The sequence below is a fragment of the Triturus cristatus genome, chromosome 6, assembly GCF_964204655.1.
Source record: "Triturus cristatus chromosome 6, aTriCri1.1, whole genome shotgun sequence".
Taxonomy (NCBI): Eukaryota; Metazoa; Chordata; class Amphibia; order Caudata; family Salamandridae; genus Triturus; species Triturus cristatus.
The window spans coordinates 562,488,902-563,625,959 of NC_140589.1; the positions used below are offsets into that span (position 1 = coordinate 562,488,902).

Here is a 1,137,058-nt window from a genome sequence, read left to right on the forward strand (position 1 = left end):
TTGCAATTAACAAGACGGGTGTTTATTGTCTCTGCTAACTCAGGGTAAAGTGATCAATAACACCCTGTTAGTATTTTCCAGCTGTGCTGGAGCTAGTGGCGGCAGGTCTTCAAGGGTGTTTCCATGGTGTTTAAGAGCCATTGAGGATGCAGTGGTGGCGGTAGAGCAGTCTTATAACATTGTGTTGGGACGCCCTATCACATTATATGTTCCACATTCTGTTGAAATTCTGCTTACTCAATGGTAATATGCAACACTTAATGATGTGCAATTTGCTATTATGAAATAATATTGCTTTCCACCTCCACAATATTGATTAAGAAATGTTTTTTTTTAATGTGGCTATGTTATTTCCATTACCCTCCCAACAGGTCGATTTAGAAGATCCCAATTGGTGTGGGGTTGTAAAGGACTGAATAATGGTGTTTCTTTCTCAGCCTTGGCAGCTGCTTATCAAGGCTGAATCTATGGTGGGAAGAATGCTCACTAATGTTATCTGTTGTACCGTAATGAGATCTTGTATTGTAAAGGATGACAGAGACGTTTTAAATCATGCGCAAAGTGGGCTCTGGCCCAGGGCCCCAGCCTTTCAGGGGCCCCATGGCAAAGTCAGCTCTGTTCTCCAGAGTTTTGCCCTAATGACCTTGAATATTGCTTAAACAGATTGTTTTAAATACTGTTTTCCTTTAATTTATTTTTTATGTACTTGATGTGTGAAAGTCTAGTACAGCCATTTTGCAGAGAAATGTTGTGCTTGTTTCATGCAATATACATAAAAAAAGTTTCTTTTAGATCAAAACAAGGCCTAACATATAAGAACTGGGAGGGCATCACAGAAATTATTTGCAGTAATATTGGTGAGCTGCTGCTGTGTTACAATATTGAAAACACACATAACCATCCCTGAACATTAGATGTAAACACATTTAGGGCCTTATTTATGAGAAGTAATGCATCGCATTATGGATGCGTCATATTTACTGTATGATGCATCATGTTGCAAGGAGTTACAGATACGTCAGTATTTCTGACATATCTGTAGGCGCAAAAGTGATGCATTGCTGGGGTATGTCTGAAAATAGACGCAACTCCAGCAATGTGTCCTTTCACATGGGGCTTGCCTGCATCAGTCTTACACCCGCTGTGAGGCAGGTGTAAGATATTGACGCAATGGCATCCTAGAAGTGGCGCACTGAGTTCTCATAGATTTCAATGTGTCACTTCTAAAAAGCTTTTTGCGGGGCAACACCCACCCTGCATACATTATACCTGGCGCAGGTATAATGTGGTGCAGGGGTTTACAAAGTAATGCCTCTGCCTAGATGCGCCACTTTGTAAATTAGGGGCAACATGGCACATTTTTTACGCTGCCGGTACATCGCAAAAAGTGACGCACCCGCAGCATAAAAGTGAAGCAAGGCCTCATAAATAAGGCCCTTAGAATTTGAACAAGTGTTCCTTTGCACTGCCAGGGCCCTAATGAAATGAAATAGTGTATTTAATAAATCGTGCAGGTACTCAGACTAGAGTGTCCTGGCGCTTGACAGCGGGAGGAACATGTGCGTAAAAGACTCATTAGTTATTAAAAAGACAGTTTTTTCTGAAAGAGTAGGTCTGTGGTTAGTCTCAGAGACTCAGGGAGGCTATTCCACAATTTTGCACCTAGAAAGCCGAGGGATCTGCCTCCAGTGCGGGCACGGCATATTTTAGGCACGATGGCCAGGTTGGCATTGGAAGATCTTAGGGGTCTAGATGTTGTGTAGCGATTAACGCGCTTATTTAGGAAGCCGGCTCCTGAGCCAGGGAAAGCTTTAAAGAAGATGGTCATCGCTTTGAAGTCGAGCCATTCTTTTATGTGGAGCCAGTGTAGAGACATAAGAATAGGGGTCATACTAGATCTGGGTTTCGGTCTCAGGAAGGCTCTGGCCGCCGCGTTTTGTACCACTTGTAAGCGCTGGATAAGGAATTTGGGAAGACTGAGGTACAAGCTGTTGACATAGTCAAGCTTTCATGTCCCCAGAGCCTGCAGCACGATCTTTCTGTTCTCAAGCGGTAACAGTGGCAGGAATATTTTTAGCATCCAGAGTATGCCAAAGCAAACGCCAGTTAGATTTTAGATTTGAAAGCAAATGGAGAGTGTCTTGTCTATGACATTTCCTAAGTTTTTTATTTTCTCTTTTTCCGCTGGCAGGGGCGGCAGATCTCATGGCCACCAAGAGCTCCAGTCAGGTGTTTCTGAATTACCAAAGAAAATAACTTCAGTTTTGTAAGGATTGCACTTCCACTGATTGATCATAAGCCAGTTAAAAACCTTTGTGAGACAAGACCTAATCATTGCCCCGTCAAAATCGGTTCCTTTTTCACACGTAAAAATCAGCTGAGTGTCATCAGCATAGGAAACAATTTTGGCGCCCTCTTCCTCTATCAGAAATGCAAGGGGGGATAGATATATATTAAAAAGGGTAGGACTGAGAATGGAGCCCTGAGGGACACATACATTCATGGCCGGAACCGGGGAGGAGAAAGGGGGGAGCCAGATGTCCTGAGATCTATTTGCCAAGAAAGATGACATCCATGTTAAGGCAGTCCCCCCAGGCCGATGTTAGCAAGTCTCTCCAGGAGCCTCTCATCTGGGACCGTATCGAAGGCCGCCGACAGATCGAGCAGTATCAGAACAGCCTTGCCTTCCTGGTCCAGCTTACCCTTGAGAAATTCAGTCACTTCCAGCAGAGCGGTCTCCGTACTGTAGTTAGCCCTAAAACCGGATTGGGACTCATGAAGGAGCTTCCCATCTTCAATGTATTTTTGGAGAGCCTGGTTTACATGCTTCTCTAATACTTTGGAGAGGGCCGGAAGAAGGGAGAATGCCCTGTAGTTGGTAAGGTCAGTTGGTTTGGCCTTAGCCTTTTTTATCAGTGGAAGAATCTTAGCATTCTTCCATAATTTCGGAATGTTGCCTGAGGCGAGGGAAGCATTAAAGAGCTGGTTTACCGTGGGGTTTATGGTGGGAGCTAATAGGTTCAGGATATTCGCTGGACATGGGTCGGTAGGAGAGCCAGACTTAATGCTTTGGAGAAGGGTCAGTGACTCTTCAAGCTGAAACTCAGGGAAAGCTAGTGAAGATGGAGGATCCAAGAGGTGAAATATGCTATTAGGACCAAGGTAGAAGGCCAGTTCTTCCTCTGAGCTGTTAGTGAAGGCATGTTGGATAACGGAGATCTTTTTGAGGACGAATTGAGCTATTTGCTTAGACCATTCTTCCGTGCATGGCCCTTCCTTTGTGCCGGCTTTCGGGGCGGTAAAGGATTTAACTATAGTAAAGATTTCCTTACTCTTATTTTGGGCAATTTCTATCTTGGTTTGAAAGACGTTTTTCTTGGCTGCCTTCACGAGAATGTAATGAGCTTTTAAGTTGTCTTTATACACCTCAGGTGGATAGGATTTACGCCATTTCTATTCCCTTTTTCTGCAACTTCTTTTGCTAGATCTGAGGGAATCATTAAACCATGGAGCTGGTATGACCGAACTCTTTGAGGAGCGGGAAACAACTGGTACCACTGCATCAATGTTGGTTCGGAGCCATGAATCTATTGAGAGGGTGTCTGAGTCGGGGCAGCCAGACAGCTCCGGTGAGGAATGACCGAGGTCATCTGCTAAAATCGGGATGGATATTCTATGGAACGTCCTGTAATTAGGGTCCCTCTGCCCTGCGTTAGCCCGTGGGCTGTGGCAGAGTTGGGAAAGACGAATTTTAATAGGAGGTGGTCAGACCAGATAATGGGAAGAGGTAAGCTTACTGATATGTCAAAGTTGTGAAAGATTTGGTCTAGAGTATGGCCCTTCTCATGGGTGGCCGAAGAAATAGATGGAAACGTGTTGCAGGCCTGCAGCGTGTCTAACAAGGAAATTATTTGAGGATCTTTTCCATTGTCCATATGTATATGGAAATCTCCCAGAATAAGTCAGTTGTTGTATTTTAAGGCCAGGGAGGTGGTGGCTGTATTAAGCGTAGTATTAAAATTTCAAATTGCACTGGGAGGTCTGTAAATCAGAAAACCAGCAGTGCTATGATGGGGGGATAAGGTACGGCTGAAGCCTAAGGACTCTGCGCTCTCGATGTTTTCCATCGGGATGGGCGAGCAGTCTAGTTTTTGATTGTAAATTATGGCGACACCGCCCCCCTTTCCAATCTCTCCTAAGGATTTTATAACCCGTAGGGATGGCCGAGGTGATAGTAGGGCTGGAGGCTTCAGACAGCCAGGTCTCAGTGAGAAATAAAAAATTAGGCTGTTTGTCTCAAAGTAGGCCATAAATGTGTAGTTCATGCTTTTGTATAGAGTGACAATTTAAAAGGGTGGCCTTTAAGTCCTCTATTTTCTTATTGTTTTTACACTTATTGTTGTGTGGGAGGATCTTGGGTGCGAGATTCCTGGGCTGGAGGAGAGACCAGTTGCACTTATTGCATCGAAAGTCTACCTCCAAGCTCGGATCAGCCTCTGTTCACTGACATAATAGTAGCTGCCTAAGGCTAAGCAGCTTTTTTCTATAGTAATATAGTGGAAGAAACTCACCGGAGGGGAAATGGGCAGCATGGCCGGCGCCGGACGCCTCCGGGACGCCCCTTGCCTGTGGCGCGCTCGCTGCGTTTGTTCGTTTGCATCGGGAATATATTGGCTAATGCATATGATACAAATTGGATCGCTAACGCAGCTGAGGAAGTGGAAACTGCGTTGCCAGAAGTGAGGAGCCTGATAGTAGCCCCAGCCCGCCGCACAATCGGAGTATCAGCCACGGCGGACCAGGACTGGAGGAAAAGCAAGATGCGAATCAAAGCAGCAAAGGATATGTAGGCAAGCAGAATCAAGAAAAGTGTAAGTGTGCGTAGTTCAGCCACACATATACAATTTAAAAAGTATTAATATAGCAGGGCAGGAAACACTAAATCCTAACGCTGTCAGCTGCGCGTGTCCATTTACATCGGGAATATATAGGCTAATGCCTATGATGCAAACTGGATTTTCTAATGCAGCTGAGGAAGCAGAAACTGCGTGGGAAACAGGGGCTCAAATTGGATCATAAATTCAAAGCTGTTCTGAACAAGGGCCCCCAAAATATGTTTGGCCCAGGGCCCCCAAAATCCTTAAGATGTCCCTGGATGAATACTGTCTTTCTTGCTTGAAAACCAGCCTGGCTGATGGTTTTACTTTGATGACGACTGGTATATCTACCTGTGCTTAGAAGAGATAATGTCAGAATCTACCGCCACAGAGTACCTTCATTGCTGACCAAATAAATAAATATAGCAAGGGCACACGGAGTAAGAAAGAAAATAAACAAACTGAGATGTTTCTTTGTGTACTTTTTCTATTGTTGCTATGTCTACAATTCCCATGAATCAATGGGAGAATAGTAGTTCTGAGGTTGAGGAATCATGGGAGTTATAAACGGCACTGCATGTCAGCCGGCATGTGTAATTTGTTTGGGAAGTCAGTTGCTGCAGAATGGTTTCAGCGTTTAGAGGCGCGTATGTCTCTTCTGTTCACTGCTGTTCGTACCCAGGGCCGGCGCTAGGCATGGGCAGTGTGGGCAGCTGCCCAGGGCCTCCCACTCAGCTTACCAGCATGGGGCCCCACCCAATTGCAACACCCCACCAGGCCTCATGTATCCCTGCTGAGTCAATTGAAAGCAAGGTGTCTCTTTACTATTGGGCCCCTGGGAGAGGGACCTCTCCCTGGGCCTCTAAGAGATGGTGTGGGAAGGCCTAGGGAGGGGAACACCTCTGGGGCTGCCCATTAAGAGACACCGCAGGATGCCCATGGTCAGCACTTTAGCCCCACCAACAGTTTTAACTCTGAGCCCCCAATTCTCACCCTTCATCCTGGTCTGAGCTGTAAAAGAGGTGCTTGTAAGTGGCTTGGCCCAGGAGGAGTCTGCACAAAGAAGCATCCCCGAGCCCAGAAGGTGTCACTTATGTAAATTGGAGGGGCCTCGCACCTTCCCTTTTGCCCAGGGCCCCGAAAATCCTAGAACCGGCCCTGCTCGTACCTTTGGGGGAGCGCTATCGGTTGTGAGCTCCCTTCAGTCGAAGAAGTCGTTTGGAGTCACCAGCTGTAATGCCGGGAAGCAAGAAAGTATGCCAGGGGTGAGACACACAGTCTCTCGTCTTCTTCACAGTTTTGTTTATTATTTCTCCTGATTCCCGTTAGCGATTCAATGGCTGTCTTCGCTTTGTTTTCAATGACAATTTTTATGACGAAATAAAGCTGTGGTCATTTATTGAAGCATTGATTCCTTATGCTGTGGTGCCCTTTGAACAGCATTTAAAGAATCTTCATTTTTGAACATCTATCATATGTGCTTGAAGGAGTGTTAACCCTTCTACTTTATGGAGTTATATTCATTTTTTCCTTCCAACATTGAGAAATATTGTTTGAAAATTAACAAGTTTTTCCATGGAATGGTTATTTCAAGGAAATGGATACAAATAATAAAAGTGACAATTTCCTCTGGAGCCAAGAACACTTACTTGATTAAAACAGAGAAGAGTATCCTATGACATATATACATATATTTTTCACATTTATATTCTCTATGGGTGTGTACAAAGGACCTGTGTGTGGATGATTTATTAGTATTGTTTTTGTCGTGTATGCATGTTTAATATTTGTCTCTATAACTATATGTTTATGAAGGCTTAAGACCTTGTAGCTCCAGTAGTCAGATATTGGATGTTGTTGATATGAAAAAGACCTGCAAGAGTCTGAAGTAGTTGGAATACATACCTAGCGAGACATTTATGAGTGTAGTCTGTATTTCCCTTGATAACCTTTATTTATTCTTCTTTTCAGGTCTTAAGCCTCTTCCCTGCTGTTCCCTACCTAATCCCTTTCCCTCGCTTGATCACCCTAAAACTCCGTGCCATTACGGTAAGTGGAACTGGGGATATCAAGAGGAGGACCACTTTGTTCATCACTCTGATCGTGAGGAATTCTTCCGCGTTATGCGTGGAAGCCTAACAGATAATGTGTAGACATGCTGCAGCCACCTGGCTTGAGATGTCATTCAGAAGAATAAACTTTTGCTCTCAAAGAACAATCCTGCTACTGAGTTGTATTTCAGAATTGCGCTTTGTGGAGCATTCAATATACTCCTCCTGGTGAGTCACCTGTTTTAGGTCCCTTAAAGCCTAATTAATGTCTCTGTCAACCTGCTTGCCACCAGTCATCCTTTCACATTGCAAACACACACACTTTACAACCAAATTCCTCATGGCATTTGTATGGGAATTTACTCGGTAAGGCTCACTATATCAAATATATTGGGCATGTTACACAGCACAAAATGTTGTCTGATTTAAATCCACATTTTTGCATCTCACACACAATTTCTTTCCAGGCACATACACAATTTCTAGTTTGGAAAATTATTGTTAATTGGAATTGTACCTGATTTTGAGCTATTGAATTGTATCATGGTTTCCTTGTAGGACTGCCTGTTAATCCTCGAGCATTCTAGTCAGTATAGTTGAAAAAACTGTGCTATAACACTAAACATACAGATCCATTTTTCAAAAGATTTTATTGAGGAGACACCATGTCAAACACACTGCAGAGGAACAAGTTCATTTGCTGCTGGCTTTAATGTTTTAACTACGTCTAGTTTTGGCTCCTAGTTTCGCCTTGATAACAGCCCTGTATGTCAAGGTGGAGACAATCGTGATTCCTACTACTTACCCCCTTGGTGAGGGCTAATTCACAGGTGGGCTTTATGTGGGGGGTGTAGGTAGTACGAGGTGGGGAGCACATTGCAGGAAGACCGCAGCGAACAGGAATGCTACGCATTGCATTCAGGTGCTTGCATAATATTGGGCATGCCCAACAGTGATGCAATGAATACCAGTGTCCTTGTAAACATATGTGTGGGGTACACCAATTTTTAATTTGAAAAAAAAAGTGCTGGGGCTGAAAGTTTTGCTCAAAACCCCACAGCCGGTGCTACTGAATGCTGGGGGAGCCTAATACCAAGCCTCCGAAGGCTTAATTCCACCATATGCCTCTTTCATCCACCACCAAACACTGCCTGCCCCATTATCTCACTCATGCAGGTTTTCTTTTCATCCCTGCTTTCTCTCTTTGTCACTGTTTTTCAGTCTTTCCATTTCTCCCCCTTTCTGCCTTTTCTGCCTTGCTCTCGCTTACTCTGGGTCAAAGTCTGGTGAGGAAAGTTTTTTTTTTTTTTAACTTTATTTTTTGGAATTTCCAACAATACACATCATAACACAACACAGTCATATATGACACCATCTCGAAACTACTTAGTGTAGCGCTTCTCGTCACACATGAAACAAGTTTTGACAGAGCAGTGGCCGGGCATGAATTAACTCCATACATGTACACAGTGCGGCAGTAGCGCAGCAATAAAGAACATACTAGTGAATTGTAAGTACAGCGAACACAGTCCGGATCAGTGCCATGTGTAGCGTCGAGCAGAACCCAATGTATCATGAGGCGTCTGCAAGGAGAGGAGGGGGTGAGGCCCAGGCGCGGGTCGATGAAAGAGCGCCATTACTTTGCCAGTGGGGGAGACAAAATGCCGTTCCGGAGGGAGGGAGAGTTAGCGTGGTAACACAGGCAGGTGTCGTGGGTGGGAGGAGGCAGGGTAGATGATTAGCCGATACCAGCTAAGCGTGGGAGGCAGCGTTTGTGCCTCCAGGGCCTCTGCGTACATCTCTACTAATTGGGGTGCCAGGGATTCTTGGAATGCTTTGTAGAACGGGCCGGTATAGCCGTCCAGGCCGGGGGTGGAAGTGTTTTTGAGGGCAGCTATGGAGCTGTGGTAAATATTCTTTTACCTAGACTGAATTTCATACGGAATCTAAAATAAAGTAAAATAGCTCAGAATAATAAGAGGCAGAATCCGTGGTATAAGAGGTTTTCTGAATGGGCTTTATTCCAAAATGGCCGACTCGAGTGGCGGCCTTCAGGTTCCGTCACCACGAGGGTTCAGGAAGTGAAGTACAATACTTTATTGACAAGAAGTAACTTTTATAGGTCATACATTACAATGAAACGAATGTAGAAGGCGTAACAATTGATAAGAGAAATGACATAGTAAATATGTAATCGAAACTAGGCGTAATAAGGAGCAAAAAGAAACATGATTGGCTCTGCTTATCATACATAGGTGGATCTATAAGATAATACTTAACATAGATGCGCGCGCAGCAGCATGACGTGTAATTGACGTGCAACTAGGGGGTGAAGGGGACTTGACATTTAGCTCTACATGTGGAGACGAGAAGTCTGGGGGGTCAAGTCAACCTAATCCCAAATCATATCTAACATCCTATGTTTAGAGAACTATGTTATCCACAAGGAAGGACTCTCGAGCAGAATCTATTCTATACTGACTGTGTGTGCGTGTACAAGCGTCTAAGTGCCTATATGAGATGCGAGGGGCAGAAAACTTTCCATGGCAACAGGGCTATGAATTACTTGCATGAGGACGGAAGGGCCGAGTCCTTTGCTTGGGAGCTAAAGGAAATGTTTACCTAAATCACTAGACAGGAATGCATCGGCTGAAAAGCAAAGTAGATAATTCGAAGGTGAAATACAGCTTCTTGGCAGGCAGGCGAAACTGGCCGAGGCAGGCACCGTTAGCTGCACAGGGAGTAGGACAAAGTTCATGGATACAGATGCGAGCTCAAGCTGAAGCTGTCAGAGACAGAGAGCAGGGAAAGGCTTTGAAGACAGAATCGGGCCTATTCTGCCTGAACATTAAAAATGGAGTAACTTAGCCATATAAAGTCGGTGTCCTTTCATACTTAGGAATCGAATATCCAGCCCATTGATGGCGGATCTGACCGAGAACATGTTGACGGTGGACGCACATATGTTTGCATCTTGGAAACTGGAACTGGAGGGAACATACATGTACTTGTGACATGCACATAGAACCGTTGGGGTTCAAGATAGGGGACATAACTGATCAGGAAAATCCACATTTCCACATTCCCTCCTTGTCCCCTACTTGCCCTTCAAGAGATATCAATCTTCATTATTCCATCGATTTGCTCATGGAGCATCATTTCTTCTTCCTTCTTCTTCCGGCATTTTGAACGAGAACCTTGATATGGAATGCACGATGTGGCACACAGACCACAAATCGCTGGTCCACATTGCAGGCATAAACAGCAACTGAAGAGCATAAGAAGGCCAATACCTAGGAAGGATAGAACTCTCCATCCCCAGGCTGATATCACACTCCAAAACCACCCGGACCACGTCCAAGTGCCTGGATTCTCGTGTATCTGGCTCACAATCTTATGAAGGCGTGTTATAGCTTTATATACAGATGGCGAATTTTCTGGTATGAATATGCAGCAGCTGGATCCGATGACCCTGCAAGCTCCGCCCCTATCGGCCAGGATGACGTCAAGGACAAGACGATTCTGAAGAACAACAATTCTCATCACTGATTGTTCCTCTGTCAGATTGCCTAGGGCGGCTATAGTCTCGTTTACTACAGCTTCAAGAGTCTTGGTTAGTCTACGTATCAGCTTACTATTTGATATTGTACCTATATAGGGAAAGATACCTTTATTGAAATCTACATACTTGTCCCATGCCGTCTCAGTATAATCGACAACTGGGAGATCTCTTCGCTCTCTATTGTGTACTAAATGAACATTTCGATAATAATCAGGAGGAGCTAGGAAAACAGGTGGCAAAAGGAATGCTATGTAACAGGTACCATCCCAATCTAGAGGCAGACGCATATATGCCGTCTGACCACATATAAAGTAAGAATGGCGAGAAGCTCTAAATGAAGATTTACCTTGATCACTATATTCTACTGTAGTAACGCATTTGCTATGGCCCATATGTATGGAACCAACTTTTCTTACACACAATTCACCTTTAACTGGAAATACTGACATAGTGGGCAGAATTAGTTCAACTTCGGATTTGACATTCAGAATCATAAGATTGGGTGTAAAATTACCTAATTTATACACTTCATTTTCTAGATCAGTTCCTGTTCTACTGGGGTGTCCCTCCTTATTAGGGTGACAGACTTTGAATAAAACTAGATTCAGATTTCCCCATATCCAATGTTGTTGATAAACTGCTGTGTCTGGGTCTATGGAATTTAGTAAACTAAACCATGCTCCACAGGAGCCATTATGTGTGAACGGATGTGGAAAGAAAGGCAGAACTCCTTTGTTATTCTGATAGGGAGGGAGTCGGCCACACACCCAACAATTGGTGGCATTACTAGTCTGATGGGAATGATGTAACATACTAATGAAAGTGTTATTGCGCAGCGCAAGTCTATAAGATAATTCATGTGGCGGTAGGTCACTAAAAGAATGTTCAGCAGCAACATTATAAACATGTCTAGAAATAGGATGATATATGTGCAAAATCACACTCGTAATAATTATTAAAAGACTCAATAAAAACAGAATTAATAATGTCCTCATACAGTAGCTACGCAGTGATTTACAATACGCCTGTCGTTTCAACATTTCTCGGGTATTTTCTCTACTCAGGTCCAAGGGATACATGTCAGAGACAATTCAACCGCTTCACCTTGGAGAGGACTTAAACAATCAAATTGCTCGACTGTTTGGGCCTAAGCTTTAATTTATAGTTCTGAGAGTCATTCTGTTCAACAAAGGGAAGTTTTGAATCAGTCTGTGAGGGAGTGCAGGGCACAGTGTCTATATCCGAGGATAGTCCATGAAATTTCTTGATGTGGCTGGAATGTATCCAGCCCTTGCGGCCCTCAACTTTCACGGCTGTTCTTGTGGTCAACAGGACTAGCTTGGGTGCTTTCCACCTGGGCTCCAACTGGGTCTTGCGGTCGAAATTCCTCACAAACACCAGATCACCCGGAGCAACGTCATGGGGTTTCACCTCAGTGTTGTCAGGAAAGGCTGCAGCTACCTGTGAACGACAAGATTGTAGTGCAGACATCAAGGAAGCCAAGTAATCTGTCAGCATATTACAATTAACATCAGTTATTTTACGTGGTATAGGCGTCCCCCACATATTTGGTGGTCTTCCGAAGATCACCTCATACGGGGATAGCCCTGTTCGAGGATGTGCTACCATTCTTATGTAAAATAGTGCAACTGGTAAGGCTACTATCCAGTCAACACCTTTCTCCTTACATATTTTAGACAATCTGATTTTCAAAATTTGATTATGTCGTTCCACGAGACCTGCTGCCTCGGGGTGTCGGACACAGTGGAATTTCCACTGATATCCCAACAAAAGTGAGACATGTTTCATTAATTCGGATGAGAAAGGCTGGCCGTTATCTGAATATACAACACGTGGTAAACCGTACCGTGGGAAAAATTCTCGAACTAACTGTTTGGCAGTAGTCGGGGCCGTGTAATCTGATACTGGGTACGCCTCAGTCCATCGGGAGAGAGCGCAGACAACTACAAGAACATATTTGAATCCTCGACATCGTTCCATCTGGATATAATCCATTTGGAGCACTTCAAAAGGATGATCAGGAGTCTGAAATCCACCCTGTTCTACGGGAACACTTTTTCCTGGGTTGAACTGACAACATATCATACAGGTACGGACTTTTTGTTTAGCTGCTGCTCGTAAATGTTTATTGAACCAAATGTGTTGAATGCTATCTAGCATAGCTTTCTCCCCTAAATGCGCCGGACTGTGAATTGTAGCTATAATGGCTTGGACCATAGAGTCAGGAAGAAACCATACAGATTTCTCCTTCGTCATCCATCCCTGATCTGTATGGATCCCTCCTAGTTCAGTCCATTTCTTTAATTCTTCTGCAGTAGCATGTGTCTGTATGTCAATTACGTCAAGTGCGGGATCCTTAATTGTCATACACTGTGTTGGTGTCTGAACTATTGGCTTTGTCATGTCGAATGTGCGAGTCTGAGCAGTCTGTTTAGCTGTTCTGTCAGCTAAATCATTGCCTTGAGAAATGATATCAGTAACCTTCGTGTGTGCTTTACATTTCATAATCGATATAGCAGTGGGTAGATGTATTGCATCTAGTAAGGCATGAATGAGGGTTCCGTGCTGAATGTGGGCACCATGGGAAGTTAAATAACCTCTCTCTCGCCACAGCACACCGAAGTCGTGTACAACTCCGAATGCATAACGTGAGTCAGTGTATACATTAACTTTCTTATTTGTGGCTTGAATACAGGCTTGTGTTAGAGCAATAAGTTCTGCTGCTTGGGCTGACAAAGTATCTATACAGTTTGTCTCAATAACTTCAGTGTCTGTTGTGACTGCATACGCGGCCACTAAATCTCCTGTACTTGTTCTCATGCATGATCCGTCTACATACAACGTCAGGTCTGGATCTAACAATGGAACGTCTGTCAAGTCTTGTCTAGGTTTCGTCTTTATTTCAATAATTTCAACACAATCATGAGCCAGTGGGTCTGTTCCAATTACAGGTAACAGTGTAGCAGGATTCAATGTATTACAACGTCGGATCTCTATGTGTGGCTGAAACAATGTCAGTTCATAACCGGTAAGTCTTGCTATGGTCAAGTGTTGTGTTTGCGTTCGGTTCACAAGAACTTCTACTGCATGTGGTACTTGTACTGTCAATGGATGTCCTAACACTATGGCATCGCTTTGTCTGATTGCTAAAGCTGTTGCTGCCACTGATTTCAGGCACGCAGGCAAAGCCTGAGCTACGGGATCTAATGTACTGGAAAAATAAGCACATGGCTTGCGTGATCCTGCTTGTTCCTGAGTGAGTACTGACAAGGCAGTACCTTCGCGTTCTGTAACAAAGAGTGTAAAATGTTTGCTATAACATGGTGTTGCTAAAACAGGTGCTTGACATAAAGCTTTCTTTAAGCTTTCAAAAGCTTGTGTATGTTCCTGAGTCCAAGGGAGAACAGTCGATGTGGCTGCCTCCTGTGTGGTTAACTGAATGAGTGGTTTTGCTAGGAATGCATATTGAGGGATCCACTGCCTACAATATGAAGTAAGGCCTATGAAAGCCCGCACCTCCTTTTGTGTCTGGGGTATTGACATGTTAGCAATTAACTGGATGCGATCTGGTGTAAGCTGCCTTCCCTCCTTGGACAACGAGTGACCAAGATAAACAACTCGCTGGACACAGAATTGCAGCTTAGAAGGAGACACCTTGTGCCCCTTGTCGGCTAGAAAATGTAAAACTGTCAGAGAAGCCTTTTCACATTCGGGTTCGCTTCTCGCGGTGATCAGCAGATCATCGACATATTGAAGCAGTGCAGTATTGACTGGCATGTGGATACTGTCAAGTTCTCGTTTCAGTGCTTGGCTGTAGATGCTGGGGCTTTCTGTGAATCCTTGGGGAGCGCGTGAGAATTTAAAACTGCGCCCATTTAAACTGAATCCGAACAAATATTGGCTTTCCGGATCTATGGGGACGCTGAAAAAGGCATTCTTGAGATCAATTACAGTAAAGAATGTTGCTTCGGAATCAATTGCTGTCAATAATGATGATATATCGGGGACCACAGGAAATTGTGGCACAATGCACTTGTTTAGTTCACGCAAATCAATAACCAATCTGTATACTGGCGGAGCAGTAGGATCAGTTCGTTTAAGAATCGGAATTATCGGTGAATTACATACATTGGAGTCTGTTTCTACAACTACTCCTTGGACAATTAGCTCATCAATTATTTTCAGCAAAGCCACTACAGCATCTGGTGGTAACTTGTATTGTCGCATTCGTGGTAGCACCACTCCTGCTTTCAATGTGACTCGGTATGGTGTAATGTTCATGCAACCAACATCAGTAGGGCCTTGTGCCCATAGATGTGTAGGTAAAGTCTGTAGTCGGGGATCCATGTCTCTAGACACATAGTGACCTTTAAAATCACGTAAAAACAACCTTACTCCTTCCGGAGAACAACATATTATGGCTCCTAGGGCTTTCAGAGTTTTAATTCCTAACAGATTTTCTGGGCATGATTTAGTAAGCAATAAATCTGTAGTTCGTGTCAAAGGTCCTATCGTAAGTGGAAGAGGCTGTGATACTTCATTAACAATAGGTTTTCCTGAAAAACCAAGGGAGATATTCTGAGAGCCTGAGAGGGGTGCCCCTGGAACTTCACTACGTTTTATAGTTGTTCGACTTGCCCCTGTATCGAGTAAGAATTTTCTATCTTGACCTAATAATTCACTATGTACATAAGGTCCTTCTTGATCTACAGGAATCTCGATAAGGGGTAAGTCAACTTCCCTCTCTAGGCTAGTTCATGCGTAACGCTGATACTCAGGGTATTCATACTGTGCGGTCTGATACATTTGTCGTGTTGTGGTTTGTGTGGCAGTAGCAGGTAACGGTGGTGCAGCTGGCACAAACTGTATTGGCTGTTGTGCGGCTGGCATGGCCTGGGCATGCTGCATAGCTCCTTGTTCATTCTGATCCTGTCTGAGTGGCCGTGGTCTTTCTTGTGTTTTACCTATGGCGATATTATGTTTTAAAACTGGACAATCGTGTACGTAATGACCTGGCTTTTTGCAATAATTGCATGTCCCTTTTACCGGTCCTGCTGAATCGGAATGTGTCATACCCTTTTTATGTCCTTCAGCTGGTACTGTCTGAGACACTAGCATTTTCATTTTTGTATCTTTCATACGTCTTTGTTCGTGCTCTTGTTCATCTCTAATTCTATTGTGATGATACTGTAACATTTGTAGCATTTGTGACGGAGTGTTACTTTGCCAGGTACTCTCGAATTTCAATATTCTATTCTTTACTGGAGGTAATGCATTTTCTACTAATTTTGTCACAAATAAATGTGGATACGACTCACTACTTGTTTTTATACCACTATTTATTCCAAAACATTTTTCAAATCGGGCATAATAATCACTTGTGTCTTCATCATGCTTTTGTTTACAGGCTGAGATTGCACCCCAATCTTCCTTTTTCGTAGTTAATAAACGTGGCAGTACTTGTACTAGTAAACCTGGTAATGCTTTAACCTTATCCCCGAGCCCTGAACCTGCAGTTCGGGCCTTTTCTTCCATTTCTAATGCTGTCCAATCTATCTTTTGGTCTCCCACTTCCCACTCTTTTTCTTTCAGTTTTTCATAAATGCCAGCAGGTAAGAGCACCTTTAATATCGTCATAATATCAGGATAGGTATACTCTCCCATCAGTAACATGTCCTTAATTTCTCGGTGGAAACCCGCTGGGTCTTTGTCATGACTGGGTACTACTTTCTTCATTTCTAACAATTCAATTTTTGTTATGGGTGTGTATACAAATACACGGTGAAACTGATTGTCTTCGCCTTTTATTGGGTGCACTTCTCGTAAGGGATTTTGTCTATCCATATGATACGGCGTTCTTTCTTTGCGGGGCAGCGAGAAAGAATCCGGACTTACAAAAAGGACATACTGTTTACGTGACACTAATATTTCTTTAATTAACTTGTTACTAGAACCTCTCCATTTGTTCGCGAGTAGTTCCGTTAATATATCAGGTAAAGGACCAGGGTCAGCATGTTGGCTCTTATATAATATAAGGAGTTGCTGAATCATATAGATTCCAGCTAAACGTTGTTCATCTGCACTGAGGTTAAAAAACGTGTGTGCTACGGTCTCATCACCGTATTTTTCAGGACTGCCAATCCAGTGAACGGCTGATCTGGCTAATTCTTGCTCATCCATGGAATCGAGGAGGTGGTAACCCCTTCGTTCTCGTAGTATTTTATCTGCGGCTTGAAACAAATGTTCAGGAGACTTCAGATTTATTACAGGCGTCGGATACGTTCTGCTATTATTTGGACATACAGAGTGTATGGGATCAGAAAAGCATCTAGTATTATTACAGGATCTTCCTCTGCCTACGTAGGCTATGGTCTCTGACTGTCTTGCGGAGTTCCCTGATTCGGACACTTCATCTTGCTCGAACTCGTCTGTTTCCAATCTTTCTTCATGAATACGTTCTATTTCTTTACGGATTTTTCGGCACATGGCTATTATACAGTTTTGCTTATCGTGTCTCCCTTCTGATATATTCTGGCTCCATCTTGTAAGAGTAAGCATTGCATTCGGGTCTACCCCCGGTCGGTCTTGATTTCTGATCATACAGTTTATGAGGAAACGTAACAGTTCCCCCTGTATCTCTACTTTCTGGAATTCCATAGCTCTGTTAATACATTCTGGATCTCGCCCTGTTTGAACAAAATGATATATTTTATCTAGATGCGTAGTCATTCCTGGTAACCTCGCTAAATACTCTGCGGCTCGTCTGATACGTAATGATGCCAGGACCATTTCGTCCTCTTTGCCGACCACCGGGTCATATCTACAATCTATAAGGAGTTCCTTAAGCGCACGTTCACTTACGAATTTGGGTGTACGTGAATGCGCTGACTCTTGAAAAACAAGTTTATTTATTCTAGGTGGCGTAAAAGTATTGCTAGCACCTCCTGTGGCCCCATCTGGGGCGTCGGGTGTGAATGGATTCGTCGAACGTGACACAGCAACTATAGGTGTCGATACCACTGTAGAATCGATTGCGGAGACAGATGCGGAAACAGATGTGCTTGCCGGAGCTTGTGTCGGGACTTGCTGTTGCACGGGGACAGATACCTGATCCTGACGTTGAACCCCTCCGCCAGACGGTCTATGTGGTGCGGGGTTAGCATACTCGGGAGCTGCGTCATCTAGATATGAGGAAAGAAAAACATCTTCCGCGGTTCTGGGATGCCCTTTAGGATGTACCTTAATTGGAAATAATGGGGGTGGCAAGTCTTTTGGCATCTCTGGAACAGCCTTAGGTAGTCCTTCGGCTAGAAGGGGATACATACCATTCATAAGAGCATTTCTTTGTCTATGTACTTGTTCTGATTTCACTCGGATACCTTCCTCAATTAATAGATTTTCTTGAACTTCCTTTGAACTTTCTTTACTCCTCTCTTCTTGTCTACGTGCTTTTTCTGTACGTCTATGAGATTCTTTACGCCATAACTCAACAGCGTCTTTCTGTGACTGTCTGACTTTTCTCTTCCATAACTCTTCCTCCACTTTCATGATGCACTCTGCATCCCAGGTTCCCGCTGCGGGCCACCTTTGACTTTCTGGCAATCCCTTGGTATAATCTACCCATAAATCAAGAAATAATATGGCATCTAAGCCATGCTTGTGATACATAAAATGCCCTGGAGTGTCCCTAGGAGGAATAGGAACTGCTTCTTCAAGCACCCCTTTTCTGGTAGTAATCTGTCTTAACTTCGAGAAGAGCGGCATATTGACAACTGATCTGATACTTACTCTTGAACTCACTTAATACGAAAAACCACAATAATGAACAGTGAACAATGAACAATCATTCATACCACAATATGCAAGACATTTGAACACTTTAAACATTTAAACATTTAAACATTAAACATTTTAAAAAATGACCGACAATGATGACAGTCTGCATAACTAATCACCAAGCTGAATTCTTGACAATAACTGAATACTTCGGAATACTTGATATACTGCTAAACAGTACATATACACTGCTAAACAGTGCAGACCGGATTTGTGTACCCAAATCCGTCTTGACCGGCACAACCTATGTGCGCGTCAACACGCCTCCCCGGCGATGGTACTCACCGAGTAGCTCCTTGAAACGGAAGGCCTCAGAGAATGGACGGGACTCGATGACTGCGGACAGCGGACCCTCTGGACATCGGGACTTCGAAAACCTGGTGGGCCTCTGTATACCTCGGATCTTGCTCTCTCAGCTAGGCTCTGGTCGGGATACTTCGCACTTCTCACCGCCTCGTCTGGGTTGATCGCAGCCTCAGTCGCCCCCGCTTGACCGGAGGGAGCTACAGGAAAATCCTGCTGGTACGCGTTATGGTCCGTCCAGCTGTGGCAGGAGACCGGGCCTGCAACGCACCGCCGGCGCGTGAGATGAGAAAGTGTCCCTATTCGGGCGCCATTATGTGGTAAATATTCTTTTACCTAGACTGAATTTCATACGGAATCTAAAATAAAGTAAAATAGCTCAGAATAATAAGAGGCAGAATCCGTGGTATAAGAGGTTTTCTGAATGGGCTTTATTCCAAAATGGCCGACTCGAGTGGCGGCCTTCAGGTTCCGTCACCACGAGGGTTCAGGAAGTGAAGTACAATACTTTATTGACAAGAAGTAACTTTTATAGGTCATACATTACAATGAAACGAATGTAGAAGGCGTAACAATTGATAAGAGAAATGACATAGTAAATATGTAATCGAAACTAGGCGTAATAAGGAGCAAAAAGAAACATGATTGGCTCTGCTTATCATACATAGGTGGATCTATAAGATAATACTTAACATAGATGCGCGCGCAGCAGCATGACGTGTAATTGACGTGCAACTAGGGGGTGAAGGGGACTTGACATTTAGCTCTACATGTGGAGACGAGAAGTCTGGGGGGTCAAGTCAACCTAATCCCAAATCATATCTAACATCCTATGTTTAGAGAACTATGTTATCCACAAGGAAGGACTCTCGAGCAGAATCTATTCTATACTGACTGTGTGTGCGTGTACAAGCGTCTAAGTGCCTATATGAGATGCGAGGGGCAGAAAACTTTCCATGGCAACAGGGCTATGAATTACTTGCATGAGGACGGAAGGGCCGAGTCCTTTGCTTGGGAGCTAAAGGAAATGTTTACCTAAATCACTAGACAGGAATGCATCGGCTGAAAAGCAAAGTAGATAATTCGAAGGTGAAATACAGCTTCTTGGCAGGCAGGCGAAACTGGCCGAGGCAGGCACCGTTAGCTGCACAGGGAGTAGGACAAAGTTCATGGATACAGATGCGAGCTCAAGCTGAAGCTGTCAGAGACAGAGAGCAGGGAAAGGCTTTGAAGACAGAATCGGGCCTATTCTGCCTGAACATTAAAAATGGAGTAACTTAGCCATATAAAGTCGGTGTCCTTTCATACTTAGGAATCGAATATCCAGCCCATTGATGGCGGATCTGACAGAGAACATGTTGACGGTGGACGCACATATGTTTGCGTCTTGGAAACTGGAACTGGAGGGAACATACATGTACTTGTGACATGCACATAGAACCGTTGGGGTTCAAGATAGGGGACATAACTGATCAGGAAAATCCACATTTCCACAGAGCCCCGAACCTCCTCCTCCGTGATCTGCTCAGCCATGAATTCCTGCATGCCCCGATCGAGCAGGACCAGGGCGATGTCGTCTAAGTATCGCTCTGTATCCGTGTGATCAGAGCCTTCCCTGGACGTGTACAATTCGGTGTAGAAGCTCACAAATTCGCCCCGTATCTCTTCAGTGGTGCGAAGTGGTACATTGGCGTCTGAATGGAGCTCCGCAATGTAAGCACGTGAGTGGTGCGGTCGAAGCATGTGGGCTAGCGTACGCCCGGGGCGCTCGCCCTAGCGTCGTGCAATCTGGTACTTACCGAGGTACAGAACCTCGCGGTCAGCAGCATCTCGAAATTCAAGCAGGAGAGCCTGGCGTTTTGCGGAGGTATCGGTTGTCATGTCGGCGCTTGTCGAAGCGTCGAGTGCAGCTAGTTGGTCTCCTAACTGTGAAAGCGTAGCACGCAGGGACCTTCAGCACTCCAGCGCATTTTGAGAGACAGATTCCGCGCAGAAAGGCTTTAAAGCCCTCCCACAGCGTGGCATAAGTGGACACCGAGCCCGTGTTCAGGGCGAAATAGTCGTCAATCGCGGCCTGAACCTCACTGAGGAAGAGTTCGTCGCGGAGAGCCGTGTCGGGAAAACGCCATTGGCGCTCAAAGCCCGAGGGTCTGGGAAGCCAAAAGGCGAAGGTGACGGGGGAGTGGTCTGAGTAGGTGCGGGGCAGAGTAGTCACAGAGGGGCGCCAGGTTAGTACATCAGGGGTGGAGAACCAATAGTCGAGACGCGTCCAGGTGTTGTGTTGGCCAGAATAGTGCGTGAATGAGGGAAGATCGGTAGGGGAGCGCCGCGCCATGTCAATCAAGCTGTGGTGCGTGCATAACTCCTGAAGGGACCGCAGTGTGTGGGGTTTGGATTGCGGATGTGGTTTGGAGCTGTCGAGATTGGGGTCCAGCAGGATGTTGAAGTCTCCGCCTAGGAGGATGGAGTGAGAGCCATGGCGTAGAAGGAGCTCGTCCAGCTTGTGAAAGAACGCCGGGGTGTCGGTGTTAGGGGTGTATATGCTGGCCAGAGTGACCGGTCTGTCGAGGAGTGTTCCCGTGATGAGTATGTACCTACCCTCTGGGTCGGCTTGAGAGTGATGCAGCCGGAAGGGGATACGTCTGTGAATCAATATGGCTGTGCCTCTGGCATAATTACTATAATTGGCAAAGAATCTGTTAGGGCCCCGATCCGAACGTGGCTGGAGACGATGCGGCAAGGTGGGTCTCTTGAAGAAAAACTATGTCTGCGGAGTGACGGTGCAGGTATTGAAGGGTGCGCTTACATTTCTGTCGATTGTTGAGCCCTCTAACATTCCAGGAGATGAAAACTAATTTGGAAGGGCCAGGGATGTTCCCGAGCTGAGGGTTGTTAGGAGCCATGCACTGGTGTGTGGGAGAATCGGTGTGGACGGAGCTGAGGAGGACGCTGCAGGGAGAAAAGGTGCCATATCGATCGCGTCACAACAAGACAGTGTCTAGAATTCTTACAAAGCAACGATAAATTCAAAAACATAATAACCCCCCCTCCACCCTCCACCCAGCCTCTTACCCTAAACAAAGAGGCATATCCCAAAACTACCCCGCAACAAAATAGAACAACGCAATAAGTGGTCAGCCAACCAGGCGGCCCGCAAGGGCTGCGAGGAAACAACGTAGAAACATAGCACTTAGCGTACGCCACGGGGGGTGGCAACGTCCCAAGACCGTCAGGAGCCCGCCCAGCTGGAGTAGGAAGTACAAGTAGGTAAGCATCCTGTTAAGACTCAGATCGACATGAGTGATCGCATCGGAGCTAGGGATGAGTCAGAGTCTCGTCAACTGATGCTGCAGAAGAGTTCGGCGCTGGTTTGAGAGTCATTGTCTAGGGGGGGAGGGGAACTGGCAACGATGGGTCGTGGGGGCTTCCCGCTGTTGCTGTAGCGCTTGCAGAAATCTTGAGCTGCCGCCGGAGTGTCAAAGAGATGCGGTCGGCCATCAACATCCACTTTGAGGCGAGCTGGATAGAGCATACCATTTTTCAATCCCAGGCTCCGGAGGGTGGCCTTCACTCCAGTAAATTTACGCCTTGCCTCCTGTACCATGGGGGTGAAGTCAGGATAAAAGGAGAGTTTAGAGCCCTGCCAGAGTACATCACCCTTTTCACGAGCCAGGTGAAGCACAGTGTCCCTGTCGCGGAAATTAAGGAGGCGTATGAGGATGGGGCGAGGCGGGGCGCCGGCACGGGACGAGGGCCCAGGGATCTATGTGCGTGCTCTACGATCAGACAGGAGCTGAAGGCGGCAGGGTCAAAGAGGTCATTGAGTAATTTTTCTATAAAGAGTTCCATCCTACCGGTTTGTGTGGATTCTGGGACGCCAATGAGGCGGATGTTGTTCCTTCGACCCCTTGCCTCCAAGTCCTCATTCTTCTGTGCCACCGTTTTGAGGATATGTTCCATCTTTTGCAGGCGTGTCCGAATGCCCCCCAGCCCGTCCTCCGCGTCGGATATCCGAGCCTCCGCCGCGTCCAGCCTGCGGTCCTGCGCTTGAATCTTGACTCCCTATGCCTCCAGGGTGCCCGCCAGAGCGTCGAACCGACTGTCCATTGCGTGAAAGCCGGCCTTCATCTCCTGTAGGATCGTGGTTTGAGAAGTGGCCTGCTGGGCCGGGGGAGCCTGTACTGATGTGTCGTGTGGGGGCTGGTGAGGAAAGTTAAGTGTAGGTCACCAAAAATTAGTGCTAGTGGGACCCACCTGCAGCCACCCTCTCAAATTAAGCACTGTGGATGACAATTAATTAATTCATTAATTAATATATTTATTTATTTTGGGTGTGGCTCCCATTTGAGAAAGATGCAGATGACCATTTATTGTAGGCAGAGGATGAGACCAGAAGAGGCAAACTAGCCAGGCATTGAAAGACCCATGAGTGCCAACAGGGATAAGCTTCAGGTAGACTGCAGAGCTAAGATCTGGGCCAGCTTCCATTATTTATGGGAATCACAGCCTTGTTTCTCTGCGAAGTATCATAATGGGTATATTACCCCAGGGGACCATATGATACTCTCCAGTCCTACTCACATCATGTTGTGAATTCTAGTTTTTCAGTCTGGAGAAGATTAAGGCAATTGGTGAAGGTTTCCAAAAGGTGAGGAAAGTTGTGCTGGCCCTGAATAAGGACCCACGAGGCATGTTTTATGAAACCTCAAAAGAGATCCATACAACAGTTAAAGCTGGTTTGGATGCAGGAAGGAGCCCAAGTGGACATGGTAAGTATGGATGGGGCAACGTTGACTTCTAGATCTACAGGCTACCTAAAGAGTGTGGTTCCCCCAGATACTGACTCACAGGGACCTAGAGACGAGTGTAGTGGGTGGTATGGGGTCCAAACAGTACAGAGGTCATTAGAGCACCAGGTTACCTGGAATATTTAGTCCTTTAAAATCTTATGACAATCAGACAAATTGAGATTCACTGATCTCAGCTAGACCATCAAACTGTTCAGGAGTCATGATCCATAGTGGCAGACTGGGGGTTCATTTCATAACAACTAGAGCACTATGTTATTAGAAGGTTTTGGCATCAAGTGACTGGTTGTGGGCTAAGAAAGCTATTTTAATTATTGATCACTAGCCTATCTGATTGGAGGTGGCCGGGGGGGGGGGGGTGTCTCGTCCACTATTTGTTGATTATTAGCCGAATGGGCCACTTGTGAGGCATATGACAATCTGGCTCACTAAAATCCAGTTTGTTGATTGAATGTAAGGACCAATACTTATTAAGGGAGGAGGTTTTAGAAAACTATGGCTCATGGGTGATAGAAAGTGTTGGGAAGTTACCAAGAGTTGGCTAAAGTGGGTCAGTTCACACGGACAGGGTCATGTGGCCAGCACTGCAACCAGGCACCTTATAGCTAACTTACAAAAAATTGTACAGTGGCTGTTCTAGGTCAATGATGGTGGGAAGGGACGAGTGGATAGAAAAACCCCTATGGTGGAAGTGTGTAAAACATTTTTTTTCAGGGAACATAACAATCCAAATTATTCTAGAGCCACATAGCTACATATTAAAAAACATAATTAATTTTCTTATTTTACAAATCCTATAAAACATATGCCAAAGTACAATCTTTCAAATTCTTAAGTCCATAGTTACAGAAGAATCCATATAGGAACATAATATTGAGTTTTCCAGATAAGTATCCCAGTTTCCAGTTGTCCCAGGTGATGTTCGATTTGTGCAACCAACATATGTTTCGCGAGTAACCACACTTTTAAGGCCTTTGATAATACTCCTTATATAGCATCACATTCAAGTACGCCTTACTGCCTTACTCGAAAGCGATTGCGAGCAGAGATGCACATCTGGTGATTCGGCCAGCTCTTTGTTGGAAATTGACTTTTTTAGGATGGTGTACTGTCAGATATTTTTGCCATAACAGTTTTTCTGGCTGTAGAACTCTGTGCATTTTATTCCTACTATCAGAGGTAAAATGCCTGTGCTCCCCCTTTCAACAAGATGAATATGAAACATCCCTAATTGACATATTTATCTTACCTATCAGTCCCTAGTAAAAAAAAGTGTACCCAGAACCTGTAAGATAAATATCAAAAGTGGACTGCAGCACCCATTGTGCCATCCACCACAGTGACAGTGTAAACATGACTGCAGGCCTACCATTTGTAGCCTGGTTGTACAGTTTTTAAACTGCAAATTCGATCTGTCAAAATAACCCCATTTAACAGGCCAAAACCCCAAAACCTTTCTTTTAAATATGAATACGTCACCCCTATGTTGGCCTTACATCCCATAAGGTAGGCTGCATGGCATTTAAAAGTAGGTCATGTAAAAGCTTAATGATAAACATGCCTTACTGGGGCAGCGCCCCAACAGTTATTTTCACAGTAGGGGGGTTGGCTGCTCCATAAGAAAGCATTAATATACAATATTTCATTTAATAATGTTATCTTCGACTAGGGAATGGCTACACATTTCATTGTTGGACTTTTTGAAATATCTATTGCAAACCTAATTTACTGGTCAAACCAGATTTGCAACAAATATTTTTGCAAAGGAACTATTAGAAAGTTATAAAGTCAACAATTGAAAAAACCCCTTTATTAACCTCTTCTGTGCCCATGACGAGATAGTCTCATCATGGAGCACAGTCACGCTGTGCCCATGACGAGACTATCTCGTCATGAACCCCACCCACTAATTAAACACCCGGCACAGGAGGGGGTAAAGGGCGTGGCACAGAAGGGGTTAAGTTTATCAAACCAATACAAATAAAAACAAATGCACTAAAGGAAATACATAGATATGAAGTTGACCTGACATAGATGATGAAAGAAATGTAGAAGAATTATGTTTTATTAGCAAAAATATATTACCAGACTAAGTCAAGAGTATCTATATCATCACATATTATGCCAGCAATCAGCCCAGTGTTACCCTGTTCCTGCAGGTCAGTCGCCAGCACCCAAGAAAGTCATAGCTCAGGCCTTCACTCAGGTGGAGGAGATGGGTCTAGGACAGGAGCTGCAGGTTGTTCATCAGTCTCTCGGCTAACCAAAATATATTTTCTCGATATGGACCCTGTAATACGGGCATCTCGGAAGACGAGACTTCCGTGCCCTTCAAGATGGCGGCACCCCGATCCGAAGGGGAAGAGGTTAGCGGACTAGTCACGCCAGCCGACACGGGACTGCCGTCGCGTGCCGGAACCAGAGAAAAAAAGGTGGCGAGGGAAGAGGAGGAGGGAGAGACGGAGAGAGAAAAGTTAAGCGAAGCGGTGAAAGATCAGGACCGGGGATCTTCGGGAGAGCCGGGTGGTGAATGGAACCGTCGGAGCGGTGGAAAGGAAGAGCCGAAGGGCCAGGGGCCCCCAGCCTGCACTGCCTCTGTGTCCAGACGTCCCCAGAAGAAGCAGGACGCCGAGACACCCCACGCCACGGTCCTGGAGGACCGTAGCTTCAGGCAAGTGCCGTTCTTTCATTATTTAAAAAGGTTGACTGGGAGGGGAGACCAGGGAGGACGACCTAAGCCGGGCACTAGTTAGGACCGCTCTTTCCCCCATGTCCTCAATCCCTCACAAACCGTGGTGATAGTCCGTTCAGGTGGAGGATCAGCACCACAGATACCGAAACGTAAGCCTTATTACTGACCGGTGGTTGTTTTGTGTTTCTTTGTTTTTCCGGGGACGCCAAGCCAATCAGGGAACCAACAAAGAGCTGAAGGGAAGCTACTTCAAGAAAGGGAGACCTGTGGAAGCGGATACCGGACCCGTTATACTTTGGTTGAATATTCATTTCTGGACACCCTCATACATTAGACTGTGTCTCTGCGTTACCACTGTTCCTTTCATCCTCAATAAACGAACAAAGTGTTACTACGTCTTTGGTCCTAACAAAGCTCCGGGTGTGTACTAATTAACTTAAGAGAGGATTAGGTGTAGGTCCTGGGAGGTGAACATCCTAGAGTGGTGTCAGAAGTGGGATTGTCGTCTGAGGCTTGAAGATGACACAACCCGTGACTCTCCAGGACATTATCACCCAGTTGGCTGAGGGACAGCGACATTTACAGTTAGTAATGGAACAACAGAATCAAAATGCCCAGAAGGAAAGAGAATCTTTCCATAAGGCTCTGACAGAACAGGCGGGGCTGCTAACGAATAATCAACAGGTGCAAGATACAGCCATTCTAAGACTCACGGATGCTATATCCAACACCCGGGTACATTCGAATGTCCCAGGGAGCGTACTTCAGAAATTTCAAGAGGGAGAGGACCCAGATTATTTCTTTACGAACTTTGAAAGAGTTTCTACCACCGCCACGTGGCCCCCTGAGATGTGGGGTCAGTACATCGCCCCACTATTGTCGGGGGAGTTACAGGCCGCCTACCAAGCTGCTAACCCCACTGGCGTCACGCCCTATCAGGACATCAAGAAAGCTATTTTAGAAAGACTCTGGTGTGACCAGGAATACTATAGGGCTAGGTTTCACAAGGAGAAATGGGGGTCTGGAGACAATCCCAGAGCCTTGTTTTACCGGATTAGAGATTTGGGAACCCGCTGGCTTCAACCCAGTACCTCCTCAGTGGAGGAGATGGCAGAGAAGGTATTCCTAGAGCAATACTTGGAAGCCCTGCCAAGTAACACTAGAGCTTGGGTGAAACAGCATCCGGGGCTGACACAACAGTCGGCTATAGAACTAGCTTGTTTCATATCATAGATCTCCAGACTTCAAAGCTCAGCCAACAAGAGTTCCGATGTCTTCTCTTAAGCCCCTCTCCAAACTCTCCAGTGAAGGAGACCGACGACCCTTATCCACTACGAAACCTGTGTCTAAACCACCAAAACCGTCTCCAGCACACATGGGGCCTCAGTGTTTTCGCTGTGACGAGTGGGGGCACATAGCCAGGAATTTTCCCTTAAACACCGATAGCACAGAACCTATGGAGGTTGAGTGGTCCCGAGGAAGGGTGTTAATGACAGGAGGCAATAGACAGAGGTATAAGAAAGCGGTCAGGATAAACGGGAGACCGATAGACGCTTTACTGGATACAGGTTGTCACCATACAGTCGTAGCAAAAGAGTTGCTTCCGGGTCGCAAAAGAGTGTGAAGGGAGACGGTACTCGTATCCTGTGTGCATGGTGAGGTCAGGTCCTATCCTTTAGCAGAGATTTTGATAGAGATAGATGGGTACCCACAAGTTAGAAAGGTAGGGATAGTTCCCGGACTACCCGAAACCGTGTTGTTAGGCACCGACCTTCCCCACTTTCATGAGTATTTAACTGGGCTCACGCAGCAAGGTGATGAGGTAGAATGGCTACAGGAGGCTCCGTTCTGCACTGAATCCATAGCCAGCCCCAGAGACAGGGAAAAGAAATCCCGTAGTGAAAAAAGAAGAGATAGAGAAAGCTACGCGCATGCCTCCTCTAGTGTGTCCTCATGTATGCTTTCTTCCCCAGACGATGGCAACACTCCTGCTTGGAGCTTTCGAGCGGCCCAGAAAGACGAAAGCACCTTGTTACAGGCCTGGAAGCAAGTACAGGAAGTCGACTACGAAAAGGTAGGCCCTTATTTTTTCATAACAAAAAGGTCTGCTGTATAGAGCTAATGGAGGGCCTGGACAGAAGTCTAAACAATTGCTTATCCCGATTGCATTTAGAGAACAGGCGTTACAGTTGGCCCACAGCCAGACGGGGGGGGGGGTCACTATGGCCAAGAGCACACTTTAAAGTACCTGTTGGAACGGTTTTATTGGCCAGGAGTGTATCAGGAGACTTCCAGATTCTGTGCAGCCTGTCCCAAATGTCAGTTGATGAATCCATCCAAGGACTGAAAGGTTCCACTGCATCCTTTGCCCATCATTGACATTCCCTTCCAGAGGGTGAGTATGGATTTAGTAGGACCACTAGTAAAGTCCGCAAGGGGACACCAGTATATTTTGGTTTTGGTGGATTACGCCACCCGCTATCCCAAGGCCATTCCCCTCACCAGCATGACCACGATAGCAGTAGCCCAGGCTATGATCTCTTTCTTTGCACGAGTAGGGTTTCCTTTAGAAATCTTAACAGATCAGGGGACTCCTTTCATGGCCAAACTAATGAAAAAAATCTGTAAAATTCTAGGAGTACACCAAATTCGAACAGCGGTGTACTATCCCCAGACAGACAGTCTGGTGGAAAGGTACAACCGAACAATCAAGACCATCCTTAAAAAACTAATAGGGGACACAGGGAAAGACTGGGACCGAAAACTGCCTCTGGTGCTCTTTGCCATCAGAACACACGAGCAAAAATCCACAGGATTCAGTCCTTTTGAACTCCTGTTTGTACGCACCCCTCGCACTTTACTGGAAATGGCCGCTGAACAGTGGACTGAAGAGGAGGATGAAGGGAAACCCCTTTTGGGATATGTACACACATTGAAGGAAACCTTAGCTACCTTATGGGACACGGTGCATCAGAATATGGAGAAAGCCCAAGCTAACCAGAAAGAGCAGTATGACCGTACCAGCCGAATGAGGGAGTTAAAGTTGGGGAGAAATTACTGATTCTTTTGCCCTCTTCAGAAAAGAAGCTGTTGGCAACTTGGCAAGGACCGTATAGCGTGACACGGAGGGTCACTCCAGTCTCATACCGAGTTGCGGTACCCCATACCAATAGTCTCGGTCAAACTTACCATATAAACCTCTTGAAGAAGTGGGAGGAGACAGAGGTCCTTATCGGAGATGGGAAAGGAATACGGCCCGTATGTCAAGTAACTATCAATAAACCACTGGACATACATATGGAACTCGAAAGAGGGTCCAAAGAGGAGAGACCCCAGCTGGGATCTAAGCTCTCTCCAGAACAACAGGTACAATTGGAAAATATATTGGATCGATACCCAGGGCTGAGTTCTGGTAATCCAGGACGTACCTCTTTAGTGGCTCATGACATTATCACTCAAGAAGGGCAAGTGGTGAACCTGAAACCATATCGGATACCAGAGGCCAGGAGAAAAGCCATAGAAATAGAGGTGGAATCTATGCTCAAAGCTGACATAATTGAACCGTCTCACAGTCAGTGGCGTTCGCCCATCGTGTTAGTGCTCAAACCGGATGGAAGCCTTCGATTTTGCATAGATTTTCGCCAGGTGAACGCTCATTCCAAATTTGACAACTGCCCAATGCCCCGTGTGGACGAATTAATAGAGAGGTTAGGCGAAGCTAGAGTCATATCCACCATTGATTTAACATAAGGATATTGGCAAATTCCTTTAACAAATCCAGCCAAAGAGAAGACAGCGTTTTCAACCCCGTCAGGACTATACCAATTCAAGGTGATGCCGTTTGGTCTCCACGGAGCACCGACAACCTTTCAAAGACTTATGGATGTCCTGCTACGTGCACACCAGGGATATGCTGTCGCCTACTTGGACAACATAGTGGTATATAGCCCGGATTGGGAAACACACTTAGCTCATCTCAATAACATTTTTGATACCTTGAGACAAGCTGGTCTCACTCTAAACCCAAAGAAGACCACCCTTGGAACACACCAGATAGAGTACCTGGGGTACACCATCAGGGAAGGTACGATTTTACCACAACATGACAAACTAGAGGCTATACAGAAGATTCCCAGACCCACTACCAGGAAAGAGGTACAAGCCTTTCTGGGACTAGTAGGGTACTATCGCAGGTTTATTCCACAGTTTTCCGAGCTTGCTAGTCCTCTCACAGACCTGCTTAGACACAAGACTACAAATGCCAAGATAGAGTGGGGGAAGAGACAAGAAGACAGTTTCAGTTCCCTAAAGACCAAACTATGTAATGCCCCTGTCCTAACCTGTCCTGACTTCAAAAAGTCATCATTTGCGTTGCAAACAGATGCTTCTGATAGAGGCTTAGGAGCTGTACTATCCCAACCAGATGCACAGGGTCTTCTACGACCCGTGTTGTTCTTGAGTCGGAAATTGTTCCCAAGGGAAACCCGGTATGCCACCATGGAGAAAGAATGCCTAGCTATTAAGTGGGCCATGGAGTCATTACAATATTACCTGTTGGGGCGCCATTTCTTTCTGCTAACGGACCATGCTCCCTTGACTTGGTTAGCTACTAATAAGGATACCAACACCAAAATACTGAGATGGTTCTTAGCATTGCAGCCCTTTTCATTTCAGACTATGCGCATTCCGGGACGATTGCAAGTTAACGCGGACTACCTCTGAATGGCCCGATCGTCCATCTGGAGGAGAAAAGCAGTGTAATACGGGCATCTCGGAAGACGAGACTTCCGTGCCCTTCAAGATGGCGGCACCCCGATCCGAAGGGGAAGAGGTTAGCAGACTAGTCACGCCAGCCGACGCGAGACTGCCGTCGCGCGCCGGAACCAGAGAAAAAAGGTGGCGAGGGAAGAGGAGGACGGAGAGAGAAAAGTTAAGCGAAGCGGCGAAAGATCAGGACCGGGGATCTTCGGGAGAGCCGGGTGGTGAAAGGAACCGTCGGAGCGGCGGAAAGGAAGAGCCGAAGGGCCAGGGGCCCCCAGCCTGCACCGCCTCTGTGTCCAGACGTCCCCAGGAGAAGCAGGACGCCGAGACACCCCACGCTACGGTCCTGGAGGACCGTAGCTTCAGGCAAGTGCCTTTCTTTCATTATTTAAAAAGGTTGACTGGGAGGGGAGACCAGGGAGGACGACCTAAGCCGGGCACAAGTTAGGACCGCTCTTTCCCCCACATCCTCAGTCCCTCACAAACCGTGGTGATAGTCCGTTCAGGTGGAGGGTCAGCACCACAGATACCGAAACGTAAGCCTTATTACTGACCGGTGGTTGTTTTGTGTTTCTTTGTTTTTCCGGGGACGCCAAGCCAATCAGGGAACTTACAAAGAGCTGAAGGGAAGCTAGTTTAAGAAAGGGATACCTGTGGAAGCTGATACCGGACCCGTTATACTTTGGTTGATTATTCATTTCTGGACACCCTCATACATTAGACTGTGTCTCTACGTTACCACCTTTCATCCTCAATAAACGGACAAAGTGTTACTACATCTTTGGTCCTAACAAAGCTCCGGGTGTATACTAATTACCTTAAGAGAGGATTAGGTGTAGGTCCTGGGAGGTCAACATCCTACAGACCCCGAATGTCCCTAGGTTGTGCTTTTGGGACTTATATTGATGAACACATTTCAACCTGCTCATTTCAAAATATAACAACTCGAAACCACGCCCTGCCCACCCGATGCTGGACAAAGCAGCGGGGACCCAAGGTGTCCCGTGGAACAGGGGATGTCCACAAGATAGCCTAGATAGCCAAAATGATGCCCCACCCCCAAAGAATGTGACGAGGAGCCAATGAATCGCCCATATCTCGCAGACTAGGGATGAATGGGGCCCCCTGAAGGTTTGTGGGCCACTTGAGGCATACTGCCCCCTATGCACCACATGGACTGCAGGGGCCTGGGTTATGCCAATGCCTGGCTCTTTGTCCCTAATCCGCTGTGCTTGCAGCACTCTCACCTCTGTTAGAATTCTCTCTCAGTCTGGCAGACCCCATCACAGTGAGAAGTACTAGGGACCCTTTTGCTTGGCAATACATTGGCAATTGCAGCAACAAAATAATCTTGCACGTTTTTACTTTTTATTTTCAGCTATGGAAAAACAGTGCTGTTTACATACACTCGAAAGCAGAGAGGACAGAGGGACATAGGCGCTGGAAGTAGGGGTGCTGTGGGTTCTGCATCATCCCCCAAAATAACCATGCTGGAGTTGAGGAGGTGAACAAGCAATAAAGATGCCTTTACATTTTGTGCTTATCTTGTCATATTTGATGAGTTTTCAAAGACAAACCTCAAATGTCAGGCTGCGTCTTCTGACAAATTGTTACTTATTTCTAAACTTGTGTTTACTTTTATTTACCTGACTACAAAGTGAGAGGATTTTGTAAAAGCGACCTAGGCAACAATCTTGCTGTGGTACAGAGAGTGAAAGGAAAAGCTGTAGTATGTCAGCTTGTTTCTATTACACAACAGCATTTAAATACCTGTAAATTAGATATAAACGTTTCAAATAAATACCAGCAATTAGGAAATCACAAATGAAGGACATTTTTTTGTAATTCTGATGGTGCAGTAATTATAAATATTCACTGAAACCAGATTACTACTACACATTATTGTTTTTGCTGCATGCAGTTTTACCAGTATAACTGCATTCCTACACAAATTCAGAGCCATTGAACGGGAAATGTGCTGTCTGTAAAGGTCAGGGGCCACCTCACCAGTGCTCCAAAATGCACCACCAGCTACATACCACACTCCTAGCCCCCTCCTGCTGAATTAGCATGGTACATGTGCTACACCCTTTTTTCTATGATGCTTGAATGTTTTACATTCGATATGATTCCAGTGAATTAACATTAATGACAGCTCCCCCACTATGAAAATTGTCCCAGCTCCACTACCGAGGGGACCCTTAAGATGTGGAAGCCTGAGGGCCCCCAGGCTCCGCGGGGGCTGTGGGACCCTTTTGTAAGCGCCTGTCTAGGATCATGGCGAGTGGTGCACAACCAGAGAAAAGCTGCTGGTGCACATACAGCAAAATAATTTTTTTAAAGTATATCTCTGCTTATTTAACAAAATGAAATGAAATGCTTCATGTGTTGTATGTATGCCGCAGCTGCTCACACAAGTAGTTAAAAACACGAATGCTGGGTGTACAGCCACAGGGCTGCAGCCAGGCCTGAAGCTGGAGGCAGATGCTTCCATTCATTTACTGCAGGCACAATAGTGATAAACTGTAACTGGAGGCTTTCCATCTTCATGCTACTTTGTAACTGAGGTGTAAGCCTATTTTTTAAACAGTTACACATTTTATGGACCAACTTTCGCAATCCTGGTTTACTTTGTATCAAGTGGCTTCCTGCGTTGTTAACCATAAAGGGTCGACCCCAAAAGTTGAAACAATGACTCCTCACTGTCACACAGTTCACATCCGCCCACCCTCACAGGTAAAGGCCGCACCCTAAATGGGTCCGCTGAGGACCCACACGGCCCCACCCTTTGGGCATAAGGGACACAGGGTGGAAAACGAATTCAGCGTATTCGTCGAATGGGATGGGTGTTTGGGGCCAGGTCTCCCGTGTTTTGGGTGTTTCGCTCAGCGGGACAGTGCACTGCAGCCCAGCACCCTTCCTCCCTGCCTCAGACAGGTGTTCTTAATGGCTTTTACTCAATGCATCTCCAAGCTACCCATGGAGGCGCAGGGGAGGGGATCTGGGGGTGGAATGGAGCTGTTATCATTCTTTAAATCCACTTTTGTAAGCAAGACCCTGCTGGCGGCTCTGTTGTGCAACATGGAATATGGTTCATGTGATCATGTAGCATAGTAACAGCTCTACAGAAGTGCCCCTCCAGTCTTATTGAGCCATAGGAATTTCGGTTACAGAAGTACAAATGTCTCCTCATCGCAGATGTGTTTGGATTGCGGTTGCGCTGCATTATGACTGAGTATTCATGCTATGGTGGGGTTCCGACAGGGTGGTTGATACAAGCACCTGTATGTTGAAAACAACTAGTCACATTTGGGAAGATGTCTGCACTGTCCAAGCGCGGCCGGTACAGGTAAGATCGATGGGGCGGGGTGAAGTTGACAGATGAGGAAAATAAAATAAATAATATCCATTTACCTTGCGCTCGCCTCAGCGCCAACTCGGCAGTGCGGCTAGCGCAAGGTAAGTGGTTTTATGTATTTTTTATTTTGTTTGCCCTATCCCGTCGTCGGTCAACTTCTCCCCCCACCTGGCTCGCCCCACTGCTCATACCTGTACTAGCCGAACCTGATACTGTCACTTTGGAGCATGAACTGAAATGCTATCCTAACTCACCCAGCAACAACCCACCTGCAAGATCGTCCTTAGTACGGCAGGAACGAAGTGCCCTGTAACAGAACATTTAGTCATCCAAGCTCCCAGGGTAATGTGCTGCTAAACCCTAGTTTATGGGCTCCTTTGTAACTCCAATGCAGATGAAAGCAGGAACTTCTTCCATTGGCGGTACTACGTTTTTAAGCTTATCGGAATTACTGGTTGAGTCTTTAAATCTCACATATAGTTTTAGGTCTAGCTGGACAGCTCAGCTGTCTAATGAACTATTGTTACCAATTATTTTAAATATACATAGGAAGGGCTTTGTCTCCACCCAGAAGAGTATTCTCTCTAATCGCATGCCATTGGCTACTTGGTGTAGCACTCTGCCTCCCAGGAAGTGCTTCTATTGGACTGCATGAAGGACTATTTTACATCAGAAAAATACACTTAAGAACCTGTATGCAGTTTATACAGAAATCAATCCTTTTTTTCTCTCCCCAGAATTAGAAAAGTAACAGGACAGGCTTTTGTGGGGTCTATAGCATTTGTGAATTGAGCACAAGTAAACAGCATTTTTGAGTTCATATGTTTATAAGCACCAGCACATTTAGCAAAACATACTGGCCTGGTCAATGCTTGCCTTTCTAGAATTTACATTCACCAAGACAAAGCAGGTGAAATCTACATGATGAAAATGTCCTGGTAAAGAGCAAAAACCAGAAGGAATCTGTATTGGTGCACTGATTTTCAAGGTTCATCCAAATTTATTAGTCAAAAGTTCATAATTTTGTGGTAATCCTACGTTCCATAAATAGTACCTCCTGTGGAATTTCCAGGGGCAGAATTACCTATGCGGTCCCCCAACACCCTCAATAATGAGGGCCGAAGGTTGTATTGATGTTTCGGACTTTAAAAATCACATGGCTGTTTAATGCTGTTCCATTCTTTTCTAGTCTTAGAAAATGTGATGAGTTCAGTAACTACTGAAGGACAAAGTAGGCTCAATCTTTCCAACCTATTATATGAGGCAAGCACACAGTGGCTCCTTAGTGTGCTGCAACTCAGCAGGCATTTCAGAGAAGAATATGGGTGGTTCGATTCTTATGGCTTGGCTTCCAAGCAGATCATCAATTTACATTTTTGGAGAGGAAGCCATGACATCCATGACTACAATGCTATAAGTTATTGCACTTCTTTAGAAGTAAGAAAACATTCAGTACTTACAAATAAATGACTTTCACATAAAAAAACAGGCGTCACAATTTAGGTGAGGTCCAGTGTGGAATACTCTTGCCATGTGTTTCCATTCTGAGAGTCAAGAAAAGGGCAGGGAAACCACCTTGAGTTTTAAAAGCCCCAAGCTAAAAAGAGGAAATGAAGGGAGGGACTAAAGAGGATGAGAATCGAATAACAACGAGACTACAACCAATTGAGAATACTTCAAAGATTCTAAAGCTAAAAGTCAGGCATTCCACACAATGCAGTTTGTTATATATGTGATTTCCTTGCTAGGAGGATTTGAGGATTTATATGCATTTTAAAATGCCCAAACTCTGGTTAAGAGATGCATTGCAACCAGGATCAAATGAATTATGTGTGACATTTGTACACTGACCTACTCCATCTGAGATTGTCACTGTAGTGGCCTGAAGCCTGCAATGTAAGAACACAAGATCTGAACTTGCTTTGGTAGATCCTTACTGTGCCATGAATGGTGTCCTTGTTGTAGATCACACTCTTGTATGATACGTATGGCATACTTTCTGCACAAAGGAGTTCTCTATTGTCTACAAATCCTCTCCCTCCTCCTTCTCTTCTGTGCTCCCAACTGTGGTGAGTAGCAGTATTCAATTGTGACCTAAATCTCACTTCATTATCGTGGAGCCTGAAATGCATAATGACCACCAGATACTTCTCTGATTACCCTCACCACATTAACAGACACGGCACACAATGTGCGTTTTCTTGGCTGCAACTGAACATTGCAATTGGCGATTTATGGGATAATCCAATGATTATTTAATACTAGTAACAGGGATACATCACTGAAGGATGCTGTCAATCAAGAGGAGTATGTCTAATCTTTCAGGCCACACCATAGATAGTAGTCTTGCAATCTTGTACGGTTCTCAGAATACAGTTCTAGAGGGCCCCAGCTGCTAGATTATCAACCCTTTTTTCAGTTTAAGGGTTATGCGCTCACTGTTGCATCTTTCAGTGTTTGCTGGCTGCTTCTGAATTTCGACCTGCAGTTATCACCAGTGTCACCAGGCCTCATGCCAGTCACTAAAACCTGGCGAAGGGTGGTATCAGTACTGTTGTGAAGCACTACAACAATCAAATCTCCCACAGCTAACCACCACTTCAAACAGTGTTGAATAGTTCTTCAGCATATCCATACACAGAATTCATAAAATAATTCACATAGTCTGTGCAGCCCCTACTTATGCTATCGTAAAAAAATACTCTTTGTGGGTGATATTAAAGTTTATCAAAGTCGACCACTCCACACACATTCCTATGCCCTCTTTGCGCTTACCAGCAATGGTCATGCCTAGGCCCCAGGCCCCACCAATCCCATCCGTAAACACTACTGGAAGGGAGCACAGGTGTAAACTTCCCTCAGGGATCCTAATAGTGACCACTTGAGGTTGAACCCGAGTTAGTAATGCTTTAAACTCAAGCAAGTAAATTCAACTCCCCTGCATTAGCACAGCTGCATTAATGCAAATATCCACACATCCGCTTATTTTAAATTATACACAGGCTATCTGCAAATCTGTGCACAAGTTTTTGATTTGCTTTAAATCCCCAATCCAGCTTGTTTGAGTCTACCATTCTTGATGCCAAACACAGACTGCCCTATGTTCTATGGTTGTGTGCCAAAAACAGGATGCACTGTTGTGCCATCCATGGCATTCCAATTCCTGCCGCCCGTAAGCAGTCCAGATGTATGCCAATCATAAGCAGCCCAACTGTATCCTTGATAAGAGTTTAGACTGTGCCGCCCTTAGACACCCTTCAACATTTCTTCAAGCTAACCTGAGCCATATCAGTTGTCCATAATGGTCATGCTGTCCACATTGTCTTGACTGAGTTAAAAAACATCACGAATCCACAAGGTTAACACCTTAACAGTTTCATGGTTTACTCTTTGGGTGTTTCTGGTGTGAGTATCTCTGATTCTAAACGTATGAGTGTTGTACTACATATGCCCCAACTTACAATGCTTCTAATGCTGTTGACTAGAAGAATAATCATTGAGAATCTGACCGTGTGCACAAGCAGCCCTATTCTGGCTTGAGATATTGCCGCCAAGAAACAATAAGTCATTCGTACTGGAAAGATTATCTGTTTTGTATTTGCCTCTAAGGCCAGATTTTCCTTGTTGCCTGACTGTTCAATTTGAGATGTTTGGAACCTGACACCCATATTATGATCCTCCACACACCAAACTAATTAATCTTTTGTCATATCTGTTCCCTTAAGCTAGTGGTAGCTCACTGATTCTCAGTGCACGAAAGACAGCAATACCAAAAGCATGTCATCGGAAGCTCACACCATTGGTAGTGCACCCATCATGCCCTTGCTTTTATTGCTTTGGCTGTAAATCTTGTATTTAGACTGCTGCCAAGACTTAAATTTATCTGGCTTAAATTGACATTCTGCACAGAAGGAGGTCACATCTTACAGCCAATGTCAGCCCCCACCCTGCCTCTTTTAACACTTGCTGCATGTTTTAATACCCGTCTTATATTTACCAAGAGTCTGAAGAGGAATGCACGTGATGACCAATTCATTCAATCTCAGAATCTTGAGAATTAGAGGTGTCCTGGAAAGGAGGTTATCGCTGCCTCTACTTTGAGTACTATCTTTCTTCAAGATGGCACCTTAACACGTGAAATAACTGCAACTGTCCCATTCCCAAGGCTTAGTTTGAGACGGTAGTTGTCGATGGGGGCCAGCAGCGCTCATCTTTGGGGACCAGCACTTATTTTTCTGCAGCAGACGTTTACCTAGAGGAAAAGAGAGAAAAACAAACAAAATGGAAAGACGGAGAAAGAGAAAGATGGAAAGACTGTCATAAAGAGAGAAAGCAGGACCCTGTAAGAGTGAGATAAAGGGGCCGGTGTGTGTCTGGTAGTGGATTAAAGACGCACAGGGTGGAATAAAGACTTGGAAGCCTTGATATTGGCTGGACCAACATTAATTTGTACCCACTGTCAGGTTCCGAGAAGGGCCCATTCCTAATACAATTTTAGGTTTTAAAATGAACCAAATCAATAGATTTTATGTGACTTTCATGTAACAATAACAGATAACAAAGTTATTGGAAACAAACATGAGAGTTTCTCTTTATAGCCAAGGGGTCCACAGAGGGGTTGGAGTCCCACCAGAAGATTAGCTATCTAGGACGGGTAGTAGGGAAGGGATAGAAAAAAATTGTAGATGTTCATTTTAAAATACGCACCCACCAAAGCCTTTAACAGCCTCAGGTTGTGCAAGCAGTCATCCGTGTGCATGTTTATCATCAGAACATTGGCCAACTGCTGCATATCAAAATGAAGTCTTTGATTTACCAGCAGATCACCACAGATCATCAAAGCCATCATATTTGTAAACAGCATCAGAAACATTATGTTGCTTCCTACATATCTTCATTCCACAACACTAGCCACTTAATGTGGAACCACATTGAGCCCAAACCCTGCTTTAAACCCATGCTGTTGTCCGCATCTGTGCGCAACTTGAGTTTTTTTGCTACTCTTCCTTTCACATCCTCGTGCTGAAACCTGTTCAAATAAAACACAGCAGTTAGGAAGCCCAAAAGTCTAACATGCGTTTAATGCAAATATAGCAAGCAGCACAGCAAAAAATATATGACAATTATCATTTGGAGTGACCAGATCTCTTGCCCAAAAAGGACAATTGGAGCATGTACTGCTAAAATGCATGCAATTTTTAGCAGCTTTTATGCAGTTTTCTCTTAATACAAGTCTAACGAGCACAGACATACAATGTTACTTCATTGAAATGTATCTACTGAGCAGGTCGCAGGATCTTCTCACAGAGAAAATGTGAGATGTCCTTGAAACTATGATCATATACGATCACACTGCCAAGTTCAATTATTTCCTAAATTCACACTATAGGTCACCAACATTAAAAGCAATGCTATGCTTTGCTATGAGATCAAGGAAATGTGCTACCTCAGATAAAGTGGATTCATTAAATGTAGCAGGCATATTGAAGCTAAGAGGCACTTCAGAATAATAAAGAAATGACATCCACATTTTATTATAAAATACACCAGTTCACATTGTGACATACAGGTGCCGGGGGACATTAGAGTTAAAGCAATAGAAATACATGATTTTGTTCCACAGTTTCTTTATAATATGTCAATCGCAAATAATCTCATAGCATCTGCTTTTACATCCTCATTATCCCAGTCCTCATAATCCTCAAAAGTAGTAAGCGAAAAAGTATATTCTGTTTATTTATTTGTGCAAGTTTGTAGGATGATGCACATTATTAATTTTATTAGTTCATATAGAACAAACACAAATAAAATGATCGAAATGATTATTTGGAATACTTTTATTCCAGAGTGCCCAAACATTCCACCTATGCACGTCCAGGTGCAACAGAGATTAAAATCTAGTCCATTCTGTAACTTGCGACGTTTTTTAGCACCTGCCTCAACTTGGTCCATTTGCTTGTGCATGTAAGTGAGATGTTGGGAAGATAATTACAAGATCCAGAACCTTCAATAGCACAACCCTCCTGCTATTAAGATGAAATCTAATGCCATCCTTTTCAGAGCCAGCATATTGGCATGGGCCTCTAATCTTAAAGCTAACGTGCTGGTGTTAGCCATCACTGTCCGAGATATCTGCATTTCTTCTTGCTTCATCTAAACTTTCTAAAGTAACAGTTGCAGCATATTTTAGAATGAAAGCAGAAATGTTTTAGTTGTTGAGGCAGACCACCTACCCTTCCTCCACTGTAAAAGGTGATCACCATAGTGTCTTATATCAGGAATGATATATCCTGGATAACAAGTCCCAATCCAATCTACAGGCAACCATGGATATTCCAGCTCTCACGCATCCCTTACCTCTCTTCTTTGTTCTTCCTCTGCAGGGCTCCCCGTCCCACACCCTTATCTATGCTCTGCATATTTTGCAATTTCAGCGACATCAGTTTCAATGCTGCATTCTCTGCCTTGCTTTCACATGAGGCCATGCAATGGTTAGCGACAATCACCAACTGAGCCAACTTCTTAGTCTGCCGTCTGATGCAGATGGTCATTAAGTGACTTCTAACATTCTTTAACACTACCTGCACAAAAGCAGCACCTACAGCTTCCTGAGCCATCTCTGTGGGTCAGGCTGTACCCAAGTACATTTCAAACACATCTGTATGTCTATCCAAATAATCAAATATTCAGCTGGTGCGTCACCCTTGTTTTGTTTACAGTTCAAGATTTTTGTCCAATTAGTTTTCAGCTCATTCAACAAGGCATACTTTGCTGCATTCAACTCTTGGTATTGGCAGGACTTCAACTTCTCCGCCAATCTTTCTCTAAGTTCGCTCGGTACTACTAGTCACAATAAGTGATTTACTCACGGAGCCAACCAGCGCCTTGAGACACTTGCGGGTGAGTAGCAGCCCTTCTCCAACCCCTGATTGATTGACATCCACCCAGTTTGATCTGTATACTTCAAATGCACTCTGCAATTCCTCTCAGAACTGACTAGGGTTTTCTCTGATATTAGGGACTTATTTCCTAATAGTGAATAAATCAGGGGGTGTTCAAGGGACATGAACTATAATTCTATGAGAGCAAAAGAGGAAAAGGCCTCACTATCAGTGTCACTTGAGTGGGGAGAAGGAACAATCATTCATGGGTACTGGACTGACCCACTGTAGTAGAATCAGCCTCTTGTCTAGTCCTCTGTACCTCTCTACCAGTGTGATTCGGTGTCAGTTGGTTGTATCGCAGCACTAGTTTGTGCATTACCTTCTTGTGCTCGAGTCTCTGCCAGTCCAGTGGACACTGCTCCATTTTTAGGTGCATCAGGAGCTGTGCCCTAAGCCCCGTCAGCTGGCACGGTGAACACATCCAGCAGAGCCTTCTCCCTCGGGTCCTCGCTTCCTTTCTTTTTAGCATGTGGTTCACTGATCTGAGGGAATAGATATGGAGGAGGAGGAGCAGTTGGAGCATAAACCCTAACTCTATCCCTCCTGTGACTAATTTGGTACTCCAGTTTTCCTGGGCAACTCTTATACCTCAGACTTGAGATTTATGCTTACACTCGTGTGCCTCCTCTTGCCATTGTAAGATGAGAGGCCATTGCTCGTCACGTACTAATTTTGATAACCTTCGGTTTCTTCTGCAAGTTTCTATGTCTAGAGTACCATGATCAGGAAAGGACGTCTTCCCATCCTCATTAGTCAGTCCTCCCTACTCTTGTAAATACTTGCATGTCCCTTACTGTATTGTTGGTACATAGTATGGGCAGGAGCCTCTTTCAGTAGAGACTCGCTATGCTTAGATTATTCAGCAACCATTTCTGCTCCATACTGTTCTCATTGTATTCGGCGAGCCTTCAGTCAACATCCAGAGTGACTCATGAAAGGGGCTGGGGGGCTTAGAGCCTTAGAACTCCTGCCTATCATCCCCACCACTACATTATCTATATAGTCCACCCGCTCTAAACAATGGATTCACACTAATATACATTTTCACTGGACTCCTCTTAATCCTACCTGCCCAACCAACTTATTTTCCTTGTCGTCTCCTACCCAGATGACATTTATGTACACCCTTTTTAACAATACAATGGCAACCATAATGCAGCGTTGTGACTGGTAAGCACCCAGGCTCCCCTGAGCCAATCACAACGCTGCAATGCATTGTGATTGGTATGAGCGCCGTGGTTCGGGGTTCAGATGGGGAATGGAAGACTAGGCATGTTCTCCACCTAGGTTGTAATGCAGCCTGGGTGGAGAACATGCAAAGTATGCATGGATGTTTGGTCGGCCCCATAGGGTGCCACCCCTCGTTCCCCTTGCGCAGCCTACCCCTGCCCCACAAAACTGCCCAGCCACAGAAAAATAAAATGATAATACCACCTTGTTATTATCATTTTATTTTTCCTTTTTTGCCGTGCTTTAAGGCAGTGGTGTGACGCTCCTCTGCCTTAGCAGAGCAGCACCCCCTGTTCTACTGCATTCCACAAATCCGCTGCAGGACAAGAGGGCCGTTCTGAACGAGCTGCGTCACAGGCGCACAATACCCTTAGACACCTTTGCTGCTCTTCTGGTATTAAAGTCTCATCTGTTTTAGTCAAACCGCACTTCATGCTAGTTATAACAGACATCACCAAAGCACATTCTAAAAATAAGACACTGTAGTTTTTTCATTTGCAACAGATACGTCTCCGTTTGTGACAGCTAGGCTCCCTTATGGAACATAATAGGTAGATGATATAAAAACAATGTTGTTACTTTAAAAAATATTTACATTTACGGAAGCAGGAAGTTAACGCTTCTACATCTTCGTCGCTTTTAAAGAAAACTGCTGGTGCCTTACAGGCACGGAAAAATAGATTTCAAGCCAATGTATTGCACTACGAAAGATAAAACAAGCAATCCCTACCTGCACTCCCAGTTCAGCACTACACGTAGGGACTGCATGCGCTTAGCTGCTCATACCCACGGCAATTCTCCATGGGAGTGAACTTCTCAGAAAAGGTGGGGCATGCACCCACCATTAGCCATTTGCAGGCTACCATTTTTAAATGAAACACACAAAAGCCAATTCAAAGCGTGGGAGGAGTTAGACCCCTCAAAGTACAGACAACAGATCGCCTAACAGCGCAAGCATTGTCTAGGCTCGACCTAAAAATTTACCTAATGCCTGCTTTCCCCAAATAAGTCCCTTTTCCCTCTTCTATCACCATCTTCACTGTATTACCAAAAGTAGTATATAGCACATGTTGCCTGGATTCCCCACTTTTTGCAGTAACTACCAAACTTGGGCATCATCTTTTTGCATTTGTTTTGGGCTGACTTGTAGGGGAACAGGCTCATGTACCGGCCTCATTGTGTATGTGTATTTCTGGAACCAAAAACATTATTACACATATGCATTTATAGTGCTTCTGTCCAGATCAATATGTCTAGAAAACCCTCAACAGGAGTTCTTCATTATCAGAATAATCATACATACAAAGATTGATGGCTCCTATACTCTGTAACTTTATTTCCATAATTCCCAGTCACAGCAGTGCAAAACGTAATTATGCCTACTACACAGATCTTTAGAAACGCTGGACACCATTCACATTTGCTCTGGTGTGAGAAGTTGGCCTGGCATATGTTGGTCACTAGTTAAAGTGGCCACCTTGCACCAGTCCAATTCGACTCTTAAGGTAGATAGGTTTAAGACAACCTTTTAAAGAAAGCTATCCTAGTGGTAGCTGTGGAGAGCAGCCTTCAGGCTAAGTCTCTAGAGGAATGTAAAGCAGCTTGTTTTACCTTATAATCTCTTGAATTACCAAATGAAAGGACACCACACAGGAATATATATAAAATATATATGTATTTATTTCTAACACACTCTACTAATCTCTTTATGAGATTAGAAGTCAGGAACATATGCAAAAATCAACAGTTCACAACAAGTTAAGCACTTATATGGCTGGGGCCCTAGGTGCGTACCAGACCATATACTAAAAAAGAGGTATAAGAATATCGACTTGCGAGGGGACAAGGCCTAGGGCCTGTAGAAGTGCTGGGGCCTCACTAATCCACCCAAGGCAGGTAAGTAAAGGACCCACGGGAGACGCATGCAGTGTGAGAACACAGCCACGGATCCCAATAGACTTCAATGGAGCAAGTCGCGGTTGGAATTTTAAAGTTTTAGGATACCTCGGGAGAGTCTACAAGCAAGCCACTTACAGGGTAAGTAGTTCTAGAGCCAACACACAGAGGAGCACCGTAGTTTATGAGTTACCTCAGCCAGGGAAGCCGGGTGCATAGATGTCTTTTGGTGTCGGGTCGCAGCGTCGTTTTCAATGGGAGCCAAAGAAGACTTGCTGCTTGTGAAGACAGGAGAAGTGTCCGGTGGAATCCAAGGATGGATTCAGAAGAAAGAAGACCTGAAAGCAGAGGAGACAGTGTTCAAAGTCACTTGGCAGTGACCCGGGGCAAGGAAGATGGATGCTCACAGTCGTCGGGTGATTTTAGGTGATCAGGGGTGTCTTGACTCTTCAGCCATGAGGTCCAGGAGGCATCGACGACAACCAGGAGCTGGATTCGGTGTGTCCCACAAAGTCTGCAGCTTACTGCGGTGTCGGCACTCAGATTGGAGCCAACAAGCCTTGGTAACATTAAGTCTTGTGGAAAGTGTAAAAAGTCAGCGGTGCAGACCTGCAAGGTCTGAGGGACTCACCCAGCAAGGGTAAGTCAGGGCAGGCCTGGAGCAACCAGGGAGACCTTTGGTTGTGTAGAAAAGTCTTCAGGGGACCCACAAGCCAGCTGGCAAGAGATCACAAAGATGCCTTGGGAGGATTCACTTCACAGGGGCCCACGGTCACTCGGGACAAGGTAGGCCTCTGATCTTCAGTGGAAATCCTGCTGGAGGCTTGGACCACACGTGGTCCAATGCACAAGTTCGTAGAACATCGTGAAAGGGTTGCACTCGACAATAGTGCATGGTACCCGGGTATTGCTGCTCCTCGTCACTCGTGGGGTCCACTTGCCTCCGCTTCACTGGGGACTCACGATGGCTGTCGAGAAGTCAGGAAATCCCTTTTTGGGGCTGCAGAGACTTTGGACTCCAGCGGGAGCAGGAAAGTGTGCAACCGTTGATACAAAGTTTTGGTGCCTGCCAAGCAGGGAAGTCACTCCTTGACTCCAAGGGAGATTTTTCAGTCTTCCAAAGGTAGTGAAACATCAAAGGGCCAGGATTCTTCTTCAGAGCATCGTCCAGGGATATCTAGTTTGCAATGGCAAGGGTTCCCTAACTTATACTAGAAGGAAGGGAGGGACTAGCTCTATGACCCCACCTATGGGAGGGTCAGGGGAGTGGGTGGCTACACCCACTTTCCTTTGTCCAGTTTCACGCCAGAGCAGGGGCAGGTAGCCCCTGAACCGGTTTGAGCTGGCCTATGCACAGAGGAGCCTACTGCTCCCCCAGTACAGGAATTCAAAGCACTCTAGGAGTGCACCCACCCAGCCCCAATACACTAAATCCTGTCTGGAAGGTGGTTACACCTCCCTGTGACAGGATGCCTACTGTTGGGCCTCCTCCACTGTGAGTTTCGGTCAGCAGCAGGAGGGCAGCCCAGTGTCTGTGCTGGTGGTATCCATTTTGTGATGCCAGGGCTCTTTCAGCAATCTACCGTGTTTCCACAGTGGGTACATGTCTACCCCTCTAGAAGGGTGGGATCATACTCCCACACCAGTTACTGGTGTGGGGGTATGATTCCAAAGCGTTTGACACCAAACACGACATGTTTTGATGCAGCCATCCCAGAGTTAGCATTTACCGTTAGGTTATAATGCACTTAAGAGTATATGGTTTAACCGCATCCACAAACAGCCACAGAGAACAGACTCTGAGAGCTGCGGAGGGGCCCTGCTCAGGCAGAGGCACCCCCTCACATGGAAACCAAGCACCCTGCCCTCAGGATTGAGAGGGCCTGCCTTAGGGATGACTGATAGGTTTATATGTGTGTGTATGGTGAGATATAGGGAACCTACATCTCAGTGAGGAGTGCTAACACTACCTCACCCAGGCTGCAGTAGCAGGCTTGTGGTGTCAAATATTTAATCTGCTTCCCAGGGGTACATAACACATGCTTCAGCCCCTGGTGGGCCTGTGAAGTACCTATGCCCTTGGTACCTAAGGTACCAAATACTAGGGGCTAATAAGGAACCACAGTATCCAATCACTAGTGCATCTAATATGCACTCCAAGTTGTTTAGAGAGACCAGAGAGGCTGGGGCCCTGATTAGCAGGGACCCAGCCAGACTATAGCCAGAAACCAGTGTTAACATCAGAAAAAAAAGTGGGGGCAACATAAGTGCAGATCCTACTCTCCTACATCTGGGAATTCCTAAGTTGAAAATATTAAGCTTGTAGCGATGGTTGTGGTCGAAGTCTGTGAACAGGGCATATCCCATCTGCATGAGAAATCTGAACCCACCCAGTGAGTGGAACATGTCCACCTGGATTTTTAGCTCTGCAGTTGTGAATCACAGTGTGCCACTCTCTTTAGGCCTACTCAGGAATTAGTGTGTTCAGGTGCAGCGACTCCTTTCTAACCTCCATGCCTCTTTGCAACTTGCAAGGATAGGTTCTGCCACACAGAATTTCTGGGAATCTCTAATTCCCAAGACTTCAAACCAGGCCATCCAGCTCTTGGGGCCTTGAGGGTCAGTTTCTTCCCTTGGGGCCACCTTCCATCTGAAGTGTCCTTATAAAAGGGTGCTTAATCATGCTCTGTCACCCATTTCAGATATGACACTTTGAACCCCCCAATGTGCTGTCCAATGAGGATCATGGTTCTCAGCTACCTGAGAGGATTCTGCTCGGTCTGAAAAATATCACACTTAAAATACACTCGCCTGCAAAGCTCACCAAGCAGCTCACTGCAGTCACTGTCAATTATCATGCAATCTGGGACCCGCCTCTGGGTACGGGTTTGTCAGCACTCAAGCAGAAGTGAAACAATGTGTCAAATGCTGGAAGGCTTCCTCAGCTTCAGAGAAGCAAGTCAATGTAAGATCTGTTTTTAAGGGGTTTGCAATATTCACAATAGTAGTAGAAAAATATCTTGTGAAATGTTTTTAGAAGTTTGCAAAACCAAGAAAACTATATAGGTCTTTAGTTTCAGAGAGCACCACCAAGTTCCTTCTGAATTGCATCAGGAGTGATAGTACAACCAGGAATTTGACATTTTGAACATGATTGATTACATAACTGTTTAAATACTGCCTTAATGTGTTATTTACGTTCTTCTGATGCAAAGCATATCTCAAATACATTGATATGTTATATACTGCAACACGTATAGCAAACATGGGAAAACAATGGTTGGATGCACTCTCTGTCCTAATGAAAGCAAACTTGTTTGAGCAGGAGCATGAGAGACAGGGAAAAGCAATGAAGACAGATAACAGTACCTTATATCACAGAACCTTCTTCAATTCATAACTAGCCTATCCTGCTGCAATTCCTGCTGCACTGCACCACCTGGACCTGTCTGCAGCAAACTAGAGCCAGGTGCAAATGGTAGCATACTTTATCCTGAGGCAATGACTATTTGTATGGCACGCCATTTGTTATTAGCCAAAAGAGACAAAACACATTATTCAAACATTAACAATACCAAAACCCCACGCCTGGTAGCCATTTACTTATCAAATCTATCTCAAACCTTTGTAAATGCAACAAGTTAATGGCCTACTACCAAGGGCTTAATCCTGTCCAAATGTTCAACTTCTTTAATAGTATAAATACATTACTGCATAGATGTATGACAGCAAGGCGCAAAGTATCCTTCATTTTCACTAATGTTTGTTCATTCCAACCTTACATTATATATATCTTTTAAAAGCATTCTGCATATTATGTTTTCCATTTCGTAAAATAAATTAGTCTATACATTTGTGAGTGTATATATCAAATACCCACTCCACTTTCTCAGCATATCAGCATGTAGATGCACAGAAATGTCTTTCAATGCAGTTTGTATTTTTTGTCTGTCAATACATGATTTCCAGTGAACCTACTTTGTTACTCCTTAGATTTTATATCAAAAAGTCTCTGTTAATGCTAACATGTTTAGTCCTGTTTCTATATCTCCATGGCTTTGTCAGAACAGATATCAAGCTGCTAAAACTCAAACATACAGCGTGAATCTATAATATTGTTACTACTTTTAGAATCCAAGTCATTCATGTAGTCAAAACCTTGTTTATAAAGAACAGTGCCGCGCCTTGATATGCTATACAAATACCACAAGAGCTTATCAACATGCTCCTATAGTCACCATCCTATATTGCATTCGGAGTTACACCACGCTATAACTCATATTCCATTTCAGATCAACTTTTACTGATAGAGGGTTTCTTATTATATTGCATTTTAGAAATAAACAACACATAGTAATGAATGTTGTCTTCTGTACAGTAAAATTTACCCCCACCTTTTCACAAGACTACAATAGGGTCAGAAATGAAAGGATGTCAAAGAATCAAGTCATAAGTTTGCAGTTTTGGGAGACAGTGTCACACAGCCTTAGTGCAAAACATAAAAATCTCCAAAATGTTTAAGCTTTTCATAAAACGCTCAAGTTTCTTCACTAAAACTTTTATATCTGAATGTGAAACTTTTGGGCTTACCTCCTCAAAAAATAGTAGAATACCATTGAGCACAGCTCGATCTTTGGAAACACTAAAAGATGAACTCACATGGAGAGATTCCCAATCTTCTTGAAACTGACTTGGATACACCAGGAAAAGTGTTGATGACAACAAGAACTGCCTCTCTATGGGCCCGATTCACAGAACTAACTTAAGACCAAATCCTAAACTTACTACCATTTTGGTATTCACAGAAGGCACTTACTCATTTTGGTATTCACAGAAGGCACTTACTCATTTCGGTATTCACAGAAGTTAGGAGTCCTAACTTTAGGACTCCTAAATGCCTTCTGTGAATACCGAAAGCTTTAAAATTAGGATTTTTCTCAGTTTAGTAGTAGTATAGTTAGGACTCCTAACTTTAGGACTCCTAAATGCCTTCTGTGAATACCGAAAGTCTTAAAATTAGGATCTTACTCAATTTAGTAGTCCTAAATTTAGGACTCCTAACTTTAGGACTCCTAAATGCCTTCTGTGAATACCGCAAGCCTTAAAATTAGGATTTTTCTCAGTTTAGGAGTCCTAAGGTTAGGACTCCTAACTTTACAACTACTAAACTGAGAAAAATCCTAATTTTAAGGCTTTCGGTATTCACAGAAGGCATTTATTTAGGAGTCCTAAAGTTAGGACTCCTAACTTCTGTGAATACCGAAATGAGTAAGTGCCTTCTGTGAATACCAAAATGAGTAAGTGCCTTCTGTGAATACCAAAATGGTAGTAAGTTTAGGATTTTGTCTTAAGTTAGTTCTGTGAATCGGGCCCTATATGTTTTAGACCTTCATTTGTTATTTTATTCAAGCATGGTCTATCACATTACATCACTTCAATACAAACAATCTCAAAGTCAGCAAGCACACATACAGTGCTCAGCAATATACTACATGGAATGTCTCTGCAGTATCTTATTCACAAAATCCAGCCTTCTTTTTCTGTCTCCCCAGTAACCCAGTAATTTCAGTAGGACCAGGACTGTCAATTTCCCTCCCAACATCAGGGTTCTTTTCTTTCGTCCCAACCATACTTGATCTTCCAATAACATTTAATGAGCTCTTCAACCCCTTCCTAGCAGTCTTTAGAGGGCTTCGCTCCTGAGGTCTTCCCTTAACAATCATATCCTAAATGTTCCCCCTTTTCTATTTTTTTCAGACGTATGCAGGCATCTCTTGACAGACTACTGTGCAGGGAGTCAAAAGATTCTCTTATTATTGCCAACCATGTCTCTGAGTAATCTTCTACCTTCCTGTCTGCTATACACGTTTTATTATGCACTTCCTAAGTAAATGCCCATTGTAAAAAATTGAGTTAATGGTTTAGAGGAGTGAAAATCCCACTCAAGCAACAACCACAATCCTTGTCAGGATGAACCACAAAAAGTCACTAAATTAAGCTGTGCTTAACCCTTTGGTAGCTTGACACAAAAGCAGTCAGGCTTAACTTAGAGGCAATGTGTAAAGTATGTATGCAGCACACAACCAGTAATAAAGTGTAAACACAACACAAGAAAAATCCTAAATATCACCTAAAAGAACATAGCGCCACTTGCAGTTTTCTAGTTGTGCTAGACAGGGGGAAAGTCACAAGTTCAGGCTGAGCATGATGGAGTGCGTCTTGGACAGAAGGACTAGGTTAGTCTTGCAAAACAATTACTTCTAGGTCCAGCGTGAAGAGTTCCATTCGCGGTGGAGGAGGCAGTAAGAGGCTTGGCATTGTGGATGGTCATTACTGTCGTGCGAAGAATGGGTCGGGCATCGCGGATGGTCATTGCAGTAGCGCGAACAGCCAGTCGGTGTTGCAGACAGTTGTTGCTGTATCTTCACATTGGTGGTCTTCGTGGGCTGTCATGCTGTAGCACGAAGTACAGGTCTTGCGTTGCTGGTCACCGCTGGCGGCACCAAGAGCAGGTCTCACTGGAACTTTGCATTGGCGGTCGTCGGAAGTGGCAAAGTCTTAGTGCAAATGGGCCTGGTCGCAAAAAGCCCTAATCTTTTCTTAAGAAGGAGCTCCCTCTGATGCCAGCCAAGGGTCTAGGACCTGGGTAAGCGCCTCTTGGGTTCAGGGAGTCACTCCAGCAGAGGCCAGCAGGGTTCAGGCAGGTCTAGTTGCAGCAGGTCAACGGAGCAGTTGCGGGGAGGCCTCTGAAGCTTGTTGTGTTCTGTAGCTCACACAGGAAGTTTGCTAACTGTCCTTTGGAGTCACCTATGGTTAGCCTGGAATGCAGGCAAACAGGTCCATTCTTTCTTGTCAGACAGCTAGGCAGTCCTTCAAGTGTTGTAAGGATCATGTCTGCCAGCACAGTGACCCCTTTTTCATTTCAGTTTGAAGATATCTGTTATTGAACATGTAACAAGTGTTGAATTACTATTTAATCAAATACATGTTTCTGGCATGTGCTTTTATTCCGTAAATGTATGATGAATATGTCTGATAAGCAAGATCAATAAAAAAACACATTCACTGGTTATTTAGTGACTATTTAGTTTAGAAATTGTTCTAGGAATGGCATAAATCTTATGACTGTTCCCTTCCCTTTCCTTTCCCTACTATTTTATCTATTCTAATAACTTGCTTTTAGGCTTCTTTCTTTTAGTTTTAGGTTGTTAACAATATACAGAACATGTTCCATATTAGCTCCAATCTCCATTTTAGTTAGCTTGTCCAGCTCGTTTATCTTTGGCCCAGATACTGCATGTCATTATGACGCAAAGTCTATAAGGCCCGACTCCATTTTAAGTAGGCAGAGGGTCCATGTTCTGTATTTTTGCAGAATCATCAACATGTCTACCTTTGGTACAGCTATTGTCTGTGCATATCTTTCCAAGAACTGTGGAAGTCTCAAGTCATTTAGATATAGACCTAAAAAAAAGACAATGCGACATCAGTCTGGGACACATGTCTTTTACAAAGGTCAAATAACCATAACCCAAACAATGTAGTCTATATTTACTTATTTTTAGGACATCCACTGATGTGCATGATTATGTCACAACGTTTCACAGGTGAGACTGCAAATTCCATCTCAGATAAGATACAGTGTATAAGGACTGCCACTTGACCATTTAGTTAGGAGAGAAACTTCACCCAGGTCACAGACGCAGAACGCAAATCCAGATGTGCACAGCACCAGATTCCATCTTGACCAAAGAAGCCTTCGACAAAACTCTCCAGGGCTCTAAGAAGCATTCCATTTTGACTTCATGAACTGGTGGCAGGATTGTGTTCTCGCACAGGCACAATCTCCTTGCTCTTGGCCTTTAGCTCGAAATAGCTGGCGAGCTATTCCAAACAGACAACAAACCCTGTTGTCCAGAAATGTGCATCACCTCAGAAACGTAAGCCTATTATTTATTCATGTCCTAAATCTAGTATAGCATTTACAGATAGCACGGTGGGGTGTAAGGGCTATAACCGTGATATTACGATTTGTTCCTGTTTTCACTGTTATTGAAAAGCTTACCTGCTTTTTATTATTTTCTGTGATGTTTCCAATCGTATGTGCACTAGATTCCAGCAATTTAAAATAACTTTTTTTAAATAAATATGTTGAAATATATGTCCCATTTCAAGTGATCTTGAGTGTATATCATTAATGAACAATTGTTTGGATTACCACTGCTCCCTGATAGTAACCCAAAAGCTTTGGCTCCATCTCAATTATGCCCTGGGTGGGGTTCTTCGGGGCTGGTGCATTGAACTAAGTTCACTCGTGTCACCCGTGGCTTTGAAAACAAGCCTTGTACAGCTGAGCTGGAGACTCAGTTTACCCAACACAAGCAGCAAGGCATTCCTCTACAGCAGGGCAATCTTTCTTCTTTAACTTCCACAAGTCCAGAGGTGTTCTGATGAATGGTTCTGGAGGTCCAATATTTATACCTGGAATAATGGCCGAGTAAGCTGCATCTATGGTGAGCTCCTGCCGGAGCCATTTATCCAACAGTAATCCTGCTGTTTCTAACAGAAATCTGCAGCCCCCAAGAGACACTGGAGGGCTGTTGAATATTGTCCGTTACCTGGTGGCCATTCCTGAGCTGATCGACATGCTGAGATGGGATCCATCGAAACGTCTTCCCCGGCGGCTAAGATGGCGATCTCCCCACGGTGAGAACAGTGGAAGAAACACCCATTGCGACCCCGGAGGAAGAGAAACGGTGCTGATTTGGCCAGGGAGAACCGGAAGCCGTGAAGATCCTGCTACGGTGCCCGGCACCCCCCCCCCCACACATTTTGTCCCCTGCGCTCCTCCGCTGAGGTGCCGTTACAGAGGCCGTGCGAGTAAGAGGGGCTGCACGGCCGAGTGCAGGTGAGGATCGGGGGGTGGGCTGAGGTAGTGCAGGGGGGTCAGAGGAGACCAGAGAAGGCCCCGCGGCCCGCTGCAGCCAAAGGAGAGAGCAGTGAGGGTGCTGCTGTGCCCCTGTGGCGGCACCTGCCTGCTGTTAGAGAGCCGAAGCAGCCGCACGTGTAAGAAGAATATATGATGTTACAATGCAAACAATTACAACGCATGCCTTTACAACGTGGTTTTTACATCGCAACTACCATTACAACGCATGATTTTACAACGCATGCCATTACAACGCATTGTTAGAAACTACCATTACAACGCATACCATTATAACGCATACCATTACAACACATAATACTTTTGGGGCAACAGTGGGGTAAGTGTTGGATAGTGTAGGGGTAAAAATTACTATTCCCACTCCAGTGAGTGCAACAGTAGGGTAAGTGTACTATCCCCATGTACCCCAAAACCCATACTCACCCTAAAACTAAACAAATCCCCATTACTTACCTTATAATGCATTGTAATAGCATGTGTTGTAATGGTATGCATTCTAATGGCATACGTTATAGAGACATGCGTTGTAATGGCATGTGATGTAAAGGCAGTTGCATTGTAACAGCTGTGTTGTAAAGGTAGTGCGTTGTAATGACTGCATTATAATGGTTGTTTCCCGTGTAAGAGGGGCCGCACAGCCGTGTGAAGCAGAGAGTGCTGTGGGGCGCTGGCGGTCAGGACCGGGTGTGGCAAGGGCCCATCCCAGCCGTGAGAGGTCTTAATATAGCCCAGCAGGACTGAATGCCCCTCTACCGGCCTTTTGGAGGCGAATCAGCTGACGAACCCCAGATCACCAGCCTGCAGACCAGAGGCAGTGCCGGAGACAGGTGCTGCTGATGCCCACGGCCCACGAGGGTGGAGAACTGACTGGCTCTGCCACCCTTAGGGCTGAGGTGCCCCCTGGAGTTCCTGACAAATGTGAAGAGTGGGAAGGGAAAAATAAGGTGAGTGCCTGTGCCTACACAGGCACTCACCTTATTTTTCCCCCCAGTATTGAAGTAGAGGAGACTGTCTCTTGGGCTTGTTGACTGAGAAAGTGTAGACACGCTGCAAGACCTGGGGCAACCTATGATGGCGAAAGCCACAACAGGACAATGTCGACAATAAAAACAGGTTAAGAAATACCAGCGGGGAAATAAAGAGAAGGGTCTCCAGACCTCTGCTCCTTGAAGAGGTACGGATGCCTGACTCCAGAGGAAAAACAGGGCAGACGCCCCAGGCCCAATCCCAGCAGTGAAGGATCAGTTATCCTGCGCACAGTGGGGGGCCTTTGTAACTTAATAGTGAGACTCCCTGTTCCAACGGACCAGGTGGATCATAAAGGAAACTGGTGCTCGCTGATCCACCCTGGGGGTCTATCTATCCGCCGCAGGAACAAGACGAACAAGACTTCCATTAACATATGCGGGTCCACACAAAAATCCCACTCCATCATTGGACAACCCCCAGCGATATGTTGACTAAGGATAAAGAACCAAAGCCACCCGACAGGGAAAGCTAGACCATTTCACAAAGGTCATGAACCCACAGTCAGAGACCAAGGAGGCTACACCTTCCCGACCAGATATGGCGGTTCTGCTTCAGGTGATCCAGATTTCGAGGGAGGCCTTGGAAAATAAAATAGGTCAGGTGTGCTCAGAGGTGGGACTCTTAAGCCAGGACGTTCGCAAGATGTCAGAAAGGGTAACAGAGGTGGAAACATGAGTTTAGGAGGCAGAAGGCACAGTCCGGTACCTTCAGAAAGTGGTGTCGGACCTCCACAATACCAACGCGGATGTCATATGGCATCTGGAAGACACAGAAAACAGAACATGAAGAAACAACCTGCGCTTCATCGGATTTCCTGAGGCAGTGGATGGAGCTAACGTACCCCTGTTCCTGTCGACTTGGCTCAAAGACATTATCACCCCCGAACTCTTCTCTGCTTGCTTTGTTATAGAACAAGTGCATAGGGCGCTGAACGCTAGGCCACCTCCTGGGGCACCCTCCAGACCGATAATAGCGAAGTTCCTCAATTTCTTGGACAGAGATGTGATACTACGAGAAGTGTGTACAAAAGGTGAAGAAGTGTGTACAAAAGGTGAAGTCAGACATGAAATCCTAAGATAATGGTCTTTCTCGACTACAGTAGAGAGGTCCAGCACCAGAGACGCTCCATCGAGTGTCAAGGCGAAACTTAGAGCCTTCCAACTACAATACATGCTTCTCTTCCCCGTGAAGTTAAAAGTTATATATTCGGGAAAGACACACTTTTTCCAGACGCCTGAGGAAGCATGGGCCTTGGTAGAAGATAGGCCGATCCTCCGCTCCCAAAAGCCATCGGAGCCCATGAACCGCCCTGGGCAACACTTGGCGGATGGATCTCAAATCTCAACGTGAAGGAAGCGTGACAGAAACCCGGAGCCTAGGTCGTGCCATGGGAGGAAGACCATACATCCTGAGGGGCAGAGGTATTCTGCTGAGAAGGACACCGATAAGGACCACGAGATGATTGGCCACACAACCGGAACTACCTCCTAGGAGACCCCCAGTCAGACCTGCAAGAGTCTGGAATGCCCTCGGGGCCTGAGAGCATACATCCCGTGGCAGCCGAAATCACAGCCATGGCTCAAGAATCAGAGACTGGCTTGCAACTGCAAAAGGACAAATCAATGGACTTGGATGCGAATTAAACTGAAACAGGCAACAAGACATCGGCGTGAGGGCCACCCAATACATGTGATGTCCAGCAGGGCCCCCTCATGAAGGACTGAGAAGGTACGTCAGTGAACATCATTGTATGGTTTAATTGTTTGTAGGAGCTACATTATTGGGTGACGACTATTTCCTTGATGGGTGGCCAACAGATCTCTCCATCTTTTCTGGCACACTGCTGTTTCTTCCGGAAAAGGTGGTATGATGCTGAGGGGAGGTTGTGGGAGGTAGGGAAGGAGGTGGGTTGAGGGGTAAATAAGTTGGGGTTATATTACTGTTTTTTGTTTGTCACATGGGATGCATCGGGACACAGACCCACTGGGTACAGTCACACTCCACGACATCGACATATGAGGGAAAATTGCTGGCAGGTCATTTCTCATGGCTGAAGATACGTCTAATATAAGGAATACTCTTACGGTGTTGACGTGGAACGTCAATGGCCCAGGAGACAAAGTCAAAAGAGGTTTAGTAACACAATACATCAAGAGACATAATCCTCCAGGAAACGCATTTACAGGGACCCACTGTGGATTTCTGGGCTGCGGTGCCTACACAGTGTTGACTCATGCTGGTTACTCCACAGGGTTTGTGGAGTGGCTATACTGATCAAGATATCCCCCCCTTCACGATGATGCACCAATGGATAGACCCCTTGGGCAGATATGTGGGGGTCACGGGCCTATGGGGCAGACAAGTGATAACTTTGATATGTGTGTATGCACCACCGAGTCTTCAGGCACCCACACCGGAAAAGGTTGTAGATATCCTGCTGGAGACACTTTCCTCCTTTCACGTTATTGGAGGTGACTTCGATGATGTCATGAACCTACCAATGGACAGCTCTTCGGCGGGTGGACAACCAAGGGGCACCACGACACTCGCATGATTCGCCACAACCTTAGGGCTCATTGACTTCTGGAGATACTGTCACCCCCACACATGTCAATACGCCTAACACTCGGGTGCGCATAACGTATATTCCAGGCTGGACTACATCTTTGTCCCCGGGGACGAGTTGTAAGAGGCAGGGCAAGCGGAGTGCCTCATCAGGGGACTGTCAAACCATTTGCCTCTGTTTATATAGGTGGGGTTGAGGAGACATGACCGGGATGGGCGGGCACGCCACTTTGTCTTAAATGTAGGACAGTTAAGGGAGATTTTTACCATACAATATGGCGCTGCACCAAAGTCAAATTGTACTGGAGGAAAGTAGTGGGAGAGTTGGGGAGGATATTGTGTGCACCCTTACCCATAGATCCTGGTTTTATCCTACTGGGTATACCAAGGGAGGTCGATATAAATAGGGCTCAGCTAACTTTCGCAGCACTAGGCCTGGTCGTGACTAAGAGGGATGTGGCACGATGGTGGGGAGCAGCAGAGAATCCCACGATAAAAGAGTGGAGGAGGGGCATGGACCTCTACAGGGCCATTAAACGCACAACTTACATTAGTAGGGGATGCACACGTAAATTTCACAAAATATGGGGCCCAAGGAAACGTTACTACTGGCTAAACCTGTTAGATGACACACCCGTATCCACATCTCTCAATACCAAACATATTGATGCTATGGTTCACGGTACGCATCTTGAGACTTATTAAACATATGTCTAAGTTTTATGAACATTCAGAGGAGTCCTAATATTGGGTGTTACTATAATGTGGAGATAAATGTGATCACTCAGTGGTTTTCATTGGCGTAAATAGTATATGATCCTTCAGGAATTTACCTCATGCGAAACAAGTTATCGTTCAATCAATCAATCAATCAATCAAAGCATTTGTATAGCGCGCTACTCACCCGGAGGGTCTCAAGGCGCTTGGGGGGGGGGTCCGCTACTGCTCGTACAGCCAGGTCTTGAGTTGCTTCCTGAAGGAGAGGTGGTCTTGGGTCAGGCAGAGGTGGATGGGGAGGGAGTTCCACGTCTTGGCAGCCAGGTAGGAGAAGGATCTTCCTCCTGTTGTGGCTCTTCGGATGCAGGGGACGGCGGCGAGGGCGTGGCTGGTTGATCGAAGCTGGCGGGTGGGGGTGTAGAAGGTCAAGCGGTCGTTGATGTATCTTGGGCCTTGGTTGTGGAGAGCTTTGTGTGCGTGGGTGAGGAGTCTGAACGTGGTTCTCTTGCTGACGGGGAGCCAGTGCAGGTCTCTCAGATGTGCGGAGATGTGGCTGTGTCGGGAGATGTCCAGGATGAGGCGTGCTGAGGCGTTCTGGATGCGCTGGAGTCGTTTCTGGAGTTTGGCTGTGGTTCCGGCGTAGAGGGAGTTGCTGTAGTCCAGTCGGCTGGTGACGAGGGCCTGGGTGACCGTTTTCCTGGTTTCGGTGGGTATCCACCGGAAGATCTTCCGTAGCATGTGTAGGATGTTGAAGCATGATGCGGAGACGGCGTTGACTTGTCTGGTCATGCAGAGGGAGGAGACCAGGACAAAGCCCAGGTTGCGTGCGTTGTCTGTTGGTTTGGGTGCGCTGCCAAGGGCAGGGGGCCACCAGGAGTCGTCCCAGGCGGAAGGTGATGATCCCAGGATGAGGACTTCCGTCTTGTCTGAGTTCAGTTTCAGGCGGCTGTTCGTCATCCACTCAGCTACGTCTTTAATCCCTTCGTGTAGGTTGGTTCTGGCGGTGGCGGGGTCGTTGGTGAGGGAGAGGATCAGCTGGGTGTCGTCGGCGTAGGAGATGATGTTGAGGTTGTGTCGGCGTGCGATGGCTGCGAGGGGGCTCATGTAGACATTGAAGAGGGCGTGGCTGAGCGATGATCCCTGTGGTACGCCGCAGATGACTTCGGTGGCCTCGGATCTGAACGGGGGGAGGCGGACTCTCTGTGTTCTTCCGGCGAGGAAGGAGATGATCCATTCCAGTGCCTTTTCCTGGATGCCGATGTTGTTGAGGCGCTGCACTAGGGTGCGGTGGCAGACCGTGTCGAACGCCGCGGAGAGGTCCAGGAGGATGAGGGCCGTGGTTTCCCCATTGTCGAGTAGAGCTCGGATGTCGTCGGTGGCTGCGATGAGGGCGGTCTCGGTGCTGTGGTTGGCCCGGAAGCCTGACTGCGAGTGGTCGAGGGATCCGTTCGTCTCGAGGAAGGCGGGCAGTTGTCTGTTGACGGTCTTCTCGATGACTTTGGCCGGAAAGGGAAGGAGCGAGATGGGGCGGTAGTTCTTGAGGTCGGTGGGGTCAGCCGATGGTTTCTTCAGTAGAGTGTTGAGTTCGGCGTGTTTCCAGCTCTCTGGGAAGGTGGCGGTGTCGAAGGAGGCGTTGATGATGTCCCGCAGGTGGGGTGCGATGACGGAGTCGGCCTTGTTGAAGACGTGGTGAGGGCAGGGGCCGGTTGGAGATCCTGAGTGGATGGAGTTCATCGTGCGGATGGTGTCTTCGGTGTTGACCGGGGTCCAGGCGCGGAGGGTGGTGGTGGGGGGCATTGTTCCGGTCGTAGGGTGCGTTGGCTGTGTGCTGAAACTGTTGTGTATGTCTGCGATCTTGCTGTGGAAGAATGAGGTGAGAGAGTTGCAGAGGTCTTGCGAGGGCGTGATGTCGTTGTTTCCGGCGCTAGGGTTTGAGAGCTCTTTGACGATGTTGAAGAGTTCCTTGCTGTTGCGGGCGTTGTTGTCCAGTCGTTCCTTGAATGCGGATTTTTTGGTGGCGTGGATCAGCTGGTGGTGTCTTCGAGTGGCGAGCTTGAGGGTGGTCATGTTGTCTGTAGTTGGGACTCTGCGGCAGGCTTTCTCGAGGGCCCGGCAGTTCTTCTTGGAGCTCTTGAGTTTGTCGGTGAACCAGGATGCTTTCTTGGTGTTGGGTCTGGCGGGGGGGGTCTTCGGAGGAGCGAGGTCGTCTGCGCAGTTGCTGATCCATCTCGTGAGGTTGTTGGCGGCTTGGTTGGGGTTCGCTCATCTGGTGGGGGGGTTCTGGCTCAGGGATGTGGTGAGCTGGTCGGCAGTGATCTTGTTCCAGCTGCTGCGGGGGACCAGTTGCGGGTGGTGGTGGTGGGTCGTGGTCCTACTGAAGCAGAAGTGGACGCAGCTGTGATCTGTCCAGTGGAGTCCGGTGGTGTGGCTGAAGGCGATGTCCTTGCTGGATGTGAAGACGGGGTCAAGCGTGTGGCCGGCGTAGTGGGTGGGGGTGGTCACCAGTTGCTTGAGTCCGAGGTTGGCGAGATTGTCCAGCAGGGTGGTGGTGTTGCGGTCATTGTTGTTCTCCAGGTGGAAGTTGAGGTCCCCGAGGAGGATGTAGTCAGCGGAGGGGAGGGCGTGCAGGCTGATGAAGTTGGCGATGTCTTAGCTGAATTGTGTGCGGGGTCCTGGGGGTCTGTAGATGAGGGTGCCTCTGAGAGTGGTCTTGGGGTCGGTGTGGATCTGGAAGTGAAGATGTTCGGCGGCTGTGAGGGTGTCGTCGGAGTTGGTCGTGATGCGGATGGTGTTCTTGTGGACGATGGCGATGCCTCCTCCTGTCTGATTGACGCGGTCCCTCCGGGTGATCTTGTATCCGTCCGGGATGGCGATGGCGATGTCGGGCGCTGAGGAGTCGTTCATCCATGTTTCTGTGAGGAAGGCGACGTCTGGAGAGGTGATGTCGAGCAGGTTCCAGAGTTCCACGGCGTGTCTGTGGACGGAGCGGGTGTTGAGTAGAATGCACTTCAGGTGGTTGCTGCTGGTGCTTGGCGTGGTGGGGGCGGTGCGGGTCCGGAGGCAGGAGAAATTGCAGGATTGGCAGGTGAAGGGTCCGTGGGTGCGGTTTGGGGCGGCTCGGCAGCAGCCGGGGATCCGGCCGGTGTTGAGTGCGATGAGGGTGGTGGCGTCGTAGGTCTGGCGGGTGGGCTGACTTCTGCAGGGGCCAGGGGTTCTGGCGCTGGGCGCGGGCCAGGCGCGGACGGGCGCAGACGGGCTTGCCTTTGGCGCGCCTTCGTTTTGATTGTTGTTGCGTTCTTTTTACTGTATGCAAGATGCAAAGTAAGAAAACCGAATAATAAAAATATTTATACCTGATGCCAGCCTTTATGTGGAGGGGCTCACTGTCCTACCTCACAGCTGGGTCCCGGAAAGTTCTTCCCGTGTCAAGACTCCAACTGTCTGGGGATGACAAAAAGCAGAGCATGTCTGGTTCCAGGTTTGTTTGTGTGTGCAGGAGGCAAAGCCCTTTGAAATGTAGATGGCTAGGTACTCCCTCTTCAGTCTTACTGCCAAGATAGCCCACCCTGCCACACCTAAGCCCCTTATGTGTTAATGTCTGGTTGCAATACACAAACCCCAGCAGCAGAACTATTCACAGTCATGTGACCCAAGGCAATGGCAGAAGGCACAAATGGTTGGAACAAGAAAATGCCAACTTTCTAAAGGTGGTGTTGTCAGAATGGTGATTTAAATTCCGACTTTACACCATTAAGGACGATTTGGATTACAGTTTGAGATTAAACAGCTTATCTCCATCTGCTCACAATCCAAAGTTAGCACTTATTAAATGTAATAAGTTAACTCAGTGTTAGTCAATGGAAGAGACAGGTCTTACGACAGTGAAAAATTACTTTAGGGTTCTTGCACTGCCAGGAAATGTAAAACATATGTAAGACAAGTACACATGCCCTAATTTTTAAATACAATGCACCCTGCCCTAAAAGGCTTTAGGGTCAATCTAGGGGGTGACTTATATGTATTGAAAGTGAAGGTGTAGGCTTGGCAAAAAGTTTATTTTATCAGGTCGAAGTACTTTAGTGGGTGGCACAACGAGTGCTGCAGGCCCACTAGTAGCATTTAATATACAGACCCTGAATACATGTAGTACCATTTACTAGGGACGTACAAGTCAATTAAATGTGCCAATTGGGTGTAGGCTAATGTTACCATGTTTTATGGAGACAGCACACACACCTGAGCACTGGTTAGCAGTGGTAAAGTGCACAGAGTCCTAAAGCCAACAAAACAAATTCAACAAAACAGGATGGGTGACGGCAAAACGTTTTGGGGAATACCACGCCAAGGATGTCAGGTCCAACACCCCTTATCCCAGCTCTGCTCCCTTGCCTGTCTTGTTGGCCCCAAAAGTTTCAAGTCAAACTATGGCTTAAAAGGCTTTTCACCAACAGAGTCCCCAGGTCAGTCAAGCTGTGTCTCATCTTAATGCCCTTAGGTTTAGAGTTTACCTTCCATAAGCATTGTTTAACTATTAGGTGTGGAAAGATTCCCAGTTATGGGGTGTATTCGAGTCATGACAATGGTTCAATAATTTATTATTATTTTACATGTGCATGCCATGTGTATAAAGTCAGTGTTTCCCCACATCTTTGGCATCAGCTTGCTCTGTCCTGGCATGTCTCATGTAAATTCAGAGCTGTCAGGTATGTCCTGTGTAAGTAATTAAACTATACCAGTTTGAACGTCTTGCTATTTCAGATAGTTTTCACTAGTATACGTACAATCTCCTATCCTTTGCCTCTCGATAGCACCATGTTTTTTCATGCTACCACTGCATGCCAAAGGCACAGGTGGCCTTTTCATTACCTTGTTAACCATTTTCTCCCATGTGTTCCCAACAGGCCTAACCACGTGCGGGTGCTCTGTGGGGATTGTACTTCCCATCGTGAAGAGCTCCTTCATTGGGGGCATCCAACACACCTCCTTTAGAGGTCTTTCTCCCAGTTTTCTCCCTCATCCAGCCACCTTGCTGCATGCTGTAACTGTGCTGCCATGTAACATAATATAGATTCCAATGTAGGAGCCCAGGGCACCTGCTTCCCAACTGAATTTCATAGCAATGTCTGCTCTTTTGAGTGATCCAGGCCGAGGAATCAACATTTTGTTGCGTTCTGCAGTATAGGACACATTGAATTTTGCATAACGTACAGACATCGCAAGAAAAAAAATATCTTGATCAATGTATTTCTACCTATTAGTGATAATGGCAGAGAATACCAGAGTTTTACTGAGGTTTTCAGTTCCTCGATGGTCTATATTATAGGCCAATTGATTTCCTAGTGTATGTGTCACTTGTATACCCAAATATCTAAATTGTTCTTCTTCCCATCTGAGACCCACTTCAGGGTAAGGAACCCTAGCCAGCTAGACCTATTGGGTACAACAGTCTTACCGCCAACTTTTAACACCGGCTGACACTGCCCCAAAGTAATCAAGTTCCTCCAACAGCACTGGCACCTATTCCTGAGGTGGCGCACATACACCAATGTATTTTATCAGTGTACATATATACTAAATGTGTGTTTTTTGCTTACTTTAATTTCCCAGGCCCAGAGTTTCACGTGCAGTCTCCACCTCAAGAGCCATCATGTGGGCAATCACAGCGAGAGCAGATACCCCTGATTTGTGGCTCTGTGTATCACCCAGGACTCTGACACCATTGCTCCATTCCTCACTTTAGCCACGGGCTTGGCATACAGTAGTCCCATCCAACCAAAGAGGACCAGGCCAGAACACATGTTTTCTAGCACACAGAACATGTACTGTCATCCATGTGTGGCAAATGCCTTTTCAATGTCTATGATTTCAGCATGTGCAACACGTGTGACGCTTCCCAGGTTCTGAGCAGTGCTGCATCCAGGAATAACATAACATTAATCATCATGCAGTAGTACACTCATCACCGGCCTCAGTCTGTAAACCAACACTGTACTTGATATTTGATGTCCAGGCTTATCACGGAGAGTGGTCTGTATGGCCCCCCCACTCATCTGGACCTCAGTCAGGGTTTGATATATTTGTGATAATGGTCACTTGCATGACACTCTTCAGTTCCCCAAGTTCCTGGGCTTTCCTGGGCGTCTCAGTAGCATCTCAGAGAGCTTCCCAGCGTGCCAATGATACAATTCCACTAAGAAGCAATTTCTATGTATTCTCTTACCTGAAGCATCTCCTTTATGGCCACCTTTGAAGCCTCCTTTGTGATCATAGACTTCAGTCGTTCCTACTGCTTCCCTGTCACTTTAGGCAGAGCAATCTCCCCAAGGTATGTCTGAAAGTGACCTCCTCCTTCCTGCAGTGTACACATGTTGACGTCTCTGCTAAGCACTTCATTAATGCCTACATTAGCTCATCCACCCCCTGCTTGGCACAGTCCCAATATCATTGCCCAGGGTGTCTAAGTAGCCATGCTAGGACCCTCCCTCATGAATCCCCTTACTTGTGGAGCCATTGTCTGTCTTTCATGTATACATTTAAATAGTCTTTCCCATGTCTCTACAACGTCCTTATACAATTCAAACAACTCTGGTTGTTTCTCTGGGCTACTTTCTAAAATAAAGTGACCTTGTCCTGATGAGTCTTGAGATGGTTTTCAATGGCTTCTCATTCACAGACCCAGTTGCTTTCAGTACCCCAGTTGCTGCTTAATAAATTGGTGATTGTGCCTTTCACATTCTCTTCCAAAGCTTTGTCTTGTAGTACGTCTGTCTTGATTTTCCTGGTCAGGACACATATATGCTCATGCCACCCTCTTTTATATGGAAGTATCAGGGGGTAGTGATCAGAACCAAACCTACCAAGGTACCAGGCAGATTCATATCTGCATTGCCCCTTCTCACAGACTATTGTGTGGTCCACGCTACTATATGTGTTGTGTGCTCCAGTATAACAACAGAACTGCTTTTTGTAGGGTTCAGAACTCTCTTGACACCAAGAATATCTGTGTTTTCCACAACTTGCCTTAGTGCAGATCTCATGCTTTGTTTACCTTGCAAAATAGGTATTTCTGTCTAATGTTTCATCTAGTATGCAGTTCATCTCTCCTGCCCACACCATCGAGATATCAAAAAAGACAGTACATACTTCCACAACAGACTAGAAAATTCTCAGTGGTGGGTAGATGTTCTGTTGGGATGGGAAAGTCCTCTGTATGTCAAACTGACATACACCTCCACCCTAAATAACCTGACTACATGTTAGACGGGTATCCAGATTTTTTGGGGGACCCTGGCGCACACAAAATCCTGCATTCATGTGGAGGCTAGGCTCAAAATTGACCACAAGACCCAAGACCCAGCTCTGAGGTCAGAAGTGTCACCGAAAACCTACTCTTTAGCAGACATGATATACACAATGTAATTTGTATTTGTATGTATATTAAATGGTAGCAGGTATCCATGTTGTCAGCGAGTATGTGAATGCTAATATCAGTGGACTCAACTTTGCATTGCCCTTGGTTTGACATGGTACAAAATAAAGATTCTGAAACAGCCTCCCCAAACAACGGAAGAGTATTGCCTGCATTTATTGCACATTTCTCCAGAATTGTAACCCCGATCACACAGTTGTTTAAAAAAGGACAAAGCTTTTGTTGGAGTGAAGAAGCTGATAAAGCATTTTTAGATTTAAAAAGGGCCTTTACCACAGCTCCAGTACTTACCCATCCAGATCCTGACCAACCATTCATAGTTGAGGCGGATGCCTCTCAAACTGCTGTGGGAGGGGTTTTAATGCAGAAAGATCCAAAAACAGGGTATCTTCATCCTTTGGCTTACTTTTCATGTAAATTGTTGCCAGCTGAACAAAATTATACCATAGCTGAGCGAGAACTGTTAGCCATTAAGAATGTATTCTCAGAATGGAGACATCATCTTCTAGGAGCTAAGCATACGGTGACCATTTATACAGATCATAAGAATTTACAATTCTTTACTTCTATAAAGGCTTTGACACCAAGACAAATGAGGTGGTTACACTTCTTTAGCGAATTTGATTTCTTAATTACATATCGACCTGGGCAAAAACAATTGCTATCGGATAGCCTCTCTCATTTACATGAGAATGAGTCACAAGATCAGAAAAAACCTGCACAGAATATCATACCAGTAGATAGGATAGTAGCAACAACTCAATCTGATACTTTCTTGACAGAGGTGAAAACTGAATCTCAAAAAATCAAAAAAGACACATGGTTACAGAAAAACATAATTCAATTACTGATGGGTTTTATTTCCATAAAGAGAAGTTGTTTATGCCATCTGAAAAACAAAGACAACAAATCATAACCTGGCATCATGATTCTAGTTTACCTGGTCATCCGGGTATGCAGAAGACTATAGAATTGTTTTCTTGAAAATTCTGGTGGGTTACTATGAGAAAATATATTCTGGACTATGTCAAAAAAATTCCCATTTGTGCTTGTAATAAATCTCAACATATAGCTCCTGCTGGCTCTTTACAACCATTACCAGTTCCTCCAGTCCCATGGCACACTATTAGTGTCGACTTTATCACTGATATGCCCTCATCAAATAGTTTTACAACTATTCTAGTGGTTCTTGATTTTTTATCCAAAATGGGTCATTTTATTCCACTACAAAAATTGCCTACTGCAATGGAGTTTTGCGATATTTTTATTCAACATATTGTCAAACTGCATGGACTGCCGAGTAAAATCGTCTCTGATAGGGACCCGCAGTTCATTTCCAAATTCTGGAAAAATCTGCGTAAACAATTGGGAATCAAGGTGGCATTGTCATCTGCCTTCCATCCACAAACGGATGGTCAAACTGAAAAGGTCAATCAGTATGTTGAACAATCTTTACGATGTTCTCTAGCTACTTTAACTTTCCAATGGGACAAAGTATTACCCCTGGAAGAATTGTCATACAATAACAGTGTACATTTAGCCTTAGGATGCTCACCTTTTTATTTTATGACTGGTCACCTTCCCGATGTATCCCAATACAGGCAACCTTTCATCAGAAAGTAATGCCAGCAGTGTCTGAAAAAATTGTCTTAGCAAATGCAAACTCATTGCTAAAAAACAGGCGGATAAGCATCAAAATCCTGACCTGCCATATAAAGTTGGAGACCTAGTTTGGCTGTCCACTCAAAATATCCACTTGGACGGACCAAGAAAATTACAACCCCGTTTCATAGGTCCATTTCCCATTCAAAAGGTTTTGAATCCAGTTTCAGTTTGATTGTTGTTACCAGCCGATTATACGATCCACCCAGTTTTCCATGTATCCTTACTAAAACCCCATAACCCCGGAACCAGAAAAGATAACCACCCTCCTCCAATTATGCTAAATGATCATTTAGAGTACAAGGTTAATCGAATCCTTGATGCCAAGCGAATAAATAAAAAATTGCATTATCTAATCGATTGGAAGGACTATGATGCTGCTGAAAGATCTTGGAAGCTGGCATCCAATGTTAATGCCCCTAGGTTGGTCAGACTTTTCCACACCCGTCACCCTAACAAACCACAACCTATAGAACGGCCTTTACGGGGGAGAACTGTCATGGCTATCAGAAATCCCACTCATGCTCTGCTCTCCTATATCCCAGAAATCCCACTTATCAGAAATCCCACTCATGGTTCTTCCCACTCATGCTCTGCCCTCTTAAATCTCAGAAATCCCACTTATCAGAAATCCCACTCATGGTTCTTCCCACTCATGCTCTGCCCTCTTAAATCCCAGAAATCCCACTTATCAGAAATCCCACTCATGGTTCTTTCCCACTCATGCTCTGCCCTCTTAAAATCCCAGAAATCCCACTTATCAGAAATCCCACTCATGGTTCTTCCCACTCATGCTCTGCCCTCTTAAATCCCAGAAATCCCACTTATCAGAAATCCCACTCATGGTTCTTTCCCACTCATGCTCTGCCCTCTTAAAATCCCAGAAATCCCACTTATCAGAAATCCCACTCATGGTTCTTCCCACTCATGCTCTGCCCTCTTAAATCCCAGAAATCCCACTTATCAGAAATCCCAGTCATGGTTCTTTCCCACTCATGCTCTGCCCTCTTAAATCCCAGAAATCCCACTTATCAGAAATCCCAGTCATGGTTCTTTCCCACTCATGCTCTGCCCTCTTAAAATCCCAGAAATCCCACTTATCAGAAATCCCAGTCATGGTTCTTTCCCACTCATGCTCTGCCCTCTTAAATCCCAGAAATCCCACTTATCAGAAATCCCAGTCATGGTTCTTTCCCACTCATGCTCTGCCCTCTTAAAATCCCAGAAATCCCACTTATCAGAAATCCCACTCATGGTTCTTTCCCACTTCCATTTATATTATTCTCTCTTGATTGTATGGCAATATATAATTCATAGTCTTGCTGTTCATGTTGTTTCATATGGTTTATTGAATATTCAATATACTGTAAACTAGTTTAATAATCAATGCTTGCAGCAAACTTTTCCCATTACCTAAAAGAACTGACAGATACAAGAAAGAACACGTGGTTAACTTCCACCTTAGGTATTTAAGCACGTTCCAAACTGTCAATATTTACATTCATGTGCTAGAACGATTTGAGGAACATTCTGCACGCTACAACGTGTGAGCAGTTTAACCGATAATCATTAGCATTCACGAGTTGGATCAACGTTTAGCACTCACGCTGCATACGCGAGCGGTTAAAGAGTATTTAAACCGCTCGCGCACACCGTTCTGTGCTTGGTCTCGTGGTAGAAGCCCTTACCTGTTTCTCCAGCATTTGCGGTGCATCTTCAGTTTTACGGCTGTCACCACGTCATCCGCTGCTCTCCTTGGCTTTTCTCCGACTCCCAAGACGGTGCTTACTCTTCTGGAGCAGCTGAGGATTCCTGTCCGCTTCCGGTTCGCCGATCCTGCAAAAGCAAAAACAAATAAAGAGATAAGTGAGAAGTTTATGACATGGTCTGTAATACATAAACCGAAAAACAATCGGTGAGTTTAATTCAGATTTGCTTTTAAACCTTCATATAACTTGATCTGTTATGCAATAGGAGCGCTTGTAAAGAACTTGATAATCAAGAGACAAAAGAACAAACTCTGAACTTGGTAAATACTAAATCAACGCAAGGACATTATCCTTTACAAAGACTGCACACATCATTTTATGAACATAACAATTCAGTGGCAAGAATAATTACCACGCATCAAAGGTAATGATGTATTACTAAATGTGAAGGAATACCTAAGACTGTTGGTTTGCATCTCAGTTAAGGTGGTTATAATTTGCTTATGATTTTCTCGTTTCACAGGACAAGAGAATTAAGGCAACAAGTCATAGAAAATATTTCTTAAATTGTAAAGGAGCAGTACATGACATTTAGGTAATAATACTGATATTTAGAATGCTAATGTAAAGAACACGTTAACCGGAATTTTTTTATGTGATGTCCTCTCTAATGTGTGATTTGTTTGTTTAGATGATAACTTGGATGCTGCCAGTTCAGGGACTACCTACCCATTACACAGTACGAAGACGTGAACTGTGAATCACCAGGTCTCCCAAGTACCAGCATCCAGATAGTGTCTGTCTTTTTGTCTTTTGATTCCCATCCCCCTTTCCCCTTGGGGGCTTTCCAGACTTCAGAGTATTCACTTATCTCTGCGGTTTGGGGAACTTCTGAGGAGACTGGGGTTCGGTCTTCGTTAAAGAAGAGCAAGGAGAACAGGTGGGTGGCTTGCTTGACACAGACCCCCTCAGAGGTTTGCGGTGCAGTCCTGGGTGAGCCTGCGGTGCTGCTTTCCTCACGGAGACTGCAAAAATACTGAGGTGCAGGGCTCCAGACCCTTGGGAGTACCCCGTAAGGCGGCAAGACACATCGCCTGGGCAGATCGCCTGAACGGTGAGGGGCCATCCTGAGAGCCGGTGCGGGGTGGCTCCACCCTGGCGGTGGCCATGAAACAGCCATCTGTAAATTAAAGGCCCAAGGTGAGAGCGTTGGGGGGCCGGCTTTGTGGGATCAGCCCGGCCATGTTTGGGAGATGAGGCAGCTAAACAACGACCAAGGGGGTTGAGAGTGGTGGCCCACCCGGAGTGAGGAATAGAGAGGTTGTGAGGTGCGGCTTCCTTCTTCCCAGTCAGAGTGACTACAAGACATACTGACTGCCCAGCCTGGAGATGAGATATTGGCCCATCTTATGAGGACAGCTCGGGATTAGGTGGAAGACCTCTCTTAAGGGTGTTTGGGCCTGAGGCGATGAACTAACAGTCCAAATGCACAAACACATCTGAATCGTCGCAGCAGCGTTGGGTTTTGGAACCGAGGGCTGAGGTGGTGTTGATAGTGGCAGAGAGGTCCTTGTACTCATCAAGGCAAAGTAGAGGGGGAAATACCCGACAGGAAGTGACCTCCTATCCCACAGGTAGGCGGCATCGACGACTCCATAATGACGTTCAGTCAGTGATGAAGATATTGCGAGCCCAGGTTGGAGATCTGAAATAAGCAATCAAAATACTGGAGGCTAGAATGGAAGACTACAAGTGCCCATCATGCCAAAATAACACCCGAAAAATTGGGGTTCTGGTGCGGGTAGAGGACCCAGCAGTCAACCTATTCGTCGAGGAACTAGTACTCAAACATTTGTAGCCTCGTGGTCTCTCAAAATATTTCTCAGTGGAGAGGGCACACCGGGTCCCTGGGGTTCCGCCAGAGCCGGCCGCCCCTCCACAACCCGTCATTGCCCATATTTTCAACTACAAGGACCGAGATGTTATATTACAAGCGGCACGCAGTGCGCCAGCGGTGTGCTGGAAGAATAACACCATCACCTTTTTCCTGGACTTCACTTTACGTGTACAGAAGCTGCGACGCTACTTTCTAGAGGTTAAAAAAGTCCTGAGAGAGAAGAAACTGAAATATGCAATGCTATTCCCAGCCAGACTGAGAGTGGTTGCAGAGGATAAGACCCGGTTCTTTGATACACTCAATGACGTATGGAATTGGCTGGAAGGCTAGGGAACAGTTAAAGAAAGCAAACCAGGGGGAAAAAAACAAAGGCGGGGCTGGCTTGGGTACCAGTGGTGCACGCGGAGATCCAACCACAGAACTAGAAAGACAAAGCGGATCGATCAACGGGGGTACCCTCAATGACAATGCCTGAGAGACCAATGGCAGCCCAAAGACTCAGAGGAGGGGCCACGTGAGACAATGGACGACTTCAGATTTGATCCCTGTGCAGGACAGACAGGTGAAGATTGACTTACGAGACTGAACCAGGGGGCAGTTGCTCTTGCAGGATTGCTGTAGGCCATGGCCGGGTGACATTGGACTCTGATATGGTAACAAATGCAAGTAACTGAATTGAAGGTTGCAGTGGAAGGCTGGTGGTTTGGATATGCTCTTCCCCTGTGTTAATTTATGGGAATGGGAACAAAGGCGCTCTGCATATTTGCAGGGGAGGGCAGTTCAAAGTCCGTCATGCAGAGAGGCAAGAAGGGGGGGGGGGATATTGAGTGTTGATATGAGTTGTTTGTGTTTGTTCCGTTTATTGTTTGCAGGAGTGACACTATTTGATAGCCCCTTAGTCTGACTGGGGGATCCATGCCACTCCTGTTAGATTTAAAATGTTCTTGTTGTGATGCTCATGTTAAGTTCCGTATTAAGTTAGCATTCATGGTGCTATTTTATTAGTAACCAACATTTTGTTTTGTGATCGTGACTAAGCTTCTGTCTTATATTGCCTGTCTCAGCAGAAAACTGTCTCCTGTACCCTCAGCTTGTACTGCCCAAGGCCGAGTTTTGCTGCTCTAATGAATGTACTCTATTGTTGCATACCTTCGCTGTTCGATAAACCCGTTCCCACATCTTATAATGGTAGACACAGGCCGAACTGCATTGGAGCTGAAATAGTGTGTACCGAGCCCCAGGACCGTGGCTCATCCTTCTTTGCTACCCTTTTTCACCGTTGCGTGTTCTTGGGAAATTGGGAATGTATAATATCGGACTTTATGTTGGGGGGAGGACGTCCCTCGGCAGCTATCTCATGAAGCTGGTCAGACTGGACTCCGCTGCCGCGCATTTACTAATAAATAACTTGGTTTGTTTTCGCTACTGTCTCCCCGACTCTTCATTTCTTGGAAGGCAGAGAAGTGGTCGCGAGTGACCCGGGTGACCCGATTCAGGTCACTTCCTTCACTCCACACCCCCAATAAGAGACACAGGTACACACGAAAAATCCCAATGGCAGCAACAGAGGGATGGGAGGATATTCCCCATCACAACCCTTCGGCGTAAGTTGGACAGCCCCCGCTCTATCAGATGGTGATTTAGGGCTCAGAGAAGAGACAATTATAAACCCGTTCCCACATCTTATAATGGTAGACAAAGGCCGAACAGCCTAGGAGCCGAGATAGTGTGTACCCAGCCCCAGGACCGTGGCTTATCCTTCTTTGCTACCTTTGTTCACCGTTGCCTGGACCGGAATTTTCCATTCTTGGCCTGTTATAGGAAAATTGGGAATGTATAATATCGGACTTTATGTTGGGGGATGCAGTCCCTCGGCAGCTATCCCATGAGGTTGGTCAGACTGCACTCTGCTGCAGCACATTTACTATTAAATACCTTGGTTTTTATTCTCTACTGTCACCCGACTCTTCATTTCTTGGAAGGCAGAGAGGTGGTCGCGAGTCACCCGGGTGACCCGATTCGGGTCACTTCCATCAGTTGGTGCCCGAAAAGGGGCTCCATCGGGCTGACCCATCTCGCCCGCAACCGGGTGTGGAGGATGGGCCACTTTAGGTGGATGGGCGGATCGGGGCTCCCCACACAATAGAGCTTAGTTCTCGCAGCTGCTGTCTGATCGGGCAGTGCCTCATTCAGTGGTCATCCCGACTGGCGTCCTGACAAAGGCGAAACCCTTGGATCTGACCGTTTGGTCCGAAGAGTCAGCAGTGGAGAATAACTTTGATTGACCTGTGTCCACCAGGTGAGTTTGTCTTGATTTTTTGGTAAAGATGGTGCCATTCTTGAATTTTCTTGGACATGGTCTGAAGACCATTCTTGGCTTGCTTGAACTTGGTCCGTGTAGATACAGAGTGTCTGTAGATACTCTGCCATGCAACATACTGGATTTGGCTTACTCTTGAAAATGCCTGGGGCTTGAGCCTGTTTACTTGGTGCAGTCTAAGTACTGATTTGTAGTTTCAGAGGTGTACTTGTTGGTTATTTGTCTGGTACGAAAGGTGAGCGTGTCTTATATTAAGATGCCTTGTTTGAGTAAATTATGGTGTTTGGGATGCCGTTGTTGCTCTGCTGATGCTCAACTTGAGGAGAGACAACCTGCACCTCCAGAGGGTACCCCGAATTTTGACATGTACGACAAATATATAAGGGACAATGCCAAGCTGCAGTGGCCACTAACAGGTACCTTTGATGAACAAAAACTGAATTTCCTGCACAATAAATTGTTTGCTAAACGAAGTAGACAGTCGATGTTTGATTCTCTTCAGGTATGGCAAAAGGAAGCAAGGCAGAGGTGCACAAGAGCAGAAAAATAGGCCTGGAGAGGAAAGATGCAGACAGTGACTCAGAAAGCAGTAGCATATGATAGAGAGAAAATAGTAAAAGGTATAGAATGTGCTGATAGAAAGTTTTGATTGTAATGTGACAAGTCCTATGTCACCCGAGAGGAGGGCGATACATTCGTGGAGGAGCTGTTAGACACCTGACCTCTGCCTCCTTATGCCACGCAGAGAATATGCCCTGTTGTCCCGCCATCCACTGCCCCTCCTGTTTCCACCTCTTGTTCTCCTGTTCCTGACACGGTTGCTTCGGCACCCCCTGCTCTTTCTCTAGCCTCACATGCTGCGGATGAAATAACTGGAAGTCTTCCTGCTACGCCTATTGTCTCTGCTTATGCTATCTCTCCTTCCCTCACACCTTCAACGCAGCCGCTACTAATGTTCGTGCCTGCCCCTTCATCTATTTGGTCCTCCTCAAATGTTTCTCCCCCGACATTGTTGAGTATTGGGACACCAGTGCGCGGACCACATGAGGGGAACTGGGCAGCAGCTTGAGAACGAATGGGGCTGGTGCTGATTTGATCTAGTGTGGAGCATGAGGAGAAAAAAAAATTGGTGGATGATCAGACCTCACAGTGGGCCCAGAATCAAATTTACAGGGTGGACGATGTGTGGAGTGTGATGAAAGATTACGAGCCGTTTGTGCAGCAGCATGCTCTCGAACATATGTCGGCCACACTAATAGGGTTGCGGGAACAGTGTTTCAATGGTGTCGTGCCTCCGGTAATTTATGACATCTGGGACCGTGTGTATGCTGCCAACATGGCCCCTAATGATGTTTTTTGTAATGTTGCCATACTGATTGGTTATCGAGGTAGGTTACAGCAGAAGACACCAACGACAGGGTCCCAGTTTCTGATGAGGAATGTACATCCTATTTTTCACCCTGAGATACCGGAACTGTGTAATCAACAGAATGCTGTTGTCAGGCAGCGAGTAGAGGCTCACTTTCAAGAACAATGGGTTTACACTCCATGGAAAAGGAGTGAGGTTTTATCTCTTAAGAGTCAGTTGCTGGTCCTAAAAAAAATCCAACTGCATATTACAAAGAATTAACAGAGGACGATTCGTCAACAGTGATGACATTGGCTGATATTCAGATGTTCTTCGGCTTGTTAGTACGGGTAGATATTTGGAGACAGGTGCATACACAGGACCATGTCGTGGAGTTGGGTGGCACTTGGGTCATGGGATTAGGAAAGGAAACCTGGCAAGAAGCCTAGGACTGAGATACTAGCTTTGCCAGGCCGAATTATTACTGATATACACTCCTTGATTGCACCAAGGAGAGTGGATTGGGACAAGTTAACAGCATGTCACCAGAAGAAAGAGGAAAGTGTATCTGATTTCTTCACTAGGTTTGAAGGTGTGTTTTTGGATTTCAGTGGACAGGACTTGTCGATGGAGGGAGGTATCCGATTGCTTGTTAACAGATTTGTTACGAACCTGCTTCCTGAGATTACGACTCGGTTGCAAGCTTCAGAGAGCACTTGGACTAAATCCTCCCCATCGGTAATTTTAAGTATGGCACAGTATAAGAAGCATAGAGAGTACGAGGACAAGGAAAAGGTAGAGAAAAAAAATAAGGAGCTGAAAACGAAGGTGTTGGTGCAGCAGGTGTCCCGGGGGAACAGTAGGGGGCGATGCATTGGTCCGGCCCGGCAGCTGCCTCGCACTAGCAGAAATACCACGCCTTTGGGGCAAAACCAGTGTGCATATTGTAAGGAGGATGGGCACTGGGGCAGTGAGTGTCTGACGTTGTTGCAAAGGGTTGGGGTCCCTAGAGGACGAGGTTCTATTAGAGGACGGGGTCGTGGTGTGAGCGACCATGACGGAGACCAGGGAAGTGATGGACATCCAGGTCCATCTGGCTAGAATTATTTTGATGATCTGCGGGGGCGACAGTACTACCATGATGACTACGTTTTGGATGAAGTGACGGGACTTATTCATGGTTAGGACAGCCAGGGGCAGGGTGAGGGACCAGTTCAGATCCCTGTGGATCAGCGCAGACCTTATGTTACTGCTGATCTGCAGGGCTCGGTGAAAAAATTCTTGATGGACACGGGGGCAATGAATAGCTCTGTTTCTCGTTCACTGGTTCCCAGGTCAGCCCTGTCTGGCCAAAATAATTTTTCGGTAGGCTTTTAAGGTATACCGGTTATGAGCCCCATCTCCGAGCCACTCGCCCTGACTATTGGTCCTTTCACTGTAGATTTGCCTTTTCTACTGACATTTAACTGTGGGGAAAATTTGATGGGTTTGGATTTGTTGAAGAAGTTGCATGCAACTATTTCGTGCTCCCCGGATGGTGTCTATATGACCATAGGACCCAGTGTAGTGAATTCCAAGCAATGTTTGTCAAAGGATGAGTCCCTTCCCGCTGAGTTCAAAGATGTACCACCGTCATTATGGGCTGCGGGCGATACAGACGTGGGGCTACTGCAAATACCACCGGTCTCTATCAGGGTTAAGGATGACGCTGTTTTACCCCTTATCCCTCAGCACAAAATACCTTAAACAGGGGAGAGAGCGCTATTGCAGATTATACAGGATCTGATTAAGTCTGGGGTTGTTGAGGAGACGACTGCAAATGTGTGTAATAGCCCTATTCTTCCTATTCTCATGTGGGCACCATCCGGTTCCTCAGATGATGACCCAGGTGTCTATCGGTTTGTGATTGACCTGTGGGAGGTGAATAAGATTGTGGTCCCTCAGTTCCCAGTGGTCCCCGACATCACTTCTCTTCTAACTATGATTCCTTTCTCTGCCAAATACTTTTCTGTCATTGATTTGAAGAATGCATTCTTTAGCATTCCAATACATCCAGACAACAGGTATCTGTTTGGATTCACCCTCGCTGGCAGACGTTTTAGATTCTGTTGGGCTCCTCAGGGCTATAATGAAAGTCCTAGCATCTATAGCCAAGCTCTGAAAAGTCAGTTGGACTCCCTTGTCCTTCCCACAGGTAATTTATTGTTGCAGTATGTGGACGATCTCTTGATCGCTTCGGACACTGAAGATGTTTGCAAAGATGCGATGGTTAAATTGCTGTTGCATTTGGCCCACCACAGACATAAAGTGTACCTTCCAAAATGTCAGTATTGTCGACAGGAGGTCACCTATCTAGGGCACCTATTGTCGAAGGAGGGACGTAGACTAACACCTGAGCGTATTAATGCTATTGTTAGAATGCCCATCCTTAAGACGCAGCGGGATGTGCAAGCTTTTATAGGTATTACCTCATATTGTCGCCATTGGATCCCTAACTATTACCTACTTATAAAACCCCTACTGCAACCAACCACTAAGGATGTGCATGAACCCTTGCCTTGGACGCATGAATGCCAACAAGCTTTTGAGCAACTAAAAATTGCGCTTTGTTCTGCGCTTGTGCTTGGCACATCAGACTACCAGAAGCCGTTTGTGTTGTGTGTACACAAAACGGCTGGTTACGCGCTCTCTGTCTTAACACAAGCCTTTGTAGGTAAGCATAGGCCGTGTGACTATTTTTCTGCACTTGTGGATAACGTCGCCAGAGCCCTCCCAAGCTGTCTAAAAACAGTCACGGCCGTCTCAATACGACAATCGGCAGGGCTCGTCCTTGATGCTTATTACGCAGTCATAGTACCACATGCTGTGGACACACTTTTGAACAGAACAAAGACACAGCACCTTACCAGTGCGTGTCTGACTGGCTACTAATTGACCCTGTTTGCACCATCAAAAGATGTGCCACTCTGAACTCAGCTACGTAACAACCCCTCTCTTCTGAGAGTGAGGACGCCGACGTGCATGATTGCATTTTCTGGAGGAGACGAAGGAACGGGTAGACTTGACTGATGTTCCCCTGTCCGAGCCCGAAGGGGAACTATATGTCGATGGCTCTTTCTTCAAATTACCAGATGGCACAACAACTGCGGCGTATGCCATCACCTTACACACAATAGTCGAGACATCATGAGTTCCTTATCATTCGGCCCAAGCTGCAGAGTTGATTGCCCTCCTTTGTGCCTGTGAGTTGAGTGAGGAACTGGCTGTCAATATTTACACAGTCAGTACGCTTTCAGAGTCGCTCATAACTTCGGGAGGCTCTGGGCAGAGAGAGGCTTCCTGACTTCACATGGGTTAAAAATCCAAAATGGCCCGCTGATTCATAGGCTTTTGTCAGCCCTGACATTTCCCAAGAAGTTAGCAATAGCTGAGTGCAGTGCCCATAAGACAGTTACTGATGATGTGGGAAGGGGAAATGCGTTTGCAGATCAGATAGCTAAGGAGACAGCCTGATCTACAATGAAAACAATATTTGTGGCAGGTCCTGCTCGATGAATAACTGACAATGCGATGTTTGAAGATACATTAGAGAATGTTAAAGAAATTCAGAGTGAGGTAACAATGGAGGAGGTAGCAACATGGCAGGAGAGAACAAAGGGGCATATCAACAAGGGCTTTATCTCTGCTTTTTTGGCTTTAAAAGCCAAAAAAGGAGAGATAAAACTAGCGCCCTATCAACAACAGGGTGCTAACATGCAAATTTGCATGTTAGCACCCTTTTACTCTACGCTTCCCCTTGCATCTCTAATGAGATGCAAAGGGGGCGTTCCAGAGTAAAATAATAGGAGAAATGTCGCTAAGCGACATTTCTCCTATTATCAAGAATGTCGCTAACCCTGTTAGAGACAAAAAAAGCAGCGCTAACCGCGGTTCACGCTGCTTTTTTACGTCTGGTATTTTTCAGACTTAGCCATGATATCCTATGGAAGGAGGATATCATGGCTCAGTTTGCCTGTCCCTATCAACAAGGTAACGTGAGATTATCGCTGGGTTTCCAGCGATAATCTCACGTTAGCCTGTTGGCGTGAGGATTTTTATCGCTATTGAGATAAGCGTTGCTAATAGCACGCTATCTCAGCGATAAAAATTCACGCTAGCCGGCGATAATTATCCTAGCGCTAAGTGCCCTTAGAGATAATTATCGCCGGTTGTTGTTGATATGCCCCAGAATGTCTAGATGACGATGGGTGTTGGACTGACAAATCAGAGAAGCAGAGATGGATGTTACCTGATGCATATGTACTCTCTTTAGTCACCATGGCGCACGGGCCAGCACACATTAGTGCGAAGGGAAAATGTAAATTGCTAGATCCTGTATGGCAGAATGATAACATCCATAAGGTAGCTGCCCACCTGGTGAGGTACTGTATGGTGTGCATGATGCACAGCCCTGGAAAAGGTACCCCTACCTCTTCTGGCAGCTTTGCACTACCTTCCTTCCCTTTCGAGGTTCTCCAGATGGATTTCATCAAAAGGGAACGAGTTAACAACCTGAAGTATGTGTTAGTGGTTGTCTGTGCGTTCAGTAAATGGATCGAGGCTTACCCCACTAAAGAGAATACAGCCATGGCGATGGCGAAGGTGCTCTTGAAAGAGTTCTTCCCACACTTCAGTTTGCCCCGTTTGATTTGGAGTGACAATGGAAGTCATTTTACCTTGAAAGTAATCCAGCTGGAATGCGATGGGTTGCACATTAAGCAAAAGTTTCATGCCGCAAACCACCCCCAATCGGCAGGTTTAGTTGAGAAGTACAATGGTACTCTCTAACTGAAAATGGCAAAGATGAAAGAGAGCACAGGATTGCAGTGGCCAGATGCTTTACTCCTAGTGCTGTTGTCCACAAGAGCTACTTCCTACTATAGAATGGGACTGTCATCGTACGAGGTCGTGTTTGGGTGCCCGGCTAATGTTTGTGGCGTCCCGCGACCTCGTCGAATTCAGACATAGAATACCGCTTGCTTGTGGACTATCTCTATGAATTGAATTAAAATGTGTGTTCTATTCACCAACAGATTTCAGAGACCCTACCGCAAAGTCTAGAGGGGCTAGGCCACGAGATACGATTCGGAGATTGGGTCCTGGTTCACAATTTTCAAAGGAAGAGCAGCTTGGAGCCCCGCTGGAAGGGGCCTCTTCAAGTCCTGCTTGCCACAAGAACAGCGGTGAAGGTCGACGGTCGGAAGAACTGGATCCACAGTACCCATTGCAAGAGGGTACCCCTGCCGTTACTTTACGACCAATGAGTCCTGGATGGGATTGGGGACTGTGAGACAGAGCAGGTGCCGTATTTCATTTCCTTTTCAGACTCCTGCCTGACGTGGACACCAATTGAGGAAAAGAGCCATGCTGTGCTGAATGAGGTGGTGCCATCTGAAAGGCCATCCAGGAGCCCCAGCTTGGTGGTCCAGCATGGATTGAGCCCCGACCTATTGAGCCCCAATCTGCTGGCTCGTCTGTGTTAGCCTCTGACCCTTGGTCCCCTTGAGCCTGACCCCCTTTTTCCTGACCCCTCTGTGTCTCGGGTATTGAGGTACAACTTGCGCCCCCGCCGGAGGAACAGTGCACCAAAGGGGAAGTCAGATTAGTAGGGATGGACTGCATTGATGAAGATTAGGGCGAATGTACCCTGTCCGTGGTACCAACGATAGCTTAGGGAAAGGGAGATTGGTGCATTGTTCGGACAGTGAACGATCAGGGCAAACGCACTGCGTTTCTAAAGAAGGAAATACCTTGCCCTGCAATGTGGGATCTGGATCTGAGCTAGACAAGCAGCTCCATCACCGGTGCTCAACAGCGCCTATGATTGATGAACAATAGAGGTCCACCAGCGGGACCCAAACGGACGCTGGGAACACTTCCGTTTTCTTGCTTTATCCCCATAGGCTCCAACTGTAAGTCTTTTCCTCTGGTTTCGAAAATGTACCCCTCGGGTCACCCCATTCAGGAGGAAGAACAGCCCTTTGCAGCTCCGCATTCTGAATGGTTTGAGCCTGTTTGGTCCTCTTGGTCTGTTAAAAGTAAAATTGTCTTTGCAGCTGTTATCCTGATCTCTCTTATAATAGTCCTTAGGATAATGTATTTCCTTGAGGAAAAATATCCTGTGCACTCTCTGATTGGTACTACGCCTATTCCCCTTGAACATATCTTCATTACTTTGGCCCCTCACAAAGAGGAGCACTGAAAGTCCTATAAGGATAATGTGTTTATTCAAACCCTGCATCAGATGCACACTGCCTATACTACGACAAAATGTTGGGTATGTCGGATGTTACCCTCAGTCAATCTTAGAAGTGAGAACCTGTTGTCCATGCATTTGTCATATGTCAGTAGCTGTGAAGGGTGGTTTGCATTGCTTAGTATGGCACTTTCATCTCCCCGGACTGATGCAATAGAGCAAAAGAGGACCAGTTCTCGCACCCTAACACAGAATGTACGTTTTCAGCATAGAGCACCCCCCGGTGCTCCCACAGGTCAAGAGCCGTTTGGCAGATTGTTTTTTTATTTTTGAAACATTTTTTTATTGGTTTTCAAGGTCTCATAATACAGATATCATCATGGTAATCATTTGCAGCAAGCTTATTCCTTACATATCTCACAGTGGTTTATACATAATACAATCCCGTCGCTACATAGATACATTATTTTGTACCTTGGGATAAGTGTCCCAAAAACAGAGTCCTGTCGGGGTATCGACCCCTATTGTTGATATTATCTTCATCATATTTATACATTTAAACAATCCCCAACTCCCCCCCACCCGCTCCTCCCCATCTCACTTGTATGTCTGTGTCCTGCGCATTTTGCATCTTCCACTGTATACTCATCCCAATCTGTGTATACTTATTATACAACACCCTTCCCGTGTACTATCCACAAAACTTAGGTGCCCTTCTGTATGGACAGTAATGCACTCTGTGTAGGGTCTTAGACTTCGTCTACCGATTTTATCGCTTCCATCATTACATCCCATTCCAGCGCTATTGGTATTTTTCGCAGCCCCTTGAGTTCTTCTTTACGTAGTGCCGCGCTCTCTGCAGCGCCCCATTTCATCATTTCCGTGTGCCATGTCTGTATGTCTGGGGGTCTTCGCGATTTCCATAGCATAGTTATATTACGTTTAGCTAGAATGAGCGCTAAATCTATAAAGCGGTATTGCACTTTATGTCTTGAGGCTTGTTTGTGGAGCCCTAAGATGCATTCCTCCAGTGTATTCTGTATTTCCCAGTTCGTCGCTTCCCCTATCCTCTGCCTGACAGTGTCCCAGTATCCCCGCACTTTAGGACAGGACCATAGCATATGCATTATGCACGCTCCCTCTAGTAGGCATCGCGGGCAGTAGTGTGGGGTATGTGGGAACATTCGGTTTAATTTATGTGGGGTAAGATAAGCACGGTGCAATACCATTGTCTGTATGAATTTGAACTTCGCGTTCCTCGAAGTCTTCCTTGGATGTTCCAGTATCCATGCCCATTCTCTATCTGTGATGTCCCTGCCTATGTCTCCCGCCCATGCAGTCCTCAGTGTAGTAAGGTCGTCTCCCGTATGCAAGCCAATACCTGTATAGATCCATCTGATAAGGTGTCTACCTCTCCTCATATAATATATCATCCTAACTAGCTCATTGGTTTTGGGTTCCTGCCTTTGCGGGGCCCAGTGCATCCTGACGTATCTCAGCAGTGCAGCGTGTATTATATATAAATGTGCTGGGACCCCCGTTTCATTTACGAAGGTGTCATGGTCTAATAATGTTCAATCGCCAAATAGATCTGCCATCGTGCTGACTCCTGCTTCCAACCAGGGCTTCAACCTGCGTTTCGTAAGTGTGCCTCCTGGTAGGGGAGTCCCCAATAAGGGAATGTTACCTGCATATGCTGGGGGTGCCTGTGTGTAGTGTAGCGCCACCTTCCAGCAGCAGAGCGCCGTGGCCAACAATGGGGGAAGATCGCTCCGCGGTCTACTACCAGGTAATAATAGCTTATGTAGTACGCCTTTGTCTATGTCTGTCATCGTGAGTCCTATTTCCTGCAGGTTGCGTCCCGCCATCCAGTATGATAGCCATTGTAATTGGCTTGTATAATAGTATGCTCTCAAATCCGGGACACCCAGGCCTCCCATTCGTATGCTTACTTGTAACTTCTTTAGGCTTATACGTCGCCGGCCATTCCCCCAAATAAGTTCAGTGAGCATCGTGTTCAGTAATTTGAATGTGGCCTGCGGTAGTTTTAGCGGTAAGTTCGTAAAGTAGTACAAGAGCCTCGGCAGCACCACCATTTTTGCTATGGCTACCCTCCCCATTACAGAGAGTGGCAATGTCGTCCAGAACACTATGCTAGACCGCAGGGCCCGGATTGTTTTGTGCAAGTTTCCATCTAACATGTCTTCATGTGCCCTGTATATTTGTATGCCAAGGTACTTAAAAGTATTCTGGGCCACCTCCAGCTGAGCATCTCCAAAGGCCATACTGTCGATGTCCGCATGGTCTGTGAAGAAGAAAGCATATGATTTCCCAGCATTGATGGGCAGCCCAGATATCAGTTCAAAGTGTCGGAACATGTTGTGTTTTGAGCCCAATGGCACAGTGAGGTCCTGTAAGTACAATAGGATGTCATCTGCATATGCCGAAAAAAGATGTGTCACATTCCCCAGCACTATGCCCCGGTCTGTGAAGTCTTTTCGCAGTTCAATTGCTAATGGTTCTAATGCTAGTATGAAGATTAGAGGGGATAGAGGACAGCCCTGTCTGGTCCCTTTATGTATGGAATATTCCTCCGAAATATGATTACCAGTTTGTGCTCGCGCCGTAGGAGCCTTATCGAGTAGACGCAACCAGGCGATATACCCCTCTGGGATTCCAAACTTCGCCAGGGCCTGGAACATGTACTCCCAGCTGATAGAATTAAAGGCTTGTCTTAGATCAAAAGAGAGACAGCCCGCATGTGGGTAGAGGTTCGGGGCTTCTGTCATTAAATGATGCAACTTCCTAATATTTAATGACGTGCTACGTGACAGAAGGAACCCTGTCTGGTCAATGTGAATTAGTCCAGACAAAGATGGCAACAGCCTATTAGCCAGCACTTTGCTTAATATTTTATATTCCGTGCTGAGCAGGGACAACGGCGGGTAATTGGCCATCTCCGTGTGGTCTCTTCCGGGTTTCGGAAGGGATATTACCAATGCTTGTGCCATTGTATTCGGTAAAGATCCCTTTTCCCATGCTGTTTTATATAACACTTCCAATTGCGGTACCAGATATTTTGCATATGTGCTATAAAATTCTGCGGGGAGCCCATCTATACCAGGGGTTTTATTACGCGGAAGTCCTTTTATGGCTATTCGAATCTCGGATTGGGTAATGTGTCCTGTGAGGTCTTTCTGGGCTGCCTCTGTGAGTCTTGGGTACGTTAGGTTAGAAAGGAAGGCTTCTGCTTTGGGTGAAGGGGTTTGGTCTGCTATGCTGTATAATGTAGTGTAATAGTGCCTAAAGGCTGTGTTGATATCTGCCTGCGTAGTGACTTTCGTCCCATCTGCCAGCGTAATTTCAGGTATAACCACCGCTGGAGGGGCGTCCCAGAGTATCTTGGCAAGTAGCGCCCCAGATATGTCTGCTTCAGCGTGCGCTCTTTTCGTGTATGCTTGATAGTCCATGACCCGCAAAGACTCTAAGAGTTCAGCATGGCTTATTCTCACTTCTTGTAGCGGGCCCTTGGAGTCCACGTTTGTTATGACCTCCTGTTCTAATTTCCCCATTCTGCCTTCCACCTCTATCAGTGCTCTCTGAATTTCCTGTCTAGCGCCCACTATCGTGCCTATCGCTTTTCCCCGGATCACGGCTTTGAAAGCGTCCCACTCTACGAGTCTGCTCATCGCCGTGTCACTATTTTCTGCAAAGTACTGCTCGATGGTCGCCGCTATGTCGCTACGGAATACAGAGTCCTCCAGTAGCTGTGGCCAAAGTCTCCATGTGGGCACCGGTGTAGGAACCCTCCCCCACTCTAAGGTAATTTCCATCGGGTTATGATCCGAGAAAGTTTTTGGTAAATGTGTAGCCTGTAGCGTGTGCATTGCTATCCTGTTGGAGCAGTATATTCTGTCTATTCGTGTATGTAGGTCGTGTACTGTAGAATAATAGGAGTATTCCCTGTGCGTGGGGTGTCTCATCCTCCAAACATCGCATAAGTCCCCCCGTTTGCCCATCTACTCAATGCTTCTGCTTGTCTATGAACACCTGCTCCGTGCAGTCGCGGATGTGACCGATCCAGCGCTACATCCATTACAGCATTGCAGTCTCAACCCAGTATCCACGGTTGTGAGTCCCATCCTACCAGTGCCCCACTCACTATATCCCAGTATTTATCTTGCTCAAAATTCGGAGCATATACCGTTCCCAGGACCACTGGCTGTCCATCTAGCATCCCCAAATATGTATCTCCCTAGTTTATCCACCCTCTGTTCCAACGCTGTAAATGGGACTCCATGTCTTAACCAGATGGTGGTTCCCCTTGCATAGCTAGAGTAAGAGGTGGAGAAGATTTGCCCCCTCCATTTCTTTCGCAATTTTGCCACTTCGCTGTCGATCATATGAGACTCTTGCAAGTATACTATTTGCGCCTTACGACGTTGTAGCTGTGCATGTATCCTATGCCGTTTCTGCACGGTACCCATACCCCTAATATTCCATGTTATCATAGTGTATTTACCCTGTGTCGTCATTTCTTTTCCCTTGTGTTCTGTGGGAGACGCATGTTTTGAATAAATAAAGTAATCTTGAGCAACAGCACCAGACTGTGAGACTTCCCACCCCCCAAACATCCCAATGCTCGGTCTGGTCTTCCAACAATACCAGACCATTCAACTTAATTGAAACAATAAAGACTCAATGGTCGTGTATAGCGCCTTCGCCATGTGGGGGACATCGCTAGCGCCCATCATGCGGTGCATTCTACTAAACAATAAGACGGTGGAGCTTCTACGGAACCTTGGCCAAATCATTAATCCGCATTGTACGTGAACCAGTAGAACTGCTTAGTGTATACCAAAGCCCTTTGATTGGTTACATTACATATATGCATTCTTATACTTGCAGGTACAGTCATCCATATAGGTCTTTGATAACTTGCGGGGTCGCTGATGGAAACAGAGCCACACTACCCTCTGAGTCCGAATCGTGCGTTGCTTCGTCTTCCGAAGAGGTCTTGGCCGCTTTGCTCGAAGTCTTGCGTGAACGTGGCCGCTACCACAAGTGCCTGAGGTTTGTTCTGTTGCATCTGCTGTGTTGTGAGGTATTGCCGTGCAGGAGTCCGGCGTGTCTTTGTCGTGTTTCGCCTTGGGGATCTCCCCGGTCCCGCCGTAGTCTTCACAGTGGGTCGAGAGGCCGGCGGCGTAGCGTGTGTCAGGTCCATCACCTCTATCCAATCTTCTGTGTCACCGGGGCTCTCGAAGAAATAGGATTTTTGGTCATGTATAACTTTTAAGCGGGCTGGGAAAAGCAGTGCATATTTCAAATTTAAGTCTTGGAGTTTCTTTTTGACTGCTAGGAAGGAAGAGCGCTGTTTTTGGACCATCATTGTATAGTCTGGGTATAGGGAGATTTTTGTGTTCTCAAAATTTATAGGGGATGTCTCCCGAGCTTTCTGCAGGAGGGTGTCTCTGTCGCGGAAGTTCAGTAGTTTCACAATTAAGGGTCTAGGCAGGGCACCTGGCTTTGGGCGGCCGGTAGGTATCCTGTGCGCTCTCTCAATACAATATTGCGTGGAGAGTCCCTCATTAGTGACGTGGTCCCGGAACCACCTCTCCATATACCTGGTCTCATCGCTCCCTTCACTTTTCTCCGGCAGTCCGATGACGCGGATGTTGTTCCGTCTGGCCCGCCCCTCTGCATCCTCCACCCTGTCCAGCAATGTGGCCACTTGTTCCTGTAGTTGTGCAATCTTAGAGTCCGCTTGCGATTGTCGAGGAATCACTTCTTCTAGCATTGCAGCGTTATCTTTCACTTTGTCCGCAAGTTTTGCGGGGTCCGCTTTTAGCAAGTTAAAGCCGGTGGTGAGGGTTCCGATTTGGAGCTCTATCGCCTTCCGAGATTCGCGTACTTCCTGCAGGATGAGATCCAGCTTGTCCGCATGTGTTGGTGCAGCCAGCGGTGTGGCGTCACCAGGATTGCGGTGTGCCGGTGTCATCGTCTCCGGGACCGCGTTGTGTTATCCTTGTTCCTGAGGCTTCCCCCCTTTGCGTCCCATTTTGCCCTTCGCTCCGGCCACAGGCAGCACCAGCGCAGTGGTTACCAGGCTCCGGCCCGGGGCTCCTTTAGGTCACTCGTGTGCCCCCTCCTTCTTTATCCCGATGCTCACCAAGCTGAGGCACTGATTACCTCTCACACTGGCCTCCTGCCACACAGTATCCTATACCCTGCTGCCTTATCTACGCAAACTCGCTGCGTGTCATGCCTTGCGACTGACCTTTACCGCCCCACGCCGTCGCTGTGTTCGTTATGTTGGTTGTACAGTGTTCTAGGCTGCTACATCACTCACCGATTACACCTTTCTCGGCAGGCATCAGGGGTATAGGGCCGCGGTAGTGCAGGGTGGTATGGCAAACGGCCTCACCGGGGTTCCTCTCTGGTCACACACTGGTCGTCCAGCATCGGTGGCATGCCAGATTCGCTGTTGCAGCATCAGTCCCACAATGGGGTTTAACCTCTGTGTGCTCTTCTGTAGCCAGTGTCACCAGGGGAGCTTGCTCTCCATGCTGTGTTATCCGGACCCGCTGGGCTCGTCTCACAGGTCCCAAAGCAGATATTTACACTCCAGCAGATTCGCTGAGGAGGCGCCTCTCGCCACTCCCCCGTCGTATCTCACCCCGCTTCGACCGGGATCAGGTCGCACTGCATCCCCGGCCTCGCGCAGCTGCCACGTCCGTTGCTCCTCATCTGCCGTGGCACCTCATGCAGGGGCGCCGCTCTATGTGCCCCCACTCCGCGGCAAAGCAGCCGATTCCCAGAGCCGCGGCCGCACCGCCACAGCCCGGGCGCGGTCGCACCGTCTCGCGGGCTCAACGGAGCCCTGCAGCCAGCACCGCCGCGGGCCCTCGCATTCAACAGGCCGCCTGTGTCATGAGGCCGTCGGGGGTATAACTTGCGCCGCGGGTATCCCCGCAACTTCTCTTCTTCACCGAGACTTCTCTGCCGGCCCCCGCTGCTTTCCCCCACCTTTTTGGGGGCTTTCTAGTTCGTTTCAGCCCACGCATATAAGGATCATGGTGGTCCGGGTCCGGAGCTCCTCTATGAAGCAGCCGCCATGCCTGGCTGCTAGCCACGCCCCCCTTGGCAGATTGTTTTTGAGCTCTTGCATGCATGCCTACCGGAAAGTGCGACAGGGAAATTGGTCCCACATGGAAATGGATAACTTTCTACAGTTCAACACATCAGCATACTGCCAGTCCTTCCAGGCCCGTAATGTTACTGAAGATAAGCCGATACCCCTGTCAGTGGATAATGTTACAGCTGCCTTCTGTGTCCAGGGGGCAGGGAAAATAGAGGTGGGAGAGAGTAGGTGCAACACCAGCTATAATTTGAGATCAACAGATAGTCCGCCCCTGATACTGCCACCTAATGTCTACCTTGTGTGAGGATCCAATGGTTATGTATGGCTTCCTGATGGGTGGCCGGGAAGGTGTTATCTTTCTTACTTCTTACCCCCAGTCTATATAGCCCCTCCCAATTACCACAATGACCATCGCTTGGAGCGTTGAAATGCCCATGCGTTCCGGTTTAGGAGAATGATTAGTACATATGACAAAGATCAGACGGATACCACTTTGCAGCAGTTCACAGATGCTATGAAAGGTATAATACCTTTCTGGGGCCCTATAGCCGATAGCCTTAACATTCCGTGGCTCTCAAGGGTGGTGGAAAGAGTTATTAACCCTACAGCAGGGATCTTGACCAATATTACTGTAGAGGTCCAGGCTACGAGGCTTGTTGCCCTTCAGAGCAGGATGGTGTTAGACATCATCCTTGCCACGTCATTGGCAGTAGCTGCTACGTATATATACCGGACCACGCTCCGACTGTGTGTGGAAACTAGCCGAAATGGCTGTTAGCATCAGCTGAAGCCATTTTGTTTTTTGGCAGCCATTTTAGTTAGCTGTGTGCTTTCTCCCTCTATACTATTGCCTGCCCTTGTATTCTGCTTAAGTCATCAGTTACAGTTAACTCCTTCAGGACTGAGCCAGAGCACTGCACATGCTCAGAAAGGCCTAGCTGGTAGAATGCACCTGCTCATAGTGTATAACTGTCAGGCTATTTTAACTGATGTCAGCAACTCTGTTACTCCTCCTACTTTGTTGACTAAGTATTTTCTGTTAGTCCTTATATGTGTAATAGCTATTTGTGTGCACACTTGTACTGCCTATTTTTGAGTCTTCATGGTAACTCAGCAAAAAACTGTCCATAAAAGGCCCTTGGTTTCTGTACTCTTTGGACTGCCTCCTACAGTGGCCTGAGGGTACCCTATTGACGCAGTCTCCCTCATGTGAGGTTAATAAATTATTGTTTTGATATTCCAGCTTCCATGCCAATCTCTTCTTTGTTGGTTTAAGGACCAGGTGCGTCAGTGAACCCCTAAAAAGGTTTCTTTTTTCTACATGTGTATGCTGCTATACAGAAGCTTCATAGGCTTGCCTCTGACATACATCAGCAGAATGGCACATGGTCTTTCATGGGGTGGTTTTGGGGCTAGTTTACCACTTGGGGTTGGAAGATTATTATTTTCCTGGTTGCCATAGCCGGTCTCATTTTGGCCTGTTGTCTGTGCATACACTGCCTCCCTGCCTGTTGTGCCTGCTGTGTGTCAATGTTGACACCACGCCGCAAGACCCTGGAACATGATTCTAAGAACAGAGTCATAATGATGCAGGATATCCAAGATTTATTGTGCATAGATGAAGGCATTTTTGAATATTGATAAATGTGTATCTGGTCTTATAGAGCACTTAGTTCTGATTAGTAGTTCACAAGATAGCAACAGTTACCCCCAATGGCAATTTCCTCCTATCTTTAGAATTGTAAAGACCCTTACTTGATGGCACCAATAGAATTTGGCATGAATGCGAAAAGGAGGGTCTATTAGATTTGAAATGTTCTTGTTGTGATGCTCATGTTCAGTTCTGTATTAAGTTAGCATTCATGGCACCATTTTATTAGTAACTGACTTTTTGTTTTGTTATCGCAACTAAGCTTCTGTTTTATATTGCCTGTCTCAGCAGAAAACTGCCTCCTGTACCCTCAGCTTGTACTGCTCAAGGCCGAGTTTTGTTGCACTAAGGGCTCGACAAATCCACTCGCCCGCTCGCATTTGCGAGGGAGAATTGATGAGGACGAGCTATTTTTAGGTCCTACTCGCCCTTTCTGGCGAGTAGGAAGACAAACCAACTTTTGTCCTCTGTCTTTGAAAACGGAGCAAAAGTGTCAAGATAACAAGATTTAAAGGCATTTTTATTGCTCACAAAGGGAATGAGCAATAAAGATGCCTTTAAATCTTGTTATCTTGTCACTTTTGCCCCGTTTTCAGAGACGGAGGTCAAGTAGGTTGCAGTGAGGTCGAGGGGATTTTCCAAGGGACTAGACCTGCAGGACTAGTACAATTTTTAGGATTTTTCGAGCCCTGATGTACTCTCTATTGTTGCATACCTTCGCTGTTCGATAAACCTGTTCCCGCATCTTCTAATGGTAGACACAGGCCGAACGGCCTTGGAGCCGAGATGGTGTGTACTCTGCCCCAGGACCGTTGCTCATCCTTCTTTGCTACCTTTGTTCACTGTTGCCTGGACTGGAATTTACCAGTCTGGGCATGCTCTTGGTAAATTGGGAAGTATAATATCGGACTTTATGTTGGGGGTGAGGCAGTCCCTCGGCAGCTATCCCATGAGGCTGGTCAGACTGGACTCCGCTGCAGCGCATTTACTAATAAATAACTTGGTTTGTATTCTCTTCATTACTTGGAAGGCAGAGAGGTGGTCGAAAGTGAGCCGGGTGACCCGATTCGGGTCACTTCCTTCACTCCACACCTCCAATAAGAGACGTAGGTACACACGAAGAATCCCAATGGCAACGACAGAGGGATGGGAGAATATTCCCCATCACAACCCTTCGGGGTAAGTTGGACAGCCTCCGCTCTATCAGACGGTGATTTAGGGCTCAGAGAAGAGACAATTATGGGGTCAAAAAGAGTTTCAAGATTATTTCCTGGAACGTGAATGTCCTAGGGGCTAACATTAAAAAAGGGGTGGTCCTACAGTATTTAAAAAGGCACTCTCGGGCGTGTCTAAGATGGCGACGGAGTAGGACGTGCCTTCTGTCCCTCCGCCGCCGTGATTGCTCAGCCTTGTCCAGCGCCTTCCCTGGACCCTGCCGGCTGACCCAGATTTAGCGCTATTCCTCTGGATGCACTAGAGGAGGTCCGGTGTCGTTTGCGGACCCGGTGGCAGAGAGGTGGACCCCGGCAAATTTGAGGCCTGCGGCGTGGCTAGACAGCAGGAGCCGGGACCCTTGCGTGGAGACACGGCTGGGGGCGGTACCATCTGCCGCGCCGCAGTAACGGAGCCGCTGTCTGCGGAGCGGGGAACGACCCCTGCAGAGCGAGACCCGGCACCCCCGCGTGTGGAGTGTGCCCTGCTGGACCCGTTGAAGTGAAAGAAACGTGAGAGGAGCTTGGGGTGGAAGGCGGACGGACTGCTGAGCCGCACTAGAGGCCGGAGGCTTGGGCCTAGATCCGGACCGCGACCTTCACAGAGTGACCTCACGGGGAGCTGCTAGCCGGGACCATGGCACAGATCTGGTGGTGTGCCTGCCTCTGCCCCAGCAGCGGACGGTGTGGGGACTGTATTGAGCCTTCCCCCCGTTCTAGAGCGGAGTGCCCTGGAGGCCTGAGGCGGACGGGCTGAGCAGAGGCCCCGCCCGAGCAGAGTTGCGGAGTTGCTTCGAGCGGGCCGGAGGCCGGGACTTGAGGTGCAGCGCTGGTCCGTAGGGCTCTTGGACTAACCGGGCCCGAGGTGAGCTGTCGCTGGGGGGTGCCGCCTGCCCTGGGGTGTTGGTGGCCTGTTGGAGGCTCCCCCTGCTACTGTGTGCCGCGCGGGGGACCCGCAGGGGTGAGGTGTGATCCTCCGAGTTGAGCACATGACTGGGTAACCCCCGCTGGGGTGAGTTCTGATCTGCCTCCCTGATTGTCGCTGGCCCCCCCGGAGAGCTCCCCCCCCCCGTTGGATTATCTCTGGACCAGGAGGCCCATGGGGTTGAGTGATGAGCACTTCTAGCGCTGCTGACTGCCCAGACGAAGCGGCCTGGTGACTGAGCGGATGTGGGCCTGAGCGCAGAAGGGGGGACAGTCGCTTCCTCCCTCCATCGCGACTACGAGCGTTGTCTGGTCGGCTGGATTGGGGCCTGGGGACGCTTGAGCCACGGACTCTGGTGCGCCGCATAGCAAGAGTGCAGGCGCTGACCTGGCCTGGGGTTTGCGGGGGTGACGCTCTGCCCCTGTGCTCACTCTTCCCATCCTGGCTGCTGGTGACGTGAGGGGCCTCCTTGGAGCAGACGGCCTGGCCTGGTCCCGAGCTACGTAGCCGGAAGGAGGTGGTGTCTGGTGACGAGCGGCGGGGGTGAAGGAGCCCTGGAAAGTGGTTGCACGCGCCTGGGGCCACCCGTGGAGTGCGCCAACATACTTGTGGAGCGCCGGACTGCGTAGTGTAGTGGAATCCGGGGGATCGTGCCCGGTGGCGGGACCTGCGGGCGATCTCCACACCCGATCTGGGACAGTGCAGCCTAATGGAGAGGCCTAGGAGCTGGTGGCGGCCAGGAGCGGCGAAGCGGTGGGCGCTGCAACAGACGGATGCCTGAGTGGCCGCTCCCGTCCCTGGTTAGGTGGCAGACGTGCGCATCTGAGGAGGAAGATCTGAGGTACGGTGCGGAGTGGGGCCACTGGACCGGGCCTCTAGACTCGCGACTGCGCCAGTGGAGGAGTAGAGGAGGGCCTACCCAGCGCGAGGGCATCAGGCCGAGAGTGGTGAAGTCTGCCTACAGTCCTGCACGGAATATATCCACCGTACCGGACACGATGTCTAACGAGCCCCGCAAGGGAAAGCCGGGCAGGGAGGGGCCTCCGAGGGGTGCGCAGCCGGCGACGCCCCCGGGTACCAGCGCTTCCCCCCGGCAGAAGGACGATGAGGCGCCGGCCACCAAGGCCTTTATGTTGGAGCTCTTCTCTGCCATCAAAGAGGACATCTCGGAGCTCCACTCCCAACTCGCCTCGGATCTCAGAGAGGTGAGGAGGGAGGTGGATGGCATCGGCGAACGGGTGGCAACGCTGGAGGAGCATGATCTGGGTCTAGCGGGCGGCGTGCATCAGCTCCAACAGGATGTGCTTAGACTGACGGAGCAGAACCTAGATCTCCAGGCCCATGCGGAGGACCTAGAAAACCGGTCTCGCCGGAACAACATCCGCATTCGCGCGGTGCCCTGGGATGGAGAGGCGGGAGACCTGCGTGGCTATGTGGAAGCTCTCTTTTTGCAGATCCTTGGCGACGACGATCTCCGCGAGGTCAGGATGGACAGGGTCCATAGAGTGGGACTGCTGAGAGGTACGGGGGCTCCTCCTCCGGACATCCTGGTCTGCGTACATGATTTACAGCTCAAGGAGCGTATTCTTCGGAAGGCGAGGGGTATCACTGATTTGCTATTCAGAGATCATCATCCCCAACTTTTCCAGGATCTGGCGGCGTCAACGCTACAGAAGAGGCGTGCCTTTAAGCCAGTGACGACATTCCTGCGCGACCGTAATGTGGCGTACTCCTGGGGCCATCCCTTTCGCCTCATCTTCAGATGGCAGAATAGACTGGTCCAACTTAGATCCCTGCAGGCTGCTAAGGACCTCCTTGGGTTGGACGACGCTGCCCCTTCTCCGAGGGATGGACGCTCACCATTGCGGCGACGACGGCGCTCTTCCTCCTGGCAAAGAGTGGGGCGTCCCGCGGCGCAGAATAGGCCGGATCCCACGGCCAGCCAGCAAGAAAGGAATGGTGCAGTGGCCTCCGTGGTGAGTGTGACGGTGGCGCCATCACGGGACGGCTCGTCGGCTGTTTGAGCTTTGAGGGAAGGCTGTTTGGCGTCGGAGGGACACCCCCCCTCCATTCAGGTACCGTGGGTAATTATGTACTTTTGGGGAAGACGCCCCGGGCCGGAGAGCGAATGGGACACTGACTGTTACCTGGGACCCCGCTCTCTGAGGGACTCAACACCAGCCCTCTCTGTGGAACTATTTGTTCTATTGTTTATCTCTCGTTGGGGTTTGCTTGTTCTCTTATCCTTTGCATTTTGTCTTTCTTTGGGTCCTTGTTGGGGTGGTCTTGGGAGAGGGAAGGAGGGACGTGGGGGGGTTGGGTGGGGGCGGGGTGGGGAGGGGACAGTGGTGGTAGCCAGATGTTGCCTGGGGGTGTTTTGTGTGAGTCGCGACTTGCGGGGGGACTGAGGGGGGGCTGGGGAGGGTAGATGTGGGATGTCTAGCGGCGCGGGGTGGGATTTGTGGTCTGCTCGGTGGGGGCTTCAGTTCTGGGCGGTGTGGAGGGATGAGGGGCTGCTGTTGTGTGGCGAGACGACTAGGCTGTGAGACGACTGGGGGCATGGTCCGAGGTCCCTGTGCTGGATGGTACGGGGGTTACAGTCCTGGGGTGCGCTACTGGCCTGCGTTGGAGGAGGCACTTATGGATGCGGTAGGGATCAGGAGAAGGGGATGTACTTTGTATGGGGGGGCCTGGAGGAGCTGGGGGACGTGATGTGTGAATAATGCCTGTTACCCTAGGAACTTGGAATGTGAAGGGGCTGAACTCTCCGCAGAAACGCCAAAAGGTCTGGAAGTACATCCTGGATCACCACCTTGATGTGGTTGGCCTTCAGGAGACCCACCTGGCCCGGGCGGATGAGTCCCGATTGAAACATAAACAATTCCCCCTTATTTATAGGTCCTCTGCGGCTTCAAAGCATAGGGGAGTGGCCCTATTGTTCCGCTCAACGCTTCATTTCCAGCCTCTGGGGGTCCGGGGCGACAGGGAGGGTAGGTGGCTTATTGTCAAGGGTGTGCTACTCGGTAAGACTTGCTCGTTCCTTGTGTTATATGCCCCCAATGTGGGGCAAAATAGGTTCCTCCTGGATCTTCTGCGAACCGTGGAGGACTTTGTGGAGGGGGCACTCTTCGTGATGGGAGATTTCAATTTGGTATGGGATAAGGACTTAGACAGCTCTCACCAGCAGAGAGCAGAGGCCGGTCTCTTCTCCGACGAGACGCGCCGGAGGTTTGAAGAACTGGGCTTGTTAGATGGATGGCGCTCTCTGCACCCCCTCTCTCGGGACTACACTTTCTTCTCTCATGTGCACCACTCTTATTCCCGCTTAGATCATATTTTTTATAGTCAATCCCTCCGGGGGTCCCTGAGAGAGGCCAGGATCTTTCCTCTTTCTGTCTCTGACCATAGCTTGTTTGCGCCGGGCCTTCAGTGGGCGTCGGAGGGGAATGCCCCGCGCAAGTGGTACTTTCCGGCTTCCCTGGTGGGGGATGAGTCCTCATGCAAAGAGCTCCGTAAGGCGATTCAGGAATTCTTCGAGCTCAACCCTGTGCAGAACACCTCGGTTTTCACTACCTGGGACGCCTTCAAGGCATCAGTGAGGGGTAGCTGCTTGGCCCTTAACGTGGCTCTCAATAGATTGAGGAGGATGGAACGGGAGGCGTTGGAGTTGGAACTCTCTGCGCTGGAGCAAGCACATAAGGCCAAACCTTCCAGACAAACATTGCGGCCGCTGACTGCCCTTAGGGGCAAACTCCGGGCTCACTACAACAACAGGGCGGAGTTCACTCTCCTGAAGCTCTGCCATCTCTCCTACTCTCAGGGGAACAAGGTAGGGAGGCATTTGGCCTGCCAACTTCGCCATAAACGGGAGAAGGATTACATAGGGGGCGTTCGAGATGCAACCGGCTCGTTGCGGCATTTTGATGCTGCCAAGGCTGAACTCTTCGGGGAGTTCTATGCGACGTTGCACTCGGGAGATACCCTGGACTCCGTCGCCCAAAAGGACTATCTGAGCGCGCTCCCGCTCCCTCTTGTCTCTAACGAATGGAATGACCTGCTTTCCGCCCCCATCTCTAGGGAGGAGGTGCTAGGTGCCATCAGGTCCCTGAAACCCCATAAGGCGCCTGGTGCGGACGGGTTCACGGCCCTCTTCTACCAATCCTTTGCCGCTGACATTAGTGGCTTCTTGGTTCGACTGTTCAATGCTATGGCCGACTCGGGGGTTTCCTCGGTCTCCATGGCGGAAGCGGTCATCTCGGTAATCCCCAAGCCTGGTAAGGACCCCTCTGCGTGTTCGTCGTATAGGCCGATAGCCCTGGTTAATCTAGACGCCAAACTTTACTCTTCCATTCTTGCGACTCGTTTTCAGGACCTGATGCCGGCTCTTATTCACCCTGATCAATCGGGTTTTATCAAGGGGCGTCAAACCCATGATAACACTAGGAGGGTGATCCACCTCATCGAGAAGGCCAACCGCTTTAACATCCCGGCGGTATTGATTGGTCTAGACGCCGAGAAGGCATTTTACCGGGTGGACTGGCAGTTTCTATTCCGAACCTTGGAAGCATTTGGATTCTCAAACAGATTCTTGACCATGCTCAAGGCCAGTTATAGCGACCCCCGTTCTAGAGTCACGGTCAACGGATATTTATCGTCTTTCTTTTCGCACTCGCGGGGCACATGGCAGGGGTGTCCCCTCTCCCCCTTGCTATTTGCTTTGAGTATTGAACCCCTGGCGCTAGCGATACGGGAGCACCCGGACATACGAGGATTGCCCTTCACGGGCAAACAACACAAGATCTCCCTGTTTGCGGACAACGTCTTGCTCTCTCTTGCAGACCCTGCGCACTCCCTCCCCCATGTGCAGACGGCTCTGGCGTGTTTCGAGGCGGTAGCCGGTTTCAAGGTGAACTATGACAAATCTTATATTCTTAACCTCACGCTTTCATTGGGCGGAGGTGGACCGCCTCCGACCGCTTTCGCCCCTGTCGTGGACCCATTCCTCTTTATTGTATTTAGGGGTCCATTTGACCCCTACGGTGGGTAACCTGTATTCGGCCAATTTCCCCCTCTACTGGCTACAATCCAGGCTGATTTGAATCGCTGGAAGCCGTTATTTATCTCCTGGTTGGGTAGGATCCATGCGATTAAAATGACGCTCCTCCCGAAGCTTTTATATTTATTCCAGGCTCTCCCTATTGTCTTGGACAGTGATTTCTTTTGTCGCATAAAGACTCTTATGCTCCGTTTCGTTTGGCATGGGGGTCGGGCTAGATTTTCTTTTGCCGCTCTTCGGTGCCCTCGGGGGGAGGGTGGAGGGGGCCTTCCGGACCTGCACCTCTATTACAAGGCAGCGCAACTGAGGATATTGGTGGAATGGACCCAACCCCTCTCGGAGAAACACTGGCTGCACATGGATAGAAGTGTGGCGGGGCGAACGATATGGGACTTGGTGTGGAAGCCCAAGAGGGATAGGCCCAAGAATGCGTACATCAGCACACCTACCGGTACCACCCTTAAGGTCTGGGATTCGGTTTCTGGAGATGAGCGGTGGACTACGTTACCGTCGCCCTTTACTCCCATACACTTCAACCCGGCCTTCCCGCCTGCACTGCGAGAGGGGCCTTTCGATGCCTGGAGAGAAGGGGGCTGCCTCGCTCTCACGCACCTGTTTCATGGCTATGCCCCGCTAACGTTTGCCAATTGTGGGCGGGATTATGGGGTCCCCCGGTCGGAACAGTTCCGCCACACTCAAATGCTGCACTGGGCATTGTCCTCGTCAGTTCGAGAAGCGGCGACTAGGCCGCTTACCCCCTTTGAAGCCTTTCTTTCCCGCACCTCGACCATGCGCGGTGCCATTTCCTTTATTTACAGCCACCTCTTAGCCACTGCTATCTCCCCGAGACCGCGCTACATGGGCCTATAGGGGGACATCCTTGGTCGGGTCATCACGGATGAAGAGTGGTCCCATTTGTGGAGGGACATGGCCAAGCATAATCACTCGGTGGAACTGCGGGAGGCGCATCTCAAGACCATGATGGACTGGTACCTCTCCCCCGCCAAGTTACACTGCATCTTCCCTAACTCTTCGGACAGGTGTTGGAGGGGCTGTGGTCTACTGGGGGACTTTCGCCATATCTGGTGGGACTGCCCGATCATCCGCCCCTACTGGGAAGAGATCTTGTCCCATATTAAGGAGATCCTGGGGTACCCGATCGTGGACTCCTTGGCTCACGTGTTGTTGGGCCTTCGGGATCCACTCCTCGAACATCAGACGCGAGCGGACAAAAAGATCCTCTGGCTTTGTGTGGGGGTGGCCAAGATAACCCTGGCGGCGGCCTGGAAGAAAAGGGAGGCCCCGGCGATCTCTTTGTGGCATGCGAGATTGTGGAAGTTATTGAGCATGGAACGGATGGCGGACATCTTTTTGGGGAACTTTAAGAATTTCATTTTCCGTTGGGGACCACTGGTTCACTTTCTTTCCAAGGGATTACCGGCAGGGGTGTGTCCACCCTCGGTTCGAGCCCTCCATCTGTTTCAGGTATGAGTGTTGGCAGAGGATTGTAGTAAGTATGACTGAGAGCTACCACCACTGGGGGGGAGGGTGGGGTGGTTGGGGGTAGTTGGGGGTAGGGGGATTTCTTTTTTGTTTTTGATTCATTGTGGCACCCCGGGACGGCGGAGGGGGGAGCCTGATCGTGCTAGGTTTGGAGTGACCGGCCCCAGTAGCTTGAACTCTGCTGAGCCTTAACGATGAGCGGGAGCTGGGCTCCTCTACTGGCTTTGTATTTATGACTTAGATTTGGACCCTCTGTATTTTTGTGGCTTGTTGCTTAGCAGGGCCGGAGGACTGGACACTCTTTACTCTCTACGGCCTCCCCTATGTTTTGCGTACCCCCTGCGAGGGAAGTTGTGCGGGACTGTCGTATGTTTTTTCTTCTTCTGTTTGATTATCAATAAAAAACACCTTTGACAAAAAAAAGGCACTCTCCCGAAGTGGTCCTATTGCAAGAGACACATATCCAAGGCACATATTCTGATGGCTACATCTGCCTTTGGATTCTTCACCTTTTGAATTATCCCTGTGTCAGCATTCCTCAAAAACCTTTTCATAGCTCTCCCATGTTGACGAGGACGTCACAATAGCACGGCTCCGCTCGCTACTCCGTATGACGCCACCAGAGCCATAAGAAGAACTCGTCGGCGTGCTGACGTCAGTTCTCTTTTTTCTGCGCCGTCGATGCGTAACGTTTTTTCTGGGTCCCTTCATTTCCTTAGGCTTATTACTTTGTTACAGTTTCTATCTCTGTGTAGCAGTGCGATGGCTACCCAAAAGAAGTCAGGGTTCAAGCCCTGTAGGGTGAGTGGAGGGCATATGACCATCATGGACCCCCACAAAGATTGCCTTTGGTGCCTGTCATCGGATCACGACGTTGAAGGATGTTCATCTTGTCGGAGGATGTATCCGAAGGTATTTAAAGAGCGAGAGGCAAAGCTATTCATGGCCCAGGCGAGAAAGGAAAAGAGAGACCATAAAAGATCCAAGTCAAAGTCGACGAACCCGCACACCTCGAGGTCGTCATAGAAGCACAAAAAGAAGCATCGACATGGATGCCGACGTTGGTCTTCGAAAAGCAAGTCTTCAAGGTCGGCTTCTCCTTTTCAGTGGTATCATGGTATTGTATTGTATTGTATTGTATATTGCTTTTATATAGCGCGGCTGTCACCCAACGGGTATCCTGGCGCTTGGAGACAAGATGATAAAACACAATACGTGTTCAGTCAGCTAGACCGAAGAAGGTGCTATCTGTTCTTGGCGAAAAGCCAGGTCTTGAGGCCCTTTCTGATAAAGATGACATCTTGCCTTCGCCCTCACCTTCTCCATTCTCCGGCGCTAAGGGATTCGCTGCTGCCCAGGGAGTCGTCTCCTGCTCCTCCAGCTTCACCTGTCCTTGCTTGGTGTCCCTAGGGCCGCAGCACAGCCTGCCACATGACCTCGGTTCGATCCAGACCAGGTGATTACGGATCCTTATCCATCTTTTCCGGGTCCGGGTGCGGATCTGACACATTTTCTAAATGCAATGTTTGGCATGTTTGCCAAAGCGGCTAACCCATCCGGTGCGCCGGCTGGCCCCGTGGGTCCACTTACATTCAATTTGGGCATCCCCCAGCAATATGCCCAGGCACCTTTTGTGCCCTTCATGCCGATGACAACTTCATGGCATCTCATTGGAGCTGGGATTCTCGACGCCGATACCGCAGTCTCTGGTGCTGTCTGGTTTTGGGCCGGCGCCTTCCCGACTTCGAGCGGCACCGCTGACCACTACTGAGGGTCCTCCTTCAACGTCGGCTCCATTCTCAGCAGCGCCGCGCCGCTGATGTCGATTCCAAAGTTGCACTCCAAAAGGGAGGCCCAGAGGCAGCTGGAAGAAGAGGAGTACCAGGGACAGCAGGATCAAGCTGAAGAAGGGGAAATCCTTGAATCTGTAGAAGACTCTGAAGGCCTTCAGGAGGCCAGTGGCTTGGACCTTTCCCCGGAGTGGGAGCTTTCTTCCCCAAAGGCAATGCCTTCTCAGGACGTGGCTCCTTATAATACTGTCATCAGAAAGACTGCTGACCTGTTGGATCTGCAATTGTCCACAGCTGAGGTCAGGTCTAATATTTTGACTGAAGTTTTGCATTCTCCCTCTTTAGTGGTTGAGCCTTTACTGCCATTCAATGAGGCTTTAATGGAACCGATTCTGGAAGTGTGGCAGAAGCCTTTGTCTGCTCTTGCGGTTTTGAGAGCAGCGGCAAGACGCTATAAGCTTGCTCCGGGAATCCAGCTTTTCTAACCTCCCACCCTTCTCCAGAGAGCTTGGTGGTTCAAGCTTCATGTTCACCCAAACAGTTGGCAGGATTCTTCCCCACCACCCCGGGGAATAGGGACTCTGAAAAGCTTGAGCAAATAGCCAAAAAGTTGTTCACCTCAGAAAGTATGGCTTTAAAATCTACTAACGCCACATGCTTGTTGGGAAGATATATCCACACTTTGATGGACTCAGTCAAAGAGGTGGCTCCTAAACTGCCTGAAGATGTACAAGGTCACTTTTTGGAGGTGTTGGCTGGTACGCAGTCTGCAGCCCGTCAAATGATTCAGTCAGGTCTGGTTACGCAGACTCACTAACCAGGGTGATGGACTCCTCGTGGCTACCAGGAGGCACACCTGGCTGAGATCTTCTCAGCAGTAGCAGCAGAACCACCTGTACAAGTCGTAGAGAGGGAAGGGAAGAGGCCGTCTGTGGGGGGGGGGCCCTGGCAACAGTCCTCCCCCTCCTCCTCCTCCTTGCATGTTTCCCCCATTGGTTCAACAGGGAAGAAGCTCTAGATCCCCCATCTTGGAGCATGTTGGTCCTGTAGGAGGCTGGATGTCCCATTTTCTACAAAATTGGAAATCTGTTACATCAGACGTTTGGGTTTTGAATCTTGTAGAAAATGGGTACGCCCTTTCTTTCCAGGAGTCTCCCCCTTCTTACCCTCCTCGCCAGGGCTGGTGTTCGGAGGATCATCTGCTGCTTCTTCAGCAAGAGATCCTAGCCTTGCATCAGAAAGGTGTGATAGAGGTGGTTCAGGAGCAGGAAAGGGGTCAGGGGTGTTACTCCTGGTATTTCCTGATCCCCAAAAAGAACAGTCGGTTGAGGCCGATCCTGGACCTCAGGATCTTGAATTTTTACCTCAAGCAAGAGAAGTTCAAGATGTTGACCCTAGCTCAGGTTCTTCTGGTGCTGCAGCAGGAAGACTGGAATGTGTCGATCGATTTGCAGGATGTGTATTTCCACATTCCAATCCTGAAGTCGCATCAGAAGTATCTCCGTTTTCACGGTGGAATCCCAACACTACCAATTTGCGGTTCTCTTACTTCTGCACCGAGAGTCTTCACAAAGGTGATGGCGGTGGTTGCAGCTTATCTCAGAAGGTCGGGGATTCCGGTATTCCCCTATCTGGACGACTGGCTTCTCAAGGCGAAGTCTCCAGAGTTGGTGCTGCATCATCTGCAGATAACGGCTCGGCTGTTGTTCAACTTGGGTTTTTCGATAAATGTACCCAGATCTCACCTAGTAGCCTCTCAGCGCAACCTGTTCATAAGAGCAGTACTCGACACTACTGTGAATCGTGCCTTCCCGCCTCCTCAGAGGATTTTAGACATCCAGGCTATGATTCTGTTGTTTCAAGAAGGAGCAGAAGTTCCAGTCCGGAAGGTCTTTCGCCTGCTCGATCTGTTCGCTTCCTGCATACTGTTGGTCAACCATGCACGCTGGAATATGAGGGCCTTCCAGTGGTGCCTCTGCAGGCAGTGCTTTCAACACAGTGGAGATCTCAGGGATGTGGTCAGAATCTCCAGAGACACTGCAGCAGATCTGTTATGGTGGAGTGTTTTAGGCAAACTGAATCAAGTTAAGCCATTTCAACCTCCTTCTCCGGTGGCCACAGTGAAAACGGATGTCTCCACTCTAGGGTAGGGTGCTCATCTGGCGGATCTGGAGATCAAGGGTCTTTGGTCTCCAGAGGTGAGATTGCTTCACATCAATCTTCTGGAACTGCGGGCGATACGTTTGGCTATCAAGGCCTTTCTTCCCTCCCTTCGCAGTCAGTCAGTTCTGGTCCTAAAGGACAACACTGCAGCGATGTGGTACATCAACAAACAGGGAGGAGTAGGGTTGTATCGTTTCTGCAGAAAGGCTCTCCGACTCTGGTCCTGAGCTCAAGTCCATCAGGATTATGTGTTAATTCAAATCATCTGGCTGGAGTGCTGAATGTAAGTGCGGACAGTCTCAGTCGCCAATTATCGGCCAATCACAAGTGGCAATTTCATCCGGAGGTGGTCCATCAAATTTTTGAGATGTGGGGGTTTCCTCAGTTGGACCTGTTTGCCACTCACGAGAAGGCGCACTGCCTGTCGTTCTGTAGTTTCCAGTATCCAATGCGGGAAGCATTGGGGGACGCGTTTCAGTTAAATTGGGGCTCACAGCTTCTCGATGAGTTCCCTCCCATACACTTGATTCCTCCGGTTCTGAGGAAGATTCGCCAAGACCGGGCTTATTGATTGCCACGGATTGGCCAAGAAGGGTGTGGTTCACAGGCTTTCTTCATCTTACATCGCACCCTCCGCTCTGTCTCCCTCTCAGGGCAGACCTCCTCTCGGAGGTTCTACACCCCCACCTCCAGAGTCTGCACCTTCATGCTTGGCGATTGAACGGGGCAACCTGAGTTCTTTCTCTCTCCCACCGGATGTGGCAGATTTTATTTTATCACCCATACGACACTCCACCAAATCTGTTTATTCCTGTAGGTGGGACAGATTTGTGAAGTGGTGTGGATAGAGGTCGATTGATCCCTTGGAGGCTCATTTATCTGATGTACGTAGCATTTCACTCTCCTTGCCCCAGCAAGGTTGTGCTGTGGCAATTATTAAGGGTTACTTATTGGCTTTGTCAGCCTACCAGCCTTTGTTTTTCAAGTCTCCCAACGTTATGAGGTTCGTTAAGGGCCTTATTAATATATTTCCTCCCATTCCCTTCATTATACCTCAGTGGGACTTAAATTTGGTTCTGACTTTCCTGATAGGTTCTCCTCTTGAGCCTCTTCATAGTTGCCTGTTGAGGCGTCTCACATTCAAGGCTGTTTTTCTAATTGCTATTACCTCTGCCAGGAAGGTAAGTGAGCTTCAGGGTCTTGCAGGCACACTGTCAGGGTTCACGGGAGGTTTCCTCCGCTTAATTCGGAACCCATTACTGTCAATGCCATTTCCTCTGTTAAACCTTGTGAAGGAATTCATGGGGCTCCCAGTTGGCGCATTTGTTGGCGCCGCTGGATTTCCAATATGGCCGCTGACGCATTCATGCGTCAGCGTTCTAGTCTTCATTGAATGGTTAACGAAACAGGTGTAGCGCGCCGGCCAACGTTCTCGAGCGCACTTCACCAGAGAATTTGTCGAGACAACACTTACCTCACTGTTAAATGGTAGCGGCAATTTCAGTCGATAACCCTTCAAGTATTGCCCGGCGGTAATCGCCTCTTATACCATTAGATGTTAAACCAATAAAGAGGCAGGCGCCGGAGACTGGAAGGCAGGAAACAAAAGTTTTATTCCGTCGGAGCAGAACACATCAGATCAGACAGCAAGGTATCGTCACGAGGTGCTCTAACTGCATCTCTGAGGCCTGGCCTCTTATACACAGGTTTATGACTTTATTGCAGGGTTATCATACATGGCACATTCTTGAGATTGTCTTGGAACATGAAAGAACATCCTCGGAATCCCCACTTCGAGCTCGTTCCCACACATATCTACAGTGGAAGTCCCCACCCCATCCACAGTAGGAGATGGCTATCACACAGCTGGACATTCCGCCAATTCCCGGGGGTGTGTGCGACCGGCCGGGTCTCAGGGGGTAGGGGCTTTGATCTACTGTAATCCCTTTGATGTAGGGTGTTTCCCTTACAGTAGGGGCAATAAACTGCATCCGCAGGGCTAGGTGATGGCCTGGGATCGATTCGGACAATGGGGCGCAGAGGAAGGGGGTTATCAAAAGAGATGCATGACCATGTATGGGATGTCAGTCAGGCGTAGGATGTGGTTCCATGGCAGGGTCGCGCAGAAGGAGAGGGTTTATGGCCCGTGTATGAGAGAGCGGGGGTGGCCGGCGCGCGGGGGATGCTTGCAGAGCCTGGGGAACGCGCTGGCGATCGACAATGAGCGGGGGAGAGAGTGGGGTACCTAAAATGGCGGCCATGCGCTCGCTGTGCGTGGCGCTGGGGAGAGGCAAGATGGCGCAGATAATGTTCAGTTACAAGCTAAATTTCCACAGTCCTCCCTTTTAACATATCTCGCCAGCTTGCCTGGCCGACATTCACCTTCGTTAACCCTTCAGCTATAATATTGTTAATGTTTTTCATACATTCCTTAAAGATACAGAGTTTCTAGGGCAGGCAGGAGTAATCTGACACATTTGTACATAGTTACATACAGTTGATAAAGTAGGCGAGGAGGTAGTACATACAAAATTACATCAGCTGCGCCGCATGTCAGGCCCAGGGATAGGAGGAGGGGAGCTTGTTTGAGCACAAATAGGATACTGTAAAGCAAAAAAAATGTTTCTGGCAAAACAAGGGATATTTCGTACATTACTTAAGGCCCAGACTTCGTGTGGATCAAAAATAGTCAGTATAGTCGTGTGCATGGCTGGTGTTGTATGAATGTCATTATACAAAGTTAGATTTTCTTAACTTCTCAGTGTACAGTCGGAAGTGATTGATGCAACATCATGAAAACTCGATAGGAAGATAGTTAATATAAAAAGGTGGTTGGGAGAGGATTTCGACTTAACATGGGTTCTTCTTTCCAGTGTCCTATTATAAAGAGCCATCACTGGTAAGCTCTTATTGTTGTTCTTCTTTTGTTGGCGCTGTTGAGCACCGGCGGTGGAGCTAAGGTCCAGCTCAAATCCAATTTCTCACGTGGCAGGGTGTGACCATTCGCTGTTCTCCGATCACAGTCCTGTTCCCTTAGCACAGTTCATCATAGGTACTTCGGTAGTTAAGTCAAATTCAAAATCCATAAAAAAAGAGAGAGAGAGAGAGAGAGAGAGAGGGGGTGTGGCGTGCTTCGGGATGCCGGGGGAAGAGGGGCTGGAGTGGGATCGGATCAAAATGCAGAGCAAGGAGAGCAGAATCTTCCAGCACTGGGCCCATCAATCGGGCCCGACGGGTTGGGACTTCAGGCACGCTGGTCAGTGAGCAGGGGGCCTCGATATAGCCCTTCGTTCTATCGCTTATCATCCTGATAATGGTGCCTTGTCCTACGCCCTTTTTGCTTTGTCGCTTCCCCCTTGGTCGATGCGATAGATGTTCCATGATCCGCAGCCAGGTTGTGCGTCACGTCCGACCCCTCTCTTCCGATTGCAGCACGTTATCTTTAAATGAGTACAAGAAACAAAATCTTAGAGAGTTGGCAGGGAAGACATTTACACACTTCATCCTCTCTCCCAACCACCGAGTAGTTGCGGGAATGCTTTTATCGGTTGCTGTATGATTGATGTCTATTAACTCTGATGTTAGTGTGCGTGTTACTAATCTATTAATCATTGCTGTGGTGCAGGTTTCTGTGGGTGTCCTTGTCCATCGTCTGGCCTTCTAGGTGTCGATTCCTGCGCCCTATAATCGTTGCAGGAAGCCTGACATCTGTCAACCTTCTGGTCTATTAAAAAATTCGAACCGGCTTCTCCGGTAGAGACTCGTTCATCTCAACACAAGTTTTGTTAATACACATTTTCCTCCGAGGACTGCTAAGTTTATGAAAAAAGTGCGAGGTGCTACTGTCATGGGTTCACGAGTATCCATTTCGGGGAGGAACATAAGCTAAACATTATTCTTGCTGGAGACAATAGGTAACCCTTATCAGTTTAGGCGATGTATTTTTTAGAGAATAAGGTCATCAGCTGTTTCGTTCGAAATACTCTGAGACGGCTAGTATAGGGCTGGGGTTATTTTGGGAGGTGGAGATGGTGTTGTTAAAGCTCTAAAAACGAAAACCACTGACATATAGTCCCCGTGATGAGGGCCAAATTGGGAGACATCAGTCGTCTTACCTGTCCTTTCTTTCTCAGCCAATTAAGCTCAACATTTGCAGAAAGGAGAGGTAGTAATGTGGTAAAGTATGGTCGTTTTGTTTCTGTCAATTTGTTCGAACACCGCCGTGTTTCAGGCCAATTATACACTTACTGAAGAGGTATGTGTCGTTAATTTATTCAAAAAGAAAGAGGGCAAGAAAGCCTTTAGAGAGGGAGGGAGAGAGAGAGTGAGAGAGAGAGAGAGAGAGGGGAGAGAGAGAGTGAGAGAGAGAGAGAGAGAGAGAGAGAGAGAGAGAGAGAGAGAGAGAGAGAGACGTGTGCATCAAGTAGGCTATTTTGGCATATGTATGACACAAAACGAGAGAGAGAGAGACATGGGTACGATAATAGGCCACTTGGTGCACACACAACATGGAGTAGCATAGGTCTGTTCTATGTAAGAAAACACAAGCGGGGGAAAGACATAAATTCGGTGATCACGTACACACAAATACCGGATAGGGTGTGACAGTACATGCATCAAGCGCAGAAACTTAAGACGGAGACTCAGGGCTACGTTGAGTATGGGGATCTCTCCTTTCCTGTCCTCTTTCCTATGTATGCTGCGTATTTTCAGTATTTTGTAGTTTATCTTGGGGGGTGTCGGACCTTTTACTCTCCTCCCTTTGATCGATGGACGAGCACTTCAATCATACGGTGACGCTCTCTTCAAGTGACCCAAGCATGAAATGCATACACATTCATACCGTATAATCGTAGCACACACGCACAATCATACCATACAGTTTTTCATGTTCCCAATGGTGGTCTGCGCTTTACGCACTATCCCACAACGTTTGTCTATGTTTTTCCTGATATTGAACACGGTGCGGTCCATGTCCACTCCATTCTTCAGTCGGAACTTCGTCGTGACCTATAGAGGGGAAAAAGAGGGGAGGGGATGTGCAGTATTCAAAGTACCTTAGCGCGCGTAGACACGAAAAAGTTCTACTTACCACGTACCAGGCTAGCCGCAGGAGTGGGTAATACCACAGACCTATTATTCTTTTTGTCCGAGACAAAGATGCTCTATTTCATTCATCTCCTAAATTCGGGTTCCCTGGTCGTACATGCATTTCTCAATCGGTCGTGTATTATGGTGCAAGATACCATACCTTGCGTTTGGCATATACCTTAAGCTATAGTTGACCATTGCTTTGACAACTCTTGGAAAAAGACAGGTGTGATGGGTACAAATTCCGTTAATCAAAAAGATTCAGGCAAATGGGGTCTGCATTATCTGTTTTCTATTGCTTGGGAGTAACAATCATTTATTCAAAAGAAAAAAAAAAAAAACCTTTTCCAACCTAGATGATTTGTCATGATACTGATTCCGTAATTCCTTTTAAGAAGCCCTTTATTTAAAACAATGTCAGTATACAAATACGGGCCTACAACCGCTATAGGCCGGCCACGGCGTGAGAGGCGTCGAGTATCATGAGCAACACTACTTTAGCATAAAATCGGTTCCCTCCCCGCCCCCCCCGACCATCATGTGTGGAAGCATCGCATACATATCTCTTTTTAACACAAATGCCACGTGACTGGAACGCCACAAGGAGTTGTAGGCCTCTCCTACATCGGCGCCATTTTGGGGCGAGGTCGGGCCAGTGTACAGTCTAAGTCTTTCCATGAATTAGCTGTTGGACCAGAATTCCTTTCGGTAGTTCGAGAACTTTCGTTAGCGTCAGCTTGCGTCAGCATGGCGTCACCGCGATCTTGTAGCAATGCCGTGATCCGTTCTTGGGGCGGGGCAGCAGGCGGGTTCTTCCGCCGACGCCTTGAATCAGTCTTTCTCACTGCACCAAGCGGAGGCAAGGTGGCTGCCGCCCGGGGCAAAGAACAATGGCGGCGGTTTGTCCTTACCGGAAGTCCGCGGGAGTCGAGTGCCAATGACTCCCGCAGACTCTGCAAAGCTGAGGGGGCATTTTGTCAAGGGTGGGGCCCACGCCCAAGCAGACAAGCTTTCGAGTCCAGAATCGTCTCACGGTGGGCTAGGCCTGGATCCGAAGAACCGACCGCCGGAGTCCAAAGGCAGCAGCAGCAGCTCTTTGGTACAGCCACCGGGGTGGGTTCAGTAGCAGCAACAGCAGCAGTTCGGATGGTATCGCCACCGGGGCGGGTCCCCGATTACTCGGCTGCGGGGGCCCACTCCTCGCGTCGGGCGCTAGTGGCAATCCTGGTGAACCCGTGCTTGGGTGGTTGTCCGGCGGTCGAGTGCAGGGGCGCCAACTCAGCTGAGCGGCGAATGAAGTGGCAGGGCGCAACTCGGCTGGCCGGTGAAAGAGACGGTTGGGGTGCCCCCATCTGTTGGCGAGCCTCCACCTGGGGAGGTGGGGGAGGCCCGTCCGCGTCGCTTCCCCCCGCCAGGGCACCCTCCGTTATTGAAGGAAGAAGAGAATGGGAAGATCCGCACAGCGTGGCAGACTCCGCCTTGGCGCTGCCAGAGCTTCGGCGCTTCGTGTAGCCTCCGGCCTATTCGCACAGTCGTCCGCCACTGATGTCAATGGATTTTTTCATGGCTTTTATAGCCCAAAGCCGACTAAAAGGACCGCCCAAAACAGGCCAATGTTGCAACTTCGAGGAAGGAGAGGCGAGGACGGTGTCACGTGGACGTAAATGCTTTGGGATGCAGGTCGCAGCAGACTGTCATGTAAATAGTTGTTTAAAACGTGTTTTAACCTGTTCATCTTGTCGGAATGTTGTTATACCTATAAGTTATTAAAATGTTTAACCATACTACTTTGTTGGAGTGTTGTACATATTTGCAATCTAGTTAGTGTAATCGGAAAATGGCATTGTCCAATTGCGCGTGATCCTAGTCAAGTTCGGTGATGTTGATGGTGGGTATCAACAGACTTCCGGTTGTGTCTACTGGGCGGGGTGGGTGGTAGGGCAGACATGTTTAGGCAGCGAGAGCGATGGAGCCGGGCTACCTCGTGGCCGTCTTGACCGTGAGCTTGGTTCCTTCCCCTAGTTCCATATATCCCACAAAGGGCTATTTCCTAGCGTTTCTTTAGTTTTGTAGGGTCAAAAAGGATCCTACCAGTGGCCACTGACTCTCGGGGTCCCCCTTTGTATATTTTATGCCATAGCTTGCTATAAACTACGGCGATTAGTTCGTATTTTAGTGAACATGTCCTTATTAGGGGTGCCTTCCAGAGGAGCCGGATGGTTCACCTCTAATAAGCGGTCCGGGCAGAACCAACTACCAATCAGTGGGGAGAAGATAGGCATGACGGGTTTCAACGGGGACAAAAGTCAGCACTACCTATCTTTTCACTGCTTGCAAAGACTAGACAGAATATCGCTATTCCTCGTTATTTGTAAGCAGAGAATACCTCCAAAGAACCAATATCGAACAACTAGCGTTCGGACAATCAATCAATCAATCAATGGGGAGATAAAGATAGGCACGACGGGTTACAACGGGGACAAAAGTCTGCGTTACCTACCCTTCACTATTTGCAAAGACTAGACAGAATATTTCTATTCTACGTTATTTGCAAACAGAGAATATCTCAAAGAGCACTATTCTTCAAAAACAATCAATGTTCGGACAATCAATCAGTGGGGAGATAAAGATAGGCACGACGGGTTACAACGGGGACAAAAGTCTGCGTTACCTACCCTTCACTATCTGCAAAGGGAGAGAGAGAGAGAGTATTTCTACTCCTCCCCGTTTGTAGACAGCGAATATCTCAAAGAGAACAATCAATGAGCAATACTAGTATTTCAAACAATCAATCAATTATTTCGCAATTTGTCGTGTTTCACGACCTTACCCGGACCGCGTGGACAGTTTCTCGTCTTCCGCCTCCAGCGCCCGATCGTCCTCTACTTTCTGTATTTGCCGCGGCACTCCTGATGGTTCCCAGTCAGGACCGTAGATCACTCGAGAGAGGTCTGCTCGGAACCAGTGAAGTTCGGATGATCGGCTGCCAGACGAGGGTCTATCGGGCAGGAGCTCTCCCGATCGTTGCAGTTGTTCACTCTGTCGTCGGGACCTTTCCCACTGGATCCACGTGTCGCTGATGGGCCCCACGCTTGGGACGCCAATTGTTAAATGGTAGCGGCAATTTCAGTCGATAACCCTTCAAGTATTGCCCGGCGGTAATCGCCTCTTATACCATTCGATGTTAAACCAATAAAGAGGCAGGCGCCGGAGACTGGAAGGCAGGAAACAAAAGTTTTATTCCGTCGGAGCAGAACACATCAGATCAGACAGCAAGGTATCGTCACGAGGTGCTCTAACTGCATCTCTGAGGCCTGGCCTCTTATACACAGGTTTATGACTTTATTGCAGGGTTATCATACATGGCACATTCTTGAGATTGTCTTGGAACATGAAAGAACATCCTCAGAATCCCCACTTCGAGCTCGTTCCCACACATATCTACAGTGGAAGTCCCCACCCCATCCACAGTAGGAGATGGCTATCACACAGCTGGACATTCCGCCAATTCCCGGGGGTGTGTGCGACCGGCCGGGTCTCAGGGGGTAGGGGCTTTGATCTACTGTAATCCCTTTGATGTGGGGTGTTTCCCTTACAGTAGGGGCAATAAACTGCATCCGCAGGGCTAGGTGATGGCCTGGGATCGATTCGGACAATGGGGCGCAGAGGAAGGGGGTTATCAAAAGAGATGCATGACCATGTATGGGATGTCGGTCAGGCGTAGGATGTGGTTCCATGGCAGGGTCGCGCAGAAGGAGAGGGTTTATGGCCCGTGTATGAGAGAGCGGGGGTGGCCGGCGCGCGGGGGATGCTTGCAGCGCCAGGGGAACGCGCTGGCGATCGACAATGAGCGGGGGAGAGAGTGGGGTGCCTAAAATGGCGGCCGTGCGTTCGCTGTGCGTGGCGCTGGGGAGAGGCAAGATGGCGCAGATAATGTTCAGTTACAAGCTAAATTTCCACATCACCGTCGTGGAAGTTAAGGTAGGTCGCGGCGAAGGTTTGTCGTCGTGATTATCTTCGACGGTCACCCTACATTTGCAGGTTAGTGAATCTTGAGTCGTATTCAGAATACGTTATGTTTGAAGATTGATGTCTCTCGAAAAAAAACCTTTTCCTGACAGGAAAAATAGGAAGGTCAGAACTCAGTCTTAGGAAGGGTTAATGAGTTCTTAGTGTCACTTGATAATTCAGGATAAAGACTCTTAGTTTTAAAACCTGAACATCGCGAACCATCTTCGCTCTGTTCTTGTTAGTTCCGCTTTAGTCTAATAGGCTGAAAGTTCTTTCATTACCTAGAGTGTCCGAGGCTTTGGGCATAGTATCTAAAAAGAGTCCCCTACCTCAGTAATTATTGGGACTTAGTTTTACTTGAAACTAGGAAGTCTGTTATCTATCAGTAGAGTTCATAGTCAACCCATTGTTCAAATGAGAAGTTCCTACGAAGAAAATACACTGAGCTCTCGGCTAGGGAACTACGTAAGTTACCAACTACTTGGCAAATGCCCTAGCAATTCAGTATTGATAAGATTCACCACACTTACCATTTCATTCTGTTTTAAGATCGCAACACCTCTTAACTCCAGCAAGGAAGAAGCAGAAGAGAGGGTTAGCAAGAGCCAGAGCAAACCAGTTGCTACACACTCAAGCAACTGAGAAAATAGAAGAGAGGTTTGGCCCTGAATGTCTCCTGGTAAGACAAGATAATTATTTAATCATATACAGTAAGTTGAGACAAAAGGACTAGAATTGTGATTGAATGTTAATTGTTGCAGGATTGTTTCCTCTACAAAAACGAAGATATCCAGGGCTGTCTCTTCTCTGTCCAATTCCCCTTTGCCCCGTTGATACTTACCTGTTGAGAGTTATAAACAATCTCGCGGGAACGTTCCAATGGGGGCATTGGGAAATTAGCATCATTCTGCTCCCGTGTATTTTGAGGACAATAAACGCACCTGACAAGGAGAAGGAAAACTCTCAGCACCACCAGTAATTGGAGTTGGACTGGTGGATGCAAGTAATGACACAACTCCAATGGATCATCAATTGGCGAACACCTTGCAGGTCTCCGTACCTCACGTGACCTTAAATTTTACCTTGAAATTTCGAACAGTGGTCTTAAAGGACATTGCAATCATGATAGACTCCGGAGCAACTGGCAATTTTTGCGATCAAAAATTTTCAGTTCGGATAGGTTTACTGGCAATCCAAAAGGAAAAGAGTGAGAAGGTTAAAGCAGTTGATGGATCTGACTTAACTTCAGGACCCATAACCAGCCACACCGAATCAATACAGTTAATAACCAAGGAGGGTCATCAAGAAGAAATGCAATTTGACCTAATAGATGCTCCTCAATTTCAATTCATCCTAGGATTACCATGGCTCACAGAACACAATCCGTCAATTGATTGGGGGGCCAGAACTATAGCCTTGGATTCAGAGTATTGTGCCAAACATTGTTGTACTGAACCCGACACGCTGTCAGAAAAAAGTGCGGCGGCACAACTTGGTGACAATGGAAGAATGGTATGTGTTGTTCAAACTACTGAAATTCCCGAAAACCTTCAAGATTTCAGGGATGTATTTGACGAAGCCAAAGCAGAAAGATTGCCTCCTCACCGGTCTTATGACTGCAAGATTGACCTGGAACCGGGGGCGAATTTACCATGCAGTCGAGTTTATGCCCTCACTGAAAAGGAGAACCTCCATCTAAAGGAATACATAGCAAAAAATCTGGAAAACGGTTTTATTAGACCTTCCCAGTCACCTGTATCCTCTCCTCTCTTTTTCGTGCCCAAGAAGGGTGGAGATCTTCGGACTTGAATAGATTTTCGAGCTATCAACAGGATAACGATAAAAAATCTTTATCCCTTACCACTGATCTCTGTGTTGATTGATCAAGTTAAAGATGCTAAAATTTACACCCGTCTTGACCTTCGAGGAGCCTATCACCTGATCAGAGTGCGAGAAGGTGATGAATGGAAAACAGCCTTCAGAACGAAATACGGTCTTTATGAATGTCAGGTGATGCCGTACGGCCTGTGCAACGCGCCAGCGGCGTTTCAGTACTTCATAAATGATGTTCTGAAAGACTTTATTGATCTATGTGTGATCGTATACATAGATGACATCTTGATCTATTCCAAATCGGAAGAGGAACATCACGAACAAGTTTGAGCTGTATTACAACTTCTCAGAGAAAATTCCTTATTTGTGAAGCTAGAAAAGTGTCTATTCAGCACTAACACGGTAGAATTCCTGGGATTTGTATTGTCACCTGTTGGAATCACCATGGATGAACACAAGGTTAAGGCAGTTGCGGACTGGCAATCTCCAACCTCCATCAAAGAAGTCCAGAGTTTTATAGGCTTCGCTAATTTTTACAGGAGATTTATCCATGGTTTTTCTCAAAAAATATTACCCTTAACCAGATTACTGAGAAAAGGAGTTCCTTTTACGTGGTCAGAGGAAGCTGAGCAAGCATTCACCTTATTAAAGAAAAGTTTCACGTCGGCACCAATTCTTCTACATGCAGATCCCACAGAGCCATTTTATTTAGAGACGGATGCCTCCGATTTTGCCATTGGAGGTATTTTATCTCAAAGACACAAGAACACCGGCCAGCTGCATCCTGTTGCGTATCGCTCCCGTAAGCTTAATCCAGCGGAATGCAACTACACCATCACTGAAAAGGAGCTTTTAGCCATTAAGGAGGCTTTTAAAGAATGGAGGCATTATCTAATGGGTGCTAAGCATGCTGTGACGATATTTACTGACCACAGAAATTTGAAGTTTTTACGGTCTGCAAGAACTCTTACACCACGCCAACTGCGATGGTCACTCTATTTTGCGGAATTCGACTTTGTCATCACATACAGGCCTGGTTCACAAAATGGGAAGGCAGACGCCCTGTCAAGGTTGAATGCTGATCATCAGAGTATCAAGGTTGAGAATCAGCAAATAATCCCAGCTGACAGAATCATTGGAACCATTTCCTTGGAACCTTTTGAAGATCAAATCCGAGATCATATGACTACTGATCTTATCCACAACTGGGCCGCAGAAGACCCCTTACGAACTGTGCAGAATGGCTTACCCTATCACGGACAGGCACTATTCCTACCCACCACAGACCTTCAAACTAAAGCATTACGTGAATGTCATGATCATCCTCTGGCGGGTCATAAGGGTGTCCACAAGACTGAAGATTTGGTTAAACGTAGTTTTTGGTGGCCACTCATGACCAGTGACATTCGACAATATGTTTTGGGTTGTGAGATTTGCACTCGGGGAAAGTCGGACAGGCAAGCACCAAAAGGCCTTCTACAGCCTTTACCAATTCCCCCATATCCCTGGCACACAGTATCCTTAGACTTAATTGTCGATCTCCCATCCTCTCATGGCTTTGACACTATCCTAGTCTGTGTGGATACTTTCAGTAAAATGACACATTTTGTACCAATTAAAGGCACACCAACATCACAACAATTATCACAGTTCTTTAACCAACACATCATTCGCCTTCATGGCATTCCTAAGGTGTTAATCACTGACAGGGGTTCTCAATTCCTATCCCGATTTTGGAAGGCTTACATAAAAGGTTTAGGTATTGACCACCGCTATTCCACTAGTTTCCATCCAGAAACGGATGGACAAACTGAACGCACAAATCAAGAGCTAGAACAATATCTGCGGCTGTATCTGCTTGATGAGGAAGCCGATTGGCCTGACTATTTGTGGTCTGCTGAGTTTGCTCACAATAATGCTCAAAATGTTTCCACTGGGTACTCCCCTTTTTTCATAACCTCGGGCAGACACCTTAATTCCCACATTCCTTTGACTAACATCGAAGTCCCTGTAGTTCAGGATTTTGCCCAACGCCTAGTTAAAATCCGTCAATCGGCTACACAAAATTTGGCCGCTGCTAAGGCATCCTATAAACGTGGTGCTGATCGCAAAAGACAACCTCCACCTATCCTTAATGTAGGGGACCACGTTTGGTTGTCTACAAAGAATTTACGTCTTAAGGGCACTCGTAAGTTCCAACCACGATTCATGGGTCCTTATCCTATCGAAAAGATCATAAATTCAGTCACTTATCGCCTGACATTACCTGCCACTACTAAAATTCACCCGTTTTTTCATGTTTCTCTACTAAAAAAGGTACAATCAACCTTACGGCAAACATCTCCCCCTGCTCCCATACTTGTTGATGGGGAGCCTGAATATGAAGTAAAGCGAATTTTGGACTCAAAATTGAGTCATAATCACCTTCTTTACCTCATTGACTGGAAAGGTTTTGGACCTGAAGAGCGATCCTGGGAGAAAAGCTCGGATGTCCACGCCCCGCGTTTGATTCAGGCCTTCCACGCCAAGTATCCTAACAAACCTCGCTTGGAGGAAACCCCGTTGAGAGCGGGTACTGTCAGGGTTCACGGGAGGTTTCCTCTGCTTAATTCGGAACCCATTACTGTCAATGCCATTTCCTCTGTTAAACCTTGGGAAGGAATTCATGGGGCTCCCAGTTGGCGCATTTGTTGGCGCCGCTGGATTTCCAATATGGCCGCTGACGCATTCATGCGTCAGCGTTCTAGTCTTCATTGAATGGTTAACGAAACAGGTGTAGCGCGCCGGCCAACGTTCTCGAGCGCACTTCACCAGAGAATTTGTCGAGACAACACTTACCTCACCGTCGTGGAAGTTAGGGTAGGTCGCGTCGAAGGTTTGTCGTCGTGATTATCTTCGACGGTCACCCTACATTTGCAGGTTAGTGAATCTTGAGTCGTATTCAGAATACGTTATGTTTGAAGATTGATGTCTCTCGAAAAAAAACCTTTTCCTGACAGGAAAAATAGGAAGGTCAGAACTCAGTCTTAGGAAGGGTTAATGTGTTCTTAGTGTCACTTGATAATTCAGGATAAAGACTCTTAGTTTTAAAACCTGAACATCGCGAACCATCTTCGCTCTGTTCTTGTTAGTTCTGCTTTAGTCTAATAGGCTGAAAGTTCTTTCATTACCTAGAGTGTCCGAGGCTTTGGGCATAGTATCTAAAAAGAGTCCCCTACCTCAGTAATTATTGGGACTTAGTTTTACTTGAAACTAGGAAGTCTGTTATCTATCAGTAGAGTTCATAGTCAACCCATTGTTCAAATGAGAAGTTCCTACGAAGAAAATACACTGAGCTCTCGGCTAGGGAACTACGTAAGTTACCAACTACTTGGCAAATGCCCTAGCAATTCAGTATTGATAAGATTCACCACACTTACCATTTCATTCTGTTTTAAGATCGCAACACCTCTTAACTCCAGCAAGGAAGAAGCAGAAGAGAGGGTTAGCAAGAGCCAGAGCAAACCAGTTGCTACACACTCAAGCAACTGAGAAAATAGAAGAGAGGTTTGGCCCTGAATGTCTCCTGGTAAGACAAGATAATTATTTAATCATATACAGTAAGTTGAGACAAAACGACTAGAATTGTGATTGAATCTTAATTGTTGCAAGATTGTTTCCTCTACGAAAACGAAGATATCCAGTGCTGTCTCTTCTCTGTCCAATTCCCCTTTCCCCCGTTGATACTTACCTGTTGAGAGTTATAAACAATCTCGCAGGAACGTTCCAATGGGGGCATTGGGAAATTAGCATCATTCTGCTCCCGTGTATTTTGAGGACAATAAACGCACCTGACACACATGCATCAAGAAAAGCTTTTGCGAGTCCTTAATTGCGAATATTAAGGAATCGCAATTAAGGACTCGCAAAAGCCTATGCATGTAGGAATCGCTATTAAAATATCGATTCCCACATTTTCGTGAGGTGCATTACTTGGCTCGCAGTATCTCTGACGACTCCCCGGTATGTGCGACATCTGAACATGGTTCCCCTGATCACGCTCGCCAGTGGGGGATTAGCCTCTGGTATCTCAAGGTTCCCCACATTAGAACAAAGCACCAAGAGGCTACGGACTATTATATCCCGGAGACTGACGGGATAGTGGACTCAGCTAGGACAATGTGGGAGGACTTCAAAACAGTCGTCCAGGGACAGGGCATTTCCCAAGTGGTTGAGCTATAGAAGGTCACGGCAACCAAAGTAGCACCTCTTCTCCTGCAGATGTTTTGGGAGAGCTGTAAAACTGGTTTGCTACAGAGAGATCAGATAGTAGCAAATGTAGGGGTGATTCACAATGAGGGCAAACCTAGGGATGAGTGGGCTTTATACAGACCAATCTCACTTCTGAACGTGGAAATAAAAATCCGGGCCAAACTACTGGCGATTCACCCAGATAAGCAAAACACACAAGATGATGGACGGAATGTTGCACATTGGCAAAACATTCACCCCCAGTCACAGATCTGGGTTTAATCCATCTTTATTTTGCTCACCACGCCACCCCAGTTCAGACATGGCCATATGCAAATCAGTCTTGACCCTGTGCCTCATGGGAATACTGCAGCCCGAACTGCCAAGCCATGTCTTCCCTGGACCGGAATCAAGCATCCTAGGACCGGTTTCGGGGTTTCACCCCTCTTCAGCCAGGATAGCTTTACTCCAGTGGCGTAGTGAGCACGGGACCCATGTCTGGGCATACCCTTCCCACATAGGGCGAACAGCAAAACACACAAGATAATGGACGGAATGTTGCACATTGGCAAAACATTCACCCCCAGTCACAGATCTGGGTTTAATCCATCTTTATTTTGCTCACCACGCCACCCCAGTTCAGACATGGCCATATGCAAATCAGTCTTGACCCTGTGCCTCATGGGAACAGTCCAGCCCGAACTGCCAAGCCATGTCTTCCCTGGACCGTAATCAAGCATCCTAGGACCGGTTTCGGGGTTTCACCCCTCTTCAGCCAGGATAGCTTGACTCCAGTGGCGTAGTGAGCACGGGACCACGTCTGGGATTACCCTTCCCACATAGGGCGAACTTCAAAACACACAAGATGATGGACGGAATGTTGCACATTGGCAAAACATTCACCCCCAGTCACAGATCTGGGTTTAATCCATCTTTATTTTGCTCACCACGCCACCCCAGTTCAGACATGGCCATATGCAAATCAGTCTTGACCCTGTGCCTCATGGGAACAGTCCAGCCAGAACTGCCAAGCCATGTCTTCCCTGGACCGGAATCAAGCATCCTAGGACCGGTTTCGGGGTTTCACCCCTCTTCAGCCAGGATAGCTTGACTCCAGTGGCGTAGTGAGCACGGGACCCACGTCTGGGCATACCCTTCCCACATAGGGCGAACAGCAAAACACACAAGATGATGGACGGAATGTTGCACATTGGCAAAACATTCACCCCCAGCCACAGATCTGGGTTTAATACATCTTTATTTTGCTCACCACGCCACCCCAGTTCAGGCCATATGCAAATCAGACTTGACCCTGTGCCTCATGGGAACAGTCCAGCCCGAACTGCCAAGCCATGTCTTCCCTGGACCGGAATCAAGCATCCTAGGACCGGTTTCGGGGTTTCACCACTCTTCATCCAGGATAGCTTGACTCCAGTGGCGTAGTAAGCACGGGACCACGTCTGGGCATACCCTTCCCACATAGGGCGAACAGCAAAACACACAAGATGATAGACGGAATGTTGCACATTGGCAAAACATTCACCCCCAGTCACAGATCTGGGTTTAATCCATCTTTATTTTGCTCACCACGCCACCCCAGTTCAGACATGGCCATATGCAAATCAGACTTGACCCTGTGCCTCATGGGAACAGTGAAGTAAAAAAAGTGTTTTCCTTTTTGAGTAGAGTATTTGCTAATTCATTCACACATTCTAATGTGTGAATGAATTAGCAAATACTCTACTCAAAAAGGAAAACACTTTTTTTACTTCATAGTTTCTCGGTGCTCTATTTCCTTTTTGAAAACATAGAGCCCCTCTCTTACCTTGTTTTAAAAAACCTCATGGGAACAGTCCAGCCAGAACTGCCAAGCCATGTCTTCCCTGGACCGGAATCAAGCATCCTAGGACCGGTTTCGGGGTTTCACCCCTCTTCATCCAGGATAGCTTGACTCCAGTGGCGTAGTGAGCACGGGACCCACGTCTGGGCATACCCTTCCCACATAGGGCGAACAGCAAAACACACAAGAGGATGGACGGAATGTTGCACATTGGCAAAACATTCACCCCCAGTCACAGATCTGGTTTTAATCCATCTTTATTTTGCTCACCACGTCACCCCAGTTCAGGCCATATGCAAATCAGACTTGACCCTGTGCCACATGGGAACAGTCCAGCCCGAACTGCCAAGCCATGTCTTCCCTAGACCGGAATCAAGCATCCTAGGACCGGTTTCGGGGTTTCACCCCTCTTCATCCAGGATAGCTTGACTCCAGTGGTGTAGTGAGCACGGGACCCACGTCTGGGCATACTCTTCCCACATAGGGCGAACAGCAAAACACACAAGATGATGGACGGAATGTTGCACATTGGCAAAACATTCACCCCCAGTCACAGATCTGGGTTTAATCCATCTTTATTTTGCTCACCACGTCACCCCAGTTCAGGCCATATGCAAATCAGACTTGACCCTGTGCCACATGAGAACAGTCCAGCCCGAACTGCCAAGCCATGTCTTCCCTGGACCGGAATCAAGCATCCTAGGACCGGTTTCTGGGTTTCACCCCTCTTCATCCAGGATAGCTTGACTCCAGTGGCGTAGTGAGCACGGGACCCACGTCTGGGCATACCCTTCCCACATAGGGCGAACAGCAAAACACACAAGATGATGGACGGAATGTTGCACATTGGCAAAACATTCACCCCCAGTCACAGATCTGGGTTTAATCCATCTTTATTTTGCTCACCACGTCACCCCAGTTCAGGCCATATGCAAATCAGACTTGACCCTGTGCCACATGGGAACAGTCCAGCCCGAACTGCCAAGCCATGTCTTCCCTGGACCGGAATCAAGCATCCTAGGACCGGTTTTGGGGTTTCACCCCTCTTCATCCAGGATAGCTTGACTCCAGTGGCGTAGTGAGCACGGCACCCATGTCGGGGCATACCCTTCCCACATAGGGCGAACAGCAAAACGCACAAGGACCAGGCTTGGCAGTTCAGGCTGGACTGTTCCCATGAGGCACAGGGTCAAGACTGATTTGCATATGGCTGGGTTCAAACTGGAATGGCATGGTGAGCAATAAAACAATGGATTTAGGCCCAGATCTCTGTACTGGGGTGAATGTATGACATTGTTCTGCATTCTGTCCATCAACTGTTATTTTTGCATTTGTTACCCCGAGTGGGACGGGTATGCTCAGACGTGAGTCCCATGCTCTCTATGCCACTGGAATCAAGCTATCCTGGCTGAAGAGGGGTGAAACCCCGAAACCGGTCCTAGGATGCTTGTTTCCAGTCCAGGGAGGACCTGGCTTGGCAGTTTGGGCTGGACTGTTCCCATGAGGCACAGGGTCAAGACTGATTTGCATATGGCTGGGTTCAAACTGGAATGACATGGTGAGCAAAAAAACAATGGATTTAGGCCCAGATCTCTGTACTGGGGTGAATGTATGACATTGTTCTGCATTCTGTCCATCAACTGTTATTTTTGCATTTGTTACCATGAGTGGGACGGGTATGCTCAGATGTGAGTCCGGTGCTCTCTATGCCACTGGAATCAAGCTACCCTGGCTGAAGAGGGGTGAAACCCCGAAACCGGTCCTAGGATGCTTGTTTCCAGTCCGGGAAGGACCTGGCTTGGCAGTTCGGGCTGGACTGTTACCATGAGGCACAGGGTCAAGACTGATTTGCATATGGCTGGGTTCAAACTGGAATGGCATGGTGAGCGAAAAAACGATGGATTTAGGCCCAGATCTCTGTACTGGGGTGAATGTATGACATTGTTCTGCATTCTGTCCATCAACTGTTGTTTTTGCACGATTCACCCAGATCAATCAGGATTTATGCCGAGTAGAAATACTGCACTCAATTTGCGGTATTTATCTGAAGCCCTGGGCAGAACGGCCGACATCCATGAGGGTGCAGAAGAAGTATCACTAGATACAAGGATGACATTTGACACAGTGGAATGGCCCTTCATGTACGCAGTACTGGAAAAACAAGGCTTTGGGACGTGATTTTTAGCATGGATTAAACTCCTCTACACTGACTCACTAGCCCAGGTGACAGTAAACAGGGGCACATCAGAACTTTTCCTGTTGCAACGTGGCACGAGGCAGGGGTGGCCCCTCTTGCCTTTTATCTTCGCGTTGGTGTTGGAGCCCTTGGCTGTGTGGATAAGAGGTGACCCCCTAATTTGGGGGCTGCAGTGGGCACAGCGTGGAAGGATAGGATCTCCCTATACGCTGCCGATCTCCTACTATATATAGCGAGCCTTAAGGTGACACTCCACAGAATACTACATATCTTTGATCTGTATTGCAAATACTCTGGATACATCATTAATTGGGAGAAGTCAGTGATCTCTGTGCTGTGGCGAGACCCGCCATGCGTTCCGATAGACTGTACAATACCCATAGAGACGGAGGGGTTCTGATACCTGGGGGTCTATGTCACCAGAGACCCAAACCTTTATTATGAAGGGAACATAGAGCCCCCGCTGCGGCGTTTGCGAAACGATGTCCAGCAATGGAGGTCCTTGGCGCTGTCTCTTTTGGGAAGAGTATCACTCTTTAAAATGATGGCCATGCCCCGGTTTCTTTATGTGCTCCACAATACACCATTTCCAGTGCCATCGGCGTACTTTCAAACAGTGGATGCTGCAGTGCACCTATTCCTGTGAGATGGGGGCTCTCCTAGGATCACCCTCCTGAAGTTGACCAGAGGTTGGCATGACGGAGGGGTGGCGCTCCAAGCTCTCCGGAAGTACTACTGGGCGGCCCAACTCACAGTGGTCAATCACTGGGTCCATAGTACCCAAGACGACCCAGCGTACAGAATGGACCGCCACAACATGAAACCGGGTGTCTATCTCCGAGCGATTTATGGGGAAAAGAAGACTAATTCATTCCTTGAGCCAACCTCAACCACGCTACAGGTCTGGCAGGAGGCGCTAACAGCTTTGGGCCGGCGAGATAAGATAACGCGGATGACTACGTTATGGGACTCCGCGAAGCTGGGACTATTGGCACGACAGCAGGGCCTCAACAAATGGGATCTGATTGGCCTCTCAAGGGTGGGTGACCTATGGGAAGAGGGAGAATTGCAGTCATTTGTGACCCTACAAAAAGAATACCAGCTGGAACAGTCGGAAGCCTTTCGCTATCTCCAGCAGTACTGCTGAAAGGAAAGGAACATCCTGACTCTTCCCTGTTGGAGGACAGACTGTTAGACGATCTTTGGAAAAAAAAGGCAATCTCCATAATATACCGTAAGATCATGAATAACTCCCCGGACCCTCTGACGGTCCTCCGACAGCGCTGGGAGGGGATGTGGAACATCTAGATGATGACGAATAGCAGGAGGCCATGGCCTTCCCCAGAGAGGTAGCCATTCGCTCGCGTTTTAGGTTGGTACAGCTAAAGATCCTGCATAGAACATACTATGCCTGCACAACACTAGTAAAAATGGGAAGATCAGACTCTCCGCTATGCCTGAGGGGATGCGAGCAGGAGGGCACCTTCTTCCACATGATGTGGGGATGCCCGGTGCTACAGGAATACTGGGAAGTGGTGCTATCTTCTATGCTGGAGGTATATAACGTAGACACAACTATGTTGCTAAGGTGGTGCCTTTTGAATATATGGGGTGTGACGGCCCTCACGTTCAGAACGTCTCTGGGTGACGTTGGGGTTCATGGTGGCCAAACGCTATATTGCCAAGTTATGGAGAGCCATAGCAGCCCATACACTGAATGAATGGAGGATGGATATGGATTGGTGCATGCTGGCGGAGAAAGCTGTATACAAGAGTAGGGGCTGTCCACAAAAAGGGGCTAGAATCTCGGGGAAGTGGAATGAATACCGAGGTATGATATGCATGCCAGCGCCTCAAAGTGGACATGGGAATTGTTCGATGATTCCTGAGGGGTGGTATAGGAAACCTGGGGTGAGGGGGGAAAGACTGAGATATATGTACTGGAAAACAGCCGGCACTATCTCTCCCTGGTCGGACTATGTAGGTATAAGTGGTTTAGTGAATGTAAATGTCACCGTATTGCAATGTTTATTTTCTGCAATAAAAAGATTTCCCCCCCAAAAAAAGAAGATATATAATTGACGTGTAGAGGGGCACTCATCAGAGTACTCAGAGAGCTGCTGTGATCCAGGGCTGGTATTGCTGATAGTCAGTCTCTTTGAGGTAACTGAACATCACCTCAAGGCTGTGCATTATACTCGAGAGCTGTGGGTCTGTCTGAGACCTGGGAGCCTGCCTGACTGGTGAGAGGGGAAAAATAACAGCTTGTTCTGCAGGTGCTGTCTGCCTTAGGCAGGGAAGCCCATCTGCCAACTCCAAAGAAACAAACCCAGGAGAAGAACAATGCAGTGGGAGTGTGCCCAGAACAGACCCAAGTATTCCTGTGCATATCTGGGCCTCTCTACATGTCCACAACTTGCCAGTGTGCTCGCTCCACTGACTGTCACAGAGGAATACCAGAGGAGCTGTGTTGCCCAGGCACCATGAATTGGAAGAAGGAATCTCCCAGCCGCAATTGCCAGACCTGGTCAGAGTACTTCCACCTGTGGTGCTGCAGCTTCCACTAGCAAGACGTGGAGAGAAGCCACTGAATGAGACCCTCCGACCATAGAATACATTGCCTGTATTGTAGTGTCCTACTAACTCTTACTATAGAAAAGAAGATCAATAGTCCTTTCATATGTAGGACATCTGGGATGCATTGCTTCAGGAAAAGCTCCAACCAAGTCCTGTCAGGAAATCCCAGGAGGCACAGGTTATCAGCCTAGGCCACCCAGCCGAATATCTAACCTTGTTTCTTGCATCTGCGCAGTGAATTCCCTGACCGTCGTTCTCAACTCAACAACCTCCCTCTGGAAAGGCTCTACAGTTTTTTTTATTTCTGAAGCTCTCTCATTTGCTTTCTCGAGATCAGTTCAAAGCAGGTTGACCTTCATTGTTATAGTGTCGATTTTATATTCATGGGTCGATTGAGTTCTCAATCATCTGCATTTTCGCACCGAGGTGGGTTCAAAATTGCTTTATTTAGGCATTAAGTGCACGTGATCCCTTGTGGCTTACTGGTTTCTGTAGCTGATGTGAATTGCTCTACTTTGCCCTAGCCCCACACTACCTCCGGAGTCCCTGAGATGTTTTGGACAGCTCGTCCTTGCTACCCTGACAGTCAAGTATGCTCGGGTTGAACTGGGCCTACTTTGCAGTTCAAAGTAGGACGGATCCCAGAGGCAAAAGACCCCAACCTGCATGGTTGTAGTCCGGTATCTCCTGCCTGCCCTTTGGCCAACCTCAAACAAGGTCTGACATGTTCAGTACACATAGTTACTTCCTATCAAGAGTACCATCAATTTATTTTCCTACTAAGTCAGCTTTTGTACACTAAGGGGCTTAGTTACAAGAGGCGTGTACCGCCAAAGTGTCACTTTTTTGACGCTCTGGTGGAGCAAGCCTCTCAATCATATCTATGAGGCGACCCGAAGTCACCCTTCATGGCTTTGTATGGCCTCATAGATATGAAGTAAGGCAAGGTAGCGCTGCCTTGCCTTACTCTGCATCAATGATGCGTTTCATGGGCCTTGCGGTGGATGTTCCCACACCACACCCATGGGTTTTTTCGCATTCCCAGATTTACAAGGATCTGTAAACCAGGGACAGCACTAAAACCTTATGCCTCCCCAGAACAGGCATAACGAGGAGAAATATTTTTATTTCTCCTCGTTTTTTCCTCTTTCCATTACAAAAGAGGAAAGGGGCGTGGTCTGGCCATGAAGGAAGATGGCCACCTGAATGTGAGGCTCCACTGTGAGACGGACCCTTGACGGAGGCGGCGCACTTTACACCTCAGCTAGGAATCACCCCTGTGACAGCTATGCCTTCCTACAGCAGCGCTTTTACTTGTGGCTGAATTTCAGAGTCGAACAACCCTTTTTAGGGTTAATTCTGACTGAAATACTTTCTGCTCCGGCAAGCACATCCTAGGCCTCAGAAGCCTCGACTCGTGCGTAACCGGAGAGCCCCTCTGGCTGCATTCCTGAGAGGGTTTTATTACGGGGCATAGTGGAAAAAGGTTCTCTTCGCTCAGTGCTTCAATATTTCTCAGCGGGTAAGAAGTATCTTTGCCTTCTGCTTCTGTGATTAATTCCTGCAATGACATGACCCTTTTCAAGGTTATCTCTGACTGGAACAATTATTCTTTCACCAAATACTTCTGAAGTATCGGAACTCAGCTGTTCTATTGCAACTTCACACACAACCCTGCAGAGAGTAAAATTCAAGAATGGAGTTCACAGGTCAACTAATACTTTTTTCTCACCTGTGACATATTCATTTCCAACATGCTTTTAGATAGACTGTTACTCTTCATTTCAAAGCGCCCTTTCATGTTGGTAATGCGCAATATCTTCACCTAATACCGCCTCACTGTCCAGTGGAAATATCTTTCCGCTTATGAAGTATTATTTATGAGGAATTTCTATGGCATATTATGCGTTTTTTCGCTCAATGATGTGAACACACTGTCAGCTTTTTATTGCATGTTATGAAGGTCTAATGATTTTATACACAATGCATCAGAAGATTGAGCTCTTTTTTCTTATAATTTGTATCTTACTAGTTTCTTATGCTGATGTTGTTTTTCAGTGACAAACGCTAAATATTTTATGTCATAGGATGCCATACATTGTCATTTGTGACTGATTATTTTGTCATTATTATCGGTAAGAGACTAAAATATTTATTTACGTGAGCCTACAGGATTAAGTGTGATAAGTTTACTCTTTTACCCTCATATTAACCCCTACGTGCTCTAATTGTTTGCATCTGATTGTTAATCGCTTCATTTGTGTCTGGTTTTTTCAACACTCTGCGGACACATTTTACAGATGTCTAATCACAAAAATTACAACAAAAATTCTAAATTGTCTCCTCCTGTAGACACACATAAGCAACTGCGCACTTTGCCTACTAAAGGTTCACCCCCATCACCACCTACTTCATCTTTGGTCAACTCAACCGCTGAGTCAGCAGCAACTATGAATCGTATTTTGCAGGAAATTTCAACGATTAGTTGCCGTCTGACAGAAATGGATAATAACATTTCCTCTCTCACGACAGAAACCAAATCCATTAGAGCGGATATTGCACAATTTCATCAAAAAACTGATGGGCTGGATCGGCGATTAACTGTAGTGGAAAACAGGCTTGACTCAGTACAAAACAGGGACCAGGATTTTCTACTTCTTCGCAGTAAGCTTGTTCACTTGGAAGATCGCAATAGAAGAGACAATGTTTGCTTCTTTGGATTTCCGGAGAAAATTGAAGGCCAAAATGCTCGGTTATTTCTATGTAAAATTCTTCCCAAATTACTTGGTACTACTTTTGACCCACCATTGGAAATCCAACGTGCTCATCGTATTGGTCCTCCACGACCAAACCTGGAATCTCGACCAAGGCCTCTAATTGCTTGTTTTCTGAGACATGAGCAAGTCAGACAGATACTAATATCAGCTCGCACGCAAAGATCTTACATCTATGATGGTCATCAAATACATATGGCAGCTGACTTCTCGAGAGAAACCAACGAAAGAAGGAAACTATTCTTAGCTATGCGACCACAACTGCGGAAGTTGGATATCAAGTATGGCCTGTTTGACCCAGCTCACTTCCGCCTTACTAAAAATGGTGAATCACAAGACTTTTACAACCCTGAATACATACAACATTTTCTAGACAGTTTAACAGTTCAGGATATGGATGTACAAGATATTTCTCATGAGCAGTCTGGTCAAAGTTCTACACAACCTCAACAGTCGACAGATAAAAGGCGTTGCAACCGTGGGGATGTGCGTCCTCGAAGTAAAGAAACAGAGTGACCTTTTCGTACACACGAGGATCAAGCGTCCGCCTTGCAGTCTGTAATTACTACCACACAAGATCAACGTAGAGATAAGTCCAGATCTCCCTTAAAATCTGCTCCAGATGGAGAATGAGTTGAGTCCCTATTTATTATCCTCATATTTACGGTCTTAGTTAATATTGTTTTATCAACTTACCTGACTCTTTAAGTTCACTTAATGCTTACTCCTTGTGTTTACTTACATCTTACTCTTCAGCCAGAAAGATGAATAAGTTCTACTTATATTTATTATAGATGATTATAATATATTACTGAGTGTTTTTCCTTATGGATATACTTACTATTTATTTTAATATGTATCTTATTTCAGTTCCTTTATCAAAAGAATTTTATTCTAAACATTATTTATAATTTTATTTCACATTGGTCATATGTTATACGCTATGATATGTGCTCTTAATGTATTACTATCTTACTTTTTAAGAACAGGCTCTTTATCCATCTTTACAGCTTTTCTAATTTATTGTCCTGGCTGATATTCATTTTAATTGTCCACCCTCCTTAAGGTGTCTGTACTCGTAGTGGTGCTCCAGTGAGCCCAGACCCGCGGTTAAAAGTTAAAAGTTGAAGGTAACGAATCTATATCAATTTTTTTGATTCCCTTTTATATTTTAACAGCCAGAAATATACTGATTACATAGAACATTTTGATCCCTCTAATATATATCAATAAGAACCTTCTTTTACATTTTCTTATATCTTTCTCTATTGTTCTATACAATACTTTATTATATTCTTTATTTGCTTCTTTATCACGTTTGTCCTCCATAAGTCTTTTTCTTTTCTTCTCTTTTCTACTCTTTTTCTTATTCACTCATTACATTAAACGGAAGAAGGTACTTTCTTATTTACAGTCCAAACATAGCTTTATTACAAGAAACTCACCTCGATGAGATTGAATCTGACAAACTTTGCAGAGATTGGGTGGGGAAGGTCATTCACAGCAGCATTCACAAAAATGACCCCACAGATACTAATCCTGTCCGTAAATGTGGAGTTGCAATTCTTATCCGCATATCACTTCCAGTCACGATCTCCAAGACTTGGTCAGATCCTGATGGTCGATATGTATTTCTTACATCTGTCTTGGGTCTATTTATGCTCCGATTGGCACTAAAAAGTCTTTTTTCCTTCAATTGAATCGCCTCCTCACAGAAATTGATGCCTCGCAATAACTCATTGGTGGGGATTGTAATTTGGTACAAGATCCTATTTTAGATAAAACTGGTTCGTTTGATAAGGCCAATGCAGCGGATAGAGCGGTATTAAATGACATATTTTCGGATAACGGTTTGGTTGATCATTGGCGTCTTAGTCATCCACAAGACAAAGAATATACGTTCTTCTCATCCTCACATGGTACATTTTCCCGCATAGACTATTTTATGATTTCGCACAAAGCGGTTCAATTCGTCTCGGAATCACGTATCCTAGAAGCAGCCTTGTCTGATCATTCTCCTGTCCTTTTATCTTTAGATTTAGGTCTATCCCGGCCAGGGCGTAAACCATGGCGTATGAGCATTCAAAGACACAGGACGCCCAAGGGTAAACTTCAGTTACAATCCCATCCACAGGACTATCTCTCTATTAACCAGGGTTCTGTCACCTCCAGCAGAACTGTTTTGGCGGCGGCTAAAGCCACTATTAGAGGGCAACTAATGTGCGATGCAGCACTTGCCAATAAGAATAATATTGCAAAGCAGACAGAATTAGAACGAGATATTCAACTCTATTCCCGTTTATATACGTCGGATCCTTCCTTACATAATCGCAAGTTATTGGAGCAAGCACGTATGTCTCTTAATACTCTCTTTACATCCAAAGCTGAATTTGCTTTACAAAGGATGAAAGGAAGACATTACGAGCAAGGGAAGAAGGCCGGGAGGTTGTTAGCTGCACAATTACGTCAAAGGGAAGCAGCAATGGCTATTCGATCGACTCAAGGTGACATACTTACAAGGCCCCAAGAGATAGTTAATGAATTTGCCTCCTTTTATCAATCTCTATATACTCCAGGTAGTCAAATAGACCTAGGTAAGATGCCCTCTTTTTTAGAGAAGGTGAGTCTTCCTCGTCTTTCTGATGATGGTAGAGCTCTGCTTGATGGTGAAATCACAAGAGATGAGATCTCTAAAGCCATTACTGCTCTGCCTTATCATAAAGCTCCTGGGGAAGATGGCTTCCCTGCTGAATTTTATAGATGGGCAGGTCATAGTATGATTGATACGTTACATGCTGCATTTCTTGAGGCTGATAAAGAATCATCATTGGGCCCTCTCTCTAATAAAGCAGTTATAGCTGTACTACCTAAACCTGGCAAAGACCCTCTTTTGTGCGATAGCTATCGTCCCATTTCTTTATTAAATTGTGATATTAAAATCTTGGCTAGCATCTTGGCGTCTCGACTCCACAAAGTACTGCCTTCTTTAATACATTTCACTCAAGTAGGTTTTGTACCTGGGCGTTCTTCTCGCAACCATCTCCGCACCCTGGCCCACACCTTGTAGTCTGCTAAACATCTTTCAGAAGATATCTTGGCCCTTTCGCTTAATGCAGAAAAAGCGTTTGACCGCATTGAGTGGGAATACCTTTTTACTATTATGCATTTATGCATAGATTTGGTTTTGGTGATCAATTCATCAATAAAATGCGTTTATTATATGACAATCCCTCAGCTCCGGTTAATTGCGGTGGTTTCTTGTCCAATGCATTTCCAATACGGAGGGGAACACGTCAGGGTTGCCCGATGTACCCCCTTCTTTTTCTTTTAGCTATGGAACCACTTGCTGCTGCTATCCGTCAATCTGATGATATTATAGGTGTGCCTCTCCCAATTGGACATTCTAAAATCTATTTATATGCAGATGATATTCTTCTTAATTTTACTAATCTTCCTCGATCTCTTCCATCCCTTCTTCAAATTATTAATGATTTCTCCTCCTTTTCGGGTTATAAAATAAATTGGGACAAAAGTGAAGCGTTACCCATTTCTAATGGCACTACAAGGGCAGTGATTCATGGATTGCCTTTTCATTGGCAGTCCTCACATCTTAAATATCTAGGAATTTTGGTCAACAAAGGTTTGGAAGATATGGTTGCAGATAACTTAGCTCCTTTACTTTCTCAAATGCAGAGGGATTTTGATAAGTGGAAAGCTGTGGAGAAGTGTGGCTCAATGGTTAGAGTGGCAGACCTCGATGCAGAGCACTGGTCCGGGACCAGGGTTCGATTCCCGTCATGGCAGGGTCTCGGGCTATAAATTCCGCGGACCGGATATTCTCGCCTCAGTGCCTATTCTAATCATGGGTCCCACGCTGCAACTCTGGGCAATAGCTTGCTTAATCTCCACAACGGCCCCAACAGCGCTGGGATGCCTGGCCTCACCATGGGGGTGCCCAGGAGTGGACACCTCACATGGAAAGCCAGGAAGGGTTCCACAGCGGTATGAGTAAAAGCGCCAGGATGCCCCCGTTGGGGGTGGCAGTGCGCTATACAAGTACAAACACATTTACATCTCTTTGGGGTAGAGTACAAGCTATCAAAATGGTCACCCTTCCTCTAAGATGAAGATTTTTATTTGGGGCTCAGCTAAACCACGTCTTGCTATAACAAAATTAAAGGCCCATCAGTTATGTGGAGGTATGGGTCTTCCATCCATTGAACACTATTCCCTTGCTCTACACATCTCCCAATTTTCTTATTTTTTGCCAGGAACTAAAGATATCCCACAATGGGTTTCCATCGAGTGTCATCTTCTATCCAAGAACTCAGATCTTTCTCTTTTATATGGCAGTGACACTAGTTCTTCTGTTCCCAAGAATCCGATCTTATCAGTCATGCACAAATCTTGGCAAAGGGGGCATCGTATACTAGGCTCAAACGCGCGTATTCATGTTAAGGCTCCGAACAATTCAGCTATCCGTATCAATGGTCGCACTTTATCCTGGCCTTTATGGCAAGCAGCTGGTATTTACTCCCCAGATCAACTTCTTCATGATGGAAATTTTAAATCATTTTCTCAATTATGTGAGGAATTTAATCTTCCTATACAACACTCCTCTAGATACTCTCAACTTCAACAATGTCTGAGGAAACACTTGGGATCTCCCCCTTGGGTGTTGCAGGTGTCCACAATACTATCTTACCTAAATCTGTGGGGAAAGTTTAGAGGAGTGACCTCTGGCCTTTATAAAACCTTTATCTCTCCTTTATTTTCACAATCTCTCTCGTATGCTCTTCAAAATAAATGGCAATCTCGTTTATCTATTCCACATACGGCTTCTGAATGGGACAAGATACTGGAGGGATTACATAAAGGCGTTCGTGAAGCAAGGCTTAAATTTTGTCTATTTAAAATCCTTCATGAATGGCACTGGTCACCAACTAAGTTACATAAAGCTGGATTGCTTTCACACACTAATTGCTGGAGATGTTCCACCTCTGGTTGTGACATAGTTCATATCATTTGCAATTGCCCAGCAACAAGGTCCTTTTGGTCCTTTGTTGGCAAGACTTTACATTCCACAATGCCATTATCCTTACCATTTACACCTGCCACAATCCTTCTACATGATTTTCCAAAACTTTCTAAATCCCAAATATGTCTTCTACACACTGCATTGGCTACAGCTAAAATCTGTATTTTGCGTCATTGGAAGTCTCCTTTTCCACCCTCTCAGGAAGAATGGCTGGTGGCAATGATGCAAACAGCCCTACATGAGCGCACAATTTATAACCTTCAAGATCAAGTTGATGTATTTCTCCAGACCTTGTCTTCTTGTTTTTTAAATTGAAATTAACACTGATGCCAACTCCACTCTCTCTCCTAATGCAAACACTTGAATTAACTAATTCATTATTTTATATTTTGTGTATTTCTTTTCTTTTTCCCTTTCCTTTATCCTTCATCAATTTATTTCCCCCACTCCCGTCCTCCTTCTCCTTCCTCCCTTCCTCCCTTCCTCTGGCTCTATTATCTCTCACTGTTCTCTTATTCTCTTCTTTACAGTTTATCAATAATTCATAGTTTTATTATTTCTGTGTTACTCTGTATTTCATGATAAAATTCAATAAAAAATTTCAACACAAAAAAAGAGGAAAAAGCCTCTCTGGATTATTTTGTGCAGAAAGGTGCCCCTTCCTGCACAAAAACAATCCTGCCTGCAATGCAGATATCATTGCACTATGGTGCAAGGGTGCCTACATTGGTGCTAGGTAGCAAATTGTGCGTCAGCACAGGGGGAAAGGACAGGAATTGACCATATTTTATAAATACGGTGCATTCCTGCCCTTTTGCAAAAAAACTTGCGGCGCTGCCCTACGCCAATTCCTCATAAATGAGGCACAAATATTTTAAAGGGTATTCCGGGCACAATTCACATAGAAACACCTCAGGCATAAGCAGAACAAATACCAGAGTAAAGCTGTCCTGTCTATTTCTTGCATATTTTCCCTTCATGAGCCTGAGTCAGATGTGCCTCTTGCATGAGGCTATATTAATCCGTATCTTTTAATGTAAAAGAGAACTCATGCCATTCAGCAGATTTCTTGAGGTCCCTTATATTCCAGGTTCATATTTTCACATGCCAAAATAACAACAAAACACAGTCCTTAGACTTTATCTTTATCCCCCTTCCTGACTTGGCACCTTTACCTTCCTACAATGCAATAGAGTCTGTTTCCCATTCTGTACTGTACTAATTTTAGCTCCACTAGTTCCTGCATGTGACCATCAGTCAAATTGATAACCCTGTGGGTTGCATTTGAACAACATCTCGTAAACATGAGGGCTGAAATGGCAATATACTACACAAGGCCACCTCGATTCACCCACTTTCTAACCCTGTTATCCACACTTCTCAATGCGCTTGGAAGCTGGTCCACATTGTTCTAAAAATACCCGCCCTTCTCAACTCCAAAGCACTGTTATAGCGCAACAATGACATCCAAGTTGAAGTTGGGGGGAAATAAACTGGTCCTTCTGGAAATCGTATAAGATTTGCGAACATGGAAAGATTGCGGGGGTGGTATTGGGACTTTATACGACACTGATGGATCGCAGTTTCTCTGTTGACACCTCCTCTTCTCTACGCGCTCGGTGGAAAACCCGAGTTGGTACGGAGTTCTATGATGATGAATGCAACAAGCTCAGTGGCTAAACTGCAAAATAATCTCCACCTGTCTACCTGATTACAGGCCCATCTGGTCCTCCTACACGAAGCCTTGGAGTTCCCAGCTCTCAAGACACATATCATTAGGAGTTAGCTTCTTCACGTGCGCTATGGCCATAGCAGTCCTGTTGTGGCACGTCATAATATGTAATGAATTTGTCCATGCGATCGCGTACCGGAGCGGTTAGTTTCTCCATGATGTAAATATTCCATAACTTGCCCCACCAAACATGCATAGCTGGGATAATTGGCTGTTTTCAGGATTGGGCAAGGGCATGGCCCTATGCTGCTAAGAAGTGAGAGATTAACTTTCCGGAAGGTGGTGTTGAGGTAAAAGTTCAGGCCAAGGTTGCCCAATTGTATAATTAGGGTGTCCATGGGAATTATATGCCCAGGATGGGAGATGCCACATTTGAGAGGCTGCTTTACAACTTTCTTTTTTTTTAACAGGACAACCGTCAATTGTCTCCAGCAGGTCACATCCCTTCACAACCTGGATAACTGCGTGAGTAGGTTATCCTCCAAGAACTCAGCACCGTTCCTAGATATTAATATACCCAGGTATTTAAACTCATCCTTTATTAATAAGTATTGTCTGCTAGTCGGAAGGGGTGGATGCTTCCTGTCAGAAGGAACAGAAGGAAGATATTCCAGTTAATTTGGTACCTGGAGTAACTGCCAAATGGTTGGAATATATGGAGTAACAGGCAACAGTAAAGCTGGGGCAGGTGGCGTATAGCAACATATCGTTGGTGTACAATGAGATTCTCTCTTCCCTCTCATCCCCCACCATGATAACTGCCACCAACGGGTCACGCCTGACCCATGTAGCTAGAGGTTCTGATACCAAAGCAAAGAGCAGAGGAGATAGCAGGTATCCCTGTCTCGTGCCCTTGTGTAGGGCAAAAGGGCGGGAGATTGTCCCATTTACTTGCACCCTCGCTAAAGGGTCCGTATATCAGAGCCTTATCCAAGCACAGATCCTTGGGCCAAAACCAAACCTTTTCAATACAGAGAATAGGTATGGCCATTCGATTCTGCCGATAGCCATGTGTGCATTCAGTGACAGCAGCACGGCGTCCTTTTCCCGACTGTCTGCCTTTATATGTAAGACTCCATATAGATGCCCTAAATTTAGCCTGGTGCTTCTACGGGGCATAAAACCTGATTGGTCAGGGTCTACTATGGAGGTGATCACCCCATAAAGTCTGGTCACAATGGCCTTCACCAACACCTTAGCCTCCATATTCAGTAGTGAAATTGGCTGGTATGAGTTACAGTCGTAGGGGGCTTGCCTTCTTAGGAATTACCACAATTGTGGCCAACCGATGGTCCTCTGGAAGTCTTCCCTGTGCCATTGCCTCTTGGAACATGATAAGCATATGGGGTGCCACGGTGATCGTCACACCCTGGTATAATTCGTCTGGCAGGCCGTTGTGCCCAGCCACCTTGCCACGTTGCAAGTCTCTGATAGCACTTTCTATCTCTTTGACAATAGTTCTTGTTCCAGCTTATCGCTGTCATCGATCAACAGCATGGGGAGACGTATGTCTCCAAGACGTTTGGCACAGTCTGCGCCCATCCTGACTGAGGCGGATGTGTATAACGCTTCATAGTGGTCAGCAAATGCAGCAGCGATCTCTTTCCCTGTTCTGTAAGCCGTTCCCTTGGAGGTACACATCTCCAAGACTCAATTACTTTCCCTGTCGCTGTTCTCTAACCAGGCTATCAGTTTATTGGCCATGTTACCTACATCATAAAGTCGCCTTTGTGTCGCTCTGTCCTGTGCCTAGGCTCTATCTTCCGCTATATCTCTCCTTTCTTGTTGCTTGAGCCGGATTCGATGTCTAACGAGTGGGTCAGGGATGTCGCCACCCAATGCCAGTGTTTCGAGCCTAACAATCTCCTTTTCAAGGCTTCGTTTGTTAGTCTCTGTTCTTTCCTCCTCCCCACTGCCAGGGCCTGGCCAATCCCATGTATCACTGTCTTGTACGCCTCCCATACAATGCATGCTAACCATGCCTACGTTATCTTGATAGTATTGTTCCGTACCCTCGCTTATCTTATCTTTAAATTGTTTATCTTTAAAGAGCCAGGGGTCTAATCTGGGTACCATCTCTGATTGGTCATGGGAGCAGCACCTCCACAGGCTAGGGATCCAAAATACCACACGCCTTATGGACTGTATCCTGGAATAGACTTGCACTAGTGGTGTGTCAGAAGGTAATCTATGTGGGAGTAACCTCCATGAACTGCCGAGTCGAATGTGAATTGTTGAACCCCAGGATTATGTTCACGCCATATATCAATCAGCCCTATTATGTCTACAAATGCTTGTAGGGGCTCCATACCTATTCCTTTGTCCGATCTCAATACCCTATCCCATCCCGGTCCATGGTAGTATTCATGTCTCCCCCCAGTAATATGGTGCCTACCGGCATTTCCAACAAAAGAGGACTCAGTGTAAGCAGGGTGTCAGCATGGAATTTTGGTGGTACGTACACCGAGCATACATTAAGGACTATGCCCTCCCACTTACCGGTCAGCACGACAAATCTGCCCGACTGATACTGCTAAGTTTTACTCGGGTAAAAAGGGAAGATAATTTCTGACCAGAATCTCCAACCTTCTTGATCCCCATGTGAATCCAGCATGTGCGAGCAGTGTGTAGTGATATCTATCTAGTGCTTTATAGTGATTACTCTTTAAGTGTGTTAACTGTAATAACACAATGACTGGATCATGTCTACGGTGGTACAGGAGAAAAACAGTGCATTTTATCTTGTTGCTAAGACTATTGACGCTCGACGTCATGACTCTCAGTGCATTGTTGACATGAGACTGCTTATGTGGGTCTATTCTATCAGATAGGGAGGTCACGGTGTCTATTGTGGTAAGGTCTCAATTGACGCCTATTTGTACTGTGGCTGGAGAGTGATGTCCCTATCCTCCAACCTCATGGTGTCCATTCTAGAATCGCTATGGGTGCCGAGCAGAACAACAAATAAAGAAAGATAACCAGTGCACTTTGAAAAAGAGAACAAAAACCCCAAGTATATAACTACCCCCTCCCTGCTACCCTGCACTGTGGGCTCAAAACCTCCCACCACCCCAACTTGCAGAGTGCTTGTCCCCCATAAACAACAATACCATCAGTAGGGTGGGCTAGCACCGCAGAGAAGGCCCAGCAACCGTCCACTTCTCTCCCCATCTAAGTGGAAGTGCGTTGCCAGCATAAACGTTTACATGAAACAACATTTCAAACCAAAATAGAGACAGTTCTGAAAGATTAGATCTTAACTTTGCAAACAGTCTCAGTCTGCGGGTCAGCTGATTTAGTTGAGCCTCATGCGAGTAGTTCTGGCATGGCCAGGTCGTTCCCAGCTCCTGGAGAACCCATATGAGATAGTATGCAGCAGTGGCATAGCTAGTCCTTTGGCCTCCCATGGCGGTCCATGCGTTTGCCGCCCTATGGTGGCCGCTTGTATGAGCGGGAGGGTGCTGCCGATTTATGCGTCCTCCACAAAGAGGTCAACTGACAGACCCTCCGCTTTTTCCAGCACTCCAATAATGCAGACGTTGTTGCGTCTGGAGCAGCCCTCCTGATCCTCCAGCTTGGCTTCCAGAGTCTTAGTAATGGCGTGCAATTCACAAAACTGGGCCAGGAGCATCCTGGTATCAGTTGCCGGAACAGTTGTTACATCCTTCACCTCCTTCATGCGAGCACCCATGCTTCTTAGTTTTGTCCTCACAGGGAGACCTCAGTGGTCACAGACTCTATCCTGGCTGCAAGGTCTGATTTGACTCCCTGTCCATTATATCCTGTAGCGTAGTCAGGGAGCGGCAGGGGATGACGAGGCCTCGAATATTGGTGCAACCACCGGGGCGTTTTTGGAGCGCTGGATGGCCCTCTGGAGAGGGTATATTTATCTAGCTTAGTCTGCTGTGTGCTGCACTGGCCCTTATCGCTCGTCATCCTGCAGGACCTGGGAGCCGGGAGAGGGCTTCGAAAGCTCAGTGTGGACGGAGCGTGCACAGGGGGGAAATCCTGCAAGTAGTACTCACCGCCTCCTGCCCAGGCCGGGTGAACTGCATCTTGTGGTCTGTCGGACCTTCCACCCCTAGATCTCCCAGATGATTATTTCCCTATTTCCCCGGGGGGAGCAGTCCAGAGAAGCTCATATGTAGGCTGTCAGTCCCCACAGGCAATCGGGACGCCAAGTCTCCACGGGCCCTTATATGGTCACCACGAGACACCGTTGTCCACCGGGAGATCCCTGGTCCACCCGCCCCTCAGCTCCGGGACCAACGCCCCGTTGTCAATTGTATTATGAGGGAGCAGTTTGGGGATGGAAGGGGTCCCCCACGCCACAATGGAGACAGCACTTGCTGTAATTTTACCGCCGGGCCCTGGGTCGGTCCAACTGCGGGACGAACCCCACCCGATTCGTGCCTCTGGTGTCAGCGCTCTCTGCCGCCGTAAAGTGTATGCAGGCACTGGTGTAGGAGCTCCGGCTCCCTCTCCCCCAGCCAGATCGGGTAGCGAGAGGCCACTCCAACGAGGAGAGATGAAGTCCGTCCATCTAAGCGCGCAGACCGTGCTCCGTCCTCTACTAATCGAGGCCGGGGAGCTATCCACCCCCTAAGCCACCTCGGGGCTGCAGTCCGGGACCAAGCTCATTTCAGCTCTAAAAGATATTGCTGGCATCTGGGCGCAGAGCATTCCTCATACGTGTACCGTTCGTCGCTGTTGACGAATTTTAAGGCGGATTAATGGGGCTTTCTCAGATGAGCCAGTGGAGCCGCTTTAATAGTGGCCATCTTCCCTTGTGGCTGGCCACGCCCCCCTCGCGGCTTTACAAACTTAATGGTCAACTACAGATCTTTGAGGACTTATGGCGGCCTTTCATCAAAGGCCGACCCCAATCGGGGGTACACTGATCATCAATCACATCTGTATTCAATGATTTCGACTTCTCTGTTGCCCTTGTTTGTGTTTATATTTCTGTTGTTGTACACTTTGTATTTCTTTCCCTATTCGTGTTCCAGTGTATTGCTATGTCACTTCCCGCTCCATTTCATAGCCCGCTCCAGGTCTTTTGAGCGCTCTTTGGGCCTCTTATTCCTATCTGAAATCAGCACGCTATATTCCCCAGCCAGGGCCGGCCATTGCTGTGATAGTGTCCTAGGTGAAATCACATTTGTCGACTCTCTAGCAATTGCCCAGCTCCCCAGTCCAACACATTCTTTTCCACTTTGTGCCCAGTCGGCACAACTCGGCAATATCTCATCCCGCAATGCCTTGCACTTGCTGCAACGCCAATAACAGTCCTCAACTGAGGACATAGCGAACTAGGAAGATATCCTTGGAAGAACTTCAAACGGGTTGAAAACTTCAACATGATAGGCATCTGTATTAGGCAGGCAAGACAAAAAAAGTCAGGAGTGCCTTTGAACAATTAATTATTGAGCAGGAGGGAGAAGAAGGAAAAATCAGACAGTTGAGGTAAAAGTGGTAAGGCCTATGCGCCTTTCAGGAAGGATCTGAGGAGCAGAAACAAGCAGACAAATGATTCAACCACTTTGCCTCTAGTAAAATCTAGATGTCCTTGTGGCAAGTTAGGAAAAACCCAATGTTGCACATAAATGTGATTTTGCACCTACTTGTGTTCTTCTCTAAAATTTCGTCTGTGTTCCTGGGTCGCACCATGGGTGACTGTTCACTTAAATGTGATTTTTCTCCTAAATGGCATACCACAGACCTGCTCACTTTGTACCAAGGGTGATTTTTGCACCTAAATGTGATGTCAAATTTTGTTTTCACAACAAACGTTTTCCACAATCAGGTTACACCCAAGTGAGATTTTGCAACTTCACATGCTTTCAATCATATTTGAGTTCTTTCTGGTCAACAGCTTTTTTACGTAAAGTGACATCTTACTGCTGCATTTTCTCTCTGTATTGAGCGATACCCTCCAGTTTTATTCTATCACTACCCCCATAATGAATCTTCTTCTCAAGATAGTGGCCTACACATTTTATGTGCAATTGTATTATGGCCACCACCAAACATAAAACAAAGATCCCTTCATACCAGATCAGACTTTAGTAAGCATGAAACAATACCAGAGAAATCCTAGTCCCTCTGCTGATTACAGAACTACACTCTAGTACAACAAAGACAGACCCACCATGGCGGCCTACCAGGAACTCATGTGTGTTTGTATTCCCTAAGCTTGCAAAGCTGATGTCACAGGCAGTCAAATGGAAATATAAAAGTGCAGGCATTCACTGTTTAGAGTAACTGTTTGCTACTGAGAAGTGCTGGCACTCTCCTATTAAGTGTATTGCAGCAGTGCTGAAAGTGCAGGTACTCTCCATTTCACATTAAAGAAGTTCAGGTAGTGAGTAACGGACAGCACCTGCACATTTAAAGCAGTGGTCACAGACACAGAAGACACAGAAAGACTAAGGATGCACAGAGACGGGATATAAGGAGTTGTTGTGCATGCTGTGTTCGCCTACGTCAGCACATTAAAGCCAGACCTATTGGCTTTGCCCTACTGTTTAACTGTTAGCCCTTCTTTTTTAGGTCTCGCCTGAGCCAGAGCATGCGTTGATCTGGCGAGACATTTAGGGAGTGGGCTTTAAAAAGCCGACCTCCGCTTTTTGGGTGGCATAGAGCGCGCAGTTACGCCCACATTGACGAGCAGAGGCGCCATCTGGCTTTCCTCTCTCGTCATGGTGCGCGCACATCACACACCACTCGCCAGACGTGACGCTGCAGCTGCTTTCACTTTTGTGCGCTAGAAGGGACGGCAACAGCGCGCGATCGCGATCTTGATCAGTTTCACTTTCACGGCCGCGCGGCGGCGTCACTTTCACAGCTGCGTGGCCAATGCTTGTTTAAAATGCAGCTTTGCACACCCCAGTACAATCTTGTTGTTTACTCTGTTGAACACCGTTGAGATGCAGAATCATCCTGTGTAATGCTCTTTGTTCCTCGGTTTTAGTGAATCACTCTATATATTTCTTGTGAAACTGTCCATTTTCTTCAGTGGGTCTAAACCCCACAGAACGCGATGCGATGCCACATTTCCAGACATAACCTTCCATTGGCGACCAGCAGCTTAGGATATTTCTAATTCAATATCGGATTTTCTTCACCGTAAACACGAGTTAAATTGATCCATGTATTAGAATAATTAACAATTAACTTTTAAAATATCCTCTTTGGGCAGAGTGCAGAGTTGATCCTCCGAGAGGGATTGTTTCTAATGGCTCTAAATCGACATTCAGACCTGCCTACTTCTCACAGACAATTACTACGCTTTTGCAATGGTTTGACATTATTTGGTTGATAAACTTATGGTAGAATCTCTTCCGGGTGAACAAAGCACTCAGGTTACAAAGTCGTCATAGTGGCTCTCAGTAAAAAATAAAAAAACCTTATTTAAATGTGTGTTGTTATTATCAATTTGAATGCTATTCGATTCGCTATGCAACATTTGCCATTCTGAACAGTCATCCTCACTAAAATGTATCATATAATATCGTTTTGCAAAAATTACTGTTCCAACATGCTTCACTCAGTCGTCATCCACAACAACAAAAGATCTAGGCTATTTCTTCCTCAAAACACAAAATATCTGGCCACATTTTGAGGTGCAAATAGCATATTTGGCGCAATACGATGCTTCACCTCAACATCTACATTTTCTGTTATAGCAGATGGCCCATGTTTTCACTGTGCTTTTTAAATTAATAATACATTGTTGACTTCCTTGCAGCAATATCCTCCCCCACACACATTCTTCAGTGTGGCACAGAGTCGACTGCTGCGATTGAGCTGACATTCTACATCACTGCAGGACTTTGGTAATTTCGAGATAAACATGCTCCCTTCCACTGGGGCACAGTCGGAGACTTACATATGTATGTGCCAACTGCACTAGCGACTAGAGGGCAGCTCAGCTTGCCAGCGCGCTTAAAGTGGATGACATTTCCTCTAAATCGAGTAATTTACCATACGACATTTGCCTTTGTTTGCAAATACAATACAATTGTCAGAAATGTATATGGAGCAGCAGCTTCATGTCAGTCGGCATCCATTCACTCAGTTCTAAATGAGGTCAAAGGACTTCATTTTAAGTCTTTGTCCGCAGCTTTCCCATCAACCCACTATTACTTGACTAAGCAGGCGATTTCCGTAACAATAGAAGGGCCAAGGAACTGATTCTGCTGGTAGGAGGCACTCCTTTGCTTTGAGCCACACAGGCACACATCCACTATGACATTTTTCAAACAAGCATTGTCATAACCAATAGGTCTCGCCTTTGGGACATTATAAGTGGTTAGCCATGCAACAGTCGTTGTTGCACCAAGGATATTGTGCTGCATAATTAAATACTTATAAGGTTCCACAGGCGAGACCTATTGGCTATGCCAATGCTTGTTTTCTCTTTAAGTTTAGCACATAGCCTTGTGACAATCACAACACATTTTATGGTGAACCACTGCCCTTCAACAGTAAAATAATACTTTAGGTGGCATGATATTTCTGTAATTGTAATCATATGTGATTCTATGAGAAATTAGCATATTATCTCGTTCATAAACTATAACGATCATTTATCAATGTGGGTCGTAGCTATGGCCTAGTAATCGGTTCCCGAATACCGCCACGCACTCACACAAATGTTTTCAGAAGCAAATCAGGTCAAGCATTACGGGGAGATAAGCGGCTCTGCACCTGCAGCTTGTCTGAATGCGTTAGCTCTTTTCCACAAAGCCCTTTCCTCTACTATCCCACTTACGGCGGAACGTTTCACATGGGACATTCTAAAATGGCGGCGCTCGATCTGTCATAGCTCTAATTCTTCAGAGCTGGTAATCTTCGGTGCTGAAGGCGGTGGGGGTGGGGAAGTGTTGCTGTTCGCTGGGATTGGGAATGATGACACAGAACATTTGATTTACCTCTGGACAGCCAGAGATGCGTACAGCACGACAACTGGTTATTTTTTTACATGGAATCGAGATTAAAAAAAGAGGTGGACCAAGTTAGGGTATTTGTTTGAAAAGAAAATGGAAGCTAAGAGGAGAGAGGAAGGTTATATGACAAAGGAAAGTATAATAGTAAAGTGAAGGAGCAGGGCGGGGAAAGAGATGCGAAAAAGCAGAGCAACGAGGGGGAGGGAAAGAGACAGATGGGAAGACCAGAGAGGAAAGGAAAATTGGAGGGGGAAAATTTAAATAAGATAAACAGGATAGCGATTGAAAAATATAGTGATGGAAGAATTAGAAAGAATGAGATGTGTGAGGAAGTTGACATGATTTACTACACCAGACAAATGCGTGCAATATATGTGTGCCACTAGGTTATTTGTAAAAGTCTAATAACAGATTGCATGGTGGGAGAAATTATACCAGTTCTAAATTTCTGTGCCAGGATGTATGATGAGCCTCGTAGTTCCCATGCTAATTACTATCCTTTTAATATGTATGCAGCAGATTTGCAGTAATTAAATATCAGGATGTCACTACCGTAGACCTTTCAGTACAGGAATGTTATATATCTATATATGTATATTTATATAAGGTATTTCTCATATTTTTCAGTGAGTTTCTAAATTATCTGTAGCTAACTATGTAAACCTTCTACTCGCTGATTTGGGGACCAGAATGATGGATACTCTAGACTGTGCCATACAATCTGTGCAGTAGACTTTAGATTGCTATTTATACCAATTGTTTAATTTAATAAATAGTATTTTTGCAGTGGTATCATCACCATAAGGCCAGAAAAGCGTTTTTCAATAAACTGAAGAACAACAACGATAGAAGACCATGATTGCATGTAAGTTGTAGAGCGGTAGTGAGAAGGAAATGTAGTGGGATTGGCCACTGGTCAAATGTAGACCTCACAGATAGACAACATACTAAGAAGCAAATATGTTTACCCCAAAGTCAGGTTTCTTCTTCAGTTAATAGCCAATTAACATGGGTATGTCAAAAAATAAAAAGAGGTCTTATCCGCTAATTGGCCATCAATATATGTATGCTTAAAAAGAAACTTGTTAAAAATGTTGTGGTTACTCACCGTGTCGCACAGTCACTTGCTTGGTATTCACAGTATATGCCTATGAACCCTCATCTACAGTATTTGATCATAATTGCTTTGTAATAGGAGTCTGCCACCAGATTGGAGATATTGCCATCCTAGGCCTAGGGATTCCCACAGACAGCAAACTACAAGCAGAGTCAGACACATGGTCAGACAGGCATGTCGAAGCAGACACACACCAATAGAAACACAAGCATAGGTTTCTGCTCCTGGTGCAAGCCAGTGGTCGTCCATTCAGTGATCATTGCAGGTTATGGCACATAATTAGACCACTTAGCATTAGCCATCGATTGGACATTGGTCAAGCAGTCAACTGGCAAGGTACAATTACGAGAACTCAGTTGTCCCATGAAAGGGCAGGTGCTGCTCAGCATGGCCTTTCACTTGAATAATTTTTCCTCACAGATACACTAACTGAACAAGCTAAGTGTGCGTAGACCCACTTCGCTCAAAGGTCCTCACGTCTCCTCTGTCCATGATGTAGCCATCAAAATGTGGTGCCCTGAACACTGGCAAAGCACTTGTTTGAGAAACAGTCCCAGCATTTACCTTGGCAGCCCAGACACACCATGCACACGTACAATTTGGGCAACTTTGATAGTCTCACTGCTGCATAAACATGTTTATTTATTTCATTGTTTATTTTGTAAAAATATATGCTTGTGACAGACAACCACTTTGTTGCACTGGTTATTGTGGAGAGAAGGGGCTTGGCCAACAAAATGACTGACATAATGCACGGGAATGCAGCTTCTGTTGTCTCCCATAAATCTTTGAATAATCATAGCAATCCAAGGCTACTACTGCAGTAAAAACTGTGGAACTCGACATGAGGGCAGAGCTGAAATCTCTGACAAGGTGCCTGAAGGAAATATGCCAGCCTTTAATCAATGGAGAACAACTAAACCAGCCCCTCCACCCTATCCCCACCAGCACCTCCACCCCATCTGTAAGCAATGTGGAGACAATGCAGCAAGACCTATGATGGCCTGGAGCCTCATGGCCTCGACAGTTGACTGAAGATTTTGTGTTAGCCTCTCTATTTCAACAAGTCTTTTGACTTGTAGTCTTCTTAGCGTGTGATGTATATATATACATATGTATATATTCACAAAAAAAACAAAGGTTACAGGGGCATAATACTTAGGTTCAAACTTTGAACACACACAACCATAGGACCCCAGTAGTTATAGTTATGTCAAGTAACTATAACTTGCTCCCTAAGTAACTATAACTTGCGCCCCCACCATGCACAGATTTCTCATCAATAATTTCAATGCAAAAGTTGCAGTGATATTATCAATGATGTCATAGAAGATGGCATGAGTGATGTAATATGTGGGGTAAATAGCAATGCAAGGGGAGGGTGTGATTTATAGTTACCATAGAGCATGAGTTTTAGTTACTTAAGATAACTATAACTATAACTGCTGAATTTCTATGGTTTTGTGTGTCTAAAATCTGAACCTAACTATAGAGTCCATGTAAACTTTATTTTTTTTCGTGAATTCCAAATGTTTTTAAAAATTTACTTCCTAACTAGAATGCCCCTGATACCTTTATTTTTTTCAGTGAAGTTCTACAGTTTTTTATTGCCATTTCTTAACTCTATTGTCCCTATAACTTGGGTGTGTGAGTGGTTGCGTGGGTGTGTAAGTGGGTGTGTGAGTGTGTGGTTGGTGTGTCATCAGTGTGTGTGTGACTGGCTGTGTGGGTCTGTGGGTGGGTGTGTGAGTGGCCCTGTGAGTGGGTGTGTGAGTGGCTATATGGGTGTGTCAGTGCCTATGTGGGTCTATGAGTGGATGTATGAATGGTGTTCTGGCTCTCTGAGTGAATTTGTGAGTGACTATGGGTGTGTGAGTGGGTGTGTGAGCGTTGTTAGAATTGAATGTGTCATTGCCCCATCTTCTATACTGTAAACTGTGTTATGTTAGCATTCATGTAGCTATTTTATATTGATCGCTATTGCAAATGTGTGTGACCAGTCCCCTCTAACATTGTGCAGGCTAAAGTTAGCATCTGAGACACCATTTTCTGTCATGTATCCGCCATATTACGCTGTGATTAAAACCCGGCCTCTCTGCCCCTCTCTGCTTGCCTCAGCAGAAAGCTGCTGTTCAGTAATTCCCTCTTATCGTATTCAAGGTTGAAACCCAGATGTACTAAATGAATAGTTTATTCTGCGTTTGCATGCCTATCCCTGGACATAGTTATGCTCCCACACTAAAGAGGGCTGAGACTGAGCAAGATGACCATGGGAGCCTGATAACGTGTGCCCATTCTGCAGGTGGTAGCTCATCCTTCTGTGCCTTCTTTCTTCAGTCTTTGCCCAAGCTGTATTTTTCCACCAGGGGCGGGACTTGGGATGTGTTGGAAAGCTTATTTTGTGTTGCTAAGTGTTCTGAAGTTAGTCCCTCGACAACTATCCAGGACGGTCAGATTGGACTCCACTGCAGTGTTCTTACTAATAAAAGTGTTAGATTATATTCTCCACTGTCATCCCGACTCTTCATTTCTGGAAAGGCCGAGAGGTGGTCGCGAGTGACCCGGGTGGCGCATTTCGGGTCACTTCCTTCAGTGTTTGTTTGGGTGCGTGAGTGCGTATGTGACTGGTTGTGTGGGTCTGTGAGTGGGTGTGTGAGTGGTTTGTGTGTCTCTGAGTGGGTCTGTGAGTGGTTGTGTGGGTGCCTAGGTGGGTGTGTGAGTGCCTTTGTGGGTCTGTGAGTGGGTGTGTGATTGCTTCTCTGAGTGAGTGTGTGTGTGACTGGCTGTATGGGTGTGTGAGTGGTGTTGTGGGTCTCTGAGTGGGTGTGTGAGTGGTTGTGTGGGTGGTAAGTAGGTGTGTGAATGAGTGAGTGAGTGAGTGGGTGAATTTTTTTAAATTGGGATCTGAATCAGCCGATCCGTCGGGGGATTCACATGGGGGGGGGGCACACTGAGTACCATGGTGCATCCACGGATCCTCGCAATCCCCCCAAAATGTATTTTGACAATTTCTTGCCCATGAGGGGTCCCCCACAGACCCCTTCATCAGTCACATGAGGTCAGGATACCTATATCCTGACCCCTTATATCCTATTTAGACTTTATTTCCCCCCTCGGACCCATGCCCCAATTGACAAAAAGGCAGCCACAACTTTTCTCTCAGGTTGTAGCCAGCCAACCACAGTATTGCTGTTGGCACATGGATCAGCGGATCCGCTGCAGTTGATCTGCATCTCCAGATATACATAAATCTTTTTTCTTAATTAATCCAAAACTACTGAACGGATTTACTCTAAATTGCAAAAACCACTCTTTCTGGGCAAACATCAGGCTTTCTGCCAAATTCGGTGTCATTCCATTCAGCGGTTTGGGCTGTAGTCATGACTAAAATCCATATGGAAAATTGCATGAGAAAAATGTGTTTTGGAACCACCCCCTTTTTCTCAGCCCCCGCTTAACAAATCACCCCAAACCTTTCCAGACAGCAGCTGAAGTGACTGGCACATTCGTTTTGAAATTTTCATAAAAGATTTGTCAAACAGCGCCAAAGGTTTTAGCAAAACAAAAAATCTTTTTCGTATGGGAACTAGGCCCTAACTATAACTACATACTGGCGCACTCCGGTAGATTATATATATATAGTAGGTAGTTATAGTTAGGATGTAGTTTCCATTGGAAAAATATATATTTTTTGCTAATAACTTTGGTGCCTAGTGATGAATCTTCACAAAATTTACAAAACGAGTGTGCCAATCACTTCAGCTGCAGTCTAGAACGTTTTGGGGTGATTTGTCAAGCAGGGACCGAGAAAAAACGGGGGGTCCCAAATGTGTTTTCTCAATGCAATTTCCCATAAGGATTTTAGAAGCTTCTAAAGCCAGAACCCCTAAACAGAATTATACCAAATTTGGCAGAAAGCTATATCTTGGTCTAGAAAGATCTCTTTTTGTAATTTGGTGTAAATCCATTCATTCAGTAGTGTTTAAATTATTAAAAAAAGATATATGCAAACATATTTATGTATATCTAGGGACACGGAGGGTCCACTGATCTGACAGATCTCATACTGACATCTGATGTCTGCCACCACTTCAACCAGGAATATCCTGACCCCCTAGGCCTTGTGGGAGAGTCATGCAGGGACCTCGCAAGGGCCCCCAAAAAATTATTTTGTTGCAAAGTCACGGTGGGTTCCTTGGATCTGTGGCAAAATAATAATAAAAGTTTCCCACAATAATTTTTTATAGCCCCCTGGGTGGAGCACGGCCCTGGGGGAATACTTTATTTTATATTACCATGGGGGGCTCACACAGCCTCCCTCCCCAGGCCAATTTCGGCCTGGGGCTCCCATGGGCCTGGCTGATATTGAGAAGATGAAGGGACCACACAGTCTGCCTCCCCAGGCCGATTTCGGCCCTAGGGGACACCATCCTCTGGGGCCTGAGCTTTAAAATAAATTGGGAAGGGGGCATGTGACCCCCTCCTGGGCTGATTTTGGCATAGGGACACCATCCCTGGGGCTCGGCTGAAGTTGGAAATAAAGGAGGGGGACTTGCAGGCCCCTCCCCGTGCTGATTTCGGCTGCTGGGACCCCATACCCTGGGCCCGACGCAATTTCAAAAGAGAGGGGAGCTGCACAGCCCCCCTCCCATAGCCATTAATGGCCCTGGGGGCCTCATCTCTCAGGGCCGGCTCCTGCTATATCCCGGTGTGACCACCCAGAGGACATAGAGGCTTCGCTGTCCTCACTGGCACAGGCAGGGTAACCTGTGTTTGCTCTTACTTGGCTGGAGCAATTTCAAAGTTCCCTCCAAGTGGGAGCAAACAAGAAGTCTGCTCCCAGCTGGAGGGAGCTTTAAAAATGCCCCTGCTAACTGGGAGAGAACTTCCAGTTCTGTTTCCCTGCCAACAGTAATGTGGCAGGGAAACAGATCTGAATATTGCTCCCGCCCACGGGGAGCATCATTTTCGCTGCTCCCTGGGATCCAAAAAATCCGGGAAGGGGGGCCTCGTACCCCCTCTCTTAGAAAATGTGCCAGACCCCACGGATGGGGTTCGTGGAGCCAAAAACGGGCCAGGGAGGGGGACACATGTCGCCCCTCCCCACAAAATGTGTTGGGCCCCGGGGATGGGGTCTCTGGGGCTGAAATCATCTGGGGAGGGGAACTTTGTGCCCCCTTTCCCCTAAAATATGTTGCTGGACTACAGGGATTGATTTCTTGGGTTGAAAAGCAGCCCAGGGATGGGGCTCGCAGGTTGGCTGACTTTGGGGGTTTGGTATTAGGGCCCTGCCACAAGCCAAGCCCTGCAGCCGGTTATGCCGTGAGTGGGGTTGCTTGAATGTGGGGGGGGTGGCCGCAGGGTGCCTGTTTAGCTGAATGTGGGGGGTTGCCAGGCCCTGCACGCAACACCCGCTGTGTGTGAAAAGCGGTTGGATTAACGTATGTGTTACGGGGTTGGTCATCATGCGGAAGAAGTACAGGCTCCAGGTGGGTTCAATTAGGCTTTATTCATCATCTCCACTGCTCCACTCCTGTCAAGCCTACATGCCTCACAAGCATCTCTGAACATTCTAAGGCACACTTCAGAACCCTCAGTGGGAACGTTCTACTTTACATTAGAGGGGAGGGGAGAAGGAAGGTATGAAGTGGGAAGATTCCAAATTGCAACACATCTTTCCCCTTAGGGAAACAAAAGGAAGGAGAAGAAACTCGGTGCACTGGAAATGGAAGAGGGGCGGTAGGGCAGGGAAAGGAAAAGGAAAAGAGAAAGAGAAAAAGCATGACAGTAACCACGGAGAAAGCTGACAATTCCAAAGGAAACAATACAGGTGTCTATGACAAAGTCTTTATGCCACAACGGCACTTTGGCTTCTCGGCGAGCCATGACCTCTCTGCTGTGGAGGCTAGACTCACTCCCGCTTGAAGAACTCTCACTGGTGGGCAATTGACGAGGGTCATGGCGATCCAGTCTGTCCATGCTCCAACATTTTCCATTATCCATTATAGCTACATTTAGTTTAGTTGCAGCAAATCGCATGGGTTGTAAACATTTGGACATAGACCCCTCCCTGCCAACCGGACTCTTCACATGCACCCAGTCCCCTAAATTCCATAGTTGACTCTTGGTGCCATGTTTGACATTGTGTTGGCTCTCGTACTTGGCTTGGTTGAGTGCAACTTTGTCTTTGACCAGGTTGGAATCGTCAGTAACTCTGTCCCACCCGCGCAAACAACCCGGGAACAATTTAGTACAGGGTTTTCTTCCTTTAAGGGCCGTAAAGGGGGAGACTCCCATAACAGAGCTGGGAGTGGCATGGTAAGACCACAACATTTTCTGCAAAGAGTTTTCTACTTCCAAGTGGTTTGCACAGGCTAACCGGATGCATTTCTTAACCATGCGGTTGATTCTCTCCACCAGCCTATTGGCCCTGGGGCAGTATAAAGCAGTCTTAAAGAGGGAAACATTGAGATAAGTCAGAAACTCCACCATGGCAGAAGACGTAAATTGCACTCCGTTATCTGTTATGATAGTGGCCGGGATGCCTTCACAGTAAAAAAAGTCTTTCAAAAAATGTTATGATGTGCTCAGTGGTGATTTGGTGAACCATTCTAGTAACCACCCAATGAGAATGGTAATCTACCATTACTAGAGAGTAGCGTTTGGTCACCCCTGCCCTATTGATAGGACCAATGATGTCTAGAGCCACTTTTATCCCAAGGTTTGTCGGGAACCTGCACTGGGGATATGGGTGCACAATGGACAACCATGGCTTTGTCGCTGTTAGCACATATTGAGCAGACTTTCACCCTTGACTCAACCATGGCGTCCATACCTGAGAACTAAAAGCACTTCATCACCCGTGATTTGGTGAGGCTTCTACCCAAATGACCTTCATGGGCAAGATTGATAACTAGGTCCCTTAACCATGAAGGGGTTATGATTTTGTAATTCCTGAGTATCTAGTTATTGCTTGCTTGTTTATTTCGTGCCTCACTTCCCAAAACGCTTTCACCTCTTCTTCAACCTCGCTCCTGCTGTTTGGCCACCCCTGAAGAGCTTAAGCTCATCATCGGTGAGGGCCGGGATATTGATAGCCAGATCGGGTATTCACATGTTTCGAATTCTTCCATTTCCTCTAAGGGGGATCTGGAGAGGAAATCTTCAGCCGTGTTTTGGTTACCTGGGACGTATTACAGTTTGTAGCAAAAGCTCTCTAGGCCCAACACCCATCTTGCTATTCTTGGCGTGCTGTTGTAAGATCCTTTTGTGGAGAACATCTGAATGAGGGGTTTATCGTCTGTCCGGATGTCAAATTGGATGCCCCACAGGTACAATTTGAAGTGTTTGACTGCCCAAAAGCATGTAAGGGCTTCTCTGTCTACCACCGAGTAGTTAGCTTCTGATTTGTTTAGGCCACGAGATGCAAAGGCCACGATTCTCTCCTTACCCTCAATGACCTGTGAGAGGGTAGCCCCAGGCCCTTGCTGCTGGCATCTGTGGTGAGTATAGTTTTCCTGCTATGCTCGAAGTTACACAAATATTGGTTGGAAAGAATGGCTTTTTTTATGTTCTCGAAGGCATTTTGATGTTCCTGTCAAGAATTCCTGTCATACAAGGGAAACACGCCCTTATGTAAACAGGAGAGCTGTTACATAACTCAAGGGAAACACGCCCTTATGTAAACAGGAGAGCTGTTACATAACTCAAGGGAAACACGCCCTTATGTAAACAGGAGAGCTGTTACATAACTCAAGGGAAACACGCCCTTATGTAAACAGGAGAGCTGTTACATAACTCAAGGAAAACACGCCCTATAAAGGGAGGAACCGGGAGGTACAAGGCTGTCGGATATTGTGTTTACACCGACGTACCTGCTTCGTGAAGAGCAGTGTTCCGGAGTGGTGCTCCAGTAAGGCAAGAACGGAGGTAGGTCGAGTCGTTACTCCCTGGGCCGTGTCTTGCCCCATCGTCACCTGTGAAGGACCCGGAAGCTCTACCGGTCAACCATTGAGCTTCGCTTTTTGACTCGGCTGAGTCCAAGCGCAGTGGCGCTTTTGCTGGTTGGAGTCGTAACTCCCAGCCCGACCAGAGACACAGGGACTGCCAGCTGTAACGCACACCAGGAGGTGTTTGCCGCGTTACAGACTCGGAAGTCCACAGGATCGATCGAGCGGCTGCTCTCGGTTCAGTCTTCTTGCTTGTGATTGGGGTATCGGTGACGCATCACCAGGAGGTGACTCCGCGTCCCGGTGCAGTCTGAGGAAGAGGTTGAGCGGCTGCTCCCTTCAGGTAGAGACCCCGGCTGGGTGTTTCCCTGACTCCTCGATTCTGCCCAACACTCTTCGTGCCCCTCACAGCCTACCGATTGGCATTGTCGGCCATTTCATTTCTGCCCTCTGTTGGCATACGCCGGGATCGGCGTATATGCAGAGGACGGTTAGGACCATCCGTGCTGTGGGCTGGTAACGTACGTAGCCTGGAGGATTCCAGTGACTATAACCTTTGTTTGTTCTTTGTATTTTATTTGCCTTCATTAAAAGAACTAACCCTTCACAAGTGGTTGCGTCCTCATTGTCGTGTCTGTTAAACGATCCTGAGACGTTCAGGGCGTTACAAAATATCCGACCTTAATAACACTAACTGTCTCCCGGTCGATAACAGACATGGCAACACTTGATGATGTGCTGGCTGCTTTAGCGGCCATGCAAGTTGAAGTGGCTGCCTCTAGGCAAGAAACAGCCGATGTAAAAGCCAGACTGGATGCTATCCAATTGGACCCGCTCACGCCCAGCACCTCCCTCACGAACCAGACCCCTGCGGTAGTAGTGGAAATGCCGGTAGCCATCCCCTTGGCAACACCAGAGAGGTACAGTGGGGATCCTAACACAGTGCAGGTATTCCTCACACAAGTGGCGCTACATTTATCGTGCAAACCAAAGGCGTTCCCCACGAGTCAGGCTCGTGTGGCTTTCCTTATATCCTATTTGGCTGGAAACGCGGCACAATGGGCCGTACCTCTGGTGAGCAGGGACGACCCCCTCTTATGTGATTGGGGTGCTTTTCGCGAGGAATTCCTGAAGGTATTCGACAGAAGGGCTGACTCGTACACGGCGGACCGTGAAATGCTTGAGTTGAGACAGGGATCCAACGACCTGGTGCAGTATCTCAACGCGTTCCGAAGGCTGGTTGCGGAAACCAAGTGGCCTGTTGCTAAACAGACGGCGCTCTTCCATCAAGGGCTGTGCGATGAGCTCAAGGACGCCGTGGCTCATATTGACCCTCAACCCAAGACATGTGAGGGCCTTATCAACCTGGTATTACGGCTGGAACAAAGGCTAAGTGAAAGAAAGGGGGATCATGGGAGAAAAGGAAAATCCCTTCCATCCTATGTGACGGTGGGAAGTCCTGAAACTTCCACCGCATCCAAGGGAGAACCCATGGACATCAGCGCAATACGAGCGAGCCTCACAGCCACGGAGAAAGAGTCACGCCGTAAACAAGGATTGTGCCTATATTGTGGCAAAAAAGGCCACTACGTACGTGAATGCCCTGCCAAACCGAAGACGTCACGTTATCGGGCCAACCGGTCGGTAACAGCCGTGGTGGACATACCGGCGGAAAACTAGAGGACTCCAAGACCAGAGAAGGGGCATCTCGGAGTCACTCATCCATCCCTTCACTTTCCAACTCGGTCACTAAGGGACAACGACACCTGTTTATCACGGTGCACGTGGGAGTGCATGACCAGTGGATACCCGTTGTGGCCATGGTGGATTCAGGGGCCACTGGCATGTTTATGGACCACAACGAGGCATGCAGGCTAGGGCTAGTGCTTCTTCCCAAAGCAGTACCCGAAGACGTCTATGCGGTAGACGGAAGGCGATTGGTGACGGGGCCCATCGGACAGCACACGGGGGTCCTTCCGATGAGATATGGGAGGAACCATTTGGAACAAATCGATTTTAACATCATCCGAGCGCCCCAATATGGCGTCATATTGGGATTGCCGTGGCTACAGAAACACAACCCCTTTGTGGATTGGCCAACACATCGCATCGAAATGACGTCACCGTATTGCATCCTGCATTGTGGAATAAGAACGGAATCCCTTGACGCAGATGAGAGCGGGAGTCAGACGGTGGCTACAGCGGCAGAAAAAGATGTGGCTCTCCCCCAGGCTTATCACAGTTTTGAGGATGTATTTGATGAGGTGAAGGCGGAAGTGCTACCACCACATAGACAGTTTGACTGCCAGATCGACCTGGTGCCAGGGGCCAGCGTTCCCAGCGGCAGGCTGTATGCCCTGACGGAGCCTGAAAACGTGCATCTCCGGGGGTACCTGGATAAACTCCTCAAGCTAGGATTCATCCGCCCGTCCAAGTCTCCGGCCGCCTCGCCACTCTTCTTCATCCCGAAGGCTAATGGGGAGCTGAGAGCCTGTGTGGACTTTAGGGCATTGAATGCGATAACCATAAAAAATCGGTACCCCTTGCCTCTCATCAGTGTACTTCTGGAACAGGTCAAGAAAGCTCGTATCTACACCAAGTTGGATTTGAAAGGGGCATACCATCTGGTGCGCATGAGGGACGGAGACGAGTGGAAGACCGCCTTTAAGACCAGGTTCGGCCTTTTTGAGTACCTCGTCATGCCGTTCGGTCTGTGCAACGCCCCGGCAGCCTTTCAGTACTTTTTGAATGAGGTATTCAGAGAGGAGTTGGATATCTACGTGGTCGTATATATCGACGACATCCTCATCTATTCGTCCAGTGTGGAGGAGCACGTACACCACGTCAAAGCTGTGCTCCAAAAGCTGAGGGAAAACATGCTGTTTTGTAAACTCAGCAAGTGTGACTTCCACGTCACATCCGTGGAATTCCTCGGAGTGATGCTGAGTCCAGAGGGACAGGAGATGGCAGAACGAAAGATCAAGGCGGTGAAAGAATGGCCGGTGCCCCAAAGCGTGAAGGACGTCCAAAGTTTCATTGGCTTCGCCAACTTTTACAGGCGGTTTATAGATGGATTTTCAGGAGTGGTGGCCCCAATCACACAGCTACTGAGGAAGTCCAAGGAGTTTGTCTGGTCCCCTGAAGCGAACAAAGCCTTTGAGGCCCTGAAAAGCGCCTTTGGTAAGGCGCCGGTGTTGGCTCACCCCGATCCGGATCTCCCCTACGTGGTGGAAGCGGACGCGTCGGATGTGGCACTGGGGGCTATCTTGTCCCAACGCAACCACGACACAGGGGTGCTTCATCCCGTTGCGTACATGTCCCGCAAACTCAACGACGCCGAACGCAACTACCATATTGCGGAGAAGGAGCTTCTCGCAATCAAGGACGCCTTCACCGAATGGAGGCATTGGTTGATGGGGGCAAGACATGTGGTATCGGTGTACACGGACCATCGGAACCTACAGTTCATGACAGCCACTAGACACCTTTCTCCCAGGCAGCTGCGGTGGATGATCTTCTTTGCGGGGTTCAACTTCCGCATCACATATCGGCCGGGGACGGAAAACCGGAAGGCGGACGCCCTGTCCCGTCAATCTGCAGTTAAGGAACCATTGCCTGCAACCGAGCGTTCCATCATTTCCCCGAGGATGGTATTGGGGGTTATCCAACCGGATACTTTCCTGAGGGGAATAAAGAGAGGGATCAGGTCATTCGCATGGCGGAGGTGGCTCCTCAGTCACAGAGAATGGCAGCTGAAGGACGGGATACCCCTGAAGGGCAGGTGCCTATTGATACCCACGCCTAGGCTAAGGAAACAAGCATTCATCTGGTGCCATGACTCTCCATGCGCAGGTCATTTGGGCTTTGAAAAAACGGTGGCTAGCATGGGACGGCATTTCTGGTGGCCAACCATGAGAGTGGATGTCAGGAGGTGGGGACAGGAGTGTCCTACGTGTGCTACCATGAAGGCCGACCATGGCCGAACCCAAGGGCTCTTACATCCACTTCCGACCCCGGATAGACCATGGGATAGCATATCACTGGACTTCGTGGTGGGCCTACCGGTAGACCAGGGGATGACGGCAATACTGGTGGTGGTGGATTACTTGACGAAAATGGGGCACTTCATCCCCTGCAAGAGAGTCCCTACGGCCGGGGAATTGGCGTCACTACTCCTAAAGAATGTGGTACGACTGCATGGATTACCTGGGGTGATCGTGTCGGACCGGGGGTCGCAGTTTACTGCGCAATTCTGGAAGACTTGGTGCACTGCGCTGCATGTTAAGACCGCCCTGTCCACCAGCTACCACCCTCAAACGGACGGCCAAACCGAGCGCCTGAACCAAACGCTCAAACAGTATCTGCGATGTTTTGTGGACCAGGGCAGGGAAGAATGGGTCGACTTGCTATGGGTTGCAGAGATAGCCTATAACAACGCCACTCACAGCTCCACACAGTCATCTCCGTTCTATAGCAACTATGGCCAACATCCCAGGTTCTTGCCATTTCTACATCCGTTCAGAGAGGACAGGATTCCCGCCACAGCGGACAGGGTGGCACACATAAAAGACACGTTGATGCGCTCAAGGGCTGTCCTAATAGAGGCCAAGAGAAGATACAAGGCTGCGGCAGATAGGAAGAGAAGGCCCGGGCCACTGTACCGCACTGGAGACTACGTCTGGATATCCACAAGAAACATGAGGTTTCGAAAGAACAGTGTGTTCCATCCCAAGTACATGGGCCCCTATCGAATTACCAAGTGTATGGGTCCCGTGAACGTGAAGGTGTGCTTGCCCCAGTCATTGCGGATACACCCTGTCTTTCATGTATCATTGCTCAAACCAGCACCCTCCAAGCCGTCTGGGACACCTAGGCCGGTATGCGTGGAGTCGGAGGTGGAGTATGAAGTGTCGGGCATACGGGCGTCCAAATGGCGCAGGGGGAAGCTGTGGTACCTGGTTGCGTGGAAAGGCTATGGCCCGGAGGAGCATTCATGGGAACCGGCTGAAGGGGTTCATGCTCCGCGCTTGGTCTCCTTGTTCCATCGGCGTTTTCCTGCCAGCGCTGGACCCGTGGGGAGCCGCTGAGAGGGAGGATGTACTGTCAAGAATTCCTGTCATACAAGGGAAACACGCCCTTATGTAAACAGGAGAGCTGTTACATAACTCAAGGGAAACACGCCCTTATGTAAACAGGAGAGCTGTTACATAACTCAAGGGAAACACGCCCTTATGTAAACAGGAGAGCTGTTACATAACTCAAGGGAAACACGCCCTTATGTAAACAGGAGAGCTGTTACATAACTCAAGGAAAACACGCCCTATAAAGGGAGGAACCGGGAGGTACAAGGCTGTCGGATATTGTGTTTACACCGACGTACCTGCTTCGTGAAGAGCAGTGTTCCGGAGTGGTGCTCCAGTAAGGCAAGAACGGAGGTAGGTCGAGTCGTTACTCCCTGGGCCGTGTCTTGCCCCATCGTCACCTGTGAAGGACCCGGAAGCTCTACCGGTCAACCATTGAGCTTCGCTTTTTGACTCGGCTGAGTCCAAGCGCAGTGGCGCTTTTGCTGGTTGGAGACGTAACTCCCAGCCCGACCAGAGACACAGGGACTACCAGCTGTAACGCACACCAGGAGGTGTTTGCCGCGTTACAGACTCGGAAGTCCACAGGATCGATCGAGCGGCTGCTCTCGGTTCAGTCTTCTTGCTTGTGATTGGGGTATCGGTGACGCATCACCAGGAGGTGACTCCGCGTCCCGGTGCAGTCTGAGGAAGAGGTTGAGCGGCTGCTCCCTTCAGGTAGAGACCCCGGCTGGGTGTTTCCCTGACTCCTCGATTCTCCCCAACACTCTTCGTGCCCCTCACAGCCTACCGATTGGCATTGTCGGCCATTTCATTTCTGCCCTCTGTTGGCATACGCCGGGATCGGCGTATATGCAGAGGACGGTTAGGACCATCCGTGCTGTGGGCTGGTAACGTACGTAGCCTGGAGGATTCCAGTGACTATAACCTTTGTTTGTTCTTTGTATTTTATTTGCCTTCATTAAAAGAACTAACCCTTCACAAGTGGTTGCGTCCTCATTGTCGTGTCTGTTAAACGATCCTGAGACGTTCAGGGCGTTACAGTTCCTCCATCCAATTGAATTGCATGTGGTTCTTAAGTAGTTCTCGTAGGAAAGATCTGAACATTTTCAGGACATATTTTGTCATGAACTTTGCTAGTAGCAAGAAGGACTTCAGCTCATCTTTGTTTTTAGGAGCGACTGCCTCTTAAATGACCATCAACAGGCAAATTTCTGGCTTAAATCCGTTTTTTGAAATAGAATAACCCAGGTATTCCACCGTACTCACCCCATTTTGGCATTTCTCTTTCGCAGAGTGAGTCCTGCATCTCTGAGTTTACACAGGACCTGTCTTAGGCACATATCATGTTCTTCCTTCGTGGCCCCATAGATTAAAACATCATCCTGGAAGCAGAGAGTTTTTGGAATTCCCTCAAGGACACTTTGCCTGATTTTTTGGAACACGGCGGCAGCAGATGCAAGACCGAACAGCATTCTGCAAAACATGAAAGATCCTATCAGTGTGGTGAAAGCCGTCAACCACCTGGATTCGGGATGAAGTTCAGCTTGGTGGTACGTGACAGGTCGAGAACCGAGAAGCACACTGCATCGCACATGGTTCTCAATATTTCGTGGATCTGTGGAAGTGGGTGTCTGTCAATCCAGATGTTATAATTGAGGTTGCGCAGGTCCACACACAGCCTGATCCCTTTGCCCTGGTCTTTCTTAGCGCTCTCAACCAGTTGAATAATCCCTTGACTTTGCAACCTGCACAGTTCATTCTTCAACGGCTCATTAATGAGGTGGGGAATGGGTCTGGTTTTGTGCACAACCGGTTTGGAGTCTTTTTTCAGCTTAATTTTGTGCTGAAACTCTTTGCGTAGGCCCAGTCTTTCATTGAATATTTCCGGGAATTCATCACAGATCCGGTCCCCTGTAATGGATTGACTGATCGATAGGACTTGCTCTGGGTTGTTGCGATTTAATTTTTATCCCCAATTCCTTTTGATGTTGCCACCCCAATAGGTTGGACCCCTCATGGACCACGTAGACTTTGCCTATGGTAGTGGGATTTTTTAAGGTGATGAGGAATTTGAATATTCCTTTGAGGGCAATGTGGTCACGATTAAACCCACTAGGAGCAATGTCCAGGGTTTGAAGACCTTCCTCCTCAGAAATTCTCATCTTGTTAAAATCTGCTGAGTTGATGAAGGTGTAGGGAGAACAAAAGTCAGTGAACACCTTGATCGTATTACCATCTAGGCTGATGTCATAGACTGGATAGTTGACAGCATGGATCGTGATGAGGTCTCCCACTTGTAAAATTATTTTCTTGACAGATTGAGTGACCTCCTCCTGTTCTCCGATTTCATTGCATTTCTCTTTGTGGAAGGAATCCTTGCAGACTCTCGAGAAATGTCCCCTTCTGTTGCACTTCCTGCAAGTGGTGGATTTAGCCTGACAAAATGGAGTGTTGGCGAGGTGATTGATACTCCCACAATGATAGCATTTAAGTTTGATGTTCTCGCTTTCGATTTTGGGTCTGACATCATTAGGGTTCCTTATTTTATATATCTCATCTTCTGTATTCTGCCCTTTTATTACTGAAACCGATTTATTGCAGTATGTGGATCGGATTTCTTTCAGGCATACCAGGTTGTGCTCAATCGGTTTGGCAATTTCTACAGCTTCTTGCAGTCTGGTTGTTTGTGTAATAATTTCTCTTGGATTCTTATTTTGTTGGTGCATCTTACTATTTGGTCTCTAATGAGTGAATCATTTAAATCTCCAAAGTCACACACACTGCTCAATCCTCTCAGAGCAGCCACGTAGTTCAAGACACTCTCTTGCTTACTTTGGGTGTGGCAGAAGAACTTGTGCCGTTCTAAAAGAACATACATTTTCTCTCAAAACTGATTCTCCAATTTGAGGAAACGCAACTCTGTAATCATCGGCCTCATCCTCCTCCTCCTCCTCATCATCAAACACAGGGTCGGGAAGAGAATTATAAACTGTTCTACCATGTGCGCCCAAATTATGGAGAAGAATGTGTTGTTTCTTTCCTTCTAAGGAATGTTTGGTTCTCCTACCTCATTCAAAAACGGAACCGGTAGGAACATACCTGCCGCTGCCATGTTTGTGAGAGAGGGGAGTGAGAAAGGGTAATAACGCCAGATAACTTCCCAGAAGAATGTAAATTAATAATTGAAAAATACACCTACATTATAGGCATGCACAATTTCACAATGTTAAAATTGACTTAAGAACCAGTGAAGGAAAGATCCCTCTCCCAAACACAGGGCCTCCAAGAATTGCACACCATGCGAGAAAAGGAGAAATAAATGGGAAGCACAGAGATTAAGATGCAGGCAAATGAGAACAGAGTACCTTTGCTCAGATAGGCAGTAAGGGCAAGCTGAGTTTATCAACGTGAGTCACAGAAATGGGAAAATGTCAACTGAGATCACTCCAGGGAATGAGGAAGACCAGCAGTCCAAGCTGTGCTAGTCAGCGCAGAAACGATGCGTGAAGAAGCTAAATGAAGGTTTTAGGATACTGCAACAACCCACAGAAGCAGGGTGACGCGCTAGACACACACAAGTTGTGCCTTTCAGCGCAATGTTGTGAAGAAACCACCAAGTGGTGAGATTCCGATGCATCACTTCGTGAGGGCTGTCCGTGAATATGACTGTTAAGTAGGCGCTCGAGACAAAGCTGCCTCCTCCCTGCCAGCCGAGTCTGGTCGAAAAGAAGGAGAGGACCCTAAGCACCCAATCCGCTGCGACGATTAGAAGGAAGTAGAGGAAAGTGACGGGTTTTCTCCAAGCAGCTGACGGCAGACTCTATGAAGAAAGCCACTCCCCCACGCAGCTGGCCACGGTCCGGTGAAAACTGCAAAGCACTCCTCCTCACGGCTGCCCTCGGAGACACGAAGGCTGCAAAACGCCTCCCAACACTGATGCTGGACCCCGTTAGTTCTCCGTGATGAGATTACTGGCCGGGAAGGCAGCAAAGCTCACCAGGGCAGGCACATGGCCCCACCAGGCTCCATTTGCAAAGGAGTAACAGACAGCTGACAGGAGCAACACTTTTCTGGCGTTCTGAGGAAGGGCAAATAGTATGCTGCAGAACACAGACATGAAGCGAACAGGGCTCTCGCCACAAGATTAGAGGCTCAAAAACAGTAGAAAGGCGGCAAGGAAGATTTCTTAAGCAGGTGAAAACCATCACAGAGGGGCCTCAGGCTATGAGCAGAAGGTCACGTCCCCCTTGAACTCTTCGCCGTGACCGGAGTATGCAGGGGCGGCTCTAGGCTCATGGTGGCCTTGTGCAGGGAGCGCAGGTAGGGGGCCCCGGAAGAGGGGGTCCGGGCGGGGCGGAGCTCAGGAAGGTGTTTTAATAAAACGTCCAGAAAAGGCGTTAGATGACCAGTAACATGGTAACAGAAAAACGACGTTTACTTTTTGAGTGCTCATCACTTGGATACTTTGTTTTAGAATCTGGGTCTCTGGAGGGACCCCTTTCAACAAGAAAAACACATTGCGCGTCCGTAAGAGAGTTCAGCCACAAAGTAGGATCCCTCCAATCACATAAATCATATTCAGAACACGGGTCTGTAACATGGTTGTGGCATTCTCCATTTTCATGGTTGTTGCTATGTATGACATAGTGGTTATGTTGTTAAGAATGTCATATTGATGTTCTGAGAATGTTGGTGGGGCTGGAGTGTTGATGAGCAGTTGGAGCTAGCAGTTGGATCTGGGATGTTGTTGGATAGGATTTTCCTGTGAAGAATAAAGATGTCTTCTTCAACTTCCTTACGTGTTGGACCATCTTTTGAAATATTACAATGGTCTTGCTCTTTGGCTTCCTTTTCAATACCAGCATCATCCGTCTGTAAACTCTGAACCTCCTTCAGAATGCCAGATGTTGATGGTCCGATGAATGATGTTTCAGTTTCTCTGTCTGAGGGTCTTTTGTAATAATCCTCATCCTGAGTTGGTAATTGCTGCATGTTTGTATCAATTTCAGAGTCCGCTTGTTCATTTTCATTGGTCTGCTCATGAGTATCAGTCTGCTCATGGATATCATCATTTTTTTGTTCTTTATGGTCGTCAGCGCCTGTTTTACCTAGTGCATCAGCAGTACTCTGGCCAGAGGATTCTCCATCTTTAGGTTTCCCTTGGGTGATAAAGTTCAGGATTGCTCCTTCCTGTGACACTACGAAAGCCTGCTGAGCCACATTTCTCTTTCGTTTCGAATAACCAGATTCGTGTACTCGAATTCTCTTCATTTTGCTTGCAGTGCAGCGGGCGAGGCTAGCAGTGGGTAGGGAAAAAAAGAAGACAATCAGCAGTGGCAGCTGCTGAAAGATTTTGATGTGTCATTTTTATTTTCTTGCAAAAACAACAGTTGATGGACAGAATGCAGAACAATGTCATACATTCACCCCAGTACAGAGATCTGGGCCTAAATCCATCGTTTTTTTGCTCACCACACCACCCCAGTTCAGACATGGCCATATGCAAATCAGCCTTGACCCTGTGCCTCATGGGAACAGTCCAGCTCGAACTGCCAAGCCATGTCTTCCCTGGACTACACAATGAAGGACCAGCATACCTTAATGAACGAGTGAATTTCCACCAACCTACCAGGAAAATATGTTCCAAAACCATCTCCCTAGCAGCCACCCAATGCAGCCGCTGATAAAACAGTGGAGGCCGCTACTTCTCCCACCTGGCAGTGAAGACCTGAAAACCCTCCCCCTGCACCTCAGAGCCTCACCATCGCTCCAGCAGTTCAGGAAGGACCACAAGACCTCGCTGTTCAACCAACAAGCAGCATGATCCAGCAGCATGAATCCCACACCGCCTCGAGACCCTTATGTGTGAAGCAGCTGAGCTTTACAAACCCTGACTGATTGATAGTAATTACCCTTCCCACTACATGTATGACACATTATGAGGACTAGCCACATATGGAAGGTTTATTTGAAGAGTGTTATAAAACTATAGGGTAGATCATGTGACTTGGCATACAAGGTCTGTTTTCTCAGTCCACTGAGAACAGTAGAGCCTGGAGAATAGTTCATGATCTATTTGGGAAGTGACCTTAGCAGGAAGAGAGTAAGCTACCTTGAAATCATGGCACACAGAGACCTGTCTCAGTACGTCACTAACTGATCCTGAAGACAGCCTACAGGTAACCAAAGACTCGTCCACTTTACCACATTGTCAAAAGACAAAATACAATATATTTAATTAAGGTTTCTTATATAGTGCCATATTCCAGCAACCAGTTCTGCTCACTTTCAGAGCACCTATTAAACAAGGATTAATTACAGTGAGTCCTAAGGCTATGAAAAGGCACTAGAGGTTCACTGAAGCAAAGTTAATGTGCAAGGAACATCCAGTCAGGAGACAACTTTAAAGCAGACGTACGAACCAATAGCACAGCGTACCAACGACCCCATGGGCCGTGGCGTAAGCAAGGAAAATGGCCCCTTTGGCTGCTGCTCAGGAAGTAAAATATAGCAATTATCAGGGTTCAATGGGCCCCTGAGGGTTTTGGGTCTCAGTACCACTGTACTTGCTGAACCAATGGTAACTATGCCCCTAGTATGGACAGAGAAGGCTGCTTCACCAATTGCAAACTGAGGACTAGTTAAACAAGTTTTCTCGGCTAGTCACATGACAAGCACTGGAATGTAATTAAAGAAATGATCAAGAAGCCAGTCTCCTACCAAGGTCTCTGCAAAAGGGCATTAGATTGAGTTAACATGGGTAGGCACTGCCATCCTATTCCAGGCGTCCATCCATAGGTGCTTGCATTTCATGTCTGCCTCAACACCATATAAACAGACATAACCAAATGCCAAGTACAGTCGAACACTCGATGTTTTAAAAGATTTGTGCAGGCAGATCCACTCATTTGATCACAAGTATCAGCTTCATACTCTGTTTTCATGATTGTTGATAAGTAATTGTAATCATTTTAATGAATCCTTAACATTACGTCTAACACCTCGTACCCTGCTCTCCTCTTCCCCCAATACGACCGTGCCTCCCAAGTTACACCTCCAAAAGTCACCATGCCTCCCCTCAGCCACAAGCAAACACCGCCCCTGCACTCCTGACTCACTCTTCCCTCAACATACAGCGCCGATCTGTACCACTCCCTACCCCTGGCGCACGGTGACCACCTCTCCGACCCGCGCCCTCTCAGAGATGAATCGTGAGAGAGAGGCTCTCTCTCACGATTCATCATGCCCTCCCTTCCCATGACCACCAGAATACCTCCAGCTCGCCACCTCACATGGCTTACCTCCACCCAGACCCAAAGCACAGACCATCTACAATAACATCCTCACCCAACCTTCCCCACGCCCCCGGCTCCTCACCCCCACGGGCTGGGATACATTCCTACGCCTGATCTGCCCTCCTCCCCAGGGCTCCCCACACCCTCGTCCAATGGCTCACCTTCCCTCGGGTTCACTCTGCAGTGGCACACGCTGACCTCCTCACTCCCCCTCCCCATGCCCCGACCCTCGGGCTGCTCACCTCGCAGCTGGCACCAAAGGTTGCACACTGGCATGCTATCCTCTGCAAGGCGGCCTTTCTTGCCCAGGGTCTCTAGGCGCGCCGGTGCATGGCCTCGGCCGGTCTCGGTGCTGCTTGCTGCACGCCGGGCACGGGTGCTGCCACCCCTCCTGTCGCCAGTGATGCGTGGTGCTTCTGTAACCCCTTCGCTGCAGGACTCGCGGGCACTGCGCATGCGCGCGCATACGAGCCTCCGGAGGTGCCAGATCTGGACTATTAAAACAAGCTTGATTCTCCTGGAAAAAAAGTTCTAAACAAGCACAAGACCTACCAGAAGAGCCCGAAACAAGGCCGACCCCACACAAAGACGAGACTGGGTTAGAAAGGAAAAGAGTATAAGAACAACCATTCAGCGTGCATCACATTGGATTTAGCACGCCTCAGTCGTTCATGCGCCAAATCCCTGCCAGGGGCCGCCACGAATATGTATTGTATCCGATTCCTCGTGGTGGCCCCTGGGGTTTGGTGGCCCTGTGCAGGTGCACAGCTTGCACATGCCTAAGGCCGCCCCTGGAGTATGTCATCGGCCGCTTTGAAATTCAGCAGAGTAAGTCAGAAGTACAAAGACCCTGCCACAAGGCTCAACGTTGAGGCAGCCAGTAGTACATGAATTAAAACAGTACCTTATTTGAAGACTATTACAGCAAGTGACTCGTGGAGTAAAGAGAAAGGGATGAGATGAAGGTTGCCCCTTTACGCAATCCAGCTCGTTGCCATTGTTACGGAGTTGGTCATTAGGCGGCAGAAGTACAGACTCCAGATGGGTTCAATTAGGCTTTATTCATCGTCTCCACTGCTCCACTCCTGTCACAGCCTACATGCCTCACAAACATCTCTGAACATTCTAAGGCACACTTCAGAACCCTTAGTGGGAACGTTCTACTTTACAATAGAGGGGAGGGGAGAAGGAAGGTACCAAGTGGGAAGATTCCAAATTACAACAAATATTACTTCACATTAAAAAAAAACTGAAATTCACTGAAATGAACACATGTTACAGGGATGCTACAGTTAGGAATAAGTATCATAAAAACCTTAGCAATTCACTTAAAAACCAAAGGTTGCAGGGACATATTAGTTAGGTTCAGATTTTACATACACAAAACCATAGACATTCAGCAGTTATAGTTACAGCTATCTCAATAACTATAACTCATGCCCTAAGGTACGCACAGCCCACCTCCCCAAGGCTTAGAAAGGCCCTGGGAGCCCCATCACCCCAGGTTGTCACTTTAATTAAAAGGGAGCGGCCCGACCACCTCTCTCCTGGAGCTGTTAATGGCCCCAGGAACCCCAACACCCATTGCTGTGCTCAGTGACTGTGTCCGAGGAGCCCAACGCCGGGACACAGTAGATGTTTCCCTGCCTCCACTGGTGCTGGAAGGGAAATATATGCCTACTTCCATATGACGGGATCATTTTTAAATCATCCGCCAAATGGTAGCAAACATATAAGTCAGCTCCCAGCCGAGGAAGCTTTAAAAATGCTCCCACCGGATGGGAGCAGACTTGTGTTCTGTTTCCCTGCCTGCACTGATGCAGGCAGAGAAACAAAACACATTTTGCTCCTGCCTGGAGGGAGTATGCAAAAAGCAGCTGCTCCCTCTGGGAGGGAGCAATGTCGACTCCCATGCCATGCAGAGAGCCGATGGAGCCACAGGGGCCCAGAGGCTCCCTATGCGTTCCCAACATGGTGCTTAGTGGGTGCTCTGGGTGGAGACCGGCTCTATCTTAGAAGGTAACCCCTAAACCATCAATCTTACGTCATCTCACAGCGAAAAACTTTACCATCATTTCTCTGAGTGTCAAATAAATGACGACTGGTGAATTAAAAAAATGTTAACCAATGTGCACTGAATATATCACGTCCACAAGTTTAACTGTGTTCCCAAGGAAATAAACAAGGGATTATGTTTGTCAATAGATATTTTTCCTTAATAAACAAAATATCATGCAACTAAATGAGACAAAAGTATGCACATTACATCATAACCCACAAATACATGTTTATACAATATAAAGATATCAATCAAAAACAAACATACATTTTGAAGAGTTGCAGAAGGAGTATGAGTTGGGGACATCCGAGTTTTTCCGCTATGTTCAGGTGCGTCATGCCCTCCGGTCAGTCCTCGTGGAGGGTGAGAAGGTGCCTGAGTCCTCTCCTTTGGAGGACCGGATCCTTGATGGCCATATGCATGAGAGCACGATCTCGCTCATCTACAAGAAATTGATAAATGTTCGGGCGGATATGCTTCTGGGGCTGCGGGACCAGTGGACTAGGGACGGACTCGAGTTGGATGACGAGGATTGGCGGTCTGCTGTTTCCTCTCCCAAGGAGGTTGCGATCCCGTCGCGTCTGAGGCTGGTGCAGCTCAAAATACTGCATCGAGTGTATGTGACGGGGCCAAGGCTGGTTCATATGGGATTCTCTGAGGAAGGCCTATGTAGGAGGGGATGTGGTATGGTGGGTACTTTCCTGCATATCATTTGGGAATGTGGTGTCATCACGGAATTCTGGAGGAGAGTCCATGCAGTGATGGGGGAGGTGACGGGCATTGCTATGCAGCCGGAAGCGCGGTGTTGTCTCCTGAATGTCTGGGGGCCCACTGATCACGATGAGGCACAGACCCAATGAGTGACTCTGGGTAACATGGTCGCTAAGAGAGATATCGCGCGATTGTGGGGCTCCGTGGGGCCCCCCACATTGACCGCGTGGAAAGAAAATATGGACTGGAGTATGCTCAGGGAAAAGACAGTATATTGCGCTAGAGGCCGCCCTCGGAAGTGGCACGCCATCTGGGGGCGGTGGAATCAATACAGGGGGGGAATATGTCTTGCCCCTGATTTGGATCCCCCCGAGGAACAGCTTTCTTCTTGACATTCTTTCCAGCTCAGTATACAAGATGTGATGGTTAATTGACTTCTTGGGCCTCTGCTGTCCCCCTTCTTCCTCTTATCACAGTACTGTGACTGTTAGATGATTGGGGTCCGGCCTCCCCTGGGGGGCTATCACCATGGGCATTCAGTGTTTTTGCCTTGCTGGGGTTTGTTGTGTGTTTGTGTTGATTTAAAAATGGAACCTTTTCACTGCTCCTTTACTGCAATGTGGATGCTTCTCTGTCCTTCTCTACCGAAGCTGCCGAACCTCCGGGTTGTCGGCTGAATAGCTGTGTCCAGAATCTTGAAGAAATAAAGGTTTTTAAAAAAAAAAAAAAAAAAAAAAACATACATGAACTGGGATGTTACATTGAAATAATATTAAAACGTGTTTAAAACATCAAAACAACATGTGTAGTATACTACAGTTAGAATCTATGGCACTGTGACATGTTCTAACCCCTTTACTGCACAGTCCAAGGCATACTGCTAGGCCCTTTGTAGTGGTGGTCGGAGCACTTTATCGGTTTGGAGGTGATGTTGTGGTTCACATCACCAATATTACAAAAATTATAATCTTTGAGGTTGATAATAGTTCCTGGCCACACCCGTGGATGCGCCGATGCGTTTCAACCTTCGTGTTGGGCCTGGAATGTTTTTCAAGAAACGTCTTCTTCAGGGCTAAAGGGCTTTTTTTGAAGGGACACTATGTGAAATATATCAAACAAAACAAACAGTGTGTATTAAATTCCCTTGTGCTTTCTAACTCAATTTGAAAAAGAGATTCCTAAAGGAAATATTTTTTGTGGGAACATACTGTTAACACGGGAACTTCCTGCTGCTTCAATGGGTACAAGCATTCTATTTCTTGATCTGTGTCGTACAATTATTAGACTTGTGACCCTGGATATAGGAGGAAAGGATACTTCTAATCAGTATTGTCATCTTTTCTATAGCAGAAAACCTTTAGTCAGTTGAAAATCTTTTTAAGAGATAAACGTGGACATACCTGACGGAATCAGTGGACTAAGTGTTATCCAAGGTTAAACATTTTTTGGAATTCTATCCAGTCAGTTGTTGGTGAGCTAATTTATATAAAATACGCATATGAAGCTGTAAGCATAGGTATAACTAAACCCCATAGTGATTTTAATGTAAAGGTGTAACTCCCATTGTGTAGACACTTCATGCAGGAGGTCCACTTACTCTTTTAAATGATCTGTGATATAACACTTTTGTGTCTATTATCATCGTATGTATGCAGGCCCAACATTTGACACTCTTGGCAGTTAGAGTGGACAACCAACACCATTCCTAATTGTGCCTCACAGGTGTTACGGTTAGACAAACTGCCTCTGCATGCCCTATGTGACAAAACAATTGCAGTGCTCGCCGTAATGTGTATCATACCCACGGGTCACAGTTTGTGAGGTAAAGGAATTATTTACGTGATCCATGTCGGCATCCGAGTGTCTCAGGGGGTGGGGCAGCATACTAATACACTGCCATTTACTTCAGTATTATTAGGATGCCTTTCTGCCGAGGTGGCGTTCATGTTTCTCCGTGGTAAAAGCGGAAGTGTAAGGGGCGGAGCCTTTATATAAATCTAATCTCCCTGACGTGTGAGCTTCTAATTGGATGAAACACTCCGTCTTGCAACGTGCTGATTTTTGTTGCCATGGTGAGGAATGCACGCTATAACCAAAGTGTGGGTATACTAGCGGAGAGTCAGTCATTGTTCTCGGCTGGTCTACTGGTTCTTTGATATCATACATTTCATTTTACATTGTTGTAACAATATAAACATTGAATTCAGTACAAAAACCAGGTAATTCTCATGTTAGATTCAGCTATCTTCCTAAGTAAATATCCTTGTCCAACTAGAAAGAACCCAAAAGTGGACTTTCAAGCCTGCACCTCACGCTTGTTTCCAAAGAATCAGAAAGTCCGGTGCACAAATACTCCGGCACTCACCGTTGTTTAGTGCCTCTGTTAAACAGATACTGGATCAGCAAAGCATATGAAGGTGCACCAGGTAAAGAAGTCCATTCAAACGTATTTGTGAGCATATTTTTTACTTCTCCATTTTCTTTTCCTTATTTTACACAAAAAGTCCAGCCAATATGTTTCGTTCCATAAACAAGTAGAACTTCGTCAGGGTTGAAAACCAATTAATATGACAAAAAATCTAAACACAGCACAAGACAAAACGAAACAACAAATATTACACTAAACTACTTTCAGAAAAAATCTATGCTCCCTTTGTAAAAAATCTAACAATCTTAAAAAAAGGGAGGAGCATACTCTGTAGATTAATCACAAGGACCATTGTATTATATTAAAAACATGCACACATAATGAATTAATATACCAAGGAAGAGCCACCAAAACACCAAACCAAATGTTAATAAAGATACCAAAAGAGATATTATACAAAAAATACAGAAAGAATATACACAAAACAATATACCACAGATACAAGACAAATACATAAAAAACACACACATAATAATAAGTTAAACATTTTTTTTAAAAACATCAAACCCACTCAGTTGACAAAACCAGAACCTAAATGAGGGACAAAAGAGACCTTTATTCCTATTTTCACAGAAAATTCTTACCTGACTCTGTGCAGCCCTAGGAGACTTTTCAGATTGTGCATGTCAAAGGAGGCGAACCTACAAATATAAAGACCAAAAACTAGATCAAAAGGGGAACCTGGTTATTTTTTTATGCATTGCACAGAAGGGAAGAGACTGTTGTGATGAATCTTGTGATTTTCTAACCGCTACAGATTATTCAAGGCAGTGTTGTTCACTGTTTGAGAAATGTTTAGATGCATGTTTTAGTGTTTATCTGTTTTGGTGTGCAAATACTGTTTTAGTCAAGAAGAAAAGCAGGGCCGACACAAAGACAGCATCAGATGAGATTTAGGGGAAAAATAGGTAACTTAAAGGAAACTCAGGATTGAGCTAGTCACAGTGGATGAGGAGTGTGTGCAACCTATTTATTTCTTTTTAGGCGTTCCCATTCAGTCACATTGTAGACTAGAGGAGCGCAGATATAAAAAGGCATAGGCACCCATAATAATGCTTTACAAAGACTCGCACATTAAGAGAAGTTCAAGAGATTCCCGTCCAAGATCGTGCCAGTGTAGCAGTGTCTCTGTGCCGCTCAAGTCCCCCTTCTCATGAAAACCCCATCCAACCCTCTGAAACCATGACAAGCATGCAAGAAAAATAAGGAGTTTGGGTGGAGCAGCCTGTGAAACCCCCAAGAATTCTTATAACTTCCAACATCAACAGATGCATGACCGCTGCTCATACAACCTTCTACCCAAGGACGATAAGCACAAGGACCAGCCGCAATGGTGCTCCCAGGACCTTGGAAATGAGGCAGAGAGAGTAGCAGGCCCCTAGTACCAGCAGATACAGGGCAACTCCTGGGTGGTCTCGTAGGAAGAATGGTGCACAGAACGCTGGTGAGTTCTCCACCTTTGTCTTGAGACTCCATCTTCATTACTGAGACTTTCCACTCCTAGAAATACTCTTCGAGACAGTCGGCCATGCTGGGAATGGGAATAAGCCTTTGGAGATGGTAAACAGCTGAGGCGTGATGGAAGGCGGTGCAGGGGGTGGAATGCCATGACAAGTACCAGTCCCTCAATACCTCCCATGAGAGTATACTGTAGAAGGCTGTTACACTAAGTTTGGGGAAAAGGAGTGCTATGAATGGGCAGTGAAACTGGGCGCATGGATAGCACCTGTAGGACAATCTTAACAGGGTGTAGACGATATTATTTACAATTGTCTGGAACTTATCTTTGAGTCCGTCGTATAGTCTCCTCATGTTAAGCGGTAAAAAATGTATTTTGTTAAGTTAGCCTCTACTTCTCTTCCATTTTGTCTACCAGCCCCCATTTTGTGTTTCTGTGGGGACTTTTTGCAAAGTCAGAAGTTACATGTTCACTGAAAGCTGGTTGTGCTGATAATACTTGTGTGCCAGAGTAGAGGCCCTGCCCTGCCAAAAGGCCACGAGCACGCAGATGTTCCTACCTACAAGCCCACCAATGCCTGTACCCACCCCTGCCTATCCATGAAAGTGACGTGGGAGGGGGTTTATCAGGATTCAACAGTTCAGCATGTAAGCCTTATGTAACAATGACAAAGGGGTTTTAGCGCTTGTCTTACTGTACCAAATTTGTATAAATACCAGGTTTGAAACCATGCTAGTCAGTTCCCTCTCAGACACTTGCAGTGTCTGTATGATGGAGCCCGCTCATGAGATGTAATAAATGTGTGTTTTGTTCCACTCCAGTGTCGATCCTCATTTTGTGAACCCGTAGACTAAGGGTGTCCCTGCACCAGTGAGACAAAAAAAATCTCTCTTCTACAATTGGCGCCAGCAACGTGGGGCCCCATTGAAGACCACAGCTGGACCACAAGGAGGTCACTTCGACGAGACAGAAACACCCAGGGGCGCCCCACAGAGGAGACTTGGTTCTCGCGGCCGAGGTGACTTTCAGCTAATCAACCTGACCTTCGTGGCGGCTGCATGTCTCAACTGGGGCTCTTTGTTTGGCATTTTGGAGGTGATCTATTGATCTGAGGATCAATAGATGTTTTAGACAGGTAATGTGAGAATTTTTTCTCATTGCTTGGTTTTTGGTATGAGAGTCTCTTGGCAACATTGTTAACCCCTTCCATGCGGGGCGGATTCCCCCGCTGTGCTGACTGCTGCTTGCGCGGGCGTGGTCATGACGGAACGGTTCCGTCATGAGCACAGCTCAACCGACGCTCATGACGGAACCGTTCCGTCATGAGCGTCGAAGGGGTTAAGAAGAAATTTGGTAAACATGCCTGTTTTGAGCACACTTTGTGCATTATGTTGTTGTTGCAACAAAAATTGAATTTTGGAAGAAAGACAGCCAGCGCCCCTAGAAGGTACTTTCATTTACGAAATGTACATTAAATACGGTATTTCTTCCATACTGTTTAGCACATTGTGAAACAAATATATGAAGGCAGATGCCAGTTTACAGTGGCCACTTAATGGTACCTTTGATTTAAATAGATTGCAATATGTAGAAGAGCAGTTTAAAAAAAATATAAGTAGGTAGATTAAAGAAGATAAGGGTAGGCAGAAATTTGAAGAACAGACTATTGTACATAAAATTAAAGAATTACAATTAAAAGCACAAGAAGAGAGTGTAGAAAGTGATGGGAGAAGGGTTAAACTTTAAATGCAAAATGTATATGTGACCAGGGCACTCCCTGGTTGCCTGAAGGCTGTGGCAGGACTTGTATTGGATCATAAATTGACGGTTTTTGTTCCCCCTTCATTTGATGTATTATCGAATCAGACTAAGACACAACATTCGACGAGTGCTCGCCTTACTGGGTACAAACTCACTTTGTTAGCACCACACATTACACTTAAAATCTGCCTGACCTTGAATCCAGCTACTTTGTTGCTATTGCCCTCTGAGCAGTCCAGTGATATACATGATTGTATTTTTACCACTGAAGAACAAACAAAGGGTCGAGTGGACCTGACTGACATGCCCCTGCCTGATGCCCAAGGTGAATTGTATGTAGATGGCTCTTGTTTTAAGCTACCCGATGGCCCCACGACTGCAGCTTATGCTATTACTACACTGCCTACACAATTGTGGAGACAGCATGGAGAGTTAGTTAAAAATTTGCTGACTGCATTACCATTAAGTGGCTATTGTTAAGTGTAGTGCGCACCAAAAAGTAGTAGATAATATTAATTATCAGATTCCTGATGAGGATGTACACTTTAAAATGGCCCAAAAAGAGACACCTATATCAGAAATGACAGTTGAAAAAATACCTTCTGATTTGAAAGAAATAATAAACACAGAAGTAAGGGGGTTCACAGAGAAAGATGTCAGATTCATAAAACATGCAGAACATGTTGAAGGTGTGGCTAGCCGCAGAGCTTGAACAAGCGGCTCTGCCGATTGAGCCTGATTTCCCCTGGCAATCCGCATTAAAATCCTGCATCTGGGCATGGGACTGACCTTCCAGGCATTGTTTGTGTCTGGTAAATTGCCCAAATTTATCCTGAACGGGAGGCGGGCGGTGAGAGGCCTGCGGACGTGCAGCGTCTCCAGACTGACGTGACGGAGCCGGCGCGCTCAGACAGCAGAGTGTTGGGGATCCGGTGTCCGGCCCCGCCTAAGGTGCGAGTGAAAAGCGCGGGCCTGGTCTGCGGCAGGTCGGGGTGTTCACGGGCAGCGCAGAAATCAGGAGGCAGTGTGGCTGGCAGTAGCGCTGCCCAAAGTGAGCGCTGTATGCAGCCAAAAGACCAGAGGCATTGGGGCGGCCGGAGACAGAGAATGGATCCATGCTGCCTGCGATGAATCCAGAGAACACGAGGCAGTGAGTGCGAAGGGTAAAGGGCAAATTACCACCTAGAGCAAGAGTCACAGCAGGATTGCATTGGCAATTTTGATACTCTGCCTGCCTCAGACTCCATCCAGCTGCCACATGGTGAAGCCGGCACCTATGTCCTCCCGCTTTGCACCAGACATCCTGAAATGGCGGCCGGTCCCTCGCAACTTAGGCAATGGCGGCAGTGGTCACAGAACCAAAAGTGAAGCGCTCTGTACACAAGGACACCCCAGAGAGCTCTGCAGCCCACCTACTTACCTTTTTATCACGGAGGTATGTTGCAGGGCTATGCTTTCTTCTTTCAGGCGGCTGCTCAGTTTTTTCGGCTTGCTTGACCTCAAAATGGCAGCCAGATCCGAATAAGAATTAAATCTGCTTACCTAAAAGGGGCCTACATGAACAGCAGCTGCCCTCTATGCTCTTATGACAATATTCTCCCTACCAAGGAGTCCATCAACTATTCTGGTCTGAAGTGGGGGTTGTTGATGTACGGCAGTCTCACAGGGCCCTGCCTGACCCGTAAATGGCGTCCATGCACAAAATGATTCGATCAGAGCTCTTCGCTGATTCAGACCCACTTGTTCCTGCTTGTTTTCCTTTGACGGTTTCTGTCAGGGCTCTCTGATGAAAATCGCCACAAGTCCCAGCTCGCCCTGAGTCTCCGCCCACTGCCAGAATCCCGCGCCGGAGGAGCTACAAAAGAGGGCTGCTCCCTCTAGAACAAGCAGCACACAGCAGATGAGTTAGATTGTTGTGGCATCTGCCCCACATCAGGTACTGCTGTTGTTTAATCTATATCGCTTCATGCGTATTGCCGTGGTTTTGGTCTGTGTTTGCGTACTTTGGCAGCAATCTGGATACGGTTTGCGGTTGCCGCAATACACTTTTTACGTCTGTTTGCGACTGGGATCCCTTTTTGACATTTGATAACTTTCATACAAGACCAGTGACATCAACTACATTAAGATTCTGGGAGAGATAATTCGCTCCTTATTACTCGGAGTAGTCTGGGTTAAAGGCTGCGAGCCTTTGCAGGCTCATACCTGGGTAACTTGGCCTTTTGAGTCTGTTGGCAGTTAGACATAAGTCAAAGCTGATAATCACCCACGTTTCATTCTCTATTATGTCAGGCTCTAAGAAAGACAAGGTGGTCACGGGGGCAGGCTCCATGAATAATTTCCTTGTCAAAATGGTGAATAAAATTAATGATGATAGAAGGGCTTCTTTGGGCAAAGTAGCTTCTCTAGACTATGACCCCCTCCCAGCTAGCGCAGCTACACCGGAGGATTCTCAAGAGGGCGAAAATAGCGCTGACTGTATGTTAGGAGATCAATACGCAAGCAATCCAGCCAGTTTAACAGTAGCTTCGATCCATCGGGACCCTGATACCATAATAATTGATCCTACAATGTTTGACAAGGTATGTTCTGACTCTGAGGAAGAGGTGGAAGTATTGGAAGGAAGTAAAGGAAAGAGATCTGTCAGAACATGCAGAAAGCAGCAAAGCAAGAGGGGGGGTAAGATCATCCACAGGAGAAGAGGGGAAAACCACTTGCCTGATAGTCACATCTCCCCTAAAACCAAAGCAAACGTAGAGATTACAAAGGAACCTAGCATCACACTGAGCCCTGAGCAGTTTGGCTTGCTAATTAAACGCATAGAGGCCGCTTTTGACCTTAAACTTAGGGCTTCCATTGACTGCCTTGCAGTCAAATTGGACACCGCGAATGCGGAGCTTAAAAGATTAGGAAGTTTAATGGATCAACAGTTGGCCAAACTATCTAAGGCGAACCCCTCACTCCCTTCAACTAGTTCAGTGAGTCCCGATGTCATAGGAAAAAGTGCCACAATAGCCCCCAACCCACCTCCTTTGATCCCTCAGGTCAACTGTACGGTAAACAACCCTACTGTTCCCCCAGCCATCCATCCTCCATCAGTAGACCTGGATGTTGATCAGGCTGGGTGCCATCAGAGATCTGGTCCCTTTTATAACACTAATGCCGCACAAGGTAGGCGCAACAATTCTATTAATCTGCCTCCGGATTGCGCCCCCTATGTCGTCGTACTAGCCAATGTTCCGACGTATAGCCCAGGCACTTCCGAGCCACAAGAGGAAGCGCATGATTCCCTTAAAAATAAAGTGGTGGCTTGGTTAGGTGCTAAATGTGGCTTTCCCACTAAACGTGCTGGAGACATTATCACGACGAGGAGAGTGAACTGGATTGGCCCCTCGAGGAAAACATGTAGAGGGGATTGTGTGGTCGTGAATTTTAAATTCCCACAACATGTGGCCACAGTCCTCCTACGGGCAGCATCCCTGTTGGAGGACAGTAATGGTATTCGAGTGCGCCCGCTTGGGTATTTCTACAACCATGTCAATTTACCCTCTTTGTCCAGACAAAGACTAAATCCATTTACCCCGGTGGGGCCCAGTTTGGCTCATCAAAGTTCGTTGCAGGGACGAGATAACCTCTTTACATTTGGTCCCCCCATTACAACTCATAACAGATTTAATGCGCTCTCAGGCCTCGACCTCTGTGATTGACGGGGTGAGGGAGAGGGTACAGTGGACGATGCCGTAGCGGACCCAACACCAATGGTCCTTGTACCTTCTTCTGAGGCGGTCAACAACAGTTCAACAGAGATCATTTCTGGTAAAGGGGACACGGTTAGATTGTTATCTTGGAACATTGCTGGGTTGCAGTCTAAGAAGGGAGACCCTAATTGGGAAAAATTTGTAAAGCGCCACAATATCATCGCTATGCAAGAGACTTGGGATTTGGAGTGTGATTACTGGTTAGACGGTTTCACATCTCATTTCGTACCTGCTTTGCCTTTCCCCGCAGGCCGGAACAAAGGAGGTCTTATGACGTTGGTTTCGGTGAACATAAAAGGTAAAATTATCCCGATAGACTGTGCCTCCCATAGTTTTATCATTCTGGAGTTAACTTTAGAGGATGGTTGCAAATTGCTTTTGGTTAATTGTTATAATGCTCCAAACAGCCATCCAGAATCTATGCATTTTACATGGCTTTTAGACTTTTTAAATCTCTATAGAGACAAGCAATCCACTTTTTGTCTATTCATTTTAATGGGTGATTTTAATGTTCATTTGTGCTCACAATGTGTCCTAGTGGAAGAAGACGGGCCAGATAGCGTGTCCCCCCCACACTTAGAACATACACAGAAGGGTCGGGTGCTTGAAAATGTATTGCGGGAAAATGAGCTATTTGAACCAGAATTTTATGATAAAAGTACACGGGTTGCTACTTATACGGGAAGGGCTAGCGATTCGATAATTGATTTTATTTTTGTCTCAAGATGTTTTCTTAATTATGTGATTTCATATAATGCTATTGCTATGCCTATGAGTGATCACAACCCTGTGGGGTTGGAGCTAGCGAATAGCTCTTTCTTGTCAAAATCAGTTGTCCCCCATCGGACTATATTGCCTGTAAAGGAAAAGGATCAGGGGAGAAGAATTAAATGGGAGATGGTCGTACCGGACTACTTTTTCCTAACTCTATCCTCCTCAGTCTCGGAAGAGCTAAATGTGTGTGCCAATCCGTCAGCTGGGAGCAAGGAGATTATATCTTCCTTCGAAGATATCTGAAGGTTTGTGTCTAGCAGTCTCTCAGCCAAAGGGCAGGGGGGCAAACATAATCCGGCTAAAGGCTGGTTTGACAAAAATTGTAGCAAAGCCCATAACCGCCTTAAAAAAGCCCTCAATACTCGCCCAAGGGACAAGGCGTTAGTGGCGCGATTAAGAAAGGATTTCAACACGGCCACTACTTTGCGCAAAAATGAATTAAAAAGCAAAGCCTGGGAGGATTTAAGGGATAAAGCCACTCTAAAAAACAGTGCTGAGTTTTGGACAATAATCAATTCCCCACTACTTACAGGTGTCCAAAACTCAGTGCTGGAACTAAACATTTCAGAGGAGGACTGGCTTCGACATTTCGAAAAAATGTATGACAGTGACAGGGAGCCGGTACCTTTCACAATCCCTACTAATGAGATCCCCCTGGAGCCCGTGAGATTCGATACTAGCGAGGTACTTAGAGCTATAGAGGAGACAGCAGGACGCAAGGCCCCGGGCCCCGATGGAGTGCCAGCGGATATGTTCAGGGCAAATCCGCTGTTTTGGGCTAATATTTTAACAAGAGTTTTTAATGCTGCTGCTGTAGTGGGATTCCCTCAGACCTGGTCTTTAGCTACAATTGTCCCAATTTTCAAAAAAGGGCAGAGAGGAGATCCAAAATGCTATAGACCAATATCACTGTTGGACTCCTCAGTAAAAATCCTAGGAAAGGCTGTCCTGGCGAGAATTTCCGCGTGGGCAAAGGGGAACAACATCCTGTCCGAGGCGCAATTTGGCTTTAGAGCAGGGAGGAGTACTGAGGACCAATGCCTCAACCTCCACCTCATACTCTCTAAATACACTAGAGCAAAAGGGGGTAGTTTATTCCTTGGCTTCATGGACTTGTCCACAGCTTTTGATCTTGTCAATAGATCTAAGCTGTGGGCAATGCTCCTGAAGTTGGGCCTCGATAGTTCCTTGGTACACTTTTTGGCGGAGCTCCACAAAGATCTGAGGGCCCGCATTAGACTGACCACCGACGGAATGTGTACCGAGAGTTTTAGATCAACTAGAGGGGTCCGCCAGGGATGCTTCCTGGCGCCAATGTTGTTCACGCTTTACGTGAACACTTTGGAGGGCTACCTAACGTCTGCCACAAAGGATATCCCGAGCATGGGGGGCGCACCAATTCAGGTGCTCCTCTACGCCGATGATGCGGTGCTAATAGCCAGGACCCCAGTTGCCCTACAAAAGTTACTCGACGCCTTTGGTAATTTTATGTCTAGTCTCGACCTTGTGATCAATAAAAATAAATCACATACCATGTCAGTAGGATGTGGCAAGCGCAAAGAAAAAACCTTCTTTTGCGATGGAGAGGTGATCACAAGTGTCAAAGTCTTTACATATTTGGGTGTGATTTTTGACCAAAGGGGTACTTGGACACCGCAGTTAACATCTAAAACAAATGCGGTAAGAAGTTCATATGCTGCAATCCTGGGGTTCTCTAAGAGACTGGGGGGGAAACCTATGGAGGCTATTCTGGCCGTCTACAAAGCTAAGACAGTCGCAATCGCTAGATATGGTGCAGCTGTCTGGGGTTATGTCAATTCAAAAAGCATCCAGACAGAGGAAAATAAATGTCTTCGTTCTTTGTTGGGTTTACCCCAGTCAACTGCTACCCACTCAGTACATCTTGAGTTGGGGATGGGCTACATTCTAGACACAATCAACCTAGCTCCACTCTTGATGTGGATTAAGCTCTGGCTTAACCCGAACCTTAGCCTTAACCATCGGATCATCAAAGATTGTCTTGCACTAGATCATAGGAGGGATATTCAGTGGCTGTCCTATATTGAAACTACGGCAGCACTTCTGGGACGCCCTGAAATTTTTAGCAGCCCAGAAGCCCTGTGTAAAGCTGATTTGCTGTGGGTGAAGACCAATTTCTTTAGAATACGTATGGCTGAGCGTGAAGCTTACGATTTATGTAAACCCTCTGTGAGGGCTCATGTATTGATAACCCCATCTTGTGAGCTGGCTCCTTATTTAACAGTGGTAACCAATTCTTTCCATAGATGGCTTTTATCCAAATTCCGGTTTAACCAAATTTATATGGTACTGTGGGACGAGAAAGACTGGTGCAAGCTTGAGGAATCGTCTCCATGTAAATGCGATGGTTTCTCTATTCAGGATAATGCCCATTTTCTGTTCTTTTGTTCCTTTTATCATGAACCTCGTACCAGATATTTAAAACCTATCCTGAAGGAGCTGGGTTTTATCCAGTATAAGCCTGCGTTGTTATATTTACAGTTGTCTCTTTCACCCATAATCATGTACTGCACTGCTAGTTTTTTGGCCGCATCCGTCAGATGTAAGAGATCAAGGCTAAGATTGGAAGAACAGTTGAGGATAGATACTTGAATCCACGTTTTTTGCAAAGCTGAGTGCAATCTGTAATGAATTTTATGTAAATAATGCCTTTTTAACCTGCTTTTTAAATTTACTAATTGTTTAATACTGTTTTATATGAATTGTAAGATATTGTTGTAGAATACTTTTATGATTTTAATTAATCGAATAAAGTGGATTTTGACTTGTGTGTTGAACTTATGATCTCTCTGCTCACACCAGTGTTCCATGACCTGTTGCTATGGTAGCAGGCAGAAGTCATGTTGGGGGAAGGGATCATTTGGAAAGGTTTGAAATTTCCAACCAATAGAAATGTGTGTTTCCATTTGAAAAAAATGTGGGAAGCACTGTGATTTGGAGTTAACATGTATATGTATGAAAAAAGAGAGGGAAACATTGCCATTAACTGGTTCTGGTGAGAGGAGAGAGGTGTACAGCTCAGAGATTGTTGCTGTGATAATCTGCTGTTTGAGTGCCACATTTCTTTCTGAACTAACTACTTTTAAAGGTGAGTTATGAATTTGAGAGGGGATGTATGTGGTGCATTTTGATATAAATAATAGAAATGTGATTCTTCTTTTAAAGTTGTGTTTCACATTTTGTGTTTTGGCAGATATTTAACTGTCTTGAACTTGTAAGATATTATTGAGTATGTCTTCACCATAAGTTAAGGTGTACTGGTATCACCCAGGAATACTGTTTTCTGCCTAGAATCACACCATGAGTCTGTGTGCACACAGGAATTGTTATCAGAGATTTAATTCTTGTTGCTCTTGCTCTGTTAGCCTTGCACTCGCAGGAAAGGGGCAGCTTGTTTTCTTGAACTGTGATGGTTAGCATTAAGCAGAAATCACTTTCTCACAAATGAGAGGCAAATGCTAACACATTTGAAATTAACATGGTACATTTTCCTTCCACTTTTAAAGTTGTGTTTTACATTTTATGTTAAGGAAGATATTTAAGTGCCTTGAACTTGTAAGATATTATGGAGTATGTCTTCTCTAGAAGTTAAGGTGTACTGGTATCACCCAGGAATACTGTTTTCTGCCTAGAATCACACCATGAGTCTGTGTGCACAAAGGAATTGTTGTCAGAGATTTAATTTGTGTTGGTCTGGTTCTGTAAGAATGGCATTCGTAGGAAAGGAGTACAAAAGGGGGTGGTGATGGACGGAGCATCAGAACCAATCAAACACTCACACCCAGTCAACAGATCTGGGTTTGATCCATCACCATTCTTTAGCCCACTCTGCCACCCCAGTTCAGACATGGCCATATGCAAATCAGTCTGACCCTGTGCCTCATGGGAACAGTCCAGCCCGAACTGCCAAGCCATGCCTTCCCTGGACCGGAAACAAGCTTCCTAGGACCGGTTTCTGGCATTTCAGCCGTCTTCAGCCAGGCTTGCTTGAATCCAGTGGCACAGTGAGCAAGGGACTCACGTCTGAGCATACCCTGCCAACTTATGGCGAACAAAGCAGTACAAAAGGGGGTGGTGATGGACGGAGCATCAGAACCAATCAAACACTCACACCCAGTCAACAGATCTGGGTTTGATCCATCACCATTCTTTAGCCCACTCTGCCACCCCAGTTCAGACATGGCCATGTGCAAATCAGTCTGACCCTGTGCCTCATGGGAACAGTCCAGCCCAAACTGCCAAGCCATGCCTTCCCTGGACCAGAAACAAGCTTCCTAGGACCGGTTTCTGGCATTTCAGCCGTCTTCAGCCAGGCTTGCTTGAATCCAGTGGCACAGTGAGCAAGGGACTCACGTCTGAGCATACCCTGCCAACTTATGGCGAACAAAGCAGTACAAAAGGGGGTGGTGATGGACGGAGCATCAGAACCAATCAAACACTCACACCCAGTCAACAGATCTGGGTTTGATCCATCACCATTCTTTAGCCCACTCTGCCACCCCAGTTCAGACATGGCATATGCAAATCAGTCTGACCCTGTGCCTCATGGGAACAGTCCAGCCCGAACTGCCAAGCCATGCCTTCCCTGGACCGGAAACAAGCTTCCTAGGACCGGTTTCTGGAATTTCAGCCTTCTTCAGCCATGCTTGCTTGAATCCAGTGGCACAGTGAGCAAGGGACTCACGTCTGAGCATACCCTGCCAACTTATGGCGAACTAAGCGGTACAAAAGGGGGTGGTGATGGACGGAGCATCAGAACCAATCAAACACTCACACCCAGTCAACAGATCTGGGTTTGATCCATCACCGTTCTTTAGCCCACTCTGCCACCCCAGTTCAGACATGGCCATATGCAAATCAGTCTGACCCTGTGCCTCATGGGAACAGTCCAGCCCGAACTGCCAAGCCATGCCTTCCCTGGACCGGAAACAAGCTTCCTAGGACCGGTTTCTGGCATTTCAGCCGTCTTCAGCCAGGCTTGCTTGAATCCAGTGGCACAGTGAGCAAGGGACTCACGTCTGAGCATACCCTGCCAACTTATGGCGAAAAAAGCAGTACAAAAGGGGGTGGTGATGGACGGAGCATCAGAACCAATCAAACACTCACACCCAGTCAACAGATCTGGGTTTGATCCATCACCATTCTTTAGCCCACTCTGCCACCCCAGTTCAGATATGGCCATATGCAAATCAGACTGACCCTGTGCAGAGTGGGCTAAAGAACGGTGATGGGTCAAACTCAGATCTGTTGACTGGGTGTGAGTGTTTGATTGGTTCTGATGCTCCGTCCATCACCACCCCCTTTTGTACCGCTTTGTTCGCCATAAGTTGGCAGGGTATGCTCAGACGTGAGTCCCTTGCTCACTTTGCCACTGGATTCAAGCAAGCCTGGCTGAAGATGGCTGAAATGCCAGAAACCGGTCTTAGGAAGCTTGTTTCCGGTCCAGGGAAGGCATGGCTTGGCAGTTCGGGATGGACTGTTCCCATGAGGCACAGGGTCAGACTGATTTGCATATGGCCATGTCTGAACTGGGGTGGCAGAGTGGGCTAAAGAACGGTGATGGGTCAAACCCAGATCTGTTGACTGGGTGTGAGTGTTTGATTGGTTCTGATGCTCCGTCCATCACCACCCCCTTTTGTACCGATTCGTAGGAAAGGGGCAGCTTGTTTTTTAGAACTGTGATGGTTTGTATTCAGCATAAAACAGTATCTCACAAATGGGAGGCAAATGCTAACACATTTGAAATTGATATGGTAGATTTTACTTTTAATCATGCAATGGGTAAGGTTGTTCCTACATGTACAAAACTCCAATTAACCCTTGCCACACATTTACTTTTATATACATCACTCCAAGGTTTATGCTGTTGTGGAAGCGCCCATGCACATGTCTATTGTAACTGAAAATACACATTCTGCAGAAGCAGACTCTTACCACACACCCAGCTGCTTATCCTGTACTATCATGCTTAGTATTCACAACTGTGTGGTGTTTCAGATAGTAGTGAGTAACACTAATACATTCAACATCACCAAGGCTCCTTTCCTTTGCTGGAGTGTAGTCAGTCACCCAGGTTACACATGTTCATGGTCTCAAAAAGCTGTTTGGGCATGTGCTCTTTTCTGCTTTTGAAAACTATAATGAAAATGTGTTAGACTGTTAGAGTAATTATCAGTTGCTGTACCACAGTAGTAAGTGTGCTTTCAAATTGCAAATCAAATTTCGATTTCTGCCTAGAATCACACCATGAGTCTGTGCGCACACAGGAATTGTTGTCAGAGATTCAATTCGTGTTACTCTGGTTCTTTTAGAATTGCATTCGTAGGAAAGGGGAAGCTTGTTTTCATGAACTGTGTTGGTTAGCGTTCAGCCCAAATTAATATGTCACAAATGAGAGGGCAATGCTAACACATTTAAACTCTACATGGTAGATTTTCCTTCCACTTGTGCAATGGGTCATGTAGTTCCTACATGTTCAAAACTCCTATTAACCCTTACCACACATGTAGTCTTACATACATGTCTCCAGTGTTTATGCTTTTGTGCAAGCGTCTATGCAGATCTCTCTTGCACCTGACAGTAGACAGTCTCCAGAAACACACTCTTAGCAGAGAGCAAGCTATTTCTCCTGTACAGTCATGCTTACTATTCAGCACTGTGTGGTGTTTCAGATAGCAGTGAGTAATGCTAATACATTCAACATCAGCAAGGCTCATTTCCTTTGCTAGAGTGTAGTACGTCATTCAGGTTACACATATTCATGGTCTCAAAAAGCTGTTTGGACATGTGCTCTTTCCTGTTTCTGAAAACTATAATGAAAATGTGTCAGACTGTTAGAGTAATTATCACTTGCTCTACCACAGTAGTAAGTGTGCTTTCAAATTGCAAATCAAATTTCGTTTTCTGCCTAGAATCACACCATGAGTCTGTGCGCACACAGGAATTGTTGTCAGAGATTAAATTCGTGTTACTCTGGTTCTTTAAGAATTGCATTCGTAGGAAAGGGTAAGCTTGTTTTCATGAACTGTGTTGGTTAGCATTCAGCCCAAATTAATATGTCACAAATGAGAGGGCAATGCTAACACATTTGAAATCAACATGGTAGATTTTCCTTCCACTCGTGCAATGGGTCATGTAGTTTGTACATGTTCAAAAGTCCTATTAACCCTTACCACACATGTACTCTTACATACATGTCTCCAGTGTTTATGCAGTTGTGCAAGCGTCCATGCAGATCTCTCTTGCACCTGACAGTAGACAGTCTCCAGAAGCACACTCTTAGCAGAGAGCAAGCTGTTTCTCATGTACAGTCATGCTTACTATTCAGCGCTGTGTGGTGTTTCAGATAGGAGTGAGTAACGCTAATACATTCAACATCACCAAGGCTCATTTCCTTTGCTAGAGTGTAGTACGTCATCCAGGTTACACATGTTTATGGTCTCAAAAAGCTGTTTGGGCATGTGCTCTTTTCTGTTTCTGAAAACTATAATGAAAATGTGTCAGACTGTTAGAGTAATTATCACTTGCTCTACCACAGTAGTAAGTGTGTTTTCAAATTGCAAATCAAATTTCGTTTTCTGCCTAGAATCACACCATGAGTCTGTGCGCACACAGGAATTGTTGTCAGAGATTCAATTCGTGTTACTCTGGTTCTTTTAGAATTACATTCGTAGGAAAGGGGAAGCTTGTTTTCATGAACTGTGTTGGTTAGCATTCAGCCCAAATTAATATGTCACAAATGAGAGGGCAATGCTAACACATTTGAAATCAACATGGTAGATTTTCCTTCCACTCGTGCAATGGGTCATGTAGTTTGTACATGTTCAAAAGTCCTATTAACCCTTACCACACATGTAGTCTTACATACATGACTCCAGTGTTTATGCAGTTGTGCAATCGTCCATGCAGATCTCTCTTGTACCTGACAGGAGACAGTCTCCAGAAGCACACTCTTAGCAGAGAGCAAGCTGTTTCTCATGTACAGTCATGCTTACTATTCAGCGCTGTGTGGTGTTTCAGATAGGAGTGAGTAACGCTAATACATTCAACATCACCAAGGCTCATTTCCTTTGCTAGAGTGTAGTACGTCATCCAGGTTACACATGTTCATGGTCTCAAAAAGCTGTTTGGACATGTGCTCTTTTCTGTTTCTGAAAACTATAATGAAAATGTGTCAGACTGTTAGAGTAATTATCACTTGCTCTACCACAGTAGTAAGTGTGCTTTCAAATTGCAAATCAAATTTCGTTTTCTGCCTAGAATCACACCATGAGTCTGTGCGCACACAGGAATTGTTGTCAGAGATTAAATTCGTGTTACTCTGGTTCTTTAAGAATTGCATTCGTAGGAAAGGGTAAGCTTGTTTTCATGAACTGTGTTGGTTAGCATTCAGCCCAAATTAATATGTCACAAATGAGAGGGCAATGCTAACACATTTGAAATCAACATGGTAGATTTTCCTTCCACTCGTGCAATGGGTCATGTAGTTTGTACATGTTCAAAAGTCCTATTAACCCTTACCACACATGTACTCTTACATACATGTCTCCAGTGTTTATGCAGTTGTGCAAGCGTCCATGCAGATCTCTCTTGCACCTGACAGTAGACAGTCTCCAGAAGCACACTCTTAGCAGAGAGCAAGCTGTTTCTCATGTACAGTCATGCTTACTATTCAGCGCTGTGTGGTGTTTCAGATAGGAGTGAGTAACGCTAATACATTCAACATCACCAAGGCTCATTTCCTTTGCTAGAGTGTAGTACGTCATCCAGGTTACACATGTTTATGGTCTCAAAAAGCTGTTTGGGCATGTGCTCTTTTCTGTTTCTGAAAACTATAATGAAAATGTGTCAGACTGTTAGAGTAATTATCACTTGCTCTACCACAGTAGTAAGTGTGTTTTCAAATTGCAAATCAAATTTCGTTTTCTGCCTAGAATCACACCATGAGTCTGTGCGCACACAGGAATTGTTGTCAGAGATTCAATTCGTGTTACTCTGGTTCTTTTAGAATTACATTCGTAGGAAAGGGGAAGCTTGTTTTCATGAACTGTGTTGGTTAGCATTCAGCCCAAATTAATATGTCACAAATGAGAGGGCAATGCTAACACATTTGAAATCAACATGGTAGATTTTCCTTCCACTCGTGCAATGGGTCATGTAGTTTGTACATGTTCAAAAGTCCTATTAACCCTTACCACACATGTAGTCTTACATACATGACTCCAGTGTTTATGCAGTTGTGCAATCGTCCATGCAGATCTCTCTTGTACCTGACAGGAGACAGTCTCCAGAAGCACACTCTTAGCAGAGAGCAAGCTGTTTCTCATGTACAGTCATGCTTACTATTCAGCGCTGTGTGGTGTTTCAGATAGGAGTGAGTAACGCTAATACATTCAACATCACCAAGGCTCATTTCCTTTGCTAGAGTGTAGTACGTCATCCAGGTTACACATGTTCATGGTCTCAAAAAGCTGTTTGGACATGTGCTCTTTTCTGTTTCTGAAAACTATAATGAAAATGTGTCAGACTGTTAGAGTAATTATCACTTGCTCTACCACAGTAGTAAGTGTGCTTTCAAATTGCAAATCAAATTTCGTTTTCTGCCTAGAATCACACCATGAGTCTGTGTGCACACAGGAATTGTTGTCAGAGATTCAATTCATGTTACTCTGGTTCTTTTAGAATTACATTCGTATGAAAGGGGAAGCTTGTTTTCATGAACTGTGTTGGTTAGCGTTCAGCCCAAATTAATATGTCACAAATGAGAGGGCAATGCTAACACATTTGAACTCTACATGGTAGATTTTCCTTCCACTTGTGCAATGGGTCATGTAGTTCCTACATGTTCAAAACTCCTATTAACCCTTACCACACATGTACTCTTACATACATGTCTCCAGTGTTTATGCAGTTGTGCAAGCGTCCATGCAGATCTCTCTTGCACCTGACAGTAGACAGTCTCCAGAAGCACACTCTTAGCAGAGAGCAAGCTGTTTCTCATGTACAGTCATGCTTACTATTCAGCGCTGTGTGGTGTTTCAGATAGCAGTGAGTAACACTAATACATTGAACATCACCAAGGCTCATTTCCTTTGCTAGAGTGTAGTATGTCATCCAGGTTACACATGTTTATGGTCTCAAAAAGCTGTTTGGGCATGTGCTCTTTTCTGCTTTTGAAAACTATAATGAAAATGTGTCAGACTGTTAGAGTAATTATCACTTGCTCTACCACAGTAGTAAGTGTGCTTTCAAATTGCAAATCAAATTTCGTTTTCTGCCTAGAATCACACCATGAGTCTGTGCGCACACAGGAATTGTTGTCAGAGATTCAATTCGTGTTACTCTGGTTCTTTTAGAATTGCATTCGTAGGCAAGGGACAGCTTGTTTTCTTGAACTGTGATGGCTAGCATTAAGCCCAAATTAATATGTCACAAATGAGAGGGCAATGCTAACACATTTGAAATCAACATGGTAGATTTTCCTTCCACTCCTGCAATGGGTCATGTAGTTTGTGCATGTTCAAAAGTTCTATTAACCCTTACAACACATACAGTCTTACATACATGTCTCCAGTGTTTATGCAGTTGTGCAAGCGTACATGCAGATCTCTCTTGCACCTGACAGTAGACAGTCTCCAGAAGCACACTCTTAGCAGAGAGCAAGCTGTTTCTCATGTACAGTCATGCTTACTATTCAGCGCTGTGTGGTGTTTCAGATAGGAGTGAGTAACGCTAATACATTCAACATCACCAAGGCTCATTTCCTTTGCTAGAGTGTAGTACGTCATCCAGGTTACACATGTTTATGGTCTCAAAAAGCTGTTTGGGCATGTGCTCTTTTCTGTTTCTGAAAACTATAATGAAAATGTGTCAGACTGTTAGAGTAATTATCACTTGCTCTACCACAGTAGTAAGTGTGTTTTCAAATTGCAAATCAAATTTCGTTTTCTGCCTAGAATCACACCATGAGTCTGTGCGCACACAGGAATTGTTGTCAGAGATTCAATTCGTGTTACTCTGGTTCTTTTAGAATTACATTCGTAGGAAAGGGGAAGCTTGTTTTCATGAACTGTGTTGGTTAGCATTCAGCCCAAATTAATATGTCACAAATGAGAGGGCAATGCTAACACACTTGAAATCAACATGGTAGATTTTCCTTCCACTCGTGCAATGGGTCATGTAGTTTGTACATGTTCAAAAGTCCTATTAACCCTTACCACACATGTAGTCTTACATACATGTCTCCAGTGTTTATGCAGTTGTGCAATCGTCCATGCAGATCTCTCTTGCACCTGACAGTAGACAGTCTCCAGAAGCACACTCTTAGCAGAGAGCAAGCTGTTTCTCATGTACAGTCATGCTTACTATTCAGCGCTGTGTGGTGTTTCAGATAGAAGTGAATAACGCTAATACATTCAACATCACCAAGGCTCATTTCCTTTGCTAGAGTGTAGTACGTCATCCAGGTTACACATGTTCATGGTCTCAAAAAGCTGTTTGGACATGTGCTCTTTTCTGTTTCTGAAAACTATAATGAAAATGTGTCAGACTGTTAGAGTAATTATCACTTGCTCTACCACAGTAGTAAGTGTGCTTTCAAATTGCAAATCAAATTTCGTTTTCTGCCTAGAATCACACCATGAGTCTGTGTGCACACAGGAATTGTTGTTAGAGATTCAATTCGTGTTACTCTGGTTCTTTTAGAATTACATTTGTATGAAAGGGGAAGCTTGTTTTCATGAACTGTGTTGGTTAGCGTTCAGCCCAAATTAATATGTCACAAATGAGAGGGCAATGCTAACACATTTGAACTCTACATGGTAGATTTTCCTTCCACTTGTGCAATGGGTCATGTAGTTCCTACATGTTCAAAACTCCTATTAACCCTTACCACACATGTAGTCTTACATACATGTCTTCAGTGTTTATGCTTTTGTGCAAGCGTCTATGCAGATCTCTCTTGCACCTGACAGTAGACAGTCTCCAGAAACACACTCTTAGCAGAGAGCAAGCTGTTTCTCCTGTACAGTCATGCTTACTATTCAGCACTGTGTGGTGTTTCAGATAGCAGTGAGTAACGCTAATACATTCAACATCAGCAAGGCTCATTTTCTTTGCTAGAGTGTAGTACGTCATTCAGGTTACACATATTCATGGTCTCAAAAAGCTGTTTGGACCTGTGCTCTTTCCTGTTTCTGAAAACTATAATGAAAATGTGTCAGACTGTTAGAGTAATTATCACTTGCTCTACCACAGTAGTAAGTGTGCTTTCAAATTGCAAATCAAATTTCGTTTTCTGCCTAGAATCACACCATGAGTCTGTGCACACACAGGAATTGTTGTCAGAGATTCAATTCGTGTTACTCTGGTTCTTTTAGAATTGCATTCGTAGGAAAGGGTAAGCTTGTTTTCATGAACTGTGTTGGTTAGCATTCAGCCCAAATTAATATGTCACAAATGAGAGGGCAATGCTAACACATTTGAAATCAACATGGTAGATTTTCCTTCCACTCGTGCAATGGGTCATGTAGTTTGTACATGTTCAAAAGTCCTATTAACCCTTACCACACATGTACTCTTACATACATGTCTCCAGTGTTTATGCAGTTGTGCAAGCGTCCATGCAGATCTCTCTTGCACCTGACAGTAGACAGTCTCCAGAAGCACACTCTTAGCAGAGAGCAAGCTGTTTCTCATGTACAGTCATGCTTACTATTCAGCGCTGTGTGGTGTTTCAGATAGGAGTGAGTAACGCTAATACATTCAACATCACCAAGGCTCATTTCCTTTGCTAGAGTGTAGTACGTCATCCAGGTTACACATGTTTATGGTCTCAAAAAGCTGTTTGGGCATGTGCTCTTTTCTGTTTCTGAAAACTATAATGAAAATGTGTCAGACTGTTAGAGTAATTATCACTTGCTCTACCACAGTAGTAAGTGTGTTTTCAAATTGCAAATCAAATTTCGTTTTCTGCCTAGAATCACACCATGAGTCTGTGCGCACACAGGAATTGTTGTCAGAGATTCAATTCGTGTTACTCTGGTTCTTTTAGAATTACATTCGTAGGAAAGGGGAAGCTTGTTTTCATGAACTGTGTTGGTTAGCATTCAGCCCAAATTAATATGTCACAAATGAGAGGGCAATGCTAACACATTTGAAATCAACATGGTAGATTTTCCTTCCACTCGTGCAATGGGTCATGTAGTTTGTACATGTTCAAAAGTCCTATTAACCCTTACCACACATGTAGTCTTACATACATGACTCCAGTGTTTATGCAGTTGTGCAATCGTCCATGCAGATCTCTCTTGCACCTGACAGGAGACAGTCTCCAGAAGCACACTCTTAGCAGAGAGCAAGCTGTTTCTCATGTACAGTCATGCTTACTATTCAGCGCTGTGTGGTGTTTCAGATAGGAGTGAGTAACGCTAATACATTCAACATCACCAAGGCTCATTTCCTTTGCTAGAGTGTAGTACGTCATCCAGGTTACACATGTTCATGGTCTCAAAAAGCTGTTTGGACATGTGCTCTTTTCTGTTTCTGAAAACTATAATGAAAATGTGTCAGACTGTTAGAGTAATTATCACTTGCTCTACCACAGTAGTAAGTGTGCTTTCAAATTGCAAATCAAATTTCGTTTTCTGCCTAGAATCACACCATGAGTCTGTGTGCACACAGGAATTGTTGTCAGAGATTCAATTCATGTTACTCTGGTTCTTTTAGAATTACATTCGTATGAAAGGGGAAGCTTGTTTTCATGAACTGTGTTGGTTAGCGTTCAGCCCAAATTAATATGTCACAAATGAGAGGGCAATGCTAACACATTTGAACTCTACATGGTAGATTTTCCTTCCACTTGTGCAATGGGCCATGTAGTTCCTACATGTTCAAAACTCCTATTAACCATTACCACACATGTACTCTTACATACATGTCTCCAGTGTTTATGCAGTTGTGCAAGCGTCCATGCAGATCTCTCTTGCACCTGACAGTAGACAGTCTCCAGAAGCACACTCTTAGCAGAGAGCAAGCTGTTTCTCATGTACAGTCATGCTTACTATTCAGCGCTGTGTGGTGTTTCAGATAGCAGTGAGTAACACTAATACATTGAACATCACCAAGGCTCATTTCCTTTGCTAGAGTGTAGTATGTCATCCAGGTTACACATGTTTATGGTCTCAAAAAGCTGTTTGGGCATGTGCTCTTTTCTGCTTTTGAAAACTATAATGAAAATGTGTCAGACTGTTAGAGTAATTATCACTTGCTCTACCACAGTAGTAAGTGTGCTTTCAAATTGCAAATCAAATTTCGTTTTCTGCCTAGAATCACACCATGAGTCTGTGCGCACACAGGAATTGTTGTCAGAGATTCAATTCGTGTTACTCTGGTTCTTTTAGAATTGCATTCGTAGGCAAGGGACAGCTTGTTTTCTTGAACTGTGATGGCTAGCATTAAGCCCAAATTAATATGTCACAAATGAGAGGGCAATGCTAACACATTTGAAATCAACATGGTAGATTTTCCTTCCACTCCTGCAATGGGTCATGTAGTTTGTGCATGTTAAATAGTTCTATTAACCCTTACAACACATACAGTCTTACATACATGTCTCCAGTGTTTATGCAGTTGTGCAAGCGTCCATGCAGATCTCTCTTGCACCTGACAGTAGACAGTCTCCAGAAGCACACTCTTAGCAGAGAGCAAGCTGTTTCTCATGTACAGTCATGCTTACTATTCAGCGCTGTGTGGTGTTTCAGATAGGAGTGAGTAACGCTAATACATTCAACATCACCAAGGCTCATTTCCTTTGCTAGAGTGTAGTACGTCATCCAGGTTACACATGTTTATGGTCTCAAAAAGCTGTTTGGGCATGTGCTCTTTTCTGTTTCTGAAAACTATAATGAAAATGTGTCAGACTGTTAGAGTAATTATCACTTGCTCTACCACAGTAGTAAGTGTGTTTTCAAATTGCAAATCAAATTTCGTTTTCTGCCTAGAATCACACCATGAGTCTGTGCGCACACAGGAATTGTTGTCAGAGATTCAATTCGTGTTACTCTGGTTCTTTTAGAATTACATTCGTAGGAAAGGGGAAGCTTGTTTTCATGAACTGTGTTGGTTAGCATTCAGCCCAAATTAATATGTCACAAATGAGAGGGCAATGCTAACACATTTGAAATCAACATGGTAGATTTTCCTTCCACTCGTGCAATGGGTCATGTAGTTTGTACATGTTCAAAAGTCCTATTAACCCTTACTACACATGTAGTCTTACATACATGTCTCCAGTGTTTATGCAGTTGTGCAATCGTCCATGCAGATCTCTCTTGCACCTGACAGTAGACAGTCTCCAGAAGCACACTCTTAGCAGAGAGCAAGCTGTTTCTCATGTACAGTCATGCTTACTATTCAGCGCTGTGTGGTGTTTCAGATAGGAGTGAATAACGCTAATACATTCAACATCACCAAGGCTCATTTCCTTTGCTAGAGTGTAGTACGTCATCCAGGTTACACATGTTCATGGTCTCAAAAAGCTGTTTGGACATGTGCTCTTTTCTGTTTCTGAAAACTATAATGAAAATGTGTCAGACTGTTAGAGTAATTATCACTTGCTCTACCACAGTAGTAAGTGTGCTTTCAAATTGCAAATCAAATTTCGTTTTCTGCCTAGAATCACACCATGAGTCTGTGTGCACACAGGAATTGTTGTTAGAGATTCAATTCGTGTTACTCTGTTTCTTTTAGAATTACATTCGTATGAAAGGGGAAGCTTGTTTTCATGAACTGTGTTGGTTAGCGTTCAGCCCAAATTAATATGTCACAAATGAGAGGGCAATGCTAACACATTTGAACTCTACATGGTAGATTTTCCTTCCACTTGTGCAATGGGTCATGTAGTTCCTACATGTTCAAAACTCCTATTAACCCTTACCACACATGTAGTCTTACATACATGTCTCCAGTGTTTATGCTTTTGTGCAAGCGTCTATGCAGATCTCTCTTGCACCTGACAGTAGACAGTCTCCAGAAACACACTCTTAGCAGAGAGCAAGCTGTTTCTCCTGTACAGTCATGCTTACTATTCAGCACTGTGTGGTGTTTCAGATAGCAGTGAGTAACGCTAATACATTCAACATCAGCAAGGCTCATTTCCTTTGCTAGAGTGTAGTATGTCATCCAGGTTACACATGTTTATGGTCTCAAAAAGCTGTTTGGGCATGTGCTCTTTTCTGCTTTTGAAAACTATAATGAAAATGTGTCAGGTTTTTTTTTAGTTTCTTTCAGGTATTGCTGAACAACAGTGAAATAAATTAAAGATGCCTATAAAATCAAGAAAGAGAAAAGAACAGAAAAAACATTTATATTTGAAGACAACTGAAGGACCCAAATTAGTTGAAGATCCTCATGTTGGAAAAAAGAAAAAGTCTTCTGGTAAACAGACTAAGGATTTTTTTTAAAAATATCTTCAAAAAAAGAAAAAATTTGAAAAATGTCCCCACTGCAAATAGTGTTTCAAGTAGAAAACAACAGGACAAAAGTGAGAAATTACTAAATGCTAATGTACAATCAGAAGCAATAAAGATTGACTTAAAAAGAAAAACAGTATTTAAAGACATTCGTAGAAAAATGTTTCAGAGAAGAGTGATGTCCAATTTGCTAAAGGATGTGAAAAAATATAAGAAGAAAGCGAAATTTTATAAAAGAAAGAAAGAAATTGAATCAATTGTAGCTAAGGCTTTAGATTTGAAAAGAAAACTATTCATTTTAATTTTGAACAGGATACGTACATTAGATAAAATGGTCAATGTAATGAGTCACAAAGCAAAACGAAAAGAGAAGTGAAAAGAAATAACTTTTGTAAAGTGTTTTTAGGAGAATGGATGCATAGTTCAAGTACTGAACCATTTTTTAATGAAGAGAGTTATCTTCAAAGTAATAGTTTGCTGCATGCAGTTGACACCAGAGGTCGTGCTCATGAAGTGAAAGATGGTTGTGTAATGGAAAAGGAGAAAATGGTTCCAACAAATGAGGAAGAAGTGATAGCTGATGAGGTTATGGGGAGACATCCTAAAGCCCCAGTGTACACTTGGAATTGTAGTAGTATTTGTACTGTACGACAAGAATCTATTGATAAATTATGTGAGTTTCTAAGAGAATATAGTAAAAAAAAGTGTTAAACAGAAGATTAAGGTGCTTCAAAGACTAGATCCATGTAGAGTGAGAGAGAATACTGGTTTGCAAGGACATTCTCTGGCTTGTCTTTCTAGGAAAGTTTGCCAAAGTGTTTTTCACAATTTTAGGATGCTGGCAGTTCATCATACTGAAATGAGAAAGTTTGTGAGAAGATTGTATTTTGCTAAAAGTCCAGCACAAAAGTTAAATGAGTTGAATAGGGCTTTGTCCGTGGATCTGTATCAGATGTACAGAAGGTTACTGATGAAATTCAGTTTTGTTACTTTGGTCCAGAACAAGAAAGTGCAGGTAATGACACAGTTATTGAAGAAAATGTGAAAGAGAATGTAGAACCCACTGTTAGTAAAATTTTTGAAGATCAAATGACAAAATTTACTATCATCTCTAATGAAAGACCAAATATTACTTGTATTTGTTGCCGGAGAAGCCATTCCAAAATTCAAACAAGAAATGTTGATCTGTATAAAAAAAGTGAAAATGAAGATAATTATAAGTGGAAGGATTTTGCAACATATATATTTCTGGAAAATAGTTTTGATTTGGGTGAAGATCAGCGTATTTGTAAATACTGTTATAACAAGTTAGAAGAAAATAGAATGCCAGCCAGAGCTGTACATAATAATTTAGAATTGGTTGATATTCCTGCAGAACTTAGTGATTTAAATACGTATGAGTCTATACTCATTCAATGTGTCCATCCGTTTCAGACCATAGTGCGTATGGAGCCAAAAACAGGTAAATTACCTCCTTCGGATTTACAAAGAGGTTTAAAAGGAAGAGTTGTCTATTTGCCATTGGATTTGAAAAAAAATATGGAAACAATTGATGCAGATAGATTGGAAACTGAACCATTAGTTATTCTGGTTAATGGAGTACCAACAAAGAATAAGAAAATTTGGCAGGAGCTGGTAGATGTACGAAAAGTACAAAGAGCAAATTTATATTTGAAAAGAAATAATAAATGGTATGAAACAATTTATATGGATGAAGATGAAGAAGTTTTACTACCAGACTCAGGAATACCAGCTGGGCAAGTTGAAAAAGTGGATAAGTCAAAAGAAGAAGAAATTTATGAACATTTCAGCATACATCCTCTTCATTCAAAAGAAGTTATGGCAAACACTATTGATCTGTTTCAGATGTAAAAAGCACAAGGAACTCCCGTGAGTGTATGGGAGGAGAGCTTGGAAGCTCATTGTTTTCCCCAGCTGTTTCCTACAGGAAAAGGTGGACGATATGATGAACGTCCAATACAGATTCCTGCTTCTGAGTATCGGACTACAAGATTATATGCAGAAGATCCAAGATTTCGTCAAAGTATTCCTTATTTGTTCCATCTTTTATTTGAAAGTGACTTGTCTGCACTATCTTATGCAGTAAATCACATTTTAAAAAGTGGAGTACATCTACATAATGTGTCTGCAAAGGATTTTATTAACAAAGTGCAACAGCGAGATGATCATTTGGAATCACAATTGTTGAATCTGATGGCTTGTCAGCGTGGAACTAATGAATATTGGTACCGACGCCATGGAGAATTGAAATGTATGTTACGGAATTTAGGAACTCCTACATGGTTTCTCACCCTAAGCTGTGCTGAGTACGCTTGGGATGATCTTCTGGATTTTCTTCGAGAGGCAAATTCAAATATTGAAAACATCCAATACAAGACAGCAGGAGAATTGTGCTCATTGGATCCGGTTAATGTTTGCAGATATTTCAATCATAGATTTGAGGCTATGATGTCCTTCATCTGTAATAAAAAAAATCCACCTCTTGGAGAAGTTGTGGATTTCTTTTGGAGAAAAGAGTACCAAGCAAGAGGTGCTCCTCATATTCATATGCTGTTGTGGATCAAGGATGCCCCAAAATTTGGAACAGATTCTGATGATGCAGTTTTAAGTTTCATCGAAGAATATGCAACATGTGCTATACCTAAAAGCACAGAAGAGAAAAACTTAAAAGAGCAAGTTTTACGTTTCCAAAGTCATCGGTGTGGAAAATACTGTCGACGAAAGTACAAGAGTAAAGAAAAATTCTACACAAAATGTCGATTTGGATTTCCATGACCTGTTCTTTCAAAAGGAAGAGTCAACAGTTTTATGTCAGCTGTGCGTCATACTATTACAAGAAAATCTCCCAAAAATACGTACAACCTAAGAAGAAAAGAAGAGTCAAAATATATAAATGACTACAACCCAGTCATTTTATCCATGTGGAATGCTAACATGGATATACAGTATGTTGCTGACAATTCTATTGCTGTTGCTCGGTATGTCACATCTTACATCACTAAATCTGAGAAAACGGAATTGAAGGAAATGTGGGAAGAGATTTCTCACGAGAAGACTGTCAGTAAGAAGCTATACAGTTTCAGTTTAAAGATGTTATTGCATCGAGAAATTGGATCCTACGAATGCTCAGATAGGTTATCATCTGCAAGTCTGTACTCCAAATCCAGAAGAATAATTTGGGTAAGTTTAGGCCTTGCAGGAATGCGAAATCGGGTACTGAAATCTGATGGAGAAATTGAATATTTGGCAGAGAACGACCCGGAAAGTACAGATATTTTGAAATCAAACATGTTGGACACATATTACCCAAAAATAAGTCGTCATCTTGAGAACATGTGTCTCTATGAAGTGCTGCAGAACTACATTTTTAACAGGAAAACCACAGAAGACATCAACAATGGAAAATATAAAGTCATTGGTGAGGAAGGATGTTTGGTGAAGCAAACAAAAGGAAGTTTGATTAATCACAGGAAGCTGAGTTGTGACACTGCTGACAAAAAGGAATTTTACAACTTAGCACTTTTACAGCTGTTTAAACCATGGCGTTCAGAGGATGAATTACTTGGAGATTTTCACAGCTATGAAGATTCCTTTAATGCATGTAAAGATACGATTGAATGCAGTACTTTCACAAATTATGTACAAATGTTAAATGAAGAAATTGAACAGGAAGCTACAATTGCAGCTGAAGTAGCTAGAGACAGTTCTCAAGACAGCCAAAGTTCTGGAACGCTCAGTCAAGATTCCCTAGGACAACCAATCGTAGAAAATGAAGCTGCAATAGCAATGACTGAAGTGGAAACAGCTATGAATCAAGCTCAGGAAGATTTAATAGACTTACCAAATTTGGAACAGCAACTGAATGAAGAACAACAACAAATTTATGAAGAAGTCACAAAAAAAATTGATCATGGATTACTACATGAAAAGAAAGAGTGCTCATGCACATCATTTGAACCAATCAGGATGTATGTGAGTGGACAAGCTGGAACTGGAAAAAGTTTCTTAATTAAAGTCATCAGAAGCTACCTACAGCAAAAAACAGATTCAACTTTGTCTTGTGTTGTTACTGCTCCAACTGGGTTAGCAGCATATAACATAAAAGGAATTACCTTACATCGCTTTCTAATGTTACCAATGGAGCATGAGAACAAAATAGAATATCACAAGCTAACAGGAGAAGCATGCTTCGAAGTTTCAAGAGTGTTGAAGACGATGCAAGTTCTCATTATTGATGAGGTAAGCATGGTATCAAACTTAATGCTTGCCTTTGTGCATTTAAGAATGCAGCAAATTCTAAAGAGAGACTATGACGTGTTATTTGGTGGAAAACATGTTATAGTTTTTGGGGATCTTCTGCAGCTCACTCCAGTTAAAGGACAACCAGTGTTTAATACTGTGACACATGAAGACACGAAGAAGTCATTAGGAAGTATTGGTAATGCGAATATTTGGTCATTCTTTGAGTACAAAGAACTCACTACCAATATGAGGCAAGCAAATGATGAAGATTATGCAAGTATTCTGAAAGATATCAGAATTGGACTACTCACAGAAGTTGGCAGAAAAGCATTACAGAGTCGGTTGCTACATAATTTATTTCCAAGTGAAGAAATAGTTGCAGAGAAAATATACCAGAACATTGCAGAAAAAAATACTGTAATCTGCTTAACCCCTTCCATGCTCATGACGGAACGATTCCGTCATGAGCATCGGTTGAGCTGTGCTCATGACGGAACCGTTCCGTCATGGCCCCGCCCGCGCTCGAACCCTTCAGCACCGCGGGGGAATCCGCGCAGCGCTGAAGGGGTTAATGCCAACACTACGTGAATGCTCGATATTCAATGAGGAACTTTTGAAATTGGAAAAGGAAGAGATTAAGAAAATGGAAGCAGTGGACAAAATTCAGCATGAAGGAATTACTATTACATTAACAGGCAAATTGAAAAATACATTGGATTCTCTAGAGAAGAACATTTCGAAAACAGCTGGATTAGAAAAAAATCTTTATGTTTGTACTGTCGAGTATTTTTAAGAAGAAATTTGGATGTAGAAAAAGGTTTAGTGAATGGAGCTATGGGTAAAGTTGTGGGTTTTGTGAAATACCAGAAAAAAGATGGGATTGAATTTTTAAAAATTAAATTTGATCAGATTGAAGAGGTTAAAGACATTAGTCGTTGTTCAGTCCATTTTTTGCTTGTAAAAGACTTATATGTACGTAGGAAGTAGTTTCCGTTTTCTCTAGCATATGCTGTAACTATTCACAAATCTCAAGGATTAACTGTAGATAGTGCTTTTGTAAACATTGGTTCTACTGTGTTCAAATAAGGTATGGCATATGTTGCTTTGCCATGAGTGAAAACATTATCTGGTTTATTCATGATAGACTTTGATGACTCAAAAGTTAGTGCTGATGCAAATTGTGTAAAGGAGTATAATAGATTAAGAAGAACCTATGCTCCTCATTTAGGTCAGTATGCTGTGTTTGAAAAACGTGTTGTTTCTCTGAAAAGGAGAATTGAGAATGTCTGTAATGAGGATGTACAGAAGAGAAAACAAAAGGAGAGTGATGTGATTGCAAGCAAAAAGAAAAAGGACAATGTTCAAGAGGTTGTTGGTTGTCATTTTGAAAATAGCTCTGGTGTCAACTGCTACGCTAATGTAGTGCTGAATGTTGTATTTTATCTTGAAAGTTTGCAAGAGCAGATAATAGTAAATCATGAAAAAAGATTTTGTTCTCTGATGAGTTTTCTTTTTGAGAAGCTAAGTATTGATAAAACTAAAATAGAAAGTGCTTCTGATGTTAGAAAACTTTTAGATGTATGTTCAGGATGTACACAGTTTACTCAAAATGTCCAGCAAGATGCACAGGAATTCTTGATGTATATCCTTATGGTACTGGAAGAAGAAGGGGTAGAAATAGAAAATATGTTTGGTCTCTCTTATAAATGGGAACATAGTTGTGAAAACTGTTTCAACACATGCAGCTCTAATGTTGATTCAGAAAGGTTTATATATTTAACATTACCAGAGACTAAATCAGTGACTTTTAGTAAATTAGTTAAAGATGCCAATCACAACATGGAATGTTGTAAATGTAAATCAGACATGGTTTCAACGTTATTTTTAAAGAAATATGGACAGTATGTAATATTAATGATGCAACGTTGTAGAGCTGATGATTCAAAATTGGACACTTTAATAAAGAAGTTTACAGGACATCAATTATCAATATCTGGAAAAACTTTTGTTGCAGTTGCAATAATTTTCCATGATGGACCTTCTATAACTTCTGGTCATTACACAGTTTATCTTAAATGTGAAAAAGGCTGGACACTGTGTAATGATTCTCAATTGATTTTCAAGCAACGTTTGCCTGCAGAATTACCAAATTCCTATTTAATTTTTCTGAAACCAAAATTTTAGATACAAATTGCAACATCTGAACAAATCATTTTTGCGATTTTATTGGATTACCATTGGATATTTCATCAAAAAAGAATTTAAAAATTACCATTTGGCCTCATGGAAAGGTAAATATTTCTCATATGGACTTCTTTGACAGATATTATTTTGGTGTATGTGCTTAAGCAACAAGATATACAGACGATATTTATTGCAAGTAGTTATTGTTTTTAGATGATGTTTTTATTAAATATGTTACATTTCTATAAAGGTATGTTTTACTGAGAAGAGATTCAGGGCTTTTTTTAAACAATCTTTCAGATTGTTAATTTTTTTGCCCGCTGTTAAGTGATGAATGCAATTGGTTTCACGATTTACAGTGAAATTCAATATATTCTGAAAACAGCAAAAAAAGGGCAAAATATTGTTTTTTTAAATATGAAAATATGTGTACTGTATTCCAAAATGTATTGTTAAATATTAATACTTTTTTTCATTTTTTACAGATTGAGAAAGAAAATTTAGGAAAATTAATCCTTTTTTCTAGCAATTAAAAAAAACTATTTATTGATAATTAAGTTATTTTGTTGGTCAGGTAAGTTTGAAATATCTGTATTTATCACACATTTACTTTCATACTCCCTTTTTTTCACTTCTCCTCACTCTGCTTTTCTCATTTCCCTTGTGGTTCCTCAAGTACCTTGAAGGGTGAAATAAAGATTTTATTTTTAAAAAATAAAAAAAATGGGTGCGCGTACCGTGCGCGCACGGTAGAATTTTTTTTAAAAAAAAAGTGATAAAAAAAATAAAAAAAATTGTGAGGTAAGGTGGCTCTTAAAAGAGCCGTTATGTTAATACAGGGACAGAGGAAGGAAAGAATGGCAATATTATAAGGTACTGCACTTGTGCTGCTCTATCTTATTGTCTATTAGAGGAATACTAGACTCCCCAAAAGCAATAAGAGAGTAGCAAGTATTGCACCTTATATGTACTCTCTGAAACCGAGGGTAAATGTCCAGAGGAGCAGAAGAGGGTGACGCTCCCACCGCAGAGGAAGTGCTCGGCTGAGCTGCCGATGATGTACTCGGCTGAGCTTCTGCGGATGTGCTCGGCTGACTTACTGGAGGGGTTGCTTCAGTATGTCGAGCAAAAGTCGCAGGATGTACATCCCGAATGTGTCTGAACATAGTGAAGATTCCAAAAGAGTAGTTCTTCTTTGGATCTCCTCTAGACAAGACACGCCCACAAAGTTTGCAGGTGACTAATGGAGCATTGACTTTCTTCTGCCCCTCTGGAAATGTAAAATATTGCCAGACAAAAGAATCCTTCTGTTTCCTCTTTCTCTGTCTGATAATGCTGTCCTGCTCACTCCCAAAAGAGGACTGCTGCTCTACCATTGTATCCCAAAGACACTTCAGCACCTTCTCCTAGGGAGTCACAAGCAATAATGAGGGGAATGGGTCTGGTGTTGGAAGTTTCTGGAAATGAAAGAAGTTTAAACCAATGAAAAGTGTTGTTTCTGGATCACATGACCTACCGTGCGTGCTCCGTATACTTACCGTACGCGCACGGTAAAAGTACACATGCGCGTACATAAGACGCGCGCACGCGCACATGCGCATTAGAGGCACGCGCGCACACGCGCATGCGCATTAGAGGCATGCGCGCATGCGCGTACGGCGGTTCCGTGTGAGGTGCACGCGCGCATGCGCACAAAATAAAACGCGCGCATGCGCGTAGGAAGCAAGCGCATAAGCGTCGCAGACGAAGTACGGATGCGTACGTAAATCACGTACGCATGCGCACACGGAGCATAGATATTACGTACGTGCACCGTACTTATAGCGTACAGTGCGCGTACCTTAAACTTACCGTACGCGCACGGTAAAAAATCCTAAAAAAAAAAAAAGTATAAAGGTTTGTAGAAGATATTAACTATGTTGTTCAACTATATCTAAACATTTATTTAAAAAAGGTGAACCATTCCATATTGCAGGGTACAGGAAATCAATGATTATATACATAGGTAGCATATTGTTTAAAAAAAAAAATCTCAAAAGAAATAATAAAAAAAAATTGGATTTAAAAAAACCTTGCAAATTCATTAATAAAAACATAGGTTTCACACACGTTATAGTTAGGAATTAGCATTTAAAAAGCCTTGCAAATTCACTGAAAAAAACCATAGGTTTCACACACGTTATAGTTAGGAATTAGCATTTAAAAAACCTTGCAAATTCACTTAAAAAGCCATAGGTTTCACACACGTTATAGTTAGGAATTAGCATTTAAAAAACCTTGCAAATTCACTGAAAAAAACAGAGGTTTCACACATGTTATAGTTAGCTGGACATTTCACTCGTACAAAACCATTGAAATTCCCCCGTTATAGTTAGTTCAGCTAACTATAACTCGCGCGCCCGCAATCCACTGCTGATGACATCACATATTACATCACTCATGACATGGTCAGTGACATCACTCATGACATCACTGATGACATCTCAAATGACATCACTGATGACGTCATCCATGTGATAAATTACCACATCTTCTCACACCCTAATATAACCTTTGATACACCGACTAAAGATTTCAGAGTTCCATTCTCAAAACCATACATACTGCAATACCAATAACTACATACCCACTTATTAACTCTTAGGTCTACATACACCTCCACTCATTCACTTGTACCGTCACTCTTACTTACAGTCACTCCATACAAGACTATTATATGCATTTATACACCTATATAGACACTCACAAACCACCAATCATCCATAGAGCTACTCTCACACCTAGTCAGTCATGCAAATAATCACACTCCCATTTACTCACCTATGCGGTTATACACACTCAAGTTCACTTACTCAAAAATAGTACCACATTCTTACGCTCTTATTGAATCACTGATACAAGCACACACTCATCCATACAGTCACTCTCACAATCACACACTGTCACATCTACCCACTTATATACTCTTACACGCATATATACTGCCTTTCAAATATGTAGTTAGTCACAAATGTACCACTGAGGTATACATTCAATCACTAACATACCCATACATACACTCACTCAACCATACAGTCCATCACAGATGCACTCTTAAAACCATGCACCCATAGAATCACCCACTCACACATCTAGTCACAGAGTAACACACACCCTACCCACACAAACACTCAGGAACCCATACAGATACTGAGACAAACAATCAATAACTCAAATAGACACTCATATAGCTATTCACAAAACCATGCAGCCACTTATACACCAACATACAGACACATAGAAACATTTACACAGTTTAGTTACTAGTCTGCAGTAAGATACATTTAATGATTCACATAGAGTCAGTTACGCACCACAGAAAATCATCGATTTACAAACTTGTACACCCACTTATTCTTCAACTGCCCTTTCCCTATATATATTAAACATATTAAAATTGTTCAGAAACACATACTCAATCGATGATGTCATCAGTATTCACTAAGATACTGTTAATAAGTCAGTTATACAATTATTTTTACAAAAAAAACATCCATTTAGACACTTATTTACCCATTTATTCTTCCATTAACCTTTAGATATACATATATAAAATATATTTATTTTTCAGAAAGACACATATTCACTGGATGATGTCATCAGTGATGTCATTTGAGATGTCATCAGTGATGTCATGAGTGATGTCACTGACCATGTCATGAGTGATGTAATATGTGACGTCATCAGCAGTGGATTGCGGGCGCGCGAGTTATAGTTAGCTGAACTAACTATAACGGGGGAATTTCAATGGTTTTGTACGAGTGAAATGTCCAGCTAACTATAACATGTGTGAAACCTCTGGTTTTTTCAGTGAATATATATATATATATATATATTATCTACTGGCGGTCGCCAGTAGATAGTTATAGTAAGGACCGAGTTCCCATAGGAAATCTGAAAATTCTATTTTGAATAATTTTGGCGCCTCGCGAAATTTTCAAAACTAATGGGGCGCTCAGCTCCTACCCTGAAAGTCTCGGGGTGATTCGTCAAGCGGGGGCTGAGAAAAAAGGGGGGTCCCAAAACACGTTTTCCCCATGCATTTTCCCATAGGACCTTTAGTCGAAGGTACAGCCCGAACGGCTGAACAGAATTACTTGAAATTTGGCAAAGAGGTAGTCCTCAGGCAGGCATGTGCCTTTTGCATATATGGTGTCAATCTGTTCAGTAGTTCCTGAGAAAATTGCAGTTAAAAGTACATAAATATCTATCTGCGCGCACCGTGTGCGCACAGTGCCGTGCGCGAGCGTAATTCTGATTGGTGGTTAGATGTCAGTCAACATTCGAATCGGTCGAAATCAGGAAGTGTCGGACGCCATTTTGTGTGTGGCAGTGAAAAAGAAAGGTGGAGAACGTGAAAAGGGGGCAGGGTAGAGAGTTCCTGCCCCCTAGCCTTTGTCAGGGGGTCCCTGAAGGACCCCAAATGGTGACATTTTTTTCAAAAAATCGCGGGGTGCGCACACAGTGTGCGACGCTATTTTGTGTGTGGTAGTGAAAAAGAAAGGTGGAGAACGTGAAAAGGGGGCAGGGTAGAGAGTTCCTGACCCCCTAGCCTTTGTCAGGGGGTCCCTGAAGGACCCCGAAGGGTGAAAAAGACATTTTTTTTTCAAAAAATCGCGGGGTGCACGCACCGTGCGCGCACGGTGAAAAACCCTTAAAAAAACAAAAACATTTTAAACTGTTTATAAGTTTATAGAAGAAATTAACTATGCTGTTCAACTTTATCCAAATTCAAAATAAAAGAGCTGAGCCATTCCATATTAAAGGATACAGTCAATCTATAACTATATACATAGGTAGTTTATTGTAAGATAAATATATAAAAAATATAATAATACATACATAAATTAGCATTTAAAAAACCTTACAAATTCACTAAAAAAACCATAGGTTTCACACACGTTATAGTTAGGAATTAGCATTTAAAAAACCTTGCAAATTCACTGAAAAAACCATAGGTTTCACACATGTCATAGTTCGCTGGACATTTCACTCCATTGAAATTCCCCCCTTATAGTTAGTTCAGCTAACTATAACTCGCGCGACCGCAATCCACTGCTGATGACGTCGCATATTACATCACTCATGACATGGTCAGTGACATCCCTCATGACATCACTGATGACATCTCAAATGACAACACTGATGACATCACTGATGACATCATCCAGTGAATATGTGTCTTTCTGAAAAAAAAATATTTTTTATATATGTATATCTAAAGGTTAATGGAAGAATAAATGGGTAAATAAGTGTCTAAATGGATGGTTTTTTTTGTAAAATTAATTGTATAACTGACTTATTAACAGTATCTTAGTGAATACAGTGATGTAATATGCGACGTCATCAGCAGTGGATTGCGGTCGCGCGAGTTATAGTTAGCTGAACTAACTATAACGGGGGAATTTCAATGGTTTTTTACGAGTGAAATGTCCAGCTAACTATAACATGTGTGAAACCTTTGTTTTTTCAGTGAATATATATATATATATATATATATATATATATATATATATATATATATATATATATTATATTATCTACTGGCGGTCGCCAGTAGATAGTTATAGTTAGGACCGTGTTTCCATAGGAAATCTGAAAATTCTATTTTGAATAACTTTGGCGCCGGTTGACGAATCCTCGCGAAATTTTCAAAACTAATGGGGCGCTCCGCTCAGCTCCTACCCTGAAAGTTTCGGGGTGATTCGTCAAGGGGGGGGCCGAGAAATGTTTCCATAGGGCCTTTAGTCGAAGGTACAGCCCGAACGGCTGAACAGAATTACTTGAAATTTGGCAGAGAGGTAGTCCTCAGGTCAGGGAAGTGCCTTTTGCAGGTCTGGTGTCAATCTGTTCAGTATTTCCTGAGAAAATAGCATTTAAAAGCATATAAATATCTATACGCGCGCACCGTGCGCTCACTGTGCGCGCACGGTGCTGTGCGCGAGCGAAATTCTGATTGGTTGATAGATGTCAGTAAACATTCGAATCGGTCGAAATCAGGAAGTGTCGGCCGCCATTTTGTCTGTCGCACTGAAAAGGAAAGGTGGAAAAAAGGTGGAAAACGTGAAAAGGGGGCAGGGAAGAGAGTTCCTGACCCCCTAGCGTTTGTCAAGGGGTCACAGAAGGACCCCCAAGGGTGAAAAAAACATTTTATTACTTTTGAAAAAAAATCGCGGGGTGCGCCCAAAGCGCGCGCACGGTGCGCTCAGCCCACCGTGCGTATCTGAACTAACTATAACGGGGGAATTTTATTGGTTTTTTACGAGTGAAATGTCCATCTAACTATAACCTGTGTGAAACCTATGGTTTTTTAAGTGAATTTGCAAGGTTTTTTAAATGCTAATTCCTAACTATAACGTGTGTGAAACCTATGGTTTTTTAAGTGACTATATATATATATATATATATATATATATATATATATATATATATATATATATATATTACCTACTGGCGGTCGCCAGTAGGTAGTTATAGTTAGGACCACGTTTCCATAGGAAAACCTCAACATTCTATTTTGAATAACTTTGGCGCCGGTCGACGAATCCTCGCGAATTTCTCAAAATAGGTGGGGCGCTACGCTCCGCTCCTACCCTGAAAGTCTCGGGGGGATTCGTCAAGCGGGGGCTGAGATAAAAGGGGGGTCCCAAAACGCGTTTTTCCCATGCATTTTTCCATAGGACCTTTAGAACGAGCTACAGCCCGAACGGCTGAACAGAATTACTAGAAATTTGGCAGAGAGGTAGTCCCTAGGTCAAGGAAGTGCCTTTTGTAGGTTTGGTGTAAATCTGTTCAGTAGATTCTGAGAAAATAGCCTTTAAATCAATATATATATCTGAGCCCGCTTACGGTACGCTTACCGTACGCTTACCGTACGCTTACCGTAAGCTTACGGTGGCGTGCGCGAGCGCGATTCTGATTGGCTCTTAGATCTTAGTAAACATTCGAATCGGCCGAAACCAGGAAGCGGCGTCCGCCATTTTGTCTCTCGCACTGAGTGTTGTTTATCAAACATGATGGCCAAAAACATGTTACGGGGCTGTTTTGACAACTCCCTCCCACACAGTCATGTTGAGGGAGTCCCCAAACATCCCCCAAGAGCAAAAACGGTTTTATTTTTTTTTCGGCAATTTCGCGGGGTACGCTTACCGTACGCTTACCGTACGCTTACCGTAAGCTTACCGTACGCTTACGGTAAAAAAATAAAAATAAAAAAAACACTATCCACACTTACCCCACCCCCTGTGCTTTTGGTGGCTGCAGGGCTTATTAATAGAGAAAAAAAACGTAATTTTGGCAACATGAAATTATAAAATCGAAATAAAAAAAACACTATCCACATTGACCTCACCCCCTGTGCTTTTGGTGGCCGAAGGCCACCAAATGTACAGGGCTTATTAAAGTTGATAAAAACCGTGCACGGAACGAACTGCGTTAAGTGGGCGCGCACGCCACAAATGGCGTAAAGTAACTTAGCATTTAAAAAAACGTACAAATTCACTGAAAAAACCATAGGTTTCACACACGTTATAGTTAGGAAATAGCATTTAAAAAACCTTGCTAATTCACTGAAAAAACCATAGGTTTCACACATGTTATAGTTAGCTGGACATTTTACTGATAAAAAACCAATGAAATTCCCCCGTTATAGTTACTGTAGGCAACTATAACTCACGCGACCGTAATCCTCTGCTGATGACATATGTGTCTTTATGAAAAAAAAATATTTGTAATATATGTATAGCTAAAATTTAATGGAAGAAGATATGGGCAAATAAGTGTCTAAATACAGTATTAGCATCAGCAGAGGATTGCGGTCGCGTGAGTTATAGTTGCCTACAGTAACTATAACGGGGGAATTTCATTGGTTTTTTATCAGTAAAATGTCCAGCTAACTATAACATGTGTGAAACCTATGGTTTTTTCAGTGAATATATATATATATATATATCAAAGCTCCAGTTGCCTACCCACACATTGAGCAGCACTCGAGACACAAACTGAAGGTGGCAAGCCTTTAATCAGGGGTACAAGCAGGCTCCTGTTGGCGATTTTCATCAGACAGCCATAACGCCAATCGCCTGACGCGTTTCGAGAATGTGTTTCTCTTCCTCAGAGGCAGTCGCATTAATGGATACGTGCGCCGGTCTCCATCCTTAATAGCCATATCACGCCCCCAAATGGGCCGGTCAAATGTCCTGAGGCATTATGGATTTCGAAGTCCCGGTGAATAAAACCACAGATGGTGCACTAATTTCTGTCCATTTTGAAGCCCTCAGATGGGCCACCACCAACAGCGTCCACTTTCAATCCCCAGTTTGTGCTCCACTGTGCGGCTCGACAAATGTCCTGCCGCGTGGCCCCCTAATCTTGACGGGGTGGTGCAAGCTCGACGGCCGGGCCGCCGTCAAATATCAAAGCTCCAGTTGCCTACCCACACATTGAGCAGCACTCAAGACACAAACTGAAGGTGGCAAGCCTTTAATCAGGGGTACAAGCAGGCTCCTGTTGGCGATTTAATGCGACTGCCTCTGACGAAGAGAAACACAGCCGGGACTTGGACCAGGAGACTCAAAGAGCTGGGGACACAAGGAACCACCCAAGGTTAGTACACAGGAACCCCACGGAGGCTGTGTGCAGAGTGCATAATCAATAGAAGTTAACAGGCAAGCCGGAGTGGATCCTGAAGAAAACCTGTGGAAGACAGAAGGTTGGAGAGTCGCCCCACCTGTGGATACCCCAGGAACCAGGATACCTACACCAGGAATGCCGGGTGCATAGGTGAGAAGTGACTTCGGAAACCGCCGTAGACCACAATGGAGGACTTCAGAAGAGATGCTGCTAGGAGGACTGTGCAAGAGTCCGGTAGAATCTAAGGGTGAATTCTTGAAGAGAAGAACCTGCAAGCAGAGAGGACAGAGTCTATGCCCCTCTGAGGTGACCAGGAGGCACGAAAGTGCATTGACCACTGGTGACTGAAGATGCCTGAGTGATGAAGGGGACCTTGTCACTGCAGCTGTGAGGACCAGGAGATGGTGAGGAAGACCAGGAGCTGTTCACAAGATGCCCACGTCAGAAGTCGAGAACCAGGAGGTTGGTGTCCGGCGGGAGCACCAACAAGCCTTGGCAGCAGCAATAGACGTGGAAAACGATGAAGGAGCAACGTTGTGACCAGCAAGGTCCATGGGACTCACCAAGTGTAGGAGAGTCAGAGCAGGCCCGAGCAAGCAGGGGAGCCCACTGAAGCAAGAGAAGATCCTAGAGTGGACCCACAGGCCGAAGGCACTGAAGTCGCCAGAGGACCTCGAGCAGCTTACCAAAGATGAAGGCAGTGAGGATGAAGATCTTTGCAGGAAGAGATGCTGGAGGCTGGAGCTTCTTGTTGCCTGAAGATCTCTGGAGTGCAGATCCAACAAGCCTTGACAAAGGCAAGTCGACACAGTGCACAGGGGTTCGGTCCCAGCCGTGCTGACGAGGGATACTGGCCTCGAAACTGCAGAGAGGACAGGTCATGCCTTGAGGGAGTAGCAGAACCACCACCTATGTTGCTGACCCTTTTGAAGCCCGTGGGACGTCAGGAGCAGTAGACCAGTCAGCTTTGTTGCGGTGCCTGCAGATACAGAGGAGTGACTCCTTCACTCCAAGGGAGATTACTTTGGGTGTCCTTGATGCCCACAGGTCTATTGAAGATCCTGGATGAAGCACGGACACAGAGGATGAAGAATACTTGCAGAACAGCGAGACCAGGAGCAGCATGAGTCTTCCTTGATGCAGCCTCGGTTCGAGGCGAAGTCCAAGTGTCCAGACGGTCGAAGAGTGACGTGGTTTCAGGCTTGAGTCCTGTCCCACGATGAATCCGAGGACCCACCCACAGGTAAGCCCTTTTATACCCTAGGAAAGGGGTTAGGATGACACAGGTATCCCTCCCAGAGGAGGGGACACTCCCATGTCCTTTGTCCAGTTTTGCGCCAGAGCGGGAGCTAAGGGCTCTGAGAACTGGTTCTAACTAGATTATGCAAGGAGGGCACCAAAAGTGCCCTTCAAAGCAGTCTGGTGGCGCTAGCAAACATCGCCACCCCAGCCCAATACACTAAGGCCTGTCAGGGAGGTGGTCACACCTCCCTGTGACAGGAAGCCTATTGCTCTATCTTTGCCTGCTCAAGTGCAGCTCAGCAGCAGGAGGGCAGAATCGAGTCTGGGGTCGGCATCAGCACTAGCTTGCTGGCAGACCCTGGAAGGCTGTTACCAGAAGTACTGGGGCTTTCCGGAGGAGCCCTCCCAGTGCATGGAATCATACCTCCAACACCAGTAACAGTGTTGAGGGTATGATTCCAACATGCTTGTTTCCGGTCCAGGGAAGACATGGCTTGGTAGTTCAGGCTGGACTGTTCCCATGAGGCACAGGGTCAGACTGATTTGCATATGGCCATGTCTGAACTGGGGTGGCGGAGTGAGCTAAAGAATGATGATGGATTAAACCCAGATCAGTTGACTGGGGTTGAGTGCTTGCAATGTTCAACACTCCGTCCATCATCCCCTTTGGTTTTTCTTTGTTCACCCCAAGTTGGCAGTGTATGCCCAGACGTGGGTCCCTTTCTCACTTTGCCACTGGATTCAAGTTAGCCTGGCTGATGACGGCTGATTAGCCGGATGCTTGTTTCCGGTCCAAGGAAGACATGGCTTGGCAGTTCGGGCTGGACTGTTCCTATGAGGCCCAGGGTCAGATTGATTTGCATATGGCCATGTCTGAACTGGGGTGGCGGAGTGAGCTAAAGAATGATGATGGATTAAACCCAGATCAGTTGACTGGGGGTGAGTGCTTGCAATGTTCAACACTCCGTCCATCATCCGCTTTGGTTTTGCGTGATACCAAACATGCCCAGGTGTGGCACAGTCATTGTATAGTTAACCATCGTGTATAGACATATGGCTTACTATATGTATCAAAATGGCTGACCGCACTTACAATGCCTAGAGAATCGACTTGTGGGTTTGTAGGGGGTCCTGCTCTTGCAGGGTACCATCACACTTATAGCCCTGGCGTACCTATACCCTGTGTACCTCAGTACCATATACTAGGAACTTACATGGGTACACCAGTAGCCAATTGTGGAGGTACCAAAGTACTTACCATGACAACATTAGGGAGGAAGCACAGTGGCAGGGGTCTTGATTAGCAGGATCCCAGCCAGACTAGTCATAAAAACATGCTGACACCAGCAAAAAGTGGGGGTAACCATGAAAGCAGATCCTATTTTCCTACAAGGACATTCTGAGATCAGCGGATTGGTCTAATGAAAATGTATTTCATACGTTTATTGCAAACCTGTTCACACTGCATCTTCTGATTTGCTTTAAAAAGTATAATAGGAGCCTCCGGTCTTGACATAAAATGTAGATTTTCATAGTAATTTATAAACGGAAAGTCTGAATTGTATTAAAGACATGGAGGTGAGTATTATCCCGCCTCAAACTGTATAAACATCTGTTTCTTTTCCCTCCCTTAGTTCCTCCGGAATTGCCCCCTTCAGCCAAACAAGTTTCTGCTTGGGTCTGGTTCTTCATCCTCCACATCACTGTCATTGGATTCGCCTGGAAGGTTTTTGCCTGTGTTCAGCTTTCTCCTACGGGTCTCTGTTTCAAAGACTTGTGCCAAGAAATGTTGACTCTTTCTATGGCTTGTTTTATTGTGATATCTATCTTTCCTTTGTTCATGGGCCTTTGACTTTCTTGCACAAGAAAAGAGGGCTGTTCGCAGTCACAGGGGTCACATATAGGCACTCCTGTAATGCCATTGGTTGGATATTGTTCTTTGGTTATCCCATTGGCTAGCGTTTTCTATGCCTCTTGGAGTTTGTAGTTCTGTTGGTTTTCTAGACTGTACTGCTATTAATAAAATGCAGATAAGAGAAGCATAATGCTTGCCTCCATGTCTTTAATAAAATTAAGACTTTCCTTCATAAATTACTATGAAAATCTACATTATATGGACGATTTGGTGCGGTCTGGAGGGGCATTTGAGACTTAGCATCATCCTGTGCCTGTGAAATTTGGAAATGAATGTCAATTTCCTGACACTTAACTTTATAAAGAAACTAATCCGAACTCCTCAGTGACTTGCAATAAATAGCCTTATAATAGACGGAAAGTAGTACTTTATACCATGTATTTGTCTTATATTACTATACACAGCTTAGTGTGAAGTCAAATATCACTCACTGCCAAGCCTTCTTCCTTGATTAAATGTAATTGATTGGTAAAATACAAGCTCCTGGTGAGGGCAGTGGGCACAACCACCTCCGCCAGCTCCTCCGTACAGCTTGTCTATATTCTAATCCACTGTCATCAAATTCTAGATGTTAGAATACGATGACAGAACACCACAGCTAGGGTTTTTAGGTCGAGCATTAGCGATAACCTGTTGTATCGCTCTGTGGGGCTTTGGCAAACTCACCCATTGCCATTGGCTGTTAGCTGTAGCATTCAGAAATGCTGGCTTCTTATTGGTCCATTTCTGACAAAGTCCCTCCTTTGTTTGTTTAGTTTTCTTTTCAGCCATTTAACTCTGAGAACATTTTATTTGGCCATCTGTAGTGTTCTCCTTCTGTCTTAGAATGTAGCTCACTGATCCTACGCTACAATGTCTGGAATGTGGAACTGTGTACTGCTGAAGAATGTAAGCAATTTGTCATTTGACAGTTGCAGGACTTATATGCCGGATGGGGTTGTTCCTGCTCTGCTGAATAAACCTTTATATGGTTCTACTCAACACTGCAGTTCTCTCTTTCTCCAATTGTTACTTTAACTTTTACATTTGGCGACGACTGGAAATACCTAGGTGTACATCTTCGACCCCAACACATTGAGCCTACCTGTTCACCATCCGGACGTGGAGGAGTGCTTCAGTTTTCAACTATATGCCTATGGATTGATGTGATTACATCCGCCTCCTTCTGGCACCACCGCTGTTCCTTCTTCATCCTTGTTCCGAGGAGCAGTGCTTCATCTTAAAGCATACGCCTTCTGATTTCAACAGGATTAGTGCGTTTCCATGTGCCTGATTCTGGCAGCACCGCTGTTTCCACACTCAGATGTTGTAAGGAGGGCTGGGCATGCTAGCACGCGCGTGCTAATGTAAGGACTTTTTGTTATCCCGCGTTGCTATTGTGAGGAAGGCTGGGCGCATCACCATGCAATGAGCCTGTTTAACTATGCGTGAGCCTGTTTGTCTGTTTCCATGGTATTTTACAACGCCAGGAGCCGTCTCCTCGCTAGTGAAGTCATCAATTACGCTTCACTCTTATGCTACGGAGGACGCTTGGGTGGCCATCTTTGTTTGGGCTCTGCACGGCTGATGCGCACAGCTTTCAAGATTACAGTAATGCGCATAGCTGAATTAGTGAAGCGCACAGCTGGATCATTGAACCTTATCTAGGTTCTGCACTGCTGATGCGCACAGCTTTCAAAATAATTTGAACGCAAACAATTGTGTTGGGTCCTGCACCGCTGATGCGCACAGCTTTCAGGATAACGCTAATGCGCATGGGCGCGTCATTAAACCTTATCTAGGTTCTGCACCGCTGATGCGCACAACTTTCAAAAATAGTTTTAGCAACATCACAAATTACCATTCCGCGTTTTGGTGGTCTTCCGCTGATGCGCACAGCCTTGCTTCAATCGCTTGTTGACCACTTTGTTTTCTAATACTCACCCTTTCCCTTTACTTAGTTAAAGAAATTGTTTGTTTCATTTTCAATACAGAGTGTGCTGAATGCTGATACACACAGCTCTTGTTTAAAATTGATTTTATGGTTGTGGTCACTTCTGGTTCAAGGTGCAAATGTATATACTGGTGAAAATAGTGGTAAATTACATTTACAAGATTTGATACAAGAATTGAAATTCATTAATACAACGTTGCTTTAATGCCTTAAGCATGCAGAATGTTCCTGCTCCAACTTTCTTTTTATCATCTCCTGGTGAGCCTAATCTACCCTGGTTGAAATGGAAAAAGGTTTTCACCCACTATGCTCGTGTTTGCGGGACATCACTTAGGGCCAAAAGGAAAACTTCTTTGTTGATGCACTGTTTGGAAGCATCTTCCAGACCTTTCAGATAGTGATTCGTCTGGTCTGAATGCGTTCGAGATTGCTATTAAAAAATTGGATTTACACTATTTACCCAAGGTGAACACAGTTCTAGAAAGGTATGACTTCAGCAGGCAGATGCAAAAACGAGAGGAATCTGATGAACAGTATATTATGGAACTTCGTAAGTTGGCCTCGACGTGCAATTTTGGGGCATCCTTAGAAGAGCCTCTCAGGGATCAGATGATGTTGGGTTGTAGTATCGACAAAGCAAAAGACAGTTTGTTGCAGAAGGATAATCCCTCCTTGCATGAGGTAGTCACTATCGCAAAAACTTATGAACATTCAAAAGTATGTTTGGAAACAATCCAGAAAAGTACTCCGCCTGATAAAGACCAGAGTTTGGTCATGAAAGTGGATAAAGACAAAGATAAAAATTAATATAAACAAGTAAGGAGCAAAATCTTGAATAAGACAGAGTCTTAACCTAGCAGTTCTAAGCATTTCCAGGGTAAATGTTTCAGATGTGGAAACTCGGACTCATGGCAAACTTCAAAGACTGTCCTGGATGGAAAGCTTCTTGCAGTACATGTGGTCGTAAAGGTCATTTCACTGGATGTTGTAGGTCTGGTAGAGATCAAAAGAAAATTAGAGGTACATTTATTTAAGGAAGTGATAGAAGAAGTCAACATCTGTCAGGTCTAATGATCTGGTGGTGAAGGTCCCATAGATATCGTATTATTTAATGATGCACCTGTGAAAATGTTATTCCATTCTGGGGCTAAGGTGACCTTGATCCCAAAGAAGTTCTTTGATCAATATCTATTGAAGAAAGTCACTTTGTTGAAGCCAGACATAAGACCAAGAGGGTATGGGGTGACATTTTTGATCTCTTAGGCTGGTTTTGGGGAACAATTGATTATAAAGGCAGAATCATTGCCGGTAAAGTATATGTTTCTATGAAGGGTGATTCTTTAATAAGCTGGTTTCACCAACGCGACTTACATTTCTTTTTAGATCCCAATGAGAGCTCCTCTGTGTGTTTTAAAGACATTCTGTTAGTCAAGTTGGGAGACAGTTCAAAACCTGGGTCAGTCAGTTTCCTGAAGTGTTCGAAAGAAAACTGGGGTGTCTTAAAAACTATGTGCATCACATCAAGATTAAACCGGGTTCTATTCCTAAGGTAGCAAAAGTTTGGGGTGTCCCCCTTATGGTGAAAGATAGTATGAGAATTGAGCTAGACAAATTGAAAGCCAATGGGATCATAGAAGAAGTTGAAGCAACTGAATGGCTTTCTCCCATTGTATGGCCCACAAGGCCAATGGGGAGGCCAGGCTTTGTGTGGACCTAAGAGAGCTCAACAAGGCAGTGGTGGTAGATCACTATCCACTGCCTAACATCAGCGAAATATTGTGTTCTCTTGGTGGGGCGAAGCATTTTTCATCTCTTGACCTGACCTCGGCCTACCATCAGGTCAGATTACATCACTCTTCTCAAAATCTTACGCCCTTTATCACGCCCTTTGGTCCCTTTAGATTTTTGAGAATGCCTTTTGGCCTGATCTCTGCGGCCTCTGTGTTCCAGAGAGTCATGGAACACATTCTCAAGGGTGTTGCAGGGGTCAAAATTGATCAGGATGATGTTCTGGTGTTTGGTGTGGACTCCAAAGAACATGATGAGAGGTTGAGATTGGTTTTAAAGAAGTTGCGTGATGCTGGATTGACTCTACGGGCTGATAAGTGTAAATTTGATGTGGCTGAAATTGAATACTTGGGTCACCAAGTGTCTGTATCACCAAGTGTCTGTAAATTGTGTTAAGCCCAAAGCCACGTTTATTGAGACTATTTGCAAACTCAGGACTCCTCTGAACAAAAACGAACTTGTGAAATTCTTGGGAATGGCCGAATTTTACCACAAGTTTGGCCCCAATTTTGCTGGTGTGGCTGGACATTTAAGAGACCATTTTAAAAAGGGTGTGAGTTTGTATGGTCTAATGATTGTGATGGGGAATTTCAACACCTTGAGAAGTGTCTTAGTAAGGCCCAAGATCTCGGCAGTTTTGATCCAAAGAAAAATTCTTATTTAATGATAGATGCCAGCTCTAAAGGTTTAAGTGTGGTGTTGTTTCAGAAATCTGAGGGTGTTGAGAAGGTTGTTTTGTTTATGTTCAGACCCCTAAGAGGGGCAGAGTGCAACTATTCTGTAGTGGAAATGGAGGCGCTCTCCATTTATTGGGCTATTCGCAAGTTGCGAAAATGTCTTTGGGGAAGCAAGTTTGAGGTTTAACGTATCAAAAACCCTTAAAGGAATCTTTTGCGAAAAAGGCAATTGATTTTGTTTCATATAGTATTTGGAAGTGGGTTGTTGCCTTACAGGAGTTTTATTTAGTTGTTTCCTATTTGCCAAGTGCCAGTAATATTCTTGTAGATTGTTTGTCTAGGTTGGGCAATGTTTATGAAGAATCTGTAGAGTGGGATCGCTTTGGTGGCGAAGAATTTGAAGAAGAGGTGGACGTTTGTCTAATTATTGACAGAATTATGTCTGAAGATGAATGGAGAGAAACTTTAGCAAAGGATGAACTTTTGAAAAAGGTGAAGACCATGATTTTGGAGGGGTGGTGTGAGAAGAAGGATTGCGATCAGGAGATGAAGGGTTTTTGGCAAGTCAAAGATGAACTGACGGTTGTGGATGGTATTCTTTTGAGGGACAGCAGATTAATTCCCTCTCATATCTTATGGGATAGGTTGTTGGAGAGCGCGCATGCCAGTCACATGGGGATTGTCAAGAGGAAGGAAAGGTTGAGAGAAGCATATTGGGGGCCAGGCATGGATGTCTGTATTGAAAGGGAGGTTAGGAATTGTCCTGAATGTGCGTGTCGTGACAAGGTTTTGAAGTGTATAATGCAACCCAATGTGCTAAGAGAGCAATCTGATGGGCCTTGGTCGGTCGGATGTTGCCATTGATATTTTGGGTCCTGTCAAAATAAAATCTTGTGACCAGTATGTTCTTGTTTGTATGAATATGTACTCGCGCTGGCCAGAGATTAAGGTTGTAAGCTCTGTTGAATCTTTTGTGGTTATTGAATTTTTGTATTGTCTATTTCAAAGGGAAGGTTTTCCTCTTTCTTTACTTTTGGACAATGGGGTGAAATTTACCTCATCTGTTGTGGAAGAGTTCTTATCTTCTAGGGGCATCAAACACAAGAAAGCTGCTCTCTACCATCCCGAAAGTAATGGGGTCATTGAGAGATTTGTAAAAGTATTGAAGGAGACTTTGCAACAGGCTGTAGCAACTGGTGTTGACTGGGAGGTTGCCGTGAGTAAGAAAGTGAGGGATGCAGAAGTTTGTCCCTCTTAGGTTTTCTCTAAGAGATTATTGGTCAATAAAAATTCTGATTGTGTGGAAGGTTGGAGGGAAAGAGAGAGAGTGGTTAAGGAGAAGAGAAAACAATGGTATGATGAGAGAAGAGTGGCCAAGCACACTGATGGTTCTGTGGGTGATTGGGTAAAAAATCTCCTCCCTTAGGCAAATCTGGTTCAAAATTCAGTGTACCTTTTAAGGTGATAAAGGTTTTTAAAAACGCCATTAGGACTAGTGACCATAGGATATGGAACTTAAACAGAGTGGCTAAATTTCAACCCACTGAGGTGTCTGAACGTTTGGATGTGGTTCCACAAAGGAGGATTGTCAGTCCTTGCAGGGTTATTCAACGCACTGCTAGATTTCAAGATTATGTCTAAATATATTGTTTTTCTCAACCCTATTGTTTTGTTTTCCCCAAGTTTCTTTTGTTTTCTTTAGTTGCTATTGAGGGGGAGGTGATGTAGTGTCCTCGTTCTGTCTTAGAATGTAGCTCACTGTTCCTAGGCTACATGGTCTGGAATGGGGAACTGTGTATTGCTGAAGAATGTAAGCAACTTGTCAGTTGACAGCTGCAGGACTTGTATGCTGGATGGGGTTGTTCCTGCTCAGCTGAATAAACCTTATTTGGTTCTTTTCAACGCTGCAGTTCTCTCTTTCTCCAATTGTTACTTTAACCTTTACACCATCACACAGTACAGAGTGTAATGACACCTCTTCCAATCTAGCATCTGGTTGCTATGCTTTTAGTGGCAGCATCCCCGCTTCAGCTTTAAACATCTAAAGCTAAAGCATGGGTGCTGCAATTGCTTTAAAAGCAAAGCAATCGAAAAAAAATGCTATTTTATTTCCATTGCTTTACTTTTGAAGCAATTTGGGCACCTGCGCTTTAGGTTTAGATGTTTAAATCTAAATCGCGAGTGCCGTCATTGCAATATTTTATTTACATGGGTGTCGCTTTCACTTTACAGCATGGCGCCATAGTCGGTGGTAGCAAAGCCTGTGCCATGCTCATGCGATAACTGGCAATAATACACGCACTATGACCATGGCACAGTCTTTGCTAACACCGACTAATGCTGCATGTTTAAAATGGTGACCTGTCTGCCATACATTAGGAGCGTTGCAGCTCGCTCAGCAGGCTGTAGTGAAGGTAGCGATTTAGATGCATACATTGCTAGGTTAGCATAAGCGCGTTAGCTTTTAGAAAGCCATCTTGCCACTTTTGCTGCTTTTGCACACGACACTGCTGAGACATGTTATTATTTGAGAACTACTTGCTTGCCTTTTCTTCACATGAGAACTGTCTGTTGTTCACCTCCCTAGACGTGCACTGCGACCTTGGTCTGAACATTGTGTGCAAAACACTCTGAGCCGCCAGACAATGTATGTTTTTGAGTCCAGGTTGATCGGCCCACTCTCTAGTCATAATATGCACACAGCTGCAAATACCTGAATGTCGAGAGCCTTTAATATTACAGTTTGCATGCGTTTGAAACACATTCTGGAGAAGAGCATTTCCAGGCGCAGCGCAAAGCTGATCCTGTGATGTGATCCACCTAAGCTGATCTTTACGGTATGGGGTTCCCCATTCAAGCCTAGAGACCTTCTACTAGTCTAATAATATTAGTTTACTAGCGAAAGGAAGGTGGCTGTATTCCACTGTCATTTATACTATGATTTCTCCTTTCATTTTCTATGGTATTGTAACAATGCTGATGGTTTTAATTATAATCATTTGTCTGCTTATGTTAGCCAAAGTACTGCATCTTAGGACACGTAGTTTATAAAATAAACCTTTTAAACTTTACCGTGTCTCTGATTACTTTGTTGTGGATTGATATATGAATAATAGCGAACAGGTATTTCTGATTCCTGAGAATACTCTAAACTTCAAATGCATGAACCCAAAACGTGAGCAAATAACGAATCGCTAAAATAAATCAGCCAAAATACCGAATCGCTAATAACCAAAATGCAAAATTACCGAATCGCTAAATACCACTTTAGCAGTTACCAAAATCCCTATTAGCTCCCGGAAAGTGCCAATAGCAAATAACGAATCGCACCCCAATGCAACAACAGTCGCTAATAACGAAAATCCCAAAAATCGCTATTTTGCAAGAGCTAAATAAGGGGAATCAAAACCTGGAGGTAAAGTTAAAAAAAAAAAAAAATTGCAAAAAAACAATTTCAACATGTGCAAATGATTGAGGCAATCACAAAACCCTTAAATGTGGCCCAGGAGACCCTGTTGGCTCCCACAAAATGGCTGCCCTCTACGTGCTTGCAAGGAGGATGCGTATCAATGCTGAAGGACAGCGCAGGAGAAGGGTCCAGGAGCGAGTTTTCAGACTGCGCATAACCTTGCTCGGGCAGAATGAGGACGAGGTGTACGAGAAGTATCGCCTCAATCGTGCAATGATCATGCACCTGATTGCAGACCTGGAACCATTACTGCAGCACCAGACACACCGGACCAATGCAATCCCTGCGCACGTCCAGGTCCTATGCAGCCTGCACCTACTGGCCTCAGGGAGTTTCCAGGGGGTAATTGCGGTGGCCGGAGGCGTATCGCAAAGCGCACTGTCACGCTTCTTCAAGAAATTCCTTGATGCCATGCTGACAATGCTACACACCCACATCAGCTTCCCCACAACCCCACAGCAGTTGGACCGCACCAAGCAGGCATTCTACCAGGTGGCACAATTCCCACATGTGATTGGATGCATCGACTGCACGCATATCCCCATATGTCCACCCGCAGCAAATGAGTACATTTTCCGGAACCGCAAGTCATACCACTCAATCAACGTGCAGGTTGTGTGCGACGCCAATAACATCATAACGGACCTAGTGGCACAATTCCCAGGGAGCACACACGACTCCTACATCTTCCGCCACAGTGGAATGCACAGGCGACTAATCAACGGAGAATTTGGAGAGGGACTCCTGCTAGGTACGTAAATATACGCTTCCCCACACCAACACCACACATGTATGTACATCACCAATGCTAAGTCTATGCTTCTATCTTCTAGGTGACAGTGCTTACGCCCTGCGTGAATACATACTCACACCATACATCAATCCAGCAACCCCGCAGGAACATCGCTACAACGCTGCACACATCAGCACTAGGAATGTCATAGAGAGGACATTTGGGATTCTGAAGAGTCGCTTCAGAATCCTACACAAGACTGGCGGCGCATTGCTATCCAAACCTGAAACATGCTGCCGGATAATTGCTGTATGTGCAATGCTGCACAACATTGCCACCAGAAGGGGGATACCCATAGAGGTGGACAGGGATGACGACCACCGGGATGACCAACCACCCGCCCAACAACGACAGGCACACGTCCCCAACACAGCAGAGGGCCATAGGAGGCGGACATACATCATGCAAAATCATTTTTGAAACATGTGAGAATGAGACATTACAAGTTAGTTTGGGGTGCAACTGTTTAATGCACAGTAGCACTGATGTTTGTGCAACAAAACTAGCTATGGAAACCATGCTCCAATTGCATGAAATAAAATAAAAGGTGCCTTAAAGTCACGCCTGTGCACACTCAATAAGTGGATGTCCATGGTTGCCCCACCATGGTCCTGTATGCAACTGTCTAGTGGCGCTTCCCACGTACCCCAAGCCTCCGCTCAGGTGTCTCCAAAGCCTCACCACGGCCTGTCCCCGTGGATGCCCGCGAACTGCGGCGCCTGGTGCTGCCCTCTGCCACAGACACACTGTTCACACTCGAGGCAGCCTCACTAGCGTCATCCCCCCGCAAAGCTGCAGCACTGCATGTGCTGCTCTGGATGTGTTCCACAGCAGTGGTCAACTGCCCCAATGCCTTTGCCACATCCCCGCAGAAGTGCCCAAGGTCGACCTGCAAGGACACAGTGCGGCGTGCCAACACTGCGGTACTGTTGCTGTGGCGCGTGATAGCCTTAGTAGCGGCAGCGGAACGCAACAATTGCTGTCGGTGCCTCCTCTTCTGGCACTCATGGCCCTCCCTCATGGCACTGGTGAGCTCCTGTATGTCTTCCCTGAGGTGAGCATTGCCCTCTGCCACCACAGTGCTCATGTCCCTGACCGCCGTGCCCATGGCCGTTACTGCGGCAGTCATGGCTCGCATTTCACGCACAAGGTGCACGATGTTGGTGCTGATGGTTGCCATGTGGCGGCCCTGCACGCGCTGGACAGACAGCATCCTCTCCTCAATGCCAGGAGTGTGTTGGAGATCAAGGTTGCCTGAGGAGACCGAACGTTGGCGAGACCTGCGCCGCTGTGTTAGCCTGGCGCGGACAGGTGGTGCATCAGGTGGTGTGATGGCGCGCTGACCGTGTCCTGTTTGTGTGGTGGGTGTTTCCATCACTGCCAAGGGCGCAACCTGGGACCTGCGCCGCGGCGCTTTGGTGGCTGTAGTGGCAGCAGCTTGTGTGGCTGGTGCTGGTGGTGCTGGTGTTGCTGGTGATGATGTTGCTGGTGCTGGTGGTGCTGGTGGGGTGGCAGGTGTAGGTGATGTGAGGGCATCCTGCGCTGTCTCAAGGTCTGAATCAACCGGTGTTTCGGAGATTACCAGCTGGCCGCTGTCATCTGAATCCCCAGGTGATGCATCTGTGTGTGAAACAGTGCATGGTTAGTGGGATAGTTAGACCTACGTAGTGTTGCACACATACATCTCCCTCTGTGATCCACTAAAAATACTGGGGCAGATTTATGTTAACTGGCGCATCCCTGCATATCAGCAGGGATGCGCCAATTATTATGCGCCACAGCTGCGCCACCATGGATGCACCGCATTTATAATGTGGCGCACCATGGGGCACAAACGGCACAGATGCGTGACGCATCTGTGCCGTACAAGTGGCGCATTGCTGGAGTTGCGTCGCAAGCTCGACGCAGCTCCAGCAATGTTCTGGGGGGCCCTATCTGTACAATGCTGCGTCAATCCTTACGCCTGCTTCAAGCAGGCGCAGGGTTATGACGCAGCATGGGCCTAAAAGTGACTGAGTGAAATCTTGTAGATTTCACTCAGCCACTTTTAGGAGGCGTTCCTGTCCCGGAACGCCCCTACATGCCCTGGAACGCCTACATGTGGCGCAGGGCTTTACAACGTGACGCATCTCCCAGATGCGTCACGTTGTAAATACCCCGCACCATGGCGCAGGATTTGCGCCGCTGCTGCGTCACAAAAGTGACGCAACGGCGGCGCAAAAGTGGCGCAAGTGCAACATAAATCTGCCCCACTGTCTATACCCAGCTTCTACTGATCTGGTGAATGGTTATTGCATTTACCCCTGTACATGCACACTTGCCTGAGTAGACTACAACTCCCATGATGCACTAGTGTTAGGAGTAAAGCTGTGTGTTGTAAAGCTGCATGCACACTCAGATCCTGCTGGGGGCCTGGAATGGGATTTACGCTATGCTGGGTATGGCAACAGGCATGCATCTTACCTTGGGCACTTGTGGCTGCGCCGGACGTGTCCATCTGGGTCACTCCCACGACGGCTTCCCGCTCAATTGTACCTTCCACCAGCTCCTCCAGGGCAGTGTTAGCCTGGACCGTAGAAGGGCCGCCTCCCGTTCTGCTAGCGTCCCGGAGCCTCTCTGCTATCCTCTCCTTAGCGCGCTTCCGCAGGTCGTACCACCTTTTTTTTAGGTCGTCGATGCTGCGGGGCGTCACACCAACTGCATTCACCCTCTCGCGGATGCGCAGCCATATGCGGCGCTTCTCCGCCTCAGGCACCTTGAGGGACAGCTTGCCGAAGAGGCGATCGTGCTTGCTCGACACTTCCTCGATTAGGTGCTCCAGCTCCCTGTCGGAGAACTTGCGCTTGCGCGCTGCCTCAGCGCTAGATGGGGCTTCCTTCTCCATGGATGGTGTTTGTTTGCAGATGGAACAGTCTGTGTGGCTTCAGTCTGCACAGGCAGTCTGCAGTCAGTGCTCCTGTTTGCTCCTCTGTCGATGCAATGAGGGTGGGGCTGCTGTATTTCCTGGTTGGTGATGTCAACTGCACGTTCCCGGTGCGACGTGGTCATTTGCGATTTCGCTAATACCGAATTCGCTATTTGCTAATTCGGTATTACCGAACTCGCTAATAGCTAATCGGAGTTTGCATGCCCCGCTATTGTATAATCGGTAAAAATTGCGATTTTTAAGGAATCGCTAATAATTACCGAATCTGTTGATGCATACCCAAAAGCGATTCCTTAATAACGATTCCTTATTTCTCGCTATTAAGGAATCGCTTTTGGTTAGCTTGATGCATATGCCCCTATGTCGCTTGTTCTGGGTTGTCTATACATTGGGACCTCCGAGATAATACGGATAACGAATGGGACACTGATGCTGGTCGGATAGGGGTTCTGGGTGCTGAGGTGAGTTTTTTGGTACACCACAATTCACTGAGGTCCTGGTTTCCTGCTTATAGTTCTGTGAATGAGCAGAATCCCTGCAACAAGTCTTTTTGTTTCATTTTTGTATTTATTTGTTAAATACCGCAAACTCAACCCAAAGGTATTGCAGCGCTTTGGCTAAACAAACACACTCAAACCGAAGGCTACTGAAGAGAATATTTGCATAATATTGCTCTTAAATGCATTATTTCCGATATGCGTTCAAACAAGAAGGTGGCCTTTCTTCCAGTATTAGAGTCAGAAAAAGTGGCACTGTGGATCAAAATTGCTGCATATGGGGTGGTAAGCTTGCATTAAAAGCAGGAACATTGTATTTTTCGATAAAAAATGTATTTAGCTGTGCGCAGCCAATGCCTGTTACATGGGGATGTAAAGCAATGTGTTCCTGTTCGTAGGGGCCAGTTGAGTATTTCCAATACATGATACTATTTATGTAATCTTTCGGAGAAGCACTCCTATATCCTTTACACATTTTCCCTCCATGTGGTGTCTATACTTAAAATTAAATGTAACCGATGCACATGCAGTCTTGTAAAGGTTACATAATAACAATGACTTTAGGGTTGTTATTATTAGCATTGAAATGCCTCCTTGGTGCTGCGTCTGCCTGCTTCTTTTCCAGCGCGAAATAAAATCAAATTAATTAGGAGTTTGAGCAAAAACAACTTCAGTGATCGTTTCAGACTAATCATATAAAGAATACATTGAATGAGCCAAGACAACGCAACAAATAGTTATTGGTTTATTTTGATAAATTTCAACTCTGAAAGTGCAGAGGTGTAAAACATTTTGAAAGTGTCTCATTGTGTCTGATTCTCAGTGTGCATGGTTCGTCTTTCACTCAATGTGCATGATTTGCTTATCCCTCAGTGTGCAAGGTTCATCTGTCCCTGGGGGTGCAAGTTTTGTCTGTCCCTTATTGAGCAGGGTTTGTCTGTCCCTCGGTGTGCATCATTAGTCTTTCCCTCTGTGCAAGGTCTGTCTGCCCCTTAGTATTGTAGGGTTCTTTTGTCCCTTGGTTTTGCAAGTTTTGTCTCTCCCTCAGTGTACACGGTTCGTCTGTTGCTCAGTGTGCAGGATTTGTCTGTCCCTCAGTGTGCAGGGTTCATCAGTCCCTCATTGTGCTTAGTTCATCTGTGCCTCAGTGTGCTTGGTTTATCTGTCCCTCGATGTGCAAAGTTCTTCTGTCACTTAGTATTGCAGCGGGAGTAGGGGGGATAGGTAGGTAGCTATTTAGGTCTCGGCTAGCGTGGGCTGCGCTCATGCGCAGTCTCGCTGACGAGATTTAACGTTTTTAGGTATATTCTGTAAGGAGCTTTAAGCCCCGCCCCTCTTTTCCATTGGCTGGCATCACCGTTTATGCTAAACGGTGGCCAGCCATTGGAAAAGAGCTTGTTGTGTTGTTTTCCTTCGGCTTTTTGAGCTGTCCCATTTGGACGGCCTCGCCTGCTTTCCTTCTGGAGTAAAAGGTTTCTTATCTTTATGGGGCCAAACACATGGCCCCATAAAGATAAGAAACCTTTTACTTCAGAAGGAAAGCAGGCGAGGCCGTCCAAGTGGGACGGGCGAAAAAGCCAAAAGTCTACGTCATGGCGAGCGCTTGTTTTAAAGCTGTTGTAGTAAGTCCCGTGAGTGACGCGTCAGAGGTCCCTGTGATCAGAGCGCTTGTGATCGGAGGTTTTGGTGTTGATTTATTCTCGTCTCCTTCTCAAATAATCGTACAATGTCCATTGCAACCGAAGGGCTTGCTATTTTAAAACCCCACTAGTAAAGCAGCCGCCTCAGTGAATGTTTTATAATGTAAACATGTTTATTGCAAACGTGCGGCAGCCAAGTTTAGACACCTGCATTTGATTTGATTTAATATTGTGGCATCTGCTTGCATTACACAAAGAGAAGCAACGAAAGACCCGCCTGTTGGGTTTGTCAATGCTTGATACGTTTGTGATTTTAAGGGCGCACAACTGAGTGAGAGCTGTAGGGGCACATGAGCTGTGTGCCCCCCCTCTCTCCCTCACACTGGACAGAGCGCACATCTATGAGGCTGGCAGGATAAGCGCTGTCTGCTCCTGCTTCTTGGCGCTACATTTGCAGTTTTCTATAGCGCGACCTCGACCCGAGGGTATCGGAGTGCTTTAAATGAACACCAGTTGTGTTACACGAGGACAAATTAATTTTTGCTCGGCAGGGGGGTGTTAGACCTGTCAGCCCTTTGGGTGGTCCCTCCTCATCATTATTTATTTTGTCCCACTTTTGCCTCAAACCCTGTTTGAATTTTTCCTTTTTGGGAACCACCAGACTTTTTCGTGTTGCTGCAGATTCAGGGAGCCATTTTAGCTACCCCTGAAACTTCTGTCTGAGGGCCTGGAGCACAAAATGGTGGCCACCTGTGACATCACCAGCATCCACTGGAACCTACCAGCACCTTCCAGAACATTCCAGAACCCTGTGACAGTTGGAGGCGGTTTAGAATGTTGGGAAGCTAAGAGAGGGAGTTGGCAGTTGGAGCTGGCAGTTGGCACCTGACTGGTGAGGAGTGAGCAGCAAACGTGAAGGAGGAAGGAGTGAAGCAGCAGGGGTGGAAACTTGTGCCTGGAGTGGGGTCCATAAACCCACCCTTGATACTAGTCCCTACTGACGGAGCCCAGCCTAGAGCCCTGTGTGGGAAGAAGTCAGAAAAACCATCCTGAGGACCTGGACAGCAGGAACAGGCCTTAGAAACAAGAGAACAGCAAGATCCTGACCTGGAAGCTGGTTTCCCTGAAGTCCGACGTCGAGTAGCCTAAGACCTGGAGCCCGAGGTGGAGAAGCGGCGCTGACTGGAAAAGCAGACGTCGTACCCGGAGCCGCCAGAGGTCGAGAGAGGGCGCCGTCAGAGGTCGTGAGGAATACCAGAGGTCGAGGAGGAAGTCACCCGAGGTCGAGTGAGCGGCGTCATCGGAGGAGTGAAGTCCGCCCTCCGGAGTCGTCGGAGACCGAGGTGAAGGGTAACGGAGGTCGGGAGTGAGGATCGCACTCCGGAGTCGCCGGAACCTGTGAGAATCGTGCCGGAGGTCGGGAGTGGAGGTCGCACTCCGGAGTCGCCGGGAACCTGTGAGGAGCACCGGAGGTCGGGAGTGAGGATCGCACTCCGGAGCCGCCGGAAGTCGACATCGAGGCAAGGCCGGCCGACGTCATCGAAGCCGAGGTCGCCATCGGACCGGAGCCGCCCGAAGTCGACATCGAGTAAAGACTGCCCGACGCCATCGAATCGGAGGTCGAGATCGAACCGAGGCCGCCGACATCGAAACCGGAACCGCCTACCGGCGTCGTCAAGAACTGACATTGTGCCGAGGCCGCCGACATCGAACCGGAACCGCCTCACGGCGTCGACACGACTCCAGCGGCGTCGGAGCATCAGAAAAAGGGCAGTAAGTGGAGTAGAGGGCGCCTAAGGCCCTGTGGAGACCTGAGAGACTGCTCTAAGGGGCTAGGGAGGTGCTGGAACCAACCTGACTGTGCCAGGGGTGAACTGGGACTAATCTAGAGAAGTTGTGTGGAGAGAGAGAGCCAGGTCTCTGGTATTTCCCCCCTTTATCTACCTCAGTTTAGGCCTCAGCCTTGTCCAAGTCAGGGAGTAGACACCCTCAAGCCTTCCACATCCTCACAAGCTGTGCCTGGGCCAAATCAGCCCTTAGGAATTCAAAAGTGATCTGATTCCATGAGTGTCACTGTCAGCTTTTAAGTATTTATTAGGGGCACTGTATTTATTGTATTTAACCTATTTATTGTTCCACTGTATTTATTGGTCCACAGTATTTATTGATGCACAATATTCATTGGTTACAGTATTTATTGCCTCAGAATATTTAATTGCCTGTCTGTATTGCACTTTTATTTATGCCTTCTGTATTTATGATCACCCCTATTTATTGGATCATTAAGCCAGTATTTATTTGTCCTGCACTTTCTAAAAAGTTTGTATATTGTGATTGTTATTTATTTTCTCCAATCAGCAACTAAGAGAAAAAGCAGATAAAGAAAGTTATTTTCATAATTTTTACGGTGTAGAGTCGTTTTTGGAACGGATGCACGCATGGTTATTGTTTGGGTATGTTGTATGCTTAGCACGGAGCCTGATTCCTGACCACTCGAGCCAAGCTACCACAGTGTGTCCGGGAGACCGCCACCACCCCTTCTAGTGTGGGAGTGGTTTTCCAACATAAATTGGTGTTCAGCGGTGGGATAGAGCTGTGCCTACGCATACTCAACAATAACTGTGGGTAGTCCATAGGCCTACACCGGGAGTTTTCTCAAGAGCGGCCTTCCTAATTGTGGGTTTTTGTTTTTTTCAAATTTACTCTGGTGGTGGGAGGAGGTATTATTAAAGGTACCCCCCTGCATAGTTACTGCACAAAAACCTGTCCTCTAACCTGAGTGGGCAAGATGGAGTTTGTACTAGAAAATCTAGAAACGTACACTGTGGCCCAACTCAGGGAGTTTTGCCAGCGGGAGGGGGTGTACTGTCCCCCAGGAGCAAAGAAGGGTGCACTCCAAACCAGCTTAAGGGCTTGGGGGGAAGCACGCCGAGAAAGCAAGGCTGAGGAGGAAGACAGGGATGGAGAGCCTGACCCCGAGGGGGCTGAGATGTACCAACCTGAGGTGGGGAACCTGTCAGCAGGGCCCAGAACCATTTCTAGGAAGGGCAGCAGTGCCTCTAGCGGTGGCTTGTCTGAAGTGGAGCTAACAGACCGGAGGGAGAAAAGACAGCTCACATGGGACTTAGCAAGGCTGGAAAAGGAGAAGGAGGAGCAGAGGATGGCCCATGAATTACGACTGAAAGAAATAGATCTTCAGATCTTGAGAATCGGGGCACAACCTGTTCCTAATGGTGGCAGCCAAACCCAAGAGATCACCAGGGAACCTAAACCATACCTGCCAAAGGACATAGTGGCTAGCTATGGAGTGGGCGACGATATCGCCAAGTGGCTAGCGGCCTATGAGGTCTCGTTGAGGGCCCATGGGGTTCCAGAGAAGTACTGGGGAGGGGGATTGTACAAGTACATGCCTCCAGCTGGTAGGGATGCTTTATTGGCCCTCGAGGAGGATGAGCAGACCCACTACCCCACCATGAAACTGGCGCTCATCAGAAAGTTTGGACTAACACCTGAAAAGTACAGACAGAAGTTCAGGGGTAGTCACAAACTGGGCACGCAGAATTGGGTGGACTTCCTGGACTATGCAAAGAAGGCACTGGAAGGTTGGATTCAGGGCAGTGAAGTGAGGAACTACGAGGGGTTGTTTGACCTGGTACTGAAGGAACACCTGCTCGAGAAATGTTTCCCTGAACTGCGGCAACACCTGGTGGATAGCAAGCTGACCAGTCCCCGGAAGCTTGCTGAGGAGGCGGACATTTGGGCTAGTACCCGGGTGTCCACAAGGGGGACTGGAGGGGATACTCAAAAGGCCGGACAGGGCGCCCCCCAGAAGAAAGAGGGAGGGGAAAAGAAAAAGGAGTTCTCCAAAGGCCCCCAAAATAACTTCCAAGGGAAGGGAACAGGATTCACCCCTAAGGCTAACCCGCCCAGAAACCCTAATCCTGGCCAGAGTCAGCAGCCAAGGGTTGTCCATTGCTATGAGTGCGGTGGCGTTGGACACTATAAAGGAGATCCGAAGTGCTTGAAACGACCACCCCCTCCCACTGGAGGAAAGACCCCCGGAGTAGCTAGTGTAGTGCTCGGGGAGGAGATGCCCTTAACTAAGGGAAGGGAGTGGGCGGGTGTCACTTTAGTGTCCCTGGGAGAACGTGAGATGGTTCCTAAGATCCAGGTGCCCGCAAATACCGCAAAGTATGGGCAATGGGTCACCATCAACGGCCAAAGAGGGGAGGCTCTGAGAGACACAGGAGCCAGTATGACTATGGTGCGTAGCCAACTGGTGTCTCCAGAGCAGGTAATTCCCGATGTACTCCACCCAGCCGCGATGGCTGACGGCAGAACAGGCCACTATCCAGTGGCCGAGGTTCCCTTTGAATGGGGGGGGGTTGCAGGTTCACTTCGAGTTGCCGTAAGCCCTGCCGTGCCAGTCGATTGTCTGCTGGGGAATGACCTGGAGCACAACGCTTGGAAGGAGGTGGAATACCGGACTCACACCGAGATGCTGGGTACACCTGACTGGGCCTGTGTTAGCACAAGGTCCACGACTACCCGAAGAGGGAGTTCATTTCGGCTGGAGCCTGGAACAAAGGCCCAGCCAGCTGCCAGTCAAGGGAAGAACCGAGGACAGGAGGAGCCTGCCTCGGCGTCCCCACCCCGTAGGACGGATAGGCCACCGGAGGTGGTGGACCAGGAGTCTGCGGTGGGGGACGTTACCAACCTGGAGGACCTACCCATCCCGGCCGAGTGGCACGTGGAGGGAGGCCCGTCCAGGGAGGAATTCTGCCAGGGCCAGAGGGAGTGCCCTACCCTTGAGGGGCTGAGGCGACAGGCCGAAGCCCAGGCAGCAGGGAACGTTGAAGGGAACTACAGTGTTTACTGGGAGGATGGCCTCCTCTACAGTGAACCCAAGGCACCCCTACACGGATCGTCACGAGCCTTGGTAGTTCCTCAACGTTATCGAGCCTTCCTTCTGGAGTTGGCTCACGAGATACCATTGGCAGGACACTTGGGGCAAGACAAGACCTTCGCCCGTCTTGTCCCACACTTTTATTGGCCTCAGATGAAAGTGTCGTCCGATACCTACTGCCGGACATGTGTGTCTTGCCAAGCCAGTGGGAAAACAGGGGTGAAGCTGAAAGCTCCCCTGGAACCACTTCCTGTCGTTAGCACCCCCTTTGAAAGGGTGGGCATCGACATTGTGGGTCCATTAGATCCGCCGACTACAGCTGGTCACAGGTTTATCCTGGTTCTGGTGGATCATGCCACACGGTACCCAGAGGCAATACCTCTGAGGACCATAACAGCACCTGTTGTGGCAAGGGCCCTGATGGGAATCTTTACCCGAGTGGGTTTTCCCAAGGAAGTTGTGTCCGACAGGGGGACCAACTTCATGTCAGCGTATATGCGGGCGATGTGGAAGGAGTGTGGAGTGACATACCGGTTCACCACTCCTTACCACCCCCAGACAAATGGTCTGGTGGAGAGGTTTAATAAAACCTTGAAGGGCATGATCAGAAGTCTGCCTGAAAGCCTGCGGAGGAACTGGGACGTCCTCCTACCCTGTTTACTTTTTTCCTACAGGGAAGTGCCACAGAAGGAAGTGGGCTTCAGCCCCTTCGAGCTTCTGTATGGGCACCCTGTACGTGGACCTCTCAACCTGGTGAGAGACGGATGGGAAAGAACTCCCAGAAAGCTTCCCCAGGATGTGGTGAGCTACATGCTGGCCTTCCGGAGCCAAATGGCTAAGTTGTGGAAGCAAGCTTCTGACAACTTGGAAGCCAGCCAAGCAGTGATGAAGGCGTGGTATGACCACAATGCTCACCCGGTGGAGTTGGAGCCTGGCCAGAAGGTGTGGGTGATCGAACCCGGAGAGCTTAGTGCCCTCCAGGATCGCTGGTCAGGACCCTTTGAGGTGTTGGAGAAGAAGGGTAAGGCTACCTACTTGGTGGACCTGAAGACCCCTCGTCAGCCCCTGCGGGTGCTGCATGCCAACCGCCTCAAACCCCACCACGAGAGGCCCGAAGTCATCTTGATGATGGTGACTGACGGAGGAGAGGACGTGGAAAGCGAGCCTCTCCCTGATTTGTTTGCGTCTCAAGAGAAGGATGGGTCGGTGGAGGGAGTGATTCTCTCCCCATCTCTAACTCCTGAACAGCAGGAGGACTGTCGCCAGGTCCTGGGGCAGTACTCTTCGTTGTTCTCCCTTGTCCCGGGTAGGACTCACCTGTGTGTCCATGACGTGGACACAGGAGACAGCCCACCTGTGAAGTCCAAGATCTACCGGATGTCAGACAAGGTGAAGGCCAGCATTCATAGTGAAGTCACTAAGATGCTGGAGCTAGGAGTGATCGAACCTTCTAGCAGCCCCTGGTCCAGTCCGGTGGTGTTAGTACCAAAAGCTGCACCACCGGGTGCCCAACCAGAACTGAGGTTCTGTGTGGACTATCGGGGACTGAATTCAGTGACCAAAACTGATGCTCATCCGATCCCTAGGGCGGATGAATTGATTGACCGGCTGGGAGCTGCCCAATATCTAAGTACCTTTGACCTTACTTCTGGGTACTGGCAGATCTCTTTGACTGATGGAGCAAGGGAAAGGTCAGCCTTCTCCACGCCCAATGGCCACTACCAGTTCTGTGTGATGCCCTTTGGGCTCAAGAACGCACCTGCCACGTTTCAGCGCCTGGTAAACCAGATCCTCACCGGAATGGAGAGTTTCTCTGCTGCTTATCTGGATGACATAGCCGTCTTCAGTAACAGCTGGGAGGATCACTTGCGTCACCTGCAAGCTGTTCTCCAGGCCCTGAGACAAGCTGGATTGACGATCAAGGCCAGCAAGTGCCAGATCGGGCAGGGGTCGGTAGTGTACCTTGGACACTTGGTGGGTAGGGGAGCGGTGCAACCCCTCCAGGCGAAGATCGAGGCCATCATGGCCTGGGAACCCCCCAAGACTCAGACTGAGGTCCGAGCATTTTTGGGCCTCACGGGATACTACCGCCGCTTCGTGAAGGGGTACGGTACCATCGTAACCCCCCTCACGGAGCTCACGTCCAAGAAACAACCTCGACGGGTAGTCTGGACGGAGGCTTGTCAGCAAGCCTTTGAGAGATTGAAGAAAGCCATGTGCGAGGCCCCGGTCTTAAGGGCCCCAGACTTTTCCAAGGAGTTCATTGTCCAGACAGATGCATCAGAACATGGCATTGGGGCAGTGTTATCGCAGCTCAACGAAGAGGGTCTGGATCAACCCGTGGTCTTCCTATCCCGGAGACTACTTCCCAGGGAACAGAAGTGGAGTGCAATAGAGCGTGAAGCCTTTGCAGTGGTATGGGCTCTGAAGAAGTTGCGGCCATACCTGTTTGGCTCGCACTTCCTAGTTCAGACCGACCACAGGCCCCTTCGTTGGCTGATGCAAATGAAGGGGGAGAATCCCAAGTTGTTGAGGTGGTCTATTGCCCTACAGGGAATGGACTTTCAGGTGGAACATCGGCCTGGAGTGGACCACGCCAATGCAGACGGTCTCTCAAGGTATTTCCGCCTTAGTGATGAGAACTCCCAAGGGGTTGGGTAGCTCTCCCCACTTTCAGCTGGGGGGGACGCGTGTTAGACCTGTCAGCCCTTTGGGTGGTCCCTCCTCATCATTATTTATTTTGTCCCACTTTTGCCTCAAACCCTGTTTGAATTTTTCCTTTTTGGGAACCACCAGACTTTTTCGTGTTGCTGCAGATTCAGGGAGCCATTTTAGCTACCCCTGAAACTTCTGTCTGAGGGCCTGGAGCACAAAATGGTGGCCACCTGTGACATCACCAGCATCCACTGGAACCTACCAGCACCTTCCAGAACATTCCAGAACCCTGTGACAGTTGGAGGCGGTTTAGAATGTTGGGAAGCTAAGAGAGGGAGTTGGCAGTTGGAGCTGGCAGTTGGCACCTGACTGGTGAGGAGTGAGCAGCAAACGTGAAGGAGGAAGGAGTGAAGCAGCAGGGGTGGAAACTTGTGCCTGGAGTGGGGTCCATAAACCCACCCTTGATATTAGTCCCTACTGACGGAGCCCAGCCTAGAGCCCTGTGTGGGAAGAAGTCAGAAAAACCATCCTGAGGACCTGGACAGCAGGAACAGGCCTTAGAAACAAGAGAACAGCAAGATCCTGACCTGGAAGCTGGTTTCCCTGAAGTCCGACGTCGAGTAGCCTAAGACCTGGAGCCCGAGGTGGAGAAGCGGCGCTGACTGGAAAAGCAGACGTCGTACCCGGAGCCGCCAGAGGTCGAGAGAGGGCGCCGTCAGAGGTCGTGAGGAATACCAGAGGTCGAGGAGGAAGTCACCCGAGGTCGAGTGAGCGGCGTCATCGGAGGAGTGAAGTCCGCCCTCCGGAGTCGTCGGAGACCGAGGTGAAGGGTAACGGAGGTCGGGAGTGAGGATCGCACTCCGGAGTCGCCGGAACCTGTGAGAATCGTGCCGGAGGTCGGGAGTGGAGGTCGCACTCCGGAGTCGCCGGGAACCTGTGAGGAGCACCGGAGGTCGGGAGTGAGGATCGCACTCCGGAGCCGCCGGAAGTCGACATCGAGGCAAGGCCGGCCGACGTCATCGAAGCCGAGGTCGCCATCGGACCGGAGCCGCCCGAAGTCGACATCGAGTAAAGACTGCCCGACGCCATCGAATCGGAGGTCGAGATCGAACCGAGGCCGCCGACATCGAAACCGGAACCGCCTACCGGCGTCGTCAAGAACTGACATTGTGCCGAGGCCGCCGACATCGAACCGGAACCGCCTCACGGCGTCGACACGACTCCAGCGGCGTCGGAGCATCAGAAAAAAAGGGCAGTAAGTGGAGTAGAGGGCGCCTAAGGCCCTGTGGAGACCTGAGAGACTGCTCTAAGGGGCTAGGGAGGTGCTGGAACCAACCTGACTGTGCCAGGGGTGAACTGGGACTAATCTAGAGAAGTTGTGTGGAGAGAGAGAGCCAGGTCCCTGGTATTTCCCCCCTTTATCTACCTCAGTTTAGGCCTCAGCCTTGTTCAAGTCAGGGAGTAGACACCCTCAAGCCTTCCACATCCCCACAAGCTGTGCCTGGGCCAAATCAGCCCTTAGGAATTAAAAAGTGATCTGATTCCATGAGTGTCACTGTCAGCTTTTAAGTATTTATTAGGGGCACTGTATTTATTGTATTTAACCTATTTATTGTTCCACTGTATTTATTGGTCCACAGTATTTATTGATGCACAATATTCATTGGTTACAGTATTTATTGCCTCAGAATATTTAATTGCCTGTCTGTATTGCACTTTTATTTATGCCTTCTGTATTTATGATCACCCCTATTTATTGGATCATTAAGCCAGTATTTATTTGTCCTGCACTTTCTAAAAAGTTTGTATATTGTGATTGTTATTTATTTTCTCCAATCAGCAACTAAGAGAAAAAGCAGATAAAGAAAGTTATTTTCATAATTTTTACGGTGTAGAGTCGTTTTTGGAACGGATGCACGCATGGTTATTGTTTGGGTATGTTGTATGCTTAGCACGGAGCCTGATTCCTGACCACTCGAGCCAAGCTACCACAGTGTGTCCGGGAGACCGCCACCACCCCTTCTAGTGTGGGAGTGGTTTTCCAACAGGGGGCAATAGGTGATTTGGCCAGAATCACAGGATATTTAGAGTCACTGCCGAGACTCGAACCTACCCGATCCTCTGCTCCGAAGTCGTCCGCTCTGGGTGTAAGGCCACATCCTCCCCAGGTGCCTGTGCGGCTGAACTCTGCTGCCACGAGGCGCTCGCTTGCACTAGGATGTAGAAACCACTGCAGACCAGGCGTTAACCAAGCGATGAGGGCAAGAACAGGGGCTGTGGGCATGAGAGCACTGTCCGGTGCCCCTGCCACTGCCCACCCTTGAAGAATAGAGTGAGTGCCCCCCACTCCCCTGGTGACGGTCCCAGGTGATGGAGGGCAGAGGTCAGGGCTGCAGAGCGCCTCCTGTTGGGACACGTTACAAACTAGACAGAGCGCACGTCTATGAGGCTGGCAGGACAAGTGCTGTCTGCTCCTGCTTCTTGGCGCTACATTTGCAGTTTTCTATTGCGCGACCTCGACCCGAGGGTATCGGAGCGCTTTACATGAGCACCAGTTGTGTTACACGATAACACATTCATCTTTGCTCGGCAGGGGAGAAATAGGTGATTTGGCCAGAATCACAGGATGTTTAGAGTCATTGTCGAGACTCGAACCTACCCGATCCTCCGCTCCGAAGTCGTCCGCTCTGGGTGTTAGGCCACATCCTCCCCAGGTGCCTGTGCGGCTGAACTCTGCTGCCACGAGGCGCTCTCTTGCACCAGGATGTAGAAACCACTGCAGACCAGGCAGTCTGTTGTTGATAGATGCTGAGAAGGGAGATAGAGATGGTGAGGTGGTCTGGTCCGGAGCATGTGTGGTTTGCGTTAGATTGCTGGTGCTGTTGAGAAAACGAGGTCATAGTTTTGGCGTTTGAAGCGTGTTGGTTGAGCGATGTGTTGTATCGTGTTGACTGTCGATGAGGTAGGTGAGGGTGTCTCTTGTGTTTTTGAGCTTTGGTTTTCTGGGAAGGTGAAGTTACCCAAGAGGGTGGTGTGGGTGTGTCTGAAAGATGAGGTGGTGAGACCACCCGAGAATTCATCAATTATGATCTTATACGCCCAAGGAGGCTTTGGCGTTGAGTGTTAGTTGCATAAGGTGCAGGACCAGGATGATTTACGGATGATAGCGAATCCTCCTCCCTTCTTTTGTGCACAGTCCACACGATGGCTGCTGTAGCCTGTGTGGAGATGGTTCCTAGGATGTGTGATGATGTGGGTGTGCGCCATGTTTTTGTGATGAGAAGGGTGTCAAGCTTGTCATAGCTGATACGATCTGCGATGTCTGGTGCATGGAGTATGCTGAGTGAGCGTTAATGAGCATGAGTTGGAATGTGTGTTCTGTAGTTAAAGAGGTGTGTGCAGTAGTTAGTGGGGCGTGTACAAGGTTGTGTATGTGTAGCGCCAATGCTATGCGAGTGTCTGGCTTGTCTGTATCTCGGTGTGGGAGTTGATGGTATGCGGGGCTGGGTGACGCACAGGGGTTTCTGGCACAAACAGTCAGTTCTTTTGTCTGAGTCCGCGCTTTGCTGGGGTGCCCAGGGGTGTTGACTGAAGTAAGGAGAAGGCAGGAAGTGATGTCACTTCCTGTGCAGATGAATGATGGGAAGTGAAGTGATCTCCTCTTGTTGGCTTCTCCTTTTCAAGTTGGTTTTGGTGGGATGCCAGTATTGTTGCTTGCTGAGGAGATTAGTGATGGGTCATTTCTTATGTGGTGCCTCTGTGCAAGATAAACCTCTCTTTAAAGTTTATAATCGGTACTGTCAATTGTAAGCAAGTGGAGAGCCAATTGCTCCTATAAGCTTCTTAGCTGAGGCATTTCGGCATCAAATACTGTTTTTAGGTTGAGCCTGGGCAGTACATGAGCTGCTCTGCGAGGCATGCTGTATTCAGGTATATACTTGAAGCTCCGCCCACTCTCTGCCCATATTTTTCATTGGCTTGTGTCATTGTCCACAAGCTGCCTTTCTTAAGTAATGTGTGAAGTACTAACAAAGTGTGAGCCTTTGTTTTCCCTGCTGCATTTGCATCAGGTGTGAGGCTCCTGACTGCTCCCAACCAAGAGACTCGAACAAAAGGAGGCCTACACACTTACCTATATACATGCATACATATATATGCATATATATAAAGATATATATGTATATATATGTCAATATATATATGCCTATATCTTTCCACATATATATGTGCATACATATATTTGCATATATATAGATATATATGTATACATATGTCAATATATATATGCCTGTATCTTTCCACATATATATGCACATAAATACATATATGTATACACTAAATAACAAACATTACAAATGCATTTGTGAAAGTTGAAGCAATTTTATTAAAGATATCACTATATATACATATATCCATCCCAATATCACTAAAATATGCTTTTATACATGTATAGATCTGTATATGTATGCACACTATGCTATTATATACCTATATACATATATAGACCAACATGTATGTGCACATATATACACATACAATACATCTGCATATCTAAATAACGAAACCTCTAAATGCATGCATAAATATGCATATTATATACATTGAAAACTGCTAACACAATAATAAAAACACTTCTAAAAAGAAACACCATTTGCTTAAAAAAATGCTCTAACTTGGACAAAGACGAGACCTGTTGCATTTTTAATGCTTGTTTTAAACAAGCATTTGCAATGCAGTAGGTCTTGCATTTGCGAGAGTTTGAGCTATTAGCATTATAAATGGCAATGCATTTATTTGTGTGTTTTTAAAAACCTGCATGCGGTGCGTAAATACGCACTTTGTACTTATAGTTGTTGCTTACGAGAAGCAAGGCTGGCTGGCAATAAAAGAGGCGTAGTTACTCCCAGCCTTACATCTCGGTTAAGCAAGCACTATACATACAAAGTGCTTGTTTACGCACTGCTTGCAGGTTTTCAAAATACATAAATAAAAGGAATTGTCATTTACAATGCCAATAGCTCAAACTCTCGTAGATGCGAAGCCTATTGCACTGCAAATGCTTGTTTAGTGTTTTACCTATCTTTAGTTTTATTTTTTTTAAAGGAGGAGGATATTTTGTGTTCTGCTACTATGCCATTGATATAACGTCATCTTATTCCATGTACATTGCAACGCGATAACGTAATGGAACCTTGTTGGTCGGGATTGGAGGAGAGAGGTTGTGCTTGAAGTCAGCTGTGCGCGCTGGAGTTTTTTGTATACTAATACTGAAATGAATTACTTAAATAAACTTAAAGCTCGTACTATTACAATTAACTCGTCGCCAAGTAAACCAGTACTCGACCTGTACTGTCAGTTGACTTCGTAAAAAGGAAGGAGCATGGCTTTCAAAACACCGTGACGTGAGCAAGGCGCTTGAAGTATGGGCGGATGGAGATAAATAGCCTGACTTTAATATGGCCGCCTCTTAAGACGTTTTCTTGCATGAAAGTATGGCAGTTGACTCTTAGATCTCGCGGGAATGATGTAATTTCCTCTGGAATTCCCTGATACTGGCCAATGACTGCAGGTCGATGTGAAGAGGCGCAATTCAAACCGGAGGAAGGTCTAACAGAGCCCCGGTATTAGAACTTGTTTCTAGAAAACAGCTGAAAACCCGGCTTATCGCAGGTGAGCAGTTGTGGTAAGAAGACACCCTTGCTTCTGGTTCGCGCGAGGCAGAGTCGCTGCTAGCGCCACTTGCAGCTTCTTGCTGGGGCCAATTTAGGGTTGTTTTGAAAACAAAAATGACCCTCCTTTTTGTAGTGCTTACTCTAGTTGTGTCCTGACGCATGCAGGAACACACGAATTGACAGAACACGCATGTTTCTTTCAGGACATATTCACATTAAGAGTCTGTACATTCCAGTTAAATTGGATTACAAAAGCTCGAATGTGAGATTGCTAACCCTGTTTTGCTGTTTTTCATGGGCAGGTCTTTTTTTTTTTACAGAGAAAACGGAAAGCTTACAAGTAATATTATTTAGTGGACCATGGAACGAACAGGTCAACCAAGTGCACATAACTAGTGAAGTTAAAATGACTGGATTTGTACTGTGTTAGATCCCACTTTTTTCTTCTTTGGTGCTTAGAGATGTAATTTCTTTGCATCAGTGAATTTTTCTTTGTATCGTATTGCAACATTTAGATAGGGATTACAACCTGTATGGGGCACGAAAGTGCTTGCCTACATGTGCACGATGCTGCGCTGTGTAGGCTGTGTTTAAAAGTGTGTTGTCTTTGTTTTTGTGTCTATGGGAAATGTTTCCATATTGTACGTCGTCACCGTGGTGGCTGTTTTCATGTTATGGGATGCAGCGCTTAGCAGTGTGGTGGATGAAGAGGTGTGAAAGGCACTAAGTGTATGGTTTGCAGTAAGCTGCCAGCAGCTCTGTAAGCGTCTTTATAGTATTTCTTATGAATATAGTCTGCTTTACTGGTCACTGCACAGGGTTGCTTAATCTAGGGTACTTTGTTAAAATGTGTATGGTACCGAGCAAGCATGCTTGGAGAAAGGCATAGGGAGATTTGGTGGGGTTGACTTTGTTACTGTCATCCTATATCTGACTGTCCTTGCGAGATTTAAAAACATCCATAACATTTAATTAGTTGGGACCTGCACTAGTGTCCTACGGTCCTCGAAAAATCATAAAAATATTACCAAACCTGCAAGTCTAGTGAATTGAATGATCTACTCGACCCAACTGTAATGAACTTGACCCATAAACTGGTCTCCAATTGTATGATCCTAGGCAAATATTTTATTTCCCTGAGCTACCTTTTTCTTCATTATTACACGCACCTTCAAATATGAAGGTTCAGAGTTTCTGCTACAAAAAAGCTCTTGTTTTTTTTTTCAATAGAATAAAGATTTGTTCTATGTTTAATAAACATCTAGCTCGCATATATATTACAGATACCCCCTGCCTTGCCTCAATGATAACATTTTTTTTATCAGGGTGGGGGCAGGAATGTTTCTCACTTAATGTTAAAAAAACTCACTTTTTAATACATATATTACTGAAGAATGATGCAATAGCACACTATAATTTACAAACAAATGTTCCACTGAAATATCCTCAAACTTTCCCACTAACATCCATATTGATAAAACTATAGTGTATAAACAATGATCTTTGGAAAATGGGTTTCAGCAGAAATGTTTATCATTTGCACATTACCGAGTAAAGTGTTCTGATTTAGTTTTCATCTTTTCACAATCTTTTTTTCTTCATACAGGATTCCAAAAAATGTGATTTAATGACTACTAAAATCTATTTTGAATGACTTGTGCAGTTAGTTTACAAGCTATATAAATGTGTGTAAGAAAAAAACCTGACTTCCTACAGCCTTTTATTTCAAACTCTGTGCAGCATATTCAACAGACAGTTCACTTTACAAAATCCTTTAACTTTGCAGCCATAGAAAGAAAAGTAAACACTAACCTCCAGGATAAAGTAAGCAGCATAAGCTGACATTTGTCCTCTGTCTCCGAACGCAGCACAAATGTGACTTGATTTAAAGGCATTTTATTGCTCTTTCACTTTCTGAGTGAACAGGACACCTGTTCTTTATCAGCTTGCCAGAAGGAACCAGTAGGCTCTAAACTAGCTCAACCTGATAAAATCTGACTCGCCTTACCGAGTGGGCTAGTAGGTTTATTGAGTCCTGTACTAGATTAGAATTCTCAGATTGGCCAACAGTATGTGGCAGATCTCTTCAGGTATCTGTTCGATTTGGTGATGGCTGGTTTATGGCCTTGTACAGTGCTGTGTGACTGAGAAGACCCCATGCTTATGTCTTATGTGAGTGTAAGAGGATTAAGCAGTATGAGGGAGTTATCATGCAGCCTGTGTGAACTACAGTTGTCGGCTCACCGCTGAGTGTTATGCTATTATTGTGGCCCAGAAGGGTTATTTATTAATTGACATTACTATATAATTCCCAGGCTAGCTACAGGTCAGCCCTTTATGACTTTCTAGATGTAGAAAGTAGTGTGCTGGTTGGACTTTTCTATAATCTGTGGTCAGTAAACTGTACATTGTACTTGAATGTGCAGTTATCATTCCAGGTGTCATCCCATGGTGGTGGGATGATGTAGGTATCACACTACCATAACTATGTTTTCAACTTTGTTCTGAAGTGTATATGCTCCTGAATGCTTTGCATCTTGGCTGGTAGCAAGTTTCAGAGTTTGTCAGCGTGTACTGAGAAATCAGTTCCACTACTGGGTTTCTTAAAGTAAGGTGGTATGATGATTCATATGGTGCGAGCATAGATTGCAATATCCTGTTTTGTTTGTATTGCTTGAATTTAACTTGTAGAAAAGTGATTCTGAAGCTTTTGACTCTTGAGAACCCCAACTGAATCACTTATCGAATCTGGGGAACCCCAAGCAATTTGTACAATTTAAAACAATAATTGCCAGAAATTACACAAACAAGTACACACCAAACAAATACTCTAATTACTAAAGCGATTATATTATATTGAGGGCCCTCCCCCAAGAACATTTGGGGAAAAAAGGTGCATTCCACAATACATTTGTCATAATCTATTCAATTGTATTTGCTTTTAAAGCATAGTAAATGATGATCTTACAGTGCATCAGGATACGATAATCTTTGTTGGGGCTCTTCAATGATTACCTCACTATTACCCTCCCAACAGTACCTCTCATATCTCCATAGCCCCTCTGGCACATGTATTTAATTTGTTTTATAGCACCTCTTATACCAGTGTATGGTTTTGGAGCCAATGAGTCATACGTGTGTAAGTCAGTATATAGAAATGTTACATAAGGGAAAGGGGACTACAAGGTGTAGGATTCAAATGTCATCCATACTGGTCGGCATTTTTTAGGAGTGCTTGGTCTGGAGAAGCACAAACTCAGGATTCAGAACATAACACAGTGGTTAGCGTTGACTTGAATAATAAGAATGTATTTCTAACCAAACACTTTTTAGCAGCATCAGTACATTAAATGGCAGGGAAGAAAACATAACTTACTAACTTGTACCATGCAGTTTGCATGCAGTTTTTTGATGGCAGCTCATAGCACACTGTGCTAGATTAAGATTGTAATTTATGAACTGCACCGTAACAAAAGAATCTCTGAAAAAAGCAGTAACCTACTGAGCTATGCACATAAATTACTGTTGTTTAAAATGCATGGTACACAATCTTTGCAGCAGGCATATTTATCATCTGCGCTACCATAGATGAGCCAAAGCTGCCACTAGACAAATCTCCCATCTGTCGCCAGCAGGTACATTAATCACTGGAGCTATCTTAACACTTTTATTGTTGCCTGGAAACATCTGGTTATTCATGGATCTTTGGAGTGCTTTTAAAACTGCTGCCTGCAGACCCCCTGGGAATGTGTCACAGACCCCCACAGTTCGGGAATCGCTGGCCTTAGAAACTCTGCATTGCCACCTTCAAACCACCAGCTAAGCAACCTTTCATTTACATAATCTACATCTACTACCACCACCCCCCACAAAGACTATCTATCCTAAGTAACCACTCATCATATACATTCATAGTGTGAACATTACTACTGAACCACCCATCAACAAATCCATTCACCACACTCCTGCTACACTACTTATTAAAAACGGCACATCAGCCGCGAACCCTCAACCCGAACTACTCACATACCCTGTCCATTGACAGGAGGAAGGGTCCAGAATTAAGGGTAAGCGAGAATGTGTGATCGCTAGGGTTGCTGATCGCACATACCAGGAGTCCTTCACACCCCATTCAAACCACCAGACAACATAACAGATATAACACTGCCACATTCTACAAAAAGCCCCCACATCCACCTCTCATACCTAATCATTCTCTAATCCAGCAACCTTTCCTCCACCCTAAACTACTACCAGACTACCCCTAAAGCCCTTCAATACAGATATCACCCCATTCTAGACCGTACCTCCCCCTCAAAGCCTTCACATCAAGAAGAAAGATGCCAGAATATACAGTTCATGGACTTTTCACACTCCTCGGCCTAACTAGAAAAGCGAGAGTTTGTAGAGCTACAGGGTTCATGAAATCACGATGAAGATGTCAACATGAAGGACAGTTGTTCAATATATCATTTATGCTCCCACAAGCTTTTTAAGCGTATCCCTAATTGTCACATCAGCCCTTCAGATAAGATATTTTTTTATAAATCTTTTTTATTAAACTTTGCTCAGTGTACAGTAAGTGCAATAGTAGTCAATCATCCAGTACACAATTTAAGCAGAGCAGACAACCGCATGTACATCAGAGTGACAGTTGGTATGAGCGAAGCCATCCCGTATTGCAGAGCTCTCAGACCCGCATATGTGGAACACAGAAATGCAAAGCTTCCTCCACGTCCATCCCCACATATTCAGTAGCCTTGGCAAGTATGCCAATTGCCCCATATTTTGTTTCCACTTCCTAGAGAAACCCCTGAAATTCCTATTGGTAGATACGCCACAAACCCCTCACATATACATGCTCCCCAAAATACATAAAAGTTTGAACAACCCACCCTTTCGTCCGATTGTGGCAGGTTGTGGATCCATACATGAACCTTTTGGGCAATTTTTGGACTACCACCTACAACCCTTGGTACAATCTTGGGTGACTTATGTCAAAGACACTACTGACTGTCTTTTAAAACTGCGAGCCTCACAACATCTTATTGAGGAAGATGTACTACTGTGCACCATAGACGTGGTGGCCTTATATACTTCGATACCCCATAACGAGGGACTTGAAGCTGTAGAATGGCGACTCCTAGATTCTCCCATTGAACCAGACATGAGCGTATTCCTATTATAGCTCCTACATTTTTCGCTGTATCTCCGCTACTTTACCTGGCAAGAACACTTTTTTTATCTTCAAAAAACAGGAACATCCATGGGATTTCCTGGGGCACCTGCATACGCAAATACCTTCATGGCACACTTCGAACATCAATTCATTCTTCACAATCCCATATGGCAAAAGCACGCAATTCTTTTCTTACGATATATTGATGATATTTTAGTTCTTTGGAAAGGTCAACGTCAGACCTTGGAACTCTGCATTCATACTCTCAATCAATGCAATACAAGAATTCAATCACAATATTCAAACTAATAAAATCCATTTTTTGGATATTGAAATTCGCAAAACATCTGAAGGGCTACAAACTTCTGTTTATAAAAAACCCACTGATGTCAACAATGCATTACATTTTAACAGTGGACACCCATTTTCTCTGAAAAAACACCTACCGGTCTCGCAGTTTATTAGAATCGAAAGGATCACATCTGACTATCACGAATGCATGAAACTGATTGAAGAACAAAAATTGAGATATAGAGAAAGAGGTTATCCTGAAGAAATACTTACAGAAGCCGAGAAAACTGTTACTTTGAAAAAACGTGAAGATCTTTTACTTCCTGCACGGAAGCAATCGGCTAAACGAGAAGTTTTCGTTCTAAAATACTCCACACAAGCTTCTTACATTAAGAAAATCATCAATAAACGATGGAATATCATCACACAAGAAACTGATTTTACAGATTTGTTTAGAGGTCCTCCCCTTTTTGCACACACTAGATCTAAAAACATCAGAGAACTTTTGAAACCAAAACATCCACTCATTAGACAAATTCATAAAGGTATGCAAAAATGCCACAACTGTGGTCAATGTGGTAACGTAATCCTGGGAAATATTTTCTCTCATCCTCAATCAGGCGAGAAGATTACCCTGAGACACTCTTCAGACTGCAATACAGAAGGGGTTATTTATGCGATACGTTGTCCTTGCGGGTTAGTCTATGTAGGCAGGACCTCCAGAAAAATTAAGATCAGGATAATAGAACATAAAAGCACAATCCGAAACAAAAATCCCAAATCATGCTTAGCGACACATTGGACAAACACTGCACACACTATACCACAATTACGTTTCACCATACTGGAAAAAATTTCAACCACTTCTGGTATAGACTTTCACAACACACTAGCCAGAAAGGAAATGTTTTGGATAAAAAAGCTCGGTACTTTGATCCCGGGCAGGTTGAATGATCACATTGAACTGCAGTGTTTCTTATAAACTGTAATTTTTCAGCTCTACATATAGGGTACGCTCATGCCCTCTGATGAACATTATATTTGTAAAGGATTTGCACTCTTCTAACATTCATCCTTGACTTTTTCCATTTTCTTTACCATTTGTTTTCATATTTTCACATCACCTCGCGACTTCATTCATGTTTATTTGAGTTTGTTTACTTGAGTCTTTTGATTCTGTCAGTAATGCTTTTATTGTGTGTCCCTCGACACTGTCAATAAAGCTTTCCATTTTACACACCTATTTACGGTAGAGCGACTCCTTTAAATACGCAGCGCGAAGAGTCACGTTTACACGCACGCTCTTTGACGCACCACGCTTTTCGCGGCGTTTGCTCTGATCTGCCGGTAAGCTTCTGAAAACAGTACGGGCATTAGTAGTTCTCCCATCCCGTTTAGCACGCATTCGAACTTTCGGGTAAATTCTTCCTCGTTCTTGTTTCAGATTTCCCTAACATTGAAGTAATTACAACAGTTGGAGTAACCCGGGTAAGATTTCATCATTTACGAGTGCTCGTTCTCCACAAAGGGCTTATCCCTACTCATTAGGAAATAGAATAATTCTTTTCAAATTCCAGTAGTTGTTCACATTCTCATTTTTACCTGTATAGACACCCAACCTTCTGGAATATCGTCTCAGCAAGTCAGCGCTAACTCCTTCTTTTAATTCAAGTGAGTCAAGCCCATAGTACGTTTCCAGTCATAATTTCCCATGCACACATCCGAGTCTCTCTATCTGACTTTCAAAAGGATTTACTCGATTCTTTCACCATGCACACCTTTTGGTTTCCGACTCACTGGATTTCTCCACAACCCGTTTTTTAACGGTTTCTATTACCGTTATAGATCCCCTGCTTGCTCTGAGCACCTTTAACATGGGATAAGTGGTTTCACAGTTTTCACTTTAACAGACTGGCATGTGAATTGTCGGATCCATCTCCATGGCACCCACTGTACTTCTTTCTCTATGAGTGCAAATCCTAGTGTAACACTGTTGATACTCGTTTATATACATTGTATTTTGTTTTGTTGTAGTGACTGTAACGCTGGGCTGTTTGGAAATCTCTTGAATTGATATCCCCTGAAGAAGGGTTATAACAACTCGAAATGCATTGGGACGGTTCTTTCGCAAGAATATTTAAACTCATTTTGTCTTTTCACAAGTTGTTTTGTAAAAATCTTTTTCTTGGCCATCTACATTAGTAGCACTGATTGTTCATTTAGATATTGCTGTATGTAATAGGAAAGATAACCTGTTACCACATTGAATGTTGAACTTACCTTGATGAACATTAAATCACTTACCTTTGTAAACTCCTTGAGTTTGTTCAGCAGTGCGTCATGTAGGTCTGGATCATTCCACTCCTCTTTTTTTTGATTTCGTAGAGATAGGGTTGTGGGCTAAAACCCTAACACATGACAGCACGCTACACTACGATTAACTTTGTTTAACTTCTCCTAATGAGCGATTTATAATTGTATAAACTGGTGTGCAGGTTCATCTCATTTCTGTAATGTGTCACAGACCCCCACAGTTCGGGAATCGCTGGCCTTAGAAACTCTGCATTGCCACCTTCAAACCACCAGCTAAGCAACCTTTCATTTACATAATCTACATCTACTACCACCCCCCCCCACAAAGACTATCTATCCTAAGTAACCACTCATCATATACATTCATAGTGTGAACATTACTACTGAACCACCCATCAACAAATCAATTCACCGCACTCTTGCTACACTACTTATTAAAAACGGCACATCAGCCGCGAACCCTCAACCCGAACTACTCACATACCCTGTCCATTGACAGGAGGAAGGGTTAAGAATTAAGGGAAAGCGAGAATGTGTGATCGCTAGGGTTGCTGATCGCACATACCATGAGTCCTTCACACCCCATTCAAACCACCGGACAACATAACAGATATAACACTGCCCCCTTCTACAAAAAGCCCCGACATCCACCTCTCATACCTAAACATTCTCTAATCCAGCAACCTTTCCTCCACCCTAAACTACTACCAGACTACCCCTAAAGCCCTTCAATACAGATATCACCCCATTCTAGACCGTACCTCCCCCTCAAAGCCTTCACATCAAGAAGAAAGAGATGCCAGAATATACAGTTCATGGACTTTTCACACTTCTCGGCCTAACTAGAAAAGCGATATTTGTAGAGCTACAGGGTTCATGAAATCACGATGAAGATGTCAACATGCAGGACAGTTGTTCAATATATCATTTATGCTCCCACAAGCTTTTTAAGCGTATCCCTAATTGTCACATCAGCCCTTCAGATAAGATATTTTTTTATAAATCTTTTTTTATTAAACTTTGCTCAGTGTACAGTAAATGCAATAGTAGTCAATCATCCAGTACACAATTTAAGCAGAGCAGACAACCGGATGTACATCAGAGTGACAGTTGGTATGAGCGAAGCCATCCCGTATTGCAGAGCTCTCAGACCCGCATATGTGGAACACAGAAATGCAAAGCTTCCTCCACGTCCATCCCCACATATTCAGTAGCCTTGGCAAGTACGCCAATTGCCCCATATTTTGTTTCCACTTCCTAGAGCAACCCCTGCTCTGCTATACTACTTGCTCCGCCCCAACGGCACCAATCCATGTTAGACTCCCAAAGTTCAGTTTTCAGATTAGATCTTGTACAACAAACAGCTGTATGAATCCCCACCACCCGATTTTGTAAAAGGCAGCTGTGAACCTGTTCTGACCGGGGGCTTTGTCCAGTTTGAGCCTCTCGATTGCCTCAAGGAACTCTTCTGTCATTATGTCCGCCTCCAGGGATGTTGCTGTGGGCTCTGGTAGTTTAATTAGAGGGGTCTGCTCCTTGTATGTGGAGCAGTGTGTGGAAAGCAGGGGCTCTGTGCTGTATAGCTGGCTGTAAAACTGTCCGAAATCCGCCGCAATATCTTTCTCATGTCAAGAGGTGCTGGGCAACATCTACTAGGGCATAAACGTGATGTGCGTGAGTCTGTACGTGTAGTATATGGGCTAGGAGCCTTCCAGATTGGTTTCCCCCTGCATAGTATTTCTGCTTTGTGCAAAGAAGGGCATGTTCTATTGCGTCCATGTCAAGGACTCTGAGCTGTTTTCTAGCAATGGTCAGCTGTCGTTGAGCCCTGTGTGAGCATGTCTATGCGATTACCCCAAATCCCTCCCTTGTGTTTCCAGCTCTATGCTTTTAGCCCTGCGTTCCCTGTTGAGCTGCGTTGCTCTAGCTATGCAGGTTCATCTCGCCACTGCTTTAAGTGTCCCATAGAGTTGCCACTGATGTGTGGGGTGTGTCAATTTTGAGATAGTCCGTGATTACTCCCTTCACTTCTTTTATTGTGGGGGTATAGGATAACAATTTAGGAGTAAGGCGCCACATCCTAGTACCCGTGAGCTGAATGGGGTAATGGTCTGAGATGGAAGCCACCTCAATGTCCGCCTGTGTCCCCGTCGGAAGAAGAGAGGCAGAAACAAAAAAATAATCAATTCTGCCATAGGACTGGTGCGCAGCTGAGAAAAAGGAGTAAGACTTCGTGGAGGTGTGTAATGACCTCCAAGCATCAACCAAACCCGCATCCCCAAACACTGGAGTCCCTGCAGGGAGAAGACTGGTTGAGCCTGTTCTTTGAGGGGTCTGATCTAGAGAGGGTTTTGGCACCTGGTTAACCCCCCTCCCCCAATCAAAACCTTGAAACCTGTTGTATTTAGAATGGTCCCAACCGCCTGCATGCAGTTCTAGTCCTTTTTCAGCAGATGTGTCGCCTGTATGAGGCATTTCGCACTGTGCTGCCTTCAGTTGGGACAGCATCGCTATTCTCTTTGCTGGTGAGTTCAGGCCCCTAACATTGAGACTAAGTATCCTTACTATAGGATGATGGAGCCACTATCAGCTGTAGTGGGCCTGGGCGGAACAAGGGGGTGCCATCCCACCCCATAGTGATGGTGAGGTGTAACAGTGTTGCATATGGATAAAGCATAGGAACATGTGTTAATGAACCAAACATTAAAACTTGAATAACAGTCACCAATTGGTGAAGAACTATTAGTTGCGGAGTAGGGGTCCATGTCATCCGCCATCCTCGTAGAGCTTCCGGGGTATGGAAGGCTGCAGAAGACCTCCCCTGCATCCTTTCGAATAGAGATCAAATGGCAGTACATACCCAGTGGTCACGCCCGTGGTGCACGCATAGCCATAAAAGAGTTGTTCAGTATCAGGTTGGGTAGTCCTATACTGGTGTGGCTCCCATCCCTGAGTCGGTCACGCATCCCCCCGTTCTGGGGATTTGTCCCATCCAGTGGGATGCTGCTAAAGGGCCGATCTCTCCCTGAGGCTCTCCATTGGGGTTGGCGTACTCAAATTCTTGTGTGATCAGGTTTTAGGATGCTTCCGATGATCGAGCCCACGGGAGGTCATTGGAGAACTCCGAGGCCAGTCCAGGTCACATTGCTTCAGGTCCAATCCCAGGATCACCGCTGCCTCTGTGTGTTTCTCCATTCCTGGCAAAGACGAGGCGGAAAGGATGTCCCCACCTGTACCGCACCCCCTTGTCTCTCAAGAATTCAGTTATTGATATCATATTGCGGCGTCGTTGCAAAGTGATTGGCGATAGGTCCTGAAAAAGACCAGCCTTTATCCCCTCGATGGAGACATGAGGTTGGTCATGCACTGCGTTTATGAGGAGTTCCTTCTGGCAATAATTATGGAGACGTGAGAATATCCTGCAGGGTACCGTGTACCTGAGAGGGACGCCCTGCTGTGTGTGTGATCAAGGAGGAGTTCCTTCCCCTCCTGCTCTGGGACAATGTGGCAGAAGAGATGGAGAACATAGTCCTCCAGGCGGTCTGCATCTGCCTGCAGTGGAACGCCCTTAATTCTTGTGTTGTATCTACGGTATCTGTTCTCCAGGTCCTCCAGATAGAATTTTGGTGCGGCATACCTCCTATTCCTCTTCTCTGGCATCGCCTGATTTTTACACTGAGTCCACACGCTGCTCCACCTCACCCCTTTTGTGCCATAGATCCTTAACTTTCTTGGTCATCTCCATTTTCAGGGTCACTATCTCTTCCCTCAAAGTGCTAGTGAAGGATTCCATAAAACCGCTTGTGACCTGGGCCTCTTCACCTGCATCCTGACCCCCCCTCCCCCCCCACTGGCCCTGAAAGGGAGCGGTCCGGCAAGTCTGAATCCCCAGCTGGTCCAGCCTGTTTGGAGGAACTCTTTGCAAGGAGGTCTTATATGGTGGGGTTTTTTTGGTCCTGGTGGATGTCATCTTGTTTACCCCCAACATTGCCAACCGAGTGTCCCAAGGGTCGTGGGCTCTGTTCCCCCTCCGCCAGCGAGCAATCCAGCTACCCCACTGGAGTTGCGTAGATTCAATTCCGGAAAGCAGCTACTGCGCCCTCAAGAGGTCACCCCGGGAACCCCAGTCAGCAGAAGCCCCCTGTAGCACTTGTCTGTAGGCACCAAGCGTAGGGCCTTTAGCAGCCAAGATAGAAGGATGGGGAAGGGGGGCGGGGGTAGGCCCGGCGAGCTCAGAGAGTAGAGCAAGTCCTCCAGCGGGGGCTGCCCAAGGTCTCACTGCATCTCCAGTAGTTGCTACTGCCTTGGGCAGGCCAAGGCACTACACCCACGCTCCCAAATAGGTCTCCAGGCACTGGCAATCAAGGGCAACCTTGCGTCTCTTCCCCACCACGGGGTCGCCAGCGCAGGGGCCACCAGCATGCCGTGCTCACCTTCACCGCCATCTGATCCTCTTTTTCCATTGTCTCTGCCTTTCCTCTGCCAGGAGTCCCTGTCAGCCGCCCGGGCCTCCCGCTCCGTTAGTTCAGGCTACCGGGGGAGGGGCGGGGGGGGGGTGGAAATGAGTCATCTCCTTCTCGGACCCCTGCAGGACTCTCCGCAATGAAAGAGAGGAAGCGTCACTAGCAGGCTGCCCATCTGCTTTCAAATTAGCCGTCTCCACTGTCCTCGGTTGTGTGGTAAGCTCACTGGCTTACGCTGCACATCCGTGCACTTTACCAGCATGTGGCCGCGTAGCTGATGGGTCCTGTGTGCCTCAGCTGCCGATCTGTGCCTCTCCAACCCTCCCGTCTGCCATCTTGGCACCAGGACTCCATTCCTCTCGGGCCGTAGCACCTGCTATTGTGCTCCTTCGCGGCCGTAAAGGTGTCCTACTGATGTCCCCGGCCGCCACCTCACCATTCTGGTGCTCCCGAGCTGGCTAAGTTTCCTGTGTCTGCCAGACGGCAGATGGGCGCAGTCGAGCTCCGCAGGACTGCTCCTACATGGATGCCATCTTGGACACGCGTGTGTGTGTGTATGTGTGTATATATATATATAAATATATATAGTGTGTGTATTCCTCCGAATGCCCAAATGCTCCGCAAGATCTACAGATAGATCCCCGCCGAAACCAGGAGAACGGTCACCCAAGCACTCGGCAGCAGGCTGGACTAAGGCAACGCCCTCTACGCAGGAACCACGACTACACTCCAGAAGAGACTCCAATGCATGCAAAACGCCTCTGCATGCCTTCTCCTCAGACTCCCTCGCCACAGCCACATCACCACCCACCTAAGAGATCTGCACTGGCTCCCAGTCAACAAGAGGATCACCTTCAAACTCCTCACCCATGCTCACAAAGCACTCCACAACTCTGGACCAGCATACCACAACGAACGACTGTCCTACACCCCGAACCGCCAGCTTCGCTCCGCCGACCTCTCCCTCGCCACCGTTCCACGCATCCGCCAAACGACCACTGGCGACAGATCATTCTCCTACCTTGCCGCAAAGACATGGAACACCCTCCCCACCCACCTGCGGCGGACCCAGGACCTGCTGACCTTCAGGAGGCTCCTAAAGACCTGGCTGTTCGACCAGTAGTTGCCTCCCCCCGCCCACCCTAGCGCCTTGAGACCCTCACGGGTGAGTAGTGCGCTCTACAAATGATTGATTGAATTTCACTGGAAAAACACAGGTTTCAGGGACGTTCTAGTTAGAAATCAGTATTTAAAAAACCATAGATATTCACTGAAAAAAACCACATGTTTCAGAGACGTTGTAGTAAGGCTGACATTTTACTCATACAAAACCAGAGAAATGTATCCGTTCTAGTTAGCTGAGCTAATTAACTTGCGCCCCTGCAATGCACTGCTGATGATGTCACATATTACATCACTCATGGCATGTCATTTCTAACTAAACCTACATAGGTAAGGCATGTGCAGAAAGATGCAAGAGAGGTGCAGAAGAAGGAAGCAAGAGAGGTGCAGAAGAAGGAAGCAAGAGAGGTGCAGAAGAAAGAAGCAAGAGAGGTGCAGAAGAAAGAAGCAAGAGAGGTGCAGAAAGAGGAAGAGAGGTGCAGGAAGAGGCAAGAGAGGGGCAGGAAGGGGAAACGGCCTTAATAACGAAATTGTAACCACGAGTGGGCTTACCAAAAAATCCTAAACAACTACCTGTACCTAAACCACGACCTCCTAAACCACTACTGAACCTGAACCATAATTTCCTAAACCAATAATTTTAATTGTATAAACATATTTTTTTATGTTTTCGCTTACTGTTGTCAATTTTGTAAAAAAGTTAGATATTTTTTATTAAATTTCCTTATTATATTTTATGTTTTTGTTATAATAGACTTTGTTTTAATTTAATTTGTGAGGCCAGTAGATGGCATTGTAGGTTTCTTTTTCAATGATGCAATGATGACCTGTGCTCGATGCGAATGTTTAGTGTGGGTGGTTGGCTGTTTTTAATGTTTTATTCAAGTGTGAAACTGCTGCATTCAAGGAACCTTACCGCTAAAAGTGGTGTTTTGACATCATTCTTAGCATGTTGATGCATGTTCATACAGTTCAAAGTATACGCTGTTAGTGTTTCAGGGTCTCATATTTTCCAGGGTCCATTGAAAACCTTAAAATGAATGTGTTATGAACATGACTTGCTGGTTTAAGCTCACAAGCATCTGCCTTTTTTGGCCAGCTCGCCACCCTCACAGCAGTGCTTCCTGCTCTTGCTTTAATTTATTTTCGCTAAATACTTGCTACCTCGCTGGGATTTCCTCAGTCATTAGAACAAAATGCCTTGAAACGTTCAGTTTGCTGTCTGCAAAGTGTTCTGTTGCACCCTCTTATGGGAGGTAGAGCATTATGGGCCAATAAACTGAACTGACTCAAAGCAAATTCCACCAGTGCTCACTGCCTATTAATATAAAGTATGCAGTAGATTCCGGTTATATGGCAATAGATTAATTTTCGTGGTTCAGTAAGTCGTGGTTGAATACATAGTGGTTAGGATTTTTTCGTTGTATATCCTTCGAGGTTTAGGCACTCGTTATTAAAGTGGTAGTTGTTTAATCATACATTTGCAGGAAGAGGCAAGAGAGGGGCAGGAAGAGGCAAGAGAGGGGCAGGAGAGGTTTGCGCACCATTAATATCAATTTAACACCCACATTTAGCATTAAGTAACAGGTGACCATTCCAACTTTGCAAAGGGCCTTCCACTACGCTGTAACACGTGCCGCTGCATTTTTGTTAACGTTTGAGCTAGAAACAAGGTTGTTTTTTGTTGAGATCTGCAGATTATATGGCAAATGTATAATTATGTGAAAATCCGCGCGGGCGAACAGTCTCATAATTCCAGTGGCCCTGCTCAAACCTCTGATTAGGTCCAGAAGTGCTTCTCAGAGGTTGCTTCTTTTTTTGTGTCTTATTGAGTTTATAGTTTAGCTTCTATGGAAACGAGGAAGACTAAACCTGAGGTTACCACTCCACAACACAGACTACCATAGCACATAATGACTTTCCATAGCACATAATCCCACTCTACATAATTCCTATACACTAAATACCGCATAATTTCACTGCACAACGTACCACATAATTCCACTACACACAACGTACATCCACTCCACAAAACTTTAGTAAAAAACGTTTACATTTACAACGCCAATATCTCTAACTCTCTCAAATGCGAGACCTATTGCATTTCAAATGCTTGTTTAACTAGTAGTCACGTTTGCAGAGTGGTGGAGATAGGGGGCTGGGCCTCTGATCAGCTCAGGAATTCTGCTGCGTAGGACTTACAGAAGGTACCAGGACGGCTTCTTGGCCCCCAAGGTCCCTCGGGGGTAAAGTGGACTTTATCCCCCAACCAGTAGTGCGCCAGGATGCATGTTTGCAGAGTGGTGGAGTAAGGGGAGTGTGGTCTCCAAAGACTCTTAGCAATCCCACTGTGTGGGAATTAGTGGAGGTAACAGGAGAGGTAGTTGACCCCCAAGAACGTCCTTAGATGCCACTTACCACTCCTATTACCTCCCGTAAGTCCCACACAGCAGGATTGCTGAGTTCTGATAGCAGGCCACGCCCCCTTTCTCCACCACTCTGCAAAAGCGCCTCCTGGTGCGCTCTTGATTGGGGTATGAAGTCCCCTTCACTGCTGGGGGTCCTTGGGGGCCAACTAGCCTAGCTCTTACCTACAGTAAGCCCCACACATTGGGATTGCTGAGAGGTGGACACAGGCCACGCTCCCTTTTTCCACCACTCTGCAAACGCTCCTCCTGGCGCTGGTTGGGGTATGAAGTCCATTTGCCTCTTGAGGATCCCCGGGGGCCAACTAGCCCTCCTGTTAGCTCTAGTAAGCCCCACACAGCTGTATTGCTGAGAGGTGGTCAGAGGCCACACCCCCTTTCTACACCACTCTGCAAACGCACCCCCGGGCACACTTCTGCTTTGGCGATGGAATCCACTTTAGTCTTGAAGCCCTCAGGACGCATGGGGACCTAATCGCCTGACCTTTTTTGTTTTTTCTTGTTTTCTTTACCTTTTTTCTTGTGAATCAGTTCAACCGAGTCATAAGATGGCTGCCAACACTTCCTTGTTGGAAATGTTGGCAGCCAATCAGATCTCAGGCACGAGATCGGGAGGGTTCGCGGATCAATCGCGTCCCCAGTTGTATATCTGTAAATATCTAATTTTCTCAAACTACTGAACGGATTTAACCATTTAACAAAAAGAGTTCACTCTGGACCAAGAGCTACCTTACTGCCAAATTTGGTGCAATTCTGTTTTGCAGTTGGGCTGTAGCTGCGTCAACAGTTTCCTATGGCAATTAACATGGAGAAAACAAGTTTGGGGACTTTAACTCACTCGCTCCCAGAGATTCCATCACAGAAAAAAGATCTATGTGCAATGGACTTAAACCCAACCCTATTTAATTTATATGTGCCAGACATGGCTGGATATCTGTCCCATGTTTGGTCTTTTCCACCTAAATTGGGTGTCGTAAACCTTTCACCATATTTGATCAAACTCCAGTCGGTCTTCAGCAACTAATGGATTCACTTGTTATGTACTGTGGTAAGAACCAGCTTCAAATGAATGCTTCCAAAACAAAGATATTGATGAATAGCGAGGGAAATATCAAATATTCATGGCATGTGCAGAGAGCTAAGATTGAGAGAGTCTTGAGCTATGTTTATTTGGGGATTACATTTGTTTCTTATCTATTTTGGGAAAATGCTCATGGTAATGTCTTGGGGCTCAGATAATCTAATACCAATTATAGAGGTGGCATAGTCACACAAGCCCTGGTCACGTTTTCGGCAAACGTTGATCCTATAATGGGTATCTGTAATCGATAGACTGGATTTTTAGAATTTAGGCTATTAAGCCTACATTCCGGTAGTGATTCATATCCAAGTAGTGAGTTCTAATACTTCTCACTGTTTAAGATTACAGCTGAGTTAGACCGCTGTCTCTACCAATGGTAATCTAGGCTATTTAATAAATGAGTGTGAGAGCCTGGCATGGTATATGGTGTACACTTATGTAAGTGAACATCTTGCACCAGTCCAGACAACCCTTATGGTGAACTAATAGGTCTTAGACAACTTTAGAAAGCTCTCTAAGTGGTAGCTGTGGGGAGCAGCCTTCAGGCTTAGTCCAGAAGGAGTGTAAAGCAGCTTGTTTTACCAGAATGCAATCTTGTAGTATAGATTAAGTGAAATAAACACACAAAGTATTTATAAAAATATGTATTTATTATATAATACTCTCTAACACAGAAATATCTCCTTTCCCGGAGATATGCACAATGCACACAATACTTCAGCAAAGAAACATAGTAAATACCACGAAATACACAATGGCCCGTGGGGGACCAAACCATACACTAAAAGTGGTATAAGAACCACGACTGGAGTCAAAACAATGTCGAGAGGATCTAAGAGTGCTGGTACCCCAAGGAACCATGTAAGGTGAGTAGATGGGGACCCCACGGAGAGCGTGTGCATTGTGGCAACACGACCGCGTGCTCCGTACAACTCTACGTGTAAGTCACAGTTGGATTTTTAAAGATTAAGGACACTTTCCAGTGGACCCTGAAGAAACCCTGTGGAAGACAAGGGTGGAAAGTCACCCACCCATGGATACCCTAGTACCCACGTTACCTGCATACAGGTGAAGTGCTGTTGGAAACCGCAGTCGAACCCAATGGAGGACTTCAGAAAAGTGCCGCTGTGGAAGGAGGAGAAAGTGTCCGGTGGAATCTGAGGAATTGATTCTTGATGTGAGGTACCTTCAAGCAGAGGGGACAGAGTCTGTCACTTAGGAGTGACTTGGAAGACAAATGTCCTCCGATGTCAAGTGTTGCAGGATGGATGACAAGGACCTTGACTTTGCAGCTGTGAGGACCAGGTGGCGCTGTGGAGGACCAGGAGCCGTGCACGAGCTGTCTTACGAAGGATGTAGAGTACTGAGGGACTGGTGTCCGGCGGAAGCACCAACAAGCCTTGCCAAAGGCAAGACACGCAGGAATCAAAGAAGGAGCAACGTTGGGACCAGCTAGGTCCAGGGGACTCACCAAAGGCAGGAGATTCAGGGCAGACCGAGCAATCAGGGGAGCCCAACAGAAACAAGTGTGACCCTCAAGTGGACCCACAGGCCGGAGGCACTGGAGTCGCGAGAGGGCATCAAGCAGCTCACCAAAAGATGCAGGCCACGATGCGGTGTGGCTGAAGATTCTGTTCACTGGAGATGCTCGATGTTGGGACTACTTGGAGCCCGAAGATCTCCATGGAAAGAAGTCAACAAGCCTTTGAAACTGCAAGTTGGACGCAGTGCACATGGGTTCAGTTATTGCAGCCCCCATGAGGGATACTTGCCTCAAACTTGGTGACAGGGTTGAGCAGGCCTCGGGAGCTGTGGAAAACCACCACCTGTGTTGCAGAGCCCACGGAGTCCGGAGGAGCTCAGGATCTGTAGACCGGTCGACTTTGTTGGGAGATTTTCTTCATGTGTCTTTGATGCTTCACAGGCCTTGGAAGGCTCCTGTATGATGCACAGACGATGCAGCAGACTGGAAGGGAGACTAAGTCAGGCCCAAACGAAGTCCAGAGTCCCCAGACGGTAAAAGAGCAGTGGTGTCTGTTCTGAATCTTATCCCACAATGAATCTAGAGACCTACACCTGTATAAGCCCTTAAGTACCCTAGGGAAAGGGTTTGGAAGATTCAGGGGACCCTCTCAGGGGAGAGGTTCCTCCCATGTCCTTTGTCCAGTTTCACGCCAGAGCGGGAGCCAAATCGCTCCTAGGACTGGTTTGAACTGGGCTATGCACAGGGACACCAAATGTGCCCCTCATGCAGACTTTCTGGCACTGGCAAGTGCACCCACCCGGTCCCAATACACTGAATCCTGTCTGGGAGGTGGTTACACCACCCTGTGACAGGATGCCTATTATTCTGCCTTCCCCTGCTCGAGCTTGGCTCCGCAGCAGGAGGGCAGAAATGTGTTTCTGGACAGCAGCAACCATTTTGTGCTGTTCAGTTCATGAAGGCTGGTACTGCGAACACCTAACTGAGGGCTCTTCCAGTACTTGGAATCATACCTCCCACACCATTTACGGTGTGGGGGTATGATTCCAACATGTTTGATACCAAACATGATAGGATTCATTGCTGCTATTTTCGAGATGGTCATTGCGTAATTACGCGGGGCCCTCTATATAGTATATGGCTGCTTCACTGATAACCCGGGAGAATTGCTCCGTAGGCTGCAGGGGTGTCCTGCTCATGCAGGGGCACCCTCTAACTTAGAGCCAAGCATCCTGCCTTCAGGATTGCAAAGGCCTGTTACAGGGGTGACATAGGATTTAAGTGCAGTGAACGTGGATATAGGAAACCTATATCTTTAGTAAGTGGTGTAAGCACCAACTTACACAGGCTGCAATTATACCAACCCACATTTGGTTGGCATTCATGTATATCGGACCCATTGATATTAGTTAGCTTTCCATGTGCATATCCTAGGGAATGCTTGTTATTGTAGGGCTGGAGGCTTGCAAGGAACAGCAGATATACAGTCCTCCACTGGCATTTGCAGATTAATGAAATTAAAGCCCATGTCCCTAGAAAAAAGATGGGTTAAAAAAAAAATGGATGTAAGGCAGCATCTAGGTGGAGCTGCTGCTGTGTGCTCCCTTAACCCCTTCCCTGCTCATGATGGAACCACTCAGTCATGAGCCACGGTCGCGCTGTGCTCATGACGGAGTGGTTCCGTCATGCTGCGGCCGTTGGCGGCCGCTCCGCCCACGCGGCGCCTTTTCCCCGCCTGTGCGGGCGTGTAACGTAAGTGGGCGGCACCGTGACGGAACCACTCCGTCATGAGCACAGCTCGCCCGTGACTCATGACGGCGTGGTTCCGTCATGAGCACAGCGGCGCCGCGTTCACCGAAAAACCCCCCAGCGCCGCGGCGGAATTCGCGCCGCGGGGAAGGGGTTAAATGACCAATGTTGTTATTCTCAGAGTGGAAGCTGGAACTCGCGCACTTCTCTTTTGAGGTGCAAAACATTGATACATGTCCTTGCAAATCACAAGGAATGGTCGGGGCGCCCCTTTCATGCCCGAGCTTCCTTGCAAATCACGAGGAGTTGCAATGTGAAGATTGTGAATCTGTGTCCCTTTATTAGGTTTCTTAAAATCTATTGTTAATATACATCTTTAAAGGGTCTCGCATTCTGCCCTTGGTTTGTGTGCTTGCCATGCAAAACAACCTTATTTTTGAGCCCATAGGCAAAACCTATTGCATTTACCAATGCTTGTTTGTAGTTCCAGGCAGTGGGTTTCATGTGCCTTTTTGGTATTCAGAGCTTCACAACTTCTTTCGAATTGTAAATTGCACCTTTTGTGTTTAGAATCCTACACTTCTGTAATCTGTATTGTTTCTCAGAGTTCTTTTCCGACCATTGGGATTTTACTCTGAAGAAACCCTGTGATTCTTATGCTGACATCTGCTAAGGCAAGGGTGTGGCTGGCCCTATCTCTGTGACAAGAACAGAACTACTAGTAGATTTAAGGGCTTAATTAAGGCCAGTGCTTGACAAACTGTTTTGGCCCGCAGACTTGCTAGGTACAGCTTGGTCCTTGGGGCTTGTGTGTTCTTTGTTAGATCAAACCCCACGTTAGCTACTGTCCTATCAACCTAGAGGTTAAAATCTGCCACAATCGCTTTCTTTCTGAAGGCGGAGTGTCAATTCAGTGAATGAAGGAACAAATGTTAAGTGGAATCCTGGGGAACGGTGTACCTCCGTTACTATGAATGAACTGTTGGGTGTGATTATGCAGCGGGCAACCACGTGCTTGAGAGGTATGCTATTTTGAGTAGTTCTTTGCAGGTAGGTTCAGTTGCGTGAACTATTTTTACTACTCTTCCCTCTTGTAGCATTTTAAAACCTAAAAGGAGAAGGTATCTCAGAATGGCAGTTGCCCTTTATTCCAAAATTATTTCCGAGACCCGCTTCACTTCATGGAGGTTAGACTAAGGTTTTAGTTTATATTCAGTGTGTGCTTCTTGACTGAAGGGGGTGTTGATTAGGTTTTTTTAAAATGTAAATAACTAGGGCCCACTTGGATAGTTGATATGATCACAATTCTGGAACTTGGCTGACACCCTATCTATGGTTGTAGTGTTTTGGCACTGGCTCCCATGCTCTGTGTGTGTAGCTTTATGGATCAAGTGATGTAGGTGGGGATGTACCCCCTGACAGGTGGTGAGCTGGTTACATTTCTCCTGTTAGGCGGTTCACAGAGCCTCCAGTGCCACTATCTTCACATGCTATATTGTTGAAGTCAATGGTGCGAAGGAAGAGACGTGGAGGTAGGCCTCAGAAGGGTGGTAATGTGTTGTTTGGTCTTTCTGGAAGAAATCTCCTAAGGTAGCCTAATTTATCTTTGGCCTGAATCATGGTTGTTCTTTTGGTGTATTTCTTATTACCTATGAACTTTACCCAGCCTAATTTATTATGTAAGTTTTTACACTATCCATTTATGATATAGTTACATCTCTCCACTGAAATATCCCCATTGTCACGGAGAAGCTTTTCAAAATATGGAGAAATAATCATACTTAAACGTGCTAGGCCTAATAGGCTGAGACAATGCCATATTAAAGTTAAGAGAGCTATGAAATTGTAAATACAGCATATAAACTTGACCTTTTAAATAGACTTGTTCGTTTTTTTTCCAATGAATGGTTGTGGTGCACAATGATTTTATTTTTCGTTTATACAGATGTTTCATTTTCCAAAACGACTGTTGGCTAATGAATAAACTTGTTATTTAGAAGGTTAGGGATTCATTTTCACAAGAGAATGTAGCCTTAAATGGGAAGACATTTCATAAGAAACTTAGCGATGATAAGGCATACTTGAGGTTTTAGGAGTTGCTGTCTGAAGAATATTGTGTTCTTGTGAGAAGACTGGGAGTGAATGCATTTCCCATGGGCGTAACAAAAGCTGATTGGTCGACAGAAGCGAGAAGAAGCTACATGAAGATTGAAACAATATTTTTGTCTGTCTATAATAGTGCATGTTCCTGAAGTAGGACACTACCACATCGCAACCATTCCCCTTCTCATTCCAAACTTTGTTCCACACTGCTCTGAGACGTTTCTGAGTTTCTTGAACCTCTCTTTGAGTAGTTCTGCTTCGATTGATTCTTGATTTATTAAACAGACTTTGATACTGAAGCTTTATGCTTATGATTTCTCTTGATTCCAGAACTCTTTATGGGTTTCTGGCCTGACATCATTATACCTTACTCACTCTTGGAATAGGGATATTTTCCTCTGGGGAACGGGCTTATTGCATTTTACAATGATTTTATTCTGTTAATATTAATGACTGATACTAATGGAATTTAACTTGTGAATCGTAAAAAAGATTACTTACTAAAAATTTTAATAATAAAACCCTTGAACTCATAAGACTGTTTGCTACCTTATATAGATATAAATGGTAATAATTTAATGTGATATACAGCTCCTAATCTTCTCTAAAAGAACGATAAATATTAATCAACATGAGTAGAAAAATGGGACCGCTGGGATTAGGCGATGTTAGAAAACTGAGACTCAATTTGAAACTATCCCTGCTCTAGCATAAATGTTGGTAGCAGAGGAAAAGTTTATGTTCTGAGAAGAGGAGCTGTAATTAATTACCCTAAATTAAAGAGTAATGCCCGAGTCCCATAGTCCAAAACCTACATTTTATAGATTGACGAAGTCAAGTTTTGAAGATGGTTGGGTTATTGGAGGTGTAAGTATCAATTGTGTTATGTGTTAGTAGTTTTTGTTGTTTATGTTCACGTGTTGAAGCATGTATGAAACTTAAAATTGGTAATGTTTCGTTGTTTATTGTAAACAAGCTGAAGAGGTTATCAATCAGCCAGCATTTGTAGAGCTTGGTACTGTCACGCCTGGGGGTATCTGACACTGTGTTGCGAGGTCTCGTTATCGGGCTAGACGTAGCCTAAGATCCCGGGAAATTGAGATAAGTGTGTAATACAGTTTTGTTATTTGTCGGCTAAAGGTTCTGTGGTGTAAATCGTGAGGTACAGTCAATTGAACAATTGAGATAGGGACTTCAATTAGTTGTGATTTTAGTAAGGTTGATTAATGTTACTGAAACCTATTGCTCAAAAGGTAAATGTACATTGATTTAGAAGATTTTCCACTGGTCGAGATTTCGTTGGCGTGTGTGAGGATCATTCTGTGTGAAAAAGCCTTAATATTCTGGTTGGTGAATTATCTTGGGTTTCTTTAGGGAAGCAGACAAGTATTTGTTGTAATTTTGCATTTGTTTTTAGTTGTGAAAGTGGTTGCGTACAAGAAAACTGTAAAGAAGGGTGAATTGTTGCAAGGAGTGAGAAAATGCATCATAGTGTGCTGCGCTGAGATTGGTTAGTGTACTATCGCTCTGTGATTGATTGATGAGTATACAGAGTGCTGCGCTCGCATAGGTCAGTTGTGGGCAAGTGCAGCATTGAGATTGATTAGCAAATCTTCAAGTATTAAACCTATAACAGGATTGGGCAAAGAAATTTGAAGTATATGGAATTAGGAATTGGAATCAAAACAATGAATTAGATTGAATCGCTGAACACTTATTGTTGAATTATTGCAAAAATGAAATGCCTGTAAACAATTAAAAGCTTTGTAAGAGGAGATGTTAGGATTCCAGTACAAGAAGGTGAAGAGGCGCCTCCCAAGGGTACACCAGCACATTATATGTCTACGAATATGAGGTTACACATATTTTTGCCCGATGCCCAAGTTCAGAACCTCTGAGAGATGCTCATGCACCGTCACCTACAGTGATGACAAAGTATGAAGAAGTGATCGCTTTCTTGAAAGGCAAAGTTTCAGCCAAAGCTATTGATTGGTTAAATATAAATCGAATTTCACAAGAAGCAAAAGAATCAGTGCATGCTTATTATCAGCGATTGCTCCAGGTGTTTAAAAAGTACAGTGGGCATGAAAATCATGAGAAAAGTGAGGTCATATTTTGTTCTTTGGTTGAGACCAGAGATTAGTATGCCCAGACAACAGAATGTGATTTTCTGGCAGCCATAACCCTTGTATGATATCCTGAGATATGCAAAATAGTGTATTACTGAACAAGAGACGAAGCAGAAAAAACTCAAGGAGAAGTTAATGTTTGCCCAGATGAGGTTGGCTCTGAGAAGTTTTAAGAATCTGCCATATGCAAGAAGCCAGAGTGGGATGCAAGGTGGTGGTTAACAAGCTGGAGTTCAAGGTGCACAAGTTGAAGTTGGTGTTTCATAGGGTGAGGCAGAGGTATTCTGATAGATCCGAATTCTGGTGTAGATGTTGCGACGTTGAAGAGGTCCACCCATGTCATTTTTGTTTTTAAATACATTTTATTTGGTCATTTTCCGATACATTGGGCCGCGGCCCCTGAATGGCACAATGAAGCAGTTGAACAATGTGTGCATCAATAACCATTTCTATGAAAGGAAACCAACCCTGCAGAACATGCAGATAAAATAATAATCTAAACGCTGTGCAGACAGTGGACCGGTGTCTAAATTTAATACATGATTCAGCAGATTCACAGTATACAACCCAGTGAAATAATAAAGCAGTCCATCGATACAACCTTGGGGGACACATGACAAAGAGCAGAGAGAGCAACTCGGGGGTCCTCTTCAGGGACGGGGGGCAAGTCAATTCCACGATAAGCTGCCCGCGCGCTGAAGTTAGCCTGCCTACCGTGAGGGGAACGGTTGTCTGTGGAGAGTGTTTGCCATTATCTCCGCCTCGCCTCACCAGCACTTCCAAAGCCGTGAGGGGAACGGCTCCATTCCAGACGAAACTACAATACCCAGAGGGCTTTGCGCAGCCAGCGCATTCGACACAGCTGAGGGGAGGAGGCCCTCAAAAGACCGGGGCGCCTCCCGCAGCGCGGGACGCGCGCGGGCAGCGCCCGGGCAAAGCCCGGGCCAAGGGCGGGGCCGTCCTTGCCCATCATCGCCAGGCATTGCCAGGGCAGGGCCACGTCCCTAACGTTGTGGTTTCAATGGAGATCTGATGGTGGTTACTTCTTGTTCTGGTCTACCTGTTACACTCTTCTGGATTGGGTATTTGCCTTTATTCGCCCCTGTCTTTGCTGACGAAACTGCATTTATTGACTTGAACGGCCTCGGTGAAGGGAGGTGAATCCTTTACATGTATTCCTTGCGGCAGGTAAACTGTCTATGCTTTTGTGCGTCTGGAGGTCTGAAGTCATTGGACTGGGCTTGTGAACAGGGTGATTTTTGCGCTGGTTACCATCTGTAAAAGTGGGACCTTTTTTGTCTAATTTGTTTTTTTATTAGTGCACAGTGATATTGTCCTGTTTCTTATTTTAATTATATTTGTCATTATGCCTAAAGTGAAACCAGATAAAATTGCTCCTGTGCCAGGGACTTTAGACAATTATCTGGTGAAACGAATAAATAGGATCAATAATGATCGCAGGGCCTCTTTAGGTTTGGGGAACACTCTAGTGGAGCAGGAAGTCTTGACTCCATCAGTGGCTGACATAGATGGGGACATTGATGAGGTCTTCAGAGATAGGGCGGAGATACTGGTCTCTGCTCAGCTGCATGTAGAATCAAAGGAAGATTCGATAGTCATCTCAACTGAGGAAACAGTGGAAGCACCCTTAGCATTAAGGCCGGTGCGTTCTTGTAGGAAGGCACACTTAAAACGGGTTGGGAGGCATAATAAAAAAAGAGCAGACATAACACAGCCGGTCTGCAATACTTTAAAATCCTCTACTTTCAGTAGAAATAGTGAGGGTGACGCTAACTTAAATCTAGAGCAATTTACCCTATTGATTAATACTTTGGTAATAAAGTTGGAGGCCAAATTTGAGGAGCTGTTAAGTCCTTTGACAACTAGGCTTGATACTCTGGCTCTGAAAGTAGATAGACTTGGTGGTCTGCTAACTACACACCTGGCATCAGCTGCTTTGGCTGGAGCTATGGCTGTGGAAAAGGGGCAGGAAATTATGACAGGGAATGCCCTTCGGACTCCACAGCAAATGGCTGTAGCACTACCTGTTTTGCCTTCAATATTAGACATACCTCCGTCGTCTACTCACCCCACAGTAGCCTTGGAAGGTAGACACGATTACAGGGATATGCGGAAAAGCCGCTATCTTAACCTTCCACCTGATTGTGCACCATATGTGGTGGTGCTGACAAATGTTCCACCTTGTGATGACCTCTCAACTTCCCAACACGAGGAATCCCACACTTCTTTTAAAAATAAGACAGTTGCATGGCTCAGTAAAAACTGTGGTTTCCCTGTTGCATATTCTGACCAAATACTAACTGTAAGAAGGGTAAACTGGGTTGGCCCGTTTAGGAAAACAAGCAGTGGGGTTTGTATTGTTGTCAATCTTAGGCATCCCCAACATGTGGCAACAATGGAGGCATGTGATTGACGGGAGGTGTCTGTGGGCCTGGGCAATGTAATATCAGCCGGGTCATCACCCATTAATATCATACAGGCCAAGGCCAGTTACAATAATGTTATCTCCTGGAACATTGCAGGTTTGGCATCAAAGATGGCGGATGATAACTGGATTATGTATATCAAGCAATTTTTGATCATCTGCCTTCAGGAGACCTGGTCGGTGGAATGTGATTTCTTTTTGGACGGGTATAAGGCATTTTATGTTCCCGCAATAGTATCAAATAGAGGCAGGCCTAAGGGAGGTCTGGTGATTTTTATCGCGGTCAAACTCTCATGTGTAATCCGCAGAATCTCAACAGCAAATTCTGGTTTTATGGCCTTAGTATTGAATGGAGAAAATTGTTTGGCAGGTCTGGTCAACTTTTATAATGCTGTCAATGTCAACATAGGAACTAACCAAATATCTGCTTTAAATGTTTTTATTAACTCCTCACTGAGGGACTGTCTTCATAATCTTATGATTATGGGAGATTTTAATGTTCATCCTTGTGGCGACCCTATATCGAAATGTTTAAAGGACCTGCAGTGCGATCGCAGTGGCGGATTGCATTTGGAACACACAACAGAGGGGGAATCTTTTAATGACTTATTGAATTGTCTAGATCTTTCTCTAGCTATGTCATTGAGGGATCCCACAATGTGCTTTAATATCCCAACTTTTAAAGGTCATGGGAAGGGTACCTTTATTGATTACGTGTTACTCTCTCTACCTATGCACTTTCGTAGACTCTTTCACTATTGAACAAAGTGAATTTAGTGATCATAATCCACTCACTGTTCATTTGAAGGGCCCTTGGATGGTCAATGTTGATCGGAAATGTATTAATGGTAGGATGAGCACAACTGATGGGAGACGCCGCCTTAGATGGACATCGATTACTCCTGACCTTCTATATAAAAATATTAGGGAAAACTGCACACAGGGTATTAAGAACTGTAGTCAAGCAGGGGCAGATCCGATTCAGGTTTTGAGTGCTTTTCAAGGACTGACGAAGAAAGTTGCCGAGATGATGTTGGTCCCAGCAAAGATTTTAGATAATAAGGGGCCGAGATGGTTTAATCATGACTGTTCTAAGGCAGCTCGTAACTTAAGGACAGCCTTGGCAGTCAATCCTAGAATAAAGACAGATATAAAGCTGTGTCGTAAAGAATATAAGTCTGCCATTGCTTTACGCAAGGAGTTTTTAAGAGAGGAGGCTTGGAAAGAAATTCTTGATCCCTCTACCTTAAAATGTAGCTCTAGATTCTGGACGGTAGTTAAAAAACCATTCTTAGTTCAGGATCCGGGTGATGGTATAAAATGCTGCATAACAAAGGAAGATTGGGAATCATATTTTAAGCAGTTCTATAGTTGTGTTGCAGCGGAAGATGTTAATTTGCCTTCTGGTAACAGTGATGGAATTATTATGTTTGAGAAAGACTAGGTTATAGAGGCCATAGAGGGACTTACTGGCGGGAAAGCGCCCGTCCTGATGGGATCCCACCAGACTTATATAAGTCTGACTCGAGTTTCTGGGCTCCCATCCCAGTGTCTGTCTTTAACGCTGCTGCAGAAATTGGCTGCCCCCCTGCATGGGGAATTTCAACGATTGTCCCAGTCTTTAAGAAGGGTGACAGGGGCAGTCCTCTTTGTTACAGGCCGATTTCACTAATAGACTCGATGGTCAAGGTCGTGGGGAGAATCCTGCTACAGAGACTGTCAAACTGGGCGTTAGAAAATAACATCATGTCCATTTCCCAATATGGCTTCTGTAGTGGTCGTTCTACGATAACCCAATGTCTTAATCTTTTCCTAATACTAAGTAAATACACAGTTGTTCGGAAGGGAACTGTCCATCTTGCATTCATGGATTTGTCTTCAGCCTTCGACTGTGTTAACAGGGGAAGGCTGTGGCAATCCATGCGGGAGAAGGGTGTGGACAGTGGGATTATCAACTTTTTGATAGACCTACATAGCAACACTAGTGCTAATGTCAGGTACTCGTCGGATTCAAGTACCACGGGTAATTTTGACATTAAGAGGGGTGTGCGACAAGGATGTATTCTCGCTCCTTTTCTTTTTAATTTTTATATCAATGAGTTAGATTCCGTTTTACAGACGGTACAGGCTGATTGCCCTAGAGTTGGCAGACGGGGTATTCCAGTTCTTTTATATGCAGATGATGCGGTTTTAATCTCTAGAACCGAGAAGGGTCTCCAAGCTTTAATAAATACTTTTAACTCGTTCATGACAGAAAGAGACCTATTGGTCAATAATTCTAAGTCGTTTATCATGCAAGTTGGAATAAAGCCAATAGGAACTTTGTATTTAAATTAGATGATGTATCTATCCCCATTTCAAAATCCTTTTCGTATCTTGAAATGAAATGAAATGAAAAGTGGATTTATAAAGCGCAGTTGCTGCCAGAAGGCGTCCAAGCGCTACTTGAAGAATGGAGTGAGGGCTGGCCGGGACACTTCGGGAAGCTAATTTTGGAAAGTAAAAAGAAAAGTCTTCAAGAGTTTACGGAATGAAGAGAGATTGGAGTTGGATCTGAGTTGAGGGGGCAGGAGGTTCCATAGTTTGGCGGCATTGAATGAAAACATCCTGCCACCAGACCGCATTCTTCTAACTCTTGGTACAGTTGCTAAGTAGGCCTGACTGGAGCGGAGGTGCTTTGTGGGATGATAATGAGTCATGAGGTTCCGGCAGATTGCCGGGCCAGTATCCCAGAAGGCCTGATGAGCAATGCACAGCGCTTTAAAAAAAATTCTTTGACGGACCGGGAGCCAGTGCAGTTTCCTCAGTCCGGGTTTTGCTGATATTTTCCGGGGCAGTTGAAGTAGTGTGCGGGCAGCACAATTTTGCACTGTCTGCAGCTTGCGGAGGGTGTATTCGGGGGCGCCTAGGTATAGAGAATTATTGAAGTCAAGTCGAGACTGTATCAAACCCTGTACAGTGACTTGCCTGGCCTCCATGGGTAGTAATGGGAGCACTTTCCTAAGCATCCTGAGCAGGCCAAAACAGGTTGCAGACAACTTTGTGGCTTGGATGTTGAGTGTTAGAGCCTTATCCAGCCAAATGCCCAGACTTTTTATATTGTCCTTAGGGACAGGCGGGGTGCCAAGGCAGGGGGGCCAAAAAGGGTCGAAGGAAGTGGGGGCAGCAGGCCCCAGAAACATCAGCTCTGTTTTGCTCCCATTGAGTTTGAGGAAAGATCTTGTCATCCACACTTTCACAGCTTCCAGGCAGTCCCTTAGTCCTTTTTGCATGGGGCCATTGTTCTCCTGTGCAAGGGATACCACTAGCTGAGTATCGTCCGCGTAAGAAACTATTTTGATGCCAAATGAGCGGACGATCTCAGCCAGCGGTCGCATGTAAACATTGAACAGTGCAGGGCTCGGTGATGAGCCCTGCGGGACCCCACAGGTGAGAGGTTTACTAGTGGAGACAGTGTCTCCCTCAAAGACCCGGAAGGATCTGTTGCTTAGAAAGGATGTGAACCAACTTAGAGCCTTGCCCGAGATTCCTGTTTCAGAGAGACGACAGAGAAGCACGTCATGACTGTGTCGAAAGCTGCGCTTAGATCAAGGAGGATCACTGCCACTGATCCTCCCTGATCCATCATCCTCCTGGCTTCTTCGGTTACCGCCAGTAAGGCAGTCTCCGTCCCATGTTTTGGTCGGAAGCCAGTCTGGGTGATGTCTAGCAGCTGATTGGCCTCCAGGAAAGCCATAAGGTGGATGTTGATGTGCTTCTCCAAGATTTTACTTATCCATGGGAGCAGGGAAATGGGGCGATAATTACTGAAGTCGTCGGGGTCCGGATTGGGCTTTTTAAGCAAGGCACGAACCATGGCCTGCTTCCAAGGTGCTGGGACAACGCCTGCCGTAAGAGAGGCGTTGAGAAGGTCCTTGATGGTGGGAAGGACCGTCTGGATAACCAACATCATGGCCTTAGGAGGGGCAGGGTCGCAAGGAGATCCAGATTTCACCTGCCGTGCTAGTGACTCAACAGCGTCCTGTTCCAATATGGGGAAACATTCCAAATTAGCCATGGGTTGGGGGGGAGATTCCACATGGCAGGGCTGAGTTTGAGAAGTCTGATCTGCGTCAGCGGCAGAGAAGGAGGAATATATTTGAAGAACTTTTTGATGGAAGAACGTTGCTAAGTTGTTACAGTGTAGTAGAGTATTATCCAGTAATATGGGTGGCGGGGGAGGTTTGATAAGGCTTTTTACTACTTTAAAAATTTCCTTAGGTTTGGATTTGGCCTGCAGGATTTGAGCGGTAAAATAGGTAGCTTGAGCGAGTTTAACCTCATTTTTATAAGCTCTAATAGCCTTTCTATACCGTATTTTCTCACTTGAAAGAAAATCAAGTCGCCATCGCCTCTCAATTTTCCTACAGTCCCTCTTTTTTTCCCTGAGTTCCTCAGAGAACCAGGGGGCGGACTTTTGCAAACGTTTGGTGGTAATTTTTTGGAGGGGAAGGATGGTCTCAAGAGAACGCGAGATCCATTCTTCATATTCCCGATTGGCTACATTGAGATCTCTATTGGGGCAAGGACGTGAACTCGCGAGGCACTTAGACCAGGGTATTGTAGAGAGTTTTGCCCAGTTCCTGAAGTTCTTTTCCTAGTGAATAGCCCGGGGAGAGGTATAGGTAGACCACGAAAGGGGGGACCAGCAGGTGATCTGTCCATGGCAGAGCAATAGGGGGTTCAGCCTTAAGGTCGGGACAGTTGCTGAACACAGGATCCAGTAAATGGCCCTTAGCATGAGTGGCAGAATCAACCAGCTGCTCCAGTTGAAGAGCCGCTAGATCATTCAACAGCTCAGTAGCGATGTGGTCATGAACAGTATCGAAGTGAAGGTTAAGGTCACCCAACATTGTATAATTTGAAAATGTGGTGACGTCTTCAGCTAAGAGCGAAGGCAAGGCCTTGTGGAACTGACTCGAGGAGCCCGAGGGCCTGTAGACCAGGGTGCCCGAGAAGCAGGTATTGGGGGGGAAAAGTTGATACCGAAGGCAAGGCTTTCGCAATCGGGAATAACACTGGTCATACTTCTACAGGAATATTGTTCCTTGTAAATGATTGCCAGGCCGCCTCCTCTACCAGTCGAGCGATCCTTGCGTAAAATCTGAAAGCCCAGAGGCAAGGCAGCAACGGTGTCTGGGTCAGAGTGTGGCGTAAGCCAGGTTTCTGTCAAGAAGCATACGTCTGGTTTGTGTTCCTCCAACAGCAGCTTGAATTCGAGCTGGTGCTTCCGTAAAGATCTACAGTTAAGGAGCAGCAGCTTAAAGACTTGTTTAAAAGGGGTAGACAGAGAACTGTAGAACACATGATTACATAGAGGGCAGATCGCGGGGAGATCTAAGACGTGTAAAGAGTGCAGGCATTCTGTATTCCTATGGTCGCGCAACTTTAGTAGATCATCAGCGCTGTAGGACTTTATTTGGTAAGACTGGGGGGCAGGGGTCATAACCCCTGGTCCCGAACGGTCGCGGACGGGCGCAGACGGGCTTGCCTTTAGCGCACCTTCGGTGCGCTGGCGGCGCGCCCGCTGCGCTCGCCCGCTGCGCGCTCGCGGTGGCATGCAGACTTATAGTCCTGCTGAGCCAGTCAACTAGACCGCTAGAACGCTCTCCGCACTCGCGCCCCACCCAAGATGTCCGCCAAAGTCACCGCGCTAGCTGAGGCAGCGAGGATCCAAATAGCGGTGCTCAACAAGGGTGAGAGAAGGGCACGGTCCAGCACACAAGATCTGACGGCCAGAGATGCAGGTAAAAAACACAGTGCACAAAGTTAAACAGTGGAGAAAACAAAGTATTTAAAATTAGAGTCAAGTCTCCCGGCTTCCGCCTCAGGAGAAATTGCACAATATAAAACAGTGGAGTGAGCGAAGTATTTTAAAATTACAACTAAGTCTCCCGGCTTCCGCCTCAGGAGAAACTTGGAGTCCTGTTTGATAATAAATTAAACTGGGGCCCCCATTTGGAAAAAAAAGAAAGGGGAATTGGCAAGGGTTAATGCTACTATCTTTAACTTTGCATCGAAATTGGAGAAGAAGCCCATAAATGCCATGATGAAACTTTATAATGCTAAATCAGTGGCAACTGCTGTTTATGGCAGTGAATTATGGGGCTACGTGGCTGGAGAACAGCTTCAGGTGGCTGAAAATGTTTTTATGAAACGTCTTTTATGTGTTCCATCTGGCACATCTAATTTGGCCGTACATGAAGAACTGGGGGCGCAATACTTATGTGATATTTTTTCTTTGCGCCCTTTGACCTGCTGGGTAAAACTCTGGTTGAACAAGGATATTCCTCTAACCCATATGATCGTGAAAGATGTCCTGTCTCTCGATAAGGCAATGTGCTCCCCTTGGCTAAAATATTTGAAACTTTGCTTCACTCGACCTGGTCATCTGGAGCTATTTGAAAATCCAAGCTGGATTGTAAAAGGGGATGTGGAGGCAATTAAGCGGGCCTTTTTTATGTGGAGAAAGGTTCAATGTGAGGAAGGGGAGTTATTGAAACCCAGCATTAGGAAATATGTAATGCTAAAAACTTGTGCGACTATGGAGCCTTATTTTATGGGCTCATTCAGTTCCCATGAGAAGTTCCTGCTGACGAGGTTCAGGCTAAACATCTTCCATCATCTGTTAATTAGACCAAAAAAAGACATTTTTAACAAGGCTGCAGCTCCCTGTGGCTGCGACGGAAAGTCTCCACAGGACATGCTGCATTTTATATTTTTATGTAAATTTTATGAATACCCTCGCAAACGTTATTTGATTGCTCTTTTAAAGAAACTTAATTTTAATCAGACCAGCACTAATGTATTTACAACTTCTGCATAATGACAGCGTTCTCCATATACTCGAATTTTTAAAACTCTCTGTTAAAGAGAATCTGCATGGACTACTGAGGTGGTTTTACGTATTGTTTGACTGCTTTACTTACCATTTTCCCTAGGAACCTATTTGACCTTCTTTATGTCTGCCTATTTGCACTTTACTGATTATGAATTTTTGTATGGCTTCTGTGAGATCTGTCTGGTCATGTATTATGGCATTTTATAGTATTTGTATGTGATGTTTATATGTGCACTTTTATGGTTTGAATCAAAACCGAAATAAAGTTTTATTGATTGATTGATTGATAAGCTGCCCATCGCGCCCATACTTTGCAATGTTTCTGTGGGCAGCCCCTAGCCTCAAATACAGCAATCTCTGCTCCTATACACCTATCCAAGTCGAACTTCCATTTACCTGTAGTCGGAGGAGATGATGCCTTCCATCCCTGTGCTAAGTCCCGTTTGGCTATAGTAAGGGCGAGGAACAGTAGGTGCTGTTTGTAGCTATTCCCCCAAATATCGTCAGTGGAATGTAACAAAAACAGCCGTGGGTCCAGTGGGAGCATCCACCCCAGCACCTCATTGAGACACGTCCTAACTGTTCCAGAAGGGCTGTAGAGCTGTGCAGGTCCACACCGTATGGAAGAAGGATCCATCCTCTCTGCCACACCGCAGGCACTCAGTGGACTGAATGACCCCCATTCGCCACAGTCGCACCCTCGTGTAGTAAACTATGCAAGTATTTGATTTGGGTGAGCCTGTAACGGGTGGAAACAGCCGCGCCCCGCGGACTTGCGATCGCTTCCGTCCAATCGTCATCCGTCAATTCGGTAATATCTGCCGTCCAGGTTAGCCGGGTATTGTCCAGAGTGGTGGGGGGGGGTGTCGTCAACGTTTGGTATATTTGCATGATTTTGTGCAGTCCAAGGTCCCCATAAACGGGCGACCCTCAAGGGGTTGAAACTCAGGGAGGGCCTCCATATTGCGGATCTGGGGAGAGAGTGCGTGTCGGAGCTGTAAAAATTGATAAAATTGCGACTTCTGGAGGCTAAAGTCGGTCTGTAGTTGCTGGAATGATTTTAAGGTCGTGCCTTTCACAACATCACCCAGGGTAGAGAACCCCACCAGTTCCCAACCCCGGAACCCTCTCAAAGTGTCAGCAGTTCTCAGGTACGTACCATGCCACAAATTTGAAATCCTCCACAATACAAATTAGACTTTTTGTGAAGTGATGTAATTTGAGGTATGCATTCTAAAAGAGGATTTTCCATAACAATTTAGACAACACAGTGTATGCATTATATTTTTATGTCCATAATGCCTAGCTGCATAATGCAAAGGTAGACGTGAAGGTATGCTTCACTGTGGTGATTGCCACTGTTTATAATTGTGTGAGTACTTGACCTATATATTACTGTTTTGAATTAAAAGCTTTGACTTGATTTCTTTTGGAATAATGCACTTAGAAAAATCTATTTTTCTTTTTTAAATAACGAAAGTATTTGAAATATTGAAATGCTTTTATATGTTGTTGCAGAAATGGAGGAAGAAGATATGAGCGAGAGACGACTGAAACTGGCTCATATAATGAATAGAGTTAGGAGTCTGAAAACTAGATATCAAGCTGAAGAGAACTTGACTGATGAAGTGAATTTAAGTGGTTGTCCTGCTGACACAACAGGTAAAAGGTCATCATAATGCCCAGCCTGCCTGATATCCATTCAGCATTTTTGAAACTGTGAAGTAGAATATAAGACTAGTGCATAATGTGGAAATCTCTTGTCCATTGCGGCTTTCATAGAGACCTAAATAGTCTGGCATGACATCAGGCAGAGCTGCCAAGAAATGTCAGTAATAGCGAAGGCTTCCTTTCATTACATGCTTACTTTGCAGTGAGCAAAGGCAAAGTAAAGCACTATATTGACCATTCGTGCGTAACACCAGTGTATTTCCCGTATAGGCCATCCTGCAGTTTTAACACATAAGAATGCAACCCCCCCATAGTGTAGCGTGCCACCCGTCTACAAACTTGCTTCGGGACCCCGCCAGGGGCATGCAGCACTATATAAATGCAATCCAATACGTCTGTTAATGAAGTTTGGAAAATCTATTTTAATTAAATCGAAATGTTGAAAGATTAATAGAGAAATTTCCTCTTTAAATTAGTTGTACAATCACTATTGCTGCTGCATATAGTATACTACTGAAATCAACCCGGATACTCTTGCTAGCAGTACTTTAGAAAGAAATAACACTGCTAACCTGCTGCTCCTTTTAAGGCAAAGAGAACTACTAATTGGAATGGTACAGTTACTGGCAATACTATAATGGTAATTGTTACTACTGTTGCTATTAGTAGTAGTTCAATAAGAAATAATTGTACTACCCTGCTGCTGCTTTTAATAGACCGAGAACTACTACTTATACAGGTACTGATTCTGATTATACTACAGTGATAATTGTTACTTTTAGTATTACCGTTCTAGGTCCTGTTACAAGAAGAGGTGCACCAAGCACTACTGTTAACATGATTACTACTATTGGGAACTACCACTATGAATTTGTTTTCTACTACTGATATACTAGTCTCATTAAATCTGATCTTACTACTAGAACTGCCACTGCTATATCTATTACTACTCTTTTTTTAACTTTCAGAACAACACTAAAACCCTGGGGAGAAACTGGGTACATTGAGAATAACTAATAGATTCCCAAAGGTATAATTACTGGGCTGAGAGCTACTGTGAGGAAAAGACCATGAGATGAGGGGATATACATTGTCCCTGTGCAAGCGACTGCCAACCTCAAGTAAAGGGAGAGATGGCAATTGTAGGAGAGTAGGGTCTGCAATCCTATGATCACCCAGATTTTTTGCTTTTGCTTCATTGGTTTACGACTTTCCCTGGCTGTGGGCCTGCCAATCAGACCCACAGCCTAGCTGTTCTCTCTCGAAATTAACACACATGTACATTAGGTGCATCCACCAATTGGAACTGGGTCACCCTGTCAGTCCCTGTCTCAGCATACCACAGGTATCCAAGGCATCGGTGTACCCAGGGCCTACCAGGGGCTGCAGCATGTATTATGCCACCCCTGGATGGCCGCCCAAATCTGACACAACTGGCTGCACGACAGCTGGGGCAAAGTGGTGTAATCACCCGTTGCTGTAGGTGTAGTATTCCTACACCTAACCCTAAAATGGACACATGGATTCCTATCAGTCACTCCTATGGCAGGCCTTATCAATCCTGAAGGCAGAGTGCAGGGAAACATGTGGGACGGTGCTCTGGCGCGAGCTGAGCCCGTCGACGTCTTGCGGAACCAAGTCCTAATAGCCGTTCCATGGTGACGCGGGCCAACTACTTTTAAGTGCATTATAATCCTTACGGTTATTTGCTAACTCTGGCATCGCATCACCTACACATGTCGAGTAAGGTGTCATACGTATTGGAATACGAACCCCTCGCCAGTTGTGGCGACGGGGTTAGCATTCCCCCCTTTTAGAGGGGCACGACATGGAAGTAACCTTGAACCCCGGTTAAAGTTGACTCAAGCCTCAGCATCACAAAATGGATGCTGCCACCAGACACAAGTCTGACCTCCTGCTGCTGGGAGACCTTCCAGCGAGGGGAGCTTGGACAAAGGGTTTCCTGTCGAGGGCGGTGTTAGCACCATCCCAGACAGGGTTTGTGTATTCCAGGTAGGCAGGGCTGAAAGGAAGGTGATTGCAAGTGGCACCCCGGTGCTCACTGTGCATAGCCCGGCTCAAACCAGTTTTGGGGGCACACCAGCCCCTGAGCTGGGGCGAAGCCGGACAAAGGATAGGGGTGTAACCACCCCCCTCCTGGCTCCACCCATAGGTAGGACCTGGTCACGGGCCAGCCCCTTTTCTTAGAATAAAGGTAGGAGCGAGTCCCCTTCCCAAATTGGATAATTCTGAATCTTGAACTACTTTCCACGAAAGGAACTCTTGACTATTTCTGAAGACTCTCCCTTGTGGCTAAGGAGTAGCCACCCTGCACCAGCAGGCACCACCTAAGCGCTTGCGGTTTGCTGTAAGTCTCTCCTACGGATCAAGACTGCCCAGCTCGACGAGACCAGAGTCCCTGCCATCTCTGACCTTTTACCTACCTCATCAGCCCAGCTGAGAGTCGTAGGTGTGACGAGACCTGCGGGACCGGCCATCTTCAGAACCTGCACGACGCTTATCTAGCACGCCCACCGAGGGACCCTCGAGTGAGTGCACCTAGGGTTTGAGAAGCCCTAACCCTGAGCAGCTCCAGCACCGAAGTCTGCCTCCCCAGCATCCACGAGATCTGCGTGGGGGCCCTTCCGCTCCTTGCTGTTCACCGCGTTGTCCGACCACTTGCCGACCGGCTTGTGGCCCTCTTCACAACGCACCACGATTGTTTCATCACTAGTCTGGTTGCTCCAGACTGGCTCTTGCTCCCCTTCAACAGAGGAGTACCTCGGACCCTCCTGGTCCAGTCCAGACGCCATCTTGACTCCCCCGCTTGGGTTGCCACTGCCAAGATCCGCTGCCCCATTCCTGGGCCCAGCATCATCGACAGCAGACACCTTCGTGGGACAGCTCGCCCTCCATCCTGGTCGCCGCCGCGCCTCCTGGTCCGAGGAACAGCCGAGTCCGACGTCATCCACTCACCTGGTCGAGGTGACTTCAGCCGGTACCCCCTGGTGCCCACACGATCGCTGGCTAGCGGTTGAGAACTGAGTCCCCTCTGCTTTCAGGTTTCCTTCATCACCGATCCAGGCTTGGATCTCGCTGAACATCGACACTGGTCGCCTGCCAGCAACTCTTCTTTCAGGCTTCTGAGACTACAACGAGGACTTCCGACATCTTGCCGAACCTTCCACAGCCGCATCCTCTGGGCTAGGTAACTCGAGCATTCCGGTGCTCCATCGCAGGTTCACTTTACAAGTGTCCAGTTCCTTTTTCGTTTAGTCCCACTGATCGGATCACTCCGGAATCAGTAACTTTAGACTTTCTAACCTCTCCCCTTCCACTTGCAGTGTAAGGGTTTCGTGCTCTCGGGCATTTGTGTAAATTGTGCAACCAGAAGTATTTTCCTAAGAGTTTTGTATTGTGCTTAGCTCCCTGACTCATAAAGAGCCAGGGTAGTCCTGTTATAAATAAATATCCTTTATTTTCATAACAACTTGTGTGGTGTCCTTTCACTCGGTGTTCAAGGGGTATATGTGATGGTAAACAGCTGGCTTAACACGCCCTCTAGAGTTTAGCCTAAGACTGCTCGTATCCACGCTACTAGGATAGCTGGTCCATAAGGTTGACTTACAACCAATCATCAATAAGGGTCGTTTGGAATGATACACAGTGATCACTAGAATAGTGAGCAATACATATCAGGCCAACTTCTCACAGCAATAACCAACCATACAGGGGTAAATATATTTAAAGACTAAACAAGGGGATTAGAAATATTTTGTTTTAAAAAGGCAGACGGATAAAGAGGGAAGGAGTTCTTAAAGGGAGAAGACAAACAATTTGAGTTTTGGGAGTGAATAAATACATAACCGAAAGCCCAGGTAGGTCCACTATCACTCAAGTGTGCGGAGGGAAAAGTAGAATAATTGTTTTTTCCAAGCATCTTGAAATCATTCTACCTGGTACTGCAGATGCATAGCCTATCTAGGTCTGCAGGGCGACGGATACTTGGTAACCTAGTTCAGATGTTCAGTATTACATTCACAGTTACGAATTCCATTTGAAGTGCATTAGGGCATGCCATATATCTACACATAGAAGTCTCAGAGTGTGGCTTTGTCTTTTTTTTTTTAACTTTTATTTAACATTTTCCATCATATGTACCATACATTACAGCTTTAGAAAAAAAGGAAAGCTCAAAGCACAGGTATCCATTAGGTTATAATAGTGAGCTGTCAGATTCCAATAGGGGCAACAAAGGAACATAGCACAGCGAGTACAATGGGAAAGATAGTCCTGATCTTGTGGCCCCACTGCAGAGGAAAAACAAGTAGGTATAATATGACACATTCATACATAGGGCAGCTAAAGGATGCATCTGACAGCCAGTTAATAACATTTTGTTTCGAATAGCATATAGTGCACATGTCTCGGAGGCTCAAGTATGGAAGGGCAAGCAAGGGGCAGTAAAATATTAAACATTTACAGAAGTCAACCTTTCAGGTATTGTATGTTCAGCCAACCTGCTTTGGAGAGGAGGCATTTGGTCCCTCTGCGTTTTGTGTTGAGATATCCTTGGAGAGGACCCCAAATATCCTTAGGCCTGGAGGACAATGGGAGCGTCTCGGCATAAGTTGTCAGTTGTCCTTGACAGTAGATTAAATTGCTCAGCCACTCCTTGAATTTGGGGGCTCTTCCCCGACCCTACCTACAAGCCACTCTTTGTTTAACTAATAGTAGTGATGTGGTAATAAATTTACGATGTGTCTTAGGGAGCTGCTCAGCGTTGCCCAGGAGCACAAGTAAGGGATCCCCCGCTACGGGATACCCATCATCTGCCCAAGTGCCTCAAAGACCAATGCCCAATATTCCTGTATTTTAGGGCATTCCTAAGCTAAGTGAAGGAACCCTGCTCCCAGTTGTTTACATCTCTCACAGCGGTCATTGTCTGCCAGTTTAAATCTGAACTTTTTGGCGGGTGTATAATAGAGGCGGTGTAGGAATTTGTAGTGTATATAACGCGTAATCTACAGCTGGCAGATATTTGCGCGGTCTGTAGGCAGCAATATTGCCATTTATCGTCCGTTATCTTCCTGCCCAGTTCCGTGTTTCAGTGTGTACGAGCTGTGTTGGGTGGCCCAAGAGGTTGCGCGCGTATGCTATGGTAGAGCCGAGACACGAGATGTTTACTGTCACTGGACCTTAACATCTGATGTAGAGGGGGAAGGCTTGTGTGCTCCTATGGGCAGTCTGGATTAATAGAGCGGATTCCTTTCCTCAGCCGAATGTACAGGAAGGTGTCCAGTGGCGAAGGTGGGGTTGCATGGAATGTTTAGTCTAACGTGCGGAATAGGCCATTTTGAAAGAGATCTCCCCATGTAGTAATCTTGGCTCGTGCGCAAGAGTGTGGCTTTGTCTTTCCTTTGCATAGTTACAGACAAAGGAGGTGATCATATTCTGTGCAGAAGTGATTCTACGTAGTCTAATTTTGAGTACTGTCGTCCTTCCTCATTTGGTGAGCAAAGGTTGTTTGCAAATCTCTCCACAACTTCCAAATTTTAAAAAAAAATGCCAAACTCGTCACACACCTCTGTCTGTGATATGGAACTGATGCAGTTGCACACAGATTTGAACCTTTCCTCAGTGCCTCCTTCTGTTTATGCCTTGTGACATCATTAAAGTTCAAATGAGGAAACACAAGGATGTTTTGTTTATGGTATAGCTCCCTGGTGTACCATCCCCTTCCTGTACTGCTAAAACTGTTATCCTGGGTGATCTGTAAGAGGGGAAGAAGGCATAGAATTGTCCCTTCAAGCATGATTTAACTTATTGGGGCTAACCCAAAATTCATAGGATCTTTGAACGGCATAAGTAATGTCCTGGTCCTTCAGTCAAACAATAGCTGCTGGTGCAAAGGACAGAAATTGCAAGGTACTTGTAGAACTATTATTGAGTTATTGAATTGCAAGTTCCAGATTGCAGTGCTCCTTCCCAGGCAGTTATTCTCTTTTTAACCTCTGATAGTCCAAAATCCGTCTACCTTAGCCTGACCTGCTAACTTTTGTTCCATTACATCCTGCTTGTCATGGATCATGCTCACAAATGCCAGCAGTATCTCCTTGTGCTTAATCATGCTGAATAAGTCCCCTTGCTCTGTCTTTATACCATCATTGGCAGAGGTGGAACGTTTTAGAAAAAAGCACTCAGCTGACTATATTTTGTCTGTGTAGAAATAACCTCATGCCTTATAGTTCACTTGGTTGTGCTTCATTATTGTATAAATAGATCATAGCTCTCGCCTTGTGGCTGGGCCCCATTGACTCCCTGAAAGAGTCTCTGGGTGACCTCTGTCCAGATATCCACAGAACAGTTTTTATGGTCTCGGAAGTGCAACACTGGCACTGCAATTTAATTGAGTCCCCAGTGTATTTGGCTGTCTCTATTGCGGGCCTTGCTTGTGCTGTTCCTATGGTGCTTTTAGGTTGCAGAGAGGACGATACAAAAGAGGGCAAGGAAGGTTCTGAGGATGAGGAGTTTGCAAGTTTGTGCTTAGGCCACTCTGCCTGCTCATTCACTAAGCAGTATCCCCATTGTTGTTCACCAGACAGTAGGTGTCTCATTTCTGTTGCGATCCTCTCTACATCATATTTGTATCCAAAACTTTGCTCTCGCCACCTCTGGCCCTGGACTGCTTCTCATGAAAGGATGGCCACTATCCTCTTAATTCCAACAATTATTTTGAAGGGAGTGGGGAATTTAGCTTCACTGTTTCCTCTGGTCCTGGTGCATGAAATAAGGGTACAATGTGACTGCTGTAGCATGCCTTTTCTCCATTGTTGGTGATGATGCCTGTACTTGTGGCTAACAGGGCAAAATGGCAACAATCGCTAGTGGAGCTTGAGAGCACTGCCACTTCATGCAGCTTTGTTTTCTTCAATGATAACTCTAGGTGGTAGGAACATTTACAAAAAGCAGAGCTACCTGTTGCTATGGAGTTTATCATCATATCGTATGCCTTGCCTCAAGCTTGCTCTCGGTACCTCCAAATCTGTATTTTAAATCCCAAAGTTTATCACTCCATGCCCAGATGTCTCACGAAGGTGTCCTCTCCGTATGTTCAGCATATTAGTATTGCCTTAGAGCAAGCAATGCTTATAGTTCTTCTCTAACTATAAGCTCTGGATTTTGGAATGGTGGCCCTCAAGTGAAGTGGCTACTTTTACTTGTAACTTGGGAGAACAGGAGTGTGCTTTTAGTGACCAATTAAATTTAGCTATCGTCCATACTCTGTCTGAAGGTTCAAGAACTTCAAGCCACATAGGATATGCTGAGACTTCCAGTACATCTTAGCAGACTTTAAAGAGTGATGGTTCGAACTTGTTTTCTTCTCAAACTTTTTGTCACTGTCTTATCTGCTTGCCTGCTTGAAGGGGGGAATGTAACCAAATGACAGCAAGGTTTATGAAATTCTTCTAGTGTACAGTTATAGAATTGAGCAAGGACAAGACTCTTGCACCAGCTGAGGTGAGACAAGAATGTCTGATTTTATTATTTTTTTAAACAAATTTTGAGTTTTACATAACTTTCCAGATACATTAGATGACACAGAAGTGCCATAGAGCATATAGTTCAATTGACGAATTCGCTTCTACATTAAATACAAATAAAATGGCTTTGCTGAAGATAGAATCTCCCCCCCCCCCACCCACAATCTAAAAGCCATGTTTAAAGCAATAAACATTTGATGCGCATCTTATTAGAACCTTTTCTCTTGAGTCAAGTCTACTCTCCCAGAACTACCACCCACCCATCCCTCCCACCAGGCATGTCACTTCTAATCAGCATGTTGATCTGCGGACTTCTGTTGCTCCAGTCTATTTGTGCAGGGGCAACCAAGGTAGAACTTTGGGATCTACCCCTCAATGAGGACGGGGGCGCATTATGCCCAGTGCCTAGTTTCGCCATTTCGGTTGGTGCAAACGGGTATTTAACCTAGCCTACTTCTTCAGGGACTGCAGCCAAGGGATCCTCTTTGCTATTATCGTCTGGGACCTTTAGTAGCACCACTAGTGTTTCCCATGCTCTCACTCTTTTTGCTAGTTGCAGTCTAATTATTCCTTCACACTCTGCCCATTTGATTAATTCCTTCTTCCATCTTTTTACATTTGGCCCCCTCTTTGCTTTCCAATGCATAGTGATGTCTTGTTTAGCTAATAATGGCCAAATATCTAAGAATTTGCTTGTAATTTTATTTCTGGCCGTGTGGGGGAACTAGTGCCATAGGCAGGGTCACATAGCTGGCTCCAACTCCATATCAGTGATGGTGGTCAGTAATATGGTCACTTCCTCCCAGAAGCTTCCCAGTTGCGGGCAATCCCAGAACATACGTTGAAAATCTGCTCCCTCCTTATTACAATGAGACCAGAATGTCTCATGCAATGCAAAGCTGCCATAGAAGCTTAGGATGAGCATGAAATCTTTTATGCAATAAATAACGTGTTGCTAATTTGACAAAAGCATTATCTTTTGCTACCCTTGTCTCCGCAGCTTAAAAATATGGAAGTCCTAGAGAAAGTTAAAATGGAAGAGGCGGTCAGAAAATTACAATACTTAAAACGTCATAAGAGTGCAAGTAAGCTTGCTTCTGTTATGAAGTGTGAAAAAGTAGCATATGTGTAACTATGGTAAGCGGCAAAGAAATATAATATAAAAAGGTCCTTCCGTTCAGGAAGGGTGGACAGAGCTGTGTGATCGGTAGGAAGAGCTGCGACTGGGTAAGGATTAGCAACAGGCATTGAATTAGACAGACTGCAAGTTTCCATCTGTGGTTGTTAAACCAAAATAAGGAGCAAAACTTTGGAAATCGTTCTCCATGATATCCCACAGTGCAGAGTGATTTTCTGTCTGTTTCATGGTGCTCTATAAAATGAGTTGTTGCAGTGGGGATTATGCTGTGTGGTGTGACTGGCAGCTTTGCAAGAGGAATTTAGCATTCATATAGAATAGAACATTTTACTCTGACCTATTTTTCCGATAGCTTGGTACATTTTCCCCCAGTTGTGTAGACCTATTTGTATATTGGAACGTCCCAGCAGAGTTGATTCCTTCCAGGATGATAAAATCCTCACTTTTGATTTTGAACCTTCGCGTTACGCTAACTGAAGTGTGTTCGCAGAGTCCTAGACCTGCACCGACTATGAGAGACCCTGGACCTTTCCTGTGATCTCAAAGGGCGAGGGGGGACACGTAATTGAGGGGAGTGGAGACATAACTACCGCCTTAAATTCTGAGACCTTGGTTAGATTGCAGCTTCTAATTAGTCTTCCTAAGCGCTGCCATTTGGTGGTTGGTACGGGTGAGGGGTGGTACTGCAGACTTTGTGAAGCTTTCCTTTGCGTCTTTCCCAAATTGCTCTTTCAGTCGTGCTAATGACAGGGAGCAGCAATAAGGTCACACCTCTTTGTTACTCTTTTGTGGTTACCCAGGATGGAGACAGCCCAGTTGTACCTGCTTTGAAAGCATCACTCTACGCAAAGTCTGTGTCTGGAGAGCAACCTGAAGAGGACTCTTGAAAGTGGAACCACCCCAAACTGCTTCTTAAGTTTGAGGCAGTAGATCCACATCCCCTGTCTTGAAATTGTGCATAAAGTAGGACATACAGTTTTCCACTTAATTCTATTTCCAAGTCCTTTATGACCAATGGAGGGAGTGCTTCTCATAGTACTGCAATGACAGATGTGCGTCCAGGGTTGGTGTCTGCCTGACAGTCTCCCAGTTATGAAGGGACACCACGTGAAGTCTGGATTTTCTACTGGAGCTGTGTGCATCTCCTGAAGCACCTACAAGCATGCTTGCGTGATGACTGAGGGAAGGAGCTTGCCTGGCTGTACAAGAGGAGAGACTGTCCAGGAAGAGTTGAGTGCCGCACGTACCTTGTGGCTGTGAGGTGCCCAGGAGGAAACAGACTGCTCAAAAGTAATCTAGGGAGCACTCAGATGCTAGTCCGTCCCCAAGTCTCTAATTTTGGTTCCTGGTGGGAAACATGGCACTGCCACTGCAGAACGGTTGAAGGCTTGATTGGGCCACAGTTGTGTGATTGGAGAAGGCTCAGTGAGGGCTACATATGTCTGATTGCCGAAGGCTTGGATCTGTGCGTTTGCAGTTGGCCCACATAGGCATTTACCTACCTTTGGTCCTTTTGTAACTGCAACCTTTCAAGACGGCTGTCTTCCTGACTGGTGACCTGTACACACTCCTATGCAGCTGTATCACTTCATCTGAGACTTCATCTTGTCATACGGTTCATAGTTTCTCAGTAAAACTGCATTTGTTGAACAACATAAACGTCAAAACTGCACATGACTGAGCTCATGCACACCATCAGGATATATTGGCCTTAGTCCTGCTAGCTCACAGAGCATCATCTGTGCCCCTCACCGAGGAAGTTAACACGTGAAATATACAACCTCAGACCATGACAAACCTGACTCCCCAAGGAAATCATGGGAACATATCTAGAACCCCCCGCCTTTTGTTTTCTTTTTCTAGAGTTCTTTTATATAGTCCGAACTAGACCTGAACATATAGGGTATCCGAGCGCTTTACATGAGCACCAGTTTTGTTACAGATTAACACATTCATTTTTGTTAGGCACGGGGAGATTAAGTGATTTGCCCAGAATACAAGGATGCGGAGCGTTGTTGCCGAGACTTGAACCCGGTTCCCCAGCTTCGAGGTAGACGGCTCTAGCTGTAAGGCTGCACCTTGTCTCCTCTGCTTTTGTTTTGTAACTCACGCATACTCAAAGAAATATACAAGACATGCACAACATAGCATTTCAATATTTATTGAAGCACTATGATTCTTGTGTAAAATTCGTGCACTGCAATTATTAATGGAAGGAAACACAACAGTGTAATCAGCGTTACGAGAATGGTATAGAAAATAAACAATTTAACCATTGTGCTGTTACATAGGATATATGCTTCCATATGAGCAGTGTTCTATTTTGTGCTCCTACCTAGTGCTACCTATCCTAGTTTGTCTTGGGTGTGTGAATCTGCCAGGATCCCTGTAGGGTAATCTGTACTCCCCTGTTACATGTAAGTGAAATCAGGAAGCCTGTCTTGGAGAACAGGGCATCACCCACACAGAATGTAAACAGAAATCAGCTGGGCTTGAATTCTGTCATGGTGTACCCTCAATAGTGTCAGCGAAATGCTCCTCTGCCATGTAATCATGTGGAAGCCCCAGTAAGGCCGCTATTGTTGATTCTTTCGTGCTAGCTCAGTTGCTGAGTGGACATTAATAAACCGCATTATAGCCTTATAGCCCGCCGTAGCGGGCTATACCGGCTATTAAAGGCCCGCTGCAGCGTTAAAGGCCCGAGCCGAAGGCGAGGGACTTTAACAAAAGCAGCGGGACTTTAATAGCGGTATAGCCCTGCTACGAAGGGCTATAAGGCTATTAGAACATTCTGCCACTAGAGGGCAGCATGTTCTAACAAATTAAACCAAGGCTTCTCGAAGCTCGAGGGGATTTAAATCCCCTCGAGCTCCGAGAGGCCTATGTAAGACATTGGAATGTTGCTCTGCGGGCCTTTACCGGCCCGTAGAAGCATGGAGCACTCCATTGTCTACAATGGAGTGCTCCACATTCCAATGTTCTAATTTGCATTATAAACTTAGCTCTTGTGCAGAATGTTCAAAGCACTCTAATATGCCATACGAAGAAGTATAAATGTAAGCAAAGCCATTTCAGAGAACCTTATCCTGCACAAGCACGCAAGCAAATATATGTCAAATGTCAGTGTTTAAGAAAAGATGGCAACTTTAAAACGTGAACATGAAAAATGGTGGTATACCTACTTTGGCCTACACGTGACCACATGACAATCTGCACAGACCTGGCCCTGTGGCTTTTTCTGCGAAGGGTGGGCAGGCACACTGCCTAACAAAGCTCATGTCCAGTTCCATCGAACTCTAAATGAATTGCTGATTTTCTGCGGCTCCCATTTGGTGTGCAGGAGGACAGCTCTGGGACATGTGAGCATTGAAATAGACTTGAGAGAGATTGTCTATCCAACAAAGGGTAAGGTAACTCCAAGACTGGGTGCATTTAATTTGTAATTACTGTTCCTGAGCCTGGTTCATGCCGCTCCTGATTTAGTCCGCATGGTGAACCCCAAACCAGGAAGAAAATCTGAGGGAGGACACAGTATGCGCAGGGCAAGTGTAATGCCTACACGAACTAGCACCCACGATAACTGACTTGTGTGTAGATGAAGTACGTCTGTGTGATTAAAGTACGTTCATTCTTGTAAAGACGAGCAGTTGGCTGAACATCAACTTTGAGTTTGTTGACGGTTTATTGTTGAGTGGTAGCTTGAGCCTCCCCACACTACCTCCCTGAGAAATCTGTAACTGCTCGACCTCTCAACCCTGAGAATCAAGTGCAAAAGTGGTTTTATTTGGTCCAATTTGTAGTGCCATGGGACATCAGTGGCAAACATCCTCAATGCCCATGACTGAGGACCAGTATCCCCTGCTTGGACTGTGGCCCTGCAAACGGCGTCTGAAGCTAGTCTTTGCGAATTACAGGAGTGGAACCATCTGAAGGATCCAGACCCAGATAAGAATGTGCCTTAAGAGATGTTTATGGGGTGTTAGGTTTGTGGTGTGGCAGGTAATCCTGTGGCAAGCTACACTCCCTTAGAATATGCAGGTGTAGATGGGCTTGCTTCTGTGTACCCGATTTGCAGCTTCCTAAAAGTATTTGATAGCCGGTTCATGATCAGTATACTATTGGACCTTGTGATTAATTAGTGATCCTTTGCGATGATCACAGATTCCTGATTGCTGTGGCAAAAGGGCAGAGTGCAAAATGAGAAATATAATGCCTTCTGTCTCTGTCTATATGTATTAACTGCGTGGTAGAATGGGGCAATCTAGCTTCTTCTCACCCTTTTTATACTTGCTCTTGTTCTTATTCATATTAGTCATCAAAACTACACGTTCTCCAATTAATACTGTGTATGCTAGTCACAAAACAATCTACACAGGTTTAAATTGTATGGATTAATAAAGCCCATTTCAGAATTTGTGTGCCAGGTCGAAGAAAAAGATTTGCAAGGTCGCATATTTTCTGTGACATAGTAAGATGACCTAAAAATGGATAATGCAGAATATGTTGGAGTTTGCATGATGTAATTTGAGATGAATGCACTGTAAGTGGCAGCAAATGAACTGACATTCAACTAATAATTGCTCAGTATTGTTCAGACCGAAGGACAGCTGGGACCCATATGGCAATTTCATGGAAGAAAGGTTTGAGAAGAGTGGGGTACCATACAGTGCGCAAACAGCTGCATGATCATACGCTGCAAGCTTAAAATAGAGAACAGTGATTATGTATAGAAAAACTCTTGAGCTTCAGTAAATGTTATGATTGGCACTGCATGAAGTTAAAAAAATGTATGTTGTATAATTAAAATTTACAATATTTTGAGGTGATTTGATTTGAAAATATTGCAGGTGATTTCATTGAAAGACCCAAAATAATATGCAAATAGAATAGTAAAGATGGTAGTGAGTGTGAGCAGGAGGTAGCAAACATCCAATTTATGTGTAACTGCAGAAAACTGAGAATATATATTCTGTTCTAGAGGGCTCATCTAAAAATGATGTAACCTCCATTTGACTGTAGGGCTGAAAGATGACTGACCAAAAATCCTTTATGTGGGTTACATTTGGTACTTAATCATCAGAAAATGCATCGAAATTAATTGGCCCATGTTAAACACTGCTGCAAATCATGATAAAAGTATTTTTTCCCTTTAAGTAAAACCGTGCATCTGGTCTTCAATTTGGAAGAGGAAAATAATTAGTTTTAGCTAAGACTCTAAAGATTGTGTGGATGCGTTTAGCCCCTGGAATTCAGGTAGCTGTAATGATGAGCTCTGAGCGTGTTACTTTAAGCTTGCCAGTTAGTGGAGTTGATTGTTTGGAGAGGCCCTGCTTATATATCCGGGTGTGGGATGAATGCGGCGTCAACGGAGTTCGTTGTTGAGGCTCCAATTTGACTTTATATTCGTAGGTTTGACAACAGATGTTTGCTAATCTATACAATATTATTATTATTAGAAACTTGATTCGGCTGTATCTCTGCCACAAAAGCAATGGTACATTAAGAACAGCATCAAATTCATTAAAAAAACGTTACTTCATCGTGCAATAATCATACTAAAGTCACCATTATTCTCCTGGTCCTCGAAAAAGTCTCATCTTAAAATACACTTAATAGTACATTAAAACAACATTAAATAATTACATGGGTTCCTACAGCATAAATAGTCATAAAATCTTTAAAATGTTCCTGTGCGTTTACTTCAACTATCGCTCTATCATGAATCCATGGTAGCCCTCTCCTCCTTAGTCAAATCTGGATCTCCTAGATCCTAACATCGCACTTAAGAAATACGTAGCAACATACTGTACGATTAGTTTGCAATAGTTGCAAGTGCAAAAGGGCAACACGTGCTTGTCTGAGGCCCATTTCTTTCAAATAGGGTTTAGGAAGTTGTGGACTAGGATGCGAAATTTGTTTACATAAAAAGACAAAATTTAAAATATCCTGTGGAGACCTATTGTTGCAGCCACAGGGCCCCCTGTCCTCCGTGCGTGCTACATAACCAGGAGGAGAGGCAACTAAGTGGTGGAGCATATTAAATCTAAAACGGGTAATTAAAAAAAAAACGCTCATGAGGGTTAGTTAAAATTGAGGTAAGGCTCCATACCTGGCGTTGATTTGAGTAGTGCATACTCTTACCGTAAGCTTATTAAGTTTATTACCTTCACGCTCAGTGCTGTTTGTTCTAAAGAATCGATCTTTAACTTTTTATCCACCCTCTTCACTTTTTAATAATTCGTGAAAATATCTGGTCTTCTAAGTGCACTAAATGAATCTTTAATATATCTTAGCCAATGGATTTTCAATGCATTATCCATGGCAAGGCAATCCACGATTACTGCTTGATTACAAGAAGCCTCTTCATTGGACCATATATTTACCCAGCAGAGCAGAAGCTTAACTTCAATGAAGTCTGTGATATATTTGACCCCCAGTTCCTCGTGTACAGCGTATGTGGGTGTTTCCTGTGGCACTTTCAGAATTTGTCTTAAAAATGTATTTTGGGTGGTTTTAAATTTTTCAACTGCAATCTATGCAATAACTGTTTTAACTTATTTTCAGACCATTCAGCTTCAATTGGTTTGCTGATGACGATGGGAAATAAACCAGAAGAATGGAGGAGTTTTTTACTTAAAGCAGAAAGTAAAGGCGACCCTCGAGTAGACGAGGAGTTGCTGAACAAACTGGTAGACTTGTATAGCAGAGCAATCACGGTTCTCCCTGCAGAGGAACACAGTACAAATGAAAGCTATGCCAGAATTCTTGTCAGGTTTTCTGAACTTAAAGCGTGAGTATTGGAGATCATTTAACATTATAAATGGCTGATTTCTTGTTGCTGTCAAGCTAAAGGATAGCGTAGAAACGGTTGATTTGCTTAATGCTGTTTTTCTATGAATGTTGTGCATTTCTGAAAGGAGAGTCGTTTCAAATGCAAGATTAAAAATTTGGAACAAGCCATGAAAATCATCAGTATTTTTTAAGTTTATTAAGTTTCATGTTGTAAACCTTAAATATTGAAGTTGATAGCTTGACATGAGTGATGCCAATTGAGGTGTCATTAGTGATGTCATCAGTGATGCCACTGACCATGTCATGACTGATGTAATATGAGAGGTCATAAGCAGTGCATTGCGGGGTGTAAGTTCTAGTTACCTCAGGTAACTATAGCTGCTAAATTTCAATGATTTTGTACGAGTGGAATCTGAGCCTAGCTATAACGTCCCTGTAACCTTTGGGTTTTTCCAGTGAATTTCTAAGGTTTTTAAAATGTTATTTCCTAACTATAACATCCCTGTAACTTTTGTTTTATTTCAGTGAATTTCTAAGGTTTTTAAAATTTTACTTCCTAACTGTAACCTTTGAGAGTGTGTGTGAGTAAGTACAAAAATGTCTCCGTGGGTGTGTGAGTGAGTGTGCGAGTCTCTCAATGGGTCTGTGAGTGGGTGTATGAGTGTCTCAGTGGGGGTGTGAGAGTCTGAGTCGGTCTGTGAGTGTCTGAGTGGATCTGTCAGTGCATATGTAAGTGTCTCAGTGGGTATTTGAGTGAGTGCGAGTAGGTCTGTGAGTAGGTAGGTGCATGAGTTCTTTTTGTGGGCCTGTTAGTGGGTGTATGACTGACTCAGTGGGCCGGGAGTGTGTGCGTGAGTCTGAACAGGTCTGTAAGTGGGTCTGTATGTCTGAGTGCCCTCTGTTTTTCCCTGTTTTGCATTTTCTGCTCATTTTTCTGCTCTGTTTTGCTTTATCTGCTAGTTTTTCTGCCCTCTGCTTTGCCCTATTTAGGGAGGGTATTGAGTTTTGGATGGCAATGATAATTTTAGGGTTTAGGGTGGGCATGGGTTTTGGGGTGAAAAGGGTAATTTTAGGGTATGTATGGTAAGAAGCCCATTACAATGGGTAGTTGGTGGCGGGGTTTAAAACACAAGGCATGTCGTAGCATTGTGCTGCCTCCACCCAAACTTGCTATTGCTCCTATCCATCCACCCAACCCGCCATCCATTGTCCAACTCCATGCCCCTGCTCTCTCATTACAACCCTTTATGACATTGATCTACCACTGCCCTTCCCACCTGCCCTGAACAGTTAGCTTGCTGCCCCATCCACCTCCTCCCTCCCCTCTGTTGTTCGAGTCCATACACCAGCAAGCTTGGTCCAATGTGCTGACCCTGCCCTTCATTTAGCTTGATATTTCTGTCCACTCTTCATGTCCTCCATTGACCAAATATATGCCCAATCATTGCCCTCCTGCTTAGCCTCTGTGCTTAGCTTGCTGCCCCTACCCTCCTTGCCCCTGCTCTCCGATGTCTCTGTGCATGCCCCTGCTCTCTTCTTTTTGCCCACCATGTTACAGGGACCTGCCACTGCTCCTCCTCTCTACTTGGAGTGTTCTGTTGCGCTGCCACTGCCCCTCCCACCCGCCTAGCAAGGTCAGATGGATTCCACCTGTCCCTTTCACCTCCACCCTGCCAGTCAGAGTTCATGCCCCTATCCCCTTCCTCCTCTTCTCAATGGTGCATTTTGCTGCCACTCCCTTCTGCCCTTCATGCTCTGTGGTGCTGCAACTGCTTCTCTTGCCCGCCCTGCATGGTCTATTTCCCCTTACTTTGCCCGTGCATGCTGCTGCCCCCTCCCTCTTGCCTACCATGGCTGTTGTGCAGCCAATAACCCTCCTGCTTGCCATGCATGGTCTTCTGTGCTGCCACTGCCCCTCCCACCTGCCCTCTGTGGTCAACTTGCCGCCCCTGACCCCGTCCACCTTCCCTTCTTTGTCTGTGTGAATGCCATTATAATCTCACTGTTGCCCTCCATGGTGTACTGTGCTTTCAGTGCCCATCCTGCCTGCTCTCTATGGTCAACTTGCTGCTCCTGCCCTACCCCTGTGCCTTCTGTTTTTCATGTGTACGCCCCTACCCACTCCCTCTTGCCTTGTCTGGTCCGTTGTCGTGCGCCTGCCCTGTCCCTCCTGACCTTCATGGTCCATTATGGTGAAACTGTCCCCCTGTCTGTCCAGCTTGCTGCACGTGCCTCTTTCCCCGGTGCTCTCGGTCCATGTGTATGGCCCTGTCCCTTCCCTATTGTTGTGTGTAGATTTAGATTCCGTAATCATTCTAAAACTTATAAAACATGGCCTAACACCAAGAGGTGGTAGAGCAGTTTGTGTGATAGAGGCACATGAATCTCACCAGACAGGTATTCTATTCATGGATAGTATTCCCAGAATCAAATCCAGTAACACATGTTTCACTTCTGCAAAGATGATGAACCACCTGAGGAATATATTCCTTTCGCGGATATTGAAATTCCACTCACATACCAGGAGCATGAGCTCTGGTTTAAAGGCGCCCTAAAACATTACAATCACATTACCAGGCTCGGTCCACTAGGTAGACCAGGAGTAAGATGGCCGATTTTAGCCGGCTACACACCTCATCCTGACATTGAAGAAATGACAGATGTAGAATTACTTGCTCAACTCCAAGAGTTGATCAAAATGTATAGACAATTGGTTCAATGTCATGTGGACTTTCACAGTCCAGCCACCATTAACCATTCAAAATCCACCCCCTCATCAGGAGAAAATATATAAATCACTCCACATACTTTACACTCGTTCATGGGTAAAATGCCCACAAAACGTGAACAAATTCCATCCTAGATAGCTTAAAAAATTACTCCAATCGAAGCAGTATTTCCTAATACTAGCCCTTATGAGAAATACAGAATTCTAACAATCTGTTTACCGATGGGGATCACACCACATGGGGAAGACTGCACTACTTGGGGCACAGTCTTTGCTGCAATCTACACAAAAACACATGGTGTTCCGTCCATGGCGGTAATACCTGATGTCCTGAAACAAGTTCAAAATTAATATGGGCCAGAGTCTGCTCTGAATTTAGGTATGAAGTTACTGAAACATTTCGACCAAGTCTCAACAATAATATTATCTAACATTAAAGGAGAAGCAGCTTCAGGGGCAATCCGCCCGAAATTAAGGTAATTTGATGTAACAACAACAAGAACTAGCCAGAATAATTGAAAAATCCTATGAGGAATTAGGCTGACACAGTTTGGGGGGGCGGGGGTTAATCAGTTAAACCACAACTGTCTGAAAGTCCTGATAGGGTCTTTCTCAAAAATACTCCTACCTCTTCTAAAAAGAAGTGGGAAAATAGCAAACAGCATTCCAAAGAGAAGCGTTCTCAATCCTGAGATAGGTCTCCTCAAAAGGAGCCCTCTGAAAGGAGGTACAACATCAGGAATAGGAATAATTTGAGAACCTGACAGATATCAAGATACTGATACACGTTCCTCTCGTACCTTTCAGATATCATCACAGACATTCGAAAGAAGAGGACGGTCCGAGAACAAAGAAGAACGCGTGAAGTCCAAAGACGATCAACCTGTTCAGAAAAAGAAACAAAAACCTCAATTCTCCAAGAAGAAAGTAGCAGGTCTTAAGATCTGACATGCCGAGGATTCTGAGAACGCAACTAAAGAACCGAGAATGGGCTTAGACAATGTTGGACAGTGCAGCAGAAGTTACAGTAGGTCTCCAGAACCTGAAGGGGCTTCTTGAGACAGTGGACATGAATGAGGACATTGAAGTTGAAACTGCAGACACCTGGGTTAGTTCTCCGCATAGGTTATATGAAATAACACTCCGGATGGAGGGAGACATACCAAGAAAAGTGAAAGCACTCTTTTGGGAGCATCTTTCAAGGAGTTATGATATACTTTTAGCAGAACGAGACTGGGCACCAGAATTTGTCAGGGAGTGCCCACATGGCGAAGACATCATTATGCCAGCCTTCTCTAACCATGTTCCAATACATTTAAAATATACTTATGCAAGGAAATGGGCAGTGGCCCAGGACCCAGCATTATACAAATGTCATATAGGATGAGATGAGGACTCACCTCACCACAAAATCCAGTTAAAAAATCAACCAGCTGCACAAAGGCAGTGCCCAGTTAAGCAAGAAGCTAAAAACTAGTCAGGGAGATCTTAGATCATCTTGAATACCAGGGGGTGATTGAAACATGCACCTCATCAATGAACAATCCTTTGTTTCCTGTCTCCAAACCAGACAATACATATCGTCTAGTTTTGGATTACAGACACCTAAACTCATGTTGCAGTGCAAAATGCACACAGTGCAGCATTAATGAATAAAATTGGACAGACACTTGAACAGGGTGAACACCATTATATTGGGCTTCGCCTCTGGGGGTTACAAATTCAACTTTAAAAAGCCCAAAATTGCCCATCTCAACGTCCTTTTCCTAGGATATGAACTTTAAAGTGAAGGCAAAATCCTGGCAGCCAACTCTTTAGAAAAGTGTGCGCTGCTCCAACCTCCAACCTCCAAAAACGCTGAAAAACTTAGTCGATTCTATGTTTCCTGAATTTTAGAAGCTTACATTCTAAACTAAGCAGAGAGGGTTAAACCTCTCTACGAATTAATCAAACCTGATTTCAAAACTACAACATGGACACAAGGACACACAGAAATTCTGCGTTCACTTCAAACAGACATGTTAGCAACAAAACACTTGCAAACACGCGTAAATGTACGCAACTTAGTGATCCGAATCATTCCAGGTCAATGCGGATTCACCTACTTAACTTTTAACGAAGGTGAAAAAGTACCCATTGCCTACAAATCACACTTGTATACACAAGCAGAAATGAAATTCACTTCTACAGTAAAGATTCTGTCAGCAGTTCAAACCGCTGTAGCAAAAGAAAGACCCCTAGCACAGGGGAAACGAATAATGGTCGTGACTCCTGTACCAGCCTTAGAGGCAGTTACTAAAGCGAGCATTCCGAATGCAAAAGCTTTTCCATCCCAGATGGATACAATGGGTTAATTCTCTTGCTGCAACTGATGTTGAATATGTTTTTGATCCTTCTTTAAAAACACAAGCATTCCTGCAATACGAAAACGAATGTCCTCTGCCTACTGAAATTCTCCCTCTTGATCAGTACGAATTCATAATTTACACTGACGGATCTGCACAACCCGCTACGGAAAGTAAACAAGCTTACAGTGCAGCATGCGATTTCGTTAAATGTCATATGCGCGATGGCAAATTCAGACCAATGGTCACAAAAACACAATCTCTAGGAGATTGTACAGCTCAGCGAGCTGAACTACAAGCATTCAAGATGGCACTTGAAAACACGGTTCGAGAATTCCCCACACTCCTAGTGTGCGATTCTTTTTACTGTGTTCAGTCTTACAATGAATATTTACAGAATTGGCTTCAAAATGGTTTCAATGATGCAAAAGGTGGCACAATCAAGCATAAGATGCTTTGGGAACAGGTAGCTCAGTTGAGAGACGGACTACAAAACACTCACATGATACACACGCTCAGTCATCAACGTGATGGCGTTCACGTTGAAGGAAATTCATTGGCTGATGAATCCACGAAAGGGGCTGTGGAAACGGCTTCCGTAGCTGCAATCACTCGTTCAAAAACGAAAATAGACAGTGAAATAATGCTTATAAAACTAGAAGAGGGGGGGACTGGGAGTGAGTTAGAAAGACTAGGTCCAGTACCAATACTCCCAAGAAATATCAATCACTATGTGGTAACTGTTCCTCAAAAAGAAGAAGAAATCAGTGGCTGATTTGGAGTCCTCCACACGGCAGGGCAGGTTTAAAGGCACTGACGAGAGGTTTCTGATTACTGATTCCCCACACCGCCGTGAGGACTGGCGAGGAGGCACTTTTCCTTCTCGTTAGGGGTACTAGGCTGGGACACGAAACTGTGTTCCCCACAGCACAAAGCGCGCACACCACCTGAATAAGAGGTACTATAGGAATAAAGAGTGTCCATTCTCTTTTCCTTTTTTCCTTTCTATTTTTTACACACATGGTCCTGACGAAGCGCGAGGGGATCCACTAGGGACCCAACCACGGCGCGAAACATGTTGACCAGCATGCACACTTACACGCATGGGCACTAGGAGCAGCGGAGTAATACCCCGTCTTCTATGCCATCCATCAATAGAGGGTTGCTCTACGCCCCTGTATAGATTTTAACCTTACCCCCGGACCTACGAATAAAATGATCCCCACGGCACTGGTGGGTAATTTTACAACACCACACTCCCTTTCTTAGGCCCACACACCCGCATGCACAACTGCGGCGTCTCCTCAAAAGATCTCTGACAAAGAGCCCTCTCGCGGGGCCCGTGGGGGACTGCAGCGCCACCCCCACAAGGATCAATGCCCGATGATGAAGCATGACACTCGCAAGGGTGTGTGAGGGCACTAAAGTCTAAAGGAGAGACTCCCCACCTAGCACTTATAAGGGACACTAACTATAGAGACTTTTCCTTCTCATCTACTCTCTGTGACCAAATCGGCCACAGATTTCTTCTTCTTTTTGAGGAACAGTTACCACATAGTGATTAAGTGAAATAATGCTGGATGTCAATGCTTCAAGCAAAGGCAGCGGTGCAGCGTTACCTAAAAAATTTCCACTCGTATATAATTGATGCGAACAGCGTTCCGCTTGCTTGAATCCCTGGAGTGGGGGATAGGGTAATACCAAACATGGAATGAAGAGCAGCTTTGATTTACGAGGCACATCTGGGAGAGGGTCTGACACTTCAGGGGATCTCTAAAACAATTTTAGAACTAAAAGAGATGTACTGGTGGCCAGGAATGAATACACTGATTCACACTTTTATCAATGAATGCATAGACTGCAATAGAGATCGCAGTACAGAACGCCACCAAATACCTGACTATAACATAGCCAGCCCAGTTCAGACAGCATTAGACTATCTATGTGCAGGCATCCTCTAGGAAAAATGCAATCCCACAAACACTAAATCAAAGTTCCTATGGATGTGGCCTCAGCACTCGGCTGACGCTCGAACTGTTATAAGAGATTTGCGAGTCTTTATCGGCAAATACGCAATTGGCACACTACATTCTGACCAGGGTCCTGCGTTTAGCTCTCGAGCTTACAAAGAAGCCATGGCCAGTTTGGGCGTAGCATTGCGGTATTCTGCTCCATTCCATCCTGAGGTAATTCTGTTGTGGAAAGAAAAAACCGGGACATAAAGCAGTCTATAACAGCTAGGGTATTGGGTTCAGGTGATGGGTGGGTCAAACACCTTTATGGGGTCCAACGTGCACTTAACTTGCCAAGAAGTTCTCTAGGGAGAGTCACTTCATACGAAGTTCTATTTGGAACTAGAAAGTTGGTACTGGACCTTGATATGCGAGGCACAGTGATGGAAAAAATAAGAAATTTTATATCAAAGATAGTTTGGCTGTTTTACAGGACTTAAATGAACTGAGGACTAAACGGAGCAACGTGCTCCTGAAGCCAACCATCACTGAGGAGAAACCGGCAGTCCCAGCAAGGCCTGTCTGGATCCCAAAGCTTGGTGATCTAGTCAGAGAAAAGATCGCAGATAAGAAGGAATTTGGACCTTCATACAGACAACCAGTACCTGTCCTAGCAATCCACGGATCAAGAACAGTACTTTTGCGGTCCCTTGCTGGTAAAAAGGAGAAAAGATTTGTGTCCATCGATCTCACATCAACCACATAGTGTGGTTTAATGAGGAAGTGCCATCTTTCTTGCATGGTATGCCCCCGCTTTTTGCTGAATTGCTGAATGTACTTTGACTGAGTGTGCCCTGGACTCCCGCCAATCAGGTTCCCAGGGCCTATGTTCCTAACCTAAAACCCAAATTGGGCAACCCTGGCCACATGTCAGCCCCTGGTAAATGGTACCCTAGGTACCCAGGTCCTTGTGACCAGGGAAGGCCTCTAAGGGCTGCAACACTTATTGTGCCACCCTTAGAGGTCCTGTACCCTGACACAAACACACTGCCCTTGCAGGCTGAGTGCCTGGGTACAAGACAAAACCGAGAGTCGACATGGCACACATCCCTGTGTGTCATGCCCACAACCTACACTGCCCTGGCATACATGAGCCACCCCTCTAGCTGGGTGCCCTATGCCAGTGGTGTGGGCACAGGAGCATGAGCCCTGTGCCCCTACGGTACCTAGGTCCATTCCTGGGCACTGTCAGTGCAGTTCTGCCATTTAAGAGTATATGGTGCTGGGAGCTAGTCAAACACGAACTCCACAGCACCATGATGGCAACACTGAAGTCTGAAGTTTGGTATCAAACTTCTCAGCACATTAAACCCGCACTGATGCCAGTTTGGGATTTAATGTACAATGCACTTCAGAGGGCATCTTAGAGATGCCCCCTGAAACCTAACCTACAGTCCACGTCTTGTCTGAGAGGCTGCTTAGGCTGCCACACAGCAGACATGTTGCTGTACCCCTGGGTGGAGAGCCCCCACTCTCCTGGGCCTGCAACAATGCACATCCTGGGCGAGGTGCTAGGTCCCTTCCCCCAGGATGGGCATGGGGAAGCTTCAAAGGCATGCTGCCTTTGTGAGCTTCTCCAGGCCGCTTGCTGTACTCAGCAACTGGCCCCCACCGGTTCTGACCCCCACTCTGGCGGGAAGACTGGCCGGAAACTCCAAGTGAGGACAGGGAATGTGCCAGCCCTGCGGCGAGGTGAAGCACATCTCCTGGCCTTCACCATCTTGAAGATGGGGAGCCCTACCCAATCAGGACTAGGCCACTGCCCCTCCCACAGGAGAGTGGCAGGATAGGGGGTGTACCCACCCCCCGGACAGGGACCCAGTGGTTCCTGCCGTTTACCTACCTGGAACGCCCCTAAATTTAGTATTTAGGGGCACCCTGAACCTTCCTTCCTTAGATTCCAGATTCTAAAACAGCAAATAAGATCAAGAAGAAAGAAGACCTGCCGTGCAGCTGCTAAGAAGAGGAAGACACCAACTGCTTTGTCCCCAGTTTTACAGATGACCTGTGCACAGATGATATCAACAGTTTGAGTTACAGCACAGAATTAGCAAGTGATCAACTGGTTCCAGCGAATTCAACAAATCCTGATGCAATTCTACCCATTGACAGAACTGCCTCTGGCTATTTCATGAACTTTGATACGTTTTCTGAGGATCCCAGCAAACCTGAAACTACGCCAGCACAAAGAACTTTCAAAGAACAAGCAACAGACTTTTTTCATCTCCTGAAAAAGACTTATCTGGTTTCACCATGGATTGAACTATGGATTGTTTTGGGAATATTCTTCTTTCTACTGGTTAGCTCTGGTATTAACTCTGGGTATGCTGATAAATGGAAGATATATTCAAATGGACACAGCAAGTAAAAGAGTGAACTTACTTCTCCAGCCACACAAATCATCCCATCGTGAAGCGAGAGACTTGTCAGCAGTGAATATCACAGCCGTTCCTATACATGATGGTATAGTTTGGGACCAAACTCAATATGACATTTTTGGCCAGTCGGAGCTTTTGAAGATTCACCATTTATTTAAGATTTCATTAAGTGACTTTATTACCTCTAGTACCTTTTCTGATGATTGGGACATCGAGACTGTTAATAACATGATGTCAGATCTAGAGATGTCTACAGTATTCACAAATCATGAATATTTAGAGGGTTCATCGGACTATGAACAAACATATTGTTATAACCACTATGGTCATCATTTCTTGCATAAATCTGCAACGCCTAGAAATGTATTTATGTATAACCAATGGTATCCTTGTCCTACACCTCCAAAGGGTAGCTCAAAAACTTTTGCAATGAAGTTTCCATATTTTTCAGGCTACAATTTGTCTAATCTGGCCACGTTTTACTTTAAAAATGTGAACAAGACGGGAACAAAAATATGTTAACCAATAAGAAACAGATTTATTCTGCAGCCTTTATTGCCCAACTGTCTAGACAAGGTTTCGAATTTTGGAAAGACAACATTGAGACAAACACTGTCTGGGGTACAAAAGATTGTCAAGTACAGGGGGTAGAAGCTTTATTTAGGGCCTGTATCATCCCTGAGCAAATTATGTTTTTGAATGACTGTCCAGCAAACGTCTTGCCTTGGATTAGCCAAGATCAAAGACATGAACACACCGACCATACGTATACCTGCAAGCAATAGCACTACATGGGGGGAGGTCGACGTTCATAATATTTTGCATCACAACAGATCAAATCCAGGATGGAAAAAATGGTTGCTCTGGCCCACAGACACAAACAACTGTCAAGATCGATTCCTGAATAAAACACAGGGTTTCACTATCAATAGGCCAGACCCACTCTATGTTCAAAGACCGCATCCAGGGGTAGTAACAACATACAGTGAGTGTAGGGAAACTCTGCCTTGACTGGCTACAGAAAGCTACACTGAAGGATGTTAAACAACACTTAACTTTACTTCAAGAAGGCGCAGACCTTAGGGAATTCTTGCTAGGACCAAGAAAACCGCCTCAAAAACGTTTCATATATGCCGGTATCTACGCTGCTTATAATGAAGCATGGAAGGTTACCCAAGCAGAGACTGCAGAACGAATACGAGAAATTAATCTTATTAATTTAGAGAAAACTCTCTGTAGTAGACAATGGGTTAACGACTGTCGTCCAGATTATATTCATTGGACAGCATTGTGTCTTCTCTCATAGACATCATGGAACAAGACTTGGTCATGTTGCAACATGGTCAGTCTCAACTACGTTCTATCATGCTATTAGGCGGGATGCTACAAAACTACGTCACTGTTTTCAGAATTCAATCTCACTGATAAACAGATCAGACTGGCACAAAGGGGATCAGACTACACTATGCTGAGCATTGAAAAACTGGTAAAGTTACCATTCACGGTGGTAGAAAAACCAGCTACTGAGTGGATCATGCATGGTAAAATAACTCTGCCTGTTACAACTTTCCATTTTCAATATTGGCTAAAGTTGGCAAATATGAAATGTTGGGTAAAGGCTACATCAAGACATCCTGGGATTTACCTTATGCACATAGATGTTGGAGTGGGGAACGTGAAGTGTTTCTTCGCGGTGAAAACTGTGAACACACACTGAGCGGTTCTCTCCTTTGTCAGGGTATTACCTTACACGGGGACTGTGATGGTTCCAATACAAACTTATCCTGTCACCTGCAAGGTTCACCGCCTGCAGTGATTAATCCAATTATTGGCCAACTTTCTAATGGGAGTTACATTATGTTGAATGATCACAGCTGCTGTGGCATGTTGCCCGGTATTCCATATCTAGTTTCAGTTACATCCAGGGTCACTTGCTGTATACAAGTCTTATTTCCACAAATAGATACAGTCAGGGAGTCGCCGTTATGCCCTTCACTGAACATCTCTTCTATGCGAATTGATACTCTAAGCAGAATAAAAGCAATTCTTTTACAGAAAACAGTGCCACTGACCTCGGCCAGAGAAACCTATGATCTCCAAGTTGCAAGGACTTCTGCGGAGATGCATACCCTTTTGTATACAAACTGCCCTGTACATTTCTCAGAAATGTTATGTGGTATCTTAAACATGTCTGATACGAGCGGTATTGTACATGTATTTAAGAATGTATGTGCAGGACTGTTGGCACCTTTCCAAGCAGTCCTCGGAATTTTTCCAAACTTCGTGCACTCTGTGTTTGGCGGACTACCGCTCCTTTTAGCACTCGTTGCAGGGATCCCATTTTTGCGCCTACTGCTACGATATGGCAATCCAAATCACCAGCGTCACTCCCAGCACCATAGAGAGAGTTCTCTTGGAGATGAAGTGTCGTGAGCGCATCGTCCAAATTTTGGGTTTACCTCGTTTACGAGAATTAAATACCACATGGTTTGTCATTCAAACCAATCTGGCAAGATTGCATCTTACCTGTTCTAAGCTGCCTGCTCTGCGGTGAAGAATGCGTGCTAGACATCTGTCTAACACTCCCATCAGTCATGCCTACGGATGTCGATACTCTCCTGGACCCAGTAACGGCCCATGCTCTTTGTTGTCCCTAGCGGCTACCAATCCTGATGACGGCATTCATTGAGATCTCACAGATGCAAATTGCTACTGCTGAGGTAAGTGAGGAAATATCAGGCACGCAGGTAACATCCGATTCGAACATTGCTGAAGGCGATAGTTCACATCTATGTGCAGTTAATCTTCTAAACAAGGTATTCCAACTTTCACCCACAACGGTAGACGGCTTTTTGTCTACAGGATTAGAATATTTCATGTTTTCTCCAGGCCCACAAACTGACTTTTGATTCAGGCACAAGTGTTCCGAAGAGACTCTGAATTTGACCTTCAGTCTTTTCAAACAAGGGACTAACTTTGGAACTTTTTTCCTCTGATTAATGGCATTTTTGGCACAGTAATCTGCTTATAGTAGAACTATTCATAGAGAACAGAATTCTTTGAAAATCTTCCAGGGACATTATGCCACCTTGTCCTAAACAACAATTGATTTATGCAACCTGATATGAAATGGTTTCGGCCCTTTTTCTTCTGTATCAACAAGCCATTTCATTATGTGTATATATTTATGGTTCATTCATTTCGCATTCCAATGTGACCCTACGCTAAGAATGAAACATTGCTTTTATTATGTACAGCACCTTATGCATAGAAATGGTTTTGTAATGCATTTTTAGGACATGTTTTTAAATATGTTTTAGCGTGTTTTATATAATCATGCGATACTCTTTTAGATATGTTTAGGATTTAGTAATGTCGTTCATACGAAACTGGAGTGGGTGTTGTATGTAGATTTAGATTCCGTATACAAGTTTCCCGATTTATGCACTTATATAGATACAATTCATATTGCCCTTATTTAGGCATAGAAAATCCAGCCCTTATTTAGGCATTGTCCATGCTAACCAAATACAGGCATGGTCTCCTACATCCGACAATCCACATCACAACGGGTTCTTGGAAAACCAGACACTTAAGTCTTTAGTAATTTCCCTTGCTTGGATATTGATTTCTCCAAGAACTCATTTAGTATGCATGAACATCTATTCCTTAGGGGTTCATTCACGATGTCCCGACGCCTGACTTTTACATCAATACAGGCATTCTTAAACACCGTCAAGGTATAAATATACGTGCACTTGCCCTGGCAAACCACGGTTCCGGCATGATCCAGCTCGACTGCCTACTTGCGGTTCGCCACGGCAAGTTCGGAAGGAAATCGAGTTCCAGCCTGATGCACTGACCAGACGCTGTCATCCTCTTCGCAGAGAATCCAGCTCCAGTGTTTGACTCCCCTTGCGGAGTGTTAGATATCGAGTCCTGGAAAAGAGATTCCAACCTCGCACATTCTAAGGTATGGAGCAGACTAGAACTTAGAGAAACTTTTGGGAACTCTTGGCAAAACTAAAACTATACCTAGCTATGCTTTAGAAAACAGCACCTTCTTACCTCGTACTACACTTAGGTTAGGTACACTGGGGTAGAAATATTTAGAAGCATCAGATGAGTATTCACCTTTTAGCCTGAGGTTTCCACAGTTTTGAAGACTGTTTTTTTCATTCTCAAATGTAATGTCGATATGTCTTATCCTTGCTTTAATTTACGCCGTCCATGACTGTCAAGTCACCTCTTATCTCATGATTTGGGGTGCCGCTCGCAGGCGTGGACACTGGAGAATTTTATCCTTATCATCTTCTTTTAAAAACGAGGAGTTTTAACAACGACGTCTTCGTGTTGGTGCATTTGGAGCCTGTTTCCTGCTGGGACTGCGAGGTCCAGGGTGCGTTGCTGTGCAATCTGATTGAGCGCACCTGGACACTCTTCCCGGCTCCTCCTATTCCCATTTAAATTTCGCGCCTACTACCGCGTTGCGGGACGCGTTGCGGGGCGTAGTCTGGGGCGAAGCCCGGGCCAAGGGCGGGCCCGTCTCAGCCCGTCCGAGAACGGCAGAGAACGGAACGGGACCTCCCCCTAACAACTGCAGAGCAAGCCTTCGAGGGTAAGCCCAAGTATTTAGTGTGTGAACTGAGTTTTTCAACTACATTAAGCAATGGATAAATTCGCCAAAAAAGATGGACCATGTAAGCAATCGCCTGGGGGAGCTTTATTGGGAACCTTAGATAACTTCCTAGTGCGAGTACAAACAGTGCTTGCTAAGGACATAGAACTAACTGAAAAAAGATTATCTTTAGATATCCTTTGTGACAAGAGGTCTTCGCTGGGAAACTTGGCCAATATAAGATCACCACCGTGCTGCCAGTCTGTTATGTCGAGCTCTCAGGGTTCAATAATTTCTCTGTTGGAGGAGTGCCCTGGCGAAACAACGACATGTTCCCCTAAAAAAGTAGGTGCAACGGCAGCCATCTTGGAAGTTGAAAAAATGACCTCAATCCCTATACCTTTACCAAGCATAAAGACCCGCTCGGCTAGTAAAGGGAAAATGGTCCCCGTTCATCATCAACAACTAGCCCAAACCCTGAAAAAAAAGCGGAGGGGAAATCAACAGTCTGCAGCTGGGAAAAACGCCAAACCTGATACCAGTTCTGTTTTAAGGAAGGACACTGTTCCAGGCCCCAAACCCACATCTGTTGAGGAGAGGACTAACACATCATCATCACTGGGGATACAGCCCATGGGAACTATAGACGTAACGTTCTGGGACAAACTGGAAAGTATTGTTAAGAACTTATGTGGCCCAATTTACGAAAGATTAGGCTCCATCGAAAGTAGGCTTGTATGTATGGAGCTCTCACTTGCCTCGGCTCAGTCACGGGGGGGTAGAGAGGGCGTGGGCCCACAAAAGGAATGTTCTCGTGGGGAGGCCAATGCCCCGCGAGTAAATCCACCTCTAACAAATCAACAAGTTGTTTGGTGAAAGATAACCCCCCTACTTTGAAGGTGCCCCAAATAACTCCTATTATTGATAATCAACCAAGTGCTGTACACCCTCCCCAACGTGTTGTAGCAAATAGCCCTGGGATAGGTAGGGCTAGAAATGTTAAGCAATTATCGCCTGTAAAACCTTAAGTGCAGGCTTCACCAGGCTTAATTGATATCCATCTACCCCCCGAAGCAGCCCCCTATGTGGTGGTCCTAACAGGGGTCCCACCATTGGCTAATGGAGCAAGGGAATCCTATAGGGACCTAAAGAATAAATGCACATTTTGGCTTAATGCCAAGCGTCCACTGCCGGCCCATATGCGTGCGGAAATTCTGTACGCTAGAAGAGTAAATTGGGTTGGCAGGAGACCTAAGATGATAAAGGGGGATTGCATTATTATTAACTTTAGGGATAGGCTTTGTGTGGATGATATCTGCTCTTGGCCCCAGGGTGACTCTACTACCTTAATAAGCACAATGCCACTCCAATACTTTTATGCTCATCCATTTCGACCACTAGGAGGGGTAACACATGCGGGACCCCAGACAAATGATTGTTCTTTGGGGGACATTAGGTCCGTCAACAGATTTGATGTGTTATCTGGGCTGGCAGACTGTGATTGACTGAAAGATGGTAGAGGGTGTTCTAACCATGAAAATCCATCCGTAGCTCGAGAAATACAGGAGTGTATTATAAATAGTAATAGAGGTGAATTGGAGCCTTCTGCTCTAATAAAAATTGCTGGGGCTGGTGAGCGTGGTCCACAAGTTGTGCCACAGAAGGAAACGCTAAGTAATGCGGGTAATCTTTCTAGGTTTGTTGCAGTTGCTCCCCCTATGTCAAATACAAGAAGTGGTGGCGGGGGTACCAATACCACAGGTCATATTATGTTTCTATCCTGGAATGTGGCGGGTGTGGGATCCAAACTATCTTCTCCCCTCTGGTCAGATTTTATTAACAAGCATGACATTTGTCTCCTCCAGGAGACATGGTCATTAGAGCCAGTGTTCATGCAGGGGTACCTGAATTTTTTTATCCCAGCTGTAAAAAGGGCCAAGGGCCGGCCAGTAGGTGGATTGATTATATGGGTCAAGCAAAGTTTGGAATGTAACATACTACCTGTTTTAACACAAAACAATGACATTCTGGGAATCAGATTGAACATTCTGTCGAATTTTAAAATTGTCATTTATAATGTATATGCAAGAGGCTTACCAGGAGGGAAGCGATCGGAGGTAGTTTTAGCACTAAACAACCTTGTCGAAAATTGTGCCACTGACGTGCACCCATTAGTTGCGGGAGATTTTAATATGACTTTTGAGCCATTGGGGTCACACGATATGCTCCTAACAGAGTAGGAAGATCTCAGATGGGGTGTCCCGCAGCTTGAGATTAAGTCAATCAGCAAATGGACAGAGGCGGCCCTGTATCTGAAAGGGTTCTGCCTGGGCAACCAACTGAGGGCAGCTAATGGCAGAACCACATCAGATAGGACATGTAGTAAAACTTATGACAATGGAACCAGGGGAAGTAATATAGATTACATCCTGGTCCACCTGAAAATGTGGCATACTCTAGTGGATATGGGGGTTACGCCACGGATTGAAAGTGACCATAATCCACTAGTTGCCACCTTCGACTGGGGTTTGGGAGATAGAAGGGATCGAGCCTCTGAAATGGCTTGCCAGACCGTTGTTTTAACAAATGATGAACGTCACCTTAAGTGGCACAAAGTCGTAGAGCAACCCGAACTCTTAGCTAGAATTGAGACCAGTGTTGCAGATGCATTGACATCAATCACGGCAGGAGGATTTAAAAGCCAACCTCCAGCTGTCATGGAGGAAATACATGAAACATTATTTACCAACCTAAAATCTTGTTTCTGTAGGCCTTCCTCAGGAAAAAAAATCTCTAGAAATAAACAGGAGAAATGGTACAACGCCTCCTGTAAACTAGCTCGTAGAGATCTGGGAGTTGCCCTGTAATTAAGAGATTCAAGCAAGATTAAAAAAACTCGCAAGTCCTATAGGAAGGCCCAATGGGAAGCAAAAAAGGATTGGGAAGAAAGTGAGTGGCAAGAGCTGAAAATAGCATGCTTGGATAAAAACCAGAAAAAGTTTTGGGACATATTTAAATGGAAGAGGGGCGAAATCACTGATAGCCCCCACAATCATGTCCCCCAGAACTCTTGGGTTGAATTTTTTAAACCACAATATGCTAAAGGTGCTGATGAGATTAGTATGTTTTATCAGGAGAGGGGGTTTTACAATAACCTTGTTTTTAATGTTGAGGAGGTTGACTCTGCGCTTGACACGGTAACTCAGGGACGTGCACCCGGCATGGACTGTATCCCAGCCGATGTATTTTTGAATGATAGACGAAGATGGCGCTTATACATCACTTGTTTAGCCAATGCTATAGCCCAGGGAATGCCTATCCCCCAATCCTGGAAAGGCGCGGAAATTGTCCCGATATACAAAAAAGGGGATAAAGCGCTGGCCAGTAATTACAGGCCAATCAGTTTGATTGATGCCATGCAAAAAATCTTTGGTAGGCTGGTCTTGGGCAGAATCCAGACCTGGATGGAGGATAACAATATCTTAAGTCCACTCCAGGCTGGATTCCGTCCAAAAACCAGCACTATAGATCAGGTGTTTAGGTTTATTGTCCTCTATTGGAAGACTGTGGTCATAGGTAAAGGGGTATTGTACGCAGTGTTTGTTGACCTGCGGGCGGCATTTGATCTAGTCCCGCGCAGCAGACTATGGCAAGTACTGGAGGAGCTGGGCATGGCACCGGAGTTGTTGGCACTGGTCGTTCGTTTGCATGAGGGCAATTTTGCCCGGGTACGTTGGGGACAGCAGGGGGAGGTAACGGAGCCTTTCCCAGTTGATCGCGGAGTACGGCAGGGTTGTGTCTTGGCACCGACCCTGTTCTCACTCTTCGTGAACGGGGTGGCCGAGTTCCTCTCTCAGGTACCCTCGGATGCCCCGGCTATGGCAGGTAATCGCATCCCAGTCCTCATGTTCGCGGACGACAACCTTGCTGATTTCCAAAACTCCGAGTGGCTTGCAGCTTACCCTCCGGCGCTTCGAGGAGTTCTGTTTGCTACGTGGACTGGAAATAAATGTCGCCAAGACCAAGTTTATGGTCCTTAATGGCCCTAACCCGTGTAGGTCTTACAAACCCTTTAATGGCGCAATCCTTATGAACGACATACCCTTGGAGCAGGTTGATGCATTCACTTATTTGGGAGTCACCCTGCAGAAGAATATGCGATGGAATAGTCATTTGGACTTGTCTAAACTAAAGTTCCAACAGCAGACAGGCTTCCTTCTGAAAAGATATAAAGCTTCGCGGACACAACCTATTTGCCCCCTCCTCGAGATTTACTCAATGAAGGTTCGTAGTTCGTCCCTATATGGTTCTGAGCTATGGGGGTACGGTAATAACCCACAACGACTGAATATTATGGAGAGTGAGTTCATTCGGAAAGTCGTTGGTGTGCCGCAAAGTACTCCCTTATTACCCTTATTCTGGGACCTGGGTCTGAAAACTTTACAAGACACAGCTAATCTGCGGCCTTTGCTGTATTGGCGTAGGGTATGGTCAACCGAGGAGCTTAAGCACTATGCTATGGGCCTAAAGGAAATTATGGAAATAGACCCTTTTCATAAGATAGAGTGGCTGAGGTCTATAAAATCATTACTTTATAGACTGGGATGGAATAACCTATGGGATGATCCCCAAAATGCGATGTTCCCCTCAAAAGAAACACTCATGGCTAAGTATTGGGAACTAATTGGCTTAGAATCATCAGCCAAGGGGAGTACTTCCCCTCTAACAGCCAGATATCTAGAAATTAAGGCCTACCCCAGACAGGAGCTATTCTGGGGTTTGATCGAAACTCCCATTGATCGAAAACTCTACTTCCAGTTCAGAATAGGTACCCTCTCGATTCGTATCTTTTCATCTAAATGGGTTATAGGGTCTCAGGACAAATGTCCCAAGTGTCTAGATACGATAGAATCTTTGAGCCACTTTGTGTTTTTTTGCCCTCTTTACGTGTCCCCACGCAAAAAATGGGTATTACCTGTTTGCCGACTGTTAGGTTTCCAAAGGCATGAAGAGGCCTTAAGAGTTCTGCGTACAGATCCGAGCCCGGTAATTGCAATACCAATGGCAAAATACATAAAATGGGCCTGGATAATACGGTCCAGACAAATTAATACTAAAAGCGCCCTTTGAATAGGCATCTCTATTCACTTATTTACTCATTGCCTGCTAATAGATTTGTTTAACTGTTCAAATTGCTAGTCTGGGATATTTAGTTGTTTCTATTGTGCATTTTAGATGTGGATAAAATGTCGTTATGCAGAAACGAAATGTTTTTATTTATTTGGATGTATAGGTACCAACATTGCGTTTACAAGGTGATGAATAAGTGTAACTAATGGTGTTTACTCATAGAACTACGTGATTACTATGTCTTGGTGTACCTTGTATTGATTTTATGGTTGATGCCTGATACTTTTATGACTTAATTGTCGAATAAAGTTTTTTGAAATTGAAATTGAGTATTCACCTTTTAGCCTGTGTTATTTATGTATGTATTTTAATTAATATATGTCATAGCTACAAACCATGCTATTGCAGTATTTGATCTTGCTGCTAACTCTGTACATATTGTACTTTGCAGCCTGTCCTACGATTGTAGCAGTTCATATCTCTTGCACGAGAAATAAGACTGTTCAATAAACCCTTTTTATTGAAACAACCGTTTCTCTATTTCTGTGCAACTCTGTAGAAATGAAGCATGCAAGATTGACTGAGTGAAACTGTCATCTATTGTTTCCACAGATTGTTCAGACTCAAAGGGAACCAAAGTTGTCATGTTTATGCGGATGTCAGAAACGAATCCCTTCTTGTGTATTCGAGAAGTTTCTAGTGACCTCTGAGTTAGCTGGCACACACAAGTAATTAAGTTTAATGTACTCGACATACTGACTTCAGTCCTATGTCAAATCTATAGCGTATTATTCCAATGTGCAGAGCCTATCAGGGATATAGGAACTACACTATTGTTTTCTATGGTCCGTTATGCTGCACTGCTGTCCCGCTTGCCCTGTGCAGTGTATTGTGCTGCTGCAACCCCTAACGCCTGCCCTGTAAGGTCAGTTGGTGCCTCTGTCCATCTCCCTTCTGGCCCCCGGTTATTTTAGTCCATGTTCCTACTCCATTCCTCCTGCCCTCCGTGATCGAATGGACCATACTTCCCAACATTTTGAACTTGGTAATAGGGAGATTGAGAAAACAAAAAGCTGGAGAATTGATTTGCCCCATTGACTTACATTGAAAAAGGAGATTTTAGGCAGGAGACAGATAAAATAAAGCCCTTTTGGGCTTAAAAACATCAGAAATCTTCTGCCTGAACTTGGTCTGCTGGCATGTGTGGTTGTACTGCAGCTGCCTGTTCCTTCTGCCCTCAATGGTCTGTTATATTTTCTCAGCCTCTCTTGTCGGTCATGCATGGTTGGTTTGCTGCCCCGGACCACTTTTCCTCTGCCCTCCATGGTCCGGTGTGCTGGCACTGCCCCTCCCGCCTGCCCAGCATAGTCGGCGTGTTGCCTCCGCACCCTCCTTGCTGCCGTCAATTATCCGAGTCCTTGCCCCTGACCTCTGTGTCCCCTCAGTATTGAAATTAACTAACAATCTATATTTATTACAAAAGTGCAGGGATGACTTCATCTTGATGTAATCAAAATTGTAATACCTAAAGCATTTCCTTCAGAAATTATAAAAATGAGGGTCTTATTCTCATATAAATTATTGTATTGTTAGAACTCTAAATAACTCTAAATAACTAAAATGGGGACATGTTTTCTGAATTCTAAAATAGTGTCAAAGCACTTTAAAATAATTTGCTATCTTAGTTTTTTAAATCCGGTTGATCACTTGATTATTTGTTACACAGAGGGTGTGGCGTTATGGCGTGAGATTTAGACTCTACAGATGGGGAACAGGTTTAAGTTTCGGCATCAGCTTGACATCCTGTGAGTCTGGGCAAATCACTTAATCTCCCCATGCCTAAAACCAAAATTAATGTGTCCTTATGCAATGTAACTGATGCTCGTGTGAAGCACTCCAATGCCTTCGGGACAAGTCTGCGCTATATGGAATTGCAAAAAAATATAAAAGTTTAGTGTTTTGCACACTTCTGTCATTGGGCTATACGTGTGCCACATTTGGGTGATGTTTGTGCTACATTTTGACTTTTGTTTCCTCTCTGGTGGCCATCTTGGGACATATATTTGATATGAAGCTCCCTAATTTCCATATTTACTGCCGTATCCTCAGTAGAAGATGCTTTCCATTTTCCACTTCAATTCTATTAGCACTCTAGTTGCTCGTTTGAACACTGTAGTAAAGCTCCTGATCATCAGGAGTTAACTGGCAGTCTACTGCTGGTTTTGAAGGTGCAATGTTTCAGTCTGCATGCAGAATATTTTAATGAAATAAGAGGAAGATATCTGAGAACTCACTTAAAACGTGTCCTTAATGTTTCTTTCCACAGCAATAACCATAATTTCTATGACTAAATGAACACCCTCATTTTGTTCCTTTCTAAATTAAATGCTTTCAAGTTTTACCAGTTTCATTAAAAAAGATGACTTTAGGTCTGCCATACGTTTGTTGATAAGTAAGACTGTTAGCGCTGTAGTTGTTCTTTAGAATACTCTGTGTGGGGCTGCAGTAGAGCACAAGAGAATCAACTGACATGCTGCTTCTGTTGGAAGTAGATGATTTACTGAGAATGTCAGACTTCATTTTCATATACCTGAGAAATATAGTGTAGATTTAGAGAATATGCTCTTGTTTTAGCTTCTGTAACAACTTCCATAACCTCTATGGTCTTTCCCAGGGTAAAACCACCTTAGAACACACCACAAACTTCCTAAAATTAGTATAGTCCCATTAATACATGATTTATATTGGAACTAAAATCTGTTATCATCCTTTACACATCCTCCTTTTTGTGACCCTCAAAACCTGCCATTCACTACAATGCATTATAATGGGGTGCTATCCTATATATTGGTCTCAAGATGGCTGCCAACACTTCCTGGTTGAAGTGTTGGCAGCCAATCAGATCCCATCATGATCTGTGCTTCGAATCAGCCCAAATATATACAAATTAACATTTAATTTACTGTCTCAAACTACTAAACGGATGTACACCAAATAACAGAAAGAACTCTTTCTGGAGCATGAGCTACCTTTCTGCCAAATTTGGTGTAATACCATCTGGCGGTAGTGTCTAAAATCTCTATGGGAATTAACATGGGAATCGCGCACTTTTTTTTTTTTTCTTACCTCCCCACTGTTACCCCCCCCCCCCCCCCCCATTTTTCTCAGCCCCTGCTTGACAGATCACCCGGAAATGTTTCAAGCACAGCTAAAATCAGCGGGGCGCTTTTTTTTAAGGAACATTTGGTGAAGCTTCATCAAATGGGACCAAAGATACTGGCAAGTAAAAAAATCGTTTTTCCTATGCAAACATGGTACTAACGAGTGAGTGTGTTTTTTTTTTTTTTTCCTCCTACTGGTGGCTGGCAGTAGGTAGTTATAGTTAAGGCGGAGTTTCTATCAAAAAGGTGATTTTCAGTTGCCTTTATCGTCGGTTGATGAATCTACATACATTTTTCCCAAAACATTTGCCTGGTACTTCAGTCTGGAAAGTTTCACGGTTGTTCCCCAAGCGGAGGCCAAGGGGAAAAAAGAAGGGGGGGGGGGAGCGTCAAAATCAAGTTTTTTTTTATAATCTGAGGGGGGTCCACGTGGCTCTCGCCCTCCTGGGCCGTTCTCGCCCTGGGGACCGCTGCCTCTCAGGGGAAGGCCCTCATACAAGAAAGGAGGGGTGCTGCACTGCCCCCCCTCTTGGAGCCAATAATGTCACTCGGGACCGCCCCTCCCCCCCCCCCCCCCCCCCCCCCCCATCCTGCAGGGCCTGCTCCTGCTAGAATCACCTCGGACATATGTTTGCTGTGGCTTGGCAGGAGCTTTACTGCTCCCGCTAAGCCACAGCAATCTATCCACTACCAGCGAGCGGAGCAAAATTACTTTCAGATAGAGGGAGCTTTCTTTCCATGTGCTCCCTATGTCTGAAAGCAATGCCAGCTCCCGCAGGAGACGAGGGCCAGCAGGGTCCGCGAGGTCCTTCATTCTCCCCCACGAACCAGTGGAGATGTGGCTTGGCCCTGGGTTTGAAATCAGCCCGGGGAGGGGCGGGCTCTTCGTGGCCACCCCTCTAAGAAAAAAAAAACCCAGCCATGCAACTCACCGGAGGCCCCACCCTTTTTCACCACCACTCTGCAAACACGCCTCCTGGTGCTCCACTGGTTGGCGAATAAAGTCCCCTTGGATTCTGATGGTCTTTGGGGGGCAAACTACCCCTCCAGTAAGTCCCAAATAGCAGGATTGCTGAGAGGTCATCGGAGACCTCACCCTCTCCACCACTCTGCAAACGCGACTACTAGTTAAACTATCGAAATTCACTTAAAAAGCCAAAGGTTACAGGGACGATATAGTTCGAAATAGAATTAAAAAAAACCTTAGAAATTCACGGGAAAAAAAACCCAAAGGTTAAAGTGGTTATAGTTAGTCTCAGATTTCAATTGTACAAAACCATAGAAATTCAGCAATTATAGTTACCTGAGCTAAGTAGAACTGACGCCCTCGCAAAGCGCTGCTCAAGACCTCTCATATTACATCACTTATGACATGGTCAATGACATCACTGATGACATCATCCACAGAACCACTCACAGACCAATACCTCTTGTACGCCTACTCGCAGACCCATTACCAGACCAATACCAGTACTCACACACTCACCTACTCCTCCATAGAGCCACTCACATACCCACTCACTCGTACAGCCACTCATAACCACTCTGCCATACAGCCACTCTTACATCTAGTCATTCACCCGTACAGCCAGTCACGCAGTCACCTATACAGCTACTCGCACCCCCACTTGTACAGCTACTTCCACTTATTTACCTACAGTCACTCACACAACTAGTCACCCATACAGCCTCTAAACACAACCACTTACTCACCCATGCAAGCACTCACACAACTACTTCCATACCCATTTACACATCCATACAAGCACTCGCACATCCGCTCACTCACCAATACAGCCATCCACACAGACACTCACTCTCCAATACAGTCACTCACACATCAACTCACTTAACCAAACACTCACTCAAACAAACACTCACTCAAACAGCCACTCACTCATACGGCCATGTGCAAACCCAGTCGCTCACAAAGCCATTCAGACACCCACTCACTCACCCGTACTCTCACTACACACCCACTTACCACTCATACCGTCACTCACTCAGCCATGCAGCCACTGACATACCCACTCACTCAGCCTTGCACCCACTGACACACCCATAAATCCACTAACACACATACTCACAAAGATGCATTGTCTGTTACTCACATAATATATGCTAGAAGTAGTATCACTCAGTAGTAGTGCGCTTAGTGTACTAATTAAACTTTTGTAGTAGGTTAGTATGTTGAACGATCATAAACTATTAGGAAATACTTATTCACTAGATGTCATCAGTGAGGTCCTAAGCAGTACATTGCGGGTGTGTAAGTTATAGTTAGGTAAATAACTGCTGAAATTCTATGGTTTTGTACAAGTGAAAACATTTTGAAAGCAGATCCCATCATTGGTAGGGAGATACCTAAAGCTCCACTCATTACATTCAGAAGAGCGAGGACTCTACGGGACGATCTAGTCCAGAGTCATTGTAACAAAATGAGCACTACACCACCCTTTGGGAAGATTACAGGCTTTTTTCCATGTACGAAATGCAGAGCATGTAAAAACAGTCGGAAGGTCATTAATTACAGCATACCTGGTCTTGATCACCCCAGAAAGATCAACAAATTATTGAATTGCAATACCTGCTTCACGGTGTATTGTTTGGTGTGCCCGTGTGGCTTGCGCTACATAGGCAGCACCATACACCCCACTAAGATCCGTATTCTTGAACACTTGAGGGCCATAAATAACAAGGATGTAAATTACCCGGTGGCAAGACACTTTGAAAAATTTCATCAAAGTAATAGGGACTTGCTTAGTTTCTTTTGCATAGATCATGTACCATCTAGTGTTAGAGGGGGTGATAGACAACTTCAATTGAGAAGATTAGAATCAAGACACATAATAGACAATCAGACCAGGATGCCTTTTGGTTTAAACAGTGGAGAAGAAATGTCCGTTCACCTGTAACAGTAAGAATCTGTTTTGAATTTAGGATGCAGCACTGAAGTTTTTGGGCAGCAATACAACCCATCCAGGGTGTAATTGTTTTACATGTATTATTTTGTTTCTATTGTTCAAGAAAGCCCATTCAGGGCGGGATGTTGCAATTTGTAAACAATAAGAAACGTTAAGTTTATGGCAGATTTTGCACGTTTAATAATGGCTGCCACTCCGGGACTGACGGAAGTCCTATGTTCATTGTAATGACACATGAAATGTATTTCTGTTTACCGAACGCGCGCGGCGATCACAATTGACGAAGGCGGCAGCCGAAACGCGTTTTGTCGTGAGGCTTGTCTTTCAATAAACTAAAGACACTGTTCCCGTGAGTGCTGGTATTTTATTTAGAGTACCACGAGCCTGATTATACACGCGGTGTCCGTCACCGCTATGAGAGCACCCGATCGAGAGTGAAGAGAAAAAGACGGAGTTCTGAGCGTGATATATATATATATATATATATATATATATATCACAGTCACCCTTCGATGTAATCGGCACTTCTGTGCATTTCACTCCAGTTTATTATTATATGAGTGATGCAATCATCAATGTGTTTCGGCTGCCAGGCGAAGCCTTGTTCACGATGACGAGTGCCATTTTTCCAAAACTTAAATACATTCAAGCTTTGTTTAAACTGAACATAGAGAGAGGACAAATGCTGAGGTATCTCCATAAACTCTATCTGGTCAACATCAGCGCCATTTTAAAGCATGTAAAATCATTGCTATTTATGCTTAATTTGATATCACAAAGACAATAATTATTGTTTTCTATATCGAAACGTGCATTATTGGGAAAGTTCCTTTTTATACACTATTTTATTATATGCAAAGATCATAGCAAGCATGCCACTTCTTTTTCTTTGGCTAGTGCCCTTGCTAGTGTATATCTAATATCCTCTACAAATTTATCTCTGTGCTGATACTAAAGTGTTGATAGTTTTAAAGTGCTTAGTGTTTTAAGTGCCTTGACCTTATAAAGTGCCTATTGCAATAGACTTTTCTCATACATCTTTTACTAATTCTATTTGAAATTTACCACTAAAGTTCACTTAAACTGCTCCTTGTACCCTATATTTCTGGCATGGCTCAGCTGTAAATATTTATTAGTTTCATTGCTTGGCCATTGCCTGTTAAGGATGCATATGATGTTTAGAGAAATAACTAAAATATGTATTATAAGTGCATAACTAAATTGCTACCTTGTTTTAAAGTGCTATGTACTAATTTTCATGACGACTCCTATTATAATTCATTTATCTTACATTCACTCTCAATGAGGAAAGTTCATCATGGAATGCAATTTTCAATAAAGGCAAGTAAAAAGTTCTTTATCCATATTAAAATCATTTGGTTTTTGCAATCTAGCTCCAAGATGAAGAAATTTTCCTTAATTCTTTCTCTGTCCCTCCCTCTTCTCCTTTTGGGTACCTGTGCTATACAGCTAATCTCCTGACGGAGGTGCTTCAGCCTGCGGCAACCTCCTCTGAACCCCTTCTGCTCTTCAACCCAGCCCTCACTAACTTCCTTCTGGGCACCTGGTCCAAGCCCAGCACAGGGGCTCCTGTGGAAAGGACGATTGCCTGCCACCGTTGTCTGGCTCCTGGCAACAGTTTTTCTCACCGAACACCCTTCTCCTGAGAGCTTGGCGGACCAAGCTTCTCACAAAGGCGCATTTCCTTCTGCTCCCCCAGACAGGGAATCTAATAAGCTGGATCATCTTGGAAAGCGCATGTTCTTACTCCAGCTTGGTACTGCGGTCCGTGAATACCGCGTGCCTCTTTAGCTGATACTCCTACTATGTGGGATACGGTCACGCAAGTTTTAACTCAGTTCCCGGAGGAGGGTCGGACCTTTCTCTCCCAAGCAGTGGCAGATGGCAGAGACGCAGCTAAATTCACGATTTGATGTAGACTAGATACCACCGACTCAGTCGGAATGATTGCCACCTCGGTAGCCCTTAGGTGCTACGCATGGTTGAGGACATCTGGCTTTTCAGTGGATGTCCGGTCAACTTTGCTGGACATGCCCTTCGATGGCAGTCGCCTTTTTGGCGACAAAGCTGACTCGGCGCTGGAGTGCTTTAATGATTCTCCGGCTACGACCAGATCCTTGGGCCTCCATGCGTCTTCCCGTCCACCCCAGTCTGCTTTTCTCCCCTTTCGTGGCTACGAAAGGGGCACCCTGCCACAGTCTAGCCATCGTTTTACGCACGCTGCCCAGCCTCTGCGTGGCCGCAGATGTGGGACCCAGTGGCCTTGCGGGTCTGGGAGCCAGTGGCCAGTCCAGTCCCCCTCCCTCCCCAGAAGCCTCTAAACCCTCCTAGTCAGACCCTTCAGGACCATCTATGACCAGCGGGTAGCAGGATTCGCCATCACCTCCCACACTGGCAATCCATCACGTCGGACAGGTGGGTTTTGCAAATAGTCTGAAGGGGCTACTCCCTCCCCTTTGAGACTGCCCCTCCCTCCATGCCCCCGTCTTCTGATCGTATGTTGAAGGATCATTTAGCGCTCCTCCGCCAGGAAGTTGCTGCTCTCTTGGCCAAGGGATCTATCGAAAGGGTCCCTGTGCCAGAAGTAGGTCATGGTTGCTATTCCCTCTACTTTCTGGTGCCCAAGAAGGACAAAGGCGTGTGTCCTATTGTAGACCTAGGTCCCTCAACCGCGTCCTCCGGAAGGAGAAGTTCAAAATGCTCACGTTGGCTCAGGTCCTGTCTGCCCTCAACCCTGGAGACTGGATGGTGGTGTTGGACTTGCATATTTCCGTCCTGCCAGCCCACAGAAGCTATCTATGGTATACGGTAGGCCACAAGCATTTTCAGTTCACCGTGCTCCCCTTTGGCCTTACCAGTGCCCCTCGGGTGTTCACAAAAGTGATGCCGGTGGTCTCTGCTCATCTGCGTAGATCATGGTTTCCAGTCTTCCCCTATCTCGAGGACTGGCTGTTAAAGACTGGCTCGCCCACGGCTGTTGTCTCCCACCACCAGACTACAGCGGACCTCCTGCATTCGCTGGGTTTACAATCAAAGTGCCGAAGTCACACTTGACGCCCTCTCAGTTGCTCCCTTTCATCGGAGCTGTTCTGGACGCAGTGCAGTTCAGGGCCTATACTCCCATGCAGCGAGTATGGGATATTCGGGCTATGATATTGATGTTTCAGCCTCTATCCCTGATTTCGGTGAGAATGACCCTGAGGCTGCTGGTCCTCATGGCCTTCTGCATCCTGCTGGTGGATCTTGCCAGGTGGCATATGCGGGCTCTGCAGTGGGACCTGAGGTTCCAGTGGGCGCAAAATCCGGGAAATCTTTCAGACTAAGTCCAGATCTCAAAGGGGACTGCACAACAACTGCAGTGGTGGTTAACGAACCAGGATTGGGTCAGAGGCAGATCCCTCTCCCTTCCCCAACTAGAACTAATAGTGGTGACCGATGCATTGCTCCTCTGATTTGGCGGCCATCTGGGAGAGGCGGAGATCAGAGGAGCCTGGTCTCCGGCGGAGTCCGGGCTCCATATCAACCTGTTGGAGCTCCGAGCGATCCGCCTGGCACTGAAGGCATTCCTTCCCTCCCTCAAGGGGAAAGTAGTGCAGGTGTTCACAGATAACACCACCGCCATCTGGTACTGCAACAAACAGTGCGGGGTGGGGTCGTGGACCCTATGTCAAGAGGCTCTTGACCTTTGGACATGACTGGAACATCAGGACATGACCCTGGTGCTTCAACACCTGGAAGGTTCTCTGAATGCCAGCGCTGACAACCTCAGCTGTTGGTGTATGGTAGCTCATGATTGGCATCTTTAGTCGGAGGTGGTGCAAGGTCTCTTTAAGTGGTGGGGAGAGCCTTGGTTAGATCTGTTGGCCACCAAAGAGAACACGCAATCTCAGCAGTTTTGCATGTTGGAGTTTCCAAGGCGGCACTCGCTCGGTGACGATTTTCGTCGTGAGTGGAACTGCGACCTCCTGTATGCATTTCTGCCTGTACCACTTCTGCCCCGAGTGCTGAAGATAAAGCGTGACCGGGCCCAAGTCATTCTTGTGGCTCCGGACTGGGCACAAAGAATCTGGTACCTCAAGCTCCTGTGCATGGCCATCGATCCTCTGATCAGACTGCCCCTTTGGGAGGATCTTCTGTTGCAGCTACAGGGTAAGGTCCTCCACCAGAACCTGTCCAGTCTCTTCCTCCTTCCGTGGAGATTGAGTGGCGACAGTCGACCGCTTTTGACCTTCCGTCTGAAAGTCTGTAACCTCATCTTGGCAGCCAGGCGTCCCTCCACTAAAACGGTATACACCTGTCGCTGGAATAAGTTTATGGCATGGTGCACTGCAAAAACTGTTGATCCCCTCTCCGGCCCTCTTTCTGAGGTTCTTTTGTTCATCCTTTCCTTGGCCCAGAAGGGCTGTGCTCTTTGCCCTCTAAAAGGCTATCTTGTAGCTATTTCTGCTTTCCTTCGGCTGCATATCAGCCCTCCTTGTTCAAGCCCCCTATTGTAAACAGATTATTTAAGGGCCTTATTCCTGTCTTTACTCCATCTGCTTTCATAATGCCCCAGTGGGACCTGAATCTTGTTTTAACTTATTTTAATGTGCTCCTTTTGAGCCTCTTTACAACTGTCCTCTCAGGCTTCTTACTTTGAAAACTGCTTTCCTTGTTGCCATCAGCTCTGCTCACAGGGTGAGTGAGCTTCAGGCTCTGTCCTCTAAACCCCCTTTCTTCTCCGTGCATCCAGACAAAGTGGTGCTTAGGATGAGACCCTCGTTCCTCACTAAAGTGGTTACACCATTTCACATAGGACAAACAATCACTTTGCCCACCTTTTTCCCACCTCCGCACCCTATTGCCCCTGTTTTGTTGTGAAGAAAGAAATCAGACCTTATAGACTATAGTCGGAGTGTTGTGCTTTCCTGTTGGTCCATATTTTTCCCCTAGATATGCCAAATGTCTTTAAAGGGACTACGAAGTAAATCACTTGTGTACCTACAAAAATGCTTTTTCTCACATTACAATCTGCTGCTGGGACCACATCCATTTAATAAGCTTAGAGGAGTACAGTTTAACACATAAATGTGGAGTAGATCTCCCACCATACTCTAGATCCTCACCAGAAAAATCCTATCTCCCGGTCTCGTAGATTGACAAGCTGTAAATTATTTCCTGTAGTCAAACTGGTAATAACTTACATTTTGGTATACATGAGACGGGCTATGAGGCCAAAAGTAATTTTTATCATAATTGTTTCTTCCTCTGTCATTCGTAGGTTCGGTAAACAGAACATTTTGTAGGTTTCTTTTTTTATAGACCGTGATACATCCATCAAAATCCAATTGAAAATACTCTGCCCTGCCAACAAAAGCCTGCTTAGTACTCCATCATAATAGCTCTGCATGGCTTTCTGCCCTCCATAGAGCCTATGTGGTTGGCCATCTTACTGCTGTTATTCTTTAGACATATACATTTTCATTGACCAGAAGCAAACTTAGCAGTCTCTGGTCTTGTCAGGCTTCTTCACACTTTTCCACCTGTGTCTCCAAGCAGTTTTGAGCTCTTGGAGGCTCTCTTTATTTCAATGTAAGCATTTCTCCTTGTTGCATTTATTGTTCCTCTGCTAAAGGCACAATCCTATATTGGCTTCAAAGCCACTCAGTTGTGTAATGTACATTGGGACCACTAGGTTTGCAGTATGCAAGATGCAAACCACTTTTGTAGAATACTATGAAAACTTTTAGCGCCGAGTCCATTATCTCATTGTGTTTGCTTTGTTCACCCTAAGTTGGCAGAGTATGCCCCGACCTGGGTCCCTTGCTCACTTTGACACTGGATTCAAGCTAGCCTGACTGATGAGGGGTGTTACCCCGAAAGCGGTCCCTGGATGCTTGTTTCCGGTTCAGGGAAGACCTGGCTTAGCTGGTCGGGCTAGGCTGTTCCATGAGGCACAGGGGCCAGACCGATTTGCATATAGCTGCGTCTGATCAGAGGTGACGAAGTGAGCTAAAAAACGATGATGGATTCAACATAGATCTGTGGCTGGAGGAGAGTGTCTGAAAGGTTTCAGTGCTCCGTCCATCATCCCCTTGTGAATTCTATAACCGTACAGATGACCAGGGATGAGCTTATAAACAATGACTTGCAAAAATCATTGACCTTTTATTCATAGCATAGTTGTTATGCTTGTGTCTTAATTATATTTGTGTTTGAACAGACATTAGATTTATTTGAGGCACTGTAGGAAAGCTGCTAACCTACCATTTCTAAATGTTATCTTATGTTTTAGTATTTGTTTGAAATTGCATTTCGTTTTCCATGTGTAACCAGTTGAGCAGCACATGTATTGTTAATGCAAGCCCTAACTTTGTGATTTATGAAATATCTTGTAGCATCCTTAGTCCAGAGGAGGCGCGTGACCAGTTTCAGATTGCTCGATTGAACTGCAAGATGTTTGCATTTGTGCATGTTTCCTTTGCACAATTTGAGCTTTCACAAGGTATGTATATTTGTCTACCATTTTCCCTGGTCTCGATGTTGAGAATGAGTGTCTCCCAATGTTGCATTTTCAGCAAGACTTGCTATGCTAAGTCTACATAACAGATAAAATAATCGTCTGAATCTGCCTGAAAATTTGCAGCACCTGCTGGAGATATATAACCATTGACCAAATCATGTACCATGTCTTGTAGGGTATAGTTTTACTACTTAAGATTTCAAAAGTTAGTTCCGCTTTATAGGACTGACATTGAAAGTCATAAATATTAGAATAATTGTTGTCTGTATGCGGGGATCCTGGAACACTTTAATAAATTACAATTGAATTTCTAAGTATATGTCTGGTATGCTAAAACGTAGTCTACAAGCCAAAGCCTAGCTTAGTATTTTTCGGAATTTTCTGAAGAGTCAAAAGGCCCAGTAAAGTGACATCTTTACGTATAGCAACAGTGCAGCATATCTCGAAGTGATGAAGCTTAAAAAAACCTGGTAAAAATTAGGGAAATGCGGCCTGGCAAGTAGGACAGTGAAACTGAGTGAAAATATGGCATTTTTCCTTTAAGAATCTAGCTTCCCAAACCTATTCTGCCTTCCACTTGAAGATGGTTCACAGAGTCCTTTCTTTCTGGCTCATGTGAGAGGTTCGCCGAACATTGCTAGCGTCTTCAAACACCCAATTTTGAGCGAATTCTTTCTCTGCTTTCTATGTTTTAAGCTTTTGTAATATGTTCATTCAGTGTTCAGGGCAGGTTTCCCTACTTTTAAGTACGCCTGCACTCTTCCTGAGGTGCCTATCCTTTTCCAGAAAACAAAGTGGGGAATGACGCAGTCTGTGTAGTGTCTACCTATATCGCACTATATCTGCGGATATGAATTTTTTTAGGCATGCTTCTGAAAGAAAAAGCAAGTAGAAAGAATTCACCCACCACCGAAGTAAATTGGACAAGTGCAGGGTGTGCCTGACAGGTAGAACAGAATGTTCTGCTAGTTACTTATCACCTCATTGTAAAAGACTTCAGAGAGTGAAATCTAATAAAAAAAAGACATAAGTTATCACCATACTTCTTGTTCTCGACATTAACCACACCCGTGTAATAGACCAGGACAGCTGTTGCCTGCGGCTCTACAGTCTTTTTCAACTTCACTGTGGAGAACAAAACATCATCGAACATTGAAACATTGTTTGGGGTGAAATTAGACTGTGGTGTTTTGTGGAGGCATTCCTGTATATGATCAGCATCAAGATGCCGATGTTGAGGCACTCTCCTTAGAGACAATCTGCACTGCACCTTCACAAGTAGACGTTTAACAGTTCATTATGGAGATTGACCTCGACCAACAGATCTCTGCCGTTGTTGCTGGAAATTTCTTTGCCTCTGCAGTTAAATTCATTATCCCCATGGCGGATCTTCAACATCTCATCCTCCACTGATTATACCATCAGGGTATCCTGTTAAAACACATCTTTGACCTTTTCAGCTTTCGAGCACCCATGCATCGGTTCCACCTCCTGATCAACACAGATCAGAGATTTCCAATTCTCTCTCCTTCTAAGAGGGATAAAAACCTTTGATACTGGCTTTTGTCAATTATCTCTTATTCTCACCTCTTTGCCTCCGGGCTGTCCGTCAAGGATTTTGCAAGTTGACGACATTAACTTTCAAGGCATCCTGACTAGACTAGATTCAAAGCTCAACATTTTGGTGGAGACTGTCCATACATCAGTTTTGATAGTCATGCAAGCCTTTTAGCTAGAGTGCTGGGACATCTGTTTTTTATCCTTTAGAGCCTGGCTTTGAGAAAATTGCTTATGATTTTAGGTAATATTCTTCTATAATGAGGTTGCAACTACAAGAAAAGCACACCTCCTGAGCAACACTTCCTCTTCCTTCTCATGGATTTGAATCCAGATTCAAATATTTTGTCTCTGCATTTCGGAAACATCATACCCGAATTCGAGACAGCAATGCTACTATAAAGGTTTTCACCAGCAGGAACTTCACTTAAGGCCACAAGCGCTAATGTGCTTTTTGACACTTATCGCCATCCTCTATGGAAAATATCTAAACGCTTTGAAAATGATCTCCCTAAAGATAGAAGGCAAGACTTTGCTGACGTTGTCCAGGAAAGGTCTTTTGTTTTCCAACCATGTTATCAGTGCCTCAATTGACTTGGCCAATCCAGCTCTATCTCAGTATTGCCTTTGCATAGCCTTGAGAAGAGCGTCCTAGTTAAGATTATAATTTTAGGAATGAGGCCCAGAAGGTGAAAGTCAAGCATACGTTTATTAAGACACATAGTCCTTTAAACATAAAATACATCACGTCATTGATAACATTATCTCTCAACAAAACATTCTAAATAGCTTAATTCTTAACCGCCAATCAAAAGTGTCCTACTTTGTGAACATAAAAAAACTGCATTGAGAATGAAAACGTAATTAATTCCCATTGATGGTTCACTCCATGTATGGTTTTAAAAGACTCTGCCTTTCCCTATATGAAAATAATCTTTCTAATCCTGCTCCCCCTCAGCCCCCCAACACACCCTTTTTTCAACCATCTTGCTATCTTGGGTCGGGCTTAATGAGTTTAAGCCCATTCTAATTTTTAGGCTCACATACCTCACTTGGAATTGTGTGGAGATGAGTATACAGGAAGTCTGTTTCACTCTTACATGAATCCCACATCGGAGATGTACACTGCCTCAATAATAAATAGCTAAAATCGCTTTCTGCGGATACTTCTGTAGTCCTTATTCCTATTTCAGATTTGGGGAGGTTTACTGGGGATGTTAAAACAGCACAGTTTATAGTGAGCTGTCCCTACTGTTTTGCCCCTTTGTTCTCAAACTCACAGATTATAACTTTCTTCCTTGGAATTTTTCTCTACAATCAAGCAAAGTTGCTTTCTGCATAAGTAATAATATATTCCAAAATCCTAATGTTGACCTTATTGTATTTTACATGTTTCTTACGTGTTCTGGCAGTAAAAACGCAAAAATATCTTTTATAACTGTGGAAAGACTTGTTTGACTCATTGGCAAGTATAGAGTTACACAATGACCCCCTCAGCTGTGCAAACCTATCAACTTTGCTACCAAAGTTGATACTCCAAGGTATCAATCAAATTGTTACATTAAACCTGCCTTAATTCTCAAGTCGATATTAATGTAACATGTTGCAGCCTGCTTTACTCACTTTCACAAAGTTGCCAATTTGTTGCCTTTAGTCTCCTGTGCCTTGAACGGTTGCACAAGTAGCCTGTCTCGAGAATGGCTTTCTGCCCCCCAGGAGGACATGCTAATGACTCCCAGGAAAGGAGACTATAAGCACTGGAGAGAGGTGTCCCCTTCTTCTGCATGAAGTCGCATGGGTGTTTACCCTTCAAAGGCGTGTTCTCCTTTGAAGCTAGCTTTCTGGGCCAACAGGTAACACTTGGGAGAGGGGCTGACACTAGGGACAGAGAAAATTAATTCAGTCATCGAACCTGTTTCTCAGGGGTGTGTACACCCCTTAATGGCCACACGTCTAGAATGGTCCAGGGAACTCTAGATGCAGAGAAATTAGTTCTGCCATGTTGGGAGTGGGGAGAATAATGCATTCTGAGCATAACAAGGGGACTCGGAGCTCAAGTCTCAACTGGACTGGAACAAGAACTGAAGGAGGACTGCCATACTGCACCAAGGAGCTGGCAAAGAGTGGCTGTACCACCGTGAATTGCACTTGTGGAACTTGGTGGCTAGGAAAAAAGTAACTGTCCATGCTGTGTCCTGCTCGCGGAGATGTCGTTTCCGGTGCCCAGCTGAAGCCAGAGACTTCAAGGGTGAGTTGGCTGCCCTGTTCGCAGCGCAGGGCTACAGCACCTGAAGAAACCTGCTGGGGTAAGTTGGTAGCCAAGAATCTTCACACCACTGCCATGCAGCACCAGAGACCAGGACCCGATGCTCAGAGTTGCACCCGAGTCAACTCGGGAGAGTTGTCGGAGTGCAGCTTGGTCTCTCAAAGGATGAGTTAGCGGGCAAGGAAAGATTTGGCTGTGACTGTGATATGTGACTGGTAGCTCAGTGGCGACTGGACTTCTGCCAGATCGAGGGGACTGATGTTGACCCATAGCCAGTACGCCTCACCCCCGCAGTGGACCGAGGAGTAGCTGTAGGAAGACCCCCATCGACTGCATCACATCTACATGGCACCCACAACTTATTTGAGCACCTTAAGCATCCTGTATCCATTGCATCAGGACCACTTCAGTAGGAACCTACAACAAAAGATAAAAGTGCCTGTAACAGACTGAAGACTACTTCACCTGCTGAGGTAACTGTTTCTGAGGACCTTACTAGTCCCCCTTACTGGTTCCCTGTGTTGGGAGTTGGTCGTCAAGGTAACTCTAACTGACTGCCATACAACTAGCCAACGTTTTTATTCAGAAAGTTTCTAAGTGTCAAATTCTGTTAATTTGCCAATGCTTGTTCAAGATTCAGTAAAAAGTGCATATTTACTGTACCTCGTAAAATCTATATCTCTGAAACCTTCTGGTGCATCTTTTTAATTGTGGTGTCTAAAAATGCAAAAAAACCCTGTATTTTATAAATTGTTACTGGATTTCTTTAGAGTCTTATTGATTTCTTCTTCAATTGTTTTGGTGCTGTTAAATGCTTTACACTTCTTACCTTTGTGTAAGCTTTGCCTTGCTGCTCAGAGCTCCAGGTACTCTGGGTTCAGCTAGAAGGTTTAACCAACAAAAGCTACTTGACCTAAAGGGGTTGGTAAGTATTACACGGTGAGGTTACACTGCCACACCAAATACTACACCCCATCTCCTCACGAAAATTAATCGCCTTCTACCATATACTTAACAGAGGAAACTAATTCAGATCTGCACAGCCAGGATTGTGTACCACCATTTATTCATTAAATGAGGTCCAAATGTTCTGAAGTCTCTTCAGGCCTGGATTACAACTAATAATTGAATTTTCAAGATAATACAAGAAGATAAGCTCCTGCCACTATTCTTTAAAATCAGGTGCTTCCCTTTTTAACCACATTTAGATGAGCCACAATAATTGCGTAAAATATATCCCTGACAGATAAGATGGCATGTTGTGGTAATGGTTCAGTAAGATGCTGGGGCGGCTGGTCTTAAGGGGCGTAGGGAGCGTTGCCTCACCTACCAGCATCGGGGAAAACTAAAGGGAGCGAGAATGAACACCAATTGAGCAGTTTAAAGAAGTGCTCACTGCTTGGTGCTCCCCGTAAAACTTGAAAGTTAAACTATGTAAAATATATATATTTTTTTACTTACTTTATCTCGGAGTCTTCCTGCGCAATGTGCGCATGTGCAAAAGCTGGGCGAGAACTATTCCTCGCCCTCGAGGCAGGAGCGAGGAGGCGGGTGACATCAGCCTTGTGGGAGTGGCTGATTAAAGCGGCAGTAAATGGGTTTCAAATGGGGCGATTATGAATTAGCCCAGGGCGCGGTCAGTGGAGCGCCATTCAGGGTAATGGGAAGGGGCAGGGCTGGCTCACAGTGCACGGAGTGCAGGGGGTGGTAACAATTGCAGCACTCCTTTCGCCTCCGTAAATTAGGCTTCCTAATTGGGTAAGGCTGAGGCGACCGGGAGTGGCTATCCATTTAGTTTTAGTTTGGCAGGCAGTTCCTATTTCCGAGAGGGGTGTGTTTGTTGCGGGAAAAAGAAAGGCGCCTGCAGCCGTGGTTTCAAACGACACGTGTGCAGGTAAGCCTTTTCCCTTTTTTGAACCCCAGGACTCGGCAGACCTGCTGTTGAAAATGCTTGTAAGGCATGCTGGCACCGGCTTCCTGCGTTCGTTCGGATACTTTTTTCGTAACCGAAGCAGCAAGCAAAAGTCTTGCAAAGATCACACTGTGTCTAGTGGTTGTGCTGTGCTATTTGAGCTATAAGTGCTCAGGATCACACCGCGAGAGAAAGGGCTGACCTTAGAGACGAGTGGGGAGATAAGGCGACTGCTCCAGTATCGCTACGTGTCAGGTGCTTGAAGGGTGTGAGGTGGGACAGGGGCCCTTCGCGCGGTCACGCGTGAGATAACCGCTGAGCCGGGTTTCCACCTCATGCGTTGTCAGTCAGAAGTCCGGTAATATCTTGGGTGCATCATCAGCCAGTTTCCCTCTCAAGATCTGTATTATAGCATGGTATATTGACAGTGAATGGGATATGTCACATGCCGCAGCTAAACAGTCAAAACTGAAAAAATGAGAGATATTAGCATTTGAAACAATGTGACCACAGCTGAACGATAAACGTGTTTACATGTGATGTACAACTAAAAGCTAGACAGTGACACTAAAAGATGAATTGTGCGATGCAATTTTGCCTGACATTTTGATTTAGTGGTGACCAACATAAATCAATTTAAAATAACGCTGGTGGGGGCACTATTTAGCATCAGTGGAAATGAAGATGTATGCAAACGACACTGGGGAAAACTTTATTTTTTGGGGTATTAACCTTGTGGTGTTAAAGTTGTCGGATTTATGCTGCAGGGACTTTAGCTTGTTGAGCTAAGAAATATGAAGTATTGTGAATATGAAAATAATGCTAGCTAATGTAAAAACCATCCCTGGTTATAATTACGGAAACATTGTTTTACTTTACTTCCAGATTTATAGTATCCTAAAGCTATGTTACCAACCATAGGTGAACGCAGGGGTTAACTTTCATAGACCTGAGAAGCAATGTAAGGATTTAAAGCTCTCCCATTTAATGATTAGTAGGGAATTTGGAATACAAGCGTATTATGCTCCTATGCTAATTGGCGCAATGTACAACTGTAATATGATGCCAAAGTGTACTATATGGCAGTGTTTTGTACCTCTAATTATTATTCTCTGGTTTGTGTGTTATAGTGCTGTGTTCACGTAGCTCTCTTTGACTGTGATTACTTCCTGGGTCTCCACTTTTAGTGCTGTGCTTGCCAAACTCCGCTTTGCCCGTTTTACCCATCTTGTCCTCAGGCTATTATTCTCAGGTTTGCACACATTATGGTGTTGTCACATGTTACAATGGACACGTGGCATTGTTTCTTTGAGTGCTGTGGTTCTCTAGTGAATCCTTGGAGTCTCTCAGCACCCTTCAAGAAGTGATAACATGAAGAGGTTAGATCTTGCACACTTGTAACAGTTTGGTGTGGCAGTTTACGCCTCACCACTTTACAAGTCCACCAACCGCCACTGGTAAGATGACCTGAGGTTCTGTTTGGCTCCACCACTTAATCACCTACCGATTTTAACAAACACCTTTCTCCTGTAGAGTTCTATATTAGGGCTTGAAGCAAAAGTATGTAAAAGTATCTGCCACAGGAATCGGACTTTGGAAACCATTCGAAGTCTAGCTAAAACCCCATTTGTGTAGTCTGAGGCATATAATACAAACTATACAACATTTTAAAAGAAGGAACCTTCAGCTGAGATACAGTGAGTATATTTTTGAGTTGGCATTGTCCCTCTAAACCATACCAGGTCTGAATCTCATTGATAAATAGGATTTATGTTCCATATGACAATTACCTTTGCACCACAGCTTGAAATGCAGTTAATACCACTACTAGATCAGGGCCCCCATAATTCTTTCAAACTTTTCGCATTCCCATTATTGTTAATATTGCACGGAATTAACCATTTCAAGATTATCTTTTCAGGTTAAATTTGCTGAAAATTCCCTACCCAGATATCGATAGGATTGTACCTCCTCCACCTTAATTTGAACAAGGACCCATTTAAACACTTTATTCATGTGTATAAACCATTATGTTCGAGGCATATGAGCTGCAGATTGTACACTTAGCATAGATCGCCATCTGGTGTTGGGCCCGGATGTTTGCAGTTTGTTTTTGTTCTTTGGACAGTCTTTGGAAGTCACGAGTTCGGTGACTCCTCCTTCGGTCCGTACTGCGCATGGGCTTCGGCTCCATCCTCAGATTGTTTTTTTTCCGCCATCAGGCTCGGATGTGATACTTCGTGCTCCGGCTTCGAACTTCTACGGTTCCAGCCTCGACGGAAAATCGGCACTTTTCTCCATCCCGTACATCGGCACCGGCCTTCGGGCCCTCCTCGACTCCGGTCCCGGCCGATGGAAAGGACTCCGTTCAAAAAGTGCCCAAAATGTGGGTCTAAATTTCCCCACACCGACCTCCATCAGGTGTGTAACCTTTGCCTCTCTCCAGAACACGAGGCCAGAGACTGCCCCGCCTGTAAGTCTTTTCGATCAAAGAAGACCATCCGGGATCGAAGAGCTCGACGCACCATGGCGCACTCATCGTCCGCAGCTCCACCGGACATCTTCGGAGACGGCGCCGAAGCTTCGGGGCAACTACACACCGAGCAGGAGGACGACGTCGTCAGCGCTTCCGAGGCCGACGACTCCGACGTGGAGGACATCACACCGGCGCAGCGGGTCGTGAGTACTATACCCCCTCCCACCCCCGCGCCCAAAACCAAAGAGACTCAGGTTACACCCTCGTCTGCAGGCCTGGGTAAAACCAAGCACAAAGCTTCTATCACCCCACCTTCGGGCCCGGTGTCGAAGCCTCAAAAGTCTCACGGCAGCTCGGGCTCGAGCCAGCCGACTCCTGGTGCCGAAAAACAGCATCCGGCACCGAAGAAAGTAATACCCAGCTCGACTCCGAAGCCACCGGTGCCGAAGCCTGGACTCTCGGTGCCGACCAAACACAAACACAAATCTGTCGGCACCGACGCTCCGGCGCCGAAAACTCCGTCGACGCCGAAAAAACCGGAGGCCCCAAAAAAGCATGTCGCACAGAAACCATCGAAGCCCTCGACTCCGAAATCATCGGCGCCAGCGGACGATTCGGCGCCACTGGCTCTGTTTACACCAGACCCTTTGCAAAAGACTATCTAAAGATCCAAAGACTGGGCTATTGACTTTAGTTGTCAAGAAAAGACGCCTTGACACTCCGGCTCCTCCTCCACCACCCAAACGGAAGGACTCTACTACTTCTCCCCTCAGAGTGCCCTCCCCGCTACCTCCTCCTCTGCCTTCTCCACCTCCTCCACCCCCTCCCCCTCCCAGGTCTCCGCCACCTTTACCTCATTATTCCCCGACCCCGTCCCCAGATCCGGATGACGGGGACCCGGATTATGACCCGGCAGACGCCCCAATGGACCCCACTCCACCGGGGACCCCAGACCCATGGGAAGACTACCACAACCCTGATATACCTGATATGCCTCAGGACGACCTATACCCATCCAGGCCGTCTCCTTCAGAGGACTCCTTAGGGTTTCACCACTTAGTGCAGAGAGCAGCACACTACCATGGGGTGGACATGCACAGCGAACCAGTGGAAGACGACTTCCTACTGGACACATTTGACATTCAGGACAAATCCACGTCTATCTTGCCCATGCTTAAAGGTGTCACCAAGCATGCTGCAGAGGTGTTCAAAGACCCTGTCAGGGCCAGGGTACTGAACCCTAGAATAGAGAAAAAGTACAAGGCGGCACCCACAGACCCTGCATACATTAAGGGCCCTGCTCCCTTAGATTCCCTAGTTGTCTCCACAGCTAGAAAGCGGGCTAACTCCCAGTCCTCAGGAGAAGCCCCACCGCCAGACAAGGAATCGAAACTTTTAGTCGCGTCTGGCAAACGCACCGCCTCCCAAGCTGCAAACATGTGGCGCATTGCAAATACACAAGCGCTACTTGCGCGCTATGACAGAGCACACTACGACGAACTTGAGGCTCTTATGCAGCACCTCCCCGAAAAACACAAGCGCAAGGCTCATGACCTGATACAGGAGGGTAAACTAATTACAAACCCCTCCATTAAGTGTGCCCTCGATGCAGCCGACACTGCTTCTAGAGCCATAAATACCAGTGCCCTGCTTCGTCGCCATGCCTGGCTCAGGATCTCAGGGTTCAAGCCTGAAGTCCAGGCGTCCATACTCAATCACCCTTTTGACCAACAAACTCTCTTTGGGCCAAAGGTGGACGAAGCGTTGGAAAAGATGAAAAAAGACACAGACACAGCAAAGTCTATGGGGGCACTCCAAACACAAGCCTCTAAACGTTCCTTTCGACGCTCATCCTTTCGTGGCACAGGCAGAGGCTTCTCCACCGATAGCGCCTCTACCTCCTACAAGTCCCCTCCTCAAAATACCTTTTCAAAGGGCAACCAAAGGGGTGGTTACAGAGGCAACAACAATAAGGGCAGGGGCAAAACTAACACCACCCGTTCTGCCACCCCGCCCGCACAATGACTTCCCTCCGCTCCCCCCAGACCATCCCACTCCGGTCGGGGGCAGACTACAAAACTTTATCCACGCATGGGAGTCCATAACATCGGACAAATGGGTGACCCAAATCATTCGGTCAGGGTACTGTCTCGAGCTAACATCTACCCCACCCAATATCCCACCAAGACACCGTCCAATGTCTCAAGAACATTCCACACTGCTCAAACAGGAGGTACTCTCCCTCCTCCAAAAACACGCTATAGAGCAGGTCCCCGTCAATCAGCAAAATCTAGGGGTCTACTCCCTATATTTCTTAATACCAAAGAAAGACGGGACCCTGAGGCCCATTCTGGACCTCCGACCTCTAAATGCCTACATACATTCAGACCATTTCCACATGGTCACCCTACAACAAGTCCTCCCGCTCCTCTGTCAGGGAGACTTTCTCACTACCTTGGACCTGAAAGACGCATACTTTCACATTCCAATACACCCCTCTCACAGGAAGTACCTCAGGTTCGTGGTGGACGAGCAGCATTACCAATTCACGGTTCTCCCCTTCGGGGTCACCACCGCACCACGGGTGTTTACCAAATGCCTAGCGGTATTAGCAGCACACCTCAGACGTCAACATATTCACGTCTTCCCTTACTTAGACGACTGTCTGATAAAAGCCGCGTCCTACGACCAATGTGTGCAACATACAAACCGCACCATCCAACTGCTCCACCAGCTAGGCTTCACGGTGAACTACCAAAAGTCCCACTTCACACCATCTCACACAAAGCAATATCTCGGGGCCACTATAGCCACCTCCAAGGGTATTGCCTATCCAAACTCAGCCAGAATCACAAGCATTCAAGCCTTACGCAAAACATTCCTTCCTCAACACTCTCTTCCAGCAAGAGTGTTTATGAAGCTCATAGGAATGATGGCGTCTTGCATTTTCATAGTGCCCCATGCAAGACTCCACATGCGTCCACTTCAAGAGTGCCTAGCACAACAGTGGAACCAGGCCCAGGGTCAGCTGACGGATCTGGTGTTGGTGGACGGCCGCACCCATCACTCTCTGCAGTGGTGGAACACCACAAACCTTTCCAAAGGGCGGCCGTTCCTGGACCCGGTTCCTCAGGTGATTCTAACAGCGGACGCATCGCTCTCCGGCTGGGGAGCGCACCTCCTACACCTCACAATGCAAGGTCTATGGACGCCACAGCAAAAATCGCTCCACATCAACCATCTGGAGCTCTTGGCGATCTTTCTAGCCCTAAAATCTTTCCAAAAACAGATTTCGTGCAAAGCAGTCCTCATTCGCACAGACAACATGACTGCAATGTATTATATCCAAAAACAGGGGGGGGGACACTCTCCCCAGCTCTCCCGCTTAGCCCAGAGCATATGGAGATGGGCAATTCCCCAAAACATCTTTCTCCTGGCACAGCACGTTCCAGGCGTACAAAACACCATGGCAGATCTGCTCAGCAGACAAACGCAACAACTACACGAATGGGAACTGCATCCACAAGTTCTTCACCCATTCTTCCAACAGTGGGGGCATCCTCAGATAGACCTCTTCGCCACCCACGAAAACAAAAAATGCCCAAGCTTCGCCGCCAGATACCTACACCCATTGTCCAAGGGCAATGCAATATGGATGAACTGGTCAGGCAAATTTGCATACGCCTTTCCACCTCTCCCACTAATTCCATTAGTGGTAAGGAAGCTACAACAACACTCCCTCACACTCATTCTAGTAGCTCCGACGTGGGCCAGGCAGCCGTGGTACACCACACTACTACAACTATCAGTGGTACCACATCAAAAACTGCACCTATCCCCATGCCTCCTAACCCAGAACCATGGAGAAATCAGGCACCCGGACCCAGCTCAGCTCAACCTGGCGATCTGGCTCCTGAAATCTTAGAATTTGGATACCTTAACCATCCCCCTGATTGCATGAACATCATCATGGAAGCCAGACGTCCTACCACTAGAGCATGCTATGCCGCAAAGTGGAAAAGATTTGTAATTTACTGCCGTAACAATACAATCAACCCTTTAGATGCATCCATACAGCACATCATATGCTATCTGCTCCATCTTCACAGGTGTAACCTGGCATATTCATCCATACGCCTACACCTAGCAGCGATCGCTGCTTATCTACAAAACAGACAGCATTTATCACTGTTCAGAGGGCCCGCTATTAAAGCCTTTATGGAAGGCCTTAAACGAGTAATTCCTCCCAGGGCACCACCTTCCCCTGTATGGAATCTAAATTTAGTTCTTACACGGCTAATGGGTCCGCCCTTCGAACCAATGCATAAATGTGAGCTACAGTTTCTCACCTGGAAAACAGCTTTTCTCGTAGCTATCACTTCCCTTAGAAGGGTTGGTGAAATACAAGCGTTCACTATACAGGAACCCTTCCTACAAATACATCACAGCAAGGTCATACTTCGCACAATTCCGAAGTTTCTGCCCAAGGTCATTTCCCCCTTCCATCTCAATCAATCGGTGGAATTACCTGTCTTCTTCTCGCAACCTCAATCTGTTGCAGAGAGAGCCTTACACACACTCGATGTTAAAAGGGCTTTGCTGTACTACATACAAAGAACGCAACCCTTCAGGAAGACTAAACAATTGTTCGTTTCCTTCTCTCCACCACATAAAGGCAACCCCATTTCTAAATCCGGGATAGCTAGGTGGATTGTAAAGTGCATACAAATTTGCTATCAAAAGGCAAAAAGAACATTATCTGTTCCGCCTAAAGCCCACTCTACAAGAAAGTTAGGGGCTTCTGTGGCTTTTCTAGGGAACATACCCTTAGATGACATCTGCAAAGCAGCCACATGGTCAACACCGCACACCTTCACAAAACATTACTGTGTAGATGTGCATTCCAAGCAGCAAGCTAGGGTGGGCCAGGCTGTACTAAAGACACTTTTTCAAACCACTGCAACGGATACCGGTGGTCGCCGCTAAGGTTGGGTACTGCTATATAATCTATGCTAAGTGTACAATCTGCAGCTCATATGCCTCGAACGGAATATGCTACTTACCAGTATGCATCTGTTCTTGGCATGTAGAGCTGCAGAGTTGTACACGCCCACCCGCCTCCCCGGCTACCTGTATCCGTTCCAGTACATCTTATTTAGATACAACACACATGGGTTTCTCACTGTTATTACTACGCTCCATCATTTCCCTGTTGGCGAAAAACAATCTGAGGATGGAGCCGAAGCCCATGCGCAGTACGGACCGAAGGAGGAGTCACCGAACTCGTGACTTCCAAAGAACAAAAACAAACTACAAACATCCGGGCCCAACACCAGATGGCGATCTATGCTAAGTGTACAACTCTGCAGCTCTACATGCCAAGAAGAGATGCATACTGGTAAGTAGCATATTCCTTTTTCTATATTGACTATTTTTCAATTCATAGTGGATATGGAAAGCGTTGAGTTTTTTCTGCAATCCTATTTGCTTTATACCCATTATCACCAGATCCTCTGTATAGAGAAGACATAACATCTGGTTACCTTCCATCTTTGGAGCCAAAGAATGGGTCCTTGACAAGACTGATGTCAGATCCCTTAGTTAAATTGCAAAAAAGTACATGTAAACAAGCAGCCAATACGCTGCAGCCCATTTCTTATGATTTTTTCTTGAAAGGGTGCCACTTTCCTTGGCCCATTCCTTCAGTCTCTGAAGAACAAACTTTGCATAAAATGTGTCCCCTAATTCCATTAGGCTTATTCTCTGTTTTTTTGCAGTGCCTTTTCTTTTAATATATGGGCTTTTTAATCACTCCTTTTCAGCTTTATGGGCTTACCCCGGCTGGAGTTGTAGCCTTTGAATACTGACGGGCAGAATCTAGCCCACTGATAAACATTGGTTATTGGCTTTAATGATTATGATTGAGAGATTGTCAGGTCCTGCAGCTCTTGAAAGGGAAGATCCCAACTCAGAAGCACTCATCGACCTTTGAAACCAGAGCTTCATCCTATGAGTAAAAGTACCTTCGCCTCCAGACACCTCTTGGACCCTATTTTCACCACCTTCAAAAACATCGACGAGCCCACAGCAGCCACTAGGACAGACCATGCCCTCGTGAACTTAAGCATCCCCACCCCAGACCAACGCACATGCACCACTACCAGACCAACCTGCCAAAAGTGGAACAGATTCACTGACCAGAACTGAAACACCGCTCTAAACACCCACCGACCTAAACACAGCAACAGCCTCCCCAAAGCCATGAAGAATTTCAATATTTGCATCACATCCTGTGACGACTTTCTGGCCCCCTGCAAACAGCAATACAACAAGATCTAGACTCCAGGCCAGTTGGTACATGCAGGAACTCCGATTGAGCGCTACAAACAACTGGACAGCAAATGGAGAATGCCCCAGGACAATGGAGAAAGGGTCACATTCAAATCCGCCTTGAGACACTACCGTCAAATGTTCCAGACCCCAAATGCAAAGCTTTGGCAGACCGCATCGGTGTTGTAACCCAATAGTGGCAGTGAAGAGCCCTCCACTGGCCATGTGAAGGGGTAAGAGAGGTTGGGATGAGGATACCGCCTCCCAATTCAAATTGTATTCACAAATTTGTATCCAAACCCTAATATGGCTCCTAGAGGCCTTCTACAACTCCTTATAGTGGTATGTACCGCTCAAAAGCGGAAAGGAAAAGATTTCCTTTTGTTATTTAACCCTCACACACCCTATTGGTGTCATGCTTCATCATCGGGTTCACCCTGACTCCTAAAGGTCAGCGTGGGCTCAACCGTATTTCAGGGAGCTCTTAGGAAATGTAGGCTAGGCGGACTTAAAGATAAAAATCCTACTGCACCTCCAAGGTATCCTTTATTGGTGGTTGTGTAGTGGATATTAAAAAAGGTAAAAACTGGTCTTTTTTAGATGTTATGGTCCTAGGACTGCCAACATGTTTCAGCCCAAAATTGAAAACCCAAAAATTGGTCCTGGGCTTTCGTCGGGGCTCAATGAATATTCCCTCCCTGGAATTGGTCAATAAAGGTATTCATTTGACCTATATATACATCTTGAAGGAGCAGGAAGCTGCAACCTTCATAATAAAAATGAAAGTGGGGAGAATACTTATCTGCCTTCCTCTGTTTATCGGAAAAATCCACCCAATTTGGGGGAAATGCAATTTTCAACGGGATCACGTATGGGTAGCCTTGTAGTCGCACTTACTCCAAAGGTCCTGCCCCATAGTTAACCTATTTGGTATGTTGTGATCCCCGGCTCTCACCTCATCGGTACCAACAGAAGCAAGTAAATCTTCACCATTGTGAAGAATTTGACCTCACCAAAAGCCAACTCCAGCTTAATCACCCTCTCGCAAGGCTGCTGCAATAATCTCCCTCAATGTTTCAGCAACAAAATCACTGCAATTTACAGCAATTCAATTTGCAAGCGAACTCAACAGACATCTCCAAACACCTCCAGATCTTATCCAAAGAACAAATGCTAACCACGTGGGCCATAACCCCAGGACAAGCCATCGCAACCATGAAGTCCATTGACTCTGGCCCCATCTGACCCTTTCTCCCAACTCCAAAGGACTGCAACTCATAAGTGCCATGCTCACAATGGGTGAGCATGGCGCTGATGGGTTGCAGTCCTCTGGATTTGGGGGAAATACCCTGATAGGGCCCCTGAGTGGATGCCGCCTCCTCTTCCCCGCCCTTCTCAGATGCTTAAAAATATGTATCTGTCTTCCATTCCTGAGGAAAGCCTAGGTGGACCATTTAACACCCCCTAACTGCTGACTGATCTCACGGCTACCATTCCTGACCAAGGTCTTGGAGACAAAAATCAATAAACGCCACCCATCTGAAAGGCAATTTTTTTTTTTTCCCCTAGGTTTGTCTAGCCACTGGGAGCCACCACTGCCCAAGCTAATTCCATCAAAATAGCAAATAAAAAAACTGTACTGGCATTGGGTGGCGCAGAAAGAGTTTGCTAACATCTCCAGAGGTTCTCGTACTATGAATTTTGTGCAGTTTAAGTTCAATCCTCTGTTTGGAGAATACCTGTACTACATAACCATCCCTTTAGACAGGACGTTATATGTACAGATCAGGATTGGCTCCTTACCCCTCAAGATGTTTACTGTAAAATGGTCCTTGCAATCTGAGCTCTCTTTGACCTGCCCAAGCTGCAAAAAGGGCAAAGAAAGTAGAGCCCCTGTGCTGCTCATTTGCTCCGCCTACGCCAGCCAAGGAGGCTCTGGACCGGGCACAATATACTGTCTAACAGCTTTGAGTATTTTGCAGTGTGATCTAAGACCTCTATACGCATGTGCTGTGGCAAACATTTTGGGCCAGATGTGGTTTGTTATCCACAAGGCAGTAGCAACTGTTTAGTAACTCTGCTGTAGTGTTTTGCAGGCATATAATGACCTAGTTGATGTACTTATCTTTCTAGCACTATCTTAGGGATACTAACGTGTCCTACTGTCTAAAAATTCAGATTTGGTGTGCTGAAAATGTATGTAGCTACCAACTTTGCACACTTTGGTATCAAAGCATGTGGCGTTTCACAGCTATGAAGCTCTGGAGAGTTTAATCGCTGCTTGAAATCATCTTTGTTTTAAATTGTTTTATAGCAATGGGTTTATCCATCACAATTTACTGTATGTTTGTCTGTGGAGCTATTGGTAAAATTATTTTGTATCTGTTTTATGAATTGTGTATTTTAAGCATTTTGAGGTTTTTTTAAAGTGTGTATGTGTGTGTATGTGTGTGTATATATATATATATATATATATATATATATATATATATATATATGTGTGTGTGTGTGTATATATATATATATATATACATATATATATTCACTGAAAAAACCAAAGGTTTCAGGGGTGTTGTAGTTAGGAATTGGCATTTAAAAAACCTTAGAAATTCACAAAAAAAACCATAGGTTTCAGGGGCGTTATAGTTAGCTGGACATTTCCCTCGTACAAAACCCTAGAAATTCCCCTGTTATAGTTAGTTCAGCTAACTATAACTCGCGCCCCCGCAATGCACTGCTGATGACGTCACATATTACATCACTCATGACATGGTCAGTGACATCACTGATGACATCACTGATGACATCACTGATGACATCACTGATGACATCACTGATGACATCACTGATGACATCACTGATGACATCTCAAATGACATCACAGATGACATCACTGATGACATCACTGATGACATCACAGATGACATCACTGATGACATCACTGATGACATCACTGATGACATCACTGATGACATCACTGATGACATCACTGATGACATCACTGATGACATCACTGATGACATCTCAAATGACATCTCAAATGACATCTCAAATGACATCACTGATGACATCTCAAATGACATCTCAAATGACATCACTGATGACATCACTGATGACGTCATCCATGTCATAAATTAGTGCATCTTGCCACACCCTAATCTAACCTTTGATACACCGACTCAAAATTTCAGATGGCCATTTTGAAAACCATAGATACTCCAATACCAATAACTACATACCCACTCATTGACTCTTAGGTCTACATACACCTCCACTCACTCACCTGTACAGTCACTCATACTTAGTCACTCAGTACAGGACAATCATATGCATTTATACACCTATATAGACACTCACACACCGCCAATCATCCATTGAGGTACTGACACACCTAGTCAGTCATGCAAATAATTGATTACAGTCCAATTTACTCACCTATACAGTTAAATACACTCAAGTTCACTTAATCATAAAAATACTAACAAATTCTGACGCTCTTATACAATTACTGATACAAGCACACACTCATCCATACAGCCACTCCAAAAATCACACCCTCACACATATAAATAGTTATATACTCTTACACACATACACTGTGTTTCACATATGTAGTTACTGACACATGTACAACTGAGATATACATTCAGTCACTAACACACCCTTACATACTGTCACCCAACCATACAGTCCATCACACATGCACTCTTAAAACCATGCACCCACTGAATCACCCACTCAGACATCTATGCACAGTCACACACACCCTACCCACACAAACACTCAGGCACCCATACAGATACTCAGATAACCAATCAATAACCCATATAGACACACATATATCTATTCGCAAAACCATGCAGCCACTTATAAACCAACACACAGACACATACAGACATTCACACAGTTTAGTCACTAGTCTGCAGTAAGATACATTTAATGACTGGCTTATAGAGTCAGTTACGCACCTAGAAAATCACCCATTCACACACTTATACACCCACTCATTCTTCCATAGGCCTGTCACTATAAATAAATAAAAGGTATTTAAACTTTTCAGAAAAACGCACATTCACTGGATGATGTCATCAGTGATGTCATTTGAGATGTCATCAGTGATGCCATGAGTGATGTAATATGTGATGTCATCAGCAGTGCATTGCGGGGGCGCGAGTTATAGTTAGCTGAACTAACTATAACAGGGGAATTTCTAGGGTTTTGTACGAGGGAAATGTCCAGCTAACTAGAACGCCCCTGAAACCTATGTTTTTTTTAGTGAATTTCTAAGGTTTTTTAAATGCCAATTCCTAACTATAACACCCCTGAAACCTTTTGTTTTTTTCAGTGAAAATATATATATATATATATATTACCTACTGGCGGTCGCCAGTAGGTAGTTATAGTTAGGACCACGTTTCCATAGGAAATCCGCAACATTCTATTTTGAATAACTTTGGCGCCGGTCGACGAATCCTCGCGAATTTTTCAAAATAGGTGGCGCGCTACGCTCCGCTCCTACCCTGAAAGTCTCGGGGGGATTCGTCAAGCGGGGGCTGAGATAAAAGGGGGGTCCCAAAACGCGTTTTTCCCATGCATTTTTCCATAGGACCTTTAGACAGGGCTACAGCCCGAACGGCTGAACAGAATTACTAGAAATTTGGCAGAGAGGTAGTCCTCAGGTCAAGGAAGTGCCTTTTGTAGGTTTGGTGTAAATCTGTTCAGTAGATTCTGAGAAAATAGCCTTTAAATCAATATATATATCTGAGCCAGCTTACGGTGCGCTTACGGTACGCTTACCGTACGCGTACGGTGGCGTGCGCGAGCGCGATTCTGATTGGCTCTTAGATCTTAGTAAACATTCGAATCGGCCGAAACCAGGAAGCGGCGGCCGCCATTTTCTCTCTCGCACTGAGAGAGATGATTAACAAACAAAGCACAAAAACATTTAAAGGGGCTGTTTTGACAGCTCCCACACACATAACCATGTACACGGAGTCCCCAAAGATCCCCCAAGGCCAAAAACGGAATTTTTATTTTTTCGCTAATTTCGCCGATTACGCTTACCGTACGCGTACGGTAAAAAAATATAAAAAATAAATAAATATCCACACTAACCCCACCCCGTGTGCGATTGGTGACTGAAGGTCACCAATTGTGCATGGCTTACCACGTAAGTAAAAAACGAAAAGATTAAAAAAAAAAATATTAAAAAAAAAAAATTATCCACACTCTCTCCACCCCGTGTGCAAATGGTGCCCGAAGGGCACCATTTGTGCATGGCTTATAACATGTGCGAAAAATTAAAATATTACCTTTAAAAACGAAGTGCATCATATGTCCTCCATGTGCGCACGGTGCGCGAAGCGCATCGTGCGTACATGGCCCATCTAGCGTAACGTGGGCACGCGGTGCGCGTAGCGCACCGCGTGCCCACCGTGCGTGCACGGCACTAACTGCGTAAAGTGGGCGCGGGGTGCGCGAAGCGCACCACGTGCTCACTGTGCGCGCACGGTGCGCGAAGCGCACCGTGCGCGCACGGAACAAACTGCGGTAAGTGGGCGCGCACGCCACGAATGGCGTAAAGTAACTTAGCATTTAAAAAACCGTACAAATTCACTGAAAAAACCATAGGTTTCACACACGTTATAGTTAGGAATTAGCATTTAAAAAACCTTGCAAATTCACTGAAAAAACCATAGGTTTCACACATGTTATAGTTAGCGGAAATTTTACTGATAAAAAACCAATGAAATTCCCCCGTTATAGTTAGTGCAGGCAACTATAACTCACGCGACCGCAATTTTCTGCTGATGACATATGTGTCTTTATGAAAAGAAAATATTTGTAATATATGTATAGCTAAAAATGTATGGAAGAAGACATGGGTAAATAAGTGTCTAAATACAGTATTAGCATCAGCAGAGGATTGCGGTCGCCTGAGTTATAGTTGCCTGCACTAACTATAACGGGGGAATTTCATTGGTTTTTTATCAGTAAAATTTCCGCTAACTATAACATGTGTGAAACCTATGGTTTTTTCAGTGAATATATATATATATATCTATAATACAATCTACTGGCGGTCGCCAGTAGATAGTTGTAGTTAGGACCGAGTTTCCATAGGAAATCTCAAAATTCTATTTTGAATAACTTTGGCGCCGGTTGATGAATCCTCGCGAAATTTTCAAAACTAATGGGGCGCTCTGCTCAGCTCATACCATGAAAGTCTCGGGGTGATTCGTCAAGCAGGGGCCGAGAAAAGAGGGGGGTCCCAAAACGCGTTTTTCCCATGCATTTTCCCATAGGACCTTTAGTCGAAGGTACAGCCCGAACGGCTGAACAGAACTACTTGAAATTTGGCAAAGAGGTAGTCCTCGGGTCAGGCATGTGCCTTTTGCATATATGGAGTCAATCTGTTCAGTAGTTCCTGAGAAAATTGCAGTTAAAAGTACATATATATCTATAAGCGCGCACCGTGCACGCACGGTGCGCGAGCGTAATTCTGATTGTTGGTTACATGTCAGTCAACGTTCTAATCGGTCGAAATCAGGAAGTGTCGGCCGCATTTTTGTTTGTTTTGTGTGCGACAGGGAAAAAGGAAGGTGGCAAACGTGAAAAGGGGGCAGGGTAGAGAGTTTCTGACCCCCTAGCCTAATATATATATTAGGTTTTGTGATGTCGTAAGGATGTATTTATTCTGAAATAAACATTTTTGAACTGAACTAAAGAAAGGTCATTCACAACAGTTCTGACCAATTTTAGACCTACTGTTTGCCAACAAAGAAAATGTTAGGTTCTGTCCCTTCAGCAAATTTTCCCAAGCATCAAAAAAAATCTTTACTTCGTTCTGTGGATCTCCAGGGCGCTTATTTTCACGTTCCAATCTCCTGTCATCACAGGTGATTCCGGAGATTCATAGCGGAGGAAGATCACTACCATACCATTCGGGCTCAAGTCAAGTATCTTAACCTTCTCAAAATATATGGCAATACTTGGAGTCCATCTAAGAAGAAGAACTGTTTACCATATCTAGATGATTGCTTTATAAAAGCAAGAACTCAAATAAAACCAGTGCAGTACTTCAAACTACAGCAAATATTCTAAGAAAACTAGGCTTGCAAATCAACATGGGCAAGTCAATACAAAAGCCATTCCCGTCTCACATATTTGAGACAAAATATACAGGAAAGTGTTTACTTCATGGGAGAGAAGGTCATTTATTCTAGAGAGAAATACCATCCACTAAGCCCCTTCAAACTTTGAGATCTAAAGTTTATTGTGCTTTCAAAATTTAAATTGGTCTTGTTGTAAAAATGCCTCTATACCTTTTGATAGTATCGTTGATAAGAGTTAACTTTGCCATGGGATTTACATTTCCCAAAGCTGGAACAAGAGCTAGACAATCCTCGCTTTTTTTTTTAACTACTCGTATCCTCCACCCCAGGCAAATCCCACTCCCTTCCTCGACTGATTTCTCTTCCTTTTGCTCTGCTTCACAAAACCATGCGCAGATGAGTTTTAGTACTCTGCCGTTCCCAAACACCTTTTTGTTGTTGTTGTTGTTGCTTGGTGATGCTAAATCTTGTATGGTAATCACTAACTCTACTTTAGGTTTAACAACATCTCCTGATATAACATGACCTAATATTTAATTGAGGTCCTCCTGAACTTACACTGCTCTCCTTTTTACTGTTCTGTTAGGTTCACGTCATTAAGCCTCTTTAGGACATTCCGCACCCTGATGTCATGCTCTTTCATATTGTTATTGAAAATCTATATTTTGGCTTGATAAACGTGGAATCCCTTCAGGCCTTTCAGAACATTTTCCATAACCTTCTTAAATACTGATGCCACCGATATTAAGCCAAATGGCATCCTTACAATGCTGAAAGTACCAAAAGGCAGCAAGTCCCAGCAAATAAGAAATTCCAGCATATAACATCTTATCCAGTGGTAGGGGAAGCAAGACTTCACCTCTCACCCCCTACACATATATCATAGGTCTTGGCAGAGAGGCGCACCTGGAAAAAGGAAAAAAAAAAGCAAAGAAGCCACCAATCCCCTCTCAAGCCCCTTCCCACAGTAAAAAGGAGGTGGGTGGGTGGTAGGGGCACCCATGAAGCTCAATCAACCCAGTTCCAGAGTCAAATCAGGTGGCATGCGGGGACTCCATTCTCCCTCCTAATCACTCTCATCTATTGCATCTATGTCGCTAAGCCCATCACTCCCTACCTGCTCTTTCCCATCTTCTTGTTGCCCATCACTTCCACCAAGTAAATCCAACATGTTCGACCACAGTTCAATATCCCCCTCTGCATGCTCATTGGTACGCATTTTGAGTCTGCATTCCCTCTGCCACCGCCAACTCTCACAGGTTAGCTTCCACTGAAGAAATGTCGGGGCTTAGGCCTAGCCCAATGTATAGCTATGCAACGACGTGCTAATAGTAGGCCGAGCTGAGCAAACTTATATCGCATTTTTCGTCCCTTTCGAGGGATGGGGAGCAACCTAAACAGACACTGTTCACTGAGACCTCCACTGCTATCCTTATCAGCCTGCACATCTTGCCTCACACTTCTTCCCAGTACGGCAGAAGCTGTGCACAATTCCAAGCCACATGACCGTAGTCTGCGGGCGCTACCCCACATCGTGAGCAAGCCAATGAGCGATTAGGAAATGCTCTGTGAAGTCAGGTGGGGGGGGTCAGATAGACCTGATAAAGGAAGTAGAACTAAAGCTTTAAGAAAGTTTTTTGATTTTCTGCCATTGTCAGCTAGGAAAACAGTCGCAGTGGCCCTAATCACTTCCAGGTTGGACTATTGTAATAGTCTATATGCTGGAGCCAATAAATCGGTACTCCACAGATTACAAATGGTCCAACATGTAGCGGCCCGCCTAGTATTACGTTGGCCCCGTAGATCATCAGCTTCAGCAGCACTGATTGTGCTTCATTGGCTTCCAATTGCCAAGAGGATTCTTTTTAAGATCCTTTTAATCACTTTCAGGGCTTTTCATCAGCAAGGACCTAAATACCTACGGAATGGCTTTAGATAATACCATCCGGTACGCTGCTTAAGGTCTGTGGGTCAGAATCTGCTTGTAATTCCTAGATTTAAGTTAACAACTAAAGGTGGTAAATCCCTCTTTGTGTTGGGTGCTAAGGCCTGGAATAAGCTCCCCCTCTTTCTACGTTCTTTGTCTCATGAAACCCAGTACAGGAAGGCATTAAAAACCTGGGTATTTTCTATGACCGATGAAGCCTGCACAGCAATGGTGTAAATATGTAGCGTCTAGCGTGAATTGTGTCTATCCCCTCCAACTCGTCCATCTGGGTTGGTGAGCGCCAAGATACTCCCTGGAGTGATAGTAGCGCTATAGAAATATATTTTTACATTACATTACAACTGTCCTCACTAGGGTTGAGCTCCTATTGCTAAGTGTATTTTGTGAATATACCCCGTCAAACACCCCAACATTTTCTTGAGAACCAAAGGAAATTCACCACATAAAGTTCTTATCAGAAACATCCCCAACATGAATTTCCCTTACTTTGTGAATTTCTTTCAACAATATAGGAGGGGTCACTATTTGGATCAAGTATAATGCCCAAATCTCATTGATTGAATCAGCTCTAGATGCTTTTGCCTTTGGAGGAGACAAACTTCCCTGCATATTTACTTTTGTATTCTATCAAACCTGAGAAATAGCTCTCAAGTTTGATAGGTTTCACTCCCCTAGACATATGGTGTAATGGCCAGTTTGTGAAGTTTGACATCTCCTTTGAATTGTTCCTGAAAAATGTCTTCAACACTATTATGAATGTAGCTCCTGAATCGAGTAGAACACATGCCTTTTTACGTCTTCTGGACTCTTACTGGCTGCATGTTTTACCCTAGTGTACCCATTGTTAATAGGAATTCTTGCATTTTAAATACTGCAATGCAGTTATAATTACATAATAAAAATAACTTTATATGCACAGTCAAGGTAAACATTTTGGCTCCGATTGGCGTTCATTACATATTTACATAATTACATTCATGGACAGAAACAATATTTAGTGCTCAATTTTGAAGAAATAGAGTGTTCTGGGATTCCCGCATGAGGCAGTAATCATTCTCATGTTTATTAATAAATGAAGACGCCTGCGATGCAAAACTTGGAATACTTGCACGTTTTTTTTATTTTGTATGGTGTTTAGAATGATCTTCTAACTTGTTAATTTCATCTGTACAAACACTTTGATTGGGAATCTGAACCGAGTGATGTATGTTCCTTATATTGACAGTTCAACGCATCATATTTTAACATTTCAGCACGTGCCTCTGCTGTGTGAATTTTTAAAGCAGTAGTTGGAAGTTCATTCCGCTATTATCATGTTCAAGCCCTAGAGATAGATATCCTATTGGTGGCATAGATGGGTGACACGAAGTAGTGGGCAATCACTTATTCAACTTACATCAATCGGTTCTATGAATTTAACCTACATTAGTATTGAGCGAAGGCACAGACTCCACCATTTTATGGCTGGCTTTTTAGACCACTTTAGCTGTCTCACCATACTATTGTTTTTCTAAAAACATTATACATAATATACATAGAGATGGGCTTTTGGTCCGAAGAGGTAATACTTGAAGATATATTATTTATTGATTTTATTTATTTAATACAGAACTGGAGCAAATATTATTATACTTAGAGTAGATTGCCATTATTTGGTGTGATGGAATGCTGAAAAGACAGTTATTGACGGCTGGAAACATCCACATGAGCTTTTTATTTTCATCTTGTGAAAATGTAGTGTTTTTGCATGAAGGTTCCATTGCATGCACCACTACTAATTGCCTCCCATCAAGGGCAGTCCTCTCCACTTTATCTAGATCTCGAATGGCAAGCCATTTCTATTTTAAATAATATAGCTACTATTGTAGGCTTTTATAAATTCAGGTGTTTTTATTTATCCATGCATATTGTTAACAATATCCATAATCTCTCTGTCCTCTCATATCCCTCCTCATGGAAAGCGAAAGAGGACTGCTCAAAGCGCATCTTGGTCTAAGATAGAGGACGGTTAAACTCCTGTAGCTGCCATCTTGACATTGCTTTTCAATCAGTTCTAGTATTCCCACCGATCATTAAATACCCTAATCTTATTGATCTGACCTTCTGGTCCTTTTCTACATCGTGGATCCCTTAGAGGGGGCAAGTGTCTGCCCATTACTGCACACTCTTTAGGTAAGCCTAGCGCATAGGGAAGACCTATTTGGGGGACTTCGACCTACATACCTCATTTCTCTCAACAGACCTCTTGGATGAAAGTTTCAACACTCTCCCCAACATGGCTGGACCTGGTCTGACCCTCACGGGTGACAACTCTTACACTGTTACCCATCTTCCCAACCTCTCCAAAACTGCTGCTAAAGCCCTCAAATATTCCATCCTGAAAAGGCATTCTGAAACCCTAGTCTCCGACCTACGAGCGCTGACAAGGGCACAATCATTAATGACCTTATCTTCTACTCCAGGAGAACGTCTCTCTGGCGCAAAACATTCTCGAATCTCCTCAACGTACATAAAACTAGGAACATTCCACACGGCTGCAAACTCACGATCGCACCATCCGCAAACCTGCGTGCTGACCTCACCATCACCCTATACAAAAACGGCATCATGCTGATCCAAGCTCCACCAAAAGACCTCAACAAATTTGCGGACCTCTTCTCTCTCCTTAAACATGTGCACGGCCACCCTTCATCCACGCTCCCCCGCCTAATCCACCAAGGGAGCCCCGCCTCTCACCACCCACCCATGACAGGGCCCCCAACTCAGGCCGACAGAGCCCCCCTACTATGCATTCAGCGCTTACCAACTGCGACCTGCCCTTACCCCTGACCTTCAGCCTACATACTCATCCCTCTCCTGTGGATACTGATTACACCCCCCGCCCCATGGGCCGACCCTCTAGACGTCCTAGCCTGTCTACCATGCCACCAACACAAGTCATCAGAAGCCTCCCCAAACCTTCAACCTCAAATCCTCCCTACCGCAGGGCTATTGAAACTCATGACTCTGGTCGACCTAGCCTCACTACTAGGCCTACAGCACACTCTGCCAGTTCCGTCCCCATACCATCGGCCCCCTGACCGCTAGAGCACCCCTCTCCTAGGGATTTGGAGACTGATACCCCCCCATGGCCTGACCCTCTAGACGTCCTAGCCAGTCTACCAGGCCACCAGCACAAGCCATCAGAAGCCTCCCCAACCTCAAATTCTCCCTACACCGGGGATATTGAAACTCAGGACTGTGTTCGACTTAGCTCCACAGCACACCCCACCAGTTCAGTTCCCATACCATCGGCCTCCTGCCCGCAAGAGCACCCCTCTTTTAGGAATTTGGGCACTCTCCACTGCAAAGCTACTGACCTTGAGCATCCACAACTGCATTACAGACCTAAAGAACTTCCTGCACCTCACCGCGCTCTCTCTCTCTCGAATATCAGGCTCTCGCAGAACTCTACCGCCCCCACTTCCTCCTCCGAGCCCCCTCCACCCATTACCGCTATCCCTGAGACACTTGCACCCTTGCAGGCAGCCCTGCCACCTCGCGGAGGAAGAAGTACTGGCCCTCCTCCTAACCTACAAACCTACCCCTGCAACGACTAGCCCTCTTGAGCTCTCGGAGGAAGAAATTGTGGACCTCCTCGCTAGCTATGAAACCTCATGCCCCTCTGACCCGATGAAAGAACAACCTATCCGCATGGATGCAATCAACCCCAACAGATGAGCTACTACACGCATCAGAGGTGTAGTCAACACTAACCTAGCGCTAGTTCCTACCTCTGCCCCTAGGCACGACATGCATCCCGACCCCCCTCCCCCCCCTTATCTGGTCTCCTTATCAACTGCTGCTGTGCGGTAAAGCATGCCTCTGATGTCGCCAATCTCATCCTGAACCTAAACGCGGACTTAGCGATCTTGACTGAATCCTAGCGAAATGAATCCTCATCGCCCTGCCTAGACTTTCTAGTTCCGCCCAACTATCACATCGTAAGGCTGGACAGGCAATCAAAAAAAAAAAGGGGGGCGAGGCATTGCCTGCATCTACCGCTCCAACCTCCTCGTCCGTGAACTTCTGGCCAAACCTACAGACTCCTGCGAATATCTTGCTCTCTCCATCTGCCGCAATACCACCCTACTGTGCAGACTGCACATCTTTTACCACCCCCCCCAGGCAAGAATGACACTTTCACAGACTACCTCATGGAAATAATCACAGCCAAGGCCTCCCATAACTCCATTGACATTTTCCTTGGTGACTTTAACTTGCACTGGAACGACCCGAAGGACCCGCAGGTCAGCGCCATCAGAGACTTCTTGGCCGACCAAGCCCTTACCCAAGCCTGTTCTCTCCCTACTCACTCGAAAGGTGCCATTCTAGACTGGATCATCTCTAAGGAATCTGCGGTCAACCTCATCTCCATAGATCCTTGCGATTGGTCTAACCACCATGCTATTACCTTCCTTCTGCCTGGCACTAACAAGACATGGACACGCAACCGGTGGTCCCCAAAAGATGGATCAGAGACACCAAGAACCTTGACCATGAGAAATTGGCTGCCCGCTGTGAAACTGACCTACCCCCCCCCCCCCCGCCCCACAACACCTCACCACGGTTGACAACCTCACTGAACATTATTCCACTACTATATCCAACATTATCGATGACCTTGCTCCGCTAAAACTAAAAAGAACCCAGATCAAAGACAGGAACCCCTGGTTCAACGGATCCCTCAATAATGAGAGAAGGTCCCTCCGGCAAACAGAACGGAACTGGAAAAAGCACCCGTCAGCAGCCCATCTTAAACTTCTCCCCCAGGCCGTAAATGCCTACAACAAGAAAATCATCAACTCTAAAAAAGAATTCTTCAGATCAGAACTGGATAACGCCAAGAACAGACCTCTCAAATTATTCGAGTTGGTCAAACACCAATCCAACAAACTGGCTAAAACGTCCAAAGAAACCCCTATCTCTCCTATCCCATGCAAGCAATTCTCCTCCTCCTTCTGTGATAAAATCTCTGCCCTAGCAAAGGAACTCATGTCGGCTACCTATCTCCAAACTCCGCCGGCTCTATCTCCAAACTCCACGCCGCCATCCCAGACTTCCCTCAAAAACCAAGCGCTCTGGTCCAACTTTAAAGTCTATGATGAACAATCTGTCTCAAAAATTCTATCCTCTTTAAACCCCAACAATCACTTCAATGACACTCTCCCCTCAAACTGCTTAGCCGCTACCTCTCAGGCTATCATCCCCTTTTGGACTGCAATAATCAACGCCTCCCTCTTACAGGGATCGATACCTGACTCTCTCGAAGCCAGCCAAGTTGTCCCCATTTTTTTAAAAACTACGCTAGATCCTGCCTCACCGGACAACTGCAGACCTATCTCCAATATCCCACTCCTAGCTAAAGTGCTGGAAAAATGTGTACAACAGCAGCTGAGTTATCACAGCTGTGAAAGTGTCCAGCCAATCCTCCGCTTCCTCCAGTGTGGTAAAGAAATGCGTTTAGTCATGTGCAACCACATGCAGGTGCGACAGAAAGAGCAGAAAGTATTTCAAGTTACTTTGCCGAAGTCGCTTCTTCCCTGACATATAGGAGAGTCTCTGCCTCTTCACCTGGATGGTATAGTTCAGAAAAAACATGATTTTATGATTGTCTATTTGGACATCGTGTAGCTTCCTGGAGAATTGAGTCCCTATCTCGGTAGTTGAGAAGTCGAAGAAGCAACGGCCGCGGGTTTGAGCCTGTAAGGGGGGATGGGCCGCGCCTGGACTCTGTGAGCACGCTTTGACAAAATGAGGCGAGAGGGTCCCCTCAGGCAGCTGGTCTCTGAACCATTTTTCCATGTGAGAGGTTCTCTTCCTTCCTTCCGTTCCGGCACACCCTCTATGCGCACTTTATTGCGCCGTGCGCGCCCTTCAGCATCCTCGGCTCTTTCCTCCAGGAACTCCACACGATTCAGCAAGTTCTGTACATGTTTGTCTGTCTGAACCACCTGCGTTTTCCAATACGGTGGTACGATCTGCCAGCTTCCGGTGATCAGCATGTAGGTGGCTGAGATCAATTGCCACCCTGTCAATTTTGGATTCCAGGGAGGTGCAGGTCTGGTTGATGGTTTCTTCAAGCCTCTCCATTGCTGCGAGCACTGCGTCCAGTTTATTCGCCGTCTGGTTCGTGAGTCCCGGTTTAGCCATCTTATCCGATTTATGCTTGGTCTGCGGCGGTGGGGACGGTGTTCCTCCCGCTCCGCGCTCGGGTGCCACCCGACGTGAGCCGCTGAGTATGCACACCAGTGCTGGTCTGTGTGTAATTTTAGGCCCGATACCGTGTCTCCGGGACACGGGCCCGCACCAACACTGGTGGGCCGTGTTCGACTACTGCGTCACAGCTCGTGGGCCCAGTGGCAGATCCCTCCCACCACACGCAGGCACCCCCACTGCAATATGGCCGTCGTCTTCACCATACGAGGCATCTGTAGAGGACTTTTTAGGTGTGGCACTCCAGAAGCAGGGGTATGTTAGTTGGGAGGGTACAGTGGCAGCCAGAGCAACAGTGCACATCTCATGCCGGCCATAAGTGGTGGTGGAGTGCGTGACAAGATGGCGTCCAGTATTTTGTATGGCTCCGGCCCAGGGGAGCACCATCCCAGGGACCCATATCTAGGGCAGGTGTAGTTTTACCCCGGGCGCCGCCTCACAGCCTCCACAGCAACACCAGCAGTCCCTCTTGGTTGGCAAAGACTCATGCACACCGGCGAGTCTGTACCGCAGTTAGCGATGTTCCAACCGGCGCATCAGAGGAACCAGGGGGCCCAAGGATAGACCGGCTGGTCACGATAGCCAATCCCCCAGCGGGGCTCACATCCGGTAATCGCAAGGGTAGCTGCAGCGCCAGCAATCCAGGCAGCATCAGCTCCGGCGATCCTCCTCTCCCCGCCACAGGAACTGGCAGCCTGCCCAAATGATTTCAGGCAGCGAGGCTGGGCAGGCAGCTCAGCAGGGGTGTCGCCGTCACTCCTCCGCTTATCAGTGATGGCAATGAGGTGGTGGTAGGGCAGGCAGCCGCAGCACTCCTCCGTAAAGTTACGTGATCCGTGCCATTTGCTGCGGCCTTGTGGGCGGAGTCAAGCCACGGGCTTGCGTAGTCTGGCCCAGCCGCACGGGAGCTGAATTCCGGGCGCCGCACACAGTTAGAAGCCGCAAATCGGGGGTCGGAGCTCGTGCAAGGCGAAAACAGCAGCGGAGCCCCAGGCCGCTATCTGGAGAAGGCTGAGCCCGGCGAGAGCCCCCACAGGCAACTACATATGGAGAACAGGGCCTGTTTAGGGGAGCCTCCGACGGAGCTCTGCCCGTGCACCTCTGCCGCCATTGCAGTCGCAGCCACGCCCCACAACACAGGTACATTATAGCGGGTAATAAAACAATTGGTGCTATACAATGCAACAATGGGGGGGTGGAGAAGAGAGAAAAGGAGATAGGGGGAGGGTAAAACAAACGGGCATTGACATTGACAGTAGGTCTCACCTTTGGCACCTTATAAGTGTTTAGCAATGCAACAGTTGATGATGTTGCACCAAGGATATTGTGCTGCATAACTAAATACTTATAAGGTCCCAAAAGCGAGACCTATTGGCTATGCCAATGCTTGTTATACTAGTCTCAAATTGCACCAGGTCAGTTTAGTTTAATCAGTTCTGTATTTTGGTTCTCCGTTCCATTGCCATTCCGAGACGCCTTATGAGGTCATTATAGAAAATGGAAAACTTCTCCAGTTACTCTTTACAGACCTTCCTAACAGCTGATAGATAATATTCAATCTCTGCTTTTAGACTCTGTTCGGGTCACATATACTTATTTCTGATGACTACCTCTCCCAGTATTGAAAAGCAAAGGAAGGACTGGAAAAAGGAATAACAGGTAAAATTCTGACTACAAACTGTTTTTGCTATTCTAGTGTGAGAGAAGTCTAGTTGCAGAAAGTGCCTGTTGTGGTGACTGTTTGAGATTTGAAGGTGTGTGGTTGAGAGCAGGCGGGTACAAACCTGTATGTTTCAGCCTTGCTCAGGTTGCCAATTTAGATTCAACTATACTGCTTAGGAACTGTTCTATTCCATTGCTTAGCACTGTGTTCTGGCTTCCCTCAGCAAGCTTAATTACTTCTCACATTACTGTTCAGTGACATTATGGTTGTTTATTTCATTAGCCTGAATGTTCAGCTTCCTCCACATGTCACATGGTTCAGTGTCAATGTTGGGTATATTGTATACATGCTTTGAAACAATCTCATTCCTGACCCCTGGCATTTTAAGATAGTTTTGCAAATAGCAAAGTTGATTCTCTGTCATGGAATCTTTCATATTGATAAATGTTACAATATCTTTGCTAATGTGTGGAATTCCCTTCTGAAAATTACCTCCTAATGAAAATATAAGACCTGCAGACTGCAACGTTTTATGAAATATTCCGTCATCGAGGCACACCCACCTTAATCTCTCAGCCTATAGCATTGTTGGGTGATGATTGTTTGTGGTTCCATTTAAAGAGGTTTGAGGAAAGACAACAGCAGCGACTACATATGTTTTGTAAATGTATCTGCTTCGGAAAACTTTCACATTTTTCTAAATCCAAATCTCTTATCCAACTAATGCAGGCAACTTCAAAAAAAGCAAACAGATCCTTCAGAAAGCAGTAGAATGCCGTGCTGTTCCCATGGAAGCCTTGGAAAGAGCAATTGAACATTTGTACTCCAAGAAATTGATTCTGCTTTCGGAAGACAAGGAAAATGTTGCTGGTCAGATCACAATTTTACTTTCTTTGCTATCTTTTCTATAGTAGAAGAATGGTTGACCTTTAGCTGCAAATTTCTTGTGTTTTTAATTCCGTTCGCTTAGCCTGGTAAATGTCTATCTCATCAATCACACATGCTGTGTTTGCATAATGAGTCTGGGTGGAGGTAGTTAGTTTGTTGCTTGCAGCATGTCGGTGAGTTTTTTCTTTTTTTTCCTTCTTTCCATGTGTTGCATTCCTACAGGACTTGCATGAAGTGAACTGCTAGCTTGTTGCTTGAATTGAAAATGTGTAGTTGTTTGTAGGGAACTGGGCTTTTGTTGCAGTTACCCCACACTTTCTGCCCCCTTTTTGGTGCTAGATGCTGATTGTCAACTCTTAGAGTGCACTGAGGCCTGCTAACCAGATCTCCGTGCCAGTGCTCCTTCCCTAAAACAAGGTAAAGTCTAACTGTACTACAATTGGCTAAGGACTTTAGCACCCCTGTAAGTCCCTAGTAAATGGTACTCCATGTACCTAGGGCATGGCAACTAAAGAGGGTCCCTAAGGACTGCAGCATATCTTATGCCACCCCAAGAGACCCACATATCAATTCTATACAGACTGCACTGCAGGCTGCTTGACGTGGTGCAAGCCATGAGTGAAAACAGGACACAACACTCCAGTGTGTCATTCCAAAGTCACTGCATCTAATATATGTAAGACACTCCTACAGCAGTCATTTCAGCCCTAAGGCAGGTGGATTACATTTTATGTGAGGACATATCTGCATGAACAGATATGCCTCTGTGATGTCTAGTTCTCTTACTAGATATTGCAAGTGATCAGGGAAACCATTTTGAAAGCATATGCTGGACACTGGTGAAAACGTGTTCCCCAGTTACATGATGGCTTCACTAAAAGTAGGGATGTTTGGTATCAAACATCTCGTATCAATGAACCCCCACTGATGCCAGTAATGGATTTATTAATACCTGCTCAGAGGGGACACGTTAGAGGTGTCTCCTGAAAACCTACCAGCTTCTGGTGTGTTGACTGACTGATTCTTGCCAACCTGCTGCCAGAGACTCGTTTCTGACCCTCAAGGGTGGGCGCCTTTGCTCTCGGGAAGTCAAACAAAGCTTGCTTGGGTGTTCACACCCCCTCGCACACAATGACCTGCTGATTAGCATTCCAAGGCAGGGGAGCTTCAAAGAAGCCACACGTTTTTAAATGAGTCTAGCTTCCCTTGCAGGAGAGTAAGCTGACCCCCTTTGTCCAGAGCCCTTTGGTACCTGGATATGTGGGAAAGTTCGCTATTAAGGGAGACATGCCCACCCACAGGCTAGTACCACCCCTAAGGTGGGCTACCTGAATTAAACACTGTGAGAAGTTGGCCTGATATATGATGTCACTAGTTCTAGTGTACACCTTGAATCAGTCCAAACAACCCTTATGGTGATTGGTTGTAAAGTCAACCTTATAGACCAGCTATCCTAGTGGTAGCATGGACAAGAGCAGTCTTAGGCTAAACTCTGTATGGCATGTGAAGCCAGCTGTTATACCATTTGCAATCCCTTGAATACCAAATGAAAAGACACCACAACAGATATATTATAAAAATAGAATGTATTTATTCTAGTCAAAATACCCTCAGCACTCTTTGAGATTCGAGGTAAGTACAACACAGTCTTATTTAAACCTACATAAGTCACACAGGTAAGTAATACAGTTAGGCCCTAGGGGCCACGCAAACCATATACTAAGTAAGTGGTATAAGAACCACTGTCACGAACACATGTTAGGCCTAGGCCTAGGGAATCGCTGGGGCTACACTATACTACTAATTGCTAGGAAGTGGGAGGCCCACGGGATTCAGGTGCAGAGTGGAAACACTCACGTGTAATGCGTTAAGGTCGATAGAAATAGTAGTATTTAGAAATTAAGAGTTTTAGGACACTTTGGAAGGAGCTAGGAGTTAGAGACTTGGAAACTAGACACTAGGATAGTCAATACCCTTGTGAGCACCGTAGTACTCAAGTTACCTAGCCCACGGGCTGCGGGTGCATAGGTGTGAACTTGCGTCGTGTTTCGTCGTCGACTCCTATGGATGCCTGAAGAAAGATGCTGACAGGCAGTCAGTGAAGAGTGTCCGGTGGATTCCATGGATGGAATCAAGAAGAAGGATACCTGCAAGCAGAGGGGACAGAGTCTAGGTCACCACCCAGGAGCCGGGAAGGAACCAGGCGATGTCGTGAAGATGCAGGTGAAGAGGTGAAGCTTGTCACAGCAGCCACGGGTACCAGGAGGCGTCGGACGACCAGAACCAGGAGCCTAGCTGTCCCACGAAGGCTCTTGCTGTCGTCGATGTCGATCTCGGACTCAACAAGCCTTGGCAAGTGCAACCCACGCAGGATGGAGGATTCGCTTCTGTTGCAGACCAGGAAGGCCTGAGGTGCTTCTCTTTTTTGCACAGGGAAGCAAGGGCCAGTCTGGAGGAGCCAAACCAGCGGTGGAAAGTCAAAGGTTCGTTGTCACAGAGGTCACTAGCCAACGGGCAAGCAACCGGACAGACGCGTCGAGCAGGAAAATGCAGAAGTGCCCCACGCAGAACTCGTGGAGTGTGGAGGGCTGATCTTCGGTGCAGATGGTGCTCGGGGTTGGGGCTTCTCAATCCCCAGAGCACAACTTCGAGGATGCCTCAGAAGCTGCGCTGGAAGCTAGTAGCCAATTTTCCCAGGTAGCTGGTCCCACGTCTCTCGTCGCCTCCACGGATCTCAGCTTTGCTGTCGATGTGGATCAGGGTCGGGGAAGTCTGGAAGTCAAGGCGCTGGTCGGGCTCTGCAGTCGGTTCCTCGTAGAACTTAGGCAAAGCAAACGGCAGGTCGCTTGATGGTGCCTGTTTGCACAGGGTGGTCATTCCTTGGCCACAAGGGAGATTCTTCAGTCTTCTTCCGTAGTCGAATGTCGATGGTCCAGAGTTTCTGTTCAAGATGCAGGTTCAGGATAATCTAAAGTCCTAAGGACCCAGCTCCCACTCTTATACTAATCTGGGGGGCTGGTTTACCTGCTAGGTCCCTCCTATGGGTGGGACCAGGGAGGGGGGTGGTTACACCCCCTTCCCTTTGTCCAGTTACGCTCCAGGACTGGGGCTGGAGTGCCCCAGCACCGGTTTGAACTGGACTATGCATGGAACACCTTGTGTGCCCCAGGCAGTGTCTCGTTTCATTCATCCCTCCCTGCCCCAATACACTAAGTCCTGTCTAGGGTGGTGTTAGCACCTCCCAAGGCAGGAAACCTATTGTCCAAGCCTCCCTCGCTGGAAGGACTCCCAGCAGCAGGAGGTCAGACTTAAGTCTGTGACAGCAGCATCCATTTTGTGATGCTGGGGCTCTGGTTAACTTTAACCGGGTAGTAGGATTTTAACATGTCTTCTCCCTCTAGAAGGGAGGAATACTATCCTCATCGCCAGAAATGGTGTGAGGGTATTATTCCAAAGTGTTACACCTTACACGACATGTTTCGATAAAGCCAAACCATAGTTACCATAACCGCGAGGATTATAAGGCACTTTAAGAGTATATGGAAGGCGATATCATAGAACAGCTATAAGGACATGGTTTCGAAAGCTGCAGACAGGCTCAGCTCATGCTAGAGCACCATCTCACATGTTACCAAGCACTCTGCCTTCAGGATTGTTAAGGCCTGCCATAGGAGTGACTGATAGGTTACCCATGTGTCTATATATAAGGTAGGCATAGGAATACTATGCCTAAGCAAGGGGTGATTACACAACCTTGCCCCAGCTGAGTGATCAGCCAGTTGGGTCATAATGGAAGGCCAGCCAGGGGTGGCATAATACATGCTGCAGCCCCTGGTAGGCCAAGGGTACACCTAGGCCCTGGGTACCTAAGGTACACTGTACAAGGACCTATAAGGTGATCCTTACCAATTGGGTTATGTACCTAAAGTACATAGTATCAATTTAGAGAGAGAACAGCAGGGCTGTGGGTCTGATTAGCAGGCCCACAGCCACATCTAAGTCGAAAACCAGTGAAGCAAAAGCAAAAAGTGGGGGTGAACATAGAAAGCAGACCCTACTCTCCTACAAACACCACTTTTCAGAGTTGGCCATCTTGATGATGGCAAGCTTAGGAATTCTGGGACCGTGTTATGCCAACTTCCCACAGGAAGTGGTCATATAGGGGGCTAGTGACACCAGGAGGAAGTAGCCCATCGGATACTAACCCTCACTTCCCTTAACACCCCTATATTGTGTATTTAGTGGACACCCCAATACCAGATCTTAATATTTTGACAGACACAAAATCAGTTGACTGAGAAGACTGCTGACCTGAAAACCGAGGAGCACAACTGACTTGGCACCAACCCTACAATCCTGCCTGCTGCACCTGACCATCGTGGAGCTTTCGACTCCTGCTGCTGCTGTGCAGACTCCAAGAAATCTGGAGGGCTGCCAGTGCTTTGCCAGAGGAACTCTTTTGGGGTAGAGGAGCTACTCCCATGCATGTGCAGGCACCAAAGAATTAAGACCCAGTACACCGACATGCTGTCTACAGGGACTAATGACATAGCAGCCTCCCAGGAAGAGGTAGCAGTGCTCCCACAGGTCCGATTCGTCCTCTCTCCAAGTGTGGGGAAGCCCGGACCAACCGGAGCTGCACAGTACTAATCCCTGGGGTACTGGACCTCTTGCAGCAGCCAAGGCTGCGTGTGACTGGACACCAATGCCCAAGAAGACTGACCTGCATGTTGAGCGACTTCCGGGATGAGGAGACCCACATTGAGAGCGGTCCAGCTGTCATGTTTGCCCCTCTGCAGCAGAAACAAAGACCAAGAATGAGTCTCTGACCTCCGCCACCTGACTCCTCAAAGCACATATGCACCCGCGCTCCAGAGCTCGAGTCCAAGGGATTTGACAGTCCCAACTAGATCCCCAGACCCACAAGGGCTAAGCCCACGCTTGGGTTTGCCCAGACGGGACTTCCAGTCGCCACCTGCAGCCTCCTTTTGCAGTCCTCCTCGAACCGTGAGAAACTCCAGCATTGTAACAAACACCAAAATGCACTGAGCCTACAGCCCGTGGGGATGTGGGCCAAGGGTGTCCCTGTATGCCTGTGCATCTAAAGGGTCAAGCCCCCCCCGTGGGTTTCCCCGGACTGGTGCCTCAGTCTCTGCTTGCAGACTCTTTGTAACCGGCCCTTTCTCCCATTGAAGTGAATAGAACACCCGATGCCGTGAGACACCTCTACCCCCGGACGCCCCACAGCACCCCAACTTGACCTGTTGATGTGACCTTGGACCTTGCAACATACTACCTTCAAGTCCAGAAGAACAGACCCATAAGTTGCTGGCAAGTGTCCGAATGCAATACATGTTTTTCTTCATTAGGATAACCTTTCCGATGCAGAAAATGCAGTGTCCATTTCTGAAAATTGTAAACGTGTATAACTCGAAAAATACGTACCCAATTCCGATGATATTGGTATCTAAATTTATATAAAAATGTGTTAAATTGATGTAGAATTTCTTAGTGTCGCTCATTTACTGCCTTTGTGTGTGAATAGTTAGCACTACCCTTTGATATGCCTAAATGCTCGCCCACAAACCACAAAGAGCATTTGGGGCATCATTTGTGCCTCTGTAATTCCTTTGGGGTTTCCCTGGGCTCTCTGTACAGTGTACCTTATTCTGTTGCATTATATAGAGAGCCAGCTTCCTATATTGGTGCAATGCCATTACTGGCCAATGGTATGATGGGTCTGCGATCACTGTTCCACTGGAACCAAGCTGCACTTGACTGAAGAGGTCCAGCTAGCACGAAACCGGTCTTAGTTTGCTTCTGTTCTTATCCAGAGAGGACATTGCTTGCCTGTTCTGGCTGGACTTTTCTTATTGGAGCAGGACCAAGGCCGAAAACTAGTGGCAAAGCCCTTAAGAGGCTTACATTTGTGAAGCCTAACCAAATATTATCATAAGATTTTTCTTTTCTTTTTTGATAAATATATTAATGAGGTTGGGTTTTTGCACATTGACTTGGATAGTGTGCTTCCTGTTGAGATATTCAGTCACTTTTGTGACCCTAATTCAGTTGTACTGGTTTCCTCTGTGCTGCCAGGACAAGACACCGTATTGCATTGGTGTATGTTAGAGAGCGTACACCGGAACTTAAGGAGCACAGTGCAAACATTCCTTGCTGCAAACTATAGTATATTAACTTGTCACAGGGTAGTTACTGAAATTTGAAATGTCTTTTATAAACCTGTGACATTGTGCTGCCTTAGCTGTGTCTCCAGGTGCTTGCATCTATTTTTTTTTTTTAAATAACATGGGGTGGCATGTGTTTACTTAACCTTTCAATCATCAGTAAAGCAAAGGCCTGCCCAAGCCACAAACTTACAATTAGTTTAGTGGCAGTGATTCATACCAAAACAAACGTATTGATGTCGTTTTGACTAAAATCCACAAATCGGATGCTATAGTTTGAGTTCTGAAGTATGGAAAATACAGAACTTCACACCTATCCCAGTTAGGGTGAATTAATGAGCATACTATCTTCTAGGCTAATGGTAGATCTGATCTCATTAACGTGTGGTGCTGGTACTGGTTAGGCTATCTACTGCTGGCAGAATGAAGAGTTTAATGTACAAAGGCAACATATGAGGTGGCAGTTGTGAGAAAGAGTAATCTACAGTGCCAGTGAAAGGCTGATTAATCATTCAGTTCTACTCCGAAGTGCAGCACTTTCAGGTGTTGCCATTTTTAGGTTTTTCTTGCCTTCTACTTGTACATGTCAATGAGGGATTCCTGTGTTCTTGATGTTTTAAGGTAGGAATCAATAGCTCTCTGGTTTTGAGATTATCACACTTCGAGCTAAAGCCTTTTGCCATAGTCTTATTTCTCCCCATAGGCATTCTCTGAGACTTTACAAGCGGCAAGCAAATATCACAGGACTTGTGCCATACTATTAGAAGAAAAGTGGTTACATGCACTGGGATATGGTTTCAAACGTTGTTACAAGTGCCTGATAATGGCAAGCTAAATCTACCATTTATGAGCCCTTGTTCAGCCTACTTTCAGGGAGAACTAGACTTTAAGAGGAGAAGAAATGAAGATCACTCCATCTGCTATTGGTAGCAACAATCCTTGTGTGGAAGGGATGTTCAGTCTCCGTCATTAATGCCTGCGCTGTATAATATGCTCAAGAACTGAGTAAGTTTTGTTGATGGACTTAAGTGTCCGAATAGTCTAAGTTGTCTCTGGGCAGTCTGCTTTGACTGCAAGGATTCTTTCCTCATTGGAAATCTGCCTCATCGGGAGATTGGAAGCCCTTAAATTTGAAGTGGTATTGTCCAGAAAACTTAGTGAAATTGTCTCCAGCTGGGGAATTCCCAGTGAAAATGCCATTTGAGTAGCGACTGCTACTCTCCCGTGGCCTGCTGATACTTTTTAATTTTTTTTTATTTAATAAGACCTATGGTGCTTTGAATCTGAAAATATCCTGATGCAGAAGAAGCTTTCTGTTTATCAGGAGTTAACTGAAGTGCCAGAAGGAGTTTGTGTAGGGTTTTTCAAACAACACCTCATGCAATTTCTGTTTAGATTTCTTTGCTGTTCTAGTCATTTTAATAAAGGTGAGACATTGTTATCCTTAAGATAACCTGTTTGCCTTCGTAGGTCTTTCTGTTTGAGCAGTACAGTCGTCTTTATGGTCTACTGCAGGAATGTGTCCTTACTTACTCAATAGTTCAAATAATAGATTCACTATAGTTTTCTTGAAATGTCTTCTGTTATCTGGTTTTTTTTCTTTTGCTTTATTTTCAGATTGGTATATTACAGGATTAGTAGCCCTCACAAATGTTTGATAGATGACACTGTATTATATATAATGGTTACTATAAAGGGTTTGTTTGAGCAGAGCTTTTATTCTTTCCATACTTGGTTTTTAAATCAATCTTTGTTGTGTTATTTAGTTAAACCTTTGTCAAGCTTACAAGACTCAAACCTGTACAATTTTGGAAATCCCAGAGTTAGAAAGGAGAGCGGTAGTTCTGGTGAACTCTCCGTACACGTAAACAAGTATTTAAGGTAAGGAAAACATTGAAATCGTTATTCCTACTATTCAATTAGTAGTATGTATTCAATTAGTAGTATTACTTCATAGATTCCATATTTTTTCTCCAGTTCAAAGAATAGCTCACCAGCAGAGTTTGACGAAGTTGACCATCAAACCAAATTACCTCTGCCTAATAAGGTAATCAAGATAACCAGGGTAAAGGCTTAAGTGTGTGGAATATAGACTAAATTATGCTGTAACATGTTTCAATTTTTTCCAGACTCAGAGTGGGAATGATCCACCCGAAACAGCCGTTTTTTCTCCTAACTCAAACATTGGAAATGAGATGGTGCCCGATGTTAATATGAGGTATTTGTTTATTGTAATATATTGCATTTCGCAATTTGCTGCATTTCTAAATGACATTCTGTTTTATGTATGGTGTATGTTTAAATATGTCCTCTTTTACTGTGTGCGTTGTAGAGACACCGTGTTTAGTGTAAGGCTTCTTGTCTTTAAGTATCAAAATTGTAGGGCTACACTGGATGTGACAGGAAAAGAAGCAGCAATTCTTGGAGAGTTCCATAGTATATGGTATGAATGCTACTTCAGAAATTGTGTTGCTGTTTCCATCTATAGCTGTTTTTGTAAACTGCTTTCATCTGCCTTGCATCTGTCCTGGTGCATTTGTATTGTAGGAACATCCCTGGGTGTAGCAGCCCCCACCCTCCACACACTTCTACTGGATAATTACTCTTCCCTTAAGAAGGATTCTCTTCCCTTAAGAAGGTTCTCACATACACATCAGGAAATCAAGGGGGCGCTGACCCATGAACTTTTGGAGGAGAAATTTGTTTCTGAATTCCCCTTTGAAACCTTACTCCGCTTGCAGAGCACCCAACATGAGGTCTGCCATGTTGGAGGACTAGGAAAGGTGCTACCTTGGGCAGTGGATTCCTTTATACTTCTGCAGGCTGAACTGAAAGGGAGAGATGTTGAATTTTGTGACTGAGTAGATCCACATAGGTGAAGTAGTGCCTTGCCTTCCTTACATTTTAATGGAAGGGCTTTAAAAATACTCTTTACCATAAGACACCTTCCCAGAGGATTAACGTCATCATTATGTTATCTGGTAATTCTGCAAGTGTTATTATAATGTGTTTATTAAACGCCATTAATGATATGCTAATTTTTCCCTTTAAAAATGCATCATCGACCTACTGGGAGAGCCATATTGGAGTGAAAGGAAAGCTTCTTTCTGCCACATAAGACCTTCATTGATAGTCCTCAATGCTTGAATAATTATCTCCTGCTTGCATGGACCCCAGAACACCTTTTTCTATAGGTTTTCTTTGTAGTTGAAACAGCAGAATGGCTTTATCCATGATTACATATGCAAATCTGTTGGAAAACTAGAGGCCTTGTTTTTTCATGAATGTTAAATGGAACTCTCCAGTTTATACTTCCTAAAACTACATTTCAGTTCTCAAATGGAGAGAAACCCATTTCAACAGTGAATATTAAAATCATCTACCGGAACAGATATGATACTTTATTGGTTCTGTTCAAGTGACGATCTTGAACAGAACCAATAAAGCATCATATCTGTTCCGGTAGATGATTTTAATATTCACTCTTTTGTTTTTGCACTGCTTCCCTCACCACCATTAACAAATAACCCACATTATTCGGAACCACGGTAGATACAATATCTTAAAGTGATGGTAAGGTTCCTGTGGTCCTTTCATTCTGTGGCCCGATTCAATGGAGGGCACTGGAAAGGCTACTAATTCCCAAATGATGTGGGTTGCTACCTAAGTGGCTGATGGGATTTACTTTCACTTGTTGAAGTATCTACTAGCTTTATCATTATTCTCTTGTTCTGACCCTAGGTTTCCTGTTTGTAGTTATAATGTATTGAATCAGGGGATTAGAAACCTATTGGTCAATAAATATTTTCACTTGGACCCTTTTGATATATCTGGCAAAATCTAGATGTATCTAGTTATTTAAGGACATTATACCCTCTCAACCCCCCACCCAGCAAGTAAACATTAATATAGAAATAGATAGTGACATACCGCACATCAAACTATATAGCAATATGTATACATACATGTAAACACATAACAATTATGAAATTTTATGTACAAGGCATAAATCCCACCTATATGTATGTACATGTAGTAATGTGTACATGCTCAGACATTTCCATGTGTGCTGTGTGTGAATAAACATATATTTTTAAACCTATGTTTATTGGCTTTTTTGTTCTTGGAAGACAGTTGTTACAAGTATATCTCAACATCACAATTTGTGCGGCAATAGCTCAAAGAACATAATTTAGATTGGAATGTCCATAGGTGAACATTCAAAAGGTAGAGGTATACACTTATTCAACCGTTCGCAATGGCAGAGGGATTTGCAGCATAAACGCTTAACACATAAATCAGTATTTAATAACCTTTCCCATCTCGCACCTTCTTGCTAGTCTCATCATAGGTGTAACCTAAGACATATATCCATTTGAAAAGTAATGCATATGTCTGCCAGGCCTCATTGTCATGAAGACTACATCTCTGAAATAAGAAAAAGCGGCATCACAGATTCCAACAAATGAAAACCTAAGTATGAAAAGCGAAAAGAATAAAGAAAACTAGCTTTCCCGTGGGTCACCCACACCCAGTAAGGAGAGGGAGAATGACAAAGCTTGTAAGGAAAGAAAAAAAGAGAAAAAAACCAAAGACTGTAAAAAGGCCAGTGGGAGAATCTGAGACGGTGGAACGTGTGATAAGTTTTGTGACAGGAGGGATTCTGGTGAAAAGAGCTACAATCTAAAGAAGGGGAGGGGAACTGCCTCAGGACACACCAAGTTATTGTTGCTATAGTCGACTCTACTCTCCATCTGTATAGTCGAATGAGTCTGTCTTCTACCTCATTCGGCCCTTCCTCCCTGTCTGGGTTCCCGCCAGATACACTCCTCCCGTACCTCCGACCACATCTCTATCGGGCACCTCCGCACTCCCCTATCGTCTTCGCGAATCAGGTCTCTCTTCAGCCTAGCCCATACAATGACATCATTGGTCCAAGTGTTCACCCCTGGTCCCACCTCTAATTTCCAAGACATTGCCATTCGTCTTCTCGCCAGAACTAAAGCCAGGTGCAGGAACTGTAAGTCAACTTTTCGTTTATGGAGGTCTAGGAAACCGTCCTAGCAAGCAATCCTCCAGACTGCATGGGTGATATCGGTTCAGGGTGGCATTAAGGGCCCCGATCATGGCATTCCAGAATGCCTGCAACTTGAGACATTCCCAGGTTGTATGCAAGAAATGTGCGTCCAATAGCTTACATCTGGGGCAGTCCTCCACAGATGGGCCAGTCCGCCATAGATGACTTGAAGACTATGGGGTGTCAGTTATGTCATGAGTACATAGTTAAATTGAGTATATTTTAATCTCATGTTTCTGGAGACCTTCTTAAGATATACCAGGACCCTATTCCACTCTAAAACGGTATGTTCTTGTCCCAAGGCCTCTCCCCATCGACATCTAGGTACTGAGAGGGGTCTACAAACCATAGCATTGAATGATCTCTAGAACCAGGACACCAGGTGCCGCTGTGTCCCCATATTTACTTGCATCTGTAGTACGTCGTATGCCGTTGGTTCGTCTCAACCGGTGTTTAAATCTCCAGAGGCCTGTGTCGGGGCCCACTAAGTTAGGAATTGATCCGCAGCTAGGTCATACTTGTCCACTAGTTCCTCCATTGGGAGTAGAGTTCCCAATTGAAGACAGTTGCCTCTCGTTAAAGCCGGCCTCTGACCAAGCAGTTATTTGTCCAGCTGTGAAAGAGGTGATCGGAATCTCCCTCCATGTGGTAGTCCCACTAGCGGCAAGGCGGGTGCATAAAGGGGGTCCCCGCTGTTCAGCGGGTACGGTCAAAGCGATCACCTGCTTATACCGACAGCTGTCGACAGAACGCTTGCAGCCCCTAGTGGCGCTGAAGGATAAATGGGAAGCTGACCTTGGGAGGCCCATCCCCGAATTGACATGGCCACAGCTGGTGCGGCGGGCCTGGAAGGGCACGCGTAACGCCCGGTTTCAACTGGTGCAATTCTTCACGCTACACAGGGTGTACTTGACGCCCGTCAAGATACTGCAGTACTTTGGGGGCGTCCCAGCACAGTGCCCACGGTGTGGGGTGGACAGTGCTGACTTTCGCCACATGTTTTGGTCTTGCACGTCGCTGGGCAGCTATTGGGAAGACGTCATAGACTGCCTGAATCAAGTGACAGATCGTACCATTGACGCCGAGATGGGCGCCTGTTTGTTGCTTTGGTTTCCCCATACCCGTCGCACGAAGGTTACTAGTAAGTTTTGCGATTTAGGGTTGATTATGGCTAAGAGGGAGCTCACCATGCATTGGAAGTCAAGGGCGGGGCCTAGCTTTCTGAGGTGGAGGGCGAATTTTGCAAAATGGGCAGGCAGTGAGGGTACACTTCGTTTGCAATTAGCGCATAGAGCGGACGACGAAAAGGCACTAGCAACAGCCAGAGCGTGGGAGGCATTGGTGGTTGAGCTCCAGGGACTATCGTGCGATGCCATAGACGAGGGGGAGATGCCAGAACACACTGGGGATCCAGCGCGGAGAGATTAGGAGGGTGCTCTGGATGATGGACGGTGACCCATGCCAGGGAGGGCTCCTGGAACGCACTTAAGTTGGTAGAACTGGGACAGACCACCCCTGCAAATAATACGTTACGGGAGTAGGGCTTACCATCGGAAGACTAGGGGTAGGGGGCACACTGACAAGAGTGGAGGGGGGGATGGGGGGGAGGGGGGGCCCACAAGGGAAGAGTATTTATGTCATTGTATAATTGTGTAGTCGGACTCATATGATACTCTTTTGTGACCTGTTGGTACCCTCGGGGGCCCTGGGGAGTTGTTGTGTTGAGAAAACAATAAAAAATGTTTTTACAAAAAAAGTGGGTCCCCGCTGTCTTTTGCTTACAGTGCCTCCAGCAGCGCAACAGCCCTTTAGGCTTAGGAGTCAGTAGTGCCGGGGAAAGTAGTTTTGCCAGCAACATGCTCTGATTGTGAGCCGGCCCCACTGTGCCTAATTCTTCATGTTGGGCCCCATCTAGCCATAGTGACCCACTGTAGCTTTGCCGCCAGGACCCAAATTCGAAGTTTGGTGCCCCCAGGCCCCCTCATCAGGCAGGTGTTGAAGAACCCACATCGAGACCCTGTGCCAGCCTCCATCCCATATCGGTTCCCTTAGCAATGAATCTAACTTTCGGGACTAAGAGAGGGGTACTCCAACAGGGAGATTAGTGAAGTATTACAGTATGCTTGGGAGCATGACCATCTTTGACACCGAGATTCTGGTCATAATGACCCATTGAAGTGAATTCCAGAAGGGGACATGTCTTAAGTGATCTAAGGGCTCTTCGCAGATTGCCCTTCCGGAGGTCCTCCAGCGAGTGAAATATCTGGATACCCACGTATTTAAAGGATGAGGGGTACCAAGCCAACTCCTGCTGGATCGTCTGCGGCCATGGAGCCCCCGGTTCCATGGGAAACAAGCAGGTGTTGTCCTTGTTGATCTGGAGGCCAGAAAGAGATCAAAAGCTTCCAGATTTCACAAGTTGTTCTCTGCCTTCGTCGGGCCATCTGCCAAATAAAGTAGGAGAGGGTCCGTGTACAGGGAGATTATGTTCCTAACCCTCCACAACTACTCCAGTGCCTGCCCGCTCTTGCCAAAAACAGTCTGCCAACAGCTCAATGGCTAAAGCAAAGAGAAAGTGTGACAAGGGTATCCTTCCTGCTACCTCTTTAGACCCTGTACTCTGAAGCTCTCCCAGTCTCAACCGGCTCATCACTTCGAATTGGAAGTCCAACAGGACGGAATCAAAGGCCTTTTCAAGGTTTACAGGCATCAGAGCAGCCCCTAATTGGGACTGTGCCGCCGGTCGAAAAGAGGATTTGATACAATCGCTGTAAACTAAGGGAGGTGCTGTGGGAGGGCATAAAGCCATTTTTTGTCTTAATGGATCAGCTCAGGCATGTGGGCGTGTAAACAAAGGGCTAGTACTTTGCTAAAGGTTTTAAACTCACTGTTGAGCATGGACAGGAGATGGGATGCTGTGGTGCGAGCACCTTGAGTCAGAGTCTTGGGCTGTGGGATTATGACCCCATCACGTATGGATACAGGTACCGTGCCATGTGATAATGTGTCGGTGTATAGTGACAAAAGTTTTGAGGCCAGGTTGCCCGTGAATGTGGCATAAAACTCAGCTGGCAGACCACCTGGAACTGGGGTCTTCCCTGATGCCATTTCCTTAATGGTGAACTGAATCTCCTGTACTGTTACAGGATCTCCCAGCGTCTCTTGGGGGAGTTCTCTCAGCACCCGCCTCTGTAGGAAGGCAGTCTTTAGCTCTGGTGATTGAGCCCCCGGGCAGTCATATAATGTCATGTAATACTCTCGGAATGCAGCGTTAATGGCCATGGGGGAATAGAGCACTCTTTGAATCTGTGTGATAGGGGCTCCGTGGGACTTTTGACAGAAGTGGATAAAATATACCAAGACATTGTGCTCCTGCAAGATGAGAATCTCCCCCCCCCCCCCCCCCTCTGCATTACCCACACCACTCTCAACAGACGACACACACCTCAACCAAGTTGAGTCACCCGATATGTCCAACAACCTTTTGGATACTTGGCCCCTGTTAAATACAGCCACTCTATTAAACCTTCTAAACAACACTAAATCAGGATCACCCGAGGACCCTCTACCTATCTCTGTGCTTAGGCAGCTGGAACCACCTTTGTTGCGCGTGATCGCGAACCTTCTAAATTCCTCCCTGCAGGAAGCTACTATCCCATCTGACTGGGAACATGCCATGATACACCCACTCCTTAAAAAGGCAAATGCTGACTCCGACCTACCCTCTAACTATCGACCAATCTCCTTACTGCCTGCCTGCCTTCTCAAAAATTCTAGAAATGCATATCCATTCACATCTAACTCAGTTTGTTGAAACACATAGACTCCTTCATCCCTCCCAGTCAGGCTTCAGAGCAGGCTTCTCCACCGAAACCACCCTGTTGGGGTCAACGGAAAGCATACGCCGCCACCTAGATACAAGCGACACCGTGGCTCTTATCTTATTGGAACTGAGCGCCGCATTCGACACAGTGTCTCATATGGTATTAATCAAAACTCTTAGTTCACTGGGCATCCGCGGCTCAGCTCTGAATTGGCTCACCTCTTTCCTCACTAACCGCACCTTTCAAGTTTTTTCATGCACCGCCCGCTCAGATTCACTCTCTCACCCATGGGGTACCTCCGGGCTCTATCCTCAGCCCTTTACTTTTTCATTTGTATCTAAGACCTTTAGCAGATGTGGCAGAGGAATCAGGGCTGTCCTTATTCCCATATGCCGACGACTCCCAAATCATTTTGTTCGAGGCATATGATCTGCCGATTACACACTAAGCATAGATCGCCTTCTGGTGTTGGGCCTCCCGGATGTTTGCAGTTGTTTTTGTCTTGGAAAGTCTTTGGAAGTCACGAGGTAGGTGACTCCTCCTTTGGATCGTAGTGCGCATGGGCATCGGCTCCATCCTCAGATTGTTTTTTTCGCCATCGGGCTCGGATGTGTTTCTCGCGCTCCAGTTCGGAACAGTTACCGGTTTTCTCTTTCGACGCGCAATCCTTCCCTTTTCGACGGTATTGTCTCGATCGCGTTTTCCCAATCCACGCGACTCTCAACAACTTTGAAGTCTTCGATTCCGGTCGTCGACGAAGGCCTTCGGGCCTACCTAGGTCTCATCTTCTGGCTCATGGAAAGGACGCCATTCAAAAAGTGTCCTCGATGTGGGTCGAAGTTTCCCCACACCGACCTGCATGAGGTGTGCAACCTCTACCTCTTACCGGAGCACGAGGCCAGAGACTGTCCAGCTTGCGCCTCCTTCCGCTCCAGGAAGACAATTCGGGACCGAATAGCTAGAAGAATCCTGGCTCGCTCGTCTTCTTCGATCCCTGACAACATCTTCGAAGTGCCAGAGCAGGGGCGCATCGAGGAAGGCCTCATCCGTGCCTCCGAAGCCGATGACTCCGACGTCGAGAACATCACTCCAGCACAGAGGGCCGTGAGTACAGACATCAACCCCAACCCCAACCCCCCTCGGCACCAACTAAAAAGGCTTTGGTCCCACCTTCACGCCCAGGTGCACACCGAGAGACTGCTTCCCATGCCCCGCCTTCGGGCCGGGTAAAGAAACCTACTAAGCCTTCAGGTGACTCGGGCGCGAGTCAGCCTACCGTCGGTGCTGAAAAACATACACAGGCACCGAAAAAGAAGTCGTCCTCTTCCTTATCCATGCTGACAGCTGCTTTGACAGCCAAGCACTCTGCGTCGAAGACTGGCACTGGCTCCTCGACACCAACAATATACCTGGAGCCGACCAAAAAACTGCCACCCATGCTTCAAAGCCAAAAAAGACGTCGGAACCGAGGAAACCGGTTCCATCGGCCAACGACACTGCAAAACCGCATGGTTCCAAACCCAGAACCGCTACCGAGTCGGCGCCGAAAAAGCCTACGGGACCAACACCGTCGGCACCGAAGGATCTGTCTCCCACAGAAGAACTGTTTCACACAGATCCTACCCAACAAACTCTTGTAAAGGATCCTAAGGCTGGTGACCTAATGCTTAGCTTCAAGAAGAGACCGCCAGATATGCCTGCACCGGCTCCACCACCTAAAAAGAGAGACTTTGCTTCCTCTCCATTAAGGATCCCTTCTCCTCTTCCTCCTCCTCCTCCTCCCCCACCACTCTCCTACACCATCACCTACTCCAGTAGATGATGATAACTCAGATGATGCAGGGGGAGGTGCGGACGATCAACCACTAGGGGACCCTACTCCTACTGGCTCCCCAGACCCCTGGGATGATTATAGTATCCCAGACGTCCCTTACACCCCACAGGACGATATCTATCCCTCCAGGCCTTCCCCTCCAGAGGACACCATCGGCTTCAACCAGCTCCTTCACAGAGCTGCCCAGTACCACGGGGTTGACCTACACACAGACCCCGTGGAGGAAGATTTTCTCATGGACACTTTTGACACCACACAAAGATCCAGCTCAATTTTACCCATGCTTAAGGGGGTCATTAAGCATGCACAAGAGGTCTTTAAAGACCCGGTCAGGGCTAGAGTCATCCACCCTAGAATAGAGAAAAAGTAGAAGGCCGCCCTTACTGATCCAGCCTACATTAAAGGCCCCGCACCACTGGACTCCCTTGTAGTCTCCAAAGCGTGAAAAAGAGCCAATTCCCAATCATCAGGTGACGCACCACCACTAGATAAGGAGTCTACACTCCTGGACGCCTCTGGCAAACGAATGGCGTCATAGGCGGCAAACATATGGCGCATTGCTAATACCCAAGCGCTGTTAGCTAGGTATCACAGGGCACATTATGATGAGCTTGAGTCCAAATGCAGCACCTCCCAGACAGGTATAAAAATAGGGCCAATGAACTCATACAGGAAGGTAAAACCATCTCTAACACCTCTATCCGTTGTGCTTTAGCAGATACAGCCTCAAGGACAATAAACACCAGTGTCGTCCTGCGTAGGCATGCCTAGCTAGGCATTTCAGGTTTCAAACCTGAAGTCCAGAGTTCCATACTCAATCAGCCATTCAATGAGCAATACCTATTTAGCCCTAATGTTGACGTATCCCTTGAAAAAATGAAGAAGGATACCGATACAGCCAAATCTATGGGAACCTTGCAGTGGCAAGCTCCCAGACGTTTCCTTTCGTCGCTCATCCTTCAGAAGCACCCACAGATGCTACTCCTCAGATAGCCCCTCCACTTCTTACAAGGCTCCCACCCAATCCACCTTTACTAGAGGTTACCAAAGAGGTGGTTACAGGGGGAACAACAACAAAGTCAGAGGCAAAACCAACAACTCCCGCTCTTCCTCCACCCTCACCCAATGACTTCCCTCCACTTCCCCCAGACCATTCCACTCCAGTCGGGGGAAGACTCCTATAATTCCTTCCTGTCTGGGCCAACATCACTTCAGACAGGTGGGTGCGACAGATAATTCAATCAGGCTACTGTCTCGAACTACCATCTACCCCCCCCAAACATACCACCCAAACAGTGTCCAATGTCACAAGAACTTTTGTTACTGCTAAAGTAGGAGGTAATCTCCCTCCTTCAAAATAAATGCAATAGAACCTGTTCCCCTGCACCAACAAAACAAGGGAGTTTACTCCCTGTATTTTCTCATACCAAAAAAGGACGGCTCTCTAAGGCCTATTCTAGACCTAACACCCCAGAACCTATACATACACTCAGACCATTTCCACATGGTCACACTCCTGCAGGTCCTTCCTCTGCTTTCACAGGGTGACTTCCTTGCTAACCTAGACCTCAAGGATGCCTATTTCCACATTCTCATTCATAACGCTCACAGGAAATATCTCAGATTCGTAGTGGACGGTCAGCACTATCAATTCAAAGTACTCCCATTCGGAGTCACCACAGCACCACAAGTGTTTACCAAGTGCCTAGTGGTGGTGGCAGCGCACCTAAGAAGACAGCACATCCACGTCTTCCCATATCTGGACGACTGGCTCATTAAAGCCAGCTCATACAATCAGTGTGTACAACACACTCACGCCACTGTTCAACAACTTCACGACCTGGGGTTCACAGTAAACCACGCCAAGTCCCATTTGCAACCGTACCACACACAATACCTCCGCTGCCACAATAGACACTTCAAGGGCGCTAGCCTATCCCAGTCCCACCAGGATAGCAAGCATGCAAACTCTTCTCACCAAATTTCAACCGCAACACTCTTCCAGCTAGAGTGTTCATGCAATTCATAGGGATGATGGCCTCTTGCATATTCATAGTGCCTCATGCAAGACTCAAGATGCGTCCTCTCCAAGAGTGCTTAGCATGCCAATGGAACCAGGCTCAAGGTCAGTTAACAGATCTGGTGTTGGTAGACGGTCGTACTCCTCGCTCTCTGCAGTGGTAGAACACCAAGAACCTTTCCAAAGGGCGACCGTTCCTAGAGCCGATTCCTCAAATATTTATGACGGCGGACGCATCGCTCTCTGGCTGTGGAGCTCACCTACTACATCACACCATGCAGGGCAGGTGGACACCAACAAAAGTTACTCCACATCAACCACCTGGAGTTACTAGCCATATTCCTAGCCTTAAAAGCATTTCAAAAACACATATCCGGCAAGGCTGTCTTAGTCCGCACGGACAACATGACAGCCATGTACTACATACAAAAACAAGGTGGAACACACTCTGCAGCTCTCTCAGCTAGCACAGAACATATGGAGGTGGGCTATACCTCAGAACATTTTCCTCCTAGCCCAACATGTCCCAGGAGTCCAAAACACCATAGCCGATCTGTTGAGCTGTCAAACACAACAGATCCACGAGTGGGAACTTCACCCACAAGTTCTTCAACCGTTTTTTCAAATGTGGGGGCAACCACAGATAGATCTCTTCGCCACCCAAGAAAATGCCAAATGCCCAGGCTTCGCCGCCAGATATCCACACCCATTGTCCAAAGGCAATGCGATCTGGATGAACTGGTCAGGCATATTTGCGTACGCTTTTCCACCTCTCCCACTCATTCCACTAGTGGTGCGCAAACTACAGCAACATTCCTTAACTCTCATTGTACTTGCTCCAACTTGGGCCAGACAAACGTGGTACACCACATTGCTGGAACTCTCCGTAGTTCCGCACCACAAGTTACACCTCTCACCACGCCTCTTAACCCAGAACCATGGAGAGATCAGACACCCGGACCCAGCTCAGCTCAACCTAGCAATCTGGCTCCTGAGGTCCTAGAATTCGGTTACCTTAACCTTCCCCGTGACTGTATGAACTTCATTAAAGAAGCTAGACGGCCTACCACTAGAGCATGGTATGCAGCCAAGTGGAAACGTTTTGTAATATATTGTCATAACACCACCAATCCTCTAGATGTGTCTATCCAACACATCATAGGCTACTTACTACACCTCCAAAGATGCAACTTAGCCTACACGTCTATTAGACCGCATCTTGCTGCCATAGCAGCATATCTACAAAATAGACAACATCTATCACTTTTCAGAGTACCTGCCATAAAAGCCTTTATGGAGGGCCTAAAAAGAATAATTCCCCCCAGAGTACCACCTTCACCTGTGTGGAATTTAAACATCGTTCTCACAAGACTAATGGGGCCTCCGTTTGTACCTCTACATAAATGTGAGCTACAATTCTTAACATGGAAAACTGATTTCCTAGTAGCCATTACTTCTCTACGAAGAGTTAGCAAACTACATGCACTAACCATTCAGGAACCCTTTCGCAGATTCATCATAATAAGGTTGTTCTCTGAACTAATCCTAAATTCTTACCTAAGTCATTTCTCCTTTCCACCTCAATCAATCTGTGGAGCTGCCCATATTCTTCTCGCAGCCACAAATAGTCGCAGAAAGAGCTCTTCACACCTTAGATGTCAAAAGAGCACTGCTTTACTACATAGAGAGAACACAACCTTTTCGTAAGACCAAACAACTATTCATGTCCTTCTCACCACCACACAAAGGCAACCCCATATCAAAATCTGGGATAGCTAGGTGGATTGTCAAGTGCATACAAATTTGCTACCACAAAGCAAAACGTACATTATCTGTTCTTCCTAAAGCCCACTCTACACGAAAGATGGGGGCTTCAATGGCATTTTTAGGGAAAATTCCCTTAGATGATATCTGCAGAGCAGCTACATGATCTACACCGCACACATTCACAAAGCACTATTGTGTAGATGTGCAAACTAAACAACAGGCTAATGTGGGCCAGGCTGTACTCAAACCACTATTTCAAACTACTGCAACAGATACTGGTGGTCGCCGCTAGGAGGGGATACTGCTATACAATCTATGCATAGTGTGTAATCTGCAGCTCATATGCCTCAAACGGAATATGCTACTTACCAGTATGCATCTGTTCTTGGCATGTAGAGCTGCAGATCTACACACGCCCACCCGCCTCCCCGGCTACCTTTTATCTGTTCCAGTATTATCTTATTTAGATACAGCATACATGGGCATCTTTCCTGTTTCTTACAAAACTCCATTTCCCTGCTGGCGAAAAACAATCTGAGGATGGAGCCGATGCCCATGCGCACTATGATCCAAAGGAGGAGTCACCTACCTCGTGACTTCCAAAGACTTTCCAAGACGAAAACAAGTGCAAACATCTGGGCGGCCCAACACCAAATGGCGATCTATGCATAGTGTGTAGATCTGCAGCTCTACATGCCAAGAACAGATGCATACTGGTAAATAGCATATTCCTTCTCTCTCCTCGAAGAACACAGATGATCCTTCACCCCTGCAGTTGGGTCTAAGCAAAATAGCATCATGGATGCAACAAAACTACCTCAAATTAAATGGAGAGAAAACTGAGGTCCTTGTATTTGGTAAAAACAAGGATCTCTGTGGTCCTCAACACTGGCCCTGTGAAGTGGGCGCTCACCCCACACCCTCCCCCCACGCTCGAAATCTGGGCATCACTATTGATGACTCGCTTAACATACATTCTCAAGCAGTTAAAGTAGCAGCTACATGTTTTACCGTTCTTAAATGGTTAAAAAAATCTACTGGATGCTACCAGAGTCCACCCAGAAAACCGTGGTCAATGCCTTGATTAAGTCAAAGATTGACTATGGAAACGTGCTTTACTTGGGTCCTAACAAAGAAGTAACCCGCAGACTACAGATGGTGCAAAATTCTGCAACCAGGCTTCTGTGCCGGCCTCCTCCATTTCCTGTCATTTACAAAACTTGCACAGGCTCAGGGTGGAGAACCAAGTCAAGTTCAAAGCCCTGAGCTATATGCATAAAATTAAAACCGGAAATGCCCCGCAATATCTTCAACCCCTGGTCTGTCCCTACTTTCCCTCTCGAAACCTCTGCTCCTCCACCCAAGGTAAATTCATCACTCCCAAAATCAAACTATCCCGGATGGGCGGAAGGTCCTTTTCCTATCTGGGCCCCTCACTGTGGAACGCACTGCCTACAGCACTACGCAACGAAACAGACTATGTTCAATTCCGCAAATCCTTGTAGACGTGGCTTTTTGACAAATAACCTGCTAGCATGTTTTCATCTATGTCTCGCATCAGTTTTTCTGCGCCAGGAAACCCTCTTTGGGTAGCTGCTGCGCACTACAAATTTAATAAATAAATAAGCAGGCCAACAGCCTACCTGGTTGTCCCTCCTTGCGCGCCCTGGCGTTGTAGTTCTTATAATCATGGCATCATAGACATTCTAACACAGCATTATAGCTTTCCCAAGCCTCTCGGAGGCAGAGCAGCACATTCTCGTCTTAGTGCATCGTCTAGGTCATGTAACCTGTCCTCTAGAGCCCGCAGTTCCCCATCTAATGCCTTTCTTACTCCCACTGATTGACTCACAGTGCCCCCGAACTACCACTTTAATGACCTCCTAATCTACCAAATGGGACAGTGGGTTCAGCCGCCATGTGGGGATCTCCCGGAATTCCTCCACCGACCAGAAACCCAGCAATAAGGGACTATGGTACGAGAGGGTGCACCCCAGGTACTTTGAGTATGTCACATACTGTCTAAGTCTGTTTGAGCACACACATTTGTCCCATCGAGTATGGTGGTGGTGGTCAATATGAAAACAGTAGAAGTAATCTGGTGTCGTGTTGCGTTGACTCTTCCAGGGCTCACCGATCTAACCAATCTCAAAACCCTCTGCTGTCCTGTGTCCCAGCACCCCAGGCAACTGCAGCAGGACATTCGCCATACAGTTAAAGTTGCCACACGCCAAGAGGTCATCTGCTACTAATGGTGCCAGAGTAGCAGAGAGTGAGCGAAAGAAGGCCACCTGGTCTTGATTTGGGGCATAGGTACGCCTTAAAGTGACATCCCTGCCTAATAGCCTGCCCTTGATAAAGACATACCGGCCCTCATGGCCAATGGCGGAATGTGATTTCTAAGGGTGAACCCTCTCTGATCCAAATCAATACCCCCCCAGTCATAGGCAGAGTAAGAGGAGGCATACAATTGGCACATCACCTGCGCCTGAAACGCTCCACCTCGCTCCCAGCCATAGAGTTGCCTGCAACATAACCACCTGCACTCCCCGCAAATATCTATGAATGGTATTTCGCTTAGAGGTTGAACCCATGCGTCGGATACTCCAAGTCAGTCATGTTAGTGTATGATGTTTATCCTGCATTGGAACAGACAAGTGAGTGACCACCGCCACTCCCCGGAGCCTCCCTCTAATCAAAACCCTCCCATCAGGGTGCAGTGTGTTCCCCGAGACAGACCATAAAATCCCCAGCGGTTTTGGCCTTGGGCCTTGAGCTTCCTACGGTAGCAGTCAGGACTAACCTCCTGACTGAGGTGCTTCAGTTGGCAGCGTCCTCTTCGGTGCCCCTGCTGCCTTTCAATGAGGTCCCACAGACATCCTTCTGGGCACTTGGTCCAAGCCCAGCACAGGGGCTTCTGTGGCTAGGATGATTGCCCGATGCCACCGCCCTGCTCCGGGTGACCCCATTTTCCTTTCCCAACCCCTGAGCTTGGTGGTCCAAGCCTCCTCGCCCAAAGGCACGTTCCCTACTGCTCCCCCAGGTAGGGAATCCAAGAAGCTGGACCATCTTGGGAAGATGTTTTCTTCCGTCAGCTTATGACTGCGGTAGGTAAACACTGTATGTCTCTTGGGCCGTTACACCCACTCTGTGTGGGACACAGTTGCGCAAGTGCTCCCACAGTACCCCGGAGGAGACCTGGGTCGTACTCCCGTGCGGTCGCAGAGGGTAGAGACGCAGCAAAGTTCACCATTCGATGTGGGCTGGATATGGCAGACTTGCTGGGTAGTACAATTTCTACGTCGGTAGCCACTGGCTTCTCCGGGGATTTACAATAAAACCTTTTGGACATGCCCTTTGATGGCTGTCGCCTGTTTGGCGACAAGGCGGAAAGTGCGCTTGAGCGCTTCAAGGACTCTAGAGCTACTGTCAGATCCTTGGGCCTCGCTGCCACCTCTCGCCCCGTTCAGTCCGCCTTTTGCCCCTTTCGTGGCTACGGAAGGGGTGCCCCACCACATCCGCCCAGAGCCACAGGCCGGCGCAAGCTACCCAGACTCTGCACACCCGGGATGTGGGACACGCCGCTGTGGGTCTGGGGGCGGTGGGGCCAGTCCACCAGTGCCCCCTCTGGAGCAGCCTCCAAACCTTCCTAGTCAGACCTTTCAGGGCCACCAGTTATTAGTGGGTGGCAGGATACGCCATCACCTCTCCCACTGGCACAACATCACGTTGGACAGGCGGGTTTTGCAGAAAGTCGCTAGGGGAATCACTTGGCCCTTCTCCGTCAGGGAGTTATGGCTCGCTTGACCAAGGGAGCTATTGAGCGAGGCCATGTCCCAGAAGTAGTCCGTGGTTGTTACTCTCACTACTTCCTGGTTCCCAAGAAGGACAAAGGCCTGCATCCTATCTTGGATCTCAGGTACGTCAAATGCTTCCTCTGGAAGGAGATGTTCAAAATGTTGACATTACGTCAGGTCCTGTCTTCCCTCCACCATGGAGACTGGAAGGTAGCGTTGGACTTGAAGGACGCTAACTTCTACATCCCCGTCCTGCCAGCCCACAGGCGTTACCTGCGGTTCACGGTAGGCCACGAGCATTTTCAGTTTACCGTGCTCCCCTTTGGCCTTACCAGTGCCCCTCGGGTGTTCACGAAAGTGATGGCGGTGGTTGCAGCTTATCTGCACCGATCAGGGGTTCTAGTCTTCCCCTTTATCGACGACTAGCTGTTGAAGGCGGGCTTGCCCCAGGCTGTCGTATCCCATCTTCAGACTACGGCGGACCACTTGCACTCGCTGGGGTTCACTATCAACCTGCCGAAGTCACACCTGATTGCTTCTCAGAAGCTCCTTTGTATCGGAGCAGTTCTGGAAACAGTGTAGTTTCAGGCTTATCCTCCCGGGCAGCGAGTCTGGGATCTTCAGGCTATGTTACCGATGTTTCATCCTCTATCCTGGGTTTCGTTGAGCATGACCTTGAGGCTGCTGGGCCACATGGCCTCCTGCATCCTGCCGGTGGATCATGCCATGTGGCATATGCGTGCTCTACAGTGGGACCTGAAGTTCCAGTGGACGCAGCATCAGGGAAATCTCACCGATTGCGTCCAGATCTCGGAGGGCACTGCGCACCAATTGCAGTAGTGGCTAACGAACCAGGATTGGGTCAACAACAGATAACTCTCCCTTCCCCAACCAGAGTTATCAGTGGTGACGGATGTGTCACTCCTGGGAGGGGGCAGCCACATTGGAGAGGCGGAGATCAGAGGCCTCTGGTCTCCGGCAGAGTCCGGGCTCCATATCAATCTTCAGGGTAATTTGTCTGGCACTGAAGGCATTCCTCCCTTCTGTCAAAGGGAGGGTAGTGCAGGTGTTCACGGACAACACTACCGCCATGTGGTACTGTAACACACAAGGCAGGGTGGGGTAGTGGACCCTTTGTCAGGAGGTTCTTCATCTTTAGACGTGGCTGGAAGATCAGGGTATGTCCCTAATGGTTCAACACCTGGCAGGTTCTCTGAACGCTAGGGCGGACAAACTCACCCGCCGGTGCATGATGGATCACGAATGGCGTCTTCACTCGGAAGGGGTACAAGGTCTCTGTGGGGAGAGCCTTGGCTAGATTTGGTCGCCACTGAAGAGAACATGCAATGTCAGCAGTTCTGCGCGTTGGAATTTGCAAGGCAGCACTCGCTCTGCGATGCTTTTTGCGCAAGTGTGTGAGAAAGTGCCCTCTTTATCCATGGTAGCCCCCACTTTTTGCTGAACTGCATGTGCTTTTCACTGAGTGTTCCCTGGGCTACTGCCAATCAGGTACCCAGGGCCTATACACTTTCCCTAAACCTGCATTGAAAACCAAACCCAATTGGCATCTCTGGCTACAGGTCAGCCCCTGGTAAATGGAACCACCGGTGCCCAGGTCACTGTGACCAGGGAAGGCCTCAAAGGGCTGCAGCGCTTATTGTGCCACCCTTAGAGGTCCTGTACCTTTACACTCACATACCGCCTTTGCATGCTGCGTATCGTGTTGCAGAACTAATTGAAGAGTCAACATGGCACACATCCCTGTGTGCCATGCCTACAACCCACTGCCAAGGCATAGGTCAGTCACCCCTCTTGCTGGGTGCCCTATACCAGTGGTGAGGGTACAGGTGCATGATCCCTGTACCCCTACAGTGTTGAAGTCCATTCTTAGACATTGTAAGTGCTGTGCTGCCATTAAGAGTATATGGTGCTCGGAGTTTGTCATTACAAACTCCACAGCACCATAATGGCTACACTGAAAACTGAGAAGCTTGGTATCCAACTTCTCAACGCTTTAAACCCACACTGATGCCAGTGTGGGATTTAATGAAAAATGCACACAGAAGGCATCTTAGAGAATCCCCCTGAAAAACGAGCTACCACTAGTGTTCACACTTAGTGGCTGCTCACCAGCTGCCTCCATCAGACATGTTTGTGGACCACTGGGTCGAGAACCTGCTGCTCTCGGGGGCCTGAAACAATAACATCCTGAGACGAGGTGCCAAGCCTCCTCCCCCAGGATGGGCAGGGTATACGAAGGGGAAGCTTCAAAGGCTTGCCGCCTTTGTGAGCTTCCCCCGGCCACTTGCTGCTTTCAGCGGGAAAAACAAGTGAGGAAGAGAGGTTTACCCACCTCTGCCAACACCATCTCTCAGGCGGGAGAGGCGAGGTGAAGCACAACTCAGTCCCCGCTATTTTGCAGATGGTGGGGACCAGCATATCAGGGAAAGGCTTATGCCCCCTCCCACTGGAGGGTGGCATAAAAGGGGGTGCACGCTCCCCAGGGAAGGGACCCATTGAACCTTTTACCTACCTGTAACTCCCCTAAATCTAGTAAATTCGGGCACCCCTGAACCTTGCTTCCTCAGACGAGAAACCAGAAGAAGAAAAGAAGGATCGAACAGCTGTGCCAAAGCTAACCAGAGGAGGACACCCTGCAGCCAGCAACCTCGAGAAACCCGAAGGACCTGTCTGCCTTCCATCCCAAAGAGACTGTCTCCCGTGAACACCGGATTTGTTCAAACAGACTCCCGATCCGCGGGTCTGCAGCACCCTGCGCCCACAGCCCGTTTTCGAGTGGCCCAACACCAAGAGGAGGTCTCCCCGGGGATCCTGACCCGAGATCCGGTGACCCCTGACCAGCCTCAAGTCTCCAGCCGACGCCTGCAGCCTCAAACCGGAAGGTCACCCCAACCGTGGCCAGGAGCTGGTAAGAAGATCCGACCCAAAAGACACCCCTGCACCCCGACGCCCCACGGCCTTGGGTGGCCCAACCAATGGTGCCTAACCAACCCCCAGCATCCCAACTTACCTCTCCAAGTGGTGGTCGCACCCAGAAGATCTTTGGCCCGAGCCTACAGTGCTTTTGCAAACCGGAGACTCCGCATTGAAAGCTACAAGGCACCCAACGCCAAAACAGCACTCTGCACCCGGCCACCCCTGTGCCGCTGAGGGTGCATCTTTTGTGCTAGCCTAAACCCCCATTTGCCCTGAGCTTAAGTAGAGGAGCTTTGCTCCCACAACCCAGTGGCCTGCTCGTCAGCAGCCATCAACCGGAGGCCCCCTAGCCCCCATTGGATAACATTGGGCCTCAGCACCCGGCTGCCCTAGTGCCGCTGAGGGTGTAACAGTGCTGCCTATTTTTTCTATTTTAATTTTTTTATTTTAAAGATCCTATTAAGAAATTGCGCAACACGTTAAAATATATTCAGGTGGAAATCCTGCAAACAGTTAAGACCACATCTGTTACATACATTGTAGGGACAACCATACATAAACAGCCCGGTATATTATGTGGAGAAAAGCTACATGGAACAAGGCAGGAAGGACACGGGAACGCCAGGGAGAGACCAAGTGCTGATGAAAATGGTAGCGAGGAATCTGTAGGGTGTGTGCACGGAGGCACCGCACATCATGAGCCATCCCCGGCGGCCGCCGCCTGTGGAGTGCTAGCAGAGGGCGCAGCAGAAGCCGCAGAGGGCAAGGTGCCCCCGCGCAGGAGGTAAAAAATGAGGGGAACCTAGAAAATAAAATAACTAAAAGAAAAAAAATATATATTTTTCTACAAAAATAATTGGTCTGAAGTTAAGTTTTTGAGTGTGTGAATTCATTTGCTGACTGTGTACAACAAATACTTAACACTGTCCTCTGATAAAGCCTTACTGCTCGACCACACTACCACAATAGAAAGTGAGGTGCTATCTACTCTACCTCTGCCTACCTTGTGGGTTCCACTGGACTCTTTGCACACTATACCTCACTTTGGTATAGTATGTACAGAGCCAGATTCCTACAGAGTGGAATTGAGGCCTTCTATATGCCTTTCCACCTATACCTCTTGTGCCCAGAGTGCTGAAGAAGATAAAGCGCAACCGGGCCCAAGTCATTCTTGTGACTCTGAACTGGGCAAGAAGAGTATGGTATTCCAAGCTCTTGAACATGGCGATCAGTCTGCCTCTTAGGGAGAATCTTCTGGCGCAGCAGCAGAGGGATGGTCCTCCACCTGCACCTGTCCAGCCTCCACCTCCTTGGGTGGAGATTGAGCAGCGGCAGTTGGCAGCTTTTCATCTTCCTTCCGAAGTATGTAACGTCATCTTGGCAGCCAGGCGTCCCTCCACTAAAACGGTATATGCCTGTAGATAGAGCAAATTTGTGGCATGGTGCAAAGCAAAGGCTGTGGATTCCCTTTCGGATCCTCTTCCAGAGGTTCTCCTCTTCATTCTTTCTTTGGCCCAGCAGGGCTCGGCTCTGGGCACTCTTAAAGGCTATCTTTTGGCCATTTCGGCCTCTATTTGCCTTCCTGATCAGCCTTCTCTTTTCAAGTCCTCTATCGTAAATAGGTTTCTAAAGGGCATTATTCACCTCTTTCCCCCTATTCCTTTGGTAATGCCCCAGTGGGACTTGAATCTGGTCTTAACTTACCATATGTGTGCTCCTTTCGAGCCACTACATAATTATCATCTCAGACTCTTGACCTTAAAGACTGCTTTTCTGGTTGCCATCCCCTCTGCTTGCAGGGTGAGTGAGCTTCAGGCTCTATCTTCTAAACGTCCTTTCCTTGCTGTCCATCCGGACAAGGTTGTCCTTCGAACTAGACCTTCTTTTCTTTCCAAAGTGGTTACCTTTTTCCACATAGGACAGGCCATCACTTTGCCCACTTTCTTCCCGTCCACACATCTTTCCAAGGAAGAGGAGAAACCCCACCATCTGGATCCAAAATGTGCGTTATCCCTTTATTTGGATCACACAAAATGATTCCAGTTTGACGATCAACTCTTTGTTGGCTATGTGGGCGCCAAGAAATGTCGGGAAAAAATGGACCATATCTTGGTGGGTCGTCCTTTGCATTAAGATCTGTTACTCGTTGATGAAAAAGGAGCCTCCGGTAGGACTGCTCGCCCATTCCACCAGGGCGACCGCAACCACTACTGCTTTGTGATGTGGAGTTCCCCTCCGTGATATCTGCCAGGCATCCACGTGGGCTTCACTGCACACATCCACTAAACATTACTGCCTGGATATTCAAGTCAGGAGAGACTGCTTCTTCGGCTGTTCAGTTATCCAGGATTTTCTGGTGTGAACTTGGTTTGCAGACCCACCTCCAGGGTTGGTATTTCTGGGGTATCTATTCTAAGGTAAGGAATCTATAACTAATAGTCTCTTTCAGATTAACAAGTTACTTACCTTCGGTAACTATATATCTGTAAGAGATATGCATTAGTTACAGATTCCTTACCGCCCCACCTATCCTCCCTGTTCTGCTAACTGACTTCTAGAGTAAGGGACTCCCTTTCAGGGCCCAAGCTTTGTACACTAGTGGTCAGTGTCTTGCATGGCTCTGCGTTTCTGGCGTGGAATGTCGTGTAAAGAACTTACATGATCGCGCAGGGGTGGCATCTAAGTAGATACTGCGACGTCACCCCGGCGATCACGACGCCAAGGACTAACGCGGAGTCGACCGACACCACCTACTGACGCACCGGGGTACTGCTAGAAAAACATTTCTCCGGATCCAGTCTGATGCATGGGGGTCATTCTAACGTAAGGAATCTATAACTAATATATTTCTCTTACAGATATATAGTTACTGAAGGTAGGTAACTTGTTCTTCAGTGCTCGACCTCCTCTGACGCTTCTATGAGCTGTTTCGTGGTCCATGACTGGGGGCGTCAGAATTGCTCCATGTCGTTTGCAAGGATGCTTTGTAGGCCTCCAAATACTCCCAAGCCCTGCCCGGGTCATCACAAAAGTGTGTGGTTCAATCTAACACCATCCTAAGTTGGGAATATTGTAAGCCCTCCACCTTGAGAGCCGTTTTCAAATTCAAGAAGGAGGCCCGTTCTGCTTCTATGGTAGCCGTAAAGTCGGGGAACACAGATAATTTACTGTTATCCACAGTGATGGGGACCATCAGTTCTCACCCTCTGTAGAATAGCAATTCTGTCCCTAAAATGTAGCAACCTGGCCACCACGGGCGAGGCTGGAGACCAGGCTTAGGAGGGTGGGCTGGTACCCTGTGAGCCAACTCTAAGGCATAAAAGACCGTGAGACGGTTCATGGCGAGCTCTGACCTGAGCCAGCGCTCGAAGTAAGTCACCATGTTGTCTCCTTCCTCTCCCTTGGGGATACCAGCCACTCTGATATTGTTACATCGATTTACCGCTCTCAGTCCGATGCTCCAGTGTGCTCACCCTTTCAGTGAGGTCTTCCACCCAGCTGGTCAGCGCCCAGTGGTCAGGCTGCAGCTCTCCCAGAGATGTCTCCACTACCTCACCTTGGTTGGCCAACTTGCGGTGATCGGCCTGTAGGAGTCCGATGCCCCCTGACACTGCACCGATGTCTTGCTGAAGTGTAGACTTTGTGTCCATTATAGCTGCACGGATTTTATCGAGGTGAAGACATATTGATGCCGGTGGATGGTCCGTCTCCTCAGCCGTGGGGCGTGAAGGCTACCCGCAGCCTGCTTGGCACCTGTTCTCTTGGTGTTTGGTTTCCCCATTAGTACAATGGGACTAAAGTCGTAAGACAAACAGTCAGGCTGCAGTGTGTGCAGAAGGCTGCACAAAAGTACTGGTGTGAGTCTGCGAGAGAGGCTGCAGAGACCCCACGCGCAGTCGTTGAAATGGAAGTGCAGTGCTGGGCTACCAGGGCCAAGGGTTAGGGCTGCCTGCAAATCTTGCGCGCTTCAAATTCACGCATATGGTGGGAGCATCTCTCTTAAATGCGCCTCCCATTGTCAACCCCCCCCCCCATATAGAAGTGACTGCAGGTCAGATTGGCAAGTGGGCCCAATGGTGGGCAAGATATACCCTTAAGCCAGCAGCAATAGAGTCCGCTATGCACTCGCTACAAAGGTGTGCAGTCCTAGAGGTGCCCAAGGCCCCTGTCAATCACCCCCGCCTTCCCCCCAACCCCCAGAGAAATAACTCGGTCATTTCCTCAATGTTAAATGACGTATAAGGGGACTGATGTGTATCATGTGGTTTATGTATACTATTGTAGTTTGGTTTTGTACACTTTGATGGTTATTCTTAACCAAATAAAGTATCTTTACTCCTATTACTACTAACCTACTACAAAAGTTAAATTAGTATACTAGATGCACTACTACTGAGGGATTCTACTTCTAACATCTTATGTGAGTGGCTGTGTGACTGCATGTATCCTTGTGTGTATTGGTGTGAGAGTGCCTGTATTGATGAGTGAGTGGGTGTCTGAATGTCTGTATGAGTGAGTGATGGTGTGTAAGTGGCTGTATGGGTGAGTGAGTGGCTGTTTGAGTGGGTGTTTGATTAAGTGAGTTGATGTGTGAGTGACTGTATTTGAGAGTTAGTGTCTGTATTGGAGTGAGTGGCTGTGAATGGCTGTATGGGTGAGTGAGCAGATGGGTGCTTGCTTGTATGGCTATATGAATGGGTATGTAAGTGATTGTATGGGTGAGTGGCTGTGTTGAGAGACTGTATTTGGTGGGTGGGTGTGTGTGATTCTGTAGGTGAATAAGTGGGTGTGTGAATAGCTGTATGGCTGAGTGTGTGGCTGTGTGAGTGCCCTCCCTCCCCTGCCTGATTTCGGCCAAGGGCGATTGTTTTCAAATTCATTTTCTAATTAGGAAAGGCGGCTACGCAGCCATACTCCACCTCTCATCTGAGTTCCCTGGTCCTACCCAGGGCACCCATTTACTTCAGGTGGGGACCTCGGTGGGGGAAGCCTGAAGGCCCCAGCGGTCCCTGCCGGCTCCCTGTCTCTGGCGGGAGCCTGCATTGCTTTTACACATGGGGAATTGCTGAACATGCAGCTCCCTCTGTATAAAAGCAGTTTTTCTCAGCTTCTAGCAACTGAGAGCATTCTTAATGCTCTCGGTTGCTGGAAGCGGAACACAGTTGGCTGTTTGCTATGGCTTGGCGCGAGCTTCACCGCTCGCGCCACAGCAATGTCTTGGGGTGGACACCCTGGGACATTGCCGGAGCTGGCCCTCAGGGTGGGAGTCTCTAGGGCAATAATTGACTCCAGGAGTTGGGCCCCCCTCCTTTTTTGAACTGTCATAGGGAGGTGGTGGCCTGCGGTGGGGCTGTGCTGCCTCCCGCTTTCAAATTAGCACACCCCCGGGGAGGTAGTGGTCCCCAGGGCAGCAAGGCAGGCCATATGGCTGGGGAGGTGGTGGTTCCCAAGGCGTCAATTAGCCCCGGAGGGGGAGGGGCATGTACCCCCTCCTTTATATTTAAAATGCCCCCGGGACCTGGGCCATCCAAGGGCCAATGGAGCCCGCGCTTCTCCAGGATCCGCTGATGCCGCCAAAAATTAAAAATACATCATTTTTTTTTTTTTTTTTTATATACAGGGAATGGTGGTGTCTTACCTGGAAGATTGAAAGTCCGCAACCACAGACAGATGGGTGTTGAACATCTTAAGATGTGGCTACCACATTCACTTAAAGGCAGTGTCACCACTTGTTCCACCAAAGCCAACATTGAATCACTAACTTCTTTCATTAGTCTCCGGTCCTATCAGCCAAACGAGCTGTAGGAAAAGTTCCATAACAACAAGAAAACAAGGAAATGTACTCTGGTACTTCTTGCTACCCCAAAAAGGAAAAATCTAACTATATTGTCCAATATTAAAACTCAGATTTGTCAACAAATACCTATTCGGAGAATCGTTCAGATTGTTGTCCATCAAATATTTCCTTGCATCAAAAAGCATGATTGGCTCTGTTCCATAGATCTACCGATTCTTATTTCATGTTCAAGTTGCAGCTCAGCACATAAGAAAATGTCTGAGATTCTTAATGTTGTCAAAGTGCATTGGACAGCAACTTGAGTGCATGCTGTGCACAGCAGTGTTTTTTGGAATGAGTTACACCTGATATTCCCCTAAATGATCCGCATTTCTTATGGGGGCACGGGTCCATTAAATGATCTTGTGGGTGTATGATCAGCAGCTTGGCCAGCTGTCATGTTTAATACTACCCCAGTTGGGGAATAAGTAGGGAGTTGTGTTTATGTAGGTCAAATAACTTGGAGTCCAGCATTGAAGGGCTGGGTGTAGTGCTGGGGCCCTTTTTCAGACAATGCTCAATTTGTATGACTATTATGGTGGGACAACTGCTTACAGCTGGTCTGGCTTGGGCATTTATGCATAGGCACTTTTGAAAAAGTGAGAGCCACTCAATACGGTCAAGTGGTTCATGCCACAATGCCCTGTGTGAGTCGTTGTAAGGCTGTATCTTGTGATACAGAGACTATTTTTAAACTATTTTACGTCTTATCTATTGGTGTCAATGAGCAAAGTTTACTCCAGGTGTAAGAATGCAAAGAAGTCTGCCAGCAATGGCCACTATATTTAGCATATGGATTCCTATATTAGCAATGATAATTCCAAAGGGTAACAGGAGGGAACCTCCATCAATGGGCTGTGAAGTGGGATAAGGAAGGAAATGGTAGGCTTCTAGTTGAAGGGAAACTTTATTTATTTATATTTTCTGATTGAACAAGTAGCAAAGCACATGCCATAAATGGGTAGTACTGTAGTAATCGATTGCATCCCAAAAGACTTGGTCGTCATCAACATAGCAACCCCTCCCCCCCCCCCTTGGATTCATGCTAGTTTATGTTCACCACCAGTGCCCTCACATGTCTGTTATGCAGTCCCATTTGTGTCTCGGGAACAATAGTAGTTGGCAACCAGATATTTTCTCTAGGGAGGTCCTCCCTCAGGCCCCCTAGTTGAAGGTAAATGTAGTCTTGGCATGATATTTACATTGCCAGATTGAATCGAAACATGACACCTGGGTGTTGTATGCTCATACACACTGTAAGGCACTGGTGTGGCATAATAAATACCCGTGGACAGCAACAGCTTGAAACACCCATAGTTAGGGTTCTTCGGTAATGATTGGTAGTGCTTCCATCAATAAATTGTCATATTTCTATCCTGCACTGTGCTAGGCCATTTATAGAATAGCCAAGCTAAAGAGTTCTCTATAATTCTGGGTGCCAGTGAGGATCACATCTATTCCAGGGTCGGATCTGGCTTTTTATGATGGGGGTAGGGTTTGTGATGGGCACGCAGCAAATGAGAAAGTTCTTGCTCTGAGCTGCTGCTGGGGTCGTCAGCGTGACCATGGAACACAAAACACAAAAATCAGAGCTAGGTGTGTATACTGGAATCTTATTGGGTCAATGACTAGATCAAATTAATCTCAAAGTTAACTGGGTGTGTTCGGCACACAACAGGTGAGAAGGTGCAGTGTTGCTGCTGAGGACACTTGCTGAAAAAGAAATTCTTGGGGAGGGCATGAACTCCAGTGACCATTTCGCCCTGTTCCTGAAAAATGCCAAACAGTGGTACTCAATTGCTACAGTTCCTTTTGGGTTTATTAAGCACTCATGTCGTTACACTGGCTACCTATATAGCTAGAAGATCATTGTTCAATGCACTTTGTGTTATCCTCAGAGCCTCCCAAGGAAAAGGAGCTATATCTACACGTTAAATTCAAGCAATACTAATCAAACAAAACACTGTGCTCTTGGCTTGCCCCACTTACCATGCCACCTTTCCATAAGAAATCTGTAGGAGGCATTTCTCTCTCAGTAGAAGCCGACAAGCTCTGGAACTCAATACCAGGTAGCATAAGAAGAACCCAGGAGCATATATACATGTCTGAAGACAGTTCAACACTTGGCTATTTCCTAGGTAACTGCACCACCTGCATCCCAGCAAAAGAGACTTGAAAACAGTTGCACCCACAAGCTCAATCCTCAGCTTACAAACCACAAATTGCAAAGTCCTCAACCAGCAAACTGCTTTCATTTTGCAGCTAATCAAAAAAAGGGTGACTTATAGTTCACCATTGCATTCTATAATTATGTACTTCCATATATGTCATGGCCCACAATAATACAAAAACCATAATACGCAGCAACAATTTGTAACTTATACCTTTTAAATTCACACAAGGCATACTTGCTATGAGGGTTGTCATTCACCAGCACTGTACATAACCAAATTGACAGGCATGTAATAACTGAAGGGATCTGTCAAGCATTACTGGACAATTTTGTGGTTTTTATATAGTCAATTGACTGCAGGTCCCAAATAGCTATACAGTCTGACCACTTCTTTACATTTCACATAGACACTAAGATATTGAATGATAATGAAAATATCCATCCCAGCCGATCTTTCCAAACATGCCAGCTCAGGACCACAATTCCACACAAAATCTCAGCTTGGACAACCCAGTGCTTTAACTATTTAAGCAGGCTATATCCTATTCAATACCATAAAGGGACCTGCAATCCTTTTAAAAACTACCAGCATGTTGAAAACCATAAAACTGCACGTCTGTCCATTACACTACATCAGCCAACACACATCTTCGCGCTGTCTCTCATGGCATGAGAAGCACTCCTCATTGGTCATAATGCGCATCATGGCAGGTAACACTTCTCACATGGGGTCAAAATTAAAACATCTTTCCAACTACACAACTTACATGGTGTTACATGCTATTCATTGAGACAAGCGCTTCAGCTCCACACATGTAGTAATCTGCAGCGGTCACTGCAGGTAAGGGCGGTGGGGCGGGGGGCCAGGTGAGGGTGGATTTCGAGAGACGACCACAAGGGGAAATTAATTATTATAAATTATCACCTGGCCCCACCGCTCTTACCTGCTGTGGCTGCGGCTGGTAGTAATTACTATATAAATGTCGCAGTACAATACAATGGCAGTTGTTGCAGCCCACCTCAAAAAGAAACAAATTTTGTTTTCCTTACTTAAATGACTGGCACATAAAAGCAGATTCTCTATGGAAAGCAGCTCAAGAAAAAAGTCTAAAACTGAATATCAACCTGTAAAAGTTAATCCTAAGGCCAGCCCAGTGTCTTACTTGCTTAGAAGCAAAAATCGACACAGAGAGGAGTATCCTTCGGAGGAGTCTCATCTATCTTTAAGAAATGCTTGGAGTTGAAGGTGAACACCAATCCTATTGCTCTTTAAGGTGCCTCTCTCCTGTGATCCATTACCATGTAAGTATATATTTCCAAATGCAAGACTGTTTGAGACATTTCCGATTGTTTTGATGATTAGCGGTCTCAGAAGAAAGACAAAAGGGAGGACCCTCTTACCTGAATGACCCAGGCAATGCAATTGCTAGCATGGTGGTGCAACATTCAGAATCTTCAGAAAGGAGTATTCTTCCAAAATAATATAAAATTCTAAATCCGATCATAGTGACGGATGACTCACGCTCTGGATGGGTAGCCCGCCTCAGTGGCCTGCCAATTCAAGGCCTTAGGGCAGTTAAAGAAAAGGATAACCACATCAACCTCTTAGAAATTAAGGCTGTTCACCTTGCCCTCAAGGCTTTTCTACCCTCCATGGATTAAAACAAGCACTACCACCTCCATGCATTATACAATAAGAAATGAGGAAACAAGATCAAGACAACTGCTTCTTAAAAACCAAACAATGTGGCAATGGACCTTTGTGTCTGCCAGCAGTACTCAGACGGTGGATTCAAGAAGCCAATTTTCTCAGTTGACATCAAAAGGAAAACAATAAATGGGTTCTGAATGACGAAGTCTTACAAAACATCCATTAAGAATGGAGATTCCCATTGCTAGATTTATTCTCAACAGTAAGAAACAAAAAATGCATAGACTTCGTGGCCAGGGCACCAGCACAGTACCCTGTGGACAATGCCCTTTTGATCACTTTTTCAACATCGATTTTAAATGCATTTTATCCAATTCCACTCAGTCCTTTGGCGATTGTCAAACTATGAAAATCCAAGATCAAAATGATTGCAATAGCTCGAGACAGGCCAGAGACTCTTGTAGACCTGACCTGCTGACCAGAAGTCCAGGCCACCCCAGTCTGTAGTCCTTTAATTTGGAAGCTCCTGATGGTACAATGCAGTCTTCTATATGTTCCTCAAGAATACATAGACATCCTTAAAGAAGCAAAACCGCCATCAGCAAAGTCATGCTGTGCACTAAAATGGAAGAGATTCTGCATTTGGTACCACTGTAAGGTTCATAATTCTATTTCATGCCAAGAATAATTATTGCTAACTTATGTGCAATATCTAGTCAAATCGGTTACAAATCTCTTCTATCAACGTTCATCTGGCTGCTACAGAAGCATACAGAAAGTTGCCACATCAGATTTCATTCTTTAAGATTCCAGTCATGAATGATTTTATAGTGGGACTTAAAATGTTTTTTCTACCGGAGAAACAACCCTCTGCTTCATGGGAGCCCAATCTAGAACTTTCAAGATTGATAAGCCCTCCTTATGAGCGTATCGATAGAGCAACATTGCAGCATTTCTTATGGATGACTGCCCTTTTAATCACGGTCACCTCAGCTAGAGAAGTTGACTGTTTTTCATTCAAATAGGGTTGTTTGAAGAACTCATTCCTAACAAAGTTGTCTAGTTTTCACATCAGACTGTTATTCGCCATCATTCTTCCCTAACCCAACTACACCAGCAGTCGGTTCTCCACTCATTAGAAATTGAGAGTTCCTATGGTTTTATCTTGCAAAAACTGAAGAGATTAGAAAACCAAAACAGTTTTTTGTAAATTATGGTCACATTAGGCAATGACTGGCCACTTGGAAATAATCCATTCCAAAATTGAGAGCACACTCCACTAGAGGGAAATCGGCTACCACAGTGTGGAGCTGCAACATTGAAATCTGTACATACATTCAGTAGTCACGGTCTGGAGTACAATACCCAAGCAGAGGCCAAAGTAGCTGAGGAAGTTCTTAAAAATGTTTTAAAATAAGAGCCCTTTTTTTTTTTTCTTGACTCAACGCATGCCTATATTGGACATGTATATATATGTTTGTGTGTATACTACACAGTATTGCCGCTATCTTCACTACTTTGCTTCCTACTCTATTCAAGCATTTATGACGATCAAGAAAGATGTTATGATGCAGCAGAAAAAGTTATGTACCTGTAGTCCTGGTCCTGCATTGTAGGAGTCTTCATTGAAGTCATAAACGACCTGCATTCTTCTTCGGTTGCTTAAATACGGTGCATTTATTTATGCCTGTACAATCTTACGCTGTACTAAACTGTAAAAAAGACCTGGATATGAGTACAATGCATTTTGGGAAGGAGTGCGTCCCAGGTACGTAAAGGGTGACCCCCTTTTTTTCAGTGTTCTTTGTAAGGCTATCAAGCTTTTATACCACCCTGTTCTCTTCTAAAAAAGGGTTTTCTCTGCATTTGAATGCTGCATTGTAATTTTGTGAGCATAATCTGGAGTGTTACTTTGAACATTTATGAAAAAATGAGGCCTTGTTAGGCTTCCTTTGCACAGATCTATGTATAAAATCATGGACAAAAAGCATTCTCTTATGAGGTTTCCATTGAAGAGAACTATACAAAAAGGTGTTCTTCGGTCCACACCTACAGTGAGGAATTATTTAAGCGTTTGTGATATCAATTAAAGTTCCTGTAATACAGAACTGGGACTACAGGTATATAATCTTTTTTTCCTGAAGTAGAACAAAATTTCTTCCAGAAATCCCTGATGAGAGCTTTTCCCTTATCTGTTTACTTGATCTTCTCCATTCAGGCGTGTCCAGAGACAGATCTCGTAGCCAGAGAAAACATTGCCTATTTCAGGAGTTTTGCTAAAATACGGCATTGTGCTTTAGAGCTCAGGACATCCTCCTTGCAAGTGGAAGCCTTTGGACCTGAGAAGCCTGGGGGCATTGACCTAGTGGAACTATTGCTCACTGTAGGTGATCAGATAAGTTAAGTTCACTCACAGTAGCTGTACAGAAATCTAACATTTCCATCAGAGTTTCCAATCTTCGGGTAAGCTTTATTATGCTTTTGGCATCGTTATTTGGTGAAGAATGTATCCCAACATAGTATTTGTAGTATTCAACATACTGGTATGCACATATTCTGTGCCTCCTGAAATTTTATGAAGACTGAAAGAAGAATTTGAAATGCAGGCCAGTTTCAAAAGCTTAATGTTTCTGGATTTTTATAGCTGTCACTACTGCACTGGTCTACAGACCTTGGTGCTTTTTGGGGAGAAAGTTCATTTATCTTTGTTTGGTAACCCTGGCCATCAGACTGAGACCTAATCAAGAAGTAGTATTGGGGTAGCTATATGTCTGTCTGAATCTGACTTTTGAGTCTAGTTTTGTTGGGGTCACCATAAGGTTAGCGCAGCACCCTGCCACAGAATCCTTTCCTTAGTCTCTGTTCTTGGTTAGGTCCAGTTTTTCAGAAGACTTTTCTGACCAGTTCTTGGTCGATTCCCACAGTTTGTAGACCTTTATGCAAAAAGTTATAATTAAAAATGTGAGGACTATGTGGTGGTCCGGAATATGCATAACATATGCACCTGTGATGTCAAAAGTACAATACTGCTTTAATGGGTAAGAAATGGGTTTCTTATACATCATTTAGTGTTGGTTGGAGTCTAAGCCAGATGGACTAACTTATGTCTCTCTAAGTGGCCAAGGTGAGGCATGTTGATTTCATAATAGTCACCACTCTTGACTATTTCCTTATCCTCTGCCTTTCTCCACACCTTCTTTTATTCTTATCTATCCCTCTCATTTCAGCTTCTGACTGGTGGTGTCCTACCTCATACGTCAAAGCCTGGTGCTTCCCAGTTTATGGAATAAGTTGCCCACTGCCACCCATGCTGACCATCCTGATATACATATTAGCAGTTTCCTAACCCTTGCATAAACATGTTTGAATTGTACTATATTCAGTGGTTAAGAGTGCACTATAAGGCCAGTGAATATTAATGTTTTTCGTCTATTAATATTTGTGTCTCTTTATTTTTGAGGCAATCATTTGGGACACCAAGCAGATCTGCTGCAGTGCCTTTTACTATATTGAAATCAGATGGAGAAGATGAATCCTACAACTTGGACAAGGTGAAGGTATGTATACGTTTTTGGCGTTAAACATAATTTAATTAGATTTACATTTGTAAATATATATTGGGCTTTTACGTTCCCTGTTTATATTAATATAGACACTTCTGTTTTAGATTTACTTTGCACCAATATCCTAAATCTATCTATATAAATAGATATTTGTGTGTGTGTATGTATATATATATATATATATATATATATATATATATTTCATTCCAAAGATGCGGCACTCGGAAAGGAGATATTTCCAAAACGTATTTATTAGTAACACAGCTCAACCAACGCGCTTCAGCCTACACGGCCTTGCTCATGGTCAGTAAGTCCTTCTTCTATGGCACTATATATACGCCCAGCTAGCCTCAATGTGGCATTTTGGGAGTTGTAGTGCAGTCAATACAAGGTTGTACTTTTTTAACCAAAAGAAATTAAATCTCATACTGTTATTAACAGGAAAATGAATTAGCATCAGCACGTCATGGTATAGTACCCAGGATATACATGATATCATATTATAACTTAGTCATTGTATAACACAAAATAATTTTTTCCAATATCATTAATTCGCAAAGGTTTCCAAAAAACTTTTCAAAAAACTGGTTCAGCCTAGTGTCTCTGTATAGTACATTATTGCACAAACAGCGGAAGGCCAGTAGTCAAAAAGTGGAAATAGAAAAAGAGGTGAAAAAGGCACAGGTTGATGTCAGATCAAAGGTTTCAATACCTAAAATGTGTAAAAAGGAAAAAAGAAGAAAGAAACAGGAAGGGGGATGGAAGAGAGGGGAAAGATGCTGATGTTTCAAATTGTCATTGATGGCTATGGAAATCAGAGTTTTTAATTCGTTATTCCAAGTGCACGTAAAGCTCTTCATCATTGTTCATCCCTTTCGGTGTCTTGGTTTGTAATCTAATGATATAGCGGGATTCCAACTGCCGTAGTTTTTTAGTTCTATCGCCACCGCGTTCATTAGGCATGATGGTGTCGATTCCATAGTAGCACATTGCTCGCCAGTCTCCATTTTGGCATGATATCATGTGTTTGGCAGTTGCGTATGTAGTGTCTTTATTCTTAACTGCTCGGATGTGCTCTAGAATGCGCTTTTTAAGTGGACAAATAGTACTGCCTACGTATTTGTGTCCGCAAGTGCACTCGATAATGTAAATAGCGAATTTGGTGTTACAAGTTATTCTTTTTCTTTTATTTATTGCATTTCCATTTGGCTCAACGATGTTTCTCACATTTTTTCCAATTTTGCAGGCCTTGCAAGAGTTGCATTTAGTAAACCCATTCCGTTGTTCTGTTAGCCAGCTGGTTTTTTCTTCCTGAACGAAGTGGCTCTTAACAAGCATGTCCTTCAGAGATATCGTTTTTTTGTATGTTACTGTTGGTCTTATCCCAACTAGTTTTCCAATATCAGGGTCTTTTGTGATCAAATGCCAGTGTTTCTTGATTTTGCTCATAATAAGCCCACTCTCTTTGCTGTAGGTAGTAATAAACCTTGGGACTTGTTTCTCATCTTCAGAAGTTGGTTTGGTTTTGGGCATGAGAGTGTCTGCTCGAGTTTTGGCATCAATTCTCTTTTTGTTCCGCTTTAAAATGGACTCAGTGTAACCTCTTTGTTTAAGTCTTTCCATGGATTCATGTATTTGTTCCTCCGCGTCGTCTGGTTTTGAGCAGTTACGCTTGAGTCGTATGAATTCCCCAAAGGGAATACTGTCCAACAATGGTTTGGGGTGAAAACTGGTTCCGTGCAGGATGCTGTTGGTAGCCGTTTTCTTCCTGTAAAGTGTTGAGTAGATCTGGTCATTTTCAATGTAAATCAGAGTATCAAGGAATGGAATTTTTGATCTGCTCATCTCATGTGTAAAGGATAGACCGATCTCGTTGTTATTCAATTTGTGAAAGTATGTTTGGAAGTCCCCATCTGTGCCATTCCAGATGAGGAACAAGTCGTCGATGTAGCGGACCCATAGAATGATCTTATCCATCTCCTCTTGATTGTCTGAGTTCCAGGCTACAGTCTTTTCCCACCATCCCATAGTGATGTTGGCGTAGTTCACGGAAAAAGAAATGCCCATTGCCGTTCCACACATTTGTTTAAAGAGTTCTTTGTTAAAACAAAAAATGTTATTTGTAAGGCATATCTCAATCATACTAAGTAACATTTGTGTGTGTTTCATTTCAGTGATTTTCCTTTGTTTTAGAAAATAGGTACATGCTTGCAGTCCCACCTCATGTCGTATTGACGTATAAAGTGACACAACGTCTATAGTGATTAGAAGGTATTGGTTGTTCCAAGAAATACCATACAGGATCCGTAAGAAGTCACCAGTATCCCTGATGTAGGAGCTCATACTCTGAGCTATGGGAGCAAGAAAGTGATCCACATATTCTGAGATATTTTCGTACAGTGACTTGCATGAAGAGACAATTGGTCTACCCGGTGTATGATTCAGGGTTTTATGAATTTTTGGTAAAAAATAAATGGTCGGTGTGACCGGAAATTCATTCGTCAGGAATTTAAGTTCTTCTTCATTGATTAGATTTTCCTTGTACCATCCCGTTAGTTTATTACCTAGTTCATGTATCATTTTGTTCATCGGGTTGGTGGTAATCCTACTGTAATTTACGGTGTCATTTAATTGCCTATAAGCTTCATCCAGGTAATCCGTGGTGTTTAGAAGTACGGTGTTGCCACCTTTATCTGCAGGTTTTATAGTCAAAGTTTTATCTTGCATCAGATTTTTAATTGCTTCCCGTTCTTTTTTACTTAAATTTTCTCTCTTGGTGTTATTTCTGGTGTTTTTGATTTTATTCAATTCTTCGATTACAGCTTCACTGAATTGGTCAAAGCGGTTCCCAGGTGGTAAAATGGGACAGTACTTAGATTTTTTCTTTAACCCACTGTCTGTTCTCTTATCCGTTTCAATTGACAGATGTTCCAAAACTTGTTCTTCTGTCATGTCGTCATCCTCTATAGGAGGTCAAAAATAGTTTTTAAATCAGTAGCTTGATCAATGTTAAGCATTAATTTACGTGTATATATTGTATAAATTGTATAATTTGCACTGTATATATGTACATAGGTACATTACAAGATGGCGCCAGTAATTCCACTGACACTTTACGCTGTCCTCTGTCTATGTCTACTATGTTGTGACACGTGGAGATGGATGTGTATAAAATATGGCGTTTCTCGGTGTGCCGTTAACACCGAGGAAGGCAGACCGCCGAAACGCGTCTGTTCCGAGGATTTGGAGCGTATATATATATATGTCCTTTCTAACAACGGTCTCTCCGCGGTCCAGTCCCCAGAACCAAGAAAGGCGCGAACTCCACTTTTTGCAGTGCAAATGTAATTTTTAATTCTTTCAGTGCATGGCCGCCATGACGCGTTTCGAACCTCCAAGGGTTCTTGATCACATGACCCACCACGTCATTTCCCCTCATTTTTAAAGTGACAAGTGCATAGTTTTTTTCTCTTTCTCTTTTCCACTGAAATAATGGAGCAAGAAAACAAACTATTTGTGTAGTTTCTGCCATATTGCATACAACAATAATAAATTCTTGACAAGTGTGTTTACTTTTCCTATGTTTGCATAAATGCCCAACATTGTTAAAAAGTGGAGATGTTGTTCATATTTTGATGACTATTGTCAGTTACTCAGTAACATTTTTGACTATATCATTTAACATCCCTTCAATGGCCATTGCTATATATATATATATCTGTGTGTGTACAGTGTGTGCATCAGTAGCTATAGTTGGGATGTAGTTTCCATTGGAAGAGCGTTTTTTCATTTGCCAATAACTTTGGCATAGTCTGACGAATCCTCACGAACTTTTTAAAACTAGTTTGACGCTCACTTCAGCTGCTATGTTGTATGTTTCGGGGTGGTCCGTCAAGCGTGATCCAAGTAAAAACGGGGGGCAGAAACACGTTTTCCCCATGTTAATTTCTGTTGAAACGTTAGACTAACCTAGAGCCGGAACTGCTGAACGGAATTACACCAAATTTGGTAGAAAGGTAGCTGCTGGTCCAAAAAGCTTCCTTTTTGTGAATTGGTGTAAATCCATTCAGTAGTTATTGAGTTATTTAAAGGTTTTTGTGATATTCAACTGGGGATGCAAAAGGTTTGCGACCCTTCCCACTCTCGTGCTAAGATCTGATTGTCTGGCAACACTTCAAACCAGGTAATGCGGCAACCATCTTGTGACTCGGTCACAGAAAAAAACAGGAAAAAAAAAAGGGGCAGGGTAGAAACATCATGACCCCCAAGCCCACTTCGGTGGGGGTGGGGGTGGAGGGGGAGGGAGGTGTTGTCACACAGGCCTAGGGGCCAAAACCGCATTAAAAAAAAAGAAATTTCATTGGGACTCGCGCTGGATCCGCAAACTCCGCAGATTTTTTAAATTTTTTTTTAAATTGTTATGCTGGCTACTGTGCTTCGTTTCTAATCTCCCCGGGTGGGCCAGGTTCTGGGGCATGTCCAATATATGTAGGAGGGGGACCGCCACCCCTCTGGGGTTATAATTAGGGCTCCCGGTTTTCTGTTTAAACAGATTTCTACATATAAATACAGACGGAAAACAAGTTTTCCTTTATCTGTATTTATATATAAAAACGGGAAAATACTAGTAAATTTTGTCATTGACCATCTGGTATCTTCCCCTCCTTAGAGGATTAAGGAGGTGTCAGTCTGGGCTGAGACAGCTTTCCGGGCACACACTCAGCCGCCGCACCCGAGTACTTCACAGGTCTTTGAAAGACCGTTTCCTTGTCAATGAGGCTTTGATGTTCTTTCACCCTTAGCCTCTGCCGGTTGCACCGGCACCAGTCTTTTCTTTGCAGACTGAGTTTTACAATATCGAAGGCCTGCAGAGAAGGCTCGGCATTAGTGGCTGTTCGGGGATGGGCGGGGAGCAGAGAAGGAATAAGTGTCTGTCTCTTGCTTCCTGCCCAGACAAGACAATGAAGGTGTCTGCTTCTGCTCTGCCGCTGGCAGCTGCTCCCCCCCCCCCCCTCTTTCTTCTTCTTATTCCCTCTCTGTCTAACTCCTCCTCACTTACCGAAAACCGGGACTCAAGAAATGGTTCTCACCCTCTTTTTCTCCCTGACGTTCATTTGTTCCCCTGTGAAATGGATGCAAAAAAGAAAAACACTTTTGATGGAAATGCCGTTTTGACATTTTTCTATTCCAAAGTACAGCCACGGAAATAAAAGGTTCAAAATACGAAAAATCAATAACTAAATAAAGCAAGACGGAGTGTTCTTAAAGTGGCCGAATCTGTTTTATTCAAACCCCAAAAACATTAGTGTCACTTTACCGAGTTTGCCAGTGAAGCGCTGTTTTCCCCCGGTGGGTAAGTGCACCAAACCTGGAGGTACAGCAATACCTGGTTAATGGGTGGATTGTAAAAAAAAAATGTGTACGGCGGCTTTGTGTTCACGAATGTGGTCTTTTTAAACAATACTGTTTGTTTTGTAAGCATATAAGCAGTGGATATTGAAATGGGTCCTTTCTGGGCCCTGTAGTTTTCTGGCATAAGCACTCCGTGATTTCTGATTAGTGAGTATAAAAGCGTTAAGTTCACCATGTTGTTCCTGCTTGTATTTCATTATTTAATCTTTCATTCCCTATGAATGTTTACTTTTTCCAGGGTGTTGTTACTATTTCCTTTAGGGAGCATATTGCTCTTGCCTAGTGCGAAATTTGAATTGAGTCGCATCCAGGTGTTTATAGCAGATCAAATTGGATTGTAGTTGAAGGCAGTGTGAATTTCTCTCAGTGGGGCAGTATGGTGTTAAGTGAGGGAGCGGATGTGGCACTCTGCCTATGACAGAGACTGCAAGGCTCTGAGACAAATGGCTTGTGATACCACTTTTAAGCATATTTGGGACATTCTGCAAATGGCAAAGTTTTCAGATGAATGTATAGTGTTGACCAATAAAAAACCGAGCACATGTGTGCATTGTCAATTTAAATAAATGTGGAAAAATACTAGCTGTAGCGTCCTTTGATTGTGGCAAAAATAAATATGGATAAATACTGACGGAAATGGCAAAAAAATAAATACCATAAAACCGGGAGCCCTAGTTATAATCAAATAAATGCAAGGGGCCCGTTGGGCAGGGATGGGGACCGACATGTCCCCAGGTCAAATGGTAAGAATTAAAGTGATGCTGTGTCCTGCAGTAAAGGGAACCCGCACAGCGCCTTCTAGAGCCATACATGGCCCTGGGTACCGCAACCCGACCGGGGGCCGGCTCCTACTATGTCCCGGGGACATAGCTTTTTGCTATTTCTTGGCAGGAGCTTTACCGCTCCCGCCAAGCCATAGCAAACTGTGCTCTGCTTCTAGCAAGCAAGAGGATAAAAAATGCTCATGCTTTCTAGGAGTGGAGCAAAATTGCTTTTACAGAGACAGAGCTGCATGTTAGGAGCTGGCATTGCTTTTACAGAGAGGAGCTGCTAACATGCAGCTCTGTCTCTGTAAAAGCAATGCCAGCTCCTATAGGAGGCGGGGAGGCGGCAGGGACCACGGGGCCCTTCAGGATCTCCTCCGCAATCCCTATTGTTGGTGACTGGGTGCCCTGGATGGGACCAGGGCACCCACTATAGAGGTGCCCGGGACCCGACAGATGGGATCCCTGGGACTGAAATCGGCCCGGGAAAGGGGCTGCACGGCCCCTCTCCTAGAAAAAATAGAAGGCCGGGCTGATATGTTGCAACAGTCTCCGCCCCCTTTCTCCACCACTCTGCAAACGTGCCTCCTGGCGCACTTCTGGGTGGGGGATGAAGCCCCTTTTGATGCTGATGGTCCTTGGAGGCCAACAACCCCTCCTGTTAACTCCAGAGCGTGATTGCTGAGAGGGCTTCAGAGGCTACGCCCCCTTTTTTCACCACTCATCAAACTCCACTCCTTGCGCACTACTGGTTGGTGGATGAAGTTCTCGGGGGGCCAAGAAGCTCTCTTGTTACCTCCAGTAAGTCCCACAGGGGGTGGGGCCTCCAACCAGCTCTCTTCATTCCTGAGAGCTGGTTGGAGGCCCCACCCCCTTTCTCCAGCACTCTGCAAACGTGACGACCAGTTAAAGCATAGAAATTCACTTTACAAAACTAAAGGTTACAGGGACGTTATAGTTGGGGCTCAGATTTCACTTGTTTAAAACCAATGAAATTCAGCAGTTATAGTTACCTGAGGTAACTATACCTTACACCCCCACAATGTGCTGCTTATGACTTCACATATTACATCACGCATGGCATAGTCAGTGACTTCACGGATGACATCTCAAATTACATCAGTGATGACATCATCCACAGAACTATACACACCTCCATACAGCCTCTCGTCTGCCCACTGACACCCACACAATCACATACCCATGCCAGTATTCTCACACCCACTCGCTCCTCTATAGAGCCCCTCACACACCCACTCACTACATTGTGCAGCCACTCACACAAACATTCACTCACCCATACAGCTACTGATATAGTCACTAACTGGTATATCCACTCACACAGCCACACAGCTATTCACACAGACTTATTCACCTACAGTCACTTACATACCTGCTCACTTACACATACAGCCTCTCAATACAGTCATTCACCCATATAAGCACTCACCCACCCACCCAATCACTTACCCATTCACACATCCAGACAAGTACTTTCACATCCGCTCGCTCACCCATACAGCCATTCACACAGACACTCTCCAATACACCACTCACACACAAATCACTTAACCAAACACCCAGTCAAACAGCCACTCACCCATACAGCCTTACACACTCAGTTACTCACTCAACTCATACAGCCATCCAGAAAGCTACATATTCACCCATACAGCCACAGACCACACCCATTCACTCCCCAATACCGCCACTCACACCGCATCTAACTCAGTTTCTCTCACACAGATGTATACACCCATACAGCCACTTATACACCCATACACCCCTGGATACACACAGTTACACAGCCACTCACTCAACATATGTTAGAAGTAATATCACTCAGTAGTAGCGCGCCTAGTATACTGATTTACATTTTGTAGTAGTTTAGTTTGTGTTTAACACTCACTTGCTTACTTGATGTCATCAGTGATGTCATTTGAGATGTTATCAGTGAGGTCATCATTGATGTCACTGATCAAGAATGATGTAATATGTGAGTTCTTAAGCAATGCATTGTGGGGGAGTTATAGTGTATATATATATATATATTATATATATATATATATATATATATATATATATATATATAGCGCCTCATGACCCCATCTCTGTACAGCGTCTCGTTGGCTTTGTTGTTAACACTAGCGCTATAAACTATCCATACAAACAATGAGAGCGTGGCGCCAAACTCCATGAAGTTTACAAAAACGGTGTTAAGGTCACAGCTCCTTGCGCCATCCTGGTTTATTCACAAAGATTGAAAAATTAGACACACAGAACGTGCGCACTTGTTCCACCGTGCAAGGCATGCAGCAGCGTACGGGCAATGGCGATGAGACACGGGGGCACCGTGGACGTAAATCACACGAGAGTATGGATCTTCAGAGCAGAGTAAGGGAACCAAAAGGAGTAAACATCCTTAGGGAAGAAGCTGCCTACACCAAGCACTTCCCCATAATTCACCCTTTACAAGACCGGTAGTCACACCCACGTCTCACTTGTCTCACCACATCATGCAGTAACCAGCTAGCCTGTTTAGGTCTTTGATCATATTTATTAATGTAGGGCTCCCACTTGGTATTTATTGAAGGCTCACTTCTACATTAGTTGGAAACTTTATTCATGTTGTCATTTTTGATTGGGCAGTATATGCTGGCTGGGAATAAGCCTTTTTCTGAATCTTTTGTTTTTATTGCTTTGTATACAGGTAGACGTTACCCAAAGATCAATTTGCTGGAACAGTATCATGTTGCGCTTTTTCTTTGTCAGTTTTAGATGAAACGGAAGTGGGGGCATCCTAGGGAAATTTTTAATTAGCATGCCTATTTTGTGAAGTTGCCAAAGAGTGTATAGGGTTCTAATCTATATACTGTAACAGATCCCAATGTAACAATGAGATAATATTCATGCATTGGAGATAGTAGTGATCACCTAGCTAGCACAGATCAACTAGATGGATCTTACAAGAAAAAGCACTCGTCACTTCTTTCCTGAAAGTTAATTCATCCTCAATAGTTCCAGGGTGTAATGGTAGACCATTCCTTAGATGATATGCGACCTAATTGTTTATATGCACTCATGTCCATTCAAAACTCAGTGACTTGTTATGTAGAGTTTAGTCTTCGAAGTTCCAGTCTATGTGGTCAACATGCTAGATAAAAATAAATGTGATAAAAAATCTCAAATTTGATATGGTATGTTTGGCCTCTTTGTCAGTCGCAGACTGGTTCTGCAAGAATGACCATGTAAGGGACGAGCAACCACCTATGATGGCTTTTCACTCACCAGAATACATCTGAAACCAAGGAAGAAAAATGTCAGCCAAACAAGGATCCCTCCCATTGTGCTCAGTAGTGCATCGTGGTGTTACTCTCATCTCAGTAATTGATGTCTGGATGGTTTTGATAGTTGTTGGTACCCTTATTGAATTTCCAACATGTTTTTAGTAAGGTAGCAGATATAAGTACCTTAACAGAGTTTCCTGGATATGTATATATTGTTTATGTAGCACAAGTCTAGCCATAAGATCCATTTGAACGATCTATCTCAGCATCTCCAGGGTGCAAAAGCAGGATGCTGTCGCTGTGTTGACTTGCCCACGTTGCTGTTGATGATAATTTTGAGGTTACTGTTGTGGTTACTGGGTGTTGGTTCGAGTTCGGCCAGTCACCAGTTGGAATCCCAAGGTGAGGTGTTTTTGCTTATTTTTGCATTTTCTGTCTTCAGTGTTGAGCTTGAGACATTTGCTTTTATCTGGTTATCAACTAAGGTCATGCAGGCAGGGAACTGGTTTATTATGTTGTAGGAATGACAAAGTGGTCAGTCTAGCCTAAGGATTGAGGCTGTGGCCTTTGTAGTGCTTTGGATGTATACTTGCTGTACCCTGTCTAGTGTATCAATGAGGCTGAAGAGGGTGTCCTTTTAAAAAAAAAAAAAAAAAAACAACAAAAAAGAATTGTGGTCTTCGTTGCACAGATAAAGAAATAGATTTTCAGCAGCTCCATGGTATTGAGTGTTACTTGTTTGCTTGATGTACGGGACCAGGAGGAGTGACGGATGACAGTGAGGCCGCCTCCCTTCTTAAGTGCACAGTCCCCACAATAGTTGCTGTAGCTTCTGGAAGAAAAACATCTAGGATGTGGGAAAATGTGGGGGTGAACCATGTATCTGACGAAGCGAACGTCAAGCTTGTGATAGCCGATGAGATCTGTTTTGTCTGGTGCATGGAGTACTGCAGAGTGAGCATTGAGGATGAGTTGAAATGTGTGGCTGTAGTTTCAGGATGTGTGGTAGCTAGTGGGATGAGTGTATGATTGGGTTGTGTGTGTTGTGCGTGTTGTGCCAATGTTATGTCAGTGTCTGGGTTGTCTACATCTGTGTGCGTTAGTGGGGATTAGCAAGTATCTCATTGGTGGTTATCTAATTGGATTACAAACGTAGTGGTGGTTCTGAAACACCAGTGGTAAGTAGTACCTCACACGATTCGCCCCACGACTTATAACAAATATAGTAGAAGCCATTTAACCATTTTTGCAATGATTAGTAGCCAAATTCATCCACAAGCGGTGCAAGCATTGTCGAGCAATTTAGTTAGAATATGCTGCTTGGATGTTATGCTTCATATTTCAGTAATCTCAATCCGCGTCATTGTAATCTAAACGTCTGCGAATATAAGGAGAATTCCATCATTAGATTTGTGACCCGATTGCAAACTATTATCGCTTTTCAAAAGCAAATCAGAGTGAAATAAGTTGTCTGTAGAATTAAAGAGGCTGTTTACCTTTGTCTACACCAGATGTTTGACTGAGACAATCCAAGCCAAAACAGTATGTCACTTCATTTTCCAACATCACGAGCAAAACTATATAGTTACTCAGCAATCCTGTTAATATTCACTCGTGTCTGCTCCGAGCTCCCATCCTGTGCCAGGAGTGCTCATGGACAAATAGAAGCAAGTTGTCAGCACAGATGCTTTGAATGCATAATCGAAGCATGGGATTTTTAAGAAATTGATTTATTCAAAACAGCATAGGTAATTGCTCGCAGAACATAGGCTTGTTTCGAATTTCCCATGGGGTAGATTGTGCACCTTTCCTACAATACCCAAGATATTTTGAAATTGTAAAAGCAATAATAAACACTCCTGCTTGGCCTCCATCTGACCAGTGTTGTCTGCCAAATTCAAGGATTGTGTGCAGTCTGCTGACAAATTTGCATTTTAAGATATTCCATCATAGGCATTTATGGCACCTGAATTGCGTCAGTATGGAGTGCTAGACCTACTTCCAGATTGTAGATGTTTTCTTCAGGAGCAGAATACAAAGTGCCTCACTTAGAAATTGAAAATATTCTACGTCTGTTGCATTCATAATTCATTGTACTGTCGAGGAAAACAACTTATTTTCACAGCAAAACCTTGAAACATCAGGCTTGAATCCTATTTGTTTGTAGATTTATACGCTGGAACTCTTCTCAATATTACTTTTTGTCATCACAGTCAGTAAAGTATCTTTAGAAGGTCTTGGTAATGTATCACCAGTTAAGAAGCTTGCTCCTTTTTGAGCTTTTAATGTTTTTCTTACACGGTTGGTGCAGGAGACAGTATTTAGGCCTATGCTGTGGAAGTCATACTTTTCAAAGAGCTTAACCCTTAGCTTGAAGTGTTATTTTGGTTGTTACTCAGTATCAGGAGCTACAGCAATTGTTTGCACCATGTAGCCTAAAATGTGAAATGTCATCTCAAATGGCACACTTGCATCTTGCTTGGTAAATTTAGCTGTCTGTCAAAAAGATGCAAGCATTTCTCAAGTAGGGTGTCCTGCCTGCCAAATCATAAAGTAGGTCCTTGGGCAGGTACAAGTGTCCTTGGATATTGGAGTATAGGTAAGTAACTTTACCTTTTTGGATTATTAGTAACCACCACTTTGTAGTTCACCTTTCTTTTGAACTAACACTATGTAGTGGTAGTTTATATAGAAAGTAGAAACATGTAATATTTGCTGTATAAAAACTAATTATCACATTTAAATGTAAAAACGGATGTCTCGTCTACTTCTATAGGGTCATATGCTGATTGTCTGATAATGACTGATGCAGGAACAATCATTTTATTTTGTTTGCAAGGGGACTATAATTACCATTAAAAGCAGAAATGTCTCTTTTACAGTTTGGTAAATACACCATGCATGCTGTGTCAAATCAAGACAACTTTGAGGTGCCAACTGAATCAACGTTAACGCTTTTAAATAAAACGGATTCAAGCACCACAGTGAAAGAAAGAGGTAATCTTGTTTTGAATTTTGTAGCTTATTTTGTCATTGACATTTTATTCTTTTAGGAATTCCAGTGATAATGCAAGTGTGCTTACGCCCCATATGCAGCTTACTATGGTGCCATGTGAAATTCTTTAATGGGCTACTTTCATTTGCATCCAGCAGTTTAGAAATTTATATTTGTGTAGATGGAATGGTTTTTATAAAATGTTCAACCTAATTTTAGTAAGACACAAAGGTTCAGCATTGAAATGAAGTTAGCTAGGTTTGAAATAAAGGTTAATATTCCATTGTAAAAAAATTATTTTTGATATGGTATTCTCCCAAATCGCTAGCATAAAGGCAGGAGCACAATCGGTGACGGACTCCAGACCAATGTTTGTACAAAAATATTACTTTGTTTACTTTTATTTCTGTGAACCAAGTGGAACTCAGTTACAAGTAAGTGCTTTTCAGTTTCCATTTTATTTACCCAACGTCCTCACTGAGCACAGGTTTCTGCCATGCTTAGTGAGGCCTGCTGCATACTGACCCCAACTACATATTTATTTGGATTTTTTTTTAATACTGCTTTTCTCCTGCAGTACCACAGAAGCTTCGTTTGCATTCTTGCATGGTCTAGCAGTACCACATCTCTTGCGGTTCCACAATGGTGTGCATTGGGTACCGCAGGAGTACTTTGCGGCAAATCTTTTTTTGCCCCCAAGATGGGGGTTCCTCAGACCCCCACCACAAAGGTCAGGCTATGCCTTTCTACCTCCTTGTATGATAGTGCTTTTAAAAATTGAGTCACCGTGTTCTGCAGTGGCGGACACAACATTTCTGTTGATATTGTTGCCAGTCAATCTGATTGCTTGGTCCCACAGTTCCAAAGGTAACCACAGGTTAAGAAAAATCCCACTCGACCAGTCAGCGGTACCAATGAAATACTGTGGTAACAACCATCCACATATCACTACATTTTTACCTTAAATTTCTCAAGAACAGTCAAACGGATTTACATCAAATCACAAAAAGCACGCTTTGTTAGTAAAGATCTAGCTTTCTGTAAAATTGATATAATTATGTTGAGCTAGATGTTTTTCCTGCATCGCTTCCCAAATTTCCTATGGGAATTTGCATGGCCAAAAGAAGCTTTGGGACCCTTGCTTTTTCTCAAACTCCTGCTTGACAGACCACCCCAAAACTTTCCCAGAAGGAGCTCAGGTGAATGATTAAAAAAAAAAAAAAAAATTATGAAGATTTGTCAAATGCCATCAAAGTTACTAGCAAAACAAAAAAACATTCCTATGTAAACTGTCCCCAAACTCATAACTTCACAGTGACGGATGTCACTGTGTAAAATCTATCTAAAAAAAATTACCATCTCTACTTATGCAAAATATCCATATCTATTCCACACTTTGCATTCTTTAATGGATCCTTCTCATTCAAGTAATTGTGCCATCCAGATTTTACTACTGCTTGACTATCTTTCACAGTGGCACTCTATAGACATTGTCAAAATTGCAAAAGATCCGAGGTATGACTATCTTCACTTTGTAATAAACAGATCTGCCTGTCCAAATTAAATTGGCCACCAAGTAAACAAGTCACACTAAACACACTGTACCATTTGAAAGTGCTAAAGTATTTCACAGATCTATCTGTAAAACTAATATTAAAATATTAAAATAAGTTTCAGCTCCCATTAAGACACTAAGCTCTGAACTACCAAATGGCAAAGAAAAAACTCTGGAATAACTTTCACCTTGCCAACTGTAAAAATGTCCCAACGCTAAAGGATTGAAAAAGCTGCTTATTAACAAGCTCTCTTTCTCGCTCCAGATACCTAACATGTGTCCTTTTAATTGTTAATTGTTTTTGTCCCACTTCTCCTCCTACTCCCTCCCTCTGTAAAGTAGAATGTTTGTAAAGTAGAATGTTTCTGGTGTATGAAGAACATGATAAATACGGTGATTATTTGCGCCTCATGTACATACACTACCTCTATCCGAAATGTAAGGCATCAAACTGCGACACTTTCAAATCATTCGCATCCAAAACTGTGTGACACTCTTGTGCCTCACTTTGTTTACTGAGCACAAGAGATGCCCTCCTTTTAGGAGATGGTCTTGTGATAAGTGCCCCTTTGAGAACATTTGCGTTGGATGTTCACTGAAAGTTATTAATATCCTGATGAATCGGTCTGTACAAAAAGGCATTTTGGCTCTTTTGATGCAAACTCCGTTCATCATGTGCTTGAAAAAATGGTAGTAGAAATGGCTGCGGTAGATCTTGTATCACCTTCCCTGCCTACAAGTGGTTGACTGCCCTATTGAAGAAAATGATCAAGACTTCTGCTCCTCAGCTGTTATCATTGACCAGCTTTCCTCCTATGACTAATTCATTGACGGTCCCCTTGTGTTAATCAGCCTTGTTGCCAGTCACCTCACCATCATTGGCATCATCTAATGCCCCTTAGCAGTAGTAGCCCTTTTAATGGGGCTCCTTGTCGTTGAGGTTCACCACTTTGTAGTTGACTTTCACCTTGTTTTTTTTTTTTTTTGTGGTCACCTCCGCTTCAGCAGCTTCTCATCTTTGACAGGTGTTTTAACAGTACCAGCTGCAGTTTTTCCAACAACTGTAATTCCTTCTGCATCTAGGTGTTGGGTTTGGCCAGATTTCCATTCTGCCAGCATCTGAAGTACCACTGAGCTACCCTAATCACTTCTTACCTCTAAAGGTACCCATATCAGAAACTGATGAGGAATAAGATGATTTTCAGGAGATTCAGATGAGAAGCAGCCTCAATCGGTGTACAGTCTGCAGCAGTTGAAAATGAATTATGAGCAACCTCAATGAAGATGCTAGACATTTTAATTGATATGAGCCTTACTAGCAACACAACTTCGCCAGGGCAATGCGCTGTCCACTGGAACTACACTTGGGACAGGTTCCTGTTAATTTCTTCCAATCATTTCAACAAATAATAGAGTTTTTTCCCAAGGCTTTCAAATCTATTTGTGCCTGAATGTCCGCCGACTCTGCCGGTTTGTCAACCACCTTCACTCCCATGTGAACTTTTACTGCCTCTTACACACAACTCCAGAGGATGTGGTGTAACTGAGCACAGAGGAACGTGGGGATGAATCTTAGGATGAGAATGATGTGGACCTCGATGCTGATTATTTTTTCTTTAAATAAGTCCCTGCGTCCATTTCTCCAAACGTGGTTTGAATCCCAGATCTTCACAGCCCGTGAGTTTTCGAGTAACCCCATTTCCTGCGGATGATTCCACTGAGTCCATCTCGCAACCGATTTAACTGCGAAATTTTGGCACGTTTTTCCATATACTTTGATGATGGCTTTCCTGATGAAGTTGTTTACTCACCGAAATGCACGATAAAGGTAGAAAGCACAGGATAATCGATAATTTCAGCCTCAGCTGTTGCATCTACACAGAGTATTAATCATAGCATCTGTGTTATCAAAGATATGGAAACTTGATGAAACAATTCACCAAATTGATGATGTTATGTAAACTAATAATGTATTATACTGTGTTTTGCTAGGTACCATGCAATATTGTTGTAGATCTCCATAAGTTGAGCATAAATGAAGGAGTGAATGTTGTATGCTGATGGTGCACCCCGAGGTGCATTTGAAGTATGAAATATCTATACTTATTAATATTAGTCTCAATTTCATGTTTTCTATGAATCATTGCATTGATGCTGAATGCTAATAAAGTTTATATAGTACATGTTTGAGCCCGTTTTCTCGTCCGTAATTTACCTAATTTAAAATTCAGTTGTGGGGGTGGGGGGGTGGGGGGGGGGGGGGTGTTGCAATACATTAGTTTTTTTCCCTGTTTCCGGAACGTTTATCAATGGCAGGGGGTCCCCTTTTCTTTACATTTGTTGGGATTCCTGCTGTTCTCCTGGATGTTTTAAAAGGTGGCTTTATTTTGTGAAATTTAAAGTGTTTCTATGATAGCACAAGTATTTGTTTTCTCTCTAAGGTATGTTTTGTTCTGTAGTAGGGGATCTCTGTGTATAGTCATAATCTAGTGAATAGTCCCGCCCATGTGCGCGGACCCCGGAGCAATAAAAAATAATCTCTTAAATTGTCAAGCCATGCAGACCTGCAGCTACACTTAAGAGAGAATTCAAAGACAGATAATGCAGCCTATATCCATAGGCTACACTGTCCAGTACTTCAACTAGATAATTCCACCAACATCCACAAACAGCACTGCCTGCCCAGCTTTTTCCACAGAGAAAAACCTGCCTCCACCAGCAAAAGCCTCTGGAATGATAGAGAGGGAGGAATGGACAGACAAGCCCCATAGGCTGCCATTATGTGGCTCATAACAGGATACTGTGCCTTTAAGAAAACTTTCCAGAACTTTTCCAGTATCCCAGAATACACAGCAGGTCCCTTCTACTTTCAGTTCTTTTTTCCGGCTCCTTCTAGCAGGACCCTGGAGCATTAGCTCATCATTTTTCGAGCTTTTAATTCATTTTTAGTGATTTTTTTTTTTTTTTCTGGATTTTTGAAGTTTCACTCGACGTCTTTGGTCTTTCTCTACATTCTGCTGTGGTTTTTTGGCAGAATTTCTGCAGTTTTCTTGTCTCTATACAATCTGACAAGTGCTTTGACTGCGGTAGGAAATAGAGGCCAAAGCTGAAGCTCACAGAGTTTGTCTTCTGTGCTTGCCTGTGTCTTATGTCTTTGACACCTGTCTAGGCATCTTCTTCAGCCTCTGGGTAAGGAGTGGGTAGGTCCTCTACCACGTCCCATGCTGTGTCCTCTGGGGTTTTCCCCAGTAGGAACGCGACTGTAAAACGACGCGATTCCGGTCAGCATCGAGGACGGTGACGTAGAGAGCAGGTATGACACCGATATGCTCTCCGTCGACGCAGGACTCCGGTCGACGCGACATCAAAAGCCCACGTCACGAGGGCTTGACGTCGAGGCGATGCTTGACGTCGAGGCGATGCTTGACGTCGAGGCGGTGCTTGACGTCGAGGCGGTGCTTGACGTCGAGGCGGTGCTTGACGTCGAGGCGGTGCTTGACGTCGAGGCGGTGCTTGACGTCGAGGCGGTGCTTGACGTCGAGGCGGTGCTTGACGTCGAGGCGGTGCTTGACGTCGAGGCGGTGCTTGACGTCGAGCATCACTGCGCCTCGACGTCGAGGCGCAGTGAAGTCGCAGTGATGGTGAAGTCATGGGGGACGTCGAGGGGTCATTACTGGCGCTCGATGTCTAGGTCCCGTTCTGGACCTCGCTCCGTAGTGAGCCTATCATCATAGGCGGGGACTTCGTTTTCCCGGCAACGTCGACTCTCGACGCTGAGCTGGGGATGGACGCCGAGGAACCCTTCGGAGTCTGGGGCTACTTATACGTGGTCCGCTCAGAAGCGAGGGACTTTGGTCCCTTCGCTTAGTTGGGAGTGTCTGCGTACCGGCTCACCATCTAGGTCGCCTCCTGCTCCGCCCCCACTGGTGATACCAAGGGGATGCCGCAGAATTCTCTCCGGCTCATCTCCCACTCACCGAGGGGCCTGTGGCTCCTCAGCCGGCGATCCCCCCCGTGGAATCTTGATGTCCCTAGAACGAGGTCTCGTGTTGGGGCGTCGGTCTCATGGACTCCGCTGTCTTCCATAAGGTCCCGTCGTCACCGTTATGGAAGGTCTCGGGTCGGGCATGCCAGGGATGCATCTTACGTGCGTATGGAGAGGTGCTCTCCTGCTCTTACGAATTTCCCCCTTGGCGGGTTGTTCACTGGTGTGTGGTACTTGACTTTCGTACACAGTCACCGGCCAGTAGGTTCTGGCTTCGGAGCTTCCTGTATAGCTGACATCAGTGATGTGTAAGACTCTACAGATGAAACCTCTTGCTGGGCCGTTGATAAATCCCTGTGTGAGTTCCTTCCCCAAAGTGTGGATCTCCTGCCCAGAGACAGGGATAGTCTATAGGGCCTGATGGTTGCGGATATACATTCTTCGGCTCTGCAGCAGATATCTCGCTTCAGGCGAAACCCGGGCATTGCCATGGTTTTGTTCTACGGCGACATACTTTTATTCGTCTGACATCTCTGAAGCCTGCGGCACAGCAGTGTTTCTCTAATCTCCTGTTCTCTGGCGCAACTCTTTTGCTCCCATGCAGATAGCGAGGTGGCCCGCATGAAGGCCGAGGCTTTGAAGGCTGTAGGTTTGGAGGGGCATGGAGAATGGCTTAAGGCCGTCCGCCCTTTCCAGCGGCGTTATGCCTCCCAGATTTTGTTTCTGCGGTCTCGGGCCGCCATTGAATCATTCAGGTGCTGAATATCGTGCGACTCTTCCAGTTCTCCTCCAGCGCTCCCTCCAACTCAATCGCGCTACCTGCGCGAGTTGTAGAAGGAGGCCACCACCCTCTTCCAGTAAAGGAAGATAGAATCGGCTCCTCTGGGACGGAATGGAATGGGATGGTACTCACTGTTCCTTCTAGTGTGCAAGGGAGACATGACCGAGTTTGGACCCGTGTTCGGCGTGCGACAGGCCGACTCGTGGGGTCAAAGAGTAATAAATTCCGGTGGAGGTCCCTGCATTAGATTTCCCCTCAACTTCATCAGGGAGACTGACTATGCGCATTAGATCTGAAGGCCGCAGATTCTCACGTACCCCTGGCGGGGAAAATATCGCGAGTTCCTGCTTTTCACAGTGGGCAACGACCATTATCATTGCTTTGTGCCTCCTTTCGGCCTGAAGTCAACACCTCGGAATGTTCCATACGCAAGGAAGTAGTGGCTGCGCATATGAGAGTAACAGTGTCTTTGTCTATCCGTTTCTGGACGACTGGTTGATCAAGGCAGCTACTTTCAGGTAGCGCGCCTGCATTTCACTCGGACTTTCTCTCTCTTACTTCGTTTGGGCCTCCGCACCAACCTCACGAGGTCTGTCTTGGCTCAACGGATGTGTGTCCTTCAGAGGGGGAGACACTCTTCGATCCTTCGGAAGGCTCGAGTTCTCATAATCATGCCCTCCCCAACGGTGGGGCCGGTCTCGGCTCTTCTGGGCTTTATAGCTCTATGTGTCTTCTCCTCTGCACTGCAACGATTGGTTGATCAAGGCAAACTCCTTCTCGGAAGCACAAGCGCACTTCCAGAAGACGTGCGTTCTCTTGAACAAGCTGGGGTTGCACGTCAACATGTCCAAGTCTGTCCCGACGCCGGTCCAGTGCATACAGTACGTGGGGGCCTCCATCTCTACGCTGTCAGTAAGCGTGTCTCCTTCGGACTCAGGCCCTTATGACCGCTCCATCGACAACAGTGAGGAAGGTATCTTCGCTGCTGGGATCGATGGCATCATGTATCTTCCTCACGCACGGCTGCACATGAGACCACTGCTGGAGTGCTTGGAGGATCAGTGGGATCAGAGGACAGGTTCTTGGGACGACCAGATACGGCTGTCTCTGCATGCTCTTCATTCGCTGAAGTGGTGGTGTTCGGCAGAAAATCTCCTCAGGGGGGTTTCCTTCCACAAGAACATTCCCACGCAGAGTATCGTGACGGATGCGTCGCTCCATGGCTGGGGAGCGCATTCCGGAGAGTGGTCCCCGTTGGAGTCGACGTACCACATGAATTTCCTGGAACTCAGAGCCGTTTACCTGGCATTGAAGGCCTTCCATCAGTCCTTCCAGACCAACTCTCTGCTCGTCCAGACAGACAATACAACCACGATGTATTACCTCAACAAGCAGGGAGGGTCGAGATCACGCACTCTGTCGCAGGAGGCGCAGTCGATCTGGCACTGCTCCAGACGTAGATCTGTTCGCCACCGCCAAACAGCAAATGCCGAGACTTCGCATCCAGGTACTACCAGAGGGGGACGCTGGGGAATGCGCTATGGATCGATTGGTCGAACAGCTTTCTGTACGTTTTTCCACCCATTCCCCTGATTCCGGCGGTGCTCATCAAGCTGTCCCAGTCCGAGGCGCGGATGACCCCGATTGCCCCGGGATGGCCCAGACAGTGGTGGTTCACGGACTGTTTCACCGGTCTCTCCGTCCTCACATATGGCTGCCGTGCAGGCTGGACTTTATCACGAAGTTCGGGGGGCAGTTGCGGCACCCCAACCTCTCGTCTTTGAGTTTGGCGGCATGGCTCCTGAGGTAGTGCAATGTGGACATTTGAATCTACCAGCAACGAGTGGAAGAGATTCTGCAGCTGGTGCAAGTCCATGCACTTTGACCCGACGACATGTAAGGAAGATGTCATCCTTGCGTACCTTTGGCATTTGGCGCAGTCTGGCCTTAATTTCCATTCCATTAAGGTCCATCTCGCTGCTTTGACTGCTTACAGGAAATGCCCTTCACAGGCTTCCTTGCTTTCAGATCCCTGTCATCAAGGATTTTTTTGGAAGGCTTGAAGAAAGTGTTTCCTCCTGTCAGACTTCCCTCGCCTTCATGGGATTTGTATGTGGTGCTGTCCAGGTTGATGAAGGAGCCTTTTGAACCTATTCACAAGGCTTCATTGCAACACCTGTCTTGGAAGGCGGCGTTCCTAGTGGCCATTACACCGGCCCGCAGGGTGAGTGAACTTCAGGCGTTGTGTTGCCAAGAACCTTGTACTGTATTTCATGCTGCTAAGGTTGTTATGCGTACTCACCCTAAATTTTTTCCTAAGGTTATATCTGATTTTCATGTCAACCAGACCGTAACTTTACCTACGTTTTTTCAGAATCCCTCTTCTCCAGCGGAAAGGTCTCTACATTCCCTGGACGTTAGGAGGGTGTTGAAGTTTTATCTTGATAAGACCAAAGATATTCATAGGTCAGACCAATTGTTTATCAATTATGGATCAGTCCGGACCGGTCGTGCTACCTCCAAACAGTCCATCTCTCGGTGGATTGTGTCCTGTATACAATTGTGTTACCAAAAGGCTAATAAGACCTTAGGGGGTAAACCTATTGCAATGCCATGTTTTCAACAGGAATATATCCCTCTGTTTGGAAGGAGGCTATCATCAAGCCACTTCTAAAAAAAGCCAACCCTGGACCCTCTGCTCCCCTCTAGTTACAGACCCATCGCATGTCTCCCCTTCCCAGCCAAGCTCTTCGAAAAAACCATGAACACTCAACTTTCGAAATTCATCAATGCCAACAATCTACTTGATGACACTCAGTTTGGCTTTAGACAGGGACACGGGACGGAGACAGCACTGCTAAAGGCCGCCGACGAAATTCGAACGACAATGGACATGGGAGGAGCGGCAGTCCTAATACTCCTAGATCTTTCTGCGGCTTTCGACACGGTCGATCATGTCACTCTGATCGACCGTGTCTCAGCCCTAGGAATTAGAGGCAAAGCTAAAGATCTGATTGCCTCTTTCCTAGCTAATCGCCCCCAGACTGTCAAGATGGGTAATTTCACCTCCCAGACCTTCTCCCTCCCATGTGGCGTTCCACAGGGCTCCTCGCTAAGTCCAACGCTTTTTAATATCTATGTATCGGACTTAGCGAGGGTGATAAAATCTTATGGAATTGCCCTGACAACCTACGCCGACGATACCCAATTAGTACTATCAGTGCACAACAACGGAGCATCTATCGCCGCCAACTTTCAGGAGGGAATGAAGGCCATAAGCTCCTGGATGTCATCAAACTGCCTCAAACTTAACTCCGATAAAACGGAGGTGATGACATTCGGGAGCTTGCGCCCAGCATGGTCCCCTCAGTGGTGGCCACCTCAGATGGGTTCCCCCCCCCAACCGGTGGTCAAGGTCCGAAACCTCGGAGTCATTTTTGACAATAAACTTACTTTCATACACCACGCCAACGCTGTTGTATCATCTGCCTTCTACACTCTAAAAAAAATAAAAAAATTACTTCCTTACCTACCACAGTCCGCGGGTAAAACACTCATCAGCACCTTAGTGTTCTCGAGAACCGATTACTGTAACTCTCTTCTCCTGAATGCCCAAGAACAGGTCCTCAACAAGCTCCAGACAGTACAAAACGCGGCGGCCAGAACCCTACTATCCATTCCTAAGTTCACTTCAATCTCAGCTCATATCAAGAAACTACATTGGCTTCCGGTTAGGAGCCGAATTAAATTTAAGGCTCTATGCATAGCCTATAAAACTCTGAACAATGCAGGACCACAGTTTCTAAAAAGAGCTCTCCGCCCACTGGAACAATGCAGGACCCTTCGATCTTCCTCTGCCTACCTGCTGAACGTTCCTAGGACAAGAAAGGCCAGCTGGGGAGACAGATGTTTCACAACCGCCACGGCCAAATTGTGGAACACCCTACCACTTCATATTAAAACTGCCCCCACGCTCCTCAAATTCAGAAAGAGCCTTAAAACATGGCTGTTTTCATTGTCCTAAACTCCCCCGTCACACCATCAGCGAGCTCTGTAAACACTAGCGCCGAGACACCCGTAGGGGTATTTGCGCGCTTTAAAAATTGCAATAAATAAATAAATAAATAAATAAATAAATAAATAAACCTAAGGCTCATTCCACCAGGGGCAAAGCTGCCACGACTGCTTTGCTGCGTAATGTTCCGATTGCAGAAATCTGCAAGGCGGCCACTTGGAAGTCGGTCCATACCTTTGCTGCGCATTACTGTCTGGACATGGATGCCAGGGCAGATGCTCAGGTTGGGCAGGCTTCGCTGCGAAATTTGTTCGCACAGTAGTGGTATTATTTTGTAATCTTCTCCACCGCAGTTTTTGTGTGGGGATGGGCTTGCCATTCTATTCACTAGATTATGACTATACACAGAGATCCCCTACTACAGAAGGAGTAGTTTCTTTTCTGTAACTCCAGTTCTGTAGTAGGGGTATCTCTGTTATAGTCATAAGCGCCCGCCCGCCTCCCCGGTGGAGAGATGAATGTTAATATAAGGAATGCTACAGGTCTGGCGTGCTACGCCTTCAAAAAGAACTGAAAGTAGAAGGGACCTGCTGTGCATTCTGGAATACTGGAAAAGTTCTGGAAAATTTTCTTAACGGCACAATATCCTGTTCTGAGCCACATAATGGCAGCCTATGGGGCTTGTCTGTCCATTCCTCCCTCTCTATCATTCCAGAAGCTTTTGCTGGTGGAGGCAGGTTTTTCTCTGTGGAAAAAGCTGGGCAGGCAGTGCTGTTTGTGGATGTTGGTGGAATTATCTAGTTGAAGTACTGGACAGTGTAGCCTATGGATATAGGCTGCATTATCTGTCTTTGAATTCTCTCTTAAGTGTAGCTGCAGGTCTGCATGGCTTGACAATTTAAGAGATTATTTTTTATTGCTCCGGGGTCCGCGCACATGGGCGGGACTATTCACTAGATTATGACTATAACAGAGATACCCCTACTACAGAACTGGAGTTACAGAAAAGAAACTACTCCTTACCTTTTTTCAAATTCCATCATCACTGACTCATGCATATCCAATTATTTTGATCAATACCTGTCACATGCTTACTTATAAAACATTCAACAACCTGAATTGTTTGAAGCAGCAGGTAGAGAAAGCATCCCAGAAATGTAATTAGTGCACAGATTTTAAAAGCACTGCAGAACCTTCAAATGGTAGCAATGTGCTTTACAATGCTGTAAAATAGCAAAAGAAAGGAAACCAATGGGAACGGGTTCCTATTGATGTACTGGACAAGGATCTTTGGATCCCAGTACTGTAAAGAGATGCACTTAAAATTGTTAGCAGAGCTATCGTGTGGTCTTTCTGCAGGTGTAACGTAGTTAGGAGACTAGGATTGAGACGCATAGTCAATGCTGTCTGAAAAGTGCAGCGAGTAATCCTGTTGGTCTATTGACTCAACTGTGGGTTAGTGACAGCAAAGAATAATGAAAGATTCCAGCTTGTAGACTTCAGTGCAGTAACCATGGTGGATGGAAATCTATGATTTGCTTGGCTTTTTTTTTCTATTTTTACGAGCAACTCAATGTTTTGTCATACTATCACTGCTAAATAATAAATACTTAACTTTTTAAATATTTAGTAGAATATATTTAAATGATAAAACAATAAAATATCCAACAAGTGGTTGTTGTTAAATTTGGTGCAGAGAGACCGTCAAATGTTGGCTTGTGATTGTGCACAAATTGGACTTTTGAAATGAAGACACTCTACTTCGGAATGAGTCTTAAAATGCATCAATGCCTCCGAATCAGCTGCTAGCACATTGCTGTGCTAGTAGCCACAGTAAGAATGTAACAATACCATTATAAATTGCACAGAGTCCTAAAATATTTTTATTCTAATATTTGAAAAACTGTGTGGGTTATATGCAGAAACGGAAATGATGGACGTTGAGGTACATAATCCTGACTTAAACCACCAAGAAAAGAAAATTTGTGGATCAGCCCAACATATTCAGCCAAGCCACAGCAGTGAGCATCCAGGACAGCTTAAAATGAATCCTATTGAAACTGCATGGAAGGTTCCAGAAAGTGTATGTGCTGTGGAGGTATCGTATTTCCAAATACACATCCATCTTTATACATTATAAATATGATGTTGCCTGGTTTTTATTTTAGCTTATTAAAGTATCTTTTACTGGTTTATTTATGTTTAAATGTACTTATTAGCATTTTCAGTGAAACCAAACCATACATATACAGAGGCATTAACTTGCTACATGGTGTACATTGCTCACGTGCTCGTGTGCTAGATTGGACAGGGTACCAATGCCTTAGGTCCGTCGATGTACTGGTTTATTTATTAGTATACTTGTACTCCCCTGGCTGAATCTCTTCCAGCTCAACTTGCAAACTTCTAGATCTTAATGGTACCAACTTTGATATCTGTTCCAATTTGTTATTTTGTTGGTTTAGTCTAAAGGTACAGCAGTGGGCGTAGGCCTCTCTTTAAAATGTTGCAGAGATTCTGCTTATTTGAGTGTCTGGATCACTGGGTCTAATAGTACATTATTGTGGTGTAAACACACAACTCCATCTCCTTTGATAGTTTTTATACAGAAGCCTCTAATCATAGAACAGTAATGAATGCTTCAGCAATAAACACAAACTTCCAACAGAACATTAGACTGAATGCCTTTTATGCACAGATAAGCCATATACTTGGCTAACCCTCTGCTCCGAGTAACACTTTTCACATCAATACTCTATTTACTAACATCCATCAAAAAGATGTTGGGCAAAATTTGTAATGGACAAGTCATAGTTAGCTACCTTACAATCCAAATTAAACAACTACAGCCTGATTAATGAAACAAACTAGGAGGCCGGAGTTTTGGGTTAAAATCGCAGAAAATTGCCTCTAACTATCGACATCTGTCATATAAATCTTGAATGTAAATACAACCAGGCATTCTCCAATAGCCAGAATAAGTCAACATACTTTAAATGTTATATTACATCTTACAATCCTCTAGTTACATCACTGAAAGCAAGTCCAAACAAGTAACATATGTATTCTTCACAAATAATTTTGTTGCAGCAATTACCACATCATAAATGCCAATATTGACATCGTAAAGAAAAATTAAACAGACTTCTTCATAAAGTGCATATGTTCATTACATAATTTAATTATTGTTCCATCTTGTCACCCATCACTAACACAAATGTTCCTGTAGTTACATAAGCGCTGAGTTGCATCGGGTTGAATGGAAACACTTTTGCTAGGCATGTCAGCTGGACTCTTCAACTTCTGCAACCTACATCAGAACTGAAATAGTGCAAAATAATGTGTGTGTGTATATGTGTATATGTATATATATGTGTGTGTGTGTATATATATATATATATACATATATATATTTTACTGAATTGAACAAAATAATTGGTGCTTCCAGTCACTGAAATATGAATTTGAAAGCAATTCTTATTTGAAATGACCCTCGGCATGCCGGTCACTTCTGGGGTGCAGGACACAGTGGAGCGGTATAGGGATGTTTGCAGTATTTTTTTTTCCCCCATTGTTAGACCTGGCATCATTGGTATGAGTCTCTCCTCCATTTTTTTTCTGTTGGCCTCCTCTGTTTACAATGTTTTGCTGGAATATTACTTTGGGAACTGTGCCGCTGCTGATCAGTGCCACAGTGCAAGTGCTCCCTATGTTAAATTGATACATTGATTGGTGTTACCATGATTGGCTTGGTTGACTTACTGTTCAGACCCTAGTCTAGTGCACTGCGTGTGCCAAGGGCATGTAAGTTAACTGTTGCTGGTGGGCTTGCAGCACCGGTTGTGCCACCCACAGAAGCAGCTTGTAAAATGTGTCCCAGGCCTGCCATCGCAGAGCCTGTGTGCAGTCCCTGACTGCCATGTCGACTTGGCAAGGAAACCTACTTGCCAGTCTCTAAAACCTTCCCTTTGCCACATTTCAGACACCTCTATGGTAGGCCCTAGGGCTGGGTGCATTGTTGGTAAAAGGTAGATCATACCCTGATGTGTGTGGCATGACCTAATAGTGAATTACAGCCATTTTCGTTTTCACTATTGAAGGGCTACCTGCCTTCCATAGGCCAGAAAGGGCAGACTGATTATTAACTCCATTATAATCTTATCTGACTCAGGGAGCATGGTAGCGGTTCGAGTTTAGTATCCCTGAACTCGGAATTTAATAACACATCCTTTAAGATGGATGGTTTTTAAATTCTTCGTTTGAAAATAGCCCTTTTAGAAAGTGACTATTTTCTTGTCCAACTATCCACCGGTCTCTGCTGGTTTGGTGTGTGTGTCAGGGGCTGGGGGGCTCCAGAGGTCTGAATGAGTCAGTGTGGGGAGAATGAGGCATTTACCTTTAGAGTGGGGGAAGAGTAGTGCCTGGTAGCCTGCCCTGCCTGACACAATGCTGGCTCCACCTCCTGCGGGGCGACTAATGGCCCTGCCCCTGCCAGTGAAAATACTGGCTCCGCCTCCTGCTGGACGGCTGATGACCCTGCCCTGCTCAGTGAATAGGCCAGGTGCCTCGGCCTGGCAACACCCACAACAAACCTGGGATGGGGGGAATTTCCCTGCTTGGACAAAGGGAACAAAGCAGAAAAGGGGTATAAAAGAAGGACCCCTGAACCAAAGAACTTAGATCACTTCTGACAAGGAAACCTCTACCAAGGACAAGAAGCCTGCTGATCCAAGAAAATCTCCAAGGGCTGGAAGAGTGCCAGCCTCCTGTTGAAGTCACAGGGCTAAAGGACTTCACCCTCTGCTGAATTGCTTGTTGCTGGAACGTGGTGTTTCCAGTGCACAGGTGAAATCTGCAATCTCTACGTCGCCGGACGCCGCCGAATCCAGCTCGACATCGTGAGTACGGCTCCAGTGTTCCGAGCCTTCGACGCCGGCCGCCGGGCCCGATCGATGCCAGTAGCAACGCCAGTGAGTAGTGAGTTCGGCTCCAGCTCCAAGTGACCCCGTCTCAACGCCGCCGCTGATCGCATCGACGCTGCGCCCTTCTCGACGCCGTGAGCACTGCTCCAGCCCGACACCTCTCGACGCCGCTGCAAATCGCCCTGACTCCGAGGCACGATCGACGCCGACCTCTCGACGCCGTGGATCATCGTGTTGCTTCATTCTAAAGGTACTGTGTTTTTGGGGTCTGTTGCGACTCCAGGCTCGACGTAGCGCTCCTCTCGGTCGACGCTGAACCTTGGGAATATCGTAACCTCAAAGTCGTGTGACTCCTGTGGGGGTCACATTGTTGCCAAGAACTGTGTTTTAAGAAGAATACTTACTTTTGTTGCTAAAGAACTATTTCCTAAGAAGAAACCTTACCTGAACTATTATTTTTCCTTCCAAAGAGTATTTATTAAGATTGTGGTATATTTTTATCGCTACTTGGTCTTGTGCTAAGCCTTATATAAAAATACTTATTTTTATAATAACTCCTGTGTTGTGTCCGTTTGTAGTGTATTCACTTTATTACTGTATGTGGTCATAAATGCTTACCATACTGCCTCTGAGATAAGCCTGTCTGCTCTGCCAAGCTACCAAGGGGTTGAGCAGGGGTTATTTGAGTGTGTAATCCCCTTGCCCTGACTAGAGGAGGTGGGTCCCTATTTGTCAGACGTGTATACCTCTGCCAACTAGAGACCGCCGGTTCGAACACCCATTATGATATTAAACTGAAAAATCAACCAAAGTTTTATTCAGGAGAATCAAATTTATTCAAACTACTACTTCCCCTGTTAGCACTAGAATGCAAATCACACTTTGCTTGATTTTCCATAGCATGACACAACATGTGGATTTGTGAAGCGCACGTTCACCCAGAAGGATATCTTGGCGCTGAATAACAGATATTTACTCAGACGTACTCATTTTATTGACTTCCGAAGGATGAAAGCTGGAGCGGATCCGCCAGGATTTGAGTCTGTGACCATAAGGTCGAACACAGGCCTCAACTGTTGACGCATTAGTCCACTGAGCCTCCAGACCTGGCTTTATCTATCTTGAACCCAGTTTATCGTAGATGATTTATACCAACTTCTTTGGAAAAACTACACGCATTTGCTGAGCAGTGTGCTAAAAAAGTGAGGTTTGCAGCATACATAGCTGTGGAAAACATGCTGTGCATTTTCCTGCAATAGTGTTGAGCTTGGATGATTGCAAGTTGTTTTTCAAAGTAATGTATGCCACCTCTATTGGAGCCATCAATGTAACTTGACAAAGACGCCACCTTCAATTGTATTATCTCTTCGGGCGAATTCAGTACTCCATCACCATTGTGACTAAAAATAAAAACATTCTATCACTGGACAGCCAGGGAAGAAAAGCATGAAAGCCAAGAAAAGATGAAGCACAGACATGTCGAGTCTAACCCCAAGAAGTAGGTCGTATGAAAAGGATTCATTTACAGGCAGGGTATGAAGGTTACTTAATGTAATGTTTGTCCCTCTTGCAATAATGCTTGGGGTTATGTTAGTTTCAGCCGTCGAAATGCCCATGTAACTCAAGTTGCAAATAATAAACGGGATCTCGCAGTTCTGCTGACTCGCTCACTTTTTTTTCTGTTTGCAAGCAAACGCTTTTTTCTTCCGTGAACCATTTAGCTAGTTTTAGAACTGGAATGTGGTAGCAAAAGGCAGTATGCTGTACATATTTGTAAATGTGTGACAAAAAACAATGCCTCGTTTACTAAGGTATATATGAGTTTCGCACCTTCCATTTATGTAAGATCTTGCACGGTGTGAAGCACGCCTGAAGGGCTGGGTTATTGGCGCTACTGGAAATTTAGGATCTACATTACATTCTTTTTCCCCCACCCTCTCCCACACCCTAGGTCCGTTCCGTTTTTAGAACAGGGCGGCAAAAGATCAATGAGATAGACATAGTTTGAAACAGCAAACCAAGTTTAAGTGTCGCTATTGGCTCACCTTCGTATGATCCTGGGCACAATGAAGGTGTCCTTGTTTAACTGTAACTGGTGGTTATGTAAAGCGCACACAATCTTTTGGGTCGAGTTCGCGCTATATAAAACTGCAAAAACATTTTATTCAAATTACAATTTAGTTATTAAAGTGGTCAAATTACTTTGTGGTGAATTTACGCTAGATTATTATGCCCAAAAATTTAAAAAATATTAAATTTGTTAACAGGCGGGACTATCGGCAGTTTGATTCTGACATGGCCCCAAGCTACAGGTGACCTACCTTCCCCCGCACCACTAGTTTTTTGGTTCTGCAATAGCTCCAAAAATGACCATACTAAATGGCAGCATACACTATATATTGGAAACTTTAAACAGCCAGTTCAGTCTCAGATTTTTCGTTCTGCAGATGTGCAAAGATTGTTTGATGGAACTCGGTTATCTGAAAGAGACATGTTAGTGATAGATTCCTTACCTTAGAATATCCCTAGGCGTCAGACTGGATCCGGAAAAGTTTTTCGTCAGTAGTACCCCTGCGCGTCGGTAGGTGGCGTTGTGCGGCTTCGCGTCCGTCGCTGGTATCGTAAGCGCCAAGATGACGTTACGGAGACTATTTAGGCGCCACCCATGCGCGCTGACGTCAGTTCTTTCTTTGTCCGTGCCAGTAAGCGCAGACCCAGTTAGAGCAAGTACATTAGTCACTTTTGGACTATATTTTTGAGACTTTTTGTCTCCTGTTAGTTTGTGTCTGATGCATGTAGGGATGCCTGGTTTTAAGTCTTGTGGGGCCTGCCGTCGCAATATGTCGGTGGCAGACCCCGACGACGTCTCTCTCTACTGCCTGGAGAGCAACCACGACTCCTGATCCTGTATGGACTGTTTGTCCATTGCCCAGAAGGCCTTGAGGGAGCGGCGCCGGAAGCTGTTTGAGATCCGACACTCGTCCCCGCGCCATTCAAGGTTCAGGGGCTGCTCCAGAGAACGCTTGCGGGGCCACCATCATCGCTCCTCAGGCTCCAGGTCTGCACCCTCGGATTCGGGTAAGAGACGACACAAAAAGAAGACGAAGAAGCGTTGTCGCTCTCAGATGTCCCAACCATTGGTCCGCGGATGCGGAAGAGGGTGACAGGGGTTCTGCCCCTGCGGCTCCTTCGGAGCCTGGGAGTCCCGTGGCCTACCCACCTTACCCAGGTCCGTCGGCAGGTCCCGCACAGGTGCAAGAATTTCTTGCTTCCATGGACTGCCTGTTTAGGCCTCGAGCTCCCGCCGGTGGGCCCTTGGCCCCCGCGGTCCCGTGTCAGGATCCTGTCGGGCCATCGGCGGCTCCGGTGCCGCAGGATCCTGCGCCGCTGGCTCCGGCCACGGCGCCACAAGTTCCCGCGCTACCGGCTCCGGCCCCAGCGCCACCCTCGGCTCTGCTTCCGACGATGCAGTGGATGCCATTTGTTCCGCCCCTGCCCTGGTTCATGGACCTTTTGTCCCTACTTGGGATCCGCATTGGGACACAATGCCGGTTCGGCCCGGTCCGGTGCCGTTCCCGGCACCGTTTGTTCCTTCCCCGGTCCCTGCCGCCGCAGTCTGTCCCACATACGGCAGAGGGCCCTCTTGCTCGTCGGTGTGTCTCCGAGCAGGACTGGGCGGACGAGTTAGAGCGGGCCGGCGGCCTTGATCCGTCCTCTGACCCGGGGTTTGCCTCTCCTACGCCTACCATGGACGAGGGCGCTTCGTACACAATGGTGTTCCGTCGGGCCGCTGAAGTCATCCACCTTGATCTCTCTGTGGCCCTAAAGACTAATCTCCTCACTGAGGTGCTCCAGACGGCGTCCACGTCGTCGGAGCCCCTGTTGCCATTTAACGATGCCCTCACTGACTTCTTACTCGGCACTTGTTCGCGGCCAACCACAGGCGCCCTGGTGGATAAGAATATCGCCTGGCGCCAGGTGACCCTGCCTTTCTGACCACTCATCCTACGCCCGAGAGCCTGGTCATCCAAGCTTCGACGTCTCAGAGTGCCTTTCATACGGCTCCGCTGGATAAGGTCTCTAACAAGCTGGAGCAGTTCGGCAAGCGGTTGTTCTCTTCGGCCAGCTTAGGGCTGCAGTCGGGGAACACCACACGCAATCTTGGGCCGCTATTCCCATGCGTTGTTGGATGCCGTTGCACAGGTGTTGCCTCAGTGTAATGAAGAAGCCCAAGGTGTGCGGTCTCAAGCTGTTGCAGAGGGTAAAGATGCGGCAAAGTTCGCCTTTCGGTGTGGTTTGGACACCGCGGACTCGCTAGGTAGAGCAATTTCTACGACTGTGGCGCTTCGTTGCCACGCCTGGCTGAGATCTACCGGGTTCTCGCCAGATGTCCAAAGCTCACTCATGGACATGCCCTTTGATGGCACCCGCCTGTTTGGGATCAAGGCCGACCGTGCACTGGAGCGTTTTAAGTACTCGCGGGCTACGGCCAAGTTCTTAGGTCTTTCCACGAAAAGCCCAGCCACTCCTAGTTTTCGCTCCTTTCGTGGCCACGGCAGGGGCGCCCAGGCATTTTCCTTCAGCAAGCCTGTGCAGAACAAGCCTCAGCTCGGACACGGCTTCCGCACGAGCGGTTCTGAGAATCAGCGTGGGGTATCAGTCCACCTCCGCCCCCGCTGCTTCTACCGCCAAACCTTCCTAATCCGAGCCTTGTGGAGCACCCCCATGCCAGTGGGTGGCAGGATCCGCCATCACTTCTCCCACTGGCACGCTATCACATCGGACAAGTGGGTGTTGCAGATCATCCGCAAGGGTTACTCCCTTCCAGTTCACCCCTCCAGCCATGCCACCTCAGTACCACCGCATGTCGGGGGACCAGTTATCAACTCTCCAGCTGGAAGTTACGGCCCTCTTGGCCAAGGGGGCCATCGAGTGCGTTCCTGGGCCGGAAGTAGGAAGTGGTTGTTATTCCCACTATTTTCCTGTCCCCAAGAAGGACAAAGAGGGTCTACATCCCATCTTGGACCTCCACAACGTCAACCGATTCTTCCGGAAGGAGAAGTTCAAAATGATGACTCTGGCTCAGGTCTTGGCTGCCCTCGACCCTGGAGACTGGATGGTAGCGTTGGACTTGCAGGACGCATATTTTCACATCCTCGTCCTGCCTACCTACCGGCGTCACCTGCAGTTGATGGTAGGTCCAGGCCATTTTCAGTTTGCCATGCTCCCCTTCGGCCTTACCAGCGCCCCTCGGGTGTTCACGAAAGTGATGGCGGTGCTCGCAGCCCATCTGCGCAGGACAGGGGTGCCAGTCTTGCCCTACTGCGACGACTGGTTGTTGAAGGTGGGCTCTCCCCAGGCAGTCGTCTCCAACCTTCAGACTACGGCCGACCTGCATTTTCTGGGGTTCTCCATCAACGTGCCGAAGTCGCATCTGAGTCCCTCTCAGCAGCTCCCCTTCATCGGAGCGGTGCTGGATTCGACGTGGTTTCGGGTTTATCCACCCGAGCAGCGAGTCCTGGATATTCAGGCTATGGTTCCGCTCTTCCAGCCTCTATCCCGGCCTCCTGCATCCTGCTAGTGCAGCATGCCAGGTGGCATATGCGGGCTCTGCAGTGGGACCTGAAGTTCCAGTGGGCACCACATCAGGGCAACCTGTCCGATCATGTCCAGATCTCGGAGGGCACTGCACGACAATTGCAGTGGTGGCTCACGAATCGCGATTGGGTTAAGGGCAGGTCCCTCTCCCTTCCCCAACTGGAGCACACAGTGGTGACGGATGCGTTCCTCCTGGGCTGAGGAGGCCACTTGAGAGAGATGGAGATCAGAGGCCTCTGGTCTCCGGCGGATTCCCAGCTCCATATCAACCTTTTAGAGCTTCGGGCGATCCGTCTTGCACTGAAGGCATTCCTTCCCTCTGTCCGGGGATGTGTGGTGCAGGTGTTTACGGACAACACCACCGCCATGTAGTATTGCAACAAACAGGGTGGGGTGGGGTCGTGGACCCTATGTCGGGAGGCTCTGCGCCTCTGGACATGGCACGAACATAAAGGCATTACCTTGGTGGTTCAACACCTGGCAGGTTCTCTGAACGCCAGGGCGGACAAACTCAGCCGCCGGTGCTTGATGAATCACGAATGGCGTCTGCACTCGGAAGTGGCGCAAGGTCTCTTTCTGCAGTGGGGAGAGTCTTGGTTAGATCTATTCGCCACCAAAGAGAACGCGCAATGCCATCAGTTCTGCGCGTTGGAATTTTCAAGCGGCACTCGCTTGGCGACGCTTTTTGTCGCGAGTGGAGTTGCGGTCTGTTGTACGCCTTTCCGCCTATACCACTTCTGCCCAGAGTGTTGTAGAAGATTCGGCGCGACCGGGCCCAAGTCATCCTTGTGGCTCTGGATTGGGCACGACGATACTGGTATCCCGAGCTACTCAGCATGGCGAACGATCCCCCGATCCGACTGCCTTTTCAGGAGGATCTTCTGTCACAGCAGCAGGGGATGGTCCTCCACCCGAACCTGTCCAGCTTCCACCTCTATGCGTGGAGATTGAGTGACGACAGTTGATAGCATTCGATCTTCCTCCCGAAGTCTGTGAGGTCATTCTGGCAGCCAGGCGTCCCTCCACTAGGACGGTATATGCCTGCCGGTGGAACAATTTTGTGGCATAGTGCACAGCAAAGTCTGTGGATCCCCTTTCTGCCCCTCTTTCTGAGGTCCTTCTGTTCTTACCATGCGTGGCCCAGCAGGGCTCTGCTCTGGGCACTATCAAAGGTTATCTTTCGGCCATCTCTGCCTTTCTAAGGCCCCCAGATCAGCCTTCTCTCTTTAAGTCCCCAGTTGTTAACCGTTGCCTGAAAGGCATTACACTCACGTTTCCTCCCGTGCTATTCATAATGCCTCAGTGACACTTAAATCTTGTCTTGACCTATCTGATGTGCGCTCCTTTTGAGCCCCTTCATACCTGTCCTTTACGTCTTCTCACTCTCAAAGCAGCTTTCCTGGTAACTCTTACCTCTGCCAGAAGAGTGAGCGAGCTCCAGGCTCTTTCTTACAAACCTCCTTTCCTTTCCGTTCATCCGAACAAGGTGGTTCTGAGGACACGTCCTTCTTTCGTGCCAAAGGTTGTCATGCCCTTCCACATCGGGCAGACCATCACTTTGCCCACCTTCTTTCCGTCTCTGCATCCTTAGAAAGAGGAAGAGAGGCTTCACCGTCCGGACCCAAAACATGCGCTTTCGTTCTATCTGAAGCGCACACAGTTCCGGGTAGATGACCAGCTCTTTGGTGGCTACGTGGGCGCCAGAAAAAGTTGGGCCGTGCACAAACGTACCATCTCTCGGTAGGTCGTTCTGTGCATCAAAGCTTGTTACTCGTTGGCTAAGAAGGAGCCTTCTGTGGGGCTGCGCGCCCATTCTACCAGGGCAATGGCAGCCACTACTGCCTTGGGACGTGGCGTTCCCGTGCAGGATATTTGTCAGGCAGGTACGTGGGCCTCACTGCACACGTTTACCAAGCATTACTGCCTTGACAGTCAAGTCCGGAGAGACTGTTTCTTTGGCCGTTCTGTTCTCCGTGACTTTCTGGTGTAATCTATTCGCAGACCCACCACCGGGGTTGTTATTGCTAGGGTATCTATTCTAAGGTAAGGAATCTATCACTAACGTGTCTCTTTTAGATGCACAAGTTACTACTTGTGTAACGATATATCTGTAAGAAACATTAGTTAGTGATAGATTACTTACCGCCTCACCCATCCGCTCCGTTCTGCGATCTGATTCTAGGGTTAAGGTCATCCCTTTCAGGGCCCTAGTTTCAAGGCACCAGTGGTCAGTTTCTTTCATGGCTGTGCGTTCCTGGCACAGAAAGTCGTGTACAGAACTGATGTCCGTGCGCATGGGTGGCGCCTAAGTAGTCTTCGTGACGTCATCTTGGTGCTTACGACGCCAGCGACGGACGTGCAGGGGTACTGCTGACGAAAAACTTTTCCTGATCCAGTCTGACACCTGGGGATATTCTAAGGTAAGGAATCTATCACTAACTAATGTCTCTTTCAGATATATCGTTACACAAGTAGTAACTTGTGCATTTGGTTTATTGTTTTGGAATGTTCCCATCACTCTGAGGCACAAGGGATTATTAACCAACTAACCAATTTCCAACAGATTGTCATATTTGTTAAAGGGATAGTTTCCAAACACTAAATTTAAGGATAACAAATGCAAAATATTTGTTTGCTGGAACATTATTTCTTCGGATTTCTTTTCAAATGTTCACTTCACACGAGACCCAATGAGTTGTTACAGTTTCCAATTTCAGAGACTTAATCCAAGATGCTACCCTTCCTTCCCCACTGTGCACACTCAAACTATACATCAAGAGTACAATCATTCAGCCACTCAACTCTCTATTATAAAATAGTCCTGTCCTAGCATACTTAGACATTACTGTATAATATTTGCTTTAGGACCTCCCAAATGTTTTAGCCGCAATGGTTAACCCACCCTCCCTTGCACTATTAATCAACAAGGTGTGCAACAGATCCATACCAGATATAGAGCTTTGCTCCTACCTATTTGCTATTTTTCATCACCAAAAAGGTATCTGCATAGCTCCACACCACACAGTTCAACTCAATACACTTCCAATCCACACCACATAATTCAACTCAACAGCACAATTATGTGGTACATCCAATCCACAACACAAATGTCCACACTCTGCCACAAAATTCAACAGCACACCACATAATTAAACTACACTAAAACACATTCCCACTCTACATAATTCCAGAACACTCAATACCACATGATTACTATCCACATATTTCCACTGCACACCATGCCACATAATTCCACTACACAAATCCACTCCACACCACAAAATTCCACAGCTAACCATTCCAATACAACCCACTTAATCCCACTACACACCACATACACACCCTCCATAGCACATGGGTGAAAAACATTGTCATTTACAGTGCCAATAACTGTAACTCAAACAAATGTGAGATCTATTGCATTTCCAGTGCTGCTTGTGTTTGGTTTCCACCCACAGAGCACAGCCCAATTACTGGTAACATTACGTTTCTGTGCTTATTGTGTTCTTTTGGGCGACTATTTTTACCTTTGATTTCTGCTTGTCACTGTTTGCTTGTCTTCAATGGTTCAGCCTCGGCACCTGTCACCTAATCTACCCGTCACGTTCAAATACCGAGATGAAATGTCGGACACTTCAAACTCTGTTTTCAAAATGGCCACTTTAATTTTCTCTGACTTCAGAGTGCACGGATGTCCCCAAACACCTTCCATTTCTTTGCTTGAGTGAACCTCGTTCACTGGACCATCAGCAGCCCAATCTTGCAGCACAGTTAAGGGCAAGTCGTGGACTCCGGATAGGACGTCAGTGGAGCCATGTAAGTCCCCTCCAGTGCTCTGACAACAGTTTTCTTTTTCTGTGCTGCAGATCCGGTAGCATATCTCTAGCTGTTTTTCGGCCTGCTGTGACGACCTTTCCGCATCTGAAACAGTCTGCTACATTCCTATGCGCTTCGTAGAGTTGGTTTCGCATCTGCTCCTTGTATCCGCACTGACGTCGACCGCCGCCTTTCCTCCTTCCCATGTGGATGTCGATGAAGTTTATGGCGCTGTTTTGGGAGCAGATGGTTTCTGTGGATGTTTCACAGGACCAGTGAGGGAAGAACTTAAGGGAATAGCCCCCTTGGATCAGCCAATGCTTGTGGCTCCTACTATGTTGGACAGCTGGATTTCTGAACTGGGTGAAGCAAGCGGGTTGGATTCGTCCCCTGCTTCCTCTTTTATTGCCTCCTGGCCTTGCCTCGGAAGCCAGTATTTTTTTGGCAGAAGGTTTGAAATGACTGGCTTATGTCTTGCATCTAGCTCTGCCTACAATGGAGAAGGCTACAGACGCCCTTATTGAGGTCCTTCATTCCGGCCGGCAGGGGGTTGGGCCAGTATTCCCCTTTTGTGATACACTTTCTGATATTTTTTTGGGGCATGTGAACAGCCTGAGTCAGGTGAATCAGTGGACCGTACTATTGCCCATAAATACTGCCCTGCCCCAGGGGACCCCGCTTGCCTTATTTGACAGCCGACCCACTGCAGCTTTGTGGTCCAGGCCATTATGGTGTCTCCTGAAATTGAAAACCTCCCCCCTCCCCCTTGACAAAGAATCCTGCTTCATGGACTCTTTCAGAAAACGTGTTGTTCCCTCCTTTATGCAGCGTTACGCTCCACCAACATTATTGGCATCCTCGGATGCTTTCTCCATGCTTTGTGGGACTGCTTGACGCAATCTTTACCTTTGTTCCCAGAGGCTAACAAGGGCTAGTTGAACCAGTTGATTTTAGATGGTTGCCAGGCGGTAAAACTGCTAATTGGGTATGGAATGGACTCCACCGATTCCATTGGCACGCCTGGCTTTGGGCGTCTGGATCTTCAGAAGCTGTCCAGTCAGCCCTGCATGACTTGCCATTTGATGAAGTTCATCTTTTTGGAGCCCAAGCAGATGCGGCCTTGCATAGGTTTCGGGCTAGTCGGGCAGGGCCAGACCCTTACTTTGCCCCCCCATCCCTTGTCCCTTTGGTTTTGTAACGCTGTTATGTGCTTTTCGTGGCATCAGTTGCCCGATCAGGGTCTCTGCCCTGGCCTTCTGGTGCTACTGGCTAGCCAAAGACACACAATTGATGGACGGAATGCAGAACAAATCAAAACATTCACCCCAGTCAAGAGATCTGGGTTAAATCCATCATTCTTTTGCTCACCATGCCACCCCAGTTTAGAGCTGGTCATATGCAAATCAGTCTTGACACCGTGCATAGGGTCTTACCCTATAGGCCGATGGCAATCCATGAAAATCAACAGGAAGATCGAGAAATCACTGGAGAACTTACGAGTCACATTAAGGGGACGACGAAAGAGGAGAAAGAACATTGAGAAGTTCGACGTTTCTACAGAGAATGCTCACACAGGGGGCTCCTTGGGCACGGTGATGGACAAAACTCCCTTTAAATTCTGCGCCAACTGCCACCACAAGTACGCGCAGAAGGACCAACACCCAGTTTGCAATCTCTGCTTGCAGCGTGACCATCCGAGCGAGACTGCAACGCCTGTGGCGCATTCACTCTGAAGACCTCGAGATTTAGGACTCTCCCGTGGAGGAGACAACTTCGCCGAAGGACCAGAGGACGCCATAGTCATCGAGGTCGAAAAGAATATGCCAAAGGAGGTAAGAGCTGTCGAAACCCAGGCACTCCACTGATGCTCGCAAAAGTGAGTCAGAGTCCTCGAAAGGAGCATTGCCGTCGAAACACTCGACGTCCGCAACTGCATCCAAGGACAAACAGTCCGTCGGTTCCTTCTAAAAGGACTCCCAGACAGTGAAAACCCAAGATAAGGGAAAGGCGTCGAAGAGCAATCACGAAAGGGACGCTTTGATGTTGAAAAATGAAGGACTAAAAGCGGCTACGACGTCTACAACCGCTAAGAGAAAAGCCGAAACCCTCGACGCCGAACACGCGGCCGAGATGGAGAAGAAAAAGAAAAGGCTCAAGGTCGAGATGGCTAGCATCTTGCAACGCAAGAGCTACTTCAACGAGAGGATGAAACTGTTCACTATTCCGTCAAAACCCACACCCGAAGCCGGAAGGCGCGTTGAGGAAATTCAACCACCGACCACACCAGAACCTGGCGAGGAACAGGAGAAGGAAGAGCTGTATTATGGCGACGCCGAAGGTGAGGAAGACGAGCAAGCGTACCAGGGCTCGACATCCTCTGAGGCGCAAGACTTGCAGCGGCAGGATCTCGATGCCGAATCACTGGAAGAAGAGGTAGAATCCTATCCTTCGAGGCCTTCGTTGCCGGACGACATAGGGATCTATAACCAGGTCATTAAAACTGCTGCAGACACATATGGAGTGCAGCTAGAGGAGGAGAAACCACAATCTTGCTTCCTCTTGGAGACATTGTTGCCATCACAGACAAGAAGCCAGTTCCTACCCATGCTCACAAGTGTGCTGGACCAGGGGAAGGAGGCCTACAAGAAGCCTGCTATGTGTAAAGCAGTAACCCCAAGGACGGATAAAAATACAAACACTCTTCTAAAGACCCTATGTATATTAATGGATCAGTGCCAGCGGATTCAATTATAACATCCACGGCTAGGAAGAGGGCAAATATACCCACAAATACAGCACAGCCTCCAGATAAAGAGAGCAGGAGAATGGACCTAATTGGGAGGAAAATGGAAAGAAGTGCGGCGATCCAATGGCGCATCGCCAATTCCAATGCGCTCAACAACAGGTACGCATACCAGCACTGGGAAGAAGTGGGCGAACCCCTAAAACACCCACCAGAGCAATACCAGAGAAAGGTGAGCCACCTGGTAGAAGAGGTAAAGAACATGGCAAATACATGTCTGAAGTCGGCCCTAGATGCAGCGGGGACATCAAGCAGGTAGATGATGCTGGGAATAACCGAGAGGAGGCATGTCTGGCTAAGGATTTTGGGCGTTAAGAATGAAGTACAAAACAACATACTCAACACACCCTTCAACGGGGAACAGCTTTTCGGTGCTCCAGTTGATGAGAAGCTGAATCAACTCAAGAAGGACAACGAGACAGCTAGGTCCATGGGGGCACTGCAGTTCAGAGGAATGAGAAGGGGACCACCTTCAAGGAGATCAACGGGTAGCGGGAACCACCAACCTATGGCACCACACCAAACCTTCCAACAGGGTTATCAAGGAGGTAACTTGGGACAACAGCAGCAGCAAAACTGGCAGTACCAGCCCTGAGGACAATCCTTTCGAGGGCGTGCACGAGGAAGAGCAAACTGACAGAGAGGGGGTCAACAACCCACATCCAAGTGACTCCGCTGCAGGACCAACGCACACCCAGTCTACATCTCTAGGGGTGTAGCAAGAGATAACACAAAGACAAAAACTAACTCCAGACCAACAACAGTTCCTCCAGCACACAACACAAGTAGGAGGCAGGATAAAACACTTCCTCCAGGAGTGGAGGAAGAGTACATCAGACAAATGGATACTAAACTTCATACAATACGGTTACTGTATAGAGCTAGAAAAACCACCTCCAAACAAAAGGCCAAAGGGCAGAGTACACTGGGCAAAGGAGCGTTCTCATGTGCTAAAAGAAGCACAAGAACTTCTAAAGAAAAGGGCCATAGAAATAGGGGGGAGGGAGGGGGGGGGGTATGCAGAGGTTGTGGTGTTCCATAAGCCTGGCCGGCCCCCGGAACAACATGGTTCGTATTGCCCCATCTCTCCTAAATGTGGAGGCCAAAATTCTGGCCAAGGCGTTGGCCAATAGCCTCTTGCCCCATATCTCGGTGATGATACACCCCGACCAGGCCAGGTTTATGCCCCACAGGGCGACCAGGCATAACATACGGCAGGCGCAAGTGGCAGCTGCCCGGCAGGCGGGGGAGCCAGCGGTGCTCCTGGCCGATATGGACAGGGCGTTCGATTCCCTGAGCTGGGTGTATTTATTCGCATTGCTGCGTAGACTTAATCTTGGCCCACGTTTCCTTTCTTATTTAATGCTCCTATACGCGGATCTAACGACGTCGGTCCGGGTGGCGGGCGCGGTCTCCTCCGCCTTCCCCATTAGTCGGGGCATGCGGCAGGGATGTCCTCTTTTTCCTTACAGCACTCGATAGGAGGGGACCACGACTCCTGCGGATCATGCAGATATTTGGGGAGACATCAGGGTTTTATATGAACCCCCGTAAATCTACGCTATGGGTTCTTCGGGTTCAGGTGAGAATGGGTACATGGGCATCCACAGTTCAGTTGGCGGTGGGGGACATGAACTAACTAGGGGTGTTCCTTTCGGATGTGCCGGCAATCTCCTGGGATCGGAACCTGGCTCCGGTGTGGGAGAGAGTTTGCGCAGACATTAAATCCTGGTCCCGTATGCCTCTGACTTTGTATGGTAAGTCAGCAATCTTCAAGATGGTGGCACTTCCTAGGCTGCTTTACCAACTACGGAATCACCCGCACCCGATCCCGCCCAGATGTGGGGGTGGGGGGGGAGGGGGGGAGGGGGGAGGGGAAGGTGCGAGTGGCCTTAAGCACCAGCTTCCTGTCCACATATTGTGGAGGGCTGGCGTCCGCGGACGTTCTCTCGTACTACCAAGCCTCGCACCTACTGGTCCTTAATGAGTGGTGGTACGGTGACAGGGGGGACCCGGCTTACGCATTGGAGCGCCGGCTCATGGGGCCCACACGCTTCACACCATTTTGTACTCTGCTCCGCTGCGGGGCGCGATGCCGCTGGCCACGTGGGTGGTATTCCTGGTTTGGAGGCAGGCGTTGCGGCGCATGGGTTGGTGGAACACCTTGACCCGGGAGACCCTGCTGTGGCATAATGGGCGCCTGCCCCATTTGGCAGCCTTCCAGGGCTTCCGGGGATGGGATGATATTGGTATTTCAAACCTGGGGGAAATTATGAGAGGCACGACACTCAAGTCCTTCTAGGATTTGCAGAGGGAATTCCTTATGCCACCGTCGCAATTCTGTCTGTCTCTACAGTTCCGCCACATCCTGGCCCCTAGCCTAGAGGGGTTGGAATCCCTCCCTGAATTCAGTCCATTGGAAGCGAAAGTCTTCATGGGGGACCTGGGGGAAAAAAAGATCTCCCGTATCTATCAATCCCTGATTACTCATTGCTCCCCCACACTCCAGAAGCTTCGGAGGGACTGGGAGGTAGATGTGGGCACACTGGAGGAGGAGGACTGGAGGGAGGCCCTGGAGGCCCTTCGGGGAGCGGCCATAGCGATGCGCCTCCGCCTCGTTCAGTTTAAATATCTGCACAGTCTATTTTACCCGGGTACGATTGTGGCGGGCGGGGTTGATCGCCTCCCCGAATTGTCTTCGATGTGGGCGGAGAGCACGTTCATACATACTATCTGGCACGGTCATTCCCTAGATCATTTTTGGAGGGGGTGTTTTCCTGCTTGTCGAAGGTCTTGGGGTAGGAGCTCCCGCGTACGCCGTGGCTATCCCTGCTTCATGTTTTGGAAGGAATTGGGGGTAATATCTATATACGGCACCTAATGCAACTGGGCTTCACATTGGCGAAGCGAGATATTGCCAAGGCGTGAAAGGCGCCGCGGGCTCTATCGGTGGCCGCTTGGAAGAATGGCTTGGACTTTTGCATGGGGCTAGAACAGCCCATTTTTGTAGCCAGGGGATGCCCGCACAAGCATTACAAAATATGGAAGCGGTGGGCAGATTATCGGGGTCTGTGGCTGGAGCCACCAGCTGTAGCAGAGTCTCATCCTTCGGGGTGATGTCTGGCGCATATTTGGTTAGGTGTTATGCTGGGTGGGACCCGTGGGGATGTGTGCCATCATGCTTGGGCTTCTAGATTCAGTATAAAGTCCGTGGACGGGACTATATGGACTATGTGCGACTTCTGAGAGGGGCGGGGGGGGGGGGGTTTGGTACTATGTTATATGCGTTTGTTATGCATCTTGATGTCATTCACAAAAGTTAATTGCTTTCGTCGCTATGTGTGGCTTGATTTAGCAGTTGCCTCTGGTGTGCAGAGCCCTGCAATGTTTGCGCAATCTGACAAATAAAATGCTTTATAAAAAAAAAAGACACACACTAGCTCCTCACTCACATCTACAAATACCTCCACAACATCGGACCCCAATACCTCAACGAAAGACTCCCCTATGACACACCGACCAGAAGCCTCTGATCCGCCGACCTTGCCCTAGCCGTAATCCCACACATCCGCAGAGCCAGAGTGGGAAGGCGATCCTTCTCCTACATCGCTGTCAAGACCTGGAACGAACTCCCTCTCGGCATCAGACAAAGCCCGAAACTGCAAGCTTTCAGGAAACGCCTAAAGACCTGGCTCTTGGGGTGAATCGAAGCTGCGCGAAACCCTCACCCCATTCCCCAGCTCCTTGAAACCCTTGCGGGTGTGTAGTGTGCTTAACAAATCCCTGCTTAATTGATTGAAACTCGTCTGCAGAATTTGGGGTCTCATTATATCCGTGTTTCTTGTAGTATTTGAGCTTCCCTAACAAGACATCCTTTCGGGTTGCTTTTCCATACTGCATAAACCTTGAGCACGATTAACATGTATGAAGTGGTTTTGTGTGTGGTGCCACTTGAAATGTTTTCATCCTATAACATAAAAACATCAAGTTCTCCCATACCTGTAATAATTTACTATGTGTGATCTCAAGCATAACTTAATTTATTTCCATCTGGTGTCTACATCCAAGATTTCATTGCTCTTCGAATTCTACTTCTCTATTGGCCACTAGTATATTGTGCAATTTTCTGAGTGTTCCCACCTGTTTGTGTTCAGATCCCATGCAGGTGTCCGTCACCTGACCGAACAGCCCTGTGAACCAATACAAAGGGTAGATATTATGTACATCGGCCTTAGAAGTGAGATAGGTTCTAATTTCTTATTATTAAAGAGCCACATTTACACTTATAGAAAGACAGCAATATTTTGCATACTAAATCAAAATTCATTTTGAAGGTGTCAGCAGATTTCAGTTTGAATGAAGTGGTAGTACAGTAGCTGAATGGACTCCTTCGCTAACTAGATATTTAACAATGTTTGTGAAGTTTTTTTATGGATCATTCCAGAACGAGTGGGGTAGTGATAGCGACATTATACACTGGAGTTCTCCTGTATGATATCTGCAGGGCAGTGACCGTGTCATGATGAGTCACCACACATTTGTGAAGCATGTTTTACCTGAATGCAAAGGTGTCCAGGCGTAAGGTAGTGGGCCAGATAGTCATGCGTCATCTTTTTCGTTGTTGTAAGCCTCATCTGCTTCTTTAACATCTTAAATTGTTTCTGTGGATAAACTGACAGTTTTTTGTTAATAAATATTTGTATTGGTATCTATTTCGCATCAAGGTATACAATAACACAAGATAGGTCTTTGTACATTCACAAGCTTTCGGGTCACACAGTGATGATAAAAATACAGATCAGAGCCCGCTTGATTGTCATCATGCGATTCCATATTGCCTGAAATTCCTAGCTATTGATCGAGGGGAAGGAGTTTCCCTGACCCCATCTGGCTGTTCTCTGATGGTTTGTGGGTGCAACACCTCTGTTATCTCTCCCATTTCTAAGCCATAATATATCATCCAAGCACTCCAAATGTTGGTGAATTTCTTGGGACACCCTCTAGCTTTATAGGTTACCTTTTCTGCAGCCATTTATAAGTCCGTTCTTGCCTTCCATTCGTCGATTGTAGGAGGGCCTGGAGTCCCCCACTTCTTGGCTATATCTCTTTTAGTGACTGTTAAGCCCAGGTTGTATAATGTGACTTTGGGATGGGGTTGGTCAACATCTGAGGGAATTTCCAGTAGAATGTATTTGGGGTCCATGGGTACTTGTGTCTCTGTTGCATTGTTCAGCTCTGTTATAATCTGTGACTAGTTTTTTTTTTTTATGAGGTGACCGTCTCAGAGCATGTGTATAAAATGTACCTTTTTCTTTCTTACATCAAAGACCACTCGGTGTTTCTGCTCTCCCCATTGCATGTAATCGTGCCCTATCAAAATATGCTCTGTGAAGAATTTTAAATTGACTCGGACGTAGTTTTAGCTTAACGGCTACCTCTCTGCAATGCATCAGCGCCGCCTCCTAGTCAATGTCATCGGAAGCTCCAGTTGTGATTTCCCATTTGAATCCAAGTGTTTTCAGCCTATCTGAGATATTGTTGATCAGGGTTTTATATGTCCACGAGACAACCTATTCTGGTATTGCCTCTTGTGGTAGTCTGGTGGTGCGAATTCAGGAGTGCCAGAGGCATCTAGTTTTCAACCTTCCATGCATATTTTAACTGGAGGTATTTATATCTCTGGGGGTTACTACCTTGATATTCTTGCTGGAGAAAGCTAAATGAAATCAGGGCGTCTCCCTCTAAGAGGTCTCCCAGCTTAAATTGCCCGAAGCCTTTAAGTTTATTTTCTTGTAGTCTCGTTCCCTCCCATAGTGGGGTTTCTTGTGTGTTTCTTTTGTCCCATTTCATTTGTCATTCCGAGCCTTTCCATGCTTCAGTTGTTCTCTTGATGGCAGGTAATAGTTGCTGTAACCATTACCCCCATAAAAGTTGTGAAGTTGACTGTTTCTGTAATTGAAGTTTGTTCCAGAGCATAAATTGGACGGTCTTCTGGCATGTGTCCCTATTCATTGATTGTGATTAGGTGAGCCGCTCTGTAACAAGGACTTAGGTCAGGTAGAGCGATCCCTTCTTTGTATTTGTTACAATGTAGTGTCTGAAGTGCCACATCCCATAGCAATATGTGCAGATTGTCGTTGATTCTTTTAAAGATTGTCTCCGATATTTTACTGAATGTGTTCTGCATAATATATAATTATTTCGGGAGTGTATTCATTTTATACATAGCTGCTCTCCCTAGCAGCGTTAAAGGAAGTCTCCTCCACCTTTAAACATCTTCATGGAATTCTTTAAGTGTCCGTCTGATGTTGTAATTGATACGGATTGTGTTATTAATGGTTATATAAGCCTAGGTATCGGAATCCCCCCTACTAAGACTCATAGTTGCCTTGGAAGGTCTTGTGTCTCCAGGGTCCCCCCCGCTGAGTAAATACTAGAATTATCCCAATTTATTTTTGTATTCCGCATGCTCGCCATATTCTTTCAATGATTGTAGTTTAACAGGGAGTGCCTTTATTGGTTCTGTAACATACAGGAGGATATTGTCTGCATAGAGGGAAATCTGTTCCTCTCTCAGCTGCCCCCCCCCCACTTCTCTGAAGCCTCTGATATCTGGATGTGCTCAGATCATGCACATCAGTGGTTCTAATACTAAATAGAACATCAGGGGGGACAGCGGACATCCTTGTCTAGTTACCCTCGCTACCTAAACTGACATTGTTGTTCGATATTTCAATGATTATATCAGATACAACTATTTTGATATTGCGCGGTATTCTGATTCAAGCATATGAATCTTTGAAAAAAAAAGTAATGTGTAGCTGCAGTTCTCCAGACTTGTCTTTCATGGATACATATGCAACCACCCACATTCTTAGTCAGATGCTTCCAATATTTCCTTTTTTAACAGTTCTACAGAAAATCAGATGTATGGGGGCCTTTAGGGGAGTAGAAGCCAGTGTGCCATAACATTATTTGGGACCATTGGTCTTTTCTAATAAAATGAGGTAAATGTTTTACTATGCATTTCACCTTTCTGCTAATGTATGATCACCATGACGCCCAGCTCTGCAAAGAGGAAAGATTAATTTTTGATTTATTTATTTTTTTAAATATCTTTACTGACATTTTTTCCATTTTTCAATAAACAGCATACTCCGTAACAAGCAAATGAATAATTACATGGTATGGTACAACAGCATTTTTGGCTAGTATGTCAGACTGTACAGGGCTTACGCCAAATATTGCCAGAAGTAAGTTTAACAGGTATACGCAGCGATTGACCAAGTGTCCATTTCAAAACATGCCCGCGAATTACCATGTAATGGCGATGTAAAGGAATTGATGACAGATCACCTCTTATGTCATAGTCCACCATGTTCAGCATGGCCACATGGGATGCCAACGCCGACGTATCACCTACCGCCTTGCACATGAGGGGAGTTAAACATCGATGATTAGCATAGTGGACAGAACCTCACTGGTGGGTAACATTTGTGGATGCTAGTATTGAGTTGTACCAACTCGTCATGAAACTATATGCACATACCTTATAAGGTGCCAATAAAGAATCCAAAACACAAAAGAGGAAAAAAACAAAATAGAAACAGCAACCACAACAGAAAGAAAAAAAATAAAATAAATAAAACAACTGCAACTCAAAATTAGCCTTTATATCCTCAACCCCGGGCGTCCTGGTAAGATATTGCTGACTTCCAAGAAACCGCCTCTTCCCTTCCCCAGCAAGAACCATAGTGTGAGATGGACCCAAGATGCACCAGACAGTACCCTCAGTCACACGGCATGCTCTACAGGCCAACAAATGAAGAACAGGTAATGATCGCCAAGGGCAGTAGCCTTTCATTACGCACAATTATTATCTATGTGTCAAGCTGCTAGGGCACAGAGCTTAAGGGTTCACATTGGTGGAGGACGTGTGCGGGGGTTGACCGTCAGTGCTGCAGTGTTGTGTAAAGCTATTCAGCAACGTATCCCAAGGCTGGGCTGCTGGGAATTTGCGGAGACCTGAAGTCTCCTCTCTGTGTAATGCCACACTCTCTGCTCGTGCCCAATTAAGAAATGACTTCTCCCAGCTAATTGCAACAGGGGCTTCTCCCCTTTTCCAGTTCTTAGTGATCAGGCGTTTCGCAGTAATATAGCCTAGGTCTCGAAAGCGGGAGGATATCTTATTCTGCTTATTTCGCTTATATAAGCCTAAGATGCATATCTCCCAAATATGCTGACACAGCACACCGGTGCACTGCTCTAGTATAGCCGTGACCCTCCGCCAATACAATGCCAGTGCAGCGCAGGACCAAAGCATATGTAACAGATCCTCACCTCGAAGCTTACATCGCGGACAGGCATCTGTATTATCTCCAAAGTATTTGACTATGTTGTCTTGGGAGAGGTAGGCGCGGTGCAGAACAAACGTCTGAATCAATTTGAATCGAGAGTTTCGTGGTATGTTGACAGGTCCCGCTAAAACTACGTCCCATTCTCCATCTGTCCATGGGCGCCCCCTATCAGCCTCCCACTTTGCGCGGAGCCTCGTCAGCGGCAGCATAGTGTGTATTAAAAGTGCGGATGCCAGCCAATGAACAATATGAGATCCCGCCCCCATAACATGCAGGTATTGAATAAGGTGGTGCATTGGGAGTTCTGTGGTGATGTCCCCCCACGAGGACGTCAATGTATGTAGGAATGAACCATATAATAGAAACTGCCCGGGTGCCAAGGCCAGTGTCTGCGGAGAGCACCTCAAACTGGATGAGCTCACCATCGGTATATAGATCGCCCAGTGTGTCAATATCTACCTCCTGCCATACACGCAGCGCCGGTTCCGTAGTGTCTCTGCTGCCTCTAGGCGTACCTAGCAGCGGCAGCGCCAGGGTGTATGGTTTAGTGGACCTTGTTAAATAAAGGCATCTCTTATAGCAGTGAAGAGCAAGAGCTAGGGACCATGGTGTGGATCGACGGCCTCGAGCAAGTGGGTGAAACAAGTGCAGTACTTGCGAGCGTGTCCATGGTGGCAAAGCAGTTGCCGTGTCCTCCAGGTTTTTACCCGCTATCCATCTAGTTACCCACTGGAGCTGAGCCGCCAAATACTATAATTCGAGGTTGGGGACCGCCAACCCTCCCTGTGCGATCGGGGCGTACAGTTTCGTCAACGCTATTCTGGGTCTCCCCGCATTCCAAATCAGGTCGCAAAACATTTTTTCCAGATCACGGAAAAATTTTGAGGGAATTTGGACCTCAATGCTGGTTAAGTAATATAAAAGCTTTGGCAGGATTAACATTTTTATTAATGTCACCCGCCCCGTCACAGTGAGAGGAAGTGTTTTCCAGAATCTCACTTGTGCCTGAATGGCGGTTACTGCCCTGGTCAGATTGCCCAAAGAGGAAAGATTCATGCATGTGAATCTGTGAAGGATACCAGTGCTGGTGAACGGTAGTTATATGTAAGTAGCTATTTTTCCTGTTGTTTTTGTGGAGTCTGCCCTACTTACATATATTGTGAAAGTAGTTGTTTTGACAGCTCTGGTAGGAGCTGTTGCTGATGTTTCTGCGATGGTCACTGCTGCTCTCTCTGCCTTATTGACAGCTGTGGCTGTTGTGGTCCATGCTGTGGCTGCTGATTATGTCCCTGGCTATGTTGATGTGAGAAGTTGGCCTGGTATATGATGTTCACTAGTTAAAGTGAGCACCCTGTACCATGCCAAGCAACCCTTATGGTGTGGTTGTAAGTCAACCTTTTCGGACTAGCTGCCCTAGTGGTAGCGTAGGCTAAGCAGTCTTTGAGGCTAAACTCGTTGAAGCGTGTTAAGCAGGCTGTTTTACCATATGTAACCCCCTTTAATACCAATGAAAGGACACCACACAGATATATATTCAAAATATATATGTATTTATTACTCAAAGTATCCCCTAGACTCTTTATGAGCACAGGAGCACCAATCGTTAAACAAGAAAGTATTACAATATACAGAAGTTGCACTTTATATAGATGGGCCCTGGTGGCCACTCAAACCATATACTAAAATAGTGGTATAAGTACCACGAACAGGAAAGGGAAAAGGCCTAGGGCCTCTAGAATCGCTGGGCCTACAAGGAGCTAACTTCAGTTAGTGACCAGGAGGTCCACGGGTCGTGTGTGCAGTGAGGAAAGTTACACGCGGGCTCCCATAGTTTTTCAATAGGTGCGTAAAAGTTCAAAAGTTACTGCTAGAAGGGTCTTCTGGATGGACTACGAACTTGGGACTTAAAACACAGACACTAGAGATGTTTCTCTACACTTGGGCACCGGAGTGCCAGCTTTACCTCACCCACAGGAAGCGGGTGCATAGGTCTCGAAGTGCGTCGGGTTTCGTCTATCGATTCAATGGAGCCTGATGACAAAGATGCTGCAGGCGGTCGGTCCAGAAGAGATGCGTTGGATCCAAGAGTGGATCGGAGTTGTAGAAGACCTGAAAGCAGAGGGGACAGTGTTCATAGTCACTAGCCAGTGACCGGCGTGGCACCAGGTAGGTACCAGGCGATGTCTGGTGCAAACAGGTGATTAGGTGTAGCTTGTCTCCGCAGCCACGTGGTCCCTGAAGGTCGACGACGTCCAGGAGTCTAGTCACGAGCTGTCCCACGCAGGCTCTCGCTGTCGGCGGTGTCGGCGACTCGAAGGAAGCAAACAAGCCTTGGCAAAGGCAGAAGTCGTGAAGAATGCATAAAGCTGATTGTTCTGACCAGCAAGGTCAGAGGGGCTGCTCCTTTGGAGAGCAGCTGGGGCCAGTCTGGAGCAACCAGACCAGCGTCGTAGATTTCAAGGTTCGTCGCCAAAATGGCCACTAGCCAACGGGCCAGGGACCGGGCAGGCGCGTCGAGATGCAAAGTGCAGAGGGGCCCCACGCAGATCGTGGAGATGCTGGAGGGCTCACCTTTCGTGCAGATGCTGCTCGGGTGTTGGGCTTCTCAGGACCCAAAGCACAACTTGGAGGGAGCCTCTGTGGTCGCGCTTGCAGCTTGTCTTGGGTCTTTCAAGATGGCTGGCTCCACGTGTCTCGGTGCCTCCATGGGTTCCTTCTTTTCAGGGACTGTGGATCGGGCGGGGAGAGGTCTGGAGGTCCAGGTCTTGTCGGGCTCTGGGCTCGGGCTCCGGCGGGAGGCGGCGGCAAAGCAGACGTCGAATAGCTGGTTGGTGCTTGCGTTAGCAAGATGGTCACTCCCTGACCATAGGGGAGATTTCCTTCTGTCCTCTGTGCAGCAGAGCGTCGAAGTTCCCGTCTTCTTCTTGTAGTTAAGTTGATTCCAGGATGTCTGAAATTTTAGGACACAGCTCCTACCTTTAAGCGGATTCTAGGGGCCGGACTACCTGCTAGGTCCGTCCCTAAGGGTGGGACCAGGAAGGGGGGTGGTTACACCCCCAATCCATTGTCCAGCTCGCCCCAGGTCCGGGGCTGGTATGCCCCAGGACCGGTTTGAACTGGCATATGCACTGAGGCTCCTTGTGAGCCACAGGCATGTCTGGTTTCTTTCAAGCCCTACCTGACCAATACACAAAATCCTGTCTGGGGTGGTGCACGCACCTCCCCTGGCAGGAAACCCTTTGTCCACGTCTCCCAAGCTGGAAGGACTCCCAGCAGCAGGAGGGCAGACTTGTGTCTGTGGTGGCAGCATCCATTTTGTGGAGCTGAGGCTATGTCTGATCTTACCCGGGTTTCAGGTACTGTACATGTCGTGTCCCTCTAGAAGGGTGGAATGCTAACCCCATCGCCAGAATTGGCGAGGGGTTAGTATTCCAATTCGTATGACACCTTACTCGACATGTTTTGATAAAGCCAAACCAAAGATAGCATTTAACCGCAAGGTTCATAATGCACTTAAGAGTATATGGTATGACGATATCTGGAAACGGTAGAAGGAAGTTGTTCCGACCACTGCAGACAGGCTCAGCTCATGCCAGAGCACCATCTCACATGGAACCAAGCACTCTGCCTTCAGGATTGTTAAGGCCTGCCATAGGAGTGACTTATAGGTTAACATGTGTTCCATTTAAGGTTAGGTATAGGTATACTACACCTAAGTAAGAGGTGGTTACACCAACTTACCCCAGCTGAGTGATCAGCCAGTTGTGTCAAATTTGTTAGGCCAGGCCAGGGGTGGCATAATACATGCTTCAGCCCCTGGTAGGCCTTAGATACACCAATGCCCTGGGTACCTAGTGTACACTGGTACAGGGGCTCACAGGGTGATCCACTTCCAATTGGTTATGCACCTAGGGTGCATAGTGTCAATTTAGTAGAGCGAACAGCAGGCTGGGGGTCTGATTAGCAGGCCCACAGCCTCAATATGTCAACCAGTGAAGCAAAAAGCAAAAATTTGGGGTAACCATAGGATAGCAGACCCTACTCTCCTACAGTTGAGAGCTGTTGTTGACTTGGCGGTAGCTGGAATTGCTGCTGTTATAATATCTTATGTTGTTTCTTTAGTCCCACTGGTTACAATTGTTTTCCATACAGTTTAGGTTGCTACTATCCATGATGTGTAAGAGATCTGGTCCCTCCTTTTGGTTACTTCTCTAGTCTGTGCTGTTGTGGCTGATGTAGCCCCTGCAGCTGTGGTCACGCTGTGCATGCAGCTGTTGCTACTTTTGTTGTGGCTGCTGTGGGTCTTGCTGTTGTGACAACTGTTGGTGTTTTTGTCCCTTATGTGTGCAGCTGCAGTCATTGCTCTGGTTTTTGCCTTGCTGTATATATTGTTTCTATCGTCCCTGCTATGGTGACAGCTGTTGTTGCTATGCTCCATTCTGCGGTTATTGTACTAATTGCTGCTTTGGTCCTTGCTTTGCTGAAAGCTGCTGTTAACCCTACTTGGTGGTAAGTATGGTCGCTGCTATAAACTTTTCTTCCTATTGTTCCTGTTTTAGATGTAGTGGCTGCTGTACTCCTACTTAGATTGACGCGTGTTTCTCTGCAGTGGTTACATATGCTGTGAAAACTGTTTCAACGCTGTGGTCCCTGCTTGACTTGATACTATGTTTGCAGCTGTTGTTGCTACTGTGGTAGTGGCAGATGTTGCAGGAGTTGTTTTTAGTATTGTTCCTCCTTTAGTTGCTGCTGTGGTCCCTGCTTTGGTTAAAGCTGTTTTTACTGATGTGTTGGTAGCATGGTTGGTGCTTTTGCTCCTGCTATGTTTTTAAAAACAAAAAATACTTTATTTATAATTTTTCAACAATGAAACTAACAAACTTGAGCAGTCATTTGCAGAATCCTTCGAGACAGTACTCATCGACACATTCTTTAGTTCACGTTCTCCTGCAATGGTTACATCTGTGGGGCGTCACTGCCCTAGTTCCTGCCATGGTGGCAACTTTGGTGACTTCTGGAGATCCCTGTTGTCATTGCAGCTGTGGCCTCTGTTGTGCTTGTAGCTGATGTTGCTGCTGTGACAGCTTTTGGTACTTCTGTAGTGGTGACTGTTGTAATAGCTCTTATTGCTGCAGCTTTTGTTGCTGCTGTGGTCTTTTTGTTGGTGTAACTGTTGCAGTTCTTGCTGTTGCAATAGCTGTTATCACTGCTGTTGTCCCTGCTGTGGTATCTGCCTTAAGACTGCTGTTACTACTATCACTGCCATGGTGTCCACTGTAATAACTGCTATGGTTCTTAAACTGGTTACAGCAATTGGTGCTTCTGTTTTTTTTTGCTCTGGTGATATCTTTCGGTGCTGCTGTATTGCAAGCTGTCAATGTGTGCCGACATGACTGGGAGCAGAATTTATTATTCTCATTTTTTTCTTTTTGCATTCATAAAGGGTACGTAGACCCCTTCTCTTTCGTGAATGTTACCAACCGAAATATGAAATTGGCTAATTCTCAATTTTTTGCGACTAGATTATATTCGCTAACCACGGATACTTCCCATATGAATTGCTATTTTGAAGGGAACTCCTAAACAGTGCCCTCCCAAATGGCGATTTGTTATGAGTTTCTAAACCCATTTTGCGATTTGGTAACCTGCTGCTAAAATGAAAGTGGGACCATAACAAATAGCCATTTTGTGGTTGAAAACCCAGTGATTTCACGTATCACAGGCTTTGTGACCGCATAATGGCTTTGTACATCAGACCCTAGATTGTTTCCTTTTTGGTGGTCAGTCACAGCTCACATCACTACTGTGTTGGCATCTTTCTGTCCGTCATCGCGCCCTCCTCCCCCCCTGGTTACACTCCTTAAAGTGTGCACTTTGTTTAATGGCACTAAATTAGAGCGATTCTCTTCAGTCTGTAACCTAGTACAGTGTAACCTTTTTCTCTTTTCATGGCTTAGAGTAAGCGGGACAGTTATGAAGCAGCTGTATCAAAGCGGACTACACCACCAGGAACAGTTCCAAAAAGAAATGACCCTGGATTTGGGTTTCAAACGCCAAGCAACAACTTGAATACTAACTACATGTCATGGTAAGAAACATGTTTTTTTAAATACATCTCTAGTATAACAGAAATCCTAAAATAGATAAAGCATAACAATTGTGTGCTCAGTGATTCTGGGTAGCTTTTAGTTGGGATTCTGAAGCATTTATCCGAATTTTCACAACTTGCACTGCCCTTAGCATCTAGGTATACTTTTTAATCTATTTCATTAAGGGGAATTGGGGTCACAAATAACTTTACCAATTAAATTAATTCTGGATATGTAAAAGCGGTTACAACATGTAGTAGTTTGGCGGGAATATGAGTGTTCTTGATCAGTTCTGTGCGTCAGACACTGACTCTGCATGTTAGGTAATCAAAATTAATTTAGCTAGATCTTTTTTGAGTAAATAAAAACCAGTATTGTGGTGGAAGTGATGTGATGAATTTCCTAGTGGGCCTTAAGGAAGTATGTTTTTTGTGCACAATAAGGATAGATGTGCATTGCGATGTAAATGGTGAAAAGGACCTTTACCCCTCCCATGTATTGATTTGTGAGTGTCAGCATCTTTAATTAAACAATGTAATACTATTCAGCTATAACAAAACCACTTGACAGAGATGTATCTGCGTGATCTTGAATACGTTGCTTTCAAGTAAAGAATGTTTGTACTGTCTTTTGCCAGCTTTAGAACACCCCTTGTAAATGAGTGCATGTCAGCTTTGTCGCAGAATTGCACTCCTAACAATCAGTCTTCGGCGTACCTGCAAGCAAAGTCACAAACTCCAGGACCTTCTTTCCAAAACAATGGTACCTTCCAGGTATGTGTAAATTTAATCACTTATAAAGTTAATGAGTCATTTTGATTTACAAAAGCACACTGTATGCAAATGGAGTTTCTTTGTTGCCTGTGCATGGTCACAGACCTCGTACCAGTAACCGATTAATATTCACAGGCCCTAACTGGACTCCACTACGAATAGAAGTTGTTTAAAATCTTGAATTTATTTTGAATTCTAAATTGATGTACAGTTGTGAGGCTTTCTTTATGGTCCTTGTGGAGTCCTATCCAACTGGATTTAACCCTTGATGGCTAATGTTGTTCACCACTGGTCTGCACAGTACTTTGAATTTGATTTCCATGGGAGTCGCTTATGCACGTAAGTCGCTCAGGGTGATGACGGCAAACAGGCAAGGCTTCCTCCCTGGTAATGAGGGGTTTACAAACTAAGAAGCAGTATGATACTGTAGATAATAGAGTACCTGAAGTGTTCATTCAGTGCTTTACTCTGTAAAATAGAAAATACTTTTACAAGATAAGTAAACTAGTATGCATACAAATATGAGAACATTAAAAACCAGTACATTTGACTTATTATTCTCCCAGTATTCAACCTAAAAAAACTTTATAGCAGCACCCTCATGACGAGTTCTAGAAATGTGGTTTACACTGAGCCCTCTAAGATGCCTCTTGTCTCGTCTTTGCTCTGTTGTTAACTTAACTGAGATTCCGAAGTTCAGCTCAGTAATTTTCAGCGCCAGGATCTCTTAGCTAAATATAACCTTTACATGGCTGAAAACAGCCAAGGATGCCTTTAACCAGGCTTCACTTTGATCTAGCTTCTGTGGCGCTGAAAGATTCTCCTCCATAAAAGAAGGCTCTAAAAAAATATTTTAACTGACTGGCTTAATAAGAGCTATGGAGCCACCCAAACAACACGGGTCCCACCCTATTTTCCGATTCACCTGACGGCTAGGCATTGATGATCACTAGGACTCCAGGGTAGTGGAGCCCAGGGCCTGGTTAAGGGCTTTTAATATATGAAAGAAACAGTTAGTTATAGGTTCCTTATCTTAGAATTACCCCAAGGCGTCAGACTGGATCCGGAAAATTTTTCGTCAGCAGTACTCTTGCGCGTCGAAAGCTGGTGTCCGTCGACTCCGCGTTCGTCGTTGGCGTTGTGGTAGCCGGGATGACGTTGCGGTAGCTACATCGACGCCCTTGCGCGCTGACACGGCAGCAAGCACAGATCCGGAGAGAATGCTAGCAAGCACACGAGAGAGAGAGGTACCCCCAGTCACTTTTTCTCGACCTTTGTCGACATCATTTTTTGAGTCCATTGACTCCTGGTGCACGAGGTATGCCCAGCTTCAAGGCTTGCGGTTCCTGTAGCCGACTGATGTCGGTGACGGATCCGCACGCGTGTGCCTCTTCTGCCTGGAGATCGACCACAACCCCAAGTCGTGCTCCGACTGCCAGACCATGAATCCAAAGTCTTTGCAGGAGCGGTCCCGAAAGCTTCTTGAGACCTGGCAGTCGGTTCCGCGCTGTTGGAGGTCCTGGTCACGTAGGAGGTCGAGGGACCGGTGGCGGAGTCATCATCACTCTTCATCCAAGTCTTCGCACTCAGGGTCAGGTAAGTCAAACCACAAGAAGAAGTCAAAGAAGCATCGTTGCTCTTCGACTTCTCCCTGTCGGCTGCTGCAACGAGGGATGCGGGTGGTGCCCCTCCCGCGGCTCCACGCGTAGAGCCTGAAGCGCAGACTCTGGGCTTCCCTCCCTTCCCAGGACCCGGAGCGACCCCTGCCCAGCTTAGTCAATTTTGCGAACCAATGCATGCCATCTTTGGGCAGCTAGGTGACCAGGACCTTGACGCCGGCAGCTCTGGCCTTGGCACCGCAGGGCCCTTTTAGATGCAGGCCTGGATCCGGATCGGCGCCGGTCAATCTTGCGACACCTCCCCCGGCGCCGTTTCCATCGGCACCACGTCTGCAACCGGTGTTGGCTGTGTCCCTGGCCGACAACGCCCCTGGCCTCCTCCTCGAGGTGGACACAGAGTCGGACCTGCGTTGACCGATGCCGGATCCGGCACCGACAGGTACTTTTGTGCCCGTGTTCTACCCTGGCTCTTTGAGACTAGATTGGCAGACAGACAAGAGTGGGAGGGCTCGGTGGGGTCTGGAGAGCCTTTAACCGACCAGTTAGGTTATGAACCGGACTGGGGAGAGGAACTGGGGGAAGCCAGTGGTCTGGATACCTCACCAGACCATGGCATGTTGTCTCCTCCTACCTTGGCTACGGAGGAGGGAGCGTCATATGCAGTGGTGTTGCTTAGGGCGGCCGAGGCTCTCCACCTCTAGCTACCTACGGTGGCAGTCAGGACTAACCTCCTGACAGAGGTGCTTCAACCCGCAGCGAGCTCTTCAGAGCCCCTGCTGCCATTTAATGAAGCCCTAACAGACATCCTTTTGGGCACGTGGTCCAGGCCCAACACACTGGATCCTGTGGATAGAATGATTGCCCTACGCCACCGTCCGGCCCAGGGCGACCCGTCTTTACTCTCCCAACACCCCAGCCCTGAGAGCTTGGTGGTCCAAGCCTCCACCTCCAAGAGCACATTCACTACTGCTCCACCTGAAAGGAAATATAAAAAGCTGGACCATCTTGGGAAGAAGATGTTTTCTTACACCAGCTTGGGACTGCGGTCGGTAAACACTACATGTCTATTGAGCCGTTACACCCACTCCGTGTGGGACATGGTTGCGCAAGTGCTGCCTCAGTGCCCGGAGGAGGCTCGCTCTGTACTCTGTCAGGCAGTTGGGAGAGACACAGCGAAGTTTACCATCCGCTGTGGGCTGGGTACTGCCGACTGACTAGGCTGGACGATTTCCACGTTTCCACCTTCAATGCTACACCTGGTTGAGGTAGACTGGTTTTTCAGGGGATTTCCAATCCACTGTTATGGACTTGCCCTCCGATGGCCGTCGCCTATTCGGTGACAAAGCAGACAACACGCTGGAGTGCTTTAAGGACTCTCGGGCTACAGCCAGGTCCTTGGGCCTCTCCACCACCCGCCCTGCGCAGTCTGCTTTTCGTGCCTTTTGTGGCTATGGAAGGGGTTCCCCGCCGCGTTCCTCCCAAAGCCACAGGCCGGCTCAGGCTGTTCAACTCAAGCGCGGCAGGGTATGTGGGAACCACAGCATTCGTTCTGGGGGCCAGCGGGAAGGCCAGTCCACCACATCCCCCTCTGCAGCAGCCTCCAAACCTTCCTTGTCCGACCTTTCAGTGCCACCAAACGCCAGTGGGTGGCAGGATTCGCCATCACCTCCCCCACTGGCGCACCATCAAGTCGGAGAGGTGGGTTTGCAAATAGTCCGAAGGGGCTACTCCCTCCCCTTTGAGACTACCCCTCCCACCATGCCGCCTCAGTACCATTGCATGTCGGAGGATCATCTGACCCTTCTCCAAAAAGAAGTTCGGCACTCTTCTCCAAGGGAGCCATAGAGCGAGTTTCTATCCCAGAAGTAGGTCGTGGTTGCTATTCCCACTACTTTCTGGTGCCCAAGAAGGACTAAGGCCTGCGTCCTGTCTTGGATCTCAGGAACGTCAACCGCTTCCTCCGGAAGGAGAAGTTCAAAATGTTGACGGTAGCTCAGGTCCTGTCTGCCCCCGACCCTGGAGACTGGATCGTAGCGTTGGACTTGCAGGACGCTTGTTTTCACATCCCTGTCCTGCCAGCCCACCGGCATTACCTGTGGTTCACGGTAGGCCACGAACACTTTCAGTTTACCGTGCTCTCCTTTGGCATTACCAGCGACCCTCGGGTGTTCACAAAAGTGATGGCGGTCACACCTCATTTGTGCAGATCAGGGGTTCGTCTTCCCCTTTCTCGACGACTGGCTGTTGAATGCGGGCTCGCCCCAGGCTGTCGTCTCCCACCTCCAGACTGCGGCCGACCTCCCGCATTCACTGGGGTTTTCCATCAATGTGCTGAAGTGGCACCTGACTCCCTCTCAGAAGCTCCTCTTCATCGGAGTGGTTCTGGACTCGACGTAGATTCATGTCTATCCTCCTGAACAGCGAGCGGGAACAGTGATTAGATGATTCTGATCTTTCAGTCTCTATCCCGGTTTTTGGTCAGGATGACCATCCGGCTACTGGGTCTGATGGCCTCCTGCATCCTGCTGATGACCATGCCAGATGGCATATGCGGGCTCTGCAGTGGGACCTGAAGTTCAAGTGGGCACAACATCAGGGAAACCTGTCTGATTGTGTCCAGATCTCGGAGGACACTGCACACCAATTGCAGTGGTATCTAACGAACCAGGATTGGGTCGACTGCAGATCCCTCTCCCTTCCTCAACCAGAGTTCACAGTGATGACCGATGCATCACTTATGGGATGGGGCGGCCACATGGGGGAGATGGAGATCAGAGGCTTCTGGTCTCTGGCAGAATCCGGGCTCCACATCAACCTTCTGGAGCTTCAGACGATTCGTCATGCACTCAAAGCATTCCTTCCGTAGTGCAGGTGTTCACGGACAACACCCCCTCCATGTGGTACTTCAATAAACAAGGCTGGGTGGGGTCGTGGACCCTATGTCAGGAGTCCCTCTGCCTCTGGATATGTCTGGAACATCAGGGCATATCCCTGGTGGTTCAACACCTGGCATGTTCCCTGAACGCCAGGGTGAACGAACTTAGCCGCAGGTGCATGATGGATCATGAATGGAGTCTTCACTCGGAGGTGGTGCAAGGTCTCTTTCAGCAGTGGGGAGAGCCTTGGTTAGATCTATTAGTCACTGAAGAGAACGCACAATGTCAGCAGGTCTGCGTGTTGGAATTTCCAAGGTGGCACTTGCAAGGCGGCACTTTTCGTCGCGAGTGGAGTTGCGGTCTTCTATGCCTTTCCGCCTATACCACATCTGCTCAGAGTGCTGAAGAAGATCAAGCGCAAGCGGGCCCAAGTCATTCTTGTGGCTCCGGACTGGGCACGAAGAGTCTGGTATCCCGAGCTGCTCAACATGGCCATCGATCCTCCGATCAGACTGCCTCTTCGGGATGATCTTCTGTCGCAGCAGCAGGGGATGGTCCTCCACCCGAACCTGTCCTTACTCCACCTCCTTGCATGGAGATTGAGCGGCAGCAGTTGACTTAGTTAGACCTGCCTCCCAAAGTCTGCGATGTTTTCTTAGCAACCAGGTGTCCCTCCACTAAGACGGTATATGCCTGCAGATGGAACACATTTGTGGCATGGTGCACAGCAAAGACTGTGGATCCCTTTTCTGCCCCTCTTTCTGAGGTTCTCTTGTTCCTTCTTTCTTTGGCCCAGCAGGGCTTTGCTCTGAGCACTCTAAAAGGTTACCTCTTAGCCATTTCAGCCTTCTTTAGGCTTCCTGATCAGCCTTCTCTTTTCAAGTCCCCTGTTGTAAATAGATTCCTTGAAGCCATTACACATCTTTTCCCTGCTATTCCCTTCGTAATGCCCCAGTGGGACTTGAACGTGGTTCTTACATATCTTATGTGCGCTCCCTTTGAGCCGCTACATAACTATCCTCCTAGGCTTCTCACTTTGAAAACTGCGTTTCTGGTGGCCATCACCTCTGCACGCAGGGTGAGTGAGCTACATGCTCTTTCTTCCAAGTCTCCCTTTCTGGCTGTCCATCCGGACAAGGTCGTCCTTAGAACTAGACCTTCCTTTCTTCCCAAGGTGGTTACTTCTTCCCACATTGGCCCAACCATCACTTTGCCCACGTCTGTCCGCCTCCGCATCCTTCAGAGAGGAAGAGAGGCTCCACCATCTGGATCCAAAATGTGTGCTTTCTTTCTACTTTGAGCGCCCCAAACCATTCCAGGCGGATGACCAGCTCTTTGTTGGTTATTTGGGCGCTAAGAAAGGTCGGGCCATGCACAAATGGACCATCTCCAGGTGGGTCACTCTGTGCATCAAAGTTTGCTATTGTTTTGCAAAGAAAAAGGCTCCAGTGGGACTGCGTGACCATTCCAGCAGGGCGACTGGAGCCACCACTGCTTTGGGAGGGGGAGTCCCCCCTTAATGACATCTGTCAGGCAGCTACGTGGGCAACGCTGCACACGTTCACCAAACACTACTGCCAGAACAGCCAAGTCCGTAGAGACTGCTTCTTTGGCCGTTCTGTTCTCCAGGACTTTCTCGTGTTAACTTAGTTCACAGACCCACCTCCGGGGTTGGTATTGCTGGGATATCTATTCTAAGGTAAGGAACCTATAAATATCTGTTTCTTTCAGATGAACAAGTTACTTATCTTTGGTAACGATATATCTGTAAGAAATATAGGTTAGTTATAGATTCCTTACCGTCCCACCCATCCTCGCCGTTCTGCGAACTGTCTACTAGGGTTAAGGACTTCCTTTCAGGGCCCTAGCTTTGTGCACCAGTGGTCAGTGTCTTGCATGGGTCTGCGCTTCTGGAGTGGAAAGTCGTGTACAGAACTCACGTCAGCGCGCGAGGGCGGCATCTATGAAGCTACTGCAACGTCATCCCGGCGACCACGACGCCAACGATGAACGCGGAGTCGACCAATGCCACCTCCCGACGCACAGGGGTACTGCTGATGAAAAACTTTCCAGATCCAGTCTGATACCTGGGGGTAACTCTAAGGTAAGGAATCTATAACTAACCTATGTTTGTTACAAGTATATCGTTACCAAAGGAAAGTAACTTGTTCATTCGGACAAATGCCTGTATCTTGATTTCTTTTTGTCCAAGGCATGGTCAGTAAGTGGGCTCTGTTGGATCTGCCAGCCTTAGGGTGGTGTTATCCCAAACCATTTGCATTTTGCCCTCCTGTTTAGCTGAATTCGTTTTTTGTTGGCCTTAGGACTCTGCACTTTACCACTGCTAACCAGTGTTAATATGCTTGTGCTCATTCCTAAAAAATGGTAAAATTGGCTTGCACCTTTTTGGCACATTTAATTTACTTAAGTCTCTGGACATACCACTTAAGTGGTCCCTTAAAACATGTCTCTGGTTTACCTTTGCAGCCTGTATGCAGTTTCAAACTGCCAATTAGTGGGAAAATAAACTTCCTGCCAAGCCAAAAACGAACTTTTTAATGCATATATACATCACCCCAGAGGCAGGCCCTATACAGCCCATAGAGAAAGGTGCAGTGTATTAAAAACCTTGGACATGTCCATCTGTATCAGCATGCCCATCCCGCACCACCACAGACTTACCACCACAGGACCGTTCTGCAGCAGCTTAAAGTGATCACAGAAGAGGACTGAGCTTCCACCCTTTTAACGCAACTGCCTGAGCACACAAGCAACTTGCCAAAACCCATCAAGAACCTCATCAACTGCATCGCTGCATGCACCCACACCCTGACCCCCCTCAAGTCCAACCCAACATCAAAAATCTGACCACAGGCCAACTAGTACGCAGAGAAATTAAGGCAGACAAAATGCCACAGCAAGCAACGAGAGCGCAAATGGAAAACAAGTCCGACGCCATGGGTAAATGACTTCTTCAAATCTGCCATATGAAGCTACCACCAGCAGATATGGAACATTAAACGCACAGCTCTTGCTGTCTGCATCAGCACCCGTACAAACAGCGGCAGCAAGGAAATCTTCACCAACATCAAAGATTTCAACGTGCCCCCGGCCGCTTCCTGCAACATCACCTCCTCTCAAGACCTTTGCAACAAGCCCTTGGAATTATTGTGTAACAAAATTACCTTATGTACTTCAACCTTCAGTGAACCCCATCACTACTCTACTTTACATCATGGGCCAAAAAGGAACCATGCCCTCATAGTCTTCCATCACCACAGTCAAAATCACTCCTACCTTGAAGATCATCCACTCGGGGACCCATCTGATCCTTGGCCTCACCATGACCTTCGCCAAGGATTGTTACTGACCATCGAAACACTAACACCCATCCTCAATGCCTCCATCTCATATTCCTGTACACCTGGAAATGTGCCACTGTCTTGCCCTTGCTCAAGAAAACTTCTGCTGACCTGTCCATGCTTTCCAACTACAGACACACCACCCTCCTACCATACCCTGCCATGGTCTTAAAAACAAAGCTCCTTGATGACACCCTTTATGGATTCAGGCCCAACCACAGTACAGAAAAAGCACTCCTCCCCACCACGGTCATCATCTGTATGATCTTTGATAAGAGTCATGGCAGTCCTCATTCTTCTGTATTTCTCTGCAGCATTTGACAGTCTCACATCCCATCATTATTGTGTTTCGGTCTTTATATCTCTGAAGTTCGTTTGGCTTACAGATGAGTTAGTCATAGCAGGGTATCTAGTAGCAATCTTGTGGCCTTTGAAAAGCAAGCTCAGCTTTTAAGCATCCATCCCAGCAAAGTGAGAAACTGGAACTACACAGCTTTATCACACTTCAGGACACAGTTCATCTGCGTGACAATCTTGGGCAATTCGGTAATGCGGGAACATTACCGGAAATGTTGTTCTAACACAAGAAGTGTGGCACTTGGCAGGGCTGGGATTGTAATTGGAAGGGATTTGTAAAGCGCATGGCTGCCCTAGGACTTCCCAGCGCTAAAAGAGGTTCTGCTAGTGAAGCGACGAGTGTACACGTATTTAGCGGGGAAACAGACAGGTTTTTTGGTGTCTTTTGAAAGGGGTTTCGATGGATACAGCTTGGATTTCCAGTGGGAGGGCATTCCACAGCTTGGGTACCAGATGGGCGAAAGATCTGCCTCCCCATCTAGCCCTTTTAATTCTGGTTTTCCTAAGGAGCTGATGTTGGGAGGATCTGAGGTGTCTAGTCGGTGTGTACCTAGATATCAATTTCCTCAGCACACACAGCAGGATGAATCCTTAAAGTGCTTTATTCCATTTCATCAATCTTTCCAGCAATTCAGTGCTGACTCATTTCGGGCTTTGCGCCCTTTTTCACAGGCACGCTGGGATACAAACAGTTACTATAAGAAACATCCCTTCTTTTATGTCCAATACAGCTCAGGTGAGTTAGCCGCATGTATTTATGGAATATGCAGTCCACATGATTTTCCAGCATGATGATGTTACCCTGCAGATAAAATAAAACAAAGTCACTCTTCATGACACAAGATACCTGCTGCTCTGTTTTCAGCCTTCTCAAGTGAGCGAGCCACGGACCCGCTTTACTCTTTGCAGTGGTGCTCACCACGACCGGGCCGGCCGTATTGTATGAAGTAAAAAGGTTGCCCCTAGGAGAAGCGCACACACAGCAGGATGAATCCTTAAAAAATCGCTTTATTTCATTTCATCGATCTTTACAGCAATTCAGTGCCGACTCGTTTCGTGCTTTGTATACATGTGTGTGTGTGTGTGTGTGTGTATGTGTATGCGTGTGTGTATATGTGTGTGTGTGTGTGTGTGTGTGTGTGTGTGTGTGTATATGTGTGTGTATATAGATTTGTGTGTACATGTATATGTGTGTGATCTTCACATCTGTTGTTTGTCGTCTTTTGGCGCTTGGGCATGTGATCAAGGGAAAAGATTTCCGAAATGAGTTGAGTCAGTGCACTTGAAAGCAGAGAATCAGAGCTGCAGTACTCATATCAGAGAGGCACAATACTCCAAAGTGGTCATCCTCTTTGGGGCAACCTTAGAGATGAGAATATATATATATATATATATATATATATATATATATATATATATTTTTTCACTGAAAAAAACATAGGTTTCAGGGGCGTTATAGTTAGGAATTGGCATTTGAAAAACCTTAGAAATTCACTGAAGAAACCATAGGTTTCAGGGGCGTTGTAGTTAGCTGGACATTTCCCTCGTACAAAACCCTAGAAATTCCCCCGTTATAGTTAGTTCAGCTAACTATAACTCGCGCCCCCGCAATGCACTGCTGACGACGTCACATATTACATCACTCATGACATGGTCAGTGAGATCACTGATGACATCTCACATGACATCTCACATGACATCTCACATGACATCTCACATGACATCACTGATGACATCACTGATGACGTTATCCGTGTGATAAATTAGTGCATCTTCTCCAAGGCTCGACAAATCCACTCGACCGCTCGCATTTGCGAGGTAAAATTTATGAGGTCGAGCTATTTTTAGGTCCTACTCGCCCTTTCTGGCGAGTAGGAAAACATACTAACTTTTGTCCTCCATCTTTGAAAAGGGAGCAAATGTGACAAGATAACAAGATTTAAAGGCCTTTTTATTGCTCACAAAGCAAATGAGCAATAAAAATGCCCTTAAATCTTGTTATCTTGTCACTTTTGCTCCGCTTTCAGAGACGGAGGTCAAGTAGGTCACTGTTAGGGCGAGGAGATTTTTGGAGGTACTAGACCTGCAGGACTAGTACCATTTTTCAGATTTTTCGAGCCCTGTAATCTCACACCCTAATATAACCTTTGATACACCGACTCAAAATTTCAGACGACCATTTTGAAAACCATAGATACTTCAATACCAATAACTACATACCCACTCATTGACTCTTAGGTGTACATACATCTCCACTCACTCACCTGTACAGTCACTCATACTTAGTCACTCCGTACAGGACTATCATATGCATTTATACAGCTATATAGACACACACGCACCGCCAATCATCCATTAAGGTACTGACACACCTAGTCAGTCATGCAAATAATTAATCAGTCCAATTTACTCACCTATACAGTTAAATCCACTCAAGTTCACTTACTCATAAAAATACTAACAAATTCTGACGCTCTTATACAATTACTGATACAAGCACACACATCCATACAGCCACTCCCGCAATCGCACACTCTCACATATAGATAGTTATATACTCTTACACACATATACACTGCGTTTCACATATGTAGTTACTGACACATGTACAACTGAGAAACATTCAATCACTAACACACCCATACATACACTCACCCAACCATACAGTCCATCACAGTTGCACTCTTAAAACCATGCACCCATAGAAACACCCACTCGCATATCTATGCACAGTCACACACACCCTACCCACACAAACAATCAGGCACCCATACAGATACTCAAACAACCAATCAATACACGGTTACTGCCTAGAATTAACCTCAACTCCACCCACAATACCTCCAAAACACCGTCCTATGTCCTCAGAGCACTTAACGCTCTTACAGCAGGAAGTGCTAAGTATGCTACTAAAAGGCGCAATAGAGGTCGTACCCGTCCACGAGCAAGGTACGGGGGTGTACTCCCTGTACTTTTTAATACCGAAAAAAGGACGGGTCACTCAGACCTATACTAGACCTGAGACCCCTCAACCGCTACATTCTCTCCGAGCATTTCCACATGCTCACCCTACAGCAAGTCCTCCCGCTGCTCAAACAGGGAGACTTCCTGGCCACACTGGACCTCAAAGATGCGTATTTCCACATACCCATTCACCCCTCACACAGAAAATACCTCAGGTTCACTGTTCAGGGGCAGCACTACCAATTCAAAGTCCTTCCCTTCGGCGTGACAACAGCACCCAGAGTTTTCACAAAGTGCCTAGCTACTGTGGCTGCACATCTACGGAGGCAACACATACACGTCTACCCTTACCTGGACGACTGGCTTGTTCAAGCAAAGTCAGCCCAGCAATGTGCCAGCCACATGTCCCGCACCATTCATCTCCTTCACAGTCTGGGGTTCTCACTAAATTACCCAAAATCATATCTCCAACCCGCACACGTACAACAGTACCTAGGTGCGACCATAGACACTCTGGCGGCCACAGCTCAGCCAAATTTAGTGAGAATCAACAGCATGCAAATGCTGCTTTCCAAGTTCAAACCACAACATTCCCTTCCCGCGCGAGTGTTCATGCAGTTGATAGGCATGATGGCCTCCTGCATTTTCATAGTCCCACACGCGAGACTACATATGCGCCCGCTTCAGGAGTGCTTAGCACGTCAATGGAATCAGGCTCAAGGACAACTAAAAGACCTAGTGTTGGTGAGCGGTCGGGCATACAACTCTCTGCATTGGTGGAATCCACAAAACCTTTGCAAGGGCCGACCGTTCCAAGAGCCTGTTCTACAGATAATACTGACAGCGGACGCGTCTCTCCAGGGATGGGGAGCTCATGTACTCAATTACACAGTGCAGGGACTATGGACAACACAACAAAAGATGCACATCAACCTTCTAGAACTGATGGCAATCTTCCTGGCTATGAAAGCATTCAAAGAACACTTGTGCAACAAAGTTGTGTTGATCCGGACGGACAACATGACCGCCATGTACTACATACAGAAGCAGGGAGGAACACACTCTCCACAGTTGTCTCATCTGGCTCAGAGCATGTGGAAGTGGGCCATTCAGAGGAACATGTTCCTCATGGCGGAACACCTCCCCGGCAAGGACAACCAGATGGCGGATCTGCTCATCAGACACAGCCACCAGATGCACGAGTGGGAGTTACACCCATCAGTACTCCAACCGTACTTCCAGCAATGGGGTCATCCAGAGATAGACCTATTCGCCACAAGCGAAAACGCAAAATGCCAAAGCTTTGCCGCCAGGTTCCCACATCCGCAGTCGCAGGGCAATGCGATATGGATGAACTGGTCCGGCAGATTTGCGTACGCTTTTCCCCCAGCGCCGTTGATACCGCTGGCTCGCAAACTCAGACAACACTCACTGACACTCCTCCTGGTTGCTCCAACGTGGGCACGCCAGCCATGGTACACCACCTTTCTCGAACTTTCCGTGGTGCCGTATCAAAGGCTGCGGATCAAACCCGCGCATTTGACGCAGAACCATGGAGAGATTCAGCACCCAGATCCGCAACAGCTGAACCTGGCAATCTGGCTCCTGAAGTCCTAGAGTTTGGCTACCTAAACCTGCCACCTGACTGTATGGACATCATTAAGGAGGCCAGGAGAACCACTACCAGAGCTTGCTATGCAGCCAAATGGAAAAGATTCGTCATTTATTGCAATAATAATGACATTAACCCGCTAGACGCATCCATCCAAAACATAATTTGTTACCTCTTACACCTATACCGATGCAATCTGGCATACACCTCAATACGTGTCCATTTGACCGCAATATCAGCCTATCTCCAGAACAGGCGGCACTTCTCTTTATTCAGAGTGCCGGTCATCAAAGCATTCTTGGAAGGACTCAAACGAGTAATTCCTCCAAGCCACCCACCAGCTCCAATGTGGAACCTCAACTTGGTCCTCACACGCCTGATGGGTCCACCCTTCGAACCTCTACACTCATGCGAGATTCAATTCCTCACCTGGAAAGTAGCTTTCCTAGTAGCGATCACTTCTTTGAGGAGAGTTAGTGAACTCCAGGCACTAACCGTTCAAGAGCCATTTATACAGGTTCGCGCCAACAGGGTCGTACTACGTACCAACCCCAAATTCATGCCCAAGGTGATATCGCAGTTCCACATGAATCAAACTATTGAACTGCCTGTTTTCTTTCAAAACCCACAAACTGTCGCAGAAAGAGCACTCCATACACTAGATGTGAAGAGAGCCCTCATGTACTATATCGACAGGACTAAGGTCTTTAGGAAGACTAAACAACTTTTCGTTGCCTTTGCCCCACACCACAAAGGTAACGCTATCTCCAAAGCAGGTATAGCCAGATGGATCGTTAAATGTATTCAAATTTGCTATCAAAAGGCTAAACGCACATTAACGATTCCCCCACGAGCCCACTCAACACGTAAGTTAGGGGCCTCCATGGCTTTCCTGGGAAACATCCCTTTGCATGATATATGTAGAGCAGCCACCTGGTCCACTACACACACATTTACCAAACACTATTGTGTAGATGTGCAATCAAAACAGCAGGCAGCTGTAGGACAGGCTGTTCTCAAAACTCTTTTTCAGACCGCTGCAGCTGGCACTGGTAGCCGCCGCTAATAGGAGGTACTGCTATGTATTCTATGCACAGATATGAATTCAGCAGCCCACATGCCTCGAACTGAATATGCTACTTACCAGTATGCATCTGTTCTTGGCATGTAGGGCTGCTGACATTCATATCGCCCTCCCTCCTCCCCGGCGCCTGTAGCAGCTGCAGCTCTCAGAATTACTGTAAGCATGGTCATCACTTGCTGTATCTACTCCATCACGGCCACAATGGCGAAAAACAATCTGAGGATGGAGAGGATGCCCATGCGCACTGTAGTCCAGGGGAGGAGTCACCTATCCCAGGATACTTCGAAGACTCTTCCAGGACAACAACGTGCAAACATCCGGACCCAACACTAGGCGGCGATCTATGCACAGATATGAATGTCAGCAGCCCTACATGCCAAGAACAGATGCATACTGGTAAGTAGCATATTCAATATTTTTCAATTACATTATAATTACACTATACATTACAATACAAAATATACTTTCTCAGAATGATTTACTTTAGTTTAAATACTTGGCAAATAGGCAACAGACTTTTAAGTACAGTAGTTACAGTTGTTGCAATGGGCAACACAATTTCAAACACAAAGCAACATTGATCTCAATGTGAATTTCTAATTAAATGCAATTAGTTACTTTATGGATTACTTTTCTAACCACAGGACTGGATCCTCGATTCCGTCCTTGGACATCTCCTGTAAACAGTTGAGTAAAAGCGCTTTGGTTACAGTAGTAATTTTTAAGGAATATTATTGTATTTTAAAAGTTGACACTTCAAAACTTTTTCCCATAGAATCACCAATGTTATCCTATGGCAGATAATTCACTTAGCAGGTAAGTAGTGTTATCGTTACTTTTTCTTACTCAGTGGTGGATCCTGGATCTAGTACTGGCCAACCTCCTGTAAACAGTTGAAAGAATGTGTCGAAGTCATACAGATGATTTTTCAGGAATATTTTTAGTTTGTGAAAATAGACACTTAGAAACTTTTCTGGTGAAAACCACACAATGGATTCCTATGGAAGGAAATACAAGTTACTGGTAAGTACGCTTACAATTACTTTTCAGGGTCAGTGCTGGGCTAAAAGATGCAGCCCTGGGTTCTCTCCTGATAACAGGTGAGTAATTCGGAATTTGTAGTTCGGCTGATTTTAGAGGAATATTTGTACAATGGTAAAGGAAGGGGGCGGGGCCTGAGGAGACGTGTGCAAACACGCCCTGTGGCGCGTTTTTACGTTGGGGAATTAATTCCTCTTCAATCCTGCGGTCCCCTGGGGGCCAACTAGCCCACCAGGTACCTCCAGTATGCGTCGGGGAGCTGCGTTGCAGAGAGGTGTTGAGGCCACGCCCCTTTTTACAGCACTCTGCAACGCAGCTCCGTGGCGCTTCCTTGAGGTACCTGGTGGGCTAGTTGGCCCCTAGGGGACCTCTGGATTGAAGAGGAATGATTTCCGCAACTTAAAACGCGCCACAGGGCGTGTTTGCACAGTATCACCTCAGGTCCCGCCCCCTATCTTCACCACTGTGCAAACGCGCCCTGTGGCGCATTTTAAGTTGGGGGATTAAGTCCCCTTGAATCCTGAGGCCCCCTAGCAGCCAACTAGACCACCAGGTACCTCCAGTAAGCGCCACGGAGCTGCATTGCAGAGAGGTGTAAAAAGGGGCGTGGCCTCATTACACCTCTCTGCAAAACAGCACCCTGGCGCATACTGGAGGTTCCTGGTGGGCTAGTTGGCCCCCAGGGACCCCCAGTATTCAAGGGGAATTAGTTCCCCCTCTGCAAACGCGCCAGGTGGCGCGTTTGCAGAGTGGTGTAAGGAGGGGGCGTGGCCTCCGGCCCGATCCCGTTTTTTTTGTTCCTTCTTGTTTTTTTAGAAGGGGGGCTGTGTAGCCCCCCTTTTTTCTATTTTTTTTTTGCCCTGGGGACCCCATCCCCCAGGGCCTGACCCCAATTTTTATTTTTGAAAAAAACAAAAAACAGGAAGGGGGCCGCGTGGCCCCCCTCCCAAGGCCACTTTAAGGCCCCGGGGACCCCATCCCCCGGGGCTGGCCATTGTTTTGTTTTTTAAATTTATTTTTTAATTTAATTTGGGAGGGGGCCGCGTTGCCCCCCTCCCGGGCCACTGCTGGCCCCGCGGACCCCATCCCCCGGGGCCTGGCCTCTCGTTGGAGACCGTGGGGGGGTCCTCAATCCCCCCCACGGTCCCAGCCGGCTCCCCGCCTCCTGCGGGAGCCGGCATTGCTTTTCCACATGGGGAGCAGCTAACATGCTGCTTCCCATGTGGAAAAGTAATCTGCTTTGCTTCATTGAAGCAAGAGCAGATTTCCCTGCTCTCGCTTCAATGAAGCAAAGCAGTTTGCAATGGCAGGGTGGGAGCCGCGGCTCGCGCCCTGCCATTGCAAACAGCAGGGTCCAGGGGGTGGGCACCCCAGGACACTGCAGAAGCCGGCCCTGGGGGGTGGCGGTCCCCAGGGCCAATACAAGGCTCCAGGAGGGGCATCGCATGGCACCCCTCCAACATGTATAAGTTGCCCCGGGGGTGGCGGTCCCTGGGGCTGGGGGGGCCTGAGAGCCCCCCCACATCAAATAGTTTTGAGCCCCGGGGGGTGGCGGTCCCCAGGGCTGCGGGGGGCCGTGAGCCCCCATCCCTGCATATACAATCTCAGAGCCGCCGGGGGGTGGCGGTCCCCGGGGCAGTGTGGGGGGGGATTGTGACCCCCCCCACTTTTTTTTTTAATTAAGCCCACGGGATTTGGCCCCCGGGAGCAAATTAGAATATTCAGCGCAGGAGACCGTGCTGAATTTTTTTATTTTTTTATTTTCCGCCGAAATTCGCGCTGGGTGCGCGAATCTCGCCTTTTATTTTCTTTTTTTTTTTTTTAACTTTATTTTTTTGGCCCTGAGCAGGCCTAGGGGGTCAGGGTGTTTCTACCCTGCTCCCATGTCGCGTTTTGCGTGTTTGTTTTTTAGGTTTCTTGTGCCTCGGTTCTACCGAAGCACAAGATGGCTGCCAACACTTCCTGATCTGGAGTGTTGGCAGCCAATTAGAATACAGCTCGTGCACGGCAGGGTGCGCGCTGGGTGCGGGAAGGGTGCGCGGATCCTCCCCGGCCATAGATATCATTAACTTTTTTACCCTAATTTTCTCAGGAACTACTGAACGGATTTAAACCATTTAAGCAAAAGTCACAAGTCTGAACTGAGGACTACCTCTTTGCCAAATTTGGTGTAATTCCGTTTAGCAGTTCGGGCTTTAGCTGCGACAACAGATCCTTTGGGAAATGGCATGGGGAAAACGCGTTTTGGGACCCCCCTTTTTTCTCGGCCCCCGCTTGACGGATCGCCACGAAACTTTCAGGGTCGGAGCGGAGCGGGCCAAAAGTTTCGAAACTTTCGCGAAGATTCGTCAATCGCCGCCTGACTTATTGGGAATAGAATGTTGCGGATTTCCTATGGAAAATAGGTCCTAACTATAACTATCTACTGCCAGTAGATAGATATATAGATATATATATATATATATATATATATTCACTGAAAAAACCATAGGTTTCACACAAGTTATAGTTAGCTGTACATTTCACTCGTAAAAAACCAATGAAATTCCCCCGTTATAGTTAGTGCAGGCAACTATAACTCACGCGACCGCAATCCTCTGCTGATGCTAATACTGTATTTAGACACTTATTTGCCCATGTCTTCTTCCATTAAATTTTAGCTATACATATATTACAAATATTTTTTTTTCATAAAGACACATATGTCATCAGCAGAGGATTGCGGTCGCGTGAGTTATAGTTGCCTGCACTAGCTATAACGGGGGAATTTCATTGGTTTTTTTACGAGTGAAATGTACAGCTAACTATAACTTGTGTGAAACCTATGGTTTTTTCAGTGAATTTGCAAGGTTTTTTAAATGCTAATTCCTAACTATAACGTGTGTGAAACCTATGGTTTTTTCAGTGAATTTGTACGTTTTTTTAAATGCTAAGTTACTTTACGCCATTCGTGGCGTGCGCGCCCAGTTAACGCAGTTTGTTCCGTGCGCGCAGTGAGCACGCGGTGCGCTTTGCGCACCGCGCGCCCACTTTACGCAGTTAGTGCCGTGCACGCACGGTGGTCACGCGGTGCGCTGCGCGCACCGCGTGCCCACGTTACGCGGGATGGGCCATGTACGCACGATGCGCTTCGCGCACCGTGCGCACATGGGGGACATATTATGCGCTTCATTGTGAACGTTATTCATTTGGTCTTTCCATTTAATTATATATGCCAGGCACAAATGGTGCCCTACGGGCACTATTTGCAGACGGGGTGGGGAAAGTGTGGATCATTTTTTTTTTTATAAATTTTTTACCGTACGCGTACGGTAAGCGTAATCGGCGATTTTTCGAAAAAAAAAAAATTTGTTTTTTTGGCCTTGGAGGTTGTTTGGGGACACATATATGGATGCTGGGTGTTTAAGAACTGAATATACTCCCCCTGTAGATGTTTTTTGTCTTGGTTTTTGCAGCCCTCCTCAGAGTGCGAGAGAGAAAATGGCGGCCGCCGCTTCCTGGTTTCGACCGATTCGAATGTTTACTTAGATCGAACAGCCAATCAGAATCGCGCTCGCGCACGTCACCGTACGCGTACGGTAAGCGCACCGTAAGCTGGCTCAGATATATATATTGATTTAAAGGCTATTTTCTCAGAATCTACTGAACAGATTTACACCAAACCTACAAAAGGCACTTCCTTGACTTGAGGACTACCTCTCTGCCAAATTTCAAGTAATTCTGTTCAGCCGTTCGGGCTGTAGCTGTGTCTAAAGGTCCTATGGAAAAATGCATGGGAAAAACGCGTTTTGGGACCCCCCTTTTATCTCAGCCCCCGCTTGACGAATCCCCCCGAGACTTTCAGGGTAGGAGCGGAGCGTAGCGCCCCACCTATTTTGAAAAATTTGCGAGGATTCGTCAACCGGCGCCAAAGTTATTCAAAATAGAATGTTGCGGATTTCCTATGGAAACGTGGTCCTAACTATAACTACCTACTGGCGACCGCCAGTAGGTAATATATATATATTTATATATATATATATATATATATATATATATATATATATATATATCCATATCCACCAACGACTTGCAAATCCTCTCTCGATGCAAGTACGAGCCACACGAATCCAGTTTTCCAAGATAATCGATTTATTCACAGGGCAAAAAACAGACGCGTTTCGAGCATACAAGCTCTTGGTCACATGACCATAGGTTCAGAGTTAAGTCTATTTAAAGAACTACGAAGGACATAAACAAAAGACTTTATATAACTCCTTCAAACAATAATAAATAAAGTTGGCCCTTATTTCTGTGACATTCAATTGTTAATAAAAATAAATTCATATATCAAAGCGTTATCCAAATAATAAGGATTAATGTCATTTCATGTGTTCATGACAAACATTATATATGCATTTCATGCCCAAATTTACCGTGTATAAAAAAGGAAGGAAGAAGAATACATATCTCTTTAGGACTGCGTATCGGACCACTCTTAAATACGAGTAAGTCACTGACTTCTCTCAAACGAACAGAAAAATGCAGGTATAGTACCCCATTAAAAATAAGATCATTTAGTAAGGCGGAGAGTGTTGCACCAAAAACCTACGTCTCCATGTACAATCCCAATTTATAAATAATAACACATGTAATTGCAATATTTGCATAGAGTGCACTTAGCTTCAAAAGGTGCGAAAAAAGGGAGATGTGGCCCATGGTCCTAAATTCCCAAAAGTAATGGAGAAGGTGGTTGTAATACAACCCTCTAAATCTCCGTGCTCGTATTACTTAGCAATAACCGTAGTGCTTGTGGGCTCCATAGGTCCAGTCTAGAAGGGAAAAACAAAAAGTGAGACATCGGTTTAAAATTGGTGCAAATACAAAGTTCAGTACAGGTAATGTTTACTCTCCAAAAAGAGAATCACATGAACCGAAAGATTAAGTCATATGAAAAGTCAGATTGATTAGAAAGGCCCTTTCAATCTTTGCATGTAATATCTTCCAAAACATAGTATCATGAGAACATTCAACAAGAATGCATAATTAACCCAGAAAAGATCACAAAAAAGGACAGACAAAAAATGATCCATATCATTACTTGACTAACATAAACTCTTCGAATAACAGAGACTTAACTTATCTAAAAAGGTACTCTGGTTCCTAAAGGGTGGGAGGTGGAGGCTAAACTGATCTCAATAAGTAAATTAAAGGTGTACATGCATCTCTTCATCATTGTTCATCCCAAAGGGAGCTACACTTCCAGCTTGCAGAATAAATCTTGATTCTGCTCTGCGTAAGGCTTGGATTCTATTCCCTCCTCTGGGGTTCTTGGTAATGGTATCAAGAGCAAAGAATTTAGCCTTCGTCCAATCTCCATTGTGTTCATTACAAAAATGTCTTGCCGTGCTATAGCTGAAGTCCTTATTGGTAATGGCACGCCAGTGTTCCAAAATTCTCTTTTTCACTGGGAAAGTAGTTGAAGCTATGTACCACTTGCCACAAGGACAAGTGATTACATAGATCACAAAGTCTGTACTACACTGTATATTCTTGCGAATGTACCACTTTCTCTGAGTTCTTTCTAGGACTACTTGTTTAACATTCTCGCTGTGGCTACACGCCTTACACTTAACACACCGGTGGAAACCTCCTACTTTTTCCAACCATGTTGGTTTCTGATTACTGAAATGACTTTTAACAATCATGTCTTTTATGGAGGTTCCCTTTCTATAGGTTATTGCAGGGTATGGGCCAAGTTTTTCTTTCAATACCTTGTCTTGGATTAAAATATCCCATCTCTTTTTGATTATTTGATGAAATTTATTGGATTGGGAATTAAAGGTAGTGATAAGTCTGATGGGTGAATCAGTCTCAGATTGTTTTTTCTTAGGAGGTTTGTAAAGTGCCTCGTCTCTCTTAATATCATCTGCCCTTTTCTCTGCTTTTTGGAGCATTTTCTGCGGGTACCCTCTAGCTAGAAATCTTCCTGACATTTCTTTTTTATTTCTTTCGTATGATTCCTCTGTGCTACAGTTATATATATATATCCGTGTTTCCATAGGAAATCTGAAAATTCTATTTTGATTAACTTTGGCGCCGGTTGACGAATCCTCGCGAAATTTTCAAAACTAAGGGGGCGCTCAGCTCCTACCCTGAAAGTCTCGGGGTGATTCGTCAAGCGGGGGCCGAGAACAAAGGGGGGTCCCAAAACGCGTTTTCCCCATACATTTTCCCATAGGACCTTTAGTCGAAGGTACAGCCCGAACGGCTGAACAGAATTACTTGAAATTTGGCAGAGAGGTAGTCCTCAGGTCAGGGAAGTGCCTTTTGCATATATGGAGTCAATCTGTTCAGTAGTTCCTGAGAAAATTGCATTTAAAAGCACATACATATATGTAGCCGCGCAACGTGCGCGCACTGTGCGCGCACCCTAACATGCGCGAGCGTAATTCTGATTAGTGGTTACATGTCAGTCAACGTTCGAATCTGTCGAAATCAGGAAGTGTCGGCCACCATTTTGTTTGTTGAGGGTGCGAGAGTGAAAAAGAGAGGTGGCGAACGTGAAAAGGGGGCAGGGTAGAGAGTTCCTGACCCCCTAGCCTTTGTCAGGGGGTCCCTAAAGAACCCCGAAGGGTAAAAAAACATTTATTTTTTTTAAAATCGCGGGGTGCGCGCACGGTGAAAAACCATAAAAAAACCCAAAAATTAAAAAATTTGCATTTAAAAAAACCTACAAATTCACTTAAAAAACCATAGGTTTCAGGCACGTTATAGTTGGGAATTAGCATTTAAAAACCCTTGCAAATTCACTTAAAAATCCATTGGTTTCACACGTTATAGTTAGGTAGACATTTCACTCATAAAAAACAAATGAAATTCCACCGTTATAGTTAGTTCAGATAACTATAACTCGCGCGACCGCCACTCTATCACAAGGATGATGTCATCAGTGATGTCATGAGTGATGCCACTGACCATGTCATGAGTGATGAAATATGCGACGTCATGAGCACTGGATTGCGGGCGCGCGAGTTATAGTTATCTGAACTAACTATAACGGTGGAATTTCATTGGTTTTTTACGAGTGAAATGTCCACCGAACTATAACATGTGTGAAACCTATGGTTTTTTTAAGTATATATATATATTATATATAGTGTTTTATGTACTTGTGGCACAGAAAATACCTTTTGCCATATGTGGTACTGTTGCATGTATAACACTAACCCATAACCATTTTGTTTTTTTAATGGGAAAAATTCAAAGTGTAGAAAAATGTTCTGCAAAAATGTATGGAACATTTTTCTACACTTTAAATTTCTTCCACTTAAAAGAAATTACTGTATTTTTCAGTTATACATATGGAACTGTGCCCATTAGGAACAGGAGGCCTGCTATTTGTAAACTTTGAAATGGGAGAAAATTAAAATGACGCGTTAACTAAATCATTAAGGTAACTTTTCATTTGAATTTTTTGCCAATTTAAAAGCATTCAGAAACAATGTTGTTCTCACTCTCCAATGTTAAGACGAAAAGGACTTTTGTTTTAGAGTTAAATAACTCAGTGCTTCAGTTCTTCACCTCTGTGCCTTATCCTTGGTCATAAATCTGACTGAGCACTGCTCACTATCAGGCCCTGCTACCTGCAGCCTGATGATAGTAATGCAAAATAAACACAGCCTTCCCTAAACTTTGAAACGAAAATTAAAACTATGAGCTACTGTAAATGTGGCAGGGAGCTACTGGGTAGCTCGCAATCAGGACACCTGATTTATTGACTATTGTGTATATTTGCAGAGGTCGAACACATCTCTCTGATAAGCCTAAGGCTGCTCGGTCACTCTACCCTCTAGAAGAGCACCTTGGGATTGCGAGAGCAAGCCCCTCTACTTTTAAGGGAATACCTGGACACACTGCACTATATATCTCATTGTGACATATCATATAAAGAGTCAACTTGCTACATATGTATACTAGAAGGTGAAGGATCCTAAGAAAACAGCTAGCCAGCCAGGGCAAAAAATCAGGGTCACAAAGAAATGAAATATCCAAGAAAGTATTGACTCAAACAGATGGACTAACCAAAGAACAAAAATATATTTCCACCGCAGCGTTTCAGCTTCTGCCTTCCTCAGGTGGTAGAAGATTGTTTGCTCAATGACTACACAGCTGCGCTTTTTCAAGTTTTAAAATGCATACTTATATATGATATTATTGCAATGAGACAATATTAAATTGGAATGTTTTTTTTTTTTAACCATAACTATCAGAGGCATGTGGGATCTTCAAGTGAGGCACACCAAAAGTGATTTCCACACCGTATAAGAAAGTGAAGGTTAGAAATTAGCTGGGTACCTGTATGTATATGGATATTGCTGCAGAGACAGTGAGTAAAAAATGGGATGGATAGATCTGAATGTAAGGCTTACAGACTGGTCGTAATTTCGTCCTAATCTATAACTGACATCTTGAGTAATCTGGATGTGATACAGAACTCATTTTTTAGAACGCTACGGGGAAGGGGAAATTAATTTTCACAAAATGAATAGCCATTATTAATAATGTGACATACAAAAAACAGAATCTGGTGCAGATTTGAAGAATATGGTTACCTGTATCCTGTTACCAAGGCTGGAAAGGCAGAGTAACTGAAAGAAATTCAGTGTCACTTCTAGTGCAAACAGCCTTTGGGGAAAATATGGAACGCATGTCTCCCCGTAGTGCAGGCATACCCATTTTAGTGTAGTCTATGATGCAATCTATGGGGCAGAAAAACAAGATGGGGCTCCCCTTCTCGTAATCCAGTCAGATGACACTTCAGTTGTGACAGCATAATCTGAAATCAGCAGTGCAGGCATTTTTACATGCATCACTCTGGAGGGATGTCGTACTGGCTCCCTCAATGGAAAGTCTGCATTCTCCCCTGTTCTTGGGATGTGTGTGTGTGGGTGGTAGGTTTCACATGCAATGCCAGGTTTTTGGCTTGTGGATTCTACTCTATTACACATGTGTCTTTTACACAAGATGACTAGTGCTTTAGCCAGTGTCCACGTGTGCCATCTTGAACATTATAACATGATCATAGACTTTTCCACATTAGAAGCGTGGAACACTGACAGACTTGTATGCATGTGTAGGGCCCTTAGAAGGGTGACCCTTATACTGTTATCATTCAAATGTGAAGGTTGGTAAGAGATCTGTGACTAGATAGTGTCTCTACCAGATAAGGTGTTACCGAAGGTAAGTAACCTGTTCATCTGAGAGACACTTCTAGCCTTACCTTAGAATAGATACCCAAGCAATACCTCCGTGTAGGTGGGTCTTTGAAACTGATTCCAGACCAGAACGTCCTGCGGAACGGAACTCTCAAAATGCCTGTCACAATGGAGCTGACCATCCAGGCAGTAGTGTTTAGTAAATGTATGCAGACCATTTCATGTAGCTGCCTCGTAGATGTCCAGGACATGGTCTATGTTAGATAACACAGTGGTCACAGCCTTTGCTTTTGTGGAATAAGCCTGCAAACCCTCAAGGGGTTGCTTTTTGGCCAGTACGTAGCAGATCTCTATGCAGAGTACTACACATCTTGAGATGGTCCATTTCTGCACTGCCTTCCCTTTCTTAGCTTGAGCATAGCTTATAGAGAGTTGCTCATCCACCCGGAGATCTTTTGATTTGTAGAACGGCAACAGTCTTTTGGGTCCAGCCTTTAGAGTCTCTCCTCTTCCTTAGAAGGAGGAGGAAGAGCCAAAAAGGTAGGCAAGGTGATGTTCTGGCCTGCATGAAAGAATGTCACAACCTTAGGAAGAAAGGAGGCACGAGTTCTCAGAACCAGTTTGTCTAGGTAAAAGGTGATTTAAGGAGGGTGCACAGATAGTGCCTGCATTTCACTTGCCCTCCTGGCCATCAAGTAAGCTGTCTTGATGGTTAGCAAACTGGGTAGGCAGTTGTGCAGTGGCTCAAAAGGCGTGCACTTCTGAAAATCCAGTGCCGGTTTAAAGTCCCAATGAGGCATGATAAATGGTCTGGGAGGGAGCATATGTTGGAGACTTTCGAGTAACCTAGACAGGAGACTTGAACAAAGTAGGTTTGTCCAGCAACCGCAAAAATGCCGGAATGACTAATAAATAGTTCTTAACTGTGCCCAGAGCTGACCCAAAGACAAACCAAATAGTAATTCTTTAGAAAGGGTCCATGTCCTTCGATGTACACCATACCACAAATGTGTTGCAGCAGCAGGCGTAGACCGTCTTGATAGAGGGACACCTGCCTTCCGGAATAGTATCGCAGACTTCAGAAGGAAGATTGAAAGCTGTTAACTGTTGCAGCTTAATCTTCACGCAAGAAGGCATTGAGTGCGCAGTTTCGGGTGCAGTACCTTTCGCTATTGGTGCGACAGAAAATCCTCCCCAAGAGGCCACCTGACAGGAGGGCCGATGCTCATGCGTAATTGCTTGGAATACCAGACTCTCCATGCCTAATCGGGAGTCTCAAGAATGACCTGGGCTGGGTCGTTCCTCATCTTCTTGGGAGTTCTCTCTGGACAGTAGTGGTATTGGCCAAAAGGAGGCCTGAGCTCCACTCGAAACGAAAAACCTCTCCAAGCGAGAGCTGCCTTGCAAAAGTGCTGACACTGTTTTTTCTTGGAGGTGGCAAACCAATCTAACTAAAGCACTCATCACTCTGAAAGAGACCTTGCACCACTTCCAGTTGGAGGTGCCATTTGTGACCCGCTTGGCATAGACAGCTGAGTTTGTCCACCCTGGCGTTCAGAGAACCTGCCAGGTGTTGAACCATCAGAGAAGTTACATCAGGTTCCAACCATGTCCAGAGACATAGGCCCTCTTGAAAAAGTGTCCACGACCCCACCCTGCCTGGTTTATTGCAGTATCGCATGGTGGTGGTGCTGTCTGTAAATACCTACCTTATTGGAGGAAAAAAGGCGTTTAATGCCAACTGGATTGCCCAGAGCTGCAGCAGGTTGATGTGAATCCCGGACTCTGCCGGAGACCAGAGTTCACTGATCTCCACTACTCCTAGATGGACAGCCAGCTCACGAGTGACATATCCGTCTCTACAGTTAACGCTGGGTCAGTGGCAGACCCCTCTCCCTACCCCAACCAATCGCTGATTGTCAGCCACCACTGCAGGTCTTTTGCAGTTCCCTCTGTGATTTGAACCATGTCAGAGAGATTCCCCTGATGCTGTGTCCACTAGAACTTCGGGTCAGACTGCTGTGCTCGCATATGCCAACTGGCATATGTTACCAGAAGGATGTGAGAGGCCATGAGGCCCGACATCCTCAACGTCTGTCAACAAAATCCAGGATAGAGGCTGGAACATCAGTATCCTAGCCTGAATATCATGGACTCCCTGTTCTGGAGGATAGGCCTGAAACTGCGTTGTGTCCAGAAGCAACAGAGCATCTGAGAAATAGTCAGGATGGACTTTTTCAATCCTCAGTGAACGGAGGAGGTCTGCCGTAGTCTGGAGGTGGGAGACAACTGTCTGCGGCAAGACCGCTTTCAAGAGCCTATCGTTAAGGTTTGCGAAGACCCGAACCCCTGACCTCCGCAGTTGTGCTGTAACCACAGCCATCACCTTGGTGAACCCTGAGGAGCTTTAGTAAGGCCAAATGGGAGCACAACAGACAAAGTGCTGTTGACCCACTAAGAACCACAGGGTAGCGCCTGTAAGCAGGCAGGACTGGTAGGTGGAAGTATGCACACTGCAAGTCCAATGCTACCGTCCAATGTTGAGGATCCAGGGCAGACATTACTTGAGCCAATGTGAGCATTTTTACCTTAACCTTTTTCAGGAAAAAGTTAAGAGGGCGCAGTCTAGGTTTCGGCGAAGTCCTCCATCCTTCTTTGGCACCAGAAAGTAACAGGAATAGCAAACATAGCATACTTCTGATGCTGACACCCTCTTGTGGCTCCCTTGGGCTGGAAAGCCAACACATCCTGACGGAGCAAGGAGAAATGGTCCCCTGTCTGCTGGTGGTAAGTGGGTGGCATGGGTGGAGGGGTGTCCATAAAGAGGATGGAGGAGCCCCTTTAGGCTAACTTTAAAACCGACTTTCTGAGATGTGATCGACTGCCAGTAATGCAGCTGATGGCGAATCCTGCACCCCACTTGATGCCCATGATGGTATGAGGGCAAACGTAAGAGGTTTTGAGCCTGAGGCTTCAGGGGGAGTGGTGGACTGGCCTGACCTCTAGCTTGTAGCCCCACGTGATCTGTGCGAAGTGTATCCTTAACCATGAAAAGTGTTTTGTGGCTGGGCAGCATTGAACACGGTTGGAAGCCCCTTCCGTAGCCACGAAAGGGGGGAAGGCGGGCTGTGGTCTTGCAAGGGTCAAGGACCTGGCTGCAGCTCTGCTATCCTTAAAGCTCTCGAACGCTGATGCTGCCTTCTCACCAATAAGGTGAAAGCCATCGAAGGGCATGTCCATGAGCGAGGCTTAGATATCCCCCCGAGAAGCCAGTGGTTCTCTTGTTGAGGATTTCCGTGTAAAGTCATAATCATGTGAATAGTCCCGCCCATGTGCGTGGACCCCGGAGCACTTCATTAGATACATCTTCTTAAGTTGTCATCTTCTGCCTTTCTTCAGGAAGGCCTGTATGGACACTTAAGAGATAAAAAGACAATAATGCAGCCTAAGCAACTAGGCTACACTGGCCTTTACTCCATCCTGAAGTGAAAAAAGATAGCCAGTTTAACTTAGATCAAGTAATTTGCTGAGTTTTACACATAGAAAACTCTTTCACAAAAATACTTTTTTCATGATCGAGATGAAAAGGAATGGATAGAGAAGCCCCCATAGGCTGCCATTATGTGTCTACAAATGGGTACCGTGCCTTTAAGAGTCTCCAGAGACCCCCGGTATCCCATGAGGCACAGCCAGAGGCATTTACTTTCAGTTCTTTTTTCCGGCTCCTGCTAGCATGACCCTGGAGCATTGAGCTCTACCTTTTTTAGTATTTCATCAAAACTAGTTTTTATTTCTGGCTTTTTACAGTTTCACTCGACGTCTTTGGCCATTAGCCAACTTCTGCTGCAGTTTTTTGGCAGAATTTCTGCTGTTTTATTGTCATAATACATCTCTATTTGACAAGTGCCCTGACTGCGGTAGGAAGAAGGCTAAGTCGGGTTCTCATGTAGTCTGTATTCTTTGTTTGCTTGTGTCTCATGTGCCTGACACCTGTTCCATTTGTAAGACCTTTTCCAGACGCACCCTGCGTGACAGGGAGTAGATTAGGCTCCAAGGGATGGAGCAGAGGAGACAGAAGGCAGCTTCTTCAGCCTCTGGGAAAGGAGAGGGTAACACCTCTACAAAGTCCCATGCTTCGACCTCTGGGGGGCTTCATAGCAGAAAAACGACTCCGGTCCTGGTCGACGTCGGCGACGACTACATCGAGAGCAGGTATGACCACGATATTCTCTGTCGACTCTGGGCTCTGGGTAGAAGCGTCTTTGACGATCAACGTCTTGGAGAAGAACGGCAAGATCGCCGTCGAGGGGTTCCCCGTGTTAGACGTTGACGCAAAGAACATCGCCGTCGAGGCATCATCGGCATCGATCTGAATCTCACAAGCGTCGTCTCCGATCTCCATCCACGTCAACGCGAAGACCGTCGTCGAGGAGTAAATTGACGCCTACACGAAGGTCGGCGTCGAGAAGAGGATCGAAGAAAAAGTAGACGTCGAGGGATCGATACCTACGTTAGATGTCAAGGTCCCATTCCGGGCCTCGCTCCATGGTGAGCCTATCATCGTCGGCAACAGGGACTTCGCGTTCCAGACGACGTAGACGCTCGACGTTTAGCAGTGGATCGACGTTGAGGGGGACTGATGGAGAGTCTAAGGTCACTTCCTCAAAGCCCACTCGTTAAAGGAGGTTGGCATCTTCGCCAAGTTCTGAGTATTTGCGTACCTACTCACCAACTAGGTCGCCTCCTGCTTAGCCTCCACCGATGGCATCACCAGGAATACCTCACGCGCCACTGACTCCTCCGCCTCCTCCTACTCTTCTGTCTCCTCCTCCGCCACTGATTCTGCCTCCTCCACCTCAACCTGGGCCCGTGGCTCCTCAGCCTATGCGCTCGACGACCAAGAACACGGTCTCGCTCGAGACATTGTTCACATAGGTCACCGGTCCTCCACAAGATCACGTCGTCGTCGATAACGAAAGGTCTCGGTCCCGGCATACCCGGGATGCATCTTCCACGAGTACAGGGAGGTACTCGCCTACTCTCATGGACTTTCCCCCGCAGAGTGTTTATCAAGTTGATATTTCCACCTTCCAGAGGTTCTGGTCAGAGGGGCTGCGAAACTGAACATTCTCCTGTCTACGCCTGTGCATCCGACCTCTGTGATATTTGAAACTCTACAGAAGAGACAAACATCACGTCCGTTGGTTCCGGGTTTGAAAGAACCGGCTATGTAACTGTTCCTGACTCCATCCTCTATAAAGTCTGCGCCTTCAAGGTTGCAGAAGTATCGTCCACCGGATTCGGACCCTGCCTTCCTCCAGCTGGACCCCATTCCAGACTCTGTCATAGTGGTGGCGGCACGGAAACAGCATGCTACGTCTCTGACTTCCACAGTGCCCCCAGATAAGGAGAGCCGTAAGCTGGATTCAGTAGGCAGAAAGTCTTGTAACACTGCGACGACTTCTGTGAAGGCGGCCAGCTCTACTGCCTTGCTGGGTCGTTACGATAGATCCTTGTGGGAGTCCTTTCAACAGTTTGTGGATCTCATACCCAGAGACAACAGGAGAGACTTCCAGGAGATTGTAAATGAGGGCCTAATGGTCTCTAACCAAGTCATCAGTGCTGCGGCGGATACTTCGCTCCTGGCAGCCCACGGGTATTGTGATGGTATTGCTCTACGGCGTCATGATTTGCTTCGTCTCACATCTCTGAAGACTAAGGCACAACAACGAATTTCCAATCTCCCGTTCTCTGGCACAACTCTCTTTGGCTCTCATGCGGACGACGAGATGGCCCACATGAAGACCGAAATGGAGACGTTGAAGGCTGTAGGTTTGGAGAATCCTAAAGAACAATGTAAGACCTTCCGTCCTTTCCAACGGCGTTATTCCTCTCAGAGGTTCCAACACTCTCCGGGTCGCCAGTCCAACCAACAGCAGCAGTTCCAGCATTTTTTTTTTTAGCCGTTTCATAAACGTCAACAACGAGGACTATCTAACCAGCAGTCTGGACAGGGGAACAAGGCTCCTGCTGGTCCCAAACCCTGAAGGGTTTCTTCCCCCTCGTCCGTTGTCCACTCCGGTGGGGGTGTGTATCAAAGAATATCTGGCAGAGTGGCCGAAAATAACACAGGACAATTGGGTGCTGAATATTGTTCGCAGTGGATATTCGATACGTTTTACAAGCCCTCCTCCATCAATCCCTCCAACTCGATCAAGATACATGCTGCGTTAGTTGCAGAAGGAGGGCAACACCCTACTAGAGAAAAGGGCGATAGAACTGAATCCTCTGGGACAGAAAGGAACAGGGCTGTATTCACAGTTCTTTCTAGTTCGCAAGAAAGACCAGAACGAGTTCAAACCCATTCTCTACTTAAGACAAGCCAACAAATGGGTTCGAAGAGAAAAATTTCGGATGTTGTCCTTGCATCAGATCTACCCTCAACTTCATCAGGGAGACTGGCTATGCGCAATAGATCTCCAGGACGCATACTTTCATGTGCCCATGGCGAGGAAACATCGCACGTTCCTGCGTTTCACAGTGGGCAGCAACCATTATCAATACTCCGTGCTGCCCTTCGGCCTGAAGTCGGCTCCTCCGACTTTTTCCAAATGCATGGCGGTGGTGGCTGTGCATCTGAGGAGGAACAAAATATTTGTCTACCCATACCTGGATGATTTGTTGATCAAGGCAGCTTTGTTTCAGGAAGCGCAACTGCATTTCAATCTGACCTCCAATCTCTTAGTTTGTTTGGGACTACACATCAACATCACGAAGTCGATCTCGACTTCTGTTTAGTGTCTTCAGTACCTAGGAACTACTATCGACACACGCAGAGCAAACGTGTCCCCTTCTGGGGAGAGACACTTATCGATCCTTCGGAAGGCTCAATCTCTCATGATAATACCTTCACCAACGGTGAGGAAAGTATCGTATCTCCTGGGCTCGATGGCTTCCTGCATCTTCCTAACTCGGAATGCACGCCTTCATTTGGGACCCCTGCAGGAATGTCTGGAGGATCAGTGGGACCAGACACTGGGGGACTGGGAAGACCGGGATTCCCTTCCACAAAAAGATACCCACGCAAACAATAGTGATGGATGCTTCTCTCCACGGACGGGGGTGCACATTCCGACCACCTTCAGATACAGGGCACATGGTCCCCAAAAGAGACCAAGTACCACATCAACTTCCTGGAGCTTCGAACAGTCCATTTGGCGCTGAAAGCATTCCAGCTGTTGTTTCACTCCAACTCCCTGCTTGTCCAGACGGACAATACGACAGCTATATTCTACCTCAACAAGCAGGGGGGCTCCAGATCTTGAGTGCTGTCTCAGGAAGCCCAGGCCATCTGGCACTGGCTGTTAGCCAGGGACCTGACCATCACGGCAACTCACCTTCCCGATGTTCAGAATACTCAAGCAGACGCGCTTAGCAGAATCATTCACGGAAACCATGAATGGGTCTTAAACAACGAAGTGGTGCAAGACATTTTCGACAGATGGGGTACTCCAGAAGTCGATCTGTTCGCTACCGCAGAAAACAGCAAATGCCGCGACTTCGCCTCCAGGTTTTACCAACCAGGGACTCTGGGGAATGCCCTATGGATCAATTTGTCAGGCGGCTTTCTCTACGCTTTTCCGTCAATTCCCCTGATTCCGACAGTGCTGATCAAGCTCTCCCAATCACGGACCAAGATGATCCTCATTGCTCCGGAGTGGCCCCGTCAGTGGTGGTTCACAGACCTACTCCACCGGTCTCTCCTGCCACGTCAACCGTGCAGGCCGGACCTTCTGACTAAGTTCGGCGGACAGATGGTGCACCCCAACCTCTCGTCATTGAATTTGGCGGCATGGCTCCTGAGCTAGTACAGTACGGACATTAAAATCTCCCTCAGGACTGTATGGAGATATTGAAAGAGGCCAAGAGACCATCTACATGCACGTCCTATGCGTATAAATAGAAGAGATTTTGTATCTGGTGTGCTTCTAAGGACTTGGATCCTACCTCCTGTGAGGAGGTTGTCATCCTTCCTTACTTATTACATTTGGCACAATCTGGCCTTCAGTTCCATTCGATCAAAGTTCATCTGGCAGCTTTGACTGCTTATAGGAAATGTCCTTCACAAACTTCCTTTTTTTAAATCCCAGTTATCAGAGATTTTCTTGAAGGATTGAAAAAAGTGTTTCCTCCCATTAGGCGTCCTTCTCCTCCCTCGGAGCTGATTGTAGTCCTTTAACGACTGATGAAGGAACCGTTTGAACCCATTCATAAGGCTTCTCTTCAGCATCTTTCCAGGAAGACTGCTTTCCTTGTGGCCATTACGTCTGCCCACAGGGTTAGCGAACTTCAGGCTTTATGTTGTAAAGAACCTTATACAGCCTTTCATTCCTCTAAGGTAGTTATAAGTAGGGCTCCCGGTTTTATGGTATTTATTTTTTTGCCATTTCCGTCTGTATTTATCCATATTTATTTTTGGGGCTTTTTTTCTGTATTTATCCATATTTATTTTTTCCACAAGCAAAAGGCGACGCTAAGGCTAGTATTTTTCCACATTTATTTACACCATACTGCCCCACTGAGAGAAACTCGCACTGCCTTCAGCACAACTCAATTGTGCTGCGACTAAATTCAAATTATGCACTAGACAACAGTAAAATGCTGTCTGAAAAAAAAATGAATAACGCCCTGGAAAAAGCAAACACTCATAGGGAATGCAAGAATAAGCAAAGCATGTGAACTGTAATCAGAAAAAAACATGGTTACCTTAACGGTTTTAAACTCATTATTCAGAAATCAGTAAGTGATTTTGCCTGAAAAGTTCAAGACATGGCTACAGGACCAGGAAGGGACCCCTTTCAATGTCCATTGCTTATATCCTTTCAAAATGTATGCAGTTTGGTTTAAAAAAGACCACATCCCCAAACACAGAGCCGCATTTTATAAGCTAAAATAATTAAAAAGTTGAAAACGATCATATTAAACGTTTCCACTCTACCCATCAACCCGGTATTGCAGTCACTTTAGGAATGGCGCATTTACCCACCCTGGGAAAACATTGTTGTTCAAAGAAAGAAGATAAAAAGAAAGTAGCGCTTTCACTGGCAAACTCTGTAAAGTGGCGCTAATGTGTGTGGGTGTAAATAAGTCTGGCCTGTCTGCTGTCCACTCTGTATTGCTTTATTTAGGTATTTAACTATTTTTTCTCTCCATTCCGAGGTTTTTCTTTTCAATAGAAAACGGTCAGAAAATGAGGGCATTTACAGCCAAAGTGTTCAGCCTTTTTTGGATCAATTTCACAGGGGAACAAATAAAGAAAAGGAGAGGCAAGAGAGAGTACCTTAAGAGCTGCCTCTTGAAATCAGCAAGTAAGCAGGAGCGAGAAAGAGACAGAAAGAGATGGAGGCATAAAGAGAGGAGGGCAGCCGCCAGAGGCAGATCAGGAGTAGTGGACACGGTCCTTGCCATGAAGGAAAAGAGACAGCGTTTATTTTTTCTCCGTTCTCTGCACTTCCCAGAACGGCTGAGCCTTCCTGCAGCATAACAAAAGGCAGAGGGCGGGTGGCCTCTGACTCCAGGCAGGTCAAGTGCAGGGCCATTAGGTAGCGCTTTCGTGTGCTAATGGCCCGCAAAACTTCACTACGGTCGGAATAATGGAAATCCGAGCGCTGCGCTACTGGTGAGAAGCACGAGGCGCTACAAAAAAAATCTGAAACTTGCACCCACCATTGAGCCCGGTTTATAGTGCCAGCAAATAAAACAGAACTGCGAAACGCTCTAGATGACGCTTTCAGACCCCAGGTGATTCATTTGATTCTTATAAACAGGAAGTTTGAAAAACAATGTTTGTCTTCGCATGCCCCCGCGAGACCCGTGCCCCCCCACCGTAAAACAAGGGGCCTCTGTCAAATCAAAGGGCACACACACAGCCGCCCCGAGCACTTCACAGGTCTTTAAAAGACCATTCCCTTGTTAATGGGGCTTTGTTGGTTGTTGGTTGTTCACCCCTTCTAGAGCCCCTGCATCGCCACTCCGACTATTGCTGGAAGAATTAGCACGTTACACAATACTGCCCTGTCAGCTGAAACCCAGAGGCATCGGGTTTTTGCTTGCAGGAATCGGGAGGCGGGAGACTAGCGCGGCAACATTTACTCGTATTTTACCGTTTATAAATATAAATACAGACAAAGGAAATATCGATTTCCGTCTGTATTTATATGTATAAATCCGTAAATACGGAAAACCGGGAGCCCTAGTTATAAGGATGCAACCTAAGTTCCTTCCTAAGGTTGTTTTGGAGTTTCATGTAAACCAATCTATTACACTACCTACATTTTTTCAGAATCCATCTTTTCCTGCGGAGACGTCGCTGCATTCTCTTGACGTTAGGAGGGTCTCGAAATTCTATTTGGACAAGACTAAGGATATCCGTAGATCAGAACAGCTATTTGTAGATTATGGCTCTGTTCGAACTGGTCCGGCTACCTCCAAACAATCCATTTCTCGGTGGATTGTTTCATGTATTCAACTGTTATCAAAAAGCTAATAAGCCTTTGATTAGTAAGCCTAGGGCTCATTCTACCAGAGGTAAAACAGCTACTGCGGCTTTACTTCGTAATGTACCTATTGTGGAAATCTGTAAGACTGCTACTTGGAAGTCAGTCCACACATTTACTAAGCTCTACTGCCTTGACACTGATGCTAGGGCAGATGCTCAGGTTGGGCAGGCTTCACTTAGAAAAATTTATTTGCACAATAGTGCGGTTGTTCTCTGTTCTGCCACCGCTGGTGAGTTGTTTTGGGGATAGGCTTGCTAGTCTATTCACATGATTAGGACTATACACAGAAATCCCCTACAAGAGAAGGAGTAGTTTCTTACCTGTTACTCCAGTTCTCTTGTGGGGGTGTTTCTGTGATGGTCATAAGCAACCTGCCCTCCTCCCCGGCGGCAGACACAGATGTCTCCAAGACTCAGTAGGCTCTGCTTCTTTACGCCTTCAAAAAGAACTGAAAGTAAATGCCTCTGGCTTTGCCTCATGGGATACCGGGGTCTCTGGAGACTCTTAAAGGCTCGGTACTCATTTGCAGACACATAATGGCAGTCTATGGCGGCTTCTCTATCCATTCCTTTTCATCTTAATCATGAAAAAAGGAGTTTTGTGAAGGAGAGTTTTCTGTGTGTAAAACTCAGCAAATTACTAAATCTAAGTTAAACTGGCCATCTTTATTTCACTTCAGGATGAAGTAATGGCCAGTGTAGCCTAGTTGCTTAGGCTGCATTATTGTCTTTTTATCTCTTAAGTGTCCATACAGGCCTTTCTGAAGAAAGGCAGAAGATGACAACTTAAGAAGATATATCTAATGAAGTGCTCCGGGGTCCACGCACATGGGCGGGACTATTCACATGATTATGACTATCACGGAAATACCCCTACAAGAGAACTGGAGTTACTCCTTCTCAGCCCGGTGTGACTCCCAAGGACCACTGACAATGAAATCGCTCTGCCCAGCGAGTCTGTTGTGTCCAGTCCACACCTGGTGGCGAACTTAGCTGCATCTCTCCCATCTGCAATAGACTGAGAGAGAATGACATGGGCCTCCTGTGAGACCGTAGACCGTGTTTGCACAACCAAATCCCAGATCATGTGGGTTCATTGGGCCAATAGGAAGGCGGTGTTCACCGAAATGTTAGGCCGATGAAAGAGAAAATCCTCTTTCTAAAGGTGTCTAGCCTCTTAGATTACCTTTAATGCCTTTAGTTAGTGGTTGTCTAGGCACATTCTGAAGAGATGTCCAGTTTTTTTCAAGCCTGCTTTTTCACTCGTGTGAGGTGTCCATCCTCATTATACAAACAACATAGTTGTTGCCTGAACACAGCACACAGGTGGTCAGCCCCCAGATCGCAAACATCAATACTTTTTGTTTACTGCTTTCTTAAGAAGATATATGTTGTACTGAATTAAGTATGGAGTGAAATCATTTTCAAATTATCAATCCCTTTTTTCTATTTTAGGTTACTACTCCTCACGTTACAAACGATTGCACTGTTATTAAAGGAAGAATGTACACAATTTTGAGGCAAATCGGCACGGGTGGATCCAGCAAGGTGAGAGTATGGCTTTGTTTGTTTGCTTAAACTAATGGATGCCTTGTGCTGCTCTGCCTTCAATCATATGCATCTCACTGTTTAGAGTGAAAGGAAATATTATCACTATATAAATGCATGCAACTAGATCTTTAATGTATGAGAAATATATAAATGTACTCTATTTAAATTAAAGCTTTTCCATCACTTGTCGTGGAGTCGCACATTGATTCAGAATTTGTTTTTTTGCCGAATATATGGTCTCACACTACTTCAGTTACATAATTATTTTTCATGGTATTATGGAAACCTTCAACATGTTCCAGCCACCTTTGAGTACCATAAATTGGATTATAATAGCATTTGATATTTACATATGATAGTCATCTTGCCGCAGTTTCCTGATCTTAGAATTCTTCCCAGGCACCAGAAAGGATTCAGAAATGTTAGTACAGCAGTACCTCTGCAAGTTGGTAGAGGGCTTTGAGCGACTCCATAGCTACGTCATCTTCGAATGTGACGTCAACAGAATCCATATAAGCGTTCTGCTGACATCAGTTTCTTCTTGTCCGCGCTTACACCGCAGATCCAATCAGCAATTCCTTAAGGCTGTTTTTCAACCCACCTAAATGATTTCGTTGAATGGAACAGTGTGCTTGGGGTTCAAGCTTTGTGGGTTCTGTGGATGACAGATGTCTGCCACGGACCCTCACTCGATTTGTATGTGGTGCTAAGTTGAGCACCATGACTCAAGGCTACTTCTTTTTTTAACATCAGCTTGGTGGTGGCTTCTGTCTGTAGTTGGGATGTTTACAAACATATGACTATGTATGTGCATATATCTATTTAGCGGTGCTATAGACATATGTTTAACTTTATATATGCTTTTGTATCTTTTTTGACAAGTTTGATTGTTAATCTTGTGTTCAATTGCAATTTGAGAGCTAGTTTTCGTATTTCCTGTGTAGATGTTGTCTCTCTTTCTCTTTGTTGTAGTGCTCCATTTTACTCCATACTTTTTCTTGAGTGGTCCTCCTAAATTTCTGGTACTTGCATTAATCCATGCTTACTTTGGTGTGGACGGGTTCTGGGTCTATTTTCTCTGTTTTCTCGTAATAGGTTTCCCTGGAATACGATTCTGCTGGCAAAAGGGTTATAGATCGGTGAAATTTGCCTTGCTGCTGTGTATCAAGATTCCAAATGTCCATACGTAGTCATATTTGGAATTAAAAGATGTTTATTATAACTTTCACTGTGGTCCTTTGACACAGTGTGTCATTGCCATAATCAAGTTTTTCTGTGACTTCCAAGGTTTTTTCTTTCTTATTTTCTCGGTGGTTCTTGCCACAGTGGTTATGAGTTATTGTTCCTTCTCATGTAACTTGCCATACACGTCCGGTCTTCTATTGTAATTTAGTCCAGCTCGATGAGATAAACAAGTTACTTCCCTTCCGTAAAGCCTTATTTAGAATAGACCTAGTCTAGCCGCAGGTTCCTTAACGATCGCCCATCCTTTCTGCTCTATGAACGGATTGTAGTATTTCAGTCACACCTTCAAAGATCCTGGGTTTTTTTCACCAGTGTTCACGGTCCTCATTCTGTTTGCTGTATGGTCTGGTTAGTCCTTCCAAACAAGCCCTCTGTCTGTGTATTACCATGCCTTTCTTCAAGACTTTGTAACTATTGCTAACAAAAATGTTTTTACCCTTTTTTTGCACACTGTCTACACAGCTTCTATGGTGGTCCCATGTGTTGGTTTGGAATCTGGTCACAGAAGAAACTGATGTCCGTGTTTCGGAGGGTGCCTTATATGACCTCCAGTGATGTCACTGACGTGGTCAACGTTGGAACGGAGTCACGTGACACCACCTAACAATGATCTGAGGTGCTGCTGCTGAAACATTTCTGGATCTAGTGTGGCGCCTAGGGAGAATTCAAAAGTTAAGGAATCTGTGGCTAGACTGTCTCTACCAGATAATGAGTTATTGGAGGTACGTAACTTGTTTGTCATCCCCAATCCAACTTTCACTCCTTTCGTGGCCACGGAAGGGACTTCCAGCCGTGCCTGTACCTGCCCAGCCACTACAGCGCTCAAGCTTTACAGCCTCTGTGTGGCTGATGAAGCGGTACCGACAGATTTCGTGGGTCGGGCAGCTAGAGACGGAGCCCGTACCCGCCATCCCCCAGCAGCCACAGTCTCCAAGTCCTAGTAGTCTTCCCCCTTATCATGGGCAGGTTCGGCCTTCACCTGCACCACAGGCGGTCTATAACATCGGACCAATGGGTTTTGCATATTGTCCGGAGGGGCTACTCCCTCCCCTTTGAGGCTACCTCTCCACCCATGCCACCTGCGTGCGACAGGCTGATTGAGGACCATCTTTCTCTGCTCTGTCTGGAAGTGACAGCTCTCTTGTCCAATGGGGCCAGAGAGAGGATGCAGGCAACAGAAGTAGGTCGTGGTTACTATTCCTGCTACTTTCTGGTGCCTAGAAAGAAGAAGGCCATCGTCCTATCCTAAATCTGCTCCCTTTCAATTTCCTCAGCAAGAAGATCAAAATGCTCACACTCACCCAAGACTCGTCTGCCCTGGACCTGGGAGACCGGATGGTAGTGTTGGATTTACAGAGCTCATATTTCCACATTTCTGTCCTGCTTGGCCAGAGGCATTACCTGCCACAAGCACTTTCAGGTCGCTCTGCTTCCATTTGGCCACAACAGCGCCCCTCTGGTGTTCACCAAGGTCATGTGGTGGTTGCATCTCACCTGTGGAATTCAAGGGTGTCAGTCTTCCCCTATCTCGATGACTGTTTGTTGAACGCAGGCTCACGCCAGGCTGTTGTCTCCCATCTCTAGACTTCAGAGGACCTCATGCATTAGCTGGCAATTTGCTAAAGTCACATCTGACTTCTTCTCAGACTCTCCCTTTCAGAGCTCTTCAGGAAACGGTGCAGCTTTGGCCCATCCTCCTGACCGGCGGGTCCAGGTTATTCGGACTATGATAACTATCTTTCAGCCTCTATCTTGGATTTTGGTGAGACGGTCTCTGATGCTCCTGGGCCTCATGGCCTCCTGATTCTGACACATGCCTTTTGGCATGTGTGGATTCTGCAGTTGTACCTGAAGTTTCAGTGGGAGCAGCATCAGAGATATCGACATGGTCCAGATCTCGGTGGGAACTGCATAAGATGTGCAGTGGTGGTTAACGTTTGGGTCGGCGGCAGACCCCTCTCCCTTCCCCATCCAGATCGAACAGTAGTGACAGATGCGTCCTTCTTGGGATGGGACGGCTGTCTGGGAGAGGGAGGGATGAAAGGCCTCTGATCTCAAGCAGAATCTGGACTCCACATCAACCATTTCGAGCACTGGCCGATCCGGCTGGCATTAAAAGCCTTTCTACCCGCCATCAAGACGAGGCTAGTGCAAATGTTCACAGACACCACCACCACCATGTGGTACTGTGGCAAAAAGGGTGTAGTGGGGTTGGGGACCCTTTGTTGAGAGGCCCTATGTAGGAGAGTAGGGTCTGCAATCCTATGATCACCCAGATTTTTTGCTTTTGCTTCATTAGTTTACGACTTTCCCCGACTGGGGGCCTGCCAATCAGACCCACAGCCTAGCTGTTCTCTCTCGAAATTAACACACATGTACATTAGGTGCATCCACCAATTGGAACTGGGCCGCCTTATCAGTCCCTGTATCAGCATACCACAGGTATCCAGGGCATTGGTGTACTCAGGGCCTACCAGGGGCTGCAGCATGTATTATGCCACCCCTGGATGGCCACCCAAATCTGACACAACTGGCTGCACGACAGCTGGGGCAAGGTGGGGTAATCACCCATTGCTGTAGGTGTAGTATTCCTATACCTAACCCTAAAATGGACACATGGATTTCTATCAGTCACTCCTATGGCAGGTCTTATCAATCCTGAAGGCAGAGTGCGGGGAATCATGTGGGATGGTGCTCTGGCGCGAGCTGAGCCCGTCGACGGCTTGCGGAACCAAGTCCTAATAGCCGTTCCATGGTGACGCGGGCCAACTACCTTAAAATGCATTATAATTCTCGCGGTTATTTGCTAACTTTGGCATCGCATCACCCACCCATGTCGAGTAAGGTGTCATACGAATTGGAATGCGAACCCCTCGCCAATTCTGGCGACGGGGTTAGCATTCCACCCTTCTAGAGGGACACGACATGGAAGTAACCTTGAACCCCGGTTAAAGTTGACTCAAGCCTCAGCATTACAAAATGGATGCTGCCACCAGACACAAGTCTGACCTCCTGCTGCTGGGAGACCTTCCAGCGAGGAGAGCTTGGACAAAGGGTTTCCTGTCGAGGGCGGTGTTAGCACCATCCCAGACAGGGTTTGTGTATCCCAGGTAGGCAGGGCTGAAAGGAAGGTGATTGCAAGTGGCACCCCGGTGCTCACTGTGCATAGCCCGGCTCAAACCAGTTTCGGGGGCATGCCAGCCCCTGAGCTGGGGCGAAGCCGGACAAAGGATAGGGGTGTAACCACCCCCCTCCTGGCCCCACCCATAGGTAGGACCTAGTCACGGGCCAGCCCCTTTTCCTAGAATAAAGGTGGGAGCAGGTCCCCTTCCCAAATTGGATAATTCTGAATCTTGAACGACTTTCCACGAAAGGAACTCTTGACTTTTTCCGAAGACTCTCCCTTGTGGCTAAGGAGTAGCCACCCTGCACCAGCAGGCACCACCTAAGCGCTTGCGGTTTGCTGTACGTCTCTCCCACGGATCAAGACTGCCCAGCTCGACGAGACCCGGGTTCCCTGCCATCTCTGACCTCTACCTACATCGTCAGCCCAGCTGAGATTCGTAGGTGCGACGAGACCTGCGGGACCGGCCATCTTCAGAACCTGCACGACGCTTATCTAGCACGCCCACCGAGGGACCCTCGAGTGAGTGCACCTAGGGTTTGAGAAGCCCTAACCCTGAGCGGCTCCAGCACCGAAGCCTGCCTCCCCAGCATCCACGAGATCTGCGTGGGGGGCCTGTTAGAAAAACCCCACTCCCACACCTGAAGAGGTTGGTGGTAACGGGGTCTTTCCAGGACATACAGTGGTAGCTTGGCTCGAGTGGTCAGGAATCAGGCACCGTGCTAAGCATACGACATACCCATACAATAACCATGCGTGCATCCGTTCCAAAAACGACTCTACACCGTAAAAATTATGAAAATATCTTTCTTTATCTTCTTTTTCTCTTAGTTGCTGATTAGATAAATAATAACACAATCACAATATACAAGCTTTTTAAATAGTGCAGGTCAAATAAATACTGGCTTAATGATTCAATAAATAGGGGTGATCATAAATAAGGAAGGTATAAATATAAGTGCAATACATACAGGCAATTAAGTATTCTGAGGCAATAAATACTGTAAACCAATAAATATTGTGCATCAATAAATACTGTGGACCAATAAATACAGTGAAGCAATAAATAGGTTAAATACAATAAATACAGTGCCTCCAATAAATAATTAAAAGCTGACAGTGACACTCATAGAATCCGATCACATTTGAGATTACTATGGGCTAATTTGGCCCAGGCACAGCTTGTGGGGATGTGGAAGGCTTGAGGGTGTCTACTCCCTGGCTTGGACAAGGCTGAGGCCTAAACTGAGGTAGATCAAGGGGGAAATACCAGAGACCTGGCTCTCTCACTCTACACAACCCCTCTAAATTAGTCTCAGCTCACCCCTGGCACAGTCCAGCTGGTTCCAGCACCTCTCTAACCCCTAGAGTAGTCTCTTAGGATTCCACAGGGCCTTTGGCGCCCTCTATTCCACTTACTGCCCTTTTTCTGATGTTCCGACGCCGCTGGAGTCGTGTCGACGCCGTGAGGCGGATCCGGTTCGACGTCGGCGGCCTCGGCACAATGTCAGTTCCTGACGACGCCGGTAGGCGGCTCCGGTTCGATGTCGGCGGCCTCGGCTCGATCTCGACCTCCGATTCGATGGCGTCGGGCAGTCTTGACTCGATGTCGACTTCGGGCGGCTCCGGTCCGATGGCGACCTCTGTTTCGATGACGTCGGCCGGCCTTGGCTCGATGTCGACTTCCGGCGACTCCGGAGTGCGATCCTCACTCCCGACCTCCGGTGCTCCTCTCCTCAGGTTTCCGGCGACTCCGGAGTGCGACCTCCACTCCCGACCTCCGGCACGATTCTCTCAGGTTCCGGCGACTCCGGAGTGCGATCTCCACTCCCGACCTCCGGTACACTTCACCTCGGTCTCCGGCGACTCCGGAGGGCGGACTTCACTCCCCCGTCGACACCGCTCACTCGACCTGGGGTGACTTCCTCCTCGACCTCTGGTACACCTCACGTCCTCCGTCGGCGCCCTCTCACGATCTCTGGCGGCTCTGGGCACGACGTCTGCTTCTCCAGTCAGCGCCGCTTTTCCACCTCAGGCTCCAGGTCTCCAGGCTACTCGACGTCCGGCTCCAGGGAAACCAGTATCCAGGTCAGGATCTTGCTTTCTTAACTTCTAAGGCCTGTTCCTGCTGTCCAGGTCCTTAGGATGGTTTTTCTTGCTTCTTCCCACACAGGGCTCCAGGCTGGGCTCAGTCAGCAGGGACTAGTATCACGGGTGGGTTTATGGACCCCACTCCAGGCACAAGTTTCCACCCCTGCTGCCTCACTCCTTCCTCCTTCAGGTTTCTGCTGCTCTCTCTTCACCAGTCAGGTGCCAACTGCCAACTCTCTGTCTTAGCTTCCCAACATTCTAAACCGCCTCCAACTGTCACAGGGTTCTGGAATGTTCTGGAAGGTGCTAGTAGGTTCCAGTGGATGCTGGTGATGTCACAGGTGGCCACCATTTTGTGCTCCAGGCCCTCAGACAGAAGTTTCAGGGGTAGCTAAAATGGCTCCCTGAATCTGCAGCCACACGAAAAAGTCTGGTGGTTCCCAAAAAGGAAAAATTCAAACAGGGTTTGAGGCAAAAGTGGGACAAAATAAATAATGATGAGGAGGGACCACCCAAAGGGCTGACAGGTCTAACACGCGTCCCCCCCCAGCTGAAAGTGGGGAGAGCTACCCAACCCCTTGGGAGTTCTCATCACTAAGGCGGAAATACCTTGAGAGACCGTCTGCATTGGCGTGGTCCACTCCAGGCCGATGTTCCACCTGAAAGTCCATTCCCTGTAGGGAAATAGACCACCTCAACAACTTGGGATTCTCCCCCTTCATTTGCATCAGCCAACGAAGGGGTCTGTGGTCGGTCTGAACCAGGAAGTGCGAGCCAAACAGGTATGGCCGCAACTTCTTCAGAGCCCATACCACTGCAAAGGCTTCACGCTCTATTGCACTCCACTTCTGTTCCCTGGGAAGTAGTCTCCGGGATAGGAAGACCACGGGTTGATCCAGACCCTCTTCGTTGAGTTGCGATAACACTGCCCCAATGCCATGTTCTGATGCATCTGTCTGGACAATGAACTCCTTGGAAAAGTCTGGGGCCCTTAAGACCGGGGCCTCGCACATGGCTTTCTTCAATCTCACAAAGGCCTGCTGACAAGCCTCCGTCCAGACTACCCGTCGAGGTTGTTTCTTGGACGTGAGCTCCGTGAGGGGGGCTACGATGGTACCGTACCCCTTCACGAAGCGGCGGTAATATCCCGTGAGGCCCAGAAAAGCTCGGACCTCAGTCTGTGTCTTGGGGGGGTTCCCAGGCCATGATGGCCTCTATCTTCGCCTGGAGGGGTTGCACCACTCCCCTACCCACCAAGTGTCCCAGGTACACTACCGACCCCTGCCCGATCTGGCACTTGCTGGCCTTGATCGTCAATCCAGCTTGTCTCAGGGCCTGGAGAACAGCTTGCAGGTGACGCAAGTGATCCTCCCAGTTGTTACTGAAGACGGCTATGTCATCCAGATAAGCAGCAGAGAAACTCTCCATTCCGGTGAGGATCTGGTTTACCAGGCGCTGAAACGTGGCAGGTGCGTTCTTGAGCCCAAAGGGCATCACACAGAACTGGTAGTGGCCATTGGATGTGGAGAAGGCTGACCTTTCCCTTGCTCCATCAGTCAAAGAGATCTGCCAGTACCCAGAAGTAAGGTCAAAGGTACTTAGATATTGGGCAGCTCCCAGCCGGTCAATCAATTCATCCGCCCTAGGGATCGGATGAGCATCAGTTTTGGTCACTGAATTCAGTCCCCGATAGTCCACACAGAACCTCAGTTCTGGTTGGGCACCCGGTGGTGCAGCTTTTGGTACTAACACCACCGGACTGGACCAGGGGCTGCTAGAAGGTTCGATCACTCCTAGCTCCAGCATCTTAGTGACTTCACTATGAATGCTGGCCTTCACCTTGTCTGACATCCGGTAGATCTTGGACTTCACAGGTGGGCTGTCTCCTGTGTCCACGTCATGGACGCACAGGTGAGTCCTACCCGGGACAAGGGAGAACAACGAAGAGTACTGCCCCAGGACCTGGCGACAGTCCTCCTGCTGTTCAGGAGTTAGAGATGGGGAGAGAATCACTCCCTCCACCGACCCATCCTTCTCTTGAGACGCAAACAAATCAGGGAGAGGCTCGCTTTCCACGTCCTCTCCTCCGTCATTCACCATCATCAAGATGACTTCGGGCCTCTCGTGGTGGGGTTTGAGGCGGTTGGCATGCAGCACCCGCAGGGGCTGACGAGGGGTCTTCAGGTCCACCAAGTAGGTAGCCTTACCCTTCTTCTCCAACACCTCAAAGGGTCCTGACCAGCGATCCTGGAGGGCACTAAGCTCTCCTGGTTCGATCACCCACACCTTCTGGCCAGGCTCCAACTCCACCGGGTGAGCATTGTGGTCATACCACGCCTTCATCACTGCTTGGCTGGCTTCCAGAAGCTTGCTTCCACAACTTAGCCATTTGGCTCCGGAAGGCCAGCATGTAGCTCACCACATCCTGGGGAAGCTTTCTGGGAGTTCTTTCCCATCCGTCTCTCACCAGGTTGAGAGGTCCACGTACAGGGTGCCCATACAGAAGCTCGAAGGGGCTGAAGCCCACTCCCTTCTGTGGCACTTCCCTGAAAGAAAAGAGTAAACAGGGTAGGAGGACGTCCCATTTCCTCCGCAGGCTTTCAGGCAGACTTCTGATCATGCCTTTCAAGGTTTTGTTAAACCTCTCCACCAGACCATTGGTCTGGGGGTGGTAAGGAGTGGTGAACCGGTATGTCACTCCACACTCCTTCCACATTGCCCGCATGTACGCTGACATGAAGTTGGTCCCCCTGTCGGACACAACTTCCTTGGGAAAACCCACTCGGGTAAAGATTCCCATCAGGGCCCTAGCCACAACAGGTGCTGTTATGGTCCTCAGAGGTATTGCCTCTGGGTACCGTGTGGCATGATCCACCAGAACCAGGATAAACCTGTGACCAGCTGTAGTCGGTGGATCTAACGGACCCACAATGTCGATGCCCACCCTTTCAAAGGGGGTGCTAGCGACAGGAAGTGGTTCCAGGGGAGCTTTCAGCTTCACCCCTGTTTTCCCACTGGCTTGGCAAGACACACATGTCCGGCAGTAGGTATCGGACGACACTTTCATCTGAGGCCAATAAAAGTGTGGGACAAGACGGGCGAAGGTCTTGTCTTGCCCCAGGTGTCCTGCCAATGGTATCTCGTGAGCCAACTCCAGAAGGAAGGCTCGATAACGTTGAGGGACTACCAAGGCTCGTGACGATCCGTGTAGGGGTGCCTTGGGTTCACTGTAGAGGAGGCCATCCTCCCAGTAAACACTGTAGTTCCCTTCAACGTTCCCTGCTGCCTGGGCTTCGGCCTGTTGCCTCAGCCCATCAAGGGTAGGGCACTCCCTCTGGCCCTGGCAGAATTCCTCCCTGGACGGGCCTCCCTCCACGTGCCACTCGGCCGGGATGGGTAGGTCCTCCAGGTTGGTAACGTCCCCCACCGCAGACTCCTGGTCCACCACCTCCGGTGGCCTATCCGTCCTACGGGGTGTGGACGCCGAGGCAGGCTCCTCCTGTCCTCGGTTCTTCCCTTGACTGGCAGCCGGCTGGGCCTTTGTTCCAGGCTCCAGCCGAAACGAACTCCCTCTTCGGGTAGTCGCGGTCCTTGTGCTAACACAGGCCCAGTCAGGTGTACCCAGCATCTCAGTGTGAGTCCGGTATTCCACCTCCTTCCAAGCGTTGTGCTCCATGTCATTCCCCAGCAGACAATCGACTGGCACGGCAGGGCTTACGGCAACTCGAAGTGAACCTGCAACCCCCCCCCCCATTCAAAGGGAACCTCGGCCACGGGATAGTGGCCTGTTCTGCCGTCAGCCATCGCGGCTGGGTGGAGTACATCGGGAATTACCTGCTCTGGAGACACCAGTTGGCTACGCACCATAGTCATACTGGCTCCTGTGTCTCTCAGAGCCTCCCCTCTTTGGCCGTTGATGGTGACCCACTGCCCATACTTTGCGGTATTTGCGGGCACCTGGATCTTAGGAACCATCTCCCGTTCTCCCAGGGACACTAAAGTGACACCCGCCCACTCCCTTCCCTTAGTTAAGCGCATCTCCTCCCCGAGCACTGCACTAGCTACTCCGGGGGTCTTTTCTCCAATGGGAGGGGGTGGTCGTTTCAGGCACTTCGGATCTCCTTTATAGTGTCCAACGCCACCGCACTCGTAGCAATGGACAACCCTTGGCTGCTGACTCTGGCCAGGATTAGGGTTTCTGGGTGGGTTAGCCCTAGGGGTGAATCCTGTTCCCTTCCCTTGGAAGTTATTTTGGGGGCCTTTGGAGAACTCCTTTTTCTTTTCCCCTCCCTCTTTCTTCTGGGGGGCGCCCTGTCCGGCCTTTTGAGTATCCCCTCCAGTCCCCCTTGTGGACACCCGGGTACTAGCCCAAATGTCCGCCTCCTCTGCAAGCTTCCGGGGACTGGTGAGCTTGCTATCCACCAGGTGTTGCCGCAGTTCAGGGAAACATTTCTCGAGCAGGTGTTCGTTCAGTACTAGGTCAAACAACCCCTCGTAGTTCCTCACTTCACTGCCCTGAATCCAACCCTCTAGTACCTTCTTTGCATAGTCCAGGAAGTCCACCCAATTCTGTGTGCCCAGTTTGTGACTACCCCTGAACTTCTGTCTGTACTTTTCGGGTGTTAGTCCAAACTTCCTTATGAGCGCCAGTTTCATGGTGGGGTAGTAGGTCTGCTCATCCTCTTCAAGGGCCAATAAAGCATCCCTACCAGCTGGAGGCATGTACTTGTACAATCCCCCTCCCCAGTACTTCTCTGGAACCCCATGGGCCCTTAACGAGACCTCATAGGCCGCTAGCCACTTGGCGATATCATCACCCACCCCATAGCTAGCTACTATGTCCTTTGGCAGGTAGGGTTTGGGTTCCCTGGTGTACTCTCGTTCTTCGCTGCCACCGTTAGGTACAGGGTGTGCCCCGATTCTCAGGATCTGAAGATCTATCTCTTTCAGCCTTATCTCATGAGCCATCCTCTGTTCCTCTTTCTCTTTCTCCAGCCTTGCTAAGTCCCATGTGAGCTGTCTTTTCTCCCTCCGGTCTGTTAACTCCACTTCAGACAAGCCACCGCTAGAGGCACTGCTGCCCTTCCTGGAAAGTGTCCTGGGCCCCGCTGACAGGTTCCCCACCTCAGGTTGGTACAAACCAGCTCCCTCACTGTCGGGCTCTCTATCCCTGTCCTCCTCCTCAGCCTTGCTTTCTCGGCGTGCCTCCCCCCAAGCCCTTAAGCTGGTTTGGAGTGCACCCTTCTTTGCTCCTGGGGGACAATACACCCCCTCTCGCTGACAAAACTCCCTGAGTTGGGCCACAGTGTACGTTTCTAAATTCTCCAGTACAAACTCCATCTTGCCCACTCAGGTCAGAGGACAGTTATTTGCAGTAACAATGCAGGGGGGTACCTTTAATAATACCTCCTCCCACCACCAGAGTAAATTTGGAAAAAACAAAAACCCACAATTGGGAAGGCCGCTTTGAGAAAACTCCCGGTGTAGGCCTATGGACTACCCACAGTTATTGTTGAGTATACGTAGGCACAGCTCTATCCCACCACTGAACACCAATTATGTTAGAAAAATCCCACTCCCACACCTGAAGAGGTTGGTGGTAACGGGGTCTTTCCAGGACATACAGTGGTAGCTTGGCTCGAGTGGTCAGGAATCAGGCACCGTGCTAAGCATACGACATACCCATACAATAACCATGCGTGCATCCGTTCCAAAAACGACTCTACACCGTAAAAATTATGAAAATATCTTTCTTTATCTTCTTTTTCTCTTAGTTGCTGATTAGATAAATAATAACACAATCACAATATACAAGCTTTTTAAATAGTGCAGGTCAAATAAATACTGGCTTAATGATTCAATAAATAGGGGTGATCATAAATAAGGAAGGTATAAATATAAGTGCAATACATACAGGCAATTAAGTATTCTGAGGCAATAAATACTGTAAACCAATAAATATTGTGCATCAATAAATACTGTGGACGAATAAATACAGTGAAGCAATAAATAGGTTAAATACAATAAATACAGTGCCTCCAATAAATAATTAAAAGCTGACAGTGACACTCATAGAATCAGATCACATTTGAGATTACTATGGGCTAATTTGGCCCAGGCACAGCTTGTGGGGATGTGGAAGGCTTGAGGGTGTCTACTCCCTGGCTTGGACAAGGCTGAGGCCTAAACTGAGGTAGATCAAGGGGGAAATACCAGAGACCTGGCTCTCTCTCACTACACAACCCCTCTAAATTAGTCTCAGCTCACCCCTGGCACAGTCCAGCTGGTTCCAGCACCTCTCTAACCCCTAGAGTAGTCTCTTAGGATTCCACAGGGCCTTTGGCGCCCTCTATTCCATTTACTGCCCTTTTTCTGATGTTCCGACGCCGCTGGAGTCGTGTCGACGCCGTGAGGCGGATCCGGTTCGACGTCGGCGGCCTCGGCACAATGTCAGTTCCTGACGACGCCGGTAGGCGGCTCCGGTTCGATGTCGGCGGCCTCGGCTCGATCTCTACCTCCGATTCAATGGCGTCGGGCAGTCTTGACTCAATGTCGACTTCGGGCGGCTCCGGTCCGATGGCGACCTCTGTTTCGATGACGTCGGCCGGCCTTGGCTCGATGTCGACTTCCGGCGACTCCGGAGTGCGATCCTCACTCCCGACCTCCGGTGCTCCTCTCCTCAGGTTTCCGGCGACTCCGGAGTGCGACCTCCACTCCCGACCTCCGGCACGATTCTCTCAGGTTCCGGCGACTCCGGAGTGCGATCTCCACTCCCGACCTCCGGTACACTTCACCTCGGTCTCCGGCGACTCCGGAGGGCGGACTTCACTCCCCCGTCGACACCGCTCACTCGACCTGGGGTGACTTCCTCCTCGACCTCTGGTACACCTCGCGTCCTCCGTCGGCGCCCTCTCACGATCTCTGGCGGCTCTGGGCACGACGTCTGCTTCTCCAGTCAGCGCCGCTTTTCCACCTCAGGCTCCAGGTCTCCAGGCTACTCGACGTCCGGCTCCAGGGAAACCAGTATCCAGGTCAGGATCTTGCTTTCTTAACTTCTAAGGCCTGTTCCTGCTGTCCAGGTCCTTAGGATGGTTTTTCTTGCTTCTTCCCACACAGGGCTCCAGGCTGGGCTCAGTCAGCAGGGACTAGTATCACAGGTGGGTTTATGGACCCCACTCCAGGCACAAGTTTCCACCCCTGCTGCCTCACTCCTTCCTCCTTCAGGTTTCTGCTGCTCTCTCTTCACCAGTCAGGTGCCAACTGCCAACTCTCTGTCTTAGCTTCCCAACATTCTAAACCGCCTCCAACTGTCACAGGGTTCTGGAATGTTCTGGAAGGTGCTAGTAGGTTCCAGTGGATGCTGGTGATGTCACAGGTGGCCACCATTTTGTGCTCCAGGCCCTCAGACAGAAGTTTCAGGGGTAGCTAAAATGGCTCCCTGAATCTGCAGCCACACGAAAAAGTCTGGTGGTTCCCAAAAAGGAAAAATTCAAACAGGGTTTGAGGCAAAAGTGGGACAAAATAAATAATGATGAGGAGGGACCACCCAAAGGGCTGACAGGTCTAACAGGGCCCTTCTGCTCCTTGCTGCTCACCGCGTTGTCCGACCACTCGCCGACCGGCTTGTGGCCTTCTTCACGACGCACCACGACAATTTTCATCACTGGTCTGGTTGCTCCAGACTGGCTCTTGCTCCCCTTCAACAGAGGAGTACCACGGACCCTCCTGGTCCACTCCAGACGCCATCTTGACTCCCCCGCGTGGGTTGACACTGCCAAGATCCGCTGCCCTATTCCTGGGCCCAGCATCATCGACAGCAGACACCTTCGTGGGACATCTCGCCCTCCATCCTGGTCGCCGCCGCGCCTCCTGGTCCGAGGAACAGCCGAGTCCGACGTCACCCATTCACCTGGTCGAGGTGACTTCAGCCGGTACCTTCCTGGTACCCACACGATCGCTGGCTAGCGGTTGAGAACTGAGTCCCCTCTGCTTTCAGGTTTCCTTCATCACCGATCCAGACTTGGATCTCGCTGAACATCGACACTGGTCGCCTGCCAGCAACTTCTTCTTTCAGGCTCCCGAGACTACAACAAGGACTCCCGACATCTTGCTGAACCCCACGCAGCCGCAGCCTCTGGCTAGGTAACTCGAGCATCTCGGTGCTCCAACGTAGGTTCACTTTACAAGTGTCCAGCTCCTTTCCCGTTTAGTCCAAATGATCGGATTCCTCTAGAATCAGTAACTTTAGACGTTCTAACCTCTCCCATTCCACTTGCAGTGTAAATGGTTTCGTGCCCTCGGGCATTTGTGTAAATTGTGCAACCAGAAGTATTTTCCTAAGAGTTTTGTATGGTGCTTAGCTCCCTGACTCATAAAGAGCCAGGGTAGTCTTGTTATAAATAAATATCCTTTATTTTCATAACAACTTGTGTGGTGTCCTTTCACTTGGTGTTCAAGGGGTATATGTGATGGTAAACAGCTGGCTTAACACGCCCTCTAGAGATTAGCCTGAAGACTGCTCTTGTCCACGCTACTAGGATAGCTGGTCTATAAGGTTGACTTACAACCAATCATCAATAAGGGTCGTTTGGAATGATACACAGTGATCACTAGAATAGTGAGCACTACATATCAGGCCAACTTCTCACATTGGTGAGCAGCGGTTGGATTTGAGCTTGCTGTTGTTTTACCACACACGTATCCTAAGAATATCAAGTTGAAAGATCACATAAGTACCCAGGTACATATAACTTAACTTAGAATACTCCGAGTTCTACTGAACCAGCTGTTATAGTGAAACCGGGACTAGCACACCCTGACTATAACTCTTAGCAAGGGATCAGTAGGGAAACACATAGTGTAGGTAGGTGCATCACTTACACCTCACTAGAAAGCATGTCGGGCCACGGAGAGTCTGCAGAGACTCCCTTGGTGGTCATCGACCCTCCACAGGTCGTGTCACGATATGCAGCTCTTAGCTTCAAGGAGATGAGACAATTGTGTGCCTCCAGGAAGCTAAACCAGGGTTCTAACCCTACCATCACGTTTTTGATAGGTCTCTTAGAGACTTATGATGCTAGGAGGGCTTCTAACACAGGCCCCCCTAATCCTGATGGGGACATGCCTCCCTTAGAGGGAACCCTTGGCGACCCTGACCTTGACCTCCATAGTGAGGAGGAAGAGGAAGAAGAGTTAGCAGGGGATGAGGCAGACGGAGGTCCAGTAGTAGTCAGTAGGCTCACAAGGACCAACTTAAGCAGGCACGAGAATGGAACTGGGGGAGCCCCGGGCCCACGCTCAAGCAGGCTTAACCTTGGGAACGGACGAGTTAGGTCTCTCTCGAGAGGCTCTAACAGATCTGTTCGAACACATGGTTCTCAGGCATCTTCTCAGAGGGATGACGTCCCCTCAGAGAAGGGAGCACGAAGCGAAGATGAGGGAAGTCAATCTGAGGATCGAGCGGGAAGAACTTGCCCTCGCCAAAGAAAGACTTGCCTTGGCCCGAGAACAGAAATTGAGTGGGTTAGATCCCACTGGTGGCAGCATTCTCATTAGAGAGAAAGACAGGGGTATAGACACTAGACACCTGAGTAAAATAGTGCCCCCCTTTAAACAAGGGGACGACATTCACAAGTGGATCACTGCTTTGGAGAGGGCCTGCACTGTCCAGTGCGTCCCCCCAAGTCAGTGGGCAGCTATACTGTGGCTTTCCTTTGAAGGTAAAGGAAGGGACAAGCTCCTCACTACGAGAGCTGAGGATGCTAACAACTACCAAGTCCTGAAGAACACACTGATTGATGGGTTCGGCTTAACCACGGAACAGTACCGGGTGCTGTTCCGAGACACCCAGAAAATTCAGTCTCAGGATTGGACTGACTTTGTCGATTGTGCCACTAAGGCTTTAGAAGGCTGGTTACTGGGTAGCAAGGTTACTGATTACACGGGATTGTACAATCTTATCATGAGAGAACAGATTTTAAACAACTGTCAGAACCAATTGTTGCATCAGCACCTTGTCGACTCGGAGCTGACCTCTCCCCAAGAATTGGGAAAGAAGGCAGACAGATGGGTCAGAACAAGGGTCAAGCAGAACCAGACTCAGAACCAGGGTGGTCAGAAGAAAGCAGACCAAAAGGGTAGTAACAAGAGTGAACAAAATGACCAGAAGTCTTCGACAGGCCCCCAACAAAACAAAGAGGGTGGGGGTCAGGCTTCACAGCAGAAAAAGAAGACTCCAGAAGGCCAGTCAAAAAGGTGGTGCCAATACTGTAAAAGTAAGACTCACTGGTTTAGTGAGTGCACCAAGAAAGGAGGGCAAACTCCTGCCACTGCAGCCCCTAAGGCACCTGCACCCCCTAGTACAGTCAGCAGTGGTAGTGCACCTCCCAAGGCATTAGTTGGGTTAACCTTGGGAACTGAGGGGTGTGACGACTTAGTTGGCACACTCACTCAGGCCGTCCTTGTCTGTACAGGGGATATGGATATGTCCCCTGATGCCAGTCCCAATACTTTGGGCAAATACAGACAGACGCCTTTGATCAATGGAAAAGTGGCTCAGGCCTACAGGGACACTTGTGCCAGTGTCACGATGGTGACACCTAACTTTGTGGACCCTGGACAGATCATGCTAGGTACCAATTACCTAGTGACCAATGCCAGCAATGTCACTACCAATCACAGTATGGCAGTTGTTGATTTCTCCTGGGGAGGGGTAAGTGGCCCAAAGAAAGTTGTGGTTAGTTCAGACCTCCCCGTAGAATGTCTGTTGGGCAATGATTTGGAAACGTCACAATGGTCAGAAGTGGAGCAGAGGACTCACATGGAAATGTTAGGCTTGCCAGCACATGTCCTGGCTGTGACCAGGTCACAGGCCAAAAGATGCCCCACTGAACAGGTGCTGGATCCTGGAAGAACGGACCAGACACCACCCAAGAAAAGGAGCAGTAAGGGTAAGGCCTCGCCTTCCCCCTTGCCCCAGGTCGTGGATCAAGTCTCTGAGGAGGCTGACCTTAAGGAACTGAGGGAAACTGAGCCACAAGAGCTTGAACCTGGTCAGGTTGAGTTTCTGGGCTCAGGGGGACCCTCTAGGGAAGACCTGGGGAAGGCACAGTTAGACTGCCCCTCACTTGAACCCCTCAGACAGCAAGCCGCTGCTGAGGCTGCAGGGAACGCCACAGGTACCCACAAGGTGTACTGGGACGATGGACTCCTGTACTCCGAGGCAAGAGACCCCAAGCCTGGCGCGACCAGGAGGCTGGTCGTCCCCTTGTCTCTGAGAGGTTTCCTTCTTACCTTGGCCCACGAGATTCCCCTTGCAGGTCACTTAGGCCAGAATAAGACTTGGGACAGAATTGTTCCACACTTTCACTGGCCCCACATGTCCGAAGATACGAAGGAGTTTTGCCGCTCCTGTGTCACTTGCCAAGCCAGCGGTAAGTCAGGTGGCACGACAAAGGCCCCCCTCATACCACTGCCGGTGGTGGGGGTACCCTTTGAACGAGTGGGGATCGACCTTGTCGGACCAATGGAACTCCCGACAGCATCAGGGCACAAGTTTATACTGGTGGTGGTGGACCACGCCACCAGGTATCCTGAAGCTATTCCCCTTAGGACCACTACAGCACCTGTTGTGGCACGAGCCCTAGTTGGAGTGTTCTCCAGAGTGGGCTTCCCTAAGGAGGTTGTCTCTGACAGAGGTGCAAACTTCATGTCGGGATATCTGACTGCTATGTGGAAGGAGTGTGGTGTCAACTACAAATTCACCACACCCTATCACCCACAATGCAATGGGCTTGTTGAGCGGTTCAACAGGACCCTAAAAGGGATGATTCATGGACTACCTGAAAAGCTTCGGCGGAGATGGGATGTCCTGATACCCTGCCTCTTGTTCGGCTACAGGGAGGTCCCGCAGAAGGGGGTTGGCTACAGCCCTTTTGAACTTCTGTTCGGACATCCTGTAAGGGGACCCCTTTGTTTGGTAAAGGAAGGATGGGAGAGACCTCTCAAAAAGCCGGCATCAAACATTGTGGACTATGTGCTCGGTCTCCGCTCGCGGATGGCTGAGTACATGGAAAAGGCATCTAAAAACCTTGAGGCGAGCCAAGAATTACAGAAAGCTTGGCACGACCAAAAGGCTGTCCTGACTGTGTATCAGCCTGGACAGAAGGTGTGGGTGCTGGAGCCAGTGGCCCCAGCAGCACTCAAAGACAAATGGTCTGGGCCCCACACGATCATTGAGCAAAAGGGAGAGGTCACCTACTTGGTAGACCTGGGAACTCCCCGGAGCCCCCACCGGGTGCTCCATGTAAACAGGCTCAAGGCATATGTCGACAGGGAGGGCATGGGCTTGCTCATGGCCACAGATGAGGGACAGGAGGAGGAGAGTGACCCTCTCCCGGACCTGCTCTCTCAGAACCCGGACGATGGGTCAGTAGATGGTGTTGTCTTTTGTGGCAGCCTCTCTGGACATCAACAACGGGATTGTAAACAGGTTCTTCAATTCTTCCGACATATGTTCTCTCTGACACCCAGTCAGACCGAGTGGTGTACCCACGAGGTCGACACTGGGGACAGTCTGCCCGTAAAGAGTAAAATCTATCAACAGCCTGATCATGTCAGAGACTGCATCAAGACAGAGGTGCAGAAAATGTTGGAGCTGGGAGTCATTGAGCCCTCGGACAGCCCCTGGGCTAGTCCCGTAGTTCTCGGGCCGAAACCTCACACCCAGGGCGGTAAGAAAGAGATGAGGTTTTGCGTGGACTACAGAGGCCTCAATGCAGTCACTAAGACTGACGCCCACCCGATACCAAGAGCAGATGAACTTATAGACCGGTTGGCTTCGGCAAACTACTTAAGTACATTTGATCTGACAGCTGGGTATTGGCAAATCAGGTTAGCTGAGGAGGCCAAGCCCAAAACAGCATTTTCTACCCTGGGTGGGCATTATCAGTTCGTGGTAATGCCCTTTGGTTTGAAAAATGCACCTGCCACCTTCCAAAGGCTGGTGAATCGAGTTCTCACTGGGTTGGACGACTTTTGTGCGGCGTATCTGGACGATATCGCTGTCTTTAGCTCCACCTGGGAGGATCACTTGGTCCACCTGAGGAAAGTGTTAGAGGCTCTGCAGAAGGCAGGCCTCACTATCAAGGCCACTAAGTGCCAGATAGGGCAGACACAGGTTGTATACCTGGGCCACCTTGTAGGTGGAGGCCAGGTTCAGCCATTGGAGAGCAAAATACAGGCCATCCAGGACTGGGCTCCTCCAACCACCCAGACTCAGGTTCGAGCTTTCTTGGGCCTGACTGGTTATTACCGGAAATTTGTCAGAAATTATGGATCCATCGTGACCCCGCTAAACGATCTGACAAGTAAGAAAATGCCAAAAAAAGTTCAGTGGACAGCAAGCTGTCAAAAGGCATTCGATGACCTAAAGCAGGCCATGTGCACAGCGCCTATCCTAAAGAGTCCAGACTACTCCAAAACATTCATTGTCCAAACAGACGCTTCGGAGTTGGGTGTGGGAGCTGTTCTATCTCAGCTGAATTTTGATGGTCATGACCAGCCCATAGCTTTTATTAGCAGGAGGCTGACCCCCAGAGAGAAGAATTGGTCAACTATTGAGAGGGAGGCCTTTGCTGTGGTTTGGGCCCTGAAGAAGTTGAGGCCATACTTGTTTGGCACTCACTTCAAGATTCAGACCGACCATAAGCCCCTCTTGTGGCTAAATCAAATGAAGGGTGAAAACCCCAAACTACTTAGGTGCTCCATTTCCCTACAGGGGATGGACTTCACAGTGGAGCATAGACCTGGCACTGATCATGGCAATGCAGATGGCCTCTCCAGGTATTTCCACTTAGAGCAAGAAGACTCACCTGGTCAAGGTTAGCTTATTGTCCCAAAGTTTGGGGGGGTCATGTAGGAGAGTAGGGTCTGCAATCCTATGATCACCCAGATTTTTTGCTTTTGCTTCATTGGTTTACGACTTTCCCCGACTGTGGGCCTGCCAATCAGACCCACAGCCTAGCTGTTCTCTCTCGAAATTAACACACATGTACATTAGGTGCATCCACCAATTGGAACTGGGCCGCCTTATCAGTCCCTGTATCAGCATACCACAGGTTTCCAGGGCATCGGTGTACTCAGGGCCTGCCAGGGGCTGCAGCATGTATTATGCCACCCCTGGATGGCCACCCAAATCTGACACAACTGGCTGCACGACAGCTGGGGCAAGGTGGGGTAATCACCCATTGCTGTAGGTGTAGTATTCCTATACCTAACCCTAAAATGGACACATGGATTTCTATCAGTCACTCCTATGGCAGGCCTTATCAATCCTGAAGGCAGAGTGCGGGGAATCATGTGGAATGGTGCTCTGGCGCGAGCTGAGCCCGTCGACGGCTTGCGGAACCAAGTCCTAATAGCCGTTCCATGGTGACGCGGGCCAACTACCTTAAAATGCATTATAATCCTCGCGGTTATTTGCTTACTTTGGCATCGCATCACCCACACATGTCGAGTAAGGTGTCATACGAATTGGAATACGAACCCCTCGCCAATTCTGGCGACGGGGTTAGCATTCCACCCTTCTAGAGGGACACGACATGGAAGTAACCTTGAACCCCGGTTAAAGTTGACTCAAGCCTCAGCATCACAAAATGGATGCTGCCACCAGACACAAGTCTGACCTCCTGCTGCTGGGAGACCTTCCAGCGAGGGGAGCTTGGACAAAGGGTTTCCTGTCGAGGGCGGTGTTAGCACCATCCCAGACAGGGTTTGTGTATCCCAGGTAGGCAGGGCTGAAAGGAAGGTGATTGCAAGTGGCACCCCGGTGCTCACTGTGCATAGCCCGGCTCAAACCAGTTTCGGGGGCACGCCAGCCCCTGAGCTGGGGCGAAGCCGGACAAAGGATAGGGGTGTAACCACCCCCCTCCTGGCCCCACCCATAGGTAGGACCTAGTCACGGGCCAGCCCCTTTTCCTAGAATAAAGGTGGGAGCGGGTCCACTTCCCAAATTGGATAATTCTGAATCTTGAACGACTTTCCACGAAAGGAACTCTTGACTTTTTCCGAAGACTCTCCCTTGTGGCTAAGGAGTAGCCACCCTGCACCAGCAGGCACCACCTAAGCGCTTGCGGTTTGCTGTACGTCTCTCCCACGGATCAAGACTGCCCAGCTCGACGAGACCCGGGTTCCCTGCCATCTCTGACCTCTACCTACATCGTCAGCCCAGCTGAGATTCGTAGGTGCGACGAGACCTCCGGGACCGGCCATCTTCAGAACCTGCACAACGCTTATCTAGCACGCCCTCCGAGGGACCCTCGAGTGAGTGCACCTAGGGTTTGAGAAGCCCTAACCCTGAGCGGCTCCAGCACCGAAGCCAGCCTCCCCAGCATCTACGAGATCTGCGTGGGGGGCCCTTCTGCTCCTTGCTGCTCACCGCGTTGTCCGACCACTCGCCGACCTGCTTGTGGCCTTCTTCACGACGCACCACGACAATTTTCATCACTGGTCTGGTTGCTCCAGACTGGCTCTTGCTCCCCTTCAACAGAGGAGTACCACGGACCCTCCTGGTCCACTCCAGACGCCATCTTGACTCCCCTGCGTGGGTTGCCACTGCCAAGATCCGCTGCCCCATTCCTGGGCCCAGCATCATCGACAGCAGACACCTTCGTGGGACAGCTCGCCCTCCATCCTGGTCGCCGCTGCGCCTCCTGGTCCGAGGAACAGCCGAGTCCGACGTCACCCATTCACCTGGTCGAGGTGACTTCAGCCGGTACCTTCCTGGTACCCACACGATCGCTGGCTAGCGGTTGAGAACTGAGTCCCCTCTGCTTTCAGGTTTCCTTCATCACCGATCCAGGCTTGGATCTCGCTGAACATCGACACTGGTCGCCTGCCAGCAACTTCTTCTTTCAGGCTCCTGAGACTACAACAAGGACTCCCGACATCTTGCTGAACCCCACGCAGCCGCAGCCTCTGGCTAGGTAACTCTAGCATCTCGGTGCTCCAACGTAGGTTCACTTTACAAGTGTCCAGCTCCTTTCCTGTTTAGTCCAACTGATCGGATTCCTCCGGAATCAGTAACTTTAGACGTTCTAACCTCTCCCATTCCACTTGCAGTGTAAATGGTTTCGTGCCCTCGGGCATTTGTGTAAATTGTGCAACCAGAAGTATTTTCCTAAGAGTTTTGTGTTGTGCTTAGCTCCCTGACTCATAAAGAGCCAGGGTAGTCTTGTTATAAATAAATATCCTTTATTTTCATAACAACTTGTGTGGTGTCCTTTCACTTGGTGTTCAAGGGGTATATGTGATGGTAAACAGCTGGCTTAACACGCCCTCTAGAGATTAGCCTGAAGACTGCTCTTGTCCACGCTACTAGGATAGCTGGTCTATAAGGTTGACTTACAACCAATCATCAATAAGGGTCGTTTGGAATGATACACAGTGATCACTAGAATAGTGAGCACTACATATCAGGCCAACTTCTCACACCCTACGTCTCTCGACATGGCTGGAACATCAGGGCATTTCCCTGTTGACTCAACTCCTGATGGGCTCTCTGTACGCCAGGGTGGATGAACTCCGCGACAGATGCCTAGCAGATAACAAATGGCGTCATCCGGAGGTGGTGCAAGGAATTTCAGCTGTGGGTAGAGCCTTGGTTAGATCTGTTTGAGCACCTGAGAACATGCAGTGTCAGCAGTTCTGTGCGCTGTAGTTTCCAAAGCGGCGTTCAGTCTCAGACTCTGCATCTCGATTAGAGCTCAGGTCTCCTGTATGCCGTTCTGCCCATACCACTCCTGACCGGAGTTCTCAAGATCAGTAACAACCTGGCCCAAATCATCCTTGTGGTTCCGGACTTGGATGAGTGTTTGTTATCCCGACCTGTTGAGCATGGCCATCGGTCCTCTGATCAGGCAGCCCCTTCGGGAGGTTCTTCAGTTGCAGCAGGGGAGGGTTCGCCACTTTAACCTATCAACATGCCGCCTTCTTGCGTGAGTGGCAATAGTTGACCATCCGTCTGAAGTCGGCGATGTTTTCCGGCAGCCAGGAGTCCCTCAACCAAATTGGTACAAGCCTGTTGGGGAAAAGTTGTGGCCTGGTGTGCAGAAAGGCATGTTGGCCACCTTTCTGCTCCTCTTTCTCAGGTTCTTCACTGTATTCTTTCCCTTGCCCAGCAGGGCTTTGCTCTGGGGCACCTTAAAGGGTTATCTTTCTGCTATTTCAACCTTTCTGACATTGCCTGACCACCCACCCCTCTTCAAATCCCCTACTGTACAAAGGTTGTGGAAAAGTTTTCAACATATGTTTCCTCCTGCTCCCTTTATCATGCCTCAGTGGGACCTTAATCTTGTCCTGACGTTCCTTTGAGCCCTTGTACAACTGTCCTCTCAGTCTGCTTACCATCCTGGTGGCAATAAGATCTTCCTACAGGGCCCCGAGGGCTTTGTCCTCCAAGCCTCCATACCTGAACATCTACCCTTGACAAGCTGGTTCTACGAACTAGAGTTTCCTTACTGCCAGAAGTCTTCCCTCCCTTTCATCTAGGCCAATCCATCTCTCTGCCTACTTTTAACGCTCAGTCAATTCATCTAAGGAAGAGGAACGACTTCACCGTCTGGACCAAAAAAGAGCATTGCCGTTCTACCTTGATCACACGAGTTCCAGGTTGATGACCAACTCTTCGTGGGATATGTCTGAGTGAAGAAGGGGAAGGCTGTGCAGAAGCAGACCATCTCCAGATGAATCTTGCTCTGCATTAAAATCTGCTACCCATTGGCCAAGAAGCAACCCCTTGAGGGTTTGTGTGCTCATTCTACCAGAACCAAGGCTGCGACCACTGCATCAGGACGCGTAGTCCCGGTTCTGAACATCTGCCAGGCAGCAGCCTTGGTTTATTAGCACATGTTGACAAAACACTACTCCCTGGACAGTTAGGTCTGTCGTGAAGGGCACTTTGCTTGTTCGGTCCTACAGTACATTTTGGTATGAAATTGGTAAGGAATCTGCACCTGAAGTCTATCAGATGGACAAGTTACTTACCTTCGGTAGCGCCCTATCCGGTAAAGACACTATCTAGCTGCATATTCCTTACTGATCCCCATCCTCCTCACTACGTGAACGGATTTCTAGCGACCGGGCTTTTCCCTTTCAGGGCCCTCGTTTTCCTTACCAGTGATCAGTGTATCTTCGCGGCTCCAATCTCCTTACTTGGAAAGTCACGAAAAGTAACTGATGTCAGCGCACTAGAGTGGCTTGCGTCACTTCCAGCACAGACAACAACATGCTGAGTTGATCAACCCCCAGCTACTGCTGCGCAGGGGTGTACTGCTCAAGAAACGTTTCCAGATCCAGTCTGACACCTGGGGATAGTTCTAAGGTAAGGAATCTGCAGCTAGTTAGTCTTTACCAGATAAGGTGTTACCAAAGGTAAGTAACTTGTCCTTTTTTCTGAGACATATCCATTGTATTCCGAGTAATACATCTTGTTGGGTTTTATGCAGACCGCATCACATGGGATTCTTTTGTGGCTATCGGTTTCAGAAATATCTCCTGTTGCAGGTTCCTATGGATTCCTGCAGTTCCCGAACACAACCTGCAGATACACCCATATAATCTCATTAAAACATTCTCTGGTGTCTGATGTGTAACTCTGCTCAGATCCATGTAAAACCCACACATCTAATAATACCACAGTCTGAAAACCGAGAGGAACACTGATATGGTTGTGTTATATTTTCCACACAACCCAGGTGTTATGTCTTTGACCAAAAGACAGAAACCTTAAACCTGTATTTTGGTTGCAGCTAATTTCTAGATTTACAAAATGCACTTCACCAAGTTAACTATCGGTTGGAACATTGAATTTTAGAAAACTCATTATTGTTTGGTACCCCCCCCTAACTCAGGAGACCTAAAGGAAGTTGGGGGTCTAAGTCTTGGAAAAACATTCTCATATACGAGGGAAACTTGAGGAAATAGCCAGATTTCTGGAAGAGACTTCTAATAGTAGATTCCTTACTTTAGAATACTTCTCGGGCATCAGAGTGGATCTGGAAATTCATATGCAGTACCTCGCATGCCCGTAAGTGGTGCCAACGGTTCAGTGTCTGTCGTCTTCACCTGATGTGACATGACTGGTGCCTATAAAGGCGCCGCCCCAGCCTGCTCACATCAATTTCTTCATTTCTGCACCAACACTCATGGATCCGGAGAACCTCCTCAGTCTGTTTTTTACCACACTTTCTCAACTTTTGTCAAGCCCTTTTCTCAAACATTGTACCATTGCGCTAGGAACATGTCCTCTCCAAAATCCATGGGTTTTAAACCTTGCGGGGTCTGTTGCAATCTGATTTCTGTGACGGACCCGATTTGGTTTGTCTCTTGTGCTTGGGGTCCAACCACAACTTCAAGTCTTGTCAGGACTGTTGAGTGATGAAGGTGATTGCGGATAGGTGACAATCTTCTTGTGGCGTAGCAATGCAAAACTTTGTGTTGGTCCTGCTCCTTGGGGTGGTCTAGGTCTTAAACCTCCAGAAGTTGCTCCCCTGGCTGTTCATCCACAAAATCGAAGTAGAAAAAGTAGAAGCGCCACTCCAATTCACTGAAGCCTTCCAAGTCCTGTCAAAGTGTACAAGCCGTTCTAGTTTATCTATAGACCGCTTCTTCACCCCGAGCTGGTTCTAACCCCTCCTCTGTGGCTCCACGATTTCCGGGGCGCTGTGCATCTCCAGCCCAAGTTAGATTTCTGTGCAGCCACAGCCAGTATTTTTGCCCAGCTGACTCCCTCTGGTGCGCATGCTGTCCCCGCGAAACCAAGAGGTCGTTCCTCCTGGATTTCCATCTGGTGGTCCTTCCCGGGCACCTGCGGGACCCTCTAGATCTGCACCCGGATCCGGACCGATTCTGGTTTCGTGCCCCATTCCTTCTTCCATGCCAGGACAGGGTACATTTCCGTTGCCGGAGGTCACTGACACTGCACAATGAAGGAGATCCAGTTGTTCTTTCCTACTCCGAGAGAAATGCAGACGGAGCTGCAACCAATTCAAATAATTCAAAAATTCTTTATTCATCACAAACAAATGGGCATAAAAGATAAGAAGCCTAAGCTGTAATCAATTGATTTTGGACCATTTGAGGAGGTACCCGACTATGGGATCCCTTACCCTAGCGATAACATTGCCCAGTCTTTTCCAGAGGCAACACATCACTGGATACAGGGTTAGTCTCCCAACACGGTTTGGCCATCGAAGAAAGTGATCCTTTTCAGTGGTGATGAGGGTGACTGAGGTCCTTGACCTTCAGCTCCTCTCAATGGAAGTTAAGACTAAGTCATCACAGAGGTCCTTCAGTTAGTGCAGAACCATTGCTTCAATTTAATGAAGCCATCTGTTTTGTCCTCCTGGGAGCTTTGGCGAAATCATGTTTAGGAGTCCTAGTGAACCGCCAAATAGCTCGCTGCCATCGACCTGACTGTTGGGACCCCCACATTCCCCATGCAGCATCCCAGCCCAGAGAGTTTGGTGGTGCAAGTCTCTATGGTGACAGAGCTCCCACAACACCACCTGATATGGAGTTAATGCTTCTAGAAATGTTAGGCAAGAAAATATTTTCTTCCACAAGTTTGGCATTGCGCTCTGTCAACACAGCGTGCCTCTTGGGAAGATGTTCTTATGCCCTGCGGATTTGGTAGCACATATGCTCCGGAGGAAGCTCGAGCAATTCTTATGTAGGCAATAAATGATGGCAGGAATGCTGCCAAGTTTACCATCAGATGTGGCTTAGACACCACAACATTTTTGGCAAGTTTATGAGTTCTACAGTGGTTGTTAGGCGCCACGTTTGGCTATGGTCAACTGGCTTTTTAGGGGTTGTACAGGCCAGCCTTTATGGACCTGCCTTTCAATGGCTTACGGTTGTTTGGTGAGAACCCAGTTGATGCGCTAGAGTGCTGTAAGGATAGCAGCAGAGTCTCTGCTTGCTTCCTTGGGTTATGACCCCCTCTCCTCCCGCCGCATTCAGTTTGCCCCTTTCATGGCTACAGCAGAGGGTCCCAAGCTGTCAATACCAACTGTATTTGGAAAGTCAACAAGTTTCACGCACTAGGTCTGTGGAAAGCAACTCCCACAGACCTATATATCAGCAAGAAACCCACACAGCCCAGTCACCTTGCTGAAGCACCAACATCTAGTCGTAGTGCTAATTCAGTACTTTTTACCGGAATGACAGAATGTCCCCTCGGACGGGTAGGTGTTGCAGATTGTCTGTCGGGGTTCTCCCCTTTTAACCAAAGAGACCATCGGGAGGTTGCTGGCTCTAGAAGTAGATGGTGATGGCTATTTCCGCTATCTCCTGGTGCTGAAAATGGATAGGAGTGTCTACCATATTTTGGATCAACGCCCTCAATGCCTTCCTGAGGAAATTCAGGTTCCAAATGGTCACCTCTGCCCAGGTCCTGTCTGCTATGTGCCTCTGAGACTTCAGGGTAGCGCTGGACCAGATGCTTTTTTTCATTTCTCCCATCTTGTAGGCCCTTTTGGCTAACTGCAATTCATAGTGGGGTCGGAGCACTTTCAGTTTGTTGTGCTCCCTTTCGGCCTCAACAGTGCGCCGCGGGTATTCACGAAAATTGAGTGGTTGCTGCACAACTTCGGGGTCTCAGTTTGCCCTACCTCAATGAAAGGGTGTTGAAAGCAGGCATGCCCAGGCGCTTGTTACCCACCTCCAGACTTCAGCAAACCTTCTACATCCGTTGGAGTTCACCATCAACATGTCAGTCACACCAGACTCCTTCCTAAGCGCTCCCTTTCATCTGGTCTATTCTGGACACAGTGGCATTCTGTGTGTTTCTTCTGCCGCATAGAGTCCAAGACCTTTGAGATATGATACTTATGTTTCAGTCTCGCTCCTAGATTCCAGTAAGACATGCTCTGAGGTTGCTGGGCCCGATGGCCTCCTGCATGCTGCTTGTGATGCATGCCCTGAAGTGTTAGTGGATACAGCACCAGGGCAATCTCTCCAGCTGTGTCCAAATTTTGGAGGAGAGTGCATGAAATTTGCAGTGGTGGTTCCTGGATTGCGATCTGGTCAGCGGCAGACCCCTCTCCTAGAGGTTACAGTGGTAACCGAGCCGGATAGGGTCATAGCCCTGCTGCCGGAAGTCCTGCACCTTTGGACATGGCTGGAACGTCAGCCTATCTTCCTAGTTGTACAGCACTTGGCAGGATTTTTAAGCAGCAGGTTAACAAACTCAGCCGTTGATGCCTTGCAGATTACAAATGGCATCTTCACCTGAAGGTGGTGAGAGGTCTCTTGCATGAATGGGGGTGAACTTCGGTTCGATTTGTTCACCACTTCTCAGAATGTGCAATGTGAGCACTTTTGTACTTTGGAGTTTCCAAAGCGGCTCTTGCTCAGAGACTCATTCCTTTTGGAGTGGAACTCTGGAGATCTGTGCACCTTTACACCAATACCACTCCTGCCCAGAGTCCTCAAGAAGATAAAGACCGATTGGGCACAAGTCATTCTAGTGGCCCCAGACTGGGCACAGAGAGTATGGTGTTCTGAGCATGAGCATTTGTTGTCTGAACAGTTTGCCCCTTTGGGAGGATCTCCTGTTATAGCAGCAGGCTTGAGCCCTGCATCTCAACCCTTCCACCCTTAATCTTCGAGCTTGGAGATGGAGCGCCCACAGTTGAGTTTTCGGTCTTCCTCCTGAGGTGGTAGATGTTGTTCTGGCAGCCAGGCGTCCCTCAACAAAATCTGTATGGACCTGACATTGGGAGAGACTTGTGGCTTTGTGTTCTGACAGTCACATTGACCCAACGCATGCCAGATTGTCTGAGGTGTTATTTGTTTTATCGTTGGCACAGCAAGACCTTGCTTTGGGCAATGTGAAAGGTTGTGTTCGAAGCATATGAGCTGTAGATCATATGCTTTAGCGTTGACCGCCATCTGGTGTTGGGCCCGGATGTTTGCACTTTGTTTTTCTTTGAAGAAGTCTTGGTAGTCACGAGGTATGTGACTCCTCCTTTCGGTGATAGTGCGCATGGGCATTAACTCCATCCCTAGATTGTTTTTTACCACCAGTGCCATGTTCCGGTTCGGTATCGTTTTCGAACCCCTTTCGACACGCAATCCTCTAACCTTGACGGTATTGTCTTTCGATCACTGTTTCCCATTCGATGCATATCGTGTACATTATAAAAACCTTTGATCCGGAACTTCGAGGCGGGCTGTCGGGCCTACCTGTGCCGACCACGCCAGCAGTCGATGGCACTGAATCCGTTCAAGTTATGTCCTGAGTGCCGTGCTAAATATCCACGCACCGACTTGCACGAAGTCTGCAACTTGTGCTTAGTCCCGGAACACGAAGAAAAATCCTGTGAAGCGCGTTGATCATTCCGATCAAAGAAGACCATCCGTGATTGTCGGGCTTGACGCCACGGGATGCAACGCGGCAGCAGCTCTGTACCAGACATCTTCCACGAAGAACACCGTTCTGCCGCAGAAGCCGAAGAAGAACTGGTCTCCGTGTCCGAAGCCGACTGCGACATGGAGGAAGACCTGAACGTCACCCCAGGTCAATGTACAGCTCCCCATGTACCCACTCAAACAAAAGATAAGGCTCCGGTGTCACCCTTGCCCCCGAGATCCGGTCGACACCGAGAAAAGGTTTCAGATACCCCGTCCTCCAGCCCGGCTATGAAACATAAAAAACCAACACCTTCTGCACTGAAACATAAGGAGAACATAAGGAGAAACACGTGCCATTTCCCACGTCGTCGGCACCAAAGACACCTTTGACACCGAAAACCTTGGAGCCAAAACACTCCAATACAAAAGACTCGAAACCGAAATTGTCCAAGTCTAAGCCTTGGAGCCGAAACGCTCTACACCCAAAAGTTCGGAGGCGACATCCTCCGCACTGAAAAGTTCGGAGCAGAAACATACCACGCAGACTCCACAGCCTGAACCCGCTAAAACTAAGCATTCGGATTCAAAAACACTCAGCACCCACAGACATTGACAAATCTTCGATGCTGAAATTCTCTCCTAGAGAGAAAGATACTCCCTCCAAAGAACTTCCATCCAAAGACACGCATTTGTATCCAAAACAAAAGACTCAGTATTGATCCAAAAACTGGACACCTTCTGGCTACTCTTCCTAAAAAACGGAAGTTAGATCCTTCAGGAGATGCCCCTATACCTATGAAGCAAAAAGAGATATGGGTACTAACCCATCTCCCCCTTACATACCTCCCTCTCCTATACACATTACTACATCAAATTCATCACCTCCTATGTCACCAGACTCACAGGTGAGGATGAGGATGGAGACGGGGAAAACGATCATCATGCCCCACAAGATCAGGACATACCACAGGATACTGATCCCCGGGATGATTATAATAAGGATCCAGATCAACCTAATGACCCTGACCTGTATCCCTCCAGACCTTCCCCACCTGATGACAATATTGGTTTTGCACAACCTATCAACAGGGCTGCCCAATATCACAGGGTGGAGCTACATTCAGACCCTCTAGAAGAGGATTTCCTTGTAGAAACATTCACACACTCACAAAGGTCTACTACCACTTTACCCATGTTAAAGGGTATGTTAAAACATACAGACGAGGTATCCAAAGACCCAGTTAGAGCAAGGATACCAACACCTAGGGTGGAATAAAAATACAAGCCTGCTCCTACAGACCCCATATATATAAAAGGTCAGTTACCTTTAGACTCTCTTGTTGTATCTAACTCCCGCAAGAGAGCTAACTCTCAGACTACAGGTGATGCCCCTCCTCCTGACAAGGAGTCAACTTATTGTTGCCTCTCGAAACAAAAGAGTAGCATCACAGACCTCTAATTATTGGCGTATTGCCAACGCTCAGGCTCTGTTAGCACGCTATGACAGAGCCCACTATGACGAGTTGGAAAAAACTCATGCAGCATTTGCAGGAGGAGTATAAAAATAAAAGTAACCACCTCACTCTAGAAGGGAAGCTCATCACCAACACTTCCATAAAATGCGCCCTAGATGCAGCGTACACAGTTTCTCGTGCTATCAATACTAGTATACTGTTGCGCAGACGCACTTGGCTTCGAATCTCTGGATTCAAGCAAGAGGTACAATCCTCCATACTTAATCAACCTGTCAGGACGCTGCCTCGGTAAACACTGACGGCATCGCTATGGAGGGGCAACCAGGAAGTATCGTACCCTACCGAACTACATTTCCCATGAAGCTTAGCGGCGCCGCGTCACACGTACGCACAGACCCGGATATAGGCGTACAAACTCCGATCCAGCGTTGCCGATGATTATCGTCCCGGATGGCGTTCCGAGATATGCAAGTTCCTGAGGATTACTCCGTGGTTTGAGACCACCTCGCTGTGACGCGGTACCGTGAGTACACGCAACTCTGGTTGTGGATGAGGTGTGGGGATCGGGCTTTTCGCGTGTTCCTCTGTTGGGGAGACAGCCGCCTGGCGTCTCATGCAGAGGAACTGATTAGAGCCCCATTAACCTCCTCTATATACCTTTGCTTCTTTTGGCGCTAACACTGTGCTCGTTCCTCTGTTGGGGAGACTGCCACCCGGCGTCTCGTGCAGAGGAACGGATTCCGTATCCTTGCCTATTTTGTGGGTTTCTGGCCTGCTCTCACTCGGACGCTTCGCTCGTTCCTCTGTTGGGGAGACTGCCGTCGAGCGTCTCGTGCAGAGGAGCGTGTCAGCGCTTGTGAGCTCTTTGGTGGTTCATTTCTCTGTTGGCGAGCCGGAACCCTGGTGGCTCTTGCAGAGAAAAGACAGAGGGATTAGGCTATCCCTAAGCACTCATTTGCACATTCATCCCAGTGTATCAGGTTGGGATTCGAACATAGCCCTAACAATCCAGAACCAAACCAATACTTGGGAGACTGTAGAGTGTCTTGATCACTCTCCTCGGTATGGTTGTGTTGGTTCAGAACTGAGGGGCCTGCTGCTCACTCCGTATACAGGGTGGCCCAGACTTTCCATGATAACTCTAGCCGGATGATTCACCCGAGGATTGAAGAGCAGCATTGTGGGCTAAGAAAGCCGTTATCACAGCTTACGTGGGTGGTATCTCTCTTACGAGAAAAGAATGTGCAATAGCAGCGAAGAAACTTTGTTGAGTTTGTTTATTATGTTTCATTTACACTAGGAGAGAGAGTCCTTGGAGGGTGTGACAGGAGACGCTTGTTTGCACTACCCACATAGCCGTCCTCGCCTCTGGGTAGGTTGAGAGGGAACGGGACCAATTCTAGTAACCTGCAGGAACAAACCCAACACCCATCTACTCTGTTCACGGGTTACTCTCTTTTCTATCCCTTAGCGTTGGGTCGGACGTGTGCACTCACCCTCATCTCTCTTCAAGTATCAGCCTTCAACCTTTTGTTTCAGGTAGGGGGATTAGTTCCAGTGAGGATATCACAAACTAGGTGGAGTGTGCAGGGAAGTGGGGTAAGGTGAATAAACAGCAGGGACTAATTTGTTGTTCTTGTGTTTCCTCAGGTCTCCGTCCCTGCAGTCCCCATCCTTTCCTTCCCCCACTTAACTATCTCACTAGTTCGAGTTCATTGCTCTTCAGACTTGGGGCAGTTGAGAGGTGGACCTCTTTGAGCATCGGCACAATCCCGAGGACTTCGTACGGCGAGTCTGACACAAGCCTTTGATAAAGAGCATCTCTTTGGGCCAACAGTAGATACTTCATTAGAAAAAATGAAGAAAGATACAGAAATTGCTAAATCCATGGGAGCCCTACAAATACCTTCTAGCAGGGGTTCTTTTCGCCCCTTCTTTTACAGGGGTGGCTCAAAAACACTGTCGTTAGAAAACCCTTCCTCCTCTTATAAAGGAATCAACCAATCTAACTCCTACAGGGGCTATTTTCAAGGAGGTTACAGAGGAAGTAATAACAAGGGAAGAGGCAGAGTTAACTCCACCCGCAATTCCCCTGCCAATAAACAGTGACTTCCCTCCTCCTGTCGGGGGACATCTCTCACAGTTCCTACCTGTCTGGGAGTCAGTCACCTCAGACAAGTGGGTAATACAAATTATCCAACATGGTTATTGCCTAGAACTTACCAGCACTCCACCAACAATCCTTCCGAGACAACGTGCAATGTCACCAGAACATCTCACCCTGTTAAAACAGGAGGTTCTCTCTGTTAGACAAACATGCAATAGAACGGTTCCATTACGTCATCAAGAAACAGAAGTGTACTCCCTATAGTTTTTGATTCCAAAAAAGGACGGCTCTCAGGCCCATAATGGACCTGAGACAACTAAACCTCTACATTCAATCAGACCACTTCCACATGATCACCCTTCAACAAGTGCTCCCATTGCTTCAACAAGGCGACTTCCTTTTGACTCTAGATTTAAAAGACACCTACTTCCATATTCCCATTCACCCAGCTCACAGGAAATATCTAGGGTTTGTGGTGGAAGGACAACATTACCAATTCAAAGTCCTCCCATTCGGGGTAACAACAGCACCAAGATTCTTCACCAGTGTCTAGTAGTAGTTGCAGCTCATTGAGAAGACGACACATTCATGTCTTCCCTTACTCGGGTGACTGGCTAATAAAAGCCAACTTGAAACACAGCTGCATACACCGCACTCATAAACCAGTTCACTACTTGGGATTCACTGTCAATCTCACCAGTCTCATCTTCAACCGTCCAACATGCAAGCTTACCTAGGAGCCACAATAAACAGTTCCAAAGCTCTAGCGTACCCCAACCCAGTCAGACTATGCAACATGCAAACCCTAATATCACAATTTGCACCGCAGCACTCACTACCAGCCCGAGTGTTTATGCAGTTGATCGGAATGATGCGTCTTGCATTCTAATTGTTTCTTACGCAAGACTCCAAATGCGTCCCCTACAGGAATGCTTAGCACGCCAGTGGAACCAGGTTCAAGGTCAGTTAACCGATCTGGTGTTGGTGTTTTGGCCGCACTCATCGCTCTCTGCAGTGGTGGAATACACAAAACCTTTCCAAAGGGGAGCCATTCATCGACCCGGTTTCACAGATAGTGCTCACAGCAGACACACGCCTTACTGGTTGGGGAGCTCACCTTCAAAAACATACCATTCAGGGCATGTGGACCCTACAACAAAAACAACTCCACATAAACTATCTGGAGCTGCTAGCAATTTTTCTAGCAGTGAAAGCTTTCAGATACATCTAGTAGGCAAAGCTGTCCTAGTTCGTACAGACCACATGACAGCAATGTATTGCATACAAAACAGGGGGGGGGGTCACACACACTACAGCTTTCACACCTAGCTCAAAGCATATGGAGATGGGCCATACCTCAAAAAATATGTCTGCTTGCGTGACATCTCCCAGGAGTAAACCATCAATTTGAAGATCTGCTCTGTCGAAGACAACAGATCCATGAATGGGAACTACATCATCAAGTGCTAGATCTGTTCGCCACACACCAACACAAAATGCCCAAAATTTGTGTCCAGATACCCACACCCATTGTCTAAAGACAATGTGCTATGGAGGAATTGGTCAGGGAAATTTGCTTATGCTTTTCCACCTCTCCCGCTAATTCCATTAGTGGTTCGGAAGCTCTAGCAACATTCCCTCACAATGATCATACTTGCTCCCACATGGGTTCGACAACCATGGTTCACAACCCTGTTGGAACTATCGGTAGTTCCTCATCAAAAGTTACACCTCTCACCCAAGCTTCCCACTCAGCACCATGAAGAGATAAGGCACCCAGATCCCAGTCAACTCAACCATGCGATCTGGCACCTGAAATCAGAGTTTGTTTACCTCAATCTCCCGCCAGACTGCTTGAACGTCATTAAAGAGGCTAGACGCTCTACCACAAGAGCATGCTATGCAGCAAAATGGAAACTATTTGTAATTTATTGTAATAATCAAATCAACCCGCTTGATGCTTCAATTGAAACATAATTTGCTATCTGGTACATCTACAGCAGGCTAACTTAGCATATACATGAATAAGACTGCATCTTGCTGCAATAGTGGCTTACCTACAAAACCGACAACACTTGTCCTTGTTTTGTGTACCCGCTATCAAAGCCTTTATGGAAGGACTCAAAAGGTTCATTCCTCCTAGACTTCCACCTTCTCCCGTGTGGAATCTTAATATAGTCCTTACAAGACTCATGGACCCACCATTTGAGCTTTTGCACAAATGCGAACTACAGTTTCTAACTTGGAAATTTGCCTTCATTATAGCCATCACATCTCTTAGGAGAGTGGGTGAGCTCCAGGCACTAACCGTACAAGAACCATTTTTACAAATTCACCAAAATAAAGTGGTTCTTAGGACTAACCCAACATTTTTACTGTTTCTGCTTTTCATCTCAACCTGTCTGAGTTATCTGTGTTTTTTCCTCAACCACACTCAGTAGCAGAACGTGCTCTTCACACATTCGTTGTGAAAAGAGCATCTGAAAGAAACACGTTAGTGATAGATTCCTTACCTTAGAATTACCCCCAGGCGTCAGAGTGGATCGAGAAAGATTTCATCCGCAGTACTCCTGCACGTTGGAAGGTGGCGTTGTGAAGCTCCTTGTCCGTCGTTGGCGTCCTGGTCGCCGAGATGAAGTCGCAACAGCTACTTAGACGCCGCCCTCGCGCCAGCAAGCGCAGATCCAGAGAGAGCGGGACCCCCAGTAACTTATTGTCGGAGTTTTTTCGGGGCCTTTTGTCTCTAGTCAAAATTGACTCCTGGTGCAGTAGGTATGCCTGGCTTCAAGACCTGCGGGGACTGTCAGCGCATGATGTCGGTGACGGACCCGCAACGCGTGTCTTTACTGCCTAGAGTGCGACCACAACCCCAAGTCGTGCTCCGACTGCTGGGCCATGGCGCCGAAGACTTTGCGAGAGCGGTCCCGAAAGTTGCTTGAAGTCCGGCAGTCGGCTCCGCGCCGCTCAAGATCCTGGTCCCGTGGGAGGTCGAGGGACCAGTTGCCGAACCGCCATCGCCGTTCATCGGGATCGAAGTTCTTCGCACTCGGGGTCAGGTAAGACGAAGCGTTCCAAGAAGTCAAAGAAGCGCCATCGCTCTACGACATCCCCTCGCGGCTGAGGGTGCGGGTAGTGCCTCCCCCGTGGCCGCCGGCCTACCTGCCCTTCCCGGGTCCGTCAGCCACTCCGGCCCAGCTGCAGGAATTTGTCAGCCATGGCTCGTCTCTTTGGGCCGTCTGGCCCCGCCGGTGTGCCTTCGGACCCCGCGGGCCCGACTGGGGGTTCTAGCCCTTTACTGTCGGCGGCTCCAGCATCGCGGTCGGCTCCGGCCCTGGCACCGCAGGACCCCCATGGATCCAAGCCTGGATCCCGGTCGATACCGGTTGACCTTGTGACACCTCCACCGACGTCGACCCCACCGGCACCACCTCCAACGTCGGCCGGACTACAGGACAACATTGCTCCTGGTTTCAGCCCCAATGTGGACATGGCGCCAGACCGGCGTCGCTCGACGCTGATTCTGACGCTGATGGGGGATTTCTAGCCCTATGTCAATCCTCCTTATTTTCGGCCTGTTTATCAGCCTTCAGAGGAAGGGGAGAACTGGGAGGGGTCTGAGGACCCTCTCACAGCACAATGTGAGTTTGACCCGGACTGGGCAGAGGAGTTGGGGGATGCCAGTGGTCTTGATACCTCTCCTGACCTTGGCATGCTGTCTCCTACCGTGGCTACGGAGGAGGGTACAAGTTAAGCAGTGGTGTTGCGTAGGGCGGCCGAGGTCCTTCCCCTCGAGCTTCCTACAGTGGCCGTCAGGACTGACCTCCTGACAAGTGCTTCAGCCGGCAGCTTCCTCTTCGGAGCCAGTTCTGCCTTTTAACGATACACTTTCGGACGTTCTTTTTGACACTTGATCCAGGCCCAGCACAGGGGCTCCTGTGGATAGTATCGTAGCCTGATGCCATCACCTGGCCCCGGGCAACCCCCTTTTCCTTTCCCAACACCGCGCCCATGAGAGTTTGGTTGTCCAAGCCTCTGCGCATTCCCTACCTCGCCACCAGACAGGGAATCCAAGAAACTGGAGCAATTTGGTAAGGAGATTTTTTCTTCCGCCAGTTCAGGGCTGCGGTCTGTGAACACCGCATGCCTCTTGGGCCGTTATTCCCACTCTGTGTGGGATACGATACAGTGGCGCGCGTGCTGCTTCAATGTCCGGAGGTGGCCTGGACAGTGCGCTCTCAAGCTATTGCTGAAGGGAGGGATGCAGCTAAGTTCACTTTTCGTTGTGGCTTTGACACCGCTGACTCGCTGGGCAGGGCGATTTCCACGACTGTGGCACTCAGTCGCCATGCCTGGCTGAGGACAACTGTTTTTTCTGGGGATGTCCAGAACACTTTGATGGACATGCCCTTTGATGGCTATTGCCTTTTCGGTAGCAAAGCAGATAGTGCTTTGGAGTGCTTTAAGGACTCGCTGGCTACGGCCAAGTCCCTGGGCCTTTCTGCCACGTGCCCTCCTCCGCCTTCTGCTTTTCGCTCCTTTCGTGGCCACGGAAGAGGCGCCCGACACGTTTGTTTCAGAGCCACAGGCCTGCTCAGCAACAGTCTCAGCGTGGCTGCGGACGTGAGACCCGCCGAGCCGCATCAGGGGGCCAGCGGGCGGGTCAGTCCATCTCCACCCCAGCCATCACTGCCTCCAAACCTTCCTAGTTCGGTTTTTCAGGCCCATCAAACGCCAGTGGGCGGCAGGATTCGCCATCACCACCCCCATTGGTGTACCATCACTTCGTACAGGTGGGTTTTACAAATAGTTCGAAGGGGCTATTCCCTCCCCTGCAAGACTAGCCCTCCAGTCATGCCACCCCAGTACCAACGCATGTCGGGGGATCACTTAGCACGTCAGCAGGAAGTTGCAGCCCTGTTGGCCAAAGGGGCCATCGAGCGCGTTCCTGCGCCAGAAGTAGGACGTGGTTGTTACTCCTACTACTTTCTGGTGCCCAAGAAGGAGAAGGACCTGTGTCCTATTTTGGACCTCAGGGGCATCAATCGCTTCCTCCGGAAGGAGAAGTTGAAGATGTTAACTCTGGCTCAGGTCTTGTCTGCCCTCGACCCTGGAGACTGGATGGTAGCGTTGGACCTGCAGGACTCATATTTCCACATTCCCGTCCTGCCGGCCCACCGGCGTTACCTGCGGTTTACGGTAGGCCACGAGCACTTTCAGTTTACCGTGCTCCCCTTTGGCCGTACCAGAGCCCCTTGGGTGTTCACGAAAGTGATGGCAGTGGTCGTAGCTCATGGGTTCCAGTCTTCCCCCTATCTCTACGACTGGCTGTTGAAGGCGGGCTTGCCCCGGACAGTCTTCTCCTATCTCCAGACTACGGCCGACCACCTGCATTTGCTGGGGTTCTCCATCAATGTGCCGAAGTCGCACCTGATTCCCTCTCAGATGCTTCTTTTCATCAGAGCGGTTCTGAATACGTCGCACTTTCGAGTCTATACTCCCGAACGGTGAGTCCAGGATATTCAGGCTCTGATTCCGATCTTTCAGCCTCTATACTGGGTTTTGGTCAGGATAACCCTGAGGCTGCTGGGCCTCATGGCCTCCTGCATCCTGCTGGTTGATCATGCCAGATGGCATATGCGGGCTCTGCAATGGGACCTGAAGTTCCAGTGGGCGCAGCATCAGGGGAACCTGTCAGATTACGTCCAGATCTTGGAGAGAACTGCACAACAGTTGCAGTGGTGACTCACAAACCGCCATTGGGTAAATGGCAGATCCCTCTCCCTTCCTCAACCGGAGCACACAGTGGTGACGGATGTGCCCCTCCTGGGATGGGGCGGCCCCATGGGAGAGGCAGAGATCAGAGGCCTCTGGTCTCCGGCGGAGTCCACGCTCCATGTAAACCTTTTGGAGCTTTGGGCGATCCGACTTGCACTGAAGGCATTCCTTCCCTCTGTCAAGGGAAGAGTAGTGCAGGTGTTCAGACATCACCGCCATGTGGTAGTATAGCAAACAGGGCGGGGTGGGGACGTGGACCCTCTGTCAGGAGGCCCTGCGCCTCTGGGCATGGCTGGAACCATGGTGGTTAACACCAGGCAGGTTAACTGAATGCCAGGGCGGACGATCTCAGCCGCAGGTGCATGATGGATCACGAATGGCATCTTCACTTGGAGGTGGCATAAGGTCTGTTTCAAAAGTGGGGAGAGCCTTGGTTAGATCTATTCGCCACCGAAGAGAACGCGCAATGTCAGCAGCTCTGCGCTTTGGAATTTCCAATGCGGCTCTCGCTAGGTGGCGCTTTTCGTCGCGAGTGGAGTTGCGGTCTGTTGTGCGCCTTTCCACCTTTACCACTTCTGCCCAGAGTGCTGAAGAAAATCACGCGCGACCGAGCCCAAGTCATTCTTGTGGCTCCGGAATGGGCTCGAAGAGTTTGGTATCCCGAGCTACTCAGTATGACCATCGATCCCCCGATACGACTGCCTCTTCGGGAGAATCTTCTGTCGCAGCAGTAGGGGACGGTCCTCCACCCGAAACTGTCCAGTCTCCAACTCCTTGCGTGGAGATTGAGTTGCGGCAGTTGATTTTTTTCGACTTGCTCCTGAAGTCTGTGATGTCATTCTGGCAGCCAGGCTTCCCTCCACTAAGTTGATATATGCCTGCAGGTGGAACAAGTTTGTGGCATGGTGCTCAGCAAAGGCTGTGGATCCCCTTTCTGCCCCTCTTTCAGAAGTCCTTCTGTTCCTTCTTTCCTTGGCCCAGCAGGGTTCTGCTTTGGGCACTATCAAGGGCTACCTTTCAGCTATTTCAGCCTTCTTTTTTTTTTTTTTTAATTAAACTTTTTTTTTGAAAAATAATTTCCCACAGTCTCACACAGCTTCACGCCTACAACCCTGGGGCTGGCTACATGTCATTAATGAATAGGAAACACAGCTAGGAAGCCAACAACCCAGTGGGCAGGCAGCGATCAGGAACCAAATAATATATAGAAACGTGTCCTTTTGCGATCATGGTGCACAGTGAAATAACAAATGTTAAGTTTACACGGTATACATTGGTCATTGGATAACAAAACCCCAATAAAACATAAGGTCATCAATCTATGATTGTGCCGATGTGATGTGGTACCCATCCAGTGTACATCCCCTAAATCCGCATGTCCACTTTTCCAAACCTGCTCTCTGCACCCCAGGAGTCTAAAAGCCCTATTGCCTAGGCAGTCAAGGAGGCCCCGTGTAGCATAAAATGTCATCAGCAGATTAAATGCTAGAGGCATGGCTGTTTTCATCAGGTTCAGTGGGGGCATCACCGCTGTCTTCCGTTTCCCTTGTGAGCAAATACGTATTATAGAGCCCCCAGAAGTTCTTGGGTCTGCTCTGAGGGGGAATCAACTCGCTAAAAGTCTGTGTACTGCAATAAAGCATGTCCTGCGACCATTGTGTCATTGTGGGTGTAGGGTCCCAAGACCAGCACATTGCAACCCTCCATTTTGCCTTGTGAAGTCCCATGTCAACTAGTCTACGTATTGCCTTAGGCAACTGTTTGGAGTACCCCAAAAGGGCCAGAGTTGGGTCTGGAGCCAGTTCTGTGTCAACAATCTTACCCAACTCAAGAAAGACCGATTCCCAGTATTTATACACTCCTGGGCAATGCCACGCTAGATGACTAAAATCAGCGTTTTGTGCATGGCATCTATCACATGCCGAGTTGTCCCTCAAACCATACTTGTGAAGCCTCTCTGGTGTGTAGTACACTCTGTTCACATACTTGAAGTGGGTCAGCCTGTGTCTACCGTGTAAGGAGATGCGTCTGGTGCTTGCACAGCAATAGGCCCACATAGGGTCGTCTATGGTATGTTGTAAATCTCGCTGCCAGGCAACCCTGGCCTTAGTCTAATGATTCACTCTGTGTGTCATTGCTATCTTCTATATGTTAGAGACCATCTTGCGCGGAGATTTAGCCGTAATAATACAAGACGGTTCTAGCATCTTGGGAGGGGGGGGGGGGGGGGGGGGGGGGTTCATGTAGGTCATTTCCCAGTATCATGTAGTGCCCCATCTCACTCTGTGGAACTGAAACAGTTGCAGCTAAGTGCTAGCGTCCGCCATGCTCTCTACATCCTCCCAAGATTTAACTGTACCATCTTGAAATAAAGCCCCCGCTGTTATGTTCAGAGAGTGTAACGCACAAGTAACCCCGCCTTCCCTACATGGGGCCAGCCATAAGGTCCATTCAATCTGCATAACCGGGGAGTACAGCAGTGCTCTCGCTTGCAAATGCAGTAAATTACGCCAGGCATGGCGAGTCGAGTTAATGGAGTCTAAAATCCCCGCCCTGCGATCTGCATGCTCCAATATCGTGGCCGGAAGGGGAAGCGGTCCTGCGAAGAGTTTTTCCGTTCGGAGCAACGGAATATCTGGCGAGCCATGTATCCAATAATGAGCCTGAGCGCCTTGCGCCACTCTATAATACAAATTTAAGTCTGGTGCTCCTAACCCCCCTATGTGATATGGCAGAGTGAGTATCCGCCATTTCACCCTTGCTTGTTTACCTGCCCATGCCATTTTAACCACTGATTTGTTGACTCTTTGAAAGAAGGAGCTTGGCAAAACAATGGGAATATTTGTCAAAAGAAATATCAATGGGGTATAATCACCATCTTCATAATGGAGATCCTACCAAGGAGTGACAGCGGCAAACTAATCCAGGCCTCTACGTCGTCCTCCAGTCTGCTGACTGCGGTGCCGTAGTTTTCTCTGAACACAATCTCCGAATCCGTGTGAAGACGGATACCCAGATAACGTATCGCATCTGTAGACCAAAGTAGCGGGAAATCTGGCTCAAAGTGCGTCGTGACAGGTATGAGTGGGAATATAATTGACTTAGACCAGTTGACCCGCAGGCCCGACAGCGCTCCAAAGTGAACTACCTCCCTGAGGACAGAGGAGAGATTGCTTTCTGTTTCGCGGACGTATAACAACGTGTCATCCGCGTAGTTTGACACTATAATCTTATAATTCGGGTAACTGATACCCTTATGACTGATATTCCCGTAATGCGCACGCTAGGGGTTCAGCAACCAGAGCGTATAAAATAGGTGACAATGGGCAGCCCTGCCTCGTCCCTCTGGTTACATCCATAGTCCCCGTCACCAAGTTACCTATTTTTATACGGGCCGAGTGTGAGTCTTACAGTACCCCTATCAATTGCAGAAAGACTGAGCCCAGTCCCATCCTAACCAATACTTGACGCATGAAGGGCCATTCAACGGAATCGAAGGCCTTCTCCATGTCAAGGAAGACCGCCACTTCTATGGAGTCCTGTTTGGTATGTTGCATGATCCCGAACACCGTACTGGATGAACTCTGCCTGCTCAGGCGCTACCAATACCGGCGCTAGGGGGGGGCCAAACTGTTAGCAAGAATCTTAGCGAATATTTTAGTATCCACGTTGAGCAAAAAGAGTGGTCGACAAGATCCGCACTCTTCCAGAGACTTGCCTGGTTTAGGGATGGTAACAATAACCGCCTCTCTCATTGTCGGCGGCATTGTGCCTGACGCACACATGTCGTCAAATAGTTCTGAGAGGTGCGGAAGTAATAAATCCCAAAAAGATTTATATAAACTGACTGTTAGGCCATCCGTACCTCGAGCGCTGGCAGCTTTCATGTCCGACAAAGCCATTACTATTTCATCCCTTTCTATAGGTCTCATGAGAAACTCCCGATGAGTATTGGTAAGAAATGGTAATTTGATATGCTCAAGATAATCCAGAATTTGTTCCTCCGCGCCAACAGACCGGGATGTATAGAATTCCGCCTAAAATTGCTTGAACCCGTCAGCAATGGCCTCCTCATCCGACAACATCTTGCCCTCCGCTGATCTGATCTGAGTGACTAGCGTTTTGCCACGTTTAGCCTTCAGCATTTGCGCTAGTACTGAGCCAGGCCAGTGCCCCTCCCCGTAGACCCGCGCTGTGGCGTATTTGCCTAGATGCTTAATTTCGCTGTTGGCTGCTTCATGATATTCCACCAGCAGATCTTTGATCTCTTGCGTTATTGTCTCGTCATCACATTCTAATTGACGTTTTTCCAAGGCTCCCAGCTTCCTTTCCAGATCAGACAGCCGCTGCCGAATAGAGCAGAGCACCCCTAAGTGCTTGGCCATGGCAACGCCACGAATATAAACTTTGAAGGCCTCCCACACAACCTGGAAACTATCCACCGACCCCACATTAATGGTGAAAAAGGATTCTATAGCTTCAGCTAATTCTTCTTTAAAAATAGGGTCCAACAATGAATAGGGGGGAAACAGCCAAGTAAATGGCGGAATAGTCTTCCTTGGCACAGTGAGAACCAGCAAAAGAGGTGAGTGATCAGATAGCGTGCGTGGTAATACCAAGCACTCTTGAGTGCGCTCCATAAGTGACGAAGAGGCCAACCAGTAATCTATACGAGTGTGTAAGTTATGATAAGCGGAGTAGTGTGTGTAACCACCCCTATCCGGGTTTTTTGCACTCGCCATACATCGCAAAGATCCATAGTACTTTCCAGAGCTCTGGCCGCTGCGGGGGGGGTCTTCTCAGCGGACCTCCTGACCTATCCAAATTAGGGTTTCTGACCAGATTGAAATCCCCACCCCAAAGAAACTGTGGTTCTGGATACCTGCAGGCAGCCCCTGCTAGCGGTGTGTAAAATTCCGGGCAATCGTAGTTGGGGCCGTAGACATTCACTATTAGGAGGTCGGAGCCCTTTCCATGGCATTTAGAGATCACAAAGCGGCCGTCTCTGTCTGAATCTAATTGTACCAGTGTGTAAGCTGACCTAGGGTTGACCCAGGTCAACACCCCCCAGGCATGTGTGGTGAAACCTGAGACATTAATATTATCCAACAGGCCTCTACAGCGTAGTAATGCGCTATTCAGTGGGAGATGCGTCTCCTGAATTAGGGCTATATCTATGTTCTGCCTGTACAAATAGCTCAGTACTTTGCATAGCTTACGTGGTCATTAAGTCTCCGAACATTCCACGTGAGGACGCGGAGGGAGTCTAGTGTCTTTGGCACGTTAACATCAGTGGGTCCCACCATTGCATGTATTAGAGTTCATAATGCATCCTGACCTGTGGCAAATTGTCGATAAGTTCACCATGCAAAGACCGACAAAGAACTCCAAACAACCAAAACAGCATAACTGTGTCCTCTTCCCACCATCCCCTCACCCATGTCAGCCCACCCCCAACTCTGCTGCGAATCATCCCCAATAAGAACCTCCACCCTCAATCAACCTCCCTCCACCCCCTCAAACAAATTTCCCGCTCCCTAGTATGATGCACACGTGGGCTGATGTTGCTAGTCTTCCCAAGGAGAACAATAAAAAACATTTAACAGCCCCCGTGCATCGTCAGCAGACAAGAATACCACCCGCAACCCTAACCAATCCAGGCTGCGGTAATTATACATATCAAAATGAGGCTGCTCACCCTACGATTCCAGGACCTGATTCCTCCAGGCTCAATGTCAATCCCCTGCATTAATTTCGGATTAGGCACTGCGCAACCCACACAACCTTCTCCCCAGTAGAGTTTCGACAGCATGTGTGGTGTCTCCCCGTCTAAAGGCTGAGATGAGTCTCAAGGTGAATCAATATCATCCCCCCCATGTTTCAGTTGAGTATAAGTTGTTGCAGTAAGATGTAGACCGTACATGTTCCACCCATAGGACTACCTTCCCCCCCCCCCCCCCAATCTCAATTCCCAAGTCCGTACTTACCAGCCCGCTGCAGCATTCCACCATCAGTCCTATTCCTCCAGGGAGCCCCCCCACCGCCTCATCCAGCAGATGTCGTTCTGAGCTATGACGATGTTCCTTGGACCAATCCTTTAAGGCCTTCTGTAAGGACTTTGGGTCTGTAAAGATATGGGAACGGCCCTGCCTGTTAACCCTAAATTTTGCCGGGTACAACATGGCGTAATCTATGCCCAGATCAAACAGCTGCTTTTTCATGGGGACGAACTGTCCGCGCGCCTCCTGAGCGCGGATAGTAAAGTCCGGAAATGTTATCTCGAAACCTTTGTGGGCTAGAGCCTGCTTTTCCCGTGCCAGTCTCAAGGCTGTGTCCCTATCTCGGTAATTGAGCAGTTTAGCGATGATCGGATGCGGTGGCGCCCCCCCGGAGCGGATGAAGCCCCAGGGAACGATGCGCTCTCTCCACCACAAACATAGCTCAGAAGACCCTCTCTCCCAGCAGCTTGACCAATAGCCCCTCAATTAACTGTTCCATGTTACCAGTCGGGGTGGACTCCGGAAGGCCAGTGATCATTAGGTTACATCTACGAGAGCGGGCTTCCAAGTCCTCTGTTTTATCTTGAAGGACACGCAGGACTTTCCCTAGTTGCTTGTGCTCGGTGTCAAGTGTGGTGTGCGCCTCCTCCACCCCCGTGATCCTCCGCTCCGACACATCCAACCGCTCAGCATGTTTATCTAAGCTTTCAACCATTCTGTATGAGAGAGCATCCATTTTCGTTCCAAGGGAGATGATGCCACTTTGCAAGCTTTTCTCCATGGCCAGAAGAATGCACCGGATATCTGGGCTAGTGTCTTCAGTCGTGGGGGGCTGTATCCTAGCGGCATCGCCTGAAGACGCGTCATGGGACTTCGACCGCTTCTGTTCAAAGGTGAGTTTGGGCTGTGCTCTGTCCACTCTCCCCATTTTCACTCACAGAGGGGCCCTCTCGGCAGAACTCTGTAACTCGTCCGCCCCGGTTCTCAGCACGTGCAGCCGCAGGGGTGTACCCACGATGTTTCAGGCGACTCCAATCAATGGGTCAACACCCAGAGCAGTGCAGTGTTGAAGGTGTGTACCCCAACGCCAGCCTCCGACGATAGTCTCACTTGCATGGGAGCAGGGCAGTGTGCCAACTCGTCGCTTTCAGCTTTATAAATCCTGGACAGGCTGCACTTGTCAGCGAGAAGAGCCGCCGCCGCAGTCCCAGCTTCGCCCTATCCCTCCGGCCAGCCCGTATGCCTCAGCAGAGACTGCATAATTCACTCCACTCGGGGACCCATACAAAACAAGGGCGCTGCCACAGAGGTACAAGCAGCAGGGAACCACCAGGTCAATTCAGCTGAAGGGCGCCCCTCTGCACTGAGCGCACCTCCTGTTCAGAGGCCTCTGCGTGAAGCACTGCAATACCAGGAGACCCACACCAGCGCGCGGCTGCAAAACAGAGAGCGTTAGTTTTGCGCAACCCAAAATGGCGGACCCCAACTGTGACGCGCCTCCCAGACATGCCGTATCGCAAAGCGTATCTGCGAAATGGGGGTTCACATCGTGGATTAATCACCCTGCAAAATCCACTCACTCTGGGTCAAGGTCTGGAGAGTACCTTCTCAGCAAGTGCTGCGTATGCCCAGATCCGTATCGCCGCCTGCTCTGTTTCGCTCAGGTTACCGCGGGTCCCTGCTCTGCCAGCCGATCAGAGCCCGGTATTCAGCTTGCATCCAGGGCATGTATCGGCAAGCTGGGACCCGCAAGAGCTGCGATCACGTCTGTTCTCTCTGGTGTTAGAGGCGCCTCCCTTGCTTCCGGCGTCACCACAACACGACCCTGGGCAGAGTCCGGCACTCCGCCCAACTTCAGCACGGGGATCAGGGCCCAGCGAGGCGGACGTTGCTAGGACGCTGTTTCTTTACTCTCCCCGATCGTAGGAGAGTCGGTGTGCAATCCCCAGAGTCCTGACTTATTCAGGGGTGCAAGCCTCGATCGAATGGAAAGTAGAGTGTGCTAGGCTTATGGATAAATGCCGGATAATATGACGATATTACGGAGCCGAGGGCTCAAGCGGCCATCTTGGTTGCGAGCAAGCTCCACCCCCCCCCACCCACCCCCATTTCAGCCTTTCTTAGGCTTCCTGATCAGCCCTCTCTTTTCAAGTCCCCTGTTGTAAATAGATTCCTCAAAGGCATTACTCATCCTTTCCCTCCTATTCCCTTCATATTGCCACAGTGGGACTTGAACCTGGTTCTCACATATTTAATGTGTGCTCCCTTTGAGCCTCTGCACAACTGTCCTCTTAGTCTGTTAACTTTGAAGACTGCTTTCCTGGTTGCCATCACCTCTGCTAGGAGATTGAGTGAGCTCCAGGCTCTTCCTTCAAACCTCCTTTTCTGTCTGGCAATCCGGACAAGGTTGTGCTCCGAACACGTCCTTCCTTTTTGCCAAAGGTTGTCACTGCCTTTCACATCGGGCAGACTATCACCTTGCCCACCTTCTTTCCGCCTCCGCATCCTTCTAGAGAGGATCTACCGTCTGGACCCAAAACATGCGCTCTCATTTTACCTGAATCGCACACAACAGTTCCGGGTGGACGACCAGCTCTTTGTTGGCTACGTAGGCGCCTAAAGAGGTCGGGCCGTACACAAGCGGACTATCTCCTGATGGGTCGTCTTGTGTATTAAAGCCTGTTGTTCTCTGGCAAAAAAGGAGCCTCCGGTGGGGCTGGGCACCAATTCCACCAGGGCGACGGCTGCCACAACGGCATTAGGACGTGGTGTCCCCTTACAAGACATCTGACAGGCAGCTACGTGGGCCTCGCTGCACGCTTTTACTAAGCACTATTGCCTGGACAGTCAAGTCCGAGAGACTGCTTCTTTGGCTGTTCTGTTCTCCAGGACTTTCTGGTGTGATCTTAGTTCGCAGACCCACCACCGGGGTTGGTATTGCTGGGGTATCTATTCTTAGGTAAGGAATCTATCACTAACGTGTTTCTTTCAGATGAAAAAGTTAATTACCTTCGGTAACAATACATCTGTAAGAAACATTAGTTAGTGATAGATTTCTTACAGCCCCACCCATCCTCCCCATTCTGCAAACTGATTTCAGGGCCCTAGTTTAAATGCACCAGTGGTCAGTATCTTGAATGGCTCTGCGTTCCTGGCGTGGAAAGTCGTGTACAGAACTGACTGCCGCGCGCGAGGGCCGTGTCTTAAGTAGCTGCTGTGTCGTCATCTTGGTGACCACAACACCAAAGACTGACACGGAGCCGCACAACGCCACCTTCCGACTTGCAGGGGTACTGCTGACGAAAACTTTCCGGATCCAGTCTGACGCCTGGGGGTAATTCTAAGGTAAGGAATCTATCACTAACTAATGTTTCTTACAGATATATCGTTACCGAAAGTAAGTAACTTGTTCGATACTTTATTACTTTGAAAGATCCAAATCTTGTAGGAAAACTAAACAAACTCTTTGTTGCTTTTTCCCCACCACATAAAGGCAATCCCATTTCATAAGCAGGTATTGTCCGGTGGATAGTTAAGTGCATCCAAATATGCTGCCTTAAAGCTAAACGCAGCTTAACAAACCCCCAGAGCACATTCCACACGCAAACTAGGTGCTTCTTTGGCATTCTTAGGAAACATAGCCATAGATGACATCTGCAAAGCTGCAACATGGTCTACACCACGCACATTCACAAAGCACTATTGTGTAGATATGTTAGCAAAACAACAAGCTAGTGTGGGCCAGGCAGTTTTAAGAACACTATTTAAGACCACTGCAACAGATACAGGTTAGCCACCGCTTGGGAGATAACTGCTGTATAGTCTATGCTAAAGCATATGATCTACAACTCGTATACCTCGAACGGAAAATGCTACTTACCCAGTATGCATCTTTTCTTGCCATGTAGAACTGTAGATTCATATGCCCCCACCCGCCTCCCTGTGTACCTTTACCTGTTGCAGTATTCTCTTACTTGGATACACTATACATGGACATCATTTTCAACTCTTACTAACACCATCATCACCCTAATGGCAAAACCAAACAATCTAGGGATGGAGTCAATGCCCATGCGCACTATCACCTAAAGGAGTCACCTACCTTGTGATTACAAAGACTTCATCGAAGAAAAACAAAGTGCAAACATCCAGGCCCAACACCAGATGGCGATCTATGCTAAAGCATATGAATCTACAGCTCTACATGCCAAGAACAGATGCATACTGGGTAAGTAGCATTTTCCTTGCCTGCCTCATTGGTGGTGTAATGGTCGCCAGATCAGCCTTCCCTTTTTAGGTCACCTGTTCAGGCTCCTATTTTTTAGGTTTGCAGTAAGTTTCTACCTTTCCCCTAAATTATGCCCCAGTGAGATTTAATTTGGTCCTCGAGTTTCTGATGGGTTCTGCATTTGAGCCGATGCATGGTTGGCCGCTCAGACTTCTGACCCTTAAGACTGTCTTTTTTGTGGCCATCACATTGGCCTGGAAGGTGAGTAAACTGCAGACTTTCTCAGTTCGGCCACCATACTCCTCTTTTTACCCAGACAGACTTTTCTATGAACACATGCCTCTTTCCTACCCAAGGTTGTGAGTCCATTTCACTTTGGTCTGATGATTATCCTTCCCACGTTCTTTGCTACCCCCTCAAACTTCTAAGGAGGAGAGGCTTTTATATAAATCGTACCAAGGATCGCTGGCTGGAAGATCAGCTGTTCATTGGTTTTCCCAGAGCAATGGAAAGCGGTTTAGAAGAGGTCCATCTCTCGGAGGATTGTTTTCTATATTAAGATTTGCTACACTTTGGCGTAGAAGCAGTACACCAAAAGGTTGAGTACTCCCTTCACCAGAGACCAGGCTGTGAACACTACATTGATAGGCGGGATACCTGTTCGTGACATCTGTCAGGCAGCTACATGGGCGCCACGCCACATGTTTACAAATCATTATTGGCTTATCGTGAGTTGTGGTGGGAATTTCGTCTGCTCAGTTCTGAAATACTTTTTTGTTTTGGTCATTTCACAGCCCCTCTTGTATATTGCTGTGGTATCTATCCTAAGGTAAGGAATCTGTTGTTAGAAGTTTTTCACAAGAACAAGTTACTTACCTTAGGCAGCACCTTTTCTGGTACAGACTGCACACTGGCCACAATTATGTTGGAGCTGGCTCCGCATCTGTGGGTTTGGAAACTTTGTGCAAACTGATGTCGGCATGCTGAGGTGGTGCCTATACAGATACTGCGCACGTCCCATCTTGCACAGATGATGTCCCTGCCGGCTCTACCTACCTGTGCGCGGAGTTATTGCTCAAGAATTTCAGGGTCCAGTCTGAAGCCTGGGAATTATTCTAAGGTTCTGTAGTAGGGGATCTCTGTGTATAGTCATAATCTAGGAATAGTCCCGCCCATGTGCGGGGACCCCGGAGCAATCAAAAATATCTCTTAAGCTGTCCTGCATTTGCAAACCTGCAAAGACACTTAAGAGACAGACAAAATAATACAGCCTAATCACAATATGGCTGCACTGGCCAGCACTTCCTCTGAAGTGAAAACAAAAGCCAAAATAAAGTTTAAATGTCATTTTTATTCACATTTGACATGTTCCTTTATTAGCTCACACTCCCTTCACCAAAATCCCTTTAAACAATAGAGAGGAAGGGGTGGACAGACAAGCCCTATAGGCTGTCATTATGTGTCTGCTAAAGGGATACCGTGCCTTTAAGAAACTCTCCAGAGACCCCCGGTATCCCAGGATTCACAGCCAAAGCAAGTTACTTTCAGTTCTTTTTTCCGGCTCCTGCTTGCAGGACCCTGGAGCTTGAGCTCTACCCTTTGGGTGGATATTTGGATAATATTTGATATTTTTGGATAAATAGTTTGTTCTAGCGCCTTCCTCTATTGCATCCTGCAATTTGGGGCAGTTTGGCCACTTTTAACATGGCTTTATTTGATAAGTGCCCTGAATGTGGGAGGAAGAAGGCCAAGACGGACCCACATGATGTCTGCATCCTCTGCTTGTCATCATCTCATGTCCCTGCTGCATGTGCCATCTGCAAGAACTTCTCCAAGTGAACCCTGAGGGACAGGGAGAAGATTCGCCTCCAGGGACAAGAAGAGCGGCGGACAGGTGGGACTTCGGGGCTCGGAGGATCTCCTTCCCCTTCCTCTGCCCATGCTTCAGCCACTGGAGGGACCTCCGGGCAGAAAAAAGGGCAGAAACGGCGCCTACCGGCTGGTAGGTCGCGTTTGACGTCGAAGGCGACGACGGCGAGGGATAAAGCAACGGTATGTTCGCCGTCGATCCAGGGCTCTGGATCTCGGCGTTCGACGTCGAGAGAGGGGCCCCCGGGACCGGGTCGCCGTTGAAGACTCCGCAGTCGACGTCGACACAACATCGACGTTGTACCGAGCCCCCTGGAACGACATTGACGCCGAGACACCGGCGATCGCCGTCGAGGCACAGATCGCCGTCGAGGCACAGATCGCCGTCGAGGCACAGATCGCCGTCGAGGCACAGATCGCCGTCGAGGCACAGATCGCCGTCGAGGCACAGATCGCCGTCGAGGCGAAGACCGACGGCGAAGCGAAGGAGATCGCCGTCGAGACGAGGCTCGCTGGCGGGGCGACAGAGGTCGACGTCGAGGAGACACCGCTCGCCGTCGACGTCGAGAGGCCGTTCGTCGAGGGGGGGACGGCGATCGGCGAAGAGACACTGTACGAGGTCGACGTTCAGTTCGACGTCGAGGACAACTGGTGACACGTCTTCAGTGATCACAATCTCCAGTCGTGGATCTGGGAGAAGGCGGCGCTCCCCCTCGCGCTTTTCGACACGGGACAGGCCCGCCAAGAAGAGAAGGGTGGACGAGAGTCCGGACAGTGCTGGTCCGGGTTCTCCTGCACGGAGTGATGGAGCCCCGCAGCCTCTCTCTCAGCCGCTGCCTCAGCGTCCTCCTCCTCCACCGCCTCCTCCTCCTCCTCCTCCTCCCACTCCTCCGCCTCCTCCTCCTCCTCCTCCGCCTAAGAGACCTACGCCGCCGATGCCACAGCTTCCGCCGTCTCCTCGGCGACCGGCGACTCCTAAGGCTCCACGAAGACCGAGGTCTCGCTCTCGACGGAGGTCACGGAGTAGACGTAGGTCGTCCACTCGCACAAGACACGGACGGCGGAGATATAGATCTCGTTCCAGAGGCACGAGGACAGACTCTTCTGGCACTGGACGTTTCTCTCCCTCACTGTCGGAGACACCGCCTACCCGAATCTCGCCGGTGGATGATGTTGTCACGTTCCCGGAGGTGCTGATGAGGGGAGCGGCGAAATTGGGGATCTCGGTAGCAGTCCCGGTTCCCACTACCTCGGTGATCTTTGAAACATTGCACAAGGCTCATCTGTCACGTCCCCTCCTTCCTTTGGTCCCGGGGTTGGAGGAGCCAGCCATGGAGGTCTTCTTGACACCAGCCGTGGTGAAGTCGGCTCCCTCAAGACTGCAGAAAAAGTACAGGGCCCCGGATTTGGACCCGGCGTTCCTCAGGGTGGACCCTCCCCCGGACTCGGTCATTGTGGTTGCGGCTCGTAAACAACACTCCACGACGCCCTCTTCCACGGCCCCTCCGGATAAGGAGAGTCGCAAGATGGACTCCTTGGGGAGGAGAGTGTGCTCCACGTCGGCCACCACGATGAAGGCTGCTAGCGCCTCTGCTCTGTTGGGTCGCTATGACCGGTCACTTTGGGACTCCTTGCAACAGTTTGCTGCCTCCCTGCCTAGGGATAAAAGGGAGGATTTCCAGGAGGTTCTGAACGAGGGCATGATAGTCTCTAACCAGATCATTAGTGCTGCGGTGGATGTGTCGTTGCTGGCGGCCCATGGGTACTGTCACTGGGTACACATGAGGAGGCATTCCTGGCTGAGGCTCACCTCTTTGAAGCCTGAGGCGCAGCAGAAGATCGCCAATTTGCCTTTCTCCGGCACGACGCTGTTCGGGTCTCATGCGGATGACGAGATGGCCCGCATGAAGGCCGAAGCGGAGACCCTGAAGGGCGTGGGGTTGGAAAGACCCAAGGAGCAGAAGAGGTCGTTTCGCTCCTATGGCAGGCGCTATTCGAAGCAACGAGGTCAAGGGCGTCAGTCTGGTCACCAACAACCGCACCAGCAACAACAGCAACAGTTCCCCAGGCAGTCCTTTCAGAAGCGCCAGAGGGGCAGGAGACAGCATCAATCCTCGTCGGGGAACAAAGGCCCGGCCGGGTCGAAGCCCTGAAGGGTCACTTCCCCCTCATCCGTTACCCGCTCCGGTGGGGGGGGGAAGTATTCAACACTACCTGGCAGAGTGGAGGACAATAACTCAGGACAAGTGGGTGCTGAATATTGTTTGCAATGGATACAGTCTTCGTTTCACCAGCCCGCCTCCACAGATTCCACCAGTGCGCTCTCCCTACATGGTGCGGGAGCTCCAGCGGGAGGCGGACGTTCTGTTGAAAAAGAAGGCCATAGAAGCTGTTCCTTTGAGGCAAAAAGGAAAAGGTCTTTACTCCAGGTTCTTTCTCGTCAGAAAAAAGGACAAAAACGAGTTCAGGCCTATTCTGGATCTGCGTCAAGCAAACAAGTGGATCCGCAGAGAAAAGTTCCTTATGTTGTCCCTGCATCAGATTTACCCTCAGTTGCTTCGAGGAGACTGGCTGTGCACCATAGATCTGCAGGACGCTTACTTCCATGTGCCGATCGCTCTAAAGCATCGCAAGTTCCTGAGGTTTCTGGTAGGCAACAACCATTACCAGTATACAGTACTTCCGTTTGGTCTGAAGTCTGCCCCACGGACGTTCTCCAAGTGCATGGCAGTGGTGGCGGCACACTTGCGGAAGAGCAAGGTGTTTGTGTATCCATACCTGGACGACTGGCTGATCAAAGCCTCCACGTACCGGGAAGCCCAGTGTCACTTCAACAGGACAGCTGCCTTGCTGCATCGCCTGGGACTGCACATCAACATGTCGAAGTCAGTGCCGATCCCTGTGCAGTGTCTCCAGTACTTGGGGGCCTCAGTCAATACCTTGAACGCAAGCGTGTGTCCTTCGGAGGAGAGACGCTTATCAATCCGTGGGAAGGCCCTGCACCTCCTCTCAGCCCACTCTCCTACAGTGAGGACGGTGTCTTCCTTGCTGGGGTCGATGGCTTCATGCATTTTTCTCACCCCCAATGCACGTCTGCATATGAGGCCTCTGCAGGAATGTCTGGAGGATCAGTGGGACCAACGGAGGGGGCGCTGGGAGGACAAGATTCATCTGTCCCAACACGCTCTCCAATCTCTGAAATGGTGGTGCTCCTCAGAGAGTGTTTGCAAGGGGACTCCTTTCCACAAGGATATTCCGGTCCAGACCATAGTGACCGATGCGTCTCTCCAGGGCTGGGGAGCGCATTCGGGCCCTCTTCAGATTCAGGGGATATGGCCGCAGACGGAGATGACTTACCACATCAACTTTTTGGAACTCAGAGCAGTACACTTGGCCCTGAAGGCGTTCCATCCCTCCTTCACGACGAACTCCCTGCTTGTTCAGACGGACAATACTACTACCATGTACTACCTCAACAAGCAGGGGGGCTCCCGTTCACGCACGCTGTCTCGGGAGGCACAGACGATCTGGAATTGGCTGGTGGCCAGGAACCTGACGATCACGGCAACCCATCTGCCGGGAGTGCAGAATGCCCAAGCCGATGCGCTCAGCAGGCTCGTTCAAGAAAATCACGAGTGGGTGCTAAACGACGACGTGCTCAGACGTCTTCGCAGAGTGGGGCACTCCGGATATCGATCTGTTCGCTACGGCAGAAAACAGCAAATGCCGCGACTTCGCGTCCAGGTACTACCAACCAGGGACACTGGGGAATGCCCTATGGATCAGCTGGTCCAACAGCTTTCTCTACGCCTTTCCACCCATTCCCCTGATTCCGGCGGTGCTGATCAAGCTGTCGCAATCCAGAGCCAGAATGATCCTGATTGCTCCGGAGTGGCCGAGGCAATGGTGGTTCACCGACCTTCTTCACCGGTCTGTTCTGCTACACCAGCGCCTGCCGTGTCGGCCGGACCTTCTCACGAAGTTCGGAGGACAGATGGTTCACCCCAATCTCTCGTCCTTGAGTTTGGCAGCATGGCTCCTGAGCTAGTACAGTATGGACACTTGAACCTACCTCAGGACTGTATGGAGATTTTGAAAGAGGCGAAGAGACCGTCTACGAGGACTTCTTATGCCTATAAGTGGAAGAGATTCTGCTTATGGTGCAAGGCAAAGGACTTTGACCCTACATCCTGTAAAGAAGATGTTATTTTGCCTTATCTGCTGCAGTTAGCTCAATCTGGGCTTAATTTTCAGTCTATTAAAGTTCATCTCGCAGCTTTGACTGCGTATAGAAAGGGCCCTTCCCAAACCTCATTTTTTCAAATCCCTGTGATTAAAGATTTTTTGGAGGGTTTGCGTAAGGTGTTTCCCCCTGTTAGATGACCTTCTCCACCATGGGAATTGAACGTGGTGTTGTCCAGATTGATGAGGGAGCCTTTTGAGCCTATTCATAAGGCTTCTTTGCAGCATTTGTCCTGGAAGGCTGCCTTCCTTGTGGCCATTACATCGGCCAGGAGGGTAAGTGAGATTCAGGCTCTGTGTTGTCAAGAGCCGTATACTGTATTCCATGCGTCTAAAGTAGTGATGCGTACTCATCCTAAATTTTTGCCTAAAGTGATATCTGATTTCCATGTAAATCAAATGATAACGTTGCCTACATTTTTTCAGCATCCCTCCTCTCCGGCGGAGAGGTCTCTGCATTCACTAGATGTGCGTAGGGTGTTGAAATTCTATCTAGATAAGACAAAAGACATCCGCAGGTCGGATCAACTATTTGTAAATTATGGTTCAGTAAGAACTGGTCTAGCTACCTCAAAACAGTCCATCTCTAGATGGATTGTGTCCTGTATTCAGCTTTGTTATCAGAAAGCTAATAAGACGTTAGGGGTAAGCCTACAGCGCATTCGACTAGGGGCAAAGCAGCTACTACAGCTTTGCTTAGGAATGTTCCAATTGCTGACATTTGTAAGGCTGCCACCTGGAAGTCGGTCCATACGTTTACAAAGCATTACTGCCTGGACTCTGATGCTAGGGCAGATGCGCAGGTTGGACAGGCTTCGCTGAGGAATTTGTTTGCACAGTGATTTGTTGGTGTTTGGTTCTTACTCCACCGCTGTTTGTTGGTTGGGATGGGCTTGCCATTCTATTCATAGATTATGACTATACACAGAGATCCCCCTACTACAGAAGGAGTAGTTTCTTACCTGTAACTCCAGTTCTGTAGTAGGGGTATCTCTGTTAGTCATAAGCGACCCTCCCTCCTCCCCGGTGGAGTAATTCTGGCAGTATCAGGCCTGTTATACACCTTCAAAAAGAACTGAAAGTAACTTGCTTTGGCTGTGCATCCTGGGATACCGGGGGTCTCTGGAGAGTTTCTTAAAGGCGCGGTATCCCTTTATCAGACACATAATGACAGCCTATAGGGCTTGTCTGTCCACCCCTTCCTCTCTATTGTTTAAAGGGATTTTGGTGAAGGGAGTGTGAGCTAATAAAGGAACATGTCATATGTGAATAAAAATGACATTTAAACTTTATTTTGGCTTTTGTTTTCACTTCAGAGGAAGTGCTGGCCAGTGCAGCCATATTGTGATTAGGCTGTATTATTTTGTCTGTCTCTTAAGTGTCTTTGCAGGTTTGCAAATGCAGGACAGCTTAAGAGATATTTTTGATTGCTCCGGGGTCCCCGCACATGGGCGGGACTATTCCTAGATTATGACTATAACAGAGATACCCCTACTACAGAACTGGAGTTACAGGTAAGAAACTACTCCTTCTAAGGTAAGGACTCTATGGTTGTAAACTCAGACAGCCTTCATGCTCAGAGTATTCCACTGGCCAGTCAGTCAAGGTGATGGAAGTCTCGCTAGTGCCAATATATTTCTTAGGTCTTACAGAATCAGAAAATAGTTTTTTTACTTTCATATGCATCACACAAACAATGTACCATAAAAAGTGAATCTGCCACAATTAAATGATCTGTAGTGATGTTCCATCTGTTGTGCAGACTTCATCCCCTATGAAAACCCACACCTTTTGTACTACCGCACTCCAGACATTCAAGCTAATATTTCTTTGTTTAACATTCCGGGATGTAGGCACATATGATTCAACAATCTAATGTGGTGATTTTTGTGAAAACTCCTCCTGGCAGTGAAAGGGTTAAGTTGTCTCCAGGTCTCAACCCAGATGACCAGTAGTGGAGTTACATTCTGGAGAGTTTCTGGGTTGTCTGGATCATCCTCGCACCCCACGATTTGCGCTTTAAAAATCATAATTGCATTACCAACTTTTTTTTGTTTGTTGGAATCCATTTTTTTAATATGCTGCGAATCCAAGTACAAAGAGTGATTGCTGAGCAAATGGGCGTCAACATTCGGCCCATTCAGCGTGTTAGCAGCTTTTAACTTAAACCAGACCCCTTAAAACGCCTATCCCCTTCCCCCTAGGGTGCCAGCTGTATCTAAGGTGTATCCTAAAAAGACTTGCTTTGTTTTTGAAAATGTGCTTTTATAAGTCTAAATGAAGCAAGGAGCCTTCAGGTGATTATAAGGAGCCGCGTTTGTGTACAGAATTCATATCCATTTTTTTATGCTCCTGTAACACTGATGTTTTTGCCTCTCAGGTTTTTCAGGTGATGGATGAAAAGAAGCGTTTATATGCTGTGAAGTACGTGAATCTGGAAGAAGCAGACCTGCTGACAATTGAAAGCTATAAGAATGAGATAGACTACTTGATTAAACTACAGCCACATAGTGATAAAATAATTAGACTATATGACTAGTGAGTACATCCCTTTGCCATTTTCTCTTTTTTTCCAATCAAACATTCTGAGTTAAGGATATTTTTGTATTGATTTTTTTTTTCTTTCAATTATACCTTTCTAGTGAAATCACAGACTATCACATCCGCATGGTAATGGAGTGTGGAAATATCGATCTGAACAGTTGGTTAAGGAAAAAAAAGACAATTAGCCCATGGGAGCGCAAGAGCTACTGGAAAAATATGTTGGAAGCAGTTCACGCAATTCATCAACATGGTATGAATATAACCAAATGAACTATATGTCTAAAAAAAAATGCATGACCTGATACTTACTTCTTGATGACATTACTTTAAAAATGCGAAGATACTATTGTGATTAACTAGTCTTTTTTTGTATAGTAACTATTATTGGTTATACTATTGCACTGTTTCCATGTGCTGTTTATATTGAGCATCATAATGCATAAAAAGAGAAACCAACATCTAGCACTGAGGCTATTTTTTAAATTGCTGTCTCTAGTTGAACCTTTAGGCCCCCTTTCTATAAACATATCGCCTCTCACCCCTCTTCCCTTGCCTGCTCCCAAAATCCCTCACTTCCATGCAGCACTCAAAACAGCTTGACTCCTTGCATCAAAGAGCTATCTGGTATTGCACCTGTGACCTAGTGATTATTAAGGTGCATCCGAGGCAGTGAGGAAGTTGCTTGTATGCTGCTGTCACAGCAACTTCTCCACTTTGTTCTTTTACTTGACTACTAGACTTCGCCCATGCATAAAATTGCTTGGAGCTTGTGTGAGTGGAATGTTGAGGTGGCAGTACTACTGTGGAAATGTGCCTTTTAATGGGCATACCAGTGCAGGGGTCCCCCTTCTCTATCCACGGGTCCGTAGACTAGCAAAATAGAGATTGGCACAAAAGCTGGAATTCAAATAAGTTTATTAATCACTCATGAGTGGCACTACATCCACACAGCACTCAAGTGCTGCCTGAGGTAGTACATTGAATACACAGACCATATTGCTGATATACAGAGTTTGTTGCAGAGTAAGCATGGAGTTACAAATAGAAGGTACAAGCCTACACAGCAATAGTTACAGCCAGACATGGGCAGATGGGTAATCACGTAGTCAGCAAAGTGGGAGGGAGAACAGAGCTGCTTACAACAGCACAAATGATTGACAGTTACATTTTTAACCAGGTGCATTTTAGGAGCTACAGGCCTTTTCTCAGCACAGACATTGCTCTGGCTCAGTACAGAAGGAGTTAACTAAAGCTGATGACACAAGCAAAATAGAAGAGCAAGCAACAGTGATGATGGAAGAATTACATAGCTAACAAAATGGATGCCACAAGCAAGATGGCTTCAGCTTTTGCTAACGGAAATTATTTCAGATTTCCACAGACGCGCCTTTTAGCATATGCTGAAAGACCTCTTCCTAAGCTTTTGAAGGAATACGAAAAATATCATTAACGTCAATCTGCATCATTTCATTAATTTCTTGATCACTTGCTAGTCGGGTATTTACATTTTTGACATTTTGTTCAGTCTGTATACAAGAGGTACAAGTAGAAACACAAAAGGGAACAAAGCATTGGGCCGCATTGAATACATAGGCAACAAGTAAAAAGAATCGCAAAAATTATACGTAGAGCTGATAAAAGTTTCCAGCCCCATACAGTAAACCTGTTCCATAGCCATCCAGTCAAAGTTCATGTTCCTGAATCCTGGTGGATTTCAGTGGCTATTTTGTGCATTTTGGAAGTTGCATCAAAAACAGAAGGGGCGTGGTCAGTGATATAAATGCAGCAGCAACTCCCGATTATACGACATGCACCACCACGGTCTGCGAGGATGACATCAAGAACCATCCTATTTTGAAGGGCCACAATTGTACAGTATCAGTTTGATCCACTTCATCATTGTGTATTGTCCTCATAAATCTATTTTTGGAAATGTCATTAAGCAGTTTATAGTCTTTATGATAGGATTCAGGTGCTAAAAACACAGATGGAAGCTAAAAGGATACGTAGCAAAATCCTGACCACCCAATAGGTAGATGATGACCGTTACTTCCGCAAATGAAATAGGTGTTGTGTGAAGACAAAAAACTGCTATTGTTCATTCCAGTAATATTTAACACTTTAGTACTGTCATTTTTTCCCATAGGGATATTGCCAATACTGCTCGCACAGAGATCCGCTCGAGCTCTAGTAACAGCAATAACATGAGGTCCATTACCCTTGATGGTTCGAGTGTTGGGGAAAACATAGTGTGTGGAGAAATTTCCCAGACGATATCCCTCCATTTCCAATACAGTTCCATTAGCTTGTGGATCTCCTTCCTCATCAGGGTACCAGATTTTATTCAACTGAGTGTTAAGTCTTCCTACATCAAAGTTAGCAATAGTAATGATATGAGAAGGTCACAATAGTGAAAACCAGGCTCTGCAGGAGCCAATATGTGAAAACGGCAAAGGAATAAAAGGTGTTCTTCCCTTTTCCTGATGAGCTGGCATCATTCCACATACCCAGCAGTTGGTAATGTTCGTAACATTGTGTGTATGGTGAATGAAGTGTTAATGAGGTAGGACATTCTGTACTTTCGCTGATAAGGTAGAGTGAAATAGTGATGTTCAATGGGGACAGGAGTAGTAGCAGTCAATAGATTTCGGACAGGAGCTACTTCCTCTACAAACCAAGTTATTGTAGCAATGACAACAGCAGTCAGTGAGTCCAATAGCAATCATAGTTTGTTTATTACAGATTCTCGTAGCAGCTGGTTCCTTCTCCTCAAGCATATTCATTCTGTCGTCAAACAACAAAGCAGATGGTGCCCTAAGGCAGGCGTTGATTTCTTCACTAACATTGAGACGAGTAGTCACTAATAGACTACCCCCCTCTGAAGTCAGTCTTTAACCACCCAGGACAGTGGCTCAAATAGTCTTTTTCAGCAACCAAGTGTCTTTCTTCCTGGGTCGCAGCTGATATCGGGATTTACCAGGAATCGTGTGGTCCTGGAAGACTTCCTCAGATCCTTTAGGTGACGTAGCTTGTCCTTTCTCGGTGACTAGGATATCGCGGTGATCTGCCAAAGCAGCTGGGCTCACTATTTCTTGCAACACTTTTCGACAGTGTGTCGCATGGACCCAGTTCTTCCGGGTTCGTCACTCGAACTGCAGTCCTGGTAGCCAATAGTACCTGCTCCGGTCCTCACCACCTCGGTGCTAGGGAGCTGGTTCTCTGGAAGGACTTTATTACCACGTAATCCCCAGGGCGCAAGCAGTGGCCCTCACCTTACGACATGTCTGGAAGAGTCTACTGAACCTGTTGATTAATAGAAGACAAACTGTCAGTCAACTGAGACAGATAGTCATTCATCAATACATAGGGTACATCATGTATAGGGCGTGGTTTAGGAATCCCCCAAATATTCATTGCCCTTCCAAAAACCACCTCATACGGTGTGAGGCCAGATTGTGTATGTGGTATCGATCTAATGGATAGCAATGCTAGAGGCAGCGCATCAGGCCATTTCAATGACGTAGAGGCTTGTATCGTAGCCAAAATTTCAGAGTGGAGTTATATCGCTCCAGCAGCTCCGCTGATTGTGGGTGAAAAGCAGCATGAAACTTCTGCTTAATTCCGAATCCTTTCATGAGATACTCAACAACTTGCCCAATAAAATGGGGTCTGTTGTCAAAATTCGACAAATGCCGAATCGGGGGTAAAAAACTCCTTTAGGAGCACCTTTGCTGTAGTAAGAGCTGTATTATCTTTCGTAGCGTATGCCTCCACCCATTTACTAAAGGCACAAACCACTACCAAGACAGACTTCAGGTTATTACAGTGCTCAAGCTGGATGTAATTCATTTGCAGGTCCTCAAAAGGTGCAGTAGGTATTGCAAACCCTCCTGTTGGAGTTTGTGTTCCTTTTCCAGGATTATACTGGAGACAGATCAGACAGGACTGGACTATTTTCTTAGCCATACCGATAATCTCTGGATGATCCCAAACTTGCATAAATTGCTTTGCTATTGAGGATGCTCCAACATGTGCCGGTTCATGTGCCATGTGAATCATAGGGTGTAAATAGGCTGTGCGTAACTTCCATTTTGTAATTTATTCCTGCAACAGCCCTCATCATCCAATGTTACCTCCTCGGACCATTGGTCTAATTCGTCAACAGAAGCAGATTGTTGCATGTCCAGCACCTCTTGCCTGGCATCATGCCAACACTCAGCCTGTGACTTAACTACCTACATTGATGTGGTACTCCGCTGCATTGTAGCTTATGAGCTGTGTAATCCGCAAAGGCATTGCCTGCTCCTATTTTATCGGTCACTTTCTTGTGTGCGCTACAATTAACAAGTGCTACTTTCTTAGGATAGGTCAAAGCAGTAAGGAGATTATGGACTAATTCCCCATGCATTATCTGTGTCCCATGTGAAGTAAGAAAGCCTCTTTCTTTCCAAAGTTTCCCAAAATTATGAGCCACGCTGAAGGCGTATTGGCTATCAGTGTAAATGTTAACAAGCAAATCTGATAGAGACTACTAGTCGCAGATTCCTTAACGTAGAATTATCCCCAGGCATGAGACTGGACCAGGAAAACTTTCTTGACCAGCATCTCTGCGCGCCGGGGGGGGGGGGGGGGCGCTACCACGTGACTCCACCCTGACGTCTTCCGCGGGTGTGACGTCAGCGAGGTCATATAGGCCACACCCCGGCGGGCTAACATCAGTTACCTTCTTTTCCGCGTGCCACGCGGATCTGGATCGTGTCCCTGGCCTGGTATCGGGCCTTCTTTTTACGCTTTGCGTTTATTTTTTGAGAGGTGTGTGCGAATGCCTTCGGGTTTTAAGACGTGCTAGTCTTGCGCACGCCAGATGTCGGCGACGGACCCTCACCCCATTTGCATGTGGTGTTAGGGGGAGCACCATGACTCCACGGACTGCGAGGCTTGCCAGCAGCTGAAGCCGAAGTCTCGGCAGGAGCGTCGGCTGAAGCTCATTTCAGCCCACATGTCCTGGTCGACGTCGTTGCCACGTCCGTCCCCCGCGGAAGGGTCCAGGTACTGCCGCTTCCGTCTCCGATATCGTCGTCCTCAGAGGCCACAGGGGAGTCGCTCGCTAATTGGTAAGTGTCGCAGCTTGTCCCCGAGGCCCGGCCCCCGCCCTGTGGGGTGTGCAGGTGCTTCGCTGGTCGGGCGGCCTCAAGCGTCAGAGTCCAAATGGAGGCCTATGCTGCGGCACTGAAGGCCTCCTTGGCTCCTCCTTTCTTCCTGGGATGTCCACGGATCCCTCGTCATTCGGCTCCATGTTTCGGGGGTGTGGTGTCTGGGTGCGGCGCCTACGGGGTTCCCTCCTTCGGCCCACGGCGCCTCTGCTTCTCCGCAAACCTCTGTGGGGTTCCCTGTGGAGTTGCGGGAGGTTGCCGGGACTCGTGGCTTGTCCTCGAGTCCTCCTCGGTCCTCTGGGCAGGCGGCGGCCTTGTCCGAGGCCAAGTTGACGCCGTTCCGGCGCCGGCAGCCGTTGGCCCTGGCGGCGCCGCAGTGACTGGCTGGGGGCCAGGGCGCGTCCCCGTCTCTCCGTCTCTCCACGCAGGCGGCTGCCTCGTTGGAGGTCGAGTCGGCACCTTTTCGGCGTTGTTCTTTAGCCGCCCCACCCCGTTCCCCTGCTGTGCCGGTGGTCGTCTTGGCGTCCCCTTCGGCACCGGTCGACATCAAGCTGGCGCCTGTGGCGGACTCCACGGTGCCGTGCCGGCGTCGGGTCGTCGATTCGTCTTCGGAGGCCCTCTGTTCTCCAGAGGTTCGGCAACTTTTGGTATCTTCTCCGGAGACAGGACGCCGCGTCGTGGCTTTTTCCCCAGCATCTTCCAAGGAGGGCTCTTTGCCGTCCCCGTGCCCACAGTCTTCCCCGGAGGCACCGCAGGCTCCCCACTCGTCTGTCCAGCCTTCTTCTGTCCGCGCTTAGCCGTTTCTCCTCCGGTTGGGCTGGTGGTGGCCGGCTTAGCTTAGAGCCGTCTCCCACGAAGGAATTGCTCTCCCCACCGCGTTGCCCTACGGAGGCCAGTGCTGCCTTCGCGCGGGCTGTCTCCACAGCCGCTGGAATTTTACGCATGGGCGACCCGGCTGCCCATTTCCCCGCGGACCATTTGCTGAAGGTTCTCCATCAGGGCTCTGGTGGATGGGAGCTGCTTCTTCCTTTCGAAGCTTCGCTTCATAATTCTCTCTTGGGAGCCTGGGGGTGTCCTGCCACGGGGGACCCGGTGCCCCAGTCGCTTCTGCACTGCCACCATACTGCTCCGCATGAACCTGTCTGCCTTTCCTTCCACCCTTCTGCCAGGGGCCCTCGTCTGCAGACTGCCTCCCCTTCTTTGCCCCCGTTGTGGTCTCCTCAATCACGGGAGGCCCGGTGGTTAGATACGTGGGAGCGTAACGTCTTTGCTTCCTCCACTGCTGCCTTGCGGGTGCTCAACACTTTGTGTGTTGGCCACTTCCTGCTTGTGGGATTCCGCAGAGTCCGTTCTATCTCGGGATTTTCAGGAGGGTGACTGCGCTGATCTGCGGCACCATGTGTTGGAGGGCCGGGAGCCTGGCCCCATTTATTCTTCGCTCGGCACTGGATGTCTGAGCTTCTTGGTCGCACTATGTCTTCTTCGGTGGCCCTCCGTCGCCATGCTTGGTTGAGGGACAGTGTCTTTCCCGAGAATGTTCGGGAGCGTCTGGTTGACCTCCCTTTTAATGGCACTCTTTTGTTTCATGCCACGGCAGAATCTGCTATTCAGCGGTTCCTTGCGGGACTTCCTCCTCCTCTTCCTCAGTAAACCTGGATGTCACTCCTCTGTTGTGCTCTGGGAGGTGTTCTCCCCTTGTTCTTCTGGGGTCTAGTGTTTGGTAGCCACGGTTGCGTGTTCTGTCTGGTTGGTGTGCCTTCAGGGTCCTTCAGTTGGCCCTTCGGCTGCTGGTCTGGCCCTTTTTTGACGTGTGGTTTTGGCTGTTGGTAAAGCTGTGTAGGTCCTGTGATTAGGCCTTCTGTGTTGTCTTTATTGGCTGATTGAGAAGCCGTCTGTGGTTTTCCTCGCAGGTCTTTTTGTTTGTACTCTCCTGCTGGGATTTTTTGTTTTTTTCCTAAGAGGTGTTTCCATGTTTTCTTGGGATGTAACATGCCCTATTTGGGTTAATGGTAGCCATTACATAGCTCTGTTATGTGCTGGGGAGGTGTGGTTGCCGTTTTCTGGCTCCTTGCACTCCGTGGCGTCACGGTATGTCGTAGGTGCGATCTTCTTGCCAATTGTCTTGAGGTAGCTTTTGTTGCGCCCAGGTCCGTCCTTCTCCTGTTCGCTACGTCGCTAGGCCAGTCTGGCCTGCTGTGTGCGGCATAGTGTTGTGGCGGTTGCTCACTTCTGTCCGGTGTTTGGGCTTGGCCCTCTGTCTGGTGTTCCAAAGGGACTGGCTTTCCTTGGCTTCTGTGTTCTGGTGGACGGCTCGGTCCGTCACCCGTTTCTTTCATTTCTTCCTGGTTCCATGTCTTTCGTGGGTCAGTGTGTGTGTTTCTGGACCGGCCCCTCCTTTGGGGGTGTGTCCTGGCCCTCCCTGACCTCTGCCTTCGGCTGGCGTCTGGCATGTCCTGGGTGCGCTATTCCGTGGTGGTGCCTGCTGCTGGCTGTGCATGCCCATGTAGACCTGCTTGTTCCACTCCACCGTTGTAGCCTTTGATGTGTTCCCTTGTGCCCCTGCCTCTGGTTCTGCTGGGGCTTTGCGCAACTGTGCCGTTCTTATTCCGCCTGCGCTATTGGCGGTGGAGCCGTTCCTGCCTTGTCCGCTGCTTGCGGCCGAGGTGTGTTCAGCTGTTTTCTATCACTGTCTGTGTTTCTTACGGTGAACCCTGCCTCCGGTTCTACCTCTTCTCCTTGGGGTTTGAGGTGGTCCTTGTGTTCATTGGGGCTTTTCGGGCACCGTCTGCCCCTGCGGGTTGTTAGGCGGGTCTCCCTTGGTTGGGATTAGGATATCCTGGCCTTTCCCTTCTTGTCCCTGTGACATGTTCCCTGTGGTGACCCTGTGTCTCCCTTGGTGGGGCGGCTTTTTCGCAGGCCCTCCTCCCTTCTGGGTATGGCTAGGGTATCTATTCAATGTTAAGGAATCTGCGGCTAGCAGTCTCTATCAGATGTACATGTTACTTCCCTTTGGTAACGATGTTTCTGGTAGACACGATTTTAGCCGCAGATTCCTTCACGACCCGCCCTTCCTCCCCGTTCTGCGAGGACCCTCAGCTTGGTTTTCTGCGCTCGCCTCCCTCTGGGTGGCTTGTCTTCTGAGGGTGTCCTCTTCGTTTTCTTTCGGTCAGGCATCCCTCCAGCTGGTTTCTCTCCAATGTAGGGGCCTACTTTTGCTCTTTTCCCTTTGTGGTTAGAGTTTCTGATCCCTTTGCGGTCTTCAACGTTTGGGATACTTTTGCCTGTCCTTTGGCCTCCTGCTCCTTGACAGTGTAGTCTGGGGGTGGATTGCTGTTACTCCTCTGTTCCTGGCTTGTGGCCCTTCACTGTGTGGTTTGTGGTTGCAGTCTCTCGCTCTCTTTTTGTTACGGCGCTTTCACATGCTTGTGCCTCCAGGGTGGCTAACGCCTTGGCTTGCACGGTGGTTCCACGGAATGGTGCTTTGTGCTTTCCCTGCTATGGCCTTTGGGTAACTTTGTGCCATCTGGTGCTATCGCCTTGGCTTGCACAGTTCTTCCTCAGAGTGGTGCTCTGCTCTTTCCCTCTTCTGGCTTTGCTGTTGTGGCCTCCTGGTACATTGGTGCCAACTGGTGCTGTTCCTCACCTTTTGTTTCTCTCCGTTTTGTTTCTCTGGTTTTTTCGCACACTGTTCCCATTCTCTCCTCAGTTTTGTTGTGATGGCTCCGCGTAGTGGCGCGGAAAAGTTCTCGAAGCAAACTGACGTCAGCGTGCCGGGGTGGGGCTTATGTGACCTCACTGACGTCACACCCGCGGAAGATGTCAGGGCGGAGTTGTGTGGTATCACCACCCGCCGCGCAGAGATGCTGGGCAAGAAAGTTTTCCGGGTCCAGTTCACGCCTGGGGATAATTCTACGTTAAGGAATCTGTGGCTAGAATCGTCTCTACCAGATACATAGTTACCGAAGGGAAGTAACTTGTACATCTGTACTAATCTCATATGCACTTGTCAGTGCTATCAACTCGGCTGCTTGAGCTGACTTCTGTGGAAAGAGAGCTGTCTCAACTACGGTCTGAAGTGTTGTAATCGCAAAAGCAGCAGATGTAGTGCCATCAGGCAACTTCAGGCAAGAACCATCAACCCATAGTTCTCCAACATTAGAGAGAGGCTTATCTTGCAGATCAACTCAAACCTTTGTTTGTTCTTCAGTAAGGGATATACAGTCATGTAACTTGTGACTGAGACTGAGTAGCTGGAAGTGGCAATAATGTAGCAGGATTCAAAGTCAAACATCTTTTCAACGTGATATGAGGGGCCAAAAGTGTCAATTCATGTCCTGTTAAGCGGGCACTAGTCAGATGCTGTTTCTTTGTTTGATTTAGCAAGGCATCAACTGAATGAGGTACTAACACAAACAATCTATGTGACAAGACTATTCCCTCACTCCGACGTATGGACACAGCTGCTGCTGCTGCCGCCGCCACCACTCGGAGACAACCAGGCAGCGAGCGAGCAACTGGATCAAGGACAACCGAAAAATATGCACAAGGACGTTGTTTATCACTGTGGGTCTGTAAAACCGAGAGGGCACAACCTTCCCTCTCGTGTACGTAGAGTGTGAAAGTCTTAGTGTAGTCTGGAGTTCCTAATACTGGTGCAGAACAAAGAGCTTGACGTAGCTGTTGGAAGGCATTCTGGCATTCAGTAGTCCATGGGAGAGGCATCGGAGTGTCTTTTAGTCCAAAGGGCCAACAAGGGTTTAATAATGTACGAAAAGCTAGGGATCCATTGCCTACAGAAGGAAGTAAGGCCAATCAATGCATGGACATCCTTCTGAGTACGGGGCACAGGAGTATCTAAAATAGTCTGAATGCGATCTGGTGTGAGTGCACGTCCCTCCTTAGACAGGAGGTCACCTAAATCGGTAACCTGCGATCTATAAAATTGCAGTTTCTTCCGAGAGACTTTATGATGATGAGAGGCAAGGAATGATAACAGTGTTCCTTCTCCACTGTTCAGGGGTATCGGCCACCAACAAGATGTCATCGACCTATTGAATAAGAGCCACCCTCTTTATTTTAATCAGGGTAGGAGACCCCACAATTAATTATTTTTGCTGGTACTCCCAACCCTGTTTTAACTCACATAAACATCACACACCACTTATTCATCTACACTCACTAAATCTGTCCCCACGGCACCGAACTGCTGTTTGGAAAAGATCTCCGCCAATGTGCCCCTCGTCGGGAGCCCGTTGGGCATTGCAGCGCCGGCCAGACAAGGAGCAGCCCGATGATAAAGCATGACACCCAACTGGGTGTGTGAGGGCATTACATTCAAAAGAAATGGATTCCCATCTCTTTGACTCTGTAGCCTACTGTCCTTAGTATATTGCTGAATTCTAGATCATTCAGGAACAGCACAACTTTAATTTTCATATAGCTCATAATACTGGGCCATAGTCAAACGGGAGACTGGGGAAGACTTAGTCCACGAACTCTCACTGGCCTTAAGGCGACTAGCCATTTCTGGCAACATGTTAGCGACAAATTTGTCGGCGAACAGATGCTTACCCGTGTCATCTGTCAATGACTGCCCACTAAAGTCATGAAATGTCTCTTCAAATCGTGTAAAGAAATCTGAAACCAACTCATCCAGTTTCTGTTTACAGGATGCTAACGTAGTCCAATCTATTTTCTTAGGGGGAATAAGGGTTTTCAACTTAGTCACAATAGCTTTGGGAAGATTGAAAATCTCCTGCTGGGGTTTCTGCGCAGGCTCCCTGGCTGCATCTATTTCTTCTAAACGTACCCAAGTATCGCCATATGCTTCATTATCCTCTATTTTCCGAATCGTTCTCCACATATCAGGGGGCAAAATAAGTCCAAAAACATATTAAGATATCTGGCAAGGTCATAGTGCAGGAGCTAATGGCTCCTTCCACTTCCTCATAGAAAGCGGCAGGTTTTTTCGCGGATCGGGCAAAGTGGCTTTAAGAGCCATAACATCCGCTCTACTCCAAGAAGCATAAACCCAATTATAAATAAAATATCCTTTTGCACCACCTGAAGCTTTATCTTCATCTGTCCCCGTACCCTTCGGAGGAACATACAAAGGCGCAGCTTCGCGCATTGGTCGTACATTAACTTCAGTACTACTAAATCCATTATCTGTTTCTGGATCTTCTACTATCTGTTCTGAGGGTTGGGCTACTTGTACAGTTTTAGTTCTACCAGCTGCTTTTTTCTCCGCTTTTAAGCGAAATGTGTCATTTCGTAATTTAACCACTCGCCTAATTAGATCAGGTATTTTTGAACAAAGAAAAGTTCCATCACTTAATTGTTTCTAATCATAATTTATATCAGTGGGCTCTAAATTTGTAGAATGGTTTCTAAAATTAAGTATTACTTCCCAAGCGAACTTCTCTGCAAAATATAACTGCTCTAAATTTTTCCACTGCTGAACCATCGCTACAAAATCTGGAGCAGAGGTAATCCCACGGGCTTCTTTACGAGCAGTGGATCTCATAGTGGCTTTTTCGTCAACCGTCAAAGTAGAGCGAGTCTGCCACCCATCTTGCTTATCCAAGTCTTTATCGTCCGAAGAAAGATGTTCTTCGTCAGAAAGATCATTCTCAGGGGCAGAGGGAAACTTATACGGGGGCGGTGGTCGATCTAATAAGATGGAATCAGCCTGAGGTTTTTAAGTATGGGATAGATGGGGCGCCTAATAGGGTACTGGCCAGTTACCTCTAAACGACGCTTCCTTTCCTCTTTTTCTTTTATTGCCTTCATCTCTTTATTTTTTAATTCCAATGCTTTTTGATGTATTGTTTTTCGCTATTCTTTTTCTGCTTTTTTCCTCACTCTCTCTTGCACTTCTTTCTCCCACATCCGTACACAATCAAACAAATCTTGTCGACTTTTTCTCTTGAATAAACACTGCTCTATATATTGAATCTTTTTAAAGTCAAATGACCCATTCACAGGCCATCATAAATCAGGATCCTTTGTCTAATTTGTTCCACAGTGTACTATACATTATGGAAGAAATACCGTATTTAATAAACATATGTCTATTATGTGTCCCCTCTGCGGGAGCCGGCTGACTTCTTTCTAAATCCATATTGGTACCGCCAAGACAGCAACACAACCTACGGAGTGTGCTGGAAACAGGCATGCTACCAAGTTTTTGTAAAATATTACTTTTCCAAAATATTCAAAAGTAGAGAAAAATCTCCACATTACCGGCCTTTATCGTTTGCAAAAAATAAATTAAATAAAACCAGAATCTTGGCCAAGCAAATCAAGAGTGCCGCTTCCGCGACCTTACCAAACAAGACTCTCCAACCTCCAACTGCCAATCTCTTGGTCGACCTAATGGTCACTGCAAAAATAACGCCAAAGGATACCTCAGACGGGCCGGCCAACACCTTGAGGGTCAAATCGAGAAATCCGGAAAAATCACTTTGGCTGCAAAGACAAGGGTCTCCTCATGCAGGACGTCTCCTCAGCAATATTCCACTATTCCGTCAAGACCACTCCTCGGACGGCCGCGTCATCGATGAGGCCCCACGTGTCGTGCACCAATTGTGGAAATGTGCCTTTTTATGGGCACACCGGTGCAGGGGTCACCCTTCTCTGTCCACGGGTCCGTAGACCAACAAAAAAGAGATTGGCACTGAAGCTGGAATTCAGATAACAAGTTTATTAATCACTCATAAGTGAGACTAGGTCCACACAGCACTCAAGTGCTGCCTGAGGTAGTACATTGAATACACAGACCAAATACAGAGTGTGTTGCAGAGTAAGCATGTAGTTATAAATAGGAGGTACAAGCCTACACAGGAATAGTTTCAGCCAGACATGGGCAGATGGGTAATCACTTAGTCAGCAAAGTGGGAGGGAGAACAGAACTGCTTACAACAGCACAAATGATTGACAGTTACATCTTTAACTAGGTGCATTTTAGCAGCTACAGGCCTTTTCTCAGTACATACATTGCTCTGCCTCAGTACAGAAGGAGTTAACTAAAGCTGATGACACAAGCAGAATAGACGAGCATGCAACAGTGAAGACGGAAGAATTACATAGCTAACAAAATGGATGCCACAACCAAGATGGCTTCTGATTATGCTAACGGAAAATATTTCAGAATTCCACACTACTGGTTAGTGTGTGACAATCGAGACCTTTCTTCTTCAAGGTCTATGCCCCACTGCATAAATGTTGGTCCTGGTTTCGGTCTACACACTTTGCTGTCCATCAGCAATGTAGTAGATTCATGAACTTGCGGAGCTGCATTTATAGCTATAGTTATGGATGAGAAACGTAATCGGTGGAGTTCCCTGCTAGTCCAGTGCCCCGAATCTTTGAAAAGGTGAATTACCTAGCCATGTAGTTCAGCAAGCATTAATGGTACCTACACTATTATTTCTGAATGCCAGATTGCATGCATTGGCAAACGTTAATAGACTCAATGGTGGCAAAAGTTAATAGACTCCATGTTATAGAGGAGACATTTTGTATGATTTGGTTCATGTTTTTAGTCGGGTGTTGCAGTCTCTCAGTATGTAGAGATTCAGGTTCTTTAAGGTGTTCTCTGAAATAAAGTTGAGGTTTGTAAAGTAGGATTCATTTATGTATTTTAGAGTTTTCTATAACTCAAACGTGACTCAGGTGTATCGGAACACTGTAAAAGAAACCTTTTCCACTTGTAGGCTACATAGAATCATGGTAATTTACATATATATTACAAACATAAAGATATCAACTTGGATCAGAAGTTATATAGAACCACAGTATACATATTTAGGTAGTCTAAGTCCTCCTCGTATTCTTCCTCCAAGACCGGGTGGACTTCTGTGTGAGCTTTGGGTTGCTCACCTCTGAGTGGTTGTGTAGGTTCATGGTCTTTGTAATTTGTTTCGTTCACAGGAGAGAAATATATTTATGGTCATTTTTTAAGGTTCCATATACAATTAGCTGTTTTATAAAAAAAATAGAAAAAGATATCTGCCTTTAGAAGAGGGTTCTATACCTCACAATTTACAAATTCAGTTGCTTAGTGTTTCCTCCTCATACTCTTCCATCTGAGACAGAACTGGAAGGCTTCTATGTATTGTCTGATGTGCTTTACTAAACTTTCTAGTATGTAGATTTAGGAGCTTTGTTGGAATGATGAAGAGCCCGTGCCCTGGTGTCTTTCGAGCAATATTGCTTTCAACATTTTCTTGTAGTTGGTTAGCGATGGGTTGGTGCGTAACTTTGGAAGCATGGACTTCATATTCCAGGTGCTCTGCCCAAGAAGGAGGGAATATCGGTCCTTTACTTTTTGAAGCATAGCAGTCGGTACTTTTGAGGGTGCACAATTTTTCTAGATTTTTCGGATGATCCTCTGGGATGAAGGGGATGATGTTTCTTTTAGATGGTTGAGGTTATACATTGCCGTTCTCGCTATGAAATTTGTGATTCAACATGTTCAGGTTCATGTGAAGTGTGATTCCCAGAGATTTGGTAGAGTTGCTTATGCAGGGATTGCAGCATGGGACATTTAAGTGTGTGATTCATTCGAAATTTGAGAGGGCGGAGAAGCTCCCTGGCAGGGATAGTAAATGTGAATTCTGTCTTCAGTGGGTAGAGATTTAAATAGTTTCTGGCTAGCTAGTGTTGTACTTCTCTTAGCGTTTTGTTTAGGTGGAGGATGCCATCATGTGAAGATGTTTTCATGTAGAGTTGTCTCACCTGTGTATAGGTGGTAACAAATAGCATGCTTTAGAATTGTGGTCGGCGGCTCCATGTAGAGTTTGAATAGAATGGGTGATACCCTGAGCCTTGTGGGACTTCTCTGTATATGGGGATGTGAGGCACACATTTCAGTTTTACTAGGTGCATTCAGTTGTTGAGGAAAGAGGTGAACCAATAAAGAAATGTTCCTCCCACACTCATGTATGTTTTTAGTGTGTTTAGTAGCGTTTTGTGGCATACTGTGTCAAATGCTGGTGACTGGTCCAGCAGTATGGGCAGGCACAGGTTTCCTGTATCCATTGTCTTGAAGATGTCATCTGTTACATTGAGTATAATAGTTTCTGAGTTGTATCCTGCTCTGAAACCTGACTGGAGGTTGACGGGTAAATCGTGATTATTTTTGTTGGTTGAGTTGTTAATACACACTTTTGGAGGGTTTTTCTAGGAATGGAAGTTTGATTACTGAACTAAAGTTGTTCCTATCTTCAGGGTCGGCTCCTGGCTTATTGAGTGACATGGCCTGACCTAGTTTCAGGCAGACGGGTATTGTTTCGTGACATAATGAGAAGTTGATTATTTTGGCCAGAAAGGGTGCAAGGACCTACACAGACATTCACATAGACATAGCACCATCCTACCCAGGAACCATACCTATAGGCTCACCAAAGCTCGAGCTCAAAAATAACGCCTCCTGGTCCTCCTTCAACACCTACGCCGAAGAAGCTATACTAAAACCGCTCATGTCTCTTAATCCCTTCATCCACTTCACAGACCCCCTCCCCTCTAACTACATAAAGGACTTCATTCCTCTGCTTCTGCCCATATGGACCAAGATTATAAATACCTCTGTCCAATAAGGAACCATCCCAGAAATCCTCAAATCTGGACAGGTATCTCCCATCTTAAAGAAACCAGCTGCTGACCCCTCAGATCTCAATAACTACCGCCCATTTTCCAACATACCTACCCCAGCCAACCTCTTAATAAAATGTGTAAACACACAGCTTAACATCCACATAGACCATTTCAATCTACTGAACCAATACCAATCTGGCTTCCGGGCGGGGCAAAGTACTGAAACAGCCATGACCCACATAATTGATGACTCACTAAAAATCCTTGATCAAAACGAAGTCTGCCTGTTAATCTTGCTGGACCCATCATCGGCCTTTGACACCGTCAAACATGACAACTTGCTAGACCTCCTGAAGCAAAGAATGGGATTATCTGGATCAGTTCTAAATTGGTTCAGCTCCTTCCTGCGCAATAGATCCCAAAGATTTAAGGTTAATCAATTTCTGTCTGTCTGTCCCAGTCACTTTAGGAGTCCCACAATGATCTTTCCTCTCGCCAACACTTTTCAACCTATTTATGGAACCAATCGCAGAAATTCCCAGCTCCGCTAATGTCCACTATCACATGTACGCAGACCACATTCAAATATATTTAAATATCCACTCACCAGAGGACATCCAATCTCTCAACCGAACGCTACAGAAAACCGAGACCTGGCTGGCCGACAACCATCTGAAACTAAACACTCTTAAAACCGAAGTCCTCCTAATCGCTCCCCCTATCAATCGATCATCATTCAAGACTGGATGCAAAACCGAACAGCACTCAACTGCCAACCCCTCATCGACTCAGCGAAATCGTTGGGCGTTACCCTTGACAAAAATCTAAACATGCAGAAACATGTCAGCACCTCAACAAAAAGGAGCAAACTTTCAGAGGAACACCTTAAAAAGACTCAAACCCTTCCTTCCCGCAAATTACTTCAAACTGGCAGTAATCCCAAGAGTGGAACACAGGAGTGCTTCTGTTTGCGGTCTCCCCAGATCAACGACTGCCCCTCTTAAGAGCCTCAATCAACACAGCAGTGAGACTCATCATGGGCGCTAAAAGAAACTGTTGCATCTCCCGTGACCTTAGAGCTCTCAACTGGCTTCCTTTCGAAGCCAGGATCCAACTAAAAATCGCATTTTTGACTTACAAGGCCATACATCACAACACTCCAAGTTACCAGGCACAGAAACTAGTACTCTCCTGTGGCAACAGATCCTCCAGGAGCTCCAATAACCTTCTACTGAAACCACAACGTTACGCTCAAAAGAAAACTTATAACCGGACCTTCTCCGGCATTGCGCCCAGGATCTGGAATGAACTGCCCACTAAAACCAGACTCAATCCGTCTTTTGTCTATTTAAAAAAAGAAGTGAAATCTATTCTCTTATCGAAATTCACATCAGCTCTGTATATAACTTGTATTACCACTGTGTGCGACATAGAACTGTACATAACTTGATATTACCATTGTGTGCGGCATTGAACTGTTTGTTCTCTAGAATACCTGTAAAGCGATCTGATACCTGTAATGGCTGTTGTCCGCACAATATCAAACCTTCAAAATTAATAAATAAAAATAAGAAGGTGTTTGATTTCTTTGACTATTGTTGAGGGTGTGGGTCAGTAATGTGAGATTTAGCTTCGATGATTTTTATGAATTAATCATCTGTGAGGGTTCGGAATTCTTGCCACAATGCATTTTTCTTCAGAGGTAGGTGGTTGTAGTGTTTGAGTACCTTATTTACCCTGGCTATTTGAATTACTTGTTGGGCTGAGGCGTGTGTAGAGGAGTTAGTGCAATTTCGGTTGTTGACAGTTCAATTCTTAGTCTTGTCTTTGTAAAACTCCACAGTCTTTCTAATTTTTTCAGTGACAATTTGCCTCTGAGTGTTCGTCAACTGTGTTTGTTTGATGATTTAGAGTTGTTTAGGTGGGGCTCTTTGCCTTGTCCAGCTGCAAATGGAAAAAGTGTGCTTTTGTTCTGGTGATAAGTTTGCTTTTGTTTCTTTCATTACGAGTGTTAGATGTGAAGAGGGGGATTTTGCCTCCATTTTCTCTGAACCCATCTGAACTTTTTTTTTCTATGCTGAGTTCTTCATTGAACCATGTGCATGGTAGATTAATCCTAAGGCTTTAAGTTTTAGTGTTGCTACTTGGTTATGTCGAATAATGTCTAGTCGTAGTATGCAGCTAGCTCTTCTATTTTGAGTTTGTCCTTTCTGATGGTAGTAAGTTAGCTTTTATCATGTCTTAGTTTGTTAGTGTCTGTTTATTTGCTGTTTTTTGTGGCGTGTGGAGTGTGGAGTGTGATCTGGCCTGTCTACTGGTTCGATGGACTTGAGTGCTGTAGATGGCTTGCTCTGTATGTACTATACCAAAATGAGGTATAGTGTGAACAGAGTCCAGTGGAACCCCAAAGGTAGGCAAATGTAAAAGTAGATAGCACCTTACTCTCTATTAGTAGTAGTGTGGGCCTGCAGTAAGGCTGTATCAGAGGGTAGTGTTAAGCATTTGTTGTACACACTCAATCAACAAATGATGTCACACACTCAGACTGAGCTCAGACCAATTTTGTTTGTATAAAAATATTGTTTACTTATTTTATTTCTAGAACCAAGCCATGTCTGGCACAGGTAAGTTAAATAAATGCTTTGAAATATATTAAGCAGTGTTCACAAGTGAATGCAAGTTAAAATGCAGTTGTTTGAAATACCGGTAAGTGAAGGTATTGAAATTACTGTACAGATTAAATGTTAGTTACTGTTCAGATTACTTTTTCTACAAGGAGATGATGGATGGAGTGCTGAAACTTTTCAAACACTCAACCCCAGTCACAGATCTGGGTTGAATCCATCATCATTCTTTAGCTCACTTTGCCACCCGAGTTCAGACACAGCTATATGCAAATCAGTCTTGACCCTCTGCCTCATGGGAACAGTCCAGCCCGGACTGCCAAGCCATGTCTTCCCTGGACCGGAAACTAGCCTCCTGGGACCGGTTTCGGGCTAACAGCCTTCTTCAGCTAGGCTAGTCAATAGGTTCCTATGGAGGGAAATGAAGTTAACAGGTAAGTAATCGGTCTTTGGGGTTGAGTTTCTGCGTTGAGAACAAAGGTTCCCCCAGGGTCAACAAAGCCATCTCGTTACACCCCCAGCTGCACTAGGGCGGCCGGGTGCAGAGTGCTGAAGCCCAATGTTATCCAATGGGGGATAGGGGTATCTAGTTGGTGGCTGCTTACGAGCAGGCCATTGGGTTGTGGGAGCAAAGCTCCTGGTGTTAGACTCAGGGCAAAGGGAGATCCGAGTAGCATTCAAAGTACACCTGCAGCGGTGCAGGGTGCTGTTTTGGCGTCGGGTGCACTGTTCATTGCAATCGGGATTCTCTGGTTTCAACAAAGACTGCAGGCTCAGGGACTAATGTCTTCTGGAGTTGACCACCGGTTGGAGTTGTAAGTTGTGATGCCTGGGGATGCTGGGACACCTTTGGTTGGGCTACCCAAGGCCCTGTGTCTTCAGGTGCAGGGGTGTCTTAAGGCGTCAGATTTCTCTTACCAGCTCCGGTTGCGGTCGGGGGCTCCCTCAGGAAGAGGCTTCAGGCTTCGCTGGGAGATTTGAGGCTGGTCAGAGATCACCAGATCTCTCGTCAGAATAGCCGGGGAGACCTCCCTGTGGTGTGGGGCCACTCCAACTCGGGCCGTGGGCGGCGGATGTCAAGCGGTGCAGACTCACTGATGTTGCAGGAGCTGTAGTATGTTGGTGAACAAATCCGGTGTTCACGGGAGACAAAGTCTTTTCATTAGAAGGCAGGGCAGGTCCTCTGGGTTCTTGAGGTTGCTGGTTGCAGGAGACACTGGAATTACGCTTCTGCAGGTTCGAGGTGGGGACAGGCCAGTAGGGCCGGGACCAAGTCAGTGGGCGTCATCCTTCTTAGCTTCTGCACAGCTGTTCGGTCCTCCTTCTTTTCTTCTTGGTCGTTGCTTGTCTGAAGAGGCAAAGTTCAGGGGTGTCCCTAAATACTTGATTTGGGGGCGTTACAGGTAAGTAAAAGGTTGGGACCAAGGGGTCCCTTCCTTGGGGTGGGTACACCCCCTATTATGCCTCACCTTAGTTGGCTGGGTTCCCCCATCTGCAAGATGGCGGGGACTGAGAGTTGTACTTCACCTCGCGTCCCCCACCTGAGTGGTGGGGTTGGCCAAGGTGCTCACACCTCCCTTCCTTACTTGTTTTACCACCGGTTCTCCTGCCCAAAGTGGGGGTCAGAATCGGTGGGGACCAGCTGCTGGAAACCGTAAAAGGCCTGGGGAAGCTCACAAAAGCGGCAAGCCGTTTGAAGCTTTCCCTTCGTGGACCCTGCCCATCCTGGGGGAGAAGGCTTGGCACGTCGTCCCAGGATGTGCATTGTTTCAGGTCCCCGAGAGCAGCAGGCTCTCGACCCATAGGTCCAGAACCGTGTCTGGTGGAGGCAGCTGGGGAGCAGCCACTCAGCCTGGACACTAGCGTTAGGTCATTTTTCAGGGGGCATCTCGAAGATGCCCTCTGTGTACATTTTTCATCAAATCCCACACTGGCATCAGCGTGGGTTTAATGTGCTGAGACGTTCGATACAAAACTTCTCAGTTTTCAGTAAAGCCATTATGGTACTGTGGAGGTTGTAATGACAAACTCCCAGCACCATATACTCGTATTGGTAGTACTGCACTTACGATGTCCAAGATTTGGCTTAGACACTGTAGAGGGTACAGGGCTCACGTACCTTTACCCTCACCCCTGGTATAGTGCACCCTGCTAGTGGGGTGGCTGATACATGCCAGGGCAGTCGGCTGTAGGCATGGCACACAGATGTGTGCCATGTCGACTCTTCACTTTGTTCTGCACCAAAGCGCGCAGCCTGCAAAAGCAGTGTGTGAGTGTAATGGTGCAGTGCCCCTAAGGGTGACACAATAAGTGCTGCAGCCCTTAGAGGCCTACCCTGGGTACCTGTGACACCATTTACCAGGGGCTGACCTGAGGTCAGAGTGTGCCAAATGGGTTTGGTCTTTAATGCAATTTTAGTGAAAGAACATAGGCCCTGGGTATCTGAAGTTCAGCAAAAAGTGGGGGCAACCATGCAGGAAGAGGGCACTTTCTGACAAGTGTCAGTGTGTCTACGTTCGATACGGTGAGGTCCATGATGGCCCCCATACTATAGGTTGGCTGTTACAGTATGTTCGAGGCATATGAGCTGCAGATCACACACTAAGGATAAGATCGCCATCTGGTGTTGGGCTCGGATGATTGTAGGTTGTTGTTGTCTTCGGAAGAAGTTTTTGGGCACGAGATTGGTGATTCCTCCCCTGGACAACAGTGCGCATGGGCATCCACTCCATCCTCAGATTGTTTTTTTCCGCCATTGGGTTCGGATGAACTTTTTTCCGCTCCAGCAGATAACTTATAGCAATCACTACAACTCTCATAACTTCAAAACTCGACGTCGAAACCATATCGGACCGACACCGGACGCGGCTGATGGAAAGGACACCTTTTAAAAAATGCCCCCAATGTGCAGCAAAGTTCCCTCATAGCGATCACCACGAGGTCTGTAATTTGTGCCTTTCACCAGACCACAACTAATCCAGCTGTCCAGCCTGCGCTGCATTCCGTTCGAAGAAAACCATCCGGGACCGAAGAGCTCGACGCCATATCATGGCCAAGCCGGTTCCGGAACCAGAAGACATCTTTGCACAGGACGTCCCTGACGATGACTCCGAAGATCTCCAAATCGTGTCCGATGCAGACGATTCAGATCCGGGGCAGCCTGTGAGTACCAGCCCCCCTACCCCAACACCACCCAAAAAGACATTGGTCAAGACTCTGCCAACTGGGCCCAGTCGCGATCCAAAAACATCTTCTGAAGCCCCGCCCTCGGGCCCGGCTCCGAAGAATAGTAAGCCTGCAGGTGGCTCGGGCTCGAGCAAACCTCATGTCATTGTGCCTATAATACCTTCGGCACCAAAGCAGGCTTCGGGACCTAAATCTCCATCGGGCCCGAAACGTCACTCGGTCCCGACATCTCCACCGGCACCGAAACGTTCTTCAGTGCCGAGGTCTCCACCGACACCGAAAGGCTCGTCGGCACCGAAAGGCTCGTCGGCACCGAAAAGGCTCGTCGGCACCGAAAGGCTCGTCGGCACCGAAAGGCTCGTCGGCACCCAAAGGCTCGTCGGCACCGAAAGGTTCTTCGGCGCCCAAACACGTCCATAAAGACCCGAAAAAGTCGGCGCCACAGCCGCCTTCGGACACTGAGGAACTCTTTCGGCCTGATCCTGAGCAAAAACGGATTTACATAAATCCAAAAACTGGACATGTCACAGCGGTGCCCTACAAGAAAAGGAAGCTGGACTCACCACCTCCTCCAGCACCTACAAAGAAGGACTGTGCCACTTCACCCATACGTCCTTCCTCTACTACATTACCTCCTATTCCATCCCCCCAACCCCCACTGCCTGCACCTCTACCATCTCCTTCTCATACACCACCTCCACAGGATGATGATGATTTTGGGGGAGGGGGAGACCCAGATTTCTTTACTTATCCCACTGATCCCTTTACACTCCCGGACACAGCACCAGTAGATGACTGGACTTTCCCTATGCCTGATGTGCCTGACCCTGCACCATACCCCTCAAAACCCTCCACTCCTGATGCCCATTTAGGGTTCGGTCAGCTTATTAACAGAGCAGCATCGTTTCATGGTGTCACCATGCACACCGACACTCCTGAGGAGGATTTTCTACTCTACACTTTTGAGCAGTCCCAGAAAACAGTCCACATTCTACCTATGATTAAGGGAGTGATAAAGCATGCCACTGTCGGGGCCAGGGTTCTCAACCCCAGAATAGAAAAAAAATACAGACCAGCGCCACAAGATCCTGCGTACGTCAAGGCGCAACTCCCCCTAGACTCCCTAGTCGTCTCAAATGCCAGAAAACGGGCCAACTCCCAAACAACCGGAGACACGCCGCCCCCAGACAAGGAGTCTAAACTCCTGGAGGCTTCCGGCAAAAGGGTTGCCGCTCAAGCGGCTAACCACTGGCGTATCGCAAATACACAAGCTCTATTGGCTCGTTATGATAGAGCCCATTATGATCAACTGGAGGATCTCTTGCAACACCTGCCTGAACCTTTCAAAACACAGGCCACTGACCTCATACAAGAAGGCAAACTAATATCCAATGCCTCCATTAAATGTGCATTAGACGCAGCGGACACTGCCTCTAGGGCGGTCAACACAAGCGTATTGCTTAGACGCCACGCATGGCTGCGCATCTCCGGCTTCAAGCCGGAAGTACAAACCTCCATTCTTGCTCAACCCTTTAATCAGGAGCAACTATTCGGCCCGGCAGTAGACACTGCCCTAAAAAAAATGAAGAAAGATAATGAAACTGCAAAATCTATGGGAGCATTGTAGTCTACTCAACCCAGAGGCTCCTTTCGTCGCTCCTTTTATAGAGGAGCTTCAAAAAATGTGGGAACAGACAACTCTTCCACCTTCAAAACATCAGGTCAAACATCCCCTAACCAAGGATATTTTAGAGGAGGGTATCGGGGAAACAATAATAAAGGCCGGGGACGGGGCAACAACAGCAACACCCGCTCCTCTACAGCCACCAAACAGTGACTTGCCACCACTCCCCCCAGACCATTCCACTCCGGTCGGGGGCAGACTTCAACAGTTCCTACCTGTCTGGAATACCATCACTACAGACAGGTGGGTAAGACAAATTATCCAATATGGCTACTGCCTCGAACTCATAAACCCGCCCCCAAACATACCACCCAGACATCCCATGACGTCTCACGCTCCTCAAACAGGAAATACAGTATTTGCTTCAGAAAAACGCAATAGAACCTGTTCCACTACAACATCAGGGCACAGGAGTATATTCTCTATACTTCCTCATTCCCAAAAAGGACAAAACCTTGAGACCCATACTGGACCTCAGACTACTGAACCAGTACATACAATCAGATCATTTCCACATGATCACTCTCCAACAGGTCCTTCCATTACTTCAACAAGGAGACTTCCTTGCCACATTAGATCTCAAGGACGCATATTTTCACATCCCTATGCATCCCGCTCACAGGAAGTATCTACGATTCGTGGTAGACGGTCAACACTATCAGTTTACAGTTCTCCCATTCGGAGTAACAACTGCACCAAGGGTGTTCACAAAGTGCTTGGCAGTTGTGGCAGCATATCTCAGGAGACAACAAATCCATGTCTTCCCCTATCTGGACGACTGGCTCATAAAAGCCAATACTCTAGACAAATGCGTTCACCACACCCACCGCACTATTCAAACCCTGCACAACTTGGGATTTACCATCAACTATCCCAAATCTCAACTACAACCCTCCCAAGTCCAACAATACCTGGGAGCCACCATAGACACAGCCAAAACCGTAGCTTATCCCAGCATAGCCAGGATAGCCAACATACACAGTCTGATCAAAACATTTCAAACACAACACTCTCTCCCCGCAAGAGTGTTCATGCAACTCTTAGGCATGATGGCGTCATGTATCTCCATAGTACCCTACGCACGCCTTCAAATACTTCCCTTACAGGAATGTCTAGCACAACAGTGGAATCAGGCCCACGGACAACTTACCGATCTGGTGTTGGTGGACAGCCGCTCACTGAAGTGGTGGAACACCTTCAACCTGTCCAAAGGGTGGCCATTCTTGGAGCCCCTTCCACAAGTTGTGCTGACCACCGACGCATCTCACAGGGTGGGGAGCCCACCTCCTTCAACACACCACTCGGGGACGGTGGACCACTCAACAAAAACAGTTCCACATCAATCACCTAGAACTTCTAGTGGTGTTCCTAGCACTGAAATCCTTCCAAGTGCATCTCCAAAACAAAACTGTCCTCATCCGCACGGACAACATGACCACCATGTATTACATACAGAAACAAGGAGGGACACATTCTCTACAACTGTCCCAACTGGCGCAACAAATTTGGAGATGGGCAATTCCCCGAAACATCTACCTGCTAGCAGAACACCTCCCAGGGGTTCAGAACCAGGTGGCCGACCTCTTAAGTCGCCACACACAGCAGATACACGAATGGGAACTACACCCCAAAGTCTTACTCCCATTCTTCCAAAAGTGGGGACAACCAGACATAGACCTGTTCACCACACCAGAAAACGCAAAATGCCCAACTTTCGCCGCCAGGTACCCACACCCGCGATCAAAGGGCAATGCAATATGGATGAACTGGTCAGGCAGATTTGCGTACGCTTTTCCGCCTCTCCCTCTCATTCCATTTGTGATACGCAAACTGAAACAACAGTCGCTGACGCTCATCCTAGTGGCTCCCACTTGGGCACGTCAACCCTGGTTCACCACACTTTTGGAACTATCGCTAGTTCCACATCAAAAACTGCATCTCTCCCCGGATTTCTTAACCCAGAACCATGGAGAAATCAGACACCCAGATCCTCAAGCACTGAACTTGGCAATCTGGCTCCTGAAGTCTTAGAGTTCGGGTACCGCAACCTTCCTCCAGACTGTATGAATATCATTAAAGAAGACAGGAGACCTACTACTAGGGCATGCTATGCTGCAAAATGGAAACGATTTGCCATTTACTGCGCTAACAATGACATACAACCACTGGATGCTTCCATCCAGAACATCATTTGCTATTTATTGCACTTGCAAAGATGCAATTTAGCGTATTCCTCTATACGTCTACATCTAGCGGCATTAGCAGCCTATTTGCAAAATAGACAACACCTGTCCCTCTTTAAGGTACCAGCTATTAAAGCATTTATGGAGGGTCTTAAAAGAATCATTCCTCCAAGGTTACCGCCTTCCCCGGTGTGGAACCTCAATATTGTTCTAACAAGGCTCATGGGTCCACCATTTGAACCAATGCACAAATGCGAACTGCAGTTCCTAACATGGAAAGTGGCTTTCCTCATCGCAATCACATCCCTGCGAAGAGTAAGTGAAATACAAGCCTTAACTCTAGAAGAACCCTATATTTCCCCTTTCCATCTAAACCAGTCTGTGGAACTGCCAGTCTTCTTCCCTAATCCAGACTCAGTAGCCGAGAGGGCACTTCATACCTTATATGTTAAAAGAGCCTTGCTCTATTACATCGACAGAACCAAACCTTTTCGGAAAACCAAGCAACTGTTTGTTGCTTTCGCTCCACCACACAAAGGCAACCCCATTTCCAAATCGGGTATCGCCAGATGGATAGTCAATTGTATCCAAATATGTTACCAAAAAGCTAAACGTACTCTTACCGTTCCCCCTAGGGCGCACTCCACGCGTAAAATAAGGGCCTCTATGGCATTCTTAGGGAACATCCCCTTAGAAGACATTTGCAAAGCAGCCACATGGTCTACTTCTACTACACACACCTTCACTAAGCATTACTGTGTTGATGTGCAATCCAAACAACAAGCTTCAGTAGGCCAAGTTGTCCTAAAAACTCTATTCCAAACTGCTGCAACTGATACAGGTGACCACCGCTATGGGACACACTGCTATATAGTCTATCCTTAGTGTGTGATCTGCAGCTCATATGCCTCGAACGGAATATGCTACTTACCAGTATGCATCTGTTCTTAGCATGTAGAGCTGCAGAGCCACACACGCCCACCCGCCTCCCCGGGACCTGTATCTGTTCCAGCATTTGTCTTAATTAGACACTACACATGGACATCCTTTCTCTTTACTTCTTACACACTCCATTTCCCATCATGGCGAAAAACAATCTGAGGATGGAGTGGATGCCCAGGGGAGGAGTCACCAATCTCGTGACCAAAGACTTCTTCCGAAGACAACAACAACCTGCAATCATCCGAGCCCAACACCAGATGGCGATCTTATCCTTAGTGTGTGGCTATGCAGCTCTACATGCCAAGAACAGATGCATACTGGTAAGTAGCATATTCCTTTAAGTCATCGTTCTTTAGTAAATAGTTGAGATAGGCTATTAGTGTGGCTGGTGTAAATCCAATGTGTTGTACAACATTGCAATGCGTGAAAAAAGCACACATTGTTTACCACGCATGTCTTTACCATGCATTAAAATCCTGTTTATGGTAGATATTAAGATATACATTTATATATGTATATACCCACATACACACACATTATATATAGAGTTTTTAAGGGGAGACCTCCCCAAAATCGATTTTTTTATTTACCCTTACCCTACAAAGCCCTTACCACCCAATACCCTTACCATCCGCTAACCCCTAAAAATATTCACAAATATCAGGGGGTAGTAGTGGTATGGTTTTCGCGCTGCTTAAAAACAATAGTATACTGTGGGTGTATTTTAAGAACAATAATAACTTGGAATGAATGGTGCTATTGGGTTGAAAGCACCCTACTACTAAGGTGCTGTTTTCAAGTTCGGTCCTAGGACTCCAACTGTACGTAATATTAATAAAATAAGAAACCCAAGCACTCATACAATGTCATAACAGTATAAGACCCAAGCAGTCCGGATGTTGTAGATTATACAATCTTGTGTTCCCCTGTACATTCCACTTGTACATTCCACTTGTATACAGTCTTTCTTCAAAAACAGCAAACATGTTTCGTCACTGCATGACTTTTCTATGACCTTTCTGCCCCTCTTTCTCAGATTCTTTTTATTCCTTCCCTTGCCCAGCAGGGCTCTGCTTTGGGCATCTTAAAGGGTTATCTTTCTGCAATTTTACCATTTGTGCCGTTGCCTGACCAGCCATCCCTCTTCAAATCCTCTATTGAACATAGGTTGTTGAAATGTTTGCAATATGTTTCCACTTTCTCCCTTTATAATGCCTCAGTGGGACCTTGATCCCATCCTGATGTTATTGATGTGCGCTCCCTTTGAGCCCTTTCACAACTGTCCTCTTGGACTCCTTACCATCAAGACTGCTTTCTTGGTGACCATAACATCTGCCTGGAGGGTCAGTGAGCCTCAGGCTTTGTCACTCAAGCCTCCATACCTGAGCATCTAAACTAGACAAGCTGGTTCTCCGAACTAGAGCTTCCTTTCTTCTGAAAGTTGTCACTTCCTTTTATGTAGGCCAGTCCATCACTGTGGCCTACTATTTGTGCTCCGCCACATCCTTCTAAGGAAGAGGAGCAACTTCCCTGAATGGACCCAAAAAGAGGATTGTCGTTCTACCTTGACCGCATGAAAGAGTCCTGGGTGGACAACCAACTTTTCGTGGGGTATGTCTGAGCGAAGAAGGGAAAGGCTGACAGCAGACAATCTCCTGATGAATTGTGCTTGACTTTAAAATTGCTTTGCTTTGTCCATGAAGCAACCATCTGAGGGTTTGCATGCTCATTCCGCCAGAGCCAAGGCTGGACCAATGCGTTAGCATGCGGAGTCCTAGTCCTGGACATCTGCCAGCCAGCCACGTGGACCTCTCCGTACATGTTCATAAAACACTACTGCCTGAACAGCCAGGTCCGCCAGGACAGGCACTTTGCCCGTTCGGTCCTGCAGGAATTTTTGTTGTGAAATAGTTTAACAGACCCACTTCCCGTGAGGTATTACGTGGGTATCTATTCTAAGGTAAAGAATCTGTGGCTTGAATTCTCTATCAGATGAACAGATTACTTACCTTCGGTAACGCCTTACCGGGTAGAGATTCTGTTTAGCCACAGATTCCTTACAGACCCATCCATCCTCCCTGCTCTGCGAACAGATTTCTCGGGACAGATCGTATAGAAAGTCGCAAAAAGTTACTATTGTAGGTGTGCTGGGGTTGCACCTATATAGGCTCCTCACGTCACTTCGGTGCAGACAACGCCACACAGAGCCGATCGATGCCACCTACCGGCACACAGGGGTACTGCTCATTAGAATTTTCCAGATCCAGCCTGACACCTGGGGATAATTCTAAGGCAAGGAATCTACGGCTAGATAGTCTCTACCAGATGTCATGGTTCTGGCAAGTGAGGGCAGGAGTTTAGGTGTATTGTGGTCTCGACGGGTGAAAGGACCACAAGGATCCTTTACAGATCTGATCCTTGGCCTCGGGAGCTATTAGGGAGTTTCCTATTTTGTCATCTGCCATGTTTTTTTTTTTATTTAAACTTTATTTTTCCATATAAATCTTACAAAAGAATCAAAGTTACATATTCGTACATCATCCGTGGTCATCAAATGCCGCAACGTACCGAGATTGTGTCTTATACTATGCACAAGTGTATTTAACCAGTTACCATATAAAAATAGGCATTAGCAATAATATTCGTACTGTGTGCAAGGGTCCCTCTGGCTAATCCCACCCATTGTGGAACAACAAGGAAGCATCATCAGAGCATTACCTCTTCCTGCAATCCCCATGTAATTGCATTATTTGCTGATTTACATACATAAAAATCCAAACAGTGTAAACGTGTTCACCCTATCCCCTCAGAGGTTATGCCACATTCTAGAGAGGAGTCCGATTCCTGCCTGAGCGTCTCAACATAGGACTTGTAAGGCCCCTAGATATCTTTGGGGGGGCGATGTGCTAGGCATCTGACTTGCATAAAGCTCACTGTTCACATTGCAATAGGCAAGACTGCGCAACCAACCCTGTACATCCGGGGAAGCCTTCCGCCCCCAGTAGATGGCTACTACTCTCTTGGCTAATAAGAGGCCAAGCAACACAAACCTGCGGACTTTTTTTGGGATTGAAAATGTATATCCTAATAGTGCCACTTCCAGAATTGGGGCCATGGGAATGTGTAATATCAGGCTTAACGTGTAGTGAACCTGTTCCCAATAAGTGTGCAGGTTAGGGCATGTCCAGGATAGGTGAGCGAAGTCTGCATGCGGCGGGGAACATTTGTGACATGTAGCGGCCTGGTTAGGTCTATTTTGTGTGATGGGGCTGGGGTGAAATAAATACGGCACAGAAATGTGAAATGCAGCAGTTTGTGCCTGCTATTCGGGAAGACGTCATGCGTAACCGAGCAACTGTAAGCCCATTGTTAGTCAGTGATGGTAGTTCCCAAGTCTTTCTCCCATGCACTACGAATTTTATCGTCACGTACAGGCTTCCGTAGGGAACATGCCTTACAAAGCTTGGAGATCAGGTGCGAGCTATTCGCACTATCTATTATCAACGTCAGTGGGGAAAAGGAAGCTGGCTCGAGTGGGAATGTCGGAAAAGTGGCTCGAAGTGCGGAACGGAGATGGCCCATGACAAAGCTGTCCATAACGCTACCAGAGGTAATTCCAGTGTCTTCTGAGGGGGAGAAAATTTGGCCGTCCGGATATAGGTCGCCCAACCTCTTCAAAACAGCCTTTTGTCAGTTATGGGGAGTAAACACAATTTATGCCACGCCCAGCACGTGGTGGATATGGTCTGTATGTCCTGTGGATCTCTAGGGAATCCTGTGGGGAGGAGCGTCGATAGGCGCTCTGGAAGTACACGGTCTGCCTCTGGTTTCAAATAGGGAATTCTGGCATCCGGGTGATATCAGGCAAAGGCGTAGCTGCATTGTGCCACTAAATAGTAAAGCTGGAAGTCTGAAACGCCATAACCCCCTCTTATATATGGTAATGTAAGGACAGCCCAACGAACTCGTGCCTGCCCACCACCCCGAGCCAAGTGGCTGAGAAGGGAATTAAGTGTGTCAAAAAATTGGTTGTTGAGTGGTATAGGTATGTTATTGAAATAATAGAGAAACTTAGGAAGAACGATCATCTTTATTATGGCCACACGTCAAGCCAGTGACAGGGGGAGTCGAAGCCATTTCTCCATTTGAGTGGTTAAGGTGTCAGCCGTTCGCCCATAATTGAGGCTCAATATTTGAGTTGTGACCAGGTGTATATGTATGCTTAGATATCTCACTCAGTCAGTGCACCATTCTAAGGGGGACTCAAGAGTCCAAGGTTTCGTACTGTTCGTTAATGGCAATATGACTGATTTGTGCCAATTAATGCCCAATACAGAAAAACTGCCAAATCTAATAATTTCCCTGATCAATTCGTGTAGGTTATCTTTTGGATGTCTGACATAAAGTATTGTATCATCCACGTACAGTGATATCAAAAGGGGGCCAGTTTTGAATTGCAGTCCTCTGCGTAAATGCTTTTCTTGGAAGTGTCGAACTAGCGGGTCCATCGCCAATATAAACAATAATGGGGAAAGAGGGCATCCCTGCCTTGAACCACGTGTAAGCTGGAAAGGAGTGGATAGTGTGCTATTTAAGTGCAAACAGGCAGTAGGTTTAGTATACAGTAAAGTTGTTGTGGCGATAAAGCCCATGGGCATTCCCATGCAGCGCATTATGGAGAGGAAAAAGGGCCATTCCAAGGAATCAAACGCCTTCTCTGTGTCTAATAATACAGCGGCCGCTGGCTTGTCGGGGTTAATCCTATGAATGACCGAGAACAACGTGCGGAGATTAGAGGTAGAGCGATGGGGCACAAAACAATTGTGCCGGGAAGATTATAAATTCCATCATTTGGGACAACCTGGTTGATAGGACCTTTGCCAATATTTTATAGTCCAAATTTAGGGGGGATAGCGGGCGATAAGAACCACATTGTGTGGGGTCCTTGCCCGGCTTGGGAAGTAAAATTATAACAGCCTCTCGGAGATGGGGGGGGGGGGGGGGAGAATCTGCTTTTCTAAAGGTTCAGCGTATACTTCAATTAGTTTAGGGGCAAATATGTCTTTATATGTTTTGTAGAATTCCCCCGTAAACCCGTCAAGTCCGGGCGCCGAGGAGCCTAGAAGAGTATCAATGACTAGCAGCACATCTGCGACCGATATGGGTTCAGAGATGAAATCCTGCATGTGTTTTTCCAGATAGACGAATGCAATTTCGTTTAGATAGTGTTCTTGCGCAACAATCATCTCCAAGAGTGGACTTGTATAATGTTGTAAAAAAATTCTAAAATACTACCCTGAATGTCTTTAGTAGAGGTGAGGATCCGAGAATCGGGAGTAGTCAATGCGGTAATATAGGATTTGTGGTAAGGTGGCCTTAACAATTGAGCCAGGACCCTCCCCGGGCGTTCCCCCTCCCTGTAGCGCCTAGCTTTCTAGTATGTTCCCAGGTATAAAATTTCCCTATCCGCTGTTTCCCTGTATTCCTCCAATAGAACTGCTTGTCTATTCCCATTCACTGGTGGGGCTTGATGTGTGAATGCCGCATCTAGCGTCTGTAGGTCTCTCTCTCTCAAGTTGCGTTAACGTGCGGCCTAGGTCTTTAATTACCCCGGCGTGTTTAGCAATCGCCCCTGAGTACCGCTTTGAAGCCCTCCCACAGCACAGCCCATGTGTCCACCGAACATGCGTTTAACGTGAAATAGTCCTCAATAGCCGCTAGGATTCCAGCTCTTAAGACTTCATCTTGTAAGGCGCGGCTAGGAAACCACCACTGTTGCTCAAAACCCTCAGGGTGGGGGAACAAGAGGAGCATCTTACCTGGGGAGTGGTCAGAATATGTTCTGGGGAGTGTTTCAATTAATGAACACCAGCCAGATATATCTGGTGATGTAAGCCAAAAATCGATCCTCGTCCATGTGTTGTACTGACAGAAATAATGTGTGTATTCTGTAGTGGAGGGATTCAGTTTCCGCCTAACATCCAGTAGGGTGTATCGGCTGCAAAGCTCAAGGAGAGCCTGGCGTGCCCTTGGTTTAGAGTCATGCGCCGTTGAGGTGCTGTCTGCAATGGGGTCAGGGAGCAGATTGAAGTCTCCGCCCATGATCATAGAAGGCGGATCTAATTTACTCAACTGCATCGACAGTGTGAAAGAAGTCTCGATCATCCGAGTTGGGGGCGTATATGCATACTAATGTGATGTCCCTACCATAGATAGACCCCGATACTGCTAGATACCTTCCCTCGTTGTCTAGGAGAGTGGATCTGTGGCAGAACGGAACCCTGTTGTGTATCAAAATAGCTGTACTCCTAGCATAGTTGCTGTAGTTTGCGAAGTATCTATGAGGACCCCAATTAGTTCCGAAGTGCGCCCTGTCTGACTTGGGAAGATGCGTTTCCTGTAAGTAAGCAATATCTACCTTGTGTCTCAATAGATAATGAAGGACCTGTCATTTAAACCCCTCACATTCCACTAGAGTAGGGTGAGGGTCGAAGGACCCTCCACGTTACCAAACTTGGCCATCTTATTGACAAAGCATCTCAAATAAAACAGACAATCCATAATTATCGGTAGTGATCATCCATGGGAACGTTAAGTGTACGACACACAAATGATAAATGAAAACCTTTGCCCACCAACCTCCCCCCACCCGGCCATTCCCCCTCGAAGGTAAGGCCACCTCCCCAATAATAGTGAACATAAAGTACCAAAGAGTTGTATGTTGAATCAACATTTCAATAAAACAGTACCCCAAATTGAACAGAACCATTTCCAAAGGATACACCATGGGGGGCAGCAACGCCCCGGCCTGGCTCCAGCATAATGCAAAATCAGTGTAAATGAACTAGTGTGTTCCTCCATCCATTCGACTATAATGAATACTGTTCAAAATGTCATCCCGTGCCAGCACTGTAAAAGAGCTCCGCACTCTTGTCTGAACCACTGTGTGGTGGAGAAGAGCCAGATCCCGGTCCGACCGTGGTATTGTTCTTTTGCTTGTAAAGTCGACAGAATTCCTGAGCTTCCGTTGGGTTTTTGAAGATGCGGGCCCTACCATCCACATCCACCTTTAGTCTGTCCGGATACAGCATACCATAGCGAAGACCTAGATTCCTCAAAGTAGCCTTGACACCATTGAATTTCCGTCTCGCCTCTTGGACCATGGTAGTGAAATCTGGATAGAAAGACAGTTTGGAACCCTGCCAATCCACGTCTCCTTTCTCCCTCGCCAGCCGAAGTATAGTGTCTCTGTCTCAGAAATTCAGAACACGCGCCACAATGGGTCTAGGAGGGAGACAGGGGTTAGGTCGAGGGCCTAGTTATCTATGTGCCCGCTCTATCACAAAGCCACTAGTGGAAGCCTCCTTGCCAAATAGGTCTAGTAGTAAAGTTTCAACAAACCGATCCATGCGGCCAGTGGGAGTCGATTCTGGGACCCCAAGAATGCGGATGTTATTCCGGCGACTGGGAGCCTCCAAATCTTCGTTCTTGACAGCGACCTCCTTCAGGATGCGTTCCATGCGGTCAAGTCGCTTGACAGATTGAGCAGTCCCATCCTCAATGTCAGAGATGAGCGCCTCCGCCACATCCAGTCGCCTGTCGTGTACTTGGACTTTGGCACCCAGGCTGGCAAGGGATTTATCAAGAGTTAAATCAGCTATCTAATGCCTTAAAGCCAGCGTGCATTTCTTGCAGCAGGGAATTGGTGTGATCTCCTGGTCCGCCCTCGGAGCCCAGGTTCTGCGCCACCTCCGCCATGTTCGAGCCGCGAGGAGGGTTAATGTCTGTAACTTTCTCAAAGGGTAGCGTTCTTTGTCTGGGATCCTTGCGACCCATGCCGCGAAGAGCAGAGCGATCGCAGTCAGCAGGAAACACAAGCAGGGAGGTCTGAGAGATAGCGCTCCAGTGATACTTGTAGGTCAACCGGAGATCAACTAGACCGCGTGCATGCCACGTGCAGGACTAATGGGGAACATCCATCTCAGCCGGCCAGCCCTCCGAACGGTTTGTAAGGTGGGCATCAAATGTAACGAGGAATGGCAATGTCATCCGCCATCTTTGGTTGGGTGAAAATTTAAATTCTACATCAAATCAGGCGTAATGCAAATTAGTGGTGCCTAAGCTTAGCACCGGTAAGGTTTTCCTCCTATAGGATGATCTCTGTGTGGGTCATTCTGCAGCAGGAAATGGCCTGCCATCTTCCTGACTCTCTACAGGTTTAAGGTCTCCAGGTAGAAGGATGTGTGTAGGGCAACAAAAAAGACGATTTGAAGTTTGGAAATGAAGAGCACAATACAAGTAGAAATTGGAATTCAGTATCAGTGTAGTCTTGGCGAGCTTTGGTTGACATTGATCTTTTGTAGGCCTTAGCTAGACCTCCTTCAGTCTTGTTGGGCAAATTCTGTAAACTAGTTTATAATCTTGGGTATGGCTTTATGAAGAATAGACGTGTAGTGTATTGATGTAGCCTGGTTGCTGGAGTTTCTGAGGAGTAATCGATCAGGAGCAGTCTGGTAGCAGATAATGGATTTTGAGGGTGATTATGTTTGTTGTTATGGTCAGCAGAATACAGGAGTGGAGATTTGAGTGTGATTGGAAGTTCTGGTGGAATAGAGAATGGGCTGGTTATATTTGCATTGTACCTCTTCATGAATTGATGTGCTGTGCATTATTCCACCATCTAGTGATTGGGTCGGGTATTGTCTGTTTTCTTCTTATACTTTCTTTTTTTGTGTGAGCTTCGTTGTTGACCATTTGATGTTTTATCCCTTCTCGATAATGTCAGACATACACCCAAGAATCCCCATTTGTGTATCGGAAGCCAGTGTTGTTCCCTGAGGTGTGGTGTGATGTGAGTTCCGTGTGAGTGGTTGAGGATGAGTCTGGCTGGTGAGTTCTGGATGGTTTGTAGTCTTCTGGTGTGTTACTTGGTGGTCACTGCGTAGAGGGTGTTACTGTAGTCCAACTTGCTAGTGACTAAGACACGAGGTGGTTTTTCTAGTATTGCTTGGAAACCATTTGAAGATGTTCCTCAGCATCTTCAGGCTGTGGAAGGAGGATGCAAAGATTTTGTTGTTGTGCAGTCATGTGCAGTTTGCTGTTGATTTTGATTCAGAGCTTCCTAGCATGGGTGATGGGTGTTAACCGAGTTCAGCCAGCCACCAGTTGGAGTCCCATGGTGAGGTGTTCTTGAAGATCACTATATTCTTAGCATGTTTTAGCTGCAGATGCGCATGCTATGCACATTCCTGCCATCTATTTTTAGGCCCAGAATTTACAACTTGTTTTTCTTGAAGAATTCTTTGTTGCCTCTTTGATGTCGAGATTCCACCTCTGAATGCGCATGCTCAACTGCTCCATTGTTACACTGATTATTTTTTTCCCGCTATTGGGCTTGGACGGATTGCACTGCAGCTCCGTGCAACTATGGCCACAACGGAACGGAATCGAACAACGACAGTGTGAAGTTATCGTCAATGAATCTGGCAAACTCTTCAGAACTTCCATCGAGGCGGCTGCCTCGAACACACCTCTTCCTCTGTGCTGCTAAGAATGTTTGGCTCTGGGTAAAGAAAGGCACTCAAGTGGCAAATCAATGTTTGTACTTTTACCTTCCTCAAAGGCTAATGAAGATGAGTGAATTATCCCCCTAGCTGTTCTCTAACTCTGGTGGCACTATTCACTCCTCTTTGGGAAGAGGTACTGGAGGTTTTCATTCCATTACTCCTCTCACCCACCAATGTATGGATCCTTTTGATTGTGAGGAATTACTGTTGTCTATCTCCTTCAAGCCTGCTGTGTCAAGGTACTCCTCTGTGCCGCTCACTGTGTCAAGAATATGTGCACGGAAATAGAGGCTTTTTTTAGGCTCAATAGTGCCATCCTCACAAAAGGAAAAGACACAATTGATGGACGTAATGCAGAACCGATCAAAACATTCACCCCCAGTCAAGAGATCTGGGTTAAATCCATCATTCTTTTGCTCACCATGCCACCCCAGTTTAGACCTGGTCATATGCAATTCAGTCTTGACCCTGTGCCTCATGGGAACAGTCCTGCCCGAAATGCCAAGCCAGGTCCTCCCTGGACCGGAAACGAGCATCCTAGGACCGGTTTCGGGGTTTCACCCTTCTTCGGCCAGGATAGCTTGATTCCAGTGGCACAGTGAGCCCAGGACCCACGTCTGGGCATACCTGGCGAACTTAGGGTGAGAAAGCCAGATCAGTTGACTGGGGGTGAGTGCTTGCAATGTTCAACACTCTGTCCATCATCCCCTTTGGTTTTGCTTTGTTCGCCCTAAGTTGCCAGGGTATGCCCAGACGTGGGTCCCTTGCTCACTTTGCCACTGGATTCAAGCAAGCCTGGCTGATGATGGCTGATTAGCCAGAAACCGGTCCCAATATGCTTGTTACCGGTCCAGGGGAAGACATGGCTTGTCAGTTTGGGCTGGACTGTTCCCATGAGGCACAGGGTCAGACTGATTTGCATATGGCCTTGTCTGAACTGGGGTGGCGGAGTGAGCTAAAGAATGATGGATTAAACCCAGATCAGTTGACTGGGGGTGAGTGCTTGCAATGTTCAACACTCTGTCCATCATCCCCTTTGGTTTTGCTTTATCCTCACAAAAGGGGCAGTGTTAATTCATCCATTGTTATTTGTGAAAAATTTGGAGGTAGGTCCGGGGTAAAGGAATTTGGAGTTGTAGGCTAAAATTAAGTTGGTGTTCTTAAGGTGATTCAGAGAGTACCACAATTAACGCAATCAGTAGTGTGGATGATAGGTGGCCTTGATTGAATCACTAGTAGGTGCCAACAAAATGTCAGCATTGGTATGCCATGAAAGGGAGTTAGTTGCCTGCTTCCTCCTCATGTGAAACTAGGGCATCTGGTGTGCATCAGAATCGAGGCTTCCATTATCAGATCACTGGAATGGAGAGAGTGAAGACACAGTCATCCTCAACAAAACTCTGCAGTTTAGAGAAGACGACTGATACATATTCTAGGCCAGAGCCAACATATTCGCTATCAATGCCACTAGAGCAGAAGACTCTGTCAGTGGGGTGATATCTAGTGAGGCCTTCGGAAGAGCTGTAAAGACATGATCTGGTTTCAAAGGCATATTGGGCAAACTGAGCGGGTCAGCTAGTGCTAGGCGACTGACCATCATCTGAAGTGTGACTAAAGGTCCTAATCTCTCCGTTGGGCTAGAAGGCACATTAGTTTGCAGCATGGGTTCTTTTAGGGCTGCTATTTGCTGTGGATTAAAGTATGGCCCTGGAATTCAGGGAGCATTGTTTCAAGAGTCTGAAATGTCTTCGAAGACGACAGCTTAATCTGGGATCATGACCTCCCCACTAATGGGAGCATCTATAAGCTGAGAACGATAGTGTGAGAGGCTGCCTTAATATATGGTGCTCACTTATGTAAGTGTAGCACCCTGCACTAATCCAGACAACCCTTATGGTTATTTTAGTGGTCTTAGACAACCATAGAAAGCTCTATAAGTGGTAGCTGTGGATTGCAGTCTTCGGGCTTAGTCCAGAAGGAGTACAAAACTGCGTCTTTTAACAGTACTTAATCTTATAGTATAGGTTATGTCAAAAAGAACCACACAGTGTAGTTATTAAAAAAAAAAATGTATTTATTATTAACACTCACTAACACAATGTATTATCTCCTACCTGGAGCTACAACACAATACACACAATACTTTGTCACTAGAATTTGTTAATAGCACAGATTAGACATTGGTCTCCAGGGGGACACCAAACCATATACTAAAATAGTGGAATGCGAGCCACAACCTATGTCAAGAATGGACCCAGAAGATGTAGAGGAGCAGGGGACGCAAGGAACCACCCAAGGTGAGTATCTAGGAACACCACGGAGGTCGTGTGCAGAGTGGGAATATGACAGTGTGCTCAATGTTAGTTAATAGGTAAGTCGCAGTTGCAATTTTAAAAAATGAGGACCCTTCTCAGTGGACCCTGAAGAAACCCCGTAGAAGATGGAAGGTTGAAGGGCCACCCCACCAGTGGATACCCCAGGAACCAGGGAAGCCCAGTGTATAGGTGTGGAGTGACGTTGGAAACCGCAGTAGACCACAATGGAGGACTATAGAAAAGATGCCGCTGGCGATGAAGGGGAAAGTGTCCGGGGGAACCCAAAGGGGGATTCAGGGTGAGATGTACCTGCAAGCAGATTGGACAGCGTCTATGCCACTCAGGAGTGACCAGGAGGCACAAACGACTAATGCCCACCGATGTTGGAAATGCTGGAGAGTTGACTTTGCCCTTGAAGTTTCAGCTGTACGGACCAGGCGACGCTGAGGAGGACCAGGAGCGGTGCACAAGCTGTCCAACGTCGGACAGACATCAAGAGTCAAGGGGTCAGTGTCTGGCAGGGGCACCAACAAGCCTTGGCAACGGCAACCAGTGTAGGTGAAGAAATAGGTGTGGTGTTGGGAGCAGCAAGGTCTAAGTGAGTCATCACGAGCAGGTAAGTTAGAGCAGGCCCCGAGCAAGCAGGGGTGCCCACTGGAGCCAAAGAAGACCCTCAAGAGGCCAAATGGGCTGAAGGCACAGGAGCTGCCAGAGGACCTCGAGCAGCTCAAAGGATGCAAGCCCACCTTGCAAAGGATGTGATGCAGGCGAAGATGTTGGTTGCATGAGATGCTTGTGGTTGGAGCTTCTTGGTGCCGAAAGATTCTGCAGGAGAGAGTCAACAAGCCTTAGCAACGACAAGTCGACACGGTGCACAGGGGTTCTGTTCCAGCAGTTCCGACGAGGGATACTGGCCTCAAACTTGGTTAGAAGACAGTGCAGGCCTCGTGGGAGTTGCAGAACCACCACCTATGTTAATGACCCTTTAAGAGTCTGAGGGAACCCAGGATCCGCAGACCGGTCGGCTGCGTTGTGGTGCCTGCAGATGGAAGGGAGTGACTCCGTCACTATAAGGTAGATTCCTTTGGGTATCTTGGATGTCCACATGCCCTGTGTAAAACCTGTATTGATCACAGGCACAGATGTTGTAGCAGACTTGCCAGATGTCGAGACCAGGAGCAGCAGCAGTAGTCTTTCCAGTTGCATTCTTGGTTCCCAACGCGAGGTCCAGAGTGCCCAGATGGTCGAAGCTGAAATGGTATGTGATCTGAATCTTGTCCCACAACAAATCTAGAGGCCCACTCACAGGTTAGTTTTTAAGTACCCTAAAGAAAGGGTCGGGATAATTCAGGGGTCCCTCCCAGAGTAGCGGCTGGAAAGTGGGGAGGATACTTCCATGTCCTGTGTCCAGTTTTGCGCCAGAACGGGAGCCAAGGGCTCCCTGAACTGGTTTGGACAGCAGTATGCAAGGAGGGCACCAAATGTATCCTTCAAGCAGTCGGAGTGGCGCTGGCAAGCGCATCCACCTTGTCACAATACACGAAGTGCTGCCTGGGAGGTGGTTTTACCTCTGTAAGAGGATACCTATTGTCCTGCCTTCCTCTGCTCGAGCTTGGCTCAGCAGCAGGAGGGCGTAATCGTGACTCTGGTCGGCAGCAGCCATAGTTTGCTGTCTGGGTCTAGAAGACTGGTACTGGGAGCACTGAAGGCCTCCCAGAGGAACATTAAAGTTCATGGAATCGTACCTCTCCCACGGTTTACGGTGTGGGAGGTATAATTCCTACATATTTGATACCAAACACAACAGGGTTCGTTACAGCCAGTTTAGAGATGGTCATTGCGTAATGACGCACGGCCACTCTATGCATCTTAATGGATGATGCACTTACAGCCCGGGAGAATGGACTTCGAAGATTGTATCGGTGTCCTGCTCCATGCAGGGGCACACTCACACTCAGAACCGAGCACCCTGTCTTCAGGATTGAAAGGCCTGCCTTAGGGGTGACTTATAGGCTTTAAGTGCAGTGACCTCAGATATAAGGAATCTTATATCTGTCATAAGTGGTGCTAGCACCAGCTTATACAGGCTGCAATGGCAGGCCTGTAGTCACAAACTGAGTGGTTTCTCATGGGTGGTATAATACATGCTGCAGCCCATGGGAACCCCGTGGTGTACCTATGCCCTAGGTACCTTAGTACCATGTACTAGGGACTTATCAGGGTACACCAGTAGCCAATTTGGAGTGTACCTAAGTACTCACTGTGTCCAATTTAGGGAAGAAGCACAGAGACTGGGGTCCTGATTTGCATAATCCCAGGCAGAGTAATCAGTAAAACATAATGACGCCAGCAAAAAGTCGGGGTGACCATGAAAGCAGATCCCACTTCCCTACAGATAGTTTTTTTCCTTTTGCTTCATCCTTCAGTGTATCTGATCAGGGCAACCTGGAGTGAAACAGACCTTGTTTCTAGTTTTCGGCCATTATTAAGTTTGGCATCACTCACCCTGATCGCTTCGGGTGCATATGGGAGCATGTTTGGCTCACCGGTTGGTACAGACATTGTATGGCTCTGTGACCAACATTTTAATTCTGGGCTGCGGCAACAAATGATGGTCGGAATGCTGAATGAATCAAACATTCACCCCCAGTTAGGAGATCTGGGTTAAATCCATGGTTCTATTGCTCACTACACCACCTCAGTGGCAGGTCTTGAGATAATGTTTTTAAATTAGGCACAAGCCATATGCTTTGAAAGTTAGTCTTTGGTGGCGACATCACTGCCACATTCTTAGGATATTGTTTTCTAAATTTGGAGGCGATGTTCAGTTATAACCAAAATGGGTAGGATCAGAACTCCTGATTGGCGTCTGAAGGAGCTGAAGAAAAGGAACAGACATCGTCAGACACCTAGCGGGGTGGAGCCACGATAAAAAAAAGTTGGACCAACTAGGGCTTTCTGGAGCTGTTGCAAGTTTTTCCGGAATCGTTCTGCCACCTGGGAGGATTTAAAAAGTGAGAATGCAGCGGGTAGAAATATCAGTCTGAAAGTACTGCATATATAAAGGTGAAATCAAGTATATCCTTATTACAGAAACATGCGCTTTCCCAAGCACCACCACAAACAGTTTGTCCTAGAGTACACCTCGTTTCTCAAAATGCCTTACCTCTGCATATCCAGGATAAGTTGAATTGTTTTTTTGTAAACGTTTTCAATAGTCGACAAAATAAAACAATTGCATTCATAATGAACTGTGCCTTCACTTGTACCTTATTGATCAATCTAAAATTTCAGTCACTCGATCACCAAAATCCCAAATACTATACTAACGTAAAGCATTGCATAGGCGAAATTGGCTTCCCTTAATTTCATGCTACCTATTTGAAAAGCAACTAAAGAGTTTCCGAATTGTGGTTAATGTGAGTGTGTGAGGGAATCAAGCTCAAATAACACTAGTTATATGTTTTCTTTTAAAGGCATTGTTCACAGTGACTTGAAACCAGCAAACTTTCTGATAGTGGACGGTATGCTTAAACTAATAGATTTTGGGATTGCTAATCAGTTGCAACCAGACGTTACCAGCATTGTTAAAGACTCTCAGGTAATGTATTATCGATGAAAATATAAAAAAAATGTTGCTGAATATTATAATTAATTTGAAGATTTTACAGGAGTTCATGAACATCAGTCGTGCAGTATGACTGACTTTAATGAGACAATTTTTACTAGAACACTTAATATAATGAAGGAAGTAGATTATATTTCTTTAGTAAAAAAACATTTCTTTATTTTATTGTTTACTGTAGGTCAGGGATATTTAAGCTACCTCCAGTCTAAGCAGGTTCTTGCCTTCTAGATAACTTTACAACCTTAACAAAAGCTCTGCAGAGTCCAACATGTAACGCATCTTTTGTGTTCTCGTACGTTATCGAATCATTATATGTACTGTGCAAAATAGACATGTTGCGCTCGTTCCTTTTGTCTAGAAGAAAATACTCTTGTCATCACCTGTAGTGGCTAGTCTAAAGGAACCTTGTCCTCAAGGCCATTTTTACAGGCTGGATTACGTGTTCTGGGGAACATTGAGACCCTTTTTGTGACTTGTCACTTATAGACATTATCCTTGTTCATTCTACCCAAGCTAAGGCAACATAATTTGTTCTCAATCAAAGAACTTTATTAACATTCATAAACATTAAAATATTGCCATGCGCATGTATGATCCTGCAACACTAACTGCAAAGAAATTAATTTCTGAAGCAAACAAACGAGCACCATCTCGGAACAGGCAACCTATTTTCATTTTTTTATCTTTTTATCTTTAATTGAAAATTCAACATGTTAAATTGAAAATGCATGGAATGGTAGGTCTGCTTCAACATTTACCTCTACTGCTTTTTAAAAGAGAAAAATCAGTGGACATAATTATACAGCCATATATGAGAAGCTTCAACTGCACTGTCACTTGAAAGCAGAGTAGAGCCATCACAGTCCCAGCATGCAGAGCCATGCCACTTACCATTTCAGTTTTTTCCACTCTATGAAGAGACCTGAATTGTGACTTTTTTCCATCTTCCTTCCTGTGGTGAAAAGGCTTTTATGCAACATGGACTAGCTTCACTCTGGTTGTATTCATTCTTTTTTTTATGAAGGCATTTTTTCCAGGGGTAAGGCAGCTTTTTTTACCCATCCATGATGGCATGTCACTACTCCCGCTCCCCCTCCCTCCTATTTCCTGAGACTGTTTCCTGTCAGAACTTTCTGCTCAAGATAAAAACCTACTACAGTTGACTCTTCTCTGGTGATTGCTTCTTGCAAAGATGTGTTTTATTTCCAGAGCATTTTGGGTTCTGGTGAATGAGACACTGTGAATATAGTTCTGTGCTTGGGCATTGCACAGCTGTTGCTTCAGCCTTTCTTGACCTAGCACAGTAAAAGTTCCAAGGGGAGCTCCTTCCTCTCTACCGAAGTCCTTTTCATTGTCCTCATTATGGAGTTCTTGTTGCTGTGATAACCAAGGTGCCTTGACAATGGAGATACCTCACTACTGAGGGTATTGGAGTTACAGAGGCCCTCTTAATGTTGACAATTGTCTGGACTTTACCACCCTTTCTATGCAGTTTTGTTTGCTCCAGACATACTCAATATCAAGCATAAGTGCTGTGATTATATATTGCATTTCGTGATTCTAGTCATCTGCTTTGTGTGGGTCTTTAGTCAAATGTAATTAATTCACAACTATTCAAGAAATCCCATCCCTAGGATTCTGTGTTTAGAGGTGGTGCAAAGATGAACATTTAACCTACCTCCCAAATGGTTTCTAACCTCAGGAGCTGTCCTGCATGGTGCTGATGTCCACTAAGACAGCTCAAGCTCATTACCTTCCTTCATCATTTATGTGGTATAACCTCACTGCAGGGTCCAGTAGTTGAGCTGAAGCCTATATCCATTCATGTATGGCTTCCATCCAATATCAAGGTTTTGTTTATTCAGTCATCAAAGAGTTATATGTATGTGTTTTTTTTACATATGTTTTTTTCACTCATCAAAGGTGTGTGTATTAAAAAAACAAGGTTACAGGGATGTTTTAGTTAGGTTAAAATTTTGCACACACAAAACCATAGAAATTCAGCAGTTCTAGTAACTAGAACTCATGCCCTAAGGTAACTATAACTTGTGCCCCCACCATACACAGTTTTCTCATCAATAATTTCACTGCAAATTTTGCAGTGATGTCATTGAAGATGTCATGAGTGATGTAACGTGGGGTAATTGGCAGTGTATGGTCAGTGCGTCGGGTATAATTACCTTAGGACAAAAGGTATAGTTACTTGAGATCAATAGAACTGCTACATTTCTCTGGTTCTTTGTGTGCAAAATCTAAACCCAACTATAACGTCCCTGTATCTGTTTTTTTTTTTTTTTTTGTGTGTATTTGTATGCCTCTTTTCAAACGTCCCTAAAACGTTTTCAGTACATTTCTACTTTTATTTAATGCTATTTCCCAACTAAAACGTTCTTGTAACTGTTTGTTTTTTTCAGTGAACTGCTAAAAAATTTTTAATGCTGTTTTCCAACTATAACATCGCTGTAACCTGGGTGTGCATTGCTATTAGCACATGGATCCGCGTCTCTAGATATACATACATCTTTTTTTTCTATAATAACTCCAAAACTACTGAACAGATGTACACCAAATTATAAAAAACATTCGTTCTTGACCAAGATCTAGCTTAATACCAAATTTGGTTTAATTCCGTTCAGCTGTAATAGTCTCTAAAATACCTATGGAAATTTCTCTGCTGCCACTTCATGGCTCACGCCAAGTTTTGAAACTTTTGTGAAGATTCGTCATATGGCGCCAAAGTTATTAGCAAAATTAAAAGTGGTTTTCCTATGGAACTACCACCTACTCGAGCCCTCCTGTAGGTTTTTTATATATATATATATATATATATATATATATATATATTGTAATTGCATTTATATAGCGCTTACTACCCCATATCGTCACAGCTAAAAAGCGTGTTTATTAGTAAACCTGCAACCAAAGAAAAAGAAATCCACCAGTTACGGTATACTACACAGAGTGCAAACCATAACTCGTAGCTCATTTTGATTGACTTTTTTCACTTGTATTTGTCAAAGAGGTGTGTTGAGCATGGGTGAGCAGAGAACAGAATGAATATTTTTTTTCCGACGACTCCTTCCTTTTAACTAATCTTCCCTTGCGTCGATATGTATGAGACTTGGCTTTCCGAAACGTTGCTAAGGGGTGTTCAAAATTTTGTAGAGATTCGTCTGACAGTACAAAAGTTCTATTTTACTATTCCAACTGTTACTTGCTGGATTCTACATGTTTAATATATTTTTTTCTATGCCTATGGACAGGGCTCCTTTGTGTTCTGTTTTAAGTAGTATTTAGTATGCTGTTTCACATGAAGTGCTCTGCTACTCAAGTGGTGAGGTTTTTGCTATATAACTACCGAAAAATGCATTTGAAATCGAAAGGTCAAGTATCGCATGTCTCAAATATTTCTTTTGATATCCGCCTAAATGCAAATTAGTCTTTTTAAGAGGCTACCAAAATTCATACTCTATATTCTGCATATTTTACCTCCAGAAGCATCACTGTCCTTAAGTATATTTCCACTGAGGAGCACTTACACGTGCTCTTTCCCTCTTATGGTAGATCCTTTATGGTGTGTGCTCATTATAGTTCTATTTCTAGTTGGAGAATTATGACCATGCTGGAAGACTAAATCTGATTGGGTGATTGACAAGATGATGTGATCACATCCCCACATGTGGGTAATATCAACTGTTGTGAGTAGTGTGGTGGTCAGAAAAGCTGAGAAATGAGATGTGCGGTTTCAAGGCTCATGCACATCTGAATGTATTCTGCATCATCCGAATCTGCAATGAATCACTAAAACGAATTATTACACATGAAATCATTGTACGTTTTGTTCCCAGTGAGCTTCTGATCTGTGCTGACCACTGCGGTGAAACCCTCAGATATCCAACAACCAGGAGTCAAGGCCTTTTGGACTCATTAATACCCTGGTTCTGTGTAACAGAGGCACTGCAGAAGAGATTTTTATTGCGAGTATGGGACTTGTTGGCACCCCTTTTTTAGATTCAAAGGTGTTCACCACCACTCCCATTCACCACTGGTCCTGGGCATATTTGACCAGACCAGCTTAACCTAAAGCCAATGTGTAAAATATTTGTTCAGTAATAAAGGGAAAACGCAAGAAACATCCCACACCAATTTAGAAAAATAAAGTAACATTTTATAAATTATCTGGCACCAAATTGGAAATCCAGAACTGTACAATTGTAAAGATACAAGTAAAAAATAGTGCTTAAAAGCACAGAGCCCCAACCGTGGTTATCTAGTCTTCCCGAATAAGGACACAGTCACAAGTTCAGGCTATCCATGATGGAGCATAGGCTGTATACAGGTACCAAGTTAGGCCTGGTGAACAAAGTACCTTATATCCAGGGTGCGAATTGTTTCGCGATCCCTTGTTGAAGATGCATTGCGTAGTGGCGGTTCTGATGGGCTGTGATGCGAGGTTCTGTGTAGAGGGTGCGTCGTGCAGCAGCGATTCCGGTGAGTTGACGTATTGTGTTGCAAGGACCTGCATCGGGGATGCATGGTGCAGCAGCAGCTCCAAGGAGTTGCGGTGCTGTGAAGCGAGGTCCTGCGTTGAGGTGTCGTGCAGCAGCAGTTCCGATGCGGAGATACTTGCTCTGCGTTGCTTCTGCTTAAAAGACCACAGATGGTCAGGCAGAGTCCTTCTGGGCCACTTCCAAGGGTCCAGGAATGAGGGTGGCACCACCTGGGGACAATGCTCACAGCAGGCAGACTACAGGTGCAGGATTCAAGGTGTTCGAAGCCTTTTCTATCCGTGAGGCTCTGATCAGGAGGACAAGCAATTAGTCCTTGGAGTCACTCCGGTGGTCCTGTGTTCAAGATGCAAGTACAGTCCTTCCCACTCAGATAGTAGAGTAGCAGCCCTCGCAGCAGAGCAGCACAACTGTCCTTCTTCTGAGTTTTCCACAGGTCCAGATGTGCACTGAGAAGTTGGGTCTGACGGTCCGCTATTTGTTTGGTGCCAGCTTTGAAGTGGGAGAAGCTTCTAGAGTCCTTCCCCTAGAGAGGTGTCTGGAATTTCCTGTCTCTCAGCCCTGCCCCCAGCTTATCTGTGGGCAAAAAAAGACTAGTGTGAACCCCTTAGTGAGTGCCCTGAGCCAGAGGCTTTGTTATGTACAAGTGTGGCAGGTGAGGGATCCACCCTCCATCAGGACAGAGATGGCCAATCTGCCAACACCTATTTCCCCCTTGTCTCACTGTCTGGAGCAATACACAAAGACCAACTGCCTGCTACACTATGTCATGTGAACCAGGATACAGGCTGCCGGCACCAAATGGTTGGTACAAGAAAATGCCAGTTTTCAAATTAAACTTTATCGGTGAGGGTTTTAAATTGCAATTCTTTAGAAGCCAAATGTGACATTCCTACCTGCTTCCAATTGAAAGTTATCGCTTTACTGTAATAAGTGAACCCAATGTTATCCTATGGAAGAGCCTTGCACTAGTTGCACAATTCAGAAGTTTTTTACTACTACAAGGAAAGTTAAACTTTAAAGTACATATTCAGTTTATTAACTGCACTGCACCCTGCCATCGGGGCTGTGTGGGCCTAACCCAGGGGTGACTTGTAGGTATTAAAAAGGAAGGTTTAGGCCTGGCAAAAGGGTTATTTTGCGATGTTAACATGACTGTTTAAAACTGCACAAACAGGCTCCAATGGTAGACTGGAGGTGTTTAAATAGGCTACTTGAGTGGGCGGCACAGTAAGTGCTGCAAGTCCACTATTAGCATTTAATTTACAGGCCCTGGCTACAGGTAGTACCCATTTACTAGGGGTTAAAAGTAAATTAAATGCAGGCAATTCTCAGAAAAGGAAATTGTAACATGATAACTCTTAACTAAATAAATTGTGCTACTTGGGTGGAAGCCAGTATTGCCACATTTTTAGGGAGCGAGGACAAGCACTTTAGCACTGATAGTGCTTAGTTTCTTAAGGCCGGATAACACAAAGTCAGCAAAAACAGAAGGAGATAAGGCAAAAGGTTAAGGGGAAACCCTGCCGAGGAAATCTGCTTAAATACCCTTGCGAAGGGCATTGCCATTCAAAATAGTCCATGTTGGTGTGACACGTGCTGCTCAGTCATCCCCCCTCCCATGACCTGTGCACTTCATCCTTACTCCATGCAGACATCCCAAAAACCATGGCTGTATGCCCACTTGAGTGGCAGACTACTGGAGATTCAAGGGTGGGATGTGCTACAGGGTTCAAAGATTCTGCAGTCTTTAAAAATCACACCCAGTGTGTCCAGGTCCTTGGCCTAGCTCCCTGTTGACTGGTTTGGCTATGCTCTTCACCTGTGTTCCTGGCTCTCACATCTATATTATCTTCAATCCAGATGTTAAGACCATATTCCTAGAAGTTTTCTGATTGCAGCACTTATTGAAATTCCTTCTGCAGAGTCACCTCTGCAGTGTTAGATGCCGTTGTTTATGTATGAGTGTATGTTAAACTGTGAGGAAACTTCTGGTCTAGCCACAAACTAAGCCTGAGGCTTAGTCACAGGACAGTTTTTGCTGCCACAGGGTCTCTTGAATGATGCATGGCAGAGCTGATGGAATTAAAAGAATGGTAAAACTTCTGGAAATCCTTATAAGAAAAGAGTCATAAGCTGAATGTGCTCTTCCTCACTCCCTCCCTTTAGACGTGCAAGGCATTATTGCCAGCTTCGCATAATAGACTTTTGACTTACAGGAGAGGGGAAGGTACAATCGAGTATCTGAACAAGGTGGGAAATAGATCGCTACATCCTGGGCAACACAGAGAATCACTGTGGTCCACCATGCCATCCCTTAAGAAGCCAACATGCAATAACAAATGAGATGCTCAACACGCTCCTCCTGTAACGAACATGCAGGTGAACGATCCCCCTTTGAACTGATCAACTGGATGCCATACTGACTGTCGTTGAAAGCCCCAAGAGACCCATGTCCTTAAGTTAAATACAGCAGGCATAGAAATCAATCGCCATGGCTGAGTAAGGGGAATTGATTGCACAAGTTGAAGCTTGGCAAGGCAAACACATGTACATGGACTCTTTCGAGTTGGACACAGTGACACCATGATTGGCAAGAGAAGATTAGGATATAGCTTCAGATGCAGTACTACCTCTGGATGCCACTGCAGACACCCTGGAATACGTTTGAGGTTGTAAGAGGAACTGTTTATTCTTTGTTGCTTTCACTTATGATATATAGTGGCAATTATGTATAAAGAGTAAGTCAGTCACCAGCGGGTGGAGGGAGGGCGGGGCAGGTTCAGTGCCTGTTGGCACCACTAGAATGCTATAATCTGATGTCACAAATAAAATTTAGCTGCTCTGTGTACACCGTACTGGAGACCAATACAGATAGGCTTGCTAATGGAATGTAAATTGTACCCAGGCACCTCCACCTGCTTTTACAGTTCCAAGAGTTTTTTCTTTACAAGCAAGAATGTGATATTTTGGTTTGGGTAGGACATGGAAAGTTCAAATCAGGCCTGGAAGAGAGGAAGTTATGGGATGTTTCGGAGGACATGTTTCATGATGCACCAATAGTGGCACACCAGATTGACCCACGCTTGGCCTAGACACCAGGTGGCATGCACTGCGAATAAGGTTGCATGTTTTACATTTAGTGCCGCAGTGCGAGATTGTAAGTGGGGGCATGGCATAGAAATTAGAATCATGGCAGAATTAGTTTAATACAAAAGCATTACTTGATCAGAATGGGTCTGGGGAGCATGATAAAATACAAGATGTACGCTTACTTGGACAAACGTGAAATAGGCATTACGTGCTTTCAGTTAATGCACATGTCAAAGTCAGAAGCCGTTAAGCTCTACAAGAGTTGGAAAGGACAGCCATATTGCATGCTATGCTTCAGGCATACTGTTCTGGACTAGACAGTGTGGTGGCTCAGAATATACTTGTTCTAGGGCACATTAGATTGCAGACCGTAGCACTAGCCTGCAAGTATACTCTGAATTTTTCCCTACTTCAGTACTCTGAAGCTGGATGTATTTAGGCTGATACATGTATAGACAACGTATGGTGATGATTAGAACTGTGCTGGGGCTACTGTACTGGATATGTCAAATCTGCCAATGGCTGGCACAGCAGCGCACAAAATCTCAACAGATTTTTTGTAAGCTGGCTGAGAAGTTGGGATGAAAAGAAATGCATGGCATGCAACATAACCAGATGGAACTAAATACACATTCTACTCTCCAAAACACATTATTTTGAAACTGGACATGGTTGTGTATTATGAGCGTATGTTCAGACCCTATGCAGAAACACGATCGCAAATATAAACCATTGTTACCTAATGTAGGATGCACAGATCGTGAGTGGATACTTCAGGCATAAATTCTGCAGGACCCAGCCTTTAGAGACTGCATTAAAACATATAATACAAAACTTCTTAGATAATAATAGCTCGACTAGTGACAAACTAATGGAATGGGAAGCCTACAAGGTCTTCCTAAGGGGAATGTACGTACAGACTTCCTATGGGGCAAAGACATCCAATAATAGATCTGTGAGACCTGTACTAGATTAACTTGGGGTACTGTATGTTAGAGTAGCGTCTGAACTTTAGGCCAACTTCTCCCCCAGATGAGTGAAGACAGACAACTGAAAGGCAGTTGAATTGTTGCATGTATTTTATTAGAGGGTACCCTGCGCAGCAGCACGAGGAGGGTAACATGGTGCTGTTGGCCTGCTTACTGAAAACTAAAGCGACACCCCATCTATCTTGGTAAGGGTAGGACAGCCAACACTCAAAAAGAAATAAACAATGTCATGATTTTATACTATGGTCAGTTTTATTCTTGGCCAGTGTTTGATTTGCAGAATTTTATGTCAGAGGTGGGCCTGAATACAGTGACCCCCTACCCAGATAGATGATAAAGATGCACCTCCATTCTAAGAGGAGATTAAATCCGAGATTAGGATCGCATTGATTTGCATAAACCAGGGTGCAACAGTTTTCCCTCCGCTTTATGACACTTGGCACTGTTGGCGTCAAGGCTATTAGATGTCTATTTGTAGGCTAAAAACCAAGTCTTGCTATCTCTTACCAGTACATAAGCCACAATAGTGACACTGTCCAAATCCCACTGAACTCCACTTGAAGGGTCTTTATATGAAACATATTGCTCGTGAAAATTAGATCGCAAGGTTTTGGGCAAAGTTCTTGCAGCCAGAATTTCTACTTTGCTGACCACTTTAGTGCATGCACCCTGATCGGTCAGGATTCATATCGCAGAGGAACAGAGCAGCGAACAATGTAAGTATTTATCGCATCACAAAGAGCTATACTCTCAGATGGCAGTTTGTCTGGTGTGGCATTGATGGAAATTTAAAAGGCGTTTAACTTTAGAATTATCTATTAATGGTCCTCTGTGCCATGGGCATTGGCCTGGAAATGATGGCATGGATGCAGTTGTTATAATCTAATCCAATAGCTAAGGTAAAGACAGATCAGAACATATCCGAACCGCTCCACATATGCCATGACACCCGTCCGGGTTGCCCTTTATTCATGCTTCTATTTTCCCTCTCAATGGACCCACTGACAAACGCTTCATGTTGATGGCATGCAGTAGAGGTGGGAGAATTACATTGGGAGTTTGCACACAAACAACTTCTCTGTGCACTGACAACCTTTTACTCTACTCTAATGGGGAAGACACAGGCCAGCATTGGGAACTCCTTGAATGAATTGTAATCATGTTAGAGTCCATGTTGAATCTCAACAGATCATCTCTGTATCTGTTGAAAACAGGGACTGAGCCTGAAATATAGGAGATGTCTGTCTTACCACTAGCATGGAAGTACACCACATTTAAATATCTGAGCATTCAAGTATCCCACACAGATGGCGATTTAATTAGAGGCAACTTGTTGAAGACAAAATTGAAAGCCAAAAAGTCAATGTTGGAGGCATATGAGCTGCATAATTCATACTTTTGCACAGATCGCCATCTGGTGTTGGGCTCGGATGATTGCAGTTTGTTGTGGTCTTGGAAGAAGTCTTTATAGTCACGAGATAGGGGACTCCTCCCTTGGATGATAGTGCGCATGGGCATTGACTCCATTCTCAGATTGTTTTTTTCCGCCATCTGGTTCGGATGGAACTTCGGCTCCGGTTCGGTACCGTGTTTCCAAACCTTTTTGACGTGCAAAAACCATCACAACTCGACGGTATTGTTTTCGTTCGCGTGCCCTTCTACGCGCTAACACAAAAATACTCGATTCCGCCCGTCGACACGGTCCGCTGGGCCTATCGACGCCATTCGGGCCAACGGCTAATGGAAAGGACTCCATTTAAAAAATGCCCCCAGTGTGGAGCTAAATTTCCACACAGCGACCACCACAAGGTCTGCAACCTTTGTCTCTTGCCAGAACACGAGGAAAAAGATTGCTAAGCCTGCTCCTCCTTTCGATCCAAAAAACTATCTGTGATCGCCAGGCCCAAAGTCACGTTATGGCGCAACAGGCTGCATCTGAAAGAAACACGTTAGTTAGATTCCTCACCTTAGAATATCCCCAGGCGTCAGACTGGATCCGGAAGATTTTTCGTCAGCAATACCCCTTGCGCGTCGCTAGGCGTCGTCTGCGGCTCCGCGTCCGTCGTCGGCGTCGTGCGCCGGGATGACGTCGTCGGAGTACTTAGACGCCGCCCTCGCGCGCTGACGTCAGTTCTTCTTTTTTCCGCGCCAGTAAGCGCAGATCCGGGAGAGCTACCCCTTTTAGTCTTTTTTGACTAACTCTTTTTGATCATTTTTGATCCCTGTCTGTCGACATCTGGTGCCGGTAGGATGCCTGGGTTCAAGGCTTGTGAAGACTGTCATCGACTGATGTCGGTGACCGATCACCACCGCCGGTGCCTCTATTGCTTAGGCCTCGACCACGACGCGGAGTCGTGCAACGACTGCCAGGCCCTGACTTCGAAGGCTAGGCGGGAGCGGTCCCGCAAGCTTCTCGAGCTTCGCCACTCGGCTCCGCGTCGTGCGCGATCCCGGTCCAGGAGGAGGTCCAAGGATCGCTCGCGGAGCCCTAGCCGACGCCACCATCGTTCGTCTGGCTCCAAGTCGTCGGGTAAGTCCAAACACTCAAAGAAGTCCAAGAGGCGACATCGCTCTTCGGACTCCCCTCGCCGGTCGCGCGACTCGGCCGAGGGTCCCAGTGGTTCCACCCCCGCGGCTCCGGCGGAGCCGCAGGTGCCGCGTCCGCCCCCATACCTTCCGGTCCCTGGGGCTGACGCGGCGCCGGCGGAGATCAGTGCCTTCCTCTCGGCCATGAGGAGCCTGGCCCCGCCGTCGACGCCCGCTGGCGCGCCTTCGGGCCCCGCGGGCTCGACTGGGCGACCTCGCGTGCCGGCGGCTCCGGCCCCGGCGCCGTCGACGACTCCGGTCTCGACGCCGCAGGTCCCCGCGGGGCCCATGCCTGGGCCCCAGTCGACGCCGGTTGACCTTGTCACTCCTCCACCGGCGCCGACGCCTGAACCACCGACGCCGTCACCGGCGACGCCGACGCCTGTGACGCCGACGCCCCAGTTTAGCCCTCATCCGGACCCGACGCCGGCACGGCGTCCGCCGACGCCGCATCCGACGCCGCTAGAGACCTACCATCTCTACAGTCCGGTTCCGATCATTCCTCCTGTTTATCAGGAATCGGAAGAAGGGGGCGACTGGGAGGGGTTCGAGGACCCTCTGGCTGTTCAGTCACAGCTTTCTCAGGACTGGGCAGATGAGCTGGGGGAGGCCAGCGGGCTGGACACCTCGCCAGACGCTGGATTCACTTCTCCTCCGACCGTGGCTTCGGAGGAGGGTGCAGCATTTTCTGTGGTGCTGCGCAAGGCGGCTGAGGCCCTTGGGCTCGAGTTGCCTGCCGTGGCTGTGAGGACCAACATCCTCACTGAGGTGCTTCAAACCTCAGCAAGCTCCACTGAGCCTCTGCTGCCGTTTAACGAGGCCCTCACTGACGTTCTGCAGGGCACCTGGTCCAAGCCCTCCACAGTTCCTCCTGTGGATAGGAACGTTGCCAGGCGCCACCGCCCTGCTCCGGGCGACCCCAGCTTTCTGTCCCAACACCCCACCCCCGAGAGTCTGGTTATCCAGGCCTCTACTTCCCAATCCTCCTTCCCGACCGCTCCGCCGGACCGGGATTCCAAGAGACTCGAGCAGTTTGGCAAGAAACTGTTCTCGTCCCTTAGTTTGGGCCTGCGGTCTTTAAATACCGCCTGTCTCTTGGACCGTTATTCCCATTCTCTGTGGGATACGGTGGAGGACGTGCTGCCCCTGTGTCCGGAGGAGGTCCGGACGCGTCTTTCCCAGGCTCTGGCCGATGGGAGGGATGCAGCACGGCACGCCATAAGATGTGGGCTTGACACCACGGACTCGCTAGGTCGGGCGATTTCCACCACGGTGGCGCTCCGCCGCCACGCCTGGATGCGGTCCACGTCCTTTTCCGGGGATGTCCAGAACACCCTCATGGACATGCCCTTTGATGGCACTCGCCTGTTTGGTGAGAAGGCGGACAGTGCGCTGAACCGCTTTAAGGACTCCCGGGCTACGGCCAAGTCCTTGGGCCTCTCGGCTCCGCGGGCGCACACCTCCGCTTTTCGCCCCTTTCGTGGCCAAGGAAGGGGCGCCTCCTCACGTCCGCAGAGCCACCAGCCGCAGAACCAACCTGCGCGCGGTCGCGGACGTGGCTTCCACCGTGGCGGAAATGGAGGCCGACGTGGTCAGCCCACATCCACCCCGGCAGCATCCGCCTCAAAGCCTTCCTAGTCCGAGCTTTCAGGCCCATACCACGCCAGTGGGCGGCAGAGTTCGCCATCACCTGCTCCACTGGCGGTCCATCACATCGGACAGGTGGGTGCTGCAAATCGTCCGAAGGGGCTACTCCCTCCCCTTCGAGACGACCCCTCCAGCCATGCCACCACAACACCACCGTATCTCGGGGGATCATTTGGATCTTCTCCGCGAGGAAGTTTCGGCTCTCCTGGCCAAGGGGGCCGTCGAGCGCGTTCCGAGTCCCGAAGTAGGTCGTGGTTGTTATTCCCACTACTTTCTGGTTCCCAAGAAGGGCAAGGGGGGCCTGCGCCCTATCTTGGACCTCCGGAACGTCAATGCCTTCCTCCGAAAGGAAAGGTTCAAGATGCTAACGTTGGCTCAGGTTTTAGCTGCCCTAGACCCTGGAGACTGGATGGTAGCGTTGGACTTGCAGGACGCATATTTCCATATCCCCGTCCTGCCGGCCCACCGGCGTTACCTGCGGTTCACGGTGGGCCAAGAGCACTTTCAGTTTACCGTGCTCCCCTTCGGCCTCACCAGTGCCCCTCGGGTGTTCACGAAAGTGATGGCGGTGGTCGCAGCTCATCTGCGCAGATCAGGGGTCCCAGTCTTCCCCTATCTCGACGACTGGTTGTTGAAGGCGGGCTCGCCCCAGGCAGTCGTCTCCCACCTCCAGACTACGGCGGATCTCCTGCATTTGCTGGGGTTTTCCATCAACGTGCCGAAGTCACACTTGAGTCCCTCTCAGAAGCTCCTCTTCATCGGAGCGGTTCTCGATTCGGCGCAGTTCCGGGTCCATCCACCGGAACAGCGGGTCCGGGATATACAGGCCCTGATTCCCATCTTTCGGCCTCTATCCCGGGTTTCGGTCAGGCTAGTGTTGCGGCTTCTGGGGCTGATGGCCTCCTGCATCCTACTAGTGCATCACGCCAGGCGGCGCATGCGGGCTCTGCAGTGGGACCTGAAGTTTCAGTGGGCCCAGCATCACGGCAACCTGTCCGACCATGTCTTGATCTCGGAGGGCACTGCACAGCAGCTGCAGTGGTGGCTCACGGACCGCGAGTGGGTCAAGGGCAAGAGCCTCTCCCTTCCCCAACCGGAGCATGTCGTAGTGACGGATGCGTCCCTCTTGGGTTGGGGTGGCCATATGGGAGAGGCGGAGATCAGAGGCCTCTGGTCTCCGGCGGAGTCTCGTCTCCACATCAACCTGTTGGAGTTGAGAGCGATCCGGCTTGCACTGAAAGCCTTCCTTCCCTCTGTCAGGGGAAGTGTCGTGCAGGTGTTCACGGACAACACCACCGCCATGTGGTACTGCAACAAACAGGGCGGGGTGGGGTCGTGGACCCTTTGTCAGGAGGCTCTGCGCCTCTGGACATGGCTGGAACACCAGGGCGTCACCCTGGTGGTTCAACATCTGGCGGGCTCTCTGAACGCCAGAGCAGACGAACTCAGCCGCCGGTGCATGATGGATCACGAATGGCGTCTGAACTCCGAAGTGGTGCAAGGCCTCTTTCAGCAGTGGGGAGAGCCTTGGTTAGATCTATTCGCCACCGAAGAGAACGCGCAATGTCAGCAGTTCTGCGCGTTGGAATTTCCAAGGCGGCACTCGCTCGGCGACGCTTTTCGTCACGAGTGGAGTTGCGGTCTGTTGTACGCCTTTCCGCCTATACCACTTCTGCCCAGAGTGCTGAAGAAGATCAGGCGCGACCGGGCCCAAGTCATCTTGGTGGCTCCGGATTGGGCACGAAGATACTGGTATCCCGAGCTACTCAGTCTGTTGACCGATCCCCCGATACGTCTGCCCCTTCGGGAGGATCTTCTGTCGCAGCAGCAGGGGACGGTCCTCCACCCGAACCTGTCCAGCCTCCACCTCCATGCGTGGAGATTGAGCGGCGGCAGTTGATGCCATTTGACTTGCCTCCTGAAGTCTGTGATATCATTCTGGCAGCCAGGCGTCCCTCCACGAAGTCGGTATACGCCTGCCGGTGGAACAAATTTGTGGCATGGTGCACAGCAAAGGCTGTGGATCCCCTTTCCGCCCCTCTTTCTGAGGTTCTCCTCTTCCTTCTTTCTCTGGCCCGGCAGGGCTCTGCCCTGGGCACCCTGAAGGGTTATCTTGCTGCCATCTCCGCCTTCTTGCGGCTTCCTGATCAGCCTTCTCTTTTCAAGTCCCCTGTGGTTACACGCTTTCTCAAAGGCATTACACACACGTTCCCTCCTGTCCCTTTTGTAATGCCTCAGTGGGACTTGAATCTGGTATTGACCTTCCTGATGTGCGCTCCCTTCGAGCCTCTTCACAATTGCCCTCTTCGTCTTCTAACTCTAAAGACTGCTTTTCTGGTAGCCATCACCTCGGCTAGACGGGTGAGTGAGCTCCAGGCTTTATCTTCAAAGCCTCCTTTCCTATCTGTTCATCCGGACAAGGTTGTCCTTCGGCCTCGTCCCTCCTTTCTTCCTAAAGTGGTGACTCCTTTTCACCTTGGGCAGTCTGTCACCTTGCCCACCTTCTTTCCGCCTCCGCATCCTTCCAAAGAGGAAGAGAGGCTCCACCGTCTGGACCCAAAACGTGCGCTCTCCTTTTATCTGGACCGCACAAAACAGTTCCGGGTGGACGACCAGCTTTTTGTTGGGTACGTGGGCGCTAAGAAGGGGAAAGCTGTGCACAAACGAACCATCTCTCGGTGGGTCGTTTTGTGTATAAAAATCTGCTATTCCTTGGCTAAAAAGGACCCTCCTGTTGGGCTGCGCGCCCATTCTACTCGGGCCACGGCGGCTACTACTGCCTTGGGACGGGGAGTCCCTTTGCAGGACATCTGTCAGGCGGCGACGTGGGCTTCTCTACACACGTTTGCCAGGCATTATTGCCTTGACAGCCAAGTCCGGAGGGATGGCTTCTTTGGCCGTTCTGTCCTCCAGGACTTTCTGGTGTGATCTTGGTTCGCAGACCCACCACCGGGGATGGTATTGCTTGGGTATCTATTCTAAGGTGAGGAATCTAACTAACGTGTTTCTTTCAGATGAACAAGTTACTAACCTTCGGTAACGATGTATCTGTAAGAAACATTAGTTAGTTAGATTCCTCACCGACCCTCCCATCCTCCCCGTTCTGCGAACTGACATCTAGGGTTAAGGTTGTCCTTTCAGGCCCCTAGATTTTATTTTTGGCACCAGTGTCGGTCTTTGCATGGCTCTGCGTTCCTGGCGCGGAAGGCTATGTACAAGAACTGACGTCAGCGCGCGAGGGTGGCGTCTAAGTACTCCGACGACGTCATCCCGGCGCACGACGCCGACGACGGACGCGGAGCCGCAGACGACGCCTAGCGACGCGCAAGGGGTATTGCTGACGAAAAATCTTCCGGATCCAGTCTGACGCCTGGGGATATTCTAAGGTGAGGAATCTAACTAACTAATGTTTCTTACAGATACATCGTTACCGAAGGTTAGTAACTTGTTCACCGGTGCCAGAAGACATCTTCGATGAAGGCCCGACGTCCCAGAGGCAGAGGATTCGGAGGAGCTCGACATCGTATCCAAAGCTGATGACTACGACTCTGATGGACACATCACTCCAGGTCAACGAGTGAGTACAACTGCCCCTGCCCTTACCCCACCTGAGAAAAAGAAGGCTCCGGTCAAAACTTCGCCTGAAGGCCTTAGTCGCGACCGAAAGAGAACTTCAGAAGCTCCGCCTCCAGGCCCGGCTCCGAAGACAAAGGAATAGCCTTCCGGCGGCTCGGGACCGAGGAAGCCGCATATCAGTGCCCAAAAACAGTTGAAAACAAGAACAAGGGGCACCCTACTCACTAGGAACCAGGGTATGTCATGTGTAACAAACAACGGTTCCAGCAGAAAGTTAGGCTAATCTATAATGATAATCAAATGCACAATCGGAATCACAAAAATGGGTTACGGTGATGTCCGAAAGAAAGAGGGCCTTGCAGGCTTTTTTTTGTTTAAATCGTTTTTATTAACTTTTTCTTTTGTTTGCTTTTGCACATTAGTCAATAAAACATACAGTCAGAATAGCACTCATGCAACAGATGAGAAAGGAACAGTGTACAGCCGAGTTAATAGCTACATGACAATGAAACATTCAGTGCGCAGCAATTACATCAAAGCTTGCGGCAATATCTCAGGAAAGACAGAGTGGTGTTGACAAGTCGCGGCATCGAGTAATGTGCGCGTAATGTAGGAGCAGTGCAGTTCAAACGTAACCGGGAACATAGGGCACAACAAAGTGAGGGCAACGAAAGTGAACGAAGGATAGGATAGAGTCGCACAAGACCTGCCGCCACGGGTAAATTTGCTGGAGGACCTCAAACTCCCCTAAGGTTCAGCAGCAGCGGGGTGTCACGACAGAAGGGTAATGGCAGTCTGGGTATTGGTGTCAGGCCTGAGTTGCGTCTGGGGGGGGGGCACCCTGAGTGGGAGCCCTCTGTGATGCAGGCAGGGATCCCGTGTCTGTGTCTGCCCCCGAAAGCTTGGAGACCATTGCATCCCACTGCGGCACCAGGGGGAACATACGGATGCCAAGCAGATCTTCTCTATGCAGCCTCCGCCCTCGCCCAATTGGAGAAGGACCGGTGCCAAGCAAGAGGGTGAGGCGGTAGGGGGGATTTCCAGCGCTTGGTGAGCAGGCGCTTGGCTGTTATTAGGCCTAGGTCAAGAAATCGTGTGGCAGCTCTATTTCTTGTCCTGCTAAAGAGGTGCAGTATATGAGCTTCCCATGTCAGGGGAATGGTGCGGGCTGTGCAACGTATGAGAGTGGTTGTCACGGTGCGCCAGTAGTGAGTCAGGACCGAGCATCCCCAAAGCATATGTATCAAGTCGGCATCTAATTGTCGGCAGCGGGGGCAAGCCGCATCTATGCGGAGGAAGTACCTGTTTATTTGGGCTGGGGTAAGGTAGGCTTGGTGCAGTATGAAAAATTGTATCTGTCGGAACCGTTGATTCCGTGGGATGCGGGATGGACCGCTACGGGCAGCTAACCATTCCCTGTCAGTAAACGCTCTACCCAGGGCCCCCTCCCAGTGAAGCCGAAGACGAGTAAGATCTGCTTCCGTGTGTTGTCGAAGGGAGGATGCGAACCAGCGCGTAAGGTATTTCCCCCTCCCCATCACGTGAAGGTACTGCAAGGTATGATGTATGGGAGACTCTTGGGCGAGTGCACCCCATTTGGACGCTAATGAGGCTATGAGTGCTCTGTGTAATGAGAACTGCCCTGGAGGTATATTTTCTCCTATTATGAGGTCCTGGAATGGAATAAGAGCGCCTTCTTGAAAGAGGTCCCCCACGTCCTGTACCCCCTCTGAGGTCCAGTGATGTAACTCCACTGCTGTCGTGTAGGTGTCCCCCAGTGGAGTCCCCAAAAGAGGGATGGCAGGTGCGTATGGAATGGTGGCTCTAGTGAGGAAAAGGCACCTGCAAAAGCATTTGTGTGCTATAGTGAGGAGGAGAATATCTGGAGGCTTAAATGAGGAGCAGGGGTGGAAAATCTGAAGCAAGGTTTTTAGCAGTAGCGGGGGTCGTAGAGAGGCTGTGTCTGGTAGATAACGGGAAGACATCCACCTGGCGACCCACTGCAGCTGGGAGGCCAGGTAGTAATGCTCAAAATTAGGCACCGCGAGTCCGCCAAGCTCGGCAGGTAGATAAAGCTTGCCCATGGACACTCTATGGCGTGAAGTCCCCCATATGAAATCTCGTACTACCCTTTCCCACTGCTTAAAGGGGGGGGGGAGGGGGAGATAATGAGGGGTAGCGTGGCAAAATAATAAAGGAGGCGCGGAAGGACCACCATTTTAACCAGCGCGACCCTACCAGAGATTGCCAACGGGAGATTCTTCCAGAAGCTCATCTGAGATCGGATCGCCGTGGTAGCTCGGACCACATTCCCGTCAAAGAGGTCGGCTTTGGTGCGATAAACCTGATCACTCAAGTAACGAAAAAAGGGTCGGTGCACCAGGCCGCCGGTGTTCCTTAGAGCGTGAAGCCTGGATCCGGTGTATCCCCCAGGAATGGAGAGAGTAGGGACTTAGTCTGCTTGACTCTCAACCCGGAGGCCCGCGCAAAGTGGCGAAGGGCTCGATCAAGGGAGGGGGGAATATCATGAAGATCCCTGGCGTATATGAACAAGTCATCCGCGTAGAGCGAAATGGTGTGAATGCCATCGCCTAGTGCTATTCCCATATCAACATGCGTGCGGATATGAGCCGCCAGCGGCTCCACCGCTAACGCAAACAGTAGCGGGGACAGCGGGCATCCCTGCCGGGTCGCACGCCGCCCTCGAATCGGTTCGGAAATATGTGGGCCCGTCCGAACCGACGGTTCACAGTATAGCAATCGGACCAAGCTGAGGAAATAGGGGCCGACTCCAAAGCGAACAAGGGCAGTAAATAGAAAGTTCCAGGCCAGCGAAAGCCTTCTCGAGATCTAATGCCATACAACCGGAACGCGGCCAGGTGATTGGGGCATATTCCGCCTCTCAAAAGTAGCAAAACAGGTTCAGGGCAGTGTTACGCTGTGGAACAAAGCCATTCTGATCAGTGTACCAGATCCGGGACTAACGGAGCCAGTCTATTGGCGAGGATCTTTGCCAGGATCTTATAAGGGCCTTGCAGACTTTATGTTCAAATTAATTATTTTTATCAGATATGTGAAATTCAAATTGATATATACACAAACCAAGAAAAAACAATAGTGCTTTTGTGTCCCCAAGTGAAATGGAATCATAAAACAAACAGTGAAAAACATGTAACGTGTACAGCTTGGTTTCCCCAAAAAAGGCGACCAAAGATTAACTTAGTAATGATTCCAGCTTCTGTGTACAATAGTCAGAGCTGTTAAACTGGTTCGCTTTCAAATACAGTCAACGGCGTTTCGACCCTGTTACAGTGCAGGGTCTCTTCAGGACCAAGGGATATGGGGACAGTTTGGCGATTGTTCAGGCTTGTAAGACAGTGAAATAAGCGAGACACTGGTAAAGTGAGAGAGGAAAAGGGAATACTCACACGGGGACCCGGTCGGGTGCCCCGTATGAGAGACGAACTGTTGGACTCAATGCTCCCTAATACGTTTTGTTTCCAAAACAGCGGAGGAGCTAGCATTGCTAGAATAGTACTCCACTAAAGATAGCGTATGCTTTTGCCCTGCCAATGTGGTGCGTAGCTGGTTTTGCCAAAATAGCAACAATTGTAGGTGTCGAAGATGAGACTGAATGAGACGTGGTCACCTTTGGGGGATCTGTACGATGGTGACACCCCTACAATTTTTCAAACCCTGCGACTGGTATATCCCAGCTAGCCCATTCACATCCCATCTGTAAACATTGCTACATTTGGACAAAGGCAGAAAAGCTTGGATTAGTGTCTAGGAAATCCGGATTTAAATTTATTCATTTAACATTCTAAATTGAACTTACTTGACACCCATTGGGCAGTATAAAATAGTTGCATCATCACCTAATGTGTGTTTCAGATGTCATTCTGAATTTGCATACATGAATATGTTAAAATAGAGTGGTCATAGTGCAGTACCAGACAGACATTCATACAATCGAGAATTTGACAAGACATTGCTAGTTATCTCCTGGGTGCGTATTGGTGGTCAGCTTGGTTTGGATTTTGGCGAAAAGACACCTGATGTGGAAATATGATATTGTGCAGCAAACACACCACCTTAGAATGGGCATAGTTGTGAAACAAGCATTGTCTACGCAACACAGATGGGACAGAGGCCCCAAATAAATATCCAGCACCATACTCCTGAAGCTAGCAAATGCAATAATTATAAACTACATTAGGTTGTTAAACTAAATATGGCACTGGGAAAAAATGTAAGTGGTACAGCCATACCATTGTACACACATATTCCCTTACTATGATGTTTTCAGTTAGCTCCCTATTTAATACCTACCAAGGCAGGAAAGTTCTCTGCATTGAATTGTATGCCATAGCAGGATCTGCTACCACTTTGTTTGCAACAAGTCCTCCTCTAGGTGCTCTGCTCCCCCGCGCCCCTAGACTCCACTCGAAATTTAGCTAGAAAATGGTTCTGAGCAGTGATGCTTCTACAGCCATTTTAGAAAATCTTATTTATGAGTCTGACTGAGGATGTTCAATGAAAAAATGCAGTAGTTCCAGAGAATGAAAATAACTACTGGAGCTATGCTACCCTATGTCTCCTTGCTGATTTGCAGGTATATCAGACAGACTGTGCTCTTGAGGTGGAAAGCCGAGAGCTTTTTTAACTTGTTCTACAACTTATTTTAAAAAAAAATTTATTGTCACTTTACCTGTGTGCACTTGCTTCTTGGCTTCTTTGATTTCCTGCGCAGCCGAGTTATCGCTGCCGCAGCCCCCACAACCTTTTCCCGCCGCCAGCTTGGCGAGGACCGAGGCCACGCCCCCCTGCGAGGCCACGCCCCCCTGCGAAGCCACGCTCCCCACGCCACCCTTCAAAAGCGCTGATTGCTAGCGCTCGCAGCCAAGACAGACTGTGCTCTTGAGGCGGAAAGCCGAGAGCTTTATTAACTTGTTCTACAACTTATTTTTAAAAAATTTTATTGTCACTTTACCTGTGTGCACTTGCTTCTTTGATTTCCTGCGCAGCCGAGTTATCGCTGCCGCAGCCCCCACAAGCTTTTCCCGCCGCCAGCTCGGCGAGGACCGAGGCCACGCCCCCTTGCGAGGCCACGTCCCCCACGCCATCCTTTCATTCCCAATAAATAATGTGCATCTCTCGGACGCGCAGCGGACGAGCGCAGCGGGCGCGCCGTCTGCGCGCCAAAGGCGCGCCTAAGGCGAGCCCGTCTGCGCCCGTCCGCGCCAGACCGAGCCATGGGGCATGGCACTCTGTTCCGCCCATCACTTATTCAGCCCAATCCCTTAGGGATCTTCAATATCCCGCTTTTACGGCTCCCCCTACCGCCATCCGACGTACAACTGCCCTTGGCATCTCGCGCCATAACCAACTCTGCTTAGATGGACATCTACCCCCAGGTACGCCTAGCAGGAGCTCCACTTCAATCAGGGTACTCTACCTAAACACCCGCTCGCTAGTGAAACACTCCGAGGACATTTTTGTTCTCCTGTCTAACTCCAACCCCAACCTGCTCTTGCTTACGGAGACCTGGCTAACCTCCGAGGCTCTCCCTGATATCCTGGCAGCCCTCCCCCCTGATTACTACATTCTCCATACCGACCGCCCTGACGACCGGCCAGGGGGAGGGGTGGCAGCCATTATATCTAAACGTCTTACCTCTATCTCCTCTAATTCCCTTGTCTTACCGGGGGTTGAGAATTTACTTTTTAGTGTACAAACCGACACTGGCACCCTCACCTTTCTCCTATTATACCGACCTCCCCACTCTATGCCCTCCTTCCCCTTCATCCTGAGTGAACAACTATCCGCGTTATTAACAGTGCACTCTGACTTCGCCATTTTCGGTGACCTAAATTATTGGTTCAACAACCCCAATGCTGGCCCTCACGCCACTGAGCTCTTTGAGACTCTTGCGAACCTGAACCTCACTCAGCATGTCTCTCATCCTACCCATATCAAGGCCCATATTTTAGACCAGATTTGGTCCTGTAATCTGGCCCTGTCTTCACCAGTTATTCTCCCCTGTACCTGGTCTGACCACCACTTGGTGGATACTACCATCACAGTCACCGGCCAGACTTTCACTCCCCTAATGGCCGGGGGACAGTCACGAAAATGGAACACCTATGATGCCCAGGGCTTTCTTTCCGCCCTTATCAAAACTTGTCCCGATCCTGACCCTTCCAACGACATCGATCATCTGGAACAGGAAATAGGTTCCTGGCTGGAGTCCGCCAGCGACCAGTTCGCCCCCCTGGTCACTTTCCCTTGTACCAGGCATCGGTACTCTCACAGGTGGTTCTCCGACGACCTTAAGACTCTGAAATTAAAAACTCGCCAGTCAGAACGCACTTGGAGGCGCGACTATTCTGACTCAGCCAGACAGGCCTACCTGGCCACACGTAATAACTATAAATCTGCTATTAGGTCAGCAAAAATGGAACACTTCTCCAGTAGGATTGCTTCAGCTACAAATAAATCCAAGGAAGTGTTCAAAGTTCTAAACGGGCTAACCACTGATGAAAGATCTCTTCCAGCTCAGACCCCTACTCAGGCTACCTGTGATACTTTGAACTCCTTTTTTTTGGAAAAAATCATCAAAATTAAAAAAATCTATCCCTCCCCCCGCCCAGCTTCCTCCTCTGGACCCTTCCCTCAATAACACCTTGACCTTCACTTCCTTTCCTGTCTTAGACACGACCTCCTTAGCGGAACTTGCCACCCGTGTGAAATCGGGCTCCCCTAATGATTGCTGCCCTCCCTATGTTCTGCGTAGTATCTGCCTTAATCTGCCAGATAGCATCTTACACTTACTCAATAGATCACTCACCAGTGGCAGTGTCCCCACCTCTTTTAAGGAGGCCATCTTAGTGCCCCTTCTTAAGAAGCCGGGTGCTGACCCTGCCGAGCCATCGAACTATCGTCCCATCTCCCTCCTTCCCTATTTCTCTAAAATCTTGGAGGCCCATGTCACCCGCTGCCTATCAAACTTTGTTGAATCTTCCCAGTACCTCGAGCCTAACCAGGCGGGCTTCCGACCTGCCCACTCGACCGAGGCGGTCATTCTGGCAGTTCTTGATACTCTCAGGAGCAACGCTGACATCGGGAATCCCCAAGCCCTCGTCCTTCTGGATCTGTCCGCCGCGTTCGACACGGTGGACCATAACATCCTTCTCCACCATGTCGGGCAGGCTGGCATCCGAGGCCCTGCTCTCGAATGGGTCAGATCCTTCCTTACTGGAAGAACACAGGCAGTTCGCCTGGGCCCTTATACGGCCAAAAAATCTTCTACGCCCTGTGGAGTCCCCCAGGGCTCCTCCCTCTCTCCGCTTCTATTTAATTTGTATCTCCGGCCACTGATTCAATCCCTCCTCAAATGGGACATCACAATCTTCAATTATGCTGATGATTTGCAGCTCGTTTTCTCACTTAATTCCCCACTAGCTATCAATAGGTTCCACGCAGAAATGATCCACATACAACTCTGGATGGACCAGAATCAATTAAAATTGAACCCAGGAAAAACTGAGCTCCTTCTCCCCGGCCTAAGCCACACTCATTGGGGCCCTCAGTTCTGGCCGCCGGAGCTTGGTTCCCCTCCTACCCCAGCTAAAACAATAAAAAGTCTGGGTGTAATTATCGACGTTGAACTTTCCCTCAAAGCCCAAGTTGGAGCGGTAATTTCATCATGCATGTTCCAACTTCGGAGGATTCGTAAAGTCCGTCACCTTCTCCCCTCTGCGGCACTCACTCAATCTGTCACCTCACTTGTACTCTCTCGTCTTGATTTTTCCAACTCTATTTACCAAGGTCTCCCACTCTATCTGCTTAACCGCCTTCAGGTCGTACAAAATCAGGCAGCCCGCTTGATCCACGGATTACCTAGATGGCAATCCGCTAAACCCCTGCTTCACAGCCTCCATTGGCTCCCAATGAATCAAAGGGTCGCCTTTAAGGTGGCATGTCTCACCTTTAAATGTCTTCACTGCCCCAGTCCAGGGTTTCTCAACTCCCTCATCCGACCCTACCGCCCCACACGCAATCTTCGTTCTGCCCGCAATGACTTACAAATTATCCCTAAAAACAAAACCAAGAAATTTGGTGGTCGCCGCTTCTCTCATTTGGCCCCCACTTTTTGGAACTCCCTCCCTCTGTCTATCAAATCTTCCCTCTCTCTTCTTTCATTCAGAAAACTCTTAAAGACCCATCTCTTCCCACCCCTATGTTAGGTTGCTCTGTATTCCGTTTTCTCCTTCCCTGTCTAGCAGCGCCAGGAAGCTTCGGCGTTAGTGCGCTTTACAAATGGCACCTAACATAACATAACATCAGATAGACTTCTAGCTGCAGATTCCTTACCTTTGAATTTCCCAGGCGTCCGGCTGGATCCGGAAACTTTTGCTGAACAATACCCCTTGCACGCAATGTCAAGTGGCTCCATTCAGCTCCGCGTGACGTTGGCATCGGTAGCGTCAGTTATGACGTCGTGGTGCCTACGTAGGTGCCACCGAGGCGCGCAGACATCCGTTATTTTCTTTCTGCGCCAGTTATGCGACGATCCGGGAAGAGCTACCCCTCTGCCACTTTTTGGTAGGCTTTTTCTCGACTTTTGTTAATATTTTTGATGACTTAGTGTGCGAGGGATGTCAGGTAGTAAGGCAGGTTTTAAACTGTGCGGGGTTTGTTCCCGCATGATGTTTGTCACCGATCCCCACCCCGTATGTCTGTGGTATCTTGCACACGACCACAATTCGAAGTCGTGTTCAGACTGCTCGCGATGGCTCCGAAGACCTTGAAGGAGCGAGCAATGAAGTTGCTCACGGCCCGACAGTAGATACCGTCTAGCGAGACTCCGAGGAGTTCACGATCCCGTTTGAGGAAGAGGTGGTCGTGGGATTGCTCAAGGAGCCCTAAGTCCTCTGCCTCCCATTCGAGGTCTTCAGGACACTCGAGGAAAAAACACAAGAAGAAGAAGAAGTCCAAATGGACTAAGTCTTCACCTCAACTGGCGTCCGTTGTCGAAAGAGGTAAGGAACACTGACGCTCTAGGCACGGTTCTGCAGAGCCAGTCGACTTCGCACCTCTCTCCATTTCCGGGAGCCGGACCGACTCCAGCTTAAATTAAAGATTTTACGAGACTTTGTGCTGCGTATTTGAGCGGAACGACCCTGTTGGTGAGCCCTCGGCCCTGCAGGGTCCGATAAGGCCCCATCTGATTCGATGGCTTCAGTCACGACACTGGTGTAGCCTAAGGGATCCGATCCTGGATACGGTTCGAAGCCGGTCGTGCCAACGCGACCTTCCCCGGTGCCGAGACGTCACCGGCGGCTGTCTGTGGCGCAAGCCCCATCCTCATCCCAAACGACACGGAACCGGAATGACGCTGAATCAGACCTAGACAGAACCCAGGGGTTCTATGTTGTCGCCTGAGCACTTTGTAGATGTGCTAGTCTCAGGGGAGGAATGGGAGGAGTGTGGAGACCCTGAGGAGACAATGGACTGGTATGGGGAACTTGGGGAAGCCAGTGGTCTGGATACTTCCCCAGACACTGGCATGCTCTCTCCACCTACTGTGGCTACGTAGGAGGGGGTGTCCTATGCCATGTTGGTTAAGAGGGCTGCTGAGGTCCTTGGACTGGAGCTGTCCTCTGTGCAGGTCTGGACTAATCTCCTGACCGAAGTGCTTCAACCTGAAGCTTCCACCTCTGAACCCCTTTTGCCCTTTAATGAGGCACTTAAAGACATCTTTCTAGGAACATGGTCCAAGCCTAGCACAGGGGCTCCTGTGAACAGGACGATTGCACTCTGCCATCGCCCAGCGCTGGGCGATCCAAAGTTCCTCAGCCAACACCCCACTCCAGAAAGTTTGGTGGTGCAGGCCTCTACTTCCCAGGGCGCATTCGTTCCCTTCCGCCCCTCCGGATAGGGAATACAAGAGACTGGACTTGTTTGGGAAGAAGATATTTTCTTCCTCCACTCTGGCATTGCAGTCTGTGAATACTGCATGCTTATTGGGCCGTTTCTCCCACTCTCTTTGGGAGATGGTTGCGCAGGTGCTGCCGCATTTCCCAATTCCCAGGGGAGGCCCGGGCTGTGCTCTCCGAAGCTGTCAAGGACAGGAGAGATGCAGCAAAATTCGCCATACGGTGTGGTTTGGATACGACCGGTTTGCTGGGCAGATCTATTTCAACGAAAGTGGCCTTGAGGTACCACGCATGGCTTCACACAACTGGCTTCTCGGGGATATCCAGGCCAATTTGATGGACATGCCTGTTGATGGACCACGCCTTTTTGGGGAAAAGGCAGACTCTGCCCTGGTCAGGTTCAAGGACTCTCGAGCTAAGGCCAGATCCTTGGGACACTCCTCCACTCCTCGTGGCCAGTCTTCCTTTTGCCCCTTTCGTGGTAGCTGAAGGGGTTTCCAGCTATGTCAGCCCTTGCCACCATCCCGCTCAGACTACCCAAGCCGTGCGTGTACGTGGTACATTCTGTCCTCGGAATGGAAGCCAGAAGTAGTCTACCACACTGTCCCTGGCAGCCGCGGTCTCCAAGCACTCCTAGGCTGATTCTACAGGACCACTCTACTCCAGTGGGTGGGAGAATTTGTCACCATCTCCCCTGCTGGAGATCTATGACATCAGACAAGTGGGTTTTGCACATCGTCCAGGAGGGCTATTCTCTTCCTTTCCTTTCTTTCCCTCCTACTATTTTGCCGAGTCAGGAATGGCTGACGGAGGATCATTTAAAGCTGCTCCAAGAGCATCTTACGGCTCTTTTGGCCAAGGGAGCTATAGAAAGGGTTCCAGCTTCAGAAGTAGGCAGTGGCTGTTTTTCCTGCTACTTTCTGATTCTGAAGAAGGGGCTTCGACCCATTTTGGATTGTTTCCTCAAAAAGGAAAAATTCAAGATGCTCACATTTGGCTCAGGTCTTGTCTGCCCTAGACCAAGGAGACTGGATGGTGGCGTTGGACCTGCAGGATGCGTATTTTCATATTCCCATCCTGCCGGGCCACAGGCGTTACCTGCATTCAGGGTAGGCCACAAGTATTTTCAGTTTACCGTGCTCCCCTTCCACCGTACCAGTGCCCCTTGGTTGTTCACCTGGGTGATGGTGGTGGTTGTAGCTCATCTGTGCAGGTTTGGGGTTTCAGTCTTGCCCTATCTCGACAACTGGCTTTTAAAGGCGTCCTCGCCCCAGGCAGTCATCTCCCACCTTCAGACTACGGCGGACCTCCTGCATTCGCTGGTGTTCTCTATAAACGTGCTGAAGGCACACCGGACTCCTTCTCAGACGCTCCCTTTCATCTGAGCTGTTTGGACACAGTGCAGTTTCGGGATTATCCTCCCGAGCAGAGAGTTCAGGATATATAGGTTATGATTCCAATATTTCAGCCTCTATCCTGGATTTCGGTGACGTTGATTCTGAGGCTGTTAGGCCTCATGCATCCTGTTAAGACACGCAAGATGGCGTATGCGGGCTCTGCAGTGGGATTTGAAGTTCCAATGGGCACAGCATCAGGGAAATCTCACCAATGTGGTTCAGATCTCCGAAGGAACTGCGAAGGATCTGCACTGGTGGTTAACAAACCGAGATTGGGTCAAAGGCAGACCTCTCTCCCTTCCCCAACCGATTTCACAATCCTGACAGATGTCTCTCTTCTGGGATGGGGCGGCCACTTAGGAGAGATTGGGATCAGGGGTCACTGTGAAGAAATAAAAACCTTCTAAGGGGTTCACTGATACACCTGGTCCTTTAAACCAACAAAGAAGAGATTGGCACAGAAGCTGCAATATCAAGAAAACATTTATTAAGCTCACATGAGGGAAATTGCGTCACACAGTACCCTCAGGCCACTGTAGGAGGCATTCTAAGGAGTACAGAGAACAGGGGCCTTATATACCCACACAGGCTCAAAAGGAGGCGGTACAAGTACACATGAGAAGAGCTACACACATAGATGGTCATACAGAAAATGCTCAGTCAACAAGTAGGAGGAGTAATGAGTTGCTGACATCAGTTAGAACAGCCTGACAGTTCTATACTAGGAGTAGGTGCATTCTGACAGCTACAGGACTCTCTGAGCATGTGCAAGGCTCTGAAAGAGGGAGAAATCACATGGCTAACTAAAATGGCTGCCAAGAACAAAATGGCTTTCAGCTCATGCCAACAGCGACTCCTGCAATCTTTAACAACTGGTCTCTGGTGGAGAAGGGGCTCCACATAAACTTGTTGGTGCTCAGTGATTCCATTGGCATTGAAAGTATTTCTTCCCTCTGTCAAGGGCAAGTTGGTGTAGGTGTTCACAGGAAACACCACCGCCATGTGGTACTGCAACAAACCAGGCTGGTTGAGGCTGTGAACCCTTCGTCGAGAGGCCCTGTGTCTCAGGACGTGCTGGAACAGCAGGGCATAACCCTGGTGGTTCAACTCCTGACAGGTTGTCTGAACGCCAGGGCAGACGATCTCAGCCATTGGTGCCTAGCGGATCACAAATGGCGTCTCCAGTCTGAGGTAGCGCAAAGTCTCTTTCAGGAATGGGGAGAACCTTGGTTAGATTTGTTTGCCTCTGAATGAAAATGCTCAATGTCAGTAGTACTGTGCGCTGGAGTTTCCAAGACTGCTATCGCTCGGCGACTTGTTTTGTCGCAAGTGGAGCTCAGGCCTGTTGTACGCCTTTCCGCCCATACCACTCCTGCCCAGGGTTCTGAGGAAGATTAGGAGCGATCGGACCCAGGTCATCCTTGTGGCGCCGGACTGGGCAAGCAGAGTCTGGTTTCCAGAGTTTCTGAGTGCCGATCCTCCGATCAGGCTGCCCCTTCAGGAGGATCTTCTGTCGCAGCAGCAGGGGAGGCTTCTCTACCCGAACCTGTAAACTCTGCGACTCCATGCGTGGAGACTGTGCTGCTGCAGTTGATGGCTTTGACCTTCCTCCCAAAGTATGTAATGTTATTCTGGCGGCCCTCCACTAAGTCGGTATACGCCTGCCATTGGCAGAAATTTGTATTATACTGTACAGATAGGTCTATTGACCCTCTTTCTGCTTCTCTTTCTACTGTACTTTTGTTCACTCTTACCCTTGACCAGCAGGGCTCTGCTTTGGGAACTCGCATGGGTTATCTTTCTGCTCTATCTGCTTTTTTGCGACTGCCAGACCAGCCTTCCTTCTTTAAATCTCCTATTGTAACTAGATTTTTGAAAGGGTCGGTTCATTTATTTCCACCTACACCCTTTGTTATGCCTCAGTGAGACCTTAATTTGGTCCTCACTTATCTGATGTGCGCTCCTTTCGAGCCTTTGCACAATTGTCCCCTCCGGCATCATTCTTACCAAAGGTTATGACCCAATTGCACCTGGGTCAGTCCATTACTTTGCCCACGTTCTTTGCTCCTCCACATCCCTCTAAGGAAGAGGAGCGTCTCCACCGACTGGACCCACAGAGGCGTTGTTGTTCTACCTTGACCGGACAAGAGAGTTCCGGGTGGATGACCAACTCTTTGTGGGGTATGTGGGCGCAAACAAGGGAAAGGCAGTGCAGAAAAGAACCATCTCTCGCTGGGTTGTTCTCTGCATTAAAATATGTTATGCCTTGGCAAAGAAGCATTCCCCTGAGGGATTAAGGGCCCACTCCACCAGGGCAAAGGCTGTGACTACATCCTTGTCTCGGGGTGTCACAGTCCAAGACATCTGTCAGGCAGCGATGTGGGCATCATTGCACACGTTCGCAAAACATTATTGCCTTGATGGTCTTGTGCAGGGACGGACACTTTGCCCGCTCAGTCCTGCAAGACTTTTTAGTCTAGCCCATGAATCCGCAACCTACCGCCGGGATGGTATGGCTTGGGTATCTGATTCAAAGGTAAGGAATTTGCAGCTAGAAGTCTCTATCGGATGAAAAAGTTACTTACCTTCTGTAATGCATTATCTAGTTACAACAAACCCAGCTAATATGGTCTGTGTGACAGTTATGAATCAGGCAATTCATATTATTAAAGACCCAATTATCACAGAAACAATCTAAAAAAACTGTTATAAGAATACATGTATCTGAAAGAGAATCGTTAGTGATAGATTCCTTAATTTAGAATAATCCCCAGGCGTCAGACTGGATCTGGAAAGTTTTGCTTAGCAGTACCCCTGTGCGTCAGTAGGTGGCGTCGTGCGGCTCCGCGTCCGTTGCTGGCGTCGTAAGCGCCGAGATGACGTCACGGAGACTACTTAGGCGCCACCCATGCACGCTGACGTTAGTTCTTTCTTTTTCCGCGCCAGACAAGCGCAGATCCGGTTAGAGCACGTACCTTAGTCACTTTTTGACTACACTTTTGAGACTTTTGTCTCCCCATTTTCTTCTTAGTGCACGTAGGGATGCCTGGATTTAAGTCTTGTGGGGCCTGCCGTCGCAATATGTCGGTGGCGGACCCCCACAATGTTTGCCTCTACTGCCTGGAGACCGACCACGACTCGTGGTCCTGCCGGGACTGTCGGGCCATGGCCCCGAAGGCCTTGCGCGAGCGGCGCCGGAAGCTGCTGGAGGTCCGGCACTCGTCCCAATGCCGTTCCAGGTCCAGGGACCGTTCCCGGGAACGCTCTTGGGGCTGCAGTCGTTGCTCCTCGGGCTTCAAGTCTTCGCCCTCGGATTCCGGTAAGCGACAACATAAAAAGAAGTCGAAAAATCTTGTTCGCTCTCCGAAGTCCCCCCGTCCGTCCTCGGATGCGGACGAGGGGGACAGGGGTTCTGCCCCTGCAGCTCCTTTGGAGCCTGGGAGTCCAGCGGCCTACCCGCCTTACCCGGGTCCGTCGGCGACTACTGAACAGGTGCAAGAATTTCTTGCCACCATGGCCTGCCTTTTTAGGCCTCGGGCTCCTGCCAGCGCGCCTTCGGGCCCCGTGGTCCCATATCCAGGTCCTGTTGGGCTGTCGGCGCCGCAGGATCCAGCTTCGGCACCACAGGATACGGCTCCGTTGGCTCCGGCCCCGGCGCCGCGAGGTACAGAGCTTCTGGCCCCAGCGCCCCCCCCTCGGCTCCGCCTCTGGTGCCGCAGAGGGTGCCGTTTGTCCCGCCCTTGCCCCGGTTCCAGGACCATTTCGTTCCTATCTGGGATCAGCATTGGAACGCGGCGCCGGCTCGGCCCCAACCGGCGCCGTTCACGCCGTATGTTTCTTCTCCGGCTCCTGCTCTGTTGCTGTGGCCTGTTCCCCCTGCAACAGAGGTGGAGGATGACTGGGAGGAGTCCTAGGACCCTCTTGCCCGTCAGTGTGACTCCAAGCAGGACTGGGTGGACGACTTGGAGGACGCCGGCGACCTCGATGTCTCTTTTGACCTGGGGTTTGCCTCTCCCCCGCCTACTATGGAGGAGGGCGCCTCCTATACGATGGTGCTCCGTCGGGCCGCTGAGGTCCTCAACCTCGATCTTCCTACCGTGGCCCTCAAGACTACTCTCTTCACTGAGGTTCTCCAGACGGCGTCCACTTCGTCGGAGCCCCTGCTTCCCTTTAATGACTCCATCACTGACGTCTTGTTGGGCACTTGGTCGAGGCCGGCTACAGGGGTTCCTGTGGATAAGAATGTCGCCAGGCGTCACCGCCCAGCGCCTGGTAACCCCGCATTTCTGACCACTCATCCTATGCCCGAGAGCCTGGTCATCCAGGCCTCGATGTCGCAGAGTGCCTTTCCCACGGCTCCGCCGGAGAAGGACTCTAAGAAGCTGGAACAGTTCGGAAATCGGTTGTTCTCTTCGGCCAGCTTGGGGCTGTGGTCGGTGAACACCGCCTGCTTATTAGGCCGCTATTCCCACGCGGTGTGGGATATGGTTGCTCAGCTGTTGCCTCAGTGTCCTGAGGAGGTCCATGCTGTGCTTTTCCAAGCAGTTGCTATGGGTAAGGATGCGGCTAAGTTTGCCATTCGGTGTGGTTTGGACACCACTGACTCACTGGGCAGGGCGATTTCTACAACTGTGGCGTTGCGTCGCCAAGCCTGGTTGCGATCTACTGGGTTTTCGCCCGATGTCCAGAGCTCGCTCATGGACATGCCCTTTAATGGCACTCGCCTGTTTGGCGATAAGGCCGACAGTGCACTGGAGCGTTTTAAGGACTCGCAAGCCACGGCCAAGTCCTTGGGTCTTTCTGCAAAGAGCCCGGCCACTCCTGGTTTTTGTTCCTTTCGTGGCCACGGCAGAGGCGCCCAGGCACGTTCCTTCAGCAAGCCTGTGCAGAACCAGCCTCAGCTCGGCCGTGGCTTCTGCAGGGGCGGGTCTGGGAATCAGCGTAGGGGTCAGTCCACGTCCGCCGTCGCTGCTTCTACCTCCAAACCTTCCTAATCCGAGCTTTGTGGAGCACCCCACGCTGGTGGATGGCAGGATCCACCACCACCTCCCCCACTGGCGCGATATCACATCGGACAAGTGGGTGTTGCAGATCATCCGCAGGGGTTACTCCCTTCTTTCAGTCCCCCTCTCCAGCCATGCCACCTCGGTGCCACCGCATGTCGGGGGATCACTTTGTACTTCTCCAGCAGGAAGATACAGCCCTCTTGGCCAAGAGGGCCATCGAGTGCGTTCCTGGGCCGGAAGTATGGAGTGGTTGTTATTCCCACTACTTTCTGGTCCTCAAGAAGGACAAGGGGGGGCCTGCGCCCCATCTTGGACCTCCAGAACGTCAATCGCTTCCTCCGGAATGAGAAGTTCAAAATGCTGACTCTGGTCCTGGCTGCCCTCGACCCTGGAGACTGGATGGTAGCTTTAGACTTGCAGGACGCATATTTTCACATCCCCATCCTGCCGGCCCACCGGCGTTACCTGCGGTTCACGGTAGGCCAGGAGCATTTTTAGTTTGCCGTGCTCCCCTAAGGCCTTACCAGCGCCCCTTGGGTGTTCACAAAGGTGAGGGCGGTGGTCGCAGCTCACCTGCGCAGGTCGAGGGTGTCAGTCTTCCCTTACCTCGATGACTGGTTGTTGAAGGCGGAGTCACCCCAGGCAGTCGTCAACCACCTTCAGACTACGGCCGACCTCCTGCATTTGCTGGGGTTCTCCATCAACGTGCCGAAGTCGCACCTGCGCGTCTCTCAGAAGCTACCCTTCATCGGAGTGGTTCTGGATTTGACCCTGTTTTGGGTTTATCCTCCCGAGCAGAGAGTCCAGGATATTCAGGCTATGATTCTGATCTTTCAGCCTCTGTCCTGGGTTTCAGTCAGGATGACCCTCCAGCTTCTGGGCCTGATGGCCTCCTGCTGGTTACAAATGCCAGATGGCATATGCGGGCTCTGAAGTGGGACCTGAAGTTCCAGTGGGCTCAGGATCAGGGCAAACTGTCCGATCATGTCCAGATCTTGGAAGGCACAGCACGACAATTGCAGTGGTGGCTCACGAATTGCGATTGGGTCAATGGCAGATCCCTCTCCCTTCCCCAACCGGAGCACACAGTGGTGACGGATGCGTCCCTCCTAGGATGGGGATGCCACTTGGGAGAGGCGGAGATCAGAGGACTCTGGTCTCCGGCGGAGTTCCGGCTCCATATCAAACTTTTGGAGCTTTGGGCGATCCGGCTTGCACTGAAGGCATTCCTTCCCTCTGTCCGGGTAAGTGTGGTGCAGGTGTTCATGGACAACACCACCGCCATGTGGTATTGCAACAAACAGGGCGTGGTGGGGTCCTGGACCCTATGTCAGGAGGCTCTGCGCCTCTGGACATGGCTGGAACATCAAGGCATTACCTTGGTGGTTCAATACCTGGCGGGTTCTCTGAGCGCCAGGGCGGACTAACTCAGCCACTGGAGCTTGATGGATCACGAATGACATCTGAACTCTGACGTGGCGCAAGGTCTCTTTCAGCAGTGGGGAGAGCCTTGGTTAGATCTATTTGCCACCGAAGAGAACGCACAATGTCATCAGTTCTGCGCGTTGGAATTTCCGAGGCGGCACTCGCTAGGCGACACTTTTCATGGCAAGTGGAGTTGCGGTTTATTGTATGCCTTTCTGCATATACCACTTCTGCCCAGAGTGAAGAAGATTTGGCGCGACCGGGCCCAAGTCATCCTTGTGGCTCCGGATTGGGCACAAAGGTACGGGTATCCCGAGCGACTCAGCATGGCGATCGATCCCCCGAGCCGACTGCCTCTTCGGGAGGATCTTCTGTCGCAGCAGCAGGGGACGGTCCTCCACCCAAACCTGTCCAGCCTCCACCTCCATGCGTGGAGATTGAGCGGCGACAGTTGACAGCTTTCGATCTAACTCCCGAAGTCTGTGATGTCATTCTGGCAGCCAGGCATCCCTCCACTAAGACTGTATACGCCTGCCGGTGGAACAGGTTTGTGGCATGGTGCACAGCAAAGTCTGTGGATCCCCTTTCTGCCCCTCTTTCTGAGGTCCTTCTGTTCCTGCTATCCTTGGCCCAGCAGGGCTCTGCTCTGGGCACTCTCAAAGGTTATCTTTCGGCCATCTCTGCCTTTCTCAGGCTTCCAGATCAGCCTTCTCTAAGTCCCCGGTTGTTAACCGTTTCCTGAAAGGCATTGAACACACGTTTCCTCCCGTGCCATTCATAATGCCTCAGTGGGACTTCAATCTTGTCTTGACCTATCTGATGTTCGCTACTTTTGAGCTCTTCATAGCTGTCCTTTACGTCTTCTCACTCTCAAGACTGCTTTCCTGGTAGCTATCTCCTCTGCCAGAAGAGTGAGTGAGCGCCAGGCTCTTTCTTCCAAACTTCCTTTCTGTTCATCCAGACAAGGTGGTGTTAAGGACCCGTCCTTCTTTTTTGCAAAAGGTTGTCACGCCCTTCCACATCCGGCTGACCATCACTTTGCCAACCTTATTTCCGCCTACGCATCCTTCAAGGGATGAGGAGAGGCTCCACCATCTGGACCCAAAACATGCGCTCGCGTTCTATCTGAAGCGTACACAGCAGTTCCGGGTGGATGACCAGCTCTTTGTTGGCTACGTGGGCGCCAACAAAGGTTGGGCCGTGCACAAACGAACCATCTCGCGGTGGGTTGTTCTGTGCATCAAAGCATGTTACTCCTTGGCAAAGAAGGAGCCTCCTGTGGGGCTGCGTGCCCATTCCCCCAGGGCAACCACAGCCACTACTGCCTTGGGACGCGGCGTTCTCTTGCAGGACATTTGTCAGGCAGCTACGTGGGCTTCGCTGCACACATTTACCAAGCATTACTGCCTTGACAGTCAAGTCCGGAGAGACTGCTTCTTTGGCCGTTCTGTTCTCCGTGACTTTCTGGTGTAATCTGTTCGCAGACCCACCACTGGGGTTGGTATTGCTGGGGGTATCTATTCTAAGGTAAGGAATCTATCACTAACATGTCTTTCAGATGCACAAGTTACTACTTGTGTAACAATATATCTGTAAGAGACATTAGTTAGTGATAGATTCCTTACTGCCCCACCCATCCTCCCCGTTCCTCAAACTGATTTCTAGGGTTAAAGTCATCCCTCCTTTTTAGGTCCCTTGTTTCATGGCACCAGTGGTCAGTTTCTTGCATGGCTCTGCGTTCCTGGCGCGGAAAGTCGTGTACAGAACTGACGTCAGCGCACATGGGTGCCGCCTAAGTAGTCTCCATGATGTCATTTCGGCGCTTACGATGCCAGCGACTGATGCGGAGCTGCACGCCGCCACCTACTGACGCGCAGGGGTACTGCTAGCAAAACTTTCCGGATCCAGTCTGACGCCTTTGGATTATTCTAAGGTAAGGAATCTATCATTAATTTATGTCTCTTACAGATATATCGTTACACAAGTAGTAACTTGTGCATTATTGCATTTCAAACTTTGATTTTACAGAATGCAGCATACTGCCGCAGTAACACTTCTCATACAGATTTAAATAAATAATGCTCAGTACTTTATTTCTTTTTGTGCAGTGCTCAGTGAAGAAGCCAATAACATTCAGTTAAGTGAGAACAGAAAATAGATAGTTAATTATGAACCTATGATAAGAATGGATGTTTATCTTTATAATTTTATCTTCGTCTTGGCATTTTCATTAGTATTTGACTGCTCGTTGTTATAACCCATAGTGGCTATAATCTACGAGAGTTCGTCAGCATGAAAAAAATTGACAGACCATCTGTAAGATAAAATTGTTTAAAGAATTAGTCTATTATAGAACAGTAAAAACATATTATTTTTAAGCTGTAGTCTTGCAGCAGAAAAATTCTGCTTTGGGTTTAAAATAAGGCTTCATGTTTACTAGCTTTCAGGAAGGATATCACCTAAAACACAGGCAGTGTTAATATAATGAGCAGTTATTTTGTTTGGATTAATTAAAATGCAGATGCTTACCCACTGGTGTGAATTACCAGGGTACGTAACTGCCCATCTGTAAAAATGAGGCAAAACCGGTAATGTGAATGTCCAGAGCTGTTAATTTAAAAGAGATCAGAATTTAGTTTTTGAAAAAAGAGCCCCAAACATAAGAAAGAGAAGAGCATCAGGACACGTACAATGGCTTTCATACTGTTGGCCAAAATACCTGTGCTGAAAGAAGCGTATAATGGTAAGATTGGATTGATTTTGACAAAAATCGCATGTTTACAAGTAAGGAGAACTGAGTATATCTCTGCTGTGTCAATCAGTGACTGAAAAAAGACATTCATGTGAGCGAAGCGGCACCTTAGAATAGACACTTTGAACACCAAATCTCTAAACTGTCCTCTTCGGCATATGAAAGATCACAAAAGTAAATAATTGGGTGAAAATAATTACAACTATTATTGATGCAAAAAAAATGTATTAAAAGAATTTTTAAAAGACTAAAATCTGACTTTTCAAATTAAGGAAAAACAAAAGATAATGTTGCTAAAAGGGATATATGCGATAACCTCTCCTTTATTAAGCATCCTCTGTTAGTCCTTGTAGGGTAACTTAATCAAGAGGAGAGTGCCCTGTTTCTACGTTCCACCTATTGGAAAAATCCAGGCTGTAAGAAATTCATACATGTAGTCATTAGACCTTTGAGATTTTAAGTTTCATAGCAACAGACAGTCAAAACTGAAGCAATGAGGTCACAATTCTGTACCCCTATGCAGCCACATGACCACAAAAATGACATGTATTAGGCCCGTCCAGGTCCCCCCATACATGTGCCCTTGTCTGGCTGGCAGTTCGACCATAGTGAATCCTTCACCAGCAGTTTATCCATTGCCCAAGCAAGCCTCTAAACCCGTCTCACTCCAAGTTTCCTTCAGCATGTCCCCTGGGGCCCCACAATTTTTTGAATTTACTTTGGCAACTGCGGGACTGGTAAAACAGCTCCTTGGTTCTCGTACTCCAATTTTAGTTTGATTTCCATTCAGCCACTGCCGGTACCAACACAGCCCCCTCCCACGGTATTGAATTATGTCTTGCCTTGCTACCATGAACCCCACGTTACAAAAAAGCAGTGGGCCCGATTCACAGAACTAACTTAAGACAAAATCCTAAACTTACTACCATTTTGGTATTCACAGAAGGCACTTACTCATTTTGGTATTCACAGAAGGCACTTACTCATTTCGGTATTCACAGAAGTTAGGAGTCCTAACTTTAGGACTCCTAAATGCCTTCTGTGAATACCGAAAGTCTTAAAATTAGGATTTTTCTCAGTTTAGTAGTAGTATAGTTAGGACTCCTAACTTTAGGACTCCTAAATGCCTTCTGTGAATACCGAAAGTCTTAAAATTAGGATTTTTGAGAAAAATCCTAATTTTAAGACTTTCGGTATTCACAGAAGGCATTTAGGAGTCCTAAAGTTAGGACTCCTAACTTCTGTGAATACCGAAATGAGTAAGTGCCTTCTGTGAATACCAAAATGGTAGAAAGTTTAGGATTTTGTCTTAAGTTAGTTCTGTGAATCGGGCCCAGTCTGTTTCTGTGCATGGTGTGTTCCCTTTCAGATACCCAGCTGTATCAGCTGAGGGGTCAGGTCTACTGAGCTCTCTGTGAATCAGGATATTGTATCGCAGATCTTCTCTCAGTATTCCCCTATCCAGTGGAACCCTCACATAGTGTTAATCAGTGTGCGCCTTGATCGACATCCCCTAAGACAATTGGTCATCATCAGTTCTGCCCATCTTGAATAGCCTGGTCATTGTGAAGTAGGAATAATATCACAAAAAATGTGGGTGGAGGTCTAAGGGAAAATTTAAAGACCAGCAGGTTGTAATTCCCCTAAATAACAATATCACAACACTGAAACAACCTGGGTCTGGGACTGAGTAAAGCAAGTACACAAATAAGCCAAGGTGGACCCCAAAATAAAAGTGACAACTCTATAAGAGAGCCTCTCCCGAAACAGGACCCATCAATCACTTAAGGTGGTTATTTGTTATTATCATCTGGGTCTGCCTGCTCCAACCTGCTGGACCAGTTCATAAAGCAGTGAACCGGTCACTAGCATGGAAGAAGCGCCAAAGGAGGATAGTCACCTGATCCCTCACGGGTGTTATCTGTGATGAAATCCTACCCAAGGAGCTAAATGGGAGATCCTAAAAGCAGCAGTAAAAATAATAAAGTGAATTTAAAAATGGCTAAGGATGCTCAAAAAATCTTTATTGGTAGAGGATCCTTGTCAAGATTAAGAAGCAAAATGGCAATATGGCATAGATAGTTTTGTCATTATGCTATTGTCCAAAGCATGATCGGTCAACATGTTTCTGCCCACACAAGATCAAAAGTATCAGGGCATTCGTCAGGACCTAGATTACTGCTGTGGTTGAGTGTGAAAACGTGTCAACAAAATATACAAAAAAGGTATGTGAATAAACTCATCCTACCGCACCGGTCAGGTCAGGAACAATCAAAACCGGATGCCTGTGGAAGAAAGTGAAAAAATATACAATGGCCAATTGTGTACAAACATAGTCAGGGGTCATTAGTCCTAAATGCCCTAAATCATACATATATTAATGATGAATTGCATTCAATGTAGTAAATTGAATTACACTTACCCATAACAAGTGGGCACTGCCCTCACCTCAACCTGGTCTCAACTCAGGGAAAGGGGCCCCGCTCTAAACATAAAAGCAAATAGGAGAGAAAACAGGTAACAACTAATCATACCTGAAAAAACTCTCCTCTTGAAGGCATGGTATAAAAACTGAGAAACACCCATACAGTGCAATGGATGGCAAGTGATGGTCAGTCCAAACGTTAGTAAAATAGAAATTTGAAAGAGCCTAGTGAGAACGATGTATGAGTTTAATATCGTTCCCCTTGTTAAGGTGTTGCTAGGCAAGTGAAAATATCACATGAAATAATATCCTATAGAGACAAAACACTAAATTGTTCATACAGGTCCTTACAAATGAAAGGTAAGACCAAACTTGACTGATTTAAACAGGACAACTGATCTCTCTGTGTTATCAAGTACGCGAGACCAACGAGACAATTAAGTCAAACAACTAAGGTGGCAGGATAAGGAACACCCACTAGGTACGCATCAAAGTTCAAATAGTTGCACCTATTCAAAGTATAAGCTCACCTGTCAGTCGGTACCCCGGGGCGGTCTTTGAATCAAGACCGGAGGTATCTGCGGACGGGCGAGCACTGTCTATTTATCCCTCTTTCTCTGAAGTCGCTTCAGGTGTGGTGGACCAGTTTAGGTGGCCACAGCAATGCCCGCACTAGGAAGTGATGCACATGCGCAGAGACCGGAACACTAATCTAGAGTCCCTAGACCGCGGTACGCATGTGCAGACTCCGGAAGCTGATCTGAAGTGTGGACTACCTGCTACCATCAATATTGTGTATGCAATATTACTATAAGTGATCGAGTACGAAACCTACTCGGAATATACTTGCATCTACAAAGCCGCCCGTTACGCCAAAACAAGCGCATGCGCAGAGACAAGGACGATGGGCTGCAGTCCCGTTTTCACAATACGTGTGTGTGGTATATAACACCCATAATATTGTGCCCTATCCCCAGACAATGATAGTATGGAAAAAATATATTGCTAAAGGGTGAAAAAATAATAGCAAAAGAGTCAAAGAAACACACGAGGGTGTGTGAGAATCACCCGCAGTGTACATGTGTGATATCCGTAACAATGCTCAAAAAACCACTCAATATTGTGCCCTGCCCGCTCATGTTCGTAGTATAGTTAGAATAATGCTATACATGTTCAAAGCGAACGAGTAGGTTAAGAGTGGTGGATGTTGTAACCTACAAATGTGAAAAGCCAGAGTACTTCACGTAACCTACAAATGTGAAAAACCAGAGTGCTTCACTCTGGGCTGTGTCTTATTAAGCCCAAAAATGACTGGGAGTGCCCAATGTAAAATACAAATACAGATAGGCATTTGTAGACAGTCTCAATAAGGTGAGTGTGTCTACAACAAGACCTCCCAATCATATCAATTGTCTGATATGTAGATAAATCCTTATCTAAACCTTCGTTATAAGGAAGAATTATAGCAACAGCCAAGGAATTTCATCATTCAAGCCCTCTGTATCTGAGTGCAGTCTGTGCACCCACCTCTGCTCTCTAAGTAAAAGGAACTTCTGAATGTCAGTAATGTGAGGGGGGATGCATGGTTGTTCAAGAATGACCCAGTGTAGCTCGTTCTCCTTATGACCCACTGATAAAAAATGGTTAGTGAGCTTAGTTGCACTTTTCTTACACCGAATGGTGCTTTTGTGCTCCGAAATTCTCACTTTGACCTTACGTGATGTCATGCCTACATAGTTTTTGTTACAGGGGCATTTGATTAGATAGATCACCCTTTCACTGTTGCAGTTCGTATGTGCTTTGAGGGACCAAGGTCTATTTGTCCCAATATCTACTTCAGTAGTATGCCGAGTTTGTGGACATACTGAACAGGTCCCACAAGGGAAGTGACCCACAACTGGCGGTAAACCCCACAGTGTAGTAGATTCTGGGTTCTTCACTAGTTTAGGGCGAGTATGTACCAATTGGTCTTTCAAATTCGTGCCTCTTTTAAAAGCAAAAAGCGGAGGAGGTAGAGAACTACCCTCAATTTTAAGTACCCTCCAGTTCTTTAGGATGCTCTTCTTGAGTGCATTAGAGTAGTTACAAAACGTGTTAACGCAAGTAATCCTCTTATTGTCTTCGATAGGGCCCTGTGTTCTCCTCTCAAGCAGAGCCTCTCTATGGTTGTTCCTAGCTCTTTTCATAGATGTCTTAATGATCTTTTTAGGGTACTGTCTCTCCTGAAGTTGTGTGGACAGAACGGAGGCATGTTCATTGTACTTGGACATTTCAGAGCAATTCCGCCGAATGCGGAGAAATTGTCCAAATGGAAGATTCTCCCTAAGAGCTCTCGGATGATGACTCTGGAAATGGAGGAGGGAGTTACGTGCCATGGGCTTCCTATAAAGTTCAGTGCCGAGAGTGTCATTAGTAGGGCTAATCCGTAGATCCAAAAAGGATATGCCTTCTCTTGAAAAATCACAAGTGAACTTTAGGAAATTGTTAATGTTGTTCAACCAGGTGTGAAAATCTCTGATTGTCTCGATCGAGCCCCTCCAGATGACAAAAATATCATCAATATAGCGCTTCCAGGTCAAGATGTGACCTAGAAACGGATTTGTGTCAGCGAGGATCTTCGTCTGCTCGATCTGGTGGACGTACAGATTCGCCAAAGATGGGGCGAAAATGCTCCCCATGGAAGTCCCAGAGACTTGTAAAAAGAGATCCTCCTCGAACTTAAAGAAGTTCTCTTTCATGGCTATGGTTGCACATGTCATAATGAAGTCCACTGGAGTAGGGCTCTGCAGGGAGACACCTTCAAGGAGAGTTCTTATAGTTGTTAGTGTCTCATCCTGTGGAATACATGTATACAATGACTCCACGTCAAAACTTACTAGGAAGTCTTGGGTGACGTCGAATGGCATCCCATCCAGGATGCGTAGCAAGTCTTTCGTGTCTTCAACAAAAGATGGCATGGTTTTCACTAGCGGTTTCAAGAAAAAATCTACAAAGGTAGAGAGGGGTTCAAGAACAGACCCTATCCCCGAAATTATGGGTCTACCAGGTGGAGGAAAAACCCCCTTATGTATTTTGGGTAATACATAAAAGTAGGGGATAATAGGGTATGCAGTGTAGAGGAACTGAGCCTCATGAGTGGTGATCCAGCCTTGCTCTAGGGCCTCGTCTGTCAGGTTTTTTATGGTCAAAAGAAGTCTCTTGGTGGGATCCAACTTGATGCGGCGATAAAAATTCGTGTTGCTCAGTTGTCTCCTACATTCTGATTGATATGCATCCGCATCCATAATGACTGTTGCACCCCCTTTGTCAGCAGACTTGATGACGATGGATCTGTCATCTGCTAGCGACCGGAGGGCAAAACTTTCACTTTTGGATAAGTTGGAAAAAGAACGGTTTTCATTTTGAAAAATGATCTCAGCATCTCTGAGGACGGCCCTCTCGAACGTTAGTACTTCAGGAGGGACCATATGGACGGGTGGAGTAAAAGTCGATTTAGGGCGTAGACCAGTGTTGGACTCATTTTCTTGGTTGTCTTCTGGTTTATCTTTGAAAAAAGCCCGTAATCTGACTTTTCTAAAGAACCCCGCGAGTTCTTGTCTTGTTTGAAAAGGGTCTCCCTTGTTGGTAGGAACATACCCAAGTCCTTTTTCAAGGACAGCGGTCTCATCTTTGGTGAGTACCCGTTTGCTCAGATTCACAATCAAGCTGTCGTGTTGCTGGGACCTGCTACTGGAGGATCTTTCAGATTGCTCCGTGTCCGAGATGCCGGAGGACTCCAATGTACACTGGGCTGTGCTGATCTTCTCCTTCCTCTGGAGCGACGTGGGCCCTGCCCTAAAAAAGGCTGTTGTTGATAGTTATCTTGATGAAAAGGGCCTAGGAAGCCAGGATGAGGAAAAAAGGGCTGTGGATAATTAAAAGGACCAGGAGGCCACCATTGTGGTTGCTGTGGGCCCCCATAGAAGTTGCCTCTTCTTGGACCCCGTTTGTTCCAATTACGCCCTCTTGACGAAGGATTGCCACCATGATCTGAGTCTGAGGAATCATTATCACTCCCTGACGTTGAATAGTTTGAACCGGGTCGTCTCCCTTGTTGGTTAAACACAGGGGGAGTGTAAGAATCACTGGTGTAAGAATAGACCTTGGTCATGGAGAATTTAGCTAAATCCTTTTTAAATTTGACTATTTTGCTTGCCAGTATTGTGTCCCTAAACTCCTTAGTAGTTTTGTCCGTCTCTTTGGACTGTTTGTTAAAGCTGGACGTCACCAAAACCGATTTGATCTGGGACTCTAGGAGTTGGATCTCAACTAGGATGTTATCTGCTATCCTCTTGGCTGTTGTTATAATCAAAATGAGCCAATCACGCGTGCAGCGCCAAGCCACCAAAGACCAATCTTTCAGGAAACCTTTGTCATCTAAAAATAATCTTGGGGCATTAGTTACAATTAAGCCTGTGGGTGCACAGTCAGACCGTAAATACTCGGTCATGATCGCCCCATGGACCTGTGTACGTGCATGTGTGCGTTTGAGGAAAAGCACCTTATTCCAATCATCATCTTTGCAAGTTGTGGTATTGGATGGTAGATCAATAATGCTAGGTGTCTGCAGAATATCTAGTGCTATTGCATCATCAAACGATAGACCTTGTCTCTCAGACATCACGAAACTTTGCTGTCAATATTAAAGAGTAAAAAATTCAGAAAGGGGTGTTATTAGGACCCCAGAAGAAAGAAAGGATACAAGAAAAACGACCATCAGCCAAACACTGCGGGAGAAAGATGCGCTCTCAGAAGTCAACCAGCCAAAGAGCGTAACAAATCCTGAACTTCAAGGATTCGGAAAAGCAGACAGACCTACGGCGAATGCCGTTCTAACAATAATATCACAAAAAATGTGGGTGGAGGTCTAAGGGAAAATTTAAAGACCAGCAGGTTGTAATTCCCCTAAATAACAATATCACAACACTGAAACAACCTGGGTCTGGGACTGAGTAAAGCAAGTACACAAATAAGCCAAGGTGGACCCCAAAATAAAAGTGACAACTCTATAAGAGAGCCTCTCCCGAAACAGGACCCATCAATCACTTAAGGTGGTTATTTGTTATTATCATCTGGGTCTGCCTGCTCCAACCTGCTGGACCAGTTCATAAAGCAGTGAACCGGTCACTAGCATGGAAGAAGCGCCAAAGGAGGATAGTCACCTGATCCCTCACGGGTGTTATCTGTGATGAAATCCTACCCAAGGAGCTAAATGGGAGATCCTAAAAGCAGCAGTAAAAATAATAAAGTGAATTTAAAAATGGCTAAGGATGCTCAAAAAATCTTTATTGGTAGAGGATCCTTGTCAAGATTAAGAAGCAAAATGGCAATATGGCATAGATAGTTTTGTCATTATGCTATTGTCCAAAGCATGATCGGTCAACATGTTTCTGCCCACACAAGATCAAAAGTATCAGGGCATTCGTCAGGACCTAGATTACTGCTGTGGTTGAGTGTGAAAACGTGTCAACAAAATATACAAAAAAGGTATGTGAATAAACTCATCCTACCGCACCGGTCAGGTCAGGAACAATCAAAACCGGATGCCTGTGGAAGAAAGTGCTTTATGAACTGGTCCAGCAGGTTGGAGCAGGCAGACCCAGATGATAATAACAAATAACCACCTTAAGTGATTGATGGGTCCTGTTTCGGGAGAGGCTCTCTTATAGAGTTGTCACTTTTATTTTGGGGTCCACCTTGGCTTATTTGTGTACTTGCTTTACTCAGTCCCAGACCCATTGTGAAGTAGGCCCTGGGAAGTATTTTCAGCAGAACCATGGAACCCTGCACGTATGGCCACCTCACTGACTTTTTAGTATTATTCCCCCTACAGTGACGCTTTCATTTCTTTTTGTAAGTGAACAACCATTTTTAGTCGTCACAATTAAGAGAAATTGGTGTGTCAGTTGAGGGAACTGATAAACCACCTCAGGCGATAATCAGTCGTTGTCAGCATGAACCTCTAAAGTTTCTAATTAAACCTGTGCTTAACCCTTTGGTAGCTTGGCACAAAGCAGTCAGGCTTAATTTAGAGGCAATGTGTAAAGTATTTATACTGCACTCAAACAGCAATAAAGTAGAAACTTAACTCACTAAAAATCCCTAACCAATTCAGAAAAATTGAATTTTAAAATGACATCAAAACGACATAAATCCAGTTAGCAGAAACAGAGACCTGAAATTTTAAAGCCTCTGACATTGGGGATTATATCTCCAGCTATGTTTGCAGGCCTATAGTGTCCCTACTATTTACCCCAGATCTTGTAGTATTTGTCAGTTTATATTGATTATTCCATTTTCGCACCTCAGTCCATCGCAAGTTTCCATTCAGGGTGTATACATGCGTGGCAGAGGTGCTGCAGCCTAACATAGGTCATATAGTGAAGCTGGACAAGCCGCAAGTATGCGGAAATATGAATTTCACAATGAGCCATCCATGCTTTTCGCCATTCAGTATGCTCTAGTGTGCCCACCCACCGTTTCCCTTTTATGTCCAAGATACTCTAGCCTGTCGGGGCCAAAGAGCGGTAAATCTGGGAGATTCTGCCACAGCACTGGCACCCAGCAGCAGTTTTTCTTTCATCGCGCTAAACTATCGTATATCAGTAAATTCCGCCCGGTACCCTGCTAGGTAATGTCAGAGTTGGCCGATTTAAGGAACTGGGTGTGAATAAAGTTTTTATTGAAGTTTTAGGTTTTGGAGCAATCTTATATGTGACCCACCCCAAACGTTTCCCAGTGGGGTTATCCCGTTTCTTTTTTTTTTTGTTGCCACTATATCCTTCCAGTTGAGCTGTGTGACTCAGCCAGTGACCACTCCATAGAGGTGTTTGGTGTGTAATTTTTTTTTTATCCCAGTCTGTAATTTTTTAGGGCTGTTCGCCAGGTGAGGAATACAGCCTTCGTGATCTCTATAGTGTGGGAAGGGACGCAACAGAAATATAAAATACCCAGAACATTATAGAGTTTGAGACTGGCCAGTTCTGGCTAGTACGCCAGATCACTCCAGCCCCCATTCAGCCCATTGTTAATAACTAGGAGTTGGGATGCCCAGTGACACATCCGGAGGTCTGCCTGGTGCACTTCTCAAAGCCAGTACTTTGGGGCTGGTCTCGCCACAAGAAAGAGTGGATCACCGTAAACCAGAAGTTGGAAATCGAGTGGGAAGTTTTGCAATACATATAAGAAACGCAGGAGTATCATCATTTTGATGAGCGCTACTAATCCCATTATATGTAAAGGTAGTACTGTTACAGTATTGCAGGCCTGTTTTGATCTTGTTTAATAGAGGGGTAATGATGAGACTGCACGTATATTCTGACACAATCGATATGTAGACACCCAGGTATTAAAAGCTGAGGTGGTTAATCAGGATATTTGTCTGCCAGGTGATTTTGGTATTGTCTCCTTTCAGTGGACAAGAAGCAGTTTGCTCCATTTTGCATGGTAGCCGGAGGCCTCTTCGTATACCTTCAGGATTTCCAGGGTCTGCGAGGAAAATGAAGACCATCCACACATGGTGCGATCTGGTCTACTAGCATCCCACCTCAGTTTCATCCCTTTACCCGGTCATCACAACAGATGATTCCAGCCAGGGGCTCAATGGCCAGAGCAATGAGGAGGGGGAGTAGACACACCTGCCCCATCCGGTGCCTAATTGGGAATGTGTGTGAAAGCATTCTGTTTATAGGAACTTGCACCAATGGCTCCTAGTAGAAGTATTTAACATATTTCCAGTATTTATAGCCGAATCACATACCTTGGCTTAGTCTAAGGAGCTCCATTCAACCATGTTAAAGGCATTCTTGGAGTCTGAGTTATAGTGCTGTAGGGTTGGATATGGCCTGGACATGAGCTAATACAGTGCAGACGTGCCTGATACAGTGGCGGGTGCTGCGGTTGGGCTTGAAGCCGCATTGGTAAGGATGTACCAAGGTGTCCAGAACCCGTTGAAGCCTATTCACCAGTGCTTTTGCAAAGATTTTAAGATCAGTGTTTCTCAAGGAAATGGGGTGGTATGAAGCACAGCTGTCTGTTTGGTGCCATGCCTTGGGAAGTACCACTATGGTAGCTAGGTCATGGTCTGATGGTCTGAGGACCAAAGTAGTGCCTTTTTACGCCACTTTGGTTTATAGTTTGATCAAGTGTGGGGCAATGACTTGTCTGAATTTGTGATCGTATTAGAGGGAAAATCTGTCAGGCTTGGAGTTTTTCCTGTTCATTTTGTGTATCACGGTTGCTATTTCATCAATCTTAAGGGGAGTCGAGGTTCACTCTTTGATCGTGTGAGTTCTGGGAGGGATATCTCTGTAAGAAGGCTGATGACTCGTTCCTGGGCAGGCCAGGGGGATGGGCATACAGCTCTCCATAGTAATCTGCAAATGTGTCTGCCATCTCGAGTAATGTTGGTAGTTGGCATCCTTAGTAAACAACGATGGAGATAATAAGCTTGGAACCGGTCTCCTTTGTGGCTAACCAATAGAGGAGTGCCCCTCTATTGTCCCCATATTTATACACTCACTAGGGGGATTCCCTTTAGCTCTAGCGGTCCTCGTTACACGGGATCTTGTCACAACGAGACTCTGAAAAGTTCAAGCTGCCAGGAATCCAACGCTTCAGAATCCTTTGGCCTCCAGTTGTAGGATTCGGGTTTCAAGCTCAGTCTTTTGGCTGTGCTTGTCTCTGTGTGCTTAATACATTTTAGCTAAGCCCTTTAATCGTGGCTTTAGTGGTTGCCCGCAGCGTACCTGCTGTGGCGACTAACCTGCCTTTTATCTCCAAGTAGGACTGGAGTTCTGTTGCTAGATAATCTGTGAACTGATCGTCCACAAGGAACGAGGCATTGAGGCACCAGATTGGTCTTTTGTTGTGCATATGGGACCCCATTCTGAGAATTTCTGGTGAATGATCAGAAATCCATCTGGGGAGGATGTTCACTGCTGTAGTGTGTGTCGTGGCAGGAAGAACAAGGAGATTTATACGTGTCTGTCTTTTAACTGAAGCAGAGATGTGTTTTTGCCTTCCCTCTCGGGTCCCAGAACCCCCACACATTGCACAAACCCAGCGAGTCCATCCATGTACTGAGTAGCTTAGATTTCTCCAGACTATGTCTGGTGGGGGTGGGGGAGGACAGGTGTGTCTTTGTCTGTCAGGGTGTGAAGTGGCATTGAAGTTGCCCCCTCGGATCTTTACCCCCAGGTAGCAGTGCCGCAACCACAGCAATAAGCTTGTCCAGGGTCTGTTCATGTATTTGGGGCGGTATGTAGACGCTAAAGACGTTCTAGTGTTTCCCTTCCAAGCAGGCAGTAGAGTGGGGGTCCGTCTGCCTTCAATTGGACATGGTTGGTGTCTGAGGATTCTGGGGGGTGTATGTGCGATTTGCACCCCTTTGAGATTTTAGTCGCAAGCATGGCTTGAGCATTTTGAGGTCTGGGTATGCTGTGGTTGGCTGTACCCAGTGGCCATACCGCGGGCATTGTGGCTGCAGAGTTCGTTTCTCCACGGTCCACTTGCACGTTTCCTCTGGAGTGTAAAAAAAAATAAGAGTGGGATTTGAAGAAGACGTTCAGTTTTGCCAGAAAGATCAGCATGTATTGTAGGGACATTTCTTTTAGTTTAATTTTGTTGGCATCAAATTATTTACTTTGCTTCTGGATTACCAGTGGAGAAGTGTGGCTCAATGGTTAGAGCGGCAGACCCTGAAGCAGAGTTCTGGCCCGGGACCAGAGTTCAATCCCCCGCCTCGGCGGGTCTTGGATTCAATTTCCTCGGACCTGATAATTCTCGCCTCAGTGCCTATTCTAATCATGGGTCCCACGCTGCAACTCTGGGCAATAGCTTGCTTAATCTACACAACGGCCCCTGCAGCGCTGGGATGCCTGGCTTCAACATGGGGGTGCCCAGTAGTGGACATTTCACAGGGAAAGGCCAGGAAGGGTTCCTCAGCGGTATGAGTAAAAGCGCCAGGAGACCCCCCGTTGGGGGTGGCAGTGCGCTATACAAGTACATACACATTTACATTTACCTATTTATAGTCTTGGAAAATCCTAATGTGCGTGGAGTTGATAGAGCAACTTTCCCTGAGGGCATGCTGCATGTGGGATATTGTCATGGTCCTGAAATCACGGGGTGTGGGGGCACAGCTGGTGTAGAGTGCTGTGCTACGGCCTGGTGAACCCGCTCCACCACTAACCACTGCAGGAGGACTGCCTCTAGGAACCAGGACTTGATCCAGTTCTAAAGAAAAGATTCTGGGTTATGGGTTTCGGCTTCTGGGAATCTTACAAACCTGAGATTATCCTGAGACCTGTTCTCTGCATCGTATACCTAGGCCTCCAGCATATGGGTAGCAGAGATAATCTGTGTCACCTTTGCCGTAAGGTCCACTAAATCATCCACAAGGGGAGAGACCCTCCCCTAACCCTTCCAGCCACATTGCGAAGGTTTTGACGGAGGGCAACACCCAGTCTCACCTCTCCAATTTTTGTTTCCACTGCTTCTCCCATTGTTTGGTTGGCCTATCGGATATGTGCATTTTCCATGGAGTCAAGGTTTTGTAGGACCTGGGGTTCGTGGCGTGCTGCTTCACGGATTCGGAGCTGGATGTGTACTTTGGGATGAGTATTCATCGATTCATCGGAGGGTCTTTATCTTTCACCATGGCTGCTCTGGATGGGGAAAATGTGTGCCTGGAATTCCGCTGAAACTGCAGTGTCTGTGGGAGAGTTGTAGTCTCGTGGAGAGGCAGATCTCAAACCCTGGATGCCTTGCAAAGCATGCCAGCCAGCCAGCCCTCTGTCATGAGGGGCAGAGCGCTACAAGTGGGACACTGCAGGGGGAAGCACTGTTTACATGCTTCTCTAGGTTAAAAGTTACAATTGTGTTCCCTTGTCCCACTTACCTCAGTGTGGGAGTGGAGGCAGCACAAGCAGCCGAGGGCCTCAAGTTAATGCCATAGGTCCCAGATAGCCAGACGTTCATATGTCCATGATACAGGTCTCGTCTGCAGCCCTTGTTCGGTTGCCCCGCAGATGAGTCACATAACTCCTGGGGCCAGGTCCGGCTGCTCAGATCTGCCTCAAGCGCCTTATATGCTTCACGGTTGGGTAGGAAGGCACCTAATAGGCAGGCCCATATGTGTGCCTAATGGGGGCTGGTCCAAGGAGCAGGGAGCGAAGTGGATGCCCCAGCCAGTTCTCACACCTCTGTATGCGGGAGACAGGGGAACACAAGCAACCGAAGGTAACGTAGCCCCCAAAACCCCTTGTAGACGATCTGCCATCATTGTGGGCCCAACACAAGAGTTCTGGGATAACTGGCCCCATCCCCTCATTTGCCTTCAGCAGGATTCTCACAGATGGACCGGGTTCAGCCCCAGAAAGGGATAGGAAGCAAGGAACCACAGCACCACTGCCAGCTCCTCCGTTAAGCCACTCAACACAAGGCTTCTCTGCTACCTCTGCTCAACACTTAGCCGCTGTCCCAGCCTCCAGATGCCAGAGTGCGCCCATAATAAAGCCTGGCCGTACAACCACTCCAATCTGCGAGTTTCCATTTCTGAGTGAGGCCTCGTTTCGGTGATCGGGCGGGTGCCATGTTGAGTGAGCCAGTCAGTACCTGCGCTGTTTGCACCAGCAGCCAAAAGACTATTCTGCTACCTTTCTGTACCATGGTCTCATCTGGGTGTGGGGCTGCAGGATAATGGAGCCATGGTGTTTTTTGGCTGATAGGATGGTGATGGATGCGAGAGAAGGTCCAGGAGCGTCTCGAACGGCTGATTAGCGTTTGACTGGGTCCAAACTGGGGTGGCATAGATGAGCAAAAGCACAATGGATTTAACCGAGATCTCTAGACTGGGGGTAAATATTTGATTCATTTAGCATTCCTGCCATTATTTGTTGGTGCAGCACCCTTTCTCCCTAAGTTGGATGGGTATGCCCAGACGTGGGCCCCTTGTTTGCTCTGCCACTGGATTCAAGCTAGCCGGGCTGATGAGGGGCGTTACCCTAAAACCAGTCCCAGGATGCTCTTTTCCGGTCCAGGGAGGACCTAGCATGGCAGTAAGGGCAGGACTGGTCCCATGAGGAATAGGATCAAGACTGATTTGCATATGGCGAGGAGGGCGTGGCCAGACGCCGAAGATGGCGAACACGTCTTGTTAACGCTCTGTGCCTAATCCCCTAAGTGTCCTGAGCATCCTTCTTCAACTGCAGATTTTCCTGCCTTAGCGCACGTCTGACATACCTGCCTGGGGCTGCGCTACCTGACTAGGGTCGTCCAGACCCTGGCGACGATTTCCCGCGGCCCTGAGCGATGCGGCTGTTGCGCTGGGGGCGCCTGGACCGGGCAGTGGGCTGGCCCTGCTCCCTGCATCCGTGCGGCGGCCCCTGTGATGGCCCTGGAGCCTCCTACCGCTGCTGCCTCCTGACTCGACGGAGCCCCGGAAAGCGCTCTCTACATGTCTTGCAGAACGAAGTGGGCTGCCTGTGAGCTGATCGCAGAGGGTGCCTGAAGCGAAGACCTGGGCCGCCGCTGCTGCGGACGTCGCCATTTTCCTGGAGGTGCCCGGTGAGGCGTTAACTGCCAAGGTAGGCCCACGAGTTCTGATTGCAGTGCCTGCCCAGCGGCGGGGGACCATGGGGGTTGATCGGGCCTGGGGCCACGCCTGGACATAACCATGGCAGTGACTGGGCAGCCTTGGCTGATGAGGTAGGCCCACGTGGTGCGATTGTGGTGCCTGTTCGGCAGCTGGGGGCCATGGGGGTCGGTCGGGCCTAGGGCTCCCGCCTGGGCATCAAGTGGCAGTGTCTGGGCGGCTACTAGAGGTGAGCTCCCGGGCTGAGGCTGTGAGCTCTGCTCCTGCGGTGGGCGGTCACGAGGGTCGACCGGGCCTAGGGCTCTCACTGAGGCACAGCGGGTAGGACAGAGGCCCGTGTCGTCTCTCCTGTGGAGGGGCCTCGAGGGTCAGTTGGGCCTAGGGACCCTACATGGATTTCTCCAGCTAACTGGGGACCTGCATATATGCAAGGGCCATGACATTGGCTGTGCAGAGGGAGGCCAAGGGGGCTGGTCGGGCCTAGGGCCCCTCACGTGATGCGGACCTGAAGGTCATGAAGCAACCTAGCTCCTGCCGAGCCTGTACCGAAGCATCATTGAGGCCATTCATACACTCCCCCCCCCCCCCCCCCCCCCTCCACTCCCCTTACACCCCCCCCCCCCCCACTCCCCTTACACCCCCCCCCCCCCCCTCCTCTTGTTGAGCAGTCTACTTGCGGTGCTGCCTGCTGGGACTCTTCTGAGATCTGGATCCTTAGTGTAGCATAAAGCGCAGACAGCAGCACTCCCAGTAGGTGAGACGCACTACTAACGGTGTTCTGCAGAGAAGCGGGACCCGGGCACATGCCATCCAAAGCGAAGTGTTCTACTTCTGGCCGTGCGACTGCTGCAGCGGGGGGCTGCACGCGACTGGCTGCGGGGTCTGTCCTATTGCTGGGAGCCACTGGAGTTGATCGGGCTTGGGGCTCCACATTACATTCCCTTACAGACCATCGGCTGGGACATCGCACAACCGGCAAGTGGGCGCTGTGTGAGGCTTTCATGAGCTTTTCCCAGTGAGGGTTATTCCGGGCGACCCTATGGGTCCCCTTCACGCCTGGACTTCAAGCCGTGGAACCACATCTCTGCGGGGGCGGGGTGGCCCCCTCCCTCCTCTCCTCGTCTGTGATATCTTCTGTGGCCTTTGGGGGAGGAAAATTGACGTCCAGAGTGGCCCTGCGGTTGCTGGGGCCGCGGCGGGACACGTCACTGACTGCAGCAGTACCACCATGTGGAGGATACGGTCCCGAGTACCGCCGCAAACACTACTTTGGGAGGTCATGGAGATCTGTCGTCCTGGTCTTGCTTTCTATGCGGAGCGCTCAGCAAATCGTTATGGGCCGGTTACGTAACAATCCCAACAGTGATTGAACTTAGTCTATATTAGAATGCGGTGTCACTCAAGGCCATGCCATTCTTAGTAATTCTTTGGTGCTCTATCTCCTGCTCTCTTGGGGTAACTGAAGGGAACTGTCTTTACATCGGCTCCTCCCTTTCACTCGTCTATCCCCCTGAAGTCATACAACGACACTAGTTCAGTAGCAATGACATGGAATGATAGTTTGGGCAGTTCCTAATGTTGGGGTCCCGCTCATTTCCTGTTTCAAGGTTTTTTTACAGCTCTATATTATTTTCTTCCTCCTACACGAGTCGCCATACCTACAGACCTGCTGCCTCTACTCCCTTCCCCTCAGAGAGGGTTCATAACACGGGGTGCCATAGTATACGGGCGGATATACTGATCTCAGTTGTCCAGATTACCAATCTTGATATAACCTGGAATGTCAGGGGCATTCATACACCCTCCAAGCGATATGCCATATACGCCTATTTGCAAGGCCGCAAGACGAGTGTAGTGCTTTTGCTGGAGACACACCTGACTGTTGAAGCTACCCGCTTGCGCCGTCGCTGGAGGGGCCAGGTATACAGCACCAACTATTCGTCCATGGCTAGAGGGGTAGTGATATGGGTTAAGGCTGGGGTTCAATGGGAGGAGAGGGAGGTCCTGTCAGACCTAATGGGGCGCTACGTTATAGTGAGTGGCAGGCTGAACGGCCAGCCGATCTTGTTAGGTTCCTTATATGCTCCAAATGTCACGCAGGGTACCTTTGCTAGTGATCTTTCGGAGATACAGCTCCGGATGGAGGGATATTCCGTGGCTCCTAGGAAGCAACTTTAACGCGGTACTCGATGTCTCTCTTGACTGCTCCTTCCCCCCCCTCTCACGAGTACTACGGCCTCCTTCAACGCACAGCTTTTAAAATCCTGGATGGACAATTGGCATCTTTCAGACATCTCGCGGGAACGCCATCCACACTCCAGAGTATACTCCTTTTATTCCTTGGTCCATAAATTGCATGTGCGCCTCGATAGCATACTTGTATCCTCGTCCCTCCTTCCTCTGATACAGACGATTGACTATCTTGGTTGGACACATTCCGATCATAACCTCATGGTGATGCGCCTGGCCTGGGAGGCACAACCTCCTCCGATTCTGGCCTGGCGTCTTCAGACCGCGGCGCTAGATGACCTCCTCTTCTGTAGCTCACTAGAATCAGTGATAGCTAATTATTGCGCACTCAATACCGGTTCCATGAACTCTGTTCTCACCGAAGGAGAGGACTTTAAAGTAGTAATTAGGGGACATTGCCTGGGACAGACGTGGAGTATCCGCAGACAGCTAGACACCTCACTATCCCGCATTGAGAAACAGCTGCTCCCACACAGGCCGTCAACAGCCCAGATCAGCAGCAGTGCCTGGACGCTGCCCATATCAAACGGGAGGCACTTCTGGACCGACTGAGGTGCCATAATTATTTGGCCCGTTCTCACTCTGCAGCAGACAAAGCCGGAAGACTGCTGGCTTATTTGATCAGGCAGGTGCACCCCCAGCGCCCCATACAGTTGCTACTCGACGATCTAGGCCGGGAGCGAAGCACCCAGAGAGACATTTACACACTGATGACTGAAAGCTACACTCGCCTATATGAGACCCGTCTGAAGGGCAACGCCTAGGACGTGGGGTCCTTTTTGGATACTGTGGAGTTGCCCACACTTACAGTGGACCAGTCCCTGGAGCTGGACCCTCCCAGCAGAAGATGAAATACGAGACTCATTGCGGTCCTTGTCCTCCAGTAAAAAGCCGGGATCGGATGGCCTTCCGGCCGAGTTTTTCAAAACCTATGCGGATTATTTAGTGCCGCATCTCCATTCAATGTAATCAGAGGCAATCTCAGATGGGACGCTACCCCCCAACCATGCGTACCGCTAATGTGGTATATTTGTTGAAACCTGGTACAGACCCCACGTCCCCCGGCTCCTATCGGCCGATTGCAATATTAAACACTGATTATAAGATCCTGGCAAAAGACCTAGCCAATCGACTGGCCCCGGTAGTCCCTGATTTAGTCCATTCTGTCCAGAATGGCTTCGTTCCGCAGTGTAATACTGCCTTGCAATACTGCCTTGAATATTCTTTGCTACTTTCGGGTGGCGGAATATGCCCGAATCAGCTGGCCACGCTCAGGTTGCATGGTGTTGGACCTTGAAGGCCTTCGATTTGCTGGCTTGGAATTTCCTCTTTGCTGTTCTGGCTCGTTTCGGGGTTGGTCCCTATTTCCTTAGTTTGGTGCAACTGCTGTATCTTAATCCATCGGTCCGGATTCGGACGGGGCCCTATGTCTCAGACCCGATTCGGTGTGGCGTGGGACCCGACAGGGATGCCTGTTGTCCCCGCTTTTGTTTGCATTGGCAGTGGAGCCGCTGGCGGTCCATATCCGCACTCATGTTGACATGGGGATTGAGCTGGGAGATGGCACTCACACCATTTCGCTATACGCAGATGACCTGCTGTTATATGCTCGGAACCTCCATAATATCCCTCCCTCACTTGATTGAGCCCTTCGCCATTTTGCACGTGCCTCGGGACTGCGAGTTAATTCAGCTAAATCTATGCTTTCTCCATTCTTGGAGGATGTTCCTGATCCGTGCTACATACTGGGGGTGACGCCTGGTGCATCAACCCTTTTCGCTATTTAGGAGTCCGAGTTTATCGTACCAAAGTCAATCTTTTTGATAAGAACGTGCTCCGGGCTGCCACTGCGATTCGGTCGCAGATGGGTTTCTGGAGGACTCTCCTACTGGCAATATCTGGGAGAATTGCCCTTGTCAAAATGGTGTTTCTTCCCCGCCTTCTCTACTACTTCGCCACTCTACCCATTATCATCTCTCCCCCTTTCTTCAAACAGTGTGAAAAGGTTGTGCGGGACTTCATATGGGGGACATCACGCCACAGTGTGTCCATGGGAAAGCTTTATCTGCCTACCTAGCTGGGTGGCCTAGCGGTACCCAACTTTGAGCATTTCGACCTGGCCTCCTAACTGCAATGGATCGCCAGATGGATATCCTCCCATTACCTGCCAGACACAGCTTCTTTACAACATCCACTGATGCAGAGGAACCTTTTAAAAAATGTCCATCCTTGCTCCAGGTCCAGACCCCCTGATACTCTTCCACTCAATGTAGCGTACAAGTGCTTCTATAGGTGTCTTTTTCTCACTAGAACCACCATTCTGTATGCACCCGCTATCCCACTGCTGGGAACTCCACGAGGGGACACCTACACGACGATGACCGAGTTGCATACCTGGGCCTCGGAGTGGATACAGGACGTGGGAGACCTTTTTCAAGACGGTACTCTTATCCTGTACCAGGAACTCATAGCGGAAGAGAACCTGCACCCTGGGCAGTTTCTACTGCATAGAACAATCGTAGCCTCGTTAGCGTCTAAATGGGGTACGCTCACTCAGGAACCTCCCACACACCATACTTTGCAATACCTTCACGTGATGGGGACAGGAGGACACCTCACGTGCTGGTTCGCAACACACGGAGGTGGACCTCACTCGGCTTCCACTTCACTGGGAGGGAGCCCCGGGGAGGGCATTTACAGATAGTAAGTGGGCGATCATCCGGGGCAGCCTGGCCTACGTCCCCCGTAAAGAATGGTTCAAACAAATTCAATTCTTTTGTACTACATCGGGCTTACCTTACTCCAGCTTAAATCAATAGGTACTTAATCCGCACAGATGCGGCTTGTCCCCGCTGCCGACAGTTAGATGCTGACATTCTCCATATGCTTTGATGTTGTCCGGTCTTGACGGACTATTGGAACAATGTGACGGTCACCCTCACGACTTGCACCTCCCGCACCACTCCCCCTAATTGGGAGGCCCATGTGCTGCACCTCTTTAGCAGAAATAAAAAATATAGGGCTGCCATACGATTTCCAGACCTGGGTCTAATAACGGCCAAACGCTTGATCACCAAGTGATGGAAATCCCCTCTGTCACCCCACCCACTTGCCTGGGGCCGATCCCTGCTTAACTGGGCTAAGGCAGAGGGTGTGGTGCTACGTAGAGAGGACCTGCTTGGCGTTCATACATTCCCCCTAGCAACTCAGTGGGACACAATGGTTTCCAAGCTCCAGGGAATGGTCACTGACACAGGGGAACCGAATACGTTACCTGGTGCCGTTCCTCAGGGTACATTCCACGCCGGCAGGAGTGTAGAGTAGTACTGACGCCCGAGCTGACTTAGCCCTTCTGTTTCAGAGCCTCGTTGTCACCAGGTCCTGGCAGTTTTGACCCCCACCTACACTAGATGCGGCAGGAGGTCTTAAGCGACTATCCTTGACTTATGTTGTCCTCATTTTGTTGTGCCCTATGTCCCCAATTGGGTTCGGCCTGCACTATACCTGAATCGTTTACATGCTACCCGGTGCCATGACTCACCTGCACTGCCGGCGAACACCCATTACAACGATGTACTCACTTCGCGGTGCCATCGCAACACAATTTTCACATCGCGGGAACCTTTACATCGTACGGATGAACAACGCACGTTCTTGCATCGCAGTGTTCTTCACATAGCATGTTATTACTACGCAAGTAATCCCAAAACGTTCCAGTGATGACGGGCCCTCACAAACACTCAGCCCTCTATCATATACATTGGCTCCCTAACACAACCGCAATCCGCATGCTGTCCGGAAGGAGTCTAAACACGCAGTGACGCACAGGAACATTGTGCCCCGAAACCAAGGACCTCAAAATGAATTACCACCAGCACTGCTGTGCTGCCATAAACTGAACTGACACGCATGTTAATCCCACCTCTCGGTGAGGCGGCCATGCGTAAAATGTTGTTTGAGCTGTGGGCGGTACACATATCCGAGCAGTCACAGGGAAGGGGCGATAACACTTAGTCCACAAGAGAAAATTATACTCAATATTGAAAGAAAAGCTTGAAAAATGGATGTAGCCCCCCTCAGAACTTGTGCTTTAATATCTAGGGCGCAGAAAAGCAGATTGTACGGGGTCCTCACTGGCAAAACTGGATGGAACGAGCAACTAGTTGGACGTAAAGCGAGAGGTGGCACAAGAGAGACAACTCCACTACCACCCGCACACGTCATGGTGTAAATGAAACCACTTCCTGTGTCTCGTTGAAAACAGCGTTTCATGCCATGTGGGCCAACATCGATCGGCTTAGTGTGGCACTAGTTACGGAAAATAACCTGCATTAACGAAGGTCACAGCATTGTTCTGATGTGACAATAGCACTACATTTTTTAGATCGCACATCTAGATGCAGGTGCGAGACATATAGCATTGTTTGCTTGTTTTTATTACTGTCTCCAAAGATGATACATTTTGCAAAGCATGTACGAGTGCAATCCTTTAATAAAGTGCCACCTTTATCATTTTACTCCCATCAATATACAAGATAAAGGCCACCTCCCAGACAGGTTTTAGTGTATTGGGGCTGGGTGGAACGCTTGCCAGTGCTAATCAGTCTGCTTGAAGGTCACACTTGATGCCCTCCTTGCATAGTCCAGTTCAAACCAGCTCAGGGAGCCGATGGCTCCCGCTCTGGCGTGAAACTGGACAAAGGCCATGGGAGTGTCCTCCCCACTGTCTGACCCCTCCCCTGGGAGGGAACCCTGAATCGTCCCAACCAGAGTATATAAGGGCCTACATGAGGGTGGGTCCCTAGATTCCTCATGGGACAAGATTCATTTCAAGACACCACTTCTACTTTGACCATCTGGGCAGTCTGGACTTCGCTCTGGCCATCAAGGGTGCAACTGGGAAGACTCCTGCTGCTCCTGATCTTGTCTCCGTGCTCGTCTGCTGCAACGTCCGTTCGTGTGTTCCATACGGGAACCTTCCAAGGCCTGTGGGCATCCAAGCCACCGGAAGAAATCTCCCTTGAAGTGAAGGAGTCACTTCCCTGCATCTGCAGGCACCGCAACTAAGCTGACCGGTCCGCTGATCCTGGGCTCCCAAGGACTCTGAAGGCTCAGCAACACAGGTAGTGGTTCTTCACGTCCCTCAAGGCCTGTCCTGCCCTCTCACCAAGTTGTAGGCCAGTATCCCTTATTGGAGCCGCAGGAACCGAACCTCTGTGCACTGCATCAACTTAAAGTTGCAAAGGCTTCTTGGCTTCCTTCCACCAAGATCTTCGGGCTCCAAATAGTCCCAACCTCAAGCGTCTCCTATGACCAAGATCTTTGTCCTCACCGCATCACTTGCATCATGGGCTTGCATCTTTGTCCTGTGAGTCCTCTTGAGGGTCATCTTTGAATTCTGTGGGCTCCCCTGATTGTTCAGAGCCTGCCGTGACTCCCTTACTTGTGGTGAGTCGCCTGGATCTTGCTGGTCCCAACACTGTACCTTCACTTTCCTCTTTGGTTGCAGTTGCAAAGGCTTTTTGGTGCTCCTGATGGGCACCGACCCCTCAATTCTTGACATCCGATGTGGAACAGCTTGTGCACGGCTCCTGGTCTTTCACAGCATCGCCTGGTCTGTACAGCTGCAGTTTCAAGGCTCTCCTGCAACACTCTACTTCGGTGGGCATTCGTCTTCCGGGCCTCCTGGTCACTTCCAAGTGGCATAGACTCTGTCCCCTCTGCTTTCAGGTACTTCTTGACTTGAATCCACCTTTGGGTTCCACCGGATACTTTCACCTTCTCCAGCAGCGGCATTTTCTTGAAGTCCTCCATTGAGTTTGATGGCGGTTTCCGACGCCACTTCACACCTATGCACCCGACTTGCATTGATCCTGCGGTCGTGTTCCCACTCTGCACACAATCCGTGGGGCTCCTGGTTAATTACCTTAGGTGGTTCCTTGGGTCTCCTGCACTTCTGTGCCTTCAGGGTATAGTCTTGACTTCAGTCGTGGTTCGCATACCACTACTTTAGTATAAGGTTTGGTCTCCCTCTGGTGACCATTGTGTATTTCGTGCTACTAAACTGTTTCTATTGAATATTATGATGTACATTGTGTATATCTCCGGCTAGGAGATATCTGTATGTGTTGGTGAGTGTCCTATATTAAATACATATTTTTATAAATACCCTGTGTGGTTCTTTTTTACTTCATCTATATCAATAAGATTATGTTCTGGTAAAACAAGCTGCTTTACACTCCTTCTGGACTAAACTGGAAGGCTGATCTCCACAAATACCACTTGGTGAACTTTCTAAGGTTGTCTAAGACCACTAAAATCCCCATAAGGGTGTGAGAAAGTGCTATCTTTCTTGCATGGTATGCCCCCACTTTTTGCTGAATGTACTTTGACTGAGTGTGCCCTGGGCTCCTGCCAATCAGGTGCCCAGGGCCTATGTTCCTTCCCTAAAAACTGTGCTGAAATCCAAATTGGCAAACCCTGGCCACGTGTCAGTCCCTAGTAAATGGTACCCTAGGTACCCAGGGCCTTGTGACCAGGGAAGGCCCCTAAGGGCTGCAGCACTTATTGTGCCACCCTTAGAGGCCCTACACACACACACACACTCACACTCACACTCTCACTCACTCTCTCACTCACTCTCTCTCTCACTCACTCTCTCTCTCTCACTCTCTCTCTCTCTCACTCTCTCTCACTCTCTCTCTCTCTCTCACTCTCTCTCTCACTCTCTCTCACTCTCTCTCACTCTCTCTCACTCTCTCTCACTCTCTCTCACTCTCTCTCACTCTCTCTCTCTCACACTCTCACTCTCACTCTCACTCTCTCACTCTCTCACTCTCTCACTCTCTCACTCTCTCACTCTCTCACTCTCTCACTCTCTCACTCTCTCACACTCTCTCTCACTCTCTCTCACTCTCTCTCACTCTCTCTCACTCTCTCTCACTCTCTCTCACTCTCTCTCACTCTCACTCACTCTCACTCACTCTCACTCACTCTCACTCACTCACTCTCACTCACTCACTCTCACTCTCACTCACTCTCACTCACTCTCACTCACTCTCACTCACTCACTCTCACTCACTCTCACTCACTCTCACTCACTCACTCTCACTCACTCTCACTCACTCTCACTCACTCTCACTCACTCTCACTCACTCTCACTCACTCTCACTCACTCTCACTCACTCTCACTCACTCACTCTCACTCACTCTCACTCACTCTCACTCACTCACTCTCACTCACTCTCACTCACTCTCACTCACTCTCACTCACTCTCACTCACTCTCACTCACTCTCACTCACTCTCACTCACTCTCACTCACTCTCACTCACTCTCACTCACTCTCACTCACTCTCACTCACTCACTCACTCTCACTCACTCACTCTCACTCACTCACTCTCACTCACTCACTCTCACTCACTCTCACTCTCTCTCACACTCTCTCTCACACTCTCTCTCACACTCTCTCTCACACTCTCTCTCACACACTCTCACTCTCACTCTCACACACTCACTCTCACTCTCACACACTCACTCTCACTCTCACACACTCACTCTCACTCTCTCTCACACTCTCTCACTCTCTCTCACACTCTCTCTCACACTCTCACTCTCACTCTCACACTCTCTCTCACACTCTCACACTCTCACTCTCTCTCTCACACTCTCACTCTCACCCTATGCCAGTGGTGTGGGCACAGGTGCATGAGCCCTGTGCCCCTACACTACCCAGGTCCATTCCTGGGCACTGTAAGTGCAGTGCTACCATCTAAGAGTATATAGTGCTGGGAGATTGTCAACACGAACTCCACAGCACCATGATGGCTTGGTATGAAACTTCTCAGCACATTAAAAACGCACTGATGCCAGTGCAGGATTTACTGTACAATGCACGACAGCGGGCATCTTAGAGATGCCGCCTGAACCTAACCTACAATCCAAGTCTTGTCTGAGAGGCTGTCTAGGCTGCCACACAGCAGACATGTTTCTGGAACCCTGGGTAGAGAGCCATCCACTCTCCTGGGCCTGCAACAATGCACATCATGGGCGAGGTGCAAGGTCTCCTCCCCCAGGATGGGCAGGGGAAGCTTCAAAGGCATGCTGCCTATGTGAGCTTCTCCAGGCCACTTGCTGTACTCGGCAACTGGCCCCTACCAGTTGCTGAACCGGTGTCCTAAACCCCCACTCTGGCGGGAAGACTGGCCGGAAACCCCAAGGAATGAAATGGGGTGTGCCAGCCTCTGCCAACCCCACCCCTCAGGTGGGGTAGGCGAGGTGAAGCACATCTCCGGGCTCTCGCCATCTTGAAGATGGGGAGCCCCGCCCAATCAGGTCTAGGCTACTGCCCCCCTCCCACAGGAGAGTGGCAGGATAGGGGGTGTTACCTACCTGTAACGCCCCTAAATTCAGTATTTAGGGGAACCCTGAACCTTCATTCCTTAGATCCAGATTCCAAAACAGCAAAGAAGATCAAGAGACAAGAACACCTGCTGTGCCGCTGCTCACAAGAGAAAGACACCAGCAGCTTTGGCCCCAGCCCTACTGGCCTGTCGACCTTCAAACCTGCTCCTGCTTAATCCCGGCATCCCCCCTGGCCAGCAACCTCACAAACCCCGGAGGACCTGGCTACCTTGTGACTTTAAGCAACTGGGACTCCCACGAGCAGTGGTACTGTTCAAATCAAGTAACTGACCCCTGGCATCAGCCAGGAACCGCAAACCCTGCACTCTCTGCACCCGCCAAACCTGGCCTGTGCTGGAGTGAACAAAGACCCACAGGACGTCCCCCCCGGCGACTGTGACCCCAAATCCGGCACCCAAGGACCTAACTCGACACTCCTGACGACTCCTGCAGCCACAGAACCAGGGACCTCCCGTACCGCGATCAACAGAGGGTAAGATTTCCCGACACCAAAAGGCACCCCTGCAGCCGGCGCCCTTAGGCCCCCTATGCCCAACTCCTGGGTACCTACCTATCCTCCAATTACCCAACTTACCTCTCAAAGTGGTGGTCGCACCTGAAGAATCTTCGTCCCCGAGCTTGCAGACTTTGTTCGTTCTTGAGTTTCTCCATTGCAATCCGTTGAGCGCCCGACGGCTCAAAAGCACCCTGCACCCAGCCGCCTGAGTGGCCCTGGCAGTGCAACCTCTACTCCGATCTACTTTCCCCATTTGCCTTCATTAAGTGACCAGGTACCCAGCTCCCACAGCCGCGTGGCCTGCTAGCCAGCAGCCACCAACCAAGGGCCCCCTGCCTTCCAAAGGATAACATTGGGCCTAACTCACTCTGCACCCAGCTGTCCCTGTTCCACTGAGGGTGTAACAACTGTACTTACCTGACCGTGGGAGACCCCTGAGTCTATGCCCAGAACCTTAACTCTGCCAGTCGAGTACTTACTCAAAAGCCGATAACTCACTTTTCTTCCCTAGGGTAACATTGGCTGGTTTCACTTGAACGTTCTTCTAAGTGTGGAGTTTCTAAACTTTAAAATATTCACCTAAAATCAACCGAGTAACGAAAATGGAAATACTCACCTGCTATTAGGAGAGATCCCAGTGCTGGATCTTGGTGCCTAGCACTGACTCTGAAGTAATTACAACCTTACTTACCGCTAACTCAATTTTCTTCCATAGGAAACCATTGACCCATTTTCTGTGAAATTTCTTCTAAGTGTCCATTTTTGCCAACTACAAATATTCTTTAAAAATCGCACCAACGCAGGGCTGGGTGACAGTAGGGAACATGATGGCTAAACGGATCATAGCCCAAAAATGGGGAGCGGTGGAAACACCGCTACTGTCAATGTGGAAAAAGGACATGGATGGGGCTATGTTTGCTGAACGTTTTGTATTTATCAGGCGGGGTTGTCCCCGAAAATGGGTCAGAGTGTGGGGAGCATGGAACAAATATAGGGGCAACATATGTGATCCACCGCCTCTTTCTGATGAGGAGTCTTCTGACTCGGATGACTAGAGAAACTGAAAGGAAGAAGGGGAGGGTGGTTGATAATGATATCCTCAGAGAGCCCGATCTAGGTCTAATTGGAGAAATGATGATTATGTATGGTGATTTGTCTACTTTAATGTGTATACGGTCTGATTTCGTGTCCTTTGTTACAACTTTTGTGAAAACAATAAAAATTTCTTTTAAAAAAAAAAAAAAAAAATCGCACCAACTGTGCGTAATTACTTACCTGTCTTGGATAGACGTCCCAGTGCTGAACCTAGGAGCCCAGCACTGGATTACAAAAGTTACGAGAACATACTTTACCCATAACTTGAACTTTCTTCCATAGGAAACCATTGACTGTTTTTCTGTGAAATTTCTTCTGGGTGTTGATTTTGCAAACATAAATATTCGTTAAAAATCGCCTGTATAACCTAAACGCATTCTCTCAACTGCTTACAGGTGGTACACTTGTGCTGGATCCAGGATCCAACACTGAACTAGAAAATTTAACCATAACCCCACTTACCTGCTAAGTGAATTTCCTCCCATAGGATAACATTGGTGATTTTATTAGAGAAATGTTTCTAAGTGTCAACTTTTAAAATACCAAAATATTGCTTAAAAATCATAACAGTAACTAAATCGTATTTACTCACCTGTTTCAAGGAACTGTCCCAGGACTGAATCTAGAGTCCAGTCCTGGAGTAAGAAAAGTAATCCTAAAAGTAATCAATTGCATTTAACTTGAAATTCCCATTGAGCTCAATGTATTATTGGGTTTGAAATTGTGTTGCCTATTGCAACAAACTGTAACTATTGCATTCAAACGTCAATTGCCTATTGCAAAGTATTTAACTAAAGCATCTCATTCTGAGAAAGTATATTTTGACACCTCTTGTTGGTTCTAAAATAAAACCGCCATTGGCCTAGATTTCAGTTCTTGAGTGTGTGAGACCATTTGCTGACTGAGTGTGTACAACAAATGCTTTACACTGTCCTCTGATACTGCCTTACTGCTCGACCAAGCAACCACTTTAGAGAGTAAGGTTATATCTAACTTTAGCCTCTGCCAAACCTCTGGGGACTCTGGACTCTGTGCACACTGTACCTATTTGGGAACAGTATTTCTGTAGTAGGGGATCTCTGTGTATAGTCATAATCTAGTGAATAGTCCCGCCCATGTGCGTGGACCCCGGAGCAATAAAAAATAATCTCTAAAAGGTGACAAATCATGCAGACCTGCATACACCTTTAAGAGAGAATTTAATTTAAAGACAGATAATGCAGCCTATACCCACAGGCTACACTGTCCAGTACTTCAACTAGAATTCCACCAACATCCACAAACAGCACTGCCTGTCCAGTTTTTCTCCACATAGGAAAAAACCCCACCTCTACCAGCAAAAGTCTCTGGAATGATAGAGAGGAAGGAGTGGACAGACAAGCCCCATAGGCTGCCATTATGTGGCTTAGAACAGGATACTGTGCCTTTAAGAAAACTTTCCAGATTTCCAGAACTTTCCCCAGTATCCCAGAATGCCCAGCAGGTCCCATTTACTTTCAGTTCTTTTTTCCGGCTCCTGCTAGCAGGACCCTGGAGCATTGAGCTCTCCCCTTTTCAAGGGTTTATTTGAGATTTTGGCAATTTTTGTCACTTTTTCTTGTGCTTAGTAGCTGGTACTGTCAACATGCCTGGCTTGTTCGACAAGTGCCCGGAATGTGGTCGAAAGAAGGCTAAAACTGATCCACACGAGGTGTGCATAGGTTGCCTTCCCCAGTCCCACGTGCCTAAAAGCTGTACCATCTGCCACTCGTTCTCAGCCAGGACCCTGAGGGACAGAATGAAAATCAGGCTTCAAGTTCTGGAGGAGAGAAGACTGAAGGCACCAGGTGGGTCTGGAGGGGCTGATTTGGCCCATACTGAGGCCCCTGGGGGGCTCCCCAGGGGCAGGAAGACCAGTAAGCGCTCCCACTCGACGTCGATGGCGACGTCGAGGAGGATGACCACCGTCTGTTCGCCGTCTCCCCAGGGCTCTGGGGGGAAGCGGCATCGACGATCGCCGTCGAGGGACCTGAATAGGCCGCCGTCGACTACATCGGCGTCGACGACGCCGTAGTCGTTGGCCCCGTCCAGCGGTCGTCGTCGAGATAGGACCCGGCGTCTGCATTCGCCGTCGAGGGATCGCTGTTCGCCGTTGATGAAGAGGAGAAGGAGATCGACGTCGAGACACTCGAGGTCGCCGTCGAGGCACAGGTCGCCGTCGAGGCACAGGTCGCCGTCGAGGCACAGGTCGCCGTCGAGGCACAGGTCTCCGTCGAGGAGAAGATCGACGTCGGGGAGAAGAGTCACCGGGATCGGTGTACTCGGTGGTGTATACGCCTCCTCGGATGCCTCCGTCGCCGCCTCCTCTCCCGCCTCCGCCGACTCCTCCACCACCTCCACCAACGCCTCCGCCACCTCCACCGCCGCCACCTCAGCCGCGGACGCTGCCTCCGCCGCCCCAGCCTCAGCCGCTGCCACGCACTCCTGTGGGACCGCCGCCGGTTCCCCCGCGGTCGGTTTCCCTTCCAAGGTACCCGACTCCGCCGCAGGGGACCCCGAAGCCACGACGCCCATGGTCGCCTGGACCGGCTAGACCGGCGGACAGGCCAAAGCCGAAGAGGTCGCGCTCCCGCTCTCACAGGAGGAGAAAGTCACGGAGCCGTGGACGGTCCTCGTCGGACTCAAGACGACGCCGTAGGAGTTATAGGTCCAGGTCGCACACGCGCTCCTCGGACAGAGACCTTTCCCCGACGCTGTCGGACTCCCCGGGGACTAGGGTGTCTCCGGTGGACGACCTGGTCTCGTTTCAAGAGGTGCTGTTGCGAGGGGCTGCAAAGTTGGGTATCACGGTGACGGTTCCAACACCCACGACGTCCGTGATATTCGAGACGCTTCATAAAAAACACCTGTCTCGCCCCCTACTGCCTCTTGTACCAGGACTGGTGGAACCCGCCTTGGAGCTGTTCCTCACTCCCGCGACGACGAAGGCCGCTCCTTCCAGGCTCATGAAGAAATATAGGGCCCCGGAGTCGGATCCTTCCTTTTTGAGAGTGGACCCGAAGCCGGATTCGGTGATCGTGACGGCGGCAAGAAAACAACATGCGACCGCCCCGTCCTCCACGGTCCCACCTGACAAAGAAAGCCGCTGGCTGGATTCTGCGGGCAGGAAGGTGTGTGGGACCGCCGCCACCACCATGAAGGCGGCGAGTACAGGGGCTTTGTTGGGCCGTTACGACCGGGCCCTGTGGGAGTCCCTGCAGCAATATGCAGACCTACTGCCACGGGACAAGAAGGAAGACTTCTTGGAAACAGTGCGCGAAGGCATGCTGGTTTCGAACCAAACGATCAGTGCAGCGGCGGATGTATCTTGATTGGCCGCCCACGCCTACAGTCATGGCGTCCACCAGCGGCGCCATTCGTGGTTGCGCCTGACGTCCCTCAAGCCGGAGGCGCAGCAAAGAGTGGCCAACCTGCCCTTCTCGGGGGAAACCCTGTTCGGGAAGCATGCGGACGATGAGATGGCCCGCATGAAGGCGGAGGCGGAAACCCTGACGGCAGTCGGGTTGGAGAAGGCCGAGAAAAAGAAGCGCCCGTTCCAGAGGAGGTTCGGGTCTTCGTGCAGAGGGCGTGGGCAGGGCTCGGGACAGCAGCAGCAACAACAGCAGCAGTTCCGCAAGCCCTTCCAGAAGCGCCAGAGGGGTAGAGGAGGCCAGCAGGCTTCTACCACCACCAAGGGCCCGGCCGGGTCTCGGCCCTGAGCGGCTACTTCCCCCTCAACCGTTACCCACTCCGGTGGGGGGAAGCATTCAATTTTTTCCGGCAGAGTGGAGAAAAATTACTCAGGACAAGTGGGTGCTGAATATTGTTTGCAATGGATACAGTCTTCGGTTTATCAGCCCGCCTCCAGCGATCCCGCCGGTCAGCTCTCGATTCCAGCTGAGAGAGCTCCAGGCGGAGGCAGACATCTTGTTGAGAAAAAAGGCGGTAGAAGAGGTACCTCTGTCTCAAAGGGGAAGAGGTCTGTACTCTCGGTTCTTCCTCGTTCGCAAGAAGGACAAGAACGAGTTCAGGCCCATTCTGGATTTGCGACAGGCAAACAAATGGATTCGCAGAGAGAAGTTTCGCATGCTATCGTTGCACCAGATTTACCCTCAGCTGCAACGGGGAGACTGGCTCTGTGCCATAGATCTACAGGATGCGTACTTCCACGTGCCCATAGCACGGAAGCACAGGAAGTTCCTGCGATTCCAAGTCGGCGCCAATCACTATCAATACACAGTACTGCCATTCGGGCTGAAGTCTGCGCCCAGGACCTTTTCTAAGTGCATGGCGGTGGTGGCGGCACACCTGCGAAGGAACAAGGTGTTTGTCTACCCGTATCTGGACGATTGGCTGATCAAGGCATCATCCTTCGCGGAAGCGCAAGAACACTTCCGATGGACGTGCGAGCTCTTGCACAAGCTGGGGTTACACGTCAACATGTCCAAATCGGTCACGACTCCGGTCCAGTGCATACAGTACCTGGGGGCCTCCATCGATACGCGGTCAGCAAGCGTGTCTCCTTCGGAGGAGAGACGGTTATCACTCCTTCGGAAGGCTCAGGACCTCAGGACTGCTCCATCGACGACAGTGAGGAAGGTGTCTTCGCTGCTGGGATCGATGGCCTCCTGTATCTTCCTCACGCCCGGCTACACATGAGACCACTGCAGGAGTGTTTGGAGGATCAGTGGGATCAGAGGACAGGCTCTTGGGACGACAGGATACGACTGTCGCTGCATGCTCTTCAGTCTCTGAAGTGGTGGTGTTCGGCGGAAAACCTCCTCAAGGGGGTTCCCTTCCACAAGGACATTCCCACGACGGATGCGTCTCTCCAGGGCTGGGCAGCGCATTCCGGGGACTTGCAGATTCAAGGAAAGTGGTCTGCTTTGGAATCGACGTACCACATCAATTTCCTGGAACTCAGATCTGTCTTTCTGGCACTGAAGGCCTTCCTTCCGTCCTTCCAGACCAACTCGCTGCTGATACAGACGGACAATACAACTACGATGTATTACCTCAACAAGCAGGGGGGGTCGAGATCGCACACTCTGTCGCATGAGGCGCAGGCGATCTGGCGCTGGCTGCTGGCCAGAGGACTGACGATTACGGCCACGCATCTGCCAGGGATACAGAATGCTCAGGCGGACGCCTTGAGCAGGCTGATTCAGGAAAACCACGAATGGGTCATAAACGACGAAGTACTAGGAGAAGTCTTCGCAAGGTGGGGGACTCCAGACGTAGATCTGTTCGCCACCGCCGAAAACAGCAAATGCCGAGACTTCGCATCCAGGTACTACCAGCGGGGGACGCTGGGGAATGCGTTATGGATCGATTGGTCGAACAGCTTTCTGTACGCTTTTCCACCCATTCCCCTGATTCCGGCAGTGCTCATCAAGCTGTCCCAGTCCAGGGCGCGGATGATCCTGATCGCCCCGGAGTGGCCCAGACAGTGGTGGTTCACGGACCTACTTCACCGGTCTCTCCTTCCTCACATGCGGTTGCCGTGCAGGCCGGACCTTCTCACGAAGTTCGGGAGGCGGATGGTGCACCCCAACCTCTCGTCTTTGAGTTTGGCGGCATGGCTCCTGAAATAGTGCAATATGGCCATCTGAATCTACCAGACGATTGTATGGACATATTGAAGGAGTCTAAACGACCTTCAACTAGGACATCCTATGCTTACAAGTGGAAGAGGTTCTGTATCTGGTGTAAGTCCAAGAACTTTGATCCGACGACATGTAAGGAAGATGTTATCCTTCCGTACCTTTTACATCTGGCGCAGTCTGGCCTTAATTTCCATTCCATTAAGGTTCATCTGGCTGCTTTGACTGCTTACAGGAAATGCCCTTCACAGACTTCCTTCTTTCAGATCCCTGTGGTCAAGGATTTTTTGGAAGGCTTGAAGAAAGTGTTTCCTCCCGTCAGACTTCCCTTGCCTTCCTGGGACTTGAATGTGGTGCTGTCCAGGCTGATGAAGGAGCCTTTTGAACCCATCCACAAGGCTTCGTTGCAGCACCTATCCTGGAAGGCGGCGTTCCTAGTGGCCATCACATCGGCCCGCAGGGTGAGTGAACTTCAGGCATTATGTTGTCAAGAACCTTATACTGAGTTTCATGCTGCTAAGGTTGTGATGCGTACTCACCCTAAATTTCTTCCTAAGGATATCTCTGACTTTCATGTCAACCAGACTATAACTTTACCTACGTTTTTTCAGAATCCCTCTTCGCCAGCGGAAAGGTCTCTCCATTCCCTGGATGTTCGGAGGGTGTTGAAATTTTATCTGGATAAGACCAAGGATATTCGTAGGTCGGACCAATTGTTTGTTAATTATGGCTCAGTCAGGACTGGTCTTGCGACCTCTAAGCAGTCCATTTCTCGGTGGATTGTGTCCTGCATACAATTGTGTTATCAAAAGGCTAATAAGACCTTAGGGGGTAAACCTAAGGCTCATTCCACCAGGGGCAAAGCTGCCACGACAGCTTTGCTGCGTAATGTTCCGATTGCGGAAATCTGCAAGGCGGCCACTTGGAAGTCGGTCCATACCTTTGCTGCGCATTACTGTCTGGACTCGGATGCCAGGGCAGATGCTCAGGTTTGGCAGGCTTCGCTGCGAAATTTGTTCGCACAGTAGTGGGTTTGTCTTGTGTGTTCTCCACCGCTCTGTTGTGTGGGGATGGGCTTGCCATTCTATTCACTAGATTATGACTATACACAGAGATACCCTACTACAGAAGGAGTAGTTTCTTTTCTGTAACTCCAGTTCTGTAGTAGGGGTATCTCTGTTATAGTCATAAGCGCCCGCCCTCCTCCCCGGTGGAGAGATATTTATTCAGATGAAGAATGCTACAGGTCTGGCGTGCTTCGTCTTAAAAAAGAACTGAAAGTAAATGGGACCTGCTGGGCATTCTGGGATACTGGGGAAAGTTCTGGAAATCTGGAAAGTTTTCTTAAAGGCACAGTATCCTGTTCTAAGCCACATAATGGCAGCCTATGGGGCTTGTCTGTCCACTCCTTCCTCTCTATCATTCCAGAGGCTTTTGCTGTTGGAGGCAGGGTTTTTTCCTATGTGGAGAAAAACTGGACAGGTAGTGCTGTTTGTGGATGTTGGTGGAATTCTAGTTGAAGTACTGGACAGTGTAGCCTGTGGGTATAGGCTGCATTATCTGTCTTTAAATTAAATTCTCTCTTAAAGGTGTATGCAGGTCTGCACGATTTGTCACCTTTTAGAGATTATTTTTTATTGCTCCGGGGTCCAAGCACATGGGCGGGACTATTCACTAGATTATGACTATAACAGAGATACCCCTACTACAGAACTGGAGTTACAGAAAAGAAACTACTCCATACCGAGCCACTTTCCTACAAAGGGTTTTCAGGATTAGTGCAGGGTGCCCACTTACATAAGTGTACACCATATACTAAGCCAGCTTCTCACAGTGAGACAATACAGTCTCTTTTGGGCCTGATGGCATCATGTATAGGCCATGTTCTGTTTTGCAGACTCCACATGCAGCCTGTCCAGCAAGAACTGGATTTGCAATGGAAGCAGGTTGAAGGATCGTGGGAAGATGCAATCTGTTTCACCAGGTGACTGAAGAGCATTGCTCTGGTGGAAGATTCCATCAAATCTGAATGCATGACTTACATTCTTGCCTGTAACATAAGGATGAAACAACAAATGCATCCATGACGGATAAAAAACCCAGCTGCAAGAAGTCGCCACTAAAGGCTTGTGGTCAGATGAAAAGAATCGGTAGATATATTGGTAGCTATGTATAGACAGTAACAGTAGGCACTCTGCAAAGAGTATTGGGGAACGTAGAAAAAAGGAGCAATTGTCTTAATCAGTGCTTCTAGAAAAGGAAGGGTCGCTTACAAAACAACCCTTGTAAGCCCCTCAAAGAGGAGAACAGTCAAACACCAATAATCCAATCCGAGCACACATCTATAGTCCAAAGTCAATAATGTTGTAAACAGAAAAATTGTATAAGTGCCCACTTTAATCCAGAATCATCATTTTGGGTCACATTGAAATCCAAAGTTGCAGTTTTCCCATGTAAGACCAGTAATCTTTTTTATACAGCCAATGTTAAATCCAAAACAGCCCTGAAGAAGTTGAGGTATTTATTACTGATTGACGAAACACGTGTTGACTGAATCGTGTTAAATTGCTGAAGTATATGCTGACTATTTAAGATTATTAAGTGTTAAATATGCTCATTATTCATCTAGGATAGTGTTAGATATCTTTCCTTTCCCCCCACGATTCTTTGTTCAAAATGTTAATTCATTGCCAACAAATAGGGGGCTAATATCCATATACAGTGAAAAAATCCCCCCAAAAAACGAAGGGTGCTTAGCTGTGTTGGAGTAGCGAAGAAAGAGGAAGATGACATTTAATGTCCCAATGTCATGGCCTCAATGTGTTGTAATTGGTCAGTGATTTGGACTGCATTTTTCCCTTGGTTATTGGGAAATGTCCGTTTTCTTGCTGATGTTTGAAGCTTCTGTTGGTTGCTGCTTCGATCTTGACATAGAATTGAACAGATTCTAGGGTTATTTTGCCTTTCATAGTCGCATACAGTTGGGCTTTAAATTATTTACTTTTCTTTTTGGTCTGTATCCTATATTGTTATCACCATACAGTGATGTCTTGTTATTGTCAAGAATGATGTACAACAATTTTTCAAAGTCAGGAAAACCCATCAATCCAATTGAACTAATTTTACTACTACATCACCTGTTGCAAAGCGGATAAAGGAGGAGCTCTGGTAGTTATGAATTCTTCATACTACAATCAAATTCAATAAACGTGCTGAAGATACAGCTACATATAAGAAACTGGAATACAACCCCACCGAAGAGTGTGTGACTGAATTGATTATTGACAAAGCAGTCACCTGTGGAGCCATTACAGAAACAGACCAGAGATATCTAATACAGGAACATACAAAAAGCCCACAGATGCATGTCACCTAAAGTTCATGAAGATTTATTCCAACCACCCCTCAGACCTAGCGTATCTACTCGAGGTTCGATTCAGGAACCCATAGGAAAATACCTTGATCGTCACCTGCTGATACTGGTGCGTAGCATGTCAACCTACATCAGAGATACCACAGAATTCTTACTGAAAATTAAAGATCTAGAAATCGATTGGAACAAAGATACTCATATGCACCATTGTAGTTAAAGCTCTTTATACATAGATCCCCCGCAACTTGGGCATGGAAGCGGTGAAATTCTTCTTACTTCACTCCAATATGAAAGAAGACTTGAAGGTGTTACTACTAGAGCTCTTAAAGTTTACACTCTATTATAGCTACTTTGTTTGGGATCAGAAGTTCTTCTTACAAGTAACTGTGACATCCATGGGAAATTGCGCAGCTGCCCTCTATGCAGATCTGTATATGCATAAATTTGAAATGGATCACATCCTGGACAATGAGGTACGGAAGAGCAAACTAGTCCCGTTTCTGAGATACATTGATATCATTGTACTATGGCAGTGAACAATAGAAGAATTGGTGTCGGTCATAGAAGCCTTGAATCTCAAACTACTGCATTGGATTTACCTACAGCAAAAGGATACGTTTCTTGGATGTGTCCATTTTTAAAAGAGATCAACAATTGGAAACTAGAACACACAGGAAAGAAACTGATCAAAAAAATCTGTTACATTTTAATAGTTTTCATCAGAATTCTCTTGAGATCCACTTACCTTACTCACAACTGCTAAGAGTTAAAAGGATAGTTTCTAATCAAGACCAACTGAAGACTATGATGGACATGACTGAACAATTCAGAGAAGGGAGTTACCCCTCTGAAGTGCTAAACAAAGCAGAAACGAGAACATCCGACACTACTCGGATACAGTTACAAACCCCACAAAACAAACTAGAGAAATCCAACAGAATGTTGTTAGTATCCAAATTCTCCATCGGAAGAACGGGTTTTCTGAAAATCATTCATAAATACTGGACAGTGCTACAAATGGAGCCTGACTTCAAAGAAATATTTGCAGACTAGCCCTTATTTGCCTACAAAAGAAGTAGGAATCTCAATGAATTACTAAGAATGAAGAAAGTGGATCACAACAATATTATGTGCTACAAAGGAACAGCCCCTGCCTCAACTGTAACCACTGCAACATTATTATTATTAAACGTAACTTTATCAGCCACCCATTGAAGGGCTATAAAATCAAAATATTCAGCACAGCCACGTGTTACTCCCAAAACGTCATATACCTATTGAAATGCCCATGTGGCTTAGCATATATAGGGAAGACAGTTCAAAAGATCAAAACAAGACTTAACGAGCACTAACCATGCTAAATCTTTGATAGCCACACACTTTATGGCTTAAAATCACTGCATCTGTCAACTGAGGGTCATGGTTTTAGAAAAGGTTTACCTCCTAGAAGGGAGAGAACTGTAAATTCCTTTTGCAACGTGAGGCATATAGAATAAAAAGAATGAACACGGTGATGCCACACGGTCTAAATGATTGCATCGAATACAGTTTTTTTTCTTGTGATTCTTCATATATACCCATGTTGGATGTATAAATCTTTGTTGAAATCTTCTTTTATCTGTCCTCCCACCGCTCACAAGATCCCTCTTAGTCTGTTCCCCCTTTCCTTTTCCTTCCTTTTTCACACCCATCCTCCCTACTCCCACACCCCCAGCCCCTTTTATAACCGAGTTATTTATATTGAGTAATGCCCTTGCATACAGCATAAGTGAACAATTAATCTTTGGTTTACTTATCATTTTCATGCTTTGATTTGGTTGCTACATTGTAACTTCACATCTTGCCTACCACGCTCATATATTATTGTTTTAGAGCACCATGAATGAGTACAACTCGCTTCTCTCATGTTGCCTACAATGAGCTTTTGATGGTTCTAAGATGGCGGCCACACACTGTATTCACACGCATAGTCATTTGTCCATGACGATGCATTTAATCACCAAGGTAGCACAGGCACAGCGTTTTGCTATCGAACAGGACGCGAGGTCACGGTTTTCCATAAGTTGCACTATTTTCTACTTATATAATATACCAGCTTAAGTTTACTAATAAGCACACAGACACGGCTGAGACAAACCGTACAGCATTTAATGATTTGAAACTCGACACTGCTTGTTGTGACCATCCGGCGAGCAGTGATTACATGATATGAGATGCACCACCACGAGTTATTAAAATATGACATGCAACTTTATTATTAATACCATCCTAGTGCTATCTAATTACACTACATAGATAGATTAAAAACAACCTGTCACAGAAATGTTACGCCATACGCTATGGCGCACGTCTCTGACTTACATCACTGATGAGAATTTTTAACTACACGCGTTTGCTCTACGATCACACGAAGATATTTATTGAACGTAAAGCCTACGTGAGCATGCTGAAGCTACCGATACACACAATAAGCACTACGTAAGGTCTTAATGTACTAAACATTTGGTGGTAGTCCAGCTCCACATCAAGGCAGTCATTTTTATTTTGCATTATTTGTTGGTTCTTAGGAGTTTAACCCCTCATGCAGGACAGATGTGAGCCTGAAATGCATTTGGAATATACATAATAATGAATGATGACCAGTTCTGCTATGGACATGCTTGAATGATGCATCTTTAAGGCATATGTTTTGCATTGAATACACATCAAAGTTATATTGAAATAATTAACTACAAACAAGCAAATCTTCAAAAATGTAATACGTAAGAAAATTGGTATTTACAAATACACTTGAGTCAAATGTTGTCCTCCATTAGGAACTCTGGCAGTGCACTCAAGGGGCGCTCCAACATGAGAGTAGCGCAACTTCCAAGTGGACTTGTTATTGTTTTCGTGTAATCTGATTATTTATATGATCTCAGATATCAATTATTTCATGTAACGTCATGAGTATGGATAGTATACATGTGTGCTGCTGTGGTCTTCCTACTTAAAATGTCAGTTGATTTTTGTAATCTTCTTTCAAGTCCTCCACAGATTATTTTGTGTATTTTCCAGAGACTTCTGAAATGTTGGAAATAACTAACAGCGGAAGCAGAAGAGACACTATGGGGCTTGTTTTTTAATACAATCTTTTGTTGACAATGGCAATAGTTGAAATTGCAAAGTTTAACAGTATAATAAATGCTACTGACTGTTGGTACTAATCCAGTGACTTCAATGGTGGATGATAGCGTATTGCAGGTTGGTACTGTCCCCATTGACTAGAGTGGTGCTACATTGGTGTAGCAGGTCCATTCTCCCCAACTGTTCCTCAGGGGGATAAGGGAGATAGTGTCACTGGCCTGCTACAGACCATTTCTAGTCCTAGGGATCAGTTTGGGTCAAACTCCATCCTTCCAGCTGAGCATTCTTTTTCTGCCATTGCTCCCAGGTCCAATGTCTAGCCATCTGTCCCTTGTGCAGAGGTTTTTATTGCGGTGGAAAGGTTTAGAAGCCAGCTGCCTCTGCTCAATCTTGGGGTGCCACATCACTCCACCCCAGTCCTAGCCCTTTTGCACAATATTGTGGGACATTCCAATATGGCAACTTCAAGTTGTCTGTAGAAAGAGCTGCCCTGAGCACCTCAGCTCGCCCCTACCTGAAACAGCATCCTGGTCGCTTTTCACCATGGCTTCAAAGGCAAGCCTCTCTTGTTTTTGGTTCCAGAGGTCTAGCTCTTCTGCTTTATTTCTAGGTACCTGGGCTGTCCCTGCCCAACCAGTCCGCTCAAAGGGACTTGATTAAGCACTATCAATGGCTGTTGTGTGGGGAGGCCCTCGATTCTCCTGCTGGAGAGCCGAGTAATTAACTTGGCTCATTAGCTGGGACAAAGGCATGGAATCTGGTTCTTGCACACCTCAATGAGGCCTAACGCTCATTATGGTGGATTCAAACTTCTCGTCAGTGTGAGAGGGGAAAGAATGGGTACAGTGGTGACATTTTACTCCTGGACTACTGTGTGGCCACAGGGGAAATTAACCCCACAGTGACGAGATACACTTAAATCCACCCTAAGTTAGGGTGTTTCCAAATGGGAGAAAATATTCAGGTATGAGATCGTTAGCCCTCATTGATCTGTACAGCACATTTAAGTAGTTAAGGAAGGATAGGAGCACTGGCGAAAGGCATAGACCCAAATGGACTGAACATTTGTCTGAAACATGTTGCTTAATTTATTGGGGTAATAGAATCATAGCAGCTCAGTTTAGAGTATAACCTTGAGATATTTTCATCTGGACCCCTCTTCTGCTCCAGTAAAAGGCTTACCTAATAAGTTCCTACATAAATTGAGTCCACTAGAGTGGTATTTACCTACTCTGGTGTAGTTAGGTCTCTTATGATGAAGCATGACACTGTAATTGTGGGTTAGGCGACCTTTCCAGAATTTTGTATCTCCTTCTGGGAAATTTACATTCATTGACTCAAAAAAAATAAGCTTCATCCATCACGGTCTTAACTATGTATATATGTGTTAACAAGGAGAATGTGCCTCTGCAGTTTACTCTTTCTTTGTGTATTGATGAGCTTACACTGTATTGCATGCTACTGTTGCAGAGATTCTTAATCACAACTATGCTTGTGACCACAGAATGTCACTATGTAGGGACTGAGTCACCATACCACATCATTACCTAGGAGCCTCAATCCAGACTAGCTTGTTATTCTTAACCTGCCATCCTAACCTTCCTAGGTTGATAGGTAAGTTAGCTCCCCAGAGCACAACACTCTTGTTCCCTCAACGAGACATGGAAACAGATTGTCAACCGTTCGTTTTCTCTCTCATGCATGTCCATAATAAACAAAAAAGAAACGAGAACAGTTTACAGTATTTATTGAAACCTATTGTGCTGTAGAAAACACATGCATCCCAACAGAGTGAGCAGCGTTATGAGCGTTATGAGTAAACTATAAACAATAAGCCCTACCATGGTGAATTATTTATCTGCCTCAGCCTACTCTCACTATGTACACACAGCGTTATATTATAGTTTAGTGATGAGCCCCATACCTACTATGCATAGGTAGTTCTACAGCTCAGGCAGTGGCTCTTTTATCTGGACTTTTGCTCGACAAGAATGTCTTCTCTCTGTTTTGAAAATGGCATGTCTCTGTGTACATGCTACGAGGTGTCTTATTGAAAACAGGATATGTGAATTTATGGTGTGTCTAAGTGGCAAGCTAGTTTGCTAATCGATCACAAGAATACCGACCGCAGTGTTTGACTTTGTACCAGATGTTCTGATGGATACATCTGCCAGTGGATTCTTCACCTTGTGAATATCCCTGCGCCAGCAACATTCAGAAACTTTTGTAGCAGTCCACGCCGATGAGGTCGAAGACGACGTCACAGAGGCACGGCTCCGCTCGCGACTCCGCTGACGTCACCGGCTCCATAAGAAGACCTCGTCGGCGTGGTGACGTCAGTTCTCTTTTTTCCGCGCCATCGACGCCAACGGATTTCGGGAATTGCTGTTGGTAGCTTCACTGTTACTTTGTGTTTTTCTGGTTTTCTCTGTTTCTCTTTCGAGAAATATGTCGACAAGGAAGTCGGGCTTCAAGCCCTGTCGGGAATGTGGCAAGCACATGTCAATTACAGACCCACATGAAGACTGTGTTTGGTGTCTCTCGTCCGACCATGATGTGGATGGTTGTTTTTATTGCCGGAAGATGAGTTCTAAGGCTCTTAAAGAAAGGGAGGCGAAGCTTTTCATCGCCAGAATGAAGAAAGAAAAGAGAGGAAGGAGAAAGTCGAGGTCGGCGTCCAAATCGACTTCGGGACATGCTTCGAGCGGCAAGCAGCATAAGAAGAAGAGGAGGCATTCTTCACGGCATCACTCTGATAAGAGTTCAGCTCCGATGTCGCCGGCTCGGCGTCGGAGGGAATCCGTGTTTCCTTCTCCAGTCCCGGCCTGACCTCTGGTTCCTTCTTCTCCGGTGGCTTCGCTGGCTCCGGCTTCATCTCCGGTTCCGGTGATATCCCCGACGCCGGCTTCATCTCCGGATTCATCTCCGGCTCCGTCTCCGGCCCCGGTTGAGGATATTCCAGTCCCGGGTGAGCCTGCGACGCCGCTTATTCCACCGTCGGCGCCGGTAGGCCCGAGTCCGGTGATGCCTGACCAGTACCCTGCCTTCCCTGGACCATCGCAGGACCCTTCGCATTATCTGAATGCGATGTATGGGGTGTTTTCGAGGGCCATGTATACCACTGGTGCACCTGCGGGTCCGATTGGTCCAATGGCTTTTAACTTGGGAGTGCCGCAGGTCTATCCTCAAGCTCCATTCATGCCGTTCTTTCAAGCGACGCCGTCTTGGCATCTGCCGGCGCCGAGGACATCGACTCCGCTTCCCTCTTCGCCGGCTCGACCTCGTTCGACGCAGGCTGCTCCTGTGGATCCACGTTCGACGCCGCTGCCGGCGCCGTCGGATTCGAACACGGCGCCGCCGACGCCGTTGGTGCGGATTCGATCCAGAAGGAAGGCACAGAGTGGTGGATGAAAGGAGGTATCTTTTGGAGGAAGCTGAATCTGAAGAGGGAGAGTTGGTAGAGTCAGATGAGGTGTATGAGGAGCTAAAGGACGCAAGTGGTTTGGATTTGTCTCCGGAGTGGGAGATCACTCCTCCATCAGATGAGCCCTCAAAGGATGCAGCGCCGTATCATGCGGTTATCAGGAAGGCTGCAGAGCTGCTTGATCTCCAGTTGCCAACTACGGAGTTTAAGTCAAATATATTAACTGAGGTATTGCATTCTCCTACGGCAGTGTCCGAGCCATTGCTTCCCTTCAATGAGGCTATTGTTGACCCTGTGTTAGAGGTCTGGTGTAAGCCTTTTTCTGCTCCTGCGGTTTCCAAGACTGTTGCTAGGAGATACAGAGCAGCCCCAGGGGACCCTGAGTTTTTAACATCACACCCTTCGCCTGAGAGCCTGGTGATTCAGGCAGCTTGTTCGGGGAAGTCCAGGGGTGCTTTTCCTCAGGTGCCTGGTGACAGAGAGGCTAAGAGACTAGATCAGTCGGCCAAGAAGGTCTTTTCATCGGCTAGCATGGCACTTAAATCGACAAATGCAACTTGACTCTTGGGACGATATGTGCATGCGCTTGTGGATTCGGCTAAGAAACTGGCGCCGAAACTGTCTGAGGAGGATAGGGCTGGATTCAATGAGATCTTGTCGGATGCCCAGGCGGCTGCACGCCAGGTGATCCAGAGTGGATTGGACACGGCGGATTTGTGGCGAGGGTCATGGGATCTTCTGTTGCCACCAGAAGGAGTGCATGGTTAAGATCTTCGGAGTTTTCACAGGATGTGCAATCGACTCTTTTGGACCTGCCATTTGATCGTTCTGGCCTGTTTGGCAAAAAGGCAGATGCTGCTCTGGAGCGATTCAAAGACAGCAAGGCGACAGCTAAATCTCTGGGCCTGCAGTCTCAGTCGAGGGGGTCTTTTAAAAGATATAGAGGTTTTGGAAGGACATCCTTTCAAACCTATAGGCAGACCCAGCAGCAGCAGCAAGGTTCCTCGTCTAGAGGTTACAGAGGAAGAATCAGGGGTCGCTCACGTGGGTGTCAGCTCTCCTCCTCCTCTTCCTCAGCCCCTACCACCACTGCAAAGCAGCCCTAGATCCGCCATTCCTGATCATGCTGGTCCTGTGGGGGGCCGGCTTACCCATTTTCTGCAAAATTGGGAGTCTGTAACTACAGATCTCTGGGTTCTGGATCTTGTAGAAAATGGGTGCGCCTTTCCCTTTCGGGAGTTCCCTCCGAATTACCCTCCTTGTCAAGGTGCTTGCTCGGAGGACCACCGTCTTCTCCTACAGGAGGAAGCACTGAAGCTGTTTCAAAAAGGTGCGATAGAGGTGGTTCCAGAGCAGGAGAGGGGTCGGGGATGCTACTCCCGGTATTTCCTGATTCCCAAAAATGACGGCAAATTGCGTCCGATACTGGACCTCAAAATCTTGAACTTTTACCTGAAACAGGAGAAGTTCAAGATGCTCACCCTTGCGCAGGTTCTTCAGGCGTTGAATCAGGAGGATTGGATGGTGTCGCTCGACTTGCAGGATGCGTATTTTCACATCCCCATCCTGAAGTCGCACAGGAAGTATCTCCGGTTTACGGTAGGGTCGCAACATTATCAGTTTGCGGTCCTTCCGTTTGGTCTTAATTCGGCACCTCGAGTCTTCACGAAGGTGATGGCAGTGGTGGCAGCCCATCTCTGAAGATCGGGGGTCTCGGTTTTCCCTTATTTGGACGACTGGCTGATCAAGGCGGAGTCGCCGGAGAAGGTGCTGCGTCATCTGCGGGATACAACTCAGCTGTTGTACACATTGGGTTTTTCGATAAACGTGCCCAAGTCTCACCTGGTGCCCTCTCAGCGCAACCTGTTCATAGGTGCGGTACTGGACACTACTGTTTGTCGAGCATTCCCTCCTCCTCAAAGGATTCTCGACATACAGGAAATGATTCCTTTATTTTACAACGGAGCGGTTGTTCCAGTTCTGAAGGTCCTTCGCCTGCTCGGTCTGTTCGCCTCCTGCATCCTGTTGGTCAACCATTCACGCTGGCACATGAGGGCGCTCCAGTGGTGTCTCCGCAAGCAGTGGTATCAGCACAAGGGAGATCTCAGGGAGTCTGTGAGGGTCTCCAGAGAAGCTTCAGCGGATCTATCTTGGTGGAGCGTGGAGGGCAATCTGTCCCAAGGAAAGCCCTTCTATCTACCTCCATCGGTGGCCACAGTGATAACGGACGCATCCACCTTAGGGTGGGGTGCTCATCTGGGGGATCTGGAGATCAAGGGTCTTTGGTCTCCAGAGGAAAGGTTGCTTCACATCAACCTTCTGGAATTGCGGGCGATTCGTTTGGCGCTCAAGGCCTTCCTCCCTTCCCTTCACGGTCAGTCTGTTCAAGTCCTGGGCTCAGGTCCATCAGATTTGTCTAATGGCAAATCATCTGGCCGGGGTGCTGAACGTACGTGCGGACAGACTCAGTCGGCAGTTCTCTGCCGATCACGAGTGGAGGCTTCATCCGGAGGTAGTTCGTCACGTCTTTCGGATGTGGGGAACTCCTCGGGTGGACCTGTTTGCCACTCACGAGAATGCTCACTGCCCGTCATTCTGCAGTCTCCAGTATCCGATGCAGGGAGCGTTGGGGGACGCGTTTCAGTTGAGTTGGTGCTCTCGACTCCTTTACGCGTTTCCTCCCATACCCATGATTTCTCGGGCTCTGAGAAAGATTCGCCAAGACCGGGCCCAAGTCATATTGATCGCCCCGGATTGGCCAAGAAGTGTGTGGTATACAGATGTTCTCCACCTCTCCTCGTGCCCTCCGCTCCGTCTCCCTCTGAGGGCAGACCTCCTCTCGCAGTCGGAGGGGCAGGTTCTACACCCCCACCTCCAGAGCCTACACCTTCATGCCTGGAGATTGAACGGGGCAACCTGAATTCTTTCTCTCTCCCGCCAGATGTGGTGGATGTCATTTTATCGGCCAGGCGACACTCCACCAAATCTATATATTCATATAGGTGGTCTAAATTTGTGCTTTGGTGCGGAGAGAGGTCCATTGATCCCTTGAAGGCTCGTCTATCTAACATTCTACAGTTTGCCCTTTCTCTTGCTCAGCAAGGCTATGCTGTGGCAACTGTGAAAGGATATTTATCAGCTTTGTCAGCTTTCCTTTGTTTGCCGGATCAGCCGTCATTATTCAAATCACCTATTGTTCTTCGTTTTATAAAGGGCCTTACAAACAAGTTTCCTCCAACTCCTTTTATTATGCCTCAATGGGACTTAAACCTTGTATTAACTTATCTTATGGGTTCTCCCGTCGAGCCCTTACACAAGTGTCCCTTGAGGCTGTTGTCCTTTAAGACAGTATTCCTCATTGCAATCACCTCGGCAAGGAGGGTAAGTGAGCTTCAAGCTCCAAGTTCAAAACCCCCGTTCTTGACTGTTCATGCTGAACGAATGGTACTCAGGACCAGGGCTGCGTTTTTGCCTAAGGTGGTAACTCCCTTCCATCTGGGGCAGTCCGTTACCCTTCCTTCCTTCTATCCTCCCCCTCACCCTTCCAAGGAGGAGGAGAGACTTCACCGCTTGGACCCTAAGAGGTCGGTGAGCTTCTACCTGGACAGGACAAAGGGTTGATGACCAGCTCTTCGTGGGCTTTGCTGGCTGCAGGAAAGGTCGAGCGGTGCACAAGCGCACCCTTTCCAGGTGGATTGTCTTGTGCATCAAGATTTGCTACTCCCTGGCTGGTAAGGAACCTCCGGAGGGTTTGAGAGCTCATTCTGCTAGAGCAAAGTCTTCCATGTCTGCTTTGTCTAGGGGTGTTCCTGTGGAGGACATTTGTAGGGCGGCAACTTGGGCCTCCTTCCACACCTTCGCAAAACATTATTGCTTAGACACCGAGGTGAGGAGGGACGGACACTTTGCGCGATCCGTCCTTCAGGACTTTCTGGTATAGAAGGGTGGACACCCTCCTCCGGGAGTGGGGACTGCTGTGGAATCTATTCACAAGGTGAGGAATCCACTGGCAGATGTATCCATCAAAAGAACAAGTTACTTACCTTCGGTAACGCTTTTTCTGGTGGATACAGTATCTGTCTGTGGATTCCTCACTGACCCACCCGCCTCCCCGTTGTCCATCCTTCTATACCTGTAATTCTATTGATGGTATTTCAAATGTGTTTTGTTACTGTCAAAGGCATTGTTTTTTCTTGAGCCTTGCTATTTATTCTCCACACTGTGTGTGTTGCTTTGCATATCCTGTACTGTGTATACTGTGTATATATTGCTGTCAGTCTGTCCGTGTGCCTCGAAGGCACGGAAAAAAGGGCGGAACTGACGTCCTTACGCCGACAAGGTCTTCTTATGGAGCCGGTGACGTCAGCGGAGTAGCGAGCGGAGCCGTGCCTCTGTGACGTTGTCTTCGACCTCATCGGCGTGGACTGCTACAAAAGTTTCCGAATGTTGCTGGCACAGGGATATTTACAAGGTGAGGAATCCACAGGCAGATACTGTATCCACCAGAAAAAGCGTTACCGAAGGTAAGTAACTTGTTCTTCAGGCAGTCTGAAACAATAACGAAAGCATTTGCAGTGCTTTTCAATAATGTGGCTCAAAAAATAAACATGCCAGGCGTAGCATGTGCAGTACAAAGCAGCCAAAATGTACAAGCCAACTAAAATACAAGGAAACTTAGTGAGCCCTAAAGGGAACACACAATACTTCTTTAATGTGGCAGTGTAGTTTTAGGGCTATATGTGCTGGTTTGTCTGAAGCAGTTTTTTCTTTCAATCTCTTTCTCTTAAAAGGAAGGCGGGAAATGTTGATGCACTCAAGCAGCTATATATTTTACTTTAGCGAGACAAAATGTAAATATTTTGGCATATACAGATTATTCTTTGGTTTGATAGTTAGTTTCTATGATGTGTTCTCGAGGCTTCCCTTTGTGTGTGTTTGCAGTAAGACGCTTCTGAATTAGTTACCTGCATTTCTTGCATGATGCTGGGCTCCTCACAGGGTGGGTTTTAATAGCTTTATGATGCAATTTTTATTCCTAATATTTAGTTGTTTCTACCCCAATGATTTGTATCAGACAAGAACTAACATTTGAGGTAAGAGTCACCATAGAAAATAACTTGACCCTTTTTTGTGAGAAGTAAACATCGGTTTGCTGGTATCATAGAATGTTGCTAAATAGCCATTAGCATTTGGCTACACATTTGTTTGCTGTTTAAACTTTACATTTCTGATGGGTTTTATTTAAACAATATCTTAACTGTTTTCTTTCAGGTTGGGACCGTGAATTACATGCCACCTGAGGCTATTAAAGATATGTCTTCCCAAGACGAAAATGGCAAAACAAGATCAAAGGTAAATATTTTGCAATGGTTTGCATAATTATAGCTACTACTACAGTGCAATTGTTTAATTGTGCATGATGATCGTAAAATACATTGCTTGTTTTGTGCACACAATCACTGCTATAAAAATAATTTCTATAGATGCTTCAAACCGTAGATTCCTCATCTTTGAATATTTCCTAAGGCACCAGATTGGATTCAGAAACTTTTTTCGGTGGTGCCTCTACCTGCTACCAGGTGGTGCCCTGCAGCTTCTTGTTGACTCCACACCACCCTGGGAGTGATGAAGCGGACCCCACATAAGTATCAGTCCTGCAGGCTGACATCTTTTATTTTTCCACACCTTCTGAAGCTGATGCAAAGCTCCGTTCCCAATCTTGTTAGTTTTTTAGACAACTCCTAAAAGGAATTCTAGTGTGCTAGGGTAGGATGTCCACACCCAAAACAACAGGTTTCAAACCATAATGCGGCTGTAGAAAAATGTTGTTAGGCATTGAGCTTCAGGAGGTGTGTTTCTGGTATCTGGCATAGTCCCAACTCAAAATCGTACTATTAATGTACCCTCATGCACCTGAAGGTGATCTGTTACCAGGAGATAAAGCTGTATTCAACAAGACACCAAAAAAAAGTTGCGGCCTTCACATAAGTCTAGCTTCCACTACAAGGCGTAGGTACAGACACTGTCTGGTTCCTGATGCCATTCCTTTGAGTGGTCAACTTTGAACTCGAAGTCTTCTGGTAAGTTGAAATCAAAGTCCAAGCACAAACATAAAAGAGCTAAGTGAGACTTGACACCATGTTGCCATTCTGAATCTAACGAAAAATCACAAGTGCATCACTTCGTCAGTCGTATACCTTCTGGGTGTCCAATCGCGAACCCAATTCCTTAACAGATACATGTGTGCCAGAGTTTCCTGGACCATCGTCGACACCACGGCAAATTAAAGCCCTCCAAAAGACTATGCTCCAAAGTCTTGGTCTGCTTCCAGTTCCCTCTGCTGTTCCTTCAGGCTTCAAGGAACCACTGTGCCCCCCCCCCCCCCCCCCCTTCCCCCCTGTCTGGTTACCACCGCTGATCTATCCTCGGTGCCGTCAGACCTTTTAGGACCCTTTACTGTCCCCGTACTGACGCAAGTACAGACTTTCACGCTGGTTCTTAGACCTTAGTCGACCTCTTCTGCATTGATGCTGGTACAGATGTCACAAGTGCACAAAGAAGATCTGGCATGGATACTGATCTCAGACACTAAATATCTCTTAATCTCGACTGATGTCACCCTCCGTAATCACAAAAGTGCAATCAGTCGTCATCCAACCTGATTCTGACCTGGGTCCTCTTCCATGTCGTACATGTCAGATGAGGCACCATAGTCTCTTGGTTCTGACTCCGACATTGCCAGAACAAGGGGTATCCCAGTTTAGTATGTATTGGTTTTGCTGACATTGCAACTACTTTACCCATGCTAAATAGGTATAAAGTGTCTGTGCTTTAATAATGTTGAAATTGGCGTAATCTCGAATATCCGTTAACTTGCATAAAGGCCATAGTATTTGGGTTTTTTTTGGTCCTCATTTGCCTATTTGCCGCCCAAAACTCTAACGAAACCACCCAGGGCCTTTTCGACCTCATTTACTGGCAATAGTTTAAGAGGGAGAGGAGAGGAGTGGGGGAGGAATGGAGGGGGGGGGGTCCTGGCCGAAGTCCAAGACCAAAGGCTCCCCTTTCCCCAGACCCTCCTAGTCTCCCAGGAAAACCTTCAGCGGCCGAGGAAGGCTCAGGCGTAATCATTGGTCCTTTACTGCTTACAAATCAAAACACCCTACTCTTCCCCCAAACGTGCCAGAAAAGGATTCCAAAATGTATATATTTTCTTCGTCTGATCTGAACTGTCCAGTTTTGCAGTAAATCTCATGGAACATAACCAGTCATGCTCTGTTGGAGGCGCAGGAGAAACCCATTGTTTGCATATCTCTCTACGGGCCAAAAGCACGGCATAAAAAATAAGCTTGGCATTATTATCTGTGCCCTTACCTTCCAGATATAACCAACTCTGGGCTTACCTGAATCTGCGCCCCCAGGATACTTGACCGAAAAAAACTCCCGGCCTCCCAAAAAGCCTGGATCTTCGAACACCGCAGAAACATATGTAGATCATCTTCGCTCGGGCTTTTACACTTGAGACACACCACCACACCTCCTGAACCGAACTTGGAGAGTCTTCGAAGGGGTCCAATACGCCCTGTGCACTGTGAAAAAGTGATTTTTCCTTAAAAATGCAGGTTTTACAATTTTTATAAAGCATAGACATTGTTACTTGCCATTAATTTTCCATAGCAAACTCCCCACAGGGTCTCTGGGAGCGTGAAGGGGCCATCCTCCATTTCAAGCAGCAACCAGTACCACAGCACTATTTCTTTCTTGAAAACACAAGTCTAAAACCGCTTCTCCTCCAATTCATTATAAGAACCTATTTGCTTGCACATTCCTGCCGACCAGCTCTGAATCTGTAAATACTTGAATCTAGAGAAACTGGAACCCCACTCCTCCTCACACTGACCCCATGTAATTAATGATCCATCCGGGAATACCTGCTCCCATCTCTGAAGACCCTTCTCTTTTAAAGGACAAGCCAGCAAATCCTTAGACCACGGTGGGGATCCTGGGGCATCCCAGATTGAGGCTTTTCTGGCTATAATATGGAATCTTTACCACCCGCCTGATTCTGTACCATGTCTCCTAGAACCTTTAACTTGACCTTTTTAAAGAATTTCGGATCAGCAAATTTATACATGTATCCATTCTCATTATAGTCTTGCTTCTTGAGCATGGCTTCACACATTCTGCCAATTGCCGAGTCCGTCGGGGTATTCAGCAGCATCCTCATATTTTTTAACAAAAATGCCCATGAATAAAGTTGAAAATCTGGCACCGCCAAACCACCCTTCAACAACAGTCTCCTTAGCTTCTTCCAAGAGAGGCGCGACCCTTTAGATGCCCAAAGAAAAGTGCTAATCTCACTCTGAAGTTTTAAGAGCCACTCCTTCTTAAAAGACAAGGGAACTGTTTCAAACAAAAATGTTAACTTTGGCAGGATCATCATTTTGACCAAATTCACACGGCCAAACAAAGTCAGTGGTAAATGCAACCAACCCCTTAGACTAGCACTTATTTCCTTTTTAAGCCTGAAAAAGTTAAGCTTAGTAAGATCCGCTAGGTTAGGAGTTATCCTTAATCCAAGATACCTCATATCTTTTTTACATACGGTTCCCTCAGTATTCATGTTCCAGGCCATTACTTCAGTTTTTTCCTTATTAACATCATAGCCCGAAACAGCCCCAAACTTTTTTGTAATATCCAGAAGATAAGTCATGGTTTGTTGTAGTTTAGAGGTGTAAATTATTATATCGTCTGCATACAGCCCGATCTTCTTCGACCAAGCTCCAACCTCAAAAGGCACAATCGTCTCAAAGTCTTATCATACAGGCAAGAGGCTCTATATATAGGTCAAACAAGAGTGGTGACAAAGGACACCCCTGCCTAGTACCTCGCCTAATCCTTACTGGCTGCGTCAACGACCCGTTCACCAGCACTCTTGCTGTGGGGGCCCGATAAATAGCTGACAGAATTTTACAAAAATTTGTTCCCAAATTTAGATGTTTACCTAGAGAGTGCAAATAAGCCCAATTAACTCTGTCAAAGGCCTTGACGGCATCTAATGCGATGACCGCCAAGGGAAGATCATAGGTGGAGGCTAAATCTATGGAACCAATAAGGGAAAAGGTCAACTTCTTCAACTGTCTACCTCTAATAAAGCCCTTTTGGTCCTCATGGACTAAATGTGAAATCACACTATTCAGCCTCGCAGCAATGATTTTAGCAAATAACTTATAGTCGGTATTTAAGAGGGAGATAGGTCTATACGATTCAACATTCCTAGGAGATTTTCCAGGTTTAAGAATAAGCGTTATATTTGCCTCGTTCCACGAAGGCAGGAGTGTAGTATCACCGGTAAAAATCCCATTAAACAACTGTGTCAAAATAGGAGTTAAAACTGCAGACAGGGCTTTATAGATTTCCACTGGAAGGCCATCAGGGCCAGGTGCCTTGCCTCGCTTTCCCTGTCTCATAACCCCCTCGACCTCTCCCTCCGTAATCTCTTGATTGAGAGCATCCTTAAACTCCGCCGATAAAGGGACTAAAAGTTCCACCCATCTTAAAACTGCCTGGTCATCCACCACCAGATCTTCCCGATATACCTTCTCAAAATAGTCCCAGAAAGCTGCAGTTATACCTTTATTATCACTAAATATTAATCCCGTCTCGTCGCTTTTCACTTCTTTAATCAAATTACGCACTTGGTCACTCTTTGTCTTCCAAGCTAAAAGCTTGCTGCAGCCCTCACCATACTCAAAATGAGAAAGCTGGCTAACATCCCACTTCTCTTTAACTCTAGCTCTGAGAATTCCCGCTAGATCTGTCTTTAAATCAGTTAAATCTTGTAAAGCCTTATCCCCGACCTCCAAATTACCTAGATTTGCTGAACCTGCCTCCTGCTTGCGAATCTTCTCTTCGATGTCTGAGACTCTCTTGTAGTATACTCTTCTTTTCCTAGCTGCCATAGCTCCTAACCTCCCACGCAGCAACGCCTTGTATGTGTCCCAGACAATCTGTCTTAGCCGACCCCTGATTGCTCTCCAAAAATTCTTTTGACTCCTGTTTCAGAGTCTCCATTACCTCCAATTCAGAGAGTATCGTTCGATCTAGCCTCCAGGTTGAGGCCGAGGAGCTATCACCCAATGTCAACCTAAGCAAAATGGCTGAGTGATCAGAGAGATGTACTTCAATATGCTCAACCAGAATCACTGAATCGGCCAACCTGTGATCTACCAAAAAAGTCGATCTGGGATTTATGATTATATTTATTATAGGACGTAAATCCTGACAAATGACCAGACCACCTCCTTCAAATATCACACAGACCCAGCTGAGACATCAACAATCTGATTGTTTGACATTTTGGGATTTATGGCCGCTCTACTTTTTTGAGATCTATTCAGTTTGCGATCCAGCACTGTTTTGAAGTCGCCAGCCATTATAATCTGCCCAGAAAAATTCAATAGTTCCCTTGCCAAATCATCTAAAGGACCCATGTCATCCTGGTTCAGACCATAATAACCCACTAGAACACACACTTGTCGACAAACCTTTAACTTAACAATCACCCATCTCCCTCCAGCATTTGTCGCATTACCCTCCACTGAAATATTCAAACCATGTTTAATTAAGACTGCCACTCCCTTAGTTACTGCTGTCTGTGAAGTATATACTGCATGGGCCAGCCAGCGTTGAGATGAAAACAATCGTTTACTTTCCTCAGCAGTCAAATGGGTCTCCTGTAGTATAACAATTTGTGCTGGAGAGTCCTTCAAATATTGCATTATCAGTTCCCTTCTTCTCTTTACACGCAACCCATTCACATTCCAGGATAAAATCCTCAATTTGTTTAGGCTACCCCCACTCATCCCTCCCAAAGAGTACTCTTACACCCTCCCTACCTATAACAGCAAAAGTGCAAATGAGGATTTTCCTATTTTTACCCCTGACCATTCCCTCCCACCCCCACCGAAAACCTACAACCCACCCCATTACCCGGGAAAACCCTTTCCTAATACCCATGGCTAAAAGCCGTGTGAGCGCCCCTTGACGGACGGTGCGTTAATAAACAATATACAACCTCAATAAATAGACTCTTAACCAATCACAAAGAACAGCCAAAGCAACACACAAAAATCCTAAAGCTCCATACTCAGAGGTTACCCGGTTGACAAAAATTTGTCTACATCTTCTACAAAGCGGAAAGAGTGCATCTTATTCTTCCACATCACTTTTAACAGTGCAGGAAATTTCAGTTGAACCGAAGCCCAATCTCCTCAAGGGTTCGATTCTTTTACCAAGCTCCCATTGTCTGTTAGCAGTAACTGTCGATAGATCTGACCTAACTTCAACTTTAGCCCCACCTGCTTCCAAAGTTTTCTTCTTGAGAGCAATCGCTAGAATCTTCTCTTTCAAAGTGAAAGACATAAAATGTATCAGAATTCTCCAGGGTTTAGCACGATTAGGGTTCAACCTGAAAGGGTCCCGATGTACTCTCTGAATATCTTTGGAGATTTCCTCTTCGGTCTCTTCCAGCTGTAACTCACTCTTCAATAAATGTACTACATACTTCCTAATATCCTCACCTTCTCTACCCTCAGTAAGTTTTAGGATTTTCAAATGATTCCTTCTTTGCATGTTCTCCAGTCTTTCTACCCTTTCGTCATATTCCCTTTCCTTGTTCTTAATTTGATCTAAGTCCTTGCGGTTAACCATGACCTCATCCTTAGGATCTCTAACCTCCATCTCTAGTGCAATCGTACAGGAGCTCAAATCGTCAATCTTCTTCTCTGAGCCACAAGCCGCCCTGATGCTCTCCTGATTGGACTCCGACTTCTCAAATCTCTTCTGCATCTCCAAACTGAGATTTCTAAGCATAATAATTATTGAGGAATCACTACCCTCCTGCTCTGGCATTGGCTCTGGCTCACTCAAGTGCTCAGACTGTTCACACCCCAGCGTTACTAAAGTTCCCGCTTCCATCACGACAGCAACTGCTGCTGCAGCTGCTTCAGGGCCAGAAACAGTGCACATTGGCTTAGAAGAAACCTCATCTTGAGCCTGAACCTGAGGAACGTCGCCCATGGCTGGAGCCAGAACCTGAAAACGATTAGGGCTCAAATGGGGAGACCAACCCACCAGATCTATATCCGGACCCTCTCCCAAGCTCCCGGCACTGGACCCACAGTTGTAATGAAGCTGTTCACCCATCAGGGCAGACACTGAACTTGTTAGCTTTGTCGGGGATGTTACTTTCTGGACCAATGTCTTAGGGACCACCTTAAAGTATGATCTGAGAGAGGGAGTCACCTTAATCTTGCGGTCTAACGAATCCCCCCTTTGGAGTATTTGGAGGAGTATTTATAGAGCGCGGCGTTCGCTCCGGAAGGAGCATCATGGCGCTGAAAATCCTTGAAAACAGGTCACAGAGAGAAAGGGGGAAGACTAGATGGATGCTTTGGTCCAGTCGTCGGAGAGATTAAAAATCCAAGTTTTGAGAAATTTCCTAAAGGGTTTCTCAAGTGTCTGAAGTCTGAGGTGTCTCGGCATGCTGTTCCAGGCTCTAATAGCCAGGGTGCTAAGGGTTTTTCCGCCTTTGGATTTCAGGTTGAACTTGGTGGAAATCATGAAGTTTTCATGAGAAGATCGGAGGGAACGGCTCGGATTGTAATGTGGAAAACGCTTGGTAAGATAAGAGGGACCTGTTTTGTTAAAGGCTCGGAAGGCAACAATGAGAATCTTAAAGAGTATTCTCTTGTGCAAAGGGAGCCAATGTAAGGTCTTCAGGGCTGAAGAGATTGAGGATTTACGTGGAAGTTTTAGGACGAGGCGGGCAGCAGTGTGTAGAACGCTTTGAAGTTTAGAGAGAGTAGACTTCTTGGTCCCTGCCAGAAGGCTGTTGCAGTAGTCTACACGTGAGAGTATGAGGGCTACAGTTACTGTCTTTCTAGAATCGAGGAGGAGAAAATCAAAGAATTTTCTCAGGGATTTGATTATGCCGAAGCATTTTCCTGCTACGAACGTGACATGGTGATCGAAAGAAAGGTCAGAGTCAAAAAGGACTCCGAGATTCCGGGCAGAGGTGACGGTCTGGGGGGGAGCAACAGAGTTATCAGGCCACCACAGGGCAGGACAGAAAGAGGCATTCTTTCCAATGGGGAGGATCTCAGTTTTGTTTGAGTTGCACCGAAGGTGGTTAGTGTCCATCCATTGGAAAACTGCGGTTAGGCAGTGTTTCAGATTGAGCTCTGCCTTGTTGGAATTGTCGTCAAGGGGGATGATCAACTGAGTATCATCGGCATATGAAGTGACAGTTATGCCGAATGATTCAATCAGGGTGAGCAGAGGGATAAGATAGATGTTAAAGAGGAGGGGGCTTAAGATGGACCCTTGGGGGACCCCGGAGGACACCTTTTTCTCATTGGATTGAAAGGAACCCAAGGTGACAGTTTGGGACCTATCGCTGAGAAAAGATCTAATCCATGATAGCGCTGAGTTGGTGATGCCGATGTCCTTAAGTCTATTGATCAAGATGGAGTGGGATATGGTATCGAAAGCTGCCGTAAGGTCAAGAAGGATCAGAATGGCCTTCTTCCTTTGGTCTTGCAATGTTTTAATGGTGTCGGTCAGTTCGATTAGGGCAGTTTCGGTAGAATGTTTAGACCGGAACCCGGATTGCTGGGAATGGAGTATGTTGTGGGATTCCAGAAAGGTTTTAAGTTCTTTATGGACTAGCTGTTCAGTTATTTTGCCCAGGGCGGGAGGAGGGTGATAGGGCGGAGGTTGGTCAAGTCCGTTGAGGATTTGTTGGCTTTTTTCATCAGTGGCTTGACCACGCCTTTTTTCCATGAGAGGGGAACAGAACCAGAACTGAGGGACAGGTTGATGTCATTGACGATAGGGTTGATCTCATCAAAGATGAGATGAAGAATCTTAGGGGGGCAGGGGTCAGAGGGGGATCCAGATTTGCAGGAGAGGATCGCTTCTCTGGTCTGGGCCAGAGTCACCGGAGTGAAGTTTTTGAGACTGTTAACAGTCAGGCAAGGTTGGTCGGGGTCAAGGGATTTGTGAGTTGAAGGAGGAGGGGGGAAGTTTTTTTGAATGGAGGTGATTTTATCGTCAAAGTAATCGGAAATTTTGTCACATAGCTCTTGGGATGGGGGGATTTCGGGTTGGAGAGCTTTGGGGTGGGTGAAAGCCTTCACAATTGAAAATAAGGTTTTTTGCTTTTGGCTGGCTTCTTTAATGGCATTTACGTAGTATGTTCTCTTGGCCGATTTGATGGTAGAGAGATAGCTTTTCCTCTGGAGAATATAGGTGTTTCGGTCATCATTATCGTAGGATCTACGCCATTTACGTTCCGCTTTCCTGCAGAGTAGATGAGCGGAGGCTAATTCAGGAGTGTACCAGGGAGCTTTGATTTTGGTTTTCTTCAATATTCTATCCTGATGATTGGATGGGCATCGTTTAGCGATTTCTTGTGAGAGCCAACTGTGAAGGCGGTCTGCATCTCTGTTGATGTTACCGGATAGGGAGGGGGCGTTGGTTAGGGAAAAGGGATTGAGAGTGAGATTTTTCTGGACAGTTTTCCAGTTTGTAGAGTGAGCAAGGTGAGGAATGCGTTTATTGCTGGTAGAAGGGTGGCAGCTAGGGATGTGGAAGGGGATCAGGTAATGATCCGTCCATATCTGGGGTAGGGGGGGCAGGGTAGTGATGGAAGGGAAATTGGAGCAAACACCGTCCAAGGTGTGGCCAAGAGAGTGAGTAGGCAACATGACACTTTGTTGTAGGTTAAAGATTTCAAGTGTCTGAAAAAAGTTGCTGGTTTGAGAGTCGGCGAAGGTCTCAAGGTGTAGATTAAAGTCTCCTAGCAGGGTAAAGTGTGGGTAACGGAGTAAGAAGTGTCCTAGAGCGTCATTCATGGGAGTCGAGAAATTTAGCAGCGTTGCCAGGTGGGCGGTAGATCAGGCCACCGGAGAGGGAAAGGGATTGGCTGAGTTTGATGGAAAAGCCTAATCCCTCTGCGTCAATGAGAGGGTCGAGGCAGAAGGTGTGACAGTTAAAGGTGTTCTTCAGTATAATTGCAACACCTCCTCCTCTACCTTTCTGTCTGTCCTGTCTGTGGAAGGAGTAACCCTGTGGGAGGGCTACGGCTATGTCGGGGTTGCTGTCTTCAGTGAGCCAGGTTTCAGTGATCATGAGGCAGTCGAGGTCATAGTCAATGATGAGATCGTGAATGTCTTGACTATGTTTACACATCGACCGGGCATTTATCAGGCCACCTGTGAAGAAGGGGCGTTGGTGATTGGGGGGGGGTTGGCTGGTCGTGGTCGAGAGTGAGTGACCAGCGGCATTTGATGCAGCTGGTAGGGCCGACTACTTTTGATATGTCAAACTTGCATGAGCAGCCGGAGCTGTCTCGGAGTCGGAGAAGGTCGTTGGGTGCATACCTGATACTAAGAGGTGTTTGGGCAGGGGTTCCTGCGCCTGGCGCGGACGGGCGCAGACGGGCTTGCCTTAGGCGCTCCCGCTGCGCTCGTCCACTGCGCGTCCTATGCATGCACATTTGTAGGGAGAGAAAGGGGGCGTGGCCTCCAAGGGGGCGGAGTCAGCGCGCACGCCGCTGGTGATGGCGGCTGCAGGCAAGGAACTGAGAAGGCGCGAACAGCCTTTGAAATCAGCTGAGCGCTAAGGTGAGAGCGAGCGCTGAGTTGTGCTTCGTTTTAAAAGACAAGTAAATAGTGACACCACACAGGAGACAGAGTGCAGTGAAATGTACAGTTTTTTTAAAAACAGAGTACCCCCAGCTCCGGCTTCCGCCTCAGGACTGGGTCAAGGTTTACAACTTATTATGCACTCTATTGTTTTTAGCACGTTGCCTTCCTCTGCGCTTCGACTCCCTCACCTCCTCGCTGTACGGAGCAGATAAGCCTCCGCCATGTTTTCCCGCATCTTTTATAGTATTTGTTGTAGAACAACACTCCTCATGTGAAAAGTTTAATGCAACCAGTGAACTAAAGCACCCATTGTGCCATCCACTACAGTGTCAGTAAAACCATGGTTTCAACCTACCCTGTGTAGACTGACAGCAGCAGCTTGAACATTGCTACACAGACCTGTCAAAATCCCTCTTCTGACCAGTAGATGTTAAATATTGACCCCTAAGTACTCATTGCTGCCCACAAGCAGGTACGTCATATTTTACTGTAACTTGCACATATGAAACGTCAAAATATAGATTATGCACTTTTATTTTGTCCTGTACCAGCTACATAACCCATTCAAAAAATTATTTTATATTTAATAACAATCCAATCTAAAGGTGATGTCAGATTTTGTATTGATGATAATGGAAATGTAACTTTTAGAAAGGTAAATTTACCCTGTCGGAGAGCACTGGAGGCTAATATACATTGGCTCTCCAGCCGCTGCCCAGCCTCTACTTGGCCCAAATGAGTTGTGAAAACTTCTCCCAGAAAATAGACAAAAGCCTGGGTGTGGGGATACTTTTTCTTCCCCTTGCAGGAAAACAAGTTATGGACTTCATTAACTGCAAAAGGATCTGCCTTTTCACAAGTAAATGTAAGAGTAGACCTGGAAGAAGAAGCCATTGCCCTCCCTAGCCAGGTTGGCAGCAAACTCAATGGTAGGAGCGCCAGCCCCAGACTGGGGAGGTGACTGCTCTTTACCCTGTCCACATAGACAATGCAGAAGGGAGGAAGGGTTTCTCCCTCTTGAATTTTGAGTGTGAGGGGAACCTTTAGGCTGTTTACAGTAGGACAAACTGCAAAAAGCGGGTAGGGCTACCCTCGGGAACTTATGCCTCAGTAGTTGGAGTGCCCAGGAGTCACCACCCATACTCTAGGTGGGACCAGACATAAATGTTTAACCCCAGGGCGCCCTCTGAGAACACTTACTGGACACGTGGAGGATTAGACTTTGTCCGTGGCCTGAGATGAGCCCTTGTTGAACTGGACCTGCTCCCTTTGTTATTCAGGACAAGGAAGTGGACTCCAAGGGTAAGATGTATGACCTCCGATGTGGCTACAGAGACACTGCAAGAGGTCTTTTCCATGAAGGGTCCAGCTGACTAGTGGGAACTGGACTTGGACCTGGACTAGGCTGCTGCTGACCTCTGCTTGACACCCTCAGAGTCTCTAAGTACCCTCCCCTGAGGTCCCGGAGCCTTAGAAGTATACTGCCATTATTGTTTGGACACCAGAACTCCCACCAGAAAAAATATTTGACTTGCAGTTCCACAGCGTCGGTTTGGAGTTCAACCTTGTCCTATTCAAAGGTCCCCCTCCCCCTGGGAAAAAACAACTAGGTTCCATTCTACTTTGGGACTTGGAATTTTTTCTGCAAGAAATCTCCAAAGCTCCAATGGGACCAACCTACTCCAAGTATCTGGTCTTCGGTTCCATTCTGAAGGTACAATTTTTGTACTCTAAACAAAAGTCATGTGGGACTCCTATCCAAAGTACAGACTGTCCACCTACGTGAGATCACAGTAAGTAGAAAAGAGGGCCACCTCCGGACTAACTACCTTCTATAGTGTATAGGAGCCTTAGTATGCATTGAGACCAGCAATGCTTGAGGTTCTATGTCGCAGTCCTGTGGAACCTTCAAAAGTAGTAAGATTGGCTTCCTTTAGAACTCATTATTGGAGGAAGTAGATAACACATGGGCAATAACCTTATTAGCGCGTGTGTTGCAAATAGAAGGTAGTGAATCCGGAGGTGGGCCACTTTTCTAATTGTTGTAATATTGCATTGGTGGACAGTCTGTGCCACAATACTGGATGATCAATAGTCTGGTGTAAGTGATCATTGTGAGAAAGTGCCCTCTTTCTGCATGATTTCCTCCACTTTTTGATGTACTTTGACTAAGTTTGCCCTGAGCACCTGTCAGTCAGGTACACAGGGCCTTTGTTCTTTCCATAAAACTGTGTTGAAGACCAAACCTAATTGGCACTCTGGTCACAGGTCAGTCACAGGTAAATAGTACCACAGGTACCCAGGGCACTGTGACGATAGAAGACCTCTGAGGGCTGCAGCACTTGCTGTGCCACCCTTAGAGGCCCTGTACCTTTACACTCACACACAGCCTTTTCTGATGGATACAGTATCTGCCTGTGGATTCCTCACCTTATGAATAACCCCTGCGCCAGCATTCCACGGAATCTTTTCCCCAGCTCTCCACGCCGACGTGGACGTCCTAATTCTACGGCTCCGCTCGCAATTCCGTATGACATCACCGGAGCCATAAGAGAGCCACGTTGGCGTGATGACGCCAGTTCCTTTTTTTCCGCGCTGTCAACGCGTAACGGTTTTCCAGCACTCTCCTTAATTGTAGAGTTACTTTGTAGTCTCCTTATGAGTTACTGTTTCTGGAGTACTCATGTCTTCGTCGAGGAAGTCAGGTTTCAAGCCGTGTAGGGAATGTGGGGGTCACATGTCCATCATCTGACCCCCATGAAGACTGCTTATGGTTTCTTTCGTCGGATCACAACGTTGAAGACTGTTCCTGCTGCAGGAAAATGAATCCTAAAGCACTAAAAGAAAGAGAAGCGAAGCTGTTCATGGCCAAGGCGAAGAATGAGGGCAAAGAGACAAGTCAAAGCCGAAGTCGTCTACTTCGCACTCGTCGAAGTCGAGAAGACACAAGAAGAAGAGGAAGCATGACTCTCGGCGTCGATCGACGAAGAGTAGGGCTTCGAGGTCGCCTTCGCCTCGACGTCGAAGTAAGGACTTGGTCTCTCCTTCGCCTTCCCCTTCTCCTCGTGTTTCTCCGGAGAAGTCTCCTTCACCAAAATTAACTCTGGCGCAGTCTCTGGCACCGGTGGATTCTCCAGCTTCTGATGCCGAGCCAGGTTACTGATCTTTCTCCTGTGCCTGAAGGTGAAACTGTGGTTCCAGTAGAGGATCTGTTGGCTCCAGCTAGTCCTCGGCCGGATTCAGGTTCGAATCCATACCCGCATTTCCCGACTCCGGGTGCGGATCCGACGCATTTTTTGAATGCTGTGTATGGTGTTTTCCAGAGAGCAGCCTTCCCATCCGGTGCACCTTCAGGTCCCGTGGGTCCAATGGCGTTCAGTTTGGGCGTGCCACAACACTACGCTGAAGCACCTTTTATGCCCTTGTTGCCAATGGCGCCATCATGGCAGTTCCCGGCGCTGTCTGGAGAGCCTTCCTCCCAGTCTAGTCTGGATCGCGTGCCTTCGTCGGAGCCTCCCTCGACGCCGACTCCAGCTGCGCCGCATGTGACGCCGCCTACTCCGGCACAGCCGACTCTGCGTACAACGCCGCGAACGCCGTGTCCTCTGATCCGCTCTCGATGTAAGGCTCAGAGGCTTATAGAGGAAGAACAATATCGAGCAGATGAGGTGGAAGAAGGTGCAGTTGGTTACTCCACTGATGAATTTGAAGGTATTCAGGAGGCAAGTGGATTGGACACCACTCCTGAGTGGGAACTTTCTTCTTCCAGATCTTCTCCTCCTCAAGAGTTGGCTCCTTACCATTTGGTAATTAAGAAGGCTGCGGAGCTGTTGGACTTACAGTTGCCTTCTGCGGAATATAAGCCAAACTTATTGACTGAGGTCCTTCATTCTCCTATTGTCGAGCCTCTGTTGCCTTTTAATGAGGCTATCCTAGAGCCTATTATGGACGTTTGGCGCAAGCCGCTTTCTTCACCTGCTGTTTCCAGAACTGTGGCGAGAAGATATAGAGTGACTCCGGGGGATCTGAGCTTCCTTTCCTCGCATCCTTCTCCAGAGAGTCTTGTAGTGCAAGCATCCTGCTCAAAACAATCTTTGGGTGCTTTTCCACAAGCGCCAGCGAACAGTGACTCAAAGAAGATTGAGCAGTCAGCTAATATGGCGCTTAAGTCAACAAATGCCGCTTGCTTGTTGGGCCGCTACGTTCATGCATTGATGGACTTTGTGAAGCAATTAGCTCCCAAATTGCCTGATGAGGAGAAGGGTTCTTTTATGGAGGTTGTTTCAGACACTCAAGCTGCAACTAGGCAAGTTATTCAGTGGGGCCTAGATACGGCTGATTATGTGGGCAGAATTATGGGATCTTCTATAGCCACTAGAAGGCAGGCTTGGCTGCGCTCTTCCGGTTTTTCTACGGATGTTCAGGCCACTCTGGTCGACTTACCCTTTGATGGGGAAAAGCTTTTTGGAGAGAAAGCAGATTCCGCCTTGCAAAGATTCAAAGATAGCAGAGCTACTGCAAAGTCTTTAGGTTTGCAGACTCAGTCAAAAGGGTTTGGTTTCAGGAAGTATAGGGGTTTTGGAAGGTCATCCTTTCGTTCCTTCCGTCAACCTCAGCAGCAGCGACAACAAAATCCTCTCTATAGATCCTATAGAGGAAGACAAAGGGGTCGGCATGGTTCTGGCCGCAATCCCTCCTCCTCCTCTGCTTCCAATGATGCTGCAGGGAAGCAGCCCTAGATCCCCCATCCTGGATCATGTGAGACCTGTTGGGGGTCAGGTGTCCCACTTTCTGCGAGGTTGGAAATCGGTCACGGCGGACCTTTGCGTTTTAAACCTTGTGGAGAATGGGTACGCCCTTCCCTTTCGGGAATTTCCTCCCCCTTACCCTCCTTGCCAAGGTTTTTGCTCAAAGGACCACCTGCTTCTTCTGCAGAAGGAGGTTCTTGCATTGCTACAAAAAGGTGCGATAGAGCTGGTTCCAAAGCAGGAGGGGGAGTCAGGGATGCTACTCCCGGTATTTCCTGATTCCCACAAAGGATGGCAGATTGCGTCCAATCCTGGACCTCAGAATCTTGAACTTTTACCTGAAGCAGGAGAAATTCAAGATGCTAACCCTTGCGCAGGTTTTTCAGGCTTTGCAGCAAGAAGACTGGATGGTGTCGATCGACACTATCCGTTTGCGGTTCTTCCGTTTGGTCTTACTACTGCACCTCGAGTCTTCACCAAGGTGATAGCGGTGTTGGCTGCCCATCTCTTTACCCCTACCTGGACGACTGGCTACTGAAAGCAGAGTCGCCAGAGATGGTGCATCCTCATCTGCAGGTAACATCTCATCTGTTATTCAACTTGGGTTTTTCAATCAACGTGCCCATATCTCACCTGGTGCCCTCTCAGCGCAACCAGTTCATAGGGGTGGTACTGGACACTATTGTGTGTCGAGCATTTCCTCCTCCACTAAGAATTCTCGACATTCAGGAGATGATCCCTTTATTCCACAATGGAGCGGTTGTTCTAGTTATTGTGCCACCCTTAGAGGCCCTGTACCTTTACACACACACACTGCCTTTGCAGGCTGCGTGTTTTGGTGCAGAACAAAGTAAAGAGTCGACATGGCACACATCCCTGTGTGCCATGCCTACAACCCACTGCCCTGGCATAGATCAGTCACCCCTCTAGCTGGGTGCCCTGTGCCAGTGGTGAGGGTACAGGTGCATGAGCCCTGTACCCCTACAGTGTCTAAGCCCATTCTTAGGCATTGTAAGTGCAGTGCTGCCATTAAGAGTATATGGCGCTTGTCATTAAGAACTCCACAGCACCATAATGGCTACACTGAAAACTGAGAAGTTTCGTATCCAATTTCTTAGCCCATTAAACCCACACTGATGCCAGTGTGGAATTTAATGAAAAATGCACACAGAGGGCATCTCAGAGATGCTCCCTGAAAAATGACCAGCCTCTGATGGGATCCCTGACTGGTACACACCAGCCTGCCACCACGAGACATGTTTCTGGACCCCTAGGGTGGGAGCCTATGCTCCCTGAGCCCAGAACCAAGCCTTTCCTGGGCGGAGGTGTTCACACCTCCTCCAGGCCAGTAAGAGCCATCTGTGGCAGGGGAGCTTCAAAGGCCTGACAGCCTTTGTAATGCGACCCCCAGCCTCTCCTGCTATCATGAGTAGGCCCCCTTCCTGTCTCCCCTTCCCCTGCTCTCCCAAAACGACTTCCTGGCCACGTTAGACCTAAAGGACGCTTACTTCCACATTCCTGTACACCACGCTCATAGGAAGTTCCTCAGATTCGTAGTGGACAACCAACACTACCAACTCAAGGTACTCCCATTCGGAGACACAACAGCACCACGGGTATTCACCAAGTGCCCAGCAGTCATGGCAGCACACCTCAGGAGACAACACATCCATGTCTTCCCATACCTAGACGAGTGACTAATAAAAGCCAGCTCATACAACCAGTGTGTACAACACACGCATGCCACTATCCAACTACTTCACCAACTGGGCTTCACGGTAAACCACGCAAAGTCCCATCTGCAACCGTCCCACGTAAAACATTACCTCGGTGCCACCATAGACACCTCGAAAGCGCTAGCCTACCCCAGTCCGGCCAGGATCACAAGCATTCAGGCTCTACGCGCAAAATTTATAGCACAACACTCCCTTCCAGCTCGAGTGTTTATGCAACTAATCGGGATGATGGCCTCTTGCATATTCATAGTACCTCACGCAAGACTCCAGATGCGTCCTCTCCAAAAGTGCTTAGCGCGCCAATGGAACCAGGCCCAAGACCGATTAACAGATCTGGTGTTGGTAGACGGTTGTACCCATCGCTCTCTGCAGTGGTGGACCACCAAAAATCTTTCCAAAGGGCGACCGTTCCTGGACCCGGTTCCTCAGATAATACTGACAACGGACGCATCGCTCTCCGGCTAGGGAGCTCACCTGTTACATCAAACCATGCAGGGCAGATGGACACCTCAACAAAAGTTACTCCACATCAACCATTTGGAGTTACTAGCAATATTCTTAGCCCTGAAATCCTTCCAGACACAGATTTCAGGCAAGGCAGTCCTAGTCCGCACAGACAACATGACAGCCATGTACTACATTCAAAAACAAGGCGGCACACACTCTCCACAGCTCTCTCAGCTAGCGCAGAGTATATGGAGATGGGCCATACCCCCAAAAATCTTTCTCCTAGCCCAACATGTCCCAGGAGTCCAAAACACTATGGCCGATCTACTCAGCAGACAGACATAACAGATCCACGAGTGGGAACTACATCCACAAGTTCTTCACCCGTACTTTCAACTGTTGGGGCATCCACAGATAGACCTCTTCGCCACCCACGAAAACGCCAAATGCCCAAGCTTCGCCGCCAGGTATCCACACCCATTGTCCAAAGGCAATGCGATATGGATGAACTGGTCAGGCAAATTTGCGTACGCTTTTCCGCCTCTCCCACTCATTCCATTAGTGGTGCTCAAAATACAACAACACTCCCTCACTCTCATCCTAGTAGCTCCAACTTGGGCCAGACAGCCATGGTGCACCACACTGCTGGAACGATCTGTAGTACTGCACCAAAAGTTACACGTCTCTCCACGCCTCTTATCCCAGAACCATGAAGAGATCAGGCACCCGGACCCAGCTCAGCTCAACCTTGCGATCTAAGTCCTGAAATCTTGAATTTGGTTATCTAAATCTTCCCCCAGACTGTATGAACATCATTAGAGAAGCTAGACCTACCACTAGAGCTTGCTACGCAGCCAAGTGGAAATGTTTTGTGGTCTATTGTCACAACAATAACTTCAATCCCCTAGATGTGTCCATTCAACACATCATAGGCTATTTACTACACCTACAAACATGTAATCTAGCCTACACGTCTATTAGACTGCACCTTGCAGCCATAGCAGCTTATCTACAAAACAGGCAACATCTATCACTCTTTAGAGTACCTGCCATAAAAGCCTTCATGGAAGGCCTCAAAAGAATAATTCCCCCCAGAGTGCCACCCTCACCTGTGTGGAACCCAAACATCGTTCTCACGAGACTAATGGGGCCTCCCTTTGAACCTCTACACAAATGTGAACTTCAATTCCTAACATGCAAAACTGCTTTTCTTGTAGCCATCACTTCCCTTAGAAGGGTCAGTGAGATACAAGCACTCACCATTCAAGAACCTTTTCTGCAAATGCACCATAACAAGGTTGTTCTCCGCACTAATCCAAAATTCCTCCCTAAAGTCATTTCTCCCTTTCACCTAAACCAATCTGTGGAACTACCCGTATTCTTCTCGCAGCCACAGACCGTTGCAGAAAGAGCTCTCCACACATGAGATGTCAAACTAGCCTTACTCTACTACATCGAGAGAACACAACCCTTTCGTAAGACCAAACAACTGTTCGTGTCTTTCTCACTACCACAAAAAGGCAACCCCATCTCCAAATCTGGGCTAGCTAGGTGGATTGTCAAATGCATATAGATTTGCTACCACAAAGCAAAACGAACGCTACCTGTTCCCCCTAAAGCCCACTCTACACGTAAGATAGGGGCTTCCATGGCATTCTTAGGGAACATCTCCTTAGATGATATCTGCAAAGCAGCTACATGGTCTACACCGCACACTTTCACTAAACACTATTGTGTAAATGTGCAAACTAAGCAACAAACTAGTGTGGGCCAGGCTGTACTCAAAACATTGTTTCAAACCACTGCAACAGATACTGGTGGTCGCCGCTAGGAGCGAGTAGTGCTATATAATGCACAGTGTGTAATCTGCAGCTCATATGCCTCGAACAGCAAATGCTACTTAACCAGTATGCATCTGTTCTTGGCATGTAGAGCTGCAGATCTACACACACCCACCAGACTCCCCGGCTACCTTTCTGTTCCAGTTTTATCTTATTTAGATACAGCACACATGGGCATCTTCACTGCTTATTACTATGCTCCATCATTTCCCTGCTGGCGAAAAACAATCTGAGGATGGAGCCGAAGCCCATGCGCAATACGATCCAAAGGGAGAGTCACATACCTCGTGACTTCCAAAGAATTTCCAAGAGGGAAAACAACTGCAAACATCCAGGCCCAACACCAGATGGTGATCTATGCACAGTGTGTAGATCTGCAGCTCTACATGCCAAGAACAGATGCAAACTGGTAAGTAGCATTTGATATATATATATATATATATATATATATTATCTACTGGCGGTCGCCAGTAGATAGTTATAGTTAGGACCGTGTTTCCATAGGAAATCCGCAACATTCTATTTTGAATAACTTTGGCGCCGATTGACGAATCCTCGCGAAATTTTCTAAATAGTTGGGGCGCTCCGCTCCTTCCCTGAAAGTCTCGGGGGGGATTCGTCAAGCGGGGGCTGAGGAAAAGGGGGGTCCCAAAACGCGTTTTCCCCATGCATTTTTCCATAGGACCTTTAGTCCAAGCTACAGCCCGAACGGCTGATCAGAATTACTTGAAATTTGGCAGAGAGGTAGTCCTCAGGTCAGGGATGTGCCTTTTGCAGGTCTGGTGTAAATCTGTTCAGTATTTCCTGAGACAATAGCATTTAAATCAATATATATATCTATAGGCGCGTACCGTAAGCTTACCGTACGCGCACGCTGCCGTGTGCGAGCACGATTCTGATTGGTTGTTAGATTTTAGTAAACATTCGAATCGGTCGAAACCAGGAAGTGTCGGCCACCATTTTGTCTCTCGCAGTCTGAGGGGGTGAAAAACAAAGGTGGATAACGTGAAAAGGGGGCAGGCTGGACAGTTCCTGACCCCCTAGCCTTGGTCAGGGGGTCCCAGAAGGACCCCCAAGGGCAAAAATGTATTTTAATTTTTTTACGAAAAATCGCGGAGTGCGCGTAGCGTACGTGCACGGTAGAAACGGCAAAATTCCACGAACTACGTAACGTGGGCGCGTGGTGCGCGAAGCGCACGCACGGTGCGCGAAGCGCCCCGTGCGCGCACGGTACGCGCACGGTGAAAAAACTTTAAATAAATAAAATAGCATTTAAAAAACCGTACAAATTCACTGAAAAAACCATAGGTTTCACACACGTTATAGTTAGGAATTAGCATTTAAAAAACCTTGCAAATTCACTTAAAAAACCATAGATTTCACACATGTTATAGTTAGCTGGGCATTTCACTCGTGAAAAACCAATGAAATTCCCCCGTTCTAGTTAGGTCAGATAACTATAACTCGCGCGCCCGCAATCCAGTGCTCATGACGTCACATATTACATCACTCATGACATGGTCAGTGGCATTACTCATGACATCACCGATGACATCATCCTTGTGATAGAGTGGCGGTCGCGCGAGTTATAGTTATCTGGCCTAACTATAACGGGGGAATTTCATTGGTTTTTCACAAGTGAAATGCCCAGCTAACTATAACATGTGTGAAACCTATGGTTTTTTCAGTGAATATATATATATATATGTGTGTGTATATATATATATATATATGTGTAACCCCTACTCCACATGGAAGAGAGCGCGTGCACACGAGGGTTACTAGATTAAGGCTTTTTTTCCCCATTGAGCCTCCTCCGACCCAGCAGACAGGAGTGACGCATTTTGGCTGACACAGCAGCCTTTCTCAAATTGGTGAGCGCCATTTTTCTTAAACATATATACTCTGTCCTAATCATAGACATAAAAGAATTCTTAGTTACGAGTGCTAGAGCATTGAATTGCATAAAAATACATTAACGTGCAATACAATTGAAATGCTTAGTGGAAAATGCTGTAACTGAAAAAAGATATTAAAACGCATTGTGCATCAAAATGTACCCATTGAGTGCATAGTGCAAAAACAATCCACTAAACGATATAAACATTATATAAAATATACTTTAGCACAGGAAAGGTATCACCATTTCTTTCATTATGTTGGACCAGGTACTATTGATACGCCAAATTGTAAAACATAGCACTGACCCTTTAAGGTAACACTTTAAAAATTGAGCATGCTGCATACATCCATGACAAATGGGAGACTAACAAAGACTAATCTGTTCCTTTCGTTACATGGAGGCACCACAGGGCAATGTCCGTGAAGTCTCATTTGAATTTTCATTTGAATTTTAAGTGTGTGGAAATGATGTTCGATACCAAATTTAGCACAAACACCACTTGCGTTTCAGATTATTGAAATATTCAAAATACCAATGTAAATGCAGGAATACGTGCACATGATGCACATTTTTAAACTCTTTTATCAACCTGAAAATTGCCTATTCACACAAGTGAGTACTACTCGTCACATAATGCCCCCTCAGAATAACATGCGAGTTGCTGAAAGGCACAGATAGTTCGTAGGCACCGATAGTTCATATGCAAGCTATATTCATATATTTTATGCCTCTGTTTATTAGGTATATCCCTAGTAAGTACATTTCTCCTGACTCCCTTAAGGAATAGTGTATTTTTGCTTACATTGTTGCACTTTTCCTCGTATCCTGGAGTAAACTCCGCATCTTCGTTGCTTTTTACTCGCTGCGCCCTCACCCCCTGAGGGTTCTACGTTGGATAGTCCCAGAGAGCTCTCTTCTCTATTTCTTCTGACCACACATGGTCTATGGCCATAATTATTGTTATTGCTTGTAATGCTTTTCTTAAACTATTGGTTGGTGCTCTCTGCATTGTTTGCTTCTATGGCGGAGTGCTTTGGTTCAGTAATTTTATCTATTGTCCTTTGCTTTCCGCCCGAATCTCTTGGCCCAGTTTATGGAGTGTTCTTTCCAACTCGTCTATATTCTTCTGCCATGGTCTTTTTCCCATGTTTTTGCACAATTTAGGATTTTATTTCCGTACGGGGTTCTCCACAATGTTTCTGTTTGGATGTCTTCTTCCTCACCTCCCTTCCTGGCAGCTGGTTTTCTTTCTCTTTTCTTATAACAGACTGGATAGCCTAGTCTGGGATTTTTCGTGGGATCGGTTGGTTTTCTTTGGGGATGGTATTGCTTTGGTCTCTCAGCATTAAGGAATCTATGGCTAGGAATCTTTGGCTAGAGGCCTCTTTCAGATGAATAAGTTACTTCTCTTTGGTAATGCCTTATCTGGTAGAGACCAGATCTAGCCTCAGATTCCTTACCTACCCACTCATCCTCCCCTATCTGAAAACTGATTCTCCTTTTCTTTCCAGATCCTGTCTATGCACTTTTGTGCCTTTTATGTAAAAAAATTAAGAAACAAATTTAAAAAACAAGAAATAAATGATTTTTCAAAAAGATTTTCTTTGGGCACACAGTTTCCATAGCAGTTTCTTTATGTGGCTCCCTATTTTCGAACGGAAAGTAGTTGCGGAAGTAGCTGACGTCAGGGAAGGGCTCATATTGACTCTGTCAACGTTGCATCCGGTGGATGACGTTAGTCGCTGGATGCGCAGAGGTACTGCTGTAGAGATATTAACAGGTCCAGTCTGGCATCTGCATATAATTCAAAGGTAAGGAATCTGCGGCTAGATCTGGTCTCTACCAGATAAGGCGTCCTACAACTAAACACCAACAAAACAGAAGTATTCATCATGGGCCCAAACCCAGACGCCTGGATGACACCTGGTGGCCCCCCGCCCTCGGAAGCCCGCCTACCCCCACGGACCACGCACGCAACCTGGGATTCATCCTGGACTCAGAGCTCAAAATGGACAGCCAGATCAACTCCGTCTCATCCTCCTGCTTCCACACCCTCCGCCTCCTACGTAAGACCTTCAAATGGATCCCCCTCGAACACAGAAAGACCGTCACGCCCTGGTCACCAGCAGGCTCGACTACGGCAATGCACTCTATGCCGGAATAAACAAAAACCTCACCCGCAAGCTATAGAACATCCAAAACGCCGCCGCAAGACTGGTCTTCAACCTGCCAAGACACTGCCACATCTCCCAGCACCTGGGAACACTCCACTGGCTCCCCATCAAAGCTAGTCACCTTCAAGATGCTAACCCACGCTCACAAGGCCCTCCACGACACCGGACCAGCATACCTGAACAGCAGACTCAAATTCCACACACCCCAAAGGACCCTACGATCAGCCCAGCTCCCCTACGCAGTGGTCCCCCGCACCAGAAAGACCAGATCGGGAGGCCGCTCATTCTCCTTCCTCACTTCCAGAGCCTGGAACGACCTTCCACTCCACCTCAGACAGATAACATCGCTCCCCATCTTCGCAAGAAACCTCAAAACCTGGCTCTTCGACAGACCCCCTCCTTGATGGACTGGAACCTGCGAACCCCACACCCCCAGTGCCTTGAGACCCTTATGGGTAAGTAGTTGCGCTTAACAAATACCTGATTTACTTAGTCTTTCATTTTAATGGGATGGTTAGAGCTTTTTAAATTTTGGTTGTATTTCTATTTGACGAAGTGAGATACTAGACTCTAGCATATAACTTTGTCTGTTTCACTCCTAATGCTTGCTCTTTTTGTCAGTGTATACCAGTTGTTAAATTAAAGCTACCAGTTGTTTATACTAGATTCTGGTTGCTGTAATTGCACTGCTTCCACAAATCAAGCTAAAGATACCAACTTAATTTATAGCTTCCAATTTCAAATTCCTTCACTTTTAATACTGCATTTCAAATATTCAAATGTAGCTTTTTTTAATTTTTATTTATGCACCATTGCATACAGGCAAATATTATTTCATTTTCTAAAGAGTCATGGACTCCAGGTTAGGATCCTCTGGTTTAGACTATTTCCCCAGTAGATGTTGAACTCTTCATGGACTCGTAATACAATTTTTGACTTTCTAATATATGTACCATATTACATTATGTGATTTAGTATTGTCTTTATTCTTAAGCACTGGCTGCACATTGCTTTATTAACTTGTTTTGTTTGGTTTGAGTCTCTAACCGCACACCAGCCTGCTGTGTGAACCTTGGACTGATAGTTTCTCTAATTTGAGGGTCAAGTGCTAAAGGAGTGTGCAGTTTTGGCCTCACTGGTAAGGTTAAGCTCCAAGATAGGACTGGTAAAAGTCTAGTTGTAACAATCAAAGCCTGGGTGCCCTGGGACTCATGAAAAAAATCCCACAATGCCCTTTCACTTTAGCTATTAATCTGGTTCATCATGTGTCAGTGCTCTACGTGGATGTCTAGCACAATAACACAAATGCAGCTTAAATCTCAATCACTATGTTGTTTGCTTCATCAAAGGATTATTACAGCAGTGATTCATTGTCATAAAAGAAGATGTAAAATAATCTGTTATGTTGATCACAACAAAATCATAGTAATATAGGATTTGCTTTCCACAATTTTTATACGTTCTGTGTGAGTTACATGTGGTATTCACTTGCACTGATAAAAGATAGATGTTGAAAAAACCTAGAATTGGGCCAAAACGATCCAGTGTTTACGGTCCTCCCACACAGCTTGCAGGAACAGTTCTATCTGAAAAGAATCTTTTGGAGGGCTGCATTGTGGGACTTCTCAGTCGTAAGAGTTGTGAATCTCTTTTAAAATGGCTGGGTTCCGTTTTGATATTTTTTTTGTTCAGCTTGAGATATACTCTAAATCCTTAGGCATTAGAATATCTCTTGGTACATTTCCAGAACACATTTGAATAGTTTTTCATTTTGGAATTGAATTTAAAAAAAGAAAACATGACTATAACAGGCAATTTGTTTTGGGGATTTTCTTTTTTAGACAATGAAACTGATTAGCCAAATCATACATGAAGTGAATTTTACTGTACTGTAAAATGTATACCTTTGGGAAAAGAAAAATGCAAACGTCAATAGTGTTCCCTGAAAACTTCCACTGCTCTAATAATTCACTGTCCCCTCATGCCCATCAACGTCTGGCTGAAAGTTTATTATGTCTCACTGAGATGGACTCCAAACACTGTAGCCTTGCATGCAACATTTGATAGAAAGTCAAAGTTCTTGTCTTTGGGGTTCTGGTTTTACTTCAGGCTTTGTGACATCTGCTTGTTTAATATATCGATTCCCCTGTTTTGGTTGAGGCGTTCTCTCCACAGCCTGTTTTCTCAGGTACTTTGCTGGCATTTTGACCGGTATCCGCTGTGCAGAGGGAGAAGTATTCTGGGAAGGCTGCGCATGACGGGACTTTTGCCTTCAAGATTCATGCCATAGGAAAGTAGAAGATTAGTCTAGAGATGCTGTGCACAAGAATGAGTAATGAGTGTGCCTCAGTGGCGAAATATGGGGAAGTTGGTAGGAGCACCTTCTCAGTCCTGATTGGGTGATGGTGAAAGAATCCTTCTTTTCAGCCCTCGATATAATAATGACTGAATGTGCTGCCTTAATTCCCACTGTCACAGACGTTCTCTTAAGCCATCATTGTAGCCAATTGACACTTTTGACAGGGTTTTCAAAAACTATCACCTCGTTGTTCAGGTACCCTTTGTGCATCGCAGTCAAGGAGACACCAGTTGGGACAAGATCTCCCAAGACATAAAGCCTCATTCCCAGTCAGCAGGGCATCATTCTCCTCCAGGATGTCCTGTACAAGAAATACCGATGAAACAGCTTTGTTCGTCTCAAAGATGTTACGCCACAAACTCCTTAAAATCCCACCACTAATAACGCTACTGAGGAATCTACTGTCCTAGAGCCCCACACACAAATCCCTTCCTGATTACTCTCCTAGATAATGTAAACACTTTGTTGGAAAATATCAATGAAGCAGCTAGAAAGCTGGATCTTCATATCACAATTGAGGGAACGGGAGGAAAGAAGGCAAGGTGGAACAGCTTCTTGATTCATTTACCACAAAACGTACTCCTTGGTAAAGATGCTCTCGTCCGCTATAGAAAGCGTACATAGGTACTGTTCTTTTTCAGGATGAAAAGCCCTCACCCACCCTATAAGTGACATGCTTCATCGCTGGGCCCATCCTGGCACTGGTCATTATGATATAGGTGTGAGTTACTACTGTACTGAAAGAAGATAGGTTTTTAAGGTTAGTATTGGGGTGGGTAAGGAGTAGTGAGTACATCTGGGTATTTGGATGAAGGGCTGGGTTGCAGAGTGGAATGGATATGAACTAAAAATAGCTGTTGGTGGAGACTGCAAATTGTATTATGTTCCCAAAGGTAGCAATACAATGTGGTGGTTAAGTCAACACGTTTCTGCCCAGCTAGCACTCTCCATAGAGATGTTTGAGAATTCTTCAGGACCAGAAAAGCCTCTGCTGATAAGATGTATTGGAAAGGTAAAGAAAAAGCAATCTGATAGACTTCTGGGCACAGATGCCTTACCTTAGAAGTATCTCTAGGCGTCCGACTGAATCCACAATTGTTCTTGAGCCGTACCTCTGCGCTCCGCTATGTGGCATAGTTCAGCTCTGCATGGTGTCATCCAGCCTCGCGTGGCAGTGTTATACGTGACATGAGCCATGCATATGTAGACGCCACCCCAGCACACTGATGTCAGGTTTTTTTTCTTCCCCGCCTGTCAACGCAGATCTGGGAAGTGCTATCCTTTAGTCATTTATTGACTAACTTTATTCGATGTTTTATTAAAGTTTTTTACATTTTTTTTCATTCTGTTGAGGCAAGAATGTAATCTAAGAAGCCGGCTTCAAGCCCTGCTACACTTGTCACCGCTCAGTGTCGGTGACGGACATGCACCTTGTTTGCCTCTGGTGCTTCGAGTGCAACCAGTACCCAAAGGCCTGCTCCGATTGCCACACCATGCACCCGAAGCTCTTAAGGGAGTGATCCCTCAAGATCCTAGCAGCTTGATGTGCGACGCCATGACGATCTAGGTCACAGCAAGAGGAAGGTCCCAGGAGCAGTCAATGAGTCCAAGATCCTTGTCGCACTCGAAGTAGTCTGACCATTGGGTAAGTCCTGCCACAAGAAGTCGAAGCTTGCTTCGACTTCATATATTCCGGCCCCAGGGATCCAGAGATGTATTCAGATTGGCGCTTGTCATGCCATCTCGCACTTCCCCGGCACTGGTCAAGAGGCAGACACTCCAGGTGCTCCTGGCGATGCCATCCCCATTTATATCCTTAACACGGACCCAGAGTTGTTGGCTGGAGCCAATCCTTTCAGGCCACAGCCTGAGCCCTATTCTTATAGGGAAGGACTCTGGGAGAAATGGGAAAAGTCACAGGACCCTGAAGAATACCAGCCTTGTGATACATTGGACTGGAGTGAAAATCTGGGTGAAGTCATTGGACTGGACACGTTTCCAGATATGGCATGCTTTCTCCGCCTACTGTGACTATGGAGGAGGGAGCGTCCTTCACAATTGTGATGAGGAGGGCGGCTGAGGTCCTAGACCACAGCTTGCCCCACTGATCCGGACCTAGACTCCATCGTAGGTTGACCTCTCCTGGGCCCCACAAAGTTGCCTTCATACTTAACATGAACTGCGACTGACTCTGGTAAAGATAATCTGACACCAAAAGGCACCCCTGCATCCTCTTCCCCCAGACCTTGGGAGCACAGCCGACGGTGCCCAGGTCTTGCCCTGCATCCCAACTTAAGTATCCAGCCGTTGGTCACCTTCATCCTGCCTCTTGGTCCGATCCTGATGCCTCTTTGTACGACCAAGATCCTGTATTCGTTTGCATTGGGTGCCCGACGCGGATTCGCACCCTGCCTCTCATGTGCTGCTGATGGTGTAGCGTTGGTGCTGCCTTTTTGCCCCCCGTGCTTACCTTAACCACCAGGGCCTGTGCCCTGAAACCATAGGTACCTACCTACACCTTCGGTGCCACCGGTCTACATTGAATAACATTGGGCTGTGTGATCTCTATACCTGGCCGCCCCAGTGCCGGTGGCGGTGCAGTACTTACCTTAAACTGACCCTTGCCCAGTGTTGGGCTAAACCCCTGAAGACTGGAGGAGTAAGTCTACTTACCTGCTCATGCATATATTTGTTTTCCTTCCATAGGATTGCATTTAATTTCTCATATTGCATTTAAACAGTATCTTTTACAACTGATAAGCTCTACTGTTCCTAATTGACAATACAAAAATAGTTATACCACTCTAAACCATTTTTACTGCCTTGCAAAACCATTCCTACTGCATCTTGAAAAGTATTATTGCTAGTCTTGAAACTTATTTACCTGCAACTGAGTTCCTCTTGGTCCTAAAATAAAATTACTAAGTAATAACTTTGTAATCAAAACAGTTGGTCTTGGATTTAGTCTTTGAGTGTGTGTAATCATGTCTTGCCTGAGTGTGTATAACAAATGTTTAACAGAACCCTCTGATAAGCCTAAGTGCAAGACCACGCTAACAAAAATAGAGCTTTTAGTATTCTCTATATAAGCCTCTCGGGATCCACTGGAGTCTGTGCACACCATACCTTACTTTGGTATAGTATATACAGAGCCAGCTTCCTACAGCGGTAAGCTTCAAAGGCCTTGCTGCCTTTGAAAGGCTACCCTAGAATCTCCTGATAGGAGCAAGCCCCCCTCCTGTCCTCACCCCTTTTGGCAGGAAGACAGGCGTGAAATCTAAGAAAGAGTAGGAGGTGTTACCCCCTCTGCCAACTCCACCTCCCAGGTGCTGGAGGCGAGGTGAAGTGCATTTTTCAGTGCACATCATCTTGAAGATGGTGGGACTTCTCCAATCAGAGTGTGGGAGGCTGTGTCCCCCTCCCACACGAGGTGGACATAAGAGGATGTATGCACCCAAGATAAGGGGCTCATTGGCCGCTAGCTGTCCCTCCCTTGTAAACGCCCCTGAATTTAGTATTTAGGTGGCATCCCCAGACACAGAAACTAGTATCCACGGACACAAGAAGATGTATGAAGTAATGCTGTTGGACTGAGAACTGCAGACCCCGTGGTGGACTTTGGGCGCAAACTCCTGCCTGCTGCAACAGAACTCTACAATCGCCCTGCAGCTTGTCTCATCGCTGGGTGGCCTCCACAAATCCCACAGGGTCATCAGCACTTTTCAAATTGCCAAGGACTCACTTGATATAGAGTAGCTATCTCTCTGCAGCTGCAGGCCTCAGAAATAGCAAAGTCCTGTCCAGCGTCGTCCATCTGACCTAGCCCGACTGACGTTTCCTATTGCCATCTGAAGCTACACCTGCTCTGGAGGTTCAGCTCGGCCTCTGCACCAAGTCATGAGGCCCCTGGACCCACTGGAGCTGAAATGCACGAATTCCCGGGTTACCAGACCCCCTGCTGGAAAAACGTACGAAACCGAGTCCAGGTGGACTCCAACTTTAAAGCGAGCCAGCACCCGTCAAGGGACATCAGGATTCTGGAGATCCGCCTCAGCAGTGGCCTAGCAGCTTCAAAATAGTCACTCCAAGGTGCCAGGCCCTGACTGTGAGGTATCTTTTTGCGCACCATCGCCCAGCTGCACATCTTCACTGCCCCCAGCCCTCCCGGTTGGGCATCTTCAAACCAGCCCCTTTGTGACCTCTACCCTCCCTTAAGAGCCCTTGGACTATCCTGCAAGTTCCTTTTTGCTTTACTTTTATAGGTGGACCCCTTGCTTACCACACGCCCTATAAAGTCCCCTTTCTCTTGGTTGAATCCGGGAAACTCCCAAGAACTTGGCCATGTTACTTTGGACCTTGGCCCCCAAACGTAATTTCCATAGGTGGACCACATAAGTAACTGCATTGCCTTGATTTTCCGATTGCCTTTTCCATTCAATAGGGCTTCATATTGCGAAAAGTATTTACCTTGTACTTTAAGGTTCGAGGCATGTGGGCTGCTGAATTCATATCTGTGCATAGATCGCCGCCTAGTGTTGGGTCCGGATGTTTGCACGTTGTTATCCTGGAAGAGTCTTCGAAGTATCCTGGGATAGGTGACTCCTCCCCTGGACTACAGTGCGCATGGGCATCCTCTCCATCCTCAGATAGTTTTTTTCCGCCATTGGGTTCGGATGTGCTTATCTTGACTCAAGTTAGGAAAAACTTTTTCCAGGCCAAAAGGCCTTTAGTTCGCGTCGGTACTGTTCCCGATCGGTATCGATAGTATCTTGTTAGTTTACTAACTTCCAGAACCAACTTTTTCGCATTTTACACGACCATCGACCCGTCATCGACGATGGAATCGAGGACACCATTCAAGCGGTGTCCTGTATGTAATGCAAAATATCCCCATATCGACGTCCATCCGGTGTGCAACAAATGCCTTTCACCGGATCACGACGAATCTACATGTATGGCCTGTGCCCGATTCCGATCCAAGAAGACTCTCTGGAATCGACGAGCAGCGCGACTCGAAGCGCAGCAAGCGGCACTGGCCCCGGCCAACATCTTCAGCGCCGAAGACGTGGAGAACCTACCCTCCAGCCCCGCTTCCGAACACGACTCCGGATCGGAAGACGTCGAAGAACAACTCTTTTCCAGAGATGAAGCCGACACCGAGGTAGGAGACTACAATGAGGCCTTAGGGGCCGAAGAGAGTAGCTCCGGTGACGAGCAAGGCCTACCCGTACAGACTGAGGATATCCCAGTGCGCCAGTCTATGGCTCCGGTCGAGGGATCGCTTTCGGGCCTTACCCAAGACCTATCCCGTAGTCCTTCGGCCCCGCCCTCTGGCCCGGCCTCGGACATTCAGCGGCAGCCATTACTACCCAAAACGGCTGGTTTCCCTTCATCGAAACTGAAAGCTGTATTGGTTCACCCGAAACCGAAAGTGGCGCTGGTCGGATCGAGGCCCACCACACCTTCGACGCCAGCAAAACCCGTCGGCACCGACCGCACCAAACGAGATTTCGGTGCCGAGCTTGCAGCAGCCGACGTCGGCGCCGACACACGGAAAAAGACCTTCGGTGCCACCAAACCTGCTCGGCTCCCGGCACCGACACAATCGGCTCCGACCCCAAAGGTCAAACTGCCTGCTGCGTCTCACACCGCTTCGACAGCACCACCAAAGGCACACTCATCAAAGACGTCGACTGCCATTACCGCCCCTCGACTCGACGACTCACCGGCGCCGAAGAAGTCCACGCCCGCCTCTGCAGAACCGGTCGGCGCAAAGGACTCCATGGCGCTCCAGGTGCGGCCCGTTGCTGCGCAACGCACCAAACACAAAGCAGTCCTCCTGGACAAGTCGGGCTCCGAGCCGATAAAAGCTCCAACAGCCCCTTCGGCACCGGCCAACATCACTTTTGGCCTGCCGCCATCCACGGCCCCAAAACTGTTCCAAATCAGAACACGAGTCACCCACACCACGTTCACGCCTGCCGAACGCTCTCCTGCGGAGACGTCTCCCATCACATATCATCGACGCCGACACCGGCAGGATGATGCTCCACAAGAGGAGAATAACTTCCGAGCCAGCTTTGGACTCCTACCGGATCCCGCTTAAAAGAAAGCTGCCAGTGGCTTCGGAACCAGTTCTTTACGAACCTCTCCATTCCACTTACCAAGATCCACAGTCCTTCTCTCCCACACACTCCGACACAGACGTTTTGGAGGACTACATGGGTGACCACGTCCCCTACCCCGGAGAGATGGACCCTGAAGGCCACCAAGACCCTGACCAAGCTTGGGATGACCCTGTAGACTCGGGTGCACCTATGGATACACAGGACCCGCAACTCTATGGGGCAAAAACGTCTCCCACAGAGGACACTGCCGCATTCAACGCCCTAATTGAACGTGCTGCGGCCAATCATGGTGTGCAACTCCACTCTGACACCGTCGAGGACGACTTTCTCATGGATACTTTCGCATCCTCAGAAAGGAACATAAAAACTCTACCCATGTTGAAGGGTGTCCTCAAACCAGCAAAGGACATCTTCAAGGAACCCACCAGGGCAAGAGTGTTAAACCCCAGGATCGACAAGAAATACAGGTCGGCGCCTGGGGAACCTACCTACATTAGAGGCCAGTTACCTCTAGATTCAATAGTAGTTGCGAATGCTCGCAAACGGGCACACTCGCAAACAACAGGTGATGCTCCTCCCCCGGACAAGGAGTCCAAGGTGCTAGAGACCTCCGGCAAACGGGTGGGGGCCCAAGCAGCTAACATATGGCGTATTGCCAATACCCAGGCGCTCCTCGCTCGCTACGATCGAGCACACTACGACACATTGGAAACATTACTCCAACGTCTCCCTGACCAATTCAAAGAAGGTGCAGAGATCCTCATCAGGGAGGGACAACTCCTCACAAACGCATCCATTAAGTGTGCACTGGATGCCGCAGATACAGCTGCCAGAGCCATAAACACTAGCGTCATGTTGCGACGACACGCCTGGTTGCGAATCTCCGGATTCAAACCTGAGGTACAAAATGACATCCTCAACCAGCCTGTCAACCCCGACTACTTATTCGGGCCGGAGGTTGACACCACCCTAGAGAAAATAAAAAAGGACACAGACACAGACACTGCAAAGTCCATGGGGGCTCTCCAAACGCAGTCCTTTCGGAGCGGCTCCTTTCGTCGCCCCGGAAATAGAGGAGCAGGTAGAGGACAGGGGTCACAGCAAACCTACAACAAAGGCAACACACAAAGCACCTACGATAAAACACCCGGGGTGGATATCGTGGCTCCAGCACAAAGGGCAGAGGACGCGGGTACGGCAACACCAGGTCCTCCCCCAAGAACAAACAGTGACGCCCTCTCCCTTCCTCCCGACCACATAACACCTGTCGGGGGAAGGCTACAAAGGTTCCTGTCCACGTGGAACTCCATCACCACGGACAGGTGGGTCAAAGATATTATCAAACACGGTTACTGCCTAGAATTAACCTCAACTCCACACACAATACCTCCAAAAAACCGTCCTATGTCCTCAGAGCACTTAACGCTCTTACAGCAGGAGGTGCAAGGTATGCTACTAAAAGGCGCAATAGAGGTCGTACCCGTCCACGAGCAAGGTACGGGGGTGTACTCCCTGTACTTTTTAATACCAAAAAAGGACGGGTCACTCAGACCTATATTAGACCTGAGACCCCTGAACCGCTACATTCTCTCCGAGCATTTTCACATGCTCACTTTACAGCAAGTCCTCCCGCTGCTCAAGCAGGGAGACTTCCTGGCCACGCTGGACCTCAAAGATGCGTATTTCCACATACCCATTCACCCCTCACACAAAAAATACCTCAGGTTCACTGTTCAGGGGCAGCACTACCAATTCAAAGTCCTTCCCTTCGGCGTGACAACAGCACCCAGGGTTTTCACAAAGTGCCTAGCTACTGTGGCGGCACATCTACGGAGGCAGCACATACACGTCTACCCTTACCTGGACGACTGGCTCGTTCAAGCAAAGTCAGCCCAGCAATGTGCCAGCCACATGTCCCGCACCATTCACCTCCTTCACAGTCTGGGGTTCTCACTAAATTACCCAAAATCCCATCTCCAGCCCGCACACGTACAACAGTACCTAGGTGCGACTATAGACACTCTGGCGGCCACAGCTCAGCCAAATTTAGTGAGAATCAACAGCATGCAAATGCTGATTTCCAAGTTCAAACCACGACACTCCCTTCCCGTGCGAGTGTTCATGCAGTTGATAGGCATGATGGCCTCCTGCATTTTCATAGTCCCACACGCGAGACTACATATGCGCCCGCTTCAGGAGTGCTTAGCACGTCAGTGGAATCAGGCTCAAGGCCAGTTGAAAGACCTAGTGTTGGTGACCGGTCGGGCATACAACTCTCTGCATTGGTGGAATCCACAAAACCTTTGCAAGGGCCGACCGTTCCAAGAGCCTGTTCCACAAATAATACTGACAGCGGACGCGTCTCTCCAGGGATGGGGAGCACATGTACTCAACTACACAGTGCAGGGACTATGGACAACACAACAGAAGAAGATGCACATCAACCTTCTGGAATTGATGGCAATCTTCCTGGCAATGAAAGCATTCAAAGTACACTTGTGCAACAAAGTTGTGTTGATCCGGACGGACAACATGACCGCCATGTACTACATACAGAAGCAGGGAGGAACACACTCTCCACAGTTGTCTCATCTGGCTCAGAGCATGTGGAAGTGGGCCATTCAGAGGAACATGTTCCTCATGGCAGAACACCTCCCCGGCAAGGACAACCAGAGGGCGGATCTGCTCAGCAGGCACAGCCACCAGATGCACGAGTGGGAGTTACACCCATCAGTACTCCAACCGTACTTCCAGCAATGGGGTCATCCAGAGATAGACCTATTCGCCACAAGCGAAAACGCAAAATGCCAAAGCTTTGCCGCCAGGTTCCCACATCCGCAGTCGCAGGGCAATGCGATATGGATGAACTGGTCCGGCAGATTTGCGTACGCTTTTCCCCCAGCACCACTGATACCGCTGGTGGCACGCAAACTCAGACAACACTCACTAACACTCCTCCTGGTTGTTCCAACGTGGGCACGCCAGCCATGGTACACCACCTTTCTCGAACTTTCTGTGGTGCCACATCAAAGGCTGCGGATCAAACCCGCGCATTTGACGCAGAACCATGGAGAGATTCAGCACCCAGATCCGCAACAGCTGAACCTGGCAATCTGGCTCCTGAAGTCCTAGAGTTTGGCTACCTAAACCTGCCACCTGACTGTATGGACATCATTAAGGAGGCCAGGAGACCCACTACCAGAGCTTGCTATGCAGCCAAATGGAAAAGGTTCGTCATTTATTGCAATAATAATGACATTAACCCGCTAGACGCATCCATCCAAAACATAATTTGTTACCTCTTACACCTATACCGATGTAATCTGGCGTACACCTCTATACGTGTCCATTTGACCGCAATATCAGCCTATCTGCAGACCAGGCAGCACCTCTCTCTATTCAGAGTGCCTGCCATCAAAGCATTCTTGGAAGGACTCAAACGAGTCATTCCACCACGCCACCCACCAGCTCCAATGTGGAACCTCAACTTGGTCCTCACACGCCTGATGGGTCCACCCTTTGAACCTCTACACTCATAAGAGATTCAATTCCTTACCTGGAAAGTAGCTTTCCTAGTAGCGATCACTTCTTTAAGAAGAGTTAGTGAACTCCAGGCACTAACCGTTCAAGAGCCATTTATACAGGTTCACGCCAACAGGGTCGTACTACGTACCAACCCCAAATTCATGCCCAAGGTGATATCGCAGTTCCACATGAATCAAACTATTGAACTGCCTGTTTTCTTGCAAAACCCACAGACTGTCGCAGAAAGAGCACTCCATACACTAGATGTAAAGAGGGCCCTCATGTACTATATCGACAGGACTAAAGTCTTTAGGAAAACAAAACAACTTTTCGTTGCCTTTGCCCCACACCACAAAGGTAACGCTATCTCCAAAGCAGGTATAGCCAGATGGATCGTTAAATGTATTCAAATTTGCTATCAAAAGGCTAAACGCACATTAACTATTCCCCCACGAGCCCACTCAACACGTAAGTTAGGGGCCTCCATGGCTTTCCTAGGAAACATTCCTTTGCATGATATATGTAGAGCAGCCACCTGGTCCACTACACATACATTTACCAAACACTATTGTGTAGATGTGCAATCAAAACAGCAGGCAGCTGTAGGATAGGCTGTTCTCAAAACTCTTTTTCAGACCGCTGCAGCTGGCACTGGTAGCCGCCGCTAATAGAGGGCACTGCTATGTATTCTATGCACAGATATGAATTCAGCAGCCCACATGCCTCGAACTGATTATGCTACTTACCAGTATGCATCTGTTCTTGGCATGTAGGGCTGCTGACATTCATATCGCACTCCCTCCTTCCCGGCGCCTGTAGCAGCTGCAGCTCTCAGAATTACTGTAAGCATGGTCATCACTTTCTGTATCTACTCCATCACTGCCACAATGGCGAAAAACAATCTGAGGATGCCCATGCGCACTGTAGTCCAGGGGAGGAGTCACCTATCCCAGGATACTTCGAAGACTCTTCCAGGACAACAACGTGCAAACATCCGGACCCAACACTAGGCGGCGATCTATGCACAGATATGAATGTCAGCAGCCCTACATGCCAAGAACAGATGCATACTGGTAAGTAGCATAATCATTCTTGGTCTAACCATCTATGTAAAAAGTACTGTTTTTCTAATTTGTTCTCCAATTAATTAATTGAGTGTGTGTATCATTAGTACCTCTGTTAGTACAACAAATGCTTAGCAGTTAGGAAGTGTGGGCCTAACTGCTCTCCCACACTACCGCAAAAATAGAGTATTAGTATTATCTACTTTTGCCTCTGCAAACCAATAAGACCACTCTACATAGGGTACCCCATTGTGGTGCACTATGTTGATAGGTGGGTTGTCTACAAATGGGTTTTGCAGATTGTCTCGCTCCCCTTCAAGCCTACCCCTCCACCCCCAAATATGCCGCCTGCTTACAACAGGCTGACATAGGAGCATCTTTTTTGGCTCTGTCAGGAAGTGACGGCATTCTTGGCCAAGAGGGCCATAGAGTGGGTGTTAACGCAAGAAGTAGGTCGTGGTTGCTACCCCCCCCCCCCCCCCCCCCAATCCTAGACCTGCACCCTCTCAATTTCTTCCTTGAGAAGTAGTTCAAAAGGCTCACTCTCGCTCTGGTCTTGTCTGTCCTGGACCCGGGAGACTGCATGGTAGTGCTGAACTTGCCTGACGCACATTTCCACATTCCCAATCTACCTGACCACAGGCGTTACCTCTGGTTCACGGTGGGCCTCGAGCACTTTCAGTTCACTGTACTCCCTTTTGGCATCACCATCGCCCCTCGTGTGTTCACTAAGGTGATAGCGGTGGTTGCAGATGACCTGTGGAGATCAGGTGTGGCAGTCTTCTCCCATCTCGACAACTGGCTGTTGAAGGCGGGCTCGCCCCAGGCTGTTGTCCCACCTCCAGACTACAGCAGACCGCTTGCATTCACTGGGGTTCACTATCAATGTGCCTAAGTCACATCTGACTCCCTCTCAGATGCTCCCTTTTATCTGAGCTCTTCTGGGCATTATGCAGTTTCGGACCTATCCTCCCGTACAGAGTCCCGGATATTCAGACTATGATACCAATGTTCCATACTAGGTCTTGGATTTTGTTGAGACTGACTCTGATGCTGCCGGGCCTCATGGCCTCCTGCATCCTGCTTGTGACACATGCCTGCTGGTATATGCAGGCTCTGCAGGAGGGCCTGAAGTTCCAGTGGCATGCTGCATCTCTCCAACATGGTCCAGATCTCGAAGGAAACTTCACAAGATCTTCAGTGGTGGTTAACGAACCATGATCGGGTCAGCTACAGACCCCTCTCCCACAACAAGATCTGACAGCAGTGAAAGAGGCGTTACTCCTAGAAGTGGTCGGCCATGTGGGAGAAGTGGAGATCAGAGGCCTCTGGTCTCTGGCAGGATCTATGCTCCATCTACCTTCAGGAGCTTCAATAGATATTTCTGGTATTAAAAGGCTTTATACCCTCCATCAAGCGAAAGCTAGTGTAATTGTTCACCGACAACACCACCTCAATGTGGTACTGCAACAATCAAGGCGGGTTGAATTGTGGACCCTTTGTCAGGAGGCCCTGCTTTTGTCTGGACATGGCTGGAACACCCCTGGTGGTTCAACACCTGGCGGCCTCTCTGAACACCTAGGCGGACTAAATCAGCCGAAGATAACTAGTAGATCCCAAAAAGCATCTGCATTCGGAGGGGGATGCAAGGTCTCTTTTAGCAGTGGGGAGACACTTGGTTAAATCTGTTTGCCGCCGCCGAGATTGCTCAATGTCAACAATTCCGTGCTTTAGTTTCCATGGCGGCTCTCGCTCGGATGCGCTCTTTGTCTCAAGTGGAGCTCAGGCTTCCTGTACTCCTTTCCGCCCATAACACTCTTGCCCAGACTTCTCGAAGATCAGGAATGACGGGGCCCAAGTCATCTTTGTGGCTCCAGACTGAGCTTGTAGAGTTTGGTGTCTCTGGCTGTTTGTGTACATATGTTGAGTATGGCAATCAGTCCTATTAGTCTGCCAATCTTCAGGAGGATCTTCTGCCACAGCAGTAAGTGAGTGTTCTCCACCTGAATCTGTCAACACTCTGCCTACTTGCTTGAGATTGAGCGGTGACAGTTAACAGCTTTTGGCCTCGCGCTTAAGCCAGGTGTCCCTCCTCCAAAACAGTATGCACCTGCTGTTGGGAGAAGTTTGTGGCATGGTCTGCAGAAAAGCTGGTTGACTGCCCCACCCCCCTTTCTGCTCCTCTTTCTCAGGTTCTTCTCTTCATTCTTTCCCTTTCCCAGCATGGCTCTGCTCTGGCTCCCTTAAAGGGTTATGTTTCTGCTACTTCAACCTTAGTGCGGTTGCCTGACCAGCCATCTCTCTTCAGATTCTCTGTTGTACATAGTTTATTGAAAGGTTTACTACATATGTTTCCACCTCCTTTTGTCATGCCTCAGTGGCACCTTAATCTCATCCTGATATTCCTGATGTGCGCTCCCTTTGAGACCTTGCACAACTGTACTCAGACCCCTTACAATCAAGACGGCCTTCCTGGTGGCAATAACTTCTGTCCGGAGGGTCAGTCAGCTTCAGGGTTAGTCATTCAAGCCTCCATATCTGAACATCTACCCAGACGAGCTGGTTCTACAGACTAGAGCTTTCTTTCTACTGAAAGCCGTCACTCCCTTTCGTGTAGGCCAGTCCATCACTCTGCCACATTCCTCTAAGGAAGAGGAGCGACTTCACCATCTGGATCCAAAAAGAGCATTGTCGTTCTACCTAGACCGCACGAAAGAGTTCCGGATGGATTACCAGCTCCTCGTGGGATATGTTGGTGTGAATATGGGAAAGACTGCAGAAACAGCCCATCTCCTCAGCGGACCGTGCTTTGCATTAAAATCTGCTGTGCATTGTTAAGAAGTAACTCGCTGAGGGATTGCGTGCACATTCCAGAGAGCCAAGACTGTGACTATTGCGTTAGCAGTCGAAGTCCCGTTCCTGTACATCTGCCACAAAGCTACGTGGCCATCCTTGCACACTACTGCCTAAACATTCAAGTCCAGTGGAATGGGACATTTGCCCTTTTGGTCCTGCAGGACTTACTGGCTTGAAATTGTTTGCAGACCTACCTCCGGGGATGTATTGCTTGAGTATCTATTCTCTGGTAAGGAATCTGCAGCTAGGGTCTCTATCGGATGGGCAAGTTACTTACCTTCTGTAGCGCCTAATCTGGTAGAGACTGTCAAGCTGCAGATTCCTTACTGACCAGCCCATCCTTCCTGCTCTGCGAATGGATTTTTAGCAACTGGGCTTTCCCTTTTTAGGGCTCTAGTTTTCCACACAAGTGGTCTGTGTTTTTTGTGGTTCCGTGCCCCTTGCGTGGAAAGTTGTGAAAAGTAAAAGACGTCAGTGCTCTAGGTGGCACCTTCATAGGTACCACACACATCTGATGGAAACTTTTAGCTGCAGATTCCTTACCTTTGAATTTCCCAGGCGTCAGGCTGGATACGGAAACTTCTGCTGAGCAATACCCCTTGCGTGTGACGTCGGGTGGCTCCATTCGTCTCCGCATGTCGTCAATAACGTCGGTAGCGTCGGCTATGACATCACGGTGCCTACATATGTTATACACAATTATAGAGCGCATGGCTGCCCCAGCAACAGGGTCTCCCCGCGCTAGCAGGCAGGTAACTAGAAAGAGAAAGAGAAAGGCTAGATGGAAGAGAAAAGCCAGGTTTTAATCAGTTTCCTGAATGCCCAATGATCATGTGCACTGCTGGCAGCCAATGGAATAGAGTTCCATAGAGCAGGTGCCTGGACCTTGAAAGAACGTCCCCCTGCTCTATGCCTGCGCACCCGGGGGGTGCATGCCAGATGCAGGTCAGCGGAGTGCAGTGCTCGCGATAGAGCATATGAAGTGCACAGCCCCTGTAATATTTGGGGACCTCGTCTGTGTAGAATCTTGTGTGATGCAGAGGGTTTTATACTGTACCCTCTGTTTGGCAGCCAGTGAAGACGACGGAGAAGATTGGAAGTGTGGCAGTACTTGGGTAGGGCAAAACGGATGCGTGCTGCCGCATTCTGTGCCCGCTGTAGTCTTTTAATAACTGTTTTATTCACGCCAGGCAAAAGCCCATTCCAATAATCCAGGCACGATTATACTACAGATTGAACAATGAGTTGGCGGGTAGGCGCATCAAAAAACCCCAAAATGGGTTTTAGGTTGCATAGAAGGCCAAAACATGTACCAGCCACTTTTTTTGCGTGAGGCTCAAATGAGAGGGCATTATCGATCAGGACCCCCAAGTCCTTGACTGTGGTTTTCGGTTGAGGCGGTGTACCCAAAACCGCGGGCCACCATGGAAGTCCCAGCTATAAGTGTCTACAAGAAGCACCTCTGTCTTGGCTGAATTAAGTTGAAGATAATTATCCGCCAACCAGTCTGAGATGGCCAGGACATCGTCACGAAATTTAAGTTGGTCCTGTGCTGGGTTGTTAGAGAAAGTAAATACCAACTGGCGTCACCTAGGTGCGCGGACGTTAGTTCTTTTCTTTCCACACCAGTTAAGCGCCTGTCCGGGAAGAGCTGCCCCTCTGCTGCTTTTGGCAGGCTTTTTTCTCGACTTTTGTCGACATTTTTGATAACTTTGTGTGCGAGGGATGTTGGGTATGACGACAGGTTTTAAACAGTGCGGGACTTGTTCCCGCACTATGTCGGTTACCGATCCCCACCGTGTATGTCTGTGGTGTCTTGAACACGACCACGATTCGAAGTCGTGTTCAGACTGCCGGGTGCAGGAAAGTGGCTCTGTATATACTGTTCCCAAATAGGTACAGTGTGCACCGCATCCACAGTCGCCAGAGGTTTGGCAGAGGCTAAAGTTAGATATAACCTTACTCTCTAAAGTGGTAGGTTGGTCGAGCAGTAAGGCAGTTTCAGAGGACAGTGTAAAGCATTTGATGTACACACTCAGTCAGCAAATGGTCTCACACTCAAGAACTGAACTCTAGGCCAATGGTTTGTATATAAAAATATATGGTTCTTTTATTTTAGAACCAACAATAGGTATCAAAATATACTTTCTCAGAATGAGATGCTTTAGTTAAATACTTTGAAATAGGCAATTGACTTTTGAATGCAATAGTTAGTTTTTTGCAATAGGCAACACAATTTCAAACACAATAATACATTGAGCTCAATGGGAATTTCAAGTTAAATGCAATTGATTACTGTTAGGATTACTTTTCGAACTCCAGGACTGGATCCTAGATTCAGTCCTGGGACAGTTCCTCGAAACAGGTGAGTAAATACGATTTAGTTACTGTTGTGATTTGTAAGCAATATTTTAGTATTTTAAAAGTTGACAGGATAGGTAGGTGCCCAGGAGTTGGGCACAGGGGGCCGCAGGGCGCTGGGTGCAGGGGTGCCTTTTGGTGTCGGGAAATCTTACCCTCTGTTGATCGCGGTTGGGGGGGGGTCCCTGTTTCTAAGGCTGCAGGTGTGGTCAGGAGCGTCTAGGTGGGTCCTTGGGTGCCAGATTCGGGGTCACAGTTGCCGGGGGTACGTCCTCGTTGTCTTTGTCCACTCCAGCACAGGCCAGGCTTAGCAGGTGCAGAGTGTGCAGGGTTTGCGGTTCCTGGCTGATGCCAGGGGTCAGTTACTTGCTTTGAGCAGTACCACTGCCGTGGGAGTTCCAGATGCTTAGAGTCACAAGGTAGCCAGCTCCTCTGGGGTTTGTGAGGTTGCTGGCCACGGGAGATGCCGGGATTTAGCAGGAGCAGGTTCCCGGGTCAGCAGGCCGGTAGGGCTGGGGCCAAAGCAGTTGGTGTCTTCCTCTTGTTAGCAGCTGCACGGCAGGTCTTCTTGCTTCTTGATCTTCTTTGCTGTTTCGGAATCTGGATCTAAGGAAGGAAGGTTCAGGGTTCCCCTAAATACTGAATTTAGGGGCGTTATAGGTAGGTAGGTAAAGGGCCGGGACCAATGGGTCCCTGCCCTGGGGTGGGTACACCCCCTATCCTGCCACTCTCCTGTGGGAGGGGGCAGTAGCCTAGTCCTGATTGGGCAGGGCTCCCCATCTTCAAGATGACGAGATCCTGGAGATGTGCTTCACCTCGCCTCCCCCACCTGAGGGGTGGGGTTGGCAAAGACGGGCACACCCCCTTTCCTTCCTTGGGGTTTCCGGCCAGTCTTCCTGCCAGAGTGGGGGTTTAGAACCAGTAGGGGCCAGTTGCTGAGTACAGCAAGAGGCCTGGAGAAGCTCACAAAGGCGGCATGCCTTTGAAGCTTCCCCTGCCTATCCTGGGGGAGGAGACGTAGCACCTCTCTCAGGATGTCCGTTGTTCCAGGCCCAGGAGAGCGGATGGCTCTCTACCCAGGGGTCCAGCAACATGTCTGCTGTGTGGCAGCCTAGGCAGCCCCTCAAACAAGACGTGGATTGTGGTTCTGATGGATACATCTGCCTGTGGATTCCCCACCTTGTGAATATCCCCTGCGCCAGCGTTCCACAGAATTTTTCCTAGCTCTCCATGCCGACGTGGATGTCATAATTCCACAGCTCCGCTCGCGACTCCGTATGACGTCACCGGAGCCATAAGAGAGCCACGTCGGCATAATGACGTCAGTTCCCTTTTTTCCGCACTGTTGACGCGTAACTGTTTTCTAGCACTCTCCTTGGTCGAAGAGTTACTTTGTTGTTAACTTGTGAGCTACTGTTTTTAAAAAAAAACTCACTTCTTCGTCGAGGAAGTCCGCCTTTAAGCCGTGTAGGGAATGTGGGGGGGTCACATGTCCATCACTGACCCCCATGAAGATTGCTTATGGTGTCTGTCGTCGGATCACGATGTGGAAGACTGTTCCTGTTGCAGGAAAATGAACCCAAAGGCACTTAAGGAACGGGAAGCGAAGCGGTTTATGGCCAAGGCAAAGAAGGAAGGTAGAGGTCGCAAGCGAGATACGTCGAAGCCGAAGTCATCGACTTCGCACTCGTCGAAGTCGAGAAGACATAAGAAAAAGATGAAGTATGAGTCCCTGCGCCGATCAACGAAAGGGTAGGGCTTTGAAGTCGCCTTCACCTCTACGTCACAGTAGGGACTTTGTTTCACCTTCACCTTCTCCTCGTGTCACTCCGGAGAAGTCTTCTTCGCCTAAGGTAACTCCGGCGCAGTCTCCGGCGCAGAGGGATTCACCAGCTTCCGATGCCGGGCCGGATCAGGATGCTGAGCTCTCTCATGTGCCTGAAGGTGAACCAGTGGATCCTTTAGAGGATCCTTCGGCTCCCGCGCCGGTTACTCCCTGGCTGGATACAGGATTGAATCCATACCCGCAATTCCTGGCTCCAGGGGCGGATCCATCGCGTTTTTTAAATGGCAAGTATGGAGTTTTTCATAGAGCAGGCTTCCCATCCGGAGCACCTTCAGGTCCCGTGGATCCTCTGGCATTCAGTTTTGGCGTGCCACAACACTATGCACAGGCACCATTTATGCCCTTCATGCCAATGGCACCGTCATGGCAGTTTCCGGCACCGTCTGGAGGGCCTTCCTCCCGACCTCATCTGGATCGTGTGCCTTCGTCGGAGCCACCCTCGACGCCGGCGCCAGCTGCGCAGCGTGCGACGCCGCCGACTCCACGAACGACGCCGCCGGCTCCCGAGAACGGCGCCACTGACGCCGTGTCCACGGATTCGTTCAAGGAGAGAGGCGCAGAGGCATATAGAAGAGGAGCAGTATCTTGCAGAGGAAGTGGAGGAAGGTGAATTGGATGAACCAATGGATGAGTTCGAAGGAATTCAGGAGACAAGCGGATTGGACACCACTCCTGAGTGGGAACTTTCTTCTGCGAGGCCTTCTCCGCCTCGAGAGCTGGCTCCTTACCATTTGGTAATAAAGAAGGCTGCGGAGCTTTTATATTTGCAGTTGCCTTCTGCTGAATACAAGCCTAACTTATTGACCGAGGTTCTACATTCCCCTTCCTCAATTGTTGAGCCTCTGTTGCCCTTTAATGAGGCCATCCTGGATCCTATCATGGACGTTTGGCGCATGCCACTTTATTCGCCTGCTGTTTCAAGGGCTGTGGCTAGGAGATATAGAGTAGCTCCAGTTGATCCAAGCTTCCTTTCTTCTCATCCTGCTCCAGAGAGTTTGGTAGTGCAAGCATCCTGCTACAAACAATCTTTGGGAGCATTTCCACAAGCTCCAGCTGACAGACTCAAAGAAAATGGAACAGTCCGCTAAAAAGGTTTTCTCTTCGGCTAGTATGACACTGAAGACAACTAATGCCACTTGTTTGTTGGGCCGCTACATTCACGCTTTAATGGACTCTGTAAAGCAATTGGCCCCAAAATTGCCAGATGAAGAGAAGGGTTGCTTCAGATGCTCAGGCTGCAGCTAGACGGGTAATCCAGTCAGGCTTGGATACGACTGATTCTGTTGCCAGAGTTATGGCTTCTTCCATAGCCAGGCTTGGCTCCGATCTTCTGGATTTTCACCTGATGTTCAGGCCACTCTTGTTGACTTACCCTTTGATGGGACAAAGCTTTTTGGGGAAAAAGCAGATTCTGCCTTACAGAGGTTCAAGGATAGCAGGGCGACTGCGAAATCCTTGGGATTGCAGACCCAGTCGAGGGGTTTTGGCTTAAAAAGGTATAGGGGTTTTGGAAGGTCTTCCTTTCGCACCTTCCGTCAACCTCAGCAGCAGCAACTGCAAAATCCACTCTATAAGTCCTATAGAGGATGACAAAGGGGACGACATGGTTCTGGCCGCAATCTCTCCTCCTCCTCAGCCTCTTCTGCTCCCAATGATGCTACAGGGAAGCAGTCCTAGATCCCCCATCCTGGATCATGTGGGGCCTGTTGGGGATCGGGTGTCTCACTTTCTGCAAGGTTGGAAATTGGTCACGATGGACCTTTGGGTTTTAAACCTTGTCGAGAATGGGTACGCCCTCCCTTTTCGGGAATTTCCTCCCCCTTACCCTCCTTGCCAAGGTTTTTGCTCAGAGGACCATCTGCTTCCCCCCCCAAAGGAGGTTCTTGCATTACTACAAAAAGGTGCGATAGAGGTGGTTCCAGAGCAGGAAAGGGGTCAGGCATACTACTCCCGGTATTTCCTGATTCCCAAAAAGGACGGCAGATTGCGTCCGATCCTTGAAGTTTTACCTGAAGCAGGAGAAATTTAAGATGCTAACCCTTGCTCATCTTCTTCAGGCGTTGCAGCAAGAAGACTGGATGGTGTCGATCGACTTCCAGGATGCGTATTTCCACATCCCAATCCTGAAATCGCACAGGAGGTATCGCCGTTTTACGGTTGGGTCGCAACACTACCAGTTTGCGGTCCTCCTGTTTGGTCTTACTACTGCACCTCAAGTCTTCACTAAGGTGATGGCGGTGGTGGCTGCCGTTCTCAGGAGGTCGGGGATTCCAGTTTTCCCCTATCTCGACGACTGGCTATTGAAAGCAGTCGCCAGAGATGGTGCAACATCATCTGCAGCTAACATCTCATCTGTTGATCGACTTGGGTTTTTCAATCAATGTGCCCAAATCTCACCTGGTGCCCTCTCAGCGCAACCTGTTTAAAGGGGCAGTTCTGGACACTACTGTGTCGAGCATTTCCTCCTCCACAAAGGATTCTCGACATTCAGGAGATGATCCCTTTATTCCACAATGGAGTGGCTGCCAGGCCTTTGAAGCTCCACTGCCACAGATGACTCTTCCTGGCCTGGAGGAGGTGTGAACACCTCCGCCCAGAAAAGGCTTTGTTTCTAGGCTCAGGGAGCATAGGCTCCCACCTTAGGGGTCCACAAACATGTCTCGTGTTGGCAGGCTGGTGTGTACCAGTCATGGAACCCATCAGAGGCTGGTCATTTTTCAGGGGGCATCTCTGAGATGTCCTCTGTGTGTATTTTTCATTAAATCCCACACTGGCGTCAGTGCAGGTTTAATGTGCTGAGAAGTTTGATACCAAACTTCTCAGTCTTCAGTGGAGCCATCATGGTGCTGTGGAGTTCGTGTTGACAATCTCCCAGCACTATATACTCTTAGATGGCAGCACTGCACTTACAGTGCCCAGGAATGGACCTGGGTACTGTAGAGGCACAGGGCTCATGCACCTGTGCCCACACCACTGGCATAGGGCACCCAGCTAGAGGGGTGGCTGATGTATGCCAGGGCAGTGTGTGTTGTAGGCATGGCACACAGGGATGTGTGCCATGTAGACTGTTTTGTTCTGTACCCAGACACTCAGCCTGCAATGGCTGTGTGTGTGTGTGTGTCTGTGTGTGTGTGTGTGTGTCAGGGTACAGGGCCTCTAAGGGTGGCACAATAAGTGATGCAGCCCTTAGGGACCTTCCCTGGTCACAAGGCCCTGGGTACCTAGGGTACCATTTACCAGGGGCTGACATGTGGCCAGGGTTTGCCAATTTGGGTTTCGGCACAGTTTTTAGGGAAGGAAAATAGGCCCTGGGCACCTGATTGTCATGAGCCCAGGGCACACTCAGTCAAAGTACATTCAGCAATTCAGCAAAAAGTGGGGGCATATCATGCAAGAAAGATGGCACTTTCTCACACCGGGCGATGGCTCCGAAAAACTTGAGGGAGCGGGCATTGAAGTTGCTCGCGGCCCGGCAGTCGACACTGTTGAGCGAGACTCCGAGGAGGTCACGAGCCCGTTCGAAAAAGAGATGGTCACGGGATCCCTCTCAGAGCCCTAAGTCCTATTCCTCCCATTCGAGGTCATCTGGACACTCGGGGAAGAGGCAAGAGAAGAAGTCCAAGCGGACTTCGACTTCACATCAACTGACGTCTGTCATCGAAAGAGGTAAGGAGCACCGACACTCTAGCCACGGTTCTGCGGAGCCAAAGCCAGTCTCGGCTCCGCGCCTCCCTCCATTTCCGGGAGCCTGAGCGATTTCCACTCTAAGGATTTTTACGAGGCCATGTATTTCAGTGGAACAACCCAGTTGGTGAGCCCTCATGCCCGTGGGGTCGGATGGGGCCCCATCAGGTTCGATGTTATCGTCTTCGATCACGGCGTTAGTGGGGCCTCTGGGGTCCAAACTCTGATCGTACCAACGCAACCTTACCCGGCATCGAACCCGGTGGCGGTGGCTTTCGGTGACTCAAGCCCCATACTCATTCCCAACAACACGTAGCCGAAACGGCATAGTTCAACACCGATTCCGACATCGGCAGAACCCAGGGGTTTTATGTTGCCGCCTGAGCACTTTGTGGACGTGCTAGGCTCAGGAGAGGAATGGGAGGAGTCTGGAGACCACTTAGAGAACCAGGATGTCTCTGAGGAGACAATGGATTAGTATGGGGACCTTGGTGAAGCCAGTGGCCTGGATACTTCCCCAGACTTTGGCATGCTCTCTCCACCTACAGTGACTACGGAGGAGGGGGCTTCCTATACTGTGGTGGTTTAGAGGGCAGCTGAGGTCTTTGAACTGCCCTCAGTGCAGGTCAAGACTAATGTCCTAACCAAAGTGCTTTAACCTGGGGCTTCTACCGCTGAACCCCTTTTGCCCTTTAATGAGGCTCTTACGGACGTCCTACTAGGAACTTGGTCCAAGCCTAGCACAGGGGCTCCTGTGAACAGTACGATTGCACTCCATCGCCCAGCACTAAGTGACCTAAAGTTCCTCCCATCCCAGGGCTCATTCCCTTCTGCCCCTCCGGATAGGGAATCCAAGAGACTGGACTCATTGGTGAAGAAGATGTTTTCTTCCTCCATTCTGGCATTGCGGTCGGTAAATACTGCATGCTTATCGGGCCGTTTCTCCCACTCTCTTTTGGAAATGGTTGCACAAGTGCTGCCACAAGTCGAGGAGGAGGCCCGGGCTGTGCTCTCCCAGGCTGTCAAGGACAGGAGAGATGCGTCAAAATATCACCATTCGGTGTGGTTTTGATATGACCGATTCGCTGGGCAGGTCTATTTCAACGACGGTGGCCTTGAGGCGCCACGCTTGGCTTCTAAGGGGATGTCCAAGCCAATTTGATGGACAAGCCCTTTGATGGATCCCGCCTTTTTGGGGAAAAGGCTGACTCGCCCATATCTGGTTCAAGGACTCTCGTGCTACGGCCAGATCCTCAGGCCTCTCCTCCACTCCTCGTAGCCAGTCTTCCTTTCATGGCAATGGGAAGGCTTTCTAGCAGCGTCAGCCCTATCCTAGCCACCGTCCTTCACAGACTACCCAAGCCGTACGTGGACACGGTACATTCCGTCCCTGGAATGGAGATCAAAAGTCGTCTGCCACACTGCTCCCCGCAGCCTCCAAGCACTCCTACGTTGATTCTGCAGGACCACACTACTCCAGTGGGTGGGAGAATTTGTCATCTCCCCCGCTGGAGACCTATAACAGACAAGTGGGTCTTGCAGATCGGCCAGGAAGACTATTCTCTTACTTTCTTTTTTTTTCCTACTACTATTCTGCCAAGTCAGGAACGGCTGGTGGAAGATCACTTGAAGCTGCTCCTCTTTTGGCCAAAGGAGCTATCTAAATGGTTCCAGTTTCAGAAGTAGGCAGTGGCTGTTATTCCCCCTACAGGTGTTACATGTGGTTCAAGGTAGCCCACGAGCACTCTGTTTTCCGTGCTACCCTTCGGCCTTACCAGTGCCCCTCGGGTGTTCACCAAGGTGATGGCGGTGTTTGCAGCTTATTTGCGCAGGTTAAGGGTTTTGGTCTTCCCCTACCTCGATGACAGGCTATTGAAGGTGTCCTTGCCCAGCTTCAGACTACGGCGGACCTCCTGCATTCACTTGGGTTCTCTATAAATGTGCCGAAGTCGCACCTGACTCCTTCTCAGACGCTCCCTTTCATCGGAGCAGTTCTGGACACAGTGCATTTTTGGGCTTATCCTCCCGAGCAGCGTGTCCAGCATATTCAGGTTATGATTCTGATATTTCAGCCTCTATCCAGGATTTCGGTGAGGTTGACTCTGAGGCTGTTGCATCCTGTTGGTCAGACATGCGATATGGCGTATGCGGGCTCTGCAGTGGGACTTGAAGTTCCAATGGGCACAGCATGGTTCAGATCTCGGAAGGAACTGCGAAGGATCTGCAGTGGTGGTTAACAAACCGAGATTGGGTCAAAGGCAGACCTCTCTCCCTTCCCCAACCGGATCTCACAATCGTGACGGATGCGTCACTTCTGGGATGGGGCGGCCACTTGGGAGAGATGGAGTTCAGGGGTCACTTGTCTCCGGCAGAGACAGGGCTCCACATAAACGTGTTGGAGCTCCAAGCGATTCGCTTGGCATTGAAAGCATTTCTTCCCTCTGTCAAGGGAAAGATGGTGCAGGTGTTCACGGACAACACCACCACCATGTGGTACTGCAGCAAGCAACGCTGGATGGGGTCTTGAACCCTTTGTCGAGAGGCCCTGCGTCTCTGGACGTGGCTAGAACATCAGGGCATAACCCTGTGGTTCAACACCTGGCAGGTTCTCTGAACTCCAGGGCAGACGATCTCAGCCGTCGATGCCTAGCGGATCACAAATGGCGTCTCCAGTCGGAGGTGGCGCAAGGTCTCTTTCAACAGTGGAGAGAACCTTGGTTAGCTTTGTTTGCCTCCGTAGAGAACGTGCAATGTCAGCAGTACTGCGCGCTCTAGTTTCCGAGGCGACAATCGCTCTGCGACGCGTTTCGTCGCGAGTGGAGCTTAGGCCTTTTGTACCACTTTACCCCCATACCACTCCTGCCCAGGGTTCTGAAGAAGATCAGGAGCAACCGGGCCAAAGTCATCCTTGTGTCGCCGGACTGGGCAAGGACAGTCTGGTATCCAGAGCTTCTGGGCATGAGGGTCGATCCTACGATCAGGCTGCCCCTTCGGGAGGATCTTTTGTAACAGCAGCAGGGGGGGGTTCTCCACCCGAACCCGTCAACTCTGCGCCTCCATGCGTGGATATTGAGCAGCAGCAGTTGATAGCTTTTGACCTTCCTCCTGAGGTCTGTTATCTTATTCTGGCAGCCAGGCGGCCCTCCACTAAGTCGGTATACGCATGCCGTTGGCAGAAATTTGTATTTTGTATTGAGAAGGTCTATTGACCCTCTTTCTGCTCTTCTTTCTATTGTACTTTTATTCATTCTGACCCTTGCCCAGCAGGGCTCTGCTTTGGGAACTCTCAAGGGTTACTTGTCTGCTCTTGCTGCTTTTTTGCGGATGCCAGACCAGCCTTCCCTCTTTAACTCTCCTATTGTACGTAGATTTTTGAAAAGGTTGGTTCATTTATTTCCACCTACAACCTTTGTTATGCCTCAATGGGACCTTAACCCCTTCGGTGCCACGCCCTTTCCCCCTCCTGTGCTGGGCGTTTCCCACGCAGGTGGGTTTCATGACGAGATAGTCTCGTCATGGGCCCAGCGCGACCGTGCTCCATGACGAGACTATCTCGTCATGGGCACAGAAGAGGTTAATTTGGTCCTTACTTATTTGAAGTGCGCTCCTTTTGAGCCTTTGCACAATTGTCCCTTCCGGCTGTTGACCATCAACCTTCTTAGTGGCGATTACATCGGCCCCGAGGGTGAGCGAGTTACAGGTGTGATCCAGCTCTTCTCTTTATTTTATGTCTTTTCAGGACAAGGTGGTGCTTCGCACCAGGGCATCTCTTTCACCAAAGGTTGTGCCCCCATTCCATCTGGGTCAGTCCATCACTTTGCCCACCTTCTTTGCTCCCCCACATCCCTCTAAGGAAGAGGAGAGTCTCCACCGACTGGACCCAAAAGAGGGTTGTCATTCTACCTTGACCGCACAAGAGATTTCCGGGTGGATGACCAACTCTTTGTGTGGTATGTGGGAGCAAAGAAGGGCAAGGTTTTGCAGAAAAGAACCATCTCTCGCTGGGTTGTTCTCTGCATTAAAATCTGTTATGCCTTGGCGAAGAAGCAGCCCCCTGAGGGATTAAGGGACCACTCCACCAGGGGGAAGGCTGCGACTACAGCCTTGGCACGGGGTGTTCCAGTCCAAGACATCTGTCAGGCAGCGACGTGGGCATCATTGCAAACGTTCGCAAAACATTATTGCCTTGATGGTCAAGTGTGCAGGGATGTGCCCTTTGCCTGCTCAGTCCTGCAAGACTTTTTAGTCTAGTCCATGAGACTTGGTTATCTGATTCAAAGGTAAGGAATCTGAAGCTGGAAGTCTCTATCAGATGAATAAATTACTTACCTTCGGTAACACATTATCTGAAATAAACACGTAGTGATAGATGCCTTACCTTAGAATTACCCCCAGGCGTCGGACTGCATCCGGAAAGTTTTCGTCAGCAGTACCCCTGCGCATCGGTAGGCGTCGTGGTGCAGTTCCGCGTCAGTCGTTGCATTGTCTGCACCGAGATGACGTCGCTGGAGCTACTTAGATGCACCCACACGCGCTGATGTCAGTTCTTTCTTTTTCTGCGCCAGCAAGCGCAGATCATGGAAGAACAAGTACCCACAGTCACTTTTTGACTGAGTTTTTTCGAGGCCTTTTGTCTCAATTTCTTCGAGTCGGTCGACTCCTGGTGTTGTATGGATGCCCGGCTTTAAGAACTGTGGGGACTGTCACCACATGATGTCGGTGACGGACCCACACCGCATGTCTCTACTGCCTGGGGCGTGAGCACGACTCCAAGTCGTGCCCCGGCTGCCGGGCCATGGCGCCGAAGACTTTGCGGGAGCAGTCCCGAAAGTTGCTGGAAATCCAGCAGTCGGCTCCGTGCCGCTCAAGGTTCCGGTCCCGTGGGAGGTTGAGGGACCGGTCGAGGAGCAGTCACCATCGTTCCTCTGGATCGAAGTCTTCACACTCTGGGTCAGGTAAGTCGAAGCATTCCAGAAAGAAGTCGAAGCGTCCTCGCTCCTCGACTTCCCCTCACGTGCCGTGGCTGAGGGTGCGGCTGGTGCCACCCCCACAGCTGTAGAGGGCCTGCGACGTTGCCGCCGGCCTACCCACCTTTTCCGGGTCAGTCGGCGACGCCTGCTCAGCTGCAAGAGTTTCTTGCTGCCATGGCCCGACTCTTTCGGCCATCTGTCCCCGCTGGTGCGCCTGCGGACCCAACTGGAGGTCCTGTCCTTCCATCGCCGACGGCTCCGGCGCCGCAGGACCCCCTGGGATCTGGGATTGGACGCTGGTTGACCTTGTAACACCTCCACTGACGTCGATCCCACCATCACCACCTCCGACGTAGACCGCTCCTCGGGACAACGTCGTCCCCAGTTTCAGCCCTGAACCGGATACAGTGTCGGATCGGCGCCGATCCCGACACCGATAGGTGCTGCCCAACTGTTAGGAGGAGGCACGGACAGTACTCTCCCAAGCTATAGCAGCTGGAAGAGACGCAGCATATTCACTATTCGTTGTGGGCTTGATACCGCCTACTTGCTGGGCAGGGCGATTTCCACGACAGAACAACGAGCTTCTCAGGGGATGTCCAGAACACTTTGATGGACATGGCCTTTGATGGCATTTGCCTTTTTGGCAATAAGGCGGATAGTGCGTTGAAACGTTTTAAGGACTCACGAGCTACGGCCAAGTCCTTGGGCCGGTCGGCCACTCGCCCTCCTCCGCTTTCTGCTCCTTTTGTGGCCACGCAAGGGGTGCCCCAACACTTTTTTTTCAGAGCTACAGGCCGGCGCAGCAACATCCTCAGCGCGGCCGTGGACATGTGAACTGTCGAGGCGGTTCTGGGCGCCAGCGGGCGGGTCAGTCCACCTCCACCCCCGCAGCATCCACTGCAAAGCCTTCCTAGTCCAACCTTTCAGGCCCATCAAACGCCAGTGGGCGGCAGAATTCACCCTCATCTCCCCCACTGGCGCAACATAACATCGGACAAGTGGGTACTGCAAATTGTCCAAAGGGGCTACTCCCTCCCCTTCGAGACATCCCCTCCAGCCATGCCACCTCAATTCCACTGCATGTCGGGGGACCATCTTGTGCTTCTTCAGCAGGAAGTCACGGCCCTCTTGGCCAAGGGGGCCATCGAGCGCATTCCTGGGCCAGAAGTAGGTTGTGGTTGTTATTCCCACTACTTTCTGGCCCCCAAGAAGGACAATGGTCTGCGTCCTATCTTAGACCTTCAGAACATCAATCAGTTCCTCTGGAAGGAGAAGTTCAAGATGCTCACTCTTGCTCAGTTCTTGTCTGCCCTGGACCCGCAAGATTGGATGGTAGCATTGGACTTGCAGGACGCTTACTTTCATATCCCTGTCCTGCCGGCCCACAGGCGTTACCGGCGGTTCACGGTAGGCCACGAGCACTTTCAGTTCACCGTGCTCCCTTTTGGCCTTACCAGCGCCCCTTGGGTGTTCACGAAAGTGATGGCGGTGGTCGCAGCTCATCTGCGCAGATCAGGGGTCCCAGTCTTCCCCCTATGTCGACGACTGGTTGATGAAGGCGGGCTCGCCCCAGGCAGTCGTCTCCCACCTCCAGACTACGGCCGACCTCTTGCATTTGCTGGGGTTCTCCATCAACGTGCCAAAGTCGCACCCGATTCCCTCTCAGAAGCTCCTCTTCATCAGAGAAGTTCTGGATTCGGGTTTATCCTCCCGAGCAGTGAGTCCGAGATATTCAGGCTATGATTACGATCTTTCAGCCTTTATCCCGGGTTTCGGTCAGGATGACCCTCCGGCTACTGGACCTGATGGCCTCCTGCATCCTGTTGGTGGATCATGCCAGATAGCATATGGGAGCTCTGCAGTGGGACCTGAAGTTCCAGTGGGCACAGCATCAGGGCAACCTGTCCGACCACGTCCAGATCTCGGAGGGCACTGCACAACAATTGCAGTGGTGGCTCACAAATCGCAATTTGGTCCATGGCAGATCCCTCTCCCTTCCCCAACCGAAGCACACAGTGGTGACGGACGCGTCCCTTCTGGGATGGGGCGGCCACGTGGGAGAGGCGGAGATCAGAGGACTCTAGTCTCTGGCAGAGTCCCGGCTCCATATCAACCTTCTGGAGCTTCGGACGATCCGACTTGCACTGAAAGCATTCCTTCCCTCTGTCAAGGGGAGAGTAGTGCAGGTGTTCATGGACAACACCACCGCCATGTGGTACTGCAGCAAACAGGGCAGGGTGGGGTCGTGGACCCTGTCAGGAGGCGCTGCGTCTCTGGACATGGCTGGAACATCAGGGCATTTTCCTGGTGGTTCAACACCTGGCAGGTTCTCTGAACGCCAGGGCGGACGAACTCAGCCGCCGGTGCATGATGGATCACGAATGACGTCTGCTCTCGGACGTGGTGCAAGGTCTCTTTCAGCAGTGGGGAAAGCCTTGGTTAGATCTATTCGCCACCAAAGAGAACGCGCAATGTCATCAGTTCTGCGCGTTGGAATTTCCAAGGTGGCACTCGCTAGGTGACGCTTTTCGTTGCGAGTGGAGTTGCGGTCTACTATACGCCTTTCCGCCTATACCACTTCTACCCAGAGTGCTGAAGATCATCAAGCGCTACCGGGCCCAAGTCATTCTTGTGGCTCCGGACTGGGCTTGAAGAGTATGGTATCCCGAGCTACTCAGTATGGCTCTCGATCCGACTGCCTCTTCCGGAGGATCTTCTGTCGCAGCAACAGGGGACGGTCTTCCATCCGAACCTGTCCAGCCTTCACCTCCTTGCGTGGAGCTTGAGCAGCAGCAGTGGAAGTCTTTTGACCTGCCTCCCGAAGTTTATGATGTAATCTTGGCAGCCAGGCATCCCTCCACTAAGACGGTATATGCCTGCAGGTGGAATACGTTTGTGTCATGGTGCACAGCAAAGGCTGTGGATCCCCTTTCTGCCCCTCTTTCAGAGGTCCTTCTATTCCTTCTTTCTTCGGCCCAGCAGGGCTCTGCTCTGGGCACCATCAAGGGCTACCTCTCTGCCATTTCAGCCTTTTTATGGCTTCCAGATCAGCCTTCCCTTTTCAAGTCCCCTGTTGTAAAAATATTCTTAAAAGGCATTACTCATTTTTTCCCTCCTGTTCCTTTCATAATGCCTGAGTGGGACTTGAACCTGGTTCTGACATATCTATTGTGTGCTCCCTTAGAGCCACTTCACAACAGTCCTCTTAGTCTTCTCACTTTAAAGACCGCTTTTCTGGTGGCCATCACCTCTGCCAGAAGAGTGAGTGAGCACCAGGCTCTTTCTTCTAAACCTCCTTTTCTCTGCCCATCCGGACAAAGTGATTCTAAGGACTCATCCATCTTTTCTACCGAAGGTTGTCACTGCCTTTCACATCGGGCAGACCATCACTTTGTCCACTTACTTTAACGCCTATGCATTCCTCAAAAGAGGAAGAGAGACTCCACCGTCTGGACCCAAAACGTGCGCTCTCATTCTACCTGAACCACACACAACCGTTCCGGGTGGATGACCAGCTCTTTGTTGGCTACGTGGGCGCCGAGAAAGGTCAGGCCGTGCACAAGCGGACCATCTCTCGGTGGGTTGTTCTGTGCATAAAGGCTTGTTATTCTTTGGCTAAAAAGGAGCCTTCGGGCAACGGCAGCCACTACTGCTTTGGGACGGGGGTGTTCCCTTACATGACATCTGTCAGGCAGCTACGTGGGCCTCACCGCACACGTTTACCAAGCACTACTGTCTGGACAGCCAAGTCCGAAGAGACTGCTTCTTTGGCCGTTCTGTTATTTAGGACTTTCTAGTGTGAATTTGGTTCGCAGACCCAACACCAGGGTGGTATTGCTGGTGTATCTATACTAAGGTAAGGAATCTATCACTACGTGTTTCTTTTAGATGCACAAGATACTTAACTTCGGTAACGATAGATCTGTAAGAAACATTAGTAGTGATAGATTCCTTACCGCCCCACCCATCCTCCCCGTTCTGCGAACTGATTTTTAGGGTTAAGGTCATCCCTTTCAGGGCCTTAGTTTCATGGCACCAGTGGTCAGTTTCTTGCATGGCTCTGCGTTCCTGGCACGGGAAGTCGTGTACAGAACTGACGTGGGCTTCTAAGTAGCTCCAGCCGCATTATCTCGGCGCCAATGACGCACGCGGAGCCGCACGACGACACCTACCGACGCGCAGGGGTACTGCTGACGAAAACTTTCCGGATCCAGTCTGACACCTGGGGGTAATACTAAGGTAAGTGATCTATCACAACTAATGTTTCTTACAGATATATTGTTACCGAAGGTAAGTAACTTGTGTTTCTGATGGATACATCTGCCAGTGGATTCCTCACCTTGTGAATATCCCCTGCGCTAGCATTCCACAGAATTTTTTCCCGTGTAACGGTTTTGCAGCACTCTCCTTTATTGTAGAGTTACGTTGTAGATTTCTTACAGCCCCAAGCATTCCTCCCCGCTTTGCGGACTGATGTTGCAGGTCTAGGGTTTCTCCCCTTTCAGGATCCTGTTACGTTCGTCACTTCGTGGATCTGCGCTTCTGGCATGGAAAAACAAAAAGTACTGACATCCGCTCACCTGGGTGGCGCCTATGTAGGCACTGCGACGTCATAACAGAGGTCATCGACACGTGGATCTGAATGGAGCCACCAGACGTAGCGCGCAATGGGTATTGCTCAGCAAAAGTTTCCGGATCCAGCCTGACGCCTGGGAAATTCAAAGGTAAGGAATCTGCAGCTAGATAGTCTATCACATAATGCATACCGAAGGTAAGTAACTTGTTCATCAAGTTCGATGCTGCCGCCACTCAGAGCCGACCAACTCCACCTACCGGCACAAGGGCACTTCTTGTGAACATTATCCGGATCCAGATTTGCTCTTGGGGATATTTCTACGGTAAGGAATTTGCGGATAGATAGTGTCTACCAGATAATACGTTACCGAAGGTAAGTAACTGGTCCTTCACATGACTGTGTCAAATATTTGCAATTGTGTTCACTTTAATGGAACTGTTTAACTGTTGCCTCTAGTGCTGCAAAAGATTGTAAGCATTTAATGCATTTCTGATGCCTCCATTTCATCCCCTGAACTCTGCCTTACTTCTTCCTACATTGTTTGAAAGCCAGAGGTTGTATCTTGATTAAGTTCAAATTGTCTTTTAGATTTGACCAGCACAATGGATTATTCTATGTATGGACATCAGTATTTTTGTAAGTGTCTTTGAGAAAATAGTGCAGTTACATTTTCTGAATAGTGTACTTTTATTGTGATAGTTTTGTGTGGGTTGTGATCATACATGTGGCTAAATAGTTCTTTGGATGTAGAAAGAACGGAATGCATAATTGAGCTTAAATGCTTTGCTATTGCATGTTTATGTCTAATGTAGATTATTAGCTAATGTAAGTAATTTGAATCCGTTTCATAATGACTGTATACATAATTTTAAAAAGTTAGATTAAAGATGTTTTATGTACACTTGTTTTTCTTTCCCCAGATAAGTCCGAAAAGTGATGTATGGTCATTGGGGTGCATTTTATATTGCATGACGTATGGAAAAACTCCATTTCAACACATAACAAATCAGATCACTAAGTTACATGCAATAATTGATCCCAGCTACGACATAGAATTCCCACCCATACCTGAAATGGATCTCCAGGAAGTACTTAAGGTAACTATGTTTATTGATCTTTCTTTTCTATCCCTCATTTAGCATTGTGCATAAACAAATACTAGTTTTTAAATTACTTTCTGTAAATCACTTTTATTTTATTTTTGTAAAACGTAACTTTAACTAGCCTTTCATATAGTTCTTTTGCAGTGTCTCACAGATAAACACAAACAAATCCTTGTTGTAAAATTTAGGCTATACTGTATATATTGAGTGAGAAAATGTTTGTGCAGACTTGACATGATTTGCTTCAGAATTTTCAACAGCATGAACACTATGGCCCCTTTATCATAAGGAATACATATAGAGGATATATAACCAGTACTTGTGTAATATGGCCCTATATTGGCATTTAACAGTTTTGAAAGCAGCTAAGTGATCACCCACAAGACTCCCCCAGACACAGAGGCAGTGCCCTTATATAATTTCTTGACCACCCACAGAACGTTGTTGCGTTGTAGCTGCCCTTGAAACCTGCAATAACAGTAGGTGCAGCCCTTTTGCACCTACCCCTGCTATGTCAAGGATTGACCTGCGTTAATGGTCCCCCATCTTGGCACCCCTCAGTTGATCTTAATTTTCTGTCACCAGCTGCAAACCACCTCTGTCAACAGACCTTTGCTACTAAATTAAGCTCCTGATTCAGGGTCACCACCACCTAACACATTGTACCACATGCATCTCTGCCAGTGCCCCAATGGCAGTCTTTGAGTCTACGGACACACCCACATTTTCTAAGCCATTGCCTTTTTGTCTTTGAATTAGCATGCAGGAAGTCTCCTTAGTGCAAGATGTCTCATCAGAATTGTCACCAACATCCATAACAACAAGCCTTATGCTTCCCTCACTAACTTCCTTCACCATCTGGAATATACTGTGCAAAAGTAAAGGTTCAGTCAGAGGTAGAATGTTTTTTTTCATCACGGTCTGTAGGAAAATTAAGGCCCTTTGAAGACAGCCTCATAAAATGCATGTCTGAACCCTACTCTCTCAAAGTGATCCCATCCAAAAGAATTTCACACCTCATTCACCATGTAATACTCTAAATGTCGGGGATCAAAGTCTCACTACAAAGTGCAGTGCCATAATGGTTGAACTGATCATCTGGTCTGATGATCCTATCAAAACCTATTTCAAAGGAACTGTAATAGACACGCATAAACTGTGTTTCACTGATCTAATGAAGTATCCACGCATTAAGTTTTAGTGTGCCCTGACCATCTTATATCCCTTGTCCACTATGTTTGTGTAGCCCTATAAGGAGACTGGCTCAGTTTATGGTGTACACCTATTGGTGATATACCCTGCACTGAGTCCAGGCAACCCTTAGTGATATTGTAAGAGGTCCCTGATAACCAAAGCTTTCAAGGGGTAGCTGTAGAGAGCAGCAAAGGCTTATCCAGGATGGTGTAACGCGGGTGCATTTACCACACAAGCCAGACAGTGATAATCACACAGAAAAGAACCCCACCCCCGTGTTTCATTTTTTTTTATATATATATAAATACAGTAGTATTTGTTACACACCAACACTAAACTACTTTGGTATATCTCTTACCTGGAGATATGCATATACAATAACAATATCAGTAAAGCACATTTAAACAGATGTGCTCTTATGGTTTGGGGAAAGGAGGGGCAGGGGCAAACCATATACTAGGTAAGTAGAATGCAAAAGTGTTACCTAACTAAGGCTAATAACCAATGATCTGTAGGGGAAGCTCAAAACCAACAAAGGTAAGTACAAGGAGTCCCTAGGCATCCAGGTGCAGAGGTGATACCCCAGGTCAGTGTCCATAGAACAACATGGGGAAGTCGTGGTTAGGATTGTCAGGATTCAGGACCGTTCCCAGAGGAAACCCTTTGGAACCAAGGAGGTTGGACAGCACCCGTGGGTACCCAGAGAAGCAGGATACCTTCCCATGGGAGCCCGGGTGCATAGGTGTGAAGTAGTGTCAGAACCACCCGTTGAAGTCAATGCGGATATTCGGAGGTCCAGTTGCTACTGTGACCCGTGGACCAGATCGGTGAAACCCAGACGTGGATTCCGGATGAGGAGCACCTGAGGAGAGAGGAGACAAGAGTCCAGTCACCCGGAGTCGTCCCAGGTGCAAGAGCACAATGCCCTCCCTTCTCGGGGTACTTCATGGTAGGATGGAGATATCGGAGTTGCAGCTGTGGAGACCAGACAATGATGTTAGATCACAGGAGCTCTCCACGAGCTGTCACACTACGTCGATAAATTGCAGGAGGATCAGTGCCCGCAGGACCACCAACAAGCCTTGACAATTGCAGAAGACGCGTTGCAAAAAGAGTTTTAGAAAAGACGACCAGCAGCAACGTCCAGGGAACTCACCCAGCAGAGGTATTTTGGGGCCGGCCCTCAGATAGTAGGGGAGTTAGCAAGAATCTATGGAAGACCCCGGATGGACCCTCTGGCAGCAGGCGCAGGGAGTCGCAGGGATGTGTCAGGAGCACAACAAAGATGTAGGCCCACATTGCAGGGGATGCAGTGAGGACGTCGCTTTTGCAGCAGGGTGATTTTTGAGGCTTGGGCTAATTGGAACTCAAAGACCTTCTGACTGGAGAGTCAACAAGCCTTGGTTACAGCAGACAAACACGGTCCTCAGCAAGGGATTGCAAGTTTCCAAATTACATTGAGAAAGGTCAGGCCTTGGGAGAACTACCAAACCACCACCTGAGCCTTGAAGAGTCTGTGGGACATCAGGATCCACAGACTGGTCATCGACGTTGAAGGGCCTGCGACTGCAGGGGAGTGACTCCTTCACTCCAAAGGAGATTGTGTCCATCAAGGACAGCTAGGAGGAGAGTCCATGTGACTCTAGTGGTTCCATGGCCATGGATATCGCAGGATGGGTGCAAAGCTCGGAGACGAAGTTGCAGAAGAATACTTCCTACTAGGAGCAGTCTTGTATTGAGCCCAGCAGAGCCCAATGGCCAGCAGCAGAGGAGTCTTGTGGAGGATCCTGAAGCCGAGTCTTGCAGAGGAATCCTTGTTTCAGACAAATCTAGAGTCTCACCCTCAGGAGCCCTTAAGGCAGGGGTTGGACGGCTTCTGCGTTGACTCGCCTATCTGGGGAGGGGGTGATTTCAGGGATGCTACTCTGGTGGTCTGTTCAGTCAGATGCTCCCAGGGGCCTCTGCTTATCTTACTTTCAAGATGGCAGAATCAAGCGGCCACCTGGTGGAACTCTGGGCACCTCCCTGGGGGAGGTGTTGGATAGGGGGTGGTCACTCCCCTGTCCTTTGTGTGGTTTCTCAACTGCGCGGGAGCCAAGGGCGCCCTGCACTGGAGTAAACCGATTTATGCAAGGGGGACACAAAATGTGCCCTTCAAAGCATTCTGCTGGTGCTCAGAAGCACCCCCACCCTAGCCCAGGGACACCCATTTCTGAAGGAGAAGTGACTATACCAGTGGTTCCCAAACTTTTGACTCCTGAGGACCCCCATTGAGTCACCACTGAAAGCTGGGGACCCCCAAGCAATTTGTAGGATGTAAATTTCAAACATTAAAACAGTAATTCAAAAAAAATAAACACGTGTGCACACAAAACAAATACTCGAATTATTAAGGATTTCAGGGGCATATTTACAAGTCCCTATCGCCATGGGAATGTCACTTTTAGCGATATTCCTGTGGCAATAGGGGCTTCGCCTTATTTACAAGGCAGTATTAAGCCACTTATTGGGGCTTAAGGTTGCCTTGTAAATAAGGTCCCATTTCACGCAATGCTTAGCGTGAAAATGGTGGGCAGTGGGAGTTACAGTGGGCATTTCACTCCAACACCCATTGATTTTGACGCTGCCCTCTATTTACAAGGTCAGCTTAAATAGGAGACAGCACCCAAATTAAGACCATGAAAAACCTGGTCTTAACTTGGCGAAATGAGGAGAAATGCCTTATTTCTCCTCGTTTTTGCTTTTTCCAACGAAAAAAGCAAAACACCTTTGATTGTGTATGTTCAGGAAGGTGACCCTTCCTGCACATAAACAATCTTTAATAAAAATGACGTTTTGTAACTTCCATGTGTGCTGCATTAGGCAGCACACATAGGAGTGACAAAACAGCATTACAAAATTGTTCATGTGCAGGAAGTGGGAATATAGCAGCATCAGGATAATGATAGACTGGGAATAAACATATGTTGCTAACTTTTACCCTGCAGTTTGCAAGCAGCTCTTTGATGACAGTTTATAGGACACTGCTAGATTACGATTGTCCCTTATGAATTGCACAGTGACGAAAGAATCTCTGTGACAAAATCAGTAACCCATGCACATAAAATACTGTTTTTTAAAATGCATTGTACACGTTCTTTGCAGTATGCATATTAACTCTCTGTGTCACATTAGATAAGTCAAAGCTGCCACTGGAGAAAACTCTAATCTCTCTCTCCAGCAGGTACATTAATCACTGGAATTTTCTTGACACTTTTATAGTTGCTCAAACTGCTAATTTTACAAAGAACTTTGCAGTGCTTTTAAAATTGCTGGCTGAGGACCCCCTGGGAATGTGCCACGGACCCCTGGGGGTCCTCGGACCCCAGTTTGGGAAACACTGGACTATACCTTTCCTCTACAGAAAATCCTTTGTTCTGCCTTCCCCTGCCCAAGTTAGGTTCATCAGCAGGAGGGCAGAACTGTGCCTGGGCTTGGTGCAGCACTGACTTGCATGCAGACCCTGCAAGCCTCCACAGGTAGACATGGGGGGGGGGGGGGTCTTCTAAGGAGCCCACCCATTACATGGTGGTATGCAATTAACACTGCAATCGGTGTAGTTGCATGATACCAACATGTTTGATACCAAACATGACCAGGTTCAGTGAAGCTAATATGTAGTTGGACATCTCAAGTTTGCCAGTATCCACAACATACCTAAAAGTGGCTTCCCCCCACTTACGAAGCAAAGACAGTGGAGTCTGGGGTTTGCAGGGGTTCCTGTGCTCATATAGGCGCACCCTCACACTGAAAACTATGCACCCTGCCCTTTGGCTGAAGGGCCTACCTTAGGGGGGACTTATAGGTTTTAAGTGTGGTGACCGGGATGTAAGGTAAACCTTATATCTGAAGTGAAAGGTGCATGTACCATTTCACACAGGCTGCAATGACAGACTTGCAGACACAGTTCGCATGGGCCCCAAGGGGTGGCATGCTGCAGCTCATGGGAGACCTTTGGTGTACCAATACCCTGGGTACCTTAGTACCATATACCAGGGACTTACACAGGTTCACCACTATGCCAATTGTGGGGTGTACAGAGAGTCTACCAGTCAATTTAGAGAAGAGCGCACAGACACTGGGGTCCTGGTTAGGAGAATCCCAGTGTACCACAGTGTAAATACACTGACACCAGACAAAAAGGGAGGACAACCATGTCAGAGATCCTACTCTCCTAAAGCCTCTCCTTCCTTATTCACTTCCACAGTGAACCAGACCTGATCACGAGCCATTAGTAAAATACTTGTAGTACCTTTTTTATTTTTTAACTTAAAAGTTTTCATTGAGCTGGCCAGTGTGTCCCAGAGCAAATTTGATTGGAGCATACTTGAAAGAACAAGATTAAGATCAGTATTATAGTTTTTCACAAACTGTGAACACCCAGAGGGTCAAAACAAATGAAGTATTCAGGCGTATGAAGATTAAAATAATGAGAAAGGATGTTGACAAGTTTGCAACAAGAATGTAAACATTTAAGCTGAGCAAGCTTATAAACACGTTTTTGTCTTGAAAGGCATAATGTAAAAAAAAAGGGCTCCAGCATCAGAGAAAGATGCTTGTTTTAGTCATTTCGTAGCATGAGCATGAAAACATTGCAGAGGTAAGTTACAGTTCCCTAATGAAAACGTACTATACCTCAGTCACATCACTTGCGCTATCTTATTATGTAATTCTTAAGACATTTCAATAGATATCAAATCATTCACTTCCTGTTCAGTACCAAATTCATTGTATTGTTGGGCGAATATGCCCATCTTATTGTAGTTATTATCTGAATCTGATCCAACTAGCTTATGTCTTGTATGAGCTTTGCCATGTGGTAGAGGCAAGGTATTGTAGTCCAAAGGATTTGCTTTAAGCTGCACTCCCAAAGGATCAAAGCGCAGCCTCGGTCGAAATGCACCCTCCTCCAATTTAGAGACCAATTTAGGTAATGACTCCTCTTTTGCTGTTAGCACTGGCTTCAATATGAAAGGACCCAGTGCGGGTAGTGGCACCAGGAACAAAGTCAGCACTAAAGCCGGTGCTTAACTTAAAGCTGTCTCAAAAGGCACAGACGACGTTTAAACCACTTTAGTGGGTCCTTTTCAGCACAGACCCACCCTGTAAGAGGGAGAATCAGACTTTTCCTTCAAATGTGGCAAGGCATGATTTTGGACGCATGAGTCCTCTAAATTGTCAAGTCGGGCTATGCTCTGCCCATCTCTTTCTACCATGCTGCACCTTCCACCCCCTACCCTGCTGCACCTTCCACCCCCTTCAGCTCATATAACCGAGAAACACATCTGTTTTGCAGCAGGAACTGCAGTCCCTTTTTGCCAAAGGAGCCATAGAAAGGGTTTAGACCTCGGAAGTGGGAATTGGATGTTACTCCTGTTACTTGTGCCGAAGAAGGACACAGACCACCTTCCTATTTTAGATCCCTGCCTTCTCAGTGCCTTCCTGCAGAAGGACAAATTCAAGATGCTCAAACTGGCCCAGGTCTTGTCTGCCCTGGAGCCCTAAGACTGGATAATGGCGGACCTGCAAAAACTCTATTTCCATTTTCCCGTTCTGCAGGCCCTTAGATGTTACCTGCAGTTTACAGTGACCCATGAGTATTTTCAATTTACAGTTCTCCCCTTTGGCCTTAGTAATTTACCCCTTGGGCGTTAACGGAAGTGGCGGTTGTCAATATGGCACACATCCTTGTGTCCAGTGCCTACCTGCCACTGCCTGCGGCAGAGGCAAGTCACCTCTCTAGCATGCCTCACAGCCCTAAGGCAGGGTGCACTATACCAGAGGTGAGGGCATAGCTGCATGGACAATAATCCCCTACAGTTACTAAGTCCATTCTTAGACATTGTAAGTGCAGTGAAGCCATATTGAGTGCACGGGCAGAGAGTTTGTCATTACGAACTCCACAGCTTGATGCTTGCTTTACTGAATACTGAGAAGTTTGGCATCCAACTTCTCAGCACAATAAACCCACTCTGATGCAGTTGTAGGATTTATTGTAGAATGCACTCAGAGGGCATCTTAAAGATGCCACCTGAAACACGGCCAACTCCCTTGTGTCTAGCTGACTGGTCTGCACCAGCTTGCCACACAGACATGTTTGTGACCCCTGCGGGGGGAGCCCTTGTGCTCTTATGGGTCAGGGACAAAAGCTGCTCTGGGTGGAGGTTCTTCACACCTACCCCCAAGCAGGAACAGCATTCAGGGTGGTGATCCTCAAAGGCTTCCTGCACTTTGATATCCCAGCCAGGGCCTCTCCAGCTAGTAGAGATGCCCGCCCAACCCCCAAAGAGAAGGGACGTAAGGGTTTAGTCACTCCAAAAAGGCAAGTAGCCCATCAGCTACCAGCTGGCAGGACCTGTAACGCCCTTTAAATTATTTATTTAGGGGTACCCCTAGATCTGGATCCTGAGATAACTGCAACCTACGAAGAAGACGCCATGCAGCAAAGTTTGAAAATGACGACTGACTTGGGCCCAGCCCTACCAGCATGTCTCCATCTTGAAGAGCCTGCAAAGAAGACGCCGCCATTCTAAAACAAAGACCAGATCTCCCAATGACAGTGGCCCTGTCCATAAAATTCCAACTTCGAGGGCTTCGTATCCAGCGGATCTGCGACCTCTGTCCACTCAGCACCCTATGCCCACAACCTGAGTCTGAGTGGCTCACCTGCCCAGTGAAGTCTCCCCAGCGATCTAGACCTCGACTCCATCAGTAACTGACCTCTCCTTGACCCCATGAAGTCGCCTACAGCCTCAACATGAAGAGTCCCCCTGACTGTGACTGGCAATGAATATCCAACACCAAAAGGCACCCCTTCAACCTCGCCTCCGACCTTGGGGAGCCCAGCCGATGGTTCCCAGACCTTACCCTGCATCCCAGCTTACCTTCATCCAGTCTCTTGGCCCAAGCCTGCAGCCTCTTTGTGCGACCGAGATTCTCTATTAGTTTGCATTGGGCGCCTGATGCTTATTTGGACCCTGTACCCGACCGCCCCAGTGCCACTGGTGGTGTAGCTTTGGTGCTGCCTTGTGGCCCCCCTTAACCCCTGGGGCCTGTGCCTTGAAACCACGTGTACCTACCTGCAACCTGCACCTTGTTTGGTTCCCCAGTTTCTATTGACTAATGTTGGGCTTCGTGACCTCGCACCCGGCCGCCCCAGTGCTGCTGGTGGTGCAGTACCTACCTTAAAATAATCCTTGCCCAGTGTTGATCAAAACCCTTGAAGACTGGAAAAGTAAGTCGTGTACTTACCTGCTAATCCATATACATGTTTTCCTTCCATAGGATTGCATTGCATTTCTCCTACTGCATTTAAACTGTCTATCTTTTACAACTGATTAGCTCTATTGTTTCTGCTTGACAATACAAAAGTATCCCTACTACTCTAAAGCATTTTTACTGCCTTGCAAAACAATTCCTTATTTACCTGCTGCAGAGTTCCTCTTGGCCCTAAAATAAAATAATAAAGTAATAACGTTTTATACAAAACAATTGGTCTTGGATTCAGTCTTCGAGTGTGTGTAATTATTTCTTGCCTGAGTGTGTATAACAATTGCTTAACATAGCACTCAGATTTTTTTTTTAATCTGTTTATTTTATTTTCAATTAACAATTCAGACCTACATAGTATCCAACACACTTCGTAGTAGCCATTGCACCACTTTCTTGTTAGAAAACATGCACAGGTTTTGTTGCAATCAAGGCAGGTATATATCTCTAACTGTGGGGGCGCTAAAGATCCCGGTTGCAAGAAGGCCACCACCTGGTGAGGCTCTGCAGGCCGGTTGGAGAATCAGACTTAATCCGTTAGCTAGCTACAGTGGACATCATCAGCCCCAATGGACGGGAGAGTGCCTCGCCACCACTGAGGCTCACTCCCACAAGCTGGCACAGTGAAACCCGGGCTCGAGAGTTCGGTTCCCTTCCTGGCCTGCCTGCCTACACTGGCCCTGTGCTCCCTGGGAGGGCTCCGGCGAGGTCCCATTGATCGCAACTGTAGCTATCCTTGGGCAGCACCCCAGAGACTGACCGGGAAGCGGAGGATTGGCAGGCGCGTTGCGGACACGGAGAGGAGCAGGGCTGAGGTGGAAATACGGACGGTCCGCTGCACCGTAGAGACATCGCAGAGGGCCATGCGGCTCTGGAAGGAGTACGGGAGGTGCCACCGAAGCAGGCAAGGAGCGGCTGGTCAAGGGCGGTGAGCAACCCGGAAGGTTATGCCGGCCCACGTGGAGGTGGTGTCCTGGCTAGGCCGATGGAAGATACTGCCGCGGGATCCAGGCAGTGAGGCCCCACAGCGCATCAGGTGAGAGGGAGCGGCATTTGGGGGCACTGAGCAGAGATCACTGCATTCCAACCCCCCAAAGCGCTCATAGCAGCGAGGAGACAGCCTGACAGCAAGCTATAGGAGAAGACTTGTTTCCCCTCCTCACGGCGGCATCAGAGGCCCAAACTCTGTGGAGCAGCCTGGGCACCGCCAAACTGCACATTTTCCCCAGGGCACAGGCTAGATTGCTGGAAGGCAGGGTCCTGAAAGGGGGTGGGTGCTTGTAAGGGCCCCCCAGGTTGTTGAAGCCCTTTGGGGATGGTCTTGTCCACTGGCGCTGTCCCCATGCAGCTGGAGTGCTGAGCAGACCGGCGGAAGACCATCCCCCCCTGTGGGAGGCACTGGGGGCAGCGGGACATCCCCCCTTTACAGCAGATGCCAAACGTGGAGTGTGGGGAGTGAGACACGGTGTACCAAACTGGTTCCCCCTTCCCCCCCCCCCCCAAAAAAGCCGGGTGGCTTGAGTGCTTTGCTCGCCTGTGTGTCAACAAAACCCTGGGTCCTGCGGAGGGGTGGAGGTCCCTGGCCCAGGGCAGCCGGGGCCCGCCAGCTATAGGCCTGTTTGATGAAGATCTACGCACCTGAGGGCCTGAGTGGATACTTCCTCCCCTCGCCGGGGCACATGGGACACAGAAACAGAGAAGCCCTGAACCCCTTGAGACCCGTGTGACCCGTGCTGGGCGCACCAGAGCAGCCCACGTTCCTAGAGACCCCTAGCTGCCTTAGCGGAGAGAACAGAGAAGTGGCCTTCCCGGAGGGGAGCCCCACCAGAGCACCTAAACCAGACTGAGCGGCACTAAAGGTACATGGGTACAATGGTTTGTGAAAAACTGTTAAGCATGGAAAAAGTCCTGGAGGTAGGTTTATAAAAAGAACTGGGACTTGGAGGCCAGATTGAGGTGAAGTAATTTGCACATTATCTGAATCCGCTGCAATGTCTCGTGTTAATGACTATGTGGAGGAGATGCTGAAGTCCATTTTTGAGAACTCCCTGTCTGTGGTCTGTATAGCGGAGAGGGCCCACAGGGCACTGAACCCCATGGAGCCCCACCGGACCCGATAATTGCTCGCATGGTCAATTACAGCGACGGGACACTGCTGCATAAAACCAGAGATCAACAAGAAATCAGGTTCCAAGGAAACATTTTTTTCCACACTTTACCCTTGCAGTTAAAGTGACAAGAAGAGAGTTTGTACCTATTAAAAGGATGCTTCAGAAACAGGACATTAAGTACTCCGTCCTCTACCCAGCAAGACTGCGTATCTTTTATGCTGGGAAAACCTCATACTTTACAGACCCTAAATCAGCTGCCAAATTTGTGCGCGACCTACGTCCCCCTAAATTGCCGCGGTGCCCGGACAGAACGGCGAGAGAAGAGGACCACCTCAGCGAAAACGACTGAGGCTATTGAGTAAGCAGACCCTAAGAACCCCTGCTAGTGACCTGAACTTTTCATACCTTGCCTTTCTATTTCTGCAGTAGTTCCTATGATGTTCTCTATTTAAACTGCTCTTCAATATACTGATTATTTATGTTCGCTGCATAGGAAGCCGGACTCCCCAGCTTCTTCTTCGTTGACTGGCCACCGAGGACTCCTTGCCGGAAATTACCGGAACCCTAGCGGTTCACCAGCCGGGATGATTCCTACACTGTTGCTCATCACTGGCCTTAAGTGGCATTGTTGGGGGGGGGGTTTGCATTTCGGCCTAGTTGGGTGGCTGTAGTGGGGTGGGGTACTGGTTTCTGGAGTATGTTGGTACATGTGTTTTTTTCTCTTCTTTCTTCTCTGCTCCCTCCCTCTGTTCCGCTGTCCTCCCCACACGATGCGCCTTTGAGAAGTATGCCTGCAGTGCAAATGTAAGACCACTATGGCTGCCATGGGTGCTCCTGTGGTGAATGCGACCCCGCTTAAGGCAATCACTTGGAATGTCTGGGATTTAAATGATAGAAGGAATGCTAGACTAGTAGCTGCCTATCCTAATGTTCAAGGAACAGATATCTGCTTCTTGCAAGAATTGCACTTGGCTGAGAATAACAGCGTACAACTGCGAGCAGGGTGGGTTGAAGAGAAATGTATAGCATGCTACTCGAACTACACTAGAGGTTTCGCTATCCTCGTGAGGAAAGGGTTTTCATGGCGCATGCCCAAGGCTCTTTGTGACCCATAGGGGTACTATGTAATGCTTTCGGACACCCTCGGGAGGCATCCAATTAGACTACTATCAGTCTATGGCCCAAATGGAGATGATCCAGACTTTTTTTGTGAGGTTTGGAGCCTGGCTGACACATTGGGTCCGGGCGCAATTATCTGGGGAGGAGATATTAATATTCTGTTAGACCCAGACAGAGACTGATAGAGTTGCGCTCGGCGACCCCATCACAGGGCGGCAGCACAACTACAAAGTATTATGGAAGACTAAGGACTAGTTGACGCATGGCGCCACTGGCACGCACGCAGCATGGAGGGCACTTGTGTTTCCTCGGTTGGACCCACGTGGTCCTGGATAGATTTCTGGCTGGTCTCAAAAGATGTTTTAACAGCGGTCTTAGAAACCTCTCACCTGGCAAGAACCTTATCTGACCACTCCATTACTGCTCAAGTTCTCCTTGCCGGGTTCCCTCAGTTGGGCTTTCAGCTGGCGACTCCCCTTGGGAGTTCTGCGCGACCAAGTGTTCCATGAGGCATTCCGAACTGCGCCAATAGAATACTTTGCACAGAAAGAGGGCACGGTGCAGTCTCCTTCTATACTCTGGGAGACATTGAAATCTGTAATCTGAGGGGAGTGCTTTGCGAACCAAGCCAGGATTCTGCGGTCACTTTGAGGCGATCTTCGGCACCTTAAGGGAGAGATACGCGAGCTGGAGAAGGAATTTTTTGCGGATGCCAAAAATGAGTTTAGGGATGATCATGGACAAGGTTGCCGAGTTTCAGGAAGCAGCTTTAAGAGAGACTTACTATCTGGGAATAGAAACCCTAGCCATGCCGTATGGAGAGGGGACAGGGCGGGTAAAACACCTGCTGGCCTCCTTAAGAAACCCTGGCCCAGTGACTATATTAGTGAATTACGGAAAACAGACAGTGAGATGGCGTTAGGCCAAACCTCATTACAGGCAGAAATTATGTCCTTATATTCCTCCTTATATGCAGCCAGACAAAACGCCATCTGACCGCTTTCCTTGATTCAATCCAGCTGCTCAGGCTAGACAGCAGCCACCACAATTATCTGGATGAACCCTTCTCTTCAGAGGAGGTGATTGGAGTGACCAGTGCTCTAACAGGAGATAAGACTCCCGGACTGGATGGTCTTACGGCTTCTTTTTATAAAGAATTTGCACCATTGCTGGCACCGCAACTTATTACCATGTATGACTTATCTCTAGAACGAGGAGTCCTCCCACACACTTCGGGAAGCACTTCTTGTCACTACTTAGAAGCCTGATAAAGACCCGCTAATTTGCGACTCCTACAGACCACTGTCAATGATCAATTTAGATAATAAAATTCTGGCTAAACTCATTGCGTCATTGCTGCTCCCCCTTTTGCCTCTGATACCCAGACCTGACCAGAAGGGCCACGCAGCATAACTTGCGCAAATTGTTTGCAACTATACAGGAAATAGATCCCTCGATCCCGGCGGCTGCAGTATTCCTCAACGCCACCAAGGCATTTGATACCCTGGAGGAGCTGTATATGTTTGCCCTGCTAACCCGATTGGGCATCAGCCCCAAATTTCTGAAACTAATTGCCCTTTTATACTCATCCCCAACTCTGGGTAAATGAAATTCTCTCCCCCTTCTCCGTGTCTGTGGGTACCCGACAGGGATGACCGCTGTCCCCGCTCATTTTCGCTATAGCCATGGAGCCCCTGGCCGCCCAGCTGAGACCACATCATGCAAACCGAGGCCTGGTATTTGTACCCAGAGTGGTTCTGGTGTCTCTGTACGCTGATATGACATTATACGTCAAGCGCCCCAGCGGTAAACTTGGACCCCCTGATCAGGGAAATTACACAATTTGGAGGCCTCTTTGGGATAACTATCGACTGGGGGAAATAGATTATTTTTCCACTACTAACGGCGGCCACAGCACAATTTCAGTTGGAATACCCACTGGGATGGGCTGCCGGCCCAGTGAAATATCTAGGCCTGGGCGAAGCACTACGCTACGCTACGCTCGCGTAGTTTGCGAAGTTCGCGCTACTTCGCACTACGCGAACTGCACGTAGCACAGTGCGAACACGCGTAGCATAGTGTTGCGTAGTGCTGCGGTCATTTTTTGCTTGCTCGCGGTCCTCAACGTCAAGTTGGCGACCGCGAGCAAGCAAAATGACATCCTGGCGAGACTTTTTCCTTGTTCGCGATCGCGAGCATGGAAAATAAACCTCCCGGCGAGATTCCCAACGCGAGAAGGTCAGGTTTCTCATTGCGAGGGGTCGCGTATGCTCGCGACCGCTCGCGATGAGAAACTACCAGTTCGCGTTGAGAAAGCTGCAGCTCGAGTAAAAATCTACTCGAGCAGCAGAAAACTACAGCTCGCACTGTGCAACATGCCATTTTCAATGATTGCACAGTGCCGGTTGCTTGTCCGCACTGTGCAATCATTGAAAACAACATCTTGCACAGTGCGAACATGTTACTTCGCAGTTCGCGAAGTGCTACGCGTAGCTCGCGTAGTGCGTACTTCACTTTGCGTAGCTTCGCGAAGTGCTACTTCGCGAACTACGCCCACCCTTAGAAATATCTCAGTATCTGGCTTTGCCAAAATATTGAAGAATTATAGCAACGCACTTACGGGGGAGACTCATGGACTGGCTTGAGAGTCTGGTGGGGCAATGGATCTCCATAGCGCTGTCCCTTGCTGATCATTTGGCAATTGCTAAAATTATCGTTCTCCCTAAGTTTCAGTATGTATTCGTTAATCTCCCACTTCCTCTCACTGCGGCATTCAAGCGCACATTGCGTTCTAATTTGATATTGCTGGCTTCAACGGGTTAACAACCCAGAGTATCATGGGAGACCCTAACACCGCCTTTTGAACAAGGGGGGGGGGGGGGGGGGGGGGGGGACTAGTAGCCCTAGACATGGAGCTCTATTATAACTGCGCCCAAGCCCAGTCGACTTTCACTGGACCTTTCCCATCCAATTTATCGCACAACGCCGGGACACGACCATGCGTCGCCCATACCGTTGCTTATGGTACTTTATAAATCACGACCTAGACCATGCTCTGAGGTAGACACTGTTGGTTGCACGGTATGGGCTTGGCGAGAGCTGTGCCGAAGGGCGCGTCTGGTGGAGATGTATGCTCCCTCTGTGCCCCTGCCGCGTCACCCAGATCTGCTGTGTCTGGAGGACGCAGGAGCGTGACTGAGGTTGGACAAGCTCCGTATCCATACAATGAAGGATATGTTCTCCGAGGAGACCTTCACGTCACTTGGGGGTGTTCTTGCGGACGAGGATAGCGGATTGCTGGACAGAATTACATATCTTCAGATCCGTGCAGCACTGCAAGCAAGATATGCCTAGTTCCAGGCGGCAACCCTCACATTCCAGGTCCTCGAGGACTCTTTAAACACATCACTACATAAACTTATCACCAGACTGTACGCGAGTATACAGTGCGAGGCGCCAATATGTGTACCTGCAGCACGTAAAGGTTGGGAAGAGCTACTGGGTGCCCCCATGAAGGATGAGCAATGGGCTTAACTGCTGCGCGCAGGCTATAGACTTATCTCCTAACTATAGATTGAGGTTAATCCACTTCAAGTTCCTTCACAGTATTTATAGAACCCCTGTCTGGCTGCATAGAGCTGGTCTGAATGAGGACGCGAGGTGTGTGAGATGCCGGGGATCAGATGCGGATTTCTTGCATCTAGCTAGGACCTGCCCGGAGGTTGCTAGGTATTGGGAGCGCATCTTTGAAGTGCTGGATGAAATGCTTGAGTACGAGTTGGAGTGATCCCCTCTGACAGCCCTCTTGGGACATGTGCAAATTGTGCAGGCTACCCACAGGAAGCTGGCAGCCCTGCTGCATGCCAATAGGCGGGTATTCATGTGCTGGGGCAGACGACGTAGCCTCCATGCTGCTGACTAGCTGAGGGACGTAGCGTTCTGTCAGGGACAGCTGACGGACTACTGGGAGCTGATGCCTACACAGACCTGCACCAGGGACATCTGGGAACCGTTGCACAGATACCTAAATTCACACCCATCGGTCTCCGATTAGACTTCCCTTCTGCAATGAATGATTTCAAAGAGTAGGAAATCACTGTCTTATGCACAGATCTAATAAAGCCCAGTGGGAAAATGTCATAACCCACCCCCCCTCACCCCCCCCAGGCCAGAACCCCCCACCCCCCTACAAATCTCCTCGCTCTTCTTCATTTACCCCTCTTTGATTCCCCCTGCCGTTTGCAGGGACTGCTTAGAAACGCAGAGACCAGGCCCACGTGCATAACGGTTATTTGTGTATTAAACTGGAGCTCGTCTCGGTTCCCCATCTTGAAGAGTCCCCACCATCCATTGTTTTCAGTAGGGCACTTAACACAGCCCTCTGATTAGCCTATCTGCTCGACCACACTACTACAAATGGAGCATTTAGTGTTATGTACTCAAGCCTTTGTAAGCCTCTGGGGGATATACTGGACTCTGTGCACCCTATACCTTACTTTGGTAAAATATATACAGAGCCAGCGTCCTACAGGTGGCTCACCCCAGACTGTCGTAAACCACCTCCAGACGGTGACCTTCCTAACATAGTTGGGCTTTATCAATGTGCCACTGTCACACCTGACTCCTTTGTAGAAGTTCTTGTTCATGTGCGCTATCCTCATTATAATGTGGTTTTGTGCCTTCCCTCTTGGGGCGAAGAGTCCAAGATATTAAGGGCATGATACCGATGTTTCAGTCCCTAGCCTGGATCTTGTTGAGGTTGGCTTTAAGGCTGCTGGATCTATTGGCCTTGTGCATCCTACTAGTTATGTACGCTAGATGGCACTTGTGGACTCTGTAGCTGGACCTGAAGTCTCAGTGGGCACAGCATCCGGGTAAACCTCTTGGATTCCTTTCAGGTTTTGTTGGAGGCAGCAAAACATCTGTGGTTGTGGCTCCTCTACCACTATTGGGCCAGTGGCTCAACCCAGATATTATGGTGGTCACAAATGCTTCATTACTTGGCTGTGCAGGCCATCTCAGAGAGGTGAAGGTCAGAGGACTCCGGTCTCCAGCAGACATTCTTCTTCACATCAGTTTGTTGGTGTTGCAGGCAATCCAGTTGGTGTTAAATGCCTTCAGACCATCCTTCAAGGGAAGGCTAGTACATGTTCTCATAGACCTCACCACTGCCATGCAGTATTGCAACAAGGAGGGCGGAGTGGGATGTTGGGCCTTATGCCAGGAGGTTCTGTGTCTCTGGAAGTAGCTGAATCGCCAGAGCAGTACTCTGGCCGTGAGCCACCTGGCTTGATCCGTAAACACCAGAACAGATTAGCACAGTGGCCAGCTCCTAGTAGATCATGTATGGCAGTTACATCCAGAGGTGGAGCATGACGTTTATAAACAGTAGAGAGAAGCCTAGCTCGATCTTTCCACCAATGTAAAAAATGCACATTGTCAGGGCCGTGGCCAAAATGGCGGAGTGAACGGACACGTTTTGTTCGAGCTCCGTCCCCGCCGGGCCCAGTGCATTCATACAGCACCTGCATCCTTGTTTTTGGCACCGGAGGCTCCACCCTATCGAGGGGCTTCGGCGACACGGCTGTGCAGCGCTGAAAACAATCAGATGCTGTCCTGGATTACGAAGCTTTGCTCGTGGGCCTCCCTCGAGCGATTGACTTGCCTTGGGGAGAGGAACAAGGGACGCTGACTGGCCCTTGAAAAGAAAAGCCAGGACCTGCGTTGCTAGGGGAGAGCCGGGCGCAACCCCGCCAGCACTACATGGCTGATTCAAGTGCTGGGGTGGGGGGGGGATCGGTGCTGACTTGCCCCTGGAGGTGCCTGGATCGCCGGAGCCTGGGTCATCTGATCTGAATAGCGGGCTTGCCGTGTGGCCTACGTGATGGAGTCTGGGAGCGCTCCTGGGACTTAAGTCTGGCGCTTGCTGGTGACAACAGAGAGGCATGCCGGAGTCCACGTTGTCTTGGGAGCTAGTCAGTGTTTAGCCTGGTTGGTGCCTCCTGCGGTGCGCCACAAAGACGGTGACGGCGGTTTCCCCTCTGGGGAGGCGCCACTGGAGTAGCGACTTCGGCGGCCTCCGAAGAAAGGTTAGCGATGGGGGGGCCTTGATGCACCCTGCATTTTGATCATGCTGCAGGGGCCTAATTCCAAAACGCTGACACCTGGGAGAGTAGCTGCCGGCAGCAAGCTTATCTAGTGGGGGCCAAAAGCTACAGGAGGGTGAGCAGAGGCCTGTCTGCAGGCATCATGGCACAGAACAATTTGCACATTTCGGCGCCTATTGGAGTTACCGGCGACCATAGACCTCAGTTGAAGGCCTCAATGCGGCGATCCTCTGGTAGCTTGGGCTGAAGAGATTGGTGGAGCACAGTGAATTGCAACCTGCCCTGCTTTGCACACCAATATTTGGGGGGGGATGATGGAGACCGGAGTCTGGACTTGCCTGACCAGAGGGAGCAGTGGTCTTGGTTTGCGGCCCCCGCCGTTTCCCCACTGGTTGACGCCCTGGGCCTCATGTTGCCCTGTGCTGTGGCGGACTGGGGGACATTCGCTGTCATTTTACCGGCAACGTTTAAGTCCGACCCTCCCTTTGCACTGATTGGGAGGGTTGGCCCCCATTTAATGTGACCGCTCCGGGGGTGGCACCGGCAGGAGCATTTGGAGTGCCCTGACCTACATCTTGATATGGGCCCCCGCGTCTATCTTACCCTAAGGAAGCTCAGCCCATTGCTTCTTGACTACGACCAGCATAGTAAACAGTCTGGGGCATAGGAATCTCTAAATCAACCCCTCTGACGCTAGACGTCCTATAACTAATAGGGAGTTGACCAAATCATAACACGGGTGCAGAAGGCTCGGATCTGGAGGGACATCTGCTAGTCTTGTGTAACTCTATCTTGGGCAACCCAGCGAGAACACAGTCAAAATAGACCGCTGCCACTGTGTGGGTCCCCCCGCCAAGCTAATTGTCCACCAGCAGATATTTTGATTTGTGTGCGTGATTTCAAGGTAAAGGAGTCTATACTCCAAGGCGCCCTCTCCACCCAAGCACTGGAATTTAAAGATCACTCCCCACAGCTATTTCAAGACCTAGCAGCAAGTGGAAGGATTTTAGACCCGTGACTAACAATCTGCGCTCCGCCGAAATAGCTTACTCATGGGGCCACCCCTTTTGCCTCATATGGCGTTACGACGGCAAGCTCCGCCAGTTCCACTCCTTCGAAGATACCTGCAGGCTCCTGAACCAGGACCCTGATGACATGGCCTTACAGACTACTACCACTGAGGAGGGGGCCTCTCTTGGACACCGGCGGGGCTCAAGGACCAGGCCGGAGCTCTTTCGCCCTGACTTTGCAACTATTGTCAAGGAGCGGTCAGCGGTGATCCGCGCTCACTCCGGCGCTGAAGGGGATGCTTCGGATACTCCCAGTTAAGGTATTTTTGGATGCATGAATAATTTGTAATGATGGTCCTGGCGGTGGTGACTGCTACTCATTTGGTGACTGTCTGTTGCCCTCTTGGCTGCCCCCATGCTTACAGACCCCCCTTTAGGGACGGACTTCCGTTGTTTTTTGCTGTTTGTATATTTGTTTAGTTTTGCTATAATGTTGGGGTTGTTTATGTTATGTTATGTGCCATTTGTAAAGCGCACTAACGCCGAAGCTTCCTGGCGCTGCTAGACAGGGAAGGAGAAAACGGAATACAGAGCAACCTAACATAGGGGTGGGAATAGATGGGTCTTTAAGAGTTTTCTGAATGAAAGAAGAGAGAGGGAAGATTTGATAGACAGAGGGAGGGAGTTCCAAAAAGTGGGGGCCAAATGAGAGAAGCGGCAACCACCAAATTTCTTGATTTTGTTTTTAGGGATAATTAGTAAGTCATTGCGGGCAGAACGAAGATTGCGTGTGGGGCGGTAGGGTCGGATGAGGGAGTTGAGAAACCCTGGACTGGGGCAGTGAAGACATTTAAAGGTGAGACATGCCACCTTAAAGGCGACCCTTTGATTCATTGGGAGCCAATGGAGGCTGTGAAGCAGGGGTTTAGCGGATTGCCATCTAGGTAATCCGTGGATCAAGCGGGCTGCCTGATTTTGTACGACCTGAAGGCGGTTAAGCAGATAGAGTGGGAGACCGTGGTGAATAGAGTTGGAAAAATCAAGACGAGAGAGTACAAGTGAGGTGACAGATTGGGTGAGTGCCGCAGAGGGGAGAAGGTGACGGACTTTACGAATCCTCCGAAGTTGGAACATGCATGATGAAATTACCGCTCCAACTTGGGCTTTGAGGGAAAGTTCAACGTCGATAATTACACCCAGACTTTTTATTGTTTTAGCTGGGGTAGGAGGGGAACCAAGCTCCGGCGGCCAGAACTGAGGGCCCCAATGAGTGTGGCTTAGGCCGGGGAGAAGGAGCTCAGTTTTTCCTGGGTTCAATTTTAATTGATTCTGGTCCATCCAGAGTTGTATGTGGATCATTACTGCGTGGAACGTATTGATAGCTAGTGGGGAATTAAGTGAGAAAACGAGCTGCAAATCATCAGCATAATTGAAGATTGTGATGTCCCATTTGAGGAGGGATTGAATCAGTGGCCGGAGATACAAATTAAATAGAAGCGGAGAGAGGGAGGAGCCCTGGGGGACTCCACAGGACGTAGAAGATTTTTTGGCCGTATAAGGGCCCAGGCGAACTGCCTGTGTTCTTCCAGTAAGGAAGAATCTGACCCATTCGAGAGCAGGGCCTCGGATGCCAGCCTGCCCGACACGGTGGAGAAGGATGTTATGGTCCACCGTGTCGAACGCGGCGAACAGATCCAGAAGGACGAGGGCTTGGGGATTCCCGATGTCAGCGTTGCTCCTGAGAGTATCAAGAACTGCCAGAATGACCGCCTCGGTCGAGTGGGCAGGTCGGAAGCCCGCCTGGTTAGGCTCGAGGTACTGGGAAGATTCAACAAAGTTTGATAGGCAGCGGGTGACATGGGCCTCCAAGATTTTAGAGAAATAGGGAAGGAGGGAGATGGGACGATAGTTCGATGGCTCGATGGCTCGGCAGGGTCAGCACCCGGCTTCTTAAGAAGGGGCACTAAGATGGCCTCCTTAAAAGAGGTGGGGACACTGCCACTGGTGAGTGATCTATTGAGTAGGTGTAAGATGCTATCTGGCAGATTAAGGCAGATACTACGCAGAACATAGGGAGGGCAGCAATCATTAGGGGAGCCCGATTTCACATGGGTGGCAAGTTCCGCTAAGGAGGTCGTGTCTAAGACAGGAAAGGAAGTGAAGGTCAAGGTGTTATTGAGGGAAGGGTCCAGAGGAGGAAGCTGGGCGGGGGGAGGGATAGATTTTTTAATTTTGATGACTTTTTCCAAAAAAAAGGAGTTCAAAGTATCACAGGTAGCCTGAGTAGGGGTCTGAGCTGGAAGAGATCTTTCATCAGTGGTTAGCTCGTTTAGAAATTTGAACACTTCCTTGGATTTATTTGTAGCTGAAGCAATCCTACTGGAGAAGTGTTCCATTTTTGCTGACCTAATAGCAGATTTATAGTTATTACGTGTGGCCAGGTAGGCCTGTCTGGCTGAGTCAGAATAGTCGCGCCTCCAAGTGCGTTCTGACTGGCGAGTTTTTAATTTCAGAGTCTTAAGATCGTCGGAGAACCACCTGTGAGAGTACCGATGCCTGGTACAAGGGAAAGTGACCAGGGGGGCGAACTGGTCGCTGGCGGACTCCTGCCAGGAACCTATTTCCTGTTCCAGATGATCGATGTCGCTGGAAGGGTGAGGATCGGGACAAGTTTCGATAAGGGCGGAAAGAAAGCCCTGGGCATCATAGGTGTTCCATTTTCGTGACTGTCCCCCGGCCATTAGGGGAGTGAAAGTCTGGCCGGTGACTGTGATGGTAGTATCCACCAAGTGGTGGTCAGACCAGGTACAGGGGAGAATAACTGGTGAAGACAGGGCCAGATTACAGGACCAAATCTGGTCTAAAATATGGCCCTTGATATGGGTAGGATGAGAGACATGCTGAGTGAGGTTCAGGTTCGCAAGAGTCTCAAAGAGCTCAGTGGCGTGAGGGCCAGCGTTGGGGTTGTTGAACCAATAATTTAGGTCACCGAAAATGGCGAAGTCAGAGTGCACTGTTAATAACGCGGATAGTTGTTCACTCAGGATGAAGGGGAAGGAGGGCATAGAGTGGGGAGGTCGGTATAATAGGAGAAAGGTGAGGGTGCCAGTGTCGGTTTGTACACTAAAAAGTAAATTCTCAACCCCCGGTAAGACAAGGGAATTAGAGGAGATAGAGGTAAGACGTTTAGATATAATGGCTGCCACCCCTCCCCCTGGCCGGTCGTCAGGGCGGTCGGTATGGAGAATGTAGTAATCAGGGGGGAGGGCTGCCAGGATATCAGGGAGAGCCTCGGAGGTTAGCCAGGTCTCCGTAAGCAAGAGCAGGTCGGGGTTGGAGTTAGACAGGAGAACAAAAATGTCCTCGGAGTGTTTCACTAGCGAGCGGGTGTTTAGGTAGAGTACCCTGATTGAAGTGGAGCTCCTGCTAGGCGTACCTGGGGGTAGATGTCCATCTAAGCAGAGTTGGTTATGGCGCGAGATGCCGAGGGCAGTTGTACGTCGGTAGGGGGAGCCGTAAATGCGGGATATTGAAGATCCCTAAGGGATTGGGCTGAATAAGTGATGGGCGGAACAGAGTGCCATGTCCCATGGCTCGGACGGGCGCAGACGGGCTTGCCTTAGGCGCGCCCGCTGCGCTCGTCCGCTGCGCGTCCGAGAGATGCACATTATTTATTGGGAATGAAAGGATGGCGTGGGGGGCGTGGCCTCGCAAGGGGGCGTGGCCTCGGTCCTCGCCGAGCTGGCGGCGGGAAAAGCTTGTGGGGGCTGCGGCAGCGATAACTCGGCTACGCAGGAAATCAAAGAAGCCAAGAAGCAAGTGCATACAGGTAAAGTGACAATAAAATTTTTTAAAAATAAGTTGTAGAACAAGTTAAAAAAGCTCTCGGCTTTCCGCCTCAAGAGCACAGTCTGTTGTTTAGGTTCCCCTTCCGACAAGCCTCCTTTGTCATACCCTATGCTTGTGTGCAGAGGGAAGCACATATCACACCTTTTCCATTACCCTTTTGAAATTAGAAGTACACTTGCTGCACTTTCTTTGACTCACCAGTATCATAATGTCCATGGAGACTAGGATAAGCAGCCTCAACGTCCGAAGGCCTTACTAAGAGGAAAGTAGTATTGTCCCTGTTGGAGCCATCTGGGGGGGATATATGGATGCTCCAGGAGACTCACCTACTTCCAAAAAAGAGACACAGGATGCAGGCTAGAGGATTTCCAAAACAGTACTGCCCTTCTGGAAAGGGCAAGAAGGGTGGGGTGGCTATCTTATTCTCCAAACATTTTAAGGGCACAGTTCTGGGTCTTGCGGCCGAAATCAAAGGCTGCCTGCGGGTGCGGATAGGCACATTTCATTTCACACTGGCCTCCATCTGTTCTCCTAATGATCACCAGGAAACCTTTTTGCTGGAAGCTATAGCCAAGGTACTTCACACCCCAGATCCAGCTGTTGTTGTCGGAGGGGACCTGAATGTCATGATGGATTCTGAACTGGATCGCTCGGGCCAGAGAGTTGGAGGAACAGTAGCCCTGTCATCTGGGAGCCAGGAGTGGCTGGAAGATTGTGGGATGCAGGATGTTTGGTGCACGTTGCACCCTAGAGAACAAATGTATGCCTTTTATTCTGCGGCCCACAAAACCTATGCTTGACTAGATCGCTTCCTGGTCACCCACGCTGCTTGGGAACACACTCAGGCCACCACTATTGACGCTTGCTCACTTTCAGACCATGCACATATCGCTTTGACTATGCACACCTCCCCTTCCCTCCCCATACCATGGTCCCTCCATGGCGTCTTCGGGAGTCGATGCTGTTGGCCCTGACGACTGTTGCTGCACTCTGGAATATTGTACGGGACTACTTAGTGCTTAATGATGACTGTTCCATTGCCCTGTCCTTGATCTGGGAGGCTTTAAAGCCAGTGTCCTGGGGTGGCTCTCATATATAAGGCTGCACATGAGAATAAGGTGAGACGAGCTAAGGGAGAGGAGCTTGAACTGAGAGTGAGGGAGCAATGCATAAGCGCTCCGGAGCCTGCCGGATCTGAAGACAACTTGAAAAGAAACGGCTCCAGCTCCAATGCCTTGACTTTGATAGGGCGGAGCATGCCATGATCCGCTTGAAACATAAATATGTTGTAGGGGCCAACAACTGGGGTTGTATGCTGGCGCGCTGTTTGCGTATCAAACAACATGCATAAGCGGATAAGGCGGTCCGCGGGACTCTTGGAGTGGATGCCACTGAGGGTATCAGCATAGCTCATGCTTTCCGAGCCTATTGTGCCGAGTTGTACGCGGCCGACTCCTCAGTTGCGTCGGATCCGCACACCTATGTATACACTATGGCGGTCACGCCCCTCCCCGCTAACGAAACCATGGGCCTTGACGCGCCTATGCGCATCGAGAAAGTGATTTTGGCGATTGCGCCTTGGAAACCTCTGAAGGCGCCCAGCCCAGATGGGTTCAGCACAGCCTTTTAAAAGACCTTTTGCTCAGTTAGCACCCATACTCACTTGCTTATTTAACTCCTTTGCAGATACGGGCACGCTCACAGAAACGATGATCCAAGCTTCGATCACAATGATCCCAAAGCCTGGTAATGTTCCCAAGCTCTGCAGTTCATATCGCCCGATCTCACTGCTGAATATAGATGTGAAATTATTTGCTAGCATACTAGCCCAGCGCCTAAATCCCCTGATGCCTGGGATGGTGGATCCAGACCAGGCTGGGTTTAACCTAGGTCAAAAGTGAGAGCACAATACCAAACGCCTTTTTCATCTGATCAATAAGGTTCAGTGTTTCCGGGAAGAGGCCTTGCTATTGGCAGTCGATGCGGAAAAGGCTTTGACAAGGTACCCTGGCCTTACTCGTTCGCATCTCTTGAACGATTTGGTCTGGGCTCCCACTTTCGTAATTGGATTGCGAGCATTTACAGCTCCCCCAGTGCGTGGGTCAAGGTGAACGAGGTCAGATCGCGTGGTTTCCCAATTGGTCAGGGCACAAGGCAGGGATGTCCACTATCCCTGCTTTATCAGCCTTATTTGTTCATATCATCTGCTGTGTTTACATTTCTTTAAGGTTTACAGCGTATATCTGATAGACTCTTCTGGACCCAGGTTCCGTACCTTTGAATATCCCCAGGGATCAGACTGGTTCTGACGTTTTTCAAACAGTTCATCCGAGGACCCCAAGGGTGTAGTCACCCTAAAAGCAGTCGCCAATTGTCTACTACCTCCAGACCCCTAAAATGCCCCCTAAATACAGTATTTAGGGGGCAGCCCTGAACCCAGAAACTAGATATGACATGACAAGGAGGACCAAAGAGTCATGCTGCAGAAGAGGACGACCACTGTTTTGGCCACAGCCCTACCGATCTGTCTCGGGCTTCAAAACCCCTACAAGCTGAAACCGGCGTGTCCTGCAGCTAGCAGCCTTAAAAACCCTGGGGCCCTGCCTTCCCATAGAACTTTGATCTCCTGTGGACACCGGATTTGTCCCAAACACCCAATCCAAGCCAGGATTCCAGCTGTAGCCAGAACCAAGAGTCCTCACCACTCTGCACCCGATGCCCACGACCCAAGTTTGAGTGGCCTAACACCCCAGCGAGGTTCCCCCAGCGATCCTGACCTGTTTTCCAGCTTTGGACTACCTCCACCAACCCTCTCCTTGATGCCTGCAACCTCATCCTGAAGGGTCCTCCCAACCGCGACCAGAACCAGTGAGAGGAACCTGACACAAAAGGACACCCCTAAACCCCCATCCCCGAGTCCTAAAGTGCCCAGCTGAAGGTGTGCTGGTGTCCAGCAACTCTTCCACACCATCCTCTAGTCATTGGTTCCCTTTGTCCAGTCTTCTGGCTCCAACTTGCAGTCCTTTTCCCCGACTGACATCCTCCATAGGAAAGCATTGGGATCCCGACCCCTCCTGAGCACCCTGCACCCGGCTGTCTCTGGTGGTGTGGACTTGGTGCCAACCTGGACCCCCTTTGCCCTAGGAGCTTGACTCCCAAGACCGACCCAATGGCCTGCCCATGAGCAGCTACCAACGAGGTGCCGCCTAGCCCCATTGTCATTGAACTTTGCACCCATCTTCCTTAGTGCCACTGGTGGTGCCCCTTGAACCGTGGGGAACCTTGATTCTACCCCCCAAAACTCCTTAACAATAATTTACTTACCTGTAAACCTAACACTTTGTTTTTCTCCATAGGGTTGTATGGTGGGTTTTCTCTGAAAAACCTTTATGAGCTGTTTTGTACTGCAACAAAAGTAACTTTGTGCCATTAAAATAGATCGCCTGTTTAATGATGTCCTGTGTTGCTTGAACTGTTAGTAGTTAGTTTCATGCCAAACTAGAAAAGTAACTACAAAGCGATCTGAAAGTAATTTTAAGTGTCTTTGAACAGCTTACAAACCGTTTTTCAATTGCAAAAGTCATCTGAATGTTCCTACAAAACAGTGCTCACTGTATTTTTAAAAGTAACATTGTATGAAAAGTTGAACTTACCCACTACTAAGTAAATCTTGGTTCTAGAAATAAAACAACAAAATAACTTTTTATACAAACAATTGGTCTGGATTCAGTCTTTGAGGTTGACATCATTTCTTGCCTGAGTGTGTACAACAAATTATTAACACTACCATTTGATAAGCCTGACTGCTCAACCACACTACCACAAAAGACAGTGTGGTATTTTCTACTTTAGCCTCTGCTACAACTTTGAGGATCCACTGAACTCTGCATACTAAACCTCATTTTGTTATAGTATACACAGAGCCAGCTTCCTCGACTGTCAAAAGTAACTGACAGCATATTTGGGTGCCGCACATATGCAGCTCACTCATCACTTTCGGAGCACAACTATATTTGTGCAGAGCCAGTTTGACACCTGTGGGAATATACACAAAATGAGGAATCTGTGGTCAGATATACTATTCACTATAAGAGCAGTACCGAAGTTAAGGGACTTTTTATTCATAAAATCGTATCTCTCAGTTGGCAAATGAAAGGTGGATAATACAACTGTCACATTCAGGTTTGAGGTCACCATGAGCATGCAAGTGATTACACTGTTCGCTCCAATCAAAAGGAATTAAGATTAAGGGTACACCTCCATTTAAATCCAAACTGATGCACACCCAGCATGTAGAATGTACGTGTCCTGTTTTTACTGCTCCAGAACTTGAATGAAATTTTCTATGCAGAGGGAATGCTTGTTAATAGCTTCTACCAGTCCACTACAGGCTCAGCTACACAATGAGCCAACAAAACATGCTTGCAGCAAAGAGTGCCAGCCAGATTCGTCAAGGAATGAGGTAGATGGGGGGCTTTCCATTATCTTTCCACAGCTGTTGCTTTTGGCTGCAGGAGTGCAGTGGAACAGCAGGAACTGGGGCACTGCTAGTTTCAAATGCAGGAGGACTGTGATTTGCAGGAGCCTATACAGGACCATATGCAGGATCAGGCACCCTTCGGATTGGAGTTGCAGGAGCGCTTATGGTTGCAGGTTTAGTGTGTCTCAGCACCATGGTCTGATTGCAGTGTGAGGTGTGGACCCAGGCAAGCCGTCCACAGCACTTCATAATAGTGTTCTTGGTGAGCAGAATACAGTATGGGCCTCTCTACCAGGGCTGAAGTGTGGATTTCTTTGGATCTTTACATGGATCCAGTCTCTGGACTGAAGATCGTGGCAGGCTCTTGTCAGACTGGCAGACAACTCCGCTTCGACCTAAGAACGTAAGTTGTTAAAACAGCAAATCAGTTGCTTTCAGTACTCGAAAGTCAGAGCATCAGTCAAATGCAAATCAAGTGAAGTTAGAGACACTGGAGGAATGGCTGGAAGTAAAACGGGACGACCTAAACAATTATTTTCTGATGGGTACTTCTAACCGCAGATTTCTCGCTTTTTGAATATTTGCTGGACGGCTGACATGATTCAGAAAACTTAGCAGTGCTCCTGTGAACCTGTGATTTTACAGTGGTATAAAGAAGATTCAAGGATGCCTGGCATCCGTTTTTCTTCTTAGGCGTTAACAAGTATCCATCCCACACATGCTTCAGTAGGTCCTTTTACAGGTTGCCTGCTTTCACAAGTTCCCAGTACTATAGTGAAGCATCTTTAGGAAGCGGGGTAGGATCCCACACTCTTTCCTGATACTCCCATCAATCCTTCCCCCCACCGCAATTGACTTTCCCACCATGTCTTTAATTGGCAATACTTAAACCTAGGTATTCTGCACTGATCCGCCACCTTATAATTTTCCATTGACTAAGATTGGGATCGTCTTTTAACTGGCACCAGTATTTCATTCCAGCTCTCGTAATCGAAAGATATTCACTTGCCATCTGGAATACTAGGGGTCCCTGGCAACTTCCAAATGGGGCCAAACCCTGAACTATAATCGATGCCGAGCAAGTTCTGAATCTTACACCAAACTACCAGAAAAGACACCAACACCTTCAGCTATGCTTCCCCAAAAATTGGTATTACCAAATTTATGTGACAAAAATCTGCCTACCCCAATTCACCAATCATCGGCCTGATGAGCCTTCCCCTCCAAGTATCGTCCTCATCAGCCAGTAACAAGCTGCAGTTCTTGAAATGGAATCCGCAACAGTACATCTGTACGTCTGAGGAATCTAGCCCCCACTTATCCAGTTTCCACTTGATTTCTTCCAGGCCAATCACGACGTCTTCAAGGCCCAAATGAATGATACTAACCTCCCTTGTATCTTATCTGTAGGAAATTAGGACCTTTCTGGCATAGATATCCCTACTTCTTGCCTGGTGTCAGTGTGTTTTGACTGTGGTTCACTGGGATCCTGCTAACCAAGACCCCAGTGGCAGTGCTCTCTCATCTAAATGTCATGGTAAGTACTTAGTACACCCCACAATTGGTATACTAGGGTACCCTTGTAAGTCCTTAGTACATGGTACTGAGGTACCATGGGCATTTTGTACACCAGGGGACTCCCAAGGGCTGCAGCATGTATTATGCCACCCATGGGAGCCCATGCAAACTGTGTCTACAGAGCTGCCATTGCAGTGTGCATTAAATGATGCTTTCTACTTTCACTTTGGATATAAGGTTTCCCTTATATCCCAGTCACTGCACTTTAAACCTGTGAATCACCCCTAAGGTAGGCCATTCAGTCCAGGGAACAAGTATGGTTCTAAGTGTGTTGGTACCTCGGCACGAGCAAAGGTACCCCTACAAGCTCCGGACTCCATGCTCTGGGCTTTGTAAGTGAGGGGCAGCCATTTTAAGATATGTAGTGGGCATTGGCATGTTGAGATGTCAAACTACATAATGGGTGCTCCGAACCTGATCATGTTTGCTATCAAACAAGTTGAATTCATACAACTACACCGAATCCAGTGTTAGTTGCATGATACCATGTACTGGGGTGCTCCTTAGAGAACCCCCCCCCCCCCCCCCCCAAATACCGATCTGTGTATTCTTAAAGGGTCTGCCTGCCAGTTGGTGCTGGTGCCGACGCCAGACACTGTTCTGCCCGCCTGTTTATGAGCTTAACTCGGGCAGGGGAAGCTGAACAAAGGATTTCCTGTGAAGGAGAGGTGTGATCACCTCTCCTTTAGAATTAGGTAGGGTGGGCGGCTTTTCTGTGCGCCACCAGCTTGCATTGGAGGGTACATTTGGTGTCCTCCTTGCATAAACCAGTTTTGCCCAGTTTATGAGCCCTTTGCTGCCGCTCTGGCATGAAACTGAACAAGGGACAGGGGAGTGTCCACCCGCCTGTCCAGCTACTCCCTAGGGAGGTGCCCAGAGCTCCTTCAGGTTGATCACTTGATTCTGCCATTTGAATCTTGGCCCCTGTGAGCATCTGACTGTCTAGGACAGCTGAGTAGCGTCCCTGACCCCCTCTGATAGGCGGGTCACCACAGAAGAGGTCCTCCTCCTTTTTAGGGTTACTTCAAGATCTAAATACCTGTTGTCTGAAGACTTTTCGAAGACTCTTCTGCTGGTGGACACTGGAACTCTGCTGTTCTTCGAGTTAGGACCAACGACAAGACTGCTTTTGGTGGGAAGATTCCTGCTGCATCTTTGTCCTTGTGCTTCTCCAAGTTCTGCAACTCCATAGCCATGCACTCTCCAAGTCACCAAGTGCTCAGCCTACATTAAAGCCAGGACAAATCTTTATTTTTTTTGGGATATCTTTATTTGCATTTTGTCAAACTTACAAAGTACAATTAGAAAAGGAAATAGGAGGAAGACAAAATAAGGAATTGGGATGGGATATGGAGTGGACGGCCATGTCAATTACAGCAAATGAGAAACAAAAGAAAGGAACAGCTGCTGGTGTCTGATCATTTGCCTCTAATAATAACCACAAGATTGTACAGGAGGGCACTGTCCATAAATGCTTTCTTAGTACAATATAAGTTCCTCCACTGTCTCCAGTTCCAACCTTTGATATGTTGGCTGGTACAAACTGCTGTACACGTCCAGTGTTGTACTCTTCCATCCCATTCCATAACAGGCTGGAACAAAATCACGTACAATGTTTTACTATAACAATCGACCATAAACAAACATGGCAGACTGCCATTTTAATGTCGCATCTGATAGACCTCTAGCCGCAGATTCCTTAACTAGCGGTTGGGTACCTTATACTCTGCCTTGCCATAGTTTTGTACGGCTGGTTTTTTCTTACGTCTCAGCTGCACTTCGGTCCATGTTCCTGCGTCTTCAGCATAAGGTTTCCTAGGGTTCCACTCCCTGAGGTAGGCCTCCGCTCCTGGATGCTCTTTCTAGAGTCTTATCTGTCCCGATCATATGATGCACAGTCCCCCTCTTCTATGGGGGTGCATTACCCCTCCAGGTCGAGGTGGTGGGCTGGAAATCTGATGTTATCAGCAGCTATGTGTGTTCTTCACAGTTCCTAGGGGCACCTTCAGTGCCTAGGATACCACACTCTTCGGATGTGTCTTTTTACTTTGGGTGTTTACTTATCTGTGTCTGGTGTGCCTGCGGGGCATCTCCTCCGATGAAGGTCGTCCCAGGTGCTGCGTCCTGCGCTTCTATCTTCCGTGGGTGCGTTCTCCCCTTGGCCTTCCAACTCACTAGTTGGGCAGTCCCATACTCTGCTTAGCCATGCCACTTTGTGGTCTCCATAGCTGTCTGCTATGTGCATGCTATCGTTGTGGTCCGCCTTGGTGTACTTCAGCGTAATGCTCTCCGCCCCTGTTGTCTTCATGTGACTAAGGGTGCACGTGGCATGTCTTCTGTTCTTGCATATCCTTCTCAGACGTTGCTCAGTTCCTTCTTGCCTCCTGGATGCTGCCTGTCGACCTTCCTTGCAAAGGCTCCCCTGTTGGGCTCTGGTTACGTCCATATTGCCCTCTAGCTTTTGTTGGTGCCAAATTGGTGCACCATTAAGCTATGGGAATAGTTCCTCGTTATGTACTCTTATCTAAAGTTCTGGGTTATGGCTTACTGTCATTTCTACATCTCATGCTCACACAGGTATGGTCTTGCGCCATTCTGGCAGTCTTGTAATACCTTGCCTCCCGTTGTCTTTTGCTCTCTTAGCTGCTTGGGTTGCTCAATAGCTGACGCCACAGCTTTCACCTTAGTCCGTCCTTTTGTGGCCGGCTTAGTGCTTTCAGGCACTTTCTATTATTCTGATTCAGACGCACCTCCCCCCTTGGGGTATGGCTATGGTATCTATTCTAAGTTAAGGAATCTGTGGCTAGATGTCTCTATCAGATATACGAGTTACTTACCTTCGCTAACAATGTATCCCGTAGAGACGTTGTCTATTCGCAGATTCTTTAACACCCACCCATCCACCCAGTTCTGCGAGGACCTTGCAAGGTGGGTTTCTCCACTTTGCCTCCTTTCAATTGGCACTGGCCTTCATTCAAGGTTTCAATTTAATGCAACCCTTTTATGATTTACATTATGCAGCCACCTTCCTCCAGGTGGCTTCTCTTCCTGTAGAGCGGTGCTTTGTGCTTTGCCTTCACCACAAGATTCTCCTTCCTTTTCTCTGCATTCCTACACCCTGTTCCTTCCAGTGTGAGATCTTCTTCTATTGCTTTCCCTACCTCCCGCCTCCTCTTTCTACTTGGGGATCTTGTCTCCTGTTCAGTCGTCCTTTTGGGATCTGCTGGGCTATGTTTCAGCTTTCCATTACTATTGGGGAAGTGCCATTCTTGTAATGCCTTCTCGCAGTAGATTGTTGTTCTTCCTGTGCTCCGCCTTTGTTGTCCGACACAGTTCTACAATGTGATAAGTCTGTCTGTCGCAATATTCTTCCCTTGTTACTCAACCTCTGGGGAGGGTCCACGCTTTGCTTTGCTTTGCGGGGTTGTCTCTCACAGCGTTGCATGTGCTCTATCCTTTACTTCTTTGTTTGTAAATAGACCGTGTCTGATACTGTCCTTTATGATGGTGTTCTGTACCATCCGATTTCTTTGTCTTACGGAGTTTTTCTCCTTTGCACACTGTTCCCATACTTTCACAGTTTTGTTGGTGGCTCCTCGTTGTGCCGCGGACATGCTTCTTCAAAGAAAACTGACGTCAGCGCGCCGGGAGGGACTTGTATGACCTCGCTGATGTCACATCCGTGGACGTCAGGGCAGGGTCGTGTGGCGCCGTCCCCGGCTCGTAGAGGTGCTGCTGCAAAAAAAAAGTTCCGTATCCAGTCTGACGCCTGGGGATAATTCTAAGTTAAGGAATCTGCGGCTAGACAACGTCTCTACCAGATACATCATTACCGAAGGTAAGTAACTCGTACGCTTCGGCCAAAAATGTAAAGGAAATACATCACCAACCCAATTATCACATTGCATATATGTCATCCCGTCCCCCTGAGATATGGGAAAGTATATGTTGATGCCTCCCCTTCCCTAGATCATGTATGTCCTAGACATGGCTGCTCTCCCCGTCATGGATGTCAGTGCTTTGCACATCAGGAAGCCAAGCGCTCGGGGTCTCACAGCTGGGTCCTATCCACTAGCCTCCTGCGCAGGGTTGGTCCCCTCTACTTCCTCTGCTCGTGTCAGTTCAGCAAGTATGGTGTCCCATAGCTGGGCGACAGGGTATTTGCGTAAGCCGGCTATTTTCTCTCTATGCAGTGATGTACTTTCCGCCCGTGCCCAAACCAAAAGTGAGTTTCTCCAGCTAGCTGCCACGGGGGAGTTCAGAATTCTTCCATCTTTTCGTGATTAATCTTTTAGCTATGATGAAGCCAATATCAAGAAACCTAGTCGTGACTGTGTTTTTTTGGCCTGGGGTTGGAGCCCAGCACACACACCTCCCATGTCTGTGGCAACGTTCTGTCAGTGCAGCTTATTAGCGCCTTGCTGACCTCTCTCCAAAAGGCGCGTAGGGAGGAGCAGGACTACAGCATATGTAATAAGTCTGCATTCTCCTGCAGACAGCGGGGGCATGCCGCTGTGGTCTGATGTAAGTATTTATTAATTTTATCTGGAGAAAGATATCCTCTGTGCACGATATGTCTGTATGAGCCGGAATTAGGAGTTCTGTGGTATATATGTAGGGGTAGCTAGTACCTTGGCCCATTCAAGGTCTTCCCATGTGCTGCCTCTCTCCCATTTGATGCAGAGAGACGTTAGGGGTTGCATGGTGTGCGTGAGGAGCGCCTCTGCTAACCAGTGGACAATGTGTGACCCATGACAAATAACGTGTAGATATTGCAATAGAAGATGCGTCTCCGGTTCTGTGATAATGTCATCCCATGCCTCGGTGAGCGAGGCCAGGACAAATATTTTTTGAAGTGTAGGAGTCACTTCGCTGCATTTGCAGGCATCTCTATGACAACCAGTTTGCTGGCCCTGTTGTACCCCAGACATTGCCTGGGTCTGCAACACAGGTGGTGATTTGTTGGCTCTCCAGAGGCCTGACCAATCCTCCCTGCAACTGGGGTGACTTTAATCCATCTCCAGATGACGTGAGCTGCCTCCTGGCACAGTGTCTGTTTCCCGTTGCCAAGGCTTGTTGACTGACAGAAGATCTTCAAGCTCCAAGAAGCCCCTGCCTCCAGCATCGCACAGCTCCAAGAACGGCGTTCTGCCTGCATCCTCTGCATTGTGGGTCTTTATCTCCTGTGTGCTGCTGAGGCTTCATTGTAACTCCCTGTGCCCCCTGCCAGAGGGTCTTTGAGGGGACCCTCACTGATTCCTGCTGGCTCTCCTGCGTGCTGCCCCTGACTTACCCTTGCTGGGTTTGTCCCACAGACCTTGCTAGTCTACAACCCGCAATCTGTTTGCTTTTGCCAAGGCTTGTTGGTGGTCCTGCCGGCCTCTGACCTTCCTACACTCGTCGACCGACAGGGGACAGCTCGTGGAAGGTTTCTGTGCTCCTGCATCGTCTCCTGGGTTCCACAGCTGCTGATTCATCCTCACTGTGCTACAGCAAGAGCCGAAGACAAGAGCTAGAATTGTGCTCATGGTCACCTCTGGGTGGTTTGGACTCTGTCCCCTCTGTTTTCTGGTTCTTCTCGTCTGGATTCCATGTTCTGGATTACCGGCCTGGTCCTCTACACTGTAGCTGCTGATCTTCCATGACCCTCCATTGGCATCTGCGGGTGGTTCTGACACCACTTCATCCCTATGCACCTGGGCTCCCTGGTGTAGGCATACTTGTTCTTGGGGTATCCAAGGGTGGGGTGGCTCTCCAAACTTTCTTGATCCAAGTTGTTCTTGATCCAGGGCCCTTTGGGAAGGGTGCTAGAAAGTGTAAAAATCCAACCACGATTTACCCTGCATTATCCTATAGAGGTTTGACCCAGTGTAACCACTCGGCACCAGGCCGCCTTAGGGTCGCTGGCTACTCACCTTGGATGGTTCTGTGTTTCCCCTGGAGTTCTCCGTCCTTTGGTACTAGTCCCGTTTTAGTACTTACCTCACATTCCCCTATTTAGGTATATGGTTTGGCCCCTCATTTGGGCCCTATGTGTTCTCTTCAGCTATTTACCTACGTCTGAAGTATTTCTTGTGTGTAATTGATTTCTCCGGGTACCAAGTTAGTGTCTAGTGTGTGTTAATAAATACAAAGTATTTTTCTACTCACCTGGTGTGATTATTTATTTTGTGAAAAGCTTACTGACTGACTATAGTAGTGAATGCACTCGGTGCCGACCAAACATCATAAGGCCCTCGGCACCGACACTCCCGTGCCGAAGCCTCTCTCGGCACTGAACAAAAAATTGGAGGTTCCAAAAAAGCACGGCACAGACAAGCCTCTAAAAAGCCGTCTGACCCAAAAACCTCGGCGCCGACCGAACAAACAGTGTCGCAAGAACTATTCACACCGGATCCTGTGCAAAAGACACTTACCAAGGATCCAAAAACTGGACATTTGGCACTGTCTTCAAAAAAGAGACATTTGGACAAACCAGCTCCACCTCCAAAGAGGAAGGACTGTGCTACCTTCCCTTTCAGAGTGCCTCCTCCACCCTCTCGACCTCCGTCCCCTCCACCCCTGCCTCATCGCTCTCCGACCCCGTCTCCAGACCATGATGATCAAGGGGACCCAACGATGATTCAGCAGATGTACCACAAGACCCCACCCCCACTGGATCCCCAGACCCATGGGATGATTATAACAATCCAGACATCCCAGATGTCCCACAGGATGACCTTTATCCATCCAGGCCATCACCACCAGAAGGCTCGTTAGGCTTTCACCACCTACTCCAGAGGGCGGCACATTTTCACTGGGTAGAGCTACATACTGACCCAGTAGAGGAAGATTTCCTCCTAGACACCTTCGATGATGCACATAGGTCTACTGCTATACTACCTATGCTAAAAGGGGTAATCAAACCTGCGCCAGAGGTTTTTAAAGACCCAGTCAGGGCTAGGGTCCTAAACCCACGCATAGAGAGAAAATATAAAGCCGCCCCCACAGATCCTGCTTACATTAAAGGACCTGCACCGCTGGATTCCTTAGTGGTATCCACGGCTAGGAAGAGATCAAATTCCCAGGTGTCAGGCGAAGCACCACCACCTGACAAAGAGTCCAAGCTCCTAGACGTGTCAGGAAAACGCACTGCGTCTCAGGCTGCCAATATATGGCGTATCGCCAACACTCAAGCGCTATTGACCAGATACGACAGAGCGCATTATGATGAGCTAGAAACCATCATGCACCATCTCCCAGAAAAATACAAAAATTGGGCTAATGAAATGATTCAAGAGGGGAAAACCATAACCAATACCTCTATACGCTGTGCCCTAGACGCGGCAGACACAGCCTCCAGGGCCATAAACACCAGTGTCCTCCTCCGTCGCCACGCCTGGCTAAGAGTTTCAGGTTTTAAACCTGAGGTACAAGCCTCCATATTAAACCACCCATTTGATCAACAACATTTATTTGGTCCAAAGGTTGATGAGGCCCTCGAGAAGATAAAGAAAGACACTGATACGGCGAAATCTATGGGAGCCTACAGTCACACCCTCCTAGGCGCTCCTTTCGCCGCTCTATCTTTCGGGGCACAGGCAGAGGCTACTCCTCAGATAGCGCCTCCACATCCTACAAATCCCCTCCTCAGTCCACCTTCACAAGGGGTTATCAAAGAGGCGGCTATAGAGGCAATAATAATAAAGGCAAAGGCAAAGCAAATACCGTCCGCTCTGCCACACCGCCCACCCAATGACTTTCCCCTGCTCCCTCCAGACCATCCCACTCCGGTCGGGGGCAGACTACAAAATTTCCTTCACGTCTGGGAGACCGTCAACTCAGACAGATGGGTGACTCAAATTATTCATTCAGGGTACTGCCTAGAATTAACATCTACCCCCCCCCAACATTCCACCCAGGCAACGCCCAATGTCACAAGAACATGCCACGTTACTAAAACAGGAGGTCATCTCCCTCCTGCAAAAACAAGCCATAGAGCAAGTCCCCGTCAATCAACAAAATTTAGGGGTCTACTCCCTGTACTTTCTGATACCAAAAAAAGACGAGACTCTACGACCTATTCTAGATCTCAGGCCTCTAAACACTTACATACATTCAGACCATTTTCACATGGTAACCCTTCAACAGGTTCTTCCAATCCTCTCCCAGAACGACTTTCTCACCACACTGGACTTGAAAGACGCATACTTTCACATTCCAGTACACCATGCTCACAGAAAGTACCTAAGATTTGTAGTGGACGGGCAGCACTACCAATTCAAAGTGCTCCCTTTCGGGGTCACAACAGCACCAAGGGTATTCACCAAGTGTCTAGCAGTAGTGGCGGCACACCTCAGAAGACAGCACATTCACGTCTTCCCATATTTGGACGACTGGCTAATAAAAGCCACGTCCTACAACCAATGTGTACACCACACCGCCACTACAATCAAGCTACTTCACCAGCTAGGTTTCACGGTGAACCACCAGAAGTCCCACCTGATACCATCACACACAAAGCAATACCTCGGTGCCACCATAGACACCTCAAAAGCCATAGCCTATCCCAATCCTGCCAGGATTGCAAGCATCCAGGCTCTGCGTCAAAAATGTATACTTCAACACTCTCTCCCAGCAAGAGTGTTTATGCAACTAATAGGGTTGATTGCCTCTTGCAATTTCATAGTGCCTCAAGCAAGACTCCAGATGCGTCCACTCCAGGAGTGCTTAGCACGCCAGTGGAACCAGGCCCAGGGGCAACTGACAGATCTGGTGTTGGTGGACGGTCGTACCCATCGCTCTCTGCAGTGGTGGAACACCACAAATCTTTCCAAAGGTCGACCGTTCCTGGACCCGATCCCACAAATAATCCTAACCACAGACTCATCACTCTCCGGCTGGGGAGCTCATCTGTTACATCTCACAGTGCAGGGCACATGGACGCCGCAACAAAAGTTACTCCACATCAACCATCTGGAGTTACTGGCAATCTTTCTAGCCCTAAAATCCTTTCAGACGCAGATTTCAGGCAAGGCAGTCCTCATTCGCACAGACAACATGACTGCCATGTACTACATTCAAAAACAGGGGGGCATACACTCTCCACAGCTCTCTCAACTAGCACAGAGCATATGGAGATGGGCAATTCCGCAAAAAATCTTTCTCCTGGCCCAACACGTCCTAGGAGTCCAAAACACCATGGCAGATCTGCTCAGCAGACAAACGCAACAGATCCACGAGTGGGAACTTCACCCACAGGTTCTTCACCCGTTCTTTCAGAGGTGGAGGCACCCTCAGATAGACCTCTTCGCCACCCACGAAAACAAAAAATGCCCAAGCTTCGCCGCCAGATACCCACACCCATTGTCCAAAGGCAATGCGATATGGATGAACTGGTCAGGCAAATTTGCGTACGCTTTTCCACCTCTTCCACGAATTCCATTAGTGGTGCGAAAGCTACAACAGCACTCTCTCACGCTCATCCTGGTAGCTCCAACATGGGCCAGACAACCGTGGTACACCACGCTGCTGGCACTCTCAGTAGTGCCACACCAAAAGTTACACCTCTCACCATACCTCCTAACCCAGAACCATGCAGAGATCAGGCACCCGGACCCAGCTCAGCTCAACCTTGCGATCTGGCTCCTGAGATCCTAGAATTCGGATACCTTAACCTTCCCCCTGATTACATGAACTTTATCAGAGAAGCTAGACGCCCTACTACTAGGGCATGCTACGCCGCAAAGTGGAAAATATTTGTTGTTTACTGCCATAACAACACAATCAACCCTCTAGATGTATCCATACAGCACATCATATGTTACTTGCTCCATCTACAAAGGTGTAACCTAGCATATACATCCATTCGATTATACCTCGCAGCAATTGCTGCTTACCTACAGAACAGACAGCACCTATCACTTTTCAGGGTGCCTGCCATAAAAGCCTTCATGGAAGGCCTCAAAAGAGTAATTCCACCCAGAGTACCACTCTCACCTGTGTGGAACTTAAATATAGTTCTCACAAGGCTAATGGGGCCGCCTTTCGAACCTTTACATAAATGTGAGCTGCTGCTTACCTACAGAACAGACAGCACCTATCACTTTTCAGGGTGCCTGCCATAAAAGCCTTCATGGAAGGCCTCAAAAGAGTAATTCCACCCAGAGTACCACTCTCACCTGTGTGGAACTTAAATATAGTTCTCACAAGGCTAATGGGGCCGCCTTTCGAACCTTTACATAAATGTGAGCTGCAATTTCTCACATGGAAAACAGCCTTTCTGGTGGCCATCACTTCCCTTAGGAGGGTCAGTGAAATACAAGCACTCACTATACAGGAACCTTTTCTCCAAATGCATCAGAACAAGGTTGTACTCCGCACCAACCCAAAATTCCTACCCAAAGTCATTTCCCCCTTCCATCTGAAGCAATCGGTAGAATTACCGTTTTTTTTCTCGCAACCTCAAACTGTTGCGGAAAGGGCTCTACACACACTGGATGTTAAAAGGGCCTTACTTTACTATATCCAAAGAACACAACCTTTCAGAAAGACCAAACAGTTATTTGTCTCTTTCTCTCCGCCACATAAAGGCAACCCCATCCCTAGATCAGGGATAGCTAGGTGGATTGTAAAATGCATACAGATTTGCTACCACAAAGCAAAAGGAACGCTATCTGTTCCCCCTAAAGCCCACTCTACAAGGAAGATAGGGGCCTCTATGGCTTTTCTAGGGAACATACCATTAGATGACATCTGCAAAGCAGCGACATGGTCAACACCGCACACTTTCACAAAACATTACTGTGTAGATGTGCAAACCAAGCAACAAGCTAGTGTGGGCCAGGCTGTACTAAAAACACTGTTCCAAACCACTGCAACGGATACCGGTGGTCGCCACTAGGGTTGGGTACTGCTATATAGTCTATGCAAAAGTGTGTGATCTGCAGCTCATATGCCTCGAACGGAATATGCTACTTACCAGTATGCATCAGTTCTTGGCATGTAGAGCTGCAGATCTACACACGCCCACCCGCCTCCCCGGCTACCTGTATCCGTTCCAGTCTATCTTATTTAGATACAACACACATGGGTTTCTTTACTGTTATTACTACGCTCCATCTTTCCCTGCTGGCGAAAAACAATCTGAGGATGGAGCCGAAGCCCATGCGCAATACGAAACAAAGGAGGAGTCACCGACCTCGTGACTTCCAAAGACTTTCCAAGAGGAAAAACAAACTGCAAACATCCGGGCCAAACACCAGATGGCAATCTATGCCAAAGTGTGTAGATCTGCAGCTCTACATGCCAAGAACAGATGCATACTGGTAAGTAGCATATTCCCTTCAAGTTCATGCCCTTCCCTCCCCCAACTCCCATACTGATGCTTGAGGGACATTCAAAATCCTCAAGTCATTTCTCCAAGAAATGTTTTGCAACCCTTCTAATTCCCTTATTTAGTGCTTGATTTTGCACCCCTCATAGCCATAATCTCAGAAGTTATCCTCACTCTGCTCTAGCTTCTCTGTCTTTTCCTCTAAGGCCACAATCCTCTTAGATATGTCATCTAGCTTAGATTCCAGAACCTGAAATGTCCTGAATTAATCTCTAATTTGACCAAGACTTCAAATCTCTGCTTGATCTCAACTTGAAGATCCCCTCACACTGCTTTACTTTTGAGGGTGGGGCTTTATCCTCTCGCCCTTCATCTACTCCATTTCTCAGCACCTCAAATTGATTGCTCACTCGATTGCTGCCGGACTCATTCTAGAACTCATATCTTTAAGTACCAGCTATGGAGTAGGAGCTTCCTCCTTCTTTCCCTTAATTTCACTGCCTGAAGTTTCCACCTCAATGGTGTCTAGCAGTTCAGAGTCTGCACTAGGATTTCCCAAAGCCACTTTAGCCTTACCAGTTGATGCCTCAATATGAGTCTTACAGACATCTTCAATTGCCATAGAGTCTTTTGGTACCTCCTTCTGTTCCATTATCTTAAAAAAGGTTAACGAAGGGGTGAGGGGGGTCCCTTTTGCAAGTCCTACTGCACCCACAACAGCTTTCTTGCATCTGTTGTTTTTTTCTCCTTTTATTCAGTCCCCTCTTATTTGCACCCTTGCTTGGGGGGGGGGGGGGGGGGGTAGGCTTGCACACTTTATTTTCTCATATTGGCATCCGGTGGTAAGCTTCCGATATTGGGCCCCTAAGAAACTCTAAACCAGGAACATCTGACAGATTTTCCTGCAGTAGGGCGCACACCTTCTCAAAGTATGCCTCCTATTACTTCTACCCTTGAACTCCCCAATACGCAGTCAAGCCCTGTGTTCCCAGCTGCAGAACCCATATTCTGAGCCTGAAGGTTGGTCCTGAACACATGCCTGTTGCACTCCTCACAGGCAGCGAAAGGAAGACCCGGATCCACTGCTCCTCTGTAACAGCTGACCAGAGCCTGATTCATGCTGTAAACACCTGTACTGCACCACCAGGCTGAGTGCTCTTGAGAATGCTGTAGACCCTGTCTGAGCACTGCAGTGTCTCGTGACCTGTGCTGCATATGCTGTCTCTGCCTTTCACAGCCCCAGCTGTGAGCAGTGCAAGCTCACTCCTCTCTTCGCAGACTGAGAGATCCGCTTCAGCCCACACAAATCTGCACCGGATACCCTGGTGAGTGCAAGCGGGCCCGCAACGCTTTCTGCGGTAATTTCAAAGACCTTCATCTGATAATCCTGAGCTTTTCACAGGTGGTGGCTAAGCTACTGAAGATTCAAGAGGCTCCAACCTGTGACCGGCTACACCACAGCTGCAGCACGGTTTCCCTCGCCAGCAAGATGTTGCAGCTGGTCCCAAAAGATATCAGACTACACTATGGTCAGGATGCAGCAATGATTGTAATTCAGTCTGGCCTGGATACTACTTGCCTTGACCCCAGTGTTTCATTTTAGCAGCATGCATGATTGAGGCCTACTGGATTTCTGGGCGAAGTACAGGTGTCCCCGTTGGAAAAAACAGTTTGTAGATTTAGAGGTACTCCAGGGAGTTGGTTAATAGGCAGCCATTCCTACAGTGGTGCCACAGCAAAGTCAGTCCTTTTGGGATCGCAGAAGTGATGCAGGCAGACAACGTGCAGGATAGCAAAAAGAACAGCCCTACAACTCCTCTACCAAGCCGCATGACTTCCAAGCCCTTTAGCTTGTCTTTGAAGGCCATTCCAGGCCAGTTGAGTAAGGATTTGACATTTCCTCTCTGGCTAGGGATCCATTACATCAGACAAATGGGTTTCCCAGATAATTTAAAGGGGCTATGCCCTACCCTTCATTTCCTTCTCACCCAGTTGACTTTCCATGCCAGAGAGAACTTCGGAGAAACACTTCCAAATATGGATGAAGGAAGTATGTCTTTTGCTCTCTAGTGGTACTATTATCTGAAAGAAACACGCTAGATAGATTCCTTACCTTAGAATATCCCCAGGCGTCAGGCTGGATACGGAAAGATTTTTTGTCAGCATTACCCTTGCGCGTCGGTAGGCATCGTCTGCGACTCTGCGTCCGTCGTCGGCATCGTGATTGCCGGGATGACACCGTCAGAGTACTTAGACGCCGCCCTCGCGCACTTACGTCAGTTCTTCTTTTTTCCGTGCCAGCAAGCGCAGATCCGGGAAGACCGTAGCCTTAGTAATTTTTTGACTAACTTTTTGGACATTTTTGTCTCCCTTTTCGAGTCGACTTCGACTCCTGGTGCCGGTAGGGATGCCCGGGTTCAAGCTGTGTGATGTCTGTCACTGACCCCAACCATCGGTGTCTCTACTGCCTTGGGGCCGACCACAATGACAAGTCGTGCCCTGACTGCCGGGCCTTGACCTCGAAAGCTACGCGGGAGCGGTCCCGTTTGGCACGGTCTCCAGCGTCGATGGGTGAGCATTTCATCTATGACCCGGCTCCGTCCTTTCCACCTGTTTACCAGGAGACGGAAGAAGGGGTGGACTGTGAGGGGTCTGAGGACCCTCTGGCACAGCAGTGCCAGTTAAGTCAGGACTGGGCAGATGACCTGGGGGATGCCAGTGGTATCGACACTTCGCCTGACACTGGCTTCATCTCTCCTCCTTCCGTGGCTACGGAGGAGGGTGCGACTTATTCTGTGGAGCTGCGCAGGGCGGCCCAGGCCCTACACCTGGAGCTCCCTGCAGCGGCTGTGAGGACTAACCTCCTCACTGAGGTGCTTCAACCGCCAGTAAGCTCTTCGGAGCCTCTACTGCAGTTTGAGGCCCTCACCGACGTTCTGATGGGCACTTGGTCCAAGCCCTCCACAGTCTCTCCTGTGGATTGGAACGTGGCCCGGTGCCACCGCCCTGCTCCGGGCGACCCCAGCTTTGTCAGTACACCCCTGAGAGTCTGGTTATCCAGGCCTCTATGTCCCAAACCACCTTCCCGTCTGCACCTCCCGGATCGTGAATCCAAAAGGTTGGAGCAGTTTGGAAAGAAACTGTTTTCCTCCCTCAGTCTGGGGTTGCGGTCCATTAATACTGCGTGCCTTTTGGACCGTTACACCCACTCTTTGTGGGATACGGTGGCGGACGTGCTGCCCCAGTGTCCGGAGGAGGCCAGGAATCGACTCGCCCAGGCTCTTGCTAGGAGTGGGACGCAGCACGGTACTCCATTCGATTTGGATTTGACACCACGGACTCGCTGGGTAGAGCGATTGCGACGACGGTGGCGATTCGTCGTCACGCCTGACTGAGGTCCACGAACTTTTCCGGGTATTTCCAGAGCACCCTCATGGACATGCCCTTTGATGACCGTCGCCGTTTTGGTGACAAAGCGGATAGCGCGCTGGAGCGCTTTAAGGACTCCAGGGCTACGGCCAAGTCCTTGGGCCTCTTGGCCCAGCGCCAGCAACCTTCTGCTTTTCGTCCCTTTCGTGTCCAAGGAAGGGGCGCTCCTGCACGTTCGTCCAGCCACAGGCCGCAGAACCAGCCTCAACACAGTCGCGGACTTGGATTCCGCTGTGGTGCAGCAGGGGGACAGAGAGCCGGTCAATCCACATCCCGCACCATCTGCCTCAAAGCCTTCCTAGTCTGAGCTTTCAGGCCCATTCCACGCCAGTGGGAGGCAGAGTTAGCCATGACCTGCTCCACTGGCGTACCATCACTTCGGACAGGTGGGTGCTGCAAATAGTCCGAAGGGGCTACTCCCTCCCCTTCGAGGCAACCGCTCCAGCCATGCCACCGCAGTACCACCGCATGTCGGGGGATCACTTGCGACTTCTGCAGGAGGAAGTTACGGCCCTCTTGGCCAAGGGGGCCATCGAGCGCGTTCCTGGCCATAGAAGTAGGACGGGGTTGTTACTCCCACTACTTTCTGGTTCCCAAGAAGGGCAAAGGGGGCCTACGCCCTATCTTGGACCTCAGGAGCGTCAATGCCTTCCTCTGGAAGGAGAAGTTCAAGATGCTGACTTTAGCTCAGGTTCTGGCTGCCCTAGACCCGGGAGACTGGATGGTAGCGTTGGACTTGCAGGACGCTTATTTCCACATCCCCGTAGTGGTTCCAGTCTTCCCCTATCTCGACGACTGGTTGTTGAAGGCGGGCTCGCCCCGAACAGTCTTCTCCCACCTCCAGACTACGGCCGACCTCCTGCATTCGCTGGGGTTCTCCATCAACGTGCCGAAGTCACATCTGAGTCCCTCCCAGAAGCTCCTCTTCATTGGAGCGGTTCTGAACTCGGCGCAGTTTCGGGTCTATCCTCCGGAACAGCAGGTTCGGGATATTCAGGCTCTGATTCCGATCTTTCAGCCTTTGTCCCGGGTTTCGGTCAGAATGGTCCTACGGCTGCTGGGTCTGATGGCCTCCTGCAGCCTGTTGGTACATCACGCCAGGTGGTGAATGCGGGCTCTGCAGTGGGACCTGAAGTTCCAGTGGGTTCAACATTAGGGCAACCTGTCCGACCACGTCCTGATCTCGGAGGGTACTGCAAGACAGTTGCAGTGGTGGCTCACGGACCGCTATTGGGTCAGTGGCAGATCCCTCTCACTACCCCAACCGGAGCACGTAGTGGTGACGAATGTGTCCCTCCTGGGATGGGGGGGGCCATATGGGAGAGGCGGAAATCAGAGGCCTCTGGTCTCCGGCGGAGTCCCGGCTCCATATCAACCTATTGGCGCTGCGGGCGATCCGGCTTGCACTGAAGGCATTCCTTCCCTCTGTCTGGGGAAGTGTGGTGCAGGTGTTCACGGACAACACTACCGCCATGTGGTATTGCAACAAACAGGGTGGGGTGGGGTCGTGGACCCTTTGTCAGGAGGCTCTGCGACTCTGGACATGGCTGGAACATCAGGGCATCACCCTGGTGGTTCAACACCTGGCGGGTTCTCTGAATGCCAGAGTGGACGAACTCAGCCGCCGGGGCATGATGGATCACAAATGGCGTCTGAACTCGGACGTGGCGCAAGGCCTTTTTCTGCAGTGGGGAGAGCCTTGGTTAGATCTATTCGCCACCGAAGAGAACGCGTAATGTCATCAGTTCTGCGCGTTGGAATTTCCAAGGCGGCACTCGCTCGTAGACGCTTGTCATCGCGAGTGGAGTAGCGGTCTGTTATACGTCTTTCCGCCTATACCACTTCTGCCCAGAGTGCTGAAGAAGATCAGGCGCGACCGGGCCCAAGTCATCCTTGTGGCTCCGGATTGGGCACGAAGATACTGGTATCCCGAGCTACTCAGTCTGTCAATCGATCCCCCGATTTGACTGCCTCTTCAGGAGGACCTTATGTCACAGCAGCGGGTGACGGTCCTCCACCCGAACCTGTCCAGCCTCCACCTCCTTGCGTGGAGATTGAGCGGCGGCCGTTGATGCCATTTAACTTGCCTCCTGAAGTCTGTAATGTCATTCTGGCAGCCAGGCATCCCTCCACTAAAACGGTATACGCCTGCAGGTGGAACAAATTTGTAGCATGGTGCACAGCCAAGGCTGTGGATCTCCTTTCCGCCCCTCTTTCTGAGGTTCTCCTCTTTCTTCTTTCCCTGGCCCAGCAGGGCTCTGATCTGGGCACCATCAAGGGATATCTTTCAGCTGTTTCTGCCTTCTTACTGCTTCCTGGTCAGCCTTCTCTTTTCAAGTCTCCTGTTGTAAATAGATTCTTAAAAGGCATTACTCACATGTTTCCTCCTGTCCCCTTTGTGATGCCTCAGTGGGACTTGAATCTGGTGTTATCCTATCTGATGTGCTTTCCTGGTTGCTATCACCTCTGCCGGAAGAGGGAGTGAGCTCCAGGCTCTTTCTTCTAAACCTCCTTTCGTCTCTGTCCATCCGGACAAGGTTGTTCTGAGGACTCGCCCTTCTTTTATTCCTAAGGTGGTTACTTCCTTTCACATCGGGCAGTCTGTTACCTTGCCCACCTTTCCGCATCCCTCGAAAGAGGAAGAGAGGCTCCACCGTCTGGACCCAAAACGTGTGCGCTCCTTCTATTTGGACCGCACCAAACAGTACCGGGTGGACGACCAACTCTTTGTTGGCTACGTGGGCGCTATGAAGGGGCGGTCAGTGCACAAGCGGACCATCTCTCTGTGGGTCGTTTTGTGCATTAAGACCTGTTATTCCTTGGCTAAGAAGGATCCTCCTGTGGGGCTGAGGGCCCATTCCACTCGGGCCACAGCGGCTACTACTGCCTTGGGACGGGTAATCCCTCTGCAGGACATTTGTCAGGCGGCAACGTGGGCCTCGCTGCACACGTACGTTTGCCAAGCACTACTGCCTGGACAGCCAAGTCCGGAGAGACTGCTTTTTTGGCCGTTCCGTTCTCCAGGACTTCCTGGTGTGATCTTGGTTCGCAGACCCACCACCGGGGTTGGTATAGCTGGGTATCTATTCTAAGGTAAGGAATCTAACTAACGTGTCTCTTTCAGATTAACAAGTTGCTTACCTTCGGTAACAATATATCTGTAAGAAACATTAGTTAGCTAGATTCCTTACCGCCCCATCCATCCTCCCCGTTCTGCGAACTGATATCTAGGGTTAAGGTCATTCCTTTCAGGGCCCTAGTTTTATGGCACCAGTGTCGGTTTCTTGCATGGCTCTGCGTTCCTGGCTCGGAAAGCTATGCACAGAACTGACGTCAGCGCGCAAGGGCTGCGTCTAAGTACTCCGATGTCATCCTGGCGATCACGACGCCAACCGACGCGCAAGTGTACTGCTGACAAAATCTTTCCGGATCCAGCCTGACACCTGGGGATATTCTAAGGTAAGTAATCTAACTAATGTTTCTTACAGATATATCGTTACCGAAGGTAAGTAACTTGTTCGATTAGTTACTCAATGTGGAGGAAGGAGACTTAGGATGATCTGCTATTTCCTCAACCACAAAAACAATGGGGGCTCAGATTCTTTCGCCCTCTAAATATGTTCCAACTGAAGGACAAAGTCCACAAGCTCATGTTGGCTCAGATTCTCTCCTCTTTGCACAGGAGACTTTTTGATGTCATTCGTCTTGCAGGTTGCGTATTTTCATATACCTGTCCTGCAATCCTACAGGTATTACCTGGGGTTCAAGGTAGGTTAAGAACACTTTCAGTTCACTCTTCTTCTTGTTCACGAAAATTATGGAGTTGTTAGTTTCTGATCTTCAAAAGTCTGGACTACATGTACTTCTGTACCGTGAGGATTGGCTGCTGCTGAAAGCAAGCTTGCCGCAGTCCGCCGTGGACCGCCTCCAGACAAAAGCTAGCATCTTGACGTCTTTGGGGTTTTCCAACAGACTTTGGGCTCATTACAGCCAAGCGCATAATCACTAGGCGCTGGAAGTCGCCAGTTCCACCACATGGCAAAGCCTGGCTGTAGTCGCTGATATACTGGGCTCAGGTGGAGTGCATGGCACTGCGGCGGGAGAACACACTGGGCCTGCGGACGAATAAACTGGCGGGAGCATGGGAAGCGATCCTGCTAGATAGCCGAAACCCAGAGCAAAGGGATCTGGAGGCACCTGAGTCGCCCGCATGATACTCCTGACTGGGTGGTTCGTGGGGCTCACATAGAATGCGCTGAACACTATTGGGAATCCCGAATAGCAGAAGTCTCCGTTGCCCTGCTGGCGCTGCATCTTACGTTCCTACTCAGGACATGTTATTCAAGCTCATTCAATAACGGCTAGACTCACACAACCTAAACAGGTAGGCTAGAAGTAAGAGTTACTTACCTTCGGTAACGATGTATCTGGTAGAGACGATTCTAGCCGCAGATTCCTTAACTTAGAATATCCCCAGGCGTGAGACTGGATCCGGAATTTTTGTGCAGCAGCACCTCTACGTGCCGGGGGATGGCGCCACATGACCCCGCCCTCCACGTACGTGACGTTAGCAAGGTCATATATGTCCCTCTAATGAGAAACGTTTCCGTGGCACAACGCGAAGCCACCAACCAGAAACTGTGAAAGTATGGGAACAGTGTACGATGGATGAAAAATCCATGAATAAAGGAGGAGGATGGTGGAAGAAACCATCTGAAAGACAGAATAGACACTGCCTACACCTATAATTGGAAGCTGTGAGAAAGAGTCCCGCAAGTGAAACAGAAGCCCCTTCCTGAGTGCAACAAGGGAAGAACATCTTGACAAAAAGAAACAGACTAATAGCGCCATGTGGAACTGTGCTGTCCACTAAGAATGGAACACAGAAAGAACAGTCCACTGTAGTAAAGATTGAGAAGACTGGCCCTTCCCCTCTAAAAACAGAGGTAGGAAACAGAGCACAACAGACCCTCAAAGAGGATAACCACGAGGAGACCAGGACCCCAAGGTGGTAGAGCAGGCAGAAGGGAAGGGAACTAGAGAGGAAAACTAATCTCCCTGTGAAACAAAGGCACCATATAAGAGAAAGAAGCCCCCCGCAGAGGCGAACTGTATATGAAAGCACCCAGGGTAGTGCAACAATCTGAACCCCATTGAGATATAACCCACTGGCAACCGAAGAGGCCAGCAGAAAACACCACTAGGCAAGGTCCTCGCGGAACGTGGAGGCCGGGTGGGCGTTAAGGAATATGCGGCTAGACAAAGTCTCTACCAGATACAGCATTACGGAAGGGAAGTAACTCGTACATCTGATAGAGAACATCTAGCCACAGATTCCTTAACTTAGAATAGATACCACAGCCATACCCCAAGGGAGGCGGGTCTGCGACAGGACAACAGAAAGCGCCAAGCATCTGATCCGGCAATAGTGACGGATAAGGGGGTGAAAGCTGTGGCTGAACTGCCGGACAGCAACTCCAGTAGCACGAAGAGCAGGAGTCACAGGATAGAAGAAATCTGAAATAATGCCAGAATGGCGCCACACCATACCCGTATAAAAAAAAGACAGGTAGAACGGCATGAGCCCCATACCAGAGCAAGGAAAGAGAGAGAGCAAGAAGGGTCACTCCCCGCTTAATGGCGCACGATAAGTGCATTGACCCAAGCTTGAAAAGAACTCGAAGAGAGGTAACCAGCGCCTAACAGACTAGCCTATAGAAGGAAGCCGAAGGAGCCGGTGGCAAGAACCCAAAGACAAGAGCTAGAACCTGAGCAAGGTTAGGGAAAAACCCAGCAGGACAAGAAGCATGCCAAGCGCACACCCAACCCCAAAAGGGGTAAGGAGGGACAGTAGCACCAATCTCCGACCTGCCGAAGCAGGTAGAATATTTTGCTGGCAAAGGCCAAAGAGACCTTAAAAAGTGGCTTACACAGGGACAGAAGAGGGCCTGACTGGGCAGCATGAGACCAAAGTGAGAAACAACCCACAACATATACTTGTAGACAGTAATCGATGACCACCGCCAACAAAAGAACTGTCCCCCAGGCGTAGCCGCAACGAGAGCAAGCATATCCGAAGGAAGAGGCCAAAAACACCACGGTAATGAAAGGTGGGGAAAGTCTCAAAATCCAAGACCAACACTCCAGAAAGACACGTACAGCGTTGAACAACAAAAAGGGAGCATATGTCAATTTGGAGACCCACTCCAGTAATCAGAAGCAAGGAGGAACCCATGGCCAACTTGCAACGACTCAGAAAAGCCCCCCCACACATGGGGATATTGGTCCAGACGTCACAGCCTCAACAAGAGGTGGCGACGTAGGAAGAGTATACCAAGGCGACTGGCATGGAGACATAAATGTATAAACATACAATTATGTAGAGACAGAACGAGACAGGAACATGATCATGTATATACCGGACCATACCTAGAGCAGTAGGGGCAGATAGGAGCCGTTTTGGAAGAGGAGACCATGAAACCTCCAAAGGAGGTGGATGACCATGGCGAAAGCAGATGGCACCAGTGAAAAACATAGAACACTGTACGACAGACCACCAAGCGACGCAAGGAGCCCACATGACCCCCAGGCCCAGGTGAGATAAGTAAGGCTATATAATAACGTACAAGTACCCTACGTGGAGTATGTATGCCCCAAACAATGGGGGGGGACACCTCTTAGGGCAAGAAGCCAGGCCAAAAGAATGCAGTAACGAACTGAACCCGTGAGCTGAGTTCCTAGCCGTAATAACATTACCGAGGCAAGCCACCGGCTGAATACCACAGTCAGAGGTCAGAGCAAGCTATGGAACACGGCCACAAAAGGCCAACAGGCAGCTGAAAGCAAAAACGCATCCAAGGGATGCCAATAAAAGGGTAAGCACCCTTGACCACAGAAAAAAGATGACGTAAGGCTCACTGCCCATGGTAAACACAGAGTGCATGTAAGGATGCAAAATGAAAAAGTAGAAGACAGGCCCTAAGTGGGAGGACGAAAGCCCGCCAGGAGCCGTCGAACCGCTGACTTGGCATGAGCATCAAAGAGCAAAACCCCATCAAAGTCAACCAGTCGCTCCCGGATATTTTCAGGGAAGACGCTATCTCGCAACTAAGCGTGACGCCTTAAGACAACAGAGCTCGCCATGGCTCGGTCCAAAGAATCCGCAGTATCTAAGGCTGAACCGATTGTGAATTTGGCAAGGTCGCGGCCATCCCGGATGAGGCGAAGGAGATCAACGCGAGCACCTTCAGAGGTGGCAGTATGCAAAGAATCTGCAGAGTCCCACAGGGCAGAGGTAGCCCGAGCCAAAATACACACTGTATTAAAGGACCATAGGGCAGCACTTGTGGATGCAAAGACGTTCCTACCCCATGACTAAAGCCACCTGGACTCCCGAGAGGGAGGAAGCGTTAGAGGGGGCAGAGAAGGAAAGGCAGTCTGCAACACGAACCCCTGCGCATCAGGGTGCACAAAAAGACAGGCCGGGTCATGTGGAGCTGGACGGTGGCGGTGCAAAACTTAACAAGCCACCGGGTCACCTGACGCAGGTTGGACCCAGGTACCCAAGAGGGCATCATAAAGGGAAGCCTCAAAAGGCAAAAGCGGCTCCATATTTCCAGACCCACGGTGGAGGACCTCAAGCTAGGGGACCACAGACAATGGGGTAGAGGGGGGGGTTGCATATTTAAAATGCCGGTAGCCAAAGAGACCACTCTCAAAAAAGTCGCACCAGCCTCGGTAGCCCTCCGTGGAGGGGAACACAGCTCATCAGTGGGGGAGGGTTGTAAGCTGACCCTCCCAAACCACTGAGGGTGTGCCCAATGCTCCACGGAAGGAAGCCCCACCGAAGAGTGAGGATCCTGACAGGGCGCCTGGGGAGGCGAACAGCCTGCCGGATCTGGGAGCTCCTGAGAAGGCTCCACAAATTCCAAGGGGGGCACTGGCAACACTACCTCCGGTGACGCTGGGTGGGAGGGCGTTGTCGAACTCTCTCTAGAGGCCTCTATAGAAGAGTCTAGAACCCGGCACCGAAACGACGCTCGCTGGTGCCGATTGTGCCTTGTCAGACGCTGACTCTACAGCATCCAGTGTCGAGTTTGCGCCGTCCGGCGCCGAAACTATGACCAACTCCCCCTCAGAAGGAGAGGGCGCCGGGGCCGGCGAGGCAAGCCTCTGACGCCGTGCCGGCTCCGCCTCATCCAGAACAAGCTCTGATTCCGGAGAAAGGAGCGAAGGCAGAGCCGAGAAGGCGAGCCTCCGGCGCCGACCCCAGCTCCAGACAGGCGACCGCCTGCGGCGCCACAGGAAGCCCTGCAGGGCTATGTGGCGTGGCAGAGGCACCGTGAGCCGAAGAGGGGGACCCAGCTGGGCTGCGCCCTTACTACTCCATGTGGGGCGTAGAGGGGAACCCACCTGGGCCACGCCCTAATGACACCACATCTCCAACGTTCCTGTCGAGGCCGTCGGATACCCCACAAGAAGCGGAGGTCCAGAGGTTGCACCAGGAACAGGAGAGGACCCAAGGGAGGCCTGCAAAGCCATAGCATAAGCCTCCATTTGGGCCCGAGTCACCCCTACACCCGAAAAGGACGGATAGAAAGGGGGGGGGGGGCGACCGTCTGGATCGCACGTACGCGAACCAGCGCCCCTGACAACAGAAGAAGGTGAGGTCGAAGACCTAGGCGACAAGCGCTGTGACTTACCAAGTGGAGAACAAGGGCCCGGACCCCAGAAGGCGATTGACGACGGAACCAAACAGGGGAGGGACCTGCAGTCGATGACGAGGCCGGGGGCGAGACGACTCCGACCCGGACAGCCGTGCCGAAAGAAGCTTCATACGGCGCTCCCGCCGAGACTTCGGTTTCAGACGCTGGCAGGCGTCAGTCCGTGGAGTCATGGTGCTCGCCCAGACACCACATACAAATAAGATGCGGGTCAGTCGTGGACATTTGCCACAAACAGGAATTACAAGATTTAAAGCCCGATGGCATCGCACACTGTTCTCGACGCGAAGCATCGAAAATGAGGCCTGAAAACCGGGCAGAGGAGCTCACTCCGGATCCGCGTTGCAAGCGGAAAAGAAGGAAACTGACGTCAGCACGCCGGGAGGGACTTACATGACCTCGCTGACGTCACGTACGTTGGCGACGTCAGGGCGGTGTCATGTAGCGCCGTCCCCCGGCGCACAGAGGTGTTGCTGCAAAACATTTCCTGATCAAGTCTCACGCCTGGGGATATTCTAAGTTAAGTAATCTGCGGATAGATGTCTGTGTCAGATATGAATGTATTAGTAAAACATAACCATGGGGTGATGTAGGGGAAACCGGACTGGGTGGGAGGGTCATCACATAAGTTTGTGATGCAACATAAGCATATCCCAGTTCATATATTCACTGTTTTTCTAAGCATTAATGCTCAGTCACACGCTATATGGCGCACAAACAATGTAGAGCATACGTATTTTCCTTTATGTAGATTCTCTCTGACGTATGTCTACCTGTAATCACATGCGCACAATCTGTATTGGAGTTTGTCAAACAGCATTTTTAAAAATGTTAAAACTCAATATAGAAATTTCAACTAGCTCAACTCACCCCTGACCCCCTTATAGAGGATCATATTAAGTGAAGCAGTCCTCGTCATGGTGGTATTCCAAGCCTTCCCCTCACCACATCTAGTGCGGGATACTCAGACTATGATCCCAATGTTTTGGGTTTATTCCTGGGTATCATTGAGGATGGCTGTAAAGCTTATTGATTTTCTAGCCTTGTGCAATCTCCTAATCCTATGTGCCAGATGACACATGAGGGCCCTGCAGTGGAACCTCAGGTCCCAATGGACCTAATATCAGGACTGACTCTCTAACACTGCTCTGATCCTGTGGTAGATGTCCCTAGAATCTGCAGTGATGGCTGACAAATGTCCACCTGACATGTAGCAGTCCACTTTCCCACATCCAGCCCAAGCTTACAGTAGTGGCAGATGGGTCACTGCTGGGTTGGGGGTGTCACCTAGAGGATGTCGAGATCAGAGGACTCTGGCCTCCTGGGGAAATTCAGAAATACGTCAACCTCCAGGTGCTATAGGTGGTCCGTTTAGACCTGAATACCTTCCTGTGTCCTTCAAGGGGAAGCTGATACAGCCCAGTGAGGAATATGCGATTCAATATAGTATCCACAAGAAAGAGCATTACCAACAGAAAATAATCTAAACGTGTCTAGAGATTTACAGCACTAACCTGCACCAACTTTGGTGAAATACTCCACTAAATATTCAAGTAAGCATGTACCAGGAACTGCATTTACCATAATGCTAAGGGGTGAACTGTGCTTAGAGGTGAAGTGGTGTGCCCCCAACCCCCTTCACCAACAGAATAACTTGATCATATAAATTCAAAGTAGGCTTTTTCTTGAATTGACCTGTGTGTAAATGTTAGAGCATCAGGCACTTAAGGTGATTTTCTACATAAATATTAGATATTTTGCTGTTCAGGGTCTAATTAGAATGTGCAGCCTTTTCAGAGGGCGATCGGTGATGAGTGCAAAGAATATGTATTCTAATCCCTAAAGCACACAGATCCTTTGTCACTTTGATCATTTGGCTTATTCCAAACCCCTTAATGAAGTCTCCTAGTAGTTTTGTAGCTTCAGTCATAGCGTCAGCTCAAGCACATTGATAGGCTTCAATCCAGCCAGAGAACATGCACGCTCTAGCTATAACAACATTGAGGCATCTGGAGAGAAAAAAAGAATATTCACATATAAAAGACCCCGTAGAGGTGAATGGCTAGTGGGGGCGATGTTGACACCTTTAGTGACATTGAATCCTTTGCATGTGGTACACTTTTGAAAATGCGGTTGGCCAGTGGCAGCGAAAGAGAAAGCAACCAGTTTGTACTTGAAGCACAAATCATGCCAACTCAGGCTTGAGCCGGGAGAAGCGCTGGATTCTCCTGAGGCTTGAGCCGGGAGAAGCGCTGGCTTCGCCTTTCATTGTGGTATCATTTTATCCTGTTAAAATATTTTAAACGCTTCTGCTGCTACTGTTTTTAGGACTTTTATTTGTCTCGCTGCTATTTCGTGACACAGTTGTTGTTCTGAATGAGGTAATACCCTTACCTGGCACTCGATATTTCCTGCCATTTTGCACTGCCCTTGCCGAGTTGGTGACGATCGGCAGGGGCTGCCATCTTGGGTGGAGAGGTGATCAGCGCTCCAGCTCTCTAGGCTCATTATTACTTAAAAACGCACGGCGCGCAGCGGACGCGGGCGCGCCGCTCGCGCACCAGAGGCAGGCCGTCTGCGCCCGGCCGCGCCATGCGCCACAATCCTTGGCCAATTTCCCCTTGGTGATTTGACTATTCTTAGCTACTCTAGTAGGCAACTACGACTTCTGAATACGGCTATTAGGCGGCCGGACTGTGTCTGTGTCTCACCTGGTTTTGGTTTGGGGTTCATACCTCGGCGGTGCCCGGCTTGTCTCACAAATCTGCGAGAACTGGGCCCAGGCAAAACGCTTGAGGAAGTCCGGGATTTGGGCTCTATTCTATCTAAGGGCAGGACTACGGCTGTATTTCAATGCCTATTAGTCAACGCACGCTCTTTGGTCAAACATAGTGTCGAGTGTGCAACATTAATCGAGGATAATAATATTAAAATAGCCTTTATTACGGAAACCTGGTTGGACGAAGCTTCGGGACCTGATTTAGTGAAAGCCACGCCTCCTGGCTTTTCTTGCTATACTGTAAATAGACCCTCTAAGAAAGGGGGAGGACTGGCCGTGCTCTACGACAATTCCATCAAAGCCACTTTCGACAAAACCGTCTATTCCTGCTTTGAAGCCCTCCATCATGGCCACATATTTAGGGGTGTCTTAATCTATAGACCTCCTTGTCTTAGGAGCCCTTTCTTGATGGAGGTGGGAGCTCTGCTTGAGGACGGCTTGTCCAGGGAATCGTTTACCTTCCTGGGTGATTTTAATTTTCATTCAGAAATGGATGGGGACAGAGACACTGGCAAACTGCTTGACCTTATGGGTAGTCTGGAGTTTAAGCTACTGGTGTGGGCACCTACTCATCAGGCAGGGCACACTTTGGATGGGATCTTCTCCAACTCCACACAGCTCTCTGTTACGGATATCTTTCCCCTTGCCTGGTCTGATCACTACGCAGTCAGGTTCGAGGTAAGGGGCGTGAAAGATCAGGGTAGAACCCCCACGGGGGGGGGGGTAGACTAAGGAAATTAGATCCTGGAATAAGGTTGAAGGTAATGATCTTAGGGATCTTTTACTCTCTACACAGAAACCCCTCCCTTTAGATGTTGAAGAAGCCGCCTTGGTATATACATCTTGGCTGGAGGAGGCTGGCCTTACTCTCGCTCCTAAAAAAACTATTGTCCCTAAAAGGTTAAAACCCGCAGCCCTATGGTACTCTTCAGAATTGAAGTCCCAAAAATTAACTTGTAAACAGTTGGAACGGGCTTGGAGGAAGAGTTATCTTCCATCTGCCAAAGATACTTATAAACAAAGCATTCAGCGCTATAAACTCTTGCTGTTGGAAACTAAGAGAGAGGTTTTTGCACACCAGATTAAACTGGCAAGTTATTCCACTAAGGAACTCTACAATATAGTAACTAGGCTGGCGCATCCATTGCCCGTCCTCCTTACGCCGACGAGTGATTTCTGTGAGGAAATAGCCATTTTCTTCCAGAATAAAGTTGCTAACATTTTTGATACTTTTAAGAGCCCGGCTAGCATCAACCCAGGCTCGACGGCCTGTCTGGAGTTAAATTCCACTTTGGATATTTTTCCTCCTATAGCATACTCTGAAACCCTCAATTTTCTGGTAACCGCAAAATCTGGGTCACCTTTTGACCCTTGCCCTGTGGCAATAGCAAAATTGGCACTTGAACCCATAGCTTGGACATTGACGATTCTCTACAATGCTGTGTTTACCCTTGTCCAGTTTCCCAAATGTTGGAAGGCAGCTTCGGTACTTTCCTTTGCTGAAAAAACCCAATTTGGATACGAATGATCCAAATAATTTTCGCCCCATTTCGCGTCTTCCCCTTCCGGCGAAATTGGTGGAAAAACATTTTAATATCAAGCTGAGTGCCTTCCTGCGTGACACCAATGCCCTGGATCCCACCCAGTTTGGCTTTAGAGAGGGGCATAGTACCGAGACTGCTCTTCTCAAATCGACGGATGAGATTAGGAGAGGGTTGGATCAAGGTGGTAAGGCCGTGCTGATCCTGCTTGACCTTTCCGCGGCCTTCGACACGGTCCATCATGGAGTTCTGATGGACCGGTTATCTGCTTACGGAATAAAGCCTGGTCTCTCTTAAAGTCCTTTCTTTCCGATAACGACAGTCAGTGGCTTTGGGTGACTTCGTCTCGAACCCATTCTCACTTCCGTTTGGGGTTCCACAGGGTTCTTCCCTTAGTCCTACCCTTTTTAACGTTTATGTATCCCCTCTGGCCTCCTTGATTGAATCGTTTGGCTTTTGTCTTACATCTTATGCTGACGATACTCAAATCATAATCTCCATGCTACCAGGCCAGGAGAAGGCGTCAGGGGAAAGGCTACATGATTGTATGAGGGCGGTAGGAGAGTGCATGTCACAAAATTGCTTAAAGCTCAATGCAAGTAAGACGGAGGTGATGCTTTTTGGCAATAATGCCAATATCTGGACTCCTAGCTGGTGGCCTGAGACTATGGGTACTCTTCCAGTCCCCTCGAAAAAAGTAAAAAATCTGGGTGTAGTATTGGATGAGTGCCTCTCCATGCAAGCTCAGGTGAATGCGGTAGTTTCCACCACCTCTTATACTCTTAGGAGCCTGAGGAAAGTGCTCCCGCTTCTTCCTTCGGAGTGTAAATTCACCGTGGTCACAGCATTGATTCTGTCTCGCCTTGACTACTGCAATAGTCTTTATTTGAATATGCAGGAGGGCAACCTTCATAAACTCCAGATGATTCAGAACTCAGCAGGTAGGCTACTTACAGGAACTTCAAGGTCTACCCCGATTTCCGACGCTATAAGAAAATTCCACTGACTGCCTGTAAAAAAGCGCATCCTATTCAAAGCTCTTTGTCTAGTCTTTCGCGCTTTGCAGGACACAGGCTCTCTACATCTGAGACAACAATTTCGCTGGTATGTTCCAGTAAGATCTTTGCGCTCCTTGGGAGCAAAACTGATCATCCTTCCCATCATGAGGAAAGCCAGATGGGGCGGCAGAAGTTTTGTAGCAGGGCCGGCTAGGGCCTGGAATGAGCTTCCTTTTGATTTAAGGAATTCTAGGGATCTTCTTTCCTTTAGGAAAGCGCTCAAAACGTGGTGGTTTTGATTCTCTGGTTGCAGGTGTTGGGAGAACTACAGCAAGCGCCGGGACACCCTAGGGTAGCTGTGCGCTATATAAGTTCTAATAACATAACCAAACATAATCAGGACAATTCCAATAGTATAATCTGAATACCTTTCTGAGCATTGTTCTAGGACCAAACCATTCCCCTTCATTGTTTCCTGCCACACTCCATCCATTCTCTTTTGCAATCTTATTTCAGCCATTCATTCTTTTCATCATCTGGGACACATTCTTGTAATTCAGCTAGCTCCTTTCGGGAGGACAGAGAGGGTAGGAGCAAACCTGGGGGTGACCTTAGACGTGGGAAAGAAAGATGCCTTTTTGTATTTGATTGGCAAAACCATTAACCTTGGACTCATCATCCTGAGTAGATTAATGAGCACCACTTTTAACTGTGCATCTGTGAATGGTAATTGAAAACTTCAATCAACATTTTTACATGAAAAATTATGTTTTAATCAGGGCTCCTGCCGAAGTGAGGGACCTTTATTGCCTCCAAAGGTGTCCAAAATTGTGAGCTACCCCATGTGTGTATTTTGAATCCGGGAAAATAGTCAATATTTTCTGTGGTACTAGGATGCAAGCATGAATAAGAGTTAATAGTTCAGTGACATACAGATTTTATAGGAAGTACACATCAAATCACAACATCATGTGTGGTGCAGACTGCATAACCGGCAACTAAAGTTCCTTTATCACTTCTGATACATTAAACATTAGTATATTATATTAAAGATTACAATTTGGTAGGTGCAGCAGGTAAGATCTGTGTGAGACTTGATCTAATGGCCTAAGGTTAGGATGCAATTGTGAGTTTCCCCATTGAGAACTGTAAGTAAAATGGGAAGCAGGGCTCTACACATCTTATGTAACAAGCAGATAACCATATTTCATATCTTGAGAACCTGGACATGGAAATGTGCTGAGTTTTAATGGTCAACAACAATGCAGCAGCAACATGAATGAGCAGCAATGAGAGGTGATCCCAGCAGTACTTTTTTAGAAGCTACGACTGGATGGATGCCCTCAACCACTGCATAAAGGCTTCCAGCTGCTACGGCATGGACGCCAAAGAAATGATACTTAATAATTTCTTTTTTTGCCATGATCTTGCAGTAACACCCCCAAAGCAAAGGACTACCTTTCATGGCAATGCATCATGAAAGGCTTCGCATTATCAGGCAATCCTAGTGTGGCAGCAGAGACAATGCTGGTTTCAAAGATACTTGCTCTGCCTCCTTGGACCAAAGCAAGGGTTTTGGGGTGTCTTTCTTGACCAAATCATGCAGTGGTTTGACAGTGTTAGGATACCAAAGATCCCACTGCCTTTAGTGCCCCACCATCCTAATGAGTGCATACCTTAGAGGTTGTAACAGGTAGCGTCAATGTGATCAGCAGACTAGTCTCTCCCCAGCCTAAATATTTTTATAAATTAGCATGGGCAAATAGACGCTATTGTCCCTTTTTAGTCCGTTCATTCAGCAGATTCCATACTTTGGTCCAACAAGCTAAATGCTGCAAATCACATATTGAACTAGTGTGGATCCTTCCGGGAAGCTGAGGGTGTCTAGATCTTTGAGTGAATGTGAGAAGGTAAAAGGTGACCTTGACACAATTGAAACCAGCCAAATTGCCCCCAGAAAATGAGAGAGAGAACAGATCTTGGCTGTCAGGATGTTTGAGAAAAGAGAACAAAGCCGAATGCCAGTCAATAACTGTAAAGTATGCAGCAGGATGTGGTACAACAGAAAAAACCTAGCAGAACAGCAGCATTTAAGCCATGTAAAATGTGCAGCAAACGATGTCTTTGCCTGTCTTTTTCGTGGATAAAATAAGAGTAGTGTAAGTGTTTATAGTAGAAACCTCTTGTTTCAACAATGCAGCAATCCTTGGGCGCATTCCTGCTGCCACCCAAGGGTGGGTGTAACTAGTATTGTGGTATAAGGGAAAATCCTTTATTTTCTTTTAATTCTTTTTTTTACATGCTCAGCAGTTTAAATACAACCATCATTAGCAAGTTTTAAACTGAAAGTTGAAGGAACGTGATCAAAGACATTAGGCATTGAATGAGGTGAAGGTTTCACAGAATCACCAATTTCACATGAATCATTATTTTCACATAGAACTATTTGAACAAATATTCACCTTCACTTGTACAAAACACAATGCAATCCAACGTGCAAATAAGATCCCACCACAGGACGATCACAGGTGAGGTAGGGATCAAGAAAAATACATATGAGTAATTGGGCCCAAAGAGATCAACACAGGATCAGTGATGGAGTAAGGAACACGTTTTGTTCATCCAAGATAGTTAGTGAGGGGGGAATTGGAGGTTTTCAAGACAGGTCTGCTAGCACCAGTATCAATATTCACAAGATAGGCTTTTTGTTAGTGACACAATCTAATTAACCCCTTCCCCGCTCATGACGGAACCGTTCCGTCATGAGCCACGGTTGCCGTGTGCTCATGACGGAACGGTTCCGTCATGACACGCCCGTTGGCGGCCGCTCCGCCTACGCGGCGCTGTTTCCCCGCCTGTGCGGGGGGACAACGCAAATGGGCGGAGTCATGACGGAACCGTTCTGTCATGAGCACAGCTCAACTGTGGCTCATGACGGAGCGGCTCCGTCATGAGCACAGGCCCACCGCGCTGCCCCCCTGCCCCCCCCCCCCCAGCGCTGCAGCGGAATGTCCGCAGCAGCGAAGGGGTTAAGCATCCTCCTGGTTTACCAGGATTGAAGCATTCAGAGCATTTGGCTCCCCTTGGCCTATCCTAAGAGGTAAAGTATTGAATATGTGTGAAAGATGTGAATCCATATTGTTTGGGTCGATCATGCAAGTTCTGGTGCACCTTTGGACAATCTAGTTTCCAATGCCACAATTAGACACAACTGAAGGCTGCCAATTGTTCTGGACTCAATATAAACTTGAGAATCTTTCAGTCATTCCTAAGGTTATTCAAGCCCTCAATATCAAAGGTACCTTCTTCCAGAAAATATTTCATTTTCTCTCCTCTAGTGCATTTAATTGCTCTTCAAATTACCTGCATGTGCTTTTACATTATTAGTGGTACATCACATGAGCAGAAGTTCCTTTTGCTTGGGGCTTTTCCAGTTTAAATTTATCTGCCCACAGTTATCTTTACTACACTCTCATTCACAACTAAGTAGACATTTAGAGGTATGCCAGCCTTGTGCATAGCTCATCCCTTGAGGGCATTGTGGTAGAAGGGTAACAAGTGTTGGAGGGAAGCTTTATTTAAGGGTCAAGAGGGCAGGGGGAACACTCGCTCTAAAAATGAAGGAAACAGATATGTGAGCCATGGAAACCGAGGATGAAAGTTGAACAGATTTATTTAGAAGGTAAAACTTCAAGAAAAAGGCATAAAAACACAAAATACAAATATAGTGACCTCGCATGAATCAGAAGGCATTGAACTCGTTTGGAGAGAGACACTTAAGAAAACCTCAGACACATTTGTAAATGCATTATGAGAAACATAAATTACATCAAGGAAAATGTTCTCAGAATGTAAAACACACTTGATCTAAAATACTGAGAATACTCGCGTACCTACCTAAAAGATAGCAACTTTGCAAATGTAATATAAGTATGGAATGCTCAATAAGACAACACCAATTTAGGGACAAAATAGCATAGCAAAATAGCATACATAGCATATACAGCAAATATGTTGGCAAGTTAAATTATATCTTAAAAATAAAAGCTTTTGGGAACCACCCAGACCCGCCTGCCATCTACTAACAGACGGGTGGGGTAGTCCGCCGAGGATTGTGTGAGCTCCCCATTTATATGGTTTTAGGTTATGAGAAGCGCCTACAATAACGTCATCTCACGCCACTTCTACCTACGTCAGTCTACCCTAAAAGCTTGGTCTGCAGTTTTTATCAGACGTCTAGACTAGGTGAAAAGGTCAGTTTCTCAGGCCAAGCGCTCGCCGTAAATTGCATAGGGCAAGCAGAAAAATGGGCATTGTAAAGGGATTCTATATATACATATATAAATCTCCTGTGTTCCTTAACTTGACACATCTGCGGTGGCTACTTCCTTAAAAGTATGTACCAGCCCAGGATGCAGTCTGCTGCATGTTGAAAGAACAGGGGGATGTTGAACTTTGAGATAGTGAACTTGGCACACGAGTAGGGTGGGGGCTCTTAGTTTGGAGAAGGAGGCCTCGCAGAAAGAGGAGCTGGATATGATTTGGGTCAGACCTGCCTTCAGCCTGCTATACAGTAAAATGGCAGAACTATGGTCAATTTAACAAAGAGGCCTACATATTGAACAGAAGGCCCTACACAGGGGTTTTATGCTGGCTGAGTGGTAGGGATGTCTCAGGGTATTTGTTATATAGTAACACAGGACCCTCTGGTCAATTTAACACGGCCTACAAATTAGGCTGGCAGGGCAAGGACAAGGGTCTCATACCTCAGGTGTGGACAGAACGGGCCTGGTGCACGCTATGATATAAAATCGACCCTCTCTAATTTCCTCCTCCTTGTTCATTTTTTGAACAAAATCCTTACAGCATACCTTTCAGGTCTTTGAGGTATTTGGTAATGGTAGCAGGCTGCATTTAGTGTAGTCCTATTGTTACTTCTACAACTTCTATAAGTGCTAAGTTATTCACATTCCCTGTTCTATCCTTGTTCTCCCTTTGTTAATTATGCATTTCTCAGGAGGTGCAACTGCTACATACTCGGTGTATTTACTGAAGAGCATATTGTACATTAGGACACAGCCCACGTATTTAGAGACAGGTATGACATTGTAACACATGCTCTGCCAACTGTCCCCCTGTTCCGTATTTATCAATGGCAATTTATTCAATGTGGTACAAAAGTCATTATAATAGCAGCAATGGGGGTCAATGCTGCTAGTGGCACCCATTATCATTTTCTCTAATTGTTCTCAAATCTTGAGCAATTCTTGAGGCATCGTTCCAATCGTTGGTACGTGTGGCTAGTGTGACTAGTTGGAAGAATATCTTATATTCTGCTGCGTCTGTACTATGTTAAAAAAAAGTCTGCTGAATAATACTGTAGAGCCTCAGAGATGATACCTTTAAACAGAAAAAGTAACCCTTGGTGCCTGTCTTCAAGTAATTTGAGAGGTTTGCAAGCACTTCTTATTACTTAGGCACATTCGATATGAAGAAAACAAAGTGAAGAAAAGGTAAAGATGTCTTGATGTCACAACTTGTAAACTGAGGGGTTGGGGCGTCGATGTTTCCAGACGTTCTTTAGGTGATGTATCCTTGGGGCCCGCTTACACATTCGTCCTTTCTCTTCTGTGTAGCACGTGCAACCCTTCAGGATGTGCTTGGATTACCGTTCCCACTTGGTAGTTTCCGTAGAACACATGTCGTTTCTGTGTGGCTCCTTGCCCCTTGCACAACCCCTCAATCACCTGTGAGATGAACGCCAGTCCATTTTCAGAACCCAAAAGCATAGGTTGTCAAAAGCGCGGTATGAACTCTTTCAGGAGGCATTTGGCAATAGTTTGTGCATTGCTCTTCTTGAATTGGCTTGCCTTAGTCCATTTGCTGATCATGCACACAATAACCAACACATACTTGTAGTTTTAGTAGGGGGCTATGTTGAAGAAGTCTATTTAATGTGGGGAAATGAAGTGGCCTGATTCAGTGGAAATACAGCTTTAGGAAAACAGTCTGATCTTCCTATCACTTCGTACAAGTGATGAACCATGAAAAAAGACGGGCCATGGGGGCAAGCATTATCGTTGGTAATTAGGAGCAAAAGCATGGAACCAATTACCTAAGGAACTGAGGGCAATACAACAGCTAAATCCGTTCAAACGAGCCCTGAAGACCTGGATATTTGGTCTTTCCGACGCCCACTCTCTTGCCCTTATCTAGTTAGTACAGTACAGTCAACCCGGTTATCTTCAGCGCCAGGAGGCTCCGTCTGGAGTGACAGTTGCGCTATCTAAGCTCACCTTTCATTCATTCATTTCTTTCCATTTGGGCCTATTCATATCTCTTTTCTGTTTGTATACATCCTCCCCTGTTCCCTTCTTCCTTTTATTCCACCCAGCCCTTTTAATAATATATTTAGTGTCATATGCTATTCTTTCTTGTACATCTGCATCAATAAATTCTTTACCAATTGATACACAGTCCTTGGGAGAGGCGTGTGCAGCACATTCCACAATTGAAACTGGAAGCAACAGGCCTTGCAATAGTTGAGCTATTAATGGTGCACGCTGCATGTGTTGTCCAGCTGAGGTAAGGAGGGAACTCCAAATGAAGAAAATAACCCAAAAATTATATTGGCATCCTTGTACAAGACTTAAAAACGAAATTCATTATCTCCAAAAGCAAAAGAGGAATTAAAACATTGTACTATAGCTTGACCCAACAGCAAACACAGATGAAAATCTCTGTCACAGGTAATACCTTTAGAAATGAGAAACACTCATAGTTGTCAAACTGTGCCCAGGGATGTGGAATTCCCGTAGCCCCACTCCCAGGACATATTTTATTGAGGTCAAGGGCAACAAGTTTTCATGCATATTTAGTCTTGGGGACATGTAGGCCCAACCCCTACAGCACAAACCCCTTGGCTGTCAGTTTACAGTACCACACTATGGATCAGGGAAAGGCACAGTCTGCAAAAAACACAATAGCTGTGTCCATGTGCTAATGCTGTTCAAACCTGCATCTATTGTTCATTGATGCAAAGGCTTCATTATCAGGGTGAGCGCTCTAAGTAAATGTTGTAAGCTCAGACTGTACCACTGACAGTGGTTAGAGTAAAATGTTCACAAAAAGAATGCAAAACATTTAGCTAAACTACTAGACTAAGGTAGGTACCAGTTCTTTGCAACATAAAAATAAACTAGCATTGGTAAAAACCAATGAAATTGTTCAGCCTTTTGGCTTTGTCAATGCACAACTTGTTTTGGCAATATTTTTGTGAAACCTCATTGGTGTGGGAGCTGCTGGGCCCTCACCATTATAACAAACATTGGCAAAAGTAGAAGTTGTTGTGGTCTCAAAAATCACACATTGCACAGTAGTTCCTGGCACTGGTTAAAACAACTGTGTGTGGATATGCTCCTTGTGAAAGAACAGAATGAAGTCACTCACAGTGAAGCTAGCCAAGAGAGGGAGGGAGAGACAACATTTTACTAAACATAAAAGGTCCTTGTTAATGCCAGACCTAATTAGGGGCCAAATCATGAAATAAAGTGCACCCATGTCCTTGTATTAAGTGCAGATATACAACTGTTGTAAATTCACAATACTACAGAAGTAGGCCAAGAAATAGTACTCCTAGAAGATATTTGTGAACTGTATTGCAGCATGAGCAAATATGCAGGTGTACTATATTGCGCAAGCAAAAATCTGAGCTATTGCAAGTTCACTTTTCCTTCAGCCTCCTTTTTTGTGAGCCAGATCTGTTGCTTACCATTACCTTTAGCCCCAGTATGTAGATCTGCGGAAACGTGGCAACATAAGGGAATTGTTAGTATTCAAAGCGTACTATGGAAGGAGCCCTAACGTGATCAGAGAGGCTATTTCAGAGCTCTTATATAATGACATTGCTGCCATAATTTGTCGCTGCATTACATGCCACAAAAGGGACAAGTGTATTTTGTTACAGGACAAGTATATTTAAGAAGCCATCTGCTACATGAACATGTAGATATTTCATTAAATTCCACACCCCTTTGTGGCAATCCCTACGCCTTGAAACCCATTTTCAAACACCCTGAAATACTGCACCTATATATCAAAGCACATATTAAATCTGTACACATTGTATCCTTATAATACGAAGCACATGATTACAAATGATCAATACCTAAACATAATATAAACACATTACTACTTTTCCTATTACTCCTATCCTTTGTGTCCCGGCGAATGCACTGCATTTAGAATGCATTTTAGCACATTCCACCTTACACTGTAATTTATTACTCCAATATTCTCTCCAACTCTGAAGAACATCTGCTTGTGAAGATGGTGGTGTTCCTGTTATGGCTGATCACCTGTCCTCTTCTTCTTTGGACTCAGGGATGATGGGGCGGGCCCTTCTCCTTCTGCCTGAATACATTAGTAGAAAGAAACTTCGCAGCGGGTGTTAATTTATACAAATATATGCCTTCTTACATAATTTCAATGCCACTGTGATGTCTAGTTGATGTGACCTATACATATATTAATTGATCAGGGAGAAGTATATGGGGCGTTAAGTTGTTGTCAGAATATTGTGATATTTGTGAGTGAAAACAGAGTGATCCATGAGCAACAAACTATTTTTGCTTTCTCTCAATTCATTACCTTTAAACAGTCCGTTCAGGCATTGCTGAAAGTTGTTGCTGCTTTTATTTCATAATGGACACATGGTCTAGCTGTCATCCAAACATGTGGGAAAATGTGGTAGGCCTGAGCCTGTGGTATGATAAATTTCCCTATTTGTATTTTATTTCTAACCAGACACGAGGTGATGAAAAAAATAACATTGAGCCTATGTAAGCAAACATCCTAAAGACAGGAAATTCAATACTCTTCTTGGAGACGCAGGGAAGAATCTAATAATAATAACCTCTAATCATTCATTAACTAAGAAAGCGAAAGAAGAACCCAAATAGAAGATAGAAACTTTTAAGAGAGATAAAAACTTGTAGTGGTCGAACTGCAAAATATATGCAACCACCTCTAAAGTCTGCAACTCTAATTTTAGAAGGCTTCTTTAACTTCACACCTATTATTCTGGCAATATTGCGATACTGAGCAATGCTTACTCTATGCGTACCGTCCTTTAACATTGAGATCTACTTTATATCTGCACGTATTATTTATTCTTTTGTATTTTCCTGGTACTGGGGCATGTGGTGGCTACCTGTGGTAATCTTATTCCTACGAATCTCTGGTTGTCTCATATTTTGAAGGCTGCACACAGCTGTGCATATCCGAAAACGTATTCCTTCCTCTCACCCATCTGCACATAAACACATGCATATTCCTTCACTGACCTGAACCACGTGAAACCTGAAACACCGTATTCAATCTCTGCTTCCCCCGTTACCAAATTGTGTGATTGTAGGCAACTATTTCTCTTCACTTCCACAGACACAAATATATTTCTACACATGCTTTTTCTTTCTGCTAAATCCTATGTTCGCTGCCAACCACAGGAAGCCTCGTTCCTGCCTGGCTCAACGCCCAGAATCTGTGGTCGGCCAGGAATGCTACTTCTGAAGGCAGCCTAAAAAAATCTGTTAACCCTTCAACACCATGTAATATCCAGACACGTGTTTTCTTTAATTGTACGTAAAATATAGCTTATTTTAAAATAATATGGCTCTTTTTGTTTTTTTAAAGCGCACGTTTACTTTAATGGTATTGTGGCGCAAAATAGCAAATCTTTACTGTTCCCCTAACTCAATGGTACTCATTTTATCCAACTTGGAAAAATGAAAGACTTAGGAGACCCAGCAGCATTTGACGTGTGCCCATGAAGTCAAACCATGGGTATATCTAGCGTGCACTCCACTCCATAATTTGATCTCCCCTCTTCTGTGCACTTCCGCGCACAAGAAATTAGAAGGGAACTGTCTCCAGTCTTAACTTGCTTATTCCAATCTTCTGTCTAATGTTCACCATCTGCTTCGACATTTACGTTGCTCTAAGTCTAGTGTCACTAACTTTCTTGGCTGTGAGACACAATTTCAAAATGTTCCCTATTAACTAACCCCAACTGTGTGCTCTTTGGTGCAGCACTTACTGGATCGGCCCTAGCATGATGGGCTACTGCTTGTGCCTGCTTCAGTTGCTGCTGAATTTAGACGCAGGTAGCAGTCAATTATTCTGTACTTTGTTGCTCAGATCTGAAAGAAACACGTTAGTTAGATTCCTCACCTTAGAATATCCCCAGGCGTCAGACTGGATCCGGAAGATTTTTCGTCAGCAATACCCCTTGCGCGTCGCTAGGCGTCGTCTGCGGCTCCGCGTCCGTCGTCGGCGTTGTGCGCCGGGATGACGTCGTCGGAGTACTTAGACGCCGCCTTCCGCGCGCTGACGTCAGTTCTTCTTTTTTCCGCGCCAGTAAGCGCAGATCCGGGAGAGCTACCCCTTTTAGTCTTTTTTGACTAAATCTTTTTTGATCACTTTTGATCCTTGTCTGTCGACATCTGGTGCCGGTAGGATGCCTGGGTTCCAGGCTTGCGAGGATTGCCATCGACTGATGTCGGTGACCGACCACCACCGCCGGTGCCTCTACTGTTTAGGCCCCGACCACGACGCGGAGTCGTGTTCCGATTGCCAGGCCCTGACTTCGAAGGCTCGGCGGGAGCGGTCCCGCAAGCTTCTCGAGCTTCGCCACTCGGCTCCACGTCGTGCGCGATCCCGGTCCAGGAGGAGGTCCAAGGATCGCTCGCGGAGCCCTAGCCGACGCCACCATCGATCGTCGGGCTCCAAGTCGTCGGGTAAGTCCAAACGCTCTAAGAAGTCCAAGCGGCGACATCGCTCTTCGGACTTCCCTCGCCGGTCGCGCGACATGGCCGAGGGTCCCAGTGGTTCCACCCCCGCGGCTCCGGCGGAGCCGCAGGCGCCGCGCCCGTCCCCATACCCTCCGGTCCCTGGGACTAACGCGACGCCGGCGGAGGTCAGTGCCTTCCTCTCGGCCATGAGGAGCCTGGCCCCGCCGTCGACGCCCGCTGGCGCGCCTTCGGGCCCCGCGGGCTCGACTGGGCGACCCTGCCTGCCGGCGGCTTCGGCCCCGGCGCCGTCGACGACTCCGGTCTCGACGCCGCAGGTCCCTGCGGGGCCCATGCCTGGGCCCCCGTCGACGCCGGTTGACCTAACCACTCCTCCGCCGGCGCCGGCGCCTGAACCACCGACGCCGTCACCGGCGCCGCCGGCGCAGACGCCTACACCTCCGGTGCCGCCGCCGCCGTTGCTGCCGACGCCGGACGGCGTCCAGCCCCAGTTTAGCCCTATTCCGGACCCGGCGCCGCAACGGCGTCGACCGACGCCGCGTCCGGCGCCGCTTGAGACCCTTCATCTCTACAGTCCGGCTCCGATCATTCCTCCTGTTTATCAGGAATCGGACGACGGGGGCGACTGGGAGGGGTTTGAGGACCCTCTGGCTGTTCAGTCGCAGCTTTCACAGGACTGGGCAGATGAACTGGGGGAGGCCAGTGGTCTTGATACATCACCAGACACTGGATTCACTTCTCCTCCGACTGTGGCTTCGGAGGAGGGTGCAGCATTTTCTGTGGTGCTGCGCAAGGCGGCCGCAGCCCTTGGGCTCGAGCTGCCTGCCGTGGCTGTGAGGACTAACATCCTCACTGAGGTGCTTCAAACCGCAGCAAGCTCCACTGAGCCTCTGCTGCCGTTCAATGAGGCCCTCACGGACGTTCTGCAGGGCACCTGGTCCAAGCCCTCCACAGTTCCTCCTGTGGATAGGAACGTCGCCAGGCGCCACCGCCCTGCTCCGGGCGACCCCAGTTTCCTGTCCCAACACCCCACCCCGAGAGTCTGGTTATCCAGGCCTCTACCTCCCAATCCTCCTTCCCGACCGCTCCGCCGGACCGGGATTCCAAGAGACTCGAGCAGTTTGGCAAGAAACTGTTCTCGTCCCTTAGTTTGGGCCTGCGGTCTTTAAACACCGCTTGTCTCTTGGACCGTTATTCCCATTCTCTGTGGGATACGGTGGAGGACGTGCTGCCCCTGTGTCCGGAGGAGGTCCGGACACGTCTTAACCAGGCTTTGGCCGATGGGAGGGATGCAGCACGGCACGCCATACGATGTGGGCTTGACACCACGGATTCGCTGGGCCGGGCGATTTCCACCACGGTGGCACTCCGTCGCCACGCCTGGATGCGGTCCACGTCATTTTCCGGGGATGTCCAGAACACCCTCATGGACATGCCCTTTGATGGCACTCGCCTGTTTGGTGAGAAGGCGGACAGTGCGCTGAACCGCTTTAAGGACTCCCGGGCTACGGCCAAGTCCTTGGGCCTCTCGGCTCCGCGGGCGCACACCTCCGCTTTTCGCCCCTTTCGTGGCCAAGGAAGGGGCGCCTCCTCACGTCCGCCCAGCCACCAGCCGCAGAACCAACCTGCACGCGGTCGCGGACGTGGTTTCCACCGTGGCGGATCTGGAGGACGACGTGGTCAGCCCACATCCACCCCGGCAGCATCCGCCTCAAAGCCTTCCTAGTCCGAGCTTTCAGGCCCATTCCACGCCAGTGGGCGGCAGAGTTCGCCATCACCTGCTCCACTGGCGGTCCATTACATCGGACAGGTGGGTGCTGCAAATCGTCCGAAGGGGCTACTCCCTCCCCTTCGAGACGACCCCTCCAGCCATTCCACCGCAGCTCCACCGTATATCGGGGGATCATTTGAATCTTCTCCGCGAGGAAGTTTCGGCCCTCTTGGCCAAGGGGGCCGTCAAGCGCGTTCCGAGTCCAGAAGTAGGTCGTGGTTGCTATTCCCACTACTTTCTGGTTCCCAAGAAGGGCAAAGGGGGCCTACGCCCCATCTTGGACCTCCGGAACGTCAATGCCTTCCTCCGAAAGGAAAGGTTCAAGATGTTAACCTTGGCTCAGGTTCTAGCTGCCCTAGACCCCGGAGACTGGATGGTAGCGTTGGACTTGCAGGACGCATATTTCCATATCCCCGTCCTGCCGGCCCACCGGCGTTACCTGCGGTTCACGGTGGGCCAAGAGCACTTTCAGTTTACCGTGCTCCCCTTTGGCCTCACCAGTGCCCCTCGGGTGTTCACGAAAGTGATGGCGGTGGTCGCAGCTCATCTGCGCAGATCAGGGGTTCCAGTCTTCCCCTATCTCGACGACTGGTTGTTGAAGGCGGGCTCGCCCCAGGCAGTCGTCTCCCACCTCCAGACTACGGCGGATCTCCTGCATTTGCTGGGATTTTCCATCAACGTGCCGAAGTCACACCTGAGTCCCTCTCAACAGCTCCTCTTCATCGGAGCAGTTCTCGATTCGGCGCAGTTCCGGGTCTATCCACCGGAACAGCGGGTCCGGGATATACAGGTCCTGATTCCCATCTTTCGGCCTCTATCCTGGGTTTCGGTCAGGCTAGTGTTGCGGCTTCTGGGGCTGATGGCCTCCTGCATCCTACTAGTGCATCACGCCAGGCGGCGCATGCGGGCTCTGCAGTGGGACCTGAAGTTTCAGTGGGCCCAGCATCACGGCAACCTGTCCGACCATGTCTTGATCTCGGAGGGCACTGCACAGCAGTTGCAGTGGTGGCTCACGGACCGCGATTGGGTCATGGGCAGGAGCCTCTCCCTTCCCCAACCGGAGCATGTCGTAGTGACGGATGCGTCCCTCCTGGGCTGGGGTGGCCATATGGGAGAGGCGGAGATCAGAGGCCTCTGGTCTCCGGCGGAGTCTCGTCTCCACATCAACCTGTTGGAGTTGAGAGCGATCCGACTTGCACTGAAAGCCTTCCTTCCCTCTGTCAGGGGCAGTGTCGTGCAGGTGTTCACGGACAACACCACCGCCATGTGGTATTGCAACAAACAGGGCGGGGTGGGGTCGTGGACCCTTTGTCAGGAGGCTCTGCGCCTCTGGACGTGGCTGGAACACCAGGGCGTGACCCTAGTGGTTCAACATCTGGCGGGCTCTCTGAACGCCAGAGCGGACGAACTCAGCCGCCGGTGCATGATGGATCACGAATGGCGTCTGAACTCCGAAGTGGCGCAAGGTCTCTTTCAGCAGTGGGGAGAGCCTTGGTTAGATCTATTCGCCACCGAAGAGAACGCGCAATGTCAGCAGTTCTGCGCGTTGGAATTTCCAAGGCGGCACTCGCTCGGCGACGCTTTTCGTCACGAGTGGAGTTGCGGTCTATTGTACGCCTTTCCGCCTATACCACTTCTGCCCAGAGTGCTGAAGAAGATCAGGCACGACCGGGCCCAAGTCATCTTGGTGGCTCCGGATTGGGCACGAAGGTACTGGTATCCCGAGCTACTCAGTATGTTGACCGATGCCCCGATACGTCTGCCCCTTCGGGAGGATCTTCTGTCGCAGCAGCAGGGGACGGTCCTCCACCCGAACCTGTCCAGCCTCCACCTCCATGCGTGGAGATTGAGCGGCGGCAGTTGATGCCATTCGACTTGCCTCCTGAAGTCTGTGATATCATTCTGGCAGCCAGGCGTCCCTCCACAAAGACGGTATACGCCTGCCGGTGGAACAAGTTTGTGGCATGGTGCACAGCAAAGGCTGTGGATCCCCTTTCCGCCCCTCTTTCTGAGGTTCTTCTTTTTCTTCTTTCTCTGGCCCGGCAGGGCTCTGCCCTGGGCACCCTGAAAGGTTATCTTGCTGCCATCTCCGCCTTCTTGCGGCTTCCTGATCAGCCTTCTCTTTTCAAGTCCCCTGTGGTTACACGCTTTCTGAAAGGCATTACTCACACGTTCCCTCCTGTCCCTTTTGTAATGCCTCAGTGGGACTTGAATCTTGTTCTCACATTTCTAATGTGCGCTCCCTTTGAGCCTCTTCATAATTGTCCTCTTCGTCTGCTGACGCTTAAGACTGCTTTTCTGGTAGCCATCACCTCGGCTAGACAGGTGAGTGAGCTCCAGGCTTTATCATCAAAGCCTCCTTTTCTCTCTGTTCATCCGGACAAGGTTGTCCTTCGGCCTCGTCCCTCCTTTCTTCCGAAAGTGGTGACCCCCTTTCATCTTGGGCAGTCTGTCACCTTGTCCACCTTCTTTCCGCCTCCGCATCCTTCCAAAGAGGAAGAGAGGCTCCACCGTCTGGACCCAAAACGTGCGCTCTCCTTTTATCTGGACCGCACAAAGCAGTTCCGGGTGGACGACCAACTTTTCGTTGGATACGTGGATGCTAAGAAGGGGAAAGCTGTGCACAAACAGACCATCTCTCGGTGGGTCGTTTTGTGCATCAAAATTTGTTACTCCTTGGCAAAAAAGGACCCTCCTGTTGGGCTGCGCGCCCATTCTACTCGGGCCACGGCGGCTACTACTGCTTTGGGACGGGGTGTCCCTTTGCAGGACATCTGTCAGGCGGCAACGTGGGCTTTGCTACAGACGTTTGCCAGGCATTATTGCCTTGACAGCCAAGTCTGGAGGGATGGCTTCTTTGGCCGTTCTGTCCTCCAGGACTTTCTGGTGTGATCTTGGTTCGCAGACCCACCACCGGGGATGGTATTGCTTGGGTATCTATTCTAAGGTGAGGAATCTAACTAACGTGTTTCTTTCAGATGAACAAGTTACTTACCTTCGGTAACGATGTATCTGTAAGAAACATTAGTTAGATTCCTCACCGACCCACCCATCCTCCCCGTTCTGCGAACTGACATCTAGGGTTAAGGTTATCCTTTTCAGGCCCCTAGATTTTCTTTTTGGCACCAGTGTCGGTCTTTGCATGGCTCTGCGTTCCTGGCGCGGAAAGCTATGTACAAGAACTGACGTCAGCGCGCGAGGGCGGCGTCTAAGTACTCCGACGTCATTCCGGTGCACGACGCCGACGACGGACGCGGAGCCGCAGACGACGCCTAGCGACGCGCATGGGGTATTGCTGACGAAAAATCTTCCGGATCCAGTCTGACGCCTGGGGATATTCTAAGGTGAGGAATCTAACTAATGTTTCTTACAGATACATCGTTACCGAAGATAAGTAACTTGTTCATCTAGCATTGTTGCCCAACAAGACCCATAAAATATAAGCTGTTTTGCTAGGGTTTTTTTGTTGCTAGGAATATAACGCAATCACGAAAAATTGATGTTTCATGTTTTTGTGGGTTTTTTTTTTATAAATCTTGTAGTATCGTGATGTGTACAGTCACAATCTGTAACCTTTATATGTCACTATTGTAAAATATTGGTTGTTTATGTTGAATAATGCCGTTGGATAATTGTCTCTAATTTACGAAATACTTTTTCCGAATACATATATTTTTTCAATTTAATTGTCATTTATGCTCAGTGTTATGCCATTTAATCATATGTTGAGATTCTCACCCGAAGGGGGACATAAAGATAAGTTGTAAGGTGGCAGAACCACTGTTCCTATACCGTACCTATCCCCAGGTTCTGCACATTACTGGGTTATCCCATTGAGATTATCAATAAAATAATGAAAACACAACCTGTGATTGTAAAGCCAAATCTTCAGCTGCGGGCTGTCCTTCGGTGGCAGTGTTATCAAAGAATAGAGGCCCCCTTTAGTTACAACTTTGATGCAGTCCCTAGCATTCCTAATGTCCTTCATAATATCAGAATACTAATAATGAGTGGACAACCCCCCCCCCCGCCCAATTTTCTCGTTAGTTTAATGACGTGCAAAATGCCGGTGGACTAGATACTTCACAAGAAACAAAGCTGGACTTGCCACCTCGTCCACCAATGAAAGATAGTGCCTCTTTCTTATGGATGTCTTTAACTGCAGATCCCTCAGCTTGTGGATTTCTCCAAACATCAGACTGGGACCTGGGAAAACTTAAAAAGTAATTCTCATGCATATCGGCAGTTGGTGTCTTATTACTCTGCGTCAATGTCTCCGAAAGTGACGCTCTGAGTTGCACATGAGCACCACCCATGCTCACTGATGTTAGTTTCTTTACATGCCTTCCGACAACGATCCAGAGTCCCTCTTCTTTTTTTTTTTTTACTCCATGAAGAGATTCTTCTGCAGATTATCCAGTAGGAAAGGGACATGTCACCCTAAAAAACGACAGAGTTTAAACCGGGTAGGGACTGTCGCAAACACTTTGTGATAGATCTCCACCAATGTGCCTCTGGTGATTGAATTCAGCAAATGACTCCAAGACCAGCTACAGCTGCGCCCAGATGAACCCAAAGGCCAACGAGAATTTGAAGTGAACTACATGTTGAAGCACTGTAAGGCTGTTTGTTGTTCCCGCTCCAGGTCACAGTCGAGAGCACGGAAATGCTCCTGAAGTCTTTCCTGAGACAGATCATCTTCGGGGCTGAGCTCATTGGGTAAATCGGAGAAGAAACACAACCTTCAAGTGGAAGTCGCACCCATGCCACCGTTCTCGTGCCCCAGGGAAGATCAACTGCAGCACTGTGCCTTGCTCCATTTCAACTGAGGAGCTCATTCCATCGTTGGTCCCAATGCACCCAGCGTTCCAACGACGAGGTTACAATAGGTCAGTGTCTTTTGGGAGGAAATAAAGCTTATATTTGGCACTCTTAAGATTCCCTCTGGCGCACCTTAAAATTCCAAGGATCTGCAGAGGCCTCTAATCCTGTTATCACAGGTGGGGGTTGCTCTTGGGGTCCTTTGTGCTCCATCAACCCACTTCAGGTTGTATAATCCCGTCGGTACCGTCTTTAGGCCCAGTGCCAAATCGGCACCGGCCCTTCGAATGTTGCCTCCGGAAACAATGCCACTGGTGCTGGATGAAGAATTGCAACCCATTGTGGTATTGGGCTCCGAGCCGACTCGGTCTCAACCGAGGTTGCATCCAGATCGTGATGTGGCGCAACCAGACCCTGACACAGTTCCTGTGCCGCACACAGACACATCATCAGCTTTTTGGCTTGGACTCTGACCAGAACTGCTCATTTGAAGAGGACACTGATAGTAATGGGGAAGAGTTTGCCTCAAATTAAGATGAAGACAATTAATATGTGGACTTAGTTGATGACCTTAGGCTGGACACCTTGCCTGATACAGGGTACATTTGCCTTTCTGAACCAACCGCAGAAGAAAGTACTATTTCAGCCACAGAGATTAGGGGGACTGCTGAGATCATTCACCTCCCTTATATGGAGGTAAAAGCAAATGTATTGGCTGAGGTCCATCAGTCTAGTCAGTCCCCACAGAACCTCTTTTGCCTTTCAGTGAGACTCTCAAAGGCATGCTTTTGGGCACTTGGGCTAAACTATGTTCTGGAACCCCACCCCCAGGCAACTGTCAAGTCTACCGTTGCCATAGACCTGCTCCCACCTTCTCACCTTAAAACTGTCTTTCTGCTTGCAATAACATTGGCATGCCGTGTAAGTGAGCTTCAGGCCCTGGATCGAGCCTCTTTGTACCTCCAGTTTTTCCAGACAAACAGGTGTTGGACTCAAGGAGCATTCCTACCAAAGGTGGTGATGCCTTGTCATGTTGGACAAGCCATCATTCTTCGACCTTTTTTGCACCACCTCGCCCTACAGAAGAGGAAGTGACACTCCATTGATTGGACCGCAAGAGAGCTTTGAGCTTTTTACATTGATCATACCAAGGAACATCTGGTTTAAGATCAGCTCTTTGTTGGATTCTCTGGTTCAAAGTAGGGCAAGGTGGTGCAGAAACTGACATATTCAAAAGGCTAGTATTAAGAACTTCTGTGTATCGGCTAAGGGTTAGCCTTCAGATGGCTTCAGGGCTCATTCGACCGGAGTTACGGCTGCTACCAGTGTGATGGCATGTTGAGTGTCTGTCTTGTATATCTGTCAGGCTGCTATGTGGTCATCAGTGCACTCGTTCACGAAACACTAATGCCTTGACAGCCAGGACTGACAGGAAGGGCATTTTACCCAATCGGTCCTTCAGAATTTTTTGATCCGAGCTAGTCCTCAGATCTACCACCTTTGGAGATACTTCTTTGGTATCTGTTTACAAGGTGAAGAATGTGTGATTAGAAGTGTCCATCAGAAGAACAATTTACTCAGCTCTGGTAATGCCTTTTCTGGGAGGTACTCTGTCTAAATATATTTCTCACTGCTCTTCCACGCCCTCTCTTCTGTAGACCGGTCTCTTTCCATCAGTTTTAGGAATCTGCACACTTGTTCTTCCAATTTGTTGATAGACTTTGCTTCTGAGGGCATGGACGGGCTTATGAAAAGAAACATATGTTTGTGCATCTGGGTGGAGTGTATATGCGGTTCCGCAAGCGCCCCTTTGGGAGGGAACAGAGTTGAGTGGAGAAGTCTGGCTCAGTGATTAGAGCGGCAGACCCTGATGCAGAGTTCTAGCCCGGGACCAGGGTTCAATTCCCCGCTTCGGTGGGTCTTGGGCTCAAAAATTCCACGGACCTGCTAATTCTCGCCTCGGTGCCTGTTCCAATCATGGAGTCCCACTCTGCAACTCTGGGCAATAGCTTGCTTAATCTCCACAACGGCCCCCACAACGCTAAGGATGCCTGGCCTCCACCTTGGGGGTGCCCAGGAGTGGACGCCTCACAGGGAAAGCCAGGATGGGTTCCACAGCGGTATTCGTACAAGCGCCTTGAGACCCTTGTGGGTGAGTAGTGCGCTATACAAGTATCAAATTTACATTTAATTTAATTTACGTGGAGTTGCTTGATGCCATCTACCAGCGCCCCCTTCTACCAGGTGAGCCAGACATTGAATAATCGGCCAACAGCTGATAATCCTTGCGTTGCTGGCATCTGCAAGTAAAATTAAGGCAGATGCTTTTCAGGCAGACCCAATGGAGTTTGCCAGTTGTAGAGAGAGGCTACAGCTCCACCTCTTATTCCCAACTCATCTTAGGAGGTCAGGGATACATGCATTCCTGCACATCAGCACATGTCTGCCCAAGGCGAGCTCGCTGCAGTCAGTTGCAGACCACCTCAGGATGACGACTGGGCTCTTGACCTCCTTGGGGTTTTCAGTCAATGACTCATAGTCCCACTTCAACCCCACGCAGATGTTTCCCTTCATATGGGCTACCCTAGACACGTGGCATTCAAGCCTATCCACTGCTGCAATGAATCCGGCACAGTCTGAATATGATCCTGATGTTTCTCTATGAAAATGGTTCTGAGACTTGTTAGGCTCTTAGCCCTGTGCATCCTCCTCCCCCAGATGGTACATGCAGATGGTGGCCAATTTTAGATTGTCAGGGATTGCAGAATGGATGGACAACGGCTGTTTCAGATTGAAAGTAGAAAAACTGAGATTTTAATTGTAGGTAAGCAACCTTCTATGTGGTCTAGCACTTTGTGTCCAGATGTCTTATGGCTAATTTCAACACCTAAACCAAAAGTAAAGAACATTGGTATCTGGTTTGATAACTCTTTTGACAGCCTGATATCCAGCCAAGCAGAGACTTGCTTCGGCATTTTAAAAATGCTACACATGATACTGCCAGGAAGACATTGATCCAAGCTTTATTGGTCTCTAGATTGGACTACTGTAATGTGCTGTATCTCGGGGCTTAAGTAAGCTGCAAAGCGCACAGAACGCTGCAGCTTGGATTCTACTGAATATCCCTAGATATTCTCTGATGGGGGCTGCCCTTGTTAAACTTCACTGGCTTCCTGTCAGGAAACGTATATGTTTAAAAGCCCCATGTTAAAACTGAAGGGGGGATGGTGCCTCCATCCTTTGATAAAGCCTTACCACCCTAGTAGATTTCTTGGATCCTCAGTAGCTACACTACCTGTGATCCCTAGGGTGGAAAGAGCTCGAATGGGAGGTCGCTCCTTCAGTTAGCTGCTAAACAGTGGTACAGCCTCCCAGCTGATCTGAGACAAGAATTCTCAGAAGTAGCCTTTGATAAGAATCTTCAGACTTTGCTGTTTAGACCACCGTAATCTCTGCTCGAGGTATGTGTTTTAGTCCATTTTGGTTTGGGATTCTCAGCACGGGGAGACTCCATGTGGAGTAACCATGTGCCTTACAAACTTCAAACATAACATTTCACTGGAACCAAAGGTTTCAGTGGGCCAAGCACTGCAGTTTCCCCTCCGGCGCTGTCCAGATCTCGCAAGAGACAGCTCTGGAACTTGTGTGGTGCTAACCTTACCTGTGCCAGGACAATCACCTTTCCCGGACCATACTTCATTTTTGTGACAAGTGCATTCATAGTGGATTGGGAGGTCCTTTAGAAGAGGAGATATTAAGAGAACTCTAGTCTTCTGTGGAAAGCCAGCTCTACGTCAGACTTTGAGCCTCTAGCTGTCTGTTTGACACTGAAAGCCTTCCAATTGACCATAAATTAAAGGCTTCTACAGTTCTTAATGACCTTTTGACACTATAACTAGCATGTCAGTGTGGTGGTCCCTGATACTGTGCCAACATGCACTACAGCTTTGAAGGTAGCTGGACCACTAGAGGCATCTCCATCCTGATGTGGTACAGGGCATATTAGATCTGTGAAACACACCCTGATTAGATCTATTGGCCACCATTAAATATGCAGTGCCACAGGTTCTGCGTACTGGAGTTTCCACCAAAAGGTAATTGGGAGATGCTTTCGGTCTGCCATGAGACCCAAGCCTCCTGTGCCTCTCTTGACTTGAGTACAGGAAAGACCGAGCCCACGGCATCTTGAAAGCCCCATACTGGATCAGAGGAGTGTGGTACCAGAACTCCTGAGTATTTAAAGTCTTATCCAGCGATTCCTTCGCGAAGACCTTCTGTCTCTGCAATAGGGCTGAGTCCTACATTCAAATTTCTGAAATCTACAAACCCCCCCCCCCCCCCCCATCCAAATATGGAAATCAAAGGGCAACAGTTAAATTATTTTCCTTACGACATAAATTTGTAGATATCATTCATGCATCTGTCCCAGAAATGCATGTATGTCGGATGTGGGGAACAGTTTGCGGCATGGTGAAGGTTGTCATCCAGAACTTCCACGACTCTCTATTGGCGTCTACAGAGGTTTCCAACATCACTTCACCCCTATGCACCCGGGCTCCCTGGTACAGGTATACATCTTTTCTGGATATCCATGGTGGGGTGAGACTCCAACCTTCCTTCCTCCAAGTGATTTCTTTTGGGTCCTTTAGAAAGGGTCCTAGAACTGTAAAATCCAAACAGCGACTTACCTGAATTGTCCTATTGACGTCTAACCTGGTGTAACCACTCTGCACCCAGGTGCCTTAGGGGTCCCAGGCTATTCACCTTGGGTGGTTTCTTGCTTCCCCTGGGGTTCTCCAACCTTGGGTCCTATTCCCGTTTCGGTACCTATTCAGCAGTACACTATTTTAGTATATGGGTTTGCTCCCCAGGTGGGGGCCCTGTGTACTTTTCTATGCTATTTACCTCTTTTCTAAGTATATGTGTGTAATTGATACCTCTTGGTAGGAGGTATACTAAGTTAGTGTCTAGTGCGTAGTTATAAATATAAAGTATTTTCCACTCACCTGATGTGTTTCTTTCTTGTATGAAAAGCTTACTGACTGACTAAAGTGGTACGTGCAAATGCTTTACACCCTCCGGGATCAGCCTTAGCTGCTCTCCACAGCTAACCCTTGAGAGCTTTAGTTTTCAGGGGCCTAAATACTGTCACTGAGGGTTGCCTGGACTCGGTACACATTACCTCATCATGGGGGACACTAAATACTGAGCCAGCCTCCTACACAATCCATTTATAAACCCTGATCTGATAGAGATATCTAGCCGCAGATTCCTTAACTTAGAATATCCCCAGGCGTCAGACTGGATCCGGAAAAACTTTTGCAGCAGCACCTCTGTGCGCCAAGGGACGGCACCACACAACCCCGCCCTGACGTCATCCACGTACGTGACGTCAGCAAGGTCATATAAGTCCCTCCCGGCGCACTGACCTCAGTTTCCTTCTTTTCCGCATGCAACACGGATCCGGAGTGAGCAGTTCCTCTAGCCTATTTTCAGGCCTCCTTGTCGACAGTGTGCGATGCCTTCATGCTTTAAAGCTTGTAATTCCTGTTCGCGACAGATGTCCGCGACGGACCCGCATCCTATTTGTATGTGGTGTCTGGGCAAGCACCATGACTCCACGGACTGCGAAGCCTGCCAACACCTGAAGCCGAAGTCTCGGCGGGAGCGCCGTATAAAGCTTCTCCCGGCACGGCTGTCCCGGGCGGAGTCGTCTCTTCCCCTGGCTTCTTCTTCAGCGGCAGGTCCCTCTACTGCCTGGTTCCGCCGTCGTTCGGCCTCCGGGGCCGTCATTCGCCACTTGGTAAGTCGAGGCGCTTGTCGCCGAGGTCTTCGACCTCCCCTTCTTCTGTTGTAAGGGTCACTGGTTCCGGGAACATTCCAGACATGCGCTCCCGACATGCTCTTCCTCTCTATCCGCCCTTTCCGGGTGTGGGGGCGACTCTGGCCCAAATGGAGGCATATGCTGCAGCTCTGCAGGCCTCCCTTGGGCCCTCTCCTGTTCCTGGGGCGTCCTCAGGGCCTTCGCTTCTTGTGGGATCTCCAACGGACTTGCCGGCGGGTTCGCCCCCGGCACCAATTGAGCCTTTGCCCCCCCCCCCCAGGAATGTCGGAGATGTGGTGCCGTTAGGGCGTGGCCCAGTTGGGTCCCCCTCTACGGTCCTCGTGGAGTCATTAGGGTGCGGCCCACCTGGGTCTCCCTCTGCGATACACGGCGCCTCTGCCGCGCCGCATAGCCCCCCTGGGCTCCCTGTGGCGCCGCAGGTGGTTGCCGGTGCTCATAGCCCTGCCTTGAGCACACCCCGGGCAGGCGGTCGCCTGTCCGGAGCCGGGATTGGAACCGTACCAGCACCGGTGGCTCGGCTCTGCCTTCGCTTCTTTCTCCGGAGTCGGATTAGGTGGAGTTGGCGCTGGGGCGTAGCCGAAAGCTTGCCTTGCCGGCTCCGGCGCCTTCTTCTTCGGAAGGGGAGCTTGTCATACTTTCGGCGCTCAGTCGACGCCGGATGCAGCCGAGTCGGCGACGGACGAGGCCAGGTCAGGGCCGACGTGCGTCGTTTCGGTGCCGTGTTGGCGCCGAAGTATGGACTCTTCTCCAGAGGCCTCTGGAGAGAGTTCGGTGCCGCCCTCTCGCCCAGCGTCACCGGAGGTACTGTTGCCAGTGCCCTCCTTGGAATTTGTGGAGTCTTCTCAGGAGCTCCCAGATCCGGCAGGCTCTTCGCCTCTTCAGGAGCCATGTCGGGATCCTCATTCTTGAATGGGGCTCCCTTCCGTGGGGCATTGGTCGCACCCTCAGTGTCTTGGGAGGGTCAGCTTACAACCCTTCCCCACTGATGAGTTGTTGTCCCCTCCGCGGAGGGCTACCGAGGCTGGTGCGGCTTTTTTGAGAGTGGTCTCATTAGCCAACCGCATTTTAAACATGCAACCCCCTTCTGCCCCCTTGTCTGTGAACCCCTTGCTTGAGGTCCTTCACCGGGGATCTGGGAATGTGGATCTGCTTCTGCCCTTTGAGGCTTCCCTTTATGATACCCTTTTGGGTACCTGGGTCCGGCCTGCTTCAGGTGACCCAGTAGCTCGTTCAGTTTTGCACCGCCACCGTCCAGCTCCGCATGACCCTGTTTGTCTTTTTGTGCATCCTGATGTGCATTGGTTTGTGTTGCAGACTGCTTTTCCTTCACTGCCCCTCTAACGCTTCCTCCCTCTCGGGAGTCTAGATGGCTTGAGTCATAGGGTAGGAACATCTTTGCTTCCACTAGTGCGGCCCTACGGTCCTTAAATACAGTGTGTGTTTGGGCTCGGGCTACCTCTGCCCTGTGGTACTATGCAGAGTCTTTGCTTTCTGCCATCTCTGAAGGTGCTCTGGTTTATCCTATTCGCCTCCTCCAGGATGGCCGCGACCTTGCCCGAATTCAGAATCCGCTCATCCTTAGATACTGCGGATTCTTTGGGCCAAGCTATGACGGGCTCTGTTGCCTTAAGGCGTCACGTTTGGTTGCGAGATAGTGTCTTCCCTGAAAATATCCAGGAGCGACTGGTTGACTTACCCTTTGATGGGGTTTTGCTGTTTGATGCTCAAGCCGAGTCGGGGGTTCACCGGCTCCTTGCAGGCTTTCGTCCTCCCACTTAGGTCTTCTTAGGCCTATCTTCCGTGGTGGTACTTTTTCATTTCGCATCCCTTAGATGCGCTCTGTGTTTAACATGGACGGTGAACCTTCCGTCCTCTTTCCTGTGGTCAAGGGTGATTACCCTTTTATTGGCATCCCTTGGGTGCGTTTTGCTTTCAGCTGCCTGTTGGCCTGCTATGCCCGCGTTCCACGGGTTGCTGTGTCTGGTCCTCTGACAGTGGTATTGAGCCAGCGGCTTTGCTCGGTAATGTCATACGGCTCGGAACTCAGGTTCAGCTCGTTACTGCACTCTTTTAGCTTGGCTTCTTGCCCTAAAATGTGTTCCCCGTTGTTTGGGGTATGATATGTGGGGTACGTGTATGCTATTGTATAGCTTTGCTTATTTCACCTGGACCTGGTGAGCCTGTCTCCGTGCGTCGTCTGGTGGTTAGATTGTCCGGTGTTCTCTGTTTTTTCCTGGGGCCATCTGCTTACGCCATGGTCATCTTTGGGAGGTTTCATGATCTCCTCTTCTACAACTGCTCCTGCCTGCCCATACTGTGCTAGGTATGATCCGGTATGGGCATGTTTTGGCTCCTGGCTAGCTCCGTCTCTACATGATTATATGTTTATGCATTCTGTATACATGCCGGTTGCCCCAATGTCACCACCTCTTTCGAGACTGCACAACCCGGACCAATATCTTCATGTGCCTTGGTATTCCTCTTCTAATGTCGCCACCTCTTTTGAGGCTGCACGACCTGGACCAATATCCCCATGTGTGGGGGAGCTTTTCTAGGTTGTAGCAAGTTGCCAATAGGTTCCTCCTTGCTTCTGCTTGCTGGGGTAATTTCCCAATTTCACATATGCTCCCTTTTTTGGTGTTCGACGCTGTACGTGTCTTTTCTGGAGTGTTGGTCTCGGATTCAGAGACTCTTCCCACCATTCGTAAATTTGCCGTTTTTTGGACTCTTCCTTTGGATATGCCCTTTTCCACGTGCTAGTGTTACAGCTGCACCTGCGGGACAGCTCTATTGTGGGTTGTTTCTCACTTTGGCTTCATATTGCCCGGTCGGGCACTCTTATGCTTCTTGTGTAAGCCACTTTAAGGTCTCTCTGGCTGTTTGCCTACTGCATATTTCTTCCTGCTTCAGCGGGTTTAGAATTTATGCTTATTGCCTCTACTAACCCTTTTTGGGGATTGTGTGTACACTTGACATGTTTCCTGCCCCGCTGGCTATTTCCAACGCATGGCTCAGGTTCTAGCTCTTGCCCTGTGCTTGTGACAACTGCTCCTTCGACTTCCATCTTAGGTTAGTCTGTTAGGCTGGTTGCATCTCTTCAAGTTCATTTCAAGCTTGGGTCGGTGTACTCATCGGGTGCCATTAAGCAGAGGGTGGTTCTTCTTCCTTTCTCTCTCTCCTTTCTCTGGTACATGGCTCCTACCGTTCTACCTGTCATTTTTATACGGGTATGGTGCAGTGCCATTCTGGCGTTTTTGGGATATCGTCTGTCATGTTATGTTATTTCTGCTCTTTCGAGCTGTTGGGTTGGGGTCTGGCTGTTCTGCCACAGGTTTACCCCCCCCCCCCACCCCCACCCCCCTATACGTCGCTCTGTTGCCGGATTGGGTGCTTGGCACTTTTTGTTCTCTCGCAGACCCACCCCCTATTTAGGTCTCGCCTGACCCAGCGCTCCAAAAAGTGCTACCAGGCCAGCCTAGAGCTACAGTGCATGTGCCCGGTCGCGCCACCGCGCTTTACCGCGATTACTTTCACTTTCGCGGCCCCACGGCCGCTTTGATGTTTGATCGCGATCACTTTCGCGGCCGCATGGCCGCTTTGCATAGCCAATAGGTCTCGCTTTTGGGACCTTATAAGTATCTAGTTATGCCACTGTTGCTTGGCTAAACACTTATAATGTCCCAAAGGCGAGACCTATTGGCTATGCCAATGCTTGTTTGGGGTATGGCTGTGGTATCAATTTAAGTTAAGGAATCTGCGGCTAGATGTCTCTATCAGATGTACAAGGTACTTGTAACGATGCATCTGGTAGAGACGTTGTCTAGCTGCAGATTCCTTAACGCCCACCCAGCCTCCCCGTTCTGCGAGGACCTTGCCAAGTGGGGTTCTCCGCTGGCCACCCTGATAGAGTTGGCATTGGTTTTTTCTCTCATGGGTGCTCACATTGTTGCGTCCCTTTGAGATTTGCCATAATACGTCTGACTCCCTCTCAGGGGTTTCTTTTACCATAATACAGTTGCCTCCCTCTCAAGGGTTTCTTATCTGTAAAATGGTGCTTTTTTGATTGACCTTTACCAGGAGATTCCTCTTCATTTTCTTATCTTCTCCTGCTGTCTTTCAGCCTTCTCTATTGGATCAGGGTTCTGGTCTCCTCTACGGTAGTCTTCTTTGGGGATCTGTTCACCTCTGTTTCAGATCTCCATTACTATAGGGGCAGTGCCAGACTTTTCATACCTGCGGTGGACTGTTGTTCTCTCTGTGCTCCGTTCTTGCTGGATGTCACATTTGTACATGGTACTGACAGTCTATTTTTGTCTGTCTGTTCTGCATGGTAATAAGTCTATTTCTGTCGGTTGAGATATTCTTCCCTTGGTGCACTTGGGAATGGTCTTCGCTTAGCTTGCGAGGTTCTTTCTCACACTCACGACTTTTTCACCTACATGTAGGTAGTGTCTACTTCTCTCTTTTACGATGGTGTCTTGCACCATCCTCCTTATTTATTCACGGATTTTCATCCATTGCACACTGTTACCATACTTTCACAGTTTTTTTTTATTGGTGGCTTCGTGTTGTCGTGGAAAAGTTTCTCCGAAGAAAACTGACGTCAGCACGCCAGGAGGAACTTGTATGACCTTGCTAACGTCACGTACGTGGATGACGTCAGGGCGGGGTCGTGTGGCGCCATCCCCCGGCTTGCAGAGGTGCTGCTGCAAAAGTTTGTCCGGATCTAGTCTGATGCCAGGGAATATTCTAAGTTAAGGAATGTGCGGCTAGACAACGTCTCTACCAGATACTTCGTTACCGAAGGTAAGTAACTCGTACGTCATGTCACATAGATAGGATTAAATATGAGATTTAGTAGGCCTGACTCAAAGGACAACATGGATTTACACGCTGTCCTTAATACCCAAAGCAGTACAGTAATACATTATATAGTTCCTTACCTAAGAATTCTAATGTCTCTCAGTATCAAAAGCAAGTATAGTCCAAAAAACGTAACAAAACTAGAACTTTAAATAATCTGAAATGCAAAAAGGAATGAATTAGCACATAGTGGTGACACTAAAGTCTCCCTCATAAAGGAATGAAGAGTATTGTACCCCTTACCTCTTTAACATTGCATATTAGGTACATCAGTGTATGTAGAATCTTTAGAGAAAATAGTCTAAATGAAATAATACATGCAACCCTGTTTTCAGTAATCATACAGCACACTATTACACCAAAAATATGTATTTTGTCTACAGCACACAAGCCTCAATGTAAAAATATTGCCATATCAGGTAAACTCTCAAGACGGGAAACATCCACTATCAGAGCCCATGCTCTTGTACTGCACATATACAGTCAAATGTACAAATACGTGCTCCAGAATGTATATGGCGCTCAAAATACATTTGAGCCCATGCTTGCCGTGTACAAACGATCGTCTCTCACATAGTGTAACACATGGGTAAGTACCCATAATTACATGTGAGATCAATTATAACACCCTTATCAGCAAAAGAAACACGATCTGGCCATAATTGCTTTGTACATCAAAGGATTGGAATAAGTGTAACAAACTGGTAAGTACCCATATTTACATATCCGATCACGTATAACACCTTTAGCAGCAAAAATAAACAAACTTTATGGAATCAGCCCTGGGGCGGACTCTTTAGGGAGGCCTTTAATGGGGCTGTTTCAGTTTTGTCCAGTCACTAAATTGAAGAAGCACACTCGTGGGTTTTGCTGTAAATAGTCGCTGGCTCCCCCTTCTTGTAAACGGTAGTCTGCTTTAGCCCAATGTCCAACCGTGGTACATATAGTACCTCCGGTTACAAGCTCATTTCAAGCCTGGAGTACCGACGGAGAGAGCGGTGCCCCCTTCCTGAGCTGTCGCCAGGTTGAGGTGGGTTGTATACCCAGCAGTTTGCGGGTAATTTTCTTTAACCCCTTCCATGCTCATGACGGAACGGTTCCGTCATGAGCGTCGGTTGAGCTGTGCTCATGACGGAACCGTTCCGTCATGAGCCCGCCCGCGCAAGAAACGGTCAGCACCGCGGCGGAATTTGCGCCGCATGGAAGGGGTTAAGAGGAACAGATGGAGTAAACTGAGCTCCTTCTCGTATATCCTTTTTTTGTATCACTCGCACATTAACGCAGCAGCACCACGAGAGGTCCTGATGAAAGCCACGCCCATGGTTGGGCCTAAGGCTGAAACATGTTGACCACTATTTCTTACTCCACCTGAGTAGTTTATATCCATACCGCAGGTGCACTGTTTTTTAACCCTGGCAGTGGGTGCATTAGAATAAAGCACATTGTTGACACTCCCTAGCTAGTTTTAATTGCACATTTCTTACATTTACTTTTCAATTTTTGAGCTGCGCTCTCACTCACACTGTTTTTACTCATCACTTGTGGATTTAGAATATTCCACCATTTTGTATAGACCCAAGGATTTCATACTGTTTTTTGACATATAGTACGTGTTCTGAAAGGGGTGAGAGATTGCATCACTTGTAATCTGGCCTTTGCTTCACCCGACCTATAAATAAAGAAATCACGGTGGCCATGAACAAAGATGAAGCTGCGCAAGAACTAACAGAGGCAGGCACACAAAAATAAGAGTGCTCACAAGGTATCCTAAATAACAGAAAGAGTAAGAGCATGTGTAACAGGGACAGTCCTCATGAGAGGTTATAAAAATCCAAAAGAAAAGACTATCGAGCATATTCACCAAACAAAATCAGGCATTTACGAAAGGCAGTAGTAGGAATCAAGGAAAAAGATAGATGTTCGAAGACCACATTGTAAATACAGCATGTCGTGAAGAGACCGGGCATGCGCTGCCTAGGCGAGACCTAAAAAGGCCCTAAGGCATCCACTTGTTTATAGCTGTTTAAACTCTACATGTGTGGTGGGGAAAACAATTTATAGGTAGCAACTACCGCTTTGAGATCACGCATTAACTCAGTTAGGGCTTCTTTACAGACGGTCTTGTCAATTCAGTAAAGATAATGTCATTACTGTATTAGTTTAGCTTCAGTAACATTCTGCTTGAGTTAACATAGAACTAGTCTTTTGGCTTGGATTTGGCTATTTCCATCATTGTTGACAAATTGTTTTTCTAGATTTTCTTTTTCGATGCATGTATTATGTTTTCAATGTGTTTTTTTGTTTTTATATTTCTTGTAGAAATGCCTGGTGAGGAACCCCAAGTGTCGAATATCAATTGCTGAACTTTTGGTACATCCATATGTGCAAATCCAGTCCCATTCAGGTATTTTGAGAAAATAAATGTATTTATTGTAACTTCTTTATTAATCCATTTTTTCAGATTCTTGTGCTGTTTGTTCTCCTGTATTGTCCCCACTATCACACTGGGTCTCGAAACACTTGTTACCCAAACTGGAAAGTTTGAGGCATATGATTATTTGCAAAAGGTTCTGTGTTTGTAAACGTAGAGAAGCAACAGCCACATAGATACATTTGAAACTGTTTATTCTCTCATTTTGTTTTTTACTAACACAGGCTGTAAAAAAGGAACTATAATGCTGATGTGATTTACAGAATTTAAACTCCAGTCAGTCTGGATTTCCAAATTACTGCATGCTTTTTGTGAGATCAAATGTACTTTGTTCGTAGCCAAACCTCTTGTTCAAAATATTGGTCTTTAGGAAGCCCTAACACTGGTCATGTATCACATAGGATATGTATCCTTGTGACATTATGTGGTGTTCTACTAGAGAGATTGACAACTCTGTCTAGGTCAGATCTATAATCTGGAACATTTTTTCCTCCATGCACTCCAAACAGGCACGGTGAAACACAAAGAATATGCCCGTCCCCACCTTCATCCAAACATACATATCTAAATTTAAAATGTAGCTGATATACTGGATGGTGTATAAAGATTTTTTTTTCTCAGTGCTACTATATCTGAAAGAAACACGTTAGTTAGATTCCTCACCTTAGAATATCCCCAGGCGTCAGACTGAATCCGGAAGATTTTTCGTCAGCAATACCCCTTGCGCGTCGCTAGGCGTCGTCTGCGGCTCCGCGTCCGTTGTCGACGTCGTGCGCCGGAATGACGTCGTCGGAGTACTTAGACGCCGCCCTCGCGCGCTGACGTCAGTTCTTCTTTTTTCCGCGCCAGTAAGCGCAGATCCGGGAGAGCTACCCCTTTAGTCAATTTTTGACTAACTTTTTGATCCTTTTTGATCCTGTCAATCGACTCCGGTGCCGGTAGGATGCCTGGTTTTAAAGCCTGTGCTGACTGTAACCGCTTGATGTCGGTTACGGACCATCACCGGCGGTGCCTGTACTGCTTGGGCCTCGACCACGACGCGGAGTCGTGCTCGGACTGTAAGGCCCTGACCTCGAAGGCTAGACGGGAGCGGTCCCGTAAGCTTCTCGAGATTCGCCACTCGGCCGTCGGGATCCAAGTCTTCGGGTAAGTCGAAGCATTCCAAGAAGTCCAAGAGGCGACATCGCTCTGCGGACTCCCCTCGCCGGTCGCGCGACTCGGCCGAGGGTCAGGGTGGTTCCACCCCCGCGGCTCCGGCGGAGCCGCAGGCGCCGCGCCTGTCCCCATACCCTGGGGCTAACGCGACGCCGGCGTAAGTCAGCGCCTTCCTCTCGGCCATGAGGAACCTGGCTCCGCCGTCGGCGCCCGCTGGTGCGCCTTCGGGCCCCGCGGACCCGACTGGGCTTCCTTGCCTGCCGGTGGCTCCGGCCCCGGCGCCGTTGACGGCTCCGGCCTGGACGCCGCAAGCGCCCGTGGGACCCGTTCTCGAGTCCCCGCCGACGCCGGTCGACCTCGTCACGCCTCCTCCGCCGGCGTCGACACCGGTACCACCCCCGACGTCGACTCCGCTCGACGTCGAGCCCCAGTTTAGTCCCTCTCCGGGCCCGGCGCCGGTACGGCATCGATGGACGCCGCGATCGGCGCCGCTAGAGACACACTATGTCTACCACCCGACTCCGTTACTTTCTCCTGTATACCAGGAATCGGATGATGGGGACAACTGGGAGGGATCCGAGGATCCTATGGCCGCTCAGGCTCAACTGTCCCAGGACTGGGCAGATGAACTGGGGGAGGACAGTGGCCTGGATACCTCTCCAGACACTGGATTTGTCTCTCCTCCGACTGTGGCTTCGGAGGAGGGCGCTGCTTTCTCTGTGGTGCTGCGCAAGGCGGCCGCAGCCCTTGGGCTCGAGCTGCCTGCCGTGGCTGTGAGGACTAACGTCCTTACTGAGGTGCTTCAGTCTGCAGCAAGCTCCACTGAGCCTCTGCTGCAATTCAATGAGGCCCTCATTGACGTTCTGCAGGGCACCTGGTCCAAGCCCTCCACAGTTCCTCCTGTGGACAGGAACGTCGCCAGGCGCCACCGCCCTGCTCCGGGCGACCCCAGTTTTCTGTCCCAACACCCTACCCCTGAGAGCCTGGTTATCCAGGCTTCCACCTCCCAATCCTCTTTCCCGACCGCCCCGCCGGACCGGGATTCCAAGAGACTGGAACAGTTCGGCAAGAAGCTGTTCTCCTCCCTTAGTTTGGGCCTGCGGTCTTTGAACACCTCTTGTCTCTTGGACCGTTATTCCCACTCTCTGTGGGATGCGGTGGAGGACGCGCTGCCCCTGTGTCCGGAGGAGGTCCGGACACGACTTACCCAGGCTCTGGCCGATGGGAGGGATGCCGCGCGACATGCTATACGGTGTGGGCTTGACACCACGGACTCGCTGGGTAGGGCCATTTCTACCACAGTGGCGCTTAGACGTCACGCCTGGCTGCGGTCCACGTCATTTTCGGGCGATCTCCAGAGCACTCTCATGGACATGCCCTTTGATGTCACTCGCCTTTTTGGCAAGAAAGCGGACAGTGCGCTGAATCGCTTCAAGGACTCCCGGGCTACGGCCAAGTCCTTGGGCCTCTCAGCCCCGCGGTCGCAAACTTCCGCTTTTCGCCCCTTTCAGGGCCAAGGAAGGGGTGCCTCCTAACGTGCGCCTAGCCACCAGCCGCAGAACCAACCTGCGCGTGGTCGCGGACGTGGTTTCCGCCGAGGCGGTTCTGGAGGACGACAAGGTCAGCCCACATCCACCCCGGCAGCATCCGCCTCAAAGCTTTCCTAGTCCGAGCTTTCAGGCCCATTCCACGCCAGTGGGCGGCAGAGTTCGCCATCACCTGCTCCACTGGTGATCCATCACATCGGACAGGTGGGTGCTGCAAATCGTCCGAAGGGGCTACTCCCTCCCCTTCGAGACGACCCCTCCAGCCATGCCACCGCAGCACCACCGTATCTCGGGGGATCATTTGAATCTTCTCCACGAGGAAGTTTCGGCCCTCTTGGCCAAGGGGGCCGTCGAGCGCGTTCCGAGCCGAGAAGTAGGTCGTGGTTGTTATTCCCACTACTTTAGGGTTCCCAAGAAGGGCAAAGGGGGCCTACGCCCTATCTTGGACCTCCGGAACGTCAATGCCTTCCTCCGGAAGGAAAGGCTCAAGATGTTGACTTTGGCTCAGGTTCTAGCTGCCCTAGACCCCGGAGACTGGATGGTAGCGTTGGACTTGCAGGACGCATATTTCCACATCCCCGTCCTGCCGGCCCACCGGCGTTACCTGCGGTTCACGGTGGGCCCAGAGCACTTAAAATTGACCGTGCTCCCCTTCGGCCTCACCAGTGCCCCTCGGGTGTTCACGAAAGTGATGGCGGTGGTCGCAGATCAGGGGTTCCAGTCTTCCCCTATCTCGACGACTGGTTGTTGAAGGCGGGCTCGCCCCAGATAGTCGTCTCCCACCTCCAGACTACGGGGGATCTCCTGCATTTGCTGGGATTTTCCATCAACGTGCCGAAGTCACACCTGAGCCCCTCTCAGAAGCTCCTCTTCATCGGAGCGGTTCTCGATTCGGCGCAGTTCCGGGTCCATCCACCGGAACAGCGGGTCCGGGATATACAGGCCCTGATTCCCATCTTTCGGCCTCTATCCTGGGTTTCGGTCAGGCTAGTGTTGCGGCTTCTGGGGCTGATGGCCTCCTGCATCCTACTAGTGCATCACGCCAGGCGGCGCATGCGGGCTCTGCAGTGGGACCTGAAGTTTCAGTGGGCCCAGCATCACGGCAACCTGTCCGACCATGTCTTGATCTCGGAGGGCACTGCACAGCAGTTGCAGTGGTGGCTCACGGACCGCGATTGGGTCAAGGGCAAGAGCCTCTCCCTTCCCCAACCGGAGCATGTCGTAGTGACGGATGCGTCCCTCCTGGGATGGGGTGGCCATATGGGAGAGGCGAAGATCAGAGGCCTCTGGTCTCCGGCGGAGTCTCGTCTCCACATCAACCTGTTGGAGTTGAGAGCGATCCGACTTGCACTGAAAGCCTTCCTTCCCTCTGTCAGGGGAAGTGTCGTGCAGGTGTTCACGGACAACACCACCGCCATGTGGTATTGCAACAAACAGGGCGGGGTGGGGTCGTGGACCCTTTGTCAGGAGGCTCTGCGCCTCTGGACGTGGCTGGAACACCAGGGCGTCACCCTAGTGGTTCAACATCTGGCGGGCTCTCTGAACGCCAGAGCAGACTAACTCAGCCGCCGGTGCATGATGGATCACGAATGGCGTCTGAACTCCGAAGTGGCGCAAGGTCTCTTTCATCTGTGGGGAGAGCCTTGGTTAGATCTATTCGCCACCGCAGAGAACGCGCAATGTCAGCACTCGCTCGGCGACGCTTTTCGTCGCGAGTGGAGTTGCGGTCTGTTGTGCGCCTTTCCGCCTTTACCACTTCTGCCCAGAGTGCTGAAGAAGATCAGGCACGACCGGGCCCAAGTCATCTTGGTGGCTCCGGATTGGGCACGAAGGTACTGGTATCCCGAGCTACTCAGTATGTTGACCGATCCTCCGATACGTCTGCCCCTTCGGGAGGATCTTCTGTCGCAGCAGCAGGGGACGGTCCTTCACCCAAACCTGTCCAGCCTCCACCTCCATGCGTGGAGATTGAGCGGCGGCAGTTGATGCCATTTGACTTGCCTCCTGAAGTCTGTGATATCATTCTGGCAGCCAGGCGTCCCTCCACAAAGACGGTATACGCCTGCCGGTGGAACAAATTTGTGGCATGGTGCACAGCAAAGGCTGTGGATCCCCTTTCCGCCCCTCTTTCTGAGGTCCTCCTCTTTCTTCTTTCTTTGGCCTGGCAGGGCTCTGCCCTGGGCACCCTGAAAGGTTATCTTGCTGCCATCTCTGCCTTCTTGCGGCTTCCTGATCAGCCTTCTCTTTTCAAGTCCCCTGTAGTTACACGCTTTCTAAAGGGCATTACTCACACGTTCCCTCCTGTCCCTTTTGTAATGCCTCAGTGGGACTTGAATCTTGTTCTCACATTTCTAATGTGTGCTCCCTTTGAGCCTCTTCATAATTGTCCTCTTCGTCTGCTGACGCTTAAGACTGCCTTTCTGGTAGCCATCACCTCGGCTAGACGGGTGAGTGAGCTCCAGGCTTTATCTTCAAAGCCCCCTTTTCTCTCTGTTCATCCGGACAAGGTTGTCCTTCGGCCTCGTCCCTCCTTTCTTCCGAAAGTGGTGACTCCATTTCATCTTGGGCAGTCTGTCACCTTGCCCACCTTCTTTCTGCCTCCGCATCCTTCCAAAGAGGAAGAGAGGCTCCACCGTCTGGACCCAAAACGTGCGCTCTCCTTTTATTTGGACCGCACCATCCGGGTGGACGACCAACTTTTCGTTGGATACGTGGGTGCTAAGAAGGGGAAAGCTGTGCACAAACGGACCATCTCTCGGTGGGTCGTTTTGTGCATCAAAATTTGTTACTCCTTGGCAAAAAAGGACCCTCCTGTTGGGCTGCGCGCCCATTCTACTCAGGCCACAGCGGCTACTACTGCTTTGGGACGGGGTGTCCCTTTGCAGGACATCTGTCAGGCGGCGACGTGGGCTTCGCTACACACGTTTGCCAGGCATTATTGCCTTGACAGCCAAGTCCGGAGGGATGGCTTCTTTGGCCGTTCTGTCCTCCAGGACTTTCTGGTGTGATCTTGGTTCGCAGACCCACCACCGGGGATGGTATTGCTTGGGTATCTATTCTAAGGTGAGGAATCTAACTAACGTGTTTCTTTCAGATGAACAAGTTACTTACCTTCGGTAACGATGTATCTGTAAGAAACATTAGTTAGTTAGATTCCTCACCGACCCACCCATCCTCCCCGTTCTGCGAACTGACATCTAGGGTTAAGGTTATCCTTTTCAGGCCCCTAGATTTTCTTTTTGGCACCAGTGTCGGTCTTTGCATGGCTCTGCGTTCCTGGCGCGGAAAGCTATGTACAAGAACTGACGTCAGCGCGCGAGGGCGGCGTCTAAGTACTCCGTCATTCCGGCGCACGACGCCGACGACGGACGCGGAGCCGCAGACGACGCCTAGCGACGCGCAAGGGGTATTGCTGACGAAAAATCTTCCGGATTCAGTCTGACGCCTGGGGATATTCTAAGGTGAGGAATCTAACTAACTAATGTTTCTTACAGATACATCGTTACCGAAGGTAAGTAACTTGTTCTGCAAGTGTCGAACTTAACGTTCATTTGAAGTTGTAATCAAAGCAGCTCCTAGATGTAATGAAAGTTTGCACAGGTTGCGCTTTTGGGGAAAATTGTTTGTTCGAGGCATGTGAGCTGTAGATCACATGCTTTGCATACTCCTGCCATTTAGTGTAAGGTCCGCATGTTTTCAAGTTGTTTTTCTAAGAAGTCTTTCCAGTCACGAGGTAAGGTGACTCCTCCTTTCGGTGATAGTGCCCATGGGCATCGACTCCATTGTTAGATTATTTTTTCGCTATCGGGTTGGGACGTGTATTACTGCGCTCCGGTTCGAAACAGTTATTCGGGTTCCCCTCGATTCACTGTATCAGCGTTGGTATTGTTTCAAACGCGTATCCCACTTCTCCGCATATCGTATCGGTTGAGGAAAATCTCTATTTCGATCGGAAAACTCTGGGAAGACCGTTGGGCCTAACTGCGTCGATCCACCTCGCAGTCGATGGGACGAACTCCATTCAGATTCTTTCCTCAGTGACACGCTAAGTATTTGCCCACTGACTCGCACGAAGTTTGCTACTTGTGCTTATCTCCGAAGCACAATGCTTAGGACTGCGATACGTGCAGATCGTTACGATCAAGGAAAACTCTCAGCGATCCCAGGGCTTGACATCGTGAAATGCAAAGCCAAAACATCAAATACACGCCGGACATCTTCGGTGAAGGATCCGAACAAGAAGAATTTGATGCACAAGGGGCTGAAGAAGAACAGGAAGAACTTGTATCCATTCTGAAATCGGACTACGGGATGGAATACGACATACTGCAAGGTCAGTGTCCCATGAGTACCGAACACCCCTTTCTCCAAAATCCAACTCAGACCAAGCAAAATGCTTTAGTTCCACCCGTGTCTAGGCGCCGAACATGGCGGCTGCATCGTACTGGAGCTCCCGGCCGCGAATTTCTTCACCCTGCCTTTCTGTCGACCCTGGGAGTCTTCCTGCCGCAGGACCTGTCTGCCTGATTGCGGAATCCACTGGGGTCGCACGCTTGTGACGACGGGGCTGTGGGCCCCCGGGACGGCTGTGGTCCTCGACCTTGAGCGTCGTCTGTGCTCCTCAGCCCTGCGTCATCGGTGTGGAGGGCTGCTGGAGGCCAGCACCTGGGAACCAGCTGCCGCGACTGCCTGCCGACGCGGCGGTTGGGGACAGCGTGAGTCGGTGTGCGACCAGTGCTGAGCCACCGCAGTGGGAGAGGCAGATCGCCGCTGGACCGTGGACTCGGAGGCAAAGAGCCCCGGCTCCCGCGGGGGGGGGGGGGGGGGGGTTACTACCTGGCGGAGTGCTGCCTGCTTCACGGCGAACCTTCTGAGAGGGAGGCCGCGTGGAGTGCCTTGCTGCACGGCCTCCGCGTCTGCCCTCCGCAGGCGTGCTGTGAACTGGGTCCCTAACCAGCTGCTGGCCGGGTGTGCGGCTGCCACGCTATTGCTAGCTGCGCCACTGGAGGTGGTTGAGGTGCCCGCTCTGGGGCTGCTGCTGGTGCCCTATCGTGACTGCGTGGCTGGAGCAGTTACATAACAAGAGCACACCTGTGACCCTGTGCGACGAGAGACTCCGCCGGCTGGACGTGGACAGGGAGTGCAGAGAACTGGCTCTGTGGTCCTACGGCGTGTCAAATACGCATATGACCGGATGGCCGTAAGTGAGGACCAGCGCTGCGCTGACTGAGATCTAGGCCTTACACTTGTCCCCTGGAGTGGGCGCGGACCCATGGAGTGGAACTGGGCACAGTGAGTACCGCCCGCGCTCTCCCAGGCACCTGCTCTTGCTCCTGGCTGGAGTATCTTCCCAACCCCCCCCCCCCCCCCCCCCCGCGGCCTACAGACTGCTCCCACGTGAACTGTATACTTGGCTGGTGGTGCATGCCCTTAACGGTGTGTTGGGTGTGACGACTGGGGGCCCTTCCACTTCCACCTCTCGCCATTGCGCACATTGCCATGGGAGCGCCAACAGGGGAAGCAACCAGAGGGGCCCGGCACTGAGAATACACCTCGGGGACAGCGGAGTCTGCCTCCCAGGCCTCTTCGATCAGCTGTGTCCCGCCAACTGCCCTGTCGCCCCCCCCCTGACAAATTGGACCTGATTCTACAGTAGATATGAGATTCGCGCCAAGCTATCGAGCACCAAATGGGCATGCTTACTACTGGCCTTAACCTCCTGCGGGCAGATCATGGTAACCTCGCAACTACTGTCAAGGACCACACCTGCACACTGTCTGACCTTTTGCCTCAACAAAAAGATCATGCTGCCCAACTGGTGCACTTGAATAAACAAATGACCGTCCTGCTGGACAGGGCCATCTGAAAGACATGTTAGTGATAGATTCCTTACCTTAGAATATCCCCAGGCATCAGACTGGATCCAGAAAGTTTTCGTCAGCAGTACCCCTGCGCGTCGGCAGGTGTCATCGTACAGCTCGGCGTACCTCGCTGGCGGTGTATCAGCCGAGATGACGTCGTCGGAGCTACTTAGACGCGCGCAGACGTCAGTTCTTTTTCAGCGCAGATCTGAGAGAAAGGGGTACCCCTAGTTAAAAGTTTTAACTTGGTTCCTCACAACTTGTTTTGTCGTGTACTTGACTCCTGGTGCGATAGAGATGCCTGGGTTTAAGTCCTGTAGGGCCTGGCATCGAAACATGTCGGTATCGGGCCCTCATGACGTGTGTCTCTGCTGCTTGGGGCACGCCCATGACCCCGAGGCTTGCCCCGATTGTCGGGACATGGCGCTGAAAGCTTTGCGGCAGCGTTCCCGAAAGTTGTTGGAGGTCCAACAACTGGTTCCGCGCCAATCAAGGTCCCGATCCCGTGGGAGGTCAAGGGACCGGTCGCAGAGCCATCAGCATCACTCGTCGGAATCGGGGACAGGTAAGTCTAGGCGCCATAAAAAGTTGAAGAAGCGACATCGCTCATCCTCTACCGGTCACGGGACGCGGTGGAGGGGGCGGGCGGAAACTCCCCCGCGGCTCCGTTGGAGCCTCCGACGTTGCCTGCGGCCTACCCACCCTTTCGGGGCCCGCACGCGACTTCGGACGAGGTGCAGGCCATTATGTCAGCCGTGCGCCATTTGTTTGCCCTTCCGGGTGCCTACGGAGCGCCTTTGGGCCCTGCGGATCTGTTGGAAGGGTTTGCCCCTGTGCCGCCGCCTCTGGCCTCGGCTACGCCGGCACCATACACTGCAGCGCCACCAGGTCTGGTCTGGGCCCTTGGTGCTGGCCTCTGCGCCGGACCCGGTTCCGGCAGCGCCGCTGACGCCGGACAGCGCCGAACCGGGACTGGTATCTTACCCTCCCATTCCAATTCTTGGAGGGGAGTTTATCCCGTTTCCCAGGGCACCTCATCCTTACCGGCCTCTTCAGCAACCGGTGGACGAAGGGGAATACTGGGAGGGGTCTGAGGACCCTCTTGCAGCTCAATGCGAGGATGAACCTGAGTGGGAAGGCGATGTGGAGGGTCCACTGAATCTGGAATTCTCTCCACACCCTGGTACTCTGTCCCCTTCTTCCGTGGCCACGTAGGAGGTTGGGACTTTTTCGGTGTTTTTGCATAGGGCAGCTGAGGCTCTTAACTTCAAGCTCCCTTCTGTGCCTATCAGGACCAATCTCCTAACTGAGGTCCTACAGCCGCAGTCTTCCTCTGCGGAGCAGTTACTGTCCTTCAATGAAGCGCTTACTGATATCCTGTTGGGCACCTGGCTTAAACCTAACACGGGAGTCCCGGTAGACAAGGGTGTGGTGCACCGCCATCGCCCGGCGTTCCCAGCTTTCGCACGCAACACCCAATGCCTGAGAGTCTGGTTGTCCAGGCTTCTGCCTCGCCGAGTGTGTTCCCCTCTGCTCCTCCGGACAAGGAATGTAGGAAACTGTAGCAATTTGGGAAAAAGATTTTCACATCTGCCAGCTATGGGTTGCGGGCGGTGAATACTGCATCTGAAAGAGACACGTTAGTGATAGATTCCTTACCTTAGAATATCCCCAGGCGTCAGACTGGATCCGTAAAGTTTTTGTAGCAGTACCCCTGCGCGTCAGTAGGTGACGTTGTGCAGCTCCGCATCCGTCTCTGGTTTTGTAAGCGCCGAGATGATGTCACAGAGACTAACTTGGGCGCCACCCATGCGCGCTGACATCAGTTCTTTCTTTTTCTGCGCCAGCAAGCGCAGATCCAGATAGAGCACGTACCTTAGTCACTTTTTGACAACTCTTTTGAGACTTTTTGTCTCCCCTTTTTTCTCCTGGTGCACTTACGGGATGCCTGGGTTTAAGTCTTGTGGGGCCTGCCGTCAGAACATGTCGGTGGCGGACCCCCATGATGTTTGCCTCTACTGACTGGAGACCGAACGTGAGTCCGGGTCCTGCCGGGACTGTCGAGACACGGCCCCGAAGGCCTTGAGGGAGCGGCGCCAGAAACTGCTGGAGGCCCAGCACACGTCCCAATGCCGGTCCAGGGACCGCTTGCGGGGCTGCAGTAGTCGCTCCTTGGGCTCCAAGTCTTCGCCCTCGGATTCCGGTAAGCGCCGACATAAAATGTCGTTGAAGGAGCGGGTTCTCTCTCTGACATCACCCCGTCGGTCCTCGGATGCGGACGAGGGGGACAGGGGTTCTGCCCCTGCAGCTCCTTTGGAGCCTGGGAGTCCCACGGCCTACCCGGGTCCGTCGGCGACTCCCGAACAAGTGCAAGAGTTTCTTGCCACCATGGACCACCTTTTTAGTTCTCGGGCTCCCGCTGGAGCGCCTTTGGGCCCGCGGTCCCGTGTCCAGATCCTGTTGGCCCGACAGCGCAGCCGGCGGATCCAGCTTTGGCGCCACAGGATCCTATGCCATTGGCTCCGGCGCCACGAGGTCCAGGTGGGTCTGATGGCAAATCATCTGGCCGGAGTTCTGAACGTGCGTGCAGACAGTCTGTCGGCAGTTCTCCGCCGATCACGAGTGGAGGCTTCATCCGGGGCTGGTTTGTCACGTCTTTCGGGCGTGGGGAGCTCCTCGGGTGGACCTGTTTGCCACTCGCAAACGTTCACTGCCCATCATTCTGCAGTTTCCAGTATCCGATGCAGGGAGCTTTGGGGGACGCGTTTCAGTTGAGTTGAAGCTAACAACTCCTTTACGTGTTGATTTCTCTGGTTCTGAGGAAGATTCACCAAGACCGGGCCCAAGTCATACTGATTGTCCCGGATTGGCCAAGACGGGTGTGGTATACAGATCTTCTCCACCCCTCCTCGTGCCCTCCGCTCAGTCTTCCTCTCAGGGCAGACCACCTCTCGCAGTTGGAGGGGCAGGTTCTACACCCCCACCTCCAGAGCTTACACCTTCATGCCTGGAGATTGAACGGGGCAACCTGAATACTTTTTCTCTACTGCCTGATGTGGTAGATGTAATATTGTCTGACAGACGTCATTCCACTAAATCTGTCTATTCTTATAGGCGGTCTAAATTTGTTCTTTGGTGCAGAGAGAAGTCTATTGACCCTTTGAGGGCTCTTTTATCTAACATTCTTCAGTTTGCTCTTTCTCTTGCTCAGCAAGGATTTGCTGTAGCCACTGTGGAGGAATATCTTTCGGCCTTGTCGGCTTTCCTTTGCTTGCCGGATCAGCCGTCATTGTTCAAATCACCTATTGTTTTATGATTTCTGAAGGGCCTTACAAACAAGTTTCCACCAACTCTTTTTATTGTACCTCAATGGGATTTAAATCTGGTCTTAACTTACTTGATGGGTTCTCCCTTCGAGCCCTTGGACAAGTGTCCCTTGAGGCTGTTGTCTTTCAAAACAGTCTTTCTTATTGCTATTACCTCGGCAAGGAGGGTAAGTGAGCTTCAAGCTCTGAGTTCAAACCCCCAGTTTTTGACCATTCATGCTGATAGAATGGTACTCAGGACCAGGGATGCTTTTCTGCCTAAGGTGGTAACTCCTTTCCATCTGGGGCAATCCATTACCCTTCCTACCTTCTATCCTCCCCCACGCCCTTTCAAGGAGGAGGAGCGGCTTCACTGCTTGGACCCTAAGAGGGCGGTGAGCTTCTACCTTGACAGGACTAAGGACTTTCGAGTTGACGACCAGCTCTTCGTGGGCTTTGTTGGCAGCAGGAAAGGTAGAGCGGTGCACAAGCACACCCTTTCCAGGTGGATTATCTTGTGCATCAAGATATGTTACTCTTTGGCCAGTAAGGATCCTCCAGAGGGTATAAGGGCTCATTCTACCAGGGCATAGTCTTCTACGTCTGGCTTGTCTAGAGGTTTTCCTGTGGAGGACATTAGTAGGGCGGCAACTTGGGCTTCCCTCCACACTTTCGCGAAGCATTGCTGCTTGGATTCCGAGGTGAGGAGTGACGGACATTTTGCTCGTTCCGTCCTTCAGGACATTCTGGTATAGAGGGGTGGACACCCTCCTCCGGGAGTGGGACTGCTGTGGGAATCTTTTCACAAGGTGAGGAATCCACAGGCAGATACTGTATCCACCAGAAAAAGTGTTACCGAAGGTAAGTAACTTGTTCTTTAGGGCCCTAGTTCTGTTGCACCAGTAGTCTGTCTCTGGCATGGTTGTGTACAGAACTGACGTCCGCGCGCGTGGGCGCGTCCAAGTAGCTCCGATGACGTAATCTCGGCGGTGATGCCTAGGGATATTCTAAGGTAAGGAATCTATCACTAACTAATGTCTCTTACAGCTATATCGTTACACAAGTAAGTAACTTGTGCAACGATGCGGAAGGGAGGGTGCGACTAAATAACATTTGCATTATTTGGCTGTCGGAACGCTCCGAAGGTACTGACACAACGCACTTTGTTGAGCAGTGGCTCAGTGACAGGGTGGCCCCGGAGGGTCTTTCCGCCTTCTTCTTCGTGGAGCGTGCTCACCGTATCCCTACAGGCAGGCCGACTGCTGGCTGGCTGCCCAGACCACTTATTGCCCGCATTCTCAGTTATAGAGACCGTGATCTCCTCTTGCAGAAAGCACGGGAAAAATGCCCAGATATTGTTAGAAAACGCCCGCATTTCACTGTATCCGGATTACACTGTGCAGGTACAGCGCCAGAGGACCTCTTACCAGCCTCTCAAGAAGAAACTCCAAGCCCTCAATCTGAAATACGCTTTGCTGTTCCCCGCACGTTTAAAAATCATCTACAACCAGAAAACCCACTTCTTTGTTTGCCCCGAAGTGGCGAACGACTAGCTTGAATACACCGTGCCCGCTCAGTCTCTGGAAGGCATCGACCGTCGGGTGCGTGGGGCGCGGGCGCAGTCCAACCGGCTTAGGCCCTGCCTTATTGGAGCTCTGTGATCACTCCCTTTTGCACAGAAACCAACCCTGGAGCAGGCCGTGATGGAGTGGAACTCTGCGCTGGAGGTGGCCACTGCCATGCGGGATCCTACACAGATCTCTTCCTCCAAGGATCAATCAGACGATAAAGTGATGCCATCAGAATCTTTCAGCAATTACCTTTTGTTCCCCTCGATCCCTCCCCAGGTGGTCAAGGACCTGTTTGGCTGAGGTGGTGGCCTGTCCTCTCCAACACTTTCATAACTATGGCTTTGAGACAGCAAGATGTTGGTATTATTTGTATGGTGTGGGAACAATTTTCCATTTGAATAACCTTTTTCTCCCAGGTTCGGCATACCTCATTATTCATCATCCTATATGGTCCCGGCGGGGATGTACTCTTGGGTGTGTTCTTGTGACGGGTGTTTGCTGCTGGGCCTGCCCCCCTGCAGTTGCATTCACTGCATGGTATAACCATTTGGACTCCATGTTTGTTAAATTGAGTTTGGACCAGCACAGTTCGATGGCTGGCCTTAGTATTGGGGATTGTTTTTTTCAGGGGTCTTTTCTTTTGGTTCCTGGTCCACCCCCTATTCTTTATTGTGTTGTGTACACAATGTCACCCTGGGTCGCACTTCTTTCCACAAATACTGATGTATGGCTGTTTTAACTAAGTATAAAATACTGACATGGAATGTGCGGGGTATGTGCATAAGCGACATCACATTTATGCCCAATTGAACAGGCGCAAGGCCCACATAGCTTTACTCCAGGAAACGCACATGACTTATTTAGAGGTTGTTAAACTGCAGGGGAAATGGAAAGGGCAAATCTATAATACATCCTATTCTGCCTTTGCACGTGGGTCACTTATTTGGGTGAGGAGTGGGGTGCCATTCGAGCTGCTGGAACGGAGGGTGGACACTGCGGGGCGCAATATTCGCCTGGACGGACCCCCAATTGTTTGGGCAGCCTGTACGATCCGAACTCTGAACAGACTGCTTATCTTACTGGCCTTAATGTGGTTTTGATGGACTGGGTACAGTGTCCCTGGGTTCTCGGGGGGAGGGGGGGGGGGGATTTTAATTTTGTTCTAGATGTGCAATTGGACCGCTCTCATCCCCAGTGCAGGGTGCAGTGACTACTAAGATAGCGGAGTTCCTACATGCCTGGGCGGTGGGCTCAGTGACATATGGCACACACAACACCCGTCCGACCGTGAATGCTCATTTTACTCCCCCTCCCCCCCCACCACCACCAACTGCATACGCGAATAGACAGATTTTTCTGCTCCCTCTCATCCCAGGTGCTTGAATCCACGTACCTCGGGAAAACGTTATACGATCACAATCCACTTGAGGTGCTGCTGGAATGGGGGAGGGCCCTGCCCCCAGTCCCGACTTGGAGACTGTGGCTGCTCACATTGGAAGATGGGGTATTCTGATGGATACATCTGCCAGTGGATTCCGCACCTTGTGAATATCCCCTGAGCCAGCATTCCACGGAACTTGTGTCCCCAGCACTCCACGTCGACGTGGGTGACGTCATAATGCATCGGCTCCGCTCGCGACTTCGTATGACGTCACCGGAACCATAAGAGGCCCACGTCGGCATGATGACGTCAGTTCCCTTTTTTCCGCGCCATCGGCGCGCAACGGTTTTTCCAGTACTCTCCTGCTACTTTGTAGTTGTAAGGTGTTACTGTTGTAAAATCTGTAATGTCTTCGACGAGGAAGTCGGGCTTTAAGCTATCGCCAATTACTTCACAGAAAATACAGGCTCCGCTTCCTCATGTCTAGTTGAATGGGATGCGTTTAAGTCGGTGATTAGGGGGGTGGCCATAGGGGCTACTGTTGGGGCTCGGCACAAGCTACTTCAGAAGCTCGTCTCGGTGGAGGACTCCCTGCAAACACGGAAACGGAGGCTCTTTCCGACCCCACCCGGCAGGCGCCACTGCAGGATGCCAGGATTCAATATGCAGAGCTTTTTGAACGACTCAGTTTAATAGATTACAGTACATACACCCAATATAATCATAAAGAGGCTGACAAATCAGGGACTCTTTTGGCTCGTCTCATCCGTGACACCCCACCCCCGCACCCTATATTGGAGGTCTTCCTCCCGGATGGCACCGTGGCTGTGAGAAGTTGGCCTGATGTATGATGTCACTAGTTATAGTGTACACCTTATATCAGTCCAAATACCCTTATGGTGATTGGTTGTAAAGTCAACCTTATAGACCAGCTATCCTAGTGGTAGCATGGACAAGAGCAGTCTAAGGCTAAACTCTGAATGGCATGTGAAGCCAGCTGTGATACCATATATAATCCCTTGAATACCAAATGAAAGGACACCACAACAGATATATATATAAAATAAAGTGTATTTATTCTAAGCAAACCCTCAGCACTCTTTATGAGTTTAGAGGTAAGTACAACACAGTCTTATTAATGCATACAGTAAGTCACACAGGTAAGTAATACAGTTAGGCCCTAGGGGCCACGAAAACCATATACTAAGTAAGTGGTATAAGAACCACTGTCACGGAAATAGAATAGGCCTAGGCCTAGGGAATCGCTGGGGCTACACTACACTAGCGTTAGTTAGGAAGTGGGAGGCCCACGGGATTCGTGTGCAGAGTGGAAACACTCACGCGTAATGCGTAAAAGTCAATAGCAAGATTACAGTTTAGAAATAGATAGATTTAGGACACTTCCGGAGTAGCTAGGAAGTTGAGACTTGAAAACTAGACACTAGGATAGTCACTATCCTGATGAGCACCGGAGTACCCAAGTTACCTAGCCCACAGGCTGCGGGTGCATAGGGGTGAAGATGCGTCGTTTTCGTCGTCGACTCCTATGGATGCCTGAAGAAAGATGCTGACAGGCAGTCAGGGGAGAGTGTCCGGTGGATCCCAAGGCTGGGATCAAGAAGAGAAGAAACCTGCAAGCAGAGGGGACAGAGTCAAGGTCACTAGCCAGTGACCACGTGGAACCAGGAAGGAACCAGGCGATGTCGTGAAGAGTTGCAGGTGAAGGTGAAGCTTGTCGCTGCAGCCAGGAGGACCAGGAAGCGTCGAGGACGACCAGGACCAGGAGGCGAGCTGTCCCACGAAGGCTCTTGCTGTCGGCGGCGTCGAAGTTGGACTAGGACTCACCAAGCCTTGGCAAGCGGAACCCACGAAGAACAAAGGACTTGCTTCTGGTGCAGACCAGGAAGGTCTGGGGTGCTTCTTCTTTGCAGAGAAGCGGGAGCCAGTCTGGAGGAGCCAAACCAGCGCAGAAGATTTCAGGGAGCGTCGTCACAAAGGCCACTAGCCAGCGGGCAAGCAACCGGACAGACGCGGCAAGCAGGAAAATGCTGAAGGGCCCCACGCAGGACTCGTGGAGTGTGGGGGGCTGGTCTTCGGTGCAGATGGTGCTTGGGGTTGGGGCTTCTCAATCCCCGGTGCACAACTTCGAGGGTACCTCAGAAGCTGCGCTGTAAGTTACTAGCCACTTTTCCCAGGTAGCCGGTCCCACGTCGCTCGTCGCCTCCACGGATCTCAGCTCTGCTGCAGATGTGGATGAGGGTCGGAGAAGTCTGGAAGTCAAGGCTCTGGTCGGGCTCTGCAGTCGGTTCCTCGTAGAACGGTCGCAAAGCAAAGGGTAGTCTCTTGATGGTGCCTGTTTGCACAGGGTAGCCACTCCTTGGCTACAAGGGAGATTCTTCAGTCTTCTTCTTTCGTCGAATGTCGAAGGTCCAGAGTTTCTGTTCAGTTTTGCAGGTTCAGGATAATCTAAAGTCTTGAGGCCCAACTCCCACTCTTATACTAATCTGGGGGGCTGGGATACCTGCTAGGTCACGCCTTATGGGTGGGACCTGGGAGGGGGTGGTTACACCCACTTCCCTTTGTCCAGTTTCGCGCCAGAGCTGGGGCTGGAGTGCCCCAGCGCCGGTTTGAACTGGACTATGCAAAGAACACCTTGTGTGCCCCAGGCATGTCTCATTCCTTTCAGCCCACCCTGCCCCAATACACTAAAGGCTGTCTGGGGAGGTGCTAGCACCTCCCCAGGCAGGAAACCTATTGTCCAGGCCTCCCTGGCTGGGATCACTCCCAGCTGCAGGAGGTCAGACTTGTGTCGTGGCAGCAGCATCCATTTTGTGATGCTGAGGCTTTGGTCAGAGGCTAACAGTTGAAGTATGATTTTAACATGTCTTTCCCTCTAGAAGGGGGGAATAATATTCTCATGTCCAGAAATGGCATGGGGGTATTATTCCCGAGTGTTAGACACCTTACACGACATGTTTTGATAAAGCCAAACCATAGTTACCATAACCGTCTAAGATTATAAGGCACTTTAAGAGTATATGGTAGGCTATATCATAGAACAGCTATAAGGACATGGTTCCGAAAGCTGCAGACAGGCTCAGCTCATGCTAGAGCACCATCTCACATGTTACCAAGCACTCTGCCTCCAGGATTGTCAAGGCCTGCCATAGGAGTGACTGATAGGTACACATGTGTCTATATGTAAGTTAGGTATAGGAATACTACACCTAAGCAAGGGGTGATTACACGACCTTGCCCCAGCTGAGTGATCAGCCAGTTGTGTCAAAATGGAAGGCCAGGCCAGGGGTGGCACAATACATGCTGCAGCCCCTGGTAGGCCTAGGGTACACCTATGCCCTGGGTACCTAGGGTACACTGTACAGGGGCCAATAAGGTGATCCTATCCAAATGGGTTATGCACCTAAAGTACATAGTATTAATTTAGAGAGAGAACAGCAGGGCTGTGGGTCTGATTAGCAGGCCCACAGCCACATCTAAGTCGAAAACCAGTAAAGCAAAAGCAAAAAGTGGGGGTGAACATAGAAAGCAGACCCTACTCTCCTACAGTGGCTAATACCCAGGTTGATATTAAAATGATCTCCGGACTAATTTCCTGGACGACCTCACCTTCCCCGTACTGTCGGGAGATGCACAATCGGACTTGGAGGCCCCTATCACTAGAGCAGAAATAATGGCAGCCCTTAAGAGTCTCCCTAAGAACAAAACACCAGGGCTGGACGGACTCCCAGCAGAGTTTTATTTGACTTATGCTGAGCAACTTACTCCACGCCTGTTGACTCTTTACAAGACAGCACTAGAAAAACGCACACTTCCGGTAACGACTATGCAAGCGCTGGTTGTTTCCCTCCCCAAGCCCAACAGAGACCCCCGAGACATATCAGGATACTGTCCTCTCTCTGTTAGCTACTGAGTATAAAATACTAGCGCAGCGTCTGCTTCCTTATCTCCCCAGACTTACTCACACGGACCAGTGCTGTTTTGTCCCGGGCCGTAGCACCTCTGTCAATATTAAGCGCCTCCATTACCTGATGGAAACTACTGCAACTCAGTCTGATACCGCCAGGTGTGTCTCTCTGGATATGCGGCAGGCGTTTGACACCCTTGACTGGTCATATATGTTGTCCTCGCTTAAAAAATTTGGTATGGCGGTGAGTCAAACTTCTGTACTCCTCTCCCACGGCCCGGGCTCGGACAGGCACATCTATCTCGGCCGCTTATCCTGTGGCCAGGGGCATGCGACAGGGCTTGCCCTGTCACCAATATAATTTGTCCTGGCGCTAGAACCCCTTCTCAAGATCCACAAGGAGGCCGTGGGACTGGGGATACCGCGTTTAACACGACACACATTGCATCTGCGTATGCCGACGACATCATCCTTTATTTTAAGGAATTCACGACCAGTCTGGAACCAGTCCTGACTCTACTTAAGAGTTTTAGCCTGATATCGGGTGTAACGATCAATGCCCAGAAATCCCATGCCTTCTTTATGCAACATAGGGAGACCCCTGACCCGATAATCTTTGGCGATCTTCTGTTGATGACTGCCCCTGACACCTTCAAGTACTTGGGTATTTAAATTTATTGAACTCCCCAGGACCTGAGGTTAATCTACAGAAGACAACACGGTCCCTCTGGGTCCAGATCTCCTTCTGGACTTCCTTGCCACTGTCTTTGATGGGCAGGATAGCCATCTCCAAAATGGTGATGCTCTCCCGCCTTTTGTATTTCTTTGCTAACATACCGGTTGTTATTCCGCCCAGCATGTTCAAGACGCTGGACCTATTGTTAGACCTTATTTGGGGGAGGGGACGCAGGAGAGTGGGTCTGGCAAAGTTGCAGCTTCGACCTGCTGAGGGAGGACTTTGGTCGCCAGGCTTTCGGTCATACTGTATGGCCAGTCAACTACAGTGGTTGTCATATTGGCTGGCCGCAAAGCACATTAATGAGATTGGGTACACCGATCGCCTCCTTGCTCAGGGTACATTACATGCATTACTTCTGCCGCGGGCTAAAATCCCGCCAACGGCTCCCCCCTTGCTTAGAACCGCGCTGGCGTACTGGAAGAAGTCCCTTAACTACACGCGACAAACCCTCCCTTACTCTCCTAATATTCCCTTTCTTTGGATCCCTGGCGCACATGGCTTAATAATGAACGGACTGTGTCCCCTTGGGAGCAGGAGGGCGTATCCACTGTTGGAACTCTGTTTGTAGACGGCATTCTGACGGATCATGACAATTTCACCCGTGCACAGGGGGTCCCCACGACACTTCCTCCTCCATGCCACCATTACCCACTACATCAAACACAATTGCTCCTGACGGGGTAGAACCCCGAAAAGATGAACCTGTATACGCTACATACTTGATGGGTGCTGGTCGACATCTTACCCGATGGCTTTATAGGGGATCCACGCTCATTCAGGGACGTCGCTGACTCACAGGACAGGAACTGGGCAACTATTTTGGAGTTCACCAAGAAAGTCTCCCAGAATGCTACATTTCAATATATACAACACTTGATCTTACACAGGGCCCATCTAACCCCACACTGACTGAACTGTATCTACCCAGACGCCCACCTTTCCTGCCCAGGTGTCAAGAGGCGGATGCTGATCTCCACATGTTGTGGTCTTGCCCACGCTTGCAAACTTATTGGCAAACAATTGGTTACAGAGTCAGAGAGGTCACAGGCACGGCCGACTGGGCGGCTGTGGATAGCTGCCTACTAGGTCTGCACAAACGCCCCAAGAAGTTGAAAGTGCAATATAAATTTGCGGACGTGGCTGTGCGGTTTGCAAAACGGGCCATCACCATGAGGTGGAAATCTGCCCACCCCCCTACAGCAGCGGTCTGGCAGGCGGAATTGATCAGGTGGGGCACTGCGGAAAGCGCTGTCCTTAGACAGGAAGAGTATCGAGGCCACTGAAAAGCTACCATTTCTATGGATTGGGATCAAATGTTAGAGACACTTAAAGCCCTTGACTCACTCACCCCCCCTGATGTCGCCACCTGTGCCCATGTCACCTGCGACCCCTCCTCCCTCTATGGCTGATTCGCTTGAAACTGAGTAGCAATCTATTATAATCTATTGCTGATGCCCAGGGATGTATGTTATTGCCTGCTCCACCTGTTGGAGGTTGAGTCTGCCTTTTAACTCCTTTTTACAATTGCGACGGTGTACACAACCCCCCCCCCCCCCCCCCCCCCCCTTTTTTTCCTAAACCCTATCGTACTGTGTGGATCAATGGACCAGGGAGGGGAGTTTTTTTTTTGCGTGGGGTTTCTCTTTTTTCCTCCTTTATTTTTGCCTCTTGTTATTGCTTTTAATGTTATGTGGTTCACTTAAAACAAAAACCTGAGTTTCACTTCTTTCTCTGATGGTCCTGTGCGAGCAGGGACAGATATACTTTTACGTAATGATGCATCGAGATGTTATTATGTCATGTACTCAATTTACTGAATGTGTATACATATTTGCAAATTGAAACTCAATAAAAAAAAGTGTTAAAAAAAAAATCCTTCTGGCTCGGGATTGAGTCAGCTAAAGTCAGGCACCAAGCTGAAACCTTCAGGCTTGAAGCCCAAAACTGCTTCGGAGCAGAAACCCTTGATGCTGAAATCAGACAGGATCAGAACTAAATTCTTCTGCACCGAAAAGTCATTCCACCCCAGCGCCGAAACCGAAAAATGCTCCTCTGAAGCTGCAGGAAGCAATTTTCGACGTTCCAACACCTCCTCTTTCACCATATTCCCTTAAACCACCTTCCCCACCATTATAACATTTACGTATTACAACAACTGACTCTCCTCCACCACAACCTGATGATAATGGAGCTGGTGGAGATAATACTTTACCGGTAGATCCCTGCAAAGACTACAACACTGATCTAGCCACAGGCAATGACCCAGACCTTTACCCTGCAAAGCCATCCCCTCCTGACGACAATGTAGGATATCTAGAATTACTTGCTAGAGCTGCAGAATATCATGGAGTACAATTACACAATAAATCCCTAGAGGAAGATTTATTTGAAGCACTAACACACAAAGGTGTAGTCAGACTTTCCCTATGGCCGTGCTCGTATTCTCACCCCCAGAATAGACAAACAAGCATTTACAATGCAATGGTCTCGGCATTGTTAAAGTTAGAGCTATTGGCATTGCTCATGACATTATTTTTTGTAATTTTTTTTTTTTAAACATTTAAAGAAACGGCATTATTTACAATGTCAATAGATTAATCACTCTCAAATGCGAGACCTATTGCATTTGCACCCACACACAGAGCCACACACACAAATAGAGCCACCCACACACACAGAGCCACCCACAGAGAGCCACTCACATAGAGAAACCCACACACAAATAGAGCCACCCACAGAGCCACCTACACACACAGAGTTATTAAAAGGTGTTTTTGATGGCGTGACAATCGTCTGCTCTAAATACACAAACACAACCGGTATAGCCATTCGCCGCAAAGCACGCATATACACACATCCTTACGAACACACTAATATGCATAGATGAGTGCCCACACAAACACAATGCCCACACTCTGGAAACTCATACGAATGAAGAGGCACACACAAACACGCACCCGCGAGTGAATAGGCACACACACAAGCATGAATAGGCATGAACACATACACACACATCCGTACAAACACACTAATCTGTATAGATGAGTGCCCACACAGACACAATGCAGACACACACGAAGAGGCGCACACACACACACACACACACACACACACACACACACACGAATGAAGAGGCACACACAAACACAGATACGCGAGTAAATAGGCACACACACCAGCACAGACATGAATAGGTACGAACACATACACACACATCTGTACAAATTCACTAATATGTATAGATTAGTGCCCACACACAAACACAATGCATACTCTGGCAAACACACACAAAGAGGCACCCAAATACGTACAGGCGAGTGTATAGGCGTGCACATCACACAAACATACAGCCCACAGACATGAAGAGGCACAAACACACGCTTACAGACATCTAGCAGTTTTTTGACACGCTCCTACAGAGTATACAGAGTAGGAAAGTGGGCGCACAAGTTGATCAATAAAAATGCAAGTTCTCCAGACAATGCACACCATAAAAAGGCTAGCTGGGAAGACATTTATGGGCGACTGCGTTATCAACACACATCTGTTCTATGAAAGGCAAAGCCCATTCATAACGTCTATTTGTATTACGACTATTAATTATTCAAGCGCCTTCCTCCCTCCCCTTTTAATATTTAATTCGGCTGCACCCCCATTAAGTCAGACGTGTCTTTAACATGCAGTGCTTATTTGGAGATTAAGGGAGCACTGCCTTTAAAAGTCCACTCACTTCATTTATATGAAGCAGAGGTCGGGGAAGCGGTCCACAAATCTGAGGCTAGTGCTTTCACAAGGTCCGGGCCCTTCCTGGCCCTGCGCCCTGGATTCTTTCCGTTGTCTTTAATTCAAAAATGCGCCTGCTGTCTCGGGTGTCACCAGAGCTCTGTTTCAGCGACCCGACCTGCAAGCCCCTTCAAACACTGCACCTTTCACTGGCAAATCCCGGTCAGGGAGACTTTTTTTTCCACAAAACAGATGACGCGGCTAGGAGTGTGAAGAGAAACTTGGCGCTCTTTGCAGGGCTCGTGCTTACAGAGTAGGGCTGGTGGTGACGTGTGATGATAAAGTGTCATAGCTTTAAATGCCCTCTCGCATTGTGTCCATTGTGCACCTCTGGCCAGATTCATACTTATGGAAGTGCACACCTTTTCATTTTTATGTTGTTGGTTTTCCTAGATATACTTTATTCAACGGAAACATTAAGATTTCTAAATGTTATCAAAATATCCTATCGGTTGTAGGAATACCTAAGTGTGGTGAGCAGCCGTTGAGCTGGGTGTGGAAATGTCAATGAATGGCCCCGTCTTTAAATAGCACTTAACCCATTTGGCTATTCGGTTTTCTAATATCTTTAAATACCTACAGATAATGGAACTGTCGTACAGGATCACACAACGAGCCCAAGCGGCGGAGCCGGGATTCCCTGCATAAACATAGTAGGACCTGAAATTAGTATTAGTAGCGCCCACAGCACTTCGAAACTGCGTGACTGGCAGGAAACTGTTTTTTTAAACCGTAAGGAGGGTGTGCAGGTTAGACGCGTGACTTCACATACTCTGGTTTCAAAACCCCTGTCGAAATGCACACATTATAATACATACAGCGCTAGATCCAACAAGCTCCTTCTCATCCCACCCAAAAGACCTAAACAAAAAGCCTTCTTGCGCTCTCTCAGGCAATGCCCCCAAAATTTGTAACTCTCTCCCAATTCATATCAGAACTAACCCCTCCTTCAGGAGCTTCAAGAGAAAATTTTAAGAATTTCTCCTAAACAGTCATCTCTATCACCCTGGTCAATAACCACTCTTCGTTCCTCGTAATTCCCTACGAAGGACGGTCCGCATCGCCCCAAAGCCTCTTGATGATCTGATCCTTAACTCTGCATCCGAACTCCTCTATTCTCCCTGAAAAGGAACTTTCAACCACATAATATTGAACTGTGACGGTCTATGTTTCTATTCATGTATGTTGATGTAAAGCGCTCTGATACCCCTCGGGTCGTGTAAGCTCTATATAAACCTCCTAAAATAAAATTAAAAAGATATGGACTTTGAACTTTACATGTCCTGACATTTTGTTGTTTTCACTTTAGTAAAGTTGCTATCCCATTGGCTAACATGGGTTCTTACTAGCCCACGTACAAAGTTCTCGATTCCATGTGGGATCGCCAAATATAGTACTTCAAGGTATCAAATTAATTGTTACCTTAAACCCGACGTTGCTTAATTCAGTTTTAAATTAACTTTTAATGAAAAGGTGTGACTTTAGAAAGTCACCACTTTCTTGCCTCGAAAGTTCTAGTAGTAGTTTCTGATTACAGCAGTTGTCACCATAGACAGCCTGCTGCCATCCTGCCAAGAAGTGTGAAGCGTTCCCAGGCACGGGGAACAAAAGGACTAGTGATTGGAGGAGGTCTGACCTCCAAGAGAATGACCAGAGTCCTGTGGCTGCAGATGACCCATCTTCAAAGGGGCTTCCACCTCTGATGAGCAAATCTGAATCACACTTCAGCCTGGTAGATAGACTGGCATCTCAGCCAAGCGGGGAAAACCGGTTACAAAATTCGTTTTCCAGGAGAGGTTGTTAATTTATAGTAGACACACCTCAAGGGTGTGCCCATGGCGCTATCCCAGGGAAGAAGCATCCTGACAACTTTGTTTTGGGCAGAGGGATGCACTGTGGGATTGTTTAATGCCAACCCCGCAGGAAATGATATAAAAGTGGGTAGGGTTGACCTGTGGTAATAGTAGCCCCTTTGGCTAGTGAGTCCTCCCCAGTCACTAACTCGAAATTGGCCTAAAAGTGGCAGCCCTAGCTTCCAGCTCAGGACACCGCTGTACTTGGAAAGATCAGAAGAAAAAAAGGCTGCATCAAGGAAGAATGCACCTGCTGCCTCCAATAGACCTAGAAGAGCTGCTCCTGCTGTTGAACATGTCGAGACACCCTAAGGGCTGGTTCTTCCCTCACTCCTGCCAAGGACTAGTGAGTGGACCCCAAGGGCTAGTTGGCTAGCCTCCTGGTAATCTTCAGAGACACTAAAGCAAGAGAGTCCTGTGCACCTGCATAGTGTCCAGCTTACCAGTTCACCTTGTATTCTACTGGTGTAGGCGAGAAATCAAGATCTAGCCCCCCAGAGGTCACGCTCATGTACCAACCCCTTGACTAGTGCTGGAGTGGACTCTTTCTTGTCTCAGAACTGCAACTTGCTAACTTAAAAATAACGGTTCCTGTGCCCCAAAGTCCAAGGCTCATAGACTAATGCTACTTGCCGGTTTTTGGGTTGCCTTGAACACCACTGAGAACCCAGGCTTTCACTTGACCCCTAGACTTAGCTGATCCGACAACGTCGAACCCAAGTGCGGACTCAAGCTGCAGAGGACCTCGCAGACCTGACTATCATTGAGGAAAAAACCCAGAAAAGTTTCTAAGTCAAAGATAAAATCACGAGCGGGGCCAACCCAGTGTCCTCATCTAACCTTGAGTTACATTGTAATCAACCTGAAACGTGCACTCCCAGGTTTGAGGCTCATAGACTACTGCTAAGAGTGAAAAGCAGTGATTTACATACTTTTAAAAGCTTTTTGGAGTGAAAAGCATTGATTTATGAAAACCTTGCAAAAATCTAAAAAAAGCTATACCGCTCCCGGGGTGGGCCTGATGCGGCAGACGTTTCTGATTACCTAGACACGGTTCAGTTGATCTGGTTTAATGCGCACCAAAAAGGTTATTTCGATCGCCCCTTTGACATTGACGATGTGAAGGAGGCGTTGGGGTCCTTGGCCCCTGGCAAGGCGCCTGGGCCGGACGGTCTTCCGGCACAGTTCTACAAGGAATACGCTGACATCCTCGCCCCCCGGCTGCTGTCTGTATACGCTGAGGCGGCTGAATCTGGGGTACTCCCCGCGTCGATGAGAGAGGCCCTCATTATTGCCCTCTTAAAACCTGAGAAGGCTGCCCAGAGCTGTGACTCGTATCGACCGTTGTCCCTTATAAATACAGACGCAAAGATATTTGCGAAAATGCTCGCTTTGCGATTACAACCGGTGTTGCCACTAATGATCCGCCCAGATCAATCGGGGTTCGTGCCGGGCCGTTCCACGACCCACAACTTACGGACCCTGTTTGGAGTGCTACACTACTTGGCCCCTCATGTCAAGGCCGCAGTGGTGCTATTGGACGCCACGAAAGCGTTTGATTCCCTGGAATGGGCTTTTCTGTTCTCCCTGCTGCAGCGAATGGGAGTAAGCGAAGCGTTCATCCGATATATTCGCCTGCTCTATACCAACATCACTGCCCGTGTGAGGGTGAACGGGCTGGTCTCCGAGCCCTTTGCCATCGGTAGGGGCACGAGACAAGGTTGCCCTCTGTCGCCCCTACTATTCGCGATTGCAACCGAGCCCTTGGCAGCCCGGATCAGGCAACATCATGCGAACAGGGGCATTGGATTTTCATCCCGTGCGTTGACCATTTCACTGTACGCGGATGATATTACCCTTTATGTGACTGACCCACAAGATAACCTCTCCCCTATGACGAGTGAACTGATGAGGTATGGTCTGCTTTCAGGAGTGACTATTAATTGGGAGAAGTCGGTCCTCCTGCCCTTAACGGAGGCGACACCCCGCTTCACGCCGGATTGCCCGCTGAAGTGGGCGGCCGGGCCGGTGCGCTACCTGGGGGTATGGGTTAGCACAGACATGCAGGAATTGTGGACGGAGAACTACGGGAGGGCCGTGCAGTGGATAGAGGAAAGGGTAGGCCGGTGGAAACACCTGCCCCTGTCCCTGGCGGGTAAGATAGCTGTGACCAAAATGGTCATACTGCCCAAGCTCCTCTACCTCTTTGTTAATATCCCCCTCCCCTTGCCCAAACACTTCTTGAATAAGATACGATCGCTCATGATCGAACTAGTGTGGGGGGGTAGACAGCCGAGGGTAGCCTGGGAGACGCTCACCCTCCCACAAAGACAGGGAGGTATGGCGGCGCCAGACTTCGCGCTGTATGCGTATTGTGCGCAGGCGCAGTTCCTGCACTATTGGGTACACCCCACGCCGTATCAGCCGCATGTGGCGATAGAGGCGGACATGGTTGGCCCGCTACCGCTCCGCACTGCCCTTTATGCGCCACACAAGAGCAGGCGGAATGAAATCGATACGGTGCGTGCGCTTCAGTGGGCCTGGGACGGACTACGCCGCCGGGCCAAGTTAGATCTTCTCTATACGTCGGCAATCCCTCTGCGCGGGAACCCCATGTGGCCCCCGATACAGAGCATGAAAACGGGAGAACGCGCAGCGTCCCGGTGTCTCCATACGGCGGGAGACGTCTTTCCTGATGGTGTCTTCATCACGTTACCACAGATGTGCGCTGCGGAGGCCCCGACGGCGCTTGACGCCCTGCTTCATCACCAGCTTCGCCACACATGTCGAGCACTGTTCCCTACATTCCCGGAGCCGCCGCCCAGTCTGATGGCTCTGGAAAATGTCCTGAAGGTGGAATCGGGGCGCAAGCTAATTTCCCGTCTATATGGCCGCATGCAAAGCGATCATCCAGTGGTGACCCCGGTGGCGCGCGATCTGTGGAGCGCTGCGTTGGGAGCTGAAATTCTCGATGCCCACTGGGACCTATGCTGCAGAATGCTTGAGACATTATCCCCTAACTACAGACTCCGGCTTATCCATTTCAAGTACATACATATGATATATCGCACCCCACGCAGACTTCATCGTATAGGCTTACGAGACACGGACAATTGTTGGAAATGCACTGCGCGTGGCGCTGACTTCTTGCATATGGCGTGGGAGTGTCCCGTGATCGCCTCCTTTTGGGAAGAGGTGCTGCGTCTGGTGTGCCTCATTACGGAGCTTCCGATCCCATGTACCCCTCAGACGGCACTGCTGGGGATCCTACATATGGTCAAGCCTAAACATCGCCGACTGCCGGCCATGCTCCTCCTACTTGCTAAGCGCCAGTTGCGATACACTGGGGGGCTACCACAATGCCTACTATCAGGGAGTGGCTTAAGAGTGTTGTATACTGCCAGACGCAGCTCACCCTATTCTGGGAGCTCCTGCCACCACGCACGCGCCCGCGGGACATATGGGGCCCTTTCTCACAGTGGTTAACTCACACACCGCTCAATCCGTTGTAGGGCGCTGACCCTCGCGCCGGATGACTGGGGGGAGACAGATGTCGAGATTGATGGTGGGTTGCAGCGGCTGACGCTGAAGATGTGGGAGCTGTTGGGGGTGTATTGGGGGCTGGGACGAGGGGAGATTCTGCTCTTGTGTCTCACTCTGGCACTATTGTGTGGATACCTATCGGCAATATGGACATCGTTGTATATGGAGGTAACTGTCTCGTCTATACTGGATTCTATACATTCTGCAGTGTATTGTGTTTGTACTGTTGTTGAAATGCAAATAAAAAGAAATTATAAAAAAAAAAAAAGGTGCCAATTGAAATCGCTGTCGATCTCGGATTGAGCAACTAATTCCACAGCTGATCCCGGATAAGGAATCTGTGGCTAGATAGTCTCTACTAGATAGTACCGAAGGTAAGTAACTTGTTCATTTCTCAATGAAATTCTATGGGTAATATCATAGCTATGCTTACAGTAAGAAAATGTCCTGCCTTGTTCACTATCTCCTTAGCACTGTTCTTCCAACAGTTTCTCCATGACGTTCTTAAGCTTAGGACTAAACATAGGGACACATCATCTCGAAGTATGCCTCACCGCCACTGGCTCATTTTCCTTGCCAGTTCTTGCACACACTACCCTCTGGGCTCCTCCTGCCCAGCAACCTGAGTTGCCACCTCTTGCCTGCAGATTTGAGGGTGTTAGATCACAAACTAGTCATCAGTGGTCACAGGGCCATCTTCATTCTCATAACAGGCCTCCTCACCAGCTTCAAAGTGCTACCAGAGTTTTGCTGCGTTTCGCATAAGTCCTTAACAACTCATCACAAAATGTTGTAGTTTGATAGCGGGGTCTCATCCTCTGTTCAACAATTCCTATCTCCTAGCGTCTGCTCTACATCCTATGCCAACATTATATTCCATCATTTACTCCCAGCATTCAAAACACTAGCTCAGACATTACAGGCAATGTTGACAATCAGGATGATACTCATGGCATTCGGCCGTCCCCTGCACAACTACCCTGATCATCTTACCAGGTTTTTCAACCTAACCTAACATAGCTTTTGTATTTTGGGCATAGTGGGCCTTACCTGAGCACCCTAAAATGGTGCCAAATTTGGTTCATATTCAACATGAGGAACAAAGGATAGAAAATTGAAAAACTGCCTTTTCAATAGTGAGTGCAGTTTACTAATACTGTAAAATATATAAGGAATAAAGTACCTTCCCCCATACATTATAAAGAGATTGCAAGTCACTGAGGAGATAATAGCCATATTGTTGTTATAAGGTCATGGAACTTCAAGGTAACTTGCAATCTCCTTTTAACATATGGCAGTATGTCTTTTATATTTTATAATGGTCACATTTGACACAAATTGCTTCAATCCATTGTGTCTGGCTCTTTCATATTAAATAATATATAATAATAATAATATTCACGTACAGCTGCAGACGTGAATAAAAGCGGAATCTGCAGTGCAGAATTAACAATACCAAAAAGCATTTTGCAATTTGCTGCAGACAATAATTAGTTTGTCATTCAGATTAAAAAAAAATACTGTGGCTCAAAATGTGTAGAAACGTGCAGATGTAGAGAGATTCTGACTTTCCTGTAATGGCCTATAGCATGCATAATATGAACATATTGCCACTAATGTTGTCTTTCAACAAATCACTGTTCCTTTGAGAAAAACAGATCAGGAAAATAAAAAAAATGTCTGTTCTTGTTTAAACTACAAATGCAGTTATGCTCTGTGAACTGCCATTCACCTTAGCTGATGGCATCAAGCATTATTCACAACTCAATTGTAATGACTTACTACTGTTGAGCCGCCACTTAATTTCAGTACATGAATTGTAGGTGCCTATATTCATTTGAGAACCCCTGTCTTGGAAAAAGAGAATGGAATTAACTATACTCTGGAGAACGTTTTGCGGCATGAGATTTCGTAACATCCTTTTCCTCTGTTTTTTGTTCAGTGAATAGGTTTGTCGTCTTACTCACTTATTTAACCTGCCAGTAGCTAATTAAGGTATGCAAGTGTTTTGTTTTGGAATTTTTTTGCTGCAAATGAGAATGCACCTTGGTAATAATCTATGCTTAATTCATTTGTATCCCAATTGATTTATTTGTTTATTTTACAGAACAGCAGATTACTAGAGGAGCATCTGAGGAGGTTAAACGGATTCTTGGCCAGCTGATTGGCTTAAATTCTCCAAATTCCATTTCTAGAGCTGCTAGAGTATGTAAAAATATGTAAAACAGTCTCCCTTTGTGTATAATTGAATGCTTTCAAGTTGCCCTTGCTAAATTTGGTTTATTCCTTTGAGTAAAAAAATAATTTCTGATGACTACTTCTAACCACAAGTTTCTTACCATGTGACTATCTCCAGGCACTAGACTGTATCTGGATCATTCAAAGCAGTGCCCTTGCACGCCGTCAGGTGGCACCATGGGACTCTGTTGACGCTATTCCTCTCTGGAAGTGAAGAATTGAGCTGCATATAAGCACCACCCATACTCGCTGACATAAGGTCCATTCTTTAAGCCTTGTAGAAACTTGCAAACAGATGTCTGTGACCGGTCCCCACGAGGCTTGCCTTTGGATCATTGCTTTGTCTCAACTCCAAGGCCTGTGACAAATGTGACAAATAAACCCAAAAGCTATCCTGGTTTGTGAGACACTGTGCCTCTCTTTCTCTCTCTCTGCTGTTCCACCCAGGAATCAATTCCATTTCTGGTTTTGATGTCCCTGAGTTTCTGGACCCTCTGGTGACCTCACAGCAAGCTGAATCTTTTTGTGAAGCTATGCTGCCAAAACTGCCATGGTGTTTTTTCCCCATCGGTTTGCACAGTTGCAGATTCAGTTCTGTATGGGGCTCTCCACAATGTTTCTGGTTGGATGTTCTCCTCCTCTCTGTTCCTGGCAGCCGGTCTCTCTTCTTATGCAGACCAGATAGCCTAGTCGGGGATCTTTCTTGGACTCAGTTCGCAAACCCTCCTCCGGGATGGTATTGCTTGGGTATCTCATTCAAAGGTAGGGAATCTGCGGGTAGACTTCTTTAAAATGAATAAGTTACTTGCCTTCGGTAACGCCTAATCTGGTAAGACGAGATCTAGCCACAGATACCTTACCGGCCCACCCATCCTCCTCGCTGTACAAACTTAATCTCTCAATCTTCCAAAACCCTTCTATGCACTCTTGTGCCTTTCATTAGCAGAAAAATGAAAATGTACCCCTTTTTCAAAAAGATTATTTCTGGACTCACTGTTTCCATAGCAATTTCTATACTTGGCTCTGCGTTTTAGCACAGAAAGTAGTCACGGAAGTAACTTCCATAAGCACATCCGGGGAGTTCTTATATGGACTGTCGAGGTCCCATTGAGTGGACGACGTTGTTACATCTGGGCCTCATGTCCTCCTGCATGCGAGTCATGCCAGATGGCATATGTGGGCTCTACGGAGGGAAATGAAGTTCCAGTGGACACAGCATCAGGGGGATATTGATCATCCCTGTCGGATCCCACAATATAAGGCTATCTCGGCCAAGACATACAGTCCCATGGGTACTCTCGCCTGCGGATTGGGGTAGACTAATTTGATCCAGTCCACAAATTGGGAACCTAGTCCCACTCTATCTAGTACTTGTCAGACATAATCCCAACTGACGGAATCAAAGGCCTGTTCGATGTCCAAAAAAGGCCAGTCCATATTGATCCTCCCATGATTCTGGAGAATGCATAATGTGTGCAAGTTGCCATATATTATGTAACTTGTTTCTCTGGGGGATGAAGCCTGACTGGTCCTTGTGAATTAACTAAGGGAGATAGGGGAATAGCCTTGCCGCCAACACATATCTAAGGAGTTTAAGATCCACATTTAATATTGAGAGGGTCCCAACGATCCCACCCCTGTGGGGTCTTTACCTGGTTTCAGTATCACCACTATTAATGCTTCCCTCTTTGACTCCGGCAGCTTTTGCTTCTTCAGTGCTTCTTTGAGTAAAACCAATGATTTATCGATCAGAGTTTCCAGGTACAGTTTGAAAAACTCTGCAGGGAGGCCATCCACTCCCGATGATTTTGCAGGTTTCAAGGCCTGTACTGCCCCCAACAATCCCTTCCTACTCAAGGACGCTCCTCAACTTCCCATTCTTCCGAGGTGAGGCACGGCTGAGGCATCTCCCCAAATATGAGGACACCTTTGGAGTCCCCCATTACTCTGTGTTGTAGTGTACACCTGTCGCAGATGCTCTGCTAATTCAGAATTTATAGCCTGGATACCGTTTTACCTCCTTTGTCTTTAATTGTCAAAATGGGCTGAATCAGGTTTCCAGCCTGTATTGAGCGCACTATCAAATGACCTGTCCAATCCCCATCCAAATACCAGCGTCTCTGGTATTTGGATGGGGATTTATCTAGAGTATTTATCTAGTTTGTCCCACATGCCTATGCCACTGTCTATCCCAGTCTTTTAAGAACTTCGCATCCGTAGAAAGCGACTTCTCCAAGTTTGCTAGCTCAGCCTCTTGCTGTAAAAAATAACTCTCCAGGGTACGATGTATCCCAACCATAGTAGTCAGGCACACCCCTCAGATCACCACCTTCATGGCGTCCCATTCCGTGGCCCTACTACCTGCTGATTCCCAATTGTGATACAAATAGTTTGTGAATGCCTCCAATACTGTACCGTAGGAGGCTGGGTCTGTCAGCGTTTCAGTATTAAGTCTCCATAGTGGTATTCTCGGTGTGTGCTTGTGTATAGAATACATGACTAGGAGAGGGTAATGGTCCTAAAGATACCGGGCCAAATAGTGAACGTCCACTATTTTATGAGCTGCAGCTGTGTCGATAAAGAAACAATCCAGGCAATTGTAGGTAGCTGTTGCAGGGGTATAACCAGAATAAACACGCTTATCTGGATTTTGCCTGTCCCAAATATCTACAAATGTAAGGCTACTCTACACCTGCAAAACAGCAGCATTTGTGCGAGGCTTGGTGTGCGGAGGTGGGTGGGTGACCAGACATCTATCCAGGTGGCTATCCATTGGGCAGTTTAGATCGCCTGCTAGAATACTAACCTCCACCCTAGGGGATATCTGTGCAGCCCTCAACATCACACCCATAAAGTCACCATCATCAGTGTTTGGGTCATAAACATTTAGAAGGCACAGGTCATACTCGTCAAGAGCACCCTCCAGTGTCACATAGCAGTCTTCAGGGCCTAAACTTACCCTTGTGATCTTAAATGGAACCCCCCGGGCCACCCATATCAGTGCACCTCGGACTTAACCCGAGTATGAGGTTGCTAAAACTCTGCCATGCCACCTTCTCCTTAGAAACGTAATGCAATCCCCTCAACAGGTGGGTCTCTTGAAGAAACGCAAGACACGCCATTCCTCCGAAGATGCACATACACCCTATTTCGCTTTGCAGGATTGTTCAGGCCCCTGACATTTCAAGTCATACATTTATACCTAATTCCCACACTTTTCATGTCTAAGTCATAAGGAACAGCCAGCTACAGGCCTTCAGGTTCAACAGCCCAAAGAAACACATTATATGTCCCAGTACAATGATGCTTCTCTGCCCCTTGTATGAAAACCTAGCATTTCAAAAACTTATGAAACATAACCATAAAGTAATAAAAACATCAACATTTACCCACTCAGTCAGAAGCCACTAATCCTCCCAGCTCAACTGGCTATCAAGAGGGCAGTAAACCCTGCCCCATAGGCCCCTCCCCAATCCACCTTCAGCAACCTGTAACCCAGTAAATTAGAAAGTGTAGATCTTGTCCAGTCCACCAAATCATCCGCTAGTCATGAACCTCCTTTGAGGACTCAGTAGTCTGCTTCGGCGTAGCGACTCTGCTATCCCGGTCTGTAATAAAAAGAACACAACCGATTCAGTACCCAATTAGCCATCTTTAAGGTCTGTAGAGGAACAAGAAAGAGGGTTTGCTTTAAATAGCACAGCATATATGCACCATCTAACCCTCTCTACAACCCCACCCGCATCCCATCAACACAGCTCATGCAGCTTTTACCAAGAGAATATTCAGCTCGTCGGAGTACCATCACTCTGGGTGGCCTGGACAAGGAACAGCGGTGAGGAGGAGTTCTGGCTCTCAATGGACTCCATCTCTACCTGCAACATGCCATCCAGGCATACCAGGATTTTTTAACCCCCTCTGTACGATAAGGAGTTCCTTCTGTATCTGTAATACCACTTGGTCCGTGCCGCTGTCCACGCCACTGCTCTCGCCTCTCAAGATTTTGATCCAGCTGCTGCAGACCCATGGAGTCTATCCAGTCCATCGCCCCTTGTGGACTATCAAAGAAGTGCACACTGCCTTCATGCTGAACACGGAGTTTGGTGGAGAACAATCAACTATACTTAACGTTCTGCTTCCGCATCCACCGTTTGACCGCCAGAAAACCTTTTCAAAGATCTTGGACTTTCCTTATGTAATCAGGATAAATTTGAATAGTTCGATCTTCATAACTGGGTGGGCGGTGAGCACGGACATACTGCAGTATTGCATCCCTGTCCATATAATTAAACAGGTGGGCTATGAGCGCCTGTGGCGGCACACCAGGATGGGGCACGCTTGATAGTGAATAATTTGTAGAAGCGTTTAGACTTAAGGCCAGTTTCTAGGAACAACTCTGCCGAGGGTACCGCCACTCACTCAAACAAACTGAGAAATTGCAGGTTGTTCCTCCGGGATCGCTCTTCAGTCCCTGGACTGCAAGTCCGCCACTGTTGCCTGCAAGTCTTGTACATTTTTGCAGAGCGAAATAACTTCCTCCTTGGTGCTAGTGACCCTCTCCGCCACTTTCCGAAGGTCCTGTCTCAAGTGATTGATGTCCATGGCCATTGTGTCCATTTTGATTTCCAGTGCCGTCTGGAAGCCTTGTATGGCTTCCAGAATTTCAGCCGTGCCCTGGTGCTGTCCGACCTGCTTCAGGTTTGCTCTGTTGCCCAGCCTGCTAGCTGGGTCCTTGGGCCGGGACAGTATATTGTACTATCTTGTCAGATTGCGCCCCTTTCTGGGGCTTGTCCTTAAACATTGTGCAGTACTTTTGGAAGTGCTACAGTACAGAGGCAATAATCAGACCCAGTGCCCAGCTATGCTAATCAACAATCTTACCGATCTTCAACCTATTACACAGCCAGAGGCATGGACACAGGACTCGTCGCATGCCTCCATGCGGCACGGCCCAACACCAAGTGGTTTCACTGCTCTGCCCACTCATCCCCCTTCCCCAGCCGCTGTGACAGTCTCGAACCTCCAAACCAGTATGCATGGGACCTAAGACTGTTCCAGCAGTTCTAGTAGACTCTTGGCGCGTGCCGCCAAGAAGCAGTCAACGCTTATCTAGGTCCATTAGGGGCATCCCCGCAGCAAAGTATCGTGGTCAGCTGGGCGATCCAGACATCCATCCAGGGGTCACCACCCCAGCTCAGTTCACCCGGTTCCGCTCATACCACCCAGGGGCATTATACTTGATCAAGCATCTGCATCCCAGAGCACAGTGCAAGGACTGTTTTCCCAGTCACAAATCGGGCTGGGTCGAGGCAAGGAGCATCTCCAAATTGCACTGAAGCTGGTACTCCAAATGCTGCAGTAGTGCTAGGCCTTAGATCTCCGATATCCCACAGTACTCCCCTGCCTCCATTCAGTGCTCTCTGCCCAGAGTCTGTATCTTCTGCAGTGGCCCCACACGGCAGCAGCAATCTCAGGGGTCACGATCCGCTGGCCCCATCAAGATTGAAGCTGTAGTAGAGGAAGAGGCGGCGCCCACGGCACCCCTAGCATGATCAACGATTGCATCCTAGGGCAGCAAGAATCACGGGGCCAGCAGCACCATCAGTGTGCAGCAGCCCGGGTGAGAGGCAGGCCCACATTGCACGCAGTAGTGCCCAGTGGCGCGCAGAGATCACAGGTCAACACTGCGGCCCCCTCCGATAGATTGCCATGGCTGGGGAGAAGTAGCATCTAACACCTCTCTGCAGAGCACCCAACGGTGCCAGTGACCGGCCCCCAACACCGTCCCAACCGTGCAGCATCATAGGCTCCACCCAACAACCACAGGCAGGAGCACTTCATGGGCGTCTCCAGCAGAATTCGCCGTCCCGAGCCTCCATAATTTCGTAGGTGAAGAGCCACCATCTTGGATAGAGGCAGCAGCCGGCTATGCAACCCGGAGATCTCCAACCAAACCAGGACCTGACAGTTTAATAGAGGAAGTCTTGCCCACCGCACGGCCACAGTGCTTGTCCTTCCTCCTCCACAGATGTACTTGCAACCTCCCAGAAAGGCGGCTCTGAATGAGTCCTGCAGCACAGCCGGCCATGCCGCCCTAGTAGCAGCCCAGAGTACTCGTGCTGTTGTCGCTCAGGGATCACCTTAAAGGGGCGTAATCAGTCCCCGCACCCTCCAGTGGTCCTGCTCATTTCACAAGCACAAAAATGCATCAGCTGCGTTAGGATGACTTCGGATTAGGCTTACTTGGTCAGGAGATCCACTACAGCACGTCAAGTCGACCATCTGGTGTTACCACGCCCCCGCCAGCAGGGTATTATTTACATGTACTCTCATTGGTTAGTGTAAGATACAAAGGATTTTGTGTTGGTCACTCCACTCTGAAAAAACTAAAGGGATTAGAAGACTTTCTCTGCGACCGTCCTTTTGAGTCCCGTTTTAAAGGCTGTAGGCAAAGTTATGTCAGATGCCTTGGGTCTGATCTGTAATCAAAAGTTATGGCAGTCAGTTGGTCTGACTTATTTATTATGAAAAGAATATGTTAAAGCATGTAGATGAGCATTTTATTACTGTGAATTTAACAGGATACTTCAGTGGACAAGGGTCTTTGTTTTGATTACCCCCTTTGACAAACCCTTGGAGCATAGGAGATTTGCACTGTGATAATCCCAGCTAGACCCTTTCAGAAGGACCTGAGAGATTTAGTGTCTGTCAGGTTCTTGCAAAAAAATTAATGTTAGAAACTTCGTGCGTACATATGAATGAAGACGTATACTTGCATAGAGGGGCTTTAGGTCAGCTTACCCCTGCCTTTCGTCTGTTCAAGTATCATTTGCACTCTACATCTATTAGAGACTACTAGCCGCAGATTCCTTCACGTAGAATCATTCCCAGGCGTGAAACTGGATCTGGAAACTTTTTGCCACAGTTTTCCTGCGCGCCAGCAGCGGGGCGACATCACACGACTCCGCCCAGGTATCGTCCGCATACGTGACGTCAGCGAGGTCACATAAGGCACGCCCACGTCAGTTTTTTCCTTTTCCGCCTGCAATGCGGATCCGTTCCTTCCTGCGGGCCTGTTTTAGGCTCACTTTCTTACATTCTTTTTTGGTGAAACAGTGTGCGCATGCCATAGGGCTTTAAAACTTGCACATTTGGGGGCGTCTTATGTCGGCGACGGATCCTCACCTCATTTGCATGTGATGTTTTGGGGAGGATCACAGCACCCCAGATTGTGCGGCGTGCCAGAAGTTGAAGCCAAAGTCGCGGCGTGTCTCTCCAGGTTGACGTCCTCCCCTTGGTCTGCTTCGGTGGACGGCTTCAGATTCGGCCGTTGTTGTCGTCCTCGCCTTTCTCTGATGTCACGTGAGCGTCGCTCCCCGGTGAGTAAGTGTCGCAGTTCGTCCCAGGGGGCTAGTTTCCAGCCTACCGGGGGCGTGGACTCTCCTCGGGTGATGCGGCCCGCGTGTCGTCCTATCCACCGTTTCCCGGTGTTGGGGCATCGAGAGTCCTGATGGAGACTTACACGGCGGCTTTGCAGGCCTCGCTGGCGTCTCCTCCTCCTTCCCCCTCCTGGGGCGTTGGCGGATCCCTCGCCTTGCGCAGGGCCCTCCGTGGCACCACCGGTGGCTCCGGCGCCGACTACGTCGGATCCAGGCTTGGAGGATGTGTGGCTGTTGGGGTGCGGTTCCTCTGGGGCACCTCCTTAGGCCACGGCGTCTCTGCCACGCTGCAAGCCCCTGCGGGGGTCCCTGTGGTGTCGCGGGAGGTCGCCGGGCCTCTTGGCCCCTTGGCAGGGTGGTCCTGTCTAAGGCGGAGGTGACGCCGCTAGGGCGCCGGCAGCAGCTGGACCGTGCGGAGCCACAGGGATCAGTGACCCCTCCTCTTCCCGCTCCGGGTCGAGGGCAGACCCCTCGTCCCTCTCCGGGCCCCTCTCGTACCTCCTCACAGGCGGCTGCCTCGTTGGAGGGCGAGTCGGAGGTTGTATCATCGCTGGCGCCGCCACAGGGGTTGCCGGGTGACCTTCGCCTCCTTCTGGGCCGGAGGAGGGCTTCGGGCCCCTCCCCGGGCCCAGCCCGTTCCCCCACGCAGGTAGTTGCCTCGGCAGGGATCGGGCCGGCGCCGCTCCATCTCTACTCTGGTCCCCACTCCGGTGCGGGGTGACTTTGAGGTCCCTTGCCCGGGGACGCTGAATGGCGCAGGTGTCCTTCTCAAGTGGCGGACTCTACGGCTCCGCGCAGGGGTTGTACCGCGAACTCGTCTTCGGACGCTCCTTCTTCTCCAGAGGCAGGCTGCATATTGGTATTGTCCTCCCCAGAGACTGGTCGCCGTGTGGTGTCCTTTTCACCGGCGTCGCAGGGTGGCTCCCCACCCTTCCTGAGGCAGGGGTGTTCGTCGGTAGAGTGGCAGGTCCCTCATTCTTCGGCTCCTCTTAACTTCCAGTTCTGACCCTTGGCCGCCCCGCTTGGCCTTGGGGACGGCCGCCTTAGTTTGCAGCCGTCTCCCACAGAGGAGCTGCTTTCTCCACTGCGGGACCCAACGTATGCGGCCTTTGCTCACGCGGTGTCCACGGCTGTGGGCATCCTACGCATGGGTGACCCAGTGGCTCACTTTCCGGCGGACCATCTGTTGAAGGTCCTCCACCAGGGTTCTGGTGGGAGGGAAATTCTGCTCCCCTTTGAAGGTTCGTGCCTTCCTGCCTTGACGGTGGCTTGGAGGCGTCCTGCCTCCGGGGACCCGGTGCCTCCGCATCTTCTGCATTGCACCTTCCGACACCGCGTGAGCCGGCGTGCCTGTCCGTTCACCCCTCAGCCGCCAGTCCCCTTCTTCGGACTGCTTTTCCCTCCCTGTCGCCCCTTTTGACCCCGCCGTCCAGAGAGGCCCGCTCGCTGGACACTTGGGGACGCAACATTTTCGCCTCGACCAGCGCGGCCCTGCGGGCCCTTAACACCTTGTGTGTGCTGGCTAGGGCCTCCTCCTGTTTGTGGTACTCAGCGGAGTCTCTGGGGTCTGCAGCGTCCCAGGAGCCTGCTCAGGTGGATTTGCGGCACCATGCATTGGATGGCCGGGAGCTTGCGGCGTTTATTCTCCGCTCCGCTCTGGACGTCTTTGAGGCGCTGGGCCAGGCCATGGCTTCCTCAGTCGCTGTCCGTCGCCATGCTTGGCTTCGGGACGGCGTCTTCCCCAAAAATATTCGGGAGAGGCTCTTTGATCCCCCATTTGATGGCAGTCTGTTTCATGCGCCGGCCAACTCAGCCATCCAGAGGCTCTTGGCAGGGCTCCGTCCTCCACCTCTGTCCCCTCCTCAGTGACTTCTGAGTTAGGGTTGCTTTTGGGCCTTCTTAGGCCGGCGGTTCTAGTGGTGGAGTATGTTTTTCTGGCCGTTTACGTCCTTACTTGGGACTTTGGCATTGTTGGCTGCTGGATGGCCCCTTTGTTGTTGTGTGTGAGTTCTGCAGGAGTTGTTGCGCAGACTTGGCTCTGAGATTGGGCCTTCTGCTTTGTTTGGGCTGCTGTCAAGTCTGTAGCGGGGATGCTTTTTTCCCCATGGTTCTTTTGTTTCTTCCTCTGCTGCGGAAGTTCTTCCAAAGAGGGTTCCCATATATTGGGACTTCACGTGCCCTATGCTGGAGGGTTCTGGTCGCCTTCGGGTACCTATTCTTCATGGTGTTTATGTAGGTTGCTTTTGCTTCCTGAGGTCGTGTGCGCGGCCACTCGTGGTGGTGGCCCGGGCCTCTCCGCCTCTCCCTGCTCCCGTTCTGCAGTCTGGAATGTCCCTGTGTTCTCCCTTGCCAGGCGTTGCCTACTTGGTCTTCCTGGGGCCTCAGGCTGTTCTTCTTGCTTCTGGCCTTGACAGCCGGCATTTTTCTGGCTGGCAGGCTGCTCTGCATCTGGGATGGGCTTGCCTTCTTCTCCTTGGTTTCCTTGGGCCCTCTAGGCTTCTTCTTTTTCTTCTGTCTTCCTGTCTTGGCATTCGGCGGAAGCTATGTTGTGGGGGAGTGGGGTGCTTCGGCCTTTCCGTCCTTGCCCTTGGTTCCTCTGCTGTGAGTGTACGAGCCTCTTCAGCCCTCCTTCCCTCCTACGTCCCCTTGGGGTCGGTGGGTTTCTGCTTGTGGGGGTTCCCTTGGCCTGGCAGGGGCGTGGTTCTACCTGGTCCACAGATTTGGTCCCCTGTGGGGCCCTCTGTTCTGCTTTGGTTGGTGGAGTCCTTTCGCAGACCCTCCTTCCCAGGGGGTATTGCTAGGGTATCAATTCTACGTGAAGGAATCCGCAGCTGGTAGTCTCTATCAGATGTATGAGTTACTTACCTTCGGTAACTATGTATCTGGTAGAGACGATTCTAGCCGCAGATTCCTTCACGGCCCGCCCTTCCTCCCCTATTCTGCGAGGACCCTTGGGTTGGTCTTTGGTACTCGCCTCCCGGTGGGGGGCTGTGTCTCCTGTGAGTGCCTTCCTTGTTCTTGACGGGTGGCTCTGTCTGGGGGCGGTTCGTTTCTCCCTTGGTTCTTTGGCGGATGGGGTTTCGGTGCGAAGGTGCCCTGCTGCTCTGGCTACTCCAGGTTTGGGGGAGGGGATTGCTTATATCCTTGGCCTCCCTTCCTTCCATTGCTATCCTCTGGTTTGAAGGTCCTCTGGCCCTGTCTTGCCCTTGTCCTTGTGGGTGGTTGCCCTCTAGTTTGGGAAGGCTTGGTGGTTGTTGTCCCTGTCTGTCTTGGGACTGGTCCCATTCCTTGCTCAGGATGAAGGGGTTCGGCTTCCTACGTGTGACATGACGTTTATGCCTGTTCTTCCCTTCGTGGCACAGGGATGGGAGGTTTTTCTTTTCCCTGCCCTTGGAGTCTGCGGTGTTGGCACTACCCTGGTGGTGGTGTTAGTCACGGTTTCTATCCACTTTTTCTGCTCTTCACACACTGTTTCCATGCTCCCACAGTTTTTATCTGGTGGTTCCGCGTTGTCTCCGAAGAAAATTGATGTGGGCGAGCCGGGGCGGGTCTTATGTGACCTCGCGGACAACACATGGGCGGAGTCGCGTGATGTCGCCCTGCCCCCGGCGGTCAGGGATGCTGTGGCAAAAACTTTCCGGATCCAGACTCGCGCCTGGGAATAATTCTATGTGAAGGAATCTACAGCTAGAATCGTCTCTACCAGATACATCGTTACTGAAGGTAAGTAACTCGTACTTCTATCCATGATGGCACACTGCAAACAGGCAGTGGGTCAGCATACTTAAGGTATTACCGCTATTGCCTTGTAAGGGTCACATTTGGCTTCATGTACCTGAAATACCCCTGACCCCTCTCCCCCTCCCCTAATCCTTTTTTGGGCTATTTGGGTAGTTCGCACTTAGGCTTCTGTAACATTTTGTCCACATAAGGTATTCACAACAAATTGGCTTCCTTTTCCTCCAACATCATGGGGATTTCAAAGGTGCCCAGGGTTTGTGCATTCCCCTGGAGGGAACCCAGAAATTTGCCAAAATACAGCTAACTTTTGCTTTTGTGGGGAAAAATGGGGGAAGAGTGCTGCAGAAGAAAGCGTCTGTGTTTCCCTGCAAATGGTATCAACAAACGGTTTGTGGTGCTGAATCACCATCTTCCCAGCTTTCAGGGACAGACTGACTTTTGTCAGAAAACTAAATATTTTACAAATTTTTGGCATGGTACTGGGTTCATAGCCTATTTTTGCTACTTTTTGTGCTTTCAATCTCCTTCCAGTTAGTGGTACAAATGTGTGTGAAAGCAACAATGGATCCTGGAAAGCTATACATTTCTGAAAGTAGGCAAAATTCTGAATCCAGCAACGGGTAATTTCTGTAGATCCTAAAGGGATTTTTTATAGAAAGTAACAGTTTAAACTAAGAAAAATTGAAATTGAGTTGAAAAAACAGCCATTTCTGCCGACGTTTTCACCTGTAACTTCTTATTATGACAGATTTTTAAAAGCAATATACCGTTGCATCCGCTGGACCCTTCTGGTTGTGGGGGATATATAGTTCTTGTAGGTTCACCGAGGAACCGAGCCCCAATAACTGAGCTGCGTCTTGCAATGGTTTGTCATTGTGTACCGGGTATATAGCAATCTGAAAGAGACACGTTAGTGATAGATTCCTTACCTTGGAATATTCCCAGGCGTCAGACTGGATCCGCAAAGTTTTGCTAGCAGTACCCCTGCGCATCAGTTGGTGGCATTGTGCGGCTCTGCGTCCGTCCCTGGCGTCGTAACCGCCGAGTTGACGTCATGGAGACTATTTAGGTGTCACCCATGCGCGTTGACGTTGGCTCAAGCGCAGATCCGGTTAGAGCACATACCTTAGTCACTTTTTGACTACCCTTTTTGAGACTTTTGTCTTCTGTTCTCCTTGGTGTACGTAGAGATGCCTGGATTTAAGTCTTGTGGGGCCTGCCGTCGCAATATGTCGGTGGCGGACTCCCATGATGTCTGCCTCTACTGCCTGGAGACAGACCACGATTCCCGGTCCTGTCGGGCCTAAGCCTTGAGGGAGCGGCGCCGGAAGCTGCTGGAGGTCCCGCACTCGTCCCAGCATCGTTCTAGGTCCAGGGACCGTTCCCGTGACCGCTTGCTGGGCTGCAGTCATCGCTCCTCGGGCTCCAAGTCTTCACCCTCGATTCTGGTAAGAGACGACACAAAAAGAAGTCGAAGAAGCGAGTTCGCGCTCCGACGTCCCCCCTTCGGTCCTCGGATGCGGACGAGGGGGACAGGGGTTCTGACCCTGCGGCTCCTTTGGAGCCTGGGAGTCCCGCAGCCTACCCACCTTACCCGGGTCCGTCGGCGACTCCCGAACAGGTGCAAGAATTCCTTGCTACCATGGACCACCTCTTCGGATGGATACATCTGCCTGTGGATTCCCCACCTTGTGAATATCCCCTGCACTAGCATTCCATGGAATTTTTCCTAGCTCTCCACGCTGACGTGGACGTCATAATACCACGGCTCCGCTCGCGACTCCGTATGACGTCACCGGAGCCATAAGAGCCACGTCTGCGTGATGACGTCAGTTCCCTTTTTTCCACGCCGTCGACGCGTAACGGTTTTCCAGCACTGTCCTTGGTTGAAGAGTTACTTTGTAGTTATCTTGTGAGTTTGTTTCTTAAGTACTCATGTCTTCGTCGAGGAAGTCAGGATTTAAGCCGTGTAGGGAATGTGGGGGTCACATATTCATCACTGACTCCCATGAAGATTGCTTATGGTGTCTGTCGTCGGATCGCGACGTGGAAGACTGTTCCTGTTGCAGGAAAATGAAGCCCAAAGGCACTTAAGGAACGGGAAGCGAAGCTGTTTATGGCCAAGGCGAAGAAGGAAGGTAGAGGTCGCAAGCGAGACAAGTCGAAGCTGGAGTCGTCGACTTCGCACTCGTCGAAGTCGAGAAGACCTAAGAAAGAGGACGCATGAGTCTCTGCGCCGATCAACGAAGAGTAGGGCTTCGAGATCGCCTTCACCTCGACGTCGCAGTAGGGACTTTGTTTCACCTTCTCCTCGTGTCACTCCGGAGAAGTCTCCTTCGCCAAAGATAACTCCGGCGCAGTCTCCGGCGCTGAGGGACTCACCAGCTTCCGACGCCGAGCCGGATCAGGATGCTGAACTCTCTCCTGTGCCTGAAGATGAACCATTGGATTCGGGGAGAGGATCTGTCAGCTCCGACGCCGGTTATTCCCCGGCTGGATACAGGTTTGAATCCATACCCACAGTTCCCGACTCCAGGGGCGGATCCGTCACATTTTTTAAATGCAATGTATGGAGTTTTTCAAAAAGCAGCCTTCCCAGCCGGTGCACCTTCAAGTCCCGTGGGTCCGCTGGCGTTCAGTTTGGGCGTGCCACAACACTATGCTCAGGCACCATTTATGCCCTTCATGCCGATGACGCCGTCATGGCAGTTCCCGGCACCGTCTGGAGAGCCTTCCTCCCGGCCTCGTCTGGATCGTGTGCCTTCATCGGAGCCTCCCTCTGACTGCTCCAGCTGCGCACGTGTGACGCCACTGACTCAATCGGCACAGCCGACTCCGCAAACGGCACCGTCGATGCCGTGTCCACGGATTCGTTCTCGAAGAGAGGCTCAGAGACTTATAGAAGAGGAGCAGTATTGTGCAGAGGAAGTGGAGTAGGGTGAATTAGACGACTCAATGGATGAGTTTGAAGGCATTCAGGAGGCAAGCGGATTAGACACCACTTCTGAGTGGGAACTTTCTTCTTCGAGGACTTCTCCGCCTCAAGAACTGGCTCCTTACCATTTGGTAATAAAGAAGGCTGCGGAGATTTTAGACTTACAGTTGCCTTCTGCTGAATATAAGCTTAACTTACTGACTGAGGTTCTTCATTCGCCTTCCTCAATTGTTGAGCCTCTGTTGCCTTTTAATGAGGCCATCCTGGATCCGATTATGGATGTTTGGCGCAAGCCACTTTCTTCGCCTGCTGTTTCGAGGGCTGTGGCTAGAAGACATAGAGTAGGTCCAGGAGATCCGAGCTTCCTTTCTTCTCATCCATCTCCAGTGAGTTTGGTAGTGCAAGCATCCTGCTCCAAACAATCTTCGGGGGCTTTTCCACAACCTCCAGCTGATAGAGACTCAAAGAAAATTGAACGGTCACTAAAAAGGTTTTCTCATCAGCCAGTATGGCACTGAAATCAACTAATGCCACTTGTTTGTTCGGCCGTTACATTCAGGCTTTAATGGACTCTGTAAAGCAGTAGGCCCCCAAATTGCCTGATGAGGAGAAGGGTTGTTTCATGGAGGTTCTTTCAGACGCTCAGGCTGCAGCTAGGCAGGTAATTCAGGATACGGCTGACTCTGTGTCCAGGGTTATGGGTTATTCCATAGCCACAAGAAGACAGGCTTGGCTCCGCTTTTCTGGATTTTCACCTGATGTTCAGACAACACTTGTTGACTTACCCTTTGATGGGACAAAGCTTTTTGGAGAGAAAGCGGATTCTGCCCTCCAGAGGTTCAAGGATAGCAGAGCGACTGCGAAATCTTTAGGATTGCAGACATAGTCGAAGGGTTTTGGCTTCAGAAAGTATAGGGGTTTTGGGAGGTCTTCCTTTCGCACCTTCCGTCAACTTCAACAGCAACAAAATCCTCTCTAAGTCCTATAGAGGAAGATAAAGGGGTCGACGTGGTTCTGGCCACAATCTCTCCTCCTCAGCCTCCTCTGCTCCCAATGATGCTACAGGGAAGCAGCCCTAGATACCCCATCCTGGATCATGTGAGGCGTGTTGGGGGTCGGGAGTCCCCACTTTCTGCAAGGTTGGAAATTGGTCACAACGGACCTTTGGGTTTTAACCTTGTGGAGAATGGGTACGCCCTTCCATTTCGGTAATTTCCTCCCCCTTACCCTCCTTGCCAAGGTTTTTGCTCAGAGGACCATCTACTTCTTCTGCAGAAGGAGGTTCTTGCATTGCTTCAAAAAGGTGCAATAGTGTGGTTCCAGAGCAGGAAAGGGGTCAGGGATGCTACTCCCGGTATTTCCTGATTCCCAAAAAGGACGGCAGATTGCGTCTGATTCTGGACCTCAGATTCTTGAACTTTAACCTGAAGCAGGAGAAATTCAAGATAACCCTTGCTCAGGTTCTTCAGGCGTTGCAGCAAGAAGACTGGATGGTGTCGATCGACTTGCAGGATGCGTATTTCCACATCCCAATCCTGGAGTCGCACAGGAAGTATTTCCGTTTTACGGTTGGGTCGCAACACTACCAGTTTGCGGTCCTCCCGTTTGGTCCTACTACTGCACCTTGAGTCTTCACCAAGGTGATGGCGGTGGTAGCTGCTCATCTCAGGAGGTCTGGGATTCCGGTTTTCCCCTACCTGGACGACAGGATTCTGAAAGCAGAGTCGCCAGAGATGGTGCAATATCATCTACAGATAACATCTCATCTGTTATTCAACTTGGGTTTTTCAATCAATGTGCCCAAATCTCACCTGGTGCCCTCGCAGCGCAACCTGTTCATAGGGGCGGTACTGGATACTACTGTGTGTCGAGCATTTCCTCCTCCACAAAGAAACCTCGACATTCAGGAGATGATCCCTTTATTCCACAGTGGAGCGGTTGTTTCAGTTCTGAAGGTCCTTCGCCTGCTCGGTCTGTTCGCCTCCTGCATTCTGTTGGTCAACCATGCACGCTGGCACAGGAGGGCGCTCCAGTGGTGTCTCCGCAAGCAGTGGTATCAGCACAACGGGGATCTCAGGGAGTCAGTCAGGATCTCCAGAGAAGCTGCAGCGGATCTGTCTTGGTGGAGCATGGGGGGCAATCTGTCTCCAGGAAAGCCCTTTAATCTTCCTCCAACGGTGGCCACAGTGATAACGGATGCCTCCACCCTAGGGTGGGGTGCTCATCTGGGGGATCTGGAGATCAAGGGTCTTTGGTCTCCAGAGGAAAGATTGTCTCATATCAATCTTCTAAAATTGCGGGCGATTCGTTTGGCGCTCAAGGCTTTTCTCCCTTCCCGGTCAGTCGGTTCAAGTCCTGACGGACAACACTACCGCGATGTGGTATGTCAACAAGCAGGGAGGAGTAGGGTCATACCGTCTCTGCAGAGAGGCTTTGCGACTCTGGTCCTGGGCTCAGGCTCATTGGATTTGCTTGATGATGAATCATCTGGCCGGTGTGCTGAACGTCCATGCGTACAGTCTGTCGACAGTTTTCCGCCGACCACGAGTGGAGGCTTCATCCAGAGGTAGTTCAGAAAATCTTCCGGACGTGGGGGTCTCGTCAGGTGGACCTGTTTGCCACTCAAGAGAACGCGCATTGCCCATCATTCTGCAGTCTCCAGTTTCCGATGCAGGGGGTGTTGGGGGACGTGTTTCAGTTGAGTTGGGGTTCACAACTCCTTTACGCGTTTCCTCCCATACCCTTGATTCCTCGGGTTCTGAGGAAGATTCGCCAAGACCGGGTCCAAGTTATATTGATCGCGTCGTATTGACCAACAAGGGTGTGGTACACAGATCTACTTCACCATTCGTCGCTCCCTCCGCTCCGTCTCCCTCTCAGGGCGGACCTCCTCTCGCAGTCGGAGGGGCAGGTTCTTCACCCCCACCTCAAGAGCCTGCACCTTTATGCCTGGAGATTGAACGAGGCAACCTGAGTTCTTTCTCTCTCCCACCGCACGTAGTGGATGTTATATTATCATCCAGGCGACACTCCACTAAGTCAATTTATTCCTATAGATGGTCTAAGTTTGTAAAATGGTGTGGAGAGAGATCCATTGACCCTTTAAATGCCCACTTGTTTAATGTGCTTCAGTTTGCTCTTTCCTTGGCTCAGCAAGGTTGTACTGTGGCCATGGTTAAGGGCTATTTATCAGCCTTATCGGCTTTTCTGTGTCTTCCAGATCAGCCGTCATTATTTAAATCTCCTATTGTATTAAGATTTCTCAAAGGTCTTACCAATAGGTTTTCACCTACTCCCTTTTTAATGCCACATTGGGACCTTAATCTTGTTTTAACTTTTTTGATGGGGTGCCCTTTTGAGCCCCTTCATAGCTGTCCTTTGAGGCTATTGTCTTTTAAAACGGTCTTTCTTGCAGCCATAACCTCAGCAAGGAGGGTGATTTTAACCTTATATGCTGAAAGGATGGTTCTCAGGACCAGGGCTGCTTTCCTTCCTAAGGTAGTTACTCCTTTTCATTTTGGGCAGTCCATTACTCTCCATGTTTTTTATCCTCCCCCTCACCCTTCCAAGGAGGAGGAGAGACTTCACCGGTTGGACCCTAAAAGCGCAGTGAGCTTTTATTTGGACAGAACAAAAGATATACGTTTGGAAGATCAGCTCTTCGTGGGCAATGTTGGACACTCAAAAGGCAAAGCTGTGCACAAGCGCACTCTGTCCAGATGTATCATCCTAACCATCAAGAGCTGCTATGACCTGGCTGGTAAGGTTTCTCCTGAGGGTATTAGAGCTCATTCTACTAGAGCGAAGTCTTCTACCTCTGCTTTGGCCAGGGTTGTTCCAGTTGCAGACATTTGTAAGGCCGCGACTTGGGCCTCCCTCCATACTTTCGCAAAGCATTGCTTAGACTCTGAGATGAGGAGGGAGGGTCATTTTGTGCGCTCTGTCTTGCAGGACTTTTTGGTATAGGAAAGGTGGACACCCTCCTCCGGGAGTGGGACTGCTGTGGGAATCTATTCACAAGGTGAGGAATCCACTGGCAGATGTATCCATCAGAAGAACAAGTTACTTACCTTCGGTAACGCTTTTTCTGGTGGATTCAGTATCTGCCTGTGGATTCCTCACTGACCCACACGCCTCCCCGTTGTCCACCTTTGTATACCTAAAAATATTCCTTTTTTGACTGGTTGTTTATTCATTGTTATTTATATCTAGTACATTTATAGGAAATGCAGTTTTTTTTAGCTTTCCTTTTTTGGCTTGTGTTGTATATATTGGTTCAAATGTTGTGTACTATGTATACTTGAGATTGTGTCAGTCCACCTGTTCGCCTCGGAAAAAATGGGTGGGACTGACGTCATCACGCTGACATGGCTCTCTTATGGCTCCGGTGACGTCATACGGAGTCGCGACCGGAGCCGTGGTATGACCTCGGCGTGGAAAGCTAGGAAAAATTCTGTGGAATGCTGCTGCAGGGGATATTCACAAGGTGAGAAATCCACAGGAAGTGGATAAGTAACTTGTTCTTTAGGCCTCTGGCTCCCGCCGGCACACCTTCGGGCCCCGCGGTCCCATGTCCGGATCCTGTTGGGCCGCCGGTGGATCCAGCTTTGGCGCCACAGGATCCTGCGCCGCTGGCTCCTGCCCCACATGGTCCTGCGCTGCCAGCTCCGGCCCCAGCGCCACCCTCGGCTCAGCCCCTGGCGCCGCAGTGGGTACCATTCGTCCCGCCCTTGCCCAGATTCCAGGATAATTTTTTCCGGCCTGGGATCCGCATGGGGACACAGCGCCAGCTCGTCTCCGGCCGGCGCCGTTTCTGACGCAGTTTGTTCCTTCTCTGGCTCCAGCTCTACTGCTGCGGTCTGTTCCCCATGCGACAGGTGGAGGATGACTGGGAGGGGTCCGAGGACCCTCTTGCTTATCAGTGTGACTCCGAGCAGGACTGGGTGGACGACTTGGAGGATGCCAGCAACCTCGACGTCTCTTCTGACCCGGGGTTTGCCTCTCCCCCGCCTACAATGGAGGAGGGCACCTCATACACGATGGTACTCCGTCGGGCAGCTGACGCCTCAACCTTGATCTCCCTACGGTGCCCCTCAAAACTAATCTCACTGAGGTGCTCCAAACGGTGTCAACTTCGTCGGAGCCCCTGCTCCCATTTAACAATGCCCTCACTGACGTCTTGTTGGGCACTTGGTCGCGGCCAGCCGCAGGGGCCCCTGTGGATAAGAATATTGCCAGGTGTCACCGCCCGGCGCCCGGTGACCCTGCTTTTCTGACCACTCATCCTACGCCTGAGAGCCTGGTTATCCAAGCCTCGACGTCACAGAGTGCCTTTCCCACGGCTCCGCCGGATAAGGACTCTAAGAAGCTGAAGCAGTTCAGTAAGCGGTTGTTCTCTTCGGCCAGCTTGGGGCTGTGGTTAGTGAACACTGCCTGCTTATTGGGCCGCTATTCCCACGCAGTGTGGGGTACAGTTGCACAGGTGTTGCCTCAGTGTCCTGAGGAAACCCACGCTGTGCTGTCCCAAGCTGTTGCTGAGGGTAAGCATGCGGCTAAGTTTGCCATTCGTTGTGGTTTGGACACCGCAGACTCACTGGGTAGGGCGATTTATTCGACTGTGGCACTTCGTCGCCACGCCTGGTTGAGATCTACCAGGTTCTCGCTAGATTTCCAAAGCTCGCTCATGGACATGCCCTTTGATAGCACTCGCCTGTTTGGCAATAAGGCCGGCAGTGCACTGGAGCATTTTAAGGACTCGCGGGCCACAGCAAAGTTCTTGGGTATTTCCGCAAAAAGCCCGGCCACTCCTGGGTTTCGTTCCTTTCGTGTCCAAGGCAGAGGCGCCCTGGCACGTTCCTTCAGCAAGCCTGTGCAGAGCCAGCCTCAGCGCGGACGCGGCTTCCGCAGGGGCAGGTTTCGGAATCAGCGTGGGGGTCAGTCCACCTCCACCTCCGTTGCTACTACTTCCAAACCTTCCTAATCCGAGCTTTGTGGAGCACCCCACGCCGGTGGGTGGCAGGATCCGCCACCACCTCCCCCACTGGCGCGATATCACATCGGACAAGTGGGTGTTACAGATCATCCGCAGGGGTTACTCCCTTCCCTTTCAGTCCTCGCCTCCAGCCATGCCACCTCGGTGCCACCGCATGTTGGTGGATCACTTGGTACTTCTCCAGCAGGAAGTCACGCCCCTCTTGGCCAAGGGGGCCATTGAGTGCGTTCCTGGGCAGGAAGTAGGGAGTGGTTGTTGTTCCCACTACTTTCTGGTCCCCAAGGACGACAAAGGGGGCCTGCGCCCCATCTTGGACCTCCGGAACGTCAATCGCTTGCTCCGGAAGGAGAAGTTCAAAATGCTGGCTCAGGTCCTGGCTGCCGTCGACCTTGGAGACTGGATGGTAGCGTTGGACTTGCAGGACGCATATTTTCACATCCCCGTCCTGCCGGCCCACCGGCGTTACCTGCCGGTCACGGTAGGCCAGGAGCATTTTCAGTTTGCCGTGCTTCCCTAAGGCCTTACCAGCGTACCTCGGATGTTCACGAAGGTGATGGCGGTGGTCGCAGCTCACCTGCGCAGGTAGGGGGTGTCAATCTTCCCTTACCTCGATGACTGGTTGTTGAAGGCAGGCTCGCCCCAGGCAGTCGTCAACCACATTCAGACTATGGCCAACCTCCTGCATTTTCTGGGGTTCTCCATCAACGTGCCGAAGTCGCACCTGAGTCCCTGTCAGAAGATCCTCTCCTCGGAGTGGTTCTGGATTCGACGCTGTTTCAGGTTTATCCTCCCGAGCAGCGAGTCCGGGATATTAAGGCTATGATTCCGATCTTTCAGCCTCTGTCCCGGTTTCAGTCAGGATGGCCCTCCGGCTTCTGGGCCTGATGGCCTCCTGCATCCTGCTGGTGACACATGCCAGATGGCATATGCGGGCTCTGCAGTGGGACCTGAAGTTCGAGTGGGCGCAGCATCATGGCAACCTGTCCGATCATGTCCAGATCTCAGAGGGCACTGCACAGCAATTGCAGTCGTGGCTCACAAATCGCGATTGGGTCAATGGCAGATCCCTCTTCCTTCCCCAACCGGAGCACACAGTGGTGACGGATGTGTCCCTCCTGGGATGGGGAGGCAATTTGGGAGAGTCGGAGATCAAAGGCCTCTGGTCTCCGGCGGAGTCCCGGCTCCATGTCAATCTATTGGAGATTCGGGCGATCCGACTTGCACTGAAGGCATTCCTTCCCTCTGTGTGGTGCAGGTGTTCACGGACAACACCACCGCCATGTGGTATTACAACAAACAGGGCGGGGTGCGGTCCTGGACCATATGTCAGGAGGCTCTGCGCCTCTGGACATGGCTGGAACATCAAGGTATCACCTTGATGGTTCAACACCTGGCGGGTTTTCGGAACGGCAGGGCGGACAAACTCAGCCACCGGTGCTTGATGGATCACGAATGGCGTCTGAGCTCGTACGTGGTGCAAGGTCATTGGGCAGACCATCACTTTGCCCACCTTCTTTCTACCTCCACATCCTTCAAAAGAGGAAGAGAGGCTCCACCGTCTGGACCCAAAACGTGTGCTCTCGTTCTACCTGAAGCGCACACAACCGTTCTGGGTGAATGACCAGCTCTTTGTTGGCTACGTGGGCGCCATATAAGGTCGGGCTGTGCTCAAACGGACTATCTCTCGGTGGGCCGTTCTCTGCATCAAGGCCTGTTACTCGTTGGCTAAGAAGGAGCCTCCTGTGGGGCTGCATGCCCATTCTACCAGGGCAACAGCAGCCACTACTGCCTCGGGACGTGCCGTCCCCTTGCAGGAAATTTGTCAGGCAGCTACGTGGGCCTCGCTGCTCACGTTTACCAAGCATTACTGTCTTGACAGTCCGGTCCGGAGAGATGGCTTCTTTGGCCGTTCTGTTCTCCGTGACTTTCTGGTGTAATCTATTCGCAGACCCACCACCGAGGTTGGTATTGCTGGGGTATCTATTCTAAGGTAAGGAATCTATCACTAACATGTCTTTCAGATGCACAAGAGACATTAGTTAGTGATAGATTCCTTACCGCCCCACCCATCCTCCCTATTCTGCGAACTGATTTCTAGGGTTAAGGTCATCCCTTTCGGGGCCCTAGTTTTCTTGGCACCAATGATCAGTTTCTTGCATGGCTCTGCGTTCTTGGCACGGAAAGTCGAGTACAGAACAGACGTCGGCGCGCATAGGTGGCGCCTAAGTAGTCTCCGTGATATCATCTCGGCCCTTACAACCCTAACGACGGATGCGGAGCCGCACGACGCCACCTGCTGACATGCAGGGGTACTGCTAGCAAAACTTTCCGGATCCAGTCTGACGCCTGGGGAAATTCTAAGGTAAGCAATCTATCACTAACTACTGTCTCTTACAGATATATCGTTACACAAGTAGTAACTTGTGCATTAATTTGGTAAAATATAAAGAGTGAAAAATAAGTATCAAGGACACCTATGTATTTCTGAAATGAGAACAAAATATAGTGTTTAGAAGCAGTAGCTATCTGATAGAGACTACTAGCCGCAGATTCCTTAACGTAGAATTATCCCCAGGCGTGAGATTTGACCCGGTAAATTTTCTTTGCCCCAGCATTTCTGCGCGCCGGGGGGCGGTACCACGCGACTCCGCCCTGACGTCGTCTGCGGGCGTGACGTCAGCGAGATCACATAAGCCCCGGCGCGCTGCAACGCGGATCCGGATCGTGTCCCTGCCTGTTTTCAGACCTTCTTTTTCACGTGGTGGTACAGTGTGCGAATGCCTTTGGGCTTTAAGGCGTGCAAGTCTTGCGCGTGTCAGATGTCGGTGACGGACCCTCATCCGATTTGCATGTGGTGTTTGGGCAAGCACCATGATTCCACGCACTGTGACGCTTGCTAGCATCTGAAGCTTAACTCTCTGCAGGAGCGCCCAATGAAGCTCCTTTTGGCTGGGTTGTCCAGGTCGGTGTCATCTCCGCGGCCGTCCCATACGTAAGGGTCCTCGACTCGTCACTTTCGCTTCCAGCATCGCCGGTCACTGAGGCCCCTAGGGCGTTGCTCGCCCATCGGTAAGTCATACAGCTTGTCCCCGAGGTCTGGTCCCTGCTCGGCGGAGGGCGCGGGTTCTCCGCGGAACATGCAGCCTCATTCGTCGCCACTCTACCCGCCGTTTCCTGACACCAGGGTGATTAGGGCCCAAATGGAGGCCTATGCTGCTGCTCTGCAGGCTTCCTTGCCCCTCCTCCTCCTGGGACGTCGTGGATCCCTTTCCATGTGCGGGGCCATCTGAAAGAAACACGTTAGTTAGATTCCTCACCTTAGAATATCCCCAGGCGTCAGACTGGATCCGGAAGATTTTTCGTCAGCAATACCCCCTGCGCGTCGCTAGGCGTCGTCTGCGGCTCCGCGTCCGTGTCGTGCGCCGGAATGACGTCGTCGGATTACTTAGACGCCGCCCTCACGCGCTTTCCGTGCCAGTAAGCGCCGATCCGGGAGAGCTACCCCTTTAGTCAATTTTTGACTAACTTTTTGACTCTTTTTTGGTCACTTCTCGACTCTGGTGCCGGTAGAATGCCTGGTTTCAAGGCCTGCGACGACTGTCACCGACTGATGTCGGTGACCGATCATCACCGCCGGTGCCTGTACTGCTTGGGCCTCGGCCACGACGCGGAGTCGTGCTCCGATTGTATGGCCCTGACCTCGAAAGCTAGGCGGGAGCGGTCCCGCAAGCTTCTCGAGCTTCGCCACTCGGCTCCGCGCCCCTCTCGATCCCCGTCCAGGAGGAGGTCCAAGGATCGGTCGCGGAGCCGCACTCGACATCGTCTCTCGTCTGGCTCAAAGTCTTCGGGTAAGTCGTAGTACTCCAAGAAGTCCAAGAGGCGACACCGCTCTTCGGACTCCCCTCGCCGGTCGCGCGGCTCGGCCGAGGGTCCGGGTGGTTCCACCCCCGCGGCTCCGCGGGAGCCGCAGGCGCCGCGCAAGTCCCCATACCCGCCGGTCCCTGGGACTGACGCGACGCCGGCGGAGGTCAGTGCCTTCCTCTCGGCCATGAGGAGCCTGGCCCCGCCGTCGACGCCCGCTGGCGCGCCTTCGGGCCCCGCGGACTCGACTGGGCGACCTCGTGTGCCGGCGGCTCCGGCGGCGTTGGAGGCTCCGGCCCCGACGCCGCAGGTCCCCGAGGGGCCTGAGCCTGGTCCCCCGTCGACGCCGGTCGACCTCGTTACGCCTCCTCCGCCGGCGCCGACACCGGTACCACCCCCGACGCCGACTCCGGTCGATGTCGATCCCCGGTTCAGCCCCTGTCCGGTCCCGACGCCGATGCGGCGCCGCCTGACGCCGCATCCGACGCCGCTAGAGACACATATTGTCAATCGACCGGCTCCGATCATTCCTCCTGTTTACCAGGAATCGGATGACGGGGGCGAATGGGAGGGGTCTGAGGACCCTATGGCCCTTCAGGGGCAACTTTCTCAGGACTGGGCAGATGAGCTGGGGGAGGCCAGTGGATTGGATACCTCACCGGACACTGGATTCATCTCTCCTCCGACTGTGGCTTCGGAGGAGGGTGCAGCTTTTTCTGTGGTGCTGCGCAAGGCGGCCGTAGCCCTTGGGCTTGAGCTGCCTGCCGTGGCTGTGAGGACTAACCTCCTCACTGAGGTGCTTCAGTCTGCCGCATGCTTCACTGAGCCTCTGCTGCAATTCAATGAGGCCCTCACTGACGTTCTGCAGGGCACCTGGTCCAAGCCCTCCACAGTCCCTCCTGTGGATAGGAACGTTGCCAGGCGCCACCGCCCTGCTCCGTGCGACCCCAGTTTTCTGTCCCAACACCCCACCCCCGAGAGTCTGGTTATCCAGGCCTCTACCTCCCAATCCTCCTTCCCGTCCGCTCCTCCGGACCGGGATTCCAAGAGATTGGAACAGTTCGGTAAGAAGCTGGTCTCCTCGCTCAGTTTGGGCCTGCGGTCTTTGAACACCGCCTGTCTCTTGAACCGTTATTCCCGCTCTCTGTGGGAATACGGTGGAGGACGTGCTGCCACTGTTCCCGGAGGAGGCCCGGGCACGGCTTTCTTTGGCTCTGGCCGATGGGAGAGATGCAGCGCGCCATGCAATCCGATGTGGACTCGACACTACGGACTCGCTGGGTAGGGCGATTCCTACCACGGTGGCGCTTCGACGTCACGCCTGGCTGCGGTCCACGTCCTTTTCAGGGGATGTCCAGAGCACACTCATGGACATGCCTTTTGATGGCGCTCGCCTTTTTGGTGAGAAAGCGGACAGTGCGCTGGCTCGCTTCAAGGACTCCCGGGCTACGGCCACGTCCTTGGGCCTTTCGGCCCCGCGGCCACAAACTTCCGCTTTTTGCTCCTTTCGTGGCCAAGGAAGGGGCACCTCCTCACGTCCGCCTAGCCACCGGCCGCAGAACCAGCCTGCACGCGGTCGTGGACGTGGTTTCCGCCGAGGCGGTACTGGAGGACGACGCGGTCAGTCCACATCCACCCCGGCAGCATCCGCCTCAAAGCCTTCCTAGTCCGAGCTTTCAGGCCCATTCCACGCCAGTGGGAGGCCGGGCTCGCCATCACCTGCTCCACTGGCGTACCATTACTTCGGACAGGTGGGTGCTGCAAATCGTCCGAAGGGGCTACTCTCTCCCCTTCGAGACGACCCCTCCAGCCATGCCACTGCAGCACCACCGTATCTCGGGGGATCATTTGAATCTTCTACAAGAGGAAGTTTCGGCCCTCTTGGCCAAGGAGGCCGTCGAGCGCGTTCCGACCCCAGAAGTAGATCGTGGTTGTTATTCCCACTACTTTCTGGTTCCCAAGAAGGGCAAAGGAGGCCTACGCCCTATCTTGGACCTCAGGAACGTCAATGCCTTCCTCAGGAAGGAACGGTTCAAAATGTTGACTTTGGCTCAGGTTCTAGCTGCCCTAGACCATGGAGACTGGCTGGTAGCGTTGGACTTGCAGGACGCATATTTCCATATCCCCGTCCTGCCGGCCCACCGGCGTTACCTGCGGTTCACGGTGAGTCAGGAGCACTTTAAGTTCACCGGGCTCCCCTTCGGCCTAACCAGTGCCCCTCGGGTGTTCACGAAAGTGATGGCGGTGGTCGCAGCTCATCTGCGCAGACCAGGGGTTCCAGTCTTCCCCTATCTCGACGACTGGTTGTTGAAGGCGGGCTCGCCCCAGACCGTCGTCTCCCACCTCCAGACTACGGCGGATCTCCTGCATTTGCTAGGGTTTTCCATCAACGTGCCGAAGTCACACCTGAGCCCCTCTCAGAAGCTCCTCTTCATCGGAGCGATTCTCGATTCGGCGCAGTTCCGGGTTCATCCACCGGAACAGCGGGTCCAGGATATACAGGCCCTGATTCCCATCTTTCGGCCTCTATCCTGGGTTTCGATCAGGCTAGTGTTGCGGCTTCTGGGGCTGATGGCCTCCTGCATTCTACTAGTGCATCACGCCAGGCGGCGCATGCGGGCTCTGCAGTGGGACCTGAAGTTTCAGTGGGCCCAGCATCACGGCAACCTGTCCGACCATGTCTTGATCTCGGAGGGCACTGCACAGCAGTTGCAGTGGTGGCTCACGGACCGTGATTGGGTCACGGGCAAGAGCCTCTCCCTACCCCTACCGGAGCATGTCGTTGTGACGGATGCGTCCCTCCTGGGATGAGGTGGCCATATGGGAGAGGCGGAGATCAGAGGCCTCTGGTCTCCGGCGGAGTCTCGCCTCCACATCAACTTGTTGGAGCTGCGAGCGATCCAACTTGCACTGAAAGCCTTCCTTCCCTCTGTCCGGGGAAGTGTTGTGCAGGTGTTCACGAACAACACCACCGCCATGTGGTATTGCAACAAACAGGGCGGGGTGGGGTCGTGGACCCTTTGTTAGGAGGCTCTGCGCCTCTGGACATGGCTGGAACACCAGGGCATCACCCTGGTGGTTCAACATCTGGCGGGCTCTCTGAACGCTAGAGCAGACGAACTCAGCCGCTGGTGCATGATGGATCACGAATGGCGTCTGAACTCCGAGGTGGCGCAAGGTCTCTTTCAGCAGTGGGGAGAGCCTTGGTTAGATCTATTCGCCACCGACGAGAACGCGCAATGTCAGCAGTTCTGCGCGTTGGAATTTCCAAGGCGGCATCTCCCGGTGGGTCGTTTTGTGTATACAAATCTGTTATTCCTTGGAAAAAAGGACCCTCCTGTTGGGCTGCGAGCCCATTCTACTCGGGCCACGGCGGCTACTACTGCTTTGGGACGGGGAGTCCCTTTGCAGGACATCTGTCAGGCGGCGACGTGGGCTTCGCTGCACACGTTTGCCAGGCACTATTGCCTAGACAGCCAAGTCCGGAGGGATGGCTTCTTTGGCCGTTCTGTCCTCCAGGACTTTCTGGTGTGATCTTGGTTCGCAGACCCACCACCGGGGTTGGTATTGCTTGGGTATCTATTCTAAGGTGAGGAATCGAACTAATGTGTTTTTTTCAGATGAACAAGTTACTTACCTTCGGTAACGATGTATCTGTAAGAAACATTAGTTAGATTCCTCACTGACCCACCCATCCTCCCCGTTCTGCGAACGGACATCTAGGGTTAAGGTTATCCCTTTCAGGGCCCTAGATTTTTTGGCACCAGTGTTGGTCTCTTGCATGGCTCTGCGTTCCTGGCGCGGAAAGCTATGTACAAGAACTGACGTCCGTGCGCGAGGGCGGCGTATAAGTACTCCGACGTCATTCCGGCGCACGGCGCCGACGACGGACGCGGAGCCGCAGACGACGCCTAGCGACGCGCAAGGGGTATTGCTGACGAAAAATCTTCCGGATCCAGTCTGACGCCTGGGGATATTCTAAGGTGAGGAATCTAACTAACTAATGTTTCTTACAGATACATCGTTACCGAAGGTAAGTAACTTGTTCGTCGCTCGACGTCACGCCAACGCCTGTGGCACACTGCACGGCATCGGGTCGTCGACTCTTCTCCGGAGGTCCCCTCCTCCCCGGAGGTTCGTCAACTTTTTGTCTCTTCTTCCCCGGAGACGGGCCGCCGTGTTGTGGCTTTTTTCCCGGCGTCTTCCAGGGAGGGCTCTTTGCAGCCCCCGCAGCCTCAACCTTCAACAAAGGCGCATCAGGTACGCCACTCGTCTGTCAATCTTACTCGTGCCGGGGTTTGCCGTTTCTTTCTCCGGCTGGATTCGGGGATGGCAGGCTTAGTTTACAGCTTTCGCCCACGGACGAATTTCTTTCCCCTCCTCGATGCCCTACGGAGGCATGTGTGGCTTTTGCCCGGGCCATTTCCACAGCCGCTGGCATTTTGCGCATGGGCGACCCGGTTACCCCATTCCCCACAGACCATTTGCTGGAGGTTCTCCATCAGGGCTCTGGTGGACGGGAGCTGCTTCTTCCCTTCGAGGCTTCGCTCCATAATTCTCTTCTGGGAGCCTGGGGGCGCCCTGCCACGGGGGATCCGGTCCCCATATCTCTCCGCCACCGTCCTGCTCCACGCGACCCAGTCTGCCTTTCTTTCCACCCTTCTACCCACAGGCCTCTTCTGCAGACAGCTTTTCCTTCCTTACCTTTGGTGGTGTTTCCTCCGTCTCGGGAGGTCCGATGCTTGGATTCATGGGGGCGGAACCTCTTCGCTTCCTCTAGTGCTGTTTTGCAAGCGCTCAACACGCTTTGTGTGTTAGCCAAGGCTACTTCCAGCCTGTGGGATTCGGTGGAGTCCCTTCTGCCTCTCCGGAGGATGTCTCCACTGATCTGCTGCGCCATGTACAACACCCATGCGGATGCTGCCATTCAGCAACTCCTTGCGGGGCTCCATGCTCCTCCTCCTCCCCCTCCGTAAACTTGGCTTGTTGGTCCGCTGCTGCTTTATGGGCAGCGTTGTTTGGTTGGACCGTCTGTCTGTTCTGGTTGGTTGCCGTGCCTTCGGGTCCTTAAGTTAACCCCTTTGTGCTGTTGGCTGCTGGTACAGCCCCTTCGGATTTTTTGGATCTTCTGATGTGGTCCACCCATGTGTGTCCTCAGGTTGGGCCTTCTCTGTGTTTTTTGATTGGCTGCTTGACAAGCCGTCTGTGGTTCTATCTGCAGGTCCTTTATGTTCAGTCCTCTGCTGCGGGATTTTTTTCTTTCCTCTAAGAGGTGTTCTCATGTTTTCGTGGGACATATCATACCCTCACTTTATGTTCTGGTCCTCTGCTGCGGGTTTTTCCCTAAGAGGTGTTCCCATGTTTAGTGGAACATAACCTACCCTATGTGGTGTACTTGTAGCTAGTGCATAGCTATGTCCTGCGCTGGGGAGGTATGGTTGCCCTACTTTTCTTGGCATCGCTGTATACCGCTGGTGCGGTCTCTTGCATCTTGTCCGGGCGCACACGTTCCATCTTTCTTGGTGTTCATTACATCGCTTGACAAATAGCCCTGCTGTCTATGGTGTCGTGTTATGGCATTTCGGCCTTCCAGTGCGGCATTTCGGCCTGGTCCTCTGTCTGGGTTTTTCCTGGCTTTCCTGTATTATGGAGGATGACTTGGTCCGTCCTCTATGTCTTCCCCTTTTTCTCTTCTGGCTTCTTCCATTTCTCTTTGTGGGTCGAGTCTGTCTATTGCACGGTCCTCCTTTGGGGCTTGCTTGCATTTTCCTGGCTTGTTCTGGGTGCACTGCTCCAAGGTGCTGTCCGCTGCCGGCTTATGCTGGCCCACCGCCGTGGCCCTTGTTGTGCTGCCTTGTGCCTCTTGTTTTGCTGGGGCTTTGCGCACCTGCTTCTTTCTTCCTATACCTGCGTTTCTTGGCTGTGTAGCCTTTTCTGCCTTGCCTGCTTCCTTGCGGCTGATGCCTGTTCTGCTGTCCTCTGTCACTGTGTGTTTTCCTACGGCGGGCTCTGCCTTGGTTCTGCCTCTTCTCCCTGGAGTTGGGGTCGTTCTTTCCTTCTGGGTACTCCTCTATGGCTGTCTGTCCCTACGAGAGTTGTGGCCGTTGTACCTTGCATGGGCTTGGGGTCTCTTGATCTTCCCTTCGCCTTGCTGGCGCCAGGTGTTTCTTCCTACTGGGGAGATTCTCTCACAGGCCCTCCTTCCCTTTCGATATGGCTTGGGTATCTAGTCTACGTTAAGGAATCTGCAGCTAGTAGTCTCTATCAGATGCACAAGTTACTTGCATTCAGTAACGATGTATCTCGTAGAGACGATTCTAGACGCAGATTCCTTCACGGCCCGCCCTTCCTTCCCGGTCTGCAAGAACCTTCAGTTGGTTTTCTGTGCACTCGCCTCCCTCCGGGTGGCTTGTTTTCTGTGGGTGTCTGCTTCACTTCCTCCTGGGCAGGATGCTTCGTTCTGCTTGATTGTTCCACCCCTTCCTTTGATACATGGTCCGTTGGTTCATGTGTGCTTCTGCATCCCTCCACTCTGGTTTTTCTCCAGTGTAGGGGCCTCCTTTTACTCTTCTCCCTATTGCTTGCGCAGGGTTTCTGCTTCCCCTGCAGTCCGCTACATTGGGGGTTGTTTTGCCTGTACCTCGGCCTTTTCGCTCCTTTCAGGGGCTCATGCCCTCCTTGTGGTGTCGTCTAGGGGTGGATTGCTGTTGTTCTTCTCTTCCCGGCTTGTTGCCCTTCACCGTTGTAGATTGTGCTTGCAGTCTCTCTCTCTCTTCTGCTATGCCGTTTTTTCACATGCTTTCTTCCTCATGGGAGGTTGTCTCCTTGGCTGGCGAGGGTGTTCCTCCGAGTGGTGCTCTGCTCCTTCGCTGCTATGGCTTTCACCACAATGGCTTTTTGTGCCTTAGTGCTTGGCACTTTTGCAACTGGTGCTGTTTCTCGCCTTTCGTTCTCTTTTCTCTTTCACTAATTTTTCGCACACTGTTCCCGTACTCTCCAGTTTTGTTGTGATGGCTCCGCGTTGTGGCGCAGAAAGGTGCTCCGAAGAAAACTGATGTCAGCGTGCCGGGGTGGGGCTTATGTGACCTCGCTGACGTCACGCCCGCGGACGACGTCAGGGCGGAGTCGCGTGGTACCGCCCACAGACACGCAGAGATGCTGGGGCAAAGAAAGTTTTCCAGGTTCAGTCTCACGCCTGGGGATAATTCTACGTTAAGGAATCTGCAGCTAGAATCGTCTCTACCAGATACATCGTTACCGAAGGTAAGTAACTTGTACATTTACACATCTCCGAAATTGTGGGTACCCATACTAGCATGTGAATTACAGGAATTTTTTTAAGTGACTTCTTTTTTACACATTGTCTTGCATTCGGAAGGCAGAAATACATAGAAAGTCAATAGGTAATAACGGTTGCTCTACAATTCTGTGTTCACTTAAGTCTCCCAATAAAAATTGTGCCTCACTTGCATGGGTAGGCATAGAGCCTGCGACAGGAAACGGCTCAAAATGCAACATGGACATGCCACATTTTTACAGTGAAAACAGACACTTTTTTTTTTTTACAAAGTGCCTAGCTGTGGATTTTGAACCCTTCTTCAGCCGGCACCTAGGGAACCCTAGCTAACCTATACCTTTTTGAGAACTAGACACCCAGGGGAATCCAGGAGGGATGACTTATGTGGCTCTCACCAGGTTGTTAGCCAGAATCACGTGCAAACCTCAAACTTTGTCACAACAAACTCAATTTACTCATTTCTGTGATGGAAAGTTATGGAATCTGTGTGGGTCCACAAACTTCCACCCCACCAACCTTCCCCAAAGTCTCCCATTAAAAATGGTACCTCACTTGTGTGGGTAGGCCTAGTGCCTGCATCAGTTGAAACAGCCCAAAACACAACGTGGATACACACCACATTTTACTTGGAGAACTGACCCTTTTTTTGCAAAGTGCTTAGCTGTGGATTTTTAACACTAGCTCTGCCGGCACCTCTAGAACCCTAGCAAACCTATACATTTTTTAAAACTAGACCCACAGGAATCAAGGAGGGGGTGACTTGTGTGGCTCTCACTAGGTTTTGTTACCCAAATCCCTTGCAAACCTCAAACTTTGTAAAAAAAAAAAAAAAAAAAAGAACATCCCCCCACATTTCTGTAATGGAAAGTGATGGAATCTGCATGGGTCCACAAACTTTCACCCACCCCGGATTCTTTAAATTCTCCCGATAAAAATGGTACCTCACTTGTGTGGGTGGGCCAAGTACCCGCAGCAGGAAAGGTCCCAAAACATACTGTGGAGATATCAAAATTACCTATCACAAAACGACCTGGTTTTGCAAAGGGGCTCACTTGGGGTTTTTGGCCCCGCGCTCGGCGGCCTTCCAGGGAAACCCAACAAACCCAGACATCTTTGAAAACTAGACACCTGGGGGAGTTCAGGGAGGTATAGATTGCGTGGACCCCCCCCAAAGTTTTCCTAGCCAGAATCCCTTGCAAACCTCAAATTTAGCTGAAAAAAACCTTTTTGTTTCCAAATTTCTATGTGGGAAAGTTGTAGGATCATCAGGCTGACACAAATTTCCTACCACCCAGCGTTCTCCCAGGTCTCCCGACAAAAGTGGTACCTCACTTGTGTGGGTGGGCCAAAAGCCCTCGACAGGCAAGGGCTCAAAACATATTGTGGAGACATTAAAATTAACCATCACAAAATGACCTGGTTTTGCAAAGGGGGGGGGGGGGGGGCAAGCTCAACTGCCATCTAAGGAAACCTACCAAATCCATCAATTTCTGAAAACTAGACACCCTGGGGAGTCCAAGGAGGTATGGCTTGCATGGATCCCCCAACGTTTCCCTTTCACAGGGGGCAAATTGGGGGCAGAAAGACTGGTTATGGCAAAATAAAATAGGGGGAGAAAAGGCCCTTGCCCAAGGGGCCGCTCCACCCTCCCTGGTGGCTAGTGCGTGGAGACCTACTTGGGGATCGTCCTCCTGGGGCGATCCCCAAGTAGAGATCCATTAGGGAAGGGTACCATTGGAAAGGGGGGGACTCTCCCAAGTGTTTTGGTGCTCGGGGGCTGAGATAGCCCCACGAGCACCGAAACAATGAAACTAAGTTTAACTATTCAATGTAATGACAGCGGCACAATCGTCATTATATTGAAAAATAAAACACAGGCCTCGGGAGGTTGGGGAAGCTCTTCTCCCCGAGCCCCCGAGGCCCCCGCCAAAAAATGGAAATCCCTCTGCTGTTTGCAGCAGAGGGATTTAGTGTGCCTAAGCTCATGACGGAATGGTTCCGTCATGAGCAGAGGAGCACTGGTGCTCATGATTGAGCCGATCTGTCATGAGCACCGGAAGTGTTAAGCTCCCCAGGAAGTGCTATCACTAGATTGCCACTCATTTAATCTGCAGTCCACTGCATCCCGTGTGAGCACTTCTAAACCGGGCAACCATCTCGGAATGGTATTGTCCATAGTGCATCATTGTTTTTATCGGTCCAAGATTGGCAACATGTTGCTAATAAATATTGCGGCCATGTTGTATCTTTAAAACAGTGATGCACTATGTTCAATACCATTGCAAGATGTCTGCCTGCTACCATGTTTCATTAAATTATTTATTGTAGTCCTGGTTCAGCCACCTTTACACTGTTCTGTTGTTTTTTTTTTTTTTGTATGTTTATTCCTTTAATTTATCGTGCATATGCCTGTTGAATTTGAGTGTCTCTCTTTTGTGGATGTGTGATTGCAATGATGATTGACTGTGTGCATATATCTGATAGACTTCTAGCCGCAGATTCCTTACCTTTGAATTTCCCAGGCATCCGGCTGGATCCGGAAACCTTTGCTGAGCAAAATGCTCTTGCGCGTGCCTTCAGGTGGCTCCATTTGGCTCCGTGTGATGTTGTCGGCATCAGTTATAACGTCGTAGTACCTATATAGGCGCCACACAGGCTCACGGACGTGAGTTATTTTCTTTTCGCGCCAGTTAAGTGCTGATCCGGGAAGAGCTACTGCCGATTTTTGACAGGTTTTTTTCTCTACTTTGTCGATTTTGGACTTTTTTTTCCCAACTTCATGTGCTAGGGATGTCTTTGAGGAAGAGAGGTTTTAAGCCGTGCCTGCCACCGCATTATGTTGGTTGCTGACCCCCACCTCGTCTGGCTCTCGAGTGCGACCACGACTCGAAGTCATGCTTGGACTGCCGGCCATGGCTCCGAAGGCCTTGACGGAGCTGGCGATGTGGCCTGGCAGTCGACACCATCGAGCAAGACTCCGCGGAGGTCCCGATCGAGGCAGAGGAGGTCCCGGAGCGCTCTTGGATCCCAAATTCCTCTTCGTCCCACTCCAGGTCCTCGGGACACTCTGGGAAGAGGCATAAGATGTCCAAGCGGACTTCATCTTCACCTCGGGTGTCATCCATCAATAAGAGAGGTAAGGAGCACCGACGCTCTAGGCACAGAGCCTGAGTCGACTTTGCACGTCCTTCCCTTTCCGGGAGCCGGAGCAACCCCCGCTCAGATAAAAGAATTTTACGAGGCCATGCCCCGCGTATTTGAGCGGGCCAACCCTGCTGGTGAGGCCTTGGTCCCCATGGGGTTAGAAGAGGTCCCTGGCGTCTGGCGGAGCTTGCCAGTGCCTCCGTCTTGTTCTTTCTGCACCGTTGTGCCTTCTTAGGGCTTTAGTGGGACTGTCATCCTGAAATGAAATGAAATGAAAAGAGGAATTTAATAAAGCGCACTGCGGCCAAGCGGCTTCCTGGCGCTGAGGACTCATCGATGCTCACAGAAAAAACCAGAAGGACTAACCAGGGAAAGCCTGAGAGAACAGGAAAGTTTTAAGGGCCTTGCGGAAGTGAGTGTAGATGGGGATGGAGCGAATGGGAAGGGGGAGGCTATTCCAAATCCGGGGGGCCAAAACAGAAAAACAGGTGCCCCCAGTACGAGATTTGCGAAAACGGGGAGTGTGAAGCAGAGACAGTGATGAGTAACGAAGAGTTCGACTGGGGGCGTGAGAAGTGATGAGGGAGTTGATGAAGTGTGGGGCGGAACGATGATGAGCCCGAAAAGCCAGGCAGGCGAGTTTGAAAGAGGATCTAAAATGTACAGGGAGCCAGTGAAGGGACCTAAGAACAGATGTGATGTGAGAAGATTTAGGTAGGTGGAAAATAAGACGGGCCGCCTGATTTTGAATGGCCTGAAGACGGCGGGTTTCATAGGCAGGGATGCCAACATACAGGCCATTCCCATAGTCAAGGCGGGAGATGATTAAAGCGATGACTATGGTTTTAAGGGCATCAACCGAAAAAAACCGAGAGATCTTACGAATAATACGAAGGGAAAGGAAACACGAAGAAACAACAGAGCTGATTTGTGAGTGCATGGACAGGTCATGGCTGATCTTGATGCCCAAGGTCCGAACGGAAGAAACCGGTACCGGAGGAGGACCAAAGGAAAGGGGCCAGGGGACCAAGGATTGGAAGGGCCACCGGTGAGGACAAGCTCCGTTTTGTCCGTATTGAGCTTCAGATGATTGGAGCTCATCCACTGAGAAATGAAGACTAAAGTGGAGCAGAACTTAGGAAGGGAAACAAGAGGAGATGAAAGATCAAAGACGAGCTGGAGGTCATCGGCGTAGTTATACACAGAGACCCCCAGCTCGAGAAGAGAGGAGACAAGAGGGCGGATATAGAGATTAAAAAGAAGAGGGGAAAGAGAAGAGCCCTGCGGCACCCCACAGGTGACCGAGCGAGGAGGAGCGGAAAAACCGGAAAGGTGAACCGCTTGCGTCCTGCCTAAAAGGAAGGACGCGATCCAGGAAAGGGCAGTGCCCTGGATGCCCGCTGCGCTGACACGATCGAGAAGAATGGCATGATCGACCGTGTCAAACGCAGCGGACAAATCGAGGAGGACCAGAGCTTGGGGGAGACTAATGTCAGCTTTCCCCTTGAGTTCATCCATAAGCGCCAACACCACTCCCTCAGTGGAGTGGCCTGGGCGGAAGCCCGCCTGATGGGAGGCCAAGAGGTGATTCTCCTCGAGATAGGTGGACAAGCAAGAAGTAACATAACTTTCAAGGATCTTCTTAAGATAGGGGAGCAAAGAAATGGGCCTGAAATTGGATGGAAAAGAAGGGTCAAGACTAGGTTTTTTGAGAATGGGGAGAACAATAGCAGATTTAAATGAAGAGGGGACAGAGCCCAAAGTAAGGGAGGCATTAAGAAGGGCAAGAGGGGGAACGGGGCAGCTAGTGTAGAGTGTTCTAAGAATCCGTGCAGGAGCACAATCCGCAGGAGAACCGGACTTAACTTTAGCAAGCAAATTTAAAAAAAGCGGAGAGGAAATAGGTTGAAAATAATTAAAAAAAGGAGAGGGGAGAAGAAAAAGCAAAGAGTTCAGGTTGGGACACAGGAGGGATGTTAGCCTTAATAGTGAGGATCTTATCAATGAAATAATCATTGAGTAAGGAACATAAAGATTGGGATGGGACGAGGGATGTGCAAGTGCGATCAGAAGTGGCAAGGTTGTGAACTAATGAAAAGATTTCACGAGATTTGTTGGCGGAGGAAATCACTCTCTCAGTGAAATATTTGGTCTTAGCCGCTAAGATGGCTCTTTTGTACTCGTTCAAGAGGATTTTGTATTTAAGCCGAAGAGTGGGGCAGTAGTTCCGTCTCCACTGACGTTCCGAACGCCTGAGATCAAGTTTAAGGTTTTTTAAGTCACAAGTAAACCATTTGTGGGCGTCATAAGGTCGGACAGATTTAACCTTCTTGAGCGGGGCAGCCTGATCGCAAAAGGAAGAGAGCCAGACACTGATGGCATCAGCCTGGTCTTCCAAGAACAAATCAGTCAAATCAGGGGCAGATGAGGCCAGAGAAGATAAAAGAGCATTAAAATCAGTCTGGTTCCAGCTGCGTGTCAGGATGGTTTTAGGAAGAGGAGCTTTCTCGGCAGAGCCCAAATGGATAGAAAAGGAGATCATAGAGTGATCCGACCAGACACAGGGGAGAATAGAGGTAGATGATATATTGCAGCGTGAAGACCAAATTTGATCCAGGATGTGGCCTTGGATATGGGTGGGAGCTGAAACATGAGAAGAGAAATTGAGACACTGAAGTGTAGCGGTGAAATCTTTGGATGATGAGTCCTCCCTGGGGTCACCTGGCCAAAAATTAAAATCACCGAGTAGCAACAGCGAAGAATTGTTGACCACCAGGGTGGCCAGGAGATCCTGCAGGGTGGGCACAAAAAGCAGCATAGCTTGGGGGGGGCGATACAGAAGAACGACAGTGAGAGGTGAGGGAAGATTAAGGGAACGAGCCACCATGTAGTCCACATTGGGTATGGGGGGGGTGGGCGAGAAGTTGAAATTTCAGAGAGGATCGGATTATCATAGCCACACCCCCACCTACCTTGCCGTCCGGGCGGTCTGCTCGGAGGGCATAATAGGTGTCAGGTAAAATAGCCAGAAGATCGGGAAGAGAATCGGAGGAAAACCAGGTTTCTGTGAGAAATAAAAAATCAGGAGAATCGGTGTGGAGGAGAGTGGAGAGTGCCGTTTGATTTTTGGCCGCAGAGCGAGTATTAAGCAGAATAGCAGAGGCTGGAGGGAGACTGGGAGAGGGACGGGTAGCAGGAGGAGTACAAAGCAAGAGAGGGGAAAGACTAGATCCAGCAGGACGGGAACAAAGGGAAGAATGGGCATTAATACCCAAAGCGTCTAGGTGGAGCAGTAACGAGGGAGAGAGAGGAGGGGTGGTGGAATGTGCAAACAGTTGGGCCGAAGTATAAACTAGAGGAAAAGCAGGGTCTGTGGCCCCTGGTCCCGGCCAGTCGCGGACGGGCGCAGACGGGCTTAACTTAGGCACAACTTAGGCACAACTTCGGCGCGCCTTCGTCGCGCCCGCTGCGCCCGTCCGCTGCGCCGCCGGGGCAGATTAGCCAAGATATAGGGACACATAAGGGGGAGTGGCAAGGGAAGGAGGGGCCAAAAAGCTGCAGCGCTGACCCAGAGCCGCCCAAGATGGAGGACTCGCCCGTCTCTTCGCCGAGCAGCAGCCCGGCAGGAGGAGGCGATCAGCGGCCGGCGCTCTGGGGGGCGTGCAGGAGGCAGCTAAAGTAACGTAGCGCGCTAGTCCTGAGCGCAGCTAAGGAACACCAAGAATCGTAGCCCAAGGTAGGTGTTCGGAATTTAAAATGAGACGTTGCTCCCGGCGAAGCCTCGGGAGATCTGTGAGAAGAATGAGAGTAGGCGGGATATCCAGTGGGCGCCTGAAGTACTTGTCGGGGGAGGAGGGGCAAAAAAGCTGCAACGCTGACCCAGAGCCGCCCAAGATGGAGGACTCGCCCGTCTCATCGCCGAGCAGCAGCCCGGCAGGAGGAGGCGATCAGCGGCCGGCGCTCTGGGGGGCGTGCAGGAGGCAGCTAAAATAATGTAGCGCGCTAGTCCTGAGCGCAGCAAGGAACACCAAGAATCGTAGCCCAAGGTAGGTGTTTGGAATTTAAAATGAGACGTTGCTCCCGGCGAAGCCTCGGGAGATCTGTGAGATCTGCCTTCTCCGCTGCTTCCAGTGGGCTGCACTCTGTTCTACCTCTTCTCCCTGTGGGGGGGTGGGGGGTCCCTGACTTCTGGTCCCTCTTGCGGGTGCAGTTTGTCCCTGCGCGACGTTGGACGATTCTTCCTGGGTGACCTTGAGTTCCCCTTTTCGTCTTCCGCCTGCTTCTTGCTGCTGGCACCGTCTTGTCTGGGATTGCCTTTGCTCTGCCTCTTCTCCTTGGTGTCTCTAGGTTGCTCTTCTCCTTTGGTGCTCCTTTCCTTGCCTTGGCCTTGGGAGGAGGTTTTGTTGCCTCACATGGGCGACGGGTGTTTGGCCTCTTTGCGTCTTGCCTTGTTTCCTCTGCTGGGTGAGGACAGGCTATCTTCTTCTCTTCTTTTCCCGCACCCTCCCTCACACCGCCCCCTTGGGGTTGGTGGCCTCCTGCTGGCGGGGGTTTCCCTTTGCCTGGCGGACAGGCCTCCTCGTCCTGTTTTCGTACTCTGCCCCCGGGCGTCCATCTGGTGTGCCCATGTGGGAGTGGTCCTCTCGTAGACCCTCCTTCCCCTTGGGTATGGCCAGGGTATCTATTATACGTGAAGGAATCTGCGGTTAGTAGTCTCTAGCAGATGTAGGAGTTACTTACCTTCGGTAACGATGTATCTGGTAGAGACGATTCTAGCCGCAGATTCCTTCACAGCACGCACTTCCTCCCCGTTCTGCGAGGGCTTGTGATTTGGTCTTTTGCACTAGTTTCCCTGTGGGTGGCTGTGTCTCCTATGAGTACATTCTGTCCCTCTTTCTGTCAGGCTGTCCCTTTTTCCTCCCCGTTGTCACAAGGGAGGTCAGGTTTGTTGGTACTTCTGGCTCTTGGCGATCCTTGAGGTTGGGGTATTTTGGCTGTGCCTCTGCCCTTGTTCCTGATGGGGGTTGTCACACTCTTTGATGGGAATGTCTTGGAGTTTTGTCGTTCTTTGTGTCCCCGACTGGTTCCCCTTCCTTATCTTTGGTTGGGGTTGTAGACATGTTGCCTGTTATCGTGACATTTTTACATTTGTCCCTTGTCTCGGAGGGGGGGGGCAGTCTCTGTACTGGCAGAGGTACTGCTCTGTTCTTTATTCTTTCCCTGCCTTTGGGTACTGCGGTGCTGGACACTGTTCTTTATGGTGTTGTTCCTCACCATTCCTTTTTCAGCTCTTTCGCACACGGTTCCTATACTCTCACAGTTTTGTCTGGCTCCGCGTTGTGCCGCGTTAAAGTTCTCTGAAGAAAACTGACGTAGACGCGCCAGGGAGGGACTTATGTGACCTCGCTGATGTCACGTATGCGGACGATGCCTGGGCGGAATTGCGTGATGCCGTCCCCCCACCGCGCAGGGATGCTGGGCAAGAAAGTTTTCCGGGTCCAGTCTCACGCCTGGGGATAATTCTACGTGAAGGAATCTGCGGCTAGAATCATCTCTACCAGATACATCGTTACCAAAGGTAAGTAACTCGTACTGTAGGGCTAGGGTTTCTCCCCATTTCAGGGCCCTAGTTTTGCACACAACTGCGTCAGTTACTTTGTGGCTCTGCGCCTCTGGCGTGGAAAAAACTAAAAATACGGACGTCCACGAGCCTGGGTGGTGTCTATATAGGTACACAACGTCATAAGAGACACTACAGACTCCGTCACATGGAGCCACCGGATGGAATGCGTAATGGACAGATCCAGCCTGACGCTTGGGTAATTCAAAGGTAAGGAATCTGGAGCTAGATAGTCTCTACCAGACAATGAATTACCAAAGGTAAGTAACTTGTTCATCGTGACTTATTGAGTGCCTGTACTCCCCAGTAACTGAAAACGCACATTCAGTTATAACGCATATTTACTTTTTTTTTTTTAAATTGTTCCCGTTTTCCTAGATAGTGTACTTCTCATATTTTAGTGGGAGATGTCTATTATTTTTTCTGCTCCTTTAGTTATCTAAATATAGTCTTTTTATTTTTTAGACTTTGTATGAACAGTATGATGGTGGCAGAAGTCTTGATGTAGCAGCATTTGCCAAACCAGTTGTTCAGAAGCCAAGGATAATGAAATAACTGGCCACTTTGGAAACAATGCTGTTTTGGAGATGAACAAGCACTGACAATATTTTAGTGTCTTAAGTTTTGCAGATTTGCGTGAAGATGTATAATACCGTTTTTTTCAATTTTTATAAAAAAAAAATGTTAATATTCTTTGAGGAAAGTCTGAGGACCATTCCTTCGTATTTGTTTGTCTGTGAAAAGAAATAGATATTGATATTTGTATTTGTAAAGCATGTTATTGCCATATATGTAAATTCTATCCTGCCTCCCTTTTTAGGAACAATGTAAATTGTATTTGTCACAATTTGTAAAAAGATTTTTATGCCAGTTTGTGAAACTGATTGCCAACCTTTATTTTGACGGGAAATATTATGTCAAGATACCTTCCAATAAAGTGAACTACTTTGGGAGTGAAAAGCTTTTTAAGTGATCGGTTTTGTGTTGTAGTTAGTAAGATATTGATCCCCTCTGAAATCAATAGGTGTAGTATGTCCACCAATAAAAACGTAGTCCCAAAGCTGTATGCTTATTGTCATTCTGATGGATACTTCTACCTGCAGATTCCTCACTTGTTTAATATTCTCAGGTGAAAGACTGGATCCAAAATCTTTACATAGCGCTGTATGTCGATAGGGGGCGCTAGGTCCTTCTCTGCACTAGAAGCAACGCTGCAGTAACATCACCGAAGCCATATAGTACTGACCCCTGTCATATTAATGGCTGTTGCTTTATTCCACACCCTTTGACGTGGATACGGAGCTGCTCTACTTGATTTTTTTTCTTATTTGTTTCTGAATGTATTATCTCAAACATCATACTGCAGCGCATAGGAATGTCAGTGGAAAGAAGTCAGGCTTTATACCTTTTTGCACTTGAAATGTGCAGATGTCCATTCTAGATCCCCACAAGGTCTTTGTGGTGCCTAGGTTTGCAGCACAACTCCAGGTTGTGCAACCAATACAGCCTTATAGACCCCAAAGCCATCAGAGCGCAATGCTAAAGTTTTTATATAATCCTAGCCCTCGTGATCTGTGAAATTGTTCCTGCGTAAGGCAAAGTTCAAGATTATGTCCCAGGCTAAGTTTCTTCTGGCATTCAAGGCAAAAGACGGGTGTCTCTAGACTTGCAGGTGACATATTTCTACTTACAGATCCTGCAGTCTCACAGGAGGTACTTGTATTTAGTGGTAGGTTTCACTCACTGCCAATTCGCGGGCCTCCCATTCTGACTAACATCTGTACTTTGAGTCTTGCCAGGCCAGGTCCTTCCTGTACCAGAATAAAAACAACCCAAGATTAGTTTCACCCTGAATGGGACTGGTCAGTCGGGTGCAGCTTGGTTAATTAATCTGAAAGAAACACATAGTGATAGATTCCTTACCGTAGAATTATCCCCAGGTGTCAGACTGGATCCAGAAAGTATTAGTCAGCAGTACCCATGCGCGTCGGTAGATGGCGTTGTGCTGCTCCGCGTCCGTTGTTGGCGTCATGGTCGGCGAGATGACGTCGCGGGTGCTACTTAGACGCCGCCCACGCACGCTGATGTCAATTCTTTCTTTTTCCACACCAGCAAGCGCAGATCCGGGAAGAGCAGGTACACCCAGTAATTTTTTGACTGAATTTTTGACTCTACCGCATGATGACGGTGACGGATCTGCACTGAGTCGGTCTTTTCTGCCTGGGGCGCAACCTCAACCCCAAGTCGTGCCCCAACTGCTGGGCCATGGCGCCGAAGTCTTTGCGGGAGCGGTCCCGAAAGATGCTGGAGGCCCGGCAGTCGTCTCTGCGCCGTTCGAGTTCCCGGTCCCATGGGAGGTCGAGTGACAGTGCGCGGATCATCATCATCGATCTTCGGCATCCAAGTCTTCGCACTCTGGGTCAGGTAAGGTGAAGCCCAGGAAGTCGAAGAAATGTCATTGTTCTCTGACTTCCCCTCGCCGGTCGTGCGATGCGATTGAGGCTGCGGGTGGTGCCTCCCCCGTGGCTCCGGCGGAGCCTGTGGTGCCGCTGCCGGCCTACTCGCCCTTTCCGGGTCCGTCGCGACTCCGGCCCTGATACAGGAGTTCTTGTCGGCCATGTCTCGCCTCTTTGGGCCGTCGGGTCCCGCTGGTGTGCCTTCAGGCCCCGCGGTCCTGACTGGGGGTCCTCGCGTTTCATCGCCGGCGTCGCTGCCCGCCTCAGCACTTCCATGGATCCAGACCTGGATCCCGGTCGACGCCGGTTGACCTCATAACACCTCCACCGATGTCGACCCCAACGGCACCACTTCCGACGTCGCCTGCTCCTCGGGACGAAGTCGACCCCGGTTTCAGCCCCGAAGGGGACGCAGCGTCGGGCCGGCGTTGTTTGATGCAGTTATCGACGTTGCTTGGGGATTTCTATCCCCATGTCCCTGCTCCTTATTTTAGGCCTGTGGAACGTCCTGAGGAGGAAGGGGAGGACTGAGGACCCTCTCGCAGCTGATTGCGAGTATGAACAGGACTGGGCAGAGAAGTTGGGGGAAGCCAGTGGTCTGGATACCTCACCAGACCTTGGCATGTGGTCTCCTCTTACTGTGGCTACGGAGGAGGGCGCTAGTTATGCTGTGGTGTTGCGTAGGGCGGCCGAGGCTCTACACCTCGTGCCCCCTACAGTGGCCGTCAGGACTAACAGAAGTGCTTCAGCCGGGAGCTACTTCTGTGGAGCACTTTCCGACGTTCTTTGGGGCTCCTGTGGATTGGAACGTGGCCAGACACCATCGCCCGGATCCCGGTGACCCCATTTTCCTCTCCCAACACCCCACCCCTGAGAGCTTGGTTGTCCAAGCCTCTGCTTCTCCAACCGCCTGCCCTTCCGCACCACCGGATAGGGAATCCCAAGAAACTGGATCAGTTCAGAAAGAAGATTTTTTTCTTCCGCCAGTTCTGCGCTGCGGTCCTTGAACACCGCATGCCTCTTGGGCCGTTACTCCCACTCTCTGCAAGTGCTGCCTCAGTGTCCAGAGGAGGCCGAACCGCTCTCTCCCAGGCTGTTGCAGATGGGAGAGATGCAGCTAAGTTAATGATTGATTGTGGCCTAGCCACCGCCGACTCCTGGGCAGATCGCTTACAACGACGGCGATTCGTCGACACGCATGGTTGAGGATAACTGGATTTTCGTGGGATGTCCAAAGCACACTTATGGACATGCCCTTTGATAGCCGTCGCCTCTTCAGCAACAAAGCAGACAGCGTGTTGGAACGGTTGAAGAACTCACGGGCTATGGCCAAGTCCATAGGACTTTCTGCAGTTCGCCCTCCTTCTGCTTTTCGCTCCTTTCGTGGCACCGGAAGGGGCGCCCCGCAGCATTCGCAACAGCCACAAGCCTCCGCAGAAACAATCTCAGCGCGGACGCGGGTTCCGCCGAGGCAGACCAAGGGGCCAGCGGGCGAGTCAGTCCACCTCCACCCCGGCCACACTGCCTCCAAACTTCCTAGTCCGAATTTTCAGGCCCATCACACGCAGTGGGCGGCAGGCTTTGCCATCACCTCCCCCACTGGCGCACTATCACATCGGACAGGTGGGTTTTAGAGATGGTCCAAAGGGGCTACTCCCTCCCCTTCAAGACTACTCCAGCCATGCCACCTCGGTACCACAGCATGTTGGGGGATCACTTGGTTCTTCTTCAGCAGGAAGTAGCGGCCCTCTTGGCCAAGGGGGTCATCGAGCACGTTCCGATGCCAGAAATAGGTTGTGGTTATTTCCACTACTTTCTGGTGTCAAAGGAGGACAAGGGCCTGCGTCCTTTCTTAGACTTCCGGAACGTCAATCGCTTCCTCCGCAAAGAGAAGTTCAAGATGCTCACGTTGGCTCAGGTCTTGAATGCTTTCAATCCGCAAGACTGGATGGTAGCGCTGGACTTGCAGGATGCTTACTTCCACATCCCGGTTCTGCGGACCCACCGACGCTGCCTGCGGTTCACGGTAGGCCACAAGCACTTTTAGTTCACCGTGCTCCCTTTTGGCCTTACCAGGCTTCACTCCACTCGGGTGGTATACGCCTGCTGGTGGAACAAATTTGTGGCATGGTGCACAGCAAAGGCTGTGGATCCCCTTTCTGCCCCTCTTTCAGAAGTCCTTCTGTTCCTTCTTTCTTAGGCCCGGCAGGGGTCTGCTCTGGGCACTATCAAAGGTTATCTTTCTGCCATTGCGGCCTTTCTAGGGCTCCCTGATCAGCCCTCTCTTTTCAAGTCCCCGGTTGTAAATAGATTTCTCTTCCAGGGGATCCTCATCAAAGTCATAAGCATTAGAATATTCCCGCCCATGCGCGGGGCCCCGGAAACACTATATTATACGGGCCCCACATATCCACATATATATCCATATATATATATATATATACATACATACATATATATATATATATATATATATATATATATATATATATATATATATATATATATATATATATATATATATATATATATATATATATATATATATATATATATATATATATATATATTCACTGAAAAAACCATAGGTTTCACACACGTTATAGTTAGGAATTAGCATTTAAAAAACCTTGCAAATTCACTGAAAAAACCATAGGTTTTACACACGTTGTAGTTAGCTGGACATTTTACTCGTAAAAAACCAATGAAATTCCCCCGTTATAGTTAGTTCAGCTAACTATAACTCGCGCGCCCGCAATCCACTGCTGATGACGTCACATATTACATCACTCATGACATGGTCCGTGACATCACTCATGACATCAGGCTTATCCTCTCCTTGTAAATATGGAGGAGCACCCTGCGCCACTAGTACGTCAAGAAAAGTGACGTATTGGTGGCGCAGGTGGCTTGTAAATCTGCCCCAGAGATGTTAAGGAAATTAAGGGTAAAACAGACAAACAGAGAGTGACAGATACAGAGACAGAAAGCAAACAACTGAGAAGGAGTAAGGCAGTTAAAAAGACTAAGACATATGGATACAGAGAAAGAAACATGGATGAAAAATTAGTGATGGAGGTAGTAAAGGTAGGGGAGTAGTAGAGAAGGAGTGAGGGAGTTACAAAAGAGTAGTAAAGCAGGAAGAGAGAGTGAGAAGAGAAATGAGAAAAGCAGAGTAAGGAGAGGTGAAGAAAAGGAAGCATGAAACGAAAGCAGTGACACATACAGATATGTTAAACTTACCTGACCATCAAAGTAACTTATTTAGAAATAATAGTTTTTTTTTATTTGCAAGTAAACAATTACATTTTCTAAATTTTCTTTCTAGTTCTGAAAAAAAGAAAAAAAAGTATTAATATTCAACAATACATTGTATTAAACAGTACATGTTTTTTCATATTTAGCAAAGCAATTTTTTGCCCTTTTTTTGCTGTTTTCAGAATGTTTTGATTTTCACTGAAGAGTGAAATCAATTGTATTCATCATTTAACAGCGGGCAAAAAAAAAAAAAACAATCTTAAAGATTGTTTAAAAAAGCCCCAAATGTATCCTCACTAAAACATACCTTAATAGAAATGTCAAAAATACCTTTTAAGTACATTAACAATTTTCAAGAAATAACATCTGTAAACCTTGTTGCAAAAGAACATTTTCCAAAATATCTGTCAAAGAAGTCCACAATTGTTTGTTTTACCTTTCCTTGAGGCCAAATGGTAAGTTTAAAATCCTTTTTGCCTTTTTTTTTTTCCTTTTTTAAATTTCTTTATTGAATAGGTTGTGGAGCAAGATGGCGGCCGCACAGCCGTTTGAGTGAGCAGCTCCGTACCTCAGCGGAAAGAGATGCCAGGATTGCTGCATTCGAGGGAGCTGTGGCTGACCGCTGTTGGGGGAATAGTGCCGCCTGTTCTCTAGCCCACTCTGAGGGCTCTCGCTGTGTTCTAACCCTGCCGTGACCGAGGCTTCGGTGAGGACGGGTGAGGGCGGGTAAAAGACGCCGAAGACGCCGAAGCGGCAGCCGGCCGCAGTGAATTCGGCCCCTGAAGGCGGAGGCGGAGAGTGTGGCGGGTATAGCCTCAATTTAATAACGGAGTACAGACAGTTGGAGCTGGAGCTGGAGCCACAGCGAGAGCTAAGCGAAGGAGGTGAATGCTTTGCTTGAAGACGTTGAAAACGAGCATTTTTAAGATAGGAATGACTACATTGTAGCTGCTGCAACTGCGCCTCTGTCTCACCGGATTGTGAGATCTTTTCTTCTGTCACAGCGTTACAGTGCTACAAACTACGGTGAGATTCTCCATAGTAAACTTTAATGTTTGGCTGAAAGGCTAAGAGGCTGAGAAGAATCCAGAGCTCTCAGAGAAACGTGAGAAGGATTTTCTCTCCTATGCCAAAAGTGAATAATTTTCAATAAACGCTAAGAAAGCAGGTATGGCGCCGAAAGGCAGAGGCACACGAAAAGCTGCTGCTCTGAATGTGAATAATACTAGTACTAATAATGCGACCAGCGCCAGCAACAATGTTACTATGAGCAACAGTATTAGCAGCAACGTTAGTGTATCTGGGAGCACGGCTTTCTCCTCCAAATTAACTGATTTGAAGGTCACAGCGTCGAATGGAGTTGGGGCTGGCCTGACCAGCGGCAATAGCGATAATGGTGCACAGACTGTTAGTAATAACACCCATATTATTCCTATAATGCCTGCAATGCCTGGGAACTTGGACGCTGCAAAGGCACCTATGTTACATGCAATCTTTATGAAAAAAAAAAGGCGGTGTTATAATCTCAAGATCCATTGAAGGCGCGACAGGTGGTGATGGGGCTGATTCTAGCGGCTCGGCCCCTCCTGAGTGCAGCATTAGGAAAGGAGAAGGAGAAGGTGGCTCGAATGAGCAATGTATCGCCACAGTGGACTTGGGAGACACTGATTCTGCACTGTCTGACGGCAAATTCTATTCAATGCCAGATTTATCTGCGGTATCGGAAGATGATGGTAACAGTCTCCAAGGTGAGTGGGGTGATGAGGTGGCACTCACAGATGATGATCTGATGGAGGAATATGGCGATATGACACACTCACCCATACAGACGAGGGGACTAGGGGATCTACAAGACAGTCTGGCGAAATCCTGAAACCGAAGGGGCTCCACAGGAGAAGACTCCTCTTACACAACCTATTTGGGAACCGGGGGGAGAGGAGTCCCAACCACAGGATCCAGATCAAGGTGCTAAAGGAGTAACTCTGGACTTAATATACAAGAGCATCATGGCCCATCGGGCTGAGACTAAGGCTGAAAGTAGTTGTACTCAGGGTGCAGTTCGGAAACTACAGAACACTATGCGGCGGATGGTTAAGTCTGTAACCGAACTTACCAAGCGGGTGACAGATACAGAGGAACGAATATCGAGTACCGAAGATATACTTACTAAGCAGCAAACCGCGATAGAGACTCTACAGGCTACTCGAGAGGATATTGAATGGAAGATGACGGATCTGGAAAACCGCGCACGGCGCAATAACCTGCGCGTTCTTGGAATTCCAGAGATGAAAGAAGGGAAAGAGTCCCGAAAGTTCATCATTGAGACTTTCACTGAAGCATTCCCAGAGCTAGCCGAATGGCAGTGGGAGAAGGAGATCACCAGGGCGCATAGATATCCATTTGTATTGCGTAAGACCTGTGGGGAATCAAATCCCTCGACAGGCTCGAAAGTTTTTCCACGAGCGATACTAATTTGCGTAAATAACTTTGTTTTGAGAGAAGCATTATATGATTTGGCTCGCCCTGACAAGTGACGCAAAGGCTCTGGATGTGACTTTTTTGTTAGGCCGGAAGGGTGCGCAGGTATTCCTCCTGAATCCTGCTAAACTCAAGGTGATTTATAAGAGTCAGGCTAACTATTTCACCTCGGAATCTCAAGCGCAAGCATATTTGAAGTCTATCGCTACTAAAGAAGGTCCACCCTGAAGGTGAAAAAAAAAAAAAACATGGTGGGAAGTAAATTGTTTGGAAATGGGAAGAAAAAGAGGAGAGGGAGGGGGAGGGGAAAAAAAAGAAAAACATAATCAGTTAATTAAAATACTATCTCATTTGGAGACGTATAGGGTGCACTATCTATCAGAGGTGAACTAAATAACGGAGGGAGGAGTTGTAGTACCAACTTGCACCAACAGGACTTCTACGGCTTCCTAATGCTGTTTGAATATCTGTGGTTTGTTTCCTTTCTGTATTGGATGTTTTTCTTTTTTTTTTTTTCTTTTTTTTTTCTCTTCTTACCAAGGCAGAAAAACTGGCCTGACTAAGAGAGCGATAATATCTAAAGGTGTGAGGTTGACTATGTAATTAATAGTATTTAAGGTACAAAGGGATAAAGTGCCGCTTTATGAGATGTTCTTGCTGCAGGGCAGATAATATGCTTAGTAATGTGTTGTTTAAGTAAAAACAGACTACAGATAAATGTAAGGAGAGGGCAACAACCTGGCAGATCCTCTGTTGAGGTGGACCTCGCACACTCGCATCACTAAGGACTATGTCCTTTTGCTCACAAGGGGTGGCTGAATTAGGGAGGGGGAGGGAGGAAGGGAGGGAGACCTCGGTTCGGGGCCAGAGGGTGGGTCAGAGTGGGATTGTTAAAAAGGGGAAAACAGGGACCACGGGTATAACTTTTATTGATTGTATGAAAATAATGCAGGACAGGGGGCAGAGTGTTTCTATTTTTTTTAGAGCCAGAGCAGATGGCAGCTAGAAAGTTAAGAATAGGTACTGTCTGCTCCATCTATGGATCTAATTTTGATGAGGCAGCAGTCTTGGAATATCTGAATGTTGAATTGGCAACCTGGGCCGCTCCTGCAATTCTTTGTAGTGATTTGAATATTAATCTCCACTCTGGAACATTAGGTAGTGATCAATATAGTTATGTAGGTAGGAAACCAAAGGTATACAGGGCGTTAAGCTCATTGGTGAAAGCACATGGGCTAACTGATGCCTGGGCTTTTCTTAGGAAGACCGAGCCCGGTTATACTTTTTTCTCGGCTCCTCACCAAAAATTATTCTGCCTAGATTACTTTTTAGTTACACATAAATTGCTTCACGATGCACAAATACAGGTCTATCCCCGAGCGACGTCTGATCACGGGCCAGTAGTGCTGTCCATCCGGGCTTTATTTCCATCCTGCAAACCCCGTGATTTCTCTTTTGATCGCAAGTTGTTGCTGGACGTTAAATTTCAAGAAAATATGAGTGAGTGGATTCGTGAGTTTTTTAATTCAAATAGGGGAAGCGCAGGAGTTGGGATAGTCTGGGATACGTTTAAAGCAGCTTTTAGGGGGGAGGTGTTCAGCTATGGATTGTACGCTCAAAAACAGATGCGAAAAAAGTTACACGAGCTTTATCAGGATCTAGGCAAGGTTGAGGAGCTGCTGATTCAAGACATTGCTCATAACAGGGATACCTATAATACATCAGCCTCGGTGACTCGATCGAAGGCCAAGGTTAACAACTATTGGAGTAAGGAAGCAGCAAAGACTTTTGAGGTTAAGAGACAGGTGCTGTATGAATATGGGGAGGCAAGTGGGAGGTGTCTAGCTCAGAGAATGAGGAACAGGGAAACTGCTCAACAAATTAAAAGTATGAAAATCGAGGCTGGGCAATATGAAGAAACCGAGAGTGGAATCTTAGAAGTCTTTAGAAATTTTCACGCTCGTCTATATGCAGTAGAAGAATATGACAGTAATAGAGCTCTATCCTTTCTTGGGCAAAATCTCGGGCCAAAATTGGATCAAGGACTGGCAGACATATTGGAGGCCCCTATAGAGATGTTTGAATTAGAAGCGGCTCTTAAAGCATTACCAACAGGTAAGGCTTCGGGTCCTGATAAGCTCCCGCTCGAAGTATATAAAAAAAATTCCAAGCTTTAAAACGGGATATGTTCGCTACATTCTGAAAGGCTCTGCAAGGGGAGTACCCTATAACATGGGGGGAAGCGAGTATAGCAGTGTTTAGAAAAAAGGAAAAACCGGCGGATTTACCAGGCTCATATCGGCCTATTTCATTATTAAATACAGATGGGAAAGTATATTCTAAGATCTTAGCTACCAGATTATCAGAAGTGATAGCCCCTCTGGTCTCTATTTATCAGCATGGGTTTATCCCAAAGCGCGGTACAACCGATCATGTTAACCGGGTGATTACTTTAATTGATCACGCAAATGTGTCGGGGAACCCACTGAGACTTATATTATTGGATGCAAAGAAGGCCTTCGATCAAGTATCGTGGGCCTTCTTATGGGACTTGATGAAACTACAGGGATTCGGGCCAAATTTTATCAAATCAATACAGGTGTTCTATCAACAACCTAGTGCACGGATTAATGTAATGGGTCTTCAATCCGCAGTGGTATCAATACAACGAGGGACTAGGCAGGGATGTCCATGTTCCCCACTGCTGTTCGCCCTGTATATAGATCCCTTTTTAAAAATGATTGAACTGAGCAGTAGGGTACCTCCAGTTAGGATACAATCACAGCAGTACCGTGTATTGGCGTATGCTGATGATGGATGTCGCTGTGCTCTCACCAAGACCGTCTATGGCTATGCCCGAAATTGAAAATCTGGCAAAGATATACGGATCAGTATCGGGATACAAATTAAATACCGCTAAGACGCAAATACTTTGTATGAATATCAAGTCTTATGTTGATCCTCGAGTCCTAGATGAGGTTACTTATCTGGGAGTACAGATTTGTGTTGGAGCTTCGACTACGGTAGAGGTTAATTGGCAGAAGCTGATACATGGGGTCCGTAAACAGCTGGATCAGTTAGAATGTTTACATTTGACACTGGTTGGCAGATGCAACATCTTGAAAATGATGGTACTGCCTAAGGTGTTGTATCTTTATAGATGTTTACCATTAGAGATTACTTGTGCACGTATCTCACAGCTGCAAGCAATATGTATGAGGTTTATGTGGTCTCAGGGGAAAGGGCGACGGGCTAAGAAATATATGATGCTGCCTAGGGCAGTGGGTGGTTGGGCAGTCCCTGATTTCCTTTTGTACTATTATGTATGTATGTTGCAGCGAATAAATGTTTTATTAACTGGTCAGGGACCTGGGGAGCCAGCACTGCAACCTTCTATATATTCTCTGCTTTTAGGGACTGACGCTAGGAACCGTCTCTTTATTGACATAGACTGAAACTACTATAAGCGCACTAGGTTTAAGGTGATAGCCGCCGCATATAAGGTTTGGAAGGTAATAAAGAAGCAATATAATATTCGAAATGTGTCTATTTATACCCCCTTAATTGCACCGGTACTGCATCCCAATATATGCTGGGATCACATAGTAGTTAAATGGCGTTTAAGAGGTTTAATAACAGTGGGAGATGTATACACATCAGACGGGTTAAAATCTTTCTCCCAACTGAGAAAACAATATCTGTTACCCACTTCGCACTTTTTTAAGTATCTGCAGTTGCGTGAGTATTTTGTTAAATTAAATATCGTGAATGTGTCTAATCCTCTTATTGAGGCAAATAAAAAGTGCTCTCGTATAGGAGTATTATATAATATAATTATCGAGACAATGTCCAATGACTTGGAATCTCATCGTACGAGATTAGAAGAAAGACTGGGGTGCTCTGAAATACCTTTGGACTCTCGATTGAATTGGCTAGCCGTTTATTTATGTCTGCCAATCTTAAGGCACAACATTACAAGACTTTGTTTTATCTTTATCGCACGCCCGATAAAATTGCAAAGTGGGGAGGAGATCCAGATGGAAAGTGTTTTAGATGTAATACTCTACACGCTGATGTAGTACATATTTTTGCCACCTGTGCTAAACTATCAGAATTGCTCAGACATATAAACAGGTTCTTGTCTGAGATTCTCGGTGTCTCTATAGAATTGTCAACTAGTGAGATTCTACTGGGTATAGATGTAGGTGGAGCACGCACAGACCTTAGCAAGGAAGTTAGGTATTTGATATTTATGGCAGCAGCAGTGCTTAGGATGTGCATTGCCTCAATGTGGTTACAAACTGATGCCCCCCCATTTGAGATGTGGAGAACTCGTTTCTTGTTCACGTACAATATGGAATATAACCTATATACTGTTAAGGGGAGGTGGAAAATGGCATTGGGGCAGTTAATCTGGGGCGCTGTTCGTGCATATATGGACAAGTAGGATGGTCTTGAGTTATTTGGTGTACCTATTAATTATCTGTTCTTTTCTTTTTTGTATTGAACGATATAATGGAATTATTATTTTTTTTTTTTTGTATCAGTTGTATCAGCCGTCACACAGCCTGAAATCTGCCGAATATTATTGTAATGTAAATTTTGTGAATCGATCCTGCATTGTATAACTAATTGAATGGTGGGTTATGTTTCTTTCTTGTTTGTACCCGTGATCTCTATTCAATAAAATCCTTTTTGAGTGAAATATCCAATTTTAATCCTTTTAAATTTAAATAATGCTTTCTTCCGATGCTGATTTTAGTATTTAAAATTTGGGTTTCAGAAAAATTAAGTAACAATTGGGTAAATCATAAGGCAAACGTTGCTTGAAAATCAATTGAGAATCATTACATAGTGTCCATCCTTTTTCACATTTAAGATAAACTGTGTAATGACCAGAAGTTATAGAAGGACCGTCATGAAAAATTATTGCAACTGCTACAAAAGTTTTTCCAGATATAGATAATTGATTACCAACAAACTTCTTTAGTAAAGTTTCCAATTTTGTTCCATCAGCTCTACAACGTTGTACCATTAAAATTACATACTGTCCATATTTCCTTAAAAATAACGTTGACAACATTTCAGATTTACATTTAGAACATTCCATGTTGTGATTAGCATCTTTAACTAATTTACTAAAAGTCACTGTTTGACTTTCTGGTAATGGTAAATATATGAACCTTTCAGAATCAACATTACTACTGCTTGTGTTCATACAGTTATCACAACAATGTTCCCATTTATAAGAGACACCAAATACATTTTCTACTTCTACTCCTTCATCTTCCAGTACCATCAGGATATACATCAAGAATTCCCGTGCATCTTGCTGGACATTTTGTGTAAACTGTGTACATCCAGAACATACATCTAAAAGATTTCTAACATCAGAAGCACTTTCTATTTTATTTTTATCATTACTCAGCTTCTCATAAAGGAGACTCAGCAAAGAACAGAATCTTTTTTCATGATTTAGTATTATCTGCTCTTGCAAACTTTCAAGATAAAATACAACATTCAGCACTACATTTGCGTAGCAGTTGACACCAGAGCTATTTTCAAAATGACAACCAACAACCTCTTCCACACTGTCCTTTTTCTTTTTGCTTGCAGTCACATCACTGTCTTTTTGTTTTCTCTTCTGTACATCCTCATTACAGATATTCTCAAATTTCCTTTTCCGACAAACACGTTTTTCAAACACAGGATACTGACCTAAATGAGGAGCATAGCTTCTTCTTAATCTATTATACTCCTTTACACAGTTTGCATCAGCACTTACTTTTGAGTGATCAAAGTCTATCATGAATAAACCAGATAATTTTTTCACGCGTGACAAAGCAACATATGCCATACCTTCTTTGAACACAGTAGACCCAATGTTTACAAAAGCACTATCAACAGTTAATCCTTGAGACTTGTGAATAGTTACAGCATATGCTAGAGAAATCGGAAACTGCTTCCTACGTACATATAAGTCTTTCACTAGCAAAAAACGTACTGAACTACGACTAATGACTTTAACCTCTTAAATCTGATCAAATTTTATTTTTAAGAATTCAATTCCATCTTTTTTCTGGTAATTAACAAAACCCACAACTTTACCCATAGCTCCATTCACTAAACCTTTTTCTACATCCAAATTACGTCTTAAAATTACTCTACAGTTCATACACACATAAAGATTCTTTTCCAGACCAGCTGTTTTTGAAATGTTTTTCTCCAGAGAATCCAATTTAGTAGCCAATTTGCCTGTCAATATAATAGTTATTCGTTCATGTTGAATGTTATCCACAGCTTCCAGTTTTATGATCTCTTCATTTTCCAATTTCAAAAGTTCTTGATTGAATACAGAGCATTCATGTAGTGTTGGCATTAAGCAGATTACAGTATTTTTTTCAGCAATTTTCTTGTATATTTTCTCTGGAACTATTTCTTCTGTTGTAAACAAATTAGTCAGCAATCGACTCTGTAATACTTTTCTGCCATGTTCTGTGAGTAGTCCAATTCTTATATCTTTCAGAATACTTGCATAGTCCTCATCATTGGCTTGCCTCTTTTCCGGGCTGAGGTTAGCGGCTGTGCAGAGCAGTATTTTGGGAACAATTCGGAAACGGCATCGAGCCGGGCGACTGAATGGGATGCGTTTAAGGCGGTTGTCCGAGGGGTTTGTATATCGTCCACGGCTGGAGTGCGGAAGACTTTGCTGCGGGAGGTGGAGGGGGCGGAGGCCCAACTGCGGACGGCTGAACGCGCGCATCAGGCGGGGGAGGGCACGATGGCTGCGGTTCTCGAGGCGCGTGAGGGAGTGCCGGTGCGAGTGGAGAAGCTTCGCTGTTTTGACCATAAAGACTATCTCACCCGGGCGCACGCGGAAAGAGATAAGGTGGGATCCCTCCTGGCATGGTTAGCGACCCCGATGGCCCGAGGCGCCCCGATACTCTCTCTGGTCGAGGCAGGGGGTATTCCGGTCTACTCTCAGACGGGGATAAATAAGCAGTTTGATAGGTATTATGCAGGGTTGTACGATAGCACCATGCAGGGGGAACCTGACGGCCTGGACGAATTCTTAATGGAGGCTCGACTGCCCCGGCTGGACCCGGAGACCGGGAAAGACCTAGGGGGTGCCATATCACTGGGCGAGATTCGCGCAGCGATTAAACACATGGCCCGGCGAAAGACCCCAGGGGCCGATGGCTTGCCCGTCGAGTTTTATGCGGCTTACCCGGATTTGCTGGCGCCGCAGTTGCAGGTTCTTTACAGTGAGGCTTGGCGAGTTGGGCGCTTACCCGCCTCCGCTCGGGAGGCGATTGTGATACCCCTGTTGAAGCCTGGAGGGGAGGCCAGCGCCCACACGGCGTACCATCCGCTCTCCATGCTGACGGTGGATTATAAAATCTTGAGTAAAATATTGGCGTCCCGCCTGTTGACCCACATGACCGCCCTGATTCACCCGGATCAGGCGGGCTTTATCCCTCGGCGTAGCACGGCCACTTCCGTCCGACGTTTGCTGAGGGTGATGGAGATGGACCGGGACGCATACCCGGAGGCCTGCACGCTGTCGGTCGACATAGAAAAGGCATTCGATAGTGTAGAATGCCCCTATTTATATCGCGTGTTGCGGGCATTTGGTCTGGGGGATGGCTTGGTGCGCTGGACCACCTTGCTCTATAACGATGCCACGGCCCGTGTGAGGACGGGGGCGACCATATCGGCCCCCTACCAAGTGTGGAGGGGGACGAGGCAGGGCTGCTCGCTCTCCCCGTTGTTGTTTGCCCTGGCCATTGAACCGTTGGCGGCGCATGCCCGGCTGGGGCGCTCATATGCTGGAGTACAATTGAGGGGGGAAGCCCACTATATATCCCTGTATGCAGATGATCTGCTGATGTTCTTGGCGCAGGCAGATGGTGCGCTCCGAGGGGCAATCGCCTTGTTGGAGGCCTTTGGTCGCCTGTCCGGGCTCGGGGTCAACTGGGGCAAGACATGCTTGTTCCCGCTGTTGCCGGGTGGACAGGCCCCCCCAATCGCTGGGAGTGATCCGATGGGAAGGTAGCTGCCTGCGATATTTGGGGGTTGGTATTTACCACACCCAGCCTGATTTGCTGGAGGGGAATGTTGGCAGAGCCATTCGCGGCTTGCGTGGTAGTATGGGTTTCTGGAGCACGCTCCCGCTTTCGTGCGCCGGGAGAGTAGCGCTGCTGAAGATGGTGGCGTTGCCACGCCTCCTCTACTTCTTTCGCACCCTGCCCATATGGATACCCGCATCGTTTTTCGCACGGCTTCGAGCACTGTCCACGGGCTTCATTTGGGGCTCGGGAAGGCGGCGGGTGGCTTTGACCACATTGCGGCGGCCGAGAGCGGAGGGGGGCCTGGCAGTCCCGGACTTTGAATGGTACTACCTGGCAGCCCAACTCCAATGGCTCACGCAGGCGGTGGCCAGGGAGTATAGAGGCCCGGAAGGCCCGCAGGGTAGGTTAATTCCGCGGCATGTGCTCGCCTTCATAGTCCTTCAACAGCGGTTGGACCTTGCCCAGCTTACTCTGGAGGAGCGTACCCTCCGGTTGTGCTGGAACAGGTGCCAGAGGAGGGCCGCCATAACTCACCCCTATGCCCCGGAGAATCCCTTGGGAATGTGTACGGCGCTCCCGCATGGGGTCGATTGGTCTGGACTAGCCGTTTGGGAGGAGCTTGGCGTACAGGTAGTGTGCGATTTATTCAGAGAAGGGGTGCTGCTGCCCTTTCAGGACTTGCAGGACTCTTATGGGCATCCGCGGGGGGACTATTTACTCCATGCGGCCCTTGTAGCGAGCCTCCAGAGACATTGGACTATGGGGCTCTCGGAGCCGCCGGTCGCCGCGGGTTGCCAATATGTAGTGATGGCGGCGGGGACGACCAAGGCCATTACTTGCCTCTATCGCAGACTGTCGACGGAGGGCCTGCAGCCCCTTGCTGCGTTGAGGGGTAAGTGGGAATCTGACCTTGTGAAATCGATCCCCGGGACTACGTGGTCCACGCTGGTGCGGCGGGCCTGGAAGGGAACGCGTAATGCCCGGTTTCAGTTGGTTCAGTTTTTCACGCTGCACAGGGCTTATCTGACACCGGTGAAGATATTGCAATATTTTGGGGGTGCTCACTCTCAGTGCCCGCGGTGTGGGGGAGAGGGGGCTGCTTCTGATTTTCGTCACATGTTTTGGTCCTGCGCACAGTTGGGTGACTATTGGGCAGATGTTATGGATTGCCTGAACCAGGTGACAGACCGCTCTATTGCTCAGGAAATGGGGGCCTGCTTGTTGCTTTGGTTTCTCCACACCCGCCGGACGAAGGTTACCAGCAAGTTCTACAATTTAGGGTTGATTATGGCCAAGAGGGAACTGACTGCACTGGAAATCCCGGGCGGGGCCTAGCTTCCGGCGGTGGAGGGCGGCGTTTGCGAGATGGGCAGGCGCGGAGGGTACGCTCCGGTTGCAATTAGCTCTTTGGAGGGATGACGAGAAGGCACTAGCGACGGCCCGAGCGTGGGAGGCGCTGGTGGTGGAACTTCAGGGGCGGATGTCTGACGCGGGGGGAGCAGGGAGCACATCTGATGGGCAGGAGGACGCGATGAGTGGGGAGTAGGAGAGGAGCAGTGGTGAGCACTGGACGCACTAAAAGTAGTTAGGCAGGTGGGGAAGCCTTGGTTTCCTAGGGACGGTTGAGCACCCATACATGATTCATTGTAGGGGAGGGGCACATAAGGAGAGGGGAAGGCAGAGGGGGGCACACTGACATGGGGTGGGAGAGGGAGGAGGGGAGGGTCCGCCTGGGAAGGATGATTATGCTCCTGGATACTTGGTAGCAACGATACCTGTAAAGTTCTCCTTTCGATGGTGGAGGTAACGGGGCTTGTACCGAGTTGTTGTTATGAAACCAATAAAAAAATGTTTCAAAAAAAAAAAATCATTGGCTTGCCTCATATTGGTAATGAGTTCCTTATACTCAAAATATGTCCAAATATTTACATTGCCTATACTTCCTAACGACTTTTTCGTGTCTTCATGTGTAAGTGTATGGAATACCGGTTGTCCTTTAACTGGAGTAAGATGCAAAAGATCCCCAAAAACTATGACGTGTTTTCCTCCAAATAACACGTCATAACTGTTTTCAGAATTTGCTGCATTCTTAAATGCACAAAGGCAAGCATTAAGTTTGATACCATGCTTACCTCATCAATAATGAGTACTTTCAATTTCTTCAATACTCTTGAAACTTCCAAGCATGCTTCTCCTGCTAGTTTGTGGTACTGTATTTTGTTCTCATGCTCTACTGGTAACATTAGCAAACGATGTAAGGTAACTCTTTTTATGTTATACGCTGCTAACCCAGTTGGAGCAGTAACAACACAAGACAAAATGGAATCCATTTTCTTCTGTAGGTAGCTTTTAATTACATTAATTAAGAAACTTTTTCCAGTTCCTGCTTGTCCACTTACATATATTCTCATTGGTTCAAAGGATGTGCATGAGCACTCTTTATTTTCATGTAGTAATCCGTGATCAATTTTTTTCCTGACTTCTTCATAAATTTGTTTTTGTTCTTCATTCAGTTGCTGCTCCAAATATGTTAAGTCTACTAAATCTTCCTGAGCTTGATTCATAGCTGTTTCCACTTCATTCATGGCTATTGCTGCTTCATTTTCTACGATTGGTTGTCCTAGAGGATCTTGACTGAATGTCCCAGAACTTTGACTGTCTTGAGAACTGTCTCTAGCTATTTCAGCTGCAATTGTTGCTTCTTGTTCAATTTCTTCATTTAACATTTGAACATAAGTTGTGAAAGTACTGCATTCTATGCTGTCTTTGCTAGCATTGAAGGAATCTTCATAACTCTGGAATTCTCCAAGTAGTTCGTCCTCTGAACGCCATGGTTTAAACAGCTGCAAAAGTGCCAAGTAGTAAAATTCCTTTTTGTCAGGAGTGTCGCAACTCTGCTTCCGGTGATTTATCAAACTTCCTTTTGTTTGCTTCACCAAACATCCTTCCTCACCACTGACTTTATATTTTCCATTGTTGATATCTTCTGTGGCATTCCGTTTAAAAATGAAGTTCTGCAGCACTTCACCCCAAGGTGATGACTTCTTTGTGGGTAATGTGTGTCCAACATGTTTGTTAATGTCTGTACTTTCTGGTTCGAACTCTGCTAAATATTCAATTTCTCGAATAGATTTCAGTACCCGATTTTGCATTCCTGCAAGGCCTAAACTTACCGAAATTATTCTTCTGGATTTGGAGTACAGACTTGCAGATGATAACCTATCTGAGCATTCGTAGGATCCAATTTCTCGATGCGATAACATCTTTAAACTGAAACTGTATAGCTTCTTACTGACAGTCTTCTCGTGAGAAATCTCTTCCCACATTTCCTTCAATTCCGTTTTCTCAGATTTAGTGATGTAAGATGTGATATACCGAGCAACAGCAATAGAATTGCCAGCCACATACTGTATATCCATGTTAGCATTCCACATGGATAAAATGACTGGATTGTAGTCCTTTATATATTTTGACTCTTCTTTTCTTCTTAGGTTGTAGGTATTCTTAGGCGATTTTCTTGTAATAGTATGTTGCACAGCTGATATAAAACTGTTTACTCTTCCTTTTGAAAGAACAGGTCGTGGAAATCCAAATCGACATTTTGTGTAGAATTTATCTTTACTCTTGTACTTTCGTCGACAGTATTTTCCACATCGATGACTTTGGAAATGTAAAACTTTCTCTTTTAAGTTTTTCTCTTCTGTGCTTTTAGGTATAGCACATGTTGCATATCCTTCAATGAAAGATAAAACTGCTTCATCAGCATCTGTTCCAAATTTTGGGGCATCCTTGATCCACAACAGCATATCAATATGAGGAGCACCTCTTGCTTGGTACTCTTTTCTCCAAAAGAAATCCACAACTTCTCCAAGAGGTGGATTTTTTTTATTGCAGATGAAGGACATCATAGCCTCAAATCTATGATTAAAATATCTGCAAACATTAACCGGATCCAATGAGCACAATTCTCCTGCTGTCTTGTATTGTATGTTTTTAATGTTTGAATTTGCCTCTCGCAGAAAATCCAGTAAATCATCCCAAGCGTACTCAGCACAGCTCAGGGTAAGGAACCATGTAGGAGTTCCTAAATTCCGTAACATACACTTCAATTCTCCATGGCGTCGGTACCAATATTCATTAGTTCCACGCTGACAAGCCATCAAATTGATCAATTGAGATTCCAAATGATCATCTCGCTGTTGCACTTTGTTGAGAAAGTCATTTGCTGACACATTATGTAGATGTACTCCAGTTTTCAAAATGTGATTTACTGCATAAGATAGTGCAGACAAGTCACTTTCAAATAAAAGATGGAACAAATAAGGAATACTTTGACGAAATCTGGGATCTTCTGCATATAATCTTGTAGTCCGATACTCAGAAGCAGGAATCTGTACTGGACGTTCATCATATCGACCACCTTCTCCTGTAGGAAACAGTTGGGGAAAACAACGAGCTTCCAAGCTCTCCTCCCATACACTCACAGGAGTTCCTTTTGCTTTCTTCATCTGAAACCGATCAATAGCGTTCCCCATAACTTCTTTAGAATGAAGAGGATGTATGCTGAAATATTCATAAATTTCTTCTTCTTTTGACTTATCCACTTTTTCAATTTGCCCAGTTGGTATTCCTGTGTCTTCTAGTATTTCTTCTTCATCTTCATCCATATAAATGGCTTCATACCATTTATTATTTTTTTTTCAAATACAAATTTGCTCTTTGTACTTTTCGTACATCCACCAGCTCCTGCCAAATTTTCTTATTCTTTGTAGGTACACCATTAACCAGAATAACTAATGGTTCAGTTTCCAAAGTATCTGCATCAATTGTTTCCATATTGTTTTTTCAAATCCAATGGCAAATAGACAACTCTTCCTTTTAAACCTCTTTGTAAATCCGAAGGAGGTAATTTACCTGTTTTTGGCTCCATACGCACTATGGTCTGAAACGGATGGACACATTGAATGAGTATAGACTCATACGTATTTAAATCAGAAAGTTCTGGAGGAATATCAACCAATTCTAATTTATTATGTACAGCTCTTGCTGGCATTCTATTTTCTTCTAACTTGTTATAACAGTATTTACAAATACGCTGATCTTCACCCAATTCCAGAAATATATATGTTGCAAAATCTTTCCACTTATAATTATCTTCATTTTCACTTTTTTTCTACAGATCAACATTCCTTGTTTGAATTTTATAATGGCTTCTCCGGCAACAAATACAAGTAATATTTGGTCTTTCATTAGAGATGATAGTAAATTTTGTCATTTCATCTTCAAAATTTTTACTAACAGTAAGTTCTACATTCTCTTCCACATTTTCATTAATAACTGTCATTTTCTGCACTTTCTTGTTCTGGACCAAAGTAACAAAACTGAATCTCATCAGTAACCTTCACTACATCTGATACAGATCCACGGAACAGAGCATTATTCAACTCATTTAACTTTATTGCTGCACTTTTAGCAAAATACAATGTTCTCACAAACTTTCTCATTTCAGTATGATGAACAGCGAGCATCCTAAAATGGTGAAAAACACTTTGACACACTTTCCTAGATAGACAAGCCAGAGAATGTCCTTGCAAACCAGTATTCTCTCTCACTCTGCATGGATCTAGTCTTTGAAGCACCTTAATTTTCTGTTTAACACTCTTTTTACTATATTCTCTTAGAAAGTCACGTAATTTATCAATAGATTCCTGACGCACAGTACAAATACTACTACAATTCCAAGTGTACACTGGGGCTTTTGGACATCTCCCCATAACCTCATCAGCCATCACTTCTTCCTCATTTCTTGGAACCATTTTCTCCTTTTCCATTACACAACCATCCTTAACTTCATATGCTCTACCATTGGTGTCAACTGCATGCAACAAACTATTACTTTGAAGATAACTCTCTTCATTAAAAAATGGTTCAGTACTTGAACTATGCTTCCATTCTCCTAAGAACACTTTACAAAAGTTATTTTTTTTTACTTCTCTTTTCCTTTTGCTTTGTGACTTCATTGCATTGACTAATTTATCTAATCTACGCATCCTGTTCAAAATTAAAATGAATAGTTTTTTTTTATTTCTAATGCCTTGGTAACAATACTTTCAATTAATTTGTTTTTCTTATAAAATTTGGTTTTCTTATATTTTTTCACATCCTTTAGCAAAGTTAACATCACTCTTCTCTGAAACATTTTTCGACGAATATTTTTAAAATCTATTTTCCGTGTTAAGTCACTCTTTCTTACTTCTGAGTCTACATTAGCATTTTGTTTTTGCTGTCGACTCTGTTGTTGTTTTGTACTTGAAACACTGTTTGAATTTATCTTTCGATCATTTTTTTTTTTTTTGGAAGATATTTTTTAAAAATTCTTTAGTTTGCTTACCAGAAGACTTTTTCTGTTTTCAAGCTTCTCCTATTTTTTTTTTTACCAGTTGTCTTCAAATATAGTTGTTGTTTCTTTTCTTTTCTCTTTCTTGACTTTATAGGCATCTTTATATTTTTTCACTGTTGCTCAGCAATACCTGCAAAAAACTAAAAAAAAAAAATACCTTTATGTCATTTTAATTCATTACAATTTTTTTTTGAGCTTTTCAAATCCTATCACATGAGCTGATCCTTTCCTACGAGTCCAAGTCTTACAAAACAAGAGAAACATGAATTAAATCTCTGACAACAATTCCTGTGTGCACACAGACTCATGGTGTGATTCTAGGCAGAAAACGATATTTGGCAATTTGAAAGCACCTTTACTACTGTTGAGGAGCAAATGATAATTACTGTGACAGCCTGACACATTTTTCTTATATTTTAGAGAAGCAGAAAAGAGCACATGTCCTTACACCTATTTGAGACCATGACCATGTGTTACAGGGTGAGTGATTAGACTAGAGCAAAGGAAATGAGCCTTAGTGACATTGAATCTGTTTGTGTTACACACTGCTATCTGAAACACCACATACAGCTGAGTAGTATGCACGGGAGTGTAGGAGAAGCTGCTCCGTGTGTGCAAAAAGTATGTTTCTGGAGACTGTGTATTGTCAGTTGCAAGAGAAATCTGCATGGAAACTTGCACAACTGCATGAAGAGTGCAGACATGCGTATAAGAGTAGATGTGTGGTAAGGGTTAATTTGAGTTTTGAACATGTAGGAACTACCTCCGCCATTGCAAGATTTGATGGTAAATCTACCCTGTGGTTTTCAAATGTGTTAGCATTTGCCTCTCATTTGTGAGATAGTGATTTCTGCTGAGTGCTAACCATCACAGTTGAAGAAAACAAGCTGCCCCTTTCCTACGAGTGCAAGTCTTACAGAACAAGAGCAACACAAATTAAATCTCTGACAACAATTCCTGTGTGCACACAGACTCATGGTGTGATTCTAGGCAGAAAACGATATTTCCTTTGGAAATTTGAAAGCACATTTAGTACTGTGGATGGAGCAAGTGATAATTACTGTGACAGCCTGACACATTTCCCTTATATTTTAGACAAGCCAAAAAGAGCACTTGTCCTAACAGCTTCTTGAGACCATGACCATGTGTTACAGGGTGACTGATTAGACTACAGCAAAGGAAATGTGCCTTAATGACGTTGAATGTGTTTGCATTACACACTGCTATCTGAAACACAACACAGAGCTGAGTATTATACATGGGAGTGTAGGAGAAGCTGCTGCATGTGTGCAAAGAGTGTGTTTCTGGAGACTGTGTATTGTCAGTTGCAAGAGAAATCTGCATGGAGACTTTTACAACTGCATGAAGACTGCAGATATGTGTGTAAGAGTACATGTTTGGTAAAGGTTAATTGGAGTTTTGTACATGTAGGAACTACCTCACCCTTTACAAGATTGAAAGAAAAAATCTACCCTGTTGATTTGAAATGTGTTACCATTTGCCTCTCATTTATTTTATAGTGATTTCTGCTGAGTACTAACCAACACATGTGAACAAAACAAGCAGGCCCTTTCCTGAAAGTGCAAATTGTACAGAACAACAGCAACACAAATAAAATCTCTGACAACAATTCCTCTGTCCACACAGACTCATGCTGTGATTCTAGGCAGAAAACGATATTTCCTTTGGCAATTTGAAAGCACATTTAGTACTGTGGATGGAGCAAGTGATAATTACTGAGACAGCCTGACACATTTCCCTTATATTTTAGAGAGGCAAAAAAGAGCACATGTCCTAATAGCTACTTGAGACCATCAGCATGTGTTACAGGGTGAGTGATTAGAGTAGAGCAAAGGAAATGAGCCTTGGTGACGTTGAATGTGTTTGCGTTACACACTGCTATCTGAAACACAACACAGAGCTGAGTATTATGCATGGGAGTGTAGGAGAAGCTGCTGCATGTGTGCAAAGTGTGTTTCTGGAGACTGTGTATTGTCAGTTGCAAGAGAGATCTGCATGGAGACTTTCAACTGCATGAAGACTGCAGATATGTGTGTAAGAGTACATGTTTGGTAAAGGTTAATTGGAGTTTTGAACATGTAGGAACTACCTCACCCATTGCAGGAGTGGAAGGAAAATCTACCCTGTAGTTTTCAAATGTGTTAGCATTTGCCTCTCATCTGCGAGATGGTGATGTGTGCTGTATGCTAACCATCACAGTTCAAGAAAACAAGCTGCCCCTTTCCTACGAGTGCAAGTCTTACAGAACAAGAGCAACACAAATTAAATCTCTGACAACAATTCCTGTGTGCACACTGTCTCATGGTGTGATTCTAGGCACAAAACAGTATTCCTGGTTGATACCAGGCCCTTTCCTGAAAGTGCAAGTTTTACAGAACAACAGGAACACAAATTAAATCTCTGACAACAATTCCTGTGTGCATGTTGTCTCATGGTGTGATTCTAGACAGAAAACAGTATTCCTGGGTCATACCAGTACACCTTAACTTATGGTGAAGACATACTCCATAATATCTTTCAAGTTCAAGGCACTTAAATATCTTCCTTAACATAAAATGTAAAACACAACTTTTAAATTGGTAGGAAAATGTACCATGCTATTTTCAAATGTGTTTGCATTTGCCTCTCAATTTTGAGATAGTGATTTCTGCTGGGTGCTAACCAACACAGTTGAAGAAAAGAAACTGCCCTTTCTTAAAAGTGCAAGTTTTACAAAACAACAGCAACACAAATTAAATCTCTGACAACAATTCCTGTGTGCACACAGACTCATGGTGTGATTCTAACCACAAAGCGATATTTTGTTTGGCAATTTGAAAGCACATTTAGTACTGTGGTGGAGTAAGTGATAATTACTGTGACAGCCTGACACTTTTTTCTTATATTTTAGACAAGCAGAAAAGAGCACATGTCCTAACAGCTCCTTGACACCATGACCATGTATTACAAAAAAACAAGCTGCCCCTTTCCTGCGAGTGCAAGGTTAATAGAGCAAGACCAATACGAATTAAATCTCTGATAACAATTTCTGTGTGCACACTGTCTCATGGTGTGATTCTAGGCAGAAAACAGTATTCCTGGGTGATACCAGTACACCTTAACTTATAGTGAAGACATACTCCATAATATCTAACATGTTCAAGGCACTTAAATATCTTCCTTAACATAAAATGTAAAACACAACTTTTAAAGTGGTAGGAAAATGTACCATGCTATTTTCAAATGTGTTTGCATTTGCCTCTCATTTGTGAGTAACTAATTTCTGCTGAATGTTAACCATCACACTTTAAGAAAACAAACTGCCCCTTTTCTGCGAGTGCAAGGCTAACAGAACAAGAGCAACACAAATAAATCTCTGACAACAAATCCTGTGTGCAGACAGACTCATGATGTGATTCTAGGCACAAAACAGTATTCCTCAGTGATACCAGTACACCTTAACTTACAGTGAAGACATACTCCATAATATCTTACAAGTTCAAGACAGTTAAATATGTCCTAAAACACAAAATGTAAAACACAACTTTAAAAGAAGAATGACAATTCTAATATTTATATCAAAAATCACCACATACATCCCCTCTCAAACTCATAACTCACCTTTAAAATTAGTTAGTTGAGAAAGAAATGTGGCACTCAAACAACAGATTATCAGAGCCAGAATCTCAGAGCTGTACACCTCTCTCCTCTCACCACAACCAGTAAATGGCAATGTTTCCCTCTCTTTTTTCACACATATACATGTTAATGTAAAATCACAGTCCTTCCCACATTTTTTCAAATGGAATCACACATTTCTATTGGTTGCAACTTTCAACCCCTTTCCAAATCATCCCTTCCCCCAACATGACTTCTGCCTGCTACCATAGCAACAGGTCATGGAACACTGGTGTGAGCAGAGAGGTCAGAAGTTCAGCACACAATGTTTCAAATCCAAAGAGCAAGAGTGCTTGACTTTTCAAACCTAACAGCAAATCCAAAGTAATGTTCAGTGGGAACACATTTTTCTGTACCAATCCAAAACATGTTTTTAAAAATGTAAACATACAGCCTAGTTTTAACTGTAAAATGGGTTGAATCAGCCAATGAGTTCTTTTTATTAAAAAAAAGTATGTATGCCTCCATTTTTCAACTGTCTTTCTTTTCATATTGCCATTCTACTGAAAGACACCTCCTGAGTGCATCCTGGTCTCCTTGGAAGATGTTCACAGTTTGGATTGTAGGTCATAGCTATGTCTTCTGGAGTGAAAAGTATGCAGAAAAAAGAGGTATTTTCAAAGACCTTGCTTTGCCAAATGTAGACATTAAATGGATTGGTCAGAGAGGGTTAAAGTGGCACCAATTAATGCCTTTGGTGAAAACCTTTCTACATCTCCCACAGCCTAACCTTATTATTGTGCACTGTGGTGGAAATGACCTAGGCACTTTAAATGGGGTAGGTCTGGAAATGCTTATTAAGGACACCTTTCTGCAATTGATGTCACTTTTTCCACAAACTGCCTTTGTATATTCTAATATATGCCAAAGGCAAAAGTGAAACTGGTCCAACCAATTTTGTCCGCAGATTGACAAAACAAGAAAGCACGTCAATGAACACAAGGGCTCTTTTTAGAGCCACCTAATATCTAAACACTTAAACTTGATTTTTATTTCTATATTTTTTAATAGTTTTTTCGGGTGCGCGCACCTCGCGATGTTTTTAAAAAAAATTAAAATAATTTTTTTTGCCCTTCGTGGTCCTACTGTGACCCCCTGACAATGGCTTGGGGTCAAGAACTCCCTACTCTGCCCCTTATTCACGTTCTCCACCTTTCCTTTTCAGTGCGACAGACAAAATGGCGGCCGACACTTCCTGATTTCGACCGATTCGAATGTTTACTGACATCTAACAACCAATCAGAATTACGCTCGCGCATGGCAGGGTGCGCGCACAGGGCTTGCACAGTGCGCGCACCCTGTGCGCGTATAGATATTGATATGCTTTTAAATGCTATTTTCTCAGGAAATACTGAACAGATTTACACCAGACCTGCAAAAGGCACTTCCTTGACCTTATGGCTACCTCTCTGCCAAATTTCAAGTAATTCTGTTCAGCCGTTCGGGCTGTAGCTGCGTCTAAAGGTCCTATGGAAAAATGCATGGGGCAAACGCGTTTTGGGACCCCCCTTTTTTCTCGGCCCCCACTTGACGAATCACCCCGAGACTTTCAGGGTAGGAGCTGAACGGAGCGCCCCATTAGTTTTGAAAATTTCGTGAGGATTCGTCAACCGGCGCCAAAGTTATTCAGAATAGAATTTTGAGATTTCCTATGGAAACACGGTCCTAACTATAACTATCTACTGGCGACCGCCAGTAGATAATATATATATATATATATATAAAAACAAGCAATTGCAGCCTACTAAACACCAGAGCTGAATCATGCCATAAGGAATTTCTACCATACATGAAAAACATGCATTAGTAACAGGAGAAAACAATAGCCAAATTTGTTTAGGAACTGTTTTAATGCTCAGCACACAGTAGAAATCCTCATAAATCACAAAGCCTAGGAAGCTCCCAGGCTGCATTGCAAACACCCAGTCTAAAAAGACTGAAAAGCTAACTTGTAGCTGCATAGCAATAAACTGACACCGTGCCTTTAAGGCACACCTGACCCCCAACTTCCCATCATGCCTCAGGGGTGACAGTTAGGTCAGTTGTTCTTTCCGGCTCCTTCAGGAAGGATCCTGGCAACACAGCTCCACTCTTTTCTGATTTTTGTCAGAAAATAATTTCACTTTTCACAACTTTTATTCCTTACTTCGACGTCTTTCATCATTTAAAGTAAGAAGCTGTCTTTTTTGACAGGTTTGGGCATTTTGTAATATCTTAAAATGCCATCTTTTTTACCCTTGCCCTTCTTGTGGCAAAAAGAAGGCCAAGACTGATTCTCATAGGGTCTGTATCCTTTGTCTACCGGAGGACCATGATCCTACGACCTGTCCTCACTGCCAGAACCTGTCCAGAAGAACTTTGAAGGACAGGGAAAGAATTCGCCTGTATGGCCTGGCAGGTAAACCATCTAGAGGAAGATCTCCGGTAAGGAAGGGCTCCAAGAGGTCTAGAACGTCTTCTAGAAGCAAGTCCTCGTGTCCTTCTGCTTCAGCGTCGGGCTCGGCGCTGAAAAAAGATCTTCAGGTGGGTCATATTTCCAAGAAAAGACCTTCGACAGCAGGCTCGCCGTCGAGAAAAGGTACGTCGAAGACTCGTCCGCCGTCGTCAACCCGGCGACGATCGGCATCGAAAGACAAGACCCCTCCGCCGTCGTCAACCCGGCGACGATCGGCGTCGCGGAGCAGAGACCCCTCCGCCGTCGTCAACCCGGCGACGATCGGCGTCGCGGAGCAGAGACCCCTCCGCCGTCGTCAACCCGGCGACGATCGGCGTCGAGGAGCAGAGACCCTCCGCCGTCGTCGACTCTGCGTCGAGGAGTGTCACCCCTCCGTCGTCGAGGGCAGGCTCACTTCCGTCGTCGCAGTTCCACCAGCGATCAATGTCGAGAGCGAAGACTCCTCCGCCATCGTCAACCAGGCGACGATCGGCGTCGAGGATGAGGTCTCCGTCATCGTCTCGACGGCGTTCGGCTTCGAGGGCGAGGAATACCCCTCAGCCGTCGTCGCGCAGACCGTCGACGTTGAGATTGGACGCAGCTCCGCCGTCGTCTAGACTACGTTCGGCGTCGAGAGAGAGAGCCCCTCCGTTGTCGGCTTCACATCGCCGTTCGACGTCGAGGCAACATTCTTCGCTTGCTCATCGGCACAGGTCACCGTCGACACGGCGTTCGACGTCGAGCAGACGAGAGGCCCGACAAGTAGGAAGGCAGGAGCCCAGATTGACGTCGAGAGCACGCTCGAAGTCGAGACAGGCCTCGGTGAGGTCTGCGGATGGATCGGTGGTCCTAGTGACTGAGTCAGCTACGCGCCATTCGTCCTCGCACTCATCCATGGAGGCTTCTCCAAGGTCAGCTACTCCACAAGGTCTCTCACGGAGAGAAGTTGCTGGCCATGTCCGCAGGTCTCCTTCAAGACAACGCAAGACCACTTCTGCGGTTCCACTGTCTCCCAGATGGCTGCTGCCCGTACGTCACTGGCAGGACTCGGGGGCGACAAGGAGGATGCAAGAGTATGCCAGTCTGGCGCATAGATCTCAGCTTCAAAGATTGGTGGACGAAGTAGACAGTGAGTCCTCCCAGGCAAGCACGCGAGAAGTCACCTGAGAGACAGCGCCCTAGGTCGCGCTACCCCAGGCGAGAAGATCGTTCAGTCAGATCACGGGCCCTTGATCATCGACGAGGTAGAAGAACACCATCTACTTCCTCCACCCGGTCCTCAAAGAGGGATTACTCCCCCACGCTATCTGAGAGCCCAGTGTCCAGGGTCTCGCCCATTGACGATATCAACACATATCATGAGGTTCTGCAGAGGGGTGCTCAGAAACTCAACATTGAGATGTCAGTCCCGCAAGTCACGACGACGGTGATTTTCGAGACTCTGCATCAGAAGACTGCATCTCGACCGCTGCTTCCATTGGTTCCTGGAACCTGTCATGGACACCTTCTTAACTCCAGCAACCATCAAGGCGGTGCCGGCTCGCATCCTTAAGAAATATAAGCCGGCTACCTCTGATCCGGTCTTTGTTAAGATGGACCCTTTAATAGTAGCAGCGGCAAGGAAGACTCACGCAGTATCGTCATCTTCTTCTGTCCCACCAGATAAAGAGAGCAGAGCTCAGGACTCGTGGGGTCGCAGAGCGTGCACGTCGGCGGCTGCATCCCTTAAGGTCTCCAGCGCGGCTGCGCTGCTCGGCCGTTATGACAGAGCTCTCTGGGACTCTTTGGAGCGGTTCAAATCCAAGCTCCCAAAGGAGGACCAAAAGGATTTCGAGGAGATAGTCACTGAGGGATCCTTGGTGGCTAATCAGACGATTAGCATGGCGGCGGATGGAGCGGTGCTATCGGCGCATTCTTACGCGCATGGAGTATGCGCCAGGAGATCGTCCTGGTTGAGACTAACCGGGCTGAAACCAGATGCGCAGCAGAGAATCTTGAACCTTCAATTCTCTTGCTCTTCTCTCCTCGGCACGCATGCGGATGAAGAGATGGGTCGCATGAGTTGGACACCCTCAAGGCAGTTGGGTTGGAGAAAAAGAAGGAGTTCAGACGCCGCTACAGACCCAACCAGCGCAAGGTGCCTCAACAGAGGGTTCAAACCCCTCAGTGGTCCCAGAATAAGGCCCAGGGAAAGTCCAACAGAGGTAGAGGGGGCCACCAACAGCAGTCCTCTACCACAGCGAGAGCAGGAGGGAAGTCATGAGCAGTGGCTTCCTCTGCCGCCGTTGCCCACTCCAGTGGGAGGAAGTGCTTAACAACATCTGGCAGAGTGGGACAGCATCACAAAAGATCGCTGGGTGCTGAATATACTGCGCAATGGATATGCGCTTCGTTTCCGTGCGCTTCCAAAGGACATACCACCAAAAAAGTCCCGTCCTCACCAGTTACAGCTGCTTCGAAAGGAGGTGAGGGCCCTTCTTCAAAAGCAGGCTATCGAAAAGGTTCCACCTTCTCAATTTGGAAAGGGAGTGTACTCCCGGTACTTTCTGGTCCCCAAAAAAGATCAGGAGCACAAATTTTGGCCGATCCTGGACCTTCGTCTTCTGAACAAGGTCATAGTCAAGGAGAAGTTTCGCATGTTGGCACCCATGGGGTGGCGGGGTCGCATTGGTGGTAAAGAAGGGCATGCCCTGCACTATCTTGCCCACTGAGGACATCCGCGGCTCGGAATCGTTGGCTTTTTCAATTGTGCTAGCGCCGCATCAATCAGTAAAGGGACTGTTAGTCTACCGCCCCCCTGGTCCGCTTGGGACGTTTTTTCCTGACCTTGATTTGGTGCTGGTGGGTCTAGCACTGAGAGCAGAACACTGCTTAGTGGCGGGGGACTTTAACATCCGGATGGATGATCCGTCGGACCCCGCCGCTATTAAGCTTTTGGAGGCTATGACTCCGCTGGGTCTCACCCCGCATTTGCAGGGCCCGACCCATGACAAGGGGCACACTCTAGATCAGGTCTTCTCAACCTCTCCTTTAGTGGTGAAAGAGATTCTCCCGGTCTTGTGGTCGGATCACTAGCTGGCCAAATTTGTAATCAGCGGCAACGTCAGGGCGCCTAACCCTGTCTCACAGCAGCGGGGACGAGCCTCTAGAGCATTTAGCAGGGTGACCCCTGAGATGCTGGCTCAGGCTGCTGCGACGCACCCTTGCCCTCTGTCTGGCGAGCTAGAGAGAGACCTGGAGTCCCTGCAAGAATGGCTGACGGAGAGGCTGAATGACCTGGCCCCAGTCCCGCCCCCCCGCCCGACATCTAAGCGGGTCTCGGCCCCTTGGTTTACCCCTGCTCTGTGGGCTACGCGGCAGCAGTGCAAGGTAGCCGAAAGGGCCTGGCGGGCACATTATGACAGCAAGGACAGGTCTGCCTACAAGGCTGTGGTTAAAGCTTACCACCGAGACATCCGCCTCGAAAAGAAAGCCTATCTTGCGGGGAGAATCGAAGCAGCTTCGAACTCCAGTAAGGAGATCTTTACCATCGTTCGAGAATTCATCTCCCCTCGGACTACTGCTTCGGAAGAGGGGCCCTTAGAATCTTGGGCGGCGGATCTTGCGTGTTTTTTTACAGGCAAGATCAAACTCATCCAGGACTCCTTTCTATCGAGTGAACCGGTTACATTGCCGATGCCCGAGGCGGGCTCGCCTCCCCCAGTTGCGCAGGGCGCCTTATTGGCTGAGTTTCCATCTCTGCCAGCCTCAGCTTCTCTAGCGCTTATGGGCAATTTAAAATCTGGGTCTCCGCTTGACCCCTGCCCTGCTAAGCTCCTGGGTAAACTGGCGGAGGTGGTTAATCCGCTGGCGCACCCTCTTCTCAACCTCTCGTTGAGTCTGGGAGAGGTGCCGCCAGTATGGAAGCAGGCAATGGTCATCCCGTTGCTTAAAAAGCCGGGACTTGACCCGAAAGCCCCAGCCAATTACAGGCCAATTTCGTTGCTGCCGGCTCTTGTAAAAATTCTGGAGAAGCACGTTCAGTCGGTGCTCTCCAATTTTCTGGAGTCCCATGAGATCTTGCATGACTCCCAGTCGGGCTTCCGTTCACATCGCAGTACCGAGACCGCGCTCCTTGAGGTTTCTGAAACCATTAAAGGGGTGTTGGATACCGGGGGCAAAGTCATGCTGGTGTTGTTGGACTTGTCGGCGGCTTTCGACACCGTCCCCCATGAGGGCCTGCTCGCAAGACTCTATTAGATTGGTCTGCGGGGGACGGTGCTCAAATGGTTTTCTTCCTTTTTGGCCGGCCGCCGGCAAACGATCTGGACATCATCTGACACCGCCGTAATGCCGCCTCTGGGAGTCAGGGTCCCTCAGGGCTCTATATTGAGCCCGACCCTTTTTAACATCTTTATGACCCCTTTGGCGGCGGTGGCGGAGTCATTTGGTGCCCGGATCGTGTCGTATGCCGACGACACCCAGCTTCTCTTCTCTTGCGAGAGAGGGGCTGACTTTGACGGGGAGAGTATCCAGAATTGCCTTGGGGCTGTGTTCGCATGGTTCCAACTGAACAGCCTCAAGTGCAATTCCGACAAATCGGAGGTACTCTTCTTCGGGTGCGATACGGAGCCTAGCTGGCAGGCCTGGTGGCCCATCGACATGTTCCCTCCGTCCGGCTCTTCTCCCATGGCTAAAAACTTGGGGGTTAAGATGGACAAGGGGCTGACGATGAAAGCCCAGATCTTGGGGGTAACCGGCACTTGCTTCGGCCTGTTAAAAATGCTGCGGAGGTTCTTGCCTCTCTTGTCCGAGGAGCACAGGAGGCTGACGGTGCAGGCTCTGATAGGCTCCAGGTTGGATTATGCCAACATTCTTTACCTGGGCCTGCCAGAGTATCTGCTACAAAGGCTTCAAGTTGCACAGAACGCGGCGGCCAGGGCCATCTGTGGCCTAAGTAGACGGGCCAGCGCCTCTGGGTTGTTGGTGACGTTACACTGGCTACCCATCCGCAAACGGATTGCCTTTAAGGCTCTGACCTTGGCCTACAAAGCGCTCCATGCTGTGGGAGCTAAACATCTCCAAAAGAGACTGACCTTTTACCATCCGACTCGCTCGTTGAGGTCAGAATCTCTACTTTTGGCGGCTGTTCCGCGTGTGAAGAGGGCTCGCCTTGGGGGCCGCTCTTTCAGTCGGTTGGCCCCACAGATGTGGAATGCACTACCGCTCCCTTTGCGGGGGGCGTCTATTCTCCTTGATTTTAGAAGAGGTCTCAAAACCTGGCTGTTTTCCCAATAGGTCTGCCAGTAGTTTTGTTTTCTTTTTGTTTATCTTTTAACCTCTTTTAGCTGTGTTGTGTTATTCTGAAATCTGTTCCCCTTACCTAAAAGCGCCGGGACACTCTTTTTGATTAACCGTTGCGCTATACAAAAGAATAAATAACATAACATAACATAACTTCATCAAATATGTCCACATCTGCAAGTAGGGGATTGGATGTGTTCGGTGGACCTCCAAGATGCGTACTTCCACATTTCCATTGCAAAGCGTCATTGCAAGTACCTGCGGTTTGTGGTCGGCCACAAGCATTATCAATACAAGGTCCTGCCCTTTGGACTCAAGTCGGCTCCGCGAGTCTTCACCAAATACATGGCAGTGGTGGCAGCTTTTCTTCACAGAAAAGGTCTCTTCGTCTACCCATACTTAGACGACTGGCTGCTGAAAGGTCCATCCCAGCAGCAGGTGAGGCAAGACTTCCAGATCTGTCTGCAACAGTTGCACGATCTCGGCCTTCATGTCAACATGGAGAAGTCAGTGCAGCAGCCCACCCAAACCATCCACTCCCTTGGCTCCGTTCTGGACACAAGCGTGGGAAGAGCGTATCCTTCGGAGGAGAGACTGTCCTCAATGAAACGGAAGTGCAGGCTCCTGCTCCAGGTACAGAACCCGTCAGTCCGGCAGGTGGCATCCCTGCTGGGATCCATGGCGTCCTGCATCTTTCTCATCCCCAACGCACGGCTGAGCATGCGGCCTTTGCAACAAACTCTGGAGGACCAGTGGGATCAGTCAACAGGTCGCTGGGAAGATCAGATATGTCTCTCCCAGGCAGCGAGATCCTCCCTCACATGGTGGACTCAGCAGCGGAATCTGATGGTGGGTGTCCCTTTTCAACAGCCACTTCCAGTGCAATCGGTGGTGACAGACGCGTCTCTGCAAGGCTGGGGGGCACACATAGGGTGCCTTCAGATAAAAGGGCGGTGGTCGGCGAAGGAACAGACCTACCACATCAATATGCTGGAGCTCCGAGCAGTCCACCTCGCTCTGAAAGCTTTCCTACCGGCAATCGAGTACGATTCGGTCCTGGTCCAGACCGACAACACGACGACCATGTTCTACCTAAACAAACAGGGTGGAACTCGGTCACGTCCTCTTTCCCAGGAGTCACAGGCGATCTGGCACTGGCTTGTCAGCCGGAACCACTCGGTAGTGGCAGTGCACCTTCCAGGAGAGATAAATATCAAGGCAGACGCACTCAGCAGACACCTCGAAGATCAGCCAGACTGGGTGCTGCACGACGAGGTGGTGGCGGACCTTTTCCATCGTTGGGGTCGTCCGGAGATAGATCTATTCGCAGACGATGAAAACACAAAATGCCACGCCTTTGCGTCCAGATTCCACCGTCCAGGGACAAGGGGAATGTGCTTTTGATGGACTGGTCAGGGACATATGCCTACGCCTTTCCTACTCTGCCCCTGATCCCGAAGGTGGTGTCCAAGCTACTCTGATCCAGCATGACAATGATTCTGATTGCTCCAGACTGGCCACGGCAGTGGTGGTACCCGGACCTTCTTCATCTGTCGGTACTTGCACACAGGGGACTGCCTTGCAGGCCGGACCTGCTGACCAAGATGGGCGGGAGGATTCTTCATCCCAACATTCCCTCACTGAACTTGGCAGCATGGCTCCTGAGGTCCTGCAATACGGACATTTGAAACTGCCTCCTGATTGCATGCATGTTTTGAAAGAAGCGAAAAGACCCTCCACAAGAGCGTCGTATGCGTTCAAGTGGAAGAGGTTTTTTCTTTGGTGTAGAGAACATCACCTTGATCCTACGAAGGGGCAGGAGGATGTCATTCTCCCTTACCTTCTGCACTTAGCAAGATCAGGTTTAAAGTATGCTTCTATCAGGGTCCATTTATCTGCCATTACAGCGTACAGGAGATCTAGTCAGCCCTCCTTTTTCCAGATGCAGGTGGTCAAGGACTTCTTACAGGGGTTGAAGAAGGTGTATCCCCCTGTTCGAAACCCTTCTCCTCCGTGGGAGTTGAACCTGGTGTTATCTAAATTGATGGGCCCGCCCTTTGAGCCAATCCATAGAGCTTCCTTGCAGCATTTGTCTTGGAAGGCCGCTTTTCTGGTAGCCATTACATCGGCGCGCAGAGTAAGCGAGATCCAGGCGCTGTGTACCAAGGAGCCTTACACTGTTTTTCACCATAACAAAGTGGTCTTAAGGGCGCATCCATCTTTTCTCCCTAGGGTAGTGTCTGATTTTCATATCAGTCCATTTACCTTCCTTCTTTTTTTCCAAATCCAGCGACCCCGGCTGAATGGTCGCTTCATTCCTTGGACCTCAAGAGGGTACTTAAGTTCTACTTAGAAAGTACCAAGGGCATAAGGAAGACAGATCAGTTATTTGTCAATTATGGTGCCATGAGAACGGGCTTCCCAGCCGCTAAGAGATCCATCTCGAGATGGATTGTGTCCTGCATTACCTTAGCTTACCAGCTGGCGAAAAGTCCCTTACCGTTGCCTCCTAAGGCGCATTCCACTAGGGGGAAAGCGGCCACAGTTGCCTTCTTGCATGACGTCCCAATGTCAGAGATCTGCAAGGCGGCAACCTGGAAATCGGTTCATACCTTTACGAGGCACTACTGCCTAGAATTTGAATCCAGGGCTGAATCTGGTTCTTACTTATCATATGTGTGCTCCTTTCGAGCCCCTTCACAACTGTGCTCCTCGTCTCTTGACTTTGAAGACTGCCTTCCTGGTTGCCATCACCTCCACTAGGTGAGTGAGTGAGCGAGCTCCAGGCACTTTCTTGTAAACCTCCCTTACTGTCGGTCCTTCCGGAGAAGGTTGTGCTCAGGCCCATCCTTCCTTTTTGCCAAAAGTTGTTACGGCCTTTCAAATTGGGCAGACCATTACCGTGCCCACCTTCTTTCCGCCTCCGCATCCTTCCAGAGAGGAAGAGAGGCTTCACTGTCTGGACTCAAAACATGCCCTTTCATTTTATCTCAACCGCACACAACAGTTCCGGGTGGATGACCAACTCTTTGATGGCTACGTTGGCACCAAGAAAGGTCGGGCGGTTCACAAGAGGACTATCTTCCGCTGGGTCGTCTTGTGTATCAAAGCCTGTTACTGTTTGGCTAAAAAAGAGCCTCCGGTGGGGCTGCGTGCTCATTCCACTAGAGCAACTGCAGCCACTACTGGATTGGGACGTGGTGTCCCCCTTCAAGACATCTGTCAGGCAGCCACGTTGGCCTTGCTGCACACGTTTACTCTAGCCTGGACAGCCAAGTCCGGAGAGACTGCATCTTTGGTCGTTCTGTTCTCCGTGACTTTCTAGTGTGATCTTGGTTCGCAGACCCACCACCGGGGTTGGTATTGCTGGGTAACTATTCTACGGTAAGGAATCTATCACTAACGTGTTTCTTTCAGATGAACAAGTTACTTACCTTCGGTAACGATATATCTGTAAGAAACATTAGTAGTGATAGATTCCTTACCGCCCCACCCATCCTCCCCATTCTGCAAACTGATTTCTAGGGTTAACTCCATCCCTTTCAGGGCCCTAGTTTCAATGCACCAGTGGTCAGTATCTTGCATGGCTCTGCGTGCCTGGCGTGGAAAGTCATGCACAGAACTGACGTCAGCACGTGTGGGCAGCGTCTAAGTAGCGCCCGCGACGTCATCTCGGCGACCACGACGCCAACGGCGGACGTGCAGCCTCACAATGCCACCTACCGACGCGTAGGGGTACTGCTGACAAAAACTTTCCGAATCCAGTCTGACGCCTGGGGGTAATTCTACGGTAAGGAATCTCACTACTAATGTTTCTTACAGATATATTGTTACCGAAGGTAAGTAACTTGTTCATCAATCTGTATATATTTAACACAACTAATCACCCAAGAGGGTTTCCCGGCGCTGAGAGTGCTGCTGCCAGAGTCTCCGTTGAATATCCAGGTCTTCAGTCTTTTACTTTCATTGGTTCCAAGGGCACCGTGAGCACGGACAACGCCCCCACCATGTGATACTCCAACAAGCAGGAGACACTGCTGCTCTGGACATGGCTGGAGATTTTCTTGGTGTTACACCACCAGGTAGGATCTTGGAATCTTTCTGAAAGCCAGAGCAGGCAATCTTTGCCGTCAATATTTGAAAGAGACACGTTGGTGATAGATTCCTTACCTTAGAATATCCCCAGGTGTCAGACTAGATCCGGAAAGTCTTTTCGTAGCAGTACCCCTGCGCATCAGCAGGTGGCGTTTTGCATCTCTGCATCTGTCACTGGCGTCGTTTTCGCAGAGATGACGTCACGGAGACTACTTAGGTGCCACGCATGCGTGCTGACGTCAGTTCTTTCTTTTTCCGCGCCAGCAAGCGCAGATCCGGTTAGAGCACGTACCTTAGTCACTTTTTGACAACCCTTTACAGACTTTTGTCTCCCTTTTTCTCCTTGTTGCACGTGGGGATGCCTGGATTTAAGTCTTGTGGGGCCTGTCATCGCAATATTTCGTTAGCGGACCCCCACGATGTTTGCCTTTACTGCCTGGAGACCGATCACGACTCCCGGTCCTGCCGGTGTAGTGTAGTTCCTATATCCCTGATAGGCTCGGTGCATTGGAATAACATACACTATAGTTTTGACAAAGGACTGAGGTCAGTATGTCTCTATCGAGTACATTAAACTTAATTACTTGTGTGTGCCAGCTAACTCAGAGGTCACTAGAAACTTCTCGAATATACAAGAAGGGATTAGTCTCTGACAACCGCATAAACATGACAACTTTGTTTCCCTTTAGAATCGAAACAGTCTCAGAATCGTGGAAACAATTGATAAGTTTCGCTCAGTCAATCGTGCATGCTTCGTTTCTACAGAGTTGCACAGAAATAGAGAGACGGGAGTTTCAATAAAAGGGTTTATTGAACAGTCTTATTTCTCATGCAAGAGATGTGAATTGCTACAATCGTAAGACAGACTGCGAAGTACAATATGTACGAGGTTAGCAGTAAGATAAAATAATACTGCAATAGCATGTTTTGTAGCTATGACATATTTATCAAAATACATACATAAATAACATAAGCTAAAATGTGATACTCATCTGATGCTTCTTAATTGTTCTACCCCAGTGTACCTAACCTAAGTGCAGTACGAGGTTTGAAGTAGGTGCCATTTCTAAAGTATAGCTAGCTATATTTTAGTTTAGCCAAGAGTTGCCAAAGGTTTCTCTAAGTTCTAGTCGGCTCTATACCTGAGAATGAGCGAGGTTGGAATCTCTTTTCGGAACTCGATAGTCTAACCCCCCCCGCAAGGAAAGTCAGAGAGCACTGGAGCTGGATTCTCTGCGAGGAGGATGGCAGCGTTGCATCAGGCTAGAACTCGATCTCCTTCCGAACTTGCCGTGGCGAACCGCGTAGTCTGGGTTGGATCAAATCCTCCAGGTACCGCAATTTGCCAGGGCAAGTGCTGATATATTTATACCTTGACGGTGTCTAGGAATGCCAGTATTGACGTAGAAGTCGGGCAGAGGAACGTCATGAATGAACCACTAAGGAATAGATGTCCATGCATACTTAATGAGTTCTTGGAGAAATCAATATTCAAGCTGAGGGAAATTTCTAAATGCTTATGGGTCTGGTTTTCCAAGAATTCGTTGTGACGTGGATGGACGGATGTAGGTGGCCATGCCTGTATTTGTTTTGTACGGACAATGTCTAAATAAGGGCTGGATTTCTATGTCCAAATAAGGGCAATGTGAATTGTACCTATATAAGGGCATACAGCGGAGAACCTATATACGGAATCTAAATCTGCACACAACACCCACTCCAGTTTAGTATGAACGACGTTACTAAATAAACATAACTTAAAACAGAGTATCGCATGGGTTTTCTAAAATAAGCTAAAAACATATCTGAAACATATGTTCTAAAAATACATTACAAAACCATTGCTATGCATAAAGTGTTGTACATATAAAAGGCAATGTTCCATTCTAAGCATAGGATCACATTGGAATGCTAAATGAATGAACCAAAATATATACATGTGATGAAACGGCTCGTAAATACAGAAGAAAAAAAAGGGGCAGAAACCATTTCACATCGGGTTACATAAGTCAAATTGTTATACATGACAAGGTGGCATACTGTCCCTAGAAGTGTTATCAAAGAATTCTGTTCTCTATGAATAGTTCTACTATAAGCAGATTACTGTGCCAAAAAATGAAAAATACAATTTTGGGACAGGGATAAAAAATATATAATCATAGAAAAAGTTCCAAAGTCAGTATCACGTTTGAAAAAGAATGAAGACCAAATTCAGAGTCTCTCCGGAACACTGTGTGCCTGAATCAAAAGTCAGTGTGTGGGGATGGAGAAAACATAAAAGTTTCTAATCCTGTAGACAACAAGTCATCTACCCTTGTGGGTGAGAGTTGGAATACCTTGTGTAGAAGATCAACAGCACATAGATGCGAACTATCGCCTTCAGCATGGGGCGCATCAGCAATGTCCGGATTGGATGTTACCTGCGCTCCTGGTGTCTTCTCGTACCTCAGCAGTAGCATGTTGCGTCTGAGATCTCAATGAATGCCGCCATCAGGATTGGTAGCCGCTGGGGACAACACATAGCATGGGCCGTTATCGGGTCCAGCAGAGTATCGATATCCGTAGGCATGACTAATGGGAGTGTCAGACAAATGTCTAGCACGCAGTCTTCACCGCATAGCAGGCAGCGTAGAACAGGTAAGATGCAATCTTGCAAGATTGGTCTGAATGACAGAAACCAAGTGGTGTTTAATTCTCGTAGACGAGGTAAACCCAGAATTTGGACGATGCGCTCACAACACTTCATCTCCAATAGAGTTCTTTCCATGGTGAACTGGGTGTCACTCGTGATTTGGCTTGCCATATCGTAGCAATAGGAGCAAAAATAGTATCGCTGCAACAAGTGCTAAAAGGAGCGGCAGTCCGCCAAACACAGAGTGCACAAAGTTTGGAAAAATTCCTAGGACTGCTTGGAAAGGTGCTAACAGTCTTGCACACACGTTCTTCAATACATGTACAATACCGCTCGTATCAGACATGTATAAGATGCGACCTAACATTTCTGAGAAATGCACAGGGCAGTTTGTATACAAAAGGGTATGTATCTCTGCAGAAGTCCTTGCGACTTGGAGATCATAGGTTTCTTTGGCAGAGGTCAAAGGCAGAGTTTTTTGTAAAAGAATGGCTTTCATTCTGCTTAGAGTATCAATTTGTATTGAAGAGATATTCCGTGAAGGCCATAAAGGCGACTCGCTGACTGTCTATTTGAAGAAACAAGACTTGCATACAGCAAGTGACCCTGGATGTAACACTTACTAGATATGGGATACCTGGCAGCATGCCACAGCGGCTGTGATCATTCAACATAATGTAACTCCCATTTGAAAGTTGACCAAAGATTGGATTAATTACTGCTGCCGGTGAACTGTGCAGGTGGCAGGATAAGTTTGTAGTGGAACCGTCACAGGCTCCGTGTAAGTTAATACCCTGACAAAGGAGAGAACCGCTTAGTGCGTGTTCTCAGTTTTCACCGCTAAGAAACACTTCACGTCCCCCACTCCAACATCTGTGTGTGTGTAAGGTAAATCCCAGGATGTCTTGATGTATTCTTTACCCAACCTTTCATATTTGCCTGCTGGTATATTTTTTAGGCAATACTGATAATGGAAAGTCGTAACAGGCAGAGTAATCTTACCATGTATGATCCACTCAGTAGCTGGTTTTTCTGCCACTGTGAATGGTAATTTCTCACGGTTTTTCAATGCTCAGCACCTTATAGTCTGCTCCCCTTTGTGCCAGTTTGATCTGTCTATCAGTGAGATTGAATTCTGCGAACAGTGACGTAGTATTGATTAAACGCCAAGGCACATAGCCAGAACGCAGGTTTTGAAGCGTCCAGCCTAATAGCATGATAGAACTTAGCTGTGACTGACCATGTTGCAACATGACCAAGTCTTGTTCCATGATGTGTATGACAGAGGATACAAAGCTGTTCAAAGAATATATCCTGGACGACAGAGTCGTTAACCCATTGTCTACTACAGAGAGATTTCTCTAAATTAATACCATCAATTTCTCGTATTTGTTCTGCAGTCTCTGCTTGGGTGACCTTCCATGCTTCATTATAAGCAGCGTAGATACCGGCATATCTGAAACGTTTTAGACGCGGTTTTCTTGGTCCTAGCAAGAATTCCCTAAGGTCTGCGCTTTCTTGAAGTAAAGTAAGTGTTTTATATCCTCTAGGGTAGCTTTCTGTAGCCAATCAAGACAAAGTTACCCTACACTGTAAGTTGTTACTACCCCCGGATGCTGTCTTTGGACATAACATGGGTCTGGCCTATGAAATGTTCAGGAATCTATCTTGACAGTTGTTTGTGTCTAAGGGCCAGAGCAGCCATTTCTTCCATTCAGGATCTGATCTGTTGTGATGCAAATTATTATGTACGTCGACCTCCCCCTGTGTAGTGCTTTCACTTGTTGTTGCAGGTATAGACGGAGTGTTTGTGTCTTGTATCTTGGCTATTCCAAGGCATGATGTTTGTTGGACAGTGTTGTTCAAAAACATAATTTGCTCAAGGATCATACAGGCTCTAAGCAAAGCTTCTATTCCCTGTACTTGCCAATCTTTACTACCCCAATGTTGTCTTTCCAAAAGTCGTAACCCTGTCTAGACAGTTGGGCAATAAAGGCTGTAGAATAAATCTGTTTGGTATTCATTAACATAGTTTTCATTCCTGTCTTATTGACATTCTTAAAGTAAAATGTCTCTGCATTCGAGATCTTAAACCCTGAAAAAAATAGAAATTTCATTGCAAATGTTTTCGAGTTACCCTTTGGTGGCGTAGGACAATGTTCCCATTGGTTATACATAAATACATTTCTAGGTTTTGCAGATTTATGCAAGAAATGATGACCATAATGGTTATAACAATACAGTTGTTCATAGTCTGATGAACCTTGTAAATATTCATTATTAGTAAATGCAGTTGAAATCTCTAGATCAGACATATTATTAACAGCCTCGAAGTCCCAATCATCAAAAAAGGTACTGGAGGTACTAAAGTCACTTAATGAAATTTTAAATAAATGTGGAATCTGTCATATTCGGTTTTGTCCCAAACTATACCATCAGGTATAGGAATCGCTGTGATGTTCACTACTGACAAGTCTCTTGCTTCACAATGGGATGATTTGTGTGGCTGGAGAAGTAAGTTCACTCTTTTACTTGCTGTGTCCATTTGACTATATCTTCCATTAATCAGCATACCCAGAGTTATTACCAGAGCTAACCAAAATAGAAAGAAGAATATTCCCAAAACAATCCATCCTTCAATCCACGGTGAAACCAGATCAGTTTTTTCCAGTAGATGAAAAAAGTCTGTTGCTTGTTCTTTGAAAGTTCTTTGTACTGGCGTCGTTTCAGGCTCGCTGGGATCCTCAGAAAACGTATCAAAGTTCATGAAATGGCCAGAAGCAGTTCTGTCAATGGTTGGAATTGCATCCGTGTTTGATGAAATTGCTGGAACCAGTTGATCACTTATTACTTCGTTGTAAACAGGTGTATCTGGACGAACTGTTATTTGGGTCTCAAGAGGTACAAGGTCCATAGCATTGTTGCTTAGTCCTCTATTTCTTACTGTTGAATCTTCAAAGTCTCTCAGTTTGAACCTCTTGGATTGTAGCTAGAGGAGTGTGTCTGCTACATTGGCGGAGTCCTCTTGGCCTACTGTTCAGTATCGGCCACATAGTGTGGTTTGATCAGGTCGATGGACACAAATCTTTTGTCCTTTTTACCAGCAAGGGGCGGCAAAAGTACTGTTCTTGATCCGTGGATTGCTAGGACAGGTACTGGTTGTATGTAAGAAGGCCCAAATACCTTCTTATCTGCGATCTTTTCTCTGACTAGATCCCCAAGCTTTGGGATCCAGACAGGCCTTGCTGGGACGGCCGGATTTTTCTCAGTGATGGTTGGCTTCAGGACCACATTGCTTTGTTGCTTTCTTAGTTCATTTAAGTCCTGTAAAACAGCCAAACGATCTTTGATATCAAATTGTTTGTTTTCCACCACTGTGCGTTTCATATCTAAGTCCGGAACCAACATTCTAAACCCAAACAGGACCTTATGGAGTGACACCCCCTAGAGAACTAATTGGCAAGTTGTTTATTGCGTGCTGGACCCGATATAAATGTTTGCCCCCAGCATCACCCAAACCTAATACCCTAGCTGTTATAGACTGCTTTATGTCCCGGTTTTTTCTTTCCACAACAGAATTTCCCTCAGGATGGAATGGAGAAGAATACCGCAATGCTACGCCCAGACTGTCCATGGCTTCTTTGTAACCCCTAGAGCTAAACTCAGGACCCTGGTCAGAATGTAGTGTGCCTATTGCGTATGTGCCGATAAAGACTCGCAAATCTCTTATAACAGAGCGTCAGCCGAACGCTGAGGCCACATCCATAGGAACCTAGACTTAGTGTTTCTGGGATTGCATTTGTCCAAGAGGACTCCTGCACGTAGATAGTCTAATGCTGTCTAATAATGGTGCCTGAACTGGGCTGGCTATGTTGTAGTCAGGTATCTAGTGGCGTTCTGTACTGCGATCTTCATTGCATGCTATACAGTTATTAATGAAGATGTGAATGAAAGTATTCATCCCTGGCCACCAGTACATCTCTTTTAGTTCTAAAATTGTCTTTGAGATCCCCTGATGTATCAGACCCTCTCCCAGATGCGCTTCGTAAATCAAAGCTGCCCTACGTTCCCTGTTTGGAATTACTCTCTCCCCCACTCCAGGGATTCAAGCAAACTGATCGCCATTCGCATCAATTATATATGAGTATTTGAGTGGAAACTTTGTAGGTAATGCCGCACCGCTGCCCTTGCTTGATGCATTGACAGGCAGCATTATTTTGCTGTCTATTTTCGTTTTCGAACGAGTAATTGCAGCTACGGAAGCCGTTTGCACAGCCCCTTTCGCGGCTCCATTCCCTTCAATGTGAACGCCATCACGTTGGTGACTCAGCGTGTGTATCACAGGAGTGTTCTGTAGTCCGTTTCGCAACTGAACTACTTGTTCCCAATGCAATTTGTGCTTGATTGTGCCACCTTTCGCATCTTTGAAACCATTTTGAATCCAATTCTGTAAATATTCATTGTAAGATTGAACACAGTAAGAAGAATCGCACACTATGAGTGTGGGGAATTCGCGATCTGTGTTTTCAAGTGTCATCTTAAATGCTTGTAGTTCAGCTCGCTGAGCTGTACAATCTCCTAGAGATTGGGTTTTTGTGACCATTGGTCTGAATTTGCCATCTCGCATGCGACGTTTAACGATAGCACACGCTGCACTGTAAGCTTGTTTACTCCCCGTAGCGGGTTGTGCAGATCCGTCAGTATAAATTATAAATTCGTACTGGTCAAGAGGGAGAATTTCACTAGGCAGAGGAAATTCGTGTTCATATTGCAGGAAAGCTTAAGTTTTTAAATATGGATCAAAAACATATTCAACATCAGTTGCAGCAAGATAATTAACCCATTGTATCCATCTCGGATGTAAAGCTTTTGAATTCGGAATGCTAGCCTTTGTCACTGCCTCTAGGGCTGGTACAGGAGTCACAACCATAATGCGTTTCCCCTGTGCTAGGGCTCTTTCTTTTGCTACTGCTTGTGTATACAAGTGGGATTTCTATGCAATTGGTACTTTTTCACCTTTGTTAAAAGTTAAGTAGGTGAATCCGCATTGACCCGGATTTATTCGGATCACTAAGTTGCGTACGTTTACGCGTGTTTGCAAGTGTTTCGTTGCTAACATGTCTGTTTGGAGTGAACGCAACATTTCTGTGTCCAATGTGTGATTTTAAAATCAGGTTTGATTAATTCGTAGAGAGGTTTAACCCATTCTGCGTAATTTAAAATGTAAGTTCTTCCAAAATTCAGGAAACCTAGTATCGGTTGTTAATTTTTCAGCGTTTTGGGCGGTTGGAGCAGCGCACACTTTTCTAAAAAGTTGGCTGCCAGGCTTTTGCCTTCACTTGATAGTTCATATCCTAGGAAAAGGACGTTGAGGTGGGCAATTCTTGACTTTTTAAAGTTGAATTTGTAACCCTCTGAGGCGAAGCCCAATATTATGGTGCTCACCCTGTTCAAGTGCCTATCCAGGTCATCATCTGTCAGATATATATCATCGACATAAGACAATGCCTCGTCATCATAAGTTTGTAGTAACTCTGTTAGCCTTGCTAAGAATAACCCCGGGCTGTTTTTGAATCCCTGGGGCAGGCGAAAAAATTGACGCTGGGTCCCCATTATTGAGAAAGCGGTCAAATATCTGCTTTCTGGTGCAATATTTCGACAAAAGAAACCATTTGAAATGTCTAATGTGGTTTTATATTTTTTACGCACAATGTTATTCATTAATGTTGTACTATGTGCATTTTGCACTGCAAATGTTTTGCAACAGGAATTTAAGTGTCTGTAATCCAAAACTAGACCATATGTGTTGTCTGGTTTGGAGACAGGAAACAAAGGATTGTTCATTGATGTGGTGCATGTTTCAATCACCCCCTGATATTCCACTTGATCTAAAATCTCCCTGACCTGTTTTTTAACTTCTTGCTTAACTGGGTACTGCCTTTGTGCAGTCGGTTGATTTTTTTAACTGTATGTTATGGTGAGGTGAGTCCTCATCCCATCCTACATGATTTTTATACAGTGCTGGGGCTTGGGCTACTGCCCATTTCCTGGCTAATGTATATTTTAAATGAACTGGAGCATGGTTGGAGAAGGCATGCATAATGATGGCCTCGCCATGTGGGCACTCCCTGACAAATTCTGGTGGCCAGTCCTGTTCTGCTAGAAGTATATCATAACCCTTTGAAAGATGCTCCCAAAAGAATGCTTTCACTTTTCTTCGTATGTCTCCCTCCATCCGGAGTGTTATTTCATATAACCTATGTGGAGAACTAACCCTGGTGTCTACAGTCTCAACTTGTATGTCTTCATTCAAGTCCACTATCTCCAGAAGTCCCTTCAGGTTCTGGCGAGCTATTGCAACTTCTGCTGCACTTTCCAGCATGGTCTCGGCCCATTCTCTGTTCCTGAGTTGGGTTCTCAGTGTTTTTGGCATGTCTGATCTTCAGACCTGCTACCTTTTTCTTGGAGAATTGAGGTTTTGCTTTATTTTTCTGAACGTGTTGATCGTCTTTGGACTTCACGCGTTCTTCCTTGTTTTCTGACCGTCCTCTTCTTTCGGATGTCTGTGACGATATCTGAAAGGTACGAGAGGAACGTGTATCATCTTGATATCTGTCAGGTTTTCTCAAATTATCCCTATTCCTGAGGTTGTTCCTCCTTTCAGAGGGCTCCTTCTGTGGAGGAGACCTGCCTCGGTAATGAGAACGCTTCTCTTTGGAATTCTGTTTGTTATTTCCCCACTTCTTTTTAGAAGATGTAGGAGTGTTTTTAGGAAAGACCTTATCAGGACTTTCAGACAGTTGTGGTTTTACTGGTTTCCCTCTCAGACTGTCTCTGCCTAATTCCTCATAGGATTTTTCAATAATTCTGGCTAGTTCTTGAGGTTGTTCTGTTACATCAAATTCCTGTAGTTTCCTGCGGATTGCCACTGATGTTGCTTCTCCTATAATATTAGATAATATTGTTGAGACCTGGTCAAAATTTTATAAGTAACTTCATACCTATATTCAGAGCAGGCTCTGCCCCATATTCGTTTTGAATCTGTTTCTGGACGTCCGGTATTACTGCCATAGACGGAACACCATGTGTTTTTGTGTAGATTGCAGCAAAGACTGTGCCTCAAGAGGTGCAGTCTTCCAGATGTGGTGTGATTCCCATTGATAAACAAAGTGTTAGAATTCTGTGTTTCTCATAAGGGCTAGTATTAGGAAATACTGCTTCGATTTGGGTAATTTTTTTGAGCTTTTCCAGAATGGAATTGGTTCACGTTTTGTAGGCATTTTATCCATGACTGCGTGTAAAGTCTGTGGAGTGATTTTTGTGTATTCCCCTGATGAGGGTTTGGATTTTGAATGGTTAATGGTGGTTTGACTGTGAAAGTCTGCATGACATATTGAACCAATTGTCTATTAATTTTGATTAGCTCCTTGAGTTGAGCTAGTAGATCCACATCTGTAATTTCTTCAATGTCAGGATGAGGTGTGTAGCCAGCTAAAATCGGCCATGTTGCTCCTGGTCTACCTAGTGGACCGAGCCTGGTAATGTGATTGTAATGTTTTAGGGCGCCTTTAAACCAGAGCTCATGCTCCTGGTATGTGAGTGAAATTTCAATATCTTCGAAAGGAATATATTCCTCAAGTGGTTCATCTTCATTGTAGAAGTGAAACAAGTGTGTTACTGGATTTGATTCTGGGAATACTATCCATGAATAGAATACCTCTGTCTGGTGTGATTAATGTGCCTCTATCACGGAAACTGCTCTACCACCTCTTGGTGTCAGACCATGTTTTATAAGTTTTAGAGTGATGGCTCTCCTAAAATTTGGATAGATGATTATAGCATCCTCGTTGGTTTCTTGAAAAACTTGGTCAGCTGCAGCTCCACCAGTATCGGTGTTAGTGCCGTTTTCGGTCATTGTTTAATGAAAATTTGCAGAGCAAGCTTCAAGGAAATAAAGATAAGGTGCACAATATTTTTGGAACACTGTATCCTTCAACGTTGAACAAAACCAAACAGCTAATACATAGGACTTTCATCCTACTCAGCTATGGCGGATATTATCTCTACCCATTCCAGACGTTTTATGAGTAGAGGGTCTCTGAGAAAAGCACAACTGAGTTACTTCAGTATCTAGCGTTAAATTAGTGTCTTACCAAACCGTTGGGCGCCATGTAGTGTAGTTCCTATATCCCTGATAGGCTCTGTGAATTGGAATAACATGGTCGAGGCCGGCCACAGGGACCCCTGTGGATAAGAATGTTGCCAGGCATCACCGCCTGGGGACCCTGCGTTTCTGACCACTCATCCCACGCCTGAGCCTGGTCATCCAAGCCTCAACGTCGCAGAGTGCCTTTCCCATGGCCCTGCCGGATAAGGACTCTAAGAAGCTGGAACAGTTCGGAAAGTGGTTGTTCTCTTCGGCCAGTTTAGGGTTGCGGTCGGTGAACACCGCCTGCTTATTGGGCTGCTATTCCCACACGGTGTGGGATATGGTTGCTCAGGTGTTGCCTCAGTGTCCTGAGGAGGTTCACGCTGTGCTATCCCAAGCAGTTGCTGAGGGTAAGGATGCGGCTAAGTTTGCCATTCGGTGTGGTTTGGACACCGTTAACTCACTGGGCAGGGTGATTTCTACAACTGTGGTGCTTCATCGCCACGCCTGGCTGAGATCCACCAGGTTCTCGCCTGATGTCAAGAGCTCGCTCATGGACATGCCCTTTGATGGCACTCGCCTGTTAAGCGGTAAGGCTGACAGTGCACTGGAGCGTTTTAAGGACTCGCGGGCCACGGCCAAGTCCTTGGGTCTTTCCGCAAAAAGCCCGGCCACTCCTGGGTTTTGTTCCTTTCGTGGCCACGGCAGAGGCGCCCAGGCGCGGTCCTTCAGCAAGCCTGTGCAGAACCAGCCTCAGCGCTGACGCTGCTTCCGCAGGGGCGGGTCTGGGAATCAGCGTGGGAGTCAGACCACCTCCACCCCCGCAGCTTCTACCTCCAAACCTTCCTAATCCGAGCTTTTTGGAGCACCTCACACCTGTGGGTGGCAGGATCCGCCACCACCTCCCCCACTGGCACGATATCACAACGGACAAATGGGTGTTGTTGATCATCCGTAGAGGTTACTCTCTTCCCTTTCAGTCCTCCCCTCTAGCCATGCCACCGCATGTTGGGGATCACTTGGTGCTTCTCCAGCAGGAAGTCACGGCCCTCTTGGCCAAGGGGGCCATCGAGTGCGTTCCTGGGCCGGAAGTAGGGAGTGGTTGTTATTCCCACTACTTTCTGGTCCCCAAGAAGGACAAAGAGGGCCAGCGCCCCATCTTGGGCCTCTGGAGCGCCAATCGCTTCCTCCGAAAGGAGAAGTTCAAAATGCTGACTCTGGCTCAGGTCCTAGCTGCCCTCGACCCTGTAGACTGGATGGTAGCGTTAGACTTGCAGGACGCATATTTTCACATCCCCGTCCTGCCAGCCCACCTGCATTACCTGCGGTTCACGGTAGGCCAGGAACATTTTCAGTTTGCCGTGCTCCCCTTCGCCCCTCAGATGTTCACGAAGGTGATGGCGGTTGTCGCAGCTCATCTGCGCAGTTCAGGGGTGTCAGTCTTCCCTTAACTCAACGACTGGTTGTTGAAGGCGGGCTCACCCCAGGCAGTCATCAACCACCTACATGTATGGCTGATCTCCTGCATTTGCTGGGGTTCTCCGTCAACGTGCAGAAGTTACACCTGAGTCCCTCTCAGAAGCTCCCCTTCACCGGAGCGGTTCTGAATTTGACGCTGTTTCGGGTTTTTCCTCCCAAGCAGCGAGTCCAGGATATTCAGGCTATGATTCCAGTCTTTCAGCCTCTGTCCCGGGTATCAGTCAGGATGACCCTCCGGCTCCTGGACCTGATAGCCTCCTGCATCCTGCTAGTGCACCATGCCAGATGGCATATGCGGGCTCTGCAGTGGAACCTGAAGTTCCAGTGGGCGCAGCATCAGGGCAACCTGTCCGATCATGTCCAGATCTTGGAGGGCACTGCACGACAATTGCAGTGGTGGCTCACGAATCGCGATTGGGTCAGTGGCTGATCCCTCTACCTTCACCAATCGGAGCACACAGTAGTGACGGATGTGTCCCGCCTGGGATGGGGAGGCCGCTTGGGAGAGGCGGAGATCAGAGGACTCTGGTCTCCGGCTCCATATCAACCTCCTGGAGCTTCGGGCGATCGGGCTTGCACTGAAAGCATTCCTTCCCTCTGTCCGGGGTAGAGTGGTGCAGGTGTTCATGGACAACACCACCGCCATGTGGTATTGCAACAAACAGGGCGGGTGAGGTCCTGGACTCTGTCAGGAGGCTCTGCACCCCTGGACATGGCTGGAACATCAGAGCATTACCTTGGTGGTTCAGCACCTGGCAGGTTCTCTGAACACCAGGGCGGACAAACTCAACCGCCTGTGCTTGATGGATCACGAATGGCGTCTGCACTCGGATGTGGCGCAAGGTCTCTTTCAGCAGTGGGGAGAGCCTTGGTTAGATGTATTCGCCACCGAAGAGAACGCGCAATGTCAGCAGTTCTGCGCGTTGGAATTTCCAAGGCGGCACTCGCTCTGCGACGCTTTTCGTCACGAGTGGAATTGCGGTCTGTTGTACGCTTTTCTGCCTATACCACTTCTGCCCAGAGTGCTGAAGAAGATTCGGTCTACCGGGCCCAAGTCATCCTTGTGGCTCTGGATTGGGCACGAAGATACTGGTATCCCGAGCTACTCAGCATGGCGATCGTTCCCCCGATTCGACTGCCTCTTCGGGAGGATCTTCTGTCGTAGCAGCAGGGGACGGTCCTCCACCCGAACCTGTCCAGCCTCCACCTCCATGCGTGGAGATTGAGCGGCGGCAGTTGATGCCATTTGACTTGCCTCCTGAAGTCTGTAATGTTATTCTGGCAGCCAGGCGTCCCTCCACAAAATCGGTATACGCCTGCAGGTGGAACAAATTTGTGGCATGGTGCACAGCAAAGGCTGTGGATCCCCTCTCTGCCCCTCTTTCTGAGGTTCTCCTCTTTCCCTGGCCCAGCAAGGCTCTGCTCTGGGCACCCTCAAGGGATACCTTTCAGCTATTTCTGCTTTCTTACGGCTTCCTGATCAGCCTTCTCTTTTTAAATCCCCTGTTGTTTCTCAATTCTTTAAGGGCATTACTCACATGTTTCCTCATGTCCTTTTCGTAATGCCTCAGTGGTATTTGAACCTTGTTTTGACCGTTCTGATGTGCGCTCCCTTTGAGCCACTTCATAATTGTCCCCTTCGTCTTCTCACTCTTAAGATTGCTTTCCTGGTTGCCATCCCCTCTGCTAGAAGGGTGAGTGAGCTCCAGGCTCTCTCTTCTGAGCCTCCTTTCCTTTCTGTCCATCCGGACAAAGTTGTTCTCAGGACTCGTCCTTCCTTTCTCCCTAAGGTGGTAACTGCCTTTCACATCGGCCAGTCTGTTACACTGCCCACCTTCTTTCCACTTCCGCATCCCTCAAAAGAGGAAGAGAGGCTCCACCGTCTGGACCCAAAACGGGCGCTGTCCTTCTATCTGGACCGCACCAAACAGTTCCGGGTGGACGACCAACTCTTTGTTGGCTACGTGGCCGATAAGAAGGGGCGGGCGGTGCACAAGCGAACCATCTCTCGGTGGGTCGTTTTGTGTATCAAGGCCTGTTATTCCTTAGCTAAAAAGGTACCTCCTGTAGGGCTGAGGGCCCATTCCACTCGGGCCACAGCGGCGACCACTGCCCTGGGCCGGAGAGTCCCCTTGCAGGACATCTGTCAGGCTGCAACGTGGGCCTCGCTGCACACGTTTGGCAAACACTATTGCCTGGACAACCAAGTCCGGAGAGACGGCTTCTTTGGCCGTTCTGTTCTCTAGGACTTTCTGGTGTGATCTTGGCTCACAGACCCACCACCGGGGTTGGTATTGCTGGGGTATCTATTCCAAGGTGAGGAATCTAACTAACGTGTTTCTTTCAGATGAACAAGTTACTTACCTTCGGTAACGATATATCTGTAAGAAACATTAGTTAGTTAGATTCCTCACCGACCCACCCATCCTACCCGTTGTGCGAACCCTAGAATTTTTTGGCACCAGTGTTGGTCTCTTGCATGGCTCTGCGTTCCTGGCGCGGAAGCTATGTACAAGAACTGACGTCAGCACGCGAGGGCGGCGTCTAAGTACTCCAACGACGACGGACGCGGAGCCGCAGACGACGCCTAGCGACGCGCAAGGGTATTGCTGACGAAAAATCTTTCCGGATCCAGGCTGACGCCTGGGGATATTCTAAGGTGAGGAATCTAACTAACTAATGTTTCTTACAGATATATCGTTACCGAAAGTAAGTAAATTGTTCTTTGGTAGACACACTAACTGCAGATTCCTCACCAAGCCTTCCACCCTTCTTGTTCTGTGCCCTGGACTTTTTCATTTAATAAGGTCCCTATTCTAGTTCTGCACACTGCTCCCTACCAATCGGAAGATTGGATTCCGTATCTGCAGGTGCGGATGGTCCAGAAAGCAACAGAAGTCAGCACACATGGGTGGCACCTATATAGGGTCTGTGCGACAGTTCTGCGATGGAGCAGCGTAGGCGCGGAGTAGCATGACACCACTTGGCTTGCAGGGGTACTGCTTGAGGTTTTCCTGATCCAGTCTGATGTCTGTGGAATATTTAGACTGTGAGTAGTCTACCAGCAAGAGTGTTATTGAAGATAAGTCACTTGTTTCTCAGGAGCAAGTAAAGTATTGGCATTTTTTATAAAAAACAATTTGACCCTTGCAGTTGAAGATGTTCTATTTAATATCTCCCTTGTACCATTTAATTCTTAACTACATTAATAGAGTTTGTATGTGGCACACTCTAGCCAGTTTTTAATGGGCACATGTTTAGCGGCCTAATTGAATTGGGTTTTTGTGGGCATCAAAATGTATCAGATGTATAGCACTTGGAAAGCATAAGGGCTCTGCATTCCCCTATTTTCTGGTCAAAGACTCTAAGACAGCCACATGAAGAAGGCACACACTAATTAGTGCATGGTTGCTACCATTGAAACCTCTGTATATGACACAAAATGGATACATTTAAAGAAGGTTTCTCCACTCGACCAACAGGAAAAGTAAATATTTACAAGGATATGATTTCCGTCTTTGCTAGATACAGGCTTTAGAAATCATTGTGTGACTAGTTGGATGGTTAGGTTTTTCATTCCCACCTACAGAGGATGATCTCTAATTGTACCAAATAGTCAGTCACTTTTGTTCCTTCAGGCTGCATGCCTTCTTTCCCTATGTTTGGGCCTAGCCATCGGTTTACACTAGTCTCCTTTTTGACCCATACCTTAAACATTGTGTACTACTGTGACATTCTAAAAATTGGTGATTCGGGAGCAAGCTAAAGTATACCTCTGCTTCAAAACATAAGTTTGCTCTCCCTACAAGAGTCAGACCTGCTTTGTTCCCCAATGAGAAAGTATTTTTGAAGGCACCTTAATAATTTCGTTTGAAAGGGAACGCACGGACTGCCTAATCACGCACGTTGCACAAATTGTGGTTCCCAAAATTTTCAAACTGGTGCAAATATTCCTTTGTCATGAATAGCAGGACTAGATCCAATTGGTAGGCAAGGTGATCTACTCTACTTATTTTAATGTGGACCAGGTCAAACAGTCCTATTGCTAGCCTTTAGGAAAAAGTAAAACATCTACTGTATTAGATTGTTGGGCTGGTAAAACAGATAGTTTGCAGGTAGACCTTTAATATCCAGGTTTGGTTTTCACCAGCGATTTCTTGAGATTTATTATCCTAACAGCTATGCAGGACCTTACCGCTTAGTGTTATTGCCGCCCTAAGGCATTGTTGTCATCCATCAATGCTGCTTTTTTTCTGGTCATACGATATAGATATGCAGTATAGAGATAGCATGGAGTCCTTTCCCAAAGTGTCTTTAACGCCTTAGTGCATGTACAAGATTTTGCTTTAAATTGTCCACGTTGTCTTGTTTCTCTTTGAAGGTGGTATTTGTCTCCTGCCTGCAAGTTTTCGCCTCCTAAAGAATAAAATAATGGTAGGGCTCATACAATAAGTGATTCCTCTTTAGGAACCACCAAAGGTACCTGGACCTAATCATATGTTCCATACTTAAAGTACTTAGCTCTATTTCAAGCAGAGCATTAAAAGCCAGACTTCACTGCTGCTAGCATACTTTTTGGGTCAAACCAACCTTTAAATTTAGGGTCCCTGCCACAAGGTAAACAGTAAGTAACTAAACACCATTTCTGATGGATACTTCTAACTGCATATTCCTCACATAGAGAACATCTGGAGATTTTCTCAGCAGTTCCCTGGTGCGCTGGTAGGTCATGCATCTCTGCGTCAGTCGGGTCAGGCCCACTATGTAACTGGCACCTCATTTCTTTCTGTCCCTTCCAACATGAGTCCGAAGCTTGGACCCTCAGCTTCTATTACCTGACAGAATACTTTACAAAAAAATTTCCAGTGTTCAAGAGACATGTCTCTTGCTAAAACGAGATATCTGATAGAGACTTCTAGCTGCAGATTTCTTACCTTAGAATTATCCCCAGGCGTCGAACTGGATCCAGAAATTCTTGAGCAGTACCCCTGTGTGCCGGTGGTTGGCATTGTTTTGCTCGGTGTCGTCTGCTCCTGAAGTGGCATGTGTGGTGCCTGTGTAGGCACCACCCTATCACACTGACATACATTCTTTTCTTTCCACACCAGTCAGAGCAGAACCGAAGAGATCTACCCACAAGTCAATTTGTGACTGTCTTATTTTGACATTTTGTAGAAGGTGTTTTTGAGATATTTTTCTCCTGGTGTGCCAAGGATGTCCACTAAAAAAAAAAATAAGTTTCACACCATGTGGTGCCTGTCACAGGCAAATGTTTGTGACAGACCCACACTTGGTTTTTTGGTGGTGCTTGGAGCGGAACTAAGACTGCTGTGCCATGAATTTGAAACCACTGAAGGAAGGTTCTCTGAAGCTCCTCAATGCCTGAAGTTGGACGACCCCGTGACACACTTGATCCAAATCGTACAGAAGGTCCAGTAACCGTTCACAGAGCTGCTCCCAACAGTCATTGTCCCTGTCCTATTTTCCAGGCATGTCCCATAAGCGTAAGAAGTGGAAGCACTCTGTGACTACACCACTCCAAGTCTCTGGAATGAGACACAGGAACGACGACACCGCTCGCGCTCCACGTGGAGTCTGTGCCTGGGTTCCTCCCAGAGTTTCCTGGAGTGTTCCCTGCTCAACTTAAGGAGTTTTGTAAGATAATGCACCTCATATTTCCCATCAGCACAGGAAGTGACATCACTGGATGTCTCAACATCCACCTACACCAGAAGTGACATCACTAAATTTCCCAATGTACATCTGGACATGAAGTGACATTACTGTTTTTGCCATCAAAACAGTCTTTAAAAGAAGAAGCAAAGCAAGAGGACTTCATTTCCCATCATTCATCAGCACAGGAAACCACTTCATCTCACCCTGCACTGCTCCCCCTCCCAAGGTCTACTTAATGGTATCTGCAACGCAGATGTGCAGCGGATGCATCAAAGGCAAGCCTGTCTGCAACTGTCCGTGCCTGGACCGCACTCAGCACCAGGAACCCTGGTCAAATCAATGCCCAGCAATACTCCACAGCCCTCCTTGGGTCGCTAGACCCTGGATGCCATTCTCCCAACTGCCTCTGCCGCGCCTCACGCCACGGTAGGAGCTTTCCCCTGTACCCACTTCCTGTTTTACAGCAGCCATACACCCACACCCCTCATTCAAATACTAAAAACACCCTCAACATCCCCTCCCAACACGCACACCACACAAGCACCAATACGCCTTCACACCCACCCGACACCAAACGCCACAGCAAACCCGAACGTCAACACTCATTCACTCGCATGCTTCCACAACACCCGATCACTCAGCAAATGCATAACCAAAATATGGGACCTGCTGAGTAGTGACGCACCTGACATCCTCCATCAGAGACCTGGGTCAACGCCTCATTGGCTTTTGACATCACCACAGCAATCCCTTTGGCCTACAAGATCGCTCGACAGAACCACCTTCACAGGCCAGAAGGAGGACTTGCTATCATCTGCAAGGAATCCATCAAATGCACAACATGCAGAGAGAACACCACCTCATTTATGTAACGCCTGCACTTTAAACTGCAAATCTCATAAAAATTCACCCGTAATAGAACTTGCGCCCTCCGACCACGAGCCACATCTACCAATCTCAGCGCCAACTTAGATGCTCTGCTTACTGTCCACTCCAGAGCCTTCATTCTCCTCGGTGACCTCAACTTTCACCTGGAAGACCGAAAAGACCCCTTCTCCACCGCACTCCTCAAGAGGCATTAACACCCCACCCCATGCCTCCTCTCGCTCTCCCCCTGCTCCAAGAACCAACAACCCGTTTCCCCTACTTACTTGCAACCAGACTGGATATTACACAAAACCTACAACACAAGGCAGACCTACATAGCCTTCTTTATCCCACCATAAAATCTACATAATAATCGGTGGCCAATTAGGAATTAGAGTACTAATAGTCAATCTCATGGTCATCTCACCAACCACTACCCTGTGCATCCTACACACCGCCCTTACAACCTGTTCTCACCTTCTTCGAAGTCCCCGCATTTGAAAAGGAGAACCCTACCATACCCTAATACCTCTTACTCGGCCCTTTAGAATATTGGATCCACTATCTGAGGAAGATATCCAATCCCTCCTCTTATCTCCTCACACTTTGATAACAATCAATCAGGGTCAAATCCAGTCCATACAGCTTACTCCAACTTTATCTTAAAATCTGTCTTTTAAGACCTTCGCCATTGGAAACCCCTCTAGGTTTCATGGCTAGGTCGTGTAAATGCTGTAAAGATGTCTCTCTTGCCATAAATACTCTAACTCTTTCAAAGTTTGCCCACACCCATCCCTCAGGATGAGATTCTGCACCTCCAACGTGACATATGTTCCTTTATTTGGGGTGAGAAACTTACTCGCTTCACCAACATAGTGCTGATGCTTCCCCTGGGTAGGGGAGGTCTGGAATACCCTCACCTTGAATATTATTGGGCTGCACACCTACGCTTCATCTCAGAGTGGTCCATATGAAAGGAATGCAAAATACATTCCTTTCATATGGACTAAGCCGTGACTTGTCGACCCCTCTAGGTTCTGATGTGGCTCCCCAGACATGCGAGGCGCCTATAGTGCCCTTCCTACAAAAACGGTCCCTGAGATATGGTACAAGGTAGTGTTGAAACAAGGGCTCACCACTTTCGCCTCCCCAATACCACCTGGCACGTAATTCAGACTTCCCTCCCGCCTTGCAACCACATTCCTTCAGCCTCTGTAGGGAGGGAGGCTGCTGCACTCTTGGGGATCTGTTAGATGGTGAATCCCTCAAGACATTTGACCAATGTTGACAAGAGTTCTGTCTCCTGGAGTCCACTAGATTACAATGTTATCAACTGTGCCACTGGGCTCTCTCCCCACCCAATGCACAGGGAGCAACTCGCCAACTAACGGCTTTTGAGGCCGTGGTTCGGTTATTTGACTTGACCCATGGGCTCATCTCGCGCACTTATCAGGTTCTCCAACACTCCATCCTCCATTCAGCCAGATCCTTACCAATCTCAGTGGCACGTAGACACTGGGGAAGACCTATCTACGAAACTATGGGGACAACTCTGGCGCGACAGCCAGCGGATTTCTAAAAGCATAGCGCAATGTGAGACGACATACAAAGTAATGACGTGCTGAAATCTCACGCCCACCCGGCTTCGTACTATCTTGCCAGCTGTTTCCCCACTTTGCTGGCGCTGCTCTTCAGCACCAGGAGACTTCCTACACATATGAGGGTCCTGCCCAAATAGTACCACCTTCTAGAAAGAAATTCTTAGCCACATTAGGGGGACTATAGGCATCCCAATCCCTGAAATATATTTTGTGATTCCCCAGTGGGTTCTGAATTTGGTTCTCACATTTCTGATATATACCCTCATTCAAGCCAATACACAATTGTCCGCTAAGGTTACTAACCCTGAAGACAGTTTTCCTTATGGCGACCATGCCTGCTTATTGTATGAGTAAACTACATACACACACTATCCAGCAACCGTACACCACCATCTTTTCTGACAAATCAATGCAAAGGCCTAATGAGGCGTTCCTCCTGAAAGTACTGATGCCCTTCCACAACGGGCAGTCGTCACCTTGCCAGCATTCTTTGCCCTTCCTCAGCCATCCAAGGAAGAAGAATCTAATTCGCTTAAACCCTAAAAGAACTCTGAGCTTATACGTTGATCACAGGTGGAAGATATGCTCTTCATTGGGTTCTCTGCAGCAAAGAAGGGAAAGGCAGCGCTGAAACAGACCATCTGCAGAAGGATTGTCAGCTGTAGAAAGATCTGCTATGGATTGGCTAAGAAACAGCCTCCAGAAAGCCTGCGGGCTCATGCCACCAGGGCCATGGTTGTCATCACTGCACTGGCACATAGAAAGTCTGTCTTGGACATATGCCATGCTGCTACATACAAATCAGAGGAGAATTCCTTCCACGCTGACACGGGGTCCTGCATGCTAAATCTTCGACATGCAGTGGTCTGACATCCCTTGCGGAGAAGAGACTGGGTCCTTCATTGTCTATCATCAGGTGAGGTGGTTGGAGCTCCCTTAGAGGATTCTTGGCTAGATAGGCATATGCACATATACATGCTACACCTACATATCTAGGCTAGGTATATTTAGGAAAATCACGTAGGGCCACATTATACGAGTATGCTAATGCTACTGTTTTATCTGAACTGTATACATCTGATAGAGACATCTAGCCGCAGATTCCTTAACATAGAATATCCCCAGGCGTCAGACTGGATCCGGAAAAAACTTTGCAGCAGCACCTCTGCGTGCCGGAGACTGCGCCACACGACCCCACCCTGACATTGTACGTGACGTCAGCGAGGTCATATAAGTCCCTCCCGGCGCGCTGACATCAGTTTCCTTCTTTTCAGCGTGCAACACGGATCCGGAGTGAGCGTTTCCTCTGGCCTCGCGTCGGGGAACGGAGTGCGATGCCTTCAGGCTTTAAAACTTGTAATTCCTGTTCGCGACAAATGTCCACGACGGACCCGCATCTTATTTGTATGTGGTGTCTGGGCAAGCACCATGTCTCCATGGACTGCGAGGCGTGCCAACACCTGAAGCCCAAGTCTTGGCGCGAGCGCCGTATGAAGCTTCTCTCCGCGCGATTGTCCAGGTCGGAGTCGTCTTGCCCCCTGGCTTCTTCAACCGCAGGTCCCTCCTGCCGTCGTTCACCCTCCGGGGTCCGGGGTCCGGGGCCTCCGTTCACCATTTGGTAAGTCGAGGCGCTTGTTGCCAAGGTCTTCGACCTCCCCTTCTTCTGGAGCTCTGGTTCCCGGAACGTTCCGGACGTGCGCTCCCAGCAGTCGCCCTACCCACACTTTCCAGGTGTGGGGGCGACTCGGGCCCAAATGGAGGCATACGCCGCAGCTGTGCAGGCCTCCCTTGGGCCCTCTCCCATCCCTGAGGCGTTCTCGGGGCCTCCGCTTCTTGTGGCTTCTCCGACAGACTTGCCGATGAGTTCGCCCTCGGCGCCAATTGAGCCTCTACCCCCCAGGAAAGTCAGAGATGTGGAACCGTTAGGGCGCGGCCCAGTTGGGTCCCCCTCTGCGGTCCACGTAGAGTCGTTAGGGCGCGGCCCGCCAGGGTCCCCCACTACGACCCACGGCGCCTTCGCCGTGCCGCATAGCCCCGCTGGGTTCCCTGCAGTGCCGCAGGTGGTTGCTGGTGCTCATGGCCCTGCTCTGAGCACGCCCCAGGCTCCCGGTCAGGCGGTCGCCTGTCCGGAGCCAGGGTCGGCGCTGTACCAGCGTCGGAGGCTCACCTCCTCTGCTCCTTTCCCCGTTCCTTTCCCCGGAGTCAGAGCCTAGCATGGCTAAGGTGGAGTCGGCGCCGAAAGCCTGCCTCGCCGGAAGGGGAGCTTATCATACTCTCGGCGTCGGATGGCACGCCAGACGTAGCCGAGATTCGGCATCTAATAACGCGGGGTTGGCGTCCACTCGCGTCGCTTCAGCGCCATGTCGGTGCAGAATTATGGACTCTTCGCCAGAGGCTTCGGGAGGGAGTTCGGCATCGTCTTATCGTCCACCATCACCGGATGTACTGTTGCATGTGCCCCCCTTGGAATTTGTTTAGCTTCCTCGGAAGCTCACAGATCCGGCAGGCTCTTCGCCTCCCCCAGATCCGTCAGGTTCTTCACCTCCCCCAGATCCGGCAGGCTCTTCGACTCCCTAGGAGCAACGTCAGGATCCTCATTCTTCAATGGGACTCCCTTTTCTGGAACATTGGTCTCACCCTCACTGTCTGGGGAGGGTCAGTTTACAACCCTCCCCCACTGATGAGTTGTTGTCTCCTCCATGGAGGGCTACCGAGGCCGGTGTGGCTTTTTTAAGGGTGGTCTCATTGGCCACCCGCATTTTGAGCATGCAACCCCCTTCTGCCCCCTTATCTGTTGACCCCTTGCTTGAGGTCCTTCATCGGGCGTCAGGGACTGTGGAGCCGCTTCTACCCTTTGAGGCTTCCCTTTATGATACCCTTTTAGGTACCTGGGTCTGGCCGGCTTCAGGTGATCCGGTGGCTCATTCAGTGTTGCACCGCCACGGTCCAGCTCCGCATGATCCTGTCTGTCTTTTTGTACACCCTGATGTGCAAGGGTTTGTGTTGCAAACTGCTTTCCCCTCCCTGCCTCCTCTAATGCTTCCTCCCTCTCGGGAGTCCTGATGGCTAGTCATGGGGCAGGAACGGCTTTGCCTCCACTAGTGCGGCCCTAAGTTCCTTGAATACAGTGGGTGTTTTAGCACGAAATACTTCTGCACTGTGGGACTCTGCAGAGTCTTTGCTTTCGGCCACCTCTGAAGGTGCTCGGGTTGATCTCCTTCGCCTCCTCCGGGATGGCCGCGACCTTGCCGAATTCACAATCCGCTCAGCTTTAGATACTGTGGACTCTTTGGGACATGCTATGGCGTGCTCTGTTGCCTGAAGGCATCATGCTTGGTTACGTGACAGTGTCTTCCCCGAAAATATCCGGGAGGGACTGATTGGCTTACCCTTTGATGGGGGTTTTGCTGTTTGATGCTTACGCCGAGTCGGCGGCTCATCGGTTCCTTGCAGGCTTTCGTCCCCCCACTTAGGTCGTCTTAGCCCTTTCTTCCGTGGTGATACTTTGTCATGTCACATCCTTTAGCTGCACTTTGTGTTTTACATGGGCGGTGAGCCTTACGTCTTCTTTTCCTGTGGTCAAGGGTGATTACACTTTTATTGGCATCCCTTGGATGCGTTTTGTTTTGGGTTGCCAGTTGGTTTGTGTTCCACAGATTGCTGTGTCTAGTCCTCTGACTGTGGTATTAAGCCAGTGGCTCAGCTCGGTGTGAGAAGTTGGCCTGATGTATGATGTCACTAGTTCTAGTGTACACCTTATATAAGTCCAAACAACCCTTATGGTGATTGGTTGTAAAGTCAACCTTATAGACCAGCTATCCTAGTGGTAGCATGCACAAGAGCAGTCTTAGGCTAAACTCTGAATGGCATGTGAAGCCAGCTGTGATACCATATATAATCCCTTGAATACCAAATGAAAGGACACCACAACAGATTTATATATAAAATAAAGTGTATTTATTCTAGTCAAACCCTCAGCACTCTTTATGAGATTAGAGGTAAGTACAACACAGTCTTATTTAAGCATACATTAAGTCACACAGGTAAGTAATACAGTTAGGCCCTAGGGGCCACGCAAACCATATACTAAAGAAGTGGTATAAGGACCACGGAAATAGGATAGGCCTAGGCCTAGGGAATCGCTGGGGCTACACTACACTAGCAACAGTTAGGAAGTGGGAGGCCCACGGGATTCAGGTGCAGAGTGGAAACACTCACGCGTAATGCGTAAAAGTCGATAGAATTACTAGCAGTTAGAAATTAACAGTTTAAGGACACTTCTGAAGCAGCTAGAGAGTCGAGACTCGGAAACTAGACCCTAGGAGAGTCACTACCCTTGTGAGCACCGAAGTACCCAAGTTACCTAGCCCACGGACTGCGGGTGCATAGGTGTGAACTTGCGTCGGGTTTCGTCGTGGACTTCTATGGATGCCTGAAGGAAAGTTGCTGACAGGCAGTCAGTGAAGAGTGTCCGGTGGATCCCAAGGCTGGGATCAAGAAGAGAGGATACCTGCAAGCAGAAGGGACAGAGTCAAGGTCACTAGCCAGTGACCACGTGGAACCAGGAAGGAACCAGGCGATGTCGTGAAGATTGCAGGTGAAGGTGAAGCTTGTCGCTGCAGCCACGGGGACCACGAAACGTCGAGGACGACCAGGACCAGGAGGCGAGCTGTCCCACAAAGGCTCTTGCTGTCGGCGGCGTTGAAGTTGAACTAGGACTCACCAAGCCTTGGCAAGCGGAACCCACGAAGAATGGAGGACTTGCTTCTGGTGCAGACCAGGAAGGTCTGGGGTGCTTCTCTTTTGCAAGGAAGCGGGAGCCAGTCTGGAGGAGCCAAACCAGCAGTGAAGATTTCTGGATGCGTCGTCACAAAGGCCACTAGCCAACGGGCAAGCAACCGGACAGACGCGGCAAGCAGGACAATGCAGAAGGGCCCCACGCAGGACTCGTGGAGTGTGGGGGGCTGATCTTCGGTGCAGATGGTGCTTGGGGTTGGGGCTTCTCAATCCCCGGTGCACAACTTCGAGGGTGCCTCAGAAGCTGCGCTGGAAGATACTCGCCACTTTTCCCAGGTAGCCGGTCCCACGTCTCTCGTCGCCTCCACGGATCTCAGCTCGGCTGTGGATGTGGATCAGGGTCGGAGAAGTCTGGAAGTCAAGGCTCTGGTCGGGCTCTGCAGTCGGTCCCTCGTAGAACTTCAGCAAAGCAAAGGGTAGTCTCTTGATGGTGCCTGTTTGCACAGGGTAGCCACTCCTTGGCCACAAGGGAGATTCTTCAGTCTTCTTCTTTCGTCGAATGTCGAAGGTCCAGAGTTTCTGTTCAAGTTGCCGGTTCAGGATAATCTAATCTCCTGGGGCCCAGCTACCACTCTTATCCAAATCTGGGGGGCTGGGTTACCTGCTAGGTCACGCCTTATGGGTGGGACCTGGGAGGGGGTGGTTACACCCCCTTCCCTTTGTCCAGGTTCGCGCCAGGACTGGGGCTGGAGAGCCCCAGCACCGGTTTGAACTGGACTATGCACGGGACACCTTGTATGCCACAGGCATGTCTCATTCTTTTCATCCCTCCCTGTCCCAATACACTAAGGCCTGTCTGGGGTGGTGCTCGCACCTCCCAAGGCAGGAAACCTATTGTCCAAGCCTCCCTTGCCGGGATCACTCCCAGCAGCAGGAGGTCAGACTCGTGTCTGTGGCAGCAGCATCCATTTTGTGATGTTGGGGCTCTGGTTAACTTTAACCGGGTAAGTAGGTTACAACATGTCTTCTCCCTCTAGACGGGAGGGATAATATCCTCATCCCCAGAAATGGGATGGGGGTATTATTCCAAAGTGTTAGACACCTTACACGACATGTTTTGATAAAGCCAAACCATAGTTACCATAACCGTTTAAGATTATAAGGCACTTTAAGAGTGTATGGTAGGCTATATCATAGAACAGCTATAAGGACATGGTTCCGAAAGCTGCAGACAGGCTCAGCTCATGCTAGAGCACCATCTCACATGTTACCAAGCACTCTGCCTCCAGGATTGTTAAGGCCTGCCATAGGAGTGGCTGATAGGTACACATGTGTCTATATGTAAGTTAGGTATAGGAATACTACACCTAAGCAAGGTGTGATTACACGACCTTGCCCCAGCTGAGTGATCAGCCAGTTGTGTCATAATGGAAGGCCAGGCCAGGGGTGGCATAATACATGCTGCAGCCCCTGGTAGGCCTAGGGTACACCTACGCCCTGGGTACCTCAGGTACACTGTACAGGGGCCAATAAGGTGACCCTATCCAAATGGGTTATGCACCTAAAGTACATAGTATCAATTTAGAGAGAGAACAGCAGGGCTGTGGGTCTGATTAGCAGGCCCACAGCCACATCTAAGTCGAAAACCAGTAAAGCAAAAGCAAAAAGTGGGGGTGAACATAGAAAGCAGACCCTACTCTCCTACACAACCCCCCCCCCAAACTTAGGGACATTAAACTAACCTTGACCAGTTGAGTCTTCATGTTCTAAGTGGAAATATCTGGAGAGTCCATCTGCATTGGCATGGTCAGTCCCAGGTCTATGTTCCACTGTGAAGTCCATCCCCTGTAGGGAAATGGACCACCTAAGAAGTTTGGGATTTTCACCCTTCATCTGATTTAGCCACAAGAGGGGCTTATGGTCTGTCTGAATCTTGAAGTGAGTGCCAAACAAGTATGGCCCCAGCTTCTTCAGGGCCCAAACCACAGCAAAGGCCTCCCTCTCAATAGCTGACCAACGTTTCTCTCTAGGGGTCAGCCTTCTACTTATAAAAGCAATGGGCTGGTCTTGACCATCTATATTCAGTTGTGAAAGAACAGCTCCCACACCTAACTCAGAAGCATCTGTCTGGACAATGAACTCTTTGGAGTAGTCTGGACTTTTCAGAATAGGTGCACTGCACATGGCCTGCTTCAGGTCATCAAATGCTTTTTGACAGCTTACTGTCCACTGAACTTTCTTTGGCATTTTCTTGGAGGTCAAGTCATTAAGTGGTGTCACAATGGACCCATAGTTCTTAACAAACTTTCTGCAGTACCCAGTCAGGCCCAAGAAAGCTCTGACCTGAGTCTGGGTAGTTGGAGAAGTCCAGTCATTTATGGTCTGGATCTTGCTCTCCAGTGGTTGAACCTGACCCCCACCAACTAGGTGGCCCAGGTATACAACCTTGCTCTGCCCTATCTGGCACTTAGTGGCCTTGATAGTGAGGCCTGCCTTTTGCAGGGTCTCTAAAACATTCCTCAGGTGGACCAGGTGATCCTCCCAGGTGGAGCTAAAGACAGCAGTATCATCAAGATAAGCTGCACAATAATCATCCAACCCAGTAAGGACTTGATTCACCAACCTTTGGAAAGTGGCAGGTGCATTCTTCAAACCAAAGGGCATTACCACAAATTGATAATGTCCTCCTGGGGTCGAGAAAGCAGTTTTGGCCTTTGCATTCTCAGCTAGTCTGATTTGCCAGTAGCCTGCTGTCAGGTCAAATGTGCTCAAAAACTTAGCAGCTGCCAGTCTGTCAATGAGCTCATCTGCCCTAGGTATTGGGTGGGCATCTGTCCTAGTGACAGCATTGAGACCTCTGTAATCCACGCAAAACCTCATCTCTCTCTTACCATCTTGGGTGTGAGGTTTTGGCACAAGAACTACAGGACTAGCCCAAGGGCTCTCTGAAGGTTCAATGACTCCCAGCTCCAACATCTTTTGTACCTCAACTTTTATGCAGTCCCTGACATGGTCAGGTTGCCTGTAGATTTTACTCTTCTCTGGCAGACTGTCACCAGTGTCCACCTCATGGGTGCACCAGTTTGTCTGACTTGGGGTCAGAGAGAACATATGTCTGTAGGACTGCAGAACCTGTCTGCAGTCCTGTTGCTGATGGACAGTGAGGCTGTCAGAAAAGACCACACCATCAACTGAGCCATCATCAGGGTTCTGAGTCAACAGGTCTGGGAGAGGGTCACTCTCTTCCTCCTGCCCCTCATCTGTAGCCATAAGTAAGCCCATGTCTGCCCTGTCAACATATGCCTTCAATCTGTTGACATGAAGCACCCTGTGGGGGCTTCTGGGAGTCCCAAGGTCCACCAAGTAGGCGACTTCTCCCTTTTTCTCAACAATAGTGTGGGGTCCAGACCATTTGTCTTGGAGTGCTGCTGGGGCCACTGGCTCCAACACCCACACTTTCTGCCCTGGCTGGTAAACAGTCAGCACAGCCTTTTGGTCATGCCAAGCTTTTTGGAGTTCTTGGCCTGCCTCAAGGTTTTTAGAAGCCTTCTTCATATACTCTGCCATCCTGGAACGGAGACCAAGTACATAATCCACTATATCAAGTTTGGGTTGTCTGAGAGGTCTCTCCCATCCTTCCCTTACTAAACATAGGGGTCCTCTTACAGGATGCCCAAACAAAAGCTCAAAAGGGCTGTAGCCGACCCCCTTTTGTGGGACCTCTCTGTAAGCAAACAGAAGGCAGGGTAAAAGGATGTCCCATCTTCGCCTAAGCTTGTCTAGTAATCCTTTTATCATTCCCTTTAGGGTCTTGTTGAATCTCTCAACAAGCCCATTGCACTGTGGGTGATAGGGTGTGGTGAACTTGTAGTTCACACCACACTCCTTCCACATTGCAGTCAAGTACCCTGACATGAAGTTGGCACCTCTGTCAGAAATGACCTCCTTTGGAAAGCCCACTCTGGAGAATACTCCAAGCAGGGCCCTTGCCACAACAGGAGCTGTTGTGGTCCTCAGGGGAATAGCTTCTGGATACCTGGTGGCATGGTCCACTATCACCAGTATAAATCTGTGCCCAGATGCTGTTTGTGGGTCCATTGGTCCTACAATATCTATGCCCACTCTTTCAAAGGGAACCCCCACCACAGGTAGTGGTATGAGGGGGGCCTTTGTGGTGCCACCTGATTTGCCACTGGCTTGGCAGGTGACACAGGAGCGACAAAACTCCTTAGTATCTTCTGACATATGGGGCCAGTGAAAGTGAGGGACAAGCCTGTCCCAAGTCTTGTTCTGGCCTAAATGTCCTGCAAGGGGAATATCATGGGCCAAGGTAAGAAGGAAGCCTCTGAACTTCAGTGGTATGACCAACCTCCTGGATGCACCAGGCTTGGGGTCTCTAGCCTCTGAATACAGTAGCCCTTCATGGGTACCTTGAGCATTCCCTGCAGCCTCAGCAGCAGCCAGCTGTCTGAGGGGTTCAAGAGAGGGGCCGTCTAATTGAGCCTGCCTCAGATCTGCCCTTGAAGGTCCCCCTGTCCCAAGAAACTCAACCTGATCAGGTTCAAGTTCTTCTAGGACAGTTCCTTCAGGGCTCTCAGAATCATCCTCCTGGGAGGGCTGATCCACCACCTGAGACAGGGGGGAAGGCACAGCCTTAACCCTACTGCTCTTTCTCTTGGGTTGTGACTGGTCCATAGTTTCAGGATCCAGCACTTGTTCAGTGGTGCACTTTTTGGCCTGTGACCTGGTCACAGCAAGGACATGTGCATCTATCCCCAGCATTTCTGCATGGGTCCTATACTCCACTTCAGACCAAACTGAAGTTTCAAGATCATTGCCCAGTAAACACTCTACAGGAAGGTCTGAACTAACAACAACTTTCTTGAGGCCAGTTACCCCTCCCCAGGAGAAGTTAACAATAGCCACACTATGGGAGGTAGTGGCATTGCTAGCGTTGGTCACTAGGTAATTCTCACCTAGTATGATCTGTCCAGGGTCCACAAAGGCAGGTGTCACCATTGTGACACTAGCTCCAGTGTCCCTGTAGGCCTGAGCCATTCTTTGGTTGATAAAAGGAGTCTGTCTGTACTTGCCCAGGTTACTGGGGCCTACAGTAGAGGACAAAGCTAAGTCCCCATCACAGATCAGAACAGCCTGAGTAGGTATTCTGACTAGGCCAGAATCCTCCTCAGTTCCCAGGGTTAACCATACTACACCCTTTTGCTGGGAACCACCACTTACAGCTGGACTAGGGGGTACAGTTGCCTTAGGGGCAATGGTGGCTGGGGGCTTATCCTTTTTGGTGCACTCACTAAACCAATGTGAGTTGGACTTACAATAGTTGCACCATGGTTTCTTTTGCCCATCTTTCTTTTTATCCTTTTTGGGACCACCCTCCCCCTGAGCCTTTTGGGGGCCTGGTGAAGACTTCTGGTCTTTTTGTTTCTGATCATTACCCTTCTGGTCTGCCTTTTTCTGATCACCGCCCTGGTTCTGGTTTTTCTGCTTAACTCTAGTCCTGACCCATCTATCTGCCTTCTTTCCCAATTCTTGGGGAGAAGTCAGATCAGAATCAATCAGGTGTTGATGCAGTAGCTGGTTTTGACATTTGTTAAGGATTTGTTCTCTCATGATCAAATTTTACAATCCTGTATAGTCCTTAACCTTACTTCCCACTAGCCAGCCTTCCAGAGCCTTAGTGGCACAATCTACAAAGTCAGTCCAGTCCTGAGTCTGTGTCTTCTGGGTATCCCTGAACAACAACCTGTATTGTTCAGTGGTTAGGCCAAACCCATCAATCAGAGCACTCTTCAGGATAGTGTAATTGTCTGCATCCTCATCACTAACTGTGAGGAGCTTGTCTCTACCTTTCTCAGAGAAGGAGAGCCACAAGATAGCTGCCCACTGACTTTGGGGTACCTGCTGTACTTTGCAAGCTCTCTCCAAAGCAGTTATCCATTTGTGGATGTCATCCCCTCACTTGTAGGGAGGGACAATCTTGCTCAGGTTTCTATTATCATAGTGCCTGTCTCTATCCTTAGGGATATTGCTGCCACCAGTGGGTTATGACCCACTTAACTTTTGCTCTCTAGCCAGAGCAAGCTTCTCCTTGGCAAGGGCAAGTCCTTCCCTCTGAATCCTCAGATTAGCTTCCCTCATTCTGGCTTCATGCTCCTTTCTCTCAGGGGAAGTCATTCCCCTGTGAGAGGAAGCATTAGAGATGCTAGAGACATGGGAGTGGATGGATTCCCTTGAAGGGGATCTGTCCTTCCTGCTTCTCTGTGTAAGCCCACTTGGGGGTCTGTATGGGGGGACCCCATGCAAACTCCCATGTAAGCTTAGGTTAGCCTGGCTAAGTCTTCCTACTTGGCCCTGGCTGTCTACCTCTTCATCTGAAGTCCCATCTGACTCATCTGTGGTGGGTAGACCCTCCTTTGTACCTAGGGTACTGGCCTGTGAGGCCCTAAGAGTATCATACTCCTCTAGGAGTTGTACTAGCTGAAGGAGGGTAGGGTTTGCACCCTGTTTTAACTTTCTGGAGGTACACAATTGTCTCATCTCCTGAAAAGTTAGGGTATCATATCTAGAGGGGGTCTTCTTCAGACCTGCCCCTCCTGAGAGAGCATCTTCTTGATCTCTTCCCAGAGACATGATCTAGTGAGGGTGTGGTGTGTGCACCTACCTACACTAGTTGTTTCTACTAAACCTCTCTGGTAGTTGTAGTCAGGGTGTGTTACTCCCTTCAACCTACAACCACTAAGTCCAGTAGGATTTAAGTATTATAATCTATGTTATATGTACCTAAACAATATCTGTGTGATCTTTCAATTTAGTATCTCAAGATTACAATGGTATTACAACAGCAAGCTCAGATCCCAACCGCTGCTCACCAATGTGAGAAGTTGGCCTGATGTATGATGTCACTAGTTCTAGTGTACACCTTATATCAGTCCAAACAACCCTTATGGTGATTGGTTGTAAAGTCAACCTTATAGACCAGCTATCCTAGTGGTAGCATGGACAAGAGCAGTCTTAGGCTAAACTCTGAATGGCATGTGAAGCCAGCTGTGATACCATATATAATCCCTTGAATACCAAATGAAAGGACACCACAACAGATATATATATAAAATAAAGTGTATTTATTCTAGTCAAACCCTCAGCACTCTTTATGAGATTAGAGGTAAGTACAACACAGTCTTATTTAAGCATACATTAAGTCTCACAGGTAAGTAATACAGTTAGGCCCTAGGGGCCACGCAAACCATATACTAAAGAAGTGGTATAAGGACCACTGTCACGGAAATAGGATAGGCCTAGGCCTAGGGAATCGCTGGGGCTACACTACACTAGCAACAGTTAGGAAGTGGGAGGCCCACGGGATTCAGGTGCAGAGTGGAAACACTCACGCGTAATGCGTGAAAGTCGATAGAATTACTAGCAGTTAGAAATTAACAGTTTAAGGACACTTCTGAAGCAGCTAGAGAGTCGAGACTCGGAAACTAGACCCAAGGATAGTCACTACCCTTGTGAGCACCGAAGTACCCAAGTTACCTAGCCCACGGACTGCGGGTGCATAGGTGTGAACTTGCGTCGGGTTTCGTCGTGGACTTCTATGGATGCCTGAAGGAAAGTTGCTGACAGGCAGTCAGTGAAGAGTGTCCGGTGGATCCCAAGGCTGGGATCAAGAAGAGAGGATACCTGCAAGCAGAAGGGACAGAGTCAAGGTCACTAGCCAGTGACCACGTGGAACCAGGAAGAAACCAGGCGATGTTGTGAAGATTGCAGGTGAAGGTGAAGCTTGTCGCTGCAGCCACGGGGACCAGGAAACGTCGAGGACGACCAGGACCAGGAGGCGAGCTGTCCCACGAAGGCTCTTGCTGTCGGCGGCGTCGAAGTTGAACTAGGACTCACCAAGCCTTGGCAAGCGGAACCCACGAAGAACGGAGGACTTGCTTCGGGTGCAGACCAGGAAGGTCTGGGGTGCTTCTCTTTTGCAGGGAAGCGGGAGCCAGTCTGGAGGAGCCAAACCAGCAGTGAAGATTTCTGGATGCGTCGTCACAAAGGCCACTAGCCAACGGGCAAGCAACCGGACAGACGCGGCAAGCAGGAAAATGCAGAAGGGCCCCACGCAGGACTCGTGGAGTGTGGGGGGCTGATCTTCGGTGCAGATGGTGCTTGGGGTTGGGGCTTCTCAATCCCCGGTGCACAACTTCGAGGGTGCCTCAGAAGCTGCGCTGGAAGATACTAGCCACTTTTCCCAGGTAGCCGGTCCCATGTCTCTCGTCGCCTCCACGGATCTCAGCTCGGCTGTGGATGTGGATCAGGGTCGGAGAAGTCTGGAAGTCAAGACTCTGGTCGGGCTCTGCAGTCGGTCCCTCGTAGAACTTCAGCAAAGCAAAGGGTAGTCTCTTGATGGTGCCTGTTTGCACAGGGTAGCCACTCCTTGGCCACAAGGGAGATTCTTCAGTCTTCTTCTTTCGTCGAATGTCGAAGGTCCAGAGTTTCTGTTCAAGTTGCAGGTTCAGGATAATCTAATCTCCTGGGGCCCAGCTACCACTCTTATCCAAATCCAGTTTCGCGCCAGGACTGGGGCTGGAGAGCCCCAGCACCGGTTTGAACTGGACTATGCACGGGACACCTTGTGTGCCCCAGGCATGTCTCATTATTTTCATCCCTCCCTGTCCCAAAACACTAAGGCCTGTCTGGAGTGGTGCTCGCACCTCCCAAGGCAGGAAACCTTTTGTCCAAGCCTCCCTTGCCGGGATCACTCCCAGCAGCAGGAGGTCAGACTCGTGTCTGTGGCAGCAGCATCCATTTTGTGATGCTGGGGCTCTGGTTAACTTTAACCGGGTAAGTAGGTTACAACATGTCTTCTCCCTCTAGAAGGGAGGGATAATATCCTCATCCCCAGAAATGGGATGGGGGTATTATTCCAAAGTGTTAGACACCTTACATGACATATTTTGATAAAGCCAAACCATAGTTACCATAACCGTTTAAGATTATAAGGCACTTTAAGAGTATATGGTAGGCTATATCATAGAACAGCTATAAGGACATGGTTCCGAAAGCTGCAGACAGGCTCAGCTCATGCTAGAGCACCATCTCACATGTTACCAAGCACTCTGCCTCCAGGATTGTTAAGGCCTGCCATAGGAGTGGCTGATAGGTACACATGTGTCTATATGTAAGTTAGGTATAGGAATACTACACCTAAGCAAGGGGTGATTACACGACCTTGCCCCAGCTGAGTGATCAGCCAGTTGTGTCATAATGGAAGGCCAGGCCAGGGGTGGTATAATACATGCTGCAGCCCCTGGTAGGCCTAGGGTACACCTATGCCCTGGTACCTAAGGTACACTGTACAGGGGCCAATAAGGTGACCCTATCCAAATGGGTTATGCACCTAAAGTACATAGTATCAATTTAGAGAGAGAACAGCAGGGCTGTGGGTCTGATTAGCAGGCCCACAGCCACATCTAAGTCGAAAACCAGTAAAGCAAAAGCAAAAAGTGGGGGTGAACATTGAAAGCAGACCCTACTCTCCTACACTCGGTAATGTCATACAGCTCGAATCTCATGTTCACGGGTTCGGTTCATTACTGCGCTCTTTTGGCTAGGCTTATTGCCCTAAGAGGTGTACCCCTGTTGTTTGGGGTATGTATACTCCATGTGGGGTACTGGTATACTATTATATAGCATTATTTATCCCACCTGGACCTGGAGATCCTGCGGGCCCTATGCATCGCTTGGTGAACCGTTATACAGCGGTCTATGTTTTTCCCTGGTGTCATATTCTTGCGCCATGGTTATCCTGCCTGTTGCCCGTTCCACCTCCTTGGGAGGTTTCTTGCTCTCCTCTTCAAAAACGGCTCCTACCTTACTGTACTAGGTATGCTCCAGTGTGGACATGTTCATGCTCCTGGCTTGTTCTGTCTCTACATATTTATATATTTATACATTTATGTATACGTGCAGGTTGCTTTGGTATTCCTCTTCCTACATCACCACGTCTTTTCACTGCTGCGATGTGTGAGGGAGCGTTTCTGACTTGTTGCAAGTTGCCCATAGGGTCCTCCTTGCTTCCGCTTACTGGGGTGATTTCTCCTTTTTGGTGTTCCACATCGTACGTGCCTTTTCTGGAGTGTTTGGTCTCGGATTCTAAGGCTCCTTCCATTTGTTAACGCTACGCCTGCGGGACAGCTCGTATGATGGCCGTGGTCCTTGACTACTGCCTGCAAGTCTATATTGTGGGTTGTTTCTCGCTTTGGCTTCATACTGCCCGGTCGTGCACTCTTAAGCTTTTTGTGTAAGCCACTTTAAGGTCTCTGTGGCCGTTTGCCTGCTGCGTGTTTCTACCTGCTTCAGCGGGTTTTAACATTAATGCAATTTGCCCCTATTTCCCCTCTTTGGGATAGGGTGTGCACTTGGCGTGTATCTTGTCCCGCCGCCTATTCCAGTCACATTGCTCAGGTTCTAGCTCTTGCTTTTGGCACCTGCTCCTTCAGCCTTCCTTCTATGGGCTAGTCTGTTAGGCTCTGTTTGCATCTCTTCTGGTTCTTTTGAACTGAAGTTGGTGTCCTGATTGTGCGCCATTAAGTGAAGAGTGGTCTTTCTTTCTCTCTTTCTTTGCTCTGGTATATGGTTCAAGCCAAGCTACCTGCCCCCCTTTTTAATATGGGTATGGTGTAGCACCATTCAGGCATTTTTAGGATATCTGCCATCCCGTTATTTCTGCTCTTCCAAGCTGCTTGGGTTGCTGTCGGGCTGGTCCGCCACAGCCTCCCCTCTTTATCCATCACTCTGCCGGATTGGATGCTTGGCGCTGTCTGTTAATCTGTCGCAGACCCACCTCCTCTTTAGGGTATGGCTGTGATATCTATTCTAAGTTAAGGAATCTGCAGCTAGATGTCTCTATCAGATGTACGAGTTACTTACCTTCGGTAACGATGTATCTGGTAGCGACGTTGTCTAGCCGCATACTCCTTAACGCCCACCCAGCCTCCCCGTTCTGCGAGGGCCTTGCCAAGTGGGGTTCTCCGCTGATCCCCCTGTTACAATTGGCATCGGTTTTTTCTCTCATAGGTGCTTACATTGTTGTGTCCCTTTGAGACTTGCCATAATTCCATTGACTCCCTCTCAAGGGTTTCTGTCACAATTCTACCGTTGCCTCCCTCTCAGAGGTTTCTTATCTGTAGAATGAGGCCTTTTCGATTGTCCTTCACCAGGAGATTCCTCTTCTTCTTCTCCTGCTGTCTTCTGCCTTCTCTGTTGGCTCAGGGTTCTGGGCTCCTCTACGGTAGTCTTCTTTGGGACTCTGTTCGCCTCTGTTTCAGACCTCCGTTACTACAGGGGCAGTGCCAGACTTTTCATTCCTGCGGTGGACTGTGCTCCGTTCTTGCTGGACGGCACGGTTCTGCATGGTACTGACAGTCTATTTTTGTCTGTTATTCTGCATGGTACTAACAGTCCGTTTCTGTCTGTTGAGATGTTATTACACTAGGGAAGGGTCTTCGCTTAGCTTGCGAGGTTCTTTCTCACAGCTCTTTCACCTTATGTAGGTAGTGTCTAATTCTGTCTTTTACAATGGTGTCTGCACCATCCTCCTTATTTATTCACGGAATTTCATCCATCGCACACTGTTCCCATACTTTCACCTTTTTTTTATTGGTGGCTCCGCGTTGTGTCGCGGAAAAGTTTCTCTGAAGAAAACTGACGTCAGCGCGCCGGGAGGGACTTATATGACCTTGCTGACGTCACGTACGTGGACAACGTCAGGGCGGGGTCGTGTGGCGCTGTCCCCTGGTGCGCAGAGGTGTTGCTGCAAAGTTTTTTCCGGATCCAGTCTGACGCCTGGGGATATTCTAAGTAAAGGAATCTGCGGTTAGACAACGTCTCTACCAGATACATCGTTACCGAAGGTAAGTAACTCGTACGTTCATCTTCATAACACTATTATAGAAATGTATCTAATGTTTACCGTATTAGCATTTGCGATTTCTTTCGTATGCTTCTGTCGCAGCACATATGTTTTCCACAAGACTGACGCTGGACCAATAAATACTTATTGAAAACCTCCTAACCTCCATCCGGTGTACTTTCTGAGAATAAGTAAGCACAAGTGACTGAGCGAAAAGTACTGCACGATCCCTGAGGATTCAGGGTTGTCATGTTCAGTGGTTGACAGAAACTACCTACACCACTGTAAGATACATGGGAGTGGTAGTGACAATGTAGAACTAGCTGGTCTAACGGCTGACATATCCTGGGGGGGGAGGGGGGGGTTCTGGAAGCGGTCTGGACACCAAGCCCTTAGTTTAGCTTATCCAAAATGCGCAGGTCCTGGGAATTCCTAGGAACTACAAGACACTACTTTCTGCAGATACAGTCTCTTTTTGTCTGAACTTTTAAAACTGTTTGTTCAGATTTTTTCTGAGACTTATCCCTTGGTGCGTCTGCAATCTCCAGTATAAAAGCTAGTTTAAACCATGTGGTGCCTGTGATTGGCAAATGTCAGTGCAGAACTCACATTTGGTATATATCTGGTGCCTGGAGTGTGATTACCACACAAAGACTTGCAATGATTGCTGCACCATGCACCCCAAGATCTTGGGAAGTGGTCCCTTGAGCTCATCACCGATCGATGGCGCGATGGTCCTGATCTCAGTTGAGAGGAAGGTCTTGAGATAGTTGTGGAGTCATCCAGGCACTCATTGTTACAGTCAAAGTTGTCGGGTAAATCAGGTAAGACCCACAAGAGGAAGAAATTGAAGAGGTCTTCAACTTCACCCCATTCGTCAAAGTCTTCTGACGAGACAAGGAAGCATTGAAATTCTAGGCCTGGCCCCGCGGTAGAGCCTGTGCCACTCCACACCTCCCGGAATTTCCATGAGCAGGAGCAACCCTTGCCCAGCTACTGGAATTCTATGTGGCCATGAACCTAATATTTGGGTGGCCTGCCCCTGCTGGAGCCCCTTTGGGCCCCACGGACTCAGGAGGGGCCCCTTACTTATCTTCTGCGGATGGGTTTGTCCTCCGCGCCAGGCGGGCCCCTTGGATCCATAGGTGAATCCAGAATGGTGGCAGTCATACCACCTCGACCTTCCCTGACGCCCACCTGCAACAATGCCCCAGCGCCTACCTATGGCATCATCCGCAACTCTGTCTCAGAGCTGGTTTGGCATCGTCTGATGCCAAATCCGGTGCCAGCTGGATGCAGATCCCTTGGATTGGAGCCATTGCATTATTCCTATGACAATGGAATTAGGAATGAATGAGAGGGGCCACAGGACCCTTATCAATGCCAGCCTTTCGATGACATGGAGGACACATAGTATGAGGATCTGGTGGATGCCAGTGGCCTGGACACCTCCCCAGAAACTGGCTTGGTCTCTTCTCCCTACCGTGGCTAAGGAGGAGGGTGGCTGAGATCCTGGACCTTCAACTGTCCCCCATGGCTGTCAAGATGAACATCTTGACAGAAGTAGTTCAGCCTGGAGTCACCAAATCTGAGCCACTTCTCCCTTTCAACTAAACCCTAACAGATGTCCTACTTGGGCCTGGTCCAAGCCCTGCACAGGGGCTCCTGTGCATAGGACAATTGCTCTCTGCCATCGCCCCACTTCAGAGGGCCCCAGTTTCTTTACTCAGCTCCCCACCCCGGAGAGCTTGGTGATCCAGTAAATCCTAGCTCATAGACTATGCAAGAGGATGAATACCTTTGGGAAGAGGATGTTCTCTTCTGCCAGCCTGGCACTGCGGTTAGTGAACACCGCTTACCTTTTGGGCCAATACTCCAATACAATCTGGGACTCAGGTACGCAGGTTCTGCCTATGGTCTTGAATGGGGCCTGAGTCATACTCTCTCATGCCATTACTGACAGGAGAGATGCAGCTAAGCTCGCCGTGCTGGATACGACCAACTCACTGGGCAGAGAAATTTCATTGGCTGTGGCCCTTTGGCACATGCCTGGTTGAAAACCACTGACTTCTTTCATTGACATGGATTCCGATGGCTCCCCTCGCTTTGGAGACAAGGCACACTCAGCCTAGAGCACTTCAAGACAGCAGGGCTATGGCCAAGTCGTTGGGCCTTTTCATGACCCCTCGCCAACCCCTGTCCTCCTTCCACTCCTTTTGTGGCCATGGAAAGGGCCACCAGCTGCGTGTCTACCTGCCCAGCGACCATGGCCCACAGGGTTCCCACCACTTGTGTGGCCAAGGATGCAGTACCCAAAGACCTCATGGGTCAGGTAGCCAGAGGTCGGGCCAGTACTCCCCCACTCTCTCCGGCAGCCGCAACCTGCAAGCCCCTTTAGTTTGCCCTCTGACCATCATGGACATCCAGTGAGAGGCAGGATACTCCATCACCTCACCACTGGAGGTATCTAATCATCCGACCATTGGCTTATCCAGATTGTCCAAAGGAGCTACACCCCCCTCCCTTTGTGACTACCCCGCCACCCTTGCCAACTACTTACAACAGAATGACAGAGGACCACATATCCTTACACCGCCAGCTCTCTTGGGCAAGGAAGCAATAGAGAGGGTACCAGCATCAGATGTAGGACATGGTTGTTATTCCTGCTACTTTCTGGTGCCCAAAAGGCACGGAGGCTTTCGTCCTATCTTAGACCTACACCCTCTCAATTTCTTCCTGAATGAGGAGACATTAAAAATGCCCACACTCGCTCAAGTCCTCTCTGCCCTGGACCCAGGATGGTAGCGAAGAACTTGTAGAACGCATATTTCCACACCCCCGTCCTGCCTGCCCACAGGCATTACCTGCGTTTCACAGTGGGCCACAAGCACTTTCTGTTTGCCATGCTACCCTTTGGCTTTTCTATCACCCTTCAGGTGTTCACCAAGGTGATGCAGGTGGTTGTACTAGTCTGCGAAGATTGGAGGTGCCAGTTTTCCCCTAGCTCGACGACTTGCTGTTGAAGGTGTGCTCATTCCAGGCAGTCGTCTCTCACCTCCAGACTATGGCCAACCTCCTGCATTCGCTGGGTTTCACTATCAACATGCTGAAGTCACACCTGACACCTCAAGTGCTCCCTTTCATCTAATCTGTTCTAGACACAGTGCAGTTCTGGGCTTATCCTCCTGATCAGGATATTCCGACTATAATACCAATGTTTCAGCCTCAATTCTGAGTTTTGGTGAGACAGACTGAGGCTGCTGGGCCCGTTGCATCCTGCTAGTAACGCATGCTCGTTGGCATATGTGGGTTTGGCAGGTGGACCTGAAGTTCCAGTAGGTGCAGAATCAGGGGAACCTCTTCGATATGGTCCAGATCACAAAGAGCACTGCAAAAGCCCTCTGGTGGTGGCTAACGAACTGCAATTGGGTTAGCGTCAGACCCCTCTCCAATCAGATCTAACTGTAGTGTCAATCCGGGGATGGGGCAGTCATATGGGAGAGGTGTAGATCAGAGGAATCTGAAAGAAACTCCTTAGTTAGAGATTGCTTACCTTACAACTACCCCAGGCGTCAGACTGAATCCGGCAAGTTTTTCCATCAGCAGTACCTCTGCGCGTCGGAAGATGGCGTCGGTCGCTCCGCGTCCCTAGTCGGCATCGTGGTTGCCTGGATGACGACGTGGCAACTATTTAGACGCCGCCCTCACACGCTGACGTCAGTGATTTCTTTTTCCCCGCCAGCCACCGTAGATCTGGGAAGAGCGTTACCTCAGTCAATTTTTGACTAACTTTTTCTCGACTTTTGTCGACTTCTTGCTTTGAGTCTCCGACTCCAAACAGGTGCACGAGGGATGCCCGGTTTCAAGGCCTGCGGTTCCTGTAACCGAGTGATGTCGGTGATGGATCCGCACCGCGTGGGCCTCTTTTGCCTGGAGTGCGCCCATGACCCCAAGTCGTGCTCCGACTGCCGGTCGATGGCGTCGATGGCTTTGCGGGAGCGGTTCTGAAAGCTGCCTGAACACCGGCAGTCGCTCCACGCCGTTCGAGGTCCCGGTCGAGATGGAGGTCAAGGGACCGGTCGCAGAGCCACCACCATTCCGGTTAAAAATCATTACAGTCTTCGCACTCTGGGTCGGGGAAGTGGAAGAAGCATTATCGCTCTTCGACTTCTCCTTGTCAGTTGGCCGATCCGACGAGGCACGCAGGTGGTGCCCCACCCGCGGCTCCGTGCGCGGAGCCTGAAGGGTTGACTCCGGGCTTCCCTCCCTTTCCGGGACCCGGAGCGGCCCCCGCCCAACTTCATACGTTCTATGAGGCGATGCATGTCATCTTTCGGCGGACCGACCCTGCCAGTGCACCATCGGGCCCCGCGGACTCGGTTGGGGGCACTAGGTCTTCGCTGCCAGCTGTTCCAGTGACGCAGGCCCCCCTTGGATCCAGGGCAGGATCCGGATCAGCGCCGGTTGACCTTGTTACGCCTCCACCGGTGCCGCTCCTCACGGCACCACTACCGTATTTAGCGCTGGTTGGCTCTACGGCTGGCATTGGCCCGACCTCCATCCCGACGTGGACACTGAGCCAGACAGGCGTCATCCGACACCAGATCCGGTGCCGGGTGGGCTTTGTATGCCCCTGTTCACTCCTGGGGTACCTTTTCCACAACAATGGCACCCAAAGGATGACGATGAGGACGGGGAGGGGTCAGGTCACCCTATGACTGACCATTTAGACACTGACACTAGAGAGAGGAACTGCGGGATGCAAGTGGTCTTGACACCTCCTGACCTTGGCATGTTGTCTCCTCCTACCGTGGCTACGGAGGAGGGAGCGTCATACGCAGTGGTGTTGCATAGGGCGGCCGAGGCTCTCAACCTAGAGCTTTCTACGGTGGCGGTCAGGACTAACCTCCTGACAGAGGTGCTTCCACCGGCTGCGAGCTCTTCGGAGCCCTTGTTGCCGTTTGATGAGGCCCTTACTGACGTCCTTTTGGGCACGTGTTCCAGGCTTTACACAGGGGCTCCTGTGGACAGGATGATTGCCCGACGCGACCGCCCGGCTCCGGGCGACCCCACTTTCCTTTCTTAACATCCCACCCCGGTTATCTTGGTAGTTCAAGCTTCTACATCCAAGAGCGCCTTCCCTACCACTCCACCGGAAAGGGAATTCAAGAAGCTGGACCACCTTGGCAAGAAAATGTTCTCTTCCGCCAGCTTAGGACTGTGGTCCATAAACACCGCATGTCTCTTGGGCCGTTATTCACACTCAGTGTGGGATACAGTGGCGCAAGTGCTGCCTCAGTGTCTGGAAGAGGGCCAGGCAGTGCTCTCCCAGGCTGTTGCCACCGGGAGGGATACAGCTAAGTTTACGATCGGTTGTGGGCTGGACACTGCCAACTCTCTGGGCAGAACCTTTTCAATGTTGGTAGTGCTTCATTGCTACGCCTGGATGAGGTCCACTGGCTTTTCAGGGAATGTCCAGAACACCTTGATGGACATGCCCTTTGATGGCCATCGCCTTTTTGGCGACAAAGCAGATAACGCCCTAGAGCGCTTCAAGGACTCACGGGCTACGGCCAAGTCCTTGGGCCTCTCCACCCGTCTGACGCAATCTGCTTTTTGCCCCTTTCGTGGCCACGGTAGGGGTGCCCACTACGTCCCACCCAGAGCCACAGGCTCCAGCAGGGTTAACCAACCTTCGCGCGGCCGGAGATGTGGAAGTAACTGTCGTGGTTCCGGGAGCCAGAGGGCGGGCCAATCCACAAACCCCCCCCCCATCTGCAGCAGCCTCCAAACCCTCCTAGTCTGACCTTTCAGGTCCATCAAACGCCAGTGGGCGGCAGGATTCGCCATCACCTCCCCCACTGGTGCACCATCATGTTGGACAGGTGGGTTTTGCAAATAGTCCGAAGGGGCTACTCCCTCCCCTTCGAGACTACCCTTTCAGCCATGCCACCGCGATGCCACCACATGTCGGAAGATCATCTGGCCCTTCTCCAGCAGGCAGTTACGGCTTTCTTGGCAAGGGAGCCATCGAGCGCATTCCTGTCCCAGAAGTAGGTTGTGGTTGTCTCTCCCACTACTTTCTGGTTCCCAAGAAGGACAAGGGCCTGCGTCCTATCTTGGACCTCAGGGACGTCAATCTCGTCCTCCGGAAGAAGTTCAAGTTGTTGATGCTTGCTCAGGTCTTGACCCGCAAGACTGGATGGTAGTGTTGGACTTGCAAGACGCTTATTTTCACATCCTCATCCTGCCGGCCCACCGGCGTTGCCTACAGTTCACGGTAGGCCACGAGCACTTTCAGTTTACCGTGCTCCCCTTTGGCTTTGCCAGTGCCCCTCGGGTATTCTCGAAAGTGATGGCGGTGGTCGCAGCTCATCTGCGCAGATCAGGGGTTTCAGTCTTTCCCTGTCTCGACAACTGGCTATTGAAGGCGGGCTCACCCCAGACAGTCGTCTCCCACCTCCAGACTACGGTCGACCTCCTGCGTTTGCTGGGGTTCTCCATCAATGTGCCGAAGTCACACCTGATTCCCTCTCAGAAGCTCCTCTTCATCAGTGAGGTTCTGGACATGATGCGGTTTCGGGTCTATCCTCCCGAACAGCTAGTCCGTGATATTCGGGCTATGATTCCGATCTTTCAGCCTCTAGCCCGGGTTTCGGTCAGAATGACCCTGAGGCTGCTGGCTGCTGGGCCTCATGGCCTCCTGTTGGTTGATCATGCCAGGTGGCATCTGCGGGTCCTGCTGTGGGACCTGATGTTCCAGTGGGCGCACCATCAGGGGACTCTGTCCGATTGCGTCCAGATCTCGGAGGGCACTGCTCAACAACTGCAGTGGTGGCTCACGAACCTGGATTGGGTCATTGGCAGATCCCTCTCCCTTCCCCAGCCGGACCAGACTGTGGTGAAGGATGCATCCCTTCTGAGATGAGGCGGCCACATGGGAGAGGCGGAGATCAAAGGCCTCTGGTCTCCGGCGGAGTCCGGGCTTCACATCAACCTTCTGGAGCTCCGGGCGATTCACCTTGCACTGAAAGCATTTCTTCCCTCTGTCTGGGGAAGAGTAGTGCAGGTGTTCACGGACAACACCACCGCCATGTGGTACTGCAACAAACAGGGCGGGGTGGGGTTGTGGACCCTATGTCAGGAAGCCCTCCGCATGGACATGACTGGAACATCAGGGCATTTCCTTGGTGGTTCAACACCTGGCAGGCTCTCTGAACGCCAGGGCGGACTAACTCAGACGCAGGTGCATGATGGATCACGAATGGCGTCTTCACTCGGAGGTGGTGCAAGGTCTCTTTCAACAGTGGAGAGCGCCTTGGTTAGATCTATTCGCCACCGAAGAGAACGCGCAATGTCAGCAATTCTGCACATTGGAATTTCCAAGGCGGCACTCGCTCGGCGACGCATTTCAGCACGAGTGGAGTTGCGGTCTGTTGTACGCCTTTCCCCCTATACCACTTCTGCCCAAAGTGCTGAAGAAGATCAGGCGCGACCGGGCCTAAGTCATTCTTGTGGCTCCGGATTGGGCACGAAGAGTCTGGTATCTCGAGCATCGATCCTCCGATCAGACTGCCTTTTTGAGAGGATCTTCTGTCGCAGCAGCAGGGGACGGTCCTCCACCCAAACCTGTCCAGTCTCCACTTCCTTGCGTGGAGATTGAGCGGCGGCAGTTGACGTCTTTTGACTTGCATACCGAAGTCTGTGATATAATCTTGGCAGCCAGGTGTCCCTCCACAAAGATGGTATACGCCTGCAGGTGGAACAAATTTGTGGCATGGTGCGCAGCAAAGGCTGTGGATCCCCTTTCTGACCCTCTTTCTGAAGTACTCTTGTTTCTTCTCTCTTTAGCCCAGCAGGGCTCTGCTCTGGGCACCATCAAGGGCCATCGTTCAGCCATCTCTGCCTTCCTTCAGTTGCAAGATCAGCCTTCTCTTTTCAAGTCCCTGGTTGTTAACCGTTTCCTACAAGGCTTAACGCATCTTTTTCCTCCAATCCCCTTCGTTATGCCTCAGTGGGACTTGAATCTTGTGCTAACCTATTTAATGTGTGCTCCCTTTGAGCTGCTGCATAACTGTCCTTTACGTCTTTTGACTCTTAAAATTGCTCTTAAAATTGCTTTCATCGTAGCCATCACTTCTGCTAGAAGGGTGAGTGAGCTCCAGGCTCTTTCTTCTAAGCCTCCTTTCCTGTCTGTTCATCCGGACAAGGTGGTTCTCCGTACCCGTTTATCCTTCCTTTCTAAGGTGGTCACTGCTTTCCACATCTGGCAGACCATTACTTTGCCCACCTTCTTCCCGCCTCCGCATCCTTCAAAGGAGAAAGAGAGGCTCCACCGTCTGGACCCAAACATGTGCTCTCCTTCTATCTGGATCGCACAAAACAGTTCCGGGTGTATGGTCAACTTTTTGTTGGCTACGTGGGCGCAAAGAAGGGTCGGCCGTACACAAACACACCATTAATCGATGGGTCGTGTTGTGTATTAAGGCTTGTTACTCTCTGGCTAAAAAGGAGCCTCCAGTCTGGCTACGCGCCCATTCCACCAGGGCGACGCTACTACTGCCAGGGGAGTTCCTCTGAATGAGATCTGCACACGTTCACCAAACACTACTGCCTGGACAGTTAAGTCCGGTGAGATGGCTTCTTTAGCCGTTCTGTTCTCTGGGACATTCTGGTGTGATCTTGGTTCGCAGTGTGAGAAGGTGGCCTGATATATGCTGTCCACTAGTTCTAGTGGGCACCTTGTATCAGTCCAAACAGCCCCTTATGGCGATCGGTTAAAGACCACCTTTATTGAAAGCTATCCTAGTGGTAGCTATGGAGAGCAGCCTTCAGGCTAAGTCTTGAAGGAATGTAAAGCAGCTTGTTGTACCAGTCTATAATCTCTTGAATGATCAAATGAAAGGACAACCACACCAGGTATATATTCAAAATATATGTATTTAAGATAAAACACACCCCTCTAGTTTCTTTATGAGACTGGAGTTTGAAGTACTTAGTTTACAAGTCAGCAATTATCAGTAATAGCACAAATACACGTTTGGACCCTAGGGGCGTACCAAACCATATACCAAAAAAGTGGTATAAGAACCACGACTGAAATAGACACTAGGCCTATAGCCTGTAGAATCACTGGGACCCCAAGGAACCACCCAAGGTAGTGACACAGGGGACCCACGGAGACTGTATGCAGTGTGTAAACACAACCGCGGGTTTCCGTTATCTTCTATGGACAATGTCGCGGTTGGAAATTTAAAGATTAGGGGCACTTCTAATCGAGTCAGGACCAAACCCTTTGGGACTTAAGTAGTTCTAGGGCTAGCACCCACGAGAGCACTGGAGTATTCGAGTTACCTTACCCAGGGAAGCCAGGTGCATAGGTGTCTTTTGGTGTCGGGTCGCGTCGTCGATTTCAATGGGAGCCTGCAAAGAACTGCTGCTGCCGTGAAGAGAAGTGTCCGGAGAGATCCAAGCCTGGATCTAGGATGGAAGGAACCTGAAAGCAGAGGGGACAGAGTATGGGTCACTAGCCAGTGACCAAGGGTAGGATGGACCAATGCCCACAGATGTCGGGTGCTTCAGGTGAGTTGATGGGTGTCTTGACTCTTCAGCCACGAGGTCCAGGAGGTGTCGACGAAGTCCATGAGTCTTATTCGAGCTGTACCACAAAGTCTGTCGAGTGCTGTGGTGTCGGTAACCAGAATGGACCCAACAAGCCTTGGCAACGGCACGTCACTGGAATTCAGAAAAAGGACTGCGGTGCAGACCAGCAAGGTCTGAGGGACTCACCCAGTGAGGGTAAGTTAGGGCACATCTGGAGCAACCAGGAAAGCCCAATTAGAAAAGGAGTTGCCTTCGTGGGGACCTGCTAGCCAACGGGCTGGTGATCGCGAAGGAGCCTCGAGCGGTCGCACTTGAAGCTGGCCCACGGGTCACTCGTGGAGTGGAGGCCAACAATCTTCGGTGCAGGAGGTGCTCAAGGCTGGAGCTACTCGGAGCCCAAAGCACAACTTCGAGGAGGACCAGGAAGATAGTGTTGCTTGAAAAGTTCACGGTGTCCAGGGGTCACGGTTCCACATCACCCACGATAGCCACGGGCCTCAGCTTTGCTGTGGACTCAGGGTAGCCTTGGGGAAGTCTGGAAATCCACCTCTGGTGATGCAAAGACTTTGGCGTCCGGCGGTAACTTCAGCGATGCAGACTGGTCAGTTGCTTCTTTGGTGCCTGCCAAGGCAGGGGAGTCACTCCTTGACCCCAAGGGAGATTTCTTCAGTCTTCTAGTCAGGATAGAATGTCGAAGGTCCAGGATATATGTAGCAAAGTTTCGTCCAGGGTGATCTAAAGTCCTAGGGACTGGATTCCTATACTTATAGTAAGTTTAGTGGATGGACTAACTCTAAGGCCCCACCTATGGGTTGGCCTGGAAAGAGGGGTGGTTACACCCTTTTCCTTTGTCCAGTTTCATGCCAGAGCAGGGGCAGGTAGCCCCTGCAACCGGTTTGAACTGGGCTATGCACAGGGACAGCAAACGTGCCCCCAGTGCAGGACTTCAAAGCACCAGAGAGTGCTCCCGCCTAGCCCCAATACACATCTGCCTGTCTGGGGAGGTGGTCACACCTCCCTTTGACAGGAAACCTATTGTCCAGGCCTCCCCTGCCGGAGTTTCAGTCAGCAGCAGGAGGCCAGACCTGTGTCTGTGGCAGAGGCATCCATTTCGTGATACCAGGGCTCAGGAAAGTCCTACCGGGTTTGACCAGTGTGAACATGTCTTTCCCTCTAGAAGGGCGGAATGCTACCGCAGAACTGGCGGGGGGGGGGGGGAGGAGGTGGTAGTATTCCAAAGCATTTGACACCAAACACGACATGTTTTGATGCAGCCATTCCAAAGTTAGCATTTACCGCGAGATTAGAATGCACTTAAGAGTATATGGTATGGCTGTATCACAGAACAGCTATAAGGAAGTATTTCTGAAAGCTGCAGAGGGGTTCAGCTCATGCTTGGGCATCCACTCACATAAAACCAAGAACTCTGCCTTCAGGATTGTCAAGGCCTGCCATAGGAGTGGCTTTTAGGTTTATATGTGTCTGTATATATGTGTGGATATAGGTAGCCTATACCACTGTAAGGGTTGCAAGCACACCCTTACCCAGACTGCAGTAGCAGACCTGTGGTGCCATTTCGGAGTGCTTCCCAGGGGTGGCATAATATATACTGCAGCCCCTGGTAGGCCTCTGAGGTACCTATGCCCCAGGTACATAGTATTCCCTATACTAGGGGCTTATAAGGCACTCCAGAATCCAATTAGATATGTACCTAATGTACATGCAAACCATTTTAGAGAGGAAGCAGCTAGGCTGTGGTCCTGATTAGCAGGGCCACAGCCAGACTAAGGTCGAAAAACAGTGAAACACCAGCAAAAAGTGTGGGTACCCATGTGTGGCGGGGACGAGAGCGCCGCCTCGACAGACTGGAACTGGTGGGATTCACCGCCCTCTCTTCCCCTACAGCAGCCGCTGGACCGTTCAGCAGAGGACGCGTGGTGTCCCTACCCATCCCAGGACTGGACAACGGAGTCGGGACCGGGCTCCTTTAAAACGACCTACTTCACGGACGAAACCACGCCCCCTGATGACGTCTTGGCAGAGGGCGGGATAAAAACGGAGGAAACCCGGAAGACGACGGACGGCGATTCCCTGGAGGCGGACGGAGTGTTGCAGTGGAGAAAGACGAGGAGCTGGGCAGAGGAGCGACGTGGAGAAGAGACCGAAGACCAGAGAGCCGAGCGGAGTGGAGACTACCGCGACAAGCCAGGAGGCCAACGATCCTACGAGGCGCCCCGCCACGTTCCCACGGGAGGAGCGTGGCTTGAGCAGGTACGGGGGAAAGTAGCGGGCTGGGTGGGAAGGAAGACGCAGCCACCGTCTTGAAAGTAATTACCACCGTACTAGTGAGCTCTACACCCCCCCTCCCCTCACTGAGCACGAACTCACCTAGTTGCGGTACCACGAGCACTAGAGCACTTGGTTTCCCTCACTCCCGGCCCCGATTGTTAACAGAACGGCTCGGTGTCCTAATACCTGGTCTCTTCTTGTCTTGCATTGCTGCATTGGGCCGAACACCCCGGAGCTTACCCAGAAGACTGAAGCAAGTCCCGTAGCTACGAAGGGAGGACTACACTCAATCTGGAGCCCCATCGCAGAAGCCTTCCCCTGGCGTCGAATACGAGACGACGAATAACACGTCAAAGGACACTGTTGACTAAAATAAAACCCTCGTTACAACGCACTGGTTTGGTTGTAGAGTCTGTTCCCACCACCCCGCCACAACTGATGTCAGAAGTGGGATTACCATCACAGTCTGTCTGTAATACCGAGATGGACGCTCTAATCCAACACCTCATCAAGGGGCAAGAAAAGCTGGAGTGGGCTGTGCAGAGGCAGATGACATCGGCCCAAGCAGATAGAGAACAATTCCAAAACACCATAACGGCACAGATCGAGAGTCTCCAAAAGGTGGGCCCTGTGGCTACGGTTTCACATCCTGTGGAGGTCCGAACTCCGACCCTTCCACACCCATCAGGGATGGCATTACAAAAGTATGTGTCCGGAGAGGATCCAGACGTCTTCCTAATGAACTTTGAAAGGGCCGCCAGGGCCTTGGGTTGGCCTGAGGATAAATGGCCTTTCTTCCTGGCCCCCCTTTTATCAGGGGAGGCGCAGTTCGCGTACCAGGTCGCCAACCCCACCGGGAACTCCCCATACACGACCATTAAGGAGGTCATCCTAGATCACCTGGGGCTAGATGGGGAAGCCTATCGACTTCGATTCAGGAGAGAACGGGGTTCCCCTGGGGAAAATCCAAAGACATTGTTCTTCCGGTTAAAAATGGCGGCCGACAAGTGGTTACGTCCGGCCTCCAGCACGAAGGAGGAAATAATGCACCGAATATACATGGAGCAGTTCATGGACTCGTTGCCCTATGCGACTCAACGGTGGCTAAAACAGCACACAGGACTTACTCTAGATCAAGCCATAGAAATGGGCGCTAACTATGCTCGGGCCCAGCCAAAGACTTTAGGGTGGGACACCGAGAAAAATGCAAAAGGTCCATCTACGATAAAAGCGGAGAGGAAGGCGAAGCCAGCACCAGAACCTCCCCGACCCCGGCCTATGAGAATGGAGGGACCACCGACCCGGGGACCCCAGTGCTTTGATTGCGGCGAATGGGGTCACATAGCAAGACTCTGTCCACGAAGAAAACCCACAGAAGAACCAATGGAGGTCGGCTACCTCCCCCGGACCGTTCTGTATTCTGCCGAATTTGGGTCTTCCTTCTACGTGAGTGTAAAGATGAACGGTTTGAAGGTTCAGGCCCTGTTAGACTCAGGCTGTAGACAGTCCGTGGTTCGCAAGAGGTTGGTACTTCCCTCACAGTATTTCCCGGGTGCCCAAGTGTACATACGCTGTGTTCACGGGGATGTTAGGCCCTACCCCCTTGCCCAAGTGACCCTGACTCATGCAGAAATGGAACCATACAAAGTAAGGGTGGGGGTGGTGAATTCCCTTCCAGAAGACATGATACTGGGTGTCGATAATCCAGGATTCTTGTCCTTATTCCAAAGGTCCCTGTCTCTTCCCCCCTCCTCCGGGTCCCATTCTGTACCTGCACTACTCTCCCCGGACCCGTGGGTATTAGACCGCAGCTTTCGGTTCGCGCAGGCCAGTGATCCCACGCTGGTCAACGCGTGGGAGAGCGCGCATGCCACCCACGATCAGGATCCGAGAAGGTATCCCCGGTTTAGGATCACAAAGGACCTCCTGTATAGGGAAGGGGAGGAGGGAGGGGATGCCCAGTTGCTGGTACCGATGTCCTTTAGGGAACAAGTATTGTTCTTTGCACATACCCACCTGACGGCCGGACACAGCGGGAAAGAGAAGACCACCGACAACATCCTTAGACATTTTTATTGGCCTGGAATCTACAAGGACGTGCAGGAATACTGTCAGCGCTGTGAGATATGCCAGAAACAAAATGTACAGAGACCACCCGCTGCACCCCTGCGACCTATGCCCACCATAGGCCGACCGTTTGAAAGAATCGGCATGGATCTGATAGGTCCCTTACCCAAGTCTACCAGGGGTCACGTGTATGTGCTAGTACTTGTGGACTACGCCACCCGGTACATAGAAGCCTTTCCCCTGCGGACTCCCACAACGGAACATATAGCGGAGAAGTTCATTGAGTTATGCTCCCGAGTCGGGTTCCCGAAAGAGGTCCTCACGGACCAGGGCACCCCGTTCACATCAAGGCTAATGAGGGAAGTCTGCAAAATGTTAAATATACATCACCTGCGCACATCAGTGTACCACCCCCAAACAGATGGGCTGGTCGAGCGCTATAATCAAACGTTGAAAACGACCCTGAAGAAGATGCTCGCTACAGAAGGTTCGGACTGGGATAGGCTATTGCCGTTGGCGCTCTATGTCATACGAGCCCAGAAACAGAGTAGCCTCGGTTACTCCGCCTTCGAACTTTTATATGGGCGACAACCGAGGTCCTTACTAGAAATTACGAAGGATGCCTGGGAGAGGGAGGAAGAGCAAGAACAACGGTCCTTATTAGACTATACACAGCACCTCAAGTCCAAGTTAGGCAAACTGCGAAACCTGGCGTACTCCAACTTGGAGAAACAGAAGGAAAAACAAAGAAAAACCTATGACCGCGGGACCAAGCTGCGCTCATTAAAGAAAGGGGATTGGGCCTTGCTCCTACTTCCTCCTATCGCAGGAAAAGGGAAACACGAATGGAAGGGCCCTTACGAAGTGGTAGATACCATAGGCGATGTGAGAAGTTGGCCTGATGTATGATGTCACTAGTTATAGTGTACACCTTATATCAGTCCAAATACCCTTATGGTGATTGGTTGTAAAGTCAACCTTATAGACCAGCTATCCTAGTGGTAGCATGGACAAGAGCAGTCTTAGGCTAAACTCTGAATGGCATGTGAAGCCAGCTGTGATACCATATATAATCCCTTGAATACCAAATGAAAGGACACCACAACAGATATATATATAAAATAAAGTGTATTTATTCTAAGCAAACCCTCAGCACTCTTTATGAGATTAGAGGTAAGTACAACACAGTCTTATTAATGCATACAGTAAGTCACACAGGTAAGTAATACAGTTAGGCCCTAGGGGCCACGCAAACCATATACTAAGTAAGTGGTATAAGAACCACTGTCACGGAAATAGAATAGGCCTAGGCCTAGGGAATCGCTGGGGCTACACTACACTAGCGTTAGTTAGGAAGTGGGAGGCCCACGGGATTCGTGTGCAGAGTGGAAACACTCACGCGTAATGCGTAAAAGTCAATAGCAATATTACAGTTTGGAAATAGATAGATTTAGGACACTTCCGGAGTAGCTAGGAAGTTGAGACTTGAAAACTAGACACTAGGATAGTCACTATCCTGATGAGCACCGGAGTACCCAAGTTACCTAGCCCATAGGCTGCGGGTGCATAGGGGTGAAGATGCGTCGTTTTCGTCGTCGACTCCTATGGATGCCTGAAGAAAGATGCTGACAGGCAGTCAGGGGAGAGTGTCCGGTGGATTCCATGGATGGAATCAAGAAGAAGGATACCTGCAAGCAGAGGGGACAGAGTCAAGGTCACTAGCCAGTGACCACGTGGAACCAGGAAGGAACCAGGCGATGTCGTGAAGAGTTGCAGGTGAAGGTGAAGCTTGTCGCTGCAGCCAGGAGGACCAGGAAGCGTCGAGGACGACCAGGACCAGGAGGCGAGCTGTCCCACGAAGGCTCTTGCTGTCGGCGGCGTCGAAGTTGGACTAGGACTCACCAAGCCTTGGCAAGCGGAACCCACGAAGAACGAAGGACTTGCTTCTGGTGCAGACCAGGACGGTCTGGGGTGCTTCTTCTTTGCAGAGAAGCGGGAGCCAGTCTGGAGGAGCCAAACCAGCGCAGAAGATTTCAGGGTGCGTCGTCACAGAGGCCACTAGCCAGCGGGCAAGCAACCGGACAGACGCGGCAAGCAGGAAAATGCTGAAGGGCCCCACGCAGGACTCGTGGAGTGTGGGGGGCTGATCTTCGGTGCAGATGGTGCTTGGGGTTGGGGCTTCTCAATCCCCGGTGCACAACTTCGAGGGTACCTCAGAAGCTGCGCTGTAAGTTACTAGCCACTTTTCCCAGGTAGCCGGTCCCACGTCGCTCGTCGCCTCCACGGATCTCAGCTCTGCTGCAGATGTGGATGAGGGTCGGAGAAGTCTGGAAGTCAAGGCTCTGGTCGGGCTCTGCAGTCGGTTCCTCGTAGAACGGTCGCAAAGCAAAGGGTAGTCTCTTGATGGTGCCTGTTTGCACAGGGTAGCCACTCCTTGGCTACAAGGGAGATTCTTCAGTCTTCTTCTTTCGTCGAATGTCGAAGGTCCAGAGTTTCTGTTCAGTTTTGCAGGTTCAGGATAATCTAAAGTCTTGAGGCCCAACTCCCACTCTTATACTAATCTGGGGGGCTGGGATACCTGCTAGGTCACGCCTTATGGGTGGGACCTGGGAGGGGGTGGTTACACCCACTTCCCTTTGTCCAGTTTCGCGCCAGAGCTGGGGCTGGAGTGCCCCAGCGCCGGTTTGAACTGGACTATGCAAGGAACACCTTGTGTGCCCCAGGCATGTCTCATTCCTTTCAGCCCACCCTGCCCCAATACACTAAAGGCTGTCTGGGGAGGTGCTAGCACCTCCCCAAGCAGGAAACCTATTGTCCAGGCCTCCCTGGCTGGGATCACTCCCAGCTGCAGGAGGTCAGACTTGTGTCGTGGCAGCAGCATCCATTTTGTGATGCTGAGGCTTTGGTCAGAGGCTAACAGTTGAAGTATGATTTTAACATGTCTTTCCCTCTAGAAGGGGGGAATAATATTCTCATGTCCAGAAATGGCATGGGGGTATTATTCCCTAGTGTTATACACCTTACACGACATGTTTTGATAAAGCCAAACCATAGTTACCATAACCGTTTAAGATTATAAGGCACTTTAAGAGTATATGGTAGGCTATATCATAGAACAGCTATAAGGACATGGTTCCGAAAGCTGCAGACAGGCTCAGCTCATGCTAGAGCACCATCTCACATGTTACCAAGCACTCTGCCTCCAGGATTGTTAAGGCCTGCCATAGGAGTGACTGATAGGTACACATGTGTCTATATATAAGGTAGGTATAGGAATACTACACCTAAGCAAGGGGTGATTACACGACCTTGCCCCAGCTGAGTGATCAGCCAGTTGTGTCTGATTGGAAGGCCAGACCAGGGGTGGCATAATACATGCTGCAGCCCCTGGGAGGCCTAGGGTACACCTATGCCCTGGGTACCTAGGGTACACTGTACAGGGTCCAATAAGGTGATCCTTACCAATTGGTTATGTACCTAGGGTACATGGAGTCCATTTTACAGAGAGAGCAGACAGCCTGAGACCCTGAATGGCAGGATCTCAGGCCAACTAAGTCGAAAAACCAGCTAGACACTAGGCAAAAAGTTGGGGGTAACCATAGTCAGATATCCACCTTCCTACAGGCGACACGACCTACCGCCTGAAGGTGACGGCAAACAAGGTACAATCGTATCACATAAACTTATTGAAGAAATGGATTGGGCCCCCTCCAAAAGCTGTGAACCTTCTTATTCCCACCCGCAACAAGCAAAGCACCTTGAACGAGTTGATCATCAATGAGGAAATGACACAACAGCAGAAGAAAGACCTAGAAGAGACGCTGATACCCTACCAGGATATATTCTCGGACATCCCTGGGAAAACGACATTGGTGGAACACAGCATCGAAACACAACCCGGAAAACGAGTTAAGTTAAGGCCGTATCGTATCCCTGCGGCCCGAAGACAAGCTATAAAAGCAGAAGTAGACGACATGCTACGGCTTGGGGTTATCCGCCCCTCAAAAAGTGATTGGGCCTCCCTCATTGTGATGGTCCCGAAGCCGGATTGGTCGAGGCGATTCTGCATGGACTTTAGAGCGCTGAATGCCATATCCTCGTTCGATGCCTACCCTATTCCACGAGTGGACGAGCTAATCGAAAAACTTGGCGAAGCAAAGTATATCACCACGTTGGACCTCACAAAGGGGTACTGGCAGGTGCCTCTCAGAGAATCAGACAGGAAGAAGACGGCATTTATCACGGACGAAGGCCTCTTCGAATTCACGGTTCTACCCTTTGGTCTCCATGGGGCGCCTGCCACGTTCCAGCGTTTGATGAATACCATACTCCGGCCATATCACACATTTAGCTCAGCCTATCTAGATGACATCGTCATTTATAGTACCACCTGGGCCGAACATCTACGACATCTGCAGACCATACTCAATGCTCTACAACAGGCGGGTCTGCATGTCAACGCAAAAAAATCCCGAGCGGCTTTTCACAGCGTGAACTATTTGGGTTTCGTGTTGGGAGAAGGCACCATCACACCCCAAATGAACAAAGTTCGAGCCATCGAGGGGACCCCCTTCCCTAGGAACAAGAAAGAAATACGGGCGTTCCTGGGCTTAATAGGCTACTATCGCCGCTTCATACCCAACTTTGCGGACCTAGCAGCCCCCCTCACGGATCTCCTACGAAAAGATGTAAAGCCCCGAGAACTTCTAAATCCCAGTGAGGAGGCACTGAACGCATTCAGCAGTCTCAAAACGGCTGTCACCACCCACCCCATCTTAGTAACACCTGACTTCTCCAAACCCTTTATTCTGGCTACAGATGCGTCTGACCTAGGCATAGGGGCGGTGTTGTCCCAGGAGGGGGGTGATGGGTTGGAACACCCAATACTGTATATCAGTCGTAAGCTATTCCCTAGAGAAACCAGGTACCCAACAATAGAACGGGAGTGTCTAGCAATCAAGTGGGCCATAGACAAATTACAATATTATCTAGAGGGCAAACCGTTCATTCTTTATACTGATCACGCACCCCTCCGGTGGATGTGTCAAAACAAGAGTCAAAACACCCGAATACTTCGCTGGTTCCTCTCCCTCCAGCCTTATGCTTTCACTGTTCAACACAGGAAGGGGAAGGAGAACGGGAATGCGGATTACCTGTCCCGAGTCTTTCCTCTCCCCGATCGGGAGAATCCAGGGGGGGAGGTGTGTGGCGGGGACGAGAGCGCCGCCTCGACAGACTGGAACTGGTGGGATTCACCGCCCTCTCTTCCCCTACAGCAGCCGCTGGACCGTTCAGCAGAGGACGCGTGGTGTCCCTACCCATCCCAGGACTGGACAACGGAGTCGGGACCGGGCTCCTTTAAAACGACCTACTTCACGGACGAAACCACGCCCCCTGATGACGTCTTGGCAGAGGGCGGGATTAAAACGGAGGAAACCCGGAAGACGACGGACGGCGATTCCCTGGAGGCGGACGGAGTGTTGCAGTGGAGAAAGACGAGGAGCTGGGCAGAGGAGCGACGTGGAGAAGAGACCGAAGACCAGAGAGCCGAGCGGAGTGGAGACGACCGCGACAAGCCAGGAGGCCAACGATCCTACGAGGCGCCCCGCCACGTTCCCACGGGAGGAGCGTGGCTTGAGCAGGTACGGGGGAAAGTAGCGGGCTGGGTGGGAAGGAAGACGCAGCCACCGTCTTGAAAGTAATTACCACCGTACTAGTGAGCTCTACACCCCCCCTCCCCTCACTGAGCACGAACTCACCTAGTTGTGGTACCACGAGCACTAGAGCACTTGGTTTCCCTCACTCCCGGCCCCGATTGTTAACAGAACGGCTCGGTGTCCTAATACCTGGTCTCTTCTTGTCTTGCATTGCTGCATTGGGCCGAACACCCCGGAGATTACCCAGAAGACTGAAGCAAGTCCCGTAGCTACGAAGGGAGGACTACACTCAATCTGGAGCCCCATCGCAGAAGCCTTCCCCTGGCGTCGAATACGAGACGACGAATAACACGTCAAAGGACACTGTTGACTAAAATAAAACCCTCGTTACAACGCACTGGTTTGTTTGTAGAGTCTGTTCCCACCACCCCGCCACACCATGTGAAGCAGATCCTACTCTCCTACACAACCACTCCCCCCCCCGCCCCCCCCAAACGCAGGGATATTAAACTAACCTTGACCAGTTGAGTCTTCATGTTCTAAGTGGAAATACCTAGAGAGTCAATTTGCATTGGCATGGTTACTCCCAGGTCTATGTTCCACTGTAAAGTCCATTCCCTGTAGGGAAATGGACCACCTAAGCAGTTTGGGGTTTTCACCCTTCATTTGTTTTAGCCATAAGAGGGGCTTTTGGTCTGTCTGAACAAGGAAGTGAGTACCAAACAAGTATGGCCTCAACTTCTTCAGAGCCCAAACCACAGCAACGGCCTCCCTCTCAATGGCTGACCAACGTTTCTCTCTAGGGGTCAGCCTTCTGCTTATGAAAGTTACTGGCTGATCCTGACCTTCATCATTCAATTGTGACAGTACAACCCCTACCCCCAATTCAGATGCATCTGTTTGGACAATGAACTTCTTGGAGTAGTCAGGACTCTGCAGAATGGGGGCAGTGCACATGGCCTGCTTCAGGTCATCAAATGCCTTTTGACAGCTAGCTGTCCACTGAACCTTTTTGGGCATCTGTTTAGAATAATAATAAAAATAATTTTATTAAGCGCGCAGCTACCCCCAACGGGGTGTCCCGGCGCTGAAGTTAAATCATTCAAGTGTGTCACTATTGATCCATACCCTTTGACAAATCTACCATAGTACCCAGTCAGGCCTAAGAAGGCTCTCACCTGAGTCTGGGTAGTTGGAGCAATCCATTCCATTATGGTTTGGATTTTGCTCTACAGTGGTTGAACCTGGCCTCCACCCACAAGGTGGCCCAGGCACACAACCTGACTCTGCCCTATCTGGCACTTAGTAGCCTTGATAATGAGGCCTGCCCTTTGCAGGGCCTCCAAAACATTCCTTAGGTGGACCAGGTGATCCTCCCAGGTGGAGCTAAAGACAGCAATATCATCTAGATATGCTGCACTAAAGTCTTCCAGGCCTGTAAGGATTTGATTCACCAACCTTTGGAAAGTGGCAGGTGCATTCTTCAAACTAAAGGGCATTACCACAAATTGATAGTGCCCACTAGGGGTAGAAAATGCTGTCTTTGGCTTTGCATCATCAGCTAGTCTGATCTGCCAGTAGCCAGCTGTTAGATCAAATGTGCTTAGAAACTTGGCTGAGGCCAAAGTATCTATCAGCTCATCTGCCCTAGGGATGGGATGGGCATCAGTTCTAGTGACTGCATTGAGACCCCTGTAGTCTACACAAAACCTCACCTCTCTTTTTCCACCACTGGTGTGATGTTTAGGTACCAGGACTACTGGGCTAGCCCAAGGGCTAACTGAGGGTTCAATCACACCCAGATCCAACATCTTTTGGACTTCTGTCCTTATACAGTCCCTGACATGGTCAGGTTGCATGTAGATCGTATTCTTCACATATAGACTGTCCCCAGTGTCCACTTCATGAGTGCACCAGGTGGTCTGACTTGGAGTCAGAGAAAACATATGTCTAAACCTGCTGAGGAGATTCCTGCAGTCAGTTTGCTGTTGGGCAGTGAGGTTGCCTGCCAAGGCTACACCATCAACTGACCCATCATCAGGGTTTTGAGAAAGCAGGTCAGGGAGTGGGTCACTCTATTCCTCCTGTCCTTCATCAGTAGCCATGAGCAAGCCCTTGTCTCCCCTGTCAACATATGTTTTAAGTCTGTTGACATGAAGTACCCTGTGGGGACTCCTAGGGGTTCCAAGGTCTACCAAATAGGTAACGTCCCCTTTCTGCTCAACAATTGTATGGGGGCCACTCCATTTGTCCTGGAGGGCTGCTGGGGCCACAGGCTCCAACACCCACACTTTCTATCCTATATGGTAGGGCTGTATCACAGAACAGCTATAAGGAAGTATTTCCGAAAGCTGCAGAGGGGCTCAGCTCATGCTTGGGCATTCTCTCACATAAAACCAAGCACTCTGCCTTCAGGATTGTCAAGGCCTGCCATAGGCGTGGCTTATAGGTTTATATGTGTCTGTATATATGTGTGGATATAGGTAGCCTATACCACTGTAAGGGGTGCAAGCACACCCTTACCCAGGCTGCAGTAGCAGACCTGTGGTGCCATTTTGGAGTGCTTCCCATGGGTGGCATAATATATGCTGTAGCCCCTGGAAGGCCTCTGAGGTACCTATGCCCTAGATACATAGTATACCATATACTAGGGAGTGGGTCACTCTCTTCCTCCTGTCCTTCATCAATAGCCATGAGCAAGCTCTTGTCTGCCCTGTCAAAATATGGAATTAAGTCTGTTGACATGAAGTACCCTGTGGGGACTCCTAGGGGTTCCAAGGTCTACCAAATAGGTACCCTCCCCTTTCTGCTCAACAATTGTATGGGTGCCACTCCATTTGTCCTGGAGGGCTGCTGGGGCCACAGGCTCCAACACCCACACTTTCTGTCCTGGCTGGTAAACCGTCAGTTCAGCCTTTTGGTCATGCCAGGCTTTTTGCAGTTCCTGGCTAGCCTCAAGGTTTGTGTTTGCCTTTTTCATGTACTCAGCCATCCTGGAGCGGAGACCAAGTACATAGTCCACTATGTCTTGATTCTGGGCTTGAGAGGTAACTCCCATCCTTCCTTCACCAAACACAAAGGACCCCTGACAGAGTATCCAAACAAAAGTTCAAATGAGCTGTAGCCAACCCCTTTTGAGGCACCTCCCTGTATGCAAATAAAAGGCAGGGCAAAAGCAGGTCCCATTTTCACCAAAAGCTTCTCTGGGAGTCCTTTGATCATGCCCTTTAAGGTTTTGTAGAATCTCTCAACTAAACCATTGCATTGTGGGTGATAGGGTGTGGTGAACTTGTAGTTCACTCCACACTCCTTCCACATAGCAGTCAAGTAACTAGACTTGAAGTTTGCATCCCTGTCAGATACTACCGCCTTAGGAAAGCCTATTCTTGAGAACACACTCAAGAGAGCCCTTGCCACTACAGGAGCTGTAGTGGTCCTTAGGGGAATTGCTTCTGGATACCTGGTGGCATGATCCTCTACCACCAGTATAAATCTGTGCCCAGATGCTGATTGGGGATCCATGGGACCAACAATGTCAATCCCTACACTTTCAAAGGGCACCCTCGCCACAGGTAGTGGTATCAGGGGGGGCTTTGTTGTGCCACCTGCTTTGCCACTGGCTTGGCAGATTACACAGGAGTGACAAAACTCCTTTGTGTCTCCAGACATGTGGGGCCAGTGAAAGTGAGGAACAATTCTGTCCCAAGTCTTGTTCTGGCCCAGGTCTCCTGCTAAGGGAATATCACGGGCTAGTATCAATAGGAAACCCCTAAACTTCAGAGGTATAACCAACCTCCTAGATGCACCAGGCTTAGGGTCTCTACTCTCTGAGTATAGGAGTCCATCATCCCAATTAACTTTATGGGTGCCACTAGCATTCCCAGCAGCCTCAGCAGCAGCTTGCTGTCTGAGGGTTTCAAGAGAGGGGCAGGTTTTTTGCTCCTGGCTCAGATCTGACCTGGAAGGGCCCCCTGTCCCCAAGCTCATCTGGGACAGTTCCTTCTTCAGGCTCAAGATCATCTCCCTGAGGAGACTGATCAGCATCCTGAGACAGGTGGGAAGGCTCTGCCTTAACCCTACTGCTCCTTCTCTTGTGAGGCTCCTGGTCCATTATTCCAGAATCCAGGGCCTGTCCAGTTTTAGGCATTTTAGCCTGTGACCTGTGTAGGAGAGTAGGGTCTGCTTTCTATGTTCACCCCCACTTTTTGCTTTTGCTTTACTGGTTTTCGACTTAGATGTGGCTGTGGGCCTGCTAAGTAGACCCCCAGCCCTGCTGTTCTCTCTCTAAATTGATACTATGTACTTTAGGTGCATAACCCATTTGGATAGGATCACCTTATTGGCCCCTGTACAGTGTACCTTAGGTACCCAGGGCATAGGTGTACCCTAGGCCTACCAGGGGCTGCAGCATGTATTATGCCACCCCTGGCCTGGCCTTCCATTATGACACAACTGGCTGATCACTCAGCTGGGGCAAGGTCGTGTAATCACCCCTTGCTTAGATATAGTATACCTATATCTACCTTATATATAGACACATGTGTACCTATCAGCCACTCCTATGGCAGGCCTTAACAATCCTGGAGGCAGAGTGCTTGGTAACATGTGAGATGGTGCTCTAGCATGAGCTGAGCCTGTCTGCAGCTTTCGGAACCATGTCCTTATAGCTGTTCTATGATATAGCCTACCATATACTCTTAAATTGCCTTATAATCTTAAACGGTTATGGTAACTATGGTTTGGCTTTATCAAAACATGTCGTGTAAGGTGTCTAACACTTTGGAATAATACCCCCATCCCATTTCTGGGGATGAGGATATTATCCCTCCCTTCTAGAGGGAGAAGACATGTTGTAACCTACTTACCCGGTTAAAGTTAACCAGAGCCCCAGCATCACAAAATGGATGCTGCTGCCACAGACACGAGTCTGACCTCCTGCTGCTGGGAGTGATCCTGGCAAGGGAGGCTTGGACAATAGGTTTCCTGCCTTGGGAGGTGCGAGCACCACCCCAGACAGGCCTTAGTGTATTGGGGCAGGGAGGGATGAAAAGAATGAGACATGCCTGGGGCACACAAGGTGTCCCGTGCATAGTCCAGTTCAAACCGGTGCTGGGGCACTCCAGCCCCAATCCTGGCGCGAAACTGGACAAAGGGAAGGGGGTGTAACCACCCCCCTCCCAGGTCCCACCCATAAGGCGTGACCTAGCAGGCAACCCAGCCCCCCAGATTAGTATAAGAGTGGTAGCTGGGCCACAGGAGATTAGATTATCCTGAACCTGCAACTTGAACAGAAACTGTGGACCTTCGACATTCGACGAAAGAAGAAGACTGAAGAATCTCCCTTGTGGCCAAGGAGTGGCTACCCTGTGCAAACAGGCACAATCAAGAGACTACCCTTTGCTTTGCTGAAGTTCTACGAGGGACCGACTGCAGAGCCCGACCAGAGCCTTGACTTCCAGACTTCTCCGACCCTGATCCACATCCACAGCCGAGCTGAGATCCGTGGAGGCGACGAGAGACGTGGGACCGGCTACCTGGGAAAAGTGGCTAGTATCTTCCAGCGCAGCTTCTGAGGCACCCTCGAAGTTGTGCACCGGGGATTGAGAAGCCCCACCCCCAAGCACCATCTGCACCGAAGATCAGCCCCCCACACTCCACGAGTCCTGCGTGGGGCCCTTCTGCATTTTCCTGCTTGCCGCATCTGTCCGGTTGCTTGCCCGTTGGCTAGTGGCCTTTGTGACGATGCATCCTGAAATCTTCACTGCTGGTTTGGCTCCTCCAGACTGGCTCCCGCTTCCCTGTAAAAGAGAAGCACCCCAGACCTTCCTGGTCTGCACCAGAAGCAAGTCCTCCGTTCTTCGTGGGTTCCGCTTGCCAAGGCTTGGTGAGTCCTAGTTCGACTTCGACGCCGCCGACAGCAAGAGCCTTCGTGGGACAGCTCGCCTCCTGGTCCTGGTCGTCCTCAACATCTCCTGGTCCCCGTGGCTGCAGCAACAAGCTTCACCTTCACCTGCAATCTTCACGACATCGCCTGGTTCCACGTGGTCACTGGCTAGTGACCTTGACTCTGTCCCTTCTTCTTGCAGGTCTCCTCTCTTCTTGATCCCAGCCTTGGGATCCACCGGACACTCTGCACTGACTGCCTGTCAGCAACTTCCCTTCAGGCATCCATAGAAGTCCACGACGAAACCCGACGCAAGTTCACACCTATGCACCCGCAGCCCGTGGGCTAGGTAACTTGGGTACTTCGGTGCTCTCAAGGGTAGTGACTATCCTAGGGTCTAGTTTCCGAGTCTCGACTCTCTAGCTGCTTCAGAAGTGTCCTTAAACTGTTAAATTCTAACTGCTAGTAATTCTATTGACTTTTACGCATTACGCGTGAGTGTTTCCACTCTGCACCTGAATCCCGTGGGCCTCCCACTTCCTAACTGTTGCTAGTGTAGTGTAGCCCCAGCGATTCCCTAGGCCTAGGCCTATCCTATTTCTGTGACAGTGGTCCTTATACCACTTCTTTAGTATATGGTTTGCGTGGCCCCTAGGGCCTAACTGTATTACTTACCTGTGTGACTTAATGTATGCATAAATAAGACTGTGTTGTACTTACCTCTCAATCAATCAATCAGGCATTTACCTCTAATCTCATAAAGAGTGCTGAGGGTTTGACTAGAATAAATACACTTTATTTTATATATATATCTGTTGTGGTGTCCTTTCATTTGGTATTCAAGGGATTATATATGGTATCACAGCTGGATTCACATGCCATTCAGAGTTTAGCCTAAGACTGCTCTTGTCCATGCTACCACTAGGGTAGCTGGTCTATAAGGTTGACTTTACAACCAATCACCATAAGGGTTGTTTGGACTGATATAAGGTGTACACTAGAACTAGTGACATCATACATCAGGCCAACTTCTCACATTGGTGAGCAGCGGTTGGGATCTGAGCTTGCTGTTGTAATACCATTGTAATCTTGAGATACTAAATTGAAAGATCACACAGATATTGTTTAGGTACATATAACATAGATTATAATACTTAAGTCCTACTGGACTTAGTGGTTGTAGGTTGAAGGGAGTAACACACCCTGACTACAACTACCAGAGAGGTTTAGTAGAAACAACTAGTGTAGGTAGGTGCACACACCACACCCTCACTAGATCATGTCTCTGGGAGGAGATCAAGTAGATGCTCTCTCAGGAGGGGCAGGTCTGAAGAAGACCCCCTCTAGATATGATACCCTAACTTTTCAGGAGATGAGACAATTGTGTACCTCCAGAAAGTTAAAACAGGGTGCAAACCCTACCCTCCTTCAGCTATTACAACTCCTAGAGGAGTATGATACTCTTAGGGCCTCACAGGCTAGTACCCTAGGTACAAAGGAGGGTCTACCCACCACAGATGAGTCAGATGGGACTTCAGATGAAGAGGTAGACAGCCAGGGCCAAGTAGGAAGACTTAGCCAGGCTAACCTAACCTTACATGGGAGTTTGCATGGGGTCCCCCCATACAGACCCCCAAGTAGGCTTACACAGAGAAGCAGGAGGGACAGATCCCCTTCAAGGGAATCCATCCACTCCCATGTCTCTAGCATCTCTAATGCTTCCTCTCACAGGGGAATGACTTCCCCTGAGAGAAAGGAGCATGAAGCCAGAATGAGGGATGCTAATCTGAGGATTCAGAGGGAAGAACTTGCCCTTGCCAAGGAGAAGCTTGCTCTGGCTAGAGAGCAAAAGTTAAGTGGGTCATAACCCACTGGTGGCAGCAATATCCCTAAGGATAGAGACAGGCACTATGATAATAGAAACCTGAGCAAGATTGTCCCTCCCTACAAGTGTGGGGATGACATCCACAAATGGATAACTGCTTTGGAGAGAGCTTGCAAAGTACAGCAGGTACCCCAAAGTCAGTGGGCAGCTATCTTGTGGCTCTCCTTCTCTGAGAAAGATAGAGACAAGCTCCTCACAGTTAGTGATGAGGATGCAGACAATTACACTGTCCTGAAGAGTGCTCTAATTGATGGGTTTGGCCTAACCACTGAACAATACAGGTTGTTGTTCAGGGATACCCAGAAGACACAGACTCAGGACTGGACTGACTTTGTAGATTGTGCCACTAAGGCTCTGGAAGGCTGGCTAGTGGGAAGTAAGGTTAAGGAATATACAGGATTGTATAATTTGATCATGAGAGATCAAATCCTTAACAACTGTCAAAACCAGCTACTGCATCAACACCTGATTGATTCTGATCTGACTTCTCCCCAAGAATTGGGAAAGAAGGCAGATAGATGGGTCAGGACTAGAGTTAAGCAGAAAAACCAGAACCAGGGCGGTGATCAGAAAAAGGCAGACCAGAAGGGTAATGATCAGAAACAAAAAGACCAGAAGTCTTCACCAGGCCCCCAAAAGGCTCAGGGGGAGGGTGGTCCCAAAAAGGTTAAAAAGAAAGATGGCCAAAAGAAACCATGGTGCAACTATTGTAAGTCCAACTCACATTGGTTTAGTGAGTGCACCAAAAAGGATAAGCCCCCAGCCACCATTGCCCCTAAGGCAACTGTACCCCCTAGTCCAGCTGTAAGTGGTGGTTCCCAGCAAAAGGGTCTAGTAGGGTTAACCCTGGGAACTGAGGAGGATTCTGGCCTAGTCAGAATACCTACTCAGGCTGTTCTGATCTGTGATGGGGACTTAGCTTTGTCGTCTACTGTAGGCCCCAGTAACCTGGGCAAGTACAGACAGACTCCATTTATCAACCAAAGAATGGCTCAGGCCTACAGGGACACTGGGGCTAGTGTCACCATGGTGACACCTGCCTTTGTGGACCCTGGACAGATCATACTAGGTGAGAATTACCTAGTGACCAACGCTAGCAATGCCACTACCTCCCATAGTGTGGCTATTGTTAACTTCTCCTGGGGAGGGGTAACTGGCCTCAAGAAAGTTGTTGTTAGTTCAGACCTTCCTGTAGAGTGTTTACTGGGCAATGATATTGAAACTTCAGTTTGGTCTGAAGTGGAGTATAGGACCCATGCAGAAATGCTGGGGATAGATGCACATGTCCTTGCTGTGACCAGGTCACAGGCCAAAAAGTGCACCACTGAACAAGTGCTGGATCCTGAAACTATGGACCAGTCACAACCCAAGAGAAAGAGCAGTAGGGTTAAGACTGTGCCTTCCCCCCTGCCTCAGGTGGTGGGTCAGCCCTCCCAGGAGGATGATTCTGAGAGCCCTGAAGGAACTGTCCTAGAAGAACTTGAACCTGATCAGGTTGAGTTTCTTGGGACAGGGGGACCTTCAAGGGCAGATCTGAGGCAGGCTCAATTAGACGGCCCCTCTCTTGAACCCCTCAGACAGCTGGCTGCTGCTGAGGCTGCAGGGAATGCTCAAGGTACCCATGAAGGGCTACTGTATTCAGAGGCTAGAGACCCCAAGCCTGGTGCATCCAGGAGGTTGGTCATACCACTGAAGTTCAGAGGCTTCCTTCTTACCTTGGCCCATGATATTCCCCTTGCAGGACATTTAGGCCAGAACAAGACTTGGGACAGGCTTGTCCCTCCCTTTCACTGGCCCCATATGTCAGAAGATACCAAGGAGTTTTGTCGCTCCTGTGTCACCTGCCAAGCCAGTGGCAAATCAGGTGGCACCACAAAGGCCCCCCTCATACCACTCCCTGTGGTGGGGGTTCCCTTTGAAAGAGTGGCCATAGATATTGTAGGACCAATGGACCCACAAACTGCATCTGGGCACAGATTCATACTGGTGATAGTGGACCATGCCACTAGGTATCCAGAAGCTATTCCCCTGAGGACCACAACAGCTCCTGTTGTGGCAAGGGCCCTGCTTGGAGTATTCTCCAGAGTGGGCTTTCCAAAGGAGGTCATTTCTGACAGAGGTGCCAACTTCATGTCAGGATACTTGACTGCAATGTGGAAGGAGTGTGGTGTGAACTACAAGTTCACCACACCCTATCACCCACAGTGCAATGGGCTTGTTGAGAGATTCAACAAGACCCTAAAGGGAATGATAAAAGGTTTACCAGACAAGCTTAGGCGAAGATGGGACATCCTTTTACCCTGCCTTCAGTTTGCTTACAGAGAGGTCCCACAAAAGGGGGTTGGCTACAGCCCTTTTGAGCTTTTGTTTGGGCATCCTGTAAGAGGACCCCTATGTTTAGTAAGGGAAGGATGGGAGAGACCTCTCAGACAACCCAAACTTGACATAGTGGATTATGTACTTGGTCTCCGCTCCAGGATGGCAGAGTATATGAAGAAGGCTTCTAAAAACCTTGAGGCAAGCCAAGAACTCCAAAAAGCTTGGCATGACCAAAAGGCTGTGCTGACTGTTTACCAGCCAGGGCGGAAAGTGTGGGTGTTGGAGCCAGTGGCCCCAGCAGCACTCCAAGACAAATGGTCTGGACCCCACACTATTGTTGAGAAAAAGGGAGAAGTCACCTACTTGGTGGACCTTGGGACTCCCAGAAGCCCCCACAGGGTGCTTCATGTCAACAGATTGAAGGCATATGTTGACAGGGCAGACATGGGCTTACTCATGGCTACAGATGAGGGGCAGGAGGAAGAGAGTGACCCTCTCCCAGACCTGTTGACTCAGAACCCTGATGATGGCTCAGTTGATGGTGTGGTCTTTTCTGACAGCCTCACTGTCCATCAGCAACAGGACTGCAGACAGGTTCTGCAGTCCTACAGACATATGTTCTCTCTGACCCCAAGTCAGACAAACTGGTGCACCCATGAGGTGGACACTGGTGACAGTCTGCCTGTGAAGAGTAAAATCTACAGGCAACCTGACCATGTCAGGGACTGCATAAAAGTTGAGGTACAAAAGATGTTGGAGCTGGGAGTCATTGAACCTTCAGAGAGCCCTTGGGCTAGTCCTGTAGTCCTTGTGCCAAAACCTCACACCCAAGATGGTAAGAGAGAGATGAGGTTTTGCGTGGATTACAGAGGTCTCAATGCTGTCACTAGGACAGATGCCCACCCAATACCTAGGGCAGATGAGCTCATTGACAGACTGGCAGCTGCTAAGTTTTTGAGCACATTTGACCTGACAGCAGGCTACTGGCAAATCAGACTAGCTGAGAATGCAAAGGCCAAAACTGCTTTCTCGACCCCAGGAGGACATTATCAATTTGTGGTAATGCCCTTTGGTTTGAAGAATGCACCTGCCACTTTCCAAAGGTTGGTGAATCAAGTCCTTACTGGGTTGGATGATTATTGTGCAGCTTATCTTGATGATATTGCTGTCTTTAGCTCCACCTGGGAGGATCACCTGGTCCACCTGAGGAATGTTTTAGAGGCCCTGCAAAAGGCAGGCCTCACTATCAAGGCCACTAAGTGCCAGATAGGGCAGAGCAAGGTTGTATACCTGGGCCAATTAGTTGGTGGGGGTCAGGTTCAACCACTGGAGAGCAAGATCCAGACCATAAAGGACTGGACTCCTCCAACTATCCAGACTCAGGTCAGAGCTTTCTTGGGCCTGACTGGGTACTACAGAAAGTTTGTTAAGAACTATGGGTCCATTGTGACACCACTTAATGACTTGACCTCCAAAAAAATTCCCAAGAAAGTTCAGTGGACAGTAAGCTGTCAAAAAGCATTTGATGGCCTGAAGCAGGCCATGTGCAGTGCACCTATTCTGAAAAGTCCAGACTACTCCAAAGAGTTCATTGTCCAGACAGATGCTTCTGAGTTAGGTGTGGGAGCTGTTCTTTCACAACTGAATGTAGATGGTCAAGACCAGCCCATTGCTTTTATAAGTAGAAGGCTGACCCCTAGAGAGAAACGTTGGTCAGCTATTGAGAGGGAGGCCTTTGCTGTGGTTTGGGCCCTGAAGAAGCTATGGCCATACTTGTTTGGCACTCACTTCAAGATTCAAACAGACCATAAGCCCCTCTTGTGGCTAAATCAGATGAAGGGTGAAAATCCCAAACTTCTTAGGTGGTCCATTTCCCTACAGGGGATGGACTTCACAGTGGAACATAGACCTGGGACTGACCATGCCAATGCAGATGGACTCTCCAGATATTTCCACTTAGAACATGAAGACTCAACTGGTCAAGGTTAGTTTAATGTCCCTAGGTTTGGGGGGGGGGGGGGGTTGTGTAGGAGAGTAGTGTCTGCTTTCTAGGTTCACCCCCACTTTTTGCTTTTGCTTTACTGGTTTTCGACTTAGATGTGGCTGTGGGCCTGCTAATCAGACCCCCAGCCCTGCTGTTCTCTCTCTAAATTGATACTATGTACTTTAGGTGCATAGCCCATTTGGATAGGATCACCTTATTGGCCCCTGTACAGTGTACCTTAGGTACCCAGGGCATAGGTGTACCCTAGGCCTACCAGCGGCTGCAGCATGTATTATGCCACCCCTGGCCTGGCCTTCCATTATGACACAACTGGCTGATCACTCAGCTGGGGCAAGGTCGTGTAATCACCCCTTGCTTAGATATAGTATACCTATATCTACCTTATATATAGACACATGTGTACCTATCAGCCACTCCTATGGCAGGCCTTAACAATCCTGGAGGCAGAGTGCTTGGTAACATGTGAGATGGTGCTCTAGCATGAGCTGAGCCTGTCTGCAGCTTTCGGAACCATGTCCTTACAGCTGTTCTATGATATAGCCTACCATATACTCTTAAAGTGCCTTGTAATCTTAAACGGTTATGGTAACTATGGTTTGGCTTTATCAAAACATGTCGTGTAAGGTGTCTAACACTTTGGAATAATACCCCCATCCCATTTCTGGGGATGAGGATATTATCCCTCCCTTCTAGAGGGAGAAGACATGTTGTAACCTACTTACCCGGTTAAAGTTAACCAGAGCCCCAGCATCACAAAATGGATGCTGCTGCCACAGACACGAGTCTGACCTCCTGCTGCTGGGAGTGATCCCGGCAAGGGAGGCTTGGACAATAGGTTTCCTGCCTTGGGAGGTGCGAGCACCACCCCAGACAGGCCTTAGTATATTGGGGCAGGGAGGGATGAAAAGAATGAGACATGCCTGGGGCGCACAAGGTGTCCCGTGCATAGTCCAGTTCAAACCGGTGCTGGGGCACTCCAGCCCCAGTCCTGGCGCGAAACTGGACAAAGGGAAGGGGGTGTAACCACCCCCCTCCCAGGTCCCACCCATAAGGCGTGACCTAGCAGGCAACCCAGCCCCCCAGATTAGTATAAGAGTGGTAGCTGGGCCCCAGGAGATTAGATTATCCTGAACCTGCAACTTGAACAGAAACTCTGGACCTTCGACATTCGACGAAAGAAGAAGACTGAAGAATCTCCCTTGTGGCCAAGGAGTGGCTACCCTGTGCAAACAGGCACCATCAAGAGACTACCCTTTGCTTTGCTGAAGTTCTACGAGGGACCGACTGCAGAGCCCGACCAGAGCCTTGACTTCCAGACTTCTCTGACCCTGATCCACATCCACAGCCGAGCTGAGATCCGTGGAGGCGACGAGAGATGTGGGACCGGCTACCTGGGAAAAGTGGCTAGTATCTTCCAGCGCAGCTTCTGAGGCACCCTCGAAGTTGTGCACCGGGGATTGAGAAGCCCCACCCCCAAGCACCATCTGCACCGAAGATCAGCCCCCCACACTCCACGAGTCCTGCGTGGGGCCCTTCTGCATTTTCCTGCTTGCCGCATCTGTCCGGTTGCTTGCCCGTTGGCTAGTGGCCTTTGTGACGACGCATCCTGAAATCTTCACTGCTGGTTTGGCTCCTCCAGACTGGCTCCCGCTTCCCTGTAAAAGAGAAGCACCCCAGACCTTCCTGGTCTGCACCAGAAGCAAGTCCTCCGTTCTTCGTGGGTTCCGCTTGCCAAGGCTTGGTGAGTCCTAGTTCGACTTCGACGCCGCCAACAGCAAGAGCCTTTGTGGGACAGCTCGCCTCCTGGTCCTGGTCATCCTCGACGTCTCCTGGTCCCCGTGGCTGCAGCGACAAGCTTCACCTTCACCTGCAATCTTCACGACATCGCCTGGTTCCTTCCTGGTTCCACGTGGTCACTGGCTAGTGACCTTGACTCTGTCCCTTCTGCTTGCAGGTCTCCTCTCTTCTTGATCCCAGCCTTGGGATCCACCGGACACTCTTCACTGACTGCCTGTCAGCAACTTCCCTTCAGGCATCCATAGAAGTCCACGACGAAACCCGACGCAAGTTCACACCTATGCACCCGCAGCCCGTGGGCTAGGTAACTTGGGCACTTCGGTGCTCACAAGGGTAGTGACTATCCTAGGGTCTAGTTTCCGAGTCTCGACTCTCTAGCTGCTTCAGAAGTGTCCTTAAACTGTTAAAGTCTAACTGCTAGTAATTCTATTGACTTTTACGCATTACGCGTGAGTGTTTCCACTCTGCACCTGAATCCCGTGGGCCTCCCACTTCCTAACTGTTGCTAGTGTAGTGTAGCCCCAGCGATTCCCTAGGCCTAGGCCTATTCTATTTCCGTGACAGTGGTCCTTATACCACTTCTTTAGTATATGGTTTGCGTGGCCCCTAGGGCCTAACTGTATTACTTACCTGTGAGACTTAATGTATGCATAAATAAGACTGTGTTGTACTTACCTCTAATCTCATAAAGAGTGCTGAGGGTTTGACTAGAATAAATACACTTTATTTTATATATATATATATATCTGTTGTGGTGTCCTTTCATTTGGTATTCAAGGGATTATATATGGTATCACAGCTGGCTTCACTTGCCATTCAGAGTTTAGCCTAAGACTGCTCTTGTCCATGCTACCACTAGGATAGCTGGTCTATAAGGTTGACTTTACAACCAATCACCATAAGGGTTGTTTGGACTGATATAAGGTGTACACTAGAACTAGTGACATCATACATCAGGCCAACTTCTCACAACCTGGTCACAGCAAAGACATGTGCAGGGATCCCTAACATTTCTGCATGTGTCCTGAGCTCCACTTCAGCCCAAGCTTAAGTCGCTAGATCATTGCCAAGCAAGCATTGTACTGGTAGGTCTGCACTTACCACAACCTTCTTAAGGCCAGTTACCCCTCCCCAGGAGAAGTTAACAACTGCCAGAGAATGGTCTGTTCTGACATTGCTAGCATTGGTCACTTGGTACATTTCACCAAGTATAATCTGCCCAGGATCCACAAGATCTTTTGTCACCATTGTGACACTTGCTTCTGTGTCCCTGAATGCCCAAGCTTCTACTCCATTAATTAAAGGCTGCTGTCTGTATTTTCCCAAGTTACTGGGACTCACAAAGGGGGACATATCCATGCCTCCATCACTAACAAGCACAGCCCTCCTTTTTACTAGCTTTGTAGAGCTCTAGGGCTTCCCTATCTAAGGCCATCTGCTGATTTCTGAGGTTGAACTTGTCTTGCTCATACTTCCGCAGTCTCTCTCTCCTCTCCTGGGAGGTTTCCCTCCCTCTGTGAGAAGAAACCGAGATTCCTATAGAGGAGTTAGACTGGATAGATCCCCTTGACAGAGATCTATCCCTTCTAGTCCTGTTGTCAGGCCTACCTGGAGGAATAAAGGAAGTAGCAGTATTGTCATCCTCCTCATCCAGGAGATCTGTGTTCACCAGAGTCTGGTCATTGTCACCAGTCTGGTGAGCATTAGAGGTAGGGTCAGGGGAATTATTACCCCTAGGCCGGCCCTCACCTGCTGCCCCATCCACACTGTCTACATCATTAGGCCCACTAGGCCCTGAGATATCATCCAGCTTAAGTATCTTTATGAGAGGCTGGGTGGATGGACTTTTGCCTGTCTTCAGCTTCCTAATGGAACATATGGCCCTAAGCTGAGCAAAGGAGAGATCCTCATATTTATAGGGAAGGAGCTCACTGGTTCCTGGTAGGGACCCACTGGGTCCTGGCTGGTTAGACATTACTAATGTGGTGTGGTACATTGCACTACCTACACTAGTGTGGCCTACTAAACTCTCTTGAGTTGTAGAAAGGGTGTGCTATCCCTTAACACACAAATCTAAGTTCAGTAGAACTTACTGTAGCTAAACTTGATATGTACCTAAGGCACCTTTAGTGGTTTTCAGTTGATCAATTCAATTGAGATAATCTGGTAAAACAATAGCAAGCTGGAATCCCACACGCTGCACACCAATGTGAGAAGGTGGCCTGATATATGGCCTGATATATGCTGTCCACTAGTTCTAGTGGGCACCTTGTATCAGTCCAAACAAAGCCTTATGGTGATAGATTAAAGACAACCTTTATTGTTTACCTAGTGGCAGTTATGGAGAGCAGCCTTCAGGCTAAGTCTTGAAGGAATGTAAAGCAGCTTGTTTTACCAGTCTATAATCTCTTGAATGATCAAATGAAAGGACAACCACACCAGGTATATATTCAAAATATATGTATTTAAGATGAAACACTCCCCTATAGTCTCTTTATGCGACTGGAGTTCGAAGTACTTAACTTACAAGTCAGCAATTATCAGTAATAGCACAAATACACGTTTGGACCCTAGGGGCGTACTAAACCATATACCAAAAAAGTGGTATAAGAACCACGACTGGAATAGACACTAGGCCTATAGCATCGCTGGGACCCCAAGAAACCACCCAAGGTAGTGACACAGGGTACCCACGGGGACTGTATGCAGTGTGTAAACACAACCGCGGGTTCCCGTTATGTTCTATGGGCAATGTCGCGGTTGGAAATTTAAAGATTAGGGACACTTCTAATCGAGTCAGGACCAAACCCTTTCGGACTAGCACCCACGAGGGCACCGGAGTACTCGAGTTACCTCACCCAGGGAAACCGGGTGCATAGGTGTCTTTTGGTGTCAGGTTGCTAAGTCGATTTTAATGGGAGCCTGAAAAGAACTGCTGCTGCCGTGAAGAGGAGAAGTGTCCAAAGAGATCCAAGCCTGGATCTAGGATGGAAGGTAGCTGAAAGCAGAGGGGACAGAGTCTGGGTCACTAGCCAGTGACCAAGGGCAGGATGGACCAATGCCCACAGATGTCGGGTGCTTAAGATGAGTTGATGGATGTCTTGACTCTTCAGCCGCGAGGTCCAGGAGGCGTCGACGAAGTCCGCGAGCTGGATTCGAGCTGTCCCACAAAGTCTGTCAAGTGCAACGGTGTCGGCGACCAGAATGGACCCAACAAGCCTTGGCAACGGCAAGTCACCTGAATTCAGAGAAAGGACTGCGGTGCAGACCAGCAAGGTCTGAGGGACTCACCCATCAAGGGTAAGTCAGGGCACGTCTGAAGCAACCAGGAAAGCCCAATTAGAAAAGGAGTTGCCTTCGTAGGGACCTGCTAGCCAACGGGCTAGTGATCGCGAAGGAGCCTCAAGCGGTCGCACTTGAATCTTCGGTGCAGGAGGTGCTCAAGGCTGGGGCTACTCGGAGCCCAAAGCACAACTTCTAGGAGGACCAGGAAGATAGTGTTGCTGCAAAAGTTCACGGTGTCCAGGGGTCACGGTTACACGTCACCCACGATAGCCACGGGCCTTAGCTTTGCTGTGGACTCAGGGTAGCCTCGGGCAGGGCCGGCTTTTGGGCGGTGCGAGCGGTGCGACCGCACCGGGTGCCAAGGTCAGGGGGGCGCCGGCCGCCACCTACGTCTCTTACTCTTAAATCAGCACTCACTGAGCCTGCCTGCACTGTTAAACGGCTGTCCCCTCTTTCTTTTCTACGATGTATCTTCGTAGAAATGGAAAGAGAGGAAAACCGTGTTCCCAAATCAGGAGGCACGCTTTTGTTTTGCCCGCCCATGCGTTGCTCTGCCTGACTGCCTCTAACTAAGTGTTGAACGTTTGATTGGATTTGGATTGGCCCTGTAACTGAAACCGTTACCTACATCGCGGGGGCGGGCCTTGGAAAACTCGCAGATACTCTTCCGGCGGCTAATGTTACTGGTGGTTGTGCGCGCTCTCCGACAGTCCACGGGATTTTTGGCAGTGGCACAGAGACCGAGCCTCCTCTCTGCAGCAACATAAAGTGAGTTAGGTGACGGTCTACTTTTTTAAAATCAATCAATAATTTAAATGTGCACTGTGCACAAACAATATAGGGTGGTGACCTCCCCTCCTTCTCAGGCCCGGTTTTAGCGACCCAAACATGAGCCTTGGCCCTCGCAGTGAGGGCTTGAAGGCAGGCGCGCAAAGAATACGTCATGTATGTCAGCCCGGGCAGAGACAGCTTCCCGGGCGTGCACACACAACGTTTTAGAGATTATCGCAGCCGCACCCGAGTACTTTAAAAGACCATTTTCATGTTAACGAGGCTTTGTTTATTTTTTCACCCCTTCATCTCCACATTCCCGGCAATGGCCACAATGTTCTGCTGCGTGGATATTTCTTTTTCTATGCAGCGCAGGAGAAAATAAGTTTGTTTATTCATATTCACCTTTCCTGACTCCTGCAGCTGCTTATCACAGCAGGCTGTGACACAAAGTTTGACTAACGGAGTAGGTAAGAGAATGTGTTACTAATATGTTTTTCTTTTTAAAATATGCGCAGGCCCAGCAGGGCACATACTTCGTGTGTGATGCTGGACAACAATAAGACAATAAAAGATGCCCAGATAACGCTGGTGATTAATGATCCTGCTGGAGAGCAATCATTTGTCTGTTAGTAGTTTTTAAATGCAGATGAACTGTATTTTATGTGGAAGCTCAGTGGGTTACTGCCTTTGTCACAGAGATCCTTTTGTTACTTGCAGTTCAGAAGTTACAATCCAAACATAGGACAGTGACCAATGAACTGTCATCAAAGAGCTGCATACAAACATGAATGGTATAGTTAGAACTTCGCTTTCTTTTTTTGTGACATAGTTAGAACTTCCCCAGTCTTTCATTATTCTAATTTTGCTAAAATGAGTATGTTTGGGCAGATATACATTTTTATCAGTAAAGCTGAACCGACCCCATGGAATACTCTTTAAATCCTAAGGTTGTGTTTCCCCAGACCAAACCCTCTTAAAATATCCGGCCCACCAGCATGGATGAAATGTGATTCATACACCTTGTAATCCTCATTTGCTTATGTGGCATTCCCTGTATACTGATTTATATACTTGTATGATTCATTGTCTCTGTATAATGTGTGCGTGGCGTAAAGTACTGACACACACTACACTGATATGAGTAGCGCTATACAACAAATGAAATGCATATGAGAGAGGGGCTACTTAAAGATGAGGGGCTCTGTTGGAGGGTGGCAGTGAGGGAATCCGAGGTAGTAGCTAGTGGAGAGAGAAGTTTTTCTAAGTTAAAGTTAATTAAAACATATTTAAGATCCACAATGAAAGATGAAAGGCTATCATCTTTGGCAATCCTATCCATTGAAAATGATATTGCACAACAACTGGACTTATCCACATCAATATTGGCATTTGCAAAAATGAAAGCCTGTAAAGTTCAATTTTCTTGAAATTTGCAAATTATTTTTACAAAATTAACAGTTAGAAAATGTTAATAATTACATCAACAAGATGTATATTGTTTTGGGCTATAAAATAAGCTATAATTGACTGATGGTGTTGTAATATCTGTTCCCCATCTAATCCCTATTTAATTTACATGACATTTGAGCATACATTCTATATATTATAAAATGTATCCTGTATATATTTAATATGCGGTTGAGAAACCATACAACTCAACACAAAAAATGTTTGCTGGGGGGGGTGCGGGGGGGGGGGCGCCAACAAAGATTGTCGCACAGGGCGCCACAATCTCTAAAGCCGGCCCTGGCCTCGGGGAAGTCTGGAAATGCACCTCTGGTGATGCAAAGACTTCGGCATCCGGCGGAAGCTTCAGCGATGCAGACCGGTCAGTTGCTTCTTTGGTGCCTGCCAAGCAGGGGAGGCACTCCTTGACCCCAAGGGAGATTTCTTCAGTCTTCTAGTCAGGATGGAACGTCGAAGGTTCAGGATATATGTAGCAGAGTTTCGTCCAGGGTAATCTAAAGCCCTAGGGACTGGATTCCTATACTTATAGTAAGTTTAGGGGATGGACTAACTCTAAGGCCCCACCTATGGGTGGGCCTGGAACGAGGGGTGGTTACACCCATTTCCTTTGTCCAGTTTCGCACCAGAGTAGCCCCTGCAACCGGTTTGAACAGGGACAGCAAACGTGCCCCCAGTGCAAGACTTCAAAGCACCAGGGAGTGCTCTTGCCCAGCCCCAATACACATCTGCTTGTCTGGGGAGGTGGTCACACCTCCCTTTGACAGGAAACCTATTGTCCAGGCCTCCCCTGCTGGAGTTTCGGTCAGCAGCAGGAGGCCAGACCCGTGTCTTTGGCAGAGGCATCCATTTTGTGATGCCAGGGCTCAGGAAAGTCCTACCGGGTTTGACCAGTGTGAACATGTCTTTCCCGCTAGAAGGGTGGAATGCTACCCCCGCCGCCAGAACTGGCGGGGGGTGGGGGGGCGTAGTATTCCAAAATGTTTGACACCAAACACAACATGTTTTGATGCAGACATTTCAAAGTTAACATTTACCGCGAGGTTATAATGCACTTAAGAGTATATGGTATGGCTGTATCACAGAACAGCTATAAGGAAGTATTTCCGAAAGCTGCTGAGGGGCTCAGCTCATGCTTGGGCATCCTCTCACATACAACCAAGCACTCTGTCTTCAGGATTGTCAAGGCCTTCCATAGGAGTGGCTTATAGGTTTATATGTGTCTGTATATATGTGTGGATATAGGTAGCCTATACCACTGTAAGGGGGGCAAGCACACCCTTACCCAGGCTGCAGTAGCAGACCTGTGGTGCCATTTTGGAGTGCTTCCCAGGGGTGACATAATATATGCTGCAGCCCCTGGTAGGCCTCTGAGGTACCTATGCCCCAGGTACATAGTATTCCCTATACTAGGGGCTTATAAGGCACTCCAGAATCCAATTAGATATGTACCTAATGTACATGCAAACCATTTTAGAGAGGAAGCAGCTAGGCTGTGGTCCTGATTAGCAGGGCCACAGCCAGACTAAGGTCGAAAAACCAGCAAAAAGTGGGGGTACCCATGTGAAGCAGATCCTACTCTCCTACACGTAGACCCACCACCGGGGTTGGTATTGCTGGGGTATCTATTCTAAGGTAAGGAATCTATAACTAACGTGTTTCTTTCAGATGCACAAGTTACTTACCTTCGGTAAGGATATATCTGAAAGAGACACGTTAGTGATAGATTCCTTACCTTAGAATATCCCCAGGCGTCAGACTGAATCCGGAAAGTTTTTATGCTAGCAATACCCCTGTGCGTCAGTAGGTGGCATCGTGTGGCTCCACGTCCGTCGCTGGCATTGTATGCGCCGAGATGACGTCACGGAGACTACTTAGGCGCCAACCATGCAGGCTGACGTCAGTTCTTTCTTTTTTTGCGCCAGTAAGCGCAGATCCGGTTGGAGCACGTACCTCAGTCACTTTTTTACAATCTTTTTGAGACTTTTTGTCTCCTGTCAGTTGTCGACTCTGGTGCACGTAGGGATGCCTGATTTTAAGTCTTGTGGGGCCTGCTGTTGCAATATGTCGGTGGCGGACCCCCATGACGTCTGCCTCTACTGCCTGGAGAGCGACCACGACTCCCGGCCTGTTTGGACTGTTTGGCCGTGGCCTCGAAGGCCTTGCGGGAACAGCGCCAGAAGCTGTTCGAAGTCCGGCACTCGTCCCTGTGCCGCTCACGGTCCAGTGCCCGCTCTAGGGAACGCTCTCGGGGCAATCATCATCATCATTCCTCGGGCTCCAAGACTTCACCCTCGGATTCGGGTAAGAGATGATACAGAAAGAAGTCGAAGAAGCGTTGTCGGTCTCTGACGTCCCCCCGTCGGTCCCCTGGATGCGAACGTGGGTGCAGGGGTTTTGCCCCTGCGGCTCCTTCAGAGCCTGGGAGTCCAGCGGCCTACCCACCTTACCCGGGTCCGTCGGCGACTCCCACTCAGGTGCAAGAATTTCCTGCCACCTTGGACCACCTGTTTCAGCTTCGGGCTCCCGCCGGTGCGCCCTCAGGCCCCGCGGTCCCGTGTCAGGATCCTGTAGGGCCGCCGCCACCACAGGATCCTGTGATGCTGGCCACGGCGCCACAAGGTCCCGCGCTGCCGGCTCCGGCCCCAGCGCCGCCCTCGGCTCAGTTACCGGCACCGCAGTGGGTACCATTTGCTCCGCATCTGCCCAGGTTCTCTGAAAATTTTGGGACACGGCGCCGGTTCAGCCCTGTCCGGCGCCATTCCCGGCGCTGTTTGTTCCTTCCCCGATCCCTGCCCTGCCGCCGCAGCCTATCCCGCATACGGCTGAGGTGGAGGATGACTGGGAGGGGTCCGAGGACCCTCTTGCTAGTCAGTGTGACTCCGAGCAGGACTGGGCGGACGAGTTAGAGGAGGCCGGCGGCCTCGATCTCTCCTCTGACCCGGGGTTTGCCTCTCCTCAGCCTAACATGGAGGAGGGCGCTTCCTACCCGATGGCGCTTCGACGGGCAACTGAGGTCCTCCACCTTGACCTCCCTACGGTGGCCCTCAAGACTAATCTCCTCACTGAGGTGTTCCACACAGCGCCCTCTTCGTCGGAGCCCCTGCTGCCCTTTAACGATGCCCTCACTGACAACTTACTAGGCACTTGGTCGCGGCCTGCCACGGGGGCCCCGGTGGATAAGTATGTCGCCAGGTGTCATCACCCGGCGCTTGGTGACCCTGCCTTTTTGACCACTCATCCTACGCCCGAGAGCCTGGTCAACGTCCCAAAGTGCCTTTCCCACGGCTCCGCTGGATAAGGACTCTAAGAAGCTGGAGCAGTTCAACAAGCGGTTGTTCTCTTCGGCCAGCCTAGGGCTGCGGTCGGTGAACACCGCTTGCCTCTTGAGCCGCTATTCCCACGCGGTGTGGGATGCCGTTGCACAGGTGTTGCCTCAGTGTCCTGAGGAGACCCAAGCTGTGCTGTCTCAAGCTGTTGCCGAGGGTAAAGATGCGGCTATGTTCGCTATTTGGTGTGGTTTGGACACTGCGGACTCACTGGGTAGAGCAATTTCTATGACGGTGGAGCTTCGTTGCCACCCCTGGTTGAGATCTACCGGCTTCTCACCAGATGTACAAAGCTCATTCATGGACATGCCCTTTGATGGCACCCGTCTGGCGATAAGGCAGACAGTGCGCTGGAGCGTTTTAAGGACTTGCGGGCTAAGGCCAAGTCCTTAGGTCTTTCCACGAAAAGCCCAGCCACTCCTGGTTTTCGTTCCTTTAGTGGCCAAGGCAGGGGCACCCAGGCAAATTCCTTCAGCACGCCTGTACAGAACCAGCCTCAGCGTGGCCGCAGACGCGGCTTCCGCAGGGGCGGGTCTGGGAATCACCGTGGGGGTGAGTTTACCTCCACCCCCGCTGCTTCTACCTCCAAACCTTCCTAATCCGAGCTTTGTGGAGCACCCTATGCCGGTGGGTGGCAGGATCCCACATCACCTCTCCCACTGGCTCGCTCTCCCATCGGACAAGTGGGTGTTGCAGATCATCCGCAAGGGTTACTCCCTCCCCTTTCAATCCGCCGCTCCGGTCATGCCACCTCAGTACCACATGTCAGGGGAACACTTGGCAACTCTCCAACAGGAAGTTACGTCCCTCTTGGCCAAGGGGGACATCGAGTGCGTTCCTGGGCCGGAAGTAGGGAGTGGTTGTTATTCCCACTACTTTCTGGTCCTCAAGAAGGACAAGGGGGGGCCTGCGCCCCATCTTGGACCTCCAGAACGTCAATCGCTTCCTCCGGAAGGAGAAGTTCAAAATGCTGACTCTGGCTCAGGTCTTGGCTGCCCTCGACCCTGGAGAGTGGATGGTAGCGTTGTACTTGCAGGACGCATATTTTAAAGTCACCGTCCTACCGGCCCACCGGCATTACCTGTGGTTCATGGTAGGCCAGGAGCATTTTCAGTTTGCCATGCTCACCTTCGCCTTACCAGTGCCCTTGGGTGTTCACGAAGGTGATGGCGGTGGTCGCAGCTCACATACGCAGGTCGGGGGTGTTAGTCTTCCCCTACCTCGACGACTGGTTGCTGAAGGTGGGCTCGCCCCAGGCAGTCGTCAACCACCTCCAGACTATGGCCGACCTGCTGCATTTGCTGGGGTTCTCCGTCAACGTGCCGAAGTCGCACCTAAGTCCCACTCAGAAGCTCCCCTTCATCGGAGTGGTTCTGGATTCGATGCTGTTTCGGGTTTATTCTCCCGTGCAGCGAGACCGGGATATTCAGGCTATGATTCCGATCTTTCAGCCTCTATCCCGGGTTTCAGTCAGGATGACCCTCTGGCTCCTGGGCCTGTTGGCCTCCTGCATCCTACTGGTGACACATGCCAGATGGCATGTGCGGGCTCTGCAGTGGGACCTGAAGTTCCAGTGGGTGCAGCATCAGGGCAACCTGTCCGATCATGTCCAGATCTCGGAGGGCACTGCACAGCATTTACAGTGGTGGCTCACGAATCGCGATTGGGTCAATGGCAGTTCCCTCTCCCTTCCCCAACCGGAGCACACAGTGGTGACGGATGCGTCCCTCCTGGGATGGGGAGGCCACTTGGGAGAGGCGGAGATCAGGGGACTCTGGTCTCTGGCGGAGTTCTGGCTCCATATCAACCTTTTGGAGCTGCGGGCGATCCGACTTGCTCTGAAGGCATTCCTTCCCTCTGTCTGGGGAAGTGTGGTGCAGGTGTTCACGGACAACACCACCGCCATGTGGTATTGCAACAAACAGGGTGGGGTGGGGTCCTGGGCCCTATGTCAGAAGGCTCTGCGCCTCTGGACATGGATGGAAACGTCAGGGCATTACCTTGGTCGTTCAACACCTGGCAGGTTCTCTGAACGCCAGGGCGGACGAACTCACTCGCCGGTGCATGATGGATAACGAATGGTGTCTGAACTCGGACATGGTGCAAGGTCTCTTTCAGCAGTGGGGAGAGCCTTGGTTAGATCTATTCGCCACCAAAGAGAACGCGCAATGTCATCAGTTCTGCGCATTAGAATTTCCAAGGCAGCACTCACTAGGCGACGCTTCTCATCGCGAGTGGAGTTGCGGCCTTTCCACCTATACCACTTCTGCCCAGAGTGCTGAAGAAGATTCGGCACGACCGGGCCCAAGTCATCCTTGTGGCTCCGGATTGGGCACGAAGATGCTGGTATCCCGAGCTACTCAGCATGGCGATCGATCCCCTGATCCGACTGCCTCTTTGGGAGGATCCTCTGTCGCAGCAGCAAGGGACGGTCCTCCACCCGAATCTGTCCAGCCTCCACCTTCATGCGTGGAGATTGAGCGGCGACAGTTGACAGCTTTTGATCTTCCTCCCGATGTCTGTGATGTTATTCTGGCAGACACGCTTCTCTCCACTAAAGCGGTATACGCCTGCAGGTGGAACAAGTTTGTGGCATGGTGCACAGCTAAGGCTGTGGATCCCCTTTCTGCCCCTCTATCTGAAGTCCTTCTGTTCCTTCTTTCTTTGGCCCAGCAGGGCTCTGCTCTGGGCACTATCAAAGGTTATCTTTCGGCCATCTCCGCCTTTTTATGGCTTCCAGATCAGCCATCTCTTTTTAAGTCCCCTAAAAGGCATTACGCACATGTTTCCTCCCGTGCCGTTCATAATACCTCAATGGGACTTAAACCTTGTCTTGACATATCTGATGTGCGCTCCCTTCGAGCCCCTCCATACCTGTCCTTTGCGCCTTCTCACTCTCAAGACAGCTTTCCTGGTAGCTATCACCTCTTCCAGAAGAGTAAGTGAGCTCCAGGCTCTTTCTTCCAAACCTCCTTTCCTTTCTGTTCATACGGACAAGATGGTTTTAAGGACCTGTCCTTCTTTCTTGCCAAAGGTTGTCACGCCCTTCCACATCGGGCAGACCATCACTTTGCCCACCTTCTTTCCAACTCCGAATCCTTCAAAAGAGGAGGAGAGGCTCCACCGTCTGGACCCAAAACGTGCGCTCTCGTTCTACCTGCAGCGCACACGACAGTTCTGGGTGGATGACCAGCTCTTTGTTGGCTACGTGGGCGCCAAAAGTGGTTGGGCTGTGCACAAGCGGACCATCTCTCGGTGGGTCATTTTCTGCATCAAGGCCTGTTACTCGTCGGCTAAGAAGGACCCTCCTGTGGGCTGCGTGCCCATTCTACCAGGGCAATGGCAGCCACTACTGCCTTGGGACGCGGCGTCCCCTTGCAGGACATTTGTCAGGCAGCTACGTGGGCCTCGCTGCACACGTATACCAAGCATTACTGCTTTGACAGTCAGGTCCGGAAAGACGGCTTCTTTGGCCGTTCTGTTCTCCGTGACTTTCTGGTGTGATCTATTCGCAGACCTACCACTGGGGTTGGTATTGCTGGGGTATCTATTCTAAGGTAAGGAATATATCACTAACGTGTCTCTTTCAGATGCACAAGTTACTACTTGTGTAACAATATATCTGTAAGAGACATTAGTTAGTGATAGATTCCTTACTGCCCCACCCATCCTCCCCATTCTGCGAACTGATTTCTAGGGTTAAGGACATCCTTTCAGGGCCCTAGTTTTGTGCACCAATGGTCAGTGTCTTGCATGGCTCCGCGTTTCTGGCGCAGAAAGTTGTGTACAGAACTGATGTCAGGGTGCAAGGGGGGCGTTTAAGTAGCTGCCGCGACGTCATCCCGGCGACGACTGACTCGGAGCCGTCTGACGTGCAGAGGTACTGCTGACGAAATAACTTTCCGGATCCAGTCTGACGCCTGGGGGTAATTCTAAGGTAAGGAATCTATAACTAACGAATGTTTCTTACAGATATATTGTTACCGAAGGTAAGTAACTTGTGCCTCTGGTCCCTGGTGGAATCTGGGCTCCACAGCAACCATATCAATTGGCATTAAAAGCCTTTCTACCCTCAATCAAGGAGAGGCTAGTGCAGGTGTTTACCGACAACACCACCACCATGTGGTACTGCAATAATCCAGGTGGGTGGGGTTGCAGACCCTCTGTTGTGGACCCTCTGGTGGTTCAACAGGGCACACAAACTCAGCCATTGATTCCTAGCGGACCACAAGTAGCATCTCCATCCGATGGTGACACAACTTCTCTTCCAATAGTGGGGAAAGCCTTGGTTAGATCTGTTCCCCACAGCCGAGAATGTGCAATGTCAGCAGTTCTGCACGCTGGAGTTTCCAAGGCAGTTTTCCCTCTGAAACACTTTCATCTCAAGAAGATCAGGAACTACCGGGATGAAGTTGTTTGTGTGGTTCCGCATTGGGCATGGAGAGACTGGTATCCTGAGCTGTTGATCATGTCCATCATTACTCTGATCAGACTGCCTCTTAGGGAGGATCTTCTGTCGCAGCAGCAGGAGAGGGTCCTGTAACCAAACCTGTCAATTCTCTGCCTTCATGCATGGAGAGTGAGCAGCAACTGTTGACAGCTTTTGACCTTCCACCTGAAGTCTGTAATGTCATCTTGGCAGCCAGGGGTCTCTCCACCTAGGTGGTATACAGCTGCTATTAGGGCAGTCCTCTAGTTCTCACCCTGGCCCAGCTGGCAGTGCATTGGGCACATTGAAGGGTTGTCTGCCTGATCAGTATTCCTGCGGTTTCCAGATTAGCCTTCTCTTTTCAAGTCCCCTACTGTCAATAGGTGTCTGAAGGGGCTTCAGCATTTGTTTCACCCAGTCCCCTTCATTATGCCTCAGTGGAACCTCAATATGGTTCTTACCATCAAGTCAGCCTTTCTTGTAGCAATACCATCTGCCAGAAGGGTTAGTGAGTTACAAGCGCTATCGGCATACCCTCCTTATCTTACATTCTACCCAGATAAGCTGGTCCTTCGCACTTGAGCATCCTTCTTACAAAAGGTAGTGACCCTTTTCCATGTAGGCCAGTCTACCACCTGCCTACTTTTTATGCTCTGCCTCATCCCTCTAAAGAAGAGGAGTGACTCCACGGGTTGGACCCAAAAAGAGGCTTGTCGTTCTACCTTGACCGTACAAAAGTGTTCAGGGTGGACGACCAACTCTTCATGGGATATATTCGAGCCCAGAAAGGGAAGGTGTTGCAGAAATTGACCATCTCGCAAATGGATCACGCTCTGTATCAAACTCTGCTACTCATTGAACAAGAAGCAAACCGCTGAGGGCCTACATGCTCATTCTAAGAGAGCCAAGGCTGCTGCCACTGAATTAGCGCATGGAGTTCTGGTGCTGGACAGCTGCCAGGCAGCAACCTGGGCATCTCTGCACAAGTTTTCCAAGCACTACTGTCTGTACAGTCAGGTCCGTAGGCACAGGCATTTTGCCTTTTGGTCCTTCAGGACTTTCTAGTGTGAATTCGTTTTGCAGGCTCACCTCCGGGGCGGTATTGCATGGGCATCTATTCTAATGTAAGGAATCTGCTGCTAGAGGTCTCTTTCAAATGAACAAGTTACATACCTTCGGCAACGCCTTATATAGTAGAGACTCTATCTTGCTGCAGATTCCTTACTGACCCACCCATTCTCCTTACTCTGCAAACAGATTTTTAGATTCAGGACTGTTATCCTTTCAGGCCTCTAGTTTCACCCACCAGTGGTCAGTACTCTTTGTGAATCTGCGTTTCTGGCATGGAAAGTTGCACAAAGAAAGTGATGACAGTGTCCTGGGGTGGCACCTATATAAGCACCGTGCACGTCAATTCTGCAACTGATGATACCACAGGGAGCTGAACAACGCTACCGGCGCACAGGGGCACTGCTCCCGAAAAAATTCAGATCCAGTCTGACTCATGGGGATAATTCTAATTTAAGGAATCTGCAGCTAGATAGAGGTGTTACCAGGTAAGGCATTAACAAGGTAAGTAACTTGTTCTTCTAACTCTACACACTCAAAGAAGTAACAACATTCATGAGCAATAAGACAATCCTCTTAAGGTTGGAGATCTAACAGTTGTCAGGCGAATCCCTGTCCCACCCTCTTTCTTGAAACCTGGTCAAGGTTATTGCCCATTCACTGGTGACTACATCCAGGGAATGCTTACTGGTAGGCCGTACTCCTTTGACTCCTTAATAATTAGTCAAAAGTGTCTATGGTATTACAGCACCTTTAACAGCAAGTCTGCAGAGGCTCCATAGGCCCAGTCTTACCCTCTCCAGCAGTATAGAAGCATTAAGCGGTTCAGCGAGTGCCCTCTCCACTGGCGCTCCCACATCCGGATCCTGTTCGGTGAAGTCAGGCTGCAAGCAGTTCACGTGGCAGCACCTGGCCGGCGCAGGCTCTCTCGTTCAAGCATTGCTGCCGGTTTATTCTAGTGATTGGAGCTGCTCTGGCTCAGCAAATATGAGATAAGTTACTTTTCCCCTCACAGGGGACATCCAATCGTCCTACTCCTGACTGGAGTCCAGTGAGAATGGGACATCTCCAGCAGCGTCCTTATGGACCTTGAGGAATCAGTCAGGGGCAGGTCTCAGTGTGCAGGCTTCATCCGCTGATCACAGCTGCAATTTTCCTGTTCAGTGAACGACCCCAACTCGTGGTCAAAGTGGTACCGTCAGCCCCTCCTGACATATGGGGTTGCCAGAATAATCTCCATCTTGGCACAGACTCTTTTGGTGTGATCACCCTCACCACGGCAGCCCCTGCTGGAATACAGGGTTGCTGATAAAGGCAGTCATAAGTCTCAACGCTTTTTGCCCAATAAGTTCAACGGTGGCTCCCTCTGACATACTGGGTCACCACAACAAGGTGGTGCAGGCCTGGAACTTCTTGCATGGCACTCCCTACACGGCTTAGATCATGGCAGCCATCTCCTGCTCATGGCATATGGGGGCTGCTGGACCATTCATGCACACTGGCTACGACGTGATTGGTTTACAGCCATTCTCACACCTTGATCAGGGAGTCCTCGCGGTAGGGCTCCCCACTAGACCTCGCTCCCTCCAATGCTCTCCTCTTCCTCACATGGTACACTGTTTTTGTCAAGCAGGTAGGCGCCAGTGCTCCAGGCTCCAGGGCAAGTGGTCTGGGTTCTCTGGGTGATGTCCCCTTACCTAGCAGGGAGATAACCTGGCCTTTGCCCCTCAGTTCTGGTCACATGCAGAAGTATTTCAGAGCCTCACTTTCTCACAGAGCCCAGCTGGCTGCTCGGCAGATGGCAACATTTTGGGTCTCAACTTCCTGTTTTTACAGTCCATTTCCAGACATCAAAATGTGATTTAGGGTCTTAGTCTTTGAAGTTGTATGCTGGGATTCTGCATCTTTTGAAGTGTACACTTCTCTTTTCCTTCTTTCCCCTTTTTTTGATAATCAATTTTATTTGCATTTGAGAAAACCAAAATATGCAAGGACAGCATAAGATTTCACAATGAATCAAAGTCCATCACCGACATACAGTGGAAGACCCAGCCTAAATATAAAGTCTTCGGGCAATCCACTTCATGTGAAAAACAATATGATGAAATAGGAGAAAAAACAAGCACAGAACTCAAAACAATAGATTTAGCCACTTGCCCCATACCTTTTCAAGTTTTCAGGACATCCCCGGGCTTCGAAGAGGGGTTCCTCCTGGGCCGCGCACCAGTCCACCCCTCGCCGCCACTTACGTATGGTAGGGGATTTGGCCTGGGCCCAGGCCGCAGCGATGTCTCGCTTGGCCACCGCCACCGCAGTGTCCTAGAAGCGTTTGTCGGCTCTAGAGCCGTCTAGGCCATCAAATACTCCCAGGAGAAGGTGAATAGGATCATGAGGGACCTGCCACCCTAAAGTTTGTGTAACTTCTGATTCCACACCTGACCAGAATGGAGCAAGGCCAGGGCATAGCCAGACCATGTGGTAGAAATCAGCTGGGGTTTGGCCACAGCGTGTACAGTCTGGGTAGGTGCGCAGTCCTGCACTGTGTAAGCGTGCAGGGGTCAGATATGCCGTGTGAAGGTAATAAAGCTGGATGAGACATAATTTAGAGGAGGTCATCAGAGTTTTGGGGGCCATGATGGCATCTCGCCAGTCTGCGTCATCCAGGGGACTCAACCATCCCTCTCAGCATGTTCGCAGCGAGTCTAAGGTGGTAGGGCCATTGTTCCCGACGGAGCAGTATATCCGTGACACCCCCCACCTGCCCAGGTTTCCCATCATGACCTGGGATTCTAGCGGGCTGAACTCAGGAAGCGAGGTGCCTGGTGGAATATGTATGTTGAGTGCATGATGGAACCTGGCAATTACCCTCATCAAATTTACAGAACCAACTACCCGGAAGGTGAAAGGTGATATTTTGGAAACATACAGAAAATGGGGGAGAATCATCATTTTAAAAAGCACCCCTCGTCCCAGAGGGTTGAGTGGGAGGGATTGCCAAGGTCGGTTTTGGCTTTTGTGACCAGTGGTGTAAGGTTGAGGGCCCATTCCAGCTCCAGAAGCAGATTCAACCAGAGCCCAAGATATTTAAACGATTGTCGTCGTAAGGGGATATTAGATTGCCAGTCAAAACAGGCTCTCGAGGGATGGAGGGGGATCAGAGTGGACTTTGCCGGATTGAGTTGCAGGACCGAGACATCCTCAAAGACTTGGAGCACCTCCAGACAATGTGGGCTGGAGCTCTCCGGGTCGGCCAAGAAAAGTAGGACATCGTCCGCGTATAGAGTGATTTTATCCACCTGATGGGGGTCCCAGGACCACACCCGAATTTGGGGATCTTTACGTATGAGGCAGGGCAGGGGCTCCATCGCCAGCGCGAATAAGAGCAGCGAGAGAGGACACCCCTGACACGTGCCTCTTCGGATTGGAAACGTTTCAGAGAGGGCACCGTTAGTCAGGACTCTTGCCTGGGGGTTAGAGTACAGGACACGAATGAGGCATCTGAAATGAGGGCCGAAACCCATCGTGGTGAGAACGTCCTCCAAGTATCTCCAATCAACCGTATCGAAGGCCTTCTCAAAATTGATGAGCAGCAGGGCCAGATACGGAGTGAGAAGATGGCGATGGGCCAGGGCAAGGTGGAGGCATCGTATGCAGTGTCGGGTGCTGCGTGCAGGCATGAAGCCACATTGATCCGGGTGGATCAATTCGTTCAACAGGGGACGTTGGACCAGGGCAGTGGCGAAGATTTTCATTTCTGTGTTAATGAGAGAGATCGGACGGTAGTCCGCACAGGAGAGAGAGGTTGGCTGGGTCTTTGGAATGACCACAATAGTGGCCACATCAGTCTCTGAGGGGAAGGAGCCTGTCTCAGTCACATGCCGGAAGAGGTCAACCAAGTGGGGCACCAATAAGTCTCGATATGTCGCAATAGGGAGATAGCCCCATGTATCTCCTTTGGGGTAAGGGGCAGGTCAAGGTTCGTCGAGTCGGTCTCAGCCAGGCAGTGTAGCTGGACCTCTGCTCATTCCAGATCAACCAAAGGGGGCCCGGGGGGTCGGGCGGAATAGAGCTGGGCATAGTAACCTGCAAAGGTTTGGGCAATAGCCCATTTTGTGGAATGATGGATACCCGCAGCGTCACAGATTTCAGGGATAATTCTGTTAGCCTTGGGGTAGGAGACCAAGTTGTGTAGGAGATTTCCATTCTTGTCGCCCCACCTGTAAACACGGGCCACAGGGGAGCGCCACAGCATCTTGGCAGAGTCTAGGGAGATCTGGCGGATTTCTTCCCGTATCGCCGCAAGCTGTCTGGTGGGGTGGGCATCATCCGTGTCTGCAAGGGTCGATTCCAGCTGCATGGCCCGTGTCTCAAACTGGGTCAGGCGAGCAATCTGCGCCTCCCGTTTCGTGTGGACCAGACCTCTGGCCACACCCTGTAAGGCAGCCTTCCCACAGTGTGCCTGAAGAAGGGAACGAACCTTGGTGGGCAAGAAAATAGTGGCTCAGTTCTACTGCAAGCGCGTCCTTGATCTCCGTGTCCTACAGCAACCACGCATTCAGCCGCCCGACCGTACGTACCCCAGAAGAGGTACCTCCGAAGTGGAGGGAAATGGCGGAGTGGTCAGAGATTCTGCGGGGGGGTATAGAGATGCCAGAGACCTGTTGGCAATCGGTGGCTGGCAGGAGGATCAAATCGATGCGGGAGTGGGTGTGGTGGGCTGCGGAAGTGAGAGTGTATTGTTTCCCCCGGGGGTTCCAAATCCTCCAGGCGTTGTCCAGTCCAATAGCCTTTTGGAACAGGTAAGACACGATGTGGAGGGGACACCCGTTGTATCAAGGGACGGCTGCATAACTGCATCTGATAGAGACTACTAGCCGCAGATTCCGTAACATAGAATTATCCCCAGGTGTGAGACTGGATCTGGAAAACTTTGTCACAGCAACCCTGCCCGCCGGAGGCGGTACCACGTGACCCCGACCTGACGTCGTCTGCGGACGTGACGTCAGCAAGGTCACATAAGTCCCACCCCGGCGCGCTGAGTTTCCTTCTTTACCGCGGACCCGGAGTGTGCTTCTTGGCCTGTTTCCAAGACGTGTGTTTCTTGTGCAAGTCAGATGTCGGCGATGGACCCTCACACTATTTGTATGTGGTGTTTGGGCGAGCACCATGACTCTACGGACTGCGAGGCTTGACATCATCTCAAACCAAAGTCCCGTGGATCCCTCGCCGTGCGCGGGGCCTTCTGTGAACTCGCCGGCGGCTTCGCCCCCAGTGCTGATGAGAACCTTTGGGGTTCTCCTCTTCAGCCGACGGCACCTCGGCTTCACCGCAAAGCCCCGCGGAGTTCCCTGCGGTGTCGCAGGAGGTCGCCGGTACACGCGTCTCGTCCCTGAGTCCCCCTCGGTCCTCTGGGCAGGCGGCTGTCTTTCCGGAGGCCGAGCTGACGCCTCTCCCACATCAACGGCTTTCCTCCCCGGTGCTGGCGGTGCCGCAGGGAACTCCAGGGCAGGTTCTATGCCGTCTCCACGTCCACAGTCCCCAGACCCGCTCTTCCGCTCCCTGCAGTTGTCTGCCCGCAGGCTTCTCTGCCCTCTCCAGAGGCCCCTCAGGTTCCCCACTCGTCCGTGGGTCTTCCATCTTACAGGGGCTGGTCTTTTCTCCCTCCAGCGAGACACGGGGACGGGCGTCTTAGCTTGCAGCCTTCGCCCACGGAAGAGTTGTTTTCCCCCCACGACGCCCTACGGAGGCAAGTGTGGCTTTTGTCCGGGCCATTTCCACGGCCACTGGCCTTTTGCAGATAGGCAATCCAGTTGCCCCACTCCCTACGGACCACTTATTGGAGGTTCTCCACCAGGGCTCTGATGGAGGGGAGCCACTTCTCCCATTTGAAGCGTCGCTCCACAACTCTCTTCTGGATGCCTGGGGGCGCCCTTCTACGGGGGATCCGGTGCCTCAACCGCTCCTTTGCCGTCACCGTCCTGCTCCGCGCGATCCAGTCTGCCCTTTTCCCCACCCGTCTGTCCTTTTCCCCACCCGTCTGTCCTTTTCCCCACCCGTCTGCCCTTTTCCCCACCCGTCTGCCCAGGGCCCTGTCCTGAGGGCTGCTTTTCCTTCTTTGTCTTCGGTACTGCTCAAGCCTTCGCGGGAGGCCCGGTGGCCGGACTCCTGGGGGCGTAACATTTCCGGCTCCACTAGTTCTGCTCTGCGCGCACTCAACACACTTTGTGTGTTGGCCAGGGCTACTTCCGACCCCTGGGATTCCACAGCGTCCCTTCTGTCTCTTGCCTCCCAAGAGGATGCCCGCGCAGATCTGTGGCACCATGTGCGGGATAGTTGGGAGTTGGCTACATTCATTCTCCTTTTGGCCTTGGACGTCTCTGATTCCCTTAGCCGCGCTATGGCGAGTTCTGTGGCCCTCCGCCACCATGCTTTGTTGCGGGATGGTGTCTTTCTGGAGAATATTCGGGAGCGTCTTGTGGATTTGCCTTTTAGATTCAATCAAGTTTATTGCGTGGTACTCGTTCAAATTACACAGCTCAACTGCCTACAACCATCGGCCGGCAGAGCGTAACGGAATGGTCAGTACACAGCGTACAGGTCTACAGCCCGGAGGGTGGCCCTGCGAAAAGACAGTTCAGTGCAGAACATACCAGCAGGGCAACTGCTCCTACACCACTTTTATAAGAAAGAGAAAAACAAAACAAATAGACAAACCCCCAGCCCTCCACTCCCCCACAACCCCCCACCATCTCTGCATCAGTCTCAAACTTCCTAGCCTAGTCCCCCAAGGTCATCAGTCACAGCTCAGGATAAGTCAAACTACGCTGGTGGCCCCCGCCGGTTCCAAAGGGATAAGCTGAAGAATTTGTAAGTATTTTGGGCACGTGACTTCCCTCAATTCATTTGATAGGAGCTGCAGGAATGGACCCCAGAGCTTTGCATATTCTGACCCATTTCCAATCAATGCTGAGCGACAGGCGCTCCATTGCTAAAAGGTGCCAGAGTCTCCGTATCCAATCCCCCGGGTCCGGTGTGACCAGGGAGCCCCATTGCGCAAGGAGAACCTGCCGCGCCGCAAGCAACGCTAATGCAATTTGTCTGCCCCGCAGCGAGCGCAAAGGAAAGAACTTGGGATGAGGAAGACCCTATAACATGTACACGGGTTCCCGGGGGAACGTGATCTGGAACGCCCCGTCAAGATCATCAAGAACCCCCGCCCAGTACCGCACCAGCTTCGGACAATGCCACAACAAAAGGAGTAGGGTGCCAGGATGACCACACCCTCGCCAGCAGAGGCCTGACTTAGCTTTATCCCAGGACTGAATACACGCCGGAGTATAGTACCAATAAGCTACCACCTTATAAGCAGATTCCGCACCCGCCGTGTCTGAGGAAGTATGATGGGCTCGGTAGAAAACATGCTCCCATTCGTTGTGCGTCAGAGGGCGCCCCAACGCAGTCTCCCATCTAACCTGCGCCTTCGACCGCTGTTGCTTAGGACGCGCCAGTATCATTGCATACAATTCCGATATGAGTTTCTGGTCATCCTTTTTGCAAACCAACCAGCGCTCAAAAGTGGTCAGGGGACACAACATCAAAGCGAAATTAGAAGGATGGGTCACCCAGTGCGCCAATTGCGAGTAATGAAAAGCGTCAGTCTTCGGTAAGTTAAAATAGTCTTTGCGCAGTTGAGCGAAGGGGATCATGCCATCCAGATCAAAGAGGGAGCCCACCCTCTTACACCCCTCCTCCCTCCATCGTTGAAAGACTGGAGACGCGCAACCCGGCGGAAAGTCAGGGTTATCCACTATGGGTGTCATAGGGGATGGAAACGTAGTCCAGCCCTTGTGCCCCGCTAACTGATCCCATACTTTGAAAGTCGGTGAGGTCACGACGAATAGACGCCCCATGCCCTATGCTTCCGGGGAAGCCAAAGTTCACGCCATACATTACAACCAACTACCGTCTGATCCATAAAGTTCCAGTGTTTGCTGGACAGCGGTCTATTCCACTCCGTGATGTAGCGCAGACAAGAGGCTTGGTAATAGGCACCCAAGAGCGGGAAGCCCAGCCCCCCACGGCCTTCGGCAAGGTAACAATGGATAATGCCAGCCTCGGTCTCTTATTATTCCACAGAAATTTATTAAGAAGCTCCTGCAATTTCCAGAGGGTGCACGGCGGAGGCTGCGCAGGGAGCATCTGAAACAGATAAAGTACGCGATTAAGGCGAGACCAGTCGGACAGTGACTTGGAAGTGTGAGCCACCAACAGGTTATAGTTGAGAGTGACAGTTTTAGCAATGGAGGAAGTCAACCGTATACCCAGGTAAGGAATGTCGGATTGCACCCACTGAAAGTCTAAGTCACGCTGCAGGTCGCGGACCTCATCTTCAGGGATAGAGAGATTAAGAATCTGTGATTTCGAGAAATTTACTTTAAACTCTGCCACCTTTCCAAATCCATGAAGCTCCGTCGCCAAATACCGAAGGGTGGTGTGAGGTTGGGTGGATTTGCCTTTTGATGGGACTCTGTTGTTTCACAACCATGCGGACTCCGCTATTCAGAGACTCTTTGCGGGCTCCGTCACCCTTTGTAAGCTTTGGTCGGGCGGTCCTCCGGCATCTTATGGGATGCAGTTATCCCACCTTTCTCTTTGGGGCCTTATGTTTCGGTTGGCCCGTTGTGTGCTGTGTGCGGCTTGGGATGCCTTCGGGGCCCTTCAGTTGGCCCCTCTATTCTTTTGGCTGCTGGTTCAGCCCTTCAGCTTGTGGTGAGTGTTTTTGCTGTTAAGTGCAGCTGTATAGGTCCTCGGGTTGGACCCTTCGTGTCTTTTTAGGCTGATTGATAAGCCGTCTGTGGTGTTTTCCACAGGTTTTTTCGGTTCTTGACCTCTGCTGCGGGTCTCCCTAAGAGGTGTTTGACTGATTTGTAAGCCGTCTGTGGTGTTTCCCACATGTCTTTTTCTGTTCTTGACTTCTGCTGCGGGTTGCTTACTTCTGCTTGGTGGGGGCTGGGCCATCCTTCCTGTCCCCATGACACATCCCCTGTTGGGGCACTGTGTTCTTCCAAGCTGGTGGAGTTCTCTCGCACCCCTCCTCCCTCTGGGTAGGGCTAAGGTATTTATTCTATGTTAAGGAATCTGCAGCTAGGAGTCTCTATCAGATGTACAAGGTACTTACCTTCGGTAACGATGTATCTGGTAGAGACAATTCTAGCCGCAGATTCTTTCACGGCCCACCCTTCCTCCCCATTCTGCGAGGACCCTTCAGCTTGGTCTTCTGCACTCGCCTCCCTCCAGGGGGCTTTGTCTTCTGTGGGTGCCCTCTTTCACTTCCTCCCTGGTGGATGCTTCGTTCTGTTTATCTGATAGAGACTACTAGCCGCAGATTACTTCACGTAGAATTATCCCCAGGCGTGAGAGTGGATTCGGAAACTTTTTTTGCCACAGCATCCCTGCGCGCCAGGGGGTGACATCACGCGACTCCGCCCAGGCGTCGTCCGCGTACATGACGTCAGCAAGGTCACATAAGACCCGCCCCGGTGCGCCTATGTCAGTTTTATCCTTTTCCGCGTGCAACGCGGATCCAATCCTTGCTACGGGCCTGTTTGGGCACCTTTTTTCTTTCATTTCTTTTGGTGGAACAGAGTGCTAATGCCTTCGGGCTTTAAGACTTGCACATCTTGTGGGCATCTTATGTCGGCGGCGGACCCTCACCTCATTTGTATGTGGTGTTTGGGGGAGGATCACAGCACCACAGATTGTACGGTGTGCCAACAGTTGAAGCTGAAGATGCGGTGGGAGCGCCAGATAAAACTTCTCTCGGCGCGTCTCTCCAGATCGACGTCCTCCCCTCGGTCTGCTTCGATTTCAGATACGGCCGTGGTCGTCGTCCTCGCCCTTCTCCGATGTCTCGTGAGCGTCGCTTCCCGGTGGATAAGTGTCGCAGTTTATCCCCGGGGTCTGATTTCTGGCCTACCGGGGGCGTGGACTCTCTGCGGGTGATGTGGCCCCGCGTGTCGTCCTATCCACCGTTTCCCGTTGTTGGGGCGTCGAGAGTCCAAATGGAGACATACGCAGCGGCTTTGCAGACCTCGCCGGCGTCTTCCCCTCCTTGGGCGTCGGTGGATCCCTCGCTCTGCACAGAGCCCTCTGCGGTGCCGCCGGTGGCTCCGGCCCCGGCGCCGACTGGTTCGGATCCAGGCTTGGAGGATGTGATACTGTTGGGGTGCGACTCCTCTGGGGCACCTCCTTCAGGCCACGGCATCTCTGCCTCACCGCAAATTCCCGCGGGGGTCCCTGTGGTGTCGCGGGCGGACGCCGGGGCTCAGGTCGCATCCCCGAGCCCCTCTCGGTCCTTTGACATGATGGTCCTGTATAAGGCCGAGGTGACGCCGCTACGATGCGGGCAGCAGCTGGACCGTGCAGAGCCACAGGGGTCGGTGGACCCTCCTCGTCCTGCTCCGGGTCGGGGCCGAGGGAAGACCCCTCATCCCTCTCCGGGCCCCTCTCGTCCCTCCCCACTGGCAGCTGCCTCGTCGGAGGGCGAGTCGGAGGTTGAATCGTCCCTGGCGCCGCCACATGGGTTCCCAAGCGATCTTCGCCTCATTCTGGGACGCGGCTGGCGGAGGGCTTCGTGCCACTCCCCAGGCCCATCCCGTTCCCCCACACAGGTGGCTGCCTCAGGCCTCGGCCGGGGTCGGGTCGGCGTCACTACGGCGCTGCCCTGGGGCCGTTGCGGCTCCAGATCTACTCCGATCCCCGGTGCGGGGTGACCTGGAGGTGCCTTGTCCGGTGATGCCGGCTGGTGCCAACGTCCTACCTCAAGCAGCAGACTCTACGGCTCCACGCAGGGGTCGTACCGCAGATTCGTCTTCGGACGCTCCTTCTTCTCCGGAGGCGGCAGTATATTGGTGTAGTCCTCCCCGGAGACTGGTCGCCGTGTGGTGTCTTTTTCACCAGCGGCAAAGGGCGGATCCCCGCCCTTCCTGGGGCAGAGGTGTTCATCGGAAGAGCGGCAGGTCCCTCATTCTTTAGCTCCTTCTGACTTCCAAGTCTGGCCCTTGCCCGCCACGCTTGGCCTCGGGGACGGCCGCCTTAGTTTGCAGCCGTCGCCCACGGAGCATCTGCTTTCTCCACCACGGGGCCCACCGGAGGCGGGTGCGGCCTTCGCTCACACGGTGTCCACGGCTGTGGGCATTCTGCGCATGGGTGACCCGGTGGCTCACTTTCCGGCGGGCCATCTATTGAAGGTCCTCCACCAGGGCTCTGGTGGGAGGGAAATCTTACTTCCCTTAGAAGGTTCACTCCTTTCTTCCTTGACGGAGGCTTGGAGGCGTCCTGCCTCAGGGGACCCGGTGCCTCAGCACCTCCCGGCGTCGCGTGACCCGGCGTGTCTTTCCCTTCACCCCTTAGCCGCCAGCCCCCTTTTGTGGACTGCTTTTCCCTCCCTGCCGTCACTGTTGACTCCGCCGTCCCGAGAGGCTGGCTGGACTCTTGGGGACGCAAAATGTGCGCCTCGACCAGCGCGGCCCTGCGGGCCCTTAACACCTTGTGTGTGCTGGCTAGGGCCTCCTCCTGTTTGTGGGACTCTGCTGAGTCTCTGGGATCTGCAGCGTCCCAGGAGTCTGGCCTGGTGGACTTACGGCATCATGCATTGGATGGCCGGGAGTTTGCGGCGTTTATTCTCCGCTCCGCTCTGGACATCTCAGAGGTGCTGGGCCAGGCCATGGCTTCCTCAGTCGCTCTCCGTCACCATGCTTGGCTTTGGGACGGAGTATTCCCTGAGAATATTCGGGAGCGACTCATCGACCTTCCGTTTGATGGCAGCCTGTTGTTCCATGCCCCGGCCGACACCGCCATCCAAAGGCTCTAGGCAGGGCTCCGTCCTCCTCCTCCGCCTTATCCTCCTCCTCCGTCCCCTCCTCAGTGACTTCTGAGTTGGGTTGAATCTGGGCCTTCTTAAGCTGGCTGTTCTGGCTGTGCAGTGTGTTTTTCTGGCCGTTACGTCCTTCCTTGGGACTTTGGCATTGTTGGCTGCTGGACGGCCCTTTTGTTGATTGTGTGTGGTTCTGCAGGAGTTGTTGCGCAGGCTTGGCCCAGAGATTGGGCCTTCTGCTTTGCTTGGGCTGCTTGTCAAGCCTTTAGCAGGGGTGTTTTTTTCCCCGTGGCTCTTTTGTTTTTTCCTCTGCTGCGGAAGTTCTTCCAAAGAGGGTTCCCTTATCTTGGGACTTAATGTACCCTATGTGGGGTAGTGGTAGCTGTCATATGGCTTGCACTCTGCTTGCACTCTGCTAGAGGGTTCTGGTCGCCTTCGGGTGCCTGTTCTCCATGGCGTTTAGGTAGGTTGCTTTTGCTTCCTGAGGTCGTGTGCGCGGCCACTCGTAGTGGTGGCCCGGGCATCTCCTCCTCTCCCTGCTCCTGTCCTGAGGTCTAGGATGATCCTGTGTCTCCCTTGCCGGGCGTCGCCTACTCGGCCTTCCTGAGGCCTCGGGCTGTTCTTCTTGCTTCTGGCTTTGACTGCCGGCGCTGTTCTGGCTGGCAGGCTGCTCTCCATCTGGACTGGGTTCGCCTTCTTTTCCCTTGTTTCCTTGGGCCCTCTAGGCTTCTTCTTCTTCTTTTCTTCTGCTTTTCCTGTCTTGGCATTGGGCGGAAGCTATGTTGACTTGTGGGGGTGTGGGGTGCTTCGGTCTCTCAGTCCTTGCCCTTGGTTCCTCTGCTGTGAGTGTACGAGCCTCTTCAGCCCTTTTTCCCTCCTACATCCCCTTGGGGTCGGTGGGGTCCTGCTTGTGGGGGTTCCCTTGGCCTGGCAGGGGCGAGGTTCTACCTAGTCCACAGATCTGGTCCCCTGTGGGGCCCTCTGTTCTGCATTGGCTGGTGGGGTCCTTTCGAAGACCCTCCTTCCCAGGGGGTATTGCTAGGGTATCTATTCTACGTGAAGGAATCTGCGGCTAGTAGTCTCTATCAGATGTATGAGTTACTTACCTTCAGTAACGATGTATCTGGTAGAGACGATTCTAGCCGCAGATTCCTTCATGGCCCGCCCTTCCTCCCCTATTCTGAGAGGACCCTTGGGTTGGTCTTTGGTACTCGCCTCCCAGTGGGGGGCTGTGTCTCCTGTGGGTGCCTTCTTGGTCTTGACAGGTGGCTCCGTCTGGGGGCGGTTCATTCCTCCTTTGGTCTTTTGAAGGAAGGGGTTCCAGTGCTCCGGTGCCCTGCTGCTCTGGCTACTCCAGGTTTGGGGGGGATTGCTTTCTATCCCTGTCCTCCCTCCCCTCCCTTCCTTCCATTGTTATCCTCTGATTAAGGGTCATCTGGCCTTGTCTTGCCCTTGTCCCTTGAGGGTGGTTGCCCTCGAGGTTGGGGTGGCTTGGAGGTTTGTTGTCCCTGTCTGTCTTGGGACTGGTCCCATTCCTTGCTCAGGATGGGGGTGTGGGTGGGTTTCCTACGTGTGCCATGACTTTTATGCATGTTCTTGCCTCCGGGGCACAGGGATGGGAGGTTGTCTATGTGCTGGCAGGGTGACTGCGCAGGTTTCTGCTTATTCTTCTACTTTCTTCTTTCCCTGCCCTTGGGTTCTGCGGTGTTGGCACTACTCTGGTGGTTTTGTTGGTCACCGTTTCTTTCCAATTTTTCTGCTCTTTGCACACTGTTCCCATGCTTCCACAGTTTTTTATCTGGTGGTTCCGCGTTGTGGTGCGGAGAAGTTCTCCGAAGAAAACTGACGTAGGCACGCCGGGGCGGGTCTTATGTGACCTCGCTGACGTCACGTACGCAGACGACGCCTGGGCCGAGTCGCGTGATGTCGCCCCGCCCCCAGCACGCAGGGATGCTGTGGCAAAAAAAGTTTACGGATCCAGTCTCACGCCTGGGGATAATTCTACGTGAAGGAATCTGCGGCTAGAATCGTCTCTACCAGATACATCGTTACCGAAGGTAAGTAACTCGTACATTGGTTCCACTCCTACTTTGTGGTAATTGGGCGGTAGGTTCATCTGTACTTTTGCATCCATGCACCCTGGTTCGCCAGTGTGGGGCCTACTTCTGTTCTCCTTCAGCTTTTTTCATTGCTTGGGGTTTCTGACTCCTCTGCAGTCCTCTGGGTTGGGGGCTCTTGGCTGTGCCTCAGCCCTTAACTCTTTACAGGGGATACAATGCTCCTTGAGGGTGTTGTCTTGGGGTAATTTGTCGTTACTCCTCTGTTCTGGACTTGTTGTCCTTCCCTGTCTTAGGTTGTGGTTGCAGTCTTTCTGTCATCTGCCACGACATTTTCACAAGTTTTTTCTGCCTCCAGGGAGGATGTCGGCTTCGCTTTGCAGAGTTGCTTCTCAGAGCGGGGCTCTGCTCTTTTCCTTCCCTGCCTTTCAGTGACGCAGTGCTTGGCACTGTCCGTCATGGTGCTGTTCCTCACCATTGGTTCTTTACCCTTTTTGTTTCACAAATCTTTCTCACACTGTTCCCATACTCTCACAGTTTTGTTTGTGATGGCTCCGCGTTGTGGCGCGGAAAAGTTCTCTGAAGAAAACTGACATCAACGCGCCGGGGTGGGACTTGTGACCTCGCTGATGTCACGTCTGCGGACGACGTCCGGGTGGGGTTGCGTGGTACTGCCCCCGGCGCGCAGGAATGCTGTGGCAAAGTTTTCCAGATCCAGTCTCATGCCTGGGGATAATTCTACGTTAAGGAATCTGCGGCTAGAATCGTCTATACCAGATACATCGTTACCGAAGGTAAGTAACTTGTACATTAAAGTCACCCCCGAATATTGTCTGACCTTCGGACAGGTCAGAGATTACCTCCGTGAAGAGATGGAGAGTAGAAGAAAGCGTAGCTGGAGGGATGTATATTGATAGGAGGTTGAGGACCTGACCCTCAAGCCTACAGGACATGGCCATGTAGCGGCCCTGCATGTCGGTTGCCACGTGTACTGGGGTGAAGGGAAGACCTCTCCGGGTTAGTATGGCCACCTCCCGGAAGCCACACGCGAAACCAGAGTGCCACAACCTATCGAATCCATATTGGGCGAGAAAGGAGCAGTGGGTTCCCAGGAGGTGGGTCTCCTGGAGGAGGTGCACGTCAGGTGCATGGTGTTGGGTGTATTTGAGAACTGCTGCACGTTTAATACGGTCTAGCTAGCCGTTCACGTACCACGACAAAATGTGGAGTGATCTACCGTGAGTAGGCATCTGGGCAGTCGCTAGCGCGGGGATATGAAGGACTGGGGGAGCATGGGTTCCAGGCGGAGCGGAACATCGCGGCTAGGGTGTGAAGATGTAGCCTGATCAAGGTGGTATGCCATTCGTCTGTGGTGATGGTGCGTCCATATAGTAGGCTGTCAATGAAAACAAAAAACAACGGCTCAAACGAAGCCGAAACAAAAAGAGCCCGGATGGCAATGGCCCTCCTACCCCTCAACCTCTCCCAACTCCCCCCACCCTGTACTTCCGGACATTGAAGCATCTGTTGCCCTGGAAAAGAAAATTAACAATAACAAAAACCTAAGTTAAAATGTTTAGCAGGGCAGTTTGTGGCAATGATGGACCCCTCTATGTAGACGGATGTCATAGTGTCATCAGCTAATTATTAGCATAAAGTAACCAAAGAGTTCTGTCTCAGATCTAGTCCCGTGGGCCTCCACAGTCAGACTCCCGCGTTGTCACCAGATCCCCGGAGTGCAAGACTTCTGGATAGATTGGAATCTGATAGGACAGGGCGCAGTATCTCAGATTGGTCCGGGCCATGGCTTAAATCGATCAGGGAATTGGCTCGGCAGTGGTCATCAAGAGCCGGAGAAACTTCAGATGAGACCAGCAACTGGGACCCAGTGCCCGGTGACCACGACGGCCCCCTCCGCCGGTCCCCTCTCCTGCGGGACCGATTAGGTCTCCATTGCGGCTTGGGAGGGGACGACAAGGCAGGGGGGAAGTGGGCCGGGTCCGTAGAGGTCACTCCTCCGTGAGCCAGGTCCAGGCCGCCTGTGGGGTGTAAAAAAAAATTTGTTTTGCCCTGAAAGACGACTCTGAGGTGGGCCGGAAAGAGGAGACCGCAACGCAGTTTCAAGTTGCGGAGCTTTTGTTTGACGTCCATGTATGTACGGCGCTGGGCCTGTACTTCTCTCGTATAGTCTGGGAAGAGCATTATTGTATTGTTCTGATATTTCAGGGGGCCGTGGGCCCTCGCCTCCTGAAGGATAGCATCTCTGTCCCGGAAATTGAGGATCCTGATGATGATGGGACAGGACGGCGCCCCGGGAGGAGGCCTGGGCGCCAGGGAGCGGTGGGCTCGTTCAATAGCGAACCATGCAGACAGGGCGTCCTTGGGTATCCATGACTGCACCCAAGTCTCCACAAAGGCATCCGCCCGTCCCTGCTCGGCTCCCTCTGGGAAACCTATGGGGCGCAAGTTGTTCCGCCGGGAGCGATTCTCCGCATCTTCAGCCCAACGGTGTAGCTCCGAGGTTTGAGTCTGTAGGCGGGCCACCTGGGTTTTCAACTGACCCAGCTCGTCTTCAGCCGTGGAGAGGCGCGACTCGGCCTCAGAAATTCTTTCTGTGGCATTGCGTAGGTCCTGGCGGATAAGGGCCATGTACACCGGTACCTTGCCAATCTTACCCTCCACCGAGGCTTGAGAAGTGCCAATAGCCTCCAGGATGGTCGAAGGGTCTCCACTGGTGAGGGGGGGAGCCACCAGTAGCTCCCTCCATCGGGTTCCGATCAGTGGTGGTGTAATGGTCCATTTTGGTTTGAGTCTGTGGAGCGGGTGTCTTTGGGGCGCGATCTCGATCCATTTCCGCCGCATATGCAGGACCCAAGCATCTAACTGGGTGGGGGCGGCTCACGCCGATGAGCCCCAGCGGGGGGGGATCCAACACCCTAGCCGTCAATGCTCAGGCCCGGGCACCGAACCCACCCCCACACCAGCCCCCCAGTTGTGAGGGAGCAGTCAGGCCAATCCAAAGACCCTGACCCCCCGCCACCCGAGAAGGATGGCCGAATCAGGGAGAACACCGCCGCCTCCACCCCGCAGCGAGCATTGCCAGGCCAAGGGGAGGTGAGGAGTGGCTCGGTCCTCTGGGTCTCCACTGCTTGGGGAATGCGGCTGGCTCCACCTCGTCCCCTGGGCCGCTTGCAAGATGAAGGCGACCTTTATGACAGCATTGTTGGGCCAGAAGTAGGAGGAATCAGGCGACCGGGAGTCGGGCCGGGCTCTGCAGATCGGGCGCCAAGGCGACTAGTCTGTGAAAGAGGGGTAGGGCCGGCTCCGGGAATCCCCCGCTGCTCAATGCGTGTGGCCGATAGTGGATTATGAGTGCCAGCCCGTAGAGCACCCCAGGGTCGAGGCACAGGGTCGGGAACCGTGGAGGAGCCCACACCAGCACCACCCACCGCCCAACAAAATGTGGCCGAGACCGTTTCTCTGTTAGGGGTCCCCAGCCACTGAAGCGCTGTGTCAAGTCAAGCAAGGCCAGCAGCGCGAGTCTGGGTGGCCAAATCTCGCAGGCGGGGATCTGGAGCAGAGGCCAGGAGAGGGAAGCGCCCCTGGCCCGGGAGAGACAACAAGACCACAGGGACACACGTAGATATCATGTTGAACTGGCAAAAGGCATTTGCACCCGACCACTTTATTGGCAGGGCCACAAGTACAGTGACGCCTGTGCTGGATGTGTGTGGGGTGGGTGCAAGCCAGCCCTCAGGGAGTTGTTGGTGCTGGCAACAAATACAACAGTTAACACAATGAATACGGAAACAGACAACACCAGCATTACAGGGACAACTGCGGAGCATCATGGAGGTAGCCTGAGTGAGTCCAGAGGGCACACAATGATTAAACAGAATTGTCTGTGAGTTGCAGTGTGTGGAGTCTGGGGCACCAGACCTTAGTGTGCTCATGTGAAGAGAATGTCCAGGATTCTGTCCCTTCAGGACCTACATGATGCAGCTGCAGTGGGGGGTGTCGCACCTGCATCATCTTCTTCATCGACGTCCCAGGTCTCCCAGACCGCCTGAGGTGACATTGCTGCGTGAATCCACCACAGTACATAACCAAGATAGTGATGGACGATGAGTCAGTGGCACTTGGAGTGCTGAGCAGAGGATCAGGCAGAAGATGGCATCCACGACATGTGGAGACAACTCCGTCAGTCTGCAAGTACGACCATTTCGACACTAGCATCTTGCAGTTGGAGTCAGTCCTGGCGGTGGTGGTGTGTGCCTCCTGCGGTGATGCGACGTCCAGGCCGGTCAGGACTCAATTTGGTGTATGAGCCCTGGTCGGCCGCAGTTGAGGCCGGAGGCTGCGGACAGCGCAGGGCCACAGACACATGGCATTGATGACCCCAAGGCCATCGCTTTAGAGGCCATCCAATATCTCAGAAGAAGAGGTCCCGGACATGACCAGCACATAGTTAGTGGCCCCGGATGCACTGCGGCCAGCACAGGCACCCAGCCACGGGACGGGGATTTGCAGTGCAGTCAGATGGGCCATGCGACCTGAGCAGGTATTCATCAATGTTCGAGGTGTATGTGGCGGAGGGTTGTAGGGGACAGTGAAAGGTGTCCTCCAGGGCATGATGTAGAGGGTGGAAGCTGTCCGGAAGCAGCAAATGGAGGGGTGGAATGCCACGGCCTCGTTTTCGTCACAAAGTCAGTATCACCGCCATGATGGCGACGACAACCCCAAGTCCATGGACTCAGACGCCACCAAAGTCCAACCAGAAAGTGTACATGGGTCTCGGGGAATTGACATAGTGGCCCTGGGACTGAAGGGGATGCAGTCAGCGAAGAGGCCTGTACAATGACATCAAGTCTGCCATAAATAAATCAAGGCTGAATTCGAAAGTGTGTGACCTATTCGACCGCAGTGTAGGCCGGGGGCAGCGGTCAGCAAGGGCACACAGCCACGTGTCATTGGGATGCTATGCACATGGTTGCTGCCACTTGACCGGAGGGAGTACAGTGAAGTAGAATTTTCCTTCTTGTGCGTACACGGACAATGTATGATCAAGACTCAGTTCCAAATGTGTGACCTACTTGTCCGTAGTGTTGGCCGGAGGCAGTAGCTCGCAGGGGACAACAGACATGTGTCGTAAGAATGCCATGCACAGAGTTGGTGGCACCACATCGAAGGGAGTACACTGATATAAAATCTGCAATGGACATATGTACTCTGCCATCGTGTGATCAAGACTCAGTTCCAAATGTGTGACCTACTTGACCGTGGTGTAGGCCGGAGGCGACAGAGTACGTCAAAGAGAAAGGACTAAAGCGGACCTGTGTCGTGAAGGTCGTGATGGTCTGAGGAGGCTGCCAAGGTCGCGGGCCTCGGGCTTGGAGCTTGCGCAGGCACAAGGTAGGCCCTCCTTGACACACGCCGGTATCGGAAGGTGATCAGTGTGGCCTGGCTGCTCAGGGGTGGGCCTGACGGGTTCGGGGTCCAGCGGGCCAGAGTACAGCAGGCGCAAAGGATCACAGGCAACTCCGCTCGCGAGGACGGCATCGGCCTCGTGGCGTGGTGAGAGGCGCCGCCCTGGTAGAGACGTTGGGCTTTCCGGAAGAGGACCCCGCCCAGGGCTACGTGCTTTTTATTCACACCTCTACGCTACGCTGACCTGGCATACGCCAGGCCATCCCACTCCGCTCACGCTTACGGGGGGGGGGGCGTAACGGGCAACATTTCTGCGAACTCCGCCACTGGCTGGGGTGATATGGTTGCGTCCACTACACTCCATACACCAGAGGTGTATGTCGCCATGGATATGGGTGTGTTCTGCATACTGCGGTCTGTCCAGCACATCTCCGCCACTCTTGGCATTGTGTACTTTCCCAATCATGGTTCTCCTGCATCCTTAACACATGCCTGGTTGCCACCTCTCCCCACATTCGGCTATTGTGTGGCTGGGGTGCCATGCCGTTGATGGCTCATGTTCACGGCTTGCCTAGGTTACCATTGTGAGTTGTTCTGTCGTGTCTGGTGTGTGGGCATGTTGTTTTGCATGTTGGTTGTGATTTGGTGATGTGTGCATTGCCAGAGTTGTGAGTTGCATTGTTGTGGAGTTGAGGTGTGTGGGGTGTTAATTTGGAACTTGCCAAGGGGCTGTGCATTTCCCTTGGTGCCATCCTGGTAACGCTGGTTGCTGATGGACTGTCGGAGTATGGAGGTATCATGCACACTGGCTGGGTATTTGAAGTCGACATTAGTGGAGGTTCCACGGTGTTCGGATGTTGCCTGCACATTGATGTGAGATGTGTGCTTTCTGTTACGCTGATTGTGTGCTGTGTCACCAGGGGGCACAGGTAGGACATGTGTGCTGTGGATTGCCCCAACACATGCGTGCATCCAGCTATGGTGTATGGTCCTTTCTTGGTCTCCAGCGGATCCTGCGCATTGTGTTAGATGTATAGGGACTGGGGTACCAGGCTGATGGTGATGTCCAGGACAGGTGTGGGGGACTTGGATGTGGCTGGCTGTGAGACTCCTCCGACTCTGGTGGGTGTTGTTTGGCAGGTACCAGGGGCCAACAGGTGCAGCACAGCACAGTGTTGGTGCCGTCGGTGTAGGAGAGTAGGGTCTGCAATCCTATGATCACCCAGATTTTTGCTTTTTGCTTCATTGGTTTACGACTTTCCCTGGCTGTGGGCCTGCCAATCAGACCCACAGCCTAGCTGTTCTCCCTCAAAATTAACATACATGTACATTAGGTGCATCCACTAATTGGAACTGGGCCGCCTTATCAGTCCCTGTATCAGCATACCACAGGTATCCAGGGCATCGGTGTACTCGGGGCCTACCAGGGGCTGCAGCATGTATTATGCCACCCCTGGATGGCCACCCAAATCTGACAACTGGCTGCACGACAGCTGGGGCAAGGTGGTGTAATCACCCGTTGCTGTAGGTGTAGTAGTCCTATACCTAACCTTAAAATGGACACATGGATTCCTGTCAGTCACTCCTATGGCAGGCCTTATCAATCCTGAAGGCAGAGTGCTCGGAATCATGTGGGATGGTGCTCTGGCGCGAGCTGAGCCCGTCGACGGCTTGCGGAACCAAGTCCTAATAGCCGTTCCATGGTGACGCGGGCCAACTACCTTTAAATGCATTATAATCCTCGCGGTTATTTGCTAACTTTGGCATCGCATCACCCACACATGTCGAGTAAGGTGTCATACGAATGGGAATACGAACCCCTCGCCAATCCTGGCGACGGGGTTAGCATTCCCCCCTTTTAGAGGGGCACGACATGGAAGTAACCTTGAACCCCGGTTAAAGTTGACTCAAGCCTCAGCATCACAAAATGGATGCTGCCACCAGACACAAGTCTGACCTCCTGCTGCTGGGAGACCTTCCAGCGAGGGGAGCTTGGACAAAGGGTTTCCTGTCAAGGGCGGTGTTAGCACCATCCCAGACAGGGTTTGTGTATCCCAGGTAGGCAGGGCTGAAAGGAAGGTGATTGCCAGTGGCACCCCGGTGCTCACTGTGCATAGCCCGGCTCAAACCAGTTTCGGGGGCACACCAGCCCCTGAGCTGGGGCGAAGCTGGACAAAGGGTAGGGGTGTAACCACCCCCCTCCTGGTCCCACCCATAGGTAGGACCTAGTCACGGGCCAGCCCCTTTTCCTAGAATAAAGGTGGGAGCGGGTCCCCTTCCCAAATTGGATAATTCTGAATCTTGAACTACTTTCCACGAAAGGAACTCTTGACTTTTTCCGAAGACTCTCCCTTGTGGCTAAGGAGTAGCCACCCTGCACCAGCAGGCACCACCTAAGCGCTTGCGGTTTGGCTGTACGTCTCTCCCACGGAACAAGACTGCCCAGCTCGACGAGACCCGGGTTCCCTGCCATCTCTGACCTCTACCTACATCGTCAGCCCAGCTGAGATTCGTAGGTGCGACGAGACCTGCAGGACCGGCCATCTTCAGAACCTGCACGACGCTTACCTAGCACGCCCACCGAGGGACCCTCGAGTGAGTGCACCTAGGGTTTGAGAAGCCCTAACCCTGAGCGGCTCCAGCACCGAAGTCTGCCTCCCCAGTATCCACGAGATCTTCGTGGGGGGCCCTTCTGCTCCTTGCTGCTCACCGCGTTGTCCGACCACTCGCCGACCGGCTTGTGGCCCTCTTCACGACGCATCACAACAGTTTCATCACTGGTCTGGTTGCCCCAGACTGGCCCTTGCTCCCCTTCAACCGAGGAGTACCTCGGACCCTCCTGGTCCACTCCAGACGCCATCTTGACTCCACCGCGTGGGTTTGCCACTGCCAAGATCCGCTGCCCCATTCCTGGGCCCAGCATCATCGACAGCAGACACCTTCGTGGGACAGCTCGCCCTCCATCCTGGTCGCCGCCGCGCCTCCTGGTCCGAGGAACAGCCGAGTCCGACATCACCCATTCACCTGGTCGAGGTGACTTCAGCCGGTACCTTCCTGGTACCCACACGATCGCTGGCTAGCGGTTGAGAACTGAGTCCCCTCTGCTTTCAGGTTTCCTTCATCACCGATCCAGGCTTGGATCTCGCTGAACATCGTCACTGGTCGCCTGCCAGCAACTTCTTCTTTCAGGCTCCTGAGACTACAACAAGGACTCCCGACATCTTGCTGAACCCCACGCAGCCGCAGCCTCTGGGCTAGGTAACACGAGCATCTCGGTGCTCCATCGTAGGTTCACTCCACAAGTGTCCAGCTCCTTTCCCGTTTAGTCCCACTGATCGGATTCCTCCGGAATCAGTGACTTTAGACTCTGTAACCTCTCCCATTCCACTTGCAGTGTAAATGGTTTCATGCCCTTCGGGTATTTGTGTAAATTGTGCGACTAGAAGTATTTTCCTAAGAGTTTTGTATTGTGCTTAGCTCCCTGACTCATCAAGAGCCAGGGTAGTCTTGTTATAAATAAATATCCTTTATTTTCATAACAACTTGTGTGGTGTCCTTTCACTTGGTGTTCAAGGGGTATATGTGATGGTAAACAGCTGGCTTAACACGCCCTCTAGAGTTTAGCCTGAAGACTGCTCTTGTCCACGCTACTAGGATAGCTGGTCTATAAGGTTGACTTACAACCAATCATCAATAAGGGTCGTTTGGAATGATACACAGTGATCACTAGAATAGTGAGCACTACATATCAGGCCAACTTCTCACATTGGTGAGCAGCGGTTGGGATTTGAGCTTGCTGTTGTTTTACCACACACGTATCCTAAGAATATCAAGTCGAAAGATCACATAAGTACCCAGGTACATATAACTTAACTTAGAATACTCTGAGTTCTACTGAACCAGCTGTTATAGTGAAACAGGGACTAGCACACCCTGACTATAACTCTTAGCAAGGGATCAGTAGGGAAACACATAGTGTAGGTAGGTGCATCACTTACACCTCACTAGAAAGCATGTCGGGCCACGGAGAGTCTGTAGAGACTCCCTTAGCGGTCATCGACCCTCCACAGGTCGTGTCACGATATGCAGCTCTTAGCTTCACGGAGATGAGACAATTGTGTGCCTCCAGGAAGCTAAACCAGGGTTCTAACCCTACCATCACGTTTTTGATAGGTCTCTTAGAGACTTATGATGCTAGGAGGGCTTCTAACACAGGCCCCCCTAATCCTGATGGGGACATGCCTCCCTTAGAGGGAACCCTTGGCGACCCTGACGTTGACCTCCATAGTGAGGAGGAAGAGGAAGAAGAGTTAGCAGGGGACGAGGCAGACGGAGGTCCAGTAGTAGTCAGTAGGCTCACAAGGACCAAATTAAGCAGGCACGAGAATGGAACTGGGGGAGCCCCGGGCCCACGCTCAAGCAGGCTTAACCTTGGGAATGGACGAGTTAGGTCTCTCTCGAGAGGCTCTAACAGATCTGTTCGAACACATGTTTCTCAGGCATCTTCTCAGAGAGGAATGACGTCCCCTCAGAGAAGGGAGCACGAAGCGAAGATGAGGGAAGTCAATCTGAGGATCGAGCGGGAAGAACTTGCCCTCGCCAAAGAAAGACTTGCCTTGGCCCGAGAACAGAAATTGAGTGGGTTAGATCCCACTGGTGGCAGCATTCTCATTAGAGAGAAAGACAGGAGTATAGACACTAGACACCTGAGTAAAATAGTGCCCCCCTTTAAACAAGGGGACGACATCCACAAGTGGATAACTGCTTTGGAGAGGGCCTGCACTGTCCAGTGCGTCCCCCCAAGTCAGTGGGCAGCTATACTGTGGCTCTCCTTTGAAGGCAAAGGAAGGGACAAGCTCCTCACTACGAGAGCTGAGGATGCTAACAACTACCAAGTCCTGAAGAATACACTGATTGATGGGTTCGGCTTAACCACGGAACAGTACCGGGTGCTGTTCCGAGACACCCAGAAAATTCAGTCTCAGGATTGGACTGACTTTGTCGATTGTGCCACTAAGGCTTTAGAAGGCTGGTTACTGGGTAGCAAGGTTACTGATTACACAGGATTGTACAATCTTATCATGCGAGAACAGATTTTGAACAACTGTCAGAACCAATTGTTGCATCAGCACCTTGTCGACTCGGATCTGACCTCTCCCCAAGAATTGGGAAAGAAGGCAGACAGATGGGTCAGAACAAGGGTCAAGCAGAACCAGACTCAGAACCAGGGTGGTCAGAAGAAAGCAGACCAAAAGGGTAGTAACAAGAGTGAACAAAATGACCAGAAGTCTTCGACAGGCCCCCAACAAACCAAAGAGGGTGGGGGTCAGGCTTCACAGCAGAAAAAGGAGACTCCAGAAGGCCAGTCAAAAAGGTGGTGCCAATACTGTAAAAGTAAGACTCACTGGTTTAGTGAGTGCACCAAGAAAGGAGGACAAACTCCTGCCACTGCAGCCCCTAAGGCACCTGCACCCCCTAGTACAGTCAGCAGTGGTAGTGCACCTCCCAAGGCATTAGTTGGGTTAACCTTGGGAACTGAGGGGTGTGATGACTTAGTTGGCACGCTCACTCAGGCCGTCCTTGTCTGTACAGGGGATATGGACATGTCCCCTGATGCCAGTCCCAATACTTTGGGCAAATACAGACAGACGCCTTTGATCAATGGAAAAGTGGCTCAGGCCTACAGGGACACTTGTGCCAGTGTCACGATGGTGACACCTAACTTTGTGGACCCTGGACAGATCATGCTAGGTACCAATTACCTAGTGACCAATGCCAGCAATGTCACTACCAATCACGGTATGGCAGTTGTTGATTTCTCCTGGGGAGGGGTAAGTGGCCCAAAGAAAGTTGTGGTTAGTTCAGACCTCCCCGTAGAATGTCTGTTGGGCAATGATTTGGAAACGTCACAATGGTCAGAAGTGGAGCAGAGGACTCACATGGAAATGTTAGGCTTGCCAGCACATGTCCTGGCTGTGACCAGGTCACAGGCCAAAAGATGCCCCACTGAACAGGTGCTGGATCCTGGAAGAACGGACCAGACACCATCCAAGAAAAGGAGCAGTAAGGGTAAGGCCTCGCCTTCCCCCTTGCCCCAGGTCGTGGATCAAGTCTCTGAGGAGGCTGACCTTAAGGAACTGAGGGAAACTGAGCCACAAGAGCTTGAACCTGGTCAGGTTGAGTTTCTGGGCTCAGGGGGACCCTCTAGGGAAGACCTGGGGAAGGCACAGTTAGACTGCCCCTCACTTGAACCCCTCAGACAGCAAGCCGCTGCTGAGGCTGCAGGGAACGCCACAGGTACCCACAAAGTGTACTGGGACGATGGACTCCTGTACTCCGAGGCAAGAGACCCCAAGCCTGGCGCGACCAGGAGGCTGGTCGTCCCCTTGTCTCTGAGAGGTTTCCTCCTTACCTTGGCCCACGAGATTCCCCTTGCAGGTCACTTAGGCCAGAATAAGACTTGGGACAGAATTGTTCCACACTTTCACTGGCCCCACATGTCCGAAGATACGAAGGAGTTTTGCCGCTCCTGTGTCACTTGCCAAGCCAGTGGTAAGTCAGGTGGCCCGACAAAGGCCCCCCTCATACCACTGCCGGTGGTGGGGGTACCCTTTGAACGAGTGGGGATCGACATTGTCGGACCAATGGAACCCCCGACAGCATCAGGGCACAAGTTTATACTGGTGGTGGTGGACCACGCCACCAGGTATCCTGAAGCTATTCCCCTTAGGACCACTACAGCACCTGTTGTGGCACGAGCCCTAGTTGGAGTGTTCTCCAGAGTGGGCTTCCCTAAGGAGGTTGTCTCTGACAGAGGTGCAAACTTCATGTCGGGATATCTGACTGCTATGTGGAAGGAGTGTGGTGTCAACTACAAATTCACCACACCCTATCACCCACAATGCAATGGGCTTGTTGAGCGATCCAACAGGACCCTAAAAGGGATGATTCATGGACTACCTGAAAAGCTTCGGCGGAGATGGGATGTCCTGATACCCTGCCTCTTGTTTGCCTACAGAGAGGTCCCGCAGAAGGGGGTTGGCTACAGCCCTTTTGAACTTCTGTTCGGACATCCTGTAAGGGGACCCCTTTGTTTGGTAAAGGAAGGATGGGAGAGACCTCTCAGAAAGCCGGCATCAAACATTGTGGACTATGTGCTCGGTCTCCGCTCGCGGATGGCTGAGTACATGGAAAAGGCATCTAAAAACCTTGAGGCGAGCCAAGAATTACAGAAAGCTTGGCACGACCAAAAGGCTGTCCTGACTGTGTATCAGCCTGGACAGAAGGTGTGGGTGCTGGAGCCAGTGGCCCCAGCAGCACTCAAAGACAAATGGTCTGGGCCCCACACGATCATTGAGCAAAAGGGAGAGGTCACCTACTTGGTAGACCTGGGAACTCCCCGGAGCCCCCACCGGGTGCTCCATGTAAACAGGCTCAAGGCATATGTCGACAGGGAGGGCATGGGCTTGCTCATGGCCACAGATGAGGGACAGGAGGAGGAGAGTGACCCTCTCCCAGACCTGCTCTCTCAGAACCCTGACGATGGGTCAGTAGATGGTGTTGTCTTTTGTGGCAGCCTCTCTGGACATCAACAACAGGATTGTAAACAGGTTCTTCAATCCTTCCGACATATGTTCTCTCTGACACCCAGTCAGACCACGTGGTGTACCCATGAGGTCGACACTGGGGACAGTCTGCCCGTAAAGAGTAAAATCTATCAACAGCCTGATCATGTCAGAGACTGCATCAAGACAGAGGTGCAGAAAATGTTGGAGCTGGGAGTCATTGAGCCCTCGGACAGCCCCTGGGCCAGTCCCGTAGTTCTCGTGCCGAAACCTCACACCCAGGGCGGTAAGAAAGAGATGAGGTTTTGCGTGGACTACAGAGGCCTCAATGCAGTCACTAAGACTGACGCCCACCCGATACCAAGAGCAGATGAACTTATAGACCGGTTGGCTTCGGCCAACTACTTAAGTACATTTGATCTGACAGCTGGGTATTGGCAAATCAGGTTAGCTGAGGAGGCCAAGCCCAAAACAGCATTTTCTACCCCGGGTGGGCATAATCAGTTCGTGGTAATGCCCTTTGGTTTGAAAAATGCACCTGCCACCTTCCAAAGGCTGGTGAATCGAGTTCTCACTGGGTTGAACGACTTCTGTGCGGCGTATCTGGACGATATCGCTGTCTTTAGCTCCACCTGGGAGGATCACCTGGTCCACCTGAGGAAAGTGTTAGAGGCTCTGCAGAAGGCAGGCCTCACTATCAAGGCCACTAAGTGCCAGATAGGGCAGACACAGGTTGTATACCTGGGCCACCTTGTAGGTGGAGCCCAGGTTCAGCCATTGGAGAGCAAAATACAGGCCATCCAGGACTGGGCTCCTCCAACCACCCAGACTCAGGTTCGAGCTTTCTTGGGCCTGACTGGTTATTACCGGAAATTTGTCAGAAATTATGGATCCATCGTGACCCCGCTAAACGATCTGACAAGTAAGAAAATGCCAAAAAAAGTTCAGTGGACAGCAAGCTGTCAAAAGGCATTCGATGACCTAAAGCAGGCCATGTGCACAGCGCCTATCCTAAAGAGTCCAGACTACTCCAAAACATTCATTGTCCAAACAGACGCTTCGGAGTTGGGTGTGGGAGCTGTTCTATCTCAGCTGAATTTTGATGGTCATGACCAGCCCATAGCTTTTATTAGCAGGAGGCTGACCACCAGAGAGAAGAATTGGTCAGCTATTGAGAGGGAGGCCTTTGCTGTGGTTTGGGCCCTGAAGAAGTTGAGGCCATACTTGTTTGGCACTCACTTCAAGATTCAGACCGACCATAAGCCCCTCTTGTGGCTAAATCAAATGAAGGGTGAAAACCCCAAACTACTTAGGTGGTCCATTTCCCTACAGGGGATGGACTTCACAGTGGAGCATAGACCTGGCACTGATCATGGCAATGCAGATGGGCTCTCCAGGTATTTCCACTTAGAGCAAGAAGACTCACCTGATCAAGGTTAGCTTATTGTCCCAAAGTTTGGGGGGGGGTCATGTAGGAGAGTAGGGTCTGCAATCCTATGATCACCCAGATTTTTGCTTTTTGCTTCATTGGTTTACGACTTTCCCTGGCTGTGGGCCTGCCAATCAGACCCACAGCCTAGCTGTTCTCCCTCGAAATTAACATACATGTACATTAGGTGCATCCACTAATTGGAACTGGGCCGCCTTATCAGTCCCTGTATCAGCATACCACAGGTATCCAGGGCATCGGTGTACTCAGGGCCTACCAGGGGTTGCAGCATGTATTATGCCACCCCTGGATAGCCACCCAAATCTGACACAACTGGCTGCACGACAGCTGGGGCAAGGTGGTGTAATCACCCGTTGCTGTAGGTGTAGTAGTCCTATACCTAACCTTAAAATGGACACATGGATTTCTGTCAGTCACTCCTATGGCAGGCCTTATCAATCCTGAAGGCAGAGTGCTGGGAATCATGTGGGATGGTGCTCTGGCGCGAGCTGAGCCCATCGACGGCTTGCGGAACCAAGTCCTAATAGCCGTTCCATGGTGACGCGGGCCAACTACCTTTAAATGCATTATAATCCTCGCGGTTATTTGCTAACTTTGGCATCGCATCACCCACACACGTCGAGTAAGGTGTCATACGAATGGGAATACGAACCCCTCGCCAATCCTGGCGACGGGGTTAGCATTCCCCCCTTTTAGAGGGGCACGACATGGAAGTAACCTTGAACCCCGGTTAAAGTTGACTCAAGCCTCAGCATCACAAAATGGATGCTGCCACCAGACACAAGTCTGACCTCCTGCTGCTGGGAGACCTTCCAGCGAGGGGAGCTTGGACAATGGGTTTCCTGTCAAGGGCGGTGTTAGCACCATCCCAGACAGGGTTTGTGTATCCCAGGTAGGCAGGGCTGAAAGGAGCACCGGGGTGCCAGTGGCACCCCGGTGCTCACTGTGCATAGCCCGGCTCAAACCAGTTTTGGGGGCACACCAGCCCCTGAGCTGGGGCGAAGCCGGACAAAGGGTAGGGGTGTAACCACCCCCCTCCTGGTCCCACCCATAGGTAGGACCTAGTCACGGGCCAGCCCCTTTTCCTAGAATAAAGGTGGGAGCGGGTCCCCTTCCCAAATTGGATAATTCTGAATCTTGAACTACTTTCCACGAAAGGAATTCTTGACTTTTTCCGAAGACTCTCCCTTGTGGCTAAGGAGTAGCCACCCTGCACCAGCAGGCACCACCTAAGCGCTTGCGGTTTGGCTGTACGTCTCTCCCACGGAACAAGACTGCCCAGCTCGACGAGACCCGGGTTCCCTGCCATCTCTGACCTCTACCTACATCGTCAGCCCAGCTGAGATTCGTAGGTGCGACGAGACCTGCGGGACCGGCCATCTTCAGAACCTGCACGACGCTTACCTAGCACGCCCACCGAGGGACCCTCGAGTGAGTGCACCTAGGGTTTGAGAAGCCCTAACCCTGAGCGGCTCCAGCACCGAAGTCTGCCTCCCCAGTATCCACGAGATCTTCGTGGGGGGCCCTTCTGCTCCTTGCTGCTCACCGCGTTGTCCGACCACTCGCCGACCGGCTTGTGGCCCTCTTCACGACGCATCACGACAGTTTCATCACTGGTCTGGTTGCCCCAGACTGGCCCTTGCTCCCCTTCAACCGAGGAGTACCTCGGACCCTCCTGGTCCACTCCAGATGCCATCTTGACTCCACCGCGTGGGTTTGACACTGCCAAGATCCGCTGCCCCATTCCTGGGCCCAGCATCATCGACAGCAGACACCTTCGTGGGACAGCTCGCCCTCCATCCTGGTCGCCGCCGCGCCTCCTGGTCCGAGGAACAGCCGAGTCCGACGTCACCCATTCACCTGGTCGAGGTGACTTCAGCCGGTACCTTCCTGGTACCCACACGATCGCTGGCTAGCGGTTGAGAACTGAGTCCCCTCTGCTTTCAGGTTTCCTTCATCACCGATCCAGGCTTGGATCTCGCTGAACATCGTCACTGGTCGCCTGCCAGCAACTTCTTCTTTCAGGCTCCTGAGACTACAACAAGGACTCCCGACATCTTGCTGAACCCCACGCAGCCGCAGCCTCTGGGCTAGGTAACACGAGCGTCTCGGTGCTCCATCGTAGGTTCACTCCACAAGTGTCCAGCTCCTTTCCCGTTTAGTCCCACTGATCGGATTCCTCCGGAATCAGTGACTTTAGACTCTGTAACCTCTCCCATTCCACTTGCAGTGTAAATGGTTTCATGCCCTTCGGGCATTTGTGTAAATTTTGCGACTAGAAGTATTTTCCTAAGAGTTTTGTATTGTGCTTAGCTCCCTGACTCATCAAGAGCCAGGGTAGTCTTGTTATAAATAAATATCCTTTATTTTCATAACAACTTGTGTGGTGTCCTTTCACTTGGTGTTCAAGGGGTATATTTGATGGTAAACAGCTGGCTTAACACGCCCTCTAGAGTTTAGCCTGAAGACTGCTCTTGTCCACGCTACTAGGATAGCTGGTCTATAAGGTTGACTTACAACCAATCATCAATAAGGGTCGTTTGGAATGATACACAGTGATCACTAGAATAGTGAGCACTACATATCAGGCCAACTTCTCACAGTCGGCCTGTTGGGCCATGATGGTCAGGATGCGTACAATGGTTGTCCTTTTGAGCCTGTAGTGGGCAATGTCATTGTCAGGTGTTGGGTCTGTGAGGCTGGCGCATTTCCTGGGGGTCCGCTGTCTTTGTTTGCGCTGCCTCTGTGGTGGTCCGGCAGGGGGGGTTCCGGGTGGGTGTTGGGGTCCTGGGGTGGTGGCGGTGGGTGTTGTGGCCCTCTAGGGTGTCTGGGCCGCATGACCAGTGGCTCCATGGCATCTGTTGCCCTTCTGATGTGGCTGTGGGCTGGGCTCCCTTTTGTGGTGCAGCCTGTCATCTGACTTTGCACCAGGTCTGAGCAGGTGTTATTTTCCGGGTGCAAATGTGTTGCAAACTGCTTACTTAAAATTGTAACCAAAACCAGTACAAGTTATACTGCAATTTTGAACTGAGTTCATACAAGTAATTTACTACTGCAAAGTATGTATATGCTTACCTGTATCAGGCTTGCTTGGTTTTTGAAATAAAACACATGTATATTTTTTATACAAAAATAATTGGCCTAGAGTTCAGTTCTTGAGTGTGTGAATTGCTTTGCTGACTGAGTGTGTACATCAAATGCTTATCACTGTCCTCTGATACTGCCTTACTGCTCAACCAAGCTACCACTTTAGAGAGGAAGGTTCTATCTAACTTTAACCTCTGCCAAACCTCTGGAGACCCTTGGACTCTATACACACTGTACCTCACTTTGGTGCAGGATATATAGAGCCAGTTTCTTACAGTTATCTGAAAGTTTTCACCATAAACTAGATAAACTAATTACACATTTCATCTGGCAAAATAAGAGATCAAGAATTGCACTTAAGAAACTTTGTCTCCCCACTGAACTAAGTGTCATTAATCTTGACAATTTTAGGAACTACCAGACAGATTTCTTAGGCTAAACGAGGCTCCTACTGGTTTGCTACACCAAAGGCTTATAAACCCACATGGCTAATGGTATCAAATAAACACAAGGAGATGATGGACAGAGCACTGAAACTTTTCAGACACAGATCTGGGTTGAATCCATCATCACTCTTTAGCTCACTTTGCCTCCTCAGTTCACTCCCAGCTATAAGCAAATCAGTCTTGCCCCTGTGCCTCATGGGAACAGTCCGCCCGACTGATATATCACCTGAATAATATAAACACACGTGTATCGTGCTCTCCTGATTCAAAACTTAAAATCGAAACTGCCAGGCCAAAACTCTATTAATTCCAATCATTTTTTAATAAATTGAAAACAGATCTAAATCGAAGAAAATGGTAAAAATAATTTTTGGGGGGAAGCTGCAGTAAACTTCTTATCTCTACTAGCCTCAAACCCCTGACACCTATGTTTACCAATATCAGCAGTATCTTCACCTGAACCTTTGTGCTATTCAATTTGACTGCTACAGATACTCATTAATCAATTCACTAGAGTTGAAATCATGTCATTTTGTCTCCTCAGTGTTTGTCACTTTCTTTGTAATAACCTAAAACCATAAAACAACTTGTTTGGCTCGAAACACCTGTTTGTTGTGGTTGTACTTGTTCTTCAAGAATTAACCTATGGGACTTAACTCAATCTGAACATTCTTATGAAGAAGCTTTGTTTTTTTGTGAGACTAAAGATGTTATTGTATTTTGCAAAACATTTTAGAAAATGGAATGAGTACGACTGTGAAGCAGAACTAACTCCTTTAAAAATAAAAGCTAAATAAAAAAGATTCACATTGAATTAAATCAATGTGAAGAAAGTATGTTTTGGCTTCCCACTAGCCAATCAAATGTGAACCCAAATGATGCTACATTCTTCCCAGATAAATTGGTGAAGTTATGTTATGTTATGTTATGTTATTTTTATTTATACCGCGCACAGCTGCCCCAGCAAAGGGGCGTCCTGGCGCTTTGAGAAGGTGAACACAACACAGCACTAAAAGCGGACAAAAAGGGGCGAGACACAACAGATGAGCTAAACAAATAAAAAGGTCTTGATAGCCCGTCTAAACTGAAGGAGCTCATCGATGGCCCGAATTTGTGGAGGAAGAGAATTCCACCAACTCGCTGCCAGGACACGAAAGGAGCGGCCACCAATTCTGCTCAACTTAAAACGCGGGACCACTGCTAAGTTTTGGCCTAGCGATCTAAGAGTGCGAGAGGGGACATAGGGATCAGCAATTTCTCCAAGATTTGTGGGGGAGTACCCTTTAGGATTTTAAATGCAAAGCAGAGAACCTTAAATCTAATCCTCTGCTGCACAGGGAGCCAGTGGAGAGAGCGCAGAGTATTGGACACCGAGCATCGCCTAGGCAGACCTGTCACCAATCGGGCCGCAGCGTTTTGAACCTGCTGGAGCCGCAGAGATTCTGACTGGTTTATCCCCGCCAGTAGGGAGCTGGCATAGTCCAGCCTGGACAGCACTGATGCTTGGACCACCAGCTGTCTTGTGGGTGCATCAAAGAACTGGTCAATCCATTCCATGTCGCACAGGCTATTACCCTTCTGTCATTCTTTGTTCCACCTCATCCTTCTAAGGAGGAATAGAGACTTCATCATTTGGACCCTAAGAGAGCACTAAACCTTTAATGTGATTGCACCAAAGAACACCAGGTGGGTTTCTACAGGGCAAATAAGGGCAAGGCAGTGAAAATTAGTGGACATCTCCTGATAGATTATTCTCTGCAGAAAGATCTGTTACGCACTGGCAAAGAAGAGGCCACCACAGGCCTTATGGACTCACTCCACCAGAGCCAAGGTGGCTACCACTGTTCTTATACACAAAGTATCTGCCCTGGACATTGGTCAGGTGACTACATGGATGTTGGAACAAAGGTTCATAAAGCACAACTGTCTTGATAGTCAGGTCTGTTGAGAGTGACATTTTGCACACTCAGTCCTACAGGACCTTTTATTTGAGTCAGTTCACAGACCCACCACTTAGGTGGGTGTTTCTACGTATCTATTCACAGAATCAGGAGTCTATGTTAAGAAGTATCCATCAGGAGAACAAGTTACTTACCTTCAATAAGCCCCTTCTGTTGGATGATCTTTCTAACCATAGATTTGTTACCGAACCCAAAGCCCATCCCCGAACTGCCCCCAACTTCCTGGTTCTGTGAACTGGACTCTTTTCCATCTAAAAAGGTACAGTCTAGAGATCTGCACACTGGTCATGCCAATTTGCCGATGGGTTTTATGGCGTTTACTCTTGGACATCATAATAAGGTTCCAATTCAGGTTTTGGCATGCTGTGACATATAGTTGGTTTGTAGTACTCTGTGTAACTGATAGAGACTACTAGCCGCAGATTCCTTCACGTAGAATTATCCCCAGGCATGAGACTGGATCCGGAAACTTTTTGCCACAGCATCCCTGCGCATCGGGGGCGGGGCGACATCACGCGACTCCGCGCAGGTGTCGTCCGTGTACGTGACGTCAGCGAGGTCACATAAGACCGGACCCGGCACGCCCACGTCAGTTTTTTACTTTTCCACGTGCAACGCGGATCCGTTCCTTGCTACCGGCCTGTTTAGGCCCCTCTTTCTTCCATTCTTGTTTTTTGGGTGGAACAGTGTGCGAATGCCTTTGGGCTTTAAAACTTGCACGTTTTGTGGGCGTCTTATGTCGGCGACGGACCCTCACCTCATCTGCATGTGGTGTTTGGGGGAGGATCACAGCACCTGAGATTGTGCGGCGTGCCAAAAGTTGAAGCCGAAGTCGCGGCGGGAGCACAGTATGAAACTTCTCTTGGCGTGTCTCTCCAGGTTGATGTCCTCCCCTCGGTCTGCTTCGGCGGACGGCTTCAGGTCCGACGTGGTCATCGTCCTCGCCTTTCTCCGATGTCACGTGAGCGTCACTCCCCGATGGGTAAGTGTCGCAGTTCGTCCCCGGGGGCTGGTCTGCAGCCTACCGGGGGCGTGGATTCTCTGCAGGTGATGCGGCCCGGCGTGTTGTCCTATCCACAATTTCTCAGTGCTGGGGCGTCGAGAGTCCAGATGGAGACTTACGCGGTGGCTTTGCAGGCCTCGCTAGCGTCTCCTCCTCCTTCCCCTCCTGGGGCGTCGATGGATTACTCGCCCTGCGCAGGGCCCTCCGTGGGTCCGCCGGCGGCTCCAGCCCCGGGGCTGACTGAGTCGGATCCAGGCTTGGAGGATGTGGTGCTGTTGGGGTGCGGCTCCTCTGGGGCACCTCCTTCAGGCCACGGTATCTCTGCCTCGCCGCAAACTCCTGCGGGGGTCCCTGTGGTGTTGCGGGAGGTCCCTTGGGAGGGTGGTCCTCTCTAAGGCCGAGATGACGCCGCAACGGCGCCGGCAGCAGCTGGTCCGTGCAGAGCCACAGGGGCCGGTGGACTCTCCTCATCCCGCTCCGGGTCAAGGTCGAGGGCCGACCCCTCGCCCCTCTCCGGGCCCCTCTTGTGCCTCCTCACAGGCGGCTGCCTCGTTGGAGGGCGAGTCGGAGGCTGTATCGTCCCTGGTGCTGCCACAGGGGTTGCCGGGCAACCTTCGCCTCCTCCTGGGCCGTGGCTGGTGGAGGGCTTCAGGCACCCCCGGGCCTGTCCCGTTCCCCCACGCAGGTGGTTGCCTCGGCGGGGGTGGGGCCAGCGCCGTCCCAGCGCTGCTCCAGGGCCGGTGCGGCTCCAGCTCTACTCCGGTCCCTGTTCCGGTCTCCGGTGCGGAGTGACTTGGAGGTCCCTTGCCCAGTGACGCTGGATGGCGCCGGTGTCCTGCCTCAAGCAGCGGACTCTACGGCTCCGCACGGAGGTCGTTCCGCGGATTCGTCTTCGGACGCTCCTTCTTCTCCAGAGGCAGGCTGCATCTTAGTATCGTCCTCCCCGGAGACTGGTTGCCGTGTGGTGTCTTTTTCACCGGCATCGAAGGGCGGCTCCCCGCCCTTCCTGAGGCAGAGGTGCCCGTCTCGGCTCCTTCTGACTTCCAGGTCTGGCCCTTGCCCGTGCTCCATAGCGGGGCCCTACGGACGCGGGTGCGGCCTTCAATCACGCGGTGTCCACGGCTGTGGGCATCCTACGCATGGGTGACCAGGTGGCTCACTTTCCGGCGGACCATCTGTTGGAGGTCCTCCACCAGGGCTCTGGTGGGTGGGAAATCTTGCTTCCCTTTGAAGGTTCGCTCCTTTCTGCCTTGACGGGGGCTTGGAGGCGTCCTGCCTCCGGGGACCCAGTGCCTCCACATCTTCTGCATCGGCACCTTCCGACGCTGCGTGACCCGGCGTGCCGGTCCCTTCACCCCTCAGCCGCCAGCCCCCTTTTGCGGACTGCTTTTCCCTCCCTGCCATCCCTGTTGGCTCCGCCGTCCAGAGAGGCCCGCTGGCTGGACACTTGGGGCCGCAACATTTTCGCCTCGACCAGCCTCCTCCTGTTTGTGGGACTCAACTGAGTCTCTGGGGTCTGCAGCGTCCCAGGAGTCTGGTCAGGTGGACTTCGGGCATCATGCCTTGGATGGCCGGGAGCTTGCGGGGTTTATTCTCCGCTCTGCTCTGGACATCTCTGAGGCGCGGGGCCGGGCCATGGCTTCCTCGGTCAATCTCCGTCACCATGCTTGGCTTTGGGACGACTTTTTCCCTGAAAATATTTGGGAGAGGCTCATTGATCTCCCATTTGATGGCAGTCTGTTGTATCATGCCCTGGCCGACTCCGCCATCCAGAGGCTCTTGGCAGGGCTCCGTCCTCCTCCCCCTCCGTCCCCTCCTCAGTGACTTCTGAGTTAGGGTTGCTTCTGGGCCTTTTTAGGCCGGCTGTTCTGGTTGTGGAGTATGTTTTTCTGGCCGCCTACGTCCCTCCTTGGCACTTTGGCATTGTTGGCTGCTGGACGGCCCTTTTGTTGTTGTGTGTGAGTTCTACAGGGGTTGTTGCGCAGACTTGGCCCTAAGGTTGGGCCTTCTGCTTTGTTTGGGCTGCTGTCATGCCTGCAGCGGGGATGCTTTTTTTCCCCGTGGTTCTTTTGTTTCTTCCTCTGCTGCAGAAGTTCTTCCAAAGAGGGGTCCCATATCTTGGGACTTCACGTGCCCTATGTGGGGTTATGGTAGCTGTCATATGGCTTGCGCTCTGCTGGAGGGTTCTGGTCGCCTTCGGATACCTGTTCTCCATGGTGTTTATGTAGGTTGCTTTTGCTTCCTGGGGTCGTGTGCGCGGCCATTCGTGGTGGTGGCCCGGGCCTCTCCTCCTTGCCCTGCTCCCGTTCTGCGCTCTGGGGTGTCCCTGTGTTCTCCCTTGCCAGGAGTCGCCTGCTCGGCCTTCCTGGGGCCTCGGGCTGTTCTTCTTGCCTTGACTGCCGGCATTGTTCTGGCTAGCAGGCTGCTCTCCATCTGGAGTGGGCTCGCCTTCTTCTCCCTAGTTTCCTTGGGCTCTCTAGGTCTCTAGGCTTCTTCTTCTTCTTCTTCCGTCTTCCTGTCTTGGCATTTGGCGGAAGCTATGTGGCCTTGTGGGGGAGTAGGGTGCTTCGGTCTCTCAGCCCTTGCCCTTGGTTCCTCTGCTGTGAGTGTACGAGCCTCTTCAGCCTTCTCCCCTCCTACATCCCCTTGGGTTCGGTGGGGTTCTGCTTGTGGGGGTTCCATTGGCCTGGCAGGGGCGAGGTTCTACCTGGTCCACAAATCTGGTCCCCTGCGGGGCCCTCTGTTCTGCATTGGCTGGTGGGGTTCTTTCGCAGACCCTCCTTCCCAGGGGGTATTGCTAGGGTATCTATTTTACGTGAAGGAATCTGCGGCTAGTAGTCTCTATCAGATGTACGAGATACTTACCTTCGGTAACGATGTATCTGGCAGAGACGATTCTAGCCACAGATTCCTTCATGGCCCACCCTTCCTTCCCTATTCGTAGTCTTGGTTAAAAGACAGGCACGCAGCCAACGCGTTTCGTTCCCCTGTGGCTTGAGAACTTCGTCAGGGCTTACTACAGGTATCTGGAATATTCAAAAAGGACCTCAATTGAGGATGACTGATCAGTGAATTTTCAAGAGTATAATCTTATTTGTACAAGCAACGTCAGTACGTATGGTTCTTAATTAATATCTATTTAGTCTCCCGTACACCACTGCTTAGATATTGCAGGGTTCAAGTAAAGGGAGAAGTCCTCAAGGAATATCTATATCAGGCAATCTAACCGCAAAACAGTACGATAGCTGTTCGATCTTCGTAAAAGAGTTCCCAAGGCACAGGGGAACGAAACACGTTGGCTGTGTGCCTGTCTTTTAACCAAGACTACGAATAAAGAAGATACTATTTTCTACTACAAGTGTTGGCTTTTGCATGACTTGCGATAGAGTGCACCTTCCTTCTTTTGTGGACTTTTTGGAAATTAAGTATCTTTAAACAGCGGATACTGGAAGTTGTGGCACTCGTATGCTTATATGGATGATACATGGAATTTTAAGTGCTTGACCTAAGTCAGCTGTTTGTTCTTTTTGTTGTTACCTATTCTGCAAGGACCCTTGGGTTGGTCTTTGGTACTTGCCTCCCGGTGGGGGGCTGTGTCTCCTGTGAGTGCCTTCCTTGTTCTTGATGGATGGCTCCATCTGGGGGCGGTTCATTCATTCCTCCCTTGGTTCTTGGAGGATGGGGTTTTGGTGTGCCAGTGCCCTGCTGCTTTGGCTACCCCAGGTTTTGGGGGGATTGCTTCTATCCTTGCCCTCCCTTCCCTCCCTCCTTCCATTGCTATCCTCTAGTTTGAGGGTCCTCTGGCCATGTCTTGCCCCTTGTCCTCGTGAGTGGTTGCCCTCTAGGTTGGGGTGGCTTGGAGGTTTGTTGTCCCTGTCTGTCATGGGACTGGTCCCATTCCTTGCTCAGAATGAGGGGGGGGGGCTTCCTACGTGTGCCATGTCTTTTATGCCTGTTCTTCCCTTTGGGGCACGGGGATGGGAGGTTGTCTATTTGTGGCCAGAGTGGCTGCGCAGGGTTCTGCTTGTTCTTCTTCTTTTCCTGCCCTTGGGGTCTGCGGTGTTGGCACTACCTTGGTGGTGTTGTTAGTCACTGTTTCTTTCCAATTTTTCTGCTCTTCGCACACTGTTTTCATGCTCCCACAGTTTTTTATCTGATGGTTCCGCGTTGTGGTGCGGAAAAGTTCTCCGAAGAAAACTGACATGGGCGCGCCGGGGCGGGTCTTATGTGACCTCGCTGACATCACGTACACGGATGATACCTGGGCGGAGTCGCGTGGTGTCGCCCCGCCCCCGGCACGCAGGGATGCTGTGGCAAAAAGTTTCCGGATCCAGTCTCACGCCTTGGGATAATTCTATGTGAAGGAATCTGCGGCTAGAATCGTCTCTACCAGATACATTGTTACCGAAGGTAAGTAACTCGCACCTTTGGGCTAGCACTTGGATGTAAAGCATTTTCAAAGGTAAGTAACTTGGTTATAACAATTCTTCAAGAAATGACCTATTAGTGCAGCAACAGGAAGGAAAATGGAGGTCATGGCAGAAGCATTTGCAGAGACCCTGGAGAAATTGCTGCCACACCAAGATAGATGAAGATGTTCTGCTAGTTTAACTACACTTGGGGAAGATCCTGCTATGATCCAGTCTCTGATAATTGACTCAATCAATTTTCAATAATTATAATGAATAAACTTTTAAATATGGACTTTTGAATGAGAATGATATGTAAGCAGGGAAGCAAGTAAGGAGTCTGTAGGAGAATGAAACCGTGATTTACAATATTTTTCAATCATCTTTATTGTCAGCTAAAAGCCATAAAATAGAGACATAATATTAAACAATCTACTCAAAAATATTTTTAAAATCATAAAATAATTTTAAATGTCCATTTAAGAATGAAACATACAACCAATTAACTCAATCCACGTTAAAAAACAGAAGTCACTCTCACTTTATCATGAGCTAATGTTCAACTGGTTACCTGCCCCCTCATCCCCTATTAGAAATAGCTGACAAAAAGCCCCAATATGGTTCAAATCAATTCTGTACCTTAGCAACTAATCAAGACAGTGACAAACAACATTTTGTACTTTGGAGAAGTATCTCCAGCTTAATACACCAATGACTTTCACTGAACCTCCCTTGTTTGCTCATAATCTAATAAAGACTTCTAGCTGAAAATGTCTTACCTTATCCCTGGCATCAGACTGGATCTGAACATTTTTCGAGAGCCGTACCCCCTGAGCACTGGTAGGTGGCGTTGATTTGCTCCACGTGGCATCGTCAGCGTCGCCTATGCCGGAAGTGACGTGAGCAGTGCCTATATAATCGCCATCCCAGCACGCTGACGTCATTTCTTTTCTTTCCAAGCCAGTCAACGCAGATCCAGAGAGAGCTACCCCTTGGTCATTTTTGTAACTAAACTTTTAAAAACATTTGTCAAAGTGTTTTTTTGCGATCTTCTGGTGTTGCAGGGATATCATGCCAGAAGGCCAACTTCAAGCTCTGCCGTGCATGTCACTGACCGATGTCAGTGACAGACCCGCCTCTTGTATGCCTTTAGCGCCTTGAGCATGATCCAAAGGCATGCTCTGATTGCTGTGCCATGAACCCGTGACGACCTCTTAGCCCAGTTGAGTGAAATGCCACGGAGACCGAAATCTTCATCCCAATCAAAGTCATCCGGCCAGTCGGGTTATTCCTATCGTAAGGAAAAAAGCAAAAAGTCAAAGAAGTCTTTGACTTCACCTCATCTGTCAGCCGACGAGACGAGGGAGCATTGGCATTGAGACATGGCTCCACGGTTGAGCCAGCGCCTTAGTCGGCTCGTGGTTTCCTGAGTTTCCGGGAGCCTGTACGACCCCCACTCAACTTCAAGAGTTTTTTGAGGCCATGCGCCTCATATTTGAGCCGGCCCGCTCCCGCCGGCACACCTTTGGGCTCTGCGGGTTCAAGATAGGCCTGTACTGGATCCACGCTGTCAGCTCCAGCCCGGCACCAGTTAGGCCCCCATAAATCCATGGATGGATCTGAACTGGCACCGATCATGCCACCTCGACCTTCCCCAACGCCAGCCCCAATGCCAAAAACCCTGGTGCCGCCGCTGCCCTCCCCATTCTGATCCCAACTCTGACACAGAGCCCGATGGGCATCGATCAATGCTGTCTCCTTCGCCAACTGAAGCCATCCCTTTCAGGTTGGAGCCTGAGCCCTATTCCAATGGGCTAGGACTTTGGGAGGATTGGAAGGGGTCATTGGTCCCGAAAGAATACCAGTCCTTTGACCCTAATGTGGACTGGTGCGCGGGTTTGGTGGAAGCCAGCGCACTGGACAGATACTGGCATGCTTTCTTCCCCTACCATGGCTACAGAGGAGGAAGCGTCCTTCACTATCGTGTTGAGGAGTGCTGTCGAGGTCCTAGACCTTAGCCTGCCCTCTGTGGCAGACAAGACTAACGTCTTGATGGATGTGCTTCAGCCGGGAGTGTCATCTTCGAAATAGTTTCTTAAATGAAGACCTTACTGATGTCCAGTTTAGAACCTGGTCCAAGCCCAGCAAAGGGGCTCTTGTGAACAGGACGACTGCCTTTCACCACTGCAACTTTGGGGACTCCAACTTCCTCATGCAACACCCTATCCCAGAGAGCTTGGTGGTCCAAGCCTCCAACTCCCATGGCGCTTTCTCTTCCGCAGATCGGGAGTCCAAGAGGCTGGACACCTTATGGAGAAGATGTTTTCTTCCACCAGCCTGGCACCGCAGCTGGTGAACACTGCATGCCTTTTGTGCAGCTACTCCCAAGTTCTGTGGGACACAGTTGTGCAGGTGCTGCAATGTCCCAGAGAAGGCCCAGGCTGTCCTCTCCAAGGCTGTTGCTGATGGAAGAGATGCAGCTAACTTCCCCATACATTGTGGACTGGACACCACTAACTCACTGTGTATAGTGGTTTAATTGACAGTGGCCTTACGGCGCCAGACCTGCTTGAGGACAACTGGCTGTTCTGGGGATATCCTAGTGTCGCCTATGGACATGCCCTTTGATGACTCCTGTCTCTTTGGTGACGAGGTGGATTCAGCACTGTAAAGCTTTAAGGGCAGCAGGGCTATGGCCAGGTCTTTGGGCCTTTCCATGGCCCCTTGTTACCCTCAATCTGCCTTTCACTCTGTTAAATGGTAGCGGCAGTTTCAGTCGATAACCTTTCAAGTATTGCCCGGCGGTAATCGCCTCTCATACCACTCGATAATTTACCAATGAAAGAGGCAGGCGCCGGAGACTGGAAGGCAGGAAACAAAGTTTTATTCCGTCGGAGCAGAACACATCAGATCAGACAGCAAGGTATCGTCACGAGGTGCTCTAACTGCATCTCTGAGGCCTGGCCTCTTATACACAGGTTTATGACTTTATTACAGGATTATTGTACATGGCACATTCTTGAGATTACTTTGATGTTTGAGAGAACATCCCCTGAAGCCCCGGCTCAGATCCGATCCCACACATAACTACAGTAGAAGTTCCCACCTCAACCGCAGTAGGAGATGGCTATCACACAGCAGGGTATTCCGCCAATTCCCGGGGGTGTGTGTGACCGGTCGGGTCCCAGGGGGTGGGGGGCCTTGATCTACTGTAATCCCTTTGATGTGGGGTGTTCCCTTTACAGTAGGGGCAATAAACTGCATCCGCAGGGCTAGGTGATGGCCTGGGATCGGTTCGGACAATGGGGCGCAGAGGAAGGGGGTTATCAAAGAGATGCATGACCATGTATGGGATGTCGGTCGGGCGTGGGATGCGGTTCCATGGCAGGGTCGCGCAGAAGGCGAGGGTTTATGGCCCGTGTATGAGAGAGCGGGGGTGGCCGGCGCGCGGGGGATGCTTGCAGCGCCAGGGGAACGTGCTGGCGATCGACAATGAGCGGGGAGAGAGTGGGGTGCCTAAAATGGCGATCGTGCGTTCGCTGTGCGTGGCGCTGGGGAGGGGCAAGATGGCGCAGATAATGTTCAGTTACAAGCTAAATTTCCACAACTCCTTTTGTAGTCATGGAAGGGGCTTCCAGATGCATGTATATACCCCCCCAGCCACCACAGAGCACAAGCTTCACAGCCTCTGCATGGCAGAGGACGCAGTACCCACAGATCTTGTGCGTCGGGCAGCCAGCAGAAGGGTCTGCCATCACCTGCACTACTGGTGGTCTATCACATTGGGCCAATAGGTTTTGCAGAATGTCTGGACGAGCTACTCTCTCCCATTCGAGAAAACCCCTCCACTCGTGCCCCCTGCCTGTGATATCCTGACGGAGGACCAGCTCTCTTAGCCACTGGAGCCCTAGAGAGGATGCTTACGCCAGCAGTAGGTCATGGTTGCTATTCCCGCTACTTTTTGGTGCCCAAGAAAGGATGGAGAGCTTTGTCCTATCCTAGACCTGCGCCCTCATAGTTTCTTCCTCAAGAAGGAGAAGTTTGAAATGCTCACGCTTGCTCAAGTCTTGTCTGCCCTGGATCCAGGAGACTATATGATAGCATTGGACTTGTAGGACAAGTATATCCACATTACCATCCTGCCTGCTCACAGGTGTTACCTGCTATTCACGGTGGGCCACAAGCATTTTCAGTTGGCTGTGCTCCATTTAGGCCTCACCAGTGCCCCTCAAGTGTTCACCAAGGTGAAGGTGGTAGTTGCAGCTCATCTGCGAGTTTGAGGGGTGGCAGTCTTCCCCTATCTCGACTGACTGTTGAAAGTGGGCCCGCCCCAGGCTGTTGTCTCCCACCTCCAGACTACAGCAGACCTCCTGCATTTGCTGGGGTTCACCATCAACGTGCCGAGTCACACCTGACTCCCTCGCAGATGCTCCCTTTTATCGGAGCCGTTCTAGACATGGTGCAGTTTCGGGATAATTCTCCTGAACTGCGAGTCCAGGATATTCGGGCTATGTTACAGATATTTCAGCCTCTATCCTCGATTTCAGTGAGACTGACTCTGAGGCTGCTGGGCCTCATGGTCTCCTGCATCCTGCTTGTGACACATGCCCGCATAGGCATATGGCGTATGCAAGCTCTGTAGTGGGACCTAAGTTCCAGTGGGCGCAGCATCAGGGCAATCTCTCCGACTAGAACTCATAGGGAAATTAATGATATCTGCAGTGGTGGTTAATAAACTGTTTGGATCAGCAGCAGACACGTCTCCCTTCCCCAATCTAATCTGACAGTAGTGACAGATACATCACTCCTGTGACGGGGCGGCCATCTGGTCGAAGTGGAGATCAGAGGCCTCTGGTGGAATCCAGACTTCATATCAATCTTCTCGAGCACCAGGCGATGGGCTGGCATTAGAAGCCTTTCTACCTTTCATCAAGGGAAGGCTAGTGCAGGTGTTCACTGAGAACACCACCACCACCATGCAACAAACAGGGCGGGGTCGGTCCGTGGACCCTTTTTCAAGAGGCCCTGCATCTCTGGACATGGCTGGAACAACAGGGCATTTCCCTGGTGGATCAACACCTGGCAGGGTCTTTGAAGTCCATGGTGGACGAATTCAGCTGAAGATGCCTAGCAGATCACGAACGGTGTCACCATCCGGATGTAGTGCCACTGGCGAGAATGTGCAATGTCATCAGTTCTGCGAGCTGGAGTTTCCAAGGCGGCTCTTCCTGAGAGACAATTTTTGTCTTGAGTGAAGCTCAGCCCTCCTGTAAGCATTTCCGTCCATACCACTCCTGCCCAAAGTTCTCAAGATGATCAGGAACGACAAGGCCCAAGTCATCCTTGTGGCTCTGGACTGGGCTTGGAGAGTTTGGTATCCCGAGCTGTTGAGCATGGCCATCAGGCTGCCCCTTCTGGAGAATCTTCTGTTGCAGCAGCAGGGTAGGGTTCTCTACCTGAACCTGTCAACACTCCATCTTCTTGTGTGGAGATTGAGCAGCAACAGTTGAAAGCTTTCGGCCTTCCACCTAAAGTCTGCAATGTTATTCTGGCAGCCAGGCATCCCTTCACCAAAATGGTATACGCCTGCGATGGGACAAGTTTATGGTATGGTGTGCAGAAAAGCAGGTTGACCCCCTTTCTGCTCCTCTTTCTCAGGTTCTTCTTTTTATTCTTTCCCTTGCACAGCAGGGCTCTGCTCTGGGCACCTCAAAGGGTTAGCTTTCTGCTCTTTCAGCCTTTCTGCTATTGCTTGACCAGTTACCCCTCTTAAAATCCCCTATTGTACATAGACTCTTGAAAGGTTTGCAACATATGTTACTAACTCCCTTTATCATTCCCCAGTGGGACCTTAATCTCATCCTGATGTTCCTGCTGTGTGCTCCGTTTGAGCTCTTGCAAAACTGTCCTCTGATGCTCCTTACAAACAAGAAGGCATTTCTGGTGGCAATAACATCTAAGGTAAGGAATTTGCGGTTAAAAGTCTCTATCAGAGGGACAAATCACTTACCTTTGGTAATACCTTTTCTAGTAGCAACCCTATCTAGCCACAGGTTCCTTGCCGACCCACCTATCCTCATCCCTCTGGAAATGGCTTTCTAGGGACAGGACTTTCCCCCTTTCAGGGCCCTAGTTTTCCATACCAGTGGTGAGTGTTCTTCATGTGTCTGTGCTCCTGGCGTGGAAAGTTGCGAAAAGTAACATCAGCATGCTGGGTAGCTCCTATATAGTCACCGTGCATGTCACTTCTGGCGCAGATGACGCCACGTGGAGCTGATCAACGCCACCTACCGGTGCACAGGAGTACTGCTCATGAAAATATTCAGAATCCAGACTTACGCCTGGGGTTAATTCTAAGGTAAGAAATCTGCGGCTAGATAGTCTCTATCAAATAAGGCATTACAGAAGGTAAGTAACTTGTCTTTCTGAAATTGGGAAATATTTAATGATTGCCTGTTAAATATCATGAAGAACAGGGTATATATGATATTTAACAGGAATGTTTCCTATTGGCCTTCTATTAATACTCTTGTCATATGCACCTAATGTAGATGCTTCTTATTGGCACAATTATTTAACTAAATCCATTGAACTTCTCGATCAATCCTGTGTGTGTGAGGGTAATTAAAAGCTTAATAAAACAACTGATGTCACTGCACATGGGTGGCGCGTATTTGAGGCTCCACTCATTACTTCCTGAGTGCAATGAAATCAACATGGAGCCACACGACACCAAACAACCTATGTGCATTAGTACTGCTTTAAAGATTCTGATCCAGACTACCTACCTCAGGAATATTCACAAGGTGAGTAGCCTGCGATTAGGTCATGTTTCTACCAGAAAGAGTGCTACTGAAGGTAAGTAACTTGTCTATCTTGACAACCAGGTCTGACAGGGAGAACATTTTGCCAGTTTGGCTTTGCAAAAGATTCTGGTTTGGGTATACTCCCCAGGCCCTTCACCTTTGGGCATTACTGCTATTGTATCTATTCTTAAGGAAGAATCTGCAGTTGGAAGTATCCATCACAACAAGTGAATTACCTTTAATAACGCTCTTTCTGATGGATGCTTTCATGAAATACATCTGCCCAGGACTCTGGGAGAAGTTTGTAATTTGATGTGGCACCCATCATCTTGAGCCTCTGCAGGCCAAACTTTCTGATGTGTTTTGTTTGTTTTGCTGTTGGCCTAGCAGGATGTTGTAGTAGCCACAATTAAGGGTTATGTGTCATCCATTGGGCAGAAAATAGATCCTCGTTGCCTGTGGGCCCATTACGCCAAGCCCAAAGCTGCAACAACTGTACTAGCAAGGGTGGTGCTGGTCCTAGATGTTTGATAGGTTGTTATGTGTGTGTTGGTAGAAACATTCATAAAGCACTACGGTCTTGACAGTCAGGTTCATAGAGAGGGTCATTGTGCCCACTTAGTCCTGCAGAACATCCTAGTTAGAGTCCACTCCACACACCCTCCACTTTTGGGAGGCACTGCTGTTGTAATTATACTGAAAGTGAAGGATCTGTGGTTAGATGTATCCATTAGAAGAACAAGTTACTTACCCGCACCCTCAATAGCTTTTGTTCTGGTGGATACCCTGTCTAATCACAAATTCCCTATTGGTCTTCCTCCTCCCTTTCTGTGAAGTGGACATCTGCACAGTGTAATAAGATCGCATGTTAGATTTGGGAACTCTGTCAGCTATAATGTATTTGCAGTGATGCATGTCTGAGAGCACAGAAGGAGAAATATCAAGAAACTGATGTCAATGTGCATGGGGGTACCTTTATGCGGCTACGCTCCATCACTTACTAGGCAGTGCGAGAGCGACACCTTGGGTCCACAATGCGCCATCTGGGAGAGCACACTACATTGGGGGAAGAATTTTCCGGATCCAGTCTGGACCCTGCGACAATTTAAAGGTGAGGAATCTGTGGCTAGATATAGATATCCACCAGAAACAGCATGGATTAAAGGACACAACTTGGTCTCTGGCACCTTTCTGTAACAGAGCAGAAATCTCCATCAAGATGTTTTTGTTTTGGTCAGGTTTTTGAGAAATGAGTGGTGGTTTCTGCAGAAATGGCAGGGTGTAGCTATCATTGATAATTTGAAAGACCCACTGGCCTGAGGTAATGCCATTTTATTTCTCCCGAAATTATACCATGCAACCTTTTCCCTGCTCACCTCCCTCTCCCCCGCCCACCTCATTGGTGTCAGATGTACAAATCCTTGCCCTCAAATGGTATGTTAATTAATTGGTTTGTTGCATCAAGTGAGTTACCTGTGGTTTGCATGCCTGCTCAGAGCCACCAAGGAACCCATGTAGGGAGCAACCAGACCTACCATCCCTAGACCATTCTGCATACTCAGCCTGGGTGCATCCATACTACCCTAGAGATACTCTTTAAAGAGATCTCTAACTGCCATGTATGCCTCCCCACACACAAGCAGCACATCTGCTGGAGTGGGCTAACCCCTGAGCATTAATCGACCAGTGGCGGTCGATCCATCCTAGTGAGTGGATCTATTCCTTTCATATGGCAGTACACGATCACTATGTACGTCTTGATTGGATCTTTCTGTCGGCCACTCTCCTAGATACCGTACGCTCGACAGATTATTGGAGCCGCATAATTTCTGTTCATGACGCGCATATGGTGGACCTCTCCAGGAGTGCCCGTCCAGCCCCTGTGCCCACATAGCACCATCAAAGAGAGACACTGGGGGATCTTTCCTTCCAAGTCTCACACGCTCAGCACGCCACTCAGTAATTCTCCACCAACAGCGGTTTGGTACCCTTGCGTGCTATTGAGTGGGACACCTTTAAGGTGGTCATGCATGGGCATTGCATCCAAGAGATACCCAGCGTTCGCAAAATGCTAGACTGAGAAATAACCAAGGCCCAACGCCTGATTTCCGACCAAGACAAGGCAGTGGTATTTGATGCCTCAAAGCGAGCTGCACTCTCGGACACCAGGCCCCAATATGCTGTAGTCCTGGATCAGATGTGCTGCTATAACCTTAGGGCATACGTGGCTAAAACATACCGGAAAGGAGACAAATCGGGCAGCCTCCTGGCTTGACTAGCACAACAGGACTCCCGTTATGGGTCCATCATCGAGATTACTTTGCCCACCGGGGTTGGCCTTCACACTCAGCAGACTATCCTGGAACCCTGCTTTACTTACTATTCCACAGTCTATTCCATGACCACCCTCCCTGTCCCAGATGTCCCCTCCTGAGGGTCGCCCCGATCTGTTGAGAGGAGTTGGATGAGCGCTTAACCATCCAAAAGATTAAACAACCCATCCGCACGTTAGCCAGGAATCAAACGCCTGGCCCAGACGGTCTTTCAGTCGAGTATAATAGCACATTGCCCCTTGCTTAGCCACGGAGAGCCTGCCTCCTTCCCTCTATGAATCTATTCTGGCGTCGCTGCCAAAGCCCAACTGCGACCTGAGCATTCTTGCGTTCAATCGCACAATCACCACACTGGGTTCAAACTGCAAAATTCTGGGAAAGATACTTGCTGAAAGATATGCCCACCTCCTGCCAGACCCAGTCCACCCGATCAAAACAGCTTCATCCGTAGCACCTCTCACAACAAACGCAGCCTTTTCCACTTGATGGACCAGGCCCCCAGCCGGTTCCCCTATGCCACCTGCCTTATTCTTGATTTAGAAAAGACTTTCGACACCCTGGTATGGGATTACCACTTCCAGCCACTTGCTACATTTGGAGTGGGTGAGTGCCTTCGTACATGATTACTTTACACCGCACTCCAATCTAGAGTACACCAAGGCCGCTTGGTCTTCCTGGCATTCTCAGGGGAGAGGGCAGGGGAGAGGGGCACCAGACAGGACTGTCCCCTCTCTCCTTTGCTATTCGTGCTTGCAATGGAGCCTCTGGTCTCCTGACTGTGCTCAGAGGAGGGGGCATGGGCCATCCCATTCAACTGCGTGACCCATGGGGTGTCCCTCTACGCAGACGATCTGCTACTTTACATTCATGACGTCTGCACAGATCTCTCCCCCACTACACCACAATATATTCCTTTGCCCGTATAACCGGACTGCAGGTCATTTGGGAGAAATCCTGTGTGTTTCCCTTGGGAGATTCGTTGCCCCTGTCGATGTTCGGCTGGGTGGTCATTTGCTGGAATGGAAAGGAGAAGCTTTTCGATACCTAGGGGTCCGTTTATACTACTCCTCTGTGGATATCTTCGAAGGCAACCTCCAAAGGACCTACCCAGCTCTTAAATCCCAGGTCCAATTCTGGAAAACACGGGGCGTGGCTAGCAGCCGATCAAGATGGCCGCATCTTGAAGCGTCTCCGGCGGCTCGCCGACTCATTCCTCTGGAAATTCGCTCAAATATCTAACTCTACATGGGCCACCAACTGAGCAGTGCTAAGTAATATTCTGGATGGCCCTTAGAAGAATTACGGGCCAAGAGAAAAGAAGGGACCAGTGGTGAGGCTGGCCTATGCGCATAAAACATCACCCCAACGTAGTAGTTGGGAGTGGCTGGGAGAGACATCTAGAAAAGGCGGGCCGGCATCAGACCCGCCGATAATATGGCGGTCCTGCCGGCCCCCGACGACCGGGGAGGCGGGCCTGTCGCGCACAGCAGTGATGCGACAGGCGCGCCCCTTCTTTCACTGGCAGGCCGTGGCGTGGCCCAGAAGTGAAAAGAATCACTTCCGGGTCATGCAAGTTGCCAGCCCCCCCTCCCCCCAGGCCGGACAGAACCGGACTGGAGGGCTAGCAGTTGCTAATAAAAGGCTGGGGAGCAGAGGAATCTTCCTCTTTGTCTTCCGCTCTCCCCAGCCTGTTGTGCGCCTCACTAGGAAGTCGTAATCTAATATTTGCCCACCCACCATCCCCTATAGCAAATGTTGTGTAGTGCACGGTTTTTGTCTCTTTTCGTTTCAGGTTGTGATGTGTAAATAACTTGTTTTTTCCCCATTTTAAGGTAAAAAACAAACGTATTTTAGCGCGATTCCATGGTCAGGCGGTAAGGGCATGATTGGTGAGCAGTAAATTTAAGGTCCTTAGGGGGCGGCGCCATTCTTGAATGGGGTCGCCCAAGGGGGAGGGACAAGTCGTCCCTCCTAGAACTCCAGGGGCAGTTACAGCCTTTGTGGCTGTATGGGTGTGGGGGAGGGGGGAGTTACGCTTTTCCTAGGCTGGTTGGCCACCCCGCACGTGCACAATGGCGCCAGTAAAGGGCGCAGAACTGCAAGGGCCCCTGATGGAGATAGTATACAGAGCGTACGGGGGTAACTGGGGGGGGGAAGTACCCTCACGGTGAACGGGCCCTCTGCGCATGCGCACTCAGGTGGGAGGGCGGGGTTTAATTGATAAGGATTTGACACCAGTTATTGACCTTGCTGTAGGCTCAAACATGGATACGCAGAAAATGCCATTATGATTATGAATGATGTTATGCTTGGATTCGGATAGGAATAACTTGTATTAGAGTTATGTTAAGGATAGCCATCTGATATCTGTATATATCAAATGTAATCAAATGTCAATTATATGATTGTCTGCATAAATTTTGTAAAATTTGTTAATATTCATTGTTTGATTAATTTTGATAATAAATACGGCTGGGGGTTATCTACGACCCCCTTTTCCAAATAAACTCTTGTGCTGGATATTGTGTGGGTCTGGACATATGCGAGCTACGGCTGACGGGCCTAAGCACGGCCCGGGGGTGAGAGAAGGAGCAAGATGGCTGATGTGACAGCACCCAGTCAGGAGCTGGAAGATAACACACTGGTGAGAGGCGACTGAGGGGTTGTGGCAGGTGAGGCGGCAGACGAAACTGCGGACCCGACCCAGGGCGAGAAGGGACGCATCCGGCCAAGGATCATAGAGAGCACTCGCGGCATCCGCCGCCGAACAGGGAGAGGCTGTGGCGGATGACCGAGTGCTCCTCAAAGGTACCGGAGGTGGGGAACTTCAACCACGGAACTCTCGGACATGACTGGAATGATGAGGGTCCGAGGTGAGTTGCAGCCGAGTGATTTGAAGGCCCGCAGCTCTCTACTCCGGTCCCGACCCCCTCTCTTCCTTCCCCCTCTCTCTCGATGCCCCGAATGCCTGGCCTATTTCACCTGGATGATTAGGGCATACATTGGCCTAAAATGCGGCAAATGTTCTGGTACATTTCTGAATTGATTGAGAGGAGGTGACATACATACAATATATATACTGCGCACCTCAAGGACTTGCTCCACCATACAGTGTATCACCACCCATCTTGTCCTGTCCACTTCCAGCGGTCGAGGGGCAACCACTCTCACAGAGAGGATGCTGGGGAGCAAGGGTTCACATGCAACACACCAAACAAACTGGACAAATTTGCCCACTCCAAACCAGACCCCCAGGGCGTGTCAAATGAGGAGCAACATATGCCCCCCCCACCGGCCCTGAGGATATTCCAACACTGCAAGATATAATGGCGGCAATCCAGGGGTGCGTGCGGTACTTGAAGGGAAAATTGATACGGTGACATCAGAAGTCACCCTGATGCATGGGGATCTCTGAAATCTCGGCTCTCGTGTCAAATCCATGGAGGACTCCATAGTCAATCCACAAACCTCCACTAAAACACCGGAAAAAAAGGACAGAACTCTATTAACTACAACGGCTGCACTGGAAACAAGGGTGGAAGATTTCGATGGGCAATGCCGTAGAAAAAATGTCTGAATTTTGGGAGGGCCTGGCAATGGACCTCTTTGTTGAAAACCTCATAACAAAACAACTACAGCTGCAAAGCCTCTCTAGCCTCTTCTCTGTGGAGCGAGCACACCGAGTTCCAGGGGGCACTACCCCCTCGCCTGATAGTGGTGTGAATTATCAACGATAGAGACGGAGACATTATACTGCAGACTGCACGCTCTGGTTCACCACTCAAATTTGAAAATGCAACAGTAACTTTCTTTCCGGACTTTACAATTAAAGTGCAGAAGCTGTGATGCTCCTTTCTGGTAATCAAAAAGGCCCTAAGGGAAAGAGAACTGAAACATGCAATGATATTTTCAGCCAAATTACGAGTAGCGGCAGAGGGCAAAATTTGGTTTTTGGGGACCCTTGAGGATGCATGTGCCTGGCTGGACAGCTGGTACAAAGTAGGGAACCAAAAGAAGCAGACCGTTCACCGGAGAAATGGAAGAGATTCAGAAAGTAAAGAACGGCATCGAAATCCGAAGGCCGGCACGGCGGAGAAAAACTTTCCCAAGACTGAAGCAACCTAGAATTTCAAGCTGAGATGCAACTAAAATAATAGCCATCATGGCCCAAGTATATGAGCCCGTAGATCTAGAAACCACTCAGTGTTTTACTAATCTGGCTATCTGCGGCACAGGTGATCCATAAAATTGGGGGGAAGAAGGCGGGCGGCCGCCCAAAGTTGGATCTCGTTTCCCTAGTAAGGGGACATAGGGAATGGGGTACACAGGCGCTCTGCAAAGTTGGGAAGGTGGGCAGTTTTGAGTCCACTGTGCAGGGAGGCAGGGAGGAGGGGTGGGGAGGTTTGAAGTTTTCCTGTTTTACTGTTTCGAGAGTGATTGAATGTTTGGATAGCAGAATGGGCAGAAGGCATAATACGGCACGGACAGCCAAACACCACATACTAACATGCATTGCTAGCACAATTGCCAACAGACAGAAGGACACAATCTAGTCCCCTGGGAGGCTCAGGAGTCGGCCGTCCGCACCATGTGTAAATGTTACATGCAGTTCCGACACACTGAAACCCGACAAGACACCCTTTGACAGCACATCAGAGTCTTCATAGTTTTAAGACCCTATCCTGGAATGTGAATGGGCTGGGAGATAAGATCAGGAGAGGGGTGGTGCTACATTATTTGAAACGACAGTCACCGGACGTAATCCTTCTCCAGGAGACTCACCTACAGGGCACATCCTACGGAGTGTTAAATAGACGAGGATAAAAATTAGTTGCACATGCACGATATACTAGAGGATCAAGGGTAGTGGGTTTTCTACTCCCCAATACATTCCCTTTCAATTTCAAACAAATCTCACATGACCCACAAGGGCGCTTTGTGTCGATCACTGGGTACTGGGAAGGGCGATTATTTAATATTGTCTCTCTTTACATCCCACCGAACCTCCACACAGCAGCATTAGCAGACTTAGGTTCACTTTTCGTACAATTGCCACGGGGGAACTGCTTATTGGCGGTGACTGCAAAGCGACAATTGACAGGGAGCGGGACATATTGCAGACACAGCAACAAGATCCCTCAGGCAAGCTACTAGCACATTTTTTTGCGGTGCTGGGCCTAATAGATGTTTGGCATGTACGTAATCCAAACTCTAGTCAATTTACCTTTCATTCTGGGACACACTGCACTCTATCAAGTATAGATTATATATTTAGGCAGACACAGTACTTTCAGTCATTCAACGGCATGGGTCTGCTCCCCAGGGGCATTTTAGACCACTGCACCATGTGGGTAGTGTATAGTTAGAAGGTGGGCCTAACGGGCCAAACTGCACCACTTAGTCCCTGGTTCCTGATGGTGCCTCACATTCGAACTGATTTGCAAAAGGTCACAGATCAATATTTTCAGGAAAATTAGGGTACAGTGGAATCGAGCCAAACCCTCTGGGAGGCCTTTAAAGCAGCCACAAAAAAAAAAAAGGTGGCGTGATTGGAGGAACTGGAGAGGGAACTTCACCACCCTGAGTCCGACTTGATACCCTCAGACCTACAAATGAAATAGGAAATAAAGCAGGGAAGTCAGTAGCTTGGTTGGATAAATGCGAAGCGGCATCTACGTGGGTATTCGAAATTGCCACAGAAGAGGGAGCTCCCATACGGGACAGAGAGGGCATAGCAGAAGCATTCGCATCCTACTACGCAGAGTTATATACACCATCACAGAGTGTTACGACAGACACTGCTCGCAACTTACTCTCCACCCTCAATATGTCAACTTTGATGTCGTAAAATAGAGATTTATTAGATATATATCAAAAAACAAGAGTGGGGTATTAGGAGCTTGTTGTAGTCCAGTACCCGTGCTCTTTGTGCTAGACACAAATAAAAAAAAAGGAGGTAGCTGTTCCAAGGATGGCGCAGAAAGTCGCCCACACACAGGAAAAAATAAAGGGGGGGGAGTAAGGGAGGGTCCTAGGTCTAGAACTCAATAGTTAGAGGCAAGCGCAAGTCTTGTATCTTTATGCCCTCACACACCCTGAAGGATGTCATGCTTCATCATCGGGCGTTTGCTCCTCGTCGGGTCGGGGCTGCAATGCCCTATGGGTTACCCGCACCGTCACGGGCTGTGGTAGAAGAATGCATAAAGGAACACAAGAGACATAGTTAGCACCAGCGCACCACAGAGACATACTGGGCTGACAGCGTGGCCGGGCCGCGGGCCACGTAGACCATGCTGTTAGTTACTCACAGTTTTCCGCTGGGTGCACCTGCCCTTCAGCACGCCTGACTGTATGTTAAGTGCCCGCTGCGTGAGGGTGCTAGAAATAGTGTTGGGTATTCGATAAGGGAGTGTCCTACTTCCGGGGGTGTGGAGGGCAGGGAAGCTGAATTGTGTTTGCCACCTCCGGTGTCTCAAATTGTATACTGGCGTGATAGCCCGTGTTGCCCATGCATGTAATAGAACACACTGCCCATGTGCGGGTGCCATATTTGAATGGCTTGATGCACTCTGGAGAGGTGTAGTGGTATTGCGAGGACCCGGTAGGCGCCATACTGGAGTGGGTCCAGTAATTGGAAAAAACTTTATGGGATATAACAAGCTCCCCAGGGTATCGCCAAAAGAGGGATCAGGCAATCTCCCTACGGTGTCTCAGAAAGACGAGTGTGCCGAAGGCACATAAAGTAATAAATATCGCAGGGTGGGCAGCGGGGAGTACTCCATGGGGGCTATGTAGAGGAATACTACTCCGCAATTAGTCAAAAGAGGAAAGAGAGGGAGAAGCGCTGCGTGGGTGCATGGGAAGGATGGCACCCAGCATGCAGAAATGTAACAGTGTGGTCTCTGGATTCCCAGTTCAATAGAATGGGGCAAGAACAGGTGTGAGGTCAGAGTTCTGTCCGAGGTATTTCATCGTTGAGGCCTTTCGTGTTAGTCCGGAGGCGGTGGACCCAGTGTTGTTCACGTCTCAGCAGCGAGGCGTTATTCCATGCTTGGTTGGTTTCCAGTATGGTCCACTGGATGGCATCACATGAGTGACCTTTTTCGATGAAGTGATTGCACATTTTAGTTGCAGTGGGACCACAGCGAATGGTGCTCTTGTGCTCGCTTATCCTGATTCTAATGGGTCTGGTCGTCATCCCTACATAGATGAGGTTGCAGGGGCATGTGATCAAATATATGCAGTTCTTGGTATTGCAGTTCATATGGTGACATTGCTCCCAGATAAAGTCTCCCAATTGTAGTTTCGTGGTATGTTTAATGGAGGCACAGTAGTTGCACTGGCCACAAGGATAGTGCCCTGTCACCAGAGGTAGGTTCCAAAGTGTAGTCTCCAGAGGTCTTTTACTTGGGCGTGGTCGTGTATTGACTAAATGGTACCTTAGGTTAGTTGTCCTTTTGAAGGCGAATCTGGGCTGCTCTATGTTGAGAGAGCCGGAGTTTAAGATCTTCCAGTAGCGTCGGATGATGTTTTTGACTTGATTGGACAGTGGGGTGAAGGTCATGCACAGTGCACAGTGCATGACATAATCAGGCTGTCGTACCCTGTTCTCCAGCAGACTCTGGCAATTATTGTTTCTTGCTCTTTTCCTTGCTTTATGTATGACATCTGCTGGGTAGTTTCTCTCTCTTAAATTCAGCGAAAGAGTGGTGGCTTGTTGGTCAAACTCTGTGATGGAGCTACAATTACGCCCAATCCTCAGGAACTGGCCATAAGGAAGGTTCTCTCTCAGCGCCTTAGGGTGGTAACTCTCGAATGAGAGTAGGCTGTTGCAGTTGGTTTCCTTCTTGTAGGTCCTCGTGTGCAGGTGGCCCCTCTCCAGGGATATCATCAGGTCAAGGAAGGGGATTTCCTTATTAGATAGAGTTCTGGTGAAGCGCAGGTAGGGGTTCAAACCGTTAATCCAATCCTGAAAGGCAAGGCAGGTCTCCTCCGTACACTTCCAGAGAATGAGAATATCATCGATATACCTCTTCCATGTCAGGATATTTTCCTGAAACGGGTTGGAGTCCATGAAGATGTCGAGCAACTCGAAATGTGCCATGTACAGCCCTGCCAGACTAGGCGTAAATGTACTACCCACAGAGGTACCCTGTATTTGAAGGTAGGGAGTGGTCCTGTACATGAAGAAGTTATTTTTGAGGGCGATGGTGATACAGTTCAAGATGAAATCCAAAGGGGTGGTAGTGGGGATGTCTGCATCACGTGGAAAATTCACCACAACCTCAATGGTGGCATCTTGGGGGATGTTCGTGCTGGAGCAGAGTTTTCTGTTAGAAAATTCTGGGGCTTTTGAAGCTCTGGCATGTCTATGCGTTTTATTAATTTATTAATAATTAACAATTAATTATTTGTCTTGTGCAAGTGTGTTTCACTAATCAACCTGTTTGTCCTAACACAAGAGAAGGTTACACGAGGGTTAGCATGTGTGTGCTGTTTATGTATTCACAATAACGTGCAAGTTTTTCATGTTTAAACGTTGCTGTGTGCTATTTATTTTGAGCACAAAACGCTGTCTGAATTAATGCTCTATATGTCGCAAAGCTAGATAAATGCATACACATAAGGGTGTTAGTGGGGTTAACACTGTCTAATCATTATGATGTAGTAATCTTTATTTTGTCTCTTTAATTAAAGATGGTCTATTGTGGCCTATGGAGGCCTTTATGAAAATAATTGAGAATAATTTGAAGCCTGGCTGAGCTGTGGTGCAGGCGAGACGAAATCTATGGTGTAACAAGGGAGACCCCTGCTGGAGTTCAGTTAACAGAAAAACTGACGGTAGTCCTTATATGGAAGTTTCCGGGAGGACATCAGCAAGCTTGGAGGATCTCCAAAAGAAATGTTCGTCCTTGATGAACAATGGAGCCTAAGAAAGAACTCTGTGCAAAGGCTGGTTTGCCGAGGGAAGTGAATTTAAACAGTTGCAAAACTTGATTTCTTTTCCGAGGATTGCGTATTATGACTTTTCTTGAGCGGAGATTTCAGGATGTTGCCAAGATACATCCCTTCCTTCTCGTTCTGCTCAGTGCTACAATTTTACTTGTTGAATTCATGTGGGTTTTCATTGTATTTTGCATTATAAAATGTTAGCTTAGGGAGGGCTCTCCCGACACTTTCTTTCGTCGCCTTGCTGCGTGAACTTGCGTTGCTGAGGACTGATGCTGAGGACCTTATCCTGAAAAGACTTATCTGGGAGACTGGTCCTGACCCGTTCTGACACTAGTTAGAATAGGTAACTATGAGAAATGATTTATTCTGATTTACTCTGACTAATTTTAGATAAAGCAATATAACTTTTAAACATGGTATTGGTTGTTTCTTTCCTTTGTCATTTATTGAAGACTTTATGATTATTGTTTATAGATTGTTTATATTATGTTAGGCAACCACTAAACTGGTCCTATCGCCTAGATATAGATGCAGGGTGCTTTAGGAGTTTTCTTCCCACAGGTTTGCTGCTGGTAGAGTATTGGAGCGTATGTTAGTGAAATGGGCCCTAGCGTATGATGAATGTATGTGCGTGTAACTGTGAAATTACTCTATCTGTGGTAGTGGGCATATTTTAGGTACCCTGATCTGTATCAATTTCTCTGGTAGCAGAGGATGGTTTAGATGGTTGTCTTGATCTGATAAGATAAGATTGCTTGTAAATTAGCTTATTGATTATTGATCTATTTTGATGTTTTTGGTATATGTACTAATACTGAATGTTGGAGTCGTTATGTTGAGTTAAATGTAGTGCTTCTGGAACTTGGAAGCTGTGGAAGCAGTTCCGTAGTAGGGCAGAGGTGTATATGCTGCTCTCGGGAAAGACGGGATTGTAAGGAATTACGTGTGACAATTGAAGTTGCGCGTTCACATTGTCTGGGTTCGGAATCAGTGACATTGTATGTTACTATTAGAAAATTTCTGGTATATAAGGAGTGTGTATCGTAGTGAAGGTTATCTGTGAAACTCTGGTCTTAAGTCCCAGGGATCCGTAAGGATTTCCGTTAAAGCTTATTGCGGGAGGAGTAATAGGTATTCTCTGAGCTTGTTTGCAGAACTGAGCAGAGGTAAGCTGCTTAGTTGTTGAGAGATATAATTCTGTACAGAGGCAGATTGTGCACTGTTCTCAAGAAACAGGATTCTGTGTGTATGTACTATATTTTCTCGTATGAATGTGCGTGAATGCATATACATTTATTGACTGTAAGACTCTTTGGATAAGTCCTAGGGAAAACGGTTATGCGATGTATGAAAGTTGTTGATTCTTGAAAATAGACTCTCTTTTACTATTCTGTGGTTAGCGAAGCAGACAATGGAGATGTTTTTATGTTGTAACTAATAGATTTTGTAGAAATTTTGACACACGAAGTCTACTGAGAGTTTTTGTAAAGGAGGGGTAGACGAGTGACAGAGACAGGAGACAGAGACTGCAGCGGTTACTGACGTCAGAAGGTTCGCGTACTGATTGGATAGTGACTCAGAATAGGGTTTGCGCTAGGATTGGTGCGTTAGTGTGAGTCGCGCAGGGATTGGAAGAGCTGCTTAGTGACGTAGACGCTCCAGGACTGGTGCGTTAGCGAGAATTAAGTCTTCAACCTAGAAAAGTAGAGAGTTTAATAAGTGCTTGTTAAGATGTATTATCAAGAAGAGAAAAAGGAAAAGACGTTCTTTGGGAAGGTTAAGAAATGGTTTAGTAAGGATAAAGAGGTTAAGACAAGAGAGGGTGAGTTGCTACCTCCAGCGAAAACACCTGCATCCTTCATGGTTGCGAAATATGGATTACATACCTGTATATGGTTGCAGAATTGGGTTGGCTATACTAAAGAAGATGGTGTTTTAGCATTCCCAGAACATGGTTCATTTAATCTGGCCGTGTTGAGAAATTTACGGGGAAAGATGGCACATCTGGACCCGAAGCCGAGACCTACACAGTTCGAGGCTTTAGTGGAATGGGAAGAAGAAGTATTAAATCGAGAAAGACAGAGAACTGGAGGTCAGCACAGGTACATGTTTGGGAGGAGACATGATCGTGAGACGCATCAAGATAGAATGAAAAGATGGCGAGATGCTACCATGTCAGATGGATTATATCCTATGAGAACAGTTGAAGCTTCGGCTCCTTCAGAAGAAGGGGTTTCTGAGACAGATAGGAGAAGATATGGAGAGTTTGAAGATGAGGTCTTGAATGATATGATGTACAAGAGACCACCTCCATATAGATCAGAATCGGAAGAGAGTACACCAGTTGTTTCTCCGATAAGGGATACAGTTGAGAAAGAAAAAATGACATCTGAATCAAGAAATAATAGTTCTTTCAGAGAGGAAAATGCCAGAAATGCCAGACAATTAGCAAAGACGACAACAGAACTGACTGAGAAAATTAGAGAGTTAACGATGAATATGGAAGCTGTTACAGTGCCTGTTACTATAGGTCCGGTAATTCCTATGTTTGACGGACAGAGAGTAAGTGAAAATGGGCTGGTAGTTCCATATATTGCAAATAATTCAGCTGGTCCTTCAGGAGATTCAGGTAAAGGAACAGGGAGAAATGACCTGAGACAAACAAGACATGACACAGGTAATGAATTCATGAATGTTAGTGATTCTAGTAGTATAGGGATGCCAATTTTAGAACCACAGAGAAAAATAGTTTCAGCGAGAAAAACTGCGGAAATAACAGTGGATGACCTAAATGACTGGATGAAAGTTCTTCAGAAAAAGGATAAAGATTCACAAGTTGTTGATGTGGTTAAATTACGTATAGAATTAGAAGAGCTTGTGACAGGAACGGTTCCGACAGAAATCCTGAAAAGTCATCATGATGGTGAATTATTGTTCATGTGCAAGAGCATAACATGGAGGGCAAGAAATACACATGATAGACTGAGAGCGATAGCAAATGAGCAAGGAGTTGACATTGATAAAGTAAAGGCTTTACAGAAAACGTACAGGATGGATTTCACAGAGAAGGACATAGAGAATTTGAATAATTCTGGTAGAACAGGACAGATTAAAGAAATGGTGGCATTATTGCGTAGATGGGGTGATGTGGAAAAGTGGAAGGATAGGTGGTATAAGAAGAGAGATGAATGTGAAGATAGAACAACTTACTCAGCATTTCCAGTGAGAGAAAAAGAGAAACCAGTGGAGCAGTTTCCTATGAGAGAAATACCTGGAGGAGGATATGTACATGTTCCATGGACCAGACAGGATATTTTATCATTTACGAATGATTTCCCTCGATTGAGAGAAAAGCCCGTCGAGTGGTATAGGCAGGTAGATAGGTTTGTGAAATTGTCAAAGGTGCTGTGGGTTGACCTGAATAGTCTGTTTGATATAATTGTTCCAGCAGACTTGTGGACTGAGTGTAAAATAGTTGTGAGTTGGCCTAGTGAGGAATATCCAAGAGATCCGAGAACAGGAGCACCAGATCCAGAAGTGATGAGGAAGTACGATCAGGTGATGGTATACCTGAAGAGTAAAGTTCCTCCAAAAGAGACAGACTGGGTTAAAATAGATCGAACACAACAGGAAGCAAAAGAATCAGTTCATGCTTTTTACGAAAGGCTGATACTGGCTTTTAAACAATTCAGTGGAGATGAACACCTGGGTGACAAGGATTTGAGTCATTTTGTATACCGATTTGTATATGGTCTTAGACCTGAGATTAGTGAGAGAATTTGTGAACACACAGTGGATTGGCAGAGTAAGAAAGTAGATGAGATTCTGAGACATGCAAAATATTTCAGTGATGAAATTGAAGCAAAACAAAGAAAGCTAAAAGAAAAAGCAATGTGGGCACAGGTGAAAGTTGCAGAAAGACAAGAAGCACAGTTGGTGGAACAGGCAAATAATCCAGGAAATAATACAGGAAATAGACCAAGATTTGCAGGTAAAGGAAGAGGAAGTCTTGAGGAAGCAAAGAAAAAGTTCCCGTGTCACAATTGTGGCCAACTGGGACACTGGAGGTCTGAATGTCCTAATCCACCATTAAATGAGGGTAAATCCTTAAATCAACAGGTGCAGAATGAAGGGAATAACCAGCAGCAACAGCAACAACAGCAGAAAGTTGTGAGACAGCAGCAGAGTCAAGAGCCAAAACCGCCTTTACCGCAGAATAGAGGAGTACAAAAGTACAGTCAGGATTCGGGATTCTTCAATGATGAGCAGGTAAACAAACCAAGACGTACTAACAAGGTACAACAGTACTTGTTAAAGAGTGAAGGGAGTGAGTCTGAAGGTGATTATTGACGGTGCCGAGGAGAGGAAGAAGAGTGCATACTTGGTGCAACTCTAGAAATAGACCAGGCAGGACCATTTGTGGATGGGAAAATAAATGAAGAGAGTGTTACTTTTTTAGTAGACACAGGTGCGACAAGATCAACTGTCAGGTCAACAGATGTTAGAAATCTTCCTCTCTCGGATGAAGCAATCCAAGTAGTTGGTGTAGCGAATACACAAATCAGAACACGTCTTACTGAACCAGTGAAAGTACAGATAGGGAAATTTTCAGACATGCACAGATTTATTGTCTGTGACACAAGCCCAGTGAACCTGTTGGGTAGGGACTTATTATGCAAGATGAACTGCACAATTTTCTGTACACCAGATGGAATAGCTTTTGAGACACCAGATGATGATGTTTTCTACCGCATGACTCTAGAAAATAGAGAAAATGAATTAATTGGTACATTTCCAGTGTTCAATCCGTAGGATCTGCCTCAGGTGCTGAGAGACACAGTGAAAAAAGCAGTTTGGGATTTTACAGGAGAGGATGTGGGATTGATGAATAATGTAGATCCAGTGAAAATTGCAGTGAAAGAGGGAATTGCATATCCTAACATTCCTCAGTACAAAATGACACCAGAGATAATTGAAGGGATAACTCCTATAATTGAGAAAATGATTCAGCAAGGAGTCCTAAGAGAACTACTGAGTAGTCCGTGTAATTCACCGATAATGGGACTAAAAAAGCCTAATGGCAAGTTCAGGATCGTGCAGGACCTGAGAAAGGTTAATCAGATTGTGGTGGCATGTTGTCCCATCGTGCCAAATCCATCGGTGATTCTGTATCAAATTCCACATGATGCTGAGTGGTATACAGTGATTGATTTGTGTCATGCATTCTTTTAAATTCCATTGCATCATGACAGCCAGCCAATTTTTGCATTTAAGTTTGGCCAGCGTATTTTAGCATGGTGTCGTATCCCACAGGGGTATACGGAGAGTCCTTCGATATTCAATCAGTTATTGAAAAGATCGTTGGAAAGTCTGATCATGCCTGAAAGCTCAGTGCTAGTACAATACATTGATGACCTACTGGTGGCATCAAAGACACGTGAAGCTTGTGAAGTGGATACCATAGCTTTACTGAATCATCTGGCAGATGGAGGGTTGAAGGTATCCCCAGCCAAATTACAATTTTGCAAGAAAGAGGTGCATTATCTTGGACATAATATTGAGAAAGGTTTGAGAAAAGTGACTACTGACAGGATCAAAATAATCAGAGAAATGAAAGCTCCAAAAACTCAGAGAGAAGTGAGAATGTTCCTGGGTATGGTGGGATATTGTCGTCAGTGGATAATTAATTTTTCCCTGATAGCAAAGCCATTGATTAAATTGACAAAAAGTGACATGACAGATCCATTGGATCTAGATGCAGAACAATTGGCAGCATTTGAAGAGCTCAAAACGAAAATGTGTGAAGCTCCAGCTCTGGGTATGCCAGACTATGAAAAAGAATTTGAACTGTACTGCAGTGAGAGAAATGGATGTGCACTTTCAGTGTTAATCCAGAAACATGGACAATTGAGAAGGCCTATTGCGTACTTCTCATCGACACTTGACCCTGTAGCTGTGGGTTTACCAGGTTGTCTAAAATCTGTGGCTGCAACATGCAGAAGCCTGGAACAGAGTGAGGGGATCATAATGGGGTATCCTGTAAGGGTATTCGTACCTCACAATGTGGCGATTCTTTTGACAAGAAGCAGAACTCAGCATATGTCAAATAGTCGGTTGACTAAGTATGAGAAAGTGATTTTGGGAGCATCAAATGTGACTCTTGAAAGATGTACGAATGTGAATCCAGCAACACTTTTGCCGGATATTGAGAATGTGGGTATAAAGATGGAAGATGATCATGATTGTTTGGATGTGCTTGAGTACTGTACGAAACCAAGACCAGATATCAAGGATGTTCCCTTGCCTGAGAATGATCATGTGCTGTTTGTGGATGGATCATGCCTAAGAAATGATAATGGTGTGCTATGTGCAGCATATGCAGTGTGCAAAGTTTCAGAGGTTATGGAAGCATCACCATTGAAAGGAGTAAAATCTGCGCAAGTTGCTGAACTAGTGGCATTGACAAGAGCTTGTGAGATTGGGAAAGATTTGAGAACAACTGTGTTGACTTATAGTCAGTATGGGTTTGGAGTGGTGCATGATTTTGGCCAACTGTGGCTACAAAGAGGTTTCTTGACATCGGGTGGAACTCCGATAAAGAATGCTGAGCTGATTGGAAAATTGCTTGAGGCGATACAGCTGCCTAAGGAGTTAGCAGTTGTAAAATGTGCAGCACATATTTCAGGAGAGGATTTTATCACTGTTGGCAACAGGTATGCTAACGATGTGGCACAGTATTGTGCGAAACTAAACCAATCGATTAACAGGGAAAGAGAAAAAAAGGAAATGTCTTTCCCTTCTGTGATGTTTACTAATGTCCTAGAAACGTGGGATGAAGTGAAACAGTTACAGGATGAGGCAGGAGAAGAAGAGAAACGAGATTGGGTTAAGGCAGGATGTGCTCCAAGGGAAACAGACCATGTTTGGGTCTACAGAGATGGCAGACCAGTGATGCCAAACTCAATTTTGTCGTCAATGGCAAGGATGTATCATGGCCAGGGACATCTGGGGAGGGACGCGATGATTAGGTCCTTTAAACAGACCTGGTACAATGCAAAGTTTAGGACAATTGCGGAAAGCATCTGTCAAAGATGTTTAATTTGTCAGCAGTTTAACACTGGAAAAAAAACAGTGGTGAGTTTAGGGACAATTGGCAGAGAAGGAGGTCCTTTCACAAGGATGCAAATTGATTTCATTGAAATGCCCCAAGTAAACAGACTGAGGTATGTCCTAGTGGTAGTCTGTTTGTTTTCAAGGTGGGTGGAAGCTTACCCGACAAGGAGGAATGATGGATTAACAGTGGCAAAATTACTGTTGAGGGAGTTGATTCCTAGGTTTGGGTTTCCAGTTACAGTTGAATCTGACAGAGGTAGACACTTTCAAAATGAACTCATTGGTTTGATTTGTGAAGCATTAAAAATACAGCAGAAGCTACATTGTGCATACCGACCAGAGGCTTCTGGTGTGGTTGAGCAGATTAATGGCACAATCAAAAACAGAATTGGAAAAATGTGCTTAGCCACTGGCATGAAATGGCCAGATGTTCTGCCTCTAGTCTTGATGACTATGAGATCTACTCCAGACAGAACTACAGGATTGAGTCCGCATGAAATCATTATGGGACGTGCAATGCGCCATGCATTTGTGCCTGTGAATAAGTTGATGACAATAACTGACGACATGATTTTGGATTACTGTAAAGGCCTGGCTGACGCAGTTCATTCTGTGTTTCACCAGGTTGGAGAAGAAGCTACCACACTTGAGAAGAAGCAAGCCCATGATCTGAGTCCAGGTGACTGGGTGAGGATTAAGGTGCACAGAAGAAGAAATTGCTTGATTCCAAGGTGGGGAAGGCCAAGACAAGTTATTCTGACTACAACGACTGCAGTAAAGTGTGCTGGAGTGAGACACTGGGTACATGCAAGTCATACTCTGAGAATTCCAAGTCCGAGAGAGGGAACTGGTGAAGAGTATTATGAAGAGTCAGATTCCAGTGATGGTGAAGATCCTGAAGATACAGAATCAGTGAGAAAAGAAGCAGAGAAAGCTTCAAGAGATTCACTGCGAGTATCAGAAGGAAGATCAGATTCTGATTCTGTGAAAGAGCCTGAAGTTTCGAATAGCAGTGGAGGAAAAAGAAAAGAAAAGAGAAAACACATTGAGACTACTCCTGAATCAGAAGAGGAGGAGATTGAAGAGCCACTTGACATTATTCTTGAAGAAACAGGGTCAGAAGAAGATAGAGAGGGACAGATTGCGGAAGACCCCCGAGGAGGTGTAGGGAACATTGATGAGGAGCTAGGTAAAGGGACAAATAGACAGCAAGAAGATTGCGTGTCGGAGACCCGAGGAGGGACAGAAGTAGGGAAGTCTCAAATAGTGGTGAAAGAATCTGTGAAAGAAAAGAAAACTGCTAAGAAACGAAAGCAAAAGGCAATTGAAACAGAATCGGATGATGAGAATGAACAAACAGAAGGTCGAGTTCTGAGAAAGAGAACTTCGATTGGAGAAAGGAGTGTTAAAGAAAAGCCGAAAAAGGTTGTGAAAGGAGATCGTTGGCCTAACAACAGAGTGAAAAGACTGAGATACAGGATAATAAAAGCAAATACATCGGGAGCTGAACAAGTGAATGAGGTATCCAGTCAAACTTCAAAGGCTGAAGAAGAAGAATTAAAGAGAACAAAAGAACCAGTAGAAATAAAAAGAGTTAAAAGACCCAACCAAAAGTACAGATCACCGGAATGGTCTTATGTGACACTGTCTGAAGAAGGAAAAGAAGAAACAGTGACTCAAGATAATCCGGAAGTGGTCTTGAGAAAAGTGGTTGAGGAAGATACTGGTGAAATTCTGAAAGTACTCTTGACTGACATTGGAGAAGAGTCGAGTACTGAGGATTCCGATGTTGGAGATCTGATACAATTTGATGTTGAAGAAATTGGAGTGAAAAATGATGAGTATCCAAACTGAGTAAAAAGGATTCACTTGGACTAAGTGAACGGAAGGATCTTTGAAGAAGCTGAAGAGTTTGGAACAAACGTTGGAGATTTGAAGTTCTAATTACTGTAGTGGAGTAGAAGTTAAAGCAGAATGGCTAACATAGAAAATAACCCAAATAGATGTGCCTTCTTTAGAAGGTGGTGCAAGATGTGCTGCTGTTGTACTGGAATATTAATGCTTCTATGGGGTGTTTTAGTTTTATTAGTTACTTTTAAGGTTGAATTTGGGATGGATACAGAAAACATGACTAATATAGAGAAGAATTCACAAAAAGTAGTTCCAATTAGAAATAGTTACATACATAAGGATAGGTCAATTAATAATTTTTCTAGTAATGTTTTTTCTAAACTGTTATATGAATATGTGAAGACAATGGAAGTGAGGGATTGCTATGTCTGCATGCAATTACCTGCATCCGTTTCAGAAGGTGTTACTTATCATCATTTACCAGCTACATATGGTATTTCTTGTAGTATTTTAAGTAGTGTTTTTTATTTGTTAGGGAAAATAGATTATAACATGTCTAATAGAGATAGTATTTTTGGGCACTTGCCAATGAACAAAGAGCTGAATCCAGCTAAAGAAGCAAACACTTTTGGTGAGATTTTTATTGAAGAAAAAGGACTAACATTAGATTACATTTTTAAGAATAATTTAACTTGTAGTTTGAAAGAAGAGGAGAAAGCTTTCCTGGATATGGTAGAGGAAAGGAGAGTGAACATGCAAGAGAAAGTGGGAAAATATGAAGTGAGTGAGACAATTTGGGACATTGAGATGGGAAAAGAGTTGAGGAATGGGGTTAGTCCAACTTTGGCTCTGGATGCAACGCAGAAGGGTAAACTATGCATTACCAGAAGGAGATCCCAATATGATACATATTTTGTAGGGACTAGTGAGTGCCATGATACATACTTCGTTGCGACTGGTTGGGGTTTCAGAGGTGGAGAAGATACTATTTTTCCAGGAGTGTACTATGTGTGTGGGAACAAGGCTTATTACAGGTTGCCTGACCATTGGTATGGCACATGTTATGTGGGTTTAGTTTTTCCTAAAATTTTTCATACAGATAAAATAAGTGATGTAGAAGATATTAACATATTAAAACGTTTTAAGAGAGAAACTTGGTCTGAAATTGTGGGTGATATTTTTGGGGTTTTGATTCCAGCAGTGGGAATTTCTTTAAATGCTTATGGAATTCGGAAATTGTCCACAGTGGTTGATCGTTTATCGACAAATACCGCAGGAGGATTTCTTTTGGTAAATACGGAGTTAAGTGCCGTACGTGCCATGTCTATGCAAAATCGACTTGCCCTTGATATTCTTTTGGCTAAGGAGGGTGGAGTTTGTGGAATTTTGAAAGTTCAACATTGTTGCACTTACATTCCTGATGAAAGTAGAGACCTGAAGGTCTATATCAAAAATATTACTGATTTGCATGAAGATTTAGTACCACTTGAAACTGGGAGTTTATGGACTAAACTAGCTAATAAGATGATAGCTGTTAAGGATTTTATTACAAAGATAGGTAGTACTATTGTAGGTAGAATATTGTTTCCTTTGTCTTGTATAATTGTTGCTGTGCTGATACTGAGATTAGTGTGTGTGTGTTATAAAAACAGGAGAGGGAAAGAGAACATTTTGAAAAATAAAAAGGAAAATAAGAAATCGAGAAATTCGAAGAGAGAACCAGAAGAGATTGAATTAGAAGAATTGAGGGAGAGTGTTTATTTAGAGACTAAGAGAGATGATGAAAGAGTGACTGGTGTTTAATGTTGTGTAAGGGGAAAAGACATTTCTGATTTCTCCTAAAATGGGACTAAATTTTCACTAATTTTTTTTTTAGGTTTATTTGGTGATAAAATCACCAAAGGGGGGATTGCTGGAGCAGAGTTTTCTGTTAGAAAATTCTGGGGCTTTTGAAGCTCTGGCATGTCTATGCGTTTTATTAATTTATTAATAATTAACAATTAATTATTTGTCTTGTGCAAGTGTGTTTCACTAATCAACCTGTTTGTCCTAACACAAGAGAAGGTTACACGAGGGTTAGCATGTGTGTGCTGTTTATGTATTCACAATAACGTGCAAGTTTTTCATGTTTAAACGTTGCTGTGTGCTATTTATTTTGAGCACAAAACGCTGTCTGAATTAATGCTCTATATGTCGCAAAGCTAGATAAATGCATACACATAAGGGTGTTAGTGGGGTTAACACTGTCTAATCATTATGATGTAGTAATCTTTATTTTGTCTCTTTAATTAAAGATGGTCTATTGTGGCCTATGGAGGCCTTTATGAAAATAATTGAGAATAATTTGAAGCCTGGCTGAGCTGTGGTGCAGGCGAGACGAAATCTATGGTGTAACAAGGGAGACCCCTGCTGGAGTTCAGTTAACAGAAAAACTGACGGTAGTCCTTATATGGAAGTTTCCGGGAGGACATCAGCAAGCTTGGAGGATCTCCAAAAGAAATGTTCGTCCTTGATGAACAATGGAGCCTAAGAAAGAACTCTGTGCAAAGGCTGGTTTGCCGAGGGAAGTGAATTTAAACAGTTGCAAAACTTGATTTCTTTTCCGAGGATTGCGTATTATGACTTTTCTTGAGCGGAGATTTCAGGATGTTGCCAAGATACATCCCTTCCTTCTCGTTCTGCTCAGTGCTACAATTTTACTTGTTGAATTCATGTGGGTTTTCATTGTATTTTGCATTATAAAATGTTAGCTTAGGGAGGGCTCTCCCCACACTTTCTTTCGTCGCCTTGCTGCGTGAACTTGCGTTGCTGAGGACTGATGCTGAGGACCTTATCCTGAAAAGACTTATCTGGGAGACTGGTCCTGACCCGTTCTGACACTAGTTAGAATAGGTAACTATGAGAAATGATTTATTCTGATTTACTCTGACTAATTTTAGATAAAGCAATATAACTTTTAAACATGGTATTGGTTGTTTCTTTCCTTTGTCATTTATTGAAGACTTTATGATTATTGTTTATAGATTGTTTATATTATGTTAGGCAACCACTAAACTGGTCCTATCGCCTAGATATAGATGCAGGGTGCTTTAGGAGTTTTCTTCCCACAGGTTTGCTGCTGGTAGAGTATTGGAGCGTATGTTAGTGAAATGGGCCCTAGCGTATGATGAATGTATGTGCGTGTAACTGTGAAATTACTCTATCTGTGGTAGTGGGCATATTTTAGGTACCCTGATCTGTATCATTCGTATACAGCACCTCGACGTAGAGCGTCAGCAGGAGTTTAATTTCCTCAATGTTGTTCCCGTTGATATCCTGGATCAGGTTCAAGACGTCTTGTGTCTCCTGCAGATAGGCAGGTGTCCCTTGGACAAGGGGTCACAGGAAGTCACTGAACTGTCTTAGGGGTTCCATGAGTGATCCGATTCCTGAAACAATCGGGCGTCCAGGAGGTGGGACAAGGCCCTTGTGTATCTTTGGAAGGAGATAGATATATGGTATCTTGGGGTTGGTGTTGACAAGAAACGATGCTTCCTGGGGGGAGATCCAACCCTCATTGGCTGCCTCATTCACCTGAATCCTAATGTGAATCAGAAGGCGTTTCGTGGGGTCAGTATCCAACTTTTTGTAGTATTTGGTACTATTCCGTTGTCGTGTGCACGCCTGCTCGTAGTCACTGGTGTTGAGAATAACCGTGGCTCCCCCTTTGTCAGCAGGTTTTATGGTAATACTGTCGTCTTCTTTAAGGGAGGAAATTTACATTGGCTATTATACAGATTGTTGAATGTTCTTTTCTTCTTCAGTTGCTTGGCTTGCTTCAAAACCACTTTTTTGAAAGTAAGGACATCACTGAGTACCATACTCGATGTGGGGGTAAACTTAGATGGTGGTCTCAGACCTGTATCCTCTCTTACAGTGGTTGGGTTGTCTTTGAAGAATGACTTCAATCGGATTTTGAGAAACAGGTGGTGTAGTTCCTCATTGAGTCGAAAGTTGTCTTCTCTGGGTGTAGGTATGAAACCCAGTCCTTTCTCCAATACCTTGACTTCACCAGGGGAGAGTGTCCTGTTTGATAAGTTCACACTCAGGTTTTTTGGTTGGTCTTGCTCCTCATTGTTCTCTGTGTCCTGCCACTGGACCTGTTTGTTCCCTCTTCTTCTTCCTCTGCCCCTGCCTCTGTTCCAAAAAGGAGGGGGAGGGTGTTGGAAGAGCGGTTGTTGGAAGCCTTGTTGTGGTCCTGGATAGGCTGGGTACCACAATGGTCCTTGTGAGGGGTATTGTTTGTTGGGATACCTGTACATGGCTGGGTGTGGAGGTGGTGAAAGAAGTCCCTGCTTGTTCATATTCCTACCCCAGCTGTTGTTGCTCAAGTTGCTGTTTGAAGAGCGGTTGGAGTAGTTGGAGGTTGATGAGTCTTTGTCCGATAATGCATCGTTTTCAGAGGGTTGGAAGTCCTCTTTGGTGTAGGGGTAGATCTTCTCCCTGTCTAATCTTTTTATGTCCTTCTGCAATCTCTGGGTTTTTTGTTGCGTGAGGTAGTAGCGGTGTTCGGAAATCTCAGCATTAATCCCAGCTAGGCGTGTCTTAAAAGCAGAGATGCTGATACCAGCTTTAAGGCCATTCTCTGCTATATTGATTTTAATAATCAGGGCTTCAGATAGACATTTGGCTCTGCTGATGATTAATATGAGGCAGTTGCGGCACATTTCCAGGCGATCTGGCTCCACTCACGTCTGAAAACCAGGTCGTCCAAGAAGATCCAAGGTGCAGTTCTTACTAATAGGCCATTAGGTGCCACATTGGCCCTGAGGTATTCAGTCATCACTGCCCGTGTAGTGTGATTTTCACCTGTTGTTTCTTAAGGGATGTTATGGAGTACCAGTCCCCTTGTATACTGGCAGCTGCCATGTTTCCTTCGCTATCAAGTACTGATGGTGTCCTGAACATTTCTGCTACAATGTCTTCTCCAAAGCTCAAGCCCAGGTTGTTGTTCATGGTAGAGGTAGTTATATCTGATGAAATGTTAAAGAGAGGTAGGAGAATAGAGGAAAGAGAAAGAGAAGTAGTCCCTCGGCTGAACCGCTGTGCTAAATATATATACCAAAAAACAAGAGGGGGAATATGAGCTTGTTGTGGTCCAGTACATGTGCTCCTTGTGCTAGACACAAATAAAAACAAGCATTTGCAATGCAATAGGTCTCGCATTTGCGAGAGTTTAAGCTATTGGCATTGTAAATATCAATTCCTTTCATTTATGTTTTAAAATCCAACACGTAAATAAAAGGCATTGTCATTTACAATGCCAACATCTCAAACTCCCGCAAATGTGAGACCTATTGCAGTGCAAATTCTTGTTATGGAGTAGTCCTTCTTCTGAACCTTTTGTGTCTCCCTGGTCCTAATTGTCTCACCAGGTTAATGTCTTCAAATTGGGTCTCTGTTTTCCATAGGTGTCCTGATAGAAATCAACTCATCTTTATTTGTGGTAGGGAGTGTTACCATGGTGATCTGCTTGACTACATGGCTATTCTCTCCCACACTCTTCAGTTTGCATTTGTTCATTCTTAACCTACCCTGTTAGAATTTTGAGGTTGTATTGCTGAAGCAGTTCCCTCATACGCAACACAACAACTAAAAGGGAATCCGTTGCTGGCGCTTGCTACAATAGTGAATATTAATTGCTGTTCTGAGTAAATGAATTTTTTTGCGTTTCACGCAAGGTGAGCACCTTTGTTTGACAGGATTTCTCGGTTTCTAGTGCTGATCTGAGATTAATAGCTCTCTGGATAAAATGCTGCAGCCTGAGCGCACAACTGCATCCGATAGCAGTCCGATAGCGGCTGACAGTGTGGGATGCCTTGCAGTACCTTTAGCATCCAGCAGAAGATGGTGAATTTGAAGGAAGTGTAACGTAAATGAATTGCGAGTAAGTGAGTCTGCCCAACAAATACGGAATGAATGTTTCCCTTGCTTAATTTTTTGAAAAAAATCTGTCAAATCAGGAGTTTTAAAGTACATTTGGCACGTATATTTGCTAAACAGCAATAGCCTGGGAAAGGAACCTATATATAAAATAATCCAGAACTTCAAAGGTGTATCAATTTTGAAGCAGCAAAAAGTAAGCTGGCCTTCCCCGGTGCCATCCCAAGACTACGGAACAATTTACCCAGGGCAGGTGGGAAGGATTTATTTTGCAATATTTTTTAAAGTTTATATTCTCTTCCCTAGAAGTGGGATCGCATTTGACACTTTGAGAAGCAATACGGCGCCCTCATATTTGAAGAAGCTCTTGAAAACTGTATAGTCTTGCCTTGTAGCACAGGTCCTTAACTTACACTCGCACAAATCGTCCATCTTGCTTCCATTTTGGATGCTCCTCACAGCAGGTTTCTGAGACCGCCTCGGCAAGGAGAACACCGTACCCCCCTTGCAAATCTCACCTAAGCCTTCACTGATGCACTTAGAAATGTATCCCGCTAGACCTGGACTATGCAGGAGCAATATACGTTTGCTCATAAATAATTTGTCTGCTGAAAACTGCGCCATACCATTCCTGACTTCTGGAACTGTGTACCTCCGTGTTAAGATTTGAAAAATTCTCTGAACATCCAAGTGAGAATGTTGTGCATGCAATATTAGAAGAAATTAAAAATGGGTCCTTAATAAAAACAGCAATCAATTATCATAAGTTGGCATTGCTGCAGTGTACCTAAATACTGCTCGGCTCGCCTTGCTGTAGTGCACAGAAGTGGCGCTTCCTACTCCATAATGAGCAGAAATCAAATACACAACAGGGGCACCAAACAATCAGGATGTGCTGTGCTTCTGGTGGCTTGACCATGGCTACCACACTGCCCCAGTGGTTTATGGTCATCTGTAGTAATTAGGGCAGGTCGTCATATCATCAAAATAGAAATAACGTCACTACATGCTACTGCCCATAAAACTTAATGTGCCCATATATTGTAGATAATCGTGTATTAATTTTATTTACCGAGCATGAAGTCACATGCTGGCTTCAAGATATTGTAGATAATCGGGTTTTAATTTTATTTACCGAGCATGAACTCACATGCTGGCTTCACGGCGCTAATACATTCGACCCAGGTCTTCAGTCAAGTGCCAACTCTTAATACTAACCAGCAGAGAACGAGTGTTATTCATAAACAGCCCAATCTTAATTTGTTCCAACCTCATCAAAATGTAATGTAACAAACCAAAAGTGCTTACGCATTGTAGCTTCATTAACATATGCGCGTGTTCACAAAGACTTAAATAGTTTAGCGTAAAGCTGGGATAAAAAAGGAATATACATCAGGATAATGTAAAATGGCAACAGAATATTCCTATGTCACAGAAGATAAGCATATAGCTAAGAAAACGTAAACAGTAGAAACAATACCACGTATAAGACAAAGGGGGCAGATAATCAACAAACTAAAAGACTGACTGACAAACAAGAACCATGTTGGTAAAGCAAAGTGACAATATAACTAGCGAAACAAAACAAAGAAAAACAAGCTTTCGCAACACGGCCGAGAAAGTGAAAGTGATCGCGATTGCGATCACGTGCTGCGGAGGTAAGACACATGGCGCTGCGCGCGTGCACGTTCACGTGCACTGAAGCTTTAGGCCATGGCAGCACTTTGAAAAGCCCGTATACAAAATGTCTCGGCCAGATCAGCGCAAGCGCTGGATCAGACGAGACCTAAAAAGGGGGTAGCTGTTCCAAGGATGGGTGCAGAAAGTCACCCACACACAGGAAAAAAAGGAGGGGGAAAAGAAAGGGAGGGGAGGGTCCTAGGTCTAGAACTCACTAGTTAGAGGCAAGCGCCAGTCTTGTCTCTTGATGCCCTCACACACCCCGAAGGATGTCATGCTTCATCATTGGGCGCTTGCTCCTCGTCGGGCTAGCGCTGCAATGCCCTACGGGTCCCCCGCAGAGTGGCTTTAGCAGAGATCTTTTGTTTAGACTGCCGTCAGATGAGTGTGGGTGTGGGGAAAGAGGGTCCTATGTGAGTAGTCAGTGGGTGCGTGAAAGATAAAACTGACTTAGGGATACCGAAAGTCAGTGAAGTTTATTGTGTAGGTTCCCTTGTCAGGTTAAAAGACCTCAAAGGTCATGAGTTATTAAAAAAGGCGTAAGGTGCCTTTGTAACTAACTATAGGTCAACATGTTTCGTGCCTGTTCGGTCAGAAAGATCCATGGCGCTTCATCAGGACCAAATGCTGTGATAAAAAAGTGAAAGGAAATGGTGGGGTCAAGAACCCTACTAAATCAAAACTAGAGAGGGCAGGCTCCATTCGGAAAACGCAATATACCAATACACTCCCCATCCTCAGAGACAATCAAAATTTGGATGACGACACTGTCGATGTTAGGATGGCGCAATAAAATCACACGGGCCACTCCCCTATGGGACTCAATACAATTAGGCCTATTGGTGGAATGCCCGATTTCGACAAAGGGGAACTCATAGGTCTCTCAGGGTGGGCGAACTGCGGTCCAGTGTAGTGGTCAAACCCTTTACTGAACTGCAGCAGGAATATGAGCTGACACCCTCTGAAATATTTTTCTATCACCAGATAAGTCACGCGCTGCGAAAAGCCATTTCACAAATGGGGGAACTTCCTGAATCATCCCCACTCGAAGATAGACTGCTTGATGACTAAATACCAAAGAAGGCAGTGTCCTTAACATATCGGAAAATATTGAATAACTCCCCAGGGAACTTAACAAAACTTAGAGAGAGATGGGGGAAGATCTGGGACAGATGGAAGATGAGTAATGGCTGGAGGTGATTGCATACCCAGAGAGGTTGCCATACGCTCACGTTTCCGATGGGTGGAAAACGTTTTTACACAGAACTTATCATGCTTGCATTACACTCGTTAGAATGGGGAGGAGGACCTCGTCGCAGTGTAACAGAGGTGGCGGGCATGAGGGCACCTTCTTCCATATCTGGTGGGACTGTCCTGTGATCCAGGAATACTGTGGAGAGGTGAGGTCCTGCATGAGGACTCCCTGTGCGAAAATGTTGAAATCACTCCCCAATTATGCTTGTTGAATATATGGGGTACTACAGATCTCACGTTAGGGGTAAAACTGTGGGTTACACTTGGCCTCATGGTGGCGAAACGCAATGTAGCAAGAAAGTGGAGGGAGGACTTTAGGTCAACCTTGGGAGAATGGGAGGAAGATATGGATTGGTGCATGCAAGCGGAACGAGTTATTTATGAGAGTAGGGGATGCCCCCAAAAATGGTCTAAAATCTGGGGAAATTGGAACACTAGTAGGGGGATTCTCAGCCCACCCATCCAGGGAACCACCCAACTGGAAGAGTACTGACAGCTTTCAGGGGCAACATGACCCCACGATCTGATAAAAATTGTATCGTATTTTGAGAAAATGTATAAAGGGTGATCCTTGCCTATATGAGCAATGCCACACTTTTTCGGCTGCAAGAACTATGCTAATGCTATGATGTTTTATTGTTTGCAATAAAAAGATATTTTTAAAACAATCTGGAAATCGCTCCCTCTGGCCACAACAGGCAAGATGGCCCTATCGAAGATGACAGGCTCCCCTGCCTTCATTATCATTTCGCCAACCTTCCAATTTTTACACCCTTCAGTTTTTTTACTATCTAGATGCCCTACTACAAGAGCTTATCTGGAGTGACAAGCATTATTGTACAGCTTTACCTAAATTGCAGTTGCCCGTGGAGAGAGGCGGTTTGGGTGCACCTTCGTTTGAGGCATACAATCTGGCAGCCCAGCCTAAGTGGATCTCATGGTGGCTGGCTCAGTGCAACCTGACAGAAGTCCACGCGGATACAGGCTCCCTCACGGACCTCCAGAAAATTTTGCTACCTAGGGCTGTCTCCTTCTGCCAGCACCCACCACGCTTGGTGAGTATAGCACACAAATGCATTCGACAGACACTGGCCCTTACACATGACATGGTCCCATACACTCTGGCCTTTCCCTTACCCTGTTTCCTACTTTTTCTGGTTTCTGTTCATTCAGAAACCTTATGCCCTGGCACGATTGCTCTCTCACCATGGTGGGCAACCTATTTGTAGATAGACAGCTCCTTACCATCAACTGCCTAATCAATGACTTCGCTTTTCCCAGGAGTCAGTTTCTACAGTATCACCATGGTCCATAGTGGACACTGAACCTCTCACGCATACGGTTATTCAGACTCTGCTCACCATGGGGGTGGGCCATCACCTTATCACATGGCTCTATAGGGCAATGAAAGTTCACATGGGAGCTCCACTTACCCCCCTCAGTGACAAATGGGATACGGATGTAGGTTGGGCACTCCACGACTCTGAACGAGAAAGAGCCCTCGAATTCCCAAACAAAGTCTCCCACAATGCCTTGGTTTCAGAGCATACAATTCACCATACTCCATAGAGTGTTTCTTTCACATGGCTCGTCCTAGGCTGTCAGTGCTGCCAGGAGCTCTCTGCCGACCTCTGACATTTGCTATGGTCCTGTCCTGCCTTCACCCCTTACTGGCAGACAATTCACAACACAATCCACAAAGTGACATAGCCACTTCAGGGGCCTGTGCCCTGGGCATTTTTAAACACGGAAAGCGTGTGGTGGTTAGGGCGCACTATGCAAGTCTTTCATCACTCCTCGCTAAGCACGCTATCACTCTTAATTGGTGACCCTCCTAGCCTCCCAGATTGGAGTCATGGCATGGGGATGTGTACGGGTGGAGGAGAGCTCAAAGCAAGGCCCTTCAAGGAGGTTTGGCACATCCTTAGGGTAGGATAACCTCCTCAAACACTTCCTCACTCTATCCAAAGATGACAAGCTACCTTCATGAACTATGTGACATATCTCTCCAGTACTTTACCTCCCTCACCGTGTCCAGTGCAATAAAATGACCTGTCCCTCTGTGTGTCCTTCCTTTACCTCTAATCCCACCTCTGTCCACATGATCTGGCCCTGTTGGAATCGCACAACCTGATACTGTCGCTATCCTACCTATAGCAACCCCCTGGTCTTCGACCCCATTCCCATTCCCCACCTGCCTTTCTCACCTCATTTTCACTCAAGATAGTCTTGTAGACACTCCTGCTGATATCATGGGATTCTTGTCCAGTCAAAATGCCTTTTGCTATTTTTTGTAAAAGGCAATAAAAATACTTGTTTAAAATAAATAAAGAGGCCTCTATAATGCTTAGGCAAAGTTGGGACTCCCTAAGCCTCGGTCCCATAAAGCAAGATTAAACCTGGCCAACAGGCATATGGCATTACATGATCTGATGGCTAGACTCCCCTATGCAAGAATTGGTTTTCCCATTACTTCTAACTTCTTACATTCCCTATCAGTTGGATTGTCAAGGATCATATTCTGTTAACATTTACAAACTAAAACCTCTATGTACAATTAAACTTTCTGAAGCCAAGTTAGTAGATAAGTATGGAGGATCAGTGGGAGTTACTATATATTTCCTACAAAGAGACCTTAACGTAAGCAGAGCAGTTTGGGATTTAGACAATAGATTTTTTTTTCTTGTCGATTAAACCATTATTTAAAAGTCTGATCTGCTTTGCTTTCAACATCTATGTGTACATAGACTACCTTTGGTCTTGTCTATGAAAAGCAATATCTTCGGCTGCTTTTATTTTAGTCATAGCTAAAGATTGAGCCTGTTCAACTGAGGCTGGCACCTCAAGGTTAGGTAACTACGTCTCGGGTGATGTGCCTAGGTCACTAGTGTTACAGAGATCCACTAAAAAGCAAGTGTTTGAGTCCAAAGTAGTAGAACGACCTCCTCCTCCTCAGAATCATCGGTATCTTTAGTATTACTAAGACCCAAAGTGACTCCTTTTTTGTTGTCTTCAGAATCTGTGGTAATTGAGTTCTTATTTTTTTTTAAGTAATGCTCTGTTTAACATGTTGCCCTTACAAATGCTCCTTTCTTTAGGCTGCGATCCTCTCATTGTTTTGGAATACATCAGGGTCCTGAACTGTCTGTGTGGCTAAGTTTCCACTTCGGGAGAATTCCCGGGTTAGTCCCCTCTGGAAAACAGAAATTAACAGTGATTAGAATAAAGGATACTTTGGCTTAGGATAGTATCAGTGCTAGCACCTCCTAGAGGTTGTCCACCGGCCCGTACATTTACTGTGCCTCTACCCATACTCCGTACACCCAGTTTATTTGTGCACACTTGTTTTAGCATTCGCTCTTCATGTGCCATCACCAACCCTCCCTTTTTGATGTCCTCCAATTCCCGAAATCTTGTCTTAACCTACGGTTCTGTGAAACTTGTTGCCTCTCTCCATTTGGTGGCTTCGTGTGCATATGGGAAGCTGCTCAGTTGCCTACTGGTCCTTGCTGGGCTCCTCTGTCACCGAGCACTGGCTTCCCTCATTTTCACCTGGATGGCTTTCATTCCCACTACACACTGAACCAGCCGCCCTGGAGTCCTGCTGCCACTTTTCATCTTTTTCGCTGTCTCCAGCTCCTCTCTCAATCCAAGTAGCCTACCCTCCACACTACCCGGACCTTTAAATCCTCTTCTGGGTCAACGCTCATTTACTTTGTCTCACTTTATCTCCTTAAACATTACCTCAGATTAATTTACTTGGTCCTCTGATGGACCTTGAATCGTGCCAAGAGGGATCAGATTTAGGGGATCCAATCCAGTTAGCCAATGAGGATCTTAGGAATTGGGTAACTGACCTACAAAATCGTAATTAGATTCATATATATAAGTCTAAAAACTATACCATACAAATACAAGATTATTACAGCTAGACCAAATCTCCTGAATAAATTCAGTCTGACTAGAATCATACAAACCAATTATTTGGTTATAGCCATGCAACATAGTAACATTAGAATCTGTTGACCAGAGACCTTTCTATTAGAATTCCCATCCCTCATTAATACTATATAGGAATGCACAATCAATAATTGGAGACAAATCATGAAGAGACAAAAACAGGATATGAGCGTGGTTAGATTATCAGTAAATTTTAGAAGAGTAAAAACATCAATATAAGGCATTTATATTGAGAAGTACAAAATAAGTAGGGCTCCCGGTTTTATGGTATTTTTTTTTTTAACATTTCCGTCTGGATTTATCCATATTTATTTTTTGGCCATATTATTGGTTGTTTATCCATATTTATTTTATGTTTTGAGAATAAATGGAGTCGTAAAAAAGGTATATTTCCACATTTATTTAACTGATAAACATGCACTCATTGTCAGGAGCTGAGCCAATGCGCCTACTGAACATGCAGTGGGACCACAACTCCCAGAGATCTCGGCGGAAAGGAGGTGTGGCCACAGCTGCTAAATACGGGCACTGAGGACCTATCGGTGCGCGTAATACTGCCTGGTTGGATTTGCTGGTGTGTGACCGCAAGCAGAAAGAAAGGAAACGCCGAAGCTCACACGAGCACGGAAGGAAACCCTGAATGCCCCGCTGGGCAAAGGATTAAGTCGAGTGGATACGAGAGGCTGAGGATTCAGTCTCCAACCTTGGTTCACGGGACGCTGACGTAAGCGTCACCGCGGTTGACTGTTTTTCGGGAGTGGAGCACCCTCCCTGTTCGCGGAACGCGGGACAAGTGTGGCCGCGTTGTACCGCCTTCGGAGCCCCTCCCTGTTCGCGGAACGCGGGACAAGCGTTGCCGCGTTGTGCAGCCTTCGGAGCAAAGAGGAAGTAGGAGCGGACGCTCACTACGGACGATTGTGGACCAGCACAGTGGGAAGGACGGAGACCTACCCAGAACTGCAAACGGTCAGGTAGCTCATCACAATAGGGAGGGGGCTGTTTTGTACGGGACACTAGTCAGTGGTTGGAAGAGACCACGAGTGTAGGTTCAAAGGGAGAGCGTGACTTTAACTTTACTCCCAGCGCTCCTCGCGCTATTTGTTGGAATTCACTCTCGAGGACCCTCAGAGTAGATTCGATTCAGGTCTATTGGAAGAGAGTCTTCCTTGTTTCACTTTTGCTTTCCAGGGAACTTAAGTGGGGCTTTCACGTAGCACAGTGTGTTAACTGTTGTACAGTGCGTGGGAGGGGGTCCAACCCTCAGTTGTTTCTCATTGGGTTCTAAGGCATGGTCAATACCGCTTGAGTGTGTTTGGGAAGACACATGGTTGAGGCATACCTAGTGAGACCGAATGAGAGTAGGATGCCTTATGTTTACCGTCATTTGTGTTATACTTATGTTATGTTACAGGTATCCCTATCCCTGCTGTCCCCATCCTAAATCCCTTTCCCTCGCCTGATTGCCCTGGTACTCTGTTTCCCTATTCAGAGCCGGGGACGTCGGGAGGTGGACCCTTCATGCTTCACTCGACTCAAAGGAACAAAAAGAGAAACGTGACAGAATTACGCGCCCAAGAAATAATTCCGTGTGGGTCGAGTCAAGCATAAGTATGGCCTCTCTAGATGAGGTGTTATAGGCCCTCATGTTAGTCCAACAGGAATTGGCCGCCTCAAAGATAGAAACGGCAGCCCTTAAAGATAGAATAGAAAGGCAAGGGCGCAACCCCTTTGACGCCACGCAGTCGTCAACTCCTATTCAAGTAAATGTTTCACCGCCCATACCGCTGGCAAGCCCGGAAAGGTTTTCGGGGGACCCTCTAAAAATCCAAACCTTTCTCACACAAATAGTGTTACTTTTTTCGTGCAAACCCGCTTCTTTTCCGACTAATCATTCGCGAGTGGCGTTTGCAATATCATATATGACAGGGGACGCTGCCAATTGGGCAGTCCCCTTGGTCAAATACAACGATCCTCTTCTATCCGCTTGGAACGCATTTAGGAGTGAGTTTGAGAGGGTGTTTGACAGGCGGGCCACTACTTTATCAGCAGACCGCGAATTGTTATCGCTCCGACAGGGCAAACAAGATCTAGTGACGTATTTAACCCAGTTCAATCGTCTCATAGCAGAAACAGAGTGGCCAGAGGAGAAGCGTATGTCCCTCTATTACCAGGGATTGCGGGACGACATGAAAGATGTACTGGCGCAAATAGATCCGCAGCCCACTACGTACACAGACTTGATGAACCTTACGCTTCGGTTAGACCATAGACTGGCGGAGCGCAAGGGAGAGAGGGTTTATACTCATGTAGAGAAAACCGAGAGAGGACCCGGAACTGCAGGGGCAGCCCCGGGAGCTCAGGCAGAACCTATGGAGGTAGGGGCAATCAGAGCCCCGTTATCCAGGGTCGAGAGAGAGAACCGCCGATTAGCCGGTCTCTGCATGTATTGTGGCAAGAAAGGTCATTACGTTCGGGACTGTCCCGTCAAACCCAAGAAAGGGGGATACGCCGGCCCGAAGAAAGTGGCAGTGGCCACAGTACAGGCATCGACTTCTGAAGCATTGGACACAGTCATACCCGAGAAGACACCTGCCTCTAGGGTCTTGCAGTTGCCTTCTTTGGCCATCATAGAGTCGGTTGCCTCTGAATCACATGTCGTAATAAAGATGCGAGTAACGGTGGGAACTAGAGAGCAAAAGATAAGAGTTATGATTGACTCAGGTGCCACTGGCAATTTCGTAGATAGTGAGTTAGTACAGCGGCTTGGGTTAAGGCGCATCCCGAGAACAAACCCCGAGACAGTCTGGGCGGTGGACGGTAAGCCTCTGAAATCCGGGCCCATCACCGAGGTCACGGAGTCTCTAACCCTGACCAGACCAGGATCGTTGTGGGATCATGTAGAACAGGTAGCGTTGAACATTATTGATGCTCCACAATATGAAGTGATCCTCGGCATGCCTTGGTTGACGACTCATAACCCATCCATTGATTGGACCCAGAAAACTGTGGAGTTTGACACAGAGTACTGTAAAGAGGCGTGTGTCAGCGCTCATCGGACTCACCTGTTGGCCCTCACTCAGGGGTATCACCTCAGTACAGCAGCAGAGAAAGAGACGGTCCTCCCCGTCGCCTACGACGCATACAGAGAGGTGTTTAGCGAAAGTAAAGCAGAACTCCTGCCACCGCATCGCAGTTACGACTGCCAAATAGACTTAATTCCAGGGGCTGTCCTGCCGGCTTGTAGAGTCTATGCCTTGTCCGAGCCAGAAACCGAACATCTGCGAAAATATTTAGAGCACTACGTTGAGATCGGATTCATCAGGCCCTCCCGTTCTCCGGCTGCTTCGCCCCTTTTTTTCATCAAGAAAGGCAATGGCGACTTGAGAACGTGTATCGATTATAGGGTATTGAATAGAAATACCGTCCGCAATCGCTACCCTCTTCCTCTCATCCCTGTCTTGCTGGATCAGGTGAAGGAGGCGACCATATACTCTCGATTGGATTTGAGAGGGGCCTATCACCTGGTCCGGATAAGGGAGGGGGATGAGTGGAAGACGGCCTTTAAAACGCGGTACGGGCTGTTTGAGTACAGGGTAATGCCTTTTGGGCTGTGTAACGCCCCCGCAGCGTTCCAGTACTTCCTAGATGACGTCCTCAAAGAGCTCATTGATAAAACAGTAGTGGTATATATTGATGACATACTAATATATTCCACAGACCCTATGGAACACATCACGCACGTCTCACAAGTATTACACAAGCTAGAATCTAACAATTTGTTTTGCAAGTTGAGCAAGTGCGAATTCCACGTTGAGAGGGTGGAATTCTTGGGGGTGGTTCTGAGTCCTTCGGGGTTGAGCATGGCGGAAAGAAAAGTGGCGGCTGTACAGGAGTGGCCCATACCAAAACCAGTGAGAGATGTGCAGTGTTTCCTGGGCTTTTCTAACTATTATAGAAGGTTCATCTCTCACTTTTCCCAGCTCGTATCGCCTCTCACTCGTTTGCTACGCAAGGGGCATCCGTTTTCATGGACACCGGAGGCCATGCAGGCGTTCCGTGAGCTACAACAGGCCTTCACCTCAGCTCCCATCCTGCAACATCCACAATCTGAAGTACCTTTCGTGGTAGAGGCGGACGCTTCTGACATAGCAGTAGGGGCCGTGCTATCGCAGAGAGAGGCTCTGACCGGACAATTACATCCAGTTGCCTTCCTTTCCCGGAAGTTAACATCAGCGGAAGCAAACTACACGATTGCAGAAAAGGAACTGCTGGCCATCCACAAGGTGTTCCAGGAATGGAGACACTACCTCTGGGGGGCTAAACACACCGTAACTGTTTATACCGATCACAGGAATTTGCAGTACCTGAAAACAGCCCGACATCTCACGCAACGACAAATGCGTTGGATGCTGTTTTTTGCAGGTTTTGACTTTGTCATCACGTATCGACCAGGGTCAGAGAACCGGAAAGCGGATTCACTATCGCGACAAGAGGGAGGACTGATACATCGGTCGGAGGAACGCAATGCCCTCATTCCCCCTGAGAAGGTGCGGTTCGGGCTGACACGTTTCTCAACTCCATAAGAGAGCAACGCACATTGGTGCAATGGCTACAATGGGAGGATCAGGAGGCGGACAGACGCCTCAAAGAGGGGTTACCCTTTTACCGAGATCGTGTGTTTGTGCCCTTGGAGGAGCTGCAACGCCAGGTATTCGTGTGGTGTCATGAGTCACTGGCCGCAGGGCACCCAGGTCGTACCAAAACAATGCACCTGATGAGAAGACACTTTTGGTGGCCCTCCATGACTAAGGACGTCAGTCAATGGATACAGCAGTGCGAAGTCTGAGCTAGGGCGAAAGGAGAGCATTCAAAGGCTAAAGGCAAGTTGGTGCCGCTACCGACTCCCTCGGGACCCTGGCGCAACATAAGCATAGACTTCGTGGTGGGCCTACCCGTGGACCAAGGATACGATGCAATCATGGTAATAGTGGATGGACTCACCACGATGGGTCATTTCGTCCCGTGCAAGAACTTACCCTCAGCCAGTCACATCGCCCAGTTGTTGTTGTCTCATGTGGTGCGACAGCACGGTTTTCCTGGAGTGATAGTCTCGGACAGGGGACCGCAGTTCATTGCTCGGTTTTGGAGAACTTGGTGTAAGGCCTTACAAGTAGAGGTGGCCACGTCCACCAGCTTCCACCCGCAGACGGATGGCCAGACCGAACGTCTTAATCAAACGCTCAAGACGTATCTCCGTTGCTATGCAAAAGAAGCAAGTACATTGTGGGTGTCTCTTCTGTGGTTGGCCGAACTCACATACAACAACGCTTGGCACAGCTCCATCAAAGAAACACCGTTTCGGGCTAACTACGGGTACCATGCCAAGACACTCCCTTTATCGTTTCCTGAGGATACTCGCAATCAGCCAGCTCTGGCTGTTCAGTTGCAGGCCTTGAGGGACATACACCGCCATCTACAGACTAACTTGGAGAGGGCCAAGGGCTTGTACAAGAGCTGGGCGGACCGACATCGTCAGGAGGGACCCGTGTATCAACCGGGCGACCGAGTGTGGTTGTCCACGAGGAATCTCCGTTTTAAGTTCCGCAGCATCTTCCATCCTCGTTTCATTGGTCCGTATCCCGTGGTGAGACAAGTGGGATCCGTGGCGTACAGGTTGGCCTTACCGGCTTCGTTGCGGATCCATCCGGTGTTCCACTGCAGTCTCCTGAAGCCGGCGCTGGGGGCTAGGCGAGTCGCCCCACCTCCGGTGTTCAGGGAAGGTCGTGAGGAATACGAGGTCCGTAAGGTGTTGGATTCCCGGTTTCGGAGGGGGCGTCTGTGGTACCTCATCGCCTGGAAGGGGTACACGGCGGAGGAAGATTCTTGGGTTCCCTCCTCGGAGGTGCATTCTCCTACTGCTGTGCGTTCGTTTCACGCCCGTTTCCCGGACAAGCCTGGTCCTAGGAGGCGCTTGGGCGGGGGGCATACTGTCAGGAGCTGAGCCAATGCGCCTACTGAACATGCAGTGGGACCACAACTCCCAGAGATCTCGGCGGAAAGGAGGTGTGGCCACAGCTGCTAAATACGGGCACCGAGGACCTATCGGTGCGCGTAATACTGCCTGGTTGGATTTGCTGGTGTGTGACCGCAAGCAGAAAGAAAGGAAACGCCGAAGCTCACACGAGCACGAAAGGAAACCCTGAATGCCCCGCTGGGCAAAGGATTAAGTCGAGTGGATACGAGAGGCTGAGGATTCAGTCTCCAACCTTGGTTCACGGGACGCTGACGTAAGCGTCACCGCGGTTGACGGTTTTTCGGGAGTGGAGCACCCTCCCTGTTCGCGGAACGCGGGACAAGCGTGGCCGCGTTGTACCGCCTTCGGAGCCCCTCCCTGTTCGCGGAACGCGGGACAAGCGTTGCCACGTTGTGCAGCCTTCGGAGCAAAGAGGAAGTAGGAGCGGACGCTCACTACGGACGATTGTGGACCAGCACAGTGGGAAGGACGGAGACCTACCCAGAACTGCAAACGGTCAGGTAGCTCATCACAATAGGGAGGGGGCTGTTTTGTACGGGACACTAGTCAGTGGTTGGAAGAGACCACGAGTGTAGGTTCAAAGGGAGAGCGTGACTTTAACTTTACTCCCAGCGCTCCTCGCGCTATTTGTTGGAATTCACTCTCGAGGACCCTCAGAGTAGATTCGATTCAGGTCTATTGGAAGAGAGTCTTCCTTGTTTCACTTTTGCTTTCCAGGGAACTTAAGTGGGGCTTTCACGTAGCACAGTGTGTTAACTGTTGTACAGTGCGTGGGAGGGGGTCCAACCCTCAATTGTTTCTCATTGGGTTATAAGGCATGGTCAATACCACTTGAGTGTGTTTGGGAAGACACATGGTTGAGGCATACCTAGTGAGACCGAATGAGAGTAGGATGCCTTATGTTTACCGTCATTTGTGTTATACTTATGTTATGTTACAGGTATCCCTATCCCTGCTGTCCCCATCCTAAATCCCTTTCCCTCGCCTGATTGCCCTGGTACTCTGTTTCCCTATTCAGAGCCGGGGACGTCGGGAGGTGGACCCCTTATGCTTCACTCGACTCAACGGAACAAAAAGAGAAACGTGACACTCATACTTTGAATACTGGCGCTTTTTAGAAAATTAAGCAGGCAAATATAACAAAATAGTACTCTGGTAGACAAATATGAGTATTATATACAAATCTATGTCACATGTCTGTATTTAAGAGAATCTCATCCTGTTTTTAAATCCACATGGTGTCTATCTGATTTGTAGTCAGTCTGAAATCCGTGAAGGACAGCAAGGAGAGTCACTAATATGAAGCAGAACTGTGTATTTTTCCACTTTTAAAAATAAATACAGACAAGGAACAGATTATTTTCTGTCTGTATTTATCTGTAGAAATCAGTAAAAACAGAAAACTGGAAGCCCTAAAAATAATCAAATTTATCTCTTGTAGCCCATCCATTACCAAAGCAATCGAAGAAAGGTTCAGATAAGGACGTGTTTCATATCAGCTCAAAAGTCCCAATGAGGGAGAGGAGCCCGGGAATAGCACACACAGCGTCTGTGTCAGCCCAAGGAAAGCCAGTACAGTCCTCAAGCTGTCTCTCAGTCCGCAAAGAGCAAGATGATAAGGTTAACAGCCACAGTTCTCTCTGTCTCACAGTGTATATTAGTTCCTCATTTTCCGGGTGACACCTCCTGGGTCACCTCATCTGGTCAGACCACTCAGTCCATTGGTCAGTTCATATAGGGCGATTGTAATACAGCATGAAGAAGACACATTTTATGGCAAAAAGGTGGCAATCATCACGTAAGCTGTCAAATCATTCAAAATGTAAAGTTTGTGAACAATAATCTTTTAGCAAAGGCAAGTAAGTTCAAGAAGACAGTTTCTCACGGCAGATGTGCACAAGTAACTTAATAGTAGTGAGTAGTCCTAGTATGTGCATGAGAACTCTTTCTATGAAACAGTGTCATATAACACTGCACGTTTATGAAGTATTTCCATGAGAACAGAATCAGGCAAAGAAAAGAAAATGCAGGCCTATATAGAATTTAGTTCATGAAATGCACAACACAAAAAAATGGAAATATGTTTTACATTCCAGAGTTTCTAAGACCTTATATCCTTTTCTCCAATTTATATAGATAGAAGATAGAATTAAAACAAACTCTTCAATAAACATTCATATTGTCATCTACTAAATCTTTTTATGATCTATTTCTCAAGATTCTCCAACGTATTGTGCATGCTGTCATTTTTTCCCTCATAGGTGTCAAATACTGTTTTCTGTGTCAACTAAGGGATCCAACAGTTTATCTGCTTCATCAATACGTTCCTCTTTGTGTGGACCCTCCTCTTTATATTGGCAGAGTCCACCATTTCCTTGTTCTCCACTTTACATCTTAGTAGCCGAGATAGGAGTCTGCACCAAATATACAGATGGCACAATTGTGGCCGCAGTTCCTCGTTGGGGACCAATCTTGGTATTTCAGATGGAGGGACAGCAAATATCTATTACGTAAATGTATGAAAGTTTCTCTTTGCTCCAATCATTGGGGAGCTTGTCTGAGAGGGAAGGAGGAGAGGCTCTAGAGTGGAAGCTGCCTCTTCTTAGAAGGTCACTGCAGTGTGTGCCACCCATTGCCCCTACAAATGCTGTCAATGACAATACCAATATAACTACTAGGGTGACCAACTGCCAAGAAGGCAAATTCTGGACAGTAACAGTAAAAATTCTGGACTAATGGTCAAAAATCAAGACAAAAATTCTGAACAAAAGGTAACTTTTCTGGACATATCTGACGATATTGCACCGTTATAAAATAACTGCAGAGGTACAAACCAAAATAGGTTAATGTTCTTTAGTTTGTATTACAGATTGGAGTGTTGAGCAAACATTCACAATTAGCTGGACAGTAATTGTAGCCCATGGTTTTCTCCAGTACAGTGATGGTCTAACTTCAATTCTTTCTGAGATTGGCCTGAGCCCCAAATCTAACCTTAATAGGACCAGGGGGGGTGCTAAATGGAAGGCTTGGAGACCTGTGTAATACAGTTTCTAGCTGAAGCGAGGAAACTTAATTAGCAAGGATTGGGGAAGTCCACAATGAACTCTTTGTAGACCTAAAAACACTTTTAGGTGAAAGCTAGGATCGTGGGAGAGAGGAGAAACCCGCCCTCATGGTTCAACAGCTTTTGCCAGTCTGCCAAACTTGCACTGGTTACCGCAATTAAGTCCCAGGATAGACGGTCAAACCAAGCCATGAAAGCGCCCTTTAAAAGCGCTGTCAATAATGCCGAGAGAGAATGGGATCAAGAGTGGTGGGAGGCCCTCCATGCTGCCTCCAAGGACAAAGATCAAGCAGCATTTTGGAACACAGTAGCCACTGGGAACACTAAGGGATTGCTACTATCGAAAGCAATATTACGGCTGACAACTGGAATGTACACTTTACAAATACTCATGCCAAGTATGTAGGGTAGAGTAGGGTTTTGGAGTGTGTTATATCACACACACATTATACAGACACAATGGCTTGTATAAGTGTGTAAGCCAATGTATAGGAAATATTACTTGAGACCAGGGCCACTGGAATTATTCAATTGTCCGGCTGCTGTGATTTTTGCATGATTAGAGATTTTCTGCATTTGCCACATAATCCATCATCTGCCGCATATTTATCAGATTTTTGCTCAAATTATTCAAAAGTTACTAAAAATGCATCAATACGTTTTTGCGTAGTGAAAGGCCCGGTGCAGAGTGACTGGTCACTTTTCTGTTGCTTATTGCTATATTTGGCTGTTAAATCTGTTTTAATGAGGTACAACCTTTGCCCAGACAGTGTTAACACGTTTAAGAATGACGAAATAATTAAGTCACAAAATTTGCCTCTTCTCGCTACATATTTTCCTCAGCCGTGCTGCATAATTTGGCCCTCCACGGATGCATAATTTCAGTGGCCCTGCTTAAGACAATGAGGACTACAACATGTAGGAGTCCAATGTCATGCATACTTGTAGTCATTATATGTTAAAACTGCTTAGTCTGGAGAAGTACAAACTCGGATTTAAAGCATAACATAGTGTAAGGGTTTGAGTTTAGTAAAAAGTAATTATTATTATACAAATGAATCCTATTTATCAATCTTAGAATATTGAATGATCTGAGAAGTACACTTAGTCGGTAAACCCGTGCCTTGCAGTTTCCATGCTGCTATTTGATATTTGTTCCTAGCTCACTGTGCTATATTTAGTTTGTACCTTATGAACTACAATTAACAAAAGAGTCCCTGTGACAAAAACAGTAAACCACTGAGCTGTCTACATAAAAAAACAATTATTGTATCTGCATGTTACACATTGTGCTTTGTTAAAGACACACTATTACTCTGCACTACTTTATGATGAGTGAAAACTAAGCCAGATAAAATTTAGATCTCTCAAACAGATACATTAATCGCCAGAGTTACACTGACATTTCTAGCCTGTAAATTGCTGGCACGCAGGGATCTTAGGTCTGTGCCTTCAACCCTCTAAGAAGTGTCAAAATGCAACCCCCCACATACCTCCCCAGAGCTTTGCCCCTCTTGAGGTGACACTAGACCCTCAAACAAAAGCAGGATGCCATGTCCTAGGCTGGGGCAGGAGGAGGCCCATACATGCTGTAACTGCACGGAGAGCCCCATTATCATTCTGTATGTGATAATCTGCCTGCAAACAGAATGATAATGGGCCATAGCAGTATGTGCAGGGTCAGGGACGGACTGCTGCAGGCCCTTTAGTTCACAGCAGGAGTGCGAACTGACCCCTATATTGAGAGTTACAGAACTCTGCGGCTTCTTGCAAGGGAACAGTGCAGCTCGCTCCAACGTCCAGAATTACAGACAAAAGCATCTGTTAAAGGGACCATCACAAACAACGGACAGGAGGTCCAAATAATGGATGGTCTGTGAAATTTACGGATGGTTGATCACCCTAACTACTAACCATTGCAATCCTACAAGTGTGACAATTCAAACTATTCCAGGCCACCCTAAACTCTGAAAATGAAAAGGGTGGCATGTATTATTCATTTATAATGTATATTGTAGCATTAAACACTGTTGTTATAGTATGTGTCTTGAAACTAGACAGACAGCGTCACCATGTGGTAGACTGTCATTAATGCTGGTGTTGAACATTAGGGGCCTTATGTAGGTAGCCCAACATTTACCACTTCATAAATACCGAATTTTACCGATTCGGTATTTATGAAGTGGTAAATGTTATGTAGATAATAATTCGGTAATTATTACCGAATCGGTAAAATTCGGTATTTTAGAACCGGTATTTACCGATTCGGTAATAATGCATCCCTTGAAGCCAGTTACCATTACCGAATCGGTAAATACCGATTCGGTAATGGGGGGAGCACAATCAAGGGTGGCAGGGTGTCACAGTGACACCCTGTTGCCCCCCTGATTCCTGCATGTGTGCACATGTGGCACACATACATGCCCTAAGGGCATGTATGTCTGCCACATTGCACACTTAAATGTGCACAAAAATGCTTTTTTTCACCTATTCGTCATTTACCACCAACTTTTAGTTGGTGGTAAATAACGAATCCCCACAACACCCACACACTCCCCCTACATATCATTACAGGATTCGGTATTTACCGAATCGGTAAAATTACCGAATCTGTAAAATTACCGATTCGGTAATTTTACTGATTCGGTAAATACCGAATCCTGTAATGTGCCCCCTACATTGCAAAAGCCTAAATACCGGTCGGTAACGGTATAATTACCGAAAATCGGCCATTACCGACCGGTATTAGGCTACGTACATATGGCCCTAGGTGTTTGTGCAGTGCGCCGGAACCCACCGGCTCAAATTAAGCACTGCATTGAGGTTATAAATGGTGGCACTCTCTCTCAACGCCTTTGGGTGCATATATTTGGGCCTCACGTCCGTTGTCCATGATGACCCTTTTACAAATGCCTTTTGTCCATTATTCTCGGGATTTCAGTGAGCTGTGCTGCTCCCCTTGGAGAAGCCTCCAAGTTCAAGCAAACTCCCAGTTTGAGCTAGCTTTCGCTCCTCCTCTCAGCACAAGGGCAGCCAGTCTCCAGTCACATACAAAATGATAATGGGCCAGTCTCAGCATCTGGTGGGCCTCCTTTTGCCACAGCCTAAGGCAGAGCATTCTGCTTTTATCCAGAACTCTGAGCCACCACACCAGGGGCCAAGGTCTGGGGGTGGAGGGGAGTGCATTTTAAAATATCTTCCATAAACTTCAGAGTTCCATGTGCATGAGCAATTTGTAGGCAATAATAAAAATATCAGTTTAACCCTGGTGAATAAATTAATGTATCTCTTAGAGAGATCTGAGTTTTGCCTAGTCCCAGTTTTGGCTGGTAAAGTAGTGCAGTGGGATAATGTGTCTCACAAGGTGTAACAGGCATGTTATCTAGTTAGCTCAGTGGGTTTCTGCTGTTGTCACAGAGTTCCTTTTGTTACTTGCAGGGGTTTTTCCCCCCCAATCTTTCATTATTCTAAAGTTTCTAAATACGGTGTCCTAGGATAATAATAAATACTTATTAGTAAAAACAACCCCAACCCCTAGGCTATGTTTTAAATCCTGAGTTTTTATTTCTCCAGACCGTCCACACTTAACATAAAACGCCTACCAGTATGGATGACATGTGACTCCTTCACCTTAAAGTCCTCATTGTCTTAAGTAGCATTAACATATACATTGACTTACACACTAATATGAGTCATTGTCTCTGTATAATATGTGTGCCGTATAATGCACTTTAACACCCTGCCCACATACTTTGGATGAGTAGCACCTTCAAAGAAATTTAATGCACATGAGAGGGTCTATATAGAGATGAGGGACTCCATTGGAGAGTGGTGTTAAGGGAATCTGTGAAGAAGCTGGTCTTTGGGGGGAGGGGTGTAGCCAACAAAGATTGTCATGCTGGCTGCCATCAGCACTAAAGCTGGCCCTGTCAGGGGCGAAGCTAGAGGTGGGTGAGCCGATGATAACTGGAGCCTGGCTCTGGTCCCTTTGGAACCGCAAGACTTTAACGAGCTAAGCTTTCAATTGACTTCATGCACAAAGAGGTAAAAACAACACATTAACATCTGAGGTAAAAAGGAGAGACAAATGGATACTCATATAGTGGCTAATTTGCACAAACTGAAATCACAAAACCTTGATTAATCGTGGCTTCCCCTTAACCAAATTGTGCGATTTTAGGCAAATATTTTATTTGACCAATTCTCCTTTTTCTTCACATTCTCAAATGAAGGCACCTTCAAATCCGAGAGTTCAGAATACCAGCTGTAGAAAAGCCTATTGTGTTTGGTTTAATAGACTCTAATCAGGGCCACTGGAATTATGCAGCAGGGGAGGGCCGCATTATGTGGCAGTGTTGATTAAATTATGTGGCAAGAAAAGGCAAATTATGCTGCATAATGTGGCACATTTTAAGATAGTATTACTTCATTGTTATGTGATTTTTACATTTGTAAGCAATCTCTGGGCATATGTTGCCACTCATGTGTACCAGTTTCACACTCAAATATAGCAATAACCAACAGAAGGTTCACCAGTGAACCTTTGCAAAGGGCCTTCCACTGCATGGTAACATGTGTAATGCGTTTTTAGTAACTTTTTAACTGTTTGAGTAAGAAACATTTCTTTTGCTAAAACCTGTAGAGTTTGCAGCAGATGATAGACTATGAGGAAAATGCAGCAAATACATAATTGTGCGAAAAACGCAGCTGCCAGACAATTGCATAATTCCAATGGCACTGACTATCATGTTGCTTTCCTTAACAATCTGGGCCACAAACAGGGTTCACATGAAAACTGTCTTACCTCTTAGTTCACTAATGGCACTGTTGCCAGAGTAGGAGCAGGTGTGGTTCTAAGTTCATGTTTAAAAACTATCACTTCTAATAAGTGCTTCTCAAGGCAGCGCTATAATATGATGTATTCATGTGAAAGAGTCCATGTTTTGAAGAAATACACTTTTTGAATTATATAGAGACTTCTTCATATTTTACTTGATGTTTGTTGTACAAATTACATGGCAAACATTCCAGGGCTTGACGTATGCACGGGCTCCAAGAGCCAAGCCAGACCTTTGGCTCGGCCCTGGCATGGCTCAGCCTGTTAATTTGTTGCCCCACCCACCTCTTGGCATAGATATCATTCCTGCAGCCTATGCAGTGTGCCAGCCCCTTAGACAAAAACACTTCAAAAACTGATTGTGGGAAAAACTGGTGAGAAGGCATAGCCTACAAACAGAGGGATTTCCTTTATTGTAACCCCTGTTTCTGTAAAGTTTTTATTGAACCTTTTCCAGGTAATGGAGAGTGGAGAGTACAATTAGAAACAATTAAAATAATACTAGCAGTGTGCACTAATCCCAAAATATTCTAGTGCCAGACTGTAACTTGCCAGACAAAATGCCTCATACTGGAACCTTGGATGGATTTTTCCATCATTTTTTGAAAAATAACCTTTTCTTAATAAAAGTGATATTCCGTTGGTATGTATACATTATTTCATTAGCACAACCCTAGCCAAAAGGCAGCAGAACACTGTACAAGGTCCAGGAAAGAAATTACATCTGCACATCTGTGTCAAATCATTGAGGGCATATTTATTAACATTTCACGCAACACTGCACAGTGGTAAAGCTGCTATGCATTAAGGGAAAGAGCAGAACTGCACCAGACTTTCAAAGATATAGTGCATTGGAATCGAGATTGAAAGTTTTGACATGCAAGTTACAAAGTGAACCTTCACATCATCACTTTGTTTACTCCCTATTCAACCTCTTCCACTCTCAGTTCCCTTTTCTCTACCCTTTCCCTCCTCTATCTTACCTGTATCATTGTTCCTTTTACTTTTGTTATCGTCAACGGGTCTTGGGCGAATAAACTGTCTGATTTTCGTTGTCTCTGTCCTACTACTACAGTGTCTCCTTCATGGAGATGTGATCTGGTGGTGTGTCGTCTGCTATCAGCATATTCTTTCATTTTTCTCTTTGCCGCCTCATCTTTTGCTGCCACGCTCTCGTGCCCTGACGCTGTCGGTCCTTCTACCTGCGGCAGCCTCGTTCGGCTTGTCCTCCCTAGGACCAGCTCCGCCGGGCATTTCCCTGTAGACCCATGGGGCGTGTTTCTGTAGTCTCTCAGTATTTGGCATAGTGCTTGGCCCAGGGAAATCTGTGACAGCTTCGCCTTCTGGACTGCCTTCTTGATGTTTCCCATGAATCTTTCGACCATGCCATTTGCTTGCGGCCATAGTGGTGTTATCTTCCGATGGTGTATTCCAAGGTAAGCCATGAACCTTCGGAATTCCTCTCCTGAGAACGGAGGACCATTATCAGTTTTCAGTGTTTCTGGCGAGCCCCGCGCTGCGAATATGTCATCCAGAACAGGTAGGGTTGCTGCTTCTGACGTCGAGGAGACTGGTCTCACAATGGGGAATCTGGAGTATTCATCTATTATGACCAGTAGGTAAGTTCCCGCGTCTAGAGGTCCAAAGAAATCGGCAGCCATTGTTGTCCATACAGCCCTTGGAAGTTCCGACATGTGCAGTGGTTCCTGTCTTGCTGGCGGACCTGTTGTTTGACAGAGGTGACAGGCCGCGATCGTATCTTCGACTAAACGATCTAAACCAGGGAACCACACTTTTTCTCTCAGCAGCTTCTTTGTCGCCACAATGCCCCTGTGTGACTCGTGTGCAATGCTAACCACTTGGCGTCGTAGTGAGCTTGGAATGACTATCCTGGTGCCCCGTATTACTATTCCACTATTTGTCTCTGTTAGCTCCCCGCTTATCTTCTGTAAAGCCAGCATCTCCTCCTTGTTTACTCCTCCCTTCCATGTGCAGTTGTTGTTGACATGTCTCCACCTTTGTTGCCTCATCGTTTCTCTGCCCGCTCGTAGAGTGTCATCTTCTTCAGTTTCTCTCTCTATTTCTGCTAGAGTTACTGGTGCAGGCGTGCTTTGCTTTAACACGAAGTTTAAGTATTCTTCTGCCATTGAGGCCTTTTTAGGTCTCGCCTTGCCACCGCGCAAGCGATCGCAAAGCGAGACTATAGGGGCTTTTAAAAGTGCTCCCAAAAAGAGGATTGCATTGCTAGCACGCGCACAATCACGCGCTTGGTGCCGCCATGCACTCCGCTCTTTGGGACCACTTCAAAGGGTCCGCTCCCCCGCCCCCAAGCACGTGCGCGCGCCACGCTCCGCCGGGCTTGTTTAATTTCAGCTGTTTGAGAATGCGCAGCTGGTTGTGTTATCTTGTTTTTTTTCTATCGTGCCCTCGGTTTCTCCACTAATTGCTGCCAGGTGAATAGAAAGCACCTGCCTGACACAGCCGAGCGAGCAGCAGCGAGACATATTTCTGAGGAAACTGAAAAGGCAACACAGAGACCTGAAATGGTTTGTCCACTTCTCTCGTGCCGTTTGTTCGTGATGTGACACCTGCAGACAATGCCTTCTGCATGCACCGGCTCTGCGGCTTCATCAACTCCTGCAGCAGGTGATTTCACAACGACAACTAGAAGCCAGCCCAAACTGGCCGCAGACGTGATCCTTTTGACAATGTGAGCGAGTCGAGGCACGAGCCCAACAAAAGGTAGCAGCACTCTGGTAAAAAAAACACAAGAAAGTTGCTGCATCCCGCGCTTCGCGAGAACAGAACGTCGGTGTTTGCAATCAATACGCCCGTCTCGGGAATGGACGTTTTCCTTTATCTCTGAAGAACCTTGCCACGAATCATATGTAAGCCTGCTCTCTGCGTTGTTGTAGCCCAGCCGGGCTCACAGGAGATAATGCGCTCTTTACAGGGGCGACACATACATCGTGCCGTAGACTATCAAATTATGAAATGATCCCATTGTGCGCTCGTGCATAGATGGAGAAGACAGACCCGCATCCATTTTAAAGAAAGGGTGCTATGTATACCGTTTACATTAACTTGATAGCTTTGGAAATGAGAGCATTAACTTTAGATAGCGAACAGAGGAGCGGCCCCTTCTGCTTGTGACTTCAAAAATAATGACCCCACTCCCACTAATCATAAATTCATTAACGTTCTGATGCAGTAACACAAATACTTTAGTCGCTATGATAAACTCAATATTTTTGCTTTACGTTTTCTGTGCGTCTACCATAGATTAGGATCTTCGAAAGTGAAATGGTTTTGTAAGGCATGCTATATTCCTCTAATCCCTTTCTTCTCACATATACTAGCATGCTATACAATAAACGTTACATACAATAAACATATTATTAATACAAATAAAGTTCACGGGGTCGTTGATGAAGGCAGCACACGTTTTATTTTGGAAAGTCCGGTTCCCTGCTCGTCTTATAATGGGTTTCTTATCCAAAGTCCAGCCAGTGTATCGCGCTCCTCATGAGCTTACCGTGACGATGCGTTTCGTTCTCCACTGACAGGGACAACATTTAAATTGAGGTCTTCTTTCGAGCAAGACATCATAGTCTAATTAGGACCCATTTACCTCCTGTGTCATTGATCACTGAAAACTTGGGGGCTTATTTGCGAGCCCCTTGCGCCACCGGATCGTGACGCTCTGGCAATGCTAATCACAAATTCATATCTAGGAGGCCACGCAAACCCACTATACATTGCTTTGGATGGCCTCAAAGATATGGATTAAGGCACGGCAAATCATAGAAAGAGGAAAACACCTCTTGGGATTCTTTTTGTGCATGAAGATGTCCCTTCCTGCTCAAAAACAATCCTGCTGACAACAAAGACACCCTTGCATGGCACAAGGGTGCCTGCATTGGTGTTAGGCTGCCTCACTGGTTGCAACGCAGGGGGAAAGAACAGGGATGCATCATATTGCATAAATACATTGCATTCCTGCCCTTTGGCTTTGTGGTCGGGCTGAGCAGCAAGGTGACTTGCTGTGCTGCCCTATGCCAAATCCCTGTAAATGAGGGCCTAGATGTAACTGTGAATTGTGTTGTGTATACTGCATGGGACAGGCAGCTAGTCATTGCAGTTATTTCCACTGACCACAATAAGGTCCATTTTAAGCACTCTGGTGGGTCCTGTGATCTTTGTTTAACATAGCACTGCTCTCACATAGGTGGGCAAAGTCACTGCTCTTGAGGGGGAATTATTTCTTAGTTCTGCATGTTGTATCACTTCCCCATTGGTGTGCGTTCAGTTTCAAGATCTTGTTCAAGGATGTAGAGTGGCTGTGCTGATTCCGCAATGTTCTTCAGATTCAGGTATATAGGCTCAGTCTGTCCTAGAATGGACTCTTTAAAGATTGCCCTTCTGCATGCGTGCATGGGCTGAAAATGGCATTGTGATACACCGGAACAAGCATTTGCAATGCAATAGGTCTCGCATTTATACGAGTTTGAGCTATTGGCATTGTAAATGACAGTGCCTTTTATTTATGTTTTAAAAAAACCAAACTTAAATCAAAAGCATTGTCATTTACAATGCCAATAGCTCAAACTCGTATAAATGCGAGACCTATTGCATTGCAAATGCTTGTTCTCTGCATGCGGTAGTGGATGCCGTGACATGTAGTCTGCCGGATTGTGTTCTTTCCCTGGTTTGTGGACAATTTTGAAATCGTAGTCCATTAGTCTGATGCCCCAGCGCTCGATGCGGGGTGGCATCTTTGCCGCTGGGTTGCCGTAGATTGTTACCAGTGCTTGGTGGTCTGTGATGATGGTGAACGGCTTCCCGTACACAAACATGTGGTAATGCTCGCATGCCCATACCACCGCTAAGCTTTCTTTCTCCTACTGTGAGTATGCCATCTCAAGGTCTGTCAGGCTTTTGCTGGCGTATGAAACAATCGTCCTTGGTGACTCCTTTCCTGGCAAGTGTTGTGCTAGTATCGCTCCTAGCCCCGCTGGGCTGGCATCGACCGTCAGCTCGGTGCAGAGCAGAGGGTCAAAGTATGCGAGGTGCTCCACAGTCATCACTGCCTTCCGTATTTCTTCGAACGCTTCATTGCATTGTTGAGACCAGACAAACTTCTGGCCTTATTTTGTTAGTTCTCTCAGCGGCGTGCTCACCATAGCAAAGTTTTGTATGTATCTGGCACAGTAGCTTGCCAGGCCTAGGAATGATCTTATTTCTGCCACATCTGACGGTAGCTTGGTGTTCTTCAGCATCTCCACTTTGCTGGGATCAGGCCTCATCCCCTTTTCGAAAATATGTGCCCGAAGAATATCAGTTCTGTTCTCCCTAGCTCGCACTTTTCTCCATTCAGTGTTAGCCCGGCCTGCTCCAGCTATTTGCACACTTGCCGTAGGGCGCCATCATGTTCTTCGTCCGATTTCCCAAATACTAGGATGTCGCCACTGTAGTTGAAACTGTTGTGCACTGGTCGTATCACCTGTCTTATTGTCTCCTGAAATATTTCAGCGGCTGACGAGATACCAAAACTGAGCCTTTTGTATCTGAATAGCCCTAGGTGTGTGGAGAACGTCGTTATGTACCTTGACTGGAGGCCCAGTTCTAGTTGGTGATATCCTTTGCACAGATCTAGCTTTGAGAATCGGCACGCCCCTGTCAGACGGCTGATCATGTCGTTCAGATGAGGTCCCGGATGATGTTCCCTCGAGATTGCGGTATTCGGTATTCTCATGTCCACACAGATCCGTATTTTGGACGTGTCCTTCTTCGGGACCGCCACAATCGGTGACACCCATGGTGTCGGGCCGTCTGCAGGCTCAATTATGTCTTGCTGTAGTAGGTTGTTTATTTCTTCTTCCACTTGTGGTTGTAGATGAATAGGCATCCTGTGATGCTGTGCCACTGGTTTAACAGCTTCATTTATATGTAGGGTGACCTGTTTGTCTTTTAGTTTCCCCAGACCTTTCAGTATTCTTTGATATTCTTGCAGTATGTTGCCTTTTTCTGCCATGTGATAGGTCATAGCCAACAGCCCCATGACTTGTGCTGTGACGTTGATCAGCAGGCAGGGTGCTGGGATGTCCCCTTTCAACACGTGTATCTCTTCTTGGCATGTCATGTCCTGATATGTCAGAGTTTCGGTGAATTTGCCCATGTTTTCGACGGGTGTCTTTGATCCCCACGTGAACACGTCTACTGTTGATGGCGATAGGGTTGGCTTTACTCTCATCTTCATGTATTCTGACATGCACATTATGTTGCATGTTGCACCGCTGTCTAGCACGAACTTTGCTCTGTGGCGCCCGACGTCGATGTCTACTGTGGCAGTCTTTTTTATTTGCTGCTTCTCCACCAGCTGGACGTGTTCTTGCTGTCTTCCTTCTTTGGGTGTGTCGGACATGAGGTATAGCCGTGCTTCCCTCCCAGACGCTGTCATTCCATCTGACTCTTCAGACGAGCCTCTCTCCGCCGTCTTTATGTGTCGGGCGTGTCTTGTGCTCGTCATCCTTGGTCTGGCTGTTCGTCCCCTCTCATTCCTGAATTGCCGGCTCATGCAGGCGCTTGCGAAATGGTTGTCCCTGTTGCATTTTCTGCATTTCTGGCCCATTGCTGGGCAGGTGCCAATGTGTGGAAATTCAAGGCCGCACCTGTAGCATGTGGCGGATGGTTTCCTGGGATGTTGTTGCTCCCTGTTATCATTCCTTTTAAAGTTTTCCGTGATCCGATGCGCCATAGCCATTCCTTTTTCTTTGCCCATTTGTATTTGCTTGGCATGTTCCGTGGCCCGCGCTTCTGTGCGGGTCATCGTCAGTATTTTCTCAAGTGTTGTTGGTTCTTTTAGAATGCGTGCCCTGAACTCTACTGACTGACACCCTTCAATGAGACGCAGTCGTATTGCTTCTTCATTGTTGAACTTTTCGAACTCGCAATATGTCACCAACTTCCGCATTCTTGTTGCAAAATCATCCATACTCTCATCTGATTGTTGGCATGCCGTATTGAACGTGTACCTTTCAAAATCGGTGTTGCATTGGGGGTCGAATTTCTCCATGAGGCACGCTTTCGCGCCTTTGTAGTCCGTCGTCTTTTCACTCGGGAATGTCATTATTAGGTCTTCTATCTCGTCCCCCGCAAGGTTAACCAGCAGATCTAGCTGTTTGTTCTCCGCGACGTCCGTTGTGCTCATGTAGCTTTACAGTTGTCGTATCCATCTCTCCCCTCTGATGCCTGCTTGTGGTTCCGATATGTTAAATGGCAGTGGCCTGCGGAACACAGCTTGTGTGCTCCTTGTGTCTTCGTCACCCATTTCCTTTGTTCTTTCCTTTTCTTTCATTCTTCCTTTACTCTTGGTGCCTTTAGTTGTTGCCTTATTTGTTCTTCCTCTTGCTATTTCCTTTGTTTAGCACGTTTTCTGCTTTTATTCCTCTTTTTTTTTTTGTCGTTTTGGCTTTATTTTACTTTTTTGCCTGACTTAAAATGGCCTCCCGGCCTTCCTGTGCTGTGATTGGCCCAATTTGCCTGACTCCAAGATGGCCGCCACACTCTCGCGCGATTCTGCGCTGTCTGGGACTTTGCCTGACTCTATAAAATGGCCGCCGTCTATCTTGCATGCTGATTGGGTCTTTTGCCTGACCCCAAAATGGCCGCCTCCTCTCGCGAGAGTTTGTTGAAAACTCACGCGCGGGAGAGTCTTGATTTCCTTTTCTCAGCTGCTTGGTCAGTTTCGCGCTGTGCTTACTTGTGTCAGCAGCGCTGGGGTGGGCTCCCGCACCGATGTTCTTTCTCTGCTGGGCACTTCGGACCAGGGCGGGCTCCTGGCTCCGAGTTGATTTCCGCGACCGGGTGGGCTCCGACAGTCACCGCGACGCGTGGATTTGGATCCCGCCTCATCGCCAGTTGTCGCGTCGCTTGCCCTGCAATGACCACCACCACGCAGTAGGTGCAAGTATTCTTTATTGTCTGTACATTAGGCAGCTAGCATGCCGCGCGTCTGCTCCTGGTCATCCCTTCCTGTGTACTGCCCCTTGGCCTCCCCCTGACCGGAACTGGTGTCCGGTGACCTGCCCTGGGCATTGCCCTCTCCCAGGTCCTAGTGTCCACTCCTCAGGACACTACATTACCTTGGCATTTGCCTCTGCAAAATGCTTTCTTGCTGCTCCCTCTACCTTCTCTTTTATATGACCCCTCTACCTTTTACTTCTTTCCAACTTTCTCTCCTTCACCCACGGAATCTTTCTTTATCTGTTTTTGCTCCTTTCTCTGCTTCGTCTTCTTTTGTGATCCTCTTTTCACTTTTCACGATCCATTCTTTTTCTCTCAGCTGGCAGATTCTCACTTGCTTTCCTCTTCTCTCACTTTTGACTCCAAACTTCTGTCCCTCCCTCACTGTATATATCCCTCTCTCCTCCTTACTCACCATTATTTATCTCTTTGTTTCACATTCTCTAGTAGTGATACTGCCTGAGAACTCAAAGTCTACATTCAGCAACATAGCGCTGCTTTAGCCACTATCATTCATGGTACTGGGGTAGAACTGAGAAAACTGCCCCTTATGTCGGCTGTCAACTTCTTTTGGAGTGTATATCTTTGCTGTTTTTTTCATATTTCAATACGCTACGCTCAGCTATATGTGAATGTTTGCTCAATACTCCAATGTGAAATATAAACTCAAGATCATAAAGCTATTTAGCTTGTACTTCTGCCAGCTGTCTGTTTTATAATCGTGCAACGTCCTCAGATGTGTCCATAAAAATGAATTTTGACCCTCTACCCTGGATTTTTACTGACACTGTCCAGAATGTGTCTTCTTGCCAGGTAGTTACCGGAGTTGGCACCAGTCACCTGACACCAGGTCATGATCTAAGTCAAGCCAGCATGAGGGAGTATGGGTGTAACTGACATTCCATCTACGCGTTTTTCAAGGTTTGAAACCAGAAGGATTTGGAGACGGCATGGCACTGAAAAGTCTTCAATTTTATGTGATAAAGAAAAAAATTGGCTAACTGTTAAGAAAACACAACTCTGTATCCCTTGTCTGTTGAAGCCACAGAAAAAAGTAACATGCAACTGACTTCACCTGTGCATCTGGTGCCTTATATGACTGTCGACACACCACACCACTGGAATCGTGAGACACCGCTATCAACTCTGATTAATAACTGTGATGAAAAATTGCTAGGAACACATTCCGGATCCAGTGTGATGGTTGGGACTGCGGACAATGTGCCCTCTGAAATAACTGACAGCCTCCCCACTCCCCAGGAGACTATAGGGGAGTGGATGAACATACAGACAGAGATCCTCTTGGGAAGGTTGAAGGGGTGCAAAGCCCAAGTGGTCCATATGTTTCCGGGCTCATGTGCGGGCACTACAAGGGTGGGGTAATATATAAGAAAACAAAGGGGGCAGGATGCAACAATAAGGAGTTTGAATTTCAGGGTTTTAGACAGAGCGTAGGAAGGGGAGAAAAAAAGGAAAGCTAATTTTGGAGTCACAAGCAGTAGACAGAATAACAATAGGAGAAAAACAGGATTTGAGTCAGGTGAGCTGACAAGCGTATGAACTGTCCGATTTTGGCCAAGTGTGAGTGTCTAGAAGTTGGACAGGGCGTGTACTCATGCCATAACGTGAAATCTCATTGCTTCGGCTGTACTGAAATGGGACCTAGCCTCTGGTGGCCAAAAAGGCTCAATTTGAACTTGGGAGTCTTTTTTTCCAACAATAGGCCGGGTAGTACAAAAACACGTCTACCTCTCTTTCATTGACAATAAGGATGATGCTGTGACAACATTTTTGAGGTCTTGGGGCAGTCAGTGTTTACTGGACAGCATCACCTGAGAGTACAGATGGTTATTGCTGCTGTACCAGGGATAGTAATTGTTTTGTATGCCAGTTCTGTAATCAAGTCACTTCCTTTAGGCACTTGGCTCTCTGGGTGGTAAAGTTGAGTTCACAATATTACTTTAGAAGAAACTTGGATACATCTTCAAACTTTGCACACTCACTAAACTCAACCACATCTATCTATCTATCTATCTATCTATCTATCTATCTATCTATCTATCTATCTATCTATCTATCTATCTATCTGTCTGTCTGTCTGTCTGTCTGTCTGTCTGTCTGTCTGTCTGTCTGTCTGTCTGTCTGTCTTGTCTGTCTGTCTATCTTCCAAGGCCTTGTGGTTTATAAATTTTACTCAATATATGGAGCAGAAGAGAAACGAGAAACATTTCCAGCAAGGGAGGTGCTCCAATGAAACAGCCAGTGACCTCCATGGAGACCAAGTGATCCAGCCCTTCCCTCCAGTCCAGCACATGGTTCGCCCACCTCACAGCAAGGACTTTCCAAACACTGCCAAATGCAGGAGGGGCAACAGTCCTGAAAAGGTGAAGTACATCATTCTCTCACACCACCAAAGGATTGCATTTGTAGTGTGTGCAGGGTGGGCAGCTTTAGGGCAGTGCAACTGGTGCGGCCACACTGGGCGCTGACCTGGCGAGGGGGTGCTGATCTCAAGGGAGGGGCGCTGTTTAGCAATAACATACGATTTAAAAACACCTTCAGCAGAGTTCCTTGTGAGTTCAGTTTTCAGGCAGCATTAAAAATGTCAAGATAACTCTTGTGATTAAAGTATTAAAGTTGCTGAGAGAGAGAGAGAGAGAGAGAGAGAGAGAGAGAGAGAGAGAGAGAGAGAGAGAGAGAGAGAGAGAGAGAGAGATCGATCAATCAGAGTTTTGTCTGGGGGCAGTTTTGACTCGCCATACAGTAGCACAGGGGGATAACATGCCTGCTGCAAAGAACATGTACCATGCAGACCACAGATCTGTATATTATGTGGATAGCTGAGTAATGGATTACTGTATTTGTCACAGAGATGCTTTTGCTACTCTACTACAGTTCATAAGATACAACCCTATTATAGAGCAGTGACTTACGAACTGTCATCAAAGAGCTGCATGCAAACTGCATAAAGTAAGTTAGGACGTTCTGTGTCTTTTTTCCTTCAGTCTTTCATTAGCTATTCCAAATGTTGCTGAAAAGTTTTTGTTTGGGTAGATATACATTCTCATTAGAAAAGTCAGCCTTCAACAGTACTTTAAAATAAATGAAATGTATGTGAGAGTGGGTCTTTGGAGAGATGAGGGGCACTTTGCCTTGTGGTTGTGAGGGAATTCAAGGAGATGCTCATGGGGGAGGAGGCACCAAAAATGATTGTTGCACTGGGCGCCAACAGCTCTAAAGCCGGCCCTGAGTGTGTGACATGGACTATACATTGAAGCAGGTGAAAAATTCCGTATATCACTGAGGATTAAATGAACATGTTCGATGTCTCCTAGGAAGACCGCTTTAATTATGCCCAGTTCACAGAAAACGTGTTGTACTTTGCTATATGACAGTCATGGAGGAGCAGCAGCTGCTGATTGCTATGATAAATACATGAAGGAATATATAGGGTAAGAGTATTAAACAATACTGAGTTTGACAAATCATGAGGCAATGTGCCTTGAATTGGACAACAGTTCCTAGTTTCCCACTCAAGTGTTGCAGTTTTTTCTCATTACTGTTTTGCCTGCTAGCCTGAGATTACGTTAATACAAAGTAGTTGCAATTAGCTTTTACTTTCAAGAGGTGCTTAGAAAATTCACCTTAGGCTCTGCGCAGTGGGTGCTTCATGCGTATTATAGACAAAGATACGTTTCAGGATTGGATTCATAATCACATGCAATAGGTTACTACGTGGTCATCAGATTTGATCGGTGATATCACTAATTAGGCATGCCTTCATAAAATATTTACACTTGATACTGCCTCTTGTATCTAACATCCAGCTCCTTTTGTATGTCCTGCATCTCTTTTGCACCTCAACAATTGATAATACTACGACTCGTGAAGCGCAGGGCTACTTCAGATGAAGTGTCCCAGCAACGAAGTCCAATTCACGATCCCTACATGAGTAGGTAAGGATTCTTTTGTCCTAATGTAGTGCCATAATCCGTTGGACAATAATAGGTATATAATATGCTGACCCCCATTTTTGTCACATACATTAACTTGGCATGGAGTGGATCATTATATCTACCTCACGCCTTGACTTTTGTTTCCCAGTGAATAAAGAGCCTTTCGGATTCCTTTAGTTATTTTTATAAGCACACTCTCTCGCAACATCTACTCACACTTAGCCACTACATCCCCCACCACACCCCACACTTCACATGCACAAAAAGAAAAGAACTCCAGCATTGAGACCCCTTGTGAGGCGCGTTGGGCATTGCAGCTCCGGCCCAACAAGGAGCTGCCCGATGATGAAGCATGACACTCCTTGGGGTGTGTAAGGGCCCCTGCTCCTAAATGGAGCACCCCCCCCCTCCTGGTAGACCTAGACCCCTCTTTAGTAACTGCATACTTCTTGCCGTGTAAGCAATATATTTGTACCATGAGCGTATTTATTTTCTGTACTTGTTTTTTAACTATTTATTAATACATATGTGCCAGTCAATTTAAATCTACATTATTATTTATAACCAATTTATCATACGCATTGACTGATCAATCCTTTTTTTCTGTAAATCTGTAGCTTCTGTTTTATGTTCTAATTTGAAAATAAAATAAATACAGTGTTAGGTACAGGAGGGCTGCCGCGGTAATTGCAGTGTTCAAAGATGTGAACGTTGCTACCTCTTGCAACATATCTGAGCTTCAAGAGATGGTCACTGTCTCTCTTTCTCTCTCTAGATCGGTAGCCTGCTCCTCCTGTAGGCACCCAGTTTGCCTTTAATGCTGCTGGAGCATAATCTCCTGCAGCTCAAACTCCATTACCTTCCCTTCCTCTGTATTTTGCCTCCAGGATGGTTTTCTTACATTTCTTGAACATTTAAAAGTTTCTCTTGGTGAGGACCACTAGAACCAGGGTTCTCTGAAAAGGAGGTGCCGTAGGATTAAATTAGGGGCAGAGGTAGCTACAGGCGAACTCTGGCTGATAGGACTTGACTGCTAACCATGTCCTTTGAGGTTTTTGACTTACTACAAGTTCTAGTTTCACAAAACACATTCACTAGGCGTTGTGTCCGGTGGCTAAAGCCCTATAGTGCTATAAATCCCTCAGTTCTACTACAAAAGAATATCCAGCCAAACATGGAGTGCAGAGTCTCATCTCTGTATAGATGCTCTACATTTTACTGGGCCCAGAAAGTAGACAATGTATGCCACTTTGAAAACAGGTGGAAAAACTGAGGGCCCGATTCACAAAAGTAATCTGAGACAAAATCCTAACTTTACGACTTTCGGTATTCAAAAAAGGCATTTAGGAGTAGTAAAGTTAGGATTTTGTCTTAAGTTTGTCTTAAATTTTGGTCTTAAGACAAAATCTTAACTTAAGTAAAACTTAAGTTAATCTTAAATTAGGATTTTGTCTTAAGACCAAAACTTAAGATAAATTTAAGACAAAATCCTAACGTTACTACTCCTAAATGCCTTTTGTGAATACTGAAAGTCGTAAAGTTAGGATTTTGTCTCAGATTACTTTTCTGAATCGGGCTCTGAGCCAACAAAAGCGCCGCCTTTTTGAAAATCCAATACTGCTGCCAGTCCTGGACAGATGCATCTTGCTCTTAATTCTTTTGCTTTTGTGGGCTTCCGAGTAGAGAGTCTAAAGTGAGAGCATTTTTTACTGCTCAAGGTTTGCAGACTGCTGTCAAACAGAGCCAACATAAGGTCATTGATGCCACTCTGGGAAAAGGCAGCATTCAGGCGAACCACAATCTTGTGCATTCATTCACATGATGTTGAAGTGGATGCCAACATTTTTCTGTGGGACTGTAAAGCATGCACACTCAAAAAACGCAATACACACAGGGCACTCACATGTCTGAAACACGGAGTATGCTGGTAATCCCATGTATGGCGGTCCGAGTAGACCTTTATAAGGAAGAGCTGATGGACAGCCTTCCCACAGGTGGACAGGCACGACGCCTGGTTTCCACGTACGAAAACTGTGCTGTCACCTCGTTTATTGAGTGATATCTGAGGATGATCAGGCAGTGTCTATCCTCACTCAATAGAGGGGTAAATTTCGAGTGTCCACAGTCCGCAGCGCCTAGAAGAACCGAAAAGCAGCTGTGCGGGCGTCACTATCCCTTGGGGGAAAACCACAGACCAGAGAAAGGTAAGTCCTCCAAAAGTTTATATGTCTCAAGTCATTCCCTTTCCCAGACTGACAAATGATGCTGGACCTGTGACATCTCAAGGAATGCTACTGCTTGACCACTGACTCCAATATGTTTGTACATATTTTAATATATGCAGTTGCACAGGACAATTTGCACAAATTAGTTCTATACTATGCATGCCATCAATTAATGTGTGTTAAAATCATATATGTCCTTACATCCTTCTTTGGCTAAACCTGAGCTTGATGGTGAATTCTTCTGCGTGCCCTTCACCTGCAGCATTATCTAAAGCACGGCTAAAAGTTCTGGATTTTAATTAGTGAAAGTGCTTGGCAATTAATGGGTGAGTTTCAGAGTGCATGTGTTGTATGCATTGGTTATGTGAATGATTTTGGCTGGATGAATGGGTCATGCTGGGTGCATCGATGAATGGATAAGTAAATACCAGCGACGGGAGAGGAGAATAACTCCCTTCCACCAACATGTCTGTGGCCATTCATTTACTTCCTCATTGTATAACCTATTTACTCATCTATTTATCCAGTCATCTGTCAATGTATTCATTATCCCATTCATTCATCCATACACTCACAAACCCATTCATAAACACACTTATGCATCTGTAACCTCTTACATTCATGCAACCAGTCTCAGACCCATTCAGTCATCCATTCACTCATCTACTCTAACTATTTTTGCATTCACCTACTCAATAATCACTAAATCACACACAAAATTGCTAATCCTGAATAAACACTTTAATTACTATAGACTAACCCAGCTCTATTTTCTTTGCTAATGATTGCTACAATTTCTACCACCCTTTTAAAAGAGGTAAACCAGGAGAAAGCTTTTCATCTTACCAATATTGGACAGATGTTAGTCCATCAACATTTAATTGACAATGGCCAATGCCACTGTCATGAAAGGCATGAACCTGCATTGAAATATTTCCTTGTTCCACAATCATTGCTTCAAACATTACCCAAGAGATCAGAATGGTTTTGGTTTCAGGCTGAAACCTTGATTGAAAAACGTCAAAGATTTTGCATTTCCCTAAGAATGGGTGACTGGAGATTGGTTGGTAATTAGATTAATCTACCATGGTTCTTATCCTTGGTGAATGCTCTGAAGTAAAAATTCTGGATGACAGAGTTGAAGGCGCCTGAAGTTAGAGTGGTTGTGGGTGGTTCTTGCTGGGGATGGAGCGGCTGTGAAGATCAGACTGTCCTTGAAGGTTTGTGCCAGGCAGCCAACAGGCACTCAGAGTAAAGTTGTTTGAAGGGGGACAGAGTCTACTGTGTACATGTGCTAATTCCATTATAAATCCTGGCCTCGGTGGGCTGGTTGTTGGGTATCCTGCTCCTAAAATATTGTTCTATGTTCTTTGTTTTTGCGGCAGTGTAATTTGTAATAGTGTCACCAAGGCATAGGAGTACAACATTTTGGTGGCATGCACTATGGGTTGCAGAACCCAGAGAGGATTCTATTTAGTTCCTTGCAAGGGCATTTACTCTGGAAATCTGATGAAAATAATGGAATCTTTTTGGACTGTATTTTTTATGGATGAGTTGCAGGCCCTGTGGTGGAGTTGGAGGCATATTTTTTATTTCATTTTGCTTGTTTGTTTTCTTCCTCCAGTGTTGTAAATTACTGAATTGTTTCCTCGGTTTATCCTTTGATTGAGCAAGGGTAGTGTGTATCAGAGTGCTTGGACCTTGGGTTTATATAGAACCACTAGGGTTGTAGGGTACTCCATAGGATGATTGTATTAAGTGTCAGCTATCTCCCTTCTATCTTTATGCCACCCTGAGCTGCTCTCCTTATTCCCTTCTCCCTCTAGAATGTTTTGTAAATTCAATGTAAAAAATAGGTATTAGAGTTTAAATAAAGCAGTAACATTTTGTATATGTGAGAAACTGGGTCATTAGTTGATTTGGGTGGCACCCCAATTTAAGTTAGAGATGGAGCAATGTGAACAGCTGCAAAAAGGAAAGTCGTTTAGACGTTTTGTAAAAAGCTTTGACCGTAACTTCGACCAAAAGACTCCTCAAAGTGAAAATATGTAGATTTAGAAACTCAATAAAAATATAGTCAGAAAAAAAAGTGCTGTGACACGGCTAGCATTGACCGCATCATGGCAGAAACCATTTGGATCAGTAAATAAAAAAAGTGTGATCATTAAAATAAAAAGTGTAGCTTGGAAGTGTTTTTTTTTGCATGACTACAGCCAGGCTGCCTTCAGACCAGACGCTTCATGCTCCTGGATGAAGACCTTGCAGTCAAGCCGGCCTTGCCAACACAGGCTTCATTGGGTTCGCCATCAGACGCAGATGGCACACTGGCCTCTCCGATTGCATATCATGTACTTCAAATGCATTTAGAACAACAGGGCAAAGGACTTGACTTAATGGCCAGAGCTGCCCACTCTGGATCTAAGGAACCGGACTGAAGTCCTAGTGTCCCCTCCACGTGCCTGTGATTCTGGGCACAACACTTAACATCCGCATGCCTATAAATGGACGCCATTTTTAAGAAAAAAAATCCTTAGTTCACTTAAAATTTATTCTGTTAGCTGATCTGCCGTTGAAAGGGAACAAAGGGCCACATGCATCAACGAGAAAACTGGTCGCAAACGGGCAGATTAGCAGAATCTGCCCCTTTGCGACCGGTATTTTTGCATTTGGGATGCATCATCCCAAATGCAAAAATCGCAATTTAAGGAATCTCTAAATAGCGATTCCTTAAATTGCGATTGCATTTAAGGAATCCCAAATTGAGATTCCTTAAATGCAATGCATTAAAGTTAAAATATTAGCGATTTCGCTAATAGGGGGAGCAAATTACCATGAAGTTGAACTTCATGGTAATTTGCAAAAACTTTGAAAAATGCACTTTTGTGCATTTTTCAAAGTTTCATGTTGCGCACACACATGCCCTTAGAGCATGTGTGTGTGCAACATATGTGCACAGATCAATTTCAGGGGTGCAATAGGGTGTCATTTTGACACCCTTGCACCCTTGAAATTGCATGAGCAATTTGCGAGTACCTACTGGTACTCGCAATTTGCTCATGCAATTTCCAAATCATTCCTATGGGCCTGGAGGCCCATAGGAATGATTGGGACGGCATTCCTTAATTGCGACTCGCAATTTGCGAGTCGCAATTAAGGAATTTGTAGGACTCGCTATTTTTATAGCGATTCCTACATGCATAGGCTTTTGCAATTCCTTAATTGCGATTCCTTAAAAATCGCAATTAAGGAATCGCAAAAGTCTTTGTTGATGCATGTGCCAGTAAGTGTATTATGTACAGGATGAATAACTTATGTGTTTTTAAAAACAACCCTTTATTTTCTCCTGCCTTTTTGATCATTTGTACATATTTTTGGGCTCTCAGTTTAGCTCTGTGAGAAGGAATCCTTGTTGCTGTGTGCATTAACATTACGTGTGAAGACCAGCACTTTGTTAGGAACTACCTGTCAGGGCTTTTCCGTGGTCATCCATTCCCGGGTCTCAGGTTGAAAATGGCATGAATGCTGCAAAGCTCATTGAATTTCGGGCGTAAGCCAAAGTTCAGTGGGTGTTGTGATTAACATGATGACAGCGCCAACAGAAGGGTTAGAGAGGTGTTAATATCAAGGGTGGGTCCCTGCCCACCTGGATATATTGCTTATATCACTTACCTAACACTACATGGGGATTTTAAGGCCAGTGACGAGAGCAGTAATGGGGTAATGGAAGTCATTGTTAGTCCTGAATGTCATGATGGAGACAGTGGGAACAGGATCAACACACTAATGGCGAACTCACACCATCACCGTAAGTCGAAGGGAGGCTCCATATCCGGTGAGAATTGTTTCTTCAAATGTCAATTTTTCCCTTCAGTCTGCAACATTAAATCAGAAGTTTCCTGTTCTTTGTCCCTTAGGTATGTAAAGAGTCCCTAAGTCACTTAGTTAGTGACATGGTTTTAGGTCTATTGATAATGTATAAAGACGTATAACTGGAGAGCATGATTAGGCATGACAAATGATAGTTTGTACTGAAACTCATGTATAGCGGGCTATGCTTTCCTGCTAACTTCATTCTATATGAGAACGGCAAACAAAATAAAACCAGCAATATTTAGAGAGAGGATGAGGCTTAACCCTGAGCTGCCGACTTTGGAACTGGGGAGCCAGGTTCAAGTCTTGCTGTCGGTTCTCCCATGCCTAAAAAACAAAAACAAATTAAATACATTCAATCATTAACAAACAATGGCAAAATGGAAAAAATGATAAATGCACAATGCCTGCAAATTAACTCCTGTCGGGTGGACGCATAGAGGAAGAAAAGCGACATTTCGAAAACATGTGCAGAAACAAAATAAAAAAATAGCGCGCTTCAACAATCCTACATGCACAAAAAGGCAAGCCTGTAAGTGATAGGGGCATGCTTCATGGGAGGAGTTAACACACAAAAAGGAGGAACATATAACCAACATTGACCACAGAGAAGCAAGCCTTTCTGAAGGGCACGCAAAGCAACTGATTAAAAGCCATGGGTGGGCTGTAAGCCCACAGAATAGATACAGCATGTCTCGAAGAGACAGTGCATGCTTTGCCTAAGTGAGACCTAAAACATGCATTTGCAATGCACTATGTCTCGCATTTATGAAAGTTTGAGCTATTGACATTGTAAATGACAATGCCTTATATTTATGTGTTGTTTTTGAAACAGATAGATTAAAGGCTTTGTCATTTACAATTCCAATAGCTTAAACTCTCGCAAATGCAAGACCTTTTGCATTGCAAATGGGCGCTATAAAATTTTTAAAAAGCCTTAGGAGAGGGGGTGTCCTCCCTAAAGCTATTTGAGAAAATAGTGCTTGGCGGCTATAATTAAAGCCTACCAAGCAACAAAACACACAACAGGGGGTGTAGCCATGGGTGGTTACAAAATGAGACAAAGCGGTACTAAGGAGGGACTACTAAGCCTTTTGACCAATGAACAGCCACAATTTAAAGTGGACAAAGACATACCCAATGAAAAATGTGGGCAGAGAGTGGGCAGAGGTCAAAGTCACTACCTCAATACAGCATGCCTCGTAGAGCAGTGCATGAGCTGCCCAGGCTCAACCTAAGAATGAATCAGGCAATTCGGTACTGCTTCCAACCAGTTAAGAGATAAGAAGTTTGATCAACCTATTTGCCCAATGTTAGTTTTGCCCTCCGTGATAAAGTTATAGAGGATTCTAAAATGGCATCTTTCACAATTAATGGGAATGCACAGTAAAGTAGTTGTAGAACAAAAGTGTGCTTGAAGTTAGCAAAAATGACCAGACTAACTCTGTTAAACACTGTCCATGGCTCCCAAATATTTTGACACTAAAAAATGAAAGGAAAGAATAATTCCAGATTTAGCAGTGATTTACAAGTAGTGTTTTGGAATTGTTAACACGTTGTTAAGGTAGACCTTCCACATGAATATAACAATGGTGTTAGACCTGGGATTTCTTGGCGTGATTACTCCTGCCTTTTTGCCTCTACCTCCTCTATTTTTGATACTGTGATGGATTTCATTGGACTGGCTTAGATGCTATGGGCACTTTGCCACTGCAGATCAGTGTCAAAGTGCAAGTGCTCCCCGTGTAAAGTGTAATGGTAATTGGTTGTCCACGATTAGTATGTTTGCCTTACTAGTAAAGTCCCTAATAAAGTGCACTATGTGTGCCAGGGCTGGTAATGCAAATGCTACTAGTGGGCCTGCAGCACTAATTGTGCCACCCACACAAGTAGCCTTAAGAGAGAACTCGGGCTTGCCACTGCAGTGCCTGCGCGCAATTTGTTAAACTGCCATGTTGTCCTGACAAGTGCATCCACTTGCCAGGCATTCATACCTTTCCCTTTCTACGCACATCAGACACCCCTATGGTAGTTCCAAGGTACCCTCTGGGCAGGGTGCAGTGTATGTGAAAGGTAGGACATGTACTGAGGTGTGTACCATGTCCTGACAGTGAAATACTCTCCATTTCGTTTTTCACTGTTGAAAGGCCATCTTGCCCATAGGACAGAATGGGGAAGGCTGTGTAATATGTTTACAGCCTATCTTCCCAAAGGCGGAAGATGGAGAGGTGAAGTTTAGTGTGCCTGAACTCACAATTCAATAACATATCTTTTTGTGAAGGTGGCTTTTGCATTGCACTCTTTTAGAAGTGGCTGGGTTTGTGTGCTCTAACATTTCTGTGTGTCTCTGCCTGGTTGTGGATTGACTGTCTGGATCTGAAAGTGATAGGATCTGGGGAATGTCTTGACCCAGGGGAGGAGGTGAGACAGCAACAGGCTGACCTGCATCTGGAGTGTACGGGTGAGGAGTAGCCCCTGGAGGTGAAGAGGCCTGGGTTGCTGCCATAAAACAATGGCTCCATCCCCTGCTAAGTGATTAAGGACCCAGACCCCCTCTATCAAAGGAAGAAGGTGTCACTGGCTGGGAGACACCCAGAACTGGTTTGGACAGGGGTCAGTGCCCCCCTGAACACAAAGATTTCAAAGACATGTAGGGGTATAACTATGAGAGCTGAAACCCATGAACGGGGGAAAATGGATTGTTCAAGACTGAAAAGGATTGAAACTACTTTGTGGTCAAGAGCAACCTCTGCCAAGGAAGAGACAGCTGAAGAGACTGAAGGAAAGGACTGACCCTTGCTGTGTGTTCTGGGGCTGTCCTGCTGTTTGCTGCTTTAACCAAGGAGAGCCTAAAGGGACCTTGCTGTGTCCCCCTGCTTGAAAGGAGTTTGCTGTGCTGTGTCCTGAAGTAACGTAACCCTAAGGGCCCGAGGAGAGCTGGCTCCCTGTTGTGGAAACTCAGGAACACAAAAGTTTCCAGAAATGTCTCAGCGACGCTGTGTGCGTGTGCTTTGTGCAACCTGAGACCTTCATGAGGATTACCCAGTGCCCGTGCACACCCGAAGTTCAAGTGTGTCTCAGCGATCCTGTCGGCGTGTGCTTTTTACAGCCTGAGGCCTTCGTAAGAATCACCCTGTATTCGTGGGCACCAGAAGTCTAAGTGAGTCTCAGCGACGCTGTGTGCGTGTGCTTCGTGCAGCCTGAGACCTTCGTGAGGATTGCCCTGTGACCGTAAACACCCGAAGCTCAAGTGAGTCTCAGCGATGCTGCGTTCGTGTGCCCTGTTGAAGCCTGAGATCTTCGTGATCGCCACTGCCAGGAATCCACAAAGTTGCATCGGAGGCCCAAGTCACGAGAGGAGAAGAGGAGAGGAGAGCGAGGTCGCACCCCCCAGGTAACGTGTGTCGCCACCTGGGGCGGGGTGCAGACTCAGAGAGAGACGCTCTTGGCCTCTCCCTTTCTTGCAGCGTAAGCCTCCGCTTCAGCTCGTATCTCGGCCCGTACTTGCCAAGGAGTGGCAGTACCGGGGCCGAAGTGCAGAGCTGCACGTTGGTTTACACCATACCCGTGTTGGGGGCATATGTTGGCGGAAGCTGACTGGGAGGCAGTACGAGGGGAAGAGAGACTGTCTAAAGCACCGTGATCAGTGCTGAAGTGTTTTACGCATTGCATTATTTCTGCATTACGAACTACCTGATTGTTGTATTACGCATTGCATTATTTCTGCATTACGAACTACCTGATTGTTGCATTACGCATTGCATTATTTCTGCATTACGAAGTATCTGATTGTTGTATTACTCATTGCATTATTTCTGCATCACAAATTGCCTGATTGTTGCAATACGCTTTGCATTATTTCTACATTATGAACTGCCTGATTGTTGCATTACGCATTACATTAGTTTGCATAAAGAACTGCCTGATTGCTGCGTTGCGCATTGCATTATTTTGGCATTACGAACTGCTTGATTGTTGCATAACGAACTGCATTATTTTTACATTGCGAAGTGCCTGATTCTTGCATGATGAACTGCATAGCATTGCATTAGGACTACATTGGATCATTTAGAATTGCTCATTAATAGCGCCAGAACCTACAAGGGCTGGCTGGCATAATAACCAGCCAGGAGGATTATTACAAATACGCATATGTTGGATTTTTATCATGTGGTCTCATCGTATATCTTTTTAAATAAACATATACTTGTTTTTCTATGAAACTCGGGTGGAGTCCTTTTGTGGTGTCATCATTGGGTCACTGAGAGCGTGTTTGCACACACTTTACACATTTGTCTTGAAGGTAAGCCTGGCTGCTTGTGCCAAGCTACCAAGGGGGTGAGCAGGGGCTATCTGAAAAGGTGTCCTTCCTGGAAGCGAGGGTCCCTACTTGGCCTAAGGTACCTACCTCAGCCAACTAGGGAAACCCGGTTCTAACAAATGGTATTATTTGTTTGCAAAAACCATGAGCAGTTGAAAGTTTTAAAAATGAAGACTATATAGTAACTGATAACTCAGCAACCAAGTCTCCTAAGTAACAGGCCAATGGTGGCAAGTAATTCACTCAAATATATATTGGGTCTTTGAGAAAGTATTAAATAATTGCGTCTAGACTATTGGGCTTCAATTTATAATTTCTTATTCAGATGACCCGGTATGTTGTTAATTATCATCATTCAATGTATCTACTTCCAGTAAGCAACACGGATAATCATCTTTTAGATGATTTTGGCTGTACTGAAAGTGTGAATCAGACTAATTGGCAACAGAGGGCAAGGTTTCAGCGCCCATCCAAGGTGGCATGACCGCGCGAAGCTCGGGCAGACCGGGGAAACCTCTTCACGGCCGGAGACCATTCCAGCGCTTGCCGAGGGAAGAGACTTACGGCCTATCTCCCTCACGCAGTGGTGAGTTGCTGGAGCTGTTTAAAAGCTAATCTTCCGTGATTTTAGAGCCATAATGGCCCGGGGGATTTCTCCTCATATTGAAGTCACTCCCGCCATTTTGAAAGGTGAGCACGTTTCCTTTTTCAAATGAGACAGCCTTTTCCTACAATATCACGCTCCTTTTGCCTAAAACAATCTTAATTGGACTAATATCACACCCATTCTCAATGCAGTTGTTTTCTCCTCTTTTTGTGCTATTGGCATGTTTATTACAAGAAAAATATACTCATTATTTTTTGGAACCCTTTTCTCTCATGGTGATTCATATCTCTTTTCTTCATTATATGATGGTTAGATCGATAATCTTCATTATATAGGAATTACTCACTGTTGTTTTAATCTAGCATCACTACTATCGGATAGGAAGGTCGGCCCTGCGGTTCTATGATATTTTCCTGTGTGTTCCACTCTTTCCAGAGCTGTGGTTTTCTTCTCCCCACTCTCCAACCTGCTTTACATTTTTTGTAGGTCTTACTCCTTGCATGCAACCTATGCAGTGCTTTACAAAACCGTCCTCTTTTTTATATGGGGAGATTAAGAAACCTTAGACTTTCAGCTTCCTCCAAACATATTGTACACTCTGACTCAGACTCTACTCACAACGACGTGGAGGACAATCCTCCTCATAAAACGGACCCCACACCAGACGCCATTCCAAAATCGCAGCTCTCAAGCAAGATATCTGTGGTATCCACCAAGCGACCAAAAAAAGACCCTCCGTCTCCAGTGCACTCCTCCTCAGCTTCTATGGGTGTAATTCTTGAGGAAATGTGTGCTTTGAAACCCTTCATGGAGGAAACCAATAAGACTCTGCAACATTTGGATGACAAATGGTCTTCGTTGGATTCATATGTACTAGTTGTGGAACAAAAAACTGAATCTCTTCAATCTTCATACTCGCATATTTCCGTTTTAGAATCAGAAATAACTCTCCTTAAAAAGCACACTAAAGATTTGGAAAATCGAAACCGCAGGAATAACCTTCGCATTTACAGTCTCCTTGAAAATATGGAGGGTTCCAATCCGACTACTTATTTTCAGACTTTTTTGCCCAAGCTTTTGGATATGTCTGCTACTACTCCGCTTCACATACAATGGGCTCATAGACTTGGTCCCAAGGTCACAACAAAACCACGTGGAGTCATCATGTTCTTCCTGCAATATACGGACCTCCTACAAGTCTTGTCGGCTGTCAAGTGCAAAAAACAAATTTATTGGGAGGGCCATCAACATTTTTTCTCTCAGGATGTAGCTATAGCCCCTGCAGTCAGAAAAAAATCCTTCATCTCCGCCCTAAGCTAAGATCTATAAATGCCAGATATTGACTAATTCATTCTTGCCTTTTTAAGGTTACCTATAAGGAGAAGACTACTACTTTTTAGGAACTAGCTGCATTACAGGAATTTCTCCAGCAACATGGAGCAGATGTCATGGGCACTTCAAAGTCTACCTGATTGTTATTTTGTTTCATCTTATATGGCTGTTTCCTTATCTGTGTAATTCCTTGAATGTTGTTTCGCTTTAGTTTTAATTTTTTTTATGATGCTCACTAGTCTTTTGTCTCTTGTTTTCTCTTGTCTCTCTATTTATGAAAGTATTGTATTCATTCTGTTCCTTTTCTTTCTAATACAGGTGTATTTTTTCATTTCCAGTCTTCAATATGGTCTCCTTACCCATCCAAGGTTGCCCCGACGTCTGATGGAGTTTGAGTGTTGTCGTCGGCGCCTTCTGGTGTTGCCACCCCCCATTTGTCTTTGTGTTTTGTAGGTAAGTTCTTCAGTCATCATTTGCATGAATTGTACTGCTTTTTTTCCCTGTTGTATCTCCTTTTTTCTGATGTTTTCCTCTATGGCTCCTTTCTACCATTTTCTTGTTCCTTTTATCTATTTTATCTCTCTTTCTTTCATGCTTCCTCTCACTAAACAAATGCCTTATTTCCTTTCACTTTTCCCCTTATTTCTGTTTTATCCTTACTTTATTCTCTCTACTGTAAGCATATTGATTGTTCATGTTCTCATTTTTATGTTACATTCCGGGTTACTACTTGAAATATTTAAGGGCTAGGTATCCCTATTAAAAGGCAACGGGCATTATCTCATCTTGCTAAATTAAAAACTGATATTGCATTGCTTCAGGAATCGCATCTTTCCGAGTCTGAAGCTTCCAAGTTGAAGAAATGTTGGGTGGGTAATGTGTTTAATTCTCCTGCTTTAGGTAAGAAAATTGGGGTTTTGATTTTATGCCATAAAAAATTCCATTTATCAGTTGTTCATCAGGAATCTGATATTGAGGGTTGATGGATTATTGTTAAGTTCCTTATAGATAAGATACCTTTGGTTATTTTCAACGTATATTATCCTACCTCTGTTGATAAGGTTTTCTGGACAAAAATTGTTGACAAGTGGTTTTATATGATGATGACTACATTATATTTGCCAGTGACTGTAACCAAAGTCACAATCCTATATTAGACAGACACTCAACAGTGAAATTTGTTCCCTCTAAAATGCACTCAAAATTCACTTCCACAATACGAGGTAAATCTTTAGTTGATATATGGCGACTCTGCCATCCAGACCTTCGGGAGTACAGTTTTTACTGAGCTTCACACAGCTCACAATCCCGTATTGATTAGTTTTTACTGAGTTAGTCTTTGGCTCAACATGCTATTCAATCTGAAATTGGATCAATTTTCATCTCAGATCACGCACCCAGATATATGTGGATATAGACCTTATCCCTCTTTCTTCTTGTTCAGGTAGATGGCTCTTCCACAATTCCTTTTCTCAGATCCTTTAATTTTTCCAACCATTCAGTTCCTTTGTCTCCAAATATTTTGCTATCAACTCAACCCCAGAATCCTCTTTCATGATGATTTGGGATTCCTTTAAACCATCAGCCAGGGGTTTTATAATAAATTTCGTATCACAAAAGAAAAAATCCTCAGAGGCTCAATCTACTCAATTACTTAATAAAATTAAGCAGCTAGAATATACTTACAATCATTCCAATGACGAGTCTTCCTTGAAAAATCTTATTGATGAGATTATCTACAAATGCTGCCTCCTCTTATTTATTGAAAAGTAGTACTCGCTATTATGAGGGACAAAATAAAATGGGGACATTGCTGCCTAATTATTTAAAAGTGGGAAAAGACAGATCTAGAATAGAATCTTTGCAGGGTCCCACAGGAACTCCTCTTTTTAAAGATAATGATATTTTAAATAAATGTGTTTAATTTTATAAAAGTGTACATTATCCTGAAACTCAACTAGAACAGTCTGATCTCTCTACTTATTTCCAGTTAATTCCTTCTCCTCCCTACCACCACATTGACTTTGATTCCTTGGGAATTGATATTTCCTTAGCGGAAATTTCCCATGCAATTTCGGTGTTAAGACGAGGGAAGGCTCCTGGGCCTAATGGCTTTACTATTGAATTCTATGATCGTTTTGCAAAACTTCTCCTACCCAATCTTTTACTTTTATTTGAATCTCTTACTGATAAAGGTACATCTCAGGGCACATTCAAAGAAGACTTGATTTGCTTAATCCCAGAGGAAGGTAAATACCATTCTCTCTGCAAGAACTATCGTCCCATCTCATTAGTCAATACTGACTATAAGATTTCTGCTAAGATTTTGGCACTACACATCGACCCTGTCTTGCCTGATCTGAAAGGTCCTGAACAATCCGGCTTTGTTAAGGGAAGCTAAGCCTCTGACAATTCTCAAGTCTTTTTCAATGTCTTCAGCAAGACATCATCTTTAGGTCACCCTATTGCTGCTATCGCTTTGGACGGAGAAAGGGCTTTTGATAGGATTGGTTGGGATTTTATGTTCCACGCATTAAGATGGGTTGGCCTTCCATCTAAGTTGATTGCTCTAATTTCTCTCCTATATTCAGGTCCCAGAGCCTCAATCTTCGTTAATGTTAAAACCTCAGGTTACTTCCCATTGCTTAGACGGGTACGACAAGGGTGTCCCTTTACACCTTTATTGTTTGTCACAGCGCTGGAACCCTTTTTAACCAAAATTATGCAAGATACTCATATTTCAGGTTTCCAATTTAGTCCTCGTCAGGGCAAAATGTCAGTCTACGTGGATGACATTCTCTTAAACTGTTCTAACCCTGTAACCTCTCTCCCCCCTTTTCTTCAACAAGAAGCCACATTTTTTCAGCTTTCAGGATATCGACGTAATATCGATAAATGTGAAGTTTTGCCTTTAAATGTTTTATGTAAAAAACATCTTTTTGACCACACCGGTTCTTCATGGCAATCCTCTAAAATAAACTATTTGGGCTTGTGGTTCGCTTTGACAATTCCTGATACATTAAAATAAAATTTCAATCACATTCATTCCCAAAACATTAAATGGTACTGTTACACATTGGCATCCTCTTTTTCTCTCTTGGTGGGGTCAAATGGACTCGATTACAATGATGCTCATGCCTAAGATACTATATATTATATCCCTGATTCCGGTTCACATTCCTGGGTATTATTTTGAGAAAATTCATTGTCTCTTAACAAAATTTCTTTGTTCAATGTATTGACCAACAATGAGGGATATAGGACCAGATGTATGACCGTTTTTTGCGGCCTCAAAAGAGAAACCTCCTGTTGGCGGACGCAAAAAAAGTGTAATAGCATGTACAAATGATATGTTGTGAGTCCCTGACTCACAAAATAGCATTTGTGACTCTTGCTATTAGGAAGGGGCGTCCCTTCCTAATAGCGAGTCAACATGCTATGTACTAGTGTTTTCCGACCGCATTTGTTGCCGCAAAACACTCAGTTTACCACCTACTTTAAATAGGTGGTAAACCACTCGCAAAGGGGAGCATGTTAGAAAATATTTTTTAACAGCAGGCAGTGGTCCCAGAGACTACTGCCTCCGCTTAAAAAAATGAAACTGAAAAGTTTCATTTTTACATGCATCCCATTTTCCTTTAAGGAAAATGGGCTGCATTTAAATAAAAAAAATATGCTTTATTAAAAAGCAGTCCCAGACATGGTGGTCTGCTGAGCCCAGCCCAGTGGTTCAAGGAGAGTAGTGCCACAGCCCACTCCCTTGGCTTATGCACCCCAGCTCGCCAACTGCATCAGTCCTATTAGTACTTTCAAGGCTTCGGCTGAGGCACCCTGTACCGTTAGCATATTCAACTTCAACTAGGTGACTACCAGCTTCACTGACAGTAGTGGCCGCAGTTCCCACTGCCCCTGAGGTCATTTTCAGAAACCGCCTAGTTTACTTCTTCCCCCCCACAGCTTCACCTGCCAAACCCCTTTAGCATTCCCCTTAGTGGAGCACAGTCAACCAGTGAGAGGAAGGATCAGATGATTCTTTCTGGGTTGGCAGGCCATTACATTAGATCAGTGGGTCATGCAGATTGTTTGAAAGGGGTATGAACGACCCTTCTTTTTCATGCTGCCAACACCTTCTGCTGTCCCACCAGTGACTAAAAGATTCCCATCTGTCCATTTTGTGACAGGAAGAGCAAGCTCTTTTGGCCAAAAGGGGTATTGACAGGGTGCCTATGCCTGAAGAAGGTCGTGGTTGTTACTCCTGCTACTTTCTGGTCCCAAAGAAGGAAGATTGCCTTCAACCTATTATAGACTTGTGCTCTCTCAACACCTTTCTTTGAAAGGGAAAATTCAACATTCTCACGCTGGTCCAGGTCTTATCTGGCCTTGACCTTGGAGACTGAATGGTAGCGTTGGACCTGTGGGATGCCTATTCCTATATACACGTCGGTACTACCTGCGGTTCATGGCGGGACAGGAGCATTTCCAGTTCCCTATGCTCCGCTTCGGTCTCACCAGTGCATCTTGGCTGTTCATGAAAGTGATGGCGATGGCAGCCTCACTCCTGTGGATGTCGGAGTGCCGGTCTTCCCCTACCTTGACAACTGCCTGTTGAAGGCAGGCTCACTCCAGCAGTTGTAAGCCACCTCCAGACTACAGACTACAGCGAACCTTCTGTCAATTTTGGGGATCACTTTCAATTTGCAGAAGTCACACCAGACTCCTTCTTCGATGCTCCCTTTTAATGGAGCCATTATGGACATGGTTTGTTTCATGCTTTTTCCCCAGAAAGGAGATTCCAGGGAATTCAGGCTATAATCCTGATCTTTTAGCCTCGGTCCATGATTTCAGTGAGGACGACTCTGAGGCTGCTGTGACTAATGGCCTCCTGCATCCTGCTGGCCAGAATGCCAGGTGGTATATGTAGGCTCTGTAGTGGGATCTGAAGTCTCAGCTGGCGCACCATCAAGGGGTCATCTCCAACCCCTTTTAGAATCCAGATCTGATTACAAAAGATCTGTAGTGGTGGTAGCTGGACTGCAAATTGGTCAGCACTTACCCCTCTCCTTTCCCCACCCAGAGCTGACAATCATGATTGATTCATTGCATCTGGGTTGTGGTGGACATCTGGGAGAGGCGGAGATCAGAGGTCTCTGGTCTTCGGCAGAATCCCAGCTCTCTCCTTGGTGATGAAAAGCTTCCTTCTCGGCTGGACAGGTGCTCATGGACAACATCACCGCCATGTTTTAATGAAACAAACAGGGAGGAGGGGGTTACAGACCTGGTGCCAGGAGGCCCTGCACCTCTGGAAATGACTGGACTACCATGGAATTTTACTGGTGGTGAACTACCAGGCAGGATCGTTGAATGCCAGGGCAGATTAGCCCAGCCATCGGTGCCTAGCAGATTATGATTGACAGTTACACTTGGAGGCAGCGCAAGGTCTCTTCCAGAAATAGGGAGAACCTTGGCTCAATCAGTTCATGACTGACTGGCAATGTTATGTTTGAAACTATTTTATTTTGCAGTTTCAAAGAAACAAATAAATGCGACACATCGTACAACTTAACGATGGGGGAGAAGCTCACATGCAGCAATTACAAGTTTGTCAATGACATAAATCCATACCGAATGAAAAAATAAATCAAAAGAACAGATGGCTCCCCCCTCCCTAGACATTACTTGAAAATTAAATTTCAATAGAATCTTCCTTGGATGGAGATGATAATATGAATATCAGATGCACACAATGTTTTGGACATCATAATAAGCAGAACCCCTGCCCTATCCCTATGTAGACACTTAATGTGGGTTGTGAAAGGACACCATGTAGCATCGATTTTGTACACTCGCTCTCGAAGAATAGCGATCAATTTCTCCATGGTATATATGGACTAAACTTTCCCTTACCACAGGTTTAATGAAGGAGGCAGTGGCTGCCTTTACATCTGTGCCATGGACAGGCAAGAAGCAGATGGGAAATGAGATGGGCCTGCAGGAAAGATCCTATTAGTCCCATGGTCTCCCAACAGAATTGTAAGTGGTGCCAATGGAAGGTGGATGCTAGTGATGGTTTGTAATGTAATCCCAATCTCAACCCAGAACACCTGAATCAGCAGGCAAGACCACCAGGTGTTTAAATAAGTGTCTCTCTCCCCACACTCATTTCAACACAGGTCTGAACCCCAAACATCTTGGCCAATCGAACTGGTGTAAGATTCCAACGAGTCAATGATTTTCTTTGTAGCGCATACAGATCAAAGATTCGGCAGCATGTTGCCAGATAGCCCCCCCCCCCCCAAGCATCGTCCGGGATCTCCGTAGCTAATTTCCTTTCCCATTATGATACAAAGCATGCTTTTTAGGAGGAGTCAACTGTAAGAGGGATCGGTAAAGCCATGGTAGGCCTTTGGGGTGAGAATGTGCAATGTTAGCACTTCCAGGTGTTTGCAAGGTGTCTCTCGCTCACTGATGTGTTCTGCCTCGAGTTGAAATTGGCACTCCTGTATGCCTTTCCACCGGTACCACTCCTGCTGCGGCTTCTCAAGAAAATCAGGACCTCCCAGGCCCAAGTCCTCCTAGTGGCTCTGGGTTGAGCCCAGAGGGTATGGTATACAAAAATTCTGGGTATGAGGATCTGTCAACCGATCAGGCTGCCTTTTTAGGAGGATCCAGCAAGGCAGGGTTCTGAACCCATGACTTTGCAATCTTTGCCTTCATGTTTGGAAATTGAGCGGAGACAGCTGAACACCATCAACCTTCTTCTGGAGGTGGTTGATGTCATCTTGGTAGCCATGCGTGCATCGACAAAAAGCGCACAAGCTTCTTTAGGACAAACATGTGACTTGATGCAGTACCTGGCAGATGGTATGAGCTACCTAGAGAAGAACGGACTTGTAACTTGTTAAAGAGGGATCCAAATTGCAGGATAGGTTTTATTCATATGTTCCCATTCTAAAGCAGAACATAAAACATATTTGAGACCATTAATGCTGAGTTTGGGAATACTTTTTACAAATATTTTGCCTCATTTGTATTTTAATGTGCATTAAAATCAAAGTGAGTAGTATTTTTGAGAAATTGAAACATTTAAAATCAAACATAGTCACAAAACATTTTATAGGAATGCAATCGACATTAAAACTCACAACATGATTACCCTACCTTTCGAACTACCCTCACTCTTTTTTGCACTCGTACACGCTCGCTCAACACAAGGTCGTACATCTTACTTTGATGAATTGATCACCCATCACGAGATAGCCCCTTCACCACAGTGGATCATTTCCTGCTCAGACTGCTTCTTTGAAGAATTAATCTGCAACATAACTATGCACCCGCAAAAGACATCATTCACACGTGACATTATACATTCAGATTAAAAGTATTTTTCCATCCTCTTCTTTGGAGCACCTTTGTTCTCGATTAACCCTCACACTACCCTTTCTCGCACCTTCCTTCTCCTCTCCCGCCCACCCTGATACAACAACCTACTTGTTGCTGACTAGTGTGATTTCATCTTCTCAGCCTCGGTCTCATTCTAACAACACATATCTTGGTGATTTTAACTTCCCTGTGAGCACGTCCCTAAAGGTATGAACGATTCCTTTTTTGACATCATTGCCTCTGTTAAACTGGCACAATACCCCCAGTGCACTGCAAATGCAACAACTTTGACCACCTTTTGGTCAAAGTGACCTAACTAGCCAAGAACTACTCTCTCCAGACTGGAATTTTCTATTGATATTGACAGCCTTGGACACCCCCACAAAAAACAGCAAAACCATCTGTTATAACCAAGAGCTCATTGAAGAATTTCCCATTAGTCACTCTGTCCCAAATACTAATCTATACTCTTACTCCCTTCTGCTGCACACTCTGCTTGTGATACATTCCTTTAAAAGGCATTGCTAGACACAAATGTCCCCTTTCACTCAAGAAAGTCAAACCTAATGCCTTTGCACCTTAGTACACCCAGAAACTGCACAAAAAAAGAAATATGGCAAACTTGAAAAGGCATGACGTAATTCCACTCATTCTGGCTCACCTTGCTACCCGCAAATAAAATATTTCTACCACATTATTACTTCTTATAAACTATCATCGATTTTACCAACGAATGTAAAACAATATTAAAAAGCTCAAATACTAGTCTAACCCTTCTGTGAGCGCCTATTCCATACACCAAGATAAACCAATTACATTTATTGAATATTTTTATAGCACAGACACAATCAGATAGCATTGTCACATTCTGTAAACCCTGACAACAGCCCTATTGTACACCGCAAATCATCTATGATGACGACCTACTTATATCATCAAGCATTAAATACTTGCCCTCAGGGATGGTAACACTTATTTAAGACATTATCAACAGCTCTCTGCTTTCAGTCATTTTGCCATCATCCCTGAAAACCAGTAAAATACACCACCTCCTCATAGAACCCTACTTCGACCCGGATGAGCTCTATATTTACCATTTGCATCATAAGACTTCTTGAAAGGCAGTAGATAATCAGCTTCAAAAGGACCTTGCTCGTCACAGCCTCCTCCAGCCGAATCAAACTGGGTTTCGCCGAATGTGTAGTACATCGATTTCAACCGTCCAGGTAATTAATTGTATTTTATCAATCATCACTGATAATGGCGATAAATATCTCTGTGTGCAGCTTGAAATGCCCGTTTCCACGATCAGGTCTTATTTGAAATTGTCCATCAAAAAGAGTGTCGTCGGAACTGCCTTAATTCTTTTACCTCCTAATGGTCTTGACAAAAAACGTTTGTGCTGGAGGAAGCCAGATATCCACCAATTCCTGTCTCCCGAGTTCCATAGGGATCTATAATTACTTCCATGACATTTAACCAGTACCTAGCGCACTACTAGAGATTAAGAAATTGATAGCCCCCAAGATGCTAACAACGCCCACTATGCTATAGCATTATAGTTTAATGACATCCTTAAGCATGTATCCTCCCAGGACGTCTTTCAAACTTGTATTATCTGGCACTCAATTCAGAGAGTTAGTTTTCATAAACAGAGGAAAAAAGGAGCCACTCATCCAAGAGTGACTCATCAATATGAATTCAGATGTCTTCACCCCTATCTGTTATCCTCGTCCTAAATTCACGGACTTTCTAATTGACTCTTGATATGGTCCTTGACATGACAAGGACCATGTCATGAAAAAAACACAAAGAACATTATTCCAGCTTACATTACCAAAAACATAACATTAGGTTCTTCCTTCCCCGTGTACGTCCAGTCCATGATTCCACCCCTTGTCTCATTGTGGAGTTGATCTATAATTTGGGCTTCCTGACCTATTAGCTATGTTTTGCATAGTGATACCATAAATTTTAATCTTATTAAAGGTTTATGTGAGGAGGTTTTTGCAAATTTGTTTCATATGTATATATAATTATCACACATGTTTATTGGCATAGCTCTTCTCAGTGGCCTCCCAGGGTTCTAACTGACATCAGTCAAAGCCACTTTTACACGTGGTGGTGCAAGTAATCAGCCACCCAAAAATGTTTCAGCATATCCCCCTAACCTTCAAAGAACTGGAATGGCTTCTCCCCGCTTATCCGAATCCACATAAAAAACGGAATGTATCC

General features: G+C 47.7%; 1 protein-coding gene and 1 long non-coding RNA gene across 3 annotated transcripts; both read left to right on the forward strand.

The window, feature by feature from the left end:
* The first annotated feature begins 25,914 nt into the window (after positions 1 to 25,914).
* On the forward strand, positions 25,915 to 32,414 carry LOC146817401 (uncharacterized). Its single transcript, XR_014963002.1, has 3 exons — positions 25,915 to 26,129; positions 28,124 to 28,224; positions 32,290 to 32,414. It is a non-coding gene; the product is annotated as an uncharacterized LOC146817401 (long non-coding RNA).
* Positions 32,415 to 237,887: 205,473 nt separating this feature from the next.
* On the forward strand, positions 237,888 to 888,014 carry TTK (TTK protein kinase). Of its 2 annotated transcripts, none has more exons than XM_085611007.1 (22): positions 237,888 to 238,042; positions 273,228 to 273,371; positions 288,627 to 288,852; positions 320,549 to 320,655; positions 352,925 to 353,065; positions 361,035 to 361,149; positions 361,246 to 361,315; positions 361,398 to 361,486; positions 393,645 to 393,741; positions 406,093 to 406,207; positions 418,464 to 418,639; positions 447,995 to 448,125; positions 448,764 to 448,899; positions 485,025 to 485,117; positions 543,071 to 543,228; positions 543,333 to 543,484; positions 584,963 to 585,087; positions 670,174 to 670,254; positions 727,757 to 727,933; positions 815,907 to 815,991; positions 846,789 to 846,886; positions 887,414 to 888,014. In XM_085611007.1, exons 2-22 carry the CDS (start codon positions 273,230 to 273,232, stop codon positions 887,501 to 887,503), a joined length of 2,604 nt encoding a protein of 867 aa, XP_085467133.1. In that variant the 5' UTR covers positions 237,888 to 238,042; positions 273,228 to 273,229; the 3' UTR covers positions 887,504 to 888,014. The 2 variants fall into 2 exon arrangements, with proteins under 2 accessions (XP_085467133.1, XP_085467134.1); XM_085611008.1 differs by having other exon boundaries at positions 237,955 to 238,055.
* Positions 888,015 to 1,137,058: the final 249,044 nt, after the last annotated feature.

Excerpts from the sequence above, each read along its gene's own strand:
- TTK (XM_085611007.1), top strand. The coding sequence starts at position 273,230 with ATGGAGGAAGAAGATATGAGCGAGAGACGACTGAAACTGGCTCATATA. Across the intron at positions 406,208-418,463 it reads CACCACAGTGAAAGAAAGAG|AAACGGAAATGATGGACGTT; the intron begins GTAATCTTGTTT and ends GGTTATATGCAG. Across the intron at positions 543,485-584,962 it reads TCACGCAATTCATCAACATG|GCATTGTTCACAGTGACTTG; the intron begins GTATGAATATAA and ends TTTCTTTTAAAG.